At 44.6% G+C, this 1,153,433-nt stretch overlaps 1 protein-coding gene across 3 annotated transcripts; it reads right to left on the bottom strand.

The window, feature by feature from the left end:
* Window positions 1-262,778: 262,778 nt before the first annotated feature.
* Window positions 262,779-870,287, bottom strand: SHISAL1 (shisa like 1). Of its 3 annotated transcripts, none has more exons than XM_085652451.1 (5): window positions 868,918-870,268; window positions 602,590-602,689; window positions 560,266-560,479; window positions 434,360-434,647; window positions 262,779-272,182 (listed from the first exon to the last, which is right to left on the bottom strand). In XM_085652451.1, coding segments are annotated over exons 2-5 (570 nt in total). In that variant the 5' UTR covers window positions 602,657-602,689; window positions 868,918-870,268; the 3' UTR covers window positions 262,779-272,181. The 3 variants fall into 3 exon arrangements, with proteins under 3 accessions (XP_085508577.1, XP_085508576.1, XP_085508575.1); XM_085652450.1 differs by lacking the exon at window positions 262,779-272,182 and adding an exon at window positions 774,536-774,670 and having other exon boundaries at window positions 434,356-434,647; window positions 868,918-870,287; XM_085652449.1 differs by lacking the exon at window positions 262,779-272,182 and having other exon boundaries at window positions 434,356-434,647; window positions 868,918-870,282.
* Between the last annotated feature and the right edge of the window lie 283,146 nt (window positions 870,288-1,153,433).

Here is a 1,153,433-nt window from a genome sequence, read left to right as displayed (position 1 = left end):
TTCTCCTTAGAGTCTAGGTCCCCACCTGCCAGAATGGAATCCCGGTTAGCTGACCTCGAGGGGTACACAGTGAAGCAACTAAGGGAGTTTGCGCAGGAGTTGGGGGTGCCTGGGATGCGGAGGGCCAAAGCGCCGGAACTCCGTACCGCCATTAGGGCATGGGTAGAAGCCCACCCAGAAGGGAGAGGGAATGAGGGACAGGGGGCGCCAGATGCACCTCAGGAGGAGAGCGCCCAAGAAGTCCTAGAGATTGTAAACATAGAGGAGTCTGAAAATGTGCCCCCAGGGAGACGTTCTGGGGCCAGTAGTAGGACAGGGTGTAGTAGGAGCGTGTCTCCAAAGGAGTATGAGGACAGAAGGGAAGAGAGGCAGTTAAAATGGGAGCTAGCCAAACTGGAACAGGAAAGAGAAAGGGAAAGGGAGAATAAGAAATGGGCAATGGAGGAGAAGAAGCTGGCGCACGAGCTTCAGTTAAAAGAGCTGGAGCTACGCGCCCTCCAATTGAACGCGTCTAACAAAGACAATGGTGGCAGCATACCCAGGGAACCTCAAGAACCAAAATTCTACCTACCCAAAGAAGTCATAGCCAATTATACCTTAGGGGATGACATCATGAAGTGGTTGGAGGCATACGAGGTAGCCTTAACGGCCCATGGGGTACCCGAGAGTAACTGGGGAGGTGGTCTCTACCGGTATATACCTCCCACTGTTAGGGACACCCTGTTATATTTGGCCAAGGCGGATCAGGTTAAGTACGCCCCCATGAAAGAGGCCTTGTTAAAGAAGTTTGGCCTGAACCCCGAGAAGTATAGGCAGAAGTTTCGTGGCAGCCATAAGCTGTCCACCCAGACATGGGTAGATTTTTTTGATTATGCGAGGAAGGCACTAGATGGTTGGGTGCGTGGCAGCGAGGTACAGGACTACCAAGGATTGTACGATCTTTTTTTAAGGAAGCACCTCTTGGATAAGAGCTTTCCGGAGCTGCGCCAACATCTAGTGGACCGCAAGCTGAAGGATCCTCGAGAGCTTGCGGAGGAGGCAGATATTTGGGTGAGCACCCGGGTGTCTCACAAGGGCCCCGGGGGAGATGGCTCGAAAGGCGGACAGGGTTTCCCCCAGAAGAAAGAGGGGGGAGATAAAAAGGTGGAGTTCTCGAAAGGTCCCCAAAATAAGTTTGGGAAGGGAGTAGGAACCCCACCCCCGTCCAATTCCACAAGACCCACTTACCCTGACAGGAGTCAGCAGCCAAGGATTGTGCGGTGCTACGAGTGTGGGGAGATTGGACACTACAGAGGAGATCCCAAGTGTCGCAAGCGACCACCAGCCCCATCGGGCGTGAAGAGTCCCGGGGTGAGTAGTATAGCGCTTGGGGTGGAGCTGCCCTTAGATAGGGAAGGGGAGTGGACAGGCCTGACACTGGTTTCACTCGGGGATAGAGAGGTGGTCCCCGTAGTGTCCTTGCCCCCGAACACTGCTAAATATCAGCAGAGGGTGAGAATTAATGGGGAGGAGGTGGGACCTCTGAGGGACACAGGGGCCAGCATGACCACTGTCGTGCGGCGGCTGGTGTCCCCAGACCAAGTAGTCCCCGAGGAGTTCCATCCGGCCGTATTGGCTGACGGCAGTTTGAGTCACTATCCAGTGGCTCGTGTTCCATTCGAGTGGGGAGAAGTCAAAGGCCTACTGCGAGTTGCTGTGAGCCCTGCCTTGCCTGTGGGGTGTTTGCTAGGGAACGACCTGGAGCACACCAAATGGAAGGACGTTGAGTTTCACGCTCACACTGAGATGCTGGGATTACCAGGGTGGACTTGCGTGAGCACGCGGTCCATGGCTACCCGGCATGGAACTCACCCGGAGTTGGAGCCTGGAATCATGGCCCAACCCCAACCCAAACGTGGGAAGAAGAAGGTGGTAGAGGACATGCCCCGTGAGTCGGATGGGGAGGCCGCAGAGGTGCCCCTGGAGTCCGCGGAGGTAGATGTCGTTCCTGTGGAGGACTTGCCGACCCTTGCTGACTGGCAAGTGGAAGGAGGGCCTACCCGGGAGGAGTTTTGTCAAGCACAAAGGACGTGCCCCACTCTTGAGGGTATGCGGCGGCAGGCCGAAGCTCAAGTGGCTAGTCAGGAACTGGGAGGTTATCATGTGTATTGGGAGGATGGTCTCCTATACAGTGAGCCCAGGGTGCCGGTACATGGATCTTCGAGGGCCATAGTGGTCCCCCAGTGTTACCGGGCCTTCCTGCTGGAGTTAGCGCACGAGATCCCCTTAGCTGGACACCTGGGCCAGGACAAAACCTTTGCACGGTTAGTCCCCCATTTTTATTGGCCCAGGATGAGGATTGCCTCAGACGCCTTTTGCAAGACCTGCAAGTCTTGTCAGGCTAGTGGCAAGACTGGGACAAAGTTGAAAGTCCCGTTGGAACCGCTCCCCGTGGTCGGGACCCCTTTTGAGAGGGTCGGTATCGATATTGTTGGGCCATTGGACCCTCCGACCGCAGCGGGACACCGGTTCATCTTGGTTTTGGTGGACCACGCCACAAGGTACCCAGAGGCTATTCCTCTGAGGACCATCACTGCACCGGTGGTGGCGCGGGCACTGTTGGGAATTTTTACCCGAGTGGGATTCCCGAAGGTCGTGGTGTCGGACAGGGGCACCAATTTCATGTCGGCCTACATGCAGGCCATGTGGAAGGAGTGTGGAGTGACCTACCGGTTCTCCACCCCTTACCACCCCCAGACTAACGGACTTGTAGAGCGCTTCAATAAGACATTGAAGGGGATGATCTGAAGCCTTCCCGAAGGCTTGAGGCGTAAATGGGACGTCCTCCTCCCCTGCTTGTTATTCTCCTATCGGGAGGTACGGCAGGAGGGAGTCGGGTTCAGCCCGTTTGAATTGCTCTATGGCCATCCCGTTAGGGGTCCCCTCAGTTTAGTGATAGAGGGGTGGGAGAAGACTTCACAGAAGCTTCCCCGTGACATTGTCAGCGACATGCTGGCGTTCCGCAGCCAGATGGCCAAGCTGTGGAAGGCAGCCACAGAGAACCTGGAGGCTAGCCAGACCGTAATGAAGGAGTGGTATGACCGCAACGCTCGGACGGTCGAGTTGGACGTTGGACAGAAGGTGTGGGTTATGGAACCTGGAGAGCTTTGTGCCCTCCAGGACCGGTGGACTGGCCCGTTCGACATTGTGGAGCGGCGAGGCCAGACCACATACGTTGTGGATGTAAAAACCCCCGTCAGCCCCTCAGGGTGCTCCACGTCAACCGCCTGAAGCCGCACCATGAGCGATCGGAGCTTGCTCTCCTTATGGTGACGGATGGGAGCAAAGAGGAAGAGAGTGAAGCTCTTCCTGACCTTCTTGCGGCACAAGAGAAGGATGGTTCGGTGGAAGGTGTAGTCCTCTCCCCATCCTTGACCCCAGAGCAGCAGAGGGACTGTCGCCATGTCCTGGGACAGTTCGCCTCGTTGTTCTCCCTCACGCCTGGAATCACTCATTGGTGTACCCATGATGTGGACACAGGGGATAGCCCCCCGGTAAAGAACAAGTCTTACCGGCTTTCTGACCGAGTGAAGGATAGCATCCAGCGTGAGGTGGCAAAGATGCTGGGGGTGATAGAACCTTCCAGCAGCCCGTGGGCTAGTCCAGTGGTGTTGGTGCCGAAAGCGGCCCCACCGGGTACGACGCCAGAACTTCGGTTCTGTGTGGACTACCGGGGGTTGAACTCTGTCACGAAGACAGATGCTCACCCCATCCCACGTGCAGATGAGCTGGTGGACCGGCTGGGAGCAGCCCGGTACCTCAGCACCATTGACCTGACATCCGGATATTGGCAGATTGCCATGGCCGACGGAGCACGGGAGAAGACAGCGTACTCCACCCCAGAGGGCCACTACCAATTTCGAGTGATGCCCTTTGGGCTCAAAAATGCTCCGGCCACATTCCAGCGGTTAGTGAATCAGGTACTATCTGGCCTGGAGTCCTTCTCAGCAGCCTACTTGGATGACATAGCTGTCTTCAGTAGCAGCTGGGAGGACCATCTGCAACACCTCCAGGAGGTATTGCAGGCGCTGCAACGTGCTGGCTTAACCATTAAAGCCAGCAAGTGCCAGATTGGACAGGGATCTGTCGTGTACCTGGGACACCTGGTGGGAGGAGGTAAGGTGCAACCCCTCCAGGCCAAAATTGAAACCATCTTGGCTTGGGAGCCCCCCAAGACCCAAACAGAGGTCCGAGCTTTCCTCGGCCTCACTGGGTATTAGCGCCGGTTCGTCAAGGGATATGGTACCATCGTGACCCCCTTGACGGAGTTGACCTCAAAGAAACAACCTCGCAAGGTCATATGGACAGCTGCATGCCAAGAAGCCTTTGATACGCTGAAAAATGCGATGTGTACAGCTCCAGTACTAGCAACACCCGATTTCAGCAAGGAATTTATTGTACAGACCGACGCCTCAGAGCACGGCATAGGTGCGGTGCTCTCGCAACTCAACACCGAGGGCCAAGACCAACCTGTGGCCTTCATATCTCGAAGACTCCTCCCTCGGGAACGGCGATGGAGCACCATTGAGAGAGAAGCCTTCGCGGTGGTATGGGCTCTGAAGAAGTTGAGGCCATACCTCTTTGGCACTCACTTCCTTATCCAGACCGACCACCGCCCCCTTCGCTGGCTCATGCAGATGAGAGGCGAAAACCCCAAGTTGTTGAGGTGGTCCATTTCCCTAGAGGGGATGGACTTTCGGGTGGAACATCGGCCCGGAGTTGACCACGCCAATGCTGATGGTCTCTCCAGGTTTTTCCGCCTTAGTGAAGAGAACTCCCTAGAGGTTGGGTAGCTCTCCCCTCTTTCGGCTGGGGGGGGACGCATGTTGGACCTGTCAGCCCTAGGGTGGTCTCCCCTTCTATTTTTGTATCGTGCCTCATTTTTTCCACCCTCATTTTTATGTTGGACTAGGTCTCCGGGCGCCTTTTCATTGCCAGGCAGTGTTAAGGTGCTGGTGCTCCCTTCTCCCAAGATGGCTGCCACAGACCCCTGCTACTGCAGGGTGGTCGTTTTTCATAGTAGCACCCTAGCTGCCAGGAGCTGGCTGGGACCCACAACAATGTTGCGATACCAGCCCGCCTTTTTGTCTCATAGTTAGAGTGGGGAAGCTCCTGGAAGAAGCTGGAACCTTCTAGAAGGGAGGTGGGGTTTTACTTTTGCCGCCTTGGCTAGAGGTCACCTGACCTAGGGCTACTTAAGAGTGGGAGGGAAACTTGTGTGGTGAGTTGGCCATTGGGGTGAAGCAGAGCTGGAAGAATCCACCAGGAGTGTAGGCGGTAGGGCCTAGCCAGGGACTTATGCCTCTGAGAGTGACAGGATTTAGGTACTGCCTCTTAAGTGAGTGAGGTGCCCTGTGAATCCCACTGATCTTGCCCAGTAGTAGGAGGACCCAGAGACTCTCTGCCAACCTGACTAGGAAGGACCTAGTCGCCCTCTCCATCCCTACCCCTGTAACAGAACCCCTTAAGGGCGCCAGATACATCTGCGCCAAAAGACTTCATCCGTCAACTGAGAACTGAAACCTAACTTTTAGAACTGAGACTGCATGACAAGAGCGAGCTGCAAGCCTTGAATGCCAGAGCTGAGACTGCGTGTCCAAGCTGACCTATCAAACTAAATGCTAAGCCGATTGCCAAGTCACCGGGGATCGACCAGGTACTAGCGCTGTGACCCCCGCGCTCCCTGCCCTGGTCTGGGACCCCCGGCAGCGTGCTCCGCTGAGCACCATATCCCCATCCTTAATTTGAGCCCCCCCCTGCGACGACGAAGCCAGCGCACTCACCGCCGCGGCCTGGAGGCCTGGAGAAGTGCCCTGCTGTGTCGTGAGGCCCAGGAGAAGCCCGGGGCCCCGTCGCTGCCGTCGCAGCCGTGTGAGGAGGTGCGCAAGGTCGGGGCCGAGTTCCCCCAACGTCGTGAGGACGGACGCCTGCTGACGCCGAGACGGAGGTAAGCCCGGAGGCCGAGATCCCCCCTGGTGCGCCCCCTGCTGGTCTGGAAACCACACCGCACTTGGCCCGGGTTGTCCCCTCCGTGGGAGTCCCCTCCCCTGCCTGCGCGACGGAGAGACCCCGCCGAGGGATCCTGTCCGTGTCCCCCCTTCGGTAATACTGAGCGCGGTGCTCTGTGAACTGCACCGAAGCATAGGGACCCGCTCCGCAAGTCCAGTCATCCTCCCCGCTGGAAGCCGCCCAAAGAACTGACTGACATTACCCTCGTGTGGCGCTTCACGCCACCGACCCTGCTTCCCCAGCCGGAGAGACAAGGAATGCGAGTAGCGCACTGTGTTATATGCTCTGCTCGAAGTAGATTACATGACAAGGAATGCGAGTAGCGCACTGTGTTACATGCTCTGCTCAAAGTAGATTACATGACAAGGAATGCGAGTAGCGCACTGTGTTATATGCTCTGCTCGAAAGTAATTACCTGCCAAGGAATGCGAGTAGCGCACTGTGTTATATGCTCTGCTCGAACGTAATTACATGCCCAGGAATGCGAGTAGCGCATTGTGTTATATGCTCTGCTCGAACGTAATTACATGCCCAGGAATGCGAGTAGCGTATTGTGTTATATGCTCTGCTCGACCGTAGTTACATGCCCAGGAATGCGAGTAGCGCATTGTGTTATATGCTCTGCTCGAAGGTAATGATATGCAACTGATTATGAGTAACGCGTTGTGATAACTGTTCTACGCCAACGTTTCCACATGCAACTGATTGCGCGTAGCGCTGTGTTTTATATGCCTTGCTTCACAGTACTAGGGGCCAGTGGTCACGAGGAGCGCTCAGTTCGACAGGCACCATGTTAGTGAACCCAATGTTTCCCCTTACAAGTATTACACTTAGTTAGACGGCCGGTTCAGGGAAAGACTTTACGTAAGCGCGCACAGCGCTAGAATCGAGGTTAGGCACTGCATAGATATCACCAAGAGTGTCGTATGTACTGAACGATGGTATGTGATTCATGTATAGTCTTGTTATTTCCTGAACTGCAACTGACCAGATATACTTGGATAAACTTGAAGTATTTGCATAATTTAAACGGTGTGGCGTCCCTTATTGTGTGTGACTCTAGCCCGTGAGAAGCGTGTGGTGTATGGTTGCTTAACACATAGCCCTCTGGTTGCCCGACCGGCTCGCGCCACGCTACCGCCTATAGGGCCTGGTGACCCCAGGTTCCTACAGTGTTGCAGAAGTTTGGTCCTCTTCCACCTCTCTTAATATCTCCATCATTGATTTACTTATGGCTGTTGCTTTTCAACAAATTACCAAATCGTGGAAAAATGCTTCAAATGTTTCTTTTCAGTCCTGGTGGTATGGTATCTGTTATAACCACAGATTAGATAGGGCTTATGTTCACCCGATTGCACTTGCCATTAAATGTGACTTATTATGGCTACCCGTTACCAATTTTCTGAATATGTCTGCTCAGTCATTACCGTTACATATTCCAACCATTGAGGAAGTTTCCAAACCTCCTTGAATTACTGTTAATCGAATACTATTTATATTCTGTGCTTATCCTCAATATATACTTAAGTTTGTAGTAGTGAGATAATTATGATATGCATGCTATATTTTTGAATAATGTTTCAGTTGTATCAGTATAGGATATATATATTTTTCTACTTTCCCTCCCCTCCAACCTATCCTACTTTCGTTATTGTATACAGCATATTTCCATTTCATTGTTATTATATACTGTATTGTATTACTGTTTTATCTTGCATTTATACCCAATAAACTTTTCTTTCAACTTAATAAGATTTGTAAGAAAATAGACGTAGGGGGGTTGTTGTTTTCATTAAAAATACCTGGCTGGTAGCTTCTGTTACAGTAAGTATGATTAAATGTTCCAGTCAGTATGATTAATGGGGAAAAAAAGTGGGAACAAGTTAAGGGGTACTATAGCCCTAATTTCATTTTAGAATCTGGTCAACGTGCTTCTGCCACCCTTTCCTGTAACTTTCTTCAGGACTGAAAACCTCACTCCCTGGAACCATTTCTTATACATACGTATTAATTGTGCACTGTGCAGTCCAGTCATGTAATAAACACATCAAAGATATTTATCACCTACTTAGTGTTATTATTCCATTGTATCTGAAACAATAAAGTACAAGTTTAGCTTCGATAGTCCCAGGGTAATATTCCCTATCTAACCTGTGAGTGATTAGGGATAATGGCGTGATCATCCGGTAGGTGCTATGTTCTATATAGAAGTGCATATTTGTCACATTCACTAAGGAAGTTGCCGTCATGGTCAGACATTCACATACATCACACCATACACATGCCGTACAGTACATCGATGAAGTAACACTTAAAAGTGCTTCATAGGTCGACAGATGCAAGGCAAGACTTTAGTCACACTTTGTATGGGCATATAAACAAAGGGGAAAGAATTTTAGCAATAGAATCCTCCATCACACTCGCAAAATCAGGATATGTGCGGCTATGTGGTACTTACAACATCAAGCTCCCCGCCTGGCCAATAAACCTGCAATTACCATCATCTGGGCTTGAATCTTAGCACAGTTCCCCGCACTCGATCCCCAAGCTTTTAAACAATCGCTCTTGGGTTGCTGCATGCTACACAACAGCACATACTACAGAGGATGCTGGGTACCATACTGCTAGACCTCGTACCCACCAAAGATGACGGAACTCCATGAAACCACTTCCTGAAGTGTGTTCCGTTCTATACAGCTACTCAGCTGGTTGTTGTATACAATCTATTTCTAGAGAAATAGATGATTTGGTGCTGTGATCCATGATACAAAATTAATTGATCAAACACTTGAGATCAGATATTCAAGATGCTGTGATGTATAAAGAGTGCATGATGCCATGATAAGTACACATTTTGTGAGACAGAACCTTAAAAACGCACTGCACTACTGGGATTGTCTGAGTCCGGGTGGTCATGCTAATATTTCGGAGTTGACAGGGGCATGTAACCATGTATACTAGCCATAGAGTTTTACAGTAGGTAAATTGTCTCAACGCCCATTTGGTGGTGTCACCCAAATCAATCATTTCTATGGTCTTTGTCAAAATGCAGACATTGCGTCTAACGCATGGACGGTGCCCTACTACATGTGGGAGTGCCCCTGGTGTCTGCCTACTTTCTGGTGCTAGCTTCAGTGGTCTAATATGGACTAACGAGTCCCATAGGCCAGTGGTGGCTCCTCCGCTAAGGTGGTGGAGCGTCGCCCCACTCCTCTTAGAGCAGTGAAAAAGGGAAGAATAAAATAATATGATAATAACGTTATCATTTTATTTTTCGTTACTGCAGGGCTGTGTTAGGGCAGGGTGGGGCTTGTGCTCAAGAAATGAGGAGTGGTTTGTGCACACTTAACTGTGCATGACTGCTTGGCCAGCCAAACAGTCATGAGGACTTTGCATATTCACCACCTGGCTGTAATGCACAGCCTGGTGGGGAATAAGCCCGGGCTGTCTGTCCCCATCTGACCGCCGATCCACGGCACTCAGACCAGTCACAACGTTGAACTGCAACGTTGTGATTGGCTCAGTGGAGCCTGTATGCCCGAGTGCTTCCTGCAGCTTCTTCCGAACTGGAATCAGGAAAAGAAGAGAAGTGGAGACGGAGGCGAGGAGGTGGAAAAAGTAAGTGGTTTTAAAATAAATATTTTTCAAACTCCTAGTCTGCTACTGTCCCGCTACCCCTCTAAAGAAAAAACATTGGTTTCGGCAAATTTAGGGGGCCACTTTCAAGATCACCCAGTTCTTCTTGTGATTTTGCTGACCTTGTCCAATGCAATGCTAAATGTTGTGTTGCAGATCAGACGTTCCTCTGTGTTTTTTCTGTGGATTGTGATCCAGGAGGGCATCCCTGTCATTGTTGGGTGCTCTCTCCGTGGCTTGTTTTACCACCTTATCCGGATATCTTCTGGCTCTGAGTTTGGCCACTAGGTTTGCTGCTTGTGCTTTGTAATTGCTGAGATCTGTGCAGTTATGCATCAGCCTTAAAAATAGCCCAAAGGGGACATTCTCCCTCAGGTGACTAGCTGTCATACTGTAGCAAACAATTTCATGCTGTTGATTTTTCATGTATTGTGGTTGTTCTTCTCTGATGTTTAGGTCTAAGAACACCATCACTGTTGAACTTATGGAGAGGGTGAATTTTAGGAACTCATTCTAGGTGTTACGTCGGTTGATGAAACCTATTGCGTTGGTGTCTTCACCTTCCCATTATCAAAACATTGTCAATGAATCTACTCCAAATTTTTATACTGTGTTGAAATGGATTGTTAAAAGTTAGGATTTTGCGTGTCTCTAGATGGTGGACGTACAAACCCACTACACTAGGAGCGAAGGTACTCCCCATACAGGTCCCATGTTTTTGTAAAAATAGGGATCCCTCAAATTCTAAGAAATTCTGTGCCAATGCCCATTTGCATCATTCCATTACAGAATTTCTGGGAGTATGATACTCCAAATATATTTCAAAGAGTATTTCCTCAATCACTTCCAGGGTTTCAGTTTGAGGTATGCTAGTGTAAAGGCTTTCTGTATCCAGCCCTATTAATAGATTGGATGCTGGGTTGGAATCAATATTTCGGTGGAGGCATAGGACATCTTTATTTTCCTTCAGGTATGTATAAGTTCCCTGTACTATTGGTTTCATAAAGGCTTCTGCAAATTTCGACAATGGTTCTAAAATAAGCTAATGTCTGAAACTATACGGTATCCTAGAGGATTAGTCAGGTTCTTGAAAAAGGTCTTTGTTGATTATATTGAGGATGTGTGAAATGTCCTCATACAGGGTTCCATGCTTCAAAAGGAATAGGGTGCATGTAAGGTGGCAGGCCATAAGGGTAGAGTGGTGGATGCATTGGTGGTGCATTATATAGCCCTCATCCACTACTGTGTCTGAAGCTGTCTGCATTACCCCCTATACCGTCCTCTTCTTGTGGATTCACCTCCACTGCTGCTACCAGTACCTGAGCTGGTGGCTCTATCCTCAGATGAATCAGTATCAGGTTTGTAGAAGGAATTCCCCTGGGTACTTGTGTAGTCAGCCCTGGTGTAGGGGTATACCTGTTCATGAGAGAACCTACGTTTAACTTTCTTCAGTTTTTGGAATTTGGACAGTTTGAGGGTAGTCTCAAATTTGATCATTCTTCAGTTAAGGCCCTCCAGTATCTTTTTCATAGAGGATAGTGATTGACATACTTTCAATTTGATCGCAGTGGTATGTATTTCTTCCTTTAACTCATCAGATAGGAGGTTGGCTGTTTTGTTTATTAAAGTCAGCCAATCCCTCGTACAATGACATGATATCAATGACCAGTCTTTTTTTAAGGCCTGGTCACGTTGAAAGATAAAATGTTGCTTCTTGACTATCAGCCCTTGTGATGATGCATTCTCCTCAAGTACCATGTTATGACGATGCCATGGATTATAGTTTTAATCTGTGTCTTTTTGAGATTGGGTAACATACCCCAGGCTTTGGTATCTGATCCTATAGCTGAGCTGCTCACACTCTCTAGAGGACTGCTGATGCCAAAATCTTCTCTACTTCCTCTCCCATGAAGGTTTGACCCATAATTTCCATCATTCTTTCACAGTTCCTTATTGCGTCTCTACTGTCCCCTTTAAATTTGTTACAAGTATTCTACAGAGACTCCTATGCTTACCGCAGTATGTGCCAATGTTACCCTCCCACTGTAGATTCTGGAAACGGCTCGTGTTTGTTCGTATAAGTTACTTGGGGGCGGCGAAATAAACATCTCACTATTTTCAAGGACACGCTAACGCGTGTTTCCTTGATTCTGTAGCCGTTTTCTCTCCATTTTGCATGTCAGCGATTATTATCGCTAATGACATGCAAAATGGGCGTTCCTCACAATATCTGCATGATTTACATGACAGACAGACCTTCGCACTATTAGCAATGCGGCCCCAGCGATGTAAAAAACCGTGCTAACCGCGGTTATTGCATTAAGTTTACGTCTGCTTTTTCTTCTACTTAGCTATGCTGACAATGGGAGGTGGATCGCCATGTTAAGACCACCCTCCCCTATCAGCAAGCATCTCCATAATCATCGCTGGATTTCAGGCGATGTTTTTGTTTACACCGTTTATTGCTGGAATTACATTGCCTGTTCTCAAAGCGTTGATAACACGGCGATGTAATTAAGCGATAGATGGCGATAAACAGAAATGTGCTAAGTGCGCTTAGCGATGTTTACCGCTCTTACTCAATAATATGCCCCTTCCTAAGAAACAGAAATGTTAGATTTTAATAAATGGGTGCCATCTTTAAGCTTGTTACAGGTCTAAACTGGTCCGTGTTTGTAATATATGTGAGGCGCCTTCACGACCTCCAAATAGAACCTTTATCCTTATTCGCGCCAACTATATTGACAGTGTACCCTATCATAAAATAAATATTTTCATCGGGTCGTGTTAGTAGATATAGAAATGTGTGCCTGATATAGATGCAGGCATTTGAACCACTTGCGTCCGAATCCAATATACGGGCGCCATCTTTAAATGTAGAGTATATTACGTGGATTGTAATAGATCCCTAGACATCCGTGGTTGTAAAGACATTCGATGCCTCTATAAACGCAATAGACGAAATAATTTTCCTAGTGTACACAAATCAATTAAAAATGCATCATCTCAACTATTATATGTTTGAGGGGTGCTCCACCCGTAGTCTTGAAGTAGTAAAGGCTACAGGACGAAAACTAAGGGGCATATTTACAAGCTGGCGATAAAAAATTATCGCCGCTTTTGCGGCAGAAAAGCGGCGATAATTTTATCGCCTAATTAGCAAGGCCACGCTAACGCGTGAAACCTTGCTTTAGCGTTGGGATTCCTAATGCCCAGCTTTGCATCTCTTATGAGATGCAAAGTGGGCGTTCCTGACCTAACATGACAGGAGAAATGTCGCTAAGCGACATTTCTCCTATCATCAAGCCCCACGCTATGAAGCATAGTGTCAGGAAAAGTAGTGATAACCCCTGTTATCGCTACTTTCCTTACGCCTGCTTCAGGACAGACTTAGCCATGATATCCTATGGAAGGTGGATATCATGGCTAAGTTTGTGAGTCCCTATCAGCAAGCTAACGCCACATTGCGTGAGATTATCGCTGGGTTTCCAGCGATAATCTCACGTTAGGCAGTTAGCGTGAGGATTTTTATCGCTGAGGAGATAAGCGTTGCTAATAGCAGGCTATCTCAGCGATAAAAATCCACGTTACCTGGCGGTAATTATCCTCACGCTAAGAGCGCTGAGCGATAATTATCGCCGGTTGTTGCTGATATGCCCCAAAATTACCTCATTAGTAGGATCAAGTATATCCTAGCAGTCAGCTGGTGAGCACGGATCCTGAGACTGGCTGCATGAAAGGGAAGGAATGTCCTGTATTTGGCATAATACGGTGCATTCTTGTCCTTTCCATGCACCGGCACCCTTTTGGCGGCCTAGCAGCGATGCAGGCAGTTTTGCGCCGTGGTTGCCAACTGAAGCCAGTGCTATCTACAAGACTGTCGGCATCACCGGTAAGGCCCTGCACACACATACTCCCCATTACCTGAGGGACAAACTGAAGCTATCAGACAACTCCAGACCATCGCGAAATGCCAAAACAATGCTCCTCGAAACCCTGTCCTTTAAAAGGGGGTGGGGGATTCATGGCACAATCCTTCTCAGGAAGCATAACCAACATCTGGAATTAACTTCCTCCAAATCTGCACACAACTACCTCGCTGATGACTTTCAAAGGGGACGTGAAAGCTCTTCTCTTCCAACTGTATTTGATCTAAAACACTGTAATCAACTCTTAGCACAGATCTCTCCACTACCTCAACCTTTTTATGGCTGTTTACTACCTCACCCTTTTTGCAGCCATATGAACCTTTTGAAGAATCTGTAGACTCCCTCCACCCTGTTAGGGCTTTAGTATAGATTCTGTTTCCTGTAATGATCTACCTTGTTGTACTTTCAACCTTTGCAATTACTTCTAGCTGTATTGTCTATCTTAAACCATCTGTAACTTCCACGGAACAAAATATTTCTCCCGCACTCTAGCACCTTTTGGCAATGTCCGTGCTATATAAATATGCACATGTAAAAAAATAAATAACAAAATACCTAAATTGTCACCTTATTACCACCAATTGAGTGATATTTTTGTAGAGGATACCTAGGACGCAATATTTATGTCAGACAATATTCTGACAACAAATTCTGGTACCACACCATTCGGGTCTGCCCTTTATTTCTGCATGTTGGTGATGTTGCATCTTCCTCTCGCCTCGAACCAATTGCACATTTTTCTCATCTTGACGCACTCTATAGTAAGACATGTCATCGCTTGACCTTCATCACATTGCTCTAAACACCAAAGTGAGATCAGCAGCAGTGGTGGATTGGTGCCTGCTTGTCCCAACAACACATTTAGCTTTTTCCTCCAATGTCTCTTCTCAGGAATCAACTCAATTATTTCCTTGTTCAGGAGTAGTCTTTGTAGAGCTCCCTCTAGTGGCTCCTCGTATTGCGCGTGCCAAGACTCTCTTTGTTGCATTGAAAGCACTCATTTAAAAAAAAAAAAAGTTAAATCCATTTGTGGTTTGCAGAAGGTAATCCTGGAATTCACGGTCCTGTATGCTAGCTACAAATATTAAATCGTTTTCTCAGATATAACGTGACACGAAACAACTGGAACATTTCAGCTTCAAAAACGAGCCCTCCTTTTATTACACTGTTGGTGCCAGGCTCAGACCTTTGATCATTAATCACATTCTGTCTTTTCCCCTCGTGCTCTTAGACTCCTCTCACGGTTCTTGTGCAGTCTTTGTTGCCTTTGATCTCCCGCCCTTCTTGTTTATCACCTCACATGTGGGATGAATATGTGGATCTGAAGGATGTCTGGCAGAGCAGATGCAGACCTGCAGGGGGAAGGGATCACGGTATTTGCTGGGTAGGTGCTCTGTACGCTTACCCATAGATCACTTCACCTGGTCAGGCTGTGGGTCGGATTTCAGGGGGGGCTGAATGACAAAGTGAACACTAGAGGCTGATTTCAAAATACTGGTGCTATCACACTGAGCCATCACAAGGGGAGAGCCGACCCCGCTATTTAGGACTCTGCTATAACTTGTTTTTTAATGATAAACCAGAGGGCCTGGCTCAGGTCAGGGTCTCCAACCAGTCGCCCGTGAGCTACTGTAGCTCTCCAGCTAACTCTGAGTAGCTCATCTGTGTGCAGCCCAGCTTATTAAATTAAAAGCTTTTGCTTGGTTGAATTAATATACATATAAAAAATTGAGATTCTACAACACTGACAGTATTAGTAGCTCTCAATTCGTTTTATTGAACATAAGTAGCTCTAAGGACAGAAACAGTTGGAGACCCCTCGACAGGTTCCTAGTTGATGCAGTTAGCGCCCAACACCAAAATGTGGAGCCAAATACAGCGTTCTCTGTTTCCCCAGCCTGCATGTCTTCGTCGTTGCAAACTGCTCCGCGAAACAGAGACGTCTCTTGTATGCTGTGGGCACAGGGTCCCACAAAAGCATCCAACGTGCCTGCTATTAAATGTCTTTGGTGGTAAATCAGGCAATACTTAGTGCAAACACTTTTACTACTGTATTATGAAAGTTCATTTGTAGAGGTGGTAGGCAATGTGTGACAAGTATGCATATGCATATTTGTTGTGTTGCATTTTGTAGTGCTGTTGAGTTGTTGCTTTTTCGTGCTGTTTTGTTTTTGTGTTACATTATTGCATTTTATTGTTCTATTTTACTTTGGCTGTTGTGTTGGGCTCTGTGTTGACTGTTTTGTTGTGTTGCGCCCTGTTGTGTTTTTGCAGTGCAGTTATATGGTTTGAGTTATGGTATTGTGACATGTTCTTTTGTGCTCTGTAATTACGTGAGAGTTGTCAACAATGTTAGTGGTGGTTCATGGTTGCAACTTCCAACTGCCACTGTACCTGAAGCTGCTGGGCGATAGGGTTAATACGCTTGTTATGCCCATCAATTTGTTGAGCATTCTTTAACACCCGGCAGGCGTGCAACGCCAATTGGACTCAAAGGGCTTCAGCCCCCCCCGTCGTGTTTGGCTGCCCGGGATGAGACAGCTTCCCGGGCATACACACAGCCGCACCGAGTACTTCACAGGTCTTTAAAATACCTTTTGCTTGTTAATGAGGCTTTGATGGTTTTCACCTCTGCTTAGAGCCCCTGCAGCTCCACTCTGACTTTTGCTTGAAGAATCAGCCCCCCCCCGAAATATTTTCTTAGCCCCCCCCGAAATTTGACTCTAATTGCGCCTCTGACACCCGGGGTAATACCACAAAAGCATCCATTGCTGGATTAGCTTTTATAGCCTGAAACGAAATTGGACTAAGACACTGTTCATTTTAATTTGCTGTAAAATGTACCGTCTACTAGACTGGCAGTAATCATATGAACTTACTTAAAATAGGAAAATATCATATATTTGAAATTTACTCCAAAGTAACAATTAAGTCAAAGTTATGGATATGAATTTAGTCGAAAACCACCTCAAAGTGGCCAGTTATATTTAGGTATTAACACTATATCTCTCGCCTCTTCTATGCACTGTTCATGACCTCAAACATGACATCACTGACGAGCCTATTTTAAATGACTTTAACCTCATACTAAGATGCAAAGGTAAACCAGTGGTGTCCATGGGATCTGTGCTCAAAGTACTCCCTCCATACAGATTTCAATTCAAGGACACTAGAGTATGATGTGCGGATGTGTGTGATTTTCAGTGACGGCTAGTGACATTTGAAAGTGGTGAGGTGAACACTAAATGCCAATGTCTGTGAGCGTTAATTTGTGCCAGCCTTCCTAAACCCAAAGCCTGGCCTACAAAAGCGAGAGATAAGAAGGGGCAGATATACAGCTCCCTTCCTGGCCGACAATAAGAGTCCCACTTGCAACCCAGGTCTCACTTTCACGTCTTTACCCTTGATTCCCATCCCTCACCCTCTGCCTCGCCGCCCCCACCCGAGGCTCCTACCTGGAAATGGTTAGCACATATTTATGTTTTTAATGAATAAGGTGAAATTACTCCTGGAAAGGGATACCAACTAGATGGTCAGGAAATGTGTCATCCACAATGAGATTATTAAAGATAAAAGGCAGCCTACCTCTTATCGTGTGAGGCATTCAGGCATTTGTTGTTTGAAATGTCAGGCCTGCAATGCAAAGCCAGCCTCCTCCTAGCACACAGACACCCAATAAAAGTGGATTCTACATCACGGCAGCCAATAACAGAATATATGGAAAGACACAGATAAAAATGTCTGCTTAGAACACTAGAGGGTGAACATTGAAAGGCTCTGTAGGCGGTCTAATTATATCAGAATATATATAACATTTGCAGTTGCATCACTCTAAAACGTAATCGTCCATACATACATCAGTCTGCATGTCCACTTACCGCCGGGCCTGACACCCATCAGCTGCTCAAATTCCGGCACTCTCTGTTACATAAACTGGAGCCGGGCTTCCCTGACCACCTCTGGGGATGGTTCTTGCAGCACCATGGTAGGGAATTTGATGGCTACCAAAGTTGCACGGTCATCGTCACTAGACAGGATGCCCTAGTGCCCTTGGCCACTGGAGCTCTGCCGAAGCCAGCGGAATCCCCAGGGCAGAATGCTTGCAATGGCAGCTAACTTGGCTTACAATCAGCCTTGTGAGTAAAAAAATGAGGCCGACATCAAGTAGCTTTGTTAGCCCGACGGAGGACCGGACTAGCCTGCAGTGCCCGGAGGTGTGTCACTGTGTATCCAATGGCACAGTGAAGGTTCTTCCAGAAGGCAGCTGACCAGAAGAAAGTGCATCAAAAGTACTGCCCTTACAGCTGGGACTGGTTCAAATGGATGGTTGTGTGAATGACCCTGCACTGTACACGGGTCTTGCTGGCACCAAACAGTGGCAGTCAGCACAGGCAATGGTTTCAAAGGCACAGAACTAATTCCCTCAATTCCGACTCTTCCGCCTTCGCACTGGCTGTAAGTTCCTCACACCTAGCGAAACAGCCAGCGAACCTAGCCAATCATGGAGCTGCTGTCATGTCTTTTGGACACGCATGAGAGCAGTTCAATGATTGGTCAGAGCAGGCTTGCATAGTGCTCCTTTTCACACTAGGAGCCTGTGCCTGCAGTTCGCCTGGCTGTTACACAGCCAGTATTTATGTGGGCTGAAGTGCGCATGTCAGGCTGGCGGTCCCAAGACCGACGACCAGTCTGACATGCGCACTTTAGGTAAGTCATTCCTGCAGCCAAACAGCAGCAGGAATGGCCCCGCCCCTGCGACGAAAAACACAGTACACCTTGCAAAGGGGTCATGTCTATTAAGGATTTTATCAAAGCTGCTGCGCTCACAGCAGGCGGGGTGACGCTCCTTTGCTCAAGTGAAGGTACCTCCGTTGGTGATTTTATGGAAATCACACGTGCTACCCAAAGGAACGGCACAATATAATCCTTTTGCTCAGTGTTTTCATCTGATTTAATTTAGCGTTAGGATTTAATGCACGGATAGGTCAAGTAGATTTGGCTTTGCATCAAAACTTATTGATTTTTTTCCCTATCTGCCCCTAAACTTTCCCTTTTTATACCATGTAAGTGGAGGGAGGGGGAAGGCACTTCGCAAGTTGATACTTCAAATGTGTTAGTGTAACTTTAAGCGCCAAAATATTACAGCATAAGAAAGTTGATTTACAATGTTGTTTCTTCAGTTTTTGTCACTAAGCACAGTTAAGCATTGCATGATTGCCTGCATTAAAGTGTAGTATAGTGGGGATTTCTTGAGTTTATAGCCATTTGCCTACACGTAGATCCTGTATGAAGGTCCCTTGGGTTTTGGTTTGACATTCTTTGTGAAGATGAGTAGGTAGAAATCAGTAAAGGCCAATTATTCAGAAACTTTGAAATGCTATGGAATAGAATAAGTAAGATAAAAGGAAAGAGGAGGCGGTCAGGAGGGAGAGTTGCTCAGAATGGATCTACATATTAAGATTACAAACAGACCTGATGATTAAAAGTAGCTGCAGAATTGCATATCCTTTCGGAGTAAGCTGAAAAATTGACTATGACATGATGAATTCACAGGTGACATGAATAGAATGCAATGATTGAATGATAGTATGAACTAAAACAGAACATGTTGTTAAAAACATAACAGTTTATAATCTTGCTAATGCACAGTGTAAAAGTATAATAGGCCACTGTTATAACTATGCATAAGGCACCAACTAGAACCTCTCCTGCTCTCTGTCTCCCTCTACCTCATCACCGGTTTCCTAGTGCCTTTAAGAATCCTTTCTACTCATCATCAGCCAGGCCCCTGCAATAAAATGTTAATTCCTGAAAGGTGTTTCATTAATATTACAGGAAATTGAGCCAGCGTAACTACTATTTTTCATTACAAAGGGATACTCTTGATACCCAACTAGGGCCCCAAACTCTTCTACTTTGAATCAGTTAAAATATGATACTCAGCCTAGTGTGGACGGTGGTAAAAGACTCATGTCTCACCCCTTAGTAGGGTACTCCAGTGTGGAGGGTGGTAAAAGACTCACCTCTTGTCCCTTTGTAGGGTACTCCAGTGTAGACGGTGGTAAAATACTCATTTCTCGCCCCTTAGTAGGATACTTTAGTCTGGAGAGTAGTAAAAGACTCACCTCTCGTCCCTTAGTAGGGTACTCCAGGGTGGAGGGTGGTAAAAGACTCACCTCTCATCCCTTAGTAGGATACTCTAGTGTGGAGGGTGGTAAAATACTCACCTCTCATCCCTTAGCAGTGCACTCTAGTGTGGAGGGTGGTAAAAGACTCACCTCTCGGCCCTTAGCAGGGTACTCAAGTGTGGAGGGTGGTAAAAGACTCACCTCTTGTCCCTTAGTTGGTTACTCTAGTGGGGAGGGTGGTAAAAGACTTACCTCTCATCACTTTGTAGGGTACTCAAGTGTGGAGGGTGGTAAAAGACTCACCTCTCGTCCCTTAGTAGGGTACTCCAGTGTGGAGGGTGGTAAAAGACTCACCTCTTGTCCCTTTGTAGGGTGCTCCAGTGTAGACGGTGGTAAAATACTCACTTCTCGCCCCTTAGTAGGATACTTTAGTCTGGAGAGTAGTAAAAGACTTACCTCTCGTCACTTTGTAGGATACTCCACTGTGGAGGGTGGTAAAAGACTCACCTCTCGTCCCTTAGTAGGGTACTCCAGTGTGGAGGGTGGTAAAAGACTCACCTCTCGTCCCTTAGTAGGATACTCTAGTGTGGAGGGTGGTAAAATACTCACCTCTCACCCCTTAGTAGGGTACTCTAGTGTGGAGGGTGGTAAAAGACTCACCTCTCGTCCCTTGGCAGGGTAATCAAGTGTGGAGGGTGGTAAAAGACTCACCTCTCATCCCTTTGTGGGTTACTCCAGTGGGGAGGGTGGTAAAAGACTTACCTCTCGTCACTTTGTAGGGTACTCAAGTGTGGAGGGTGGTATAAGACTCACCTCTCGTCCCTTAGTAGGGTACTCGAGTGTGGAGGGTGGTAAAAGACTCACCCCTCGTCCCATAGTAGGGTACTCGAGTGTGGAGGGTGGTAAAAGACTCACCTCTCATCCCTTAGTAGGGTACTCCAGTGTGGAGGGTAGTAAAAGACTCACCTCTTGTCCCTTTGTGGAGTACTCCAGTGTAGACGGTGGTAAAAGACTCACCTATTGTCCCTTTGTAGGGTACTCCAGTGTAGACGGTGGTAAAAGACTCATTTCTCGCCCCTTAGTAGGATACTCTAGTCTGGAGAGCAGTAAAAGACTCACCTCTCACCCCTTAATAGGGTACTCTAGTGTGGAGGGTGGTAAAAGACTCACTTCTTGTTCCTTAGGGGGGTACTCTAGTGTGGAGGGTGGTAAAAGACTCACTTCTCGTTCCTTAGTAGGGTACTCTAGTGTGGAGGGTGGTAAAAGACTCATTTCTCGTTCCTTAGTAGGGTACTCTAGTGTGGGGGGTGGTAAAAGACTCACTTCTCATTCCTTAGTAGGGTACTCCAGTGTGGAGGGTGGTAAAAGACTCACCTCTTGTCCGTTTGTGGGGTACTCCAGTGTAGACGGTGGTAAAAGACTCACCTCTTGTCCCTTTGTAGGGTACTCCAGTGTAGACGGTGGTAAAAGACTCATTTCTCGCCCCTTAGTAGGATACTCTAGTCTGGAGAGCGGTAAAAGACTCACCTCTCACCCCTTAGTAGGGTACTCTAGTGTGAAGAGTGGTAAAAGACTGACTTCTCGTTCCTTAGGGGGGTACTCCAGTGTGGAGGGTGGCAAAAGAATCAACTCTCATCCCTTTGTAGGATTCTAGTGTGGAGGGTGGTTAAAGGTTTAGCTTGGTCCCCCTAGTGAAGTACTTTGCAAGTGGATTTCCCTCTAAACAAGCTAGCTCAAATACATTATCAGGATTCCAGTTCAGCCTTGGAAGGGTTCAAGCCCACAGCTCTAAACAATAGAATAATGCTCCCATATTTTCCTTGTGGAGACTTGACATACATCATTATATTCTCATGTGCTATTTTATTCAACAGGACCATGTTGGAAGAACCCAGAAGAAAACTCTTTTGCAGTTTTGTGCTATGTATGCATGGCTCTTGGTAATGCATTTTATTGACCTTTTCCAGAAATACATATTAAAAAGAAGTTAATAATCTACTTGCCTGTCTGAGGTTTGGCTCTTTCTGTTTCTAAACTGTGCTGTCTGAAACTAAAGCACTAACGCAGATAAATATTGAGTTAAATGAACTCACTTCACTCCCTGTAGGGGCATATATCAGGTGCTTGGCTTTGCTCTGCCCCAGAAAAGCACATGGTTATAAGTACCCTGTTGGCAGTTTGAGGAAACATGCAACGATGTGAGGAGGTTAGGTCTTAGTGCTCTCAGTCTGGCAACTTTGACACTAGTCCTAACAATCACAGTGCTTTGATACCTTCAGGTCTAAGCGCAATATAAAACCAACAAATTAAACTGCAGTAAAAAGTATATAATTGAATTGGGGTATTAGTTTTGGCTGCTTCTTTAACACAAAAACCTTGCAGATATCAAAGCCTGAGTATACATTCATTATATAATTGAAGATGAAAAACTACTAGGTGCAACCTTACTTTTTTCATGGAATAAAATATAAATGTGAAAACATGACAAGAAATATGTGTGGATGAATGCAGACAAAAATATCAGAAAGAATAAATTCATTACAACTAAGGGGATTAGTGGGAATGCCCCATCTCTCCACCTGTTCCTGGCTCTCCCTCATTTAAAGATCAAGGCATGACATTTTTCATGACACTATACAAACCTCTCAACCCCATGGACTCATCTTCACCCTGCAAATAAGTGAGATGCCTCCCATAAACATAAATGGGTCATCTGCCATGAAACAATTCCCACCATGCAAACCATGTATCATCTTCCTTGGTTTCAATGGAATCTCCCTGCAAAACCACTGAACCGCACCCTCCTTGAACACTGAGAAGGCTAAGATGTAAGGTTTGGCCACTGCCGGCTGTTTGGAGAAACTGTCAGGAACTGACGTATGGCGCCTACCGTACCGTCAGGATCGCTGAACTACACATCCCAGAAGGCCTTCCTTCTGGGAGAGGCTATGGTCATATAATCACGTACCGCGCAGGGAGCATTGTACGTGATTCTGACCTGGCGTCTGCAGAGCGGTTGCTCTGGATTCCTCTATCTGTGTTTTCCGGTGGATTGGCTTTCTCAGCTGAGACGCGAAGATCCGCTTCCCTTTGTCCTTCGTCCTTTGGCTCTGTCCGAGCCTTCTACAGCGTGCCGCTCGGCTAAGCGAGACGCGCTTGCCGTTCGCGCCTTGTTTCCGCTGGCGGCTGCTGCGGAAATACCTATCCTCCCACGTTGTGGTGGACTCAGTCCGAGTCCGAGTTTACCTCTGCGACCCGCTCGGCGGAGTGGGATCGCCGGGGGCCTGATTGACAGCGGAGTCCTCGAAGCTACTGGGTCCCTGGAGCTGTTGGGGTCTCTGAAGCGCCGGTAAGCCTCCTGACATCCGGTTTGGACTGTGTTTTTTGTTCAAGTTTTGGCGAACTTCCTTTAGCCCAGCATAACAGACTGCAAGGCCAGTTCGGCTGGTTAGGTCTTGGGATCCTATGATTTGACACTCCGGTATTCAGGAACCTTCCTGGGATAGTACAGTACCGTACCGTGGCCCTGTGAGGGGATCTTAATTTGCATACCGTACCCCTATGTTGGTGGGAACACCACATTCTTTCCTCTGGTACTGGAGTTGGCCATCTCCCCGTTGAGTTATGGGGTGTGTGAATGGGGTTACGTATATGAAGGTTTACGATTATGCCAATACTGGGTACAGTGTAAGAGTGTGTTGATAACGTGTGCTTTGGCTTTTAGGTATCGCAGCTTCCTTATGGTGAGAGACGCATCTTGCTGTAGAAAGACTGAAAGAAAGGAAGGGTTCACCTCAAGGAAAAAGCTACTCTGGGTATGGAAGCTCTTTAGCGAGAATTTACGAGCGTAGATAGGGATCTGCATAGTGTTAACCCTTTGTTTGTTTCATTTCGGGTATCCCTTCCACTGCTGTTCCTACCCTACCCTATACCTCGCTTGATTACCTCTACGCTCTGTGTGTGTTTGTCCAGTCAGAGTGTGGGGAAGTCAGGAGGTGGACCCCTCTAAGCATCAGCCTGATCCTGAGGAGCGCGGATAATCGTGACAGAATCACGTACCCACGAACTAGTCTCCTCCCGGTCAGGGGTATACTTCGAGATGGCTACATCAGATAATGTAATACAGGCCTTGGTTCAAGTCCAACAGGAAGTAGCCGCTTCCCGGGCAGAAAACGCTGCACTGAAAGAGAGGATGGATAGACAGGCTAGAAACCCTTTTTGATGTTTCTGCAGGTAGTCCCCAGATACAGGTGACTGTTCCGCCACCGATACCCTTGGCTAGTCCGGAAAGGTACGCGGGCGACCCACATAGAATTCAATCCTTTCTCACACAGATCACTCTACATTTCTCATGCAGACCTGCCTCCTTTCCCACAAACTTATCAAGAGTAGCGTTCGCCATATCATATCTCACTTGGGACGCTGCCAACTGGGCGATTCCGCTGGTCAAGAACGATGATCCTCTACTCACAGATTGGGCAGCGTTCAGGAGAGAATTTGACAGGGTGTTTGATCGGAGGGCCACCACGCTTAGTGCAGACAGGGAATTACTGGAGCTGCGATAAGGCAGGAAAGACTTAGTGACATATATGACTACCTTTAATAGGTTGGTGGTAGAGACAGCTTGGCCAGAAGAAAAAAGAATGGCACTATATTATCAAGGGTTAAGGGACGAGATAAAAGACGTGCTGGTGCAGATAGACCCCCAGCCCACCACATGCACCGACTTAATTAATCTCACCTTGCGGTTGGACCATAGGCTGGCTGAGACGGGAGGGGATCGTAAAGGAAGGGAGAGAACCCCGGTGGGGAGGGAGCACGAAAACCGGTCCTCTTACCCCCCGAAAGAATCAGGTCCAGAACCCATGGACGTCAGAGCGGTTAGGGCCCCTTTGTCCAAGGCAGAAAGAGAGAATAGGCGCGCTCAGGTTCTTTGCATGTACTGCGGGAAAAAGGGGCACTTCGTGTGGGATTGTACCTTTAAACCCAAGAAAAGGAATGTTTGGCACTCTGGGAAACAAGTAGCAACCATGGCAGTGGAGCCAGAAGATCGCAGAACCAGGAAGTCCATCAGGGAGGAGGTAGCGGAGTACGAGTGGTGATTACCATATTTGGCGGTCTCCGGGGTAAAAGGCGCTGCATCCCACATAGTACTGTCTGTCTATGATCCTTAAGACAGGACAGCGGCAACACCAGGTATGGACGATGATAGATTCTGGAGCTACCGGTAATTTCATAGATTATGGGCTGGTACAGCGGCTGGGGCTTGTGAGAGTGCCCAGCACTAAACCAGAGACAGTGCTAGCGGTAGATGGTACCCCGTTGAAATCTGGTCCTATCACAGAACACACCGAGATGGTGGAGTTGGTTCTCGAGGGCACGCCACAGGATCATGTGGAAAACATCACACTCAATATAATCGAGGCCCCTCAATATGAGGTCATCTTGGGCATGCCTTGGTTGTGGCAGCATAACCCTACCATGGACTGGAGGCTCAAAACTTTCAGTTTCAACTCCACCGAATGTTTGTCCAACTGCATGAAAAACAATACGTCACACACCATGTCCCTAGCACAGATACACCAGGTGGCTACGGCGGCCGAGAAGGACATAGCGTTACCCTCAGAGTACGGACAGTATAGGGATGTGTTCAGTGAAGTCAAGGCCAAGAGCCTACCGCCACACCGCGACTACGACTGTCGTATTGATCTCATAGAGGGCGCTGTCATTCCATCTTGCAGGGTTTATGCGTTATCAGACCCAGAAACCAAACATCTACGGTCGTATCTGGATCATTTCTGTTCCATTGGATTCATACTCCCTTCCCGTTCCCCAGCAGCTTCTCCCCTTTTCTTTACAGCGAAAGCCAATGGCGAGTTAAGAACTTGTATAGATTACCGCCAATTGAACAAAAACACCGTGAGGAACCGATACCCTCTTCCACTCATCCCGGTGCTGTTGGATCTGGTAAGGGAGGCCAGTATCTATACTCGGCTGGACTTGAGAGGGGCATATCACCTGGTTAGGATCCGCGACGGGGATGAGTGGAAGACGGCGTTCAAAACTCGTTTTGGGTTATATGAATACTTGGTTATGCCGTTCGGGTTGTGTAACGCCCCGGCGGCTTTCCAGTATTTTCTCAATGATGTGTTGAAGGAGTACATAGACCAGTTTGTAATAGTTTACATCGACAACATTCTGGTCTATTCGGTCTCTTCCGCACAGCATGTGAGTCACGTCATCCTGATCCTCAAAGCACTACAAGACAACAGATTGTATTGTAAACTCAGCAAGTGCGAGTTCAGCGTTACTGAGGTAGAATTCTTGGGAGTCATTCTGAGTCCATGGGGGTTTAGGATGGCAGAGAGGAAAGTGGAAGCGGTACAGAATTGGCCTGTTCCGAAGAGTGTGAGAGAGGTGCAGTGTTTTTTGGGGTTCTCCAATTATTATAGGAGACTCATCTCGCATTTCTCTCAGTTGGCCTCTCCAGTAACCAGATTGTTGATGAAGGCGACCCCTTTTCTCTGGACATCCGAAGCCATGGAGGCTTTTGTTCAATTAAAAAAGGCTTTCTGTACCGCCCCCATATTACGGCATCCTCAATCAAACATTCCGTTCATTGTGGAGGCGGATGCCTCGGATGTGGCCATAGGGGCGGTGTTATCTTAGAGAGATAAACAATCAGGACAACTACACCCGGTGGCTTTCCTTTCCAAAAAATTGAATGCGGCAGAAGTCAATTACACCTTGGCCGAAAAGGAACTCCTGGCCATAAAGAAAGCCTTCCAGGAGTGGCGACAGTATCTTTGGGGGCTCAACATCCCATAACCATCTACTCGGACCACCGGAACCTTCAGTTCATGAAGACAGCGCGGCATCTATCACAACGACAAATGCGGTGGATGCTGTTTTATGCGGAATATGAGTTTGTGATCACCTTCCGGCCAGGTTCAGACAACAAAAAGGCAGACTCGTTGTCCAGACAAGGAGAGACGGCGGTTACCTCCCAGGAAGAACAGAAAGCCATCATAAAACCTGTACGAGTACTATGTACGGTAACAGTGAAGCAGTTCCTGGAGCAAGTCGCCAACCACCGATCTCCAGCCCAATGGCAGACGTGGGCCGGGCAGGATGTCCACCGAACACTCAAACATGGTATTCCTATGCATGACAACAAACTGTATTTACCTACCCACACCCTCCGATTGAAGGCGTTCAACTGGTGTCACGACGCAGTCCTGGCAGGCCTTCCGTGACATAAGAAAAATGGTGCACTTGATGCAACGCCAGTTCTGGTGGGAAGGCATGGTCAAAGATGTGAAGCTCTGGGTGGAACAATGCGAGACATGTGCCTGAGCTAAGGGGGAACAAACCAAGAGCAAAGGAATGCTGATGCCGCTGCCCACCCCGTCTCAGCCATGGCAGACGATTAGTTTGGATTTTATACTGGGTCTACCAAGGGACCAGGGATGCAACGCTATCTTGGTAGTCATCGACAGCCTGACGAAGATGGGCCATTTCATCCCCTGCAAAAACCTGCCTACTGCTAACCAGACCGCTCAACTGCTGTTGACCCACATAGTCTGTTTGCATGGGATTCCTAGAGTCATTATCTCAGACAGAGGTCCTCAATTCGTTGCCCGATTCTGGCACATGTGGTGCAAGGCGCTACATGTTGAAGACGCTCTGTCAACCAGCTTCCACCCTCAGACAGATGGACAGACTGAACGATTGAATCAGACTATAAAGAAATATTTAAGATGCTATGCCGATGAAGCAACGAGGTCTTGGGTATCTCTCTTGTGGTTGGCGGAACTATTGTATAACAATGCGTGGCATTGTTCCATTGGAGAAACCCCCTTCCGGGCCATGCAAACACCTTGCCCGTGGTTGTTCCTAGCGAAGTACAAAACCATCCAACGGTGTCGGCTCAAGTGAAGGCTCTCCTGAAAATCCACAGGCGAATCCAAGCCCATCTGGAACAGGCCAAGACGTCCTATAAGAGATGGGCGGATCGTCATGGTCAGGCGGGTCCTACATACCAGGTGGGCGACAGGGTTTGGCTTTCCACAAAGAACATTTGTTTCCGTTATCGCAGCATATTCCACCCACGGTATATAGGTCCTTATACCGATAAATCCTGTGGCCTACAAACTGAAGTTGCCCGCGTCCTTGAGGGTGCATCCCGTGTTCCACTGCAATTTGCTAAAGCCCGCACGAAGCGCGCAGCGCAGAGCAGCGCCACCAGTGATGGTGGATGCACAGATGGAGTATGAGGTGCGGCGCATCTTGGATTCCAGGTACCGCCACGGATGCCTGTGGTACTTGGTGTCGTGGAAGGGGTACCAGTCGGAGGATGATTCGTGGTAGCCGTGCTCAGGGGTCCATGCCCTCCGTGCGATGCAGTTGTTTTATTCCCTGAATCCTGGTAAACCTGGTTCTAGGAGGCGCTTGGGAGGAGGGCGTACTGTCAGGAACTGACGTATGGCGCCTACCGTACCGTCAGGATCGCTGAACTACACTTCCCAGAAGGCCTTCCTTCGGGGAGGGGCTATGGTCATATAATCACGTACCGCGCAGGGAGCGTTGTACCTGATTCTGACCTGGCGTCTGCAGAGCGGTTGCTCTGGATTCCTCTATCTGTGTTTTCTGGTGGATTGGCGTTCTCAGCTGAGATGCGAAGATCCGCTTCCCTTTGTCCTTCGTCCTTGGGCTCCGTCCGAGCCTTCTACAGCGTGCTGCTCGGCTGAGCGAGAGGCGCTTGCCGTTCGCACCTTGTTTCCGCTGGCGGCTGCTGCGGAAATACCTATCCTCCCACGTTGTGGTGGACTCAGTCTGAGTCCGAGTTTACCTCTGCAACCCGCTCGGCCGGGGGGGATCGCCGGGGGCCTGATTGGCAGCGGAGTCCTCGAAGCTACTGGGTCCCTGGAGCTGTTGGGGTCTCTGGAGCGCCGGTAAGCCTCCTGACTTCCGGTGAGGAGGTCAGGAGGGAAAGACTTTGATTGTGTTTTTTGTTCAAGTTTTGGCGAACTTCCTTTAGCTCAGCATAACAGACTGCGAGGCCAGTTCGGCTGGTTATGTCTTGGGATCCTATGATTGGACACTCCGGTTTTCAGGAACCTTCCTGGGATAGTACAGTACCGTACCGTGGCCCTGTGAGGGGATCTTAATTTGCATACCGTACCCCTATATTGGTGGGGACACCACATTCTTTCCTCTGGTACTGGAGTTGGCCGTCTCCACGTTGAGTTATGGGGTGTGTGAATGGGGGTACGTATATGAAGGTTTACGATTATGCCAATACTGGGTACAGTGTAAGAGTGTGTTGATAACGTGTGCTTTGGCTTTTAGGTATCGCAGCTTCCTTATGGTGAGACACGCATCTTGCTGTAGAAAGACTGAAAGAAAGGAAGGGTTCACCTCAAGGAAAAAGCTACTCTGGGTATGGAAGCTCTTTAGCGAGAATTTACGAGCGTAGATAGGGATCTGCATAGTGTTAACCCTTTGTTTGTTTCATTTCAGGTATCCCTTCCACTGCTGTTCCTACCCTACCCTATCCCTCGCTTGATTACCTCTACGCTCTGTGTGTGTTTGTCCAGTCAGAGTGTGGGGAAGTCAGGAGTTGGACCCCTCTAAGCATCACCCTGATCCTGAGGAGCGCGGCTAATCGTGACAGAAACAACTGAGGCTGCTAGAATGATGATGGAAATGCATTGGAAGACCTGCACTATGTGTATGTTGTTTTCTGGTCTAAAGCCACCTTCTATGCCAGGGCACTACGAGACAGGAAGAAGGAAACATCTCCCACCCTCCCATGCTGGGGGGAAACGACGAGAAAAACAAGGTCATTGATTTACTATTTTCCAAATAAGACAACCTTTTTTGGCTTGCTTTTGAATGAAAACGCGCAGGTCAGTCTGCCACGAGGTCATTTAATGACGGACCAGCCTTTTCTATTTTTTTGTCACCGAAGTGGCTTTTGGTATTTTAGGCAGGACCAGCTTCTCTGAAAAATATCCACCTTGCCAGCATGAAACCCTAAATATTGGGAGCCACAGCTGCTCCAGTGTCTTCACCACCCCAGCCACTTTGAGACTGCCCTGCCATTCGTTAAACGTGCCCTAAGTCTCCTTACTCACTAATTCAGCAAGCTGCCCACTGAAGTAATTTCATTGGCCAATTTATAAGTTCCCCCGGAGGGGACTGCTCAAAAACAACAATCACACCACAAGAAAACGGCCCTATTCAGGAATGTTCAGGAGTAAACACTTGAAGCTCGCCACTAAAAAGCAAAGCATTATGTTCTACCACTCTCGTGCCCTTGATCAGGCATTTTTGCCTCACATGCTAAAAAATCGAACCAAAAATGTAAACGTGCTTTTTCTGAAATACTGTTCTGCCTTTTCCTCCAAAATGACCTTCCCTCTCTGTCGTTTTAATGGAATATATGATACATACTCCTACTATGAATGCAGCCAGCATTCTTTGAGTGAGCTCAAGGCCACCTCATCCTTCAAATGACTCATTCCTGTGCAGTCAGTTAATAGGTATTACATAATCCATTTATCAGGAAAGTGGAGCTGTTGCTGGTGCTTGATGCCATGAATATGTTGACCAAGGCTGAATTTGATGCTAGTAAAATTCTCAGCTCCTCAACCTTGGTGGTCTTAAACTGTTTTCTAGTGAGCTATAAGTGTGCTAGTGCCCATTTTAAACAATAAATTAAGATCGGTATACTGCATTTTAGTCTACTTTTCTGTACACAGACATGAAATTGATGCACCGTTGCACCGTGTTTGGAATATGTTGGATTTCTACTTTAAAGTGAGAAAACTGGTGGCAAAAGATTTTGCACATATATTAGCTCAAATGCTTACTTTCTAAATAGAATGATACAGTAACTTAAATGTTACCACAAGGGTCTATTTCAAGAATAGTGTGCGCTAGTACACAAGAGAAAGAATTTTCTACCATATTCTCAGATTCTCGGGCCCGATGACAAATTTGATGGTCTATGAGCGGGCCGCCATGCCAGCACCTCGCTCCCAGACTGCCAAAGTCAAACCGCCACCTGCCCGCCAGATTTCGAGTTTCCTCGTTGTCTAGCAGGTAGGGCGTTGGTCCCATTGCGGTGCCTATTGAAAATGGGGTGCATGCAGACAAGGGGCCACAACACATGCACACCCATGCACAGGGCCCCCTTTGTTTCCCCACCGCCAACCTTTTCATGGTAGGCTGGGGGTGGGAAAACTCGTAATATCCCTGGCAGTTGCGGCAGTCCCAAAACGGTCTGACCACTGCACTCGTAATACGGCTGTCAGACTGCTGGTGCGGCAGTTCCCGACTGCCACCACGGGTTCGGCAGTCCAATGGACCGCCAGACTTGTAATCAGTCCCTCACTCTCAAGTAGCATCATAAAATTGCACTTACAGATATACAAATGTACTGTGAGCATCACAGTACATTTGCACACAAAAAAGGGGTTGTGTGCAAACTGGTACTTACATCTTAGAAAAGCATCTGCATCTGTACAATGAGATGTGTGCAAACCACTTTTTGTATAAATGCACATTGTTCATGCCACAGTCCCAGTTTCTTCTGCTGGTACTTATAATTCTGCAGATATTAATTGCAAATAAAGATACAAAGGCTCAGAACCATAAGTAGGTCCTGAAAAAATGAGTTGGGCTCTCTGAAGCCAGAGTTCAATTTGTGTCGGGGGTTGCAGGGGTGGCCACCCACACTCATTTCGGGTGATTAGAATTTGTTTTCATGATCAGCCTTTGACCTAGAGCAAGAGAAAGAAAAGAAAGAAAGGGACAAAGATGCAGGAAGAAAAAGTTAGAGGTACAAATAGGGATAAAAACCCTTTTGCAAGTTTGAGATTAAGAGAAAGGAAGTCTGGAGTAGTACTTCCTAAGAAAAGGTTTAGGCCCCTTTACTCTTTTTCTGACACATTACGCACGACCTGAACCTAATCTCAAACCAAAACATAAGAATTATTTTGTTTTGCCATACAGCTATGTTAGGTTATGTTCAGAATACTTAGAGTGAGCACGTACACCGTGGTTTCTTGGCACTGTGAAAACCAGGAGGAGAAGGAGAGAAGGCTCAGGCAAATTAAAAGCTTGCCTAAAAAGCCAGTCCGTCAAAAGCTTATAAGGCTTCCTGAACCTCAGGAAGGTAGGTCCCAGCCTATCCGAGGAAGGAAGAGAGATCCTTAGATGTGGACGGGCAGGACAGAGAAGCTTCTACCCCATGCTCTGTCTCGCTTAAACCGAGGGATCATCAACTGGTTGTCAAGAGAGGATCTGAGAGTTTGAGTAGGAACATTTCAAATAATTCTGCTTGCTACAAATGCCGCAGTCTGGTCGTAAAAATAACTCTCTGTTTGACAGGGAGCCTGTGAAGCTTCATTAAGGCAGGAAAGATGTGTGCATATGTTTGCAGTTTACAGACTACTCTCACTGCTGTATTTTAAATCATTTGTTACTTGCTGTTAGACTTGACCCTTTTTGCAGGGTCATCCCTAAACTTTTTGCCTTCCTCCTAGTTTTTTTTCTAACTTGGTGTTAGTGGTTTTAGGACTCTGGGCACTTTAGCACTGTTTAGCAGTGCAAAGTGCGTGTGCTCTCTGCCCTCCACAGGCTAACATTGGGAACCCCCCCCCCCCTTTATGGGATAACTTCTAAATGAAACAAAATAAGTATGTCATGTTTGGTATGTGTGGAATGGAAATTATGAATGCTGCGCAAGGGTGTGCGCGGATTAATTTTCCCTATTTTAGGAATGCCACTTTTAGAAGTTGGCATTTCTGTGTGCTGTGTGCCTGCCTGCCTGATGTGTATTGCATGTCTGATTCTAGAAGTGACCGGGGCTGGTGAGTTGCAGTTTGGATTACTAAATTTCCCCCTGCTTCCACGGACAGAATGATTTCTCAGTCACACACACATACACACATCACACGCTGGTGGGGCCCATAACACCAACATTCATTCTCTCAAGCTATCCGTGCCTACAAAGGGATATCAAATCCTAACCGCAACTGTTCACTTTGATAGAGGAAACCACTTCTACTGAATCACCCTAACAATTCCTCCATCAGGAGGTCGTTAAAATAATTTCAGTTGTTATTTAGTTTAATGATGCTTTTAACTCTCAAATCAATCAATAAACATTTCAAAGAAATAATCACCCGACACAGTAATTCAAATAATGATTTTCTTTTATCTAATTTAAATGCAGGTTAAATCCTAATAATGCAATATCATCTTTTGTCATATTTACCTATTCTGACTAATTGTCGTTTTCTAAGTCAGAACTGGTCCTCAGTAAATTCATCAGAGTTATAAAGTCTCCGTCCTCTCCGTCAGCATAAAGATCTCTGATCATCGATTCTCCGTCAATAGCTTCGGCACCAAGTGACGTCTAGCGAAGAGTAGCCCCTTCCCTCTCTAGTCTACTAATATTTATACTAAAATTTACATATAACAGTTACATTTTCTCATTTCCCAGGCCAACGATTGGCTGAATTCAAACACATCTCTATACATTAGGAAACATTTTCAAATTTTCCCATGTGGAAGAAGTCTCAAAGTGAATGTATGGGAAAGACTAATCCAAAGTCCAAAATGTATCAGTTCGTTGGTAACAGGTTGGGTTCAACAGTTCATATTTCCATTAGCAACATTTGCTTCACGTTCAGGGGCATTGGCACCTCGCCCAGGGTAGTCTTCATGGGCATGGTCTGACAGGTCACACAAGGGACACGAACGAAGTCAGTGCAGGCGTCTTTCTCCATTGTTCAAATGATGAAGTAATGTACTTTAGTTAGGTTTCAGTCGGCGGCCATCTTTTGGTAGGCCAGAATAGTCAACTTTAAGCAAAGAAACACAAAATCGTAATTAATACATAGAAATGATTAAAACAGTGTTATTCCCTTGCTAATACCCTTATGTGTATGCATTTATCTAGCCATATGCAAAATTCAAAGCCGTTAATGCTGGTTTATTTAAGCGCAAATCACAATAACAATACTCAAGCAACATTTATCGTTTAAATATGCATACAAACTTAGTTCACTTATTAATTTTAGCCATGCAACGCATTCCCACGTATGTTCTTTCTGTTAATAAGGTTGGTTTAGTACCTTCACATCAAGCCATTAATTATTGTAATTAATCATTAATCATTTTAATACAAACATATATAAATGGATTGGGTATATAAAAAGAAAACATTTTACCCGCTCCATCAATCCCCCCTTTGGTAATTTTATCAACACAAACAAAACTCACAAAAAATCAATTTATTTCCCCTTTTACGGAAATTCAAAATGTTTTCTTGCTCAATTAAAATTCTGTTTCTTTTTCATCTTCCCTTTTTGTTTTGTCATACATACTCTCTTTCCATTCTTCCAATTCTATCTCGTTAAAATCTCTTTCTTGTTTCTTTTCCTTCTATTTGATAATTTCTCGTCTAATTTTCTTTTTATTTCTTCTATGTATACAACACATACATCCTAATCTAAGTATTAATAATATGAAAATCACACATGTTAATGGAAATAATATGTTCCCTAATATAGTACTACCTAGTTTACCTAAGAAAGCTTTAATAGCAGCCATCTTATTACTAATTCTAGTCCAGATACTTTCAACCTCCAGTGGTTTTATTTCATCATGCAGTTCTGTAATATTTTTAATATATACTTTTAGATCTTTGCTTTCATCAGGAATGTAAGTGCAACAATGTTGAACTTTCAGCATTCCACAGACTCCACCCTCTTTTGCCAATAAGATTTCAAGGGCAAGTCGATTTTGCATAATCATAGCACGCATGGCAACCATTTCAGTGTTTACCAAAAGAAATCCTCCAGCGGTGCTTGTTGACAAGCGATCCACTATGGTTGACAATTTCCGAATATTATTTGCATTCAAAGATATTCCTACTGCTGGTATCAAGGCTCCAAAAATATCACCTACAATTTCTAACCAAGTCTCTCTTCTACTACGCATTAGTAGGTTATGTGGTCCACTATTTTCTACTCTATCCATGTGAACGATCTTTGGAAAGACCAGGCCAACATAACATGTGCCATACCAATGGTCGGGCAACCTGTAATAAGCCTTGTTCCCACAAATATAGTACAGTCAGGGAAAACTGGATCTTCTCCGCCTTTAAATCCCCATCCAGATGCAATAAAATATTTATCATGACACTCACTTGTCCCTATATAATAATAATCATATTGGGATCTTTCTCTCATAATGCATAATTTGCCTTTCTGTGGTGAATCTATAGCTATTGTTGGTCTAGCATCACCCTTTGTCTCTTTTTTCCCATCTATTTCCCAAATGTTTTCCCCTTCTTTATGTCCTTCTGCATTTTTATGTATTTTCAATCTCCTTTCTTCGACCATATCTAGAAAGGTTTTCTCTTCTGTCTTCAAACTGCAAGTTAAATTGTTTCTAAAAATATATTCTAAAGTTAGTTCTTTAGTCTCTATAAAAATCTCACCTAGTACATTAGCAGTTTTAGCTGGATTCAATTCATTATTCATGGGCAATTGTCCAAGAATGTTATCTATATTAGACAGATTATACTCTAATTTCCCTACTTGATAAAATATACTGGTTAAAACGCTACATGTTATTCCATAAGTTGCTGGGAGGTGATGATAAGTCACCCCTTCTGAAACAGAGGCAGGTAAGTGCATGCATACATAGCAATCCCTTACGTCCATTGTTCTTACATATTCATACAATAATTTTGAAAAAAACATTGCTAGAAAAATCAGTTATAGACCTATCCTTGTGCATATGCTCAGTGCTTGTTTTAAATGGAACTACCTTTTGTGAACTTTTCACTATATTAGTCATATTCTCTGTATGTCCCTCTAATGTATCTAAAGTTACTTTGAAAGAGATCAAAAGAGCGAGTACGCTCCAAAGAACCATTAATAGTCCTGTACAACAACAACATGCCTTGCACCATCTTCTCATAAAGGTACATCTACTCTTGTTATCATCTATGTTAGCCATCTTGTTAGAATTAACCGTGTCTTTTGATATAGCCTCTTCTACTCCACTTCTTATAATTTTCCTGCAAGAGCTAGGCTCTTATCAAGTGATCCAAATACTTCAATTTCTTATTCAATCCTTTATTTTTCTACAAGGATCTTCTTGAAATCACTCAGCTTGGTCTCTCGTCGTTTTTCACTTCCTTCTCGTCATCCACATACAGAATTTCCTGATCTTCCGCTTCTTCTCCGATATCGGATAGGATAACTCTCAGGATTTCCGCTGTTTCTTCTTCCTTCACCACTCTCAGTAAAGTCTCCTCTGGATTTCTTTGACTATCTACCTCTTCTCCTTGTTCAGGCAGTGCCACGTGCGTCCATTCAGGTGACTTATATTTCTGGTTTGGTTTTCTCGAGCGTTTGTTTGCTTCAGACACTTCTGTCTCTCCCTCTTTTTCTCTGTGCTGACTTGTTACTTCATTCACTTGTTCAGCTTCTGAGGGTTTGACTCGTGTCAATCGATATCTTAGTCTCTTTATTTTGTTTGGCTAAAAATCTCCTTTAGCATTCCTTCTTGTTTTGCCGTCTTTACTGTTTCTTTCCTCAATCCAAGTTCTCTTCCTTAGAACTCGACCCTCTGGTATTTCAGTTTCACTGTCCTCAGATTCTGTCTCATTTGGTTTTTCTTTTTCAACAGTCTCTTTTTCCACCTCTTGTGTTGGCCCTACTTCTGTCCCTCCTCGAGTCTCCGGCACGCAATTTTCTGCTGACTACTTGTCCCTTCACCTAGCTGTGTGTTGCAGTTCCCTACACCTCCTTGCGGTTATTCCTCAATCTGTCCCTCTCTCTCTGTGACTGTCCCTTCTTCTCCTTCCAAAATTTCCTCAGGTGGACCTTCTCCTACTCTCTCTTCTGGTGTAAACGTTACTTTTGACTGGACATTCTTTTCTTTTCTCTTCTTCTTTCTGTGCTCACCACTGGCGTTGTGCTTGTCTCCAGAATCTGAACCATCTGAAATCTGTAATCTCGTCCTCAGAATTACTTCTCTTGGAGTCTGAACTAGTCTTGGCTCCTTTTCCCCCCTTTCAGGATTTTCTTTTGACTTTGCATTCTCATCGCCTGAATCATCACTTGATCCTAAATCATCGAAATATTCTTTTCCAATGCTATCTGCTGGATTTGGAACTCTCAAAGTGTGACTTGCATGTATCCAATTTTTCAGTCCAGCACACTTCACGGCAGTTGTTGTGGTCAAGATGACTTGCCTTGGCCTTCCCCACCTTGGAACCAAGCAATTCCTTCTTCTGTGGACTTTTATTCTCACCCAGTCCCCTGGGCTCAAATCATGGGCTGGTTTCTTCTCAAGTGTGGTGGCATCTTCTCCAACCTGGAGAAACACAGAATGGACTGCGTCAGCCAGGCCTTTACAGTAATCCAAAATCATGTCATCAGTTATAGTCATCAGCTTGTTGACTGGTAAAAAAACGTGTCTCATGGCACGTCCCATAATGATTTCATGGGGACTCAAACCTGTGGTTCTGTCTGGAGTAGACCTAATCGTCATCAAGACAAGAGGCAAGACATCAGGCCATTTCATTCCTGTGGCTAAACACATTTTCCCAATTCTGTTTTTGATGGTACCATTCATTTGTTCAACCACACCAGAAGCCTCTGGTCGGTAGGCACAATGCAGTTTTTGTTGTACACTTAATGCTTCACAGATCAGTTTCATGATTTCATTATAAAAGTGCCCTCCTCTGTCTGATTCAATGGTCACTGGGAACCCGAACCTTGGGATGAATTCCCTCAACAAGAGCTTGGCCACTGTGATTCCATCATTTCTTCTTGTTGGGTATGCTTCCACCCACCTGGAGAACAGACAAACTACCACCAGAACATACCTCAGCTTGTTATAAGGGGGCATTTCAATGAAATCTATTTGCATTCTGGTGAAAGGTCCTCCCTCCCAGCCTATTGTGCCTAGACTCACCACTGTTTTGTTCTAGGATTGTACTGCTGACATATTAGGCATCTTTGACAGAGACTCTCTGCTATCAACCTGAATTTTGCATTGTACCAGGTCTGCTTAAAAGCCTTTATCATGGCATCCCTTCCCAGATGTCCTTGGCCATGATACATCCGTGCCATGGTTGAGATCATGCTATCAGGCATTACTGGTCTTCCATCCAGATAGACCCACACATGATCTTTCTCCCTTGGTGCACAACCTGCTTTTACCCACTGCTTCATTTCTTCATCTCCTGCTTCATCCTGCAACTGCCTCACCTCATCCCATGTTCCCACAACGTTAGTAAACATTAAGGAGCAAGAAGGCATGTCCCTTTCCTTTGACCGATTGATTGAATACTGGTTTTGTGCACAATACTGAGCCATGTCATTGGCAAAGCGATTCCCTGTAGTGATGTAATCACTTCCTTGACCATGAGCAGCACATTTCACCACAGCCAGTTCTTTGGGCATTTGTATTGCCTCAAGCAATTTTCCAACCACTTCTGCATTCTTTATGGGAGTTCCACTTGAGGTCAGGAAACCTCTTTGTAGCCATAATTGGCCAAAGTCGTGGACAACTCTGAAGCCATACTGGCTATCAGTCATCACAGTCATTCTCACATTCCTCCCAATTTTGCATGCTTTTGTCAATGCCACTATTTCTGCTACTTGAGCGGATTTAACTCCTTTCAAGAGTGATGCTTCTATAACTGCTGAAACTGTGCATACTGCATATGCTGCACTCAACACTCCTTCATCCGTTCTCAGACAAGATCCATCCACAAAAAACATATAATCACTTTCTGGCAATGGCAGATCTCTTATGTCGGGTCTGGGTTTTGTACAATAATCAAGCACATCCAGGCAATCATGATCAATATCATCTCTTACCTCCATACTTTCAGCATCGGGCAACAAAGTTGCTGGATTCACATTCACACATCTCTCAAGAATCACGTTTGATGCACCTAGAATGACTTTTTCATACTTAGTCAGCCGACTATGTGACATGAACTGTGTTCGGCTCCTCGTTAAGAGGATCGCCACATTATGAGGTACAAACACTCTTACTGGATACCCCATCACGATTCCCTCACTCTGCTCTAGGCTTCGGCATGTAGCAGATACTGCTTTCAGACACCCGGGCAAACCTACCGCCACTGGATCTAACATTGACGAAAAATATGCAACGGGTCTCCTTTGCCTTCCATGTTTCTGTATTAACACTGAAAGTGCACATCCATTTCTCTCACTGCAGTATAGTTCAAATTCTTTCTCGTAGTCTGGCATTCCCAAAGCTGGGGCTTCACAAAGGCTGTTCTTTAACTGTCTAAATGCTGCCAATTCTTCTTTGTTCAATTCAAGAGGGTCTTTAACCTCACTTTTTGTCAATTTTACCAATGGTTTGGCAATCAGGAAAAAGTTACTTATCCACTGACGACAGTAACCAACCATCCCTAGGAACATTCTCACCTCTCGTTGGGTCATTGGAGCTCTCATTCCTTTAATAATTCTGATCCTGTCTACGGTTACTTTTCTCAGCCCTTTTTCAATGGTATGACCCAAATATTGTACTTCTTTTTTACAATATTGCAATTTTGTCGGAGATACCTTTAGTCCTCCATCTGCCAAATGGTTCAGCAAAGCTATGGTGTCCGTTTCACAAGCTTCAAGTGTTTTTGACGCCACCAATAGGTCATCAATGTACTGAACCAAAACTGAATTCTCAGGCATGGTTAGACTTTCCAGAGATTTCTTTAGCAACTGGTTGAAAATTGAGGGGCTCTCTGTATACCCCTGTGGGATTCGGCACCATGCCAAAATACGCTCTCCAAACCGAAATGCAAAAATCGCTGGCTGTCATGATGCAACGGAATGGAAAAGAAAGCATGACACAAATCAATTACTGTGTACCATTCTGCATCATGAAGAATCTGATACAAAATCACTGACGGATTTGGAACAATGGGGCAACATGACACAACAATTTTGTTAATCTTTCTCAAATCCTGCACAATCCTGAACTTCCCATTAGGCTTTTTCAGTCCCATTATAGGTGAGTTACATGGACTGCTCAATATTTCTCTTAACACTCTTTGCTGGTTCATTTTCTCAACTAAAGGTGTTACTCCTGCAATTATTTCGGGTGTCAGTCTGTATTGTGGAATGTTTGGGAAAACTGCTCCTTCCTTTAGATTTTCACTGGGTCTATAATTCTCATCAGGCCTATATCTTCTCCAGTGAAATCCCAGACTGCTGCCTTCACTGTCTGTTTTAATTCTGGGGGCAATCCATCTGGACTGAATACGGCATAGGTTCCAGCAACATCATTTTCTCTGTTAGCTATGGTCATTTTATACAAAACATCCTCATCTGGTGTTTCAAAAGCTATTCCATCTGGTGTACAGAATATGGTGCAATTCATTTTGCACAACAAATCCCTACCTAGCAAATTCACAGGACTGGTGTCACACACCACAAATTGGTGCATGTCTGAAAATTTCCCTATTGTGACCTTTACCGGTTCAGTAAGGTACGTTCTAATCTGGGTGTTTGATACACCAACTACTTGGATTGTTTCATCCGAAAGAGGAAGATTTTTCACATCTGCTGACCTGACAGTAGATCGCGTAGCTCCAGTGTCTACTAGAAAAGTAATGTTTTCATCATTAACTTTCCCATCCACAAATGGTCCTGTCTGATCTATTTCTAGAGTTGCGCCAAGTACGCACCCTTCTTCCTCTCTTCGGCACGGTCAATAAGTCTCCTCTGACTCACTCTCGTCATTTCGCAGCCAATATTGTGACACAGTGATCGCGCATTGCGGTTTGTTTACCTGTACTTCATTGTAGAATCCCGCTTCTTTGCTATATCTTTGGGTGTTCCTGCTTGGCGGTAATGGCGGTTATGGCACCTGATTCTGTGGATTAACAGCCTTCTGCTGTTGCGGCGGTGGGCCACTCCCCTCACACTGCACCTGTGGATTTAATGATGGATTTTCATTATTAGTACTTGGTGGATATTTACACTCGGATTTCCAGTGCCCTAACCTTCCGCAATTGTGGCATGGAAACTTCTTTTTAGCTTCTTCTATATTACCTTTCCCCTTTCCTGGGCCAAATCTCGGTTTAATACCTGGGTTATTAGCTTGTTCAACCAGCTGAGCTTCCTGTCTCTCTGCGACTTTCACTTGAGCTCACATTGCCTTTTCTTTTAGTTTTCGCCGCTTTGCCTCAATCTCATCACTAAAGTATTTAGCATGCCTTAGGATCTCATCTATCTTCTTGCTCTGCCAAACCACGGTATGCTGCTTTATCATTTCCCCAATTTCGGGAAGCAGACCATACACAAATCTGTACACAAAATGACTCAGGTCCTTTTCTCCCAGATTGTCATCCCCACTGAACTGTTTGAAAGCTAATATTAGCCTTTCATAGTAAGCGTGAACTGACTCTTTCGCTTCTTGATGGGTTCGATCTATTTTAACCCAGTCTGTTTCTTTGGGAGGCACTTTGTTTTTCAAGAACACCATGACCTGTTCATATTTCTTCATTACCTCTGGGTCTGGTGCTCCTGTTTTGGGATCTCTCGGGTATTCTTTAGTTGGCCAATCTATGACTATCTTGCATTCTGCCCATAAGTCTGCTGGCACTATTATATCAAACAGACTATTCAGATCAATCCACAGCACTTTTGACAATTTAACAAATCTGTCTACCTGTCTGTACCACTCGACCGGCTTTTCTCGTATTTGAGGGAAGTCATTTGTAAATGACAAAATGTCCTGTCTTGTCCATGGGACATGCACGTATCCCCCTCCTGGAATCTCTCTCATGGGGAACTCTGTCACTACCTTTTCCTTTTCTCTCACAGGAAATGCTGGAAAAGTTCTGTCTGAGGTATCATCCCGCTTCCTATACCACCTGCTTTTCCATTTGTCCACATCTCCCCATTTCCTCAATACTGTGATTATGTCCCTAATCTGCCCTATTCCCATCAATGGTATGGGATTCCTTTTCTTTATCTTGCAAGCCCTTCAGCCATTCACTCAATTCGTCTGTAGTTATACCCACTGATTTTTCTACATTCCCTGGTTTCGTTAGTCTCTGTGGTTCTAATATTGGTCCTCCTACCATTCTGCTTCTCTCTACAGTATCAGGATTATAAAATGGGTTATTTGACACATGTAGTTCACCTTCACTCATGGTGTGTCTCCAGGGATTCCCTTTTGCTCTCATCAGGGGCTATTCTGTCTGTCTATTGTTCACATACGGAACTGGTAGACCATGCTCACTTTCTTTCTGCTTCTCAAAAATGGGCATAACTGGACCTATGGTCACAGGAACTGTAACTGCTTCTAGATTTTTAGTCAATTCTCTTATTTTCTCTGTCAATTCTAACGTGGTTTTTGCTAGTTCCCTCGAATTTTCACTCTCTACTTTCTTTTCCATCTCTCGTTCCCTAAGAGAATTCCTTCTCTTTACCTCTGGAGTCTTAACTTCTGTTTTAATGATTCGCAGAGTTTCCCTCACTGGTGTACCTGCGTTTGGCGTTTCTGATTCCTGCCTGTATGGAGGTGGAATTTTGTAAAACATATCATCTAAGACATCGTCTTCTGTTTCATTTGCTCCGTACCTTCTGGTTTCTACATTATGTTTCTTCTCTATGCATTTCCTTCACTCATTTTCCCCTGCAGTTCTCACGGGAAACAGTCCTTCAGTCATACTTGCGTCTCGCCACCTTCTCATTCGATCACAATGAGTTTCGCGATCGTTTGGCCGTCCGAACATATATCTGTATCTACTGCCATTTTTCTGTTTTTCTCGCTCATGCATCTCGTCTTCCCACTCTGTCAACGCCTCAAACTGCGTAGGCCTAGGCTGCGGATCTAAACTCATCATCCTCTCCCGTAAATTCCTTAATATTGCCAAATTGAAGGAACCATTTTCTGGAAATGCTAATACTCCGTCTTCCTTTGTATACTTCGCCCAATTGTCTAACCAGATGCAAGTATGGTACCCATATTTCGCAACCATGAAGGATTCGGGTGTTTTCTCTGGAGGGAGTAACTGTCCTTCCCTAGTCACAATCTCTTTGTCTTTCACGAACCACCCCTTTATATTATTAAATAAGGATTTCTTCTTTTTCTCGGGTGAATGATAATACATCCTCCTTTCTCTCGTAAACCCTTTAGTCTTTCCTGCAACTGTACGATATTTAGTCCAATAGCAACGCGACTCTTACTCACGCACCAATCCTGGCGCGTCTACGTCACTGTCACAATCTCCAATCCCTGCGCGACTCACACTAACGCACCAATCCTGGAGCGTTTTACCCCTCTGACTAGCTGTACAATTCCAGCGCGGTCTTTCTGACGTCAGCAGTCGCTGCAGCAGCTCCTGCTCCTGACTCCTGTCTTCCGTCTACCCCTCCTTTACAAAACTACTCGGTAGACTTTGTTTCAATTTTACAATACTTGTTAGTTACAACATACAAACATCTCCATTGTCTGCTTCGCTAACCACAGAATAGCAAAAGACCTTTCCCACGAGAATCCTGTTTGTCCGAGAGCAGCGCTTACCTCTGCCCTACTACAGAATCATTACGTCTGTTGGCAAAGTAGCACATCCCTCTACTTCACCCTTCTACCAAGCACTAATTAACTGTTTTCTCCAGACTTAAGACACATAGTTGGAAACGCAATGCTCCTGAAAAATAAATCCAGAGTTTCGCAATTAACCAGAATGCTATTTCATTCACGCATTTTCACGCAAGAAAATATAGTTCATTCACACAGACTCCTGTCTTTTCTGAGAAAAGCGAACATTCTGTCCTACTACAGAATTATAACATTTGTTAACGAAGCAGCGCTTACCTCTACTTTGTCCTTCTAACAAGCTCAGAGAACACCTGCTACCTTTTCAGTGATAAGCGTTATCGGTATGCCAATTGGTTTCCTGGTACCTAAGACCAAAGTTTCACAGGTAACCCTTATGCTATCATTCACACCTTTCTCACACAGAAAATATCACTAATGGCAACACACGGCGATGTCACCAAATCGAACCCAAACAATGCGTCGTGCAACTTCAATTGTCACACGTTTCTTCTGTGTACCTACGGGCAACCACAATTCCGTCTTTCCCGAGAGCAGCACTTACCTCTTCTCTACCACGGAACTGTTATCAATTCCCGACTTCCTACCTCCCAGAAGCCGTACAGACCACATAAAACTCAATACGACTTCAACATATAGTGTTAGTACATATATCAATACCAATCAATAATCGATAAGCTATATACATGCCAGAATCATTAAACCAAAACAATAAAAACCATCTCTAGCTACCAGAAATACTGGTGCAGTTTGGATTACTAAATTTCCCCCTGCTTCCACGGACAGAATGATTTCTCAGTCACACACACATACACACATCACACGCTGGTGGGGCCCATAACACCAACATTCATTCTCTCAAGCTATCCGTGCCTACAAAGGGATATCAAATCCTAACCGCAACTGTTCACTTTGAGTGAAACCACTTATACTGAATCACCCTAACAATTCCTCCATCAGGAGGTCGATAAAATCATTTAGTTGTTATTTAGTTTAATGATGCTTTTAACTCTCAAATCAATCAATAAACATTTCAAAGAAATAATCACCCGACACAGTAATTCAAATAATGATTTTCTTTTATCTAATTTAAATGCAGGTTAAATCCTAATAATGCAATATCATCTTTTGTCATATTTACCTATTCTGGCTAATTGTCGTTTTCTAAGTCAGAACTGGTCCTCAGTAAATTCATCAGAGTTATAAAGTCTCCGTCCTCTCCGTCAGCATAAAGATCTCTGATCATCGATTCTCCGTCAATAGCTTCGGCACTAAGTGACGTCTAGCGAAGAGTAGCCCCTTCCCTCTCTAGTCTACTAATATTTATACTAAAATTTACATATAACAGTTACATTTTCTCATTTCCCAGGCCAACGATTGCTGAATTCAAAAACATCTCAATACATTAGGAAACATTTTCAAATTTTCCCATGTGGAAGAAGTCTCAAAGTGAATGTATGGGAAAGACTAATCCAAAGTCCAAAATGTATCAGTTCGTTGGTAACAGGTTGGGTTCGACAGTTCATATTTGCATTAGCAACATTTGCTTCATGTTCAGGGGCATTGACACCTCGCCCAGGGTAGTCTTCATGGACATGGTCTGACAGGTCACACAAGGGACGCGAATGAAGTCAGTGCAGGCGCCTTTCTCCATTGTTCAAATGATGAAGTAATGTACTTTAGTTAGGTTTCAGTCGGCGGCCATCTTTTGGTAGGCCAGAATAGTCAACTTTAAGCAAAGAAACACAAAATCGTAATTAATACATAGAAATGATTAAAACAGTGTTATTCCCTTGCTAATACCCTTATGTGTATGCATCTATCAGGCTATATGCAACATTCAAAGCCGTTAATGCTGGTTTATTTAAGCGCAAATCACAATAACAATACTCAAGCAACATTTATCGTTTTAATATGCATACAAACTTAGTTCACCTATTAATTTTAGCCATGCAACGCATTCCCACGTATGTTCTTTCTGTTAATAAGGTTGGTTTAGTACCTTCACATCAAGCCATTAATTATTGTAATTAATCATTAATCATTTTAATATAAACATATATAAATGGATTGGGTATATAAAAAGAAAACATTTTACCCGCTCCATCAAGGTGTGGCTGGCTCCAGGGAGGGCAGGGTGAGTCAGTGTCAGGCTGAATAGGAGATCTGCAATTGGAGTAATGGGAGGAGAAGTCCTCTGAATAGGTCTGTGCCTGCCCTGTACAATGCTGGCTCCGCTCCCCTGTGGTGTGTCTGATTACCAAGCCCCAGCTCACAAAGGGAGGAGGGAAGCCTGGTAAACAAAGTGCTCTACACTCCCCCAAGGCCAGTTGAGACTGGTTTCCCCAAAGACCCTTCCAGAAGCTTCTGCCTCTTTCCAGTAGCAGGGCAGAAGGGTGTATAAATACAGAGGCTGTGACCCCATGGTGTGGTTGTGCTTGTGCTGACTTGGAGGGGACACTCTGCCAGGAGGAACCGCCGCGGGACCCAGCTGCTGACTCCCGAGGGTCCCTGCGTGCTGGCCTGCCTGTGCCCAGCGCAGCCCCTCTACACATTTGGAGACACTACTGGACTTGGAGGAGACTATGCTGGAGTAAAGGCTGCAGCGCCAGGAGGATTGCCACCTTGCTAAGTTTGACTGTTTTTTGGAACTGCCACTTCGTTGGGCTGAGCTGCCCTACTGTCTGATGATCAGCCTGTGCCTGCTTCCAAGCGCCTTATGAGCGCTATATTTTAATTCCCCAAGAAGAAGGAGCGTGTATCCTGCAGTGCTGCTGAGGATTCAACGTCCTGAGGGAATCACCCCGGCGTGTAGGTTTCCCCTGTGCTGCCTACAGCCTGAGCAGGAGCCTACCCCGCATTTCTGCGCCCCAGGAGAAGAATCCACATTCCAAGTGGGGCTCCCGTGTGCCAGGGAGAGCCCTTGTTTCAAGGAAGAGTGGGTGCCCACTCCACATTTGCGGCGCATTTTTGCTGCTTTCAGCGGGAGCCCACCCCTCATGTGAGCTTTACCGGCGGGTGCCCACCCCGCTTTTGTATTTATTTAAAAATGGGAGCCTACCCCGTATTGTCCCCGCATGAAGGAATCACCCAAATCACCGCCACGTCCCGAGACGAAGGAGAGAGCCGCCACCACCACAAGCGACCCGGAAGTCAGGCAGGACAAGCCTGACGGTGGACGGGGCTCCCCTGCATGAGGGAGAGCCCCGCATCCAGCAGCATTTGGTGATTGTGGCGGAGGGGGGTCCGAGGCACATTGTCGGTGCCTGCCCCAGCCGCATTGAAGGAGACGCTGCCGAAGCCTCCCCAGCGAGGGGGGAAGTCCGAAGGAGTCCCGCAGAAGGAGCCCGGGTAGTGGAGCCGGAAGTGGCACCAGAAGTGCCCGTGTTGGTTTCTCTGCCTAATTTTACACAGAAAACCAAAAGGGGTTCTGGCTCGTGTGGCAGCAAGGCCAAACCAATTATAATATAAGAACAAAAAGACGAGCCAATGCTGCGTGTGGATTTGCCTAAAATGTTTTTGGTCCCAGAGTAAAACAAGGGCACAGACAACCAATTATTCCGTTGGATTTAATCCTGTGACTAATTTTTTAGTTCACATTTAGAAACATTTTGAGTTTTAGCAATACATATACATTACAAAAAACATGAAAAGCACATAACTTAATGATGACATTATTAGAAACAATTAGACACCACTATATTCATTCAAACAATCACCCATGAGGACAACATTCATACTACTCATACTGCTCATACAACCAAACTAACGTACAAGATGAGACAAAAATCTTCATTCAATAAATCTTTTACAAAAAAGGCCATCGAATCAATGCTGTGCATAATAATGAGGCTTAAAGCTGTTTTTTCACACGATTGGCCGTAGAAAAAACCAGGGTCTACGCGTTTCGAATCCCTTTGTTGAGGGGATTCTCGTCAGGACCAACACTTGACTGCAAACAAAGCAGAGAAACAAAATTTACTAAGCTGGCCCACTTTGTGAGTGAAAGACCGCATTGTCAAAAGGGATCTTACCTTAAACTAAGGAACGGGGAACTCTGCCCAACCCTAAAGAAAGGGAAAGCCAAAATTGTTATCTATTTCTGTAGCAACACTGGTTTCAAAAAACCACTAGTCTAATAAAAACCACTAATCCAGTGAAAACCCTTTTACATCCGTTATAAACAACATATTCACACAACATAGAAACCACATGAGCACACAGTCTAGTTTTGATTTGTCAGACTTACGGATGTGTGGAACGGTGTCGGGGTGACTGAAGGAATTTATTTAAAAAATCAGGACAACCACGGAGCATTCCGAGTGTAAATGGATACTAAGGAATATCTGAAAGCATGAATGAAGAGAAATCAAGGCGCGTCCTTTCGCCTACAATGTTTAACCTACAGTGGTTTAAAAAGGTTGCGCAGTGTTCTCAGGGCGCTTACCTCCGGAGGAGGGGGGGGAAGAGGAATTAATCCACTGCTCGATCGTCTCCTGTCCGCGGCAGGAACTAGCGCGGCGTCAACTCAGTCGGCCGATTTGGAGACATCTAAAGGAGAGCATAGGTTCCGTCAGATTACTGAATGCCTGGACAGTCCAACTACTTGCGTGGGCTCTGTTTGAAAAGCGGGGAGCAGTTACCTGAAGAGCCGGCGTAGTCCGTGTGTCTTTTCTCAGATGGTTCATCGCCCATTAGGTACCTGTTTGCCTATTGGAGCACCTTTTACCCATGCGCGGGGAGCGCGGCTGTGAGGCTTCTGGGATTCGTAGTCTGCCTGAAGGTGTTAGCAGGATCGTTATTAGACGAGAGTGAACAGAAGCGCCAAAGCTGACGCTTTTGTCTTTTGTGAAGCGCTGGTTGAACGGAATCAAGCGATGTCGGCATAGAGAAGTATTTAGCTACAATTGGTCACCAATGCGCCAATGACATGCAATATATTATATTACATCAGTGAAATAGGCTGAAGACAAGTGCTTAATTGCTATTAGTTGGCAATCATAGATTATATATCTCAGAAAGTTCATTCAGTCCATCTACCGACGTGTTGAATTTAATAATGAGCATAGCTTCTCTCTGAAGTAATTTAGTGTCCAAGTCTCCACCTCTCTGATCTTGTTCCACTCGGGATATCACTGTCCATTTGACATCCATTTCGGTATGTTTTTGCAGCGTCCAATGATTCACCAGCGGTGCGTTTGGAACATTTCTACGAATCCGGGATTTATGTTGCTGGATACGAAACCTTATCTCCTGATTGGTTTTGCCGATATAGAGTTTATTGCATGGGCAACTGATGCCGTAGATTACGAACTTGGATTTACAGTTCGTAAAACTCTCGTGTTTCCAATAAATCCCTTTGTGGGCAAAAAGATTTCCTTCAACGGTGGAATCACAGCATATGCATGTTCCGCATCTGTGATGGCCTTTTATGGGCGGTAGGCCCAACATATTTCTTATGTCGGTACTTTTTGTCGTGGGTAGTGCAGCTCGCACTATATGGTTGGCAATATTTTTGTCTTTCCTGAATGCAAATAACGGGATCTCGTTGAGTGTTTTGTCCAGGTTTTTTAACAGGTGCCAATTTTGATTAATAATTTTCTTAAACCAATTTGATGTTGGATTGAATGTGGAGACGCAAACAATTCTCTCCGTTTGTGATTTTTCACGTCTTTCCAGCAATGTTTCTCGTGGTGTCCACCATGCTCTTTTTATTGCTCTTATCAACAGTTTTTTCGGATAGCCTCTAGCCAACAAGTTGGCCTTAAGCTTCTCTGCATGAAAGAAATATTCATCTTTGAAAGAGCAATTTCTGCGGATTCGCAGGGATTGCCCATAGGGCAAGTTCTCTCTTAAACTACGTGGGTGGTTGCTAGAATAATGTAGTGCTCGATTTCGGTCAGTTTCTTTCTTGTATAGCGTCGTCATGAGACGTCCATTAGTAGGGTAGACCTCAACGTCCAAGAAAGGCATTTTGGTTTTAGAACAATTCATGCTGAATTTTATATCAGGAGTCCTGTTGTTGAGCCAATTGACAAAGGATTGTAGTTTTTGCTCGTCCCCTGACCACACCATGAAAACATCGTCGATGTATCGGACCCAGCTACTGATACAGTCGGCGAATGGATTGTTGTTATGGACGAATTTGTCCTCATATTTGGACATATAGAGGACCGCTAGCTCAGGGGCAAAGGGACAGCCCATCGCCACGCCTTTAATTTGATAGTAAAAGTCCTCTTTAAAACAAAAGTAGTTGTTCTTTAGGGCGAACGTGGCTAGCTCCATAATGAACTCTGTCGGAATTTTTTCAGGTTTGGGTCTGCTGTCTAAGAATGTTTTTATCACTGCTAGGCCTTCATCTTGCAGAATCTCCGTGTACAATGATGTGACATCAAGTGTCACTAAAAATTGTGAGTCTTCTTCAAATTCCATTGTTTCAAGTTTAATTAAAAAATCGGTAGTATCCTTCAGATAAGATTTGACTTCTGACATGAATGGTTTCAAGAAAAAGTCCACAAATTTTGAGATGGGCTCTGTTAGTGACTCGCAGCCGGAGACTATTGGTCTCCCCGGTGGATGATGTTGATCTTTGTGTACTTTTGGGAGTACATAAAAGACCGGGGTCCGGGGATGGATATTTTTTAGGTACTCAAATTCTTTTTTGCCCAAAAATCCTTGGTCAAAGCCTTGTTGCAGTATGTGAAAAAGTTTGTTTTGTAGTTCACATGTGGCGTCCAAAATATGACAGAACATGACACCCTGGCGTATAGTGAAGAACATATATTGAAACTACTAAGCGACCCACCATTGTTTGCGTCAGCCGCATTAAGCTCCACAGCTAAAATCAATAATGAATCTGACAGACTCATAAGGCTCAAGAAAAAACAAATAAGGACTGATTTACATGGTCATTTCCTAATAGAACACTTGAGAGCTGGAACCATCCCAGGAGGTCTGCAGATCCGTAACGTTCCTGTAATATTTACAGACGACCCTATATACAAAAAAGGTTATAGCCTAATTGAGTCGAAATGTAGTAGGGACCTCATGGTCCTCACAGTAGAAACGGCTCAAAGATTGTCCAAACATCAACTAGAGGAAATCGCAACCTTGAAAGTGAAATTAAAACAAATCAACTCATCTCGGATGCTAAATCCCTTCTAGAAAAAGTGGATAAAGAAATCCTGGAGTTTAAAGACTATTCGGTAAACCAGAAGAGCAACAAATTCGAAAAGGATAAAAGGAACTTTTCATTGGATAAAGTTTACCCATACTTGCAGATTGACTTTTATTCACGACCAGAGTCACGCAAATTTCTACCTGAATACCAGGGCAGATCGAGACACAACTTTATCACTTTTTCGGATACGACATCATCGTCCAGTGGTAGTGACATAGATAATTCAAATAACCGTTCAGACTTCAACAGAAGAGGGAATTCACAACAAAACTATCAACAACAACCGCCTTTTTTAGGGAGAGGCCAACGGAAACCTCGAGGGAGATCCAGATACACAAATCAACCATGGGAGATGTCAACAAGACGCCAGAACTACAAAAACTAAACGTTTCACCAATCTTTAATCTATCAGAAAAAGTCTTAACAGATGCAGAACTCAGCATTTTAGAAATGGGACTATCCTTCGTACCAACTAAAGGGACCAACTTTGTACAACTGAAGACAGAGTTCATCGAATTCTGCCGCAAAATTCGGCTAAAAACCTTCTTTTTGGAAAACCCCATACAAGTAAGCACAGAGACAACCGGATTAAAGAAAAAATCAAGGTTCTGCCCTCCAGCATCAAAAGTCCCCAAAGAGGTTATTATTTTTGAAAAAGTGATCCTCTCAGCAATAGCTGAAGTTGAAAAACACAAAAAGAAATATGTCAAACCGAATATTACCAAGGCTCAAAAAGAAGCATTATTTGACCTAAAAAGCGACCCTTCAATAATAATAAAACAAGCTGATAAGGGGGGATCCATCGTTGTATGGGCAACCGAGCGATACACCACCGAAGTAAATAGACAACTTTCGAATCAATTCTGCTACAGGTGGATAACAAAAGACCCCACATGTGAACTACAAAACAAACTTTTTCACATACTGCAACAAGGCTTTGACCAAGGATTTTTGGGCAAAAAAGAATTTGAGTACCTAAAAAATATCCATCCCCGGACCCCGGTCTTTTATGTACTCCCAAAAGTACACAAAGATCAACATCATCCACCGGGGAGACCAATAGTCTCCGGCTGCGAGTCACTAACAGAGCCCATCTCAAAATTTGTGGACTTTTTCTTGAAACCATTCATGTTAGAAGTCAAATCTTATCTGAAGGATACCACCGATTTTTTAATTAAACTTGAAACAATGGAATTTGAAGAAGACTCACAATTTTTAGTGACACTTGATGTCACATCATTGTACACGGAGATTCCGCAAGATGAAGGCCTAGCAGTGATAAAAACATTCTTAGACAGCAGACCCAAACCTGAAAAAATTCCGACAGAGTTCATTATGGAGCTAGCCACGTTCGCCCTAAAGAACAACTACTTTTGTTTTAAAGAGGACTTTTACTATCAAATTAAAGGCGTGGCGATGGGCTGTCCCTTTGCCCCTGAGCTAGCGGTCCTCTATATGTCCAAATATGAGGACAAATTCGTCCATAACAACAATCCATTCGCCGACTGTATCAGTAGCTGGGTCCGATACATCGACGATGTTTTCATGGTGTGGTCAGGGGACGAGCAAAAACTACAATCCTTTGTCAATTGGCTCAACAACAGGACTCCTGATATAAAATTCAGCATGAATTGTTCTAAAACCAAAATGCCTTTCTTGGACGTTGAGGTCTACCCTACTAATGGACGTCTCATGACGACGCTATACAAGAAAGAAACTGACCGAAATCGAGCACTACATTATTCTAGCAACCACCCACGTAGTTTAAGAGAGAACTTGCCCTATGGGCAATTCCTGCGAATCCGCAGAAATTGCTCTTTCAAAGATGAATATTTCTTTCATGCAGAGAAGCTTAAGGCCAACTTGTTGGCTAGAGGCTATCCGAAAAAACTGTTGAAAAGAGCAATAAAAAGAGCATGGTGGACACCACGAGAAACATTGCTGGAAAGACGTGAAAAATCACAAACGGAGAGAATTGTTTGCGTCTCCACATTCAATCCAACATCAAATTGGTTTAAGAAAATTATTAATCAAAATTGGCACCTGTTAAAAAACCTGGACAAAACACTCAACGAGATCCCGTTATTTGCATTCAGGAAAGACAAAAATATTGCCAACCATATAGTGCGAGCTGCACTACCCACGACAAAAAGTACCGACATAAGAAATATGTTGGGCCTACCGCCCATAAAAGGCCATCACAGATGCGGAACATGCATATGCTGTGATTCCACCGTTGAAGGAAATCTTTTTGCCCACAAAGTGATTTATTGGAAACACGAGAGTTTTACGAACTGTAAATCCAAGTTCGTAATCTACGGCATCAGTTGCCCATGCAATAAACTCTATATCGGCAAAACCAATCAGGAGATAAGGTTTCGTATCCAGCAACATAAATCCCGGATTCGTAGAAATGTTCCAAACGCACCGCTGGTGAATCATTGGACGCTGCAAAAACATACCGAAATGGATGTCAAATGGACAGTGATATCCCGAGTGGAACAAGATCAGAGAGGTGGAGACTTGGACACTAAATTACTTCAGAGAGAAGCTATGCTCATTATTAAATTCAACACGTCGGTAGATGGACTGAATGAACTTTCTGAGATATATAATCTATGATTGCCAACTAATAGCAATTAAGCACTTGTCTTCAGCCTATTTCACTGATGTAATATCATATATTGCATGTCATTGGCGCATTGGTGACCAATTGTAGCTAAATACTTCTCTATGCCGACATCGCTTGATTCCGTTCAACCAGCGCTTCACAAAAGACAAAAGCGTCAGCTTTGGCGCTTCTGTTCACTCTCGTCTAATAACGATCCTGCTAACACCTTCAGGCAGACTACGAATCCCAGAAGCCTCACAGCCGCGCTCCCCGCGCATGGGTAAAAGGTGCTCCAATAGGCAAACAGGTACCTAATGGGCGATGAACCATCTGAGAAAAGACACACGGACTACGCCGGCTCTTCAGGTAACTGCTCCCCGCTTTTCAAACAGAGCCCACGCAAGTAGTTGGACTGTCCAGGCATTCAGTAATCTGACGGAACCTATGCTCTCCTTTAGATGTCTCCAAATCGGCCGACTGAGTTGACGCCGCGCTAGTTCCTGCCGCGGACAGGAGACGATCGAGCAGTGGATTAATTCCTCTTCCCCCCCCTCCTCCGGAGGTAAGCGCCCTGAGAACACTGCGCAACCTTTTTAAACCACTGTAGGTTAAACATTGTAGGCGAAAGGACGCGCCTTGATTTCTCTTCATTCATGCTTTCAGATATTCCTTAGTATCCATTTACACTCGGAATGCTCCGTGGTTGTCCTGATTTTTGAAATAAATTCCTTCAGTCACCCCGACACCGTTCCACACATCCGTAAGTCTGACAAATCAAAACTAGACTGTGTGCTCATGTGGTTTCTATGTTGTGTGAATATGTTGTTTATAACGGATGTAAAAGGGTTTTCACTGGATTAGTGGTTTTTATTAGACTAGTGGTTTTTTGAAACCAGTGTTGCTACAGAAATAGATAACAATTTTGGCTTTCCCTTTCTTTAGGGTTGGGCAGAGTTCCCCGTTCCTTAGTTTAAGGTAAGATCCCTTTTGACAATGCGGTCTTTCACTCACAAAGTGGGCCAGCTTAGTAAATTTTGTTTCTCTGCTTTGTTTGCAGTCAAGTGTTGGTCCTGACGAGAATCCCCTCAACAAAGGGATTCGAAACGCGTAGACCCTGGTTTTTTCTACGGCCAATCGTGTGAAAAAACAGCTTTAAGCCTCATTATTATGCACAGCATTGATTCGATGGCCTTTTTTGTAAAAGATTTATTGAATGAAGATTTTTGTCTCATGTTGTACGTTAGTTTGGTTGTATGAGCAGTATGAGTAGTATGAATGTTGTCCTCATGGGTGATTGTTTGAATGAATATAGTGGTGTCTAATTGTTTCTAATAATGTCATCATTAAGTTATGTGCTTTTCATGTTTTTTGTAATGTATATGTATTGCTAAAACTCAAAATGTTTCTAAATGTGAACTAAAAAATTAGTCACAGGATTAAATCCAACGGAATAATTGGTTGTCTGTGCCCTTGTTTTACTCTGGGAACAGAAAAATTTTAGGCAAATCCACACGCAGCATTGGCTCGTCTTTTTGTTCTTATATTTTACACAGCTGCGCTGCAGGAGCAGGCAGCTGCAACGTTGTGGGCAACATTTTTAATTTGAGAGTCCCAGAGTAGGGGCTCCCCAGGCGCTGTAGCGCCACATGCTTATTTGCACAGCTGTACCGCCATTTAGCGGCAGCTGCAATGTTGGGCAAACTTTTCTTTGAGGGTCCCAGAGTGGGGCTCTCCGGCGTAGTGGCATCAAAGGCTAACCTGCAACGTTGGGGGCATTTACAATGTGTGCAGCTTTTCCCAAAGGTTTGCATTGCTGATTTTGTGCCTAAGTATGGTTTGTTTATAATGCATTCATGCTGATGTTCTGCACAATGTGTTTTTATGCTCTATGAGATGCTATGATTATGCCTAATGCTAATGTGCATGCCTAATATCATGTTATGGTGTTTTAGGTTCATGCCTGATCTAAATGTGATTTATGCCTATCGTGGTATAGTGCTAGGTTCATTCTTTTACCAGTAGCTACTGGCTGTTATTACTGGTTGGTTACATTTACTGTTTATGCTTGGTGTTGGTTCTAGCAGCGACCCAATTGGCGCTGCCCTGCACATAGTCCCCTGTAAATAATGACCTGGTGCCAGTTGGCACAGTGTATATATCTGTGATGGTGATTCTAATGTGTTTTACATAATACAAAGGCTATTTCTATATAACCTTGTGTGGAGTCTCTTTTGTAGTGTGCCTAGTGTGTCACCGCGTGGGTGTGTGTGTTGCGCAAATGCTTTACACATTGCCTCTGGGATAAGCCTGACTGCTCGTGCCAACTTGCCAAGGGGGTGACCAGGGGTTATCTTCAGTGTGTAATTCCCTCACCCTGACTAGAACGGGGGTTTCTGCCTGGCTTTGGCCTACTGCAATAGCTGCTTTCAAAGCCTCGGGTGACAGCATAGAAGCAACCTTCCTAATGCATTTTAGTACGCCAAAGCACTTTGCCGTGACTGCTTTGATCAGAGGGATCATGGACCAATGATTGTCTACAGTGACGCTCAGACTACTGGCAGAGGTCGTTGAGACAGGAGGGGCATCGAGCTCAGAGGGCCAGTAAGTGTTGGCCCAGAGATCCACCCTGGGATTGACAATAACCAGCTCAGTCTCATCTGCCTTTAGCTTGAGGGAACTGGCGCCCATTCAGCTCCAAATGAACTTCAGTGTAGATTGAAATTCCTGATGGGATTGGGCAGTGTCCCCAAGCTGGAAGAAAAGCTGAGAGTCATCAACATATTTGTAGAATCTACAACCACGTCTAGAAAGGGCTGAGGTCAATGGACAGATGTAAACATTAAACAGCAAAGGAGATACTGCTGTGCCCTTGAGGACCCCAGAGATGACATGGGTGTTATAAGAGGAAAACTGGCCTTACTGCACTTCCTGCTTGTGGTCCCAAACAATGAGGATATCAGAGCCTGACTTGATAGATCGGCCGCCTTCGAACGATTCAGCAGAATCGCGTTGTCAATAGTATTGAAGGTGGCTGATAGATGTAGGAGAACGAGCCCCTACACATGTCCCAAATCCAACTCTCATTGTAGACCACTGAGGACAGAAAGCATCCCTGCTTCTGTACTGTAGGCTGGGTGTAAACGAGCCTGCAATATATGAAGGAAGTTGGATGAATAAAGGAACCTACTTAGTTCCTGAGCAAGAAAACTTTCAAAACGTTTGGCTGCTTGGAGGAGAAGTGAAATGAGGTGATCATTTTTCAGCGGATTAGGATTGTCTCCCAGCTTCATCGGTAAGGGAAGTATCACTGTAGTTTTATACCTGTCAGGAATAAAGTCCTGAGTGAGTGGCTTAATCAAAAGGTCCATCAGAGGGTTGGCTGTTATGGCACACAGATCTCACATAGCGGTGGAGGGGGGGCAGGAATACATCAGAGCCAGATTTCATCTTTTGAATCAGAGAAATAAGAGTCTCATGCTGGAATTGGGGAAACTGAATCAAAGAGTAAAAATTAATGGTGCCACAGTACACATTGTCCTGAAGTTGTTGACGTATAGAAGTAGTTGGAAATTGGAATGTTATGCCTAATTGATTTCATTTTCTCCCTGAAAGAAGTACTGAGTGTGTTGCATAGATTTAGGGGGCTCTAACATCCCAGTTACTTGGTTTGGACAAGGGACTTTGATTAATATCTTAAAAGTGTCCTTCTGTTTATTTGCCACTAAATTAAAGTGGTTAGAATAAAAGGAGGATTTGGTGGTGAGGAGCAAGCTTTTATACTCATTCAAACACTCACTTAAATGCTCTCTTTCTAAAGTGCCACAGTTTTTAAACCACTGCTTTTCCAGTTGGTTTAGTTTGAGCTTTGCTGCTTTTAATACATCATTGACCCACAGAGCATGTTTAGAAGAAGGCTGCATCATTCAAGTATGTTTTGGGACATGTAGATCATGGACATCCTATAGCCAGATAAAAATCCCAAAGAGGTCCGTTCAACAAAGGGGCTGGAGACGCGGCAGGTTTCACAGAAGGTATTGGCTATTTCTGCAGCCTTGCACATTTATGGGGCTTCTAGTTAGCAGCCACAAACAATTACACTGCTAACGTTCAAGATGGCGGCCAATAATAATCTAAACACAACAAAGTAATACAAAGAAAACCATTGTAAAACACACAGTTAACAAATAACTAGGTGCAAAAATTTTAATGATTTAGTGTCTCTGTCCACCAAACAAACACCCACACCCCCAGTTATCGGTGTGCACTCACTGTCCTGCACATTTATAGGGCTTCTAGTTAGCAGCCAGAAACAACTAGACTGGTAATGTTCAAGATGGTGACTAATAAAGGATGTAAACAGAGCAAGGTAAAGCAGAGAAAACAAACTTTTTTAAAACACCCAGTTAAAAATAGCCAGGGCCAAAAATAACAAAGAATTAGTGCCCCAAACCAACTTCCACACCCCCACCCCCAGAGTTATTGACACACATGCACTGCCCTGCACATTTATAGGGCATCTAATTAGCAACCACAAAGAACTAGGCTGCTAACGTTCAAGATGGGGCAAAAAATTATCTAAACAGAGTAGGTTAACCTCTTCTGTGCCCATGATGAGATAGTCTCGTCATGGAGCACGGTTGCGCTGTGCCCATGACGAGACTATCTCGTCATGAACCCCACCCACTAATGCAACGCCCGGCACAGGAGGGGGAAAGGGTGTGGCACTGAAGGGGTTAAAGAAGAGAAAACAAACTTTTTAAAACACACAGGTAAAAAATAGCCAGGTGCAAAAATAGATTAGACAGTTTAATTTTAATGAAAGTTTTTGATTTGTGTTTGTGGAGCAGATTCTTTAGGCATTTTATATTTAATATCTATTTTAATCCCCAGTTAACTTAAAATGCTTACTTTTTCCAAACTAGATCTCACAGTTGGGTTGAATCACTCTTGATGCCTCTTTTTTTTTTATTGAAGTTACACTTTTATCTTTCTACATCACAAATTTAAGAGCAGAGAATACATTGAGAAAGTTCATTATTATTTGATAGAACTTTCTCTGATTGTTCAGCAATCTGAAACATAGCAGCACTGCCATTTCTGCTGCCGATTTCAGAATTCTCCAAAACCACTGATAACAAATGGCACTTGAAGGAAAGTTAGTTTGCAGTGTTTAGCCACTCACTCCCACGCTTTGACTCACTTGAGATCATTATTTTGGTATTTACAAGCAGGTGTAGTGTACAGAAGGTACAGGTAGTGTACTATACACTGCTGGCCAATGCTTTCAATTTTCAGAGCTCAAATTCTACATTTTTCTCAGTGCTTGGCTAACAGGCTTGTATATAAACACTCCTGTCTTTAATTGGGAACTGGTGCTACTGAGATGCATGGGCAATTACAGGAAGATTTCTAGATTTTTTTTTATTTTTTTTGAGTCTTTATTATGAGTTTGGTGTAGAAAAAATTATTTGTATTCAAGTAAGCAAATATTAGGGACACTGCCCAAGTAAACATTTGCAACTGTGAAAGACTTCCCTCAGCGGGCCATTTACAAGCATCTATTATTTCAAGTAAGTTCCAAAACATGTTTTTAGGATTTTATCGCAGGACACGCATGAGAGGTGTGCGTCTTTTGCCCTCAAGCTGATCACCTGCTCTTGTTAAAGTGGGGGTTTAGTGGTAGACATTCTAGGGAAAAAACTCTTTACCTGATTCTATTTCTTATCAAAAGTATCTAATATAGCACAAAAATAGGAAAAAGGGGCTCTGCGAAAGAGTGCCTGTTTTTTCCCTCCTAAAAATGGCATCCATGAAAGGTTTGCTGTACTAAAGTCACCATCTTCCCAGCTTCCATGAACATGCAGAGGTGAATCAAAAACCAACTTTCTTACCACAGTTTGGCAGTTTTCAAAGAGGTAGCCCATTTTTCTTGCTTTTTATGCTTTCAACCTACTTCCAGTTTGTGGCGGACACCAATTTGAAACCCATGGATGATCCAGAAAAGCTGCAGATTTCTGAAAAGTAGACAGTATTCTAAATTCAGCATGGGGTCATATGTGTAGATCTCTCAAGATTATCCCAAATAAACTAACTGCTGAAATAAAAAGGTAAGTGGGAAAAAACTGCCATTTGTGACAATGTTTTCACCTGTAACTTTTTGTCACAATGATTGATTTACAAAAGCAATATACCATTATGTTCGCTAGAACCTTGTGGTTGCAGGGATGAATAGGCTTGTAGATTCTCTAAGAACCCAAGGTACCCAGAGCTAACAACTGAACTGCACTGCATAAAGGTTTTTTATTGTGTACTGAGTACAGACCAATTAATATGTTGAAATATGCAAAGTGAAAAATAGGTATGAAAGAAACCTATGTATTTCTTAAAAGGACAGAAGATATGGAGTGTTGGAGCAGTGGTTATTTGTACATCTCGGAATTTGTGGGCTCCCATACTAGCCTGTGATTAAGTGGAAGTTTTTCAAAATGTCTTCTTTCTTACACAGAGGCTTAGGTTTGGAAGGCACAATTGCCGCAAAATCCAATTTGTAATCACAAATTTTTACTGCTCTAAGTTCCCTATGTTCCCTCATGTCTTCCAATAAAAATGGAACCCCACTTTTGTGAGTATGCCTAGTGCCTGCAGAGGAAATGGGGCAAAATGTAACAGGGACATATCACATTTTTGCACTGAAAAATGACACTTTTTTTGCAATGTCGGCAGATATTGATTGTGGCCCCTAAATCAGCCTGTACCTAGGGAAACCTAGTATCCCTGCACATTTTTACAAACTAGACACTTGGATTAAATCGAAGGCGAGGTGACCTGCATGGTTCTCTCCAGGATTTTGTTTACCACGAATCCCTTGCAAACCTCAAACTTCGAGTAAAAAGTCAAATTTTCCTTAAATTTCTGTGATGCAAGGTTTTGGAATCTGTGGGGAGCCACAAACTTCCTTCCACCCAGCATTCCACCAAGTCTCCTAATAAATAAGGTGCCTCACTTGTGTGGGTAGGCATAGTGCCCACGAAAGGAAAGCACCCGAAAGGAAACATGAACACATCACATTTTTCCACTCAGAACTGACCCTTTTTTTGCAATGTTGGTAGCTGTGGATTTTTGGCTCTAGCTAAGTCGGGGCCTAGAGAAACCTAGAAACATAGAAAACCTGTAAATGTTTGAAAACTAGACACCTGGGGGAATCAAGGGTTAGATGACTTGCTTGGCTGTCACCAGGTATATTTACCCAGAACACTTTGCAAACCTCAAACTTAGGCTAAATAAACACACTTCCCCAAATGTTGGTGATGTAAAGTTCTTGAATATGGAGAGAGTCACAGCCTTCCTTCCACCCAGCATTTGCCTAAGTAGGGTGGGCGGAGTTTGCGTAGTCGCACTATGCAAAGTTCCGCGAAACGGCAAAAAATCTCTGCGAGAACACAGAATTCCGCGAGCTCGCAGAATTACTGTGCCACCAGAAGAATTGTTGTCTCCAGCAGTGACCGTGTGTATCTGTAACTTTGCCACCGCACCGAAAGGTGCCGGGGTCCCTAGAGTGAGCTGTCCATCATAGTGGTAAAATGGTGGGAAGGCGTTGCATACCGCTAGTGTGTGTGGGGCAGGGCTTCTATGCGAGTTCACATGCCTCTTGTTTATAAAAGGTCAGAGACCGATCAGAGCAGCAGATGAGGGGAGAGAACCTCCTGGTCAAAGAAGATGCCACCGTTTTGTGCAATACCTCTACTCAACTGGAGTACTACTGGCTAATCAGTAAGTACTACCTCGTTAGGTAAATGACAATGTATAGTGCCTTTCCTACACTACGCTACAGCTGCATAAAGGGCCAGAAGAGTTGTCTCCAGTGATCATGTGTGTCTGTAACTTTGCCACCACGCCGAAAGGTGCCGGGGTCCCTTGAGTGAGCTGTCCATCATAGTGGGAAAAGGGCGAGAAGAAGTTGAATACCGCTAGTGTGTGTGGGGCGGGGCCAAATGGGCAGGGCATCTAGCTATGCGAGTTCAAATGCCTCTTGTTTATAAAAGGTCAGAGACCGATCAGAGCAGCAGATGAGGAGAAAGAACCTCCTGGTCACAGGAACTACACCGGGATTGCGCTCGAGAAAGTCATGGCTGCAAAGACCTCCATCAAGGATCACAGCTAATTTTCGATGGTAGATATGGGGAGAAAGTATACCTGCCCAGCATCGACCGTGCTCACTAATTTTTTGGGCTGATTAATGCGTTACTGAATTTGAGCTTCAACTCAGGCACCTGCTTTATTTATCTGTAAGTGCTTCCTGTTGAGGTTTAGTTTTTGTGACAGGAGCATCGAGCAAGAATGAATCCTGCCCTGCATATTTATCCAGGAAGATGCCACCGTTTTGTGCAATACCTCACCAATGCAATGCCCACGTATTCCGGTACGCCGCGGATCGGGGAATTTTCGTCAATTCCGCGTTCCATGCCTAAAACGGAATTGCCGAAATTTTGCAATTGCCGCAAGCAGGATGGAATTTGCCGCCCACCCTTACTAAGTATCCTGATAAAGACAGTACCTCACCTGTGTGGGTAAGCCTAGTTCTCGCAAAAGGGAAAGTGCCCAAATCACAACATGAACACATCATATGTTTCCAGTCCCCGCCCCTATATTGTTTTACCTGGTGCCTTTTTTCCCTTTTGTCTAGTGGAAACTTTGCCCCCTGGAGGGCATTCTGGGGGTAATTGCCCTTATCTTCCCCCGGGAGGTGGGATGACTGACTGTGCCTTTCGTGCGTCAAGTTGGCTTTCTACCCACTGGGGGAGGGCAGATTGAGGGTAATGACCCCCATCTGCCTCCCAAGGAGGGCAGGCATACTGTCTGTGCCCTTTTAGGGTGGAGGTATGGCAGGCCCATGGTGGGTAGCCTCCACCCCTATGTTTTTGTCTCTAGTGCCTAGTTTGCTTTCTGCCCCTTAGAGGATTAGATTGGAGATAATCACTCGCCATTAGCTCCCTAGAGGGGGCGGAAAGTCTGCCTGTGTCCTTTCTGGGTGGGGGTTATTTTTAAAAAATGTATCTTGATTTCTTCCTGGGGGGCAGATTGGGGGTAATCACCCTCATTGCCCCCCCCCCCCCCCAGGGTGGGCAGAAGGACTGCCAGCATATTTGCTTGGGATGAAGGCATGGTCATGCCCATGGTGGACAGCCCCATCCCTCAATCATTAAATCAGGATCTTGTAGAGTGCGGCTACTCACCAGTGAGGGTCTCAAGGCTCTGTGGGGGGGCTGCTGGTCCCTCTGGATGCAGCATCATTCGAAGAGGTGGAGGAGCAGGGCGTTCCAGGTCTTGGCGGCAATGTAGGAGAATAAACTTCCACCGATTCTAGTCTTATGGATCCTGGGGACGGAGGCTAGTGCGAGTTGGGCGGAACAGAGTTGTCTGGCAGGTACATGGAATGCAAGGCAGTGGTTCAGGTATGCCGGTTCTTCGTCGTGAAGACTTTGTCGAGCGTTGCCTATATTTGTTATAATATTCCATGGTATTTAGTGGGCTGTCTGATCCTACCCCTCAGGGGGCAGATTGGTAGAAATTACCCCCATCCATGGATGGCAGAAAGACATTTTTTCAGTTGGTGGGGGAAGCTCAAGCCCTTGACTAAGGGGCCACTCCCTCATGTCCCTGGGGCCGAGCGGGTGGATCCCTGCTTGGGGATCGCTCACATGTGGAGATCCCCAAGCAGGAATGCATTGGTCAGAAATAGCACAGAAAAGGGGAGATTCTACCCTTTCCAACATTACCTCTCCTGAAGCAATCAATGATGCGGGCTGAGATATGCCCATGAGCACTGATTAAATAAAAGTAAAACAAGCGCTTTGGCTTATTTTACTTTCACTTTACTGTAATGACGTCATTTAAAGGGAGTGCTGGTGTCGGCTGTTTGCCGACACTCGCATGTTAGAGCTTAAAGTCATACCGCGCAACCTAACAATATCTAATCTCCTGTAGCTCATTTATTAATGCCGCCAACCGCTTGCACGAGTTCAAATACCCCTTTCCCACGAAGGATTATAAGTAGCTCCAATTAATTTTATCTACAACTGGAGTAAACAAGATCATGATTTGTAAAGTGCAGCAAATCACCCGTGAGAGTATCGAGGTGCTGAATTGAAGGCATGGGAGATTAAGTGATTTACCCGGAATCACAGGATGTTGAGCCGACGCCAAGACGCAAACCTGGTTCCCCCAGCTCCAAAATGCAAGAAATATTTTCCTAAAGAGCAGAAGATTAAAAAAACTGAAAAAAACAATTACCTTGGGTTTCAGAGAAGCATGCTACTTGGTGTAAATTGCTTCAAATCCTCTTCAGGAGTAGAAAGGCTATATAAAAGCAATCACAATACAGTGCGGTACAATTGCATTCTCTACTGCTGGATCATCACGAGAGCTATCAAAATCATGTAATGCACAAAAGCACATGATGTTTAGCATTTAACAGATAATATCATTAAAGATGCATTAGAAATGTTTTGCCATTTAACAAAAGATGTTATAGGATTGAGGACCGTGGAACTGGGATAGCTAAATGTACCACTTATGTTCAATATAGCTTTTAAATTAGAGAGTGGCAATACCATGTGCTGTATTCTAACAAAGTCGGGATCCAAACGGAATCTAAGGATGTTTTACTTGTTAGAACTTTGTGTTACTTGGTTTGAAGCAATTTTCACTACATAGAAAACGAAGTCTACCAGGACCATCAGAAAAGTATGTATAGGAAATCCCCCAAAAATAGATTGAATTTTTTTTCTACAATCTTTACACACAGTTTCGAACAATCTTTAGAGCATTTAAAAACAAACAATCGATTGACTGGGTGGTTGCCTTTCAACAATTCTTTGGTAGGCTCAGGGAAAGTAGTTTCTGGGTCTGGAAAAACAGGTATTTTAATCTTTGCACCATGATACAAATACACTACGTGTCAGGGTGTTCACGGCAATAATTAATTTTTTTAAATAAAGTAAATAACTACATCTACTGGTGTTAGACAATAATTCTTTGATCGTGACACAAAAACCTGCACCTCTTCACCATCTGGTTCATCGGCTGCTTATGTGTCTGCGTTTCATTGGACTGCAATGGGGACTATCATCCCGTTTAGTGCAACAAGCCCACTTTCATAATTGATGGAACAGGACAGTCAGTGGACTTTGCTGTCTTTCGCGCCTCAGATAAATCATTCATGGGAACTAATGAAGAGCCTGGTCACAGGAGTATGCGTTGATATGGGCACTTATTACAGACATTAGGGCCTCAAGCTTGCCGATGGACATGTTTGAATTATTCAATCTTGCATTCAGACAGAGGTATTACATTAATCTGATGAAGGACCTCGAAATATATAGTAACACGTGTGAATCTTGCTTGTGCATACCTTAAATCATATATCCCTATGCAGACTTTTATTGTACTCCTGCACAGGTAAACGGTTTCATTGCTTGGGTCGCATAGCAATCAATCATTTTTCTCCCACCATGCCACCTCAGTTTGAAGCCAGTCATATGCAAATCAGCCTTGACACTGTTCCTCGTGGGAACAGTCCAGCTATAACTGCCAGGCCGGGTCCTCCCTAAACCAGAACACAAGCAACCTAGGACCGGTTTCATCCTAGTTAGGGTTCATCAGGCAGGTTTAACTTGGTCCCAGGGGCACAGTGAGGTCGGGACCCATGTCTGGGCATACACCGGCACACTTAGGGCGTTAAATGCAAAAAAACAAGGTAATGGATGGACTGCCTGAATTAATCTCAGCCACTGGCAATAGCTAGGTCCAAATTGAGAAGGCATGATGTGCAAAATAACGAAGGATTGGGATGCATCCCCAAGTAATTACCATGGCTGAGATCAATTCAAGCATTCCATCCATCACTTTTTGTATACTTTAGTATGTTGCCCTAAGTGGGATGGGTATGCCCAGACTTGGGTCCCATGCACACTACATCACAGGAACCAAGCTATGCCTGGCGGATGAGCCCATATCAAGGGGAAAACCAGTCCTGGGTCGCTTGTGCTCCTGTTCAGGGAGGACCTGGCTTGGCAGTTTGGTTTGGACTGTTCCCATTGGAACTGGGTCAAGATTGATTTCCATACAGCTGGGTCCAAACTGAGGTGGCCTGGTGTGCAAAATAACGATGGACTGGGATGTGGCCCTGAGTAATTACCAATTGCTGAGATTAAGTAAAGCATTCCATCCATCACTTTTGTAGACATTAGTATGAGGTTTACCAGGACCACTTTTCTCCACTCGAAAGGGGCACCCTTTGGGGTGCACTAACTGTGTGCTAATTCTTTGTAGCACACAGTCAGTATCCCTCCTGATGGCCTCTCTGCATCTGCTCCCTCACCATGCACAGTGTTGCCATCAATGAAGTTCTTTCAGATGTCAGATTGATGCTATCAATGATGTCATAAAATATTTCACTAGTGACGAAATACGTGAGGTAATAAACAGTGCATGGTGAGGCCAGGAGTGATAATTACTTCATGTTAACTATAAGTGGTGAATTTTATTGGTGTTTTGAGTTTAAAACATAACTTTGTAACAGACATTTTCTCATAACCATAGCATCACTTTAACCTTTGTTTTGTTGTGTGAATTTCTTTTTTTTATTTGACCCCAAGGGATGGCCTTCTGGGACCCTCCAACGAGGGCCAACAAGAATCTCGGGTTTTTTTGTTTTTAAAATGTAAAGATTGCCATACCCAATCCTCTACTGGCAGCCAAGCCCCTGCCATGTGCGGCCTCAGCCATGTGCAGTATGAGGTCGGTGGCATGGCATGGCCTGGTCTGCGGCCGGGCCCCATACCCAGCTCCAATCAGGCAGCAACTCAATACAGACACCCACGCCACATTCTTTATTTTTTCTTTTCAATTCTGTTTTTAATTCTCTTCATGATTCTGTGGGAGTTTCAGAGCAGCAAGCTTGAACGCCCAGCGAGCTCAACCTTCCAGATATCTGTAAATTTTAGAACTCAATTCCTCAAAAACTATTGAACAGATTTATACTATCACTTTTTCTGAGTAAAAATCAAACTTTCTGCCAAATTTGGTGTACTTCTGTTCAGGCATTTTGGCTGTAGTGCTGTTCAAAATTTTCTATGGAAACTGCATGGAGGTTTCGCCTTTTGAGCCCCTCCCTTTTTCTTGGCCCCCACTTGACAGATCACACTTACAAGGAATGACCAGAGGTGAATATTTTTTTGGGGGGGTGGGGGGATTTCAGTAACAATTTGTCAAACTGCACCAAATTTATCAGAACAAAGAAGGCGCTTACTTCGGAAAGTCTGCCTTAACTGTAACTACACATTGGTGACTGCTAATCTACACTGCTCTGCACCCTGTTTTTTCTCTTACTTTTTCTCTCCCTCTGCACTTTTCCACTGTGTGATCTCAAACTTTCTCCCCTCACTCCCACCATTTATTACATTTGATAGCTTTGGTCTCTCTTTCCCTCTCTTTATCCTCTGCTCTGCACCCCATTTTTCTCGCCCTTTTTCTCTACCGCTGCACTCTTCCACTGTGTGATCTGGAACCGCCCCTCTTCACCCGCCATGTACTTCTTTTAGTGAATCTGCTCCCCTTTCTTTGATCTACTTTCCTTTTTTCCAGCCTCTGTTTCCCTCTGTCTGTTACCCTCTTGCTTTCCCTGTCCCCTTGCTTTTTCCTTTCACAGGCTCCTGCTGACTTCTTGAGTTCTGTTTATCAGCCCAATAGCTGTGTACTCTCAAGACTCTAATCAAACTACATTTTTAGAGCTCTCTAGCAGCATTTTTATTACAAACTGTGCTTGTGTTAATTATGAAGGTTTGTACATTTTGTGCAATTCTGCCCGTCACTAACAAACTCTACTGCTGCTAGACTGAGTTTTTATCATCTCCCGCCTCTCCAGCCATTTCCCTCTTCCTACCAGCTCTCACAGGCAGAGCTTGTGGATTAGAAAGCTGAACACACCCTTCCTCCAGGTCCACTCATTTGGTGGTTGCTGGGCAACCTTTTGGTTGGGCCTATATGTGAGCCTAAGAGTCTGAGAGATGGCCACATGGCCACACCACCAGTCTTTACAAGCCCTCCCCAGGGCATCTTACCCTGAATATCAAGGACAAGAGCAGTTGCCTCTTTGGGCCTGTTCAAGCTGGCAATGACTGAATGCCAGAAATGTTGCTCAATTCACTAACTATGCACTCTCACCAGTAAGCAGCCAAAAAGACAGCCATGTGCACAAGCTTACAACAAACACATGCCTCTCTCTACCAACAAACAGGGTCCAGCCATCCACCACACTCTCACCAGCACTATCCACTAATATAACACACTCCTACACTAACAACAACTCTGCTACAACACAACCAAAATCACATGTTGCTTATATATCAATAATCCACAAAGCACATACCCTCAACCTCACAAACACTTCTCACAAACACCCACCATGTACAAAGTCATTCCACTACCCTCTGCCTTCTCCTAATATTGCCTTTGCCTCTTCTCTCAAAACTTTTTGGTATACTGAAAAAAATGTTGGTATACTTAAACAGGTGATGGATAATTATCAAACATATATCAAGGATAAAAAGTTGAGTAAGATTCAAAGGAACGATCGTGACTACAAAGAGGGGCGCATTTACACTTTCGCCAAAAAATGTGACCACCTGTCAGGGTCTGATGACAAAAAAAGAAATAGGGAGGAAAGGGAGGATGTCGATGATGTCCACTCTGTAAGTAACCTCTCAGTCTCCTCCACGAATAGCACGACATCTTCTAATACTAATCAGGAGATCCCTTTAGGGGAAGGGGCCTCTTCCTTTCAAAAGGAATTGGCAAAGTTACGCATCTCAAGCCGTATACAGCAGAAAAAAGAGCAGCAAAAACCAGGAGGGGAGGTAACAAAAGGAAAAGGGGCCAACAAGCCGCCAATAGAAAAAACGGAGGTTGTAGCCAGACCCAAGAGATCCTGACCAATCAGACTCCCCGTGATCTATATGACAATACTGGTGACAATACTGGACACTGCAATATGGGTGATAATATCTCTGACTTAAGAATTGTAAATCTTTCTAATAAAGTATTGGATGCAGAGGAAACTAAACTTTTGTGTAAAGGTCTTAACTTTTGTCCAACTCAAAGTGGGGATTTTACAAACATACATGTCGACCTTTTTAAGTTTACTAGGATCCTTAAGCTTAGAGATTTCTACTCTGAGCAAGCCCCTAAACAAGTAAAACCATTAACTATTGGGGAAGATGGAACACACACTATTGCAGATGTACGTAATATCCAATGCCTTCTTTCCATTTCTGATGAGGAAGGTTCTGACATGACAAGTTTACTCAGGGAATTGGATATTACACAGGATATACCAACCAATAGTCTCCTGCGCCCTAAGTCTAAGTTTGTCCCTGCCAGTGGTTACCACCCCAATATTGATATCTTTCATAGACAGGTAACAAAGGATCTATATAAACTTGAAACCCCAAGTAAACGCAATGGTTACGCCAAAATGAATCTTACTTCTTGTGAACGCCAGGCACTACAACGTCTCAGGGAAGATCAAAAGATTGTTATTCACGAAGCCGATAAGGACGGCAACGTTGTGGTAATGAACCGTTGTGATTACTTGAATGATATTGACCGGCAGCTTAGTGATATAAATAACTATTAAAAGATAAGTGAAAATCCTATTCCTAATGTCACATTGAAAATTAATTCGATGTTATGTGAATGGAGGGATTCTTATTTAATCACTGAAGACGAATACAGAAGCCTAGGGGTTGATGGTCCCTCTTATCCATGTATTTACATTTTGCCTAAAGTGCATAAGGGGGGACAGTTCCCCCCTGGAAGACCAATCATTTCTGGGGTGGGCGCACCGACTGAGAAATTGGCTGAATAGGTTGATTTAAAGTTACAGAAACATGTTTTGGGCCTACCGTCATACATTAGGGATAGCAAGGACATCTTAATGAAGCTGCAGAACTTTGAGTGGTCGGATGAGCTTGTGTTCGTTACCTTTGATGTCGAAAACCTTTATACTTGTATAGATAGGAAATATGGTGTCATGGCTGTGCAGTCTTTTCTAAATAAGATGATTGTCAATATGATTGATCTAATACTTTTGAACAATTTTTTCCTTTTCAATGACCGTTGGTTCCAACAGGTCAAAGGGACTGCGATGGGTTCCAGGTTTGCTCTCTCTTATGCTTGCCTCTTTATGGGGTGGTATGAGAGGGAGCACGCCTGGGCCAGATGTGCCTCCCCGTGGACCCAGTATGTGGTGTACTGGGGGAGGTACATCGATGATGTTATCTGCTTATGGTCGGGATCAATCGAACAATTGGAACAATATCACCTTTATTTAAACATTAACCTGTTTAATGTGAAGCTCACTATGGCCTATCACAGAGAGACTATCAATTTTCTAGATATTACTTTTTATGTCAGGGATGGGATTGTTCAAAGTAAATTATATCGTAAGGCAACATCCTGTAATTCCCTCCTGCACGCCACATGTACACACGCGAGTTCCGTCATTACAAATATTCCTTTTGGCGAATTGATCCGCGTAAGGAGAAATTGTAGCGAGCAAGAGACTTTTCAGGCAAACGTCATTGAGACTAAACATAGATTTGTCAAACGAGGTTATGACATTAGAAATGTCACTAGAGCTGAGACAAAGATTAATTCAACTAACAGGGATACTACTCTGTGCAACAGACCAAAAAACAGAAAAAATTCACAAGAAAATAATACTGGAATTAGGTTTGTTACCCAATACACTACACATTGCAATAAGATCGTCAATGTACTTCGTAAGAACTGGCATTTGTTGACAGATATCCCTGGTTTGAGAGGATCCCTAGGGAACCGTCCGTCCATCACATACAGGAAAGGCAGGACAATATGTAATCATCTATGTCCCAGCTATGTTACATCAAAATCTAGTGGTGGTACATGGCTGCCCCCCAAACCCAAAGGTTTTTTTCGTTGTGGGACTTGTGTAATATGCCCTATGGCTAGAAACAAAATAACTTATTTTTCTTACAATACTGAACATAGATATACGATTGACCAGTTCTGCAATTATAATTCTACACACATTGTCTATGTACTGGGCTGCTCATGTGAAAAGATCTATGTGGGCAGCACGGTACGTCCATTGAAATTACGAATTCAGGAGCACCGACGAGCCATTAGGGGTAAAGATTCAAGATACCCCATTACAGAACATTATAATTTGACACATGCACACGACAATTCATTTTGGTTCCATGCAATTGAACATATCCTGCCCAATAAAAGGGGAGGTAATAGAGAGCTGATGCTGAGGAGGGCAGAAGCTAAATGGATATGCCGCTTACGGGCCACCCAACTTGGACACAACACTGATAGCGAAATGCACTATTTCTTGTGAATTGGTGCTTTGTTTGAGTATTTGGGCTCAAATACTCGTTCTTCCTGTGTAATTAATCCTCTATCGGAACCCCATTGTAGATCTGGGACGCTATTATTTATGTGCTTAGCTCCCGTTTTGAGAACATATATTGACAGAATGGGGCCGAGGTTGGGTTTTTTCAGAAATTTCTATTCCTTTTTTGTGACTCCCACCTCTTATCTGATTAATATTGTAAATGTGGGGGGCTATTGGATATGAGTGCTGTGAGTGTAATCCCACCCTGTACAATATGGGATTGTGATGTTTTGGAAAATGAAGGACAATGTGACATTTTTGGTAACGCATTGTTCATCTGTTACCTTTTGTTTGAAACCAGTGATATTTTTATTTTTGTTGATTGCGACTTCTTTTGCGTGACACGCTGTAAGAACATGCACATATATAACTTTGAAACTTTATTAGTGATATTGACGATTGTTCTTTATCACTAATAGTTATCCCCAGATTGAGTACCCTTTAGGGCTCTGAGATAGGTATTGGGATGTGTACAAGGAACATGGTATGGAGAATAATGGTTCGACATTTAACCAAAACATCTGGTGTTCAATTTGGCCCGTATGATCCAAATTATGCTGTCCACAGTACCGATTCTGAATATTTGAGGATGACACTGACAGCGTAAGTGTGAGTAACGCATCTTTTTGTTCAGTGTCGGTCCCTCGAGAATGTTATTTATGTCGGTCTCGAGGACCCATGTCTGAACATAATGGGTCGTTGCCACATTTGAAGGTGTGGTGCTTTATCTTGTGAAGCTCGTTTTTAAAACATGGCGCTGAACGTTTCGTTATGATTCACAAATCTCTATACATTCTTGATGTTATGGGTCATCTTGTGGATCTTATAAACCAGAGTTTGTGGTGATTTGTCTTGAGGAGTTTGACTTATATCAAACATTTCTATAATACGGGCGTTTGGCACATTTAAGGATTTCGCGGAGCGTACCGACATGATTAATATATCTCTGGTTGTTTTTGATATTGCGTGCAATATTATAGGCGTTATATATCACTGGGTAAATATAATGGGTCGTCATCAGACTTACGATCTTTTTTGGAAATATAATTAAACTTTAACTTTCCTTAATACGGATTCTGAATATTTAAAGATGGCGACGTGCGGGCCGATCCACTTTCAACGGGTCTTCGTCTATTCCCTGACGTTATACGTCATTCCGCACGTTTATGCAAGAAATGTGCTTATAAACCGGGTTCGGAATTGATTCGGTTGCTTCCTCCCTGAACCGTGGGTGTGGAATCTCTATTCGAGAGGCGTCAATTGTAACGCTGCCAGCATGTAAGTGAACTCCTGTGTAGATCACGTGACTTCTATACGTTAGTTTTAAAGGTCGAAAACCATGAGGTTGATATCCTATTTCTAATGCCGTGTTACCATATATTTAGATCTGTTTGCCATGTATTATGAATTGTGGGGACTTTATACTATCGGTGTTCCCTGTAGGATTTACTTTATATTATCAAGGTTAATTCCGACACTGGTCTATCACTGACTCCGCTTTACGTTGATAGCATCCAAATAATGGAGTTTATTATCGTATTAGTAAACGGCCTCAATATTGTGAAATGTGATCTTACACATTAATACGAGTATATACTGATTACACCCAACGAGAAGTTGTACATGTGACGATTTCATTGGTCGGATACGGGGCGATGTTACAGGTTACATCTCCTCGTCTATTTACACGTTGCACGTTACATCTATACAACGATAAGGATTAGAAATGCTTCTGGCCCCCTTGTTTGCTAATATTCGGGGCAATAGGCACACATTTTTTTGAATGACAGGGATTTTTGCTATGATTGGATATAGGAAGCGCCCGTGATATTCCGTTTTGAACGTTTTTGCTCAGACACCGTTTCTGGTTTGTGATGGTGTTTCTATAAACATGAGCTGTTAACATTTTGCAGTTTATTTGGCAAAAGTATAATGGGTGTCATTCGTTCATGTTTTAGATATACCTCACCAATCTTTGACGTTTATCTTCTTGGATATCTACAGAGAAAATTCTTACAAAACGCTTATTTCTGATTATTTTTGGGTGAGATTCCATATATACAAATGTGTTTCCTGATGCATTTAACCAATTTGGAAACTGTACATTATTCTACCTGTTCCTCTCTGCTTAAACTCATGTGCCTCATTTGGGGTATGTTTATTGCACTTATGTTAGTAATATGTGGCATCATGTTATTGGTTGGATTTGTTTCATCTCTCCCTTTACCTGCCCTTTTCTCCTTTTTGTCTGTCTTTTTCCACTTTTGTTTACAAGAAATGATGATTCTATATGATTGTACATAGTATTTATTTTGTAAATTGTTGTTGCTTTTAACTTTGTACGGACAGGATTATTTATGTTGTGTTGGTTATTGGTTATGTCTAAATGTGTCATTTGACATTTTAATTGTTTTTCTTACATATCTGTTGGTGATCTAAGAGTTTAGTGCCATACATGTGATATGAGTATAATTTTCATTTGTTATCAAATGCATATGTCTTTATTTATGTTGTTATTTATATGTTGTTTTGTATCGTTTGCAGCCCTGATGAAGTTCCTTTAAAGGGAACGAAACGCGTTGGCTGTTGTTTTTACATGTCATATGAAGAAGAATAAAATACTACAGTGAATTTATTCGTTCTCACGTAATGGTGACTTCATACCTGGTGCCACCTCCACTTTTCCCTATTTGTCTTCTCTCAAAACTTTCTACAATCAACTATCATACCGCTTCATTACACAACCCTCTCTTCTTGCCACACAAAACCAATGACAACACTCTTTCAACACTCCCCTTCACCAATAAGGCAAAATACTCCAGCTACTTAGTTTACAGCCATCACTCCAAATCCATGTGTACATACTCTCATGCTAAACAGAGACTTTCCTCTTACACCTAATATCACCCTCTTCTCCCTCAACATGCACAGCTCACTGGTCCTTCTCATTACAATCATATAATACAAGTCACTACCAAAATTTCACATAACACTACTACACCAAATCAAGGCTAAAACGCGCAAACAAAATCTCACGCATTTCAAAATTATCAACCATCCCAAAATATCTATGCACATCCACTCTGATCGGAACACCAATATTAGTAGCACACAGTTAAACTCATCTCTAACTCGCACTTTACAACCAACAAATATACCAATCACTCAACCCACAAACACATAATGCTTACTTGAACGTCTAACATCCATTACTGAATTCAGAACCATAAAACATGACCCTCATGCTCCACCACATCACTCGCCCATACATCTCCCACCTTTGCCATATATAAAAAAAATCACGTTTACTACACTCATTATCCCCTTGTCTATCGCATAACAAGTGTATCTATTGGACACAACTCCATAGCCCAGTCCCCTCAATTTGAAAAATTCTCATCACCACCCACACATGCAGAATCAAAAAATATCTTCTAAGCCTTTTGGAGTAAAATAACGAGAAACAAAAACAACGCATTCTATATTCTGCTACAGTTCACACCACCACCTATGGCACACCACCTAAAAAAATGAGAGAACAATGCACACTTGCCTGCTGCATAAACTTACACCACCTCCTTCAAACATCTGCCACATATTCAACCTATTACCAGACACAGAATGTGACTTACTTTTCATAACGGGATCATGGCTAGGGAAAATACAGTACCAGTATTGCATGAAGCAGATCCGTCAAACTGTGACACAAAATTGCATAGGCAAAAGAAGAGGCAGCTTAACCGTAATATTTAAGGAAACAACAAATCTCACCAAAGCTGATGTTTCTTTACAAGGTTCTGAGGCCCTCCTTGTCAGATGCAACCCTACACCAACCTTTTCATCTAGCAGACTCCTCCTTTATAGACTACCACCTAGCAATGGGACATTCTCAGACATATTTCTAGACACAAATTCAAACCGTATTACAATATATTTAACCCTTTGCATCCTAGATGACGTGAACAGACGGTTTGGCAAGCACAATATCCTACACCCCAGAACCATCCTCACTGGCCCAGGCACATACAACCTACAACAGCTCATTCCGAATCCCACACACATCGCAGGACAGACCTAAGATGTCATTTTTGGCAACCCAAACCTAATCACAGGATTACTCCTGTAACGTGGTCAGACCACTATCTGGTTCTCACCAGCTAAACTCATCTTAAACCCAACAAGTATATATTGACCTTGGAACAAACTGAATTTGCACGAACTAAAAATCTGCTTATCTCCAACACAGATCTGGTCACAATAAAATCTGTACAAACACTATGTGGATGGCTCCATGAAGCAAATGATCTCTTAATTCTACTGAAAACATCTACACATAACAAAAGAAAATACGGCTCTTGAATGCATGCAGAATTGAAAAAGATCAAAAAACACTTTGCTAAGCTTAACTCAACTGGCTCAAAGCAAACAACCCCAAGACAACATATGTCTGCACCGACAGAATATACAAGTCAACAATTAAAAATGCTAAAATATATATACTATTCCAGCCGAAACCACAATTTTTAACAGTACCAATACAGAATTATATAAAATACTCACAGGATTCCATAAGCCAAAATGACCATAAGGCACCAATCCCATTTTTCAAGATTTTTGTGACAAACTAGCAAATCATTACACAACTAAAGGAAAAAAATTGATTCTTAATTAACTAACAAAGAAACAGCATCAACACATGCAACAAACCCCTCCAGGGGAAGCCTAATACACCTCTAAGGTCCTTCTTTCTTTCTTTCTTTCTTTCTTTCTTTTCCTTTTTCAGAGCAAGCAAGCCAACCGACTGCCCCTCTGACCACTGTCAACTTCAAATCTTCAAAAACATTCTTTTAACAACTTTAATGGCCACCCCAGGCAAAACACACATCAAAACCTCCTTAGCAACAGGAGTTTTCCCAGAAAATGTAAAAAAGGCATACATATTGCTGAAGTTGGAATGGACGAGGCGGACAGGTAAGTTGTAGCACGATGAATTTATTAGCGCTCCTCATCAAGACAGGGATCCCAGCATGCTGTCCACATCAACTGCCTCTCCGAGAATGCTGTGCCTCCATGGAACACAAAGAGAGAATTCCACAGAGAATACGCCATCCTCACGAGACGCTGCGAGGAAGACAAGCAGACTTTACAACATATTCCCTTTCGCTATAACAGAACAAAATAAAACATTGTATAACAAGATAAAATGCAATACTGAAAAAACAAGGAGAGAAAAGAGAAGAACAAGGAAACAACATCAAAGGAAAAAAAACAGGCAAGAATAATGACGCTAGCAATTACACAATCAAGTCGTAAAAAAATCCTTAAATCTTTCAGTGACATTACGTAACTGTGGATGTCTTCGAACACAGGTAAGACCACCCTTCTCCTCAACAAAGGAGGGTGAAACATGCTTGAAACCAGGATTGTCACAAGTGACATCATTTCTTTTTTTATACAAAGCTATTCTCCTGAAATTCCATTTTTGACCATTCTCCAGTACAACATGCCACTTGTGCACTTCCCTCACCATCATGGGATCAGAGAATGTATTCAGACCATGCTCCCTCCTGCCCAACTTCACTTTGATCAAATCACCAACAGCAATCTTGCCAGAATGCTCAACACCAACAGAATTCCTAACACACTCACGCATCCATTGAGGAGTTCATTTAGTTTTAGGTGTTTTTCCTCTCATTCTTGTAAACGGCACCTCATTGGTGACACTATGTACAGTAGTGTTGTGAGCCCAAACCATATCTTGTACACACTTCTGAACATCTTGCCCCCCTTGTATGACCATTTGAAGGGTGCCCTTGACAACCCTGTTCATGCGTTCAACCATGCCATTTCCTTGAGGATAATACAAGGAAGTGCACATATGCTTTATGCCATTATTCATGAGGAAACCTCGCATACCTTGGGAAGTTAGTTGAGTACCATTGTCCATTACTAAGATGTGCGGAAAACCTTGTCTCATGTAAATTGTGCATAAACTCTTAATGACCGTAGTAGTGGTAATGTTTCTGAACTGAACTGAACTCCGATTTCTAAAGCGCACGTAGCTGCCCTGAGGCGTCCAAGCGCTAAGCATACCAACTGAGGTTTGGGTTAGGAAGAGGCAGATTCAGCTCCACAGTTATGTAGTGAACAGGAGCGTTTTCAGCTGTTTGCGGAAGGAGAGAATATCAGGATTGGATCTAAGATGCTGGGGCAAAGCGTTCCACCTCTTAGCTACATTGTAAGAGAAGGAGCGGCCTCCAGACCTTGATTTCTTTATTGGCGGCACAATGGCTAGATTCGCAGTGGTGGAGCGCAACTGTCTTGTGGGGAGATAGGGTGTGATGAAGGGGAGATTGATTGCAGGGCCTAGAGACCAGAAAGTCTGGTGAGCAATGCAGAGTGATTTAAAGTTTACTCTTTCCTTTATAGGGAGCCAGTGCAGTGTCCTCAGTCCGGGTTTTGCTGATGATCTGCGGGGGATTTGTAAGAGTGTTCTGGCTGCGCAGTTCTGTATTATTTGCAGTTTGCGCAAGGTGAGGTTAGGAGCTCCAAGATACAAGGCATTGCCATAGTCCAGCCGCGATTGAATCAGGCCCAGAATCACGGTTTTCCTTGCTTCAAAGGGGAGAAGAGGCAAGATCTTCCTGATAACTCTCAGGATGCCGAAGCAGGTGGCAGATAGTTTTGTTGCCTGTTGATCGAAAGACAGGGACCTGTCAAGCCAGACACCCAAGCTCTTGATGGCGTCTTTGGGGACAGGGGCAGGACCTAAGCTGGGAGGCCAAAGAGTGTCTATGGTGGATGGTACGGTATGACCCAGGAGCATGAGCTCAGTCTTGTCTTCATTGAGTTTGAGACAAGACTTGGTCATCCAGCTCTTGACCATCTCCATACAGCCAGCGAGATCTACATTAGCTGAGGGTCCGCCTGCCCGTGCCAGAGAGATCACCAGCTGGGTATCGTCCGCGTAGGTAACGATCTTAATACCATAAGGACGGACGATCTCAGCCAGTGGCCTCATGTAGACGTTAAATAACGTCGGGCTTAACAATGATCCCTGCGGGACTCCACACCTCAGAGGCTTGCTAGAGGAGGTGACATTGCCTTCATAAACCTGGAAAGATCTGTCACTCAGGTAGGATCTGAACCACTCCAGAGCTAAGATTCTCCTGGACTCCTCTGTGACTGCCAACAGTGCCGTCTCAGTCCCATGCTTGGGGCGGAAACCAGTCTGGGAGGGATCGAGCAGATGGTGTTGCTCGAGAAAGGTTGTTAATATGCTGTTTATGTGTTTCTCCAAGATTTTGGCTGCCCAAGGCAACAAGGAGATCGGGCGGAAGTTGTTGAGATTCTTGGTATCAAGGTTAGGTTTTTTGACCAGAGCCCTTACCATGGCCTGCTTCCACTTTACTGGTACTGTGCTGGTAGAGATTGAGGTATTAAGTACTCTAAGCAGTGTGGGAAGAATGGTTTGACTGGCAGAGACTAGGATATGTGGGGGTGCTGGGTCTCTAGGGGAGCCTGACTTCACCTGGCGCATGAGGGAGGTGAGGAGACCTACCTGTAACTGGGGGAATTCCGCCAGCACCGGAGGGTGGTTGGATGTATGTTCTTGAGGGGGACATGGAGCTGCTTTAGTCAGAGCAGTCTGTTCTGTGGATGGAAAGGAAGAGTAAATAAGATTGATTTTCTGGGAAAAAAAGTTGGCCAGATCTTCGCAACGGAGCTGAGGATTCTCAGTTATAGGAGGGGGTGTGGGGAGGGTGGGGAGGCTTTTTACTATTTTATAGATCTCTTTCGAGCTGGAGCTGGCCTCTGCGATCTGGTTTGAATAGTATAAAGATTGCACACTTTTTATGTCTTTTTTGTATGTCCTGATGGCGTCTCTATAGATAGTTTTGTCTGCTTCCGCATATTCCAGTCGCCATTTGCGTTCCAGTCTCTTGCAGAAGCGCTTTTTCTCCCGTAGTTCAGTGGAGTACCAGGGAGCTGAGATTCTGGATCTTTTGAAGACTGTTTTCTTCAGGGGGAACGTGGTGTTGAGAGAGTTCTGTATCCATTCATGGAAGGATTCATTGGCCTGTGAGGGGGTCCGACCGACTAGGGGAATAGTTTTTTGCAGTTCCAGGGTCCACTGGGCCAGCGGTATTTTAGACCAGTTTCGGGTTTCTTGGACAGTGAGTATAGGGGATGTAGATTTTTCAGTTGTCCAAAGCAACGGGACTAGAGCATGGTCTGTCTAAGGAAGCGTTATAGGGGGACAGGCCTTTAAATGTGGGCAGTTGCTGAAAACAGGATCCAGCAAGTGGCCTTTCGCGTGCGTGGAAGATGAGACCAGCTGGAGCAGCTGCAGAGCGGATAGGTCCCCGCTTAGTTTATTGGCAATGGAGTTATTGGGGTCATCAAAATGTATATTGAGATCACCCAATAACGTAAAGTTAGAGGGTGATAGGGCCAAATCGGCGACTAACGGGGGCAGAGATTCGTAGAACTGTTTGGGAGGGCCTGGTGGGCGGTATATAAGTGCTCCGGAGAAACTTATATTGTGGGAGAATTCCAGGGTGAACGACATGCTTTCGCATTCCGGAAAAGGGTTGGGGGTGCAGCGACAGGTAAAACAGTCTCTGAAGATGATGGCTAAACCACCCCCTCTTTCACCTTCCCGGTCCTGTCTTGTGATTTGGTATTCCTGCCCCAGGATTTGAACCAACTCAGGATCGGAGTGAGGAGTTAGCCATGTCTCAGTTAAAAAGAGAGCGTCTGGTTTTTGTTCGTCAATTAACAGAGAAAGCTCTGTGCAGTGTCTTGAAAGAGACCTGCAATTCAGCAGAAACAGTCTAAGCATTTGTTGGTTTGACGTGTGGGGTTTAGGCTTAAGGTGAGTCTTGCAATCATTGCATTGAGGAGGTAGGTCGAGTGGGGCGTATTTGTGAGCGCAGGTCAGAGTTACCTGGGAGTTGAAGGTCCGGAGTTCCTCGGAGGTGTAATACCGAGTTTGCATGACGGGAAATGAAGGGGTTGTGGCCCCTGGTCCCGGCCCGTCGCGGACGGGCGCAGACGGGCTCGCCTTAGGCGCGCCTTCGGCGCGCAAACGGTGCACCCGCTGCGCTCGTCCGCTGCGCTTGCGTGGAAGGCACATTTAGGGAGAGAGGAAGTGGGCGTGGCCTGGCGTGTGGGCGTGGCCTCGCGATGGCGGCCCTGAGAACTTGCCCACGGAGCAGCGCTCGATCCGCTGACAGTGGGATGCCTGGGATGGTGCTCAAGACAGAGAAGAGCTCTGTGTAAGGTGCAGGTAATTTAAAAAGTTTCAACACAAACTATTACAAATTATTTAAAAATGAGTGAACAAGCCTCCGGCTTCCGCCTCAGAGGTATACAATCCTGATGTCAGCGCTCTCAATCAGCGCTTTTCATAGGTTTAGGGAGTGGGCGTGGCCTGGCGTGTGGGCGTGGCCTCGCGTTCGCTGCGATGGCGGCCCTGAGAACTTGCCCACGGAGCAAGAGTTCTACATCAAGCCATCTAGAGAAAACATCCACTACCACCATGGCAAAATGTTTATTACAGAAAGAAATTCCAAAGGCCCAATAAAGTCAAGACATACTTTTTCCCATGGTGTACCACCGTGATTGCCAGCAATAGAGCCCATGCTTTGTAAACCAACCTTCAGTCTTTTCTCACTCTCTCTGCATAGAGAACACCCTTCCACCCAAACTCTGACATCATCATCAAGACCTGGCCACCAAAAGTTGTTCTTGAGGCGTTTCATGGTAATGGTCTGACCTAGATGCCCTTCATGAGCCAACATGAACAATTTCTTCCAAAGTGCCCTGGGAGGAATAAACATCTCACCCCCCAATACCAAATCATCAGAAACACCAATGTTAAGTTCCTCTTGCAATTTGGCATAAGTACGTAAAGAAGGCTTAACAATACCTTCATGCCTCCAACCAGACCGAATTGTATTGACTTATTCTGGATAGTCAGGATCATCAATAGCAGCTTGATGCCACTCATCCGTGGAGATAGATATAAACTCATCCATACAAGCATCTTCAATACTTGCTACCATACAAACCACCTCCTAATCAAATTCTGTATGCTCCTCCACTTCTAGAGGAAGTCTTGATAAACAGTCTGCTTGGACATTTTTCCAACTGGATATTTACTCAAGTTTGTACGTGAATTCTTGCAACTTAGCTGCAAGCCTCATCAAGCGAGGAGAACTTTTGCTAGCACATCCTGGACTTAAAATTCTAATCAGGGGTTGTGGTCAGTTCTTAGTGTGAAATAAGTTCCCCATGCATAGGTACAAAAATAATGTACATCCCACGCTGCAGCTAAAGCCTCACTCTCGATAACAGCATAATTACGTTCAGAGCTACTGAGTGTACGTGAGTCAAAAGCTACAGATTTTTCCACACCACATTTAGTTTGCGACAATACAGCTCCAACGCCATGGGCACTGGCATCCACTGTGATGAAGGTATCTCTGCCAAGTTCAAATGGGGTGAGAATACCGGCACCGATATTTTCATCCTTCATATACTGAAAAGCTGGAGCTTGCGGAGTATCCCATGAGAATGGTGCCCCTTTCCTCAACAACTGCCGCAAAGCCTCTGTTTTATGTGAAAATTACTAACACATTTAGAGTAGTACTCGATTAACCCCATGAAGGATTTCAACTGTTCTTTGGTAGAGGGTGTGGCTGCCAACTTGATGGCTTTTAACAAATCTTCTTTAGGTTGCACACCCCCTTCAGAGATGGTATATCCCAAATAGTCCACCTCTTTCATCAAAAACAAGCACTTATCTTTCCTTAAAGTAAGACCAGACTTATGTAATAAGTCTAGCAGATTAGCTAAGGTGACATTGTGTTCAGCTTCATTTTTGCCAGTGATAAGAATGTCATCCTGGAAATAGTGAACATTCCTTATGCCTTTAAGTAGCCGATGCATCAGTTGTTGGAACACACTAGCAGCTGAGGCAGGGCCGAAGGGAAGCCTTTTAAATTGAAAAACGCCCTCCATGGTCAGGAAAGCAGTTAGATTCCTAGAATTAGGATGTAAGGCAACCTGATGATAAGCTGACCTTAGATCGAGCTTAGTAAAAAACTTAGCCTTATCCATCAAGAGAACCATCTCAGATATGTTTGGGAGGGGGAAACTATCGACAATAATATTCTGGTTTAACGACCTGAGGTCCATACAGAAACAAAGTTTGCCATCTTCTTTCTTTGTGACAACTATCGGAGAAAGCCACTCCGAGACCTTAACAGGTTCAATAATGTCCTGTTTCTGCATATCATCTAACATCTACCTAACCTCATCACGAATGAGATGGGTATCTTCCTTAGGGGATGTCTGACAGGATGATCAACCTTCTTAAGTTTAATTTCATGCGTGTACCCTCATGTTTTCCCAAATTCAAGCAAGAAATATCATCATATTTTGACAAAACAGAGTCAATTGTAGGATATTCTTCAACTGCTAATACATGTTCGGGAGACTTGGGGTCAATGATGACATGCATGTCATGCTGTTGCACCCATCCTAGGATAGCAGGACCATCATTAGAGACATACACATTGCCCATAGCACTTCTACCCTTAAATTTAAATTTTGTTTCCATGACTCCTTTGATATTAATAGCTTCGCCACCATATCATTTTAGAGAAATATCACTGTTAGTTAAAGTAACATTAGGCCAACATTCTTTAAAAATGCAAAAAGGGAAAATAGTAAACATAGAACCTGGGTCTACCATTAAAGAGAAACAGACCTCATTCAAAATGAAGACAGCTTTAGGTCTCTGTAGAGTGCATGAATGGTCATCCTCTTCACAAAGGGAAATGTCAGGTGGAACACAATCATCATTGATAAAGGCAAATCTATTTCTATTAGAATTTTTGCAGACAGTGCTCAGATGGCCTTTCTTACCACAGTTTCTACAGGTCTTATCTCTAGCAAACCAACCAGCAAAGTCTGCAGCATGATCCATACTGCCACATCTGTAACATCCAGAGAATTTACTTTTGTTGTCGCCAGGCAACCTTGGCTTGGATTTAGAAAGTTGCTTGTTTGTATGATCAATGTCCGAAGAAGTATCTTTCTTTGTCACCACATTTACCGTATCTTCTTTTTTTAATTCCAAAGTATGCATTTCTTGCATGCATTTGTCAGACTCCTCGACTACCTTGGAAATGGAAGTGGCTTCAAGTAAGGTTGGATTTCTGGCAGCCCAAAGTTTTTCTTGCATCCTTTTATTTTTGCACTGTCTAATTAATTGATCAGTCATGGCACCAAAGTCACATTTATTAGCAAAGTTACGTAGAAGAGTAACCATTTTGTCAACTGTCTCTTTATCTTTCTGGGGTAAGGAATAAAATTTGTGGTGCTGCATGACAATGTTGATTTGTTTTCAAAAATACTTGGCAAGTCTCTGTTTCGCCTCAATATATGGATTATCAATAGGCTCACCATCTGCACCAATAATCTCAGGAAGAAATTTAAAAGCATGTTGGCCAGCTTTCCCCAAAGAATTTAATAAAATTGCTCTCCTCCTGGATGCTTGAAACCTAAGACCATCAATGGCTTTTAAATAATTTTCAAAAATGCCAATCCATTCCTCCCATTCTATGGAAGGTGTATCCCTTTCAGATAAAAATGCAGGCGGGGAAGAAATCGTTTGACTGGCAGGCATACTATATGAGAGATGTAATGTAACCAATCAGGTGGGAAATAGTAGAAGCACTCTAACGAGGAGGTGTGCAGATCACCGTGTAAATCTGCAATAGGCTTTGTAAAATGAATAAGATTAAAATGCATTAAAAAAAACAATTGAATGTGGCACATAAATAGTAACAACGAGAGGTGTGCAGATCACCGTGTAAATCTGTGTTGAATATGTAATGGAAAGCCGTGAATGAACACTGTATCAAGAGATATGCGGATCACAGTGTGAATAGCGATAAATTTTAAAAGGCAGTACAGTAAATGAGTAAATATATTTAAAAAACGTAGGTGTGCAGATTACCTTGATCTGCCAGGAAGGTGTGCAGATCACCGTGTAGATATTATAGTAATGCGAACACTGAGGGGCCGATTCCGATCCTGTATTTTTTTGTCCCGTACGACTCGTATCCGTATTTTTTTCCATACTAATCGTACAAGACACGTCCGACTCGTGAAGTACAATTCGTACGGGAAAAAGTACATACGGATCGGCCCAATCCATACGAATCGTAGTGGGAAAACTTGTACGAGACGGACCCGGACACTTTTCCGTACGAACCGTAAAAAGACAGTCTGAGCGTACAACTACGATCCGGACCGGCTTTCCAATTTACGATTCGTACGGAAAACGTCCCGTACACGGGGAATGACTTGTACAAATGCAATGTCGGTGTACGCACCGTACATAGCAATGGCGGTGTATGCACTGTACATACGCGATGTCGGTGTACACACCGTACATAGCAATGGCGGTGTACGCACCGTACATAGCAATGGCGGTGTATGCACCGTACATAGCAATGGTGGTGTACGCACCGTACATAGCAATGGCGGTGTACGCACCGTACATACGCATTGTCGATGTACGCACCGTACATAGCAATGGCGGTGTACGCACCGTACACGTCCACTTCCGTTGTTGCGGTACACAGGGGTTGCTGGACACGTCCCACCAAGTGACCAGACTCTGGTGGTAATGTATGGGCTCCATATTATAGGTTTGGATTTGGGTATGGGGTATGTTTCCTGCCCCTAACCCCCACCCTGGCCCCTGGGTGTTGTTCTCACCTTCTGCGGCATGTGCGTCGGGTCCGGTGCACCAGGTCGTAGGCTAGGAGGACTGGGATGACAAGTACGATTGGGTTCATGGCGTGTACGTCGCGTACCGGGGCTCCGTTGCTTGGCGGTTCACGTCGAACTCTGCTTTTCCGGCTGTGTTTGACTCCCGGAAAAAAAGAGCCGTACGGAGTGACGTAGGGACGAATCGTACTTGCTGGGCAAGAAACCGCTGCCTGAATATGTCCGGACGTCGCGTACAAACTTTTCCGGATCAGAATCATGTTTTTTTTTCCACGTACGGTCTTTTGTACGATTCGTGCGGAAATAGGCTTTCTGTACGAATCGTACTTCCTAGGTTGTACGGGTATGAGTTGTGCGGAGAAAACGCTCCGTACAACGATTCGTACTGCCTTTTCCCAGGATTGGAATCGGCCCCTTAAGTCAGATGAGTAAATAAATCAAAAACGTAGGTGTGTAGATTAGCGTGATCTGCCAGGAAGGTGTGCAGATCACAGTGTAGATATTATAATAATGCGGTGTATTAAGACACTTAATGCAGCTCGAAGCGTGCCGGCAGACGAGCAAATCAAAGGTAACAACTTAACCAATGTAACGGGCCAAGGAAAAGAAGCTGTCATAAAATGGCCGCATGTTACGTGTTGACGTCGGCAAAGGCACTGAAGATTAGACCGGTCCAAGATGGTGTCGCGTTAGCATGTACGTGCTGATGCCATCATGAACAAAAGGAAGGCACGGAGGTTGATGTTGCTAAGCAACGTGTTTAGGAGGTAGAGCGCGGGCAGGAAACAGCTCGAGAGCGGATATGGTAGAACCGTTGAAATGTATAAATAAATGAACAGTACCTCAGTGAAGGTAAATGACGGGGAAAAAGTTGTGCCTACCTGACTGGACCTCACAGGATAGGAAGCAAGAAAAACTGCTTCAAGCACCATAAGCTGCGCAGGAGACGCGTGGATTCCTTCCCCACTGGCGAAGAGCTGAAGCAGGCAATCGTCGCCAAAATGTTGAAGTTGGAATGGACGAGGCAGACAGGTAAGTTGTAGCACAATGAATTTATTAGCACTCTTCGTCAAGACAGGGATCCCAGCCTGCTGTCCATATCAACCGCCTCTCCGAGATGTCGTGCCTCCGTGGAACACAAAGAGAATACGCCATCCTCACGAGACGCCGCGAGGAAGACAAGCAGATTTTGCTACACATATGCCCATTATTAAGAAAACTAACCTGGATAGTGAAGATCCTGACAACTACAGACCTATAGCAAATGTACTATTCCATGGCAAACTTCTAGAAGTGACAGCCAGTGCCCAGATGTCAAACTGGATTCCGTCCAGGAAGAGGCATTGAATCGGCCCTATTCTCACTCTGGGATGACCTTAAGATCACAGTAGACCAGATCGCAGTTGCTGCCCTTTTTTTCTTCTCTTGGACCTCTCAGCTGCCTTAGACACAGTTGATCATAACACACTAATCCAAAGACTTGAGGAAGTCAAAAAGAGAGCACAGTTCTCAATTGGATCACATCTTACCACTCCAATAAAACAAATATAAATAATTCTCCTCCATTTTCTTGAATACCATACAGCATGAAAGCAAGAGCTCCTCAAGGTTTAACAGTCTCACCCATGTTTTACATCACTTATATGAAAACATTACCAAAACTGATCAACGATTTTCACTTCACCTGCTATAACTACACAAACCACACACAGAGAATTCTGAAACTGGAAAGTCCCAAGGACATTGCAACATTCAAAATATTCAGATGCGTCCAGGCCATTGACCAATGGATGACAAATAGCAATCTCAAATTGAATGTGTAAAAAATAAAAATACTCATCTGTGGCGATTGGAAAGCGTATGGCCCTCTCTGTGCATGGCCTGATGATCTAGGACCACAACCAAGAATATCAAAGGAGGTAAGACACCTCGGAATTACAAGGGACACAAAGCTGTTAATTAATGCCCACATAGACAACAAAGCCAAATCAAGCTTTCTTGCAATTAAAATGCTACTGCACATCTTCCTGCACCTAGAATTCCCATATAAGTCCCAAGAGACTCTCTCCTGTCCTATCAAAACTGATTACGCTAATAGTCTATATCACAGCTCACCTTTATCAACTATATGACCACTCTAAAAAATCTGATTATTTGCTGAAGGTAGAGTGAGCCCACATCAAAGAATAATCACCATTCTTGTCAGGGTGAACTACCAAAGTTACTAAATAAGCCTGTGGCTAGCCCTCTGGTATCTTGGCACAAAAACACAGTTTAACTTAAAGGCAATGTGTAAAGTATTTATGCAGCACTCAATCAGCAATAAAAATAAAAAACACATCACATTGTGTTGCTCTGCATCAGATCAGGAGAAGCCTTCAATTAGGAGCTGCAGGGCTCAGTGGGTCTCTGCAGGGTTTTGCATGGGGCCTGGTGAAACCTTCAGTTAGGCAGGGAAGATCGCACTATAACTCAAGCCAAGGGTGAAGACTTGAGGACAACATTTGAGGTCAGGACTCACTCTCACAGAGGCCAGTAGAGGGAATCCGGCCAGGTCCAGTTGGGTCTGGTCAGCTGGAAAGGCCTACGGAAACCTTTTGTGTCCCTGTAACTCAAACGTGAGGGCCACCAACTGACCCTTGGAGTCAATTTTGAGGTCTTGAGTTCAAGGAAAGCAGGTGCAGTCTTCCTTCAGAATCTTCGGACACCAGGGCAGTCCTTCTGATCTTCACATGTCCAGGAGTGTTCTGATTTCAGGTTCTGGGGATGCCACTTTTATATCCAGTGACAGCATGTGGGTGGCGGACACCCCTTTGTCTAATTCTAAAACTGTCTCTGGTCTGATTCTTCCTTTCCCCTGGATTTTGCACTAGGCTAGTTACAAGGACAAAGGAGAGGCAGGCCTAGATGTGGGCTTTTTCTGCCAATGCTATGGTTGGCACTCTCTGAAGTCAGGAGGGGGCCGGATACAGCCTCAGGCTACGCTTTGAACTGCAAGCAGGGTCTGGGTACAGGAGAGAAACACCCCTCCCTACAAACAAAACCCTTTGTCCACTGTCTGGGAGCAATGAACATCTCACTACAGGAGAGTCATTAACAGTCTGGTGTTCCTGGACAGTGGCAAAGCATATTTGTCGTAGCCAGGAAAATACCAAGTTTATAAAAGTGGCGTTTTAAAAATAGTAATTTAAAATGTGACTTGACCAGTAGGTTGGATTTAAAATTCTTAATACAATGATTTCTTGAATCATTTTCTAGCTAGTTTCAGACTGGAGTTAAGCATTATAAAGCGTTATTCTGTAATCCACTGCTTTTCTATGGAAAAGCCAGCCATGCTGCAGTTACAAAAGTAATGACTTTGGAGGTTTTTCACTGCCAGAACATGTAAAACATAAGTATATATACCCTACTTTTTAAGTACCAGGCACCCCACCCTATGTCTTTTAAGGCCTACCTTAAGGGTAACTTACAAGTAATCAAAAGGAAGGTTTAGGCCTGGCAAAAGGTTACAAGGCTACAAGTGCAGACCTGGAGGCATACTTTACAGGGCTACTTTATTGGGTGGTACAATGAGTGCTGCAGCCCATTAGTAGCATCTAATTTAGAGGTCCTAGGTGCAAATAGGAGTATAGGTGATTTTTGCTATCTTTAGAAGGGAGACAACAAGCACTTGGCCACTGGTTAGCAGGAGTAAAGTGCACATAGTTCTATGATCAATGAAAAAACTGGATAAATCGAAAGAAGGTAAAAATCTAGGGAAATACCATGAAAAACATGGTAATTTCTAACTATAATCAGACACTCTATGCAAGACACTAAAAGTTCACGCCATGTTGCTTGTTTTAAATTGAGGGATTAAGCCCCTTTAAATCCTGAAGGTCCCTGGGATCCAACCAGCCCACCAGGTATCTCCAGTAAGCGCCACAGAGCTGCATTGCATAAAGGTGTAAAAAGGGGCGTGGCCTCGGACCACCTCTCTGCAACGCAGCCCTGTGGCGCTTACTGGAGATACCTGGTGGGCTAGTTGACCCTCAGGATTCATGGGGACTTTATACCCCAACTTAAAACACGACACAGGACGTGTTTGCATACATGTCACATCAGACCCTGCCCCCCCTCCCAGCACCACTGTGCAAACGCGCCCCGTGTCATGTTTTAAGTTGGGAGATTAAGTCCCCTTGAATCTTGAGGGTCCCTGGGGGCCAACTAGCCCACCACATACCTCCAGTAAGTGCCACAGGGCTGCCTTGCAGAGAAGTGGTCAGAGGCCACACCCCTTTTTACACCACTCTGCAACGCAGCTGTGTGGCACTTACTGGAGGTACCTGGTGGACTAGTTGGACCCCAGGGACCCTCTGGATTCAAGGGGACTTAATCCCCCAACTTACAACTCCTGGCCCCGGGGACACCCCATCCCGCCCTACCATAGCAAACAGCAGTGTCCCGGGGGTTGGCACCCCGAGACACTGCAGGAGTCGGGCAAGGGGGGGTGGCGGTCCCCAGGGCCATCATTGGCTCCAGGAGGGGGGCCGCACAGCCCCCCTCCCTTCAATTAGAAAGCGGTTGTCCCCAAAGCGTGTGGGGGGGTTCAAGCACCCCCCTACACAGAATTTTTATTTTAAAGAAGAGCCCCGGGGAGGTGGCGGTCCCCGAGGCTGCGAGGGGCCCCCCCTTTTCTCCAGGCCCCCGGGACCTGGCCCACCCAGGGGCTTAAACATAATTTATTTAAAAATTGTTTGGTTTCACGCACCCAGCGCGAATTCGGCTGATTTCTTTTTATGGTTTTGTTTTGCCTGTGGTCCTTGTGGGACCCCCTGAGCAGGCATAGGGGGTCAGGGTGTTTCTACCCTGCCCCCTTTCCTTTTTTTCCACCTTTGTTTTTCTGTTTTTCTGTTTTCTTGCGACTCGGTTCTACCAAGTCACAAGATGGCTGCCAACACTTCCTGGTTTGGAGTGCTGACAGCTAATTAGAATAAAGCTTGTGGTTGGGAGGGTTCGTGAACCCTCCTCGGCCATAGATATCAAAACTTACGTTTTTGATTTTCTCAGCAACTACTGAACGGATTTACACCATTTAAAGAAACAAAGGTCGCTTTCTGAACCAAGCACTACTTTTTTGCCAAATGTGGGGTAATTCCATTCAGCAGTTCGGGCTGTAGCCTTGTTTAAAGCTTCCTATGGGAAATTGATTTTTTGACTCTTATTTGTTTAATTTCTCAACAACTACTGAACGGATTTACACCATTTAAAAAAAAGGTTGCTTTCTGAACCAAGCACTATCTTTTTGCCAAATTTGGGGTATTCCATTCAGCAGTTCGGGCTGTAGCCTGTCTCAATTTTCCTATGGAAAATAACACGGGGAAAAAAGCGTTTTGAGACCCCCCTTTTTTCTCAGCCCCCGCTTGACGAATCACCCACAAAACTTTAGGATAGGAGCTGACCTGGATAGACTTTGTTTTGAGAGAATTTCGCGAAGATTCATCAAACGGCGCTAAAGTTATTAGCAAATCAAAAAATGCTTTTCCTATGGAAACTAGGTTCTAACTATAACTACCTACTGGCGACCGCAAGTAGGTAATACACACACACATATATATATTTTTTGCCCCTACTCTTTTTCTTGGAGATAATAACGTATTTTACAGTTATTTTTGTACCGATATATCAATGATGAAATCTGTTGTCTATGTTCATTACTAGCATTTGGCACATGACCTTGCACTAGCACTTTAAAAGTTCAGGCTTCTAACTATGGCGCCATGTGATCAAGGCCTCTGGTAGGCCGAAACGCGTCATGGCGGTGGTGCAGTTTTGGACAGAATAAAGAAAACCAGCACTTACTATTGGGTCCGTGTTCGTCTCTTGTACATCTATGGTGTGCAAACTGTGAGGCGATTCCGTGTGGCATATATATATGGCCCCAAAGTGACTACATAAAGGAGGCACAACGTCAATTATCTGATCTGCTGTGCTATCAACAAACCAGCATGACAGATTACAACAAAGCTAAAGAATCATTGACCAAACAGCTTCATCAATTCAAACGTGACGGTATGATCTGGACGGAAGAATTCAAATTTCTATGGATAGAATATCCAGTCGTTCCATCTATCTATTTCATACCAAAAACTGACAAAAATATAAACCCAATTCCTGGGCGACCAATCATCTCCGCCATTAACAGCATGGGTGAACACATATCGCAATATGTGGACTATTTCTTGAAGGATCTAGTAAAGAATTTGCCAACGTATGTGAAGGATACAGGTGACTTTCTTAATAAGATCAAAGACATAAAATGGGAAACAAATATGAGATTCATCACCCTGGACATTGAGTCCCTCTATACGTGTATCCAACATGATATAGGGCTCGCGGCTACTAAGTATTTTTTGGACACAAGACCTGTAGAGTATTACGAACACAATAAGATCATAATCAAATGTATTCATTGGTGTTTGAATAACAACTACTTTATGTTTGGGTCACAAATGTACAAGCAAACCAGAGGCGTAGCGATGGGATCCTGCTTCTCCCCCAGCTATGCCTGTTTGATGGTAGGCTGGTGGGAGGAGCAGACCCTGAAAAAAACTTGGGCTGAACAATATTCTGGTCATGTCAAATATTGGTTCAGATATATTGACGACGTGTTTGTCATTTGGCAAGGTAATGAAGAGGATGCCATCTCATTTGTAAATAACATCAACAACAATGTAGTTAACCTCAAATTCACCTCACATATAAGTGAAAAAGAAGTTGACTTTCTTGATGTAAAAGTGTTTGGCCATGAGGGCACAATCAATACCACCCTCTACAGAAAGGAGACAGCAGGGAACTCGACACTACATGCGTCAAGTGCCCATCCACGACACCTTGTACAAAGTATCCCCTATGGGGAACTCCTCAGGTTAAAAAGAATTTGTAGCACCAATGAACAACAGGAGAAATGCACCAATGAGGCACTCATAAGATTTAAGCAAAGAGGGTACAGTGCACATACTCTTAAGCAAGCACTTACTAAAATAGCCCAAAGATCCAGAGAATCCCTATTGGAAAGCAACAACCGCATCCCTGAGCAAATAGTAGAAACCAACACCCCGAGACTGATCTTTACCTTTAATCAGCAGGAACACCAAATTAGATCTATAATCAAACGTAATTGGCCGATTGTCTTGACAGATGCAGTGTTAGCTCCTGACCTCCCCAACGATCCCACCATCACATACAGAAGAGGCATATCTATGAGATGCCAATTAGTCAAAAAGAGCCCAGAGAATGTAGCTAAGAAATCCACCTGGTTGCAACCAAGACAGGGGTTTTACAAGTGTGCCTCATGCCGAGCGTGTAAATTTGGAGAAACAACCACCAAATACACGACTCCCTTCAGCCCCATTGAATGCAAGATTAAGGGCAGCCACAACTGCAAAACCGAGTACGCAGTTTATGTTTTGACATGCACCTGCGGCCTCAAGTATATAGGCAGTACAAAACTGCAGGTGCATGTCAGAATCTTGCAACACCTACGTGCAATTGTTAACAATGACACAGCGTACCCGGTCGCACGACATTTTAAAGCAGTACATGGCAATGATCTTAAATGCCTGAAATACTTTGTGATTGCAGCCGTCCCAAATCTCCCAAGAGGGGGAAATCGGGAAAGAGCTCTACGGCAACTAGAGTCAAGAATGATTGTTGAACTTGACACTAAACAACCTAATGGGCTCAACAACACTGAAGATCTACATAATTATTTATAAGAGGTTTCTGTATGAAGATTTTTTATAGTGACTTTTTATAATAATTTTTTACCCCAAAATAATTTTTATCAGAGGTTTTTGTAACAGATTTTTATAATGTATCCCCTTAGGTCACCCTTCATAGCAGTAATATAACAGAAATGCATCCTCAGCTGCTAACACAAACTTTCCTCCATTTTTTACCCTTCCCCCCCCCTTTTTTTTGTTTGTTTAAAAACGGGGAAAAAAAATTTCATTAAAAATATTTTTTTGAATTAACAACCAATTGCACTATTTGCACAAATTTCCAGCACCTTATAAAATTTGCGCTTTGCACTTTTAAGCATAACATACATGATTTGGTAGCTTCTAAAGGTTTACATAAATGCGTAGCTTTGCACAAAAAACTTTGGCAGTCAACAATATGTGTTTTTACCATGTTTTTCTTTGCACTAATATTTATGGATTTTTTATTCTTGGATGATTATGTCTGGATATAGCATTTATGTTGTTATAAAAATATTCAGTATCATATTGGATCTAAAAAGAAAATATATCTTCCAGGGGACATAGGATGTATACCATCCAGGTTGTATCACGCTACAGAGCAGTAACAACTGAGACCATCCATAGAATAATGTATAGCATATCAAGCACTCATGCAGCTATTTAAATTGTGCAGACTAAAAATGTGTTGGCAATAAGTATTATGTGTGGTCATGTCAATAGCAACAACCAATAAGCTTTTTAAACATAGGTTGTCATTCTGTGCTACATCGCAATTATTGTAGACCAAGAAAAGCAGACTAGCGTATACTAAGGATGTTTTCCATGTCTAGTATCACATGACACAAAAAAAGAAAAAAACACACACACAAAAAAAAGTAACACGGGTATAAAAACTGTTGGCGGACTGCGCTTCCGCATGTGAACAAGGATACTGTGTTATACGAAACGCGTCAGAAGAGCTGTAATTGAAATAAAGACCTGACCTGCCACGAAGGAAATTGGTGTCCGTGACTCTCTCTTCTCTGTTTGCCGGATGGGAAGCGGGAAGAGTTGGGAAATTGTTTCGGATATATATATATATATATATATATATATATATATATATATATATATATATATATATATATATATATATATATATATGTTACCTACTGGCGGTCGCCAGTAGGTAGTTATAGTTAGGACCCTGTTTCCATAGGAAATCCGCAACATTCTATTTTGAATAACTTTGGCACCGGTCGACGAATCCTCGCGAATTTCTCAAAATAGGTGGGGCGCTACGCTCCGCTCCTACCCTGAAAGTCTCGGGGGGATTCGTCAAGCGGGGGCTGAGATAAAAGGGGGTTCCCAAAACGCGTTTTTCCCATGCATTTTTCCGTAGGACCTTTAGACAGGGCTACAGCCCGAACGGCTGAACAGAATTACTAGAAATTTGGCAGAGAGGTAGTCCTCAGGTCAAGGAAGTGCCTTTTGTAGGTTTGGTGTAAATCTGTTCAGTAGATTCTGAGAAAATAGCCTTTAAATCAATATATATATCTGAGCCAGCTTACGGTACGCTTACCGTAAGCTTACCGTACGCGTACGGTGGCGTGCGCGAGCGCGATTCTGATTGGCTGTTACATCTAAGTAAACATTCGAATCGGTCGAAACCAGGAAGCGGCGGCCGCCATTTTCTCTCTCGCACTCTGAGGGGGGGGCTGTAAACAAAGGCAAAAAACATATAAAGGGGCTGTTTAGACAGCGCCCATGCACATAGCCATGTTAGTTGAGTCCTCAAAGATCCCCCAAGGCCAAAAACGGTAAATTTTTATTTTTTGAAAAATTCGCCGATTACGCTTACCGTACGCGTACGGTGCGCTTACGCTAAAAATTTTAATAAAAAAAAAAAAACACTCTCTGTGCATGGCATATTATTGTCATCACTTACAAATTAAATTTAACAGATTACCTATCACAAGGAAGCGCATAATATGTCCTCCATGTGCGCACGGTGCGTAACGTGGGCACGCGGTGCGCGTAGCGCACTGCGTGCCCACCTTGCGTGTACGGCACTAACTGCGTAAAGTGGGCGCGCGGTGCGCGAAGCGCACCGCGTGCTCACTGTGCGCGCACGGTGCGCGAAGCACACCGTGCGCGCACGGAACTAACTGCGTTAAGTGGGCGTGCACGCCACGAATGGCGTAAAGTAACTTAGCATTTAAAAAACCGTACAAATTCACTGAAAAAACCATAGGTTTCACACACGTTATAGTTAGGAATTAGCATTTAAAAAACCTTGCAAATTCACTGAAAAAACCATAGGTTTCAGACATGTTATAGTTAGCGGAAATTTTACTGATAAAAAACCAATGAAATTCCCCCGTTATAGTTAGTGCAGGCAACTATAACTCACGCGACCGCAATCTTCTGCTGATGACATATGTGTCTTTATGAAAAAAAAATATTTGTAATATATGTATAGCTAAAAATTTATGGAAGAAGACATGGGCAAATAAGTGTCTAAATACAGTATTAGCATCAGCAGAGGATTGCGGTCGCGTGAGTTATAGTTGCCTGCACTAACTATAACGGGGGAATTTCATTGGTTTTTTATCAGTAAAATTTCCGCTAACTATAACATGTCTGAAACCTATGGTTTTTTCAGTGAATATATATATATATAGAGAGAGAGAGAGAGAGAGGAATATCAATGAAGAAATCAAAGGTTAAAACTTAGTTATAGGTAAGAAAACTGTATTTATTCTTTTTATACAAACCAAATTCAAACTACACAAGGATTATAAATTCTGATCTTATAAGTATATCATAAATGTATAAGTTACGTACCACCTATAAATTACTATGGGCCAGATGTATGACCGTTTTTTGCAATCACAAATGGGAAATCGTCACAAAATTGGTCTGCCTTATGTACAAACCCTGTTTTGCGAGTCAGTAACCTATCACCGACTCACAAAATAGGGTTTGTGACTTGCTATTAGGAAGGGGCATGCCAAGGGCACCCCTTCCTAATAGCGAGTCACACTTCAATGTACGATTGTTTTGCGACACACTCGCAGTATACCACATATTTCAAAAGGTGGTAAGCCACTAGCAAATGAGAAGTGGTTGTGACTGGTAGTGAAAATATTTTTTAAGAGCAGGCTGTGGTCCCACGGAAATGTTTCATTTTTCTTTTTAAAATGCATCCTGTTTTCCTTTAGGGAAAACGGGATGCATTTAAAAAAGAAAACTGCTTTATTTAAAAAGCAGTCACAGACATAGTGGTCTGCTGACCCCAGCAGGCCACCATCCCTGTGAGTGCTGGCCATTCCCAAAGGGCCTGCAAATTGCCACTTGCCTCATGAATTTTAATGAGGCAGGTTGTTTGCAACTCCATTGGGAATCGCACACAGTGTCTGAGACACTGTTGTAAATTCCATTTTGTGAGTCACAAATTGCGAGTCGCAAAACGATGCAATTTGCGAGTCGCAAAATAGAAGGGTCGTGCATCTGGCCCTATAACTTTATTCCCTCTTTCTATACAAACCGCACCTCCATACAAATTGTTTTCAGCTTGCTAACCACACAATAACTATAACTCACTCCCTCACCATGCAATGCTTATACCCTTTCATATTACTTCACGTTTACCATATGAAATGATAGCATTTATAATATCACTTATGACAACTCACATCCCATCATTTGTGAGAGCACAGTACATGGTAGAGTGGTGAATTATAGCTATTGTTGTGTGTTCCTCCCGTAATGGAACATATAAGAAATTAATTTGCTGGTTGAGAGGTTGGGGCAATGTGTAAAGTATTTATTCAGCAATTCAAACATTAATAAAGTGAAAACACAACACAACACAAGAAAATCCCACACCAGTTTACAAAATAGAGTGAAATGTAGTAAATTATTTAAGACCAAATGGACAAAAATCCATTCAGTAGAACCGAAGATATGCAATTTTAAAGGTTTAAGTGAAAATAGTGCTTAAAATCACAAAGTGACAACTGTAATTATCTGATTGCCACCGACTGTGACAAGGTCACAGGTGCAGGTTTTTACCTGCAGTTAACTATCTGATATTGGCTCTATTCATAGGAGTGTATAACCCTTTTCCCTATTTTTCTCTACACTATGGTCCGTTACGATTATTTGTTCTTCAATATATTTTCATTGGATGTGTGATTGGATAACTAGATTAGCTCTAGTTTAATATTTCGGAAATGCCTTTAGGTAGTTCTTTATTTTCCTCTTCTGACTCTATTTTTCAGACTTTTTTATCTATGACTCTGAGATAGAGGATCTATGGTCTAACATTAGGACTACTCGTCACACACGGCATGTACCATACCTGAGCTATCTGTTACTATTTACATTACCAATAAGTAAGTCATGGATATTTTTTCGATATGTTTGTTCACTAGATTGCTAAATTTAAGACTTTCTTCACCCTCCCTGATCTTAGTTTATCTGTGTCCTGTCTCTCTCTTTTTGCATATAGTTTCCTGTGGAAATCGATTTTTTGACGCCATTTATGCCATCCAAAATTTCATGATATCCCATATTATGGATATACATGGACATCATCTTTACTAGGTGGGTGTTATTGTGGTTCTTATAGAACTTTAATTTGCATTTTATTTTTTTAGACTGAAATATACCCTTTTCTATATATACATATATATTTTTATTCTTTCTCTTTCTAGCCGATGCACTCAGAGGATCTAAGTATCTGAATTTTCATAGTTACAGGTGGGCTCTATTTAGGGTCGAAAGGATTCCATTACCCCAGAAGACACTTATTTAACTTCGAAACCTGGGAAGAGAGTGTCAGAGACAGATTCAACCCTTATGATTGAGAGTACTCCACTCTAATTACCTGTGATGTGACAAGTATGTAGAACTTTATATCTGTAGATACATTTTTCATCATCTGGTGTACTTGGGTCTATTTCTACCCCTGAACTTCTCTTCTTCACTGGGTGACTTCTTTATAATCGTTCTTATCTGATCTTCTATGGTTTGTTTGGATCTTGACTGCTATTTATCTGTTTTATTGGAACCACATCATCTAATGACTCCCCTTCTTTAAGCTCTTATGAAACACTCTCTTTATGTATAAAGTTCAATTATTTCAAAAATTATATGATTTCATAACGGTTCCCACAGATGCTATTGGCGAAGCCTCGACGAATACTTGGATTCGTTTTATGTAAAAGAAATTTTATAACAAATCATTTTTGGTCATATGAAAATAAAAATTATTGGTTATTGTTAAATATTGGTCGTCCATACCAACAGTGCCCTGAGGAAGGACGGTACATTGGATTCCGAAACGCGCGTCGGCGCACTCTTTTGTCTTTGTTTTGTATATTGTCTTTGATGTACTTTATTGTTAAATGTATTTTGCACTATAACTGTATTTGTATTTTGTTTTGATTAAGTATATATGATTCTTCTTTGTTTGTTATGAATTGTTGAGTCATGCACCTGGATTAACTGTGTTTGCTTCGTCGTTTGCTTCGTCGTTTCTTGAGATTCTTCATATATGGATAAAGATTATAGTTATATGTTTTTATTGATCTAGTTATGTATATTATTGAATGAAAATGAAATATACTTTTAATAATAAAATTTAATTATGTGAGATTAATGTGCTAGCTCTTCTGTGGGACATTTTTCTGCTATAATTGGAAGGGGTTTCGTGTTGTGTATTTGATTGTATTTCCCTGCTTTTTTCCCCTTTTCCATTGATATTTCAGGGAGCCTCTGATGTATATTTGGTTTAGTTCCCAGCACGTTGCTGTGAGGGTTAGCTAGGTTGTGTTTATATGAGCATCATGTTTTGAGAGTCTATTGATTTGTATCCATACCCCTTTTTCTTTTCTTCTCTTCTTTTCATTGATTCACAATCTAACTATTTATCTTTCTTTGTGCACACATTTCTTTCTTAGTGCACTCATTGGTTTTGTCTCTGAATTGCGATATTTATGTCTTTGGGGTTCACGATATATTCAGATCTACTTTCCTGACTCTGAGTTTTAGGATTGAAAAATGGATAGGATTAAAACTTTTGGATTCACTGACGAAGATTTTGCTAGACTGGTGGTTGAGGGCTCCATACCTGGCCATTCTTCCTCTAACCGTAAGGGTGATAATGAGGATTGGTTTAAACTCCTTAATCTTAAAAAGAAAGCCAAACGCACTGAATCGCATGCGGAGTTCATGCTGGAATACCTTAAGGTGGGGGTTCCGAATGGTCTTAGAATCAGAAATATACCGGGCCTATTTGTCGAAATAAGAAAATTTTTGGAACGTTGTTCGTTAATAGCTAACAAATGTTCAAGGGACCTCATGATCCTTATAATAGAAACAGCTAGAGAAGTAGTAGATGCTCTCTTTAAGGAAATTGTTGAGATGGAAGAAACTATGAAAAAGAATAATTCAGTGGAAGACGCTAAGAAGAAGCTTGAGGACGTTAATTCAGACTTGAGTTCTTTTAGTGACTACCTGATTAAGAAAAAGACAGAAAAGCTACGTAAAGATATACGATATTTCTCTGAAGAACGAGTTTATCCCTACCTAGGGGGCCAATATTACTATGACTCCAGGGATTCTACCAATCGGAGTGACCACCAATATTGGTCGAGCAACAGAATTCTTACATTCGCCGATACTTCTGAATCTGAGGGTGAGGGTGGCCAGAATACCTTTGAGAACTATGGCAATAGAAGAAATGCGTTTGAGGGTCAAAGAAGAAATACCCGTTTTTTAGGCAACAGACGAGGGAAAATGAGAGGGAGATACAGAACCTAAGAGAGGGGACGATACCAACATACAGACAATCCCCCCCAGTTCCTGCAGACGACACGGAATCAATACTGGAGAGAATAGATCCCTCTATGCAGACTGAACCGATCCCTATTTTCAATATCTCTAAGATAACTCTGGACACTCTATGTAAGGACTTATTAGTTAGAGGCTTATCATTTATACCCAGTACGAGTCTTAACCGGTTTGAATTGGGTTATCAGTGATATTGATAACAAATCTGGACTCAGGCCGAGGTCAGCTCTATCAAAGGCCACCATAAGTGCGGCAAATGCTCCTTCTGCGAATATACGATGGAAGGAACAGCATTCACCCACAACACCATTAAATGGAAACATAAGGAATTTACCAATTGTAAAACAAACAATGTAATTTATGTGGTGATTTGCCCTTGCTCAAAAGTCTATATTGGCAAAACTAACCAACAAGTAAACCAATGGATTATCCGGCACCGCTCAAGAATTAAAAAGAAAGTGTTAAATGCATCCATGATTGCCCATTAAATCAAGAAAACACATAGTGAAAAAGATCTGAAGTGGACGGTTTTGACAGGGATAAATACGCATATGCGAGGTGGAGACCCGGAGGAAATGCTCGTCTAAAAGGAAGCGTACCTCATTTTAAAATTTAACAGTACCATTACCGGCCTGAACGAAATGACCGAGCTGTCAAGAACTTAAAAATTGTCTCTACAAATACATAATATGCTACAAAGAACTACATTGCCCAGAAGCCACTGTGACGATCTGTGGTTTGAAATTGGCAGCAAACAGGAAGTCTTGGCAGCTGCTGAGATACGACCAGCTGCGCATTGCACGAAAGACGAAGGAAGGCTCCAAACAAGGAGATACGCTCTGTCCTTTTGAAGTAAGAATGCGCTATTGTAAGCCACGTTATAGCCTTTAAACAAGTATGCAATAACTAAAATATCACTTTCTTTTACCAACAGGGTATAAGAATTGACCGGGCGGGTTCAGTACTCCTAAACAGCTCGTGGATCTTAAAGAATAATTGCGCAGAGGACAAGGGACTAAAGGAAACTCATCCAGGTACACGGTGAAAAGCTTGATGTAACATTCTTGATGAATTAGTTAAGCTATAACCCAGAATGTAAACAAGCTGGTCTCTATCCCATTACAGCCTGTTCCAGACTAAATAGGATACTGCCCTTCCCAAATTGAGAAAATCAGTGAACTAGAAGCTGCACTCAACAGGTAACATAGGAGATACACTCTAGAAATATGTAGTGGAGAGGTAGGTAGGGAGAATAATGCACCGACACTTGTCCATTTATGTTTTTTAGATTACTCCTTTGCATCGAGTTAGAAGCAGTAACAGTAATGAGGGCCATGTAAAAAAGAGTATACCCCAACTGTTTGTATAACTTGCTCCTAATGTGTAGCATTCTCTCTTTTGCAAATTGAACGAGTTGGAAAGGGTTTGCTTCAAATCTTTATCACATGCGCAAAGATAATGGTGCATTACTGTTTGTCTTGATGTTGTAAATATTTATGTTACATTAATGTATACGTCACTTGTACACTTTGTCTATTTGTTTGGAATTAAAAGATTATTCCTTATTTCAGATGGTTATGAAGTAATGATGAAAGTGTTTTGATACACATAAAGAAAAGGTTAAATAAATAACCAGATCCAATGGGATTTAAACATTGGTTCTTTATGTCTGTTTAAAATAGATAGCAGCATTACAAAATGGTAGCCAGGTCTTCTTTTTTGTGTTTAGCTTTCTAAAAGTGGCTTTTTCAGAATTGTAATTAAAAATTTGACTTCACCATAACTTAAGATTTTAAGTTGCGATCCAGAGACACCAAAACATTAAGAGGGTACCTGTTACCTTTTGGAAATTACACTTATAAAATGTAATAAGTTAATTCTAATGTTATCCTATGGGAGAGGTAAGCCATGACGTAGTGAATAATGCATTTGAGAGTTCACTACTAGGAAATGTAAAACTTAAAAGTATATGCCCAGCCTTTAAACTACACTGCACCCTGACCTTGGGGCTGTCCAAGGCCTACCCTAGGGAGCACATATGTGTTAAAAAGGAAGGTTAGAGTCTGGATAAAGGTTTTGCCAGGCTGAAATGACAGTTTAAAACAGCATATACAAAGGCTGCAATGGCAGGCCTGAGACATGTTTAAAATGCTGCTTAAGTGGGTGGCACAATCAGAGCTGCAGGGCCATTAGTAGCATTTAATTTATAGGCCCTGGGCATAGATAGTGACATCTGACAATGGACTTAAAAGTAAATTAAAGATGCCAGTTGGATGGATCGCCCTCTTGTACTGTGGACCATCAGCCAATGTGCAGATAAATGGATCATGCTCACCACCCTACATCATCACTCGTGGCACGCGGCAGAAGTGCCTGCCGTCACCATTGCAATTTGTACTGGCAGTGCAGCCACTGGCTTCCAGGCTCTGGCAGGACCACCGCCAATATGCACTCATGCATCCCACCAGACATCTGTTATTATCATTATATGCTGATGACATCACCATATATCTTTGTGACCCACAGCAAAGTCTGAAGGCAGTGCTCTGACAATTTGTCACTTTGGAAGCCTATCAGGATTCCACATAAACTGTGAAAATCCAATATCTTTCTGCTAGCTTACTCCACTCAAAGTTTCAACTGGATGACCCACTAAAGTGGTGTGACTCAACTCTAAGATATCTGAGTATAGAGGTGTTGAGAGATAAACATGAACTTATGTGGGTGAATTATGGCAAGGTCCTGACCAGTATAACAGAATGCATTACCGGCTGGCTGTACCTGTCCCTTACAGGGTGAGTCTGCATTATGAAAATGATCATCCTGCCAAAATGTTTATATTGGTTTCTTAATATTACCTACTCGCCGGGACGACAATTCTTTACAATGCTTAGAACACAGTTGATACGCCTGGTCGGGCAAACAATCTAGCATAAAATAGGAGATCCTTACGCTACCCATCGAAAGGGGAGCTTTACTTTCTATGTGCACAGGCCCATTATGCATTATATTGGTATAAACTAAACCCGTACAAGCCACAGGGATACATGACCCCGAACCCTGCCACTGCTTATTTAGGGACCTCGGCGTGCGCGTCTGCCCCAGCTGACTCTACTGTTGCTTGTACCAATGCAGCATGGGACAAACTTGTCAAAAAGGCAAACAAACCACTATGATATCCATTGTTGCTCTCAATAGTCTATCAGGCATCAGCTACAGTCACCTAGGAACCTGCATGCCGAAACATGCTACTCAGGATGGAGATTGCTACCTAGGGAGACCTGTAAAGAGATGGCCTATTCATAGATCGCGACACTTTGTTCGCTGACAAGCAGCCATCGCCTTTAGATGCTTTTTTTTAACTCAGACTGAGACACCAAGATATAGCTGCAACTACAGATTTTATGCAGGATCCACCCACCCTCAACACGTTACACACACTGCTAAATTCTGAAGGGCCTAGTGTCCCTCCTATATCACACGGCCCAAAGAAAGAGACCTGACAGAGGCAGGGGAGTCCAAAGTACCTGAGATCTGAAGTTGGCGGCCCCCATTAACGATGCACAGTGGCTCTACTGATGCCAGCAGACAGGATGAATAGCATCAAGCTGCAGGCTGCACATCATCCATTATAAGATCTTACAAAGGCTTTATTACACATCCTCAAAATTATACCGCTATAATCTCTGCCCAGATGACGGGTGTGCATGGTGTGCCATGGAACGTGCTGACTTCCTACATCCCGCACGGTCATGTCCTCAGATTTAAACTTATTGGAGGGAGATTGAAGGGCATTAACACTAATGACTAAACGAATACTCATACTCACACCATTGGTAGCGGTGTTTGGACATGCAGGAGAAGTAGAGGCGGGCTAGCGAAGACATGTATCACTTTGTCTCCTATTAGCTAAAAAGCGGAATGCGTGTCAATGGGTAAGGGGACATGTACCGAAATTCAAAGATTGGCTACAGGATTTAATATACTGTAAGGATCAGCTACTCACATAGGCAGAAATGCTGTCACCTAGCTCTGAACCCAGGGACATATGGGGGCCGTTGGAAACCTACCTTCTAACCCAGGAGCAAGACAATATTGATGTCCTCGCTCTGACACAGTAGCTCAAAAGACACTCCCTATGAAACTTCATTACTGATACCTATGTATTCTGCTAACCATTGGTACAGTCCCTCCACCACTACAACTCTCCGCACACTTGCATGAAAAAATTACAATTATCACAACTCCATAACTATTGCGAGTGCACTGTATATCACGCTTTTTATTTACTGGTCGCTGTTTTGGCTATGGATGCCCTATTGTCTCTTGGCTGATCTGTTATGGCTAAATGAGGCTTTAATCCATGTCTATTGCACTACGTAATACGATACGATGTTGCACAAGATTGTTCTGAATGTTATTTCTGGATTATCTCTTTGTACAAATCCAATATGACTGTATCTTTTTTGTGAGTTTAAGAAAAACTATCAATAAAGAAATAAAAAAAAAGATACCAGTTGGGTATACGCCAATGTCACCATGGTTTAGGGAAGGAGCACAAGCACTTTAGCCCTGGTTAGCAGTTGTAAAGTGCAGACAGTCCTAATGTCAACAAAAACCAGATTAGCAAGAATGGAGGCGTAAGGCAAAAAGTTTGGGGGAAGACAACACTAAAGCTGACAGGTCTAACAGACCCCCAGTCCGGAAACGGATCTGGAGAAATGGCAGCATATCAGCTCTTAGACATCGCATGTCTACTATGGGACAAACAGAATAAAAAGATCCGGCTTTTCCCATTTAGACAGGGCATGTGCGCTGTTTGCACCTGATGGATGCCATTTGTAGTAGAAAACCTGGCCGTTCACTTCTACCGCAGAGTATTAGGATAATTAGGCTTATCTTGAAAAGGATTCTATGCATGCAGCTGTTTTTGCCCAAATTCTATGCACCCCCGCAAAAAAAAACACTAGCAAAAAACTCTGCTTGTGTCCAAGGATTATGGGAAAACAAAAATGTTGGTCAGAGCCTGTTAGCAACTTCACTTTAAATGTCTTCTTTCTTGCAGCAGGGGTGGGTGAAAAAGTTCGAGGACAGGAAACATTATTGTTTTATTTTTGTTGTTTTATTTATTTTTTTACAAATTGGACAGCAAATAGAGTTCAAAACATATCACCCCAAACTCTGCCATTTTCAAAACTTTGCTTTAAAATGTACTGAATGATTTTGCCCACTTTCACTGAGCCCTAACGCCACTCGTGAAAGGAACTTATAATGTGGATCACTGTGTACTTCTGGGTATAAGTGGCATATTTTCTCTTATAACAGTATTTTCTCCACAAAAAGAAAGCAATCTGTCAGCAAATACTTAGGTGGGATTGTGGGTTTCATTCACATACTCCAGAAAAAAATGATTGGTCTCCTTACACCATGCTGAAAGCTTTTTCCTTCTGACAAGAGATAAAAGCAACAGAGAAGGTGCCGGTAATGTGTAAGGTTATAATTACTGTCTTTCCTTGGTGTTTATGCTGAGATTCTCCTGCTAAAACCACATGTTGTAACAGTGAAGCATGTGCCCTTGCTATGATAAAAAAACTTTAATTTCAACCAGATATTTCTGAACGTCACTCAAATGGCAAGTCCTATTATGTTCCAGGCCAATGAGGCATGCCCTTATGTGCACATTTCAAAGTGTACAATTGTCGCTCGTATATTGATTCTTTTGTGTGGCAGTATATGAAACAATGGCAGAAATGTTATAGGGGAGGGAAGACAGTCAAGAAGACTCCGCCAAGAAAATTCACTAACAGTGGAAGTGGATTTTTCATCCTGTCGAAGGCGGTGAGCTTTTTCCTATAGAGTTGTTGGCTTCGCTAGCTATCTGGAGAGAGGTCCTGCTCAGGTGGGCTTGGGCAGGCAGTGCTGGAGGCATGGGCTCAAAAGCTGATGTCTATGAAGCTAGCTGGGGAGAGTGGTGGGCAGAAGTTGATTTATCAGCTAGTTGGGTATGAGGGTCCCAGAGGCGCATATGCCGTGGTTGAGATTTGGAAGTGGTGGGTCAGTTGCCTAGGAAGTGACTCTGTGTATCAGGCATCGATTACAAGTGGCTGGCAGGAGAACGGGCACCGGGCTCTCAGTACTCTGAGGCATTGAAGACGCCTGGGTGGACAGCATCAAAGGCTGTACAGGAAGTATGCTGCAGTGTGGGTGGGTACTTGGTGCTTTTGGGTGGGTGGTATTTGGAAGTTCATAGTTTGGACTACACTTACTCATACTAGTATATCTCAAGAGAGATGGCTGCTTCAAGCCTTGGTGTGTGGTGGAGTATCTGGAGGTTTGTTAAAGGATCACATGCCCGAGATGTTCCTTGAAGCCCTTCTGAGGAAAAAACTAGATCAAGCGCTTACAATGAAAGATCAGATTGCAGCAACCACGAGCGCTTGCTACTACAATCTGCGCCTTCTGCGCAGAATCTTTCCCTTCCTCCTCATGACAGTTCGTAGAACACTCATCCAAGCCATGGTGATAAGTAGAATGGATTATGGAAATTCTCTTTTGGCAGAAGCTAGTGAATCACTGCTCTCCAAACTCCAGGTGCTCCATAACACGGCGGCCAGGCTTATTCTGAACCGCCCTTCTGGAAGTCCCTCAGCGCCTCTGCTGTAGGAACTGCACTGGCTTCCAGTGAAGACATTTTCCCATTTTAAGATCTGTTGCCTCACTTACAATGCAGAGGCAAAGGTCCGTTTTAGCTTCAAAAAAAGATAAGGGCCTACACCCAAGTCGCAATCTCAGATCCAGCGACAAAACCTTATTGTGTGTCTTCCGTATCTACCAAACACGCATGGGGGGTAAGACCTTCTCATATCTTGCTCCAAGGTACTGTAACAAACTTCCACTAACCCTGTGATCCATCCCCAAATACTGTAAATTTAGGAAATTACTAAAAGCAAATTTATTCTGAATTCATATGGTACGCACCTCCTGTTAGGATCCGAAACAGCGGCGAGATGCCCCCGGGTGAGCCGAGCGCTATAGCAAATGATGTTATCATAACATAACCTAACAGGAAGGGTTGGGATTATAGGGAGAAAGATGCTGGCAGTTAGCTCAGGTTGGTCTCTTCTCCTATCCTATCTGTGGGCAAGTTAGAAAATGTACAGGCATGAAAATGCATAGTGAATTTCTTCATGAGTTCGGGAGTGGGATAGTATTAATATGTAAAAAGAAGCTCAGGGCGACCCATATGGAAGTTCAGCAATATATATTTCCATTTTATCGAGTCCATGTATATTCTGAGGAATATTCCTCCAAAGTCCTCTCCAATTGGTCCAGTCCCATTCTTAAAGTGAGTTCCAGTCCCCTACTCGTTTTAAAGAGTTCTCTCCTCTGGTTTGACTTCAATGTGTGGTCACCCTCCTGGGAGGGCATGGGTCAGGTATCTATGTATTCCAGGCTTGCAATCTGTCTAGGGTTAATGTAGGAAGAGACGTGGGGAGTGTATGTGACTAGGCTCTTCCCTGATGCTGAAAATGGTGTGGGAGTCTTTCCATTTCCCACTGAAGGCAATCTGGATGTGCCCCTTGAAAAACTCTCTATCCCTCTCTAGCTCCATAATGAACAGTCAGTGCAAAAAGCACACCAATGTTTGTTTTCCCATCCTAATGAAATGGTAGGTGCTAAAAAAAATATTTTTTCAATGTTTTCTAAATTTGTACTGATGCTTGGACGGCGTAAGCCGGGCGTAAAAGTTGTATTCATTCACGTTATGTATGTTGAATTCATGATAGTACTTTGCACAATGTAACTTTCTATTTTTCATTGGAAGTGAATGTTTGCAAGTTTTATCTTCTTTTCTCAAGTTATGTTGAGTTCATATTTCAAGTTCACGTTCTACTGTCACTTTCTCGTCTTCATTGGAAGGGAAAGTTTAAAAGTGTTATCTTCTTTTTTCAATGTTTTGGTATTGATGATTTGCGTGATAATATTGTACATATTAGGTATGTTGCGTTCATGTTTCAAGGTCACTTTGTGCGATGTCACTTTCTCTTTTTAATGAAGAGGACTTTCTTCCCTTTTAACGTTTGGTACATAATGACTCGCTTGTTATCATTGCACCGTGTATGTACGTGGAACTTATGATAAGCACTCTCTGCACGACGTCACTTTATTTTGTATTTTTAATGAAAGGAACTGTGCTTGATGTATTGCATGCTGGGAGATTCGAATCGATTCGATTAGCCTTTGTATTGTTTTGTACGTGGACCTCCATCCAAGTTCCGAATCATAAAATAAAAAATGTAATTTGCTCTCTATCTCAGTCCTGCATTTCCACTGACTTCCTGTTTGCTGCTGGAAAAGGTAGGTTGCTGTGTGCTCCTGTCTCTTCGTTTAGGTTTTCAGGTGCATATTTGTTTCAGGCCAACTGGTTCTCATGCAATAAATGTTTAAAGGTTTGCTTGGGAAACTTCTTTGGCTTTCTGTATCCATCGAGGCAATTGCTGCCCCACCCGAGCAAGCGGACTCAAGCTGACCTGCTCTTACCGAACTCTGTGAGAGGCCGTGTGGAGGTTAGGCTCTGGAAGGGGCGGGTCTTCCTTCTGATCCCTGCTTGAGCCCTCCTGTCTTCAAAGCCACTTATTATCACACCTTTTAATACCTGACAAAACGGGTACCAGCATATAAAAAGTGAGATAAATTTCGCCTGTTACAAGTTGTGCCCTTTAAAATGAGGCACAACACGCTTAATCTGTATTTAACACACCGAATTCCGCATGTTTTGCCTTTTTTATGGGGCTATTCCCCCGATTAATGTCGGCAGGTTTGACCTGCTGGAACATATCAGGGAAAAGCTCGGAGGGTGAGATGATGATCACACAACTTGTATTTCCAATCCCTATCAACCAGAATTTGGCCCTGCACCTGAAATCAGGGCCTAGGTAGTGAGAAAAGTTCTGTCTCGATAGCCGAGTGGTAGCACCTAGCCTCCTGCCCGAGACAATTGACACATTCACCAGGTCCGCAAACTGTCTCCAGGAGACTTGCAGAAATCAACTTTAGCTCCTTGAAAATGAGCATGGGGAAGGGAATGGAATTGTGTTTGCAGACTCGCATGCCAGAGGAGGACTGAGTTGCTGTTTTTCCTACTGACATCTCTCCTGAAGTTTTTTTCTCATGAGATATAATGCCCCTCTCTGGGTTACTAAACGTGTACCAGCTATGTTGTCTTGCTGTATTACAGGTAGATTGCCAAGAACAGGACTAGAGATTTTGTCTAGTAGAAGCTCAAAGTCATAATGAGGGTCCAGGATGGCTAACATAAAGGGTAGGGTCATAGGCAAAAGAGACACATTTGTTGGGTGATTTGATGAGGGGACACAACCATGAATTCCATGTGACGGCCTGTGAATTGAACCCTGAGTGGTTTCAGTGCTGGGTCGTGGAGCCAAGATAATTTTTAGGTTGCTAGGATCTTTGGACTAATGAGTAGAACAGGATCAAATAAGGGTGCAGTTCAACACCTACCATGCTACAATTTCCTCGCCCCCCAGGTGGATAGAAGGTGTCAAGTCCAGATTGACTTGCTGGTGCTGTGGAAATGTGGATTTTCCTGATCAGTTATGTCCCCTATCTTGGACCCCAACGGTTCTATATGCATGTTACAAGTACATGTATGTTCCCTCCAGTTCCAGTTTCTAAGACGCAAACATATGTGTGTCTACCGTCAACATGTTCTCTGTCAGATCCGCCATCAATGGGCTGGATATTCGATTCCTAAGCATGAAAGGCTACCGACTTTATATGGCTAAGTTACTCCATTTTTACAGTTCAGGCAAGTAGGCCCGATTCTGTCCTCAAAGCCTTTCCCTGCTCTCTGTCTTTGACAGCTTCAGCTTGAGCTCGCATCTGTATCCATGAACTTTGTCCTACTCCCTGTGCAGCTAACGGTGCCTGCCTCGGCCAGTTTTCGCCTGCCTGCCAAGAAGCTGTATTTCACCTTCGAATTATCTATTTTTCTCTTCAGCCGATGCATTCCTGTCTAGTGATTTAGGTAAACATTTCCTCTAGCTCACAAGCAAGGGACTCAGCCTTTCCGTCCTCCTGCAAATGATTCATAGCCCTGCTGCCATGGAAGGTTTTCTGCCTCTCGCATCTCACATAGACATTTAGGCGTTTGTGCACGCACACAGTCAGTATAGACTAGATTATGTCCGAAAGTCCTTCCTTGTGGATAACATAGTTCTTTAAACATAGGATGTTAGATATGATTTGGGATTAGGTTGACTTGACCCCTCAGACTTTTCGTCTCCATATGTAGAGTTAATGTCAAGTCCCCTTCACCCCCTAGTTGCACGTCAAGTACACGTCATGCTGTTGCGCGCGCATCTATGCCAAGTATTATCTTATAGATCCACCTATGTCTGATAATCCTAACCAATCATGTTTCTTTAATTCCTTATTACGCCTAGTTTCGATTACGTACCTGTCATGTCACTTTTCTTATCAAATGTTACGCCTTCTACATTCGTTTCATTGTAATGTACTTATTATAAAAATGCATGTCTGTCAATAAAGTATTGTACTTCACTTCCTGAACCCTCGTGGTGACGGAACCTGAAGGCCGCGACTCGAGTCGGCCATTTTGAATGGAATAAAAGCCCATTTAGAAAACCTCTTATACCACGGATTCTGCCTCTTGTTATTTTGAGCTATTTTACTTTATCTTAAGATTCCGTATGAAATTCAGTCCGGTAAAGAAGATTTTATTTACCACATAATGGCGCCCGAACAGGGACACTTTCTCATCTCACGCGCCGGCGGTGCGTTGCAGGCCCGGTCTCCTGCCACAGCTGGACGGACCATAAACGCGTACCAGCAGGATTTCCTGTAAGCTCCCTCCGGTCAAGCGGGGGCGACTGAGGCTGCGATCAACCCAGACGAGGCGGTGAGAAGTGCGAAGTATCCCGACCAGAGCCTAGCTGAGAGAGCAAGATCCGAGGTATACAGAGGCCCACCAGGTTTCTCGAAATCCCGATGTCCAGAGGGTCCGCTGTCCGCAGTCATCAAGTCCTGTCCATTCTCTGAGGCCTTCCGTTTCAAGGAGCTACTCGGTGAGTACCATCGCCGGGGAGGCGTGTTGACGCGCACATAGGTTGTGCCGGTCAAGACGGATTTGGGTACACATATCCGGTCTGCACTGTTTAGCAGTGTATATGTACTGTTTAGCAGTATATCAAGTATTCCGAAGTATTCAGTTATTGTCAAGAATTCAGCGTGGTGATTAGTTAGGCAGACTGTCATCATTGTCGGTCGTTGTTAAAATGTTTAATGTTTAATGTTTAAAGTGTTCAAAATATTGTGGTATGAATGATTGTTCATTGTTCACTGTTCATTATTGTGTTTTTTCGTATTAAGTAAGTTCAAGAGTAAGTATCAGATCAGTTGTCAATATGCCGCTCTTCTCGAAGTTAAGACAGATTACTACCAGAAAAGGGGTGCTTGAAGAAGCAGTTCCTATTCCTCCTAGGGACACTCCAGGGCATTTTATGTACCATAAGCATGGCTTAGATGCCATATTGTTTCTTGATCTATGGGTAGATTATACCAAGGGATTACCGGAAAGTCAAAGGTGGCCCGCAGCGGGAACCTGGGATGCAGAGTGCATCATGAAAGTGGAGGAAGAGTTATGGAAAAGAAAGGTCAGACAGTCACAGAAAGACGCTGTTGAGTTATGGCGTAAAGAATCTCATAGACGAACATTCGTTTCAAGCCGCAGATAAAATACTACGAGAACGAAGGGGTTACCACCTCCTCGATTCCATGGATGAGCAAGAATTAGCCAGATCAGCCGTTCACTGGATTGACAGTCCTGAAAAATACGGTGATGAGACCGTAGCACACACGTTTTTTAATCTCAGTACAGATGAACAACGTTTAGCTGGAATCTATATGATTCAGCAACTCCTTATATTATATAAAAGCCAACATGCTGACCCTGGTCCTTTACCTGATATATTAACGGAACTACTCACAAACAGATGGAGAGGTTCTAGTAACAAGCTAATTAAAGAGATATTAGTGTCACGTAAGCAGTATGTCCTTTTTGTAAGTCCGGATTCTCTCTCGCTGCCCCGCAGAGAAAGAGCGCCGTACTATATGGATAGACAAAATCCCTTACGAGAAGTGCACCCAATAAAAGGCGAAGACAATGAGTTTCACCGTGTATTTGTTTACACACCCATATCAAAAATGGAATTATTAGAAATGAAGAAAGTAGTACCTAGTCATGACAAAGACCCAGCGGGTTTCCACCGAGAAATTAAAGACATGTTACTAATGGGAGAGTACACCTTTCCTGATATTATGACGATATTAAAGGTGCTTTTGCCTGCTGGCATTTATGAAAAACTGAAAGAAAAAGAGTGGGAAGTGGGAGACCAAAAGATAGACTGGACAGCATTGGCAGAAGAAGAAAGGGGCCGAACTGCAGGTTCAGGGCTCGGGGATAAAGTTAAACTGTTACCAGGTTTACTAGTACAGGTACTGCCACGTTTATTAACTACAAAAAAGGAAGATTGGGGTGCAATCACAGCCTGCAAACAAAAGCAAGATGAAGACACAAGCGATTATTATGCTCGATTTGAAAAATGTTTTGGTATAAATAGTGGTATAAAAGCAAGTAGTGACTCATATCCACATTTATTTGTGACAAAATTAGTGGAAAATGCATTCCCTCCAGTAAAGAATAGAATATTGAAATTCGAGAGTACCTGGCAAAGTAACACTCCGTCGCAAATGCTACAAATGTTACAGTATCATCACAATAGAATTAGGGATGAACAAGAACACGAGCATAGACGCATGAAAGATACAAAAATGAAAATGCTAGTTTCTCAGACAGTACCAGCAGATGGTCACAAAAAGGGTGTGACACATTCTGGTGATTCTGCAGTTCCTGTAAAAGGAACCTGCAATTACTGTAAACAACTAGGCCATTATGTACATGATTGTCCAGTCCTGAAACGTAATATAGCTACAGGTATTGCAAAAGAGAGACCACGATTAGTTAGACACGATCAGAATGAACAAGGAGCTATGCAGCATGGACAGTCCATGCCAGTTCAGCAACAGTCCATGCCAGCCTCACAGCAACCTATACAGTTTGTGCCAGCTGCACCACCGTTGCCTGCTACTGCCACACAAACCACAACACGACAAATGTATCAGACTGCACAGTATGAATACCCTGAGTATCAGCGTTACGCATGAACCAGCCTAGAGAGGGAAATTGACTTACCGCTTATCGAGATTCCTGTAGATCAAGAAGGACCATATGTACATAGTGAATTATTAGGTCAAGATAGAAAATTCTTACTCGATACGGGGGCAAGTCGAACAACTATAAAACGTAGTGAAGTTCCAGGGGCACCCCTCTCAGGCTCTCAAAATGTTTCCCTTGGTTTTTCAGGAAAACCTATTGTTAATGAAGTATCACAGCCTCTACCACTTACGATAGGACCTTTGACACGAACTACAGATTTATTGCTTACTAAATCATGCCCAGAAAATCTGTTAGGAATTAAAACTCTGAAAGCACTAGGAGCCATAATATGTTGTTCTCCGGAAGGAGTAAGGTTGTTTTTACGTGATTTTAAAGGTCACTATGTGTCTAGGGACATGGATCCCCGACTACAGACTTTACCAGTACATCTATGGGCACAAGGCCCTACGGATGTTGGCTGCATGAACATTACACCCTATCGAGTCACATTGAAAGCAGGAGTGGTACTACCACGAATGCGACAATACAAGTTACCGCATGATGCTGTAGTGGCTTTGCTGAAAATCATTGATGAGCTGATTGCCCAGGGAGTAGTTGTAGAAACAGACTCCAATGTATGTAATTCACCGATAATTCCGATTCTTAAACGAACTGATCCTACTGCCCCACCAGTGTACCGATTGGTTATTGATTTGCGTGAACTAAACAAGTGTATTGTACCACAATTCCCTGTGGTCCCTGATATATCATCATTGTTGACAGCAATTGATTCCGAAGCAACATTCTTTACTGTAATCGATCTCAAGAATGCCTTTTTCAGCGTCCCAATAGATCCGGAAAGCCAATATTTGTTCGGATTTAGTTTAAATGGGCGCAGCTTTAAATTCTCACGCGCTCCCCAAGGATTCACAGAAAGCCCCAGCATCTACAGCCAAGCACTGAAACGAGAACTTGACAGTATCCACATGCCAGTCAATACTGCACTGCTTCAATATGTTGATGATCTGCTGATCACCGCGAGAAGCGAGCCAGAATGTGAAAAAGCTTCTCTGACAGTTTTACATTTCCTAGCCGACAAGGGGCACAAGGTGTCCCCTTCTAAGCTGCAATTCTGTGTCCAGCGAGTTATTTATCTTGGTCACTCGCTGTCCAAGGAGGGAAGGCAGCTTACACCAGATCGCATCCAGTTAATTGCTAACATGTCAATACCCCAGACACAAAAGGAGGTGCGAGCTTTCATAGGCCTCACTTCATATTGTAGGCAGTGGATCCCTCAGTACGCATTTCTAGCAAAACCACTCATTCAGTTAACCACACAGGAGGCAGCCACATCGACTGTTCTCCCTTGGACTCAGGAACATACACAAGCTTTTGAAAGCTTAAAGAAAGCTTTATGTCAAGCACCTGTTTTAGCAACACCATGTTATAGCAAACATTTTACACTCTTTGTTACAGAACGCGAAGGTACTGCCTTGTCAGTACTCACTCAGGACCAAGCAGGATCACGCAAGCCATGTGCTTATTTTTCCAGTACATTAGATCCCGTAGCTCAGGCTTTGCCTGCATGCCTGAAATCAGTGGCAGCGACAGCCTTAGCAATCAGACAAAGCGATGCCATAGTATTAGGACACCCATTGACAGTACAAGTACCACATGCAGTAGAGGTTCTTGTGAACCGAACACAAACACAACACTTGACCATAGCAAGACTTACCGGTTATGAACTGACATTGTTTCAACCACACATAGAGATCCGACGGTGTAATACATTGAATCCTGCTACACTATTACCTGTAATTGGAACAGACCCACTAGCTCATGATTGTGTTGAATTCATTGAAATAAAGACGAAACCTAGACAAGACTTGACAGATGTTCCGTTGTTAGATCCAGACCTGACGTTGTATGTAGACGGATCGTGCATGAGAACAAGTACAGGAGATTTAGTGGCCGCGTATGCAGTCACAACAGACACTGAAGTTATTGAGACAAATTGTATAGATACTTTGTCAGCCCAAGCAGCAGAACTTATTGCTCTAACACAAGCCTGTATTCAAGCCACAAATAAGAAAGTTAATATATACACTGACTCACGTTATGCATTCGGAGTTGTACACGACTTCGGCGTGCTGTGGCGAGAGAGAGGTTATTTAACCTCCCATGGTGCCCACATTCAGCACGGACCCCTCATTCATGCTTTGTTAGACGCAATACATCTACCCACTGCTATATCGATTATGAAATGTAAAGCACACACGAAGGTTACTGATACCATTTCTCAAGGCAATGATTTAGCTGACAGAACAGCTAAACAGACTGCTCAGAATCGCACATTAGACATGACAAAGCCAATAGTTCAGACACCAACACAGTGTATGACAATTAAGGATCCCGCACTTGACGTAATTGACATACAGACACATGCCACAGCAGAAGAAATAAAGAAGTGGACTGAACTAGGAGGGATCCAGACAGATCAAGGATGGATGACGAAGGAGAAATCTGTATGGTTTCTCCCTGATTCCATGGTTCAAGCCATTATAGCTACAGTTCACAGCCCGGCGCATTTAGGAGAGAAGGCTATGCTAGACAGCATTCAGCACATTTGGTTCAATAAACATTTACGAGCAGCAGCTAAACAAAAAGTTCGTACCTGTATGATATGTTGTCAGTTTAATCCAGGAAAGAGTGTTCCCGTAGAGCAGGGTGGATTTCAGCCTCCTGACCATCCTTTTGAAGTCCTCCAGATGGATTATATTCAGATGGAACGTTGTCGAGGATTCAAATATGTTCTCGTAGTTGTCTGCGCTCTCTCCCGTTGGACAGAGGCGTATCCCGTATCAGATTACACTGCCCCGACTACTGCCAAGCAGCTAGTTCGAGAATTCTTCCCACGGTACGGTTTACCACGTGTTGTATATTCAGATAACGGCCAGCCTTTCTCATCCGAATTAATGAAACATGTCTCACTTTTGTTGGGATATCAGTGGAAATTCCACTGTGTCCGACACCCCGAGGCAGCAGGTCTCGTGGAACGACATAATCAACTTTTAAAAATCAGATTGTCTAAAATATGTCAGGAAAAAGGTGTGGACTGGATAGTAGCCTTACCAGTTGCGCTATTTTACATGAGGATGGTAGCACACTCTCGAACAGGGCTATCCCCTTATGAGGTGATCTTTGGTAGACCACCGAATATGTGGGGGACGCCTATACCCCGTAAAATAACTGATGTTGACTGTAATATGCTGACAGATTACCTGGCTTCCTTGATGTCTGCACTACAATCTTGTCGTTCACAGGTAGTCGCAGCTTTTCCCGACAACACCGAGGTGAAACCTCATGACGTAATTCCCGGCGATTATGTTCTCGTCAGGAATTTTGATCGGAAAACCCAACTGGAGCCAAGGTGGAGGCTTCCTAAGTTGGTCCTGCTGACGACCAGAATAGCTGTGAAGATCGAAGGGAGAAAAGGCTGGGTGCATTCCAGCCATATCAAGAAATTTCATGGACTTCCTCCTGACATAAACAGTACTCCCCGTGTGTCTTCCCCCATTGACTCAAAGCTAACCTTGGCTGAGGCCAGTAGCACCGAACTCTATAAGCAGAAACTCAGGTCCAGATCTAAACTGTCGGACGATTTGATTGTTTAAGTCCTCTCCAAGGTGAAGCGGTTGAATCCGTCCCGACATGTATCCCTTAGGTCTGAATCACGTAGAGTCCAGAATCATAATGAAACGACATGCTTATTGTAAATTACTGCGTAGCCACTGTATTGTGACTTTATTAATTTTGTTTTCCTTGAGTTTTTTAATAGTTACTGCGAGTATATTGTTGCATATGTATTATCCTGTTTCTAAACGTGCTTTCAATATAACTGATGAACATTCTTTTAGTGACCTACCCCCACATGAGTTGTCCTATAGACTTGCGCTGCGCAATAACACATTCATTAGTATGTTACATCATTCCCATCAGACTAGTAATGCCACCAATTGTTGGGTGTGTGGCCGACTCCCTCCCTATCAGAATACCAAAGGAGTTCTGCCTTTCTTTCCACATCCGTTCACACACAATGGCTCCTGTGGAGCATGGTTTAGTTTATTAAATTCCATAGACCCAGACACAGCAGTTTATCAACAACATTGGATATGGGGAAATCTGAATCTAGTTTTATTTAAAGTCTGTCACCCCAATAAGGAGGGTCACCCCAGTAGAACAGGAACTGATTTAGAAAATGAAGTGTATAAATTAGGTAATTTTACGCCTAATCTTATGATTTTGAATGTCAAATCCGAAGTTGAACTAATTCTGCCCACTATGTCAGTATTTCCAGTTAAGGGTGAATTATGTGTAAGAAAAGTTGGTTCCATACATATGGGCCATAGCCAATGCGTTACTACAGTAGAATATAGTGATCAAGGTAAATCTTCATTTAGAGCTTCTCGCCATTCTTACTTTATATGTGGTCAGACGGCATATATGCGTCTGCCTCTAGATTGGGATGGTACCTGTTACATAGCATTCCTTTTGCCACCTGTTTTCCTAGCTCCCCCTGATTATTATCGAAATGTTCATTTAGTACACAAAAGAGAGCGTAGAGATCTCCCAGTTGTCGATTATACTGAAACGGCATGGGACAAGTATGTAGATTTCAATAAAGGTATCTTTCCCTATATAGGTACAATATCAAATAGTAAGCTGATACGCAGACTCACCAAGACTCTTGAAGCTGTAGTAAACGAGACTATAGCCGCCCTAGGCAATCTGACAGAGGAACAATCAGTGATGAGAATTGTTGTTCTCCAGAATCGTCTTGTCCTTGACGTCATCCTGGCCGATAGGGGCGGAGCTTGCAGGATCATCGGATCCAGCTGCTGCATATTCATACCAGAAAATTCGCCATCTGTATATAAAGCTATAACACGCCTTCATAAGATTGTAAGCCAGATACACGAGAATCCAGGCACTTGGACGTGGTCCGGGTGGTTTTGGAGTGTGATATCAGCCTGGGGATGGAGAGTTCTATCCTTCCTAGGTATTGGCCTTCTTATGCTCTTCAGTTGTTGTTTATGCCTGCAATGTGGACCAGCGATTTGTGGTCTGTGTGCCACATCATGCATTCCATATCACAGTTCTCGTTCAAAATGCCGGAAGAAGAAGGAAGAAGAAATGATGCTCCATGAGCAAATCGATGGAATGATGAAGATTGATATCTCTTGAAGGGCAAGTAGGGGACAAGGAGGGAATGTGGAAATGTGGATTTTCCTGATCAGTTATGTCCCCTATCTTGGACCCCAACGGTTCTATATGCATGTTACAAGTACATGTATGTTCCCTCCAGTTCCAGTTTCTAAGACGCAAACATATGTGTGTCTACCGTCAACATGTTCTCTGTCAGATCCGCCATCAATGGGCTGGATATTCGATTCCTAAGCATGAAAGGCTACCGACTTTATATGGCTAAGTTACTCCATTTTTACAGTTCAGGCAAGTAGGCCCGATTCTGTCCTCAAAGCCTTTCCCTGCTCTCTGTCTTTGACAGCTTCAGCTTGAGCTCGCATCTGTATCCATGAACTTTGTCCTACTCCCTGTGCAGCTAACGGTGCCTGCCTCGGCCAGTTTTCGCCTGCCTGCCAAGAAGCTGTATTTCACCTTCGAATTATCTATTTTTCTCTTCAGCCGATGCATTCCTGTCTAGTGATTTAGGTAAACATTTCCTCTAGCTCACAAGCAAGGGACTCAGCCTTTCCGTCCTCCTGCAAATGATTCATAGCCCTGCTGCCATGGAAGGTTTTCTGCCTCTCGCATCTCACATAGACATTTAGGCGTTTGTGCACGCACACAGTCAGTATAGACTAGATTATGTCCGAAAGTCCTTCCTTGTGGATAACATAGTTCTTTAAACATAGGATGTTAGATATGATTTGGGATTAGGTTGACTTGACCCCTCAGACTTTTCGTCTCCATATGTAGAGTTAATGTCAAGTCCCCTTCACCCCCTAGTTGCACGTCAAGTACACGTCATGCTGTTGCGCGCGCATCTATGCCAAGTATTATCTTATAGATCCACCTATGTCTGATAATCCTAACCAATCATGTTTCTTTAATTCCTTATTACGCCTAGTTTCGATTACGTACCTGTCATGTCACTTTTCTTATCAAATGTTACGCCTTCTACATTCGTTTCATTGTAATGTACTTATTATAAAAATGCATGTCTGTCAATAAAGTATTGTACTTCACTTCCTGAACCCTCGTGGTGACGGAACCTGAAGGCCGCGACTCGAGTCGGCCATTTTGAATGGAATAAAAGCCCATTTAGAAAACCTCTTATACCACGGATTCTGCCTCTTGTTATTTTGAGCTATTTTACTTTATCTTAAGATTCCGTATGAAATTCAGTCCGGTAAAGAAGATTTTATTTACCACAGTGCGGACAAGTAGAGGGATGGACTCTGTGCAACTTCCTGACAATGATTGACTAGGCAATAACATTTGCATTTGTTGTGGGACAAAGAAAGACAAATATGATGACTATTATATGAAAGCCTCACAGGGGTTCTTCATGGACTAGGTCAACAGAGATCACTGTGGAGCAGTGATAGGTAATTTTGAAGTCGCCTCAATAGGTTTTGGGCCCTTGCCTGTCATGGGTACTTGATCCACCCACACAAGTGAGGTACCATTTTTCTCGGAAGACTTTGGGGAGTGCAGGCTGGTTGGAATTTTGTGGATCCACACAGATTCCAAAACTTTCCACCATAGAAATGTGAGGAAAATGTGGTTTTTTGGACAAATGTTTAGGTTTGCAAGGGATTCTGGGTAACAGAACCTGGTGAGAGCCAGTCAAGCCACCCCATCCTGGATTCCACTGGGTGTCTAGTTTTAAAAAATGTATAGGTTTGCTAGGTTTCCCTAGGTGCTGGCAGAGTTAGGGTTCAAAATCTAGAGCTAGGCACTTTGCAAAAAAAGGGTCCGTTTTCACTGTGAAATGTGGTGTGTCCATGTTGCGTTTTGGGCCGTTTCCTGTCGTGGGCCCTAGGCCTACCCACACAAGTGAGGTACCATTTTTCTCGGAAGACTTTGGGGAACGTGGGGTGGGTGGAATTTTGTGGATCCACGCAGATTCCAGAACGTTCCACCACAGAAATGTGAGGAAAATCTGGGTTTTTTTAAAACAAATTTTTAGGTTTGCAAGGGATTCTGGGTAATAGAACCTGGTGAGAGCCAGTCATGTCACCCCATCCTGTATTCCCCTGGTTGTCTAGTTTTTAAAAATGTATAGGTTTGCTAGGTTTCCCTTGGTGCCGGCAGAGCTAGGGTTCAAAATCTACAGCTAAGCACTTTACAAAAAAAGGGTCCGTTTTCATTGTAAAAATAAAGTGTGTCCACGTTGCGTTTTGAGCCGTTTCTTGTCGCGGGCACTAGGCCTACCCACACGAGTGAGGTACCATTTTTATTGGGAGACTTAGGGTAACACAGAATTGTAGAGCAACTGTTATTACCTATTGACTTTCGATGCATTTTTGCCTACCAAATGAAAGACAATGTGTAAAAAAGAAGTCATTTTGAAAAATGACCTATAATTCTCATGCTAGTATGGGTACTAACAATTTTGGAAATGTGCATATATCTACTGTTTCTAAACTCTATATTTTGTTCCAATTTCAGAAATACATAGGTGTCTTTCATACCGATTTTTCCATGGATATATTGTCCCAAATTAATTGCTATATACCCGATATATAATAAAAAACCATTGCAAGACGCTGCTCAGTTATTGGCTCTGGGTTCATCGGGTTCTAGGTGAACTTACAAGTCCTGTATATCCACACAACCAGAAAGGTCCAGTGGAGGTAACGGTATATTGCTTTCAAACAGCTGTCATTATTAAAAGAAGTTACAGCTGAAATGGCTGTTTTTTTCAACTAATTTTCAATTTTTCCTATATTCAATGGTTAGTTTCTATAAAGAAACCTTGAAGGATCTACACAAATGACCCCTTGCTGAATTCAGAATTTTTTGTACTTTTCCAAAATGTATAGCTGTCTAGGATCCATTATTGCTTTCATACCCATTTCTACCATTAACTGGAAAGAGGTTGAAAGCACAAAAAATAGCAAAAATAGGCTATGTCCCAGAAAAATGCCAAAACTGTGTAAGACGTTTTGATTTTCTGACAAAGGTCAGCTTGTCTCTGAAAGCTGAGAAGATGGTGATTTCAGCACCACAACCCCTTTTTTAAACCATTTGCAGGGAAAAAACAAAACGCTTTCATCTGTAGCCCTTTTTTCCCATTTTTCCCAAAAAATAAATAACAATTAGCTGTATTTTGGCTAATTTCTGGGTCTCCTCAAGGGGAATCCATAAACCCTGGGTACCTTTAGAATCCCCATGATGTTGGAAAAAAAGGACGAAAATTTGGCGTGGATACCTTATGTGGTCAAAAAGTTATAGGGACCTAAGGGCGAACTACCCCAAATAGCCAAAAAAAGGCTTAGCACGGGGAGGGGGGTGGGGGGGTAAAAGGCCTAGCCGCGAAGGGGTTAAAGGAAAGCAGAGTAAAGAGGTGATGGAAGCAGCTCAAAGCACTCTAATTAGGGTTAATAAAGGCACTTAGGGAAAAGGGCTAACAACCAGAGTCTGAGGGCCTGATTACAATTTTGGTGAATGGGCTACTCAGTCACAAACATGACAGATATCCCGTCCGCCGTATTGCAAGTTCCATAGGATATAATGAAACTTGTAATATGGCGTACGGGATATCCGCCACGTTTGTGCCAGAGTATCCCATCCGCCAAGATGAGGGCCTGAGTTATGGAGGGGGTTTGTGGTTGGTGAAAGTTGTAGATGAGATTGTGGTTTGATACTTTGAATGGTTTGTAGAGCCTTTGAAGTTATGGGGTGAGAATCACAAGAAAGATTATTTTGCAGTGGGCACATGAGTCTTTGCTTTCCGCAATTAGAATGCCTTGAGAGGAGAAGCATCTGCAGACTAAGCTTCTCAATGGGAGTGTTCTGTTGTCTCCTAATATGGGTCATGTTCATGCTTTGGGAGTCGCTAAAGGGACTGTCCATTATTAGGATGCCACCTGAATGCCAGTGAAAAATGCCATGGGCTTACTTTTGCTTGACATGGGGTTAGAGAACAATGGGGATCATTACCAGGTGAGGATAGTTGGAATAGGTCACAAGCTGAGTGTGCCAAGTACCTGCAGGTAAAATATAATGGGGTGCTTGTATATTTGGTTAATAGGCATATGGATTAAGATTCTGAGTTCAAGGATAGTGGAAGTGATCAGTGGGGGAAAACCAGCTTTCATTCATGGCAATGGGGTGGACTGCCAATGTTTGGCAGCAGTTCACCACAATCCCTACTCTTAGTTGTTCACACAAGGTTTTGTGGTTGTCCAAATCCCCTGCAGCCTAGCTTACCTCAGAGATACCTGAAAGCCCAACTCTCCTGCTCCCTGAACCGACATGCACAGACTCCCAGCAGTCCCGCTACCCTTCACCTCATCCTGATAGATTTATATCACATTTCCAATGACGTGCGCCAATGGCAAACTGATGATAAACACACATTTTTACCATTATGACAGGACTCTACATGAACATAAAATACCCGGGGGGAACCTTTACTCGAATCTTTGAGGGGATGGAGGATGGAGATCTTCCTCTGATGCATCCATGATTGAACCCACCTGTTGGAGGACTGCTGAGAATCTTATGCGATTGCAGCTGACACGATTGCTGCTACGGAGCTACTAATTTTGGGGTTTCGTCCGGCTGCTGAGCCTGAACTTCGGGCATTTTTTACTCTTCGACTCTGCTGCTCTCCGGACTGTGTGCTCCGCTGCTCGAGTGGCGCCATCCAAACCGGTTGGTCCTTTTGCTGGTTCACAGCTACCGTGGCCAGCTCCCCTGGGGAGCTAGGGGAGTCGGACATGTGGCAGGGCTGACTTACTCGTGACATGGGCTAGACAAGGTGTACGGACAAGGTGTATGGGCGGTCTTTTGAGAGTGTGCTTCCCTGCTCCCATTTGCACTATTCAGTTGAAACAACTGAAGGTTTCATGGAGGTGGGGGCAGCGTGGATGAGGAGGTAAGTTTATGAACATAGTTTCTTTTTCCTCCATTTTATTGATCAGTGTCAGTCTCATGAGTCTCTTGTCCATTTGGTCTATTTTGCCCAATTTGGAAACTATTTGTACTTCTGATTTGATCCCAATTGACTTTTGATTCTCATGGTTTAGGTTGCAGCTGGAACAGCTATAATTTGACATTTTAATCTGAGATGCTCTTGGTTCCATGCTTGGGGGTGAGTGGTAAGTGAATTAGGCTCTAGGTACTCTGTGGTGAGTGGAGGCGGCCGGCGTTAGGCCGTTGTGTCTTCTTCACTCAGAGGAGCTTTGTGGAGTCATCCTGCACCCTAGGCCTTAAGGTGTAACTTTTTAAAGTGAGCTGTGGAGGGCTGTAAAGCTTGTAAAAAAAAACACCCTGGAAAATCTATAACACCCCTGGCTTATCTCTCCCATCCCTCACTTGGCATAGCATGTGTTGATTCCCCAGCGTTTTCAGAAAAGGAATATGACAGCTCGGAAACTTCGCTCAGGCCAGCTGAGCCATCTCAGGACCTGCAAAAAGAACAGATCAAATCCCCTTAGGAATAAGGCTGCACATGTAAACCTAATGAAGAGCTCAAATACTTACTTTTCCTTTGTCCAAAAGGAGGCTGTTGACACTGGGGTTGTTAACCCAGGGCCGGGAGATTCCTCTAACATTCTAGAACTAAAAGTCAATGTAAATCGTGTCCCCTTCTTCCACCCCTAATGGGTGTGTAAAAATACCACAGAATCAGTGGTTGGGGAGGCTTCTACTCATCTGGATGATGATTCTAAATATCACAACGAGGATTTTACTGCTCCAGACATTGAAGCAGTTGTGAGAAATCACTCTCTGAATGAGAAAAGCCCTCCTGTCAACTCCCCCGGCCAGCCTCAGCTTCCATGGCTGAAGTTGTATGATAGTACCCTACCGGACCCTTCCCATCAAGCTTGGGAACTTCAGACCCCCAGACTTGGAGGCACTCATGAATTAATCTTGTTATCTCCCAGGCCAATATGTGCAAGTCTTTAAACCTCTCAAATGCCTTGAAAGAATCTTATGTTCCATCCTATCTTTGCTTGAAAAAACTGCAATTATGCTGATCACATTTAAGACACTTTATGTATGATTCTGAAAGCACTCTTGGGTTATAAGAGTGATGGAGCCCCTTTACATATGGCTGTGCACTTAATGGGTAATGAAAGGGGAAGCCTCCAGCCACGTGATCATACACAGCAGACAGAGCTTGAAACCAAAGGTTGGGATGTACAAGGAGATATATCGGTGCACGGGGGAGGTGAGGCTCTTGGAGATGAAAGATAAATATAAAAGCTGTGGTTCCCAAGCGGCCAAACCTGTAATTTCAAGCACTTGGGAGGGGGGGGGGGGCGGGAGGAGGTCCCAGGACACAGAAGAGTAAGTAAAGTCCAATATACTATGCAAAAACTCGTTTTAGTCCAGACTCCCCAAACCTAGAAGCTTACATTGATGACCGACGCCTTCCCAATATATAGGTTTAAAGAGCTAGCAAAAATGACCGTGGATGAAGCCCAGAGCCCATACAGTGCACAGGGAAACCTAAAGTAATGTGTTGTTTGCGAAAAAGCAAAGGTTTTCAAAAAAGGGCCTAAAAACACTAGGACCTCATTTATGAGACTCCTTGCGTCTACGGAACGTCACTTTTTGTGACGTTCCATGGCGCAGAAGTCTGCGTGATATTTATCAGGCAGCACTAGGCCACTTTTTTGGGCTTAATTCTGCCCGATAAATATCAGTCCTTTCAACGCAGTGTTCTGCGTTACAGGGGCGTTCCATGGGTGTTGCTGGGGGCGTTTACCAGCAACATCCAAGGCCTTTTGACACTGCCCCAGATTTACGAGAAATCGTAAATCTGAGGCGGCGTAAGGGAGGCGAAATATCTTTATTTCTCCTCATTTTTCCTTTTTCTACGTGTGCTGCATTCTGCAGCACACATAGGAAGAGGAAAAAGCCTCTTGTGATTATTTTTGTACAGAAAGGTTTCCTAATCACCACGCAATGCAGGCACCCTTGCACCATGGTGCAAAGGTGCCTGCGTTGGCGCACACCAGCCCTTTGCGCGCCGGTGCAGGGGAAAAGGACAGGAATGCGCTGTATCTTATAGATACTGCGCATTCCTGCTCTTTTCTTTTGCCGTAGGGAAGCACAGCAGGAAGGCCTGCTGTGCTTTCCTACGGCAAAACCTCATAAATGAGGCCCCTACTTTTCAAGATACCAGTAGGATCACCTTGGATGAGGCACCAGCAAATAAAAATGTGAACGAAAACAGCAAAGCTCTAATGGTCAATGTTGGAGGGAGGACCACCGGGGAGTCGGAGGGACTACTCCGGCACCCTCCTACCGCTAAGTTATAGCCGAGCGCCGCTGAGAAGCCTCCTCAGAGAGGTCCTTCTCCTATAATCGTACTAGGCTCAGTAACACCACCACACAGGACTCTGTATCAGTTGCTTATCTTGGTTCTTTATATAAACAAGGAGCACGGTCAATCTGTACAGTGGGATCGAGAGATCCAGTAATAGTCTCAATGTCTCGAAAGGAATAGGGTAGCGGGACAGTCTCAGTACCAACCAGGTACGGGGGAGGGGTCTCTGCGCCAGACCTTGGATGCTGTCTCAGAGCAGCTCGGACGTGGAGAGCCGCGACGGCGTCAGCAGGGCTCGGGTGGTAGTTCCGCTTGGGTCGAGCCGCGACACAGTCAGCAGGGCTCCGGTGGTAGGTCCGCTTCAGTCGAGCCGCGACGAGGTCAGCTGGGCTCTGATGGTAAGTTCAACAAGGTCGGGCCACGACGGCATCAGCAGGGCCCCAAAGGTTCGTGAAGGTCTTGTAAGCACGATGGAGCCGCGACGTCGTCAGCAGGGCTCAGCAGGTAGTTTCAGGTAGAGTCTTTCTCCGTAGGGTCAGCCGCGATCCGATCAGCAGGGCTCTTGACTCCAGGATACAACTATCCTCTTGTTGTCGAGTCGCCCCAGATATAGGTCGTGAGCCCCTTTGATGTCCGGACCCTTGCGCCCAGGAGGGCAGAGAGGCCGGGTAGGGCGCGGCCAGACGCCCAGCAGGAGAGGCGCCAGGCCCCAGAGTGCTGTGGGGCGGTCGCACCTAGGTGTGGAAGGATGGTTGGGGGTCCCATCGATACTGCCCTTCGCCGGGAGTGGAAAGGGCTCACGTGGTATCCCCCGGGCCAGGGGTGGGTGCCTCGATGTCGGGCCTCGCTGGGACCGAGGTCGGGTAGAGCAGGGTCACGGAGGTGGTCACGTGGAGTGACGTGTAGTCTAAGATGGAGGAGCCCCGAGGTGCATGGGACCTCGTGCAGCTGAGCGAGGGGGAACAGGACCACGCCACGAGGCCGGCTCCAACAGTCAACAATGCTCATTCTGCAAAGTCAGCTTTGCCCTCCACTGTTTCCATGGCAGGATGTACAGATGATGTTTCGGCAGCTGTTTCAACCACTATTCTCTCTTTGAAACCTCTGTCAACCAAACTCAACCCAGCTGCGGGACCCTTTTATGTTGGGTCATCACACAATATTATCTCTATTGGGGACAGAGATCATGATCCCTCTCTCTACTCTCTGCCAGTAGCTACGACTACATCAGACTTTGTAGCTTTATTTGATCATGATGTGATTTTGAACTGTTCCCATCTATTATCTTGTTTTGCAGACATTGTAAATTTAAAGATGGCCCAAAGTGGTGACATATCCCTTTTAACGATTTTTCACTCTTTTTTTAGTCAGCAAAACAAGAGTACTGTTTTAGTCTGAGATAGTGGCAAATTTGGTACTCTGAACAGTGATTCACTCTGATCTACAGGGATCGACATAATTTCCATCTTCTGAGAGGGCAAACATTGCAATCAACTTTTTGATAGCACGAATCCTTCTTCTTCGTAGTGTCTTTTGACAACAAATAAGGGGCATATCTACAAGGCGGCGATATAAAATTATTGCAGATTTTGCGGCCGTTTTCGGCTGAAAAGCGGTGATAATTTTATTGCTATATCAGCAAGGTCATGCTATCGCGTGAAACCTTGCCTTAGCGCCTGAATTCCTAATGCCCATCTTTGCATCTCTAATGAGATGCAAAGAGGGCGTTTCTCCCCAGGATAACGGGAGAAATGTCGCTAAGCGACATTTCTCCTATTTTCAAGCCTCACGCAAAGCAGCCTAACGACAAGAAAAGTAGCGATATCCTCTGTTACCACTACTTTCCTTACGCCTGCTTTCAAAATGACTTAGCTATGATATCCTATGGAAGGTGGATATCATGGCTAAGTATGTGAGGCCCTATCAGCAAGCTATCGCCAAACTTTGTGGGATTATTGCTGGGTTTACAGCGATAATCTCACGTTTGGCAGTTAGCGCTAGGATTTTTATCGCTTCTGAGATAAGCGTTGCTAATAGCACGCTATCTCAGCGATAAAAATCCACGCTAGCCGGCGATAATTATCCTAGCGCTAAGTGCGCTTAGCGATAATTATCGCCAGTTGTTGCTGATATGCCCCCAAGTTATTTGGTGAAAATCTAAAGTACCTACAGATCACAGTAGCGGATGGAGGGAGGCATGTAGTGAATCATGGCATTTGGGGGCGTAAATCTGCTCCTTCTATAATGGAAGATGAGTGTTCCAAATGGGGTTGCCTGGCTGGTTTCCTAAACATTGCCTTTTACAACGGGACCTCTGTTTAAGCTGCATAGTTAACAATAATTTAACAGTGGCTTCCTGGAATGCAGCAGGCCTACTGAATATGTTGGAGAAACTTGAATTTTTAAATAGTTTGAAGGCCGATGTAATCTGCATCCAGGAATCCTGGTGTTCCTCTCACTTCTCTTCTGATGGCTAATATGTACTAAGCTGAAATGAGGTGCCATGTAGGAAAGACCATGCAAAGGGAGGTATAGCTATTTTGCTAAGCAATAAGTTCGAATAGAATTATAGCAGCTTCATGGATCCCTCTAATCTTTTCCAAGCCATAGCATTTTTTCCTGTTTTGGGTGAGAGCATGTGGAAATCTATCCTAGTGGTAAATTCGTATATCCCACCATAGCCACACTATAATACACTGCTAAATTATATGTTTTACGTAATAAGCGAGTTTTTGGCTCTGGAGGAAGATCTTCATGTTTTGTATGTTTGAGATTTAAACACTATTAACTTGTTTGCAGATGTCAAAAAAGAAGAAGCACTACATATTCCTCCGATTCTTTTTCCACCAAAAAAGGAAATCAGATAAGAGAGGACAATCATTCCTGTGTCTTTTAGGGAATAATGATTGTGTTATCCTAAACTGTAGATTTGCTCTTGATGCAGCGGAGTTTACCAGCTCTACACATTCATACACACAACACTCATTTGGGCCCATATATATTCATACACACAATGAGCTGGCAAATATCCACTGTTCATCAATTTTATTTTACCCTAGGAAACCTTTACATCAGTCTTCTCACCATTCCTGTCTCCTGAGTAAATGAACGTGCGATAAGATCTAGTAGTAGATTAGAATAGGGAGGAAAGACAATAATGCATTTAACTTTAATTTACAGAACCACAGACTCAGGGGAAGTTTTAAATGTTTATCTGAATTAATAATTTTGTGAGTCAAATCAAGATACACATGAATAGACCAGAAATCTACATCAGGAAAATAGTACAATTAGCTTAGAATCAGTTTGCATTAATAAATTCTTGCAACAATAGCACCTGAGGAGAGAAAGGACAGAGAGCAAGTACGGAGCATTTACCCTAAAGATATATTTACCTAGAATGGTGTGAGGACCCCAACATCGAAGAGTCAAGAACTCAGGACAGGTTAGGGACAGGAAAAAGGTGACCTCTTCTAGTGCAATGCCAGCATTACACCCCTCCCTGGTGCTACTGTCTCTGGCTCGGGCACGTCCGGACCCCTACCTAGATGTGCCTCCTCTGTTTCTTCCGCACATTTGCCCGAGTGTTGGATTCTTCAGTCAGATTGCAGCAAAATCGGGCAGCGTCTCAGAATATCATCAGCATCTCTGCATCAAGTGTGTCTAACTATCTAGAACTTACCTCTGTTATATCAAATTCAAGTGTATGATCCACCCCCAAATGGTTCAATTCTATGTTCAACCGCAATTTGATTGGGCCAAGTAGTGGGGTGAGGACATCACACCATACCAAGTGCAATATTTTTCTTTAGTCTATTGTCTAATCCCCGCCCCTTAATTTTAATACCCACAAGCATTTCATATGAGGATCGGAAATCTTCATACATTGTTGCCCCTTTTCTTCCTCTAGTAGGGTCAGGAGTTGTGGTTCTCATGTCCTTGTCAGCTTAGGGTTTAGCAGACAGTCAATTGTCATCACTTGTTCCAGGGCAAATAGATATTCTGCGCATGTGTAAAAGTCACATGAAACCAGAGACTCAGTCCCCCTCCAAGACCCAAACGGGAACTATTAATAAAGTCGAAGAGGCACATGTTGGAATACATCCTTAAATGAATTGACTGTATACCACTTACTTCTACTCTAACCCCATTTACTTAATAACTCCTTTATATTAATAGCTTAGTAGAACTTGCATGAGTTAGTTTCAGCTCGACATGCGCATTAGTATGTTGCTTTGAAGCGGCCATATTAGAAGCTATTGAGCAGCTGCAAAGATTTCCCCCAAGCGACAGAAGAACGTCATACCACGTGATGTGGTAGACGCATGCGCAGAAGATTTCCCGTGTTTTAGCGGCCATTTTTAGGACACTCGAGTTACTTATTAAGACAGCACATAGACAAGTTTCCCCTAGATATGGTTATATAAAATGTGGTGCAAGATTAGTACTCACAGACAGATTGGTTATGGTATTACAGGTTATTCAAGAGGATTGCATACGAGCAAGTTTCTTTAGATGTGAATCCTTGCTCCATCAATCCCCTCTCTAGTGCATTTTATGCCATCACTAAATTCTATTTAAATCCGATGCCAACTTTAGCATTCTACCATTTTGATGTCTTCAAATCTTTTATTCTTTCCCTTATCTTTCTTAAATTGTGATCCGTTCATTCTTTTGTAGATATTTCCCTTCAATTCTTCGAATTGTATTTCTTCTAACTTTCTTTTCCTACCTTTTTCATTCACTTTGTACTTCTTTCTTTTCCCACTGCATTTGCGACAACACATTATCATCAGAACTAGCAAAGTTATGCCCATGATCGGCAATAATATTTTAACTAAAATACCTTTACCTATATTAGCAAACCAATTACTTATGGTGGAAAAACTATTTGTAATTTTCTTCCATACACTGTCAACCGCCAGTGGTTTCAGTTCTTCTTACAAATCTGTGATATTTTTAATATATCTTCAAATTTCTACACTTTTATCAGGTATATACGTACAACAATGTTGCGCTTTCAACATTTTACAGACTCCACCCTCTTTTGCTAATAAGATATCAAGGGGAAGTCGATTTTGCAAAACCATAGATCTGACCACAACTAATTCTGTATTGATCAGTAGAAATCCTCCAGTGGTGTCAGTAGATAACCGATCAACTACTGTTGATAATTGACAGATTTTCCGAGAATTTAGCAGAACTCCCACTGAAGGTATCAATGCACCAAATATATCACTGACTATTTCTGAAAAACTAGCTCTTTTATATCTTGTTAGTCCACTATTGTCGTTATTGCTTCCAGTGATTCTTTTAACATGATAGACTTTAGGGAATACTATTCCAAAATAGCAACTCCCATACCAGTGATCAGGCAACCTAAAATAGGCTTTGTTTCCATAAATATAATAAATCCCAGTAAATACTGGATCAGTTCCTCCTTTTAGTCCCCAACCCCCAATTACTAAGAAGTTGTGTTCACATTCACTGGAACCAATAAATACATTATTATACTCTGTTTTAAGTCTGTGGAGACAGATTTTCCCTTTCTTTTCAAAGTCCAGGGACATAGCAGCATAAGTCTTGCCAGTTACTAAAAGGACTTCTCTTTCAGCCATTTAGGTATTTGAGGTTTCGGTTCAGAGGCTCTTCTTTGGAAATCCTGTCTCCTATTTTCTACTAAATTCAAAAATATCTTTTCTTCTTCGTGTAATTTACATGTTAATTTTCGATTATGTGCATCAGCTATATCTATGGTCTTCATTGTTAGGAAATATTCACCCATGAATTGTGAGTCTCTAGTACTAAGGACTGGGTTCATGCTCTTTTGCATGGGAACTTCTGAAAATATTACATCTACATTTGAATAATAATACTGCAGCTTTCCAGTTCTATATAATAAACTAGCCAGTACACTACATGAAATACCATATGTCAAGGGTAAGTGATAAGGCACTCCTTCAGCTACTGAACTTGGCAATTTCATGCAAACGTAGCAATCACTAACTTCCATAGTTTCTACATAATGTACTAAAAGATTTGCAAATACATTTAAATCAGTTTTGTTCTTATCTACAGTGTGGTGTAAATCTAACTCATCTGGTGTTTCTAAGTCTACTCTATCTCCTTTAAAGTTTGCAACTTGTGTGTGTGTATTAGTACTATTCTGTTTGTCAGTAACCATCAAATAGGGAATAGCTATTGCTAATATCACCCATATTATGAGGACTAATATTAAACTACATATACAGATCCTACAACACTTCTTTATACAGCTTTGTTTTGGTTTTCCGGCAACATTATTATCAGACATCTTGGGCCAGAAGATTATATCTTCTTCAATTCAGAATCTGGTAAGAGATAATACCTTGAGCGTCTTCTCCCTTTCAAGTCGGTCTCACTTCTTCCTCAATTTGCTCTACATTCAGCTCTTTATCACTTTCTTCATTTAAATCTAGGTTTTCAAACTCTTCAAGAATGACATATGTCCATTCAGGACCCTTGAACTTGTTGTTCAATGTCTTCAATCTTTGACTCCTTCGCTTTGGTATTACTCTGGAAGGTCCAGATTAACTAGTTACTTCATTTACTTGGTCAGGTTCTTCATTTTATGTCTTAAGTCGATATCTCAGTATTTTTGGCCAATCATCACCCTTTCGACTTTTCTTAAATTTGACTGCACTGCCAGGTTCTTCAAGACGCCTTTTATTTTCGTTAGATTTTGGCACAACTTGATCAGCTTTGTCTTCAGATTTCCTCACTATCTGACCTTGTCCAGGGCTTAATATTTCAGCCTGTTCTGCCTGGATGGGTTCATCTACCTCAATCTGACCCTGTTCAGGATTAGTGATGTCTGGTTTTTCTTCTGCATCCTGAACTTGCGTTTCTATGCCTATCTGGTCCTGTTCAGGTCTTTTTACCTCTTTACCTTCTTCTGCCTGAATGTTTTCTCTAATTTCTCACTATCCCTCCTCAGTCTCTGGAACAGTGCTTGGGTTTCCTCTGTCGGAGTATATTGTTCTCTCCTTATCGGTTCCTGCTCAGGCTCCCTAACAGTTGTGTCCCTACTTTCCTGAGCGACTTCTTCTATACATATCTGGTCCTCACTCTGTTCCTGATAAGTGCTCGGTTGATCTTGGGCAGCTACTTCAGGATCTTCTATTGGAAGTTCTTCAGTTGCATAACCTTCAGCACCACCGATTTCTTCTTTCAATTGTATTTCTTCTTCAGGAGCTGGCACCCTTTTGGTATGACTTGCATGAATCCAATTAGGCAACCCTGCACACTTTACAGCTGTTGAGGTAGTCAGAATAACTTGATGCGGTTTATCCCACCTTGGTGCTAGGCACGATTCTTGAGTGTGATTCTTCACAACTACCCAATCACTGGGATTCAGATCATGTGAGTGGCTCAGCTGTCTGTTGAAAGCGTCTTCCCCCACCTGATGAGAGATAGAACACGCTCTGTCAGCCAACTCTTTGCAATACTCCAAAAACCAAGTCATCAGTTATATTCAACAGCTTGTGTCCTAATACACATGCTTGTCTCATTGCTCTTCCCATGAGTATTTCATGGGGACTCAATCCAGTATTTCTGTCTGGAATACTTCTGAGCCCCATCAGAACAAGAGGCAAAGCATCAAGCCATTCCAGTGGGGTGGATGCACACGCCTTTCCGAGTCTTGACTTGATTGTGCCATTCAATTGTTCTACCACTCCAGAAGCCTCTGGACGGCAAGCGCAGTGCAATTTCTGTTCGACTTTGAATGCTTCACAGATTAGTCAAATTATTTCATTATTAAAATGTGACCCTCTATCTGATTCAATCGTTACTGGAAAATCAAATCTAGGAATGAGTTCTCTTAATAAAAGTTTGGCCACTGTCAAGCTGTCATTTCTTCGGGCGGGTATGCTTCCACCCACTTTGAAAATAAACAAACTATGACAAGTATATACTTCAACCCTCGACAAGCAGGCAGTTGAATGAAATCTAACTGGAGTCTGAGCCCCATCAGAACAAGAGGCAAAGCATCAGGCCATTCCAGTGGGGTGGATGCACACACCTTTCCGAGTCTTGACTTGATTGTGCCATTCAATTGTTCTACCACTCCAGAAGCCTCTGGACGGTAAGCTCAGTGCAATTTCTGTTCGGCTTTGAATGCTTCACAGATTAGTCAAATTATTTCATTATTAAAATGTGACCCTCTATCTGATTCAATCATTACTGGAAAACCAAATCTAGGAATGAGTTCTCTTAATAAAAGTTTGGCCACTGTCAAGCTGTCATTTCTTCGGGTCGAGTATGCTTCCACCCACTTTGAAAATAAACAAACTATGACAAGTATATACTTCAACCCTCGACAAGCAGGCAGTTGAATGAAATCTAACTGGAATCTTACAAAAGGACCTTCTGCCTGTCCAATCTTTCCCATACAGACCACAGTTTTCCTGCCACGGCTCATGGCAAAAGCTCTCTGCTACATTCCTGAACCTTGCGTTAAACCAATCTTGTCTAAAGACTCAAATCATTGCATCCCTGCCCACATGTGTGTCTCTATGGTACATTCTAGCCATTGGCACAAGCATGCTGTCTGGTGTGACTGGTCTGCCATCATAACAAACCCACACACCATCTTTTGCCCTTCTTTGACATCCTATTTTTACCCACTCTTCCTTTTCTCTCATGTCTACTGCATCCTGCAGACCTTTCTCCTCCTCCCAGGTTCCCACTCCTGCAAGTAGCATACGTTGGCAGCTGATTCCACAAGTTTCAATGTCCTTATTTAAGGCAATCTTATGCCTTGCACAATGTTGGGCAACCTGGTCAGCATATCTGTTACCGCCTGTCACATAGTCATTTCCTGATTGGTGAGCAGCACACTTAACCATGGTTACCTCTTTTGGTAATTGAATTGCCTCCAGTAATTCTTTCATAAAAATACAATTTTTAATAGGAGTCCCTGAAGAAGTCAGGAAATCCCTTTACATCCACATTTGGCCAAAATCATGCACAACCCCATAACCATATTGACTGTCCGTAAATATTGTTACTTTCCAATTTTTCCCAATTTTGCATGCCTTAATTAGGGCGATCAATTCAGCAATTTGTGCAGATTTGACTTCTGGTAAATAGGATGCTTCGACTTTTCCAGCGTAAGCAGCACTTAATCCTCCTTCCCTGTGTCTCATGCAGGAGCCATCTACAAACAGCTCATGTTCTGCATTTTTCAAAGGTTCGTCTTGTATGTCAGGACGTGGTTTGGTGCTCAGTTCAGTCACATTAAGACATTCATGCTCAACCTCATCTCTCACTTCCTCTTCATGTGGATCAGGTAGTAAGGTAGCTGGGTTAAGAACAGTACACCTTACTATTGTCATATTTTCAGCCCCTAGTATTATTCTTTCATATTTTGTCAGCCTACTACGAGTTAGGTACTGTGTTCGTGTCCTGGTCAGTAGAATCACCACTGCATGAGGAACATACACTTTGACAGGGTGTCCCATCACAATTGACTTACTCTGCTCTATGTTTACACAGGTTGCGGCAACAGCTTGTAAGCAACCTGGTAATGCGCAGGCCACAGGATCCAAGGTAGCAGGGAAATAGGCCACTGGCCTTCTCATTAATCCGTGTCTCTGTGTTAGAACTGAAAGTGCACAATTACCCCGCTCATAGCAGAATAATGCAAATTCCTTTGAATAGTCAGGCATTCCTAAAGCAGGAGCTTCACACAAACATTCCCGCGATTTTCTAAAAGCTCCCATGCTTTCGTTATCCCACTCTATGGGATCTTTCATTCTTTTTCTGGTCAGCTGTATCAAAGGTTTAGCTAGTAACGCAAACCCCACGATCCACTGCCTACAATACCCTACAACTCCAAGGAACATTCTTATTTCTTTTGGAATTTGTGGCAACTGCATTTGACTTATTATTCTGATTCTTTCTGAAGTCACCCTTCTAACTCTTCTCTCGATATGCTGTCCCAGGTATTTAACTGAATTTTTACAAAACTGAAGTTTTTCAGGGGACACTTTATGTCCATCTTTTGCCAAATGATTTAAAAATGCAATTGAATCAGTAACACAGTCCTCTCGTGTGTTTGATGCCCCCAATAGGTCGTCAATATACTGCACCATGACTGACTCTCTGGGCAATATAAGAGATTCAAGGCTTCTTTTGAGAACCTGATTAAATATTGAAGGGCTTTCTGTGTACCCTTGAGGCACACGATTCCAGACATAAACATACTCTTCAAATTTAAACGAAAATAAAAACTGGCTATCTGGATGCAGTGGAATGGAAAAGAATGCATGACATAAATCAATCACTGTGAACCATCCTGCTTTCCATGGTATCTGATAAAGAATCACAGCTGGATTTGGCACCACTGGACAACATGGTACAACAATTTTGTTAATTTTCCTGAGGTCTTGAAATACCCTATATTTTCCATTAGGTTTCTCAATACCAATTATGGGTGAATTACACGGACTACTCATTATTTCCTTCAGTATGCCTTGTTCGACCAATCTCTCTATTTCTGCTGCAACACCTGCTTTTACTTCTGGACTTATTTTGTATTGTCGGGTGTTTGGGTAAACAGCACCTTCTTTTACAGTCACTTTTACAGGATCTACATTTGCCATTAATCCTATCTCTTTTCCAGTAAAATCCTATATTTTTGCATTTACAGTCAGTTTTAGTTCTGCAGGTAATTCATTTGGTGTCATCATCGAATATAATTCATTTACTTCTGTTCCCTGTTTAGCTAACATGAACTAGTAAACTCCATCTTCATCTGGGGTTTGTATTGCAACACCATCCGGTGTGCAAAATATAGTGCAATTCACTTTGCACAACAGGTCCCTTCCAAGCAAGTTTACAGGGCTTGAATCGCAGACCACGAACTTATGCATTTCTTAAAAATCTGATTTGCACCTCCATGGGCTCTGTGATTGGGGTGCTAATCTGTTTATTTGAAACACCTACTAATTGCATTTCTTCTCCCATGAGGGGCAGGTTAGGAATGCCTGCTGTTCTCACAGTAGAACTGGTAGCGCCAGTATCTAACAAGAAGGTAATATCATTTCCCTTAACTTTACCCTCTCTGTAAGGCCCTGACTGATCTACCGGTAGGGATGCGCCAAGTACGCACTCCCCTCACTCCCCCCTCGGGCACCCTCATTCTTGATCATAATCAATCAGTGGGTTCTGCAAAAGAAACTGAGATGTTACAACATTTTTCTTACCACTTCCTTCTGGAAATCCGGCGTCCACACTGAGGTTCTGTGTGGGACGGAACGACACTTTTGAGTGGTGACGAATATGGATGAGTTGGGTATCTACGAACCGCAAATGACGAGTATAGTGGGTGTACGCAGTTTCGCTACGCAACCACGTATGGTTTGTCTAATTTTTGGGTTTGTTCATCTGAACTCTCGGGTTCCATTTTAGATACGGCATCCATTTTGTTTCTTGCCCTCAAGTAGCCAGCGAACGGGCTTTGTCCGCTTCGTGACCCTGGGACTCCCAAGCTTACACGAGGGACACGTGTTCCTTTGAGTATGACTTTTATGACGAGGGAAATGACACGACGAAGGCAGATGACCCCGCTCAAGGCTCATCTTGCCGTGCCGGTCTATTGTTTCAGTCATGCATACATTAGACACGGGGTCTCTGATCCCGTTATCAAGTTCCCTTTATTACTCCTAACACTCTTCTCTAATCTGTTGTGCATCCTTGTCCTTTCTTTGCATCTGTTTTTGTCCCTTCTCCTAATGTGTTTACGGTCAGGATGGAATGTGTTTTATTGCAGAGAAGATATGTTTTTACAGTTGGGAACTGGCAATACTGTTGTAATTATGTTCCGGCCTCCTGAAACATGAACGCGACTCTTTTGAAGTTTATTGTGGGAACTGAGTTGTAATCTTTGTTCACCATACTGTTCTATGGGAAAAACGTGTATAAAAGGAGCGATCCACTTTTGCAACTCGAAGCAGTCTCCGAGAACCTACACGTTGTGTACTTCTTGTGACCTCTGTATCCCTGCAGTAAATAAACGCTGATCTCTGACGTCGCTGGAAGTGTCCCGTGTCTCTGTGTTTGGTACGCCAGAACAGGTAACCCACGAAGGTTTCAGGTGTTGTTCCCTGGCACCGCTGGGTCTTAGAATAACCCAGTACTTCAGTTGGCGCCCAACGTAGGGCGACATCAACGGTACCGGTCCAAAGCCCGACGATCGTGAGGAACTTCGTGTGAAATCTCCGAGGGAAGGTGCACCCCGCTTCATCGATCCAGTTGTCGAAATAAGTGGCCCGACGTCTTTTCCCGCGAAGATCCCCGCCTCCTGACGGCTGCGACGGACTGATGCCCTGACTGTCGACCTGTTTTGGTGCCTGGCGTAGTCCTTTGTACGGCGAGACGATAGACGGGCCTTCCTGGTGACGCCATTGTTCTCTCAGTTAAGTATTTGTGGGTCGCTCCCAGTGTTCCTTTGTTGTTTGCATGGTACCATAGCATTCGTGGTTCTTAGTTGTTGGGTTTTATTTGACGATTGCAATTGCCAAAAACCGAGGGTCTCGCATTTTTTTGCGAGGATATCATAAATTCGATAGCCCTTGAAGTTTGTAAACTCGGTTAGTGTGCGCGATGCCTAGCCGTAGTACTTTGTTTGGGTTTCTCAAATGTTGCAGAATGGATTCCCGGCTAGAGGATTCATGTCCGATACCTCCGGTTGGAACTCCAATTTACGAGCTCTATAGTCGCCATGGTGTGGGTCCTATCGTGTATAATGAATATTGGGTCCGCTACACTAAAAATGATGGTGTTCTTAGTTGGCCATCTCATGGTAGTTTCGAAACTGCCGTTTTAGATAATTTGGAAGCTAAACTGTTTAAAAAGAAGGCTAGGCCGGCCATGTTTGATTCCTTCCGGTTATGGCGGAAAGAGGCCAAGCAGAAAGAAATCAAACAGAGTAAGAAAAATAAAAGAGAAGGCGTTATTACGGTGATGCGAAATGCTGAACAGTATCAGCGAGACAAAGATGAGAAAGAGCAGGAAGTTAGTGCTCGACTTCATCATATGGCTGTGGATAAATGTTATCCGGTGCTACCGTCTAATGTTGATAAGTCGGGAGAAGAAGCGGTAGAGGATTCGCTATTGTCTTATCTGTTGAAATCACCACCTCCCTATGCTCCCGATGCTGTGGGCCCTGTGATTCTACCTCTTCCTCCACCTGCTGTTTTGGCGGCTGCTGGTCAGCCCGCCGTTCCTCCCGCTCTCCCGAATCCCCTTGTGCCGCAGATCGGTTATCCTCTTTTACCGGCTTCTCTTCCTACTGCGCCTATTCAAGTCCCTCCTCAGTCTGTCGTTCCCGCTACTCCTGGTGCCGCGTCTACTTCTATTGCCTCCACCCCTACTGTTGCTGCGCCTGCATCTTCTTCCTCTTCTCCTTCTGTTCGTAGTCGTCTCCTGACTGCTGTTGCTACTCTTTATTCCCCGCTTTTTGGGCCAATACTCGGCTCGACTCTTTCAGATGTCGCTCAGAGGCGCAGCCAGCTTCCTGATGGTAGGGAACGTGAATCGCTGGTAAAAATGGCACGTAAATGGATTCGTAATCCTGTTAAATACACTTCGCGTGTAGTGTTTGAAACATTTTCTCAGTTTAATGCGCCCACTCAACGATTCGTGTTTGAGGAATTGTGTAAATCGTTGAAGGAGGAGTGGGATCATGATGTGGTAGATAATGTACCGTCTGAGGTTTCTGAGCTCCAGCATCAGTTCACAACTGGTGTGATCGTAGGTGACAAGGTTCGAGAAGCTCTAGAACGTTTGTTATCATTTTGATGTACAGTGCAACCTCGAGCATTGTTTAAGGAAGAGACCGCAGGGTGGTTGGCAAAACCTGGTCAATATCCGATGCGGGAAGTTCCCCCAGTATGGATGCCAGGTGATCCTAATGCTAACCCTGCTGTCCCAGGCCATTTTCAGAGAGTGTGGATACACCTCCCTTGGAAACGATCGGAAGTCTTACAGGTGAAGCAAACTTTGCCTGATCCCCGTAAAAATCCAGCAGGTTATTATAAGGAGCTGTCCCAATTGGTGGATGCTACTGTTATGAACCTTGCTGATATTGACATGTTGTTTGGCAATGTAGTGCCCCAGCCGATTTGGGCGAAAATTCGTCACGAGAATCACGCGGCCGAGTTAGGCGGTGACTGGGCTGCCCTTACGGCGGCAGACGCTCAGCAAGTCGGTGGGGCTAAGCCTGAGCAGCTTATTGTGGATTTGCCCCAGAGGATAATTACCCTTATGAAAACGCTTATGCCGGCGATGCGCGTCAATTGGGACAAGTTGTCCGCGTGCAAGCAAAAGAGGGATGAAAGCGTTTCCGATTTCTTTACGAGATTCGAGGAAGCATTTGTTGATCATAGTGGCCAGGACATGGGATCAGAGGGTGGTCAGCGGCTGTTTGTTGATAAGTTTGTATCGAACTTGTTGCCCGAACTTAGCAATAAGTTGAAAAATTCTGAGAGTTCGTGGGCTGTTTCTACCACTGCTCAAATATTGGCTACGGCCCAATATTACGAAAATAGGGAAAAGGAGGAAAGTGAACGTGCAGATAAGAAAACAAAGGATCTTAAAACTAAGGTCTTATTGCAGCAAGCGTATCCTCCGCGCTCGAATTTCAGTGATTCGCAACAGCCAAATCGATCGCAATCACAGTTCTCCAGATCGCAGACGCGAAATGACTCTCCCGCAACTCGTTTTGTGTTGGGATATAATCAATGTGCGTATTGTCGAGGGGAGGGCCATTTGAAGTTTAATTGTCCGGTTCTCCGTGATAGGAATAATGGTGTGTCAGCTCGAGGAGGTCGTGGTGGTCCTCAACAAGCTTCACGTGGTAGAGGTCGTGGAGTTACTCAGAATCAGGCCGAGCGTTTTGCCACTTCCTCAGACTCGCAGAATTGTTTCGATCGACGCGAACCATCGTCCGGTAGATCTGCACAGTATCATGTGGATGACTGTTACGTCGAGCGTGATGTTGATACGGATGGTATCTATTAGGACAGCCATAGACAAAGGAAGGGAGAAGTATCAGTTCCGGTTGATCAGAGAGGGCCTTATGTTGCAGTAGCCACATTGGGCGTCGTTGAGCCTTTTCTGTTGGACACTGGTGCAGCAAAAAGTTCCATTATGCATTCGAAACTCCCTGGCGCGCCTTTGTCTGGCTTAACGAATGTTTCCGTTGGATTCTCTGGCGCCCCCGTTAGCAATCCAGTTTCTAGCCCCTTGCCCCTTACGATTGGGTCTCATGAGTTAGAAGCTCCTTTGATTTTGACTACTGGTTGTGGTGAGAATCTTTTGGGCTTGGATTTGTTGAAGAGGTTACATGCGACTTTGTACTGCTCTCCTACGGGCGTGGAGCTTACATTGGGTGAGAATGTGATTTCCCCTATGTATCTATTGATCGATAAGCTCCCACCGGAATTGAGTTCTCTTCCGGTTTCTTTGTGGGCGACAGGTCCCAATGATGTGGGCCTGCTGGATATCCCACCTTATGTTGTTCAATTGAAAGTTGATGCGCGCTTACCACGCATACCCCAGTATCGTATTTCCCTTGATGGTGAACGGGCACTATTAGCGATCATTTATGATCTGATCGGTAAAGATGTTATCGAGGAGACACGAGGTAACGTGTGTAATAGTCCTGTGTTGCCTATTCTGAAACGAACTGATCCGTCCAAGCCTCCCGTGTACCGTCTAGTTATTGACTTACGGGAAGTAAATAAAATTGTTGTCCCGCAGTTTCCTGTGGTTCCAGACATTACAGCTTTACTGACTCTGATTCCAGCCTCTGCATCATGGTTCTCGGTAATCGATCTGAAGAATGCGTTCTTTAGCATTCCGATTGCTGAGGAAAGTCGTGATTTGTTCGGATTTTCGTTAGAAGGTCGCAGTTTCCGGTTCAAACGCGCACCTCAAGGCTACTGTGAGAGCCCATCTATATACAGCCAAGCTCTTAAGAGTCAACTAGATGCATTTGTGCTGCCGACTGGTGCGGCTTTGATTCAGTACGTCGACGATCTGTTGGTAGCTGCAGATACTGAACAAGTTTGCAAGACTGCTACTGTGTCACTGTTACAGCATCTCTGTGACTTACACCACAAAGTGTCACCTTCTAAATTGCAATATTGTTGTCAAGAAGTTACCTACTTAGGTCACTTATTGTCAAAGGCGGGAAGACGGTTGACCCCTGAAAGAATCGCAGCAATTGCTCGAATGACTGTGCCGACGACCCAGAGAGATGTGCGTGCCTTTTTAGGTATCACGTCATACTGCAGACAGTGGATTCCGAATTTTTCACTGTTAGCGAAGCCATTGATAGCTCTCACGTGCAAGGACGTTTCGACTCCTTTGCCATGGACGGAGGAATGTCAGAAAAGTTTTTCTGAACTACGTGATGCACTGTGTTCGGCTCCCGTGTTAGGTACTCCTGATTACAGCAAGCCATTCACATTATACGTTCACGAGAGGGAAGGTTGTGCGTTGAGTGTTTTAACGCAACAATTTGGTGGCAAGCAGCGCCCGTGTGCATATTTTTCCTCGACCTTAGACCCGGTAGCTAGAGCGTTGCCAAGTTGCTTGAGGGCGACAGCGGCATCTATTCGGCAGTCCGCAGGTCTTGTTATGGATAATATGCTCATGGTGATGGTTCCGCATGCAGTTGATACTCTTTTGAATCGGACAAAGACTCAACATCTGACGAGTGCAAGGTTGTCTGGGTACGAGCTGACCCTTTTGGCAAGTCATATACAGATCAAACGTTGTAATGTACTGAATCCGGCGACATTGTTGCCGACTAATATGGAATCAGATGATGTGCCACCACATGATTGTTATTTACGAACTGAGGAAGAAACAAAAGGTCGTGTGGACCTGAAAAACACTCCCTTGACAGATCCCGATGGTACTTTGTATGTGGATGGCTCGTGCTTTAAATTGCCGAATGGCGATGTGACGACTGCGTATGCTGTAGTGACGTTGAGCACGGTTGTGGAAACTGCGAGATTGAATCAGAATTCAGCACAAGCTGCAGAGTTGATTGCATTGACAAGAGCATGTGTTTTGTCTAAAGGAAAGCGAGTGAATGTGTTTACCGACAGTCAGTACGCATTCGGTGTCGCGCATAACTTTGGAAGACTGTGGAGAGAGAGAGGATTTATGACATCGCATGGTACGAAGATTCAGCATGGGCAGCTCGTGAATGACCTTTTGGATGCACTTACATTGCCTAAACAAGTGGCGATTGTTAAATGTAGTGCACATCGGAAAGTGACGGATGATGTTGGTCGTGGTAATGCGTTTGCGGATGAGATTGCTAAGGAAACGGCTAAGGATCTTGCGACCCGAATGTATGTCACGAGTTCAGTGAGGTGGCCGACGGAGACTGGTATGTGTGAAAATACTATTGAGAGTGTGAAAGCAATTCAGAACGAAGCTACTAAAGCTGAAAAGACTAAGTGGAAAGAAAGTACGGGAAAGTTGGACATGCATGGATGTTGGGCTGACCTGACGGAATGTCAGAGGTGGATGTTACCAGATGCGTACGTATTAGCTGTTGTGACGATGGCTCATGGGTTGTCACATATCAGTGCGAAAGGAATATGTAGGTTTTTGTCCCCTGTATGGAGGAATGAGGGTATTGCTAAATGTGCCGAGAGAGTGGTTAAGAATTGTATGGTGTGTTTGATGCACAATCCTGGCAAGGGCACCCCCATTCCACCTGGTCATTTTGCTCCTCCTGTTTGTCCCTTTGAGGTTATCCAGCTGGACTTTATCCATATGGAGAGATGCAATAACCTGAAGTATGTTTTGGTTGTGGTTTGTGCGTTCTCCAGATGGATTGAGGCCTATCCTCTTAAGGATAACACTGCCCTGTCCACAGCAAAAATCCTGCTGAAGGAATACTTTCCTTGGTATGGAATGCCACGGATTGTATGGTCGGATAATGGAAGTGAGTTTGTGGGAAGTGTAATGCAGAGTGTGTGCAAGGGCCTTGGAATTCGTCAAAAATTCCATAGTGCTAATCATCCACAGGCAGCGGGTTTGGTTGAAGGGTACAATGGTACCCTGAAACTAAAACTCGCGAAGATACAGGCTACGACTGGTCTATCATGGCCTGATGCCTTGCCTCTGGCTCTCCTATCGACCAGAGCGACCGTACACTCTCGAGTAGGGCTTAGCCCATATGAGATTGTGTTCGGCCGCCCTGCGAATATTTGGGGGGTCCCGAGGCCAAGGGCTTTTGATAGTCTTGAGTATCCAATGTTAATTGATTACCTGCATGATTTGACCACTAAACTACGGTTAATCCATCAACAGGTCTTTGAAGCTCTACCGGCGCAGACAGAGGGTCCTGGACACCAGCTCCGGCCAGGCGACTGGGTCGTTACCCGAAATTTCGGTCGGAAACGTAACTTGGAGCCAAGATTTGTAGGACCCTTTCAAGTCTTGTTGACAACGAGGACTGCGGTTCGACTGGAGGGCCGGAAGAACTGGGTACACGCCAGCCACACGAAAAAGGTACCGACCCCCTTACCAACGGATGGTTGGGTGAGGACTGGGATTTCGGCAACGGAAACTGAGACTCCTTTGCACTTTGTGCCGTTTAGCGACGCTCAACCTGTGGGGAATGATTTGTCACTGCCAAACCCACATGTGGAGTCATCGGTAGCAGAGAGCCCAAGGTCTGACTCGTTGTCCACTTCATCGAATACTGTTGCGCCAGCTGAACAATTGTTTGTAGAGCAAACTCGACCTGGAAGAAGTCGATACTTTCTTCGTTCAAGGACTAATAAAAATTAGTTGTATATTTGCTTTTTGATGCTATGAACATTATGGACAATTATATCCTTTCTTTTTGAGTTTTTATGTGCTGTCCCACGGCTAAGAGATTTGTAATAACACTGAACGTTTCGAGGAAACCTCTCCATCCGGGTCACCGTAGGGCCGTGCGGGTACTCCTTTCTGTTTAGCAGGTTTCTGACGCTAGGTCGGTTACTTTTGTCGATTCCTGGGAACCCCTGGGGATTGATAATCGCTACTCAGAACGAAGTGCGTCAAGTACGTCACGGACAGTTTGTAGAGGATGGCATTCTCTAAGCTGTTGGAAGTAGAAAGGATGTCGGCGCAGAGATCCGAATTAAGAAGTGTTGTACGTACAAAATGTTTTTTGTTTCAGGTGTTCCTACTGTTCCTGACCGTATCTATGTTATTGGTGGGTGGAGTGTATTTTGGAGTACATTTGTTATTACCTTCTGTTTCACCTACCTTTTCTCCTAAACTAAGCTCCCTCACCACTGTTTCCCCACATTCTTTTCATCCTCTGCCTCAACATGAACAGGTTAGGCGTGCGGAATTTATGAATAACTCCTTCGTTCAACTTCTACATCAGCATCAGTTGGTGATGAATACTACCAATTGTTGGGTGTGTGGGTTAATGCCACATACCATGGATAGGGGTATTCCATATTTGGTCCTTCCTTACAGCTCCCAGGGTTCGGCTCGAGCATTCCAAACTATGTTCCGTAGTGCACTAGATTCCTACCCCAGTCGAGAGCCACGTTCTGCCAATTTTGGTCCTGGGCCGTATCACAAACCTTTGGCGATAGCGGATTTGGATAGAGATGTTTTTGATGCATAGCTTATCCCAAATGAAGAGGTACAGGCTTATAAGGATCTGAGCGAGGCTGAGTATAGTACGTCAGTGGGTGATAGACAGCTTAAGAGCTCGTCCCCAATATGGATTGTACCACACCTCGGTAATTTCTGCTTGAAAGGTTTGGGTCGAAATCCGAGAGCACAACTTGGGAACAGTGCTTGCACTGACACGTATGTTCTGCCGATGCTCTCCTCCCCTGTTTTTCTGACTGCTAAGGGCACTTATTTTGTATGTTATGAACGCGCATATACATGTTTACCCCGTGATTTCTCGGGTACCTGTTATATTGCGAATCTTTTACCACCGACTTTCACCGTCGCCTCAGATTATCACAAAACTAGAGTTGTGAGAGGCGTTATTAGCAAAGAGGATACTGCCGGTCAAGAAGCAGGAGACTTCTTTAAGGGTTTCTTGCCGTTTTGGGGACCTATGGTTAATAGTAGGAACCTAAGACAGTTGACACGTGTAGTTGAGTCGACTGCTAATATTACTGCAAGTGCCCTTGGTAATTTAACAGCTGAACTTCAGGCGGATAGACTCATGACGTTGCAGAACCGTATGGTTCTAGATGTTGTTCTCGCAGATAGAGGTGGTGTGTGTAAAGTTATCCATTCGAGTTGTTGCATTTTTATTCCTGACAATGCTCCAACTGTCTACCAAGCCATCTCGAAGTTGCACAAGATTTCCGAGTCCATACACGTGGACGAAGGTAATTGGACGCTTCTAGGATGGTTTTGGGGCCTGATGTCAACTTGGGGTTGGAAGATTCTGATGATCGTAGGGGTTGTTGTAACGTTTCTGTTCACGTGTTGTCTTTGTGTACAGTGTGGTCCTGCCTTATGTGGCCTATTGGCTACAACGTGTATAAGACGGCCATCTGTTACCAGGGAGACGTTGATGAATAGAATGATGTTCCAGCAGCAACTGAACGATCTGATGAATATTGAAATAGATTCCGATCTTGACTAATGCTTGCCTACATGAGGGCAAAAGGAGCGTCTGAGGTTCCGTGTGGGACGGAACGACACTTTTGAGTGGTGACGAATATGGATGAGTTGGGTATCTACGAACCGCAAATGACGAGTATAGTGGGTGTACGCAGTTTCGCTACGCAACCACGTATGGTTCGTCTTATTTTTGGGTTTGTTCATCTGAACTCTCGGGTTCCATTTTAGATACGGCATCCATTTTGTTTCTTGCCCTCAAGTAGCCAGCGAACGGACTTTGTCCGCTTCGTGACCCTGGGACTCCCAAGCTTACACGAGGGACACGTGTTCCTTTGAGTATGACTTTTATGACGAGGGAAATGACACGACGAAGGCAGATGGCCCCGCTCAAGGCTCATCTTGCCGTGCCGGTCTATTGTTTCAGTCATGCATACATTAGACACGGGGTCTCTGATCTCGTTATCAAGTTCCCTTTATTACTCCTAACACTCTTCTCTAATCTGTTGTGCATCCTTGTCCTTTCTTTGCATCTGTTTTTGTCCCTTCTCCTAATGTGTTTACGGTCAGGATGGAATGTGTTTTATTGCAGAGAAGATATGTTTTTACAGTTGGGAACTGGCAATACTAATGTAATTATGTTCCGGCCTCCTGAAACATGAACGCGACTCTTTTGAAGTTTATTGTGGGAACTGAGTTGTAATCTTTGTTCACCATACTGTTCTATGGGAAAAACGTGTATAAAAGGAGCGATCCACTTTTGCAACTCGAAGCAGTCTTGTGTACTTCTTGTGACCTCTGTATCCCTGCAGTAAATAAACGCTGATCTCTGACGTCGCTGGAAGTGTCCTGTGTCTCTGTGTTTGGTACGCCAGAACAGGTAACCCACGAAGGTTTCAGGTGTTGTTCCCTGGCACCGCTGGGTCTTAGAATAACCCAGTCCTTCAACACTGTAATTGGCTTGACTCACAAAATTTGTTTTATGGGCAGGTGGCAATTGACTCTGAAGATCTATACCCTGTTGCTGATGACTCATTAACACCTCATTCTGTGTTTGTAGATTTAAATTTTGATTCGGGACATTATTTTTTTTTTTTTTTTTTTAAAGATTTTTATTGAACAATAATTCGATTACAAGCACGGGCCTACAACCACCAGGGCCGGCCGCTAAGTACAGAATGAAATATACATTTATCAAGGCTGCAGTCGGTTCCCGGGGCTCGGCCCCATAGTGGCTCCGGATAGTTCTGAAGGAACAGGAGACTTAAGTCCAACATACACAAAAAACTTAAAGAAAAACAAAAGGCGAGGCATAAAGACAAACAGCGCAGGTCAGGCTTCCTCCGGGGAACTCCAGTTCAGACCAGTAAGCAGCATGCAAAAGGAAGGAGTACCGGGAGGCTGGGGACGGGGGGGGGGGCCAAGGAAAATGAACGTCCATATGTAGTCATTCCAAAAGGTGCCAGGAACCGTCAAGGGTCAGGGGGACATGGCGATATCGGTGTCCACCAGGGGGGGCGTACAGATACCCCCGCGATACGCATTCCATTGCCCCCAGATTCTGCCCCATGCCCCCGGCTTACCACGGGCAACATACACAGTCTTCTCCCTGAACATACACCAGTCCATATTCTCCTTCCATACTGACACGGTGGGCGGCCGCTGGGCACCCCAAAGCTGCGCTATATCTCTCTTGGCAATCATGTTCCCCAGGGCCGCCCACCGAGTCTGAGCCGCGCTATAATCATTGGGCTCCCACACATTCAGGACACAGCGACGCACCTCCGGCAGCAGCACAACCCCAGTGACCTGTCCCATAACCGTATGGACCCGGCGCCAGTAGTCCGCCACCTCGCGGCACTCCCACAGGATATGGAGAAAGGTGGCGCTGAGCCCACAACCCCGCTTACAGAGCCCGTCGTCGGAAAATCCCATCGAGACCAAGCGAGGACCCGTCACATACACCCGGTGAAGAATCTTAAGCTGTACCAACCGGAGACGGGCTGGAATGGCGACCTCCTTGGGGGACGACAGTGCAGACTGCCAGTCCTCGTCGTCCAATTCCACCCCATCCCCCGTCCAAGCCTCCCGAAGGCGCACAAAGAGGTCAGCCCGATGATTGATCAGTTTTTTATAAATTAAAGAAATAGTACTGTCAGGGACATGTCCGTCAAGTATGCGGTCCTCGAGGGGCGAGGAAACCGGGATCTTGGTCCCCTCTCCAAAGACCGAGAGCAGGGCGTGTCGGACCTGGGCATAGCGGAAGAACTCCCGGTCCGTAAGCTCATATTCGGCCTGAAGCACCGCGAAAGTCTTAACCGCGCCCTTATGCCACAGGTCTCCCACTTTGCTGATACCAATCGTGTCCCACTGGTCAAACCCCTTCGTAGTCCAGAGGCTGCCCAGGCGATCGGAGGCAAACAAAGGAGTAGCACATGTCAGTCGCTCACTCCAGCCCATGGCCGCAGTGGCAGCCCTCCAGGTCCGCACCGCAATCTTAGTAGGACCCGTAAGGGTCCGGCCAGCCGAGCGGGAGTAAAGTGCCCTGTTATAGTTCCCGCCGGGAAGCAGGAACTTGTCCATCTCATACGCCGGATTCAGGCCAGGCGCATATGTGGCATGGTTAATGGCCGAAAGCTGCGCGGCCCAGTAATACCTGCGAATGTCGGGAAGCGCGATGCCCCCGTCGTACCAGGGGAGAGTAAGCTTAGCAAGAGCAATACGCGCCCGCCCGTCCCACACCAGTCTCCTCTGCAGGCTCTCCACCTCCCGAAAGTAGGCCACTGGGATGACGTCGAAGGAATCCTGGAGTGCATAGAGGAACCTGGGAAGGGACATCATTTTAAACAGCGCGGCCCGACCCAGCGGGGACAGGGGCAGCCTGCACCACCGGGCCGTGTCCTCTCGCAATCGCCGAAGTGGACGCAGGAGATTCTGCTCATAGCGAGCCACCGGGTCCAGCGAAACGTATATCCCCAGGTACTTAAAGCCGCTCAGGGATACTTGGATCGGAAGCCGAGGCGGCAGGAGAGGAGGACCACCGGAGATCGGATAGACGCAGGACTTAGACCAGTTGATCGTGAGACCCGAATTGTTCCCAAAGGAAGTCAGAACGTCAAAGAGGACGTTGAGCGACTGCCGCGGTGAGGTGAGATACAGGAGAATATCGTCCGCATACAGCGAAACCCGATCTTCGAAGCCCGGGGCCCACCGGATCCCCTTAAGCGAGGGCTCCCAGCGGAGCCAAGCAGCGAGTGGCTCCAGGGCGAGAGCAAAGAGCAAATGGGACAACGGGCATCCCTGCCGCGTGCCCCTGCCGAGGGCAAAGGGCCGAGAGACCCGCCCATTCGCCACCACCTGAGCCATGGGTCCCGTGTAAAGAAGCTTCACCCAGCCAATAAATCCTTCCCCAAAGCCAAATTTAGCCAAGACAGCCCAGAGGAATGGCCACTCGATGGTGTCAAAAGCCATCGTGGCATCCAAAGAAACCAGCACGGCCGGTTCGGAGAGGAGCTCCGCCCTGGCAAGGGCGCCGTGAAGACGCCGCAAGTTAAGGGCGGTGTTACGATGCGGGATGAAGCCGCATTGGTCCGGATGAATAAGATCGCACACGACGCTCAACAGACGATTGGCAAGGACTTTCGCCAGGATCTTAGGCTCTGCATTTAGCAGTGAAATAGGCCGGTAAGAAGTACAGCGGTCTCGCGGCCTGCCCTCCTTGGGGATCACGACTATCGTGGCCAAACGCTGGTCGGCCGGAAGGGAACCCGCCGCAAGAGACTCACGGAACATGCGACTGAGGAAGGGCGCAAGCTTGTCAGGGCGCAATTTATATAGCTCAATGGGCAGACCGTTGGGACCCATAGCCTTGCCCGAGCGAAGGGAGCGGATCGCAGTCGCTATTTCATCCGCCGACAAGGGGGCGTCCAGCCGCTCACGGTCCTCAACGGACAGGCCGGGCAAGGCGATATCCCTCAGTAGAAGGCGAGAGTCGTCCTCATCCCTGTCGGTCACTGGGGAGTACACTGCCCGGAGGTGATCGGCAAAACATTGATTCGGGACATTATTAACTTGTACAGCTTTACACTCTTTCTTCCAATGTCCCAACTTCCCGCACCCGTGACAAGGGAATTTTTTTCTTTGCCTCTTCCCGATTTAATCTTCCCCGTGGCTTTCCTCCATTATTATCATTTTGACCTTGTGCTCTTCCCTGATTTTCTGATTGTTTACTTAATTGGAGCTCTTGCTGTTTGGCTAATTTCACTTGAGCCCACATTACTTTTTCTTCTAATGCTTTTCGTTTGCTATCAATTTCATTCCCCCAATATTTTGCATATTTTAGAATCTCGTCAATGGGCTTTGACTGCCAGCACATGTGCTGCTTAATCATTTGAGATAAATCCAATCTCAGCCCAGACACAAATCGGTACACAAAATGAGTCATGTCTTTATTTTCTAAACTTTCAAACCCACTATACTGTTTGAACACCTGTAAAAGCCATTCATAGTAGGCATGTACAGACTCAACCTTTTCTTGAGTTGTTCTGTCTATCTTTACCCAATCAGTTTCTTTCGGGGGAATTTTACTTTTCAGAAAGGTGATTACCTGATGATACTTTTTCATTACATCCTCTGATGGGGCACCTGTTTTTTCATCTCTTGGATATTCCTCACTAGGCCAATCCGCAGTCATTTTACATTCTGTCCACAAATCTGCAGGTACTACTATGTCAAACAAACCATCCAGATCCTTTAATAAAACTTTCGATACTTTCACAGACCTCTCAACTTGTCTATACCATTCCACTGGTTTCTCTCTCAATTTTGGAAAATCATTTGTAAAAGACAAAATATCCTGTCTAGTCCATGGCACATGTACGTACCCCCGCCGGGTACTTCTCTCATTGGATACAACCTCTCAGCTTTTTCTGTTTCTCTCATGACATATTCAGATGTCGTTCGATTTACCTGTGCTTTTTCCTTTTTCTTTGCCCATCTAATTCTCCATCTTTCAAGATCTCCCTATTTTTGTAACAAAAATAACAACTCTCTGATCTGCAACTTTCTTCCCGACACATTCATATTTTCGAAATCCTTATCAGAAAATTCTGCTCCATAGGGTTTCTGAAACACCTTTGATTTCCCTATGTCAATTCCCATTTCCGATGCCAAATTAGTCAGCTTTTCATGGAATGCCTTTGTATTTGGTGTGATGCTTCTACAAATAAACAGTAATTCCTCTTCACTATATGTGTTTAGCCTGTCCAGACCCACATTTCCAGCAACCATTTCTTCCAATTCTACTCTCAATGTCTAATATTTTTGGCTGTGACTTTGGCTTCTCTATTTCTTGAGACCATCTCTCTATATCTTCTGGGGTTACTATTGTGGCACTTCTGGTTCCTGATGATGTCTCTAATCTAACTTCCTTAGAACAACTGGGCCTATTTCTTTTCAGGGTTTCCATTATTGGCTCTCTTATAGGCAAATCCATCAATGATATGACTGATTCACATTCACTGGCTTGATCATCTAGGATTACCTTTTCTTTTCTAGGCTATATGCTTGGAGTAGGCATTATAGGAACTTTTGGACAATTTGATTTTTCTCCATGAACTACCGGACCTATTGTAACTGGCATGGTCAATGCTTCAGGATGTGTGTTTAGCTGAGCTATCCTCTGAATTAATTCATGTGTTTTTATTTATTGCTTCCTTCTCTTTCTCTTGAAGTACCCTGTCTGCGGTATCATGTACTATCTGTGGAACCAAGGGTGTTCCTATCATTGTGGCACTAGAGGTCATTCTATTAAATCCTTCATTATAAGGTGGAGTACTTTTCATCAATACATCCTCTAAATACCCTTCTTCTGGTTCTCCGCGATCTATCATGGTTAGGTGCTTAGTCTTCTCTGTACATTTACTTCCCATCTGCTCTTCTGATGTTAACACAGGATATAAACCTTCTGCCACCATGTCCTGTCTCCATTGTTTCATTTGACTATCTTTAGTTTCTCGGGGAAATTTTGGGTGATATTTGCTTAAATGACTGTTACTTCGGGGCCGTCGCGTTCAAATGCTTCCATTTCCCATTCTTCTAAAGCCTCATATTGATTCAATCTAGGTCTGGGCTGTAACTCATTCATTCGTATTCTTAAATTGTACAGGATTCTTCCATTAAAGCTTCCGTACTCAGGAAATGCCATAATCTTTTGTGTATTCTATCCAATTTTCTAACCACACACAAGTATGATAACCTCTCTCCACCATCATGTATGATGCAGGCATATTTGGAGGAGGAATGAGAATCCCCTCTCTACTCTTAATGGGTTTGTCCTTTTGGAAATAATTCTTTACTTTTTGCATGAAAGTCGTTTTCTTCTTTTCTCCGTACATTGTGTGATTGTGCTGGTTAAGGTATTGCTCGTAAGCGAACCCTACAAATCTCCTATCTGGGCGAGTCCCTGTTAAGGTTGGATCATACATGCAAAATCCACTATCTATTATTATTCTCTGGATCTCTATTTTGATGACCAATCAAACGCTTTCTTTAATTCTAAATATTCTCCAATACCAGCGTGTTTTCTAGTCTGCTGACCAATCGACTTTTATTCTGCTCACTCGCTCAGCCAATGCTTGCACGGCTTTTCTGTGACGTCAGTATCACTTCTTACAATTGATCCCTCCTTTCCAAATTTTTGCATCAACAATATGCCCGCTGTGTCAACCAATCCCATCGCGGCTGTGATGTCAGTGCAGCACCCGCAACTGACCCCTCCTTCACAAGGTAATGCGAAAACTTATTTTCTCACGAATTTCTTTCACACAATTTTTGTTAATTAATAATGTATAAACATTCACTATTGTGTCTGACCCACTAATTCAAAGAAAAGTAAGATTTCTTTCACTGCGAGTAAAACCCTTCCGCTTACTCTTCACACACTACGAGTAAAACCTTTCCGCTTACTCTTCACACAAGCATCAGAGAACCTGCTACTCCTTCAGTATTACCCTTTCTATGTGATATAATACCAAACTTTCACCAGAAAACTCCTCGCTATCAATTATTCTCACTAACATACAAGAAATGTTCCCTAACTTAGTGCTTCTAGTCCTGCGTAACTTTCAGCACTTTCTCGATCCAGACCAATAACCTCACTGCAGTGTGGCCTTCATTTACTACCCGCTATTCAATATTCCCGAGAATGTCCAGACAACATAAAACAGCACATAACAGGTTTTGGTTAAAACATAAATCAATAATTCAAAACTTCAAACACAATCCTCACCTAACTAACTATACTAACCATGCCTCTGCTATCAAGTAAAAATGATGCAGCGGAGTTTACAAGATCTACACATTCATACACACAACACTCATTTGGGCCCATATACATTCATACACACAATGAGCTGGCAAATATCCACTGCTCATCAATTTTATTTTACCCTAGGAAACCTTTACATCAGTCTTCTTACCATTCTTGTCTCCTGAGTAAATGAACGTGTGATAAGATCTAGTAGTAGATTAGAATAGGGAGGAAAGACAATAATGCATTTAACTTTAATTTACAGAACCACAGACTCAGGGGAAGTTTTAAATGTTTATCTGAATTAATAATTTTGTGAGTCGAGTCAGGATACACATGAATAGACCAGAAATCTCCATCAGGAAAATAGTACAATTAGCTTATAATCAGTTTGCATTAATAAATTCTTGCAATGACAGCACCTGAGGAGAGAAAGGACAGAGAGCAAGTACGGAGCATTTACCCTACAGATATATTTACCTAGAACGGTGTGAGGACCTCGACATTAAAGAGTCAAGGACTCAGGACAGGTTCGGGACAGGAAAAAGGTGAGTTCTTCTAGTGCAATGCCAGCATTACACCCCTCTCTGGTGCTACTCTCTCCGGCTCCGGCACGTCCGGACCCCTTCCTAGATGTGCCTCCTCGTTTTTTCCCGCAAATTTTCCATAGTGTTGGATTCTTCAGTTAGATTGCAGCAAAATCGGGCAGCATCTCAGCATAGCATCAGCATCTCCGCATCAAGTGTGTCTAACTATCTAGAACTTACCTCTGTTATACCAAATTCAAGTGTATGATCCACCCCCAAATGTTTCAATTCTATGTTCACCCGCAATTTGATTGGGCCAAGTAGTGGGGTGAGGACATCACACCATACCAAGTGCAATACTTTTCTTTTTTTCTATTGTATAATCCCCGGCCCATTGATTTTAATACCCACAAGCTTTATTCCCACAAGCATTTCATATAAGGATCGGAAAATCTTTATACATTGTTGCCCCTTTTCTTCCTCTAGTAGGGTCAGGAGTTGTGGTTCTCATGTCCTTGTCAGCTTAGGGTTTGGCAGACAGTCAATTTTCATCACTTGTTCTAGGGCAAATAGATATTCTGTGCATCTGTAGAAGTCACATGAAACCAGAGACGCGGTCCCCCTCCAAGGCCCAAATGGGAACTATTAATAAAGTCAAAGAAGCACACGTTAGAATACATCCTTAAATGAATTCACTGTATACCACTTACTTCTACTCTAATCCCATTTACTTAATAACTCCTTTGCATTAATAGCTTAGTAGAACTTGCATGAGTTAATTTCAGCTCAGCATGCACATTAATATGTTGCTTTGAAGCAGCCATATTAGAAGCTATTGCGCAGCTGCAAAGATTTCCCCCCAAGCGACAGAAGAACGTCGCACCACGTGATGTGGTAGAGGCATGCGCAGAAGATTTCCCACATTTTAACTGCCATTTTTGGGACACTCGAGTTACTTATTAAGACAGCACATAGACAAGCTTTCCCTAGATATGGTTATATAAAATGTGGTGCAAGATTAGTACTCACGGACAGATAGGTTATGGTATTACAGATTATTCGAGAGGATTGCATATGAGCAAGTTTCTTTAAATGTGAAACCTTGCTCCATCACTCTTGATTCACCTACCTAATATATCTATAAATCCCCACTGAGTTTTGCTATAATTGATTACCTCATAGCCTTGTATTCCGCTTATAAACTCATATCTGATTTAAAAGTTATAAATACCCTGCAGAACATTAGTATTCTCTGGTAATTGCAGTATGACTTTAGTAGGATTGTGGAGATTTAATGGTTCCAAGTCTCAGTTTAATAAGAATACAGGGAGAGCACAATGGTCCCCTTCTAGGATATCTAGCTTAAAAGAGTTTTTGGAAAGGACAGTTAATGTTATAGGCCTTTGGAAAGAGAATATATGTGACCTAATTAGCAAATTTGTTAGGCTGAATACTTTGACAGATTCCCATGGTTACTCCAAAGCCTCTCACAAACCTCAAAGTGGACTGCTCCTCTCCTTGAGCAAAGAAATAAATAAATTGATTAGAACTCAATTTGCCTCCTTCTCAAAAGAAAGAGCCTGGTTAATATATTTGCTAAATAGAAGAAGATACCGCCCAAAGATTGGTTTAAGAAAACAAAACTGTGATCAAAAGTGGATTTATTAAACAGAAGCTGTACTTTTGGGAAATCATTGCTGCTTGCAGTGGGACAAGAGGAAATCTGGGCCAGGTTTATTAAGGAAATAGATGAGAACAATACTGGTGTTGGCTTTTGTGTTGAAGATCTCTCCACAGACTCCGAGCTGATGCTGGGTAGCTATGGTCTGCCCTCTTTGAGTGAGATCAAGACCTCGATCAGGGCAATGCAGTCTTCAGGTGCAATGGGTCCTGATGAAGTCCCGATCGTGGTCAAAAAAAGGAAAATACAACTTTGGGCACTGATTCTCCTTCCGGTCTTTTGACTATTGTTATAGCAACTCATCTGCCCCCCACCACTCGGACCGAAAGAGTTATTCTTCCTCTATTTAACGAAGGTGGTAGCAATTTACCCATCGACAAATCGCACTACTAGATGCTGTTGGTAAAGTTTTTACTAGATGCCTTTTTTATCACCTTAATCCCTGGGTTGATGATAATATCGCATTCCTCCCAATTTGGCTTCCACAGCAATCACAGCACTGAAATTGCCCTGATCACAGTGATCTTTGACACGCGGACCCTCCTCGACTGTGGAGGAACAGGAGCTCTGATCCTCCTCGACATCTCGGCAGCCTTCAACGCTGTAATCCACCACATACTGATTGAAAGATTCCACCACATTGGTATCCAAGGGGATGTGCTCATCTGGATCACCTCCTTCCTCACCGGAAGAACCCAGAGGTTCTACCTCCCACCTTTCACCACCACCTTTCAGTAGCGCATTGACCTCTGGTCTCTGCGCCACTCCCCCTGCCTAGTTCCTTGATACCGGTACTCGCATCCCTGTCCCAGGGACTCACGGTTCGTGCCTGCGGTCCGACCTCACCCACCACCTGACGGACCTCCACTGGCTTCCAGTTCAGAAGAGATGCCACTTTAAGCTCCTGTCCCATGCCTATAAAGCCCTCCATGACCAAGGACCCGTGTACATGAACCACGGTTTGCACTTCCACTGACTACCCAGTAACCTCCGCTCCGCACACCTCGCAGAGATCCCCCACATATGCCGCAGCCGAACCGGAGGAAGATCCCACCTCACTGCCAAAGCCTGGAACACCCTCCCCCTCACCCTCTGCATGGCAACCTCGCTCACCTACTTCAGGAAAGGGCTCAAGATTTGACTTTTCCAATGAGCTCCCGGAAGCAAGCGCCAGGAAACCCTTGTGGGTGACATGCAGTGCTATGCAAATACTACTTGATTGATTGATTGATTGTTTGACCTCCGAACCCAAGGAGATCACCTGCGGTGTCCCCAGGGCTCATCGCTCAGCCCCATGCTCTTCAACGTATACATGACCCCGCTGGCCAACGCTGTCAAATCCCACGGTCTCCACATAATTTCCTATGCAGATGACACCCAACTCATCCTCTCACTCACAGATGACACCACCACCAGCAGAGTCAACTTACACAGAAGCATGACAAGCATAGTCGACTGGATGAAGAACAACTACCTGCAGCTGAACACAGACAAGATGGAAGTACTGATCTTTGGCAACAGCAGCAACACATGGAAGGACTCCTGGTGGCCATCTTACCACCCACCCCCTCCGACCACTCCAGAAACCTCGGAATCATCATTGACAACAAGCTCACCATGAAATCGTAGACCAACTGTGTCTACACTGCCTACTTTTTCACTCTGCACATACTACGTAAAATCCTCAAGTGGCTACCCCTACACACGAAACGCACCCTGACATAGGCCCTCATCACCAGTCAACTTTACTACGGCAATGACCTCTATGTAGGGATTGACACACACCTTTAGGGACTTTAGACCATACAGAATGCCACAGCCAAACTCATCCTCGGCCTTCTCCGACGAACCCACATCACACCCCACCTCAGGAACTTCACTCGCTCCCTGTACAGAAGAGATGCTAATTCAAGTAGCTAACCCATGCACACAAGGCTCCACACAACCAAGGACCTGCCTACATTAACCACCACCTGAACTTCCATCAACTGTCGCGAAGACTACAGTCCGCCTCCCTTTCACTTGTCCATACTCGCTGCTTCTACCGAAGCAGAAGTGAAGGACGCTCCTTCAACCGCATCTCAGCAAAGCCCTGCAACAGCCTCCCCATGCAACTCTGGACCATCACCTCACTTCCGGTATTCCTAATGGCCCTCAAGACCATCTGCTCGACTAACCCTCCAGCACCTGCAAGTGCCTGGATACCCTATTGGGTAAGTAGCCACGCTTTATAAATCCTGATTGATTGATTGATAATATGATTATACCATTTCAGAAAAGAGCACTGCACTTTGGATAACATAGCAGCTTTGCAATGTATTACTGAAAAATGCGTGACTATCAGGAGCTGCCCTGTTTGTGCTGCTTTTATTTAGGCCTGGGCGTAGTTCGCTGAGTTTTGCTACGCGGAACTCCGTGAAGTTACAAACAAACTCAGCGAAGTTCCGCGAGTGGCAGAGTGCAGTGCGAACTGCAGTTTGTGCAGGTATTCCTGCCGCTCGGGTACAAATTCTACCCAAATGGCAGCTTACGCTCGCGAATTTACTGTTCAGGATCACGAACTTACTGTTCGCGATCGCGGAAAAAACTCCACTGCCTATCGCGAATGTGGAGTGCGTAGTGCAGAAAACTCTGCAAACTCCGTGAACGGAGCCAAGTTCACCGCCCAGGCCTACTTTTATTGGCTGTGACACAGCTTTTGATAAAGTTGATCGTCCAACCCTGTGGAAAAACCTGTCTAATCTTGGAAAACTTAGAAACTTATTGCGTTTAATTATTGCCCTTCATTCTTCTACCTGGTGCCAGATACTGGTTGGTGGAGATTGGGGACCATCTTCAGTCATCACCACAAAAAACAGTTTGAAGCAAGGGTGTCTGCTAGCACCACTGCTCTTTTCCCTTTATATACCGGACCTTCTTAGCTTTTTATCTAAAAGCGCAGGTCTCCCACCTAGTGTTGTGGTTTGCTCAGTGACCTGCCTGTTATATTAAGATGATCTAGTGGTCCATGATTTAACTCAGAAAGGTTTAGATTGACGCCTAGGTGCTCTACAACAGAACGCAGGAGCACCCTTTTTGAAAATGAACAGTTCAAAAAGTGAGGTATTCTGTTCCAAAGAAAAATAGAGGGCACCCATTCTAATCATTTTTGCCATCTTTGTACACAAAAATTGGAGACAGTTGAATCCTACACCTTCATAGGTAAAATTATGTGCAGTACACTAAATGAAACAGAGCACATACACAATTGGGTCCTTAAAGCATAGTCACAGGAAAGGGTGCTCAGCACTTTCTATAAGGCTGTGGTGCCGAGGCATTTTCCTCATCTTCTGTGTGTGTATCGGGTTCAAATTCCGCCTACCCCTCTTTATGCTGTTGCATTAAATTACATGGCAAAATTGAGGGTTTTTTTGATGAGATTGAAGGAAAAATATTAAGGAGATTACTATCAGTCAATACCGCCATGCCCACTTCTGCATTAAGACTAGAACTTGGTCTGAAAAGCTAATTTGTACAGGGTTTGGTGGAAGTGGTGCGATGGGGTCATTGCCTCATGAATAGTGATTGGATCTCCCTATAACACCTTATGTTTAAAGGGATTTTAGAAATGAAAAGAGATAAAGCTTTATTTTTTAGGAATTTTGAATATACATTAGAGCAATTCGATCTTGATATAAGTGTGGTCTCATACATGTTCTTGGTACATCTTAAAGCTCTTCTTAAGCAGGCCTCTCTTAAGTTAAGTTTTCATTTAGATTTGGACTCTTATAAGTATAAAGTACATTTTGATTCAGCAATGAACTCTTTCGCTTTGAATAAATCACGGGCATACGTGTCATGGAATATGACCCATGGGGTTAGACGCCTCGGGGCACTAATCCGTTTAAATATTGTTCTGTTGAATGTTATAACATCTAAATGGTATGTTACATCAAGCACATGTCACATTTGTAAAAAAGGAAGACATTTGAAACATGTTCTATATATGTGACATGCCCTGCCGCTATATCGCCGTAACTGGCTGAGACCGCACTTTTTAATATTTTCTATTCGTACGACTGCAGAAGCTATGCATTTATTGCTCAACCTGCTAAATGAAATGTTTTGTATTCATGTTTTTAACTTGTTTAAGTGTTTTTTTCCTTTGCACTGAATTTAGTTGATGCTGTTTTAGGGTGCATTCCGGTTTTAAGAGCCTATTTTATTTTTTTCTTTGTGTATTTTATACTTTTGTGTTTTATGTGGACCTCCTAGGAGTTCCAAATCATGAAATAAATTAATTTGAATTTGAATATAATTGAGCTGTTTGGACAATGAGCTTTATTTCTAATAATCAAGTAATATATTGCTAGAGAAATACAATGCTCCAAGCCACAGCATATAGTCTTTTGACATACAATTTATGAATCTAAATTTTCTTTGCTGAGTAGATTCTAAAGTGCGGCTCAAAATAGTAAACTAGGACTCCTGTTAGAAATTGGGCCTCTAGTTAGCAGTGATTGCACCCTGTCCAAGTAGGGACCCTCACTCTAGTCAGGGTAAGGTAGTCACACAGCTTAGATAATCCATGCTCACCCCGTGGTAGCTTGCAGTCAGGCTTATCTCAGAGTCAATGTGTAAATCATTTGTACACACACCCACACACATAGTACCAGCGTGAAAATACTACAAAAGGAGTCCATACCTGTTTGGAAACATAGCCAATATGTATCTGAATAAAACAAGACACAAAAGACAAAAATCCAACATACACAAGTCAAAATATCACTTTTATATGGTTAAGCAAGTTTAGTCCATAGAAATCAATGGATGCATTCATTTCAGCACAAAGTGCCTTAGATGCGTCAAAAATCAAAGGTGGTGCCAGGTGCAGGGGAGGCGAGGGGCCAGAAAGCAAAGTGATGCCTTGGTTCCTTACTACATTCTGAATTTGGGATGGCAGAGGTCCAGTACTTATACCCCTTTCTGCCTTTGAAGTAGGCAAACTTCAAAGGAAAGTCTTTGTAGTGCACAAGACCCTGCCTTTCCCTGACCAGGCTCCAGACACACTACAGGGGGGTGGAGACAGCTTTGTGTGAGGACAGGCACAGCCCTTTCAGGTGTTAGTGACAACTCCTCCCACCACTCTAGCTCAGGAAGGCCCCTCAGACTAGCGATGGGCCATCAGCAAATGCAAGGCACACCTCTGCTCTCTTTGTGTGACTGTCCAGAGTGACTGCACAAGAGCCCAACTGTTAGCTAACCCAGACGTGTATTCTACAGATAGGCAGAGGCACAGAATGGTTACGCAGAAAAAATAGCCACTTTCTAAAGGTGGAATGTTCAAACACGCAATTTAAAAACCAAATTCACCAAAAGATGTTTTTAAATTGTGAGTTCAAAGCCTCCAAACCTCTATCTGCTCTCAAAGGGAAATTATTCCTAAAAGATATTTCAAGGCAATCCCTATGTTACCCTATGGGAGAGATAGTCCTTGCAATAGTAAAAAATGAAATTATCAGTACTTCACTATGAGGACATGTAAAACACACCAGTACATGTCCTACCGTTTGAATACACTTCACCCTGTCCATGGGGCTGCCTTGGGCCTAACTTACCAGTGACTTACATGTAGTAAAAGGGAAGCTTTGGGCTTAGCAAGTGGGTACACTTGCCAGGTCGAAATGGTAGTTTAAAACTGCACACACAGACCCTGCAGTGGCAGGTCTGAGACATGTTTGCAGGGCTACTCATTTGGGTGACACATTTAGTGCTGCAGGCCCATTAGTAGCATTTGATTTACAGGCCCTGAGCACACCTGGTGCACTTTACTAGGGACTTATTAGCAAATTAAATATGCCAATCATGGATAAACCAACCACCAATGCATTTTACACAGCGAACGCTTGCACTTTACCACTGCTGCTAAAGAGTGCCCAGAGTCCCAAAACCAGGAAAAACTAAATGGAGCACACAGAGACAGGAGATTAGAAGCAAAACGACTGTAGAAATCACAACAAAAATATGCCAGGTTGAACAACTCCCCTAACTGGTGAGGCCTAAGAAGGCTGAAATCGGCCTGGGCCTGCTTATTGTTCCAGTTCAGAGGGGAAGTCGAAAGGCAATTCAGGCTGGCCTGTTTCTATTGCAGCAGGAAAAAGTCTGGTTTGCATAACTCAGGCCCTGTTTATAGCAGCACAGTGGACAGTGCTCGGAATGCGGTCAAGCATAATTAATTACCAGTAGCGGAGATAAATTCAAACACCCACCCAGACATTTCTTGTTTTCCTCAGTTAGAAATAAAAAAAATATGCAATATACTACTGTGAATGTTGCAATCCTGTGTGACTGTTTTTCTCATTTTCCAGCAGTTTCCTTTATTTTTGAACTTCTCGCTCCCATGCGCCTCTCAAATGAGGTGAGTCATCCAGTCTTCAGTTTTCCGCGTTTCCACCTCACAGCTGTCGATTTCTGGCACGATATCAATGTGCTAAGCAGTTTCGTGTCCTCTAATGGTTATCGATGTGCGGCGCTAGGCCTCGGCAGCGCAATAAAAGCTGCGGCTAACGCGTGGTTCAGAGAAAGAGCCCCGACTGGGACCCGGGGTGAGACAGCCGGGCGGCTCTCCCCCCATCTGAAGTGATAAATTGGAAATCTGGAAATAGCTTCGAGCGGAGAAGCAGGCCTAACGCGAATCTCTTTTCTGGAGAAACCAACCCAGCGTCGCATGTGCAACTGCCGCGACTGATTGAGCGAACACTTGGAGGTTTAATCAGATGAAGGCTGTCAGACGGAGCCAGGACACTTCATTCCTATTTAGAAATAGACTTGATAAGCATGGCACGCGCTCGGTGCCAGGAAAATAAGACGAAAAAATAAGAATAAGGTCGGGTCTGCAAGTATTTCACATCACCATCAGCTCAACATACAGAATAAACGCAAGAGAACATGTCAAAAACCTCTAGGCCCCGAGTTTTGAAAGCAGGAGTAACTTAGAATTGTAAGCTAAGTGTAGGTTCGCTTTTAAGTGACGGCTCCTGTTCCCGAAGGTGTAATGTAGCTCAGTGGCATTCATTTCGTTGCCCTTAATTTGCATATTTCATGATTATGTGTAAATATATCTTTTGGGTTATAGGAAATGTGCACATATTTAAATTAACAATGGAAATATTTTGTTCTCTCACTTTAAAATATTTTCCCGAACTTACCCAATCTTTCTCCGCCCTCCCCTGTGAATACTGGGGTCATTCGCGCTTCTTTCCACACTCCCTGAAGCAGTTACGTCTGGATTTCCAAATTGTAATTTAAGTGTATTGATAAGTATGGGAAATACACTTAAAATTGTCTGTAAATCTCAAAAAGTTACACCTCAGTGGGCGGTGCAAATCATGTTTATTAGATTTCCTAAACCATTCCCCAGCCACAGCCCTAGTGACAACCGCATTTAACACGATAAAACATTACAGTGCAAAACTTAAGTGACTTAAGACAGTTTCTATACATTTGTACATGCCAGATACATTACTCCCAATTACAGGCGTAAGTCAGATGAAAGCCTGCTGAAAATGTTGGTGTAAATCAGACCCTTACTCCACCAACATCAGAGGCAACGAGGAATAATCCATCACAGAGGCAGAATTCCAGAATGATAATATTGGCAAAATATTGAGGTAAAAATGTAAAGAAGTCAACAAGCTCGGGGGTTTTAACCATTGAAACAAGTATCATGTGGGATTTATGGTTCTCAGATGCTTTCAACCATAAATATGTCAAAGCCTAGATTCCTCCCTTCTTTCTATTGATAGTTTTGGTGAAGCCAATGCCTCCAGCATGCCCCCCTCAAAATCCAACCTCCTCTATCAACCAATTGTTCCTCATCTGTTCGGTGATGGATCAAACCCGGATCTGTTGACTGGGTGTGAGTGTTTGATTGGTTCTGATGCTCCGTCCATCACCACCCCCTTTTGTACCGCTTTGTTCGCCATAAATTGGCAGGGTATGCTCAGACGTGAGTCCCTTGCTCACTTTGCCACTGGATTCAAGCAAGCCTGGCTGAAGACGGCTGAAATGCCAGAAACCGGTCCTAGGAAGCTTGTTTCCGGTCCAGGGAAGGCATGGCTTGGCAGTTCGGGCTGGACTGTTCCCATGAGGCACAGGGTCAGACTGATTTGCATATGGCCATGTCTGAACTGGGGTGGCAGAGTGGGCTAAAGAACGGTGATGGATCAAACCCGGATCTGTTGACTGGGTGTGAGTGTTTGATTGGTTCTGATGCTCCGTCCATCACCACCCCCTTTTGTACCCCTCATCTGTTCTTAATCTGGACGGTATAGTCATCTTGAATGCACCCCAATTGATCAAGGTGAATCCAATATGGCATTAAAGATTCCAACCTAGAAACCAAACTTCATATCATCTTTTCGATTATATTGAGCAATGCTTTACATCTGTAAAAGGTGCCTTGGGCCGGACGTCAATCCTCCTCGGATATCAAGGTGATATTGACCTCCTCTATAGCGCGTGTGACTTTGCTTCAAATGAGGATTGATTGAGTAAGACAGTGTGACCTCAAGATGTGCCATGATGGTACAGAACAGCAGGGCGCGCAGGTGTCGGAATTTTACGAGGCACTCATAAGGCCATACACTGCGACGCCCATGAGATTCTGAGACAACACAATCTTTTGAAGCAGATGTATTGGAAAGTAGAAAGGCAATGATCTAGATATTAGTTCTCTGTATTGTAACCCACATTTCCATAGATTTAACCTGTGTGAACACTGATTTATGCTTAAATGCAATATGGGTCTCAAAGAGACAGAAAAATGGGGAAAAGGGATTTTGCACACTGAATTGCCAATTGTCTGTTTTTTCTGATTAAAAAGACCATTCACGTCCCAACTAATAAATTCTCGAAGATTAAGAAGAGATACATAAGCCAGAGTAATCAGGCATGGACTTTATAAAGGCATGAGAACATGAGGAATACTCCTCTTTCTAATTATTTACATCTGTATTCAGTTCAAAGAAAACAAGTTCCACAGTTCTACTCATTGCTCTTTCTCAGGGAGCTGTTCGTTTTTGAATAACATTCTGGGAATGCTCTCTTGCTACTGCTGTGCAATGAACTGAACAATGCATTGTCTTGTATTCAATGTCTCATCATGGCAGGATGAAGAGCAAAGTGTGCTGTGCACCAAGGGGCCAGGTGCATGCATACCTAAGGGCCTGACTTGTAGCGCGGTGGATAGGCTACTCTGTTATAAATGTGACAGAGTATGCTGTCCTGCAAGCCCTTGCTCCACCTGTCCAATTTAGAGTTTGGTGGGCCACAAGCTTTCTGTCGGTGGTGCCCCGTTGGTCCATCAATGGAAAGCTTACACGGACTACCTAACGCTGGCTGTCAGAGCAACGTGTTATAAGAGACAACAGTCCCTCTAAAAAGCTGTGAACCAATGTTGCACAGGACTGCATTGAAACCTGTGTCAAAATCCTCCAAATGGAGAGACAATGTATTTATTAGTTACACACATATGAAACACAAAGCAAAATATATACAAAGAATTCCGTTGGAGGAAAGGTTGGAAATCAGCAGATTTCCAAACCTCAGGCATAAACATACATAGTGGCTACGTTGATTATTGCATAATAGGACCAGTCACAGTACAGGAAAACATCTTATGCTCCACTTGAATCCAAATGAAACTGTTTGGAGTCAATAATTGTAAGTCGATGACGTTTTGATCCCAACTAAGAATAGGGGTTCATCATCAGGACGCACAGATATATGCCTGAGAAGCGCCTGTGTAAGGCAGGGGTTGAATGGGGGGGAAGGAGGAGAGGGAGAAGAGAGAGGAGAGGTGTCCGAGATGGAGGGGAGAGGAAGGGGGTGAAGAAGGTCAGGAAAAGAGGGGAAGGGGAGGGAGGAAAAAAAGAAAAACAGGGATTAAATTAGTGTTAATTAACGCAGGTAAGGTAGCAATTCAGTGCGTAGTGTGGCCCACATACACACAGTCAGTGGAGCGTGAGGCCGCTAAAAGTAGATACGTGATTTAAATAAAAAAGTCAGGTGAATAGCGACCAGCGAATACTACTGTGACTTGAAAGACAAAGTGAAGTAAAGATCATTGACCAGTGGAATGTGCTAGAAACTATGGCGATGGGGAAAGCCACATGTTGGGCAATGTGTAGGCATAAACATCAGTGAGAAACATCCATGGACTAAATGCTGCTTGTGGTGGAGTAGGTGGCAGTAGCATGCAAGTGTCCTGAACGTCAGCCGAGCTAGGGACGCATCCCTAGTCGGGAGTCTAAAAGAGTAATGACGTCAGTATCCCTAGATAGGGACCTGAAATCTCCAGGTGGAACGGTAGTCTAAAAATAAAGATGAACCAGATAATGGTCAGAGAAACAATTCAGAAGCCCGGGGGGGCAGGAAGAAGGTTACATCACACAACTTATAATTAAGCTGCAGATGCGGAGCCCTGCAGATGAGCCCCAATACAGGAGAAGTTCAAGAAAGGTATTGCTGCTAAAAGGAAAATTAACAAGCATTGGCATAGCCAATAGATCTCGCCTTTGGGACCTTATAAGTGGACTACTGGTAACAACATTTGCAAAAAAAGACACTAGAGCAGTAGAGACCTACCTTTCTAGGTAACAAAAAGACAATCCAAGCATACGTAAATACAGACTGAAATGACACGACCTAATCCCTGAGTGCAAGCATGGATATGGACCCCCTGTCTGCTGTTTGAAGGCTGAAACACAGCAATAAACAGGGTTCAGTGGTGGGCCCCCTCAGGCCTTTCTGCCCCGGTGCAACTGCTCCACCATTGAAAGCTACGTACTTGGTGAGATGAAGTAATGAGTGATGAGAGAAACTGCACGGGAAAGAGAAGAGGGATATGGAGATGATGAAAGGAGGGAGGGAAGAAGTGATGGAGAAGAATGGAGTGCTGAGGCAGAGAAACAAGTAACAGGTGAAAAACCAGAGCTCGAAATGGCAAACTACGGGAGAGAGAATGAATCTGAGAAAGAGAAAAACAGAAAGGGGGACGCAAGAGTGAATAGGACGTAATTAACTGGGATAATTAAGCTCTGATTTTACAGCCATTTTTCTCCTAATTCAATTATCCCCATACATATTGTGTATACATATTTATGCGTTTTCAAACGTCTCTGGGGCTCTCTTCGCCATATGTCTCTGTTGGAATAGAGCACGTCGAAGAGTGGAGCGGAAGACCAGCGGATCCCACAGCAACAGCGCCGCCTACAGGCCGACCAGTGCCGGCTGACGAGGAGCCTCCAGCCGGCCTCATTCACATTAGGTACATGGCCCCACACGAGTGCACGTCCTTGCAGGGTCCCAATGTTCGTGTGCTAGTTAATTCTGTACTGAAAGCCCCGGCTAATTTTTCAGTTTCTTCGTTGTTCATTTGGGAGGGGGGATGGGAATAATGCAATAGCCAGCTCCGAAAGGCCAGTGTCCTGCACCTGCAATTGCTGGGTGCAGGAGCACCAGATTCAGGGTGCGAACATACGCACTATATAGCCATGGAGGCTCTGTGGCTGGCAGTGAGTGAAGTCCGTGTCACCATCTCTTGTACTGCGGAGGGGTGTTATACAATGCTTCCTCCCCAACTCAGGATCTTGTCCTGCCCACGTTTACTTCACACCCCCACCACGCTTCAATTTGCATCTGCTTGGAGCAGGTGAGAAATGGGACTGTTAAACATCCTGCAATGGTGGTTATGGGGGGGGGGGGGCTGCAGACTGCATAAAAGGCTAGGGGAATCCTGGGTGTGCAGGTTATTCTCTATCCCAGGCACTTTAACGCATGACCCGTGTCCCCTATTAAATCCTGGGTAGTCACCTGCTGGTATTGATCTCGAAGTTAACGAGGACGTCTTAATGAGGCCCTTATTTTGGCAGAATGCAATATTGCATCAGTTATAATAAACCTTGTAAAGTTGATATCGGATTTAAACAAGTTCAGTTTCATGTTTTGCCCAAGACTCAACTCTCCTTGCCCTCAGTGAAGTCTGCCCTGATCACGCTGCAACGTGTCTAAGATGCGGATTGTCAAGGGTTTCTTTTTCCTTGAGATGCAGCCAAATTTACAAATTGTGAGTTGGGTGGCAGTAACGCCTGATACCTCAGTGAGTGTTATGCAACACTATTGGAACGGAATAGTGGAGAGATTGCTTTGTGTCCACTTAGCTTTTCATCCTTCTGAGTTCGATACAATGAGTACCATTGAATTTGGGTAACAGTAAACATCTGATATTCAGTGCCAAGATACACTTGAGTGTACGTGCGCTTTACAAATGCACGTTATGTTAGTGTATCAGACCATGCACTTGAGTGTGACCCCGTAACATGTTAGCTGGGTCTGCTTTCACAACGAAGGTGGTGGGAAGTTGAACATAAAGTGAGAAAGCGCACTTTGCTTTTCATTGTGTACATTGGAGACAAACGCGTAAAAGAACAAATCATAACAAGCACGCACTGAAAATAAAAAGCAGCAGGGGGAGGGGATAGAGGAGGGAGCCTGGGCCTGTTTCCCTTGCGGGAGCGAGTGAGTTAATTACAAACGTATGGTTTGACAGCTCGCTCCCGCAGGGAATCGCCAAATGTGCACGCGTTGCCCTTCAAAGCAGTGCAACACTTTTTGCCCGCAAAGCTGTGCTGATTACTAAAGGTCTTTTTCCTAAGCTGCGCATGTGCGCTGCGTAGGCGAGACCTAAATAAGGAAAAAATAAATAAACCAAGAAATAAGCTGTAGGTACAGAGAATGCACACGTGTCTCAAAGGTGAGCAGTTGGTACAAAAATTTTGAGCGGAAAACAGGGGTGAGGCATTATACGGGAGAGGCTTACCGTACACGCGATAGCGGAATCAGTTGGAGTCACACGGTGCACGGAGTCCGGGAAGTGAAGTGAAGTGAGGTGAGAGGGACGCGCGAGGAGTTAACACCGCGGTGTCCCTCTCGCACATGCATGGTGGTACACAGATGAAGCTGGTGTTCATCTGGAGTAGGTCGATCGGGAAAAGGGTGGGCACCATATTCAATGACTTAAGAAGTTCCGGGAGGGGAGGGCGGGGGGCTATTAAGAAGGAGAATATAGAGAATGAAAAGGAATCAAAAGAATAAAATGAACAAATGGTGGTGTCTGGAAATGACACTGACAGCGGAGAGTGGTACATGATTATCATTGTGCAAAAATTATTACATTATTCCAGGGTAATGATGTAGTCGACGTGGTGGCAAAAAGATAAAGAAATCAAACATCCCAGGTGTATCGGATAAAAAACAATAGGATTCACATCAAGGGAAAAGTGTACACATTGCATAGAGCCTGAAAAGAGAGTATAGAGAGATTAGTAACACAAATTAGTTATTTGCATCAAAGATGGTGAGGACATGGAAATGAGGGGTCAAACTAAAATAGAACACATACAGTAGAATATGCATATGTGGAGTAAATCGTTTTGCAAATGGCAAGTCCTCAGGAAAAGATTACTACAGGGTCATAAATTACAGTAGCTATCTTATTGGGAGTAAATATTGCATGTTGTCAAAATGTAAAAAAGATATGAAAAAAGTAAAGAAATCGGATATTGTAAATATAAAAAATTAAGTAGAAGTGGGGGCTCAACCCATTGGGACTTGCCTATTCTGGGTCTGTTGAAATAGTGCACAGCATGACACCACCCACAATATTTATGGATGCTGGTCTTAAGTAATTCTTCTGGCCAATCACCCGGGAGCGGCCACTCGTATTGTGAAGTGGTGGGCAGGGGGAGGGTTAACACACACACAAAAATACAGAAGTATAAATAAAGAAAATAAAACTTACCTGTTCCAACGGCCGCCGCCTTGGTCCCTATCTTTGGGTCCTGTCAAGGAACTGCTGCACACTGCGCAGGATCCCAATCCCAGCGCTGCTCACATGATTGGAATGCTATTCCCAGCATGTAAGGAGCCCTATGATTGGTCTGAGCGCCTCAGTTCAGCACTCACACATAGACTGGGAGCCTGTGCTGGTTTCTCTACCCAGCTGTACAACACAGCTAGGTGGAGAAAGGCTAAGTGTGCATGATGGTTCGGCTGGCCAAAGAGGCCCGGCCAAACCGTCATGTGCACTTGGCAGTGCCCACTACTCTCCTCTCCTCCCTGGTGCTGCAGCATCAGTATGGGAGGCCATGCCCCTCCCACGGCTCGCAGCCTGCAGGACTAAAAATAAGATGATAATAAAAATGCTTTAGTATCATTTTATTTTTGTCCTTTGCCTCTGCTGGCTTTCAGGGGGGGGGGGGGCAATGCTCCTCCGCAATAACGGAGGAGCCACCCCTGCCATCACCACCAGAAAAAATTTAGCAGTGATGAATAGAAAAATTAAATAATGACAGCCCACACCCAGGAAAAAAAGACTTTCTGCGTGTGGGGCTCATTAGTTATTTTTTTACTCAAACTCCCAATTTGGGACTTTGTTTTTGGAAGTTAAAAAATGTGGTGGATGGTTGTGAGGTTTAGAGATGGACGCTGGGCCGGTTGTGATCTGTAAATATGGCGGTCTTCAGTCCGTAAGGGTGGCAGATGTAATGTCCTCTGTGACCCTGCCAGAGCGAGCAAAGACTGCCACACCATGAATGAGGCCCGAAGGCTCTGCTGGTAGTGACGTGTTCCTGTAGTGACTGCCAAATCATTTCATTATCCCATTCTGAAGCCTCCTAATAGCGACAGCGGTGTTCTATGTGTTCTCTGCAAACATTGTTGGCATTCTGTTTATTGTCTTGGAATATCAGTAGTTGTACGTACTTGGCGACATGTGGTGTAGACTTCTTGGCTTTATTGATAACTCACACCCGGAGTCAACACTGAAGATAAAAAAGATATTGTTTGGCCGGCTGGGCTAACCTGCAGATGAAACACAAACCACAGGCTTTATAAACCTGAAACCAAGTTAGCTGAAGATAATGAATAAAGAACATGACATTTTAAAAGTAGCGACACACTGGCAGGCAGCAGTTCCTCCAAAGTTCCCCAAGGGCCGAGTTCAAGAGCAATAAGGACCAGCGAACAGTAGAGCCACAGTTTACAATGTTTTATCACAAGAAGCTTCATGGACTTTGCATCAACGCTGTTATAATTTAGTTAAATGCTATAGAGCGCATTACACTATTTTATGTAATTTACACTCACCTCCCGGAAAGTAGGAAGCCGCTGTCCCTTGAATTTAATATGCAATGCTTTTAAGCATGACACCACCAAGGTGACAATAGTTAAATCATAGGTCACTTTAAACATCGTAATATATGACTGGTTCCTGTTCCTTAATGCCCATTGATGTCCAAGTTCAAAACAAAATCCCAGAACAGAATTATACAATGACATTTTCACAAGGAACAGCAAAGCGTTTTATCAATGCTGCTAAAAATGTCTAAAATCTTATTGATTGTTTTATATTATGTAATTTATTAATATGTCTCAGTACGGTAAACAGTGAACTCTGATTTTAGGTGTTTATATGTAATGATTTTAAGTAATTGAACATGAATACATTGTTATTATTATTGTTTGGCTCGAATTACAAGGTACGTGTGGGTAATGCAGGGTGGTGCTGACAGTGCCTGTAGTGAGTTTGTTGCTTTTCCCAAAAACTAAGCAGGACAGTGAGGACCCCTTGTCAGAGTTGGTATCGTTTCCTGGAAGGATGCAGTAGGGTTGTATGCCCTTTCAGGAGTCATTCTGCAGGTACCTGAGGCTGATGCAATGGGAGAGTCAGCTGCAGTTATTGATGTTCTGTTATTGGTAGCAGACATAGTAGATGTGATTACTTCTATATAAGTGCCCAAGATCTTCTAACAAGAGACACTCCTGATGAAAATGAAGGGGATTGGATTACAAAAGACTGGAAAGGTCAGACGTATTAAACTCACTACTCAGCATTTGCCAGGGGAGTGTTAGTATGAGTGAGATAGGATAATATAATTAGATGGAAGGGACATTGCACTGGCAAAACATATGCTCCCAACACAAACCAGGCCCTTTTCTTGGATGAAGTATCAAAGCACCTCATTAAACTCATTCATTATCCAGTAGTGATAGGATGGGAGTTAATTTGTGTTGCACATATTAATGTAGCTAGATCACACCCTCCCCTCCCTGCATCTATGACAACTAATACATCAAAATCAGTGCGTATCTGGCTGACACAATGATACTTGACAGGCTCTTTGAGACTGTCCCATACAGACACGAATCATACAATGAAGCATTCATGATTTAGATAATTTTGTGTGCTCTCATATTGAGTACTGCTAGACCTGAAATCCTTGGCACGGTATTCCCCCAAACATTTTGCCTTCACCCCTACTGTTTTGCTCAGCTGAATTTTTTGGCTTAAGGACGTTTTGCACCTTACCACTACTAACCAGTGCTGAAGTGCATGTGCTCTCTTCTTCAAACAAGGCAAAACTGGACTACACATAATTGGCACATTTAATTTACTTGTAAATCCCTAGTAAATGGAAGCCAAAGTGACAATGATGATGGGGTGGAAGAGGAAAGTGAGCCTTTCCCCAACCTCCTATCTTCCAATGAGCAGGATGGGTTAGTAGAAGGAGTTGTCCTCTCCCCTACAGGGACTGTAGACACTTGCTGGGGCAGTTTGTCTGACTATTCTCACTTACCCCAAGGCTCACAATATGGTGATATTGACACCAAGGAGAGCACGCCTGTCTAAAACAAAATTTACAGGCTTTCTGACAAAATGAGAGCCAGCATCAATGAGGAAGTCTCCATGATGCTGGAGTTGGGGGTGAGTGAGCACTCCCTCACCCCTTGTATTCCATTGGTTATGGTACCAAAGGCCACTTCACCAGGTGGCACAACAGAACTCAGGATCTGCATGGGTTACAGAGGGCTCAAATGATGAGTCACTAAGATTGATGCTCACCCCATCCCCTAAACTCATCGACCAGTCGGGGGCTTCCAAGTTCCTGAGCACCTTTGACATAACGCCCCGGTACTGATAGATCGCCTTAACTTAAGGGACTAAGCAGAGGTCCACATTCTCCACCCCAGAGGACCACTTCCAGTTCTAAATGGTGCTCATTGGATTAAAGAATACTCCTGGCACAATCGCAATGGACCGCATTCCGCTAGCCCCTCCTCCGGGTCGCCCCCGGGGAATCTGGTACATGGAGTTCTTGAGTGGTTCACCCCAGTGGGTGCAAGTAAGTACTTGTTAGACTGATGATCTCTAGACCCGATACATGTCCCGGGTTTTAGAATATCGCCCGAGACATGGCTCGGGTTTCGGGATAACTTCCCTCATCAGTAGAGAAAATAGTTAGGGGTGGAAGAGAGGGCCGCCAAACAACCGTCAAAGGCCTCGATGCCCGCACAGGCACGCAGGTGCGTCGTCCAGGAGCTCGTCAGCTCAAAGCTCGAGGGAGCCAATTCTTAGAAACAATCGCAATGGACCGCACTCCGCTAGCCCCTCCTCCGTCGCCACTACATTTACCACAGTCCTTTGGGGCAACTTGCTGGTGTGACGAGCAGTGTGCGACCAACTTTTGCATAATTTATTACGGCTCCCTTGAGCCAACGGGCTGACGAGCCTTGGATCTGCACCTGCGCGCCATGAGAGGTACTTGACCTGTTTTAATTACATTTTGGCAGTCCACACGGCACCCCTTTACACTGACCTGCTCCCTGCTGACGAGAGGCAACTACCTCGAAACACGTGTCCAGGGATGGCTAACGCAACACATACTGTTCTTTTTACACATCGTGGCATAGGCGTACCCGCCGTCGCCACTACATTTACCACAGTCCTTTGGGGCAACTTGCTGGTGTGACGAGCAGTGTGCGACCAACTTTTGCATAATTTATTACGGCTCCCTTGAGCCAACGGGCTGACGAGCCTTGGATCTGCACCTGCGCGCCATGAGAGGTACTTGACCTGTTTTAATTACATTTTGGCAGTCCACACGGCACCCCTTTACACTGACCTGCTCCCTGCTGACGAGAGGCAACTACCTCGAAACACGTGTCCAGGGATGGCTAACGCAACACATACTGTTCTTTTTACACATCGTGGCATAGGCGTACCCGCCGTCGCCACTACATTTACCACAGTCCTTTGGGGCAACTTGCTGGTGTGACGAGCAGTGTGCGACCAACTTTTGCATAATTTATTACGGCTCCCTTGAGCCAACGGGCTGAAGAGCCTTGGATCTGCACCTGCGCGCCATGAGAGGTACTTGACCTGTTTTAATTACATTTTGGCAGTCCACACGGCACCCCTTTACACTGACCTGCTCCCTGCTGACGAGAGGCAACTACCTCGAAACACGTGTCCAGGGATGGCTAACGCAACACATACTGTTCTTTTTACACATCGTGACATAGGCGTACCCGCCGTCGCCACTACATTTACCACAGTCCTTTGGGGCAACTTGCTGGTGTGACGAGCAGTGTGCGACCAACTTTTGCATAATTTATTACGGCTCCCTTGAGCCAACGGGCTGACGAGCCTTGGATCTGCACCTGCGCGCCATGAGAGGTACTTGACCTGTTTTAATTACATTTTGGCAGTCCACACAGCACCCCTTTACACTGACCTGCTCCCTGCTGACGAGAGGCAACTACCTCGAAACACGTGTCCAGGGATGGCTAACGCAACACATACTGTTCTTTTTACACATCGTGGCATAGGCGTACCCGCCGTCGCCACTACATTTACCACAGTCCTTTGGGGCAACTTGCTGGTGTGACGAGCAGTGTGCGACCAACTTTTGCATAATTTATTACGGCTCCCTTGAGCCAACGGGCTGACGAGCCTTGGATCTGCACCTGCGCGCCATGAGAGGTACTTGACCTGTTTTAATGACATTTTGGCAGTCCACACGGCACCCCTTTACACTGACCTGCTCCCTGCTGACGAGAGGCAACTACCTCGAAACACGTCTCCAGGGATGGCTAACGCAACACATACTGTTCTTTTTACACATCGTGGCATAGGCGTACCCGCCGTCGCCACTACATTTACCACAGTCCTTTGGGGCAACTTGCTGGTGTGACGAGCAGTGTGCGACCAACTTTTGCATAATTTATTACGGCTCCCTTGAGCCAACGGGCTGACGAGCCTTGGATCTGCACCTGCGCGCCATGAGAGGTACTTGACCTGTTTTAATTACATTTTGGCAGTCCACACGGCACCCCTTTACACTGACCTGCTCCCTGCTGACGAGAGGCAACTACCTCAAAACACGTGTCCAGGGATGGCTTACGCAACACATACTGTTCTTTTTACACATCGTGGCATAGGCGTACCCGCCGTCGCCACTACATTTACCACAGTCCTTTGGGGCAACTTGCTGGTGTGACGAGCAGTGTGCGACCAACTTTTGCATAATTTATTACGGCTCCCTTAAGCCAACGGGCTGACGAGCCTTGGATCTGCACCTGCACGCCATGAGAGGTACTTGACCTGTTTTAATTACATTTTGGCAGTCCACACGGCACCCCTTTACACTGACCTGCTCCCTGCTGACGAGAGGCAACTACCTCGAAACACGTGTCCAGGGATGGCTAACGCAACACATACTGTTCTTTTTACACATCGTGGCATAGGCGTACCCGCCGTCGCCACTACATTTACCACAGTCCTTTGGGGCAACTTGCTGGTGTGACGAGCAGTGTGCGACCAACTTTTGCATAATTTATTACGGCTCCCTTGAGCCAACGGGCTGACGAGCCTTGGATCTGCACCTGCACGCCATGAGAGGTACTTGACCTGTTTTAATTACATTTTGGCAGTCCACACGGCACCCCTTTACACTGACCTGCTCCCTGCTGACGAGAGGCAACTACCTCGAAACACGTGTCCAGGGATGGCTAACGCAACACATACTGTTCTTTTTACACATCGTGGCATAGGCGTACCCGCCGTCGCCACTACATTTACCACAGTCCTTTGGGGCAACTTGCTGGTGTGACGAGCAGTGTGCGACCAACTTTTGCATAATTTATTACGGCTCCCTTGAGCCAACGGGCTGACGAGCCTTGGATCTGCACCTGCGCGCCATGAGAGGTACTTGACCTGTTTTAATTACATTTTGGCAGTCCACACGGCACCCCTTTACACTGACCTGCTCCCTGCTGACGAGAGACAACTACCTCGAAACACGTGTCCAGGGATGGCTAACGCAACACATACTGTTCTTTTTACACATCGTGGCATAGGCGTACCCGCCGTCGCCACTACATTTACCACAGTCCTTTGGGGCAACTTGCTGGTGTGACGAGCAGTGTGCGACCAACTTTTGCATAATTTATTACGGCTCCCTTGAGCCAACGGGCTGACGAGCCTTGGATCTGCACCTGCGCGCCATGAGAGGTACTTGACCTGTTTTAATTACATTTTGGCAGTCCACACGGCACCCTTTTACACTGACCTGCTCCCTGCTGACGAGAGGCAACTACCCCTCGAAACTCGTGTCCAGGGATGGCTAACGCAACACATACTGTTCTTTTTACACATCGTGGCATAGGCGTACCCGCCGTCGCCACTACATTTACCAGAGTCCTTTGGGGCAACTTGCTGGTGTGACGAGCCGTGTGCGACCAACTTTTGCATAATTTATTACGGCTCCCTTGAGCCAACGGGCTGACGAGCCTTGGATCTGCACCTGCGCGCCATGAGAGGTACTTGACCTGTTTTAATTACATTTTGGCAGTCCACACGGCACCCCTTTACACTGACCTGCTCCCTGCTGACGAGAGGCAACTACCTCGAAACACGTGTCCAGGGATGGCTAACGCAACACATACTGTTCTTTTTACACATCGTGGCATAGGCGTACCCGCCGTCGCCACTACATTTACCACAGTCCTTTGGGGCAACTTGCTGGTGTGACGAGCAGTGTGCGACCAACTTTTGCATAAAATACTCCTGGCACCTTTCTGAGGTTGGTCAATCGGGTCCTGGCTGGGATGGAGGCTTTCAGTGCCACCTATCTAGACAGCATTGCAGGCTCTAGCTCCAGCTGGGAAGACCACCTGTTCCACATTGAAGAAGTGCTTCAGGCCCTGCAGAGGGAAGGTGTTAGACTTGGCCCTTTCTGCAAGGTCATCCCCAAGCTTTTTGCCTTCCTTCTCCATTTTTTTTGGTGTGAATTCGTCTTTGTTGACCTTAGGCCTTTACGCACTTTACCGCTGCAAACCGGTGCTAAACTGCTTTTGCTCTTTGCTTAACAAATTGGAGATTTGGTTTATACCCAATTGGCATAATTAATCTACTCGTAAGTCCCTAGTAAAGTGGTACTATATATACACCCAGGGCCAGTAAATTAAGTGCTACTAGTGGGACTGAAGCACTTAGTGTGCCATCCACTTAAGTAGCCCTCTAAACATGTCTCTGGCCTGCCATTGCAGACTGTGTTTTCAATTTTAAACTGTCATTTCAACCTGGGAAAATAATCTGTTGCCAGGCCCAAACCTTCCTTTTTAATATGTATAATAAGCCCCAGAGGCAGGCCCTGGACAGCCCAGAGGGCAGGGTGCAGTGCAATTCAGCTGTGGGGGGAACACATGTTAAACCTGACATTTTAGCCATGGTATCCCCCAAACCTTTTGCATACTCCCCTCCTGTTTTACTGAATTTGTTTTCATTGGCTTTAAAACTCTGAACACTTTACCACTGCTGACCAGTGCTAAAGAACTTGTGCCCTCTTCTTCAAAGATGGTCAAATTGGACTACTCCCAATTTGCACCTTTAATTTACATGTAAGTCCCTTGTAAACAGTACTACATGAACCCAAGGCCTGAAAATCAAATGCTACTAGTGGGCCTGCAGCACCCGTGCCATGCACTAAAGTAGCCTTTCAGAACATGTCTAAGGCCTGTTACTGCGGCCTGTAATGTTGTTTTAAACTGCCATTTCTACCAGGCAAAATAATACCTTTGCAAGGCCTAAGCCTTCCATTCTAATACCTATAAGTCACTCCTAGGGTAGATCCTTGAGGCTCATAGGGTAGGGTGCATTGCATTTAAAAAGTAGGATATATAGGTTACAAAAAGGAATGTTTAGGCCTGGTAAAATGTTTATTTTGCCAGGTCGAAATGGCAGTTCAAAAATGAACCACAGGCTGTAGTGGCAGGCCTGAGATGTTTTGAAAAGGCTAGTTTAGGGGGTGCTGCAGGCCCAGTAGTAGCATTTTATTTACAGGTGCTTGGTACATGTAGTACCATTTACTAGGGACATATAAGTAAATTAAATGCAACAATTAAGTATATGTCATGTTTTAGGGAGAAGGCACAAGCACTTTACCACTGGTTAGCAGGTCTGCACAGAGTCTCCAAGCCAACAAAATGGGTTCAGCACAGAAGGCAAGAATCCGGGGGAGACGCTGCAAAAAGGGCCAGGTCCAACACTACCTACTGAATTTTATGCAGCATACATAAACCAGCTGGTGATAGTTTTATAAGAATATAAAGAAGCAGGAAATTACTGCACCCTCCAACCCCCCAACTAGAAAACCCATAATTACATCTCTCTTGAAGCAATGATTAGACAAAACGGAAATGTCATCATATAGACTGCTCTCTATACTCAACACTTATAACTAGGCACTGAGCAAAAAATTGGCTACCAGACTCCTACCATTGATGCAGAGGCTAATAGTCAGATCAGAGTGGGTTTACACTGGGTGCAATAAAGCAAAAAATATTAGAAGACCAATTCAAATACTAGATTACATCATAGAGCCACACCCAAATGTGGCAAACATTTCTATTGATGAAGAGAAAGCCTTTGACACACTATAGTGGGTATATTTGCAGTGGCGGCCCGTGCAGGTAAGCGCGGTGAGGCGGCGGGGTCGGAGTCGACATATGACACAATAGTGAAAATAAAATAAATAAATAAAACCACTTACCTTGCGCTCGCCGCGTTGCTGACTCAGCAATGCGGCAAGCAAAAGGTAAGTGGTTTTACTTATTCTTTTTATTTTCAGTATCGTGTAATATGTTGACTTCCACCACACAAACCCAGCCCGACCCCGCCTCACCTGCACGGACCGCCACTGAGTATTCATAATCAGTAATGGATAAAATGGGACCCGGAGCAAATTTCAAAGGGTGGAGGAAATTGTTATACATGAGTCCCACGGAGCTTGTGCTGATGGGAGAAATAATTTTAAATGCATATACGGTCGGCAGGGTAATGCAACAGAGGTGCTCTGTATAACCATTAGTGTTTGTCACAGCAATGGCGCACCTATCATAAACCATTAGACAAGGGGATTACATATATGCATCTTCAATGCAGCAGTACCCACCACATCTCATTATATACAGATGGTATACTGTTATTCCTAACATGCAGCCAATGAGAGGTCTATGGGTGCTCTGGAAAGAATTGGACTGGTCTTGGGTCTATAAGTGAATTGGAACAAGTGTGCAACCTGTACGCCATCCTTCAGGAGAGGGAAACACCCCTAACATAACAGTAAGACCGATGTGGGAACAGACTACTAAATGACCCCTGGGGTGCAGATCTACAGAGCTGAGGCAGGCGGGAACATAAAGTCAGCAATGGAGGAGCTAAAAGTAGCATAGCATTCTGGAGAACATTACTGCTTTCTGTTGCAGGAATAGTAGCCCTTTCTAAAATGGTGGTTCTGCAACGTTATTTTACTACTTTTCAACCCCACCTGTCAGAACTGCAAAATAAATATTCCATGATACTGCCAGGATACTGTTGGAGCTAATAGGTGCCACAGGTAAACATAGTTTGGCGTTGTCCTAGCTTAGGCTCCCAGTGGATAAGGGTGAATTGGCCTCGCCAAATTTGGAACTCTACCACTTAGCAGCACAGATGCAGAATACCACAAGATGGATGGAGGCGGGAATATCACACCTTGAGGTTTTAGCTCCTACTTATCTCACTCTGATAGGCTTATTGAAGCTATGGCTGAGAACTAAGAAGGAGACTAGAGAGGACAATAAACTACTGAGCTATTACATATAACAAGATGTATGTCTTAATGTTGGTGATATGTACGCAAAGGTGTATCCATATTCAAAAGCTTTGAAAATTCACTAGATACACTTGATGTTTATGCGGTAGTTTGCACCGATCTGTGTGTTGCTTATTTCTATCACACAAAATTGCTCTGGTTGCAGGTTGGTACTCAACCTCCTCTAATGGTTGACCAGAACCAAGGCCCGTTCTATGTCCTTCACGATTGCTATGGTCACTCTTACCTCTCCCAGTGCTAGGATTAGATCTAGGGTGAACCACCTTCAGTCGTGGTTATTTTTTCAGATATATTCTCATGCACTCTATTATCTATGTTGTTTTACCTTGGGCTAACGTTGGACTGTCTTGGTCTTGCTGTAATGGCAGTAAGTTTCTACATGATACTCCTCCAGATTGCCGCCTATGTGTGTGCACTGTTGGAGTTGGAGATCTTTGGGGTGGCACGCAGCCCCATGTGCTGTTTAATATTATTGCTTCATATGTGCTTTCTAATTTCACTCTCACCCTTTTCATTACTTTGCTATTGTGCTTGGATGGTCAGTGCAGGCTTTTTCCTTGACAGCTTCCGCTGTGCTATGTGATACATTTTTCTCACTATACTATGTGAGGCCCTTAGGAGATCTGCTGAAGACTTGCATAAATTATCCTATTTCCTGTAAACATAAATGACTTCCTATTGAAGTATTATAATAGAGAGTCCTACTGAACTGAAAATAGTGTCATTGTTTCTCTATTTTAGTGGAAATTAGTTAAACCATTTCACTGATTTATCAACACTGATTTAGATCCTAAATTCTTCTTTCTCTTAACTGTATTGAATATTGCATTATTGAAATTCACACCACCGGTTCCTCTCTAAAAACAAGACTTTGGCTTGGTTCATGCACTAAATGTGTGAGACAAGATATCTCCAGCAGGCTGGGTTTCACTCCGTGGAGATTTTCGCTAAAAGGTAGCTAAAATTCAGATACTGGGACTGATTTACAGTTTGGTGAAGAGGGCACTCCGTCACAGAGGTGGATCCATGTTGATGGTACTCTGCCTGCCGAATTTAGAGATATCCATGTGCCTAGAAGACATCTCTTGCATTAGCAGGAATCACCACCATGGTGGTTCCTGTCAATAAATTGAAAGTTTGATCGACAGCTCCGTCAACATGATAGGTCCTTTCCGCCTAAATAAGGTTCTATCCACCTCCTTTGGAATCAGGCATGTCAGAGGTGACATGGAACTGAAGCATGTCACAGGTGAAGACTACTCCATATCTGCCACTGACATCCACCTCTGATGGCCCGACAAAGTAAGGGCTGTCGGAGGTTTGGCCATATGACCACCCACCCAATTTAGAGTAGCTGGGCAAATAGCCAGTATTCACTGTCCATCAACATCAGGTAAAACCTGGTGGTAAGGGGCAGTAAAAACTTGTAAATGACTCGCATATAATGGGAGAAATCTCCTATGTCAAGGTGGGAATTGATTTTTTTAATTTTCAAAAAGGAAATTTTGCTTTGAGATTTTTGAGGGCTGGCCAAACAGTTATTGTGCACTTGGGGTGGACAAACCACTCCTCTACTGTTCTGAGAGAAGAGCAGCCCCACTTGCCATGCAAAGCTGTGGCAAAAAGAATAATTGATGGACAGAATGCTGATCAATGTCAAACATTCACCACAGTACAGAGATCTGGGCCTAAATCCATCGTTCTTTTGCTCGCCATGCCATTCCAGTTTAAACCCAGCTATATGCAAATCAGTCTTGACTGCCAGACCAGGTTCTCCTAGGACCGGCTAGCTTGAATCCAGGTTACCTCCCGTTAGCCAATCACATTACTGCAATGCAGCGCTGTGGTTGGTCTGAGCACCATGGATCAGTGCTCAGCCAGGGAATGGGAGCCTAGGCATGTTCTCTATGCAGGCTATAATGCAGCCAGCACGGAGAGGGCCGGCCAAACAGTCATTGTGCACTTGGAGCAGGCAAACCACTCTTGCCCTGCTCTGAGAACAGACCAGCCCCGCCTGCCCCGCAAAGCTGTGGAGCAGGAACAAATACAATTATAATAACCTCGAGTTATTATCATTTTATTTGTTCTTTTTTTCACAGCTTTGCAGCAGTGGGGCAACGCTCCCCAGTGAAGGAGCAGCCACTGCTCATAGGAATGGAATTGACAGTGACAAGGGCACTGGAAATGTGCCCAGATGGGAGAAAAATGCGGGACACCAGTAAACATGTCTAGGCACATATCAGTAAGTTTCAAGTGAAATAGCTAAAGCTGACTAGAAAGACTTTAAACAGGTGGATGGCATCAGCAGTGGTGAGAACTGTCCGGAACGGGTGGCATTAAGTGAATCAAAGCTTTACACTAGAAGGTATGCAAATATATTGAAGCACATTTTTCAGGTTAATAGGTAGGCAATGGCTAGGATATTAGTTGTTAAAACTGACAGTCTTGACATACTGAACTATACAATGCATACAGGGATGCAACAAGCACAGCTAACATTCCATGATTGCAGTATAATTTTGGTGCAATCTGTATTGCCTAACTGCTAATGTGGATAGCAACTCATCAGTTGTTGGAAGGAGCCTACAGAGTGTATCCACTACTGGGGGCAAAGAGGTAAAGCACAACACCGTCTGGTCACGGGCTAAGTAGATCTGATAGGGTGAAGCAGCCCTCCATAGTGCATTGCCACACACCTCTCCAGTTCCCTCACAAGCACCTTGGAAAGAGATATGCGCAAGTCTCCCACAGATGCCACACATATCCCCCAGAGATGTGGCCATCGAAGAGAGTGACACCCTAGAACCAGACCCGCCAACTTCTAAAACATTTTCACCTTGTGAGAGGAGGGGGCGGCCTTTGTGCCAAGCACTGCCTGAGAGGCACTTCTACCCCCATCGAAAAAAAAGCTTTTGAGGCTGCTATCGATGTACTGCAGAGGTTTCAAATCCCAGATAGGGCATCGGTTGTGCAGAGCATCCAACCATGAGGTGGACCCCAACCTGTGCAAGAGTTTCCAGATCAGCTTTGGTTACACTGTGTGATATCAGATGTTCGCCAAGTGAACATGTGAAGTTGGCCAAAATCATGTGAGAAATGGTGGCACCATGTGAGTTGGCAGGGTTGTAGAACTCAAAATACCTCAATAAATAATAAAAAATTGAAAAAAATATGAAATGGGCTCTACTGGCAGGAATGACATGTACTTCATCCTTAACGATTTTACTACTTGTCTGGTTGGAATACGTTTTCTTTGAATTTTCAAAACTTAGTGCTGGGTCTAACATAAATATAAAATCTTAACCTAACTGATTTTGAAGCCAGAAGAAGAAGCATTCAGCTGCTGCACCTCTAGATTGATCCAGAGCTTCTTCTACAGTCTCAATCAGCGGGGAGCCGCAGAAAGCTGCTTCCTATCGAACAGACATTGTTAGTGCTGGTTTTAACTGATTAGTTCAGCTGTGGTCTGTAAGGGGACAATCACACCAGGACATTTGGTTTACAGATGAAGTTTATGCTGTGAAGACTTTTGTTCAATGACTTGAGAAGAAATGGAGATAGATCTGAATCTCCATCACAAACAGTTCACTGCTGTGCCATTGGCTATAGCGCCAAAGACATTCCTTGCATCTGAAGGTGGTCATGCCCGAAGCACGTGTTGTACTTAGAGTTGATGGTGTCTACTCCATACGAAAAAGGCAGATTGTTATTTGGAATCAAGCATTGTCGTAGGAACGTTTCTTAGTATGATCAAATATGTTGGGCTCTCTGCCTAAGCTTCCCATCATTCAGCTTGGTGAAAGGGGTCCTGCTATGTACTCTATAAATCAAATCACAAAGCAATTAAAATTGTGCTAAAAATGCAATCATCTCAGGGCTCATTTGAGGTCTTTCAAACAAGCATCTATCCCTATCCCTGCCCTGCATCTAGTTGTTATTACAAGTGATTCTTTTCAGCACCATCTCCATCATCGAGGTGTGGTCCAGGAGTGCACAGGTTTGTCACTTGCAGTACAAACCTGAGAGTCCTACACCTCAAGAAGTCAGACATTAGAGGGAGACTGTGTGGCAGAACAGTTTCTTTCAGATCACTCAGAAGTCCCCACTTTTCACTTCACCCGACACACATCTGTCTCATTAAGTTCTGCATTCTTCAAAGTAACTTACTACACCATCGATGCCTTTCTCCCACACTTTGTTATTCCACAGCTCTTTCCTGTGGGGAACATAAGGGATCACAGTGACTGGGTGAGATGTTGCTAGTAGCCTACCTGGTGTTTTGATGAGCTCTTTCTTTCTGGTACTGCACCTTGAGTGTGTTGACATGGGCTGGAAGTGTTGTTCGATGTTTGTCTCTTTACATGCTTCGGCAACCGATACTTTGTCAAGAGAGCACTGCACCTGCAAACATTTGCACACTTTGCACCACGTGAGCGCCGTGGACATGTTAGTAAATAAGCCCTTATGAATCTTCAGACTCACGTGCTTCTTCAGTTGCCTTGTTGTTAAAGTTCAAAAATAGAGAAAGTGGGAGGAGCGCGCGCGGCGCCAAACAAGATGGCTGCCTAGCTCCGGAGCTCCGTGTTGCGGCGGAAATGTCGCGGTAAAATTCGCGGCAAAAAAACTCTCTCTACACATCGAAACTGAGAGTTTTAGGCATCGGAACTGCTCCTGTTCACCCTCATATGCCTGAAATGGGTGACTTCTTTGTATTTTGAGGTAAAACCTCTCTATATTGTTCTATCTCCTCTGCGGCCGCCATTTTGTTTTTCCCTGTGAGGATTTCCTGGCATTACACCTCGATTACTATGCTGCTTTTCAGATTTTTGATGATATTTCTTATTTTTTCTGCCATTCTATGCCTGACCATATAACAATACAGCTGTATTTTTTAACTGTTTGTGCATCCACTTGTGAAGCTTAGCTCACGCACTGTGAGTCATTCTACTTCTTCACTGGTGTTATTTTTTTTTTCTCGCACGTAGTTTTTCCTTCTCTACCCTATGGGCAGGAGCAAGAAACTATTACTTACACAGAAGAGATCCACAACTCAGTCTCCAGTGTCAGTATCTTTTCCCTCTGCTCCTGCTATCACTATGGCGCAATCCAATTCTTCAAAGTCAACTTCGTCACCAGCATCAATTAAAACGCAAATTTCATCTGCCGCTAATAAACGCCTCAAACAGGACCCTCCTTTTCCACCAAAGCCTGCTTCTTCGATTTCTCTTGACACTATCTTTGAGGAAATTCGCACTTTGCGCCCCTTTATCGAGGAGACTAATTCACGCTTACAAGCTATGGACACTAAGTGGGCTTCTATGGACTCTCGTATTTCCACAGTGGAACAGCAAGTTGATGAACTTCAAACTGTTTCTACAAAATTAATTGTCCTTGAGAAGGAGGTCCTTTGGCTAAAGAAATCTGCAGAGGACTTGGAAAACAAAAATAGGCGCAACAATCTACGCTTATATGGTCTTCCAGAAAATTTAGAAGGTGATGATCCAGTTCCCTTCTTCAACAATTTTCTCATAAAGCTTCTGGACCTACCTGCATCTACAAATCTGAATATACAGAGAGCACACAGGTTGGGTCCTCGTTTGTCTTCTTCAGCTGCTCCTTCCAAGCCCGAGGTGTTATTTTTCTGTTTTTGAGATTTACAGACTTGCTACTGGTTTTAAATGCAGCTAAATACAAAAAACAGCTTGCCTGGTCAGGTGGTAAGTTATTTTTATCTCAGGATGTTTCCTCTGCGACTGCTAAACGGCAGAAAGAATTTTTGAATCTTTGACCTCCCTTACGCACACTTGGAGCTCGTTATGGACTTTTTCACCCATGTTTATTCAAGGTTACTTACCAAAATAAAACCTCCACTTTTAAGGATCCGGCAGAGCTGAGAACATTCATCCAGTCGCATTCCACATCGTCAATGGATGTCTCTGGCCCTCTCTCTTCTTCAACCGCTAGACCTTGACTTTTTTTTCTCCTCTATTTTGAATTTACTCTTGCTTGGTTTTACTTATTGTTTGTTATCTTTTCAGGTTATTGTTAATAATTGTATCATAGCACTATATTTGTCTTATATTGTTTTCCGTACTTCTTTTATATTCTTCAATTTGCTATAGGTACTTTAAAAAAAAATAAAAAAAAGTTCATATCCTCTAACGCATTTCTCTCTGTTTCCTGTTTATCGAATATATTCCCCCCTGTGACGCTACTTCCCCGGTTAGTTGTGCCGTCTTCCTCGTGTTGCCACTCCCCGCACGTCTTCTTTTGTCTTCCCCTAAAAGGTACGTATCACAGTCGTCATCCTCTCTATTTTTCTCAATCTACATTCCTTTATTGCATTGGTGGTTGTCATGTACTGTCTTCTCTTATTGTCTCTTTTTTCAATCCTCTCCTTTTTTGGTCTTTCTTTCCATTCTTCCTTTTTCCTTCCCTTTCCCTCCTTTTCTCTAGTGGTGTACTTGTATTTGGATTGTAAGCTTGATTACAGTATTTATTGCATCTCTGTTAATATTGTACGTTTTATTTTTATTGTTGTCGTTTTTTATGTATTTTTGATGGTTTTATATTCAGAGTTATTTCTTGGAATGTGAAAGGTTTCATTAACCCTATTAAGAGACAGAGAATTCTATCACATCTTGCCTCTTATAACCCTGACCTGGTTTTTCTGCAAGAGACTCATCTAACAGAAACTGAGGCTTTGAAATTGAAGAGAAGCTGGGTAGAATCAGTTTTAGTCTCTCCCACTTCTAATAAGAAAAATGGTGTAATAATTCTATGTCATAAGAAACTAAATTGTAAAATTATATCGCAAGGCAATGATACAGAAGGTAGATGGCTGTTAGCTAAGCCGTTAATTAATATCTCTTTGACTGTTTTTAATGTTTATGGTCCCACTCATCCTGATTGCTCCTTTTGGCCTATGATCACACAAAAATGTATTCAATTTAGAGATGAAAATTTCATTTTAGGAGGTGACTGTAACCAAGTTGTTGACCCCTTTCTTGATCGCCAATCACAAACACGCTTTACACCCCATAGATCTCATAAACAATTTTTGGATACTATCTCTCAAACACATCTTGTTGACTCTTGGAGGCTCACTCACCCTGATTCCCTTGACTTCTCTTTCTTCTCTCCCCCTCACAATTCTCTCTCTCGTTTAGACTATATCTTTCTTTCTCAATCTTTATCTCTAAACGTATTATCCTCTTCTATTGAACCTATCGTTATTTCTGACCATTCCCCAATCTTAACTGACCTTGATCTACTTCCACCACATCCCAGGTCCTCCCGTTGGCGTTTTAACAACTCTCTTCATCTTGACCCTCTTTTCTCCTCTTCTTTCACCACCTTAGCTAATGAATTTTTTGACATTAACAACGTTTCTACTTCCACCCCTTACATAATTTGGGACTCCTTTAAAGCTACTGCAAGAGGTTTCATTATAGACTTTGTCTCAAGAAAGAAGAAACGTTTTCTCCAGCAACATAAAGCTACCCTGGCCCACATCAAAGCTTTAGAGCATACATTTTATTCCTCATTGGATAACGCAGTTCTTCCAGCCCTGATTCACGCTAAATTGGCATTCAACAAAACTTCGACTGACAATGCGTCTTCCATACTTCTCCGTAGTAGCGCTCACTATTATGGTGGTCGTAATAAAGTTGGAAAACTTCTAGCAAATTACCTTAAATCCCGTAAAGATCGTACATTGATTGACTCTGTTTATTCTGCGGATGGCACTCTTCTTCATAAGGATCAAGACATCCTTAATGAATTTAAACTGTTCTATGAAGATTTGTACACCCCGGAGTCCCCTCCCTCTAGTTCTCTCATTAAATCTTATCTTGATAAATTACCATCCTTATCCAAGTCTCATCTTAATCTTTCTGGTCTTGAGGTTGACCTCACCCTTAATGAACTCTCCTCTGCTTTGTCTGTTCTAAAGAAAGGGAAAACACCTGGCCCTGATGGCTTTTCAGTTGAATTTTACCTACATTTTTCTAAGTTACTCCTTCCTAAGCTTTTGAACCTTTTTCATTCCTTTTTTCTCTCTGTTAAAACAGAAGGTACTTTTCAAGAAGCCACAATTTACCTGATTCATAAAGGACGAGATCCTATGTTTTGCAAAAATTATAGACCGATTTCTCTGGTTAATGTTGATTACAAATTTTTTGCCAAGACACTTGCTTTACGTTTAGATCCTCTTTTACCTTATTTAGTTGGTAAAGAGCAATGTGGTTTTGTCAAAAGCAGGTTGACCTCTGATAATTCTCGTCTTTTTCTTAATGTTTAAAACAAAGTCCCCTCTCTCTCCACATCTTTAGCGGCCATATCTGTTGACGCTGCAAAAGCATTTGATAGAGTGGATTGGTCATTTTTATTTGCATCCTTGAAATGGCATGGCTTTGGTCCCAAATTTATTTCTCTTATATCTTTGTTTTACTCAGCCCCCAGAGCTTCAGTATTAGTTAACGGCCGCATCTCGTCTTATTTTCACCTCCAGCGTGGGGTCCGTCAGGGATGTGCTCTATCCCCTCTTCTTTTTGTTTTTGCTCTTGAACCTTTCCTATCCTCAATCCGCAACAATGCTTAAATCTCTGGTTTTTCATACGGTGAGCAACATTTAAAACTCTCTGCTTACGCAGATGACATCCTACTCTTTATTTCCGATCCTGTCAAATCCATTCCTCCCTTATTACAAGAATGTGTTCTTTTTCCCTTTTTTCTGGTTATAGAATTATTTCTGACAAAACAGAAATTCTTCCCCTCACTAAATGTTGTCTTCCTCATTCTTTTTCTTCCACTGGGTTTACATGGAATAGTTCCAAAATCAAATATCTAAGTATATGGTTCTCCAATTCTATCGCCTCTTCTATTAAATTAAATATGTCTGCGATCCTGTCTCGGATTGACAAATTACTTTCCTCTTGGAATTCTCTTTCTTTCATGGTGGGGTCGGTTGGATTCAATTAAGACGATGATTACTCCTATTTTGATTTATACTCTTTCCATGCTCCCTGTTCACATTCCTGCCTGCTATTTTAAACAAATCGATTCCCGTCTATCTAAATTTCTTTGGCAAAATAAAAAATTAAGGATCTCTCTTTCTTCTCTTCGTAGGACCAAATATAATGGTGGTGTAAATTTCCCTAATTTTCGCTTGTATCATAAATCTTTTTGTCCTCGACAAGCCTCCAAATGGCTCCTTTCTGACTTCTCCCCTTTCACTCCCTTGTGGCTCTCCATTGAGCAAGCCTTATCATTACCGTTCTCTTTAAAGGAAGTCCTGGCCTTTTCTGCCAAAACGCCTTTTACTTCTCTCCCTTTGTTTAAACACACTTGTTCTCTACTGAAACCTTTGCTACATCCCAATCCTATCTCTAAAGAATCCTTTTTAGATTCCCCTATTTGGCATAACTCCCTCATTACTATCAATGGTAGAACAATTTTTTGGAACTCTTGGAGATCAAGAGGTATAACCTGGGTCAAAGACCTTTTTGATGGTCTAACTCCGTGTTTATTTCCCCAGTTTCAGACTGCTTTTCAATGTCCCCACTCCTTCCTACAGAAATGTACTGTTCTAATGACGGTCATTCTTGATATTTTCTATTCTCTTCCATCCTCATCTCTTCCCCCTGCCTCTCATTCTCTTCTTAAACTTCTTCTCTTAGTTCCTAAAGCATCTCTTATTTATAAATATTTCTCAGCTCCTAATCCAGAGCGTATGAAAACCAAGTTAGAACTCGCATGGGAATCTGACCTGGTATGTGAACGGTCTATTACCTTTTGGGACAAACTTTGGTCCCGTTCTCTAAAAATCTCTTGTTCCGCTTCTCTTACACAATCTATGTTCTTTCTATACCATAGGCTTTATCTCACTCCCACCTCTATTGCTAAATTCTCTCATTCTACTACTACAAACTGTTGGACCTGTGGTTCTCCTAATACCGGTCTTCTTCACCTTCTTTTCCTCTGCCCTTCAGTCTCCTCTTTTTGGGAGAAAGTTTGGTCCTATGTGTCTCGCCTATTTAATATTTCTATTCCCTATTCTATCCCCCTACTTTTCTCTGGAAGTCTCTCTGATTCCATAGACCTTCTCCCTGATAAAAAAGGGTCTTTTTGACCTCCTGCTCGCATTGGCTTTCCAACACATCACTCTAAATTGGAAAACACTAACAAAACTCTCCATTTAACATTGGTAGAATAGCCTCTGTCATATGCATCAACTTGATATTGCTTTTGCCTCCTCTTGTAAACCTTTGCTTAATAGAGATCTCTTTTGGTTACCCCTTACCACTTATTTAGATCATTTAGTATTAACTGATAACGCTCGTTTAAATGCTGAAAATTTCAAACCTCCTTGAACGTTTATTTTCCTCATTCCTTGCCTTTTACTGTTTTTTTATTACTATATATATTAGCTTGATTAGTTTTTATCTTTCTTATTCCGATGTAAGATGAAATTTCTTAATTTATTAGTTTTAGAATGTATACCTTCCTTCCCTCTTTCCCCCTTTCTTTCCTCTCCCTTATGCCCTTAAAAATGTAAAATAGCTTTATTTTCTTCTGTACATAAACCCCTCATTTGATATGTTTTTTCTCTTATAATGAAATAATTTGTATCATTGGTTTCTTGTTCTCTGTACTACCTTTATTTGAAATAAAGCTTTTAAACTAAAAAAAATTGAGAAAGTGCTTCTGCACACTTAGCTTACAGCTAGGCAAATGAAAGGTTGTTAAAATAACATACAGTTCAATGAAAGCAAAGAAAATGGCAGTGATACTAAAACTGCAGCCTCATCCATGGAACCTTTTAGGGGTACAATCCCTCCCTGTTTGTGTTGAATATGTCATCATTCTGGATAAAATGTGTGCGTAAGTCTATTGCGTGTGCACGTGCATCTCTGTTTATTTGTGTGTGGGTGTGTTTGTGCTGGCAGCGTTACAGTGAAGTACATTTTCCACTGTGCCGAAGTGTAATATGTTTCCACACATCAATATGAAATGTCGGTAGGGAACGGGGTTTCAGTAGCTTTCGAGAATAGAGAACCAAGGTTTAAAATGCAGTTACATTTTGGACCGTAATTGTAAATCTGTTTTTCTTTTTAAGTTAGCTCATGTTTGAATTTGGCAGGATGTGAATATTGACTTTTCCGTATTGATGTCAGACAAAATACAATCTTTTGAATGTCTGCTCGGTGCACTTGATATTCCTGCCAGAAGTCATTACAGTGCTTGACTCCAAGTCTTTGAATGTTGGCAGATAAAGTGTGTCAAATACTCTTCTCCCAGCTCAATCAGCTAAAGATCACAGCATGCCCCAAATGGGTCTGGTGATGCGCTCCTGTAGATAGAAGGACTTACCTTTAGTAGAGGAGTTTATGTGTGGTCTAGTAAAACCCCAAAAGGAATTAATGGACCCTTCGGTCGTTTAATGTTGAGAATTGCCTGCTAGAGCTCTTCTGCAACTAACTGTCTAACTTATGTGCTCACTGGTCTCAGCACCAACACGCATCTCAAGAGCGGGCGCACACTGGATATCGACCCCAGAATATCGTTGGGACAGAATATCGAAAACAAAATATAGAAAAAAAAGTATGGCAAGGTAGGTCTAGATTTTTTACACCTTCACATCCATGTACCTTCTCGAATGTCGATGTGGAGTTAGAAACAGTAAATCTATAATTCCCTAAACGCACTTACCTTTACGCAATTTTGTCCCTCAATATTCTGTCCTCAATATTCTTTTTTTTTTAACTGTTTTTATTGGGGTTTACAACAAAGAAAAAATCAACAGCCACCTTCATCCAGACATTTGAAAGGTAACTATTTCTCCATGTAATCAATAATATCATCTCTTTGCAGCATTAACAAGCCCTTTTCTCTTCCTCCTCCTTTCTCTCAGATCCACTTCTTTACCAGGCAGTGCAGCCTCCATACCAATGTTAAGGTTGTAAGGTCCAAATTCTTTCTCCCTGGAAAGTGATGCCTGTTCTTTTTTAGCTGTAGGACGCTACCTCAAGATTTGGACCTTTCATGCCTCTATTATGAGCAAGTGTATAGCGACTGAGCGCGCCCTCCTATTAATGTGAGATAATTTCCTGTTCCAATGATACTACAGTATAATGAATCCGGGTGCTGCTTGTTTTGTGGTGTTTATTATTTTATTCTACATCAGATGTTTCCATCATATTCATCACAATTTCACAGATGGATAGTTGTAGGAGCAGCCACAGCAGACACGTGTTTCGCCCCTGGTTGCCCATTGGCCTGGGGCTTTCTCAAGGCTGCAAAGATATGATGCAAGACATCAGTCCTAGAGTTGGACTCAAGTGTAACTGCCACTAGGTGCAGGGTGAATAAGGGCATCTGTCACATTCAGGGTGCAATCGAAGCGGTGAGTTGTTAGCTTTTGAAGGAAACAGGAGTATAACCGGGATGCTGGCTGTCATGTGGCCTGTATATTGCCTGCTCAGTGGTCAGTGTGGTATTGCTACATGCAGGGAACAAAGCTTGACAGGGGTGCTATCGAATTCGTTATGATCATGCACACACACAGCACATACCGCAAGAGCGCTCGAGCCGCCGCTTTTAAAACGCGAGTGGCACTAAAAATGGCCATTTCCTGGTTGCGGGAGGTGGGGAAGAGAGCACTGTGGAAGAGTAGAACACGAGATAGTGGCAGGTAAGTTTCCATCTTAGGGCAGCCTGTAGTGTTAAGGATTATGCGTCCAGCAGCAAGTGACTCCTGCACATCTGGGGTACTGATTGTGGGCCTTTTGAAAAAATTGATGTTATGGGCTGCATTTAATATAAATACTTTCAAAATGCTAACAATCAGCTCCGGAGCCGCACTCTCTTTAGAAAAGAAATGCATCAAGTTTTAAAGCACGAACGTGTGCTTTCAGATGATTCTCAATGTGTGCTTTCAGGATCATCTCAAAGCACACATCGTGCTTTTATACGTGATGCATTTCTTTTCTTAGAGCACAATTCGTATTGCCCTTATTTAGGCATAGGAATCCCAGTCCTTATTTAGGCATTAGCCATGCTATCCAAAAACAGACATGGTCACCTACATCCGTCCATCCCATGTCACAACGAGTTCTTAGAAACCAGACCCTTAAGCCAACGGGACTTTCCCCAGCTAGGATTATTGATTTCTACAAGAACTCATCTATTATGCATGAACTACTATTCCTTAGGAGTTCATCCATGACGTCTTCCTCTGCCCGACTTTACGTCAATACTAGCATTCCTAAACGCCCTCCAGGTATAAATGTACCTTCCCTTACCATGGCAAACCGTGGCACGACTCAGCACAACTTGACTGCACGGTTCGCCACGGCAAGTTTGGAAGAGACCACATCCCGGCCTGACGCACTGACCAGACGCTGTCATCCCTGCTCGCAGAGAATCCAGTTTACAGTGTTCTGACTCCCTTCGCGGGGTATTAGAGTTTGAGACCCAGAAAGAGATACCCACTTCTCTTATTCTAAAGGTATGGAGCTGACTAGAACCTAGAGGGACTCTTTGCATACTAAACTTAGTATATACCATACTATAAGAAAGCAGCACCTACTTCTTACCTCGTACTACACTTAGGTTAGGTACACTGGGGTAGAACTATTTAGAAGCATCAGACGAGTATTCACTTTTTAGCCTGTGTTATTTAGGTATATATATATAAATATATGTCATAGCTAAAAGACAATGCTATTGCAGTATTATTTCTTCTTACTGCTTACGCTGAACGTATTATATCTGGCTTACTGTCTAATGATTGTAACAGCTCATATCTCTTACACGAGAAACCAGACTGTTCAATAAAACCTTTTTATTGAAATGCCCGTCTATCTATTTCTGTGTACCTCTGGAGAAACTAAGCATGCACGATTGACTAAGTGAAACTGTTATCTATTGTTTCCACGATTCTGAGACGCGTTCTGATTCTAAGGGAAACAAAGTTGTCATGTTTATGCGGTTGTCAGAAACGAATCCCTTCTTGTTCATTCGAGCAGTTTCTAGTGACCTCTGAGTTAGCTGGCACACACAAGTAATTAAGTTTAATGTACTCGATAGGAGCATACTGACCTTAGTCCTATGCAAAAACTATAGTGTATATTATTCCAATTCACAGAGCCTATAAGGGAAATAGGAACAACACTACACTCTCTGTGCTGTAATCGGCATGTCTTACACCGAAATCTGCCACCTGACTGTTATCACCAGGTGGCACTGTGGCCAGAATAACATAAAAATGAATGATTTTGAAGTGTTGACTTTTGTATTTGGTAGTATTGGTGGTTCGAGTGTGAGCCAGGGAACTGAGGTGGTGAAAGCTGAAATTGTCATATGGTCAAATAGCCACCGATTATCCCTCTCTAGCCATTCACTTATATTTGGGGCCAGAGAATAAGTCAGAAATTTTTATATGTAGCTACTTCTCGAAATCATCTCGGGGGGAGGATGGCATTTCAATACTCCATTCTTCTCTGCATTCAATTTGGAAAGAATATCGAACCTGAAGAGAACTGTAAATTCACAGGAGCTTTATGATACTGTTGCTGTGTTCAGAGATATTTAAAATGCCTGCTATATTCGAAAAAGTTTATCAAATGTCTTGTACTTGACATGTTTGCGAAACTCACCCACGGGATGCAATTAAACCAAATAAAACAGCTTGTGTGACATAAATTACAGCCTGCTACTATAATGAAGCATGAACAACTACCTTCATTAATTGAATTATTTGCTGACCACAACAGTCCACTAATAGAACCAGAGACAAGGTAGCGCCCACCCACTTTGCAGGAGGATATGTGGGTACCCCATAGACTAACGAGGTCTCCAAAATTTTCTAATTAACATTAAAATGTAAGAATTCAAACGTTTACAGAACTTCTTACATACATAGAGTGGCAGTGCTCTGAAAAAATATAAAAACCTAAGAAGTATGGTTACTTTATTTTCAGCATCTAGATGTATATGCTTTGCTTCCCCCTTCACCCACCTTACAACAATGCCCCCCCAAACCCTCAATCCCGGCCCGATCGCACCCTGGTGGCATTAATGCAGCCATCGGTCACATCAAAGACCACAGCTTTTAGCCCCTGTGACAATATTTGCAAGTCCCCATGCTTTAGGGCCTACCTTAGAGGTGACTAATATGCTTCTAAAAGGAAAGATTATGTCTGGCAAAAGGATTATTTTGCCAGGTCGAAATGGCAGTTTAAAACTGCACTACGGGCTGCAATGGCAGGCCAGAAACATGTTTTAAAGTGCTACTTTTAATGGGTTATTTTGAAGAACAAAGGTCCTTGGCATAGGGGGAGATAGTTTAAATGTTTCAACATAGACTACAATGAGCACTATGGAGGGTCTTCCAATGTCCAGCCGGACAGAGGAATATTTATTCAAGTAAGATAACAGGATGGACAAAATACAAAGCAAAACAGAGATGGCAAACGGCACAATCCTGTACCGAGCGTTGAAGAGAAGGTATAGGGAGTATAGACACAAGAAGGAAACAACAGGCAAAAAAATGGTTGAAGGAAGAGCAAAAGGCGGCTTACATTTACATAGTAATACTGTGTAAGCTCAAACCAACAAACAACGCACTCATTTTATCACAATGGTTAAATTGTGGTGTTTGCTACAAAGGTCGACGTTTCGATCCCTAGCTCTCAATACTATGGGATCATCATCAGGACTAGAAATTGAACTGTTGCCTGATAGATAGTGTCAAGGAGCCTGGGAAGCAGCTCCGAGGGTACCTGGAACTGCTCGGTGGGTGCCAGGAGCAGCTAAATGGTTGCCAGGAGCTCGTGGGCAATGCGTGAACAACCCTCGAAGTGGTCTGGAGGCTTGATCGTGATCCACAAGAGGTCGTTTTAGGGACAGTGAACGACGGATGGAACAAGCATGGAGGAGGGCTGGAGCTTGTAAATACAAGGAGGGCGCAAACGGCCAGAACGGATAATCATAGGCCTGAGTTTGGAGAGTATGTGCAGCGGATGGGGCTGCAGGACAGCGCGGAACCGGAGCTCTCAATGAGTAGCTGGCGGCCGGAGGAAGCAAGGGTCTGCCTTTCCGTACGTTTGCGCCCTCCTTGTATTTACAAGCTCCAGCCCTCCTCCATGCTTGTTCCATCCGTCGTTCACTGTCCCTAAAACGACCTCTTGTGGATCACGATCAAGCCTCCAGACCACTTCGAGGGTTGTTCACGCATTGCCCACGAGCTCCTGGCAACCATTTAGCTGCTCCTGGCACCCACCGAGCAGTTCCAGGTACCCTCGGAGCTGCTTCCCAGGCTCCTTGACACTATCTATCAGGCAACAGTTCAATTTCTAGTCCTGATGATGATCCCATAGTATTGAGAGCTAGGGATCGAAACGTCGACCTTTGTAGCAAACACCACAATTTAACCATTGTGATAAAATGAGTGCGTTGTTTGTTGGTTTGAGCTTACACAGTATTACTATGTAAATGTAAGCCGCCTTTTGCTCTTCCTTCAACCATTTTTTTGCCTGTTGTTTCCTTCTTGTGTCTATACTCCCTATACCTTCTCTTCATCGCTCGGTACAGGATTGTGCCGTTTGCCATCTCTGTTTTGCTTTGTATTTTGTCCATCCTGTTATCTTACTTGAATAAATATTCCTCTGTCCGGCTGGACATTGGAAGACCCTCCATAGTGCTCATTGTAGTCTATGTTGAAACATTTAAACTATCTCCCCCTATGCCAAGGACCTTTGTTCTTCAAAATAAGTTATTACCCGAGGTCCCTAGGCTACCAGAACGGGTCCCCTTGTTCTTTTCTCTACTTTTAATGGGTGGCATGATGAGTGCTGCAGTCCACTAGTAGCGTTTAATTTAAAGCCCATGGGTACATATAGTACCACATACTAGGGACTTATAAGTAAATTAAATGTGTCAACCAGGTATTGGGCAATTTTACCATGTTTTAGGGAGAGAGCCCAAGCATTTTAGCACTGGTTAGCAGTAGTAAAGTGCCCAGAGTCCTAATGCCAACAAAAATAAATTCAGAAAACAGGAGGGGTGAAGGCAAAAGGTTTGGAGCTGAACTTGCAGAGAGGGCCCAGCCCAAAAGGTATTAAGAAGACCAGGATGCTCATCTCCTAGAATTCTTTTTAAAACTGGATTTAAAATGCTGACATTCACAACATTCAGAGGACACATGAAATTTACTATAAATAAAGATTTCATTTTGTCACATGCATTTTTGTTCATAAACATCCGCGGCATCAGAGTTCCATTTATTGTACACCACAGATTTTATTCATAAAGCCGTCAAGGACCACCTGTTCAGTTAGGAGATTCATTTGACATATTTTTTGTGCTGTTCTTGTGCCAAGGTGCCTGAGGGTAAAACTGTACTGACAAAGGTCTTGCTCGCTTGGTACATTCAATGTCCTTTGCAGAGTGAAGCTTCTTGTGTGAGGGATGGTGTTTTCTGGATAGGCCTTGGATAAAAGATGGAATCATCTGAAAGCACACGTTGAGCTTCGAGACTTGGTGCATGCTATTTGTTTATAGGGGCACGGCTGAGGGGCAGATTGTGTGCCCTTTTGAAAGTATTCATGTGCAGCGCTGTGCAGAAGCATGACGGGCGCTGTGATTAACATGAGTACTTTCAAAAAGGCACACAATCTGCCCCACAGCTGTGCTCTTGTTAATGAAAGGAATGCAGCCAGTCCGGAACCACGATGGGGGCCCTGGGCCAAATGTATTTTTGGGGGCCCTGTTTGGAACAGCTTTGATTTTATGATCCAGTTTCAGCTCTTTCATGCCCTCTTTGGTCAAATTCTAAATGTGTATACATCTGATATTCAGGGATAGTGATGTGTGTTTTCAGTATTGTAATACAGCAGCAGCTCACTAATATTACTGCAAATAATCTCTATGATACCCTCCCAGTTCTCATATGTGAGGTCCTGTATTGATCTAAAAGAAACTTTTGATATGAATGTTGCATGAAACATGAACACATTTTGTCTGCAAAATGTCTGTAATAGACTCACACACTTTAAAAATAAATTATAGAACAATGCTATTTAGAACAGCCTGTTTAAAAAATATTCAAGGTCATCAGGGCAAGACTCTCTACAGAACATAGCTGGCTCTATCAGGGCCCCCCCTGAAAGGCTGGGGCCAAAGGCCAAAGCCCACTTTGTCCATGCCTTAAAACATCTGTTACACTGTATGATCTTGATATAAAAATCACAATTACGTGGTTCCATAAGATATGCCTTTGGGGCTGCATGTTCTTTGTCAGTCCATCTGCGCTACTTCACTGTAGATTTATAACCTGCTTTTCTCCATTCATCCACCCTACAATGATTAGAACTAAAAGTGCTTAGGCAGTAAGCATAGACGTGAAGTGCATTTTGTATGAGCAGGACAAGCCACCTGTCTTAAATAGTTGAGCTCTTCAACACATTCCAGTTCTTTTTAGACGATTTAAACAACTGGCTGTGGTCTGCAGTATCTGAATAACCTCATCTGGATCTGCATTATTTTTTTCAATCATGTTCAGTTTGTGGTAAGCATTGTTAATTGCGTCTAAATTCCATTTGGGTTTATTATAACTCCAAAAAGATTTCACTGAAGCCTGTCTTCATGCCCTGTGATGTGATGTTATGCCATAGTTGCTGTAAATCTAAGGTCGAAGTAATACGTGTAGCTCTTTTGTATAGGATTTTCGCAAGAGGAGTAAGATTTTAATTCCTTTGTTTTTAAATTTGAGGTAAAGCAATTATCCAAAATTCTAAGGATTTAGAGGAATTAAAAAAATAAAAAACACTCACATCTAGCAACCAGATTTTTGGTGAATACAGCATGCTTTTAGTAGGTTGGGAAATTATTCTTCTCCCACTATTTATGTCCTGCGCATGTGATACTAAACACACAATGGGCAACAATAGGATATGCAAGAGCGAAAATGATGTAAAACAATTGCCTAGGATCACCCACTTTGGTCAAGTGGCGAAGTCAGTATTGATCCCATGATTTCTGGTACCACATTATGCAATTTAATTCAGCCAACAAATGTACATGCTTCTCTTCCCCAAGACCCATCTTAACAACACCTCCCAACTCCCTCATCACCACCCTGCCATCATTAGTGCGGCCCTTGGTCACACCACGTCCAAATATTTTTGGCCCTTGGGAAAATATTTGCGAGTACCCATGGTCTATTGTAATTGTGATTACATGCAAACCTGTGTGAATAGGACGCACAGCTGTTAAAACATTGACATGGCAAAAGGGAAAGAGAATGCAGGTGAGTGGGTGGATTGTATGAGGGGATTAGTGTAGCAAGACAATAGAAGTGTTAGAAGTGGAATCCTAGGTAACTATTTGGTCGCTTTTCCTATTGGTCTCTGCAACAGTCACATACATTTTTTGTAATTCTTAGAGCCTTTGCAAATGATCTTGTCTTCGATTTCAGGTTTACAGTCTGTAAGGTATTTGGATTTGAATGGTCAGGCGTGAGCACCCACAAAGACAAGTTAATTCTGTTTACGTTCCTGGTTGGATTTGGGGTTGCTGGGGAAATAGATTCACAATCTTCACCCTTTATCATTTGTAGGTTTCTGAAACCGTACTACGGAAACAACTACAAAGGCAGATGTGAGTACAGGCAGAAAAAACAGGTAATTGTCTGGTAGAGTTAACCTATGCTAGGGAGATACTCAGAAGGTGATGGACAGTGACTGGGGGCAAAATTACTATTCTTACTCTGCTAGGTACTTATTTCAGGGAAGGTGCTGAACAGTGTCTGGGTGCAAAACCACTATTCTAACTCTGCTGGGTACTTAGCTCAGAGAAGGTGCTAGACAGTGAATGGAAGACAAAATGACTAATGTAACGCCACCAAATACTTACCTCGTTCCTTTTTCACAGACCTTAAAAGCAAAAAAGAAATTGGAAAATCCCATAGAACACAACCAGTAGAAATTCAGCTTCCATATTTGCAAAAACATTCTACAATACACAGGTGTGCTAAACTCTGAAGAATATGAAACACAAAAAAAACAATAACAACACAAATAACAGTAATTTCACCACTTTTCTTACTTATACATTTAAACAGAAAATCTACAAAAACAAAGATCTTACCACACCAAAAGTCCAAAGAAAGCACACCAGACCATAGAAGTCTAGATTAGAAAAGAAAAACAACGTGTTGGGTAAATATTCAGTTAAAATCAATGGATAAACAAATCTAACAACTTTTATCCAACAGGCTCCAAAAAATGATAAATAGCTTATCTCATTTTTTATAGGAATAAAAATGTTTTTCCACCATCACAACAATGTTTCAAATAATTAGGAGTGGGCAGAATTTGTGTAGTCGCGCTACGCAGAGCTCCAAGAAACGGTAAAAAATAGCCGCGAGCACGCAAAAGCTCCGTGAACACTCGGAATTGCTTGTTCTGCCCGTTCGCAATGCTTTTTTCCTGTTCTTCAATTCTGTTTGCGTGCTCGGGGAGAAATAGCTTGCGAACACCCATTTTGAAAGCGCGAACAAGCAAAAAATTCCACGAAGCCGCGGATCGCCGAATTATGGGCAATTGCGCGTTCTCCACGGAAGGCGAAATTACCCAAATTGCGCAAATTCCGTGAGTGGAACGGAATTTACCGCCCAGGCCTACAAATAATCAAACAAAACTTTTTTAGAAGGTACATTGTTCACAAACAAAATAAAGCACAGTTTCAGACCATTACATTAAAAAACATCTCTTTTTTATATATATCAACAGATCACTGACCCACTGCATGCAGAAACCGGGCAACTATGAAATAGTCTGCTGAAATATGGTGGTCATCTTTATTGTAAGGAGAGCCTAGGAGTCAATGGAGGTGTGTGCAGTATTTTTCATACAATTACAAAGGTAGAGCGGTTACTCTGGATGATACTGTGGAAAGGACCACAGAGCTTAAACACTGTGCCTCTGCAATGATTGTAGTATGTGAAAATGTGCAGCACAGTAAAATGTTAGCATCCAACTGAAATTAACCCTGTGGCTCAGTTTTGAGGGACGTAGCCTAAAAAACATCCCTATGCATGTTGTTACTATTATGTCCACAATACCCAATCTAAAGAGATTGGTACAGAGGCAAACACAGGTAAGTAATCTCCAAAGAGGAATACCACAAACTTATTCAGATATCAACCTTTCCCCTGAACTAACAATAATGAACATTTCCTCCTGTATGACAATGAAAACCCTCTCAAAAGAGTACTAACATTTACCCATAACTTGGTAACCCTTGAGAATAGTGAAAGTTGGATGATGAATGGGACTTTTAAATCAACACGCCATCCACTCACCCAAATGTACCCAATTCATGCTAACTGTAACCACACAACTGTCCCATTAGTGTACAGTTTACTACCTGACAAGCAATCTGTAGTAATTCACTCCAGATTTTGAATTAAAGATGATTTATTAATTGGAGTAAATATGGATCCAGCAACCTCCAGCATTACATTTCAGTACTGGTTTACATTGGAATCCTGTCCTAGCTGTGACTCTATTACATCACAGCCTCATCATTCAGTTCTAAGCATCACCACATATCTTCCCCCTTATAGAAATAATTAAACGAAACATATTTAGAATACATGACGCACTGTAAAATTGAAGAACAATGCATAATAATGAACACACTAAAATACAAAGATAAAAATACATGAGACTTATAAATGAGATACCTTACACAAATCTCCCACACTCCATTTCTTTCCATCATCAAGAAGGGCCACAGAACCATCCACAGATATCACTTTATGGGGTTGAGAAATCTTACTCTCCCCTTTCTTTACAAATCCAAATCTTCTTATCACTACCCAATCACCTTCCTCAAAGACTAATTCCTTAACAGCTTTTCTATGATCAAACCCAACCTTGCTACGCCTCTGACTTTCCAGCACTCTTAATCTCATCCCTTCTCTATCAACCCAGATCTGCTTCTTCTCTTGCAACCACATTGGAGATTCCTTAGTTCCAGGTTCCCTTCCTTTCAAAGCAACAAAAGGAGAAATACCTGTTACTGTGTGAGGTGTAATTCTATGACCCCACATCATCCTTCTTAGTTCATCCTTCCAGGACAAACCATTCGCCAATGAAAGCTGAATAGATTCCATAACAATACGATTTAGTCTCTCCAAGACCATTAGCCTGTGGATGGAATAAAGCAACTTTATTATGGGAAATTCCAAGGCTACTTAAATAACTGCTCATTTCTGATGAAACTAATTGAACTCCATTGTCTGTTATCAGTGTCTTTGACACCCCTTCTTCTAAAAAGACTTCCTTAAGAAATTTTATTACATTACCTGTAGTTACTTCACCCATGGATTTGCACGTAAACCATTTGCTATGGTAGTCTACCAACACTACCAAATACCGGTTATTACTACCGAATTTCTCAATTGGGCCTAATATATCCAACGCCAGTTTTTCCCATGGTCTTTTTGGATGCTCTATGCACTTCAAAGGAGGATTCCTTGTGATTTTCACTTTGTCGCTATTACTGCATGCATAACATTTCTTCACTAAATCCTCCACATCTTTGTCCATTTCAGGCCACCAAAATGACTCTCTCAATCTCCGCTTGGTCAAACTCCTACCCAGATGTCCCTCATGTACAATTCTTAATATCCTAGGTCTCAACAAAACCGGAGGAACAATCCTACTCCTTCTCAAAACTTTATCTCCCTGCAAACTCAATTCTTCTTTCACCTGTAAATATTGTTTATGTTTATGCATTACAGTAGGATCAGTCCAACAGTTCATAATGAGTTCTTTCAACCCCTTGTACTCTTCATCTGTCTCCATTGCTTTCCTCCATTCATCTTGATTTATGGCAAATTCATTGTTCACCTCCACAACCAAATCATCCAAGATTTCCATACACGAGTCATCCTCAACTGGCAACTTGAAAAGACAAACAGCCATCACATTTTTGTTTCCACGCACATACTCAACAACAAAGTTATAATCAAGGACAGATATCGACCATCTAGATATGCGGGGAGTCACAATACCATCCAGTCCACGACCACCCTTGAATATGTGAACCAAGGGTTTGTGGTCAGTTTTAACTACAAAAGGTATTCCCCACAAATAATACTTAAAATGTGCTATTCCCCAACAACACGCAAACGCTTCCTTTTCTATTGTTGAATAACTTCTCTCTGCACCTTGTAACCTTCTAGAAGCACATCCTATAATCTTTTCATCTCCTTCCGACATCTGCAACAAAACAGCACCAATTCCCACATTACTTGCATCACTAACCAAAATAGATTTCCTTTTTGGATCAAATTGTCCTAGCGATGGTGCACTAGAAAGACAACTCTTCAAATTGCTAAACGCCCTTCCACAATCCGAATTCCATTCAAACACAACTCCTTTTTTTAATAAGAGTCTCATTGGTTCCACCAACTCAGTGAACTTAGGAACAAACTTAGAGCAATATTCAGCAAGCCCTTGCAAAGATTTCAATTACTCCTTATTGGTAGGACAAGGTGCTTCCTTAACTGCCTTCACGATACTATTCTTTGGTTTTATTCCTTCAGCTGATATTTGATGTTCAAGATAATTAACTACTCCCAATCTTCTCTGGCATTTTTCTTTCTTTATCGTTAACCCACATTTGTCAATCCTTTGTAAAACTTCTTCCATGAGCTCATCATGCTCTTTGAATGACCTCCCCACTATCATTATATCATCCTGGAAACACATTACCCTCTCCAAACCTTTGAATATATTCTGCATAACGTGTTGGAATACAGCAGAAGCTGATGCCAAGCCAAATGGCATCCTACAGTATCGAAATGCTCCTACCGGTGTCACAAATGAAGTTGAATGTCTGGATGTACATTTATCTGATAATAGGCTGAGGACATGTCTAAGAAACTAAAGACACATCCCCCACCCATCACACTTAGCATTTCTCCAATGTTGGATAAGGGTTGCCTATCTACCCAGATGTTTCTATTAAGATCTCTCAAGTCAATACGTAAACGAATTTTGTTGCCATCCTTAGGGGCAACGACAATCGGAGATAACCATTCAGACGATTCAATCGGTTCAATAACCTTGGCTTGTAAATGTTTTTCTAATTCTTTCTGTAGAGGTTCTTTCATCATGAGAGGTATTGTCCTAACTTTATGTACAACAGGTTTTTCATTACTTTTTAAAACAATACGATGTGTGAATCCTTTCAGCATACCCACATTTTCAGTAAACTCACGAGAGTACTTCTCCATTATCATTTCACCCATTCATTCTTTACATTAACTTTAGCCAACTTTCTTCCACATTAGTTTCAATTGCCATTACAGGTTCTGGTGCATTAGGATTGAGAATAATGTTCAAGTACTTCTGATGTCTCCACCCTAGCAAATTCGACCCCTCGTCAGTGACATAGATCCTTCCATAGACCCCAATCTTCTTAAAGACGATACTCATCCACTGCATCCCTAAAATATTGATTTTTGAACCTCCATATCCGACTGCTTTCACATCCGGAGATAAAAGTTCACTCATTTTTCCATTCAGTTTCTCTTGGAAAGTCTCTTTTGAGATAAGGGGGAATAGACTACCAGAATCGACTAGTAGTTTTACTACTCCATCTCCCACGGTGATTTCACAATGTGGCTTTACCAGTCTCTCTGTACTCTTCATCTTTAAGTTCATACCGTTCTCATCAACGTTCGAGATGATTTATACATTACTTTCCTTGAATATTTCTGTTGTTTTGCGTTCATTTAATTCCATCTATAGTCAAGAATATTTCTTCACTTTCATCTTCTTTTCTACTTCTTTCACACTAGCTAATTGCATGCCTCCTTTTGACCTACACACCTTAGCTAAATGACCCCTTTTCCCACAAGATCTGCATGTAGCATTCCTTGCACCACATGCAAAACTTGAACTTACATGCCCTGGACATCCACACCTGTAGCAAATTACGGGCCTCCTTTCTCCTGTTTTAACTGGTACATTTCCATAGCTTTTATATGTCGCTTTCTTAAACTCCTTCTTTACATCCTTCACTTCTGCTGATATTTCTTTTTCAAGTACTGTCAATGAACTCTCTGGGTTCTTCTTCTCTTTATCAATCTCTTTGATCCAATGGTCAGTGTCCTCCATGCTCCTAGCAATTTGGATGGCTTGTTCCAAAGTAGGATCCTTTGACAATAACTTTTCTCTGACCCTTTTATTATTCGTACACCTGACAATTTGATCTCTTATTAAGGAATCACACAGAGTTTGAAATTCACATGTGACAGCCAATCCACGTAGAGTTGCTACATATGACACAATGCTCTCATCCGATTTCTGAACCCTACAAAAAAAATTGTGCCTCTCAAAAACAATATTAGTTTTTGGTGTGAAATGTTTTTCCAACATTTGCAACGGCATCTCATAAATCTTTAACGGTTGGCCATCTCCCATCCCTAATGAAATTTCAGGCAAGTCATCATAAATTCTCCTACCCTCTACACCTAAGTGAAGTAGAAGTATGGCTTGTCTCCTAACAGGACCATATTTATCACCACCAATTGCTAACAAATATGTGAAGAAAATATTTTTCCATCGTTTCCATGGAATGGCACGTTTACCAGGAACAGGTAAAAATGATGGTGGTGCTGACATGGATTCCTCAGACATTCTATGCTTTAGAACTAATAATCTGATATAACACAAGTAATTAACACAAATAATTAAAATAATTAATTACAACAATTAATTAAAATAATTATTATATATTTATTTTCTTAGTTGATTTAGATGATCAGTTGTTCTTTAATCAAACTTAGTTGGTTGTTTAGTCCATTGTTTGTTTCTTTCATAAGAAACCAAAACAGTCCTTCTTTTCTATCAGTTCCTTGTTGTAAAAGAATAGTCCTTCTTCTCTTTTTACACACACTTAGCAGCTACGAACTCTTAATCTCTTCAGAGAAGATTTTTCAGGTAAAATTACTTCATTCTCTGATGGCTTTTGTGAAGACTTCTCGTTTTTTTGGATTGTCAAATACACATCTTGCTCAGTTTTGACGTAAATATTATTTAATTAATTAATACGCGCGTCGTTCTCTTTGTGTGCGTTTATTCAGATAAGAACAAACACACGCGCTGTTTCCTTTCCGCGCACCTAACTATTTAAATCGTGAGTATGCGCCTTGATTTCTATACGTGCGCTTATTTAAATACAAATAGTAGACACACACGTTGTTTTCGGCATGGTGGCAGATGATCGGAAGCCTTATTGTCTTTGTATACCTCACGCTAGATAGTACACGCACTGAATTCAACAAGGAATCAGGTGCTTAGCAACGATTGACTCTGTTTTCATCCAAATGTATGCACGCGCAGCAGTGAAATCTTCGATGTCGGCAAACTTGTTTAAAAAAATCACCAACTCACTTCCTTTCGTGTTGTACGAGCATGACAAGTTAGATTATACTTTCCATTAACTCATGTTCATAATTAAAAGTCGCTTGTCTGAAAATGAAAACTTTCCAGCTTGAAGCACACGAAGCCTCAGTACTAACACGGGCAAATTAACTTTCTCGAGCAACAGCAGTCTTGACCCTAAAACCTTGCTGTCAGAGATTATTTATTCACGGTTGAATGCACATCAATACAAGTCTCAGCGCTTAAGTCTCTGCACGTTATGCTTATGTTATGCTTGGAAATGTTAGTGTTATACTTGAAAATAACCTCCAATTAACTTCCAGCTTTACTTTACTTTTTGAATTATTCTGGAGATATTATTTCTTTCTACAGTTAAAAGAACTTCGCTTGGCATGTCTCCATACACATCCTTAATGAGTAGACTTACAGTTGATGAAGAAAGAGCAGGAAAATTCCCCAATAGCACTAATTTTGAAATTAGTGGCGTTCTAGAGGTGAAGGTTGGTCACTTGTCCTCTACACTAGATCACTCGCCGCCAATTTGTAGTAATTCACTCCAGATTTTGAATTAAAGATGATTTATTAATTGGAGTAAATATGGATACAGCAACCTCTAGCATTAGATTGCAGTACTGGTTTACATTGGAATCCTGTCCTAGCTGTGACTCTATTACATCACAGCCTCATCATTCAGTTCTAAGCATCACCACACAATCCTCCACATACACTGAATTTTATCAGTAATAAAAACCAAAACTATGAATAAAAGTCCTAGGAAAATTATAATTGACTTTGACTTAACAAAGATTAATACTGGTATGAACAATTACCCTGATACTCAAACTCAAAGATTTTTTTCACTTTTCCCAGGCATATGTGCAAAAAATAAAAAAAACACCATTAGTTGAGGATTACATATCAAGCAGTAAACTAGTGTATGAGCACAGCTTTGTACTTTGTATCACCTGAGTGTGTGGATGAGTTCTACACATCAATTACAGAATAATAATTTTTTACCCAAAACAAGGAAAAATTGTCTCAGCTGCTAAATTACTTTGAGGACACATGGATTGGCCGTCTAAGCAGGTCGGGTCACAGAAGGAAGCCAAGGTTTCCCATTGAGTGGTGGAACTGTTACTCGACCTGCTTAGAGGGAGGTTCAAAGACCAACAATGCCATAAAGGTGTGGTACAATTCCTTCAACAAATCATTTGGCGGAACTAACCCTAACCTTTATCATTTTTGGGAAATTTTGATGAAGGAACAAAGTTTTCAAGAAATGAGAACCGCACAGTCATTTTCAGGTAGCCTGAACCCTCGTGTTTAAAGTCAAAAGTAAAGAAATGTTTGAGAGACTATTGGCTAAAATCAACTTTTCATTGATGGGAACTTCAGACTACCTGGACAATACTACGTAGATCCTACACTTCTAACTCACACTAACATCCTGTAAAATGCTTGATGTTTTGACTACACTTTCTAATTACATTGGCATTTTTTAATGCTTTTTTTAACAAATTACAGGAATTTAGGGGTTCCTACCAATAGTTGTCTTCTTTCTTCAACTCTTGGTGATTTTCCATACCAGCTTTCACCAAGAGTCTTCAGTACTTCAATAATCCAAATAGGGAAAAAAACATCTAAATAAAACTCCAGAAACATCTTTTTGGAAAAAAAACCCTCAAAATCCCTAAATACAAGATTTTTTTAAAATAATTGCAAAAAGAAAATCCATTCTCCAAAACATAATTTCCAGAAACTATCCAGTAGTCATCCATCCACAATGAAAAACAGTAATTTCAAAAATCAAAATTCCACAAAATAAATGTCTTATAAAAATTGCAAAAAAGAAAATCCATTCTCCAATACGAAATTCCCAGATAAAAATCCAGTAGTAATCCGTCCACGAAGTCAGATGTTTACCTGCAATGACATGTTCTTTGTCCAGAAAAGTCATCAAAGTCTTTAAAAAATACTACGCCAAAAAATAAAAATGTTGTTTTTAATTTAAATAGGTTTAAAAAGTGATGACCATTTTATAAACCTAATTTTTACAAAACTATATTGTACAACATCTATCTACTTCCCCCCTCTACTTACATTACATTTAACCACCTATATGTTTTAAAATGTAAAGTAAACTTTCTTACCCCAACCACAGCTCTTTCTTGCATCCGAGTTTGACCATGATGCCCCACCGACTGTGGAATCAGATGCACAACCGCAAACATCATGCCTGAAAGTAAAAAGAAACAAAATTCAATTTTCGCAGTTAAAGTCAATAGAAAAGCATGGGAAAATACATTTAAAATTATAATTCTATATGTTATGACCTGAAAGTAAGTTTCATTTTATACTATTTAATAAAATGACTTAGCTATTTTTAAATCATTTTTAAATACATATTTTAAATAATAAACATGCTGTGATTTTTCATCTCAAGGTTTAAAAATATTGTGATGTATTTTGTTTCACCCAAAATTATTTTAAATATTATTCTTTGTATTAAAAACAATGTAAGCAAAAAAAAATCCTACTATGTTTTTAATTATGTAACATAATGTTTTTTTAAACCTTTATTTAAAGTTTTTCCCAACAAAGACAATCAATACATCTTGAGGTCCACAGTTTAGCACATCAGCCATGATATAACAATACGTTTCACCTTGTTTCCCTGATTACATGCATTGTAAAGCAAAGACAGTATAAAAATGCGAAATTACAGCTCCTTGGTGGGTTCCGAGTCGGTTTGCGAGCTCATCGATGTTTGGACCAACAAGTAAGATTTGAAAGGCTGCCATATATCAAGAGGGCGGGATGCTGGGGGGCTGTAGCTGGGCGTATAGTTCTGAGTTAGTGTTGCAAAATGTCATGCTGTACATCCACCCCTTCAGCGTGGGCGTTTATTCCCTCCGAAAATAGCAACCTCCCTTTTGGCCAAAAGCACTGCGAGAGCGTAAAATCACCTACAGGGCTTGGGGAGATCTCTGACATATCGCAGTAAGGCCATGAGGGGAGACGGAGGGAGGGGACAGTCCAACATCAACGATAGTGCCTCAAATGCTTTACCCCTAAATGCGGGAACCCTGTCACAGCTCCATGCCATGGACGCAAAATCTGCCATGGGGGACTTGCTCAGAGGACATGAGTGGGGTCTGGAGGTATCCATACGGTGGACCATACATGATGAAACATATGCTTGCCGCAGATATTTGCAGTGCAACAATTTTTGCCTATAATTAAAGGAAATCTTGCAGGTTTGTTCACAACAATAGTGCCACTGGGCGTCTGATAGGGGCTGACCCAGGTCACGATCCCACTACTCAGTTTCACATCCCTAGATGGAGGAAGAGTGATAGCGGCCTTATACATTTTGGATATCAAGTGGTCACCGCTGGTATCCTTGATGAGGAGCGACAATGGGGGAAAGTCAGGCAGCTCTATCGGATAGGTCGGGACAGTGGACCTTAGTGCGATCAAATAACCGTCATAATAAAAAGTGGTCAAGGAAGGTGGCCTCAGAAAAACGAGTGTCCTCACAGCGAGAAAAGACATGATTATTTGGGAATAGATCCCCGAAGGTTCCCTGGCTAAATTTAGAAAGGGTACACTGTACTACAGTCTCCTTGGTGATAGGGATCCATAGGTTCCCTGCCAGAGGGAGAGAAGGAGATGAAAGCAATGGCGCCACGGTTGCTCTGGACAGTTGTTTCCATGCCCTACTTGTTGTGAAGAGGGTTTGTAAGTCTTGGGGGTCATGAGGCAACCCCACCGGCAATAACGCCGATAGGGGGAAGGGAAGGGCGAGGTCTGCTTTAGGTCTGAGATATGGGATTCGGAACCAGTGGAGTGAGAAGCTATACTGTGCAATCAAATAATAAATACGGAAGTTAGGAACTCCCAATCCCCCATGTTCAAAGGGCAAAGTAAAAGCGTCCCAGCTGATCCCAGGCTGACCCCCCCACACCAGACGAAGAAGTTGAGAGCAAAGAGTCACAAAGAAGCTCCCGTACAACGGTATAGGGATATTCTGAAACAAATATAAAAATTGTGGGAGGACGACCATTTTGATGAGAGCCATTCTACCGGCCATTGACAGGGGGAGTTTCAACCAGTGATCGATACTATCAGAGAGTTTCTCCAAGGCTGGACCATAGTTGAATTGAATGATTTGTGATTGATCCCTATGCAAGTGTATGCCAAGGTATTTGACTGAGTCGTCACACCACTTAAGCGGGAACTCAGAAACGCAGCTACATTGGGCATCTGTCAAAGGCATACCTTGGATTTCCCCCAGTTAATCTGCAACCCCGACATGGCACCAAAGCGGGTAAATTCACCAAGGATCGGTTCTAAATTATCGTCTGGGTTCCGGATATAAAGAATGACATAATCTGCGTAAAGGGTAAGCAAGAGAGGGACAGTATTAAATAGGATGCCCCTGTGGGAATGATTGTCATGAAGGTTCCGTACAAGTGGGTCCATTGCAATTATAAAGAGAAGTGGGGAAAGGGGAGGGATAGCCCTGCCTGGTCCCTCTTGATAACGTGAATCACGGAAATAAACCTGGGTGGGGTGTCGAGTCGCAACAGGGTGGCACTGAGGAAGGGCCACTCCAGGGAGTCAAAGGCTTTCTCTGCGTCCAATAGGATTGCTGCAGCTGTGAGAGAAGCATTGACTTGGTATAGAGAGGCGAACAAAGTGCGCAAATTTAATGCGGTGGACCGACGTGGGATAACACCCACCTGAGCGGGCGAAATCATTGTGCCGACGATCAAGGAGAGCCTGTTAGCGAGCATTTTCGCAAGAATTTTATAATCAAAGTTCAACAGCGAGAGGGACCTGCCCGATTCGCACAGCTGCGGGTCTTTGCCGGCTTCGGGGAGAAGTGTTACTACAGCTTCGTGCAGGGTGGGGTAGTTCATCTCGCTCAATGGCTTCTTGAATAGATCAATGAGGTGCAGGGCTAGGGCTTTTTTGAAGACTTTGTAAAAACAAACAGGGAACCCATTGAGACTGGGCGCTTTGGACCCGTTCATGTCTTTGATCACTTAAAGCACTTTGTCTATAGTCAAGGGCTTGACGAGGAAGTTCCTGTGTGCCTGTTCCAGCCAAACCAAGGCTACCTCATCGAGGTAAGCGTTACTGATCATCGGGTCAGGGTCTACCCTGGTCCTGTAAAGGTCTTGATAATAAGAAAATGCCTGCACAGTCGGTGATCAGTTCGCCCTGAGGGTCGCGCAGAGAGGGGATGTACAAGGGACCAGTGTTGGGGTGAATCAGTCTGGCCAGTGTGCCTCCTGGGCGCTCCCCCTCCCCGTACTGCCTGGCTACAGCATACTTCCCCAGAAAGAGAGCCTCTCTCTCCGCCGCATCCTGAAAATTCGTCAACAGTGCTGCTCTACATCGAAGGTTGGGGTCGGAGCAGGGGGATTTCCCTGAGTGAGTCCACGGCAGTTAGCTTGGTCTCTATGCCAGCCAAAGTGCGGCGAACGTTCTTCAATATGCCAGCACTTTTGGAGATACATATCCCCTACTATAAGCTTTAAATGCCTCCCACAATGTAGCCTTAGAGTCAACGGTATTCACATTAATCTCAAAATATTTCTCAACAGCAGCATGCAACTCCTCCTCAAACACAGAGTCTCGGAGGGCCATCTCGGGAAAGCTCCATTGCCCCATCCTGTCCCCAGCCCCCGGAACCTGCAACCCAAGCACCACTGGAGAATGGTCAGAGTGTACGTGGGAGGTGGGTGATTGAGCACTATGAAGTGGCAACACTGGGGGTGAGTAACCAGTAATCCAGACGGGTCCAGGTGTTGTGAGGGGCAGAATATTGTGTGTATGCGGATGCAGCTGAGTGCATGTGATGCCACGCATCTGCTAAACGGTAAGTATCGATCAGTGTGGAAAGGGTTCTTCTAGCCCTAGGTTTGGAGCCAGATGAGGTGGCAGTACTGTCCAACTGGGCAATTAGCAGAATGTTAAGGTCACCACCCAAGCATTTTTGATTGGCTCCCACTGTGTCAATGCGGGAGTGGAGCTCAGTGAAGAAATCCGGGCTGTCTATATTGGGAGTGTAGACATTTGCCAGGAGGATTGTATGGCTAGGAGCCAGCCCTTCACCCAAATGTACCTACCATCCGAGTCAGAGTGCACCTCCACCGCCTTGAATGGTATTCGCTTATGCACCAAAATTGAGACCCCCTTGAGTAAGTACTATACCCCGCAAAATACCTGTTGGGGCCCCAACTAACGGCAAAGTTTAGGGAGGAGTGGGGGGTGCGTCTCCTAAGAGAAAGGCAACGTCCGCATGGTGGCGCTGCAAGTAATGAAGCACCTGCTTGCGTTTGCGGGTGTCATTAAGCCCCCGTACATTCCAAGATAAAAGGGTAATGTATTCAATGTGGCGAATGTTACGTGACATTAATAAATCCTTGACGCTTCCACATATTGGATCACAGGACATAATGGTAAATGCAGTAAATTGTCCAAATAAAGAAAAGGTCTCTAACCTACAACATCCCCACCCCACCCATCCCCATTACATAGGGAGAATCCCAAATCCCGATTAGATACATGAATAAACTTTACTATAGTCGAACCGTATAAACCCTGGAGGTGCAAAGAGCACAGGTGGGTGGGCAACACTCCTAACAATCCCCGGGCTTGTAAAGTGTCACAAGGAAACCAATTGTGGAGGCCATACATCCAGCGGACCTACAGGAGTCATTGAGAGGAGAGAGTCAAGAAAAAGGAGAGTTACTTATCAGCTCGTTGACATGCGGTGGAGCTACCCATGTGCGGAGAACAGTTCAGAGCTAGTACCAGAGTCTGACAGTCGAGGAGAGTGGTCTGGGGTGGGCGATCTATTCTGGGCAGTGTTCGAACGATGTCCGAGGAACTCCTGCACCTCGGCCGGGGCGTCAAAGATCCTGGATCTGCCGTCAATGTCCACTTTCAAACGTGCGGGGTAGAGCATTCCATACCTCTGATCGGCTTTTCAAAGAGCAAGTTTGACTGCCCCAAACTTCGAAGGAACTACTGAACCATCGTAGTGAAGTCGGGATACAGGGAAACAGAGGAACCCTGCCAATCTAGAGACCCCCGCTCCCGGGCCAGGCGCAATGCAGTGTCACTGCCCCTAAAATTGAGGAGCCGTGCCATGATCGGGCTAGGAGGGCACCCGGGATTAGGGCGAGGACCAAGGGTGCGATGTGCCCTCTCGACGTGTGCCTGAGCGCTGAGGTAGTAGGGTTCCATATCTGGAGCTTTGAAGCCTCCTCGTGAGAATGGCTGAGTCATGAGTGTCTAGCCTATACGAGGCTGCCGTCTTCCCCAGGCTTGTTTAATGAGCATGGAGCAAATTGTGTTAAAAAAATGACGCCCTGGGTAGTAAGGTATATTGAGGAAAAGGTATAGGAGCTTAGGGAGGGGGTTCATCAGGGCCACCCTACCGACAAGGGAGAGTGGGAGCACGATCCATCGGTCTACCCATGTGCCAATTTGCTCAATTGCAACTCCATAATTTGCCCTAATCATCTCCACAGGGTTCCTGGTAATGGTAATGCCTAGATACTTCAGTACTACACCAATTTAGTGGATATTCAGCCGTGAATCTAGGGGTATTAGGGGTGAGTGGGAAAATCTGTGACTTACTCCAATTTAACTTTATCCCCGATAGGTGGCTAAATCGAATACACTCCCTCAAGATGGGGTTAAGGCACACAGGGATAGAGGGTGATGTCATCCACGTATAGAGATATGAGTATTTGGCAGGAGGGGTAGATTATGGTGTATTCTCTATGATGTTGCCTGAACTTGGCAGCCAGAGATTCAATGGCTAAGGCAAAAAGTAAGGGGGAGAGTGGGCAACCCTGACAGATGCCAGGTTTGATAGGGATGGGGTCTGAAAATAGTCCATTGATCTGGATCATTGCCTCTGGTTTAGAATATAACAATTGAATCCAGGCCAAGAAGGGGAGTGGGAGGCCCATTCGGCCCAGGATTGCGTGCATATAGTCCCATTCCAGAGAATCAAATGCCTTTGTGGCATCCCAAAAAATTCGGGCGGCCGAGCTGTCAGGGTCAATTTCATGGAGGAGCGCAAAAAAGGTGCGCAGGTTATGGGAGGTGGCCCTGCCCGGAACAAACCCCGCTTGGTCCGGCAGTACCAGCCCCTCCATGAGTAGGGCTAATCGGTTTGCAATTACCTTAGCCAGTATCTTCGTGACACAGTTGGTTAGGGACAAAGGCCTTTAGGCCTCGCATTTGTCAGCTGCCTGTCCTGGTTTGAGTAGTGATATAATCAGAGCCTGTGTCATAGACAGTTTATTGCGCCTCTTCGAAAATCTGTTTGAGGACAAGGACCAACTGCTCGCTATAGCATTTGTAGAACTCAGCAAGCAGGCCATCAGGCCCTGGAGCCTTACTGGAGCCCAGCCCCATTATGGCAGCCCTAATCTCATCCTCCTCTATTTCCATGGACAGGAACTCCCTGCGGGAATCATTGATCCAGTCTAGGGCTGTATCCTCAAAATAAGCAGCTATGTCTGGTGGAGCCAGATCTTCCGTGTGGTGTAGTGCGGTATAATATTTAGTGAAAGTATCTAAGATCTCTTGTGAAGCTACACGCCTCTGCCCCTCGTCGTCCGTAATTTCCAAAATGTGGATGGCAAATCTTGGAACTCTGCTGACCTCGGCCAGTGCCGTGCCTGGGCGTTCTCCCTCACCATAAGATCTGGCACTGTGATATTTCAAACGGAATTTGGCCTCCCGGTCAGTTTCCTCCGAGTATTCTAGCAGGAGTTCTTTAAGCCTGGCATTCGGTATCGTGCTCGGCGAGGCTGCAATCCGTGTCTCTATTGTTTGACATCTAATTCTAACTTGTGTAGTGTGCCCCTAATAGTTCTCAGAACCCCATTACTCTTAGCAATACAGAGGCCTCTCAGGGTAACTTTAAAACTCTCCCAAATGCAGGCAAGGGTGGAAACACTGTCAATGTTCCTGGGAAAGAAGTCGGTTATCTCCTGGCGTAGTTCCTCTCAGAAGGCACTGTCCAGTAAGACTGTAGGCAAGAGGCGCCAGGAGCGGTACGGGGATGCCCTGCCTGGCAGTTCCAGTTATATGAGGACCGGTGAATGGTTCAAAAGGGTACATGCCAGGTGCTTTATCTCTTTAAGCCATGTGGTGAGTCCAGCAGACAGTATCCGATAATCTAAGTGCGACCAGCTATAGTGTACCATCGAAAGGAAGGTGCCCTCTATTTGTGCAGGGTGTAGGGAGCACCAGGCATCAGAAAGCCAATGATCAGACATTAGGGCCGAGAGGTGTTGAGTAGCCTGTGGGTGTGAGGACAAATGTGGGTGAGAGCGATCCATCGCTGGTAATAGTGCTAAGTTAAAATCTGTTCCCCAAAAAATAAATGTGGAGCCAATCTTTAATATGCATCCCCACTGCTGGGTGAAGTAGTGCGCGTCATCAAGGTTGGGTGCATAACAGTTGACCAGGGTGACTGAGTGATCCAGCATTCTAATCCACATTAAGCTATATCTCCCCTGAGGGTCCTGCATGGAACCTAGAGGGCAGTATCCCAGTCCCTTTTTCATCAGGACGGCGGTGCCGCTGGCATATGTGGAGTATGCGGAAAAACAACTGTGTGCAGCCCATCTCCTGCCAAACTGCGGCGTTACCCCGGAGCTAGATGCGTTTCCTGAAGCATAGCCACCTGGACCTTGTGTCTGTCCAAATAATGTATGACCTGTCTGCGCTTATGGGGGTCTCGGAGACCTCGCACATTCCATGTCAAGTAGTTGATGGTGGGTTTGTGAGTCTGTACTTTACTAGCCATTCGGTGGAAGGGTGTTGTGGCAGTGTCCTGTGCCGGGCAGTTGGTCTAAGGTGTGTATATGTTGAACGCAATTTATACCACTGGAACATGTACTATCAGATGTGGTATCGCACAAGTTAGAGTCATTTAACAATTTAATGAAGCAACCCCCCCACCCACATCTGCAGCCCAAACCTGCAGAGAATAAACCCTCCCAACAGAATAACAACTCAGGCGATGGAAATAGCATATAGAAGTAGTTGTCCCCCCTGGTTGACAATTGGCTTGCCGAAAACCACATGGTAGGCTGGGGTCTTGAATTATTAAGCATTGCCTTAAGCATAATGAAAAAACTATTACAAACATCCCGTACTTCATGTACAACCTTCGTATGAGGAATTCCCACTGGGGGGACATGCCAGAGCACCTCGCCTATGCGAGGAAGCTCGGGAGGAAGAGCCATAGAGAGCGTCACAGGGATGGTTCATTTAAGAGAGGGCCCAAGGCCCAGATGCAGCATAGCAGTCTCTGGGGTTGTTGTCCAACGCATTCCAGTTCCTGGTGTATTAGAGAAAAAGAAGAAAAGGAACAGTCTTACCAGTGTATAGAGACATTGTTATTGTACTCCTGGGCGGCTTTACAGTTCCTCCCTCTCCGGTGTGGAACAACCAGATACAGGGTCCTCGGTTGAGGAGTTGGGTGAGCACCTCGCGCAGGTTTTCAGAAATTCCTGGACGTGTTGAGGGTTGTTGAAAATTTGCGTTTTTCCCCGATGCTGAACCAGTAGTCTCGCTGAACATAACATGGCATATGGGATGACAGCCTGTTGAAGCTTTTTCTTTGCTGGAAGAAACTTCCTCCGCGCCTCCTGCACTGCTATAGTAAAATCTGGGTAAAGCGCAATCTTCACCCCATCGTAAACCAGTTCTTGTTTCCCACGCGCAAGCCTCAGCGCAGTGTCCCGATCTTTGTAGTTGAGGATGCGCGTTAGGATAGGGCGTGGCAGCGCTCCCGGTCGCGGCTTCGCTGTGAGTGATCTGTGCGCTTGTTCGATTATCAGTACTTTGGAGAAGTATTCAGCTCCAAAAAGGCCCAGGAGCATACCTTCCACATAGTCTTCCATGCGGCCCGTGGCGGTGGACTCCGGGACCCCCACGATGCGCAAGTTGTTTCTGCGCAAGCGCGCTTCCAAATCCTCGTTTTTTGCCTCTATGACCTGGAGCAGCTTCTCCATTGCCCTGCAGTTTTGCATTGTTCGCGCTGGTGGTGTCTTTGAGGCATAATATGCGGTTTTCGGTCTCGGTGATGTGACCATTGTGCTTTTCCAGCTTTTGAGTCAGGAAGTCCATGCGCAGATTCATGGAGTCCATCTTGGACTCAATGGAAGTTCGGCTGTGGTGGATAGTGAGAATGATGGCCTTGAAGTCTTCCTCTTGTGCAGGAGTGGAGGAGGACTGTTCGTCGCCATTTTGAGACTCTGCGTCTTCACTGGGGGGCTGCTTGCGCGCCACAAATGACAGTTTCGCTTGCTTGCCTTCAGTGCGGCCCATCTTTACCGTTGCCGCCAGCTGGGCTCTCTTAGTATCTGACACTGCGTGCTGGCACCACACTGCAATGGCAGAGTCTAGGCGCTATGGCTACTCAGAGGTCGTGCCTCAATTATGGCCAGTTCAATTGTTGGCGCTGCAGCAAGCGCTCACAGGGGGCTAAAGCCAGATAATCGGGCCGTACTCCGGACTCCGCCGCAGAGCCCCTGGATCGTCAGTAGCTCACAGCTGTCACAGCGTACCGCAGGCAGGAGTTCCCTTCCCCACGCCTCTCAGCAGTCGCTAATGCGGGTCCCAGGGTGCGGGCGGCGTCATCTTGCAAGCTGCCACACTGTGTAAGCCGCAAATGGGTGAAGTCTGTGCGCACTTCGGGAACTCGCTGATTGTTACCGAGCAGATCCCCAGACTCGCGCTGCACTCACGGATCATATTCTTAGGGTCTGCAGCATGTAGGCGCCCTGTGGACGCAGGATGATGACGGATAGTGCCTCCGGGCTGACAGAGCCTCCCTAAGGTGCGGCCATCTTGTCCACTGGCTCTCTAGCACCCCCTGTATTGCGTGGTTAAAACTGTGTTGTATTGGTTGTTTTCCTACAAAGACACAACATGCACAAAATACCAGAATAGCTCATATGTTAAAATATTCTTTTGTACCAATTAAAGATCGCTGGGATGCTTTAGGGAAGTAAAAAATAAAATGAAAAGGGAAGTAAAAAATATAATGAAAAAATTAAAGCAAAATAATAACCATTAAATGCTATGTCCTTATTTATTCCTATAAAGAGCTACCCAGTGCCTACATGGGGGCCAACACAGAGTCAATTATTCCACCCAATCTGGTCTTCTTCAAAATGCATGCCTGTCAAACGATGGGCAGAAGCAATCGTGCAATACGGCCATGATTTAGAGTTTGATCAAGAGGGAACTCTGTCTCAACGTTTATGGAGTACCTTCTCTGCAAAACTGACATTCTGTTCACCTCATTTAGAGCTGGGCAGAACTTCAGTATGTCAGCGAAAGAAACTACTACGGGGCATATTATCGAGAAACGGCGTTAAAATTATCGCTGCTTTAGCGGCAGAAAACTGCAGCTAAAGCGGCGATAATGGGCTTGATAATATGCCCTTGAGAATTCCTATAGAAGCCCATGTTCTGGTGTCATTTACATCAGTTTTGCCAGATAATTGGGCTTTCTAGAAATGCTGGTCGGTCTATGAACCTTGTTAAGGGAAATGAACTGAAACGAAAAGGATCTGGACATTTAATATCTTTTTTTAATGTCCAAACCTTAAACATACACAATTTTTGAAACACATAGAATATACACATCACGGTGACAGAAAACTGCTATATGTGTGTACCATATCCACCCACATTTTCCGTCTGATAAACAAAACTTACACCGGCAGGAAATTTTGGGGAAATCCCCAAACAGGTTTAACATACACCTATGCAAGGGTGTAACATACCCATGGTATACCTGTTTTCATAAGTCGAAATGCAAGCACTCCCTATTTTTTATGAATTTTTACAGATTTAATGCTTCATCAATTGCCTTTTTTATACTCCTCTTTGTAGCTCTCAATATTTCATAGTTTAGAGTTCCTCAGCTTAGCAAACAAAGCAATTAGCAGTCCTCATTATGAGTATTAGTAAGAGACATTTTATATACATGCATATTTATAATATTATTCGCTCGGAAATTAATATCAATGCATAGTTTAATAACAAAGGCAGCCCAGCCTTCTCACGCTAACGTACAGTGGAATCTCAGAAACTGCCCAGAAGCCTACACTCACATATTAAAATCGAACACTTCAAAGGTAAACTGTGCATTTGCATTACATGCCTCAATACCTTACTAAGAAAAGTTAATATTTATCACTGTTGAAAGCATCTGTAATGAAATAAACTATTGTTTCAGTGACATTCTAAAGTAATACAACAAACCACAATCCATGCCTTTTCATGTCAATGGTAAAAAATGAACGCATGTATTCAACGTGAAAATAATAATTTTTATTTACAACTTGATGCAGTGCTCTGAATGCTCTGAGGTTTATTCTTCATCATCATCATAGTTTTGAAAGTACAAGGGTGAGGCCTACTCTGTTAGTGGCATGTTAATTTCACAGACTAACTGCATTGATTACGAAAGCTGATTCGACCTAATCTATGCCCAAGACTGATAGAATCTGAGTAATCATCGACAGCAAATAGGGCAAGACTGCACAAGTCTACACAGTCACTGCGTCCTGCTTCCACAACCTGAAGATGCCGAGGCAAATCTTCCAATTGATCCCAAGCAACACTAGAAAAACTGTCACTCAAGCCGTAGTCACCAGCAGGTTGGACTACCGAAACACCCTCTGCACCGGGATCACCAGCAGCTCACTAGAAGACTACAAACCATCCAGAAATTGGGAACCAGACTCATTCTCAACCTCCCACGTAGAACTCACATCACACCACAACTCCAGGAGCTCTGCTGGCTCCCAATACACAAACAAACTCTTCATACACACATTCAAGTTAGGCCCCACCTACCTGAACAGTTGCACCTCCTTTCAAAACCACCCATACACCTCTGCTCCACAGGACTCATACTCGCACACATCCAACGCATAGACATAATTAGATCAGGAGAACGGGCATTCGCTTACATCGCTTCTAAAGCGTGGAACAGCCTCCCACTTCATATCAGGGCTTCCTCCTCTCTTCTGAAATTCTGCAATAAGCTGAAGACCTATCTTTTTTATTTAACCAACCTACCAAAGACAGGGCCAGCCACACACAGCTGCTCAGTGCCAGGATACTCTTGTCAGTGATAGTAAGGTTTACAAATACATATAACATAGAATTGTAGGTCTTAGTATGATGAAGAATATGGATACATATTCTGGGTATTAAACGGTCTTAACCAATCTCCTCTCTCCCTTGTCACAGTCTCCCTACATATATGAGGATATAGAACACAACAATGACTTTAACTAATGTCACTGGCACGAAAAACAACACAGAGCTACTGGAGTGCTGCAACGCCACATATTTTATAGTATTATATGCAAGGACCTGTATAAATAAGATGCATGAGAAAAACAACGACGTATGAAGGGTCTAGGGAAATCTTTTAAGACCTGGCGTGGATATACCAACGAATCACAAACTAGATACAAAACAAACAACAACAGAACCTGACTTAAAAGTTACAAAATATTATAAAAGCTGACTTATGCAATGGTATCCGAAATTCTCCCATGATCTATATTTGGGTTAAAACTATTGTTATTTTGGAGTATGATCATATACCGTCCAGCGTCCAACCTGTACTACAATATTTTGTAACTTTTAAGTCAGGCCTGGGTTCTGTTGTTGTTTGTGTACACAGTGCTCCTGTTATACAAGAGACAAATAAGGGTAAAGAGAATAGGCGGTTACCATGAACATTTTCTGTTCTTTCCCATGTTCTCTCATAGAGCGGTGCCTCCTTCTTCCTGAGCCGCGGCCAGGTGAGGTGAGGTCTTTTCCTCACGCATCACGGGTAAGCATGAAAAACATGCATTTATGAATTTTCATAATTATAGATGATGATTGAATATGTCACTATATATATATATATATATATATATTTATTTATTTTTTGATGTCTTGAACTCATGAGTCCTACTGCAGATCATGCCAGCCTTTACATTTGGATCATTATTTTACTTTTTTGCTGAAGCTAACAACATTCTGTCACTTGCAGAGGACTTGCTATATCCCTGATTACAGGTGACAAGGTTGTATTTGTTCCAAACTTTTCATATTTATTTCACTCATGCAGTAGCAATGATTTTGCGGTGCTGAAGAATGCATAGGATAAATATGTCCTTTTCTGCTGAAACATGTTGACCCTCTTTTTTTCCATTCATTGACAGTTATTTGTTGAAAACTGTCGATTGCACTGTTTTTAAGCTTAAGCTTTGAGAGATATTAATAAGAGATTTTTTCTCACTGTTCAATTTTAACTCACTATCTTACATTATTTTGCACTGCACTTATCACTCCCACACGAATCAATCACTCACATCTGCAGGTCCAACTAATGTGTGTTTTATCTCTACCATCTGTATAGCTTTAAAAAAACATCCGCGAGCTCCCCTTTCCCTCTGAAAGGATTGCAGCCCTTAGGGCCACTAGAGTGACACTAGGAGGAGACCCAGATGATGAAGCATGTCACCTTTGGTGAGTGATGGGAATCCGTTCTTTTAAAGGATTTTTCTTTGTAGCCTGCTAGAGTTATATAGGTTAGCGGTTAGATTTTCTTTAGGTCTCTTGTGATCTGTTTGAATAGGCCCGTGGATACTGTTGTTTTGTATCTAAATAAGATGCATACCTGAGATGAGCAGAACCAAAACTGTATAAAGAAGGCTTCTCCACTTAAAGCTTATAATGAGAAATAACGGTGACGGAGGACAGCCAGGTAACAACTATATGGATTTCAGTCATAAAGACACCAAGGTAGAATGGTGTAAAAACACCTAGGTAGAAGGGTGCATCCAAGTATCTCGGAGATGGTAATGTTTGCCATGGTTTGGCTCAAGTGATCTGCCTCGCTTGTCTCTCTCATCAACCTGGCAAGGGGACTGGGCTGCCACTGGCTGTCACAGACTTGAATGCAGTTGCCCTGCAAAGCCTGTAGAGTGGTGCACAGAGATAGTGGTTCTCTTTGTCCTCTTTGGTTCTAAGTTGACAGCAGTCTTGCTGAGCACTTGTGACCTTTGACTCATGGGGGAGAGTGCAAGGCCATATGGAAGATTAGGAGTTGGGGATCTTCTGCAGATGTTAGTGATCCACAAATGAACCAGAAGAAGTGGTGAAGCTATGACCAGGACAAAGTGTGGGGGGACTGACAGGCCAAAACAGAGATTCACTATCCACCCTCTTGAGAGCTCATCGTTTGGGCCATTGGGTGAAAACAATCCAGGATCTGAGTGACACATCCTGGACTGTGAGACTATTTACTGGAAAGCCTTGCATGGACAGAAATTTGGGTGTAAGTAAGTCTTTCCTTAGAGTCACCTTCTTCACAACAAGTAACTTTTATAACATGGAGAATTGTGGCAGAGCGTGGCTCAGTACTGTAGATGTAGAACACTGGGTTAATTGCTTCTATAAAACCTTTTGCCATGCCCAAACCTTCCTTTTTAATACATATGAGTCACCCCCAGGGTAGGCCCTGGACAGCCCAGAGGGCAGTGTGCAATGTATTTAAAAAGTAGGACATGCACTTTTTAGGTGTGCATGTCCTGGTAGTGAAAAACTCTTACATTTGTTTTTCACTACCACAAGGCCTATCTCTCCCATGGGATAACATTGGAGTTACCTTACCATATTTTATAAGTATAATTTTCAATTGAGAAGGGAAGACTAGTTCATGTTTGGTGTCTCCGGAATCACAATTTAAAATCCTAACTTCTGATGAAGTTGGATTTTAAATTGAAATTCTGAAAATGCTGCTTTTAGAAAGTTGGCATTTTACTGCCTTAGCCCTTTAGTGCCTATAGCCTGTACATGGGTCACTTGACTAGGTGTAGCCGACAGTTAAGCCTTGTGCATTCCTCGTAGACAGCAACACAATATAGGGAGCCAAGTCTGCCTGGATGGGCCATCACTGGCAGGATAGGAGGTAGAAGCTGGGCACAGCCCCACTTACTCCTGAATAGGCTATAGTCTACCTTCACACAAAGCTACATACCCCCTGTAGTTAGTCTGGAATCAGTTCAGGGTAGGCAGGATTCCTGGAGACTTCAAAGGGTAACCTCTAGAAATTTCTCCCTCACTTCAAAGGCACAACTGGTTATGAATATTGGACCCCAGACACCAATGCTTCAGTGTACCGCTGGACCTGTGGATACTCTGCAAGGAAGAAGGACTGCTCTGCAGCTGAAGGACTGCTACTCTGCTGGGCTTTACTCTTCTCGACTCCTGCTTTTCTGTGCTGACCTGCTGCCCTCTTGCTTGGGTGAAAAGGACTGAAACTGCATCTCTTGGACCCAAAACTCCACAGTGACTCGAAGGGCTAGTTGGTTGGCCTCCTTACTAGAGCCTCAGGGGCAGAAGGCTCCAACAACCTTGCACCTGGTCTCTTCCATCTGTGAGTCTATCCTGTCGAGTAGAGCACCCCAGTCCTGGACCCTTGGAAGTGGGTTTAAGGTGTTTTGCCAGCTTCTGTAGATCCAGTGGAAATGATGCATCTCCTTTGCTATACAGAGCAACCCTGAGCAGCACTGACGCATCTCTGCTGCTGCATGAATTGGACCTGTCGCAAAGACCTGCATCCCCTTTGGAACCACCACTGTGCCACACAAACCCGATGCAGGCCCTCCCATCCCTCATCAACGGCAGCCTCGATGATGGACTATTCAGCACATCTTCTCAACTCCTCAAACGCTCCACAAACCACAACTGAAGGTACTTTGTTCAGTGGGCCTAACTTGGTTCCTGTAGCCAGCCCGTGCTCCATTGCATTTAGCCTGAACTTGTGAGTTTGTACCATTCCGGCATAAACAAATATCCCCAGTTGGTGCTTTGTGCCTTTTGGTGCTATTTTTACAAAAAACATTTGAATTGAATATCTCCAGTTCTACTGATTGGATATTATTCGTTTTCATCTTGTTTTAAAAACAATTCTATTTTTCTAACTCTATTGTGGGCTCCTTTTGTGGTGTATTTTCACTGTTTTACTGTTTGAAGTCTTGTACAAATACTTTACATGTTGTCACTGAGTTTAGCCTGACTGCACTGTGCCAAGAGACCCGAGGGTTGAGCACAGGTTAATTTAGGGATTGCTTGTGACTTCACCCTAAGAAGAGTTGTGGATGCTGCTTGAGATGGTTTCACCCCCCTCAACCAGGAACACAATTTCTCACAATGTTTATTTGAAGGAATCACATGGATCTACAGCGAAGGGCTTGTGGGGACGAGCCACCCTGGCTGAATGCACAGATGAGGGGGTGAAGTAATACAGAGGTTATGTTTATATGAGGTTTTCTTTGGTAGTACTTCCTCCTTCTAGAGGTTTGGTGATTCACTGCAAAGGCTGGGATTGTGAAATCTCTAATGTGAATCCAACCTGTATTACGTTCGCTAAGAGTCTCTTTATTGGCCAATATGGATCCTGGAGAGCCCCTGGCACATAGAAGTGGACAACACCTGTGACCCACGGAGAACTGGATACTTCTGGCAGAAGGCTCAATATTCTTTTCAATTCCATGCATTTTTACCTGCATGCTGCTTGAAGAACTAAGCTTGGTCTTATACCGAATGGACCATTTTTAGGTCTCGCCTAGCAGCGCGCATGCGCTGCCTTGCAAGACTTATTGCAAGGGGCTTTCAAAAGCTCACCACATGCGGGTAATCGCAAGCAATAGGCCACACACGTACAAGTGTGACCTAATGCTTGTGGTTACCCGCACGGGCGCCATATGTTTTGAATTATCGTGCCCAGACACGTGCGCGATAATTCAAAACATATGGCCTGGTGCTCTCTCTTGCGTGCGCGCCACGCGCAGGAGCCCCCGCACACCTCTCATATGTCCGTGTGTCTTTATTTATTTATTTATTAGCTGTCCCGTGTGCTTGGAAGCCATTAAACCGATTTCCATCAAGCATTCTTCTGACCCAGCGAGCCCACAGATTCTATCAGACTGTCTATTTAGAAGAAAGATTCCTGAGGGGGGCCGCAGAGTCACCCCTCCGGGCCGGAGAGGGGGTGTGAAATGCAGAAGCAGCACTTCACTCCTCGCAGAACATTAAATCAGACGCCGCCACTTGAGCCTGAGCGGAGGGAATTGAATTTTCACGAGACAAATAGGCTGCCGTATTTATTTATTTTCCTCGGCTTTTGTTCAGCGCTTTATCAACAGGCAAACTGAAAGCGAATACAGGCTGGACGGAAAATGAATTACTGTCAAATGGTGCTGTGTCTGTTAGTCTCCTCAGCTTGCACGTGTGCAGACGGTGGGTTTTTAAGTGGATGATGCTCTCTCAGTATTGAGGGCTTGAGTCCGCTGGTAAGGGACACGCGCTCAGTAGGCTTGCATATGCAGATTAGTGTGTGTTCGCGAGCTGGGCACAAGTCCAAAACAAGCATTTGCATGCAATGCAATACCTCTTAAATTTTTAGAGGTTGTATTATTTCCAGTATGTGCTGCCACTGGCTAATACTTCCAAAAGGATTTGTTTGTCTTCAGAGGGCGTAAGCTCCCACCTCGTGTAATCAAGTGAATCATTGCACTGACACGCTCTGTCCTGCATTGCATTGTGTTGTAACCCCGACTCTTTTATCGTAACTGGAAACCCTAGATTGAAATGCTTCCACTTACTTCTGGGTTCAGTGGCTACTAGCAGCAATGGAAATTTCACCCAGTTACCCGTGGGTAAAAGATAACTTGAGACTGAGCTACCATCAGCGAATTCTGGGTTCCAGCAGCTACAGCAGCTGTGGAAGTATCAGCCAGTTACCTCCGGGCAACCCGAGTATGAGTGCCTCCACCAACTGCAGGATGACGGCAGCTATCAGCAGCTGTGGAGGTATCACCCAGTTACCTGTAGGTAAAAGGAAATCCGAGACTAAACTCCCTTCGGCGACTGCAGGGTTGTAGGAGCTACCAGCAGCTGTGGATGTTTGACCTCAGTTACCCGTGGGTAAATGGAAACCTAAGACTAAGCTCCATACGGCAATTGCAGGATTCCGGCAGCTTTTAAAGGTTCACTTATTTACCCAAGGGTAAAAGTTAATTTAAGGCTGAGCTCCCTTCCGTGATTGCAGGGTTCCAGCAGCTGCCAGCAGCGATGGAAATTTCACCCATTTACCCTGGGGGGCGCTGGGCATTATTTGGGTGTGGGGGTCATTTTTCCTCCTCTCAGGGCTCCCTGAGGGCAGCTGCGTACCCTCCTGCCCTGTCTCTTCCCCATGGTTAGAAGCGTAGCTCCTCACAGATTACACAGCACGAAGCAGCTCTAGGCACTACTAGGGTGGGTGGCAGTTCTCTGCAGAGAGCTGTTCGATGACAGGTTTAGGCCTTGGATTGGCTTGGACTAAGATCTTTTCCACAGTTCCAACAGTAGCTGTTTGCTTGTTGGCAATAGTTGTGTTTGCTGGAGCGGGTTTAGGTGAAGTGCTTGTGACTCACTGACCGGCTTCCTTAAATATCTAGTCTCATGCGGTGAGGCGATTTTTACATGTCACCCGTGGGGGTGTTTAATGGCACCCAGGAGACAGTCCAGTCCAGTTTTGCACCTGGGTGCAAGAGGTGTCTTTGCAGCTCTTTGGGGAGTTGTGCTGTATGGGAAGGACTTTTCTCTCGCTTTTATCCGCTGCAGGGATGGGTCCTCCTTTCATCTGGAGTTTCTCCTCACCCTTCCTAACTGTCACAAGTTCCTTACTCCTGCTTTCACCCACTCCGAGGCCGGTGCAGCCTGTATCTGGAGTCAGGTCCTCTCACTTGTATCCACTGTAGCTGCGCACGGTGTGCCCTGTCCCTTCTAAAGGCGCCCCCCAAATCCAGAGTTCAGGTGTTTCTGGCCGGAGCGCTACCCTGCTCTTTGCCTGTAGTTAATAGGAGTTCTCTCCTGGAATGAGACTGAAGCTGTTGGAATCAAGGCTGACCGATCCACTTTCTTAAATTTCCGTGATTTGTTTATTTTTTCATCGCACCGGCCTCCAGAGGCTGAGCTGCCTTCAGTGACTGCTGGGTTTCTCTTTAAACCTTTTGATGATTCAACTCAAGTCCACTAAAGTGCCATTAAGGCGCTATTAGTGAGGAAGGGGGAGGGGAGTTGGAACAGGGTTTAGAGCAGGGGTGGCTACATGCCACTATTGTGACCTCATTATTTTTTACCCACTGCGTTATTACCGAACGGTAATGCACAGACTATCTCATAAATTACTCCTGGTAATATCCAAAACGCACATGGAGCTCTGTTAATGATAACACCTATATTTATCTATTCATAGTGCTATATGCACAGATTCGCAGACACCTGTGACCATGACGATGCCCACATAGTGACTATACCTGGGCAGAATTTCAATTACTCTGGAGTTATCGGAGTAATTCCATTTGACTCATAGGTGCATTGGAGGGAGCATTTGCAATGCAATAAGTCTTGCATTTGCGAGAGTTTAAGCTATTAGTATTCTAAATGACAATGTATTTTAGCTATTAGTATTCTAAATGACGATGTATTTTATTTATGTTTTAAAATCGAAAATATTAATAAAAGGCATTGCCATTTACAATGTCAATAGCTCAAACTTGCGTAAATGCTAGACCTATTGCATTGCAAATGCTTGTTTGGGGTTAGTGATGTAGGATGCACTGAGAGTGGGAATCCATTTTGTTCCCTCAACTTCCTTATGGACCTTTCCCTTGCACCGTTACTCCTGTGTGTTTCCTCCGAGTTCACCTGTTATTTGTTGCATAGAGACATTCCCTTTTTTAAAACACCATGAAGGTAGTTGTGGGTGCTCCTTAAATTTAATGGGGCTTTAGTGTTCAAATATGTGGTTGATAACAAGCATGTTCCTGTTACTTCTTCTTTGCTCTAAAGGCAATTTGGCTTTTATCATGTTTTAGGTTGCGGAAATAAATATTTGCATATATTGAGTCCATATTTTGCTATTGGGAGTCAGCAAACCTGAAGTGTTACATTCCTATGTGCTTAGGTTTCTCTGCCACCTTTTCCCTTATATTTTGCCCCCAGTGGACTCTTCCCTCCCTTTTTCACTATCATTTACAGTTTCTATTTAAAAGCTTGATTGAAAGTTTAGAACCTCAAAGATACCAAGCAAGGGTGCTTAGGCAACCTCTGTCTTTAAAGGGAGAAGAGAAGCCTTAAAGGATGGGAACATATCCCCAATGTTCACCAGCAAGTATGCATCAAGTGCACATTTTGTCTTTTGAGAACATTGTGTTGGACAGTGTGATGATGTTAATTATGTTAAAATAAAATTAAAGTTACAAGAAAAAAACATCAAAGTTTGGCTCAGTGTTAGAAATCGGGTTAGGGGTTGGCTTGAGGTATGCGCCCTGCCCAAGCAAGAACCCCAAGTCTAGTCAGGGCACGCCACAAACACACCCTAAATTAAACTGTGCTCAACCTCTGGTAGCTTGGCATTAAGCAGTCAGGCTCAACTTAAGAGGCACTATGTAAAGTATTTGTGCAACACATCAAGCGGTACATCAGTTAAAACACCACACAAAAAGATTCCACACCAAGTTAGAACATTAGTTCTCAATTTAATAAATAAAGCAAGACCACAATGACAAAAATCCAATAAGTAGAAGTCAAGATATGAATTTTTAAAGAACATATGTGAAAATAGCACTTAGAAATAATAAGTACCTATGGGGTTAATTGTTCGCGATGGACTGGGACTTAGTCAATAGTTCAAGCCAACTGTGATGGATCTTTTTCTTGGCAGAGTGGGTTCAGGTCTAGAAGTGTACTCAGATGGTAGGGTCAGAGGTCCAGTACTTATACCCAGTTGGGACTTTGAAGTAGGGGTGACTTCAAAGAAGGGTCTTTTAAGTGTAGAGAGGTCCTTCCTTCCTGTCCTGGCTCCAGACTCACAACATGGGGGGCATGCAGTCCTTTGTGTGTGGACAAGACACAGCCAATCTAGGTGTAAGTGTGAGGCTGTGCGCCCAGCTCCACTTTCCCATCCTCCCAGGAAGATGCATGAAGTCACACCCAGGCTCTCTTTGTGTGTGGCTGCCTAGAGGGAAAATACAAAGTCCAGCTCTCACCCAACCCAGCCAGTGATCAAAGTCAGGCAGCAGACACTAAAAGTGGCATTTTCTTAATAGTAAAAACAAAGCTAACTTTACCATTAAAGAGGATTTATTATTATAAATCCATAGGTACTAAACTTGATAACTCCACCTTCTCTCCACTAGGAATTGTAGCTTATGAAATTTAATAAGGAATTCCCAATGTTAACCTATCAGAGGGGTTGGCCTCTCAGGAGTGAAAAATGAATTTGGGAGCTTTCACTACCATGACATATAAAACATGTTTAAGTTATACTTGAGTGGATGGCACTAGCACTGCTGCAGGGCCTAGGCCTAGGCGGTAAATTCTGTTCTGCTTGCGGAATTTGCGGAATTTGGGTAATTCCGCCGAGAATGCGAAATTGCCAAAAATTCCACGATCCGCAGCTTTGCAGAATTTTTTGCTTGTTCTCGCTTTCAAAATGCAGAAAGAGGAATACTGAATAGATAATGGTTTCGACTGCAAGGTTCTCATGGGAACTCAGAGTGAAGCTAACGCACATGAATGTTTAGCAACAAAGTTGACACTTGTAGAAAGCACCTTGCCAACTTTGTATGTCTTCAGTGGGAATGAAGGAAGAAGCAGCAGACCATCAGACAATCCTTCCTCATTGGCTTAAGATGACCTAACACCAGCATGGATTGTTACATGTTTTGTGTTTTATAATAAATGTGTTCCTAGTTAGAATCAAGGCAGTGCAGTCCAGCCCGGTCCAGGTCATTCTTCTTTGACCATCCCTTTTCCCTTAGCAATTTTCACCCTATTCGCTGTGAGCGGACTGTGATTTCTGTTGCCTTCTACTTTTGTGGGTGTCTATTCTCTTTAACATTTATGGCTTCTGCTGTGACTAATTTGATAGCTTAACATTGAACAGTTTTTACTGCAACTGTTTACTGATCCTGATTTGGGAGATGAGACTCGGGCAAGTTTCTGGAATTACTCTTCATGCGGAGTTCAGCTTCAATCTGATTCTATTTCACCTCTCCATTAAATCTTGCTCTTTTCCAAAAGGACTCTAATGGGTTCTGGTAGATTAGAATCTGCTTAGAGTAGAATAGGGATTACTTTTCTTTATGGAACTCACTGTAATTCACTTGATTGACTCCAACCATGACTTTTCTTAATATTTCTGTAAACAGATTTATCTGACTTGCTAATTTCACTAAAAAGACAAGACAAATACTAAACTCTTATAGATAAATAAAGGATTTGAACTGATCCAAAACTCTCATCATTCACTGAACTAAATGACTAAATTGATGATGTCTATTGAGATTTTTTTTTAATTAATGCTCCATTCTAAAATGGTGGTAGAAGATCCATTACAGAGAAGAAGATTTTGGTGCGGAGTGGGAGACCTCTATTGTAAGTTGTGGGTTGAACTGAAATTATTAAAGAAAAATGTTTCCGCCCCAGCAGAAATAGGCAGCTACAACTTCTAATCAGTCAATAAATAAGGGTCTCATGTCTCACCAAATCAATAAATCTCATGGAGGCCACAGGGAAATGGATTGATATATGTTTTTAAGTGGAAAGCCAATAAGACTGCTGGGAAGTGAAGGCCACTTCCTGTGGCGTGACCTACACTGCCTTGGAATGCCTAGTTGCTGAGCCTTTAGATCAACAGCATCAGACAGGGGAAGAGGACACAGAAAGATTCCTCACGTGAAATACTGCTAGATAATGAAGAAGAGGAAAGAATATGGTCTGGTCTTCAATGGTACTATGACTACAGTATTATAGCTTTGTCATACAAAAGAGCTGCTCTTCACCTGAAAATCGGAAATACCCAGGATTCCAAACTTTTTCTTTTAGATAATTTATGTGGCACGCTAAGCCTGAAAGGGTATTGCTTTGACCTATACCAGGTGCACCCTTGTGTCTGGAAAAAGCTATGGCTCTCTGACAAGCTCTAATGAGAGTGAAACAGGTGTCCGGGACTTCTTGTATTCATTACAGTTGGCGTGGATGGCATTTTACCATTCCAAAGATGTAATAATGTGTCTGGAGTGGCAAAATGCATTTGTAATTTTTCAACTCCGCGTGAATGGCACTAGCTAATACTGTGCTTAAACACTTTACGGAAAAAAGGAATAGAGACTCTAGCTCAGCATGGATGGCACTATGTTAATCCTATGCTCTAAACCTCTGCTTGAAAAACAAACATTTGATGTAAGCAGCTTTGAAGTGTCGGCAAGTTGTAGAGTGCTTGATATAACAGAGCTGCTCTCCACCTAAAACTTCTGTGGGTATGTTTATGTAAATACATATTATATAGATGTAGATATACATGGCCATGTTACATATGAATGTAGTCAGGTATAATAAACCCTTACTACATACACTAACATTAACAGTATTCTTGTGGTAGGTATACTATACAGTGCGTTAAATGGAAATATAGAAGTGGAGGTACTCACTATTTGAAGTACATGTTTGCTTCTGAGAAGCAATGGTACTCTCCCATTAAATGGATTGCAGCAGTGCTGAGAAGTGCAGGTACTCTCCCTGTCAAATTAAAGAAATGCAGATAGTCAGTACAGGACAGCACCAGCCCATTTAAAGCACTGATTCTATGATACATTGGCAGGACAATATTTAAATTTCAATATTCTGATAGTAAACTACCTGTAAGTATGGGAGCACCCAGGACAATCAGTCTTCAGATGTAGTCTTCAATGCTAGGATGTAGGTTATACTTATAGAGAGAATGTGGGGTTCAAGCATAAGCTGGGGGACTGTGCTAGACTCACCAGACTTTCAGGTTACATGGTAGAAAATGGATCAAATAGCTCTTGGCAACCTGAATGTTGATTCTGACAAGGACAGCCTGCCATCCCATTATTTCAAAGAAGGCCTGAAGATCATGACAATTCAACATCAGTTACTTTTCATCTGATGTCTGAAAGACTCATAACTGTTTAATCACTCCAACCACAGGATAGCTCCCGACCTCTTGGTACTTGATTATATCATCAACTCTACAGGCTGCATAGAGTCCAGGCTGACTTCCTCCGACAGACTCTTCGACTCCTAACTCTATACTAAAGAGCAAATAGAAGCTTGAGTTGAGTGACATGTTCAAATATCACTGGCAGAGACATAATGAATCAGCTGTTTTAGAAGGAGACCTAGAGGAGCATGAATACATAGGCTGCCTTATCTCACTTGAATTGAGGCCATTGGGGGTCTGTCCGGAGAAATTTCCAATAACGTGAAATCTCTGACAGCTAAGGGTAACTTTGACCAGTGAAGCATCCAATTAAGCTGCAGTGAATTCATAAATTGGCAATGCTGTAAATTAGATGTCCTATTTATTAATAATCTAATTGTGGTCTTGGAGAGGACTGGATATCAAGTATGTATCATCACAAGCCTTGTGGAGAGACGTGCAAAGACCAACCAACGATTCAGATAAATGTGAACTTCTACACTCTTCTCATGTGAATATTCCATCTGCAAATGCAGGAGGTAACTTCAGTCCATATGTTAGTAAAAGTCTTCTACTGAAAAGCAAAGAAATCTTTGATGGCTACCAGTTCTAATGTTTTCTGGCACACAGAAAAGGGACAAGCGACTGATTTGTTCCCATTTTGAATGTAAACAAAGAACAATAATGGAGTATTAAAAGAATCTTGCATCTTAAGTCTCAAATATTGTGCCTCCCATATTAGTTTATTGAAAGACTTTTACTGGCCACTTTGGGTGAATCGTGCCTACTGGTCGAGGGAAGCAAGGCACAGGGCTTCTCCACCTTGAGATCACTCAACTACATATTATGTTCCCTGTTAGGTTTGTGCTTCATATGAGGCTCTGGAGAAATTTACTTATTGGCAGCAAGCAGGATGCCAAAACAACAGTCAGGCAAACAAGTGCACAAGGACCATTGATTGTGCATGTACAACTCACTTTCCGCATTCAGCCTTTCTAGTAGCGCTAGCAAGCCTTATGCTGTTTCCTGGATTCAGACGTTGTAGGGAACACCAGGAAAAATGGCATCATATACCATGGCATAACAATCTGCTTCACCAGGCTTGCTAGCCTGGTGGCGTGCAGTGTTCCGTCATGTATACAGCACCCACTTACACATAAGAAGCATATGTTTTTTTTAAAGACAGGCAACATAGGGTCTTGGATCTGTTTTACTTCCTCTTGGTGGGAGGAGTTTAATAAAGTTTCTTATGTCATTTCTGCCATAGATATTGACGTGTAACATTTTAAACATTGGTAAAACTTACAAGCAACATTATAAAAAAAAACTCAAATAAATTCAAATGGAAACAGACAGCTGCAACACTATGCAGACACACTTCCAGGATTCAGAGACATAGGTCTCCACCTGCATTTGAATATGTACCATTGGACTGGGTTGTCACACATAATTACATCTCCTGCAGCTCACTCTGAACTGAGTGCATGGACAGACCGTGTGATTCCCCCCCAAATTTTGTTGTCTTCCAGTGACAGTGTTGTGTAGTTCCTACAAATCCATATAGGATCTGCGTGTTTAGACAACATAAACTAAGGAATCGGTGTCCAGACTGATTCCAGAAACACCCCAAAGGATATGTTAGTCCTGCTATTTCACAGTGCCACTAAGCCCCCCTCTTACCAAGGAGCGAATAGCTTCTGGCAACTGTTAAACATGACAAGCCTGACCCCTCAGGGATTGGGAAAACAGTGCAGTAGTTTTCTCTCAGTCACTCATGCTCACTTTGTCTCAGAGAGATACACAGAATAAATGGTGGGGATGTTTTCAATAAGCATTTATTGAACCAGCGTCATTCTAGTGCAAAATACTTGTGCTGCAACCCCCATGAGACAGAAACAAATATGTACGTTTATAAGCACCAGCAGAGTAAAGAAAAGGTAGAATTCTACCATAGTGCTAAAACAATGAATATATGCAGGTATATACCGAAGTGTACCTAGCATGTATGTAGGTGTAACGCCAAGAATCCCCTTAGGATAAAGCCAAACCCATTACATTATGTGGGAGAGCGAAGGACCCCATCTTGGTCTCAAGAAGGACACCCCGCGAGGGACGTCAGACCACTGCGTGCTGGAGTGTCTGCGTGCAGGAAGCTCAGCGTGTCAGCATGGAAGTCTTTTTCTGATCTAGTTTGCCCAGTGAAGATGTTGTGCTCATATACCCAAAAAGTACCTTCAGGTGTTCTACCTAGAAGTGTACTATGGGCATGTCGGGCAAGGATGACGATAGAGATGACCCTTGTACAGAGTGTTTATGCAGCAAATGGCAATCCTGCCGTACAGAGAATCCTCATGCATAATAAATGAGGCTAGTTTTTGGAGAAAGCCACACAACAGTCATGTAGCACCTAACTAGGTAAAAGGTCAGCGCCAGACCCGTTATGTAGAACAGTGGTAGGACAGATGTAGGTAAAAGGTTGTGTAACTATGTAGGCCTATATTGGGGTACATTGGTGTTCATAACAACAGGTGGCAAATGTAGAATCTCACATCCATCTCACCAAATTGTCAAATAAATATGAAATGAGGATCAGTTATGACCAAAGCAGTTCAAATGTGATGCTAAAAAATATATATTGCACAATATAACTGAACATTTTTGGAATCAACAAACTTGTCACTTGCTTCACCTTTCTGCCACAGATTGAATATTCAATGACCCACAGGCAAGGACAGCTCCACAAACCCCTTAAAACACACTTTAACACCCAATATCACTGGGATGTTTCATAGTAAACAAACATACACATATCGTAAATCGATCATTACATGATACCTACCATGCAGGCAAAATCACTATTCAGGTTGTTTGGCAGGGTTGCTCATCTGCAAAATCAAATTAGACAACATACCTTGATAAACTCTGACATCACAGTTGTTATTCTCATCGATGCTGTAGGGAGCACTAGGAACATATGGGAATCCCACAGCTTGTCACAGAAGTCTGGAATTATGTAATCTGATTTCTCTGCCAAAGGAAGTTCAAGAATAAGGCGAGTCACCAATGCCACTTAAAATAGTGACAGAAAAACATACTCACTTTTCTGGAATTTCATCATGTTTTTATTAAGATCAAATGATCCAGCAACATTTGGAAGCCAACACAATCACACTGCAGTGACTGCTGTGCAGTTATGCATATCATGGTACCATTTTTTAACACTACAGTCAAACATATTATTTTAGAAATGTTCTATTTTGATTTTCTTTGTATATCGGTAGCCCTTGCCTTTGTGCATGGCTGGATTTTTTCTCTTTGTATGTGTGAGTGCCATGTATCCATTTAAGCAAATGTACAACGGTTGCATGTCGATTTTGGAAATGAGTGGTGGATTGGGTGTGGTGGCAGGCAAGGAAGTGTCACAGATTATGAAGCAATCAATGAATTTGCAACAAGTAAGAGTAAGATGTTAAATTACTAGAGTGTCCCTCATTCAGTGCAACTTGTTTCACCTGACAGCCCCTTGTCCATGTAACTTAGTGATTTAAGATTTGTCTATATGTAATGTGTCTGTCAGATTTGCAAAGGAGAAAGCGCAGGCCTCCAGTGCTCTTAGGAGCACTGAGGGAGCCTGCTCTATCCAATCCTGGTGCTGCTCTCATGCAGTGAGAGCAGCGCCATGATTGGGTAGTTCAGTTTCCTGAGTCCTGATCTTCCAGACACCAGGGGGAGAAGGATAGCACGCTGCAAGTTAGGAAGGTAAGACTATTTGTTTTTTGATTGTGCCCACCACCCTCGGTACAAGCCCTCCACCACTGCCAGTGTGACTCGTGCAGCATTGTGATTATCCCCCACATCACAATAGTTTTTGTAAATGATAACGCAGGAGCAGTTTCAGTGCCCATTTGAGAATTAAAGAAATTGTTTGAAGCTTTTCCCCCATGGAGTACAGGTCTGTACTTTTAGGCTACATGCTGAACATGTTCAGAGGCGACAGACGTTTTAACGGGCAATAATCCTCTGTTTGATAACAATCTCTTGACTTGCCAGCCAGGGAGGACCAAGCATTATTATGGGGATGCCAAGCACCACAGTCGCTGAGGCCCTGCTTCTCTCCATTTGAAGAGTTGACATGCTTAGGCTGGCAGCTCCTCCCCGATGCCATAGTGGTTCCTTGCCTCTGCTGCCAGACCACTAGTGAAACATCATCCATATGTTATTTTTTGCTTACATAAATCTTTTCACTAAGTAGCCTCTCACTGTCCTGGGTATGTAATGCCAAACCTCCTAGCGAAGTACCCCTAATTGCCAAGATTAAAACTAGACATATCCCACATACAAAATTAAGTTACTAATTCCATGATGGAGGATCAGTAGTATGTGTGGCCATCATTGATTTGCTTATGAATATTAGACTGAAATGTATAGAACTGTTTCTTCTGTTGATGTATTTGTTGGGAAATGGCCATATAGTTGTTAGTTTAAAGAGTGAGAGAAATAATTCTTTTATAGTAGTATATGTTGTAGGTGCATGTACTTATTGTTATTGCAAATAGTATGATGTACTTACTTCCTGTTTCCGTAATCGACAACAGATGGACTTGGGAGATGTGAGGATTTGAATTACATGTATTTCAGGCATGAAATGCATATAATGGATGTAAGTAAAAGGGACTTTATTGTTTTGGGATACATTTGTTCAGTATGCATGAAGCAAATGACATGTTTTCATTCTCTTAACTTGTGGTACTGTTATATATATTTTTTTATATTGTTGGGCTGATAGATCGTACATTAGACTGAGTAACTAGTGATGTACGCGACTATCTTTAGTCTTTGGAATAACCACTGGAGTATTCCGAGTTGGGATATGATTCTCATGTATAAAAAATGTCTGCTTTTTTGGATTTGTTTTACTGTTCATTAATGGTCCAAGAAAATATGGATTGGAATGGAAATGAAAGGGTTTAAGGTGCAAACGTTCAGCCTATTGGGTAATTTAAGGGAGAGAAAGCAAAAGACACACCGATGATGGACGGAATGTAGAGCAAATCAAACATTCACCCCCAGTCAATAGATCCTGGCTGATGAGGGGTGCAACCCCAAAAACCAGTCCTAGGATGCTTGTTTCCAGTACTGGGAGAACCTGGCCTGGCAGTTTCTGCTGGACTGTTCCCATTAGGTGCAGGGTCAAGACTGATTTGCATATGGCTGGGTTCAAACTGGAATGGCATGGGGAGCAAAAAACGATGGATTTAGGCCCAGATATCTGTACTGGGGTGAACTTATGACATTGTTCTGCATTCTGTCCATCAATTGTTCTTTTTGCATTTGTCACCCCGAGTGGGACGGGTATTCCCAGATGCGAGTCCTGTGCTCTCAATGCCACTAGAGTCAAGTTCTCTGGCTGATGAGAGGTAAAACCCAGAAACCGGTCCTTTGATGCTTGTTTCCAGTCCAGAGAGAACCTGGCCTAGCAGTTCAGGCTGGACTGTTCTCATTGGGTGCAGGGTCAAGACTGATTTCCATATGGCTGCGGTCAAACTGGAATTGTATGGGGAGCAAAAAAAAAAGGATTTAGGCCCGATCTCTGTACTGGGGTGAATGTATGACATTGTTCTGCATTCTGTCCATCAATTGTTTTTTCTGCATTTGTCACCCTGAGTGGGACGGGTATGCCCAGATGTGTGTCCCATGCTCTCCATGCCACTGGAGTCAAGCTATCTTGGCTGATGATGGGTGACACCCAGAAACCGGTCCTAGGATGCTTGTTTCCAGTCCAGGGAGAACCTGGCCTGGCAGTTCGGGCTAGACTGTTCCCATTGGGCTCAGGGTCAAGACTAATTTGCATATGGCTGGGTTCAAACTGGAATGGCACGTGGAGCAAAAAAACAATGGGTTTAGGCCCAGATCTCTGTACTGGGGTGAATGTATGACATTGTTCTGCATTCTGTCCATCAATTGGGGAGAGAAGCTGCCTAACGGCTAGGTCGGCTGACCTCAAATCTGGGGAACTGGGTTCGAGTCTCGGCAACGACTCTCAACATCCTGTGATTCTGGGTAAATCACTTAATCTCCCAAGTGCCTAAAAATGAATGTGTCCAAATGTAACGCAACTGGTGCTTGTGTAAAGCACTCTGATACTTGATACCTTTGGGTCAAGTTTGCACTATATAAAACTCTGTCTAAAAAAAATAATATTTTTGCATTTGTCACTTCAAGTGGGATGGGTATGCCCAGACGTGGGTCCTGTGCTCTCCATGCCACTGGAGTCAAGCAATCCTGGCTGATGTGGGGTGAAACCCGAAACCGGTCATCGGATGCTTATTTCCAGTCCAGGGAGAACCTGGCCTGGCAGTTCGGGCTAGACTGTTCCCATTGGGTGCAGGGTCAAGACTGATTTGCATATGGCTGGGTTCAAACTGGAATGGCACGGGGAGCAAAAACACGATGAATTTAGGCCCAGATCTCTGTCCTGGGGAGAATGTATGACATTGTTCTGCAATCTGTCCATCAATTGTTCTTTTTGTATCGGAAGATTTTAGGCACTCGCTATTATTAAATGTACAATTGAGTGATGTATGTAATTCTGGTTTTTAATTGTAAATAGTTTTTATATATGTCTCTCTGCAGCCCTGATTAAGTCCTGTTGAAGGGACATAACTCGTTTGCTGGGCTAAGATTTGAGTCATTCTAAAATAGGCAGAAGAATGAAGAACAAACTAAATATAGAATTAATTGTTCTTGCACACATGAATGGACTGATTGTGGAATAAGGTGTGATTATTACAGATATTGTTTGTGAAAGTGAACATATACTGACTGGTAAACAGCGGTTCACATTACACAAAGATGTTTGAGTGCTCCTCTCCTATTTTTGCATACATTTTGTATAACTTTGAGCTTGATGTGTGGTAGAACCTCATGAAGTGAGCATCAGAGCAAAACCTTTAAGAGAATTTAGGACCAGTGCGGTGGACAATTACTACTACTGCCTTGCTTTTTGCTGGCATAAGAATTAACATGTCACTAATAATGAAGGTCTTAGTAATTTTGACCATCTTAGTCCAATCAATTGTGTCCAATGACTATAGAGACATCATGTATAGTCATGCATGCAAGGAGGTTAGCTCCATAAACAATTCTGTCCAAGCACTGATGAAAGGTGTAGAAGAGATAGGGAGGAGCAGGTTATAGCTTGGCCCACATATACACCTATGCCACTGAAATTAAAGCCTATCACAAACTATGTAGGAAAGCCAGAGCTGCCTAGTATGCCTCCACTATTGTAGCAGCAGATAACTCTATAATGATTTTTTCAGATTGTGAAGGACCTTGTCAATCCAACTTAATCAGTACTATCAGTCTCTACATTTACGGAGTTATGTGACAGGTCTCCTCCTGCTTTGAGGTGGTGATGGAGCAAGGACTCGTAGAAAAGAGACTTGCTTGTAAGCGATCCTCTCCTTTAACTTAATAATGTGTTACTAACTGTGTTTTGTGAGTAATTAACATGCACCACACAAACACGTGGGTTAGTGAAGCTTGCGTATGTGTTTTACTAATGCTATTAACAAGAACAAAGGACTAAAACTGCTTTAACGGGGAAATCTTTACTGCGCATGCGTCAACTGCATCCACGCAGTATGACGGAATAAAGATTGGAGGGAAATTCTTGCGGTTGAGCAGAAAGCACTAAAATGGCGTCTTTAAGACTCACATGCATGGCACCTGCTTAGCTGAATAGAAAACAAGCTATTTTACTAATGCTAACACGGGGAAAGTATTAATAAGTAAAGGGGAATAGAGTAGAGATGGGTGGTATGCAGTGAGACCATTTATTTTGTGAAAGTAACATTTATCTTTTTGACTTTATCTTTATCATTAGTGCGCATTTGGGCCTCTCGTGTATGACCAAAGTAAACTGAGTCATGTGACAGCTGTGCATAACTATTGAAAGTGAACCCGGAAGGATGATGCAGAGTTTGAATGGAGTCCTAGAACGCAAAGTATCCTACCCTGAGAACGGACGGTGAAAAGTTCAACATAATGGACCTACATATAACAATTGTTGCAAATGATATGTGAATGCGTGTGGGAAATAAAGCTGTGAAGAAAAATTAAGGGGTTGAATTTATGAACAATGGTTTAATGGAATAAAATGACTTGTAAGCATTGTGTGATGATCATCCCCCCTTGCCTGACCAATTAGATTTTGAATTTTTACGATATTGAAACTTTAGTGGGTGGTACATGAAAAACGAAAGGTATAATTGAGGTAGCCTTTAGTTAGTTAGAGACGTCGATGCTGAGATGCTGTGAGCCGTGGGTGCTGTCGGAGTAGCCGGAGATGCAGTTGTTGGGAGAGATGCTGTGAGATGCTGATGAAGAATCGAATGCAGAAACTTCTATCCTAAGTTAATTTGGTTAGATAAGGAGATTGCGGAAGAATCTCTAGGAGAAAGAGAGTGTCACAGAGGGGTGCGACGCAATCGTCGGTTCTAGAGAGGTCAACTATCCTGTCCTGATTCCTGTCCTGAAGCCGATGGTGTCTGTACTGTGTATTTGAGCTGGTTCACATGCACTTAAAATTTTAGATAAAGGTTTTGAAAACTTCCTGAGTCTGTGATTATTTGCTTCAGAATTAAAGGTAAGAGTTAGAGTTATGTTCCCTGTCACCATCAAATAGTCCAACTAATGGTCCATCGACCAGAGGAAATAACTTTTTGATCAGTGAAAGGTTAGTTAGGAATAATGAATAACTAATCTTGGATATTGTGAAATCATATAAACTTTGACTGCAGCGGTTTACTGCTTGATACCTGTGTGTGTGTGAGTTTAATGGGCCCAGGTGAGTATATGGTAGTAGAGTATCTGTTGTTGGTACGCCACTGGATCCGTTTTCTGGTAGCAGAGCTAGGTTTATTATTGACTAGTTTGGTGATGAGTATGGATTATTGATTTATGTTTAACAAAAAGAGTTAGCGTCATTGTTTTATGTTGTCCAGAATTCCCAGGAAATGAACAGCGAGTGGTGACAGAAGCCACACTGCAGTGAGGTTACTCGTCTGTTGGAATGAAATGAAATGAAATGAAAATGTGATTTGTAGAGCGCTGCAGCTGCCCTGAGGCGTCCAGGCGCTAAAAACAGAGAAAAAAACCCTCATAAGGTCACTTTGTTAAGCATTAAACAGGAAAGTTTTTAGCTGTTTGCGGAAGCTGGTCAGGTAGGGGTTGTTTCTCAGCTGCAGAGGGAGGGTGTTCCAAAGTTTGGAAACATTGTACGAAAAGGAGCGTCCTCCTGCTCTGGCTCTATAGATTCTGGGAATTTTGGCTAGAAATGCCGTTGAGGAGCGAAGGGTCTTATTGGGCCTGTAGCGAGAAATCAGGGAGCAATTGATGTCTGGGCCCGTTTCCCAGAATGTCTGGTGGGCAGTACAGAGTGCTTTGAACTTTATTCTGTCCTTGACAGGTAACTAGTGTAAGGTCTTTAGGCCGGTTTTTATTGGGGTCCTCCGAGGGATTCCCAGCAGCGCCCTGGCAGCACAGTTCTGGGTGCGTTGAAGCTTTTGTAAGGTGTAGTCTGGTGCTCCCAAATAGAGGGCGTTGTTAAAATCCAGACGGGATTGAATGAGGCCCTGTATGATTATTTGTTTGGCCTCGAAAGGGAGGAGGGGAAGGACTTTTTTGATCACCCTAAGGAGGCCAAAACAAGTGGCTGATATCTTGGTGGCCTGTGTATTAAGGCTCAGAGATTTATCGAGCCACACGCCTAGACTTTTGATGTTGTCTCTGGGGGGTGGGGCCGTTCCCATGCTTGGTGGCCAGATCGACTCTATGGTGGCAGGGGAGGCCGGGCCCAGGAGCATGAGCTCAGTTTTATCGTCATTGAGCTTTAAGCATGAGCTCATCATCCAGCTCTTTACGTCTTCCAGGCAGGCCGCTAGGTCTGGTGGTGCCTGGAGGTCGCTCTTCTGAGTAAGGGAAACCACCAGCTGGGTGTCGTCCGCATAGGAGATGATATTAACACCATGCGGACGAACAATCCCAGCCAGTGGCCTCATATATGCATTGAAGAGCGTAGGGCTTAGAGAGGAGCCCTGCGGGACTCCACATCCCAGAGGGCGACTGGATGAGCGAGATGTGCCGTTGAAGACCTGAAAGGTTCTGCCTGATAAGAAAGATTCGAACCATGTCAGGGCATCTCCGGTCACTCCTAAGTCGGCGAGGCGGGTCAACAGGATTTTGTGATGTACCGTGTCAAATGCGGCGCTTAGATCGAGGAGGATCACTGCCACTGACCCTCCTCGATCCAGGATCCGTCTTGCCTCCTCAGTTACCACCAGTAGGGCGGTCTCTGTCCCATGTTTGGCTCGAAAGCCCGTTTGGGAGGAGTCGAGGAGGTGGTTTTCCTCGAAAAACGATGTCAAGATGGTATTGACGTATTTCTCCAAGATTTTTGATGCCCATGGGAGTAGCGAGATCGGGCGATAGTTACTGGGGTTGGCTGGGTCAAGGGAAGGTTTTTTCAATAGAGCCCGCACCATGGCGTGCTTCCAAGTCGTGGGAACTGTCCTGCTTACTATGGAGGAGTTCAGTAGATCCACGAGAGTAGGGAAGATAGTTTTGCTGGCCAAGCACAATGAGCCTGGAGGACCAGGGTCGCATGGAGATCCGGTTTTTATTTGTTGTGCCAATTTCTCTAAGGTTTCCAATGCTATCAGGGGAAAGGACTCCAGCCGCTTGGTCGGGTTTAAGGCTGAGTGCGAGCTTTGGACAGACGAATCAGTGGGCGGGTTGGGAAAAGAAAGATAAATTTTATTGACTTTTTGAAAGAAAAATTCCACCAAATCATTGCACTTGGACTGTGAGTTGTTATTATCTGGAACAGGTGGAGGAAGCTTGATCATGGAATTAACTATACGATAGATTTCTTTAGATTTAGATTTCGTCGTAGTTATTTTAAGGTTGTAGTAGGCAGCTTGCGAGGCTTTTATGGCCAGCTTATAATAATACTGAGAAGCTACGCAGGGCTGGCAGTATTAAACTAGGGATTATTTTGTATAACAGTTGAGACTAAGTGATAGCAAAAGGTTCGCTGGTGAAACTTTGGTCTTATTTCCTAGTAAGGGTAACACTGAAGGATTAACAGGTTCTCACGAGCTTGAGTGAAGGGTAAACAGAGGTTTTTACTCGTAGTAAAAGAGGAACACTTCTGAGACTCTGAGAATAAATCGAAGTCTATCCTTTGTTTTAGTGGAACAGGCAGAGTAGCGAATGTTTTTATGTCGTTATTAACGAAGAATTTAATGAAAAGTATTAAGAAATGTTTTCCTTTTACCTTGTGAAGGGAGGGTCAGTTGCCTGAGTTGTACTGACGTCACAGTGGGCTGCGCTGAGATTGGTAGAAACAGCGGGCGTGAGACAGAAGCAGATGGTAAAGGAGGCGTCAGTATTAAGGAGCAGTACCGACGTCACAAAAAGGCCGCGCTGGCATTGGTCAGACCACAAGCATGAAACTGAGTTTGATTGGTTGAATAGATAGAAGTCGCGCTAGGATTGGTCGAAAGAAAATTTGTATGCTAGATTCTGATTTGACTACTAGTCTGAGTCGCACAGATAGAAGATTTCAAGGGTTTGCAGAATACAGTTTTATATATCATTCATCTAGAATGTATGGAGAAAAAAGAAAAATGTTGTTTATGAAGAAAATTAAGAAAGATTAGCCTGTATAGACTAGAGAGGGAATTCCTATTCCGCCACCGAAAACACCTGCTTCCTTTATGATGATGGAAAGAGGATATCATACTTGTGTATGGTTGGAGAATTGAATGGAATATACGAAAGGTGATGGAGTGCTAGCTTTTCCTGAATATTGTACGTTTAATGGGAGAATTCTTCAGAATTTGAGGATGAGAATGGATGATTTAGAACCGAGACCTAGGTTAACCCAGTATGAGGCTTTAGGAGAATAGGAGACTGAGTCATATGAATGAGAGAAATGCAGAGGTGGGAGATATAAAGGATTGTTTCCCAGATATTTGCATGAATCACACGAAGGTTAGATGAAGCAATGGAGAAAAGCTATGGTATCAGAAGGTTTATATCCAGTGTTAATGGCTGAGGAACAGTCTGGAAGCAAGTGTAGGGAGAAAACGAAACACCTGAATGTGACAAGATATGGTGAATCAGATGGCGAATTGTTGGAGGACATTTTAACAAAAAATCCTCCACCCTATCAAGAAGGACCCAGTAGAGTAGTCACCCCAAGTGCACCGGTAATGGGAACACCCTTAGTTCCTCAAATTGTATATGATACATCAGTCAATAGGGTACTTCATGATAAAGAAAGAGAAGCATTGAATAAAAATAGGGAAGAGATAATACAGAAAATAAATCAGTTGAATTTGAATGCTGAAGCCTTGACAGTACCAGTGACTATCAGTCCTGTCATTCCATTATATGGAGATAGATTAAGTTGCCCAAAACCTCAAGCTGTAACCATTCCTTTGGATAACCCCAGAAAAGAGGTAGTAATCACAATTGATCAAGCCAGTGAGTGCAATTCACTCATTTCATTAATGGACCTTCCTATAAGGGAGCCTGTAATTGAAACTCCAAACAGAGTTATACCTGGAAATTTGAAAGAAATGGGGTCCATGGCACCTATAGGAACTAGAAGTACAACAACTGTCACACCAGAAGATTTGGAAAGTTGGGCACAGGGAATAAAAAGACGAAGCTCAGTACCAAAGATTTTAGATATTTACAAATTGAAAGTGGAACTGGAAGAAATGATAGCTGGAAATGTGGGAATAGATAGGTTGAATCTTTACAATGAGGAGGAGTTGTTGTTTATATGTAGGAGTATAACAAGAAATGCAAAGGTGTATCATGAGAAATTGACAGAGATGGCTTTAGAGATTGGAGTGGAAATAGGGAGATCAAAATTATTGCAGAAACCATAAAGAGTTGAATTTACGGAAAAGGATTTAGAAAATATGGATTTGTCTGGTAGGAAACTACAGGTAAAAGTTAATGAATATATTGCAGCAGTGGGGAAACATTGACAAGTGGAAAACTAGATGGACAAGGAAGGAGGAGGAAGCACAGGCAAAGGAAGCGTCATCTGCATTTTTACTAAAAGAAGCAGAAAGATTGTGTCCCATGAGAGACGTTCCTGGTGGTGGATATGTTAATGTTCCATGGAGCAGACAGGATATTTTGTCATTTACAAACTATTTCCCTAGGTTGAGAGAGAAGCCCGTTGAATGGTACAAACAGGTTGAAAGATTTGTGAAAGTTTTGAAGGTTTTGTTGAAAGATCTGGATGGTTTGTTTGATATTGTAGTACCTGCTGACTTATGGACAGAGTGTAAGATCACAGTTGATTGGCCTTGTGAGGCGCATCCAAGAGACTCAAAAACAGGAGCACCCTCAGATGAGGAGATGAAGAAATATCACCAAGTACTTACTTATCTGAAAGGGAAAATTCCTCCTAAAGAAACAGATTGGGTAAAGATAGAACAACTCAAGAACCAAATGAGTCTGTACATGCGTACTATGAGTGGCTGTTGCAGGTGTTTAAGCAGTATTGTGGTTTTGAGAATATTGGTGATAAGGATATGGGACATTTTGTGTATCGGTTTGTGTATGGTTTGAAACCAAAGATTAGTCAGATGATTCAGCAGCACATTTTGTGCTGGCAAAGTAAGACCATTGACAACATTTTGAAATATGCAAAGTATTGCGGTAATGACATTGAGGCAAGGAATAGAAAGTTAAAAGAGAAAATGATGTCGGCACAAGTGAAATTGGCAGAACAGCAGGAAAATAAATTAATCACCCAGACTGATAGCCAGGTGAAAGAGCAGAATCAGAATGATCAAGAGGTGAATGGTGGTAAAGTAAGAGGACGAATGAATATAGAGGAAGCAAAGAAGAAGTTTCCTTGTCATGCGTGCGGAAAGCTTGGACATTGGAAGAACGAGTGTAAGAGTATTCAGAATAATAATGGGCCAAACCAAAATTTAAATCCACAGACGCAGAATGAAGTGATTATGAATCAGCCGCAGTAGGTAGTTAATCGACAATATCAGGTGCCACCAGCTCCTATGCCAAACTTTGTGAACCAACAAAAACACAGTACGGACGCCGGATTTCAAGGAGGAAGTGGTAAGAAAAATTCTGTGGTTTCACAATATCTTTTGAAGAATAATGATGACGAAAATTATTTGTAATGACGGTGTCTGAGGGGGAGGATGAGGAGTGTCTACTTGGCGCATCCTTGCCGGTATATGAGTCAGGTCCATTTGTTGATGGGAAAGTGGAAGGTATTGATATCACTTTTCTATTGGATACTGGTGCTACCCATTCCACTGTGAGAACAGCAGACATCCCAAACCTACCCCTCTCGGGAGAAGCTATGCAAGTAGTAGGAGTTTCAAATCAGCAGATTAGAACCCCAATCATAAAACCAATAGAAGTACATATCGGAAATTTTAAAGACATGAATAGATTTGTAGTTTGCGATTCCAGTCCAGTAAATCTATTGGGAAGGGATCTACTGTGCAAGATGAATTGCACAATTTATTGTACACCGGATGGTGTTACTCTCTAAACCCCTGATGAAGACATTGTATATAAAATAATGCTTGCTAAGCAAGGTACTGAAGTAGATGAGATGTATTCATTGATGACTGAAAATGAATTACCAGAAGAGTTAAGAACCACAGTGAACCCAGAAGTGTGGGATTTTACTGGAAAAGATATTGGGTTGATGGTAAATGTAGATCCAGTTAAAGTGACAGTGAAAGAAGGTGCAGTTTATCCAAACACACGACAATACAAAATGAGTCCAGAAGTGAAAGCAGGAGTTGCTCCAGAAATTGATCGAATGATTAAACAAGGCATTCTAAAAGAAATAATGGGTAGTCCTTGTAATTCGTCTATAATGGAACTTAAACAGCCTAGCGGAAAGTACAGAATAGTGCAGGATTTGAGAAAGATCAACAAAATTGTAGTATCTTGTTGCCCAGTAGTGTCCAATCCAGCAGTGATTCCTTATCAGATACCGTGGAATGCAGGTTGGTTTACAGTAATTGATTTATGCCAACCCTTTTTCTCTATTCCTTTGCACTCAGAGAGCCAGTATTTATTTGCATTTAGATTTGAAGACCGTGTCTTGGCATGGTGCCGAGTTCCTCAAGGGTATACAGAGAGTCCCTCGATTTTCAATCAAATCCTGAAAAAGTGTCTAGAGAAATTGGTCATTGCCAGAAATTCAGTCCTGGTTCAGTACATTGATGACCTATTGGTGGCATCAAAATCACGAGAGGATTGTGTCATTCCGGTAAATTTGGTAATTTCGTGTTCCGCAGAGAACACGGAATTGGCAAAAATTCCACGATCCGCAGCTTAGCGGAATTATTTGCTTGTTTGCGCTTTCAAAATGCGTGTTCGTGAGATATTTCCCCCCAAGCACGCAAACAGCATTCGCGGACAGGAAAGAACCATCGCGAAAGGGCGGAACAAGCAATTTCACGTGTTCGTGGAACTCTGCGTGCTCGTGGAGATTTTTTACCGTTTCGCAGAGCTTTGCGTACCGCGACTACGCAAATTCTGCCCACCCCTAATATTTAGGCCATAAAATAGAAAGAGGAGTGAGAAAAGTGACCCCAGAAAGAATAAAAATAATCAAGCAAATGCACCTACCTCAGACACAAAGGGAGGTGAGAATGTTTCTCGGAGTAGTTGGGTACTGTAGGCAGTGGATTATTGGGTTCTCCCTGCTAGCCAAACCATTAATTCAGTTAACTGGGAAAAGAGCAAAGGACCCGATTGTCTGGACTGATGAATGTGTGGAAGCATTTGTGAGGTTGCGAGATTGTTTGTGATAGGCCCCTGCTTTAGGCATGCCTGATTATACAAAGGAATTTGCACTGTTCTGTTATGAGAGAGAAAGTTGTGCACTTTCAGTTTTGACTCAAAGGCATGGATTAAGCCGACGTCCTGTAGAATATTTCTCTGCTACTCTGGATCCTGTGGCTTCAGCCTAACCTGGCTGCTTAAAAGCAGTAGCTGCTACTTGTATGAGTCTGGAACAAAGTGAGTCGATTGTGAGTGGTTGAGAAATTGAATGGCACAATCAAGTCAAGGTTAGGAAAAGTGTGTGCATCCACATCACTGAAATGGCCAGATGCATTGCTTCTTGTGTTAATGGGACTCCGAAGTATTCCTGACAGAAAAACAGGATTGAGTCCCCATGAAATTATTATGGGAAGGGCAATGAGGCAAGCATTTATTCCTGGGCATAAATTGATGAGTATAACTGATGATCTGGTATTGGACTATTGCAAAGGATTGGCTGACCTAGTGCGCTCTGTCTCTCACCAGGATGGGAAAGACACAGTTGCCAGGTAGCCAATGCAAGCGCATGATTTGAATCCTGGAGACTGGGTGGTAGTGAAGAAACACTCCAGAAAGTTGTGCCTTGAACCCAGGTGGGATAAACCATGCCAAGTCATACTGGTCACTACAACAGTAGTGAAGTGTGCAGCTTTACCCAATTGGATTCATGCAAGCCATACCAAAAGGGTTCCAGACCCTACTGAAGAACCACAACTGATTGATCCAGTTGAGACAGTTGAAGGTTGTTGTGGTAATGTGTAGAATTGCTTGAGGTAGCTGTGATGTAATGGAATCACAGCTATGACATAATTCTAAATTGAACCAGTATTGGAAATGCAATACTGAAGGTGGCTGTATGTTAATCTACTCCTGAATAAACCATCTCTAACCTCATCATTTGAAGTGAGTGGATTACTACAGTTGTGAAGTCGAAGAATCTAGAGTGATAGATTCTGAAGTGATAGACTAGGAACAACTGAGCACAAATCAGGAGGGTTGGACACCAGTGATTGACATACCTGAAGTTGTTATCCAAACAAGAAGAAGAACAAGACTAGAAAGACAGGACAGTAGTGAGGATCAGACAGGTGTAGAAGAACACACTCAGGTAGAAGAGAACATAGCTACCAGAAACCTTGAGCAGGATCAGACAGAGAGAGGAAAAGATACTCAGGCAGAGGTGAACAGATTCACTTGAAGACCTGAGGAGGGAAAGATAGGAGAAGAAGAACACGTTCAGGCAGCAGGAGAACAAATTGTAGTAAGACCTGAACAGGACCAGTTAGGGGAAGAAGAACAAGTTTGGGCGGAAGAAGAAGATCAATTTGAAATAAGACCCAAACAGGACCAGATAGAAGAAGAACAGGTTCAGGTTGATGAGATAACAGCAAGAAGATCTGAACAGGAACAGATAAAGAGTGATTCCGAAGAAAAACGGGTTGTGCCTAGACCCTCTGAAAATATAAGAACTTTGGAAAAAGACGAAGAGGGTGAAAGTGCAGTTTAAATTAAAAGAGTCAGAAAAGGTGATAACTGGCTAGGTGGAGTGAAAAGTTTCAGATATTATCTGAGAAAAACAACAGAAAGACCTGAACAAGTGAATGAGGTTAATAGTCAAATTCAGTCCAAACAGACAACTGAGAAAAATACACGAAGAAGCCCAAGACTGAGAATATTGAACAATAAATACAAGGCCCCTGAGTGGACTATGTTAATCTATAAGAATTTGAGAATCTAGACTTAAGAGAGGAATCTGAAAAAGTGAATGCTGCACAAATTGATGAACATAGATTAAGACCACCGTAGAAACAAGAACCTTGAATTTCTGAGTAAAAGAAAGAAAAGAAAGAAGAAATTATCTTCTTAGATTAAAATGGCAAGAAATGAAGTCACTGAGCAACCAAAATGAAGTTTAGTACAAAGATGTTGTAGAACTTGCATATGTAGTAGTCTATTAGTATTCAATATGGCTATTGTTAACAGTAGCAGTACCTTTATTAATGATAGTAAATAAGAAAAATGATACAGTTACTAATGAGAAAACAGCTAAAGGAGATAGGTAGAATTAGAAGCAGCTGATGAGACAGATTTTCATCACACAGTATCAGATAATGACACAACTTTAAAAGTCTTCACAAAGTTGCTAGTTCAGTATGTAGATACAATGGAGATTAGTGATTGTTATGCCTGTATGAAATTACCAGTGTCAGTATCAGAAGGAGTCACATATCACCATTTACCATTGACATATGGTATATCATGTAGTGTTCTAGCAAGTCTGTTTAATGCAACGGGAAAACTTCAGTATTATTATTCAAACTTAGATGTGGTATTTTCAGAACTTCCTATTCGAAGGAACATGAATCCAGTAATTAGCAGTCATGATGCACAGTTTATGGGTGAATTTTGCTTAACAATGAAATCAAAAGATATAGTTATGGCACATAAGAATATTCTAACATGTATATAACGTGAAGAAGAAAAAGTATTTTTGAATTTAGTTGAGGGAAGGAGACAGGATTTCCAAAAGAAAGCTGCTGAACGGAAAACCCATGTACCACCATGGGCTGAGAAAGAGGAAACATATGCAACTGGCAAGGCTCATGCTGCGATGTCCCTAGACTTTGTAAAGAAAGGGTAAACCTCCATAGATTAAAGACGGATTATAATAATGTATTCATTGGTTCCAGTGACTGTGAACATAACTTCCTAATTCTGGGAGGTTGGGGACTAAAAGGGGGAACTGATAGAGTATTTCCTGGGGTTTACTACGTGTGTGGTAATAATGCTTACTATAAGTTGCCTGCACGGTGGTACGGAAGCTGCTACTTTGGGATAGTATTTCCAAAACTTTATCATGTAAAGAGAATCACTGGAAGCAATGAAAGCGCTAATGGACTAACACGAAGAAAGAGAGCTAGTTTTTCAGAAATAGTAGGTGATATATTTGGTGCATTGATACCTTCAGTGGGAGTCATTCTGAATTGCCATAGAATTTGTCAATTGTCAACAGTAGTTGATCGTCTATTGACGGATACTGCTGGGGTTTTCTTGATGATAAATACAGAGATGGTTGCAATTAGGTCTATGGGTTTACAAAATCGACTTGCGCTTGATATCTTATTAGCAAAAAAGGGCGGAGTCTGTGAAATGCTGAAAGTTCAACATTGTTGCACTTAAATTCCTGACAAAAGTAAGGAAATCAGAGGGAATGTAAAGAATATTACGAAACTTCATGAAAAATTGAAGCCACTGGAGGTTGACAGTGTATGGGAAAGACTAACAAAGAGTATAACTTTGATAGGGAATTGGTTTTCCGATTTAGGGAAAAGTCTTTTAGGTCAAATAATTCTTCCAGTAGTTGGTATAGCAATGATAGTTTTAGCAATAATGAGTTGGTGTAAATGTTGCAGAAACAAAGGAAAGGGAAGAAAATATGAGGTGAATGTGAAAGGAAAGAAAAGAAAGAGGGAACACGAGGAGATTGAAATGGAGGAAATGAAAGGGAAAATCTATAAAAGATGAGAGACTTAGAGAACAAAGGTGAAGATGAAAGCAAAAGCGGAGAATGAAAATGAGAAATACTGAAAGTTGGCATCTGGTTAGGGATGGGTAATTTTGTGATGGCTCAAAATGCCATCAGAGAGGATATTGATGGAGCAAGGACTCGTAAAAAAGAGACTTGCTTGTAAGCGATCCTCTACTTTAACTTAATAATGTGTTACTGTGTTTTGTGAGTAATTAACATGCACCACACAAACACGCGGGTTAGTGAAGCTTGGTTATGTGTTTTACTAATGCTATTAACACGAACGAAGGACTAAAACCGCTTTAACTGGGAAATCTTTACTGCGCATGCGTCAACTGCATCTACGCAGTATGATGGAATAATGCTTGGAGGGAAATACTTGCGCATGAGCAGAAAGCACTAAAATGGCATCTTTAAGACTCACATGCATGGCACCTGCTTAGCTGAATAGAAAACAAGCTATTTTACTAATGCTAATGCGGGGAAAGTATTAATAAGTAAAGGGGAATAGAGTAGAGATGGGTGGTATAGAGTGAGACCATTTATTTTGTGAAAGTAACATTTATATTTTTGACTTTATCATTAGTGCACATTTGGGCCTCCCGTGTATCACCAAAGTAAGCTGAGCCATGTGACAGCTGCGCATGACTATTGAAAGTGAACCCGGAAGGATGATGCAGAGTTTGAATGGAGTCCAAGGACGCAAAGTATCCTACCCTGAGAACGGACGGTGGAAAGTTCAACAGAATGAACCTACATATAACAATTGTTGCAAGTGAGATGTGAATGTGAGTGGGAAATAAAGCTGTGAATACAAATTAAGGGGTTGGATTTATGAACAATGGTTTAATGGAATAAAATGACATGTAAGCATGGTGTGATGATCATCCCCCCTTGCCTGACCAATTAGATTTCGTATTTTTACGATATTGAAACTTTAGTGGGTGGTACATGAAGAACGAAAGGTATAATTGAGCTAGAGACGTCGATGCTGAGATGCTGTGAGCCGTGGGTGCTGTTGGAGTAGCGGGAGATGCTGATGCTGGGAGAAATGCTGTGAGTTGCTGATGAAGAATCAAATGCAGAAACTTCTATCCTAAGTTAATTAGGTTAGATAAGAAGATTGCGGAAGAATCTCGAGGAGGAAGAGAGGGGTGCGACGCAATCCTCGGTTCTAGAGAGGTCAACTATCCTGTCCTGGTTCTTCTCCTGAAGCCTTTGTCGCCTGACCTATCCCAGGGGACCCTTACCAGCTCTTCGGCCAGGGAGTTGGTCTTCACACCATTCTTGGTAAATATTAATGTCCTGTATGTGCAGATGTTCTTTTCTCTCTATCCTCTCCTTTCTGAGCATAAGTCATTGTATGGGTTCGAAGTATGTGTTTGATTAATTGAATTTTACCTCCTACGGATAATGGTGTCTGTACTGTGTATGTGAGATGGTTCACATGCACTTAAAATTTTAGATAAAGGTTTTGAAAACTTCCTGAGTCTGTTATTATTTGCTTCAGAATTAAAGGTAAGAGTTAGAGTTATGTTCCGTGTCACCATCAACTAGTTCAACTAATGGTCCATCGACCAGAGGAAAGAACTTTTTGATCAGTGAAAGGTTAGTTAGGAATAATGAATAACTAATCTTGGATATTGTGAAATCAAATAAACTTTGACTCCAGCGGTTTACTGCTTGATACTTGTGAGTGTGTTTGTGTTTAATGGGCCCAGGTGAGTATATGGTAGTGGAGTATCTGTTGTTGGTACGCCACTGGATCAGGAGCATCTTCTATTTTTTCACATTTTTCAGCCATTTCAATTTGTTAGCCTTCTAAAATGGGTACATAAGGTGAAAGCAATAATCAACCTGTAATTCTATTTCCCTAGAACTACTTCTCTGTGTGTAATTCCTCATTAGAACAAACAGTGATTTGTAATTCTTAGAAGGCTGCCATGGTCATCCCCTTACTGAAGAAATCAACTGTGTATCTATCGCATTACCTAATTTTTGAACGATTTTGCTTCTGCCGTACCTTAACAAAATACTAAAAATTGGTAATAATCTACGGCTGTCTGACTTTATAGAATGCAATAACTTATGTAAATCTTAAGGGTACTTCCACGATAACTGCAATCCAAAGTCCACCCTGTGGTACTGCGGTACTGTGCAACCTTCCTTGCTAACATGGTACCATTACATGGTATGGAAGTGGCCCTCAAAAAAGTAGATGTTGATATCTGTATAATGATGGGTGAAGGAAATAGTGCAGCATTTTTTTTATCTGAGTACTGCCTTTGACACTGGACCCTATAAGAATGTTTGTGACTGGCTGTTGTTAATAGGGATTAGTGATCAGACCCTGAAGTGATTTTCATCTTTTCTTTGCAGCTGCCCTAAAACAGTCATTAAAGGAACCATGCCGCTCCAACCTTAAGTCATCTGTTTATGGAGCACTTTACCACCACCTGAATTCTTCTGTAATGATACACCCCCTAAAGTTCTATGAGCGCTTTTCGCAATGCTAATGTTTCTTCAGATTCATCTAAAGCTTCCCTGACTTCATATTTCTACAGCAATGTCATCTCTCCGGGTTTCAGCAACACTACTCCCTTTCCATGATGGCTTCAAAGCTTATGCTTCCCTCCAGGCTCCAGCAACTTTTCCATTCTTACTGGCTTTTACAGTGTTCCCTTCCCTCTAGGTGCCTACAATGGTCCTTTCTTCAGTGTTCCTTCACTAGTTCCCTTTTACAGATTCCTCCAGTTCTTTCCTTTTTTTGTTGTTTTTTTATCTGTTACAACACAATTGCAGTTTCCAGAGTTGTTGGAGTTAATGAAGACAGAATAGCAAATGTGATACATGAAAATCACCTTTACTGCCTCACAGATTGCATGTTACAATTACTTTACACATGGGAACAACTCTCCTAATAGTCAAATGTCTCTTAAGTGTGATTTTACTTTGTTGCCCAGATTTAACCCTTTGACAGGCTCTACTGTGTAATTATAGTTGCGTCAGAGTTCCATAGAAAGCACATTCTTTTGTTTCACTAATTACTTTGGTGCTGCGTGAAGAATTTTCGCTAAACTGTCACAAAAAATGTTTGTGAGCCTCTGCTTTTTCATGCAAAGTTTTCCCTCAAATGGGGAACAAAAATAAAAGGGAAAGGGTGTCTCAAAACATTGATGTCATGTATAAATTCCCTTAGGAAACATTGCTATCCGATACAGAAACAACGGCTAAACAGAATTACACTAAATTAGGTAGACAGAGCTCATAAAACATATTTTTTGTGATCTGGTGTCAATCCGTTCAGCCGTTTGGGAAGTTAGTGTTTAAAGAGGGGCTCAGGTTGGACTTGAAGGAGTTAAAAAGTTACATATATATATATATGGACGGTTGGCCCTGTTGCACCGTAAATTATTGGCTGAGTGTTTTTTCCTCCCATTGACCATTTTAGTACCACATTACTGGTACTGAGCAATGTGATCAGCTGTCCACAATTCATCAGAAAATGTTCAGCCACCATTACAGGACTCATGGACTTTGTCTCTGTGTTCTGAAGAAGTTTTAAAAAAGGGCATAAAGGGGCAGGGTAGGGACACCCTGTCCCCTATGCACTTGTGAGAAGGGTCTCCATACCCCCTCTCCAAGGTTAAAATAATATTAGAAAATGGTGTCACAGGTACTGCAGTTCTCCTGCTTGACCCAGCACAGTTCTCCTACAAACTACCACAGTACTTATTGTAGTACTCGCTGTTCAAGCCTTACCCTACTGGTACCACAGTTCCATGTTAGCGGGAAGGTTGTACAGTACCACAGTACATGGGATGTAGTTTGGATTGCAGGTATCGTGGAAGTACAGCAGTACCTCAAAATGCTTTTTTTAAAGAAAACCATAGTGGGATAGTTTGCATTGCTTGACCGTGCACAGAGGGATAATAGGTGGCTGCAGCAGGATTGTGTGCAGGCCCTCCGGCTAACCCCAAACTGCTCACATACTTAGGCCATGTGCTTTGGGCAGTTGAGCACCTGAGGCACGATTTGGTGTCCTTCGCCTGGACCTCCGCTGTGGAGGACCGGCTGTATTAGTTATGTCAGCAATTATATAATTTAAATTGCCATGAGTGATGTAATGTGTGTGGCCATAAGCAGTGCATGGTAGAGGCGCATGTTATAATTACCACGGTAAATAAAAATTTGAACACCTAAATACAACATTTTAACCTTTTTAGGAGAATATATATTCACTGGAAAAAAAACAAAGGTTAAAGGAACATTATAGTTAGGCTGGGATTTCACTCATACAAAACCAATAAAATTCAACAGTTATAGTTACCTGAGCTAACTATAACTTATGTCCCCGCAATGAACTGCTTATTTTTCGAAGAATTTTCAAATCCTATTTACCAACAATAATGTCCCTGTCACCTTTAGTTTTTTAAGTGAATTTCTATAATTGTTTAGCTAGTAGTCATGTTTGCGGAGTGGTGGAGAATGGGGGCATGGCCTCTGAAGTCCTTACAGTAATCGTACTCTGTGGGACTTACTGAAGGTAACAGGAGGGGTAGTTGGCCGCCATTGACCCCCTGGAACCAAGAGGACTAGGGGCCAGATGTACGACGTGATTTTGCATGTGCAAACGGGTCTGCGACTCGTTTGCACATGCAAAATCTCTGTGGGTCATGTACAAAGCCTATTTAGCGAGTCGCAAATTATTTGCGACTTGCTAAATAGGTTTGGCGACTCGCTATTAGGAAGGGGCGTTCCCTTCCTAACAGCGACCGCAGAGCCATGTATGAATGTTTTGCGCCCACAATCGCGGTGGCAAAACACTCGCAAATTACCGCCGTCTTCAAGAGGGTGGTAACGGAATCGCAAATGGGGACACCCACCCCTTTGTGACTGGCTCCAAAAATATTTTTAAGGACCGGCAGTGGTCCCAAGGACTACTGCCTGCCCTTAAAAAATTAAATGAAAACGTTTAATCTTCTTTTTTTTTTTAAATGCATCCCGTTTTCCTACAAGGAAAACGGGCTGTATTAAAAAAAATACAACTGCTTTATTTAAAATCAGTCCCAGACATGGTAGTCTGCTGAGACCAGAGGGCCACCATCCCTGGGAAGGCCTGTCATTCCCAATGGGCGCTGATTGATATTCATGAGCCTCGCAATTTGCGACCATTGGGAATCGCAAACAGTGTTTAACACACTGGTGTAAATACAAAATAGGGCCTTGCAAATTGCTAGTCGCAAATGACTTGCAATTTGCGAGGCGCTATTTTGCACATCGTACATCTGCCTCTTAATCGTCCAACCAGCAGTGCACCAGGAGGGTAATTTGCATAGTGATTGTGAAAGGGGGTGTGGCCTCCAAAGGCGTCTCACCAATCAAGCTGTGTGGGACTTACTGAAGGTAACAGGAGCGCTTGTTGAACCCCAAGGACCCTCAGCAGCCAAGAGGACTTCATCTCCCAACATGCAGTGCACCAGAAGGCATGTTTGCAGAGTGGTGGAGAAAGGGGGCGTGGCCTCAAAACCCTCTCAGCAGTTCCACTGTGCGGGACTTACTGGATGTAACAGAAGGACTTGTTGGCCCCCAAGGACCCTCTGGATCCAAGGAGGGCTTAATTCCCTAACTGGCAGTGCGCCAGGGGGCACGTTTACAGAGTGGTGGTGAAGAGGACCTGGCATCTGGATGTTTTTTTATTAAAAAAATTAAGGGAGGGGTCTGCTTGGCCCCCTTACCTAGGCCATTATCAGACACAGGGACCCCATCTGCCTGGGCCATGCCTTTTTTCAATGGGGGAGGAAGGCCGTGCGGCCCCCTCCCCAGACCGATTTTGGCCCCTGTGACCTCATCCACCAGGACCCGGCCTTTTCTTGTCATTTTTTCATGATTTAAAGGGAGGGAGGACAAGCAACGCCCCCTCCCGGGCCGATTTTGGCCCCAGGGACCCCATCCCCTGGGGCCCGGCCACCAACCTGGATGCCCTGGTCCCACCCAAGGCACCCAGACACTTTGGTGGGGACTATGGGGGGAGCCTGAAGGCCCCTGCAGTTCCGAACAGCCTCCCCACATCCTGCGGAATGTGACTTTGCATATGGAGCAAAGGAGCTGCTGAACACGCAGCTCCCTCTGTCCAAAAGCAATTCTGCTCCACTTCTAGTAAGCAAGAGCATTTTAAGTAGAGCAGAGTTTGCTATGGCTTGGTGGGAGGGCTAAAGCTCCTGCCAAGCCATAGCAAACTGCAATGTCCTGGGGGGTGGGCAGCCTGGGACACTGCAGGAGTTGGCCCGGGAGGGGTGGTCCCCAGGGCCATCTTTGGCTCCAGGAGGGGGGCCCCTTCTTCTTCCTTTCATTTATCCCTGGGGAGGTGGTGGGTCCGGGGGTCTGCAACAGACCCCCTGAATTATAATATTTATTTCCCCAGGGATGTTGTGGTTTCTGGGTCTGCGGGAGGCAAGCCCCTGCATTTCTATTTATTATTCATTGACCCCGGAAGGTGGCAGTCCCTGGGACTGCGGGGGGCTAGCATGCCCCCCGCATTAATGCAACATTAACCCTGGTGAGGTGGCGGTCCCAGGGGCTGCGTGGGGGCCATGCAGGCCCCCCTGCATCATTTTACTTGTTTGTCCCAGGGAGGTGGGCAGTCCTTTGGGCATAGGGGTGCCACATCTGGGAGGTCAGGGTAGTCCTATCCTGCCGCCTTTTATTTATTTTTTACTTTTTTTGTGGGACTCTGCTTCTAGCTGAGTCCTAAAATGGCTGCCAACACCTCCTGGTTGAAGTGTTGGCAGCCAATTAAATTTCAGGAGGATCCACAAGTCCACTGAAGGACACTCATCCCCAGTAATCTATATTTTTTAACTTTAATATCTCTGAAACTACTGAACGAATTTACACCAAATCACAAAAAGCATGCTTTCTGGACAAACATCTAGCTTTTTGCGAAAATTGATGTAATTCCGTTCAGCAGTTCGGGCTGTAGTCGTGGTCAAAAAATGAAAAATCCCCATAAACATAACATGGGGAAAGCGCTTTTTGGGCCCCCACCCGCTTGACAGATCACCCCAAAACTTTCAACACAGCAGCTGAACTGAAAAGGGGAATTGTTTTGAAACTTTCGTGTAGATACGTCATGCGACTCCAAAGTAATTGTCAAAACAAAAAATGCTTTTCTTATGGAAATTTTAGAACTAACTACAATAATATATATTTTCCAATAGGGTTTTCTTTAAAGTCTCTACCTCCATAATTTTCGGTGGAAGGGTGTTGCAGTATCTGTAGTTGGTCATGCAGTGCTTCATTTGAATCAATGGTTTCCGGTGCTCGGCATCGGCACTTAATTGTCAAAACCTGCACTTATGACCGTCTGCCACATGGTACTGGTGTTTGTCTGATTTAGAGAAAGGCACAACCACAGTTGGTTACTAATTCAATATATATCAAAATGGCTAATACCTGCCTCTCAAGCTATTCTTATATGGTTGGGGGCCTGGGGTTGTCTGGAATGTCACACTTGTAGGGGTGTGACGATTAGTAGTTGTGTTGGTACTGTCATTGGCGGCAATGGCAGGGTCAATAGGTGGTGAAAGCTGTAGTGCCCTCCTAACGAGGGCCCTGGCATTTATTTATTATTATTATTTTTTACAAATTAAGCACTATGGTCATATGTGGTGCTGGACTTACTGTTTCTGTTTTGGCAGTTATAATTTACACTTGCAAGTTTGGCTTCACCTCCTGTTTCAAGGGGTGGAGATGGGTAAGTCTGCAGTTTTGAGTAAGTTTACACTCAGATTATGTGAATATCCAAGAGTAGTAAGGTTAATTAAATGTGTAAGAGTAAAGTTACCTATGTAATTTACAAGTGTACGTTACCTTTGCGAATAGCCCCGATGAAATGTAATTAAGGTAATTTTCTGCTGTGTGTGTAAGCAGATGAGTAGAATAACGATATGTTATGTCTGATATTTATAGAATCTCCGTACACCAGATTTTCATGGCACTATAGAAAACTTTCACATAACCAGGTCAGGAATGGAGGACATCTGAAATCAAAAGAGAATGAAACAGAAAATCCCAGAAATTACAAATAATAAAGGTAGAACTTTCAACTTCCTATGGAAGACTATCAGCGTAGCCATACAGCGAAACTTAAAAGGCGGTGTATTCCACTCTGGAGCTGCCACCGAAAGTGCCCTGGCACCGGAGGGGACCAAGCTCGTCCTGGGAATATATGCAGCACCACTGCCCCGAAGAGTGCAATGTTCACCCTGGGCCATAAAGCTGAAACTTCAAAACCATGATGAACTAGCAGCATTGATCTAAAGGGCACATGCCAGGGAGCCAGTGAAAAAGTTTTAGGAATAAGAGTAATATGCAGTAACGGCTCGTGGAGGGAGTTCGGTGGGGCAGTGAGGCGGGGCGGGGGAGGGGCAGGGTGGGGAAATGTAAACACCGGAATATGGATGAACGGAGGTAAGTACACATTTAAATCAATAAAACAAATTCCTTTGCGCGCGCTGCATCGCATTTTGCGATGCAGCGCGCAACGAAATTCGTTTTATTGATTTAAATGTGTACTTACCTCCGTTCATCCATATTCCGTTGTTTACATTTCCCCGCCCCGCCTCACTGCCCCACCAAACTCCCTCCACGAGCCGCTACTGGTAATATGGTCCCTTTGCTTGCGTCCAGAAAGAAGGCGTGCCTCAGCATTTTGGACTAGCTGGAGGCTTTTGACGATATTGTCAGAGTCCCTGGTACATCGAATTCTTATAGTCAAGGCAAGACTAGAACAAGGCCATGGCTACCATGGCAATAAAATGTAACATTTTTCTTGACTGCTTGATATGCTATTGACAGGACCTGTCCAGCTTTGAATTTGAAATTCCACAGAAAGATTTAAATCTATACAGAGTCCTCAGTTTCCGACCACTGGGGCAGATGTCAGAGGAGGCCCTCAAGAGAAACTTTAAGTGGCGATGATTTGCATGGGGCAGGAGGTTGGGGGCCGTTGTCACGTGCCTCACTGAAAACCTGGGGAAATTAAGCATCCTCTATATTTTGTTATTCAGGGTATTTGCTGTCTTTGAGGTACTGACCCTCTCCATCTTTATGGGTGGTTAAGACAGGGTTAGGAAGTGATATTACCATTAAAATAGTGTCCTAACTTCACTTGCACTTAGCTATGTTTTTGTATGCAGAAAGACATTTTTGCATGTTATACATATATTGTGTCAAGTTGAATTAAGATATTATACTTGTATATAAAAGAAGGGGCACTAATTTAGAAAATGAATGGACTGAACTCAAACAATGTCTTTTGGCGCGCAGTAAACGGTTACAAAGATACAGAGTTACTAATTAGCCCCACACCGTGAGTGCCTGACTTTCAGACAGTGATGATTATTCCGTACAGTGTAAAGTGGGTTAGGACTTATATGATCACTCCTATATACACTGTGGGTCACCCACGGCATCTTAGTTTGCCTTTATCCCCTGTGACTACTCCAGATGGGCCAAGGTGCATTCTGGGTCACTTCTCTAATCGGAGCATCACCCTGCAGATGCAATGGCCAGGACAGAATCGGGCGTTACCCCCGCCATCCAGGGAGGAAGGCAAACTACCCTTGTCATTGACAAAATTGAGGCAACCATCCACTGATCATGTTCAGCCTCTGCGTAAAATTCCACCCTCATTCGGTGTTTCACAGATATTTGAAAAAGGTTACAAAACGTTGTGCACAAAACACTTTTATTTACCGTGTAAGGATTCGGCAACATAACGTTATAGCAGTCTGTTGACCAGACCTATAATTTCCAATATAGAGAGTGGATTTTGGGTCAACCTCTTGATCATGAATGAATGGCTTGGTCTCCTCTTGATTCAATGGATTGCCTTCCTATTTTAGTCTTTATCCCACTTCGATGAATTTCAGTCTCAATGTTCAGATTGGCTGACTTGTATCCTTCCACTGCTGATGTTGCTTGAATGCAGGGAACTACTTTTTTCTTTTCTTTTGTGCACTCCATAGGAATGCCTATTTTCTCATGTTCTCTCCTGTTTATCTCCACCTTAATTCTACCCTGGTGTTCACTTTCTCTATGTTAATTCCCCTCTCCTTCCATTGCCCCTCTATTGCATCCCTACCTCTCACCCTTGTCATAGCCATCCCCTGCCCCACTTATTGTTTTTTTAATTGTTTTGCACTCACTGCACTATCAGAATGTGTCCATCTTAAAACACTATTTTACCGATTTCAAGCTCACTTGCCACAACTCTGCATGTGCCTCATGTGCACTGAGAAATGGGTTTCATTTATTTGAACAAACCAATTCAAAGATGCCCACCACAGACTTGCGTGCATCCACCGCGGCCATCTTCGAATGGATTTGTTCCAATAATACAAGTCCACTCAAAGATGGTTGCCCTGTATGCAAGTGTGATGCGCTACATTGCTCTACTTGGCCTCATTGCCGAGGCAGGCATAATATTGGAGAAAAAAAAATTCTCCAAATGTTTCCAACTTTGCATGCGTGCTGCACTATGCAGAACACATACAAAGTGGGAATATAGTTACACTTTATCGAAGCATAGTATTTTGTACTGTTAGGGTACTATTCTCATACAAACCCTATGCTTGACATCTCACACACATTTACATTATGGTGCAAGAGTGTGTGTGTGTTCGCACAACGCAGCCTTAAATTCACCAGAACTAGTGAAGGGAAGGACAGAGCCACATCTAAATAGATATGGTGCTATTGTGCTCCCTGCCTTTCACATAAGCGCAGCAACTGAGGAGTAAAGTTGTTTGCTGCGCTATGTTGCATGAAAATAGTTATCCCTTGATTTCTCCAATCAAAAAATGGTCTTAAAATATAATGCCACCTTTATGAATCTCATGTGGCTCCTAAACCTTGTAATTCTCATTGTCTTATGTACTGCCTACCTTCGTGGATCACATGTGACTCCTATACCTTGTAATAATTCTCATTGTCTTATGTAACATTTCCTGTACTTTGGTTTTCACACTTGTATGATTCATTGTCTTTGTATAAAGTATGTGTGAGATGTAAAGTGCTCTGAAGAAATTAAAATGTGAGGGGGGTAAGGAAGATGAGGGGAACCACTGGAGAGTGGTGGTGAGGGGATCCACGGTGAAGGAGGTCCCGGGGAGGAGCAAGAGTATATCAACAAAGAATTATTACACAGGGCGCCCCCAATCTAAAGCTGGCAGTGGTGAATGGTGTTGTTTCGGTGTTAGAAGAATGCGCGGCTCTCGGTGTTGGGTAGTGAAGTGCTGTTTAGTTGTATGATGTTGAGATGTGTGGCAAATGATGAATTTTAAAGTAGAAGGAACTTGACATGTGGTATGGTGTGGCGGGGTGTAATGTGATGGCATGTTGTTCAGTGAAGAGCAGTGTTGTGTTTGTTAGCGTGATATAGAGATGTTAGACATATATAGCGCAAAATCTCTGTGGATATTCACTTATTGTATTGACATACAGCAAATGGTGGACATAAAATAAAGGATGAAAGAGACGTTAGAACTTTTAGAACCAATACATGAATCCATTGAAATTGATATTAGTAAAGTCTTTGGGACCACCCTGTAAAGATAAAAATACAATTATTTTGAAAGAAGTCCACCAGGCCGTTTTGAAACATTAACGTAAATTTTATTACCAGGATATTTTCACATGTACACTCTCTCATGAAACCTAAACAACAATCTTTATAAAAACGATAGTATAAAGACAAAAGCAGTGCAAAACACGTTTTTTTGGTTTTCCTGGCTGTCACTTCAGAGAGACGACATGACTAATTACATGAAGTCAAAGAACACAGCAAAGATAGGACAGGATTCCAGCTAGACTCAGACCAGCAAGTCACAGGACAGCTGCAACCTATTGAATTACACATCGACTGGCGTAAAATCGACATTTCACTCGACTTGCTTAAAAAAGAGACCGTACAGTTTTAGACCCTAAAACATGTTGAATATCAACCGCATAAAATGTTCTAAACAACTGTTTATTCGTAATATTAGCAAACATATTTAGCCAATAACCACAACTGAATTCTAAAGGTTCTAGTCACAAAGAGCCTTTCCAAGGTTGTAGCCGCAAACAGCTGTGGCGAAAGATGGCGGAGTAGTGCCTTAAGAGCCAGTCCTCAAACTTGTGAGTTTCTTTTGTCTTATTGTAAACGAAGGTGTTTTGTTGTCATAGAAGGATTGAATGGCATACAAGCAATTACAAATATGTGAAACCAAAGGGCAGGAAAAGCAAACCCTTGTCTGTGAAATGAAAAAAGGCGAAAGAAATTAAATGTACCAATAAATGCAGGTCATCATCTGTTTTTATTAGTATATAATTACTCTTAGTGGTATACAATCTTTACATGCTTAAGAGGGAGTCTGATCCAAATGCTACTCAAGAGAGAGGGTCTGTGGCTGCTGTCATCACCTCTCTGAAGCTCCTGCTACTCACTTCTCTGTTAGTCTGTCATTCCTTTGATTTCAGTAGTCTTTTTAAACTGTTCTTCAGTGTTTGTCTCTTTGTGGGTCAGTACACGCTTTACCTTAGTTTTTTAACTTCAAGGGTTATACGTTGTTAGAGAATTGTAACTTATCATGCCTGTGCTTTGAACAAACGACTATTCATTGATTGCTTAAAATTGTAACTGGAAGTCGTATGCTTATGTAATACCAAGACATACACCTCCAGGCTTGTGATTAGGGACTCAAGCTAATCTTCACAGAAAACCCCAGAGAGTCACAAAAATCCCTGTGGTTGATTGCTCCTGTGGAGGGAATTTCAGCCATTGGTATAGGCATGGTATATGGCGGTGTTAGGCTAGTGTGGGTATAGTTGGTACTGTCTTGGAAGGACATCCCACAGCACAAAACAGTAACAGAATTTACCTGAGAAGGTCTATACCTTGAACATCAGACACACCTCTGGGCTTCAAGAAATGGCACTGTAACTCTTGCTCTAAGTTTCCAAATGACACTCGTCGTGAAAGATTGAAAATGCCCGATTCCATAAAAAGCTGATCTGTCTCTGGGGCAGAAATGCAACATTTAGATAAATGTTCTCCAAAAATAGAGTTTCAAACACATATTTTATATAAAGACTGGCATACCCTCACAAGCCTACATGATGGACACAGTATTACATTTGCAAACCCCTGCTTTAGCCAGATGGAAAAAATCAGAACAAGTCTGAACAATCTTCAGATTCAGCCTTGCAGGATATTACCTTTAAGTCAGCCTTTCACATATCAAGAACCTTGAGCTGCTGAAAGTTTATACTTTAGGATATGATCAGGTGTGAAGATGAGGTGGTCTGAAACTTTGAGTGGCTTGTGCCATTAATGTCCCAAATGCAGAATCTTTTCCTGGGCCTTTGTTACTGAACTGCAATTTCTTATCGGGAACACTTGTTTAGTGTCGTGAAGAACACTATAAGAATAGTTGTTTTTCTGTCGGTTTATACCCATTACAAGTTAAAAAAAAAAAAAACTAAAAAAATATTCACACTAGTAGAAAGTCTTTACCTAGCAGCTAGCCCCTATGAAAAACCTAAGGTTAATAATTATCTGCAGGCAGCAACTGAACAGATGTCATATAAACCATGTATTTTTTGCTTAGCCAAATGATCACCCGCTTTCAAAATTGTTGGCTGGACAACCATGTTCATCAAAACTCCCTCTGGTCACTATCTAAATGTGATGTGTATTACTCAAAGCTTTTGTCCAAGTGTAGGCATAATCTAGGGCCAACTGCACAAAAAGAGTGGCCACAAAAAGTGGTTGCACTTTGCACACCAACGTTTTGCAACCAGTCTTTAATCTTGGAATATGACCTATATACTAATGGGTGGCATCTCAAAATGTCAATTTTCAGAAGGTCGCAAAAGGACCTGCCTAATGAATATTAGCAGATCATTGTCCCTGTGCTTGCATTGCCAAAAAGAAAACTTCTTTTTTTTTTTTAAAGCAGGCAATGTTACTTAAATGAATTCCCCTCCCTAACTGTGATTTAGAATGTGTTGATAAACTTATTTTGTGAGTTAGAATGCTTCTACAACTATAAAAAGGGTTTAGTACATGGCAAAAAGCAATTCTGTAGTCACAAACCCTGTGATTTTGCAAAAATGTCTTTGTAAAATTACATTTGGTACTTACACCTGTAAGTTAAAAATGAATGCTCTAAGAGTAAGTCACAGAGACAAACAGAAAAACATTTGCTAATCGAGTCCATTACCTTGTTTTAGAACACCAGAATGATCCTAAGTAGAGCCTTACAGCAAACTGGTCTTCCTCTGGGCCACTTCTGTGGGGTTCATGTCTCTATCTGCACCCCAAGCTGTGCATTGTTGTTGAGCTGTGTTTGCACTGAGAACTAGATGGAGGCACATATTTAACCCAATGGGTCCTTCAATTGAAATTAGAATGCTGAGGCAGACAAAGCCTGGCTAAACAAAGTACTTAGCACTCAATCAGGGTCCTCAGGAGAAGGTTTTGAAAGTAATCTAAGAATCCTGATTGCATCCCTTTAAGTATGGACTCTATGTAAAGCGCTGCATTCAGCAAATTAGGAACAGCATGTCATTAAGAGCAGACAGCTAGTCGTACTCGACTTCCCTGCATCTGCATAAGATGCCTTCAGTGAAACCAAAATATGCCTGGATAGAGGTTTACAATCTGGTTGGCTGTGCAAGAGACCCACGTGCCACATCCATTTCAAATTACACAAGCAATATGCACCAGGGTGTTCTTAGCATGTCATGAGAGACCGGACATTTTAGAACATGGCGTTTCTACACACTACTTGCCGTCGTTATGCAGCGTGTATTGTGAAGAACAGAAATTCTAACGTTTGTGAATAGCAGGTCTTTGGAAACCGGGTGTTGCCAGTGAGTGGACACGCGGGGGCACGTGTAGCATGAACGCTCAACGCCAAACTAAGCATTTAATACTGGTGTTAATACAATTTTTCAGTGCTAGCATTTTGACAGGTAATGCCGTCTTATGCAAAGGAGGACAGTCAGTGTATTTGTTGCAACGTTAAGTGACATAGGACCCAATTCAAAAAGTTTTGTTCAATCCCTGTGTCCAACGCCTTGAAATTCTTAAGTAAGTTACATGTATGTCAGGCGTAAGGGACAGTTATGTATAGAACACGCTCTGTGAATTCAATCCTAAAATGCTAATGCTGGAGTGGTGCTAGGACTGTGTGTAGAAAGTGTTCTCATGCTTTCAATTTGCGGTAGATTGTAAAATCTTAGAATAGGAAGGTTGGACATGGCGGCCCAGGCTTTGAATCTGAAATCCAGGATCCCATAGACGACTGCATTATGAGCCCTAAGATTTATACTTACCAGTTCCCTATGACATGCTGAATTCTTCCTCTTATTGGATTTTTTCTTTAATTCGCTAGTATGTCCAGTGGTTTCTCTGGTCTGATGGGCTCTCAGCAGGTCTCTGGAAACTCTAGGCACTTGTGTTCCTTTAATCTCTCTCTTCTCCTGGTCTCTGTGGGTAAAAGGTGTGATGATGGTGTGGATAAATATTTTTTCTAATAGTCTCCCACTTTTGTATGAAATCTTTATGAACATAAAAGCAGTGTTGCATGCCTACATTAAATTCACCCTGCTTGAGGTGGTGTGGTTATCCTGTGCCTGGGATGTTTGAGCATTTATGACCCTGTCCATATTTCTTTCCTAGAATAGTTTTGCAAATCCATGCATGCAATATTTTGTTCCTGCTAGAGTGGATGAGCATGTCATTCTCATCACTTTTGATTGTGCTAATTTACCACTATTATATTCAAGCATCTGCGCCTATCACTATTAGGACTACACTCAATTTGCATGATCCTGCAATGCCCTTGCATACCCTTGTGAAGAAACAGCACCAACATCTAGATTAGTCTTCCACTGCAAGATGGAAAAAGAGGCAGCAGAATCAGCTGCTTTCTTCTCTTACCCAGTGCTTTATATGTAAAAGAATGTCAGCACGACGAATGCCAAGGGGTTGTTGGATGTTACAACGCATGCTTTTATCCCGCATGCCATTACAATGCAAGTTTTTAAAACGACTTGCTGTTGGCGGTGCACTGGAGTTTGGAATAGTATAATTTACTATTCCAACTCCAGTCGGTGCAACAGTAGGGAAGGTGTTCGAGTTAAATCCAACACCTTATACCCCCCTACAACAAGTAATTTATTTGTAATGGCATGCGGGGTAAAAGCATATGTTGTAAATCATGCATTGTAATAGTTGTTTCCCATGCCAAGGCAGCGGAGCCTTGAATCCACCGCAGACCTCTATAACCCACTACAGAGACCGTCTCCTCTTTATCTCACTCCTGTGGGTTCCCGCTTTCTCCCTTTGTGGCGCATTTTCTATCTTTCTCTTTCTTCTGCTTTCCGCTTTGTGTATTTTCATCTCAGGAAATGTCTGAAGAGGAAAAAGAAGTGTGGGTGCCCAAACATTAGTGCTGGGTGGCACACCTGGCTTAAATTAAGAATTGCTCTAGCAGTATATACAGGGGTGGCTCCTCCATTGAGGCAGTTTCTCAATTGGAGAGGAGGAGCGTCGCCCCACTTAATTGCCCCCGAGACAAAAAATAAAATGGTAATTCAGCATTATTTTTCATTCTGACATCCTCCTGTCCTGGGCAAGCGTCAGGGTGGGGTGGGCCCACTGCTGAATGACAGTAGCACGGACTGGGAGGAGGGTGGGTTGTATGTGTACTTTTCAAAGTGTGCATGTCTTTTTGGCTGGCTCTCCTGCGACGACCAGCAAGACATGCACACTTTGAAACCTCCAACCCAGCTGCCTTAAGACAGCTGGATTACAGTAAGTGCAGTCCTCCCGAGTGCAGTGGAGTGCCGAGTGAGGCAGCTCCCTCCAATAAGGGCGCTGCTCTCATGCTGGTGAGAGCAGTGCCCTGATTGGTCAAGTTAGTTTCCTGGTGGCCGGACTGCCATGAGATGAGGTCCAGAGCAGGAGGTCCTGTTGTCATGTAAGTGTTTTCTTGTATTTTAAGTTTGTATTTGCAATCACCCGTTCTATTTATTTTTATTTTGTTTGAGCGTGCGTCCTCCCCTCTTACCCCGTTCATGCCAGCTGCCACTGAGCATACTACGCAGTGCAGTGCAGTGAAAGAGGTCCCAGAAGGGAAGGCTTCACCTGCATTGAAAGTGAGCAGTCCAACTGGCAAATAAACTGTTGAATGCCGAAGCACAATCAAGTGGCATTTATCTGATTAGACGTAAGGCCATCTGCAAACACGTCTGGTGCCACAGTACTCGCTGCACTGGAGCTGGCACATCAGAGCAGATTTACACTGAAGAGCTGTAAATGGCACAGTGGCTTCTGAATTTGTGAGCTGTAGATCCTGCCACCCAGTGCATTTCATGTGCACTTCTTGCACAGCTTGCCCCTGAAATACGCCTCCCTGTGCCGCAGACCTACTCGGTGTCCTACATGAGGAGCTGACAAATGCACTTTTGCCTCAGTTTTGATTATTACATCTTTCAGTTTAAAAATAACTCTAGATCACAGAACAAAGGAAGCAAAGCAGCACTGCACAGCTCAATTCCCTCTGGGCCACCTTTTGTCTTGGATCACTCTACCATGAAGCAATTTGAGTGGAAGCTGTAACTAGCATTGTTAGCTCTTTAATGGCTCGTACTGGTGACTTTCAAATGGATGACAAAAATCATTAGAGTAATAATTAAAATGCTGCCAGTATAACCTATTTTAATGTCAAAATCCCCTTGGCCTTTCTAATCTGAACAGAGCAGAATGTGCTCCGCGTGACAGCTTTCCAACTGGGAGAGAGTGAAGGAACGACTGCTCGGTTCTTGCTGTCCCCAACCATTGTGAAGTCATTTGGTATTCATTCAACCCACTTGCAATTAATTCATTTTCAATGCCTCGAATAATCCCTTCGAAGTAAGTACGGCTGCCCTTTGATTCCCTGCTTTGCTTCTCCTGACTTAACATGGCTTTGAAATAATGAGTTCAGGTTGGAACTCTCCAGAATTCTTTGAGCCTGCTTTCGGATTAAACATACAGGCAGTAAGTAAAAAAGGTCAACTTCTAAATCACATTGTGCTTTTATAATGTACAAACAATGTTTTGTTGTCACAATGGTTGGGAAAGGCAACTAACCCATTACAGAAATAATTGATCAGAGAGGCAGCCGGGGAAGCTTGGCAGACAATTGCGTCCCTTGGAAGCTTGTGGCCAATTGGCTGCCTGGGATGGAAGTTATCCATTTGAAACCCTCAGGTGGGAGGGCTTGATTATAAATATTATGGCAAGATTATAAAGCTCTGTAAGCTTATATGTACCTCGTGCTCAATGTTGGTTTAGACTTTGAGGTAACCGTGGACGTCGATTCAGCAAAACATCTAAAGTAGTGGAAGTGACAATGTGACCCCCTCCAGCATTATTGATATCCCAGGGATTACGCCGCATCTCTTGTAAAAAGGATTATTCCTTATCCCTCCCAAAGTCCTTCAATATCCTTTTATTTAATCCTGAGCAGCTCCAGTTGTACAAGAAGAGCACTCCCTGAGTCCTAAATTAAAGTGGCAGCATTCATTTTCTATTCATGCTATTGGCTTCATGATCCCGGAGATCGGGGCTAGCAAGTGCCGCGTCCGGGACAGCAAATGAGATCACTGACCACCTCTATTTTATGCCCATGGTGACAACAGCAATAATAATAGACTGGAAGATGACTAGTTTACAAATCAAGATGCCGTAAGCCTTAAATAATAATAAAGTAATTAATAAAGTGCCTGGTTACTTCTAACAAAGTGTTCCCGCGCTAAGGTTTCACTCTCAGATACAGCCTTGCAGTCCCGCTACAGAAAACCTTTGCAACAGAAGCTAGAACTGAGCTTCTCGTTTCCGATATCTCAACTTCCCCATTATTGAATGTGAGCAGCAGCCACTTTTTAGTTCTGGGTTTTGACTGCCCAGCTGTCAAACAAGCTTGCTGCTAACAATTTACATAGGGCTTTGGGTTTGATCCAACCATTAGATGTCTTCGACCTGCCTCTTTCAACCATTAGCTAGACACTTTGTCAATCTAGTTTTAGCTCATTCCAGTGGAGTATAAACCCATCACCTAATAGTGTTGGATTTTTGGAGTGTATCCTTCCTTCTCCTCTTGATTCCTTTCTTTACTGCATAAAGGACTACTCTACAATGATAACCTTCTGTGTTCACTCCTATTCGCTCCCTTCCTTGTGTCTGGCTCTAACGTGTTAAGGCTGCACACGAGTCTCTGCCCTACTAGCTTGGGGATGCTTGTTTCCTTTCATTCCAGTACTGGAATCATTTATTTGTTTAACAGAAACAGCCTAACTGCAATCACTAAAATGCACTGCGAAACCCAGGACTGCATCAGCTATGCATACGACTTGATTTTTGGGAGATTTTAGGGTTGTCTTCCTGTCCAGTACAATATTTAACACGTTCAAACTCTGGTTGTTTTCTTGTTTAAGTGTAATTGATGGAAGAGGGCATTACCCAGTTTGAATATATCTGCAATTAACTGATGCTGGAAAGTGAGACATAAAGTTTAGCATGGCCGTTTGGCTTCCAGCAGCCGATGCAGATATGTAGAATGTCTGATCGGCTAGTCATGTCTACTAATATCTATTTTAACCGGTCATGCACATTGTGTTATTGCTTAGGTCTGATTGACCAGGCCATAAGAAATGTCATAGGAAGGTCAGACTATTTGTTGATGATGACACCTTAAGCAGGAAGTAGATTCATAAAGGCATTGATATGTTTCCCAGTGACAAGCAAAAACTACTTAGGGGCTAATTCACAACACTAAGGGGAAAATTACTACATTATAAGTATCATAAATTTTACTGACCATCTGGATAATGAAATACATCTCCATGTGACTCTTGCATTGGTGCATAATGCATGCTCTGCAGTATATACTCACAAACGTGTATTATATTCATGTTGAATGGAGGCGTACTCCCATTTTCTTAACTTTACATGTGGGTAATAACTGCAATGTGTAGATTATGCACGCTAGTGTGTGGAATAGTCAATATTAGCCGTTATTTACGAAGGTGCTAATTTTTTACTTCACATTTTATTTTTTTTCTTTGATGACCACCCTTCCTACCCAGATTTACTTAATACTAGATTGGTCTGTGAGGTTTATCCCAATGTCTAAGAACTTGACAGATCCAATTCAAGTGCGAATTGGTACTTAGATGGGAGTAGCAAGCGCATTCCTTAACATTTGTGAATGCCACAGAAGTTACTACTGTATGGGTGTAAATTAATTTGCATCATTTGCCATTTTCCAGTCATTTCAGACTCTTTCTTCAGGTGCAACCACTTTACAGCGCCAATTCTGTTCTGATGTGCTAAATATTCACACACTTTCGCATGTCAATCTGTCAGCTATTTCTTTTGTCAATTATGCAGGTATAGATTGTGATTTGTTTCTGGCTTAAGTGTACATTCTGCCAGGAAGAAGCTTTGCGAGTGGGCACCCTAGAATTGGTGCCGCCCCTGTGTAAGGGACAGCAGCCATGTGGCGACACAAAACATACACTGGTAGTAAAAGTGCGACCGACTCTCTCCTCAGAAAACACGGAAAACGTCATATTCATTACAGTGGCATAATTAGGCTCTTATCGACAATGCTCCAAAGGGGGAGACAAAACAGGTGGTCCACCACAGCTTCATGCTCTTGCCAACCGCGTCTTGACCAGCATCTTCCGCGGCGCGGCAGATAGTCGTCCATCGTCCATGGCAGCAGTCAAGACAGTGCATTTCCCACAGTCTGGAATGTAAAATATTGCTAACAAAGTCCATCCTTCCAGGTGACGTCAGACGCTCTATTGAGCCCAACTGCTTGCTGTCACGTGGTGGAATGAAGACATTACGCTACTGCGTCATCCTTCCCACCGCGTCACTGCCTTCACGCTCTGCCGCGTCAAAGCTGCTCGCGGGGCGCAGCTCCCCCAAACTCCAGGCACATTGTTTTGCATTCTGAAAAATACAAGTAGCCAAAATGAGGGTCATTTTCTTGACTACATTTCAATAAATTTTGATTTCATGATACGATCTTAATTGCACACAAGCAGTTGAAGGAATGCAATCGAAAACATCATTTTGGACACAAATAGAGGCACCGTACACAGTATTATATTTTTCATAGCATCTTAGGACATTTAGCAATATGACTATCTCTTTCATAGTTGCCATAGAAACTATGATGTTGTACTGGATACCGCATATCTTTCCTGCCTGTGCCTCGTTTGTAATGTTCTAGTAGTGATTTTTGTTAGTGTTTGCTTTGTATTACATTTTGCAACCATTCTGGACCCTCAGTTGGAATTGGTCAGATATTATCGGGAAATTTACTTTTGTACAGTTTCATGACAAGAGTCATAAAAGGATACATCCCTAAATAATAACATAGAAGAAGGAATACACGGTGTCCTGTTCCCCCACACTAGAGCTCTTTGCAACTAAGGGGACACAGCCAGAGGGGGCAATATCCTTGTAACTGGTATTTAGAGCCTGAAGGAGTCACGTGCACTGCCCACTGCTCGGAATTGAAGAATGGGCAGTATTTTTTTAGTAATCAATAAACAATATAAACAAATAAATAGCGCAAGGACCCAAAGCATTGCTCAGGAGTAACACACAAGCCGTGCTGAAAATTGGAGTTTGTGAATACAAAGACTGTCTACAGGGGATTCCACCACACGCTCTTTTTTCCCAGTACACTCTGCTTCTTATCCATTTATCCCACTCTTTCAGGTTCTTTGTCATCCTGTCTCCCTTTGTTACTGTTGTCATATACCTCTCTCCTCTCTCTTTCACTTTGGGTCTGAGGATGAAATCTATGCCCCGAACCCCCCAAAAATGGAGGCCCGCTGCCTGCAACCACCAGCACAAATAACGCTCTGACTGACATGCACACTGAATGCGACAAGCTTTGCGCCTCTCTTCAAACCCTGGTTGTATTTCTAGGGGCATTGGCAATGGGCCATGCAAGCCAAGGTGGATTTAAAAAAGCAAGGCAAATTAAATGGTAAAATGGACCTCTTCTTTCTGTAGCCTCCTGTCGCCACATAAATATATAGTAACATTAGAAACCCATGAATCCCACAGAGAAAGTGCCTGCTCTCTCTTGATGCCCCTGAAGCTTGGCTTGGTCATTGCTTATGGCTACTTATAGGGTGCCAAGACAGGGGCCAGGGATTCTTTGTATCTGGTCAGCCTGGAATGGTCATGTGACACTGCCTAAGAATTAACACTAGTTCACACTTTCATGCCTCTTTCACATTCCCAGTTCCTTTACACATCAATAATCCCCGAAAGTATGTTTGAACACACACACACATATATATGTATACACATGCATACATTTATCTCTCTCTCTATAAATATATATATATATATATACACACATATACATACACATACACACACACACACACACACACACACAATCCTTACTCCCACAGGAAAAAGGCACGTACACAAAGATTGTGTGGATACGTCTTCTTTTTAAATAAAAGGGCCCCTCACGACCCAACATGTGGAGGAGAGACGCGCTTCGGCTAGAAAAGCCTTTGTCAATCTGACTGACGCCATGATGTGCAAATAATATATAATGCCTAATGCATAGAAATGGAAAACATACTATACAAATTGCTGAGCCAATCATGGTAAGTTTCTCAAATAAACAATGAAGCTGCTTAATACAACTAACATTGTGCAAAATAAGTCAATGTGTGAACATTAAAAACCTAGCGCAGCACAATAAATCTATTGCAACCACTGAATTCTAATGGCGTCAATCACCTCCTGCAAAAAGATTTTTTTTTAAAGATACAAATATCATGATAATATTCAACATAGGGCTGGATGAGTTACGAGTCTTTTTAACGACTTGAACTGCTGAAATGAAAAGAACATTCTGCTAGCACGAGTGCTATATATATATTAGTGAAATCTCTGGGAAACATTTTTTAAATCTAAACCTAACATTCTCAGTTGATCGATTGACTTAATTTTTTCAGGTGTTGCATTGAACAGAAGAAAATCACCTTACTAATCCGCATTACAAGTTGGGTCCTGACTAATTACACATTTTGCCAACATGTATTGTGCACATTAACCTCCTGCAATGTGAACAAATGGATCTGAAATTGAGGAAAACATACAGTACTGGGTCCAGTAAATGGGTCCCAACAAGTTTTTCCTGTTTCCCAGACCAGCAAACTCGTAATAACCGTTGATTGGGGTGAAACTTCAGCCCGAGATCGGCATGTACTACCCCATTACCCCCATCTCCCATAACTGGCTGACTTGCAATAGACAAGGCTATGAAAAGTTTCCTGCGAGGTTCCATCTGATGAAAAACAGTACCTGCCTAGTCTTATCCATTACAAGTAATAATCTACCACATGTAATACAAGTGGGAACACCATACCTAGTATATTTTTAATGCCTTGCAAAAGTGTGTTATAATCTAAAATTCGTAAAAATATCGGGTTCTGTGAGCTTGTCTCACTTTCGGGACTCGAATTCTTCTTGACAATTTATTCTGCCAACAAAGAGTTTTTCTTCCCACCTCTCCATATTACAATCCCTTAAAAAAAGCATAGGGGGCATAACATACAGCTCTGGTGTAGTGTTATGATACAGCATATGAATGACATAAAAAATATTAAAATCTGCCAGGAGTGCAGTACTGGTGATATATGTAGCACTGGTGGATGAAGGGAAGTGTGAGTCACTCTAAGGTTGACAAGGTACCATATAGACACCAAAACATGATAGGGGCTGTTAGAAATGGGATTTCTGGTTGGCTAAGGCTTGCGCCAAAGTCAGGCAGAAACCACCACTCTAGTCAGGGCAAGGAAGTTACACGCCAAAGATAACCCCTGCTCACCCCCTTGGTAGCTTGGCACGAGCAGACAGGCTTATCCCTGAGGCGATGTGTAAAGCGTTTGCGCGCGCACCCAGCAACAACACCCAAGGCCCACCACAAAGGAAACTCCACACAAGGTATTATATAAAAATAACCTTTGTATTATACACAACACATTAGATAAAAACACACACTTTACAATGTGCCAACAGGCACGGGCAGAATTTACAAGGGATTATATATACAGGGGACAGGGCCACATGGACCACTGTCAGGAATTAGCACTTTGTAGGAATAGCACTTAGAACGTAGGAATAATATTTGAGAACATAGCACACAATCACTGTAGCACTAAAAATAGAACATGTAGCACACAACCAGTAACTACTGGTATCAGAACGTACCACCTACGCAACCCTAACCACCTTTAGGAATACCACGCAGGGAACTAGGACCTCACTAGTACCACCTGTACTAAGGAGAAAACAACCACCTAAGTATCACTCTACCTGTAGGGGTCTAAGCACATAAACACAGGATGCATAAAATACATTTAGAGGTGTAAACACAATTCAGGACAGAAAATATCATGAAGGCATTGCGCAGGCGCAAAAAGTACATGTATGAAAATCACCAAGTGCCCTAGGGGAGGGCACAGCACAAGATAACTGTCCGCAGGCCAACTGACCTCTCAGGATGCAGAAATACCCAATATACAAGAATGTCAGGGCGCGACTGCGCAGGCTGTGCAAGCCCGGCGCACAAGGCACAACCTAAACGTGGCAGCTGCCCACTAAGTGCTGGGCAACTGTAGGGACTGGGGCCTGGGCACCTCTGGGCCCTTAGAACAATCTGTCGCCCTTGGAGCCTCTCTGGGCTCTAAAACAATGAAATGCCCCCTAGAGCCTGTCAGGGCTCTATGCAAATATTGCCCCCGTCGTTGGAGCGTACTCGCGCTCGGAATCAAACAATGCGGGGCGTTGGAGTCCCACGAGCGTTCTAAAATGATATGCCCCCACGATGGAGCCTCACGGGCTCTAGAACGAAGGTGCCTCGTGGGAGTCCTTCTAGACTCAACAAGAATAATGCCCCCAGAGCCTCGCAGGCTCTAAACAATAATGAAATGCCCCCGAGTTGCAGATCCCTTGGTCGGAGGGAGGGAGCCTCGTCGGAGCGGCCCACTGCCAAGCGGGGCCGCTCTGGAAGGAATGCCGGCAGGACCCTTTCCCGGAAACAGAGTAAAGTCCCCACCAATGTGCCACTCACCGGCGGGTACGGAGGCTTCCCGGACTTCTCTTTTCTTCGCCGGTTGGCGGGGTGGGCTCCCGCCGAACCTCTGGCCCTGCTTCTTCTCCGGGCCGGCCCAGCGCGGGGTAGGCTCCCGCCTGGGTCTCGAAGGGGAATCAGTCCAGCCGCGCGTCGTCGGAAGGAGGCGGGGTAGGCTCCCGCCCTCCTACTTCCGGTTGTCCCGGAGTCCCGCCCCCGGCCTGCCTGACTTCCTACAAGCCCGGCCGCGGCGGTGATTCTACAACTCGGCAACCAGAGGGGTAGGCTCCCTCGTGATTAATCATACGAGCGGGGTGGGCACCCGCTCGAGGTCGCAATAATGCGGGGTGGGCACCCGCCAACCAATTAATTAAATAAGCGGGGTAGGCACCCGCGTAATACACGGCATGAACAGCGGAGTGGGCTCCCGCTCGATCTCGGCCAAAACGGGGGAATCCCTATGTCGGGGTTCCCCCCGTGAAGTATCGTAGCGCTGTTGGGGCCACAGGTAGAGCGCTCCTAGCGCTACCAGTAAAACAAAAAGCGCTTCTGGATGTTGGGGGCCCAAATAAAGCGCTCCTAGCGCTATGAAGCAAATGAAAGCGCTCCCAGGCGCTTAGGGATAAAAACCAGGTCCAGAACAAAGTCTTCAGAGGTGGGGGGTCAGGACTGGGCCCAGGGGCCAGCTCACAGGGCCCTCCAGCAGGGAGGCAGTCCCCAGTGGCGGTCTCTCCTGGCGCCCAGCAGCAGCAGCCCCCCTCAGGTAAGATCCTGGCAGAGAACAGTTTCTGTGGGGACACAGCCCCATTTTTATACAGGCAAACCCTTTGTTCTGGGTTCAGGGTGAGGGGGAAAACCAGTCGCAGCTGGTTGGGGAGCACCCTTGATGTGCTCAGCCCCTCACTCTATTCATTGGCAGGGCTAGGATCGTCAGTCGCACCGCAGGGGGCGGGGCCAGCATTGTGTGTGGAAAACCCTGTCCTATTCAGGACCCAGGCGTACTCCTCCCACCCATCTAGCTGCTGATCTCCCCATTCACCACTGGGTGACTCATCCTGACTCTGGGGAATCCCTAGCCCGTCACATGACACGACCAGCCAATCACGCGACAGACACACTGCACACAGAAGCGCCCACTTCTAGAAGTGGCACTTCCACACTAGGTACATGCACGCCGCACACATCATCGCGCAGCATTCACTCCCACGAGTCCGCACATACCAAACTCGGGCCTGCACACCCCACGCATCAGGAACTACTAGGGACACATACATTCCCCATGCATTCCTATGGGAGGGCAGGCCTATCTCACCACATGCACTCAGAGCACGCACACACTTTACCCTGGGACACAGGGAAAGTGCGCAGAGACCAAACAATTACCACACCAAGTCATCAGTAAAAAGAAAAAAAGTTCAGGGGTGAACCTGCCAGAAGGGCCAAGTCCAACACAACCCCCTTCCAGCCAAAACGCAGGGCAGCCCAATCACCACCGTGATGGACTTCCCTGCTTGGGGCGATAGAACACGGACGCGGGCCCGCAACTGCAGGGACACCCTCCGGTTCTACGCCACGGTGAACCCATGGAATTCTTTCTAACACCACTGTCTGGACCAACTGGGCTACCCCACTGGTACTCCCAAGCTGTCCGCGGCCAAGACCAGGCCCTAGGCCACCCAGGTGCCACTGGTCTTTGCCTAACCACAGAGTGGGGGGTAGTAACCCCTGGCACATAGCGGCCATTCTCCACTCTTCCTCTCTGAAAGACAGGACTAGACTGCCACTGGTTCTCCAGCCTAGGGTCTACACCCTCAGACGGACCAGGAGTCTCAGGGAAGGCTCTCCTCCCCCTACCTCTTCTCCTAGGGTTCCTCCTCCTCTGGCGAGGGGTACACCTAGAACGCCATTCCAACCCAGGGTTTAACCCCTCAGGTTGTACCGGGGGCAGAGGTGGGCTCTCCCACCCTCTGCACCCCCTTCCAGAACCCTGCTCCCTACCAACTGGGGCGGTACCTCTGGAAGAAGAACTGGTCGGGACGCTGATTACAGACGTCCCACCCTTCAGGTCAGGCTGATCCCGAACCTGGCCTTCCAACCTCCGGCCTAGAACCTTTGGTGGAATAATTGCCTGGCACTCCAGGACTTCTGGGGATCTCCACTCCATCCCCCTGAGGCTATCAAATGACACGTATGTCGAGCGACTGTCTGTCTGGCGCTGATCTCCCGTCCCCTGTCCACCTGACAGTGCGCGGAGATCCCCCAGAACAGAAGTGGTGTCACCCTGGTCACTACACGGGAACCTAGCCCAACTGGGAAGTCCCTGACCCACCGGCTCTTCCACTGGGGAACTCATCCCCCAATCACTCACGCTGGACTCCTGTACCCTCCCTACCGGAGCGGTACCGCCAGACTCCAGAACCACAGGAGCCCTGGTTACAGGTGCCCCAGGTCCTCCACTCACTAAGAGATCTTCCTCAAGTGGACTAACAGGACAGCCTAGGTCCCCAACTTGGTGTTCCCTCATGAAACCATCCAAGTCCTGAGGCAGGGTTTCGGGCGTCTGGGGACCCTCGGTCACCCCCTCACTCCTGCTCCACTGAGCCAGGCAGCGAGCCCCTACATCCTCCTCGCTATCCTGGGACCTAGCTGGGCTACACTGAGCCTCCTCCACCACGCTGGGCTGGAGGATCTCTGACCCACTATTGTTGGAATCACTCACTAATGACACTAGAGAACCTCTGGCCCTTTCCCAGTGGTCTGCTTCCTCTGCAAGTTCAAATGGACAAAAAGAGTTATACCTCAACAGGTGTTGGCGCAACCCTGGAGAACAACTACTGAGCATCTGCTCCTTGATAATCATATTTAGTACTCCATCCAAATCCTGCTCCGGGTTAAACACCAACCAGTCCACCAGGGCATCATGACATTCCTCCACAGCCTCCTCCCAAGACTGGTGAGACAGCTTCTTACTGCCCCTGAACTTCAACCTACATTCCTCCTCTCGGGAACAAGGTACCACACTCGGGGAACTGGGACTGGGACTCTCTATACTGCACTTTATATTGCTGCCCCCCCTGGACTCCACCCTCACTGGGGAATCCAGAAAACTACCACTGCGCTCAGGGGACAGGGAAAGGGGTGAGGCGCTATCTTCTACGCTGGACCCAGCAAGGGACTCCCTACCTACGGGGTCCTCACTCTCTACTGGCATCCAGGTACTGTCATCTTCTTCTGAGTCTTCAGGGCTCCCCACAGACCCACCACCCTCCAGGTGTGAGGCCCGGGCCCTTTCTTCCTCACTGCGCTCACGTTTCCATTCATCTGCTTGCCATCCAATCATGTAGTTCCTCAATTCGTACACAGTGTCTGACTCTCTCACCCCTATGTTTCTCTCTCTACAGAACCTTTCCAACTCCTGCATACTGTAATAAACTAGATCACTGAGATCAAAAGCAGGCTCCATTCTGGCAGACGTTCTAGAGAAAAGATCACACAGGGAACCTAGGGGTCTGAGCTTAACAGGAGTACTCAATTCACAAAAAGATTCAGCAAGCTCTCTAACCCAGAGAACTCACACTCACTTGCCTAGTGCCACACACCATTCATCCACACACACAACCCTCCCCTCGGACTGGTAAGGCAGTTTCTACCACCCCTGATTCCTCAACCCGACCACCACGTGACACAGGTACCAACTCTGGGCGCAGGGCGGGGGACAAATGTACAGGACACTATTACGCTGCCACCACTGGATCCCACCCTCTGGTGAATCCAGAAACACAATGCACTAAGGGGGATGATCTACCCTCCCGAGCTAGGGACACCTAACTCACAGTGCACAAAAACACATTTCCAAAGAAATGACAATTTAAAAACAATTTTAAAACAATAATCCCTATACCATGTGATTTATCTAAATGCAGAGTTTTGTAGTGCGGCCAGTTGCCGCTGCGGTACAGCGCAAACGCAAGTCCAAATCCCACCGCTGATCACCAATGTTAGAAATGGGATTTCTGGTTGGCTAAGGCTTGCGCCAAAGTCAGGCAGAAACCACCACTCTAGTCAGGGCAAGGAAGTTACACGCCAAAGATAACCCCTGCTCACCCCCTTGGTAGCTTGGCACGAGCAGACAGGCTTATCCCTGAGGCGATGTGTAAAGCGTTTGCACGCGCACCCAGCAACAACACCCAAGGCCCACCACAAAGGAAACTCCACACAAGGTATTATATAAAAATAACCTTTGTATTATACACAACACATTAGATAAAAACACACACTTTACAATGTGCCAACAGGCACGGGCAGAATTTACAAGGGATTATATATACAGGGGACAGGGCCACATGGACCACTGTCAGGAATTAGCACTTTGTAGGAATAGCACTTAGAACGTAGGAATAATATTTGAGAACATAGCACACAATCACTGTAGCACTAAAAATAGAACATGTAGCACACAACCAGTAACTACTGGTATCAGAACGTACCACCTACGCAACCCTAACCACCTTTAGGAATACCACGCAGGGAACTAGGACCTCACTAGTACCACCTGTACTAAGGAGAAAACAACCACCTAAGTATCACTCTACCTGTAGGGGTCTAAGCACATAAACACAGGATGCATAAAATACATTTAGAGGTGTAAACACAATTCAGGACAGAAAATATCATGAAGGCATTGCGCAGGCGCAAAAAGTACATGTATGAAAATCACCAAGTGCCCTAGGGGAGGGCACAGCACAAGATAACTGTCCGCAGGCCAACTGGCCTCTCAGGATGCAGAAATACCCAATATACAAGAATGTCAGGGCGCGACTGCGCAGGCTGTGCAAGCCCGGCGCACAAGGCACAACCTAAACGTGGCAGCTGCCCACTAAGTGCTGGGCAGCTGTAGGGACTGGGGCCTGGGCACCTCTGGGCCCTTAGAACAATCTGTCGCCCTTGGAGCCTCTCTGGGCTCTAAAACAATGAAATGCCCCCTAGAGCCTGTCAGGGCTCTATGCAAATATTGCCCCCGTCGTTGGAGCGTACTCGCGCTCGGAATCAAACAATGCGGGGCGTTGGAGTCCCACGAGCGTTCTAAAATGATATGCCCCCACGATGGAGCCTCACGGGCTCTAGAACGAAGGTGCCTCGTGGGAGTCCTTCTAGACTCAACAAGAATAATGCCCCCAGAGCCTCGCAGGCTCTAAACAATAATGAAATGCCCCCGAGTTGCAGATCCCTTGGTCGGAGGGAGGGAGCCTCGTCGGAGCGGCCCACTGCCAAGCGGGGCCGCTCTGGAAGGAATGCCGGCAGGACCCTTTCCCGGAAACAGAGTAAAGTCCCCACCAATGTGCCACTCACCGGCGGGTACGGAGGCTTCCCGGACTTCTCTTTTCTTCGCCGGTTGGCGGGGTGGGCTCCCGCCGAACCTCTGGCCCTGCTTCTTCTCCGGGCCGGCCCAGCGCGGGGTAGGCTCCCGCCTGGGTCTCGAAGGGGAATCAGTCCAGCCGCGCGTCGTCGGAAGGAGGCGGGGTAGGCTCCCGCCCTCCTACTTCCGGTTGTCCCGGAGTCCCGCCCCCGGCCTGCCTGACTTCCTACAAGCCCGTCCGCGGCGGTGATTCTACAACTCGGCAACCAGAGGGGTAGGCTCCCTCGTGATTAATCATACGAGCGGGGTGGGCACCCGCTCGAGGTCGCAATAATGCGGGGTGGGCACCCGCCAACCAATTAATTAAATAAGCGGGGTAGGCACCCGCGTAATACACGGCATGAACAGCGGAGTGGGCTCCCGCTCGATCTCGGCCAAAACGGGGGAATCCCTATGTCGGGGTTCCCCCCGTGAAGTATCGTAGCGCTGTTGGGGCCACAGGTAGAGCGCTCCTAGCGCTACCAGTAAAACAAAAAGCGCTTCTGGATGTTGGGGGCCCAAATAAAGCGCTCCTAGTGCTATGAAGCAAATGAAAGCGCTCCCAGGCGCTTAGGGATAAAAACCAGGTCCAGAACAAAGTCTTCAGAGGTGGGGGGTCAGGACTGGGCCCAGGGGCCAGCTCACAGGGCCCTCCAGCAGGGAGGCAGTCCCCAGTGGCGGTCTCTCCTGGCGCCCAGCAGCAGCAGCCCCCCTCAGGTAAGATCCTGGCAGAGAACAGTTTCTGTGGGGACACAGCCCCCCTTTTTATACAGGCAAACCCTTTGTTCTGGGTTCAGGGTGAGGGGGAAAACCAGTTGCAGCTGGTTGGGGAGCACCCTTGATGTGCTCAGCCCCTCACTCTATTCATTGGCAGGGCTAGGATCGTCAGTCGCACCGCAGGGGGCGGGGCCAGCATTGTGTGTGGAAAACCCTGTCCTATTCAGGACCCAGGCGTACTCCTCCCACCCATCTAGCTGCTGATCTCCCCATTCACCACTGGGTGACTCATCCTGACTCTGGGGAATCCCTAGCCCGTCACATGACACGACCAGCCAATCATGCGACAGACACACTGCACACAGAAGCGCCCACTTCTAGAAGTGGCACTTCCACACTAGGTACATGCACGCCGCACACATCATCGCGCAGCATTCACTCCCACCAGTCCGCACATACCAAACTCGGGCCTGCACACCCCACGCATCAGGAACTACTAGGGACACATACATTCCCCATGCATTCCTATGGGAGGGCAGGCCTATCTCACCACATGCACTCAGAGCACGCACACACTTTACCCTGGGACACAGGGAAAGTGCGCAGAGACCAAACAATTACCACACCAAGTCATCAGTAAAAAGAAAAAAAGTTCAGGGGTGAACCTGCCAGAAGGGCCAAGTCCAACAGGGGCCCTGTGGGCCCTCAACTTGTCCAGGCACAGCATTAATTCCTAAAGCAACGCTTCCCAAACATTTTTTTACCCACTACCCAATTTTTTTAAAAAAAACTTTCAGGACCCACCAAGCTTCAATTGAGATGAGGTGGTGGCAGCTATTTTATAGTGCAATAGTAGACATGCTTTCAAAATGTTGTGAATTAGCAAAATAACACACACTCTTTACTATTTGTTTGTTTCCTCTTTAACAGAAATTGTAAATATCACAGCCTTGATCATGCCCTTCGATATGTCTTTATCGGACTGTAGCCAAGATATTTATCAGTCCATAAAATTGGCAGAGGGTGAACTGCACTGGAGCTGGAACACTTTTCAAACTGAAGTGTTGGCATGTGTTCACTAAAATCAAAAGGCAAATATAAAAATCCCCTTTAGCAGCAGAGTATTGGGGAGTGGAGGATAAGGCCTTGTATCCATTTTTGTTTTAAAACAAGGACCTGTGGTGCAATTGGTTATACTCAGGATGAACTTTATCCCATAGATAGAGCGTTTTTAGTTTTGCCAATAACTTTGGGGTCGTTTGATTTCTGTACACAAAAAATTTCAACACTAGTGTACAACTTATTTCAGCTGCTGTCTGGAAAGGTTTGGGGTGATTCGTGAAGTGGGGCCGAGAGAAAGGGGATTAGGGAGATCCCAAAGTGCCTTTTCCACATGCAACATCTATGGGGAGTTTTCAAGGTTTAGACATGGCTACAGCCAGAACAGCTGAATGTAATTACACCAAATTGGGCAAAAAGCTAGATCTTGCTCCACAGATTGTGCTTTTTGTGATTTGAGGTGTATCTGTTCAGTAATTTGGGAGCTATTAAAGAAATACATTTATAGCTATCTAGGGAGATCGAGCCTCTGCGGAACCGCCGGTACCCGTGCCCAAATGGGAAAAAGAAACCTCACCCACTCACACATCATACCTCCGCCGCACAGGGCCTAAATCTTGAGCAGGATGGTGTTGGATGCATGTGAGGGTGTTGGTTGTAGGCCCTGTGGCCATTCCCCGCCACCCAAGGCCGCGCGCGGCAGTGGTTGTATTAACATACGGTAATTATATATAACTTTACGTTAAAAAAATCATAGAAACTCACTGAAATACCCAATAGTTATAGGGATGTAATTGTAAAGCTGATGTTTTACCCACACAAAACCATAGAAATTCAGCTGTTATAGTTATACTTATAGTTATGCTTATCTGAACAAACTATAACATGTGTCCTTAAGTAACTTGAAACCACAAGTTATAGTTTCTTAATATCAGTATAACTATAAGTTAGTGAATTTCTATGGTTTTGTGTGAGTAAAACATCAACCTAACTATAACGTCCCTGTAACCTTTGTTTTTTTGTGTGAATATATATATGTGTGCATGTGTGTCTGTCTATGGACATATATATATATATATATATATATATATATATAAATATATATATATATTCACTGAAAAAACAAAGGTTACAGGGACGTTATAGCTGGGAAATAGAATTAAAAAAAAACTTAGATATTCACTGAAAAAACCAAAGGCTATAGGGACAATATAGTTAGGCTCAGATTTCACTCATGCAAAACCAGACAATTTCAGCAGTTATAGTTATCTGATCTAACTATAACGTACGCCCCCTTAATGCACTGCTTATGCCCTCACATATTACATCACTCATGACATGGTCAGTCACATCACTGATGACATCATTTTACCTAATGAAATTTATTGTATGGCTGCACAAACAAAGGACCCGGATACATAATTTGTGTTTTTTGCACAGATTATAGATTGTATTGTTTTTGTGTCCTCTAATTAGAAGTACATACGGGTTCAATATGTAGTGTGATTACTACAGATTAAATGATTTTTGCATGGCGCCCATCCCCATACAAGTGAGGGGTTCCTTGTTTCTCTCCATGCATGTGCTTTAACAGGTTTAGAGCAAGTGATTCATCTTAGGGGTGCAAACTGTTGCCTATGATGAAGGAGAAATAGACTTTGCCTAACACTGGGTAAATGGAGTGCCCAGGATGCTACTTACTGCTAATCCCACTGCAGTGCTGTAGCCAAATATGACACTGATTGGGACATCTCTGTCCCCCTTCCACAATTGCTCTGGGTCACATACTACTTGTTCCAAAGGTGCTTCAACTTCTATAACTGTACTCTTCAGGTATGTGCGCAGTATTTGATAGGTCTAGCAAGGGTGGATGTATAGAGGAGTTATACACATCTTCTAAGGAGCCCTCAACCAATCCAAGAAGTGCCCGGAAAACAAAGAAAAAATCAATTTTTGGGGGTTCTGATATCAACCCTCTCTCACTGTGTGTCAGACATTGTCTAGTGCAGATCCACATTGAAGCAGTGTGCACCAATGCTCCCAAGCCAGGCATGATTTAGATAATGAGGTATTAAATCAGGGTCTACGGGCCTGATTATAGGTCAGGAGGAGCAGTATCCCTAGGTGGAATAGCGCTCTGCCGGATCATGTGTCCCAGTGTTCCTGCATCCACAATTATTGGCTGTGTGAACATTAGGCCGACTTCTACCAGGTGGAAATGCCTGCTGATAAGATTGATTGAGGGTGGGCGGCAGTTCTTGACAAGTGCAATTGGCCCCTGCCTACTCACTTCCTACCACATGGAGCTCCCTAGCCAGCCCACTGCCTTCCCTGTCCACTGACATGCCTCAGCAACCTCCTACCCCACGTCTGCATAGGCACCCACAGTCATATTTACCACATGCTCAGATCAGGTAGTAACCATGACACAAGCAATCAGATTAGACCCAGTAAGTTCAAGTTCACATAGTTATTCCCCATTGTTGGGAAAAAAGTCATAATTGCTCAGTGCAGGGGTACAATTACGCACCTGAATAAGTGATTCTAGATCCGGTAATTTTGACTGCTAAGTATTGGGCAACTCGTAATAGGAGTCTACACCCGTTTGTTCTGCAGTCTACACAGAGTTCTATCAGAAACCTTTTCTATAATGTACACTTTGCTTTCTCAAATCATCATTTAATTTTTATTTTGGCCAAAACACAGAATAATGTGTTCCAAAAACAAAAGAACATGTTGAAACGATAAAATTGTTTGTTGGCTTTAAAACACATAAAAATAAATGTATTGGTGCTTACACTTTCTTTTCAGTTACTTAAAGTCACTCAAAATGGAGGGACAATACATGAAGGTTGAAAGGTTATGCACAACAAGATGGACGTAGTGCTGAATCTTTTCAAACACTCATCCCCAGTCAAGAGATCTGGGTTAAATCCATTGTTCTTTTGTTCACCATGCCACCTCAGTTTGGACCCAGACAAATTTGTCAAATCAGTCTTGACCATGCTCCCCATTGGAACAATCCAGCCCGAACTGCCAGACCAGGTCCTCCCTGAAATGGAAACAAGCATCCCGGGATTGGTTTCGGGGTTTCACCACTCATCAGCCAGGCTAACTTGAATTCAGTAGAACAGCGAGCAAGGGTCCCACATCTGGTCCGAGGATGCTTGTTTCCAGTCCAGGGAGGAGCTGGATTTTCAGTTTGGGCCAGAATGTTCCCATGAGGAGCAGGGTCAAAATTGATTTGTATATGGCTGAGTTCAATCTGGGCTGGCATAGTGAGCAAAAGAATGATGAAATTAACCCAGATCTCTTAACTGTTGGTGAGTGTGTGAAAAGTTTCACCACTCCGTCCATCATCTTGTTGTGGTTGAAAAGTATGGACATTAAATACAAATCAATTTCATATATTTGTGGCAAATTAAAATTGTATTAAAGTACATTCCTTTTCCATAATCCATAAACGTGTTATTCAACTCCCAAAAATTGCTCTTTCAAGTGAAATCTGCATCAATGGTTGTCGATCATTTGGAAAGTTATCTTTTTTCTGCAATCTAACAAAGCAAACTGTGCATAACGGAGCTCTTTAAGCAATCCAATAAACATTTGAAGAGCAAGACTTAAGAACGTAAATGCAAAAGGGTAGTGGAAATGCAAGTACAAATGCAAATACCAACGCAGATCCCGGAGGGCCGGAACCATCACTGATTTTAGGATAAGGACTTGTTATTCAAATTAGTTTCATTTGATTCATAGGTTGTAAATGTATTTCCTAACTTTCAAAACCCAATGGGCTAATACAAAAACTTAATTTGCAGCAGTATTGTAATGTTTAAGACGTGTTGGGCATTATAAATGTAAGTAAATTCTCTCAATTAAAACATGGAAGTTACTTGAGGCCTAGGGGAAAGAGTAGACGGCATTTAGAGTGAAAATGTAATAAATCTGTGTGTTAAATGCTCCAGTTTGTCAAACCTGGTAATATGTTGTTCTTAGGAGGCAGTAAAAAGGATCTGAAAGATGGAGAACTTAATGCTTCTATCTTCAATGTAGGTAAGGATATACGGAGTTTTTGCTTATGATGCCTAAGGTGCAAAGTGAGATATGTCGTTAAAATAAATGTTGCACAAAGTATACGGACGGACTAGTGCATACTTGATAATCAACAACTGGCACCTTTACAGCTACAACACTGATGTACCTAATCTCATCTGATCTAAGATTTACCCATTTCTTTAGTATTACAATCAGATTCTTTGAGTAATCTGGTACTGCAAACAGTTCTAGGACAGTATCAGTACATGGGATTATTCATTTACTCTTACAGAAATGAACACCTATGCATTGATGTATTCTCCAGAGATCAGTCTCTGTCTTTTGAGAAGTGATGAATTCTAAGTGGTCTCCCCAATGAACTCCACAGATCACAAAGCACACACCTCCAGAATATATACAGCTGAGATAACAAGTCAGTCATGTTAAAGCTACATCATTGCATTTTAATGCCATTATTCTTATAGTAATTTACTCCATCTTTCTCTTCTCAGACCTAGCTGATGACAGTTTCATCTAAAATTGGCAGAAACAAACTTCATTCAGATTGCGGTTGTATTACAGAAGCCCCACCATGCTTGATCAAAGTTGATTTGTATTCATCAAAATTATAGTATGTTCAATGAAGTGGTCTTAATGTCAAAGATATTGATCATAAAATAAATATTTATTTGGACATATCTACAGAATAGAAAACTGAAAGATGCCAGCAAGACTATCATGTCATCAATTTTGTATTAGCTGCCAGTCAAAGTTATTGATCAATACTGCTGCAGCCTTTATTTATTTCTAATGTTATCAGAAGCATTTGCATGTCAAATTTTGTTGTCAATAGTATGTGCCTGGGAGTACATTACAATAAGACGGTACAGGTTTTGCTTTCTATTAAACCTGGAAGGTTATTTCAGTTGTGTCTTTTTTACAGGTGATTCAGAGCCAATCAATACCTAAAGGTCTTTCTCGTTCGAGGTAGTGACAGAGGTGGTAATTACCTCAATAACCACAAAGTCACGCACATGAATTCCAGCATTTTTTTGAGGGTGGATTATTTCTTAGACCATGTAAAGCTTCTTCCTTTAAGGGTATAGGACTCCACTTAGACCAAAAAATAAGTCTTCCTTAAAAAATGGTGGTTTAACAAGAGAGATCATAGGTCTTTCACAACTGAGAAGCTTTCCCAAGGACTTGCCCCCCTTCGACTCACTGGGACCACACTTCTGCATATGATATTCTTCATGCCTGACATGAGTTTTCTGGTTTCATTACCGACCAAAGTGCAACTGAAGCAGAGCCTGATGGCTCTCTATCAGTGTTGTATAACATACCCTTTGCATCTTTCCTACCCCTGCTGCGCTCCGTATGCCCACCAGCAGCTTTGACTCACCGCACACTCCGAATCGTGTGTTCTTTTACCGTGTCCGGCAGCCTGAAGCCCTGTCGAGGGTGCAGATCCCTTGTAAAATAAGGAAATGAAAATAACAAGGATACAAATACCTATGCCCTCTCATCATTTAAGATGTAGATGGTGGTATTAGTTATACTATTCTTAGATACTGAGCTGCATACTCATCAACAGTACCAGAATCCCTTATGGGAAGAAAGTAAATGCACTCAAAGATGATATGTCTACAAATTGTTAATCAAAGTAATTGATCAGTTTTATTTTATTTGGCGAAATATCATAATCTGAATGAATGAAGCATGTTCATCAGCTATGTAAATTCAATAGCCTGCTATGGAAATATAATTAGAACAGTTATGAGCTAACGTAGATCTCATTTCGCGCAACTCTACCATGAACAAATTGCATTCTAAATATTTTTAGTCAAAAGAGGCATCGGAATAAATGAATAGCTGTAACTTCCTGTGAATGTTGTACAGAACCAGACTAACGACAAGTGGAATTGATATGCACCTTAATGAACTTGTGATTGGATAGCTGTGTTCAACTATGCCACATATCACCTCTAAGTTTAAGGAATGAATTTTCAAATAATTGACCAAAATAGGTAAGAACATTTTTAAAGACAAAATTACTTATCATTCGCAACTGGGACTGAAAAAATGAAATCCAGGAAAACGTATGAGGGAGAAGGAGGGAATGATTTCTGGAACCAGTGTGACGGTATGCCCAGATGTGTTTACCTGGCTTATGAGCCCTAATAAGGGCAAACCCGGTCCTAGGTTGCTTGTGTTTCAGTTCAGGAAGGACCTAGCCTGGGAATTTAGGCTGGACTGTTCCCACAAGAGAAGGTCCAAACTTAGGTGACATGATCTGCAAAAAGGGAGCAATTGCCAGTAGGTGAGATTAATTCAAGCATTCCACCCGTTATTTTTGCCAAAAGATGGAGTTGGTGGCAATTGTGTACAAGTACATTATTAGCCTTACATATGAGATGGGGCTTTTAATTGCATTATACAACAGCCAAAAGTTCTTGTGCCCAAACCGGTTACAGTATCAAAAGTGCTGGTGTATTTCCTGGGCACAGCTTATGCTTCTAAGTATTTTCAGCCTACCACATGCCAGAAGAAACATGTTGGTAATTCAGTCTGTCAATGAATAGCAAAATAACTGTGCACAAACTCTGGTCAAGCCCTTGATGTCACCAAGTCTACCATTTTACCTTCAATTAAACTTTCTTTAAGGTTCAAAAATTCAATAGAGCTAGTCAACATAAACATTTAAATTTAGTACCAGGCAATGCAACTAATTTACAACTAATTTACTTTTTGTTGATAATGTTTTCCATTCCCTCCAGGCGGGGTGAAGGGGCCAAGTTTGAAATGATGAAGTGATACAATATCATGCAAGTATGAATAATTTGCATAATAAGGGCATGTGGTTATATCTGTAAATTCGAGCAGCTTTCGGTGCAATAGAATGGATCCCAAGAAATAATGAAAATTGGGTGTGCTGAAAACAGTATGGGACTATAGATAAGTCACTTTTAAAAGAGAACATTTGTTTCATGAGAGAGGAAGAGGCAATGGCATGTTGCATCCAAGACTTGGCTCTCATTATTGCTCTGCCTTTTGAGATGTGCAGGAAAGCAAAACATGCATGAGCGTCTCATGGATATTAACTCGCAGGTTCCAGATCTGGATATTAAGCAGGCGACCTCCTGCTGTGACATTTACAAAGCATTTTCTCTTTATTAAATAGGCCTTTACGTTGGCTGCTTTCAATAAAAAAGCAAATCAATCGTAGGGCCTCGGAAATGAAATGAGCCAACTAATTCAGATTTCTCTACAGGGGATTGCAGGCAAAAGTGAAACAGCAGTTCTCTGATGCAAGCTTAAATGGGTTTATATTGCTTGTGAGAGAGAGCCGGGGAGGATAACTTCCCATGCTTTTACAGCTTTTAATAAGCTTTCATCCTCAAAGAATTAGTCATTGTCGTCCATCCTGGGGGCGGAGCTAACGCTGGTACAGCAGGTGCAGTGGCACTGGGCCCACAGCTGTGAGGGGCCCACTGGACGCTAGCTGAGGCTGTGTTTTCATTCCCAACCAAGGGTGAGTGGTTCAATTTCCTGGGACTCTTGCGAGAGTACTGCTCCGCGGAGACTCAAGGTATCAGAGGGGAGGTGCGAGATCACAGACCACGTGTAATGATGGTCACAGCAGACACAAAAATGATCTACATGCACCTGTTAAGAGCCAGCAGATATTCATTTTGAATTCAACTGGCTAAAGTGAGCCAGAGCTAAAACATGTATTTGCAAATGCTTCCCACAGTAGAGTAACATCACAATAACAGTAATGAATTTAAAAATCAAGGGGTGGCGGAAACAGATACATCTGCAGTACCCTCTTAATGTAAAGACCCAAACACTTATCAACACAGGTGCCCAGCTTATAAAAGAGAGTGCTGACAGCAGGTGATAAGGAGCACCCGCAGTTCTAGCTACATCACTTCCGGCATCTCCGGCTACTGATGTCATCTTGAGATTGTCTTCCATCTCCCTATGGCAGCATCCAGCATGAGCTTGACTGCCAACCACCCGTATGCCACAGCATCATAAGGGGTCGCCAATGGCTGAGCCCCTTTGCTCTTCCTTGCAAGCCTTTTATTTGTTTCTGTAATAGATTGAAGATCGTTATTCACTTTACAGCTAAATATAGATCGCGCCACGCCACTGTTTGTGATGTCATCCGAGGGCAAAATTCATATAATGTCACTGTCCGAGGTATTATCAAGAGATCAATAAAGTATGACGTCAGTTCAGTTACAAATATGATTTAGATGAAATGCCGCCATTATTTCCAATTACAGTTTACTGATATTGCGCATTTAGGATTTTCCTCTGCAATATAGGGCTCATGCACCTTTTTTAATTTTCACTTCCCAAGATCATGCAGTTTAGCCATCTGCTTTAGAATTGGACTGTTGCTTAAGAACATAAATCATTGGAATTATTATTTTCGTGATCCAGCTGTGTGCAGACCTGATGCAGTGTAATTTGAAAGAGGCCATATAATGCAGCTTTGTGTAAATCTTCCGGCTAATTTGCTAATGCCTGTTATGGGAAAACACAAATAGATTTACAATGCGAACCTAATAGCACCACATGTGCATTTCCTTAGAGTAATTATTTTTCTATTAGGACTTTCATTTATATTTACGTTAATCGCGTGTTATTATCTTCCATATTTCAACCAGATATCAGTTTTCTATTTCCCAGATGCAACTAGTGCTAATATGTCCGCTTAGCTAACAGAGCACAATTAATAAATAAAGCTTACATTTTTCCTCTTTGCGTTTCGAAATACAATTCTCTTAAGTGTGGTTTGCTAGCACCACAGTGATGCAAGCCAAAAGGGTGTTTGCCACTCCGAGTGGATCTCCCTTGGGCCTCGGATCCATGTAGTCCCACAGGGAGAGAAAAATCTTTACTGCATGCACCATAACGTAGCATCTAAAAATAATTATGTAAAAGCATTTGCATGGGCATTTATTAGTACTTGTTGGACATGGCCATTTTTGCAGGGTTACCCCCAAACGTTTTGCCTTCCTCCTACTACTTGTTGCGATTAGTTTTTGTTGGTTTTAGGGCTCTGATCACGTTACCACTGCAGACAAGTCCAAAAGTGCAAATGCTCCCAGTGTAAAATGTATTGGTGAATGGTTTATCCATGATTGGCATATTTGATTTACTAGTAAGTCCCTAGTAAAGTGCACCAGGTGTGCCCAGCGCCTGAAAACCAAATGATACTAGTGGGCCTACAGCACTGATTGTGCCATCAACACGGGTAGCCCTGTAAAGATGAGTGCAGTTTTAAACTGCCATTTTGGTATGGCAAGTGCACACACTTCCCAAACCTTCCCATTTACTACATGCAAGTCACGCCTAAGGTAAGCCCAAGGCAGCCCCATGGGCAGGGTGCAGTGTATTTAGATGGTCGGATATGTACTGGTGTGTTTTTCATGTCCTAATAGTGAACTACTGGTTATTTAGTTTTTCACTATTGCAATGCCTATCTCTCCCATGGAATTACATGGGGATTGTCTTGGAATATCTTTGCAGTGTAATTTCTCTTTGGGAGCAGATGGAGATTTGGAGTTTTGGGTCTCTGAATGCACAATCTTAAAATATATCTTTTGGTGTGAAGTTGGTTTTCAAATTGCTTGTTTGAAAATGCCACTTTTAGAGAGTGGGCATTTTTTTTGCTTAACTATTCTGTGCCTCTGTCTGTCTGTAGAATACATGTCTGGGTTGGATAACAGTTGTGCTCTTGTGTATTCAATTTAGAAAGTGGCACAAAGTGATCGGAGGTGTGCCTTGCATATCCCGATTGCCCAATACCTAGGCTAGAGAGGTTGGAGGAGTTGTCACTGACACAGGAATAGGGCTGTGCCTTTTCTCACACAAAGCTGTCTAGACCTCCTGTAGTGTGTCTGGAGCCAGGTCAGGGAAAGGGAGGGTCGTGTGCACTAGAAAGACTTTCCCTTGAAGTTTCAAAGACAGAAACGGGTATAAGTATAGGATCTCTGGCACCACAAAATCAGAACACTTCTCGACTGAGGGCATTCTGCCAGGAAAAAGAGTTGGATGCTGTAGGAGGGACTGCCACTCTGCAAGTTGCTTTGTTCTGCTGGCCTCTTGCTTGCTGCTTCGGTCCTCGGAGTGAAAAGACTGGACTTAGCTTTCTGTATCCTGCTTCCAAGGTTCCCCAGGGTTTGTGCATGCTTGCCTCCTGTTAAGAAGTCTCAGGGCCATCAAAGACTTCACCTAATAGTGCCTGGGCTCTTTTGCTGAGAGTCCTGACTTACTAAGTGGAGCCAAATCCAGTTCCTGAGCCCTTGGAAGTGTAACCTGGTGAAGTTAAGGAGAAAATCTACACATCGACTCCCAGCACCAGTTTTCTCAATGCATGCCTGCAAAAGATCGACACATTGCTGCTGCCCACACCGAACTGTGGTTCCCGCTTGAAGCATCAACCACAGCTTCCACTGCAGGCACCAGCTTCCCCTTGCTACGCATCAGAAGACTCGCCGCAGCGTGAGTCCTGAGTGCCATGTCTCTGACGTCCTTGGCACCTGCTCAGACACAGCACCTCCTCACAGCTGAAGAATCAACGCAGCACCTGCCTCACAGCTGTGAAATTGATGCAGTGCCTGCATCGCCTCTGAATTTCCGATGTATAGTCCCTTGAGGCAGACTCTTAATCGACACCGCAGTAAGGAACTGAGGCCCTTTGTCTAGAAACCAACGCATTACCTCCCTGCCAGTAAGAAACTAACACATCACCTCTCTTGCCCAGCAGTAAGCAACTGATCCATCACCTCCCCTGCCAGTAAGGAACCGGCACATCGCTTTGCTTTTCCGGTGCCTCGCCTCCCCTGTGCCTTACACCACCTTTGACTTCTGATGCATCTAAGCTGCTCTGTGCTTAAATGAAGGCATCTATTGATTTCTATGGGCTAAACTTGCTTGACCTTTTAAAAGTGATATTTTGACTAGTGTATGTTGGATTTTTGTCGCTTTGGTCTTGTTTTATTCAGATAAATACTGGATATTTTTTTTACAGTGTTTTCACTTTATTACTGTGTGTGCTGGTACAAATGCTTTATACATTGCCAATGAGATAAGCCTGACTGCTCGTGCCAAGCTACCAAGAGTTTTGCAAGGGTTTATCTTAGTGTGTGACTCCTTTATCCTGACTAGATTGAGGGTCCCTACTTGGACAGGGTGCAAACCATTGCCAACTAGAAATATATACTAGCATTTTAATAAGTGACTAAAAAACCTTGTTATTTATTCTCTGCCAGTTTGTGGAACTCGACTTCAATCCCTACATTCATTTACACTATCAGGAAAAAGCATCGCCATTGCGTTGTTTCAGATCCAAATCAATGGGCAAAATCACTCACTACTCTATGAAATTTCACAAGATAGAGTGTCCTCTTTGTCTAGCAGGTAGAACTTGGAGATATCATACAGCGATTTACACAAAAAATGTGAAAACAGTGTTATCAAGCTGGCTATGAGAAGGGGCAAGAAAAATATGCATGCAATGAAAACACAACACATGAAAATCGCTCAGACCTATACAGAGATTATTGGTGATAAATCACTGGTCATAATCCGTGGCAGAAATGGTGACACTCTAAACAGAGAAGCAACATCCTCTGCTTTACCTGATACATTTTGAGAGTGAGATACCAAGAGGTCTTGAATCTTCATTGAAGTACATTATGACTACAGCGACAAAAGGAATACCAAAAATTGAGAATGCTTTCTGGCAATGAAAAATATGTTGGTGAGCAATATTAACAAAACATTATCTTATCTTTTTCACAGTCAGTGTTTTACTATATATTCATACTGAATCTATACTATTGCATTGTGGAGAACCATGCTGTAGTGTAAATCTAACAAAATCTTGTTTATGGCATAGGAAGTACTGACCGCAGCTTCAAGGTAGGTCTAGGGCCCTACAGTCTTCCAAACAGATGTTCTTTTTCCTCTAGCTTGATTTGAAGATTGTATACAGAATCTCAAAAAAGGCAAGTCACTAAAAGGAACTAGGAAGGCACTGGGGAATGCAACATCATAGAATAAGTAAGAGCCTATAAATCACTGCTCCATATCAAAGCAAAGTACTACAAACGAATCCCAGAAAACAATCGCGCTGAATCAACAAGGAATGCTATCAGCAAATGTATTCTTCTAAAATACCTTGCTAGGATAATAAGATATTCCGGTAAGACCAACTCATATTTGAGAAAACATTCATCAATGCAGAAGTTGATCTTCCAATCAAGTTTTTGCAGATATCAAATTATTTGCCACTGTTGTGCTTGGAAAGTTATTCAATCGGTAGTGTTCTGATGGCATTCAGGAGCTTTTTCAGTTGTAGTGATTCTAACAAGAAGCTATTTTTTTCTCCACTCCTCTGACCCATTTGCAGCTAGCATGGTATCGAGATCGTTCCATGGGTTGACACCTGGAAGTGAACGATTTCTGAACAAAGCACCTAGGAGCATATTTTGTGATCAAAGCATAAGATACAAACATTTCTGGAACTGGATTTTTGTTGCTCACCCAAAAAAACCAAAAAACTTTTGGTGGTCTGTGCTTAGTGATCCAGCAATACATCAGTGGTTCATTACACAGCACATTGCATTATTCTCATTGTTCCGAAAGTGATGTAATTGAAAATGCACCAAAACACATTGTGCTCTCAGTCATGTGAGGAATTTTCATAGGCAACTGATTGTTGGCTAATGCCAGCAAAGCTGGTCTCATATTCCACATGTGCCAACTTTAGCATTCTTAAAGAGTGCACTTTACAGAACCATCTAACCTTTATAATTACAGAACATGCTTCAAAAATATCTAATGTGCCCTGATTTCTACAATAATGAAGTTGGAGCTAATTTAATAGAAATCATTCAGATGTGCAAATTATTTGGTTTTTTAAAATCTCTTTCCGTTTACATTGACTGTTCTGTTTAATAAACTCCATCACTATAGATGTGACTAAGTTTAATGTGGTTCTTTAAAAATGTACCTCTCCTTTAAGCTTTTTTAATATTCTAAAAAAATGTTTGTTCAGAGCAAATCTTTCCTTTTTAGGAATTTTACTATCAAACACAGTTAAAATTAGTACACTATGGTGCTCATTCCGAGTTGGCCTGATTGAGGTACTGCACACAGAGGGGTCGGAATATTCACTTCTCCAATTCTGGGCAATATTCCTGCTCCTAAATTTAGCAAATATGATTTTGTGTTCCTGGAAAGAGGAATAGCTATGCAGTCCATTGAGTCTCTTTCTTCTGGGCTTAGGGCCACACGCAGGTGGCTGCAGTCTGTTTGGCTTCTTGGGGCTTCTACTCTGTAGTATTCATTTTTCAAATAGTTTTGTCTCTGCTCTCTCCTCAGTACACAAACAAGCATTGACAAAGCAAAGCCACATGATACAAACACCAAACTTATTGAGTTTTCCAATGCTTGACTCAAACAACTTCCTGTCTACTCAGAGAAACTTACATTAAAGCTTTCTTCTTCGGGTTTCTTTCTCTATTGTTAGCAATCACTCATCCAAACCTTTTCTGACATACAATGACTGTATATTAATATTTCAGTCCATTATCACTATTTGAGACATTTCTTGGTTAAGATGTTATTCTCCTTCACCCTCCCACTGCAAAATCTTCCCGAAAGACCATATTTGCACTTCCTTTGCCCATAATAGGAGGCAACTCAAATGCATGACACCTTGTCTAAGTGCACCACCTAGTTTTGCCTCCACCCAGTATCTCCACGTGCCAGTCAGCTATCTGTATCAATACTCCTAGCTTTCGCACGTGTTGCTAACTCTACTCCTCCCTACATGCACCATTACCTAGAAAATCCCTTCACTGGTGTGGCAATCTTATCAAATCAGTGGTCTAAAGTTTTTTGTTGTTGGTGATTTTGCAAGTTGAACTGGTCGGTCCTAAACAGAAAATACAAATGCAGTCATTGTTCAATTATGAACTCATCTAGAGTTCACAGGTAGGATTCAGAGCAAGAATGCACCAATGGGAGACTTCTATGTGCCTTTTGGACCAACCAAACACTGTGTGTTGGTATGGACGCATGAAATGCTCAAAAACCTGCAGGTGCAAAGAACTAATGTTGAAAAGCGATTAAAGAGGTTTACATACGCAGTGGTATCAGTTGGTGTTCCTTGAATGGCCCTAAAGCTGAACAAGGCATCCCTGCTTAGGGTGCTGTGAGACCACTTCCTCTATTACAGATACAAATATGTTCATCCAGACACCACTGCAATTGCCTAAATGTTTACTTAAAACCGAAAATGTAAGACCAAATCTCCAAGATCACTTTTCCATATTGTTAGAATAACAAAGTAAAACACGTTATTGTTAATTCAGCAGTATGCAAATCAGGCAGCTCACAGCACTCTGGGGCCTACTCCATACAAAACATGGCAATGAGATCCAGCAGAGATTATAGCTGCAATCAAAACGTCGTAAACTGTTTTTAAATTAAAAAGTAGTCTCTTACATCGGAACACAGGGTTAGTTACACAGACAATAAACCGCCCTGCAGCTCATCGGAGTTAATGGTGCACCTGTGGATTCTAACAGTTCTGACATTTCTGCATGGTAAACGGTGTAGCAAGTGCTTGGTATTTTAACAAACATGAGGTGTAAAAAGTGCAGTGCATATTTGCACGTGTAAAGAAGGGGTCAAGCACGTTTGACCTCAGTTTATGAACTTGGACTTCACAGAGTGTAAACTTTATTCCTCATGAGTTGTATTACTTGGAGCATTGGTTCCTGATCCTTTTGACTTTTGTGGACTTCCATTGAATCACTACTGGAAGCTGGGGACCACGACCTAACCAATTTCTACGATTTGAACCTTAAACAATACACAAAAATACAGAAAGAAGTATAGATCAAATCCACAAATTATGAAATATTTTATTTAGTTCACAAAAAATATACACAAATAGTAATTTGTAACATCCCTGCCCACAGGGCATATTATTTAAGAAATTACATGTTCCGTATGACTAGGCCAAAGCATCAGTGCTAGTGGTCAGGCTGTAACAGGTAGATATTAAGTAAAAGTATTGATTATATACTTAAATCTATAACTTTTGACCTATACTGGCAACAGATTCTATTCAAAGTCTTCTTTTTATATTTAAAAATCCATTCTAATGGTAAAGTCAAATTTCTATTAAATATATTGGAAATGTAACATTTAATAAGTTACCTTTACTCTTCTTGAAGCTGCCGAAGGCTAATTTGCATCAGCTCTCCAGCAACTACCCAGTCTGAATTAAGTGTGAAAGAGGTGTGAAAACTGCACCTAGAGCAAGGGCAATGGCCTGGTCATTACTCTGGCCATACCTCTGGGTGGGCACACATGCTCTGCACAAGGGGAGAAGGGCTTTCTTCGGTTTCATTTTGTACTTTTACCCCATTGGCTAGGGATGTCCGAAGTCACCGCTACCCATTAGCTGATGCCTTGTGTTAGACCTGGCATTTTTGGCATGGTTTCCCCAGACTTTTTGCCTCTACCTCCTGTATTTTTGACGCTGTGCTGGATTTCGTTTTTGCTGGTTTAGATGCTTTGGGCACTTTGCAACTGCTGATCGGTGTCAAAGTGCAAGTGCTCCCTAGGTAAATTGTTATATTGATTGGTTATCCATGATTGGTATATTTGTTTCACCAGTTAGCCCCTAGTAAAGTGCACTGAATGTGCCAGGGCTGGTGATTCAAATGCTACTAGTGGGCCTGCAGCACTGATTGTGCCACCCACAGGAGTAGCCCTAAAATGGTGTCCCAGGCCTGCCACCGCAGTGCCTGGGTGCAGTTGCTAACTGCCATGCTGACCTGACCAGTGTCCACACTGGCCAGGCCTAACCCTTCCCTTTCTGTACACATTGGACACCCCTATGGAAGGCCCTAGGTACCCCTCTGGGCAGGGTGCAGTGTATGTGAAAGGTAGAGCATGTACTGGTGTAGGTGACATGCTCTGGTAGTGAATTACAGCCATTTTCGTTTTTCACTATTGAAAGGCTATCTTGCCAATAGGCTATAATGGGGAATGCTGAGTATAATGTTTACCTGCATATCTTCCCATAGGAGCAAGATAGAAAATTAAAGTTTAGTATGCCTGTACTCAGAATGATAAAATATATCTTTTAGTGAGGTTGGTTTTAACATTCTGTGTTTGAAAATACCACTTTTAGAAAGTAGGTATTTTCTTGTCTAACCATTCAAACCTGCCTCTGCTAGGTTGTGTATTTCTTGTCTGGAGTTTGAGTGACGAGCTGGGGAATTCCCAGAGACAGGGTGAGTCAGCACAAGGCTGAATAGAGAGATCTCCATGTAGATGGGTGGGAGGAGTTGCACCTGGGACATAAATAGGACAGTGCCTGCCCCCCACAGTGCTGGCTCCACCCCCTGTGGTACATCTGATGTCTATGCCCTGCACTGTGAAAGGAGAGAAGGAATCATGTCAACAAAGTGCTCCAGGGCTGTGCTTTCCCTCCACAATGCTGGCTCCACCTCCTGTGGGGCGTCTGATGTTTCTGCCCTGCACTGTGAAAGGAAAGAAGGAGTCGTGTAAATAGAGTGCTCCTGAACTGGTTTGGACTGGGCAACGGCCCTCTGCCCTCAGAGGACAAAGGATTTGGGGATATAAATATTGGGACCCTGATCCCAAGAAATTAGATCATCCTGGAATCAAGAAGGAACCTCTGCCAAGGAGAAAGCTTGAAGACTAAAGAGGAAGGACTGACCTGCTGTAAGGCTGACCTGCAGTTGCTTTGCTGCCAAGGATAGGGGAAGGACTTTGCTGTGTGCTGTGTCCCCTGGCTTGAAGGAATCTCCAAGGGCCTGAGTAGAGCTGGCCTCCTGTTAAGAAGTCCCAGGAAATAAAGGACTTCACCCCCAGCTTCCCCCTGAACTCTGCTGTGTGAGTTCTGCCCTTCCTAGAGTGCTTGATCCAATTGTGGGGCCTCTGGAAGTTGTGCCTGCTGTTGGGAAGCTGCACAAGAGAAAAGAAGTAAAATGTCTGCAACTTTTTCACGCACCGCCGGCTTAGCGAGAATATTTCCGTCGCCGCGAAAATCGTCGCAGCGCCTATCGCCGCTGCAATGTCAACGCCGCGTTCGTCTTCGGAGCGCATCGCCCCCGGAGCGGGAAGATTCCCGTTGCTGCGAGTATCGTTGCAGAGCCTGCCGCCGCTGAGTGAGATCGTCGCACCGCTCGTTAGCGCGCCGCATTTCGTAGCTGCGAACATCGTCACAGAGCCATCGAAGATCGTCGCATCGTGCCTCTGCGAGTAATTTTCTACCGGAAAAGCTACACCTTGGAATCCATACAAGCATCGCCTCACTCTCCATACAGACCGGATTCTTCGTACGCGCCCGCTGTGTGCAGCTGGGTTGTCGCATCGCCTCCTCAGGGTCTCAGGACTGACGCTGTTGCTTGTTTTTCGACGCCTGAGCGCCGCTAGGAACTTTTATCGCATCACCAGGTACTGTTGGCTAAAATCAACGCTAATGTGTATTATTTTGTCTCTAAGCTAAGAACTCTTTTGAAATCCTATTCTTGAACTGGGTATGTTGGATTTTTGTCGTTTTGGTCTTGTGTAGTTTATATAAAAGTACTATATTTATCTACAAGGAGTCAATTTGTGGTGTTTTCACTGTGTTACTGTGAGTGGTGGTACAAATACTTTACACATTGCCTTTGACAAGCCTGTCTGCTCGAGCCAAGCTACCAAGTGGGTGAGCAGGGTTTATCTAAAGAGTGTATCCCCCTTACCCTGACTAGAAGCAAGGGTCCCTATTTGGACAGTGGTACCTACCCCTGCCAACTAGAGACCCTCAGATCTAACACCTCGCATAAATGTGGCAGCCCAAGGCAGCACCTCAGAACACTTTCTGTGACCTGAGAGGAGTTTGAAGGACTGGATTTGCTCCTTCTTGTACCAAGGTAAAATAAGTAGACTCTAAGGGTCAGTTGGCTGACCTACTGTGTGACTACAGGACACAACAAGCTACAAGAGGCCTTTTACTGCAAATGCCAAGTTAACTGGACCTGACACTTTGATGCCAGTCTCTAAGTGCCCTCTCTGAGGTCCTGAGGGGCCTTAGAAGTATATAGCTTGAGTTGTTTGGGCACAAGAAGAAAGTTTTAGAAACTTGCAAAAACTTTTCCTCCAAAGCTCCAGATCTTCAAGGGGACCTGTGGGAAAGGTATCAGATTAACAGTTCCATGATGTTGGATTGAATTTAAGCTTCATCCTGGTCAAAGCACCCAGTACTTCCCAAAAAATGTCTAAGTCTAATTCTGCGTCAGGACTTGGAAAATTTTCAACAACTACTAGCCAAAGTTGAAAAGCTCCAGTGGAACCAACTTTTGACCTTCAGCTCCCAGGTGGCTGTTTCAATGTCAGTAGTGGCTCACTCAGGGAGGACTTTTCTTTTCAATAAAAGATCTAAGGGCTACACGTATCAAAATTGTAAAATGCAAATACCTAATTGCGAATTTCTGAGAATTGCAATTAGGAAACTGCAATTTACAATGTATGAAACTCAGAGAGTTTCATATAGCGGTTCCAAGGGGGTCGCAAATCGCTCTACGTCATTAATATTAATGAGGTAGAATGCAACTTACGACCCCATAGGAATCGTTAAAATCGGAGGGATGGTGGCCAGCTGGGTTCAGCAGACCACCATGTCCATGATTACTTTTAAATAAAGTAATCTTTTGTTTTTCAAATGCAGCCCTTTCCTTAAAGGAAAACGGGATGCGTTTCAAAAAAAAAAATGAAAAGAGTCTTTTCATTTTTTAAGAGTAGGCAGTTGTCCGTGGGACTACTGCCTGCTCTTGAAAAATGCTGTAACAAACATTCACAAAGGGTTACCACCTACTTGAAGTAGGCGTTAAAATGTGAATGATTTGTGGCCACATTTCGGTCACAAAACATTCCTACATACTGTTGCAATTCGGTATTAGGAAGGGACGCCCTAAACATGCCCCTTACTAATAGCGAATTGCAAACCCATTTTGCGATTCGGTAACAGGTTACCGAGTCGCAAAATGGCTTCTGATGCATGCAAAAAGCCTTTTTAGCGTTCTCAAATAGGCCTATTCTGCGAATTGGCCTGTTTGGAACGCTAAATAGCTTGATACATGTAGCCCTAAGCCCCTTCTATGTCTGGTCTTACAGAATTTTAAAAACTTTTTGACTTACAGACTTTAACTGGGACCAATCTACTTGTTGTATCTGACCAATACTCCATTGCAATCAATCTCTATTTGCGTCTAGGTCCCGGTCTGATGCTTTTGTAGACTATCACTGGTGCTTTGTGCATTTTGGAGCTATTTCTACTTCAATCTATAAAAATTCATATCTGCTGTTCTCCTTATTTGATTTTTGTCAATTCAGTTTTATTTTACTCATATAATTGTTCTCTTTATTTTAATATTGATTGTGGAATTTTATTGTGCTTTGTGTGACTTTTTTATTGTGAATGCACTGCTTAAATACTTTACACAATGCCTTTAATTTAAGCTAGGCTGCTTTGTGTCACATTACCAGTGATAAGGCACAGGTTTATTTTATTTAGTTTGTGTGACATCCAGCAGGTTGTGGTCCTATCCTTTGAGGTGGACACTTGTCCATCCTAAATAATAATAGACTTTCCAGCAGAATGCGCTCAGCATCTATTTGTGCTAGGAGTATAAAATATTTGCATGCCTGTGTTCTTAGCAAAGAGTACTGAGGGATGGTTCTGTGACGTTCCTGAGCTGATATCCGGTGCTGTCCTTAACCTCTTTCTCTGGTGTTACTACCTTCTCCCATTTTTGCACTGGGTATTGCTTTGCTATTTAGTTTGATACAGGTGGACGAGTGTTTCTCTTTGTGGGCCCCTTTTGATTTAATTACACTTTCTCGCAAAACCTGACACCATTTTGAAGGGTCTCTTCTAGCTATGCTCATCACCTCACACCATCGTCAAAACCTGCTGCATCCTATACACACCCATAAGGACCAGCAACCTGTCTTATCTGCCTGACAAGCTCACCAGTTGCACTTGGCACACCATCAGCAAGTGCTCCATCAGACTGGAGAATTGGAAGTCCAAACATAAAAAGACAATGCGACAAAACTTCTACATATATACCCCCAGTCAACGACATCCCAATATCCATATAGACTACCCCAAACCTGCTCCGATTAAGGAAAGAATGGGAAAAGAGAAACCCACATCACGATGCAGCAACAAGAAATGAGCTACCCCCTCTAATCACAGGTTGACTAGATCTATACCTTTGAACTGTACTGCACTCTGCTGGCCTTCAGTTAGATTTATACTGTACAAATACCATATAAATACAAATATACAGACACAGGAGCATTTGGGAGAGTAGGGTGCCCATCTTTTAGCTATGCAGGCTGAAGAGGGGTGAAACCCCGAAACTGGTCCTAGGATGCTTGTTTCCAGTCCAGGGAGGACCTGGCGTGGCAGTTTGGGCTGGACTGTTCCCATGAGGCACAGGGTCAAGACTGATTTGCATATGGCTGGGTTCAAACTGGAATGGCCCTGGTGAGCAAAAAAACGATGGATTTAGGCCCAGATCTCTGCACTGGGGTGAATGTATGACATTGTTCTGCATTCTGTCCATCAACTTTTAATTTTGCATCTTTTAGGTGCGGGCATGCCTCAAGGAGCAACGAATGTGACATTTGATGTAACACTTAATTTATGTAACATTCTGCTGATGCAACAGCAATCAATGCCTATATAAGATGTTTATCCACTACCCTGCTATATATGTTTCTAGATTGCAATACAATACCCTAGCTAGCCAATCATTTCACAAATGTGGACTTTATTTAATGTGATCTATTTAAACAAGAATTATATTCGGGTTAAAAGTGTTTTAGTCGTAAAACACCACACAAACTGTTTAGTGGGGGGGCTTCCCATGAACAGCTCATCCACTGAAACAAACTTGCATGGTGCATCCTGCACAGAGACTGAAACCGACTACTTTTAAGAAGGGGAGAGAATATTGGTACTCAGAATCTGAAGGAATTTACTAACAGGCTATTGGTGTTAACAGGGCCGGACAGACTATTCTGCAAATCTTTCCTTTTACCGCTGGGCCACAGGCTAGGAGACTTCTTTCCGAGCTAAAGGTGCTGCCATTATACGCACACACTAATTGGCTCATAATTGTGCTGACTGTAATATGATGTCTTGACACTCGCAATCAGACAAGCTAGTCTGCACTCAGAAGTGATGTGTATACAATTGAACAACGAAAATGAAAATACCATAATGTACTTGGTAAAAAATGGCACTCATTTTCTGGTACTCAATAAAGTTTGTTTAAAAAGAAAAAAAGGTGCTGCCATGAACAGACCATGGAAGTCCAACGACGTCATTTTTTTCTGCATACTTCACTGTGGGGCTGGTGAAAACGTTTTTGCCAGGGCTGATTTTGATTTTCAAACCGGCCCATCGTGAATGTTGGGTGTAGCTGGTCACCCAGCACACCCAACATTCAATGGAGTAAGTGGAAATGATACACATTGGTAATCAATGTTTCCCTTCCAGAGAACTCATGGAGTGCACTTCAGAGTCAAACCACTCGAGTCCACCTTAAGGGCCTTATCGGTGAATCATGATGAGTGACTGTTTAGTCCGCAGAGCATCTCTGGAGCTCGGATTCCCGCTGATGGTCAGAGCTGCTGCCAGCAAATTATGATCCTTGGGATGCTTATAGATAGCTTAATGGTAGGACAAGCATTTTAAAAATACATAAAGTCACTCACACACATATTTCATACACTGAATAAGGTGATTGAATTAATTTTGCATACAATTTGAACTGCGGCAGAGCACCAAACACTATAATACTTCAGGAGCATTATAAGACTTTGTTAAATGAACCAGTTAGTTATCAACAATGCTCGCCAATGAGTCACACAAATCCAATTTTTCAGAGGAACGGCACAATTTCTGACACATGATCATAGGTTAGAGATCATATTCGAAACTATGCATGCACAGATCAGCTCAGTACTGAGAAGTGAATGAAATAAAAACAAAAAAGTTAAGGAACCTGTTCCCAAACTGATTGGCCAACATGGAGTCGCTTTAATCATGTAAAATTCCATGTGCAAAACTGTTTCCGCTGGATTACTTTCCAACAAATCGAACAGGTTTAAATAAAGTTGGCATATATATTAAAGTGTTTCACTAAAGAGGTGGGGCTTGTGGTTTGAGCCCATGATGCCCTAACCTAGGAAACATCATATAGAAGGAACAGATGCTGAGATTTGCTGATGTAAGTGATGGTGCCTATATTTTCAAGATTCAAGATCTCTTCACATTTTTTTAACAATAAAATAGATGTTTTAATGGATAGTCTTTAATATTCACTGAGGTCAAAAGAGATATTAAAGCATGAAGTCCTCATTTGTAACGCCCCTCCTGTACTCCAGTAATAGTTCTTGGAGGGCTGAAGTGTCTTGAGGTCATAAGTGAATTTTTTCTCATTTTGTGAATTTTAAGTGGTCTGAGCAGAGCCACTCAGACCTAATATCACATCAAGCTACTGTCTGTGATCGCCGCCATGCCCTAGCGTTTCCAAAAAGGCTTGTCACTCCTAATGCACAGTGTAACAAAGCAAGTGTACGGTGGCACATAGTTCTGCTTCTGACATCAATCAAAGCCCAAGCGTGGTTTGAGTTCACACTCTCGCAGTGGGGGTGAAGCCTACAGAACTTCAGAGGTGACAGTGAGAAAGTCCAGGTGACCGCTGGATCTGAAGACATACAATCCTGTGTCCCATGCACCAAAATTCACTTTTTGATCTCTTGTTTCAGAATTAATCGAGGCTGTGAGTCAACATGCTCAATTCTGAAGCAGCGGGCAGAGAGGCATGAAAATGAACCCTGCAGTGCTGAGGCATTTAGAAGCATTTCAGCTGAGAGTCAGCAATATCGTTACATTAGCCGTGAAGAGTGGGCTGAGGCACCTCTGGTTTGAGATATTAGAGACCTGTAGACTGAGCTCCACTGGGGTCTTCTGAACTTAAGTTTGCCAATATATAGTTTTGACTTCCAATGTTTTATGTTACAGGGATAGCTATCACTTCTGAAATAGACTGTCCTTTTCCTCATATCATTTCCCCTCCAATTACTTGCCTTTGTCTTTGAGGAATTCAGATTATTAGGTTATTCAGGATACTATGGGACTGCAAATGCTTTCCTCAGGCAATAGCCGTGGATGCCAGTGACTCAGTTAATGACCAGATCACTCGAGTTAGAGATTTTATCTGGATTACAACTAACAAGTAGTCTGACCAAGGGGAGATTTAATAAACTATGTCTTATCACACTTCATTAGAGGATGGTGAGGTTGTACCTCAGAACCCATCAGATATAGCATTATTATTGATCAAAAGATAGGAAGCATGTTGAATAGGGTGGCATCCGTGTTATAATGCCAAGGGAGTGAAACACTACGAAGACATGCAAAAAGGAATATCATCACTGGATAGATGTTAGATCCATGAAACTGCTCCCTAAGTAGGCACTGGGAACAGACACTAAACTGAAAACAAAAATGGACTTGGTTGACCTCTGCGGCATCTCAGAATGGTGGATGAGACCGGCTGAGAGGATGCCCTTGTGTTTCATCTGATGGTGGTGGGTGAGAGGGATGACTTGAACCATTCTAGAACAGAATTATCCTGTTATTATTCTATGTAGTACTGTAGATACATAAATACTCAAAGTCACACTTAAAGAGAGGCATGGGGCCAATAGACTGGGGGGGGGGGGTGAGGGAGCAGAGAGAGAGGAGCAGATAAAATAGTCCCTCCTCTACACATGAGTGACAGTAGTGGAAGGATACATGAACCAAAGTCCTATGAGACCAGGATCATCCTGGCCGGCCAAACACCAGAATAGGAAGGAGAACAATTAAACCAGGAGCAGGGAAGTGAGACAGACAACAGAATCATGTAAACAACAGCAAGGACTGGGCCAAGGTATTGGAAACAATAGACCAGGCAGACAGACAGATAAAGGGGTCTGCAGCTGAAACCTAAAAAAAGGTGCCCGACTTTTCTCCATACAGCTTTTTGAATTGCAAAGGATTACTTTATAATTGCTCGGAGCCTTTAGGGAAAGTATTGTAGGTACAAGACGTGCAGCGCATGAGTGGTTTGTGAAGGCTGGTAAAAGGACTCTGGTGAATGTTGCAGTGACGTTCAGAGACTATGCATGATTAGGTTTGAGAAGCAAAGATCAGAGGCTTGATGACCTTCTTCTGGGACATCACATTGTACACGGATGTCTTACCCTCACCGCAGCACAACACCGTAATTGGTCCTGTTAACATCTTCCCCTGCTAGCCTGATCGAAAGGGTAATGTTCTCGAAATTTGAAGTGTAAATTCAATGCAAGGCAAGAGCGCTTTCTTCATAGGAAAGTTAGTTTCAAAGACAGTACTGTATTTTTAGCAGGAATACTCGCCCATCCAGATCAGTTCAACTCCCACCGCCCCCACAGCATCCTCCATCTCACTCTGCACAGGATGGCGAGAGATGTAGCTGTGGTATGAACACAGATTTGTCTTGTTGCTGGCCTCGGTTGGTGGTGGTGTGGGAAAAGATTGCAGGGAGGAAAGAAGATGAGTATCGAAAAGGAATACTAAATGGCTCTGCCCTATTTTGTGTTATGCGGCTCATTTTTTTTTATTATAATGACTACAATATGCAAAACACATTCAGGATGAGCTAAATGTAGCATTTGCATGTATATTTATGGAAGATGATTTGATACGATGCTCTCTTTTTGCCGACACTTGAATCGACTGCTGCCAACATGCAAGACCGGCCAGTCACAGAAATGTTTTTGCACAGGTCGGGATATAGTAAATGTTTGCACTGTTCACTAGGTGGAAATACCAGAGCAAAGTGAATTTCGAAGTGAAAAATTCGTGCAATCCTGTCCTTCTAGTTTATTCAAATTATCATTTAGTAAGTACATTTAAAAAAAAAAAAGCATATCACGCCATTTTATGCCCAGTCCAAAATAACCGGCATGTGGAGGAAAAGAAAACAAAGTGACTCTATAAGCTGGCTGTTGGCACATTTGTCGGCCTAGGTTTAGCCAAGATCTTTTGGTTTTACTAAAATGATATACTGAATGTACTTACCTGTAGAGGCTTTCCACCAGCCCTGTTCACCTAATCAGATCCACCCCCAAGAAGATTAGAACCATCAACTACCATTGAGAACGCAGAAGAAAAATAAAGACTTGGGTTTTCCCAAACACAGGACCTGACTGATGCTCAGACCATCATGCACAACTGGTCTGCGTATGCTAACTGCGTTCCTATCCTTACATTTCGGTAGTTACAACCACAGGCATAAGATAAAGGAATGCAGCTGCACCAAGTGTGGAGCAGCCCTCCCATATGACACCAATCTGAACTCAAATTATTTTCACCGCAACTAACACATTTCTCGCATCAATGCACTAGTAAAGTAGCCTGTACTCAACTGACAACCTGAAAATCACTGGAGCGCAGACAAGAGGAAATAAACCATTACAGAAATGCTACAATACAATACAAAACCACACACAACCTATTATATGAACACAACCATCACTATACCCCTGAAAAGACTGCTGGAGAACCACGTTTTAGGCCGTGTTACCCACAAACATATTGCCATTCACTTTCCATGAAATGATCTCACTCCCACCATCATACACTCAGGCACAGGGTCCACATTTTAGTCTGACAACTTAGTTACACCAACATACATCGTCAAAACTCTTATTATTTTCAGAAACACATCTCATTTTAAACTTTCTCAAAGACTAACAGTGGTGAGAGTTGAGGTTCATTCACTTAATACAGCTGGGTAACTGCAGTACCATTTCCTCAATTCTTAGGTTGTTCTAGGGTTTTTTTATTTAAAAAAAGTTTCAGTTTTATTTTTCCATAAAATACAGCATGTAATAGCAGATACAGAGAGGTTACAATGCAATTGAAGACGGTCAGATTAGAACAACATTTTGCATTTGAGTCTATGAGTAGAAACAGATCTTGAAATAAATCCGGAAAGCAGTAGAATGACATTCTTTGTATGCACACAAGAATACACATGTGCATAAGGAAGACGGGCGAGAGGGGGGAGAAATTAAACAGAAAAAGAGGAGGCGGGACAGTATAGCAAGATGAATGCTAAATGCTTCCGTTATATGAGAGAGTACTCTTGTTGCGGTTCAGGGCGGGTTAATCGGGTTAATCGTTTGTAGGCATAAGTCCAGTTTGGACCATTAAAGGCAAGAGGACTTTTTGCTAAAAGTTGTCAGCACTGGTGAAATAAACTGAGGACCACCAACTATGTTATGAGATGTTGTTAAGATTTTTCCAATTAGCAAGGATCGTTTTAATGCCAAGTGCAAGCAAAATATCACGAGGAAACAGTCCCAAGAGGGTAGTGAGCTTATTGTGACCGAGTCTGATGGTGCATGAATACCTAAAGAGACTATGGTATGTGATACAGGAAATTTGAATGTTGAATATGTTTGACAGTGTAGCTTGAATAGATAGCCAGAAGGGATTAATGTGTTTGCAGTAAAACAGCAAATGTTCTAGGTCACCTGTGGGGTGTTGGCAGTGCCAACAATAAGCTGAAGAGACACAGCACAGCTGTCCAGAAGTCCAGAATGTTGTCCATAGTTTGCATTGTAAGATGAAAGGCGAAACGTTATGTAGTAGCATAGATTTCCAGATGTTAGGCCATTGTGATGGTAAGATGGGGTCAATGTTGTATTGAATGCATGACATTTCCCACATTTTTTTAATCTCGTCTGTTAATGTTGATGATGTTTTTTCAAGAAGTCTATAAATTATGGAGAATTTATGTTTTTTGGATATTAGGTTTTGAAGAAAATTGAGGCAGTCTGCTGTGTGTGGTTTTTTAAGACCTCTAAGAGCAACTTTAAGGGACAGAAAGTTGTAAAAATCAATTGGCTGGAGATCAAATTTAGGTGTGTAAAAAGTTAATGGATTTTCAGGGTGGATAATGTCTTTAACATATAATATGCTGAGTGAGGTCCATCTTTCCCTGGGGGTTACGATCCAGTTTTATGGCTGGGTCAAACCATAGGGAGGTGAGCTCTGAGCCTCTGATTCTGTGAGGAAAGCATCTATCTAATCTTTTGACAGCGGAGGTGGAGTCTTTAATAAATTGGTAAGAATGATGTACCATACTCTGTTTTGTTGTTAGGATGTTTATAAGTGAGAGAGGGAAGGTTAGTTCCAACTCTATGCTCACCCAAGTTGGGGCGATGAGGCACAGACAGGTACAACCACCAAATGGTTGATCTGACTTAGAAGTCGGTTTGATAAAACATGGAATTAGGGAGGTTGATAAAACCCTGTTGCTTGTTTGACTGCAATTTACTAATGGAAATTCTAGCCTTTTTTCCTTTCCAAATAAAAGCGGATATTAGAGCGTTAAGAGATGTAAAGAAGGAGTTGGAGAATTTCAAAGGCAGCATGTTGAGATAGAAGTTGATTTGAGAGGCAACCAACATTTTAACTGTTTCTGCCCTGCCATGTGATGAACTTCAGAGACCACTCCTCGGTAATCCTTTTGATTTTTGTGAGTAGGGAGGTTTCTATATAAAGTTAAGTTTCTGAAATACAGTTTGTAAACTCTATCCCCAAGTATTTTAGTTGTGGTAGGTTGCCATTTCAGTTTTGAATCAAAGGCCATAAATGACTTTGGTGTAGTCCGTGATCACATTAAGAACTTTAGGGATGGCGCTTTCTGCATCAGTAGAGAGAATTAGGACACCATCTGCATATGCTGCCAATTTCTGAGATCCGCTTCTGAAAGGAATACCTTTAATTTTTGTATTAGTTCAAATAGAGTGTAGCAGGGGTTTGACTGATAGGAGGAACAATAGAGGACACAAGGGGCAACCCTGTCTTGTACCTTGAGCTAAATGAAAAGCTTCAGAAATGTGACGATTAAGCTTAATGTGGGCTATTGGATTACAGTAGATTGCCATGGTCAAACGAATAAATCTTAAACCTAAATTAAATTATTCAAAAGTGGCTTGTTGGAAGGGCCGGGATACCTTACTGAATGCTTTTTTTGCATCCAGAGCCCTAGCCGGAAAAGAAAGTAATTTAGCTTTCCCCGAAATGTGGGGAAAGGTTCTAATGTTATAAGCTGCTGAGCACCCTTTTATAAATCCTGTTTGAGGTGGATGTGTAAATAGAGGAAATACATTCTCAAGTCAAATTGCAAATATCTTAGTATAAAAATATAGCCAGTATTTATTAATGAGATAGGTCTCAATTTTTATGTGTTGCAAGAGTCTTTCCCCTCCTGGGGAATTACAACATTATGTGCCTCTGAGAAGGAGCCTCCAAGTTTACCCATGGAGTAAAAAGTATGGAAGCGGGTACGAATATATGAGGTGCTAATAGTTGCTGGTAGCTGTGATGAAAGGAAGCAGAACCATTTCTGCCCTATTTTTAAGGATTTGATGGCTAAAACAGTTTCTTCCTGTGTAATAGGGCTATTAAGGGGTGACAGTGCCACTTTAAAGATTGTGAGGAGATGGAGAGGATTTAAAAAGGATTTGCAGGCAGCTGGAGAATCATTATTCCCTGTTTTTGTAGGATTATATAAGTGTGAATAGAAGTTGCAAAATGTCTCTATGATTTTTGCAGGATCAATTTGCAGGCAGCCTGTATGATCCTTAATGGCCATAATGTTGGCAGATTTTTTAGCATTCTTGAGGTTGAGAGCAAGTAGTCTCCCAGCTTTATTGCGCTCTAAAATAAATGTGGTTTTTAGTTTGGTTAACCATACATGTGCCCTTTCGCTAGTATATTTTGTTATATTCATACTTAAGTTGCTTAACTTTGGAATTGGTGTTAGACTTAAGGTCTTCAATTCTGTCTTTTTCTAAAAGCTGTATTTCTTTCTGGTGTTCAACTGCTTGTTTTTATTTGCCATCAAATCAGTCATTTCACCCCTGATCATAGCTTTCACAGCATCCCAATTAGTGCGTTTATCAACTTCTGAGGCATTACTATCCTTGATAAAATTAGTTAATACCTGTGCCACTGAATTACTGGAGGCAGGGTCCTCAAGAGTCTTTATCATTCATTCTCCAGGATCTAGTTTTATGAGGAGCATCAGAGAAGCTTAGAGTAATAGTGATGCATACATGATCCAACACAATAATAGGCTCAGTAGTGGGATTAGATAATGACTGAATCAGAGAGTTGCTAATAAAGAAATAATCAATTCTGGATATGAAATTATGGGTATGAGCGTAGAAGGTAAAATCACTCCCAGTAGGATTATGAAGGCGCCAAATATCAGTTAGTTCTTTGTCCTCTGTCAGTTTATGAACCAGGGCATGTGAATGATTGGGCCTGTATGTATAATTGTGATAATCAGTCCAGGGTGGTTTCAAAGGGTAAGTTAAAGCCACCTACTAAGATAACTTTGTTGTTGGGTGTGATGTCAAGGAGTCTACGGTTTAGAGACGACCAAAATGTTTGGTCGTTCGTCGTCGGGCATAAAAGTTTGCAATGTAAAAGGAGGAGTTATTTTTTGCAATTTTGGAGATAAGCCATCTGTTTTGGTCATCAGGGGCAATAGTATTAAGCTGACATCCTGCATGTTTCAAGGCGAACACACTATTCTTCGTGTGATAAGTGGGGGAGCAAGCGTAGTGAGATATCCACTTATGTTGCATGCTACGAGCTTTAGTCCGCCCAGCTCTTGTTGAGTAGTAGGATGTCACTTTTTAATTTGAGGAAATAGACTTAAATCGTTTCCCTTTTCTTTTGGATGGTTTAACCCTTAGTATTAAGGGAGACAATCTTAAGTGATACCTGAGACATATCTTAAATCTGAGCTAGATTGGACAAGCAGTATATGGGAGGAGGTAGACTCCAAAGAAACAGAGGGGAACAGAGGGTCCAGAAGGCGAAAGGAAAGGAAAAGCCTAGCACAATGTGAGTATTGTATTAATGTAGTACATGAATTAAGCATTACGTTTAACTGACTTTCAGTGTAGAAAAACAAAAGTTCAATATTGACAAAAGGAAAACCACCTGCTTTCACCCTGTCCCTCTGAGGACTCACCCCCAAAGCAAACAGAGGAGCCATGGAGGCCTCAGAGCGAAGAATAACTGGCGGACATTGGGTCAGACTGAAGCAGGATTATGATTACATTAACATCTAAAATATACAAATTTTAGAACATTTAAAGACCATTTGTCCCAAACAGAGAAGAACAAAATATATGTTTTAATTTGTACATTTGAAGGAGCTAGGGAATTACCAATTGATTGAAGAACTACTTTTAACATAACCATAGCAACCTAACTCATGGTGATATTACCATAAGTAATATAACTAGGACATAAAGTAATTGTGAGAGAGAACATATAGCAACTGATGAAATGTGTAACAACTGAAATAGATGGTAGAATAGAATACCTGAAAGACTTTTTATATCAGTGACATTACAGAGATGCAAGGAATATCACATCAATTTTACCAACATTCAGTGCGACATTTGACTGTCAATTATTTGGTGTATGAAGGTTTCTTGATCCTATGGTTCGTCAAAAATACATGGAGAACCTTCAATGATGATCCTCAACTTTGCTGGCCCAATAAAGGAGAAAGGTATGTTGGGAGATCAGAGATCTGGCCACAGACCTAGGAACATTTTCTTTTGATCCACAGTAGCTCTTGCATAGTCTTGTGCTATGCCAATTTTGCGGACTTTCCAGGCTTTTGATTTTCTTCATTCGGTCTAGGATCATTTCAGTATGCTGATATGTTAGAGGTCTGAAGATGAGAGCCCTTGTTTTATTTTGGCAGATGTAGGTGAATGGTGTTGGGATCCTGTGGGCCCTTTCAATTTTGAAAGTTCAGTCAAAGGTAAGTTTAAGAACCTGAGCGATCCAGGATTCTAGGAAGGAGACTCAAAATTTGTCAGTCTTCAGTTCTTTCTGTTAAGCCGAATATTTGAAGGTTGCCTCGCTGTTTCTATCTTCTAAGGCTGATATTTCTTTTTCTAGAGAGATTATTTTCTGCTACATTATTTCCAAAGATTATGTGATAGAGCACTGACTATTTTCAACTTTTCTGATGCGAGATTCTGCTTCCTCCAGCCTGTTTGCTAGTGCTCGTATATCTTGCCTGAGGCTGCCCATTTCTAGTTTAAGGTTCTTAGTATTTACTTAAGTTGACTAAGTGAGATCATAGAGAGCATTGAGTTTCGATAGTATAGTGTCCATTCCGTTTGAGAAGTCATGTTTCCCCTTTATTGGGGAACCTGGTGATGGCAGATCCTGCTTTGATCTCTTTTGGCCTGGTTTTTGTTCCTTATGATCCTTATGATCGTTGGGCCCTCGTGATTCAATTCTAGGATCTTTCTCTCTTGTGTCTGTCATGATCGTGCGGCCCTGCACACAGAGAAAACACTTGTAGAAACCCCACTTGTCACGTTGTTTAGAGATATCTGATGTGCAGGGTTGTGGTACTATAACCTGGAGAATGCAACATGACTGCTGGGTGATATTATAGAAAGCACACAATCTCAGTTAATCATAGGAGAGCAATCAGGGAGATAGGGGTGCAAGCAAGATCTTTGAAAAAACGCTGATTATGTAAAACTGTATTGAGCGCGGTTAATATGCGTTGCCAGGCGTGATGGAAGTGCAATCCAAAATTATTGTTCAGGGAACGTTTAGATGCAGATAAAAGATTCTTTGTGTAACAGAATCTCCAATAGTGAACGGATGTCAGTACCCAACTCCTACCTGCAGGAGATCTTTATTCCACGGGAGCGAAGAAGGAACCCTACTCTCCCAAAAGACAGCGCCAAACTGAGTGTAAGGACAACCTCAATTATAACCTACTTTCTCTCGGAAGAGAAGAGACAAGAAAATGGGACCACTCGAGACAGGAGGCAGCAGCAATACACTCTGCACTGCTAGAACTCGTCAGGATCAAAAGCCAACTTCTGCAGCCACAAGAAAAAACAACAAAACAAAAAAAGAAAAGAATAAACTAATGTTAATCAAAAGCTGACTATGACATAAACTGTCAATAAGGCTTTATGGAAGTAGACTGTAAGTTCTGTGCGTACCCGAGGGAGCAAGGGGACAACGACCAAAAGCGGGCAGCGGGTCTCCCCACCGGAAGTTCGTTCTTATCAGTACTGTCTCAATGTGTCATACGACTGAGTGATGCCGCCCGGCCTCCGGGATGTGGGCAGTACGGCTGTGTATGCTGCACGGATTAATAGTTAAGGGGAGGATGGGAAACCTGCCTTACTGGCATGTGCCCTGGTTGCTGTACATTATACTTGGTCCTGCAATAAAAACGGTTTGACAAAAAAAAAAAAATGACAAACTGTCAATTCAAGCTTCTCTGTTTCCAAGTAAGCGTTCTTTGTGTATAATCATATACTGACAAACAAGATATATGTACTCCACGTCAAGAAGTTGAAAGCACTCCCACAAACACGTGCAGAGGAAGCTACAAAGTAGCAAAGAAAAAAAATGTCTGTCTCTTCCTTATATAATGATAAACAATGTAAATACTTCATCGGTACACCGACCTTTTTTGTTCTGCAAGTCGCGTACAGTATATAATCTCTAACACCTTCTTTAGCTCTCCATCCAAAATTCGGTCTAGAAACAGTCTACCTTCACGAGAGCAAAAAGTAAGGAAAAAGGAGCAAGGGGAAAGTTTGTTGCAATACGGAGTAGTTCACCAGCGGGAAGGCACGAGTTTGTATCTTGTTAGGGCGAGTGCCAGCGTGTACAAATACTTCCCTACACACTCACAAAATGCAGGTTGAAATTCCAGAGCGGCGAAAACAGACTGGCTCCAACGCTGAGTAAGTCTCTCCCGCACGAGTACCAAAAAGAGAAAAATCAACAGGAAAGAAACACAGTTAACAGAAACTGAAGGCGATGCAATCAAGAGAAAGGGGTGTGGTCCAAACCGGATACAAGGAAGTAAGCCAAGCAACGCTCCCTTCTACGAGTTCTCTTTTATGTTCCTGACTCACCACAGCTGTGACACCGGCAGAGTAAATGAAAATACACAAAGGAGGTGTCCTGCTATTCCTGGCTTGCTTTATATCACAGAGGTGCATCTTGGATATTTAAGTTCTACCCAGGTGCACAGGAGTCTCGAGGTGTAACAACGGAAGTCAGAGGAAGGGAAAGTGAATGCAGAAATAATTTTGGTCTGCATGCAGCCGAGTCTCATTAGTCACCGAATCACCAGAAACTTTTAAAAGGCGCTTAGTTAAAAGTGCAGTACACTTGCAGACAACACTACATGCCACCACTTGCAGTCACCATTACAATACAGTGAGCAGCTTCTCTATGTTATTTTCCCTCTTCTGTTTCTCATCACGATGTTACAAACAAAGCGCTGACATTTTAAAAGTCTTTTGCCAGAGCACAAAAAACAGAGTAGCTGAATACTATCACAGAACCAGAATCCAAAGATCACTAACTTTGGTGAGTCATGCACACATAATTCCTAAATCCTTTGCCATTGACGGGGCATATGAGTCACAACTCGCGGGTGCGTCCGAAAACGCACCGTGAACACTGCCTGAGTCTTCAACTCGGCCGGGCAGGTTCGAGCCTGCAGTCCCCATGGTCCTTGGCCGCGGAGACGTCAACGTGAAAGGAGACCGGAAAGATTATCCTGGCTTCCGTCTCCCTCGGCATTGACGATAGTGCCAATATCGGCAACCGTTATCATATCATACATCAGTACATAATCATAATAAAACACACGACACTGGATGTAAGTGGAGAAATATTGCTGCAGGTTTATTAGCATAATAAATATGCAAACACGGTGGGTTATCTTACGGGCGATCCCAGGGCAGGCCAGCCCCATGCCGCCTGCCCGTCTGATAAGCCTAGAGTCACCATGGCAGCGCCAATTGTTGACCACCAAATGTTGGGAGGGTCCACCCCTCCCATCCGTGGACCTCCAGTCCACATGCTTCACCACGCCCCCCCGTGATGGGTGGGCGGAGCATACATGGCAGCCCCCGGTTGCTCAGACCCACAACCGCCTGTCGGTAGCGGGGCGCCGTAGGTCTTCCAGTGGACACGCTAAAAGATCCCTGGGTATCCTGGCTTAGCACCACACGGTGCTGCTGCATGCTATACCCCTTGGTATGTGCAGACCCTGGATCGCCCTGTAACTCCTCCTGCAACACAAAAGTGAAAGTTGTTAGAAAAAACCTTCCCCCCCCTTCTTGTCCCTCCTGATGCCGGGTAAGCGGATGGGCGGGTAAGGCAAACGAGCGGACAAGAGGGCGAGGAGGGGGCGGGGACCGAATATGTACCCCCCTCATGGCTCCTCCCCGCCGGAAGCAGCTACCTGACTGGGGTCTCCCTAGGGCAAGCCCAGGGACAAGACCTCCCACCCCTGTGCCTTCCTGTGGCACTAAGGCGGCCGCCCTCAAGGGGGCGGGCCGCTGCGCAACCCCCACCCCGGGCAGCCTTACATAGTGCCAATATCGGCAACCGTTATCATATCATACATCAGTACATAATCATAATAAAACACACGACACTGGATGTAAGTGGAGAAATATTGCTGCAGGTTTATTAGCATAATAAATATGCAAACACGGTGGGTTATCTTACGGGCGATCCCAGGGCAGGCCAGCCCCATGCCGCCTGCCCGTCTGATAAGCCTAGAGTCACCATGGCAGCGCCAATTGTTGACCACCAAATGTTGGGAGGGTCCACCCCTCCCATCCGTGGACCTCCAGTCCACATGCTTCACCACGCCCCCCCGTGATGGGTGGGCGGAGCATACATGGCAGCCCCCGGTTGCTCAGACCCACAACCGCCTGTCGGTAGCGGGGCGCCGTAGGTCTTCCAGTGGACACGCTAAAAGATCCCTGGGTATCCTGGCTTAGCACCACACGGTGCTGCTGCATGCTATACCCCTTGGTATGTGCAGACCCTGGATCGCCCTGTAACTCCTCCACAGCCTTGGGAGTGGCCACCGTCACTACCAGGGCCCCCCACCAGGACCCCTATTAATAGCAACCCGCAGCTGTCAGAGCTTCCCCTAGATCCAGTAAAAACAACTCCATGCCTAGATCCGAGAGGTGAACCCCATCGCCTTTGAGGCATCCCGTTGATTTGGCATGCAGAAGGCCGTGCCTGATGAAACCAAAGCCTCTTTGCTCCATGAACTTGCGCATAGCGCTGTTAACCTTTCTTCTAGATGCCTCGATGGCATCGCCTGAGCGAGCACCATGCCAAATAGTACGTGGAGTCATCTCAGACCACCACAGCTCACACGGCCCCAACAACACGCTCAACTTGCAGAAAGTATCCCTCATGTCTTGTAGTAGAGCTCTCCTTCCTAGTGATGTGAGGTCATTCCCCCCCAGGTGCACCACCAGGAGGTTGGGCGGGAGCCACCCTCCCCGGAGTCTCTGCTTAACCCTTCGTAACAAGTCGCACCAGCGCAAGCCTGGGAAACCCAACCACGTGATGTCCGTGTTGGCAAAGCCATTCTGCCACTCTCTTGCCGCCGCCCAAAGTGCCAGTCTTGCAATAATTGAGTGACCAATTACCCACACCTTCATACCTAATAAAGAGAAAATTGGTTTGAGTATATGTTTATTAAGCGGAAAGAGAAAACAACATAAGCAAACGTCAGCACATCTGCAGTAAAGGTATACGTCTATCAGGAAGAACCAGCGAGGGAGGGGAGCCCTACTATGCTTGTGGGCACGACAGACAGCCCCCCCCCAAGTGACCCACCGCCCCCCCGGCCACCCTTAGGGCCGGATGTACCGCTTGAAGCAATGCGACTGCCAGCGCCCCACCATCATAATACCTTCTGCAGGCATTCCAGCCAGGAACGCTGTGGTGGCCGCACCTATGCGGAAAGAGTGGCTGCTGAATATTTTGCCCCTAACCTCATGGCCGGACAGCCTAAGGCAGGCCCTGAGGATGTGGTCCACTTGAAATCTAGTGACCGGGAGGCCATCCTGATGCACTAGCAGGTAACCCGCCCCCCGCGGGCGAAGCAGCAGGTAGGTTCTGACACAGGCTACCGGGCAATATCTCTCATCCCCCAAGCCATGAAGCACCACTACCCTCCCTCGCCCTAGCTGGTCAGTTTTGGACTGTCTAATGACTATTTTCAAGCACCCCGGTTCAAGTTCTACGTCCTTTACGTTCAGTGCCACCCCCGAGGGGTCAAATTTAGAGCGGGCCACTAGTTCCCCTATCCTGAAGGCACCAAAGAAGGCCAGGGAAAAACAGGCCGAGAACAGTGTAGCTTCGTACCCTGAGTGAGTGGCCCTATCCATACAGTCCAACATTCCTTGTAGCAGTGAGAAAGTAATGGGGGACCTGGGATCCGGAGATCGCGGATCTAGTTTCGCCCACCCTCGCAGAGCTGCCTTGATCACAAAAGCCTTGGTGGGATCCGCCTGCCCCCTCAATCTGGCGTGGTGGCTGATGGCAGCGAGGTGGCCCGATATCCAGGAATGAGTTTTTCCCTCCCCTCTGGCCCACAGCAAGAATTGTTGGACTCTAAGTTCCAGAGCCACCTGGTCCTCCTCCCAGCCCCCTGTAATTGCACAAAAGAGGGTGACACAGCTCCCGTAGCGCTTCGCAGTTCTGGGGGCTAACGACCGTTCTCCCAGCTCCCTCATCCGTGGTCCCACTTCAGCAGCCGCCACAAGTGCGGCGGAAAAGGGGTCCCCTCTTGACGTGCGCTCGGCCAGGCCTCCCGGAAGCGGTGCCACTGGAAACGAGACAAAGAGTCAGCGGCAACATTAGCAATCCCTGGAATGTGCCTGGCCCTGCACTCTACGTTGTTAAATAGGCAGGCCCTGGCAAGCTCTCGCAGTAGACACAGGACTAGGGGGCAGCTAGCAGACTGGGAGTTGATGGCCTGCACCACCGCCAGGTTGTCAGACCAGAAAAGCACCCGTTTGGCGGCCAGGGCCCTGGGCCAGAGATGAAAAGCAACCACAATGGGGAAGAGTTCCAGGACCGTGATCTTGGACGTGACCTTTTTTCTGTGCCAGGCGTTAGGCCACCTCTCTGCGCACCACTCTTTGTCCAAGATCACTCCGAACCCTTCCCGGCCAGACGCATCTGAAAAGAGGGCCAGCTCCCGGCTGTTGGCCCAGGGGTCGCGCCAGATGACAGCTCCATTAAAGTTGACTAGAAAGTCTGCCCACATGACTAGGTCTTCACGCATCCCCTTGTTCAGCTTTACCATGTGGTGCTTCCTGCTCACCGAGGCCGTGGCTCTAGCTAACCTTCGCGCAAATGCCCTACCCGCGGGGATGACTCTGGCAGCGAAGTTTAGCTTCCCCAGGAGGCTCTGAATGTCAGCCAAGGAAATCTTCTCCCTCCCTACCACTTGGCTAATCTGATCTCTCAGGTCCCGCACCTTGTCAGCTGGCAGCCTGGCCTCCCCCGCCACAGTGTCCAGCTCGATCCCTAAGAAAGAGAGAACTTGAGCCGGGCCTTCCGTTTTCTTAGGGGCCAAGGGAACGCCGAAATGATGCATCAGGGCCTGAAAATCAGCCAGGGCTGCCCTACATTCCTGAGTGCCATCCCTCCCGATGAAAAGGAAGTCATCTAAGTAATGGGAAACCCCTGAAAAGCTGTACGTGTGCTGGAAGGCCCAATGAAGAAAGGAGCTGAAAGCCTCAAAGAAGGCACAGGAAACCGCGCACCCCATGGGCATGCACTTGTCAAAGTAGTACATGCCGTCCACCTTGAAACCCAGCAAGTGTTGGCTGCTGGGGTGCACTGGTAATAACCGAAAGGCCGACTCAATGTCGGCCTTCGCCAACCAGGCTCCTTTGCCAGCCCTCCGTACCAGGTCAAGTGCAACATCCAATGTACAATAAGACACCGAGCAAGACCCCTCCTGCAGGCCGTGGTTTACTGAGCCCCCCTCAGGGTAAGACAAGTGGTGAATTAACCTGAAAGACCCCGGATCTTTTTTAGGGACCAAGCCAAGGGGGGAGACTACAAAGTTGTCTAACGGGGGCTCCCTGAAAGGACCCGCCACCCGCCCCAGCCTCAGTTCCTTCTGGACTTTTTCTTTCAAGACCTGTGGGAGGACCCTGGCAGATCTGAGGTTCTCCGCATCGCGGCCGGACAGGGGACCTACATAGGGGATGATGAAGCCCAGCGAGAAGCCTTCAAGCAGGAGCGCACTGTCAGCGGAGAGGGGGTACAGTCTGAGTAACTCTAGCATGCGGTCCAGGAGGACCGGGGAAGGACCCTTGCTGGCCAGGGGCGCAGGAGAGCAGGCGACCAGGTCGGTGGAAGGGAGAAGGAGGGGTGGGGCCGCAGCTGGGGGGAGGATTGAAGGCGAATCAAGCCGATGGTTTGGCGGAGTCAGCAGGCTTCTTGTCCTGTTTGGATTGGCACGAGGCAGCGGGGTGACGCCCCCCGCACTTGCTGCATGAGTGCTGGAAACGGCACTTGACCCCCCAAGAGCAAGCGCCGGCATTGAAAAGGTTGCAAGTCCCAGGAGAGACCCGCTTGGCCCCTCCTCCCCTGCCACCCCCTCTACGCCCCCCCCGAAAGGACTGCCTCGCTTGCTTCGCATTGAACTGGGAGTTCCCTGTCTGTCCGCCACCTCCTCCGGACCCTTTGGGAAGAGAGGCAGGACTCTTGGATCCCCGAGACCCCATGTGGTCCATCCACAGCTGTACCTCTTTCTGGTCCCATTCCATCTCTGGGCAAATGGCCATCTTTTTTCTGAACTCCATGTCATAATTGAGCCACCCTTCCCCGCCCCACTTCTGCGCCTCTGTGTGAATTAGCCTCTGGTACAGTACCAAAGCCTGGCCCTGTTCAGGAAATTTTTCAAGTATAACAGATTGAAGGATGGAAAAGGCGGCTAGCCAATTATCTATTGTTTTATCCGGCCACTGCTGGAACCTGACCTTCTTGTCGTCCTCTTTCCCCCCAAGCCTACGCGCATCCTGCCCATGCTGGCCCAGCAGAAGTAGAGAAAAGATGTCTAAAAACTCACGCCTCCAGATGAATTCTTTTACAGCTAAGGGGACCTCCCAGATGAGCGAGCTATGGCCAGACAGGAGCGGGGCATGGGTAAACTCCTTCTTTGCTGGGACCTGCGGAGGAGAGCGTGGAGATGTAGCGCTAGCTAGATGCGTGGACGCGCTGGCCCCCGAGGCGGGGGCGGCGATATCAATGGCGGCAGCAGACTGCCCGGTTGGCGGCTCACCTCCTGCTGGTTGGCGCAGCTCCCCCCCAGCCGGGATGGGCCCCGGGGCCGGGGGGCCAGCGGGAGCCGCCTTCTCCTGCCTGGCGGTCAAGACAGGCCCTACCACCGCCGCCGGTTCTGCACTTCTGGGCAAGGAAATAGGCGGTGTGCACGGCACCGGGGACAGCTCGGGGGCGTGACGACATGTCCCTTGTGGTGCCCAAACAGTGGCTGCAGCGGAGAGGGCCCCTCCCGCACTGTCAGCAGACGGCCGCCCCACCGCTGAGGCTGCCCGCGAGAAGCCCGCCCTGACCTCATCCATGAAATTCTTTAGTGTCTCATTGAGGTGGGCGAGGTCCTCCCTGGATGCAAAGTTAGTGGCATGAGAGCTTGAGCTGCTCGGTGTTGGCGGGCCAGCCGGGGACGTCGGGGGCGGAGGCCCGGAGGAGCCCTTGACGGCGGGCACCGAGCGGACCCTGAGTGCAGTACGTTCAGCCGGGAAGTCTCTAACTGTGGCCCTGCGGATTCGTTTGGGGCGAGGGGGGCCCGCCTCCTCGTTCGACTCTTGTCCCGTTGTATGGCCCCCAGAGATGACCCCAGAGTCCTCAGGGCAGCTGGCCTTGAGGAGGTCTGCAGCCCAGGCCAGTCCTTTGGATTTGGCCATCTCAATAATTGCTGCTAACTGTGCGTCTTGCGAATTGCCCGGCTGGGTCTCCTCGACCTGGGACGGCGTTGAGAAGAGCGCTGGGGTGCCCTCACTATCCATCTCGGACTGGGTCCTAACCTGAAAGAGAAATGAACGTAAGCCTTGGCCAATACCAATTGAGACCGGCCCCTACCCCCCTTAACCAACCGCGCCGTCACACCCGCTCCTACTTACTCTCGCGGAAGAGAACGCACCTCCTTCAACTCAGAGCGGAAAGCTGTCCCCGATTCCCTGCATGCAAAGAACAAAGCTGTTAAAACGTGCCCCAGGGCGGTATTGTCCTTGGCCGAGCCAACCATGCGCCTACTCTCCCCTTCCTTCCCCAGCAATAGCCACACTTACACCCTTTTTCCGGCAGCAAGCGTGATCGTCTGGTACACCTAAAACCTTCGCACGACCTTCGCACGATCTAGGAGGAAGGGAAGAGAGGATGACACGACAATATTACTTCCCTGCTGCTCAGACCCACATGCATGGAGGTGATGCGCGCGCAGAATCCTGGATACAAGGCATTCAACACAGGCCTGAGATTATCTCCCAGTTCCCCGGACGCTGCATTCCCTTCGCTACTGAAGAACGGGTGACCAGGATGAACGTGCCCAAAAGACTGCTGCTGCGCCCGCAACATTACAAAGCGCAAACAGTAATGCTGGCAAACCAACCGTCTTCGCTTACAAAGCGCAAAAACACGAAGAGCGCACCGGGTGAAACAATATTAATATGTTTTTGGTGTGGTTATAAAATCGAGCTCCATTTCCGTACACGATGAGTCTCGCGCAGTGTGGGCACCAGGCACGAGGCGTGTCCGCATTATTACTAGCCTCCATCCGGGTTGCACTCGGCAGCTGTACCCCGGTCATGTATGGGGGAGCATGAAATGCTACCCAGCAGACAGCAGAGCCTACAGCTTTACTGAACCGGGGTCTTCCATCGGCACACAAGGGGCCTCTGCCCCCTCACCTGGTTTCGGCTGCTCAGTACCGGGCGTAAAGCAGGCCCCAGCAGCCCCTGCGGTGCAGGGGGGATACCCGACCACTCCAGGTACCCCTTTCAACCCAAGGCTCATGCGTTTCTGGGAGATGTGTGAAATTCAGGGACCCTCATCACATTCGGCGGACGGGGAGGCGTTATCAGTTAGGTTACTGCACAGTACGTCGCCTGCCTTTTGCTTTCTCAAGTATTTTTGCACTTCTTTTCTTAAAAGAACAATGCTCTTCCTTTCAACCAATTGATAGTATACACACAAGTGCATCGCTTTTAACTACTGACAACGGCACTAATTCGAGAATGGCACAAAGGGGCAGTTATTTTACACGAGCATATCTGAGATCAGAACCTCTTATTACCCACAATGCTCAGCCCTGGGAAATAAGCATATATGTTTGTTGGAGAGCGGTATACAAACATGATGCTCAATGAGGCAGGAAAGGGCAGAAAGCAGGACCCCATCACAGGGCCCAGGCGCCCTCTTATTGTTTAGCAATCGAATCCGTCCCACTCACGGCTTGTCCTGCTAAACTGAACACAACCACGTCACGCCAACGTATATGCCTAATATATACCCCATATAAAAACAGCTTGGTCATCGAAGCCGGCGCACCATCCGTCGAACTGAAAGAAGGCTCATTTGCCGAGAGGGTGCAATCTGTTTTGGGGCTTGAGGTGAGAAGCAGGCACCGTCACATGCACCCATCCCCGTTGCCTTGATTGGCTCCGAGGTGTTTATGCACTGCGACCCGTCCGGGAGGACGGAATACTGCAGCAGGAGACGCCGAGCCCGGAACCTATGCAGCAAAAGCCGAGGCAGCAGCCGCGCCAATGCTGGGGCAGCACACTGCGGGTGCCTGCCGGGGGGGGTCAACGAGGGCTCACTTCGAAATTACCCCGCATATGAAATGCACCGTGAAACCGAAAGCGTGCGCGGGTGCCCCTCCATTTTATCACAGGTGGCTAGCAGATAGCGAGCCCCAAGGTCTGATTTCAAAAGGGGGCCCCTTTCGCCTCCATTTTACTGCATTCCCTGTCCCAGACAGATAAGTAAGGGGCAAACACAGCGGCGTAGCTACCGTACAGCTTCCTAAACCCGCACCCGCGAACCCCCGTCCGAGGCCCCTGCGTCCCCAGGGCAGTCTGTTGTATGCCCCGTGACTCAGGGCCAGGCTCGTAGCCCAGGGTGCAACTGAGTGCACACCCGAATGGCAAGAGAGATACCCCACCCCGCCCCACGATCCACAACATTTGTCGGAGCAGGCAAGAAGGGGGGGGGGGGGGGGGGGAAAAGGGGCGAGGGAGAGGGTGGGCGTGGGCCGGCGACCGTAGTCCGAATCCGCCCCATCGACCCCCTTCCATTACCGAGTCCGTAACTAGCTCAAGTCCTGGACTCGTAGCGAATGCCAAGCCCGACTGACGGTGAAAGGAGCCTGGCCCGGGTAAATTTAAAATATTTACAAACGCGCTTTCCCCTCAAAAGCACAAGATCCAGTCCCCCGCCACAACTCTCCCCCCATCTAAGACACCAACAATAAGGCCGCGAGCGACCAGGGGGGAAGAGAGGAATCGGACGCTCCTACACCCGAGCCGACTCGATGTGCACAACACGATATGGGGATCAAAAGGACGCGGGGCACAGGGCCGGGGCACTGGCCCCTCGCACTCTACTTGACCGCGTGGCCCGCGACCCACAGCATTTTCCATTAACGCACACCCGATCCTGCCCCCCGCACAAGCTCCTTCCCGAGCACGGCCCCCCCCCCCGCCCGTGGCACGCCGACCACAGGGCCCTGTCTCCTGGTACTGCCCAGGGACAAGGCCGGGGCGAGAGGGAAGTAACCGGCAGACTCACCTAAGTGAAGCCGGAAGCAGCTACCTGACTGGGGTCTCCCTAGGGCAAGCCCAGGGACAAGACCTCCCACCCCTGTGCCTTCCTGTGGCACTAAGGCGGCCGCCCTCAAGGGGGCGGGCCGCTGCGCAACCCCCACCCCGGGCAGCCTTACATTCTTCTGGAGCTGGAGTTCTCAGTGCGGAAAGGCGCTTGTCTTATTTCCTGGGTCCCCGTCTGGTAAGGGGGCAGTTGCACCAACTTTTGCTCTGATATATACAGTCCGTTGTGGATGCCATTCAAGATTCTCTCGGAGCCTAGACAATACCTTGTGATATACTTTGGGGGCTAATTGCTTATCACGTTTACTTTGTGGAAATGAATACTTGATTAACTTTGCGGGCTTTCGTTTTCCTATTTGCTGAATCGTGTCCTAAAGGTGATTTTAACTGCAACTGAGTTCCTCCCTGTTGGAAAGACACACGTTTGTAGTCTATTGTAGGTTGCAGGGACTTCGTTGTTATGTTTAACCTTAACCATTTCCTTTCCTCGTTTGGTAGAGCATGGTCATATGCTCATGCGAGGAGAAGGAACAATACACTGACTATTAAGTACTCTTATTTGAAACATTATTGTTCCATCTATCATTCCATTGGAGAAATGGTACAGTGGTGAAGTGGTGAGCGTTATGGTGACAATAACACTGTGATTTCCATGGTCTATTACTTTTATTTGCCGTACTAACAGGGCACTGTGGTTGAGATGTCCCTGATTCCCTCATACAGTCCCTGTGAAGCGTGTTCAGGCATTCTATTGGGTAGGAAGAAAATGTATGAGATTCAGGCACAGTGGTTCTATCAGTTGTTAGTGATTATGGAGGTATACATTTCATTGGTTGAGCTACGGATACATATATATGTGTTTTATGTCATTCTTTTGTTGCAGCATATACTTACACAGTGGCTTCTACTCCATGGGTCACATCCTCATGCTGCAGTGAGAGAGAGTGCGCGTTTATGATGTGCTCCGCTGTAACATTTTTTTTCCTTTACAGGTAAATTAGACATGTGTTTATTCTTAATACTAGTACAGTGATAGGAGAAGAGAGAGAGAGGTAAAACACCTCTCAGAGTAATGTATTGATGGTGTGTTTTTCTTCTCTTGTTTAGGTCTCCCTCCCCGCTGTTCCCATCCTTCCCTTCCCTCGCTTGATCGCTTCACTGCTCTGTGCTATTACAGCATACAGACTTGATGCTATCAAGAGGTGGGCATACTTGAGCATCGATCCGACCCCGAGGAGTATTGATCTGACAATATAATGTTACTCACAAATAAACAGTTGATGACATTGGTAGTAGACACTCACGCACAATTCTGCATTTGATTTGAGAAAACCCGGGCCAATTACGAACGCAGCTAAAAGCAGCTGATCATGTGCATATAGTGTGCGCTGCTCAGAACAAGTGCAAACCATTCCCCTCCAGAATTAATGCATTACATTCCCTCCCAATCCCAGCAGGACGGTCACCTTACCTTACCTTCACGTGGGGCTATCTGTGGTGGTGCAGCCCGCCAGACTCTAGCCTTCTCTGCCATCTTGGCTGCTGCACGTTGATGCTGAGAGGAAGCCTCCAGAGACAGCTATCCTCTCCTACTGTGATTCACTCTGGAAGTTAGCTAACGGCAAGGACGCCGATGGCAAGAACTGTGAGAACAACTAGTGCGCATGTCAAACTGCACGCAGGAAGAGCCTGTCCCAAGGAGCTTCCATATTAAGGTTAGGCGAAATGAATTTTGGGGAAGGCGGCACCCGAAAACTCCGCTCCGCTGCAGGTGCCGGAGTTTTTGTAAAACTTTGCTCTCCAAGCGGAGTGTGGAGTGCTAAAAACTCCGCATACTCCGCCCGCGGAGCGGAGTTAGCCACCCACTCTTACTTTTTTCCCCTTGTGACACCATAAAATTTGTTTTGAGTATTCTACATACTACTGTACCACGGACGGTGCTCCAATGGCCTTGCTTTTGTGCAATTACCCATTGCAATGTGTAATACGCAAATCCATCATTGCGTTCTGTCTTTTAAAAGTGAAATGCCTTTTTGTACCACCTAAAGACACAAACACGCACTTTGTGCTAAAATAGCATGAAAAACACAACAGCATTCTGGTTCTTTTCTTGTTCCCATGCTCCTGCTATATTTTTACCATGAACAGCGGCATAATTATGTTACTGGAATAATGGTGCAACTTCAGGAATTTCAAATAACAAGCATAATGCAAAATTAAGTGAATTACATCAGTGTAATTACACTTTTGCCCTGGTCCAGTGTAAAAACTTAATTTGAGAAGCTTCCTTTTGTTAGGTCAGGACCACCATTACCACATTAGGAGCGAAAAAACGAATCTATCTAAATCCAGTAAGAGGATATTGCAATTCACCCAGGATTACCAAGACCTCATAAAGAAACTCCACCATTAACCTTGTTGCTTTGTATAATCATGGAACTCCTCTGTGGCTTGCAATATCCTTAATATGTACAGCAGGGGGTACTTTTCCGTTATATCATACCAGCAACAATGGTAAAGATAACATATGGATCATAGGGCTGAGCTGACATTCTCTAGGCCTAGTAAAATGATTTATTTTTGCAGTACACATTATTGTAACTGCACTTTCTAACTTCCTTCGGAAATGGAAATTTACTCAGCCTGAAAAAATGTTTTTTAGTATGTTGTTGGATAGAACATGGTTAGTGTAACTATGATTTATGTTGGTATAATGAGGACATTGGATGGTGTAAATAAAGTTTAACAATCCTATCTACAAGCCAGGTTTATGGTTTATGGGCTTTTAGTCATTATGATATTTTAAACAGTTATTTCATGACAGCAGATCTGGTCAGCTTGTACTTCCAGATGAAAGATACAAGTAGAAACTGGTATATTTGGGAGTACAAGTAAGCCTAGAGTAGTAAATACTGCTTAACTTGAATCATGCAATTGGGTCACCTATTTTGATTTACATTTGTTTTAATTTGATAATTTATGCTCCTCATATGTTGTGCCCTACTTAACTTTTTGCATTAGGTGACCACCCATCATCTATATGAAAGGTCCATCATCTGCTTGGAAGAGGTTGTTCGGCGGCACATGGCACCATATGGAAAAATATAAAAATAAAATAGAATAAAAATAAACTATTAATTACTTTTCAGGAGAAAAATCTGAAGATAGCACCTATAAGGGTCCAGACAAGATCTGATGAGAAAAAGTCATGGGAAGGTTAGTATTGTTGATCGGATTGTGGAAAACGGGAGGACACTTGTAATGAGGGTCTATGAGTTTTGAAAGTGAAAATCAAATCTTGCAGCGGAAGTCAACAGAGCTACGACAAAGATAGCTTGGATAAGGGTTGCTCCTTCAACATTTGGACAGCACAGAGGAACACAGAAACACTATCCTCTAGAACTGCTGTAAACATCTTAATGTTAAAAACATTATTTTGTACGTTTGCACCTTCCTGTTTTATTGACAATTTTTTCACTAATTTAGTGCAAACCATAGCAAAACGAAACTTTATTTTAACAAATAAAATTACTGACAGTTTTTTATAAACAAGGTTATTTATACTTTATTTGAACATGGATCCAACACACAGAGGTGTTAAGGTTTGGTTACAGACAGCTTCAGATCAGCTTGGATCAGTCACTAGATTTGACACTGAAATCATAACATGAACCTTACACACATTGACTAAACACATCACAGAAACACAGAAAACGTCAAATTATCAGCACCACAAAAGCTTCATTGATTACCTAGATACAGTAAGAACAATCAAATAATAATAATAACCTGATGCTATGAAGCCTAATGAGAAGTTTAGCATTTCAGTTGACTTCAATTGTTTTTCACAAACTCGACATTGGTGCAAATCTATTCTGATAAGGATCGCATGCTTGAAACTTTTAGTATAAGTACTTAACATCACAAAGAGTATATATTTTTTTAAACAATTTTGTTTTAATGAATTTTAGAACCAGTGGCTCCTTTTTGAAAATCATATGTGTAGGCCATATTTGGGATCATTTATTTTGAATATAATAATTACTGACAAAACTATTATTATATCTACTAATATGAAATGTTTGATTTACTTTATTATATTTTGAATAGTTAATAAGGTGATTCACTAAAAGAAGATTATTTCAAAGCATTGAAATTGACTTGCTTAGGCTGCATTATTTCATGGCCTAGTGAAATGAACTTTGACATGACTCTTTCAAATGTCGCTTCAACTGTCCCTGCCTAATGTAACAATTTGACTATGAATGCAGCCTTATTCCTTCTGTGTGTGAATTGGTGGGAACCGATCCTTGGATTGTACCCTTGATGGAGCTTCAGATACATTTCTATTTTTGCAACTAACCTGTGAGGATGGCAAAGACAGTGGTTTCTCATGACTAGCTTGGGAGACAATGCTAGAGTAGCAAATAAAACCTGACAAATGGAAGAGGACTCCCAATGGACAGACCACAGTGGCTTGATCACTGATATCACAACTTCATCATCGATACTATAAGGACGAACTCCCCAAGGGAGGGAGAGAGCAGATCGAAGAGCTATTTTGCGCTTTTGCCCAATGACTTGGGATCCTTTTGCAGCTGTTGCAGTAATTACTGATCGATGTGGACTCCTTTCCTTGCCAAAAAACTGAACTCTTTTGGACTGTTTGGTGAGAAACCAAGTCTGATCTTTCCCGATTTTGTTCTTACCCCATGTTCGTGGACATTTCCCTAGAGGACTTTAACTTGACACTTTGTCCCTTTTCCGACTGAGGTTTTTCTTTTTTTTTTAAAACCATCCTCTGTAATCTGGAATGCTTAAACCATCATCTTTGAAATTATTTGATTAAATGTGTGGTTTTATAAAACATGCTATTGGCATACTAACTGAGCTACTTAAAATGGTGCATTGATTTTGGATCATAAATACAATAACTACATTTAATAAATTATCTGTTATTGTGCCCTGATGTTCTTTTGGACTATGCTATTAGTTTGATTTTAAATGCATAATAGAGATAGCAAAAGCAGACCTATTGGTCTGTATCATATTGGTCAGACTAAACATCTTTAGGAGGTTCGGCCTTCCAATTGCAATACTTTATTTTTACAACATGTTTTTGAGAGTAGTTTATTTGAACCTCATTTTGAACTTGTGAGTTGGCCACTAATTAATGTTCCTCATTGAGTGGCTAACTGTGGTTTGGACATCGTGAAGACTCACCCCTCACTACGACTGAAAAAGATTCATCAAAGGACGAATGCCTTATTGGGTATAGTGTAATATCTGTTTTCAGTAGAAATTCACTATAGTCTGATGGGCCCAGTGTGGTACTGAAGTAGAGAAAAAGTTTCTGCTAAGAGCTTTCTGTATCAAGAGCAGTAAAAAAATGGAGCAGTACAAATAGAAAAAAGATCATACACCTGGACCGCATCAACAAGCATGGAAGTGGAATAGTCATCATCCACAAAGAATCCCCCCACTGCAGAGCCACCACCAACGACACCACCCCCATCATGGAACACCTCAACTTCCAACTCAACACAGACAGCAAGACCACCATCTGAGGCACCCTGGCATACAGACTGCCAGTGGCGTGCCCCACCTTCTGCGAGTCCATCTCCGACTTCATTGCCCCTCTGGCCATCAACTCCAAGAACTTCATCTTTCTCGGGGAACTCAACTTCAACATCGATGATTACAATGATGCCAACACAGCCTACCTAATCAAGAGCATGAGTAACCTCTGCCTATAGAACCATAGCAAGTATGGAGACTGTACATACTGTATCAACTTCTTATTTTGGAAGACTGCTTCTTGTAATTTGTCCAGTCCCTGGCCATTTTGAATTTGGAGGGAAAGTATAACTCTTCATTTGTCTGCAGAAGTGGTTCTTCCCCAGCGCAGGGTCTGCTCTGCAAGGCTGTACCCCTTGTCGGACCTGCCACCTGCTGACAACATGAGGGGAGATGGTGCTGTTCATAAAACACCAACCTATTCACCTCCTCCTCTGACAAATAGTTGCACGTGGTGCAGTGGAGGCTACCAGTTAAAAAATATGGTGGAGCGCGATGGCGGCAAACTCACCATAAATGCTGCCTTTCTTTCTGGCGTTCCACATGCAGGAATGGAAGAACTTCTTTCCTGCTTAGTGGAACGCAAATCCAACCAATCCTGGAGCCGCTCTCATCAGCATGAGAGCAGATCCAGGATTGGTGGGAGCAGGCTAACCCAGCGCTCATTTTGAGGCTGGGGGCCTGTGCCAGCAATCCTCTGGCTGTTTAACAGGCGGGGAATTGCTGGGTCTACAGTGCGCATATCGGGCTGGCCGTAGTTAGCCAGCTGGCTAACCCAACATGCACAGTGAGAGGGGCAGCAGTAATGCCGCAATAGCAGGATTCAGCCCTGCCCCATGCCTTACGCTCGCGCTGTACAGAGAGCGAGCTGGTGGCAAAATAAAATGTCATTATTATGCCATTTTATTTATATGTGTTTGCCTGCTGCGCTCGCAGGTGGTGGAGAAACGCTCCTCCAAACTTGTGGAGGAGCCGCCGCTGTGCACTGCCGTTGCAGCAGCCACCTCCTCCTTCTGTGGCACCACTGCCTGCTCCAGCTACAGCTGCGTGGTGGGGGATCAAAAATAACCAAAACAGATAGAGAGGGGAAAATAAGGCACAAAGGCATGAAAAATACATACAAAAGTGAAAAATAAGTTAAATAAATTGGGAGATGGGCAGTATTGGGATAAATGTGTTGGATGAGCTGGGGAATAAAGCTATGAAGGAGCAGGCTAGAGTCAGAGGCACTTCCTAATCAAAATGACCACTCGTATGTGTCACACTTCATGCCATTTTGCACTATTTTGTTTGCAAAATGCATCTGCATGTCATTTTTTGCATTAGAGACAGGGAGATACATGCTGTGTAATTACACATAATTTTGCATAATGTTTTTAAAATTTCATGTAATTTCCCAAATGGTAATTACATGAATTTCAGACTCCCTGCTTATGTTACTGACGGAGTGGTGAATTTACATAAGGAAACTTATCCCTCCTATTTAGAGTCTGCCCAGGATGGCCTAGTGGACATGCACTGCCGAATGCCAGCAAATTGGTTAGGCCTAATTAGCTCAATGCTGAGGGATTACTGATGGGTCAGGTCTAACCCAGCCTTTATTCCTTCAAACCCTGCCCTACTTGGTCAGTTTAAAAAACTGTTAATGAACTGTTAACTTCAACATCATATACTCCTTGTAATATGATCCTTTAATGCCCTTTACAGTCTATGAAAATAAATGACAGATGATCTTTGTAAAGCCCACTCAGGCTCCCTAGCAGAACCTAACTTTGTGCTGCCTCAGTGCTGGTGAGGCTCCTCTTCTTCACACACTTTCATAACCTTCAGTCAGTGTAAAGTAAAGCGGTCAGATTGAATTGAAACTCAGATTATGGGCCCATATTAGAGCCAGTTTTTATGCCAAACAAAGGTTTGCATGTAGATATCAGGCAACTGCACTTGTTACATTTTACCAGATGAACCTGGCAAAGATGTCTCTATCCCTTAGACCAGGGGTACTCGCAAACATTTTCCTAGGGGCCACAAAGTGTGGTCTGTAATGTGACCAAGGGCCACAATGATGCCAGCAGGGTGGCGATTGGGGGAGGGGGGCTAAAAGGTAGGTATCGCCAGGGCCGGACTGGGCATAGCGGGCACTGGGTGCTTCCCCGGTGGACTGCCTGGGTGGAAGCTGGTTTTGCACCGCTGAGGGGCTGTTTTTGTTACTGGGGACCAGTTTTGCAGCATAGCTGCAATATCGGCCTCCTGTAACATAAGTGGCTGCAGTGTTTTCAACACGCATCACCCCCCAACCAATCGCAGCCACCCAAATCAATTGCCAGCGCTGATTTGTGTTCCCAGTCCGGTCCCGGGTATAGGGGAAGCGAAGCACACATGTGGTGGATGAATTCCACAATGTGAAACCAGAAAACCTGGGATTAATCCCAGCATCCCCACTTTACCAAATTGTGTGATCCTAGGAAATTACTTTTTTCATTTTTCCTCCTTTTCTTCATTAATACATATAAGAGGAGCTCGTAATACATGACTTCAGGATGTGAGTTGTACACCATCTTCTCCTGTGTTTGATTGTAATAAACTATAATGTTGTGTATGTACAATAGGAACCCAGGCAACCCAAAGAGTGCACATAACAACTGGCTTGCCTCTTAGTTCAGTATTGACATTGTTATCAGTGTGAGGGGAAAATAAATGCTTCTAAATTCATATTTGAAAATTATCACTTTAAAAAAATAATTTTCAATGTACTGATATAATATGATGTACCAAGGTGAAAGGTTTCACATGTTAATGTAATACACATTGTTTGATTTTTTTAGGAGACCGTATCACTTTTTCTGCAAGAAGTCTTTGAAAATGATGGTGTTTCTAAAGTTAAGTGGTGCAGGACTTCCCAGTTACTTCCTTTCTTTAACCCTTTCGATGCGTCGGACGGCCGGGAGCCATCCGACGTCACGGGTGGCGTGTGCGTGGGATGGCTCCTGGCCGTCCTAGCACCCACCCCTCCCCCCGTGGGCTGCCCCTAAACCTGCCCCCCACCTCAATGGAAGGTTAAGCCCTTCCGCTTTCCCCCCATCCCCCCACCACATCATGTAATGACATCAGAGCGCCTCGCATGCTGACATCATTACATGAAACCGGACGGGAAGGAAGCCATTTGCTTCCTGTGCGTCCGGCTGAACAGAGGTGAGTTTGTCCTTGGGGAAGGTGGGGGGAGATTTAAAAAAGGCATCCGAGGAAGAAAAGAAAGTGTTTTCCTTTCCTCTGATGTCTTTTTCAAGCATTCCTGCTGCACAATCGTGCATGGGGCATGATCGTGCGCCAGGATTGTTTATAAAGAAACTTTTAAAGGGTCTTTTGTGTCGGAGAGCGACCCCTTAGGGAAGGGTCGCACCCCTTTGGGGAAAAATGTTGTGGATGGTCTGCCCCCTTGGGGGAGGGGCAGATCTATAAGAATATTTTTTTTAAAGGCATTGTGACCACTAGGCCACCAGGGAATTATTTTTACATTTAAAAAGTGCCTTTTGTGTCGGTGAGCGGCCCCTTGGGCAAGGGCTGCTCCCCTTGGGGGAGTAAATTTTGTGGATGGGTCTGACCCCCGGGGGCAGATCTATAATAAAACGGCCGGACTGGGCATAGCGGGCACTGGGTGCTTCCCCGGTGGACTGCCTGGGTGGAAGCTGGTTTTGCACCGCTGAGGGGCTGTTTTTGTTACTGGGGACCAGTTTTGCAGCATAGCTGCAATATCGGCCTCCTGTAACAAAAGTAGCTGCAGTCGCACCCCTTTGGGAAAAAATGTTGTGGATGGTCTGCTCCCTTGGGGGAGGGGTAGATCTATAAGAATATTTTTTTAAAAGGCATTGTGACCACTAGGCCACCAGGGAATTATTTTTACATTTAAAAAGTGCCTTTTGTGTCAGTGAGCGGCCCCTTGTGCAAGGGCCGCTCCCCTTTGGGGAGCAAATTTTGTGGATGGGTCTGCCCCCGGGGGCAGATCTATAATAAAATGGCATTATGTGACCACTAGGCCACCAGGGAATTTCGTTTTTTACTTAAAAAGTGCTTTTGTGTCGGGGAGCGGCCCCTTGGGCAAGGGTCGCTCCCCTTGGGGGAGCAAATGTTGTGGATGGGTCTGTCCCCTTTGGGGAAGGCAGATCTATAAAAAAATAAATTTAAAAAAGCATTATGTGACCACTAGGCCACCAGGGATTTTTTTTTATTTAAAAAGTGCCTTTGTGTCGGGGAGCGGCCCCTTGGGGGATACATTTTTTTTGTAGTGGTCTGCCCTCCTTGGGGGAGCAGATCAAATTATTATTTATATATAAAGAAGCTGCTGTGAGCCCACTAGGACTCCAGGGATTATTTTTTTTAAATGATTTTTGGGAGAGTACTTCACCAGTGGCTGTTTGGGGTCAGGTTGCTGAAGTGCGCAAACCTGTGTGCATTGTGGGCCCACACGAGCGAGGCACCATTTTTAATCGGGAGACCCGGGAGAACGCTAGGTGGTAGGAAATTTGTGTCAGCCCTGTGATGCCACAACTTTCCCACACAAAAATGTGTGGAAAAAGTGATTTTGTTTTAGCTAAATTTGAGGTTCACAGGGGATTCTGGGTAGGAAAACGTTGGGGGATCCACGCAAGTCATACCTCCTTGAAATCCCCCTGGTGTCTAGTTTTCAGAAATGTATGGGTTTGGTAAGTTTTCCTAGCTGGCCGCCAAGCACGGGGCTAAAAACCCAGGTGACCCCCCTTGCAAAACCAGTTTATTTTGCGATAGGCAATTTTGATGTTGCCTCAATACGTTTTGGGCCCTGGTCTGTCGCCGGTACTTGGGCCTCCCACACGAGTGAGGCACAATTTTTATTGGGAGACCTGGGGAAACGCTGGGTGGTAGGAAATTTGTGTCAGCCCGGTGACGCCACAACTTTCCCACACAAAAATGGGTGAAAAAAGTGATTTCTTCAGCTATATTTGAGGTTTGCAGGGGATTCTGGGTAAGAAAACATAGGGGGATCCACACAAGCCATACCTCCCTAGCATCCCCCGGGTGTCTAGTTTTCAAAAATGTATAAGTTTGCTAGGTTTCCCTAGGTGCCGGCAGAGCTAGGGTTAAAAAACTACAGCTAGGCACTTTGCAAAAAAGGGTCATTTTTCACTGTGAAAATGTGGTGTGTCCACGTTGCATTTTGGGCCGTTTCCTGTCACGGGCACTAGGCCTACCCACACAAGTGATGTACCATTTTTCTCAGAAGACTTTGGGGAATGCGGGGTGGGTGGAATTTTGTGGATCCACGCAGATTCCAGAACTTTCCACCACAGAAATGTGAGGAAAATGTGTTTTTTTGACAGTTTTTTAGGTTTGCAAGGAATTCTGGGTAACAGAACCTGGTGAGAGCCAGTCAAGTCACCCCATCCTGTATTCCCCTGGGTGTCTAGTTTTAAAAAATATGTAGGTTTGTAGGTTTCCCTTGGTGACGGCAGAGCGAGTGTTCAAAAACTACAGCTAGGCAATTTGCAAAAAAAGGGTCATTTTTCATTGTGAAAATGTGGTGTGTCCACGTTGCGTTTTGAGCAGTTTTCTGTCGAGGGCACTAGGCCTACCCACACAAGTGAGGTACCATTTTTATTGGGAGACTTAGGGTAACACAGAATTGTAGAGCAACTGTTATTACCTATTGACTTTCGATGCATTTCTGCCTTCCAAATGAAAGACAATGTGTAAAAAAAAAAGTCATTTTGAAAAATGACCTATAATTCTCATGCTAGTATGGGTACTCCCAATTTCGGAAATGTGCAAATATCTACTGTTTCTAAACTCTATATTTTGTTCCCATTTCAGAAATACTTGGGTGTCTTTCATACCGATTTTTCCATGTATACATTTTTCCAGAATAATTGCTTTATACCCGGTACATAAAAAAAATCCATTGCAAGACGCTGCTCAGTTATTGGCTCTGGGTTCATCGGGTTCTTGGTGAACCTACAAGTCCTATATATCCCCACAACCAGAAAGGTCCAGTGGATGTAACGGTATATTGCTTTCAAACAGCTGTCATAATGAGAAGTTACAGGTGAAAACGTTGACACAAATGGCTGTTTTTTTCAACTAAGTTTTAATTTTCCTATATTTAACTGTTAGTTTCTATAAAGAAACCTTGAAGGATCTACACAAATGACCCCTTGCTGAATTCAGAATTGTATCTAATTTTCTAAAATGTGTAGCTTTCCAGAATCCATTATTGCTTTTGAACCCATTTCTACCATTAACTGGAAGGAGGTTGAAAGCACAACAAATAGCAAAAATAGGCTATGTCCCAGAAAAATGCCAAAACTGTGTAAAAAATGTAGGTTTTCTGAAAAAAGTCTGCTTGTCCCTGAAAGCTGTGAAGATGGTGATTTCAGCACCACAGCCCCTTTGTTGATACCATTTGCAGGGAAAAAAACTGGCGCTTCCAACTGTAGCCCTTTTTTCCCATATTTGCCCCAAAAAAATAATTTGACTGTCTTTTGGGTCATTTCTGGGTCCCCTCCAGGGGAATCCACAAACCCTGGGTACCTTTAGAACCCCCATGAGGTTGGAAGAAAAGGACGTGAATTTGGTGTGCATACCTTGTGTGGTCAAAAAGTTACAGGGACCTAAGCGCGAACTACCCAAAATAGCCAAAAAAAGGCTTAGCACAGGGTGGGGGGAGGGGGGAGACCTAGCAGCGAGGGGGTTAACTTCAATTAACCTTTAAATATAGGCTTGCCTCTTTATTCAACATCTTTTTAATGTTAGTGCCAAGTCAAGTGAACAGCAGCCCAGCGCTGCTCTTGACCAGGGGGCCACATGTAAAGGTCAGGAGGGCTGCATGCTCCCCCCCTCCCACACTTAGATTAATGTCAGCGGCATGGTTAATTACTGTACAATTTATACAACACCACTGTTGAGGCAGGTTGGAGTCTTACATATACGTCGCACTTTCTACACACCTAGAGCGGATCCAGTGTCCAATGTGCATTCTGTTCAAAACGGCTTCCGGGACATATTATGCCCCACAACTGGTTATTTACTTTATATCTTCTAAGGACAGACGTGATCACGGAATTAGAGGGCGGAATGGCAACTCGGACTCCAAAGCATCCCGGTGGCATCATGCAGGGCACATAAATCCCATTTTCTTGGCGCATTTAAGTACAACCCCTCACAACGTTTTAGGAACCATTGAACTCCCACATCCACGCTCTCCATCCACAAGTCCTGCCTTTGGAGGCTCTTGCTCTGCTTTGAGTCTTGGTTGCTTTTGGGTGATTTTGCAGAGGACAGAATGCAAACTGAGAGGACACATTATCCGAGAAGGCCCCTCTTTTTCCAGCAGAGATGATTCAAACCTCGGTAGACAGCCTAGAATCAGGGTGGGAGTCAGCCAGACTGGGAGGGCTGGCAAGTCATCGATACAATGGTGTTATGACTATGTGTCTCGGATTTCGATATGTAGAACTATATAAAAATGACTTAATTGCTATACGCTGCTCAGTAGAACATATTGGCAAATGACTGCATGCAACAAATCTGTCTCCGCTCCCCCGCGAAACGTCAAGTGATATGTATTTAAAGCTCTCGCGCGAAGTGATGTTGCAGCTTTCAGTCGCTTGATGGCACGGTTCTGCATTTAGGGCGATTTCGATTCCATTTGAGGTATTATATTCTTTATCTGAAAGCACATAAATGCATTTAAATGCACATTTCTGGTGTTCTGATATGCTAGGAAAGCGTCTGCCTGGCTTCACATCTGTTGACATTTGCCGTTTGAGAAGAAAGCATAGTGTTGACATTTAGTTGCGAGTGTTACAAAAACTATCTGCTGTAAACGGAAAACAGTTTGAGCTTTCAGCAACATTCCAATCCGGAAACACCCCATGGGTATCGCATAGGTGCACGACTGTGTTAAAATATATAGGATGAAAGCCTGTAACAGCCGGCTACGTAATCGGCAGGAAAATTCAACCAGGGCTTACTAAGCAGGACAATGGGAGGGAGGGGGGAGGGAGGAGGGAGGAGGAGGGAGGGAGGAAAGTAGGAGGGGGAGGGAGGAGGGAGTGAGGAAGGCTGGATGGATGGATGGAAGGAAGAAAGGAAGGGTAAATGTAAAATAAGGGAAAATGATCAATAGCTTAATGGATGCAATACAGAATGGGTGGAGTTAAACCAGGAAGGATGGATGGGTTGATGAAAGGTAGGAAGAAGCAAACAACAGACAAGAGAAAGAAGGGATTTGTAATTGTATTAAAATACATTTTAAATTGATGAAAATAACTTAAAACATAATATACGTCCTACTAAGTAAATTTAGCCTGCGGGCTTCTTTGTGCATTCCCTTAGAATATCCAGTTGTTAAAACATACTCCTGCAAACCAGCTCAGTTCACCTGGAAATCAGTGAAATAGAAACATGTTCTTGCTCTGTATTACCTTTAAACAGTTTGAGCATCACAAAGTACACAAGCTGGAGTTTAAGACATTATAGAACCTGCTATTAGAATGGGCCACCATGCTACTGATGAGGGACCCTGGTGACAACTGCTTGCTCAGTGGGCATACGATCATGTGGTCAGATATGTATTCTTTTGATGTCTTGGTAAATGTTTTTGTTGAAGGGGTTGAAGCTTAAGAACAAGAGATCATACAGTCACCTCTGGAATCAAATAGAATTGCTTCCTGCTTCAAATCATTCGAATAAAGCACACACAAAGAGCAGTTTAAGCAGGGGATCATGTAAATGATAAACAATAGGACTCAAGAAGGGGGTCCTTTCAGGATCCCAACAGTCCTCAATGTAAGGGCAAAAATTATACAAAAAATGGGGCGACCCTGTGTCCCTCAGAACCTGGGTATAGCGTAATATTCAAAGGTGGTTCTGTCGGGTTTCAAAATAATTCAAATTGCGCATTAACATGTCACAAGAGTATCTCAGAATGCGTAGATAAAGATAATACCTTTTCAAAACAATAAGGCACAAGACTCAAATTGCTATATGATGCATACGTTTATCCAAATATTAGCATTCACATTCTTTACATATACATTGAAGGCTGTCCATAAAATAAACCATTAAGAAATAGGTGGTGGTGACATTAGTGCTCAGTGTACAGTGATGTGCAATAAATACAGGGTGGTGAAAGTTTTTACATTTGGGTAATGGGCCGGATAATACAAGGGAAAAACATTAGGACTGCCGGATGGTGATTCTTTTCTTGGGCAGAGCCTTTAGATGATCCGGGCCTAGTGTGGTTGTCGACGTTTCGACCCAGTTATGCTCCCTTACGTAGTCAAGAGTGGGTCTTCATCAGGACTGGAACGGGCCGGGGGGAATATAAGGACAGCCCTAAAAGGACCAGGGTGAATCCTGGAGCGAGACCTGGTGGCAGGATAAGTGGGACCTCAGGCGGTGGTGATCTTGAGGAGCGGCTGTAAGTTAATAAGGAGCTCGATGGGTGAGTATAGGCATTAGTCCTGTCTCATCGCTGCGATGTCAGGGGGACTATGCAATAATGTTGGGAAGTTGAACTACTATATGAGCTTTGACTGCAAAGTGTGTGTATAAAATATATATAAATAAGGGTTACTTTAAAACCAATAAGTGTGCGCTGCATCCCCTCCTCGCTGTTTACTACCACAGCATACTTAGGTCGGTAACAGCTGGTCCTCGGGGGTGCATATGATTAAGACCGAGCCACGGTCGAAACATGTTATGCTGTACTTTTGAAACGCTGACCATGAATTAAAAGCATGTTTTTACCTGCTTTGGCGATTGGAGTTTTTTTTAATGCTGGAACTGAGGCATGATGTTTATTTGGAATATATATATATTACCTACTGGGGGTTGCCAGTAGGTAGATATAGTAGGACCTATTTTCCATAGGAAATCTGCAACATTCTATTTGGAATAACTGTGGCGCCGATTGACGAATCTTCGCGAAATTTTCAAAACTTTTGGCCAGTTCCGTTCCGTTCCTATCCTGAAAGTTTCACGGTGATTTGTCAAGCGGGGGCAGAGAAAAAAGGGGGTCCCAAAACGCGTTTTCCCCATGCAATTTCCCATAGGACCTTTACCCGCAGCTACAGCCCGAACTGCTGAACAGAATTACACCAAATTTGGCAAAGAGGTAGTCCTTAGTTCAGACTCGTGCCTTTTGCTTAAATGGTGTAAATCCGTTCAGTAGTTCCAGAGAAAATGACAGTTAAAAGTACATATATATCTATAGCCTCAGGGTATCCGCGCACCCTCCCGATCACGAGCTGAATTTTAATTGGCTGCCAACACTCTGAATCAGGAAGTGTTGGCAGCCATCTTGTGCATCGGTAGAACCGAGGCACAACACACCCCCAAAAAAACATCGCAAAACTGGTGCAGGGTAGAAACACCCTGACCCCCTAGACCTGCTCAGGGGGTCCCACAAGGACCCCCAACGCTCCAATTTTTTATTTAAAACCAAAAAACGGGAGGATGCGCACTGGATGCGTGCATCCTGCCGATAGAAAAAAAAATTCAGCGCTGTCTCCCGCTTAAAATGCTAATTTGCCCCCGGGAGTGCCAAATCCCAGGGGCATAATGAAAAAACAGTGTGGGGGTCCCAATCCCCCCCACACTGCCCTGGTGACCGCCACCCCCAGGGCTCTAACATGATATAGGCTGGGGGGCTCATGGCCACCCCGCAGCCCCGGGGACCGCCACCCCCGGGGCTTCTTTGAAATGAGTGGGGGGGCTCTCAGGCCCCTGCAGCCCCGGGGACCGCCACCCCCTGGGGCTTGAAAACATTTGGTGTGGGAGGGCTCTCAGGCCCCCCCATCCCCGGGGACCACCACCCCCGGTGCAACTTCAAAATGTAGGAGGGGGGCCACGTGGCCCCCCTCCTGGAGCCTTGTATAGGCCCTGGGGACCGCCACCCCCAGGGCTGGCTCCTGCAGTGTCCCGGGGTGCCCTCCCCCGGGACACTGTAGTTTGCAATGACAGGGCTGGACCCTCGCGGCTCCCGCCCTGTCATTGCAAACTGCTTTGCTTCATTGAAGCGAGAGCAGGGAAACCTGCTCTCGCTTCATGGAAGCAAAGCAGATTGCTTTTCCACATGGGGAGCAGCATGTTAGCTGCTCCCCATGTGGAAAAGCAATGCCGGCTCCCGCAGGACGTGGGGAGCCGGCTGGGACGATGGGGGGATTGGGGACCCCCCCACGGCCCCCAACGAAGAGGGACAGCCCCGGAGGATGGGGTCCCCGGGGCCAGTAGTAGCCCGGGAGGGGGGCAAGGCAGCCCCCCTCCTAAAAAAAGAAAGAAAAAAATAAGGGCCATGTCCCAGGGGATGGGGTCCCTTGGGGCAAATTATGGCATCGGGAGGGGGGCCATGTGGCCCCCTTCCCGGTTTTTTTTTTTTTTTTTTGTTTTTGTTTTTTTTTTAAACAAATTGGGGGCAGGCCCTGGGGATGGGGTTCCCAGGGCCAATAAATTAGAAAAAGAAGGGGAGCTACAGAGCCCCCCTTCTAAAAAAAAATAAAAAAACCAGGATTGGGCTGGAGGCCACGCCACCTGCAGAGGGGGAACTAATTCCCCTTGAATACTGGGGGTCCCTGGGGGTAAACTAGCCCACCAGGAACCTCCAGTATGCACCAGGGGGCTGCGTTGCAAAGAGGTGTAATGAAGCCACGCCCCTTTTTATACCTCTCTGCAACGCAGCTTCGTGGCGCTTACTGGAGAAACCTGGTGGGCTAGTTGGCCGGCCAGGGGACCTCAGGATTCAAGGGGACTCAATCCCCCAACTTAAAATGCACCACGGGGCGCGTTTGCACAGTTGTGAAGGTAGGGGGCAGGGCCTGAGGTGATATGTGTGCAACAAGCTCTGTGGTGCGTTTTAAGTTGGGGAATTCATTCCTCTTCAATCCAGAGGTCCCCTAGGGGCCAACTAGCCCACCAGGTACCCCCAGTAAGTGCCACGGAGCTGCGTTGCAGAGTTGTAAAAAGGGGCGTGGCCTCTTAACACCTCTCTGCAACGCAGCTCCCTGGCGCATACTGGAGGTACCCGGTGGGCTAGTTGGCCCCCAGGGGACCACAGGATTGAAGAGGAATTAATTCCCCAACTTAAACTCGCCACAGGCGTGTTTGCACATGTCATCTCAGGCCCCGCCCCCTTCCTTCACCATTGTACAAATATTCCTCTAAAATCAGCCGAACTACGAACTCCGATTTACTCACCTGTTATCAGGAGAGAACCCAGTGCTCCATCATTTAGCCCAGCACTGACCCTGAAGAGTAATTCTAAGCGTACTTACCAGTAACTTGAATTTCCTTCCATAGGAATCCATTGTGTGGTTTTCAGCAGAAAAGTTTCCAAGTGTCTATTTACACAAACTAAAAATATTCCTAAAAAATTGTCTCTATGACAAACATATTCTTTCAACTGTTTACAGGAGATGCACCAGTGCTGGATCCAGGATCCACCACTGAGTAAGAAAAACTAACGATAACACTACTTACCTGCTAAGTGAATTATCTGCCATAGGATAACATTGGTGATTGTATGTGAAAAAATGTAAAAGTGTCAACTTTTAAAATACAATAATATTCCTTAAAAATCACTACTGTAACCAAAATGCTTTTACTCAACGGTTTACAGGAGATGTCCAAGGGCTCAATCTAGGATCCAGTCCTGTGGTTAGAAAAGTAATCCATAAAGTAAATAATTGCATTTGACTAGAACTTCACATTGAGCTCAATGTTGCATTGTGTTTGAAATTGTGTTGCCCATTGCAACAACTGTAACTCCTGTACTTTAAATCTATTGCCTAATTGCAAAGTATTTAAACTAAAGTAATTCATTCTGAGAAAGTATATTTTGTATTGTAATGTATAATGTAATTATAATGTAATTCAAAACATAAAATATCTAAAAATAAATAGTTTAAAAAATGTAGTAAATCAGTATCAAACAAATCAGTATAACAATTAATACATTAAAAATTGTCATTTACAAAACCTTTGAAATTCACTGAAAAAACCATACGTTTCAGGCTTGATATAGTTAGGAATTAGCATTTAAAAAACCTTTGAAATTCACTGAAAAAACATAGGTTTCAGGCCTGATATAGTTAGGAATTAGCATTTAGAAAATCTTAGAAATTCACTGAAAAAACCATAGGTTTTAGGGGTGTTATAGTTAGCTGGACATTTCACTCGTACAAAACCATTCAAATTCCTCCGATATAGTTAGTTGTACTAACTACATCTCGCGCGCCCGCAATCCACTGCTGATGACGTCACATATTACATCATTCATGACATGATCAGCAATGTCACTGACGACGCCATGAGTGATGTAATTTGTGAGGTCATAAGCAGTGCATTGCAGGGGTGGAAGTTATAGTTAGCTCAGATAATAACTATAAATGCTGAATTTCTATGGTTTTGTGTGTGTAAAATCTGAACCGAAGTATTACACCTCTTTAAACTTTGATTTTTTCAGTGTATTTCGAAGGATTTTTTTAATGCTATTTCCTAACTATAACGTCCCTGTTACCTTTGTTTTTTTTCAGTGACTTTAAATGTTTTCTAATGGTATTTCCTAACTATAACGTCCCTGTATCCTCTGGTATTTTTAGTGAATTTCTAAGGCTTTTAACATTTTATTTCATAACCTGTAACCTTTGAGAGTGTGTGTGAGTGGCTGTATAGGTAGGGGAGTGTGTTTGAGAGTGTCTGTATGGGTCTGTGAGTGGCTGGGAGTAGCTTTGTTGGTGTGTGAGTGGCTGTATGTGGCTGTGAGTAGCTTTGTTGGTGTGTGAGTGGCTGTATGTGTTTGTGAGTGGGTATGTGAGTACCTGTATGGATCTGTGAGTAGGTGTGTGAGGGGCAGTATGGCTCTGTAAGTGGGTGTGTGAGTGGCTGTATGGGCAATGAGTGGCCTTGTGGGTGGGTGAGTAGGTGTGTGAGTGGTCTGTGAGTGGGTGTTTGAGTGACGGTGTGGGAGTGGGTATGCAAGTGGCTGTATGGATCTGTGAGTGGATGTGAGAATGGCTGTATGGGTGTGTGAGTGGGTGTCTTTAGTTGCTATTTGGATGCATCAGTAGCTGTGTGAGTGACTGGGCCAGAATGGAAACTCGCCTGCCCATTTATCCAGAAAGAGTCAACAGTTTTGCACAAAACATCTAGCCAACTGGAATACTTTCTACTATTTCACAGTAAACCTCCCCAGTAACAATCTCTGTGATATCAGTGATGGCCATAAAAACAAAACCATCCTTGTACATCAGGCTGGTGTACAGCAGAATGGGAGTTATCATGTACAATTCCAAATTCTATAGTCTTTTTATGCTAAAGGAGCTAAGAGAAATGGACCTAATTCGAACTAGAACAGGATTGAAGTGAACTGATAATAACAATGCACATCTAAGTATCTAGCTAGCTATCTATCCACCTGCCTCTCTATCTGTCTTAAGAGCAAGCATTGTGTATGTTGGAATACTGGTGTTGTTTATTGATACATGTGCCAATAGCTTTAGGTGGCCAGAATGCTGGTGAACTTTTAAGTACTCTCACACTGTTGTAAGCCTAGCCTGAGTAACAATGGGTGGACATACAGCTAACACTGCTGTATGCGCAACCAACTCCAGCAGACTGCTAAAGTGCATTAATCCATGTAAAATGGTGCAGCGACCACGTTAAACAGTGTGAATGCCTTTGTAAAATGCTCATTAATAAACACATTTCTAAAGCTTACAACTGCCAGTAAACACACTTGCACCTTACATTTGCATTGTCAGTCATGTTTAGAAGGCCTCTTCCATGAGTGTACCACCAAACCTCAGTGTGTAGCTGGATTCCGTGTACTGTACAATCCTTTGCAACCAGTTTTCCATATGCACTTTGGTGTTTGGAATGTACACAGCTCTGCTGCTGGACACGGTGTAGCTGCCAGTGCTTGTCCGTGCAGTACTGCTGCTAAGGCCTTTATAATGTGTAAGTTGAACACATACACACGTGTTACTCACTCCCTGCCCTGTAGTGTCGTATTTTTAGGAGCTTTCGGGTGCTCGCCCATTTGGCATATGAGGGCCAAGACTACCCCGGTAGACAGCATTGATCAGACAACGGAATCTAAACCTTTTTGAGAATCTGTGCAATAATCTTACTAGAAGGGAACCTCTTGTCTCCATGGTTACTGGAGAAAGGGGGCCAGTGATGGAAGAGAACCTGTGAACGTTAAGGTGGAAGGGTCATTTACATTTTCCTGATAAACTTGTAGGTGCAAGAAATGAGCAGTCTGTATTTGAATGGCTATGTTCCTCCATAAACAGCTGACAGTGGCACGTACTTTGTCGCAAATGTTAAATATAATGTATATGTACATTTGCTGAAAAGAGTATATGCAATTGTTCCTTGGAGTGGGTTGGGCATTATGGACGATTGTAAATGAACCTGTTATGGCTGCTTCATCAGGAGTGTGTATTACTTTCCCAGACTATAAATGTCAGCACAAGTGCCATACCTGCATTCAAGCAAAAACAGAAAGAAACTATGCTATGTTATCCCCCCCCCCCCCCCCGGGACCTGGCACACCAGGGGGGCAACCAAGGTAGCCCACACTTTTTAAAAGAAAATTCTATTTCATTGTGGTTCCGCAGTAAAATAAAATACAAAAACGGCATTGGCCCCAGGCGGAGTCCCTGTGGGACCCCCACCACCAGACCTAGGGGGGCAGGGTATTCCTACCCTGCCCCCTTCTCTGTTTTATTTAACTTCTTTTCTTGTGACTCAGCTGAGTCTGAGTCCCGAGATGGTTGAAGTGTAGGCAGCCAATCAGGCAGCCGCCCAGTTATCTATAAATCTTTTTTTTAATAACTCCAAACCTACTGAACAGATTTACACGAAATTACAAGAAACACTCTTTCTGTACCAAGAGCTAGCTTTCTGACAAATTTGGCGTAATCCCATTCAGCGGTGCAGGCTGTAGTCGTGTTCAAAATCCCTATGGGAAATTGTAAGGGGAGAACAAGTTTTAGGATGCCCTCTTTTCTTGGCCCCTGCTTGACGAATCACCCCGAAACTTTCCAGACAGCAACATTCCAAAACAGCTAGCCGTAGTTTTAGTGGCCTGGACTCCCACAGTCAGGCTATCATCCAACCACATCCCCAGGCTCTTTATAACAGCCTTAGGGATCGTGGGGAGCAAAGGCCAGTGGGTCAACTGAAGCTTTGTTGGACCAAAGAGTTATTCCCCAGAATCATTTGTTCCGTCTTAGCTCCACTGAGCTTAAAGCATGATTTGTTCATCCAGCTAGCTACTTGCTCCAGGCAGGGCCCTAAATTGGACATAACAGGGTCCGAGCCTAAGGCAAGGAATATCACCAGTTGGGTGTCATCCACATAGGAGACTATAGAGACCCCAAAGGGGGCTACAATGTCTGCCATGTGTTTAAGGTATATATTGAACAATGTGGGGTTAAGTGAGGACCCATGTGGAACCTCATAAGCCACAGGCAGAGTTTCCGAGGAACAATCCATATCTAAGACCTGTAATGTTTGTTCCTTTAAAAATGAATTCACCCACTCCCAGCCATTCCCTGCAACTCCGGCTCTGCCAACTCTATCTAAAAGTATAGAGTGGTCGACCGTGTTGAAGGCCGCAGTAAGCTCAAGTAGCACAATTGCCACTGTAGCCCCCTGATCCATTCTCCTTTTTGCTTCCTCCACCACCGCCGATAAGGTGGCCTGTGGGCTGTGCTTAGGCTTGAAGCCAGTCTGTGTATGGTGCAGAATTGAGTTTGATTCCAAGAAATCTGATAGACCCATATTATCATGGTTTTCTGCCAGCTTACTTAGACCTGGAAGCTGAGAGACAGAGCAGAAGTTTCTAGACAGGAGGGGTCAAGAATAGACTTTTTTAAATCAGCTCTAATCATTGCATGTTTCCTTTTTTTTTTTTTTTTTGCCACAAACAAAAAGAAAAATGAGCATGAAAACAACATCTTCAAATACGAATACATCAGTATGCATATGCAGGGCATAAAGGAGCATTTATGGGGAGGAAGAAGAAAGAAAGCGAAGAAGAATGAAAAGCAGGTTGAAAGGAAGAGGGAAAGGATAACACAGGGAAAATAAAAAAAAATAAAAAAAGGGAATACATACGATCCTTAGTCCCAATGAAGACAAGACCAAACCCTGTGCAATTTTAACAGGGATCGGGGACCTCTAGCTTTTGCCATTGCAGTTTCCATTTCGAAAACCTCCCTCATCATAGACCAAAATTCATTAATGCTGGGAGGTGTGGCATGCATCCAAAGACGGGCTATACAAAGACGGGCACAAGAGGCAATAATAGAAGCTAAGGGTTTCGTAAGAGTCCCAGATTCGATAAATAATCCCAACAGTAGCTCTTTCCCCGAGAGCGGGCTATCGTAGCCGACCCAAGTTGACAGAGCCAAAGTGATATTAGATCAGAAATCCTTCAGCCGAGGGAAGGTAAAGAACAGATGGTTTAAATCAGCAGCATATTCCTGACATTTAGGGTAGTTGGTCTTAGCAGCAGTTGAGTTATTAGCCCATTTGGAAATTCGTTCAGGAGTGTAATATAGCATAAAAATAATTCTATGCTGTTTTAGTTTTAAATTGACAGATGTTATGGCCGAGTCGATGGTTTGAAGAGACTCTTGTATTTCCTTCCTAGAAATATCAGAGCCGAAGACCTGGCTAAGTTTAGCAGCAGTTTGTAGACCATCATCACCAACTGCCCCAATTCGTTTTTGATAAATTTCACCGATAGCTCCTCGCCCTTTGGTGCTGACAAGTGTGGACAAGATCTCACATGAGCTGGAAAACTCTGATGGTCCCCGACCTCGAGTGAAATAGTCCCTAACTTGCAAATATTTGAAAAAGTGGGTATATGAAAGATCAAATTCTTCTTTTAGTGATGAAAAAGTTAGAAAACCCTGATCATCATACAGCTGGCCCAACCGCGTTATACCCTTACTTTGCCATTCTTTCCTGACATGATCGTGGAATGTATTAGGAAACCGAGGGTTCCCCCATAGCAGCGTATATAGATGCAAGTCGGGTATTGCGTAGGTTTTGCAGATTTTACGCCATATTTTGGTAATGTCTCTGACTACCTTAAAGCGAACACGTTTAAATAGTTAGGATCGGATGTTTGATATAATAAAAAAACAGTATTAGGCCCGCACGCCAGCTGATATAAAAAACAATTGGGATTTGTATCAGTTCCTCTAAGTAAACTCTGTATCCGTCCCATAAATGCTGCCCAAAAGTATAACTTGAAATCAGGGAGTTTAAAACTTCTAGCCCGTCGGTATCCCCAAATATAACTACCTAAGATACTATCTAGGCGTCTGAAAAAAGAAGATGGTATAATTAGTGGGATGGTACGAAAAAGATATAAGAATTTTGGCAAAATATTCATTTTGACCACATTGCACCGCCCATAAATACTAAGAGGGAGATGGTGCCAGCATCGTAACTTCTCAGCTACTTTCTTCGTAGTTTAGTGAGATAATTTCATTCACTTAACTGCTAAGACATACCCTCAGATAGATAGCCTTCTTTGTGACTCGAAGAGTTACTGGCGGGGGGACTAATTGAAAATTTAGGATCGTCTGTGTTTTGTGTAGATTTAACCTGTAGCCTGAGAAGAAGTAGAATCGTTGTGCTTCATACATGATTGCGGCCATAGCTTTCACATGGTCGGCTGAGAAAAATCGCAATATCGTCCGCGTAAATGGTTAATTTTAGATTCCTCCCGTTCAAGACAACTGGATAAATATTGCCATTGATCAGTAAATGTTGAATAAAAGGCTCGATGTAGATAGCAAATAATCAGGGGGATAGAGGGCAGCCCTGCCGGGTCCCCCTCTGAACCGGAAATGATAAAGAAGAAAGACCATTAAGTTTAATTGTAGCTGTTGGGCGATTATATATTTTCTGTATCGCTGAGAGAAACCTTTGACCAAAGCCAATAAAAGACAAATACCCATAGTGTTTCCCATGTCATCGGGTCGAAGGCCTTCTCTAAGTCTAACATCAACATGCCCATCTGCTGACCTATCTGACCAGAGACATCAAAAGCGGCTATTGCAGTGTTAATGTGAGCGGAAGTGTCTCTTCACATCAGCATGCCCATCTGCTGACCTATCTGACCAGAGACATCAAAAGCGGCTATTGCAGTGTTAATGTGAGCGGAAGTGTCTCTTGCATGTTTCCATGAGGAGGCAGCCATGTCTGTTTCTAGGGAGAGATTAATCAATTCCAGTAGTAAGGGCAAATAGTTTCTGGCTCAAGAGGGAGGATTCTCAAAGGTACAGACAGGGTAATAAGGGAATCCAGATTTATTTTTCCCCAAAGAGGACTGAGAATTCCTCCAGCGAAAGGGGAGGGGGGTGATTGGAAAGGATAAATGTGCATCCATTCTCCCAGCCAATCAGTGAGTTGGAGCTACGACTTTCATTTGTCTCTTGAAATGATTGGTAGATATTCAGAAGTATTAAAATAGTTAGCCAAGGCATTGCACCTATCTGTGGAAGCTTCAACCATGGGGGTGTTCGAGGTAGGCCCAACAAGGACTTTGTAATTCTGAATCTCTCTCTCAAAGAATGTGCAGCATTATGGATTTTTGTCTCATAGAAGGAGGCCTGAGCTTGTCGAATTTCCATATGATATAGCCTCACCATCTCTCTGTACAAATTCTTTTTGTTTTCCTCAAAGTCCTCTCTCCATGCTCTTTCTACAATTTTATAGTTCTTTTTTGGTATTCTAAGGTGTGGGGAATACCATGCGGCCGACTTATTTCTAGATTTCTGAGTCATGGTCTTCATAGGAATAGTTTGATCTAAAGAATAAACCATCCAGTCCAAGAACATGTTGTGAGCTGTTTGTGGGTTGCCGGCTTGGCGAGGGGACGTTACACTCAGAATACATCTCCAGCTGTCACTATTGAGCATGGACCAAAGCTGGACTTTAACTACCTTCCACCATCTGGGACGGTGTGGATGACACAAATGTTCTGATGTGTGAAATGCTGACAATCAACATGGAAAGCTGAAATTGAGTACGCGGGCCACTAAACTTTAACATCAGAAGATAGGCATCCTCCACACACTTCTGAAATATTAACCAGCTAGTACCACTCACAGTCACAACAATGGCTCACCTCTGGTTGGTCTTCAGCACAGTGCATGTTCATACCAGACTTCAAAGCCCTGCCCCCTCTTTCTGTTAGTTGGAATTCAGAATTCCTCATTCTCCTACAGCGGCATACCATTTCCATAGGAAAACAGGACATTTTTCAAATCTACACAACGGTAGCTTATGAAGTTAGCAAAATAATTCACTATTATAGTTAAAAGTGATTTAAATGATGATTTCAATTATTCACCTAGTTTTACATTATTTGAAATGGGACACTACCTTAGCACCGTGTCACAGGGGCAGAAGAGAGAGGGTGGACCATATGATTGTCACCTCAGAAGCATTGCAGAGAATCTGAAACAAACTTGCAATGTTTCCTCTATTGAGCTCTGCCGTCCCTTACCTGGAAAAAGAGGCGAGGCAGGGAACAGTAAAAACAGATCTAAAGAAACATCTTGAACAGCCTGTTATTGGTCTGTTCAAACAACAATGAATATGCAGCTTGCACCTCAGAAAAAGCATCTGAAAAGCATAAACTAAAAAAATGGATAATATTTAGGGATAATTCCTTTGACTATGTAGTGATGGCAAAAAAATGTGGTAAGACCATACAATTATGCCAGAGTTTGGTGCCACTGATTACAAAATGCTTAACTGTAGTAGTGTGCGAGCTAAAGTGTATGTAAACATGCACTAGGATGAATTTTTCAATAATATCATTTATTGTGCATTTTTGGTGTACCATTCCTCTATACACAAAAAGTGATTTTAGCAATATAACAATGACAAATACGTTACTGTATTTGCATACTTACTTAGATCATACTTCAAGGAAGCATTTTGTTATGCTGCAGAATGTGTTGCTTTTAGTGGGGAAGCTTTCTTCATTCGGCAAATAGTCCCTGCTAGCTGCTGCTGCGGCTGCTGGGCGTGAACACAATGCACGTGATGCGCTCCAATGAGAGCATCCAACAAAAGGTGGAACAACTCGCCTTGTAGTGAAAGCCATTACTTTCAGAATGAAAGACTCCTCTATGCTGAATCCAGATGTGAAGGGCACAGTTTTAACGGAGTGACCCCAAGCATCCAACAGCTGGGTGGAGCTGGCACAAAGCCTTCTCCTTTTTAACTCACAAAAGAGCCGCCTGTTATGTGTCACGGCGACAATACTGGAAGGGTAGCTTCCTCATTTTAATTTCTATTTCGCTTTTTATAAATAAATTAAAAAATATTTGTTCATCGAAAAATAAAATCATACAAATACTGCAGTGCAATGATGTACTTATTTACATGCTACTTCAAGTAACCATTGTTCATTATATGGATTATGTTGCTTTTAGTAGAGGAAGCCTTCCTTTCGAGATGATGTTCATATTTAAAGCATATAGTCACTGCCAGCTGTTGATGCCTTTGACAATAATGCACCTAGGCTTTGCAATCGATGCTCTCCTAATGAACTGAAGAAATCACCAATCAGACAGAAGCAGCAGCATAATTCATAGGGGGAAATACCCTCCTGTCATGGGCCAAAATGTGAATGACTACAAGAACCAGCAACTGAAAGGGGTTGAAACAGCATCCAAATGATATTAAATACAGGTTATTACATGTATTAGTAATCCAAATGAATTGATTTTTATTTAAAAAATGGATACTTGTTCTGTATTCACTTGATGAAATATTTTCGCTATTCATGACATTTAACATATTGATGTAGTGGTCCATCGACACATTGGTTTCTTAATGTTATTGTGTTGCTATGATAGTAAGTAGGCACATGTTCTGTGAAATTACCAAAATTACATCATTATTGCTGGCATTACGACAGCTGTCCTCAGCTTCCAGGGATCAGGCCAAACTACCACAATAGGTATGGAACAGGAGATGTCATTCAACAAACAGCAATTGGCACAAAGGCTGGCCAACTAGATTGCCAACCAACACCTGGCCGTAAGAGCTTCAAGGAGCCGTGGTGAAAAGCCCTCTAATAGAGAACCATCACTTGAGCAAGTGCACTCTTTTCACTCTTATGACCAGAGATGCCTGTCACTTAAAGCGATTACACCCACTTCACCCTAATTCTCAGTATTTGTCAAATACAAGCTCAGCATTGAATTTTGATGATGTTGTTAATCAGTTGAACTAGCAAAATCAACATGTTATGAAGTCAATTTGTTGAATCATCTATGGCTTTTCGAGAGGTATGTGGCATTGAGAAGGTTCCCACTCACAAATACCTATTATTATTTAATTTCTGAAAGCTTCATCAGCTTTAAAAAAAAAAAAATAGCAACACAACAAGATGATGGATGGAATGCTGAAACTTTTCCAACTCTTATCCCCAGTCACATATCTGGGTCTAATCCATCGTTCTTTTGCTCACCATGCCACCCCAGTTTGGACTGAGCCATATGCAAATCAGTTTAGATCCTGCTCCCCATGGGAACAGCCCAGCCCGAACTGCTAAGTCAGGTCCTCTCTGGACTGAAAACAAGCATCCTTAGACTAGTTTTTGGGTATCACCCCTCATCAGCCAGGCTAGCTTGAATCCAGTGGCACAGTGAGCAAGAGACCTACGTCTGGGCATACCCTGGCCACTTAGGGCGAATATAATAACACAACAAGATGATGGACGGAGTGATTAAACTTTTCAAACACTCACTCCCAGTCACAAATCAGGGTTTAATCCATTGTTATTTTGCTCACTATGCCACCTCAGTTTGGACCCAGCCATATGCAAATCAGTCTTGATCCTGCTTCCCATGCGAACAGTCCAGCCTGGTCCTCAATGGACCAGAAACAAGCATCCTATGACCGGTTTCGGAATATCACCCTTCATCAGCCAGGCTAAATTGAATCCGGTGGCACAGTGAGCAAGGGAACCACCTCTGGACATTCCCTGGCCAGTTAGGGTGAACATAACACAACTAGATGATGGACGGAGTGCTGAACCCTTTCAGACACTCACCCCCAGTCACAGATCTGGGTTTAATCCATTATTCTTTTGCTCAACATGCCACCCCAGTTCCCATGGGAAGCAGGGTCAAGGCTGATTTGCCTATGGCTGGGTTTAAACTGGAATGGCATGGTGAGCAAAATAATAATGGATTTAGGTACAGATCTCTAGACTGGGGTGAATGTTTGACATTGTTCAGCATTCTGTGCATCAATTGCTCTTTTTTTTTTTTAAATAGCAGCTTCTGTTACTCTTAGCCACAGTGAGAAGGTGAAGAGGTGGACTGCCTGTCCTTTGTTTCTTTGCAAAGTCTTTTCAAGTACTCCTAGACCTTCTGCCACACACTAGACCCGTATTATGGTGCCCAGCAGCACAACCTGTCCCTGTTTCGAAGCTGCCGCTGGTGTCCCACAGCTCTCTCCTCACCACACAGAAGTCATCAAATTGCCAAATCTCTGACATGCACTACATATCAGTACAGGGAAGGGTTGCTGCCAGACCACTCAGAGTTTCCTGATACAGAATATTTCACCCAAAGGACATCCAGCACTACGATTTCTATTCTGCAGTCAGGTGTGTACGGTTTATCTTTGACTGTAGTACAGTCAGAATTGTTTGCCGGGCTTTGCAAGAGAATATACTACCCGCACTCCTAGCCCCAGCCAAAAGCGCAAAGCAAATCTCATGCTATAAGTGCGGAACTAATGCCCTGATGTACAAAAGAGTTTTACCCATCTTTGTCTATGGAAAAATGTGTTGGTACATAAGTGCCTAAGTAACTACAGGTTTAAATATGTAATCTCCTACACTGAAATATTTATAAAGGACTGAAGAAAAGAACTCTTCCAGGGTCTTCATGAGTGGGCTAAAACTGATTTGGGAACAGGACCCTACGATGGGGGCAAGCGGGCCGGGCCAGCCTATATTTTCTGTGGCTCCCCCTAAAATGTACAGGGCTAGTTCTTGCCTTTCGTTTGTTTGCCACATTATGATTTTTATTTTCGTTTGGCAGATGTTCATAGAATTTCTTTCTGGGTATTAAGTAAGGGCCAAGGCTGGGTGGGAACTGGCCTCTGACAGTGGAGGAGGGTCAGTGCAATCAGGCATATTTCCTTTTGGGACAAGAATGGAAACAAAACTGCTGAGAGGCAGAGGAGGGGCTGTGGGGCGTGCCCGCCCTGACCCTTGCTCGACTCTGCCAGCCTGAAATGATATCATCATCCTGGAGGTGCAATGCCTGTACACATGTGCTGCAGAGCTCAGGAACAGCTTCCATTAGTTTCCCTGGAGGACCTTAAGTTGTGCTGCTATTTAATGCACCTGCGGCCTGGTCCACCTTTGCAGCACACCACCACCCACCAGCCTGCCAGGGCCAGAGGCCCCTTTCCGTACAGCATGCACCATCCGTTTATTGCTTTCTGCTGGCATAGAGCTGCGGAGCTGTCCGGGCCTGAACCCCCTGAAGTACTACAGTACTAAAAGTACCAGAATGCAAAGGAAAAACCTACACTGGAGCAGCTAGTCACACATAGGCCTGGGAAACTAGGGAGGGCTGTGGTAGATGGATACCTGTCTTTGTGCCTTGCTGAATATGAGATCAGGCCGGATAGATGTGTGAGACACGTCATGTTTGTGCTTCTCGCATCTCACAAAACCATTTAGTGAAAAACGTCAGGACACTAGGACAGATGTAACTGAAACAAGCATTTGCATTGCAATAGGTCTTGCATTTGCGAGAGTTTGAGCTATTGGCATTGTAAATGACAATGCCTTTTATTAATGCGTTTGAAAACTTGCAAGCTGTGCGTAAACAAGCACTTTGTACTTATAGCCCTTGCTTATGAGAAGCAAGGCTGGCAGTCTCTTTTACTGCCAGCCTTGCTCTCTAACTTGCCCCCCCCAAACAGGCAGAGGGGGTCATCGGGTCTCTTGACCTTCCACACACCATATGCCAACAGCCATGAGGCCTGTACAGACAAATCCTTCCCCTGAGCCCAGTGACCCAGACCATCTCCAATCCCACCCCACATGCACTGCCAGTCTACATGTAGCGTGGCACTGCCGGCATGCCAAGGGTCACACATCACGCGTGACACTACGCACTTTAGTACACAGTGCCATACCAGCAAGCAGAAGAAAATGACCTGTATTTGGCAAGTGTTTCTCTATGGGGATTAAGTGTCTCCACCCACAGGGCTCTTTAGCTCCTCGCTGTCGTAGAGTCTCTTACCACCTTCTCTTATTTTAAGAAGAGTGCAGGGTACAGAAAGTAAGAGGTATGGGCCATACTGAGATGGCGAAGGAAGCGACAGACACAGGCACCTGGGAAGGGGAAGAAAGATGCACGCGGGAAAAGAGGGGATTTTAAGAAAGAATGGTAAATTGAAAGAGCCATCTGGAAATATTTGGAGACAGAAACGTGCTGAGAGAGTGAGACACAAGTTAGGAGTGAGGAAAGATGCAAGAACATAGACACTATTAGTTTCATCTCTGTAGAGTGTGTCTGTAGTGAGATTCTGGAGCAAGGAGGGAGTGTTAGAATGAGAGAGGCACTAGACATGAAGGAGGGAATAGAGACCACGAAGAGAGGTGGAACAAAACAAAACAATAATACAAAGGAGAAACGAGAATGACGGAGTACAAGGAAGCAGAATCTTTCAAGAGAAAGATGCAATTATCCATGAAACCAGGTAACTTTAAGCAAAACGGACGTCATGTGCTTTAGACCTTTGCTTTGAAGGCGTGTTGCATCTCTACTTACTATCCGAGACTCTCTTTCATCGAGATTGGTTGAAGTTCGTGTTGCTTGAGTGATATTTGGTTCGATGGTATACTCTTTGAGATGTAGTGTCCTGGCATCCATTTATGACACGCTGGCTCAGTAGCCGCTGCTCCCAAGACCTGTTCATAATCTGGAGGTCACAGGATAAAATCCTGGTAGGGCCCACTCTGCCCTTCAGCCGTCTGAGCGCGATATTAGGGGCCTGACCTAGTCACCAGTGGCTTATCAGTAGACTCGCAATGTACCATCCCTGAATTGGTTGGCAATTATGCTCCTGGAATATCGCTGGCCTAAATTCTAAACTAGCTATTCCAGACTGGGTCACATTTATTAACACAATGGACATCTGTATATTTCAGGAGACTTGGCTCCTAGAACCATGCTTTTGTGTGGGTTACTTAAACTTTCATACCCCGGCAATTAAGGGGTCCCACGGTCGTCCATCTGGGGGCCTAACTATCTGGCTAAGAAGCGAATTGTGTCTGAATGCTAAGCTCCTTCACACGGGAAACCGAGACATTCAACTGTTGAGGCTTGATCTTGGATCATTGGGCAAAATTGACTTATACAATGTGTATGTAAGGGGTTGTAGGGGTGCTAAATCCCTGGTTATTGACGATCTTTTACGTCTCTTTGATCTTTACTCAGCTGATACTTTTATCGTTATAGCCGGAGATTTTAATGTAACGTTCGAACCCCTTCTTGAAAACAATTGGGACTCACAGGACAATGAAGAGATATGTTGGGGTATCCCACCCCTGGAGTTGTCCCCTCTATCAAGGTGGTCTGAAGTTGCCATTCAAATTAATTCTCTTTGTATGGAGAGGGGCTTGAGGGCCGTGAATGGTAGGTTGCCTAGTGACCGAGAGGGCGCCTGCACATTTGATAATGGGCTGAGTAGGCGACGAATTGACTATATTTTGGCTGACATGAATTTATGGCACTCCTTCGCTGATATGAAGATAGTGACCCTTCCTGAGAGTGATCATAACCCTCTCTGTCTATTTCATAGATGGTGGAAGGTTGTTAGTGCTCCCGTAGAGAATGGGGAGTTGAGTCCTCCTGAGGTGGTGCCATCCAACGATATGCGCCGTCTAAGATGGTCTGGTCTTATGGGGAGACCTGCCACCTTATCTACAATTTTGGACGAGGTGGACGGTTCCATTAATGCTATAGAGTCAGTTTTTGCTTCTGATGGGAATCTGCGGGATGTAACATCTGCTCATGATAGCTTATTTGCCAGCTTGAAATCTTATTTCCTCATTAAAGCTAAAACAGGACCAAGAGGCATTAACTACCAAGCCTCCTGGTATAATAAGGAATGTAGGGAGGCCAGGTTACTACTTGGAAAAGCTTTGAAGGGTGGGGATGTTTCCCTGGTTCGCCGCAGACGAGTCACCTATAAGAGTTGTGTTGATAGGGCCAAACGCCTTTGGGACGGGAAAAAATGGGAGGCCCTCCTTGAAGCAAGCCTACAGAGTAATAGTAAATTATTCGGGAGTATTGTTAAGTGGGGTTCTGGTGGCCAGCCTGAGCGCCCCCAAAATAATGTCTCACAAGTGAAGTGGGTTGAGTATTTTAAACCACAGTATGCCTCTCCCACTGATTCCTTTGCGAGCCAGGAGCCCCACCAGTTGTTTAAACTTGAAGATGATTTTTCTAGTTCAGAGGTGGAATTAGCACTCGCTGGTGTGGCCTCTGGTAAAGCCCCCGGCCCGGACGGTATACCTGCGGATGTTTTCCTGTATGACAAGCTTAGATGGGGGAGATACATACAGTTGATCGCTAATGCATTGGCGCATGGTGCTCCAATTCCTAACTCATGGAAAGCGGCGGAAATAATCCCGGTGTTTAAAAAGGGGGACTGCTCGCTACCTGAGAACTATCGGCCCATTAGCTTGATTGACGCTATCCAGAAGATTATTGGAAGATTGATCTTAAATCGAGTTCACTTCTGGATAGCGTCAGATAATATTTTATCTCCCTTTCAGGCAGGATTTCGACGGTACACTAGTACTATTGACCAGGTGTTCCGCTTTATCCTCTTGTATTGGTAAACGGTCGTCCTGGGAAAGGGGAACTTGTATGCGGCCTTCGATTTAGTCCCCCGTCATAAACTTTGGTTGACATTGAAAGATCTAGGGCTTTACGGTGGATTGTTGTCCTTGATCCAGAGGCTGCATGCGGATAACACTGCCAGTATTAGATGGGGAGGCCCGGGATTAACGATTGAGGACTTCCCTGTCCAAAGAGGTGTTAGGCAAGGTTGTGCAATGGCTCCTACTTTATTCTCCCTATATATTAATGATATAGCGGATCGTCTTTTGGAAACCCACGTTGATGCTCCCATTCTTGCCAACACTAAGGTCCCTATCCTAATGTTCGCTGACGACACGCTTTTAATTGCTAAAACACCCTGCGGACTTCAGCGTTCATTGGATATATTTGAGACCTTTTGTGTTGACCGTGGCCTTGAAGTTAATATTAAAAAAACTAAACTTATGGTATTTAGGTCACATAAAACTTTTAAAAACAATTTTGTTTTGTTTAAAAATCCTCTAGATCAGGTACAGGCTTTCAATTATTTAGGTGTTAACATCCAAAACAATTTTTCGTGGAAATTACAGAAAGATTTTTCCACCCTAAAACATAGGCAGCTGGTCGGAGCATTAGCTGGTGCATTTAAGAAGTCTCTTTCAAAACCTATTAGACCTGTGTTACAGGTCTATAGTGCTAAAGCAGTGAGTTCTGCTCTTTACGGGGCTGAACTGTGGGGCTACGAGAACCTGTCTTCCTTAACCATCTCGGAAAATAGGTTTTTTCGTAGTATTACTTCTCTCCCACAGAGCACACCAATAGTACCCCTAAGATACGACCTTGGGAAGAACTCGATAGCCGATATAGCCAGGCTTCGACCTATTCTTTACTGGCGTCGCCTATGGACTACCCCGGAATTATCCAAGTATGCGGAGGGTTTTCTTGACATAATGTCTTTGGTGGGCTCTCGAAAGATTGTTTGGCTTAAAGAGATCAGAAAATCCCTTGAGGCTTTGGGGATGAGCGAACTTTGGGAGAACCCACTGGCTGCTACCTTTCCATCTAAAGCTCTATTGAAAGAGAAATATTGGGAGCTGGTAAATGCCAAGGTATTTCAGGAAACTAAATCCCTTTCGCTAACTGAGGAATTCTTGAGTCTTAAAACTGTTCCAAGGTTAGAACATTTTTGGGATCTTATTACCAAGGTGCTAGATAGGAAGCTATTTTTCCAGATGCGGGTGGGAGCGTTGCCTCTAAACTCTTTTGTAGCCCGGTGGGGGTCCTTGAGTAGCAACACATGCTCTTTCTGTAACTCCCAGATGGAAACTTTAGCACACATGTTTTTTGCTTGCCCTGCCTATGCGACTCCGAGGCGTGTATGGTTGACCCCTGTTTGCAAACTACTAGGTACTAGACGGAGTGTTGAGGCAGGAAGACTCCTTCGAACCTGCACTGACCCGGTAATAGTTGTGGCCGTTGCTAAATTCCCGGGGTGGGCATGGGTAATAAGAATCAAGAATATTAGTTAGTAATGTGCTAATTGTTTTGGTTGTCACCTGTAATGATTTTTTTTTACTCACATTACATGTATTTTTGAAAAATTGTAAATATTTTAAGTAGTCTCAATTTTATGTGTATTGTTATTTAATTGTGTATTACGTACCTGTACCTGTTTTGTATTGTTTTATGACTCACGTCGAATAAAGCTTATTTTGGATTGGATTGGATATTATTATTGTTACTGTATTGTAGCATTTCTACAGCACTTCATGTGATTAAGAAGGAGCTACCTGCTGATGTTCTTGTGAAATGAATGGGCTAGTGCTGAACATTCATCCAATGTTATTATGAATTCTGCAACATGTAGCTTTCTTTTATTTCAATAAAATTACAATGTTTTCAGACTAAAATGGTTTCACTGATAAGGTAATGTTTGCAGGCCACACAGTTTGCAAAAACATGGCACACAGATCAATTAGCAATATTTGAAATTCTGTGTGAGTCCATTCCTCTCTCGAGAGGTGGGGCGGGGTCATAATGAGTGTCAAGCTCATGACGTAGTTGTCAAGTGGCCCTAAGGGTTCTATGACTGACACCATCCACAAGTTACGACTCTAAACCCAAGATCACTTTGCATTCTGGACTGTTCTATGGTAATTTAAAAATCATTATATTATACAAAAGGATGCCATTTCTGGTAGTTAGCTTATTACATGTCAATAACTGCTTTATTCTGCTCGTGATGAATTTTCACTCATAATGTCACATATTTGACATTACAGTATCACACATAAGCACACCAAACACATGGAAATTTCACTCACAGGCAAAGGCAAACCTTGGCAGCTTTGCTGCACCTAGTTTGAACAAGACTACAAGTCATGGTAGCCGGGTGGGGATGCGCACTGCGCACATGCGCCGCAAAAAAAATCAATTAAGAAAATTGAAACAAACTCACCGTTGGATGTCCCAGCGTGGCCACAGTCCTGCCGCAGGTATGTGTGCCCGTGAGCGATCTCTGTTGCTGTGGCTTGCACGCTTGTCTCTTGGCACTAGACGCCGTACGCATGCACATTTCCTGTCCAGTTGTGCACATCTCCTGGCCCGCGAGATGCCTGTGAGGAGCAGGAGCCATCAGAAAGCAGCGTCCCGCTAGTGGTGCACACACAAATCCGCGAGTGGTGCGTGCCCAACCAGGCCGCGAAATCCCTGCGAGGAGCGTGTGCCATGAAAAGAGCCGGCCTCCGTGTTTCTGTTTCCCGCCCACAGTGCGATAGGAGGAGCCACAGAAAGTGCTGGAAGTCTGCGCTACTCCTGGGTGACAGCAAAAGGGGAGCCCAGGGAGGAACTCCCGCAGCACCTGAGTGCGAGGCCGGACTGGCCTGCCCCACTGCTACCTCGGCAGCCCGTCAGTCTCACTTGGAAGGAGGCAGCAGCGGGCAAGGGTGGACATTGACGGGAGCAGGAACGGAGGGCCGGCTGAAAGTTAGCACTGGAGGAGCCTGGGAGAGGAGGAAGGGACCGACGCTTGAGGAACATGCTTCTGCACGGGTAGCCAGGAAGCCGGCCTGGGGCTCCTGCTTGGTGCTGGGCGTGCTTCCTCTGCACTGCCCGACACCCTAGGTGAGTCCGTCCATGGTCTTGTGACAGTGGGGGTGCAGTACAGGTAGTGCCGCTGGAGCAAAGTGCGATACAGCACGTACTGCTGTAAAGCACCTACTGGGCATACAGTGCTAAGGGGGGCGGGAGGAGGTGAGTATGCATAGGCGCTGTTTGTTGTAAGTACAGTGCATAACGTGCCAGGTGCAAGGGGGTAGCGTGAATGCACCCTGTGTGCAGCATGTGTCTGCCCCAGAGGGTGTATTCGTGCTCGGAAGGAACGCGGACATCGGGAGGAGGGCGAGAACTGGACGGCAACACATGACGGCAACTGAAAGGACAAGAGAAAGCGAAAGCAAAGCGAGCCATGTGCTCAATCTGCTTAAACGCCGCAACCTGTACGCGTGCACATCTCATGTCCTTGGAGTTGTGCTAACGCCGCCATACACGTGCACTACTGCAGTCCTTTGTGCGTGTGCACCTGTGCAGTCCCCCTTCGAAAGCAAGTCGACAACAATAGATCTCGCCTAGCGAGCAGCGCATGGCGCTACATCGCTAGGCGAGACCTAAAAAGGGACTATCTCAGCAAATCTGTTGCATATGGTCACCCAACATGGCATTTTCATTTGCCATAGTGTACAGTATTGACTGCTGAAACCCAGTACTCTGCTCCTTCATAGGGCACAACCATTTTATTTTGATTAGTTGTTTTACATAGCTCTAACGTGACACTTTGTGGTAGCTTCCGAGCACTAGAAGATACAGTAAGCAAATTGTGATACAAAAACAAAGTGGTATCTGTACAGTCACAGTGAGTAGAGGGAGCCTTGTGCATCATGGAGTATGTGCTGAGAGGCAATGCTATCTCACTGATGGCCCATAATGCATACCAGATGGCTGCCCACCATCCATCAAATCATGATCCACGATTATGCATCCATTAATTTAACATTCATTCACCATGCACAATGAATTCCGAACTGTCCGTTGTCACCATCCATCCATCGTTCAAAGCACCCATTCAGGCCCTTGAATCAATACTTCAGGGGCCATATTATAGATGTGGTGCATTTTCCTGGATTGCGCTGGGTTTACCCTTTGAAAAGGGCGCCCAGCGCAATCCAGGTAAATGCACCACATTATGGTGAATGCACTGGGGGCCGCTGCGAACTTGAGCTGTCCTGGGGGCAGTGCATTCATGTGAAAAACAGAGTAGCTGCTTTAAAGCCACTCTGTGTTTTCACAGTGCCTGCATGTTTAGGGGATTAGAGATCACCTTCAAGGCAGGTGTAGTCAGTGACTGCAACCGCCTGCAAGGGGATGTCTGGGAGGTCCATGGGACTCCCTTTCCCCATGCCAGAGGGCTGCAATCACGGGGGCGCACGGACAGTGTGTCACCTTTTAGGTGCTGTACTGTCAATGAGCCTCCTGAGAGCTTCTTTGCCTCTGCGCCTACATCTGTAATAGGGCGCAGGTGCAGAGGTGACGGGATTCCCTCATTTGCATGGGGCACAACCCCATGCACATAAGGGAATGCCCTCTGAAGATTGGCGGGGGTGTGCAAAGCATGCGCAAACACCCATGGTGCCCGCGGGGAACTTGTATAATACAGCCCCTGATGATCCTGAGACAAAATGCAACAGAGGTGATCTTTGGAAATGGACAAAGAAATCATATGTGGTCCTTAGAACATAAAACAGCACTCTAGATTTGTACTACAAAAAGGAACAAGCATTTGCAATGCAACAGGTCTCGCATTTACACAAGTTTGAGTTATTTGGCATTTTAAATGACAATGCCTTTTATTTATGATTTTGGTTTTTGAAACATAAAAAAAACACATTGTCTTTTTCAATGCCAATAGCTTAAACTTGCATAAATGCGAGACCTATTGCATTGCAAAAGGTTGTTTATTATTGTTAGTGACCCAGCAGTTCCCACAACATTAACGTTTTATATCCGCTTCGCTGCGGCCGGAATTTCCCTGCTGTGCGGGAAAATTCCACGTGTGCGCGGTTCGGACGGGCCCCGGCTGTCCTCTGTCCGGCTGGCCAGGGGACGCCCGACACATGGAAGAGGTTAAAACCCATGAGAAAATAAAACAAGAATTTAAAAGGCAAAAAGGCTTGCAGTCACTACTGGTTTGTTTTGTTGGGAGAGAGGAGGAGCGGGGCAGGCAATTTAAGAAACCGTTTTCAATGCCATACTTAAATCTACTCGTTTTGACTTTTGGACCACAGATTTTGGACCACAGACCTTGGTTCTTATCGGTGAGGCGGGAACATAAAGGAGTGTCTGAGCAAAAAAGCTGTGTTTGAGTCCTTCTGGTAAATGTCTTTTATTTTAATAAGCTAAAGGAGGACTGAAGTTGTAATCAACTAACTTGTGTTAAATGGCGCAACAAATACAGTGTGCCTTGTAAAAGATGATATGTTTGAGGACACATTTATATGCCTAAACAATTTTACTACATAATTTTTCCTTCGCAATTACCTTAGAGCAGAAAGTCAAAATAACACACAAATACTACCAGAACAACAGACAGACTCTGCCCACTTACACCCCCTCTACCAATCTGAGCATTTCCCAAGTATACTTTTTAATTTCCAGGACTGATAGCGATATCCAAAGATCAGCAGGGCAGAGGAAAAAGGTGAGCAGAATAAAAGAGAGCAGGGTAAGGAGAGCACGGGCAATTCATGCGAGAAAAGGACTGCTTTCAAGTGCCTGGAAATTGAACTATTTTGCAATCTAAAAGAAGAAGTTACACAAAGTCTGTCCAGCCTGTTGTAAATCCTCACAGAGGTTGTTTGTGACATGTGAAGTAAGACTACACCTCTGCCCAGCCTATTGTAAATCCACACAGATGTTGTTTGTGACGTATAAATTAAGTTTGCACCCGTCTACGTGTTCAACTGAAGCCTTTACTTTTCGAAAGAACTAACACCCCCTCCCCCGCACAATATATATTTTTTTCACCATAGCACAGAAAACTCTCAGAATAAACTCTAATTAAGTGTGAAATCGGATTCTGTACTTACTTGCTGAAACTTGGATGTCTGCTGCCCACAGGAGTCCTCTACTTCCATGGACTCCGCTCGCTGCGCCCTCCTCCTGCCAGCACCCTACAATCCGTATGCGGGAGAATTATTGTCACTTCCGCTCTTTCCTGATACTGCTGGAAGTTCCGGTCCTGTCCATACGTCACGTACAAAAGTGAAACTAACTGAGGCTAGCCCGCTTCCTTCTCAACTCTGTGCCTCTGCTGGGAAAGACAAGCATTTGCAATGCAATAGGACTCGCATTTACACGAGACCTACTGCATTGCAAACGGTATAATCACGGACAATGGGAGAGTGGGGGAAGGCAAGGATAACGGGAGCGCGGGCAGGGGTGGGGAGAAGGCACGGACAATGGGAGTGCGGGCGGGGGGAGGGAGGAGAAGGGGGCGAGAAGGCATGGACAACGGGAGTGCAGATGGGGGAGAAGGGGGCAAGAAGGCACGGACAAGGTAGTGCGGGCAGGGGGAGGGTGAGAATGTACGGACAAGGGGAGTGCGGGCAGGGGGAGGAGGTGAGAAGGCACAGACAATGGGAAGGAGGGGGGAGTAGAGAAGGCAGTAGGAGAACCTCATTAAAGAAAGTAGTGCTCACAGTCTAAATAACACTCGAAGTAAAGGGGCCAGTAGCCATGGGAGGATTCAATTGACGACATGGCCGTAATAAGGAGGGGCTAACAAACCTCATAATGAATCAGAAGACAGCATTTACAAAGGACAAACACACAAGCCAATAAAAAATAAGGGCAAGGGATGGACGTGGCTTCTCTCCGTACTGAACTACTACAACTCTTCCCAGAGTAGCGCTTGCACGCTGGCTCAAGCTCGACCTAAAAAGGTGGTTTAGTCACCAGACTGAAACACAATATGGTAGAGGTATTCTTTAAAGTCTGGAGAAATACTCTCCTATTTGGGCTTTAAGCACTAAGACTAAGTCTTGGTCAAAGAATTCAAACTCTAGTCCATGCACTGGATGAGGATGGAAGCAGATTATTTGAAACATGGGAATCAGTCACCAACTCACTGGTTCTTTTCTCCTGAGTCGTGTTAGACAAAGACTACTGTTCCCATATGTGTGCGGTCTGAGGGCAAATTATGCCCAGAACACAGATACTATCACTGAAAGTGGCGTAGAGAGACTTAGAAAGAGAAAGGGGGCAGTGTATAGCTCTAACCAGAGCGAAACACGTGTAAAGGGTTGAATTTTTTCATTTCAGGTTCGCTTGGATGGTATTTCACCAATCCAAAGCAGTAGTGCTGTGCCTGGAGTGGTAAATGACTTTTGTCAATTTGTATATTCACATAGATGGTACTAGCTATTCTTATGCTTAAGGACTTTTCTGTAAAAATGGCAGAAGGCTTTTTCACTTTTTAGCATGTCGTGGATGGCACAATGCTAATCCTCTGCTTAAAATCAGACATTTGAGGTAAGCATATCTAGAGTGTTGTGGTTTTGAAGGGTGCCCCATACAAAGGAGCTGCTCTCCACTTAAATGTGGGTACTACCCAGAGTTCCCTACTTCCTTTTTTTAATATATATGGGTTAAACGTGTAATATGGTCCAATATTGTTATTGAGGGGTTCTGGTGACATCATGACCACAATGTTGAAGGCCGAAGGTTAAAGGTTTTAAATCCTGTCATCAGAACCCTGCAGTGGTAAAGGACCATGTTAGTCATGTTACCCCTTACGTATTTTGGGGAGCTAGTTTGAAAAAGCTGTTTCACTCAAAGTGCATATAACAGCAAGCACTGGTTGGAATTCAAATATTTAGTTTTACAGCGTATGAATAAAGAGTTAAGACAACTGGAAGGGCCAGTGGAGTTTTGCAATTCTGTGGTTGCAGCTTTTACTACATAATTATATATTTACCATTTTTGGCACCTAATTTGCTATATACTTTCACGATTTGTATTCTTCACAAGAATTGTTTTTAGCTCAAAGGTTGAAAATAATATCAGAAATGTGCATCATAATTCACCTTTTGTTGCTACATGATTTAGATAACGTTGCCACATAAATCTAGTGGCCCTGACAATGTTAAAACTTGGAGAGTTGCTAGGGGGCTATCATTAAGATGAACAAGTTAATATATAACGGTAGGCAGCTAGTGAGGGATTGTCAGATAGCTAGATATAGATACAAGCACTGACACAGAAACAGATATAGACAAAGAGGTACATATATATATTAACAAATAAAGATAGGTAGACAGAATATGCATAGTAGGATAACTAGATGAAAATAGAAATAGATGTCTCTTCCTGTTTCTTCCTCAATCTCTCTGTTATCTCTCCCTCCCCTTCTTTGTCAATACCTTTGACTCTCCCTCTCTCACTTTGTCTCTGAAGGCCTCACATTCTGTCTTTATTTGTCTCTTCTGTCTCTGTCCTCGTTTTTATAGGCTGTCTTTCTTTCTCTTGTCATCTCTGTCTGACCATTAGGTCTTGTCTATTCATTCCTCCCCTGTATTGTACTCCACCTTTATCTGTCTCTCCCAATCTTTAACTCTGTCCACTGATCTTTCTCTGCCTTTCACTCTCTCAATTTCTTTATCTCACTTTGTCTTCCTGTTTTTTACTGGCTCTACTGTTCAATGTCTCTTCTAATGAATCTCTCCACCACATCTTCTTTCTGCCTTTCCATGCTTTCTTTCTCTCCTGTCTTTACCTATCTCTTCATCTTTCTGTCTCTTGCTGTCTTTATATTTGTTCTTCTCACTCTCCTCGCCACTCTATTTTCTCATCTTTCCCTCTTTTTTTTAATTCGCCTCTTCCATTGTTCTCTTATTCTCTTGTTTTTATTCCTGCCCTCAACCCCTCCTCTCTCTCGCTTCCTCTTTATCTCTTCCATCTTTCCATGTCTTTCTCCATCTCCTACTCCTCCTTAGCCATTTCTAATATCCTATATGGGTGTCTTTTACAGTCTGGTAAGTAGCTGGGCCACATGGATGCATGTCTATTAGGTTTCAAAGAAGCCCCAGTAGATGTGAGACCGGGCTCACTTGCAAATCTTCAAATTCTACAATATGCACAACAGAAATGCAATATTTTGAAGTACAGCAGTAGCAAGGTTTTGTTTTTTTAAATCTATATTTGGAATTGGTGCATCATTATAGAAAAAAAGTAAGAATAAAAAGAGCATTAGATACATGATTGCCAATACAAGTTTAGGACTGCAATCTAAGGATTCATGTCTGTTGTGCTGGCAGGTTCAACATAGTCTCTGAGGACATACGTTAATGGTGGACATTCAACCTGGATTTTCTAATCATGTTATGTGGTAGCAGAAAATCCTCCTAAAGTAGCTAATCTCATATGTTTATTTTTCTTTCTTTAAAACAAGTAATTATTAAAACCCCTTGAGACTGCTACAACATATAGGTCATTTGTTTGAGTGCTAGACAAAGGCAAATCAGTTTTTCATGCTCCTGAGGATGGTAATTGGAGTAGGGGTAAACGGGGCAATAGTAATACCAGATATTTACAGCACTTTCAATTTGAAACTGCAAAATTGGTGCATACCTACAAATATGAAACAGAACAAAACATCTACAGGCATCCAGGCGCACACACAGACCAAAATGCCGACAAAAACACATGCAAAAGGACCAGGCACACATTCATCCATCTTCACAGACCTATAGTTGCCCATATACACATACCAACTGATAATCAGTCACTGATACACATAGACCAAGAGACATGTGGTATGATATATTGGTGGCTTATATAGCACTTCAGGAGGGCTGTATCAAAGTGTTAGAGCTCACAGGAGAGTGGAAAGAGGGAATAAGAGAGAGAGGGAGTGGGGAATTTGCCTTATCAACCGCACAACCTTACTATAGTTGCTTTGACTACCCCGGTGGGTTATAGGATCTTGAGAGTCGATCGCCAGGGGTCAAGGGGAGGTGGTGTCGCAGTTATATATAAAGATCGATGGGATCTTCATTTGGGCAACTCAGAGGACTGGGCCGGCTGCGAGGTACTTGACTTTAGTGCCCGTCTGTCAGCCCATTTTACACTTGGGGTTTCCCTGATCTATCGGCCGCCGGGACCTTCTGGCCCCTTTCTTCAGGCTTGGGGAGATGCTCTTACATCTAGGGCGGTCAGGTTCTCCCATTTTCTGGTGTTGGGTGATCTGAACTTTCATATGGATATGCCTGAGGATAGGGAGGTGACTGACTTGTTGGACAATCTTCACACTGCCCCAACTTGTCCAGCACGTCAGCCTTCCCACTCATCAGGCTGGTCACATATTGGACCCTATTTGCTCCAATTTCCCTATTCTCGTAACAGATCCTCTCCCAGTTACGTGGTCTGATCATTTTATATCCTACTTCTCTTGGACCGTCTCCAGGGTCGAGGCTCTGGTGCTTGGCTCTTCGAAGCCTGTTCTGGGGATCCTCTGGAACTTGCTCAGGCTCTGGACATAGCCAGGCCCGTGTTGTCTGGAGGTCTGGAGGAGTGTATGTCAGGGTTTACGGGTTGGGTGTCCGGAGCAGTGAATTCCATCACCTCTTGTCGACCCATCAGACCGGCTAGAGTCACCCCCTCCAAACCCTGGTTTACTCCTGCTCTTAAAGCGCTTAAACATGAGTGCAAAATTTTGGAGCGGGTGTGGCAGAGGAGCAACTACTGCCCTGTGGCAAAAATCAGACTTAGAGGGATGCAAAGATCTTATTATGCCGCCATTTCTGTGGCTAAAGGACTTTTCTATGCGGCCCGCATTGATGCGGCCAGGAATAACTCGAAAGAAATCTTCTCCATAGTGCAGAGCTTCACCTCCCCGCTGGCCCAAACTAGTGCGACTCTTTCTTCATTTGATTGGTGCAATACCCTGTCTGGGTTTTTCAGAGATAAAATCATGGCCATTCAGGCCTCTTTCTCTCCTGACATTGGTGCTCTGACAGGGACATGGACTGATCGGGCAGTTCCTCCTACTTTGCTGTCTGACTTTATCCCTGTCCACCCTCTGGAAATTCTCAAAATTCTTAGAGGACTTAAATCGGGGTCCCCGGCAGATGCCTGTCCGGCCAGACTTCTGGCAGATGTAGCTAAGAACATTTATCTTGAAGTCACTCTGATTATTAATCTCTCCTTACAGTCGGAGGTGGTACCTCAGGTCTGGAAGCAGGCCAAGATTCTTCCATTGCTTAAAAAACCTTCCTTAGATCCGCTTAATCCAGGCAATTATCGCCCCATCTCTCTCCTGCCAGCCATCGCTAAGGTTTGTGAAAAGGTGGTGCACAAACAACTGTCTGACTTTGTGGAGTCGGAGGCTCTTCTCCACCCAGCGCAATCAGGGTTTCGGGCAGGCCACTGCACTGAGACGGTCTTGGTTAAGGTTGTGGAGGCAATTCGGACGTGCCTGGATGCTGGGGGCAGAGCAGCTCTGATTCTGCTGGACCTCTCCTCAGCCTTTGATACGGTCCCGCACGATCTTCTGTTGACTCGTCTCATTGAGATTGGCGTGCCTGGGGCCGTATGGGGCTGGCTCAGGTCCTTTTTAGACGAAAGGGTTGAGCAGATTTGGCTCCCTCCCTTTCATTCCACCCCCACCTGGTCACTACGGGTGTCCCGCAGGGTTCTTCCCTTAGCCCTTTGCTTTTTAACATTTATGTTACGCCTCTGATCCATCTGGCAGAAGCTCTTGGTGCTAAGGTCTTGGCCTATGCTGATGACACCCAGCTGCTCTTTACTTGGGATAAGGCCTTCAGTTCGGTCCTTGCGGCCCAACAGTGCCTTCGCTCCATTTTCACTTGGCTGGCAGGTGCTCAGCTCAAGTGTAATGAGCAGAAATCAGAGATTCTGCTCTTTGGCACTTTTCCATCTGATTTTCGTCAACAGCTGTGGCCACAGGAGCTTCCTCTTCCTCTCTCTGAGGGACAGCCCGCCAAGAATTTGGGTGTCTGGTTTGAGGAGAATCTTTCGTTTTCCACCCATTTCAAGAAAACTGCTGGCTGCTGCTTTGGTCTTATCAAAACCCTTAGGAACTGTTTTCCTCTTCTTCCGCAGGCAGCCAGAGTTACAGTTACTTGTGCTCTGATTCTTTCTCGGCTAGACTATGCCAATTCCTTGTATGTTGGGTCTCCTGGTTATTTGATCAAGAAACTGCAGGTGGTCCAGAACACGGCGGCTAGACTGCTATTGGGTATTTCCTCTAGGAAGAGTGTCACGTCTCATCTGCACTCTCTTCATTGGCTACCTGTTGCGGCCAGAATCAAATTTAAATCTCTGGTCCTGGCTCATCGTGCTCTCCATGGTCAGGGTCCTCTATACCTTTAGAGGCGCTTCTCCTTATATGTCCCCGCGCGGGTCCTGCGCTCGGCTTCTTTAGGCCTGGCCTCGATCCCGCGATTTAAACTACAGAGGATTGGGGGCTGCTCTCTGGTGGTTAGAGCCAGAAGGGCCTGGAATGCCCTTCCCGTTGATCTCCGTCTCACTCAGGAGCTCGTAGCCTTTAAAAGGAAGCTTAAAACATTCCTCTTTGCTTGAATGTCTTTGTTTGCCCTCAGGTTCGCGCCGGGACACTCTTGAGTAGCCGAGCGCGTTACAAGTGGAAATAACATAACGTAAGCATTTGCTTGTCAGAGAAAGCAGAAAAGTAAAATAGGCAACAGTATAAGAAAAATGAGTGCAAAGAAAGCAGAAGGTAGGGGAAACCAATAGTGTGGGGGTTAGGGGTCGTAACAGATGCTTAGAATTGGCAAACGTTTAGAGAGATGCCAGAGAGAGCTGTGCACAATGTCCACTAACTAGAACACACATAAGCGCAAACACAATTCACATCTACAGTTCCATACAACCCAGATTCATACAGTCAGAGAACAGACTATTTATTTTGACTTTTGAGGAGACTCCCCAAATCTCCTGTACAATTGTATTTTAATTATGTCTAGTGTTGGCTTTTGTAAATGCGCCTATAATCTTTGTGATGTATCATCTGCCAATTTATTCCAAACTCCTCTGGTGGCAAAGTTGCCTTAAAACATTTTGATCAGGGTTTCTGATTTCACGTGCTATATATGCAACACTGCAGATTATTATTCCTTAAAACTCCTTCTGGAAAATCTGTCCATCCTGCCTCACCCCATAAAATTGTGATCTACGATTGTATTCATTTTTTTCTTAACTTGTGTTAAAAGCCATCATTTGTCGCACATGTTCAATAGAACTCCTCATGGAAGTATATACTATAACCTAAAATGTGATTAAAATACATTATCTGCTGTGAAATCCCATTAATACAGCAGAATGTTTAAAACAACGTTAAGGCAATACAACCTGTTCGGAACCTTCTGTTGATGTTGTATTTACAGGGGCCAAGCACCCCAAACCAATTAATCCTGGCTACGGGTCTGTTCAGGAGAGGAGATAAAATAGTCTCATAGCCAAAACATATAATAACTTATTTTTCCTACTTTGAAAGCCCATATTCACTCTTTGGGAGTCTCTTGGCACTACCTAAATAGCTTAACTCTCAATTAAAGTACACTGGGTTCATAAATCATTTTAAAGCTTCTCTCCTATCTGCCTATCCATGTACTATCCATGTCTATACATGTCTATCAAGTACTTATCTTTTCCCTCCCTATGGCTAAAGAAGAAGAATCTTTTACAAAGCAGAATTTTGTTTGGCCAAGGGCTTAGGCAAAATCGAGAAAAAGAGGCTCAATTCTGCCAGCGAGTACATTCACTATACAAGCTGGATGTAAGTAAGTCAGTCAAAATGCTTATTTTAGGTAAACATGCACACAATTAAGAGCATTAAATAAAATACATACAAAAACAGTCACCCAATATAAGATCCTACATTCACAACAATTTACTATTTATTTAAATACTCATAGCATAAATGTTCTCTACAAGCAAGATGGATGACTTTAAGAGGACTCGCCCACCACCTCTGTTTGTTCGCGAGGTAGATACAAAAAGCTGGTTAAAACTCTCAGCAAAACACACAAAAAAATTCTTAGGAAAATGTATTCATTGATGATTTGTACTATTAGGTTTAAAAGTTCTGCCTCAATAGCCCCTTTTAAAGGTCAAAGAAAAAGAGTATGGATTTTTATTCGAATGGGGATGGTGTATACCAGCTTATTTGGATGCTTACTGGTTATTAGCCATAAGTGATAATAACAAATAGTACTTTACATGTAGGTCATTTCTATTCTTTATCTTTGTATGGGGATAATCAAGACCAACTTTTTTGGATGCATACTGGTTATAAGCCAGAAGGGCGATAAACTAATGTACAGGTCATTTTTTTACTGTATACTTTTTCAGATTCTTGAAAATAATTCCTAACCCCTCTGGATGAAGGAGGGTTATAGCATACACATTGGAGCTGAACATATGTCACAGGACGATTTATTTTGGATGTAAGTAGTTTAGCTCTATGTATACATTGTTTCAGTACCTCCTAAGGAATACTGTAGTGACCTTCGGAGATGATCACAAACAGTTGAGCATTTAAATTGTGTTACTGATAATATAGATTAATATGAGTGCAGCTGTCATATAGCTGTACTGTATTTTTTCTTGTCTGTGAACTTGTTTAGGAGCTCCTTGTTTGCAATTTCTTTACCTCTTCTCTTAGCACAAGCAACCTATTTAAATCCCCAATAAACAGGTTTCACTCCAAATACAACAGTCCTCTCACGTTGCTAATTTCATTATGATAACCCGTGACAACTATTGCTCTTCTTCTGGAGTATCACTGACAAAAAACGTTATTATTTCTCCTACTGTATTTCTAGCATATTTTTCTCTGTTTCTTTGTGCTCTTCACTGAAATCACCACCTCCTCTTCCGGTCAGTGGATGTCCCACAACGCGCAGATCTGGGCTCCTAACTAGTCTCCCTTTAGACTATGTCACATACCTCACCACCTTTTCCTTTGTTTTCCTGTGTCTCTATGTCGATTGCATGCAAATACTATTTTCCTTTTAAGCCTTCACCTTCACCCTCAGGTTTCTGACTCGCAACAAAACAATGCAGGATGACACTAAACTCTCCCATACTAAACTCTGAATTCCTCAATAAAATCAGCTTCCACATTTCATATACACTCAATAACCTCCTCCCCACCACCCCTCCAATAGCTTCTTTCCAAAAACCTTGAGGTCAAAACCTTGGCATATTCTTCACTCCTACAATGTGCTTGGAATACTTCCCAGCTGCCATATCTACTAATGTCAGACCTCAAATAATATTTGCAAAATACTCTGCAACATCCCCTTCCACACTGTCAATATACTTATCTCCAAGTCTGTTGTCAAAAATGATCCTAATTCTAGCAGTGTAGTGGTAGGTCTACCACTCTAGTCATTTTCATCGCTGACTAATGAAGTAAACTTCACCTTAACTACTCTTTATCTTTTATACATTTGGACAAAGACAGAACTTTTTTTATACATAATACTTATCTACATCTTCAAAGGCAACAGACTAGTCTCCGACTACCCAGCGTAGATTCTTTTCAGCTGTACTCTTCCCTGTAACCTTGGGAGTACTAACATACCCTATTGATCCCATCCAAACACTCTTGGACAGCCTCAAAATTCTGGTGATTCAACATATTAGGACCTCTTCACTGGAATTCACTTTTCAGTGAATTACATTCTATCACTTATCTCTCCACATTTACGATCAGGAAGCCCTGTCACTTCTTCGGTTATGCTCCACTGCAACTAGTGAAATGAGTAAATTCGAGACAAATGTATGTTAAGACTTGTTCTATGACTTGGATACCATTTTTCAGATCATACTAATCCACAGTCCATTCTGTAGGTTACCCAAACTGATCACAGCCATTGTACCACATATCTTTTTGACATTTTTATTTGATAGTAGGGAAGTATGCTAAGACAAAAAAGGACTCTGTGCACTTGGCTTTTATTGATTTTTCAAGTGCATTTGATCTCGTGCAATCATTCTAATTTATGGGATGGGATTGGAAGGATGGGCGAGAAAAGATGCGCATGGAAATTAATAATAAATAATATGTCAATTTATAGAGTGCCTGGTTACACCACACATGTGTCCCCACGCTAACACCATGACCAGGTTGCCGAAATCCAACAGAAGCGACATCAAAGCCCAGATGGGTAATTATGCAGAACTTAAGAGCCAGGTTTTTGACAATTTCCCAAACCGAGTCTCTGAAGGTTCAGCTCTTATCAATGCCGGAAGGGAATTCTAAAACTTAGCCGACAGATAGGAAAAGGAACGTGCCCCCAATCTGGCACTACGGATCGTAGGTATTTGCACCAAGTTGGTCTTAGAGGATATTAGGTAACGTTGCGGGGAATAGGACTTAATCAGGAGGTACAAATATTTGGGACCTTTCAAAGCTTGAATCCTATGGCAGAAACAGAGAGACTTGAAGCAGATTCTCTTTTCCAATGAAAGCCAGTGAAGGTTGACTAGAGCCGCCATTGCGGAAGCCCTTTTGGGGAGATTAAGGGCCAGGCGGGTCACTGCATTTTACACTCTTGTGTTTTTTAGGCTCCCCTTCGTAGCTCCCAAGTAGAGGACATTGCAGTAATCCAACTGGGCTGTGAATAAAGCGTGAACAACCGCTTTCCGTGATTCAATAGGGAGGAGGTCCTCTGTCTTTCTTAACATTTTCAGAGTGCCAACGCATTTCCCAGCCACATAATTGATTTGGGGTACAAAAGAAAGATTAGTATTGAGCCAAACTCCCAAAATGTTAACTGTTCGGGGATGCAGCCAAGGGAATCCGGCCACTATGCCGATGACCATATGGAAGGAGTCTTACAAACTATCAGGATGACTGTTTTGTTAGCGTTAAGCTTTAAGCAGCTCTCAGTCATCAGGAAGCCAGTTCTACCAGACAGGATTTAAATTGGAGAGTCGAACCAGCCTCATGTTGAGAAAGAGTCACAATCAATTGTGTGTCATCAGTGTATGATACTACTCGAACATTGTTTTTCAAAATTCTCTGCCAGAGGGCGCATGTGAATATTAAACAGGAATGAATTTTACAGTTTAATAGAAATCGACTAATAGAGTGTACTTTTCCCGCAATTGCTTTGTATATGCTTTAACATGTGTAGCTTTAAAGTTAGCGCTCTAATAGTTTAATTGCAACTTTAATAGATTTTTTTTTCTTAATCTCCATTCTCTCGCATGTCATGTCTCTGGGTGATGCTTCACTTATTTTAAATTGCTGTTCCCCTCTCATTTTCTTTCTCCCTCCGCTTTGGTCTTATATATGCGAGGGTGCCATTTTACTCCCTGCATTCCTCCATAAACATCTTTGTCTCCTTACCACTTTACCATTAAATCAATGACCTTTAACAGGATTGTCTACGAGGTCCATATGTTTTTATTCCAAAAAGTGTTTAGTTCAGGAGACATGATTAACAAACAGTTCGTGGAATTTTTCTTTCAAATATTTTCAACAAACCTGTTCTACTAATTTCGTTTTCCAGAAATGCGTTGTCGATTATTCGGGTATTGAGAAATGGTTTTCTTTTTTTTTTGTGCAGTAAATTTGCACACTGCAGTATACACATCTCAAAGTATAGTTGGAGACAGAATCCTTGCATCATGGACAAAGACGCAAGTGTATTAATCTCAACAAGCAAACAAATGCACCATAAAAACAAGTCCAAGCCCAATACACTAGCCTAATCTTTTCCTGTAGACGAACGACATTAATGTTAAATTAATCATTATCACATTTACAAAGAAAGTTGCCTAACATTTCATGTGAATTACAAAACATTTTAATAAATAATTACATCAGTATTTTTCAAAATTTAAAATTCTATGTAATGTATGTAACAAAATGGCATTAGGAAATAAAAAAGGTCAGTTATTGTAATGCATTAAACAACATTTTTTTGAAAATAAATGAAAACAATATTTGCAATAAAACTAAAGACAGAGTGCATTTACAAATCTGACCCCTCTGAGTATTGCTACCTATCCAATCTACTTCCTACATCACATGTGGTCCAAAAAGTATTGAAGGAACAACCCCGGCCGGCATTCTGGCCTAGAAGATTATTACCATTTTGATGTTCCCACATACTCAATTATTCATCACTGTTAAAACAGACCCTGGCCGGGAAGCACCTGCGTGAGGATTGCCCTTATCTAAATGTGTGACCACCCACCCAACAAAGCAAATCAGTGTCTTTCACTGGTGGATAAAAGCTGCTTGCTGATCATATCAATTGGAGGCCTGAACCCATGAATAATGGAAGTTAGAGTGTCAGCAGGCATTAATTAGAGGTAACTCCCACCAGGACCATACCACCTTCATATAATGGAGGGGGTGCGGGCCGACAATCCAGGCTGCTCGAGGATTAACACCTTTTTTAAATATGTATGGTCACGGCATAGAGTAGCATGGTGGGGGAAAAACAATGTACTGGAATGTGGATCAGAGTGATTGGCAGTGGCTGATATTAAGTTAAGCACCATTGCTTCATGCAATGATGGTCTTGGATTAGAATATGCATTCCAATGAAAAAATATATAAGTACTATACACAAAGTTTAACATCCTGGTAAATTGCGGAATGAGGAAAATCTGCTACCGCACCCCCGCAGCTTGTCAAAAAATATGTACTTTAAGCTCCCACGAAAAGTTATTTTCTAGCGTTCAGTCACTTGATGGCATGATCCTGCGTTTGGTGTGATTTTTCCTTGCTGTGACGAATTAGCCTATAAATACATATTTTATTTGTTTTCCAATATGTTTCTGAAGCGCCTGCCTGCTTTTACGTCTGGTGACATTTACTGAATAAAAAGAAAATGTTGTGTTGACATTTATGTGAAATGCTACAAAACATTCAAAATTATATGAAAACGAAATGTTACAGGCTTCTCTCGGTCTCAAAAGTAAGCGTTTCATATGGGTATGAATTTGTGTAAAATACATCTCTATAAAAGTTAATGCACTGCTACAAAACAGGGAGATGGTTCCTGTGAAGGACACTAGAACAGACACGAGAATGGGCAATCTACAAACTAACTGGTAAACCAAACATCAAATCTCTTGGCTTAGCCTTGGGAGATTTAGTCTTGCATACGCCTATTATTAGTCTATTTAAGACTGACTTAAATCCGCAACTTAAGATAAATAGCTCAACACATACCTTTTGCCATATGAAATACAATGCAGTTTGAGGTCTTATAAATGTACACGTATTGAGATTCCACAAATCAGATTTGTTTTTTTACAGCAAAATAGGTACTTTAAGATTTTGGGTTACTGGTTAAGGGGGGTGAAACCTTTCCTCAAGCAGCAAACACAATTCTTCTCAGGGTGAAGTCACAAACAAACTCCAAATAAACCTGAACTCAATCCTCAGGTAGCTTCGCACAGAGCAGTCAGGCTTAACTCAGAGGCAACGTGTTAAGTATTTGTGTAACACTTCTAACAGTAACACAGTCAAAAGACACCACAAAAGGATCCAACACCAGCTTAGAAGAACAGAACAGACTCCAGACTAACTACAGGGGTATGCCGTCCTTTGTGTAGAGATAGGACACAGCCTATTCAAGTGTAAGCGAGGCTGGGCACAGATCCTCCCTCCCATCCTGCCAGTGATGGACCATCCAGTCACACCTAAGCTTCACATTGTATGTGGCTGCCTAGGAGGAATACAGAAAACCCAACTGTCACCCACACCCAGTCATGTGACCAAGAGACATGCTGCAGGCACCAAATGGCTAAGGCAAGAAAATGCTAAACAAATGTGGCATTTTCAAAATTGCTATTTAAAACCCAACTTCACCATAAGTTAGGATCACAACAATTTCCAATGACACCAAGCCGGAACAAGTTACCTGGTCTCATTTGGAAATTACAGCTTACTAAATGTAACTCCAATCAACGTTAGTCTATGGGAGAAGTAGGCCTTCCAGTAGTGAAAACTTAATGCAGGAGTTTTTCACTACCAGGACATTTAAAAAATGCATGTCCTACTTTTTAAATACACTGCACCCTGCCCTCTGGGCTGTTTAGGAAAGTGGTCTAACAATAGAACTCGCAGTCCCCTCGGTGAAGAGGGCCCAATCTCCGGGGGGCCCCTTCCAGCAGAGTCGGCAGCCTTCTGGCCTGAAAGCTCCTGACTGGGTCCGGAGCATGGGGGGGCCCTCCATGTACTTTTCAGGAGGTGCCCTCAAGTTCTGTCACACCACTGGTTTATGGCCTACCCTAGAGGTGACATATATCTATTAAAAAGGAAGATTTGAGCCTGGCAAAAGGTGTACTTTGCCAGGTAGAAATGGCAGTCTAAACAGCACACACAGGCTGCAATGGCAGGCCTGAGCAATGTTCAAAGGGCTACTTAAGTGGGTGGCACAATCAGTGCTGCACGCACGCTAGTAGCATTTAATTTACAGGCCCTGGGTACATGTAGTACCACTTTACTGCGGATTTACAAGTAAATTAAATATGCCAATTGGGATGAGCCAACGTCACCATGTTTTAAGGAGGGAGAACATGCACTTTACCACTTGTTAGCTGTGGTAAAGTGAGCAGAGTCCTAAGGCCAACAAAAATGAGATCAGAACAAAAGAATAGAGGAGGAAGGCAACATGTTTGGGAGAAGAGGACCTTAAGACTGACAGGTCTAACAGGTACCTAACACGAATGACCCCCTCCTAGCCCCATAAGACATTTTTATTGACAAAGGTATATGAGATAGCCGTGCAAGGAACTAACACAGCGAAGTAGGCTGACAATTTTAAGACTTACAGAGTAGAGGATAGGCCAACAGGTAAGGGATGAGTAATGAAATATAGTCTGACATACTTAACAATAATCCTGATATGCATATTTATCTGCTGAGTTGTTTATAATGATTATGGTTCTTCCAGTTCATATGATATTATAGGCAAATACTGAAAATAAAAATCATAAGATAAGTGAAATACTAACACACATTTATCACCACCTGCAGATAAAAGATTCTCTAATAGGTCTGTCTGACTCCCAACACTCCTTGTCTAACAGAGCATATTGGAGGGGGTTACAAGACTCCTGTCAATTCTCCTTTATTCCGAAAATGGTGCAATTCCTTTAGGGGCTAGGAGGAACACAGCAGGCCCTGTATACATTATTGAAAATTGATGAATTAAAATCATGGCAGTGGATGCAGCGGGGCAATATAATAGATCCACCATACTACTATGATCCATAGGGATATGTTTGAAGTGCCTTGAACTTATTTAGAAAATATGACCCTATTTCAAGGCAGACAACCATATGTGATGCATCTCTTACACTCCCATAACAGACATCAGATACAATAAGTACATATGCAGTGCACCCAGTTACTTCCCATAGCGGAGAGTAGGGAAATGGTCACAGAAATAATAAACATACACAGATCATTAAGGCTGTATCTATTACAGAAATGAGGTTCTGAGGTCACAAGTACCATTCAGACACCTACACACACAACTGCCATAAATACACAAACTATAAAATGCAATTATTGGAAACTGCCCAAATAAATAAAACAAATGCCATTTCTGGGAGCCAGAAAACCCTATCCTCTAGAATGGTGTATCCCCATTCGGCCTCGCAGGATGAACACCGAAATAAAAGTGTTTCTGAATGGGAATGGTACTTCATCAACAACATTGCCAGTCATGGGGAAGTATATTTGCTTCCTTACATAGCACCACCAATGACATACCCTCAAAAGCTGTATTTCCTGAGGTTATAAAGCAAATGCAGAAAGAGCAGTAGACCTAGACATGAAATAATAGGTGATATTGATTCTGTTACAGAAATTGTTCATGAAAATATGAAGAGAGATTTGCTAAATATGACTATATAGGAAAAGAAAGAAATGGAGTAACAATGAATACCTTTCAGGATGATGTCTCTTTGGGGAGCAACACACTCGGCACAAAAACAGAGAATCCTCTGTTAAAATCAAGACTAGAAAATGAAAATAATCAGCAGGAAAAGAAACAAGTAATACAATGATCCCAAGGCAAGAGTGCAAACATCTGTAGAAGATTTAAAAAAAGGAAAATAAAATTCTTTCATAGAGATGACAAGGGGATATAACCTGATATATAGGAGGGACATAAGTGTTCTAGAGAGATGTCAATTCTCTGATGAACATTAGTCTCATTCTTCAGAGGATCATGGAGTAAAGACACCAGATGCAAGCAGAAGAGCCCATTTGTCCCCAAGGACCTCAGGAGGGGCAAACCAATTAACCGGGAACAGAAGTCCAAAAGACTTACAAATGTCTGCAAAACAGAGTCTTGGATGGATCACAATGGATTTAGGATTAAAATAGATAAAACCGAGGTGCTCAAGTTAGGCAATAATTTAACAGTATGCCATTCCACCCTCTGGCCTGATAATTTTGACTACCGGCCTGAACTCCTGGCACAGGTAAAGAGCTTGGGAATAAAAACCGATGCCTGGCTTAATCTGGAGTCACAAATCTAAGCGAACATAACCTCGTGTTTCTTCTTACTGAGAAAGCATAACCTTTCCTTGGTTTACTATCCAAAAGTACTAGAAGATTGGGTTTATTCATCACTATTAGTGCTAGGCTTGATTACTATACTGATCTTTACTTAGGTATTCCCAAATATCAAATTAAATGCCAACAACTACTTCACAGCCAAGTGGCATGTTATATTCTGCCAGCTCCCCAGTTCTCGAAAGCCATACCTCTCCTACTTAAACTACGCAGGCTTCTGATTCATAACAGAGTGTTTTTTTTAATCATTTTGTGCTGTCCATAAACACTTATTTGGCCATGCTTCAGACTTTCTTAAAGCCCAGCTTACCTTGTTCACTGCTGGAAGATCCTTAAGATCTTCCTTGGCCAATCTACTTTGGGTCCCTAGGTTTAGGAAAGGACTTAAAGGGGGAGGGGAGTGCCTTCTTGGTCATGGCCTATACATTTTGGAACCAGTTGTCTCTGGAGTTAAGGCAGACTCACTCTCCTTTGTCTTTTTACGAAGAAGCTTTAAACTTCTGTTTTCTAGCTAAATGTCCTTTATCTTCACGGGTTTCAATAGAGCCATGAGACTCTTGGGTGAAGATAGCGCTTAATAAGTTTTTGTTGTTAGGAAGAGTTTGGAATGGCCAGTAGCCATCCTAAACCATGCAGTAGAAATGATAGCCCCTGAAGCTCAAGTCCATCTAGAATGAGATCAATTACTTTGTTCAGGGAGAAACACCGGAATGTGCATTTGACTTAGTTTGCAAAGTTCTGGGTCTAATCAAAGGGGACCATCTCAATGATTCTCTAGATTCACTTGACTGATTTTTATGATATAATGCTTGCAGGAGGTTATAATCAATGCTTCTTTAGAGGAGGAAGTTAGAATGGGAGCTTTTTCCACCTTTAGTGCCCCAGCCACTGAAGAGTTGGTATGCCACAAAATGGGCATTTCAAGGGACTGAACCAACACTTTACAATTTATACTGCACAAAATGCACAAAGTAATGGATTAGCGACACATGCAAAAATTACCAAACCCCAATATTGACAACAAATGGATGTTTACCCAAAGCATAACCACTGAATCATATTACTTAACCTCATTTACATTTGGGGGAACAGTTTGCAGGCTTTATGAGATTACCTCAAGGATACATTTAACCCCGGTGATTTCTTCAATTATAATTATACTATACAGCAGAAGAGAGTTTTTCTCCAAAAGAAAAAGTTCTCCCAGCAGTTCTCCCAGCAATCATTAAAGAACAACCCTCCTTGCAAGTCAAGCATACTGAATGCCTGTGCTTTTCATGCCCATTGGGTGCAATCGGCCAGATGACATTAGATGTGCAATTCAAATAGGATCTAATATTGAAACCACAGTAAGTCCTCCCATATGAGCAAGACATTCCCGAGACAACATCAGTAAAACCATTATACTTAGAATGTTATATTTGTTATTCTTATGATCAGCGCATCCAGCAGTGGGCACTAAACCGTAGTATTCTTCAGCTTCAGCAGATGTGCAAGGAGCTTTCAAGGAATTTAAAATAGCACATATATGTGTGAAACCCTAAGTGGACTCAACCCCAAAGATAGCAGAACTAAAGGCCCTCTCCTAAGCCTTGCAGAAAGTTAACTCTTCGGTTCCTACATTAATAGTACCTCCAGTTCTTCCCCTGTTGTGTTGGCTCTATCAAAGGGGTGTAACTATTACCTGTAATCAGGCATCCTATGGCTGAACCAGAATTCACGGTGAGGCAACAAATATTGTTAAAACTAGGGTTGGTCATCGCTATTATGAGGTGATCGCGGGCGTAGCAATGTCTTATTATTGAGCTTGCAATAATCTTTTCAGTTTTTATAAATTGCTGTTCTCTTTTCCAAATCACAGAATACCAGCCTCTGAATACTATGGTGTGATTCATACCACATATTTTCCGAACCTAGCTATGCCTCCATTTCAGAAAAAGGTTCATTAGGGCATCATGTTCACTTCATATTGTTTTATTATAAATTGTGGAATTGTGTGAATTACAACTAAAACAGTGAGCTAGTAAGGCACTGAAAGGCCATATATTAACTCCACTTAAAAACCCTTTATCACATAGAAGCTAATCCATGTTGGTTCATTTATTTACAGAGCTATGTTTGTAACTGCCCTGTTACTGGGATAGCAATGTATACTGGAGATTAGGTTTGGGATGCACTTTGAAGAACACATATGAATCTAAGCTTTGGAATAAAAGGGTCGTCAGCATGGCAAACTGAAGTTCTGTGACAAAAAAGCTTGTTTTAGGACCGGATGCTGGCTCCACATATTGACAATTTAAGTAACAGGAGAGCTAAAATGGGACCCAGCATGAAAACGAATGTTAATTGTTAGTGACTGAATGACACTAATTATACCGACGAACATTACACGAAATTGATTACAGAAATAAATAATGAGGCACGTACAAGGAGCACTGCACATTTAAATTCATGGTATTTAAAACCAGCAGTAGCCTTGCCATCCACAATAATTGGCATTTTGCGAGTAGACAGTTAGCAGCTAGGCATTAAATATTTGCACACCCCTAAATACCCCTTCGTTACCAGAATGAATACAAAAAGAGGCATAGTAGTGTGCCAACTCCCTAGTACCATATAACTGTCAACTGTTGTGTACACTGTGCTATTTCAGGTTTTGTGCTACACCATTTAAGCATGTTCTACAACATGCAAAGTACTGTTGATGGCCCTCACGACACTGCATCAGTTTGCTACCGGGTGCCCCTGCTTTAACTGCAGCTCAGAGATGTAGCTTAATCAGTGAGATTCCGGGGAATGAATCTCAAATTTCCCAACTGATTTAATCAGTAGGCTGTAGGGTGGTCGGGCGAGATGACCAAGGTTCAGGATGGGCTGTTCCCAAGAGGAACAGGGTCACCACTGATCAGCATTAGGTGCCGCTGTCTACTCTAGAGTGGCACAGAGGCCGAAAAACAATGGTTTGGAATGCACACCGAGTTATTTCCTTTGGTTAGATTATTTGCAAGCATTGGTTCTGTCATCTTTTGAGTGTTGGATTACCAATAGCATGCCTGGAAACCTGAGATTATCACAGCTTTCCAAGCCTTCTAAAGCCAATGTTTGTGAATTTCAAAAAGTAGCAAGTTTGCACCCATTCAAGGAGTACTTCTTTGTGTGCAGGTTTACTATTTTTTTGGGGGGTAAATTAGTCACTAATATATATATATATATACATATATATATACATATAGATATATATATCACTGAAAAAAACATAGGTTTCAGGCACGTTATAGTTAGGAATTAGCATTTTAAAAACCTTAGAAATTCACTGAAACAAACATGGGTTTCAGGGGCGTTATAGTTAGCTGGACATTTCACTCGTACAAACCCATTGAAATTCCCCTGTTCAGTGATTTTCAAAGGTTTTTTAAATGCTAGTTTCTAACTATGCCTACAGAGGTAGGACATGTGAAGAAAGAAGAAAAAACACACACAAAGAAGCAAAAGAAATGCAGAAAGAAGCAACAGAAGTCCTCAAAGACAAAGAAAAGTGCAGGAAGAAGCAAGATGTGTAGAAAGAACAAACAGAGGAGCAGAAAGAAGCCTTGTTGCAAAATCATCCTGTACCGTCAACTTTTTCAGATGGGTCCTTGGAGTGGAAGTTCCTCTTTGTCCTGCTGTCCCGTATGGGGTTTAGCCCTTTATTTCTCAAACAAATTCAGTTGCTTTACAGTAATCCTATGGCACGGGTCAGAATAAACGGACAAAAGTCAGAGCCTTTTGCCATAACAAGGGGAACGCGACAGGGTTGCCCGCTGTCGCCATTGTTGTTCGCCATCGCTACGGAGCCCTTGGCGGCCAGGCTTCGCCAGCACCACACACACAGGAGCATAGGGTTCACGTCCAGAGGGCTGTTGATATTAATGTATGCCGATGACATGATAATATATTTAACAAACCCTAAGGATAACTTTGTAGAGGTAATGCGAGAGATCGTCCGTTATGGTCGGCTTACTGGTATTCAGGTAACTTGGTCTAAATCCGTGATTTTCCCGTTCACTGATACCACCACTCCGGTCGACACGGAATTTCCTATACAGTGGGCTAGTGGGGAAGTTAAATATTTGGGAATATGGGTGAGCAGATCAGTAGTGGATTGGATAGAATGTAAAATAAAGAAATGGAAACAGCTACCACTGTCATTGATGGGTCGAATAGCTATTATTAAAATGGTAATCCTGCCCAAACTCCTATACCTATTCGTTAATATCCCGATGCCGCTAAATACAAATTTTTTCAGGAAACTTAGATCCCACATTCTTGACCTGGTATGGGCGGGTAAGCAGCCCACAGTATCCTGGAAATTGTCATTACCCTTTACTCAGGGTGGATTGGGTGCACCTGATTTCGAACGTTATGCCTATAGCGCTCAGGCGCAATATCTGCACTTTTGGCAGCACCCGACGCCCTATCAACCCCATGTGGCTATCGAAATTGATAGAGTGGCTCCCACTCCACTGAATACGGTGATCTATCAGCCTTATAAGAGACCCCATTTGGAAACTGACACAGTAGAAACCATGAGATGGGCATGGAGAGGGATTGCAAAAAGGGCTCACCTTGAGGAACTATATGCTCCATCTATGCCGATAGGGGGCAATCCGCTATTAACTCCATTAATGGATAAAGTAACCACACAACGAGCTAAGGCGCATGCGCTGGAGAAGGGTGTCGATTTATTTCCGGATGATATATTCCTGACATTACAGCAGATGTGTAACTCACAAACGCCCACGGCATCGGACATGCTCCTGTACTATCAGATTAGGGGCGCATGCTGTGCTAGATATGTGTCCTTCCCGTAGGCGCCTCCTGCACTACCTGCGCTAGAAAATGTGTTGTCTAACCCCTCTACTCGTAAATTAATTACGCGCATCTACAGTATAACGCAAAAAGATTCACCTGTAATCGCGACTAAGGCCAAGGCGGAGTGGGAGAGTGATTCTAACCTTGTTATCACAGACAAACAGTGGCAATACTGTTGCTCACAATTAGAAAACCTCTCACCCAACTATAGACTGCGGCTAATCCACTTGAACTTTTACACAGATTATATCACACGCCTTCTCAGCTGCATCGCATGGGCATTCATCCAGACACGAGATGTTGGAGATGTGGGAGATGTGGAGCTCCGAACGCCACGTTTTCCCACTTAGCATGGGAGTGCGGACCGATAGAACGATTCTGGGCGGAAGTAATTGGGCATATCAGACAAATTACTACTAATCAGATACAAGCCACTCCATTGATGACGCTTTTGGGCTATGTTTTCGAGGTCCCAAAGAGCTCTCGCAAGCTCACGGCCATGCTGCTGCTACTGGCTAAGAGGCAGGTGGCAATCCACTGGAAAAAGCAGAAGCCCCCTATGGTAGCTGCATGGGTGAACACTGTGGTTTATTGCAAAGACCAGCTATCCCACTATTGGGAACTAATGCCTAGTAGATCCGGGCCTACAGATATATGGAAACCATTTGTAGCCTGGTTGGGTGCGTGGGGTCTGACCTCCAAGGTGAATGAACGGAGGGACATTAGTGCTATTGCTATGACCTAGAGGTTTTCGTTGACACAACTCAGGCTAGGGTTTCACGTATAGGGACTCAGGAGGAGAGAGACTGGAGATGAGCGCCAAAGAGGGGATTAGAGGGCCGGCTTGACCACGACGACCACACAAAATCACACAACATATAGGGTGACACCATAGTAAATTTGGGTAGGGCAGGTGGGGTGGGGGGGAGGTTATTGTTAAGTTAAGGTTCATTAAGTACAACATTACGTCATGAGCTGTAATAAGATCATTTTTGGAGCTGTTCCCATTGGTGGTGGTGGTGTTGGTGTGGACGCGGGAGCTCGCGCATAAAAAGGTGCTGTTCAAGGTGGACAACATGACAGTGGTGCATGTCGTTAATCGACAGTCGGCTCGGGATCCGCAGGTGCTTAAACTGTTGAGGGCGTTTGTAGTGCAATGTTTGGACCATGACATTCTGTTTCAAGCACGTCATGTACCGGGGGTGGACAATGACATTGCGGATGCTTTGTCTCGTTCACAGTGGCAGAGATTCTATGGGCTAGCCACGGAAGCGGACGAGTGGAAGACGCCGGTGCCAGCGGGGCTGTGGTCTGTAGGAGAGAGAGGGTCGCACAATTGGTAAGGCAGTCGTGGCCCCGTCCACATGGAAGGCATACAAACAGGCGTGGCGGGAGTTTTTGGAGAGTGGGGCGGTCTGGCATGGCAATCCGTGGGTGCGGAATGAGCAAGTGGTACAGTTTATGCTGGCGCTGATGGACAGGGGACGGTCGAAGGTGACGATTGCCGGCAAACTATCCGCCATAGCCTTTATGGGAAAGATGTTGTGGGGCTACGCGCCGTCGGCGGGCGAACTGGGCGTGCGATTGCTGGAAGGTTGGTTGCGCAAGAAAGGAGGCAGGGCACCTCAGCGCGGTCCCATCACGGGCGGTATGCTTGGCGACTTGATACAGCTCATGCCAAAGATATGCCGCAATCGGGAGGAGGTCCTGTTGTTTGCAACCCTGATGGTAGGGCCACGGGGCAAGCCAGGACTGTGGTGGGGGGAAGTGGAATTGTGAGCGCGGGAGGTGGCGGTCCGGCTGCGGCACGCAAAGACCGACCAGAGGGGCGAGTGGTAGTGGGTGGTGCTGGGCCCAGTGGCGGATCGAGGAGTGTGCCCCGCGCGGTGGGGGGCAACCGGGGGACGGGGAGGTTTTTCGCCGGGAGGACGGGTGACGGCGGCACAGCTGCTCTGGGTGCTACGGCAGGCGCTGCAAGCCTTAGGTGAGGATCCCAGGCGCTTTGGGACAAACTCGTTTTGCATAGGGGCGGCAACCGATGCAGCGTGAAATGGGTGGGGGAGGGACAAACTGATACGTTTGGGGAGATGGAAGTCAGATTGTTTCAAGACGTACATTAGGTTGCGGGGACACGGGATGAAGGAGAAGTCATGAGGTTTATTCGTTGGTTGACATGTGTCTCTTTTCAGGTGCAGTGGCCGGGCCGGATGTGGAGGGAATCTCGATCTTCATCGTAGGACATTCTTTTGTGAAACGGGCGGAGCACTCTGAATGGGATAGGCACAAGAATCTCAATTTAGGATTGGATCCTGGGCTTTTCAATTGTCAGTGGCGGGGAAATGGGGGCATGAGATGGCATGAATTAATTCCCATGTTGAATCAGGTGGTACGGGGGGGAATTTGTCCAGATGTCTTGGTCATCCATGTAGGGGAAAATGACGTTGTGCAATGTAAGGGCCTGGCTTTGTTGAAGCAGATGCAGCGGGACTTGAGGGAGATATGGGGGCAGTGGTCCAGGTGCCATGTGATTTGGTCTGAGTTCATACCCAGGAGAAAGTGGAGGGAGGCAGAGCATCCTGCGGCAATAGACAGAGCGCGTAGGAAGATTAATAGGGATATGCGAGTCTTTTGCGCTAAGGAGGGTTTCGGGAGGATGGAGCACCCGGACTTACGCTATGCGGCAGTATCTTTTTTTCGGGAGGATGGAGTTCATCTGTCCCGCTACGGCATGGAACTGTACATTGTACAGCTGAAGGAGGCATTGGATACAGCAATAGGGGTGAGCAGATACCCGAAGCGTTCGGATTCCTAAGGGGGGTCGAAGGCTGTCTAGGACACCCTTCGAGCGCGTTTTTTCCTAGTTGTTTCAGTATAGGGTTGGATGGTTACAGTTATGAGAATAATATAAGAAGTTATTTAGTTAGGTAGGTGTAGAGAAGTTAGGAATGGCCAGTTGTTTATAATGGATGCAGGGGGGGGGAAACATGTTAGGGGAGTGGGGGGAAGGTAGGAAGACTTTACTTAGTGAGGTTTAGTTTTGTACGGCACAGGCCAAGGGAATTTCTGATGTAAGGTGCACCTGTTTCCAATAAAGCGGCCATTTTCACACCAAGAAATGTGTCGTGGTATGTGCTGCCCCCAGGTTACGCCCAATGGGGTTTTGGGGGGGGGCGGCCGACCAACGGGAGGCCTGCCACCCTCGGGGAGTTTTGGGCCGAGGGGGCAGCCGTAGACACATACGGCATGCCTTGGGCTCCTTTTGGGCTCGTTGGGCTGGGGTTGGGTGGTTTTTGGGCGGGAGGGTTTAAAACCGTCCATTTCGTGTCGCGAGCCACCATTTCGGTGGCCATGACACGACAGCCGGTTCTGGGGAGGCGGGTAGTGGTGTCGGTTTTTGGCCCACCCTCCCTCCCCATAATTGTTGTTTTTTCATGCGGTGTGCGGGGCCTTTTTGGTGGGGGACTTTGGAAGGCGTGGTGGAGTTTTTTGCGGTTGGCTTTTGGGGGAACAGGTGCATCCGGGGCAACACGAGTAAGGGGTTGTCGCTGGAACAGGTGCGGGTGTGAGGAGATCTGCTGCGGGGGCGTTTTTTCCTAGTTGTTTCAGTACAGGGTTGGATGGTTACAGTTATGAGAATAATATAAGAAGCTATTTAGTTAGGTAGGTGTAGAGAAGTTCGGAATGGCCAGTTGTTTATAATGGTTGCAGGGGGGGGGAACATGTTAGGGGGGGGTGGGGGGAAGGTAGGAAGACTTTACTTAGTGAGGTTTAGTTTTGTACGGCACAGGCGAAGGGAATTTCTGATGTAAGGTGCACCTGTTTCCAATAAAGCGGCCTTTTTCACACCAAGAAATGTGTCGTGGTATGTGCTGCCCCCAGGTTAGGCCCAATGTACACAGCCAGCAGAGATCAGGCGGTCTCAATCAGAGCACAACCAACAAGGAGTATAAAAACTTGCTTAAAATACTAGAGAAACTAATGATAACTGAACTAACTAAATGGTGGGAGGGAAAATCTTTGCATAAATATTGAGACTCAGGTCGGGTCCCACGAGGACTGAGAATTATTCTGGCCCCCAGCTTTGAAAACCCCAACCCACTAATGTTGAGAGAATGGGCTGAGAGCAACTTAGATGCATCTGTGCGACTAATTATCATTCTCATCAAATATGCCAAAATTAACTGCGTCGCGACCATGAAAGAAATCGAGCGCATCAACAGTGAGCTTGATAAATTGGAGCCCAAGGATTTGATAAATAAGGGAAAGGATGAAATTGTAATAAGACTTAAAAAGCAGGAGGAGATCATTAAAACCAGAAAAGCATTCAAAATTGCCCGCGACAAGGTTGATTATGAAACAGGTCAGATTTTCACATTCTCTAGTAAATATGATTTGGTAAAAAAAAACAGATTATCTAAACGTAACTTTCCCAATCAGGGGTTGAGGCAAAGCAAACAACCGCACCTGTCCAAACAAGTTCCGGGAAAGTAGTAGTGGTGCAGTAAGACCAGAGAGTACAATCCTCTATACTCCCTATTCGGAAACCCAAAACCGCATGAACAACAAAGGAATTCCGCACATAAAGATTATATATTCATATATTCATTGAGAAAAGATGATACACCAAGTTGATAAAATCTAAAATCTAGATTCCAATAGCCTGATTCTAGATTTTGGATTTTATCAACTTGGTGTATCATCTTTTCTCAATAACGAACAATGTTTGAAAGAAAACAGAACTACTATGTTTGAGAATTTCTTCACATCATCAATTGGGATGGTTGCCTAACTGACTTAGAATGAATATATAATCTTAAATATTTTGTCATTGACAATGTACCCACATCAAGAAAAGGATGTAATTGTGAAAAACTTCTGAGACAACTCGAGTCACGGTACATACTTGATCTCAACACTAAGACACCGTGGGGTCTCAATATGAATGAAGATCTTTACAATTTTCTATAATGACACAGCATTGCACTAATAATACAGATCTCTGTTCGAACTCCTCTATCTTTTCCTGATCCCCCATTGGGGCTCCCGTTTTGCCGTCTCAATCCCATTTATTTCTCTATGGGTCTATTCCTCGATTTCGTTCTCTCGTAGTAGATCCCTGGTCCGTCACAGCAGTTAGATATCCTTTCAAACACTAATGTGGAGGTCTCCAGTGCACACTATATCTATAGTGCGAGCTTTATGCATTATGCATATGTAAACCTAACTGTGATCTGTGCAATGTTTATGTACTCACATAACACACATATCCCGGATTACTGCCAGTAAACGTTGGATATGTTTATATGTATTAAAAGAGAAATATAATATGTTTCACGCAAGGCTAGTACATAACGCACATATCCCGGATCACTACACTTGAACGTTGTATATGTCTAAATGTATTTAAACGGAAATATATTGTGTTTCACGCATGGTTTGTACACTCGGACAATGAAAGAGAAACACTGATCTGCTTGCATGCCTCGTATTGTACATACTTTTCAATAGTACTTTGTTACTTTTTCGCACCCGTGTCACGTTATACACAATAACCTTTGTATATATATCACAGCCTCATCAGCACTTTTCACTTTACACCCTGCACATTTAGCACTAATACACTTCCCTAGGTCTGTGTTTGTATATAGACACAGCTTTTTCGTTATAGTAAGACTCATCCATACACCATCTAGATGACCGAGGCCAGTGCAGAAGAAATTAAACAGCACACCTAAACATAGCCACATATATATAGTATTGTTATATGTGTAGTGATAATTTTGTAATATGTTGCATTTAGGCAGCGATGAAATACAATCTGCACTGCTAATACAATGAAGTAGGTCAGTGTTATGTTATATAGCTTATAGAGCGCACAGCTGCCCCAGCAAAGGGGCGTCCCGGCGCTAATAACAGTCAGATGGAGAGACCACCAGAAAAGGCGAGGGACCTACAGTGAAGGGAAGAGATGAGTCTTAGTTGCCTAACGGAATGCCATGTAATTATTTAAGTTACAAATAGACAGTGGGAGAGAATTCCAAAGATTGGCTGCCAGTGTGTGGAAAGCGCACCCCCCAGCCCGTACTCTCCGTACCCTAGGAACAACCGCCAAATGTTGGCCCATAGAACGAAGTTGGCGGGAGGGACTGTAGGGCGAGAGCAGGGTGACCAGAATGCCAGGAGAAGAAGAGTTCAAGATTTTAAAAGCAATGCAAAGGGACTTAAACTCCACACGTCTGGCCACCGGTAACCAATGTAGTCGGCGAATGGCAGCAGAGGTAGAGTAAGTTCTCGGGAGGCCAAGAATAGTTCTGGCCGCCGCATTCTGAACCCTCTGTAATCTCAAGATCTCTGACTTGCTGGTCCCCAAGTAGAGCAAGCTGGCGTAATCCAATCTTGACAAAATGGCAGCCTGGATGATAACCTGTCGAGTGGATGGATAAAAGTAACCTAAGAATGGTTTAAGCCCCCGCAGAATATGAATACAGGTCCCTGCCAGTTTCTTGGTTTGGGCCTGAAAGCTGAGATCTGAGTTCACCCAAACACCCAGATTTTGTACCATCTGTTTGGGGGTGGTAGCACAGCCCAAGGTTGTAGGCCACCAATGCTCACTCCACAGCTCTCCGTCCCGCCCAACCAACAGGACTTCAGTCTTGCTTGCGTTAAGCTGCAGACAGTTGGCAGACATCCACTCAGCAATAGCCATGAGATCGCTCCGGAACGTGGAGGCATCCTGCGCTGAGTTACCAGAGAGTGCCACTACCAAATGTGTATCGTCGTCATACGATACTATTGTCAGGCCTCTGCTTCTAGCCACCGCTGCTAGAGGTTGAATATAAAGGTTAAACAGCATTGGGCTAAGTGCTGAGCCCTGTGGCACCCCTTGTTGAATAGTATGAATCCGAGAACAAAAAGGGGGCGCCGCCACCTGAAAAGTCTTCTCAGAGAGGAAGGAGGCGAATCAGTTGAGGGCAGAGCCCACAATCCCCGCCTCCTCCAGCCGTTGCAGCAGAATCTGGTGGGAGACCGTATCAAACGTGGCACTCAGGTCTAATAAAATCAGTGCCGACGTACGTCCCTCATCCAGTGCGGCCCTCAGATGTTCGGTCACTGCTAGGAGGGCCGACTCCGTGCTGTGGCCTGGGCGGAAGCCGTTCTGAGAGTGGTCTAGGATGTTATTGTCTTCCAGGAATTGACATGGGTCTCAGAAATCTTAGATACCCATGCATGTGTATATGGTCTTCTCTGATTGATTACTTGATATACTATGTTAGCAAGTTGCACATTATTATTATTTTTTAACTTAGTAGTGCACTGAACCGAATATAGTGAAATATACACATGCATATGTCTTCTATTTCTAACTGAAGAACGTTGTCTTTAGTCTGTCTATAATGTCCATGACCTACGTGGTCACTGGCATGTGGTTAATGACCTAGGGGATGATAAACGTTACCTCACCTGTGCAAAACAATGATGCAAATGACGTTAGAGTAACAACTATTTACCCTATATAAACTTGCCATTTATATGTAGCGCGTTATGTGAACAAGGCCGCAGATCGGCTGTCAAAACGAGTCATGTGGACCATGTCATGTAAAGAATAAAGAAACATTTTTCGCTATACATGAAGTCTGTGCCAGAGCCGTGATTCTTCACTTTCCATGCTAAGGGAAGGAGTTTGATATGCTGGCATGCAAAAGTCTCCTGTTACAAGAAGCAGAGGCAAGGTAGGGGAGCAGAAACCATTAGTCACCGGAAAGCAAAGATATGATGGCCTGTCTGAAGATAACATAGTTGAGCCAACTTGGAATTATTTAGAAGGTTTATTCCAGAGCTAGGGCACATTCTGAAATACGTCCCCCCTATGCAGGCTTTCCTGTACCTGGAGGTTTGTAAAAGTTTTAGGTTGGAGGTTCGAAGAGCTCTTTTGAGATGATATCTCTGCAGAAAATGTTTGTTGTGTTAAACCTCAAGGCGCAATTAACTTTACAGAATTTTTTAAAAATAACTTGTTGATGGGTTGGAAGCCAATGTAAAGGTTTCCATGAACCAGCTGTGGGGCTAAAATTAGGAGATGTTTCATTTTGAATTACTTGAAGGTTCGAAGAAGAGAATATTTGATATTCAAAAAAAGGCTGTTGCAGTAGTCCAGTCTAGATCCTATTATCACTGTGACCGCCATAAGTATGCTCGCCAGTTTTAAATAAGGGGCTTGGGGGGGGGGGGGGGGGGGGAAGGTCTAAAATGGAATGTGCACAAGAAAGCGATAGCTGCCACCTGGTAATTCATACGCTCATATGCATATAGTATTTCTACAACGCCAAAAGGCAACATAACACTCACTGTACAGGGTCAGAGACAAGCATAAAGGCGACGGGTTACAGGAGAGGTCACTGGGTTATGAATTAGCAATACATTGTGATGTAGTGTTTCTATAATGAGAGGCCACAATTGTTACCCCTAGGGTTTTACCCACCTTGGAGGGTTTGTGGCAAGGATTAAAGCTGGAAGGCCAAAATGTTTGCAGCCACAGAGATTGATGATAGTCGGAGGTAAGAGTTTCAGTCAGTAATGCCTCATTCAGTCAAGGACAGCAGTAAGACAATGTTCTGAATAAGGGGGGGCATGTCTTGAGTAAGAACTTAGTTCAAACAATAACTGAGTTGCATTGCCTAAGATTAAAGCTTTAGGGGCTCATTTATATGTTGGCGGTATGTATACTCCATCGCAAAGGCGACAGAGTATACATACCGCCAACCTAATGACATGCCTGGTGAATTTAGATGCAGCAGATCTTTGGTTTCTTCACGGCAGAGACTACTCTGTCCCGGCCGTGATTGGACTCATCCAACCGCCATGTTGAGTAAGGACTGCCGGAGGCAGACCTCTAATTCTGCTTATCTAAATTAGGTGACACCCTGGCGGTAAGGGGCAGTAAAAGCTGCTAAATGATCCCCTCGCCATGGGAGAACTCCCACGGTGAGGGGGGCTTTTCTTTTTTCTTTTAAAAAACGAAACTCCCACTTCGGTATTAAAAAAAATATAGCAGAAAACAGTTTGGTACAGACCTCCATCATATTGAGGGAGCTCAGCACCAAACTGCAAAAAAGCATTGAAAGAAACTGCCATGATGGCTGTTCCTGACAATACCCTAGAAATGACTTGGCTGTCAATTATAAATCTCACGGATGGCACCTCCATCAGGGTAATGGAGTAATTTACTCTGCTATACTGGCAGGGAAACAAAACATCTGCCAGGAATCAAATTGGGCCCTTAGTCTGTAGGATCTAAAAAAAAAAAAACACTAGCATTTTTGTGTATATATTTAATAACCCTCTGAGACCCCACAAGTCATTTTCTCGGACGAGGAATAAGAATGTCCCAACATCACCTACTTAGTCCTATCCATAAGAAATGGGGTGAACCGAATTTAGAACTGAATCATATATACCTATTGGGCGGAGCTGGTTAAGAAGGATAGTATGGTGGATAGAATCAAAGGTCGCAGACGATTGACGCAGGATCAGAGCACTCATACAGCTGTCACTGATTTTAAAGCAAATGTTGTCTAGCAGGACCAAAGAACCAGTCAAATTCTGCGATTCAGACAGAAACTGACTTGAATATAGGAAACAGTGGTCCCTGACGGGGGAAGTGGTACCTCAAACCTAGTGAGTAACCATCAATAGATTGGTTTTTTACTAGGAATAATATATTTTGATTACTCAACATTTGGAATCTTATGAGGATAAAATAATTTAACTCTGTTAACATATACATTCGAAATTAGGGAGAAGTTTCCAAACAACGTTCAGCGTTCAAAGGTCATCCTTAAACCAAAGGGCAGATTTTGGTACTGAGCTACCCTTTTTCTTATGAACAAGATTCACTCTGCTCAATCTGGGTATTATTAAGATTGCAAAACTGTTAAATGGATTAATAGTATTTATACTGGGGATTTTCCCACAAATAAATAATGATCAAACCAACAAGAAAGGAATATGCAACTTTGAGATGCTTTCCTTGAGCCCAAAAATCAAATCTAAGGTACTGTGTGTCGAGTGTGTGGTATGTCTTTTTACTAACTGTCGCAAACAAGATCACAAGATAGTAGAAGGATGGTTAGCAAGGGCGTCATTAGGATAATCTGCGGGAATAATACATTCACTAAGGATAGAAGGAAAGTCACAATCACTTACAGCGTCTGGAATATCTTTTCAGAAATAAAGGACTGTTAGGAGTGCCATAGATTAACATAAGGATCATCCTTTGAGTGGAATTAGGAAGCACCTAACGGTAAGAACCTCTAAATTGGTGAGTCTAGGGGAGAGAAGTGAAGTCGCCAATTATATTCTGCATTTAATGCCCCCATACCGGTTTAGAGCCAGGTTTCAGTTGCACAAATCAGATCTAATGAAAGTTCATCAAAAGTATCACATAATGGAATGGTATGCTTAAGAATGGGCCTGGCATTGATAGGATCCACCACTAGCGTAGCATCCATGAAGGTCTGTGAATTATGAGAGATTAATTGCACCTCCACTTCAGTGAAAAGAAAAGCAAGGTTAGGCTTCTTAATTGTGCACCAATGCAGGGGTAATAATTGTCTGGGAGAGTACCTGCACATTTACCCAAGGTAGCAGGGGTAGGTTTTAAAATACTGCTGTCATTAATGTGCTGAGGGTCACCATGAAAAGAAGTGCGAGCATCAGCAGCATGTTCAGTCGTGTCATTAAATATGAAAGTGTTTAAAGTGGCAAGAGAGAGCAGCCACTAAAGGATCAGAGGTGAAAGCCGCTCTCCTTAAAGAAAACTGAGAGTGGCTATGCTCAGTAAGCATGCCGGATTCCAAATTGAGGAGAGGTAATGAAGGCATATTAGAAACGAGGGTGTATTAAGACAAAACCTAGGCAAGATGACCTTATTAGAAACAGGGGCATGTTAAGACATAATATGGGCAGGATAGTGCAGAATTCTTAATAATACTTTGGAACTTACCTAGGGTAAGGGTAAATTAGCCAGTCAAATATCAATCGTCTACACCTTTTTGGGGGAGGATGGAGAACGGAAGGCACACCTATAGTGTTGCTGATAACTGGGCTGGGACAGGCTTGTATTTTGCATGCTTTGCCACACCCGCTGTGTGTCGACACGCTGCTAAACACCATAGATAGGTCCTCAAGTGCGTGCATATTCTTGGTAGATCTAAAAATACCTAGAACGCTGAGTAACAACTATGTGTTGGCAGCTGAGGCAAGAGCTAAGAGCAGGAAGTAGTGCCATAGACAAACAACTTACACTGGAAAATAGAAAATGAGTGCAAAATAATGGATCTAAAAAGTAGGAGTGTAGAATTTAAGATCTTACATTATTAAGAGGCTACAAAATAGGGAAAATAAAAATACTAGGCAAAAGCGGCTAACTATTCTCCAAATATTCAAATTCTACTGTTCTGTGCCGTACATCTGGATGTGTCCTTTTTTCACCACAAGCCCTGACATTTAATTACAGAAGATCCCTCTTCAAATGTTATGTTATTTCATTTAGCTTCAAGGATGCATACCAAGAATCGTATTATGTGAACAGTGAGCCTCCTACAAATTGAAAAATTGCATGTGTTTGGCAGAGGCTGCCAATTTCAGGGTATAGTGCTTGCTTTTGTTTCAAAAAAGGGACCTCATGGCAACGTTCTAACTACATCAAACAAGCAAGTGCGATATAAGTGCCTGCACATTCCATGAGGTTCACAGGGGCAGAATTCAAAGAAAGAAGGCATTCACAATTTCGCTACTTCACTGTTTGCCAAAACACAGGCTCGGCATATTATATTGATAATTTTCCTTAATTTATTCTCTCGTCCTCAGTCAACGTTTTGTCCTGGTGAAATAATCGAGGCATTTTTTTATTAAGAGGAATCACAGGATTATGTGACTATAAAGCAAGCTTTATTCATCTTCAAGTCTTACGTCGGCGAACCCCTGGCAGAATACAGTCTGTTATGTCTGTCCCCGTGTTCTGGAATCTAAACACAAACTCCAGCACACAATGAGACAGCCTGCACAGGACAACAACCATACCAGGTACATAGCACATCACCCTTTCGACATAAAAAAAACCTAAAGTATCATGGAAAAGAAATAGATACAATAAACCAGAAAAATAGAACATGTCAATAGGTTCTAAACTCAAACTGTATGTCACTCAAATTTGCAACACATAACTAAGAATAACTGGAAAACCTATGATGAAGATTGCATGAGATAGCTGCTAAATAAATACTGTATGTCGTTCGCAAATATGCCACACATAAATGAGGACAACTGAGCAAACATATGGCAACAATGCTTAGGATTGCCTTCAGGAAAAATGGTGTACAAAACTGCATCACCGAATTAATAGAATCATCTAACTTGGCAGGCCTTTTCATTTCTTGAATACCCCCACTGCTCATATACACCATTCTGGGTACCATCAGTTGCATATCTTCTACCACCAGATGTTATACCAGAATGCGCACATTCAATATCATTGCACCCCGTGACCTTGCTGGCATTCAATTTTTTCCTGCCCTCTAACCAAGCAATATTCCCTTTTACTCTGTCCACTTTCTGAGGATGTGATTACCTTGAAGACTTCCCCTCACCCAATTTCCTTCTTCATGACAATGAGGAATTTTCTTCAACCTGTCATTGTGTCTGTTTACATACTTGCTATGATATGCCACCACCCACTGCTTAAGTCTATCATTAGCCACACAAGAAAGATTCACCCTTTCCATCCAAGCAGGCATTACCTTGGTACACGCCACTCTTACTTTCAATAGGCGAACTGGTGTTTCACTTGTAACTCAGTGTGGAGTGTTCCAATAGCCCCAGAGCCTAGTCCTGATTTCATTTTTTGCAGTCCAATCCAGACTCCACAACAAACTGCACACATTCGTTGTGACCGATTAAAGCGTTCCACAAGACCATTTTCTCGGGGATGGCATACTGCAGTTCTGTGACGATTAATCCCATTACACTGTAGGAATTCTTGAAATTCCGCTGCCACAAACTGTGGACTATTGTCCAACACCAGCCACTCACAATATCATTCCCTCTTGAATACTTCATCACAGAACATGACCATGTCAGATGCCCTTATTTCATTTGTATAAGCCACCTTCGGCCACTTGGAGTAGTACTCTACTAGTACATGGCATACTTACCATCCAACCCTGTACAATAAAAATGCCACATATGTTTATTCCCACCCTTTGCCATGCTCTGGATGGATGAAGAACAGTCGCCTGAAACTGAACTCGGACAAGACAGAGGTCCTCATCCTCGGCTCCCCCCTCCGCCTGAGACGACCCCTGGTGGCTGGCCTCACTGGGAGCTGCGCCGACACCCACGCACGCAACCTGGGGTTCATCCTGGACTCATCTCTATCAATGAACCAGCAGGTCAACACCGTCTCCTCCTGCTGCTTCAACACCCTCCGTATGCTTCGCAAGATCTAAAGATGGATCCCTACCGGAACCAGAAGGACGGTCACCCAGGCCCTCGTCACCAGCAGGCTGGACTATGGCAACGCCCTCTACGCGGGAACCACAGCCAAACTCCAGAAGAGACTTCAACGCACACAGAACGCCTCCGCATGCCTCATCCTCGACATCCCACACCATAGCCACATCACTGCCCACCTGAGGAACCTTCACTGGCTCCCCGTCAACAAGAGGATCACCTTCAAACTCCTCACCCATGCTCACAAAGCACTCCACGATGCCGGACTAACATACCTCAACAAACGACTCACCCTCTACACTCCAAACCGCCAGCTTCGCTCCGCTGACCTCGTCCTTGCCACCCTTCCACGAATCCATCGAATGACCACCGGCGGCAGAGTCTTCTCTCACCTCGCCGCCAAGACATGGAACACCCTCCCCATCCACCTCCTATATATCCCGGACCTGCTGACCTTCCGGAGATTTCTCAAGACCTGGTTGTTCGAACAGTAGCAGCTCCCCCACCCCCCTCAGCGCCTTGAGACCGTCATGGTTGAGTAGCACGCTCTACAAATGCTTGATTGATTGATTGGATGGAAACTCTGTGGCTTTGAAGGGAGTCTGGATGATATGGGACTTGTCACTACATGCGCATACAAAACAACCTCTCAGAAATATTTCTATCTCCCCGGCCATTCCTGGCCACGAAAAGTCTACTTGTGCTCTCCTCTTCATGGCAGAAATGCCTCCATGGCTTTCATGCATCAACTCCGTCAACCTTGAATGCATCGTAGTTGAAACCACCAGCCTTCCAGATCTCCTGACAACACCATCCACTACCAACAAATTAGCCCAAATCATTTTGTAGACACATAACTCTGGCCAATCTACATTGATAGACTTTGTCTGAGACAAACTGGAAATAATCAGGAGGAGAATTCTGTCAGTTGACACTATTTACTTCCATTCTTGCTCCGAAATTGCACCTCTGCACAACTCTTCCACATTGACCACCAACCAATCTTCAACCTCTGGTTCATGCACACCCGGAATAGGCAAATGTGACAAATAGTCTGCGTTCACGTTTTTTATGCCTGCAACATACTTGATCCTAAAGTTATATTCCTGCAGACGGTATAGCCATTGCAGTCCCAATAGTGGAGAACAGCTCTATCAATGGCTTATGGATGGTATGCAGCTCAAATTGAACCCTCCAGACATAAGTTTTAAAATGATGCACACCCCACCAGCAAGTCACCGCCTCCTTCTCAATGGTGGAGTATGTTTCTTCAGCTTCCCTTAATGTACATGATGCAAATCCAACCACCCTCTCCTGGCCTTCCTTCTGCTGCATTAGTACTGCTCCTAGCCAATACGCACTGGCCTCTGCCACCACAATGGTCTTGTCTGGTGGGTCAAAGGGCATCAATACCACAGCTTTGATGATGGCGCCCTTAACAGCCTCAAATGCCAACTGACACTCCCTGGTCCACTCATACTTTGCACCCTTCTTCATTAGCAGGCACATTACATGAACTTTTACAGAGAACAGTTCTACAAACTTTAAATAGTATTCCGTCAAACCAAGAAAAGAGCAAAGCTGTTCTTTGTCAGTGGGCAGAAAGCACTTTTCCAATAGCCTCCACCAATTTCAGTTTACGCCGAATACCATCACAACATAATATGTGTTCCAAATACTCCACCTTCTGTACACAAAAATTGCATTTTTCTTTGCTCGTCGTCAATCCTGCTCTCTCTAGTCTCTCCAGAATTACATTTAACACACCATCATCTCTCTATTTATCAGGACCCAATATCAGGATGTCGTTCTGAAAGAACAACACATTAGCCATGCCCTTCAGGATACTCTGTATTACACGTTGAAACACTGCTGATGCAGATGCCAACCCAAAGGGCATGCACACAAATTGAAGAGCCCCCTCAGAAGTAAGATGTTTTGAGTAAGGGTGCAATTGCACCTGATGGCATGTGCTAGACAAGCCCAAGGACGAGGAGTACCTAGCTTTTCTAATGCTCATGAGCATCTCCTTGATGAACAGTAGAGGATGGCAGTCAACCCAAATACATTCATTAAGGTCCCTAAGGTACACGCACATACATAATTTCCAGTTGGATTTGGTCGCCTACACAACTGTCGCCTACACAACAAGACTCCATATGTTCAATAACCCCTGATGCACACAACTGATCCAACTCTTTCTTCAACTGATTTCTAAATGTTAACTGTACATTCCTCACCTTATGTACCTTGAGCAGACATCCTCTTTTCAAAACTATGCACCCAGCAGCACTTCATACACTTTCACAGCTGCAGCACGTCCGTTGTACTCCAACGCACCCATGAAATTCCCAATAAAGGTATTTTAACACCACAGTAACATTCTGGTTGAATGGCTGCAGGAAGCAACTCAGAGAGGGATGTCCCTATCCACTTGGCTTTGCAAAAACTTTGGAGTAAGTGTAATGGATTGCAGAGCCATTTTGAAAGTTTAATGTTTCTCTTATTTCTTTCTTTTTTCTTTAGAGATGCACCTACGAAACTAACAAACTAAAATAATGATGGTTGTCACCGTTGTCCTGGACTTAAAACTAAAATAATTAAAAGTCGACATCATCATCTTTACGCTTCTAGACCCAAACAACAAATTAAAACAATAAAATAGCCCCTGCTGTCATCCAACCTCGCCCGGAAAAACAAACAATGAAAATCATAAAAGTAGTCATTGTTGTCACTGTTCCACCTTTGCTTTATTTGTTTTATTTCTTTAGCACCCAGAATGTCTCTTTTTGCACCAAACTGCTAGTCTTCGGTCACTGAATACTCTTCCTTGCCCCAACTCCCAGTCCTCTCTCTATGTTTATACTTAGAGAGTAACTGACCCATTCTGTTGTTACAACGTGGTGTTCATGTAACCAAGAAGAAAAAAATGGAAATGGGCAGAGAAAGGTTGCAGCTCTTTCTCCATTGTCACTGAAAAAGCAAACAGCAGTTCACATGGAGAAGTGTGGCTCAATGATTAGAGCGGCAGAGGTCTAGCTCGGGACCAGGGTTCAATTCCCCGCCTCGGCGGGTCTTGGGCTCCATAAATTCCACGGACCTGATAATTCTCGCCTCGGTGCCTATTCCACTCATGGAGTCCCACTCTGCAACTCTGGGCAATAGCTTGCTTAATCTCCACAACGGCCCCCACAAAGCTAAGGATGCCTGGCCTCCACCTTGGGGGTGCACAGGAGTGGACGCCTCACAGGGAAAGCCAGGATGGGTTCCACAGCAGTATTCGTACAAGCGCCTTGAGACCCTTGCGGGTGAGTAGTGCGCTATACAAGTATCAAATTTACATTTACATTTACATCAAAACATCTCATGTAGAGAAGTCTCAGCCTTTCCCAGCGCGATCCACAACGTAATGGGAAAAAACAAAAATACTTGCAATACGCTCACTGCCACCGCGAACCACAAGTTAGACAATGAATGCCCAGGAATACGCTCACTGCACATTACCCATCAGGTAAACACTGTCATTTTTGGAGGTTCGACACGCGTAGGTGCCAGCGTCCCGAGAGGACCCTTGAGCACCAGCTCGTACGAGGCTCACTCAGTTGTCCTGAGTTAATGTGATGCCGGGGTTCAGCGCCCACCCTGCTGGCACGGCTTTGAGCGGAGGACTAGTTTTTTGTGTGGCCTCGAGCTGAGTGGTTGTGCAGGGCTCATACCTCAAACGGGGTGTATTTTTTAAATCCCTTTGTCTCAAATAATAAAAATAGCTGCCAAACTTGACTTGTCTCACTGCTGAATTCTAGAGCAGCGCAGCATCATCGCCCGCTCTATGAATTGTTCATTACTTTCTCTGCCCGTTGCTGAATGGTATTGACAATTATTTTGCCTCTGAGCAATTCTCAGGAGTTGGCACTGCGGGAGCAGGGGGCATCAATGTATTTCATTCTCCTGGCCAATATTAGGAGGAATCACAAGGATTATGTGATTATAAAGCAAGCTTTATTCATCCTCAAGTCTCACGTCGGCCAACCCCATAACATTCTTCTGTATGTTCTATATGATTCACCAATTTGTGATGAGAAACTTTATTCTGTCATTTTCTGAAAGATATGTCAACATGGTTGATGATTTTATTCTGCTAACATGGCTTTCTTTTTTGGGTACTTAAATAAGTGTAGATGGGGTGGTAAATGCTAAACCTGACACTGATATTTTTTGCCTTTTTCTTGCTATCTACATTTCTCAGGGATCATAAAGATAGTGCTAGGGAAAGAAAGTAAACTCGGTCTAGGAGCCCTGTTAATTTTAAGCTGCACGCCCTTCCAATAGCACACAAGTTATACTGATGGCCATAAGGGGGAATGAACTCTGTAATGTCATGGGAGAGCAAAGTGTGTGCAGTGTCACTTCCACTAACCCTGGCATCGTGTTGAATTGACATCCATGGGCAATTTCGACACCAATAGGGAATCTTTCAATCCTATTTATTCACAAATTCTATATTAGTACTTTAGAAGGGTTACAATATTCTTTCCTGTCGCACCATGGTGTCCCTTAATGCTCATTCCTCATTCTGTAAGTGACGTTCTACACGTTCTGACAGACACAGTTCTTATCTCCTGTCTAATCGCTGGTCTGTCTGTAAATGAAGCCTCGATTCGGGTCCATTTTAGTACGCCTCAATTCATCTAAAAATGTCAGTTTTATTTGTCCTGCTTCTTATATCACAAATGTTTCATTGTATCTCCTCCCTCAATATTTAGCTCCATCTTTTTCTGCTCATAATTTTAAATTTATATTTTCTTTTACGTACAGTTTAAAAACATACATTTACATGTACCCAGATGTAATTTTCTGTCATTTACTATTAGTAACATTTAGTCTTTAGTTTCTATTTCTTCATTGAATTGCTCCTTCTTCTGATAATGAGATCTCATTCTGCCTGCTACTCTTCTCTTTATGCTAGGCTATGCAACTATATTATTGATTTTGGACTGTCTACTTTAAGCTACCATATGTGTCTTTCAATTATCCCTCTCTATTGTTTTTATTTTATTGTTCTACATTGTGCTTTAGTATATTCTATCACTTGCTCCTCAATAGATGTATTATCAATTCCAATATTCTATTATCTGTTCTGTGTCTCTATCAGCTTATAACATCTGAGCATTCAACCTCTATACATCTTCTTAATGTCCCACACTGCACTTCTGATTCTGTTTCTTTACCCTACGGGTGTCAAAACTATGAAGGTATCTTCCCATGCCTGTTTGTTTTTGACTTTCCAGGTCCAACTGAAACTCTTCAAGCGAAATTGAATTTTCTAGCACTGATTCATTAACTTTAGATTCATTCAATATTGTTTTGGTGGAAGTGCTGTATAAATGAGTATGCTTAGATTTATGTCCATTGGCTTGTCTTATGTTTTCTAGCTAGCTCAATTCATATTCCATTAGCAGCAAATGTTGGCCCAATAGTGCTCTTCGGGGACATATAGACTGCAGACCATCAAGACAGAGACCGTTGTGTCTGCCCAATATTCAAAGGACTGAACGCATGGGACTTCACTTAATTTACTTATTGACTCAGACTACCGTGTGCTCCCTTCTGGGATGAACTACCCAAGGATATTCTCATAGAGTGACTTGTCAAACTGGTACTCTACAAGGGTGTGTATGATATTGTGCTGTACAGGAGAAGGTTATTGCAGCATCTGCCTGTGCGCACACAAAGAAGTCATTTCTGTGATATCCCCTTGGTCTAATGCCTAAGAATTATAGATGGAATCTTCTTTCACCCACCATTGGGCACAGTATATATGCCAACAGATATGCAGCATTTGGACTTGTGTATGACCCGTTTGTTCATTTGGCGGTGGAATAGATCAATCTTGTTGCTTTATTCTATAATTAGTCTGCAAACCTAGCTGATAATTCATATTTCAGTAAGCTTGAATATGGCTGCCAGGAATTAGGGTCTTTTAAGGGGTCAACAAACATGCCTACACTTGTGTCTGTGTATTGAAACTGTGACAGATGCCCAAAGATTGTGCAGAAAGGAAATAACATACTCCAGCACAAAACAGAGTCAACATTCACGCCTATCTAGGATGATTTGGCTTATTTAATACAATTAAGGTGGGTGGTTTACACATGTTTGCATGCAGTTAAATAAGCAATACAAAAAACCTTTTTCTTCCATATAGGTTTTGAAGGATAGTGCAACAACTGCTCACTGTACTGCTTCTCTATCCTATATAGCACAAAGATGGATTTTTTTTTTTTTCCTTCAGTTGAAATTATACAGAACTGAATTGTATTGACTTTCAAGTTGGGAAGGGTATTGCAGAAAGGCTTATGCCTGGATAAACTCCACCCTCCCTGTTTCGATGAAATCCAACTCGCTTCAACAAGTGATGGCTCTGGAATAAACACATGTTCAGACACTTGACATAAAAAAGGACTGCTTAACCCTTGACAGTTTCACAGTGTAGCTATATCCACGGTCAATGTGATTTCCTGGGCAAGGCGATGTGACAAACCAACAAGTCCTTTTATGGGGACCTAAAAAGGAAATAATCTGTTTTGAAGCTTGAGCGTAAATTGGGGATCAGTGAGACTTTACCAGCTTTGTGAAAATAAACATATACTATCTGGTGTGTTTTTTTTCCACAACAATTAATTGATTTTTTCCTGTCTTCTTTAGTCATTCCGCTATTTTAGAATGCATTCCGCAAATATTAAATTTCTATTTAAAGTCGGTACATTTTCTTTTTCTCTGGTACCCGCGTTCCTCAAAGTGATCAGAATTTTGTAGTCGTCCTTTTGTTGTGCTACTAGATTAGATCCTCACACAGCACGTCTTGGCAAACATAATGGTATGAGATGACTCGAGCAGAATATATTATGTGGCTCTGATTATAAGTAAGTCGACGTTTTACGACCCTTCCATAAACTCCTGTTTGTGCAGGTGTCAGTATTTGGGTTGGGTGGCATTTGCTGCAGCCGGGAATTTCTGGGTATGTTAAATATCTTACCCTTTGTTAAATTTTGGCAGGTCATAAATGCCAAAATTTAGCAGACGAAATGTGCATGGTATTCATCATAGCATACAAATTTTGACTTTGGCAAGGACCAAAATATACATATTATTCTCCAGAAACTATGCTATTTATTACACCAGAAAAATAAGATATCCATGCGTGGGCATGCAATGCTCCAGCAGTCACCTTAGAATGACTTCTCTGATCAATAAAGTTCCATAATGGATACATGTGTCATGATGCACCATCAGCCATCTTTGATTTTTCTGCTAAAGAAAAAACATTCAAAGATGTTTGTCTATGCATATACATGCATCGCCATCCTAATACACGGACAACCATTTTGGAATTTTTATTGTTGACAATTCCAGTGGAAAAGCAATGGCAAAGCCAATGGCTCAGGAATCGCCTTCGCTGCTACTAACACTATTAGAAAGTCCTTCTATTGAGTGCTGTACTCTGTTCCAGAAGAACAATGACATTGTAGACTAAGCTCTGTCTGTGATAAATACTATTAAGATTGTTAAATTGGCCTCCTGAAAGATTTACCAAATATTTGACCCCATTTTAGACCCTATATCAGCAATTATATAATGTGCATTATACCTGCCTGGAGGTATGGAAGCACTATATAAATAGCAAATACAATATGGTAGAATACATGATGTTATAAGGGGTAATTAGGACTACCATTTTTGTACTTTCATGACCTATCAATTCTAAAAAATAATGACCTGTAGTGCCCGAGATTAAACATATGTTAATCATTCTACGAATATTGAATCTGCTTTGCTGCTAACTTCAGATCCAATGAAATATACTTTGAGACCAAGTTACATAACCTTCCCATCAAAAAGATCATATTAAGTATATTCTATTTAATTTTAGAAACAGCCATGCTGACATGTTATGTTAGGATATTGTCGAACACTAATTTGCTGAGAACTGAGGCCCTCTTTAGTTTTTTTAAATAGAGACAAAGGTATAATTTATTTGGATTACTACTACTTGGAAGTCGAATCTTGATACCCTTTTCATACAGGACGGTCTTTGATTGCTTTTGCAATGTGCAGTTTATTAATTTACCTGATCAACATAAAAAGGACCCTGGAGTGAATCCTCAAACTTGTTATCTTATTGAATGCTATTTAAATCACAATTATCTGTAAAGAAACAAGGGAACCCTATGAGGCAGAGGAGACCTAGGGTATACATAACATTGTAAGTGACATTGGTCCCTTCAAAAGTGTAATGGACAATGGTACACAGAACCACAATAGGACCTGTGTTGATATTCTCCAAATGGAGACTCAGTACATTTATTAAATACAAAATAATTTGGAACCATAAAGCAAGAACGTATAAAATTTATGTGGGCAAATTGGTTGGAAGTCAACAGATTTCCAGACCTCGGGCATTTATATACATGGTGACTTTAACATAGCGAATCGCCAATGTCCTCAGGAATACCCTCAGAATTTCGACCAGTACCGAAGACACCCTCAGCACTGCCGAACACCTGCACTTCCAGATCCACATCGATCCCAACCCCACCCTCAGAGGAACCCTTGTCTACAGAACCCACGGGTCCCGACCACAGTTCAGCAACTCCGTCACCGACGTCGTCAGCACGCACGTCCTTGCTTTCACAGACTACATCCTCCTCGGAGACCTGGACTTCCACCTCGAGAATACCAACGACAGCAACTCCACTACCCTGCTCGACAACCTCGGACTCAAACAGCTCGTCACGAGACCCACCCACTGAGCCGGACACACGCTCGACCCTATCTTTTTCGCCAGCAACCATGTCACCTTCTGCCACACCCCCGAACTCCACTGGACCAACCACCACTGCATGCACTTCTCTTTCAAGAAACACACCACGCACAACCTCCAACAACAAATCCCCCCCAACGCAGCTGGAACAAGGTCAGCGAAGACCAGCTAATCACCACCCTCGCCCGAGACCCACCAACTGACCCCACCGACACCGACACAGCCGCCCACAACTTCAGGCAATGGATCGACGACTGCGCCAACACACTCGCCCCAATCAGGAAACCCTCAAACAGACGTACTGACAGGAGGGCCATCTGGTTTGCCACCGACCTCCAGGCACACAAGCAGACTTGGCGAAGACTCGAGAAGAAGTGGCGACATGAACAGGCACCGGACAACCACGCAGCCTTCAAGAATGCCGGCCGCAAGCACCACCAACTCATTCGAACCACCAAAAGGACCTCCTTCAAGGAACGCATCAACAACAACGCGCACAACAGCAAAGAGCCTTTCAACATCGGGAAAGAACTCGCCAACTCCAGCTCAAACGCCATCCCGCCGTCGCAAGACCTCTGCGACTCCCTAGCCACCTTCTTCCACCGCAAGATCGCAGACATCCACAACAGCTTCAACACCCAGACCCTCCCGACAGCCGCCAACACCTCATACTCATCGCCCCCCCAACCACACTGGCCTCCTGCTCTCCTGGAACCACATCAACAACAACAACACCATCAAAATCATGAACACAATCCACTCCGGCTCACCATCCGACCCCTGCCCTCACCACATCTTCTACAAAGTGAGCTCCATCATCGCACCCCAACTCCGGAAGATCATCAACAGCTCCTTCAAGACCGCAACCTTCCCGGAGAGCTGAAACCCAAGGCGGAGCCAAAGGCCCTCAAGAACGTCCGGCCCATCTCCCTGCTCCCATTCCTGGCGAAATTCATTGAGAAGACTGTCAACAGGCAACTGACCCGCTTCGTCAAGGAGAATAACATCCTGGACTCGTACCAATCCGGATTCCACAGCAACCACAGCACCAAAACCACCCTCATCGCTGCCACCGACGACATCAAGACCCTGCTGGACAACGGCGAAACCGCAGGCCTAATCCTCCTGGACCTCTCGGCCGCCTTCGACACCGTCTGCCACCACACCCTACGAACGAGCCTCCACGATGCAGGAATACGTGACAAAACCCTGGACTGGATCACCTCCTTCCTCACCGGCAGAACCCAGAGAGTCCGCCTCCCCCCATTCCAATACAAAGCCACCAAGATCACCTGCGGCGTACCCCAAGGATCATCACTCAGCCCAACCATTTTTAACGTCTACATGGCACCCCTCACCAACATCGTCTGATCACATGACCTCAACATCATCTCATACACCGACGACACCCAGCTGATCCTTTCCCTCACCAAGGACCCCGCCACCGCCAAAACCAACCTCCACGAAGGAATGAAGGCCGTCGCAGAATGGATGAAGAACAGTCGCCTGAAACTGAACTCTGACAAGATGGAGGTTCTCATCCTCGGCTCAACCCCGTCCGCCTGGGATGACTCCTGGTGACCGGCCACGCTGGGAGCGGCACCGACACCCACCAACCACTCACACAACCTGGGGTTCATCCTGGACTCTACACTATCACTGACCCAGCAAGTCAACGCCGTCTCCTCCTCCAGCTTTAACACCCTCCGCATGCTTCGCAAGATCTACAGATGGATCCCCACCGGAATCAGAAGGATGGTCAACCAAGCCCTCGTTAGCAGCAGGCTGGACAACAGCAACGCCCTCTACGCGGGAACCATGGACAAACTCCATAGAAGACTTCAACGCATACAGAACGCCTCCACTCGCCTCATCCTTGACATCCCCCGTCACGGCCACATCACTGCCCACCTGAGAGACCTGCATGGGCTCCCCATCAACAAGAGGCGCACCTTCAAGCTCCTCAACCACGCTCACGAAGCACTCCACAACTCCGGACCAACATACCTCAACAAACAACTCACCTTCTACACCCCGAACCGCCAGCTTCGCTCCGCTGACCTCGCCCTCGCCACCGTCCCACTCATCCACCGAACGACCACCGACGGCAGATCATTTTCCCACCTCGCCGCAAAGACATGGAACACCCTCCCCATCCACGTGCTACAGACCCAGGACCTACTGACCTTCAGGAAACTTCTCAAGACCTGGTTGTTCGAGCAGTAGCAGCACCCCCCCCACCCTCACAGCGCCTTGAGACCCTCACGGGTGAGTAGCGCACTCTACATATGATTGATTGATTGATTGATAAATACATATTTAGTCAGTCACAATTGAAAAGGCATCTTATGCTCCACAAAAATTTATGAGCCAATTTGGAGTCAAGATACATAAGTCGACCACGTTTCGATCCCTACTAGAATTGGTAAAGTGTCTGGCTGTGGCTCGATTTTTGAGCCATTAGGACGCTGTGTAGTTTGCATTATTAAATAATCTGTACCCAACACACAATGTTATATTAAGGACACGATGGATATGATCAACCTAATAGAACATTTACCCTTTGACTCTGACAACTGTATACTATGTACGTCGAATCACTATACGCCAATATCCCACAGGAGGAAGGTATTGATGTTTTTAAAAACATTTTTGATTCTAGGACTCGCCCACACTCGGTCCCACATTCTTTATCCTTCATTTGCTAAAGATTTGCCTAACCAGCAACTTGTTTTCATTCGACGGTCAAATCTTTCAGCAAATCAAAGGAACTTCTATGGGAACAGTCTTTGCTCCAAACTTTGCGATACTGTATATGGATAAACTTGAAACGAATAAGATCTTATCCGATAACAACCCCTATATGACCAATATCATGATGTGGAAAAGATACATCGACTATATTTTTATGATTTGGCAAGGCTCTGAAACTGCTTTGATCAAGTTCAATGACTGGTCGAATGCTAACTGTAAAGGTTTAAAATTCACCCTAACACACAGCAAATCCCAAACAGCTTTACTGGACCTACTCATCAAATCGGTTGAAGGTGATCTGTATACTACACTATTTCGCAAACCGACTGAGAGAAACACCTTACTCTCTTACACAAGCCATGGGCATTAAGGGACTCTCTACCATTCTCTCAATTTTTACATATAAGAAGTAATTGTTCCTTCAAACAGGATTATTTCCACAAGGCCAATAATCTGGCCAGTAAATGCATGATCAGGGGCTATCCACTCAAACTTGTTAGAAGATCATTGAAAAGAGCATGGTATTGCCCATGAGAAGTACTTTTGACACCTAAGTCTAAAACAGAAAATGATCGCTTAGTATGTGTGACAACGTTCTCTCCTGTTTCCAATCAAGTCAAGAAATGCATCTTGAGGGGGCATGGCTGGGCGAGATGGCCGAACGGACGTAATCCGTCTCGGATCCCGGTCCGCGTCAGTGTCTCGGGGGGATATTGGCCGCATCACAACACCAGAGCCAATGCCCTGAGAAACAACTGAAGCCTCAAAACCTTGGGCGTCCGTGGAGCCCCTGAACGAAGCTCTGGCACCAGCAATAAAAATGTCTTGAGGGAGCGCCGGAGTGCCCGTGAGCTCACTCGCGCCAGCGGCCGCCATCTTGCGACCTAACACGGCATCCAGCCAGATCGGCGCCCATCCATGAGGCGGTTCCAGCACGGCCGGTACCACTGTTACCGAGTGCTTTCACCATGCTCCACAATAATACTGTTTTGAAGTGGCGCCGGAACGCCCTTGGGCTCACTTGCACACCAGCGGCTGCCATCTTGTGACCTTACTCGGCGCCCAGCGGGATCGGCGCCCGTCTGTGAGGCGATTCCACAAGGCAACACCGCATAGTTTGAGGAGCCGGAGGAGCGGTTGCCTGTCATCCAAAGGGCACGGGAGAAATACTCGCTACGGGTGTCCACTAGTGGTATGAGGGGTGCGCGTGAGACTTTGGTGCATGCATAGTTCTGTCCAGCACCGTCAACAGACCCACCACGCAAGCAGAGAGAGGCAGGATTGAATCTGCATGACTCCGGGGAAAACGTGCAGACCGGCGCCTGACTTTAAGATGCCGGACCAACAACATGTTAGGCCCCTCACACAGCGAGTATTAAGAGCTTCATAGGTCTATCCCCCGGGCCCAAACACTGCATCAGAGTCTCGGTGAGATCCCTTCGCTCTCCGCTGGGGACTGTGGGTCAAGCTATAGCTGAAGTGGTGTAACGGCCGCCCACTCTCACAGAAGCCGGGCTACACCCCCGGCGGAGACCTCTGAAGCAATCACATCCCTGATAAAGGCCTCAACGGAGAGGAGAACAACAGCATTGGGGTGAGGCCTGGGTTAATGGTGGACTGTTCGACGGGGGAGATGCTCTTGATGGCTGCATCCTGTGGTGGTGGAGGTGGGTGATGTCCGGGGAGGTGACCCGCGACCCGTAGTCAAGACGCTTGGGGACCTGTTTGGAGGAATTGTGCTCACCACGGACCCTGCATAAACAGTGAGGAAAAGGACCGAGATCTTGGGTGCTTAACGAAGAAGCAGAAGCAGTACACGTGCTGTGCGTCGCTGATATTACTTTGAGATATCCAACGGGGGTCCACATCGCGGCAGCAGCAGAGTACTGAGGCAGCGACAGCGTGGTTTTCGGTGGGCTCGCCTCTATGCCGCCTAAGAAAACCGTGACCAAAGCCGCGACTAGGGTATCCCATTTCTTCGCTCACGCAGATAAACCCCTTTCAGTAGAACACGAAGACAACACCGATAACATGGCCTTCACTAAAGAAGACCTCATGGCCTCACTGCGTGACTTGAAGATGGAGCTTTGGAAATAACTGAGCCACGACATTCAGGGTTCTATCAACCAGCTGAAAAGCTGCCTCAATGACCGAATGGCCTCCCTCCAGCGAGATGTGGATTCTGTGGGAGTCAGAGTGGTGGAACTAGAGGAACAGACCCAGGAAGTTGACAAACGCATCTCCAGAATGCAGGATACGGTTTGCGCCCTCCAGGATCAGCTGCGCCAAACCCAAATGAAAGCAGAGGACCTTGAAAACAAGGCACGAAGAGATAACCTATGGGTCCGCGACCTGGAGGAGTGAGCGGAAGGGCCCGACTTAGAAGCTTTCCTGGAGGGCCTTTTTGCAGAAATCATTAGCCCACAGATTCTAAAAATGAGGCTTGAGCGGGTGCATAGGGTCGGAGGCCCAGCAACTGGGGACTGGAAACGCACAAGAGATGTCCTCGTGAAATTTCACTCCTATAAGGTGAGGGAGGCCGTCCTCGCAGCAGCCAGAAAAAAGAACTCAATCTCCTTCCAGGGGCACACGTGTAGCATCTATCAAGATGTGGCTCCTACCACATTAATGAGGCGGCAGCAGTTCCAGCCCATCACATCCAAGCTCCGAGACGACAAAATTAGGTACCCTTGGACTTATCCCTTTGATCTGAGCTTCGAATTTAACAACAAACAGCGTCACATCACTGACCTGAGGGAGGGTCTGGACCTGTTGGGTCTTCCTGCCTCTGATCCTGAATCCACAGCTGGCACTTCACAAGGTTCCAGCCCGGATGGCTCCTCCTCTACGGGTTGGTCCACGTGCTCTAGAGGGAATCACAAGTGAGAACTGTATTGGGTCTCTTGCACCTACACAAACTGCTTACTTTGGCCCCCCACCGGGAGAAACCAGTTGCTGCAGCGTGAGGACATCTCCGGCCTCAGATTCATGGAAGATTCCAGGATGTGGGCACTTGGCCACCATGCAAGAACTGAGACTGATGCTATTGGCAACCTGAGCAATGGAGCAACCCCCCGAGATGGGCGTGGATGGGAATACTGGTCACGCCATCTGCCAACCATACCGAGTGGGTGACCTCAACTACGGCTGGGGTACCATCTTCCATTCGGCATAAGTTCCAGTTGGTATTGTTGGGGATGGGAAATGTTTATTTTTTCTTTCACATTGATGGGAGGGGGGGGGATTGGGAATTTGATGGTGGTACTACATACCTACTGGGCACACGGGCACTAGGGCAGATGCATGTCCACTATGGGAGACGCAGGGAGATCTTGTTACCAAATTTCCTGCTGAGAAGGCACGGGGTGGCAGATATAGAGGAGGGAGGGGAGAATCCCAGTTGATAAGATGGTAATCACAATAGCCTCGTGGAACGTCAAGGGCCTTAACTCCCCGCAGAAGAGACAAAAAGTATAGAAGTAACTCACGGACCACCACTTTGATGTAGTAGCACTCCAAGAGACTCACCTCCGGAGAGCTGATGAATTGAGGCTTAAATACAAACAATATCCCCTTATTTATAGGTCATCAGCGCTTACTACACACAGGGGAGTAGTGCTCCTATTTCATTCCTCAACGAAATTCCAGCCTTTGGACGTCCAATCTGATAAGGAAGGTAGGATGGTCTTGGTTAAGGGTACTCTATGGGGCACGATATTCACTTTTATTGCTACATATGCTCCTAACACAGGCCAAATGAGCTTTCTTAACATCCTGCTAGACAAAGTGGACCACTTTGCGGAAGGCCCAGCTATTTTGATGTGGGACTTTAATCTCACGTAGCACTCACCCACACTGATCCGACACTGGCTCCTCCACTGTAGATATAAAGCAGAGATTACACGACTTAGGCGTACGAGACGCCTGGTGAACCCTGTACCCACAGACTAGAGACTACACATTCTACTCTCACGTTCACCACACTTATTCCCTATTGGATTATATCTTTATCAATCAAAGACTATTTGGCACGCTTAGTGAGGCTAAGATCTTTCCCCTTTCCATCTCGGACCACTGCCCGTTAGCGATTTGCTTACAGTGGGGATCGGCCCCCACTACGAACCCTAAATGGTACTTCCCAGTCTCTCTCACACAAGACAGAGTGCTCCATACAGAACCGCGGGAAGCTATCACAGAGTATTTTAAAGCTAACAGGCCTGAAGACACCTCCCCAGGTAACAATTGGGATGCCTTTAAGGCAGTCCTACGGGGTAAATGTATAGAGCTTAACTCCACCCTGAATAAACAGCGGGCACTGGAGCGGGAGAGTCTAGAGAGGTAGCTAGAACAGGCGGAGCAAGCACACAAGAACAATCCCTCCAGGGTAACCTTACGCCCCCTTACGGCTCTGCGTGGCAAGCTGAACGCAATCTACAATAGCAGGGCAGAACAAAATAGGCAGGCACCTAGCGTGACAATTACGGGAGAAGCGCAAGAGGGAATACATTGGAGGACTACAAGATGGGAATAACGGGTTGATCCACACAGATAGAGAAAAAGCTGACCTTTTCCACTCCTTTTACAAGGGACTCTACACCGCGGAACCAAAAGAGATGGCTTTGCAAGATAGCTCCCTCGGGGCTCTGCGGTTCCCTCGCATCTCACAAGCCACGAATGATCAACTTACGGCTCCTATAACCACGGAGGAGGTGGGCAAGACTATTGCAGCCCTTAAACTACACAAGGCGTCGGGGCCGGACGGTCTCACAGCCCACTTTTATAAAACCTTTGCTCCTGACCTGCTTCCCCACCTTACACACCTATTCAACCAGATAGCCGAGACTGGAGAAGTGACCCCCTCGATGGCAGAAGTAGTGATTACGGTTATCCTAAGCCTGGGAAAAATGTACAGCTCTGTGCCTCTTACTGTCCAATAGCACTCCTAAACATGGACGTGAAGCTTTACTCCACTATCCTTGCAAATCTGATACAGGATCTAATGCCTGACTTAATCTATCCCGATCGATCTGGCTTTATACAAGGGCGGCAGACGCACAACAACATCAGACGCACGATACATCTAATTGAGAAAGCCACCAAACGGGAGATACCTGCGGTCTTTGTGGGGCAGGATGCCGAGAAGGCCTTTGATCGGGTGGATTAGGCATTTCTCTTTTGCGTCCTTAAATCCTTTGGCTTTGCAGACAAATTCATTCGCATGATTAAGGCCAATTATTCATAGCCCCATTCTCGGGTTCAGGTCAATGGAGTGCTATCAGCCCCTTTCTCTCTCACGAGAGGCACTCGACAGGGGTGCCCTTTGTCACCCCTGCTCTTTGCACTAAGCATTGAACCATTCGCAATGTCGATTCGAAATAATCTGGCAATTCAGGGGATTCCCTTTGGGATAGACAACCACAAAATATCGCTTTTTGCAGATGCTGTGCTCCTGACACTCGCGGACCCGTCTCAGTCACATCCAGCATTGCAAATAGAACTAGTCAAATTCGAAGTGGCAGCCGGCTTTAAAACCAATCTTGACAAATCCTTAATCTCACCTTGCCGGATAGTGAGGCACAGGTCCTCCAATCGCAATCCCCCTTGCAGAGGACCAGCCGCTCCCTCCAATACTTGGGGATCCAGCTAACCCCACGTGTGGATGGGCTTTATAAAGCCAACTTTCCGCCGCCCTCCGTCAACTTGAAAATGATCTTAAGCGATGGAAGCCCCAATTCATTTTTTGGCTTGGCTGCATTAACGCTATCAAGATGACACTGTTGTCCAAATTATTATACCTGTTTCAGGCCCTACCTATCGACCTAGATGCTGCCTTTCTTCCTAAAATCAAATCTCTGCTTACACAGTTCATCTGGCAGAGAGGGCGAGCCCGCTTATCTTTTTCCATACTGTGGCGTTCTAGAGCAAAAGGGGGGGTGGGACTGCCAGATATTGGGTTATATTACAAAGCTTCACAATTGCGAATAGTGACAGAGTGGTTTAAAAGAGAATCAGGGAAGCACTGGCTACATATGGATAGAGGAGTGGCAGGGAGGACAATATGAGATCTAATTTGGAAAACCAAGAAAGATCGTCCCGCATACATTAGCACCCCCATACGCACCGTACTGAAGGTCTGGGACTCTGTCAGGGGACAAGGGATGGACCACATTCCCCTCCCATACACCCCAATCCACTTTAATTCGGCCTTTCCACCTGCCCTACACAAAGGCCCATTTGATGCCTGGAGAGAGGGTGGCTGCCTCATGCTTGATCACTTGTTCCACAACATCCTCACCTTTGATAGTTGCAGAAGAGATTTCCACTTACCACCAGGGGAACATTTTCACTACCTTCAACGTATGTTATTTATTATGTTATGTTATTTAGGGTTTTGTTAAGCGCTCAGCTACTCAAGCAGAGTGTCCCGGCGCTGTCAGACCCATAACCGTAGAGCTCCACCAGGGGTGAGAAAACTTATTGGCCAAACAGCCATGTCTTGAGCTTCTTTCTGAAGGCCATCAAGCTCTCACTCTTTCTTAAGGACAGTGGGAGGGCATTCCAGGCCCGGGGCGCAAGATATTTAAAGGATCGCCCTCCGATCCGGGCGCGCCTAATTGCCGGGACCGTGGTGAGAGACAGTGACGCAGAACGCAGGGCTCTGGCCGGCAGATGAAAACCGATCCTCTTCCTCAAATAGAGGGGACCAGTGCCATAAAGGGTCTTAAATGCCATAGTGAGCGCCTTGAATTCAATGCGCCTCTGAATAGGCAGCCAGTGAAGAGACTGCAGCAGTCCCGTAGCGTGGGAGCGGTGGCCAAGGCCAAAGATTGCCCGCGTGGCCGAGTTCTGCACAACCTGCAGGCGTGAGAGAAGGAGCTTCGGAAGACCCAGATAAAGGACATTGGCATAGTCCAGCCTAGATCCTATCATGGCCTGCACCGTAATTTTCCTATGGGCGAAGGAAAGGAAAGGAAGACATTTTCTTAGCATTTTTAGAATCCCAAAGCATTGACCAACTAGGCTCATAATCTGTGGTTTAAAAGTAAGACAGTTGTCCATCTTAACACCGAGATTTTTAGCCACCGAGGCCACGTCGGAAGGGGGAAACATATCCGTCGGCCACCAGGACGTCCAACATGGTTCCGGAGGACAACCGAAGAAGAGAACCTCGGATTTATCCGAGTTGCATTTAAGCTGATTGCATTGGAACCAGGTAAAAACCGCACCCAGACAGCTTTTAATGCGGTCTCCGTTGAAGTCCATATCTTTTCCACATGTGAAAAGGAGCTGGGTGTCATCAGCATATGAGACAATCTGGGCACCAAAAGACTCAACCAGCGCCGCCAAAGGGGACATATAGATATTAAAGAGAGTCGGACTTAATATTGACCCTTGAGGAACTCCCACTTCCAGAGGCGGCACTGCCGCGGAGTACGGAGGAGCCCAGACTGTCTGTTGTCGGTTGGTCAGAAAGGACTTAAACCATTTGAACACCGTTCCTCCAACACCAATCTCTGCAAGACGCCCCAATAGGCGATCGTGAGGAATGGTGTCAAACGCCGCCGAGAGATCAAGCAGCACCAGCAGTGCCTTCCCCCCGGAGTCCTGAACTTCCTTAATGGCCTCAACCACCTCCAGCAAAGCCGTCTCCGTGCTCATATTCGCACGGAAGCCGGATTGGTTATAGTTCAAAACACCATGGGACTCAACAAAATGTGAGAGGATGGACTGAACATGCTTTTCTGCCACTTTAGCCAGTGCAGGGAGCAAAGAGATAGGTCGGTAATTAGCATGATTGGCATGGTCCAGGGAAGGCTTCTTCAGAAGAGGAATGACCATCGCCTGTTTCCAGGCAGGCGGCACTATCCCTGTTTCCAGTGAGCAGTTTAAAATTGGGTTAACCATAGGGTTAATAGCATGAGCCACTTTAGCTAGAAACTTTGCGGGACAGGGGTCCAGTGGAGAGCCGGATCTCATTTTGGAGAGAAGTTCCAGTGAGACTTGAGGTTCAATAGGTGGAAAACTCATCAAACTGGGCATTCCCGGGTCAGACACAACAGCCTGGGTTTCAGGACAGGGCACTCCCCCCAGCGCAAAAGATGGAAAAGTTGCCTGAATGCTCTTAATTTTATTGGCAAAAAAACTGGCTAATTGCAGAATCCAAGGTTCCGAAAAAGAGCACTTAGGAGTGATAGCAGCTGGTGATGTGAATTCTTTCACAATCGCGAAGATTTCTTTGCTGGTGTTGGCGACCTCGTCAATCCTTTGAGCAAAGTAGGCTTTTTTGGCCAGATAAATTTCCTTATGATAGGCCTTGGCGCAACACCTATAGGCCTCCCTCAAAGGATCCAGGTAGTTTGCTCGCCATGCTCTTTCGGCTTTCTTACAAAGCCTTCTGCTGGAATTAAGCACATGCGTGAACCAAGGGGCAGACGCTCGCGAGGATTTCTTAAAAGACCGCCTAGGCGGGGCCAAATCCTCTAAACACTGCACAAGCCATGCTTGAAAACGGGCTCGGTCCAATTCTAAATCACCCGTAAGAGAGCAGGGGTGGGTTAGCCGATACTGATCGACCATTTCCGGAGTTACTCGATGGAAAGGACGCGACATCCGGGGTTTACACCCGTCACCTCTACTAGTCATAGTAATTTTAGACTGGATATTAAAAGTCACCAGAAGGTGGTCGGACCATAACACAGGAAGGGGGGGCGCAACTGTAACAGAGGAGGTGGAGAAAATCTGATCTAATGTATGCCCTTTGTTGTGAGTGGGCGACACTACATAGGGTGATAGGCCCAGAGGAGTGGTAATATCTAAAATTTTGATAGTGTCTGCAGCATCCGCATTATCAAAGTGAACGTTAAACTCGCCCAGAAGAATGAAATGCTTAAATTGAACGCTCATAACCGAGATCACAGCGTCCAACTCCTCGCTAAATGAACCAACAGGGCCTGGGGGTCTGTAAACCAACAAACCAGCGCAAGATTGAGCGGGTGAAAGTGTTAGACAAAAACCCAAAGCTTCAACCACACGAATGTCATCAGTGGGTATGATAGAACACTCAAAGCGTCGGTCAATCACCAGTGCCACTCCCCCTCCTTTGCCTTTACTCCGGTCTTTCCTTAGTATAAAGTAATTAGAGGGCAGGGCATTTACTACATCTGGGCCTGATGCTTCGCCAAGCCACGTTTCTGTAAGGAAAAGGCAGGCGGGCTTAAAATCAGAGAGAAAGTTAAACAGATCCTGAGCATGCTTGCTCGCAGACCGAGTGTTCAGAAGGGCGCAGCTGAAAAAACGTTCAACTTAGACATTGGCCTCTCACCCCTCGCATACATGACAAAGCCACGAGGGAGAAAACAGGATTCGAGAAGTACGTTAGAACGGTGGGCTCCATGAAAAGGGTGATCTCTTTCCTCTATAACTATCTGCTCTCCAACACACACTCAGCTCAACCACAATACATGTCCATGTGGGAGGGGGTGTTGCAGCATGATATCCATGACAGAGAATGGACGGCACTTTGGTCTGATATATCAAAATTCAATCACTCCCTAGAACTTAGAGAAGCACACTTAAAAACCCTAATGGACTGGTACCTTGTCCCCGCCAAACTCCAGCGAATCTTTCCGAACACAACTGACAGATGCTGGAGGGGTTGTGGGTTACTGGGGGATTTCCAACATATCTGGTGGGATTGCCCCACTATACAGCCATTCTGGGAAGAAATTTTAGCACAAATCAAAACCATGTTGGGGTATCCCATACCAACCACCATGGCAGGAGTTCTTCTGGGTCTTCGATATCTCTCCCTAGAACACCAGACCAGGGCCGACAAAGCAGTCATGTGGACTTGTATAGGTGCGGCGGAAGTGACAATCGTGGCAGCCTGGAAGAGGAGGACAGCTCCTTCCCTCTCAATATGGCACGCGCAACTGTGGAAACTTCTCTGTCTGGAAAGAATGGTGGATATATTCCGCGATGATTATAAAAGCTTTGAATATAAATGGGGTCCATTAGTTGCCTTCCTTACGAGAGGCCTGCCATTGGCGGTGGGTCCTCCGTCAATCAGTGACATGCACCTATTCCATTTCTAACATACTGCACCTTTGCCCAGACGGCCACCCAACTTCCCTACGTAGTGTCACCACCACATACCTAGTTATTAGGGGGGTAAGGGGACAGTTTTTTTTTTTTTTTTGGTTTAATCGTTTGGAATATCATCTTTTTCTTGGAGTGCCTTCCCGGTTGGAAGGTTGAACTGTTAGCCTGTCACGACACGATGGACTGTGCAAACCTATTTTTGAGAACAGGACATACTAAGACTATGAACTTTATGAAACTGTACAGCTTACTATAGATTTTTTTCTCAACGGATTGGCATAGAGGTGTCCAAGCCAGTATCCTCCGCCTTGCTTTCTCTCGTGACAGTGTGTATTGTATCCTAAGACGCTGATACTCCGGTTGTTGTGAACCTAACAATGTCTGTTTTATAAAATGCAAATAAACATATGTTTGATAAAGAAATGCATCTTGAGACAATGGCCAATACTCAATGCTGACGATACGACATTAGAACGTCTTCCCCCTAAAAATCCGACTCACACTACTACTGACATTTGGGGCCTTAGGCCTATGATGGGCCATTTCAAATGTGGAGGTTGAAGTGTTTGCCAATGGAAAGTAAGGAGTTTGCATTCAGAAATATCAAAATAACGCTGAGGCAATTTTCTAACTGTAACACTGCCAATGTTGTATATGCTATCTTTTGTCCCTGTAACTAAATTTACATAACCCAAACCACCCAAAAGATCAGAATCCGGATCTGCGAGCACCGAAGCAGCCTTAGATGCAAGACACCCAACGCACGACTTGTGGAACGCTTCACGGACCAAGGATACATGGAGAATGACTTAAAACGGCAAGTCATCACCGTGATAAAACTTCCACCGAGAACCACAGACATCAGCACCATCCTCAATAGGAGGAACTAAAATGGATATTACACACTAATAGCCTACATACTGGGCTTAACAAAATGGAGGATTGGACTAATTTGATTTAATCTGTGCATTGTTCCATTGAATCTATGACCTTTGTCTCATACCATTCAGATAAACTTTGGTGCCTTTGAGAGAAGTCATAGTATTCCAACCAGCACATCTATCCCACTATACTATAAGGTGATACCAAAGGGGATGATGGACGGAGCGCTTGAGCAGATCAAACACTCACCCCCAGTCAACTGATCTGGGTTTAATCCATCATCATTCTTTAGCTCACTCCACCACCCCAGTTCAGACATGGCCATATGCAAATCAGTCTGACCCTGTGCCTTATGGGAACAGCCCAGCCCGAACTGCCAAGCCAGGTCATCCCTGGACCGGAAACAAGCATCCTGGGACCGGTGAACGATGAATTTAGGCCCAGATCTCTATACTGGGGTGAATGTATGACATTGTTCTGCATTCTGTCCATCAACTGTTGTTTTTGCATTTGTCACCCTGAGTGGGACAGGTATGCTCAGACGTGAGTCCCGTGCTCTCCATGCCACTGGAATCAAGCTATCCTGGCTGAGGAGGAGTGAAACCCCGAAACCGGTCCTAGGATGCTTGGTTTCAGTCCAGGGAGGACCTGGCTTGGCAGTTCGGGCTGGACTGTTCCCATGAGGCACAGGGTCAAGAATGATTTGCGCATGGCTGGGTTCAAACTGGAATGGCATGGTGAGCAAAAAAATGATGGATTTAGGCCCAGACCTCTGTACTGGGGTGAATGTATGACATTGTTCTGCATTCTGTCCATCAACTGTTGTTTTTCCACTATACTATAAGCCACATATTAACTGATCATGAGAACATAACTTTTTCATTCCTTTACCTAGGTACTTCGGCTTTGCCACACTGTTTGTGAGTACTCCTAACGATTGTTTATATGTTGCTTCAAACACATGTCTCTAACATCTAATTGATCATGAGAACGTAATCTTGTCACCACTTCTTTTCTGATTAAATCTCTCAGGTGCTCTCCAATCTGAATGAGACCGTTAAAAAGAATGTTGATGCGGTAGCTCAATTGGATGCTATGTTTCATATTGCCTCAGTCTTTTATTAGAACTACTCTTCTTATATCATACACAATGCAGGACATCATTCTGAGATCGCCCCACACTGGATTCTTACTGTTAATTTATATCTATTTTTACCTCTCTTACCAATTGTTTCCTGCTCACCTTTCAGACTGACTGTCTTGATGCTCTTTTCATTTATGATTTCATTCTCTGCACTGCTTAACATTCACTATGGTTATGACCATATATCTTTAATTTTCTCTTTTCTAATGATTATACTCTGTCACTGCGATTTTATTCTTCATCCCGTTACACTCTATTTCGCTCTTCCATCATGGTGCCTAAATTCCACCATTCACAAGCTGATATCACCTGCATGCTAGTTTGACTCGTACCGCCGCCTCTAGTAGCCCGAGTTAGGCGCAATACAGCTTGCTCATATTGAACTTACTTCCACGGTTATCACCCAGGCACTGGATTTTTTTGCCCCTCCCTCCAGGATCCCTTTTGTGGGATACCTGGATCATCGCGAATTGAAACCGGATCACGACATTATGCTTCAACCGGTAAGTCTATTTTGCGGTTTGTTACTTTTTGCCATTTTGATGCAGTCCCGTAGGACCTTGGTGATGTAGCTCATTCTCTCTCCCAGGCCAGTGGAAAACCCCCGCCCTCATCGGGGATCTGATGCTAAGGGATCAGTTGTGGAGACAGACGGGACTCCACCATCATGCTGAGACGACCCGTATTTTATCCAAGCAAGTTTCACCCTCGCCTCTACACTGGCACTATGCATGTGCGCTCTACTGAAAAATACCCCGAATGTAACTTTGATTCTATTATTCATTATTACTGCTTAGGTCACCTTTCTTCTCCTAGCCCTAACAAACACCAATGTGGTTTCCTATATAATACTGTATACAGAGTATCAACAGATTAGCGGATCTGTATACCCAGCTCCATAATATCACCCTGTTTTTACGGCCTATTACAATCTACTCTATTTTTGCAACTCCTATAATCACATTATTGCTAGTTTTTATTTGGCTTGCAGCACTAGGGGCATGTTGGCACTTAGATGTAGGTTACCTCACCTACGTTACAGGTTTGATATGCACTACACATTGGTGTCTTGACCAAACGGTTTTATCTGGAACCGTTATAACCCCTTGTCTTCTTCTCCCCCCCTTCTTTTTCCTTTTTTCATGTTTTCTGCTTGCTCCCCTTTTTTCCTTTGTTGTACAGGCTATCATTCAGGCAAACAAAATGTTGTGTCCTGATGATGATCACCCAATTCTAGTTGAGATCGAAACGTCGTTGACTTATGTATCTTGAATTCAAATTGGCTCATGTGAATTTCTGTGGAGCATAAGATGCCTTTTCTATTGTGACTGACTGAAAATGTATTTATTGTTAAAGTCACCATGTATATAAATGCCTCAGGTCTGGAAATCTGTTGACTTCCAACCTTCTGCCCACGTAATTTGTACATGTTCTTACTTTATGGTTCCAAATTATTTTGTATTTAATATATGTACTGAGTCTTCATTTGGAGAATGTCAACACAGATCCTATTGTGGTTCTGTGTACCACTGTCCATTATCCTATTGAAGGGACCAATGTCGCTTACAATGTTATTTAAATTACATAAATCATGCTTTTCCTTTTAGTTAAAGCTGCAAATGTTTTAGGATGTAAGCAATATGACTCTGATTTGGTTTTATTTTATGATACATCAATATAATCTAACAATATAATAATATATTCATACTTTTTTTAGATAAGTCAATTACTTCTTTCACCACCTGTATTTTTTCTCAAAAAGATTTAGAATGTATTTTAATTATCTTTGGTAGCAGATAATTCTTCTTCTTATTATCTGTGTATCTTTTAGTACAAAGATCTTTAACAAAAAATAAATTAATTGAATTCAAATCACATGAAGCTTTTTCAAGCATATTAGCACTTGTTTTTTTATTTTACCACTACTAAAGAAGTGAGGAATTTTCTTCAGTAAGAGCCTTTAATGTTTTCATTACTTGGCAACTTGTTATTTACAAACCCATAACACCGTAAGGTGGTGATAAGTATTTAAATACAAATGTCAATACTGTATACACCTAGAAGTATAGCAAACTGCTTTTTTGAGTGCCCATTAATTATTATATATATTCCTGTTATTTAAGATAAGTCAATTGCTTTCTCTTAACATGTTTTCTTCTCATTTACGATCTAGAATGTATTTAATTTGCGATCATGTTCTTGTTATTGGTATTATTTGTGTATCTTTTACTATGGAGGCCTTGAACACAAAAACAGAATGAATTGAGTTCAAACCACACAAGTCTTTGCTCAAGAAGTTGTTCTTTTACAATACACCACTAAAGAAATGGGAATGTTCCTTTAATGAAGTTTTTAACATTTTCATTACTTAGCAACTTGTTATTTCCAGGCACACAAAACTGCAAGATTGTGTTAACAAATATTACATTAAAAAACGCTAAAACAATCTACATTGAAGAAATTCTATATTTTTTTTTAACATTGAAAAGCTGACTAAAAAGAATTTGATCGGCACCCACTACCAACCAGCTGCTAATAACTATTTAGATGCACTTAAGTATGCAACACATATTCATTGAGGCACCCCAGGTTGTAATCCTCACATATTACAACCTAAAGTCGTTTTCATGTAGTTTTTCTCTGTTTCTCGATTATTTACTGGCGTTTAGACACATTCCAAGTTCAAGGTCTGTGACAGCATACACAATCAAAACACAAGGGGAATGAGCAAAAATTGGAGACATCAGGGAGAGGGGCGGGGGTCCCAGGGAAAATAAGGCATCTTCACATGGACTAACATTTTTCACTCGTGCAAAAGAGAAAACTGTTGGTCAACAACTATAACTGCTGATACAAATATTTATGATGTGAATAAGTAGAATCCCTGAGTCAGAAGGGTCCAGGAGAAGTAACTCCCAACTGTAGTATATCAGGAAAAACTAAAGGGTGGGGAACACCAACAGGCACAGTTGCAGATTCGCAGTAGTGGCAGACCAAGTTATATAGGGAGTGGAGGATAGAGAAACTGGACTAATGTATGAACAGGCCCCACACTTCTTCCAACTGGTGTAGATGGTCTTCCAATGTAAAGGGGACCTTCTCATACGAAGCTACAGTATACATGTTGCTCAATCAATGACTGTAAAGTATGAAGACATTCGAGTTCAAGTGGCGTAAAATACCCACTTTGGCCACAGCCAGAGCTGTAGCAAAACACCTATACCTGTAGTGTGGCATCAAGGGCAAGACTGATGAGTCATATAAAAGTGCAAACCTACTCATCAAAAGCGGATGGAGCCCAGGGTCGTGCTGATCGAGTCCCACACCTCGTTCCAATAGGTCTATAGCTGCACACAATCCCAGGCCAAATGGACAATATCTCCATATGGGTCACAATATCTCCAGCAGGTGGGGGTCACGTTTCATGTGAGCTTTAAAATGTTTTGCTGGAGACAAGTACCATTTGTATAGTATTTTATAAAAGTTCATTTTAAGATAGGCTTCTTCCTTCATCCTTCAATTCTGTTCCCAGCCTAGCCGACCACCAATCACTTAGTAAGAGGGTCATCAGCTCATGTAGTTTTTCTCAAATAGGCAGGTCTCCCAAACTATTTCCAGAGTAGCTTTCCTAGTGTGATCTTGAAACATTCATATGGTAAACATATTTCTGCCGAACCAACCATCGAGGTACATATATTTTATAACTTTTCTCATTTACATTTCACGTAGCCTTTCATAGGCTGTGAAATGTTAATCACGTCTGCACATGTTTTTCTTTCCATGATCCATCTCATGCTCTGTAAGTCATGAAATTAAGCTGCAAAAATTGCTAGCAACTTTACAATTTACTAAATTTTTATAGATTTATATTTCCTGAGCACAAATATTGTGATTTTGTCATCACATCCTCTGTGTGTTGTCAGCATTGTTACCTTATCGCAATGATTCCTTGATTATGCTGATGAGACAAGAGTGGAGCCTTAGTTATCGGAATGAGGACATGCTACTATTACTTCTCGGGCTCTACATCAGGAGTCATTACATTGCAGGTAAGTTTTAAGTATTTTGCTTTTGCAGGTTTTCCCTTGGCTGGTAAGTTTTGTTGTTGTTTTTTTTTAAGTGCAAGTCCCGAACATTTATATGATAAATGCATATTAGAGGCTTAAGGTTGAGTGGTTTATAAATGTTTTCTGAACCTCCAGCCTGAGACTGCTGATATATGCTCATCAGTGTTTTGAAAATGTGCATTTCTATTGGGGATAATATTCTAAAATTTAAAAGCAAAAGGAACAATTGATGAATGGAATGCTGAACAATGCAAACATTCACCCCCAGTCACAAAGATCCATCGTTCTTTTGCTCACCACGCCACCCCAGTTTGGACCCAGCCATTTGCAAATCAGTCTTGACCCTGTGCCTCATGGGAACAGTCCAGCACGAACTGCCAAGCCAGGTCCTCCCTGGACCGGAAACAAGCATCCTGGAACCGGTTTCAGGGCATCGGCCCATATTAGCCAGGCTAGCTTGAATCCAGTGGCGCAGTGAGCACGGGACCCACATCTGTGCATACTCTTCCCATTTAGGGCGACAAAAGCAAAAGGACCAATTGATGGACGGAATGCTGAACAATGCAAACCTTCACCCCCAGTCACAAAGATCTGGGTTTAATCCAAAAATCTTTTGCTCAACACGCCACCCCAGTTTGAACCCATCCATATGCAAATCAGTCTTGACTCTGTTCCTCATGGGAACAGTCCAGCCCGAACTGCCAAGCCAGCTCTTCCCTGGACCAGAAACAAGCATCCTATTTATTGCGACAATGTGAATTCTTGTAAGCCAAATATTAAACCCAAAGAACAGAATAAGTAAATTAAAAATATGCATTGTTAAATGTGATTTTCTATTGTAGAACATTGAAATTATAGAGCAGGTTTAACAAGACATATATAAAGAAAGAAAGTAAAGTGCAATGTGAGACAATAACTTTTTACAGGTTCCATATTTCTAATGTTAATTTTCAGACATTGGTGAGGATTCATTGATAGATGCTTGCATCAAGGATAGGCCTGCAAGGGTGAACCTATCAAGTGTGCTGATTAATGTTCTGAGGGCAGCAGTGTCATTGTCAAGCATTTGTCTTCTATCACCACTTAAAGAAAGATAAGATGCTGCAATAACCAACTATTTTATTTTATTCGTTAGGGAAACTAAATATCCTGCAGATGAATTCAGAAATGTAAAATATAGGAGGTATTTCATAGTAGACACCTTATTTGTGAAATATGAGCTTTCAAACCACTGGTAAACATTGAATAAGAAGGCTTACCCGCTAGAAATAGATATCTGTGTTCACACACATACACATAAACATACATGCAGTTAGGGATTAGTGAATTTCATATGTAATAATTATAATTAGAAGATAAAATGGGTTTCATTTTTCATAAATAAACTTAAGGTTACCCATATTTAAAGTAGATTGGCATATAAAAAAAGGAGTATTTAATCTTTTAATTCTGGTTTAATTTTATTATTCCATGGAGCAAGTTCTAGTACCAGCTCCCCACTTTGCTTCACGCCGCTCACCCCAGCTGCCTGGTTGCTCCCCATTTTACACTGCTGTTTATCATATTCATAGCCTTTTTACATTGCTGTTATCATTTTCATAATCTTCGTATTCCTTGTGAATAGCCATTTCTCCTTCTGTAACATTGTATCTTGTAATACTGTTATCTACCTGTTAACTCTGTTTCTCCTTCCCCACAGCCTTTAATTTTATAGCCCAACTGTACTCTTTATGTATCTTACCATTTTCACTCTTTGCTCAGCATTTTCAGTGTTTTTGGCTTTCTCCAATGTCCCATTGCCACCGCTTGCTTTTCCCACCATTTCTTTACTTGCCTCCCAGTGCCCCTCCCAGAACCTACTAAATGGAGGCAGCCAACCTGCGGGCACACCAAAGACAAGCCCATCTGTGCCCATCCGCGCCTGGACCACGCCCACTGCCAGGAACCCTAGTGCTCCTGCCACCTGAAGGAACACCGCTTCCGAGCTCCGTACATTGTACACTGCAACAACAACTACTGCCGCACCTCGGTCTATGGTAGAACCTTTCGCCTGCCGGCACTGCTTTCCACCTGCATCCCCAGAGCACCCGCTCAATACACAGTCTTGCTGCAAACATGCCACCGAGATCTGGCACACCATCCCCTCTCTCACCCCATGACATCATCTTCCTCTCGAGACCCGGCTCAACCCTGCATCAGCGCTTATCATTGCCTCAGCAGTGCCCAATGGCTATAAGATAACATAGCGAGACCACGTCAACAAACACGGAGGTGGAATCACCATAAATCACAAGGAAGCCATACAGTGCACCACTACCGCACACAATGCCACCCCGATCATGGAGCATCTCAACTTCCAACTCTGACGGCAAAACCACCATCAAAGGCATGCTCACTCACAGACCTCCAGGACCTCGCCTCAACTTCTGTGATGCCATCCCAGACTTCATTGCACTGCTCTCCATTGACTCTAAGCACTAAATCTTCTTCAAATACCTCAATTTCCACCCCGACGACCCTGACGACATGAACACCACCAACCTCCTTGAAAGCATGAGCATGCTCAACGAGTCACCAATCCCATGCACAGCGCACACGCACAGTGCAGGACACACACTCGACCCCATTTTCACAGCCAGAGTCAAGTACAGCCACATCAATGAACTCACCTTGACAGACCACACCATCATCCCCTTCATGATCACTGATCCTACCGGCACAACCACCAAACCGCCCTACACCCCTCACCCCGCTATGTCCAGCAACAGATGGACTTGGTAGGTATATGGTTTCCCCTTCTACGGTGTGCATTTTGTAAAAAAAGGTATTGAGAGAGTATGTTGCATCCAGAGTTTTGCAAGGAGGGAAGTTGATTCCTCTAGCAGCAGCAGAATGCGGAGTCTTTCTTCAAGGACTGACAGAGCAGGCACCCAGAGGCAGGAATTGTCCATGAGCCTAGTGCTTATATTGGCTTCCACTGTTCAAGTTAATATTTTCCGGTTTTGAACTAAATATTATGGTGTAGCTTACAATCAGAAGAGTTCCATTAAACATTTGGAATCAACGGATAAGGCAGTTATTTGTGGATGTAACTTCGTTGCATGGGGCATGAGGTGCAAAGATAATATAAGCCACATCTTGGTGACGTCACATTAGCATATAATTCGAACGTGTTATTCCAAAATGCACTGAGAGAATTATTAACGAGATTCCGCACATCACTCAGGAATGAGACACTTGGTTGGTTTTATTTTGCAGACATTGGAGTTAGTGGCCGCACATTCTTAGTAATGTGTTATTCTTAATTGTGTATAATTACTAACGTCTACAGGCTGGAAACTTGGCAGACCTTCCCTCTAAGCATCTGCATGTTTTCCCTTTTGTAGTCATGCTCTGCAAGGCAAACACAAGCTGAGCACACTTCCACAGCACTCCTGGCCTAGTGACAGGCTTGAGGCAGGCTCTGAATGCATAATTGCACTTTAGCTGAGAATGCCAAGTCTTTCGAGAATCTATGAGGAGCGAGCCAATGGAGACTCAAACATGGCTGTGTTATTCTTAGTTTTCGGCACCCTATGTTCACATCTTTTACCGGGGGTCTCTCCACAAGGCTTAAAAGCCCAAGGTCACGTGTACATTATAAGCTGTATAACGGTAAGCAAGATATATGTTCCTCTTAGTAAGTGCTTATGGTCACTCCATTCAAATGTAATAAAACATTGCCCTTGTGAAAAATAGACCCCATCTATTTGATTTATTTTATGAACGTTTTATATTTTGTGGAAATTACTCTAGCGCGTTAGCCTGCTATACAAGTAAAAACATAGACAAATATATAAAGCAAATGCAGAGATTTTGATTCGATTACTGGAGTCCTTTTGTCAGCTATGAATAGGGAGGGTACAAAGAAGATTAAGGGCACCCCCTGCCACCGTAACGGTAAACGGGACCGACCGCCAGAGGTGTGGCGGTCCCGCTGTGCCCATCAGGGTGGCAGTCGCATCCCGCATATTTAACATTGCGGCAGGCGGTGCTGTATGCAGCACCCACCACAATGTTAGAAATGCATGTTGTGCATTGGCATGCAGAACGTGAAAGGCACCCCACGGTGCCTGCCACCTTGTGTATGACAATGAAGGGGAGTAGCATAGGTCCCCCCAAGTGCAGCCCCCCACAACCCTTCCGCCCCCCCCTGGGGACCCGTAACGGGCCCCCAAAGCAATCTCGGCCGGCCTTTCCATGGCGGCATTGTAGAAAGGCCTTTCTGAATGCCCATGATAATATGAATTAGCACAGCCACCATATTGTCTCCCTTTTCTGTCCGCTGTGATACCCCCCGCCATGCTAATTTGGTGGGGGGTAAATGGCGGGCAGGCAGGGATTTATCATGGGCGGATCGCCACTGCCAGTCGGGCGGTGGCGATCCGCCAGCGATCATGATGACCCCCTAAATGTCTGCTGGTTGGGTGGTAAAGAACAGTCATATAAACTTGACATTAAAGGTGTCCAAGACATTGAAGGAAAATAATCTATAAAGAAATACATGTGATAATATGAAACATTATATGAGAACGTGGAATGTGGGCAAAATGAATCTTTCCCCATTTCCCACACGAGGACAGGGGTGTCGTGGCTGCAGGTAATTCTGGGCCCATCTGTCACCAGGAAGAGCTTCGCCCTCTTGTGTAAGGTCCAAACGTGCATATTTTGGCTCACGCTAATGTTCATAATATTTTGGGGTTTCTGAGGACAATTCAATATTTCAGGGTTTAATCGAGATACAGGTTATAGCTGACCGTGTAGTTTCCATCGCCACACAAACCTGGTTTTCACAAGGGCTGTTGTAAGTATGAGTTTTTAGGGCTTTATGTATTTGCAGTTTTATGGAGCACAAACCAGAAGTGCTGGTTGCACAGCAAAAGCAAGTAGCCCACGGGTGTAATTCACTGATAATTGGGAGGAGAAAATGCTGGTGTATCAAGTGGCACCACTCAGACAAAACTATACCACCAAGCTATGGAGGCCTTTGATTAATGGCTGCTGACAGGAGACAAGTGCAGATGCCAGGAAGAATTCAAAAACGGTTGCAGTCTCAGGGCTGAGGAGGTCAGGTACCCGAGCATGAGGTATGAAAATGTTGAGATTGCCATTGACTCTCCGAGATTCAGGTATCCTTTCTGGGCATTCCTTTCTCCACAGTCTTTTTAACAACCAAAAACTGGGTACTATTCCTTGCACACATTACACCCATAATACTTTTGGACTCCTGTTGGCCCCCCATTTTCTTACCCATGTGTAGCCCTCGCCCCTCTCCTACAAGTGCACCCTGCAGCAGAATGGAATTCTCCAAAGACGAAAAAATAACACATGCAAATCTGCAAAGGCAACCTATCTCTGACTTCATCTCATTCATAAGCACGAGGTTGTGGTGCAACACACTGCGCAGGTTCTGCTTACGGGAAGTAGGCGCATGTAACAGTAGGGCAGCACAGAAAATAAAATATCCTTGCAATCTAAGATTTGAAAGGAGCAAGAAGAACACAATCTTACCAGGCAGTTGAAGTTTGAAAAGACATCAGTGGTGAGCTCACAGCATCTCCTTTTAATGTGTGCACAGCCTGTGAACTTTGAGAACGAGTCTGTACTTGGCACGTGTCCCGAGAAGGGCTGTTCCACTGGCCTTGTCCCTGCTGCAGCCACTTCCCCTGGATGCCCCACCGTGCCAGATAATACTTGCACCACTCATAGTTCCTTACTGCGTAATACAGAAAGTCCAACACCAACAAGATGACAACAAAAAATCCATAGATCCACACGCCGACCAGTGCGCTGTAATTGCTGGAATAAATAAAACAGAAAAAAAAATGAATATTCAGCAATATATTATGTTCATGAGCTTGAACTTCCAATGGAAGAACATATAAAGTATGAAATAGGCATTATATTCTATTAATTCGAATAGGTTTTTTGAAAATCGGGAGTAAAATATCAAATTTATTCAGTTTAATTGATCATTTATAAACTCATTTCATTTTAAAATGCACTGACAAACTGTCAATGATACAGCAAAGGTCCTATAAAGGCAGTTAATTTACAAACACCGTCAACAATCAGGGATTATGTTTAAGGCACTGAATAGACTTTTAATGAGGATCTAGAGACACTCAGATTGAGACTTTTGGAAGTTATGTACTCAATCCTCATTTCACTGTGCGAGCTAACACACGAAGCAAACCACTGTTGGAATAATATCTTCAACCCATCTCCTCCCTCCACCCGGCGCCCACACTAGGTTTGCCCCTCAGGAGCACTGGGGCAGTGCTGACAGTCTCCCCACCTTGTGTGTCTTGATGTGGTCCATTCGCCTACCAGAAACCGAAGAGATGACAAAGTCTAGGCAGCAGAAGAAAGCAAATTCGATCAGCAATGATCAGCCGCTTGTCCTGAACAATTCCTCCTCTCTATTAATCAGGAGACTGCAAAATAAGCCCAATACCGCTCTCAGATCAGGAACCATCCCTGACCCCCAAAACGCATGTCATAACCATCACTTCACTAAAGAAGCTGAACGCAAAGCCTAGGACTCTAACAAACTAGAGTACTAATGCTAATCTCACTTTGAGAAACAAGATCCTGGCGGAGGTGATGAGATAGGTGGAAATTAGCTACTTTCCGCATGACCATCAACCTGGGTTTAGACCCAGGAGAGATATCAGGACAGTAGCAGCAGATACAAAGGAGGAACTGCTCCATCTGAATAGTAATACAAAAGCAGCCTTCTCACGATTCCTCCTTTCTGCAGCGTATCACCCTGTTGATCACACTATACTGCTACAGACAGTAGTAAATTGGAGATAGAATAGGGGACTTGCCTTTTCCTGGATTCATTCCTTCCTCTCTAAATGCTGTCAAGAAGTGAGGACCAGGAGAACTGAATTAGCCACACATCTGATATACTGTGTACAGTGCCTTCAAGCATCAACACTTCTATCATGGATCTTGCTTAATATTTATGTGCTCTCCCTAGCACATCATCTTGAGCAGAATCAAGTAATATTACAAATGTAAATGATGAGACTCTTAACCTTTTCCGATTGAATAAGAACTCAAAAGTACTACCAATATCACCACATGCCTAGACCATGCCCTCCAGTGGATGAGGCAGAGGTTCCCAAGAATGAATGGGACCAAGACTTAGATCACTGTAATGGGAGAGTTGAATCTCTCTCACTACTCTTCAAATGGCCCACAAGGCATTGGGACCACTCCAAAAGCCAGGATCCTGGCCTTACTCTTAAATGTCCTTCACTCCACAAATCACTGCAGTGACAAAGGGATCAATAGCCAGCCCTCCCTAATCTTTTACATCTTTGCACCATTCCAAAGCGAATGAGACCCTTCATCACTTGCCTCCCGAGCACACATTGCTAGGTTACAAAGATTGTATATTCAGGAGAAACAACCTTAACAACGCGGGCATCACATCGCAATGCCATTACTACACAAGTCATTACATCGACTTGCAGTAGATGGCGTGCTAACATTAGAAATAGTATAGTTTACTATTCCAACACCTTCCCTACTGTTAATAGGCTGGAGTTGGAATGGTAAATTATACATTTCTAATGTCAGTGCGCCATCTACTGCAAGTCCATGTAATGACTTGCGTAGTAATGGCTTTGCGTTGTAACGACTGCATTGGAATGGCACGAAAAGTAATGACTCGTGTTGTAACGAGTCATATTCATAATCAGGCAGTCAGAAAGTGCCTTAACTTTAAAAATAACAATAAATTAAAAATGAGACCGCATCAAACTTGCTTTGAATGTCCTCCAGTGGATATGGATCAAAGTTAGGATTAAATTCAAGATTATCAACTACTCCCACAAAGCTTTCTTTGAAGACTGCCCCAAGTACCTATAGAAACTAGTTGTACCATACATCCCAGCTAAAACCTCTGCTCACCGGCTGAAATATTCTGCAGCAATGGCAGTACAAATGAATAAACCACAGCAGAAGATCCCTACGAGCACAAGGCCAAAGACAGTGAAAAAGGTCAGAGTTTAGCGGAGATCTGAAACCAACCATATATACTTCATGAAACTTTTTGAACTCATTCTGATGGAACTGCCCTATTAACAGGGACCTTTGATTGCAGAACCTCAGCTAGGGGCCCCTCCCCTACCTGACTGGATGTCTACTCCTCCTCATGTGTTTTCTTTCTGATATATTTTGTTCTATCTTTCACTCTAAAATCACTGAAAGGTTACAGGCCACCAGTGGTGGCTCAAATAGGGTGTACTGCCGGGCGGTGAAGCGGGGTTGGGCAGGGGCAGGGTGTGGTGTAGTAAACTCGGACATACGACGGAATGGAGGAAAGTCTTTACTCCGTTCCGTTGTATGTCCGAGTTTACTACCCACCACCCTGCCCCTTTCCCGCCCCACCCCACTACCTGCAGCACGCCCTATGCGAGCCGCCACTGCAGGCCGCGTACTATAAAACTCCAAAATAGATAACAAAATTAAATAAATGCATGCTTTTTTTGTAATTCCAACGAAGTTGTTCATGTGGTGGATGAATGTCCATAGGTGTTTCTTTGTGGATTACCTCTTACTCTGATGCCCAGACAAACACCTTGTCGTTTTCATCAATACATTCCTTTACTAAGGTCTCCAGATCATGGTATCTGAACTTCTTTGTTCTCTTCCTTCCGCTATAATCTTTATCCTCCAGCTCCTAGAAATGTCGGCAGACCATGTTCACCTCCTGCACTCTACTGTAAGTGCACTTCCTGGTTCTGTGATGTCATCAGTGACCGCTCATGAAACAGTCACAAATTGGGGGGGCGCTAGAGAGCGCGCGGTCAAGATGGCTGCGTCCGAGTGAGGCTCCTGAGCAACGGAGCCGTTTTCCTGCGGTTATCCTGCCCGGAGTGTGCTGCGGGGCCGCCGAGACTACCTGTCCCTGCCCGTGGGCTCCCGGCACCCGATACATCGAGCGGTGGCGGCGGGGGCGGCCTCAGCCTGCGTGCCGCCCCCCTTGGGGATCTGACCGACGGACAACGCGGAGAGTGCTGGAAGCGGCGTTCGGCCGCGCGCATCACCCCACGCCGCGGCCTGCCACGAGGCGGCTGGGCCACACGTCACACAGCGGACCGACAACGGGAGGACTGGGGACCTGTGAGGGGGTCCCCCTGGGGCGATGGTACGCTTGACGCCTGCTACGCTGCCGGCGCTGTGCTGGCACCCCTCACGCCGTGACTCTGCCAGTCCCTGGACATCGGGGGCCTGCTGTGGTGGACGGAGGAGGACGACATTGTGGCCGGAGGCGCTGGGAGGGGACGTGACGCCCGCACCGCCCGGTGGCCCGGTGAGTGACCTACTGTGGAGGACCCCTCTCTAGGCGTGGGGCCGGGGACGGGCCCCTGGTGAGCGCCCGACTGCTGCCCCCTGGAGGCGAAGCAGACACCTGTAATGGCGGAGGCGACCCTGGCGGCCTCGGTGTGACCCTGCTACCCACGTCGGTGGATCTAGATTGGAGCGAGGCTCCTGGGGGACTGACCACTGATCAGCTACTGGACACGGGGAGGCGGCTGCTCCGGATCCGACGGAGTGCGACCTGGCGCACTTTGACTACTGGTTGTCAACAGCTCGCGGTGCGCCTCCCCCGCTGGCGACGCTGCCATGCGCCCTGACACCCTTGGTGCTGGCCTGACTCGTGGCGGCGGGGCTGGACTCCCTTTGCTAACGGCGCCTGGTAGTGATTGGAGCCCCGTGCATCACTGAGCCCTCTGAATGCCATCGGCGCAGCAGCTGGCCATGGGGCGGCTCCGGAACAAGCAGGCCGAGAACAGACTGAGGGTGGACGGCCCTGCTGCGACGGCGGAGCGCCCTGTAGTGATCGCGGCGCCGCCCGCATCGACCCTGGAGGCCAAAATGGACGCCTTGTTGGCGGCGGTCGACCGACTGAGTAACACACTGGAACAAACCCGTACCTCGCTGGAGTCCCGAATCGACAAAGTCACGGTGGACTTCACCCTGCTCCACGCCGATCATCGCCGGCTGGCGGACACTGTTGCCGGTCACGGCCAGGCGCTACAAGATGTGCAACCGATAGTGCACAATCACTCCGCCACCTTGCAGGATCTGATCGACCGCGTTAACACTCTTGAAGACCGCGCGGAGGATGCGGAGGGCCGCTCTCGGCGCCAGAACATACGTGTCGTGGGCCTGGTGGAGGGCGAGGAGGGACGGCGACCCGAGCAGTTTGTTGAGGACTGGTTACGAGGTATCCTGCCCCCAGGAATGCTCTCCCCGCAGTTCGTGGTGGAAAGGGCGCACAGGGTGCCGATGCGGAAGCCTGTCCCCGGAGCCCGGCCACGTCCTTTCCTGTTTCGCCTCCTCAACTACCGGGACCGGGACGTGATCCTCCGGGAGACGCGGAAGATGGGAGCCCTTTCAATAGGGGGTGGCCCGGTGATGCTGTTCCCGGACTACACTGCGACTGTTCAGAAGCGGAGGAGCAACTACATGGAGGTGAAACGCCGTCTCCGAGAGCTGCACATTCCATACTCTCTGCTGTTCCCCTCACGCCTCCGGGTGGTCACGAAGGATGGGACGCGATTTTTCGATGCCCCGTCCGATGTCTGGGACTGGCTGGAGGAAACGGGCCAACATGGTGGCCCCCGACCCGCGGAACCGGGGCCTATGGGACGCAGAGAGAAGAGACTGAGACGGCGGAGACAGAGGGACCGCCGCGGTGGGATGGGGCCGAGTCCCCCGGCTGCGCCAAGTCCGGAGAGGATGCGTGTGGAGCGGCTGGAGGCTCTGGAGGCAGTGGCCACCCTGGGGTCTGTGAGCAGCCAGGGGGACGTGGCGGCTCGCATTCACAGTGACACTGAGACTGACCTGTCCTCCTCCCCATCCATCCTGATTCCGGAGGACCAAGTGTTGCCGGAGGTGACCCCACAGACAGCCGACCTTCTGGGGTGAACTCTTGCTGGTTTGCATTGTGTCCGCTGCAGGTACCCTGGGGGTCGGGCGGGTTGCTCCGTACTGCTCCCCGGGGGAGGGGGGGAAGCCTACTGCCTCTGCTGTCCCCTGGCCTGTGACTTCTGGGGCCCTGTTCCTTTTTTGTGAGTGGGAGAGGGGTTGCGGGGATTGAGGGGTAACATGGGTCCCCCTACACACGGGCCGGGGACCGGGGTTTCGGGCTTATTCTGGTTGCGAGGGAGCGGGGTGACAGCGATCCCTACACGCACTCCCCTGGGACACGATTGGGTGAGTGGCGGCCCTATAGACACACGAGGCCCTAACGGGGGTAACACGGGGCTCTTGCAAGCCAGGCACAACGGTATTGCTCTTTAGCCCCTCGCCAACTCAGCCCTGACCAGGCAGTTCACAGGCAATTGAGCCTTTCATGTTTGGACGAATACCCGGTTCTGGGGTTCGCCCCTGTGGTTATGGAGTTCCTCTTACTCACATTGTTTTTAACTTTGTCTCTTTACACTCTGCAGTGTTCTGCAGCTTTCTCACACACCATGTTCTTGCAGCAGGAGATCTGGGTGGCGGTCCCTCTGGTCTTTCTTCCCCCTCCCCTTCCCCGGCTGGCCCGCTTCGGCCAATGAACCTAGTGTTGTCCGCGCTCTACCCCAATGGCTGACACTGCAATAGTCACCTGGAACATTAGGGGCATGCACACACCAACCCGCCGATATTCTGTTTTTGCCTATCTCCAGAGGCACAAGATAGGGGTGGCCCTTCTCCAAGAGACACACATGACACGGCTGGAACTAGACAGACTGCGCGCCCGCTGGAGGGGACAGCTTTTCGGGACTACATACTCCGCGCATGCTCGGGGTACACTAGTTTGGGTACGGGCAGGCACACCCTTCATATGCTCCGAGACAGTGCTCGACTCTGACGGTCGATACACTCTGGTGCGGGGGCGACTCAATGGGCACCCTGTGCTCCTGGGTTCTATCTACGCCCCGAACGTTGACCAACCGTCGTTCCTCGATCGCCTCTCGGTGGCCCTGACCCCGTATGTGGGTCTCCCCTGGCTGCTGGGTGGGGACTTTAATGCCGTACTGGACACGAGCCTTGATAGATCCTATCCACCACTCCGCAGTACACAGGCGGTCTCAAATGCGAGGAGCCTCACCGATTGGCTGTCGCGGTGGGCCCTTCATGACGTCTGGCGCACCTTACATCCCGCTGACCGGCTCTATTCCTATTACTCTGCGGTACATGATCTTCACGTCCGCCTTGACAGGGTGGTGAGCTCCCCGTCGCTGGACCCTTTGATAGTCCAGGCGGATTACTTGGGCCGGACTCACTCTGACCACAACCCTCTTCGACTGCGTCTCCGCTGGGACCCGGGGAGACCACCCATCCCCACATGGCGCTTGCAACCGGCTGCTCTTGAGGACGCGGAGTTCCGGGCCTCGCTCGGCACGGCGGTCGAGCAGTTCTTTGACCTCAATGAGGGCACGGCGGGGAGCACGTTGACGGAGTGGGACGCGCACAAGGCAACCATGCGGGGACACTGTCTGGGGGTCACGGGGAATATCCGTAAGCAACTTACGTTGCTACTCACCGCTTTGGAGACCCGGCTACTGGCATGCGAACGTCATGGCGAGGGTGGTGGGCGTGACTCGACCAGGCTGGCCCGGCTTCGGGCACGCCACGCTGCGCTGTTGGAGAGGTTGCGCTGCCACAACTACGCTGCCCATTCGGCACGGGTCCACGCCACATCGGACAGGGCGGGGCGATTGCTGGCCTGGCTGATCAGACAGGAATCGAGCTATGCGCCAATAGCCTCCCTTCGCGGACTGGACGGCACGCTGGTGCACACGCAGTGGGAGATCCACCAGACGCTCACGGCACATTACAAAGACCTGTATACCTCGGCGGGGCGACGGCAGGCACAGGATCTGGATCTGTTCTTAGGGGCTGCCGGCCTCCCCACAGTTCCGGATGCCCACCAGGAAACACTGGAGGGTCCCCTCACTCTGGAGGAAATAGGGGACGCGGTGACCTCATTGGCCTCTGGCAGGGCGCCTGGACCGGATGGTCTCCCGGCAGAATACTACAAAGCATACCGGGAGTCTCTGGTGCCCCGTCTGCACGCATTATATCTCACAGCCCTTGAGGAGGCCACCCTGCCTGCCTCCATGAGGGAAGCCTACCTGATCTCTTTCCCCAAGCCAGGGCGTGATCCTACTCATCTAGGGTCCTATCGCCCCCTCGCCCTCCTCAACACCGACTACAAGATCCTGGCCAAGGTCCTAGCGGAACGGTTGGCCCCCACCGTGCCTGTGCTGGTGCACAGGGACCAGAATGGGTTTGTGCCGAAGCGCAGTACCTCGCTTAATCTTCGCCGGTTCTTCCGTGTCGCCGTACACGGTGCACAGCACTGGCCACGGGCGGGCTGTCTAGTGTTAGACCTCGAGAAAGCCTTCGATAGCTTGGAATGGGGCTACCTGGTGGCAACCCTATCACATTACGGTCTAGGCCTTGGGTTTCTGCAAATGGCGGCGCTCCTCTATAAGAACCCTGTGGTCCGGGTGAGAACTGGCCCGTACGTTTCCGAGGCCATCTCGATTGGCCGAGGTACCAGGCAGGGATGCCCCCTTTCACCCCTCCTTTTCGCGCTTGCCATCGAGCCTTTGGCAGCCACCCTGCGGGGGGTGTTGACGGACGCCATTCCAATGGGCGACGCCACCCACCAGGTTTCCTTGTACGCGGATGACCTCTTGATCTTCGTGCGGGATGTGGCGAATATCTCAGGGGACCTTGAACGGGTTCTCACGGAGTTTGCAACGCTCTCCGGGTTAAAGGTGAACGCAGCCAAGTCGTGTCTCTACCCGTTCCGTGATGATACACTGGACCCCCGGTTTCAACTGGGAGGTGTGCCTGTCCGGTGGCAGCCAGACACCTTCCGTTACCTGGGCATTCAGGTGTACCGGCGACCCGCTGACTTAGTGGAGGGTAACTTGGGCAGGGCGGTGACGGCGATCAGGGCCCAGATGCGTTTCTGGGGCACCCTTCCCCTTGCGGTCACGGGTCGCATTGCACTGGTCAAAATGGTGGCCCTGCCCAGACTCCTCTACTATTTTGCTAACCTGCCGACCTATATCCCGGCGTCCTTCTTCGCCGCCCTGGAGCGCTCCCTTCGGGATTTTGTATGGGGCACCGCACGACACAGAGTGGCGCTCTCTAAGTTATACCTCCCCACGGGTCAGGGGGGACTCGCGATGCCCTGTTTTGCGCACTATTACCTAGCAGCACAGCTGCAATGGGTGGCCAGGTGGCTGGCCGACCGGGAAAGGGACGACACGGCATCCGTGGAGCCACCGCTCCCCCTGACGGATGTCATTGCGTTGTTCCATCCGACGGCCAGAGCGACCAAGCCAGGGCCCCTTCTAGTGGCGGTGGCCTGTCGGTGCTATCGGCGAGCCCTCTACCTGACTCGGTCACACACCCCATATGCCCCAGCCATGCCGATTGAGGGTTCACCTAGCGGTCGAGGGATATTGCGCTCGGCAGAGCTTGCCGACTGGCACGCGGCGGATATTTGCACGCTGGGGGACCTCTACCACGACGGTGCGCTTATACCGTTCGCCCAGCTGGCGGAGGAGACGGGGTTACCGGCCGGTCAGTTCCTCCGTCACCGCTCGCTAGTCGCGACGCTGACGAGTCGGTGGGGTGCTCTTCAGGAGGAACCGGCGCAACACCTCATGATGCAGTACCTCCACGTCATGGGACGGGGCGGCCACATGGTTCGCTGGTTCGCGGCCTCCTTGCGCGTGATGGTGGCGGCGGACCTGTCTCCGCTACGGGGTAAATGGGAAGTGGATCTGGACCGTCCCCTGACCGACAAGGAATGGAGGGATACGCTACGGGGGCCCACACGGATCCCCAGGAATCTGCGGTTTCGCCAAATCCAGTACTTCATACTACACAGGGCATATCTCACTCCCGACTCCATTAATCGCTATTTCCACCGGGCGGACGCTGAATGCCCACGCTGCAGGGCTCTGGATGCTGGACTAGTACACATGTTATGGAGCTGCCCAGCGCTCGACTCATACTGGCGTACGGTGCATGGAGCGCTGCGTACTTGCGTCGGTCCGCTGGCGCAGCGAGATTGGCCCGCCTGTCTGTTACACTTGTTTCGTAGGACTCCCCCCACGAAGGTTGCCTGTCGCTTCCTCGATCTGGGCCTGATTGTGGCAAAGCGGTTAATTACCAAGCGCTGGAAGGCGCCTGAACCCCCTCGGGTGCAAGCGTGGCGGAGTTCCTTGCTAGTGTGGGCGGGGGCGGAGGGCACGGCTCTCTTGCGAGAGGAAACGTTAGGCCTCAGACTCACACCCATAGCGAGTCAATGGGACGTACACGTGCAGGTCCTGATGCAGTTGGATGGGGATGCCCTGAGACTCTGTGGGACACATACTGCGGTGCCACTTCCTGGTGGGGAGGGGAATGGAGGTGAGCCTGGGAGACCCACTCCGGGGACTGACGGGGAGGTCCTAATCGAACCGGGAGGATGTGCGGACACTGACATTTGCCTCTCATAGTGTGACATGTCACGGGGGATGGGGGGCCGGGGTTTGGGGGGGGGTGGACCGAGGGGGGGTATTCTGAGGGTCGTATGGTCTAAGATCGAACCTGCTGCTGTTGTTTCTGATGGACTTCTGTTGTTTCACCTATCTTCTTTGTTCTAAGTTCGGCTGTTACATGAATCTGTTCAACTGCGGCCGGTGGCCCTGATACTTACTTGATTGCATCAATCCACGCCTCGTAGTGGCGCTGGATCTTGCGGCTCACCACGTTCACAATTAGTGGATACTCCTCTGAGTACCGACTCATTGCCTGTGGGATATTACATTCATGATGTATGTTATGTCTATATCAACAAATGCTAATAAACAGATTTCATAATAATGAAACAGTCACAAATTACGACTGGATTTGAATTGCAATTTGTGACTCATGTGGTAAGTGCGATTCTTACTGACTTGCGGTTCCTCACACACCTCTGTACATACATAAAGTTTACCGACTTCCACTTTATGTGCACCTGGGCCAAAGTTTATAATAAATCTGCATTTTCAAGCTTCGATATTTCACAGATAAATCAGTCTACAAAAGCCATATTAGCTATACCATCCTCACATATCGATGCTGTGTAAAAAAATATATATATATATTTCATAGATGACTTCAGAGCTGACAGTTATATTTTGTTAGCTCGAAGTCGTGCGCATGTAATAGCCCCAGTGCGGCGACTCCACTCTCTGTGCGGGCCAGTCAGCAGCGGTGGCCACCACAGCGTCACATGAAAGACTGCATGACTTAGTTTACACTAGTTAATGCTTTACATGTTTTTAGTGTTTGTTGTGCTTTACAGAATTAAAGGCTGTACATGTATGTGAGCTAGGAAATACATTAGGAGGGTCCAGAAGGTGGAACCCTAAGTCATGACTCATTAAAGACATGTTATGCAGTTATAATTGCTGAGTTTAGGACATTAATGTATGGCTCTGTTTGAAAAAGAGTTTCCCAGTTTTTTTTTTTATAAGTAAGGGGTGATGCTCTTGAAGGCGGGAATCTTATGAATCTGATCGTGGTGGTCTGTTTTGTCAAAATACGCGTGGGCGAGGAGTCCAAGCACCTTATCAATTATGGCGGCTGAGCTTAAAGGTCTAGAACATTCCTGAATCTGTTTCGCGTTCTCCCTGCAGACTTTGCAGTCTTTCAAAAGCATTCGATAGCAGAGCCTACACGCGCAGCAGCATTACAGGTCCTCGCGACAAAGGCATGTTTTCTAAAACAGGAAGGAAGTCATTGCTTTCTCCAAGCCAATCCACCACTGAAGAATTGGACGTGTCACTTTTTAAGAGGGGACACCGTTTCAGATAGGAATCCTTTGTGGATATTAGGCAAGCAACCAATGCTGGGGATGGGCGAGAAATGGATTTCCATAAATTTGAATACATCAAAATGAATGTTTATGCCAGAAGCGGGTCTGCATGAATCATTCTATGTAAATATGTAGTGAACGGAGTGTCTCTGATTAGCATTATGGCACAGGAAATATCAAAAGCGACCAACGCATTAGCATTCCGAGCACGAACTAGGAACTTACAAACAATTACAGTTCATCAGAGTTATCCGCATTGCCGCGCGCCATGGGAACCAGAGGCCCCTGGGCACACAAGGGGTTCCTTCCGCACAGCAGTTCATCAAAGCTTCAGAGAAACATTTGTCGGCTCAGTGCTAATCTGACCCACACAAAGGGCATCGAGTCTGTGATCTTGAACTTTACTATCATGTTTACATTTCAAAGAGATGATCTGGAGATGATTTTGTAATATCTGCTTGTGCCATGTGTAATATTTTTTTTTTGGGTGTACATCATGGGACTGATGCGAAAAAATGATAGTGATTCATGGACTTGTTCAAATGAGCAGATAGATTAAATGACACATGTGCCGTCCACAGGGAATCATTAGATTTGTTGGACATACTCAACAGCATGCTAGGAAGCACTTGACCAATAATATTTTCGAAGGCTCTTCGGTATTTGTCATATCTGTATTTGTTATTGGTATAATGCTAGTTTGTGGGCCCTGGCAGCATTTAAAGGAGGACAGTCGCAGGGGAATCAAGAATAAATTGGATAAAGCAGTGTACAAATATTGATGGTGAGGAAAAGTTATAATAGCATATACGACCAGAAATCACGAACAAACACTGACAAAACCAATAGGCCAGGCTTTAATGTGGAACGCATGTTAACAAACCCATTCATTAATGATGTTTACATGCATTGCATGCTCAAATGCTTTTTATTAAATGAAAGGCCTGTCCTTTTGGCTAAGCCACGTGTAGGCACAATGTAGCCAAAAATATGGTATTCTGCATGGAATGCATATAGAAGATAAAGAAAACGACTGGGTGCATTTCTCATATGTAAAACAGTATCATTTATTCCAACGGAAGCACGACTGAAAGGTTAAAGGTTAAAATAATTGGGAAATAGCATGACGTGAGAAAGTGTCCCCTCCTCCTGCTCCTCCTGATGGAGCTAAAGTCCACTCTGTGTGTATTTTGATGAACTGGTAGCAATAGGTCTTACAAACAGCTTTTCTGTCAAGCCAGGCCTAAAAAGAGATTGGTGTATAAAGATGAGTGCATTTGTGATGCCCGTCTCCTATGAATCCTCACCAGATACCATAAATGGCAGGAGAGCATGACCACGTGTCTTGTTAACTGAGTTATAACCTATATAAGTAGTTCAATGAGATGCACTTCACACGACCTCACACGTGACTCCCCACTTAACAGCACCAATGGCATTAATGACATCACTAATGACACTGCAGATGCGACCCAGAGTGACAGCCCTGACTCTCAGTCTGGATGTGCATTCCACCCACTCTTAGCAATTCACGAGCACGCCCCACCCTAGAGCACTCTTGTGCACTCACAGACACTCCTGAGAATCTTATGCTCTGCAGTCCAACTCATGGCACCCATGTGCCTTCTGTACACGCTCCTGGAATCAAACTGCACAGCACACACAGATCTAACTACAATATGTGTCCTCCATGCTCTCACCCTTCTAGCACGGTACATTATTCATATTATTCCGGATATTCCAGGGAGAATAGAATTCAAGGCTGTATGTTTTGTCTACGAAGCACTGGACAATTTTAAGACAATCTACTCAAATTCTAATATTTTCTTGTTATAACCAGAATGTAACTCTTTGCTCTCTTTCAAATTCTGAAATGGTTATTGCAAAATACTACTTGAGCCAGCCAGCAGTGGACGCTTTTTAGGGCTGGGTTTGGCAGCGCAGCCATTAACTTTCTTCCATCAGCCTCTTTCAACCATTAACTTAAGACTTTGTCAGTCATGTTTTGTCTCAGCCCAGTGGAGTATTAATCTCTCTTCTAATGCTGGTGGCTGTTTTGGTGTATACGCCCACCTCCACTGGTGTGCTTGCGTCAAATTATATATCACTTTCTGTATGCACCTGCTGGCTCCCTTCCCTATGTTTTACTTTAATGTGGTAATGTTGCATGTGTTACCACATAAAACTCACACCTACTGGCTTTGCCAACGGTTATTCCGTATAGCTGCTGGAAAATGTTTTCCTTTTTAAACTAAGATAAGTTGAGGAAGTCTATACATTAACCAGCAATGCACACTAGTATGTAATGCGTTTCTATCCATGTCAGAAACCCACTAGTCGGCAACAGATGGTACTCAACGAAGTTCTGACGTCACAATGCCTGCTGCTAGAGCCAGCAACCGGGGTGAAAGGCAGAGGTTTAAAGCAACAAACATGAAATGTTTCCTTTCTTTCTTAAGCTCTATTTTTCTAGCTTACAGTGCCCTGCACAAAGAACATGGTTGATGTTTGCATATCTTAGATAATTATAGAAAAGTTAGAATATTTCTGCATGTTCCTACACATTCTTAACTATTGCAGCTTTTTATTTTAAACCTGACTTGTATTGAACTGTTTCTAATATCTTTTTGCAACAAATATCCAAGAGTTTTATGATGTGTTTAATTTTGCACAAGAGGTTCTATTTATATTCTTTATATTTGCAAACATGTTACCTCTTTCATATAAGAGAGCTACTCACCAAGGTTTTAAGTGGTTTGTGGGAAAGGTGATGCTGTGACTATGTATTAAATGTAGGAGTGGGCAGAATTTGCGTAGTTGCGCTACGCAAAGCTCCGTGAAATGGTAAAAAATCCCCGTGAGCACGCAGAAATTCCACGAACACGAGGATTTGCTTGTTCGGGATGATTTTTTCCTGTTCGCGAACGCTGTTTGCGTGCTCGGGGGGGAAATATCTTGCGAACACGCATTCCGAGAACGCGAACAAGCAAAAAATTCCGTGAAGCCGCAGAACGCAGAATTTTGGGCAATTCCGCATTCTCCACAGAACGCGAAATTACCCATTCCGCAAATTCCACGAGCAGAACGGAATTTGCCGCCCAGGCCTAATTAAATGGGATTAAGTACCCACTGCCGTACATGATAAGGATATTGCAAGTCACCTTGGAGTTCCATAACCTTATAAAGGAATTCCTCGGTGCCTTGCAATATGTATGGCACAGGTTACTTTAGCCCATATATAGTAAATCCAATATTTACTCTTGGTGTGGCACTTGAGAAGCAATAATTGGGGTCTAGGTTTCTTTAACTTAGTATTTTGAGTGCATGGTTGATAACTACAAGTTTGGTCATTGGGTTGTCAACCACTTGACCAAGCTGAATAGCAAAGGTCTATATCCTATTATCAACAGACATCTTTAAATAAAATGTATCTTTGCTTGATGTCATGGGCACACTGATTTTCCTTTACTACACAAGTGTCTTACTTTGAGGGGGTCCTTCCTTCACTATATATTTCTAGCAAAACTATTACGGATTTTTTAATTGTAACCTTGATTATTTTAACCACAACCATATGAACAACAGGCTGTTGCAATTTTAAATGACTAAAAAACAACTGTTAGACCGGACAACCTTATGGTGTTGTGGTAAATATTTAAATTACCTGTACTATTTTTTATGCGGTAAAGTCTAGTAAGAATAACTCAGTCAAAATAAGAGGCAGAATCCGTGGTATTAGAGGGTCTGAAAAGGACTTTATTCCTTACAAAGGAATTATGGTTCGAACCAGGCAATCATATTCCATCACCACGAAGGTTCAGGAAGGGATAGGCAATGCATTATTGACAAGTAATCATATATATATGAAAAGCATTACATTAAGACAGATGCAGGAGGCGTAACAGCTGATAATACAGATAAGAATACACATACGTAATGAAAATAGGCGTAATAATAGGCGTATACTAGAAACGTCATTTAAAATGATGTCACAAGTGGGTGGATCCATAAGAGAATCCTGCAGTGTCAGCAGAAATATTTGGCAGAGATGCGCGCGCAGCCGCATGACGTGTGATTGACGTGCAACTAGAGGGTGAAGGAGAATTGACATTTAGCTCTACATGTGGAGACAGAAGTCTGGGGGTCAGGTCAACCTAATCCCAAATCGTATCTAATATCTTTGTTTAAGGAACTGTTTTATCCAAAAGGAAAGGTCTCTCGGACGGAATCTATTCTATACTGACTGTTAGTGCATGTACAAGAGTCTATGTGTCTACATGAGATGCGAGGGGGCAGGAATCTTCCATGGTAACAGGGGCTATGAATTACTTGTATAAAGACAGCGAGGCCGGGCCCTTTGCTCGGTAGCTGGAAGGATGTTTACCTAAACTACTAGACAGGAATGCATTGGATGAGGAGCGGAGCAGATAACTTGAAGGCTGAATACAGTTTTTGGTAGGCAACAGGCCGCGTCAGGCACCGTTAGCCGCGCAGGGAGTAGGACAAAGTTCATGGATACGGATGCAGGTCCAGGCTGGAGCATTTCAGAGGCAGAAGCAGGAAAAGGCTTGATGGCAGAATTCAGGGCCTACTCGCCTGAACTGTAAAACGTGAAAAGTGAACCATATAAAGTCGGTGGCCAATCATACTTAGGAATGGACTATTTGACCCATTCATGGCGGATCTGAAAGAGGACATGTTGACGTTGGACGCACATGTATTTGCGTCTTCATAGCTGGAACTGGAGGGAACATACATGTACTTGTAGCATGTACATGAAGCCGTTGGGGTCTAAGATAGGGGACACAATTGACCATAAAAATTCATATTTCCTCATTCCCTCCTTGTCCCCTACGGACCCTCATGAAATATCCATCTTCATCAATCCATCAATCTGTTCATATAGCATCATTTGTTCTTCTTTCTTCTTCCAGGATCTTGAATGAAAATTTGAAGGCGGGATACACGATGTGGCACACAGACCACAAATCGCTGGCCCACATTGTAGACACAAGCAGCAACTGAATAGAATGAGAAAGCCAATACCTAGGAAGGATAGGATCCTCCATCCCCAGGCTGACAACACGCTCCAGAACCAACCGGACCAAGTCCAGGTGCCTGGATTCTGGTGTATCTGGCTTACGATCTTATGAAGTCGAGTTATGGCTTTATATACTGACGGCGCGTTTTCTGGTATGAAAACACAGCAACTTGATCCGATGACCCTACAAGCTCCGCCCCTATCGGCCAGAATGACGTCAAGGACAAGACGATTTTGAAGAACAACAATCCGCATCGCAGACTGCTCCTCTGTTAAGTTGCCTAAGGCGGAAGTAGTTTCATTCACTACTGCTTCAAGGGTTCTAGTTAATCTACGTATCAGCTTACTATTGGTGACTGTACCTATGTAGGGAAAGAAACCTTTATTGAAATCTGTGTATTTCTCCCATGCTGTTTCAGTGTAGTCGACAATCGGGAGATCTCTCTGTTGTCTACTGTGTACTAAATGGGTATTCCTATGATAATCAGGCGGGGCTAGGAAAACAGGTGGCAGAAGGAATGCAATGTAACAGGTACCATCCCAATCTAGGGGTAGGCGTATATATGCGGTGTGACCACAGATGAAGTAGGAGTGACGGGAAGCTCTAAATGTAGACTTGCCTTTATCACTGAATTCTATTACAGTGGTACATTTACTATGGCCCATGTGTATTGAACCATTCTTTCTTACACATAATTCGCCTCTAACTGGAAATACTGACATAGCGGGCAAGATTGGTGTAGCTTCGGATTCAACATTCAGGATCATGAGGTTAAGTGTAAAGTTACCTAATCCATATACTTCATTTTCTAGATCAGTTCCTGTTCTTTTGGGAAGTCCCTCCTTGTTAGGGTAGCAGACTTTAAGTAAAACTAGGTTCAGGTTTCCCCAAACCCAGTTGTCTTGATAAACTGCTGAATTTGAATCTAGGGAATTAATCAAACTAAACCATGCTCCACAGGAGCCATTGTGTGTGAATGGATACGGAAAGAGGGGCAGAACTCCCTTGTATTTCTGATAGGGAGGGAGTCGGCCACATATCCAACAATTTGTAGCATTGCTTGTCTGATGAGAATGATGTAACATACTAATGAATGTGTTGTTGCGCAGCGCAAATCTATAGGACAACTCATGCGGGGGTAATTCGCTAAAAGAATGTTCGGCAGTAGCATTGAAAGCACGCTTGGAAATAGGGTAATACATGTGTAATAATATACTGGTAATAATAATCAGAAGACTTAGAAAAAACATAATTAACAATGTCACTATGCAGTGACTACGAAGTGATTTACAGTACGCATGTTTCTTGAGCTGTTTCTGTCTATTTCTCTCTCTCTTTCGGTCTAGAGGATACATGTCAGAGACAAATTCAACCGATTCACCTTGGAGAGGACTTAAACAATCCAATTGTCTGACTTGCTGGACCTTAGTTTCAGTTTATAGTTTTCTTTTTCTGGCTTGTCAACCAGGGGGAGTTTTGAGTCAGTCTGTGAGGGAATGCAGGGCTGAAAATTCAAGTCGGATGATAGTCCATGAAATTTTTTGATATGGCTCGAGTGCAACCACCCTTTACGTCCCTCAATTTTCACAGCTGTCCTTGTGGTCAATAAGACGAGCTTAGGCGACTGCCAGCGAGGCTCCAGCGAGTTCCTTCTGTCGAAGTTCCTTACGAGTACAAGGTCTCCCGGAACCACGTCATGGGGCTTCACCTCAGTGTTATCGGGAAAAGCTGCAGCTACCTGTGAACGACAAGATTGTAGTGCAGACATCAAGGAAGCCAGGTAATCTGTCAGCATATTACAATCAACATCAGTGATTTTACGAGGTATAGGCGTCCCCCACATATTTGGTGGTCTACCGAAGATCACCTCATACGGGGATAGCCCTGTTCGAGAGTGTGCTACCATTCTCATGTAAAAGAGCGCAACTGGTAAAGCTACTATCCAGTCGACACCTTTTTCTCTACATACTTTGGACAGTCTAATTTTCAGAGTTTGATTATGTCGCTCCACGAGACCTGCTGCCTCGGGATGTCGGACACAGTGGAATTTCCATTGATAGCCTAACAGAAGTGAAACATGTTTCATTAGCTCGGATGAGAATGGCTGGCCATTATCTGAGTACACGACACGGGGCAAACCATACCGTGGGAAGAATTCTCGAACTAACTGTTTAGCAGTAGTCAGAGCAGTGTAATCTGAGACGGGATACGCCTCTGTCCACCGGGAAAGAGCGCATACAACTACGAGGACATATTTGAATCCTCGACATCGTTCCATCTGGATATAATCCATCTGGAGGACTTCAAAAGGGTGATCGGGGGGTTGAAATCCACCCTGTTCTACAGGTACGCCTTTTCCTGGATTGAACTGACAACAAATCATGCAGGTACGTACTTTCTGTTTAGCTGCTGCTCGTAAGGGTTTATTGAACCAAATGTGTTGAATACTGTCTAGCATAGCTTTCTCTCCTAGATGCGCTGGACTATGTATTGTGTTAATGATGACTTGAACCATTGAGTCGGGGAGAAACCATATAGATTTTCCCTTCGTCATCCATCCTTGATCCGTTTGGATCCCTCCTAATTCAGTCCATCTCTTTATTTCTTCTGGTGTGGCATGTGTCTGTATATCAATTACATCAAGGGCGGGATCCTTAACTGTCATGCAGTGTGTTGGTGTCGGAACTATTGTCTTTGTCGTGTCAGTTGGATGAGTCTGATTCTGAGCAGTCTGTTTAGCTGTTCTGTCAGCTAGGTCATTACCCTGAGAAATAGTGTCAGTCACTTTTGTATGGGCTTTACACTTCATAATCGATATTGCAGTCGGCAGATGTATTGCATCTAACAGAGCTTGAATAAGGGGACCGTGCTGGATGTGGGCACCGTGAGAAGTTAAGTAACCTCTTTCTCGCCAAAGCACGCCGAAGTCATGGACGACTCCGAATGCATAACGTGAATCTGTGTATATGTTGACTTTCTTATTTTTGGCTTGAATACAGGCTTGTGTCAGAGCGATGAGCTCTGCTGCTTGAGCTGACAAGGTATCGATACAATTTGTTTCAATAACTTCAGTGTCTGTTGTGACTGCATAAGCGGCCACTAACTCTCCTGTATTTGTTCTCATGCATGAACCATCTACATACAATGTCAGGGCTGGATCTGATAGTGGAATATCTGTCAGGTCTTGTCTGGGTTTCGTCGTAATAGTAATAACTTCAATACAATCATGTGCCAGTGGGTCTGTTCCACTTAATGGCAAAAGTGTGGCAGGGTTTAATGTACTACAACGTCTGATTTCTATGTGTGGCTGGAACAATGTCAATTCATAACCCGTCAGTCTTGCTATAGTCAAGTGTTGTGTTTGGGTCCGGTTCAAGAGAACCTCTACTGCGTGTGGTACTTGTACTGTCAATTGATGTCCTAACACTATGGCATCGCTTTGTCTGATTGCTAAAGCTGTTGCTGCGACTGATTTCAGGCACGCAGGCAGAGCCTGAGCTACGGGATCTAATGTGCTAGAGAAATAAGCACATGGCTTGTGTGATCCTGCTTGTTCCTGCGTGAGTACTGACAAAGCAGTACCTTCACGTTCTGTAACGAAAAGTGTAAAACGTTTGCTGTAACATGGTGTTGCTAAAACAGGTGCTTGACATAAAGCTTTCTTTAAGCTTTCAATCGCTTGTGTATGTTCCTGAGTCCAAGGGAGGACAGTCGATGTCGCTGCCTCCTGTGTTGTCAACTGAATGAGTGGTTTTGCTAGAAATGCATATTGAGGGATCCACTGTCTACAGTACGAAGTGAGACCTATGAATGCCCGCACCTCCTTTTGTGTCTTGGGTGGCGGCATGTTAACAATTAACTGGATGCGGTCGGGTGTAAGCTGTCTTCCCCCCTTGGACAGCAAGTGCCCAAGGTACACAACTTGCTGGACACAGAATTGCAACTTCGAAGGGGACACTTTGTGCCCCTTGTCGGCTAAAAAATGTAAAACCGTCAGTGATGCTTTTTCACATTCAGGTTCGCTTCGGGCGGTGATCAGCAGATCATCGACATATTGAAGCATGGCAGTGTTAGCTGGCATGTGGATACTGTCAAGTTCTCTTTTCAGTGCTTGGCTATAGATGCTGGGGCTTTCTGTGAATCCTTGAGGTGCGCGTGTGAATTTAAAACTTCGTCCATTTAAACTGAATCCGAACAAATATTGGCTTTCCGGATCGATTGGGACGCTAAAGAAGGCGTTCTTGAGGTCAATTACAGTAAAGAACGTTGCTTCTGAATCTATGGCTGTTAATAATGAAGAGATATCTGGGACGACGGGGTATTGTGGTACAATGCATTTGTTTAAATCGCGCAGATCAATAACTAATCGATATACTGGCGGTGCTTTTGGATCAGTTCGTTTAAGAATCGGAATTATCGGGGAATTACATACATTGGAGTCGGTTTCCACGACCACTCCTTGTGCAATGAGCTCGTCAATGATTTGCAGTAAAGCCACTACAGCATCTGGCGGTAATTTGTATTGTCGCATTCGTGGTAGTACCACTCCTGGTTTGAGTGTGACTCGATATGGTGTAATGTGCATACAACCTACATCAGTGGGGCCTTGTGCCCATAAATGTGCAGGTAGATTCTGTAACCGGTGATCCATGTCTCTAGACACGTAGTGACCCTTAAAGTCACGCAAAAATAATCGTACTCCTTCCGGAGAACAACATATTATAGCTCCTAGAGCTTTCAATGTTTTTATACCTAACAAGTTTTCTGGACATGATTTCGTAAGCAATAGATCTGTAGTCCGTGTCAATGGACCAACTGTGAATGCAAGTGGTTGCGATACTTCGTTAATAGTGGGCTTTCCTGAAAAACCAAGGGAAATATTTTGTGAGCCTGAGAGGGGTGCCCCTGGGACTTCGCTGTGACTGATAGTGGTTCTGCTTGCCCCTGTATCGAGTAGAAACTTTCTGTCTTTCCCTAATACTTGACTCTGTACGTAAGGACCCTCTTGGTCTACGGGAACCTCAATAAGGGGTAGGCCAACTTCCCTCTCTAGGCTATTTCATGTGTAGCGCTGATACTCTGGGTAGTCATTTTGTGCATACTGGTACATCTGTTGTGTCGTGTTTTGTGTTGCAGCAATAGGCTGTTGTTGTTGTTGTTGTTGTTGTGGTGCGGTCTGTTGTACAGCTGACATAGGCTGTATATTCTGAGGTACTTGTTGTTGGATCTGATCCTGTCTAGGCGGACGTGGTCTCTCTTTCGTTATACCCGTAGAGATATTATGTTTCAGAACTGCGCAATCGTGTATATAATGACCTGGCTGTTTACAATAGTTGCATGTCCCTCTAACAGGACCCGGTGAATCATTGGACTGTGTCGCACCCTTTTTATGACCGTCAGCTGGAACTGACTGAGCAACAAGCATTTTCATTTTCGTGTCTTTCATACGTCTTTGTTCATGTTCTTGTTCTTCTCTAATTCTATTGTGATGATATTGTAACATTTGTAACATCTGAGACGGTGTGTTACCTTGCCAAGTACTCTCGAATTTCAGTACTCTACTCTTAACTTGGGGCAAGGAATTTTCAACTAATTTTGTCACAAACAGATGTGGATACGACTCACTACTTGCTTTTATGGCACTATTAATACCAAAACATTTTTCAAATCGGGAATAGAAATCACTAGTGTCTTCATCTTGTTTTTGTTTACAGGCTGAAATTGCACCCCAGTCTTCCTTTTTCGTAGTTAATAAACGTGGTAGTACCTGCACTAATAATCCTGGTAATGCTGTAGTCTTTTCCCCAAGCCCTGAACCTGCAGCTCGGACCTTTTCTTCGTTTTCTAATGCTGTCCAATCTATCTTTTGGTCTCCCACCTCCCATTCCTTTTCTTTGAGTTTCTCGTAAATACCGGCAGGTAATAAGACTTTTAATATTTTCATAATGTCAGGGTATGTATACTCTCCCATGAGTAACATGTCTTTTATCTCACGGTGGAAACCTGCTGGGTCTTTGTCATGGCTAGGTACTACTTTCTTCATTTCTAATAATTCAATTTTAGTTATGGGCGTGTACACAAACACGCGTTTAAAAGTATTGTCATCACCTCTGACTGGGTGCACTTCGCGTAAGGGATTCTGTCTGTCTATGTGATACGTTTTTCTTTCCTTGGGGGGAACTGAAACATATTCTGGGCATACGAAGACAATGTACTGGTGTCGATATTCTAGAATTTCTTTAATTAAATCAGTACCTGAACCTCTCCATTTGTTCGTGAGTAATTCTATCAGTATATCAGGTAGGGGACCAGGATCGGAGTGTTGGCTTCTATATAATATAAGGAGGTGTTGTATCATGTATATACCAGCTAAACGCTGTTCGTCTGGGGTAAGATTCAAAAACGTGTGTGCTAGCGCATCATCACTGTATTTTTCAGAACTGTCAGCCCATTGTACTGCTGACCTGGCTAATTCTTGTTCATCCATAGAATCGAGCATGTGATACCCCCTTCGGTCTCGGAGTAATTTATCAGCAGCCTGGAATAAGTGTTCAGGGGACTTCGTATTTAGCATAGGGGCTTGAAAATGTCTATTACATTCTGGACGTATCGGACGTATCGGATCAGTAAAGTATCTGGTATTGTTACAAGGTCTTCCCCTACCTACATAAGCTATCGTTTCTAGTTGTCCTGTGGCCATTTCTGATTCTTCCTCCTCCTCTCCCTCTGATTCAGTTTTGTCTGCCTCCGTTCTGGCTTTATGTATTCGTTCTACTTCTTTGCGGATCTTTCGGCACATAGCTACTATACACGTCTGTTTATCATGTTTTCCCTCTGATATATTCTGACCCCATCTGGTAAGTACTTGCATTTCATCCTGATCTACCCCAGGCCTATCTTTGTCTCTGATCAAGCAGTTTATGAAGAAGCGTAACAGTAATCTCTGTATATCCACTTTCTGGTAATCCATGGCTTCGTCAATACTTTCAGGGCCTTGCCCTGTTTGGACAAAGCGATATATATTGTCTAGATGATTAACCATTCCTGGTAGTGTCGTTAAATATAGCGAAGCTCGTCGTATACGTAGTGATGATAGCAGCATTCTGTCATTTTTACCGGGCACTGGATCATATCTACAATCCACAAGATGTTCCTTAAACATGTCGGACGTTGCTATTTGGGGTGTACGTTGGTTTGCTAAATCTCTAAGAGACGATTTACTTCGTGACGGTGGCGTGGCAAAAATTGCTATCGTACCTCCTGTCGCACCCTCTGAGGTGCTAGGCACGAAAGGATTTGTGGGATGTAAGGTAGAAACTGTGGATGTAGAAAAAGCGGTGGAAACAGATGAACCTGTTGGATTGTGCGGAGGAGTTTGTTGTTGCGGAGGTGGGGGCGGATGATCTCGGGGTTGAGCACCATCGACAGGTGGCGTGTGTGGTGGAACATTAACATATTCGGGAGCTACATCGTCTAAATAGGAGGAAAGGAAAATATCTTTTGCGGTCTTGGGATGTGCTTTAATCGGGAGTAATGGGGGTGTCAAATCTTTCGGTATTTCCGGGGTGGCCTTAGGTAAACCTTCGGCCAAAAGAGGATACATACCATTCATAACAGAGTTTCGTTGTCTGTCTACTTGTTCTGTTTTTACTCGGATACCTTCCTCAACTAATACGTTTTCTCGGGCTTTATTTGAATTCTCCCTACTTTTCTCCTCCTGTCTGAGCGCTTTCTCTGTGCGCCTATGCGATTCTTTACGCCATAGTTCAATGGCATCTTTCTGTGACTGTCTGGCTTTCTTTTTCCATAATTCTTCTTCTACTCTCATGATGCAATCTGCATCCCATGTCCCAGCTGCGGGCCACCTCTGACTTTCTGCTAGATCCTTGGTGTAGTCCACCCATAAGTCAAGATATAATACGGCATCTAGGCCATGTTTATGATACATAAAGTACCCTGGAGTGTCCCTAGGTGGAACGGGAACAGCTTCTTCGAGTACTCCTTTTCTAGTTTTGATTTGTCTTAATTTTGAAAAGAACGGCATCTTTAAACCTTGCTACTTGATTCTTACTTGAACTGGACTTGAACACAATTAATACAATAAACACAATAAGGAACACTCATTCATACCATTATTTTTTAAACACATTAAAACATTTAACATTTAACATTTAACATTTAACGAACAATGATAATTAGAAGAAAACTAGTCACCGACATAATACTAATACTAGATAATACTGAATTATATACATGAACATACTAGATATACTGCTAAACAGTACAGATACACTGCTAAAACAGTGCAGACCGGATTTGTGTACCCAAACCCGTCATGACCGGCACAAATTAATGTGCACGTCTAAATGCCTCCCCGGCAACGGTACTCACCGGGTAGCACGGAACGGAAGGCCTTGGAACTGAACTGAACTGGACCGGACTGGACTCGACTCGACTCGGAACTTCGGAACCTGGTGGGCCTCTGTATACCTCGGATCTTGCTCTCTCAGCTAGGCTCTGGTCGGGATACTTCGCACTTCTCACCGCTTCGTCTGGGTGTTGATCGCAGCCTCAGTCACCCCCGCTTGGCCGGAGGGAGATACAGGAAATCCTGCGGGTACGCGTTTTTGTCCGTTCAGCTGTGGCAGGGGACCGGGCCTGCAACGCACCTCCGGCGCGTGAGATGAGAAAGTGTCCCTGTTCGGGCGCCAATTTATGTGGTAAATATTTAAATTACCTGTACTATTTTTTATGCGGTAAAGTCTAGTAAGAATAACTCAGTCAAAATAAGAGGCAGAATCCGTGGTATTAGAGGTTCTGAAAAGGACTTTATTCCTTACAAAGGAATTATGGTTCGAACCAGGCAATCATATTCCATCACCACGAAGGTTCAGGAAGGGATAGGCAATGCATTATTGACAAGTAATCATATATATATGAAAAGCATTACATTAAGACAGATGCAGGAGGCGTAACAGCTGATAATACAGATAAGAATACACATACGTAATGAAAATAGGCGTAATAATAGGCGTATACTAGAAACGTCATTTAAAATGATGTCACAAGTGGGTGGATCCATAAGAGAATCCTGCAGTGTCAACAGAAATATTTGGCAGAGATGCGCGCGCAGCCGCATGACGTGTGATTGACGTGCAACTAGAGGGTGAAGGGGAATTGACATTTAGCTCTACATGTGGAGACAGAAGTCTGGGGGTCAGGTCAACCTAATCCCAAATCGTATCGAATATCTTTGTTTAAGGAACTGTTTTATCCAAAAGGAAAGGTCTCTCGGACGGAATCTATTCTATACTGACTGTTAGTGCATGTACAAGAGTCTATGTGTCTACATGAGATGCGAGGGGGCAGGAATCTTCCATGGTAACAGGGGCTATGAATTACTTGTATAAAGACAGCGAGGCCGGGCCCTTTGCTCGGTAGCTGGAAGGATGTTTACCTAAACTACTAGACAGGAATGCATTGGATGAGGAGCGGAGCAGATAACTTGAAGGCTGAATACAGTTTTTGGCAGGCAACAGGCCGCGTCAGGCACCGTTAGCCGCGCAGGGAGTAGGACAAAGTTCATGGATACGGATGCAGGTCCAGGCTGGAGCATTTCAGAGGCAGAAGCAGGAAAAGGCTTGATGGCAGAATTCAGGGCCTACTCGCCTGAACTGTAAAACGTGAAAAGTGAACCATATAAAGTCGGTGGCCAATCATACTTAGGAATGGACTATTTGACCCATTCATGGCGGATCTGAAAGAGGACATGTTGACGTTGGACGCACATGTATTTGCGTCTTCATAGCTGGAACTGGAGGGAACATACATGTACTTGTAGCATGTACATGGAGCCGTTGGGGTCTAAGATAGGGGACACAATTGACCATAAAAATTCATATTTCCTCAGTGTTCTTCGCCCGATCATTTGCCTACCTCTTCCATTTTATTATATCATTGTTGTTGGCTTTAGGACTCTGAAGTTTACCACTGCTAACCGGTGCTAAAATGCTTGTGCTCTCTCCCATTAACATGGCAATATTGTCTCATCCCCAGTTGGCATATTTCACTTACTTATAAACCCCTAGTAAAGTACACTACATGTGCCCAGGGCCTGTAAATTAAATGCTACTAGTGGGCCTGCAGCACTCATTGTGCCACCCACTTAAGTAGCCCGCTAACCATGACTCAGACCTGCCATTGCAGAAACTGTATGTGCAGTTTAAACTTCTATTTCGACCTGGATGGATAATCCTTTGCCAGGCCTAAACTTTCCCTTTTTATACATATGTCACCCCTAAGGTATGGCCTGGGTAACCCACAGGGTAGGGTGTCATGTATTTAAAAGACAGGATATGTACTCTTAAGTTTTATATACCCTGGTAGTGAAAAACGTCCAAATTCGTTTTTCACTATTTAAAGGCCTATCTCTTTTATATGATAACATTGGGATTACCTTATTACATCTTTTAAGTGTAATTTTCAATTGTGAAGAGATAGACCTTTCAAGTTTGGTGCCTCTGGACTCACAATTAAAAATCACATCTTATGGTGAAGTGGGATTTGAAATTGCCAGTCTGAAAATGCCACTTTTAGAAAGGTTGCATTTTCTTACCGAATATGTCAAAAACTGGAGCCTCATCAGGTCCCCTAAACAAGATGCACAGCCACATGTGTGAATGAATTCAAAATCTTCAACCAGTTTATCATATTTAAATTTTTATTCCAAAAGTTCTCAATTTTTATTCCAATTGTGTTCATGCTTCTTCAATTTTTAATCACAATGTTTTCAGAGATGCCAATCCAGGCTTTTCTCGGCAGCACAAGGGGGTTTAACATTCCTCATGAAATAGTGTCTAAAATATGTATCCAATGCATTTTGGGATAGTTTTCTTCATCAGGGGTAACTAAAAAACAAGGTGGCAAAAAAGAACTCATCAGCACAACAAATGAATATTAAAATAGAAACGTGAATGCATCATACAACATACCAAAATTGCGCATAATGCAACATAGCTTTTTTAACATCAAAACCTAAAGTTACAACACTGCCCATGACCACTCATCTGTGACCCACACCGAAAACCACTAATTCAGTGATAATACCCATTTAAAACAACCCAAAAGTGCACATAAAACGCCGCAAATAAAAGTGGCACAGTAGAGTGAAATCCAGTAAAATTAAATAAAATCTATGTGCTGTGTATAAACATAACATATACGTGAAACCCATGAGAACTAAAAACGACATTACATGCTTTCAAATGAAACACCGCTCAACCAAGAATAAGCAATGAAATATGGTAATGAAACCAAATATCCTTATCCAAAATACAGCACACAATACACGAATGACTCATGAGAGAACCAGTACATCAATTAAGCATTTATGTGGACCTTGGCCAAATATTAAAGCCACCATGTATCGTACCATCCATAGACCGATGGCTGACACAGGGACCCACTCATAGATATTTCCAAATGTAACCAGGTGAAAACCAGTATCTTTACGTATCCCATGCAATTTATTACCTTCACATGCCCCAACCAACCCATGCTCGTGAGAAAAACAAACAAAAGACTATAAACATGCCATGCACAGCGTTCTGTGAGCAGTGAAAAACTCCCCAGTGAAACATAAACAAACTGAATGCCTAATCAACCTGCACGCATCGTGACAAAAAGTAAATGTGCAGATAAACAATACAATAGAATAACATAAAACTCATCTCGTAAAAATACATAAAACGGGAATACAGAACATACATTGAATCTGAATTGCCAACAATACATAAATACTTAATCAAGAACAATTACACATCTATACATCAAATGTTTACAAAGCAAATGTAATGAAAATCAAAATCATATGCGATTTGTATACTGGTATCATGCCAAATGGTGCTCTCAGTACATCAAATCATTAAGAAAAAGAGTCTCTAGTGCTGCAGAAACTGTTTTAACCACAATTGTATGACTCTTGCTTACTGCCACTTAATTCTTGAAGTTGGGGCAAACTATCCAGTGGACCAAAAGATAAATATGTGCACACTAGAGGACTAGAATGCACTCTAGGTTACTCGTCCAAAATCTTTATGATGCTCTTATTTTAGCCATTCTGTGCCTGCTGCCTGTCTCTGAATACATGTCTGGGGAGGATGATAGCTGGGCTTTGTGCATTCCCTCTAGACAGCGACACACAAAGGGAGCTTAGGTGTGACTGATGGGCAATCTGCATCGTGATGGACCATCCTGGGCAAGATTAGAAGGAGGAGCTGGACACAGTCTCAAACTTACACCTGAAGAAAGGAGGACCTCTGTTCACTTTAAAGACCTTTCTTTGAAGTCACCCCCCCACTTTAAAGGCACAACTGGGTAGAAGTACTGGACCTCTGACACCACCACTTCAGTACACTTGTGGACCTGTATAGACTCTACCAGGAAAGAAGAGGTACTGTGCTGCTGAGGTACTGTGCTGCTGAAGGACTGCCACTTTGCTGGACTCCTGCCTTGCTGCCCTCCTGCTTGCTGCTCCTTTGCCTGGGGGAGAAGGACGGGACCTGCATTACTTGTACCCAGAGTAACTCCAAGGGCTTGCTGGCGAGCCTCCTTATTGAAGCCTAATGGATATAAAAGACTTCCAACTTACCTGTATCTGGAACTAGACTGCACCATCAGTGAGTCTGTCCTGCCAAGTGTTGCCACCCCAGTCCAGGACCCTGGGAAGGGAGGCCTAAGGAGCTTCTTCAGTCAACCTATGTATCCCCTTCCGAACCAGCTCATCTTTGCAGTTGCGAGGATTGGAGCCAGCACCTCTTCGCTTTTGCTTGGAGCAGACCTGGTGCATGGCCTTCTAAATCAGCCCATCGCCCTGGGAATAGACAAATCCTCTGCTACAGGAGCAGAACTGATGCATCGCCTTCGGAACCAGCGTGTCACTCTGAAAACCGATGTATCACCTCGTTTGCATGGACAAAATCGATGCGTACCCCTGTACTGTGGAATTGACTCTAACGCATCGCTTTGGCTGCACCATCCATCCTTGTCATTGCAACCAGGATCAAGGTACATAATTTAAGCGGGCCTAAATGGGTCACTGTATCCAGCCCATGCTCCATCGCGGTCAGCCTGAACTTTTGACTTTGCCCCAGTCCAGCCCAAACAGATATCCCAAAGAGGTGTTTATTGCTTCTAAGCGCTATTTGGAAGTTTATACTTAAAAAAATAATATCTCAAGTTCTACTTATTGGATGTTTGTCGTTTTGGTCTGGTTTCATTTATTAAATTAAGAGCTATTTCTCAAACCTGGTATGGAATGTTTTTGTGTTGTGTTTTTACTGTTTTACTGTTTGAAGGGTTGCACAAATACTTTACACATTGCCTCTTAAGTTAAGCCTGACAGCTCTGTACCAAGCAACCAGAGGGTGAGCACAGGTTACTTTAGAGTGTGTTTGTGACTTACTCTGAGTAGGATTGGGGTTCCTGCTTGGACAGGGTGCATACCTCTGCCAACTAGAAACCTAATTTCTAACAAGTATACGTACATGCTGGGAGATTATGCCTAACAAATAGGAACAGAAAGGAGAAAGATGTAGGAGGGGTTTTGATAGTAAAATTTTATTAGGCAAATGATAGAGTATCCATATGGGCCAATGCTCTCTAGGAAGGTCGTCAACATGCTAAAGTATGGTGGCATGAAGCACTAGATGGAAATCAAGGACAATTAGGAACCCACTGTTGCCCATTGACCATAACAGTAGAAAGTAACTTTGCCTTCATACAAATTACATAAAGCCTATGCAAACAATTATTCTTGGAACATTTTATCTCTGGGGGTACACATATTAATAGAGAGTCAGTTGTCCAGCAACAACATCCGTATGTTCCGCATTCAATTTCAATTTACTGTGGTTTTGAATTGCCGTGAAAAGAAGTTCCAGGAGACTTTAAAAGTGTCACATAATTTGCAAGCTTTGCACAGACCACCAGAATCTTTGTGCTCTTTCTACCTTAAGTTAAAATATAATAGTTCTCAATCAATATTATGGCTCTGGTAGCATGTACTGAAATCAATATCCAATAAAATAGGCAGATAGGCCAAAAAGAGGCAAACATGAAGCCTGGTATTAACCATTCCCTGGAGAGGAGGCAGGTGATGAACCCTGAAAATGATTTTGCCAGGTGACTATTGGTACGCCCCCTTATTAGTTTGCCCTCCCTAAGAAGTCACATCTTTCTAGACATAATGAATCCTCTAGTCTGTGGGATGATCTATGGGAAGCTTGAGGGCGTTGACGGTGTGAGGTTTTTCAAAGACGACATCCTGGTCATGGGCAGCAGCCAATCGGAACATGACTCACGCCTTAGGCAAGTATTGAACAAACTTAAAACGCATGGGCTAACAGTAGAGTTACACAAGTGTAAACTTTCCCAAAACAAAGTGATATACCTAGGTCACACGATTAGCCATAAAGGTATCAAACCCAAACAAGGCCTGGTGGACGCCATCCTCAATGCTCCCTTTCCATCCAGCAAAGAAGATGTGAGAGCCTTCCTCGGTTTAACTGAATACTACTCGAAATTCATTAAGAATTTTTCAGAAAAGACGTACAATTTAAGGCAATTACTAAAAAATAGAACCAAATTTGAGTGGTCCCTGAATGCCAGAACACCTTTGACACCATTAAAAAAGAAATCAGCAATGCACCGTTTCTCAAAGGTTTTGACCCCAAGGCCAAAATCTTTTTGACCACCGACGCCAGTAACAAAGGACTGGGTGCCGTGCTAGCACAGAAAGACAGAGAACAATGAATGGGTTGTGGCCTTTGCATCCAGATCGCTCACCCCTGCTGAGGAAAAGTATTCGGTGATTGAACGTGAGATGCTGGCATGTGCCTGGGTGTTCAACCACTTCAGAGCCTACCTGTGGGGATACAATGTACACCTTCGCACGGACCACAAACCATTAATCAAGATTCTTTCTGCTTCCGGTTTGCAGAATGCTTCCCCACGGCTAAGTAAAATGTCGATCAAATTATTGGATTACAACTACACAGCCGAATACTGGCCTGGAGTAAAGAACAGGGTGGCTGATTTCTTAAGCAGGCTACCTCTACCACACAATGAAAATCTAGACAACCAAGATGAAGCTGAAAAAGTAGCACTACTGTTCAATACGGACCACGAAGGAATCTCGGCGGAGGAGTGAGAACGACACATGTCTCGAGATTCCACACTTCAAGACTTATGCAAGTATGTCAACTTCTCCTGGCCTGAGAAACGTCACCTCGACGATAATGCCAAAGCATTTTGGGAAATAAAGGATGAACTGAGTTTGGAAAATGGAGTGTTGTACAGGATTGGCAAAGCCATAGCCCCCACCACACTCAGAAACAAAATTCTCAATTTGTGCCACATCGGTCACCTTGGCATCTCAAAAACTAAGCAAAGAGTCAGAACCAATTATTGGTTGCCTGGTATTGACAAACAGACTGAGGTTCTGATAAGAAACTGTGTGGAATGCAATGATTCTGACAAGACCCTCAAGACATCCAGAGTTCCTCTCTCTCCTATCATACCCCCGCTATGGCATGGGAAAGAATAGGATTAGACATCGCCGGACCCATTGAGGGACATAATGGTGAGATCAAGTATTTGCTGGTAGCCATGGACCACTTCTCCAAGTGGGCCGAAATAGAAATAGTCTCCGGCGTTGACAGCTCTACAGTCATTTCATTTCTGGACAAGCTTTTTTTGAGCGAAGGTTTACCCAAACATGTGCTCACCGACAATGGTCCCCAATTCACCTCTGAGGCGTTCAAGTCCTTTCTTGAAAGGAATTGCATCACCCACCAAACCCCCTCACTCTACCATCCTGAAGGCAATGGCCTCATTGAACGTTTTAATCGTGTTTTGAAAGGACACATACAATTATCGAGGAATGCCAATCTCAACTGGGAGGAAGAAGTATTCAAACTTATTTGGGTCTTCAGAATTTCCCCATGTGCCAGCACCTGTACAGCACCTTTTGTCCTCATGAGAAGCAGACAACCTCTAAGCAAAGACTTGGGTTGGATGCCAACTTCAAAACAATTGGAATGGTCACCTGACACTATTACGAACAACATAGTCAAGGCGCAAAAATGTTATAAAGATTGGTATGACTCCAAACATGGAGTTAAGGAACACTCATTTAGAATCGGGATCTAGTGAAAGTTCGCCTTGAAAGGAAAGTCGAAAGCCAATTCACCGCCCCCCTCCACATCAGCAAACTCTACAACAATGCAGCAAGACTCAGTGATGGCAAAGTCTGGCACATGAATAGGTTAGCCAGATGTCATCTTGAAGCCAAACAAACAAATCTATTTCAGTACGATAGAACCTGCAAAGACCTGTGGGTCGATTATGACGAAACCAGAAAAGACCACGAATCTAGGCCTGGTAATGGGTTTGCACAAGATCACACACCTGACACTGATACCACTGATTGTCACACATCGGACCAGTTGGTTGAGGTCAGTCCTCGCACACCGATGCTAAATCGGAGTTGCGAGGGTGATTCACATTCTGACTCTGAAGTCGCATCTGACGGTCAATGCCTCAGTGGAAGGTTTGGTAGAACCAGCAACGATTCCCACTCAGACACAGAATGTGTATGTGACCCTCACAAAGTTAAGGGTAGGTTTGGCAGAACCATCAACAAACCCAAACGTTATGATGATTTTGTTTGCGATTAACAGTGCACAGTTATACATTATGACTGCATTTGGTATTGTAATGTTTGTTTAAGCATTCAAGAGAGGAAGATGTGTTATAATGCTTTATTGTTATATGTTTATATCACAGGTTGTAACCAGCGCGTGGCAGCTATGCCCACGAGCTCTCCTGCGCGAGAGCATCCTTCTGTTCCTCCCCTCCTATTGGCTGCCCAACATTCCACCTGCCCTGGGGTTTCCTGTCCCCAATGGTGAACTATCATTCTGTTCCTATATGGTCACTCCGCACAACGTGTGGGGCTGTTATGAATAAAGCTTCTAACCGCATTACGATTCAGCTTCTTTACCACACCCAACACCTCAGGATTTCTCCTTTTCTTTGGAGAAGAGCTCAACTGATGCCACACCAAGGGTACAGGACCAGAGGGGCACCTCTTGGGAGTCAGGAACTCACTCCAATAGAGGCCAGCAGGGTTCAGACAGGTCCAGTTGCAGGTCCAGTTGTAGGTCCAATCAGTAGGTAAGCTGGGCAGTTGAAGGGAGCCTCTGGAGCTGGTTATGTCCATGTAGCTCATAACATGTCAGTCTGCTGATCCTTGGAGTTATTTCAGTCTTGAATGAATTTGCAGGTCCAGCCTTGCTTCTCAGTAAGCAAGGCAACAGGTCATTGGGCCACTAGGGCACTAAGGTCCGTCAATCTCCATCTGGTAAAAGTTCCCAGAATACAAAAGACTAAAAGCGGAGGGAGACTGTTTTCCTACAATGCCTCCAAGCTTTGGAATTCATTGCCTATCCAACTCCGGACAGTTTCTAATCATCTAGCTTTTCGTAAGAAACTAAAGACTCTGCTATTTACCTAACTGCATCTCTTGGTCACTGATCAATTCCTTAGCGCTGGGACACTTCCGGGTAACCATGCGCTCTACAAATGTCTTTTCATTCATTGAGCAGCAGAGTGTCAGTCCTTCTGGCAGCATAGCAGTCCTTTTGTAGTGTAGTGAAGAGTTGGGTCTGAGGGTCCAAGGTCTATATTTGGTCCCTAGATTGTGTGCACAGAGACTGAGCCTTGGGAAGGCTAGGGGTCTAGAAAGGCAGTGTCAGGGTTGTGAAGAATGGTCCATCACCTCCACCATTGGGGCTGTGAAGCAGAGCCATCTGACATGGTGCCTATCAAGGACTGAGGGAGAATTTTGGCTTGAGACCCGCACTGATTACAGGCCTGCTCTGTGGTAGACTAAAGCCTTAGGAATATCGGCAGTGTGCAACTGGCCTACATGTCTCTGTGGATATGTGTCAGGTGGAAGCTTTCTCTGTGGTGGGTTGTGTTGTGATATCTCCTACTGAAACCTGGATTAGAGGGGGCGAGATCGAGTGGCTGAGCTGGAAACGAGTCACGAATCTCCAAGCCACTGTGACCCACCTCAAGAGGCTAAGCAATTAAGCAGACTGTTTGAATAGGCATAAGAGTAATTCCATAGTGACCAACAAGACCCTCTGCTTTGAGCCCATCAAACAAATTTGATTGTTTGCTTACTGCTGATGTAAGGACTAACAGTAATAAGAAAGCTTGCGCATCTTCAATCCGAACTTCTCTTCAATCTGCTCATTAACATACTCAGACAAAAGAAATGTCAAGGTGCAAGGAACATGCAGAAATGTTGATGTGAGAAGACCCGTATACATGACATGGTAAAGACGAGATTTCTTTGCTCGCTCCACATGCAGAATTGACGATTGGTGGTTCCATAAGATGGACTGAACTACTTCCTAACTTCATCTCAACAGAAGATAATTAGGTGCATGTAGCGATCTTCATATGTAAGCGTCTGGACAGTCTTTCAACTGTCGAGACGCTTACATGAGGGATTGATACTGGACCTTTACTGCCTGAACTACGATAGAAACTTCGACACTAATAATATATATGTGAAGTTTTTAATGGTGACTACACTCGTGATGTATTAATGATTCAAGAAGCCTTGAGAAATCCCCAGTCCAACTGACCACTCAGGGCGAAACATGTGTCGGCTGGTGCAGTTCTAGCAATGTGATTTTAAGAACATTCTGAAAAATAAGGATGTAACTTGTGTTGGACCTTACAAAGTATATATAAAAAAAGTATAAAAATAATAAAAACTGCTTTTACTTGAAAAAGGCACTGAGATTTCTCCTTGCTTATTCAAACATAAACAAAAAGGAGGGGGACACACTCAAAATTATTCCCCACAGCCTGTGATGATGTGTGGGAGCCTAATAAAATGCCTAGGAGAGAGGCATAAATATATCAGCATCCAAAGAGTATCCAAGGGTGCTACCATTCCCTTCATGTGAATGTACAGCATGTTGCAGAGCATCCTTGAAGGCCTGAATGAAGTCGGAGTCCTTGAAAAAAGTATGCAAAAGCTGAGATCACTATGTGTTAAATAAGAAAGACCTAAACATTCCCAAGACTGCAACATTTTGACATTTTGACTGGAGGCATAGCATGACAGCCAGAAATAAACAGAGCAGCCTCGTGAAAGAAGATCTTCCAAAAGGAATGGAAAGTTGATCTTCAACAATAACCGGAAAAAGTAGAAAAAAAAAATCCAGGGCCTGCTTGTCTGAGATAAAGAATTGAAAGATACATTTCAATCTCTGGATATTCAGGTGAAGGCATTGCAATCAAAGTGTGAAATCCAAAAAATATGCAGTACTCAATCGGAAGCAAAGTGAAAACACAACATACAAAAAACTCACATTAAACTAGTAAAATAGAGTACATTTTACTAGTTTAATGTGGACTGATAAGTACATTAAAAGAGCCAACTGGGTGTAAGCCAATTGTACCATGTTTTGGGGAGAGCATACACACACTTTAGCCCTGGTTAGCCCTAAAGTTAAAAAAAAACAAATTCAGCTAAACAGCAGGGGTGAAGGCAAACTGTTTGTGGCTGACCCTGCAGAGGTCCAACAGGATTCCCTTGGACTCACCAGCGTTGAATGCAGTTTTAGACTTATGCGCAGATCCACCCTGTCTTGACAAGGATTTTGCATACCACAGCAATCCAATATTGGCAGAAGTAGCAGATTATGAAGTGAGGTCTCTGACAGGAGAGAGAGAAGAACTGACACCAGCACAAGTGGTGTGCTGTAATTTGTATAGCCGCAGAATGCAAACAGGGAAACTACATCAGGGACATCTAGTGAATAATCGCATAAGCACCCTAACTCCAACCTCATAAGCTGACTTCAGAGAAACACGTTGTTGTAGTTATGTAAGGGAGGACTGGCGAATGTGAATAGGTATGTCCACAAGGAATGTATATGGCAACAGCTTTTGGCTTTGAACTCAGTAATTGAACAGATAGTTTGTTGGGGATATCCTTCCAAAGACAATCTCTTCATAGCCGAGTCAAGGTCAACAATGGAGTATCACAGTCTACTGTCTCTGCAGTTTCTCTGTGGTTAGAGCTCAACAGAGGCCATTAGTGGTTAATAGATTTGCTTTACCTTTTATGACGTTTAAGATAAATTGAGATTTTTGGATTGGATGATGGTGGGTCATTTGAGCAAGAAGTGGAAAACTCTGTAGAAGAGCCATATACTTTCATGTGCAGAACTCAAGGTTCTTTCATTGAACATAAACACGCATAATGCCCCTTCTAAAGGATTGAAGAATCACAAATATCTAACATCCAAGAACTAAGGCTGAAATTGTTCTCCTGCTGGAGACTTACTTGAAATAATGTTAGTCAAAGATATTTTGATCTTCTTTTTATAGGACACAATACATGCCACAACTTCCCCCATAAAACAAGTGGGGAAGGGAAACTGCTTCTGCACCGCTTCAGTCTCAGAGTACAGAAGGCAATATTTGATAGCAAAGGTAAATATGCTCCAAGTTAGCATAAGCGAACACCTGATCTTATGACTATTCCACATTATTATTCAACTATTCAGGACTAAAATGCTTTTATTGGCAAGTTGGTGTGTAAAATAACCACTTTTATAGAGTGGACCCTAATCGTGGCTTGCAATTTTAATTTGACCGTGCAGGGCTGGATCAACAGGAACACAGTTTCAAGAGGATCATTGGGAATACTTCTAAGAATACTAAGGGAGGTTTAAATGGTTTAGGTCTAGGGGAGATTTGGTGGGCAATGCATCAAAGGGGTAAAGGAGTACTCCTTCTGCTCTTCAGTTTATCACTCGTTCACAAGAGCACACAAGATTATCATGCCTATTGGCCAGTAGGAGCAAGGGAATGGAAGCAGGGACTAATTTAGTTTCACATTGTTCAAAACATTCTGGATATGTAGGGTGCTCAAAACCTAATATGGTTAGGGGATGGAGACTGGGTCACTATTTAGTTCAAGAAATGGAGAGTAGAGCAAAGATACTCAAAGCCATTGATGGGTATTTAATAGGCAACTATAACAATGATCGTCTCACCATGTGGTGTGGAATGTCGTAAATGCTCTGCTTAGGGGAAGTTTATAGCCCTTGCTACTACTCATAAGAGGGACAATCTTCGAACATAAATGCTCCTTAAAAACGAGAGGATAAAGACAAACCAACAAGGGTTAAGTCTAAGAGTACTAAAAGCAAAAAAAAGAGATGGTGCTTCATGCTCTTAAAAGACATATCTATGAAACCAGAGAAAAGGCCCATAAGATGTTGGTGGATAAACTGAAGGCCATATGAAAGATAAAAGGCCCGAGGGGCAAGTGTACAGGAGAAATTAACACAGGGAGTTCGTTTTTGTTTTGATGGTGAAAGAAAAGCAGAAAGATTGCGTCTTTTGTGCAGCCTAAAAACCTATTTTGTTAATAAATGTGGACGTTAAAGTTTGCGTGAAGATCCTGGCACAGAGACCTTTTATGGTATTGCTATTGCTCACACATGAAGATCAGGCAGAACATCTCTTAGGGTGACATGCATTTGACGTTGTCAAACCACTAGCTCACCTAGTCAAAAAAGGCTCATTAGCAAACGTTGTGCTTGCCTTGATAGCCCCTGATGTCCCAAAGGCCTTCGAGAGCGTCCTTTATGGAACTGGTTGTGATCAGATTTCCACTGGGAGAAAGATTAATTAGTGCATATTAATTCCCATCATGCAATTTGCAATGCCACAACATCTATACTGCAGCCACATACATTGAGGCAGAAAATGATTGTTTCAGAGGAGAAAAAAACATTTGCCAATCTTCTTAAATATCCTAATCGGGCTTGCTTTTTACAGACCAAATTGATTTTCAGAGGCAACTTACGGCTTTTCAGTTCCCATCTAAGTCACAGGTTTTTGTTGTTTTAACAATTATATTATGCAAGTGCATTTATCACCAAGAAAACATCACGGCATAGATGCACAGAAGAAATTTTCAAGGACAGAACATCACCTGCTGTACATGCGAGTCCTACTGTCAACAGGAGTGGAGGCTTCATGTCCTCATTTAAAGTACTACAATGGCATGCAAAATCATATTCCATTTTGAAATGTGTAATACAAATGCTATGTTAATTCAGCAACCTCTATTACTATTGTCATTGTGCTGACCTCTACATTAATAGCCTAGCTTAAAATATTATCTAACTGGTTTTAGGTTGCTTTTGGTTAAAAACAACGGCAAAAACGTTTTATTTGTGGTAAAACGAGCCAGTGAATTGTTGTGCATTAGATTTCATTAATGTTTGAATTCAGAACAATTCATTTCACCGAGTTCACGTCTACTATTTTAATTACTGCGTGGGAGGACAGGCCATTTTCACATCTCTTTTAGCATTTGTGGGTGAGCCACGCTGTGTACAGAAACAGTGGCATGCAAAACACTGCTGGGAGAGAGTCGACAATGCATCGAGACCACACTGGACCTTCTCTTTCAAAAGCCATTGTTCATTCCAATACATTTTAATATCTTCAATATATCATCAGCTTAGAGAAATAAGGAAAGGTGCCTAGGGTGCCTTCACCGTGAGTTTATCATTATAGAATCTTAGAGGAATGTCTTGGTGTGATTCTCGTCATTTCTATACATGCATCAATCTATTGAGAACCTTAACATCTAAAATAGGTCTCCAGCTCCTTTACACCCCAATAAGGAACCTCATTAAAATGTCCTCATCAGAACTCTGTTGCGTTTTATGAGGTATTGTTAGACACCTCAACCATGTGTGATTTTTAGAGTACAGACAATAGCGACAGTATTTTACAAAATAATTCCGATCACTAGAACATGTCATGGGGTGAATTAGCTAAAATAAGTTATTAATGGTCTACTTTTGATTTGTCAATTTTGTAAAACTGCCCTCACACACAGCAAGCTGTGTCATGCTTCATCATAGGGTTGCTACTACACCTCCGCGCCAGCCAAATGCTGGAGGTGGAGCAATAAGGGAGGGGAAGATAATACAACACACAATATAAGTGAAACCAAGGGTGAGATAAAGGTGCAGAACCAGTGATGGTTAGTGATATAAAACCGATCCCGGGAAATCCTTATCAAAATTTTTAATAATAGGTGCCCAGAACGGATTAAAACCAAGAAAACGTGGGTGGTAAGTTGGAAAGCTTATAATGAGATTCCAACGATCCCACTCTGCATAAATGTCGACATGTTTCAGCCAGCTCTAGATAATCACCCGGCTTTCCTCAGGACTTCTCACCACATAGATTCCTGGGTGTGGATCCTTCTTATTCCAAATTTGGTAAAGAAGAAAAGAACCTTTTCAAGTAAGGTCTCTCGCCTTTGGAGAGGAACCTACAGTGAATAAAGCAAATATAAAATAAATAAACTAAACATAAAATTGGTGGATATTCCCCAACATGAAACACACACACAGTCTTCACAGCAGCATACTCATGCCTCCCCTCGTGTGGGAATAAAGGTGGTTGCTGGCCGTCACAATATCAATATAGCTACTAGCTTTGATACCCCGATAGTTAATATACCAATCAGGGAGTGTAGTCAGAAAACATAAAATAACAGAAGAAATAATTGCTCAGGAGACACCAACAAATCACCCATATCATAACCTACATCGAACTTACCGAGTTTATTGAATTTAGTAAACTCGAAATGGCGGGGGAGTGAGGACAGCCGTCCACACGCACTCTCTGTAAGAAGGTAATGTTGAGGTCAAGGTTTTCAAAGATAGAATTGAAAAAATATATATATTAATAATATCAATGCTGCAAGAGCTACCATTTAGCTGGCACAATACGGCAATGTCTTGTATATTACAAAAGTACGAAATGCCCGTGATGGTCTATACCAAAAGCTAACTCTCTCTCATACCAGGGAGAATAGAAGTTGTTACCCAGGTTAGTATAGCCCAGCAAGTGTAAATATACACTTAATGCAGCGATACTATAGACAAAATCCAATGTCGCCACCTATATTTTTATAGAATTCGGTTCCCAAAGGGATTTCAAGGGGGTGCCTGTATTACGTGAGGAAAATGTCCCGTAAAGATTTTAACGATCCCCAAATAAATGAGTATTCCTCGTCTAGCGTTACATGTCATGCTTATCTGTTGGATGTCCCAGTCCCGCTTACTGCTTTCTAGGCCCGCTGTCCACCACAGACTCTGTTTCTCCTGCACCGCCGCGTAGAATACTGAACCGGCGTTTCCTCGGTCCTCTTGAGAGCAAGTAAACCACGCCCATTACGCAACGTCGTCTCACGTAATACGTCAGAGGCGTCGTAATTCCGGGACTAGTAGAACGCGTATGGTGAGTGTAATTACTCTTTCCTTCGCTTTAAGTTTGAAAGACCCGGTTCGAGACCCCAAATCTCCCGATCTCAGTCATGCATATGTAAAGTGCACTTTATCTGATATGCATAAATAAAAGATAGAAAACGCAATGTATTTTATCAAATAATTGGGAGATATGATAAAATAACCTCCGGTGGAGGCGGACACTGGTCTTATAAAGAACCAACCAATAATCTATGATTTTTCTTTTTCAATGCCCATACAATCAATGGATGCATCAAAAACTGGCGGTGGAGACTCTGTGGGACAAAACAATCATTGGATAATCGTACTACTGCTCGAACTGAGTAGGGGCATAGGTAGACCCGCTGTGAGCTGAGGAAAGGAACAGAGAGGACCCTAATATGATCAAAAATTGAAAATGATATTCATATTACAATCCTCAAGGATTACAGAAGAAGCAGAACCAACACAGGTAAACCAAATCAGGCTGTATGATATTCATTATGAGTGTTGACTAACACAATCAAAATCTCTTGTTTATGTTTTATTTATCAAAAAACAACAACAGTTATTTCAGAGAACAAGAGGTATTTAAAGTAACAGAGTAATCCAGACTAATCTACGGGTTCTGAAGACTATTCCAGGGAATATCGTCATTTAATCCCCTGGTAGAGCTTCCAACTCTATAGATCCATTTCTGTTCACATAGAAAGAGGGCTCTTTCTGGATTACCGCTGTTCAGATTGATTTTAGGTTTGTCAAGCACTGTCCAAAAAATGTCCTCAGCCGAGTGTTTCTTTTCTTTAAAGTGGTTAGTCAATCTGGTAATTGTACGTTGGCATCTAAAGGTTGACCTATGCTCCATAATCCTTGTCTTGACTCGTCTTGTCATCATGCCAAGATATAAAAGATCACAGGGACATTTCAGCAGATAAATTACATAGGTGGAATTACAGTTTGTATGATTCCGCTGTTCCCAGGGGCAAAGTAGCCCTACATCAATGTTCTTAGTATTAGCTGTGAGATGGCAAACATCACACATACCGCATCTTGTGTGTCCTGAAATTGGGGGAAGAAAACCAATCCGATTCTCGCCAGCTGTCTCATTTAGCCTATTTCTATTCATTCTAGGTCTAGTATGGACCAAAATATCTTTGATATTCTGACTCCTCTTGAATGAGAACAAAGGTTTCTCAAAGGCGAGTTCCCTGGAGTTTAAAATCCGTCAATTGTGTAAGATGATTCTCTGAATGTCATTAGAGGCTGTGTTGAAAGTTGTCACACAGACAGTTCTTTCAATTGGTATTTTCTCACTAGGTTCAAGAAGCGCCTCCCGATGGCAATTGGACGCTCTCTTCTTCGCCCTTCATACTACCCTCACAGGGTAATCTCTTTGCAGGAGTTTCTTCTCCAAAGTCTCTGCTTCCGATTTAAAATCTGTGCGATTCGAACATTTACGTCGAAGTCGCAGAAACTGTCCTACGGGGAAATTTTCCCTGAGAGACTTGGGGTGAAAACTTTTAAAAGACAATAGGCTGTTTCTGTCTGTGGGCTTATGAAACATTCTAGTATGTAGGCGGACGCCCTCACAAAAGATAGTCAAATCTAGAAAAGGTAAACAATCCTTCGATATAGTGGACGTGAAGAGAAGCAAGGGGTTCCTACTGTTCAACCACGTTAAGAAGTCCTCAAGAGACTCCCCATTGCCCTTCCATATCAAAAGGACATCATCAATAAAATGCCTCCAGACTTTAATATGGTTAGACCAAGGACTCCCATGGGAGAAGATGTATTGGTCCTCAAAGGCCGACATATACAGCCCTGACCACAATGCAGAGGAACCAAAGGAGAAGGGGGATACTAACTTTCGCCCCAAATCTAAGTTTACGCCAGCACTAGGACAACTTCCAATTGAGGTGGATGCATTCGAACAAGCTGTAATTCATGAAGTAGAATTGCTATCTAGACAAAAGTCTGCCACGTTTATGAATTTGTCCACCAAAGAAAGAAGGGCCCTTGATGAGCTCAAAAATAACAAAGAAATTGTAATAAAACAGGCAGACAAGGGTGGTGCTACTGTAGTATTGAGTAGAATTACCTATGAAACAGAATGCCTGAGACTCCTTGCAGACAGCAGAAATTACAAGATACTAAGACAGGATCCCACTGAAGACATTAAAAAGGAAATTGCTCTTATGGTAGAAGAAGCCACTCAGAATGACTGGATTACAGAGAAAGAAGGAAGATTCCTCTGTCAATTAAAACCAGTGACCCCATATTTTTATATTCTTCCGAAAGTGCATAAACCAACTAGGTCCCCACCAGGGAGACCTATTGTCTCGGCTAACTGGTCCCTTCTGGAGCCGCTGTCACAATTTTGTGACTTCAAACCTATAGTACAATCCAGACCGACGTACCTAAAAGATACGACAGAAGTCCTAAAACTATTAAACACTGTGGAATACGATCCCACAGAGGACTTCTTGGTAGGACTGGATGTAGAGTCCTTATATACTAACATACCTCAGATGGAAACATTAAGGGTTGTTGAAGATATTCTGTACACTTTGGACTGGGAGTACACCACACCCAGACCGTTTATACTACATTTGGCTGAGATAGCCCTAACTAAAAATGTCTTTGAATTTCAAGGGACCTACTACCTCCAGACCCACGGGACCTCCATGGGAAGTGTTTTTGCTCCCAGCCTTTCAGGGCTGTATATGTCGGCCTTTGAGTACCAATACATCTTCTCTCATGGAGGTCCTTGGTCTAACCATATTAAGGTCTGGAGGCGTTTTATTGATGATGTCCTTTTGATATGGAAGGGCAATAGGGAGTCTCTTGAAGACTTCTTAACGTGGTTGAATAGTAGGAACCCCTTGCTTCTCTTCACGTCCACTATATAGAAGGATTGTTTACCCTTTCTAGATTTGACTATCTTTTGTGAGGGCGGCCGCCTACATACTAGAATGTTTCATAAGCCCACAGACAGAAACAGCCTATTGTCTTTTAAAAGTTTTCACCCCAAGTCTCTCAGGACAGTTTCTGCGACTTCAACGCAATTGTTCGAATCGCACAGATTTTAAATCGGAAGCAGAGACTTTGGAGAAGAAACTCCTGCAAAGAGATTACCCTGTGAGGATAGTACGAAGGGCGAAGAAGAGAGCGTCCAATTGCCATCGGGAGGCGCTTCTTGAACCTAGTGAGAAAATACCAACTGAAAGAACTGTCTGTGTGACAACTTTCAACACAGCCTCTAATGACATTCAGAGAATCATCTTACACAATTGGCGGATTTTAAACTCCAGGGAACTCGCCTTTGAGAAACCTTTGTTCTCATTCAAGAGGAGTCAGAATATCAAAGATATTTTGGTCCATACTAGACCTAGAATTACTAGAAATAGGCTAAATGAGACAGCTGGCGAAATTCGGATTGGTTTTCTTCCCCCAATTTCAGGACACACAAGATGCGGTATGTGTGATGTTTGCCATCTCACAGCTAATACTAAGAACATTGATGTAGGGCTACTTTACCCCTGGGAACAGCGGAATCATACAAACTGTAATTCCACCTATGTAATTTATCTGCTGAAATGTCCCTGTGATCTTTTATATCTTGGCATGACGACAAGACGAGTCAAGACAAGGATTATGGAGCATAGGTCAACCTTTAGATGCCAACGTACAATTAGCAGATTGACTAACCACTTTAAAGAAAAGAAACAATCGGCTGAGGACATTTTTTGGACAGTGCTTGACAAACCTAAAATCAATCAGAACAGCGGTAATCCAGAAAGAGCCCTCTTTCTATGTGAACAGAAATGGATCTATAGAGTTGGAAGCTCTACCAGGGGATTAAATGACGATATTCCCTGGAATAGTCTTCAGAACCCGTAGATTAGTCTGGATTACTCTGTTAATTTAAATACCTCTTGTTCTCTAAAATAACTGTTGTTGTTTTTTGATAAATAAAACATAAACAAGAGATTTTGATTGTGTTTGTCAACACTCATAATGAATATCATACAGCCTGATTTGGTTTACCTGTGTTGGTTCTGCTTCTCCTGTAATCCTTGAGGATTGTAATATGAATATCATTTTCAATTTTTGATCATATTAGGGTCCTCTCTGTTCCTTTCCTCACCTCACAGCGGGTCTACCTATGCCCCTACTCAGTTCGAGCAGTAGTACGATTATCCAATGATTGTTTTGTCCCACAGAGTCTCCACCTCCAGTTTTTGATGCATCCATTGATTGTATGGGCATTGAAAAAGAAAAATCTTAGATTATTGGTTGGTTCTTTATAAGACCAGTGTCCGCCTCCACCGGAGGTTATTTTCTAATTTCACCGAATTATTTGATAAAAAACATTAAGTTTTCTATCTTTTATTTATGCATATCATTTACATATGCATGACTGAGATCGGGAGACTTGGGGTCTCGAACCAGGTCTTTCAAACTTAACACGAAGGAAAGAGTAATTACACTCACCATACACGTTCTAGTTGTCCCAGAATTACGACGCCTCTGACGTATTGGGCGTGGTTTACTTGCTCTCAAGAGGACCGAGGAAACGCCGGTTCAGTATTCTACGCGGCGGTGCAGGAGAAACAGACTCTGTGGTGGACAGCTGGCCTAGAAAGCAGTAAGTGGGACTGGGACATCCAACAGATAAGCATGACATGTAACGCTAGACGAGGAATACTCATTTATTTGGGGATCGTTAAAATCTTTACGGGACATTTTCCTCACGTAATACAGGCACCCCCTTGAAATCCCTTTGGGAACCGAATTCTATAAAAATATAGGTGGCGACATTGGATTTTGTCTATAATATCGCTGCATTAAGTGTATATTTACACTTGCTGGGCTATACTAACCTGGGTAACAACTTCTATTCTCCCTGGTACGAGAGAGAGAGTTAGCTTTTGGTATAGACGATCACAGGCATTTCTTACTTTTGTAATATACAAGACATTGCCGTATTGTGCTAGCTAAATGGTAGCTCTTTCAGCGTTGATATTATTAATATATATTTTTTTTCAATTCTATCTTTGAAAACCTTGACCTCAAAATTACCTTCTTACAGAGAGTGCGTGTGGACGGCTGTCCTCACTCCCGCCATTTCGAGTTTACTAAATTCAAAAAACTCGGTAAGTTGGATGTAGGTTATGATATGGGTGATTTGTTGGTGTCTCCTGAGCAATTATTTCTTCTGTAATTTTATGTTTTCTGACTACACTCCCTGATTGGTATATTAACTATCGGTGTGTCAAAGCTAGTAGCTATATTGATATTGTGACGGCAAGCAACCACCTTTATTCCCTCATGAGGGGAGGCATGAGTATGCTGCTGTGAAGACTGTGTGTGTGTTTCGTGTTGGGGAATATCCACCAATTTTATGTTTAGTTTATTTATTTTATATTTGCTTTAATCACTGTAGGTTCCTCTCCAAAGGCGAGAGACCTTACTTAAAAAGGTTCTTTTCTTCTTTACCAAATTTGGAATAAGAAGGATCCACACCCAGGAATCTATGTGGTGAGAAGTCCTGAGGAAAGCCGGGTGATTATCTAGAGCTGGCTGAAACATGTCGACATTTATGCAGAGTGGGGGCGTTGGAATCTCATTATAAGCTTTCCAACTTACCACCCATGTTTTCTTGGTTTTAATCCGTTCTGGGCACCTATTATTACAAATTTTGATAAGGATTTCCCGGGATCGGTTTTATATCACTAACCATCACTGGTTCTGCACCTTTATCTCACCCTTGGTTTCACTTATATTGTGTGTTGTATTGTCTTCCCCACCCTTATTGCTCCATCTCCAGCGCTTGGCTGGCGCGGAGGTGTAGTAGCAGCCCTATGATGAAGCATGACACAGCTTGCTGTGTGTGAGGGCAGTTTTACAAAATTGATGGATTTTCCACCCCCTTCCCTTCCACACACCAATGGTTCTTCACGTAATTTCGCTTTAACCCTCTTCTTTTTGTGATATTGAGTTAACAAGCGGGAGGTCGAAGAGGGTTTCTCCTCTCACCCCTCTGTTCGACGTGTATTTCTACTTTTGATTTGACCATGATACGAATTGAGATTAGATAACTACTAAAATGGCGGCACGAACGTTTAACGTATATTATAAACGGAAAGCTCAAAATGAGTTGTACATTTTATAATCAGAAATCAGTGCTGGAAGGATGCATCCAAACTCTCTTATTTAGCTTAACGGTATGCTGTTTGTCATAATCATAGGATGAACACAACTTTAGTATTTCCTATGTCTCTTGCCAAGAAACGTTTACAACTATGATCTCCCGTTATGCAATTTTTAGATGACTGTGCTAAAAAATAATTTGCTCCCATTCCCTTTGTACAAGATGTTGCTCAGCCTCCCTGAATTCCATTATATTTAGACTATCATTATCTACCATATTTGTTTTTTGTTTTTCGTATTTCGTTCCACCTTAGATTCAAGTTTGTGCCTGTAATGAATTAAGTCTTTCCTTTTTTTTGTATTCCTTGCTATAACTATGACCAGCCTATATGCATTATTAACTGTCTGCTTTGTATAATTTTTGATGATTAATTGTTAGAAGCATTGCTGTATATCCTTAAGTGCTTAATAAACCTATCTTTTGAAACTTAGAAATCAATGCTACCTTGAGACCTCAAACTGGTTTTGATCTACTGTGTTATCTTGTGCAGATGGGTGTAATAATATGCAGAAATATTTAAGGCAAATACTATGACTAGTATTACTAGGAATGATTGCCATCTTGAATTAACTGGCAACATTGGAAAAGAGTTTAGACGAAGGAGTTGTTTTTTTCATTGCTTGTTGAATCTCAGGCTTAGATATTCCTTTTAGTCCTGAATGAATCAATTGAACTAATTGTCTTGGTGACATGTGCTTTACATCCTTGATTACAGGAGTCCTGCCACTCTGATGCCCTATCAAATAAATCATGACCGCATCTTATAATTCTCCATTACATCAGACATCCACTTACTGGTGCATCAGTCAGAGAATGGGTCATTGACTTGGGTGGAAGGGACCCCCCCCCCCATCAGTGTAAAAAACACAGAGTTTCAAAACAAATGTCAGTGAAACTCTGCTCATCCACTGGTAAATGTGGTGCAATCAGAAGGCGATTCTCTAGAGAAATGTGTGTTTATGCAGTATGAAAAATGGTGAAGTCAGGAGAAGAAACACAATAAAATCCTAAACCAATTTAGAATAGAGAAAAACTTAATATGAGATGCAATATCAACATTATTTAAATCAGAGAACGGGAACTAGAGATATTAATAACAAAAATGAAGTGCCAATGAAAAGTGTTGGTTTACAATTATTTGGAACCTAGGCACATCTTGTGGTCAACTGTGATACAGTTCATCCTGGTCAAAGATTTTATGGGTGGACTTTTTTCTGGCGGCCTAAGTCTTCCAGTGGGGTGAGGTCCAAAGCTGAAGCCAGCAAGGGTCATTCAAAATCAGACTGGAAGTTGTCATGGTCCATCTGAAGCCTTTACCTTTGTGCCCAAGGCTCCAAATGGGACAAGGCTGGATTTTTAACCACTGAGGTCGCTTTGCTACTGCTATAGATTTACAACCTTATCCAAGTTAAAGGTTTTACCTAGTCACTTTTTTGGTTCTTAAGATTCTCCTGCAGGGCAATACTTCTGAGCCTCTTTTTTTTTGGTACCAAACAGCTCCAAGTAGAAAGAACCTGGTTTTCTTTCAAGCCTTAGAACTTTGTCTTAATGCTCTGAGAGCGAACAAATGACCCACCTTATGGCACATTTCCTCCTCGTCACTCCTCCACCCATCAGGTCCTCAGGGCAGGCGCCAAAGGCAAGCCCGTCTGCGCCCATCCGCGCCTGGTTGGGACTCGGGGCCATAGACCCTGTCTCCAGGCTGGTTTATGACTCCGACCAGCTCCTTTCATGCCAGGGCCTTTGGCCTCTCAGCCCTATCACTCTCAAGCGCATTCAGGCGCTGAACGTTGCCCTCCCTTCTGTTTCCTTCCCTGCTGTCACTTCCCCTTGCCCACAGGTATCTGCTTCCTCCATACCCCCTCCTCCCCTTCCCCTTGTCCCACGTTTACGGCCTCTGCCTACCTTCTTAACACCCGCTCGGCAGGCAGACATCAGTTGGAGCTCTACAACCTCCTGGACACTGAACATCCTGATTTTCTCTGTCTGACGGAAACCTGGTTCTCCGCTGACTCTCAGCCTGATGTCTGGTCTGCTCTCCCCGACTCATATTACATACTTCGAGCCGATCGCCCGGATGGGAAAGTCGGTGGGGGCGTGGCCTTGATTATTAGGTCCGTTTTCCAATTTCAGCCACTGTCTTTTCCCCCCATACCCAAAATCGATTTTGTTGTGGCTCGCTCAGTCAATCTGCTATTTCCTCTTACCTTAGTTCTTGTATATCGTCCGCCTCATACTACGCCCCATTTTGTACCTGACCTACAGGAACTTCTGCCCCTCTTGTGGTCAATAATTCATCTGTTCTTCTGTTGGGTGACTTCAATTATTGGCCCAGTGACCCTAGGGAGGACTCTGCTTCCAAGGACTTCTCTGACACTCTTCGTTGCCTTAACTTCATTTCCCACATCAATGCCCCCACTCACGTCCATGGCCATATTCTCGACCAGATCTGGTCAGCCAATCGGGCTATTTCTTCAACCACCATTCTCCCCTGCACCTGGTCTGACCACTCGCTTATTTCTTTTGCTATCGATCTAGCAGCCACTCATAAGCCCCCCCTGCCTAAGAATGTTCTTGCTCGCAATTGGAATCGGCTGGATTTCAATTCCCTCCTTTCTTCTTTCACCACATCTGTCCCGGATTTGTCAGCCCTCTCCCTTGACCTACAAGTGGACGCCATTAACACCTGGCTTTCCACTTCATGCGATCGGATCGCCCCGCTCAGGACAGTCAAAGCCTGCCGCCCCCACGATGCCAACAAATGGTTCACTAGCGACCTTAAAGTCCTCAAACTAGCACTTCACCAGTCAGAGCGCCTGTGGAGGCGGCATTACAGTCCTGCCCTGAAGGACCAATATCAATCCCGCCTGGCCAACTATAAGAGAGCGATTTTATCAGCTAAAACTGACTATTTCTCCGGTAAAATATTACTGGCAGCCAATAAACCTAAGGAGATTTTTTCCATTGTTCACAATCTGGCCGCATCAGACTGAGTCAATTCCAATCCTATTCCTTCACACACCCTCTGTCTATCTCTTAATGATTATTTCTTTGACAAGATCACCACTATCAAATCTAACATTCTACCACCCTCTTCCCAACTCCACCACTTTTCCCCTCCTCCTCTGACCTCTTCTCTCACTCATTTCCCCCCTATTCCCAAAGAAACCTACTTGACTTTGCTTTTAAAGATCAAATCAGGTTCCCCAGCTGACTGCGGACCAGCACGCATTCTTAGAGAATTGCTTGCTGGCTGCCCTGATCCCCCTCTGGCCCTTTTAAATTCCTCTATCTCTCAGGGAATTGTACCATCTCAATTCAAATCTGCTACGGTCATTCCCATCCTAAAAAAACCTGGATCTGACCCTACCCTTCCCTCTCATTATAGGCCTATCTCACTGCTTCCCTATTTAGGCAAGGTCCTGGAGAGCTATATTACCTCTTGGCTGTCCACGTACATTGAGAACAACCATCTTCTGGCTTCCCACCAAGCTGGGTTTCGCCCGGTCCATTCCACCGAGACTGTGGTCCTTTCTGTTTTGGACGAGCTCAAGAATAAGGCGGATTCTAACATCCCTCAGGCCCTGGTACTTCTCGACCTCTCCGCCGCCTTTGACACGGTCGACCATACCACCCTTCTCGATCGTGTCAGGGCGGCGGGCATCCAGGGCACCACCCTCTTGTGGCTCGCCTCATTTCTCCAGGGCCGGTCGCAAGCTGTCCAGCTCTCTGGCTTCTCTGCCCCACCACGTACGGTGTCTTGTGGGGTTCCCCAGGGTTCCTCCCTCTCCCCCCTTCTCTTTAACCTTTACATTTATCCTCTTATTGCATCCTTGCTTAACCAGGAGGTCACCGTGTACAACTACGCGGATGACCTCCAGTTAGTATTTGATCTTTCCCCCCTGTCCAACCCCCTTCCTAAATTTCAAAGTACACTTATCTTTATCTCCGACTGGATGAGTTCAAATCACCTTAAACTTAACCCGGATAAAACGGAGCTAATCCTTACTGGTGGAATCTCCAACCCTTGGTCCTCAGCTTTTTGGCCTCCCAGCCTTGGATCCCCCCCTGCCCCCTCTGCCTCTGTACGAACCCTTGGTATCAAAATCAGTAAGGATCTTTCCATGCGTCCACAGATCAGCTCCGTTGTCTCTTCATGTTTTCTCGCTTTACGTATTATCCGTAAGATTTCTCGTTTCTTTTCCTCAGATGCTCTTAAAATAATCGTCCTGGCCATGGTCCTCTCCCGTTTAGACTATGGCAATTGCCTTTATGCGGGAGTCCCTGCCTATGAGCTGCGACGTCTCCAAACCATCCAGAATCAGGCGGCTCGTCTCATCCACCAACTTCCTAAATATCATCATGTCTCTCCCCTTCTCAAATCCCTTCACTGGCTCCCCATTATGTACCGCACCCTTTTCAAAATGGGATGCATTGTTTTCATGGCCCTAGCTCACACTGCCCCTCTCTTCATCAACTCACTGATCACACCTTACATCCCCAGCCGTACTCTTCGTTCTTCTAACCAGGCCCGCCTCATCATCCCCCGTTTCCGCAAGTTGAGAGCAGGCGGCACCAGGTTCTCTGTTCTTGCTCCTCGTTTTTGGAACGACCTTCCTGTTTCTATCAGGTTCATAACCTCTTACCCACACTTCAGGAAGGCACTCAAGACTCACCTGTTCACCCTAGCGTTCCTCCCTCATTAACCCTCCCCGTCACTTCATCCCATGCATGCAATCTGCCAGCGCCAGGAAACCGCTTGGTCACAGTGCGCTTTATAAGCTTTTTCAACTTCAACTTCAACTTCAGGCATCTAGCCACCAACTCCCCCTCCAGTAAGGGCTCCTACAGGATTCAGTCCTCTGTGGTCAGCTCAGCCCCATTGAAGTGAGGAGTCTTTCTGCTTTTTTGTCTCTGGGACAGTCACCTTATCCTTGTCCAGCAATTCCAATATCTGAGTCGCAGGAATTATTGAGCCTTCTGTCTTCTGGAAGGCCCTATTTCTTCAGATGTATTTTTCTCAGGTCCTTGGAATATTCTGAGAAGATGGTGGTGTGATGTGAAATATTATCCTGCACACTAGCTGGACATAGGAGAGTTTTTCCTACCCAATGCTGTCTAATTTCCCACCCAGTGCCCAACTCGCGTTACAGCACTTCTCTTTGCTTAGATTTAAACATTATCAGAATCCCTAAATGCAAAATGGCTACCCACCTCTTTCATCAGAAACTTCTCATGCCGTCCTTAAATCAATCCTATTCTTAGATGAGGTTTCCTCCTTCAGAAGGGCCAAGGACTTATTTCCCCTGCTGGGAATGGGGACAGAGAGTTTAAGAAGGCTCTTTGAATGAATGGGAGCAGATCCTAGCAGCACAAATTAGACATAAAAGGTAGTATAAAAGCAGTTTTTTGTCCTGCTGTCTATTTCTGTACCTCTCACAGACAGCTAACATGTATTAAATGGACAGTGTTTAACAACATTCATTTATCGGGGCCCAGAACCTGGGGCACAATAGCCCATACATATTCTGTGCCACATTTTATATATTTAGCACCCAGCACAATGGGCTTAAATTCAACTTTTTAGGGGTGATTTCTTTACATAAAAGTAGGTTTCCCACATTGAAAGGGCACTTTTCCTTTCCATGTGGCAGTGCAGGGCTTTTCAACTGCAGCCTTGCTTGAGCACAGTGGACCTCCTGGCAACTATATATTTATGCCAGATATGTGTGTGGTGTAAGTATAAAATGCAACCAAAATAAGAAAGCTAACTCCAATGCCCCTAGTGCATGGTGTGTACAATCTAATACAGCCTTACAGGAAAGGTAAAGAGGCCATTTAGATTAAACTAATTTTAACCTTACCATTTTAGGCACAGGCACACTCACTGTAGCAGTGAATAGCAGAGTCACAAACCCCCAAAAAATAGGTTCCACAAAAAAGCGACTCTGCTACAATATCCACTGTGTTTTTTCAGCATTATGTTTTGAGAATCATGCTACTAAGCAATTCCACAAAAGTTCATACTTTCATTGCTTTCAGGGTAACTGGCAGCCTGCATTTCATGCAAGTAGGGGCAAACAAGCCCATATTAAGGTCACTCTCTTCACAACCCTGGTCAAATTGCATTCTAGTCTCCTGGTGCTGCGGGACCACTTCAATGCCTTTAACACCCCATATCATGTAGTCTTACTCTAAAGACCTAATGACCAAGTGGGCAACTGGAAAATTCTTCAGTTCACATCTTTAGATTACTAGATCATGTGATCCCACTACGGTAGCACATTGAGTCTCCCAAGGTCATCTTTTATGAACCATGTGAAAAAGAGGATTATTATTTGGGGGTGGGTGGTAGTACACCTCAAGTAAGAAGTTCACTATCCTTGCTAGGTCCAGTAAAGGTTTCAGTCATTTAAACCTGAGCTTAACCCATGGCAGCAATGGAACATAGCCAACAGGCTCAATTTACGAAAATCTGTAAAGCATTTAGAAGTACCAACAGTTAAAAAGTTGATAACACAACACAATAACAATCCCACTCCCAGGACCTCAGGAACAGCACTTGGGTGTCAAGATGTACTCCAGGAAAATCCACCAGCAGGATCCAGGACAGGTCCAGTTCTAACTGGTCAGCTAGGCTCTCCAGGAAAAGGAGTTGTAGAAGCTTGTTGCGTCCCTGCAACTTAACAGGAGGTGAACCAAATTACCATTGAAGTCCACTTCTTTGTTTTGTGTACAAGTGGGGGCAAGTTCAGCATTTCAGTTCTGCTCACTATTCTCAAGAGCAGATGCAGTCCTTTTTCTATAATCCACATTTCCAGTATTGTTTTGAAAAGGGTATTCTGGGGTGCTACATTAATGTGTGGCACTAGCCTGTGGGTAGGGGTGACTCATGGCACCTCCCTAACCCATACTGAAAAAGTTCCCACGGCTAACTCTACTCACATTTGCAGCAGTTCCTGTATGCTCTATTCCAAACAATCCCACAGCACCCCTCTATCCGAAAACCAAGATTGTCACATCCTTTCTTCAACAGTGCAGAGCACCTGTGCCCACGCAAGAGGTATGGTGATGGAAATTAACATCCCTTCCTCTGTGGTCACTTTATACAAACTCTAGGGGCAGCTTCTCTTGCACTAGGATCGGTGTCTGTCTGACTAGTTGGATAAAAGAGGGTCCTACCCAGCTGTCAGCTATCATTGGCCTCTGACTGTGTAGGCCTCTTTGAAGTTAACTAAGTTCCGAGACCCAGATGGTCATTCTGCGAGGTCAGAACACCTCACCAGACCTCGGTCACTGTCTCAGTTCTGAGAGCATTTAATAACTTCATCAAGGGGGCTCTTTAGCTGCCAGGTGATAGCTGAAACTCATACAAATGAGCTTCTAGAGGCTTCCGGCAGGAAAAAGGTAACTTTCTAAAGGTACCTTTTCCAAAATACTAGACACATGACTTCTCCAATGAATTGGGCTTGTAATAAATATTTCCAAAGTCCAAAAATGTATTTTGTAGTTGCTTCCAATTCAAAAATAACATTATTCAATTTAATATTGTATCTCAGTGCTTTACTATGAAAACGGCTTTTGACTGTAAGGACATGTATGCCATAAAACATGTACACGTCCTACATAAAATATAATCCACCTAGGCTTATGGGCATTAAAGCTTACTTAGGAGTGAATTATTAATATGTAGAAGAAGGGTTTAGGCCTCTGAAAAAAATGTTTTGGGAGGTCAAAATTATGGTTTCAAAATCTCAGAAGCAGGTCTACAGTGGTAGGCTCTGCAGTCCTGCTTGCACTCTCACTGTTATGGATGGCTCAATAGGTGCAGTAGCCCGCTAATAATATTTAATTTACAGGCACTGCGTATACTTTGCACCATATACTAGGAACTTATAGTTAAGCTAAATATGCCAATTTGTAGTACAGTCCTTTTCAACATATGTTAGGGGTCAGAACACATGTGCTGAGGCCTGGTTAGCAGACTCCCAGTGCATAGAGTAAAAAACAGACAGCAGCCTCAGTCCAAAAACAACTGGGGCGATCATATAAAAAGGCATTTTCCCACAACCCCTGCTACTTATTGATTATATGCAACCACAACCTAAAATATTATGCAACGTGTGTGTACAGTTTCATAGTTCTGCAGATGACACCCAGATATTTTCCAAATAACAGACTTGCAGAAAGAAGACGCTCCTCCAAGTCAGGATAGGCATTATCAGATGCAGGCATAAATGCAGCGAAATTTGGTATACTTTAAAGTCTCTACACTGCCAGCTTCTCATGAGGTTAAATGACCTTGAGTGGGTAGAAAACGACGCTTACACAATGCCTATTCACACAAATCAATGTCTCTTTCAAGTTGTATTCTCACACACAACCACTGCCTGACTCTCTGTAAAATATCTCTCAATGTTTTGAAAATACATTGCATTAAACAGTTGTTTCGAAATTCTTTTTTGAAGTTGCCTCACACAACCCTCACCTTTTTTTATATAACATTTAGTAAGTTTCAAAAAACTTCCTTCAGTTTGTTTACTCAAACACTGCCAGCCTTCTTATCTTATATTTTTATTTCTCTAATTTTTTTGTAATAATTATGTTGAATTGCTCTCTTATTGGTGTCTTATTTTGTTCTATCACCCGTACAGTCTGTTAGCAGTCTTTTAGTAGAACCTCAGGCACAGGCAGAAAATGTTCAGCACCTACCACACATGTAGGCACACTATTGTAGATAGCAGTGGTTAATTTGTAAAAAATAGAAATAAGTGCCGGCGCTCTCGTCAGGAAGCAGCTTGCACCAGCCCATTTCTCCTTTTTAAAACAGAACCAACTACTAAGCAAGAAAGTGGGGAGAGGATGTGGCGTAATACCAAGAGCTGCCAACTTCGGAGCTGGGGAACAAGGTTCGAGTCTCGATCAGCTCAACATCCTGTGATTCTGGGCAAATTACTTAATCTCCCTGTGACTGCCATAAATGAATGTGTCCTTAACTGGTGCTCATGAAAAGCGCTAGTATTGACTAATTGCTGTTGCTGAGCACCGGAAAACACAGGCTCAAATTAAGCACTAGTATGTTATCATTGATTTAACTGGCAAATTACTCTTAGCACCGGCATGGATTCTGGAGTAGAATGCGAATACATTAGTCATTCTGTGACTGCCGCTCCATCACCAATTTGGCGCTGCAGCGTGTATAATGTAATCATTTTATTTATTTATTTATGTACTTACCTCCATTCAGCCGTATGCCGGAGTTTACTTCCCCCCATCCTGCTACTCCCCCGCCCCCGCCTCACCGCCCCGCAACACTTCCTCCAGGAGCCGCTACTGGTGGAGTCTTCAGATACCGGTGTAGATATGAGAGAGAATTATGTTATGGTGGCAGATTACAAACTGTAGGGTTATTTGTATCATTCTATTGGTATTTTATGAGCACCCTGTTCATTCCTCTCCATGTCCTTGGTGCATTTCGAATTTTCATTTGTTCTTCTTTAATCTATGCTTTCAAAAACAAAGGCATGTTTTTACATCCACTTCCCATGAAAAATACCACAAGTCATAAAAAGAAATATCTGTCTCCATGTAGGGCACAATAATCGCGCCATTAAACATGTTTACAAATCTGAGCGTTGGCGTCTTTACACTTTAGCACCACTTGAGATTTTTATTTATTTTAGAGGCTCTTTCAAGAAATGAACAGCTCAGACAGAAGTCGTTGGATTAGGGCAGTGCTTTAAATGGAAAAAAATAAGTGCAGGTACTCATCAAAAGGAGCAGTGGGCGGAGTTTAGGGCGGGCACAAGGTCAATGCTAAGGTGGAGCAAGGGGCAGGGTTGGCTTTTTGACCTTGCCAAGGTTGTATGCATGAAATTTGCATGCATTGTTAGAATGTCGGATGTATATATAAATGGCACTCACTAATAATTGTTTATTACTACCCAAAGTAACCTTTCTTTTAGCAACATTAAAATAAGAAAAGATTGAAGACTTACTGAGTGCCTTACTGATGTCATCTTTACACCAAATCTCGATGGCTAAATGGTGATTGTTAAATGATAAGCACACCCCAATTAAAGAGTGTCTCCTGGCGCACCACTTATCCAAGGGTCCTGAGAGCAGGCTTAAATGTTATGCTGTTCCGATTTCTAAGGTTTATTTAGTTTATCCAGCAGAATCACAAAATTAGATCCTCTATAATTAAAAAGCAATTTTTTGCCAGATTTATTTTTCTTTATTCATTTCATTTCATCCATTAATTTGGAGAAGGCTCCAAAGCATTTCGAGAATACCCTCCATCAGGAGACAAAATGAATCACTAGGGATCACATATCTCTGAGATACGTGGTCTGTAAAACTCTGGGAAACGTGGTGCAGATGCATGTGGCGGCTCTGTCGGTTCGCAATAATAACATTTTGTAGCCCACTCTCAGTGCCCATGGATAGTGGTGAGTCAGGAGATACATGCTTAGTGTGTGATACCTCCTCAAATTGGCTTGTTCTGAAGGGAACTTTCCTAGTACACACAACAGAACTGCTTATATTGCTATATTGCATGAATACTTAGAGTAAATTTTAAGGTGTTGTATTAAACTTTAATAAATAGTGAATATGGACAATACAACCGAGGGTTTGATCCGCGGAGCCATTCAGAACTATAAACCCATGTTTGCAGACTGGGGTTTATGATCTCACATACCCACCAAAGGATACCTGACAAGACTACATTTTTATACTACTGCAAAAATCTGCACCATAAATGCCAAGAATTAAGTAGCAGCCAATGACACGGAAGGGCCAGGGCGAGAAAAGACTTGGGGCCAGATGTACGACCCAAACAAATGCACACCGCAAATTGCGACTCTTTTGCGAGTCGCAATTTGTGAGGCACAATTTCCAATGTACAACAGTGTATTTCACACTGTTTTCGATTCCCAATGGGGTCGCAAATTGCGAGGCTCATTAATATTAATTAGCCTCTCGCAATTTGCCAGCCCTTTGGGAATGACAGCCCTCCCAGGGATGCTGGCCTGCTGGGCTCAGCAGACCACCATGTCTGGGACTGCTTTTTAATGAAGCAGCTTTTTTTTTTGTTTAAATACAGCCTTTTTACCTTAAAGGAAAACGGGATGCATTTAAAAAAGAAAAATGAAACTTTTCAGTTTAATTTCTTTAAGGGCAGGCAGTTCTCTCTGGGACCACTGCGTGCTCTTACAAAATATTTTCCAACATACTCACAATGGGGACCCCATCCCCTTTACGAGTGGTTTACCACCTACTCAAAGTAGGTGGTAAAATGAGAGTGTTTTGCGGCCGCAAATGCGGTTGCAAAACACTAGTACATAGCATGTTGACTCGCTATTAGGAAGGGACGCGCCTTCCTAATAGCGAAAATCGCAAATGCTATTTTGCGAGTCAGGGACTTGCAAAATAGCATTTGTACATGCTATTACCCTTGCAGCCACAAAAGGGAGGTTCTCCCATTTGCGGCCGTAAAAAAGGGTCTTACATTTGGCCCTAAGACCTGATTTGCCTAGACTGTTTGGGAATGTCTATAAACTCGTATCTGACCCTTACCCACCCTGGAAATAGTCATAGTTTTAGTCCAGCAATGACCTGAGTGACTCTGCTTCCGGGGTGGAAAGGACAATGGATCAACCCCAAACTTTATGGGGGTGTAGAGGAATGAGTTTCTCACTGGGGAGAAAATAAAGCCACAGCAGAGGAAAAGGGGAAAAAAATATAGGAATTTGCACATCGGGTTGGCTTTCAGCAGTGTGTAACTGTACACGACGCTCAATTATGCATTGGGGAAATAGCAGCATTTTCAAGCATTACAGGACACAGTCGGTAGTGCCATTTCCCTGGCAGAATACTGCTGAGTTTTATGAATAAGAGAAAAACTATAAATCTTCCCCAATAAGGAATGGAACTCCAGCGGAAGCAGGGTTCCCTTTGAGAATAGGCTAGAAGCATTTTGATAAACATTGCAGTAGGAAGCATCAAGGGAACCTATAACACTAATGATGTTGCCCCTGCACCACACATGCTGCTCTGTAAGGTAAATAATCTGTTACTCCCTTTTGAGGATGAGGGAGCCACAAATACCCGAGAAGAATGTTCTGAAAACAGTAGTCTCTTGCAGTATTCTTTCTAAGTAGTGGATTACACCACCTAGCGTCCTTCTCTTGAGAATAATATGAGCTGTTTGTATTCTGGTGCATCAAGACAGGGCATGTTTTAATCATTATGATTCAAGAACGCTCCCAAAACACACTCCACGTCCAAAATAGAAGTCATTGCTAACCCAGAATTAGATCATCAATTTTGTGAAAAGAATCCACACGCGATCTCTGTGTTTAATATTGTGTGATTTGTGAATAACAGAGTTTCCATGGCCACTTAAACAAATCTTCTGAGCCTAAACTCAGACCTTGGATAAAGACAAAGCGCCCTTCTGTATATTTCAGTAAAGAGCCCCATACACTTGGCTTGTGCAATCTCAGAATAGTGCCAGCTTTGCACATTTTGTGGTTAAAATAACTTATTGCCTGTGTGCAGCTCTGGGCATAGAAAAGGAAATAATGCGGTAAACTGCTCAGTTTATGGGCTCACGCAATGTGTGTGTTTATTATTTAATCCAGGCATGGACAAGAATTACCAGTGTGTGCGGAAGAGGCCTACTCTTGCTGACTGCTTGCAGCCTGGCACTTAAGGGATTTCCAAGGGTCTGCAGGCTAACCTCATATCCACTCATGCAGGGTTACCTGCATAGAAAATAAACACACATACTCATACATATTTCTGTATTACAAATGTAATGATTATTATTCGCTTACTCCACAATCCAAATTTAACATCTGTTAAAGTTGCTAAGCAGATTTATGTATGATGTAAAACACTCCACTGTACTACCTCAGTGGTAATCCACTATTATGACAGCTCCATTCCTTATGCCCAGGTAAATTATGCAAGGATCCCAGATGCCCACACATTGCAATTAATAGTCATCTCAACTTTTTTTATTTTCTCAAAATGTATAATAAAACCAATGTATTTGGCATATTCAGTAATATTCAAGCGCCTCAAACGGTGAAGAGGAGCTAGAGGTGTCATTGTTCCCCAAGATTCTTGTTTTTTTATGACACTCAGACAGGAAACATTTATAGATTTTAAAGCAAAACTGCCTTCTTTATTGACGAGTAGGCAGCTAACACAGCAATTCCCATCAGTTGTCATCAGAAGCTGGATCTGCTGCATTTCTGCTTTCCCAAGAGCACATTTAGTCTGAACTTACAAACAGGGCCTCCTCCGATCAAGGGCCCTGCATCCATCTGCTGACCACGCCCCCACAAAACCTTCTGATGCACCTACTGCTATTTCACATAAATGTGATTTAAAACATTCGAGGTCAGAATGTTGCAATCATTATTCATTTATAAGATGTTTTATAGAGCATGGGACAAGATGGCGTCACAGATGAATGGGTTCATGCCATTCAATGTAAAAATATAATCAAATACCAACCACAAGATATAGCCAAATATAGCATACAATAATATAATAAGGTAGAATATAGGGTATTAAAATATAGAAACAGCTGGTAAAATGCAAGTTATTATAAAATAGGAACAAAAACAATAGCAAAATACATATTATGTACTATTCTGAAAGACATGGCTTTCACAGCTGGAAGCATTGCTGAAAAAGTAGGCTTTTTGGCTCTTATTTAAAGCGAGCAAAGGAAGGAATTGTTTTGATGCGAGGTGGGATGGAGTTCCTCACCCTAGGTGCACTTCCAGAGAAGGATTATTTCAGAATGTATTTCTTCTTGTTCCTACAGTCTCAAGGAGGAGGTTGTCCTCTGCTCTGATGGGTGCATTGACCTCTCAACATGAAATTCTTGGCAAGGCGATTAGGAGATACCAAAAACATGGCTCTATGTGTGATGTGAGCTAGTTTTAGGACATTCCTCACTTCCATCAGGAGACACTTCAGAGAAAAAAGGTGAAATGTGATCAAACTTTTTTAGCAAGAACCTGGCCACTGCATGAAAGGCTACTCTAAGAGGAGCTAGATGAAATATGGGAACAACAATAAACAGTTACTTATCATTTCAGTCGTGGCCGGCACAGGTAAGAGGAGTGGGGCGGGGTTTGAAATAAAAACTAAAACCACTTACCTTGCGCTCGCTGCATCGCCGAATCAGCAATGCAGCAAGCGCAAGGTAAGTGGTTTTATTTTATTTATTCATTTAACTTATCCTGTCGTATGCCGACTTACCTGACCCCCACCCCTCATAATGCAAGAGATTGTATACAAAGCTTAAAGTCTGGATCTAGGATAAAATGTTTCATTCCATAGAGGATTCTCAATTTTAATTACACCATTTATTTCATTCCAAGATGTGTGCTTGGAGGCTAAGTTTTTTTCAAGTAGAAACTTAGGATTCCATGATTTAAACTTTACAGTTTAGCACCATGTGTCATGTCACTGGAATAGATCAGGTTGATAGGGACTATATGAGAAACACAGTTGTAAGTATATTTGGGTAGTACTGTGACATCCAGAATTGGATACCCACAAGCAGTACTTAGTTTAAGTGGGTGATTTCCGGTGCGCACCACTGGCACTTAATTGGTTTCCGGTGCTCAGCACCGCCACTTAATTGTCAACACCGCAGGTAGGACAGTCTGCCACATGGTGTTACTGCTCATCTAATTTAGAGATTAGCAGAACAACGGTTGTTTATGAATACAATATACATTGAAAATTACTAATACCTGCCTCCCCAGCCATTCCTTTAGCTTTGGGGACCTGGAAAAATCTGAACTGTCGCACTCGCAGGCGAGAGAGATGGTAAGTAGTGGTTTTGACAGCAATGGCAGGGGCGGTGGGTGGTGCAAGCGGCAGTGGCCCCCTGGTCAGGTCCCTGGCATTTACTATTTTACAAATTATGCACTGCCCCCAAGAATATTAGCCACAAGTTCAACATTTTAGGGGAAGACATTTTCAGATAGAATTGGGTATCAATTGTTTAAACGTGATATGAGATATTACAGCAGCTGAGAGAAGAGTTTACAAGTTTCATGTAAAGGTGAAGAATGGTAGATGAAAGAACAGAGCATTGTGACACCCCTTGCTGGACTGTTGAAATGTGTACATAGATGTTGGTCATTTTCATACTTTGATTTCAGCTTTTTAGAATGATGAGAAAAAACTGAGAACTGCACATTCAGCCCAATTCTCTCTTTGAGTATTTTAAAGACTGCGGCATAAGTCACTGTGTCCTTATTTGCTCATACAACAAGTAGGTTAAAGACCCAAAATCTAACTTTATTTAGGATACAGAGGGCATTGGCAAATATTTTTAAAATTGCAGTCTCTGTGCGATATCCACACTTCATGCAAATATTTGAGCTCGGCCTCCATTCAGCTTTATACAACTTAGGCTAGGGATGAAAGATGTGAGAGTGGACACACGTTATTCAGATCTATGGGCTCTACTGCAATGTGACCTATTATTAAGCACTGTGAATCTGTTCCTTCTGATAAAGAAGAGCTTATCAGTTTGACCCACAAAGGTATCACAGATGAGCTGATTTCCTCGAGGTGTGTGGTGGAGATAGGTTTGTTGAAGTGATAGGAATTTTCAGTCATAGCCATTTGCTTTGAGCAATTATACCAAGGAGATTCCTCTGAAGGAGCACAATGTGGGATGGTGTTGTATGGTTTAGGCATCATGAGCTGAATGAAGAATGCTGATAAGTCCTCACATATTTCTTTGGATATGTTGGTGGCACCCTCTGGCTTGAAGATAGAGGATTGTTTCACAATCTTGAAGTGCTTTCTATGAAATTTGGTTCATCTGTCTCACTTTTTGTGTTGGTAGACTTAGTTTTGAAGATTTGCTTATCTATACATATATATATATATTTTCAATTCAAAGTTGTACCATGTTCACCACAGAGAAGTTATGCTGCTAAATTCGATTTGATGTTCTAATAGTTTCACTGTTCTTATTCACCTCTTTGGAATACCAGTCTAATGACCCCTGCTCATCTGAGATGAGTAGATGAGAAAATTCTAAAGTTAACATTTGTGTATCAATAGTCTTTACATTTCTTACCCATTGCTTCAGTCTTTTCTGTCGCCTATTGAAGGCTAATTTCAATTAATTGAGATACAAGGCAATTTGATAAAGTGGTTTCGCCAGTGTACCAGGACTGGCGTCTCTATCTTTATCTTCCCATCCTTAATAATGAGAAGGTCTACAATGGTGCCTTCCAGTTGCACTGAAGTTGAGCATAAATGGATGAGGCTATTATTAAGAATGTGAATAAAAAATTTGCAGGTTTTTTTTCTGTTTCCACTGTGAAGGTTGAAGTAATGTAGGAAAACAGTGTTACTTGATTTGATTAAGGATTCTGTTAAGAATTTGAATTATTTTTCTTCAAAGACTTGTGTCACCTGGTGAGTCATAGAAAATATGATTAATAGGAGCAGAGTGATACCGATATAGAGAATTGATTATTTATTTCAGCCTATTTCTTTTCTTACCTGCGAGGAATTGGATTGATTGTTGAGTGGAGTGTAAACCCTGCTCAAGTAACAGCCACAATCCCAGTCGGGGTGAACTATAACAGTCACTAAATTAATCTGTGTTTAACCCTCTGGTAGTTTAGCACAAAAGCGGTCAGGCTTAACTTATAGGCAATGTATAAAGCATTTATGCAGAACGCAAACACCAAAATGAAAAAAATCTAATTAGTAGAACCAGAGTTATGAATTTTAAAGTTAAAGGTAAAAACTAGAGCTTAAAAGATCAAAGCAGACACTGCAGACATCGAACAGCTTGAGACCAGGTCGAGGTCAAATAATATGGCTGACCAGGAGAGAGCACGAGTAGGACACAAAGAGTGGATTGTGCCCGGTCTCAGCTTACTTTAGGACTTAAATGAAGTTTCAGCAAAAAGGTGTCCGAGAAGGTAAGATTCATGGTCTTGGCTGGATTCAACTTATAACCCGAAAAACACCCACATTTTCCAGTCTGTAGTTAAAATATTATCAATAGCTTTACCGGGATTAGCGGAAAAAACTGCCACATCGTCTGCATACGCAGTAACTTTTAATACCACGCCATTTAGACAGACTGGGGGAAATACCTTTATCCTGTTGAAGTTGTCTGATCAACGGCTCTATATACAGAGCAAACAGCAAGGGGGACAAAGGGCACCCCTGCCTAGTACCCCGTTAGACAGTGAACCGTGCGGATGTGATACCATTCAGCTTAATATCTGCCACCGGCTTCTTATAAAGCTTCTGGACTGCAGAGATAAACTGAGAGCCAAGTCCACATGTGTCCATAATCATCCAAAGAGCCTCCCACGCCACTCTGTCAAATGCCTTTTCCGCATCTAGCATAATCATCCCTACCTGTATCAAGTTTGCCAGAGACGTTGAAGGCCATTATTTTTCGGGTTATAAGTTGATTGCAGCCAAGACACAAACAATTTTAAACTTTCAATCTGAAAATATATCACCTCTATTAGGGGTCACACAAACAGCTATATACCTTGGTGTTTGTCTTAGCAGCAAAGTTAGTGATATTGTATCTTTGAATTATGAGCCATTACTCAAAAAATGATGGTTAAGTTGCGTAGTTGGCAACAGCTTCCTATTAGTATTTATGGAAGGTGCAACATAATTAGAATGAATGTATTACCAAAGCTTTTGTATTTATTATGTGCAATGCTTTTTGGGGTTTCTCAGTTTTTTTTTTAAACGGTTAGATAGTGCATAGGTAGTTTCATTTGGGGGTATAGACACGCTAGAAGGGCTCTCGAGTATATGAAGTTACCATATATACAGGGGGGGCTCAAGCTCCCAGATTTCAAGCGTTACTATTGGGCTTCGCTTCTCGGACGGATCAGGAGTTTGTTATCGGGGGCTGAAGCAGAGTTGTCATTTGCTTTCTATCAGCTAGCCTGCGGTACCTCAATCGGGTTTCTGGTACATAACCTCTGACCCGAATTATTTCAAACAAGTTAAATTTAAGACGATTAAAGATGTTATCAAGGTCTGGCGGGATATATGCAAACAATATTCATTGCCCCATTTACATAAACATACGCCAATATGGGATAACCCTATGTTCCCCGACATATTTCACGATGTGATTGGGAAGGGGTGGCAACATGATGGCATAAGCCAGATTGGGCAATGACGAATGTGGGTTCCGGAGTTTTAGCTCATTAAAAGCTGAGTTTGGATTAAGGCAGAATAGTTTTTTTTTAAAGTATTTACAAATCAGGGATTACCTAGTCAGAGGCCAGAAGCTATTCGTATTGCCAATTTCATCGGAAATATTATCAGGAATATATAAGAGCTCTGGCCGTGGTGCAACTAGTATGGCCTATCAGACATTTTTAGCAGCTGCTAATGATGACAGTTTGCAAATAGCTATCAAACTAAGTCTGATGCTTAGGGCTGACGTAACGGCTGAGGAAATGCAGGAATCAATGGAGGTACTGGATAGGGCAGTAACCTCTGTTAATTTGAAATTACAGCAGCACCGTACAATTTATATGCTATATTACACACCAGCGATTATTTCCAAGTGGGCAGGAGCCCGATATTCGGCCAAGTCATACTGCCCGAAATTACATGCAGCTGATTTAAGGGATATGTTTGTTGACTGCCCTGGACTAAATAGATTTTGGGCTGCAGTTTCTAATATTCTCACTCCGGTATTGGGCCCAAACTATCAGTTTACTGAGAAGGAAATATTTTTGGGGATCAAACGCGATGATGTTAGTCATGAGTACTTGTTAGCAACTATTATCTTAGTTTGTGCTTGTTTGTGCATTGCCAGAGTCTGGATAAATAATGCTGGCCCAAGTATTGGCGAAATGTGGGCTTTACTTAGACAAGTATATGAAATGGAGGCTGCTTTGGCAAAGGCCAGAGGGCCTCGATCTTGGTTAAAGTTTAAAAGGATGTGGGCTACTCTACAAAGGGACTAATCAGGCACTGTCACTTTAGCACATTTAAATCTGCTGGTATATTATGACTCTTTCTATTCCTCTGTGATAGATTTTTTACATATATTCCAAACCACCTGCTCATTGCATTAATTAAATTGTAGAGTTATGAAAGTATTGATTTTTCTTGAATCTTGACTAAAGGAATTGTATTTGTGTTTCCAATGTTAATGAACGAATAATCTGTACATTACTGATGTTTTATTCATATATTTCTTTTTTTTCTTTTTTTTCCCCCTTGTACTATATCGTGTAGTAATCATGGCTCAAAAAAAATAAAAAAGAAAAAGAAAAAGAAGGTAAGGTTTGGTGTGGCAAGGTTGCAGGCGGTGTCCAAGGAGGAGGCGTATATAATCTTAATCAACTGATAAGTACTGCTTCCCTTTCTGTATCTTGTTAAAAGGCATTGAAACTTTGAATGCCAATTAAGTTTACATTTTAACCACTGCCCTATTCTTATAATTCCCTTTTCCTTACTAGTTACTCCGTCACATTAACCCTCTGAGCAGACCAATTCCAGCTGTAAGAAATACAATGCCTATTCAAAATCTCCAAGATACCAAAAATAATCAGGGAAATCTGTTGCATAAGCAGCATTTTAAGGAAACATATAAAACAATGACTGGACCTAAACATATGAACCCAGTCTAAAGCACTAGACAACTGGTTTGACATGCATTCTTTCAAGAAACCTAGGCTTACCAACAGAGACAGCTCAGTGGATTCTACACCAATGCTGTTAATAAAACGAAAACACAGGAATTCAGGAAGACTTCAAATTACCTTGATGCTTTACTCTTGCCAAACATTCCAATATCACAACAATAAAGAAAGTGGCATCATCCTACCACAAGTGCAATAACAACAAGGTGATGGATAGAATGCGTGAATTAATCTCAGCCACTAGCAATCGTCCGGACGCATCCCAACCGGGAACAGTGTAGCCCGAAGTGCCAAGCCAGGTCCTCAATGAACTGGAATGCAAGCAACCCAGGACTGGGTTCACCCTAAGAAGGGCTCATAAACCAGTATAGCTTGATTCTAGTAGGACAGTGAGCACAAGACCCACATCTGGGCGTACCCTTTGCATTTATGGCATCAACTACAACAAAGTGAAGAATGGAATGTTTGACAATCTCAGCAACTGGCAATCGCTCAGGACGCATCCCAGTCCATTGTTTTAGGCCCACCATACCACCCCAGTTTGAACCCAGCCATATTCAAATCAGTCTTGACCCTGCTCCAATAGGAACAGGCCTGCCTGAGCTGTCAAGCTATGTCCTCCCTGAACCAGAATACAAGCAACCTAGATCTGTTTTTGCCCTGATAAGGGCTCATCAGCCAGGTATAGCTTGATTTTATTTGCACAGCGAGCACGGGACCCCCGTCTGGGCATACCCGTCACACTTAGGGCATCAACTGCAATGACGACAAGGTGATGGATGGAATGCATGAATTAATCTCAGCTGCTGGCAAACGCTCAGGCCGCATCCCAATCTATTGTTTTAGGTCACCTACCATGCCATCTTAGTTTGAAACCAGCTATATGCAAATTATTCTTGACCCTGCTCCAATGGGAACAGTCCAGCCTGAATTGCCAAGCCAGGCACTCCCTGAACCAGAATACAAGGATCCTAGGACCGGTTTTGCCCAGATAAGGGCTCATCAGCCATGTACAGCTTTATTTCAGTGGCATAGTGAGCACGGGACATACGTCTGGGCATACCCGTCGCACTTAGGGCGTCAACTGCAACAACATCAAGGCAACGGATGGAATGCTTGAATTAATCTCAGCCACTGGCAATCACTAGGGCGACAGAAGGCTTTTGGATATCACTATATTGGGGCCAAAAATATTGACTTACAAAATATCACATCCATTGTATCCCTTCCTGGCATATCATGAAATGTATATAGAGGTAAAAATAGAGTTACTATTCTTGACTCCACATCTGCTCACCTTGCTTAACTTTATGATATGCTCACAGTCAATATATCGGATGTACAATTTTTTTTATGTGATATACAAGCTACATACTGACCCTGCTACTAACCATTTGGGGCAAAACAGACAAACGGAACAACAAAGAATTTGGAATAGACTATGAAGAATAGATTACAACTACCTAAACTTGCAGGGGACGAGGGTAATGGGGCAAAGAAGTTCCATAATATAAGAAAATTAAAACAATAGTCTCGTCACCCAAACTTGAACATGCTTTTTTATATTGGGCTATTATCTAGCTAATTCAAGGTCTGAGGTATCAAAAGACAAATGGATGCGAAAGGGAAAGGTGAGAGTTTGGTGCAAAACTGCACAACAGTCCGGTATACAATTGTGGTATATCTTCGAGTTCTTTGCATGTTGTTCCTGACCAAACCGTAAAGAACATTATCTCTCAGGGTCAAAATGTTCTCATAAATACCTCACAGACAGGGTCTTATGTAGTTAATAAACTAATATAATATTAGTCAGATGCGATTATGTAATCACATGCTCTTCCCAAATCCTTTCATCACTTCCCCTATCACATGATTTAATTTATACATGCATGTTTAATAACCAGGCAACGAGCACATCCACGGTTTTCACATGTATTCATGTACACAATGATCTGTTACACCAAATCCAGACACAAGAAAATACTAATTTAACAAGACATGTTTGCAGCAGAGGGCCTGTAGGCATCACTGTGTTAATGCATGTGACAAGGCCCAGTGCAACTGCAGACAAAAACATGTGCGGAAATAGCATTTTCCATATAAGTGCTCTTTCAAGGAGCACAAATCTGGCAGAGGATGTGCTATGAGTATTTATTATGTAACAGACAAATCTATAAATTGATGGCATCAAGGGAAGCTGACACACTCTCAACATCGCCTCCACATCAAAAAAGCTGTTCTTCAAAGGATATATTCAGTTATTCTTCCTTGACAACGAGAAAGACAAAAAGTATGAAAAGCCATCAAAGGGTTTTCAGAAAAACAAGTTTTTTGCAGCGACCTTTCCCAATAATGTGCTGCACATCATGCAATTACTCTCGGAAAACGGCCGGTGCTATTTTTATACCGGAGCCTCAGTCCGAGCAAGCTTTCGTCATTATGATTCCAGACTGACCAAAACAACCTCAGCTTCCAAATAAATGTCCGTTTTAATCCAGAATTATATCATCAATTCTGTGAAAACATTCCACAGCGTAACCTCTGTTTAATTTTATGTGCTCTTTAAATAACACGAAGAGCTCCCAACGGCACTTTAAAGGTTCAGCCAGGAAAGTTCAAGCATAGTTTCCTGACAAAAGAGAAAGCACGCTGCAGGCGATTGTACCAAAGATTGCACGGCCCTTTTTTGTATAAACTGAAGTAACACATACAGTTAAAACTAAGCCTGGGCAAAGCACTACGCTACGCTCGCGTAGTTTGCGAAGTTCGCGCTACTTCGCACTACGCAAACTGCACGTAGCAGAGTGCGAACACGCGTAGCGTAGTGTTGCGTAGTGCTGCGGTCATTTTTTGCTTGCTCGCGGTCCTCAACGTCAAGTTGGCGACCGCGAGCAAGCAAAATGACATCCCGGCAAGACTTTTTCCTTGTTCGCGATCAGCAACATCAAGTTGGCGATCGCGAGCATGGAAAATAAACCTCCCGGTGAGATTCCCAACGCGAGGAGGTCAGGTTTCTCATTGCGAGTGGTCGCGTATGCTCGCGACCGCTCGCGATGAGAAACTACCAGTTCGCGTTGAGAAAGCTGCAGTTCGAGTAATAATCTACTCGAGCAGCAGAAAACTACAACTAGCACTGTGCAAGATGCCATTTTCAATGATTGCACAGTGCCGGTTGCTTGTCCGCACTGTGCAATCATTGAAAACGACATCTGGCACAGTGCGAACAAGGTACTACGCAGTTCGCGAAGTGCTACGCGTAGCTCGCGTAGTGCGAACTGCACTTTGCGTAGCTTCGCGAAGTGCAACTTCGCGAACTACGCCCAGGGTTAGTTAAAACCACTGCTTTAAATGGGAAAAATAAGTGTAGGTGCTCATTAATATGAGCTAGAGGTGTGGCAAGTGAGAGGAGCTAAGGGCAGGTTATGATGATACATAATGACTTCTGTACTAGTTGCACCACATATCAAAACACATGAGAAATGCGTTTATGTAAACAAAACAGATTACCTCATTACACAAAATGAAAGCCAAACAGGATATTTGTAATATTTGCTGCTTCTTAATGCCATACTGTTATTTGCTGTTGAACTTCGGCTCAATACTATATACTCTCAAGCGTGTGTTCGTTTTCGTGTTTTCTCTCTCTCTCTCTCTCTCCTCCCCCCACACACACACACATTCCCTTTAAAATATCTCCTGAGAGTGTCCTGATTCTCTTCCTCTTTCCCTCACTTTTCTCATACACAAAAACAGGCACAGACAAGTTGGTAACCACACAGACATAAGCAAACACTCACACAAAGCCTCAGGTGGTATTAAAGCCATTTAAACTGCTTGCCTCCCATGGCTTTCTAAATTGCCACTGTCAGTGTGCTGCCTCCATACCTATGTTTGCCCAAATGCACACAATAGTGTGAATGTGATTAATAGCATAGGGCCTAAAGGGCTCTCCACTGTCAAATACATTGCAACACAGGGACATCATTTACACACCTGATAGAGGGGGGGGGGGGGGGGAGGGGAGGAGGCTAAAGCACTTTCGCTGAATGGTCGTCGTGTCCCTGATCGACGGTGCAGAGCCTGTCTAGACCCTGCACTGTTAATCACAGCATGACACAAGCAGGCAAATCCTCCCAGACCCCTGCAGTCTCAGGGCATTCAAATGGCCTTTGCGGAATCGCCAGCAGGGACTCTGCAAAAGGCTACTGCGCTCACAAGGTCCTGAGAAGCAGACCGGCATCTACCCTGTGCTAGAAGAGTTACCTAATCGGAGCCTGCAGTGCAGTCTATTAGCGTACCGGTACTCTCCCTGGCTGAAGAGAAGTGCCTGGAGAGGTACCCTGGGCTGTGTGACAGATTACACATTTGCAACATTCATTAAATGCATTAAAAAAATCAAGGCTCTTCCCAGAAAACAGACCATAACTCTGCAAGGGAAGAAAACATACCAGATACTTATAATAGTCACAGCCTGGCATAAATTACAGAAGTGGCGTGCACTGGCAGCACAGAAGTACATTTTCAATTGCTGATGTCAAGCGAGCGTGGTGGCATGGAAGGAAGGATCAGACATTTAAAACTGGGGTAGCACTGGCAGTGGAATTTCCTGTGAGGAGGCCTGAAGTGTTGGGGTCTGCAGTGGCCCTTGCAGAAATGCAATACGGCGTTGAAGAGCAGAACGTTCCAAATTCCATGTCCGGGAACCATCGAAAGACATTTTGAGGATGGCAATCACGACAATGTTTCAAAGTATGTTTTTGCACCAAGGGTACAACTGCAAGCTGTTTACGGCACCTCTGGTGCGGGTTCAAACTCCACACACACGGATCTGGGAGATGAAAGTGATGTAATCCAGAAGAAGTCCTTAGGTAGGCATGAATTAGATTGTAGGTAAGAGGATTATTAAGCTTAGTTGCAGGATGGTAAGTAGGATAATAGTTTCAGTAGTTCAGCCCCACCAGGAGCAGGATCCTTGCTGCTCAGCCTACACACTCCAACTGTCTCTCAGTCAACCTCACCAGTCACTCCAGCATTCCACTACCTCATCAAGCATTCCAACATTCCACACACATCACATTCATACAGGCTGAGCAGCAGGGAACAAATAGCTAAGGGAAAGGATGGAAAGTAACATTACAAGTTACAAAAGAAAGCAAATGGATATTACAAACCACACAAATCACTATCTAAAGAATGTGTTGCCAGTATGTCGGCCACAAAACTCTGGACTGAAAATAATTTCCGAACCACAAAACAAAACATGTTGCTGCAACAATTGAGCCTATGTCACCACCGTCACTAGGAAAACACAAAGTATGCCATAACCACCACACCCATTGTAAATTATACCAAGTAAACTTGTGTGTCACAATAATGGGGAGTGTGCTGTTCGCATGTGTGTGTATGCATGCAAGTGGGATTTCTATAGCGCACCCCTAGCTAAAGGCAGTGGAGTGCTGTACATTGTTCAAGCGTAAAGTCAACAAGTGATAGGAGGGATAGCTAGTTTGTGGACAGTAAATGCACTGTGGTGTGTTCTCCAAACAGTGCATATTCAACTCTCCTTTAAATTGGAACAGTGTTCGGGTGGTCCTGATAGATTTGGGGATGTTGTTCAGATTGTGGAGGCACTGATGGAAAAGGCCCACTTCCTTGTTTCATTTTTTACATCCTGTCCACAGTGCACATTTAGGCCGTGCCATTTTCTCACCTGCATTAACTGCAAGAAAGGTACAGCTGAGGACAGCTTGTTGCCAACATTAGTAACTAATTTGAGCTGCCCCATAACAATGACTCATTTTGCAGCTGATTGACAATAGCTAAATCCCTGTACACATCTCTGGACAAGGGAAGACAGTAATGAGCCAAGCCAAATGTTTATATATGCTTATTTTTCTCATGAATATGAAACTGCATCTGTAGTTTTCTAGAGGTCAACGCAATGATTACATTAAAAGTACTCACAAATTGCAACTTAATTAACATTTCCACATTTAAGCAGGGTATTGTCATTATCATGAGAGACTGACACTGGACATTGGTAAAAGAATAGAAATTCTTTCCACGTTTTGAACAATGTTTGTTGGGATGGACACACACACCTACTCCCTGCTGACGAGAGGCAACTACCTCGAAACACGTGTCCAGGGATGGCTAACGCGACACTCATTTTCATTTTAAACTTTTGGCATAGGCGTACCCGCCGACGCTACTTCATGGACCACAATGCTTTGGGGTAACACGCTGGTAGGACGAGCAGAGTGCAGCCAATCGTATTTTGTTTATATTCAGGCTCCCTTGAGCCGGTGGGGCTGACGAGCCCATGGCTACGCACCTGCGCGCCTTGAGTGGTACTTTACCTGAGAATATTTTTTGGCAGCCTACGCAGCAACGCTACACACACACCTACTCCCTGCTGACGAGAGGCAACTACCTCGAAACACGTGTCCAGGGATGGCTAACGCAACACTCATTTTCATTTTAAACTTTTGGCATAGGCGTACCCGCCGACGCTACTTCATGGACCACAATGCTTTGGTGTAACACGCTGGTAGGACGAGCAGAGTGTGGCCAATCGGATGTTTGTTTGTTGGGATGGACGACAACTAGAATTGTTCCCATCAATTAATTGATTTAATTTCTTCTTGACTTGTGCTGGGAAGTGCATGCTCTGACTAGGTTGTAATTATATGTAAACCACGTCTTTTGTGATTTTTTATGGGTACTTTTTTATTTTTTAACTAGAAATCTGTTTATTAAAGTTTTTATCATGAAATCCAACAAGACAGTCTCAGAATCAAATCTACAACGCTTTCCCATAGCATAGCACACTGCTAAGCGGCTAAACAGGAATGTGACTACACTTGTTTAGAGATCACAGGAATACATTACAGGTATGAGTTATCGGCAGTAGACATGCCAAGGAACAGATAACAACAAAACGGAGGAATCAACAATAACCTAGTCGTGAGTCAACCTCGGGGGTACAGACTGACACTACTCCACCTGAGAGGTGCGAATCGGAACCATCTTAGGTGGTGAGCAGAGGACAAAGGTACAGTACCAAACCCCAATCATGCTGAAGAGTAAACCCCTTATTTGAAGAGATGTCGTGTTTTAAGCTTGGGTGGGGTGAAGCACGCATGTTCAATTCGGAAGAGGTAGTCACCTAGTGGTTGTCAGACACGCATGGATTTTTTTTTCATCAGTATGTGACAGTTTGTGGGTTAATTGCTCCATTGCAAGCACACATCATGGGTACTCTTAATGTGTTTGTTCGACAGTACTAAGGTACATTTAAATTGGGATGGATCCAGGGGAGAAAAGGGATCAGAGCTCGATTTAGGAACTGTGAACCTTTGAGTTAGACTCAGTGTAATGTCATGAGCCATTCAGAAGAAAAGGCTGGACCCCCTCTGTTACGGGTGGCTATGTATGCACAGGCATATGCAGGCAGTGGATTGTGTGTTAAATGGAAACATTTAGGTTTATTCAACAGGCACTGGCAATAACAATTATTTTCACTCTTGTACAGTGAAAAGGCTTTTCTAAGGTTCATTAACAAGACATAACCACTGGTAGGACAGCAGCAGTGCAAGTCTCTCTAACACAAAACACACACATATACTCACACCAGGGCAACACAAGTAGCAGCTCTCACACACAAGCAGATGCTTCCTTGTGCAGGTCTGGACCACCACTTCCATGGATAGAGGCTCAGAGCAAACTGTGGCCTCCTTCAGCTTTCTCCATCTCCTCATCAATAGCCAATGGCATTGAAGATCGCGTTTTAAATCAGCCTATGGCGTTAAGGTGCTGGCTGCACAGATCTCTGCATAATCATATCCAACAAGTCCCAGAGGATAATATTGGCAAAATAGTGCATAACGGTAATGCAGTTTTGTGAGAAATTGGGTTGTTTGTGTGTGGGGGACCTTCTCAAGCAACTGCCATAGTCCTTGACAGTGTATCCACAAAAGTCACCAAATTAACCGGTGCTTAACCCACTGGTAGTCTGTCACAAAAGCAGTCAGGCTTAATTTAGAGGCAATGTACAAATTATGTATGTAGCACTTCAAACTGAAATAAAGTGCAAACACAGCACAAGAAAAATCCTACACCAATTTAGAAACATAGAATAACAATTTATACATATATTGATACCAAAATGACAAAAATCCAATCAGTAAAGCTGGAGATATGCAATTTTAAAGATTAAGAGTAAGCTGTGCCTCTCCCATTCTGCTCGGATGGCCAATACTGCCAATAACCAGTCTCCCTATTCTGTGGGTGTCTGGGAGAAATATATAAAGGCCAACTGCCACTCTCATCTAGTAATGTGGCCCAAGATGCAGGGTGAAGGGAGCAAATGGTTAAGACTAGAAAATGGCAACTTTCTAAAAGTGGCATTTTCAGAATTGTGACTTAAAATCCGACTTTGCCATTAAAGAGCGTTTTAAATTACATGACGTTTCTACCTGCTCCCACACAAAAGTTATTACTTATTAAATGTACTAATGTAACCCAATGTTATCTTATGGGAGAGGTGGGCCTCACAAAAACGAATTTGTGAGTTTTTCAATATCAGGACGCGTACCACTTAAAGTACATGACCACTTTTAAAATCCAATGCACTCGGTCCCCTGGGTTGTTTAGGGTGTACCCTAGGGATGAATTATATGTTTTAAAAAGGGAGATTTAGGCTTGGCAAAGGGGTTATTTAGCCAAGTCGAACTAGCAGTTTAAAGTGGCACACAGGCTCCAATGGCAAGCCTGAGACAGGTTTTAAAGGCTACTTAAGGGAGGGACACAATAAGTGCTGCAGGCCCACTAATAGCATTTAGCCTACCAGCCTTGGGATATGGCGTACCACTTTACTTGGGATAAAAAAGTAAATTAACTATGCCAATCGTGAAAGCCAATTTAATCATGTTTTAGGGAGTGAACACAAGCACTTTAGCACTGGTTAGCAGTGGTATGCTGCATAGAATCCAAGGGCCAACAAAAATGAATTCAGCAAAACAGGAGGGGAGAGGCAAAAGGTTTAGGAGAAGATCACCTGAGGGCTGACAGGTCTAACAAGTTGCTACTGAGATATACTTTTATGTGTGTGATAGCTGCTGGCCATGGCTTTAAATTGTCATAAAAAGCTTAGATGTTTAAAAGTCTACTGCAGAGAACTGCATAAAAACTGAAATTCACAGATTAATATCGCAGTAAAATGGCTTAGTGAGTTAAGGTAATTTTTGCACAGATGGTTGTGTCACCTCCAGGTTATCCGTTCATCCTGGTACAGTAGCGCAGTGGCGATGTGATACAGCAGATGCATGTAACTTTCCAGGCAGGAAATTAGATTTTTCAGGTTTTAATTCAATCTCCAGTCTTTTAAGGTAGATCAAATAGGTTCCATTGAGTTAGGTAGAAACTACCTACTACTTAAATGCCCAAAATTAAATTAGTTGTCTTCGTATCCTATGCCTTTGTCTGTGTGCGATGCTGGAATGGCTGCCAGCATCATTTCTAACTAGAGCAACTCGCGCACTTCTGGCGAGGGCCTAGCTATTACTTCAAGGCAGTGAAAGCATCCATTTGCATTAAGAATATGAGTGTGCCCCCACTGCATCGGGTGACTTCCACACCGTCCAGGTGTTCCTATTGACAAATCCACAGTGGATCCAATTTAGGTTGCCCACTTCCGTCACGTCATTTCGGACACTGTTTCCAACGCTAGCTTTTGTGTGATAGCCTAAAGGATTGTGGGTGTTGTAGTCTTATTTTGCTTCATTGAACTATTTAGACTATCAACTCTGAAATCAATGATTAGTAGGTGAAAAGTTTCAGGACTGGAAGCAGTTTCTGTAATTACCTGGAGTAAGGTGGTCACCCTAATCCAGTGCTTAAAATGGGCCTGTACTCACCGGTACTGAGTACCGGCATCTTTTCATTTTCTCCCCTTGAGTACCAGCACTTTTCCTAGATTGAAGAGAGTACCGGTACTCATGGGGACCTGACTTTAACCCAGGCAGTGCTTCCTTCATCAATTAACTGATAACAGGGCACCACCTGTAACAAGCACTGCACAGAATGAATAACAGGAGCTTGTCACCAGGACACAGCGTGAGCTGCTTTGTAAATTATCAGGGCAGGGGTGTGTCTGCAGAGTGATTAGCTTATCCATTGAGCTTTCACAGGGGCTGAGAGTGGACTGTAAAATCTAATGGATGGCGGTGGGATTCACTGTTCATGATAGAACATTTCATGGACAGAGCAAAATAACGTTTGCTAATGCTTTCACCTTCCCCACACATCTGAATTGCCTACTTGCATGTGTAAATGAGAAGGGATCTTGTTACCAAACTCACTGATCCTTATTTTATCGACCTTGGACAGATGGTAGGTCCAGTGAAAAATGTGAAATGCTCTTCAAACAGAGATGTTTGCAGCCAGTGTTAAACTACTTGGGCCTACATGCCACATGCATGTACATGACTGTATTTTTATCAAAAGCCAGTAAATGTGTTGCATGGCCAGGTATGTGTGTGTTATTCACAGTCATGGTTGCAATTTATTGCACACTGTGATCGAATGCCAAAAGCAGGAAAACATACATTTTTCATTTATTTTGCGCTCCCAGGTGGTCGTCTGTACAAGTTATGTGGTACAAGCACAGAAAACATATTTAATTTGTAATAAGCCCCATCTCCTAGCCAGAACTTCATGTAATAAATCCTATTTCGATTCAGAAAGATCATTTTGCCATGTATAATGTGATTTGAAAGCCTGTTCCTTTTTAATATTTATTTCATCAAAAACTGCAAATGCAAGAATGCATTTGACGGGCATATAAGATCAATTAATAGCTAATTTAACACACGTGGGATAGTGTTATATATTTTTATTACAAATAGTGCAGCCAGATTAGCCCAGTGGAAACTTTATTCTTTCTGATATCACATCTGCAGCGTGGTTGCTCCTTCCACCACTCCTTTTCAACCACATAAAATGGAATGTTGAAAGGCTGAGCCACCAACAGCAATATCGCTAGTGTTTGTACATCAGCATTTCTCATCCAGTGGCAGGGAGAGAGAGAATATGCTGCTCACTAAAGTTATACAAAGCTTGTCTATTCAAAAGCAACTCTGGTTTCCAGGTTTGACAGAAACACCTCCTAGTGGCGAGAATGAAAAGAGTGCCTGTGAACTCCTCGCTTTTTGCAGGTTCGCATTCACCAATTGTGAGAACCAGAAAGCTGAGGCCCTTCCCTTAAGTAAGTGCGCTCGGGGCATCATAAGTAACAATAATGTGGATAACTCTGGAGGTTAATCCACTTGCTAGAAAGATCTGTGTACATTCTAATCAAAGAATCAACTTACCATAAAATTGCACAGAGGATAAATGTGTCTGCCAGAAGGAATGGCATGCAACATGTAAATTACGGATTAGTTTTTAACAAAAAATGTAGATCGCTTAGTTGATTACTGTTTTTGTTGCATAGAGCCTTGTGTTATCTGCAGGTCAAGAGTTGAGATCCTTGTAATATAGCTTATAGAGTTATGACCCTGCAGCAAGGACCTGCCTGCAAACAAGAAGGCATATATTTAGAACCTCGCTGTTTTTTCCTCAATCTTTTCTTATTTTAATGTTGCTAAAAGAAAGGTTACTTTGGGTAGTAATAAACAATTATTAGTGAGTGCCATTTATATATTCATCCGACATTCTAACAATGCATGCAAATTTCATGCATACAACCTTGGCAAGGTCAAAAAGCTAACCCTGCCCCTTGCTCCACCTTAGCACTGACCTTGTGCCCGCCCTAAACTCCGCCCACTGCTCCTTTTGATGAGTACCTGCACTTATTGTTTTCCATTTAAAGCACTGCCCTAATCCAACGACTTCTCTATGAGCTGTTCATTTCTTGAAAGAGCCTCTAAAATAAAATAAAAATCTCAAGTGGTGCTAAAGTGCCAAGACGCCAACGCTCAGATTTGTAAACATGTTTAATGGCGCGATTATTGTGCGCTACATGGAGACAGATATTTCTTTTTATGACTTGTGGTATTTTTCATGGGAAGTGGATGTAAAAACATGCCTATGTTTTTGAAAGCATAGATTAAAGAAGAACAAATGAAAATTCGAAATGCACCAAGGACATGGAGAGGAATGAACAGGGTGCTCATAAAATACCAATAGAATGATACAAATTACCCTACAGTTTGTAATCTGCCACCATAACATAATTCTCTCTCATATCTACACCGGTATCTGAAGACTCTACATTATTTGACAGCCTTCGAACACGGCTGTGGGAAATTAAACACAAATAAATGTCATCGCAGATTCACTTAATGGAGCAGAAAAATGATAAACTTGAGGAACAGACCAACATCCCTGCCTTAATCTGAAGTAATCGAGTCTAGATATATGTGAACGTAGCTAATGAAATGCCTTGGTGGGTACATGCACCTATCATAGAAATCGGTGTTTAATAGCTTGAAGCAACTATAAATAATTGGTGGCACCTTATTTTGTGCAGTTTAAATCATTGGGCCAGATTACAGGGATTTCCCCCCAGGGGTGCTCTTTTTCGGTCAGGGATGCTCTTTCGATCAATATCACATGCTTGCATTTTTTGTAATATCCTCATCCATTCGTTTTCCAGCAGTCAGGGCAGCTTTGCAGCAAACCACTTATAAATACTCGAAATTGTCCTAAATGAAGGTCCTTGCAAGTAAGCAGTCCAAACTATAATACCACCGCGCATGGCATTTATGTTCTACAGAACCTAGAAACAAAAATAGAATAAACTCAGTGGACATTTGAGACTAGATGTTAATGTTAGTAAGTATGTAAAAACGAAAGGTAAAGAACCTATTTTTTGACACGTGTGACTTATTAAGTAGTTGTTAGTACAGCTAATCCCTTCATCGCACAATGGGCACGGGCTGTGTTCGTTGACATCCTTGAGGCCTTTAAATTCAATAACACAGAGTGTGCCATGGGAGAGAAGGGGAGTCAGAAAGGCTTTCTCTATTATAAAAAGTAAATCCATCTTAATTGAGAGCTAGTTTCAACATTATGTTACACGTTTACTAATGACAGGTGACTCTCCTGGGCACTTGCATGACTGATGGCCCAAACGTGTTTCATCCTTCCTGAACTACAGTAATGCACCGATGAAAGTACACCTTCAAAAGAGTCTATGGTTTTACATATTGGCAGCTAAGTCTTAACAATACATAAATCCAAACTTGTGACAACACACACAAATTTCTCTTTGCCATCATTCAATACACAAACAATCCAACCAACCTCCAGAATACGTGATGATCAGCAGGTGCTGACACACGTGTATAAAATCAGACTCTTGTCAGTTCGGTCTCAAGTACTTAGGTTTGTGGTTTCATCTCATGGTCAAAAGGCAGCTGATTGAAAGATCAAATTGCTGTTCATCAGCCTGGGGAGGTTTAGAAAGCCAATTTTAAACAACATGAAGCCCATCATTGAATAGAGAGAAACATATTTTCAAATGAGGAAGGTTCCAGACGGTGGCTATACTCAGAAGTTGGCATCACAGCAAGATAGCCCCAAGATCACTCTGCATGATGTTCCTAAAAATGCAGAGTAGTACAAAACTCAATTCAGGATCTACAGGCTTCTTTCAAGGTAGTAAAAGCTCGAGTACATGATTCTATCGTATGTACAGAATGATACATACAGCGATTGGGTGGAGGAAGCCAAGTGAGAACTCTTCCTCTAGAAACAGAGCACTGCTGCATGAATTAAGTTTGCAAAACAGCACCTGATTGAACCACAAGATGTTTAGAATAGTGTCCTGTGGACGGATACGACTAAAGTAGAGTTATTTGGTTATAATGCACGACAACATGCTTGGTGAAAATCAAACACTGCATATCATTACAAGAAACTCATTCTAACCATCAAGCATGGAGGTGGAGGGGTGGTGATTTGGGAAATCCTTGGGGCCACCATAAATTACACTATATATATCAACATACTGTGGAGGAACTTATGAGAACATCTGTACAACAGCTGTATCTTTTAACACCACACAAGATGAGCAACTGGCAATGCAAATTACACAAACACACAGCATGCATATCTTGTGGCATATTGTGACAATGCCATGCATTCTAACACAAATTTCTCACTTTGGACTTAACCCTACCTTGTTAGGGTTGTCATTCACTTCAATCATACTGAATTGAAGTGCCACTTCCTCATCACATGCTGTTATAAGAATTTCACTCGCCACTCTGCTACCATCAGAGCATGACAACTGGTGGCAACAATAATGTCGTTGTTTTTGTACCCTAGGTTGCACGTCTACATCAGGAAACATGGGAAATTCCTGTCTTTCCTGGTGTCATTTATTAATTTAAAATAGAAATAGGGATCCACTGATAGCCCTGAAGAATGTTCCTGACCTGCTACATGGCACCTGTGAGGGCAGAAACATTACGGCAGATTTGAAGGATGGTAAGGTCATTGCACCCCAAAACATCAATGTATCAACCTTTTTACCTTTATAACCATATCTAAGGAACCACCCAACTACCCACAATACCTTGAGGTATTTTTAAGTTGAACTGGATTGCTTCTTGATCCAGGTGATTAGTAAATCTCAAGAACTGCCTCATTTGTTGGAGTCAAGACCATCTACATTTTGTAACTCAAATATGGAATTACTTAGAGAAAGTCTTAGGCCTAGGGACATTGGGATAGGATAGGAGAATATCCTTCCTGTATTAGGTACTCACCGTACCCAATTTGCTTCAAAAACCTTAGCAAATGGGAGGACTATGATCCCAACTTAAGTTCTAGTTTGGTCTTTGGGCTGCAAAACGACACACGAGTTCTACATAGGAAACGGTATTCAACTATAATAAACGGTAGGGAAAAATATGCGTTATGGGTAAACACATCTATAAAGAACAAAGTATTCCATCACTACACATAGGGATTGAATTTTAGGTTATTTGGACCTAATTACATTTGCTGGAGAAAAGTCAGATGGAGTCCACAATGATGTTTGATGTTAAACACTTGTTTCTTAGAGCCCTGTTAATCAGAACAATTTTGAACATTCCTGTAGCCACGGTCTATAGCAATGCTAGCAATGCAGTGGTTGGTGCTGGCCATTCATACATTTATTCCTCTCTTCAGCAGTATAACGTCTGATGCCACACCTATGCCAGGCTCCTAATTTAGCGCTTAGCCAGCCATGTCAACAATTTGTTCAGAAGAGCCTCATGTGACTCCCTTAGTGAAGGCTTGTCAACATTTAATGATGAAAAACTAGTTACCCGAGACCAGTACACAAATGTTCTTGTTGATAACCTGAGGAATTGATCCATTTTCTTGAAAGAAAAACTGTCGGGATTTGTTGCTAGATTCTTTTCCTTTCTGGGGGTGCCAGAGAATCAGAATCCAATATGGCGGCATGTTGAAGCGACTGAAATGGTTGGGTGCTTAATCTGACATTCTGGATAGCTTTAAGATTGATTTCACGACAGGCAGCTGTGAACAGAAGGTGGCGGACCTGGGCAGCATGTCCAGTGGGTCCCTGGCTGTCAGAGCACAGTCTGGCTGGTAGGGGGAAGCATTGGAGCCCTGCGACTCCTGAAAAGTGGGGTGGCTGCCACTGTGGTGGAGTGCACAGCTGTCCAAAGGAGGGGACACCTGGGCCTGGGAGACCACAGTGTAGGTCGGGTGAATTGGTGTACTCTGAAATGCCATGGCAGAGAGAGAAGCCTGAAAAAACACAGAGGTGAGTGGCTAGATGGTGGGGTGGCCCACATCAGTGAGGGGCTTTCCTTGGCTGCCATTTTATGCATGGTGAAAATCATCAGCCCAACGAAAGGGTTTGAATATACAGGCCATGGGAGATACGCAGAGCATGATACTCAATAAACAATACATAGTGCTACATGACTTTAATGAAATATAGCACAGAATGGGTTGTGTACTGAAACCAATAGCTCTTGTGTGTCCAAAGCTGCCCACAAAAGGCACAGAATTTGATTGCCCTTTGGCCAACTTTCAATACATCTGCTCATCCTGTCTTTGCAGTAAAGGTAGGGGGAGACATGATCTATGCTATCTGCTAGGGGAGGGTACTCTGAGTAAATGAACATCAGCATGCCAAGCATCATTTAGTTTGTTATGAAGAGACCCTATCAGGCAGCTAAATTAAACGAACAGAGGGCAGGCAGCAATTAGCAATATTGCACCAGCGATCGTAGGAGATCTTCTTGCATGGAAAAACCATAGAAAGACAACTGAGTGAAACTGTAGACCCCTTCAGTAAAGACATATACACGCCCTGTCGGGCATTGCTGCAGTACTCACTCCTGACCTGAAAGGGGCAATAATCGGTGACATGGACAGAACCCTATTGTGTGTTTTACAATTGGCAAAGATGAAACACCCCCGCCTGACTTTTGAATCAAGGCACACATCTAGACTGGCTGGCTCTGAACAGCAGGTTGAAAGCATGAGCACACAAAGCTGCCAGGTGGTACAAGAATCCCTTGATTTGAAAGGGGTCTTGCAAGCGATGCAACAAAGCTGATATTCAATAGACAACAAAATTGATGCGATTATCAAGAGGATGGAGCTAATGTCGGCCAAGATGGACAAACAAGACCAACAACTGACAACACATTGGAAAATGGACATCGGATATCGAAGATGGGACACAGCAAAAAAATCAGACTACTCCTGAATATGGAAAACTTATTGTCAGTCATGAAGGTGAAAATTGAAGATGTGGACGCCCAATCCTGCCGAACAAAATTTACAAATTCTGGGAGTCCCAGAGTTACCAGTGAGGTTCTGTAATTCTCGAGTCTGACTCCATTTTGTTCTGTGCCACCATTTTGTGTTGCCCTCACGTAGGCCTGTGAAGGTAGCCTGGCGAATAAAGTGGCCTGGCCTTCTTAGTTCATGTATACATTAACTAGGTTTCTTTTTGACTCTGAAATGAACTGTAAGAAACTGACCTCTGCACCTGAAACTGACACCGCAAAGCCAATTTCCCTGATCGATCTTTGTCTGAGATTGCCAATCAATGTTCAGGACATCGTTAACTTTTAGTTTCCTTGCACATGCCTTATCTTGTTCAGCATCTGTTACCGTTTCTTTTTTTATGTTTCTTCATTACATGGGTTATGCTTTCAATTATAGGTTTGTCCGGCTTGTGGAGATTGAATTTGGGACATTCCTAATAATTAACTTTTGGGTTGGGATACTGTAAATTGAGTTTTTGTTATGTGACACTTTGTTTGAAAATGTACCTTATTGGCTAGAATTTTGTGCAGTGGGTGTACATTTATAATGTGAATATTGGGTATAAAAGGAGACGTCTCGCCTTAGTAAAATGATCAGTCTCCTGAGAATTTACACAGTGATGTATTTCTAGGATCACTGTTACTAGCTGCAGCTAATAAACTTGGTCTCTGATGCCATCCAGAAGTATTCTGTGTCTCTGTATACCAAGACAGGTGAACTCGAAGATCTTAGGCGTGCCCCTGACGCCGCTGGGTTAAACCCCGGTTCTTCAACTGGCGCCCAACGTTGGGCGACTTCAGCGGTACTGGTCCAAGCCCGAAGATTGTGAGGAGCCCCGTGAGGAAATTCTGGAGGACGGCCGCCACTTCATCGACCCCTGCATGTCGATGTGGACCGAAGGTTTTTTTCTGCGAGGCTTCCCCTTTTCGACGGCTGCGAAGGACTGCTGCCTGACTGTCGCCCTGTCTTGGACCCTCTTGTGATGATTTGTAAGGCGAGACGTTAGACGGTCTTCTGGTGGCGTGACAGACATTTTGGTTAAGTATAAGTGGGTCGCTCCCACGACTTTGTTTTGTTTCTTGGTTTTGATTCGGCCATTGCAATAGTCGAAGCTGGGGGGTTCGTATATTTGCGAGTGTATCATTTTTGATAACCCCTTGAAGTTTGAAGCAAGACTAGTGAGCTAAAAGATGCCTGGTTTTAGCAAATTTAGGAAATGGTTTTGTTGTAGTTGTAATAGGGATTCCCGATTGGAGGACTCGTGTCCGATACCTCCTGTTGGAACTCCAACTTATGAGCTCTATTCAAAGCATGGTGTAGGTACCATTACCTTTAATGCAGTATGGGCCCGTTATACAAGGAAAGATGGTGTTTTACGATGGCCCCAACATGGTAGTTTTGAATCAGATGTGTTAGATAACCTAGAAGTTGCGCTATTTAAGAAGAAAGCCCGGCCGGCGATGTTTGACTCTTTCCGCCTTTGGCGTAAGGAAGCCAAACAGCGAGAAATTAAGCAAGCTAAGAGAGATAGGAAGGAAAGGAATATAGCAGTAATGCAAGCTGCTAGGCAGTTTAAGGAAGATGAAGAAGATCGTGCGATTGAAGTGTCAGATAGACAACATTGCATGGCCATTGACAAATGTTACTCAGCTTTGCCACCTCCCCTTTCAAATGTGACTGTAGACCCTGAAAAGGATCCTTTGATGTCACATTTACTGAGATTACCACCCCCTTATGTGCAGGGTGCTACTGCACCTCCGTTACCTCCAGTTGTTGCACCCCTTGTTGTCGTTCAACCCCCTGTTGTTGTTCAGCCACCGGTTGCTTCACAGGTGGTTCTTCCTCCCCCGGTGCAGCCCCCTCCAGGGCCGCCAGCCTTGCCACCAGCCTTGCCTCAAACTCCCTTACCTTACACTCCTTTATCTTCGACTTCTCTTATTTCTGTCCCTACGTCTCTCTCACCTCAAAACACTTTGTCTCCTGTCCTCATGTCAACTTCTTCTCCTTCTGCTCGGCAACGAATGACTGAGACTGTTACTAGTCTTTTGTCTCCTTTCTTTGGGTCACTGAATATGACCCCTGCTTCTGAACGTAAGCAGAGACGTAGTCAGCTCCCTGGTCCCGAAGAGCGGGCAGTGTTAGATCTCCTTGCTCGTAGATGGGTTTCGAATACCTCCAAGTACAGTCCACAAGTGGTTATGGATATCTTCCTACAGTGGGAGGCACCAAAACAAAGGTATGTTTTTGATGTCATGTGTACCTTCCTTCGTCAGGAGTGGGAAGATAATGAGTTGGGTTCAATTCCACTGGAATTGCTTAATGTTCAGTCTGAATTTGCTAAAGGGACGATAGTGGGTTCCGATGTTGAGGAAGCGGTAGAGACACTACTCACTTTTAGGTCTAGACTTCCACCTCAGTCATTGTTCGAACCTGACACTTCTATTAGGAGAAAAGTGAAGCAGTATCCTATGAGAGAGGTTCCCCCTGTATGGAGAGAGGCAGTTGTGGCTGATGCCGCTCATGGTATTGCGGCTGCACCGGCTCATTTTCAGCCGAGTGTGGGTGCATGTCCCTTGGAAGAAAGCTGAGGTCCTGGCTCTTAAACAGACTTTGCCTGACCACCGTAAAAATCCTGCTGGTTATTATAAGGAGTTGTCTCAGACAGTTGATGCGTGTGTTATGAATTTAGCTGACATAGATATGTTGATGGGTAATGTAGTTCCTCAACCCTTGTGGGCGAAGATCCGTCACGAGGATCACACGACGGAGTTAGGAGATACATGGGTTAATATTACTGCTGCAGATGGTCGGCAGGTAGGAGGTGTCAAACCTGAACCCTTAGTTGCAGAACTACCTGGTAGGATTATTAATTTAATTAAAACTATGATGCCTCCTCTGCGGGTGAATTGGGACAAGTTAGCAGCATGCAAACAAAAGAAAGACGAGAGTGTGTCTGATTTCTTCACTAGGTTTGAGGAAACATTCATTGATCATAGTGGTCAGGATATGAGTACAGAAGGTGGTTAGAGGTTGTTTGTAGATAAGTTTGTTTTTAATTTACTTCCTGAACTTTCTAATAAGTTAAAGGACTCTGAGAGTTCATGGGCTGTTTCTTCTTCGGCTCAGATATTGGCTACTGCACAATACTATGAGAATAGAGATAAAGATGAGAAGGATAAAGTAGAGAAGAAGACTAGAGAATTAAAAATGAAAGTTCTTCTGCAGCAGGCTTATCTGCCTCGCCCTAATCAGCGTCAGTTTCAGCAACCTTCCCAGTTTCAGCAACCCCCACAGTTTCAGAAACTGTTGCAGAAGCCGGAGTCTTTTGCTTCGCGACTCCCGCTAGGCCCTAATCAGTGTGCTTATTGTAAAGAAGGTCACTTCAAGAATAGTTGCCCGATCTTGCTACAGTGTGCGAATGGTATGTCTGGTCTGAGAGGTCGTGGTGGTTTCCAGCAAGTACCTAGGGGTAGGGGACGTGGTAAGTTTCCCCAGAATGAACGTTCCTTTTCCCCTCAGAATTCTATTAATTATTTTGACCAACAGAATGTTACCCTTAAGTTGAATGCTAAATTACCTCGCATTCCCCAGTACAAAATTTCCAGTGATGGCGAAAGAGCTCTTTTAGCGATTATCTATGATTTGGTTGAGAAAGGTGTGGTTGAAGAAACGAGAGGTAATGTGTGTAACAGTCCTGTTCTGCCTGTCCTTAAGCGTACTGACTCTTCTCAGCCACCTGTGTATCGGTTTGTGATCGACCTTCGAGAGGTCAATAAGATCGTTGTGCCACAGTTTCCTGTTGTCCCGGACATTACTGCTTTATTGACTATGATCCCTGCCTCAGCTGCTTGGTTTTCTGTTATTGATCTGAAGAATGCCTTTTTCAGCATTCCTATTGCTGAAGAGAGTAGGGATATTTTTGGCTTCTCTTTAGGAGGCCGAAGCTTCCAGTTTAAACGAGCTCCTCAAGGTTATTGTGAAAGTCCTTCTATCTATAGTTAGGCTTTGAAAACACAGCTTTTGGTGCTACTCTTATCCAGTATGTTGATGATCTTTTGGTTGCTGCTGACTCTGAGAACATTTGTAAAGAAGTTACTCTTTCTTTGTTACGCCATTTGTCTGACCTTCATCACAAGGTTTCACCTTCTAAGTTGCAGTATTGCAGCCAAGAGGTGACCTACTTAGGTCATCTCTTGTTGAAGGAGGGAGACGATTGACCCCAGAACGTATTCAAGCAATTGCTCAAATGTCTGTACCACGTACACAGAGAGAGGTGCGTGCATTTTTAGGCATTACATCTTATTGTAGACAGTGGATTCCAAATGTTTCACTGTTAGCGAAACCTCTGTTGGCACTTACTCTTAAGGATACACCACACCCTCTTCCCTGGACAGAGGAATGTCAGAAGAGTTTTATGGATTTACGAACTGCACTGTGTTCTGCTCCTGTGTTAGGTACTCCTGACTATAGTAAGCCTTTTACACTCTATGTGCATGAGAGAGAAGGTTGTGCGTTGTCAGTGTTGGCACAACAATTTGGAGACAAGCAGCGCCAATGTGCGTATTTTTCAGCTACTTTAGATCCGGTAGCTAGGGCGTTGCCTAGTTGTCTAAGAGCTACAGCGGCAGCGGCTGTTTCTATCCGACAGTCTGCTGGTTTGGTATTGGATAATACATTGATTGTGGTGGTCCCACATGCAGTGGATACCCTATTGAATAGAACGAAGACTCAACATCTTACCAGTGCGCGTTTGTCAGGTTATGAGTTGACACTTTTGGCTAGCCATGTGCACATCAAGCGGTGCAACACATTGAATCCTGCTACATTGTTGCCGATTTTTGTAGAGACAGATGCTCAGGAACAGCATGACTGTTTTCTCCGGACAGAGGAGGAAACGAAGGGTAGAGTTGATCTGAAAGATACTCCTCTTTCCAATCCTGATGGTACCCTATGGGTAGATGGTTCGTGCTTTAAGCTTCCGAAGGGAGAGACGACTGCAGCATATGCTGTTACAACTTTGCACACGATTGTTGAAACAGCACGTATTGCACAGAATTCAGCGCAAGCAGCGGAGTTGATAGCATTGACCAGAGCGTGTGTGTTGTCAAAAGGAAAGAGAGTGAATGTTTATACTGATAGCCAATACGCATTTGGCGTGGCTCACAGTTTTGGTCGCTTGTGGAAGGAGAGAGGATTTCTTACTTCCCATGGTATGAAAATTCAGCATGGACAATTAGTGAGTGAACTTCTTGAATCACTTACTTTGCCGACCCAAATTGCGATAGGGAAGTGTAGTGCGCATAAGAAGGTTACGGATGATGTGGGTCAAGGGAATGCGTTTGCAGATGAAGTAGCGAGAGAAACGGCGAAAGATGTGACGAGTCGGATGTATGTTGCAGGTCCTGCTAGATGGGTTGTGGAAGGAGGAATGTGTGAAGATACAACAGAAAGTGTGAAGATGATTCAGGCAGAAGCTCCTGAGAAAGAATTGAGTATGTGGAGAGAGAGTACGGGAATGTTGGATTCAACAGGCTGTTGGGTTGAGTTGTCAGAGCACCAGCGATGGTTGTTGCCGGATGCATATGTGCTTCCAGTGGTTACTATGGCTCATGGGTTGGCTCATATTAGTTCAAAAGGGATATGTAAGTTGTTGACTCCGGTATGGCAGAATGGTGGAATTCCTAAGTGTGCTGAGAATTTGGTTAAACACTGCATGATTTGCTTGATGCATAATCCTGGAAAGGGAACCCCAACTCCAGCGGGTCATTTTGCTCCTCCAACGTATCCGTTCGAGGTGTTGCAGATAGACTATATTCATAGAGAAAGATGCAATAACTTGGAAGTATGTCCTTGTGGTTGTTTGTGTCTTTTCCAGATGGATAGAGGCCTACCCCCTAAAGGATAATACTGCCCTATCTACAGCCAAGGTTTTGCTCAAAGAATTCTTTCCCAGATATGGCTTGCCGAGGATGGTATGGAGTGATAATGGAAGTGAATTCGTGGGTCAGATTATGAAGAAAGTATGTGCGGGTCTGGTATCAACCAGAAATTCCACGCTGCGAATCACCCCCAGTCAGCAGGCCTGGTCGAGTGCTATAATGGCACTCTGAAGCTGAAGTTGGCCAAGGTGCAAGCGAGCTCGGGTGTTACATGGCCCGATGCCTTACCATTGGCACTTTTGTCCACGAGAACGACAGTACATTCTCGCGTGGGACTTAGCCCATACAAGATTGTTTTTGGACGCCCGGCGAATGTCTGGGGTGTACCGAGGCCTAAGAAGTACAGTGATATCGAGTACCCTATGTTGGTTGACCACTTACATGATTTGACTGCTAAATTGCTTGTTCTTCACCAACAGGTCCATGACACTTTGCCTTCAGTTTCTGTAGACGCAGGCCACACGATTCAACCTGGCGACTGGGTTCTAACCAAGAATTTCCAGAGGTCAAAGAACTTGGAACCAAGATGGACCGGTCCATACCAAGTCCTGTTATCAACTCGGACTGCTATTAAGGTGTTCGGCAAGAAAAACTGGGTACATGGTACCCATTGTAAGAAGATACCTTTGCCCTTACCGTACGATAAGTGGGTCCGGGAAGGTGTTGCCAATTCAGAGAGTGAAAGGGTTCCGAGATTTGTACCTTTTAGCGATGCACATCTGGAATGGACTCAGTCAGAACGTGCGGATGATAAAGTCTTGCAAGAAGCTGTGCCGCCGTGTTTGAGACTTGATACTACGCACCCAGAGACACTCTTTCAGGATCAAACTGTGCCTGGTAAAGAACGCTACAACTTAAGGTCTAAAAAGGACTAATAAAATTTGATTTTTTTTGTGAATTACACTCTTTCAGACAAGAGACTATTTTTCTTTTTCGAACCACCATCCGGGTTCAGCTGCAGGGTCGCGGTATAAGAACTCAAGGGGTGGCCCGCGTATCGACGAAAGGTCAGCGGTTCTAGGGACGTCTAGGACGCCTGGACGCACACTTGAGTGAAGAAGGAAAATTGCCGCGAGCAGCACGTTAGAGGATGGAGTCTTTTGTAACTGAAAGAGATGTTGAGAGAATAGATCTTAAGACAAGATTTTGTACATTGATACATAGCAAATGTTTTATAATATTGTGCTTTTTGATGTTTTTAAGTATCACATTAGCTTGTGAGGGTTGGACTGTCTATGCTACACAAAAGACATCTGCACCCACCTCCCAACCTATGCTTTCTTTCACTACTGTTACTTTGCACCAGTTTTATATGTTGCCTGAACATGAACAGACAAGGAGATCAGAATTTGTCAACAACTCGTTTATACAGTTGTTGCATCAGCATCAGTTAGTGGTAAATACCACTAATTGTTGGGTTTGTGGTCTTATGCCTCATACGACAGATAAAGGTATGTCATATTTGGTTTTGCCTTTTTCTTTTAATGGGTCTGTGTGGGCTTTTCAGACCATGTTTATCTATGCAAATGAGGTACGCCCCTTACGTTCCCTTAAAGATAACTCGAGCAATAGTGCCTTAATAAGGGGAATACTAGCTATGATCCGAGATATTGATGCATATAATGCTATCCCTAAGGATGAGGTGCAGGCTTACGTTGGTTGGAACGTGACTGGATATAGTACCAGTTTGACAGAGAAGGAGAGACGAAAAAGGTCTTCCCCTATTTGGATTGTACCCCACCGAGGCCACTTTTGTTTTCAAGGTAATGGTCGGAATCCGAAAGCTCAGCTAGGTAAGAGTGTGTGTGCTCAAACCTATGTCTATTCATCTCGGACTTCTCCACCGTTTGTGCCAGCTAAAGGCACATATTTTGTTTGTCATGACAGAGCCTATACATGGTTGCCACCTGATTTTTTAGGAACGTGTTATGTGGCGTTTCTACTTCCCCCTACATACACTACTGCTTCAGACTATCATAGAACGAGATATGGTAGAGGTGTCTTCAATAAGGAAGATACCGCAGCATACGAAGTAGGAGATTTCTTCAAGGGCTTCTTGCCCTTTTGGGGTCCTATGAACAATAGTAGGCATATTCGACAGCTTGTCCACTCTGTTGAAGCTACTATTAATGAGACAGCAGGTGCTCTTAGTAATGTTACAGCTGAGCTTCAAGCGGACCGCCTTATGACTTTGCAGAACCGAAAGGTATTAGACATCATACTAGCAGATCGAGGAGGAGTATGTAAATTGATTAGATCCAGTTGCTGTGTTTACATACCAGATAATGCCCCTACAGTGTACCAAGCCATCTCTAGGTTGTATATAATCTCTGAGTCTATCCATGGAGACGAAGGAGACTGGTCATTGATGGGATGGTTTTGAGGACTGCTGTCCAAATGGGGATGGAAGATTTTGACATTCCTTGGTATGATTTTAACCATCCTTTTCTCTTGTTGTCTTTGCACCCAGTGTGGTCCCGCCATTTGTAGTCTTTGTGCTACTGTGTGTTTGGAGACCTGTGCCGAGAGAAGTAGAGAATAATAAGATGATGCTACAGCAACACCTTGATGACCTAATGAATATCGACATAGACCTAGATTCAGATTAACATGAGTCTTAGGTTATTGCCTACATAATGGCAAAAGGAGGGTCTGAGGATGTAATTCTCGAGTCTGACTCCATTTTGTTCTGTGCCACAATTTTGTGTTGCCCTCACGTAGGCCTGTGAAGGTAGCCTGGCGAATAAAGTGGCCTGGCTTTCTTAGTTCATGTATACATTAACTAGGTTTCTTTTTGACTCTGAAATGAACTGTAAGAAACTGACCTCTGCACCTGAAACAGACCCCGCAAAGCCAATTTCCCTGATCGATCTTTGTCTGAGATTGCCAATCAATGTTCAGGACATCGTTAACTTTTAGTTTCCTTGCACATGCCTTATCTTGTTCAGCATCTGTTACCGTTTCTTTTTTTATGTTTCTTCATTACATGGGTTATGCTTTCGATTATAGGTTTGTCCGGCTTGTGGAGATTGAATTTGGGACATTCCTAATAATTAACTTTTGGGTTGGGATACTGTAAATTGAGTTTTTGTTACGTGACACATTGTTTGAAAATGTACCTTATTGGCTAGAATTTTGTGCAGTGGGTGTACATTTATAATGTGAATATTGGGTATAAAAGGAGACGACTCGCCTTAGTAAAATGAGCAGTCTCCTGAGAATTTACACCGTGATGTATTTCTAGGATCACTGTTACTAGCTGCAGCTAATAAACTTGGTCTCTGATGCCATCCAGACGTATTCCGTGTCTCTGTATACCAAGACAGGTGAACTCGAAGATCTTAGGCGTGCCCCTGACGCCGCTGGGTTAAACCCCGGTTCTTCACCAGCAAACAATGAGAACTACACTGAAAGCATGCTGATCGACCTATTTGGCACAGACAGTTTCTATCTTCTGTTGTGGATGGAAAGAGCACATCGATCCCTGGCTCCACACCCTCCATTGGGGACACCAGCCAATCCAATTATAGCTCCGCTGTCCTCCTCTTGGCCAGAGAAAAATCTGACATGGACTACAATGGCCTTGCAATGAAATTCTTCCCTAACTTTAGTATGGCAGTGCAGGAAGCTAGGCACGAATTCCTGCCACTTAGGAAGAAACTGCAGCAAGTGGGAGTAGAGCATGCCATATTATATTCTTCTAGACTTACTGACATTTCTGGACAGGCACAAGGTGGAGATTGCCTGTCTGCAAGAAACCCATGTAACAAAGGGAACTGAGGAGAAGGTAGCAAAAAAAGTATGCTGATAGATTTGCCTCATACTCTTCTTATTCCCAGAAATCATGATCCTTACTATCAAAGGAGTGCCCTTTAGGCACCAGCATACACATGCAGACGCTCAAGGCCACTATGTAATAGTGGAGGGCATATTATAGGGAACACATGTTATGTTAGTGAATACAGGCCCAAATGTGGATAATCCATCCTTCTACGTTGAGGTCTGGAGCAGACACCTTGATTTAATGACTAACGCTATACAATGGGGCGGAGACCTACAAGCTTATCTTAACCCCAGAAGGGATAGATCTGTAGTGACGAGTTGACAGGGAAGAGCTACCTCTTTGATGGGATGATGGGGACAAGATTAACAGATGTATGGAGAGTCAGGAACCCAAAGGCAACAGGGGGTACTTTTGTATCCTTGGTGCACAATTTGTGATCCAAGTTGGACTAATAGCTTGTGACTAAGGATGCAGACACATGGATGCATGCTATTGACCAACTGCTAAGGCACTTGTCAGTAGAAATGAATATCCCTACGTATAACTGACCTCCCTCTCGATGGTGATTGCAAGCAATTGGCCTTACAGACAGGGTGGCCAGGCACTAAATCAAAGCAGAAATAGTAGAATTTTTGTATAACAATGCAGGCACATTGAATAGTATGAGCACACTTTGGGAGTCATTTAAGGTGGTGAAATAGGGAATCTGTATTGGGGAACAGGATGGAAACTTAAAAACGCTCCACACCCAGATGCATAAACTCAAGGGGGGGGGGGGAGGGGGGGGGTCTGTGAGCTTGATTTGAGGCATGAATTCCGCCCAGACTCTAAACTGCTGGCAGGGATTAAAGTAAAAAAATCACAGAATACAATAAAATAGCCAAGCTTGAAATGAAGCATATGTCCAAACACGTGACTGAAAGTGCCTATGGGCATGGATACAGGCCTGGAAAAAAACTTTCTGTCAGGCTTAAAGCTCCATCGGCAGATAACTATATTGCCAGTAGGACATTTGTAGATAATGGTACCCATTACAACACTGATAGCTTACTATCAGCATTCACAGCTTTCTAGTTTTATATGCTGGAGTGGTGGGCACCGCGAGTTTCTGGCACAACTGATCACTCTTAATGAGGTTCTCCTCTGCAGTAAGTGCCCTGGTTAGTGGCTGAACACATTTTATAAATAACTTGCACAGTTGTTGCCCCAACATTTGCTAGCATTATTCAAGGAAGCAAAGGAAAAACTCTGCCTTCCTCCCGGCTTTTTTTCGTCGGGGATGAGACAGCAATGCCCTCTGGCTCCCATCCTCTTTTGCCATCGCACTCAAACAACTGGAGACAATTATACCCTGCCTGGGCTCCTAATTTCATATCCTGTGAGATAATGGAGTGAGAATATGCAGATGACATGGTGCTGTAGGTTAGACATCCTAAAGATAACTTGGCACCATCAACCAATAAATGTATCAGGTTTTGGACATATTTGGGTCAATGTATTAACTGGAGCAAGTCTTTAATCTTCCCCCTTACTGCAGCCACTCTGCCTTGTCTGATTGAGTTCCTCTGAAGTGATGCATCGACTTAAGTACCTGGGGAGCAGGATAAGTAGAGATCCGGAAATGATCATTAAAGAAAATTATGGTGCAGCAATATACGAACTTGAAGACCAAATAGCATGGCGCTACCCTGCACTTAATAGGGCATGTGAAAGGTGTCAAGTATCTCCTTAAGAGACCCAGTTAGGAGAGAAAAGTCTCAAAGGCAAAAATACTGCTTGGCAATCTTATAGCTCTCGGTTGAAAATGGAGATTAATGCAGAAGTAGACACAGACGATCCCAAACTCTCCCTGACATGAGGGTACAGATCAGAGCCAAGCCAGGACATACAACATGAGATTCAAAGAGAATTCTGGCTGCTGGGAAAAATCATGGACAAAAATAGAGTGATGGACAAAATTAGGGGAACAAATGAGTTGCAACACATCCATTACTTGTTAATGCCTCCCCTATATATTGTTCAAACAGAAACTTACATTACAGAAAAGATACAACTTCACCTTGGATCAGAAAACTCAAAAACTGATCCCTGGATGGACAATGATTTGGAAATTACATTTCATAAGGTTTGGCAAGGCCCTTGACCAAGTTTGCTATCTATTGTCTAGTGCCATTCTCTGCAGTCCCACCACTGCCTATCTACCCAAGTCTCAGAAGACCACTCCAGGTAATTGTGACTGCGGAAACACAGGTGCAGTGCAGTCTAGGCCATAAGGAACCCAGCCACACTCAGAGTGGAGACCTGTGACACACTGCTTGCCAGTGCAGTAAATGCCATGTCTTCTCAATCATGCTCCCCACCTCAGGCATGCTCCCGGCATGGTTGTAGTAGCTGCTATACTTAAACAGCATTCAGATTATTAATGGGATAGAGCCGAGTGTATGATAAGAAGTTACTAATTCCAATGTCGCTTTGATAAAATATTTTAGTTAGGGTCTCTGGAAGGTTATTTCCGTTTCCCCAAGTGTCAATTATATTTGACACATGGCAATATTTTTTAAGAACTAACTCAATATTATTTCCAAGCCACAATGTGGCTGATTAGAAGTGCATCTTTATTCCCAATATAGCCAGTAATAGGAGTTACTATCTGTTAGACCTGGCTTTTCCAGCGGGTTTATCCCCAGACTGTTTACTTTTTGGCCTCCTGTTTTGGACCGTGTGTTTTGTTGGTTTTATGACTCTGGGCACTTTACCATTGCTGATGAGTGCTAAAGTGAATATGATCTCCCTGTAAATTGTGTTATTGTTTGGTGATTCCATGATTGGCATATTTGATTTACTGGTAAGTCCCTAGTACAGTGCACTGTGTGTGCCCAGAGCCTGTAAATCAAATGCGGTCAGTGGGCCTGCAGCACTGATTGTGCCACCCACATGAGCAGCCTGTAAATGTAACCCAGATCTGCCACTGCAGTGTCTGTGGGCAATCTACTACTGCCATGTCAACCTGGCTAGTGCACCCACTTGCCAGGCTCTAGCCTTCCCTTTTATTACATGTGAGGCACCCATAAGGTCGGCCCAAGGTAGCCCCGAGGGCAGGGTGCAGAGTATGTGAAAGGTAGGACATGTCCTGATGTGTGTGGCATGTCTTAATAGTGAAATACAACCAATTTAGTTTTTTCACTATGGAAAGGCTATCTGTCCCATATGACAGAATGGGAGTTTATTTATAACATCTTATAAATATACCTTTCCATTGGGATAAGATGGGAAGATAAAGTTTAGAATGCCTGAACTCAGAATAAAAAGATGCATCTTTTAGTAAGGGTGATTTTTACATTCTGTGTTTGAAAATACTACTTTTAGAAAGTGGGTATTTTCTTACTTAGCCATCCTGTGTCTCTCTGCTGGTTTGTGGATTGACTGTCTCGCTTTTGAATGACAGGGGCTAGGGATGTGCATTCTCTCAGATGGCCACCGGGGGGCAGGGGGTGATGTGTGTCCTGCCTTTCCTGGATGAGTCAGGGCTGTGCTGAATAGATCTGGGCTGAATTTAGAGTAGGAGGAGGAGATTTGTTTCACACCTGATTGAGCCTGGTCTGCCTGAAACAATACTGTCTCCACTTCATGCCGGGCAGCTGCACCAAAGAGGACAGAACTGGTTTTGGCTGGGCAAAGAGCTTTTCTGCCACCAGAGAACAAAGGAATTTGTGCTATAAAAAGTGGGGCCCAGACCCCTGAACTTTATATTACTGCTGAACTAAAGAAATTGCCAGGAAGAAGAACCGGGAAAGCTGGAGGAGGAGTACTGCCCCTGTGCTGTTCCTGTTGGCCTGCAGTGGTTTCTTCCGTCTTGGGCAGGGAAAGGACTGGACTGTGCTTTCATCATCCTGCTGTAAGAGTTTCTCCAAGGGCTTGAAGTGGAGCTTGACTCCTGTTGGGAGTCTCAGGGATAGAAAAGACTTAAAAGATTATTTCGGGTTTTCAAGAGGAACCTTTGCCAAGGAGAAGAGCTGGAGAAACTAAGGAGAAGTATTGCCCCTTTGCTGTGTGCTGTCTGGGGTTGGCCTGCAGCAGCTGTTTCTGCCAAAGAAAGGACAAGGACTTTGCTACATGGTGTGTCCCCTGCTTGAGGAAGATTTCCAAGGGCTTGAAGTAGAGCTTGCCATCAGTTTTGAAGTCTAAGGGATACAAAGACTCCCACCCCCCCCCCAGCTCCCCTGAACTTCCCTGGTTGGAGTTCTGACGGGTGCCTGCAGCTGTTATGGGACTCTGAAGGTTGTGCTTGCTGTTGGGAGCTGGAAAAATAACGCAACAATAAGAAGAGCGATGCATCCGCACCTGTTTCCGACGCATCGCCGAAGAAACTGACGCAGCGCCTGCCCGTGGCTGCAGAAATCATCTCACGCCACATCGAGTGCACCGTTCTACGAAGTCCGAGATCACTGCACCAATCCCGATGAGTGCTGTGCGGCAGTAAGCACCAACGTTTCGTGGGACCGCAGCTGAAGAAAACAAAGCAGTGTCGTTGCCGCATCGAGAATCGACACATCCCCGATCCTCACGCATCGCATCTGGGCACCACGCTGGCAAGAACGCTGGGGCCACAGTAAGAAAAAGACGCATCACCTCCCCTTCAGTAAGAAACAAACGCATCACTGCGCCTGAATTAAGGAACCAACGCATCACCTTCCCTGGGCATAAGGAAGCGATGCATATCCTTCCCTGCAACAGTTTTTGTTTGTGAGCATGACTCATCCAAGGTACTTTGTGTGAAAAGTGTTGCATCTGCAATTTGCATTGAACAGGGCTGTTTATACCTTTTGAAAGTCATATTTTTATTACTGTATTGTGGATTTTTGTCGTTTTGGTCTTGTTTGGTGTAGATAAAGATTACTTATTTTTCTAAACTGGTGTGGTGTCTATTTGTAGTGTTTTCACTGTATTACTGTATGTGTGCACAAATGCTTTACACAATGCCTTTGAGATAAGCCTGTCTGCTTGTGCCAAGCTACAAAGGGGGTGAGCAGGGGTTATTTTAGAAGTGTATCCCCCTTACCCTGACTAGGCAGAAGGGTCCCTACTTGGACAAAGGTGCAAACCATTGCCAACTACAGACCCCCATTTCTAACACTATCCCTATCAGGAATAGAAGTGATGCGTTTTTTACAAGATCACTTCACTACCTAGTAAAAATCGGTTTTAAGTAGCGGAAAACATGGAGAAGGAATGACTATGCAAAGCTCTTGTTCATGAACTCATAAATGAGGCTTATCGGTCTCTGGGAATTCCCGGCCAAAATTCCACCCAGTCGTCATGGTACCTTAAATGTGGGCCACGATCTCACTATGGAATTCAATAGTTGGAGTCTTACTGGGTGTTGGAATGTAGAAAGGTCGCCTGCATAGCTATCTAGAGTGTGTACCCCTGTCTAAACTTCACCGTAGAAAGCTTTAGCTTTCTGGCCACTCCTCCAGAAAATTACTATCATGCGTGTGTGCTGGAAGTTCCCTATGTGACATGGATGAAGATCCAGAGCAGGACTCTGTGATCGGCGTGGCACCCTCAGCTTGATGAGCATGACTACTTTCAGCTCATTGGACGGTAGAGGGTGGACGGTTGTAGTAGTGATAAGGATCCCAGTAGCTGAACATGGCTTCTTACCGGTCACCTGTTAGGGTGAGTGGCCTATCGGCCTCTCCAGTATTTCTAGATTGGTCAGCCAGTCTCCTGTAATAGGGTCCTTCATCCATCCATGTGGGACATGGATGTCACATTCACATACTGTGTAGTATCTGTAGAGGATGTGCTTATGGAGCCTGTGTGAAAGAGGGAGCCATAACTACATTTAAATCCATTTTGTATTTGTTACATTCTAGTGATACCTAAGATGGAGGGCTGGAGCGAGCGTCCAGATGACAGATGCGAATTGCAGTACTTCCACACAATTTTCCAGGGATCCTTTGTAATGAGTCATAAAGTGGAGTGTTAAAGAAAGGAAAAGGAGGGCTTCTTTGAAGCCAGGGTGCATCCATATACAAGTTCATGGCCTATTTGTCTCTTAAAGGGCTACTCCACCAACCCCCACAGTCGCTAATTGGGCAGCCTCCATTGCCTTTGTGTCCTAGTTGTGGGTTTTGTTTAAAGACTCCCAATTCCACCCCACCATTCTAAAAGCCTGACTGAACCAGTCTGAGTAGAATAAGTAAAGGGGAAGAACTGCCCAGAACCAAACACAAGGCTGAGCACTGGAATACACAACTACTGTCGGCTACTTTATTATAAAGATGGGACAGAAAATGACAGCCATACCATTATATAAACAGCCATATGCCAGCCTAGAAAGGGGGTGGACATGATGCTAACACTTCTGTGCATGTCAAAAACTTCACACTTTCCATTAGAAAGAGATAAAAGAGTCTGCAGGCACACACACAGTAAAAATAGAAAATTACTCTGCAGGTCTTGACACAGTTTTCATGACAAACCCAGAAGGGATGCTACTGTATTCCATTAGTACCACTTACAAATGCCCTACAGATCATACAAAGTGGCTATCTTTTCTCTTTGTAATAAATTACTTTTTATTTCTAAACTAAAGTATTGGCTGTGATTTATTAACTGCTGTCAGATATTCTATTGAGTTCTAAATCTCTACTCTCATGCCACCACCATGAGAAAGCATTGGAACTATGTGGCTTCATTACCCCGAGTGCCAAAGGGCAGCGGCGGCTCCTCCGCATTGGCAGAGGAGCATCACCCCACTGCCTGGCTTAGAGCAGACAAATGAAAGATCAAACAATATCATCCTTTTATTTTAATTTTGCTGGGTCTGAGCCAGCCTGCTCAGGATGGGGCGGGGCATGAAGAGGAGGAGTGCTATGTGCACTCCCAAAGTGCGCATATGCGTTTGGCTGGTCGTCTCAGGCTGACCAAAACACACATGCGCACTTAGGTTTCTCCAGCCCGGCTGCATTGAACAGCCGGGCTGGAGAAACCTCCACAGACTCCCTGGTCTGTGCAGAGAGTCTTTCTAGTCCGCTCAGACCAATCTCAGTGCTGCACTCACATGAGAGCATAAAGGGAATTGCAGAGAGTCTGTGACGCGACCCCAGTGCTTGCTGGGACCAGGAAGGACGAGGTGCGATGCGAGAAGTGGGCAACAACTCCAGGTAAGTGTTTCTTTTTTTCATTAAACCCCTCCCGGACGCTCCCAGCGTCCCCTTTACCTGGCGCACCACCTCTTTATTATGGCGGCCACCACTGATAAAGGGGTGCATTTGGTGCTCATTTTTGGCACCAATATTAAAGTTAAGACGTTAGGACACCATGGATAATGGGCCTGGATTGACATAATCCCCACTGTCCAGAAACATCAGATTATCCTGGGACTAAAAATGTCGCCATAGTTGGTCATATGTTTTCCGTGGGAACAAGAGGAAGAATGAACTGCAAGGAGCTTGAGATGTAATGGCCTATGAGGCAGCCTATAAATGATTAGTTTGCTGAGGATCTACAGACTGCATTCTGTATGAGGCGAGGGAAGAGTTAATGGACACATCAACAGCTTTCCCATTTCCACACGAGATATTGCGGAGATGATTGAACTTGCAAAATACTTATAAACTTGCCTTTATGATGAAAACTCACATTGGACAGGAATAAGATTAGCAGAAGGTCAAAAGGCGCAGCCATATGCTAAAGAAGAAGATGGGGAAGAAGACGGAATAAAGCCAAAACACCTGGTAAGTAATATAGGCTATTTTTCAAAAGAGGGAAAGAATATATGCAAGCAAATAAATGTAGTGGGTCAAAATTTGCACCTGCAATGTAGAGCAGATATGCAAAGAAGCAAGGAACATATATTATGTTTCCAAGCCCTCTGAACCAAATACATTTTGTACAATTATCATCCACTACAAATCACACTTTTACGTTTTTACGTGGTGGAATTATCACTAACATTCAATCACTTCCTCCATAATCTTGCTTCATTAGTAGATATTCCCATGAAAACCTTGCTGATACATATGTTGTGGTGATCAACAGTATACAATTGCAGCAGCCCTTCACTTGAGAGTTGAAGCCCTTCAGGCCAACATAAAAATGCAAGGTAACCTTTTCTCCAGTTATAAGCACATTGTTTTTACTCTGACCACTGGTTGATAATGGAAATTTTAGCGAGGGCTTTTCCTCGTCCACTACAGTAATTGTTTAATGTAATTTATGAGATTCCTATAACATTTTCATCAGAGCACTATTCTCTCATTTAATGACATGCTACAAAAATATATGCAACTTCACAAATAATAGATCAGATGAAAGACAGAACAAGTACAAAATCATGGAAAAAAGAAGACAATTGTAATATGCATATGGCAAACATGTGGAAGTCCAACAAAATTAATCAAAGGAAAGAATCACAGTCTCAAGTTCCATTTCTGTCATTAGATATAAGCTACAACTCACTGATGAGGGCCAACAAGTCTGAAAATAGTATGAAGCTGTGGTGTTCCCATCCAGATGGATCATAGACAAGCAGCTATGGCTACACTGTTCCTATTGGAGTATGATCACAGCTGGTTTGCCTATGGTTGTTTCCTGTTTTTGTAAAAAACAACAAGGTGATGGAAGGAATGCTTGAATTATTTTCAGCCACAGGTGATTGCTTGGGGATGCATTCCAGATGTTAATTTTTCTCCCACTCTGCCATTCTAGACAGAGACCCGACGTATGCAAATCAGTCTTGGCCATTGTACAATAGGAATAGTATAGCCCGAACTGCAAGACCAGTGCCCCTACAAATAGGAACACAACCAACCAGAGAACGGGTTCAGCCTGATTCGGTGTCATCAGTGATGTATAGCCTTTGTCCTATTGCACAGAGACCACGGTACCCACGTCTGGGCACACCAGTCACTCTTACTGTGTATATTGCAATAAACAAGGTGATGGAAGGAATGTTTGAATTAATCTTAGCCACTGGCAATTGCTCTGGCCTCATTCCAGATGATCCAGATGATCATTTTTCACCCAGGTTCAGAGAGGACTTGGCTGGTAGGCTCGACTGCTCATATTGCATTTGTCTGGGCCATATCGAAGGTGGCCTAGTGGGCAGGAAAACGATAGGTGGAATGCAATCCTGAGCGATTGACAGTGGTAAGACCATTTGCAAACATTCCTCTCACCTTTTGCATGTTCCTACTTTATAGTGACACAATGGGCAAGAATGATTGGACTAGGATGGTACAGTGAGTAATTACCAATTACTTTCTTTTCTCAATGAGTCACCCTAAGTGTGAAAGGTATGTTTAGGTGTGAGTCCAGTGCTCATAGTCCCACAATACTCAAGCTGCACCTTGCTGATGAGGCCCAACAAGTCTAAAAACCTTCTGATATTGCTCATGTTCACATTAAGAGGGCATACAGCCCAGCAATCTGCATTGAAATAATCATAGTAGAGTATAGTCACAACTGATTTGCATATAGTTGCTCCATGCATGCAGTAACACAGTGAACAAAAAAAATCATACAATGGAATGTAACTCAATGTAATTACTAGTGTTTTAAATTAATTCAAATATTCCATCCATGGTTGTATTTATTACTCAATGAGACACCATAAGTGCAAAGTGTAGGCCCAGATATACTCACGCTGCCAGAAAATCTAAGCTGCACCTCACTGATGAGGCCCAACAATGCCAAAACAATTCAGGAGCTGCTTGTGTTCCCATTCAGAGGGGATGTGGCCTAGTGTTAGACCTGGCATCTGTTGATGTGATTTTGCTTGTCATTTTGCTTATGACCTCCTGTGTTTTTTACTGTGTGCAGCATTTCGTTTTTGCTAGTTTTAGTACCCTGGGCACTTTACCACTGCTGACCAGCGCTAAATGTTCCCTGTGTAAAATGTATTGGTGCTTTGTTTATCCATGATTGGCATAACTGATTTACTAGTAAGTCCCCAGTAAAGTCCACCAGGTGTACCCAGGGCCTGTAAATGAAATGCTACTAGTGGGGCTGCAGGACTGATTGTGGCACCCACATGGGTAGCCCTGCAAACATGTCTCAGGCCTGTCACTGCAGTATCTGTAGGTTTAAATGGCTATTTCGACCTGGCAAACACACCCACTTGCCAGGCCCAAACCTTCCTTTTTACTACATGCACGTCACCCCTAAGGTAGGCCCAAAACAGCCCCATGGGAAGGGTGCAGTATATTTAAAAGGTACGACATGTACTGGTGAGTTTTTCCTGTCCTAATAGTGAAATACTGCTAATTTCGTTTTTCACTATTGCAAGGCCTATCTCCCCAATTGAGTAACATGGGGATTGCCTTGAAATATCTTTTACGTGTAATTTCCCATTGGGAACAGATAGAGATTTGGAGTTTGGGGTCTCTGAACTCACAATTTAAAAATAGATATTTTGGTGAAGTCGTTTTTTAAATTTCGTGTTCGAAAATGCCATTTTTAGAAAGTAGGCATTTTCTTGTTTAACCATTCTGTGCCTCTGCCTGTTTGTAGAATACATGTCTGGGTTAGCTGACAGCTGACTGTTGTGCATTCACTCTAGACAGTCACACAAAGAAAGCTGAAGTACGTCTTGTATATCCTGATGACTCATCATCAGGCTGATGGGTCTTCCGGAGCCAGCGTGGTGGGAGGAGTTGTCCTTGACAGCTGAATAAGGTTGCGTCTGTCCTCAAACAAAGCACTCTTCACCCCCCTGTAGTGTCTGGAGCCAGGTGAGGGAAAGGCAGGGTCTTGTGCACCACAAGGACTTTACTTTGAAGTTTGCCTACTTTAAAGGCAAAAACGGGAAAACGTATAGGACATCTGACACCCCAAAATCAGAACACTTCTGGGCTGAGCACATTCTGCCAGGAAGAAGAACTGGATTCTGCAGGAGAGGCTGCCACTTTGCCTGTTGCTTTATTGTGCTGGCCTGCTGTTTGCTGCTTCTGTCCTATGAGTGAAAGGACTGGACTTTGCTTCCTGTATCCTGCTTCAAGGGTTCTCCAAGGGCTTGTACATGCTTTCCTCCCGTTAAGAAGTCTCAGGGCCATCAAAAACGTCACCTACAAGAGCCAGGGCTCTCCTGTTGAGAGTCGTGACTTGCCAAGTGGTGCCAAAACCAGTTCTGGGCCCTTGGAAGTATAACCTTGTAATCTTAAAGAGAAAATCCATGCATCGATTTCCAGCGTCTGTTTTCTCGACGCACTGCTACAAAAGATTGACACATTGCCGCTGCCTGCCCGAAGCGTGGTTTCTGCTGAAAGCATCGACCATAGCAAACAAAAGGAGATGATGGATAGAGCGCAGAATCTTTTCAGACAGACACTCACTTCCAGTCAGAGATCTGGGTTGAAATCAACATTTCTCTTTAGCTCCCTTCGCCACCCCAGTTCAGACCCAGCCATGTGCAAATAAGTCTTCACGGGACAGTCTAGCCAGCACAGCCAAGCCAGAACTTCCCTGGACCAGAAATAAACATCCTGGGACGGGTTCGGGGTAACACCCCCTCAACAGCCAGGCTAGCTTGAATCCAGTGGCAAAGTTAGCAAGGGACCCATATCTGGGCATACACTGCCAACTTAGGGCGAACAAAGCAAACACAAGGAGATGATGGACGGAGCGCTGGAACATTTCAGACACTCACCCCCAGTCACAGATCTGGGTTGAATCCATCATCGTTCTTTAGCTCACTTTGCCACCCCAGCTCAGACCCAGCCATATGTAAATCAGTCTGGACCCTGTTCCTCATGGGAACAGTCCAGCCCAAACTTCCAAGCCAGGTCTTCCTTGGACCGGAAACAAGAATCCTGGGACCAGTTTATGGGTAGCACGCTTCTGGGGAAGAAGTGAGCTAAAGAACGATGATGGGTTCCACAAAGATCTGTGACTGGAACTGAGTGTCTGAAAAGTTTCAGCGCTCCGTCCATCATCATCATTAGGAATTATTTTCTATGAGTGCTCAAATATCATCCTCATTCATGCCAGTAAACTGTTGCTCGATCTGCTTTTGATTTAAATAATAAAACTAACAATAATAATAATAATAACTATTCAACAATAGTGAAAGAGTTCAATTGTTTGTAGACCAGTTTAGTGACCTCAAAACCTTGTTACAAGGCAAACCCCTAAGTAAACCTTTGAAGATTTTATTACATAGTTGTTGAGGTAACGCATATTTAGCGTAGTGCAGTCCCATCTGCAAAATGCAGCAGAGCACTTTACAGATGTGTTGCAACAGCCAAAGTAAGGTCCACTAGGCAGAAGTGAGTGAGCTTATGAGTGTGTATTTATGACAAAATCATGGTAAATCTGAATGCCAACCTGATGGACTCAAAGCTGTAAAACTTAAAGCTTTTCATTTAGAAATGAACAGAATGAGGGGGTCTGTTTTGTTAAAATTATGGTCAGTGCTCTTGAAAACTACTATTAAAACATTTATTCTATGAGTGCTCAAATATCTTCCTCATTCATGCCAGTAAACCATTCTGACATGCAGACTGAAACATGCCTGTACTAGGCCAGGGCAAATTTTTAATTATGCTGCCAATAATTCATGTAAATGCGGGGACTTTGTATTACTCTAATTATGCGAAAATGCTGAAATTAAGCTATTACGCAAGCAATTCTTGGTACAAATTGACGCAAATGGCACTATTTGTGGGAAAAATTTACTGAAAGTGCTCCCTAACAACAGAACCTGATGGGATGTTTGCTCTGCTTGTGTTTAAATTAATGTTTTTGTTTAATATGTCCTCATGCCAAAATTGTATGCAAGAACGCATTTAGCACTAAAACATGGTAAGAAATGACAAAACAAAAATGAATAGAACTTGCTAAGAGAAGTCAGAATTTTTCTGGTATTGTTTTACAGTTCACCCCTAAGCAGCTTTGAAATGAGTTAAGTGGGTAGAAGGGGTAAGTGCTACATTGCAGAAAATGAGCAATAACATGGTGCGCCTTAATTATCTTCAGAATTATCTCCCAAAGCCAAATACGCTGCTTACGGGAGGGGTTTCAATTTGATGAATCTCTTCATATAACATAAAGCCTACTTTGAATAGGATTAAGGATTTACAAGAGGAGATTAAAGGGGTGAATTCAGGATAGAAATCATGCATGCAAAATGTTTCTAGTTGTTTAACTAAATGTATTCATGCATCTTTTAAAAAAGGGACTGCCACAAATTCTATCCAGTTCAGGCAACACCTCTTTTACGCCGACCCCCATTAAAGCTGGTAACTATTGTAATTTGTATTAGCAGAGATAGAGAACCCTCGAAAGTACTCGGGATCACAGTCCTAAATATGTGCTTCTTAAATTTGCTCTTATTATTTAAGTAAATTTCTCACAGTTACCAAGATTACTATAAATAAACATGGAAATCTGTGCAATTCATATATTTCCAAGCATAACACTCCTCCATACAATATATTTAGTGGAGACATAGGAGTAAGCTCTGCGCAGATGTGTACAAATGTATGTATTTTACTTTATCTCCATCTTGAATCTATTTATTTATTTTTGAGGTTTTCCATGATGCAAGTGGCCACGCAAACGTTTGTGAATACTCTTGTTGCTTAAACATGAGATACATTGAAACAACAAGAGGCATTTGGCAAAACAGGAACAGTTTATTTAATTAAACAATGCAGCCAGGAACACAGTTACAGGCTTAGGCTCTGAGAACTGGCTCAATTTACAATCTGCCTAACAGACTTTTATACAGTTCATTGAATGTGAAAAAATAGTTCAGGTGATCCTATTTTGGTAAGGAATGTGTACCTCGTTCTTTGGAGCCATAAATTAATGTATTGGATGAGGAACCCAGGTGGGCCTCGGCCCTGCATCGACACAATGCGACCAGTGTCTAATGTGTCCTGATGTAAGGCATGGGTAACGAGTGATCACTGCGTGTGCTGTGTACTGATTGACTATGTGTTACTTCATGTGGAATCTGACTTTATGGTGTTTTGGGAACTCATGCAACCCTTTGGCCATATATACATACTTTGGGCCAATGCTCCTGGACTATTGTGGAGTCGCTGTGCCTATCTGTGGGACTGATCTGGGATCTCCTGTTCGCAAGTTTGTCTGCCGGCTGCGTGCCATCCCACCTGTGATCTGTCAATCAGTGACCTTGGGCATGGGTCTCAGGGCCTGCCTACCTACTTATTTCTGAGTCAGGGTTGACTTCGAGTTCACAACCAGCAAATTTGTCAATAAAGATGCAATTTCGTTTTTATACATGAATGTATTGTTATTCATACTGACAAAAACTTTTCAATATTAACATTCCCCCCTCTAGTTGAATTTTCACTACACTATCTAACCCATACTTTGTGAAAAATACTTTTTTGGGGTGTGTGAGGAGTACAGCAGCGAGATGGACTGGAAGTGTCCGGCAGGCGGTTGGGACGCGCTACACATGCCAGAAGTCCTGAGCGGTCTAGTGGCAGCACAGAGAACCGAGGAGGAGCAGCTGACGTCACCCGCGGAGGATGGAAGAAAAGGCGTCGAGCAGGAGAGTGAAGGGAGAGAGAGTACAGAAGAGAGGAGTGCGGAGACGGAGACGGCAGAGAAGAGCGGCGAACGAGGCGAGGACGAGGAAGAAGGAATCAGAAGACCCGAAGCCCAAGAGAATTTGGTTTCCACGGCGCTAGAGACAGGCAGCCCGAAGGAGGGCGAGAACGCCCCGGGTCCCAACGTCATGGCACTGCACACAGGTCGTGGCCTAAGGCAAGTACCGGGGAGGTGATTGTTTTGGTGGGGGGGGTGGGGTAGCACAGGGAAATAGTCCATGCTTGCGTTGTTTTCTTTCATGCACTGCGGAATCCCCTCACTTCCCTCCTCACTTCACAACGTACGGTGGTGGGTGCACACGTAGTGGAAGGCCAAACAAACCCAATAGTAAGCCCGGCTTGTTATTTCTCCTTCTTTTCCCACACCCTGGGCCTAAGAGAGAGGGAGAGAGATGCCCCAGAGATCCTGCTGTGACAAGACCCTGAGGCACAAAGGAAGGAATCGGGAAGAACAGTGGAGAACCCCTTTGTTTTGTTTGTTACATTAGTTATTGGCTTCATATAGCCCAGAGATTCCTAAACGAAGGACCAAGAAGAGCCAAAAAAAGCCCTAAAATCCACTTTATGTGTTCCGTGTTCCCTTACACCCCGCGGTCCAACAACTTGTCCACAGGGGGCTGTTGTTTTTCGGTTTTGACAATTACTACTTACCTAGTTACTTGCATTCTACCCAATTTGAGGACTACGATTTTTACAGCAGGAAATCCCCAATTGTATGGAACCACACAAAAACAAATACAGGATGATAACTGCCAGCAACAATGAGCAAAGACTGGAAAGCCACAAGGAGATCCAGGAGAACCAATTTGAGAATCCCTCCTGCTCAGGGGCACCTCCCTCCTCAATTCTCTTTGTAAACTGTGCAGTGTTTGGATGGCAAGAGTCAATGTTACATTATCCAAGTCTTTTCGTGGGATAAATGTGCAGCAATATGCTCCAATCTTGGCACACACTCCTACCTCCATTGCAGCCATTAAGTCTAGCATTTACCGATGCTGCATCACCATGAAGCAGATTTCTCTCAATTGTTCCTTGATCAAATTAAGGCCGAGCTCAGTGCTGTTCATCATTTTAAGTATTTCCCATCTGGTGATTTGGAACCAGTGAGCATTGGCTTTCGTCTGCATGGTGAAGAAGGGTATGGACCCTCCTGCCGATACTTGTGAGTCTGAGAACAGTCTAAATTCTTCTTGATTGTCCTTGTACTGAGCCCAGCCAAAATAATCTGCAGTTCTTTTTTCATGAGCTTGATGCAGAAAGGTTGTCTTCTTCCTTAGGGGGTGCTTATACAAGTCTATAGTTCTTCTCCAGTAACGACCAGGTAGGGGTGTGTATGGTTACCAGAAGACAGAGTCTGTGCCATACAGGGACGAGCTGAGTGTAGGAAAACTCGCTGCACTGCCAGTACATATCCATCAGCATGGAGGTGCTCCATTGAATATCCGGGATGTGCAGGAGCATTCTGCCGTTTTATTCGCACCCAGTGGAAGCGTTCCTTTACCTCCAAAACATACGGAATGCAATGTAAGTTTCGAACAATTAAGGGTTGCCCCTTTCCTTTTAACTACCTTGGTATCCCAGATTTTCTGACATGGGGTGTCGATGCTTTCGTTCAACCCTCACCTACATGACCCATTTTCCTTTGTATCATCGAGCTAGATGGCCTTACACATGACCTCCATTACAGGGGTTCACTTATTATTAAAAAAAATGCCCCAGATACGCTAAGAGCCACCCTTGGACCACAAATGGAGGCAGGAGCAGATGCGTTAGTTCATTGAGTTGGAAGTTTTGCTACCTCCAAGAATGTCTTCTCTGGGAAGTCTTTGGGGCCAAACAATATCCTCCCCTATTGTGCCCTTTCTGGGCATCCTGTCTAGCTCAGTTTGGATATCACTAGGCTCGGTGAAAAGGTATAGAGCAGTTGGGTTGGTCTGATAACAGGTCAGATTCACTACTACTCTGTGGGGTTATACCTTGTTGAGTTGGATTACGGCCCTGATTCTGCATAGGTATAAGTCGAGAAGGCATTTTGTTTTTTAGGGGCTACCCCTTGGTACAAGTAAAGTATATCTGCACATGCTGCATGCAGTAGCAGCGAAAAGACGTAACACAACCTGGCTGATGTCTTAGAGCCCACGGTGGTCATGTGCTGATACCACATGTTGTGTAAAAATGCACTGTGTAGTGCATTTGGAATGCTAGTGTTTGGGTTGATGTAATTATAATTGACATAGGAGAGATCCCTATGCAAGCACTGTGATAGTTTCTGAACTGATTCCATTTGGCCAGGCAATTCTTTAGCAGCGAACAGGTGCGACAGAAGTTACAAAAATACCTAATTTGAAATTGAACATTGCAGGTCTTTGATATTGGTCCAGTGGAGAGGTCTGTGGTCCTCTGGTTATCAGGTGTTTTTGTTCAAGAGTTTGACCAAAACATTCACAGTGCAGTTCGTAAGTTTGATTCACGCACTTTAGATCTGTGTAGGGGTGATGACGTGGCAGCTAAAAAGGGGTGCAGACCTGTTGCATAAGCCCTTGGTTCATTTGTTAATTCAGAAGAACATTGCATATGTGCCGTTGTTAATGATCTTTTTTTCGTGGTTCCTGTATTTCCCTCAGGGGTGTGTTCCTCACCCTCCATTTATGCAATTTTTAGTGAGACACTAGAAGGTGGTCCCTATCGTGGTATCTTTTTGATGGTTAACACTGAAATGTGGCTTATGGGTAATCAGGTGAATTAATTTATTTTATAAGCCTTTGTACCTAGCTAGGTGTTTGGACAAGTGCAAGACATTTATGGAGTGGTTTTGTGTTCATAGGGATGAATCGTATCAGTTTTTATCTAGGGTTTAATGAGCGCTGCCAGTTTACCGACACCCTGTCTTTCCTGGTGTGTGCTTGGGGGCGCCATTGGTGCGGTTTGATTTCCCCTTACACATGTGCTAGACCATGCAAGGAAGGGGCATGACGCTGTTAAGTGTTGTTGGTGGTTGCAATGTTCCCTGATATGACGTGTGTTTCTTCCCTGTTCTCAGCATGAGGCATGCAACACAGCCCTCCCTTGTGGCACCAAATATCTACACTCAATCTCCTCTCTACAGACTTCCTTTTGGGCTAACTTTTAATTACTTTTGTTGGTTTTTAGGTGCTTCCTAGATCTTGCGTGAACTGCTATTTCACTTATGAGGCGGAGGGGATCGTAAAGTCCTTCTGTGGGCCCCATGAACTCCTGATTGTGCTGTTTTGTGTGGTCCGAGGTCAGGGCTTACTGCTTTCTCTGGATGGTGTATGTGAGGTCTGGTGGATTGGTTAAGTGCTAGGCCTAATACGGGGGTAAGAGCATTCTGCGTTCTACTCTTGATCTGATGGACTTTGCATCCTCCCCTCTTCCAGGCACCTCGCTCTACCTCAGACCACGTTTGGATCTGCGGTTTCTGGCTCGTGGCTAGGGATTCCTAACTTCCAGGCATGCTTCTGTCGCTATTTTGAAAGGGTATGGCATGGCGATAAAATCGAAGGAAAGAAAGGAATACATCGCCGAGATCCTAACAATGTGGAAAGTCCAAGGCCAAGAACCCTTGCCGAACTTTGCCTAGGCATGATGACAGGACGGGACTGCCTTGCATCTCTGGCTTATCTGGCTAACCAGACAGACCTCTCGACTGACTGGGTGCCATGCAACTAATTGGCTCAGGTGTGTGTGCTGTGGAGGTTATGAGATATTCACTATCCCAGGCATACGGGAATCAAGGTTCCCATCACTTGAGGACAGCTTTGTTTTAGAACTGAAAGGGGCCTCCATTTGGACAGAGGCTTCTAGTTTTTGGGGGTACTGTTGTAACTTCACACCATGAAGGTCACATGGGTCCCAGGCCGAATGACAGAGAATGGGGACCTTTCGATTTAAAGATTGGAACCTATTTCTATTGACTTTGGATGAGGGACCTGGATGCCTGTTTTTTAAGTACCTGGTCTGGGGGCCAACCCTGCCCCCTCGTCAGACTGCCTTCCCCTAAGGTGTTGCCAGCCAACCCTGCCCTGGGGGAATCAGCAGCAGAGTGGGGTTTTGACTCCCACAGGCGCCCTTAATGGCAATCTTTGGTGAGGATACCCAATCGACAGAACACATACAGCAGCCCTGAATCCCTAGATGCATGTAAAAGTTTGTATTCCCAATGTTGTCTCATTGGTCCTTATTTTGGTTTTGGTACAGTTAATTCTTGGGATGTTGGTGAATGGGTGGTGTTTTACTCAAGGGTTTTATCTTACTGCCCATTTGGATTCTGCTGAGGCTGTGGCCCCAGTCCCGGTTAGTTTGAGTTCCCGGTCTGTGGTTGCTGTTGCCACGTGTTTGTCCAACTACCTGATCCCTGATGCGGGGGTGTGACAGCTATCCTATTTCCCTGTGGCTGAATGTAAGGTGTATTCGGGTTTCCCTGGGCTTGGTTCTGTAGAGGAGGACTTTGTGGTGGCTGGCGCTGGCCACTGATTGCTGCAGGTGGCCAATCCAGTAGCATTAGTATCATTACGTGGGGTCTGGTTGCTGCCAACCTCCATGGCCTCTGCTGCCATAGCCAGGTTGAAACTCTCTAGGGTTTCGCGGTTGAGCTCCCTTCAAGACTAGTACCATTTGCATGCTTGCGGCCAACACGCCCTTCTCGAGGGCAGTTTTCAATTTGTGGTTATGCAATATACAGGCTTTTATCTCCGCCAGGGCTGTGTCTAAACCAACCACGCTGTCCAATCCGCTTTGTATCTTGATGGCCAGCCCCCCCTTGAGAATATTGTAAAATAATGTGACTTGTGGGCCTGTGTAAGTCCACGGCTGTCCTGTCTCTTGTCCCCATAGTTCGTTCATCCTATCCAGAAAATCGGTTATTGTCTCCCCTGGCTTCATAGTCTTCGCCATAAGCCCTCCTAAATCAGGGAACATCTCCCTCAGGGCCATCCATATTTGGTGCATGTACGAGTTAAATGCGCCGTGCTCCATGTTTGTCATTGTAATTGCTGGGTTGCGAGCTCGGGCGAACACGGTGTCAATCTCCTCTCCGGTAAGACTACTTAGCAGACTTTTGATATCGCCTGTCGCTAGGTTTAATTCCCAGGGTGTTCTTCTCAAAGCATGAGATCCATTTCAGGCAGACAGAACCAGGCTAAAAGGGATCCTTGTGCACTTCAGAGAGCTGCTTTGAAGTCACCCCCTACATCAAAGGCACTTGTGGGTATACGTACTGGGTCTCTGACCCCAAAAATCAGACACTTCTGGATCTTGATCTGAACCTCTGTCAGAAGGACTGCTGTGCAGCTTAAACAACTCAACTGGGCTGCTTTTCTGGAAGGAATGCTTTTCTGCTTGTTGCCCTGCTGCTCCCAGACTTTGCTGAAAGATAGCTGGCCTCTGCCTTCCCATCTCCAAGGGCTTTCTGGCTTGCCTGCTGTTTTCTTAAATCTCAGGAATACAAACGTCTTGCTGCAATTCTGCTGGTACGGGTGGTGTCAGCCTTCCAGGAGTGCTACCCTTGCCTGAGGTGCCCTTTCGAAGTTCTGGGCCTCAGGAGTAGGTTCTGGAGAGGTTTTCTGCACAACTGACATATAGTCACCACTGCGCCGGTCAGAACTGCCGCACCGCCCTTTCGAAAACCCGAGTGGGACGGGTATGCCCAGACGTGGGTCCCGTGCTCTCCATGGCACTGGAGTCAAGCTATCCTGGCTGATGAGGGCTGAAAGCCCGAAACTGGTCCTAGGATCCCTCTTTCCAGTCCAGGGAGAACCTGGTCTGGCAGTTCGGGCTGGACTGTTCCCATTGGGTGCAGGGTCAAGTCTGATTTGCATATGGCTGGGTCCAAACTGGAATGGCATGGTGAGCAAAAAAACAATGGATTTAGCCCAGATCTCTGTACTGGGGTGAATGTATGACATTTTTCTACATTCTGTCCATCAATTGTTGTTTGTGCATTTGTCACCCCGAGTGGGACGGGTATGCCGAGACGTGGGTCCCGTGCTCTCCATGCCACTGGAGTCCAGCTATCCTGGCTGATGAGGGCTGAAAGCCCGAAACTGGTCCTAGGATGCTTGTTTCCAGTCCAGGGACAACCTGGCCAGGCAGTTCGGGCTGGACTGTTCCCATTGGGTGCAGGGTCAAGACTTATTTGCATATGGCTGGGTCCAAACCGGAATGGCATGGTGAGCAAAAAACCAATAGATTTAGGCCCAGATCTCTGTACTAGGGTGAATGTATGACATTGTTCTGCATTCTGTCCATCAATTGTTGTTTGTTTTTGCTTCACCCTTCAACGCCAACGCAGAGGCTATTCAATGACAGCAGTTCCACAACCAGCACGGGCTGACGACGATGCAGTACCTTCACTTTAGCGAAGCTCAATGACGAAGCAGTTTCTCGCCTGTGTGGAAAAGATCGAAGCATCGACCCTGGAGCATCAACGCTTTGCTCCATCCAAGGTACTTTCTCAGCAGGCCCTGTGGGGTTCTTGTAGCCAGCCTGCCCTCCATCATGGTCGGCCTGAACTATGGATTTGCACCGGTCCCTGGCGACCTCAAGTAACCTTTTGACTAAAAGTGACTTCTAAGCACTATTTTTGCACTGAGTCTTTAAAATGTCCTATCTTACCTTCTGCTAATTGGATTTTTCTTGTTATGGGCTTATTTTGCTCAGATAAATATTCTCTATTTTTCTAAACCTGTGTGGAATCTTTTTGCAGTGGAGCGAGAGAGAGAGGAGAGAGAGAGAGGAGAGAGAGGAGAAAGGGAGAGGAGAGAGGGAGAAGAGAGAGAGAGGGAGAGGAGAGAGAGAGGGAGAGGAGGGAGAGAGGGAGAAGAGAGAGAGAGGGAGAGGAGAGAGAGGAGAGTAGAGAGAGAAGAGAGAGAGGAGAGAAGAGAAGAGAAGAGAAGAGAGAAGAGAGAAGAGAGAGAAGAGAGAGAAGAGAGTGTGAGTGTGTGTGTGTCATTAATACTTTACACATTGTCTCTTTAGATAAGCCATATGTGCCAAGCTACCAGAGGGTGAGCAAGGCTATCTTTTATGGATTAAATTTCTTTATTGAATTTAAGTAACAACAGAAATATGTAACGGGTGGATCAACCACCGGCTGTGGTAATTACAACAATATACTGGTCACGCAACTCACCCCACCACCCTCCCACCCAAACAACCTGGACCTGGTTGCACATACAAAGAGATGAGGAAATAGAGCCGTTTCCTCCAACCCGCGACCCACATCAGCGGTTATGTATTAGTATGGGTAAAGACTTAGAGCAAGTACGTTCAAGAAATTCTGTCATGAGGAGGGTTAAGAAGGTCTTCCAGAGATGGTGGAAGGATAAGCTTTAAATTGTCAGTGTGAGGGGGATTCGCTCCATCCCCATTATATACCAGAGTCTATGTAGCCAGCCTTGGTGAGTAGGAATATTTCAAGTGCCCCATTGCATTAATATGTTCTGAAGGGCCGCCAGTAGCGCTAAACCTATCTGTCTGCCTCTGCTGCACTTTAGCGGGCAGGTGAGAGTGTTGGGAAGGCCAAGGGAGATATATGCCAGGAATCTAGGGATTTCTGTATCTAGGTGCATGTCTATGTCTTTTAGGACCTGAGCCCAGTATGTAGCCAAATTCGGGCATTTCCACAGGATGTGCAATAGTGTTCTAACTGAGCCGCATTGGCTCCAGCAGACAGGGGATTTAGATGGTGTATGTTTATGTAGTCTATTTGGGGTGAGGTACCAATATGTTGTGATTTTAGTGGGCGTTTCAATGCTTGGGATATTACGAGCTGCATGTCGGGCGTGGTAGTAGAAGTTGTACCATTCCTTCATAGACAGCTCCCTCCCTATCTCTGCCTCCCACCGCCGTTGACCCGGGGATTTCGTGGTTGGGCGTACAGGGGCCAGTAGCCTATATAGATGGGTAATAAGGCATGTGTTTGGAGTGGTAAAGAGAAGCCAGCGTTCGTAGGGGGTGAGATGACGTTGTGCCTCTGGCCGGACTGTGGGTTGCATCACCCAATGGCGAATCTGGGTGTAATGCCACCTTTCTCCTTCTGGAAGTTTGTTTGCTTGGGGGAGGGAGTCAAACGGGATGGGACCCGCTGTGTCAAACAGATGCCCCACCGATCTATAACCTGCTTGGGTCCAGCGGTGGAACACAGGGTCCGAGAGGACGGGAGTAAAGTCGTGATTCCCTACAATAGGTGTTAAGGGAGAGGGAAAGAAGGTGAGATGTCCACAAGTCACCACCTTGACCCAGGCCTCCAGGGCTGGCTTGGTGATAGAACAAAGATATAAATTAGGGGGAAGTGCGCTTTTTGGAAGAAAGGGAATCTTCCACAGGGGCTGCCTTGCAAGCACTTTTTCCATAAAAAGCCAGTGCTTTTCGGACTCCGCACATGACCATTCGACAAAGATTTTCATCTGTGCTGCCTGGTAGTAATGAACGAGATCCGGAACCCTCAAGAGGCCCTCCAAAGGAGGTCTGTAGGCTAAGTCTCTACGAAGTCTGGGACGTTTATCTGCCCAGATTAAATGATTTAACTCGTCCTGAAGTGATCGGATGGAGCCTGGGGGTGGGTCTAAAGGTAGTACTTGGAAGAGGTATAAGATCCTAGGTAAGGTTGCCATTTTCACCGCAGCTGTCCTAATAAACCAGGAGAGGGTGTGTTGCTGCCAGCGGTGTAAGTCAGAGCGTATCTGCTGGGTCAGTGTGCAGTAATTGAGGGTCACAGTCTAGGAAGTCATGGGGGAGATCTGGAGTCCCAAGTATTGGATGTGCGAAGTGGCCCACTGGAGAGGGAAGGCTTGTTGAAGGGTAGTTAATGACTGTTGTGTCATTGTTAGGTTTAGGGCTTGTGATTTGTGGATATTTATTTTAAAGCCTGCAACTTGGCCAAAGGCTGTGAGCTCATCGAGGAAGGCCAGCAAGGATACGGCCGGGGCCTCAAGCATCACCAGGACGCCATCGGCGTACAACCTAATCATGTGGGAGTCAATGCCAAACTCGATTCCCTCAATTGCAGGTTGGGATCGGACTCTATGGGTCATATGCTCCATATATAGGGCAAAGGGTAATCGTGACAGCGGGCATCCTTGTCTGGTGCCTCTATTAATTGTGAATGGGGTGGAAGAATGGCCATTAATCCGAATGACTGCGGTAGGGCCATTATAAATGCTAGAGATCCACCTCCTAAATCTGTCCCCCATGCCGAAATGTTCTAAAGTGGCCTTGAGGTAGGACCAGTGAACTCTGTCAAAACCGTTTCGCTGTGTTGACCGATATGAGCATATGTTCTTGGCCATGTCTCTGGGCCTTGTCTATGAGGTGGAGGACCCTGTACGTGTTGTCCTCACATTGGCGAGGTAGGACAAACCCTGCCTGATCCGGGTCAATGAGACCCGGTAGTAGGGGACTGAGACGGGCCACTAAGATGGCAGTGAATATTTTAAAATCGACGTTTAAAAGGGAAATGGGTCTGTAAGAAGAGCATTGGGTTTTGTCTTTCCCCGGTTTGGAGATCACAGCGATAAAAGCCATTTTCATCGAAGGTGGGAGGGTTGCTGAGGTCCCAAAGGCATTAAAAAGTCAGATGAGGAGGGGAGCTAGAATCGGGCAATATGTTTTGTAAAAGATGGCTGAGAAGCCATCGGGCCCAGTGGACTTAGATAGCTTTAGCCAGGCTATACATGCACTGACTTCCTCAATTTTGATCAGACAGTCCAGATCTTCCCTTTGGTCCGAAGTGAGGGTAGATGTATGTGCTTGTTGGAGGTATGGCGGAATTCCCTCTAGCTGGAGGCTCTGCGCAGTGAGGAGCATTTGGTAATAGTGTCTAAACGCCTCTGTTATGTGGGGATCCTCGATCTGCCCCTGGCCCTCAGAGTCTAAAACCTCCTGGACCCGCAGTTCCTTTCGCCAGATCCTCACTCTGTTGGTGAGGAGACGGCCTGCCCTGTCGCCCCGACATAAAATTGATGCTTTAAATGGAGTGTGGCATATTCTGCCCTATCCGTGTGAATGCCGGCAAGTTGGGTTCTAGATGGCCTCAAACTGCCGCCATACCCATGGGGCTCTGGTACGTTTATGAATGCGCTCGAGTTCTGTAACTTGTTGGGAAAGGTTTTTCCTTTTATCCCTACGTTCTTTACTTCAGGCAGACGATATGGCGATCAGCTCGCCCCTTGCCACAGCCTTTAGTGCTTCCCAAATAATGGAAACTGCTGTTTCCTGGATGTCATTGATAGCCAGATAATCTTTGACCGTTCTGGTAATTTGCTCTACATTACCAGGGCGATGCAAGAGGCTGTCTCACAGGCGCCATTATTTGGGGTTTGGGCTATGTTTTGGAATGTCTATATTGACCACTACTGCTGCGTGATCCAACAGGGATCAGGGTTCAATGGTGACTTCCTGCACCCGAAAGGCCAAGTCGTGGGTGCCCAGGAAATAGTCTAGCCTGGCATATGTTTTCCTGGCATAGGAATAGTACGTGTAGTCTCAGGCCTGCATATGCGTATTCCTCCAGATATCGATGAGGCCCCTATTGTTGAGCCAGGCCTAACCCTCCCTGGAGAGTGCACCCGTCTGTCCCTGTTTGTGTGTAAAGCAGTCCATGTCATTATCGAAGACATGGTTTAGGTCACCTCCAGGTAGCCAGAGGACCCCATGATCTCTGTCACTACTTGTTTCAAGAATGTCTCCTGCCCTATGTTAGGTGAGTATATAGAGGCTAATGTGATTATTTCAGTGCCCATTTGTAGTGAGTTTGCTAACAACCTCCCCCGCAACCCGGCCTCTTTGACTATTACCTTGCCCGTGAAGTGCGTGAGACTAAAATGGCCACCCCGCTGTTTTGTTTGGGAGAGAAGAGAAGTAGAGGCGTGGGAAGTGCTTGGAGTGGAGCCTATACTCATCCTGGGGAAGAAGGTGTGTCTCTTGTAGTAGGCATACAATGACCCCTGAGTGTTCAAGGTAAGACAGGATAGAGCTCCTTTTCAGGGGATGATTGAGACCCTTGAAATTTAAGGTTTGGATTCTCAATCGGACTGACATTGGGCACAAGTGTAGGGTGCCGTGCACTGGCTATTTATGAGAAGGCAGAGGGTCATACTTGCGGTGTAGGCAGAGCTTAATGCATTAGGGAGTGTAGAGTTCAAGAGTTCATGGTTGTTCCCAGGTCCATTCAACAGAGAAAGTTCAAAACAAACCAGAGTCATAACAAACAATAACAACAAAAAGTTAGAATTGGTGTAAAAGAGTTTAGGGTCCATTTCTGGTGTGCTCATTTAGTCACTAGTGGGGTCGTGGGTGCGGCCCACCCTCCTCGCCCAGGTCCGGCCCCCCACCATCCCTGAATTGTATAAAGGTGGGATTAGAGAGAAGAGAGAGCTGTGAGCAAAGGAGTAGGAGATCCAGAGGAGAGGCCCCCCTTGTCAAGCTGATGCAGGTCTCGAAGAGGCTCCGGATAATGTGTCTGTGACTGCCTACTTCTCTCTGGCTATTGTGTCAGGATCTGGTCGGTGGCCAACCGGGGATGTGCTGAAGCCCTTCCACACTTGGCTAGATGTTCAGTCAGATTCTTCTCTGTTTCGCGTAGATTCAGGAGAGCCACTTTTCAAGTCAAATATGCAGCGTTCTTCTTCTAGGGACCGAATTTGATGTAGTTTCCCTTGATGACGGAAGATGATACTGAAGGGGTGCCCCCAGGAATAGCGCACTCCTGCTGCACGAAGGTGTGTAGTGATGGGGCGGATATCTTTCCGTTTCTAGAAGGTAGTTGCAGCAAGGTCCTGGTATTGGACCAGATGCCAGCCTTGATACTGCAGTGGATGTTTGTCTCTGGCCATCTGCAGAATATGCTCCTTTAAAGGGAAGCCGTGGACACACATGAGAATGTCCGATGGTGGGGCTTTAAACTCAATAAGACAGTCAAACAATCAAGTAGTGAATTAATTGTTCAATTAGTTATCAATTTAAAATAAAGACAAAATGGATCAAAATCTTGTTTAAGTCCAAGCAGACAAAACATAGGAAGCAACAGGAAGAAAGATGTGGTGGCACAGATTCATGGCATTATGCTTCTAGAAAACAGGACATCGCAATTGTGTCTTTGTCAATAAAGTTTGGGCTGTTCTAGTAGTCCATGCATCCAATTTCTTTCTTTGTTTGTTTTAAGTGGTGTAGCCATTACATTTGTAGTGAGGCTTTATTGGCTGAAACATTAAGACATTATTTAAATAAACATTTACAGCAGAATGTGTCCATAACCTACCCAAGAAAATGTGGATTTTGAATGAATTGAAGACGCAATACTATATAACTCAAGTACAGTTCTTGGAGCCTATTTGCTATACCTGAGCCCAGGTGCATCATGTGTCATAGAAGATGGTTTTCACACCATTATAACTAGGTCAACTTATAAAAGCCCAACAATTCAACACAATACAAGGTTGCAACCACTGCTTTTATTTCATAGGCTTGCAGCATAAGCTTCATTGTCTTTACACCAAAGCTAATCATATACCGCAGGACGGCTCCTACATTCTGGCCATTACAAGCACCTTTTTCCAATTTACTTCACCCAGGACAATTTATCGTCAAATCGAATGCCCAGATAGTCAAAGGTATAGATTCACTTCAGGGCAGTTCCACTAACTTAGAATGTTTTCCTTAAGGTCATTTCAAGTCTTAAGACCATTAATTTAGTTTTATTAACATTAATAGTCAGTTTTTGATATTGAAAAACATTCAAAATCTCTCAGAAGTTGATGAAGTGGCAGGTCAGTCTTTCCAAAAGTTAAGTGTCATTAGCAGAGAGAGTAGTGGGCCTTTCCCACCTCCTATCATTAGTATGTCCAAGTCACTGAGGCACCTTTCTACATTGTTTATGTACAGGTTAAATTATGTTTGTGCTAATACACAGCCTTATTGAACTCCTAACTGTATTGGGAAGTCAGGTATGCAACAGCTGGATCACCTCATGTGCAGATATGCTGGATCCCCTCAAGCGCAACCCAACAGCAAGAGACCAACTGCAGGTCAGCTGGTACACAGAGAATTTCAGACTGATGAAATGCCACTGTAAGCAACTGGAGCGCAGAAGGAGAACAAGTCAAGACACCGCAGATAAAGACATCTTCAAATCATCCCTAAGATACGGAACGCCAAACGCACAGCTCTTACAGTTCACATTGATGCCAGTACTAACAGCAGCCAGAAAATATTTGCCATCATCAAAAATGTGACTATGCCTCTTGCTGCCTCCAGCAACATCACCCCCTCACAAGACTTTTGCAACAAGCTCTCCAAATTCATTTGAAACAAAATCACCTTTTTACACAGCAACTTTGATCCAAAATCGGACCCCATCATGCACAACTCAACTTCCCATCATGGCTGAAGAATGAACCCTGCCCTTGTGGTATACCACTGCAACTGTTGAAATCGCTGCTACCATGAAGACCATCCACTTGGGGCTCCATCTGACCCTTGTCCCCACCACGATCCACCAAAAGACTCCTACCTATCAGTGGAACTCTAACACCCACTCTCAAAGCCTCCATCATCTCAGCCACATATCTGGACACCTGGAAATATGCTGTCATTCCCCTGCTCAAGAAACAAACTATCAGGCCAGCCACACCTTTCAACCACAGATCAATCTCACCTGTACCATACCTGGCAAAGGTCTTGGAGAAACTAATCAATCACTGCCTCACTGACCACCTCAGAAACCACCAGCTCCTTGAAGTTACGCAGTCCAGATTCAGGCCCAACCACCGTACTGAAACATCACTGACAACATCTGATGCCACTGACTACATCTTCATAATCCTTGACAGAAGAGACATGGCAGCCCTCATTCTCCTGGACCTCGCTGAAGCATTTGACACGGTCTCAAACTCCATTTTTATCAGATGCCTGCATGAGATTGGCATTCAAGTGAGCGTTCTACGCTGCATCTGGTCCTTTTTCATGGATAGAGCACAGTTAGCCTGGAACCTTATTTCTCAGAAGCCCGCAAACTCCTCTGCAGAGTGCTTTAAGGATCATCACTCAGCCCCACCCTCTTCAACTCATACATGATCCCTCTGGCCAACATCACCCAAACACATGACATCAAGTTCTTCCCCTTTGCAGACAACACACAAGAACAAATGTTACTTACCTGTAAACTGTGGTTCTCCAGTATTGGTGTCTTTCATAGATTCACATGCTTGAATATTCCCCGTCGTCGAAGTGGGAGTCCCACCGTACATAAAAAAGCAATAAGCCATATATATGTATGTATATATATATATATTCACTGAAAAAACCATAGGTTTCACACATGTTATAGTTAGCGGAAATTTTACTGATAAAAAACCAATGAAATTCCCCCGTTATAGTTAGTGCAGGCAACTATAACTCACGCGACCGCAATCCTCTGCTGATGCTAATACTGTATTTAGACACTTATTTGCCCATGTCTTCTTCCATAAATTTTTAGCTATACATATATTACAAATATTTTTTTTTCATAAAGACACATATGTCATCAGCAGAAGATTGCGGTCGCGTGAGTTATAGTTGCCTGCACTAACTATAACGGGGGAATTTCATTGGTTTTTTATCAGTAAAATTTCCGCTAACTATAACATGTGTGAAACCTATGGTTTTTTCAGTGAATTTGCAAGGTTTTTTAAATGCTAATTCCTAACTATAACGTGTGTGAAACCTATGGTTTTTTCAGTGAATTTGTACGGTTTTTTAAATGCTAAGTTACTTTACGCCATTCGTGCCGTGCGCGCCCACTTAACGCAGTTCGTTCAGTGCGCGCACGGTGCGCTTCGTGCACCGCGCGCCCACTTTACGCAGTTAGTGCCGTGCACGCACGGTGGGCACACGGTGCGCTACGCGCACCGCGTGCCCACGTTACGCTAGATGGGCCATGTACGCACGATGCGCTTCGCGCACCGTGCGCACATGGAGGACATATGATGCGCTTCGTTGTGAAAGGTACTATTTTAATTTTTCATATATTTTTTAAATGCTAAGTTACTTTACGCCATTCGTGGCATGCGCGCCCACTTAACGCAGTTCGTTCCGTGCGCGCACGGTGCGCTTCGCGCACCGTGCGCGCACAGTGAGCACGCGGTGCGCTTCACGCACCGTGCGCCCACTTTACGCAGTTAGTGCCGTGCACGCATGGTGGGCACACGGTGCGCTACGCGCACCGCGTGCCCACGTTACGCTAGATGGGCCATGTACGCACGATGCGCTTCGTGCACCGTGCGCACATGGAGGACATACGATGTGCTTCGTTGTGAAAGGTAATATTTTAATTTTTCTTAAATATCATATGTCATGTACAAATGGTGCCCTTCGGGCACCATTTGCACATGGGGCGGGGAGAGTGTGGATAATTTTTTTTTTATTATATTTTTTACCGTACGCGTACGGTAAGCGTAATCGGCGAAATTATCGAAAAAATTAAAATTCCTTTTTTGGCCTTGGGGGATATTTGGGGAGTCCCTCAACATGGCTAGGTGCTTTGGAGCTGTCTAAACAGCCCCTTTACATGTTTTTGTCGTTTGTTTTTTAATCCACACTCTGAGTGCGAGAGAGAAAATGGCGGCCGCCGCTTCCTGGTTTCGACTGATTCGAATGTTTACTAAGATCTAACAGCTAATCAGAATCGCGCTCGCGCACGTCACCGTACGCGTACGGTAAGCGCACCGTAAGCGCACTGTAAGCTGGCTCAGATATATATATTGATTTAAAGGCTATTTTCTCAGAATCTACTGAACAGATTTACACCAAACCTACAAAAGGCACTTCCTTGACCTGTAGACTACCTCTCTGCCAAATTTCAAGGAACTCTGTTCAGCCGTTCGGGCTGTAGCTGTGTCTAAAGGTCCTATGAAAAAATGCATGGGAAAAACGCGTTTTGGGACCCCCCTTTTATCTCAGCCCCCGCTTGACGAATCCCCCCGAGACTTTCAGGGTAGGAGCGGAGCGTAGCGCCCCACCTATTTTGAAATATTCGCGAGGATTCGTCGACCGGCGCCAAAGTTATTCAAAATAGAATGTTGCGGATTTCCTATGGAAACAGGGTCCTAACTATAACTACCTACTGGCGACCGCCAGTAGGTAATATATATATATATATATATATATATATATATATATATATAAATAAAATACATATATAAATAATCATTATATATTTTAAAATAACATACAAAGTCAAAAGTACCATAGGATAACATTGACAAATAGGGTTGCATTGAAAAAGAAATCACTTTACTGACATATCCATGTCGTTTTTATAGTCCAAACTCCAGCCAATCAGGCGCAAACACCCTCTAGAACCTTCTCCTCAGAAGCTCAGGCCCTCAGATTTAACTATTCCCTAATCCCCCGCTCTCTACAAGACAAGTATTAGGATTGTGAAATGGAATAACCGGTCATGGACACCCATCTGGGTGGCAGGGTGGCAACATAAGAAAACTGTGTACCTGCTTGTAAGAGGGACATGGACAGATAGGTTCTTCTCAGTGGAGGGGCTCACAGAAGGAACAGAGTGGGAATAAATTGGTGTGCCTCCGCTGAGCTTGGATGGTCGCTATTAGGAAGGGGCCTACATTCTCAGAGAAATGAGTAGGAGATAGGCTCCCTGCTGCAAATGCCTATTTTCTTCAAGGCAGTGCTGCTGATTTTTAAAATGTGATCTTCGGAAAGGCCCGTCCTTCTTTACATCAGCTGCAAGATTAATGGATCATCCCAAATCCAGAACAGATAAAGCCAATATGTTTAGCTTTTCATAAAGTAACATTTTAGTTTGATGGTCTTAAAGTCTCTGACATTTATTTATTTTAAATTATATGTGCAGCTTTGCCTGCCGATTTTAGGCATCGTGCTTCAGTTTCCATTTCACTTCGCCTTTCTGCTGCAGCCGCTTCTTGCTCTCAGTGCATTTCACTACCACTTATCCTATTGAGGGGCTTCATTATGAGATGATAGGGGGAGGAAACAATGTATATCTCATCGATAAAATCTGACTCCGCAGGGATTAAAATTTTACCTGCCACAAAAACAGGGCATTTTAAAAGCATTTCCCTGATAATGGGTAATAACATATAGATTGTGGTGCTTGCTTTAACACAGTCTCCATGTTCAGTAATTACCAGGCATCCCCCCACACCCATCAAATTCGGGAAGGTTGGTCCTGTTGAAATGTAATATTGTGAACCCACCCAATATTTACTAGGTGCTATAACACTGCTTAATTAATAATGCAGACTTCTTCACAAACAGTAATTTACTCAAGGGTCGAAAGCATAGGACCACTTGCAGTAAGGGCCTTAGTGATCCCAGACTCCTCTCTTGTGCAACTCTGAGCATTTGGTCTACAGTAAGGTCTTTTCTCTAAGAGTACAATCACATTCTAGGTCCTCTTTGCTCCTGGCTATTTTACAAGACCTGTATAAGTAAAAAGTCCAAAAGCAATACTAGAAGGTTATCACACTCAAACAAATATACTTAATATTCTTTGCAATCAGCAAACTAATGATTACACTCTTAGACTTTTAGTCGATGTTAATTTTTTTACCTGTCTAGCTTCAGAACTAGAGGGGGGGACTTAATCAAAAACCTTCAGTCCCTAACCTGGCCTATTTGTCTACCCACACTCCCTAATGATTCATTCTGTTCTCTGACCACTGAAACCTCATTTCCGCTCCCAGCATCCTCCTCACCCACACTCCCTAAAGATTCACTCTGGTCTCTGACCACTGAGACCTCATTTCCGCTCCCAGTATCCTTTTCACCCACGCTCTCTAAAGATTCACTCTGGTCTCTGACCACAGAGGTCCCATTCCCGCTCCCAGCATCCTCCTCTCTGCCAGCTACAACCTCGTCCTCCGATTAGTAACACGGCGCCCCCTGTAAGCCCCCGGTCCTATGAATCAGAGTTGCCAATCCTGCTCCTGGGCGCGGAATCCTCTCTCAGGATGCAGGGCTGAGCCCGGTGACTTACTTGTGCATGTATCCATCGGGACCCATTGTGAGATTCATCTGCATGACGCTCTGAAATTCTGTCTCATTGCAGCAGTACTTGAAGACCGTGTTGTTATGGTGACAGCACAGGATGTAGGATTTGTTATCGGAGAGACGAGGACAGTGAAATCCAAAGTGATAGCGGCCTTTGTGGTCTGTGTATGGCTCACAGACCCGGAATTGGGCTGAAAAAACTGCAAAATAAAACAATTTTGGTTAGTCAATCCCACAGTAGTTAGATGTAATGTTCTTCTTACAAATGCTGCATATTTGCGAGGCATTGAAAATATTTTTTTTTACAATTGTGGTCAACTGTAAAACCAGGACAACACAGCAATTAACAGCCATTCGCCTCGTTTCCCGTGGAGGTTATAATATTTTGTTGTTGGACCAACAGAATCCTCGCGGACACGCTGTGCATGATCTATCAGGTATGCACACAACACACTATTTTCTGAATTAGGTCAGGGGTCCTCCAATGTTTATTTGCTTGCTTTCCGTTCACTGAACTATGTTTATGAGAGCAAGCACACATTTTGAAATCACCTCCCTACTTCTACTACATTTCTACATACAGAGAGCGTAAGGGTCATATGAAAGGACGAAGGCATGTGTGCCCTCTGGCGAAGGATTCAAAGAGGACACTTGGAAACACTGCGCCTACGGCAAGGATTGCCCAAAAAACAGACAGCTCCTGCAAAGGCAATCCAATCCTGAAAAATGACCAAGAGGATACAATCTAATAAGCCAGAGACATTGAGAGTGACAGTTTTAGCTTCTTAAGTGATGCTACTAAAATGTTGCTCCTCTTTCTTGCAGAGAAGCACCCTTCTTATCACTCTTCATGTATAAAAAGGAAGGATTTTGTGAAAGACTGACCTAATGAATGTATGACACATGCATTTATAATTTACCCGCCTCTTTCTCTTAATTTGTATCTCACAAAGATGACAACGTATTGACTGAAGGCGCGCAACGCCCATTGGGCTCAAAGGGCTTCAGCCCCCCCCCCCCCACCGTTGTGTGTGTAAGCCCGGCTGAGACAGCTTCCTGGGCGCACACACACAGCTGCACCCGAGTACTTCACAGGTCTTTAAAAGACCATTTACTTGCTAACGAGGGTTTGTTGTGTTTTCACCTCTTCTTAGAGCCCCTGCACCTCTACTCTGCATAATGCTGGAAGAATAAGCCCCCCCCCCGAAATTTTTAGGAGCCCCCCCCCCCCGAAATGTTGCTCTAGTTGCGCCTCTGATTGACTGTGTGCCCCAGCGGTGGCAGGGGTCAGTGCTCCGTGACACCACAGAGGGTGTCTCGTGGGAGAGAGATATGGGGGGCTCAGGGATCCCTCAGATATTCCTCCTTCACTGCCCTGGTCTGTGTCTGGATCACCCAGTTAAGGGTGGGCCGCAGAAGGATCACTGACAAAATATCGAGAAGAAAAATATCGAATTGCCAAAATATCGAAGGAAAAATATAGAATGTCAAAATATCGAAGCCCTATCTCCAAACAGGTAAGTACAAAAATATAGAATCCTAAATATCGTTGTAAAAAATATAGTTAGTCACAATATCGAATTTTTTTAAATGTCTTAAAATTAATGTAAAATTAATGAAATAAAACATATAATTAACTGAAACATACTTAAAAATACTTAAATTACTTTAAAGTTAATAAATAATTAATGTAAGTAAAAAAAAAAATAATAATACGCATCTATTACCGTAGTATTTATAAAAAAAATGCAATATTTTTTGCGTAGGATAGCGGGCGGGTGAAAATTACTATTCCCACTCCAGAGAGTGCAACAGTAGGGAAAGCGTTGGATAGCGGGAGGGTACAAATTAGTTTTCCCACTCCAGACAGTGTAATAATAGGGAAAGCATTGGATAGCGTAGGGGTAAAAATTAATATTCACACTCCAGAGAGTGCAACAGTAGGGAAAGCGTTGGATAGTGGGAGGGTTAAATTTACTATTCCCACTCCAGTGGGTTCAACAGTAGGGAAAGCATTGGATAGAGTAGGGCTAAAAATTACTATTCCCACTCCAGAGAGTGCAACAGTAGGGAAAGCGTTGGATAGTGTAGGGGTAAAAATTACTATTCCCACTTCAGAGAGTGCAACAGTAGGGAAAGCGTTGGATAGCAGGAGGGCAAAATTTACTATTCCCACTCCAGTGAGTGCAACAGTAGGGAAAACGTTGGATAGCGGGAGGGTAAAATGTACTATTCCCACTCCAGTGAGTGCAACTCTAGGGTAAGCGTTGGATACCGTAGGGGTAAAAATTATTATTCCCACTCCAGTGAGTGCAATAGTAGGGAAAGCGTTGGATTACGTAGGGGTAAAAATTACTATTCCCACTCCAGTGAGTGCAATAGTAGGGAAAATAATAATTTAATATTTTATTAAAAATAAATAAATTATTAATACCAAATAAAAATATTAAAAATAATTACCAATCACACAATATTTAATAATTAATGTATTATAAATAACAATGTTTTTTATTAATAACCTATTAATAATTAATTAACAACCAATTAATTTTCAATACCAAAAATGTATAAATAAAATCAATACCAATTAATAATTAATTAAGAATAAATTAATTAGCAATATACAAAAATTATTTCAATAATTAATTATTTACAATTAAATTAATTCCAACCATTTTCCCCTATAAACCCACAACCCGCTACAAATAAATGAATACAATTAACATAATTATCAATTAAACAATTAATACTAATTAATTACCAATTAATAATTAAACAACCAATTAATTTTCAATACCAATTAATAATTACCTAATAACAATTAAATTACTTCCCACCCTATTTCCCTATAAACCCACAACCCGCTACAGAAGTAAAATGCAAAATTAAATTACAAATAATTAATAATTCCTAAAAATTATTATTTAATGTACTATAATTAAATTACTTCCCACCCTAATCCCCTATAAACCCACAACCCGCTACGGAATTAAATTACACAAAAATTAAATAACATACAATTCATTACTTTAAAAATATTCAAACATACATTCCAAAATTTATACATACTTTTAACACATATTCTAACACTTAAAACACTATAAAAAAATTCGATATTTTTAACAAGAAAAAGAGTTATAGCATTGCACATTTTCATTGTGAGAAAGCTTATGATCAATAAAGCAGCACGGAGTGGGTTATGGTGGCACAGCAATGATAAAGGCAAGGGGCTTCATCTGTTCATTATGAAAAGTTATATTGAATGCAGTACACCCGACATATTTATTGTGAAAAGCACATAGTAAGATCAATATTATTATTTTTTTAAATTGTGAAATGCATGTTAAAGCTAATAGACCTTTAACAGTGAATTGCTATCACACTGTAGTACGGGCTGTAGACAGGTATTTTGTCACATGAAATCTCAGATTATCGTAGTAGGCAAGTGTTTTAAGTGTTGATCAACCCCTGACCTATCGGGGGGGGGGCGGGGGGAGGGAGATTTTCAATGTGATAATCCTTGGTAGACTATTTCGAGAAAGTTGCATATTGTTTTGTCAAGAAGTAATTTTGTACAGATTTGTAAATTTATAGCTGAATGCTTAGATGTTGCCAGGTTATGCACACTTCTGTTGGTTATGGTGTCAAGCTGACTGTAAAGGCTATTGTTCTAATTGGTTCACTGACAAAAGTTATGTCACAATCTACAAGTTTGATCTGTTTATTATGAAAAACTATTTTAAAGCAAGTAGTCCAGACTTACTTCTTGTGAAAAGCGTGTCTGAAAGGCAATACGCTTTTCAGTGGATTGTTATTACACTTTGCTAAAGCCTGTAGGTATGTATTTTGTTGTACCTAATCTCACAGACTACCATAATAGACACAAGCTTAGGTGTTTGTAACCAACTCAAACTGTGCGGACAGATGATTTGCACTATCATAATCCTGGTCAGGCTCTTTTAGTAGGGATTTTATATTGTTGTATCAGCTACAATTTTGTACATGCTTGAAAAGTTATTGGGGTATACCTATTAGTTGCCTTTGGCCAGAGTATTTTCATGTCTCTCTCTCTCTTTTGGTCAGCCATTGGCCTGTATAAGTGCCATTTACACTCTGCTTCCATCCTTGACAACCTACAGCATAAGGCAGTGGGTCAGTCAACTTCAACCATTGGCTATTTTGCCCTGTTAGTGAGGACATTGGCCTGATCACATGTTCAAATCTGTCTGAAAATGAGTGTGCTTCAGAGACAGGACTTGTAGACCTGTCCTGTAATTGTTGCCCTTTAAAGGCATAATTTCATTTCTTTCATTCTGCTCTTTTTATTTCCATTTTTAGAGTATACTACAAATCCCAAGCAAGGTTATCTCCAAGCCCAGTGGAAGGGGAAGAACTGACCAGAGCTGAGCTGGTTTGGGGTTGGACAAAGGCATACCGTCTACTCATATGATGGTACTGGGCATAAACGTTGACCTTACAGACCTCTCCTCAGAACACTCCTGGACTTGTGAAGAATCAGAAACAGCACTGTCCTGCTTTCTGAAGAACCTGAGAAAGACTGGACCTGCTTCTCTTTATTCCAGGACCTCAGAAGAGACTCCAAGGGTCAGAAACACTTGCTGTTTGAGATACAGGGAAAAACAAACCTCTGGAGGCTCGTCTCTGCAACTGCCCAGCTAACTAGTACCAGCTAGAATTGCCATGCACCCTGCTGCTGGCCTCTGCTGGAGTAGGTCCTAATACCCAAGTGGCATTCCTTCAGGTCCTGGATCTAGTGTACCTCCCTTGTGCTCAAATTGCAAAAAGTGGGACTTAGAAACTTTTTGACAACTTTCTGCCTGGAGAATCAATGGACCAGTTGAAGCCACAGACATCAAAGTTGAATTGACAGTTGGTCTCAAGTTGCTGGTTTGTCCCACTGAATGAAATCTGACATGAAGAAATGTTTCTAAGCCTGAACATAGAGGGATTCACGGGAAACAATGCCAAGAAGCATCCCATCAATCTCGTGTCCTTAGTGGGCAGGGACTTTAGAACTTCGCTCACTCTTGAGCTTTACTACCTTCATCAATGACCACACTGGGACCCTACTCTTCAGCAACCCGCTGTCATTAAGCCCCATTTCGGATCCAGCTTGTCCTTCAGAAAACTCATCGATGACTACTTTTCATAAAAGTTTTTAGGTCAGAAGGTAAACTTAATTAAAACGTTATGAATTAATATCTCTGGTTCTACTTATTAGATCTTTGCTGTTTTGGTGTCGTATTTAGTAAAATATCTATTTTTCTAAATTGGCTTGGCTTTTTTCTTGTGATGTGTTGTCACTTTATTACTTTTTGAGTGCTGCATAAATACTTTACACATTGCATCTAAGTTACGCCTGACTGCTAGGGAGCCAAGCTACCCGATGGTTAAGTACAGGTTTATTTAGTTACTTTAGGGGTTCACTCTGACAAGCACTGTGATTATTGTTTATGTGAGTTTTCACCCCCCTCAACTACTACTCAAATTTCTTACATCATCAAAATAGGGGAGTGGTTTAGAGAGAGCCAGATACCGTTCTGCGGGAAGCTTCTGGGAATTTTTACAGTAAGGAAAAGAAGTGCTCCAAATTGAGATGGGCAAAGACAAGAAAGTGGAAAGCATTGGGTAGGACGTATTCTCCAATTACTAGCTCATGCAGAGTATAAGACTGGCACCTCATCACAACCTTCTAGAACATGCCTACTTCTGGGAACACTACACCTGAAGAATAAGGCCTTGCTAGAAGAAGAAGATTCAAGGACTCCGGGTCTACTGCTGGCACCCAGAGACATGAATTATTCTCCATGGGTCAGGGGCCTGACCTCCTGTTTGCCTTCTCCAGAGACAATAAAACAAGAGGGGCTCTTGACTCCAAGACTCAGCTGTCCCAGATCCAGCTGAACACAAGAGCAACCGTCGAGTGGATCTGGTAGGTTACCTTTATCTGATTTTTAGCATTTTGCTCAGTAATTAATTGTTTCTCTTTATTTCAAAGGAATTGCATTGTGTTGTTTTCTTGACTTCAAGATTGTTGGTACTGAGTGAACTTAACAAGCTCTTGTCTGTGGACTGACTGCTGCTTGTGCCATAGCAACGGAGTCTGAGAACAGAGTCTCTAATGACTTTTTTGAGCCTAACCAGATTGTGTTTATTAAGTTGTTATGGTTCCCCCTTTCCAAATTAATAACCCAATTTGTGGCAGGCAACATTATTATTTCTTCCCAAAATATCATCCTTTATACTAGTCAATTACTTCTACCAAGCTTCATTTCATTGTATGATACATTAGATATATAGCGCTTGAACTATACTTGCTCAATGTATCAGACTCAAGTGCATTTTTGTCTTCCTACAAAGGTTCCGGAGCAAGTATGAATAGAAGAAATCAAAGACGCAGCCAACACTTGTCTCCAGGCACTTGGGAAGACTATCCTGTACCTGCAGCCAATCATACCAAATAAGACTGAAAGGCATCATACATTTAGTTGCAGCTGGCCAGAAAATCCTCACTTATTAGATGAATGCTATGTCCACACAGATCACCACCATAGTTGAAAAATCCTTGTACAGCATGCAATCCACATTCTATCAAATGTACATGAATGACAACAACTCAAGCTGGCTGACATTGAAAATCACTGACCTGTTCATATTAAGGTTGTCATTAACCCCATGCTTTAGCAGCTGCAGCGGGGTGGGTTTTTGATGGGCCTCTTTTGTCTGCAACTCAGCAGACAAAGGCTCATAATTAACATGAAAGAGTGGGAAGGTGAGTTAGTGGATGAATGGGTGAAATGGTGGATGGGTGGGTGAGTGAGTGAAGGGGTGGATGGATAGATGCATAGGGGAGGAATGAGTGAAATGATGGATGTAAGGATGGGTGAGTGAAAGGAAGGATGACTGTGTGAAAGGGTGGATGGCTGGATTATGAGAGATGAGTGAAACAATGGCTAATGAGTGAAAAGGTATGGATGGATAGATGAGTGAAAGGCTAGATGAATTGGCCAGGTTGAAAGGGTGCTTGGATTGATGAGTGGAAAAATGGATGGATGGATGAGTGAAAGAATGGATGTAAGGACAGGTGAGTGAAAGAATGGATGGATGTGTGAAAGGGAGGTAAATGGATGGGAGGATAAAAGGGTGAACAGATGAATGAGTGAAAGGATGAATGGATGAGTGAATGAATGAAAGGATGGCAGAGTGAAAGGATGGATGTGTGAGTGAAAAGATAGGTGCATGGATGAATGAGTGTAATGATGGATGTAAGGATGGATGAGAGAGGGAGGATGGATGAGTGAAAGGATGGATGGATGAGTGAAAGGGAGGATGGATGAGTGAAAGGGTGGATGATGAAAGAAAGGTTGGATGGATGAATGAGTGAATGAGTGAAACGATGGATCGACGAGTGTAAGGGCAAATGGAAGGATTGATGAGTGGATGGATTGAGTGAATGGGTGGATAGATGAATCGATGTATGGATGAGTAAAAGGTTGGATGTAAGGATGGGAGAGTGAAAGGAAGGATGACTGTGTGAAAGGGTGGAGGGATGGATGATGAGAGAAAGGATGAGTGAGTGAAACAATGGCTAATGAGTGGACGGGTATTGATGGATAAATAAGTGAAAGGCTGGATGAATTGGCCAAGTTGAAAGGGTGCTTGGATTGAAGAGTGAAATAATGGATGTGTGGACAGGCGAGTGAAAGAATGGATGAATGTGTGAAAGGGAGGAGAAAAGGGTGTATGGATGGATGAGTGAAAGGGTGAATGGATGAGTGAAAGAATGGATGAGTGAAAGGGTGAATGAATAGATGTGTGAGTGAAAAAGTAGATAAATGGATGCATGGACGAATGAGTGAAATGATGGATGTAAGGATGGATGAGCGAGAGGGAGGATGGATGAGTGAAAGGATGGATGCACGAGTGAAAGGATGGATGGCTAGATGGATGATGAAAGAAAGTATAAGTGAGTGAGTGAAATGATGGATTGATGAGTGTAAGGGTAAATGGAAGGATCGATGAGTGGATGGATTGAGTGAATGGGTGGATGGATGAATCAATGTATGGATGAGTAAAATGTTGGATGTAAGGATTGATGATGATGAATGAAAGAATGGATGGATGAGTGAATGGGAGTAGATGATGACTGTATGAAAGTGTGGACAGATGCACGAGTAAAAGGGTGACTGGATGGACGAATGAGTGAAAAGGTGGATAGATGGATGGGTGAGTGAAAAGATGGATGTAGCAGTGCAAGGGTAAATGGATGGATAGATCAAATGCTGGATGGATGAGTAAAAGGATGGATAGCAAAGTAAAAGGGTGGATCGATGGATGAGTGAAAGAGGATGGCGGCTGGATGAGTGAAAGGATGGATAAGTGAAAGGATGAATGACAGAGTGAAAGGATGTATATGTTTGATGGATACGTTTGAAGGTAGATAGACAAGTTTGGATATGGATGGGCAGACAGGTCGACAGAATTGGAATAGAATGAATGTTGGGTGAAAGTCTGAATGGATGACAGAATGTAAAGGTGAAATGTTGATTATCAGCGGGTGGATGTAAGGATGAAAAGGTGAATGGATAGATGCTTGGATGGAAGAGACAAGCATGCTTTTCTCGGGAGGGTCATGATGACTTGCTTTATTGCTTGGTGTCATAAGATTTTTGGTTCAAAGTGGGAATTTTAATTTACTGGTTACTCCCTTGGTCCCTAATGATCACATCACTGGCCTCACAGAACAGACGAAGATCAAGAACATGCTGTTTTAAATGTATGGCTTGCTTCAAGACATCTTTATAGTGCAATCATGAGAGTCCTCCTCCATTACAGGTAATGATAAAAGTGTGCCTACTTTCCCCTAATAAGCTGGAATGTGGAAAGATGTTTTCTAAATTCATGTAACCTCCATTTCAGAACCTTGTCAGTCTGCTGAAATGGGGTACCACAACTCCTTTCTAGTGAGAGTAGAACATGGGAAATGCAGACTCAAACATATTACGCTGTCACTGGCTACTGTCAGAGTAAAAAGTATACCAAAGGTTTACTTCTCCTTTGACACACTGAGGTTCATTCATTCTTTTTGAAAACTGATTTTAAAGGCTCACTACTATCGGGCCAATTTTCTTCTTTACACCACTCATATCTGAATTGATGTTATGCCACATGAGGCCAATAGCTGCTTGGTTCTCTCTCTTAGTTTGCTACACTGCCTGAGCTAAATGCATCATTAGAAACCCAACAGTCTTGTATAGGTTCCTTTTAGGTTTACTGTTATGATCTACCTGTTATGATTCTCTTAAAGGTTTGTTCTCTTTAGGTCTTTTAAGTGCTCCCTTTAAAGTTGGGTGTGGGCAGTGAGAGTCATGTGGGGCCAATGATCCTCGATGGAGTTTTGCAATGTGTGCTGTTTGATATCTGAGCCTGGTGATAGGGAGAGAAATAACCTCTACAGGATTTATGTTCTCTTAATTCAGGTGCTCATATTTGAAATCCCCTGTATACCTCCAGCTAAGTTCCTGACATGTAATGGCCTGGGCATTAACATTAATCAGTGGGCCATTCCTATGTCTGCACATAGCGAGAGGGCTGTTTCTACCAAGACCCACCTCATAGCTCTGCACTGTATCAAGTTCTCGAGGCACAGTCTAGGACGGCATAATATTTCCCGATGGCGAGTTTTAGTTTACTGATTTCCTTTTCACTGAGCAATATGCCTATTGTTATGCCTTAGGTCACGATGTTCTTCTTATGGAAAACTCCTCTAGTGGGAAACCCTCTGACTAATAAATGTGCATCACCTGACCCAGATGACAGGTCATCTCTAGATTAGGTGCTACCAATACCGGGAACATTACTGGATGGGGGATTTCAACTTTACTTTGAACTCTACGGGTCACCTTGATCACTTCTTCAACAAACAGGTTTGGGAAAATAGATCAAACAAGCAAGACATGATTACCTTCATCTTGAGGGATAGAGCCCCCTCTCCCCAAGAAGAGTGGATGAATGACAATGCAAGCATTATTTAGAGATTCACAATAGGCGATGTACTTCAAATCAGTTAATGATTTCTCAAATTCGTCTGGACGGACTTGTAGATCCAGAAAACGTGTGTCATTATTATATCTACCATTCTGCCTTATTTTGTTACCCAGTTAGTTTTCATGTGGAGACATAACTCCACCCTCCATCGTGTTAGGGTACTGTCCACTTTGTTTTCAGTCAAATTATACATACATGCGGGTAAGGGACAGTAAAAAAAAATTAAATGACCCCCCCCCCACACCATGGGAGCAAACTCGCATGGTGTGGGGGTAATCAGTTTTTACTTTCTCACAAACAAAAATCACGCTATGGAATTTTGTTTTTGAAGAAATATCATTAAGTTAAATATTCGACAAATGGTCAACATGTTTGACGGAGCTGCCCGTTAAGTTTTTCATTCACTGACAGGAACCGACACAATGATGGTTCCTGTCAATGACTAGTGTTGTCCGATGGGCGGGTGGTCGGACAACTCTAAATTCAGAGGATGGGCACTCCTTCTTCGCCCTTACAGAGTAAATAACATCCTCTAAACTCTAAATCAGCCCCTAAGTTAGGAAAACATCATAACCTCTGTGCAGCTATAGCGTTACCTTGGAAACATACTGTGCATCTTGTTTAATTTCTTCAAGCTACTGGTAAAGCTGTCAGGTAGTGTAAATAGGTGGTGCATTAAGTTAGATGAAGCTGGGCTAAAAGCTAGTGCCAAATGATTACTTTATTTTTATGAGTGGTGTTGGCCAAGACGGTTTCATTTCTCTCAAATTATATGTATAATAAACTTACTTAACAGGGCTTTTGCCAGCTGTCTTCATTCACAGGTCTGATTTCTGAAGTAGCTCCCTTCAGTGATTTTACTTTATTATTTACCGTTGCCTTTAGCTTTAGAGCCAGATGTAATAACAGAACACTTTCTACGTGCTGTTCTTGTTTGTGATGTGAGCATAGAACACATTGCAGCTTTATTAGAAGCTGTTTTCTGCTAATTCTGTTGTGAATTCCTTTTAAAATGTCCTACATTTTTAGGTTTTGCCTGGACAGCACATCCTCTGTGCTTGTGAAATCTCTTGTATTGAATATATCTTAAAAGGGGGCTCTTATTAGCTCCCATAGCCAAATTACTGGGTTGATTCCCTTTTGTGTGGAACTTTGTGTTAACTTTCCCTGGATGCACACATTTACGATACATCTACTACAGCTGTTCACACTGTTTAAGCCCCATTCATTGTCATGATCAGATCTCCTCCCACGGAAAATACACACAGATTCTAACAGTATGCTGGAATGCTTGATTTTTATTGTTTAGTTGTGTTTACGCAGATGCTTTAGCCTTAGAACATTTGTGGGATTTCCTATTCATGCCTCAGTACCTTTGTTAGCACGTTGTAGGCATTATCAGACTGATTTTTTCAACTTAATCTATTGGGTCATTATGATCAAATTCCAAATGTTGTAATAAACATGGCATGTTAAAAATAAAGTTAATATACAAGAGCTATACTATATTTTACTACTAAACAGGCAGCACAAGTGCAGTTACCTTGCAGACAACAGGGTCAGGATTTGAATGGTGCAGTGGCACCAGGCCCAAAAGTTGTCATAACTTCTCTAAACACATAATATTGCCATATTTGACTACTAAACAGACAGTCACAATTGCAGTTACCTTGCAGATAAAAGTGACATGATTTGAATGGTGCGGGGAAGTGCAGTGACACAGGGGCCAAAAGCTCTAAGGACCCCACTAAAATCTAAATATTGCTAAACTTTACTACTAAACAGGCAGTCACAAGTGCAGTTATCTAGAAGGCACTAGGGCCATGATTTCAATTGTCCTGCAAGTGCAGTCGCAACGGGGCCAAAGTTGTCAGAACTCCTCTAAACACCAAATATTGATATATTTAATTACTAAATAAGCAGTCACAAGTGTAGTTACCTTGTAGGCACTGGGCTCATGATTTCAATAGTGCAGCAGGAGAAGTGACACCGGGCCCAAAGGTCTAGGAACCCCTCCAAACATACTTACAGGCAATAGGCTCATGATTTGTATGGTGCAGCGGCACCAGGGCCAAAAGTTGTCAGAACTCCTCTAAACACATAATATTACATCAATAAATTCTAATATTTCCCTCTCATTTTATTTATTCAAAATGTTGCTATTACTTCCCTGCACCATACCACTAGTAACAGCACAATATATTGCATTTTTGTACATAAACAAGTCTCAACACTTTAACAGACTTTCTGTAACTTCTATTGTACAACTACTCAGCAAGCTACAACTTACAAAAAAACAGCTTATTATTAAATCACATAGGTGAAGCCTAATGCATATAACCAATGCTTGTTTTGACTGCTACTATTTCACAGGACACTAGATTGTGTCTATTTCAAGCTGTTCTATATAAAGTTAGTCTCTTTCAGGAGGCACACAATGAAGTGCATGTATAACTGTTCTCCTGTATATCATGCTGGTATGTATTTTAATTGAGGTTTACAATTACACTTGTAGAACAATGTATTCTATATGTCCAGCTCGTAGGGCTTTCTGGTTTGTTTTCAGTACTTTTGTATGCTGTGAATATGTAGACATTTAGCTGTGCTGTTTATTCCAATTTTCTATCTATCTATCCATCTATCCATCTATCCATCTATCCATCTATCCATCTATCCGTCCGTCCGTCCGCCCGTCCGTCCGTCCGCCCGTCCGTCCGTCCGCCCGTCCGCCCGTCCGCCCGTCCGCCCGCCATCCATCCATCCATCCATCCATCCATCCATCCATCTATCCATCCATCTATCCATCCATCTATCCATCCATCTATCCATCCATATATCCATCCATATATCCATCCATATATCCATCTATCCATCTATTTTTCTTTACTCTGAATGCTCAGGAAGATACTGGTATTGATCCCAGAGCATCTAAGGAAAACGGTCATTCAATCCCACATAGTTGTGAGTATGGCAACTCACTTTATGTGGGCGCACCCAAATACATAATAAAGAGACTTTAGACTGTGCAAAATGCGGCAGTAAAGCTCCTTCTACAAGGATCTCATCCACACACAATGGAGTTTCCTTTTGAACCAGGAACTACTATGTAATGAGTGCTTCATTGAGGCCCCAAAAATATTTTTACCTATAGGCAATTTTTTTCTTTTTTTTTTAGGTTGATGAGCGTCTGGCAGATTCCCCAACAATAACTTTTTGCAAAATCCATGACAACACAAGAAATGCCAAAGCGAAAGACTGGCGTTTGTAGAAGTGTTTGTGCATTGTATTCTTTATTTTGATTGAGCATGCTTACCAACATGAAGAATGTGGTTCTACACTCAACATGACGGTATCCCCTCAGAAACATTTTGATACGACTTGTTAAAATTCTTTTTCTTGGCTTCCGCTAAGAAGGCCTCAAGCCATTTGGTTTAAAATGGATGTCACATTCACGGTTTATTATTTCTGCTGCACACAGCCAAGCAAAGTCATGTTTGTTTATTTGCTATTAACATTGTTCTCTAAGAAAGCTCTGTGGAATGAGCTCAGTGTTGTATCTGTCTAAAAGGTCCTTCCACTTGCACCGGGTATTCCATTCATTCATATGAATATACGAACAATGCAGTAATTTACGGTGTGGTCAGACAACCACGAAAATGTCATCGCACTATATGGAAATGAATCACACTGCATGGAATTTCCAATGGGTGGTCCTTGAACACATTGGAGACCCTCTAAATTCTGAACAGTGACGTTTTGAATGAGAAAAACGCTGGGTGTTCAAATTGAAAAATCATATCGAAGGTCTGAATGACAACATCCCATGGGGCAATTTAATTCAGTAATACCCACCCTCCAGGTCTTTACAACAAATGGGAAAGAGTAGCCATCTGAGGACCACTGACCTTTCTTTGCTCTGCCAAACATCTGTTAACATTGATTATACTCACCCCCCACAGTCTTCCCTTAGTAAAACGATAATAAAGGATTTCAACAAAACCCACTTCCTTCTATCTCTGTCTCTCTCCCGCCCATTCTTTTTTTAAAAAAAAGAACGAGAATGTATATAATATATATAGACTCCTCAATGAAACAATATATACATATATCTGATGTATATCTTTCCATTTTTATTTGTTTAAAACTTTAAGCACAGATCTTTTTTCAAAATGGGCAATTTATATTGAGATTCCTTGCTCGTTTTCGTGCCTTTTCTGACCACAGAAATGGAACCGAAGCTGATACATTTTCAGACTGCCATTTTGAATATGGTCAGTGGTCTAGCTTTTTCTGAGGCGCATGGCCGCAATGTCCACGAGACGCCGATTAACATTTAACCCTCCGTTTTGAGCCGCCTCGTCAATATGTGGTTCCCGGAGGGTTTTCCCAAAATAGGTGCAAACAGCTGAGGCGTTGCCTTGATACGGTAAGAGCGGCCCGACCACACTTAATGGCTTTTGTCAGCCACAACGTATGATAATATAATATATGCAATTTTGGCAACAGGCAGCCCGCATTGTAAAATACATTATGGGTCTATCATTCAAGTCATCAACTCATACCACAGCTCACCCCTCTTTTCTGTATTTACAGTGTGTGACAACAGGCAACCCTCTCCCCCGGAGAAACAATGAAGCTATGCTAAAACTTTTTAAATGTATATTACAATTCATGTAATTCCACACTTTGTTGTTTCTCTTTATACATGTTTTAAATGATAGATGTATGTAGGTTACTTTCAAAATACAACACACTATTTTTTTTTCTTTTTCACTCAACTATCACTAGATGTGCTCACATTGCAGTGTATACCTCACAGGGAGGTGCTCACAACAATATAATGTGTATATACAGAGCAATAAGTATGAAGCACATGGTTAGAGAATCTAACTCTCCATTTTATGTCCCAACAGATAATCAGTGATTGAAACCTAACTAGGAGGTAAATGTATATTTTTTCAACTTTTTTGGCCTGCAAATAGTGTGTAAAAAATTAAGAAACAATAGCAGTGGAACCAGGGAACTGGATTCCCTAGGTCCTGATGAAAAACCTAATTACGGTTACGGCTTGAAACATGTTGACCTGTAGGAAATAAGTATCATCACTTACTTGTTTCCTACACCTCCCCCTGTATTTTTAACCATATCAACTGAAGGTAGGAATAAAATATGGTATACCTGCCAGCCAGGTATTTTTCAAAAACCATATCACAACCCCTGCTTCGCCCTCATTAAACACAATTCTTTATCATTGAAAAAGAAAATAGTGCTCCCACGCAATTCGTAGGTCATAACACGCCTGATTTGTGGCGGATCGAGATGGACCCTATGATGAAGCATTCCACCAAGGAGTAACCCTGGTGGGTGAGGGTTTTACAAGAAAAACTCTGTTTTTTCTTTTCTAGTGGAGACTTACTATGTATGTTCATGACAGCACTATTTTTTGAATAATTTACTTGTAGAGGGGGTTGAACCTAGCTTACCCTCTGCCCCACCCACCTTTTTTAATTGAGCCCCATAATCAATCACAATGAAATATGCTATACAGATTATCTTGCTGCTCTTATGTTTCGCTTATTTAGCGACAGTGTCCTGTGAGGTTGGGTTAAGTGTTTACTAGAATCAGAACATCCCACCCATTGCATATCTTCTGCTCAAGGATCACTATGTACAAAATTGATATTTGCATAGATCAATCCTTGCCAAACGACAGCAGAACACTCTACAATATTAAAGGCAAAGACATAGTCAACAAATCTTTGAAGAGAACGCAGAGTTCTGTGACCCTTGGTGTTTAGATGCTCTTTAATAATGCATGACATTTTTGAAAACTGAACACTCAGAGGAATCCAGGGTGGTGTAACCTATGTGGATCCAACTCACCTTGTAAACCTCAAACTTTGGCTAAAATCACCAAATGTCCTCGTATTTCGGTGACAGAAAATTCTGGAATCTCCTGGAATCCACAACATTTCTACCACTAAGCATTGCCACACTTCTCCCGATATAAACAAAGCCACTTGTGTGGCTCAGTCTAGCACCTGTGACACAAAAGGGCACAATATGCAACCTAGAGAGACAACAGCATTTCCTGTAAAAAAGAAAAAATTACCTGTTTTGGGGCCTGGTTAGCTGTAATATTTAGGCACCGCTCCCACTCGGGGAAACCTACCAAACTGATACATTTGAAAACTGGACACTCCAGGAACTCGAGGGTAGTGGACCTTGTGCCTATCACTAAACGTTTTCTTACCCATAATTTCCTGCAAACCTCAAACTTTGCCTAAAACCAAGCATTTGTCCTCGCATTTCTGTAATGGAAAGTTACTGAAACTGTGTCGGCTTTCTCACGATCCAATTGCTATCCCACCATGTGTGTAGCTCGGGAAAGCACTTTCTTCAGTTTTTGCAACAAAAAAGAAAATCTTGCCATAGTCTTTATTTTCATGTTTTTTTCTGGGAAAATCCACAGTCCCTGGGTACCAAGATGTGGGGCAAAAAGGAAGCAACATTTGATTGGGATACCTTTTGTGAAAAAAAACTAACGAAGGCTTAAGTGAGCGCTGCCACAAGCAAACAAAACAAGCATCGGCTTTAAAGGAATATTGTATGGTAATGTGAAGTAAATAGCATGGGAATAGATATCTATGTTTGTGGAAGCAAAGAACTCCAGAATAATACTGATGTGGGTTAAAAGGTCAAGTGATAGTTGCACTATCAAGCTAGATCTAATAAAAATGAAAGCCCTCCTCCTATCTGTGCTGCTGCCATACAAAAAAGTACAGATACTTTACTAGCATTCCTATGTAAATGTGTGTACCCCTGAAATTTCAAGCTTAGGCAGCTGGATAACCAAAATGATCACAGCTGCATGGAACGCAAGCACTTTTTGAAGTACACAACATCTGCCCCATCAAAACATGTGCTCTTGCCTCCCACCATGTGGGCGAAGCGAAAGCCCACGCTAGTGATGCTCACATAATTGTCTGGCTACAGCTGCACTGTCAAGCCAGACCATAAAAAGGGTTTAGCGGTGGAGCGGGAGAGGGCCTGAGATTAGCCCTAGCAGCCAGTCATAAAGCAGCAGAGAAACTGCAGAAGTTGACTTCTTTACTGGAGCTAAAATACACAACTTGCTACCGAACTTTCAAATGCAGCAGAAAGTACTTCAGACCTCAGCACAAACTCCTAATTGCTATCTGTAGCGCTGACAACTGGCAAAGTTCAAGGTTCCAAACCGTAAGCCAAGCACATCAAAATGGCGTTCATTGGGGCTCTACAGGTAAAAAAAAGTAGATTTGACAGAATTGCGCATTTAGCGAACCTTAAAAGCTGCTTTCATGAGTGCAATCCATTGTCATCCCTCGATGCTGCGATGATTAATATTTCATGGCAGTCGTTGAGCGAGTGGAGCGCTTTGCAGATAAATATGGAGCAAAGAAGCCCGGATACTTGTGAATACAGATGAACATTATGAACACTGATGAAAAACAAGCATTCCTCATGGCTCAGTGCACACGTCCGTACACATGTCATGTTAGAATAATTAGATAAATTAGAGAGGATTCCCTGCACTCCAGCAGAAGGCGCAGCGCTTGCCATCCCTCTTGGTTCAAAGCGCTGGGGTTTTTCATCATTTCTCAAAATGTAGCTTTAAGCTCAGAATATATAGGACTTTGTGCTTATTATGTTATAATATAAAGGTCTACGTACTATATCATGGATACGCCTGGATATGCAATCTGAATGGTGAGACTGGGAGCCTGGGGGGCAGCCGAGCACAGCGAGGTCTGCCCCCCCAGGCAGATTGGGAGGGGGGAGGGGTGGAGCGGCCGGAACGGCCATTTTGGAAATATTGGGCTACATTTGGGGATAGCCCAAATGTAGCCCAAATTCAGAAAAGTAGCCCAAGGGTTATTTAAGGCGTTTTCGCGCTCCCCCAGCCACCATTTTAGGCTTGGTGACCTGGTGGCTGGGAGCGCTAGACAAAAAGTTTTTCAGTTTTTGGTGTAGGCGTTGGCTTTGTGTGGCGTTAGAATTCGTACCTGAGAGGATGGCAGCCGGGGATTTCAGGGTACTGGAGGCGATACGGCTCTTGAGTGAGGCGGGGAGAATGGATCTCCTCATTCAGGACGCGACATGGACGGGGCGCCCCGTGAGGCGCGCGTCCGCGGGGGTGGCGGCCGCCGTCGCGGCATGTTCGCCCCCCGGGAGTTCGGCGAGCGGAACGGTGAGTGGCAGGGGCGGCGCGTATGTGAGGAGCGCGGCCCCTGTGCTTACAGCGTCAGCGGAGGTGGGCGCGGGCGGGGCGGAGGCTGAGCGTGGGCGGGGAAGAGCGCCTCGGCGGGGGAGAGCGTCGGGTGCCCCCCTGCCGAGGCCTCGATCTTATGAAGGCCGCTCCTCAGGCAGGGGAGCGGCCGTAGGGAGGATGACTGTGAGAGCGCGGGACGCTCGGGGGAGGCCCGCGCCTCCGATCGGGGAGCGGCGCTGGGAGGGCTGGGGTTGTCAGAGCGACCGGTGAGTGGCGGGTTGGAGGAGGGAGAGCCCGGGAAGGGAATTTCAACGGAGGATGTCTCTCGGGGCAGCGCGAGGAAGGGGAATGCTGCCACGCTGTCTGGTGCACGTGGGGAGGGTGCAGGGGACAGGGGTCTGAGGTCCCGAAATTCAGGGATGAGCATACATGAGAGGGGCTCGCGGCGGGGCTCGCAGATGGGGCGCACGGGAGGCATAGGCCACGCGCGTGGCAGTGGTGCGGGCCCCAGTGGGGAACGGAGCTTGAGCGGCCAGGGGGCACACGTGGAAAAGGGGGGGATGGGTGGGGGGACGCCCGGTTCGGGAGGAGTTGGACTGGAGGATGTGGGCAAAGGATTGCCAGCACAAGTTGGGGGGGGGAGGGGCCAGGCGAACAACGGGAAGGAAGGGGGGGGCAGCAGGGGGGGAATCCCCGGTGCTGTTTGACTCGGAGGGTAGCGAGAGGGATGGGGAAGGCCTGGACATCTTTGAGTCCTGTGCGGAGGGGTTGGGGGGGCGTCTGGGGCAGGGGAAGGAGGCGAAGGTCCGGGCGGCGCGGTGCCGGGGGAGGGGGTGGGGTGGGGCGGTACGGGGAGCGGTGGGGCGACGGAGGGTCGGGGGTCTGGGGGTTGGGAGGGGACCTCGGAGGGGGCTGGGCCGAGCGGACAGGGGGTGGGAGGGTTTGGGGAGTGGAGCGACGGGGAAGACGGGGACGGCGAGGAGGAGGAGGTCGTGGATCGGAGCACGGTGGGCAAAGCATGGGTCGCGGGGGCGTGGGGGGCAGGTAAGCGGGGATGGGATGGTAGTAGGAAAGGAGGTAGGCCCAGCACACCAGACCATCCTTTTTCTTTTCAGGAGGTGGACCGACAGCTTGACCGTCGCGGGGTGCCGGATTTGGTAGGGCTGGGAGCGGCTCGACAGCACCAAGGAGAAGGGAGGGTGGAGCCTTGGACGGCGTATCCTGTACTGGCGAGGGATCCCGGCGCGGCTGGCATAAGTATGCCCGTTACGGGCTCGCCAGCCCCGACACCCACAGGGTCACAGCGCCCCGGGGGGCATCGGCAGAGGAGCAGCGCAGTGGAGAATGTTTGTTTACCACTCAAGCAGTTGGCACCACCAGCGGGGAGCGCTGGGGGTGCAGGGCAGGAGGAATTGGATTATGAAGAAGATAGTATGGAGGAAGGGGAGTTGCGTGATGTGGGGGACGGTAGGGACGGGGGGCCGAGTAATGTTGTGCCTAGTTTCTTACAGGTGTCACGACGCCAGGCGCGGCCCACGGGTCGGACATCCAGGTGGGAAAGCAGCTTGGCCCCCAGGACTGGACGCCGGGAGGAGCGGCAGACAGAGACACTGGCGCCAGGTAATAAACATTTGATCGGGCGCCCAGTGATGGTTTCAAGAGGGGTGGGGGGGGCTGTGGAGGAGGGGGGGGTCGGGGGGAGGTTGCGCAAGGGAGCGTACATGGTGGATGTGGCAGTGGGCACGGAAGGCACAGGAAAGGGGGACGAAGGTAAGACCCCTAAGGGTGTGACGGACAAGAAGGAGACAGTTGACGCACAGACAGGCGGAGACTAAATTGGAAAGTAAGGAATTGAAGATCAAACGGTTACCATATATGGGGGTAACAAAGCCCTTGGGGGCGCATTTGATGTCGACAACAAAAGAGAGGATTTGGAAAGGGGAATATGTGGAAATGCTCAAACTCCTGCACAGGGAGGTCAGGGCAAAGGAGGGCTCTAAGGAGGAGGAATTCGAGTTGGCTAAGAGGCCTAAGGTACCTCTGACAATAGAGAACTGGACAGCGGCTTTCCTCATTTACGCAAGTGTGTACTGTGAGAAGTTTCCGGAGAGGTCAGTGGCCATGTTTAAATACATGGACGTCATTCGGAAAGCGCAAATTACAGGGGGTGGATATGCCTGGGCGCAGTATGATGAGGAATTCCGGGCGCGCATGGCGTGGGATACAGAGGCAAAGTGGGGAGAGCTGGACACGGACCTGTGGCAGCATACGATGGGGCTCGCGGGGTCGGGGAAGACTATTTTTACAGCCAGCGGGCTACCGCTAGTGTATCAGCCCTTTCGAGGGGGTCCCACCCGAGGGGGGGTGGGTGGAGCAGGTAGGGGTACGACAAGTGAGAAAGGTGCGTGCTGGGACTATAATAAAGGACTGTGCACGCGGGAATATTGCCGTTTTCGGCACGAATGCTCAGGCTGCGGCAAGCGGCATGCGTTGGTCAAGTGTTGGGGGGGCCCAGGGTCAGTCCCAAGGTGGGCAGCAGTGGCAGTCAGGAGCCTTTAAGGCTGGGGGACAGCAGCAGGCACAGCAGACGGGAGGGGGGAGGGGGGCTAAGGGGCCTGGGCCAAAGGGCTCATACTCCGGTTAAGGTGGAGAATTTGTTGGGGGCTCTAGGGGGGTATTCGGACAGGACAGCGGCAGAGCGGCTACGGTTGGGGTTTCTGGACGGGTTCAGGCTGGGTTATGAGGGTCCAAGGGTACGGAGATGGGCAGACAACTTGAGATCGGCACGGGAGCACCCACAGGTGGTACAAGCGAAACTGGACAAAGAGGTACAGGAGGGCCGCATGGCGGGACCCTTTCAGGATTGGCCCTTGCATAATTTGATTGTGTCACCCATTGGAGTGGTGCCCAAAAAGGAGCAGGGGCAGTTTCGCCTGATACAGCATCTGTCATGGCCGGAAGGTGGATCGGTCAATGACTTTATTGAGGAAAGTGCGGCCACTGTATCTTACTCCTCTGTTGACGTGGCTATGTCACTGGTGGTGACCGCGGGCGCAACAGCGCAGATGGCAAAGTGCGACATAAAGTCAGCTTTCCGGCTGCTGCCAGTTCATCCAGATGACTGGGATCTGTTGGGCATACAATTCGGCGGTCACTGGTATGTGGACAAAGCATTGCCGATGGACTGCTCCATGTCTTGCGCACTCTTTGAATGTTTCAGCACGTTCCTACAATGGTTGTTTACGGAACGGACGGGTCACCAAGGCGTGACGCATTACTTGGATGACTTCTTTTTTGTCGGTACCTCAGACTCCGCGGACTGCCAGAAGGCTCTGGACAGTTTCCATGAGATCATGGGGGACATGGGCGTGCCACTGGCCCCGGAGAAAACACAGGGTCCCAGTACGGCATTGGGTTTTCTAGGCATCGAACTGGATTCCGTTCTGATGGAGGCGCGCCTCCCGGCGGATAAAAAGCAAAACATGTTGGAGCTGCTGACCAATGTGTTGGCACGACAGAAGGTGACGGTCAGGGATATCCAAGTGTTGCTTGGACATCTCAACTTTGCCTGTAGGGTGGTCAGAGTAGGGCGGACTTTCTGTAGGCGACTGGGGAGAGCGTTGGAGGGGCAGAGGCCTCCACACCATCATGTGCGGCTGTCAGCCGGGGTGAGGGAGGACTTGAGGATGTGGCAGTTTTTCCTGCAGCAGTTTAACGGGGTGCCTTTGATGAGAGAGGTGGACATGGTGTGGGACGTGCAGATTTTCTCTGATGCAGCAGGGAGCAAGGGGTTTGGGCTGTATTGGCAGGGGAGGTGGTGTTCAGAGCCCTGGCCCGCTGAATGGTTGGAGGGAGGCAGGAGCATTGCTTTCTTGGAATTCTTCCCCTTAGTGGTGGCGGTCAGGCTGTGGGGGGTTTTGTTAGCACACAAAAAGGTCACGTTCAGGATTGACAACATGGCAGTGGTGCAGGTGGTCAACAGGCAGTCGGCACGGGACGCGCAGGTGCTCAAGTTGTTGAGGGTTTTTGTGCTGGGGTGTTTGAGACATGATATGGCGTTTCGCGCGGTGCATGTGCCAGGAGTGGACAATGACATTGCGGATGCCTTGTCTCGTTCACAGTGGGGGAGATTCCGTGGGCTCGCCAGGACGCGGATGTGAACCCGACCAGAATGCCGAACCAATTATGGGAAGTAGGCAACACAGGATGCTACAATTGGTTCTAGGCTCTTTAGCGCAGTCTACGAGGCTGGCATACCGGGCGGCGTGGGAAGAGTTTGTCCGTTCAGGGGCGAAGTGGCGGGCCTCCGGGGTGGAGAGACGGGAGGATGTCGTACAATTCATACTGGACCTGGTTGGAAAAGGGCTGACGAAGGTGACGATAGTTGGCAAGTTGGCGGGGGTTGCTTTCGTTGGGAAGTTGTTGTGGGGTTACGCGCCATCCGCGGGGGAGCTGGGGGCTCGGATTTTAGAAGGCTGGGCGCGGGAATGTGGGAGCATTGCCCAGGTGAGGAAACCACTGTCTTGGGAGCTGTTGGACGGGGTGATGGGGGTCCTGCCTGAGGTGTGTTTGGATGCAGGGGAGGCCACACTGTTTTCCACGCTCATGTCCTGGATGTTTTTCGGGGCCATCCAGTCTGAATTGTTGGGGTCAAAAGGGGAACGGGGCCTGGCCTGGGGGGAGGTCTCTTTCGGGGAGCGGGTAGTGAGTATTTGGCTCCGGAAGGTGAAAACAGACCAAAAGTGTCGGGGGAAATGGGTGGCTCTGAAGAGAGGGCGCTCGCCGACGGTTTGTCCTTTTCGGTGGGGTCTGCGGTGGAAATCATGCTCTGGAGGGCTGGGGGACCTGGTTTTCTCCCATCGGCAGGGGCGGGGCGTTAAAGCTTCGCAATTGCTGGCAGTGCTGCGTAAAGCACTTAGGAAACTGGGGGTCAAGGAGAAGGGTTTTGGCACGCATTCTTTCCGAATTGGGGCGGCGTCAGAGGCACATGCGAGAGGTTGGGACAGTGGGGACATTATGAAGTTGGGGAGGTGGTCATCGAATTGCTATCAGCGTTATGTGCGCAGCGAGACAGGGGGTGGGGTACTATAATAAAAAAAAAAACAAACAGAGCAAAATAGGTAGTGGGGGGGGCTTGGCATGGTTTTCATTCTTGTTTTTCTTTCCAGGTTCGGTTATGGGACCCCTCGCCAGGGAGATGTCCATTTGGATTGTGGGGCATTCGTTTGTAAGGCGGGCGCAAATCCAGGCGCAGGAGAGCTATTTTGGCGAAAGTTTGGGGTTCAATAAAGATTTCTTCTCTGTGGGGTGGAGGGGTAGGGGCGGCATGCGCTGGAAGGAATTGGTACCGGTGTTGAATGGGATCTTACGGGCGGGTCGGTGCCCGGATGTGTTGGTACTACATGTGGGCGAAAATGACATGGTCAGGGAGACGGGCTTGGCGCTGATGTGGGCGATGAAAAGGGACTTGGGGTCGATTAAGGAGAAATGGGCGGGTTGTTCCATTGTGTGGACTGAATTTGTCCCCCGGAGGAGTTGGAGGGGGGCAGTAAACCCGGGTCAGTGGATAAGGCGAGGAGAAAGCTTAACACGGAGATGGTGCGGTTTTGTTGGCATTTGGGGATAGGCCACTTGGCACATAGGGACATACGGTATGATGCACAGGAGATGTTCAGGGATGATGGGGTGCACTTGTCGCGGATGGGGATGGACCTGTATCTTTTGGAGTTGAGGGAGGTGTTGGCACGATTGCTAGGGATTTACAGGCGTTAAGTTTTCACGGGGTTCCGCGGGGCTTGGGGGGCAGAAAAAAGGGAGGAAGAGGCGTAGCCGCCGACACTTCCCCCTTTCTTCTGGGTGGCAGGGTGGTTGACAGTTGGCCGGGATTGGCTAGAGTTTGTTGTTATTGGTTTGGTAATTTGGGTCCAGGGACAGGTAAAGGGTATCCAGGTTGGATAAGTTTAGATTAGAGGTTGGATAGTTACAGTTGCACAGAAGGCAGGTAGGGGTTACGGTCAGGGGAGTTTGGGAGTTGGAAAGGCTACATGGTGTAGGATTGGGTTATATGTTGGTTATGGAATGTTATGTTGTATTTTGGGGGATGGGGGAACTGATGTGGGGATCGTAGGGGTGGGGGAAGAAACAAGGGGTCAGGAAGTTATTGTATAGCGAGGTGTTAGTTTTGTAAGGCAGTGGCCAAGGAGTTTAAATTGTGATATGCACCTGTTTCAATAAAGCGGCCTTTTTCACACACAATAAAGTGGTCTGGTGTCGGCTTGCCCCCCCCCCCTCCCTCCTTAATCTCCCAAAGCACTTGTTTAATAACTAAGTGCAAAGGAGCACTCCGTCGCTGCTTTTGTCATCACACATGTTTGTGCCTGGACTGGGGCTGTGTGGGGTATTGTGTTTGTCCCGGTTAATTAGTTCCAAATTTTCCAAGTTCCAGTATTACACGTGTTCAAATGTATCCGTTTAAATTCTACCTCAACTTTCTGCGATAGAGCCGACTTGGCGTTCGACTTCAATTTATTGCTAGGAACGTCATATTGAAATATAATGTTCATATATTAAAGGAAGCTGTTATAGGAATTTAGGCAAAATAAATCATATTTCCACCATTTAGAAAAGAAAAATCTAAAACATAATTTCTCTGAGAACAGTTGTCAATAGAGCTGAAGAAAACACTTTTTTCTCACTTCGCAAATCCTCTATTTAGCAAAAAAGCCTTTAGAACGCGGGCTGAGCCACGTGTACCATTTCCCTGTAAGCATAACAATGCTTGCCTGAACCACCCATCTGCCTTAACCATATGCATACGTGGATAAGGCACAAAACGGCCTAGTTTCTGGATGAGCGGGGAGAGCAACAGGAAGCATTGGAACAGGAAGCTCCAGATGCAGACATGTAAGTGGGGCTGGAGCCAATTTGGGAAGGGAGTTTTTAGGGATATGGCTCAGTTTTAGGGCTCAGGGCGGGGGGGTGGTTGTCAGGTAGTTTTTATTAAAGGGGGCAGGGTTTTAGGCCTCAGGGTGGGGAAAGAGGTAGGGGTAGTTTTAAGGGCAGGCAGGGTTGGTTTTAGGGCTCAGTGCAGAGGGGTGGTGAGGTAGGGTGATAGTATTTTAGTGCTTAGGACAGGCAGACAGGGTAGTGGTAACTTACCACATCTATCCCTTTACCAAACTGTTGGGTTGTATATGTATTGTGTATGGTTATTTATGTATTGTTTGGCTTCCCCTGCCTCTCGTGACCTTAGGGAACTTCCACCACCGTGGAGATCCAGAACGGGAGGTGCGGGGGAGAAACGGTTGATCCTGTGCTGGTCAGTCCTGCTGATCGTTGCTCCTGTCTTGTTGGCAATAAAACACTTAAGAAACTTACCTGCCATCTTCTTTTCACTGGCGACGAGTTACCTGTTGCCTTCAAGACGTCCACGCGTGCAGATCCTACAACCTCTTTTCCTTCGCTTTCCTGCTTCTAAGCCGAAGACCGGGAACAGCGGACTTGATCGAAGTCGTCCAAGCAGCGAATCAGCAGAAGTCGTTCTGCCGTCCAGCTGAACACGTTGGGAAGAAAAATGCGTTTCTAGCAAAGGTTGTGGTGAGACTCTGTTCATTTTTAAGCATTCTGAAGTTGTGCTTCGCGCTTGGCTTCTTAAGAGCTTCCTCTCGCGCTGCAACCCGTGCGCGCCACTGAATCTTGAATTCACCCTTTCCAGTGACGTCGTCCCTGTCTGTGATATACTGCACGTCACACACATTCTTGTGTGCTTTTGCCTGACTGCCTGGGGCCGCCCCACGCAGCGTTCCCACGTTACGTGCCGCCATTTTGCCTCATCTTCTTCGCATTGCATTGCTATAGCAATGCTAGTGTTACTCCCAATGCTGATGCTCACAGTTGTTTGGTATTTTGTTTTCTATGAGCACAGCTCACAAAGAAATTGCTGATGTGCACAGCCTATTTTATCATTGTTTCTCCGCGTGTTCCTTACTTCTTCCCGGACTCCCACAGCTCATTAATTCAAGCCTTTGTTAATGTGTTTCAATTTACAAAGTGTCATTTGCCTGTCCAGCACAAGTTGCAGATTTTTACGTTATTGTGCCCCCTCATCATGAGCAATTCCGCACGCAACGTCAGCAGCAACCTTTACCCCATTGGCCATGACATTTTGTTACTTTACAGTTCAGATCATTTCGGCCTTATTACACGCAGTGCACAAATACAACGGTGAAACACACACCTTTTCTACAGTGTGTCATTTCCTTACTTCGGTGACACACTCGCCTTGTGCGTCTTTTATTGGAAAAATAGTCTTACAGTGACATACATCATTTCTTTCCTTATCCTTATACTTGGTCATTTTTCTCAGTCATGCAACAATCTTTGTTACCTCCACCCGGGTTCTCACCCAATCCTGCTTCACCTGAATCTGATTGGGAATAATGGAAAGAAAGTTTCGAGGCATGCTTAAATGGCCTCGATGGTGACCCCCTTTACGCACAAAAAGAAAATTTGCAATATTAAGACATTGTTTAGATACTGAAGGTCGCAGTATCCTTAAACACATTCCAAAAGTTTTAGTTTGTTTCATTGAAGGTGAAGGTGACGGTGTTGAAGATGACTATGCCACAGCTATTAAATCCCTTGACACCAGATTCAAAGCATGTAAGAATGTTACATTAGAAAGGCACAAATTCTACAAAAGAGCGAAACTTTCTGGAGAGTCCCCATCTAGCTATGTAGGCGCTTTACGAATCCTAGCAGTTTCATGCGATTATAAATCATTTGAGGAAGAAATGATTAGGGATCAGCTTGTGGGGAAAACCAATAACAAAAAAATTCACGAGGCTTTCTTGTCTAAACCTGAGTTGACTCTACAAAAGGCATTGGAGATTGCCACAATGATTGAGAGTACCACCTCTTATTTGGAACAAATGTCGATTTCCAGGTCTAGTTCTCCAACACAAAATGTTATGGCCGTTAAAAGTAAACACAAAACCTCAAAAGGAAAACCATGCCAAGAAAGAACTAGAGGATATGCGAGAACTAACACCAGACCCACTAATAAACGTTGGGAATGTTACCGTTGCGGCAGCAGTTCACAACGTGGAAATGCCAGATTCTGTCCTGGCTTGGACAAAACCTGTAGCAAATGTTTTAGAAAAGGACACTTCGCCAAAGTTTGAAAATCTAGTGGTGGACTATCTGTTAATCCAGATTCATCTTTCAAAAAAATCCTCAACGTTGAACAGCTCACGGGTGAGTCGTCTTAAGGTGAAGAGGACCACATTTGCTTAATAACAGAGTCTCAGTACGCTGATATAGTTTCTGCTGTTTTGCAAGGAATAAGATGACCCTTATCTACCCTGGCTGTCAACGGAAAGGATGTCAAGATGTTGACTGACTCTGGATCCCCCATTAACGCCTATTAGCGAAAAAATATGGGAAGAACTGTTTCAGTCTCAAGGGTTTGTTTTAAAGCATTCGTTAGTTCGTCCCATTGCTTATGGTGGTAAAACCATTGAAGTACTAGGTGAATTTCATGCCAATTTGTGTTTTAAAGGTAGTAATGCTCAAGGTGTTATTTACGTAGATAAGGATGATACCTGTTTGCTGGAGTGGCATGACTAAGGTAATCTAGGGATTATTTTGGACCCCAATGATCCTCACCTAGGGCCATATGTAGATAGCTAAATACCGGTCGGTAACGGCCGAAAATCGGTAATTTTCCCGTTCCCGACCGGTATTTAGCCCTTTCCAATGTAGGAGGCAGGTTTTAAGGATTCGGTAATTTACCGAATCGGTATTTTAAGGAATCGGTAAAATACCGATTCGGTAAATTACCGAATCCTTAAATCCTATGTAGGGAGCACTCAAGTGAGTGCTTTTTTGTTTTAAGCATTCGTTATTTACCACCAACTACAGGTTGGTGGTAAATACTGGATACCTTTTAAAAAGCACTTTTGTGCTTTTCTAGAAATGCCATGTGGCAGACATAAATGCCCTTAGGGCATGTATGTGCGCCACATGTGCACACATGCACGATTCAGGGGTGCAACAGGGTGTCAATGTGACACCCTGCCACCCTTGAATATGCTCCCCCTATTACCGAATCGGTATTTACCGAATCGGTAATAGTCAATGGCTTCCCATTCATTCCTATCGGCCTTCCGAAATACCGAATCAGTAATACCGAATATTACCGAATCGGTAAAATTTACCGATTTTTTACCTACATTCCATTTACCGATTCTTAAATACCGAATCGGTAAAATTCGGTATTTAGGAATCGGTAAATAGAAATTACCTACATATGGCCCCAAGTCATATTGAAGAAGGATTTAGTTTGTGTACCCACTGTCAAGGAAGAAACATGGGAGACTGTGTATCCTGAAATTTGTAATGACAAGTTAGGTCTATTTAAAGGATTCAAACACAAGATCAGATTGCTTGATAGTGCCAAATCAGTGGTGCACAAAGTTTGCAGGGTACCCCTGGCCTTACGTGATGCACTTAAAAAAGAATTAGACAAACTATTTTCTAGCGGTGTCATAGAACCCATTGAATCTTCCGATTGGGTTTCCCCCATTGTTCTAGCCCGAAAGGCCAATGGGGTGTGGTGCATGTGTGTTGATCTTCACGATTTGAGTCGCCACATCTAGGTTGATCAACACCCATTGCCCAACATCACTGAGAGGACTACTACTCTTAAGGATGGTAAATGGTTTAGCTTACTTGACATGACATCATCTTACCATCAAATTGATTTACATCCCGATTCTAGGCACTACACAGTGTTAATCACCCCGGAGGGTTTGTTCCAATACAAACGCATGCCTTTCAGGCTTGCTTCCGCATCCGCGGTCTTTCAAAGGATTGTGGAGAGCATGTTTAAGGACATCCCCGGGGTGATGGCGTTCCAAGATGATGTGTTGGTTTATGGTTCTAATCAGATTCATCACAATAAAAGATTGCATACTGTCTTTTCTATTTTACAGGAAAAAGGTGTCACCCTGAGCCTTGAAAAATGTCAATTAAATGTGACCTCGGTGGATTATTTAGGATACAAAATATCTGCTAAGGGTGTTGAACCTAAAGCCAGTCTAGTTAAAGCAATAGAGGATTTTTATGCACCTGGTGATAAGGATCAGTTGAGGTACTTCATGGGACTCATCGAGTTTTATGCTAGATTTGTACCCAATTGTTCTGCCAAAACATTTCATATTAAAAATTTCCTTCAAAAGAATGTCACAAAGTGCCTGGAGACTTCATTCACATTTGGTGGGCATGTCCCCTCCTGACCCTGCTGTGGAAGGAAGTTCTTAGCCACATAAAGGAGGCGCTAGTTTTCCCTTTGCCTGAATCCACAGCCACGGTCCTTTTGGGTCTTAAGCCCGACAACATAAAATAACTTAACCGTAGCGATTGGTACATAGCCCTTCACATGCTCGGAGCTGCTAAACAACTCAGCGTTATATTGGGAGAAAGCAGAGACCCCCCCATTGCTTCCTGGTTTGTGCGTTTATGGCATGTAGTGACCATTGAACTTTTTACAGCGCGACTGCTGTCCCGAGACACTCGCTTCACCACAATCTGAAAGTCCCTAGTCACATATCTTTGTAAAGTAGAGCACACGCGCTACCTTCCCACAAAACTCAGGGCCCTACGCCTATTTGAAGATGGGTTGATTCCAGCTGACCCGAACAGATTACTTACACAATCACACTAACCCTGCCCATGGCCCCACATGATACATACTCAGACTCCTGGTCTTGCTAGCATATAGCATTGATTTTTCTGGGTCTCCCCCCCTGTCCGCCCGCACGCCCCCCACATTGGTGTTGCTGCCTAGCCTCTCTGGCGTAGGGGCTCTCCTCCTTTCTCCCTCCCTCTCTCTATACATCTCTGTGTCCACTCATCGCTGTGGTCTTTCTGTAGACCTCTTGCCTACACTCTCTGCTCCTCTCTCTGCTGTGGTTCACTGTTTAAAAAAAATATATTTTATTTATTTTTATTTTTTATTTTTAAGAGTCCTGAATTTACCCACGATTGTATGCCACTGCTATGCTATTTGTGTCATGCAGCCAGCCCAATGAGGGTTGTAGGCGACATGCTGTGTCTTACCTGTTCCGTTCAGCCTCCCCAAATCCCCTCGAGGCTCTCTAGAACAACGCAGCCGGCCCTGAATAGGGTTGTGGGCCTGACGCTGTGTACCCTCAGACCTTTCAGTTGTTCTTTCTATAGAATATAAAAACAGATTTACACAAAAAAACAGAATGTAATTTTCAAATGGAGTGCTTTATGTGCTGAGGAATTCCATTTCATCAAAAAGGAAATTGCACATGCCATTCCTCTCAAGCCTTTCGACATCAATGACCACACTATAATCATGACTGATGCCAGTCAGAAAGGTTTTGGCGCTATACTTATGCAACATAGGAATGGCAGAGATGAGGTGGTAGCTTTTGCTTCCAGAGGTCTCAGGGGTGCAGAGGCTACATACTCAGTGGTAGAGCGCGAGGCCTTTGCTTGCTGGTGGGGCATTGTCCATTTTAAACAGTATCTATGTGGCTCCAAGTTTACCGTATGAGTGGACCACAAACCTTTAGTCCAGCTTTTTACCACCAAAGGGGGGACAAAGCTTCTCCTCGAATTGCCAAATGGCAATATAGGCTTTTAGAACATAACTTCGATGTCGAATATGTTCTTGGGATACGAAACATTTTAGCAGATTGTTTGTCCAGGTTACCCAGTGGTACGCATGATGTGGATGATTATGACGATAAGAATTTTGAATTTGAGATTTTTTGTTACGCTGTGTCTCATTTGGATGGAGCCATTTTAAAGAGGGAATGGAGAGATGCATATAGTACTGACTTAGACATTAAGAAGCTTATGGATATGATTCACAGAGGTTGGATAAGAGAATGTTCACAGGATGATATCATCAGTAAATTCAAGCACGTTTTTGATGAAATCTCTATTGTCAATGGTCTCCTGTATCGCTCTTCTTTACTTGTGGTTCCCATGAGAATGAGAGACAAAGTGCTTACCTTGGTTCATGAAGGCCACATTGGCATGCGTGCCATGAAAAGAAGGATTAGAGAGCACTTTTGATGGCCTGGTCTTGACAAGCAAGTAGAGCATTTTGTTCGAGACTGTTTATACTATGCCGTAAGTGATAAGTCTCAGGTGACGGTTCCCAGTCAGGTTCAGGCTGTAGATGTTCCTTCCAAGGCTTGGTCCAAGCTGGCCATTGACATTATTGGCCCTTTGACGTTGTCTGACAACGGCGTTTCTGAATTTGGTATAGTTTTAATGGATTATTACAGTCGTTGGCCAGAGTTAAAGTTTGTAAAAGTCCCCACCACTGCCTGTGTGTTAGAATTCCTTGAATTTTTATTTGCAAGGGAAGGCGTTCCCAATGAAGTGGTTTCGGACAATGGCTGTCAGTTTACTTCTTGAGAATTTGAGTAGTTTTCAGACTTCATGGGTATTAAACATACCAAAACCTCACTTTACCACCCTAGAAGTAATGGTCTTGTTGAGAGATTCAATGGGGTGATCAAACACAACATTCAATTATCTAAAGCCAGTAATTTAAATTGCAAGAATAAACTGAAAAACTTGTTGTGAGCTGTACGCACCATCCCCAATTCCGATACTGAGATTTCTCCGTTCATTTTACTAAGAGACCGTCTGCCATCTTCTAAGTTATTAAGGAAGTGGCTGGGTGTTTTCAAATTACCAGTAGCTAAGATAAAAGAAGCAAGCAGGAAAAGATTAGAAGCCCAAAACAAGTACATTCAACATAGTTCTAGGGAGCCCAGTGTGAAAGTCGGAGATCGAGTTAGGGTCAAATGTTCTTGGATCTTGCCCAAGGGTGAATCCAAGTTCTCTAATCTCAAGTCTGTTGTAAGAGTTAACAAGAGTACAGTACAATTGGAGGACGGGAGATGGTGGAACAAAAACAAGATTTCTGTTCCTAAATCACCTCATCTTTTGACGCCTAAACATTTTGCGTCTCGCTCTAAACAAGGTGGGGTGTGCCTTGATTCTAATACCCGTGTTCCTTCCTCCAGAGCAATAAGATTACCCAACAAATTTCATGACTATGTTATGCATTAGTATGTTCGGCACCTTGCTTATTTTTGCCATGTTGTTTCTTCAATATTTCCTTGCCCCCGGATAAACGAAGGGAGAAGAACTTCCCTTAGTAGGTAGGGTAGGAACCCATGAGATCTGTGAAGGTCACGTGAGAGGGTTCTCTCGGTGCATCAGGGCTGTGTCACTGGCGGAGACAGCGAGAGTCACACAGGTGACTCAGCCTAGATGCACTGAGAGAACCCTCTCAAGTGACCCTCACTGATCTCATGGGATCTTACCCTACCTACTAAGGGAAGTTCTACTCCCTTCATTTATCCGGGGGCACCGAAATATTCGGGCCACTGTAGATACAACTTTCTTACTCAGTCCTGACGAAGCACCCTGGATCTCCCCCTGAGACCACTAAAGCACAAAACAAGTTGACCCCAACATATGCCCACTAGGGACATATAGTTACCCAGCTACCAAGGGACATAATACCCCTTAAAGCAGCACCATACACTTTGTTTTAATAATGACAGAGGGATCACCTTAATAAAAATTATTCACTCTCCCTTCAGCCATTTTTTAATACACCTTCTAGGACTTCACTGCCACTTACACTCACGCACTGTAACGTCCTGGCTTTCTCGGGGTTGGGACAAACAGACGACGGCCCAGAGAAATGGAGGTTTAAGGATGATTTAATAAACAGATAAACAACTACAGACAACAAAGAATACCGGCACTGGAATCACCAGTTAAAGTACGATACCCATTCACAGCTCGTCTAACCGTCCTCCGCATGCACACCGGACCCGGTATGCTCCAACGGAGGGCACAGTGCTAAGCAGTGGCCGACAATGCCACTCGACCGCTGTGAAGGATAGTTCCAAGGTTGTGGAATCTACGGGGGGGCACGTGGGAGTCACCCGGCCGGGCTCTCTACCACCTGGGAACAGCCGCTCTACCAGTATCACCCAGAGTACTGTCACAACACAAAGACGCTGGGAACACCTCCTAGTGTGCGTCTCTTGTATCCGGGTTTAAGTGATGATACCCATGGTGGCACAGAGAATGGATGGGAGCAGCCGCTCTACCTATCCCAGTTCTCCTACGAGTGTCGATGGCTAAGACGCGGAAACACCTCCTGGATAGCGTCTTAGCTATAAGCGTGTGTTTACCCAAGGAACGAGGGTTGGGAGCTTCGGCTCGCACCAACCTCGTTTTCTCCAAATTGTCAGGCCGTTGGGAGCTTCGGCTCTACCAACGGGACTTGTGCCCAATGACGTTGAATACGGCTCTCAGAACGGGACAGGACACGGGCAGGAAGCACACGCCAGCACCTCTCCTCCCCTCCTTAGAATGTTCCTTCCGCCGCTCAACTCACCAACGGGTCCGTGTACCTCAACCAGGTACTCCTGCAAAGATCAGAATATCCGACGCCGAGTCCCAGTGATCTTCTCCTTAAGTAGTACTCTCGGCGTTGTATAACCATGACTCTTGAGTTGCATAACATGAAAACTAGGCGTTACCCTTGGTGTTATGTAACCAGAACTCTTGAGTTGCATAACATGAAAACTAGGCGTTCCCCTTGGTGTTATGCAACCAGAACTCTTGAGTTGCATAACATGAAAACTAGGCGTTACCCTTGGTGTTATGTAACCAGAACTCTTGAGTTGCATAAGGCAATTGTTGCCGGAGGGCATTCTGGGAGTTGTAGTCCGCTCTCCTCCAAGCGCACCAGGTTCACGGAAGTGGCATCGTGGGAGGGAATCCATGTGCGGGAGGGGATTCCTGACACGCACCCATAAGACTTCATCAAAAGATCTCCAAAAACGAGACCCTTCGGGGGACCCGTAGGGCATTGCAGCGCCGGCCCGACAAGGAGCAAAAGCCCAATGATGAAGCATGACATCCTTCGGGGTGTGTGAGGGCATCAAGATGAGGACACACTGCCCCCCACAATTAGAGTGCACACGACAAGAGTACCTCTTACTTCCCTTCTTTCTCTCTCTACTTAGGAACGGTGACTCCCTTTCGGTATAAGTGTTACTGGTTACCCCAGTTAGGTTTAGGAACTGACATCTTAGCAAGTTTCATATGTTTACTACTACAAATAAACTCACATATGCTCTTTCCTTGCATGTATAGACAACCTCTTACCAGAGTGAACCGATCATTAACATTGTTGCGATACCAGACGTGACACAAGTAACAGGTGTACTGCAGAACACCTTGGTGTGTCAGTTTTTTGTCTCCCTCTCTGTATCCCATTCACTTGGGTATTTATTTCTGCTGGAACTTTATCTTTGATTCTGGCAGTCCTACATTTTGGGGAAGTGGGTGAATTGCCACGAGAACCTGTCAGACATCATCTGGAAATTCTGACATAATCACGGCTTTCATTTGCTTGACGGCCCATTTGAAAATGGGCCCAGGGGTTTGGTCTTAATCTCTTCCGGGAACAATAGGCTGGAGCACTTGTCAACATTTTCTTGGTGTTTTGCCAAATTATACTATGTTGTATTTCAGTTCAAAGACTAGTGGGTTGAGCTATATTCTTCATAGTTCTTGTTAACAGAGACCAGTGTAAACACTATATTGATTCAGGTAGTAATTAGTTGCATAATCCTAACTCTGTTTTAGTCCACCCTGGCGTTAGGGTCTCTTTTTATGATTCTGCAGAACCTTGTGCCCAGCACTTTGATCTGTGAGTCTTCACTTCACTGTGAAAGAATTGTAGACTCAAAGCACACAAAAATTATTTTTCCTCTTTTGCTCCTGATTTTAAATTTGAAGGTGCTCCAACTAGATTTCCAGGGAGGTTTACCACATAGGGGAAGACATATCTATAGTGATAGAAATTCCATTGACAAGCCTTTAGCCTCCTCCATCTGTAAATCCATTCCCCTGCCCAACGACCCCTCCCGCCCTAGAAGATATGAGACCTACCTTGCGCCCACGGATCTCCAGGACCTGCACAACTCTTACCCTACTTGGTCCAACCCCAACATGAGCCAGCCAAGACAAATTCAATCCATCCTTTCTAACCCGAACAGAGAACCTCCTCGCAATCTTAGAGGCAGCAATAAGTTCAACGTCACTCGTGTGAACGTCACCCAGCATCCTTCCCCCCTAATCCTCTTCGACTTACATGTGTACTTCTTAAATTGATTGTCAGCCACTAAACACGCCTCCGATATCTTCGACCTCATCCAACACAAGGATTTAGACGTTATCATCCTCACTGAAACTTGGCTTAATACCGCTTCCACTCCTATTTTAGACCTCCTAGTACCTCTCACTCATGATATAATTAGGTTAGACAGAGCTCGGAAATTGGGTGGTGGCCTAGCCTGTATTCATAGGAACACACTCTCGATTTCTCACGTGGAGTCCTCTACGCCCTCCTACTGTGAATACTTTTGTCTCAGCATCTCAAGTAAGAACCTTCCGGTTTGCAAACTTCACACCTTCTACCACCCCCCGGGAGACAATCTCCCCTTCATTGAGCAGTTAATGGAAATCATTTCTGGCAATGTCGACTCAGCCGTGTTCCAAATCTTCCATGGTGACTTCAACCTTCACTGGGCAAACCCCAAAGACCTTGCTGTATCTTGCCTTAAAGCTTTTTAAATGATCAAGATCTGATTCAGCACTGTGACCAACCAACCCATAATAAAGGAGAAACTCTAGACCTCATCTCGAAAGGGCAGACCATCACCCTGGATTCCATAACCCCGTGTGACTGGTAAGACCACCACTGCATCCTCTTTTATATTAACAGGGAGGGACTGATGAGGAAGGCTCAACCAACAAAATCAAAGATATGGAAAAGGGACCTCAGATCAATAAACTCTGTTGATCTTGCTGCCCATTGTAAATCTGCCCTCTCCTCACAAGCTGACTTGTTTGAGGTGCAGTTACTCACTGACTCCTACAATTCGACCATCTCCAACATCATGGATGACATTGCTCCACTCCAACATAAAAATGCCTCAACAAAAATATCCAAACCATGGTATAGTGAAAACTTAAACACGAAACGCCGCAACCTTAGGACAGTTGAACATTCGTGCAGATCAAATCCCTCCTCGGACCAACTTAAACGCCTAAGAGATGTTAGGAGCCTATACTACAAACAAATCAAGAGCGCTAAGGCTAACTACTTCAGACACCAATTGGACCAAGTGGCAAACCGTCCCAAGAAACTTTTCAAATTGGTCAAACAGCAATCAGTTGTAGGTCCAAACCTCCCTGAACCTGGATGCAGCTCTCCCTCTTGCGACAAACTTGCTGCTTTCTTCATTGAGAAGTCAAGGCTCATCTCCACTGACCTCGCCTCTAAGAAGGCTCTACTGCCCTCCTCCAAGGCAGCATACCCTGTGACCCCTTTGAAAAGCGCAATTCTACCACCCACAACACCAAGAACAATGCATCATGCGGCACCTTTACCCCATTTAGTGAACAAGACATCAAAAAGATCCTCCTGAATATAAATCCATCCAACCACTTCAGTGACCCGTTACCCCCGGCCATCTTCAAAGAAATCAAGAATGCACTCATCCCCACCTGGACAAGGATTGTAAATGCTTCTCTTTTACAAGGCACGATCCCAGACTGCCTAAAAGCAGCTCAGGTATGACCTATACTGAAAATAAACAACACGGACAAAGCTGATCTCAATAACTTCCGACCTATCTCCAACATCACCACCCTAGCGAAACTCCTTGAAAAATGCGTTCAATCCCAACTCTGTGCTCACATAGAGAACTACCAACTCCTAAACCAGCATCAATCCGGCTTTCGGAAGGGGCACAGCACCAAATCGACTCTCAATCATGTTATGGATGACATTTTAAAAATGCTCGATCAAAACGAATCCTGCCTCCAGATCCTCCTTGACCTCTCCTCCGCATTCAACACGGTTAATTCTGCAAAACAGGATGGGTTTTCTGATCAGGTGCTGCAATGCTTCTCGTCCTTCCTCCACCACAGATCTCAAAGAGTCAGGGCAAATCACTCTCTCTCCCAGCCCTCTCCAGTACTCATGGGGGTCCCACAAGGATCTGCCTGATCTCCTTATCCTCTTCAATCTTTTCTTGGAACCATTAGCCAACTAGCTAAATTCCACCGGTGTTTTTTTCCATATGTATGCTGATGACACGCAACTCTATTTGAAAATCGCATCCCCGGAAAACATCATCTTACTCAACACTACCCTAAAGTCTACTCAAAACTGGTTAACTGAGAGCGATCTCCTGCCCAACACCTCTAAAACGGAATTCCTGCTCATCTCCCCTCCGAACCACATCCCCAAGCTAGACCTTTGGATGAGTCACCTCACTGCTTTCAACTGCACTCCTCTCATCATAGACTCATCTAAATCTCTCGGAGTCACCGTGGACAGGTACCTGAATATGAAAAATCATATCAGCAATATATGAAAGGGAGCAAACCACTTGATGAAGACACGCAGAAAAATCAAACCTTTCCTTCCACTTATTGATTTCTAGCAGGTGGTCCAAGCGCTTGTCCTGCCGAGGCTAGATTACGGCAGCGCTGCCCTCTATGGCCTTCCCAAATACACCCTGGCTCCACTAAGGGTATCATTGAATGCTGCTGCTAGACTGGTTACAGGCACCAAACGCAATGAGCACATATCTCCAGTCCTAAAATCTCTTAATTGGCTCCCCTACGAGCACAAATTCAGTTAAAGATTGGCGTTATGACGCACAAAGCCATCCACTTCAATACTACCAGATACCTGGCGCAAAACGTGAACTATCTTGTGGTGTAAGGAGCCTCAAGAAGCGCCACTACTTTCCTCTCGAAACCACTCATCTTTAGCAAAAAGAGAACTTGTCACCGAGCCTTCTCTGGTGCTGCCCCAAAGATATGGAACTCTCTTCCACCGGAAGTACGCAGAATCCCCTCAACGACGGTGTTCAAACTGGAAGTCAAAAGATTCATTATGAATAAATTCCTACAGTAAGTGGGCTAGGCTCTCCTGCTCGATCACATTGTTCCTACTACCATGGTGCCATCATTTACTACTACTCTTTTTTACCACATACTGTGCCCCCCTTCGCTACCCGTTGCTCTAGATGCTTAGCCGGGGGAATATAAGCACGGTCGCAAAGTGGATGCGCCCAGCGGGCGCGCCAAAGGCAAGCCCGTCTGCGCCCGTCCGCACCTGGCCCGTGCCCAGGGCCAATGTTGCTGTTGGTTCAAGGCCTCACTCTGCATCTGCAATTACATATACCGGAGAACAATTACAAGCTCTCAACAAAAATGGTAGGTGTGATTTAAAAGCCTGCCCTAGCACCTATTCTTCTGTGACTCATTTTAAGCGTTATGCTTGTGGTTTTTTTTTTAATCCCCCTAAATGACCCAAGACATCACTTTGTCGAGAGCATTTATCGGTTGGAGAGAATGAGACACTGTTAGGCACTCCTATTAATTTAATGCACGCTCCCTTTGCAACCATGCATCTGTGTTTGCTCTGTTTGTTGAAACACACTGTGTCGATGTGGCTTTCATCACAGAAACGTGGGGAGATGCCTCCTCAGACCCTGATTTGGCGATGGCAGTCCCCTCTGGGTACACACTATTTAGACAAGACGGAGCAGGCAAAAGAGGGGGTGGGCTGGCCATCCTGTTTCGAAATACATGGAAAGGGATTTTTACCTCTCAAAAAAATGGGTCTTGCCTGGAATCCCTACTATTCAAAATTCTGATAGATAACCACCATACTTTTAATGGTATGTTATGCTACCGACCCCCGGGTTCCCGGGCTGGTTTTTTGAAAGACATAAGCAGCTGGATGTAATATCCCAGTCACCGGACTTCACACTCTTGGGTGACTTCAATTTTCTCCTTGAGGATCCATTAGATAATGACGCTGTACAATTTATTGATATTGCAAACAGCATGGGCCTCACCCAGTAGGTGACCGCAGTATGCATTCTGGGGGCCATCTGCTTGACCTGAGTATTTACCAGTAATAATTATCTACAATGCCTTCCATCACTGCTGCTTGTCTGATCGGACCATAAAGCTGTTATGTTTTCGTTTCTTGAACAAAACCCTCAGACAAAGAAATTGACAAACAGGCAACTGAAAAGGGTCCGGCCATGGAATAAGTGGGCTTTGGACACTTTTGAAAATGCCTTAGCCCAAAATCCACCGCAATTTTTAGAGGACCCAATTGCAGTTGTCGCTGCATTTGAGGAATGGCTGAGAAAGTCAATAGATCAGGTACTACCAGCAAAATGCATTTCTAGCCATAGGTCTAGACCCACTGAACCTTGGTATTCGGAACAGCTTAGGCTACAAAAACAAAAATGTGGCCATCTGGAAAGGAAGCGGAGATCCTCATTTGAGCTGGAGGATAAAGTTATCTATAAACTAGCCTTGCTCGAGTACAAAGAGCTTTTTTATAAGGAGAAAACCTGTTATTTTACCACGGCCATACTAACAGCAAAAAATTCCTTAAAGGAACTTTTCTCGATGGTAAAAAAGTTAGCCAAATGCTCTGAGGCGGTAGATTCAACAAAAAAACAGGCATTTTGTAACACAGTGGCTACTTTTTTCCAAGAGAAAGTTAAGGCGGGTTTTAATGGATTTGCCAGATCCACAGATCAAGAAACGGTACCCTCATTAGAGGCTTTAGCCATGTCTGGGGCTGTTAGCATCATCTCTGGAGCCCCCGTTGAATCTAGGGACCTTCCAGAACTATCTGCTTTCCCGACACTGACCACGGAAGAGACAATAAACCTTCTGCGGTCCACTAAATCGGGTTCTCCATTGGACCCATGCCCCCCAAACATTTTCCATCTTTTACTAGAGGTTTTTGCCTTCCATTTGACTCCTATCTTTAATCAAATGTTCTCCTCTGGTATATTCCCCGCTAGCTAGAAGCTGACGTCTGTGCTCCCTCTGCTGAAGAAGCCAAATTTAGATGGGCAGATCCTAACAACTACCACCCGATCTCTAGACTTCCGCTGCCGGCAAACATGGTGGAGAAAGCCATGAATGGCATTCTATGAGAATATATCGAGAGGCATGGTTTTCTGGATGACACCCAGTTTGGATTCCGAAAATCATAGTACCGGACTGGCTCTGATAACATCATCTGAACTGATTAGGCAGACAGTTGACACAGGTGGCAATGCAGCACTTGTGCTGCTTGACCTTTCCGCCGCATTTGATACGGTGAACCACCAGAAACTGTTGGAAGTTCTGAGGGGGATCGGTATCAAAGGGACAGCACTCACTCTATTTGAGTCATTCTTGTCCGGCCGGGAGCAATTTGTGGCCCTAGATGAGTCTAAGTCACCTAATTTTATATTACCACGCGGGGTGCCATAGGGGTCGCCTTTGAGCCTGACTCTTTTTAATGTCTATGTTGCACCGCTGGCGAGGCTGATCAGGTCCCTGGGTTTCTCGGCTATTTCCTATGCCGATGACACGCAGATCATTGTCTCAGTGACAGGCTTGCCCACTGACACTATGGCACAGTTTCATACCTGCCTTCGTCAGTTTGGTGACTGGATGGCTACCAATTGTTTAAAACTGAATTATAGTAAAACGGAGGTCTTACTCTTTGGTGACCACACCAATTTCTGGTCCCCCGATCTTTGGCCCTTGGAGTTGGGTCCGTTACCAACGCCAGTAATCAAGGTGAAGAATCTGGGAGACATATTTGACTCTAATCTCTTGTTTCAAAGTCATGTCAATCATGTTACTTCCCTTTCCTTTTCACGCTAAAGCTTCTGAGAAAGATTCTCCCATTCATTCCAGCTGAGCTACGTAAACTAGTGGTCTCAGCACTTGTTCTATCTAGAGCAGACTATTGTAAAGGGCTTTTTATGAATCCTCGAACAAAGTGCCTGTCCAAGCTACAGGTGGTGCAGAATGCTGCAGCACGGCTCTTGTTGAACATCCCAAGACACAAATCTGTATCAAGGGCGCTCAAAGATTTACACTGGCTGCCAGTAAAGAGACAAATTGAGTTTAAGGCTCTTTGCATTGCTTTTAAGGCCACGCATGACATAGGGCCTGGTTTCCTAAAACAGAATCTACAGCCTTATATTCCAGTCTGTCATCTTTGTTCATCCCTTGCCCATGATCTAATTGTTTCCAGGGTCAAAAAAAAATCCTGGAGTGGAAGAAGTTTTCTGGTAGGCACGACCATATTAGGGAACTCTCTTCCAATGAGGTTGAAACAAGAAACCCATCTGTTGGCCTTCAGGAAGGCTTTGAAGACATGCTTGTTCAGTCTCTAGGTTGCTTTCGAACCGCTAAGTTTAATCCTGTCTGATGAGCAAGCGCCTTGACACCCTTGGGTTAATGTTTGCCGCTCTCTAAATCTCCTTTTCATTTCATTATTGTAAATAAAGTTGGTCAATATGTTCTGTAAAACCTAAAGCTCTGAAAAGATACTTTGGAGAAGCATGGCTGTTAAAGTTTCACCTACGCACACAAATGTCCAAAATGCCTTCGAAGTTTACAATCATTTAAAAAAAAAAAAGATTCCAGAATCAATGCTAATTAGTTGAACTAATGGCCCTTTTCAAGACTTTGTCAGGACAGTTGGGTCTCAGAAAACGTCCACGAGGTCATCAATAAGACACATTTGACATTCGTCCACTGTGCGTAACCTTTATAATTGCCCTTGTTCTTCTGTTTCTGGCTTCTCATTTCTCCCTTCCTCCACATCTAGGACTTGCATACTTACTTAGTTTGCCAAAATTATTTACATAGTGTAACATTTTAAGCATATTATATTTGCTTATTCTGTGTGTCATAACTTTTTTTTAATCCTTGTAAACTAAAATTAAGAACACTCTTTGAATACAAGCTTCAGCAATGCGTACAAATATTTAGATAGAAAAGGCTTACCTGTTGATGACATCAACAAGAAAGCAAAGGTTAGCACGTTGAAGGATTGTCGGGCACAACTAGTCATCGTTTTGCTTTCTTTCGGCCATTAGAGAATTACCTGTTGAAATAAACACAATAACTTTGTTTGAGGTCATCCTCTCATACAAGTTAAATGTATCCTGGTAAGTAGAGAGCTAATAAGTCATATAAGGCACACATTCTTTTTTAATCGGCATCACCTGAGATTACAAATACTTATATACACCAGGTCAGCCCGACCCAAAGGTGGGGTCCAAATTGCAATTTTTTTTCACTGCATGGGGAAGTGTACATAAATATTTTTAAATTGGGTGCATTACATGAAGTATTCTGGAGTATGTGAAAACTTTAGGCAAGGTATGTTCTCTTATATAAAGATCACACATGAAACACAAAGTATTTTCCATAGTTTCCAAAGTCACGGAACAGCATTGCTTGTAAAGACTTTTAGGCTGCAGAACACATGGCATTTCACAGTTTTCAAATACATTTTCTGCTCATCCCACTTGACCTAGGCCGAAGAAAAAAAAAACTACAAAAAAGAATACAGAAAAGGAAAACAATATTTTTACAAAACCTATCATTGGGATCTGAGATTTTGAATTATTCACCCGAGAGTGGAAAACCCAACTAGGTTAATAAGACAGTATCTTGCTAGGTCAAAATACAATTCACTGGGAAATAATTGCTTTACCCTTGATACCCCTAGGGAAATGTATGATCGCTTCAAGCAGTACACAACAACATTGCTGCCAAGAACACAATACAGGCCCGAAACCAAGTTAGAAAAAGAAACAAGCATTGGTCTCGCCTTTGGGACCTTATAAGTGTTTAGCCATGCAACAGTTGCATAACTAAACACTTATAAGGTCCCAAAAGCGAGACCTATTGGCTATGCCAATGCTTGTTTTAACTGCTGCAATCTATTGAAGCCTCACGGAGAACATCAAAGCGGTAGTGAAAGTGATCGCGATCAAACATCAAAGCGGCCGCGAAAGTTAAAGTAATCGCGGTAAACCGCGACGCGCGTGCCCGCGCACATGCACTGTAGGTCTAGGCTGGCCTGGTAGCACTTTTTGGAGCCCTCACAAAATGTCTCACCAGACCAGCGCATGCGCTGGGTCAGGCGAGACCTAATAAAAACTAGGCAAAATAAAACAATAAAAGGTAAAAATCAAATTGAGGGAACTGGAGATTTGACTTGTCCAAGTTTTAAGGCAAAAATCACTTAAACAAAAAACAATGCCAATTAAAGTCACTGCTTGCAGTTGATTGGGGCCAAGGCTTGATTTCAATGGCATTGTGATGGAGTGAGGTTGGGTAAGTCTTGTAGGTTGCACCGGTCAATGGTTTTACTTTGGAATTTAGGGCCCGATTTAGAGTCTGGTGGACGGTTACTTTACCGTTATCCGGTTCTCCTTATGAGAAGTGATTTAGGACATAATACACTTCTAATAAAGTGAACTTATAGCTTTGAGTTTTTTGATGGACTACTTGTCTGGCAAACTCTAAATCAGGCCCTTAGTTTTTGTTCTGGAAGTGAGACTTTTTCAGCATAGTTGGGTAGATTGAGCCTGGACTCCTGCTAAAGCTTTCGGTTTGGGAGCCAAAAGCTCAAGCATGCCAAAGCTACACTCTGTAGCAAATAGTGAAGCTTTTCTGCTTTTAAATTTGGCACCAAAAGCTGAATTGGTGAAGAAGCTGTATTCTGTAGCTGCCAGTTTCACTTCTAAGCTGGTGATTTTGCCAGTTAATCACAATTCCAAGTCTCACTTCTAAGGCAGGAGAGTGTTGCTGGTGTGGGTTCCACAGGGACAGATAGTTCTTTTTGGTAGCCTTGCAATTAGCAGGTAAAAGCACAGCGTGGGACAAACTAACAAGTCAGATAGTTTTTTTAGGGAGCTTTAAAGTCTTGTCTCCTCCAATTTCAATTACTGGAAAAGATAATTGTGATCTCACCTACAGATACAAGGCATTGTGGGAGGCTCCTAGCGTCCAGTCGTGTGCAGTCCACCTCCAACTTGGCAGATCGTTCTTCCACACAATCGTTCTTCAGGCGTTTGAGTCCATGAGGCAGAATAAGCCAGCTGAGACCCTTGCATTCTAGTCCCTTGGAACAAGTGAAGAGCATGATACACTTCTGTCAGACCCCGGTGACGGGGGCTACTGGGCTTCAAGTGTGGTGGTTGAGGACTTATACCACCAACACTGGATTTCTGGGTCTGTGCTACAATTGTACTTGGCCACTTCTCTGGGTGCTCAACACACTTGGAACACACTGGGCTTTTTCTTGACAATACCTCCTCCTTCAGGGTCAGACACACACTTTCCCTCTCTCAGCAGGCAGCAGTCTTTGAGGGACTAAGCAGACCCTGAGCTTCAGGTAATGTACTCTCACCACAAGGAGACTGGCTGTCAGGCAGACACCAGCCTTAGTTACACAACAGTTCTTTGAGTTCTCTGCAGAGCAATCCCTGCGAACTTGGGACTGGCACAAACTCTTCATAGAATATCTATAGGTAGCCCCATCGCCAGCCTTCTTACTTCAGGCATCAGGATCTCCGCCCTTAAACCAAGGGATGGAAGCTGTCCCCACCTTCTGCCTAGTGCAATGCTGAACTAGGGGCTATAAAGTGGATCCCAGTGGCTTGATTGCTCAGACTCATATGCCCATAGAACTTTACTACTACACATGTACAGCATATGTACAACACATATACCCACTTGATAGGCTAGGAATGTCTGCACTAGGTTCTGCAGTACGTATAATAGCAGAACTTTTTACAAGAGTGGTCAGGGGACCACACTCTCATTGACACAGGTAACATGATCTGGTCATTTTAAAGATTTACATAGCAAGGTACGCTGTCACCGCAACTTTATTTTTTCTAAGAATGCTTTATTAGGGGTTTCATAGTTCCATGCACAAATCCAAGTGGGGCTTCCGAATGCAGGAGGGCATGCGGCAGTGTAGCTTGTTGAACATTTAACAGTAGGATTGTCAAAGTGATCTTGTACAGTTTAATAATTCTAAAGGAAAATAAAACAAGTGTTCACTGTCACTTATTTTGCAACTTGGACAACTGCCGTGTGTCAAAGAAGGAAGACTCTAATCAATGAAATGGCCATTTATAGGCATATGGTGTAAACATGCTTATAGCAGTCGGGTTGCATAAAAGAGTACTGACAGGGCACTTTTAAGGTTGGGGCCGTATTCAAGCACAGGGGCTCAAATATTATTGAATATAGCCATATATCATAAGTATATAACTTGTAAATTATTCTCTCATATTAAGCAAAGCGGCAGAGTTTTATCAACTATTCTTCATGTGTGGGAGCCTTATTGCTTTTCCATAGGGTAGTATACATATTTTGCCCACTGTGAGAATGGACTTTCAGGAATATCTGATAAGTCATGAAGCAGTCTTCATGTCATGGAGGGTCACAAAGGTATTGAGCTGTGGTTTTCCATTATATCTCATATCTCTGTCCAGTAGTTCAATAGTAGTGGACATGACCAAAGAATATAACAGAGTGTGCCCTCATCTTGATCGACTCTCAACCAGCAAGAGCTGCAGCTTGGACCCAATTTAGGTAAACATGATGGTGTCCAGTACCAACTGGGTAGTATATTATAGTATGAGAATATCAGTCTTGATTCTGTCTGCTGCTATTTGTGTGTGTCCATTAAGCCAGACCACTGTTCTTCAGTGCATTATTCACTTGTTGTTCTGACAGGTAATACGTAGCATTTATGTCATGGGAAGAGAGTTTAGTGACTAAAGTATTGTACAATCCTATAATGGTGCTCTTGCAAGGGTTTTGCATAGAGTCTGGGAGGGGGTGATGGTGTTCTCGCATGCTTGAGGGGTTGGGGAACTCTCTGACGATGCTGAAGAGTTCTTTGCTGTGGTAGGGGCAGGCTTCGAGGTGTAAGGTCAGGGAGTCCATTTTTGCTTTTTGCAGGTGTAGATGGTAATGGTTTAGAGCCAGTTTAAAGTTAGTTCTGTCACTAGGCTATTTTCTGGCGCGCCAAATCCTTTCCAGTCATTTGCATGTGCTTTTGGTGGCTTTGAGTTCTGGGGTGAAGCAGCTGGTGTGCTTGGTGGGTCTGCCAGGTCTTGCAGTGGGGGTGACTCTGTTGCAGCACTCATAGATCCAAGTGTTTATCTTTTTAACGGCCACCTCGAGATTGGGAGTGGTGTCTAGGGTGGAAGCGCAAAGGGAGCCAGTCCAGAGGTTCTTGGTTACCTTGTTCCAGCTCCTCTGATAGGAGCTGGTCTGGTTAACGGGGATGTCATGGGCGGTTATGATGTAGAAGTGGATACCGTTGCTCACTGTTTCATAGAATCCAAGCTATGCCTCACTGATGAGCAGGGCCAGACTGGCCGTAGCAGGCACCGGGCGTTTCCCCGGTGGGCCGCCAGGGCGTGGCCGATTTTGGGCCCCTGGGGGCCGTTTATTGTTACAGGGCCGTTTTTGCAGCATAGCTGCATAATCGGCCCCTCCAACAAAATCGACCGAAACCGGCCCTGGCAAACAGCTCGGACGCTCCCTGGGGGGACGGCCGAGCTCTTTGCCAGGGCCAGTTTTGGTTCCCTGTCCGGCCCTGTTGATGAGGCCTAGTACGGAAAAAACTGGTCTTGGGTTGCTTGTGTTCCCTTTTGGAGGGGGCTTCATCTGGCAGTTCAGAATGGACTGTTACAATGAGGAGCATGGTTAGTACTGATTTTGGTACGGTGGTCTTTGTCTAGAGTGGCACAGTGGGTGAAAAGCGATGAGTTGGACTGCCACCCAGCACAATTGCCAGTAGTTAGACTGCTTGCAAGCATTCCTCAGTTATGTGATTGATGCAACAACATTTCGCCCAGGCCTACCGTCATGGTCAAGTAGTATAGTGCACTTGTTATTTCTTCACACATTAGATGAGGGTGACAATAATTTAAAGAAAGCACCTCAGTGGGACCAGCGCGGCCAGTGTTGAGCTAGAGATGCCTATGTTTTACAGGTGGAACAAAGTTTTTACAATTTTAATTTATCCGCTGTAATGAGCTGGAATCACGGAAGCATAGTTAGCCTGCCATTAGCCAACAACAGTTATATTAAACTACTTTAAACGGACAAACAATTTTTTTAAATGACATTTCCTGTTTTTGTCTCATTTTGTCGGATGGATAAATGGCTCCTTTTGTGTACTGAACATCACATGGTAGTTATTAGCTTGAATAAGACTGACATACTGTGCAACAATATTAAAAACATTTCAGACTGGAAACGTTAATTCAAATGAATAATAAGCAGCATAGAAATACATCAACGCGTAGCTTCAGAACGACCCCTCTTAGCCAAGCTATGGCGCCGACGTATGCGCTGGGCTCCAAATTGTTACGGAAAGCCACGTGTGCCATTTTGTGATAATAACCCGACCCTCTCTGACGTGAAGGGCAGCGAGCATATAGCAGAGTCTTTGCAACCGCACATTATCGTGGATTCGTGTTTTCTTTCAGAGACGGAGACTTTTCTTGAGGAATAAATGAGTCAGTGTGCAGTCAGGCGAGCGAAAGGGACTCACGCACAGACCTGCCCTAAAACACGACGACCGGACTGTAAACCTCTCTGAAAATGAAAGTTGTGACATTTATAGCCCGATCCCTGCCTCACTCCTGAGTATAATAAACCATCTAACGATCGCTATTTTTGTGTTGTTAGGTCACGTTGGCTACGAAGCATCCCATAAACCATTAGCGCTGGTAACTGTGCTGTTCCACAGAAACCAACGGCAATGCATTCATGCGGACCTCTTCAATTGACAAAAAATGTCGTTCAACAAAGTACTCTCTGTACCTGGGCACTGAAACACTTAAGGATACATGGATATTGTCTTTATTGTATTGTCACAGCTTTAAACAAGCATTGGCAAAGACAATACGTGTGGCTGTAATGTGCGAATGCATGCACACACAGGTACGAAAACATGTTCATAGGCTATTCATGCTGTGTGTCTGTGCAACCTGACTATTTCTGTCTTTTCAGTGTATTTTTTTATTAATGAAATTCAGGTCCAGGGTAGACTCCTGGTTGTGAGTAAGGAAAGTATAATGTAGTAGGTTGGTGTCCGACAGGAAGGATTTGAGGAAGTGTGTCCCTGTTTTCATTGTTCTCTTGGTGGGGGTTTAAATTGCCCAGGAAAATTCGTCGTGACATGATGAACTCCACACAAAAAAAAATACTTCTATAAAATTAATTTTGCTACCAATTTGTCAGTGTAAATGTTCAGCCTCAGCTAATTAGGTGCTTCCATAATGAGGCACATGAATTCTAAAGAGTTTATTCAGGGGATTAGTTTGCATTTAAGGGACTTCTGTTGGGTAACAGCAACATTTCCCAGTTGTTTCTGCTCTTTGAGGTGGAGGATGCAAGGTGGCAGTAGTGCAGAAGATGAGTAGTGCCAGATTTTCATGAGGGCTGTAATGGCAAGGTCAATGTCTTTAATGAGGTAATAAGTCAGTTAAATTATTGACCACAGACCTGCAGTGCAGTAAGGCAGATGTAATGTCATGTGTTGATTGGTCACTAAGTGGGGTTCTTCTGAGTTGCTTGGTCGGATTGATCTTTGGAATAAGGGCCTAAAAACCTTGTATTCTGTGAAAATTTGATGTACTATGGGGCCAGTGTATTCAGATGTGGCGAGCGAATTATACAAGTAATGTTCTGTTGCACTGGGGTTGGTGTGTGTGCTGGGCTGTTCATGAGTAGGTGTGTTGAGAGAGGTTTAACTAGAGTTATGATCCAGCTCACATTTGATGGTAAGCTGATCATCTGGGGGGTGGATAAAAGATTTGTCCTCAGACCAATACTAAGTGACTGTAATGAATTATAGTGAAATTAGCTAATCATGATTATGGATGGTCAAGTCCTTCAGTGTCGAGTCAGTTGACGAGCTTTTGTTTTGGAGTAGCTAGATAGAACTGGGACATAGGTTGACCTGACGAATCTATATGAAGAGACAGTAGTAACTTCAAGGAGGTCTACAAGCTTGGTCCTTGACAGTATTGAGGTCCGTGTCACTGTAGTATCATTTTTGTTTCAAGTTATGGCACAGAATACCTTGATTTATGCTGGCATTATGCTGTTTGTTTTTTACCTAAGAGGGAGGTTGAGCTAGTGGTACCAGGGTCAGTAGACATAGTAGGAATGATGTCAATGTTACCATCCCTGCCCATTGTAGATGTTTTGGGGCCTGTAGAGCATGGGTACTCGCAAACGTTTTCCCAGGAGCCAAAAAGTGAGGTCTGTGATGTGACTGAGGGCCGCATTGATGCCACCGCGGTGCAGTTGGGCCGGTGGTGGGGGCCGAGGGGGTGGGCATTGGCGGCAAGGTGGGTGTAAGGTAGGCAAAGCACAGGCATCTAGTTGCTGAACTGCACAATGAGAAACCAGAAAACCTGGGATTAATCCCAGCTTCCCCACTTCACAAATTGTGTGATCATAGGCAATGGTTTTATTTCACTTTCCCTCCTTTATTATCATTATCACATATATGAGGACCTAGAAATACATGACTTCAGGATGTGCCCTATAGAAAACCTTACCCTGCGTTTGATTTAATAAAATATAATGTTTTACTTGTATATTAGGAACCCAGGTCACCCAAAAAGTGCACATAACAACTAACTTCCCTCTTTAGTTCACCATTAGCATTGTTGTCGAGGGGGGGGGGGGGAGGGGGGAGAATTAATGTTTCTAAATTCAGGTTTGAAAACCATCAATTTGAAAATAATACTTCTAAACACACTGATGTTATGTTATGTTATGTTAGCTAGTCTTCTAACACGCACAGCTACTCCAAGGAGTGTCCCGGCGCGAGCATAGGGAATCAGAAAGCATAACCAGAAACTCAGACAAAAAGATGAGTTTTAAACAATTTTTTGAAAACTGCTGGATCTTCCACACTGCGACGCGCCAGCGGTTGCGCATACCAAGCCCGGGCCGCAAGAACGGCCAGGGAAGCACCCCCTAGTCGGTGTCGATGTAACCTGATGTACTGAAGTGAAAAGGTTCTGCACGTTAATTAAATACAATTTTTGAAGAGACTATCATATTTTTGCTTTTGCTGCAAGATGGCTTTAAAAATATAATGAAGGTGCTCCTTCCTCCGACACCAATTAACCTTTAAATAAATGCTTGCCTGTTTAACATATTTTTATTCTTTGCATCTCTCTAGTAAACAGCAGTGGAGTGCTGCTTTCAGGGGCCCCATTGTAAAGGTCATCAGGGCTGCATGTGGCCCCCTGACCTGAGAATCACTGCTGTAGAGCATAAAAAAATATGGTAAAAGTATGGCGGTTGATATCCATGATTAGATAATTAACTTGCCCTTTTGCTACAGGGTGATGTGTTGCTGACATTTCTGTGTATGGAACCGTATTCCCCTAGGGTCAAAGTAATGCAGGATTGTGTTTTCACATTTAGGAGCACAAATCACATACAGGGGAAAACATTCTTCGGTACAAAATCAAATTCAGTTGAAAACTCCCTTGGTGCAACATCATTAAAAATGTGGGAATGCTTTTAGGAAAATCACACGATTGTGGAAACATATGTAGGTGCAAAACAGTCCTTGGCACAAAACCAGTAGGATGTTGAGGACACTTTTGGTGCAAATAGACTTTTAGGAGCAAAATCAAATTTAAGTTCACAAACACATTTAGGTGCAAAATCACCTCGGTGCAACATTAACAAGAATGTAGAAAATATTTAGGAACACAAATCCTATTTAAAATCCAAGCACAATTTAGGTACAGAATCACAGGTAGTGCAAAAGTGAGCATGTTTGTGGTATCCCATTTAGGAGCACATATCACTCTTAGGAAAAATACATTTTGGTAGAAAAACAAATTTAGGTAAATATGGACTTTGGTGCAATAGCAGTAGGCTTGAGAAGGCCCTTTTGGTGCAAAAACACATTAAGGAGCAAACATTGTATTTAGGTGCACAAACACATTAATGAGTAGAATCACCCTTGCTGCAAAGTCACCACAATTGTGGCGTGACATTTAGGTGAGAAATCACCCAGTACAAATCAAAATTGCAGTAGTAACAATGTAAAAGGCATGCATTATTATGACCTCACATTTGCTTCACAGGACACGGAGGTACAAATTCACCCTTTGTGCAATATCAAAATGAGTGTGGAAAACATTTAGAAGCACATATTACATGTAGACGTAAAATCACTTTTAGATGCAAAATTACTTATGTGCAAAATTAATGTTGGTACAGAGTAAGTATCCTTGTTGCATCGCATTTTGGAGCAAACTCACATTTAGGGGAAAAGTCAAATTTATGGGAGAAATTACCATTGGTAAAAAAGCTAAAGGAGCGTGAGGGCACCTTTAGGAACACAAATTCACCTTCATTGAAGGGTATGCATGCAAAGGGAAGCTCTCCTTAGGTAGGCCCCAATAGCTAACAATGAGACAGAAATACTACTTGGAATGATCCAAAACTTGAATGACACTTTCTTTAAACAATGGCCGAAGGGGGCTAACCCAAATGAAACTAGGCTGAACGACAGCTCGTCTCTGTGCATGTTTTTGGTGTTGATTACATGAACTTTGCTAAAAAGTAAAATAGATTCTTCTTCATGCCATACCATCCCGTTCATGACTCATTCTTTCTCACTTTTCCCAATAAGACATTTATTTTGGGAGTTCTTTGTATCACTCCTCTTGCCCAAAGACCACTTCAAAGCACTTTGTGTGGGTGTTTTGTGCACAAAAAGAAAGTAACGCCGAGATCAGTAACTGATGCGAGAGAACTGATTAATTTGAAAAAGAGAGGGGGATCCATGGTGCCGAGTCTTGGAAGCTTAGACATCATCTGAAAGGCTTCAGAGGGTGATGTGTCTATCATCTGGCAAGGTGGACCACTGAAGTGAAGTAATCTGCGTGTGGTCATGTACAGTTTTACAAAGTTATCATCTGTTAATGTAAGTTTATAGTATATAATTTTTGAAAATAACTTATTTACAGCTGCCAGGAATTCACAAATATATTCCTCATAGGTGTAAATAACTTTAGTACTGTAGATTTTTGTGTTGCGGGAGTAAAAAAATCTACAGTAGTAAATCCCACTCAAGGACTAGGAAGTAGGCATTCTAGGTGTGGTTAGCCGAGTAGGTTGTGAATGCCCACAACCATGCACATTCCTGATCATTCACAAACTGAAATCTAACCTTTTAATTCCCTGGGGATGGTCAGAAATGTCCTCCAGGCAAGGGTTGGGGTGGATCCCTTTTCAGGATGGAAAGTGTCTGAAAAGCCTGCAGATTTGCTGGGGGTGTAAAGTAAGGGTTTTAGCCACATGGATAAAGATCCTCCCCCACCACCCAGAGAAAAAAGAAATGCAAAGATATGCATTAGTACAGCAGATGCCATTTCTCCTGTACTGAATACAACAGTATGTACAATAAAGCACAGTGTGAATTTGAGTTGGTGAAAGATACCACATGACTTTCTCAGTAGTCCAACTGGAAAAATGTGCATGAAGCAGCTTTGCAGGCGCACTTCTGGGAATGTTTATGAATTTAAATAAATGTAATGATGGGGTGACAAATCTCACATGAAAGGGTGCGAGAAGATTCAGAAGGATGGAAGTTTTGTAGTTTTACCTGTGAAAGAGAGGAAGGGAGATAGTCTGAAAATAAATTCTTATTTATGGAGCCCTTCCTATCTACACTGCATGTTCTAGAGTTTAAGTAAAGTGGCCAAGAAATAGTTTTCTGAAAGTAGAGAACATACCACGAAAAGTGTATGGCCTGCAGTTTGCAGGATCCAGTCCTAATCAGATAGCTCAGGATGCTGAGAAGCTGCTGCTATATATAACCTACACTTCACAGATTAGATAGTAAGTAAGAATGAGAAGCTGGCAATTGAACATACCTGCTGCAGAAGTTGTTTTTTTTTAATGTAAATATGTGCACACGTTGTTTTGTTTTTTATGTTACATATTTGATGTAGTTTGAAACTTACAGTAAGAAGTGATTTAAAGAGAACAGTTTAATGTTATTGTAAGTTTGTTTTGCATAATGATTCAAAATTGTGAGAATCATTATATGAAATTACACGTAAATATGCAAAATTAAACACCAGTATTTGGCGCTGTATTTTAGCATGCAAAGCATCCTTGAGTCCATTTTGTACACAAGGATGGATTTGGCACTAAAGAGAGAGCATAAAACACTGCAAAGGTTGCAGATTTTTTGGCAAGCATGGCACTTTTTGTTTTGCTGTGTTATAGCGTTTTATAGATATGTAATCGCGCATGCAGGAAAAGGCATCTTTTTCATGTCCACCCCCATTTTTTCAGATTCTGCTGTTTTATTTTACTCTGTGCACAGGGACTCTCCAAACCAGGCCCCAGTGCATGTGATGTACTCCCTAAAATGTTCTGAATTTGGCTACACGCCCAATTGACAAATTTAGCTTACCCATAAATTCCCAGTATGTGGTACAAAGTGTACTCAGGGCCTGTAAGTTAATTCTCACTGGTGGATCTCAGCACACATTATACAACCACTAGTGTGCAAAACGTGACCACAGGTCTACTACTGTAGGCTAACTGTGCAGTTTTTTAACAACAGATTTTATTTGTCATTTGCACATAAGAGGCAGGGCTCTGTAACCCCAGAAGCCACTACTGCACAGAGTTACATGGAGATACAACGCAAAGGACAATTTTCATTTTGTGTTTTTTGGGAAAGAAAAAGAGAACACCGAAAACAAACCAAGCAATTACATTCTTTGATCTATAGTATAGTCTCGGATCTCCACCTCCCCTTCCCCCCCCAAGTTGCACTTCGCTCACTGAAAATCACTCACCCACCCGCTCCCGGTAACCACAGAAAGAGAGTAAGGACCACGGCCTATCCACCCTGGTAGAGACCCGACTCACCCAGGCCGCCCCTGCACCCCTATGGCACCCGGCTCCCCAAAGAACAGCCCCCATCACTCTAGTCCTACCCTACTCCCACTGGGATACCGTCAGTCACAGCAGGGGGCTCCAGCCACAGGCCCCGATAATCCGCCCACCGCTTCCAAATCTTGTAATGCTTGCGTGGGCAGCCCCGAGCCACAAAAATAGGTTGTTCCAGGCCCATACAGAAGTCCAGACCATTTTTCCAGGCGGCCACCGAGGGGGCCCGCTCATCCTTCCACTGCCTGGCAATGTCTCGCTTCGCCAAGGTAAGACCAAGCAACATGAGGTGCCGTTTATAGATATTACACCCAATGCCATCCATGACGTGAAGCAACCCCAGCTGTGGCGTACGCTGGAGCTGCCACCCCAGGACCTCAGACATACACGAAAAAAAAACCCTCCAGAATCGATCCAACGACGAACAGTGCCAAACCGTATGCAGGAAGGAACCCTCCGCCCCACCACACCTGAGGCACACCGGTGAGGCGATCAAGCCCGCTCTATACAGGCGCACCCGAGTGAAGTATACCCGGTGTAGATATTTAAACTGGACCAGACGGAGGCGCGTCGCAATGGCCGCGCCCCTGCGGGGCGGCTAGGGCCTCCCTCCAATCCTCTTCCTCCAACGAGCCTACATCGTCTACCCACGCCGTCCGTAACCTATCCAGGGAGGGCGCACTATGGATGACCAAAGACGGATATATCCGCAAGATCTTTTTGGTTGCGAGATCGCCCATGAAGACTTTCGCCTCCACCGGACTAAATTCGGGAATGTCTGTCAGGCCCTCCAGGCTAGGAGCAAATGCATGGCGAAGCTGGAGGAATCGAAAGAACTGCGTCCGGGGCATATCAAATTCCTCCTGCAAGTCCCGAAACGATTTAAGGGATCCATTCCTCGTCACGTCACCCAAAGTAGAGATACCAATGTCGTCCCAGCCGCCGAACCCCTGTAGCGCCGCCAACTCCGGTAGCCGCCCATTATGCCATAGCGTGTTTTCCCCGTTAACATGTTCCACCACCCTATTCTCTTTAAGGACTGCCGCCAGATCTGAAAGACTGCTCTGGAAACCGGCGGCAGCAAGCCCCGCAGCGCCGGCGAATAAAGGATCGTATGGAGAGAATGCCACCCCATCAAGTGTCGCTCAAGAGCGTATGCCGGATCCCCTCGGTCACCATACCACCACTCATTAAGGACCAGTAGGTTTGATGCCTGATAATACGAGAGCATGTCGGAGGTCGCCAGCCCACCACAATAAGTGGATAGAAAGCACTTACGCAACGCCACACGCACCGCCCCCTGTCCCCACAGAAACTGGCCGAGCACCGAATTCACCGTACGGAACCAGCTGGGCGCGATTGTATATGGGTGGTTCTGAAGTTGGTACAATAGCCGAGGAAGTGCCACCATCTTAAAGATCGCTGATCTACCGTAGATTGTCAGCGGCATGCGGGACCAAGTCGTAATATCCTCTCGAACGCGCGCCCAGACCGGCACCACATTCCGTGCCCACGACGTCTCCGGTGCCTCTGATAGAAAGACACCCAGATACTTAAATCCACTTTCCGCTATTTGCAGTGCTGACGCCCACTCTCCCACCCCCCCCCCGGTCACCCAGATCCCACAAGGTAGACTTACGGGGGTTCATGTACAGCCCGGACGTTTCCCCAAAGATCTGCATTATCACCAGTATACGTGGCCCCGACCTGTCCAACGCTGTCAGGAAGAATAAGACGTCATCGGCATATAGGGCTATCCTGTCAGATAATCCAGGGGCCCATTCAAATCCCTGCATCTGCGCATCTATACGTACCCACGCCGCCAAAGGCTCCATGGCGACGGCGAATAAATAGGGCGTCAGGGGGCACCCCTGTCTAGTTCCACGACCAATAGGGAAGCTGGGGGAGAGCACCCCCGCCACGCGGACCGACGCCGTCAGAACTGTGCAGTTTTAAAACTGTAATTTCATCCTTTCAAAATAGCCCCTTTTAATAGACGTAAAATCCTCCTATTAAATAATAGTGATCCATTCCAGAGTAGGACTTAATGCCTAGTAAAGCAGGGTGCATGGTGTGTAAGAGTTTAATGTAAAACATGTCCTTACAGCCATTTTCACTGTAGCAGGATCAGCTGTTCCAAAGGAAAGCACTGGGATAGAATATTAAATAATGCTATCTCTGCTTAGGAAACATCTACAAAGTTAATTCTTTGACTTTTTAAAATATCTATTACAAGCCCAATTAATTAATAAACTCCGATTTGAACCATATATTTTACAAAACGTATTTTTAAAGAGTCAACTTTTACTGACTAAAGCCTCCAGGAATTTATTTGCATGAGCTTCCAACTTTCACCAAGGAACTGAATAACCCCTTTGAGGATGTTCCCTGAGCTAAGACAAAGGCTTTAGGTATGGGGAGGTGTTCTATTACTCTGACAGGATTACCCACCTAGGCAGTGCCCAGGAACTTGATTAACTTCAAACAGGCCTACCAAATCAGAGGCAGGTGTTGCTAACACCTGGGCCTGTCCCCTCTTTTGTCCCCCTAGTCAGCCAGGCACCAATCCCCCTTGGGAGAGCAGCTGCCCCCAGAACTGGTTTTGAGTGACCACAGAGGAGGGGCTGCTCATTTCCCTGGCCACACCTCTAGGATTGGCACGGAAGCTCTGCACAAGCGAAGAAAGGTTGTGCATGTTGAATTTATGGACAGATGAGCACAGTGGGATTGTTTGCAATAGGTATGGCACACAGCTGTAAAAGTGGGTAGGATTATCCCTGAGGAAAATTTCCTACTGGTTAGGGAGGGGGCAGAAGACATCCGCAGGCTTATGCCAGGCATAAATGTAGCACCCCTGGGCATCCTCTCCAGAACACTGGTAGACCTGTGGAAGACAGCAGAATGTCTGCACCTGCTGTTGAGACCTGTAAGAAGACCCAAAAGACTGGAACTCCTCCCACTTGTACCCAAGACAAAAAAGTAATTGCCAAGAATCATTTGGCCAACTCCTGATAAGCTACAGGGACACAACAAGCTGCAATATGCCCCTTTTCTTGCAAAGCCCAGCTGACCAGTTGCCACTTGGCCTGCCCTGGACCTTGCTGGTGGCTTCTGCTGGAGTTACTCTTCACCCCCAAGTGCTGTTCCAGGGTTCCTGGGACCTTTGCCTGAGTCAAAGTATTACTACTACTACTAACATCCTGAGAAACTTGGAACTTAGAATTTTTCGGCTCCAAAGACCTCTGGATGACCACGACAAATCTGCCAAGCCAATCTTAAAATGTTGCATTGCTGCTAAGCCAAAGATTCAGGTTGCTCCCACAGTGTTTTCCTGAATCAGTTTCAGCGGGTCATCCTAAAGAGGTTACACAGCCTTTTAGAGCCCTGTTTGGCTATGGCTTTCAGGCCTGCCTCGCTGGCGGAATCTGAGCTCCAAAGAAGTGACTATGTCCGAATGTGGAATTTTTACCGGGTGAAGGGGCCAAAAGAATTTCACTGGCCAGGGGCCATGATTGTGTCTGTAGACCAGGAGAAACCTTTTGATACCATGAGATGGCACATTTTATTAAGAAGGTGATGCTCTGTATGGGGCTGGGAAGGCAAAGGCTCAAATGGGTACAGCTACTCTATGCAAGCCCCACTGCCAGGTTCAAACCAGGTTTCACGATCTCTGAACTACATGACATACACCGGGGCACGACACAGGGGTGCCTTTTCTCTTCCTCCTGTTTACTATCTCAATTGAGCCACCGGCAGATTTGATCAGGTTGGCAAGCAAGGGCTGAGGCTTCATAGTAGAGGGGTGCGAACATATAATCTCCGTCTATGCGGATGATCTGCTGATTTACTTGGCGAACGAGGAAGCGGACATAGCTTAAATGTTACAGCTCCTCGAAGAGTTCGGGATCTGCTCTGGGTGAACCCAACGAAAACCTGTGTGTTTCCGGTGGGCTGCGGAGCACCCCAGCCAACAAGTTTTCCATCTTCCATACTCTGGGCACCACATACCTTTGAGCATAATGTCTCCAGTCCTGTGCTTTTATTTAAGACATCAGTGCATTGTTGTAGTCTTAGTTTGAGTATTCAATTGAACAAATTGTGATTAAACGCAACAACCATCGTATGAGGAAAGCTCAGGACAAGACATTCAAATGGGCACATCAAGCACACTAATACAGATCGATTTAAGCACTCTATAAATGTAATAGTTAGCAACTGCATTTAAGGTGATAAAACAATCATACACACTTTTCTGAAATGCAAATAGGAGCATAACGCACCCTTCGCTTTCCTCCTATTTGCAATTCGGATTGTATTTGTTAAACCCTCTTAAAAGTTAGAAATACTTTTTCCAACGTCTAAGCGAGCTTTTGTACATTGCAATACTACGAGGAGGCAACACAAAGGAGCCGCAGGGAAAGAGGGAGGGAGGGGAGGGGCAAGACACAGACATGCATTCTTTGAGAGTGCATGTCCAAAAATAAAAATATCTGCAGGATCCAGCAGCCAGTGGAAGGACACTGATCACAAACTGGCAGCCATACTCGGTCCATGTTCCCACTGCAGAGACAACGCTAAAGCACTTGGAGAAAGCAGAAAGGAGCGGGAGAAACTGACCAATAAGAAACAAGGAAATGAGGGTGACGTGGAAGCGAGCCAGTGGTAAGTAATGGGTGGGCTTTGCGCCTGTTTTAAAGTTTTTTTTTGTTAACAATAGCTGTAGCTGACAGGTTGCTGTAGGCGAAACCTAAAAAACATATCCTCATTCCCATTGTAAACACTGGTGTAATGAAATTTGAGGGGGACGCCCTGCAAGGTACATGGAGGGGCCCCCAGCTCCAGATATAATCAGGAGCTTTCAGGCCAAGGTACTGATGGAGCACGAAATTTGTAAATAAAATCTGCTTGATGAATCTACTCTAATGCATGTTTTTCTTTTTAAAGTGTGAACTACTAATATATAATACGAGAGAGTACAACACGTAAAATGTGCAGAAGGCATGATAGTTGATTTTCTTAGTCAACATGATGAAAATAATGCTCACTGAAAGTTATTCTGTCTTCCTAACTGCAAAAAATAAACGACAAAAGAATCTGCATTTATTCTTTGTAAAAGTAGTGTAGGCTGTTCTCTGGTTTGTTAAAATATTGTAGGCCTCAAGAAAATGTTAGGGGATGTGCTTCCCTGCTCCTGTGCTCCCATCCCTCAGTAAGTTTTTGAAACAATCCAAAGAACAGAAAATATAAGGAAACACTTGATACATTCTAAGAGTGCAGGTTTTTAGCCTATTTATGAATAAAACGTTAGATTTCTTTCCTGTCTAGGCGAGGGTTGTAGATTACATGAATGTAACAATTACTAGATTTAGTATACAAATATATCTAGGTTCTTCCTCTCTTGGAAGCTGTACAATTTTTAGACAAAGAGCGTTTAGAAAATAGTAGTAAAGTCACTGTCAGTAGGTGGTCATACCATCTCAAATAACCAATATAGAGGCTTGCTTATGAGAGAGAGTGTAACATTTTATCTAGAGAAAGGAAGTAGCGTACTATAAAGAATCCTGTGGGAAAGTATTCATCGTCTCGTTCACAAGAATCGTGGCCTGTCCTGCGTTTGTGGTATGCTGCGTGCCGTGCCGATTCCCGATTCTCTGGCTGGCAGATCCTGCTGTACCTTAGAGACTTTCCTAGTGACTTTGCACATCATCAGCTGGTGATGCTGCCTTTGCTATACTCTAACTGCCGTGGACTTAACTTTTCAGACTAATTGCACGCTGTGCATTAGTATTTCATCTTGCAAGTGAATCTTTGTTTCACTCATGTTTTGTCTCTCTCTCTCTCTCCTCTATACCTGAATTCTGATGTTTTTGTAAATGTTTTGTAGTGATTGTTGTGAATGTATTCTGTATTTGTGAACCGAATAATGACATTCTAACCTGTATTTGTGCTTGACCATTCATATTATGAAATAACAAGAAAAACGAATAGAAAAGAATACTGTTTGTCTTCATTACGGAGTTATTTGAATATGTGGATAATGTTCAATGTTTAGCATATTTCTTCATTGTAGGTCCTCATGGAGAAAAGGAATTCCATTTTTCATAATTTAGTCCCTTCTAGCTCTACCAAAGATTCATCGGAGGACCTTTGATATTGCTAACTGTGTGATAATGACTTATGGGCCCGTCATTAGAGTAACGCTTCCAAGTATTGAATTGTGGTTGGTGTGGATGAGTAAGCTGACAAATATCCCCCAATGCTTCTGCTGCATCAGTGCTGTGTTGAGGAGGCCCCCTGCAGCTCGGGCCTCCCGAACCACAGGGGCTGAGGGGACCTGTGTTACGCCACTGATTATAAACATAATAGAAACCGGTCTCTCTCCCAGATGACTTACAGCCACACTCACCCCAAAATATAAAACAATACTAGGTGTACTGTAACCTCTTCCCACCAACCTCTTCATCTTGCTTCCCTGCAAGAAGGTAATTTTCGACGCTTTCAAAGTAGAGTAGAAAGCGGACACTGACGACATTTTTCTCTGGTATAACTGCTGCTAGTAAATACTGAACTCTCCTAACACTCGTAGGTCTGGATAGAGGAGACCAAGATTACAAGCACCGAGTTGTACCTGTTTTCCCTCCCCTCCCTCGGATCTGCAGAGGTCCAGGAATGGCAGAGGAGTAAGGAAGATAAACCACCAAATCAGTTGTCATTCCACTTTCTCCGTGGTACGAGGGAACCATCGTAACACCACCTGCCAGAGCAGTGACAAGATTTGTTTTTAGTGCTTTTACATCAGAGCAGTGAGTAAGTGCCAGTGCCCAAAGCTTTGTTTAGATGCCGACGATCGACACTGTCAAAGGTCGGGTGCTGAATACCAAGGTTGTATAGCCTTGATTCCATCCCATACCTCTTTCATCCACCACCAGGCACTCCCTCGATCTGCATCTTACACCTGCAAGTTTTGTTTCAGCCCTGCATTCTCCATCTGCCACTGTTTCTACATCTTTCTTTTTCTCCTTTTACCCTTATGTGTCTTTCTCTCTCTTGGTGAAAGTCTGGTGAGCAGAAATACTGTTGGGTCCCAAAAATAAGTGCTGGTGGGCTCACCCTGCAAACACCGGCACAAATAAGACCAAAGTCCTCTCTGTGAGCATATTTCGTAGCTGAACATAGAAAGCTGCCTGTTTTTTGGGGATTCCACACGCTTCCTCAGTCTGTTATAGATCCAGTGCCCCTTCTTGAAATTAAAGCTTGGTCCACTGGCAAAGACAGATAGAGTGGCAGTTTCAAACAGCAGCTACGTCATTCACTTATAAGCTCTTCGCAGTGTAGACACAAACTGTTGTCAGAGCTCGTGCCTGTGCAGGGAACAGCACAGTGCAAAGCAAATCTTTTTTTTAAATTGGCTGCACTATCCCCAGCCAAGATGTAATAGACAGGGCTCAAGTCCTAAAAAATAAGGTGGGCGGGACTCACCAACATAGGCATAATGGGTGTGACATCACCACATGTGACATCACAGAAGTGACATCACGGCGCATTACATCGCATGTGGCATCACAGGAAGTGGCATAATAACCTATTACCTCACAGGAAGTGACATTAGATCTTAAGACCTCACATTTGTTTTAAAGGTCTATCATGAGTACATTTGAGCGCATTACAATATATAACAAATTCGATTTTGCATTGGGGTTGTGCCAAAATATTGACACAACCCCAACGCAAAGTCTTGGGCCTCAACTTATACTTTTTTTTTTAACCCTGCCACAAAGAAATTGGCAACAATGAGAAATATGGCAGTAAATCTGTTCTGCTCAATTGGCTGCAATGTCTGTATTTTAAAATATCTTATGGGGGGTGAGACACCTGCTGCAGAGATCTTTGTGTGCCAGCTAAATCTCCGGGAAAAATAATAATGGTAAGATAACTCTGAAGGATAATACATTTGCTGGAGAGATGTGTGTTTTTTCCTAGTCCTAGTTTTGAATCAAAGTAACAGAGAGGGTTAATATGTCTATGGCAAAGCACATTATGTAACACTCAGATGACAGATTTTTAATTTATGTAAATGCGTAAGTGGGTTAATACTTTTAAGACAGAGATTTTTTTGTTACTTGTAGTTCATAATCTGGAATCCTTCTAATATAGCATTGTGAGGTATGAAGAAGGATAGGTGGCTCATACACCTTGTAACCCTCACTGTTTTATGTGACACATCCTTTATATTGATGTACACACATATGATCATCTGTGTATTATCTCTATGTGAGCTGTAAATCTCGCTGACAACCTGCACTGGGATGAGTAGTTCTACAGCGCTATAAAAGAAATAAAACAAAATATTGGTATTTAAATTATTTGTGTAAATATTGGGGCATCCAACTCATCTGACATTCTTATATTGTATGCATAGCTCTTATATACAGGGCCATAACAAAGTCAAAAACATTTCTCTCTTAAGTACCTGTGGAGTGATAAGATGTGAGCCTTTGTTTCCCCCCCATTGCATTTAGGTGTGAGGCTCCCGATAGCTCCCAGCCAGGACACTCAAACTTCTGTTGTGGGCCAAGCTGGAATCTGATAAGCCCCTTCCACGCCTGCACGTTGCTGCTTGGAACAAAAGCAGGCAACAAAAGCAGGCAATGTGCCCCAATGTCAGAAAATTACACTGGGACAAGTTCATCATGTTTCTGTGAATTATGGGGGGAGTAGTAAAGGAACCTGGCGCTCCGCTGAAAAGGGCCAGTGTGTCTACCCTCTGAAAATAGTAGACAGCGTCTACCCTCGACTCGAGCCTCGTAATAGAGCCCCAGATGGTTACAGAAATGTCCAGTTTCAATTCGGGTTAATTCCTTGCTGATTCCCCTATTCTGTGGGTGGGGTTAATTACTTAAAAATGCCAGGGGAACATTATTTGTTTAGTGATAACTTCTCTTCTCAAGTGAAATATGACACAGACATTGGCAGAGTCTACTGGGGAGTCCCCAGAACCAAGTCTCAAAGTTAAGATGTGGTAAATATGGAAGTGTGAGACCCCACTCTCACCACTGATGCCACGCCCTTAATAATACTGACATTTAATAATACCTACATTTATAAAGCACAAACAGATACCTCAATCAGAGGTGCCCCGGCGCTCTAGCAGTAGGCAGTAAGCCGCTGAAAAGCTCAGAGCAGAAACCCTTGAAGTTCCGTGTGGGATGGAACGACACTTTTTGGGTGATGACAAATATGGGTGAGTTGGGTATCTACGAACCGCAAATGACGAGTATAGTGGGTGTACGCAGTTTCGCTACGCAACCACGTATGGTTCGTCTGATTTTTGGGTTTGTTCATCTGACCCCTCGGGTTCCATTTTAGATACGGCATCCATTTTGTCTCTTGCCCTCAAGTAGCCAGCGAACGGACTTCGTCCGCTTCGTGACCCTGGGACTCCCAAGCTTACACGAGGGACATGTGTTCTTTGGAGTATGACTTTTATGACGAGGGGAACGACACGACGAAGGCAGATGGCCCCGCTCAAGGCTCATCTTGCCGTGCCGGTCTATTGTTTCAGCCATGCATACATTAGACACGGTGTCTCTGATCCCGTTATCAAGTTCCCTTTATTACTCCTAACACTCTTCTCTAATCTGTTGTGCATCCTTGTCCTTTCTTTGCATCTGTTCTTGTCCCTTCTCCTAATGTGTTTATGGTCAGGATGGAATGTGTTTTATTGCAGAGAAGATATGTTTTTATAGTTGGGAACTGGCAATACTGTTGTAATTATGTTCCGGCCTCCTGAAACATGAACGCGACCCTTTTGAAGTTTATTATGGGAACTGAGTTGTAATCTTTGTTCACTATACTGTTCTATGAGAAAAACGTGTATAAAAGGAGCGATCCACTTTTGCAAATTGAAGCAGTCTCCGAGAACCTACACGCTGTGTACTTCTTGTGACCTCTGTATCCCTGCAGTTAATAAACGCTGATCTCTGACGTCGCTGGAAGTGTCCCGTGTCTCTGTGTTTGGTACGCCAGAACAGGTAACCCCGAAGGTTTCAGGTGTTGTTCCCTGGCACCGCTGGGTCTTAGAAAAACCCAGTCCTTCAGTTGGCGCCCAACGTGGGGCGACATCAGCGGTACCGGTCCAAAGCCCGACGATCGTGAGGAACTTCGTGTGAAATCTCCGAGGGAAGGTGCACCCCGCTTCATCGATCCAGTTGTCGAAATAAGTGGCCCGACGTCTTTTCCCGCGAAGATCCCCGCCTCCTGACGGCTGTGACGGACTGATGCCCTGACTGTCGGCCTGTTTTGGCGCCTGGCGTAGTCCTTTGTACGGCGAGACGATAGACGGGCCTTCCTGGGGACGCCATTGTTCTTTCAGTTAAGTATTTGTGGGTCGCTCCCAGTGTTCCTTTGTTGTTTGCATGGTACCATAGCATTTGTGGTTCTTAGTTGTTGGGTTTTATTTGACGATTGCAATTGCCAAAAACCGAGGCTCTCGCAAACTTTTTGCGAGGATATCATAAATTCGATAGCCCTTGAAGTTTGTAAACTCGGTTAGTGTGCGCGATGCCTAGCCGTAGTACTTTGTTTGGGTTTCTCAAATGTTGCAGAATGGATTCCCGGCTGGAGGATTCATGTCCGATACCTCCGGTTGGAACTCCAATTTACGAGCTCTATAGTCGCCATGGCGTGGGTCCTATCGTGTATAATGAATATTGGGTCCGCTACACTAAAAATGATGGTGTTCTTAGTTGGCCATCTCATGGTAGTTTCGAAACTGCCGTTTTAGATAATTTGGAAGCTAAACTGTTTAAAAAGAAGGCTAGGCCGGCCATGTTTGATTCCTTCCGGTTGTGGCGGAAAGAGGCCAAGCAGAAAGAAATCAAACAGAGTAAGAAAAATAAAAGGGACGGTGTTATTGCGGTGATGCAAGATGCTGAACAGTATCAGCGAGATAAAAATGAGAAAGAGCAGGAAGTTAGTGCTCGACTTCATCATATGGCGGTGGATAAATGTTATCCGGTGCTACCGTCTAATGTCGATAAGTCGGGAGAAGAAGCGGTAGAGGATTCGCTATTGTCTTATCTGTTGAAATCACCACCTCCCTATGCTCCCGATACTCTGGGTCCTGTGATTCTACCTCTTCCTCCACCTGCTGTTTTGGCGGCCGCTGGTCAGCCCGCTGTTCCTCCCGCTCTCCCGCAACCCCTTGTGCCACAAATCGTTCCTCCTCTTTTACCGGCTTCTCTTCCTACTGCGCCTTTTCAAGTCCCTCCTCAGTCTGTCGTTCCCACTACTCCTGGTGCCGCGTCTACTTCTATTGCCTCTACCCCTACTGTTGTTGCGCCTGCATCTTCCTCCTCTTCTCCTTCTGTTCGTAGTCGTCTCCTGACTGCTGTTGCTACTCTTTATTCTCCGCTTTTTGGGCCAATACCCGGCTCGACTCTTTCTTATGCCGCTCAGCGGCGCAGTCAGCTTCCTGATGATAGGGAACGTGAATCGCTGGTAAAAATGGCACGTAAATGGATACGTAATCCCGTTAAATACTCTTCGCGTGTAGTGTTTGAGACATTTTCTCAGTTTAATGCGCCCACTCAACGATTCGTGTTTGAGGAATTGTGTAAATCGTTGAAGGAGGAGTGGGATTACGATGTGGTAGATAATGTACCGTCGGAGGTTTCTGATCTCCAGCATCGGTTCACAACCGGTGTGATCGTGGGTGATAAGGTTCGAGAAGCTCTAGAACGTCTGTTATCATTTCGATGTACAGTGCAACCTCGAGCATTGTTTAAAGAAGAGACTGCAGCGTGGATGGCACAACCTGGTCAATATCCGATGCGGGAAGTTCCCCCAGTATGGATGCCAGGTGATCCTACTGCTAACCCTGCTGTCCCAGGCCGTTTTCAGAGAGTGTGGATACACCTCCCTTGGAAACGATCGGAAGTCTTACAGGTGAAGCAAACTTTGCCTGATCCCCGTAAAAATCCAGCGGATTATTATAAGGAGTTGTCCCAATTGGTGGATGCTACTGTTATGAACCTTGCTGATATTGATATGTTGTTTGGCAATGTAGTGCCTCAGCCGATTTGGGCGAAAATTCGTCACGAGAATCACGCGGCCGAGTTGGGCGGTGATTGGGCTGCCCTTACAGCGGCAGACGCTCAGCAAGTTGGTGGGGCTAAGCCTGAGCAGCTTATTGTGGAATTGCCCCAGAGGATAATTACCCTCATGAAAACGCTTATGCCGGCGATGCGCGTCAATTGGGACAAGTTGTCCGCGTGCAAGCAAAAGAGGGATGAAAGCGTATCCGACTTCTTTACGAGATTCGAGGAAGCATTTGTCGATCATAGTGGCCAGGACATGGGTTCAGAAGGTGGTCAGCGGTTGTTTGTTGATAAGTTTGTATCGAACTTGTTGCCCGAACTTAGCAATAAGTTGAAAAATTCTGAGAGTTCATGGGCTGTTTCTACCACTGCTCAAATATTGGCTACGGCCCAATATTACGAAAATAGGGAAAAGGAGGAAAGTGAACGTGCAGATAAGAAAACAAAGGATCTTAAAACTAAGGTCCTATTGCAGCAAGCGTATCCTCCGCGCTCAAATTTCAATGATTCGCAACAGCCAAATAGATCGCAATCACAGTTCTCTAGATCGCAGACACGGAATGACTCTCCCGCACCTCGTTTTGTGTTGGGATATAATCAATGTGCGTACTGTCGAGGGGAGGGCCATTTGAAGTTTAATTGTCCGGTTCTCCGTGATAGGAATAATGGTGTGTCAGCTCGAGGAGGTCGTGGTGGTCCTCAACAAGCTTCACGTGGTAGAGGTCGTGGAGTTACTCAGAATCAGGCCGAGCGTTTTGCCACTTCCTCAGACTCGCAGAATTGTTTCGATCGACGTGAACAATCGTCCGGTAGATCTGCACAGTATCATGTGGATGACCATTACGTTGAGCATGATGTTGATACGGATGGTATCTACTAGGACAGCCATAGACAAAGGAAGGGAGAAGTATCAGTTCCGGTTGATCAGAGAGGACCTTATGTTGCAGTAGCCACATTGGGCGTCGTTGAGCCTTTTCTGTTGGACACTGGTGCAGCAAAAAGTTCCATTATGCATTCGAAACTCCCTGGCGCGCCTTTGTCTGGCTTAACGAATGTTTCCGTTGGATTCTCTGGCGCCCCCGTTAGCAATCCAGTCTCTCGCCCCTTGCCCCTTACGATTGGGTCTCACGAGTTAGAAGCTCCTTTGATTTTGACTACTGGTTGTGGTGAGAATCTTTTGGGCTTGGATTTGTTGAAGAGGTTACATGCGACTTTATACTGCTCTCCTACGGGTGTGGAGCTTACATTGGGTGAGAATGTGATTTCCCCTATGTATCTCTCGATCGATAAGCTCCCGCCGGAATTGAGTTCTCTTCCGGTCTCTTTGTGGGCAACAGGTCCCAATGATGTGGGCCTACTGAGCATCCCACCTTATGTTGTTCAATTGAAAGCTGATGCGCGCTTACCACGCATACCCCAGTATCGTATTTCCCTTGATGGTGAACGGGCACTTTTAGCGATCATTTATGATCTGATCGGTAAAGATGTTATCGAAGAGACACGAGGTAACGTGTGTAATAGTCCCGTGTTGCCTATTCTGAAACTAACTGATCCGTCCAAGCCTCCCGTGTACCGTCTAGTTATTGACTTACGGGAAGTAAATAAAATTGTTGTCCCACAGTTTCCTGTGGTTCCAGACATTACAGCTTTACTGACTCTGATTCCAGCCTCTGCATCATGGTTCTCGGTAATCGATCTGAAGAATGCGTTCTTTAGCATTCCGATTGCTGAGGTAAGTCGTGATTTGTTCGGATTTTCGTTAGGAGGTCGCAGTTTCCGGTTCAAACGCGCACCTCAAGGCTACTGTGAGAGCCCATCGATCTATAGCCAAGCTCTTTAAAGTCAACTAGACGCATTTGTGCTGCCAACTGGTGCGGCTTTGATTCAGTACGTTGACGATCTGTTGGTAGCTGCAGATACTGAGCAAGTTTGCAAGACTGCTACTGTGTCACTATTGCAGCATCTTTGTGACTTACACCACAAAGTGTCACCTTCTAAGTTACAATATTGTTGTCAAGAAGTTACCTACTTAGGTCACTTATTGTCAAAGGCGGGAAGAAGGTTGACTCCTGAAAGAATTGCAGCAATTGCTCGAATGACTGTGCCGACGACCCAGAGAGATGTGCGTGCCTTTTTAGGTATCACGTCATACTGCAGACAGTGGATTCCAAATTTTTCACTGTTAGCGAAGCCATTGATAGCTCTCACATGCAAGGATGTTTCGACTCCTTTGCCATGGACGGAGGAATGTCAGAAAAGTTTTTCTGAACTACGTGATGCATTGTGTTCGGCTCCTGTGTTAGGTACTCCTGATTACAGCAAGCCATTCACATTATACGTTCACGAGAGGGAAGGATGTGCGTTGAGTGTTTTAACGCAACAATTTGGTGACAAGCAGCGCCCGTGTGCATATTTTTCCTCCACCTTAGACCCGGTAGCTAGAGCGTTGCCAAGTTGCTTGAGGGCGACGGCGGCAGCAGCGGCGTCTATTCGACAGTCCGCAGGTCTTGTTATGGATAATATGCTCATGGTGATGGTTCCGCATGCAGTTGATACTCTTTTGAATCGGACAAAGACTCAACATCTGACGAGTGCAAGGTTGTCTGGGTACGAGCTGACCCTTTTGGCAAGTCATATACAGATCAAACGTTGTAATGTACTGAATCCGGCGACATTGTTGCCGATTAATATGGAATCAGATGATGTGCCACCACATGATTGTTATTTACGAACTGAGGAAGAAACAAAAGGTCGTGTGGACCTGAAAAACACTCCCTTGACAGATCCCGATGGTACTTTGTATGTGGATGGTTCGTGCTTTAAATTGCCGAATGGTGATGTGACGACTGCGTATGCTGTAGTGACGTTGAGCACGGTTGTGGAAACTGCGAGATTGAATCAGAATTCAGCGCAAGCTGCAGAGTTGATTGCATTGACAAGAGCGTGTGTTTTGTCTAAAGGAAAGCGAGTGAATGTGTTTACCGACAGTCAGTATGCATTCGGTGTTGCGCATAACTTTGGAAGATTGTGGAGAGAAAGAGGATTTATGACATCGCATGGTACGAAGATTCAGCATGGGCAGCTTGTGAATGACCTTTTGGATGCACTTACGCTGCCTAAACAAGTGGCGATTGTTAAATGTAGTGCACATCGGAAAGTGACGGATGATGTTGGTCGTGGTAATGCGTTTGCGGATGAGATTGCTAAGGAAACGGCTAAGGATCTTGCGACTCGAATGTATGTCACGAGTTCAGTGAGGTGGCCGATGGAGACTGGTATGTGTGAAAATACTATTGAGAGTGTGAAAGCAATTCAGAACGAAGCTACTAAAGCCGAAAAGACTAAGTGGAAAGAAAGTACGGGAAAGTTGGACATGCATGGATGTTGGGTTGACCTGACGGAATGTCAGAGGTGGATGTTACCAGATGCGTACGTATTAGCTGTTGTGACGATGGCTCATGGGTTGTCACATATCAGTGCGAAAGGAATATGTAGGTTTTTGTCCCCTGTATGGAGAAATGAGGGTATTGCTAAGTGTGCCGAGAGAGTGGTTAAGAACTGTATGGTGTGTTTGATGCACAATCCTGGCAAGGGCACTCCCACTCCACCTGGTCATTTTGCTCCTCCTGTTTGTCCCTTTGAGGTTATCCAGCTGAACTTTATCCATATGGAGAGATGCAATAACCTAAAGTATGTTTTGGTTGTGGTTTGTGCGTTCTCCAGATGGATTGAGGCCTATCCTCTTAAGGATAACACTGCCCTGTCCACAGCAAAAATCCTGCTGAAGGAATATTTTCCTCGGTATGGAATGCCACGGATTGTATGGTCGGATAATGGAAGTGAGTTTGTGGGAAGTGTAATGCAGAGTGTGTGCAAGGGTCTTGGAATTCGTCAAAAATTCCATAGCGCTAATCATCCACAGGCAGCGGGTTTGGTTGAAGGGTACAATGGTACCCTAAAACTAAAACTCGCCAAGATCCAGGCTACGACTGGTCTATCATGGCCTGATGCCTTGCCTCTGGCTCTCCTATCGACCAGAGCGACCGTACACTCTCGAGTAGGGCTTAGCCCATATGAGATTGTGTTCGGCCGCCCTGCGAATATTTGGGGGGTCCCGAGACCAAGGGCTTTTGATAGTCTTGAGTATCCAATGTTAATTGATTACCTGCATGATTTGACCACTAAACTACGGTTAATCCATCAACAGGTCTTTGAAGCTCTACCGGCGCAGACAGAGGGCCCTGGACACCAGCTCCGGCCAGGAGACTGGGTTGTTACCCGAAATTTTGGTCGGAAGCGTAACTTGGAGCCAAGATTTGTAGGACCCTTTCAAGTCTTATTAACGACGAGGACTGCGGTTCGACTGGAGGGCCGGAAGAATTGGGTGCACGCCAGCCATACGAAAAAGGTACCGATTCCCTTACCAACGGATGGTTGGGTGAGGACTGGGATTTCGGCAACAGAAACTGAGACTCCTTTGCACTTTGTGCCGTTTAGCGACGCTCAACCTGTGGGGAATGATTTGTCACTGCCAAACCCACATGTGGAGTCATCGGTAGCAGAGAGCCCAAGGTCTGACTCGTTGTCCGCTTCATCGAATACTGTTGCGCCAGCTGAACAATTGTTTGTAGAGCAAACTCGACCTGGAAGAAGTCGATACTTTCTTCGTTCAAGGACTAATAAAAATTAGTTGTATATCTGCTTTTGATGTTATGAACATTATGGACAATTATATCCTTTCTTTTTAAGTTTTTATGTGCTGTCCCACGGCTCAGAGATTTGTAATCTGAACTTTTCGAGGGAACCTCTCCATCCGGGTTACCGTAGGGCCGTGCGGGTACTCCTTTCTGTTTAGCAGGTTTCTGATGCTAGGTCGGTTACTTTTGTCGATTCCTGGGAACTCCTGGGGATTGATAATCGCTACTCAGAACGAAGTGCGTCAAGTACGTCACGGACGGTTTGTAGAGGATGGTATTCTCTAAGCTGTTGGAAGTAGAAAGGATGTCGGCGCAGAGATCGGAATTAAGAAGAGTTGTATGTACCAAATGCTTTTTGTTTCAGGTGTTCCTATTGTTCCTGACTGTATCTATGTTATTGGTGGGTGGAGTGTATTTAGGAGTACAGTTGTTATTACCTTTTGTTTCACCTACCTCTTCTCCTAAACTGAGCTCCCTCACCACTGTTTCCCCACATTCTTTTCATCCCCTGCCTCAACATGAACAGGTTAGGCGTTCGGAATTTATAAATAACTCCTTCGTTCAACTTCTACATCAGCATCAGTTGGTGATGAATACTACCAATTGTTGGGTGTGTGGGTTAATGCCACATACCATGGATAGGGGTATTCCATATTTGGTCCTTCCTTACAGCTCCCAGGGTTCGGCTCGAGCATTCCAAACTATGTTCCGTAGTGCACTAGATTCCTACCCCAGTCGAGAGCCACGTTCTGCCAATTTTGGTCCTGGGCCGTATCACAAACCTTTGGCGATAGCGATAGCGGATTTAGATAGAGATGTTTTTGATGCATCGCTTATCCCAAATGAAGAGGCACAGGCTTATAAGGATCTGAGCGAGGCTGAGTATAGTACGTCAGTGGGTGATAGACAGCTTAAGAGCTCGTCCCCAATATGGATTGTACCACACCTCGGTAATTTCTGCTTGAAAGGTATGGGTCGAAATCCGAGAGCACAACTTGGGAACAGTGCTTGCACTGACACGTATGTTCTGCCAATGCTCTCCTCCCCTGTTTTTCTGACCGCTAAGGGCACTTATTTTGTATGTTATGAACGCGCATATACATGGTTACCCCGTGATTTTTCGGGTACCTGTTATATTGCGAATCTTTTACCGCCGACTTTCACAGTTGCCTCAGATTATCACAAGACTAGAGTTGTGAGAGGCGTTATTAGCAAAGAGGATACTGCCGGTCAAGAAGCAGGAGACTTCTTTAAGGGTTTCTTGCCGTTTTGGGGACCTATGGTTAATAGTAGGAACCTAAGACAGTTGACACGTGTAGTAGAGTCGACTGCTAATATTACTGCAAGTGCCCTTGGTAATCTCACAGCTGAACTTCAGGCGGATAGACTCATGACGTTGCAGAACCGTATGGTTCTAGATGTTGTTCTCGCAGATAGAGGTGGTGTGTGCAAAGTTATCCATTCGAGTTGTTGCATTTTTATTCCTGACAATGCTCCAACTGTCTACCAAGCCATCTCGAAGTTGCACAAGATCTCCGAGTCCATACACGTGGACGAAGGTAATTGGACGCTTCTAGGATGGTTTTGGGGCCTGATGTCAACTTGGGGTTGGAAGATTCTGATGATCGTAGGAGTTGTTGTAACGTTTCTGTTCACGTGTTGTCTTTGTGTACAGTGTGGTCCTGCCTTATGTGGCCTATGTGCTACAACGTGTATAAGACGACCATCTGTTACCAAGGAGACGTTGATGAATAGAATGATGTTCCAGCAGCAATTGAACGATCTGATGAATATTGAAATAGATTCTGATCTTGACTAGTGCTTGCCTACATGAGGGCAAAAGGAGCGTCTGAGGTTCCGTGTGGGACGGAACGACACTTTTTGGGTGATGACGAATATGGGTGAGTTGGGTATCTACGAACCGCAAATGACGAGTATAGTGGGTGTACGCAGTTTCGCTACGCAACCACGTATGGTTCGTCTGATTTTTGGGTTTGTTCATCTGACCCCTCGGGTTCCATTTTAGATACGGCATCCATTTTGTCTCTTGCCCTCAAGTAGCCAGCGAACGGACTTCGTCCGCTTCGTGACCCTGGGACTCCCAAGCTTACACGAGGGACATGTTTTCTTTGGAGTATGACTTTTATGACGAGGGGAACGACACGACGAAGGCAGATGGCCCCGCTCAAGGCTCATCTTGCCGTGCCGGTCTATTGTTTCAGCCATGCATACATTAGACACGGTGTCTCTGATCCCGTTATCAAGTTCCCTTTATTACTCCTAACACTCTTCTCTAATCTGTTGTGCATCCTTGTCCTTTCTTTGCATCTGTTCTTGTCCCTTCTCCTAATGTGTTTATGGTCAGGATGGAATGTGTTTTATTGCAGAGAAGATATGTTTTTATAGTTGGGAACTGGCAATACTGTTGTAATTATGTTCCGGCCTCCTGAAACATGAACGCGACCCTTTTGAAGTTTATTATGGGAACTGAGTTGTAATCTTTGTTCACTATACTGTTCTATGAGAAAAACGTGTATAAAAGGAGCGATCCACTTTTGCAAATTGAAGCAGTCTCCGAGAACCTACACGCTGTGTACTTCTTGTGACCTCTGTATCCCTGCAGTTAATAAACGCTGATCTCTGACGTCGCTGGAAGTGTCCCGTGTCTCTGTGTTTGGTACGCCAGAACAGGTAACCCGCGAAGGTTTCAGGTGTTGTTCCCTGGCACCGCTGGGTCTTAGAAAAACCCAGTCCTTCACCCTACACCACCATTCTACCCTAAAGAGCCAGGTCTTAACTGATTTCCTAAAGAAAGGCTCTGAATCAATGTGATGGAGGTTGCTTGGCAGGGAGTTCCACAATTTAGCGGCCCCGGCCGTAAAGGACCTGCCGCCTAGGCGAGCCTTCCTAAAGCGCGGGGGTACAGAGCAGCTTTTGTGAATTGGACCCAAGTGAGCAAGTCTGCTTATAGCAGCATAACCTTTGTTTTTTAGGTAGCGGGGACAGTTACCATGCATAGCTCGAATTGCCAAAGTCAGAGCCTTGAATTCAATTCTTTTTGCCACCGGTAGCCAATGGAGTTCTTTTATATGCGGAGAGACATGAAGACGGAATGGAAGACATCTAATCAGTCTCGCAGCTGCATTTTGGACCATCTGCAGTCATCTAATTAGGTACTTTGCCAAACCCAGATAGAGGCCATTTGCTTAGTCCAGCCTAGATGTCACCATGACGTGGACTATGATTTTGAGGCAATATTCTGGTAGTAGGTGCAGAGATTTCCTCAAATTTCTCAATTTGCTGAAGCAGGTGGCTGTCACCTGCCGTATTTGAGCCGAGAATAACAGATCGACCTCCCACTTCACGCCCAGATTTTTTATAGTAGCTGCCGGGACAGGAGGTGGTCCCATTTCTGACGGCCAACTGATATCTGGCGCTGGAGGCGGCTCCTTCCCGAAAAACATCACCTCCGTTTTTCCAACATTGAGTTTATTATTGTTCATCCAAAACGCAATGTCTTGAAGATCTAAGAAGGTATCCTCAGTCTGCTCTTTAAAGGAAAAAAACAGTTAGCTAATAGAGAGAACAGTGGAGGCAGATAGAGATTGAATAGAAGTGGACTCAACGCTGAATCCTGAGGGACTCCGCACCAAAGATGTTTTGGTTCAGACTGATAGGGTTGCAAAGGGACCTTCTGTGAACGATTGAGGTAAGACTTCAGCCAGGCCAGGGCCATGCCCCCAATGCCCATCTCCTGCAGTCTTTGAGCCAGCAAGAAATGGTCTACTGTGTCGAATGCAGCAGAGAGATCGAGGAGCACCAGCATTGCAGATGCCCCCAAATCTACTAACAGTCTTACTGACTCAGCCACCTCCAAGAGCGCAGTCTCTGTAGTAAAACCAGACCAAAAACCAGATTGGGTATCATGTAATATGCCCTTCCTCTCGATAAAGTTGGTTAATTGCCGCTGTGCCAGTGTTTCAAGTGCTGGAGCAGAGTTTTCAGTTTGAAAATTCTGGGGCTTTTGAAGCTCTGGCATGTCTATTCGTTGTATTGATTTATTAATAATTAATTATTTGTCTTGTGCAAGTGCGTTTATATTAATCAATCCGTTTGTTTTAACAAGAGAGAGTTACACGTGAGTGTGCTTAAATGTGCTGACTGATAATAACACGCGCGTTAAATGTGTTTTCATGTTTAAACGTTGCTATGTGCTGTTTATTTTTGAGCACAAAACGCTTTCCGAATTAATGCTTTTCCATGTTGCAGGTGCTAGATAAATGCATACACATAAGGGTATTAGTGGGGTTAACACTGTTTAATCACTATGTTGTAGTAACGTTGTTTTTGTCTCTTTTAATTAAGATGGTCTATTAAGACCTATGTTGGCCTGAGAAAGATGGCTGAATAGTGAGCCTGGCTGTGATTATAATATGAAAACTGAGACGAGGGAGACCCCTGCTGGAAATGGTCCTGAAGCTAACTGACCATGGTCCTTGTTCGAAAAACTTTCCATGAGGACAGCAGCAGTTTTTGGGAGATCTCCAAGTGAAGTGAAAGTGTCCTTGGCAGCCTTGGGAAACAAAGGAGCCTTAGAGGGAAACTCTGAACTGTGGCTCGATGGCCGAGGAGAAGCAGGATAATTGTGATACATGTTTTATTTTCTTGGTTCCTGTTCCGTAGTTTTCGTTATGTGTACTTTTCCTGAGCGGAGATTCTCAAATGTAGCAATGTTACATCCTTTCCTTCTCGATCTGCTCAGCAAGTCCGGCGGACATTATGGTTTTTTCTATGTTCCCAATGTATCTTTCTATTGTTTAGAGACTATAAGATGTTAGTCTAGAGAGGGTCTTTTGCCACTTGCCATTTTGCCTTTGCCGCGTACCGAATCTGCGTTGCTGAGGATTGATGCTGAAGGGACTTCGTCTTGAGAGACATTTACCGAGAGACTTGTCCGGACCCGTTCTGACATTTAGCTAGAATAGGTAACTATGAGAAATGATTTACTCTGATTGATTTTCTTTGACTAATTTTAGATAAAGCAATATAATTTTAAACATGGTGTTGGATATTCTTTCTTGTCAATTATTGGGTTTACGTTATTGATTATTGCTGTATATTTTGTATAGATTATGCTTAGGGACAGTCACAAAAACCAGGTCTTATCGACCTCGATATAGATGCAGGGTGTTTAGGAGTGTTTTCCTTCCACAGGTTTATTGCTAGTAGAGTATTTGAGCGTATGTTAGTGAAATGGGCCCTAGCGTATGATGTATGCATGTGCGTGTAACTGTGAGATTACTCTATCCGTGGTAGTGGGAATATTGTACACACCCTGATCTCTATCACAAGCATTATTGCTGGGGTCGGCAATAGAGAGATTGGCCTGTAATTATTCAGATCCCCAGCCCTTCTAATGCTCACCAATTAGGTATGAGTCTACCTTGGAACACAGCCTCTCTCTTGGTAAATCTAAATATTTCTACTGTCTTTAATTGCATGCTACTCAAAGGGATCCGCTTTTCTATTAAAATTGCACATTGCACAACCTGAATGGCTTGCCCGGATGACCCCCAGCATCTCTATTTCAGCCCATCTAATGGAATGCAGCCTGGGATAAAATTGTTTTTTTAAACACTTTTTTGCCTGAAACGGATCCATTGGTGAAGCTGCATTAGTTCTACAAAACATTTGCCAAGACAAAAAACTTCAGATGATTAATTCATAATAACAAAAATTATATTTATGGACAAAAATACCAGCAAAACATGTCTCTAATCCAATTAAATTTACAAAGAACAGATATGACAAAATCCATCCAGACCTTTTCAGAAGTACAAGTACATTTTATAGAGGAAAGGCTACCACCAAAAACCTACTGCAGTATTTTTCAGAGATATCCCTATGAATAATACACATTACGCTTATCTGGGAAATGCATTTCCAATTTGAGAGAGGAAGGGAAGCCTGGGCGCCGAGTCAAGCTGCCAGTCTCATACATGAAACTTTCACAAGCAATCACAGAAACATGGTTTCCTCTGTAGTGAACTTAACTGTCCCATTACTATCCGTTCACTTGCACAGGAGACTAATGACTTTTTAAGGTATTATTTACAGCGTGTTGTTTTGTTAACGGACAAATGCCTACAATAAACTCTAAAGCAGGAATGCCATGTGTCCCGTGAGAGTCATGTTCTGTGATACCCATGGAAAACATAAGACAAGACACATTTCTGAGAGTATGACTTTCTCCAGAAGTGCACTCCCATGCTGTTACATCCTCTTTCCCTGGATGAATCCACTCTAATCCGTTCAACAGCGGCTGCCGGTGCAGGTAAGAGCGGTGGGCCAAGGGGGGGGGGGGGGGTGGAGGGTTTTGACAGGATGACAAGGGAAAATGATTTATTTAATTTTCCCTCGTCATCTGTCGAAATCACTCTTGCTCCTGGTTGCAAGCCAGACCAAGACTACGATGGCCACAAGTTATGGAGTCCAGGATCCAATGTACTCGCTTCAGTTGAAGCTGGGATACGAAAGACTTACCAAAACTTATCAGGAGCAGCTTGGAGTATTTTGCAAGAGGACACAGCTCGAGTGAGTGAATTAAAACCATGACGGAAAAAACATGAGCCAGCACAGGGTGATCTGAGAGTGGAAAGAGGAAGAGGGAAGCTGTAGCGTACATTACACATCAGTGTGAACTGCATTAGTATTTCTGTAGTGTGAGGGCCTGTGGGAGCTAATGGCTGGCGTGGTTCTGTGGGGCAGCTCAGGAGGGTAGAAATTTAGGACAGTGAGGCAGGTATGATGATTACTGTAGATCACACAGGGCACGTTTTGCTTGACTTGCTGTGTTGATCTGCTAGGACACAAACTCTGAAAAATGGAATTGGGACAGTTATGGGAGAACTGGCTGGCAGCGGAAGAAAGACACAGTAGCATGGTGATGAGAACTTAAACGCGATGGACCAAGATGTCCACAGCATCAAAAGAAAATGATGTTGAAGAAGAAACAGTCGACATAGCTGCCCTGCGAAAATTCAGACACACCAGTGGACTGACAAGGCACAAATAAATCAAATCTATTGTCCAAGTAGAGCAACCCCAATACTCTTCTTGGAAACACTGCTCCATAGGTTACATAGGAGCTACTCAGAAGTAGCAGTGGATCTGAGAAACAGGAGTTATAGGACCCTGAGAAGGACCTATGTAACATTAGGTTAAATTTATGGATTGCAGTAGATTTACAATGGATGTGACCATCAAGGGTGCTTATTTGATTTTTGTTTACAGATACATACCCTGACCTTCAGCCTACGTCTCTGTGCTTGGACCCTCATATTGGGTATAACACTTTTAACGCCCCTGACCTGTCCAAACGTGGATTCTCTTTGAACACCTTGAGAGATCTGTAGTAAATGAGATAGGAATTTTGGCTCCCCTAAATGTGAATATGAGATGAAATACAGCAGTATTCCACTTCCATAAGTACCCTGAGTCACTGTGATCCTATATTTTTCTTGCTCCTCCATGAGGCCCAAGCCTTTCTAAGGGTTGTTTTCATCCACATGTTCCTACTCTCCTTGGTTTTTCCTCTCTTCCCTATCCCAATCTGATATTATGGCCCCTTCTAATTAGAAGTTGCATAGTCTCTATTGGCATATTGGGCCCCAATAAGATCCCTACGTGGTGTTATAAATGCTCCCCTAATTAAAAAAAGTCAGACTTATAAGTTATAAAGAATTAGGGCGTCATTTAAAGTTTGGTGGGTAGGGTTTGGCATCATAAACGCGACAGAGTACCCTGTTCGCCAAATCCTGCCTCCTTTACAGATCAGCAGACATTTTGTTTACTGATGATGGAGCCCCATCTGCGCTCCATGGACTGAAAGCTTCCTCCCATGGTCTGATGGAGTAGGGGGTCGTCAGAAGAAGGACATTACACCGCTCACCCTATTTAGGGCGGACAGTACAATGTCTTCTTTACCCTCCATCACCATCAGGAAAACCCAGGTGGTGCGGGACAGAAAACAAAAATCAATAATGACCCATACACCCTGAGTGAAAGCAACCAGGGTGTGGGGGTCAATATCTCTATGAGAAACAAAATCTCAGATAAAGTTTTTCGAACAGCAGTCAAAACCAATAGTGGTCATCCACCAAACTGTTTGTACATTAGAAGGAACCAATATGATGCTGTTTCCCGTCAATGTACAGAGATGATTGCCAGTAATCTCTAAAATTGGCGGACAGTAATGTCTTCTAACACCTTAATGAATGGCGGACCTTCCAACAAACCGTAAATAAGGCCCTTAGTGCCATATCTTGACAACACAAGGGAAGCACATGCCTATAGAGAACTACTAATTCAGAGTGTGCCATTCTATTTCCACTTTCCGAGACACATTCACTAGTAATAGGGTACACTAATGTTTTCTATCTTCTAATATTGATTCCTTTGACCCTAGGCGTATTTGTTGTCTGCAATTAAGGAGAATGAATTTAATCAATTAAGCGAAAAGCTACACAATCCTGGTAAAAAGAGATATGCTCTAATGTTCAACAAACTAATGTTTAGTGGCTGAAAGAGAAATAACATGTTTTGACTTACAAAGACAAATACGTTGATAATGATTAAGCTGAATTACTGAAACAAGACCATCACCTGCAGGAGACCCAATAAATGAATCAATACAATCGTAAATACAAATAGGAAGGTCATCTAAGAGGTAGCCAATGAGTGTGATCCATTGCCATGGCAACGCCCAGTTACCATAAAGGGATGTATGTCGTTACAACGCTCACTTTTACAACGCATGCACTTACAACGCATTTTTTACAACGCAACATCCACTACAACGCATTCCATTACATAGCATGACACTACAACGCATTTTTAAAAACTACCTTTACAACACATTCCATTACATCGCATACTACCTTTACAACGCATACCATTACAACGCATAATATTAAATTGCATTTAAGTTAAGTATTGGATAGTATAGGGGTAAAAATTACTATTCTAACTCCAGGGGGTGCAACAGTAGGGTAAGTGTTGGATAGTATAGGGGTACAAATTACTATTCTAACTCCAGGGGATGCAACAGTAGGGTAAGTGTTGGATAGTATAGGGGTAAAAATTACTATTCTAACTCCAAGGGGTGCAACAGTAGGGTAAGTGTTGGATAGTATAGGGGTACAAATTACTATTCTAACTCCAGGGGGTGCAACAGTAGGGTAAGTGTTGGATAGTATAGGGGTAAAAATTACTATTCTAACTCCAGGGGGTGCAACAGTAGGGTAAGTGTTGGATAGTATAGGAGTAAAAATTACTATTCTAACTCCAGGGGGTGCAACAGTAGGGTAAGTGTTGGATAGTGTAGTGTAATATTATGCGTTGTAATGGTATGCGTTGTAAAGGTAGTATGCGATGTAATGGAATGCGTTGTAAAGGTAGTTTTTAAAAATGCGTTGTAGTGTCATGCTATGTACTGGAATGCGTTGTAGTGGATGTTGCGTTGTAAAAAATGCGTTGTAAGTGTAGTGCGTTGTAAAAGTTGCGTTGTAAAGGTTGTTCCCCACCATAAAGTAATGGATATTTGTTCTTTTTTGCTTTATTTTCTATTTATGACAGGCTACAAGCTGCCCCCAGGTTATAGAGCTGCACTGCATTGAAACTCAAAATAAAATAAAAATTAACGGATGACCATAGGGTAATCTGTCGTAACCCTACTTCACGGAGCTCAAAACAACTTTTTGGACCAATGCACCATGTGCTGGACCTTGCACATCCAGTTCCAGAAAACAACTGCAAAAATACTGCAACTGATAAATAATCATAAAGACTCTAAGCTTCACATGTAAATGACCATTGACTAAGCCATGAATTGATGATGCAACATGTCTGATGTTCTATCCCCATTTGCAAACCAGGAATGTGAAACTTCACACCAACTGGTTTGCTACCAGGATGTAATGTTGTGGGGATTCTGCTCATGCACAGAACTATGCACAGGAAACCAGGACCTCAGTGAATTGTGGTGTACCAAAAAACTCACCTCAGTACCCAGAACCCCTCTCCGACTAGCATCAGTGTCTCATTCGTTCTCTGTATCATCTCGAAGCTACCAATGATTAGACAACCCAGAACAAGCGACTTAGAGTACTCTCAGGAATGGTGGGAATCAGAAACACCTTTTCGTTATTATGCTCATATCAGTCCACAACAAGAGTAATCAGAGACACGGAAAAGTTTAAAATGTTTATTTTTAACTACGTGCTCTAAGGTGCAGTACTTTGGCTAAAATAAGCAGGCAAATGATTAAAAACAAAACCATCAGCATTGTTACAATACCATAAAAAATGAAGGGAGAAATCATATTAAAAATGATACTGGAAAACAAGTCCTATAATACTCTGTGAACCACCCTCCCTTCGCTAGTAAACTAGGTTTGAATGGGGAACCCCATACCTCAAAGATCAGCTTAGGTCAATCACATCACAGGATCAGCTCTGCTCTTTGTGTCTGGAAAGGTTTTCTCCAAGTGTCTGAATCATGCATGCAAATGCAATATTAAAGGCACCCGAGTTTCAGATATTTGCAGCTGTGTGCGTGTTGTGTCTAGAGCGTGGGCCGATCAACCTGAATTCAACAGCATACATTGTTATTTGGCCTTGACGGCTTCTGCACACAGTGTTCAGACTAAGGTCGTGGTGCACGTCTAGGGATGTGAACAACAGACCGTTCTCATGTGAAGAAAAAGCAAGCAAGCAGTTTTACTGGTAATAACAGCCACCTGTAGTGTCGTGTGCAAAAGCAGCAAAGTGGCAAGATGACGTTTAACTTCTAAAGCGCTTATACTAACATAGCAATGTGTGCACATAAAACCCTGTCTCCACTACACCCTCCCTTGATCGGACCACGAACAGAATAGGGAAGCAATGAAGGAACGCAGAGTTCAAGTTCGAGCGAGACAGAACCAAGTTCATGTATTGCCAAGCCATATTATTGGTAGTAAGAGTTCGAAATATTTGTTGGGAAAAGTAAAAAATTAAAACATCTCTCAGGGGCGGTATACAGCCCAATGTTGAGAAAAAGAAAAATGCAAAAATCTGGAAAAGGACGTGCGGAAGATGGACAACCACCAATTTAATTCATCAACGAGTAGGCACAATAAGTTGCAACTGCCTCCAATAGGAAGTCATTATAATGTTCAGTACAAGACTCAGCCATCAAGTCATGTAAAGTAAACAAACATACATGTTCTTCAATAAAAAGGAGCCTCTAGCACTATCAGAGGACACCTTGCGTGGTCTTCAAGATAACTTCTCGCCAGGAAGTCATATGCTGCCGAATATATTTCCCAATTCCCTAGGACTCCGTGTGCCACTCCAAAGGCCATAATCCCGATTCCAGAACAGTCCAACTCATGAGCCACTAAGGGACTCATTAGTCGATCATAATCCTGGGCAGGAGACGCCGTGTTCGACAGACACAAATCCAGGGCCATTCGAATGGATTATCTAGGCAATGGAAAACAAGTTGCACGCAAGTAAAGTATGAGAACCGGAAGGATAATCCATAGGCTACGCTCAAGGTGGCCAGTGGTAATGTTCCATAGTATTTAAGCATCCGGTTGCGCAGTTGAAGCAGCCGGGGCAGGCTGTCGTGTGATACAGATCATGAGCCATTGCAGAGCAAGCAAACCAACAGGAGCACACCAGCAGTCAAGGCGAGAATCAACGGAAGCCCGCCGAAGACGCTGGAAAAAATAGAATGAAAAAATGCCGGTATCACACCAAATATTGTTTGGAAGGAGGTCACAAGGCAGGAGCCCACAACTTTGAAAAAATGCACCAAGCCAGTTGTCGACGAGGCATTGAATATAGTATGAATCAGAGCACTAAAATGAAGGGGGAGATCAGTATTTAAAAGCACTTGCACCTCGGTGCTGGTGTTTGCTACTTGAAGGACAAATGTTTCACAGGAGGAAGTCAAGGCGACTTCTTTTTGAGACAATAGAGCCCTTATTCTGCTCATTTTGTTGAACTCTGCTTTCAAGGTTGGTATGGAAGGCCAGATGGATACATCAAGTCGCCCATGCGGGGGTGGGAAGAGGACATTTTTACAACAGACTACGTGTTGTGAGACAGTTACCATGTATGGAATCCCCACTAGCATCCTACAGCATGCCTCATTACTTAAAAGCAAGAACTACCGTTAGCTAATAATGTAAAAGTTGGTGTAATTAATGGCACAGGATTTCCCTTCAGAATGCAAGCTAAATTCAGTGCCTGAACGTTGCATGCGCCATGCAATTGGATGTTCCTACAGACTACTGAGTGAGCAGATGTGGATGTGCATTCCTCTCCTTTCAAATAAACTTCCTTACCCTCTCTCAGGCACCTGTATGTAAATGGGAGTGACCAAACTTCATGCAGGAAAGCAGTACCCAATAGTTCGTATCTGCCTAGGGCATAATGTTTCATACATGAACTGAACTTAAACAATGGAAATGGTAAGGTGATTAAACCATGGATAAGCCACACAGCTGAGTTCGATTCGGCCACAGAGAAAGGTAAAGGTTCCAACTTTTCAATATGCAATACTGAGTATGTCACATCTTTCATGGACATGAACTGTTGTTTCGCAGTCAGATTAAACGGCAGGAATAAAGACAATGTGTTCATGTAGTCCCAGGGAACTTTCCCAGCCTTCAATGTTTGCAAAGTCCATGCAAACTATTATAGACCGCAACTGATTTTGACCATGGTATAAAACAGACGTATCTTCCTGAAAAATACCCATAACAGATGAAACAATATTATCTAACGTGTAAATTCTGGAAGAAAGGGTGTTAATGCGATTATCGATGACAGCTAGCACTTTTTCTAAATTGGCTTGATCATTAGCCCTTAATCTAGAAGCAGTTTCAATTTGAGATAATTTCCAAACTTCGTTGTAAACAGCATACACCCATCTTTTGGACCTGCCACCCACAGGGCCTTTAACAAAATCATTTAAATCTACCTTGCCATTCAATTTTGATAAATTAAGTTTAACAGATGCCAAGGTGGAATGTTGCAGCCAGGCTTGACATAAATTTCCTACAGAATAGGTAGTAAAAGAATTGGAAGATTCAAATCGGGGGTCCACCCTAACTTGTGTATATCCGGGGTACAGACCCAAAAAACGATGTGGACAGGAATCCGAACTTTTCTGCCATATTAACCATCCTTCAAGATCTAATTTGGAAATGTTGAAGGATGTATTAGTAATGGATGACTGTAATTCATCAAGGGACAGATCTGTGTGATTATCCCAGTTTGGATAAGTGCCCAGATCAGGAATAGTAGAGGAATTCATCTTTTCAGAAGTAGCCAATCCAAAGCAGGTAGTCTGAAAAATGGTAGAATTCAAAAACAACATGTGGTTCATGATAAGGCATGCACGATGCAGAGCTTCTGTGCCTTGTACCTGCCAAGCTTTAGAACCCCAAACCGATTTAAGATCAATGGTATCTTTCCACAGCTCATAGTCCCCTATAGCTAAGTCATCCATAAAGGACTTTGAATACAATAATTTAGTGTGGGTCAGTCTGACTTTGGAAGCCGACTCAGCAGCTATTTTAAAATAAAAGGCTTCAGGTTCAGATACACTGAAATCAGTAAAATATGTACATTTTTTCACTAGAGTTTTGGAGCTGCCTTCAATTGGTGCTGGACAATGTTCCCATTGTGTATAATTGACGACATTTCTAAATGTATTTGCTTCATACAGGAAATGATTGCCATAGTGTTGGTAGCAAAACAACTCTCCATAATTTGCTGCGTCTAAATACAAATCTTCAGCATCAAAGGCAGCATAATATTTCAAATCAGAAAAAAAGAGCCTCTACGGCTTGGACATCCCAATCATCAGAGCGTATGTTTTGTTTCACAACATCCCCCATAGAAACACAAAGTACATTGGGGACATTTATCACCTCCGTGGGACCATGAATTTGAAATCTGACAGCATCCCATACAATCCCATCTAACACAGGCCAGGCAGTAATATTCACAAACGTCTGGTCCCCCTTCATGATGTGTGATGAGGAGTGGGGTGCCAAAGTTCCATCAATTAATCTAATTGCTGATCTTTTGGTTAGATAATGTCCATTTACTAAACGAAAAAATACAACCACAAATCCAATTGACAGAAACAAAAAAATAGTTATGAGCAGTTGCCAAATGTAAGTCCAAGGGGGAATTAAAAAATGTCTTTTAAACCAAACAGCAAAAATAGAAATTTTCGATGGGGCATTGGAAGCCATAGAGTTAGTGTCAAATGAAAAACGTGACTGGTCCACAGCACTTGATTGTAAACCAGGCAACGACACATCTGTGGGATAAGTATACTCGGTATCTTCAACTTGACCACCGGCAATAAAGGTTTAGTAACTGTACACATCTCAATGGGATTGTCAGGCCTGTTGGTAGTCGCCAGAGCCAAAACAGAATTTCTCAGCATTGCTGGACAAGAGACCGCTGGAGTCATACTAAGAAGAATCGGCCACTCGTCGTAGTTTGACATTGTCAATGGAGATGTACCGGTTATCCTTGCAACCAGGTAGTGGAGGTAAAATGACCCTGCACGCCAAGCACTGGAACCGGTGCATGATAAGAGGGGCCGAACTCCTTCTTGTTCTCCACCTTCTCACGGACCAGGTCACCAACTCGAGGTAGCCAGCCGACTACCGGAATCTGACGCGCAGTATCAGTTGTGGAGGGTAAGTGTTCCTTTGCAAGACTGTCTCCGATCTCTTGTAGATTCTGTAATACAGCAGAATGATCATCTACGTCAAAGGGTGCGGCCGCCGCCACCATGTCTAGACCATCAAAATCCGGGACAAACATCTTTATGCCAAAGAGCATCTCGTATGGGGTCCGCCCACCCAGAGAACTTCTAGGAAGATTATTAAGTGCACGTTGAACGCTATACAAATGGGCCAACCAGTTCCTGCCAGTACCTAAAACCCTAGCTGTTAGGGATTGCTTTAAGTCATGGTTCATTCGCACCACAACGCTATTGCCCTCAGGCCGGTATGAAGACGAAAATTTGACTTGGACCCACAAAGATCTCATGGCTTCCTTGTACGCCTTAGAGGCGAATGCTGGACCTTGGTCAGAATGGAGGATACCACACGCAAAAAATCTCACAAAGACTCGCAAATCCCTGATGACAGTTCGAGCATCAGCCCTCCTTCGTGGCCAGACCCATAGAAAACATGTGCACGAATCTACTGCAACTAAGATGTACCTATACGCAGTATCAGAGGAGAAAGGACCGCAGTGATCTAAATAAACACAGCCAAGTGGTTTATTAGATATGTACAACTGTGTATGTGGCGGATGCGCCGCAGTCGAAGGTTTAATCTGCTGTCAAATGTCACAATTAAGCACATAAGCACGAGTCTGTTTATACAATCTGCGCCACCAGTAACATTGTTGTAAGATAGTAACAGTCGCAGAAACACCGAACTGGCCCGAAGCCATACCTACGTGAGCGGATGTTATCAATGAAAGTCTGCAGTCCACGTTGGGAATCAGTCTGTCACCACCGTCGTTAATTCTCACATAGGGAACTTTATCAGGACTTAAATGATAAGAGTATTTAGAAGGGAAACCCGAGGGTAATTATCACCCTTCTCTATCACAGCAATTGCTGCCAAGATGTCATCATCAATCTTACTTTTGGATCTTGTAACTGCTGCTACTAGATATGTTGCCACTGCTGTTTTCGCTGCTTCGTCAGCTAAGCGGTTTCCGACAGCGTCGACACCTACGCGCTGGTGACCAAGAGTGTGAATCACATTCACGAGCGGCAGATGTTGTCTAAGTTCCGCAACTCGAACCCAAAGCATTTTATGCTTGATTGTGCTACCTTTGGAATCACGATACTCATTTTGAGACCAAAAGAATAAATTGTTGTTGTATGACTGAAACAAGTAAAAAGAGTCACTCACTATAAGAGTAGTCACACGTGGATCAGCAAACTCCAGTGTGAGCACCAGAGCACGAAGCCAATCACCTAATGTCTGCGTGTGCACGACATCAGACTTGAATTCACCATTCACGAAAGTACCAGCCACTATTGTGCAAGCCGCTGAATAAGCATGCTTAGAAGCCGTCGCCGGTTGCGCCGAACCATCTGTGTGAATGATACAATGGCAATCCTCAAGCGGGCGCAAGGACAGAGGAGCACAAATTCATACTGCAAATACTCCTGAGTCTGCAATGAGGCATCAAAGATGTAAGTGACATCCGGAGATGTCAAAGAAGTGGCCCATTGTATCCAACGCGGATGCAAAGCTTTAGAATTTGGTACACTGGCTTTCGTTACTACCTCTAGGGCAGGATACTGTGTGAAACCCAACATGCTTTTCTCTTGCGACAGCGCTCTCTTTCAGAATCGCCATCTGCACTGCAGTCAAAACTTTTTCGACAGTGGAAAAGCGCATTTCAGCCGAAGTGTACAGGTGTGACTTGTAAGCAATAGGGACTGTGTCACCCTCATTGAACGTCAAGTACGTGAAACCCACTGCACCAGGCACGATTCTGATTACCAGGTTTGTGTGGTTATAACGCATCAGTAAGTATTTAGAAGCAAGAAGATCAGCCTGCAAAGATTGCAGGATAGCTGAAAGTTCTGGCAGCCAGCCCGATTTGGAAAAGTTGGTTGTGCCAAGGCATATAGCGGCTTGATATGCTGGGCATAATCGGGAATGTAAGTACGCCCGAAATTTAAAAAAAACAGCAAAGACTGTAGTTTTTTCAGTGTTGTGGGAGCGCGCAAACATGCACATTTCTCCAGGAAGTGAGGTGCTAAACCTCTACCTTCGTTGTTGAGTTCATAGCCCAAAAACAACACTGTATACTCTGCAATGTGTGATTTTGTAAAGTTGAATTTGTAACCGAAGTCCGCAAACATAACAATGATTCGGTCAATGCGACACAGATGCGGCCATAATTCGTCGCCTATAAGATAGATATCATCAACATACGAGTACACATCAGGGTTTTTGCTCTCCAACAGAGAGACTATACATGCAGCAAAGACTACTGGACTGTTTTTGTAGCCCATGGCTAATCTTTTAAACTGTTTCTGTTTGCCGCCAGAAGTAAAGGCTGTCCATTAACTACTAATCGAGGACAGATTATGGCTATAAAAGACATTGGAGATGTCAAGTGTGGTCTTAAACCTTTTTCTCACTAGACTATCGATGAGGGCAGAACTGTGGGTATTTTGTACCGCGCAGGTCCGACAATGAGAGTTCAAATGCCGGTAATCCAAAACTAGGCAGTACGACCCATCAGGTTTGGTAACAGTGAAAATAGGATTATTCATGGGTGACACACATATTTCAATTACACCTTGATATTCCAATTGTTCAAGGATTTCTGCGATGTGAGATCTTGCTTCGTGGCGCATGGGATATTGGGGTTGTGGCTGTGGCATAGACCGTAATGGAATTTCATGGCTTGGCGACTATTTATCCCACCCAACCTGAGTACGGTACACCGCCGGAGCTAGCACCTGTGCACACTCTTCTGAAAAGTCCTGAGCTTGCTCCTTCGCCACAGTGCGCACAAAAGATGGGAGGATTACCGCCTCCCCTCTAAGAGTGGCCAAAACGAAAGCTGGGGGCCAGTCCGCCTCAGCCAACAAAATGTCATATATAGAGGTCAGATTTTCCCAAAAATTTCCTTTTATGGTACGTTGTATGTCACCTTCAATTAAAAGGACTATGTCGTATAGTCTGTCAGGGGGAGCCACTCTAGTGTCAGCAGTTTCTACAGTAATAAATGTGTTTGTTGTTGTCGCCTTCGGATATGGACGCAGTGCTTGCCGCACTATTGTAACCTCCGCTGCGCTGTCTAGCAGCGTTAGTGCCCATGTCAGGTTCCAAAGCTGTGTTCTCACTATCTGTGACATACCTGGCTGTTAGTGCAGCAACTTTCTTTTTTCTGAAATGGAGGTCGTAGAAGTGCAAACTCTTCCTGCTTGCCTTTACCGTCAGCCGGGCGGGGCTGCTCACGTCCTTGTTGGGCACCCCGACCTTTGCCACGTTCTCTTCCACCGGACTGTAAGACTGATGTTTCCAGTGAAGAATGGGGAGAACGTTGTTCAGGAACCTGAAATCTATCAGGAGACCTAATTCTAGTGCGATCGCGCAATTCATATGTGCGTTCAGTAGTCACTTGTACTGGTGATGTGAGCTGAGACCCCTGTTTCTGTTGCTGGTTCCCCTGTTTCTTAGCTTTCCAATTTTGTTTAGGAAAAGCTGGACGGTCGTCTTTAGTAGACGTAACCGTCTGAGTTTGCGGTTGCGCTTTTGTTTTAGCGACACTTGAAAGTTAACCGCATCTCCCTTGACGTTAGCAAGGATGAGATCAGCCACTACGTCGAACACACCGACATTCCTAACTCGACTGCCGCCTCCGGATCATGTTGATCCTGAACACGCTTGATCACGGAGGGCAGTACAGTCATAGACGGTGTGCCGAAGCACTTCGAGTAGACTGCTGCAAACACTTTACCCCAGTTCTGACAATCATTTACCTCTGGGACTAAGTCTTTCTGCAAACTAATTGTAAGGATCCTGTGTTTCTCCACAGGAGTAGAATTTGGAAATACCGCTTCCAGCTGGTCAAATTTCTCAGCAAGCCAATAAGGCATATCGTCCTTATTCTGGGGCGCTTGCCCATTTCCAAATTAACCATGACGGGATTAATAGTAATCCTGGCCGGACCAGCTGATTGCGCCGCAACCCCAGGTGCCCCCACATGGACATTGTGAGAGACTTATTGCACTAAAGCCCTATGTACCGTAATCAAGGCGGTATGGAGCTAACTTAAGTCATCCACCGGGGCTAGCAAATAACGTGGATGTGGTGTAAACCCGGCCAAGAATGGCCATGTGGCCCCTGGAATTGACAAGGGACCCAAATGAACCAGTGTAACTGTGTGGGGGAGGGCGCCATTGAACCAAATACGATGCTGGAATTTCCTGCATCCTATACAGCGTGTAATTAGCTGGGACCGCCGTAGGAGTGTATGTGAGAAACGTATGATCATCCACATTCACCTCCGGCTAAGTAACCCAAGAGTAAAACAGCTCATAGGGATACGATGCATCGGCACTCACTACAGAGATAATAGACATCCCCATCGACAGGCACCCCAAACTGCATCAAATGACGCCAGAGGGGTGCACGACTATGCGCTGCAATAACGACTTCAGCCATAAGGATACAGGGAAGAAAAACAATCTATATTGATTGTAGCACAAAAGGGTATAATTTAAAATGAAACCTTTTTAATTGTCAGGCTTCAGAGAACCTATATATTAACTATTTAGGTAGGTTTAAACCGTCACTCCCGTCAACCGGAAACAAGAGGGAGGGTGTTGTGAACAAATATGAGCACTACTAAGGCGTCTCAATCATAAGACCAAAAAGTTCGGTGCGCCATGTTGCGGGGATTCTGCTCATGCACAGAACTATGCTCAGGAAACCAGGACCTCAGTGAATTGTGGTGTACCAAAAACTCACCTTAGTACCCAGAACCCCTATCTGACTAGCATCAGTGTCTCATTCGTTCTCCGTATCATCTCGAAGCTACCAATGATTAGACAACCCAGAACAAGCGACTTAGAGTACTCTCAGGAATGGTGGGAATCAGAAACACCTTTTCGTTATTATTCTCATATCAGTCCACAACAAGAGTAATCAGAGACACTGAAAAGTTTAAAATGTTTATTTTTAACTACGTGCTCTAAGGTGCAGTACTTTGGCTAATATAAGCTGGCAAATTATTAAAAACAAAACCATCAGCATTGTTACAATTAACCCTGGGCGTAGTTCGCGAAGTAGCACTACGCCAAGCTACGCAAAGTGCACTTCGCACTACGTGAGCAACGCGTAGCACTTTGCGAACTGCGTAGTACCCTGTTTGCACTGTGCAAGATGTCGTTTTCAATGATTGCACAGTGCGGACAAGCAACCGGCACTGTGCAATCATTGAAAACGGCATCTTGCACAGTGCGAGCTGTAGTTTTCTGCTGCTCGAGTAGACTTTTACTCGAGCGGCAGCTTTCTCAACACGGACTGGTAGTTTCTCATCGCGAGCGGTCGCGAGCATACGCGACCACTCACAATGAGAAACCTGACCTCCTCGCATTGAGAATCTCGCCGGGAGGTTTATTTTCCACGCTCGCGATCGCCAACTTGATGTTGCTGATCGCGAACGAGGAAAAAGTCTCGCCGGGATGTCATTTTGCTTGCTCGCGGTCGCCAACTTGACGTTGAGGACCACGAGCAAGCAAAAAATGACTGCTGCACTACGCAACACTACGCTACGCATGTTCGCACTGTGCTACGTGCAATTCGCGTAGTGCGAAGTAGCGCAAACTACGCGAGCGTAGCGTAGTGCTTTGCCCAGGCTTAGTTACAATACCATAAAAAATGAAGGGAGAAATCATATTAAAAATGATACTGGAAAACAAATTCTATAATACTCTATGAACCACCCACCCTGCACTAGTTAATTAGTTTTATAAACTGATAGAAGGTCTCTAGGTTTGAATGGGAAACCCCACACCTCAAAGATCAGCTTAGGTGAATCCCATCATAGGATCAGCTCTGCTCTCTGTGTCTGGAAAGGTTTTCTCCAAGGGTCTGAATCATGCATGCAAATGCAATATTAAAGGCACCCGAGTTTCAGATATTTGCAGCTGTGTGCGTGTTGTGTCTAGAGCGTGGGCCGATCAACCTGAATTCAACAGCATACATTGTTATTTGACCTTGACGGCTTCTGCACACAGTGTTCAGACTAAGGTCGTGGTGCACGTCTAGGGATGTGAATAACAGACCGTTCTCATGTGAAGAAACAGCAAGCAAGCACTTTTACTTGTAATAACAGCTATCTGTAGTGTTGTGTGCAAAAGCAGCAACGTGGCAAGATGGCGTTTAACTTCTAAAGCGTGTATGCTAACATAGCAATGTGTGCAGATAAAACCCTGTCTCTACTACAGTAATTTGCTATTTAACCTGCATACTAATGGGTCACATCACAAACTGCCCATTCGCAGGGGGTTATAAATGAAATGCTTAATAAATATTAATTAGACAGGTTGTTTTCATGATCCTGCCTTAGACAGCAGACCTTCATCCTTATATTTGTTTTCACAAAAACAGAACATTTTTTACAAGTGGCCACTGTCAGTTAAAGAGATATTTCAAAATACACAGGAGGAGGGGCTAAGCGGAGGTCCCTGGTATCATTGCCTGCAACCCTGAGGCCAACTGGCCCAAAGGAGAAGCTGTCCCACCATGGAGACAACATCTCCTTTGAGATTCAATTACCACCCCAACCTTTAATGATGTGAAAATAAAATGTAGGTCCCAAATCATTTATGCATCGCTTTGCAGCTCACGAGGAAGGGAGCGCCTTTCATGTCCCCTCCTACTCGTGATTCATAAAGGTGGCAAAACCCCTCACACATGGACTTTGTACATTCTGAAAAATTATTTTGCGGTCCTAAAGCTGGATTAACAGGATCTTCGCACACAAGGACAAACATTGTGAAAAGAGCAAGACAAGCATTTTAATCCCAGAATTTACTAGAATATAGAAACTTGCTCAGGCTCAGAGGCAGCTCCTCCGTTGGAGCAGCGCAGCGTCGTCGCCCCACTTAAACCCTGCCAAGAGATTTTTTTAAAAACGGTAATTTTTTTACCATTTTATTTTTCATGCCCCATCCTGAACAGAGTGTCAGGACTTGGGCAGGGCCACTGCTGAGTGATAGCAGCATGGAGGAGGGTGGGCTGGCAAAGCACTGTTTATAGTGTGCATGTCTTTTTTGGCCGGCCACCTTGTGACGGCCAGCCACACGTGCACTTTAAACAGTTGTAACCCATCTGTCTTAAGAGAGCTGGGTTAGTGCTAGCCAAAGCCTCCAGAGCACTGTGGAGCCCAAGTGAGGCTGAGAACACCAATGATAGGGCTGCTCGCATGCTGGTGAGAGCAGCCCTAGGATTGCTGCTTCGGGTTCCAGTTCCAAAGAAGAGGTCCGGAATGGAGGACATTGTGTTCTTGTACGGTTGGTGTATTTTTTTCTATATTATTTGTGCGCTTTAAAAAAAAATATACAATTTGTGTGCCCCTCCATGTAGATGCCAGACGCCACAGTTCAGACTTAATTTTTGGAAAGTCTAAGATTATATTTAGTTTTTGCACCAGTGCTCACCTGAAGCAAAGCAACAGAAAAAGTAGTGTCTATTTACTATACATTACAAAGGCCTTTGAGCCCATTACAAAATAATTTTTTGCAATGTGAGGACTTGCACATTTGAGAGTACGTATAATCCCAATAGTCTTGGATGGACTTTAAATCCAGATCATGCTTTAGAAAATTCTACTAATGGCAAATGTAACAACTTTTGGCCTCGGCATCATGGAGCTCTAGTCCTTCTACTTACAGTTATGTGCAGACAGGCTAGGTTTTTGGTATCAGAAGGAACAGCTTCTTGCCACTCCTGCAATGGAGGGGAGTTGCAACTCCTGTTACTAAAGCCTTCTGCACACACTATTAAGTGGAATACATTTATTCTAATATAGCAAGATATCATAATTGTATTTATATAGCGCTAACCACCCCATATGAGGCGTCAAGGTGCTTTTCGGTGAGTAGCATGCTACTCCGGAACCCAAAGGGATGGTAGATTAGTATATGAAAATATGAGTTGATTTGAGTGGTGGACTTGTGAGTCTGTTAGCTGGATTGAATAGGATAATGGAGGGATAGAAGAGGGAAGAGTCTAGAGAGTGTTATTTAGGAGATCATAGTAGTAAGTAAGGTGAGGTTTGGGATGAGTAAAAAGGAGAGATGGAGGACAAAAGTGTCTCTAGAAAGGGATTAAGGAGATCATAGTAATAAAAAGAGGTTTGGGTTGAGGCAAAGGATGGATACATGAGGGTAGAATTTAGAAAGGGTTGTTTGGGAGATCATGGTAGTAAAATTAGGCTTGGAGTGAGCCAGGAGAAGTAGAGGCAGAAAGAGTCTATAAAGGTTTATTTTGGAGATGACAGTAGTAGAAATAGGTTCAGGATTAGTCAAAGTGGAGGTAGAAGATATATTGAAAGAGGTATAGGGTGAGACAGAGTTGTGCATTGTGGTGAGTGAACGTTTTTCTTTCTTTCTTTCTTTGCGTATGGGTATGCACTGTATATAAGCAAAGGAGCAGCAGAGCTGAGGCACTGGTAACAGTCATTAATCAGAGATGGGCATAGATCAGACACACAAAAATATATAGGGGCAGAGGTAGTGTCATGCCTCCTTTGACTAACACAACAGTATACTTTTTAACTTAAATGCAGTAGTAAGTGGTATATTTATAAGTACAGTAAAGCTAGAACAGGTTGCAGGGGAAGCTGGCACGAGGACCGATGACCTGCTGCCTTTACATTTATGTTTGCAGTCAGTATAGTAATCTCTGAACTATTTCTCCAGGGTTAGAGTCAGAGGGTGGTAGATTGCACACACTACTCTGCATTAGGTGCATCATGCCCTGCTTGTATCTGACTCAAAACTTACCTGTAGCACACAAGGCTTCTGCATTTTTCCTCTTTCTTTTTATTTTCATAACTTTCACTTTTCTCTCCTTTTCTGCCCTTTGTTTCAAGCTGCTTCCCTTGGTCTGCAGCCTCTCCTTTCACCTTTGCCCTTAGTTGCTATCTTTTGCTGATTTCTCTCATTCCTTCCCTTATACTGTTGCATGTTCTTTTCCACCCGTATAGCATTGTCCACTATGTTCCAATTTAATTCTTTATCACATCCCACTCTGTATTTTTTTCTGCTATTATTTCTCTTCATTCTTCTCTCCTTTTCTCCGAGTCTTTTTTACTCAGTTCTTTTCCTTGTTTTACTTTTTTTCAGGTTTGCCATCCCAATGTCTTTTTAAAATTGCTTGCTCTTTGACTTTTATCCTCCATCCTTGTTCCTGTTTAAGCCCCTCTTACATTTTAGTTCCTTTTCTCTCCACCTTCCTTTCTGCCTTCTGATTTTTGGTTACAGGGGCAAGTGAAGTGAAGAGAGCAGCCAAATACCCTGCACAAGTGGAGCAGCTGATTGTGAACATGTGGTGAAAGGGCTCCCTTTACAAATTCAATGAACATTTGTGTTAGCAAATGGCTGCTTGTTAGACTTGCTAAAGCTCTGCCATTTTTGTAAATGCTATAGGTAAGTAGGGGTGGAGCTGCAGGTTGAAAGGGACCATTTAGGTGAGGCCAAGCTATGCAATGTATATTACCAGGGAAGAAATGCGTGTACACACAGCCCGTACTAATCTATTAAAATAATTATCCTGTTGCAATTGCTAGCACAGACTGTGCACAGCCAAACTCAAATATATATAAATCTGGTGAACACTGGAACCATACATATACATGTGTGCGTGTTACATGAATGGCAGTCACAGATAGCCGCTAGAACCAGAATAATACCTCCTTCCTTTCCCAGCAAACCACACAGCAAAGATAAAAATGGGCCATCAGAGTCATTCTGCTTTCTTTGAATCTTTCATTACAAAAATGGGTTACTGGCACAAAAAATGTATGTCCTTACAATGCTGGTAACTTGAAAGTCCATGCTCATGATGAAAACAAAAAGACTACCACGGTGCTGGTGTATGTCTCTGAATGGGCCAGGGAATCATATACCATTCGTATTATGTTAAGTTGGAATTTGAATTTCTCCTGCATCAAGTAGTGTGACCAAATTTTGAAATCTAAAAATTGGGGCATTGCATGCCCCTGTGCTGTGCTGTAGATAGCCCCCAGCTGTCAGTGGGAAAGGAGGTCTGTAGAAAAATCTCAATGGTAACACAGTAATGTGCGAACTTCTAAAAAAAAAAAAAACATTGCCTAAATGTTCTAGAAGGAATCTGATAAATTCATTTTTGAAATTTAGGACCACACAGTCTCCCCACATTTCTTTCCTTGCAGGTCCTACCCAAGGTACTCTTCTAGCCTTGATCATTTGACTTGATAGGTTCCTGCCTACACCCCCCACCTCATTCAAGTTTTGGCCGGGTTATCCAGTGCAGGGCCTTAGACATTAATTGGGCTGTCGATTCTGCCTGTCCCTCCCGCAGTGGTGGTACATTAACCAACACCAGAACCAGGGGAGCGGCCGCTGGGGGGAGATGTAAAGTCTGAGTTCCAGTCATCAGTGGCCCAGAAACCAATCTTACTTCCCTCTGGTAATCGCCTTGGCTGCCCCTCCCTGGTGGGATTCTATCTTGACCTGTAGGTGCTGTATTAGAATTATCCATTTGTCGGTTTATTTTGTCCCCCACTTCATTGAAGTCATTGGAGCTTGGTTGACTTGAATGGCTAGGGGCAGTTTAACTAGATGTGCCAGCTATTATACTAGGGGTTGCGCCGACACTAATGTCAGAATTGTTACATGAGGGATGTGCAAGATTCGGGGGAACAGACGTCGTCTTTGTGGCCATTGTGGTCGAATCTGTTCTGCGTGTCTCTTGATAAATTTGGGGCTCTGGGCCACTCGTTGATCCAGTCTTTACTAATAATGTCTCCAATGCACGAAAGTTATTTTTAGCCTGGGATTCTAGGCCAGTTAGTTTCTCTTCAATCTGGCTTAATCTTAATGAAATGGGTTTAAGCATGGTGGAAACCAAAGTTTCTAGTCTCTGCCACATAACCTCATTCATCAAAGGGCAGGGGGTAGAGGTTAGTGTTTCCGTGCGGCTTGGACCACATTGTTCTGGTTCTATTGTGTCACCCTCCCCCCTGTTTTTGGTTGATCTCGGGGCTTTTGCTGGTTTTGGTCTCTGTGGGCCCCCACCGCTCTTCCTCTTCACAGCAGGATCAGGAATGGTACCCGAAAGTTTTATCGCGGCTGCAGCCCTAGTGGATGCTCTTCGTGTGGTGAAAGTCAATGCTGGTTTCTGGGTTATAGATCCCATAAATGTTTCTGTTTGAGTTACCTTGTCTGTTAGCAGAGGTTGGTCAGGGGTGATGTGAGAAGACGTTCCCCCCCAGAGAGGATTTTTTTGGCAGAAAAGGCTCCAGTGATAGGCGCCGTTCCGTCCTTTCAATCTCGTGTGCTAGAACTGAGGTCACCCTAGTTAAGAATGAGTTGATTGTCCCCACAATGCTTCCTCGCAGTTGGGCACTCTGTCCCTCTTGATTGCTCATCCTAGTAGAGAACCCTGAGACTGTCAATAGTTCAAAAAGTAATGGTAATAGCGGTAGCAAATAAACACTACACACTATACCTTAAATAGTCATAGATCTCAGAGGGGGGGCTCAGCCTCCTCCGGGCTCCGATGGGCATGGACGGGCCTGCCCTTGGCCCGGGCACGTCCCTCTTTTAGCGCGTTCGTGCAGCGCTAGGACTTCTGGGCACTCTAGACCTTCTGCCCCAGCCTGGACTGGAAAACGGCATCCAAGAATCTCTCCACAGGCTCACAGGGCTCACAGGGGTGTCCCAATAGCGGCTTCAATGTTACTCAATTCAGACCTAAACCAAAATTGTAATCCCAAAAGAATTCTATTATCAGAAGGCCAGGAACCTAACCTATTCAAAATAATGTGCCAATTGACCTTCACTAAGGACTCAATCAAATAAATCATTCTATACCACGTCGGATTCACCCTGTACCCCTTTTTTTTGAAGGCAGGAATGATGATGGATTCACACCAGGTGTAAGGAAGTGTGGGTTTAACAGAGGCATTTAGGACCTGCATAAGCAAAGGGGAGCAAACCTTGGGTTTCAGGATGAATTTGCAAGGAGGGGTTCTATCCTGGCCCTGCTTTTTTCTTTGAGTGTCAGGAACTAGCCCCTGAAATCTCCCCTAACAGAAAAGTAAAATTGGAAGCTCCCTCAATCCATGCTGCTTCAACACAATTGCCTCTTTGCCCTCGTCCTCATACACAGAGGCAACGTGCTGTACCCACCCATAGCTTACATTATTGCAGGGACACGACAACCACTGGCAGGAACAACTCTGGAGCAGCTGCTAACATCAGCGGGATCAGAAACCACCCCTTCATGCCTAAACTGAAAACCCTACCATGACCTGAGTTACCTCTACACACATCTGACATAATAGTCTGCAGAAAGAATAAAAAGGCAAAAGTATTTGAGTCAACCTCTTAAAAGACCTGCTGTGAAAATCTCAAAAAGAGCAATGGGAGACATGCCATGACCTGATTCACTAAGAGGTACTCTATTGATGACCTGATTTACTTTTTTGATGGCTGTATAAACACCCAATGGATAAGCAAAAATTCTGGCAGGATGCACACACTTTTACTGACTACGCACTTAAGAGTACTGCTGTCACTGTAAGTATGCTTTTTTCTACTCCGGGGCTGATCTGATCAACCAGCAACATGAATTCCTTTGACTGCTTTTATATTACATGGTTTTGATAGGGTACCATTGCAATATTTTGTCTCTATTCTACCACAACTTAACACCACTCACCAGATCCTCATAGCGAGAGTAATTCTGCAATTGAAACTACAGCAGATGCTTGTGTCTGCCTGGTGGCAGTGTGGAAAATAAGGAGAGGCCTTCCAGCAAATGAGCTCCGGTGTCTTCTTCCAAAAAAATTCTCTGGCTTAGACTCAGCCATAGAGCAAAAGAATAAAGCTGCAGCTGGCAGAATTCCCAACCAGCTGCATTTTCTGACACAAGATCTGCCCTTCCATGCATTTTGGTGATCACTGTCAAAAACTACCCCATTAGTTATGCACTGATATCAGTAAAGTCCCCATGCAGTCAGGCCAGAAGAAAAGAAGTGATGATGGGATCAAAGGACCAATGATGTTTTTCAGCTCTTCAACCCATTAAAACAGATAGAGTTAAGCTGCATACAACGCAGCACGTACTTTATGAAGTTTATCACTTGGTAGTGAACTATTTTACTGCTTCCAAACTAGCATTCAGGTTACTGGTCAAAGAGGACATGTAAGAATTGAAGCATATCAGTGGGTTCAATGACTACTGGATAACTCTGCAATAGACTGAGTTATATCTTTGCGGGATGACATTGTTAAGAAAGGTAAAAAGCATTCGGCAAAGCCACTGGGGCTCAGCAGTAACAGGCTCATGAATTGGACAAAACTTGTTTGCATTGGCATTTCCTAATAACAAAATGGTCTGGTAAGTAAAGGCGTACCTTGTAGTTTGTCTTAGCCAGTGCAGTGTTCTCTAGAACAAGCTGGCCAAAATTCCCAGTCCTCAAACAGCTCATAATATTTCACACAGTTTCATCTGGAAGGTCTCCTGTTCAGGGTATCAGGTGGGTGCCTCATGATCTTGTTTTTCCCTATGTCTGATGCCTTCCATGCTGGCTGGTTGTTTCTCATTCTTTGCTGTTGCCAATGGCCACTCATACTGCCCCTCATGGCCAAGGAGTCTGTTTGACCATTTACACTCCATTTCACAGTACTCTCCTTCTCTATGTCAATCTTCAATATTTTTGCAGACTCTTTCTAGTGTGTAACATAGTCGGTTGATTGGGAATAATCAAAAAAACACACCAAATGGGTGTGTCTATCCACAGATCTTATTGCTCTTGGTTTCTCTGTGATCCGTCTGAAGCAAGCTCTTCTCTGTAAAATTGATTGTGATAGGTCCTGAATGAGGGAGCAAGAACGTCCAGTGAAGGAAACTGTATCATCAAGATTCCTGGCAGACCTTCTCTTTTGCAAAAAAGAAATGGAACTTTGCCACCACATTGCATGGCCATACATCCCATATGGAGTTGGCTGGGCTCGCCTTGTGGCCCTGTCTGATTAGACCTTTGAATGGCCCAGATCAAGCAGTGATGTGATGAAATCGGTCAAGAATAAGGCCATGTGTCCGCTATCTGCTCCTTTCTCCATATTTCTAGTTCTAACGATGTTAGACCTGCCAGCCTTAGAGTGGTGTACCCCAAATGTGTCGCCGTACTCCTTCTGTTTTTGCTGAACTCATTGTTGTTGGCCTTGGGATTCTGCACCCCTTACCAATGCTGACCAGTGCTAACATGGCATTTACACAGAATATCAGAAACAAAAATATTGTGGGACAAAATATTGTGTCAAGAATATTGAGGACAAAAATAACAAGGTAAGTTTCTATAGGTAAACTAAGTTTTATTATATATAACTCCACATATATACCTTAATGATAGACCCTGGCCCTGGTTGACGGCCTCTACCCCGACCGGACTCTTTGTTTGAGATATATATATATATATATATATATATATATATATATATATATATATATATATAGATAGATAGATATATGTTAAGCCAAACACCCTTGCGCTCGATCATGCACTCGACGCTGTGCTTCCCTTGCGGGTTTGATTAGTCTCGCTGCAGCTCGCTGTCTTTCCGTCTCAAAATAATTGCTGAGCCCGACGCGTTTCGAGACCACACGTCTCTTAGTCATGGGCAACGAACAGAGGCACAGGAAGAATCACCTGATAGTTTCATCCACTTTATGATGTAGAACCGCCATTAGTGGGCGTGCCTTACAGTACAATGCTTGGTAGCATGATGGTCCTTGTAGTTCATCAGGTAAGTTTTAGTGTTCTTCCTTTAGTGGGCTCCGTGCCCCTGTTTGGTTTTCAAGCTTTGATATTCCTGTAGTAGGAGGACATGAAAAACAGCAAGCTTATTATGCATGAGCTCAGCGTGCTGATAGGAACAGTCAGTCTTTTCCACAGCCTTTCATCATCTTGAAATGGTGCACTCTCGTTACCGCGGCTCGGGCAGCCGCGTTCATTTATGTTAAGCCAAACGCCCTTGCGCTCGATCATGCACTCGACGCTGTGCTTTCCTTGCGGGTTTGATTAGTCTCGCTGCAGCTCGCTGTCTTTCCGTCTCAAAATAATTGCTGAGCCCGACGCGTTTCGAGACCACACGTCTCTTAGTCATGGGCAACGAACAGAGGCACAGGAAGAATCACCTGATAGTTTCATCCACTTTATTATGTAGAACCGCCATTAGTGGGCGTGCCTTACAGTACAATGCTTGGTAGTATGATGGTCCTTGTAGTTCATCAGGTAAGTTTTAGTGTTCTTCCTTTAGTGGGCTCCGTGCCCCTACATAATAAAGTGGATGAAACTATCAGGTGATTCTTCCTGTGCCTCTGTTCGTTGCCAAGGGCGTTTGGCTTAACATAAATGAACGCGGCTGCCCGAGCCGCGGTAACGAGAGTGCACCATTTCAAGATGATGAAAGGCTGTGGAAAAGACAGCGAGCTGCAGCGAGACTAATCAAACTCGCAAGGGAAGCACAGCGTCGAGTGCATGATTGAGCGCAAGGGCGTTTGGCTTAACATATATATATATATATATATATATATATATATATATATATCTCATCCACCAGCTTCTCAGTTCAAGAAGTTCCACGGACACCTTGGATTGTTGCAGCAACAAGTTTTATTAGGCTGCACAGCAACGGTATATGGTATGTAGCTGTGGAGTTAAGAATAGTACATCTATTCTTACCTATTTTCACTTACCTTCTCGATATTTTGGTCCTCGATATGTTTGACACAATATTCTGTCGACATAATATTTGTGTTTCTGATATTTTGTCAGTGATCTGCTGAAGTGCTTGTGCTGTCCCTTTTAAACATAATGAAATTGGCTTACACCTATTGGCGCATTTAATTTACTTGTAAGTCCCTAGTAAAGTGGGCCTGTTAAATGCTACTGGTGGGCCTGCAGAGCTAATTGTGCCACCCACATTAAACATGTCTAAGGCCTTCCATTACAGCCAGTATGTGCAGTTTTAGACTGCCATTTCCTTTTGCCTGCCCTTAACCTTCCTTTTTAATACAAGTAAGTTACCCTGAGGGTACGCCCTAAACAGCTCACGGGGCAGGGTCCAAAATGACCAGTTGGTACGTAGCGACCTTTTGGTGCTCCTTTTAACTAAATGTTTCAAATTCAGTATCTCCAGTTATGCACATTTGATTTATATAATTTTGCATCATTTTATTAGATTTTATTCTATTGTTCTAAATTAGTATGAGATTTTTCTTTTGTTTTGTTTTCACTGTATTACTGTTTGTATGCTGTATCTTTGCTCATTGCCTCTAAGTTAAGGCTGATGGCTTCTGTGCCAGTTACCTGAGGGTTAAGCACAGGTTATTTTAGTGGCTTTTTGTGGTTCACCCTCACCAGGAATGTGACTGTTGCTTGAGAAAGGCTTGCACCCCCCTCAACCAAGAACCCAATTTCTCACAGACATTTTCTCTCCTCGCTCTATTTTCAATGTCCTCCCTCTTTAGCATGGCTGTTTGCATTTGCCCCTCCAGGTCGAACACCCTCTGTAGTGCACAGCCAGGTAGTCGCCTCACTTCAAAATGTCCATTTGTCCACCCATTGCAAGCATCCATTTGACCAGTACTATCTATTCATCTAGTAGCGCTTAGAGGAATGCTCTCTTGACCCGTCCACAACCAGTTCTCAATGCTCTGAAGCCCCAAATCAGCACTGGCTAAAAAGTGCTTGGCCTTTCTAAATGCAAGCAGTGTCACAGAGAGAACATTCACCATCTCAAACTACAGAACCGGTTTGGGCTGTTTCTCCTTCAAGTGTTCATCTCAAGCTGCTCTCAAGATACAGCATTTGTGTGAAGTGATACTTCTCAGAGTAGGTAGGATCAGAGCTATCTTCAAGCAAGAGTACCAAAAACGTGGGCGCAATTTAGTATAAGATCTCACCTGACTGTCATCAACTATCCTGAAGCAGCAATTAGGGAGAGACAGACGTCTTCATATTTAACAACATAAACTGGTTACTCCCTCACCCACACAATCGACTGAAGTGGCAGTTCTCTTGTCTGACTACAGACTTTTTTTATTGATCACCAAATGCTCTGTTGCCAACTTGCTCAAATTTCTCCTCACTTTTTGGTGTGGCTAATAGAGCAACTGACACCGGACAGAACATGCACAATGTAGGATATTAAAATCATCAAAATATGTCTTGATATTTATTTGTAGCATTGCCACATGCACCCAGCATAACACCAAAAAGATTTGACCAAAAGTAGGGGTAACTTGAATGTGATTGTCCCGAAAACAAACAGATAACACAGACAGCACAATTTTAAGAAACATATTACACATCCTCAATTTTTGTTTAAAAACCCCATATATAAACAGGACACCCTATGAGTTAGTTTGCTGGAAGTTAAGCTTTTATTGCCAGTCTTGCTCAGAAATATAGTTTGGAAATATATGTTCGGCATATATGTAATGCTCAGGCTAACAAGTCAAGTTAACTGAAATTGATTTTTTGTTGACATTTTTAGATATATTCACATTGCAATTATGGAAAATGTGGTTTAGATTGAATAAATTCTTCTTAAAGAGTTTCTAAAAATATGGTGCATGGAGATAAAATGATTTAACAAGTACAATCGTATTATATACATTGCAGAGGCATTTTTTCATTGCCCTGCGAGCTGTTCTCAGATCTCTCCGAGCAGGAGCCTAATGAGAATGTGCCGTGCACACACAGCACATGCTGTCCTTCAAGAGACCTCCCTGAGAGCTATTTCTTGTCTTCCAAGAACAGTGAGATGCGGATATGATCGCTCAGTCACAGCTGCTCATAGCTGGTAGTGATGGTATCTGTGTAAAACAAATTCTCGAACATTCTCCTCTGAGATGATTACAGGCCCTCGGTTGTCCTTGAGTCCTCTCGCTCACCTACCAAATGTTGCCCCAAAGGGATGTTGTTTGCAAACTTTGCACTGTCCTGGCTCACAATTTTTGCAGACTTCAAGGGTGCGCAGAAAGTTTAACGTCTACAGTCTCTTAGCACAGTCTAACTTAAAAACCAAATTCGTTCTACATGTTCATAAGAAAAAAAAACACTCCGCTCCTGGGTGTACCCACATTAAGAGAACCTAAGAACGGGGCCATCATCGATTGCAGTGGTGTAAAATTCAATTACCCAAACATGCCTGTTGGCACATTACATTAATATCGGGATTCTAGGCACTCGGGAAGTACAGCTAATGAGACCTAGTGCATTTCACTCAAATCTTGATGCACACCCTCCTAGTACAGGTTTGGGAGTGCCTCGGAAATCACCCTGCACACACACCATCACTCTCATGGTTTCCGTTCATCTTGGTCTTCTTGGTGTCCTTGTGGTATTAATAGGTGGCATAGGGTGGAGAATGGAAATAATCATGGGCGGAAACAAGCTGCAGAAATCTTCCAACTGGAGCAGTGCATACCCAATAGCGAGATCACATACCCGACTTTCATTTGTCAAATATGTAAGATTGACTATTGACTCAAGTTTAAATAAGCTCACGCTCATCACCATAATTACCAACGTTTCTCCTTGATTGGCTGGAAAAATTTGCTCAAGCACCAATAACATGCTTAATGTATTCTCAAAAGGCGAGCTAACAACCGGCTTGTATAAACCAACCTTTCTTCAAAGCCCTATAACTTGCAAAGAAGTACCTTCCTGTCAACCAGCATCTCTCCAAAATAAACTCAACATTAAAGGCGTTCTCGCAACTGGGAGTAACTCCTGCTTGTGCTAGACATCTGGAAGCCATCAAGGAAAATACTGCTCTACAGGCACGATCTTGCTGCCCTACAAAACTGTGATATTCATTACATTTCTTTCAAGAAAATTCATGGTCAAGGACACACCTCTTTAAAGAACACTACATCAAAACACTTTAAGAATACACGTCCACTCTCAGAATCAGGCTTCCCCAACAATCGGACATTGATTGTATATATGCTTTTGAGCCTGTTTATTGTTCCATTGCCTTTCACCCAAGGTTGCACTGCATAAATTGATTCTACATACATACACGAGGGCAAAGTTTTTAGGTCTCGCCTAGCGATGCAGCACATGCGCTAAACACCTTGGCGAGATCTATTGTTGTGGATTTTGCATCTGAAGGGGAAACGGAGATCTGCACGCGTACGGACAGCAGATGTGTACGCTGCCATGCCTGCCCGGACAGCAGATTGTGCACACGTACATCATCTCGCCGCGTCTCTTCTGCCTTGTTATTTATTGTACTGGGCTTTTGGAGACATTTCTTCTGTCTCAGCCGGTACTCTTGCGCACTTCCACCTTGTCACCACTAGAGGGAGGGGAGACCTCGCGCTTCAGACGGGCCTGTGCTGGCCTCTTGACTGCAAGCACACATACTCTTCCTCTCCTCTACCTGAGTAGTGACCTGCAGCCGTCTCCTCCACTGGCTTGCAGTCCAGCTCACACGACAGCGTCTGGCCTCTGCTGCACGATCAGCCACATCACCTCTGTGGTGCCCGGTCTTTACTTCTCCGGCTCCCCTCGCCGGCCTGCCCTCGCACACGCCAATGCCACAGAGGTCTGTCCTCAACTGGGATGTCGTCACCTTCGTGATTCCGCAACTGCCGCACCTCCAGGCTCCTTCACATGGCGATGCGTGGTCTGTTGCAGTAAGCACTACACTTCTCCTTTGCCAACACATTCTGCAGCAGAAGCCTTTGGGCAGCGCACACTGCAGGCGCGTCCACCTCATCGCCGATGTGGAGGGGTCGTATATTGGGGGTGGGTGGGCTATAACCCAATCAAGACACATAATGTGAAGTGAGCCCTGCTATTAGTTCCGTGCAAAAGACCACGAGCGATCCTTGCACATTTGATTATAGCCCCCGGTCTGCGTGATGAGTCTACTTTAAGATTGATATCTGCATGTAGTAAGGTTAATTCATGGCGAATAGAGAGCCGGTTACGCAGGTTATTTAGCCCCTCTCACGTTATGTGTGGTGCTCTTAAGTGAATTGGTCTCCGTACCAATGAAAGTTGTGCTGAAGTGCGCCCTAATCTCTCTTTCTGTGTGGTATGCAGTGAATGACAGCGAGACTGCAAGTGTTCCTTCCCCAGTATCCTAAAGCCGCTGGAACATCAAAAGCCTGAATAGGCAGCTTGTTGTCGATTGCTAGAGGTTTCCTAAATGAGGCATGCCAGACACGTACATGTTGATAATCCATCTGTGCTCCCTGCAGGTGCTAAGCCAGATACAGAGCCACCAAGTGGTGTCAGAAGGGATGTTCCTGAAATGCTGGTTTGTGGATATGAGGTTAACCAATTGACTGAAGGAGAACAGAACAAAATCAGATTCTCTGCTGCCCCACGTGGTGCAGAACGCAGAGTCTCAGGCTCGAGGGTGCTGAAACAAACAATGAGTTACGAAGTGGCGCAAAAGAGGACAAACAGCAGAACAGTCACAGGAAGGGCTGGATGACTTACAAGGTAGGTGTCTACAAATCTAAAAACGTATTTAAAAAATGTACCACCTAAGCCGACAGTCGAGGAGAACATTCACCTGCAGTGGCAAAGCTGCAGATTAAAACTTGCCAATTTCATGGGCGACCCCAGCAGCACGTCCAAGCAGATGTCTGTTGGCAGTTCCGCTATGATCCCCTCACTCTGTTGCTTTGTAAGCAACTTCTTCTGCAGCCAACAGATGGGACTTAATGAAAGAAGGGTCTCTGTATTTGGGTACTCAGACTATTTGTGCTTTAAGTCTATAGAGTGTGTGACTTTTCCTTTAGCAGTTAATAACCGCCCTCCTGCATTGTAATTTACAATGCCAATAGCTCAAACTCGCATGAATGCAAGACCTATTGCATTGTAAATGCTTGTTTAAGACTGTCAAAGGATCGGACAACTGTGTCATCTAGCTCAGTGACTTTGTTGATCTACTAGTTTTTCATCTGTTAATTCTATTGTTTCCCCAGTTATGTGTGCAGTGACTTATTTATCTTCTTGATAATGTCGCATTCAATAGATACTTAATAAACAAAAGCTAATGTATAAAGACCGTTCGCAAATAGCGGTGGCAAATTATGCACCATTTGCGTCCTGACTTTTACTTACTACGGTGACAGTCTCAACTGGAGCTACTTCTGACAAAAAAACAGTCCTTGTAAAAGCTAACAAAGTTCTATCAAAAGCAGGACAACTATCCGAAAAAAGAAGTAAATAGGGCATGAAGATGCCTACGAAAGAACCCATAAAATAAAGATCCAAGAAAACACCTCCAGGAACAAAGGCAAAAATATAGGAAACTAATCTGGGAGGAAAGGAAACAGAAGGAAGATTTCTTCTGGGAAAAGTTGCTTCAGTCAAGCAGAAATGCAAATTCTTTTAGAAAGTAGGTATGTTCTTGCCTAACCATCCAGTGTGCCTCTGCTAGGTTGTGTATTGCCTGTCTGGCTTTGGAGTGACAGGGGCTTGGGATGTGCATTCTGTTCAGACAGCCACTTCAGGGGCTGAGGTGTGTCCTGCCTTTCCAGGGTGAGTCAGGGCTGAGCTGAATAGACCTGGGCCTCATTCAGAGTAGGGGGGGAGATTTTTTTCACACCTGAATGGGTCTGGTCTGCCATATACAATGCTTGCTCCACCTCCTGCCAGGAAGCTGCACCAGAGAGGACAGAACTGGTTGTCGCTGGTCAAAGGGCTTCTCTACCACAGAGAACAAAGGATTTTGTATTATAAAAGGAGGGGCCCAGACCCAAGACTTTTAGATCACTTCTTGGAATCAAGAGGAAACTGAGCCACGGAGAAGAGCTGGAGAAACTAAGGAGGAATACTGGCCCTGTGCTGTTTGTTGTCTGGGGCTGGCCTGCAGTGGCTATTTTCTACCAAGGAAAGGGAAAGGACTTGGCTGTGTGCTGTGTCCCTTGCTTGAGGAAGCTCTCCAAGGGCTTGAAGAAGAGCTTTCCCCCTGTTCTGAAGTCTCAGGGACACAAAGACTTCAACCCCCAGCTCCCCTGAACTTCCTAGCTGGGAGTTCTGACCTGCCAAGAGGTGCCTGTAGCTCTTCTGTGCCTCTAGAGGTTATTCTGGCTGTTGGGAGCTGGAAAAGCAATGCAACGATGAGAAGCGTGACACATCCGTACCCGTTACCCATGCACTGCTGAAGAAACTGACGCAGCCCCTGCCTGCGGCTCGAGAAATCGCCACATCGGGTGCACCGATCTCCGAAGTCTGAGATCACCTCACCGATTCCAACACAAGCCCTGCTGTGCAGCTGCAAGAACCCACGCATCGTCCCAGATCGGCGTGCATCACATTGAGGCGCCAGGTCTGTCGCTTCATTGGTGGACGCAGTAAGAATCCCACGCATCACCTCCTCTCCGGTACGGAACCGATGCATCACCTCCCCTGTGTAGCAGTCAGAAAACCAATGCATCACCTCCTCTGAAGCAAGGAACCGACGCATCACCTTCCCTGCGTGTAAGGAACCAACGCATCACCTTCCCTGCAAGCCTTTTTGCTTGTTTATGCGATGTATCCAAGGTACTTTGTTTGCTTTGAACAGAACTATTTCTACCATTTAAAAGTCATTTTTATTACTGTATTGTGGATTTTTGTCGAGTTGGTCTTGTTTTGGTTTAGATAAAGATTACTTATTTTTCTAAACTGGTGTGGTGTCCATTTGTAGTGTTTTCACTGTATTACTGTATGTGTTCACAAATGCTTTATACACTGCCTCTGAGATAAGCCTGTCTGCTCGTGCCAAGCTACCAAGTGGGCAGGGGTTATTTTAGAAGTGTATCCCCCTTATGCGGACTAGGAAGAAGGGTCACTAGTTGGACAAAGTGAAAACCCTTGGCAACAAGAAACCCTCATTTCTAACAGTATGGAAGAAGAAACCGACACAGCAAACCCCGTTATAGACAGAGAATTGGCTTTCAACAAGGGTCATGGCTAAAGAGATTGGCTAAATAGAACATGATAGACATCACATGTCTGGAAGAAGTGTGTCGTGGTACTTCCATGAGATCTCTTCAGGACTGCAACCCATATTTGCGCTCTCCACCACACAGTTCCACAAATACTAACTGCTGAGGCACGCACTATCTTGCCATTGCGAGCCCCTTGCAGAGCCTTCGAATTTAACGCCCTAGTAGCCAAACTCCTACAGAGCACACTGTGAAAAGGAAGGCTCTCCCAAATCTTCAAGTCATTGATACTTAATTACCCAGATAGATTTGTGACCCTAAGGAGCCGATGGGAGGCCTGGGTGGGAACGCTGGCTTAAGCAGACTGGAGAGATGCATGCATGGCTCCCTGCACACTCAATATCCACGCCAACTAAGGATTATCAACTCAATTACTTACATATTGCTTACTTGAGCCCATCCCCAATGGTAGTGGAGTGTGCACAGGTGCCCAACCTATGACTGTCCCCAGTGTTTCGCTCTAGAGGCGGACTTTTACCATACAGTTTGGGCATGCCCAGTGATAATGCAAAACTGGAGAGCCATGAAGAAAACGCTGTCCAATGTTTTACAGCGGCCTGTGGTCCTGTCTTTGAGAACTGCACTATTAGCAATACTGGAAGATCGGGGGGCCCCCCCCCCAAATAATGCATACTAGTGGATGTTGCTACACTACTGCTGAAGAGAGAGAGTGCACACCACTGGAACTCTGAACAATGCTGCAAGGCTTACCGCAATGGACTATTCCGCTAAGATGGAGAAGCTATTATACCTGGCAAGAGGTTGACCTCGGAATCATACGGTAATATAGGGATGCTGATGGAGTCACTTTGGATTATTCAATGGTTGAAGGTTGGGGTGACGGTTTGAGGAATACTGTTGCGCCCCCAAGTGGAGGCTTTATACTATTCAAGAAACTGTCCGCGCAAATGTTTTTTTGTTTAATTTCATTTCCTTTCCCTTTCTCATCGTACTGCAAAAAACAACTAAAATTTGGATAGGGAAAAAAAACACAGGGATGGTAGCCTGAAAGAAATACCAGGATTGCCATCCCTGTGTTTGCAAGGGATTTATTTTTCTTTTAAATCAGTCCGTGTTCTTTAATGAAATATGTGCTGCTATTAAAAGCAATCTTCCCTGGACGACTCCCTGCTCCCCCTGAGGTTGCCCCACATACTGCCGGAAGGAGAAGTTGTCAAACAGGGACACCTTTTTGTATGCAGATGGCTTACCCTCTCCTTTGAGTAGTCGGTAACATATCAATGGCCTCAGTTGTGTTCATCGACGCTGATACATCTTACTTCGATTTGCAATTAGAAGGAAACGCACCTTTTACACCCTTTCAAAACCGCACTTCGCAACCAGTCGAAAAACCCATTTTAAATCCGAAAAGGCTTCACAGAATTGTAAAATTGTTTCAGAAGATAGCAAAGAAGGTTTTTTCCATTTGGTTGATTACAGTTTTGCAACCGCAAATTTGCTTGGTCTTTTAGACCCACAACTACACCCCATCTTATGGTTAGCCAAGGGAGTACTCGAATACACAAAAAGGGTATCCACTCACTGAAACTCTAAAACGTTGGAAAGAGATGGACAGTATGTAACTCAAAGAGGCGGGAAGAGGAGAGAGACTCTTTTTTATGTATAACCCTCACCCAATCTAACAGTGGCATGCTTCATAATCAGGTTTACCCTGACTCCTAAAGATCAGGGTGGGCTCAACCATATTCCAGAGATGTTTTAGCATTAAGATAAAACTCCCTAGTTCACCCCCGGTATCCCTTTATTAGTGGGATGAACAGGGATGGTTAAAACAGAAAAGGAGAGGGGCAATCAGGATGTTTTGGTCCTATGATCCTAAGCTCCAAGTGTCAACATGTTCCTGCCCTACTCTATTGGACAGTATGGGTCCGGGGCATTCGTCAGGGCGTTACTTGAAAAGTGATCCCCCAGCAGCGTCACCTTGTGATATTTCCACACTTGAACATGCAGAGCCGGAGTGTTTGCCCCGGCGTGATAAAATCTGCCAGTGTAGATTTTTAGTGATAAAAAGATAGCACTTGTTATTAATTGGGTGATTATCCTGTGACGGAAAGATTATCAGTTTAAACGTCACACTCTTAATTCCCACAGTTTACACTTTCTCAGGTAGCGGGAATGTCAGTACTAGCAATTGCACGTCTGACATAAGCCTGCCTGTCATCTACATATGCTGTAGTAAGCGTATCAACTATTAAAATTATACTATCCACAATTACGGAATCTTAGTAAGAGACCAAGGTCTCATTCATGCCATGATTAGGTTTTAGGTACATGATTGTGAGTTACCCTGGTAGTAAGTTAATTCCTAATTCAACATGTTTAACAACAAAAAAATTGTACATACATACATCTGCATATTAAAAGGATCAGAGGCATAGTACCTATGTGATTTATGTAGGTACTTCACAATACATATGGTAGTGAGTGACATTGTGAATGCTTAGTAATCCAATATACATGTATTACGACTTACCCCAATCTTCGATAAGAGTTACTTGTCAGGGGCGGCGGAGGGAAGGCCCTGTAGTCATACTCTTTCAGTGGAATGAAAATATGTATGTACACATATATAAACACACACCCAGGAGCAAGGAAGAAGAAGAAAACTATCAGGATCTCAGATGACGCATTGTGCATTGCAGAGAGTAAACAGCACAGGTCAAAAGTATTAATGAGAGGACGCATCGCAGTGCAGTCTCTAGTTCACTCTTCTGATCATACTCACAACACCACATGACCGCTACTGCGGAACATTGCGGGAAAATGGTTTTAAAACACAGAATTTCCAAAACGCACTTCACCAGCAAGGGCAGCAGACGGAAGAAATGGGTTCTCCCATGGGATGGGACCCTTGGTGTTGTGAGTATGAACAGAAGAGTGAACCAGAGACGGCACTTTGGTGCGTCCACTCATTATCACTTTAAACCTGTGCTGTTTACTCTCTGCAACTCACAACGTGTCATCGGAGTTCCTGACTCCATTGTTTTCTTCTTCTTCCTCCTCGCTCCTAGGTGTGTGTGTGTATATATGTGTACATAATTTTTTTCGTTCCACTAACAGAGTATGACTACAGGGCCTTCCCTCCACCGCCCCATGACAAGTAACTCTTGTCGAAGATTTGGGTAAGTCGCAAAACACACATATACATATTGGAGCACGTCGGCCGACATCAACCTTCACGGTGAGTACGAAGGCGTGGGGAAGGTTGTGGGCAGCTACCCAGACTCTGTTGGGCGGTGAATGGGAGGCAGCTTATTCCTGAGCCACGCAAATAGGAAAAACGCTCGGGTTGCAATAAGCCCGGGGGAGGAAACAGTGGCGGCTTTGACCACGAACGCCGCTGTTTTCCCTCGCAGGTCACACATAACGGCCAAACACAACACTGTGAACAGTCGAAACCCGCATTAAGAAAACTACTTTGGTTGATTAGAGTTGGGAAAAGACACAGTTGTGGAAAGGATTTGCACCCCATCTGGGTAATCACCCTCCCATCGATCTTCGTGATTTCTAATAATGGGAACCGCTGTGAACAGTGAATATAAGCATATCCTTGATTCCTGCAAACCATTGACAAGGACAGCGAGAACAGCAGAGAAGGGTGCAATTTTGCACCAGGAGAAATTGTTGAATTAAAGACCACACCGATTGTGCACATCAAAGGAAATTGTTATTAACATCCTCACCTTCTCCTTCAATATGGCAGAGAGAAGTAGACCAATGCTGCCTACTCATACTCCTGTATCTATCGGCAGCCTTCGACATGGTGGACCATAAACGACTCATCAAGATACTCCAAGAAAGACTAGGTGCAGAAGAAGAGGTCTTACACTGGTTCTCCTCCTTTCTCCAGAATCGCACCCAAAGAATCAAAATCAAAAACTTCTCGTCAGACCAACACCCCGTCAGCAGAGGTGTCCCCCAAGAATCAGTTCTCTCCCCGCAACTTTTCAACATCCACATGGAACCCCTAACCGCCATACTCCAAAAATACAACATCTCCTTCCACCTCTATGCCGACGACACCCAGGTCTATCTCGAAACCTCCTCCATTGATGACATAAAGAGACTCAATGACACTCTAAGAAAAGTCCAACACTGGCTTTCACTAAACCACCAGAAACTCAATCAAGAAATAACTGAAATCCTCCTCATTTCCAACAAAAAAGGAGAACCCCTCGCAGAATGGCTAAAAGCAATCGATGCTCTCAACGGAAATCTCACCGTGGCCGACTCCGTAAAATCGCTGGGAATCACCCTGGACCCAAAATTAGACATGGCAGAACACATCAAGACCACCGCAAAGAGCTCCTTCCTCAACCTGAAATTACTCAACAAAATAAAACCATTCATCCCACCCAACGACCTCAAACAAACTACTCAATCCCTGGTACCATCCAGATTAAACTACGGAAATGCAACCCTCACAGGTACAGCAAAATCACACTTGGCTCCCCTCAGATCAACTTTTAATGCAGCAGCAAGAATGGTCACCGGAGTAAAGAAATATGAACACATCTTGCCCGCACTCAGAGATCTAAAATGGCACCCAGTTGAAATGCGTGCCATTTCAGGACTACCTGTCTCACACACAAAACCCTCCACTCAGGGAAACCAGCCTACCTGGCCTCCAAACTCAAGAAGGCGTGCCAGACAAGGAGCCTCAGGAGTTCCAACACTCTACTCCTCATCCCGCTGAAAACCCACAAACAAAAAACGCATCCCGATCCTTCTCGGGAAATGCGCCCAAAATCTGGAACTCCATCCCAGTCCATAGCAGGCCCATCCCCTCCTTTCTAAAATTTAAAAGGCAGCTCCAAGAACTCCTCCTCAATCGTTTTCTCCCGAAAGGATAGCTGCCGCCCAAGCACACAAGCTTGCACACTGCTGCACACAGACACTTTGACACTAAGACCTATACCTCATTCCTATCCCGACTCCTGCCTGTATCCCCCCCTGGACGAAAGGAGACGCGGCATGAGACACTTTACTCACTACTAAGAGCATATGTGACTTCCTTGCTTCTAATGCTTTACAGCGCGTGGTCTTCCATTGCACCAGGAGTCAACATGTTTACTACTGCTATGCTATGTGATGTCCTCGCTACAAAGTGTTGTAAAGCACTCCGATACCTTCGGGTCTGGCCAGCGCTATATAAAACTCCTTAATAAAATAAATAATAAAATAAAATAAAGTAGGAATAGAACATTGTGTGGGAGTTAACTAGTTAATGATGATGCAGCACCATTACAGTTACAACAAAATCAGATCTTTGAAGTCAACAAGTGGTGGGAGAAGGCCACCTTAGAAAAATACATTGAATTCAAGAGAGTACCAAGAGGACTGAGAATCCTAATAATACCTACTCTGAATGACTTGGATACCGACTTGATCAAACAATGGCACCAATGATTGTTCTCTAAAACTAATGAGAACCTTAATAATACATGCAGAAAGAAAACTGGAAATATTAACAACCAAAATAAAGGAATTCGAGGAAGAATTAGATAAATATCCCACCAATGATGAAAAGAGGGATTTGATCGAATCAATGGAGAAAAAGATCAATAAACATGAAACTGATTTGGAAAAAGGAAAAGCCAGCAAATTTAACATGGACCGCCAGATTATGCCAACGGGCAGATTTATACTTTCGCTAGGAAGTTTGATCTATATAGAAACATAACATTAATGGATAAATGTGCCGGATATGAGACCTCAGGCACTGTGGACAGTTCCGATATAATTTCAGCTGATGACGAACCAGGTACATCAAATCGGGATTTTTGTGGGGAGATGCAGTTAGTTCAAATGATAACACAACAACGAGGAAGAGGAACAATATGACGGAGAGGACAAATCAAACCACCATTAGAAGAAGCTGAAAACAGAGTAAAATCCCAAAAAACAAGAGAAAGAACAAGTAAAATTCAAGAACACCATGATCAAAAAGGACTTAGTCATCAATCTCTCAGATAAAATCTTGAGCCCGGATTAGATTACTGTATACTAAATAAAGGTCTGACTTTCTGCCCGAATCATGAGATTGACGTCCCAAATTTTCGTATTGACATATACAAGCTTTGTCGCAAGCTTAAATTAAGAAAACACTTTGACAGCAAACCGCCGACATGAATATCATCGATAAAGACAAGTATGGCAACATCACCTTTATGCCCAAAAGACACCTTTATGCCCAAAAGACATAGCAGCATTAAGAGCCCTGATAGAATTGGAAGATGAGCAGGACTCTAATGAAATCGAACTGCAACAGCCACTAGAGTCTGACAAACAACTTTGTAATCGGTTGGGCACTGTCACTTGGAAAGGAGGTGAGAGTGGATTAAGAGCTCAATCCCCCTTTTGCCCGCAACTTTCACTGGGCAATAAAATTGACCTCGTCCAAGAAGTCATGGTGGAAGATCTGAACCGCACCATACTCAATCATCAGCCCCCTAATAAGAAAAAGAAGAAGAAGAATGTGAGCTTAACACCTGGAGAACAGCGAGCATTAAGAGAACTATGGGATGATCCACAGATTAAAATAAAAGCCTCTGACAAAGGTGGAAACATCGTAGTACAGAATCTCAATGACTACATTGAAGAGGCCAACAGACAATTGGGAAATGAGGATCATTATGAGAAATTAAAAAGCAAACCAATGGAAATCTGGATGAAGGAATACCATCGGATGCTGTTGGGCTGGAAAGAACGAGGCCAAATAGATTATGAAGAATATATGTATCTCAAAACTGATTTCCCAATTGTATCTACAATTTATTTTTTATTGAAGGTACATATATCTATTTTAAAGCCACCTGGAAGACCAATTGTAAGCTCTAAAGGTTCTCTTCTTGAAAATACATCACGTTTTATTGACATATTCTTGATGAACTATGTGACATCCCTACCATCGTTCCTAAGGAATACTATGGCTTTTCTTAATAAGATTCATAGAATTGAATGGCAACAATTAATTTCAGTTCCCTCTACAATTCGATTATTCATGATGTTAGAATTGTTGCTGTAAAACACTTCTTGAACACAAGATCTGTAAGCTACCTTGAACATTCAGAGATGCTGTTGGATATGTTGAGATATTGTCTCAATCACAACATATTTATTTTTAACCCCTTCCATGCTGCGCAGATTCCGCCGCTGTGCTGACGGAATCTTGCGCGGGCGTGGTCATGACGGAACGGTTCCGTCATGAGCACAGCTCAACCGTGGCTCATGACGGAACCGTTCCGTCATGAGCACCGAAGGGGTTAAAGGTGACATTTTCCATCAAAAATAGGGAACAGCAATGGGGACATCTTTTGTACCCATCTATGCTAATCTCGTAATAGCAGCATGGGAGACTGAAATTTTGGAAATTTGCAACCAGTCGCAACATAAAAGTCTGGTATAGATTTATAGACGATCTCTTTGTGATATGGGAGGGAAATTGTACTGATTTTGAAAATGTTATCGAAACCCTAAACAATAATACTTTTAATCTCTCCTTTACATCTACTATAAGCAAGCTCAACGTCATCTTTTTGGATGTGGAAGTGTTCATTGATAGTCAAAAACTATGCACCAAAATGTACAGGAAACCGACATCGTGCAATAGTATTACCCAAGCAAACAGTGGGCATTCACAAAATCTAAAATGGAGCATACCCTACGGAGAAATGTTTAGGGCCAAGAGAAACTACTCTGAAAATGTTGATCTGGAAAACCAACTGGATGAAATGAGTGGCCTTTTCCTGGACAGGGAACATCCATTGAAAATTATTGAAACTGCAAGGAACAAAGTAAAAACCAAAATGAGAAAAGACCTCCTAACTGTACATCAGGATGGTATAGAATCAGACCAAAAGGATGGCACCATAACTCGACTGATCATAGATTTTAATAATCAAAACAAAGAACTGAGAGATATTATACAAAGAAACTGGAAAATACTTTTGCTTGATAGACCTTACAAACCTCTCTTCCGTTACATCCTAGTGTAACATACAGAAAGATAGCATCCATGGGTGACATTTTAACACACAGTCACTTAATGATCAAATAACCTGTAGTTCCAACTTGGATTAACACTCCCTGTTTCTGGAAATGCCTAAAATGTAAAGCGTGCATCGATGGGAAGAACTCCAAAAGATATCAACTCCAAAATGGCAAAACTGAGTATATCATGGATCACATCACATGTGAGTCCAAAATCATGGTTTAGCTATTACAGTGCCCTTGTGAAAAATCATATGTTGGAAGCACAATTAACAAACTAAAATTGAGAATTTTGCAACATTTGCGAGCCATAAAAACCAAATATTTCACTTATCCAATGGCTAAGCATTTTCATGACTTCCACTCTAACGACAGACGCCTATTGATTTACTCTGGTAACAAAATGATCAAGCAACCAGAACGAGGTGGAGACAGGACACTAAGTCTACATCTGTAAAAACTATACACATCTCAATTACAATTCTGCTATGAGATTGACATTATTGATAGTTTTGGGGTTATCTTTTGATTGAGTTGCATGTGTGTATCTACTTTTGATATCTGACGCTTATCAAAACCCATAGAGATATGTTTATTAATGTAACAGGGTTGCTAGCGCTTAAAATTGGATCCCATTTATGAATTCGGGCAATTTTTGGAACAATACAGGCATTTGGGTACACCGTGCTTATTTATGGATATACGACTATGAAAATATTGTAACTATTTTAACAGTGAGGGAGTGTTGAAACCATCAAACATTATGCTTACTTTAATGGTACATTACTGTTACTAGCTCTATGCACTAGCACTTAAGTTATTGTTTATGGTGTACATAGAATCTCACAATCATCATATGTGCCTGAAACGTGGGTCTCCATCTTGGGAAAATTAGGACAGGAGAAGAAAATTAACTAAATGAAAATTGTGATAGTATATTAATTAACTCCCTACTGTTTTTCTAGATTGATAAGTGTTTTTGTAGTATTTTAGAAAATGTGGTTTTGGCAAAACATTTACAGCATGGACTCATGCTGTACTATGTACTTCACTTTGAATTAATCATGGCTCCATTATGTTTACTTGCACTAGTCACTTCACTTTGAAATGATTTTGGATCCATAAGGTTTACATGCACCAGCCACTTTAAATAGCTCATTTGCCCTTTAGGCCTTCTCTTAGATCATCGCATACGTCCCTTGCATATCAATTATGATATTTTTGTATTGATTTTAAATCTGGAATTGCCAGGATAGGTTTATTCTTAATGGGTGTATTTTTAATGATTGCATCTTGTGCATTTATTACTTCGAAATTGGTTTTGAAATTAACTTGTTTACACTTTACACAAGCACTAGCACTTTCTGTCTATTGAAGGGGCTTGAATGTACTTTACAGGAATGTGTGAAAACAAAATAATAAAGAGTAAAAATAATGAAAAATATGAATTGTATAAAAATTGCAATACATGTCATAATAGCTGCTATTACCAAGCAAAACAACATGTTTGAGTCAACATATCATGAATTAGCAAAATTGCAAATGGTGATAGAAATTGGCATCACATGTAATGGGGGATGCACAGTCTAGCTGCTGAATAGCAGTAAAAAGTGAAGAAGGATCTAGCACTTATGCACTTATATAGACGCTCTCGACGGTGGGACTCTATGGTCCAGTAGAAGGCTGGGAAGCCGAAACGCATAGAACGTCCATTTTTAACTTTGTTTGTGCACTTGGTGTGTCAATAAATACTTTTTTAATACTGACCTCTGCTGTGGTGCCGTGGATTTTCGCTGGGAAGATGTACGAAAGGAGAAGTGGTGTATGGATTACTAAGCATTCAAAATGTCACTCACTAGCATATGTATTACGAAGTACCTACATAAATCACACGGGTACTATGCTTCTGATCCTCTTATTAAGCAGATGTATGTATGTACAATTGTTTTGTTTTATTTTATTTTTTTAAACAAGTTGATTTATGAATTTACTTACTACCAGGGTAACCTGAAATCATGTACCTAGAACAATCATGGCATGAATGAGACCTCAGTCTCTTACTAAGATTCTGAAATTATGGATGTATAATATTAATAGTTGATACACTTACTACAGCATATGTAGATGACAATCAGGCTTATGTGAGATGTGCAAATGCTAGTACTGTCATTCCCGCTACCTGAGAAAGTGTAAATTGTGAGAATTAAGAGTGTGAAGTTTAAACTGATAATCTTACCACCTTTTTTGATAAACCTTCTGTTCACAGGATAATCACCCAAGGAATAGCAAGTACTATCTTTTCATCACGACAGGGCTGCACGTTCACGTGTGGCAATATCACACGGTGATGCTACTGGGGGATCGCTGCTCTAGTATCACCCTGACGAATGCCCCGAACCCATACGGGCCAATTGAGTAGGGCAGAAACATGTTGGCACTTGGAGCTTAGGGTCATAGGACCACAACATCTTATTGCCCCTCTCCTTTTCTGTTTTTGCTATCCCTGTTCACCCCACTAATAAAGGGATACTGGGGGTGAACTAGGGAGTTTTATCTTAATGCTAAAAAATCCCCCTAAGAAAAGTAAGACTACCAGTTTTTTAAGTGCTCCTTGGAATCTGGTTGAGCCCACCCTGACCTTTAGGAGTCAGGGTGAATCGGATGATGAAGCATGCCACTATTAGAGTGGGTGAGGGTTAAACATAAAAAAGAGGCTTTCTCCTCTTCCTGCCTCTTTTGGGCGGTAACAAATCTGTTACTTACTGTCCATTTCTTTCCAGCATTTTAAAGTTTCAGTGAGTGGATACTCGTTTTGTGTATTCGTGTTATGTTGTTGGGAGTATGTATTCCCTCTCCTTTCGTTTAGGAAGCATCTCTCAACCCTTCACGGGGTATTTGGTTCCCTCCAAAGCCCTCTCTGTTTGAAAGTAGCCAAGGGAGGAGCCATAAAATTAAAGTACCTCCCACTTTGAAATGAAACCTCTGGTGGCAAAAAGCAAACAAAGCTAGTGAGCCAACCCCTCCCTAGAAGAACTTCCCCCGGTCTCTTCCATCCAGACATTCATTTTTTCACCCTGCTATCCACTCAATGATATCCACAATTGCATCTTTACATTCTTACATCCAGTAATTTTTTCATGCATCAGTCAATCTTTCCCCATTCCATCAATCCATCCACTCTGCCATCCACCAGTCCATCCTTCCACTCTGCCATCCATTCACTCTGCCATCCATCTATCTTGCCACCCATCCATCAATTCACTCTGCCATCCTTCAACTCTGCCATCCATTTGATCAGTCGCGGTCCGTGGAGGTTACAGTGGTGGGGCGGTGAGACCACGTGGGGGGGATTTCGAGGGACAATGCAGAGGGAAAATTAAATATTTATTTAATTTTCCCTCTGTATCGTCCCTTGAAATCCTTCCACCCACGCAGCCCTGCCGCCCCACTGCTGTTACCTGCATGGACCACGGCTGCATGTGATCATCCTTTCACCCACTCATTTATCCATACCTCCCTTCTACCATCCCGACACCACTCTATCCACCTATTCATTCACTTATTTCACCCATTCATACATCTACCCACACATTCATTCGCCTACTCATCTCTAGATTCTTCCCATCACCCTTCCTTCAATTCAATATTTAGTCCTTCTTTCCCTTTTGAAAATGTTAATAAATTAAACATTTTCAATCTTGCTGTAATAAGTAAGTTTTGGGCCACTTTAAGTCAAGGTCTATATGGGTCCTGAGCACAATTTAGTTGCACGATTACAAACACATGCCCAATCCTATTCTGGCTTTATCATTGTGGTCTTCTTCTATGCTAAAATACAGTGTCCTAAATCTTACAAATAGGCCTTAACATGAAATATCTCAAGTCCATTACTGTCTCATCGCAACATCGCCGTCGTTTTCCTTCACTTATGCTCACAACCTGAGCTACACATGTGCATGTAATAGAGATGCTTCTGAGCCAGCGGGACACAGGTGACGCTACGGTGAAGCTTGCAGCAAAAGCTCACAGAGGGACTATTGTTAGAGAGCGGGGCTGGAAAAAGAGAATAAAGCTGGGACTAGTTAATGTTGCAAGTCTGAACCTTGTTAAATGTATAGGCCCCTTGAGCTCTGTCCTCAGGATTTATACCACTCCTTGCAAACGTTCATTACAGCTTATTTAGTCACAGTCCACTGGTTTATGTATCTGTCCTTGTATAGAAACAGCCTCTTATTCATGGGTAAGTGGGTCTTTCTATGCAAATGCCCACCCTTACATTTTTACTTCTCTTTGCATCAAGGTACTTTTAGAAAAAAAAAAATTATGCAGATTTATATAGCGCGAACTCGACCCGACGGGTATTGGAGCGCTTTACATGAGCACCGGTTACGCTACACAAGGACACATTCTGGCACGGGGAGATTAAGTGATTTGCCCAGAATCACAGGATGTGGATGCGACCCCGAGGCTCGAACCTTGGTTTCCAGCACCAAAGTCGGCTGTCTAACCATCAGACCACATCCTCTCCCCATGGAGATGGCTGTAGCCATCTGATCAGGGAGCATTCAGTTCTTTCCTATGATGAGGTTCCAGCCTCAAGGGATTTACATTTTGGGAGGTCCACAGAGGTTCACGTTGCAACCTCTTGCTAGCTCCCTGCTGCAACACACCAACAACTCCGCACTCTCGACAAGCAACTTGGCACTAGTGTGCTGTAGCTAAGCTGTGGGTAAATCAATTGACTTATGAGAGGTGCAGAGATGTTTGTGTTCAGAGGTTAGTCGATATTCTGATGTAATCAGCCAGGGGTTGACCTGTGAGCAAAACAGGGGTCCCCTCACCTTATTCACCAGCAACTTGAGGGGGCTTCCCTGCAAAGTACATGGAGGGCCCCAAAGCCCACAAACAGTCGGGAGCTCTCAGACTAGGGGCTTGCACAGTGCCAGAAGGGCCCCCTGGAGCTCAGGGGCTCCCTCACACCATAGGAGCTGCGAGGGTTAAAGTTATGCAACTGCAGTAGGGTTGCCAAATTTCTTCCGCCCCAGGGCACTCTCTGAGCAAGGTCTGGCACTGGCTGTCGTGACTGTGTAGCAGACAGCAGCAGTACCTCCATTAGAGTGGAGAAGCGTTGCACCTCCTCTGGAAAGCAGGTAACATAAAAAATCAAATAGTAATAAAAGACATTTATGACCATTTTTAAGGGAAACAGCGGTTACAACGCTGTTGTTACCACGCAGGTAGGTACCAATGCAGTCGTTACAATGACCGCGTTGTTACCACGCATGGCTTTACATCGCAAGTCATTTCGACGACTTGCGCTAGGTGGCGTGTAACACCACGAAATGTGTGGGATTTTACATCCAACACATTCCCTGCTGTTGTGCTAACTGGAGTAGGAATAGTAATTTATACTATTCCTAAGTCCAGCGCGCCATCTAGTCGTAGAAATGACTTGCGATGTAAAGCCAGGCGTGGTAACAACGCGGTCGTTGTAACGACCGCGTTGCTACCTACCGTGTGGTAACACCATGCATTGAAACGTCACACATTATTTTATATATCATGCTGGCAGCAGCCAGATCACGGGGTGGTGTCAGCAGCAGAGAGGAATGCTGTGCACTAAGTTTAAAGTGTGCATGTCACTTTGGCCAGCTGTCTTGCGAGGGCCTGCCTGACATGTGCAGTTTAAACACTCCAACCCAAGCAGTCTCAGACAGCTGGGTGGAGAGCACAAACCCCAGTGCTTTAGCAGCGTTGCACCGGCGCACTGCAGCCAATCCTGGTGTTTGCCTCATTCCGTTGAGAGAAGAATCTGGATTAGTAGAGGGGAGTTGCTGGCTGGAGCTCTGGGATCCTGTGCTGCGGAGATGAAGAGGAGCACCCAGCACGAGGCAACAGGTACGTAATTTTTTTTATATTAATATTAGGTCGCTTGAATTCACTGACAGGCTCTGTGGGAAACTCGCACTCCCTTCAGTCTCAGCTCTCAATCCTGGCCCATTATAAACACAATTTAAAACAGACCACGATTCAGAGCTTTAGGACCAAGGCCACTGCTTGTTTTTTATTAGTGCCCGTCGGTGTGCCTGTCGCCCCATCTGTGTTAAAAGCAGCTGGCCGCCACTGGTAGCTGAAGAAGTGTGTCGCTCCCTTCTCCGCTGCATGAACCTTTATGGTCTTCACTTGCCTGCTGCAAGACTACACACGTTATAATGTCCCTGGGGATGACCAGCATGCATTTGTAATACTCGAACCTGAAGAATGGGCACAGCACTCAGGCTAGTATAGTGCCAAATCGCAAGTGTATGCCAAACTTATGCAGGTCCATGAGGCAGGGGTGTCGGCCTCCTCATGCTCTCCTGGGTGGATTAGGAAAAGCAAATAAATATGAAAACAACTGGGTGCATTGCAGAAGCAGGTCCTGTATGCAACCCCCGCTATTGTATGTCGCTCTGGGGGAGCATGTACTAGTCCATCCTGTTTGCACTTTATATTTTGCAAATTTACTTCTACCTTGTATATTGATGCCTTGTCTTCAAATTCAGCTCTCCTCAACAAAGCAAAGTCAACTTACAGCAGAAAGGATTCATGCAGTAAAAAACTGCTATCATATGCATGGTTACTAGAGAAAACCCGAGCAGTGCTTAAGACGCAAGACACTAATATTACAATAACAAATTATTACCTTTTTTTTACAACTTTATTCAGTGCTTTGTGCTTACATAATCGACTTTATGCAAAAAACACAGCAACAATGAGTGTACGACAATATACTTTAGATTGCACAGCAATACAGCTTGCACTTCTACTAAATAGCATTCAGCGGAGCACCATGCATTCATGTAGTTGTACCTTATCTATAATTTAGGGAGGAAGTTAATTAAGCAACATGTCTTTATTGGCCATGTCCAATATTGTATGCAGTGAAATCACATTTGGGACCAATCTATTGGATAATCTGTACACTGTCACTGGACAGGGAGCTTACCGTCGCTTCACTCTCCTTACGTGTCTTTGGCCTGATTATCCCTGGGGTGTGAGGGTCAAAGCAGTAGTAGGATATATGTCTACGTATTATCGTTACACTATAGTCCTGTTTCATGCACGGTCTTGGTCCCACCTCATGGCCACTCTTTGCTTCGCTAATAAAGGTGCTATTGCAACATATTTTGGGACTGGCTTTGACAGGTCTTTAATATCTCCCATCAAAGCCATTTGTGAGGATTGGGTGACTTCCTTTTCACAACTTCATACCCCACTGATAAGATTTTAACCCAATACACCAATACCATTGGGCATATTCATGACGTGCAAGAAATCTGCAACGGGGTGACTACAGTAAATGTACCTGGAATCTACCGCTAAACTAATGGACTTACGTTTAACTGGTCTGCCAAACAGCCTGTTCAAGAATTTATGACATAAAATCTATATTTGTCATTTTTCTATGTTTCTTTAGATTGCATATAGCTGAATTGTTGAGCCAATATAACCATTACCATATTTAGATCCCAGCCATGCCTAGCCACCTGGCTCCCATCTCTTTTAAGGTTCCGGCGTAGACAAGTCCTAGTATTATTATTTTTTTTGTTTAGGTTGTTATTGAAACCGAGTGCCAGTAAATGGCTACATGATGACCTTGAAGTCCAGTGGCTCTCTAGCGTACATGGGAAAAATACAGATTATAATGTGGTTGTCGGAGTCTAAAGTACAGAAAAATGCCCATGGGGGTGCTGTCGCCTATTGGCTTGAACTGTATGAGTGACAACCGTGTTTTCTGGGTATACAGCCCGCGTGCAAGTATACTCCAGGTTGGCCAGTTGCCTTCTATCCTTTGGCTCTGTCATAAGGCAGAAGCGAGGGGTGTCTGAAAGTGCAAGCTTGAGAAAGTACACTTCGCTTGCACTGACAGTACTGGCCAGCCAATGCCAAGCCCAGTCTGTGGAAGCCACTACATCCACATATGTCAGGGCTCCTGGCATAGCCTCCGCCAGCACCATACAGAGGGGACACTGTCACTATCTCGCTTTCAACTCCAAGGTGTGGTGGAGGTGGGACCAGCAGGGCCAGTAATATGTAAAATGTGCTTGAGGAACATATTAATAGATTTCAAAGTCTGACACTGGAAAGCCCCTATTCCCGGCTTCTATGTAGAGTTAGCACCTCCCAATGCAACTTTGACTGTTTTTATTCGCATACCAGTCTGGTCCATAATGTGTGGAGTCTCCGAAACATAATGGTGCGAGTATGCTTGAAATGTATGCAGTGATCTGACTTGCCATCCATGAAGGCAATGCAATCCAGCATTCTACGTTTTCTCGCAATCTACATTACCCCCATTGCATAATTTTTGCTCCAGATTACATCCATTTTACAATGAATCTGCACACCTAGATACCTCACTGGCACTTCACTCCACCTCAGTGGGTATTCGGATTCACACAGAGCTTTCTTAAAGGGCAGAGGGAACAGTTCAGTTTTTGTCCAATTGATTCAGAGGCCCAACAGTCCAAAAGATAGGATGTATGCAGGGCCGGATTGGCCGTAGTGGGCACCAGGCGTTTCCCCAATGGGCCGCTAGGGTGGGGATCGATTTTGGGCACCTGGGGAGCTGTTTTTGTTACCGGGGTCGGCAATTTCGGCCCCCTGTAACAAAATCGGGCGAAATCGGCCCTTGCAAACTGCTCGGCTGCACCCCACGCACTCTAGGGGGGGGCCGGCCGACCAGTTTCCCAGGGCCGGTTTCGGTTCCCAGTCCAGCCCTGGATAGATGTATGTATATAGTATTTCTATAGTGCGAACCTAGCCAAAAGGCAGAAAACAACTGCACAAGTTCAAGTCAATGAGTAATAGATTAGAAGCTGGATTGTGGATGATTAATGGATTTTGATGTGGTGATATTTAAAGAGGTGAATCTTCTAATCTTTCCTAAAGTGAAGCATCTTTGGGGTGATCCTGATTAATGCAGGAATGCTGTTCTGATCATAGGTGCATAAATGGAAAAAATCTGCTGCTTTTTAAAAAATCTCTACACTTCATACTCTGCAGTGAGATGTGTCTTGGCTGCGGGTGTGCATCGGACCATCAGAGATGAAGAGTTGGTTTGCAAGTTCAGTGGGGGTGCTGGACATGTCAGCTCTGATAATTCCATGTGAATATTTAGTAAATTGCCACTGGACACATGTAGAAGTGGTGATGAGGTGCGATTGGAGACAGATATGGGCTATGTGGTGCATCTTTATGGATTAATTTACAACCAACAGTATGATAGCCATTAGCTCGTTTGTCTTGCCCCATAGTTTACAGGACTTGAGGGATTACCTAGTGACATAACATGCTCCAACAGCTCTTCACGTGCTCCTGCTGGTACAACGTGATAACAGGGTTTTTTTTCCACCAAGCACTTATGTTCATGGCTTAAACATGCAGTTAAAAATCTGTGCTTACCATAGTGTGCCACCCGATTATTTAGATGCCTCTATCCGTTATTGCATTCAGATATATAATACAACAACTGACATTACACCTAAAACAAGCCATGGCTATTGGCTTTGATTACCCTTTTTAGCTGGGTAAGATAAGTGAGTAACAACAATGACTTTGTTTTAAATAATATTGAAAATGCTCCAATTTTGCACGTACGAGACTGTGAAATAATAAACCCTCCATTGTATTGTACAATATTGTATTGCGACATTTGTATAGCACATACTATCCTGGAGGAGGTATTGTAGCACTTTACATTGGGCAACATACTTAACACCACAAAGCCCTTCAGCATCAGAATCAAGGTAGGTGACTGGCTCTTCCCCAGCCCATTAACCCTGACCCGTGCCTGACTGTGCTCCAGCCCAAGAAGCTCCATGAGGATGCCAGTCATGTGACTACCTTCACCACAGCCCATGGAGACATCAGCCTGACACGGGACTGACTCTGCCCCAGTTCATGAAGCCCCATGAAGACATCAACCTGACACGTGACTGACTCTCCCCCAGCCCATGAAGCCAGGAGGAGACAGCAGCCTCACAAGTGTCCCTGGCCCTAACGCTCTTCCAAAGCACGGGCATGTCTTGAATTGTTCCCGTTTGCCCAAGTTCCAGACCATCATGCAATCACCTGCAGAGCAGACAGAAGGACCCCTCTTGCACTCATGAGCAAAACGTTACATTACAAATCCCAGGTGCACCTGCGAGGGTGATCGTTTTGTAAAACACGCTCATTCCATTATATATATATATATGTGCCAGAAGGGCCCCCTGGAGCTCAGGGGCTCCCTCACACCATAGGAGCTGCGAGGGTTAAAGTTATGCAACTGCAGTAGGGTTGCCAAATTTCTTCCGCCCCAGGGCACTCTCCGAGCAAGGTCTGGCACTGGCTGTCGTGACTGTGTAGCAGACAGCAGCAGTACCTCCATTAGAGTGGAGAAGCGTTGCACCTCCTCTGGAAAGCAGGTAACATGAAAAATCAAATAGTAATAAAAGACATTTATGACCATTTTTAAGGGAAACAGCGGTTACAACGCTGTTGTTACCACGCAGGTAGGTACCAACGCAGTCGTTACAATGACCGCGTTGTTACCACGCATGGCTTTACATCGCAAGTCATTTCGACGACTTGCGCTAGGTGGCGTGTAACACCACGAAATGTGTGGGATTTTACATCCAACACATTCCCTGCTGTTGTGCTAACTGGAGTAGGAATAGTAATTTATACTATTCCTAAGTCCAGCGCGCCATCTAGTCGTAGAAATGACTTGCGATGTAAAGCCACGCGTGGTAACAACGCGGTCGTTGTAACGACCGCGTTGCTACCTACCGTGTGGTAACACCATGCATTGAAACGTCACACATTATTTTATATATCATGCTGGCAGCAGCCAGATCACGGGGTGGTGTCAGCAGCAGAGAGGAATGCTGTGCACTAAGTTTAAAGTGTGCATGTCACTTTGGCCAGCTGTCTTGCGAGGGCCTGCCTGACATGTGCAGTTTAAACACTCCAACCCAAGCAGTCTCAGACAGCTGGGTGGAGAGCACAAACCCCAGTGCTTTAGCAGCGTTGCACCGGCGCACTGCAGCCAATCCTGGTGTTTGCCTCATTCCGTTGAGAGAAGAATCTGGATTAGTAGAGGGGAGTTGCTGGCTGGAGCTCTGGGATCCTGTGCTGCGGAGATGAAGAGGAGCACCCAGCACGAGGCAACAGGTACGTAATTTTTTTTCTATTAATATTAGGTTGCTTGAATTCACTGACAGGCTCTGTGAGAAACTCGCACTTCCTTCAGTCTCAGCTCTCAATCCTGGCCCATTATAAACACAATTTAACCAGACCACGATTCAGAGCTTTAGGACCAAGGCCACTGCTTGTTTTTTATTAGTGCCCGTCGGTGTGCCTGCCGCCCCATCTGTGTTAAAAGCAGCTGGCCGCCACTGGTAGCTGAAGAAGTGTGTCGCTCCCTTCTCCGCTGCATGAACCTTTATGGTCTTCACTTGCCTGCTGCAAGACTACACACGTTATAATGTCCCTGGGGATCAAAGCCATTTGTGAGGATTGGGTGACTTCCTTTTCACAACTTCATACCCCACTGATAAGATTTTAACCCAATACACCAATACCATTGGGCATATTCATGACGTGCAAGAAATCTGCAACGGGGTGACTACAGTAAATGTACCTGGAATCTACCGCTAAACTAATGGACTTACGTTTAACTGGTCTGCCAAACAGCCTGTTCAAGAATTTATGACATAAAATCTATATTTGTCATTTTTCTATGTTTCTTTAGATTGCATATAGCTGAATTGTTGAGCCAATATAACCATTACCATATTTAGATCCCAGCCATGCCTAGCCACCTGGCTCCCATCTCTTTTAAGGTTCCGGCGTAGACAAGTCCTAGTATTATTATTTTTTTTGTTTAGGTTGTTATTGAAACCGAGTGCCAGTAAATGGCTACATGATGACCTTGAAGTCCAGTGGCTCTCTAGCGTACATGGGAAAAATACAGATTATAATGTGGTTGTCGGAGTCTAAAGTACAGAAAAATGCCCATGGGGGTGCTGTCGCCTATTGGCTTGAACTGTATGAGTGACAACCGTGTTTTCTGGGTATACAGCCCGCGTGCAAGTATACTCCAGGTTGGCCAGTTGCCTTCTATCCTTTGGCTCTGTCATAAGGCAGAAGCGAGGGGTGTCTGAAAGTGCAAGCTTGAGAAAGTACACTTCGCTTGCACTGACAGTACTGGCCAGCCAATGCCAAGCCCAGTCTGTGGAAGCCACTACATCCACATATGTCAGAGCTCCTGGCATAGCCTCCGCCAGCACCATACAGAGGGGACAATGTCACTATCTCGCTTTCAACTCCAAGGTGTGGTGGAGGTGGGACCAGCAGGGCCAGTAATATGTAAAATGTGCTTGAGGAACATATTAATAGATTTCAAAGTCTGACACTGGAAAGCCCCCATTCCCGGCTTCTATGTAGAGTTAGCACCTCCCAATGCAACTTTGACTGTTTTTATTCGCATACCAGTCTGGTCCATAATGTGTGGAGTCTCCGAAACATAATGGTGCGAGTATGCTTGAAATGTATGCAGTGATCTGACTTGCCATCCATGAAGGCAATGCAATCCAGCATTCTACGTTTTCTCGCAATCTACATTACCCCCATTGCATAATTTTTGCTCCAGATTACATCCATTTTACAATGAATCTGCACACCTAGATACCTCACTGGCACTTCACTCCAACTCAGTGGGTATTCGGATTCACACAGAGCTTTCTTAAAGGGCAGAGGGAACAGTTCAGTTTTTGTCCAATTGATTCAGAGGCCCAACAGTCCAAAAGATAGGATGTATGCAGGGCCGGACTGGCCGTAGTGGGCACCAGGCGTTTCCCCAATGGGCCGCTAGGGTGGGGATCGATTTTGGGCACCTGGGGAGCTGTTTTTGTTACCGGGGTCGGCAATTTCGGCCCCCTGTAACAAAATCGGGCGAAATCGGCCCTTGCAATCTGCTCGGCTGCACCCCACGCACTCTAGGGGGGGGCCGGCCGACCAGTTTCCCAGGGCCGGTTTCGGTTCCCAGTCCAGCCCTGGATAGATGTATGTATATAGTATTTCTATAGTGCGAACCTAGCCAAAAGGCAGAAAACAACTGCACAAGTTCAAGTCAATGAGTAATAGATTAGAAGCTGGATTGTGGATGATTAATGCATTTTGATGTGGTGATATTTAAAGAGGTGAATCTTCTAATCTTTCCTAAAGTGAAGCATCTTTGGGGTGATCCTGATTAATGCAGGAATGCTGTTCTGATCATAGGTGCATAAATGGAAAAAATCTGCTGCTTTTTAAAAAATCTCTACACTTCATACTCTGCAGTGAGATGTGTCTTGGCTGCGGGTGTGCATCGGACCATCAGAGATGAAGAGTTGGTTTGCAAGTTCAGTGGGGGTGCTGGACATGTCGGCTCTGATAATTCCATGTGAATATTTAGTAAATTGCCACTGGACACATGTAGAAGTGGTGATGAGGTGCGATTGGAGACAGATATGGGCTATGTGGTGCATCTTTATGGATTAATTTACAACCAACAGTATGATAGCCATTAGCTCGTTTGTCTTGCCCCATAGTTTACAGGACTTGAGGGATTACCTAGTGACATAACATGCTCCAACAGCTCTTCACGTGCTCCTGCTGGTACAACGTGATAACAGGGTTTATTTTCCACCAAGCACTTATGTTTATGATGATAACACTCAAGTGGTATGTCCTTAATGTCATGGGGAGTTATGAGTATTGCAGATCCTGCACTAGGTTACTTTTAGACCCATAAAAGCCATGTTTCTCGAGTTCTTAAGGGCTTTAAGTGAAATGAAAAAACTAGGGGGTCTCTCAAAGAGGCGTGGCCAACTTAAGTTCATGGCTTAAACATGCAGTTACAAATCTGTGCTTACCATAGTATGCCACCCGATTATTTAGATGCCTCTATCCGTTATTGCATTCAGATATATAATACAACAACTGACATTACACCTAAAACAAGCCATGGCTATTGGCTTTGATTACCCTTTTTAGCTGGGTAAGATAAGTGAGTAACAACAATGACTTTGTTTTAAATAATATTGAAAATGCTCCAATTTTGCACGTACGAGACTGTGAAATAATAAACCCTCCATTGTATTGTACAATATTGTATTGCGACATTTGTATAGCACATACTATCCTGGAGGAGGTATTGTAGCACTTTACATTGGGCAACATACTTAACACCACAAAGCCCTTCAGCATCAGAATCAAGGTAGGTGACTAGCTCTTCCCCAGCCCATTAACCCTGACCCGTGCCTGACTGTGCTCCAGCCCAAGAAGCTCCATGAGGATGCCAGTCATGTGACTACCTTCACCACAGCCCATGGAGACATCAGCCTGACACGGGACTGACTCTGCCCCAGTTCATGAAGCCCCATGAAGACATCAGCCTGACACGTGACTGACTCTCCCCCAGCCCATGAAGCCAGGAGGAGACAGCAGCCTCACAAGTGTCCCTGGCCCTAACGCTCTTCCAAAGCACGGGCATGTCTTGAATTGTTCCCGTTTGCCCAAGTTCCAGACCATCATGCAATCACCTGCAGAGCAGACAGAAGGACCCCTCTTGCACTCATGAGCAAAACTTTACATTACAAATCCCAGGTGCACCTGCGAGGGTGATCGTTTTGTAAAACACGCTCATTCCATTATATATATATATATGTGCCAGAAGGGCCCCCTGGAGCTCAGGGGCTCCCTCACACCATAGGAGCTGCGAGGGTTAAAGTTATGCAACTGCAGTAGGGTTGCCAAATTTCTTCCGCCCCAGGGCACTCTCCGAGCAAGGTCTGGCACTGGCTGTCGTGACTGTGTAGCAGACAGCAGCAGTACCTCCATTAGAGTGGAGAAGCGTTGCACCTCCTCTGGAAAGCAAGTAACATGAAAAATCAAATAGTAATAACAGACATTTATGACCATTTTTAAGGGAAACAGCGGTTACAACGCTGTTGTTACCACGCAGGTAGGTACCAACGCAGTCGTTACAATGACCGCGTTGTTACCACGCATGGCTTTACATCGCAAGTCATTTCGACGACTTGCGCTAGGTGGCGTGTAACACCACGAAATGTGTGAGATTTTACATCCAACACATTCCCTGCTGTTGTGCTAACTGGAGTAGGAATAGTAATTTATACTATTCCTAAGTCCAGCGCGCCATCTAGTCGTAGAAATGACTTGCGATGTAAAGCCACGCGTGGTAACAACGCGGTCGTTGTAACGACCGCGTTGCTACCTACCGTGTGGTAACACCATGCATTGAAACGTCACACATTATTTTATATATCATGCTGGCAGCAGCCAGATCACGGGGTGGTGTCAGCAGTAGAAAGGAATGCTGTGCACTAAGTTTAAAGTGTGCATGTCACTTTGGCCAGCTGTCTTGCGAGGGCCTGCCTGACATGTGCAGTTTAAACACTCCAACCCAAGCAGTCTCAGACAGCTGGGTGGAGAGCACAAACCCCAGTGCTTTAGCAGCGTTGCACCGGCGCACTGCAGCCAATCCTGGTGTTTGCCTCATTCCGTTGAGAGAAGAATCTGGATTAGTAGAGGGGAGTTGCTGGCTGGAGCTCTGGGATCCTGTGCTGGCGAGATGAAGAGGAGCACCCAGCACGAGGCAACAGGTACGTAATTTTTTTTCTATTAATATTAGGTTGCTTGAATTCACTGACAGGCTCTGTGAGAAACTCGCACTTCCTTCAGTCTCAGCTCTCAATCCTGGCCCATTATAAACACAATTTAAAACAGACCACGATTCAGAGCTTTAGGACCAAGGCCACTGCTTGTTTTTTATTAGTGCCCGTCGGTGTGCCTGTCGCCTCATCTGTGTTAAAAGCAGCTGGCCGCCACTGGTAGCTGAAGAAGTGTGTCGCTCCCTTCTCCGCTGCATGAACCTTTATGGTCTTCACTTGCCTGCTGCAAGACTACACACGTTATAATGTCCCTGGGGATGACCAGCATGCATTTGTAATACTCGAACCTGAAGAATGGGCACAGCACTCAGGCTAGTATAGTGCCAAATCGCAAGTGTATGCCAAACTTATGCAGGTCCATGAGGCAGGGGTGTCGGCCTCCTCATGCTCTCCTGGGTGGATTAGGAAAAGCAAATAAATATGAAAACAACTGGGTGCATTGCAGAAGCAGGTCCTGTATGCAACCCCCGCTATTGTATGTCGCTCAGGGGGAGCATGTACTAGTCCATCCTGTTTGCACTTTATATTTTGCAAATTTACTTCTACCTTGTATATTGATGCCTTGTCTTTAAATTCAGCTCTCCTCAACAAAGCAAAGTCAATTTACAGCAGAAAGGATTCATGCAGTAAAAAACAGCTATCATATGCATGGTTACTAGAGAAAACCCGAGCAGTGCTTAAGACGCAAGACACTAATATTACAATAACAAATTATTACCTTTTTTTTACAACTTTATTCAGTGCTTTGTGCTTACATAATCGACTTTATGCAAAAAACACAGCAACAATGAGTGTACGACAATATACTTTAGATTGCACAGCAATACAGCTTGCACTTCTACTAAATAGCATTCAGCGGAGCACCATGCATTCATGTAGTTGTACCTTATCTATAATTTAGGGAGGAAGTTAATTAAGCAACATGTCTTTATTGGCCATGTCCAATATTGTATGCAGTGAAATCACATTTGGGACCAATCTATTGGATAATCTGTACACTGTCACTGGACAGGGAGCTTACCGTCGCTTCACTCTCCTTACGTGTCTTTGGCCTGATTATCCCTGGGGTGTAAGGGTCAAAGCAGTAGTAGGATATATGTCTACGTATTATCGTTACACTATAGTCCTGTTTCATGCACGGTCTTGGTCCCACCTCATGGCCACTCTTTGCTTCGCTAATAAAGGTGCTATTGCAACATATTTTGGGACTGGCTTTGACAGGTCTTTAATATCTCCCATCAAAGCCATTTGTGAGGATTGGGTGACTTCCTTTTCACAACTTCATACCCCACTGATAAGATTTTAACCCAATACACCAATACCATTGGGCATATTCATGACGTGCAAGAAATCTGCAACGGGGTGACTACAGTAAATGTACCTGGAATCTACCGCTAAACTAATGGACTTACGTTTAACTGGTCTGCCAAACAGCCTGTTCAAGAATTTATGACATAAAATCTATATTTGTCATTTTTCTATGTTTCTTTAGATTGCATATAGCTGAATTGTTGAGCCAATATAACCATTACCATATTTAGATCCCAGCCATGCCTAGCCACCTGGCTCCCATCTCTTTTAAGGTTCCGGCGTAGACAAGTCCTAGTATTATTATTTTTTTTGTTTAGGTTGTTATTGAAACCGAGTGCCAGTAAATGGCTACATGATGACCTTGAAGTCCAGTGGCTCTCTAGCGTACATGGGAAAAATACAGATTATAATGTGGTTGTCGGAGTCTAAAGTACAGAAAAATGCCCATGGGGGTGCTGTCGCCTATTGGCTTGAACTGTATGAGTGACAACCGTGTTTTCTGGGTATACAGCCCGCGTGCAAGTATACTCCAGGTTGGCCAGTTGCCTTCTATCCTTTGGCTCTGTCATAAGGCAGAAGCGAGGGGTGTCTGAAAGTGCAAGCTTGAGAAAGTACACTTCACTTGCACTGACAGTACTGGCCAGCCAATGCCAAGCCCAGTCTGTGGAAGCCACTACATCCACATATGTCAGGGCTCCTGGCATAGCCTCCGCCAGCACCATACAGAGGGGACAATGTCACTATCTCGCTTTCAACTCCAAGGTGTGGTGGAGGTGGGACCAGCAGGGCCAGTAATATGTAAAATGTGCTTGAGGAACATATTAATAGATTTCAAAGTCTGACACTGGAAAGCCCCCATTCCCGGCTTCTATGTAGAGTTAGCACCTCCCAATGCAACTTTGACTGTTTTTATTCGCATACCAGTCTGGTCCATAATGTGTGGAGTCTCCGAAACATAATGGTGCGAGTATGCTTGAAATGTATGCAGTGATCTGACTTGCCATCCATGAAGGCAATGCAATCCAGCATTCTACGTTTTCTCGCAATCTACATTACCCCCATTGCATAATTTTTGCTCCAGATTACATCCATTTTACTATGAATCTGCACACCTAGATACCTCACTGGCACTTCACTCCAACTCAGTGGGTATTCGGATTCACACAGAGCTTTCTTAAAGGGCAGAGGGAACAGTTCAGTTTTTGTCCAATTGATTCAGAGGCCCAACAGTCCAAAAGATAGGATGTATGCAGGGCCGGACTGGCCGTAGTGGGCACCAGGCGTTTCCCCAATGGGCCGCTAGGGTGGGGATCGATTTTGGGCACCTGGGGAGCTGTTTTTGTTACCGGGGTCGGCAATTTCGGCCCCCTGTAACAAAATCGGGCGAAATCGGCCCTTGCAAACTGCTCGGCTGCACCCCACGCACTCTAGGGGGGGGGGGGGGGCGGCCAACCAGTTTCCCAGGGCTGGTTTCGGTTCCCAGTCCAGCCCTGGATAGATGTATGTATATAGTATTTCTATAGTGCGAACCTAGCCAAAAGGCAGAAAACAACTGCACAAGTTCAAGTCAATGAGTAATAGATTAGAAGCTGGATTGTGGATGATTAATGCATTTTGATGTGGTGATATTTAAAGAGGTGAATCTTCTAATCTTTCCTAAAGTGAAGCATCTTTGGGGTGATCCTGATTAATGCAGGAATGCTGTTCTGATCATAGGTGCATAAATGGAAAAAATCTGCTGCTTTTTAAAAAATCTCTACACTTCATACTCTGCAGTGAGATGTGTCTTGGCTGCGGGTGTGCATCGGACCATCAGAGATGAAGAGTTGGTTTGCAAGTTCAGTGGGGGGCTGGACATGTCGGCTCTGATAATTCCATGTGAATATTTAGTAAATTGCCACTGGACACATGTAGAAGTGGTGATGAGGTGCGATTGGAGACAGATATGGGCTATGTGGTGCATCTTTATGGATTAATTTACAACCAACAGTATGATAGCCATTAGCTCGTTTGTCTTGCCCCATAGTTTACAGGACTTGAGGGATTACCTAGTGACATAACATGCTCCAACAGCTCTTCACGTGCTCCTGCTGGTACAACGTGATAACAGGGTTTATTTTCCACCAAGCACTTATGTTTTTGATGATAACACTCAAGTGGTATGTCCTTAATGTCATGGGGAGTTATGAGTATTGCAGATCCTGCACTAGGTTACTTTTAGACCCATAAAAGCCATGTTTCTCGAGTTCTTAAGAGCTTTAAGTGAAATGAAAAAACTAGGGGGTCTCTCAAAGAGGCGTGGCCAACTTAAGTTCATGGCTTAAACATGCAGTTAAAAATCTGTGCTTACCATAGTGTGCCACCCGATTATTTAGATGCCTCTATCCGTTATTGCATTCAGATATATAATACAACAACTGACATTACACCTAAAACAAGCCATTGCTATTGGCTTTGATTACCCTTTTTAGCTGGGTAAGATAAGTGAGTAACAACAATGACTTTGTTTTAAATAATATTGAAAATGCTCCAATTTTGCACGTACGAGACTGTGAAATAATAAACCCTCCATTGTATTGTACAATATTGTATTGCGGCATTTGTATAGCACATACTATCCTGGAGGAGGTATTGTAGCACTTTACATTGGGCAACATACTTAACACCACAAAGCCCTTCAGCATCAGAATCAAGGTAGGTGACTGGCTCTTCCCCAGCCCATTAACCCTGACCCGTGCCTGACTGTGCTCCAGCCCAAGAAGCTCCATGAGAATGCCAGTCATGTGACTACCTTCACCACAGCCCATGGAGACATCAGCCTGACACGGGACTGACTCTGCCCCAGTTCATGAAGCCCCATGAAGACATCAGCCTGACACGTGACTGACTCTCCCCCAGCCCATGAAGCCAGGAGGAGACAGCAGCCTCACAAGTGTCCCTGGCCCTAACGCTCTTCCAAAGCACGGGCATGTCTTGAAGTGTTCCCGTTTGCCCAAGTTCCAGACCATCATGCAATCACCTGCAGAGCAGACAGAAGGACCCCTCTTGCACTCATGAGCAAAACTTTACATTACAAATCCCAGGTGCACCTGCGAGGGTGATCGTTTTGTAAAACACGCTCATTCCATTATATATATATATATATATATATTCAGTGAAAAAACCATAGGTTTCACACATGTTATAGTTAGCTGGACATTTTACTCGTAAAAAACCAATGAAATTCCCCCGTTATAGTTAGTTCAGCTAACTATAACTCGCGCGCCCGCAATGCACTGCTGATGACGTCACATATTACATCACTCATGACATGGTCAGTGACATCACTCATGACATCACTGATGACATCTCAAATGACATCACTGATGACCTCACTGATGACATCATCCAGTGAATGTGTGTTTTTCTGAAAATTAAATATGTTTTATATATGTATATCTCAAGGTTGATGGAAGAATAAATGGGTATATTACTGTCTAAATGGATGATTTCTTTTTGAAAAATTGATTGTGTAACTGACTGATTAAGTGTATCATAGTGAATACATGGCTTAGTGAGTAATGTTTAAATATATAAATATCTGTATCATTTTTTCACTTTGTGTATAAGTGGCTGCATGGGTTGGTGAGTAGCTACATGGGTGTCTATATAGGTTATTAGTTGGTTTTTTGAGTATCAGTATGAGTGTCTGCATGGTTTGGTGGGGGGTATTACGTAGTGCATAGGTGCATGAATGAGTGACTCACTGTTTGTATGTGTTGAACAGAGCATGTGTGCAGGACTGCATGGGTGGATGTGTGTGTGTATGGGTGTGTTAGTGAGTGAATGACTGTCTCAATAGTGTCTTTATGAGTAACTACATATGTTTAAAACTAGTATATGTGACTATTGGTTTATATATGTGAGTATATGTGAGAGTGAGAGATTGAAAGAGTTCCTGTATGAATAAGTATGTATTTCTATAAGTGATTGTTTAAAAGACTAAGTATGTGTAAGTTTCCGTAGAAGTAAGTGTGGTGGTGTGTGTATAACTGTATATGCAAGTAAATGTATGTTTGATTCTTTATTAGCATGAGTGACTATGTGTGTGAGTAGCTATATGGATGAGTGGCATTGTGTAACAGGATGTATAGGTGTATGAGTACATATGATAAGTGAGTACATGTATGAGTGACTGTATTGGACTGTTGGTGAATGAGTGGATGTGTATGTGGATCTTAGAATTACTGAAGAGGTTGTTGTAACTGTTATTGGTATGTTCATTCTTATGTAAATTTTAGTCTCTATTTTTGAATGTGTGTATCAAAGGTTTTATTAGGGGAAGAGGAGGTCTGCCACTCTATCACAAGGATGATGTCATCAGTGAGGTCATCAGTGATGTCATTTGAGATGTCATCAGTGATGTCATGAGTGATGTCACTGACCATGTCAAGAGTGATGTAATATGTGACGTCATCAGCAGTGCATTGCGGGCGCGCGAGTTATAGTTAGCTGAACTAACTATAACGGGGGAATTTCATTGGTTTTTTACGAGTAAAATGTCCAGCTAACTATAACATGTGTGAAACCTATGGTTTTTTCACTGAATTTCTAAGGTTTTTTAAATGCTAATTCCTACCTATAACGTGTGTGAAACCCATGGTTTTTTCAGTGAATTTCAAAGGTTTTTTAAATGCTAATTCCTAACTATAACGTGTGTGAAACCCATGGTTTTTTCAGTGAATTTGCAAGGTTTTTTAAATGCTAATTGTTTTTTTTTTCTTCTATTTTTTTTAACATATTTTTATTTTAATTTTCTTACCTTTTATAAAGACTATGGTTAAATTTTTAAAATTCTTTAATATGTTTTTTTTAATATATTTTTTAAAATAAACATGTAAAATTTATTTGCAGTACATTTTTTTTTTTTTTAATTATTTTTTTAGTACGCGTACCGTAAGCTCACGGTAAGCGTACGGTTTACGCAACGCCCGTAATTTTTCTACGCTGCTTGCGTATAGTTACGCAATTTGCGTAGCCGCGCGTACTCCGCGTGGGACGCGTGCGCGCGTACGCTACACGCGCACGTTACGCGGAAGTGTCGGGTAGTGACTGTTATGCGCATGTGCGCAAGCGCGTGTCTTTTTTACGCGCATGCGCACTTTTGCCGTAAGCGTACCGTAAGCGCACCGTAAGCGTACGGTAGGTCATGTGATCATGAAACACAACTTTTGATTGGTTGAAACTACTTTCAGTTCTAGAACTCTCCTACACCACACCCATTCCCCTCATTTCTGCTTGTGATCCCTTAGGAGAAGGAGCTGGGTTGTCTTTGTGATACGATGGCAGAACAGCAGAGCTCTTCTGAGAGTGAGGCTAGCACTAGCAGCACTGTTTTGAGGCAGAGAGCGAGGAAACAAAAGCCCTCTTATGTATGGGATTATTTTACATTTCCTGAAGGCCAGCAAAAGGTAAATGCACCTTTAGTAACTTGTAAGCTGTGTAAGCGTGTACTTTCAAGAGGTAATCCTGACAAGAAGTATTCCTTTGGGAATCATACCATGAAGAGACACCTCAAGGATGTACACAGAAGGACACATGCTCGACTTTTTGGAGGTAACTCTTCAGAAAGTCAACCAAGCACATCCACAGCAGCTCAGCCTGGACCATCATCTGCAGGGCTGACTCCTTCTTCTGCAGGTCAGGTGAGCCCTTCATCTGTGGGGGGAGCATCTCCTTTTGCTGGCCCTCTGGAAATGAACCCTCGATTTCGAAGGGTTGATATTCGATGTGCCTTTTGTCAAGATCTAATTTGCCATAGGGAGACCAGTGTTTCCCTAGTGAACAACAAAATAGATCAGCACATTTGTCGCTTTGAATAATTTTCCCATTCTTTCTTTCCTCTGTCCCTGCATGAACACAACGGTTCTTTTAAGAGCCAACCTTATCTTTCATCTTTTTTTTACATATGTTTTTAAAAACTTTTTTTTTTTTTTACCGTACGCGTACGGTGCGCGTACTTTATTATTTTTTTTTTTTTAAAAACACTAAAAATCAATTATCACATTACAAGGTCCTTGAGAGACTACAATTATTATTATTGACTTACCATACCCACTCAAAAAAATATTTATTCATTTGTTTTTTAAAAAAATAGCTTTAAAAATGGTTCTAGTTTTCGAAATTTTTCTATATCAATCTGAAAAAAAAGTAAAAAAAAAGTATTAATATTTTTAAAACATTTTATAATACAGTACACATATTTACATATTTTTCAAAAAATATTTTTGCCTTATTTTTGCTGTTTTCAGAATATATTGCCTTAGTGATGCTGAATGTATTTGCATTACAGACTGAAACCTGAAAACCCCACTCGCTTGTAAATACTGTGCATGATTATACATGGCAAGCAGATGGGTGTGTGCTAAGAGTCTGCTTCTTCCCCCAAAAAATCGCTCCCCCTTTTTCCTACTAATGCAACTGTGAAATCACCAGAAAAAAACGCAATAAATCTCTGCCTGTAATTCCTATTTCCACACAGAGTCATGTTTTCACATTAGTCCCAAAACGAAATTTCTTTGCCAAATTGAATGCACACTTACTGCTCTTTTTTTTTGGCAAGTGAAAATCACTTTTACAGACTGACACATTATGAAACCACTTTTTTGATTTTTTTAAATGCACATGTCCAAACTGCTTTTTCAGACCACCACCATGTGTAACCTGGGTGGCTGCCTACATTCCAGCAAGGGCAACCAGCCTTAGTGATGCTGAATGTATTTGCATTACAGACTGAAACCTGAAAACCCCACTCGCTTGTAAATACTGTGCATGATTATACATGGCAAGCAGATGGCTGTGTGCTAAGAGTCTGCTTCTTCCCCCAAAAAATCGCTCCCCCTTTTTCCTACTAATGCAACTGTGAAATCACCAGAAAAAAACGCAATAAATCTCTGCCTGTAATTCCTATTTCCACACAGAGTCATGTTTTCACATTAGTCCCAAAACGAAATTTCTTTGCCAATTTAAATGCACACTTACTGCTCTTTTTTTTTGGCAAGTGAAAATCACTTTTACAGACTGACACATTATGAAACCACTTTTTTGATTTTTTTAAATGCACATGTCCAAACTGCTTTTTCAGACCACCACCATGTGTAACCTGGGTGGCTGCCTACATTCCAGCAAGGGCAACCAGCCTTAGTGATGCTGAATGTATTTGCATTACTGAGTCCAACCTCAAACCCTTAAACTATTCTTTTTTTTTCCAGTACACCTTAATTTATCGTGAAAACATAGTCCATATTATTTTACATGTTCCTCACATTTAAATTTCTCCCAAAACAGAAAATGATAAACGCAACTTCAACAAAAAGAATTTCCATTTCTATTATTCATTTCTTAATTTACCATATACATCTCCTCTCAAACTCTAACCTCACCTTTAAAATTAGTTAGTTGTGAAAGAAATGTGGCACTCAAACAGCAGATTATCAGAGCCAGGATCTCTGTTCTGTTCACCTCTCTCCTCTCAGCAGAACCAGATAATGGCAAACTTTCCCTCTATTTTTCCACACATATACATGTAAGTTTCAAATCTCAGTGCTTCCCCCTTTTTTTCAAATGTAATCACACATTTCTATTGGTTGAAAACCAACCCTTTTCCAAAAGTACCCTGCCCCCAACTTGACTTCTGCCTAGTACCCTTCCCCCAACTTGACTTCTGCCTGCTACCATAGCAACAGCTCATGGAACACTGCTGTGTGGAGTTAGGTCAGAAGTTCGCCACACAATGTTTCAATTCCACAGAGCAAGAGTGCTTGACTTTTCAAACCTAACAGCAAATCCATAGTACTGTTCTTTGGTAACACATTTTTTTGTACCAATACAAAACATGCTTCGATTAATTTACACATACAGCCTAGTTTTTATTCTAGAATGGTATGAAACAGCCAATCAGTTCTTTTTGTTTTGAAAAAAATATGTATGCCTCCATTTCCAAACTGTCTTTCTTTTCATATTGCCATTCTACTGAAAGACACCTCCTGAGTGCATCCAGTTCTCCTTTGAAGATGTTCACAGTGTGGATTGTAGGGCACAGCTATGTCTTCTGGAGTGAAAAGTTTGCAGAGAAAACAGATATGGTGAGAGACCTTGCTTTGCCAAATGTAGACATTAAATGGATTGGTCAGAGAGGGTTAAAGTGGCACCAATTGATGCCATTGGTGAAATCCTTCATGCAAATCCAACACCCTGACCTCATAATAGTGCACTGTGGTGGCAATGACCTAGGCACTTTGACTGGGGTAGGTCTGGAAATGCTTATGAAGGACACCTTTGCACAACTGTTTTCACTTTTCCCTAAAACTGCCTTTGTGTTTTCCAACATATGCCAAAGGCAAAAATGGAACTGGTCCAATCATTTCTGTCCGCAGATTGACAAAGCAAGAAAGCACGTCAACAAATCTGTTTCTGCTTTCCTCCGTGACTATGGTATGGGTGCCATTTACCACAACAACTTGCGTTATGACATGCAAGACATTTATAGAGGAGATGGTGTGCACTTCAATGATGAAGGGAACAGAGTCTTCCTCTTGAACCTTAGACTCTGCATCAGTACTTACTTGTAGGTACCACTAAAAAATCATTTCATAAACACAACGGCTCTTTTTAGAGCCCCCTAATATCTAAACACTTAAATCTGAATTTCATTTATTTTTTTATTTTTTTTTTCTACCGTACGCTTACCGTAAGCTTACCGTACGCGTACCCCGTGATTTTTTTAAAAATCAATAAATGTTTTCTTTGTACTTTACAGTCCTTCTTTGACCCCCTCACAAATGTAAGGGGGTCTGTAACTCTCCTCATTGTCCCCTTTTCTTGTTTTCACTCTTTTTTTTCTGAGTGAAACACACAAAATGGCGGCCGCCGCTTCCTGGTTTTGGCCGATTCGAATGTTTACTAAGATCTAACAGCCAATCAGAATCGCGCTCGCGCACGCCATCGTACGCGTACCGTAAGCGTACGGTAAGCGTACCGTAAGCGGGCTCAGATATATATATTGATTTAAAGGCTATTTTCTCAGAATCTACTGAACAGATTTACACCAAACCTACAAAAGGCACTTCCTTGACATAGGGACTACCTCTCTGCCACATTTCTAGTAATTCTGTTCAGCCGTTCGGGCTGTAGCTCGTTCTAAAGGTCCTATGGAAAAATGCATGGGAAAAACGCGTTTTGGGACCCCCCTTTTATCTCAGCCCCCGCTTGACGAATCCCCCCGAGACTTTCAGGGTAGGAGCGGAGCGTAGCGCCCCACCTATTTTGAGAAATTCGCGAGGATTCGTCGACCGGCGCCAAAGTTATTCAAAATAGAATGTTGCGGATTTCCTATGGAAAAGGGGTCCTAACTATAACTACCTACTGGCGACCGCCAGTAGGTAATATATATATATATATATATATATATATATATATATATATAAATATTCACGAACAGATTGAGCAATTTTGTCAAAAGGTGCCTCCATTCAAAATGTTCATGCTTTTAAACATTTTAATCCTGTATATTTATTGTATCACAAGGTGTCCCTGGAAAAATACAGGAACCTGGGGATCAGGTGCAGATTCAAGCCTTTGCTGGGTGCAGTCCGTCACATATTTAGCAAACTGTATGTCAAAGGCGACGGAGCCCACCCTCTCTGGAACTGGATAAAGAAGTAGGCCAAAGACTGTAGAACCTTTGGCGGTGTGCCCAAGTGGATGACTGGATGGCAGCCAAGTCCATTTACGAGTTCTCATCCATACACATTGATTAAAAACAAGGTGTCCCCGGAAAAATACAGTGGGCTTGTTTACATCATTGCCAACTTACGCTCCAAACTAGAATCCACTGCTGTTCTTCATTGAGTATGTCCAAGTAGATGACCTGAGGGCAGACCAGTCCATTTACGAGTTCTCATCCAGACACATTAATAAAAACAAGGTGTCCCTTGAAAAATACAGGAACCTGGGGATCAGGTGCAGATTCAAGCCTTTGCCGGGTGCAGTCCGTCACATATTTAGCAAACTGTATGTCAAAGGCGACGGAGCCCACCCTCTCTGGAACTGGATAAAGAAGTAGGCCAAAGACTGTGGAACCTTTGGCGGAATCGACCACTGACTTTTGCCCAGGTCCCAGACAGCTGACCCCGCGGGAGGAGCCACGCGCACAGGAGCGCTTCAAAGGACGCGGGTGTATAGGCGGAGCGGGAGCCTTTGTGTTTTAGAATCGACCACTGACTTTTGCCCAGGTCCCTGACAGCTGACCCCGTGGGAGGAGCTACGAGCGCAGGAGCGGGTGTATCGGCGGAGCGGGAACCTTTGTGTTTTAGAATCAACCACTGACTTTTGCCCAGGTCCCTGACAGCTGACCCCGCGGGAGGAGTCACGAGCGCAAGAGCGCTTCAAAGGACGCGGGTGTACCCGCTGCGCAGGGACGCACGCGCGGACGCTGAGCGGGCGAAGACCGGGCCAAGACGGGCACGTCTGAGGCCCCCATGACTATCAAAATTGCCCCGGGATTGTGATCGCTTAAACCTGGAGCCTGTTACTCTGAGAACTGGAGAGGTATTGTAAATCTGAAAGTCCCCTCCTTGGCCTATTGTGGATGAACGTTGTTGAATACATCCGTGACTGCATCATTTAGACTCTTTTAAAGATATAATTTCCCAGGTGTTCGTTTCGCTGTTATCTTAAAGTTGTCTGCTCAGTAGAGCTTTAGTAGAGCTATACGTCTTTGAAATGGGGAAAAGGAAACTACTAACTACACAGGCGCCACCTGTGAATAGGACTATTGGGGAGACTCAACAGACACTGCTTTCATATTTAACAGGGGCAATGGGGGCAATTGAGAGGCAGATATCCTCAGTAGATGAGTCATTAGAAGTAAATACGCATTGTCGCAGCGAAGACGATAATATTGGAGCCAAGGGAGAAACCAATAGAAAAAATTTGGGCGTTTCTAACCTCCATCCCCCTGTGAACGGCTCGATACAACCTATGATAGATACGATTGAGGAATTAAGTGATCTGGATTCCTTGAGCCAGCCACCTCAAAAACGTATAAAGACGCCTCCAAAACCAATTAAAGATATAGAACTAACAGCTCCCCCCACTTTTAAGAAAAACAAGACCCCCGAACGAGCGAAGCGATCAAAAATTGTACAACAAGGGAAACAAAAGTCTGTGAGGATTCCCTTAGAAAGACCATACCCTGAGAAAAACACGAAGGGGAAACCAAGGGATTCTGATATAAGAATTTTAACTGCTTTGGTAACTAACCTAGACCAATTTCTAAGGACCTCAATCGCCGAAATAGAGGGAAGATTAAATATGATAGAGCATACCCTAATAGGTTTTTCCGATAGTGTACCCCCCAAACATCTACCAAGCAGTCTGAGTAAAGCACGTAGAAAGGATGTAGGGGAGGGTGCTATAGCGCAGAATGAGCAAGGCCAGACAATTTTACATGAGGACTCAGTAAATTCAGGTAGATCCCAAGATGATGCTGAGAATTGCCAATGGAGGTCCATTAACAAAAAACGACCCAGTAATGCAGAAAAGGAAACATCCACTTTTAGGATGATCCCCTCTATCAAACAAAAAGAGATCAGACCTAAAAATGAGACCTCTATAGAGCACACATATTTAGACCTACCACCAGCTTGTACACCGTATGCAGTAATATTAGCTAATACACCTAAGCTGGGACAGCAAGAAACTGAAACCTGGGAAAGCCTAAGGAATAAAGCGCTTTACTGGTTAAGTAGAAGGGTGGGAATAACTCATCAACTCTTCACGGATTTCAAAATGGCTAGGAGGATAAACTGGGTAGGAAAAGAGCATAAGACACTTCATGGGGATTGTATAGTGCTAACCTTCAAATCACCTGAGTTAGTGAAAAGAATCCTATGGAATGGGGGAAATGGATGCCTAAGCACAGTTGATATTAACATTCTCCCTTTGGGCTTTTTTTTATAAACCTGCTAACGTAATGGGGAGGGATGACATAGATTGGACATATAAAATAAGTGTAGGTCACCCCCCTCCCATCACATTGAAAAACCGATATGCACCACTGACCTCCTTAGAGGAGATTGATTGACTGACCAACTGCCCGAACAACTCTCCCGATGTCCCTATATAAATGCTTCCCCTAAGAGCTGTCAAGTTCAAAGGCAGAATTCTAAAAATGATATGGAAACTGGCCTACATTCAATGGAGGGGCTTACAACAATCAGCACCTGCCTTGAACCCACTTTAGTAACAGGTACGTTAGCAGGAAACGTTAATAACCTGTCCCTACATGTAGGAACACCCTCCAATTGCCCGTCAGATATACATAGACCAAATAATACGGGCAGGGTAGATCAGCCAGTTCTTTCAAAAGAAGCAGTCCACACCAGGATATCGCCGTTTAGTCCACATGGATCTCAACATTCCATTAATCAAATCCAGAGACCAGCGATTATAAATGGCATTACGATTCTCTTTTGGAACATTGCATGACTACGGTCCAAACTACACAATCAGATATGGCAGAATTCGATATACTATGCTTGCAGGAAACTTGCTCTCTGGAAGAAAATCACCTTGAAGGCTATAAGACCTTTAATACACCAGCCCTGCCATCGGCAAGTGGGAGGCCAAAGGGTGGTTTATGCATTTATGTGTAAAATTTACTAAAGATAAACAAAGTGGGTTTGCTTTTTTCAGAACCTAATTATCAAGTCTTGGAAATGAAATTACATAAGCGAGCTGTAATCATTCTGGTTAATTTTTATAACAACGTGCAAAAGGAATGTATCCGTGACACATTGAAACAGCTTAGAGATGTAATGTCGAACTCTGCGAATGGTAATAAGGATGATGTATTATTGGTTTTAATACGGCTCTATGTCCACATAGTGATAATGTATTATGTGGTTTAACAGATGAAAGAGAATTTAATCTTCCTCATTTTTCCCACAGCCTACCGGGGGAAGTCTTAAATGAAATTTTATTCTTCTTAGACATGGGTTTTGGGAATGTGTTGACCTCTCCACCTACTTCGTTTATGTAGACGTTTCATGGGAGAGGGTCAAATACAACTATAGACTTCATAATAATTCCGAATAGGTTTGCTACCAGAGTCCTAAATTTTAAAACCCATAAAAATGTTCTCAGTGATCACTTTCCCCAAAGTCTGGAGGTAACAATTGCGTCAAAAATAAAGAAAACACACTCTGAAAGAAATCAACAACTACAGGGTTTGGAAATAAATAAAATAAATGGATACTCATTGACATGGGCCCAGGTAGAGCCATCGGTAATTACGAAACTAGTGGTGGAAAATAATTTGAAAGAAATTTTTAGCGGTTTAGATGAGACTACATCGCACGAAGACATATTAAAGTCATATATTTGTATAACGGACACGATAAGGAACACATTGAAAAGGGAAGTGAAAAACGGGAAAGGAAAGAAACTTGGTTGGTTTGATAAAAATTGTGCAAGGTCATATACCACCTTAAAGCATGCTCTGCACAAAAAGGAACGGGACAGAACAGAAATAGCGCGATGCAGAAACGCTTCTAATTTAGCATTAAAAACAAGAAAGAGTGAAATAAAAAGGAACGCATGGACCGATCTATATAAGGCCTGTGCAGAGGGCGATAGTGTTACATTTTGGCGCGTGCTCAACTTACCTTTTCTGAAACCAGAATTAACTCCAAGACTAGAATTAGCAATCGACGAAGGCCAATGGGTGGACCATTTTTCTAAAATGTATGCTAAGAAAATGGAGTTTAATATTGGAACCGTATGCCCTATATCCTCTAGTCCTATAATAGAGCTCTTCCCAATCAATATTGATTTTACCCTTAATGAGGTCCAACTGGCTCTGAAAGCTAGTAAGGGTGGAAAGGCACCGGGACCAGACGGGGTACCCGTAGATCTATTTAAACAAAACATTGAGTTATGGGGCCCATTAATAAAACAAGTCCTTGAATCAGCCTGTAAGATAGGACTTCTAAGAACCTGGTCCGAATCTTTAATGGTTCCAATTTTCAAGAAAAGTGACAGACAAAGCCCAACATGTTACAGGCCAATTTCCCTACTAGATTCGGTGGGAAAGGTTTTAGGTCGTATCATTTTAAATCGTCTTCAGGAATGGGCTGAAGATAATATTTTAACAGATTTACAGTTCGGATTTAGGGAAGGTCTAGGAACTATAGAACAAGGTCTGAATCTAACAATCTTGACGGAAAAATACGTTAAGGCAAAAAAAGAGAAACTATACCTAGCTTTCGTGGACCTTTCCACGGCATTTGATTCTGTATCTCATAGCAAATTGTGGAAGATCCTCGAAACGATGGGAGTTCTTCCCTTGATTCAAATACTAAGGGAGTTGAATTCTGACGCAAAAGCTAGAGTACGGTATGGACCAAATGGGGAATACACAGCCTCATTTGCAGTGGAGAGGGGGGTTAGACAGGGGTGTGTCCTGGCACCCTTCCTGTTCACCCTCTATACCAATAGTCTGGAAAGGGTGATGCTCGAGGGTATTAAATTGACCCATTCCCACCCTATTCTACGCGGTGATATTGTCTCAAACCCCACTAGAGCTTCAGCAGGCTATAAATAAATATAACGATTACATGGAAAGCCTCGATCTGAAGATAAATGTTACTAAAACCTATATAATGAGCTGTGGGAAAGCCAGTAAGAAAGAAAAATAAATTTTTATTGGGACTAATAAACTTGAATACACAAAAACGTATCCCTATTTAGGTATTCTAGTGGATAATAAGGCCACTTGGCAACAGGCCATAAGAGCAAAAAGATTGATTTTTATGGAAACAACTACAGCCCTTGTAAATTTTGCACAGAAATTAGGCAAAAGGCCACCGTTAGAATTGATTAAAATTTACCAAGCCAAGTGTGTCAGTGAAGTACTGTATGGGGCTGGGATCTGGGGATATCAAAATGTAGAGGACATTCAGAAAGTGGAAAATGCCTTTATTCGTTATATATTGGCTGTCCCGCGTTCAACCACAAATTTTGTTTATCATACTGAGCTGGGGCTACAATACATTACGGATAGAATAAGGGCCCAGCCAGTTTTACTATGGCATCGAATCGGGACCTCAACAAAAACAACATTTAATCAGAGGGTCATAAAAGATTCCTTAAACCTGGACGAGGCCCTAACTATTAGATGGCTAAAATATATCAAAGACTTCATGGGGGACTTGGGAAGGCCCGAATTCTTCCATAGTCCAGCGAAGATGATAAATATCTCTAGAAAAGATTTCAAAAAACAATGTATGATCCATCTGGAAGAACTCAGATATGCTAGCGAAGCCCACAAACCAACAGTCCAGATAAATCAGATTATTCGTCTCACTACTGAAATGCAACCTTATTTGACCTATTACGGAACTGGGTACGACAGATTCGTACTCACACGTTTTAGAATAGGCATTTTTTATCGTTTAGTATCATTCCCTATAATAAACGATTGGTCAAAAAATGTAATACCTTGTCCTTGTGACGGGGTTGCGCCTCAATCAACAATTCATATTATTTTATTTTGTAAATACTAATGAGACTACAGAAAAAGATGGATCCTTCCAATTTTAAAAAATTGGGGTTTGAGGCAATGCCGTCCGGCTTATATTGCACTGCAACTACTGGAAAATGAATGTTATGCTAGAAATATTGTGTTATTTTTAAAAGCAGTGATTAATTATAGGAAAAAACTGTAAATTTTAATCTAATTGTTGTTTCAATCAATTGTCTATTTTATGGAAAATTGTTTCCAACGGGTATATTTTTATTACTATAATAATTGTATTATCTTGAGAAGAAATTAATTGGAGCGTAAAATGTACAAATTCTGTAACTATGTATCATGCTTTTATGGTTTTCTAATTTAACATGAAAATCGAATAAACTGAATTTGAATTTGTATCAGAAGTATTTTGCACTTTTGCCACTTAAGGCACTTTCAAATTAAAAATTGCACCGATTTCACATAGTCACTTTGAACACTGAAAATCTATACTAACGTTGTAGACCACAAGTACCATCATGCAGTGCAGACAAGGAAATTACGACATATGTGATAGAAATAAATGTTTCACAGGATGATGTAGAGGCAAACCCGTGATTAGGGTCTGAGAGGAGACCGATAAGCGTTGGGTTTTGCTACTTGTGCTAAATAAACAAATCAGCAAGAACAACTTCCATGGAGAATGTTGCGGCGGCAGGTTTGGCAAAATAAACACACAAACAAACAAACACACAAACAAGCACACAAACAAACACACACACAAACACACACACAAACGTGTGCCCAGTGACCTTTAAAAGAAATGAAAAATGTGACCACTGTAAGAACAAAAGTCATCCAACCAAAGGGACAGAAGCTATGGTGGTGTCAAGGACTGGATACAGTTTCTTTCTTTACTGCCAGTGGTCGAAGTGGGGAAAAAAAGTAGGGGAACTGTGGGTGGAGACTAAGAGGGCGGGACTAACCCGAGGATGGAATCAGTGGGCGGAGTCAGAGGTGTGACCAGAATGCGCAAAACAAATCAATTTTTAGTATTTGTTTGGCATTTCACTGCTCAGTTACAGCTTATTGTGTTATTTAATTCAACCAATGGATACACATGCTACATAATCTGACAATTTTAACTAATAAACTGTTTGTAGCTCAAACGGATCAAACGTTACTAAAAAGTGTGACATGTGTTGCTGTGAAGTGGAGGGCTCTTTGCAAAGGTTGACTGATCACTTTTCTCACTGCTGCATTTGTATGTTACACTGGTACTAATGAGGCAAACTCTTTCCAGAGACTGCCCCACAAAACTGGCCAACACAGAAAAATAAAATGATAATAACATTGTGTTATTATCATTTTAATTTTCCTTTTTTGCCGTGCTGAAAGGCAGTGGGGCGACGCTCCTCCCCCTTAGCAGAGGAGCCGCCACACAATACATTGAGACAATCAATTATACATGTGTAAATCACTATTAGGAAAGGTTACTTAAGACTAAGGGCTACAAGGTGTAGGAGTCGCATGAAAACTAGTAGGCAGTATAGTTTAATAGTGACTGATCTGGAGAAACACAAACTCATAATTTAAAACGTACTACCATGGTTGGGGGTTCTCTTTAATAATCAGAATTGATTTCTTTCCAAATTAACACTTTTTGCAACATTAGGATAATCTAAGATTGGGAAAAAAACACAACGCTCTAATTTATACCTTGCAGTTTGCATGCAACTCTAAGATGACAGTTAATAGCTCACTGTGCTATGTTAGGATTTTGACTTATAAACTGCAAGAAACAAAAGGATCTCTCTTACAAAAGCAGTAACCCACAGACCTATTTACAATATGTGCACTTTGTGATTGGCATGATAGATGTTCTTTGCAGCAGGCACATCAACCCTCTGTGCTACCTTTCTATGAGCCAAAACTTCCACTAGACAAAACTTTTATCTTTCTCTAGGAAGAACATTAATCACTGGAGTTATCTTGACATTTTTATTGTTGCTGGCGCCCCCACCCAAAGTCAGCGCCCCGTGCGGTCACATTGGTCGCACTGCTCTAAATCCGGCCCTTCTCAAGGGTCCTGTCACCTCAGTGACAGAGTCACTGTCACTCTAGGGTGTGCTGGTTCATAGGCCTTCCCTCATGAATGGAGGTGAACTTCAGTATGGATTTGTGGTGGACAGGCCTTCAAGGTTATCCCATATTTGCCCCCACTAGGGTCCACCTGGTGCTAATATACCAGGGCTTCTAATGTGTTGTGGGACCTTCTAAGGTCTAGCATGGGAATGTGCTCCCTCAGGAGAGTGGTCTGGGGGACTGGTTATGAAGGCTGAACCCAGTTCCCCAGTTCCAAATTTGGCAGCTCTGACCATAGTGCCACATACTCTCCCCCATTGAACACCATACTGCCCCACTAAGAGAAACTCGCACTGCCTTCAACTGCAACCCAATTGTGCCCCACTATAAAAACTTGGATGCGACTCAATTCAAATTACGCACTAGACAAGATCAATATGCTGCCTAAAACAAAAAGTAACAACATCCTGGAAATAGCGAACACCCATAGGGAATTATGTAAAGCATGTAAAATATATGCTGGAACAACATGGCTACCTTTACGCTTTTACACTCACTATGCTGAAATCAGTTTGAGCTTTTGCCTGAAAAGTTAAGGACATAACTACAGGGCCCTGAAGGGACCCATTTCAATGTCTAGTCCAGTGCTTATATTGTGACAAAACGTAAGCACTATGGTTGAAAAACACCACATCCATGAACACAAAGCCGCGGAACACATTTTGTTTTCCAATCCACCCATCAATTAGGCGCTTCACTGGCAAACTCTGTAAACTGGCGCTAATGTGATTGGGAGAAAATAAAACAAATCTGGACATTTTGCAACCACTCTTTCTTGCGTTATTTAGTTATTTATTTATTTATTTATTTATTTTACATATTTTGAACCTTGTATTCCCTAGGCTGCTCTTTGGAATAGAAAAATATCAAAAAAGACGACATTTCTAGCAAAAGTGTTTTTTTCATTTTTTGGATGTATTTCACAAGGGAACAAATAAAAGAAAGGAGAAAAGAGAGGATGAGAACCGTTTCTTTAAGTCACGGTTTTCAGAAAGTGAGGAGGAGCGAGGCAGAAAGAGGGAATTAGAGGAGGAATGAGAGGAGGGGCAGCTGAAGGGGCAGTTCAGCAGAAGTGGACACTGTCCTGGTCTTTTCTGGGCAAAGAAGGAAAAGACAGAGTCCTTTTTCTTCTCTGCCCGTCTGCTCGTCACCTAACAGTCACAAACGCCGAGCCATATCTGTAGGCCTTGGCTATTCATGCTGTCCTGGAATGCATGTTGAATATAATAAAAAAGTAGGGGAACGGTATCTTTGGATTTAAAGAAGTAGGGTGTAGTAATGGTGTATCTCTTTAAGTGATGTTCCATTACTAGAATCCTACCATGTAATATGAATGTTTTAGTATGAACAGTAGGTTGTTGGTCACTCTACCAGCCTTTCCCTTTAGATTTGCATCTATCTTGATATACTTAGCTTTCAAGAAAAAAATTGCTACTTTTACCACTCCGCTACCTTCTTGTTATTTCTCCATGCTGTTCTTATGAGATCCCTACATAGGGGCACGCCGTGCCCTGCCGATCCCGCCCACTTCGACCATTGTTTATTGCCTGAGAGAAGTGTGACTTCTCCTCGCAGCCATAACATTGCCCTACACAATAGTATACATGTGAAGGGAATTAAGTGGTCCGAGTTAGGAAAAAAAATACACAAAGGGAATAAAATTGTCCCAGGCAATAATTCCTGATTATAGAGGATATTTACAGTTTGAAATGGAAGGTATCAAAATCATCCTAAAATTAGGGCTGAGAAAGATCCCAGCTTGAAATCAGTCAGAAGAGAGAATCCCAAAGCAGTCCTGCTACAGAACTAGTAAAAATGTCAGTGACAAAATGGAAACAGAGAGCTAGGAGTGTGATAAAAAACAACAGGTAACAAATGCGTTGTAAAACATCATTCTGAATCCCCAGCCTCCTTGTATGTAAACTAAACAGGCATGAAGTCTTAGGAAAAGAGGCGAATGCCATATTGTACTGGGAACTTCATGCAGCAAACACTGGAGAGGTGAACAGCTTGGATAGAAGTCAGGTTATTCACGCCTACTGTTACAGCAGAATGGCATTTCCCTCACAATCACAGACGAAGGAAGAAAAAACTCATGTTTAACTTCCCTTGTACCTTTGTACTTTGTCAACTTCCTCCTGCATCCAGCATTTCGCAAAACCTGCCGAAACACCCCACCCAGCAGCCATGATCGCAGAGATGCCCATGCCACCAGGTGGAGGAAACCTCTTTGCAGATTGCAGAGTAGGAGAATCAAAGAAGCACGCGCTTCCCTTTGCATGACTCGAGACCAGGGGATCACACCACTGCCAGTGAGTCCTGACCTGAGAGGTAACAGCTCCAAAGGTCTGAGAGGAGTGCTAACTGATCCCCTAGTGACCATCTAGAAGCTATTAAATAACAAGACGCCAAAGACACATGATTGTAAAGACCTTGTCAGGGCTGCTATCTCTACTCCAGGCTTTGCAACCCACAGTCAACCTTCTGATAAGACAAATGCAATTGCCCCATGGAGGGGACAAGTTTCAGCACCAGAACGCCTCACACTTGAGACCTCTTTCAATGACTCCTACAAAGAACAGAGGGGCAGTGGAAACACCACTGACCCCTCCAATACACCTGATGCTGCTAAGAGAAGAGCGGCCAATGGAGGCTCAAACAGGGCTTTGCTGCTCTTGGCCGCACTTCCCAGCAGTCATCTAGCCCCATTCTTCAGGCCTAGAAATTCAAGGTTCAAAGATAGTTAATTTCCCAGTTATACTTGTTCTGCTCCATACGTTCATATTTTTAAGGCATGTTTTCTGCCCCGTTGAATTTTAACAGTCCGGATGACGACCCATGACACGGCTGGTGTTGAAACGCCATGGCCATAGAGGGCAAATGGAACCTATGTGATTGTACTCACTTCCTGACTCATAATTGGATGGACTGAAGGCAGCATCGAATATTTATTTCTGGGTTCCTTTACCTGTTTTTTTCTGTACACCCCCCTGTGTGAACACTCACGAATACATTCTATGCAGCAGTAAAAAGTTGGATTTTTGCACAACATAGGCCTCTCTGTTTTACTGATTAAACTATTTAACGGAATTTGTAAAAAATGATCTCTTTAATTGGATATATATAATTGCAAATCACAAGCAGGAGGGTACACTCCTTTGATGCCCCTCCTTAAAGTCATTTCAAACGATTTACAAAATCCCTTTTGCAAATCAAAAAGGGTATTACCTATTCGCAAATGTAGTTTAGTATTTAGTTAAAAAAAAAAAGTTTTGTAGAAGCAAATTCTGTGATTTTGCGAACCACCGGTTTTACAAGTCAAAAGCGCTCTGCACATCATACCCTTTATTCTCTTTTGTTCCTTTTTGACAAGACGGTATTCTGGCATTCAGTAAAACACCTTAGATGAACATAAAAAGGAAACATCGCAATAGTGGCAAAGTTCACTTTGCTCGAGGAAGTTTACTAAAAAGAAGGAAGCGCCTGTTCTATTTGTTGCTAGTACTTCAGAATTCTTAAACCGAATGCAATAAAAGGTTTACAGTAAATTGAAATAGGATGCCACTTTGTTCCCTTCGGATGGAAGTGCTGATTTGCCAGAAGAGTGCAGGGGGCCACGTCGTGGTACTGCACAGGCTGTTGCCGGCCTCCATTGGATGGGCATTTGACAGCTCAGGGGCGTCCCTCAAACCCCGACACATTCTTAGAGGCCTTCCTTGTTTCTAAAATGGATCTTATTGCAAAGATGATAATAACAGCCTTGAAGCCAAATGAAAGTCAATACTGTACAGACGCACCGCTTATCACCACGGGTTAAAATGTAATCTGCCGGAAAATAGCAAGTGACAAGCCCGCATGCAGCAGAGGTGTTTTGCTTGACTGAAGGGAATATTAATTGCTTGCCCCAGTAAGGGTGCCTGGTATTTTTTCTGTCCATATTGTTCGCATGTTTCTCTTCCTTGCAGAACGTTGATAAAAGCCAACATGTATCTATTCACGATTACGAGTCATGAATTGTGGTTTGATGTTAATGCCCATCAGTATAGTCTCTTGCCACTTTAGGGTCTGAAGGTGCCCAAACTGCAGATTTCTGATGGACCAGCAGCCCATGCTCAGCCCTTGAGACAATTACAGTTTGTGTTTTTCAGTGTTACTGCACAGTGATCTGTCAGAGAGGCGGGACTTAAATAGCAGGCCACTCAGCTACACAGAAGTCCAATGCATGGGGGCTTTGACCAAAAAAAAGCATCTGTTTCTCAAGTTGACAAACAGATATGTTTTTTGGGGGGTAAAAGCACCCATGGCGCACTTTCACTTTATTGTTGGCCACGCACCTTTCTTTAGATGCGGCTTGTCTAAAGAAAGGCGTGCAGGCTTCATGAATGTGAAAGTGTCGCATGGGTACTCGTAAACAGACAAAAAGTAAATAAATTAATAAATAAGCAAGCACTGCCGCTATACTTAAAGCAGACCGCGCTGCTAAAATAAATAAATAAAAAATTGTGCACGCGCCCGCCAATAGTAAATAAAAAATAAATCAAAGTCGGTGGCGAGCTGCGGGTTAGTGGGTGGAATAGGGCCAAATCATTCAATTAAATAGTGCTCACAACCAAGATGAAGCAGACTGTGTAACAAGAGAAGTAAAAAGTCCAGTCATTATGGGAGGTAACAAATGCAAACAAGGCGGTACCAAGGAGGGACTAACAAGCCTAATAATGAATCGCAAGACAGCGGTTAGGAAAGACAATGACACAAGCCAACGAGGAAGCTGAAGAAAGGTGGAGGTGCTGACCAACAGAAAGAATTGATGAGGGGGCCAACCAATGGTAAATAAAGTTAAGTAGTGGACGGGCTATAAGCCCTTTTTAAGATTTTTGTGTTATTACTGAAGATTTTACAAGCACGAAGCAAGCACAGTTTAAGTGAAACCTAACAAGCACGGGGAAAGCGCAGTTTAGGCAAAACCTAAAAAAATGGCAGCACTCCATACACCCGAGTCTACCTCAACTGGAACTTCAAATTTGGAGCTGGATTGACAGCTGCTCATCACTCAGCACCTTCCTATTTTAGCGCGTTGCTTACGTTCTTACATTTTATTAATGGGAGCTGAAAATATCTTCTTTTCGATTGCTTTATTACTATAATTCATCTGTTTCATCAATCAGTGAATTTGTAATAAGTAGTCTCTTTTACATCGAAGTCATTTTGTATGTTAATTTTTTTTAAACCTCTGAATCAATACTATTGGTTGTTTGTTTGAAACTGTGCAATTAATCCACACTCTGCATTGCTAGCCCTTTTGACAGAAAGCAATATCGTTTTTTAGTGAGCTTTTCACCGAAAGTCATAAGCTCAACATTCACTGCCCCTCATTGTTTAGGTCACTGCTTCTAAATACTCGGGCATATCCTTTACCTTCTGAATATAAATGGAGTGAAAATATGCAAGGATTCCCACATGATTGCTTAAATACCCTTGTCTACAATGTGTAAGCCCCTGCAACCTTCAATATTATCATCCTGATGTAGGTTAATTGGATTTTTAATCGCCTCATATATGTGCCCGAACAGTTTATACCTGATGTTCTATTTGTCCTTATAAATATCTGTACCTGACAAGTTACGTGTAGTCACACACTCATTTAGAGAGTGCGATCCAAAACAAGCATTTCCAAAGATAATGGCATATTTGGAAGATGCTATCTCTCAAGCGAAGACATCACCTTATAACTACACAGCCTATTACAATTTTGTAAAAAGGTGTGTTGCAGGGTTGCAGGGGTCGCGTGGAAATGTGCATAATTAAAAAGAAACCATTTACTTTCCTTCCCGTGTCTCTGCACCTGCTCTCCTCGAGCAACAGAAAGTACAGCCAGGCCCCCCCCCTGACCAATCACAATACTGCAATGCAGCATTGTGATTGGTTTTGAGCGTCCTGGTTTGATGCTCAGCCAGGGAATAGGGGCTTGGGCATGTTATCCATGCAGGCTGTAATGCAGCCTGCCTGGAGAATGGTGAAAGTGTGTATGACTGGTTTGGGCGGCGCCAGAGGGCAGACCAAACAGTCCTTGCACACTTGGGAGTGGGCAAACCACTCCTCTTATGCCCCACTCCGACAGCAGAGCAGCCCCGCCCACCCGCCCGCCTGCAAAGCAGCACAAATGTAAAATGATAATAACTGAAAGTTATCATTTTATCTTTCTCCTCCTCGCACTGCTTGAAGGCAGTGAGGCGACGCTCCTCACCATAGCAGAGGGTCCGCCACTAGGTTTCACTAGCACCTGAATAGGCTGTGTCTCCCTTTGCACAATGCTCTCTCCACCTCCTGTAGGGAAGCCGGGCCACAGAGGATAGAACTGGTTTGGACTGGGCTCAGAGACCCTTGCCATAAGACGAACAAAGAAAAACTTGGGTATAAGTATCGGACCTTAAACCCCGGGAAATTAGATCACTTCTGGACTCAAGAGGAACCTCCGCCTAGGAGAAGAGCTGGAGAGCTATAAGGAGGAATACTGTCCCTTTGCTGTGTTGCTTTGCTGGGTTGACCTGCAGTTGCTTCTTTTGCCAAAGAGAGCACAAAGACTGGAACTTTGCTGTGAACCTGCTTGAAGAAGATTCTCCAAGTGCTTGTGTGTTTGCTTCCGGTTCTGAAGTCTCAGAACCACAAAGACTTCACCTACACCCACTGATCAGCACCGGGACATCTCTGGGGACTCCTGTATTCAAAAGGGTGCCAATTCCAATTCTTGGAATTGTGTGGTTGGTACTGCAAAGCAAGAAGAACAACTCCAATGCCATTAGCGCTGCCGCCAGTAATGCTGCGACCTGCACGGCTCGTGATGTGTACAATGCATCGCCCACCTGCACCACAGCTCCAATGCCCCTCGATGTCTGCTGATGCCTACAGTCATCAGCCTTCCCTATGCCAGCACTCGCACCGATGCTATCATCGCTAGCATCACGTTATCATAGAGCCGATCACCGTTGAGGGCGACTGCAAACTCTTGGACGTTGCATCGCCTCACCGGAACCAACGCTTCACTGCTGATGCCACCCAACTTCCCCAGTCGCGGACTTGACACCTCGCCTTATCACGGATTCAACACCTCACCTCCCTGTGGCAGTAAGGAACTGGCTTTGCCTCGGCGCGACGCCTCACCACAACAGCGCTGTGCATCGTCTGTTGACTTATTTTCCAACTGTTGTTTGGGGGTTGGTTGACTCCGTGCCCAGCCTGCATACCTAACGGTTGGCGCCGCACTTTGGATTTGTGCCTGTCACTACATCGTAATATCCCCGGTTGGAGCAATTTTGTTTCTACAGTTCTATTTTTGAAGTAACCAGTTTAAAAGTGATTTCTTGCATGTGGGATTTTTGTCATTTTGGTCTTGTTTGGTTTAGATAAAGGTACTTTATTTTTCTAAACTGGTGTGGTATCCAATTGTGGTGTTTTCACTGGGTTACTGTGTGTTTGGGGTACAAATACTTTACACTTTGCCTTTGGGATAAGCTTGTCTGCTCGTGCCAAGCTACTAAGGGGGTGAGAAGGGGTTATCTAAGGTGTGTAACTCCCTTATCCTGACTAGAAGGAAGTGTCCCTACTTGGACAAAGGGGCATACCTCTGCCAATTAGAGACCCCCATTTCTAACAAGGTGTGTCAGGATAGACCCTGCAGGACTACATCGGAGCCTCGTCAGCAGACTGTATACTCATATGTCCATGTCTCTTCCTTGGTATGTGCAGAATTCCTATAGAGCTGGGAAAGAATCTTTGGTATTTTAGGACTGTGTGAGGAGCGAAACTCTAGGTGTATATTCTGTATAGGCTGCAAGAGACTCTGTGGTAAAATGACTGTTAATAGTATGCATGAATGAATGAATTAACGGACAAATAGATATCTGAGGTCAGTTAAGACTATTCTGCTTTCTGAACCAGATCGACATTTTTGGGTCTTCAAAATATCCTCAGCAGTGAGGTAACAAAATGGAGGCTATTCAGGTGGAATGGGTAGACACTTCCTGACATTTTTTTATTAGACTCTTTTAGTTTAGTAATACACCTTGTGAGTATTCATCTGCATCTGGCATTTCTTTGATGCCTCTTTTTTGTATTTCACTAGTTGAAACATAGGGTGACTTTCGCCTCAGAAAGATATGAAGCAGGCTCTTTTTCTGTTTACAATAATTCTTTAGAACATATAGCATTTGGATTGGTGAGCAGTGAATTACTATGATATGCAGTGTTGCTGGTGTTCTTTGTAAGTTGTGAAGCTTAAAAACTTGAGTCAAATTCTAGCAAACAAGAGAAGAGTTGGAGGGTTCCCCGAGAGCATTTTAAAGCAATGGAGGCACATAAGACCTTTTAAGTACAATTTCGAAATAGTTAGTTCATGGTGTGTCAATGAAGAGTGATGCTCTCAAGGAGTTGAGGTCAGGCGCCACCACTCTCGAAACACCACTACACTTACAAGAGGGCACATTATGGGGGCAAGATGAGCAGATAGCATTAGCAGTTGTTGTAAGTAACACGTCATTCTCTGCTACTTGCTGATAGCAGAAAATCAGCATCAGAGACCATGGTACAAAAATTAATTAGGACTGGGCGTTGATGTTTCCTATATCAGCATGGAAGACACTCATTTATATATCTTATGTTACTAAGAGATCCTACTTCCAATACAATATGGTGGCCGTACTATCAGTTTTCTATTGGATGTTAAGAGAACTTGTTACCTCAAGTAAAAGGATTAATTATGAGTGGATTTTGTTGTAACAAATCTATAGAAAGACTTGATTTCTAAAGAACTTAAACCTCACAACAGTTTGCACTGCAAAGACCCAATGGAAGTCTGGAGCATTTCAGTATTACGGAGTTGCAATGGGGATACAGCCATAACCCTTTTACACAGACTGTTTTGGGCTTTGGGTACTGTTTTAACATGCTAACGTCTGCATATCTGACCATGGGCTTATGTCATTTGTGTAAATGATATTTTTTCAGCTACTTGAGACATTTGCACATATATACATATAGCTTCACAGAGAAAGCTAGTTGAAGCTATTTTACGTTTATGGTATGGACTACAGAGAACTGTCTTACTATTCTCGCCAATCACCTACTAAATCTCTCTTTTCTATTATAGGAAAGCATCTTCTCAGTGCTCAAAAGCACCAAAGCTAAGAAAAAGATGATCACTGCCAAAATGTGCTACCATTCAGCAGTTTCCCTTCCTATTCCCCCGCCCATCCCCCTAATGATTTATCTTGTATTTTGGTGGATGAGCCAGACTATCAGCTATTTCCAGGACATCTCTGCAGAGGTACTAACGATTCGACACTTGATATTTTTTTAGTTTCAAAATATGCTAATGGTGGCCCACACGCCATCAGTAACATTCTGTTAGCCCGGGTTTTCCTTTTGACAAGGACCCCCCCTAGCTAGAGAATTACCTCCAGCAGGCCTGGGCCTGCATATTTATATTCGCTCTGTGGTCAAATAGGCCAGGACCTAAATTATGCCAAGAATGATCTCTAATATGACAGGGTCTTTAGTTTACCAAGAGGGTGTCTTCCTTTGTTGCATGAATTACTTCCAGTAAACTAGACCCACAAGTGACTGGCAAGCATAACACCCTCATATTATTCACCCCCATGGTCCCAGATGATATGCATTTTTTCTCTTGCCCACAGCTGGTTAGTGTTTATACAGGTCTCCTTTTAAAGTGTTACGTTTTAAGCCAGGAAACACAATGTAGTTGCTCAGTGTCAGACCTGGCATGATTGGCATGGGTTTCCCCTGTATTTTTGCCTTTGCCTCCTGTTATTTTGCTGTGTGTTGGACTTCGTTTTTGCTGGTCTAATGCTTTGGGCACTATGCCACTTCTGTTCAGTGCCAAAGTGCAAGTGCTCCCTTTGTAAATTGTTGTTATAGATTGGTGTTTCCATGATTGGCTTATTTGATTTACTAGTCTACTAGTCAGTCCCTAGTACAGTGCAATAGTAGGCTTGCAAACTGATTGTACCACCTACACAAGCAGCCTTGCAACAAGGTCTCAGACCTGCCATGGCAGAGCCTGTATGCAGTCTGATACTGCCATGTCGACCTGGCAAGTGCACTCACTTGCCAGGCCCTAACCTTCCCTTCTCTTACATATTAGTCATCCCTAAGGTAGGCCCAAGGTACCCCTGTGGGCAGGGAGCAGTGTATGTAAAAGGTAGGACCTGCCCTGATATGTGTGGCATGTCCTGATAGGGGAATACTGCCAAATTATTTTTCACTATTGTAAGGCTATCTGTCCTCATAGGATAGAATGAGGAGTTTGCTTATAACATCTTATAAGCCTAACTGCTCATGGGAACAAGATGGGAAAATAAAGTTTGATATGCCCAAACTCAGCTAGTTAAAATGCATCTTTTAGTTAGGGTGATTTTTCCATTCGGGGTTTGAAAGTACCACTTCTAGAAAGTAGGTATTTTCTTGCCTAACAATCTAGTATTGACATCTAAAAACACAACTTGCATAAGAATAGAATAATCTTTTGTGCCCTTCAATTACAGGGATGATGTTTGATGCAATGACACATATGGGCACATCCTGTTTAACTACAGCCAAAGGATAAGACTTTCATGGCTTGAATCTCAATCTTATTGTCAACACAGTACATGCCCAATTAATCTCCTGACTTCCCACTTTCCAAACTAGATTTTGTAAGTGTCCCAGAAACCTCATAGCAGGAATTTCCTGTCCTTCATTTGTAAATGTTTATTATTTGCAAATTACACTTCACTACTCAAATTGCATAACAGCTCGTCTACTGCCCATTTTGGCCTTTACTATTTTCTTACATTATCTTTTTAAGAAACTATTCTACTCTCCACATAGGAGAAAGTTGCCACCACCACAGGTTCTCCCATAGTTATTCAACAAGGCAGATTGAGTTACTAAATCAAAATTCCGATTTGTTTTTTTTCTTCTAATTTCCGTATTCTTCTGATGCTCATTCATCTTAACATAGCCTTGATGATGGCTTATGAAATCTTCCCATGTGGTCATAAAGTTGAAAAAATATGTGGACTTTTGAGTTCTCTTAATTGGTTTTATCATTAAAAAATAATTATTTTTGTTATCCCTTGCATATACCTCTTGTCACCACTTGAAAATATTTCTACATGCAATAGCACTACTATTTTTCTTGCAAAAGCACTTTTTTGAGCACAGCGTCTTTACTTATGAAATTGGTATCTGAAATTATTATTTTTACCAATAGGGATGTATAGTTGTATTCCGCTTTGATGGAAACTATTCCAATGTGACTTAATTATGGTTGTTTTCTCAACCGAATTAAGATTTTATGATGAAAGTATGCAGATGTTTGTCCCTAATCCTTCTGCTGTTGGTCTTATTCTGACAAACCATTGTTTTTTGTTATAAACAAGGGTTCTTAGATCATTTAGCTGATTCCCAACATTTGGCGAAGAAGCCAGGAACTCCACTGACCTGCCAGCCAGATGTGCCGCACGCCACATCTTAAATGAGACCTTAAGTTTCAAGGTATAACCTTTTACTAGTGCCACCCTCCAGGATTACCAAACGCCAACACCATTGCTGTTGACCTGAAAGTGTGTGTTGATTACAGTCAATCACTACCATTGACTTATCTTGATGTTTTGCGACTTTTTAAGAATGTATATCTCCTATTCAGTAAATCCTATTCACTGTTTTCTATTCTTCTTTAATAAATTGGTGTGGGACATCTATTGTATTGTTTTGTAACTTTTATTTTCTTGCGGTACTGCTGAATTCCCTAACATACATTTCCCTGTAGAAAGGCCTGCCACTCTGTTCCATAGCTATCAGACGTTAAGCTGTTATTTCCCGTGAATTGTGTTTTGATGAAGCAAGATACTGTATTATTAAGCTGTTGAGATCCCTCCTCACAAAATTATATTTCCAAATGGGTGTGGGTCATTGTGGCTTTTAAAAAACACTCTTTTTGTCATATTTATCTTTCATTAAGTATGTTTTCTTTATTATTACCTCACCACACATTATGCCATAAATAGTTGAGAATGCATGGCTATATATGCTATGTAAAACTGAATAATTGGCGGTAGATTTATAAGGCAACACTACCCACAATTTGACAAGCAAAAGACATATTTGGAGTCAAAGACTTCACATGGTGAAACTTGATTTTCATGGGCAAGCCCCTATGTAAACCCAGACCTATCTGCTACCTATTTCTTGGCTTGATGGGTAGAGGCTCCTGCCGGTGGAATATTTCCACCTTTCAGAGCTTCTGTCCATGAAAGGTGGCAAATGCATAGTGGTTGTAAAAACAGTGATAGACTGAAATTTGACAATTAATTGAAGAACAGGTTTTAGAAACATGTAATAATTTACTAGCATAGGCGACTGCCATTTTTGCTGTGGTGTCCATTTCATTTCCTTCGTAATTCTTCCCTCCTATGCTGCTCATCTTTTCACTCTGCTTGTGTTATCTATTTTAGTTGACTTCCTGACTTCCTGACTCAGCTAAAGCACTGTATGTGCTGGGGGTTTGTAGCTGCTAGTGCACCTGGTCTTAGATGTTAACTTTCAACCATTTACTGCTGCCATAAGCATTCCTGCTACCCCTCCCACTTTGCTGAGCAAGTGGTTATTCATCTGCCCTTGTTTGCTGATAGCTATTTCTAAAACTTTTTATTTCCATTTCTGTCCACATGCTTACATTGCAGAAAACTGGTATAAAAGGGACGATGGTTTGTGCATTCAGTGTACTACCTCCTGCAGCACTTGAGAGTGTTGTGTGGACGTGGTCCCACTCATGAGTGATTAATAAACTTGTTATTTTATTCCAACTCCAGTGCCGATCTCTTTTGTTAGTCTTTGGACCCGTGGACAAGAGGGTGACCCTGCACCAGTATGCTCACTTTTAGGCACATTTCCACAAGGTAATTACTCTGGATCATTCCAGACCATTTTCAGCTCATCTTTGCTATTACAGAAAGGTATTTTTTGAAGTCAGCCCTGGTCCTGCTCAATAAGGAATTGTCTTGCCCAAGCTGCTAGCAATAACCTAAGCAATCCTAGACCATGTTTGGTCTAGCTGAGCATCTTTAGTGAGGTGCAGCTTCAGACCCTGAGACTGTGCAAGGGATAACACTTAGGGTGTCTAACTAACACAGCAAAAAGTGATGGATTGAAATGCTTGAAATAATGTGAACTACTGATAAAGTCTCTATGTGCCTAGAATAATAGGAAGTCATTATTGTCTGTGGTGGCTGTGGCTAATATTGGAGGGATCGAGCACCCTAATTCATAACAAGCTCATGACATGTACAAAGCTCCATCCATGTGATCCCAAATAAGTCACATTCAATTATTTTTATGTTCACCCAAATCTAGAGCCACACAGTAGTCACACCGCATGATGAAATCACCTTAGCTCGTCAGCCAGCGAGCCCGCCAATGCACTGTACCAGATCATCCAAAGCAGGTACTTCCAGGCTGCAGTTCCCTGCCTTGAAAGCGGTATCTCCTTTTTATCTACCCTGCATCCTACAACACTGCCTAGTCTCCATTAAGCAAAGAGTTTAATTCTACTCAATTTATGTATATGCCATTCTATTTTAATAAACAAGCTATTTTTTAATTAATTGAACATTCCTTTGCATTGTTTTACTTCTGATCTGTCAAAGTGCCATTCTTGGCTAAACGTGTTCAGTCCTCACTTCTGATGGGAGACATTGTGCTTGGTCAACTAGGAGATAGTGAGTCAGCGAAACCCCTTGTTGCCTCCTACTGCGGGGTTATCCAAGCCTGATTTGAGAAAAAAAATCTGTTTAAGAATGCACCTGTCCATGTGACGTTTCTTCTATAGGTGACGGGGAAAGAAAGTCCCCCGACCATCAGTGTGTTGCTCCGTATGCAAATAAACTAGGATAGCAACACTAGCTAACATTATAAATGAACGTGTCTATAAAATAGATTGATTTGGTAGTTTGCGTTAGGATGGATATGTATGTACAGAAGAACAAGCTAGTTTTAATTACTGCCCCTCACCCTACTACTACCTTTATTTCCATCCTCCTTGGTCTCTTTTTCATAAACACGCGCACTTTCTCCGTCATGATAGAGAAATGGAAGTGCCCTGGAAAGTGAGGGTGATCAATTCCAATCCACCTTTCCCTTTGTAAAGCACAGAAAACTAGATTGCATTTGAACTGGCACAGCGTGTGTTAGTGTATATTGAAGCCGCATCCTATTGAAGAATTGGGTCAGCTCTGGCGCTGGAAGGCATTACAAAGGCAGAACAAGAAAATCATCTACAGAGGCCATCTCAGAACAGAGAAAATGGTCTTATCTGAGGTCGACGAATTCTGTGAAGCTCACATCAAGTACTGGAAGGCTGTGTCGAGTTTACAAGAAAGGGTCATTTCTAGTGTTGCACACCCGGACCCTTAGCAGGTTTTGTGCTGCCACAAAACGCCACCAGCGTATATTTACAAAGAAAAGAACTCTGCAGCACTGAACTGACTCTGCATCTCTGACCATTTGGCAACAAATATAAAACAAGATCTATATGAACTTGCTGCACACAGTGCTTTAAGTGGGGGGGGGGGGAAGGTGAAATCTATGAAGCATTAAGTGGAATCCTTTCCAAGAGGTCTGGCCGATATAATTAAAGGTGTCGTCTAAAACATGAATAGTAAAACCCTGAGCTTCACAGAGCGTGCCATCTGACCAGAGTTTGGGTGCCTTTTGTCAGTTTTCTGTTATTGCCTCCAGACCTATCATACAGCGAACAGGCACCTAAAGCAAGGGAGACCTATTGGCTTTGCCAGTGCTTTTTAGCTATAGCTGATAGATGAGAATCAAGTTAACAAAAAAGCATAAGCATTTCTATGGTCTTTGAAATGCGTAGTGGTCTTCGGAGTGTCTCAATCACTCCCTTTCCCCAATTCACACCACATTCACCTGCAGTCTCTCACTGTATTGAATACTTATGCACTTTGTGCCCCCACATCATACTGAAATTCTGTATCAGCATACCCAACACATCCCTTTCCTCTTCTGCACCGCCTTCTCTTTCCCTCCTTCTGCATGTACTTCCGTTCCCCTCATCCACTGCATCATTCCATTCACCCACACAACTCACCCACTCACCTCAATCACTGCATTTAATCTTCCTTAGCACTGTCACGGTTTCAACAGCTGTGAACCTTCTTCATGATTTTATGTGATCATTGGTCTGTGTGCTCTGAAGAGAGGCCAAGGATTGGATATGTATAGACTTTATGGTTCACTGACAGGCACTGGGAGAGATTCAAACAGGGATATGTTGCATGAAAAAACTACGGAAACACAACATCTAGAAGCAACAAATACTCTAAGTAAATGCAAAGTGATGTAAAACATGTGAATTGCTAACAGGGACTGCACTGTTGGCATAGTTTGCCTTACCGGGCTTTGTAGTCATTGTTGAGGGTTCAAAGATTGGTTTTGCCTGCAAGGTAGGACATGAATAAAGTACCCTGTTTCAAAGTCAGAAGTTAATGACTGCCAGATTTTAGGCAAGTCAAATCAATGGAAGAAAATGTTTATTTATGCTTTTCTACTTTTCTTTGGCTGATTGAGCTTCCCTTAGCAATGCAAATGGAGGCGCCCAAACAGGCATCTTTGAATAGGCTGTGCTTGAAAGGGGACCGAGGAAATGCAGCAGAAGAATGAAGCCATTTTTTCACCCCAACTTTGATTTGTGAGGTGGCTCATGCTCCCTTAGTGCTCCCTATTTACATAGAGCAAAAAAAGGGGGGGGGGAAGTCATCAATATGGCTTCAGACTGTAAAACATGGGCTACATCAGAATTACTTCAAACCAGAGTACGTACTGAAATGGGCCACATTTCAATCAAGGAGAGTCAACAATTGAATTTGACCGGGATTACTGAATCAGTTTGAAGATATTTAATAAATTGATATATGCAAAGCCAAGTATATATTGTTAGACTTGGCCCTTTTTGCAGGGTCATCCCTGAAACTTTTTGTTTTCCTCTTGGTATTTTTTCGGACCTGATGTTGGTGGTTTTAGGACTCTGGGCACTTATTCAGTGTAAAGTGCATGTGCTCTCTATGTAAACGTGGTAAGATTGGTCTACACCTGTTTGACGTATTTAATTTACCTATCAGTCCTTTGTAAAGTGGCATCGCAGATACCCAGGGCCAGTAAATTAAATGCTACTGGTCGGCTTGCAGCGCTGCTTACGCCACCCACCAAAGTAGCCTTTCAAACCTGTCTCAGGCCTCTGCCATTGCAGGGCCTGCGTGCGCAGTTTACTGCTGCTGTGACGTGGAACATAAAGTGGTTGCCACGTCTGTGACTCTCCTTTTACTACATATCAGTCACCCCTAAGATAGGCCCTAGCTAGCCCTATGGGCAGGGTGCGCTGTAGGTAAAAGGTAGGACATGTGCCTTAACTGTGTGGCATATCATGGTAGTGACAAAAGCCATTTTAGTTTCTCACTACTGTGAGGCTGCCCTCTCATGAGAATGCAATGGGGATTCCCTGATATGTGTTTCAGTGGTAATTCCTGATATGAGAGGAGTACCGTGTTCAAGTTTAGTATGTTTGGACTAGCGGTAATAAGTGCTGCATAATGGTGTACGCAGATTTATTATGACTATTTTAGAAATTCCACTTTTAGAAGTGGGCAATTGTGTGTGCTATGTGTCTTTGTGCCTGCCTGCTGTGATTTGCATGCCTGGCTCTGGATGACAGGGGCTCGGGAGGTGCAGTGGCTCCAGAGGGGCTGGGTGAGTCAGCACTAGGCTGAATAGGCTAATCTGCATTTGGAGTAGTGGGAGGAGTAGCGATCTGGACTTAAATAGGACTGTGCCTGCCTTACACAATGCTGGCTCCGCCCCCTATGGTGTGTTTGGGGCCTGATCCTACACTGACAATTGGGAGTGTTGTGCACTTGTTTACTGCCCCCCAGAGGTGGATTGAACTGGGTCCCAAGCCCTGTGCAAGGGCAGAACAAAGAACATAGGTATAAATATTGGGGCTGTGACCCCATGTAAAGGGCTGTGTGCTTATTGCGAACTTGAGGCCGGCAGGCTGCTGGACTGCCAGGAGGAACCACAACTTGGGACGGACCTGCTGTCTGCTGGGAGGGGGGACTTAAGGACTTCCCCTCTGCTGAGGACCCGGTGAGCTGGCCTGCCTGTGCATTTTTGGATCCAGCATGCGGTGAGCGCTGGAAATTCACCCTGCTCTCCCAAAGTGCGTGTGGATCGCTGCACAGGGTATGGAGAGCTCTTCCCCCTGCTGACTGTCTTTTATATGAGGAAAGAGCGTGCAGACCATTCTGGTGGCAATTGACCGAAAGCGCAGGGTGAGCCCTCTACCTTGTATTGGGCTGAGTGCCCGGAGCAGCGCGTGGCCATGCAGCGCGTGTTTGTCTGCATCACCTGGGCCAAAACGATGCGGGGACTTCGCTCCGTAACTAGGGATCGGGAGCGGCGTTGCCGGAATCCCAAGAGCAGCCCGCAAAACCAGAAGACAGGCAAAGGAGTCTGACCATGGGTGGGGCCGGCCTTGAGGAAGCAAAGTTGGAGCCGGAAGTCGGGGGAAGGATGCCTGTTTGTGGGCAGAGCTCCCGTGGTGTTGAGGATAGCCCCGCGTAATTCCTGAACTCACTCCTGGGAGAAGGCCAGTGGAGAAGAGGAGGTCCCGCTGCGCAAAAGGGGCTGCCGGAGGTAAGAGGAGAGCCTCCCCAATTTGAGAAAACCAGAGAACCTGCGTGTAGCCCCCAGTGAGGGGCCCTGTTGCCTGCATCTGCACCGAAGCCTCATGGGCTCCATTCCACAACTTCCCACCTCCCCCTGACTGGATGAGGGAGAGGCGGGCCGCCCGCAGCAGACAGCCTATCATGTCAGTGGTACCTGGAGGGGCAGCCTCCTGCGAAGGGGGAGGATGCCCGACGTTGGACCCGTGTCTGCAGGTCGAGGTCCCGTCGCGGACCTGTAGGCGGCATTGTTTGTGTTACATCTGCAGCTCGGGGGTTAGTTGGAAGCCTCGTGTCTGCAGAAAGGACCGGCCATTGGGAGAGCCCTGACTTTTGGGAAGGTAAGTGTGTGGGGGTGAGCCTAGGATGGGGCCCCCACTTAGGAACCCTGACTTGGGAATAGTGACACGGAGGGAGGTGATTAGGGCCTCCTGCCAAGTCTATGCATAATGTGGGCACCTTACTAAGCACAGTGCACTGCTGATGATATGTATGCTTAATGTTTTATGCTATGGTGGTAATGGGTACGGTGGCGCACTGTTGCTTATGCTAATGCCTAATACATTTTGCTAAGTGTACCTTTACCAGTAGTTACTGGTGGCTTTTACTAACAATGAATTGTAATGGTTATGACAGTGGCCTGATCAGCCCTGTTGTGTATATAATCCCTGTAAAGTCATACCAAGTGCCAGGTGGCACAGTGTATATATGTGATTACGTTCTAATGTGTTTTATGAGTGATACAAAGGCTATTTTTGATATAACCTTGTGTGGAGTTTCTCTTGTGGTGTGACTAGTGTGTCGCTGCTGTGTGAGTGTGTTGCGCAAACACTTTACACATTGATTCTGGGATAAGCCTAACTGCTCTGCCAAGCTACCAAGGGGGTGAGCAGGGGTTATCTTCAGCGTGTAACTCCCTTGCCCTGACTAGAGTGGTGGTTTCTGCCTGGCTTAGACGCTTGCCTTAGCCAACCAGAAATCCCATTTCTAACATATATTCATTACTAAAGATAAATAATCTAATTAAACCTCTGATGAGACCAATAATACCTTGCATTAATTCATAATGCTTCATTAGTACATTATATTTATTATCTATAAGGTTTGGTGAATTAAATTCATGGTTTACTTAAGGATTCTACTAATTTTCTGTTGTGATTGGTCAAAGTTTCAGTAGATACATCCAGCATAATGTTAACGTGATGTCCAAACGTTATATGGGAATATTGAACATGAAGAACCTTGGTATGCTTTAGAAAGTTTATTATCTCTTTAATGTTTAATTATGGAAGGAAATCTTTCTTAATTTAACTTATTAATTCACTGTTGTACCCTAATAAATCTAATTATGAAACAAATACTATATTAGGAACCTTAGTATGGTCATGGGGAGCAATATAGTGCCCACATGCACCAATAGCTATATACATACTTTCAAACATAAGTCAATCTAGCACAATTCAATTTGGAAGGATAAAGTCACCATATGGTGGTAGGATAGAGGTGATATTGTGAAACAAATGTCTGGTACCTAGACACACAATTTAATTAATCTTAAATTGGACAAAGGCAAGTCAAGTATTCATGCCTTCAATGTGAATACTGCAATTCAAAGCAATCAGCTTTCAACCGCTGTGATCATGAGACAGATAGAAACAAATCTTGGTAACAAGCTTTCATTAAAAAACATCAAATGGGGATTAGTATAGAATCAGCCTTTCAGACTCACATCTATAACTACCAAAGAGGACCTGTATTTAGCAAGGGCACATGAGATATTGCAAGGATTATAAATAAAATGCACAGCTTTTATCTGGGTCTGTAGAAACCACTAAATGTATTGCAAATAATGATACACTACCTGTCTAAATATATAGGAGGAGTAATTAAACTCATTATGCCTTTCAATTATCAGCCAAAACACATGTGTATATTATCTACTGGCGGTCGCCAGTAGATAGTTATAGTTAGGACCGTGTTTCCATAGGAAATCTGAAAATTCTATTTTGAATAACTTTGGCGCCGGTTGACGAATCCTCGCGAAATTTTCAAAACTAATGGGGCGCTCCGCTCAGGTCCTACCCTGAAAGTCTCGGGGCGATTCGTCAAGTGGGGGCCGAGAAAAAGGGGGGTCCCAAAACGCGTTTTCCCCATGCATTTTCCCATAGGACCTTTAGTCGAAGGTACAGCCCAAACGGCTGAACAGAATTACTTGAAATTTGGCAGAGAGGTAGTCCTTAGGTCAGGGAAGTGCCTTTTGCAGGTCTGGTGTCAATCTGTTCAGTAGTTCCTGAGAAAATAGCATTTAAAAGCATATAAATATCTATAAGCGCGTACCGTGCGCGCACCGTGCACGCACCGTGCGAGCACCCCAACGTGCGCGAGCGTAATTCTAATTGGTGGTTACATGTTAGTCAACGTTCGAATCGGTCGAAATCAGGAAGTGTCGGCCGCCATTTTGTTCGTTTTCAGTGCGAGAGTGAAAAAGGAAGGTGGCGAACGTGAAAAGGGGGCTAGGGGGTAGAGAGTTCCTGACCCCCTAGCCTTTGTCAGGGGGTCCCTGAAGGACCCCGAAGGCAGAATTATTATTATTTTTTTAAATCGCGGGGGTGCACGCACCGTGCGCGCACGGTGAAACCCCCCCCAAAAAAATATTTAATACGTAGTTTATTGTAAAATAAATATATAAAAAAATAATAATACATACATAACTTAGCATTTAAAAAACCGTACAAATTTACTGAAAAAACCATAGGTTTCATACACGCATACACGTTATAGTTAGGAATTAGCATTTAAAAAACCTTGCAAATTCACTTAAAAAACCATAGGTTTCACACCTGTTATAGTTAGGTGGATATTTCACTCGTAAAAACCAATGAAATTCCCCCATTATAGTTAGTTCAGATAACTATAACTCACGCGACCGCCACTCTATCACAAGGATGATGTCATCAGTGAGGTCATGAGTGATGTCACTAAATACATCTACTTTCTCAGGCGGCCTACTGCCCCATGCAAGTAAGATTAGAGGTCAATACTCATGTAGGACTGATTTTGCTGTCTATGTGCTGCGATGCCCATGTGGCCTACAGTACGTAGGCAGCACGATCCTGCCCGTTCACAAGCGTATCCTACAGCACCTAAGGGCCATCAAGAATGGAGATAAAACCTATCCCGTGGCAAGGCACTTTGATCAATATCACAATAGAAACACTGTGGGTTTTGAGTACTATGTAATTGATGCAGTTCCTATGAGCGTAAGGGGAGGTGATCGAGTGAAAAGATTGAGACAATTAGAGTCGAGCTACAATATTCGTCTCAATACAAAGATTCCTGAAGGTCTCAATATTGAAGAAGACTTCCACACACACCTATAAATCTATTCCCACCTCTTTCCCTAGACTGATTATCTGTAAAGAATTTTTGTAAAGATTAAATCTGATGAACTTTAAAATATATTTTTTTAGCACAAGCACTTTACACAGACTAATGTAAATCAAAGGTGGTTTCAATGAATTTGCTCATGTTTTCAGTACAGTGTCAAGTTTGCCCACTTGGGCTTGATTTTTCCGTAACCGTGGTTTATTTGAAATCATTTATATTAATCAGTCTATTGTGGCAATGGTTTAGCCCACTGGGGCTGTCCCAACAATGATATAAATATAACTGTCCATGGTTCGAATCCTGGCATGTCATCAAATTTTATTTAAAATTGTGACGTGTTTGCCTTAAATTTTGAAATCGGTACATTAATGACCCTTTATAATTTATAGGTAGACTTGAGGCATGAAATTGTCAGGATAATACATTAACTGTCTTGAATGTAACCATGAGAGCTGATACACGAGATAATTTCGTAAAGAACTACCAGTCTGTTTTCACTATCTATGATTTTGTAGTTCGTCACGTGTCACACAATCACTGTTTTGTTTAAAAATGGCTGATAACTTTATGTGAATCGTTAGTGAACAAGCCTGTTCTACGGGCGAAACGCGTCTAACGTTTGTGCTGACATTAAAAATATTGCGCACAACAGACAAGTCGTCAACTTTCCTTTTTCTAAAAGGAACCCTTCTGTTGATATTTTCGGGCCGGGCTTTGGCGGTCTGCCCGTCGACGCGCCCTCTGTTTTGGAGGTGGTGGGCATACCGGAGCACCTGGGAAAGAAATATATATATATATATATAATTAAATCAATGGGCGATATAGGAACATTCTTATTTTGTAGAAATTCTGCAAAACAAATGTTTGTATACAGAAGGAAATTTGAGGGCTTTACTGATCAAAATGGAAGTATAACATCAATGGAAGCAAATATTTTGACTCAAACAGTTAAAGACACGCAATTATGCCTTGGATACTATAACTGAAACAATAACCAAGATTATATATTACAGCCTTTTGATGGGCCAGATGGTTGCAGTAAAGTGTGTTGGAACTAACGATATATAGAATGCCTTGCATCTCATGAAATATCCTGGGGGCAAACTTTATGTAGGTCAGATATCTAGGAAAATGAAATTGAGGATTAATAAGTATAGGATAAAGGAACATAAATCAGCGATCACACAAAATACACTAAATCAAACTTAGAAACACACACTTCTGAAAATACACATATTGTTTTAAAATTATGATTCGAGATATGTGAAGTGTACAGAAACAAGCAGAGGTTACTTGAATAAACTAATTGTTATAAATTGAATCCTGATGGAGTCATTACTTACATTCATAACGACCACATGGTTTAAATGGCAATCAAGACTACAGTGTTTTCCGGAGTGAAAAAATGACTAGATTTTCATAGTTGAAACAGAGTTAACATGATGACCATGACATCCTGATAGAAGGAAACTGAAATGCACACTCTAACAGCGGAAACATGTGACCTCCATGGTGAGAACAGAAGTGAAAGACGTTTAGCACACCGAGAATGAAATACCACATTGTTAATAGGGGGTATCTCCATACATTGTGTCGCAAGGTCAATGTGGACAATATTTGCATTAGAGACAGAAGAATTCTGACAATTGCTCTAAATAAATTAGGAATTAGTATCATAGGTGCTACTTGCTTTGACTGAAAGTGTGTTTTATTTAATATTTAGGAACACATTAAATCATTCTCCTAACAAAAAGGCACTCATGATGGTTCAAAATACAGCAAGAAGATATCAGTGTATGTTATATAAAACATTTCCAAGAAATATGATGGAATATTTACTTGAATACCTTTATTTATTCAAGAATGAAGATGAACTATGATAATGTATATATCTGAGTGAATTTTCTTTTTTTGGGCTAATATGTAGTTGGGCGTCTTTATATATTGCAATAAACAACGTTTTCACATCAGTGGAGCAAGGACTGCCAAATGTAGAGGTCCCTGCCATAGCTCTGGGGGTGGAGGTTTACCAAGGTGGCTTCTGCTGATCTGATACAACCTCCATTAGGGGAAAACCTCTGTAGCAACATTTAAGTCCAGTGCTCTTATAGCAATGTGGAAAAGCCACCAACACGTAGGTACTGAAAATCTAACCTCACTTTGGAAATGGTCTCAATGGCACCCATTGCCGCTGTCCTAACATGCGGAGAGTTTGCCTTCGGGATGTCAAACACACCTTCAGGAATGCACTGTACAGTACCTTGTATTTATTGCATATTCAATAAAATGTATCATAATGCAAACAGAAGAGAGCCAACAAATCAACAATATGTAATCACTGCAATCAACAGCTACAGGACAGTAACAAACAATTGGGTAGAAGTTATATTTGGATATTTCTACTTAAGTTTAGAAAATAAGATGGCCATTTAAAATAGGACAATAGCCAAATGTATTCCAGATTATATTCTTGAAGAACAAAGGCGATGCCTAGTTTTTCGACGAGCCAGGACAATTATGCAAGAAAAGCGCAGTACAGTACGGTCTTCTCACGCAACACAAGCATTGTAATCATTGCCCGTGCTACTGATGATCTGTAAATCCTTTGGGTGTATCCTAAAACAGATGTGCCATTAATGACCGCCTTCCTCCAACAGGAAAACCTCACCCGCGTCATAAAAAATGTACCTGCCCTTCAACCCCACCAGTCCCATTATAAGGCTCAAGGTGCATATGTACGGATCACAAATCGTGTACCAAGAAAGCTCATGCAACCATTGTTTCAAGAATGAGAAAGGTCTGTTTTCCATGTTAATAATACTTCCCTCTGTATGTCAAAACAATGAACAGATATTGGGAACAGATTTTATTAATCTCAGAACAATACAAGATTTTTTCCAGCAAGCGTTTGATAAAATCCAAACAATGCAATCTGTTGGGAAGGCCTTGCAGAAATGCGGCTATACAAGAGACTTTGCTGGGTTTTTGGGATATTATTCTCTCCTTTCATAGAAAACATCTGTTTCAATTTTTTTAAGTTAAATAATGTATTTTCACGATGTCGGAAGGAAATCACTTATTTGCTTTTAGTGTGTAGGGAGCCTTGGGCGCAAGATCTTGTTCACAGTCGGCAATGCTTCATTCGTTTTCTCTGATCCTTTAATTGATCACAATTTGACTCGTACTCTGTTTAAAGCGGTCGAAGAGCAGAGCTGTTTGCACAATTGTTTGACGTGCCCAGTTTATTGCCGCCCCTACCACAAACAAAAGGGCTTAGTGCAGTAGGGCAAGCATTTCTGATAGATAAGGTAGGTACCTCATTGGATCCATCAGTGGCTTCCTAAGTGCTGTCAATCATTGATACATTTCCTTTCAAGCTACAATGAGGGGGCACGTCCCCTTTCTGCCACATTTTCACTTTAAACTCGCAAGGAGTAACATTGTATAAATAGGAAATAACAAATGAAACATTGTGAAATGTCACTTTTCACAGTGTTACATTCAGAAAAGCAAAGCTGCCTCACACAACTGTAGCATTTACAGTCGCATTCAAGTTATGGGTCACTAATGATTTTTGTGAGGCATTTAAGTTGCAATTTTAAGAATTTAATTTACTTCAGTATTTTCAGGATTTTTGAGGTCAATGAAGTTGTTTGCATGACTCAGTATGCACGGCTTTAAGTGGGCCGGGTCCTGCCGGTGCTCGGCAGTTCTGAGTTTAAAGCAGGTGCTGAGATGGGTCCCTATCGAGCTCTCCATTTTCGTCCTCACTCTCAGAATAGGAATTTTTTTTATCTCTGCAGCAGTGGACTGTTTTTGATGTAACTTTACGTTTTTGCAGTTCTATATTGCAAAACTCGAAGTGCTTTACATGAGCACCAACAAGGACATATTTATTTATGTATTTGGTAGGCACGGGCGATTTGCCCAGAAATACAGGATGTTGAGCAGACGCTGAGACTCAAACCTGCTTCCTCAGCTCCAAAGTTGGCAGCTCTAGCCATTATGCCTGTAGTATATTTATCTTATCCAAATAACAACCATTGTCAAAGCCAATAGTCCTGGCTTGTTATAGGTGTAATGTTACTTGTTGTATCATATATGTGAAGGTAACAACAAAAGCAGCAAAATATCAGTCAGGCTAGGGTGACCAGATTCTCAAAACAGAAAAAGGGGACAGGTCATAGACATAGAAGTAGGACTACGGTTTGCAGTAACCATCGACATAAAAGTAGGACTGTTTGACAGCTGTCATAGACATAGAAAAGGGACTACAATGACAGCTCCCTCCACAGACCGAGATGAAGCATTACAGACAACAAATCCGCTGTCTTTTATTGGCACCCCTCTCCTTTACACAGCAGCATTAGTAGTTTTTATTACATTTACACTTTTAAGGACTATAGCATATATTTGCCAAAAATCAATAAAACATCACAGGCTAGCAAACGCCAGATTTACTAGCTTTATCAATGCTCGTTTCTATAGCTGCGCGTCAGCACCACGTAAAGTACAACTCACCAATGTTGCTTAGTTGCTCATGACAGAAAAGCATGGGAGGTAAACTGCGGAATGCTAAATTGCCAAATGGCAGCCATGGACCAATGTAAAAAAAACACTTCTCTCCAGGTATTACTGCCTTAGGGTCTTAAGGGTGGCAAAGGCTGGCCGACCACACAGTCCTCCCACATTTGCGTGGTCACTGCTGGGATGTCATGTTACATTACTGGGGTATATATAGTGCACTCTAGCCATTGGTATCATCTCATAGTGCAATATTGTGAAGACCTGAGCAAAAAGCTCGAGCAGCGCTGCTCGCCTCTCCCACAGGCGTTAACCCTGCTCCTTTAAGTCCTTTCCAGCTAAACAGTTTGCCGTGATCTGAAAGGTCAGTCAAAAGGTCAAGTCATAGCTTTGATATGGAGAACACAGAGCATGCATCAATTGGTTATGAATAAAACATGCAATGAGCAATGCATTAATCCTTGCACAGTATGCATAAGGGCTACTGAAACGTTTGTATGGCTATGAATACAAGCTACAGGACGAAGAAATATTGTTTTATCCAAAGTAGAAACTTTGGCTGGTACGATGACGTAGGTGGCGCTGTGTGTAAAATGTCTCTCTTCAAAGGATTTCCCTTCTTGCTACAGCGCTCACCTCAGTTACGACACATGCCGTAAACAGTGCAAAGAGACCATGCGCGCGCATGCTCAACCGGAACAATGAAAAACAGGGACATTTCTGTGTTTAACCTGGACACGGTTTGAAAATGGGGACATTTGAGTCACTTGGAGAAAAGTGTCGGGACACGGGGACACTTCTCCAAAAACAGGGACCGTCCTGGGAAAACGGGGACGTCTGGTCACCCTAAGTCAGGCGGCACATTATGCTGAGCACATATTTTTTGCAGAAATGTGTTAAGCCACGCCCTTAATTATATCGGCCACGCCCCTTTGAGAGACGCCCCAGTTTTTTTCATCACACTTAAAGTTCTGTCCGTATGTCAGAAAGGGGGCTAATAATTCGGGAGCAGGTGACCCCAAGCAACTTAATAAACACATTCTGGTCAGGTCAACACACATTCGTGAGAAACCTCTGTTTAGCTCTTGGTAGTATGCACATGCATTGTATAAAACAAGGGTTTAACCCGGTACTCCTCAAATCCTGAGTTCACAATAGTTCTATGTAATGCACTGAATCTGTGGGAGAGTTCTAGGAAAACAATTTGGTAGCCTTTAAGAGGTCTACAGAGATCCTTCTCATATTCATTAATAGAAACATATATACACACACACCAATCACAATTATACCGGAAAAAGAATCAATTTTTTTCTAAAGGCAAGTATAACATGTCTCTGGTACAATTTCAAACAGAAAAGTGTTCCAAAATGTAAGAAAGTTAGCTAAAGCAGTGCATTGAAGTGAAAGAAAAAGAAATACAGGGTACAGACAACACAAACAGGTAGCCTGTTGAAAAATTACACACTCCAGAAGGCAAACATTCAGACCAAAGTTTTGCCTAAAAAGTGATACACAGAATAGATATCAAATTATATTAGCGACATTGTTTCTACCTGTTTGCATTAGTTACAATAGCAGCTCTGATTTATTTCACACACGAGAAGAAGAGTATTGTGGAGGTCCATGCAACCCAGATACCAACTGTTCTGTTGAGCACTTGCACCAGCCGCTAGACAGATTCTCCTGGGTTGGTGAAGTCTAAACCCTGCCCTCCCTGGCCTTCCACTCCTCAGGGCCTCCACGTTTGTTAAATGCTTTAGGCTTAATCTGCAAGTGAGTAAGAATGAATAAGGAGTGTGTGAGGGGGTAAAAGTGAGGACGAGAATAAGAATGAGTGAGTGACAGTGAGTGGCAAAGTATGAATGACAAATTAAGAATGGCAGATTGAGTGTAAATAAATGAGTGTGAGGGAGTGGGGATTAGTAAAGGCAGGTCAGTGAGTGAGGATGAGTCAGACTGATGGAGTTAGAGTAAAAAGGTGAGTGCGAGAATGTACGACAATGAGAAAAGATTGAGAGAGTGTGAGTGGGAATAAGTATAAGTGAAATGTGGTGTTATGCTTGCAAATCATCTGTTGGCACAGAAGCACCCTTAGCAAAATGCTGGTAGAGACATATTGTAAGCACTTCTTAGCATAATAGGCACTTGTGATCAAATAGTGGCACTGGCACGCTCTATTAATACTGCCAAATGGGCCAACTATGCCACTATGAAGATACTCCTTGGCATAAGACAGGACAACTGTCTCTTATGGGAAGGGGTCAACCATGATAAAATGCTGGCTCTAACATGCCAGAGATATTGCTTGGCATTAAGTCTACCAATTCTATTTGGACGGCATCAATGGCAACATTCTGGCAGTGCCATCTTGTATTTATTTTTTGGCACAAGGAGCACCCATGGCATAAAGGGGGTACCCATGACAAAATGCTGAACCTGACACAACACGGGCAGATGTAGAAATGAATATCAGATTCTTGCACTGGCATACTGGAGGAAATGTTTGCAATATTGCAAACCCACGGCATAATGCTGCCACTGGCACAGTGGAGGCAACCCTTGGCATAAGATAGAACAATCATGGCACATGGGTGGAGGCAACCATGAACAAATACTGGTCTTGACATACTAGAGGCCATTTTTGACACTAGGGTCAGCCATGGTATATCGATGGAATCAATGGCTAAAATATGTCACTGACATATTTAAATAGATTAGGAGTAGGGAAGTACTACTAGAGGAGTACCAGTTTATGTACTCATGGATCGAGTGCAACAAATATTTAGACATCGGCAAGAGTAGCCTGTAAGCTGGGTGTAGGTGAACCAAGCACCTGCTCCCAGTCTGCAGCCATATTAAGGATCACTTCAAGTGAGAAGCACCATCTGGCAGTGTCTGCTTTCCAAGACATGTCAAAGATGTGTATCCTTTGTCCTTTAATCATCTCTAGCCTCTTAAAACAATCGTTCCTTAAAAAGAGGGGCAAAGCTACTAAAACATTCATGCATAAGAAATTGCTAACCATCAAAACAGTAAAAGCAAAAAAGTTGTTTGATGCTCAAGTTAATTTCTTATGTGTGATTTGATGTTGTTGTAATGAGAGAGTTCAGAGTCATCACTCCCTCCCCCTTTTCATTACTAGGTATGTTGCAAGTGTTCTTGTTAGTGCATTTTTAAAATAAATATTTATTATTTTACCGATTTGTTAAAAACATTCTATGACTAACAAAAATCTGGAAAAGTTTAGGAAAATATATTCCCATTTTTCCTTATTGGTCTTTGGGGCCTCCTTTGTTGTCTTTAGCAGTGGGATGCAGTGATGAGTGGCCATGTGTGGTGTTCGACTTACTCCAAGGTTTAGCTGGGAGTCAATTGAGACGGTTTGCCCCTAATACAGCTGTAGTAACTTTTATAAGTGTATTTTATGAATAGCAGTTTTCTTACACTTGTGTGGGTGTGCATTTGTATTTGCATATCCCTCTCTAAACACCTACAATTTTGCAGTAAGAATTCCCCTTTTCCCAGCCCCTTATCCTGGTCTCTCCCACATTTACTACAAAAAATGTATACATAGGGTTGCGAAGATCTCCATGCATGTGGGAGAGACATCCACACAGAAAAGATAGGGGAGGCAGAGGTGGAGGTATCGATCCATAGGTGTGTGAGTATCATTCTGTAATACACAAGTATTACTACTGTAGTACTTCCTCATGCACTACTAAATGCAATTTGCGAATCTGCCTCACTGTATGCAGCAAAAAAGTAGAAGGGCAGTGTGTGAATAGAAAGGAGAGTAAGCGTGCAGAGGCAGCAGAATACAATGTGCGAGCACAAGGAGCTGGAGCTGAGAGGGCAGTGTATTAGCAGAAGAGAAAGGAAGCAAAAGAAGGAACAGATAAGGCAGGGTGTGAGCATAAGCGACAGAGGAGAGTAAAAAGAAAGGGCAGTGTCTGAGTAGAAGTGGCAAAGAGGGAGGTGTGTGAGCAGAAGGAGCAGGGAGCAAACAGGGCAGTGTCTGAGAAGAGGGAAAGGAGCAGGGGAATGCGAGTGCATGGAGGTGTCAGTGTCTGAGCATAAGGAGCAAAGAAGGTAGAAGTTGCAGAGAAGGCGGGTGCAGAGAGGGAAGTGTGTGAGAAAAAGGGGCAGCATGCAGAGGGGGCTGGAATAGAGAGAACAGTGCATAAGAAATTGCTTACCTAAATATTCCAAGTAAAACTATGTTCTGAGGATTATTGACAGCAAACAAACAGCACTGATCAGAGATTTTCTGAGTTAACGCACATGTTGTAGACAGCACAATATCAGAAACAAGCATTGGCATAGTCAATAGGTCTCGCCTTTGGAACCTTGTAAGTAAAAAAAAAAAAAAACTGAAGTGATGACTTCACGTTTACATTTATTGCATCCTAAATACAAAGTAAATGTAAACGTGAAGTCTTCTACTTCAGTTTTTTATTTTACTTATAAGGTCCCAAAGACGAGACCTATTGGCTATGCCAATGTTTGTTATTATCATGGAATGCAGTAGTGTTGGATCGGAGTCAGTCAACTGTATGAAGGTACATGAGATGTGACTGACTCTTCCTCAGCTCATTGACCAGATGGATTGATGTATGAATGAATCTTTCGCGGCACAGACAGTCTTCCAGGGATAATGCGGGTGTGTGACTAACTAATCTCAGTTTTACTAATCTGTCAACCATTTTTATAGCCCTAATAGACTTCAAGAGGCACATCTGCCACTTGACTGATCTGTAACCATCCCCATTGGCCTTTTACACAGATGATGGCACGTGAATGACTTTCCCTAGTTCTGTCAGCCTTTCAGAGTTAATACTGACATTTGACCGATTTGCCTCCAAGTTTGCCTGTCTTTCAGAAAGGACCCTGCTATACGACCATGGTGCTAGGATATTGCCCAGTGTCATGTGACGAGTAATGAGAAATTCTAGCTCGGTGTCAAGATGCGAAATAAGACTCTGTATCACTGTCGGAAAAAAGGATGAAAGAGATTCCAGAAAGGAAGACTAACGGAGGCATTAAGGAAGACCCAGAGAGTTGAAAGAAGTACCAGATAATGGATTAAATGAGTGACAGCACCCCTACATCAAAGAAGAGGAGGAGGGAGAGCCTTGGCTAGGATGAGGCCAACAAACTGAAAGGAATGAGAGCCCAAAGTAGGAGGAGTGGGTAGGATATGCCCCATATCACAGGGTGAAGAGCAGATTTACGAGATCCCAGAGATGAGATGGACAGAAGAGAAATGCAAGAAACCAGAGAACACTGGAGGAAGAGGGGAAGAGAGAGATCCAAACTCACAGGGGGATCAATTAAGAGCTGAAAGAGGATCCAAAGCATAGGGGCAAGCACACAGATGATAGTTCAAAAAGCAGAATGGCAACCGAGGGTTGTAAAAGACACCCGGTCAAATGGGAGAGTAATGAGAGAGAGAGAGAGAGAGCAGGGAAGGATAAAAGGAATGAAGAACGAGACCAGGGAGCACGGGGAAAGGGAAAGAGATCCACTACAGAGCCTTACTTATGTTAACAACAGTGTTGAGCCCACTCGGCTTTTTACACACTTTGTAACCTTTCACTCAGTATTCATGTATATTCGTTTATTTTGCTCTTCCCAGAGTGCAGGTATTATAACAAAAGCTGGGAAGGGCTTCGCAGAGACTGCAAGGGTAGGTTTCATTATATCAGATCATAGGGTGCATGAACACGCACCGTTACAGTTATACAATCATTTTAATGATTTTGGATTACATCTCAGTTGTGGCTCTATTATTTAAAGGAGTATGCATAGGCCCTATGGTAAAACAAAAAGTCTATTGTGGTGCTGTCACCGGTTTGCTGGGACTATATACATGAGAATTGTGGAATATGCACTAAGAGGAAGAGCTACTGTCGAAAGAAATCATGAGTACTAGTGGAATCGAAGAGGGGAAAAGAGAAGAAAAGACGAAGAAAAGACGAAGTCACCCTGGGTCTGATTCGGTTTTTCTCACAAACTGCCCTGCACGTCTAAGACGGATTCCTTGCATTGATGGCTCCTGCCCTGCGCCTTCGTGACATCCCAGGATAGCTTTATACACTGCCATGCTCCCCTCAAAAGGGACTTTGTACTCTACAGACTGATCGCATGGAGCCTCTTCACACACAAGCCCTTGCACCAGTAAAGTGCTCTAAGAGCATATCTACTCACAACACTTCCGGCCCATACCTTTGTAACCTCTGACTGACTGCTCACAAGGTGACTACACACGTAACAGGTACTGAGCGGCACGGATTACTCTCAAGGCTCCTCTACTACAGCATGCTGTGCTGGGGAAGGATACCACAGTTAGTCTTCTTATAGCAGATGCAGTACACTTTAAACTAGTATCAGTTCTATTCACAAAGGCCTTGCCCTACAAACTTATTTAGGTCTTGAAATCCTTAGGCTGACAGAAGAACACCTCTACTAACTGCAGGCACTACCTAAGATCCCACGAAGTGAGCAGAGGTTGGCTCCACTAAGAGCTGCTTACCTCGTGGTCTTCTGGGGACAGGAAGGTTGTTTCTGTATTAGGTGTTCCTTGCTGTGTATAAAAGTTCTCCCTGGTGTTACTGGATTGTCTTTGCTCTAAACTGACACTTCACAACTGAATGGAACTTTCCAGAATCTATTGTTTTTAAAACGTTCCTGAACATTCCACACTCAACCTGATCCCACATAGCACAGTCAGCACGACACAGGCAGCCGAGGAAGGAAACGAACATACACGCAAGCTTCGGGTCAGAGACACTCAGAACTCCAAATTTATCAAACCAAACCGGTCAGAAGGGCGAGGCCATTGCTAGCAGGCATTAAGCGCCTGTGGCAGAGTTCTCAGTTGGAAACATTGCATAGCAAGCAGTGAAAGGAGCACATCATGGGGGAGGGGGGGGGCACAAGCAGCAAAGAACCAGATGGTAACAGAGAAACTGTACAAATCCAGTCAGCAAGGAAAATTGTGGAGTCAATTGCGCATAAGCAAGGATGGGCTTTAGCTCATAACTGTTTACCTTCATATCGCCCATGAAAACAGCTGCCAGAGTGAAAATTCGCACACTGGGCAATTTATTCCCAGCCTATATTTAGACACTTCACGCTGCGGGGTGTTTCAAAGACAGGGATATAGTTTTACTCAAAAATGTTGGATTATTTACAGGCTATTTTCCCCATTGTTTACGTTACGTGCTGATTGAGCAACACTGGAACTGATGACACAAAGCTCAAGAATGACTGGGTCTGGGTGAGTGGGAATTAAGGTTAGAAAATGTAAACAAACAGGATGAGCAGAAAAGGTTCTATTTTTTTTTTAGTTTGTATTCAAGTTGTATAATGAAGAGCCAGCGCTAGAACAGTTCCTGGAACCTTACCAGAACAAGCAAAAGTGCACCCAGGCCAGTGCGACCACCATCTGTTTTCAAGTAACGCAACCGGTCGTGATAATTGGAAACAGACAGTGTTCGCGCTCGCTCCCAAGGACCCTAGGCCATGGCACAGAGAAGGCGGAACATGCACCCGCCTTGGGCCAATTGCATGCTGACTATCCTAGAAAGACGCATGCAAAGGCCAATAGGGGGAGATAAAAAAAAGAAGCACACACATGAGCGTGTGTTCTAAGTTTTAAAGCCCTTACTAAAGCCTTGCAGAGCAGCGCATACGCTATGGCTCAGGCGAGACCTAAAAACAAAGGCTTGGACCCATTCTGCATCTATGGACTGCTAAAATGACATCATAGGGGGGCTTTCTAAGCAGGGCAGGTGCGAGACATGGGCAGTGTGGGCAGCTGCCCAGGGCCTTGTCCCTGCTCACACTCATGGGGGCCTCGCACCACTGTGGCACGTTTTCCCGGACTTTAGTGTTACGAGGCCCAAAGGACAGGTGTGGCCCACTCCCCTAGGCTTTCCAACCATGGTTAAGGGCTGCGAGGACCTTAAGATGGGCCCCCTCCCCTAGGCCCCGAAGCTGTAGAGACAAAGGCCTTCAGCCCATTACCAGGGGCTATGGCTGGGCTGGCATTCCAGTTCACTGAGCAACTTTCAGTCACCTTGCTTGAGACATTTCAGCTCAACAAGTTTAGATTTTTTTGTTTTTTAAAGTGCCCTTAATTGTTAAGTTCTTCCTGCACCCCTGCATGAATGAAATGCAGGGGTATCCTATGGGGCTCACTCTAAAAAGAAAGAATGGCATCGCATCACAATGGACACTGCTCACTAAGGATGAAGGGGAGTAGAGCAGAGCACAGCCAGATGAGTTGATTATAAATTGGGTAAGACAAATGGTAAAAGGTGTGAGGAGGGGGGAAAGCTCATGGGCGATAGTAAAGTAGGAAAGAGAAATGGGCAAAATCAGCACAAAAGACTAAGTGATTGGTGGAAAGGGAGGCAAGGGTAGATGAAACAGGCAGAATCAAAGAGAAGGGAAGAGGTTGAGAGAGAGCAGTAGTGGAGCAAGGATGTCATGGGCCCTGGTGAAAGGAAGGAAATGGTCCCTTTGACTGCTTTTGAGGTTGTGAAATACAGCAATTATCAGGGCTCAGGGGGCCCATTAAGACCTTGGTGCCACTGCACCTGCTGCACCAATGGTAGATACGTCCCTGGAAGAGAGATGAGATGAAGGGCATAGCATGAAAAAGAGAGGTATGTTAGAGGGACAGAATCTGCTCAAAAAGGTATGAGGATTGGGGAGTGCAGAAGGGGAGAGGTGGATATAAAGGAGAAGAGGCAAACTGAGGTCAGAGGGAGGGGAGGAACGTGTTGAGGATCAGCACACAGAGGGGAGAAGCGGATGTTATTGGGTCAGAACCAGCGAGAGGATGGTACAGTGAGGAGAGATGACATATGAAGAGAAGAGCATAGAGGGGAGAGGTGTATGTAAGAAGGACAGAACAAGCAAGAGGAGGGTAGAGGCAGGGAAAAGATGAAACATAAAGATTAGAACATTGTGGGAAGATGTGATGTAAAGGGGGCAGAACCAGCAAATGTTTTATGTATGGCCTAGATAATTAATAAACATGGAGCAAAACTATAGTCTATTAAATCAAACACTAGAGATTTTTGTACATTACACATCTTCAACTCACTTAATTAGAGATGCTTACATATGACACAATGAAGGAGATTTGGTGAAATAGAATATTTGCCTAGGATCACACCATTTGAAGTGAGGAAAAAGGTATTGATTCCAAGTTTTCAGGTTCCACATTGTGCGGATCAGTCACTAGAAGGGCACTGCTTGCTCTCTCCCATTTTACACTAAAGATTAATGATTTACCTCTAATTCTTGGTGCATGATTTTACAGCATGGATGGCAAGCAGAGGTCACATGAAAGCTTGGCTTGTTTTCAGCTCAAGGGTCCAAAAGGACCTCGAGCTGAGCCAGATCCTGCCATCTGAAACAAACCTTCATTAACTCGCCTACCTCCAGTATTGGTGTGTTAGGAGCAAATTCACAGCTGGTTTCTGTCCCTTATTAGAAATGACTTATATTTCTTCAAAGCTCATTATTGGAGGGATCAGCAGCCTTTGCACCGTTGGGTATGGCTACCACTTCAGGGAGGAGATATGGGGCAGGCGTACATCTCGCTGTAGGAGCATACTGTATGTTGTAAAGCCCTAGTGCATGCAGTGTAAGAGGTACACAATGGTGTCACATTTACAGCCAGTCCGTATGACATACTGTTTTTATTTCCAATCATGATTTCCTAATACGTTCGGAAGACATCTCCAGGAATGAAAACGTTTTTTTTTTCTCCAGATAAACATTTAGCTGACCACACACACACACTCAACTAAACTCAAGCACTATCTTAATTGGAGATGCGCAAATCTGGCCAATGTGTGTCAGAGTAAATAAGCCAGCTTGGTGGGTTTAGCATCTGTTGCAGCAGTGCAGTGTGGCCTGTAGGACAGAGGTGAATAAAACTACGTATTTACAGCTGAGTTTAGTAAGACTAAGACCAGTAAATGACAAGGGATGTCTAGTCCGCGGTTTGCAATGTGTTACTCGTGAGTAATGCAACTTTGATTGTGCTTGTTGTATGTTGGAGATACTCCTTACCCACACACTCCCTCCTTCCATTTCACACCATTCCTTAGGGTTGTACTCATGGTGCTAAAGAATAATCCAAGGTACATTTTGTCGGAAGACAACAACTTTTTTTCCTATGTTTGCATTATTGATTTTGGAGGTAGTAAGAGAAAGAGGAATTCATAAATGGGGCTTCCGGGCCTTGAAAATGCACTGATTTGTCTAAAAGCAGTATTAAAGTGAATTCAGGGATAAAAACAAGTGCTAATTTGAAGTGAATGTAGGTTTTCGTAGTGCTAAAAGCTTTTGGGTAAAACAAATATGCAGGGGTGCAAATATCTTTGTGTTTGCTTATTGGTTGGCAGATGACAGTGGGCTGGGAGTCTGATCTGTTGTGTCAAAGGATGGTTAGGCAGAGAGCGTTGGTGTAAAGGGGGAGCTCTTCAGATTTCTTGTGGAAGGGAAGTTGGCTCTCAATATTTGTGAGTTGCGGGGGACACGGCAAGCAGGCTTACACTATGCCTCCATGGAGTAGGGCTGTGCAGCGTCCATGATGGGTTTGAATCAGACAAATGATCGTAGATTCATGAGTGAAGACATGAAAGACACTGAACCTGCTGTACATGGTGTTATGTTTTTGACTGCGTTTCACCAAAGGCTATTTATGCCAGACTATGTGCCAGGAAGGCTGTCATATGCTCTGAATTCAGGTATTCTGGCAACCAGCACAGGTTCTTGGGTACAGCATGTGCGCATCTACCATATTCTGGGTTATTTCAATCCTGTGTGTATAATACCGAAGAGTGGTCCAACTGTGAGAGAACGGCTATAGGTAGTTGCGTACAAAGACTTGCACATGTACATAAACATGCAATCATGCTCCAACGGCCACAGAAACTGAGACCTTTACTCCTAAACCTTCATTCCCTTCGGCAAGGAGTCCCTTCTCTCTAATGCCTGTTGCTTAGCCCATGACAGGCCTTGTACACACACTATCTCTGTGGTTAACAGAACAGGCCTGAAATATGGCAAATCAACATGAGACTGCACCTGCATGGCGAATGGGTTTTACAGTCTCTGTGCTGTCAATCACACTATCTGACATTGGCTTTGGAGCAAGAATGTATAGCACAATGCAAACGAGCTGAGGGCAGCAATTTGATCCATCTAAATGTATCTTACATGTATCCTACCTGTCTGTACTGAACTAGCTACACTTCTAGTTCTGTCGCTTTCTCTTACTCCATATCCATGTATACATATCTCTCTGTTCCTCTCTCTCTCCCCTCTATTCCTTTCTCTTTCCTTCCTTCTGTCCCTCACGTTTTCTCTCCCTTTCTTTTTCCTCCTCCCCCCGGGGCTCTGTCCGTCTTTATATCCATAAATCCCACTCTCTCTGTCCACTTTCATTTCTTTGTCTCTGTCCCCCTATTTGACTATGCCCCTCACTCCGCATTTGTCCCTTTATCAGTCCCCCACTTTCTTCCCTTCCCACTTCCACTGACACACCTAAAAGTGTTTAAATCACAACCTGCTCTAGTATCTATGGGAATAATAGTGGGCTTTGCTCACAATCTGTTGTAGCATCTGCGGGAACTGGAGTGCCTTCTTGGCACAAGCTGACCCAGAGTCTGGGAAGAGCAGGCCTTTATTTAAAATCTCCCTACTACAATAACAATGTTCCTCTTTGTAGGTAGCCCCAGCTTGCACTATAATGTGTAATGGAAACATCAATAAAATAAAAATAAATGATCCTTATAAAGGAGGTATTCCATCTTGCAGATTACCAAAAACGTATAAAGCAGACCGCATAGCGCCACTTCCAGTTTCAAAACATGAATTTTAAAGTGTAGGATCCAAGTGCACCTTATGCGATTGTGAGACTAACTGAGCATGCTGTCATTTTTTAACTATCCCATATGAGGATTAAGGACTAGCACTATTGAAGTAGTTGTAAATAAGTGCACACACATTGCTGTCAAGTCACATGGGACACCTTCAGCCAGCCATTGCGTTTACCTATAACTTTCTTGGGCTTGTACCTTTGTTTTTATCTTTCTAACTTAAGGGTTAGAAATCCCCATTTGGACAGTGCTTTTGGATAGCATGAGATTAATAAAAATGCCAAAGAAGAATGAAAATCCAACCATGACATGGTGCCATTTAGAAGCTGTGCACATCTATCTGTTCACTACTATGGTGGGTGCATGGAACGAATATACGACGTTACATTGCGGTGTTTACACAGCGATACCTTTACAACACATGCATTACAATGCAAGTCATTACAACGTCTTGCGCTGGAGGGCGCTGGACTTAGGAATAGTATGATTTACTATTCAAACTCCAGCCTACGTTACAGTAGGGAAGGTGTTGGAATAGTAAATCATACTATTCCTCATCTTAGAGCACCATCCAGTGCAAGCCTTGTATTGAGTTGCGTTGTAATACCCGCGTTGTAAAGGTATTGCGGTGTAAACACCGCGACATAACCGATGTTTCCCGCATGGAACCCCTAAAATTGTACTCCCCAAAATATTAACTCATTGACACATCCACTGATGGATGAGTCAGAAACAGTGATCAACCTCAGTTCAGGGTGCAATGTGTCCCCAAAACAAAGCACCTTACAGCATCACAAAATAAAGTCAATTAAGTAAGTGCCGACTACTGAACACACTGAAGTGCCGACTCAGTCTGAGTTCTAGAGAAGGAATAGGAATTTTAAAGATTTATTACAAAAATTTGCAAGGTGTGGTACAGAAATTATACGTTGCAAATGAATGAAGAATCAGTGCCATCAAGGCTCTTGGTAAATAGGACAATTCACAATAATATGCAAAACTGGAAAAATTCATAGTCCCGAGTGAGCAGCACAATCAATAAGAAATTGGACAGCATCCCTAGTGGCATCGGAAAGTCTCACCACCACAATCTGGAACTTATATACAGTTTTCTTACATAGGAAGTCATCAGAATCATCATGGTGTGAGCAAAAGAATTAGATTCTCAGCAAATCATAGCACGATTTTTTGAAGCGTCATACTGTGGCGGCTGCTCCCGGGCAGCAGAGGTGGGGGTGGAGGTTAAAAGATCACTACCCGCCCCCTCTCCTCTGTCCTCTCCTTCTGTGAATTGGAAGCAAACAGGCTCCTAGAATCCCCTAGCCAATCACGACGCTGCTGTCATCAGCATGGCAACAGCGTTGTGATTGGTCTGAGCACCGTGGTTCTGTACTCCGACAGGGAATGAGAGCCAGTACATCTTCTCAACCAGACTGTGCAATACAGCCGGGTGAAGAACATGCTAAGTGTGCATGACTGTTTGGCTGGCCCAAGACTTTAGTGCACTCATCACTCCTCCCCCTGCTGGCTGTGACAATAACATCATGTTATTATCATTTTAAATTTCCTTTTTTTGCTCTGCTGAAAAGCAGCGGGGCGACGCTGCTCTGCCATAGCAGAGGACCCACCCTTGCATCAAATTGCCTTAGCAACTAAGAAGCACTATCCCACTACATAAATATTTATTCTGCCCACTCTGCAGTAATGTCATCCGGAGATAGCAGGATAGACTTGTCACAGCAGCAAACTATTGTGAATTAGTATGGTAGAGTGAGCTAGTTGAATGGCCTGGGAAAAGTGCAGCATTAGTGTGACTATGTTGGAAAGTTTTCTTTGGGAACAGCAAAAACAGTCTATGGAAATGAACATGCCCTGTTATTATAACAGAGAAAAACACACTTTAACAAGACATAACAAATGTGTTTCAAATGCAATAGCACCATGTCAGTGTATACATGTCAATCTATGTTCTGCGAGTTGTTAATAAAACACTGTTGGAAAATGGCCCTCTCCAAAGTGTCAAACTTTTTTCCTTCCTCCTATTTTTCGGACCTCGTTTTTCTTGGCTTTAGCACGGTGAGCACTTTACCATGTGCTTCTCCTCTAAAATATGGTGATGTTGTTATATTCCTGATTGAAACATTTAGTTTATCTGTAAATCCCTTGTAAAGTGGAGCCCTGATGGTGCCACCCACACAAGTAGTCTTTCAAACCTATCTCAGGCCTGTCATTGCATTGCCTATGGTGCGGCTTACTGCCACTTTAAGACTTGGTAAGTGGTTTTAAATGCCAAGTCAAACTGCCCTTTTAGTACACATAGGTCACGCTTAAGGTAGGCCCTAGGTAAGTCTTTGGGCAGGGTGCTGTGTAACTAAAAGGCAGGACATGTACTTTTAAGATTTACATCTCCTGGTAGTGACAAACAGCTAAATTAGTTTTCCACTTCTGTGAGGCCTATTCTTCTCATGGGCTAGCATTGAAAATGTCTTAAAACACTTTTTAAGCTGTCATCCCTGGTTAGAAAGGAGAAACTAAATCATGTTTCTTATCTTTGGAATGGGAATGATAAATCCTTTTTAGTGGTAAAGTTGGATTTGACATTACTATTTTAGAAATCCTACTTTAAGGAAGTGGATTTTTCTCTGCTCCAAAACCTTGCTCTGCATGCCTTACAGCCTGTCTCCAATACATGTGTGGGTTGGGTGACAGCTACACTTTGTGCATTCTCTCAACACAGCCACAAACACATTACGTCGACGCTCATCTGCATTCTGATGGGTCCTTCCTGGGCTGGGAGAAATGGGAGGGGTCAACACTTACACTTCAATCGGTAGTGTCCTGTCAACACACAAAGCACAACTATACCCCTCAGGGCTAGCCTGGCAGACAGGTTTGGGTTGTAAGGGAACCATGTGCACTTCAGAGAGATCCTTAGGCACATTTGGGTATAAATACTGGGTCTCTGAACCCCCTAAAATCAGACACTTCTGGATCTTGAACTGAACATCTGCCAGAGGACTGCTGTTCTGCTTAAATGACTCAGCTGGACTGATTTTCTGCTTGTTGTGTGGCTGGCTGCTGCTCCCTGACTCTGCTGGAAGGACTCTGCCTTCCCTGCAACTGATCTCCAAGGGCTTGCTGGCTGGTCTCCTATTCTTCTCAATTTTCAGCGCACAAAAGAATACCTACAGTTCTACTTGTCTCTGCGTTCTGTGAGTCCTAGCCTTGCCTGAGGTGCCCCCCTCCAAACTCTGCCAGTGCACATCATCTTCCTTTGTGAGTGTGGCCAGGGCCATCAGACGCACCGCAGGAGGTGGAGCCAGGATTGTGGAAGGCAGGCACAGCCCTATTCAGACCCAGGTGCTACTCCTCCCACCACTCTACATGCAGATAGGTCTATTCTGAACAAGAAAATAGCAACTTTCTAAAAGTGCTATTTCCAAACTTAGAATTTAAAAACCATCCTCCGTAAAAGATGTGTTATTAAATTCTGAGTTCAGGGATACCAGATGTCTATCTTGCCGCTATGGGAAGATATACAGGTAAACATGTTACACAGCAATCCCCATGTTATCCTATGGGCAAGATAGCCTTTCAATAGTGAAAAACGAAATTGGCAGCATTTCACTATCAGGACATGTTACCCACACTAGAACATGTCCTACCTTTCATATACACTGCACCCTGCCCAGGGGGGTACCTAGGGCCTACCATAGGGGTGTCCAATGTGGAAGAAAAGGGAAGGGCCCGGCCTGGCAAGTATGTACACTGGCCAGGACAACATGGTAGTTAAACTGTGCACAGGCACTGCAGTGGCAGGCCTGAGACACCATTTTAGGGCTACGCATGTGGGTGGCACAATCATTGGTGCAGGCCCACTAGTAGCATTTGAATCACCAGACCTGGCAAACTCAGTGCACTTTACTAGGGACCTACTGGTAAAACAAATATGCCAATCATGGATAACCAATCAGAATAATAATTTAACCAGGGAGCACTTGCACTTTGGCACTGATCAGCAGTGACAAAGTGCCCAAAGCATCTAAACCAGTAAAAAACGAATTCCAGCACAGAGTCAAAAATATAAGCGGCAGAGGCAAAAAGTCAGGGGAAACCACGCCAAGGATGCCAGGTCTAACAGTGACGGAATAGGAGACTATGAGGTTTGATAGAGGGAGAAAACAATGTTAATGAAAGATAGAGCTTTTTGACCTATTTGAAGGTTAATATAGCATGGACCACACCAATCTTGACATTTGAGTGTTATTAATTTGCAGCCCATTAAAGCAAAGGTCACTACATACATAGATAGAACACATATGTGTTCATATTACTTGGCTTCTTCAAGGTGTTTTTTTAACACCAGGATTATCAAGAAGAATAAGTGCTACTCTCAGCTTTCACAATGTTCATTCTGGTTAAACTAGTTAAAGTAAGCATATACTAGAGAACTGTTACCACATCAAGCGTTTAACGGGACTTCTTTTATCCCTTTAGGATACAAGGGAGGAATAAGAGGGAGATGGAAAGATGTTGTAACAGACTGTATTGATGCATTGCAAATTAACTTTCAACTTTGCTAAACAGATCATACTCACCTCTGCACCAGCGTCCAATGCTATGTGGTGTACAAGGCAGTCTCATTAGAGTGCCAGCACTGGGGATAGTGACAGAAGTGCCCTTTACTAGATATAGTTCTGCACAGTTTTCTTCCCTTGTGCAATGCAGTGCAACAAATGTTCTTGTTTCGCAGCATTGCATGAAAAAACTGCATATCAATATACCACATGTGGTATCACGCCAAGTGGACCATTGTATAAACAAGTACAAAACTGGGCACTGAACAGTTTTGAACTGCAGGTTGAAGTAGCGATGCTGAAAGTTTAGTCTTTACTCTCACTGTTTTTGATGCATTTTAAATCCATCCGCATAATCCTAACAGCGCATCGCTATGAAGACCCTTTTGGTAAGGGCTACAATGAGTTGAAGGTCTTTGAGACCAGGTAAAGACACAGTCCATCAACCCTCATTTTGTAAATCATGTTCTGGTATTACCTGCTGTCCCTAAGCCAGGAAGGCAGGCGTATACCTTTGAGACCAATTATCATTTAAACTCCTGCTGCCGGGGTATTTTGGAGAAGAAATGAGATGTATCCGGTGGAAGTCTGATTGTATATGGGGCCCCGGGGCTCACTGTACCTCGCAGGGGCCCGTAAGGTTTTGCTATGCCACTGAATTAGCAAATATATGTAACTGGTGTTAACGGAGTGACAGTGGGGGTCAGTCATCCTAAAAGAGGCAGTCAAATGTAATGTCAAGGAACTGGATGGCAAATAGCCAAAAGTGTGACTCTTCACTGTGTATTTATAGACTGTTTCACAGGGCTGGGGGGTTGGGAGCAGAACCCCTCGAGCTGCAGCCGTCCGTGGTCCATTCCCTTTTGATAACACTGACATGGAGCAATCTTGAAAAGTTAGTCACTATCCCTATTTCACCAATTACACCATCACAGGGGACAGACAGTGCCATGTATTGGGTGTTAGCGTATATATCCGCCACAGCCTACTACCGATCTTTTTATTCACTACGTTTTAAGTAACCTAGATAGTATGTTCTAAGGTGCAAGTATCACAGATGTTTTAAAGTCATTTGGGCAGATGCAATAAAGCTGGCGCGCGAGTGCGCAAGCAGAGAGTTCTGTAAGGCTGCCCGGGGGGGGGTCGCGCAGCGGCCCGCCCCTTGGAGGGCGGCCGCCTTAGTGCCACAGGAAGGCACAGGGGTGGGAGGTCGAGTCCCTGGGCTAGTCCGGGGGAGACCCCAACAGATAGCTGTTTCCGGCGAGGGCGGGCAGGAGACAGGGGTACTTATACTGTCTCCGCCCCCTCCTCATCCTCTTGTCCGCTCGTTCGCCTTGCAGCTAGGTCCTCGCGTGTCCAGCAGCCTCGGAGCCCCTCGCTCGCGGTGAGTTTGCCTGCCTCCCCTCCCCGCCCCGGCCCTGTCCCTGGGCAGCACCAGGTGACGGGGCCCTGTGGTCGGAATACCACGGGCGGGGGGGGTTGCGGGCACAAAGCCAGGCTCAAGTCGCCGGCCAGAGAGGTTGTGGGTGCTGCAGGGGAGGGGGCGCGCGTGTGTTAATATCGGTCGGGCATCGGCAGGCCATCCAAATATCTCCCTGTGCCGGAATGTGTAATGTAAACGCGGTGCTATGGAAAGCGCCCATTACCTTCGGGTCGAGTTCGCGCTTTTAACGAGTCACTGTGGCCTGAAACTGGGGGGTGCTCACGGACATAGGTTACGTGTTAATTCATCTGTTTGTATCCCCCCCCCCTCCCCACTGGGGAGTTTACCCGCCGATTCCTTCTGCTATTTCCTGCTCCGAGACCCCTGGGCGCCCCCCCCCCTCCCATCACCTTCCCAGCCCTGGGTGGCAGCTTTGGGTCGTGGCTCGGTGGCCAAGTAGCAGGCGTCGACCTCGCCACCCGGGGAGGAGAGGGGGTCCTTTCGGCTGCGGTGCCGACCTTGGTGCAGGCAATCAGGGTTCGAGCCTCGAGGTCGCGTCCACATTCTGGGATCCTTTGCCATGTCTCCCTGTACCTGATGGTGTAATGTAGTGTAGCTTATTATGCTTTTGAAGCACCTGATGCTGCGTTTCGATCCGCGGCAATTACCGGGCCTCACATAAATCCAAGATAACTCGTGTGATTAATTTTCTTCCTGATCAGCATTTTGTATAGTTGAGGTTTGACTTCGGTGAAGTTAGGGCAGAGGGTCAATGCGCCTGCTGCAAGGAACATGTGACAAGTAGATTTCAGAGTGCGTATGATGTTAAGATGTCTGCAGGTTGCTGTTTTCAAAGAGGCATCCTTTTGTTTCTTGCATTTTATAACTTTAGTGTGGGGTCGATCCCTCCACTGCCAAAGTTTTTCCTGGGCGGGTGTTTTATTGATTCTGTTCAGGAAAATCTCGACTGGTGTGCCAGCTCCGGGAGGAGATGTGGCCCGTCGGCTGCGCTGCCGACTTTGGTGAGGAAACCAGGGCTCGAGCCTCGAGGTCGCGTCCCAGTCTGTGATTCTGGGCAAATCACTTCATCTCGTACCTGTATTGGTATGCAAATACAGTGCGCGTGCAGCGCTCCGGGGCTTTCAGGTCGAGTTGCGCTATATTAAGTGCGGGACACACTATGTGTGTGAGGGGAGATTCCCGGATGGGCAGCGCTGGGGGCTACATGCAGGGCGGCGACCCCCGGGGCGCGCCCGGCTCTTACCTTCGCGCGCTGTCCTGCCACCACGGAGTGGATGTGGTCGGTCGGCTAGACCACCGACTTTGGTGCTGGAATCCGGGGTTCGAGCCTCGTAGCCCCGCCCACTGCTTGTGATTCGGGGCCACCACTTCATCTCCCGGTCTCTGTCTATGTCCAAATACGGTGGAATGGCTCAATTACCGCCGGGTCGAGTGCGCGCTATATAAAAGATGAAATAATTTATATATTTTTGCCAGTTTAAGATCCTGACCTTTTAAGTCCCGGGCCTTTGGACGGGAGCGTATGTTGCCTCCCATGCAAGAGAGACACGGTGGCCTAAAGGTTAAGGTCTGAGACTCACACACTCAAGATTATAGGTTCCATCGCCAGTGATTCTGATATATTGGGGCCCCCATGGCTGTGTCTTTCCCAGGGCGAGATGCGGCCTAGCGGAGAGCCACTCCTGCCTCGTTCAGTAATTTTAGAATTTTCAGCGGTGGGGGCCCGGCGCGAACCCTGTGTGCTGCTGTGTAGGGACACCAGGTTTACAGATGGCATTCCCAGCACGTTTCATGTGTACAATAGCTCCCCCATCGTGATACCCCCCCGGCAGCGCCTCACCTGCGAGCGCTGATTTCTCGCCTCAACCCCAGCTCTGCGTCGGTCCGAAAACATAATGCTGAAGCAGGCCCAGGGGGCAGTGCCAGACCTGGGCCCCGCGTTGCATGTGGGCGCCAAATTGCAGCACTTCGCGCGCGTCAGCTCAGCAGGCGGTGTGGTTTAAATCGGCGTTGGCCAGGATCGTTGATGCGTCCCCCTCGGCGGCACTCAGGGATCATCGAGAACGTCCCAGAGACGGCAGGCGCAGGAGGTGGGTCAGAGCCTCAGCGCGTACCTGGGCCTTGGGGGGGCGGGGCCAACCCCCGACCACGCGTGGTTCTGCCTGCCTGATACCTCAGGGCCGCTCACGGCAGCAGAATGGCAGGGGGTCTCGCCACAGTGCTACGCTACCGCCGATCACTTAGGCAGGTAGTAGAGCGTCCGAGCCTCCGCTGAGGGAATCACGGTAGGGAGCAGTCCTTTCAACTCACATGTAGGCAGGTTATTCATACAGGGAAGGGAGCCACCGCCGGAGCTTACCAGAAGCCCTAATGTAGGTGCAAATTTCATAGCGCAAACACTTTCTAGAGGGAACAGCCTCCCCCTCCAGCCCTATTATCTTATTTCCGCGCCGGAATGTGCGATATTTAAGGGTGCTCTGCCTGGCGCTCCAACACCTTAGGGTCGTCTGCGCGTCATGGTGATTGCCACACTTTGGTGCTGCAAAGCAGGGTTCAAGCATCGCGGTTGCGTCCTCATATGGCATTCGGGTAGGCGCAGGTTTCGAGCTTGGGGGGGGGGGGCGCGTCGACATTACTGGATTCTGGGCAATTAACTTTCTCACCGTCCCGCAGTATGTAATGTAGGACGGAGCTTTGCAATGTGCTTCACCTCCATCGGGTCGATCTCGCGCCATGTTAATCCCGACGCGGTGCTGGAAATCAGGGTTCGAGCCTCGGGGTCGCTTACACATCTTCGGTTCTGGGGCAGACCACGTACTCTCACAGGCCGAATGTCATATTGGCAACGCTACGACACCTTCGGTTCGACGTGTGACGGGCATTGTTCATTGAGTAGGGAGACACCTGGCCGTGCCTTTTGAGCGGAGCACACTAAACGTCGCAGGGAGTGGGGGTTTTGCTGTCTTCGGATGCTGCAATTGAATTACGATCAGCCCGGCACACGCTTTGTGCTGCATTTATGGATACATCGTGACTGAGCGTTAGGGCAGACCGGCACGGTGAGGTAAGTGCTGCCGTCTTACACAAATGTTTTGAGCGGCACTTGCCCAGCACCTGCCCGGAGCTCAGGGTCGGCTGAGGATAGGGCATCGCAACCAGCCTCCCCAGGATGCCGGGCACTGAGGGGGGTGTGCCCCCCCCCCGCCCCCGCCAGCCTTCCGGTGCCTGGTAACCTGGGTGCTGTAGGCAACAGGGAGCTGCCTGGTTTGTCTCCTACCCCCCCCCCCCTCCTTGTTGGGAGAGTACAGTGAGGGGCCTTACTAGTTACTGGCAGCTGGCACAAGGGCAGAAAGTGGGAGCTGTGCCACAGGCCCCTTCGTTTCGTATATTCCCTCGCTTGTATTGCACGGCTGCCTTTGTTTGGTGCTTCATTCTCAGTGAGGGGTGCTGAAGTGCATTACAGGTGGGTGCTGCCACAAAATCTTGGAAATGCACAGTTGGTAGTGTTTTGGTTGGCTACCTTGAAGTAGTTGTCATGGGTAGAAAGATTACGTCCTTGTAATGGCAAGGAGAGAGCCACTCCACACCCCTTGTTGTGAATTATGAAACATTCTTCCAGAATGGATATGCGAACTCAGCGGATACTCTCTAGCTCAATGAGATGCAGGCAAAACGATTTCAGGTGGGCATCTATTCAGCTGGATTGGGCAGTTTACAGTTTAGGAGGACACAGCTCCCTCATATTGTGAAGTGGATCAGATGGGCCAAGCTGTGCTGCACAGCACCACGCATATTCTATAGGTCGCAGTTTGAATACTAGTTCCATGCACAGTCAATGTTAGGTTTTGATTCCTACACGCCTGCACACCTTCGTGTATATTGTACATTCGGGACACATGTTACACGTTGAAAGGACGTCCGTTGTTATTTACTCGTTATTGGTTATTTCATGGGTTATCCGCGGGTGTAGAGCGTTAGGCTCTTGTTGTATTTCCAGCGGGTCTGTTTGATGCGGAATGGTGGATTTTTGGGGCACAGCCGCGTGGTGGGTCTCTCCGTGTCACACTGCCGGCCTTTTATCTCCTGGTTTGTCACACACGGTTTTAAGATGATGATTGAGTTGTTAGTCTGTTCTTAGTATTGAACACACCAGGTATTTGTGGTACTGATATTTGCTGGTAATCTAGGACACATGTCCTCCATTACACACATCTCCAGACAGGACTGCCCCTCCCCCCCCCCCCCCCTAATTTTGGAGGAATAGGGGTCCAAATACTGGTGGGGTTGGCAGGCTTTGACAGAGGTTGGCGGCGAGCTCGCACATCATTCGGCTCATAGGATGATTCAGTTGAGTTTGGGGCAGGTCACAGGCCGCTTCTTCACGCTGTGTTTGTTCTTCGAAGTATGGTCGGGTCAAGTGACGGAGTAGAGCAATCATCGCATGGTATATCTGGGCATGGAGGAATGCCAGGCAAGATTGTAGCGTAGGCAGGGAGTGGTACTTATCGGGGATTGGATGTTCGTCTCAATGGCATGCCGCCATGCAAGGGGACCATGCACCGAGGTCCCGTACATCAGGCAGTGACAGGTCAACAGGGACCATTTGTACTAGAATTTACATGAGTGGTTCCCGCCACGGTTGGTCAGATGGGAGGCTGTCGTCTTTATTTGCACTGGATACCCTTACTCCAACGCTCCTATTGTAAGCTTAGGATGCCTGTTGACGCTGTTAGACCGGCTCTCAGCTATTAAAATCACCTATGTGCCTTGGCATGGTTTGTCTCGCGTCAGGGCCAGTTGGGGCCACTGTTCAGGACACGGTTAGACTTCTGGAACATAGACTTGTCAACATCCTCCTAGGAAACCATGATTAGCATGGAGGTATTGGACCATGGAGAGCCAATGTTTGTGAGTTCGTGCACAACAGTAGCAAGGGAATTACAGTCTGCTTCATCAGGCCACATGTTCCATCATTAGCACCAGCAGCTGTAGAGCTCCCTTTTTCACTCGGGACTGGGACTGGCAATGTCTAACTCTTACAGCCAGACATGGAATAGGCAAAGGACATACCTTGTTGAGGCAGTAGTATTGTCTGTCTCGCTTCCAGGCCAGTTGGGGGTTACCGTTCGGGGTACGGCTCGACGTTCTGGTTGCGTTTCGATGCTTGGACAGGTGCCCGTGCACCTGTCCAAGAGGACATGTAGCACGGCGATAAGTGGTCCAGTGGCTCCAGCTATTTGTGTTAACGGGCAGGTGAAGCAGCAGAACTTAGAGGGGCTTGGGTCTGACCTCTGGTTCAAGGGCGGAGTCTGGCAAGCTCACTTAGTAGCCCGTCCTTGAGTTCGGCGAAACAGGTACCATTGATGTGAGTAACGGGCAACTTCTCCCGCCCTCCAGCACTGGCTGGCAGCTATGCAGGGTGGAAGTGGCCTTCCAACAGGAGCCTCTTGGTCCATAGGATTGGGGAAAACTCCTGGGAAACATAGTTGGGCTACAAAGTAGCAGGAGAACTATTGGCTTTCCCAGTATTCAACATAGAGGGGTATTTAGGCTTTGGTTCCCCCCGGGTCACGCTGCCCTGCCTGCTCCCTGGTATGCTAGCCGAAAGTTGGGAGGGCAAGGCTTCACATAGGGTAGTGAATGTCAGAAGGTGATGGCATACTCCGACTAGTGCTAGACTCAGATAACGGAGGAAAGAGGAGGTATAAACCTTGTCATCTCTTAACTCACTCACATTGGCACCTCCTGGTAGGAGTGGCTTGGAATAGGTTTTGTTCTTCAGCCAGGCAAAGATACCATTGCACCATCGCCTATTCTTAGGCAGGTTAATTCAGTCATAAAGCCATGGGGAGTTTAGAATGGTGGTGACTGATGGAATGCGAGGGACATACTCCAACTGAGTGAAAGAGGAAGTGAGGTGGGCTTTTGAACTCTTACCTCCTCCCGCATTGGCACTGTCAGGCAGGAGTGTCTTGTCAAAGGGATTGTTCTTCAGCCATGCAAAGGCTACATTGGACCAACGTCTAGTTATAGGTTTAAGGTCATTTCAGTCAGAACTCCACGGGGGAGTTTAGAAAGGATGGGGGCACCTGTCCTGATGGGGCATGCTGGCCGCCGGTCCGGTTGGGCGTAACCTGGTTTTGGCTGGACCTGGGAGGTAAAAAGGCCTACCTGAGGCCATGCGCAGTTGCGCAGTACAAAGAGGTCTTGGCTTCATCAGGCATGGTCTTATGCACGCCATGTCCACAGGGTGCATGGAGGGTGATGGGGTTCACCTCTCCACTTTAGGCATGGATTTATTTTTTCTGGATCTTGGGGAAGCATTGGCAGCTGCGGGTTGCAAATAGTAGTGGTACCTTGGTGGGGGGCCCTGGTAGTGACGGTGGCCGCTCCCAAGGCTGTGGAGGAGTTACAGGACGATCCAGGGTCTGCACTTACCAAGGGGTACAGCATGCAGCAGCACCATGGGGTGCTAAGCCAGGATACCCAGGGATGTTTAGCGGGTCCCCTGGAAGAACGACGGCACCCCGTTAACCGAAAGGCGGTTGTGGGTCTGAGCAACCGGGGGCTGCCATTTATGCTCCGCCCACCCATCACGGGGGGCGTGTGAAGCATGTGGACTGGTGGTCCACGGATGGGAGGGGTGGACCCTCCCAATATTTGGTATACACCAGTTGGCGTTGCCATGGTGACTCTAGGCTTATCAGACGGGCAGGCGGCATAGGGCTGGCCTGCCCTGGGATCGCCCGTAAGATAACCCACCTTGTTTGCATATTGGTTATGCTAATAAACCTGCAGCAATATTTCTCCACTTACATTACAGTGTCGTGTGTTTTTATTTATGCACTTATGTGCTTTGTGATAACTGTTGCCGATATTGGCACTATGTGCTATTGCATACTGCTGGGGATTTGGCACCGGCACGGTGAGAGCATGAGGCCCTGTGCTCTGTTGAACCGCGGGCCTTCCAATGACTTTGCAAGGGCTGGGCACACTCCCAGCTCTAGCAAGTTAATTGGTCCTCTGTGAAAGGGTGTGTGGCCTGCTGAAGCCGTCAGGCCTCAGTTCCTCCAAGCATTGGATAGCCCTCAACAATCTTCTACTGATGTCGGAATGCATGTTTCCACCAATTTAAAGTATGAAACTATATTATATTACCCTGAAATCTTGCAGTTGCTGTATAAATGTTTGAACTCGTGGGAATGGGTGAGAAGGGGTGGATGAAGAGCAGACCATTGTGCTACAACGTTTCACGGAGAAGTGTTGCAACTGTTGCCCAACTCCGGGACAGCTTCCGGAACAAATGTATTTCCCATGCACCCTATCTGTGCAAGAGCAGCGCTCATGTCAATTTGCCAAGAAAAGTGCATTTTCACAGCACTCACTTGAATATCTTCAGCTGTGTAGGGAATTATGCTCCTTCTTAATCTAGCGATTCCATATGGACATTTTTCAGAACCCTTCCTTTCACTTGCAATATTACTGAATGGAAATACGTTTCATGCTTCTATGCTGCAGCACAGCCCTGGGAACACGCACTGGGAACCCGGTCACATCAATTTTCATGCATTTTATGACTTGTCTATTACTTGGGTTCAATAGAGCTGCACATTAACTGTTCTTTAACCAATGCGCATCCTCAACATATTTACATATATTGGTACTTCAGGGGCTAATAAGGAGAACACTGCACAAAACGCAAAATACTAATGTTGCCTATGGGATGCTGAAGACATCTACAGAAAATATATATTCGTATTCTGCATTGACTACATTAGAACTGCTGCTTGGAATATCATTACAGAGGGAGATGGGGCTTGCAGCAGAGGAACCATTCACAAATCCCAATGCGCGCCTTAAACAATGTTTATTTCAATTCATACATAGACATTTTCATACAATTTGATACAAGGAAGTACAGGACATACTAGGAACACCAAATTCTTGGAGCCTGTGTATATTCTGGAATCCCTAAAGCCCAGACATTAATACTAATGCAGGTGCAGCTCCTCCATTAGGGCAGAGGAGTGTCCTCCCACTAACTAAAATGCCCCAGAAAAGCCCCAGATTACTAATAAAATGGTAATAGAGTAAATTTATAACCATTTTATTTTTCATCAACCCACCCCGAACCATGTCAGAACAGGGAGGAATCATTGCTGCTGAGTAGCAGCAGAAGGGAGGAGTGATGTGCTGCGCACTTAAGTTTAAAGTGCGTGTGTCACTTTGCCCATCTGTCTAGCGACGGCCAGCTAGACATGCGCACTTTAAACCTCTCTAAGACAGCTAGGTTGAGAGCAAGCACAGGCCTCCAGTGCCTTTGAGAGCGCTGAGAGAGGCCACTCCCTGCAATCCTGGCCCTTCTCTTTTGTTGGCTAATAGCATGAGAGCAGCACCAGGGTTGGTTAAGGGAGTTGGCTTGGGCCTGTGCTGGAGCATGTAAAAGAGAACAACACCGGACCAGAGCAAGGAGGATGTGTCACGCAGCAAGCAAGGTAAGTGACTATTTATTTTATAATATAGGTGCCTTACACGTAGTGCACGTGCATGCACCCACCCACTTGCCTACCCCACCACTCACTCTAGTTGCCAGCCGTGACTGCATATGTCTCTCCATGTCTGTTTGCCATAAGCCAATTCCAAGGCACCGCTGTACCTCTAGTTGTTGCATTAGCAAGAATGGAATCCCTTTCTGCACTTTGGTCTCAACTTCAGTCACACTATGCTCTATCAGTACAATTTCAAATAAAATGTAGCAGCTGAAATTCATCTCTTTGGTTTGGGCCAAACCGAAGTATAGCGTAGGGAGGCTAAAATCTTGACTGGACCAATGAAACTTCATAATACATGCAGGTTAAAATAAAGAAACAATTGTAATTTAGAAGTCAACAACAGAGAGTTTAACAAATGCAAACACCACTCTCTCCATAACACACAGGTTTCCATCAATTGCAGAAGCTAAAACAAATGCCTTGGTTTTCACTTAGAGTTGATTTTTCATGCCAATATCAAATGCCACATAGTGTTCCAACCAGTTTGTGCATATTGTGATGAGATTACAGTTCGGATTGCACTATCTGGCAACTAGGTGGATCTCAGGAAGCCTTTCAGGGCTCTTGTGTTTATCCATGAATAGAATTATATATACTTCAACATGTTGCATTCCCACATCCACTTCATATTGCAGTCCAGGCTTCTACAATACCTTAGTGTTGCATCCTGGTGCCTGCAGTCTTTCTGTCTCCAAACCCTGCCTTACTCACACCCTGGTCATGGTTCTCTATTCTCCTTCTTCATTCCTGGACCTCACAACCTTTCTGATGTCTTGATACCTTCTTTCTGGGCTTTTCACGCTCTTGGCTCTCACCCATGCACTGGTTCGGTCTTTCCCGTGTCCTGTATTGTGTCTGCTGGTTTGCATGGCCCTCCCCTTTCCAAGTCCTGGTTCTGCCTTCCCTTCACTGGTGAAGCACCTGGTTGATTCCTTGCACCTGGCTTGATCCCTGCACCTGAGGTGGCACCCTCGCGCTTCCTGCTATTTCAGTCCTGAATGCAGTGGCTCACAACTGATCTTGCTGCAGAGTCTCCTTGGGCTCTTTTTGCTCCGAATACTATATTCCAGGTTTGCCTTTTGATTTCTGTTTTCATTACTTGATTCCATATGCCTGTTCTAATGAGTTATTTGTGTAGGCAGCATCCTTGTTCCCGTATCGGCCTTATTCTAGTTGTGTTCGCGCACATCTTGACCTGTCTTGTATATTGTAATTGTATTTATATAGCGTGTACTACCCTTGAGGAGGCATTAAAGCACTTTTCAGGGAGTAGCACTCTACTCCGGGACCCAAAGGTGGACTAGTGGTAGATTAGTAGAGGAAAATAGAAATTAGTTATTTATTGGAAGTGGTGGGAGTCGTAGACATGCGAGTCTGTTAGTTGGAATAATAGGATAAAGATAGGATAGAGGAGGGAAGAGTTTAGAAAGGATTATTTAGGAGTTCATAGTAGTAAAAGAGGTTTGGGATGATTCAGAGAGCTGAGGTAGACATTTGAGTCTGTTAGTTGGGTGAATATGATAAAGAATGGAGATAGGCGGGAGGAGATTGGAAAGAGTTGTTTGGGAGTTCATAGTAGTAAAATTGGTTTGGGGTGATTCAGTGAGTGGGGGTAGAGGATATTCTGGAAAAGGAATAGGATGAATCAGAGTGGTGATTTGATGAGGTTTGGGGATATTATTTACCTTTTTTTCTTTTGTTTCTTTTTTCCCCTGCATTAGGAGGAAAATATATGAATTTGTAGAAACATGACCACAGATGAGAAGTATACATACATAGGGACTTTAATATGATACGTATATGGGAAAAAAATAGGAGATATAAAATTATAGTAGATAAATGTTTCAGTTTTTGCTGTAAATGTAGTTTGTTTTATTTGATTTATTATGGTTTTTTTGATTTTCTTTTTTATATTTGTCCCCCAATATTTCAATAGTGAAACACATATAGATACAATTGATATCAGTATATTTACACACTTTGACAGATGTGTTAAAATAGGAAAATAAACCCATAATATACTCTCATCTCATATGTTATTGATTTATTGATCTACTTCTATATGGATTTAATTATAACGTTATAAATAGATGTATGTATATAATATACATATTTTTAAAGAATTTTTTTTTTTTTTTGGTTAGTGTAAAAGTTTGGGTAAGTGCAAAAATCAGGCATGGGCATAATATTTCATTTCACCCGCAAATTTGGCAGAACTCAGTGTTAGGCGGTCATGTGAGAGGGCTGCTTTTTTAGTAGATTTTCTACTCGAGCATCAGCAAACTCAACTTGAAGGGTGGTGCGCTTTTGCACACAGCATGGTGCCGTTCGCCCTGTTTTTTCAGCACTGCTCACGCTACTGGCACTTAATTGCAATGTGACATGCATATTTCCGCCCGTTGGCATAACTCCATGGAAACTCACAGAGTTTTTATGTAACCCCACAGAAATCCGCAGAGTGAAACTCCGCGAGTTCTGCCCACCACTAATAAAAAATATATATATATATATATATATATATATATATAGAGATCATTATTTTTGTTTGGGTTTTTTCCATTAATTAATTAGTATAATTTGTTTTTATTATTTTATTATTTAGATTTATGTATTCATGATTTTTTTTAGTGGTAAGTATATTGAATAGTTAACATTTACATATACTTTAAGAATAAAAAACAAAGATTTATATGTTGTGATAGGAGTGAGCATAATAAATAGAGATCCATAAGCATGTAGTAAAATACTATTATATTATTTGTGAAATGACCGATATACATTTTAATGAAAAATATAAGGGCATATATTTTAACTATAAGTAATGTATACATTTGTTGAGCATAAATATAAGAAAGTGTATATATTTGTATTCATAAGTAATATGTGCATTTGTACAAAGATGCACATATATGAATATATACATACACACAAAGTATACATGAAAATACATGTGCACCATTGGTGTTTTGTATATTCAGATTCCTAGTCTTGTATTCCTGTTCTGAATGCATATTCCTGTCCTACATAGAGTGCAGAGTTTGAGTATTCAAAGTACTGTGTATTCGAGTGCTGTCCCTTAATCCACTCCAGTTTTTCTATGAGCTGGTTTCTGTTTCAGTGTAACTTCCACTGTTCCACTTTGTTTTCTTGCATTTTTATATTTTTATCTTGATTGTGATCATACTCAAAGCTAGCAGTCAGACTCCAAAGTGTATGCCTTTGGCACAAAGAACCACCCAGGGCTTCTTCTCCATATGAGCTGCTGGTAGTATTTCTCAACTCTGCGAGATTAATCTGCTATTTGCCTTCATGTAAGATCTTTTTCATCTTGAATAAAGATCTTTTCTAAGGAGCAAACAAACTTATTTACAATAGTTTGCATATTGTTTCTCTTCTTTTACTTTCCTGTTAATTGTACTTGCATTATCTTCATAATATTTGCTTCAGATGTTCCATTTCACTATTCACTGCCTGTTCCAAGCTGCTGCAGTCCCCTCTGCTGCCCTGCATTACTCTCAGCCTTCAGGCACTCTCTGGTTTATGGTTCTGTGGAAAGCCCTTGTCCCTGCAGCGAGCAAGCGCTCCCTGAACTCAGCCATTGTGCCGAACGTTGTTAGATCCCGGACACCTACAGGTAACTTGAAATGCAATTACAAATTCCCTGAACACAAACATATTTTATTTTCAGTTATTTATTAAAGTTGTTTCTTATTTGTTCTTGGATGTCCATTGAAACACCACCAAGAAGGGGCAAATGTTTGAGGCATGATAAGCAGTAGTGGTCTAGGTACTTCATCCTGTACAAGTCAGCCTGATCCAGGCATAACAAAATGGCTAAATAATGTTTTATCATAAAGAAAACTGGCCCTTGCAGTGTTTCAGTGCCCATGAAACTTCTGATTTGCCTTCAGATAGGGCAAATGTCCACAGTAAAACCAGCCAGTATTTCTATATATCAGAGTAATTGCCAATTAACATAAAAGGAGAGCTATGGAAAACATGTGATTGATTGTTACACTCTAAAAACATAACTGAACCATGTTGAGATATTTTGGCCCTTAATGCCGCTGGATTTAAATTTTTACCAGGGTCCACCCTCTGCCCTTCATCCAATTCATACTTTTTACCAACAAAGGCCCTTTGTCAGACCTTCTATAGCAGGTGCACTATTCCAGTGGTTGCATTTGGACAACCTTTACATGCTCCACACATCAACTGATGGCAACAAAACATTCTTGCTGCCCTCCTCTATTTGAAAGGACACATTTACACATGCTGACCTTTACTCAGAAACCTATTTATTTATTTTTTAACAAACATTCCTCCTAGACTTCCCTTAGCTTCACTATCTCACATTGGCCTGGTTTGTACATCTATCTGTCCTCGCCACCCATCACCACATCATCCTTTTTGTAATTGTGGAACCACATGTCGAGTGGGGAGTAAGCTTGGAATTTGACATTCTTCCTATCAAGTACACATAAGGTACCATCTGAGTCACACTGTTGGGTTAAAAACTGTTGAGTCACTTCTGTTAAAAATTGGATTAGTGGTTGACTGAGGCACGAATCCTAGGCACGCAACAACCACAATCCTAGTCAGGGTAAGAAGCAGGCAAACCCTAAATTACTTTGTGCTTACCATCTGGTAGCTTGGCCTGGAGCAGTCAGGCTTAACTTTAAAGGCAATGTGTAAAGTATTTGCACCACTTGAAACCATAAAACAGTGAAAACACCACACAAAATGATTCCACACCAGATTAGAAAAATTTGATTAGACTTTGATTTAATAAATTAAACAAGACCAAAACAACACAAATCCAATAGGTAGAACTTGAGATATAGAATTTTAATTTATAGTGAAAAATAGCGCTTATAAGTAAAAAGCACTATTGGCCTATCTGGTCATACAAAGTCGAGACAAAGTCAAACGCTCAGGCCGATAGCAATAGAGCATGGGCCAGCTACAGAGACCCAGTTAGGGAAGCTGAACCAAAGTACTTTAATCCTGGTTGTGGAGTGCTTGGGGGTATATGCATTTGCATAAAAGATGCATCATGCAGCAGAGGCAATGCATCAGTTCCAAAATGAGATGAGGCTGTGGTGCGAGGTCCTGATGAGTTGATGTCGAGAATCCTGTCAACGGGGCTTGTAATGCAAAGGCCGGTGTTGAGGATGTGAGGTGAACCGAAGATGATGCACCGATTCCGCTGAGCGGTGAAACTGTGATGCGGAGGTTCCACTGCAGCGTCGAGGCTGCGGTCGATGAGGGAAGCGAGGAGCTCAAGCTGGGAGAAGCATCACACAGTGTTAGCTGATGCATTGAACCCAGATGCAGAATGCAGCAGTGATGTGAGTCTTTTGCGATAGGTCCACGCAAGAGTGGCAATGCTTCAGTTCTCCTTGAAAATGCTCTGTTGAAATAAAGAGATGCATCAGTTCTGCTCGGGGATGCATTGCTCAGCAGAGGATGCATTGGTTCCGCTGGAGAAACACATAAGGCCCACTCCCTAGGGGTCAGGACTGCCGTGCCAACACTTGGGAGGGCAGACTCCAAATTGGCAGAGTCCAGGTGCAGAAGCAGGGTGATTGGAAGTCTTTTATGTCCCTGAGACTTCATAACAGGAGGCTAGCCAGCTAACCCTTGGAGTCACTCTGGGTTCAAGAGATGCAGTTCTAGTCCCGTAGCCCAGGCAAGAGTGCTGCAGGCAGCAGGTCAGCATTGCTAGGCAGGAGTTCAGCAAAACCGCAGTTCAGCAGAGTGGCAGTCCTTTCAGCAGCAAAGCAGTCCTGCCAGGCAGACCTTGCTCAGGTCTAGAAGTGTACTGAAGTGGTGGTATCAGAGGTCCAGTACTTCTACCCAGATGGGCCTTTGTAGTGGAAGAGACTACAAAGATAGCTGTTTCATTGCACATAGGCCCTCACTACCCTCCCTGGCTGCAGACTCACTATGGCGGTGGAGGGGAGGCGGGGCCAGAGTATGAAGCCCCTTGTGTTGGGACAGGACACCGCCTATTCAGGTGTAAATGAGGCAGAGTCCAGCTCCTCCCTCCCATCCTGCCAGGATGGCCGATCAAGTCACACCTATGCTCCCATTGTGTGTGGCTGTCTAGGAGGAATACTCAAAGCCCAATTGTCACCTTCCCCAGACATGTGATCAGAGACAGCAAGCAGGCGCCAAATGGCTAAAAAAAGAAAATGCCAACTTTATAAAAGTGACATTTTCAGAATTGTAAAATCCAACTTCACCATAAATCAGGATTTTAAATTAGGATTCCAGTGACACCAGACTTGGTGGGTTTCTCTCTTCCAAATTGGAAATGACACTATTAAAATGTAATAAGGTAATCCCAGTGTTATCCTATGGGAGTGATAGGCCTTGCAGTAGTGAAAAACGACTTTTGCAGTTTTACACTACCAGGACATGCATAGGTTACAAGTACATGTCCTGCCTTTTAAATACATTACACACTGCCCTTCTGTTGTGTTACATCTCACACCAAACAATTCAACCATTGTCTATTAATGGGCTCCAGCAGCTGTAGAGGTGGAAGGATCCTCTGTCAGTGCGGTGATTTTCACCCTCTGACCCCAGACATCACCCCCTGCTTCGGATTGTCATCTTCACTGTCCCAGACTGAGGGTGAGAGGGCTTTGAGCTGGTGTCTACGCAGGCCCTGCAGGCTCTTCCTAGCTCCAGAGACTGAATGGGGCTCGACCTCTAGTGTCCCCAGATTAAAGGAAAACGAGATTCCTGAACACATAATAAGACGAAGAGTAATGAAGAAATAATGACAATACTGGAAAGCTATCTGATACTCAAGAAGAACCAGAAATGATGGCAAACAGTAATTCGAAATAGAACAACTCAGTAGGAGACAGAATCTCGTACACGAACAGACAAATCCTGCAAGAATATCAAGTGCAATCTGGCTGCTTCAAGAGGCTGACGACAATCCGTGCTGCCAGACTCAAAAGATTAAAATAAATTAAAATCACAAAAACTAAACTGGCAGAACATATCCAGTATTATAATATGCTAGATACCACCCTTTATCTTAGATAATTATCAGGTAATTACAACAATGCTAGCCTCTCTAACATGATAATATAAAGGCTGTGATGTTAGCCCATCATAAACACTGTTTGGCTGACCCCTACAATCCGTACATTATTCTAGAACATATAAACTTGGTAATGAGTTTTTTTTTCATTGTGTGCATATTTTATAACTCTTGTCCAGGAAATAGAGTATTTAGATAAGCTTTGAGTTTGCAGTCCTACTTGAAAGTTCTTAACATAGGTTGAAGACACAGCTCCTTATAGGAAAACCATGCATATGTTATCAGTCTTGCAAGAATTCCAGTAACTATTCAACATTATTATTAAGAATAGACAGACTGCAAATACTACACATATCTAGTGAATATTAAAATATTAATATAAAATATAGTTAGTGGTCCAGGAACCACAATGGTCAGTCAGAAAACACATTAATATGATTTATTCCAAAATATAGCCAACACCAAGACTCTAAACCCCAAAGTAAAACACATACAATGGAAGACAAGTTCTAGATACTCCTCAGTGCTAAAGTAGCATCACCAACCACGCACAGGGGAAAACCCATGAGGACACAGTTAATGTGGCAATAGTGTTCATCAGCAATTCACAACTAATAGTTCATTAATAAAGAGAAGAAACAACATAAAAAAACCAAAAAAAAAACCACATTATCTATTAACATCACATATCTTCCAAACTCTGCAACAACTCAAAAGTATGGGTGTTCAAAACTTGCCCAATTCACTGTAGCTTAATTATGCAAACGTACCACAAAATTATGTGAAATTATACATTAACTAACCATCATTGCCTCACCTCATTCACTAATATCTAGGGAATTCACATTGCCTCATAAGATTGGAGAGCTGATCACCAATCACTTTTAGCTCCACCAGCAACTTTGGTTGACAGTCTGTGCCACAGTTCTTTAATTTGAAAACATTGAATTCTTGCAGCCCTTCCATCCACTGATTGTCAACCAAAGGAAAAACTTCAAATGATATCTGAAGCTTCCAACCCATTCAGACTGGCATCAAATGACCCCATGGTCTTCTGAGGGACACCAAAATGCCCTAGTGCAGGCATCTTGATCATCGCCTCCACCTTGCAGAAGGCCATCCCACATTCTGAAGTCCATAGATACTTGAAATCCTGCTGCAACAGCAACTTCATAGCTTGGACATAGCTGGCAAAGTAGTGAATAAACTTGAAGTAAAACCGCCCCACCTAGAGGAATCATTTGACTTGACCCTTATCACTCAGTATTGGTGCCTTAATGATTGCTCCCGCTAGCATAAATTTTGGGCTAATCCCTTCTCCCGTCTATGACACACGTCTTACCCTACACCTGCACTTCTCTTTCCAAATTACCAAACCAATGTGTTCTAGTTTCTCCAACACCTGCATCATAATGCTATTGTGGTCAGCCTTGTCCTTCTAAAATACCAGACTATCATCCTAGAAGAACATAAATTGACTTGTTCCATCCAGCACTCTTACTGTCTGGACACAAGGCACAGTGGACGGTAGGCCAAAAGGCTTCCACTTAAATCAGAATGCTACCAGAGGTGTAACAAACAATGTTATTGCCGAGATTCCTCATGTAAAGAAACCTGCTAATGGCTACAGACAAGTCTTTCACTCTAAACACTTTAGCCACACCCCACATTCTAAAGGTCTCTGCAATATTGGGCAGCAGTAGAATGTCAATCCAAATATTTCTGTTCATATCTTGCAAATCTACACAATTGCAAATTTACACAATTATGAATCTTTCTACCCCATTCTAGGTCAGAATAACTGCTGCTAGCCACTCTGAGGATTCAGTAGTCTCAATTACTTTCATGTCTAACAACCTGTCCAATTCCTTCTTATGTGGTCCCATCATCACATTGGGAACTGTTATCACTGCCAGTTTATCATTCTATATAATCTAAATCTTTCAACAAACCAGGTCTATCCTCAGACACCTAGGCAAACCTCTGGAACAAATCTACATCTTCACCTAACTAGCCACCAACTTATTCAGGTGAACTTGGATGAAGTGTGATATCCCATCTTGCTGGTTTTGCTAACCCAATAGGGTATCATCCTGCTTGGTAAGGTACTCTTTTCCAACAGTTTCCCTGTCTGAGTAGACTATTCATACAAAATATCCTACTAAATTAGTTCTTTGGCTAACATACCCCCTCAACACCCAGATAAAGAGGCAACCACTGTGTTTCCTTCCCCAAACACCATTTCCCACTTCTTGTCACAAATCAGATTTCAAGGCAAACCCAAGCCACTATCACAGCCATTTTGCCACTTATGTTTACCTCACATTCTGCATTTATTACTTTGCCACTGTCTACATCACCATCAGTCTTGCTCACAGGAAGGAAATGTTTTTTTACACCCACTCACTTACATACTGTTCGCTTCCTCACTACAGCATACCCTAGTCTATTGCTCCCACTTTCTTCAATCATTACATACTTAATTTGTGGCAAAACAATTCCCAACATTTGACATATGGTTTGGGTTGCAACACATACATCATTGGTTTTGATCTCTTTACCCACAAGTTCTTTTCTTCCAAATAATGATACACACAGTTTGCCTGTTCTGCTTCCTCCATACTTCCATTCTTCGGCAACAATTATTTCATTGATAACACTACCTTCACCACCATTGCCTCTCACTTACTTCACCCATCTGTTTGAGTGCTTCAGCCCCTCAAATGCACGAATCGACTCAAGTGAGTGTTCTTCTGACAACAGGTCTCACTCAAGACAATTTTACAACACATTATGTTCGGCAGCTAACTTTCTTGGGACAGCTTAATTTTGTTGCCTTATAGTTAACCAGGAGTGGCCTCCTGCTATTCCCATTGGACTCAAATGAATCTCTCTTTTATGTTTATGTTTTTCCTTTTATCACTTTTATTTTATACTGATTATTTTCCTTTTAGTGCCTCAAGCAAGAGAGCTTGTCTGGAGGCATAAGCGTTACTGGGCTCCCGTTGTAATTTGTATTTCACTCTTTTTTTTATATTAATCAGAGCCAATAATTCTCTTGGAGCATAACACTATAGCTGTACTGTAAGCCATGCCCCTTCATCATGGCACACACAAAACACAAAACTAAAAATGCAAGCCCAGCTACACCACAACTTCTGTCTACCTTCTCAACAGCATGCACCCAGATTTACCACCTCAACAGCATGCTCAGTGCATTATCTTAACATACGCTCTATGGTCAAACACCAACTTGAGATTTTCTGTCTGTTGGACGCTGATAAACCGGATATCCTCCTCCTTTCTGAAACATGGCTGACAGCGGACTCTGCCCCCGATATCCTTGCAGCACTCCCCGGTAACTACTACATTCTTCAGGCAGATAGACCTGCGGGCAAAGCAGGAGGAGGGGTTGCAGCGATAGTCCACCAGAAACATAAATTTACTTCACTAATCACCTCAGGTATCCCCCTCAGTTGACAGTCTCCTACTAAAATTTGAGTCCCATCACTCTTCGTTTATTTGTGCTTTATTTTATAGACCTCCACACCACATGCCTACATTTCCCCAGCTGTTGGGTAATATGATTGCCGAGGTGGTGGTCAACAATGCCAGAATATTGGTCATTGGTGATTTTAATTTCTGGCATAACGACCCACGAGAAAGTCTCTGCTCCTTCAAACTTGCTGAACTTCTAGTAGGAATGAACTGCACCCAACATATAAAGGTAGCTACTCATGTCAAAGTTCACACCTTAGACTAGGTTTGGACTGCTAATCTGGAATTCTCTCATCCACAGGTTCTTCCATGCACATGGTCTGATCACTACTTAATCTCTTTTTCATCCCTAATGTCCGCTTAGTCAACGCCTCCCTGCCTGGCAATTTGATGGCCAGAAACTGGCGTCAAGGGGATATTGACAAACTCTGTTCCTTATTAACCACCTCAGCCCCTTGTTGCCTCGGAGGAGTCTCTCCACATCCAAGCAGAGAATATTAATATCTGGCTGGACTCATCCAGAGATAGATTAGTACCACTGAGGAAAGTCAAAATAAAGAGGCCCCAAGATGCCCAACTTTGGTTTTCGGCTGACATGAAAGCAAGGAAATTAGCCTTGAGGCAAGCAGAACGCAAATGGAGACATGACTACTGTCCTAATCAAAAGACTATTTTTGTGTCTCTGCTAAGAGCCCACAAAGCAGCAATCCTTCAAGTCAAGGCAGAATATTTTTCAGCTAAAATACTAAGTTCCACCAATAAAGCAAAGGATATTTTCTCGATAGTGGATGAACTTTCCAAACTAGACCGAGTCACTGCTAAACCTCTTCCATCACAATTTTTATGCGACACGCTCAATACTTTCTTTATTGAAAAAATTGATACCATCAAAGCCAGCATCCCAAAATCCACTACACCCCTGGTCCCACACTCCTTTAGAACCCGGTGCTTCTAGGTTATATTCCACATATTACTAGGCAAACCTTTCTTGCCCTACTCAATAAAGTTGGATCTGGCTCCCCGACAGACAGCGGTCCTCCCTATATTCTTCGAGAAATCTTTTTGCGCTGTCCTGATCCTTCTCTACTGCTTTTTAACAATTCCCTTGCTCAAGGAACTGTCCCCTATCTATTTAAAATGGCGGAAGTTGTCACTATCCTCAAGAAACCTAGCCTTGACCCATCAACACCTGGTAGTTACTGCCCCATCTCCTTGCTACCCTATATAAGTAAGGTCTTAGAAGCTCATGTCGCCACCAGTCTTAGTTCCTTCATAGAAAAGACTCATTATCTGGACTCCCACCAGGCAGGCTTCAGACCTGAACACTCTATCGAGTCCGTTATCCTGGTAGTGTTGGATGAAATGAGAAGGGGGGCCGATCAGGGTTCTACCCAGGCCCAGGTGCTTCTTGACCTGTTGGCAGCTTTTGACACGGTCGATCACCATCTTCTGATCGACCGTGTCAGTCATGCAGGGATCCAGGGTCTACCTTTGAAATAGATTACTTCCTTTCTTAGCAATCGCTCCCAATCAAATACGCCTGGCCAGCTTTAGGGCAGAGCAAAGAAAACTGACTTGTGGGGTCCCGCAGGGCTCCTCTCTTTCACCTTTACTTTTCAATCTTTATGTGCCCCCTTGGTTATGGCTCTGCGTAAAAGACAGGTCGTAGTCTTTAACTAGGCTGATGACCTTCAATTGATATTTAATGTTGACACGTCTGTATCATCTGTGTCTAGCTTCCAATCTACTATGAATTTCATCAGGGATTGGATGAACACCAACCAACTTAAGTTAAACCCAGACAAGACGGAGCTGATCCTTACTGGCGGGATAATCCCTGGAATTCCAACTTTTGGCCATCGTCACTAGGAAGTCCCCCCCTTCCAGTCAGCATGGTAAAAAGTCTGGGAATTATCATCAATCATGATTTAACCATGAAGGCTCAGATTAGCTCGGTGGTTTCTGCGTGTGTTTTCCATCTCCGCAGAATTCGGAAAATCAGCAGATTCCTTTTCACCGCAGCTCTGACCCAAGTGGTTCTCGCCCTGGTCATCTCGCGTATTGACTACGCAAACTCTCTATATGCCGGTATACAGTCCTACCAGTTACACCGGCTGCAATTGGTCCAGAACAAGGCCGCCGGCTCATCTTTGGTCAGCCTAAACATCGGCATGTGAGCCCATTGCTGAAAGGCCTTCACTGGCTCCCTATATTCCAACGCTGTCTGTTTAAGCTGGGTTGTATAATCTATAAAGCCCTCTTAGGATGTGGGCCCATTTTCATTGCCTCCAATATTCAGCGGTACACCCCCTTTCGCGACTCACGTTCTTCAAACAAAAACCTGCTGGTCTCCCACTCTTTTAAACGTAAAAAACATGGAGGTCTTAGATACACTACCATAAACCCCCCAGTTTTGGAACTCTTCCCTTAAACCTGCATTCCACTGAATCTTACACCAAGTTCAAGAAATCACTTAAGACCTGGCTATTCAGCCAGGCGTACAATTGACAATCCACTCTCTATTTTGTAACCGCTGCTGTCCTTTCTTAGCGCCACGAAACTGTCTGGTGAACGTGCGCTCTACAAATCACATTGAACATGCACCCAGATTTATCTATTCCTCTCAGGAGCTTCATGCATGGCGCTTATAAGGTAAACTGCATATTTCTTTGCAAGCTTATTCGCTTGTAGACCAGACCTCCAGTCTGCCTTGTAGGCAAACTATAACCACAAGTTACACAACTGTCACTGGAGTCTTCTGGCTCACTTTCAGCTCACGGGGATGACAAGAAGTGCTACCTCATGAACGTTGGATCACAGCCTAAGCACAGTCTTGACATTGTTAACTTTGTTTGCACAAACAATTTGGATATTCCTTTTCATATGTAAACTTAATTAATGAATCCTCTTAGTCATATATTGCCACTGAAGTCCCCAATATCTACTCCATTGTTTACCAAGACGACCCACTCTGTGCAAGGGAAGGGCTAGTTGTCATCCCACTTGGTCTGCACAGTGTGCAATGATATTATTATACAAGAGGCAGAAGGCCTGATTTTCACATTCATATTCAACTAATATATTCTCTTCCAGGAGCTCTCCTATACCACCTGCAGGTTACTAAGGCAATTTCTTAAAATCCTTATCAGAGGTCCTCGCCCCTTTTTACCTTATGTACTCACATTTTTCTGTTTTGGGAGATTTAATGTTCTAGTAGGCAAATCTGCCAACCCACTCTCGGCATCCTTCTTAGATAGAATGAACTTACTTAAATTAGCACAGTTAGTTTCCTATCCCATGCACAGTGGTGAACATACTTTAGAACTTACTTTTTCTATTCCTACCAATATTTCAGCCAAAACCTTGTACTCTTAATTTAGTCAGATCACTCCATGGTACAATTTCCATTTGACACACTTTAGGCTTCGGATGACTAGAAAATCTACATCTATGACTTCCCAATATAATATTCATATTCAGGCTGGTCATTTTCTGGACACTTTTTAGGGTTCTTATACTGGTACACTAACAGGGGAAGTGTTAAAAGGCTGCTTCATTGTTGTGGAATCGACGCAGCGTGTCTGGATTTTCCATGCATCATCCTTGGGTGCTGATTTCTTCATCGACATTGCTCAGCAGTAAGGAACCAAGGCTGCCTGTCCAGAGATCGCTGTACCACTTCCCCTTCCAGTAAGGAACCAACGCATCACCTCCCCTGACAGTAAGGAATAGACGCAGCACCTCCCCTGGCAGTAAGGAACCAACACATTGCTTTGTTATTCCGGTGCCTCACCTCCTCTGCACCTCCACCGTCTTTGATTTTGATGCATCTAACGTGCTATGGACTGAACTTGCTTAATCTTTGAAAGTAATATCTTCACTTCTGTATGGTGGATTTTTGTCGTTTTGGTCTTGTTTTATTCAGATAAATATGGACTATGTTTCTAAACTGGTTTGTGTAGTGTTTTCACTGTGTTACTGTGTGAATATGTACAAATGCTTTACACATTGCTTTTGAGATGAGCCTGACTGCTCGTGCCAAGCTACCAAGGAGGTAAGCGGGGGTTATCTTATCTGTGTGACTCCCTCACCATGACTAGATTGAGGGTCCCTTCTTGAACAGGGTGGAAACCACTGACAAATAGAGACCCTGTTTCTAACACTGAACATACACCACATGTGTTTATTCAGACAATTTTATCTTTTTTGAATGAATTTGATCGGGAGTCCAGATCAAAACTATCACCAGTCTCCCTCATAGACTAGCAAAATAATCAACAGCAATTTTAAGAAAATGACCTGAATTAAAGATTGAAATCCTTACTCCGGCCACTCTGAATACACATTCTTTTGACTTGAGCACCGTTTAGGAAAATTAATCCAAATGTTAATGTACTTGTCTGAAAAACTCCTTCCATGAGCAGTTCAGTATCACAGGCCTACAAAGCATTTTCCTCCTCTGCCTCACAAAACAACCCAAGCTTTGATTCAGGAAAAGGAGGAAGCCAGAAAATATGAATCTAAGAGCAATTTGTAACTGAAACAAGTGAGCTAGAGCAGCCCTCAAAAAATTAAATGTCACTTTCCTGCCTAACGTTTTACAGCTAGCGCAGTTTCCAAATAACACCACCTTAATGTTTGTGATATTCACAATACTGATTGTACCAAATGGAGAAAGCACATTTTCTTCAGAAAACTGTTTAGCTATACTACGTCATATGTATTTAAAAAGTGTGACTATCGCAGAGCGTGTTGGAACTGGACAAATAAATGTTACTACAGGAAGGGTCTCCAATAAACTTTAGAAGGAACATTAAGTGAAATTATTTCACTGAACCTTTCAGGTTTCAGCACTGCTATAGGTATTAAACCACCTAATGTTTGCACCAATGATTAAGGCACTAAACACAAACCACAGAAAAGCAAAACAATAAAAGAAGTTAAAAAAATTATGAAGGGAGAAGGAGGAGAGAATTAAAATAACTTGAGTCCTACTCATTCCAATCTTTATGTTTCTGATGCGTTTCAATTGCCCAAGCCAAGACTTTCTCAGATTTGTTTAATTTTCTAAAACATATAGAAGTTGGTCAGTTGAATTGGTTAAGGAGCACACTGCCCCACTCAAGGCCCTTTCCTGCTTCGCTGACCTGTAGGCCGATATCATTTTTCAAATGTTGATGGAATATTTAAGAATGTATGTAATACACTTTACTGTTTCACTGAAAGGTCCCTTGTGAACTCTACAAACTAACTAACGGAATATCACACAATTTGATGTCTGCTGGTGATATTGGAATGCAGGCATAATACTGTGAAACCTACCCCAGAACTTGAGAGAAGTACATAATACTTTTAGAGGCATACGCAAACAACAATGTTGGACTGTTGAAATGAAATACTGCAGAATGTGAACATTTTAAAGCATTAAAATGGAGTACACCATTGTTAAACTCAAATTTATGTGCATAGAAGCTGTATTGCAGCTAGGATTCCTGTGACTGTAGAACAGGATTGACATGATGTACAAACATCTACCCACAAATGTCTTGAAAAGAATCGTGTGGAGCTAAGAAAGCTATTAGGAATTACACACATCTTTATTTCTTTAGTCATTTGTTAGTGGTTTTATATAGTGAAGAATAGGCTCAATGGGTTGCACAGCACTTTAGAAAATGTCAAGTTATAAGTTATAGGATATAGGTGAGAATTTCTATAACGTGAGAATAATTACAGTTAAATGATTACTCTGGGCTGTTCAATGTAAAGTGACTTACTCTAGCCAATACAAAAGTACATCTCTCAAAATTTACGTTTTGCAGACTTGCAGGCTATAAAGTATTTGACACATGTATGAGTCCCTCGACGACAATAGTAGCATTGTAAAAGGACATTTTGTCATTCTTTTTTTTCAATGTAACAAGAAGGCACGTCCTGGTGTCCATCAGGATGGAGTAGATTCTAGGCCCTACTGGTAGTCCTAAGGAAATATTGTTTAACTGTCTTAGAATTTTGAAAGAAAGAATTTTCAGAAGAAGGGGCTCTCTGCTTTGAAGTTGTTGGTGTCTGCCAGAGAAGGCCAAATTGCGTGACAACTGGCCATTTTTAGGTCTCTGCTAAACAGTGCATGTGCTGTCTCGAAGAGATGTGTTTAATCGGTAGGCATCAGCCCACATGCTTCCCATTTGCTTGCTCCATCATCTGTTTCATATTCTTTGTCACCATTTTGTCCCTATTAAACAAGAACAAGAGCAACCCTAATGTCCATGTGAAAATGGGTATCAAGAGACTTTGGAACAAGTTTTCACAAGGAACTCATTTGAAAAAAGATTTGTAGTGTTACAGACTTTCTGTGCGGACTTAATCTAAGTAAGCATTTCAATTTAAGTTTTTTCAGACAGAAATGATCTTGTTTGGATTAAATAAATATAAACATTATTTCAAAAAGAGAGAAGCCAGTACCCTGTCTTATACTTCGATTCAGTTTTTAATTTTCGTAGACAAATAGTTGTGCAATCGCAGACATTTTTCAAAGATGTGAGTGATAAAAGATTTTGCTTGGCAAGACAAAAAAAAAGGAATAAATAAGTCCCAAGTGAAAGAAAACGAAAACGAAAAACAAACCAGAAGGAAACACAAAGTGAATGATGTGAACATATGGGGTTTATTGGCTATTCTATTGACAAGTCAGCCAATTCAATTTTATACAATAGAAAACACAGATAATTTTATCAATGTGCCACCTATACAAAATTATAGTCTGTCTTTATATGTGTCAATGGCGTTTCGACCCTGAATCCAATATTAGAGCCTCATCAGGACTGTAATAACCGGGGGACTAAAGAAATACAAGGGATTAGATGTCTGAAGAAGGTAGTGTATTGATGAAGAAGGTGGGAAAGGTTAAAAAAAATACATACTGGCTGATTGTGGTGGGTCCTGTCCACTTGGCTGGGGACCCCTATGGGTATGGTGACCAGGGTATAGAGCAGGCTCAGATATGATGTTCACTGCTGCGCTCAGATACGTCAGGCAGCAGGTGCCAACTTAGAGGGGAACAGCCTCTCTTATTGCTTCCTAAAGTGAGGGATAATAGTGGTAAGCAACAATTAGTGACCGGCAAGAGCAATGTAGACTAGTAAACAATGAGGTAAGCCATAGGAGTGCTAAACGTAAAAGTTTCAAATTATCAACCACGCTTGCCATAGACTTATTTGTGGCCCTGTCGGGTGAAAAAAGGATATTAGGGAATACAAATGAGGCATTCCTCATACTATTTAGAAGTACAGAGCAAGGATAGCTCTGTGCAGAATGGATTCTCATCGTATTTGCGATTTGTGGATAAAAGTGTGCATTGCCACTCTCCCGATCAGAGATGCGGTTAGCTGATAGCAGTGCATGGATCGTCTGAGCCTGAAGAGATAGAGGTGGAGGGTCCTGCCGCGTAGCATCCTTGTGGAGGTGGCGTGCCCGTAGGCCTAGTCACAGGCCAGATGGGGGCGTGTCATCCAGTGGTCTGAGAGCGATATGTTGATACGGAAATTGACTGCAAGGGAGTCCTTCACAAATTATTTGCATGGAATGATAACGATTTGCAGCTGCATGGTCCCAAAAGAAAAGATAAAGTGGTTGAGAATTATTCAAAAATTATTCAGAAAGTATGAAAGTATCGAAACCTGAAGGTCAGGGTCGGTGAGTGGTGATAGGCTTGCAGGACTGGGGTGGCCTATGGCTTACGCAGGCTTAGATAAATTGCCAAGGCGATGGAGGGCCTATCATGGCATGCCCGTGAGTGGTTGTCATTCTTCCAGTGCTTGTGAATCACTTCTGCAGGACAAAAACCTTCTCCATGCTATTGTTAAGAGACAACTGTGAAACTAAATACTTTGATAAATGTTCTTACAAGCTGTTAGAAATAGGGGTCTCTAGTTGGCAGAGGTAGATACCTTTGTCCAAGTAGGGACCCTTCCTCCTAGTCAGGGTAAGGGGGATACACTTCTAAAATAACCTCTAACTCACCCCCTTGGTAGCTTGGCACGAGCAAACAGGCTAATCTCAGAGGCAGTGTGTAAAGCATTTGTGCATGCATACAGTAATACAGTGAAAACACTACAAATGGACACCACACCAGTTTAGAAAAATAAGTAATTTTTATCTAAACCAAACAAGACCAAAACAACAAAAATCCACAATACAGTACTAAAAATATGATTCTCAAATGACAGAAATAGTTCAGTTCAAAGCAAATTTGCAGATGTAACACTTTTCACACAAAATACCTTGGATGCATCATGCACACAAACAAAAACGGTCGCAGGGAAGGGGATGCGTTGGTTCCTTACACTCAGTGAAGGTGATGCGTCTGTTCCTTGCTCCGGGGGGAGGTGATGAGTCGGTTCCTTACTGCTGCGTAGGAGAGGTGACACGTCGGTTCCTTACTGGAGAGGAGGTGATGCATCGGTTTCTTACTGTGTGGGGAGGTGATGAATTGGTTTCTTACTGCGTCCCCCAACGAGGCAACAGACCTGGCACCTTGATGCGATGCGACAATCTGGGACAATGCGTGGGTTCTTGCAGCCGCACAGCAGGGCTTGCATCAGAATCTGTGCGATCATCTTGGACTTCAGAGACCGGTGCACTCAATGTGGCGTGCTGCGATTTCTCGAGCAGCAGGCAGGCGCTGCGTAGGTTTCTTCCGTGATACATTGGAAACAGCTACGGTTGTGTTGCGCTTCTCATTGTTGCATTGCTTTTCCAGCTCCCAACAGCCAGAACAACCTCCAGAAGCCCAGAACAGCTACAGGCACCTCTTGGCAGGTCAGAACTCTCAGCAAGGAAGTTCAGGGGAGCTGGGGGTGAAGTCTTTGTATCCCTGAGACTTCAGAACAGGAGGCAAGCTCTTCTTCAAGTCCTTAGAGATCTTCCTCAATCAGGAGACACAGCAAACAGCACAGCTGCAGTATTCCTCCTCAGTTTCTACAGCTCTTCTCCTTTTCAAAGGTTCCTCTTGATTTCCCAGAAGTGATCTAAAAGTCTGGGGTCTGGGCCCCTCTTTTTATAATCCAAAATTGTTTGTTCACTGTGGCAGAGAAGCTATTTGCTCAGCCTAAACCAGTTCTGTACTCTCTGGTGCAGCTTCCTGGCAGGAGGAGGAGACAGCATGTCCTTGGCAGACCAGGTCCATTCTGGTGTAAAAGAAAGCTCCCCCTACTCTGAGTCTGAATGCAGCCCAAGTCTATTCAGCCCAGCCCTGACTCACTCTGGAAAGGCACGACACACCTTAACCCCCCAAGTGTCTGTCTGAAAAGAATGCATATCCCCAGCCCCAGTCACTCCAAAGCCAGATAGTCAATACAGAACCTAGCAGAGGCACACTGGATGATTAGGCAAGAAAATACCTACTTTCTAAAAGTGGTATTTTCAAACCCAGAATGTAAAAATCACCCTCACTAAAAGATGCATCTTAACATTCTGAGTTCAGGCATATCAAATTTTATTTTCCTCTCTTGTTTCCATGGGCAGTAATACTCATAAGATGTTATGAGCAAACTCCCCATTCTATCCTATGGGGACAGATAGCCTTATAATAGGGAAAGACTAAATTGGCAGTATTTCACTATCAGGACATGCCACACATGTGAGGGCATGCCCTACCTTTCACATACACTGCACAGAGGTACCTTGGGCCTACCTTAGGGGTGACTAACATGTAAGAAAAAGGAAGGTTAGGGCCTGGCAAGTAGGTGCACTTGCCAGGCCGACATGGCAGTAGTGGAATGCACACAGGCACCGCAATGTCAGGCCTGAGACCTTGTTGCAAGGCTGCTTGCATAGGTGGCACAATCAGTGCTGCAAGCCTACTAGCAGCATTGGGTTTACAGGCCCTGGACACACACAGTGCACTGTACTAGGGACTTAACAGTAAACCAAATAAACCATTCATGGAAACATTAATCCACAACAGCAATTGACAAAGGGGGCACTTGCATTTCGGCACTGAACAGCAGTGGCAAAGTGCCCAAAGCATCTAGACCATCAAAACGAAGTTCAACACACAGTAAAAACACAGGAGGCAAAGGCAAAAATACAGGGGAATCCCACGCCAATGATGCCAGGTCTAACACAAGCCAACTGGTAAATAGTCGGTCCGAATATGGCATATCAATGTCTGGGAGTGGCACCAAGTCCACAAGGCTGTGGTGTTGCGTGTAATCTTCAAGCTCAAAGTGGATAGTGGGCATTAGGACAGGCATCACCAATTTTAATTATGAAAGTTCTAGTGTTTACATACGGCCAATACAAAACTGTCACCGATATCAACAATATGAAATCCAGGGGTAGACTCCTGTAGCAGTTGTCATCGCAAGAGGTGGCAGTGGGGGAGAGAATCCAAGTCAACAGTCTGTGAGGCAGGAAAGCCTATCAGCGGCATTCAATTGGAAAATCATCATAGGGAGAAAGAATTACAGTGAGTAATATATAATAGACTAAACAAACAATAATAACACAGGATGAACTGCACACAGATTGAAATTGACGTATAATATTGACAATACATATCATGTAGGTATGTCACGGTGAGTAACTGTGGTACAGACAAGGTATTGTTTTCAGGAATTGTGTTCAAAGGACATTTTGTAAATTCATCAGTGAAATAAATTTACACCATTCCCTCATTGTGTTTAGACCATTCCATATAGAGACACATTTGTCTATCCATTTACATTCAAGTCTTTGGAGCGTGTAGGTGATGTCCCTACTTCTCAGGGTTGTATGGCTTTATCGATGACTTGTCACCTGATGTTGTTTGCTGTATGTGGTTTCTCCAAGAAGTGAGCTACAATTGGGGGGTGGCAATCGAACAACGAATTCTGCTTCTGTGTTAAGAAATTCTTGCTCTGATTTGTTGAGACGTCTGGTCAATTTAGATTAGACCACAAGGGCACCACATGCAGTAAATCACATTGGTAGATGCACAATTTATATGTTGTTCTAAAGTAGTCTGGAGGTGGCCATGTGTGAAAAATTTGGTACTTGTTGTATATTGACATGAGATACAACTTCCACATTTGAAATGACCTTTGATGGGTTCCAGGACCCAGGCAGACACAATAGTGTTTGCATGTATGGCAATCTCTCGATAAGGAAGTCTTTGATATTTTTGCCCTTTCAGTAGGAAAACAGGGGCCGTTCGCTGAAGGAGTCCATTGTTGTGAGTGTAGGCCAATGTTTTTTAATGACTTTCACATTCTTGTTTCTGCTGGTGTCGGGGCAGAAAGTAGTGATGAATGGATTTTTTTTTATTTGGGGTTCAGTATTGGTTAGTAAAATCTGCCCCTTGTGCTGTACCAAGCCATCTTCATAGAGTTTCTCACGAGGTATTCAGGGTACCCTCTTTCACTGAGTTTTGTGCTCAAAATGGTGCCCTCTCTAAAGAAATCCTACTTAAGGGTGCAGTTTCTGCACAATCTTAGGAACTGCCCATATGGGAGACCATCTTTCAGGGCTTTAGGATGGATGTTCTTATATCCAATTAGAGTGTTGTATTCAGTTGATTTATGATAAAGAGATACCCTCTCCTTGTGTTTGGTTCCCCCATAATGCATGTACCAAGTACGTCTCCTTACACTGCTCCTGGTTTGAACAGTTATTTTTCTTTGTTTTTGAGCACTCCATAGGAGTACTTGTATTTTCAGGCAGTCTCCCTTGTACACATACTACTAAATTAAATGGGTGTGTACATAAACCAATGCATTTCTTAATAAGTTGTTAAAACACGAACAGCACTTGTTTATTTTTATTTTTGCATGATACGATGGCATTGAGGCACTCACTCTGTCCTCCATCTGGTCATCGATTGAACACGAGTCAATAGTATTGGAGTCCCTTAAGTGCTCATTAGTTACATTCCATAAAGGCACATTCATTTGTGTTGCTGATCCTGCTCCAATTAAGGCATCTTTTACCCCTGCATGTTTGCTTCCACATTCATTGCTTGCCCAACTCCCCATCCCCTCCTGCTTCCCTGCTTGACCTGTCCCCCTGCTTACTCCCTCGTCGCTGCTGCTTTTTAAATTCTTTTGTACAAATCAATTGTATTGAAGTCATTGTTCCATAATCCATCCTGCCATAGTGATAACACCGCTGATGGTATTAGAGCGCTTTAATTGTTCACCAGTTACATTACACAATGACACATTAATTGTCATACACAGGGGGAAGTTTAATTGATTTGCCCAGGATCACAAACTGTTCAGCTAGCTAACCCAAAGACTCAAAACTGGTTCCCTAGTTCCTCTGTCGGCAGCTCTGACCATTATGCCACATCCCCGCTTCACTTCAAAGCTCAACTGTTTCTCATTATCACTTCCACATTTGTTCAGCAAGACCACATCAACAATGAACAAGCATTGGCAAAGCCAATAGTTCTCTGCAATGCCCAAGCTTTTGGCCTTGTCAATTTGAATGTATTTTAGCCATCTTGCCCAACAGCACATCTACTGTTCAGCATGGCAGAATGTCACTGAAAAAAGTGCTATGATGCAGCCAGCACAGGCCACGTCATAGCGCTTTTTTGTGTTAGGAGGGGCAGGACAATCAACTCAACAACGGGGCAAAGAGACTCTGCGTTGGCTCAACATTCTGTGAATCTGGGTTTTAAGTGATTTCAGCCATGTCGAACAGCAGATATGCTGCTAGATAACATGGCTAAAAGACATTCCTATTGAGAAGGTCATTAGCTCAGTCATTGTCAAGACCTATTGGCTTTGCCTTTGCTTCCTTCAGTATGGCACAGTTCTGCTTCTTTGTGGTCACTCAGTACGTTCCTTGACACTGGGTTCGTTGGTGGCCAACAAAGCAACCGATTATCATACTCTAACTTCAATTTCTTAAATGGATGATTTCACAGATGGTTCCCTTTGAGGCTAATTCTGCAAATAAACATCTGACCAGTTCTAAATAAATGTGATCTGCACGCTACACACTAAACTCAACAGTACAAGCTTAACTCACTAACTTTTAGAAGAAGCATATTGTACCAGCCTTTACACATTACTATTGAAATCCCATTGATGGCTTTATCTGCCCATTCTTGCCCTTTCGGTTTTTTTCCTTGACTGTACCCTCATTTTGTTTCTCCACTGTGGAGTGGCTTTCTCACCTTGAAATACATTTAAAGCATATACTATTCTATTTTTGGTGCTAGATCGGGTTTATACTCAGTTGTAAGATCCTGGCTCACAAATTACATTCATACATCAGACACCTGTGCAGCTGTTCAGTTGACTGTTCACTGAATCTGAAATACACGAGATGAGGATTGACCCTAATATAGGTCCTCAAAGGCTCACTAGAGGACGTACATTTCTCTCACAGTGAGTGCTAGACTTTCCCTCAAATTTACAAAACAGGTAATCTAGTTTTGGTTAGAAAATACACCTGAAGAGTTACCAAAACCACAAAGCTAGTATCTAACACACAGAATGTTAAAATCTTTGAAAATATACTAAATTAGTCCTGAAAAAAGCTACAGGAATGCAAACAAGCATTTTCCTAATTTATTTGACATTCTTAATACAGTACTAACGTACATGGTGTTTGCTACAGTAGATGTTGCAAGTCTTTCTGATTTCAAAGTATTGTAAACAGGATCTTTTCCAAAAGCAATTTTTCCCAATTGTTTTGACCCCGGAGGGATGAACGGTTAAATCTGTGGCCTGCAGTTTCCCAGGGCCGGACTGATAATTCCGGGCACCGGGCAATCCCCCGGTAGGCTGGATGGGGTGGGGGGCCAGTTTTTGGGGTGGGGGCCAGTTTTTTGACAGGGAGCCGGTTTAGTCTGTCCTCCGCTCTGTCTACTGTGTGACCTCCGCTGCTACTACTCAGTTTTCCCCGCACGGAGCAGAGCGGTCAAGCGATCTGCATAATAATGCATTCAGGGAGTCTGGTGCTTCACCGTCCGTGTCCTTGACCCGGTGGCTTTTATCATTTAATAATCATGAGCTGAGGTGCCGCGCGCAGATGTCACCGCCGCTGCGTCTGCACGGTCTTACTCTTCACCCTTAGGGATGGCTGGTGTCTGGCTGGTGGTGATCATGCGCATTGGGGCTTTATTGCGCGTGCCTTGTGACAGAGGCGAGGTCGAGGACGCATCTCGGAGAGACGAGAAAGGCATGTTAGGCACCTCGTATGGCATATAATTTACTTATTTTTAGCCCCCATCTCTGCAGTGTTCATCCAGTGTCACTTTGCAATCAATCATCAACATGGCACTGGGCGCACGTTGCGAGACTCGTGACCGCCGGGCTGGGAACAGGTACTGGTAGGCCCCGGCCTGGAGGTTCTGCGCAGTGGATTTGTGAGCAGGGGCCGGGCGGAGCGTGGTGGTGGCTTGAGTTGCGCTGCGCACCATCGCGGGTCGTGGATGGTGGCTGGCTGCAGCCTACAGGCAATAAATCAAAAATTGTAATCATGATGATTGCCACCGTCAGGGACCGTGACAATCATAATTAAAAAATTTGATTTGGTGTGCGCAGGCGCAGCGCAACTGCATGGGGCGGGCAGCCACCGCTGTGGAACGGGTGCCATGAAGGAACGGGTGCCGGCTGGGCTGGCCCAGTTTATATGTAATAGTCAAAGGTGGTTTTGTCGGGTTTCAAAATAATTCAAATTGCGCATTTACATTTCACAAGAGTATCTCAGAATGCCTAGATGCAGATAATTATTTTACAAACAATAGGGCACATGACTCAAATTGCTGTCTGATGTGTAAGTTTATCCAAACATTGGCATTCACATTCTTTACACATATATTAATGGCTGTCAATACAATAAACAATTAAGAAATAGGTGGTGGTGACATTAGTGCTCGGTGTACAGTGATGTGCAATATATACAGGCTGGTGAAAGTTTTTACATGTGGATAATGGGCCGGATAATACAGGGGAAAACAGTAGGACTGCCGGATGAAGATTCTTTCCTTTGGGCAGCGCCTTTAGATGATCCGGGCCTTGTGTGGTTGTCGACATTTCGACCCAGTTATGCTCCCTTGGGTAGGCATTAGTCCTGTGTCATCGCTGACTTTGCAGCGATGACACAAGACTAATGCCTGTATTCACCCGTCGAGCTCCGTATTAACATATAGCCATTTCCTAAGATCACCACCGCCTGGGGTTCCACTTACCGTGCTACCAGGTCTCACTCCAGGATTCACCCTGGTCCTTTTAGGGCTGTCCTTCAATTCCCCCCGCCCATTCCCGTCCTGATAAAGACCCGCTCTTGACTACCCAAGGTAGCATAACTGGGTCGAAACGTTGACAACCGCACTAGGCCCGGATCATCTAAAGGCGCTGCCCAAAGGAAGGAATCATCATCCGGCAGTCCTACTGTTTTCCCCTGTATTATCCGGCCCATTACCCACATGTAAAAACTGTCACCACCCTGTATATATTGCACATCACTGTACACCGAGCACTAATGTCACCACCACCTATTTCTTAATTGTTTATTGTATTGACAGCCATTAATATATGTGTAAAGAATGTGAATGCCAATATTTGGATAAACTTACACATCAGACAGCAATTTGAGTCATGTGCCTTATTGTTTGTAAAATAATTATCTGCATCTAGGCATTCTGAGATACTCATGTGACATGTAAATGCGCAATTTGAATTATTTTGAAACCCGACAGAACCACCTTTGACTATTACGATATACCCAGGTTCTGAGGGACACAGGGTCGCCCCATTTCTTGTATAATTCCAGTTTATATGTAGTCTGCCCCAGTTTCTGAGGCTCTTGTGAGTACCAAATAACCCTCCTCACGTTGAATGACAAACCAGATGGGAGGAGGAGAGAAACTTTGGTGCGGGTTTGGGAGGCTGTGCGGTGGGCCACTGAATTGGCTGCTGATCTCTGCTCTACCACTGTTCCTTTCTTTGAGATTTTGGCACCCAAGCCTGTGTGGCAGTCCTGCAATGTTTACTCTGCTATATTTGTGATCACAACATTAGCTGAGTAGAGTGTAAGCAGCACGCAAATTAAGGTGGCAGCGTGTTGATCTGCCGGGAGCACAGTGCTGTTTGTGTATTTCTTGGCGCCTGATCAGGAATGCTGCTTATGAGGCCAGAGGAACAGACCCTGAAGATGCTCTATTACAGGCAGAATGATGGGGCCCGTGTGTCAGTGTCCTGTTGTGGAATACCAAACTGAAGTTTTGGGCCTAGAGAGTTAGCCCCACTTCTGACAGTGGGAATACGTTTGCTAATCAGGAGTGGCACAGAACAAGTGCACAGCCATGAAACGCCTGACTTTCTATGTCTACTAAGGAAGGCGCTGAGTTGGCTGTGTAACCCATACTGAACTGGGAATAAAGAAATGCCATGCACAGAGCTCACTCCCCTCTCCCATTAGCGTCAGACCAGAGCAAAAGGAGGTGAATCTACAGGACCCTCCACGGTCGGACTGGCCTCTGTGGCCATCTGCAGCAGCAGAAGGCAGGCCGCCTGACAGGTCATTGTGTGAGCCATTTTTTGGCTCTTTGTGGTTATGTTTTAGGGTCTGGTTGCCCGGTTTTTCCTTTTAATTTTCCTCATATTACCTCCACAAACATTACCAACAGCAAGCACAAATGCATGCATTCTCCCGTAACTTGCAGAGCACCTGTACAGGATGTCTTTACAAGTTCAAAACTGCTCCAAATAGCAAATGTGGGCCACAGTTTTAGGTCTTTGATTCACTAATGAGGCACACTTTTATTTTGGTGCCCAGGATTATTTTCTGTCCCAGTCCGACTCTGTGACCTTTCAAAGACCCGGCCATGGAAATTCCTTCTGGAATGGGGGCAGAATCCTCCACCTGTAAAGTCTTGTATGTGTCGTGATGTGACTGACCCATTCCCATGCATTGAGGATACTTGACTTTCCAGCTAATGTATTTGGAGGTTTGCGGTTTTATAGCTGTAAGAATATCTCGAAAGGGATTATCTGCAGCACTGATTGGGACACATTTGTACAATGTAAAAAGGTATCTTTCACTTTCCACTCACTCCTGTTCCCCAAGGGTACAGAGCAGCTTTCCAGATGTTTAGTTTTTTTTTTTGTTTTTTTTTTTTAAAGAGTTTTATATAGCGCAAACTAGACCTGAGACATTGGGTATCAGAGAGCTTTTCATAAGCACCTGTTTCGGTACATGAGGACACATTCATTTTTGTTAGGCACAGGGAGATGAGTGATTTGCCCAGAATCACAGGATGTTGAGCGTTGTTGTCGAGACTCAAACCTATTGCATTCTAAGACTTGTAATCCTCTTTCAGTTTGGCTATTCAATTGAATTACCAACTCTAACTTGTAAAAGAGCAGCCCAGAACTATAGCATTTCATCAATGGTGACATGGCACCATCTAGTATGGTAATATGATGTCAAACTAAGCAGTGTCAATTTTCACGGTGTTTTGAAGGTGCACTTCAGCTAGTAGTGGCTTTTTCAGCCAACAGTGCCATGCTTGCTGGGATCTGTGGCTTCATTGCTCATTTTTTTGTGTTCTCTGTAGGAATGTCTGTGATTTATGACTGGCTATCCTGGTGCTCCATAAGGTAATCATTAACTATGATTTAAAACTTAATACAATCTAAAATGTAATGAAAAATGTGTTGAAAAATGCTTTGTTTTGGTCTTTCTGTCTCCAAAATCTTCTTGGGGGGAGTACCCCCCAAACTCCCCCTATAAGTGGTTGCTCACTGCGCTTGCTCGCTACACACCATATGGGGGCTGATCTCACTTTTACTTTGTACTCTCTGAATCACTACTCGTGTCTATTTTTGGTGCTCTCTGAAAGAATGTCTATGGGTACATACGACTGGGTGGGTAACCTGGTGCTCTTTAAGGTCAACATCTACTATTTACTGTGCTTTGAAAGTTTATACAATTGAATATGTAATAAAAAATGTGCTGTAAAATTCACCATTTTTTTCTGTCTTTTTCCAAACTTTTCTGGGGGGGGGGGGGGGGGAGTACCCCCCCCAACTCCCCAAGTAGTGGTTGTGTTCGCTCGCTGCGCTCGCTACACGCCAGAGGGGGGCTGGTCTGGAAAAATTTGCCAGGGCTGCTTTCAGTTCCCAGTACGGCCCTGCAGTTTCCACACAGGTTTCTGTAGAGTAGTTTTTAACCCCATGGGTCAAACTCTCCATAGGAGTGAAGTCAACAGCAGCGGATCCTCCGCTATGGCGGAGGAGGGTCGCCCCCCTCCCATTGCCAGCAGCTTAAAAACTTAAAAATAAACCGATAATAAACGCTTGTTTATTTTTTTATTTTGGCTGTCAGAGCTGAGGCTTGGGGGTGGAGCCAGAGATGAAAGGCTGGTGGAGGACTGTTTTGCACTGTAATAAGTGCACAAGATGGTTTGACCAGCTGTCTCAGGACGGCCAAACCGTCATGCACACTGAAGCTGTCTCCAACCCCAGTTGCGTTTCTGGGTGGGAGAAAGCAGGCACAGGTTCCAGGTCTACCTGAGAGCACAAATCCACGGTTCTCATGCTAATCCTGATGCTGCTTTCATGCAGCGTCAGGATTGGCAACAGGGATTCTGGGAGCCTGTTCCCGAACTGCACGGAGCCAGATGGGAGGGTCGGACCCAGATCAGAGCGTAGATGCAGGTAAGGTATTTATCTTGTTTGTTTGTCCCTGGTTCTCCCTCCCCACTATGCCCAGATACCATCCCCTACAAGAAGTCATTGCTGAATTGATCGATTGTCCAAAGATTATTTTTGCTATTAAAATCAACTGTTCACTTCCCAAACAAGGAGCTCTGCCCAGGTCTCTCTACAGGAACATTAAAATGCATGAGAAGTGAGAAAGTCTCGATTTCTACTCATTTTAAGGTCTTCAGTGCTATGAGCTGTGCTTGAGGTACAGCTCCATTTCTGCTGCTGCAGAGGATCCATCCAAAGTTTCCAGGGCCACCTCGTGGGAAACGTGATTTGCACCTTTCAGCTCCCCATGCCCATCTGCCTAAGCCTGCTTTAGTGATTGTGGCAATGGCATACTGGGGATTAAAGCAGGTGCATTACTACCTACATTCAAGGTCCGCTGGGTCTGAGACTTTAGAAAATTAAGGCCAGGACTCACCTAGATTTGATGTATAACGTGGATTTGTCAGTGGCTGTATTCCCCGGTAAGAAAAGATGGCACAAAGTATTTGAATAAACGCAAGACTTTTACTCATGCCAAAGTGATTTTCGAGTGGCAGCTGCAGACAAAACATATGAAATTATGGTGAATATCCATATAAGACGTTCTTGGTAATGTATTTTCAGGTGATTTTTGCTTGGTGACTGTGCTGACGTCAGCACAGTGGTGATGCAGGCTCATTTAATTGGGTAGTGGTGGTAGTTGTTCTGTTTTGGATTATACTGAGCTGGGCAATCAGATGTTTTCCTCTCTTAAGTAGTATCACTGCGAGAATCTACTTTTGCTGTAGCTGTAGCCAAGGCGACTGTTGCAAGGTGATGATTGCACAAGGCTGAGGGTGTTTTAATGTGTGACTTATCTGCCACCTTATGTTTTTTATATATGCAAATGCCATAAAGCAAATTACCAGTCGATCATCTATGGAGGAGTCAGACTAAAAGTGCAGCTGACGTGTACGCATGAAAAGATAACTCAGCTGATACAGAGTATGGATGAATGTTTCAGACCTCTCTGCTTCAGTTATGCATTTACGTCACACTGGGGGCGGTAAGATTTGGGACAGATTTGAAACTAACTGAAACATTAGCACTTCCTGACCTAACAAAACGACAAATTATTTTATAGGGATTTTTTTGTTAATAAAATAATGTTGCTGCTGACAATATTTACAATATCTCTAAACTGTGCATTGCTAAAGCATCTGGGCAACTTCGAACGCCCAGTTTAAATAACTAATATGCCTTAATGTATAAAATGTGTGCAAGTGTTTTTACTTGATTGAGTTGTTTATTTTTCTAAAACTGCACGAACACGGTTGAAGTTTGCATAATTAATCAGATGTGAATAAAACACACTCCTTGTTGATTGGATAAATATTTGACCACATTTAAAATGCCGGAACAGCAATAAGCACACAATGCACAGGCGTGATGCACGAGCCAGCCAATGCTATACTGTTCTTAATTGGCGCAGCTGATTAAAGCCCTGCATCCCTGTACACCTGAGATCCCTGGATCTTGAGCAGCGCTTCCCCCGGTCCAGGCAAAAAATAATTGACCTCGGCGTTGTCCAAACCTGGAGAGGAGAGGCCACGTTTGAGTTTACGCTTCCAAAAGGGTATTTTGAGCTACACAGATCCTCAGCTCTCTTGCATAATACAAAGCCGAACACAGAAAAATAACGATGAAGCCTCGGGTCTTGTTGTCATGGAAGCATTCATATTCTAATGAGCTTCCTGAAACAGCAATTAATTAGCCTTAAAAGCCAAAATAAAATTTGATCGCATTGGAAAAATATTCTTGACGTAAAGTTGCTAAGGAAATATGTATAAACACAATGTGCTGCCTGGGACTGACTTTGGAGGTTTCATTTAGAGAGCAAGATGGTGTTTTTCCTTCCTCCTCCTCCTCGGTACCACGAAGACCCCCCTGTTCCAGATATCATTTGTGAACAGGTTTAGCGGGCGCGTGCTGGCTTGCTCCCTTACGAGGGCCTTGAGAAGTATTTCTTTCACGACATGGTGCCCCCCTTTCATTAGAAACATCTGAAAGGCATCTTTCAGCCCACGTGGCATGCTGAACAAGAAAGAAGCGCGAGAAAGAAACTGAAAAAGGGAAACTTGAGTGTCTGAACATCTCTGTGGCAGTGGATAAGAGCTGCCATTAAAAGTGGCTTACCTGCTGGGTCACGGAACCCCTTTTGTGTTTCAGAGGCAGCTATTTGCATTGAAGCAGTAACAAGGTTTGTTGACCTGTCTACCTCCAGTTTCTAAGGCAGAACTGAGATGCAGACAGGGGTAGAAAGGGCACTGCTTGCACAAGTATCTGTGGAGGTGGGTCTGTGCTACTGCCTCCTGCTTCTAATCCAGATGAGAGATGCATCCACAGTGGTAGAAAGGACACTGCTTGCAAGTGCCTGCGGTGGTGGGTCAGTGATTCTGCCTCAAGCTTCTAAGGCAGAGGAGAGATGCAGCCACCGTGGTAGAAAGGACTCAACTTGCAAGTGCCTGTGGAGGGGAGTCTGTGCTTCTGCCTCCTGCTTCTAATGCAAATCAGAGATGCATCCACAGTGGTAAAAAGGACACAGCTTGCAAGTGCCTGCGGAGGTGGGTCTGTGCTTCTACCTCCTGCTCCTAATGCAGATGAGATATGCATCCACAGTGGTAAAAAGGACACAGCATGCAAGCGTCTGTGGTGGTGGGTCTGTGCTTCTGCCTCAAGCTTCTAAGGCAGAGGAGAGATGCAGCCACAGTGGTAGAAAGGACACTCCTTGCAAGCGTCTGCGGTGGTGGGTCAGTGCTCCTGCATCCTGCTTCTAAGGCAGAGGAGAGATACAGTGGTAGAAAGGACACTGCTTGCAAGTGTCTGCGGTGGTGGGTCAGTGCTCCTGCATCCTGCTTCTAAGGCAGAGGAGAGATGCAGTGGTAGAAAGGACACTGCTTGCAAGTGTCTGCGGTGGTGGGTCAGTGCTCCTGCATCCTGCTTCTAAGGCAGAGGAGAGATGCAGTGGTAGAAAGGACACTGCTTGCAAGTGTCTGCGGTGGTGGGTCAGTGATTCTGCCTCAAGCTTCTAAGGCAGAGGAGAGATGCAGTGGTAGAAAGGACACTGCTTGCAAGTGTCTGCGGTGGTGGGTCAGTGATTCTGCCTCAAGCTTCTAAGGCAGAGGAGAGATGCAGTGGTAGAAAGGACACTGCTTGCAAGTGTCTGCGGTGGTGGGTCAGTGCTCCTGCATCCTGCTTCTAAGGCAGAGGAGAGATGCAGTGGTAGAAAGGACACTGCTTGCAAGTGTCTGTGGTGGTGGGTCAGTGCTTTTGCCTCCTGCTTCTAAGGCAGAACACAGATGCAGCCACAGTGGTAGAAAGGACACTGCTTGCAAGTGTCTGCGGTGGTGGGTCAGTGATTCTGCCTCAAGCTTCTAAGGCAGAGGAGAGATGCAGTGGTAGAAAGGACACTGCTTGCAAGTGTCTGCGGTGGTGGGTCAGTGCTCCTGCATCCTGCTTCTAAGGCAGAGGAGAGATGCAGTGGTAGAAAGGACACTGCTTGCAAGTGTCTGTGGTGGTGGGTCAGTGCTTTTGCCTCCTGCTTCTAAGGCAGAACACAGATGCAGCCACAGTGGTAGAAAGGATACTGCTTGCAAGTGTCTGAGGTGGTGGGTCAGTGCTTTTGCCTCCTGCTTCTAAGGCAGAACACAGATGCAGCCACAGTGGTAGAAAGGATACTGCTTGCAAGTGTCTGAGGTGGTGGGTCAGTGCTTTTGCTGGTAAAGCTAATTGGGTGGCGGCTCCTACCTGTGCCTATCGTTCAGCTGTGATGCAGTGCATCAGTTACATGTCCACACGGCACTTAGTTTACACTAAGAAGTTTATAAAAAGCCTTAAAATGTTTCTCTTCTTCCTGGGACTTGTGCCAGAGATTCGATAAAGTGTGTTTAGGCACCATACAAATTGACTTGACTTGAATATTGCTTTATCATGTAGGTGCAGACCTGCACCAAGGTGCTAGAACTAATCCTGTGCAACGCAGTAATGAGGTTAATGAGGTAGAGGAACCACTGCAGAATATTGAATGAACAGGAGTTCCTTAGGGTTCATCCTCACTATACTGTAGATGTTTCATTAAAAACAATTCATGCGAGGAAGCATGACAATTTAGAAGATTTATTGTCCCACTTATGAGTGCATTACATGGATCAACAAAGTTGAAAAATGTCCAGCCCAACACAGTGACCAGCTATGGTGTATTGCCCAAAGTTTGCAAACGAATACTTATGTCTTGGGAGAGACCTACGATGACTGAAACAAGGTTTATAGGGAGTAGCTTTGCTGGATTCAAGGCAAAGACTAGTGTGTAAACCATGCAAGTTCAGGGTTACAACTCTACAATAGTATGAGAACAGGCTTCTCCAACCAGTAGCTTGTTAGTTACCAGTAGCTCTCCAGCTACCTGTGAGTAGCTCTCCTATGTGCAGCCCAGTGAACTACACACGGAGCTTTTACTTGGTTGAATTTATATGTGTATACTAAAATTAAAAAGTGCGTATTTGAGGTGAAAATGTTTGTATTTTCAGAACCCATAATTTCAAAAATAAATTTAAAGCTGATATTTGAATGATAAACCATGTAGCATTGAGACACTTAATACTAATGTCATTCCCCTTGTGCTGGGGGCATTGCAGCTGTTATATATTACTCGTGTGAAGGTGTTGCAAACTGAATAAGCCTTTTTTACATTATTGCTAGCAATCCTGTACTGAGGTGATCACGGCTGGTGATCTTGCATAGGGCGAACACTAATGTACTCTTGTTTTAAGTGTACAACACTAATAATTTTGGCAACTCTGGATGATTTTCGTTGAACAAAAGTAGCTATTATTAGTGAAACGTTTGGCGACCGCTGTATTAGAAGATATCGGTAAACCAGAGCTTTAGTAAGAGCAAAGGTGTACAGGAGAACGAAATTGCAATCATAACCTGAAACTCTAGACCATGAAAAATATAACTCTTCCTTCATTCTCATCACACACACCCTTAAATAACCCATCACTCAGACCACCATCAGCTTTTCATAACTTTGCGAATCACACAATTACCATAAAATCCGCAGGTGTACGTGATACTTGCAATTTCCAGTTCGGGGCATGCAAAATACATAAAAACAAAAAAAAATCCATGTTGCTTTGGGTATGTCCTTTTCCATCAAGGCTGCTCGTGGGCTCTGCATACAGCATGTGATGACGTGCCTCTACATGACCTAATGACAGTAGAGCTGCGATTCTTTTTGCTGCCTTCTGGGCTTAAGAATGCAAAAACATCAGTTGATGGACAGAATGCAGAACAATGTCATACATTCACCCGAGTACAGAGATCTGGGCCAAAATCCAGAAAGCTCTCCAAACATTGCTATATGTTAAACTATTAATGTCGCCGTCCCAGCTCCTGTGGCTTCTCACTGTTTTGGGCAGCTGCGGCTCGTGCAGGTAAGAGCAGTGGAGCCCGGTGGGGCGGATTTCGACAGACGATGACGAGGGAAAATTAATTATTTATTTAATTTTCCCCTTGTCATCGTCTGTCGAAATCCTCCCCACTGGGCCCAACTGCCCCACCGCTCTTATCTGCACAGGCCCCTCTTACCTGCACAGGCTGCGGCTGGTTTTGCGATTTGCATGGGGAAGTGAGGAATGTGGAGAAGCCAGCGCCGGACTGGCTGTAGCGGGCACCGGGCAATCTTCCGGTGCGCCGCACGAGTTGGGGCCGGTTCTGGGCCCCTCTGGGCCGTTTTTGTTATAGGGCCAAAATCGGCCCTGTAACAAAATCGCCTGAAAACTGGCCCTGGCAAAGAGCCCGGCGGGGGGGGGGGGGGAAGGGGCATTGGAGCACTTTGCCAGGGCCGGTTTTGGTACCCAGTCCGGCCCTGGGAGAAGCCCGACATGCCTCTGGTTTATTAAAACTGCTGAGTGTCCAGAAGACAGCACAGCGTTCCAACTATTGCCCGCTGTGCCCTTTTGCTTGTGTAAATATATGGGCAATAAAACATTGGAGTGGAGAGAATGAGGATGCCAAACTTTCATAATCTGTGATACTGCAGTTGTTTCTAGAGACTGTCTGGATTACAGTGCTTGAAGTGTAAAAATAGTACGGGAACTGAGTCCGAGTGTCATGGGGTGGGTGAGGTCAGCAAGTGTTGTTAAATGACCTGGGTAAAAATAAAAAATAAATAATTCCATAAACATTATAATATATGTAACCAACATGAGGTCGCTGTATATAAAAACAAGCACTGGCAAAGCCAATAGGTCTCACCTATGCGAAATGTTAGCTTTGGCAATTTTTTTTACCCATATTGTACAGCAGCACGACTGTGCAAGGCTGAAAGGTTTTTTTTTTTTTTTTAAAGCACTATGGCACAGCCAGAGCTGGCCACGTCAAAATACTTTTTTCTTTTTGCATCCCGAGAGCAAGGGTGGGGCGTGAGGAAACACGGAGGTGGGGTGGGGGAGAAAATAAGAGTTATGACAGTGTCAATATCATAGTGCTTTATGTGATGGAAGTGGGGTGGGACACATGAACTACAAAGGGGGTGGACGGAAGGGTGCCTGGAGCAACACAGACTATGGAAGGAGGGGGCAGGGAGAAGCATTATGCAGCAACCTGCGGTGCACACATTATATAGCTTTTTTTGCTATATTGCGGCCAACATGAACAATGGAGGGTGGATGAACGGATTGGAGAGGCAGCATGGATAATGGAAGAAAGGAGAATAAAAAAATCATAGAGTTAAGGCCAGCGGTTCCCATTGTTCGGCAGGCAACACGGACGATGCAAGGTAGCACTGATGTCGGAAGGGAGTGTGAGGGCAAGGCAGCATAGACATAGGGAGGGTTGGGGGCAAGGCAGCACAGATGTCGGGAAGGAGGGAGGGTGGGGGCAAGGCAGCACAGACGTCGGGAGGGAGGGTGGGGGGGCAAGGCAGCACAGCCGTCGGGAGGGAGGGTGGGGGGGCAAGGCAGCACAGACGTCGGGAGGGAGGGTGGGGGGGCAAGGCAGCACAGCCGTCGGGAGGGAGGGTGGGGGTAAGACAGCACAGAGGTCAGGGGGGTTGGTAGGGTAAGACAGCACAGAGGTTGGGAGGGAGGGAGGGTGGGGGTAAGGCAGCACGGAGGTCGGGAGGGGGGGTGGGGGTAAGGCAGCACGGAGGTCGGAAGGGGGTGGGGGTAAGGCAGCACAGAGGTCGAGAGGGGGGTGGGGGTAAGGCAGCACAGACGTCGGGAGGGAGGGTGGGGGTAAGGCAGCACGGAGGTCAGGAGGGAGGATGGGGGTGAGGCAGCACGGAGGTCAGGAGGGAGGGTGGGGGTAAGGAAACACAGACGTTGGGAGGGAGGGTGGGGGTAAAGCAGCACAGACGTTGGGAGGGAGGATGGGGGTAAGGCAGCACGGAGGTCAGGGGAGTTGGTGGGGGTAAGGTAGCACAGAGGTCAGGGGAGTTGGTGGGGGTAAGGTAGCACAGAGGTCAGGGGAGTTGGTGGGGGTAAGGTAGCACAGAGGTCAGGAGGGAGGGAGGGTGGGGGTAAGGCATCACGGAGGTCGGGAGGGTGGGGGTAAGGCAGCACGGAGGTCGGGAGGGAGGGTGGGGGTAAGGCAGCACGGAGGTCGGGAGGGAGGGTGGGGGTAAGGCAGCACGGAGGTCGGGAGGGAGGGTGGGGGTAAGGCAGCACGGAGGTCAGGAGGGAGGGTGGGGGTAAGGCAGCACGGAGGCCGGGGGTGTTGGTGGGGGTAAGGCAGCACGGAGGTCGGGAGGGAGGGTGGGGGTAAGGCAGCACGGAGGTCGGGAGGGAGGGTGGGGGTAAGGTAGCACGGAGGTCGGGAGGGAGGGTGGGGGTAAGGTAGCACGGAGGTCGGGAGGGAGGGTGGGGGTAAGGTAGCACGGAGGTCGGGAGGGAGGGTGGGGGTAAGGTAGCACGGAGGTCGGGAGGGAGGGTGGGGGTAAGGTAGCACGGAGGTCGGGAGGGAGGGTGGGGGTAAGGTAGCACGGAGGTCGGGAGGGAGGGTGGGGGTAAGGTAGCACGGAGGTTGGGAGGGAGGGTGGGGGTAAGGTAGCACGGAGGTCGGGAGGGAGGGTGGGGTTAAGGCAGCACGGAGGTCGGGAGGGAGGGTGGGGGTGGGAGGGAGGGTGGGGGTAAGGCAGCACGGAGGTTGGGAGGGAGGGGGGGGTAAGGCAACATGGATGTTTGGAGGGAGGGTGGGGGTAAAGCAGCACGGACGTCGGGAGGGAGGAAGGGGTAAGGTGGGAGGTAGGTCGGGCACGGATACCATATGAGGGCAAGGCAGCACAGTCGCCGGGAGGGAGGGTGGGAGCAAGGCAGCATGGATAGCAGAGAGAGGGCATGTAGCAAGACAACATGGATAGGAAAGAAACACTGAAGGGGAGAAGTAAATGAGGAAGCCAGGTAAAAAAGATGCACTCTGGTAGCCTTCTTAAACACAAAGTAAAATGTACTGCCTAAAAATAGTGAGCAGTGAAGGACACAAGTAAGGCACCCATGCTCTGGGGTAGGGACAAACACACGAGAAAGGAAGCCTACAGCAGCTGACCAGTAAGAAGTGAGCAAATGAGAGTGTCAGTTAAGCCAACCAATGGTAATCTCTGGGAAGTCTTTGATAGAAAACAAAATGTCTTGAAGAGGCAGTTCATAGGCTATCTGGGCAAGACCTAAAACCATTTTTTTTCCCCGTTCTGCAGTCACCTTGACAAGATAGCCTATTGCTTACAATTTTGTGTTTAGAAAAGCTTCTCATTGGAAGTGAGTGCTAGTGAGGGTCAATCGCAGAATTATCATTCCCCCAGTCCACTATCAATTTAAAATGTAACCCCCCAGCGGTCACATCTGCACATAGACTACTGGGGGGAAATACTCCTAAAAGTAGTGTTCTTGAATGTGTTGTAGTCCCGTTGTGGTTGTTAATTACCATCAAATGTTTCATTGCGATTACATGGGCCCTCATAATAAGGCCCTTAAGGTAAAACTAAGCTATCATATATAAAAGATGTATAAAGGATGACCATCTTTTGGGGGTAGAGGCGTGTGCTTCCTAAAGAGGATGCCTCTGGTGACCTCAATAGGTCCTATTGCCTAAATAGGGTGATAAGGACCATCAGTACGAAAATGCACACCTATTGGTTGTCTTTCACAGCTGCCAAAATCCGTTGGTTAAAATAAAATAACATAATTGTTTATGTCATATCGACATCAAAATAATAAAAGATTTGTCCTTTTTTATAGCACCTAGCTATTTTTTTTTTTTTATGGTCGAGTCAGAAAAGAATGAACCACGACATATGTTAATATCAGTTAAACCACAAAATAGTCAACCTATACAATGCTTGTCATTATTTCATTGTTTTCTAACTAGACTGGTGGACAAACCACCACAACTGATGGGGCTGGGTCTGTCACTCATGGCAGTAGTCCCCATTTACAGGGATAAAAGAAACTCCCAGTATGCCACAGTTACTGGCTATTGAATTTGCACAAATAAACCTCTACTTTGGGGGTTTGTTTCTGCAGAACCATATAAATCCGGACTGGAATGCATGATGGTCGTCTGGTGTTGCTTTTCCCCAAAATGTGCTTCTACCACTTCAGCAGGTGATTTTTTGACAAAACAATCCATGTCAAACCAATGGGGATCTGTACATTTGATGGACCCTCTTCTGCTTGGCCAGCAGGATGATGTCTCAGCTGCACCACCTGTATTAAACATTAAATAACCACCTTACTTCAAAATTCTCTCTTTGAATAATTTTATTGTACCATTCATTACTTGCTGATTTAGCACCAATTGTTATACAGTCATGCCTGCCAGCAAACAAATTCAGTGCATTACATGGTGTTATGATTATCATTGGCCATTTTCTCAAATGTCTCGTGCACAGGTTCTACAGAATGCATTTTGTAAAGGAATTACGCCGTCATTGAAAAAAATATCAAAAACATTGCAAACTGTATTTTAGACATAGGAGCAGGGTACGAGTCGGGGTACCACGCGGGTGGACGGCGTCCCCCAACTTATTTTACCAGGTGGACGCCGTCCCCCCAGCCCAAAAGCTGGACTTTCAACGATGGCGTTACTTGCCCGCACGGCCGCCCCGTCAATCTCCCAAGTACAGGGCTGGCTGTCAATCTTGTGTAGCGCGCGAATGCGCTACCTATCAAAATTCTGCTTTGCCCTTTGAACCTGCCCCCATCGCCTTGTAACCTTGCCGGGCGCCTACCTGTGCCAGAAACCACCCACTGTACGAGTAAAGGAGCCACGGAGGGGAATCTAGCGCTGCGCCCAGAGTGGGCCGATTCACGGAGCTTTTTACAGAAGTGCCACTGACTGCTGGAAATTGAGGTTTAAGTTACACCCAAGTTGTAATTAACAAAAACCTACTCAAAGAGAAAAGCAGTGTGAACTGGTCGGAGGCAGGTCCTATCGATTAGCAAAGAGCGCCTTCACTTCTTTTCTAAACTGAGTAAACCATCTCAATACGAAAACCTGCTCCAGGTGAAAAATCTTTTTGTTCCAATTATTGACTTGTAAAAATACAGTCTGGGACTGGCGGCTGTTTGCATGTTAGCATCACATTTATCCTGGCTGTCCCACAGGACACGTTCCATTACCCAGCTTAGTGAGCTGAATGTTCACTGTTGACAAATGCGTAGTTGTGAATGTTATGTGCAAACCCTTCAATGCCGGAGGTCGGTAAATGGAGGAACATAAAATAGGCGGGAATGCTTGGAAACGGGGTTTAATGCCCACTATTGTAAGTGGTGCGACCGCTGGTCCTCAAGAAGTGCAGTACAGCGCCAACTTCAGTAGGGGTGAGACAAAAACAGAATCGCTCCCAAAAACACACAGAGAATGACGCTACATTTCACAGAGGGTTAACGTGGCCCCCCAAACTGAAGCGGGACTCCCTGTAATAAGAGGGGACTACCTGTCATGACGTCACTTCCTGTGACACCATCTAACTTGCAGAGTCCCCCCACTTCTTTTTTTTAGGACTTGTGCCCTGCATAGGAGATATGAGTCACTAAGTGTAGTTAGACCTAAGCATGCAAAACTCCTATGAGGTCAAGGAAAAACGCGTTCTCTCACGGGGAATAAGACATGTATCTTAATTACTCCACGCTTTCATCTCCGACTCGTCGTCTGTCTAGTCCGCATGGCAACACCGTTTCTCCAGTGACACCAAAATAGATGCGGACAGCCCATCTGTAATCATTTAACCTAATTGTTTCACGAAAATAATAGACTTAGTCAGGTAGGGCCATTACTATGGCAACCATGCCCCCCCTCCTTCCTTGTGAGTAGCATGATGTGAGCCATAAAAGTGTTGTACGAACACTACCTTGGGGTCTAACCCCAGACAAACCCAGGAGATCTTCATTCGTCCCCAGTCGCCTTCCACCGAAAAGGTTCGCAGCTTACACTGAAAATTGTAATGTGATGTCACAGGTATCTTCCAGTCAGACTTAAATCACCTTCCAGACTCGTATATCATAAATCAGTGTGGCACTTTTCTTTCTTTTTTTTCTCTCTTCTCTTTCTCTACCTTTCTGAGCACTCGGACTGTAAAACTGCAATAAGGAGGCTTGCAAGTGAGACCACTGCTTATCAAATGTCTCTTCCCTGCGTTCTCAGACAGGTTCATGTATAGGACACTGTATCAAAATGTGAAAGCTGATAAACAGCGTCTGATGGTACACTGACCTGGCATTAACACTTTGATAAAACTACTGGAAATGCAATGGCTTCTTCTAGGGCCCTCATTAAATTTAATTGGAGCTATGTGGGTCTTTCTTGACTAGCATTAATCATGGCCTACATTGGAAAATAATTATATCAATAAACAGCAGCAGCCTTGACAATATCTAAACCAAGCAGATTAAGCAATGTGGAACGTATGATTTAAAAAAAAGAAAAACTTAACTGGGGTCAGGAAGGATGTTCTGATAAAGTGGTTGGAACTTTATCTTTCCAGTGTAAAGTAAGTTTTTGTTTACTCGTCAGGTTTATTTTGGTAGGATTTATCTTGTGATTCAGATAATTCTCTTTATATTTAAATCTTAAAGGTAAACTTGGAAGTATTGATAAAAAGAATTTCATTAGATAATTATAACATTAATTCAGACTAGAGGGCCTACACTGAAGTTAAAGTCTTTTTAAAGCAGCATGGAAAAAGAATTTCAAACGCTGTATTGAAATTACTTTTTTGGTAGGATTATGTTCCGGGGAATTCAATGGGAAACTGGGCCCATCTCTGTTACATATCAACATGGGAATGACTGAAAGAGATTTGTCTCAAGTCCTTTTTCCAAAGATTTGGTGCCCATTGATCATGATCAGATTTCACCAAGTATCTGTACAGCCGGTAACTTTTGTTCTCGAGATGCTGTTAATTTTCACTGACCCATCAATGTGTGAAGATGTTAATAGGAAGACTTTTGCCAATGCAATTTATGATTATGAGGAAGCGAGGCGTCTGAGGGATATGGAAGACAAGACTAGTGTGGTCCAATATCTTGATTTGAGTGAATTTGACTGTCCCACCGATTACATCAGTCTGGCTCATGCCCTATGGCATTGGTCTTTGTTGTTCTGTTTTAGATCTGGAACTATGAAATACCTCTTTTAGGCTATGCACCCAATCGCGAATCCAAGCCCTGTCCCTGTGATTAATTACCTGACTGATCAAAGTTCCATTTGATGTTTTTCTGTACATTTTATGTTAAGTATACTAATTGTTCTTGATTCCACTTTTAACCCCTTCGACGCTTGTGACGGAGCGGTTCCGTCACGTGCGTCGGTTGCGCTGTGCGTATGACGGAACCGCTCCGTCATGGCCCCGCCCGCGCACGGAATCTTCAGCGCGGCGCGGAAATCCGCGCCGCGCTGAACGGGTTAAAGAAACATTGTTTTAATACTGCTGAATGCAGACCTGCTTTAAGATTTTTATTGTGGCTTTTAAATGAGGGAGCTGTTTTGTATGTTGGTTCCTTCTTAAAACATGGTGTTCGTACACAAAAGACTCTGCTGCTCTAAAACCATGTGCATCCTTTTAATGTGTAATTGTGCTTTGTTGTTTTAACGGCTATTTGTGCTGTTTTACTGTGTATACTTTTATAGATGTTAAAACACATCTGAATAACGTTTTTATTGATTGATTGATTGTACTGTTTTTGGTGAACTGAATTTGAAATGGTGGAACATATATATATTTTTTTTAATTCTTCACTGCTGTAAGGTATGGTCCCTTGCAAATTGCATAAGATCTTCAACACACTCTTGTGGTGTAGAAATCGACTTGTATTATGTGAAGTAATGCGTCTGAAGTTGGCATCAAGTAAGTGCATGTTAGAAAAGACTACTGGTCACTGTATGCGTGTGTGTACTTGAATTTTAGAACAATTGCCTAGGAGTAGTTTCCAGTTACATTTTGTTGTTTACTCTGAGGATTTAAAGACATGGTTTAAATGACCTGATGGAACAGTTGTATGTGTATGTACATGGGTGTATTGTAGTTGACTTTTCTGAGCTCCGCAGAACAATAAATATCAAATGGTTACAGTGAGGTTGAAATAAAACAGCAGGTACAACTTTTGAAGATTTATTGAAAATATATAAAAATTGTCCGTAAAGGCCTTTAAGTTTGGTTGACTTGCAACACTACCTTGAAACACCTTCCTGTTATGGCACCCTCACACTCTGTCCCTGACTTTCTAGACTTGATGCATTAATGTCAGTGAACGTCCTAATGCTCAATGTCCAAAAAGCTGAGTTCCTCTCAAGTACCATGAAATACAAAAACATCGGAACCCTCACTGGTTATCAAACTTAGAATCAATGGCTTCTCACCTTTCATCTCTTCTCAAGTCAAATCCCTGGGTTCCAATCTGATTTCTGCTCGGTCACTCATCCTCAATAGTGGTTGCATATGTAAAGCTGCTAATCTTCAATTCTTGAAGAATATGAAATCTGTCATCTCACTACTTTGCCGCAGACGTTATCCTTCTACTGGTCTTTAGTAACAGCAAGCTAGCCAGTACATAGAAACACTCACTTGGTCTTCCCAGAAGTCAGACTACGGCTTTCCAAAAGGACCTTCAACAATGTTTCACTAATACGGAGGGAACTTTTTTGTCTTCCAATCAAACTGTGCAGATTACATAATGAGTGCTAAATGAGAATTCCTGTGTATCTGATTATTCATACTTAAGCGTTTCAATGACATGATAAAGTAAGATAGATTTCTTTTTGATGATTAAGGGAAGGATATTCTATGTATTTTGTTTTATACCACACAGTAGCACAGTCAAGAGTACAATGCTGGCATACTGCTCCACTCTTTTGAATTTTGGATATGTAAGTTATTGCTCTGTAGCTGAATGTAAGAGGGTTACTGAAATTAGCAGCAACACTGGAAGTGAAGTAGAAAGTCCAAGGACAAATATGTTGGGTAATTTTAAGACATCGAAAGGCACTGTGAGGTGCTGTTACATTTGAAAGGTTACGCATTCATGAAGGGTCACATTCTTCAATGCATATATTCAATAGAAATGTCAGTCAATCTCCAATGTAGGAGGATGTTCTGGACTGATTCCACCACATGGTAGTTCAAGAGCAAATTGCATTTGTATAATTATACTGAAATATACAGAGATTAGCAATGACTGACAGACAAAAATAAAGGTATTGTGATGTGGTTCTACAAATTATAGAACGATTGCTCTACTTGTTAGAGAGGCAACGTACTATGTAAAAATATTTTTAATGGGATATCAAGTCCTGTGATGAATGAAATAATCTAATTTCAATGACGGAAACTGGGTTCAGAGCAAAGAGCAATTCAATCAATAATATCCTTGCCTTATCCATGCAAACCAACGAGACAGTTAAGGTTAAAAATACTATTTTTAGAGTGTATTACTGGTTATCGCACAGTTTTCGATGGTGTAGTTCAGGTTATACTTTGAGAAACATCATGGTGGGGCATTTCGCAGTCATTACTGAGGGCCATCTAGTTTTTATACTAAAACTACTGGGTTCAGGGTAAACTGGAACAAAAAGCCTGCATTTTAAAAAACTTAATGGCTAACAGAGGTTTAAGTCTGACCACTACTTCTGTTTAGTTTATACATAGCTGATCTACCAAACGCTGCTTGGGTACACAGGTTCCCTGGGAATAGATACCTCTGCATCTAGTTTCTCCAATATCAGCAGTCCATGCTAATAAAGCTATGGTCCTGGTTTTCACAAATAAACGATGTAAATTAAAAAGCTGGCTTATTAGGGACACTATTACTGAGAGACAGAGGAATATTGTGTTTTAGGGTTTTTGCTTGATGACCGTGGCTCTCTGAATAAACACTGGGCTTACTACAAATCAAAAGCTGTCTCATTAACTTATGCAATACTGAACCTTTACGACAACTTGGATGCCCCATAAGCCAAATTTCTACTTTCGGTAATTAATGCTAAGATCCTCGCTTCTATCGATTATGGTTTGGCTGCTTTTCCAGGAAAATTGTGGTCCCGATTGGATAGATCACAATGTAACTTAATTAGACAAATTTCACACTCCAATGACAAATTAGGATAGAAAATAAACTACTCCAGTCCTTGATAAAATTTGTTACCCATATCTTAGTCCATTTTTTTTGCATTATGACAAGTTAAAGAGGACTAATTTAGAGCAACAGTTTAGCATGCGCCATCATCACTGCCCACTAAATACTTATTTTGGTTGAGGTACTACAACATCGCATTACACACCTTCCACCTTGAACCTCTTTGGGAATTGTTGGTCTCACAAACACACTTTAAGCTCTTCATTAAAGAAGAGCTTAAGGCTCTATCTTTTTTAAGGGACATGGAGGTCCTAAGTAAAAAAAATGGAATTACATTGTTGGGCATTTCCCCGAAAAATATATGCCGAATCACTTATCCCATCCTTCGGCTAGAACAATTAGATATTGGTTTATTCACTTTCTATTCCTATGCACCCCGGTAATGGAGTTTAGACACACATGGTCCACATGTTGCAAAGTCTGAACGATTAACTCATGTTTGGCTTTGTGTTAAGCTTTAAACATACAAATGCAAATGGCTTAGGTCACTAGTTCTTAAAAATGGGTGGCATCGTACAACAGAGGCTTTGAAATTTGCTTTAAGCGGACCAACAGGTGATGGCAAACTCAGTGAAATTTATAGATGCAGCTTTGATCCAACAGAGAACAACAGAGCAGGTCTTTAGTCACTCACATCCTCTATGGCTGCCCTATGCTTTAAAAGATGGATGGATATGGTCCTGAAGTGGACTTGAGACTTTTGGGCTTGACAATATGCTTAATTATTTCATTTTATTCTATGTTTTTATGGTTTTAATTTGAAATGATCTCCTTTTACATCAGATTGTGAGGAACTTATTGTATGGTTTTAATGAATTTTTACGATAAATTAATTGGATTTAATACTTTTCCATCCATTATAATGGATGATTAGTATCCTTTCACAATTGACATAAGGGAACTAGTTTTTCTTTCATCATTCCTAGAAATTTGTGCATTGCTTCCCTCTCCATTCATGAGTCGACTAATTTTTTCTTGAACCCGATGTTTCTCTGCTTTTCTACTTGCTCGACCATGCCTCACAGATACCCCAGCAGGTTTTGCGTGCTACAGGGATACTTTTTTCCTCTTCATTACACTTTTGCACATTTGTATTTTTTAATTTTCTGCTCCAAGGTGGGCGCCCACCATCTTGATATGGGAAGTTCAAAGAAAAAAATAAATAGCTGCGACAGTGTCATGACGTATACGTGCACGTGTGGTAAGGGGTTTGCTCACGGTTTGCTTTAGTGCCATTCTGAGAGCTGGCTAAACCCTTAAGGATAACTGATGACTAAATTTGTGGCAAATGCTGCAATTTTTAAATTTCCCAACAATTTGATGTTCATCAAAGGTATATATTCAGAAAAATGTCAGGTTGTGGCGGATGTGACACTACCCACCCCTTTACCCCAATGACATCACAAGTTTAACCATTTTTACGCACATAAGCCGACCAGTTGCTTTCTGAGGGGCAGAGTCCAGTGGCGTGCCAGGAGAGCTAAATGGCACGACAGGCTATCATCTGTTACCTCTGGCTACCCCCGACTGACGTGGATGCAGATAACGACTAAGGTGACAATGTTTTGTATTTTTCAAACAGAAAAATACGTTTAGCATGCATTAACATTGCTTGAACTGCGGTTGTTGTGTATATCTTTAGTAGGGTTAGTTGTGTAAATTACTTTATGTGTGAGGTTTCTGTTTTAAGGCTTATAAAAGGAGTTGTGTAAATAATTCCTCCTGTAATTTCTTGTGTGGTTCAAACAAATTGGAAAATGTGGCCGATGACTCTACTAAGAAAGTCTAGTATATCCGTACCTCGCCCTGTGAATGTATAAGCTTCTGTGGGCTGCATGAATAACTTTACAGTAGCTGAATTTTTCCATCAGATTGTCTGTACCTGCGAGTTGAAAGAGTCAGCAAATGCTCCTTAATGGAAATTTGCAAGTTACTATTTCTGAAGTTTGCACGCGCTACCAGATGGCGTAAATGAGATTGCTTGAGGTACCAGATGTTTGGACTGGGATTCAGTTGCCATGGAAACAGTTTACTGCGTAATCTAGGTACGGAATATAGTTGGCAAAACGTCAAGTGTACTGAAACTACAAGATAATCTATTTTGCGTATAAATAAGTGTTGTCACTCCGCACTGCAAAATCACTGCTGTAACCGTGGGATTTTTGTATCCTACCGCTTAAACAAAAAGATGTACACGTCCTGGTCTTCCCGCAGTGTCCCAGCCAGAATGGATCTGTGTGGGCATGTCCCATGCCTTGGGCCTTGCAACAGTAAGTCTGAAAACCTCAAATGATCGCAATTTAAAGACACATACCGGGTATTGCACCTGAAATCTCTTGCCGAACTAAACCAGATTGATGGTGTTGGCAAGAATACCGTAATTTAAATGGAATCAGAATTACAAGGCCACTTTTAATGAGGGTCTTATGCACTGATCACACATCTTCCCGATTTTAAATACACAGACATCTTCGATATGGAAAATTTGCAAGAAAATGGTTAATTGACAACACAGTGCAGGCATCAGAAGATGAAACACAAACTATGTTGTCTGCGCTTGTTCGGTGATAGGTTCAAGGATGGATGCCTGGTGTACGTTGTGGTAACTTGGGATGGGCATGCAATGTAAGCTAGGGACACACAAGAGGATGTACCCAATGTGTGAGGGTATTTAGGAGGGACATTGGGTGCATACGAAGAATACTTACGAGCAGTGGCTGAGTTGGCGATGCAGCAAGCACAAGGTAAATATTTTTATTTGTTTAATTACTTACTTTACTCCTTTCAGTCGTATGTCTGAGTCCACTACCCCCACCTTGCCCCTCCCCCACACCTCCACACTGCCCCGCAGCACTCCCTCTGCGAGCCGCCACTGCTTACGAGGGACCCTAGATGTAAGTGAAGTGTAAGTAAGTAGGGGCCCTGTATGTTGGTAATGAATGCATTTGAGCGATAATGGATGCAACTTATGGGCATATGTGAGGATGATGATGCATGTCACTACTAAAGTGGGTGAGAGTCATATATAAAGAAAATAATTATTTTCTTTATCACAAAATCTCTTACTATTCTGCCTAAGAAAAGAAGTTTGATACCTCTCGGTATATCTTATGTTTAACCAGGATAGCTACTGTTTGTATGTTATGCAGTAGCAGGTATATGTGATGGCTACACATGGAGCACACGAACACAATGAGCATGCTGGTTTTGCATTGCATGGAAGTGACAGATACTAAGAAAGAGTACTGGATGCATGGGAAAGATGCCTAGGAAGGATAAAAAATGAAAATGATGGACACACAGGTGGGACATAATGTGCAAGTGATGGGTACAGAGGAGGGACACAGTGCAAAAAATGGACAACCCCGTTGGTGGGGAAGCTGGGTGTAAGTGACAGACGTGCACTATGGACATTAGTAATGGGCACTTCAAAGGCTTTCGTCCACTCAAAACCGTGGGTGTTTCTGGTGGAGAGTAGGAATAACTAGCGTTTGAGAGGCAAACAGCACGTACATATGTAGACAATCCCTCTTGCCCCTGTATACACAATTGCAGTAATGGCAAATTACCAACTGGATGCTTCTTTAGTGTTTTTTCCCTCAGTTTATGTTCAGCCAAAATAATGAGGTTTATAATGTCACACCTGATTCCAAAAGCATGACAGCACAAGCAATGAATAATACAACTCCTGGCGGCATCACTAGAATTACATCACATGGACCCTTATTTGGAAATTCCCAGAAAGAAGGGGTGGTAATACTGGGGCCACAGACACCAATTGTGACCAGCATTTCTAACTTTAATTCAAGGTATTAGGAGTAAATGTCCCTCGTATGGGCAATAGTCTGGGAGACCAATTATTATCTGAATCTTTTAATGCATGTTTTTCCCTTTTCTAGACTGTTGTTTTTTCCCACATTTACCATGTGCCCTGGATACATGTGTTATATGGGTTGAGGCCACAATGGTTTGCAGTGAGAGGGCCGAGGGATGAGGAGGATGTCAGTGGGCAAGATCCAGGGATGCTGGGGCACACTAACCTGCTCCCCTGGTGCTGTGGAAGGAGTTGATTGTGAGCTAACCAGAGTTTTGGCTCACTGCCTTTGACCCAAAGCCACAGTAGGTTTACAAGATATGTTTTATGCCCTCTAAAATTAGGCCTGGTATCCCTGCACCTGGTAATTTCAGATGCAAGATCACCTTAAAGCCATGGTGGTATCTCTAACAGTCTGTGATTTTGGAAGTTATGAACTATTAATAACAGAATTTGTGTTATGAGATTACACTTCCTTGTCTAAGAGTTACTAATTTTCCAACACAGCATAAAATAGAACATTCGCGTTGTACCCACCCTCTCATCCCCCACACACATGAGAACTACAAAGTAACAAATAAGTCACAATAAATGGAACACACAGAAGTCAGGGAGCCCGATCTTGCCAAACGTTTGAGGAAGTTAACAATCCCTCGAGCTACCCACCAACAATGTCACCACTGATTCCGCGAGGTGCATTCGGAGGAGCCCTCAGTGGCCTGGAACAGGTATGGAATCTAGCATCTTTTGCAGAAAAGTCCAGAAATAGCCTCCTTTGATTTTCAAATTCCTGCATTGTATCCACAACATTATGGGAAACTTTTTTCATCCACAAAACTTGCCACAGCTTATGCTGCCAATCGTTGGAAACCCTGGTTTACCCCATCTTCCCAGGAGTTTCTACATGGCTGTAAACAGCAACATCAAAACCTGTAAGAATATGAATTATTAATTGGTGTAGGCCATCACCCACCTCAAGAAATAATAACACTAACTCGTCAGGGTGAACTCTAAAGTTACTAAATTGCCCTGAGCTCAACCCCCCTGGTAGCTATTGCACAGAGCAGACAGACAACTTATGACAATGCGTAAGGTATCTCTATGCAGTATCAAAATGGTAATAAAGTCAAAACACCAAACAAAAATCCCATAATAAATTAGGAAAAAATGGAAAATGACACCAAAATGACAAAAATCTAATATGAAGAACTGGAGATATGAATTTTAAAATTCTAAGTAAAAATAACACCAAAAACACTAATCAACAATGATATGAAAGTGGTATACCGGGACCTAAGCACAATTTCAAGCTGCTCGCAAGAGCACCTGGGTATTCGGGATGGTGAACGTCTGGAAGTCCCATTTCAGAAAAGGACTTTGTCCTTTTTTTCGAAATAGTTTGCTGACATTTTTTCTTTTTTGTAGGTGTGAGGAGGAGCTCTTTGAGCCGAAAAAAGCTGAAATACAATCCAATGTTGTGCAACTGCTGGTCAGATACTTTTTCCAGCAGGTCCCACTGAAACTCTGGAGAAGTTTTCCAAAGTTTCTAAAATTTCTTCTGGATCCCAAACAACCACAGGGATGCATTTAAAGTCTCTCAGGGTGCGAGGCAGAGGCCAAAGCTTAGTCCAGTCCAGGTCCAGTTGCCATTGGTCATCTGGGCACTTCAGAGAAAAGCCCTCTTGCAGTTTGTTGTGTCCAGGAGGTAAGCCAAATCACTTCTTTGCCCTGGATGGGAAGGGGGCAGGTCAAATCTTCCACTGCTCTTCTCAGGTCACAAACAACAAGTCCAGTCCTCTTCTGCAGGTACAGAAAGTGTTCTGAGGAGGGTGCTTTGGGGTGCCAGATGTATTTCTATGGGACCAGCTAGTGTTTACGGGAGACTCATGGCTCTTCCGTAACTAATGGGGTAAAGGTTCCATGGGGTAGCACCCTTGCCACTTTTGAAGCAGTTCTTGCTTTCCTTACTGCAACAATCCCTCAATGCACCTTATTCCCAAAATCAAAGATGCGGAAACCCTTTTCTTGTGCAGATCTTGTTGGCCCTCCCAGAGATGTGGTCAGGTGGTAAGCCTATCCACCTTATGGTGGTCTTTCCCCAAACGTTTTGCCTTCTCCCCTGCTGTTTTGCTGAATTTATTTTTGTTGGCCTTAGTGTTTGTGCTTTTTGGCCAAAGTGCATGTGCTCACTCCCTAAAACAAGGTAAAATTGGCCTACATCTAGTTGGCATATTTAATTTACTTAAATGTTCCTAGTAAAGTGTTATATGTATACCCAAGCCCAGTAAATTCAATGTTAATAGTGAGCCCCAGCCCTTATTGTACGACCACCTTAATTAGCACCTTTAAAAAAGTCTCAGGCCTGCCATTGCAGCCTGTATGCAGTTTTAAATTGCCAACTCGCCCTGTAAAAATAAACCTGTTGCCAGGGCTAAAATAACCTTTTTAATACATTTAAATCACACCTAAGGAAGTCCCTAAACAACCATTCTGGCAAGGTGCATTGTATTTAAAAAGCTGGACATCTACATTTAAGTTTTACATTTCCTGCTAATGAAAAACTCACAAATTTGTTTTTAATTACTGTGAGGCCTGCATCTCTCATAGGATAACATTGGGTTAACTTATTACTTTTAATAAGTGAGAACCTTTGTTTTAGAAAGGTGGAAATGTCTTGTTTGAGGTATAAGGAATAGTAATTTTCAATCCTCTTTGATGGTAAAGTCAAATTTTAAAATCACAATTCTGAAAATGGCAGTGTTAGAAAGTTGGCATTTTCTTGCCCTAACCACTTGGTACCTTCAGCCTGTTTCCTGGGTCAGATGACTAGGAGTTGTTGGTAGTTGGCCTTTGTTAGTCATCCCAGACAGCCACATTATAGGGTGACTGGGTGTTGGCAAGATGAGTCATCCTGGCAGGATGGGGGGCAGATCTGTGCACAGCTCTACTTGCACTTCAAAGACCCTGCCTCAGCACACACACAAAGAAGTTCACATTAGCATTTTGTGCCCCCAGACATCCTGGGGGCAGGGAGGTAGGGAATTCCAACACCACTTGTGAGGGAAAACTCTAGAAGTTTCTTCCACTTCATAGCCGGCACTAGGTATAAATTGAGGACCCTCAGACCCACTCTTCAGTTCTCTTCTGGACCGGTGGAAGGACTAGCCTGCTGCCTTTGGCCTGCTGTGAACTTCATAGGACTGCCCTGCTGCTCCAAGAGGACTGCCCTACCGCCTGAAGCCTGCCCTGTGCCCTCCGAGGACTGCTCTGCTGCTTGAGACCCGCTTCTCTGCTTGAACCAAGAACTTCCAGAATGACTCAAAGGGCTAGTTGACTGGAATCCTGATGAGAGCCTCAGGGAGAGAAACAGCTCAACCATCTTGAACCCACAACTGGACCCAGCCTGAGGAGTGTGTCCTAAACCTCCAAGTGGCATCCCTACAATTGAGGACCTAGAGGAGACCAGGACCTACCTGCTTGCAGATCCGCCCAAGTTTCACCGCTGGTCGGTCTGACTTTGCACAGCTCCTGCTACGTTGATATCCGCAGCTATCAAATCCTGTTCAGCGGCTCCTCGTAGAAGGGGTATCCAGCCCAATGGAACCCTTGTCAGCTACAGCCTGCAGCTTTGTCCCACTGGAGATTTTCAACTTCCAAAAAATTAAGACTAAGCCTGAATGTAGAAATCTTCATTGCGACTTCGCTCAGTGGCTCCCAGACAGGGACGCTTCCTCCTCAGACACAACGGGCTGTCTTGCCTCTCTGAATTTTACCTTCACAGACATTTTTTCTCAAAGGCTTTTCTAAGCCCAAATGTAAGCGGAGACCAGCCCAAATCCACTGCATGCATCCAAACGATGCTCCATCGCAGTCGGCCATCATTTTCAACTTTTCCCCAGTCTTTGCACAACTAGATGTCCATGGTTGATACTTTGATCTTTTAGGAGCTATTTTTCATCTTAAACTTTAATCATTCATAACGGCGGTTCTACTAATTGGATTATTGGCATTTTGGTGTCAAATAGTTTATTAAAATGTACTTTATTTTTCTTAATTGGTTTGGAACAATTATTGTGTTGTGGTTTCACTTTATTACTATTTACGTGCTGCCTAAATACTTTACACATTGTCACCAAGTTAAGCCTGTCTGATTTTGTGCCATGCTACCCGACGGTCAAGCGCAAGCTAATTTAGTGCCTTTTTTGTGTGGTTCACCCCAACAAGGATTGTGGCTGTTGCTTGAGAAGGTCTCACATCCCCTCCCCTCAACCAACAACCCAATTTCTAACATCGGGTTAATGAGCAGTCCCCTACTCAGTGGTCACTCAAAACTGGCTCTGGGGGAAACTTCCATCCCACTGGGCTTGGTGCCAATCTCACTATGGGGACAAAATGTGGCTGTCTCCAGTTCTTCCTTACATATACTTGAGAAAGAGCATGACCCTTTCTATTAGTGAAATTCCTAGTTCCAGCCTAACTGGTATTCTGCATGGGAAGAAAAACACCTCCCAGACCCAGGCAATTGTCTCTGCTCTCAGAGCAGTCTTCCCCTCATTCAGGCCAAGTGCAGGCTAGGCAGTTACTGGAGAGCTAATGCAAACTCATCTCCAGCAGTTCCAGGCAGGGTAAAGGTAACTTTCTAAAAGTTACATTTCCAATAAAGTTAATACAATTTCAACTTCGCCTTTAGATTGGAAATTCAAATCAAATCAAATATCTTTATTCGGATATTTACAAATAACCATAAAAGATGCACATCATCAAGTCAACATACTTTTGTTAAAAACCACAATCAAATATACATAATACCCTAAAATCATCAATACATAAAATCCCAAAATGCGAGATCATAAAAAGCAGGACAATTAAGTGCTAAGGTTCATTTGTCGGCAGCCTTCTTGTGCCCATTAATAATTGTCTATGGCAGAGAGGATACTATATAATCATAATAACAAGGGAGCAATCCTAGTAGTTAGTCCTCTCCTCTGGTATTTCTTAATCTGACTGCCAGTCGCAAAAAGTGCACAGTGCTAAATAATACAAATGGGTCAGCAGAGAGTTTGAGAAACAAGAGGGCCACTTTAGCCTGTCTAATTCCCGCGCGTTTCAAGATGTTTTTTAGAAACCGCTTTCTGGGAAGGTCGTAAAATGGACATATGAGAACAAAGTGGATGGTGTCTTGCGGAGATCGTTGATCGCAGCCGCAACACCCTTTTTTGCTAACATCACTCGTATAACCAGCTGGAACTGATAAAATGTGGTGCAGGAGGTTTAATCTGAATCTTGTTATCAGGAATCTGTCATGTCTGTTATGTATATTGGACAGGTAAAATTCCATCCCCGCACAATTTTTTGTAAGCTGGTGTTCTCTTACGGTAGATTTCCGCCCTTCCCTTTCCTCTCTAACGTTAGCTACATATATTGAGAAGTCTGCCTTTATGGCCTCTTTGTCTCTCGCTCCTATTATGGAGGGGTCATCAAAAAGATTAGCATGGCCCAAACTAGTCAGTGTGTCCTTTACGTATTTGAGCCAGGGTATTTGCAGCCCCTTATCCCCCTTCAAACAGTCCTCCAAAATTTGTCTGCTAAGGCTTGCCTCAGGGTTTATCCAGATTTTGATCCAACAGATGATGGGTTTGAGGCATGCCCTATCGCTAATATAGGGGATACCCAGCTCTTCGTGGACTATGAAAGAGGGGATGCTTTGAGGTACTTGCAAAAGTCTCCTCAAGAACTTATCTTCCTCAATCTGAATTTTTCTCCCATTTGTAAAGCCCCACACCTCACTTCCGTACAGGGTTTTGGCGCAACAGACAAGACTATATAAATGTACAATTTCGTTGGGTGACCAACGACCCAGTCTGCGTGCATAATTCATAATTGACCCCTCGGCACCAAGTTGTTGGGTACATTTATGACTAACAAGGGGTTTAAAATTTAAGTCTTTGTCAAAAACCATACCCAAGTAGTTAAAATGTTTCACCTTCTCCAGTTTGTGTGTGCCTATGGTGAAAACACAATTCTTGTGTGGGGTTTTTCCTACTTCCATAATGAAAGATTTTGTGAGGTTAGGGACTAAATCAAGGTCTGCCATAAAGCTGACAAATCCCCCAATGAGGGCCTGCAGGCTCCTGCCAGTGCGCGCCAGGAGGACCGCATCATCTGCGTAAAGGAGGACGGGTATTCCTCTCTTCCCTGTGCTGGGGCAATCTGCCTCCAGGGCTCCGAGCGCCTTGTCTAGCCCATTGATATAAAGCGTAAATAGGAAGGGTGCCAGGATACATCCTTGTCTCACCCCGCCCTTACACTGAAATTCCTCAGTGACGTCGCCCTCATTTGTATACCTGACCCGTGCCGTGGTGTTTTGATGAAGCATACGCAGGGCGTGGATCAAACCAGGATCCACGCCCATGGCACTCAGGATCTCCCACAGCCTTCTTCTGTTCACACAGTCGAAGGCCGCTGAGAGATCCATGAATGCCAGGTAAACTGTCCCCTCCCTGGCCACAGTATACTTTGCCACCAGGTGGTAAAGGTTAAGGCATTGGTCGGTTGTGGAGCGCCCTTTTCGGAAGCCATACTGTACGTCAGTGATAATATTGTTTTCGTCAGCCCATATCATTAGACGATTTAGAATGACTCTTCCCAAGACTTTCGCCGTTACATCTATTAGGGATATTGGGCGATAACATTGGGGGTCATTTTTATTACCCTTCTTAAATATGGGCACAATGACGGCCGTAGACCATGATCTCGGCATGCCCACCTCCATAGCTGTGTTATAAACCCTAGTTAAAATGGGGGCCCAAAGATCTGTCTGGCTTTTAAATAGATCAGGGGGTATCCCATCTGGCCCTGGCGCCTTCCTCACTACTAGGCCTTCTATGCCCAAATGAACCTCATCCACCATAATGGGTGTCCAGACACTGATGGGGCAACCATTTACTGGTGTTAACTGTGCCTCAGGTGCCCCACGATTATACAATCTGGAAAAGTGTGCCTCCCACGCCTCTGGTAAAATATGGGAGGCCAATTGTGGTTTATCTAGGGGTTGGAAACAAGGGGCGTTTATTACCCTCCAGAAACTGCTCATGTCTTTAAGCTCGGCAGCCTCTCTTAGAGAAACCCATGCTTCATTTTGTAGGGCTGTTTTCCGTGACTTGGTCGCCTTTTTGTAGCTACTCCTGCAAGCGGCTATCTCACCTTTGTCCTTGGGGACCTTGGTTAATGCCAACTTCAGGTCCCTATGGGCCTTTGAGCAGTTCTTATCGAACCACCTGGGACAAAAGTCACCCTTAGGCTTGGGTTTACTTCTTAAGAGACCATCGATGTGCTGAGCAGTGCCTTCAAATGCTACAATTAAGTCCGTCCCCTCTATCTTGGGATCTAAACATCTCCAGATGTGATTCTCAGCATTGTTGAGGAGAGCTCTGTGGAGTTCATCGCCATCAATGTTGCTCCATTTGATTCTTCTCCCCTGGTCCCTGGCTCTGTATTCACCCACAGTAGATACTTCAGCCACCTTGGTACCAAGTATGTCCACTAATGACAAAACCAGGGGGTTATGATCACTGAACACACTTGGCATTATCTCAAAATGGGCTACCCTACTTTCAAACACAGTGGATATAAAAAAATAATCTATAATTGAATCCCTTCCTCTCCCCTTGAAGGAAGGGATCAATGAGTTAGGTGTCCCATTCCTGATCATGTCCATCGTGTGGGTTAAAGCAAACTTGCCGAGAATTCTACTTAATGCCAGGCCCTCACTGGAGTGTTCCGGATGCCATCCACTAATGGTGGGACAGGCATCCCACATCCCATCTTCCCATTTCAGGTGTGGGCACTGATGGCAATTAAAATCCCCCATAAGAATTAATTGGGTGCCAGCATCCCTTGATTCATTTAAACTAGTCAACCTCTCTTCCAGTTCAACCAAATTTAGCATGGATTGTCCTGCATTGTAAAAATTTATAAAAATGATCTTTATACCCTTGATTATGAGTCTCACTCCCTGGAGGCAACTTGAATCCCATTCTAGATCTACCCACCTCCCATTTAGTGCCAATGCCACATACATAATTAGCCCTCCCATGGCACGGCCCATAGTTGATTTCTTGGCTGCAACAAAGAATTGCTTGTAACCTTCAATGAATGAGGCATTGTTACTTATTTCCCATGTCTCCTGGAGGCAAATAACATGGTATTTCCTAATAAAATCTAGCCAGTCCGGATTATGAATTTTAGATGCCAAACCGGCAGTATTCCAGGAGATCAACCTCAAATCGTTATGGTCTGAGTCTTGTCCTTTTGATGCACCGGGCAAGTGCCTTGGGGTGGAGCCCCTAAATAAACAATTGGTATGAGGTCTCCTGGATCCAGCTTCTCTACCCAACATGCCTACATCACCAACTGCTACATCTGGGTCGGGGGCCCCCAGAGCCAAATCAGGTACCATTAAGGGAGGCGATTCTACATGGTTACTAAAGGTGTCTATGTCTATCTCATGCTCCCCGTTGCCTGGTATCGTCAGTCAGTCTTGCTCATCCAGGGGAGATAGGCTTAAAAGGGGGGCAAATCTGTTCGATTGAAAGCCGTGAGCCTCCTCCCTTCTTCCAGCTACTGTCCCTGACCCCAGCCAACTAGTACCCTTAGGCGGAGCTCTACTTCTATAAAAGAAATGCAGAGGTAACATCCTAATACAGGACCCAGGGACTCTTTCCTCATATCGATTGTCCAACAAATCTCTGACTAGCTCTGGGTACCTGAAGTTAACTATCACACAGTCGCCTGCAAATTTTTTCGCGGTCTTTCCAATCCAAGCTACCCTCCTAGCCATAAGGATATGCCTGTGCTGCAAACTTCTATCAGGCGTGTTATTGAGTAACCAGTGTGAGGCTTTATTAATCAGAGCGTTGGTTGTTTCCTCTCTATCGTTGTTCAGACCCGGCACTCCTACTAAAACAATCGAATAGGGGCTAGAGGCCGGGGGCAAATCCAAAGTCTGGAGGCCTGGGGTGCTTTGAACACAAGCATTCGCAGTGTTTTTATCCCTGATGGCTTGCTCGCTTGGTCCCCAACAGGCCTCATTTGATTCGGGAGGGAGTTGTATGGAGCCCTGGGCCATGCTACCGAGGGATCTATTGCTTGTGTTCCTGTGGTCCGGGGGTACTTGCCTATGGGCTCTAAGATCAGGGTCTGGATTAGTTACGGACTTAATCCCACTATCCTCCACTGTTGACTCCTTCTCCTTCCTTGGTGGAGTAACCCCATTGTGCTGCTCACTAGCTAAGTTTACCAACCTACTTATCTTTTCCACTAGATTTAAAACTAAGTTCAGGACTGGGTCTAGGTGTTGGGCTAAAAGCTGTTCCATTTTTTCCCCAAATGCTGTGGTGATATCCTGCAGCTCCCCCGCCCTGTTTATATTTTGACAGCCTGGGCATGCTATATTCTCATTGTTTGTGTTCCCTCTTTTGCTAGACGTGGTTCGCCCTCCGCGGCCAGACTTGCTGGGAAGATTAGCGGCACACCTTCCACCACTCTCTGGTTGCCCTGCCGCAAGTTGGGATTTTTTAGAACGTGTGATAACTTCGCTAATGGGTGATTGTGTAGGGTGTGAGTTAGGCATTAGTGTTTGTGCACTGGTTGCCCCCCTAGGTACTCCTCCCCCTATGATGTTATTGTCATTAGCCAAGTCAGTGTTGGTGCTAGCGGGCTGAGGACTGCCTATATTAGTGTGGTCGGTTGTTGATTGACCTAATAAGTCTGAGCCCCCCCGAGAGCAATTATCTATCACTATCGGAGTATCAGAGGACTGAGGCTGGGGTGGCTGTGCTTGCGTCATTTGGGACATGCATGTACCTCCACCCGGTGTAGGGCAGAGGGCTATGTTGCCCAAAGAAGACCGTTTATTAGCAATTAAAGAGTCCAACGAAAGCCGTTTCTCAGTCAACAGGATCTCGTGGGCTAGGAGTGACTCTGCGCGTATAATAAAAGCGTCCAGGGTTCCCCTCACCCCTCCCTCAGCCCTTGTGTGCTGGTTTTTTGGTTTGACCATGATCTAACTGACTCTACACCACTTGTTTGTTCTTCAGCCTTGATGGGGAATAATGTAACTTGTATATCTTAGATGGTACAATGTCCCGACAGTCCCTCTCCTGTGGCTCACCTATCACCTACCAATACCATAAACCGAACAATGGGGCCATACACGAACTAAGTACCTCAACAAGATGCGATGATATCAGGATACGGTAAATATGTCCAGATAGTCCTCCACACGGACAGCGTGTAACTCAAAAATAAGGGACGGGGCCCAGCCCTGCCTCTTCCTGCCCCGGACGGCCACAGACGGCCCGCCCTCTGCCCGGGCTCAGCCCGGCGCTGCTCGCGCGCGGACCCGCGACGCGGAAGGTAGGCTTGATTTTATGGCGCCTCCAGGCGCTGTTGGCGGGTAGTAGGCGGAACTTCCTCCCCAGGAAGCCGAGGTTGCCGGGAGATGTAGTCCCCTTCCAACCGCGGCCGCGGGAATGCCAGACGCGGCGGCGGGAGGGGGACGCAAACGGAGGCAAGCCCACAGCAGAGTCCGCTCGGATCAGGGAGCACACGCAGGTCTCTTTCCTCAGCACAGGTGATTATTAGACCCCCGCTCCACCGAGAGTAGGCTTGATTTTATGGCGCCTCGAGGCGCTGTTGGCGGGTAGTAGGCGGAACTTCCTCCCCAGGAAGCCGAGGTTGCCGGGAGATGTAGTCCCCTTCCAACCGCGGCCGCGGGAATGCCAGACGCGGCGGCGGGAGGGGGACGCAAATGGAGGCCACAGCAGAGTCCGCTCGGATCAGGGAGCACACGCAGGTCTCTTTCCTCAGCACAGGTGATTATTAGATTGGAAATTCATTAAATACATAACTAAGTATTTGAATGGAGTCTGTAGCTGATACAGGTCAAAATTTATAGATTAAAGTGTATAGTCTATACTTTGACTTTTCCTACGGGCAAGTTACAGCCTGATCAATGACAGTGTTGTTTAAGATTAGTCACTGGGGGAACATGGAATTTCAAATGTCACACATGTTCCTCTCTCAAACAATATGCATCCTACCTTGTGGGCAGCAGCAACTTATTTATTATTTGTAATTATGTTTTCTTACTTGTCAAAAGGGTGATTTTGACATGTCTATGCAGCATTGTTGAAGCTGCTGTCGTGCTACAAAGCGTACACCTGAAGCCATGTTTTCACTGCCACTGTAGTGGATAGTATAAAAGGTGCTTAAGTCAACAGTAGCATTTAATTTCACATGCCAGGAGTGTATTTGTGCACTATGTACTCCGGGCTGCTGGAATTATGCGATTGTGCGGCCTCCGCTTATTCACATAATTATCACATAATTATGACTAGCTGCTAATCCATCATCAGCTGTATTATGTGCAGATTCGACCAAAACATTTTTGTTTCTAATACAAACGGTTCTAAAGTTTAAAAAAAAAGTAGTAGCAGGTGTTACTGTGCAAAGCGCTTTGCAAAGGTTGACTGCTCACTTTTCTGTTGCTTATTACTATATTTAGATGTTAAACTGGCACCAATGGGGGCAATCGATGCCCAGACAGTGTTAACAAGTGTTGAAATGACAAAATAATGAAGTGATGCTATCATAAAATGGTCTGCATTCCGCCACATAATCTGGCTCTCCTCTGCTGCATATTTCCAGTGGCACTGCATTTACTATGACCTTATCTGAAATCTAATTGTGTCAATCAGGTTTAAGCCAATTTTGAAATGTTTAAAGGGGGGGGACACAGGCACTTCTCTCCAGTTTGGCAGGTTTAAAGTGCACAGAGCTCCAAATGTCAGAAAAACAGATCGGGCATTTAACAGTCTGCTGGATATATGTGCATCCTATGGTAGGGTCTCCGGCTACACTATAAATTGGGCCAAGTCTGTCCTTTACGTGCTCAGTGGCCCACCTCCACGGCTACCACTGGACTGACCGTTTCAAGTCACAGATAGGGGGTTTAAGTATCTAGGAATCCATATCGCTTCTCAACCGGCACAATTCATTGAAAAAAACCTCTCGGAACCTCTGAAAAGACTCTGCCGCGACGTCAAATACTGTCACTCCCTGCCACTGACACTCCTGCGTCTGGCTGCCCTGTTCAAAATTATGGCACTCCCCAGGTTTCTGGATGCCCTGCAGAACACTCCATTCCTGATCTCCCAATCCTACTTTAAAGCAATCGAAGCTGAAGTTAGTCATCTCCTCTGGGAGGGGAAACCTGCCTGCATAGCCCAGCTCAAATTGGTACGGGGCTGGTACAACAGCGGAATTGCCCTACCCAATGTCAAAACATACTACTGGGCCTCGCAGCTCATAGTGGTAAACCAGTGGCTTCATGCCCCACAGGAGGAACCTGCGTTCCGCTTCGACAGACACACTCTTGGGACCAAGGGGGTTTTTGGTGCACTATATACCAAATCTCGTAAAACATACGCTATAGGGACCCACTGCCCACATTGTCCACATCTGGTTCACGGCACTCCACGCACTTGGCTGTGAGGGGGTCTTAACCCAAGATACACCACTTTGGGCCACCCGACTCCTTGGATGACTAACTGTAAGGGCTTTGCTAGATGGGACCTAATAGGTATATCGAGGGTGGGGGAACCTGTGGAAAAGGGGTGCGATCATTTCTTTCTCCCCATTGCGAGAAACCTACAAAATGGCTTTCACGGAACACTACCGCTACCTGCAGATCAAACATGCGCTCACCAACACTATTCCACCAGGCACCAATCTCCCCGAGTCCTCGCCACTCGAGAACAAACTACTGACTGACTACCTGACCAAAAAGGCCATATCCTTGACATATCGGAAAATAATCAACAACTGGCGGGACCCTATGGTTGACCTCTGGGGGAGCTCGACGAAACCGACTGGCAGGAGGCCCTTGCATCCCCACGGGAATTAGCCATACCCTCCAAACTACAGCTAGTACAACTTAAAATACTGCATCGCACATATTACACACAACAAACACTATACAAGGTGGGAATAGCTGATAATCTGGCATGCCTGAGGGGTTGTGGGTCATCGGATACTTTCTACCATCCACTGTGGGAATGCCCCAAAATTATGCAATATTGGGAGACCATCATGGACACCATCTCTCAGGTTTGTGGGCCTACAGTCCCCCGAGAGCCCAAACAATGCCTTCTCAACATTTGGGAGCCCACTGACCTCAAACATGCGGCTCAGGATTGGGCAACTGTGGGCATGATGCTGGCTAAATGCAATATAGCTCAGCACTGGGGGCGCAGACAGTTACCACACACAGGCAATGGTGTAGAGACATGGATAGTGCAATGGTGGCAGAGAAGGTGGTCTTTATTCATAGAAAATGTCCCAAGAAATGGACACGGGTGTGGTACAAGTGGCATGCCTACAGAAGGAACATCTGTGCCCCCCTCCCAAAGACTCGGACACGGAGTGACTAACAGACGTTATCTCGAACGGTGTACCTTGCGACTATGCTGTACTTATTGTGTACGCAGATGGGGGACTGGGCTGGTGATGCATATTCCTGAGATTGTTACATGCGGGCTGACACAGCTGTGCTCACTATGCTCACTATGTATATGTACGATTTCTTGATTTCTATAATCAGCACTAATTAATACGAAAAACAATAAAAATGTTTTTTTTAAAAAAAACAGATCGAGCACAAATTGGGGCGGAACTGAGTGAAACATTTCTGATCTCCATTTTCAATAACCAATTTACATTAGGCATCCATCCCCATACAATACAAGGGGGTGAGGGGGCACCTTAAGTCCCCGTAATATGGAATATGTCCTGCAGGGACCTGCTCAGAAACTCACTCTTTGTCAAAATGTCCGCAAACTCCTCCCCCATGTTTACTCCAGGAGTCCCTGTGCTCACTGTGCAACTGGAAACAAACTGTACCTGGCTGATACACTCTAATCAGGATGAAACTGGTCCTGGGCAGCTTTTGTCATGGTTCGGGGAAGACCTAGCCTGGCAGTTCAGGCTGAGCTGTTCCGTTTGGAGCAGGGTCTAGACTGATGGACATATGGCTGGGTCCAAACTGAGGTTGCATGGTGGGCAAAAAATTATGGATTGGGATGCGGCCCAAGCAATTGCCAGTGGCTGAGGTTAATTCAAGCATTCCATCCATCACTTTTTTTGTATACTTCAGTATAACTGGACTTTGTGTGACAGATAGGTGAAAATACAATGGGAGTTCACAGAGTAGCTTTATTTTCAAGTGAAATTCTTGTGTGCTATTGTTTGCAGCATTTTTGTGTACATGTTCTTTAAGGTTGGCAGTGGCACTGAAAACCGCTTTTGTGTAATATGAGCTGACTGAAGTATACATTGAGAATATGCGAGTCTACTGGCACCGTGATTGCGTTAGCTAGCAGAAGTGGATAGTGGAATTATTCAACAGCAATTTTCCAAGATCCTCAGGATGAGCACAGAATAGGTTTCAAAATGTGCATCTCACACAGGTTCGTCTTTTTGTGACAATTAGACGTGTTGTGCAGAAATGTCTTTTTTAATGTAAGAGATATGATGAAAATATATAACTATGTCTCAGATATCTTTTTAAGCATGTTTGTTACATCACCAACGCAGAGGAATTAATCCTGAGGTAAACTAGCGTTGATCATTTCAAGGAATAATATATGCAGATTATTTATTGCAAGAGGTTTGCTCCACTGAAATCCTCGAAGTTAAATAAGCTGTATTCATGAAGTTAGGGAGGTTGCAAAAATGGAAGGATGTCTGTGTCTTGAGGATGCTGGAAAAGAAAACCCACACAAGCTTCAATCTGACCACATTTTGGGCAGGTAGAACCTGATTATGCCACAGCCTCTCTTATGCACCAGCTGTACACTCACTTCTGTACATGCACTTCTATTTTTCCATTTCAAGCACTGGTGGTGGCGGTGAGAGTTTTTTCCAGCTTGTATGGGTCCTCATCATCATTTTGTCTACAATGAATAAAACAAGTATTTGCAATGCAATGGGTCTCGCATTTACGAGAGTTTGAGCTATTGGCTTTGTAAATGACAATGCCTTTTATGTGTTATTTTTAAAACAGATAAATAAAAAAGGCATTGTCATTTACAATGCCAATAGCTTAAACTCTTGCAAATGTGAGACCTATTGCATTGCAAATGCGTTCGGAGCCCGTGATATAAAATTTTATAAAAAGCGTTAGGAGAGAGTGTATCCTGCCTTACAAAGCTATTTGAGAAACTAGTCATCGGAGGCTGTAATCAAAGCCCACTGAGCAACAACTCATATAACAGGGGATGTCGCCATGGAAGGTTACAAAATGAGACAAGGCGGTTCTAAGGAGGGACTACTAAGCCTATTGACCAATAAACAGCCACAGTTTACAGTGGCCAATTACACAAGCAAATTAAAAATATGTGCCGGAGAGTGGGCGGAGCTTCAAGTCCCTTACCTAATACACCATGCCTCGCAGAGGAGCGCATGCGCTGCCCAGGCTTCTCCTAAAAAAGGATATTGGAACTTGGAGTAATGGTTTTGAGACAGGAAGAGCAGGAGTTTACATAGCAAGCACTCATCACACTGCAAAACCAAAATATACTATATAAAATGACACTTTTTCCCCCCGTTTAAATTGCCATGCATCCAAGGAACAGAAATAGGATTCACATGCAGAAACAGGCATCACATGGGCAGAAACAGGCATCACATGGGTAGAAACAGGCATCACATGGGCAGAAACAGGCATCACATGGGCAGAAACAGGCATCACATGGGCAGAAACAGGCATCACATGGGCAGAAACAGGCATCACATGGGTAGAAACAGGCATCACATGGGTAGAAATAGGCATCACACGGACAGATATAGGCATCACGCAGGCAGATATAGGCATCACGCAGGCAGATATAGGCATCACGCAGGCAGATATAGGCATCACGCAGGCAGCCACTGGAGTACTTTTGAACATCTCCGGTGGGTTGCTACAGATGGGGGGGGCTTTTTCGGGCCTGAAGGAATGCCATGAACATGTCCTTTAAGTGCCTATGTTTGGAACGTGACCCATTTTTCCAAACAAGAAAAAATCTCAGAGGAAACACACACACACATTAGAGGGATGCCTAATATCATACGCCATCATCACATGGCACACATAGCTACATCCCACTAGCATGACAGCAGAAGCAAGAACCAGGCAGCAACGAGCACCACATTGCCATTATACAAACATGTATCGTACAAGGGCAAAGACTGTACCCATCGTTTATGACATAAACTAGTCTGGTCAGCTCCCGCTCTGCTTACCCCTCCAATCACCCCTTCTTCTCCCCATTCGCCCTCACCTTGGTTAAGCCTATCCCTGACCCCACTAGCAGCAGTCCGTCTTCATCCATGGGCGCAGCTTTGGATACACAGGAAGCTGTGGATCACGCAAAATAGGCTGCTCACCCAGTGCGCATGTCCAGGCCGCCCCCTGGTAGTCTGGAAGGAACGAATTGAGACGCTTTACTGTGGACTGAGAACTAAGCATCCTTGCTGCGGGAGGAAGGAAAATCAAAACTCCGAGCGGTACTTCGCTTGCACCCAGTGGTCGAAGTGCATTAACAAATGTGTGGGAACTGCCATACTGGGTGAGTGAGCGTGGTCACAGGCGCGGCTTATAAAAACAACGTATTCTGTAACTTTCCGATCTTTCACCTTCAGACAGAGCAAATCGTGCCGAGTGTGCCCGGCATGCCGTGCCCATGTGGCTGCAGCACTGGCAGGGCTCTGAGGTCTTGTAGTAAAATTTGCTCCAATGCCCTCTCATCTAGCTCAAAGTCATGGTTTTTTTCATGCGCAAGAACTATCTGCACAGGCCGAGGCGCTTCATAGGTCACACGTTCGGAGTCACATTCGGTTTAAAGAAGACCACGAGTGGTGCGCATGTGACAAGCCCGCAAGAGCCCTGCGAGGAGCAGCGCCATCAGAAAGCCGCGTCCCGCGAGTGGTGTGCATGCGACAAGGCTGCGAGGAGTGTGTGCTATCACAAAGCAGTGTCCCGAGAGTGGCTGAAAGAGATGCCGTACGCATGCACATCTCCTGTCCCCCTTGCGCCGACAAACAGACAACAATAGATCTCGACAGGGCGTGCAGCGCATGTGCTGCATCGCTAGGCGAGACCCAACAGGACAAGGCAGACAGCAGAGTTTCTGTTTCTCTCTAGTATGCATTTACATTAGCAGTAAACCTAATCTGACTTTTGTGTGTGTAGTGTGTGCTCCCTGGTGTCACTGGTATAGGGTAAGGAGGCAGAAGTGTGCACTGGCATTGATAATATGATATATATGCCAAGCAATTAAATTCTGAGTAATTGAAAGTGAATTTTAATTTCTTTTTATTTTTTAGATGGGTGTATTGTCAAAAAGTGTCTTAAGTTACCTATGATTTTTGTTTTATTTTGCAATGACGTGTGTTCATTCATTGTTATTGATATTTGTCACGTAATGTTGACTTTTATTCAAATTCCATTCATCACAGTTGGAGTCACTGAACGCACTAACAATAAGACTCCTGCACAAAATGTAATCTGTTGATGTAACCGCCACACTTGCATTCCTGAAATCATTACAAATAAGCACTGGCAATCAGCCGCGGCCTGTGGAGGGAGTTCCGTGGGGCGGAAAGACGGGGCGGGGGAGGGGCAGGGTGGGGGATACTAAACACCGGAATATGGATAATTGGAGGGAAGTAAACAATTAAATAATTAAAACTAATTTCATAGTGCGCGCTGCATCGCATTTTGCTCAATATGCGGCCGAGCCTGGGACTTACAGGTCACACTGACGGAGGGATGCCGAGAACAGGTCCTACAAGCCCCTCCACCCAGACAGACCATGGGGCATATTAGTGCTACCATATTAATACGTGTTCATCAATAACCACATGTATATAACCAAGTGCGCTCAATAGGCGCACGTTATTAGTCTAATTTTTCACCTTAATTTAGGTTTCTGTACGGAGTGGTACACGTGGGTGCTGGATCCCATGCTGTCCTGAAGAAGAGGTTAGGGGGGACCTCGAAACATGTGGACTTAATAATAGGCAATATAACCACATAACAGTTATATTTTTCCTGTTATTAACCCCTTTTTATCTTACCAGTTAGGAGTAGGAATAAATTGTTAACTCACTAGTTAGGCATTTTTAACTAACACTAACACCACTTCCCCAACACTGCACAACACATAGTTTCACACAAAAAAGTGCTCCTACGTAAATCTCGCAAGTCGTAGCAATCCCCAAGCAGTAGATGCTTGGGATGGCTCCAATGATGAAGCATGTCACCTAGGGGCAACCCTGGGTGAGTGAGGGGACTCTAGAAAAGCATTTGTCTTTTCTAAATTGTTGAGGCTCACCAATTTGGTGAACCCACTGTCTGTTGACTTAGGCTAGTTTCTCATGATCCATTATCTATGGATCAATTGAGTGTATGGCAATGCAATTGTACATGGTGTATTATTGTTTGAGAGTTCCAGCCTGGCCACCATGTTTAAAACCAGTATGATGTTAACGAGATACACTATGGACAATACTATTCCTTAATGGTCACCTGGACTAGGGGCATTGGTCGCAAAGGATTCAACGTGCTGCAGATGAAATGATTGCAAGCAAGCAACCTGTCAGCTTTGTTTACTTTTTTTGGGCAGATTGCCTGACACCAACCTCATATGATCAACAGAAAAAAAGATTTAGTAATCACTATAGAGAGACACATTTTGGCTCCACCTACACATTGAGTCCCTTTACAGCATTTGCTTGGACAGAATGTATGTTCTGCTGCTGAAAACGAATGCTGGTATAGCAATCTATGCCTCGTTAGTATGCTTAAACTCAGTAAAGTAGGCCTAAATACTTGTTTCAGCCTGAGTCAGTGACACCGCCGCTGCCCAGGTTTTCCCGCTCGCCGTTCTGCCCGCCAACAGAAGCCCCGACCATCCCAGGATGTACTTAATGCACACTGCAGGGCGTCCATGCAGCTGGTGCACCAAAGGCAAGACCTTCTGCGCCCGTTTGTGCCCAGCACCATGACCACTGCAGAGCTCTACAGACTGGACCCCAGACACCGCAACACACTGCCACCACACCGACCTATGCTAGGACCTTTGACCTGCACCCACTGCACTTCACCTACCACAGCACACACACCTGTCAACCGGAGAGACACACAACAGATGCCACCAGAATAAAAACACCAACTTGTGTGCACCCTTCGCAACACACGCTCACTATGCAAACACACCACCGAGATTTGGGACCTCATCTCCACCCTCATACCCAATGTCCTCTTTCTCACTGAGACCTAGCTCAACCACACTTTTGCGCCCAACATAGCCACCGCAATACCTGAAAGATACAAGATCCCCCCACAACAACCACATCAACAAGCCTGTTGGAGGGATCGCCACCAAACATAAGGGATCCTTCCAATGCACCACTACAAATGATGACATCACCCCAACTATGGAACACCTCAAATTCCTACTACAAACAGACAACAAAACCACCATTAAGGTCATTCTCGTCTACCATCCTCCAGGAACAATTGACTCCAACAACTACATTTTCCTCGGTGACCTCAACTTCCATCTTGAAAAGCACAATGACACACTACCAACCTCATCGACAGCTTGAACATCATCAGACTCACCCAACTTGTGTACTGCCCCACGCACACTGCAGGCCACACACTAGACCCCATCTTCTCCTCCAGCGACTGCATCAGGTACAGCCACACCAAGCAACTCACCTGGACTGACCACTCCATTGCCCACTTCAACATCACTAGCTCGTGGACCTCTGTCCCCAGTCTACCCAACTGGAAAGAAGATGGTATACCAACAAGGAAACGACCAACAACATCGCCTTAAAGACAACCCTCAACCTCTACCACAGACAGTTGAAAGAATGAATGAAAAATACCTTAGCCTCATGTATTGAAATCAAGCGCAATTAACAGCAAAGAACTCTTCACAATTGTCAAAGAATTCTCCAACCCTTCAGCTGCAACAAACTTTACTTTCTCACAGGATCTCTGTGACAACTTTACAAACTTCCTCCACGACAAGATCACTAACATCTACAGAAACTTCAAACCCCAGCCCAAGGCCCCTGACTTCTTCAAGCAACACAAAGACCCTGCTACCACCACAGACATCCAACTAACCGAATTGAGCGAACTCATCCCACAGGACACCGCCTCCATCATAAACTCAGTCCACTCAGGGACCCCAACCGACCCATGTCTCCACTATATCGTCAACCTAGGTGAAGCCAGAATCAGCGACATACTCACCACTGTGTTCAACACCTCACGTGCCACTGCTACCTTCCCTGCGGACTGGAAACATGCAGAAGTCAACGTCCTACTAAAGAAATTATCAGCAGATGCCAGCAAACTCAACTACCGACCAATCGCCCTACTCTCGTTCCCAGCCAAAGTATTAAAAAAAGCCCTCAACCAACACATCTGTGAAAGAACCTCCTACATGACTCCTCCCAATCCAGATTCTGCAGCAACCACAGCACCGAGACAGCCCTCAACTCTGTTACCAATGACATACGAGCCCCACTTCTTGACTGAGGAGAGACTGTGGCTCCGATCCTCCTAGAACTCTTGTAAGCCTTCGATACGGTCTCCCACCACACACTCATCACATGGCTGCACAACATAAGCATCCAAGGAGCTGCTCTCAGACAGATCACCTCTTTCCTGACTGTAATAATGCAAAAAGTCTGTCTTCCGCTCTTCACCTCCTCACTCAGCCCCACCCTCTTCAACACGTATATGACACCTCTGGCCAGCATTGTCAAAATCCGGACTCATCATATCCTACGCAGGTGACACTACTCATCCTCTCCCTCTCCGAACACCACCTAGACCACCTTTCACAACTGCATGACAGATGTCACCAACCGGATGAAGGACAACTGTCTTGAAGCTCAACACAGACAAGACAGAGGTAATGATTTTCGGGAAACAAAAGCTCCCCATGGGACGTATCCTAGTGGTCCTCAGACCTAGGACCTACTCCTACCACTAGGCATTATTCTGCACAACAAGTGAACTATGACGACTTAGGTCAACTCGGTCTCCTCCTCCTGCTTCTTCATCCTCAAGCATGCTTCATAAGATATTAAAAAGACTACCCCGAAGCTCAAGACGCCCCATCACTCAGGCCCTTATCCCCAGCTGACCGGACTATGGCAACGCTCTCTATTTAAGGATCCCAGCTCACCTCTTCCGACGACTACTGACCATACAGAACACCGCAGCCAATCTCATTCTGAATCCCCCTAGACAAACCCAAATCCCCCTCTACCTCAGTGAACTCCACTGGATTCCTGTACAGAAAGGATGCCAGTTCAAGCTTCTGACCCATGCATACAAGGCCTTACACAACTGTAGACCCGCCTACTTGAACCACTGCCTGAATTTCCATAAGCCCACCAGACACCTCCACTCCACATCTCTTTCTCTAACCCTCACCCCCGCATCAGACCTAACAGATGCGGAAGTTGCTCCTTCTCCTACCTTGCAGCGAAGACATGGAACGAACTACCCTTTCATCTACAGTCCTCCCCATCTCTTCCTGAGTTCTGAAAGTACCTGAAGACCTGGCTATTCAGCTGATTAACTGGACTCTACAAGTGCCTGGATACCTTCATGGGTGACAAGAAGAGCTCTACAAATCTGACTGAATGGTTTAAATTGGTTAAGGTGGCAAGCCAATAATGCCATAGGTATGATGTGTTAATCATGAAATATAAGACAAAGGCAGAGGACCTGGGTTAAAAATCGTGAAAAGCATATCCTAAAGCCGATAAGCCTTCATGGGGAGATATTACACCGTGGTAAAGGCTGTACATGGGCTTTTTTGCATCAAATATTGGATTATTATAGTCGGGAAGGATTTCAGTGCTGGCACCCCTTCTGACAAAGGTAGAAGATTTCATTGTGATCATCCTTGGAGAACCCAATTGGAAGGGTTATATATTGTTAGCTGTAATTGTGTATCTATTTTTTTTTGTAAGGACTAGGTGCCTAATTTTTGCCTTTTGGTAAAGTTTATGCACAATACAGTAGACCCTAGTAGGTTATGGTGACAAGCCAATGGTAGGATGTATGTATTTTAGAGTTACTGGGTAAAGTTAAGACAGATGCAATAGGTCAGTTCTGTTTATTTTGAAATGTTATGCCTGTTAGACCTGTCAGCTTTAGGGTGGTCTTCCCCAAAGCTTTTGCCTTCACCCCTCTTAGTTTTCTGAATTCGTTTTTGTTGGCCATAGGACTCTGTGCACGTTACCCCTTCTAACCAGTGCTAAAGTGCTTGTGCTCACTCCCAAACACATGGTAAAATTGGCTTACATGGGATTGGCATATTTAATTCACTTATAAGTCCCTAGAAAAGTGGTATACTATATACTAAGGGCCTGTAAGTTAAATGCTAATAGTGGGCCTGCAGCACATTGTGCCACCCACTCAAGTAGTCCTTTACAAAATGTCTCCTGCCTGCCATTGTAGCCTGCCAGCAGTTTTAAACTGCCAAAACAAAAACCTTTACCATGCCTGAAACTCCCTTTTTAATACATATAAGGCACACATAAGGTGGGCCCTAAACAGACGATAGAGCAGGGCGCAGTTTATGTAAAACGGACATAAGCTTTCAAGTTTTACATGTCCTGGTAGTGCAAAACTCCTGCATTTGTTTTTCACTACTGTGAGGCCAACCCCCCCCCCCCCATAGGATAACATTGGGTTACCTTATTGCATGTAATAAGTGCTAACTAAGTCATGTTTGGTGTCTGAAGAATTGTACTCTAAAATCCTTTTTAATTGTATTTTTGTGCTTTAAGTCACAATTATGGAAATGGCACTTTTAGCAAGTTGGCATTTTTCTGCTCAAACCATTTGGTGCCTGCAGCGTGTTCCTAGATCACATGACTAGGTATAAGTGGCAATTGGCCTTTGGCTATTCCGTCCAGACAGCCAGTCAATAGAGAAACTAGGTATGGCTGAATGGGCCATTTCAGGCAGGATGGCGGTGGATAAATAACTGTTGGCACGCAAGTCTTTACAGAGCAAGACTTTACCACACATTTGAACAGTAGGTGGCATTGTTTCTCTTTGTGAAACATTGCACCTTTTTGTTTTAAATAGGCAAATTCATATAATCACTGATAATATACTCTCAGTACAGAATACAAGGGGGTATAGGGGCACTGGGTATTTCAGTATGGTAGGATTAATTGTGTGTATTAATTGAAAACCAAATTATGTGTAGATGTTAAAACGATACATTGTCAGGACGGGATGCAGGAGGTTTAGGGGCTATGGGTGGGTAACTGTATTAAAACGTATGCACAACTAAATAACAGACTATCAACTTAGCAATTAATTAATGATACAACCAGAACGGGATGCAAAAGGTTCAGGTGCAGTGGGTGGGTAATTGTGTTAATCCTTTTTCGCTTTCCATGAATATTCTGGGACATACATGGTTGAGCATCTTTTTAGAGAAGATAGAGCACATCGGAGTAGGATGGATGAACGTATTATAGAGTGCTGCATACAGGTAAGTTTAATTTGCTTTTTTTTTTAGAAGATCAGTACATTTACAGCAAAGAGGGAGGGAGATTGAATTGCGTTCTAAGCAAGTATGCTTTTGCAATTATACATGTGCCGTGTTACAAACAATTTCATTACAGGTGGAATTTGCATCGGTTGCAAATTATGGGAAGAAAACAGATTTATAAGTACAATCTTCAGGTTACAAATGTAAAGCCAAATTTAATGATATGCATGGTGAATGACTGCATGCAACATGTTTCCATGAGAGATGACTTTTTCATGTAACCAAAATATGTTGTAATGGTATGCGTGGTATTAATTGAGTTTAAAAAAAATGGTGCTGAAGCAATGCATTTTAGTGACATACAACCCATACATACATACACAAAGAACTTCACACTAGTCTGTTATGCCTGTAGACAGACTGGGCCCATTGGAGGAGGCAAGAAATTCCAGACACTTCCATCGGGGAAGCCACCAGAAGATTCTCCCACTGCAAAGTGGGCACCAGCTATAAAAATAATACCCTCAGACCCATTCTTCAGTTCACTCATGGACCTGTGGAAGTACTCTCGGAGTGCGGCCTGCTGCTGTGGCCTGCTGTGTACTTCAGAAGTAAAGTGGCCACACTGCACCAAGGAGGACCGCTTGGCTGCCTGAAGCCTGCTGTGTGCCCTGCTGCTTGAGATCAGCTGTTCTGCTTGAAACCAGGACTTCTACAGTGACTACAAGGGCTAGTTGACCTGCCTCCTGATCAGAGCTTCAGGGACAGAAAGGATCCGACCATCCCGAACCCACACCTGGGCCCAGCCTAAGTAAGTCCTGACCTACAAATGGCTCCCCTCATTTACTGGACCCTTGGAAGTGGGGCTAAGGTTGCCCAGATAACGCAAATCCAAAACTTAAAATGTTCTGCCAAAAAGTGGTCTGTGAACCGAGTGGAGACCAGGACCTACCTTCTCTCCAATCCGTCCAAGATACATCGCCGGTTGACCTGACTTTGTGGCAGCTTCCCCTATATTCTTCTTCGCACCTGCAAAACCTGTTCAGCAGCTCCTCGTAAAAGGGGTATCCAACCTCGTGGATCGCTTGTCAGTGGGGGGGGGGGGCATGACTGGCGTAGTTCTCTCTAGTGAAATTACTCATAATCACCACAAAATTACTCATAATTATGTGCAACTCTGTGTGAAGCATTATGCAACATTTCCAGCATTTACCACAAAATGCAACCCTGGCAACCCCAATTGGCCCAAGGATACATTTTTCAGTATGAAAATAGCACTAAATACTACAGGACACAAACAGCAGTAACCAGCAGCCACTTGCTTGTTCTTAGTTTGGTGTTTCTGTGCTCCTGCTATAGGATTTTTGCCCCAAATTACTCTTACTTACTCAAGCTGGAATAATAGCGTAATTTCCATAATCTTGCATCACAAGAGTAATGCGTAATTACTCAACTTACTCTGATTACTCTGGAGTAATTAAAATTGTCAGACCTACACATCTACTACAGCCTGCAGCTACATTCCTCTGGAGATTTTTGACTTCCAAAAAAGAGACTAAGTCCAAAAGTAGGAATCTTCACAGAAACTTCATCCAGCGGCTTCCCGGTGACAAGGACTCCTCTTCGGACATTGCCGACTGCCTTGCCCCGCTGAACTTTACTTTCTCAGACATTTTTCACCAAACTTTCTTCTAAGTCCATGTCTTGATGTCCACAGTTGGCGCTTTGATCTTTTAGTTATTTTATAATTTAAAACTTCAGAGCTGTCGTTTTAATGTCAAATAATTTATTAAAATGTATTCTATTTTCCTAAAATGGTTTGGGATCTTCTTGTGCTGTGTTTTTACTTTATTATTAGTGTTTGAGTATTGCATAAATAATTTAGACATTGCCTCCAAGTTACGTACACCTGTTTTTGTGCCAAGCTACTTGTGGGTGAAGCACAGGCTAATTTAGTGACCTTTTGTGGTTTACCCCGACAGGGATTGTGGCTGTTGCTTGAGAAGGGCTCATACCACCTCAACCAACAACTCAATTCCTCACAATGTCGAGGATAGTTGGCCTGATGTAGTTATTGTGAAAAGCAATTGTCAAAGCCAAAAAGCTTTTATGGTGGATTTTTATTACGCTATGAAAGCCTGTACTGGAGTTTATTTTTACACAGAATCTCACAGGTCATATTAGTATGTAAAAATGTCAGTGTTAAGTATTTCTCTGACAAACTCTGGAGATAGAACACTTGCCCTGTGATAACCCCTTGTTAGGCACTATCTGGAGGTGTTGTATTTTTTTTGTTAACTCTAGTTGTGTATGTATTTGTAGGTTTATGATTGTATACCTGATGGTTGACTTGGGGAATAAGTCATAAGTTTTTATGCCAGTGAGAAAGTCTGCAGGCCAGATAGGTTCATTGGTTAAAATTTTGTTAGGTGTCATAAGTGTGAGCCATTCATAATGAAAATCTTACGACAAATGCAGTAGGCAGACTTATTTACTGTGCAAACCATATGTTCAAGTCAATAAGCCTTACAAGTGTTTTTATGACACTGTGGTCAAGCCTCTTAATGGGTATTTGGTTACCTGGAATCTCACAGATCACCTTAGCAGTTAAGGGTTTCGGTTTTGGTTGTCCCAGGCATACTCTCGGGGTAGAAGATTTGCACTACGAGAATCCTTGCTCGACCCTCTTTGAGAGAGTTGAACCTAGTTTTGCCAACTGTAATCAAGTCTTTAGCCGTCGTCCAGACTCAAGTAATCAGAAGAAATCATAAAAAAATACACACATGCATAGTGATTTCGGGTCATCCCTTTTCAGCCATTTGTCTATTTGTCATTTACATTCTGTTTATGCTCATAACATCATACAGAATGAGACAATGAGTCAACACTCTTCAACCATAGGCTTTGCTGCCTTATGAGTTACAGCAGTTTGCCGGATCACACTTACCTATCTGCATGCAACTAAGTGCCTTTCAGTGCCATAGCCTGTGCACAAACCCTTTACCTTCTCATTATTTTGTATATGTCTCCTTATTAACTTTTCATCTATTTATTTATTGGGGGTTGACTAACAACTCCTCGGAGAGTGCTGCTGGATCACTCGCCCTTCTTTTCATCTGCCGTGCACTGCATCCCACGGGCCATATTATTCTAAATTGAGAGGCCTTCTAGTAATGGTAGTAACCATAGTGTATCATTGTTTTAGTGGACCAAGATGGTCCCTCATATTTAGAAATGATGTGTTGGCAATCTTGTATCAGTGTAGCAATGATATGTTATGCACAATACCATTCCAAGATGGCATCAACGGATATACTTATTTTTTTAAATCTTTTTGTCTTTGCAAGAACATGCCTGCCACATCTATGCAACTGCATTTTATATTTTTTTATACTTTTAGTTACCTTGCATATGTTTATGGTTTATGTGTGTTTTACTGTGGATGGCTGAGTGGGGGAATGTAAGAATAAGTCAGTTGGTAGATGAAAGAATTCAATAGTGAAAAGATGAGTGAGAGTGCATGCATGTATGATGAGGTCTTAAGTACCTAAACTCACCAATTACTGCAGAGGGCTTTCAGTTATAAGACATTGGCACTGCCAGTGCTTGTTTCATCTGTTGATCTCAGGCAGGGTTCTCAAAGTCAGTCCTGGAGGGCTGGATCCATGCCAGATTTTTAAGATAACTACATGTATCTAAATGGGGGGGGTGCTAAAAATATGGCATAGGACCGACTGTAGAACTTTGTTATAAGGTATAATAACAGCTGCTCTGTAAAGCCAGAACAAAAAAACAAAAAAATCATAATGACATTTATTTGAATAAAAAGAAATGGAGACAGGATTTAGGAAACTATTACACATTGACAAAATTAACACAGAACACACCAGAAATCACCAAACAAATATATTACGGAATTTCATCAGTGCATGTCCAAAATGCACTGTGCCTATAACCCATCATAGAACGTATTTAAAAAGTACTTCCGAGGACGCAAACCATCAAAAATGCCCAATTTCCAGCTCCCAAATACCACTTACATTAAATACAGACCATCATGCCACAATTAAAAGTAACACGAATCAACAACCCAAACCAACTGGCCACTCAAGAAATCTCTGTACTCCCACAAAGGGATTCAAAATGTCTAGAGATCTACCCTCAGTGATATACTGCAGTCAGTACTAGAAAGACTACTCAAAGCACCAACCAAGACAGTTCTACCTATAACATATAAATAGGGCTCCTGGTTTTATAGTATTTATTTTTGGGAGATTTCCATCTGTATTTATCCATATTTATTTTTTGATAATTTTATCCGTATTTATCCATATTTATTTTGGGTTTTCTGAGAAAACGAAGCTGGAACAAGTATATTTTCTACATTTATTTGAGCGAACAAATGTGCACCTATGCCGTTGACAGGTTTCAATTATGTAAACACACTCAGATGATAAAATATGCACTTATAAGAAAAAAATGAAGTTTAGTATCAAGGTTGTGCATATCTACTACTGTTTAAGGCTCTTTACTTAAATTTCTTTAACCCCTTACTTGTCAATCCACACAGCTATTGGGCCTAGCAGTTATGATTGACGGCACTTAGAATCACCTGAAAAATAATCCAATTTCCGTTTTTATCAATGATTGTCTGTCTGTATTATCTGTAAAAATCAGTAAAAACGGAAAACAGGGAGCCTTACATATAAAATATAACCTTACTGATCAAAACATTGAAAGCGGCTTCCGCTGCCAAACAAATTAATCATACACAGCCCCTCAATTACTACACAACATTTATTGAGTTTCAGACCATGAAGTGTCACAGAAACAATAAAAGGGCAAATATTGTCTATAACCATTAAAGGTAATGATGCCTTGCCATTATAACCCGGCATTATTTGACAAGTTTTAGTTACGTAGTTACAGGTGTGCACAAGTTATGTCATTTTATTTGGGGTAGCTATGCGAAATTTCGTGAAAATTGGCCACAATTCTGCTGATTATGCTAAATGCAAAAAAACGGCATTTGGCACTATATTTTTACATCCTTGACATGAAAACACATTTTCAGTCAAAAAAATAAATAAACAAACACAAAAACCACAAGAGCTACAAACAACAATCTCACGTTCTGATAGTTTGGGTTCTTCCATTGCACTAGCGCTAAAGTTGTCCAACATAATTACACTATGCAATAATTTTGAGAATTTCCGCTTAACAAGCACTATGAGAAATCACTGTAACAAAAATTTTGACCGGTCCTACTTTTAGTCAACAAAACATATTTTAACAACTATACTGAAAAAAAATGGTAGAATGAAAAGAAAAAGAAAAATAAGAGGGGGCGGGAGGGTATCATCTTAAATAAATAACCAAAACTCTCCACTGATTGCGGCTCGGTACAACTTCTGTATTCTATCAAAGCAAGTGTCATTACAGTACCAAGGTGGATATACTTCAACATCACATGAAGTAGTAGAGGAGACTGAGACGGGTCTTCCTAAGTACCAAGATGCCACAAGTCTCCATACTGAAAAATCAGGAAAGCAACAACTGTCTCTTACGCTCGGCAGTCACCGATTGAGCACCAAAATCTGGATAGACATACCAGCGATTTGCCCTAGAAGTGGAAACTAAAATCATCATAACAAAACAGAATCTCAAAACGTAGAGAAGCGTTTTAGATGGCAACTTATTGCGCCATTGTCTGGCTACAGCCTACACCACACATGGTGGCACCAAAAATAATCTAGAAATTGAGGATTTCACTCTATTTGGTGGTGCATGGAGTTTTCTTCAGCCAACCAGATAAACAATCAGCAGTCCCTAAGGAAACTAATGTACACTACATTCAGAGAAAGAGTTTTACAGTTTTGAACATGCTTTTTATACTTCTCTCCTATTAAATATAATTCATCATGTGTGGTAAACCCTTGAGACTCACTGCACAGTTTAAATGTGAATTACTTGCAAGGTTTTGGCCTAATGTGTATTCTAAAAATCGTGGATTTAAAGGAGCCAATCAGTGTGGCAGGATCTCTTTACCAAGTATTACATCTCTAACAATTCCTAAAATAGGAATTCTACAATGTTGCTTTGTTTGATGGTGTAGGCTTAGGTTTTGAGCAATGTCGAACTGGGGCCCAAAATAGGACGGGAACCAAAATAAAATTGGCATCCGTTAGTGAAACGGATAACTAAAAAATAAAATCACCTACATTTGCAAATTGGAGCAGTTTTGAAATTGTAACAATATTCTGTGTAGGTTATTTGCAAGGTATGGTAGACTGTTTGCACGTATGCTTGCTGTAGGCAATGTTTGTGGTAATATCAGGGAAATCATCAGTAAAAAAAAAAAACGACTCACCATGCTATAAAAGGGCTCACAAACAGTAAAAAAAAAACAGCCCACGCACTGACATGTCAGGCCAGCCCTTCTCGCACTGCCAGATTGCCCTATAGGTCAGTCCAACCATGGTTTTGAAATATATTGTGACAACAGTCACCGGATGGCCCCTTTAGGTGTGCATCAACCTAACTTAGCTTTGTGAAGATTGATTCGAGGTTTACATGGACTAACATGCGATGTCTGAAGTTTACTGTTGGGTACAAACTGCACTAGAAATTAGGTTGCTTAAATTTATTGCAGTAGCAGCCCCGTGACGGTCCTCTCAGGCTAGGCAGCTGCTCCCAGCTGACATCTGGAATCTCCTCACTGGGAGACATAGAAAAAAGCAAAGGTAAACATTCTAGACTGACAAAGTCATAACATTTACAGTGGCTAAAGTACAATCTTAACTTATTTGCCTGGACTATCTGAAACTCTCCGTGACTTTAATAAGTAACATTATCTCAGGTTGAAGGTATTAAATGGACTTGCAGGAGTAAAAAAATGATGTGTGTGGGAAGGACAACATTCCCAGCACTTTTGTGTGACCTCGAAGATGTGCAGAGGTTTGTGCATGTGTGGTATCTTTATATTGTGATATCTATTAACATGTAGAATTACTTAGTATGCAGAATATTTACATGAGTATTCTGAGAATGTAGACTGTACTATGGAATGACTACAGGGGTTAGTTGGTGGAGGGATTATGTGGTGGCTGGGACTTTTCTTGCAACCTGATGAACTTCATTAAAAAACCATTTAAACCTCAACTATCCTGAGTGTGGCCATCTTCATCACATTGCAATGAACTGGACCATCATCACACATCGCTTGAAAAACCACTCTGAGCTTGTGTCAAGCTCAGAAAAGTTGCCATCAACAGTAGATAAGAGGGAAAAAGAAACGTCTCAACACCAGAACTTCTCTGACTTTGAGATCATATTTAAGGTACAGTCTTTAGCTTAAGACGTTTAATAAACCTTTTTGCTCTTATGTTGCCCATCAAGGCCACAGCAATTGGCAGTGCATGGATGTGGGGGCACGTGTGACAGTGGTGAATGCATTACAAAACCATCACATGCAGGACAAGTTGATACCTTGAAAGTAGAAGCTAGTGAGCACCTCGCGTGACCCTACCCGTTGCGGACATTTTCCAGCTCGCGTTATCCATAGCCCCTCTACTTTTCTTTTCAAGACTTTGCCACATCGGCTGCATCATTCCTCTCATGGCACTTCGTTCTCAGCAAGTTGTATGTCATGCTGCCGACACCTGCAAGCTGTACGTCACAACGCACTAGTTACTCGAAGAAGACTGGACACGTCGCACAGTGCATTACCATCGTTTGTCTACATTGTTTTGCCATCGCCTGTCTCGTGACACTCAACTGCTCGTCGTGGCAACTAGCAGCGCTGAGACCGGGTACAATGGAAACTGCACCACTGACCGCAAACACAGAAAACTGCTCCGCAGAGCACGAAGAGTTTACCTCGCTTCACTGTTTCAGTGCAAAGACTCACAAAGTGAACTGTAGCCAGCTTCAAGAATATTAGTATGGTTGTTGATATTCGAGGTTAATATTGTTTTCTTAGAGAGAAGAATGTTGCCAGATGTCTGAATGGACATATTTATTCCAACTGTTCTAGCTTGTTTTAACAAATGTTAAAACGGAGATCATTAAGCCATTTATGTTAATTGGAGCGGGTCTATTATAAATATTAGAGGTACATAAGAAATTCTATTACATAGAGACGCTTATAGTAGCTTTTATACCAGTGGTCCTATGGATTGTCTAATCTGACCTTTAGCATAATTATGCAAAATTATCACACCGCCACCTTTCTTCCTTTCCCCTCCAAGGGGGCCTACTATCAGGTAGGCCAAGTGGAAAATGGTGCTCACTCATTATGCCTGCGTCTGTGAGGAAAGCCTCTCTGCTTCTTCACTGTTTGAGCCCCAAACGTTTTCGAACATCTTCCCGAGATTGAGGGTGGTGAAGCAGAAGAGATAAATGAGTTTGAATTATGCATTAGAAAACTAGACAACCACTATTTTCCTAAAGTGAGTACAATTTTGGAGAGGTACCGCTTTGGAAAGGAGACTTCAAAACCCACAGGAGTCAGTGGAGAATTAGGTCACCAGTCTGCGTGTATTAGAGGCCACGTGCAAATTTGATGGTAGCCTGGAAGAACGCATCCACGACCAGTTCATATTGGGTTGTAACATTAAAAAAGTCAAAGATGAACTGTGGCAAAAAGATGACCATAAACTAGATGAGGTGTTGTTAATTGCTAAAAAAAAATTAACATACAAAACAACTGGTCATAGGGTCTGAGGGAAGTTTAAAGACCTGCGCAGACAAATCCCCAAATCACTTGAATCAACACAACAAATAAAGTCCGCGGGTCTAAGCCAAACACTCATAAGAAAAGAAGCGACAAGTCAGCACATTCAAAAATGAAAGAAGTCCTCATGAAGAGGGCCAAGTCCCATCACCCACCGAAGTGGCATGCTTCATCATCTGGGACCTCCCATAACTACACCTGGTGTAGTCATAGAGCTACTACTCCTTCGATTACTGTAACAAGGAGGAGCTCAGGGATGTTTTGATTACTGTAGTTGGGAGGGTAGATTATCTCAGACTGAGAAAGCTGTCATAAGTGTGGTGAATCTAGATGCAGTGTGTAGAAAAAAGTGGTTTAAAATTGATCATCATTGGAAAATAAATTTTATTCTGTATCCAATGACACCAAACTAAAAACAGCAGAAATTGTAAGGGGAGCGCGTCCACAAACGTTATAGGGCCGCGCCCTCGTGGGTCAACATGTTTCAGCCAACCTGTGTCTACCCAATGACCGTGGCTTTCGTCAGGACCGAAAAGGTAACACTACTGCAAAAACGTGAGTGAAAAGTGAGGTAAAAGGAACAATACAACCTACCAAAGTACCTACTTATCTGTGGATATGTGGCACCGTAGTGATGTAACTTAATCACCTAGAGACAAAACAAAATATTAATACATGAAGGTGCATCCCCGACTTTTTGCGGGTAAGAAGACCATGCAGTCTGTACGCTTGTTAAGTGTTTACGTATGAGACATTTGCATTAGGTTAAAGGAAATAGAGTAGATTTGTTCAGCACATTCATGTATTATTATTTTGTTTTGTCTCTAGGTGATTAAGTTACATCACTACGGTGCCACATATCCACAGATAAGTAGGTACTTTGGTAGGTTGTATTGTTCCTTTTACCTCACTTTTCACTCACGTTTTTGCAGTAGTGTTACCTTTTCGGTCCTGACGAAAGCCACGGTCATTGGGTAGACACAGGTTGGCTGAAACATGTTGACCCACGAGGGCGCGGCCCTATAACGTTTGTGGACGCGCTCCCCTTACAATTTCTGCTGTTTTTAGTTTGGTGTCATTGGATACAGAATAAAATTTATTTTCCAATGATGATCAATTTTAAACCACTTTTTTCTACACACTGCATCTAGATTCACCACACTTATGACAGCTTTCTCAGTCTGAGATAATCTACCCTCCCAACTACAGTAATCAAAACATCCCTGAGCTCCTCCTTGTTACAGTAATCGAAGGAGTAGTAGCTCTATGACTACACCAGGTGTAGTTATGGGAGGTCCCAGATGATGAAGCATGCCACTTCGGTGGGTGATGGGACTTGGCCCTCTTCATGAGGACTTCTTTCATTTTTTAATGTGCTGACTTGTCGCTTCTTTTCTTATGAGTGTTTTGCTTAGACCCGCGGACTTTATTTGTTGTGTTGATTCAAGTGATTTGGGGATTTGTCTGCGCAGGTCTTTAAACTTCCCTCAGACCCTATGACCAGTTGTTTTGTATTTTGATTTTGTGCAGCTACGGCTGCGGGTCTTTCAAACGTCATACACCCAGCAGTGCTGTCGTGTTTCTTTCTACTTTTCTGCCTTTATAGGTTGTGTTACAGCCTCTTTACAGACTAGGTGTGTTTGTTTGACACCCATTTAGCAACATGACAGAACTCACAGGCCTGGCCTTTGACGATGAGATGGCCCGCCTCATTTTGACCACCACTCCAAGTATCCTAGAAATTACAGACAATCCGGCAGGAGCAACCGGTGACGACTGGGCGAAACTTCTCATCTTGAAGAAATCGCACACTCGCACCAGCATTCACGGTGCGATTATGACAGAGTATTTGCGCGGGAATTGCGCACCTACTGGCCTAATCGTTACCAATACACCCCGCCTCTTCTTACAGGATAAAGTCTTTCTCAAGGATTGGGCTCTGATAGCGTGGCGATGCACTCGCGATTGGCTAATTTTGATCATTAGCACTGCCAAACGCGTCGCCGACGCTATCATGATTGAGATCCAAGTACTAGAAGGACAAATCAAGACGACTTTGTCCCATTCCATCTATAAGAAGAATCTCGATGATAACAACAAGTCTAATAAAGATTTTCGAGATGGCATTCTTTCATCTAAGATAGAAAAATTTAAGAAAGACTTAGCTAAATTTTCCTTTGAACGCGTCTATCCCTATACACAAGAGAACTATGTTCCACCTGAGTTCAATAGGAAAGGTAGACGATTTGGCTCCAACTACTCTTCCTCTGGATCAGAAGAGTGGTCAAGTGACTCTGATTCCACCACTCAAGAGTCAGCACGAAACAGAGGTAGAGGCAGTAACTCTAGGCGTAATTGGCGAGGGAATCAACAGCCACAATGGTGGCAACCTCCACCGTGGCAATACCCAAATCCCCCCTTTCCGCCTAATATGATGCCTTTCAATCCCCCTCCACAGTTTTTCTACAACCAGCCTTTTTTAGGCCAGGGCCGGGGACGTTCGAGGGGACGAAGAAGAGGCCAACAAACCCCAAACCAAACGAGGGTTCATTGGAGCCCACCCCCACCAACATCACCACGACACCTCCGCAGCTCGGCGAAGGGCCCAGCAGGGGCGGGACCCAGCAGCAGCTAGTGGTCAATCTTAGTTCTTATACTCTAACCGCCATGGAAGAGAAGGTCCTCAACAAAGGCTTGGGCTTTGTTCCGACCAATACAGGTGATCCGTTTACTCTCCAATGCGAGTTAGCTAAGTTTTTCCGAAAAATCAGACTGCATTTTTTCTTTCACGACAAGAGTCATGAAGATACAACATTGACAGACGGTGTGACGGACAGTGGCCTCAGAAATAAGTCCACATTCAATCCACCTACGCATGCCTTGCCCCCTCATGTTCTTGCTTTCGAGACAGCCGTCACCAAAGAAACCTCTGTAATGATGAACAAACCAACTCATCAGTATCACAATCTACCTAACCTAGAGAAGCAGGCTCTGCTTTCTCTGTCCAGAAACTCCATGATTATCATCAAACCTGCCGATAAGGGAGGGGCGATTGTGATTCTAGATGCTCTTGACTACAAGACAGAGTGTCTAAGACAGCTCAGCAATGAGAGATTTTATAAAATCCTCAAACAAGATCCTACATTGCGTATCAAAAAAGAAATTTCGGAACTTGTTCATGAGGCTAAACTAGAGGGATGGATTTCAGCACGTGAAGCAGAATTTCTGGTGACAGAATATCCGGTCACACCTTATTTTTACGTTCTGCCTAAAATCCACAAGACCCAACGCCCTCCCCCCGGTAGACCGATTATCTCCGGTTTGGGCTCGTTGCTCGAACCCCTCTCAACATTTGTTGATGTTTTTCTTAGACCCTTGGTTAAAACCATGCCGACATATTTGCAGGATACCAAAGAAGTTTTACAACTACTTCCAGATCTAGACTTCAACACTGACACGGATTTTCTCGTCAGTTTTGACGTAGAATCTCTATATACCTGCATCCCTCAGACGGAGACTCTCGAAGCTATTAGAGGGCTCCTTGAAGCAAACAGTACTGGGTTGAGTTCGCCAGTGGGATTCATCATGGAGTGTGCCAGGTTGGCCATGACTGAAAATTTTTTCCAGTTCGAACACCAGTTGTACCTTCAAACATCAGGTACATCTATGGGCAGTGTTTTTGCTCCCAGCCTGGCTAATTTGTATGTACACCTGTTCGAGCAACAGTGTGTCTTGTGTACTGATAACCCTTTCCGTGACTATATAGTCATATGGAAACGCTATATTGATGATATTTTCGTCATATGGCGAGGTGACTTTGAAATTCTAGAGACCTTTCATCTGTGGCTCAATGAGCAGAATTCCTTCCTCAATTTCACCATGGAAGCAAGCAAACTGAGTTTACCATTCCTTGACCTTCTCATCTTTCCAACTGCCAACGGGCTAGGGAGTGAGCTGTATACCAAACCTATGGCAAGGAATTCTCTCTTGTCATACGAAAGCTTCCACCCTAAATCACTCAGATCTGGTTTACCATTTGGGCAATTTCTTCGTTTGAGACGTAACTGCACTGACACAGACAAGTTCAGAGAACATGCTGACGTTCTCTCGAAGAATTTAAGGGCCAGGCAATACCCCGCGAAATTGATTAAACAATCATATAAGCGGGCCAGCAACAACAATCGTGATGCCCTATTGGAACCATCTGTACCCAAGGCCTCGCTGGACAGATTGACATGTGTGCAGACGTTCAGCACTCACTCTAACCAACTACAGAAAATCATACGGAAAAACTGGCGCATTTTAAATGTGGGACAGGTACACCTTAGCCCTCCGCTTTTTTCGTTTAAGAGGAGTGCGAATCTGCGAGACACACTAGTACACACGCGCCCAAAAAACAGAGCGATCATCAAGACTAACACCCTGTGGAATTTGTCACCTGTTCAAGGACATCATGCATGTGGCAACTGTGCAGTATGCCCCAATACTAGACACACTACAGAAGTAGACATAGGGACAGACAAACCCTGGAGGCAGATCAAACATACTAACTGCAACAGTGAGAGGGTAATCTATTTGATCACTTGCCCCTGCGATTTGAGGTACGTGGGTATGACCACTAGATAAGTTAAACTCAGGATAATGGAACACAAAAGTACCATTAGATGTCAAAGGCAGGCAACCCGCATGACCAGACACTTTGTGGAATTTAAACATAGTCCTGATGACATTAGGTGGACGATTATAGAACAACCTTTCATTCCGTCCCACATAACTAATGTGTCCACTTTCCTGTTCAGAAAGGAGCAACGCTGGGTCTTTACACTCAGAAGCGACACGACAGGGCTAAACGAGTCAATTCCCTGGACTTCGTTATAACACTGTAGGGTCCAAGCCCACTCTGCTATTATTGGGGTCTTTCATCCTTGGGTCCTGGCCTTGGTCGAGTTTCTAGATACAACATACTAGTGTGACAAACACAACATCTTCAGTTGTATCGATTGGCACTATAGCCAGAATAGACTGGGACATTGTCATAACCCTTTTATACCCCTTTTCATTGTGCCACTATCCCAATTGCACAACATTTTCACAGTGAGAGAGGCACTCCTTTGCGTGTCGACCATGAATTTGCTCAGACATTTTCACAGTTACATGTCCATAATATGACTCCACGACTTGACATACATAAGAGGTTATACGTACACTGCAATCTAACTCAGAGTGCTATTAGAATCTCCCTTTGTTGTGAATTGCCATAATTTCAGATGCGCCTATTGTGTACGCATTTGCACCCCTGTTCAAACTGTAATGTCTTGTTCCCCTTGTTAATTGTTTAATTTCAGGTGATACAAAATTGGTGGCCAGATTTATGTTAACCAGAACGGGGACGTTTGGGACCGTGATTGTATTTCCTAGCGATACTTTTGTTCTAGATATTACTCTACTGAGGCTATGAGCGCGCCATATCACTGCGTAAACTACATTTCCCAACAATCTTTGCGCTTTACACGCACGTTCAGTGACGTTCCACGTCATCGCGCCTCTGTACGATGATTGGCTCGTTGTCCGGAGCATCATACAGTTGAAGGGCAGGCTTACGAGGCTCCTGTCACGCTCGGTACGACCAGGAAGGAAGTCCGGGGTAACGACGGACAGGTAAGCCTGCTCTCTACACATCAGCCTGCTCTCTACACATCGGTATATAATCGCTTGGTCTCTCCACTAGATTCTATCATAGAGACTGGGCCTAGAGTCACTCGTGATTACACTTAAATGCGTGCCTCGATATTTGCTTAATGTTGGTGACTTTATTAGTTTTTGTGTCATGGACACGCTTGCCAAAAGATCTTGCTCAATCTGTTTTCCATCGCAGTAGCAGCATGTTGGTTCTATTGTGTAGTCAGTCAATACACCTTTGTCTGTATATAGGTTTTTACGTTTTTAGAGCTATACAGCTTGGTGCTCACACAGTTGAATATACCGTCTTCTGTTGTATATGGCATTAGCTAGTTCTTTCTCCCCTTCTTTTTGTCTTCCAGAGCGTTGCCTCACGCCCTGAGTAGTAACCAGGAGTGTAGGTGCATCCCCGACTTTTTGCGGGTAAGAAGACCATGCAGTCTGTACGCTTGTTAAGTGTTTACGTATGAGACATTTGCATTAGGTTAAAGGAAATAGAGTAGATTTGTTCAGCACATTCATGTATTATTATTTTGTTTTGTCTCTAGGTGATTAAGTTACATCACTACGGTGCCACATATCCACAGATAAGTAGGTACTTTGGTAGGTTGTATTGTTCCTTTTACCTCACTTTTCACTCACGTTTTTGCAGTAGTGTTACCTTTTCGGTCCTGACGAAAGCCACGGTCATTGGGTAGACACAGGTTGGCTGAAACATGTTGACCCACGAGGGCGCGGCCCTATAACGTTTGTGGACGCGCTCCCCTTACAATTTCTGCTGTTTTTAGTTTGGTGTCATTGGATACAGAATAAAATTTATTTTCCAATGATGATCAATTTTAAACCACTTTTTTCTACACACTGCATCTAGATTCACCACACTTATGACAGCTTTCTCAGTCTGAGATAATCTACCCTCCCAACTACAGTAATCAAAACATCCCTGAGCTCCTCCTTGTTACAGTAATCGAAGGAGTAGTAGCTCTATGACTACACCAGGTGTAGTTAAGGGAGGTCCCAGATGATGAAGCATGCCACTTCGGTGGGTGATGGGACTTGGCCCTCTTCATGAGGACTTCTTTCATTTTTGAATGTGCTGACTTGTCGCTTCTTTTCTTATGAGTGTTTGGCTTAGACCCGCGGACTTTATTTGTTGTGTTAAAAAAAAATTAACACCAGCTTGTGCAGATGTAATAAAGAAGGAAAATGGTCTTGCTTCACTAGAGAAGGTGCTCAGCATAAGCAAGGTACAAGCAAAACATGTGGACAGTATAAATGCTATGAAGGCTTTCAATGACAAATGCTTTAAGGTGTGGCACTTCAGGTCATTTAGCAAATTACAAGAGTTGTCCGGCTATATTGGCCAAGTTTGAGATTTGCAGCAAAATAGGACACTTTGTCAAGAGCTGCAGGTCTCAAAGCAAGACTAAAACTAAGAAAGTAAAAGAGGTCATGTTAGATGATGAATAGGAGCACGAATATGATGAACTAGATCGCAGGGAGGTGGTATTTCAATTAGGACAACAAAAAGATAAAAGACCTGTTGATGGGGTCAAAGTTAATGGTCAAATAATAGATATGTGGTTTGATTCTGGTGCTAAAATCCCGTTAATCCCCAGAGAATTTTATACAAAAACTTGATGGGAAAAGCCAAAATGTGTAAACCTGATGTTAGACCCCTAGCCTATGAGGTCAACCCATAAAATTACTAGGGTATTTCATGGGAGATACAGAGTGTATGGGATGTTTAACAGCTGGAAAAATGTAGGTTTCTTGCAAATGTGACAGTATCATCAACTGGCTCCATCAAAAAGACTTGAATGTCATGTTGGACCCTAACAGCAATCCTTGTATTGTTTTTTTTTAAAAGAAACGCATCTTCTACTGTGGAGTCAGTACATGACAAAGTCCCCAGAGTGTCTGACAACACACTAGTCAAGTGTGAGAATGGCTGTATTCAAGAGTTGTGCCAGGAATTTAAGGAGGTCTTTAAGAAAAAGACAGTATGTTTATCTAATTAACCCTTAAAATAGTACTGAAGAATAATGCTTCTCCAGTGGTGTGAAAATTGTAAGGGGTACCATTAGCATTGAGACAAACCATGCTCACTGAGCTTAACAAGTTAGATAAAGATTGCATTATTGTAAAAACTGAGGCAACTGGAAAGCTTGCTCCTGTGGTACTCGCTCGCAAGTCCTCAGGAGAAGTAAGATTGTGTATGGGCTTAAGGAGATTGAACAGGGCAGTGGTTGCAGACAGGTATCCCCTTCCCAACATGTCATAGATGCTTGCCCAGCTGGAAGGTGCTGTTGTTTTCTCTATCTTGGGCCTCAAAGCGGTGTACCACCAGATTAAATTAGACTGTAACTCTATGGATCGGACATCATTCATCACTGTGTTTGGATTGTTTAAGTTCACCAGAACGCCCTTTGGACTTAATTCTGCTACCTCTGTCTTCCAAAGGGCGATGGAGGTTATTTTGAAGAATATAACGGAGCTAAAGATTTACCAAGAGGACGTGCTGATTTATGGCTCTACACAAGAAGAACACAATATTAGGTTAAGATTAGTCCTAGAAAGGTTTAGATTGAGAGGCCTTACCCTAAGAGAAACCAAATATAAACTTAACCAATCTGAAATAGAGTATTTGGGACATAGGCTGACTAAAGAGGGGGTTAAACCCAAATAACAATGTTATTAAAAACCATTACCTGTTCCTGATAGTAAGGACAATCTGGTAACATTCGTGGGAATAGCAGAGTACTATAATGAATTTGTACTATGCTTTGCCAGCCAAACACACAGTTTAAGAGCACTACTAAAAAGAGGGAGTGAGGTTTGCATGGTCTTCACAATGTGATCTTGTATTTCAAGATATAAAAATGCCCTATGTAATGCCCCTTCATTGCAGAGTTTGGACACCATGGAATGTTGCATTTTGGTTACCGCCACTAGCTCAAAAGGGTTAGGCACAGTACTTAAGCAGGTAAAGGAGGGTGAGGAGAAGACGATCATGTTCATTACCAGGGCGTTGGTTGGCCCTGAAAATATATATTCTGTTATTGAGAGAGCAGCACTATTTAGAAATTAAAGAAATTTCTGTGGGGAATGGATTTTGTTGTGAGGACTGATCATAAGCCCCTCAAAGATGCATTTTGTAAAACTAATATGGATGCTATTTCTAGCAGGATTTGTAAATGAGTTGCAAAGTGGTGGATTGTTTGTCATGTTTGGTTTCAAAACAGAATGAACCTGAAGCAGAGGATGACCCATGGGACTTGGGGGAATTCAAGGTGTGTGAGGACACAGAGGGCATCATCAGTGAGGATGAGTGGAAGTCACTATTGAGTGATGACCTGGTGTTATAAGAAGTGGCTAGGTTGATCAGTGAGGGTTGGAACCCAAATGGAGGTGTGAGTGAGGTCGGACTAAAGTATTGGAACGTGAGAGATGAATTGTCTGAGCGTGAGGATATGTTGTGGAGAGGCGCTAAATTAATGCCTCCCAGTAAAGTCAGAGTAAGTCAGAGTGAAGCTCATTTGGTTAGGTCACTAAACACACCTGGGGATTTGAAAATCTAAGGAAAGAATCAGATTACATTTCCAATAGTCTGGAATTGATACTTGGGTGGAGAGAGTTGTTAGGGAATGTATTCAGTGAAGTTTAAGTAATACAGTTTGAAAAACAATGGTACAGCCTATGCTAGTGAGAGATGCCCCGGAGAGAGTTTGCTAAGAGGTAGCTTTGGACATTTTGGGCACAGTCACAGGCAAAGCAGGCCAATCTTATGTGTTGTTACTAACTGATGTGTTCTCATGCTGGCCAGAGATACGCATCACACTGAACATTAAACTGCCAGTGCAATAGGGTTCCTAAAACATATTTTTAGCAGATAAGGACTTCAAGATTATATCTTAACAGATGAAGGGGCACAGTTAGTTGTCCCAAAGATGGAGAAAAACATAAAAAAAATGTTTGCTCTACCATCCCGAAACCAATCGCATGGATGAGAGATTTAACTGAGTATTGAAAGAATCTATTCAGATGGCCAAAACTCAAAACAGGGATTGGAGAAAAGATATTCCTGAGAGGTATGATGAGAGTAAAGGTTCCTGAGAGAGGTACGACAACAACATTTTCCTCTCCATTTCAGGCGGCTGTTTCCCAACTCTGTGAAACTTAATGACAACTGTATATATGGAACTTGAGTATGGTTGTGGCTGTACACCATAATTCGATTTGTGACACCAACCGTACAGACTTGAGTGAAGAGGGTGAACCGAGGAGAAGTAAGCAAGTTGTTGCTCCCACCTAAATATTTGAAGAACTATGTAGAATATGTCAATCATTGCATATTTTATTCTCGTTTCTTTAGTCTATTAGTTTTATTTTTGTTCCTCTTTTTGCATTTTACATTTAAAAAAACAAAGGGGAGGATGTGTGGTATCATTATATAGTGGCATCTTAATTAATGACGTAGTATTTCTTAGTATACAGAACGTTTACATGAATATTCTGAGAATGTAGAATTTACTGTGAAATGTAAACAGTGGTCGGTTAGTGGCTGGCTGAGGTGGTGGGTGGGATGTTTTTTGTAATCTGATGCACTTCATTAAACTATTGTTTAAACCTCAACTATCTTGAGTGTGGCCATCTTCATCACAGCAAGCTACCTTTATTTTGCAGTGAACTTTGTGTGGCTCTGACATTTTTCAGGGTTTTCTGAGCAATGTGATGTTTGCAGAAGTTTCTGTGAGATACTGTGTCTGAAATTTGCAGTAGTTTTTTGAGAAATGTGCATGCGGTGTGTGTATGTGTTCTCAAGAGTGGAGTAGTTTGTGAGCTCTCTGAAGCCTCGAGTGAGGTGTGTGAGCTACCAGAAGTGTGGATTTGTTGGGATAAGTTTTTTTAAGTTTGCAGCGATTTCCTGAACTATCTGTATGCTTACAGATTATATGGTTTCTTTGAGTAGAGGCAGAAGGTACCTGTCTAGCTTTGACACAGTTGGTTAGTAGAAATAATTGGGGTAAACCATTGTATTGGTACTACATGTGCATTTAATGTGACAGAATGTGACAGTTTACAGTTCTGCCTCTTCAAAAGGGTGTATGCAGTTATTCAACATGCCACGGTGCATATTGCTTTGAGCGTGCAGTGTGGATTCTGTTCTATGCATGTTGATGACTATCAATAAAAAATGAAAAGCTTTGCTCGGGCATTCTTGAAGCATAGGTAGCTTTCAGAAAAAAGACAGATGCAAACATCAATCAGTCTCAAATATTCAAGTAAACTGCATTTGTGAATGCACTACTTCAAAGATACACATGCAACTAGTTTCAGACTCCCACCTAACATAATGGAAAGGGTTGGCACAATATTTGATTTTTGTTTTTGCTGCCTGGTTTGTTGGTTTATTCTCAAAAGGAAAGGAGCTATTGGTCTAGTCAAACTCTATCTATTTTATCTCATTCTATGTTCCTGTTTTTCTTTTCATTTGCAGTCTTTTGATTTATCTTTCTGAATGGGGAGACTGGTGTGTATACATCACCCCCTCAAACGCAGTAGAACACTGTTATTCCCCACCCAACCTTCTGTGTTTTTTGTCTCCACATGCTAGACCTATGCTCATGCAAGTATGGTGTGATCTTTGATTTGTAGTTATTTTGTTGTCTTATATAATAATATTGGAGCAGTGTAACATAGGCTCCACCCTTACATGTCACAAAAGTACAATTATAGATGTTCACGCTACATTATATTTACTGTGAGCCTTAATAATATTAGTGTGTGTGACAAATTTAAACATGCTTCTGAAATGTATTAACTGTAGAACTTAGAGATTTATAAATGTGTGCAAGATTGTTCAATATAACCGTGAATCATGTACTATTTACACATATTTTACATTTACACTTCAAGTTATATTTTCATATGTAAACATGTATTCTTCTGCTCACGTTTTGCAGTTTATTAAAAGTTACACGTGTGCACGTATAACCATGTAAACGAAGTGCACATTAAATGCTTATTTAAAGTTAGCCTGACTAAAGGCCTTGCTTTTTAAATGCATTTTGCTTGGTTAGCGTGTTCTTTCTTTTACAGGTATGTTCTCATGGTTTCCTTAGGTAGAGAAAGGAGTATTGTTGTTTGTATTAGTTTCTTGATAGAAAGGTCTTTGAAGAGAAATCTTGGCGGGACAAATGAAGACCTATTGAGCAGATGAATCCTCCTATTCATCGGATATCAGGAATGAGGGATGTTCAAGGTTGCATTAACTGCCAAGTTCTATGAGATGGGAAATTCTGGAAATGTTGCAACGCACAACCTGTGGATTGAAATAATTGGTTCCTGGAGGGGTGGGAAAAGATATGACTTATGCTGACGTTTTTGTAAGCTTCATTTAATATTCACACTTTTAGGAGTTAAGGCAGATTTTCTTTGACTTTGAGGGGTACAAACCTCTCTACTTCCTTTATTATTGCAAGTGTGAAGCTACAGGCTAAACACTTTTGGAAGACTTCTACTGAATTCTTCACTATGCTGACACCTTCTTGCATTTCCGAATTCCCTTGAGACTCCACTCTAGAAACCATCCGTATTCTAAACTTAGAACTTTCATTAGAGGACTTTAGAATGTATTCGTGTTTAGGAGATAGAACTGAAGTTTATTTAAGGAACACCTGGTTCAAATTCTTAGTTCCTGTATTACTGTGACTGTGATTAATTTGTATCTTATTCAACTGAGACTGAACTGATTGCGATATTTCAGCTTGACAGCTGTATCCTTGTTTCTTTCTAGCATTATCCTGACATGCATGTATATTGGATTGACTATGAATTGGAAATAAATTTCCTTAACTTCATTCACTGATTCTTGGTCCTTATCATGTGGCCAAATGGGCTTCACAAATAATAAATTGTTTTATTATTGGCAACTTCCTTGTCATCTCAGTCAAGTCAACTTAAATAGATCCATCAGAGGAGAAATTTTAAATCACGCACCAGCGCGCTCTCAATATCGACATACCATTGTATGTGCAGTTCTTCCAACCACCGACGTGCTCCCCGCCCATTTGCTGGGCTGGGAAGCTCTAGTAGTGCCAATGGTCAGAGCCGTATTGGGAGTCATACACAGCAAATACGACATCTCAGCCTCGTGTCAGGGTGGATGTGTGTGTGGCAAGTATGGGGAGGCAAGGAGCACTGCATCTTGTTGATAGCGAGACTTCAAGAGAAAATCCCCTATTTAAGAAACAATGCTTTTAGCGCAGCAGCTGTGTTACGAACACTAACTGGATGCAGTGACGCTTTCTTTGCCAGCATAGAAAGTGGCACAGCTCCCTCTAAGCAGCATTTTCATGAACCATGGCAGGATGATGAAGAGGTTTTGAAAATTCCCAGAGCAGATCTTGAATCCATGGTAAAAGGGACAGTTTATTCCGCCTTGGCAGAGCCTCAGGCAAAACAATTAAGAAAAGATCATGATGATGATCAGTAGACTTATGGAGGGCGGGGGGGAATATGTTCAAGGCAGACAATTTTGCAATCTGCTTATACATATCAGAGACATACTTGTCTTTGGCAACAAACCCCAATGGGAAGTTTCTATTCCCAATACAGGACAAAAAAGCTGGATGATCTCTCTTTGCATGATGTAATAAAATAACGATTCTCCCTAAAGAGTGGAAGGACACCAACATGATGTTGATTCCTCGAATCATTTTTAAAAAGATTCTGTCTAGAGGATTTTGCTGCGAACTTTCCACAAATGCCGAAAGTCAATACTATTCTATCCTCAATGGCCTCAGCTTCCTCCTTGGTGCCGGAGGACGCAACATTACCTGATGTGATCGATGGAAAAGCGAAATCAACCCTTTGAAGATAATTTGCAACATCAAACTTTGCTGTTCAAGCGAATACCTACTCTGCCTACACAACTCAACTCCTCCTTAAGGACTTCCAGCTCCTGCATTATTGCCTGCCAGAAGGGTCCTACTGCTATTCTTGAAAAAAAAATAGAGCTCATTTCAAAATTTCTGTCCGATGTCTCATTCAATGGACTATAGCCAGCTTTAGCTTCGGCTGCAGTAGCCATTGCAGGAAGTCAATTGTTGTGGATGAAATCCTGGAAGCATGACCCAATCTCAGAGGTCTCCAACACAAAAGCTGCCTTTTTCAGGACCGAAACTCTTTGGGGATTAATTAGATACCACGGTACAGAAAGCAGCTGACAATTAAAAGATCTTCAAACATTCTAAGCTGTTTTCAGGGGAAAATCCTTCTTTTCAAAACAACTGCCTCAAAGGGCACAAGACAAATTTCCCTTTTTATGGCCGAGCCTAGGGTTGGGGGCTGGTTTTGCTGTAAGATTCCGACCAGTCAACCCCCTCCTACCCCAACAAGATTAAGGACAATCATGAATCTGACTATGCCAAGGTTGGGGTAAGACTCAATCAATTTGTTCACGATCTGGGTGATGGGGTTGCATTTCCGACACTTGCTCCCTAAATATCATCAACCAGGGGTACGTCATTCTGTTTTCTCAGACACCTCCAAAACTGCAATTTGTACCTAGTTCCTTACCAAAGGAGATGTAAGGCAACAGGCTATGCTACTAGGAGACCCAGCACTTCTGGAGAAAGGAGCATTGGTCCCTGTACCAGAACATCAAAAGGGAACAAGGTCATATTCCATTCTTTTTTTAAGTGCAGAAAGTAGACTGCAGATATCAGCCCATATTGAACTTACTTTGAACAAATATGTCCTAGTAGAAAGGTTCTGCATGATATACATACAGTCAATCATTCCTTTGATTACAGAAGGACATTTTCATATCTCTCTCTCTCTCTCTCTCTCTCTCTCTCTCACTCACTCAATATATATATATATATGTATATACACATACTCATTTGCAGGTCCCCATTCATCCGGACAGCCAGGCATTCCTTTGATTTGATGTGGCGGGCCATCATCTACAGCAGAGGTCTTCAAACTTTTTTTGCTTTGAGCCCCCCCCAAGCAAAATGTTTTGAGGTTGGGCCTCCCTCCAAAACGTTATGTATAGATTGAGGTAGCGGGATGGACATGGCTGCGTGCAGGGGTAGGTCCCCCCGCAAACAATAAATCACAGAGCTGAATAAACCATCTTTACAATACTTGTGCCTCAGTAGGTACTGGTACTCTTACAAAACAATGATACTCCTAGGTACCATTCAGAAAAAAACATTCAAATACTCAAAGAGCTAATTTACCACCACATGCAATTAATGCTGTCCACACTGAGTCACGAGTATATCCACTATATGTGCTTCTGAGAAAATGTATTAAATTTGCTTAGTCCACAATTACAGGCACATGAAACCTTCGATTTACTGAACATAATTAAAAAAATGCTAAGTAGCCCCACTGAAACAAAACCACAAGGAAACGAAAAAAATATCTGTTGATGTTGACAACTTTAACAAGAAAACTAACAATGTGGAGACATTGAAACTAACAATGTGGGGCCATTAAATGGCCAGAAGACTATTAAAGATAATTTCTTGTAGTTCTTCGCTATAAGAAACACACATGTACTTGAGTATGTTGCATGGAAATCTACCTGCATTTTCCCCACATTTGTTCATTTATTCCCCTGTTGCCCTACTAGTGTACATCTGACATACCTACTCGACCATCTCACATTTCTAATTTCCATAACCTCTTGCAATTTTGTATTTGCCTATTCCATCCATAGCATGTTCAATTCATCTTACTATTCTACCTCATGCCTCATCTTTTTCTACCTAAACCTCTGTCCTCCTCTTCCGGTCTTCATTCCGTCCATCTCCCAACTTCTCCTAATAATATAGTATTGCGTGCACTTTTTTCCTTAAATAATCATTTCACTACAAACCCGAAAAAATAAATAACAAACATTACAATTTATGACGCCAGTAGCTTTAACTTTTACAAATGTGAGACCTATTGCATTGCAAACGCTTATTTAATTAAGCTGCTGGTGCATTATTTTTACCCACTTAAATGACAGTGGGTAAAACACGAAACACTTTCTTTCTTTCTTTCTAAGCAACCTCCTGGACCCTGCCAGTACATTTGCTGACCACCGCACTCACTGTACTCCAGAAAAATTGAATACAGCCTGGCAATACGGCAAATAAACATCACCGCACTTCCAGGCCATCTTTATTTACATGCACTTGCAGAGGCATATGCGCCCCCTGGGAATCAATCCGCGCCCCCCCTCACCCCTGGGGTGGGACGCCCCCCCCACTTTGAAGACCTCGGATCTACAGCTTCAAGCTCTTCCTTTGGTCTTGCAACATCTCTGAGTATTTACAAAGGTACTAGCCCCAGTTGTCGAGTATCTTCAATTGGGAGGTTTATCAATATTTCCATAACTAGATGACTGGCTGTTATCTGCTTCTTCTCTTTCAAAGGCCCAACGAGATGTCCAGGAGGTGACAGAGATGCTGCAATGATTAGGTTTTATGATCAGGTCGAGCCTTCAACCTGTGCAGATCAAGACTTTTAATCAGGCCGAATTCAATATGGAACTGGAAAGAGTTTTTCTTCCACACAACAGTATTGTAGCAAATCGCAGCAGTCTTACTTACCTGCTCCTGTCGACTTCAATCTTTTAATGGAGCTGCTTCCCTTCATACTTTACATGGAGCCATTTGGAGTTCTGCTCACCGCATCAAGATTCACCAACATATTGATATTACACAATTTTACTTGTCTCCTCTGCTTCAGACATCCAATACCTTAAACACTGCTTGCACGTCATCCAGGTCTTGATGTCCAGCACCTACTTGAAGCTCTACTCAACCAAGACAATTTCTTCTATTTGCCAATAACAACAAACAAGATACAGTACAAACCTGGCTTGCGGACATGAACCTCAACTGTTTTGAACCCCACCACAAACTGAAAGCCAATCTATTTGCATTCACCCTGGCCACCAACCTCACCCTCAAGGAACATATTGCTACACAAAGATGGCGTGTTACGAACTCTCTCTTCTAAAGAAAGTCAAACTGTTTCCTCCAAACAGTGACTTCAGAACTGCTGCTCAAGCTCTCATACACTCTCATCTGGATGGTGGCAATGCCTTACACCAGGGGTACTCACAAACTTTCTCTTGGGGGCCAAATTTACAGTGCGGTTTGTGGCCGAGGGCCGCACCTTGGGGGCGGGGTCATTGGGGGAGGGGGCGGGGCTAGAGCAACAAAAAAAAACTGCGACCATGAGGTGGAACATAGGTCCCTGCAGCGGACGCCTTCGTCCACAGAGCCACCGGACCCGGCATACACATATCTCTCCATCTCCCTCCCTCCCTCCTCCGTCTCCCTCCCTCTTCCGTCTCCCTCCCTCCTCCGTCTCCCTCCTCCGTCTCCCTCCCTCTTCCGTCTCCCTCCCTCCTCCGTCTCCTTCCTTCCTCCATCTCCCTCCGTCTCCCTCCCTCCTCCGTCTCCCCCTCCATCTCCCTCCCTCTCCTTCCGTCTCCCTCTATCTCCCTCCCTCTCCGTCTCCCTCTGTCTCCCCCTCTCTGTCTCCCCCCTCTCTGTCTCCCCCTCTGTCTCCCTCCCTCCCTATCTCCCTCCCTCTCTCTCTCTCTCCCTCTCTCCCCTCTCTCTCTCTCTCCGTCTCCCTTCCTCTCCGTCTCCCTCCCTTCCTCCCCCTCTCCCCCTCTTCCCCTCTCTCCCTCCCTCTCAGTCTCCCTCCTTCTCCCCGTCTCCCTCCCTCTCAGTCTCCCTCCCTCTCCCCGTCTCCCTCCCTCTCAGTCTCCCTCCCTCTCAGTCTCCCTCCCTCTCTGTCTCCCTCCCTCTCTGTCTCCCTCCCTCCCTCTCCCTCTCTCTCCTTCCCTCTCTCTCTCCCTGTCTCCCTCCCTCTCTCTATCTCTCTCCCTCTCTCTCAATCAGTTTGTCTCCCTTTCTCTCTGTCTCCCTCCCTCTCCATCTGTTCTCCCTCATTCCCCCTCCCTCCCTCTGTCTCCCTCCCTCTCCCAACTTGTCTGTCTCTCTCACGCTGTCTCTCCCTCCCTGTCTCCTGCTCTGTCTTCCCTCTCTCCCTCCCGCTTTAAACTCATCTGCCGCTCTCACTAGCTGCTGCCCCCCCCCCCCCTCCCCTGCCCGTCACCTCACCCGGCGCTTCCCTGGAACACAAACAGCCGCCGCACCCAAGTACTTCACAGCTCTTTTAAAGGCCAAGTCACTTGTTAATGAGGCTTTGTTGTATTTCATCTCCTCTTAGCGCCCCTGCATCTCCACTCATTCAGAGGGGAGATGCAGGGGCGCTAAGAAGAGGTGAAATACAAAAAAGCCTCATTAACAAGTGACTTGGCTTTTAAAAGAATCGCCCGGCCCGAATAGCTCCGCGCTGCTGCAACCGGCGGTGCACAGGTATGCACAGGTACGATGTCTGCAAGGTCCGCGGGCCGCCAGGGAAGGCTTGCCGGGCCGCTGACGGCCCGCGGGCCGTACTATGAGTACCCCTGCCTTACACTCTACTGACTCTCAAACTCCACACTGGCACCCCTTCTGGGCATCGTTCAGGTCACAGTACCTCTCATCTAGGGCCTGAGAAATATGATGACATCACTCCCATCATGATGAACCTCATTGGCTCCCTTACCAGCCTTCACCATCTTCAAAACCAGCAACATTATTTACAGAGCCATAACAAGCAGCACCCCCACTTATCTTGCAGACAAGATCACCAACTCTTTTGGTCCTTGATACACTGACAGTAAGGACACCATCAGACTGCAGACTAATAAGTGTCAAAAGTGTCAAAAGAAAAACAAGGCAGCAGGCCTTCTCCATCTGTGCATCCAAGATCTCTAACAACACCCCTGTATCCATCAAGACTGCCCCAACTCTGTTCCAATTCAGGAAAGAGTTGAAGACTCACTTCTTTAAAGAGCACTATCTGGAAATGAATTAAACACCCACATTCGTCCCCTATTACCACTGACCTAATGTTTGTCATTGACCACGTACAGCACTCCGTTGCACTTTGGGTAGGTTCACGCAATAGATATATGAACACACATCACTTCCTTAATCCCTGGTCGTCCGGTCAGGCTCTTTTTTTTGGGTGGGGGGGCGGAAGGGTGAGTTTTATACAGCACAAACTTGACCCAAAGGAATCGGACCGCTTTACATGAGCACCAGTTGAGTTACGAACGGACACAATACATTAATTTTGATAGGCACTGGGAGATTAAGTGATTTTCCCAGAATCACAGGATGTTGAGCGTCCTTGTCAAGACTCAAACCCGGTTCCCCAACTTCAAGGTTGACTGCTCTAGCCGTTAGGCCACATCCTCTTGACCCTGATGTTGGTTTTAAAGGTTCCAAGTCCCAGACAAGGTCATTTCTAGTGTAGCACCTAATACACTTCACAGTATAAAAGCTCGATCTATTGGCTTTGATCATTTTGGTTCCTCTCCGCAAGCAGCGGATCTTTATACAATGTCTTGATACAGAGGTTTCTTCAAACGTCTGTGCAAGCTGAAGCTCCTGTTAGCATCTGAGAAGGCAGAAGTCCCATTGGATATATGTGCATTACGGGGTGGCTTTTATGAGTGTTTGAATGGAGTTTTGCACAAATATATGTTTGCTTTTGGATATTTGCAATCAGAGGTTCCCTTCATGTGTGCAGGTGGGATGACCTCTGTGTATGTGTACTAGAGATTCCATTTCCATATGTTCCAGAGGAGTGTTCTTTGCAGGCTCACATGACAGACATTCTTTATAGGTATCGCCTGCACAGCACTTGCTATATCTATGGTTTGTAATATAAGCTGAACATGGAAAACATCCCACCTCCTCTCCTTCCTGGCTTCTCATTGGTTCCTGTGCGTGCCACTTACCTTTCCTCTTTTTCTATTGGCTGTAGCAAATTTTCCTGCATTTACCAATGCTTGTTCCTCATCTGCTTCTCTTATCAGTTTCCTGCCTCTGAAACACTGTTAACATCCACTTTGGTGGAATTATATTTTCATAAAGTTTTGCCTTTTACTATTACAGCATATTTGTTTAACAATTTATCACCTGGAGAGATTAAGTGACTTGCCAAGAATCACAGGATGTTGTATGGCGCTGCCTAGAATCAAAACGGGATCCCCCAGCTCTCGAGTCAGCAGCTCTGACTTCTGCGATACATCCTCTCCACTCCCGTATTATCTGTCAGGGAGCTCTTTCCTTCTACCGGTCGATGATTGATGAAAGCAGCTCGTTATTCATTACATAGAAGAAACCCATGCATTACCAATGCTTGTTACTATGAGTGCAGGTACATACATCCCATTATGCAGGTGTAGAATCAATTTACAAAGAGGCCACCTCTGTCACAGGTGAGCATGTGAGGTTCTCATTTATGTGCGTTAGTCTATGATTGAAATCCTAGTGTTGGTGGTCAGTGGTTCACAGCCCGTGTTTGGAGCTCATGTTTCGGTGGTCAATTTCCCAGTGAATAGTCAGGGGATCAACAATTCGCTTCTCAGCGTGTGCAATCATTGCCTCAGAAGTACACTGTTTGTGAAGTTAGTCCATCACTGGTTCAGTTCCCCATGTCTATATGTCAGTGATTCACATCCAAGTGTGTGCAATCTGTGTTTCACTTTCCTGTGTGCTGTTTATAGTTCACCTCCACATGTGTACAACCCGTACCTCAGTGGTTCAGCACCCAGTTTGTGCAGTCAAGTATTCAATTTCCTGAGTTTACAGTCATTTCCTCAGTATGACACTTCCAAGTGTGTGTGGAACACGGTTCACTTGACATTGTGTTAAGGCAGTGCCTTGTGTTGTCACTTCCCAGTATTTGTGGACAGTGGTGCATTTATTTATATGTGCAATTAGGTTGGTTAGTGGTTCACTTCCGTGCATGATCATTCAGTGCTTTCACGGTTCCCTCACCTGAGTGTGCACTGTGCAGTCAGTAGTGCAACAATTTCTATCTCTACGTGCAGAGTCACTGACTTGGTAGTATTAAGAAGCAGCTTTACAATTATTGCTTCATATGATACATATATAGGGGCATAGCCCGAAATACAGTTGCAAAGAGTAAGACAATGTCGTCTTAAGGATTGTTGAGACCCTTAACAAGGTATATTTTTTCGGGGTCCCTATTTGAAACAACTTCGAATTATATTACCATTTTGTTTTTGCTAATTCAAGCCAGCATGATGCCTAACAAGCGTTCACCAATAGAATTGCAGACAACCATGTTAAAAATGCCTTATGCCCCTCTTCCACCACACCAAATCTAAAAGATGACAGATGGCAAAGATGGGTAGCGGTAGGAGGAGGAGGAGTTGAGATACAGAACTATATAGAGGACTTTCCGAGGGTCCACACATTCCAATGGGCTCCCTAGGCAATGCCCGCTTTGCCCGTGCCTTAAAAAAATCTCTGGAGAAAGCAAGCATTGGCAAAGCAAATATGTCTCACCTTTGGTGCCTATTGGCTTCGCCCAGTGCTATATTTCAGCAAGCGGTTGCAGGCGGGGCCCATTGGCAATCATTTTTGGGGACCTAAAGCTATTGTTCCTCATCACACATTCACCCAGAGCAAGGCAAGAGAAAAAACACAAGAGGGGGAAAGAAGGAAAAAGAGAAATATGCAAAGATGATATAGAATCTGCAAGAGTGAGATAAAGTGGGAGGGAGTGTTTGGTGGTGGATTAAAGAGGCATGAGGTGGAATCAAGACTATGCCGCTTTGGTATTCGGCATACCAACATTGAGTAGCGCCAGCTGAGAGCTTCTGGGGGAAACGTTTGGCCCCAGCACTTATTCTTTTAGAAATTAAGCACTGGATTTGCAAATACCTCTTGTCATTACGCAACGTGTGGAAGCACGTAAGTGACATGGCGCAATTAGCGCCCTTGTGATTCAGTAGGCATGTGCATTGTGAAAGGATATTCTACAGGGGGGAACAAATAGAAGAAGGGGAAGACAAGCCATTAAATAAGACTCAAGGAAATAAGAGTAACAATAAATCCAACCAATGGAAGCAATGGGTGGCCTCTAAGCCCACGGTACGTTTTTGGTATAGTCAACAAGAGGCCAAAGAGCCATCTTGGGCAAGTTGAACTGCGGCCCACTTTATCACTGCTCTATGCTGCCTTTAATAGAAGATTACAAAGTGTGCAAGTTTCACAGAACCCTCTGCTTTGTCGAGGTAAGCTAGCATAGTTCTCATCCTAAAGTGTAAAGAGTACAAATGTTGTGAACACGTTCTTCGAAGGGTATCTCGACAATGCTAGTTTCAAACTCAACAATCTCCAAACGAACCCGTACCTTGCACAATGGGTACATTAAGCCCTAAAGGATCCATTTAAGTTACCAAGCCCTTTATAAAGGCAAAGAGCACGCTTACCGATGAACAACAACTGCACAGTTTGTGACTGAGGGTTCTTTTCCCTGCGTGTGCATTCAGTGCCTCGCCTGCCTGTGTGTGACCACTGCCTCGAAGGCGCTCTGCCCATCTTCGCATGTCTGCAGTCAGCGCCTTAGTGGTTCACTTCCTGGTGTGCTGCAACTGGTTTCTTTCCAGTCCGTGCATCAGTGGTTCGCATCCCATTGTGTGTTCAGTGGTTCACTTACCTGTGTGTGCAATCAGTGCCTCAGTGGTTCGCTTCTACATAAGGGAAGTCAGTGATCCCCTTCCCCATATGTTCAGTCATTGCCTCGTTGGTTCAATTGTGGCTGCAGTAACAGGTTCATTTCCTCAATGTTCGTGGTTATTGTTTTCACTTCCATTTGTGAGGCTAGTAGTTCACTTCCATGTGTGAGTATTTAGTGACTAGCTTTCCAATGTGCATGTGTGGTGGGTGGTCAGTAGTTCTGTTTCCTGTGTGTGCAGTCAGTGGTTTACTTACCCATCTGCTCAGTCAGTGCATCAGTGCCTCGCTTATGTGTACGCACGGCCACAGCTTGGGTGGTTCACTCTCCTGCATGTACAGTTCGTGCCTCGGGTCAGTTCTTAGTGTTTTGCAGTCAGTGGTTCACTTTCCAGTGTTTGGGGTCAGCGTGTGCTGGCAGCGGTGTCATTCTCCACATGAGCTAGGGTGGAAGCCGGCTCCTTGGAGACGAACAGCTTCACTGACTCACATGTAATGCCTGCGTAACACAGGGGGGCAGACCAGGCGTCCGGGGGGCTCACCATCTGTCCCTGGAAATTTCAGTAAATAATGCGTACATGCCTAGTTAGCAGTCGTGCTCCCTGAACAGTGCAATTCAGAAAACATGTGTGTGAAAACATGTCATTTTATGGCCCCCGGTGTCTGTGTTTTCTGTGTATGTTTACATAGAGCAAACTCGACCCGAGGGAATTGGAGCGCTTTACACGAGAAAGTTACAAAGTTTGCATGTGTTATTTTTAAGTAACTTTCCCAGAATTACATGATGTTGAGTCGACGTCAAGACTGGACTCTAGTGCACGAGTTCCAAAGACAGCAGCTCTTGCTGTAATGCGAGTTCTTCTCTGCTCCTCAGGCCGTGCAAAATTGTAGTCCTGCGTCTATGTTTGTGTAAAGCCCAGTTTTTGATTTTTTGTTTGTTTTCTAAATCTGCCCACCCACGCGTAGAAGCACTACCCACTACCGCCTCTGTATCCTACTTTAAAAAGTTATATGATGGCTATGGCCTGCAACGCGATGCCCTTCCGCAAGACACGTTAATTCTTAAAAATCATCAAAAGTAGAAGTTATTGACTTTCTAAAATCCGTTAACTTAGGCGCCGTATCGGAATCGCACAGAATACAAGCTTGTACTCGATGCGAATGTGTGTCCCTGAAATGTCCCCCTGTGAGAGGATGTGTGAAAGCGCGCGCGCGTGGACGATCGCCGTGACGCGCAGAGAGTCAGTCATTGGAAACACGCTGCTCACCTGAGACTGTGCACCGGGTGGTTCCTCTTCCACGGCTCCAGCTCGCTCAGTGAAAACATCGCCGGCCAGGCAGCAACAGCTCCCCTCCACACCAGGTGAGGCCGGTCCCGCCACACCACGGGTCAAATCCGTCCACCGGGCGGAGGAGGCGGGCCTCTCCTCATCTCACAAGTAGAATCCACAGAAAGGAGACGGAGATTGTTTCCCAAAAAGTAATACCCCTGCGCAGCAGGTGCACCAGGCCCAGCGCACCAAGAGAGCCGTACCAGTCCACATTGAGGGGGGAGCTCGTCCCAGACAGGGTCTGTGTCCGTCACACTACTGGAGTTCCATCCTCCCGATCAAAAGAGACATCCTTTCCACTGGACGAATCAGATTGCTGACCAAAAAAAAAGTAATGCCGAGTCACACAACCACAAGTCGCGTCCCGCCTTACCAGCAAACCTGTCACTTCACCCAGCGAGCAGGGTCCACCACGAAAAAAGGCCGGTTTCAAGCGCAAAGAAGACGCCCCCGCACTGGAAACATCGGGTCACTCCGCAGCTAGTCAGGGTTTCCCATAAGAATATGAATTTCTCCAACCAAAAGAACTAAAGTCTTTTACATCTGAAGGGGCGGGTCTAACACTCTATGCCCGGCTCGCTTGGCCACACGAAGAGGGTGAGATCTCACAGCTCGTGACGACTCTCTTCTCCGCGGCTGCAGGTGCCTCCACCACCGTGATGAGGGGCGGGTCTCTCCTAGTCCTAAATCTAGTATATCCACCCGTTAGATTTCTCCTCGCACACAAGCGACAGAACTCTCTCCCCGCTCCTTCCACGTCACAGACAGCACTGACAGGTGTGTTCCGTGTAGCACACTGAAGCGGCAGGGTCCTAAGTGAGCTAGTGAAGTTCGCGGTCCTCCTCCCGCTATAGCGATGAATAATTCATCTGTGCGCACCCAAAGGGGCCGCCAGTGTGCTCGTTGCCTGGCACTTGCAGCATGGAGACGAAGCGCAGCTCCCGAGAAAGATGAGAGGAGGGAAAGGCTGCTGCTCACACCCAGAGGGGCCGACGCACGGAGCAGACACACTGAGCCTACTAGCCGCGCTCGGTTCCCACAGCCGGGAGGGGTGTATGCTCGCCCGTTCCTCCCCCACCACCTTCCATGAGTGAGGAGTTCCGGCGTCCGCCGCTTCTTTCCCAAACTCGGCGCTAGTGTGCGCGCGGTGTGGCGGTCCGCCCCGGCGCCAGAGAGACGCTCCTCGTGCCTTCTGCCCTCCCAGTGCCACCTCCCCTCCTCTGCAGGGATAGGCGTTCAGCTTCAGCTACTCCCGTGCCCGCTCACCGCCGAAATCTATCCTCCTGCCCATTTACTACACTTTCTTGCTGCAGGAGAGACGATTCACACTGCTTGCTACCCTACCTACTTCCCCAGGGCAGTCCTCCCACTCCCCACAACAGGCAATGCACAATGTGCTGTGCTCCGTCTTCCAAAACCACCCACACCTTTCTCTGCTTTCTCGCACCCATAAAATAGTTTCCCTCACCTCGGTGAATTCTTTACCGCCATTTGATATCACCCTGCCTCCTATGTGGTCTGTCCTCTCCACTCGGAAATATCCGGCTACTGTTGTATTGTTTCGGGGCTGTGTCTCGTGCAAACACCTAAACAACCACCCTTCCTACAGCCCGCCTGCCCGCACTATCACTTGTTCAACTGGACCCCACCATCACCATCTGCTTCTGTAATGAATCCCCTGGCATGCCACATCACATTCAGCATACAGGTTTTATCCCGAAACACACGTTCACCACATTTGTCTTTATACTCTCCTAAAGAATCACAAATTACTATTTACAGCAGCTGCAATCGCCACCCCTTCCTTGTATCTTCTACATACATTCGACCTAAACCACTCCCTTAATATTTACAGCCTGCCACCAACACTTCATCACACAAACCTTTTACCGATACCCACTAGCGTGCTACACTTGTGTGGCAGTTCTGTCGCTGACCGCGGCCCCCGCAGGGGGCCACTCGGCGGTCGGCGCCTTAGTGGCCCCGGGGCCCCGGTCACCCCTCCCCACCCCCTCCCTCCGGGGGGGGGGGGGCGGGGACACAGACTGGAGCCCCCCTCCGTTGTCAGGGCCGGAAGTGACGCGCAATGCGTGTCACTTCCTGGCCCAGGTGTGAGGCGGAGGCTATTTAGCCTTCCCCCACCCTCACTGGCGACCTCTTTTGTCGCCCACCTCGCCTTTTCCCTCCCTATCGCTTACCCGGCGTAGGCGTGGTTGGGGGGGGGTTTCTGAGCGTTGTAATGTTTTCCTTTTCGTTGCAGGCGGAGTTACAGGGCGATCTGGAAGCAGGCCGGTACAAAGAGTACCTCTGCGCGGCACCAAGGGGGTGCGTGAGCCAAAACGAGGAGCCTCCAGAGAGGTCCCGGAAGCCGTGTCGGCGCCCCGCTAGTCCTGCGGGCGGTTGTGGGCCTGAACAACCGGGGGCTTCCTATGCGACGCTCCGCCCCGAGAGGGGGGGCGTGAGTAGAACTACCAACGGCACGTGATCGTAGAAAGAATCACCTGGAGGGCAGGAATTGCGGGCATCGCTCCCGCGCTGCCCGGCTCATCAGGTGGGCAGGCGACCCAGATGGTTGCCTGCCCTTGGATCGCCCGTAAGTTAACCCACCGATTACATATCTTGGAATTATGTAATAAACCTGCAGCATTTGTTACCCACTTACAACTGTTTCTTGTGTGTCATTGGGTAACCTAATTTGGGGGAGGGGGGAAAGCGGGGTGCCCCTGGGGGTACTATGACGGGCGCAAAAACATCTCGGCGTATCTGTGGGACTGTGCCAACTCGACAGGTGGATACTAGCTTGGAGTTCCCGCCAAACACTGTGGCGCGGCAGCTCACTGGTGTGGGTGCGTGTTTGTGTAGATACAGAAATTCCTAGCACTTTTTTTCTTCTAGTTCCACTGACCTCAGCCCCTTCAGCACTGTGTCTGAGAATCTCTCTCTTCCTGCTGATTCTTATCAAGCTCCTCTGCGCTCTAGATCCCAATGGAAAGTTTCTTTCAGGAAGAACAACCAAAGGCAGGCGGGCTCTTCTCAACTCCTCAGAACTCGAGCCTCTTGCAGAAAGTCTGCCCAGCAGGCAGTTCTGTTTTTTAAGACTGGCTACGATATGCATGTTGATCCCAAGGAAGGAAACGGGCAGAATGAGTTTTAGAGAAGATGTCTGGAAGCACAAGTTCATGTCCGAGCCGGACACAACTCTCCAGTACTCACCTTCAGGAATCCTTCTGTGGAACAAACAGGGACAGCTTCAGTTCTTATTCAGCTCTAAGCAGTGCTTCTTCTGCGACTATTCCAAACAGGGTCTTTTAAAGGCTAAACCAGTCATTCTTTACTGTAAAGCAACTCAACACCACCTTTCAGCCTGGCAAGGGGAGTGTTCCAGGTCTGTTTCTTGGCTCCTTTCCTCTTTTCCATTTATATCAACAGCCTGGAGTATAAACTGGTAAACCTTAGGGCAGATTGCCCGTGTGTAGGTGATTGTAGTATTCCCACATTCATTTACACAGATGACACTGACCCTAATTGCCAGGACTGCAAACAGCTTGGAACGCCAACTGGACTGTTTTTGTGAGTTTATGGCCAGTTTAGATCTTATGGTCAACCAAAATCAGATTCACATAATGATTTTTTGGAGAAGGAAGAAGGACAATGTATCCTTTGTAGTGAACAGCAAGAAAGTTGGCTCTGTTCCTACTTTTTCCTACCTAGGCATTTCCTTAGATACATGTCTCTCACGGTGACATTTGAAGACCAGCAGAGCTGCTGCCTTCTCCAAATCAGAGGAGGTTGTTCTCAATTTTGCCTGTAAACTTGGCCAGAAACCCATAAAGGAACTCTCGACTGTCTAGAAAGCCAAATGCTGCCCTATTGCTTCGTATGGGGCAAGGGTGTGGGTTATTGAAGGGGACCTCAAACAAATTGAGAATGACTTCATCAAGAGATTGCTAGCTACACTAGCTCCTTCTTCTGCCACACTTTGGCAGGGATTGGCTACGTAAGCAATCTCATTAAAATTCCTCCCCTCCTTCTGTGGCTCAGAATTTGGATCAAAAGACAGACTTCGTTTAACAAGGCTGTGCTTGCGGACTGCTTAAAACTCGCCCACTGTCAGAGTATTCCTTGGATAAAATATATTCAGAATATTTGTCTCAGTATGAGATGGGAGGACTTGTTTACCTCTCCCAGCAATGCATTAGCTAGCTCTATTATGACTTTGAAGTATGCATTTCTCGAGGGATGTCTGGGTGATAGAATGCGGAGCACAGCAGCTAAACCAACGGTTCTGACCTATATGGAGATTTCTGCGTGCTAGTCCTGCACCATGCTTAGTATGGATGGGAAATATGCATCCCAAACTTTTATTGATTAGACTTCGGTTATGCACGGTGCACTTTCTTGCTGCCTTTCCGTCACAAGGCCTGTATTTTTCACAATTTTCCTTGTGACCATCAATCACCCCAAACCACCTTACACTTTATACTATTCTGTAAATTGTATCCGTTGAAGAAACGCTACTTGCTGCCCATTCTCTGGGCAGCAAATATCTGCTCCTGCTGAGCTGCTTTTATTTACCTGTTAACCTTGCCCACTATCAAGATTTGCATTTTTACTGCTCTATATATTGAACTGGCCATTAAGCAGATGGCTACTATTTGTATGTGATGATTTATGAATTTTAGATGGATATTCAATGGATTTTTGTATATTCATTGCTCTTATCTGTATATTTTTAAATACTTTTATGGTCTAATTAGACCGAATAAAGATATTTGATGATGAATGGAAGTAGCAGCAAAAGTTTATTCCAACACACATGTCTCAGTGATCTGCCCAAGAGACTTCCCTCATCCCATACTGGGTGCTGCTAGGCCAGCTTTTTTAAGTTCACCTGGCAGGGCCAGCTTCAAAAGGTGTGAGTGATCTGTTCTAAAAGATGAAAGTCTGAGTGGACCTGATGGTATTTGAACCTGTGCCCAGGAGGTCAAACGCAGATCCCTTGAGTGGATGCATTAGTCCATTGAGCTACCCAGTGCTTACTTTGTAAACGAATAAGTGCCAAGACATTCATCAGGTGGCCACTGCAACTTGCACCACACATTGCCCCAACTATGATGCCAATGATAATAACAACACAACTACTTTCCACCACCGTTTGCAAGTCTGACAACTTGGACTACTTCAGGCCTCCAAAGCTATTTGATTGGCTTGGGCGGCAAGTAATAGCAATGTAACTGTACCATTGGTCTTTTCAGTCCAGAAAATCTATATGCTACAAGGACATTAATCGAAATGTTTATAGGTTTAATCACATTTTATATAGTATGATCATGTTTAAAGCAGAGGCTGCTGGTGGAAAACTTGCCATCTAAAATCCCAGGATATGATGATGAGTAGGTGTGCCCTGTATATATCCTTCATTGCTATTCTCCATACTTGTACTTTGTGCTAATGTGCAAGGAAGATGCACACAGATGGCTTGCTTCTCAATGTAACAGGTATTTATTTATTTAGTTGATGGTTTTGTTAAGAGCTGCTTTACAACTTTTTGCTAGCCTCAGAGAATCTTGGTGGAAAGAATACACAAAACTTCAGAAGCTTAGTCGTCCTGAAAGGGCAGGTACCAATCAACCAGTCATCTGTGGGAGTGAGGTCTGCCAGTGAGAACACTTGTTCATGAATGATAAAGTAATCGTCATAACGCCTTAGTAGAAAGCCAACAAAGTTAAGACAGCCTGAAGGAAAAGCCAATAGCTGGTCTATAGCCAGGCAGTAATGACCATTTCAAAATAAAAACAACAATCCTTTTAAAAAAGGGACATGTGGTTGGCCTTGTTTAGCAGGCAACTGCAATGATTAAAACATCAGATATCCATAAAAAAAAACTCAGCAAAAAGATCAATTCCTATACAGCTGCACTCTCTTACAAAACGTCGGCCCCCAACGTGTTGCTGTAATTGCTATTCTATCATGCCACGCACCATTTATTTACTGCCAACATAGAAATCTTTCTTACTGGCCTAAGGCATTCCACTTAGTCATAATCATCACTGATAATTTCTCCACCTCAACCTGTGCTGAGGCGCACCTTGTAAGAAACTAGGGGGCATATTATCAAGAAACGGCGTTACAATAATCGCCGCTTTAGCGGCAGAAAACTGCCACTAAAGCAGCGATAATGGGCTTCATAATATGCCCTTGAGAATTCCAATAAAAGCCCATGTTCTGGTGTCAACATAGGCTTCTATTGGAATTCTCACAGGCATATTATCAAGCCCTTTATCGCCGCTTTTGCGGCAGTTTTCTGCCACTAAAGCGGCGATAATTTTAACGCTGTGCTTGATAATATGCCCCTAGATTATTAGCCGAGAGGGGTGAAAGTCTCACTTCAATTATTAACACAATTCTTGTCAGGATGCACCACAAGAGTCACTAAATAAACCTGTGCTTAACCCTCTGGTGGCTTGGCACATAAGCAGTAACGCTTAATCTAGTGGCAATGTGCAAAGTATTTAAGCAGTGCTCAAACAGTAATAAGAAAAACACAATCCAACACAAATCTCATTCCAATTTAGAAAATGGAGTAAAATTGTATAAATTAAAATGACATCAAAACAACAAAAATCCAATTAGTAGAAACAGTTATGCATCAATTTTTAACGTTTTAGGTGAAAATTAGGCCACAAAGCACAAAACACCATTCACTTGTATCTGGTCGTGCTAGACCTCGTCTAAGTCACAACTTCAGGCTTACTGCGATGGAGTGTGGGTGGGATAAAGGAACCAGGTTTGCCCCTGTGAAGAGTTTATGAGAGCAAGGAGGAGATTGGGCATTGCTGACAGTTGATGCTGTGGTGCAAAGAGCTGGTCATTGCTGGAGTTTTGCATTGGTGGTCAACACGGACTGTAGCTGCAGACTGTTGTCTAGAGCAGGCCTTGCTGGAGATTGGCATCGGAAAGCATCACGGATAGACGTACTAAGAGGAACCGTTTGCAGTTGTGAAGAGCCCATAACTTCTGGATTTTCAGCTTGAGTTCAGGAGGAGTACATTCTGATGCCAGCCAAGGGTCCAGGTTGTGTGGACAGTAACTATTGACGAGGACTCCCTTTGGCAGAGGCCAGACCCAGGCCAGACAGGAGATCATCCAATTGACCTTTGAAGTCATTTCTGGGGAGACTGGGTTCAAGGCACACCGGTCCAGTCTTCCTTCTTCAGACAGCAGGGCAGCCCTTCTTCTGAATCTATCACAAGTCCAGTAATTTTCTGATAAGTGGTTCTTTGTGGAGGGGGGGGGGGTCCCTTGCCTACTCCCATCCTGGGTCTGGTTAGTCCTGGCCCATCCCTTGGGTTTGGCTATCAACTGCCTAGGGTGACAGAGGCAAGGACAAGCCTGGTGTCAGGTTCCTTTCTGTGTGCTGCTGGCAGGGTCATTTGAAGAGTAATCAGGTCATGGTACAATTCCTCCCATCCCCAGCCATCTGTCAGGAAGACCACCTCCCTTCACACCCAGGCTACCTGTGTCCCCATGTCTAAAAGAAATACATAGCACACCTCAGGAGAGCCATTCACAGTCATGTCACCCCAGACACTGGCAGGAAGGAACAGTTGGTTGAGGCAGAAAAAGTAAATTTACTAAAAGGGGCATTTTCAGACTAGTAAATTCAAATCTGAAGTTATCACTTAAGAAGTGTAATAAGGTAACCCAGTGTTAATCCATGGGAAAGATAGCCCTTCACCAGCAAAAAACAATTTAGGAGTTTTTCATTGGTAGAACATGTAAAATGTAAGTACCCGTCCTACTATTTAAATACCAATCCCCCTGTAAACTGCTCCTTATAATACTTTGATAGTGTATAAGAGGAGACCATGCCAGTGATATTAGTGGGCTCAAAAAATAAACATAACACAGATTTTCTTGTTTTAAGCACCCTTATTCTCCCACCTGCAGCTCTCCCACATTCCCCGCTGTCCAAATCTTCCCAGCACCTTTCCTTTTAATAATACGTTCGATAGTATATCTCTGCTTCCCTTCCCTTGTACACTACCCACTGTAAGACCGCCATGATGTGAAGACCTCTGTCACTGTGTGACTTGGGTTATGCTATATCATTTACATACATACATAAGCCAATGGAGTGGTGAAGGTTGCTATTAGTTCAGAAGAGCTGAGGCATCTACATGCTTACTCTTACATTGACGTGTTTTCTTAATTTCCCCTAGTTTTCATAGGAGGGGGGTGTATCTCCTGTTGCTAGGTTCTCTATGTGCATTATAATACCCAGTCCTCGTAGGGAGGTTTGTAGAAGGGTGTATTTGTCTGAAGTATCCCATTTGGCATAAAGTACCATGTGGTTGGTTTTGGGTGTTAGTGGTTATAGATTTAAACTAAAATATAACGAGCAGCAGCTAGCTAACTGAAAAGAGGACCGTTTGCGTTCATTCAACTGGAGGTGACAAGGAGTTTATCCCTTGTATTTATGGGGAAATGCATTGATACATAATCGTTAACGGTGCATGGGCGCCGAGGAGGGCAATTCAAGGCGCAGAGTGAGGGCTGCTCTCCGGTACTGAGACAAGTGTGCGTCCTCTGCATGAGCGCTCATGCATAACCCCATGTCGTGCACTTTAATGTCGTCTGATGAGTTGCCAATTATATATATTTTTAATGAAAGTACATTTAAAAAAAAAAAAGAAACGCACACGTGCCATGCTTATAAGATGTCCAACTTTCACGAAAATTTCCAACCAGGTACAAATGGCAAACGCCAAGATCGAAAACAAAGTTTCCTTTGATTTCTTGGTTTGATTTTGCTTCAGCAAACTGGCAGGCAGCGATTTAGCTGAGCTGTTTCCCATCAAGGAGGAAAAATACCCAATGAAAAGAAGACTCGACATGTTATAACAGACCTCGCCGAAGAGGGATATTGCCAGAATTTAGTGCCGTTGGTACTGCTGGTCTTCACGCATTTCAGCTCGCAACCAGCTCGCACCTTCCGAGGGGATTATAAAGCAGGAGGGGGAGGGGAGGTGTTGCACGCCGTGGAGCGTCTTTATAAAGTCGGGGGGGGGGGGAGGGGGGCAACGTCTTCTGAGGATGTTGTAGGCTCTTCGCAAATCTAGGTTAAATCCCTCAGGAAAAATACATCTCCCTGCATGTTAAATCGGGGAAATTGAGGCAATAAAAATAAACAATGTTTCTTGCTGGATGTCAGAGAGGCAGGATCTTCCGTTACAAAATGATCGGCAAACCGCTAATGGTGTTCATGAATATTTTTATTGGTAACCCACCAGATCACATCCTTGTGGTACAAGGTTTTCCGGGGAAAGCCTTTGCAAACCCCTCAGATAATCTCAACAAAGTTACTGTTCAGGGTTTCTTTTTTACGTTTTTTGTGCGTTAGTTTCCGTGCGAAGTGAGCTCAATTAGTTAGCCTAATAATTCTATTTTTGTTGCTCCTTGCGTAATTTACTACAGACGAAATTGCTAATGAAGACACGGTTACTATGGCAAAGTGTGTGACTGCGTGCGGAATGACCAGACTTCAATTAGTGCTAAAACGGATAGCTTCGCGCGCGCGCATGCGTCGGATCTGAGGAGACGCCCGGGCAGCATCTCCTAGGAGCGGATGACGCAGGTGTCTGTTCTCCGCCCCACACCCGTTGCCTCGTGTGGTGACAGCACTGTGCGCGTCCTGCCATTTTAGGCGAGATGAAGGGCACGCAGGTCAGTGGAGGGCTAGGGGCTACCATCGACGGGGTCTAAAACTGATAGCTGTAACACCGGTTGTGGGTTCATATGAACGGTCTTCACTCTAAGACTGCTCGTGGAAGAGGTTCTCTTTCACTTACTGCTTTATGGGTTTGCGACTTACACACCCCTTCTGCTTACCAAACTTACGTCCAGAAATATGTAATTGTACGGTGTAAGTCTGTCAATGTTCCTACCTGTTTGTCTGCCTGTGTACACGTCTATCTATGGAGTGTCTGCCTTGTTATTTATACATCTTTGCAGAAATGTATGTATCGCTTTATATGTCGAAAAACACATGTATTTTCTGAAACGTAAAACTTGAGCAAGGCGGGTCACCCTGTGAACAAAATCAGCTGTCTGTGAGAAAAATATACACATAGTATAAAACACTAGCAAAGTGGGTCCGGCCCTGCCCACCCTATTTGCAAAACCATTTCTGTGTGGGAAAAATAGGCACTTGCTGTACTGTAAAACGTAACCGAGGCGGGTCACTTATTTACGAAAACCGTTCTTGTGGGAAAAGGCAAATTCTGTCATTGCTGCAGGCAAGTATGTAAACTGTGTGTTTTTCTAAACAGTTCCTCTCCAGAAAATGGAGGCATTTGAAGTTATTCTCATGACCCCAGTGCCCGATTCATTGGCGCAGAGGGTAGACCGAAGATTCTCCATACAGTGTAAAAAAAAAAATCATAAACAAACAATAACAAACTCCCACCATAATCCCTTCTTGTGTTCTGTTGAAGAGCAGCCAGAGCTGAACAGCGGGATGAGGTTTATCCGATGACTCACGGTTTCCCGCACAATGTGTGTTTCACAAGTTCATTCGGGGTTTTGGGAACTTTTATGCAATATATGTTTAATAAAGATACAAATAATACAGCGGTAAACCTGGGTTCGTTATATTTCCAATTTTCCGAGATATGATATTTGCACCACTGCACAATTATTACGTGTTTCTCATTTATTTTTCAAGCGCACCTGGACCGCCAGAAGTCTGCTTCTGCTTACCAGGGCGTTTTATAGTCCAGAAAATCCCTGTGCCACATATAGATTTTTAAGTAGTGCAACACATAGACGGAGTGTAATTTGTAACTTAGCAACACAGATGCCTTTGAAGGGTGAACGTAGCCCTGTATTATTTTATTCCCCTTAAAATATCTTCATTTTTAGGTCTAGGATTTGACAGCACCACCCTCTCTGTTTGCTCCTACTGGCTCCCTGTCTAGTAGCGTTCCACTGTGCAAACGCGCAGGCGTTAACCTGTATTCCCTGACCTATTGACTTTGCCAATGTTTTTTTCAGATCTGAGACAGCAAGAGGTAGCTTTTTATTGCACGGCCTCACACATTAAACACTACCTTCTCATCCACTTTCTTATCCTCATTAAGCTGCTCCTATCTATTCACCCGCTCTCAAACTTAGCAAAAAACTAGCTTGATTTCTCCTCGCCGAAGCCCCTCGCCCCAACCAACCCCAGTGTTTAGTCAGGCGCTGTTAGACTTGGCATCATTGTCGTGAGTCTCCCTTCCACTTTTTGCTGTTGCCTCATCTGTTTTTGCTGGTCTAGATACTTTGGGCACTTTGCCACTGCTGTTCAGTGCCAAAATACAAGTGCTTCCTATTGTAAATTGTTGTATGGATTAGTGATTCCATGATTGTTTATTTGATTTACTTGTCAGACCCCAGTACAGTGCACCATGTGTGCCCAGGGCCTGTAAATCAAATGCTGTTGGTGGGCTTGCAGCACTGATTGTGCCACTCACAGAAGCAGCTTGTAAAATGTGGCTCAGGCCTGCAATTGCAGAGTCTGTGTGCAGTTTGGGACTGCCATGTCGACTTGGCAAGTGCACACACTTGTCAGTCCCTAAACCTTCCCTTTTCTTCCTGTTAGTCACCCCTAAGGTAGGCCCAAGGTACTCCTGTGGTCAGGGTGCATTGTATGTGAAAGGTAGGACATGCCCTGATGTGTGTGGTATTTCCTGAACAGTGAAATACTGCCAATTTTGTTTTTCACTATTGCAAGGCTATCTGTTCCCATAGGCCAGTATAGGCAGTTTTATTATAATATTTATTATAACATTTATAAGCATAACTGACCCAGGGAAAAAGATGGGAAAATAAAGTTTAGTATGCCTGAACTCAGAATGTTAAAGTGTATCTTTTAGTGTGGGTGATTTTAACATTCTGTGTTTGAAAATACCACTTTTAGAAAGTAGGTATTTTCTTGCCTTGCCTAATGATCCAGTATGCCTCTGCAAGGTTTGTGTATTGCATGTTTGGCTTGTGAGTGAAGGGAGCTGGGAGAGGGCTTCAGCTCCAGCAGTCTGATGAGTCAGGGCTGTCTCCACCTCCTGCCAGGAAGCTGCACCAGTGAGGACAGGATTTTGCTGTTTGCTTTGTCACCTGCTTGAAGAAAAAATCTCCAAGAGCTTGAAACTGAGCTTGCCTCCTATCTGAAGTCTCAGGGACACAATGACTTCATCACCAGCTCCCCTGAATTTCCTTGCAGGGAATTCCAACCTGCAAAGAGGTGCCTGCTGCTGTTTAGGACCTCTAGAGACTGTTTGTTGTTAGGAGCTGGAAGATCGACGCAACAAGGAAGAATCCAGTCGCATCTGCACCGATTCCGACGCATCGCCAAGTCACAGAGAAGACGCATGCCGCATCCGCACCTGGTCCCGACGCATCGCCGAGCCATGGAGAAGAAGCATGCCGCATCTACACCGGGTGGCGACGCATCGCCGAGAAAACCGTCGCAGCACCTGCAGTGCCGCTGCAAACGTTCACGCATCGACTGGATCGACGCATTGCATCAAGCCGCCATTTTGTCGCATCGCACCTGATCGTCGCCATGCATCAAAGCGCCATCTTGTCGCATCATAACTGGAACACAGTAAGAAACAGACGCATCCCCTCCTCTCCAGTAAGGAACAGATGCATCGCCTCCCCTGCGCTGCAGTAAGGAACAGGTGCACCGCCTCCCCCGAAGCAAGGAACTGATGCATCACCTTCCCTACGACCCTTTTGTTTGTTTTGCGTGACGCATCCAAGGTACTTTGTGGGAAAAAGTGTTGCATTTACAACTTGCATTGAACAGAACTATTTCTACCATCGAAGAGCCTATTTTTTATACGGTATTGTGGATTTTTGCCGTTTGGTCTTGTTTAGATAAAGATACTTATTTTCAGGTCTCGCCTGACCCAGCGCTTGCGCTGGTCCAGCGAGACATTTTGTGAGGGCTCCAAAAGTGCTACCAGGCCAGCCTAGAGCTACAGTGCATGTGCGCGGGCGCGCGCGTTGCGCTTTACCACGATTACTTTCACTTTCGCGGCCACAGGGCCACTCTGATGTTTGATCGCAATCACTTTCGCGGCCGCTTTGATGTTCTCCTTGAGGGTTCAATAGATTGCAGCAGTTAAAACAAGCATTGGCATAGCCAATAGGCCTCGCTTTTGGGACCTTATAAGTGTTTAGTTATGCAACTGTTGCATGGCTAAACACTTATAAGGTCCCAAAGGCGAGACCTATTGGCTATGCCAATGCTTGTTCTAAACTGGTGTGGTGTCCATTTGTAGTGTCTTCATTATATTACCGTATGTGTTCACAAATGCTTTACCAACTGCCTCGGAGATAAGCCTGTCTGCTCGTGCCAAGCTACCAAGGGGGTGAGCAGGGGTTATTTTGGGAGTGTATCCCCCTTATCCTGGCTAGAAGCAAGGGTCGCTATTTTTACAAAGGTGAAACCATTGCCAACTAGAGACCCCCATTTCTAACAATGGTGGTCAGCGGTGAGCATTTGGACTTGCATTTATGATTTACATACAGTGATTGGTGGACACTACTAGTGAGTGCAGACCACATACATTTTGGTAGAGATTTTCCTTGGAACTTCTGTTTTTTTTGAGAACTGCTAATTTATTTTCACCACGAGCAAAGTAGGATCCATTGCATCTGTGGATATTGAATTTGAAGAAGAGAGGGTTGATACCTACACTGTGCCACACCTCAAAGCTCTTTGCAAGAAATTTAAAATCTCTATAAGAGGCTCAGGTCCCCTTTGAGTGTGAGGGAGTCTCAGGTACCTTGTAAGTTGCTGTGAGGCCAGCCAAGCCTTTTGAATGTCTGCTAGGCAATTATTTGGAAAGCTCCCCTTGGGCTAAGGTGGAGAGAAGGTCTCATTTGGAAATGTTGGGTCTGCCTGAGTGGGCATGTGTGACCACTTGGTCCATGGCAGCCGGTAAAAGTTTTCAAGAGAACCTGGAGCCTGAAAGAGTGGCCCAGGTGCCTGTCTTAAAGAGAAGAGGCAGGGGGCACAGTAATCCGGCCCCTAAAGTTCCTACGGTCCATGAGGAGGCAGACCTTGCGGGGGATGCCCTGGAACCTACCGGGGACCAAGTAGCTGAACCTGGGGGACCTGCCCAAGCTGACCATTGGCAGCAGGAAGGTGTCAGGCCGAGCACTCGGTAATCACTGACTGCCTCGTAATCCCGCTATAACATTGGCGAGAACCACATTTCCCAAGATGCTCAGCTCGAGGCACGACTCACGTGACTCTGACGCAGGGTGCGTTTTCCGATATCTACGCTACCGGAAGAACACTCAGCGATGGTTATTCCTTCAGCAAGAGCAGTCCCGGCGTTCCAAGGAAACGACAACCCGACGGCCAGCAAGTCGAGTACCGTGAGTACTACCCAGCTTCGTTGTTTCCGGTCCTGATTTCAGAGGCTTTCCTCACCCGTTCCTCTGTTGGAGAGACATCATTGCCGAGTATCGTGCAGAGGAACGCTAAAGCGTTTCGTTGCTTACTTCCCCGTTCCTCTGTTGGAGAGACCTCATTGCCGAGTCTCGTGCAGAGGAACGCTAAAGCGTTTTGTTGCTTACTTCCCCGTTCCTCTGTTGGAGAGACCTCATTGCCGAGTCTCGTGCAGAGGAACGCTAAAGTGTTTCGTTGATTCCTTCCCCGTTCCTCTGTTGGAGAGACCGCATTACCGAGTCTCGTGCAGAGGAACGCTAAAGCGTTCCGTTGATTCCTTCCCCGTTCCTCTGTTGGAGAGACCGCATTACCGAGTCTCGTGCAGAGGAACGCTAAAGCGTTCCGTTGATTCCTTCCCCGTTCCTCTGTTGGAGAGACCTCATTGCCGAGTCTCGTGCAGAGGAACGCTAAAGCGTTTCATTGCTATATCCCGGTTCCTCTGTTGGGGAGACATCATTTTCGAGTCTCGTGCAGAGGAACGTTGCGTTGTTTTCTCCCCGCTCCTCTGTTGGTGAGAGAGCGGTCCGCCTCTCTTGCAGGGGAGCCTCTTCCTAGATCCAGGCTTTCCAAGCTGCCCTCCGCTCTACACCCGAGAAAGGCATCACGGAAGGTCGTGGTTGAGATCCTCTGCGCAACTGGATACAGTAAGACTCTCCTTAGCGGGAGACGCCACGTGTTACTCATTAAAACAGTGTATTACGTTGTGGTGATAAAGCCAGACAGGGGCTCTGTAAAAACGTTATTACAGTACAAACCTTGCCGGCGCCCACGTTAGTGGCTACACCCTCAGGTAGCGGAAAGACGTATTTCCCTATCGGGTGGCCTCACAAAGACGTTCTCTGTTTCCGACCTTTTATGTGCATATTGCAATGCACAATCACTGCTGAATGAGTAACAAAGTCCTTTGTTCATTATCTCTCTTTCCTAGGCAAAAGGATAGATATCAGGAGTATAGAAGGTCACTGTGTTGCTCTAACACCAGGGTCATATATGTCTTCGGGTACGTAAGGGGGCTCCTCTCTTTCATTCATACAAGAAGGAAACCTGTTGGGTTAAGGCTTGTCCTCCGTGTTGCCAGTGTGTAGTAAATGTTGTCTTTTCTGGTCACATTACAGGCTAAACCAGTGTAGTCCTCCTCTTCTCTCTTCAGGCAATACAGCTTCGTTTTTTCTTCTTTTCAGGTAGGGGGTAGAACTAGAGCTGTTACTCACCTGTTAGACTGTATCTACTGCTAGAGACTGTACTTTATCAACAAACATTGGTTGTGTCCCTTTCTCTTCTCAGATCTCCTTCCCTGCTGTCCCTACCCTTTCCTTCCCTCGCTTGACTACTTCACTAGTCCGCGTTATTCAATATTCTGGACTTGGGGCAGTCAAGAGGTGGACCCATTAAGCATCAGCACAGCTCCGAGGAAACCAGGAAGATTGGAACCTGACAGAATAACCAGCCCACAAATGTTTTTCCTCCCGGTTGTGCTGGTGTTGTAATGGCCACTCTGGAGGATGTCATGGCAGCCCTTGCTCTGGTTCAGGCAGAACTTACGGCCTCACGTACTGAGACCGCCGCTCTCCAGGCTTGTGTAGATCGAATACAAAGGAACCCATTCGATGCAGGGGAACCCTCGCGTCCTACGCCATTCCCAGTAGTAGTTGAAATGCCTACGCAGATTCCGTTAGCCTCTCCTGAGCGATTTTATGGGGATAACAGAAAGGTTCAGGTATTCATGACACAAGCCCTGCTTCACTTTAATTGCAAACCGAAACTATTTGCCACAAATCAAGCTAGGGTGGCCTTCGTAATATCATATCTGGCCGGAGAGGCAGCACTGTGGGCTGTACCACTAGTAAGAAGAGACGACCCTTTGCTCTACGACTGGGACGCCTTTCGTACAGAATTTGAGAAGACCTTTGATCGGAGGGCTGAGTCCTTCGCAGCAGACAGAGATTTGTTAGAACTGCGTCAGGGAAACTCTGACTTGATTACGTACCTAAACAACTTTCGGCGGTTGGTAGCAGAGACAGACTGGCCGGAATCCAAGCAAGCCGCCATCTTCTATCAAGGATTGAAGGATGAGTTGAAAGACGTTCTAGCCCAAATCGACCCACAACCCCACACATGTACGGCCCTCATTGAGTTGACCTTACGGCTGGACCATCGTCTCAAAGACAGGAAAGGAGACCATAAGCGGAAAGACAGAAACGGACCGCAACACGAACGTAGTCCTGCTATGGAATCTTCCGCTAACAAACCAGAACCTATGGAAATAGGAGCCGTTAGAGCCTCTTTAACTTTGAGTGAAAAGGATCATCGAAGAAAGCAAGGACTTTGCCTATATTGTGGAAAGAAAGGGCACTTCCTCCGTGACTGTCCAGTGAGACCGAAGTACGGACGCTCCCGACCAGGGCAGATGGCCACAGTAACCACAGACAAGGATGCGGAAAACTGCAAAGCTTGAGGGCGCAAGAAGGGGAACCATCAAGCAAAAACACGATCCCTTCTGTTAATCGCCACGGTGTGGTGGAAACGAATCACTTCTACATCGCGTTACACATTCAAGTGGACTCCGAAAGCAAACCCACAAAGGCCATGGTGGATTCTGGAGCCACGGGGTGTTTTATCGATTACAAAGAAGCTCTGAGACTCAAGGTACGGCTAATACAAAGGACAACCCCGGAAAGAGTCTATGCTGTGGACGGCAAGGAATTGGAATCAGGCCCCATCAGCTACGTTACCCAGGAATACGAACTCGTTCACGGTGGGTATCACCGTGAATGGTTATCGTTTCAAGTGATTCAAGCCCCTCATTATGGAATCATACTCGGTCTTCCCTGGCTGCAAAAACACGAACCCACCATAAACTGGACCAACAAGACCCTAACCTTGCAGTCCACTTATAGTCAGAATGTGTGTAATCAAACACCCACACAGCCCTCAAAAACCCTAGCCACGTGTCACCATATTGCAACCGCGGCAGAAAAAGAGGTGAAGCTGCCCGAATGTCATGAGACACATGCAGAGGTGTTTAGCGACAGTAAGGCCGAAGAACTTCCCCCACATAGGGACTACGATTGCCGGATCGATCTGGTTCCAGGTGCCGAGATACCGTGCGGTAGAATTTATGCACTTACCACTCCTGAAAACCTACATCTCCGGGAATATCTTGATAAATATCTCAAATTGGGGTTCATCCGCCCCTCCAGATCACCGGCTGCCTCTCCCCTCTTTTTTATACTCAAAGCCAACGGGGAGTTGCGATGCTGCATCGATTATAGGGCGTTGAATGCCATCACCGTCAAGAACCAATACCCGTTGCCTCTAATTCCGGTTCTCCTCGAACAAGTGAGGACAGCGGTGATATACACCAAACTGGACCTTAGAGGGGCCTACCATCTGGTCCGCATGCGAGAAGGCGATGAATGGAAGACGGCCTTCAAAACGCGGTATGGACTATTTGAATACTTAGTCATGCCCTTCGGGCTGTGTAACGCCCCAGCCGCGTTTCAATTTTTTTTGAACGATGTCCTGAGAGAGTTCTTGGACCATTTTGTGGTAGTATATATTGACGACATCTTGGTGTATTCCACTACCGAAGAAGAACATAGAGGCCACGTGGGAAAAGTATTGCAAGCACTTCAGGATCATCAATTGTATTGCAAAATAATCAAGTGCGAATTTCACGTCACCAAAGTGGAGTTCCTTGGGGTCATGCTTACCCCTTCAGGTCAGGTTATGGCGGAAAGAAAAGTGAAAGCCATTATCGAATGGCCGCAGCCGAACAATGTGAAGGAAATCCAGAGTTTTCTGGGTTTCGCTAACTTCTATCGGAGGTTTATCTGCAATTTTTCTGATAAGGTAACACCTCTTACCCGACTCACCCGAAAAAAGGTCCTGTTTCTCTGGTCTACCGAGGCACAAGAAGCGTTCCATCTGCTCAAACATGCCTTCACGACGGCCCCTGTTTTGGCCCATGCTCGTCCTGAGGTGCCTTTTATCATAGAAGCAGACGCCTCAGAAGTAGCAGTGGGAGCAGTATTGTCGCAAAGAAACGAAACCACCGGATACCTTCACCCAATCGCTTTCATGTCCCGAAAGCTCAATTCCGCACAGCAGAACTATACTATCGCAGAAAAAGAGCTCCTAGCGATCAAGGATGCGTTTCAAGAATGGAGACACTGGCTGTTAGGGGCCGTTCACCAAATCACTGTCTACACGGATCATCGCAACCTTCAATTCATGCGAGCCGCACGCCACCTTACCCCTCGTCAACTCCGTTGGATGTTGTTTTTTGCAGAGTTCCATTTTCTCATTACGTTCCGCCCAGGCAGAGAAAATCGAAAAGCGGATGCTCTAACAAGACAAGAAATTCCAGTGCAACAACTCAGAATCGTGGAAAGGGCCATTATCGAACCAAACAGAGTGATTGGAGCCATCCATACCGACTTCTTCCTACAGAAAACCAAGCAAGGATTGAACTCCTTTTCCTGGAAAACCTGGTCGAAATTTCACCCTGAATGGAGAAACCACCAAGGCCTCTTGATGAAAGGACAACAACTGTTACTTCCGACCCAAGCCTTGAGAAAGATGGCGTTCGCCTGGTGTCATGATCTTCCCTGTGCAGGACATCCCGGAGGGAAGAAAACCTTGGAAAAGGTATTAAGACAATTCTGGTGGCCAACGGTTCGCACAGACGTGTTGTCCTGGGTAAAAAGCTGTGCCACTTGCGCCCAGATGAAGACCGACCATAGCCCCATGCAAGGATTGTTACAACCTTTACCTACACCGGACACCCCATGGGAACGGTTTTCGGTGGATTTCATCGTGGGCTTACCTCGAGACCAGGAATACACCACGATAGTAGTAGTGGTTGACTATCTCTTCAAGATGGGACATTTTATTGCATGTAAACAGATACCAACGGCAAGTGCATTGGCCAAGTTACTGTTATCTCATGTCATCCGGCTTCATGGGCTTCCGAAGGTCATTGTATCGGACAGAGGGGCACAATTCACCGCCCGTTTTTGGAAAACTTGGTGCTCCGAACTCTAGATAGAATCCGCAATATCCACAAGTTTTCACCCACAGACAGATGGCCAAACCGAGAGGCTGAATCAGACCCTCAAACAATACCTTCGGTGCTATGTCAACAACAACACAGAAGCATGGGTGGAGTGGTTGTGGGTGGCAGAGATAGCGTACAATAGCGCCAAGCATGCCTCCACTCTACACTCCCCTTTCTATAGCACATATGGTTTTCACCCTCGGTTTACACCATTGATCCTTCCTCATCACACCTCCAACCTGCCCACTTTACAAGACAGACTCGAACACATCCGTAACACTTTGTTAGACACTCATGACAATTTACTTCTCGCCAAAAAGAGGTACAAGGTCCAAGCAGACAAACATAGACGACAAGGTCCCACATACAAGAAAGGGGAGTGGGTCTGGTTGTCAACAAAAAATATCCGGTTAAAAAAACACAGTGCTTTCCGCCCCAAATACATAGGTCCTTACCGTGTAGTCCGACACGTCAATCCAGTAGCGGTAAAACTAAAATTGCCTGCACAGTTTCATATCCATCCTGTCTTTCACGTTTCTTTACTCAAACCCTCTCATTGTCCTGTAAAGAAACCTCCCATTCCTATCTGGGTGCAGCAGGATCTGGAATACGAGGTCCAGGGCATTTTGGACTCCAAAATTGTAAGGGGCAAGTTATGGTACCTGGCGGCATGGAAAGGATACGGACCGGAGGAGAACTCCTGGGAACCGGCTGACGCAGTACATGCGGCTCGTCTGGTTTCGGCTTTCCATGCCAGATACCCTGGCAAACCTGGAGTCAGTCAGTGTTCTCGGAAAGGTGGATGTACTGTCAGGCCGAGCACTCGGTAATCACTGACTGCCTCGTAATCCCGCTATAACATTGCTGAGAACCACATTTCCCAAGATGCTCAGCTCGAGGCACGACTCACGTGACTCTGACGCAGGGCGCGTTTTCCGATATCTACGCTACCGGAAGAACACTCAGCGCTGGTTATTCCTTCAGCAAGAGCAGTCCCGGCGTTCCAAGGAAACGACAACCCGACGGCCAGCAAGTCGAGTACCGTGAGTACTACCCAGCTTCGTTGTTTCCGGTCCTGATTTCAGAGGCTTTCCTCACCCGTTCCTCTGTTGGAGAGACATCATTGCCGAGTCTCATGCAGAGGAACGCTAAAGTGTTTCGTTGCTTACTTCCCCGTTCCTCTGTTGGAGAGACCTCATTGCCGAGTCTCGTGCAGAGGAACGCTAATGTGTTTCGTTGATTCCTTCCCCGTTCCTCTGTTGGAGAGACCGCATTACCGAGTCTCGTGCAGAGGAACGCTAAAGCGTTCCGTTGATTCCTTCCCCGTTCCTCTGTTGGAGAGACCGCATTACCGAGTCTTGTGCAGAGGAACGCTAAAGCGTTCCGTTGATTCCTTCCCCGTTCCTCTGTTGGAGAGACCTCATTGCCGAGTCTCGTGCAGAGGAACGCTAAAGCGTTTCATTGCTATATCCCGGTTCCTCTGTTGGGGAGACATCATTTTCGAGTCTCGTGTAGAGGAACGTTGCGTTGTTTTCTCCCCGCTCCTCTGTTGGTGAGAGAGCGGTCCGCCTCTCTTGCAGGGGAGCCTCTTCCTAGATCCAGGCTTTCCAAGCTGCCCTCCGCTCTACACCCGAGAAAGGCATCACGGAAGGTCGTGGTTGAGATCCTCTGCGCAACTGGATACAGTAAGACTCTCCTTAGCGGGAGACGCCACGTGTTACTCATTAAAACAGTGTATTACGTTGTGGTGATAAAGCCAGACAGGGGCTCTGTAAAAACGTTATTACAGTACAAACCTTGCCGGCGCCCACGTTAGTGGCTACACCCTCAGGTAGCGGAAAGACGTATTTCCCTATCGGGTGGCCTCACAAAGACGTTCTCTGTTTCCGACCTTTTATGTACATATTGCAATGCACAATCACTGCTGAATGAGTAACAAAGTCCTTTGTTCATTATCTATCCTTTTGCCTAGGAAAGAGAGATATCAGGAGTATAGAAGGTCACTGTGTTGCTCTAACACCAGGGTCATATATGTCTTCGGGTACGTAAGGGGGCTCCTCTCTTTCATTCATACAAGAAGGAAACCTGTTGGGTTAAGGCTTGTCCTCCGTGTTGCCAGTGTGTAGTAAATGTTGTCTTTTCTGGTTACATTACAGGCTAAACCAGTGTAGTCCTTCTCTTCTCTCTTCAGGCAATACAGCTTCGTTTTTTCTTCTTTTCAGGTAGGGGGTAGAACTAGAGCTGTTACTCACCTGTTAGACTGTATCTACTGCTAGAGACTGTACTTTATCAACAAATATTGATTGTGTCCCTTTCTCTTCTCCGATCTCCTTCCCTGCTGTCCCTACCCTTTCCTTCCCTCGCTTGACTACTTCACTAGTCCGCGTTATTCAATATTCCGGACTTGGGGCAGTCAAGAGGTGGACCCATTAAGCATCAGCACAGCTCCGAGGAAACCAGGAAGATTGGAACCTGACAGAAGGAGGCCCCTCCAGGGAAGAGTTCTGCGAGGAGCAGAAGTGCCCTTCTCTTGTGGGTTTGCTGCAACAGGCTGCAAACCAGGCAGCAGGTGATCAGTCTGGATCGCATTGGATCTACTGGGAGAATGGTCTCCTGTATAATGAGCCTAAGGTTGCTAAGCCTGGGTCAGCCCATGTGCTGGTGGTACCCCAGCGCTTCAGAGCTTCCTACTGGGTCTTGTTCATGATGTTCCTTTAGCAGGACATTAGGGGCAAGACAAGACCTTTTGAAAGGCTTGTCATCCACTTTTACTAGCCCCAAATGCGCAAGAGTTCAGATACTTATTGCAGGACCTGTCAGACTTGCCAGGCAAGTGGTAAGAATGGGGGGGAAGCACAAGGCTCCTCTCCAACCTTTCCCTGCGGTCAGCACCCCCTTTGAAAGGGTTAAGCATTGACATTGTGGGGCCTCTGGATCCCAAGACAGCCATGGACAACAGGTTCATCCTGGTCTTCTCCGGACTGTGACAGCCCCCGTGGTGGGTCATGCGTTGATGGTGATTTTCTACTGTGTGGGGTTCCCCAAGGAGGTGGCGTCAGACTGTGGTACCAACTTCATATCTAAGTATATGAAGTCCCTGTGGCCAGAGTGTGGTGTAACCTATAAGTTTACCACTCCTTACCACCCCTAAGGTAATGGGCTGGTTGAGAGATTCAACCGGACCCTGAAGGGCATGATTATGGGTCTTGAGGAATCCATGAGGCGTAAGTGTGATGTCCTCTTGCCATGCCTTCTCTTTGCTTACAGAGAGATGCCACAGAAGTTCCTAGGGTTCAGTCCCTTTAACTGCTGTACGACCATCCTGTGACAGGATCTCTGAGTTTGGTGAAAGAAGGCTGGGCGAAAGCTCCAAGTAAACCTCCCCAGGATGTATAGAGCTACTTGCTGGCCTTCAGAAACCAGATCAGGCGTTTCAGACAACTCGCTCAGGTGAATCTGGAAGCCAGCCAGGAGAGATGAAACGGTGGTATGAATGCCACTCTGATGGAGTTTCAGCCTGTACTAAAAGTTTGGGTGATGTCCCCAGTGGAGCCTTGTGCGCTCCAGGATAAGTGGACCGGCCCATTTGAGGTGGTGGAGCACAAGAGTAACGTCACTGTTGGACTTGGCCCTTCTGGCAGGTTCACCCCTAAAACTTTTTTCTTTTTATTGTGATCTGGTGTAGTGATTTTTTTGGGCTTCTGCGCACTTCACCACTGTGTCCCAGGGTAAAGTGCGTGCGTGTAGTGAGATTGGCCTGCCCTCCCATAGGAATGCATGGGGGAATGTATGTGTCCCTGGTAGTTCCTGGTGCGTGGGGAGTGCAGGTGCGAGTTTGGTATGTATGGACTCGTGTGATGGAATGCTGCGCGATGATGTGTGCGGCGTAAATGTACCTAGTGTGGAAGGGCCACTTCTAGAAGTGGGCACTTCTGTGTGCAGTGTGAAATGTGTGCCTTGTCTAGCGATTGGCTGACTGAGGTCATGTGACGGGCAGGGAATCCCCAGAGTCAGGATTAGTCACCCAGAGGTGAATGGGGAGATAAGCAGCTAGATGGGTGGGAGGAGTACACCTGGGCCCTGTATAGGCCTGGGCTTTCCCCACACAATGCTGGCTCCGCCCCCTGTGGTGCGACTGATGACCCTGGCCTGTTCTCTGAATAGGGAGAGGGGCTGAGCAAAACAAAGTGCTCAAGAACCAGTTGCATCTGGTTCGCCCCTCCCCTGCACCTTGACAAAGGAATCCTGTGTATAAGAAGGGGCTGTGACCCCAAGTAAAATGTCCTTTGCTGATCCTACTTGAGGGGGGCCTGCTGCTGCTAGGCGCCAGGAGAGACCGCCACTGGGGACTGCCTCCCTGCTGGAGGGCCCTGTGAGCTGCCCCCTGGGCCCAGTTTTGCCCCCCTGCTTTTGAGACTTTTTCCTGGACCTTGCCTGTAGCTTTGACTGTTACCCCTGGGAGCACTGCTGCAACGAGGGCTGGTGACGGTGCCCTGTGTCACCTCCCCAGCACCGAACGGCTCTCCCAAACGAGGGAATCCCCAGCGTAGGGATCCCCCCTCTCGGGGCCGAGATTTGAAGCGGGTGCCCACCCCGCGTTGCCGTGGTCGTTGGCTGGTGCCCACCCCGCTTAATTGTTTATTTTGTTGGCGGGTGCCCACCCCGCTTATTTGTTTTGCTTACGAGGGAGCCTACCCCTCTTACGGCCGGAGAATCACTGCCGCGGCCGGGGAAGCCCAGGAAGTCAGGCAGGCCGGGGGCGAGCCTCCGGGACAACCGGAACCGGAAGCAGGAGGGCGGGAGCCTACCCTGCCTCCCACCAAAGACGCGCGGCTGGTTGAAGCCCCGTAGACTCCCCCGCACCGCCCGTCGGCCCGGAGGCTCTGAGGCCCGCCGCATGCAAAGACCCGGGAGCAGCTTGGGAGAGCGGAGACGACGCGGGAGTCCCTGGAGAGCAGCCCGGTAAGTGTGAAGGGCTGGGGGACTCCGCGCATGTGTTAAGGGTGCCGGTCTATTTCCTTGAGCCCCGCGAGGCTCCAACGTGTGGGGGCATTCTTCAGAGCCTAGAAGGTTCCAAGGGGGCATTTCTTTGGCGATTTCGAGTCCCCCGAGCGGGACTCCAATGACGGCACATTCTTTGTAAAGAGCCTAGAGGGCTTCAACGTGCCCCGCATTGTTCGATTCAGAGCGCGAGTACGCTCCAACGTGGGGACAAGTTCTTCCCTTTATCCTCTCCTCTCGTGGCACATATTAGTTCGGGAGCCAGTGCGCTCCAGTGGGGAAAGATTTGTTTAGAGCCCCGAGGCTCCAACCCCTGCCATATGTGTTCTAAAAAAGCACAGTGGTGCCCACGCTCATTTCTCCAGCTGCCCAGCACTTAGTGGGCAGCTGCAACGTTTAGGTTGTGCCTTGTGCGCGCTGGCTTGCGCAGCCTGCGCAGTCGCGCCCTGACATTGCTGGATACTGGGTATTTCTGCACTCCTGAGAGGCCAGTTGGCCTGGGGACAGTTATCTTGTGTTGTGCCCTCGCCTAGGGTACCTGGTGATTTTTATATATGTACTTTTGCGCCAGCGCAATGTCTTTATGATCTTTTCATTCCTAAACTGTGTTTATGCATTGCGGATGGTTTTACTAGTAATAGGTATGCTAGTGTGTCCATGATTCCCTGCGTGATATTTTCCTAAGGTGGTTAGGGTTGCGTAGGTGGTACTTACCTGTTACCAGTGGTTACTGGTTGTGCGCTATATCTTCTAATTTCATGCTACAGTAATTCTATATCCTATGTTCTGAAAGTATTATTCCTACAAAGTGCTGATTCCTACAAAGTGCTAGTTCTACAAGTGCTTCTTCCTGACAGTGGTCCATGAGGCCCTGTCCTTTGTAAATAACTCCCCTGTAAATTCTACCCGTGCCAGTGGCACATTGTAAAGTGTGTATTTATTATCTAATGTGTTTTGCTATAATACAAAGGCTATTTTTATGTAATACCTTGTGTGGAGTTCCTTTTGTGGTGGGCCTTGGGTGTTGTTGCTGGGTGCGCGCGCAAACGCTTTACACATTGCCTCCTGGATAAGCCTGACTGCTCGTGCCAAGCTACCAAGGGGGTGAGCAGGGGTTATCTTTGGCGTGTAACTCCCCAGCCCTGACTAGAGTGGTGGTTTCTGCCTGGCGTTGGCGCAAGCCCTAGCTAACCAGAAATCCCATTTCTAACAGTCACCTACTTGGTGGACTTGCAGTCTCCTAGGAACCCTTTGCGGGTCCTGCATGTGAACTGCCTGAAGCCCCACTTGGAGAGGTCCAAAGTGGGCATGCTCCTAGCAACAGATGCTGGGATGGAAGAGGAAACTGAGCCTCTTCCTGACCTCCTGTCTGCCAAGGAGCAAGATGGGTCAGTGGACGGTGTGAGCCTCTCTACCACCGTGACACCTGAGCAGCAAAATGACTGTCGCCAAATGTTTGTTCTCCCTGACCCCTGGTGTTACTCAGTGGTGTGTCCATGATGTGGACACTGGGGACAGTCCTCCAGTAAAACATAAGATTTACAGAGTGACTGACAGGGTCAGAGCTTGCATCAAGGAGGAGGTCTCCAAGATGTTAGCGCTAGGGGTGATTGAGTTCTCAAACAGCCCTTAGGCCAGCCCAGTGGTCCTGGTCCCAAAGGTTGCTGCACCCAGTCCCAGACCAGAACTCCGGTTCTGTGTGGACTACCGAGGACTCAATTCAGTCACCAGGACTGACGCGCACCCCATCCCCAGAGCTGATGAGCTCATCGATTGGTTGGTGGCTGCCCGGTACCTCAGTACGTTGGACTTAACATCTGGGTACTGGCAGATCACCTTAACTGAAGGGGCCAGAGAGAGGTCAGCATTCTCCACACCAGATGGGCACTACCAATTACAGGTGATTCCCTTTGGGATGAAGAATACCCCTGCCACCTTTCAGAGGTTGGTCAACTAGGTGTTGGCAGGACTGGAGGATTTCAGTGCCGCCTACCTGGATGGCATTGCAGTGTTCAGTGCTACTTGGGAGGAACATCTGCACCACCTCTTGGAAGAGTTGAAGGTGCTGCAGAGGGCAGGCCTCATGATCAAGGCGAGTAAGTGCCAGATCGGGCAGGGTTCTGTGGTGTACTTGGGACACCAGGTTGGGAGCGGCCAGAGGGCGCCGCTACAGCCCAAGATTGATATCATTCTGGCTTGGGAACCCTCCAAGACCCAGACAGAAGTGAGAGCCTTTTTAGGACTCACAGGGTATTACAGGCGGTTTGTCGTTGGGGTATGGCAGCATTGTTGCACCCTTGACTGCGCTGACTTCCAGGAAACAGTCCAAGAATGTGAACCGGACTGATGCCTGCCAGAAAGCTTTTGATGCCCTGAAATCTGCCATGTGCACGGCGCCCGTGCTTCAGGTGCCCAACTTCTCAAAGGAATTCATTGTGCAGACAGATGCTTCAGAGCATGGTGTGGGGGCTGTGCTTTCACAGATGAATGAGGAGAATATGTGACGTTACAATGCCACATATTACATCGCGGTAGGTAACAACGCGGTCATTACAACGACCGTGTCTTTACAACGCAAGTCATTTCTACGACTTGCACTAGATGGCACGCTGGACTTGGGAATAGTATAAATTCCTATTCCTATTCCAGTTAGCGCAACAGCAGGGAATGTGTTGGATTGAAAGTCCAACACATTCCCTGTTGTTGCTCACCACCTAGCGCAAATCGTAGAAACGACAAATTGCTTTGTAAAGGCACGCGTGGTAACAACGCTGTCATTGTAACGACCGCGTTGTTACCTACCTGCAGGGTAAGAACAGTGTTGTAAACGTTGTTTCCCGAATGAGGAGAGCCTAGACCCACCTGTAGCCTTCATTAGGAGGAGGTTACTTCCACAGGAACAGAGTTGGAGTGCGATTGAGCGTGAGGCATTTGCTGTGGTCTGGGCACTGAAGAAGTTGAGACCATACTTGTTTGGGAATCAATTCCGGGTTCAGACAGACCACAGGCCCCTCAGCTGGTTGATGCAGATAAGGGGTGAGAATCCAAAGTTGTTGAGGTGGTCCATTTTCCTACAGGGGATGGACTTCACGGTGGAACACTGCCCTGGTACAGAACACGCCAATGCTGATGGTCTGTCCAGATTTTTCTGCCTCCCAAGAGGGTGGGTAGTTCTCTCCACATTTCAGCTGGAGGGGACACGTGTTAGACATGGCACCATTGGCGTGAGTCTCCCTTTCACTTTTTGCTGTTGCCGCTTCTGTTTCTGCTGGTCTAGATGCTTTGTGCACTTTACCACTGCTTTTCGGTGCCAAAGTGCAAGTGCTCCCTATTGTAAATTGTTGTATGGATTAGTGATTCCATAATTGGTTATTTGATTAACTTGTCAGGCCCCGGTACAGTGCACCATGTGTGCCCAGGGCCTGTAAATCAAATGCTGCTGTTGGGCTTGCAGCACTGATTGTGCCACCCACAGAAGCAGCTTGTAAAATGTGGCTCAGGCCTGCCATTGCAGAGCCTGTGTGCAGTCTGGGACTGCCATGTTGACTAAGCAAGTGCACACACTTGTCAGTCCCTAAACCTTCCATTTTCTGCCCGTTAGTCACCCCTAAGGTATGCCCAAGGTACCCCTGTGGTCAGAGTGCATTGTATGTGAAAGGTAGGACATGCCCTGAGGTGTGTGGCATGTCCTGAAAGTGAAATACTGCCAATTTCGTTTTTCACTATTGCAAGGCTATCTGTTCCCATAGGCCACAATGGGCACTTTGATTATAACATCTTATAAGCATACCTGACCCAGGGAACAAGATTGGAAAATAAAGTTTAGTATGCCTGAATTCAGAATGTTAAAGTGCATCTTTTAGTGTGGGTGATTTTAACATTCTGTGTTTGAAAATACCACTTTTAGAAAGTAGGTATTTTCTTGCCTACCCATACAGTATCCCTCTGCTAGGTTTGTGTATTGCATGTCTGGCTTGTGTGGGACAGGATCTGGGAGAGGGCTGCGGCTCCAGCAGTCTGATGAGTCAAGGCAGGGCTGAATGGGACCTGGGTTGAATTTAGAGTTGGGGGAGGAGATTTTCTTTCTCCTACCTGGGCTAGGTCTGCTTTCAACAATTCTGTCTTCACCTGCTAGGAAGCTGCCCCAGTGAGGACAGAACTGGTTTTGGCTTGGGTACAGACACTCTCCGCCTTCAAAAAGGGGGACCCAGACCCCAGAACTTTAGATTACTTCTGGGAAATCAAGAGGAACCTTTGCCAAGGAGAAGAACCGGAGAAGCTGAAGGAGGATTACTACCCCTGTGCTGTTTGCTGTGTGTGGTTGGCCTGCAGTGGTTGCTTGCTGCCAAGGAAAGGAGAAAAAGGACTTTGCTGTTTGCTTTGCCGCCTGCTTGAAGCAAATATCTCCAAGGGCTTGAAACTGAGCTTGCCTCCTGTCTGAAGTCTCAGGGACACAAAGACTTCACCACCAGCTCCCCTGAATTTCCTTGCTGGGAATTCCAACCTGGAAAGAGGTGCCTGCTGCTGTTTAGGACCTCTAGAGACTGTTTGTTGTTAGGAGCTGGAAGACCGACGCAACGAGGAAGAAGTGTGTCGCATCCGCACCGATTCCAACGCATCGCCGAGCTACGGAGAAGAAGCGCGTCGCATCTACACCGGGTGCCGTTGCATCCCAGAGAAAACCATCACAGCACCTGCTGTGCGGAGCAAACGTTCACGCATCGACTGGATCGTCGTATCGCATCAAGCCACCATTTTGTCGCATCGCACCTGATCGTTGCCACGCATCGAAGCGCCATCTTGTTGCATCGTACCCGGAAAGTAGTAAGAAACAGACGCATCCCCTCCTCTCCGGTAAGGAACAGACGCATCGCCTCCCCTGCTCCGTAGTAAGGTACAGGTGTGCTGTCTCCCCCGAAGCAAGGAACTGACTCATCACCTTCCCTGTGACCGTTTTGTTTGTTTTGCGTGACACATCCAAGGTGCTTTGTGGGAAAAGTGTCGCATTTACAACTTTCATTGAACTGAACTATTTCTACCATTGAAGAGCCTATTTTTTTTTTCTTTTTTGAAAATTCTTTTTATTAACAATGATCATGAGACCATACAGTATCACACAATTACAGTAGCCTACATCGGGGCACATTTGCAGAAATTAACATCAAAATCTTCAATAGGGAACAACATAGACAATAAGCCATCACCCACTTTCCTACCCATCCATGAATACTTCAGTCTCTCTGTACCTGCGCCAGGGTGCCCATACTTTCTTCCACTTTTTCGTGCACCCCCTACTTCCGTATACTATTTCCTCGGCCCTTTGGTACCAATCAAGGTTGTGCTGCCAGCCCTCCCATCTGCGAGGGCCAACCAGAGCTCTAGGTATCTGGACCAGTCATTGTCCCCCTTGATCATCAGCAATAGCCACTTTGGCTCCATCGGAACCATCTCACCTACCACCCTAGACATAATGTCGGTGACTTGCGACCAATATGTGGTGATCTCCGGACACACTCATAGGATATGAAAGAAGCTGCCCTCTTGCCCGCAGACCCTAACGCAGAGCGCCGATGGACTCCTACCCCATGCATAAAGATGTGTGTGTGGGTAGTAGATGCGATGGAGAATTTTTAACTGCACTAATCTGCCCCGAGAGCGGATATCAACCTCTCTAGGACTCTGCTGTGCATCCTGCCAATCTTCGTCGTCTAGGCTTCCCAAATCCTTAGACCAAGTCGCCCTTAGAGTGATCAGGGGGTCAGGCATGTTGTTTATTAATTTACGGTAGATTGTAGACGTGGGCTTTTTTGCTATAGGATCGAGCAGCAGCCTATCCTCCATTGGGATGTATTCCTGAACAGTAGTGCTATTTTGTATATGGGATCGTAAGGCATGTACGACTTGCAGATATTGGTATCTTTGTGAATGGTGTAAATCGTATTCCTTTTGGAGGTATTCAAAGGAGCGGGGGGAATTCCCTTTCCAGACATCCCCTAAGTACTCAATACCAATGAAGCCTCCACCCCTTGAAGTCCGCCAAAGTGGTTACTTCCTGCAGGTGCTCACCTAGCCACAATGGCGATCTACCAGTTATCACTCCGCCCACCCGAAGAGTTTGTTGGCCTCTCTCCAGCACTGCAGCACCACCCTAGTGTGTTCAGGCCACATTGCCTGTGGCTTCCGGGCATATAAAAGAGATCCGCAGCTGCCCCCAGGCATGACCATCCTATCAACCCTGTAGGCTGGCTCGTTGCCATCGGTGTACACCCGAAGAGCCTATTTTTGATACTGAATTGTGGATTTTTGCCGTTTGGTCTTGTTTAGATAAAGATACATATTTTTCTAAACTGGTCTGGTGTCCATTTGTAGTGTTTTCATTATATTACTGTATGTGTTCACAAATGCTTTACACACTGCCTCTGAGATAAGCCTATCTGCTCGTGCCAAGCTACAAAGGGGGTGAGCAGGGGTTATTTTGGGAGTGTATCCCCCTTATCCTGGCTAGTAGCAAGGGTCCATATTTGGACAAAGGTGCAAACCATTGCCAACTAGAGGCCCCCATTTCCAACAGCCACAAACTAGGTCATTAAGATTTGGAGGGGGGTGGATGGGAGCGTGAGCTTCAGATTTTCCAACAATCACACTGGAATATAACGTAAACATGCATTATACGGAGGCAGGGCTCATGTGGAGGCTTACGGGGCAGTGGAAAGGGAGAGGAATTTGGATTTGTAGGGCTACTAAGCGAGGGAAAACGCAGTATTTTGTAAACTTACCAACAATTTGAAGACTTTCAAAACAGAGAAAGGGGGGATGGGTGCATTTGTGCGTGTATGTGAAAAATTGTGGTGAAATGCCACTGACATTTCCCTATACAAGAATGAAAGAACTTGTACCCAACCATTTACCAGCAAATACATTTATTAGGGGGTATAACACCCAACCCCCATGCTAAAACCACCCCTGACTACAGCAGTGCTGTTTGTATCTGCCTGCAACAGACTCCCCACTGTACCCTCACTGGATGATGGCACATTGGTCCCAGGCCTAGTGCTGGTCATGGGCCAGAAAAAGGGAATGTTGCCTCAAGCTAGTGCTTCTAGATAGGATGTGCCACCATTTTATGATTGGCTCTCTATTTCCTTCTTACCCCTTCTACCACTCTTTGTGCATGTGAGCTGTGAAAGGCTGCTATTAGCTACCTGTCGTTTTTTAGGAGCCTGTGGTGACCACTTCGTGTATGCCCTGTACTTTCATGGGCCTGTGTGTCTGCTCCGCGCCTGCTGTTGGTAGCCCACACAGGATGGTGGTGAGGCCAGAATAGTTGTGCTTCTCCTCCCAGTTCCCAGTAGAGCAGTGCAGGGTGAGAGGATGCTGCACATGTGGGGTGCTGCATTCCCTAGCAGTGATTGTGCTCCAGACCTGTGCTTTCAAACGGTTTTAGAATCTCCTCCCACACTTTTACATGAGAACCATTTGCGATCCGCTTAGTTTCAATGGACATGAGGCGTGCAATTTTTTGATGCAACTAAAAGCGTACCGTGGTAGGGTGCTGTCATTAACAGACAGCATATTTGCATTGAAATCTGCACTAAATTTGCAGACATGCAGTTTTACTGACAAAACTATATTGCACGCAAATGATTATGTATGGAAACCGGGTTTCAGTGAATATTTATCATTTGCACATCACCAAGAAAAAGTGCCTTCATTTGTTTAAATCCTATTATTTGTTTCCATCACACTTCAGAATTACCCAAAAATGTGCTTAGTTGTTGCTTTCCAAACTGCTGAATGTGTACAGTTCATTTGCAGGTGTTTATGTTGTGTTGTGTTTTAATAAAAATAACAACTTACAGGCTTTCCTTTCACACTCTCTGTACTGCAGGAAGATTGTCACATATTTCACTTTATCGTCCTTTCTTTGACTGCAAAGTGTTAGGGGGTGTTTGTAAACCCAAGACCAATCTTAAAAAAAAAAGTCAAAAAACATAAGCAGCAGTTTGTCATAAGACACAGCCCGACATTGGACCTCTGTCATTGAAGCATAGCGAATGTATCTGTATTTATTGTTTGGACTTTCACAGCCCACCAAATAACGTCACCTGGCCCACCCACAGTTTTGGCAACAGTGCTCTAGACTGTTTAAGCGATAGGATAGGCCGTGCCACTTCTCTCAAGCGTTGGGTCCCATTGGACAATGATTCAACAAGACTTGCCTGGGCAAAATTGTGGCTCGGGTTTCTGTGTTTGTGCATCAGTGCATTCTAGTTAGTGGTTTGCGTTGCTCCTCCCATTCTGGTAAAGTCTGTTTGCGATTGACTGAAGAGGATTTTTTGAGCCACAGCCCTCATCTAATGCTTTTCTTGAAGGTGTTATGTTGTGGCATCAATTTGATCCTTCTGTTTTCAGGACAGAAAGGAACATGGACAGTGGTATCCCACGCCTTTCATCATTTGTGCCTCAGAAGTGTCCTGTCTAACAGGGACCTGGAGGCACTTAGGAAGAAGACTCTTGTTGAAAGCTTTGAGGAAACGTTTTTTGTGAAGCATGCATGAAGCAAATATATGCCAATTTGTCTGCTCCCTGCCCACCTTTTTGATTTCTCTTCTTTGCTGTCCTCCCTGCCCTGGGCTTCCCTGAATAAGACATGGAAGAGGATGAGGACTCTGAGTATCTCGAACATGATTTTAAGAGCAGGTACACGAAGCATGAGGAGTTCGCTACCCTGTTGTCCTGCATCTCGTCTTTTAGTGCCGATCCCAGCGGGGCCTGTTTTCCAGTTTAATAAACCTCTTTGGGTGACTACCCAAACATACAGTGGCAAGGAGACGGATTTGCATGAGTGGTGTGCTCGGGGCACAGTGACCATCTCAAATTGATGAGTAGATCAATTTTGTGTAAGGTCTCACCTATTTTTTCCGCAGGAACACATGGAAATGAAGATGGATCCACTACTTCTCCAAATCACCTATTGCACTCAACAAGGGCAAAGTGACAATAGAGACTCGGAAAAGAAGTGAAACAAAACAAGGAAAGATGAAGGTCACATGTTGAACCCCAGACTGTGACAATACCAAGCAAGGACAAGGCACAACATCTGCAGATAGGAGAGAAGGACAAATAGAAACTGGCATGTAGTACAGTATCTCTGTAGTACAGTATCTCTCTGTGAGAAAAAAATCAGAGAAGGAACGGATGCTCACAGCTACAGGAACTCCAGATCAGATAAGTATGCAGAGAATATGAAATCAATGATGATTGACAGCGCAAAGCGCTGTTACCATATGCAGCAGATAAGTAGCTTTGTCTCTTTCCTTGTATTCTTTACAGGACAGCACAACAGAAGAGGACGGAGGACTGGAGGCAATGATAGTGCCCCAGAAACTAGAACACAGAGATGACCGGGAGGACTTGACTGCACGCCGAAAGCTGAGATGCATTGAGGGGTACGGGAGGAGTAGGTGGCGCAAAGAATGCGGATGCCGTGTGAGGTCCGGGAGAAGGTGGCGCGAAGAATGCTGACACCTCGAGAGGTCTGGGAGGAGGCGGCGCGAAGAATGCAGACGACCCGAATCCTGACGTCCCAGAAGAATCCAGACAACCCGGAAGGTAAGGCCCACCACTAGACAGGAACGCGAAGCGTTGTCACTCGGGGACAGCTGTGCTTTAACCTGTCTGGTCTATGCGCATGCGCGTCCCTCGAGCGGCAACCATTTTTCTAGTTCACGCGGCTCCCGGTTCCGTCGGCAGTCGTGACACTTTGTCACTGTCATGCGGGCCTAAACCTTATGCTGCAGCCTGGCACCTGTGCCACTTGCACATCCTCAGTCTGCTGTCTAGAAATGCAGTAGACTATCCACATAGGTCAGTAATTGCGTTGACTGCACAGATCTCATGGCTAAGATGGCGGTCCAAACTTGCATTCCGATGGAAATTTTATTTGATGGTCTTCATTCCTTTGCTTTGGCTGCTAGCAATCTGGTAGTGGGCTGTCACCAGGTCTAGGCTCAGGAATAGAAGGTTTAAAGAGATCCAGAAGGCTTACTTTATTAATCGCCCTGATATGTTGCACCAGCTATTTAGTGTGTGTAAACATTTGCTGCCTTTTCTGGGCAAGGAGATGCATGCACTTCTTGCTTCTGTTTCAATTAAGCTTTTTTCTTCTTCCAAACACCAGGACTCCTCTCTTTCACATCAAGGCTGTTCTAGTAAGTCTTTCTATAGCTTTAAGAATCAGTCTTACCTGGAGGGTGTGGGTAAGTGCCATTCTGCTCCTTCCAAGTCACAACAACAATACTGACTTTTTCTATGACTTTGCTTCTAAGACATTGCTCCTGGTGCATCTTTGGCTCTGGTTCTCAAAGGATTTGTGGTAGACTTCTGTATGAAGACTGTATAATTGAGGTGATTCACATGAGCCAGAGGATGGAGGTGATCCACTTGAGCCAGAAAATGGAGCGGAGTCCCCACCCACTTTCAGTTTTGTGGTCATTAGACAGTAGACCTCTGACCTCTTGGTCAGTGTCAGGCTCTCCCCACGTGCAGCTCTGCGGCAAGTCTCCTGCCACTTGTGCTGCCATCCGGTGTTAGAGGCCCTTATGCCTCTGTGCTGCCTCTGGTGCTTTTGCTGGTTCTGCCGTGCCGTGCTCTGTTTTACCTGTTTTCTGCTCTGTTTCTTTATTTTTCCTGCTTCACTTTTCTGGTGACCTCTTATCTCTTTCCCCTTTCACTCTCTTTAGCTGATTTTATTTATTTGTATTCCCTTTATTTCCCTATTCCCTTTATTTTATTTGTATTCCCTTTTCCCTCCCTCGCCTCCTGCCTCCTTTTTCCGCCACCGCTGCCCCCGCGCCCCTCCCAATGCTTTCCCGCCTCCCAGCTGTCCTGCCCTCCCCCGACCCTTACTTAATGGCAGTGGCTACTCTGCTGGGAGACTGAAGGCACACCAAAGGCAGGCCCGTCTCCGCCCCGACTGCGACCAGCACCAGGAACCCTAAATACTGGCCACTGGGAATATGGGGCCTGCAGTTTGGACATGAAACACTTAAAAATGGGAGTAAAATTAAATGAAGTGTTAGCTCAAAAAGTTAGGTAATTTTCCATTTAAAGGAATTCAGGAATGTATTTTTGCACACACCTCCAAATTTTAGTTGACAAGGAAATATTTTCATGACAGATATACCTCAGTGCTTCAGGTGTTTGTCCCTGTGACTCAGCCCCAGCCTGGCCTGCGATTCTGACTGAGCACTGCTCATTGTCAGGTCCTGCTATCTGCAGCCTGATGATCATGATGTCAAATGATCACAGCCTTCCCTTAACTTTTATATGTAAAAATGACCTTGTGCCCATCTAATAACTGAACTCAAGGCTGTGTGCTACTCTGAAGGGGTCTGCGAGCTACTGGTAGCTCTCAATCAAGTGTTTGGAGCCCCTGATCTAGGCTGAGTGATTAGTGGGAAGATACACAGAGCTGACATAATTTTCATTTGGTGTGTACAGAAAATGCATATATGTACAGTTGTAAAGACTATATCATGTGCTTTCTAATTTACATGATGTGAGATTTCTAAATTTCACTTGTAATTCAAACATATACATAGATATATCTCTACATGCACACCAAATAGAATCCAGGGCTTTAAACACACAACACGTACGAATGTTGTTGTTTTTTTAACATTGTGAAGGGCTTACAAATCCCCAACATCTTTGTCCTATATAAGGAACAAAATATATGACACCACAACAATCACTACACTTCACTCAGGAACTCAAGGGGGCATTGAAGCCTGTGTTTATGGAAAACAATCACACAGATTCACATATACATTTTAAACATGTAGCTGTTCCTCTGGTGACCCATAGAGCTGCCCATAAAAGGGAGAGAACCTCCTGTGCCATCAACTTCCGATCCACTGACGAGACGGCAAGGGCCTCTCACTTGCTCAACCTGGCTTTATTGCTCCATGAGGACACAAAGAGCAGCAAAAGTGGATTGGGTCCTGATGACTGCAGTGTTAGGAGGCAAGTTTTTCGAACTGCTGCGTACATGTACGCGATCTTCAGCTGAGACTAACACAGCCATTGTCCCTCAAATGTTGCTTTCACACATTAGTCTATGGCTGTGTATGTCGAGGAGTTGAACATTTACTACGCGGTCAACTTCCACCACAGACGTCTGATTACAAATGTCCCGACGGCAAGGTCAGGCACCCGCCATTTTTGAAGGTCAAAAAGTGTGTTTGTGACTGTTAAGTGTATCCTCACCACTTAAAATAGTGGCTACTTTGTTTACATATTCAAAGTTCAAAGGACCCTCATGTTTAAAAAAAATATATATATGTAGTGCATTACTGTGGTTAAATGCGATATTTGTGCGCTGTTGTGTACACCTCCATTGATGGTATGTAGGCTGAAAAAAATAGGAATATGTAAATAATACATTAGAAATGTCTTATTTACACATTCTTTCATAGTTAAAATATTGAAGCTATAAAATGACATTTGTGAAGTAAAAATTACCCAAAACAATGTTAGCTTGAAATTATGTGAAACCATTTATATTTCTAGCACAATAATACAGTTGTGTTAATGATCAAAATAAGTTATGTGGAAAATGTCCAAAGTTCTTCCAACGCAGACATCTGAATCCTGGGAGAGTGAGGAGATGGCAGCCTCAAGTGTGCTGCCCATTTCCAGACCTTGCCACCATGGATAAACGGCATATTATCAAAAAGTTCTGATTGAATAAGCAAACAATACTGGATTTATGTCATTATCTGGAGCCAGATCTTCTGCCTCACATCAGAATTCCCACATTGATTACTCCAATCATCAAACTCATGCGGTACTTCATTTTGTGGCCACAGAATCATTCCAATATACTATGGTAGTATCTGGTGGAATGTCACAACCAACTTTAAGTGGTGTGCTACAAGAAGTTCTTTTGTCAATGATGAGACACATCAACAGCTTCATCCACTTTCCACGACATGTGAATTTTGCGAATGTGAAGGGCGATTTCTATGGTTTGGGTTGTCTACCACGTGTGGTTGGAGCAATTGATGGCACACATATTGCCTTAGTGCCACCACACGCCAGGGACCAAGTCTACTGGAATCGGAAGCACTTCCATTCAATCAATGTGCAAGTTGTCTGAGCTGATTTGTGCATCACATGTGTCTGCACGTGTTAGCCTGGATCAGCCCATGATTCCTTTGTACTATGGAACAGCAGCATGCCCCTGCAAATGTGACAACTTTGATGTGAGAGGGCCTGGCTTGTTGGTAAGTACAATCTGACATAATATTGTTTGGGTCATTCATTTCACGGTGAATCATCTGAAATGGTGTAGCATATCTTGGCTCTTCTGTTTTTTTTCCATTTAGTAGATTCTGCTTATCCTAACCGACTATGCTTGTAGGCCCCCGGAGGAATCCAACAACACCGGGGTAAGTCCACCTCAATGAGGCCCATGGAAGAACATGAAGGCCAGTGGAGTGAGCTTTCGGATTTCTAAAGACCAGATTTCGCTGTCAGGACAAGAATGGTGGATCTCTCCTCTACTCACCCGATAAGGTGTGCCAAATCACCATGGCATGCTGCACAACATAGCCACCGAGTGAGGATCCTGAAATGTCAATTAAGTTGATAGTGGTAAGTAGGAAGGAGTTGACTTATATCAGGATGTCAGTGACAACTTCTTAACATGAGTGTAAGTATCTCTTTACACATTTTCTCATTAACTGATAAACCAACTATTGATGTAATGAGGAAAAAAGTATGTGCTGGACACTTTTTAGGAAGGGCAAGTAGATGGAAATCCAGGTCACAGGTCTTTGTTGAGCAAACTTTTAACCCATTGACTTTAGTGTTCGTTTTCATTGTAAATCTGATTGTTTTTGAAAATGTGTCCTAAAAAAACTTACTTTGTGTCTATTTTATAATGTTTAATTACTCATCTTTTTGTTTGAATCAGTTTTAGGTATCTTCACCATGTCATTTTCATTTGTACATTTCAGAGTTGTGGCATTTGCAGTTAAATTGTGCTGTTTCAAAGTACAAATGGATCATAGGTTGTTCCTGTGGAAGACACACACTGACTTTGTGTGGACAAATCTTGTACTGAGACAACTTGCACAGTGATTGAATGGAAGATTTTAAGATTGGATTTGACATGTTATCTGCTAAAGGGTGGCACCAAGTACATATGTGCCGCTTGATTTGCTCTAACCACATGTGGTAGTCAACCAAAAGCATAGTCATCCACCTTTACATTGGCCAAATGCACATTTTGTGTTTAGTGTATGAATCTGTTGCTGTGTCTCATCATTGTATAAATAACTTCTTGTATCGCACAACTTAAAGGTGGTTGTGACATTCCCCCAGATACTGCAACAGTGTATTTGACTGACCCGGTGGCCACAAAATTGAGTACTACCAGGATTTAGGACTATTGATGTTATTGGTATGCAATTCCTAATGTGAGGCAGAAGATCTGGCTCCAGTTGATGACATAATCCAATAATATTTTGCCTATTGAATCTGATTGTTTTGATTGTAACCCTTAATTCCATGGTCGCAAGGTGTGGAACTGGAAATGTAAAAACGGCACTAAGTATGTGTGTTATGTATGGTTTGTTATGTTTAACAAAAATTGACAGAAAACTCTGTTTCAAATTTAAATAGTAGTTGTTGAGTTTTTGGTATTTGTATGTTGTTGTCATAGTAGAAATTAGTGAGAAACATACTTACTTACAGTTCATTACTGAATAAACAATACTTTGGTTGTTTACATTTTGATATGTATGATGAAATGCAAAACAACTGAATGAATACAGAAAACAACTACAACACCAGTCTTTGGAAATAAAGTAAACGTGGTTGTAAACTAAAAAACAATCAAAATAAGGAAAATGTCAGTCATGATGAATGAAACTATAATTGTTGAGTCAAAACTGTCTGGCATCCAATGTCCAAAATACAGCTGGTCTCAAAATGTCTTGTGTTCTATCTGTTGGACCTATAATGAATGTAACAAAAGAAATATTTTGTAAAAGTGTGGATTACACATCCAATGAGTTTTAAGCAAATATAATGTAGCAACCTCAAAGGGAAAAGGGATATCATGATTAGACCTTTCAGTGGAAAGTTAATTACACAGTCTATGTTTCATACAAAACTACTTCCAATACACAGGCAAGAAGATGTCCAGTAGTAAGTATTCATGAAATGTACCAACCATTCAACACAACTAGGTAAAGAGGAGAAATGTGAAATATACCATTCCAAAGCCTAGCAGGCTGAAAACAGAAATTTTTTCAACTTAGAGAGAGGTTTAACATTAGTCAGCATATAAACAGTTCAGAGTTCAGTTTTCACATATGCCACTTTTATTCAGCATACAATTTGACATGCCTTAAATTTTTACCGACAACAAACGTTAATTTGTTAAACTAATGACATCAATTCAATTACATGACAAGAAATGGACAATATACAAAGCTCAACACAATTTTTTTTCCAAAGAGAGCATTACATACAGATTGATCAATAAATGACACTTTATCAAAGTTCAAAGTATGATAAACAAGGGAGAATGAGCAAAATTAAATGTCAAAATTATCACAAAATTGAAACAAGGCATCATGGTAGTTGTAGTTATTTTAATGAAACATTCACAACACTTGCAAAATTGTGACTTGAACATACCATACGTAAATCTGCAGTAGACAGAGAACAGACATTTACTATTTGAAACACATATATATTATTTGTTATTTGCAGTACAAGCACCATAACATGTGAAATGTGATGGCAATCGAAACCTGTTATCTTTTTTTTTTTTTTTCTTTTTTTTTTGTCCTCATTTTGCCCTTGGAGAGTCGCATAGAAACTCTAGGAGAGAACAAAAGATACGATACACTGTCACAGATAAACTGGTAGTGCTCTCACATACTAGGATAGCACTCAGTGTTGTTCATAAACTCTCCAGAGTAAACACCGCGAAAAGTTAATCCATATAGGGGCAATGTTGCTGCTGTTAAGTAGCCATATCTGGGTATATCCATATATAGGAGGGAGAGCTGACCAAGCAGCGTTAATCATCGGACAGTGTGGGGAAAAAACAAAAACAAAAAAAAACCCCAAGCACATACTTAGGCCCAATTCAGGAGGTGCCAAAAGTCTCGTTTTTCGGGATTACCCGATCTTACTAGATCTATTTTTGATGTACGTAATACTGATAAGCGCCAGTCCAGCAAGGTGGGAGGCAGTGGATCCTTCCATTTCCTACATATCTCTCTTCTGGCAAGTAGGATACAATAAAACAAAAGCTTTTTAACCGAACCTTGAACTTCCAGTGATGTTCCAAAAATTACGAACAGTGCATTAATTGAAATTTGATGTCCCACAGATGTTGTCAACAGTGTACTAATAGCATCCCAAAAAGGTAACACCAGTGGGCATTCATAAAACATATGTAGATCCGAGGCTGCTAACAATCCGCATTTAGGGCATGCCACAGTGGATTCATTAGAAAATTTAGATAGCCGCTTGGGAGAATAATAAGCCCTGTGTAAAGTAAAAAGGTGGTTCCTACATAACCATGATGGCTTCACCGTATCCCATAAGATTTTACAAGAGGAATACCAGATGTTCTCAAGGTCTTCCCCTGGGAAAGAGGAACTCCATAATGTCTCAGGTAAGGCAAACTCCCCGTCGACTTCATCTAGTAACAAGTTGTACCAAAACGAAATCTCTTTAGGTGCAGGGGGTCTATCCATCAACAAGGTCACTATACTACTCTCACCACCTATTTCGAACCTACCTCTGACAGAGCTCTGCATACGGGCCCAACTTGCTATCTGTAGATATTTAAATTTAGAGAGACCTAGCCCCACTCTAGCTAGTATGTGGTCCCAAGATAGAAAAACTCCATCACAGAAAAGATCTCCCCAAATTTCCAGACCCGCCTCTCTCAGAGGTACTGCCAAGCTGTCAAGAAGCCACACCGGGGAACCGGGAGAGTTCCATAATGGTGACCTGCCTGAGAAATAACCCACCTTTATTGCACCTCTAATTTTGACCCATGTTCTTATGAAACCCAACAAAATCTTCAACTTAATCTTTTTAAAAAACTTGGGATCCCCAAATTTAAACAAAAAACCACTCTGGTCTACTCCCCCTCCTCTCAACAATGCAGCAAACATGCTTCCTATACCCACATTTGTTGGCATCTTAAGCAGCATCCTGGCATGGGAAAGTTGGAAAGCCCAAGCATATAACTGTAAATCAGGTGCTGCTAATCCCCCCTTTTCTCTGTGGCGTCTAATCTTTTTCTATGCTATCCGAGGTGTATGCTCGTTCCAAATAAACGAACTAATATAACCTTGCAGTTTTTGTAAAATAGAAGGTTCAAAGTACAATGGAATGCTGTTGAACAGAAAAGAAATTTTAGGTAAAATAAACATCTTTACCAAATTAGCTCTACCCAAGATGGAAAGGGAGAGCGAAGACCACGACCTCATAAGCTTTCTACAATCTCTTGTCACTATGTCTAGATTCAGCGGTACAATTTTGTCTATATCTCTAACGATGGTAAGTCCGAGATACCGCATGGAACAGTTGGGCTGGACCCCTACCACTGGCTCAGCCTCGTTCCATATCATCATCTCTGTTTTGGATGCATTAATCTGGTATCCTGACATCTCACCATAATCATTGGCCTGTGCAATGATCGCGGGTAATGCTGTACTCAAGTCAGAAGAAAAAATGAGAATGTCATCCGCATACAGGGCTACCTTCCTCTCCCATCCCCTATAGATAAAGGGCTTGATATTAACATCATCCCTCAATCGTTGGGCAAAGGGCTCGATGTATAAATCAAATAGGAGAGGGGAGAGTGGGCAGCCCTGCCTGGTACCCCGGGTGATATTAAAGGGATCTGACAATTCACCATTGACTAATACAGAAGCTGTTGGATTCCGATACAGCAAACCGACCGCTCCACGGAAACCCTTGCCAATATTGAACTTCGCCAAGACCCCCGACAGGAATGTCCAATTCACCCTGTCGAAGGCCTTGGCGGCATCCAACGTGATAACAGCTAAGGGCAAGGAGTCCGTAGTCGCCATGTCGATAGCACCCATCAGATCATAGGTCAACTCAAACACAAAGCCCCGCTGATCCTGATGTAGAATAGAGGGTACCACCTCTCCCAACCTTTTAGCTAGGACAGATGAAAAAAGCTTGTAATCTGAATTTAGAATAGAAATTGGTCTGTATGACCCACAGCTGTCAGCCTGTTTACCAGGTTTTAATATCAAAGTAATAGAGGCTTCGTTCCAAGATTCAGGAGGATACACCCCCTCCAAAAAGATCTGATTAAACAGCTGAGTTAAGAAGGGAAGTATTGTTGGTAATAAAACCTGATAAACCTCCGAAGGGAGGCCATCCGGACCTGATGCCTTGCCCTTCTTACTACCTAAGATAGCTCCAGTTATCTCTTCTTTTGTGATTGGTCTATCCAAGGCAACTTTCTGAACAGGAGAAAGAGAGGGAAGAGATACTCCACTCAGCCAGTCCTCAACTTGTCGTGCATCGATGCTCTTATCCTCATGATATATGTTCTTAAAATAGTCACGGAAGGCATTTCTGATTTCATTATCCGCTGAGTGGACCGTACCTTCTGCCGAAATTTGATCAATATTATTTCTAATACGATCCGTTTTTGCTTTCCAAGCCAAAAGCTTTCCAGCACTTTCCCCATATTCAAAGTGGGCCATCTTACTGGCCTCCCATCTCTGAAGAACTCGTAAGTTCAGTATGGAACCCAGTTCCCCCTTTAATGTAAGTATTTTATTTTGCCATTCTTCTAATATTTCTGGAGGAGCGACAGGATGTAACAAGATATTATCTTGAACCATAGCTAAATCTGCTTCCAACGAAATGACCGTGTCTCTATAAATTTTCCTTTTATATGAGACCTTGTTGGTAATTAGGCTACGCAAAAAAGCCTTAAATGCGTCCCATACAGAGCCGGACGAAGCTGAGCCAGTGTTGTTTTCAAAAAAATACTGCGTTTCAGTTCTTAAAAAAGAAATATCATCTGGAACATTAAGGAACGAGCGGTCAAACGACCATGTTCTGGCAGTGGCAGTGGTTTCCGACAGCCCAACCAGCTCAAGGCATAAAGCAGCATGGTCAGAGAGATGAAAGGGGAGATAGTAGACCTTTTGCACCAGTTTAACTAATTCCTGACTTACCAATGCTAAATCTATCCTCGACTGGTGTTGATATTTGTAGTTCCGAAATGAGACGCCCTGTCTTAGACCAGACTTAAGCCTCCATACGTCCACATATCCGAACTCTTTCATTTTTTCAAGTAAAAGAGACCTAGTTTTAGATGAAGATATAGGTCTATTAGATGAAGATTTATCAAGGAGAGGGTCTAAGACCACATTAAAGTCTCCAGCCAGGATGATCGGTTCTGGATAAAGAAGAAGATGGGAAAAGACGGTACTTAGAACTGATGGGTCATCCTGGTTAGGCCCATAATAGCCTACTATGGTAACTCGAGCCCCAGCTATAATTACAGAAACAATAATCCACCTCCCACTTGAATCAACAAGTTTTTCAACTAACCTGGCTTTTAATGATTTTTTAAAGATAATCACGACCCCTCTAGTATTAGAGTTTTGTGTAGTAGATACACAAAAATCGACCCATCTGTTTTTTTTAACTAAAGAAAGCATTTCTTTTTCCGTAAGATGCGTCTCTTGTAATATCAATATTTGAGCATCAAAATCTCGGAGATACTGCATAATCTTCCATTTTCTTGGGCTAGAGCGAAGGCCATTAATGTTCCATGAAAGAACTCTAAGCTTATCCATGGAGACAAGTTCTACCCCCCAACCAGATATTCACCCCATAGCTACAAAAAGAAAAACCTATGCTAATGATACTAATAATACTAACTTTCTCTTGCAGAATCATGATTCTCCATACCCAAAGAATGTAACAACGGGCAAAAAAAGAGGACTTTTTAGAAATTTTTACTTGCACCCCCCCGTGCCCACCCAGGCCTCCCCCCTCCCCATGGGAAACCCTTACTTTATCTATCTGGAAATTCCAGTAGATAGCACTCCTACTGAGGTCCTGTCCTGTTTTAATCTATCTTTACTATCTTTACTATCTTTACTGTCTTTACTGTTACATTTACATTTACATTTACAAATACGCCCACAAGATATGAGAGAGGAGAGAAAGAAATGGTAAAAAAGAAAAGTAGGAAAAGCAGTGTATTATAGATCCTTCCGTGCCCCCAAAAACCCCTTTTTTTTCCTTTTCGCTTTTTTTTTTTTTTTTCCTTCTCCTTCTTCCTTCCTTCCTTCTCTACTCTTTAAAAAAAAAACAACAGTACTCTACATCACTCTCAACTGCACCTAATTAGAGCCCCCGTTATCCTTATTCTTCTCTCTACTCTTCCCCAGAGAAGCTAGGAGTTCATCAGCCGCCTGCACTGATCGAATGTTGTGCATAGTATTATTATGCATAACCTTCAGGGTGGCTGGAAATGCTAACTGAGCCACCGCACCAAGACTCCTAAATGCCTCCAACCTCCTCCCGAACTCCCACTGCTTATCCAATGTGGCCCTTGAGAGGTCTGATCTAACCTGGAAGTTAAACCCCTTCCCGCTCAATGACTTCTGCTTTAGGGCCAAACCCAAGATAGATTCCTTCAAAGTATAAGTACGGAAGTTCACTAATATTTTCCTTGGTTTTTCCCTTTGAGGGTTTCTCCTGAAGGGGTCTCTGTGGATGCGCTGGATGTCAACAGATAGATCCTCAACCGACTGATCTAATCTCAAAGAGTCTTTTAGCAACTGAATGATATATTGCTTAATATCTGACCCCTCGCTACCTTCCGGAATATTAAGAATACGAAGGTTATTGCGGCGTGCATTATTCTCCAAAGACTCCATCCTCTCAGCCAGCATCAGATCTTCCCTTTTGAGCTTATTGATATCCAGTTTGGTCTCGTCCAAATGCAAAGACATAACAGTCATGTTATCCTCCAATCTTTCTGTTCTTGTCGCGAGGTCAACTAGTTTACTATCTAGAGATTCGCAGTAGTTCCGAATTTCAGACTGGATAGCTGACGAGGCCTCGAAGCCTTTTTTGATGTCTGCTGATAGGGATGAAAACATCGACTGAAGATAAGAGGCCAAAGATGGATCAACCCCACCAGCTGAGCATGTATCTGGGGCAGAGGTTATATCCCTTTGACCATCCTCTTGTGGTAAGTTGCTACTATGAGATGACCCTGTTAATGAAAACCCGAAATTGGAAACCGTTGATAAGGGCTTTATAGCCTGATGTTTTGGGGATAACAAGAGGGTCGGAGACTCTAAGGGGCATTGGTGATCCATTTGGCCTTGTAATAAAGAAACCGATTGACCCGGAGCACTAGGACTCTTAACAGGGGGGGTGGAACCTTGGGTGGGAAGGACTGAGAGACTACCGATGTTATCCGTAGTCTCAACATCTTCATCTGCATTTGTATCAATACTCTCAACCTGGAGCAACGACGCGTTTGTTTTAGCCGGAGCTGGCCCCGGTACTGACCCCGAAGAAATAACCGGGTCTGCACCTGTAGCTAAAGAAGACTCAAAATAGCTCTGTGACGCCATCATGGAAGAGGTACTTTCAAATAGTTGCTGATCGGGAAGGCGCAGAACCTGCGGGATAGCCTTAAAATAAGACCGCAAGGACGGCGTTATCCTAGACTCTATATTCTTGGCTGTATTCTTAACTGCCTTGATGTTTCTGGCAGCCTTAGGATTTTTTGCTGCTTTATTAGTAAAAGCGCGTTTCGCCTTAACCTCACCCGAAAGATAAGAGGAGACTCTTGTCTTTAAGACAGATCCTTGAGTGGCAGTCTGATATGGCTTCGATAACCCTTCAGAAGATGACAGTATCTGATCTCCCTCAGGTGATTCAACAGTTGATTGAACAGTTATTTTAGTTTCAACAGTATCGTGCACGGGGGGCAGCCCGGAAACAGGGCTATTGAGAGAGACGTCCAAACAAACAAGCACAGGCACAGGACCCCCTGGGTCTCTTATCCTGCCAGAACACCTTTGTAACGGTTCTGCTACCTCAGAGAACTCCGCCTGAGCCTGAGCCTGAGCCCGCTCACCTCTCCATAAATCTTCTGTGGGTTTGCCCCCCCCCACTCTCCCCCTACCCCTCCTACCGAACTCAGAAGAAATGTGAAATTCCTCCCTGCGAGGCCCCTGGAGAAGGCTACGAGCCTTCCTTCCTCAACGGAGCTCCAGTGCAGCCAGATGCCACAGTTGCAAGCCGAGAACGGCCTGCCTCGGAACTCGGCAATCAACCAAGCTCCCTGCCCTCTCGTCCGCCGTAGCCGAGCCAAGCCTGGAGGGAGGAGCAAATCCAGCAAACAGAGCAGCAGCAACTTCGCGGGAATCAACCCGCGGACTGATGTCTCCAACTACGGCAATGGCGATGTCTCGACACCTCCCGTCTCCACACATCTGGTATCCAGGTATTAACGCAGAGCGGCGTATCTACAGGACCGCCACACCGCGTAAGTGACTTCGCATATTCTGCTGTTAGCGCACGAACACGAACAGGGAGCTCAGTATGGAGTGCTGCGACCTGTTATCTTAAGTACAACTCAATACATTCAAACAAACAATATGTTACTAATCTATATAATCCAAATTTAAAATCTTTATTCAGTTTCATATTGATAAAACCATAAAAGCGCAATATTTAAAATACAAAATAAAAAGTTGTGTAATACAGTATGTGCAATTACAGGAGAAGACCAAGTATAACAGCTTAACAATTGATTTTATGTCTACATATTGCCACTAGTATCCCAAGTAGCTAGGACAAACAAACACACCTACAATAAAAGAATACATAAAAACCTCTTTAGGTGAATCAGGCTGTTGGCCAGAGAAATGTGTGAAGCCAAGGATAGTGAAAAAAGTACGAGTGGGTTATTCACAACTCACCCTAAGCCTAATGGCAGATTTGAAAAAACTTAACACCTAAAAAACGGTATTACCCGAATACATCTGAAAGAAGCGGCTCGAACTTGTCTAAAATTGGCCTGTTTCAAGATGGGGATCAAAAAGGATGTCCTGGGTGTGTCGTAAAATGGGCAGAACATTGAAAAATGAACCATGTCTTGCGGAGATGAACCATCGCAGCTGCAGGATGAAAGGGGTTGCCCTCTATTTATTCCTCTGGGTTAAGGGAGAAGTAAATAAAAGAGATCCAGCCGAAACCTAGTCAAAAGGAATCGATCGTAGGAGTTCGCAAAACCCAGTAAGTACGGCTCTGCCTTCTCTGTTGTCCTCAACATGACAAAACGACGTACGCTGGGCTTCACAAGCTCCCTCTCCTCCCTTAACATGGTCTGGCATATGGTAAACGCCGTCTTAAGGAGAGCTAGATCTTCCTTCACGTTCCTTCAGGGATGGTAAAAAGATCTCCACTACCCAGGCTCATCAGGCTCCTTTCTATATATTTTAGCCATGGTACCTTGGATACTTGTTCCATTGCCAGGCAATCTTTAATGTATATAGGTCGCTATGTAAAATTAATTGTGCTGACCATATTAGCAACAGCTAACTTCAAAGCAAAGAGGACATTTAGGTTCAGTGACCTATTGCAAAGTATAACTTAACAGTCTACACTCCACCAAGGATTCCTGTCAAGCCTTCAGGATGTGGGATCTAATGACCTTCTCCTCCAAGGGCATGAGTTGTAAGGGTTGTAATGGGGGCCTGGGAGAATCACCATCAGTCCTCTGAGCCTCCAGATGGTGCTTGGAGGCCAGGGAACACACTCTCCCCCGCAGGTCTTTCCACTTCTTCCGAATTTCCTCCTGTGTTTGCAAGTTGTTTGCTACAGCATTCATTCTGTCGACTGTTCTGGACCACATATCCTTTTTCTGAGATTCGGATGGACTTGGACAACAAACAATTGTGGCTCTACTCTTAACATTTCATCCATCATGACTGACAATTCTCCCTCAATGAATAGTGGATTGTTGTGCCCTGGCATTATCCAAATAAATATGATGAAATCAAATGAATTTACCACAAGCTAATAACTGAAAAAAGAAAAAGGGACAAGAAGCAGGGAAAAAGCAAAAAATAACCTGAAATCAGTGACCAAATTTTGCCTTTCAAATGTCGTGGTGCTGTGGAATGGCAAAGGATCATGGTCTGAAATGTGTTTTATAGTGTGGTATGCAGGTGCAAGCAATTAGCCAAAACACATCAGGTGTGTGAAGCTAGCATCTACCCTTCAGTGACAGGAATATTCAAATTTTGACTTCGTCCCGCAACGGATTCACTCTGTAAGTACCTCGCCACTAGAACACCAACAGTAAAACTGTGAAATCTAAATCGGCTTGGGGCAATCCAACGGAAACAGAGTTCTATTAGCCAGCATTGGAGTCCACCACGTCGGCAGCGGTGAGTCGCGTACATGATGGTAAACACTCTGTCGGCCAGAGAGTCAGCCACCATAGATCTAAATAGGGCGGGAGGTCTGCCATCAACTCGACAGACTTCTTGGGGCTGCGGAAGTAAGGGGGGAGTGCAGTCAAGATCTAAATCAGGCCCTTAGTTGTTTCACTGCGCTAACGTTGGAAAAATCAATTTTTTAACCCTTTTGATGCTAAGTCTATTACCACTAGAATGCTAAACCCTCTTTTTGTTATTTGGGGTACTGTGCGTTCAGCGTCATAGCTTTTTTTTCCACTTGAACAAAGTGTATATAAAGATAAAACTATGGTGTTTGTTGTCAGAACTTGAATTGATTCAAATAGTTGGATTTATTGCTTAGAAAACATGACTTATTGCACATTACCAGATTTAGTCAAACAATTGAATCCTCTCGGGAATACTAGACGTATTCATGTATCTCCAAAACTCTTGCATGACTACACAAGCCCACTCTACTTAACCAATCTCTGAATAGAACATTGAAAAATTACAACCACTAAAAACTGCCACTACCTAGGACACCTGTAGAGTATCTTCCAGGTCATCCCAGTGGAATAATGAAGGCCCTCCCTCAGTTCCACAGGAAGGCAACCCAAATGCTCCAATATAATAGAAGATCACAACAATCAGATGTGATCCAGTACTGTATGTCAGGTGAAAGCACCCACAAAGTAAACCGTGCTGGAGTGAATTACCAAGATGTCAGAATTTACTAAGGAAGAAATGTAAGGCTGTTCTCTTTATTCTGACAACAACACAAATCAAGTTTTGGAAATTGGATTACTGGTTGAGGGTCATGAAACCCCACTTAAACAGTAATCACAATCTCTGTCATGGTGAAACAAGCAAACCCCAAATTAACGTGTGCACAACCATTTGGTAGCTTAGCACAAAAGCAGTCAGGCTTAACTTAGAGGCAATGTGTAAAGTGTTTATGCAGCTCTTCAAATAGTAATAAAGTGGAAACACAATGCAAGAAAAATCCCACACCAATTTAGAATAATAGAAAATTATTTAATAAATTATGTGAGACCAAAATGCCAATGATCTAATCAGTAGAGCCAGAGATATGCAATTTCAAAGTTTAAGGTAAAAACAGTGCTTATAACCACAATGCGCCAACTGTGGTTATCTGGTCACGCTGGACCAGGTCAAAGTCACAAGTTCAGGCCGACCGAGGTGGAGCATGGGCTGGTTACAGGGACAAAGACTCTTAAATCCTGGGAACAGAGCGTTGCGAAATCCTGCCCCGAGGATACATCGTGCACCAGCGGTTGCTAGGAAGCTGCGTGACTGTGATATAGGGTCTTGTGCCATCGAGAATGCTATCGATGAGAGGCTTGTGATGCAAAGGCTTAGATTGAGGATGCGTCGTGCACCTGCATATCTGAAGTGGAGCTGTGAGAAGATGTGTTGTGCTGCACTTGTTTTTCACGCAGGACCACAGCTGGCTTGGCAGAGCAACTTCAGGCTCACTTCCAAGAGTCCAGGACTGGGGTGGCACTACTTTTGGGGCCTGACCTCACATCAGACAGAGTCCAACTGGTGGGCTTAAGGTGGTTGGAGCCTTTTCTGCAGTGGTGGCACCTCCGCTGAGGTGAAGGAGCATCGCCCCACTACTCTGCAGCAGCAAAAATAAGGAAAAAATAAAATGATAACTGTTATTTTATTTTGTACTCCTGCTGCAGCAGCTTGTGTGAGGGGGCGGGGCTGCAGAGCAGGTGAGGAGTGGTACAACCCTCCTAAGTATGCAGTGACTGTTTGGTCAGCCCTATTGGGCCGCACAAAACAGTCATGCGCACTTTCCCTGTTCTCCATGCAGGCTGCATTACAACCTGCGTGGATAACATGCCCATCCCTTCACCCCCGGGCTGAGCGCCGTGTCATTGGGCTCACCCCAATCCCAATGCTGCATTGCTTTGTGATTGGTCAGGGAAGCCTAGCTGTGCTTCCTGTTCCTGGAGTCTGTCTCACGAGAGCAGGAGCAGAGACGCAAGACCTAGAGGCAAGGTAAGTTTTACCACTGTTTTTCTGTCCCTGAGGCTCTGATCAGAAGGCCAGCCATCGATCCCTTAGAGTCGCTCTGGTGGTCCTGGGTTCAAGATGCAGATCCAGTCCTTCAAACAGGCAGGGGGGAAAGAGTAGCCGTCCTTACAGAGCAGCAAAACAGTCCTTCTGAGTCGTCCATTGGTCCAGAGATGTGCTAAAGGCCTTGGGTCTGAGGGTCCATTATTTGTATCTGTTACCCACTTTGAAGTGGTACCTCCCTGCCCTGCCCCAGGTTGTCCGAGATCACAGCACACTAGTGTCAAACCCTTTGTGAGTGTGATCAGGCAAAGCTTTTGTGATATGCAAGTCTGATAGGTGACAGCGCCTCCCCCTTATCCTGCCAACACCGATGTTGCTTTGTATCATTGTCTGGCAGCAATACACAATACACAACTGCCAGCTACATCAACTCAGGTGACCCAGGATGCAGCCTGCAGGAACCAAATGGTTGGGACTAGCAAATGCCAACTTTTTAAAAGTGGCATTTTCAGAATTGTGACTTAAAATCTGCCTTTACCATTAAAGAGGGTTTGAAATCACAATTGTTTAGACACCAAACTCGACATTCCTACCTGCTCTCAATTGAAAGTTATCACTTATTAAATGTATTAAATTATCAAATGTTATCCTATGGGAGAAGCAGGCGTTGCAGTAGTGAAAAAGGAACGTAGGTGTTTTTCAGTACCAGGACATGTAATAGCTGAAAGTGCATGTCCAAACTTTTAATTACACTGCACCCTTCCCTATGGGATGTTTAGGGTTTACCCTAGAGTGGACTTATATGTATAAAAAAAGGAAAGTTTAGACCTTAGAAAAGGTTTATTCTGCCAGGTCGAAATGGCAGTTTAAATCATGCACTTTAGTACTAGTGGTAAAGTATGCAGAGTCCTAAAAGCCAACACAAATTAATTCAGAAAACAGTAGGGTGAAGGCAAAACGTTTAGGGATGACCCTGCGGAGAGGACCAAGTTAAGCAACAATCCTGCAGAAAGTAGTATACAACAAATTGATTGTCACAACCTACGTTCCCTTTAAGGCGCGCGCGCGCGCGCGCGCGCACCTTCGCCGACGTCACCGCGCACTCCCGGATGTGGAGCGCGCACAAACGATCCCAGGACGTTCGGAGGAGAGGAGCCGGCCGCGCCGCCGCTTTAAGAAGCGAGCGGCGCGAAAACCAGGCACTTGTTCCAGTGCTGCCGGCGAGGTGAGGTGTCGTAGGAGAGTGCAGGTAAGGGGGCTTGTGGGGGCTTGTGGGGGCTTGCGGGGGCTTGCGGCGGCTTGTGGCGGCTTGTGGCGGCTTGCGGCGGCTTGCGGCGGCTTGCCTTAAAGGGAACGTAGATGGTATGTATGGCTTCCACTGAAATATAGGATTCAAAATTTGAAATTCACAGATGTAACTTCAAGGGAAGTACTCCTTTCCATGGCCTTCCGGTCTCACCCAGGTCTCAAGAGCCCGAGATCACTGGCCTATCTTTTACCCCACCTCTTGTGGGCTTCTGCAGACCTGAGTTAAAGGCTATGGAGAGCTGAAACCATCAACCACCAGATATGGGTCGCGACTGTCGATGGAAGAATGTAGAGTTCAGTCTGTGCTAAGAAAATTAAGTTACAGACACTGTCAGCATGGAACCAGACTGCCGGTCACTGAGAATGATAGCATGGCATTCTGGTGAGAAGTGAGAAGGAAGGTTCAATTAGGTGGTGAGTGAGGGTGGCACGAAACCAAGTTTTAGGTTTTTAATCATGCATTTGAGTGGTAGGGGGAATGTGGAAGAAGACCTGGTAAATTCTTTTATATATCTGGGCAGTGGCAGAAGGATGCTGGTGAGTGTGGTTGAGGGGATGGCTAGACCATTTTCCTTTCTACTTAGGCAGGGCGGAAGCTGCTAAAAGAGGCGGGGTAAGGAGAATGGGTACCAGGCATTGATCTTGAAGGAGGTGAGAGAAGTGTGGAAGGGGGGCCGTTGGGAGCCGAGATGAAGCTGGCAGGAATGAGAAGTAGGAAGGGGTAGGTAAGGAAGGGTAATTGGTTAGTAGCTTTGTGAGGACTTCGTTTGTTCTGCACAGCTGCTCCATGGGGATGCAGGAGTGGTTTGGAGGATATCACAACATACCAATAATATGAGGTTGAAACAGAAAAAGGAGGGAGGGAAGTTTCATAATTTTATATTGTCTAAATTACACAAAACATCAGAAAAATGACACAAAATCGTATGTAAATGATGAGAAAAGCATTTGTGGGTATCCTCAGTGAAATTTGAATGGGAGGGTATAACTTGCGTTCAAAGGTCACTTGTGGTACTGGCACAGAGACTGATTCAGGGACAACATGTCTAGCACTACACATTACCTGCTTGGGCCCGTCTTCCACAAGTCATTTTCGACTTAAAACAGTCCTGTTCAGCAAAAAGAGTTTGTGAAATGTCATGCTGGTGTAATCTGTATAAATGTTCATCATTTGCTTAAAGCGAAACTGAGGGATTACACAAGCGTTTCAGAACATTTTGCACAAGCCTATTTAGAAAGTACAACTGTTTGATGCTACTTGGAATCCAGTGGTGGAAAACACCCTCTTCATTGATTTTTTACTATCTAGAACGAACAGACACACACACACCCTCCAAACACACACACACACACCCCATCTCGTTACACACCCCCCCCCCCCACACACTGACATTTTTTATGCTTTGAGTGTGGGCACCAACTCCCCGAAAATTTGCAAAAGTTATTAAAATCTGTAACCAAGACGCAATAGCTGTGCAGTTTACTGTAATATTCTGCTCCTGAAAAGGTATCCCAGGGGTCCTGAATGTAAGGGAAATAAAGTGAAAACCACTATAACACTGTAATAAGAGGGGAATTGAGCAAGTCGTTTGCACATCATTTCACACAGTTATGGGCCAATCAGTGTATACAAGCCAAAATATTAATTTGAAATGTAACTTTCCAGTGCACACACTAAATAAGTGTTTGATAACGTTTTCTTAGTGACATTCGCATCGAGAGCTCAGACACCATTGTCCATTACATAACCCAATTTCTGAAAAGAAAAAAAAAGTTATTTACTTGCATCTGATTTCTCAAGCATATTTAGATCTTCTTGAATTCATTACAATGTCACTCCAGATGTAAACCATTCTGATAAAATTTGAACAGATACAATTTTTATTTTTGAAAATGATCACAAAGAAAACAAACATTTTCTGCATTTAAAAAAAAAAGTATTTTACACTATATCGTTTGTTTGAAAAATACCCCTGAATTCCCCTTCACCTAGAAAAAAAGTAGGAAATACTGTGTTCACAACCCCCCTTTAAGCAATTAAGAAGGTCCCACAGACTCAGAAGGTCATCAGCATCTTCTAAGGCAGCCATTCTGACGAGAAAGTCCAAGTACGGTTTTAATCAACCGAATGTACAGCTGCACACAGGTACCTCATTACAGAAACGTGACACTAGAGCAAAAACTTGTGTTCTGCTGCCATCACTCTTGGTTTCAAGCTTCTGCAAATATTTGCATATTAACAGAGAGCGTTCTGGGAGCATTATACATAGCCTCATATTACTAAACTTTGAAATCGTGTGTACACATTTATACTGGAGCCGCCTTCAGTAGTGAAGGCCGAGCTTGCGGCCTTTACTTTTAATGCTCACCCCAATAATGCATTAATGAACCCTAAATACAAGTTTGAACAGCATTAACACATGGACCCACATATTACCTTAACTGTAGACAATGGCCTTTCCTAATCCATAATGTGGTACTGTAAACTGGCAGCCAACGTGTTTGTGCTGTAGGGGGTTGCTGACTATCTTGTCTTCAGTTGCAGGTTTCCAGTCTGTAAGGTATTTGGATAGGAGTGGTCAGGTGCGAGTACCCACAAAGACAAGGTAATTCTGTGTACGTTCCTCGTTGGGTTGGGGGTTGCTGGGTAAATAGAATCACAATCTGCACCCCTTTTCTTTTGCAGGTTTGGGAGACCGTACCACGAAGACAATTGCACAGGCAGACGGGAGTACAGGCAGAACAAAGAGGTGATTGTTTGCTAGAGTTCAAGGAGTGCATTTTCTGTTGCAGGTTTTGCTGCCAGACTGTGGTGCATCTTGATCATTGTAGTATAATATACTTACCCATGTTTTCTTCTGTTGCAGGCTTTGCAGGCAGACCCCCATACTTTGCCACAGGCATACGTGAGTTCAAGCAGGAGAGGTAATTGTTTGGTAGAGTTAAACTGTGGTGCATCTTGATCATTGTAGTATAATATACTTACCCATGTTTTCTTCTGTTGCAGGCTGCGCAGGCAGACCCCCATACTTTGCCACAGGCATACGTGAGTTCAAGCAGGAGAGGTAATTGTTTGGTAGAGTTAAACTGTGGTGCATCTTGATCATTGTAGTATAATATACTTACCCATGTTTTCTTCTGTTGCAGGCTTTGCAGGCAGACCCCCATACTTTGCCACAGGCATACGTGAGTTCAAGCAGGAGAGGTAATTGTTTGGTAGAGTTAAACTGTGGTGCATCTTGATCATTGTAGTATAATATACTTACCCATGTTTTCTTCTGTTGCAGGCTGCGCAGGCAGACCCCCATACTTTGCCACAGGCATACGTGAGTTCAAGCAGGAGAGGTAATTGTTTGGTAGAGTTAAACTGTGGTGCATCTTGATCATTGTAGTATAATATACTTACCCATGTTTTCTTCTGTTGCAGGCTTTGCAGGCAGACCCCCATACTTTGCCACAGGCATACGTGAGTTCAAGCAGGAGAGGTAATTGTTTGGTAGAGTTAAACTGTGGTGCATCTTGATCATTGTAGTATAATATACTTACCCATGTTTTCTTCTGTTGCAGGCTGCGCAGGCAGACCCCCATACTTTGCCACAGGCATACGTGAGTTCAAGCAGGAGAGGTAATTGTTTGGTAGAGTTAAACTGTGGTGCATCTTGATCATTGTAGTATAATATACTTACCCATGTTTTCTTCTGTTGCAGGCTTTGCAGGCAGACCCCCATACTTTGCCACAGGCATACGTGAGTTCAAGCAGGAGAGGTAATTGTTTGGTAGAGTTAAACTGTGGTGCATCTTGATCATTGTAGTATAATATACTTACCCATGTTTTCTTCTGTTGCAGGCTGCGCAGGCAGACCCCCATACTTTGCCACAGGCATACGTGAGTTCAAGCAGGAGAGGTAATTGTTTGGTAGAGTTAAACTGTGGTGCATCTTGCTCATTGTAGTATAATATACTTACCCATGTTTTCTTCTGTTGCAGGCTTTGCAGGCAGACCCCCATACTTTGACACAGGCATACGTGAGTTCAACCAGGAGAGGTAATTGTTTGGTAGAGTTAAACTGTGGTGCATCTTGATTATTGTAGTATAAAGGATTGCATGCATGAGCTAGGCGTCAACGTAAGCCATGTTCCCTTATCTTGCAGGCTTTGTGGCACAGCAGGTTAAAACCGGCTGGCACGGAAATGTTCAAGCGCAAAGCTGTCACTATGGGAGAGTGCAGTGCGTCACCACAAAGGAAGAAATGTTGCCTTGTATTCAAGGAAGAGTGGATGAAGGAAATTGTGGAGGCTGAGACGCAGAAATCGCGAAGCAAGGTCCGCGTGCAACTCGGGGAACTTTTCCAATACAGTCCAGACGTGGGCTTGATTTGCAAAGCATGTGCCGAAGCCAAGATTGTTGGGGACTTTTCCACAGGGAAGAAATGGAGTGATGGCTGGAAACTGGATTACATGAAACGCCATCTACTTAGCAAAGTACACGAGTCTGCCATGGTGATCTTGAGAAACAGAAGTGCTGCTGCCAGGTTTGGTTTCGGAGTGCGGGCAATGCTGACAGAAACTGCCACTGACAAAGCAAATAGAATGGAAGTAGGTGAACGCCAAAGATCTGTGCCTGAAGAGATAAAGATTCTCATCAACAACGTGCTGCTGGCAGTCAAAATGAATACTTCAATGTTATCTGTACAAGACATCCATGACCACCTAGCTTTGTATGTCAAGATACCAGACAGCTGGAGGAGCAAGAACTATGCCTTTGAGTTCCTTGAGGCCATCAATAGCGTGATACACTGTGAAGCAATGGCAGAACTTCGTAACGCTTTGTATCACACATTGATAATTGATGAGAGCACTGATATTTCTGTTTCAAAAATGCTCATCCTGTACTTCAAGTTCCGACCAGTAACATCAACAGAGCACAAAACACAGTTTGGGGGCATAGTGAAGCTGACTAGTTGCAATGCTGAGGCTATCACTAGTGCTGTGAAAGAGTTCTACACTGCCAATGAACTGGACCTTATGAAAATGGTCATGTTCACATCTGATGGTGCGTCCGTGATGTTGGGTAAGAATAATGGTGTTGCTACTCGCCTTAAACAATCCATACCTCATCTAGTTGAGCAGCATTGTGTCGCCCATCGAGAAGATTTGGGAGTTGATGATGCCTGGAAAAGGGTTCCAATGGTTAAAGAGATGGAGACATTATTGAGGACTGTCTACACTGTGTTCTCCAGATCTCCAGCAAGGAAGTCCAAGCTGGATGAAATTGCATCGGTCACTGAATGTGAAGTGGTCTCTTTTCGACCACTGAATGAAGTCCGGTGGCTTTCAAGGCATTTTGCTGTTGGGGCACTAATTCGTAATTACGAGGCTGTTCTTAAGTACTTTGAGCATGAGAAAGTTGAGGAGAATGATCCAGTTGCTAAGTATTGTTATAAAAAGCTATCAAACTCCAACTACCATATTTCACTTGCAGTACTTAATGACGTTCTGGGTGAATTTGCATCTTTGTGCAAACTGTTCCAAAAAAGTTCTCTGACTACTGTTGAAGCTGTACAGTATGCAAGAGCAAAGATTGGCCAAGTTAAGCAACAGTATTTGGGGGACACTGTCTTTTGGAGCAGTAATGTAAGAGATCTGATGGTGTTGTACAAGGAAAGGCAAGAGTTTGACAGTGGCCCTATTTTGTCTTTTGTTTCCCTTCTTTGTGAGCACATGCAAAAAAGGTTCCCTGAAGATGAGCTAAAAGAATGGGCAAGTTTTGAAATCCAGGCTATGGCCGCACAATCACATTTTGATTTTGGGACTGAGAATATACAAAGACTTGTAGAAAAGTATAAAAATGTCTTGGTCCTGGGTGATTGCGAAACACCAGAAGATGTTGTTCGACAGTACAGAGACTATAAATATGTGGTGGCAGAACATGTAAAGGGTGGGTTATTTACCACCTTTCAAGACATGGTGAATTTCACTGTACGCAATGCTGCTCAGTATAGTGTGGTTTCTCAGCTTGTAGATGTCTGCGCAACGTTTCAAGCATCTAGTGCAGATTGTGAACGAGGATTCAGCCTCATGAATACTATAAAGAGTAAATTGAGGAATAGACTAGAGCAGAAGCATTTGGATATGCTGATGAGGACAAAGGCCTACCTCCTGAACGGCCAAGTTGACCTAGATCGAGTTTATCACCACTGGAAAAATGCCAAAGATCGCCGTGAGAAGCAACCCTGTCACCCCTCTAGTGATGCCACTTGACATGTCTCCCTTATTGTTTATATGTGATATTGACAATTAACAGTGCTCAAGTTAAGAATATTTATTAAAATCTTATGATGATACCACCGTTTAAGTCTTGTGCTTTTCTAAACTTGAAGTGTACTTGCCTGTGTGACCAAATCATGTCATGGCGTGTTTATCCAATTTGGAAACTGCCCTTAAGACACTTATTGTGGCCCTGTATGTGTGAAAATGCACCATCTTTTCACTTATTGAAGTAAACGTTCTGAGTGACATTTGGCGCCGCGCACACGCGCGGTCTGGTTCCTGCCGCACATAGCCATGGTTGCAGCGCACAGAGACCCTCCACTGCCGCACACAGAGGAAAGAAATTAGAGGGAACATTGGTCACAACTGAAGGTAACTTACTGCCATATAAAATTTCCAGTCAAGGGGCAGTTTACCAAGAAACAGGCTTGCTACTGGGATAGCTTTACAGATCTGCAGTGGCATGGCAGCATGGAAAACATTGCAGCCACAAAACTCTCCAGGGACCAAATCTCAGGGACTACAATAGGAGACACTGGCTAATGAGATAGGCACATATGTGAGTTTCCACCAACTCCTTATATTGTCACTGAAAGGGTTTGTGTACACAGGCAGAACCCACTGAGTAGAAGTATAGAAGATTGTAATACTTAAGGTTACACTGGCAAAAGATTAAGCTGTAATTACTCACTGGATAGCAGATTCATAATGGAGCAATACAGCTGGGTTCTGTTCATGAGACATGAATTCTGTGACATTTTAGGGGCATATTGAATAGGATGTGATGAGTAAAGAAGTAACGTTCTCTGCTTCTTAACTGAATACATATAAGAATATCCCCCCCACCCTCCAAATAGGCAATATGGAAGAAACCATGCCTATATCTATGCATTTCTACAGCATAACACAGGCTGTGATGGCACACTAGTTTGTCAATGTGGTTGGTACTGTAGTGAAAACAATTCTGTGGTTCATGGCGTACATGTGATGTCTGACCGGTCTAATGCAAAACTGAAACAATCAATTCACATCCTTCGAGCTGCTCTTCCATTTCCTTCAGTGATGACAACAGAGAGACCAACACCTATCACCATTTACCCCTCAGGGAACAATGGGAAAACGTTAAAGGTATGCCAGTCAATGACTGCAAAAATACAACTTTCACGGTTCTATATTCAACCCTGGCACCGTCTTTTATGGCTTAGGAACTGGGCATCTTATTCAGTTCTCTGACCAGACACATCCCTCACTGATGGGAATGTGCACCATGTGCCTGAAGGATTGGCTGGCACTGTACTCTCAATATATTTTAACATGAGTGAAGCTTCACCAAATTAAATGCCTGCTCCATCCTTAAATGTCATGCCAGATAAAGAAATGACATATCAGCCATACCTATAGGCATACATAATTCTTTCTGACCTGATCCCACCCTATTATGAGTTGCGAAAAACTGGGATGTTGTGATGTCAAGTCCTAATGGACGCTTAGCCCCTGGCTCTCTAGGATTTCAGGCTGAAGCGCCCTTGAGATAACTTTACAGAAACCTCATCAGTGGGTGGAGTTCAGCACCAAAACTCATGGCTTGGCTGGCTGATGACCTCACAGACATCAGGGATGTGAGATCATTTGCCTGGCAAGTGCTGATTCATGGTAGCCTGCCTGTTTATTGCTACTTATGTGAGTGTGAACAAAAAGACCGGAAAAGAAAGCAAATAAGGGAGTTAGTGTTTTTCTGGACTTCTATGATCTTTCACATGTGCAGCTATTAGAAATATCTTTGGAGTTAACTTTACAAGGGAGCAAGCAAACCGTGCTTTGAGGAGCTGCCACTGCATCAAGTCATGCAAAGCTGTATTAGGACTCTGACTCTCTATAGAGAGATGCATTCATGGGCTCCAAACTGTCCAGGAACCCACTATATAGTCCTGTGAGCACCAAAATAAGCAGATAATTCAGCAGCAGCCGATAACAAGAGCAGTCAGGGAGGAGAATGAGGAATGACTAAGGGAGAAAACAAGTCAACATGCTAAGGGTAAGTAAACCTTTAGCCATGGGGAATGGGAAAGGATATTCAATAATAGAAAGGTGATGGATTGTAAAGCTGTGTGCATTCTTCAGCATTGTCGAAAACCAATACAACTTGCAACACATTGCCAGTTATCTGCTACATGCCACTTTCCTGAACTGCTGTTCTTCCTAGCTGAAGCAAATTTGATTACTGGTTGAGGGGTGTGAAACACTGCTCAAGCAACAACCATAATCTCTGCCAGGGTGAAACACAAGCAATTCCAAATTAACCTGTGTTTAACCCCCTGGTGGCTTGACACGGAGCAATCAGGCTTAACTTAAAGTCAATGTGTAAAGCATTTATGCAGCACTTCAAACAGTAGAAAGCGAAACACAACATTAGAAATCTTCCAGACCAATTTAGAAAATTATAGTAAAATGTAATACATTATTTAACACCAAAATGACAAAAATCCAATCAGAAGAACCGGAGATATGCAGTTTTAAAGATTTATGTGAAGATAGTGCCTAGAAGAACTTAGCGCCAGCTGTGGTTATCTGGTCATGCCGTACCGGGACAAAGTCACAAGTTTAGACTAACCACGATGGAGGACGGGCTAGATACTGGGACCCAGTTAGGCCAACTGAACAAAGTTCCTCAAATCCTGGTCTGTGGAGTGTTGCGAGATCCCACATCAAGGATGCTTCGTGCAGCGGCGGTTGAGAAGAGCTGCAAGGCTGTGATTTGGAGTTCTGCATCCTTGTTGAGAATGCTGTTGAGGGGTTTGCAGTGCAAAAGCCTGCATCAAGGATGCATTGCGCAGTGGTGAATCCGAGGAGGCTGCGATGCGCTGTCTGTTGTTGGGTATGTGTCGCGCTGCTGCAGTTCCAATGCAGCTGCGAAAAGATGTACCGTGCTGTATCAGGCCGGCTTATGTGACCACAGCTGGGCTGGCAGAGCACCTTTAGGTCCACTCTTAAGGGTCTTGGACAGGGGTGGCATAACTTGGGGAGAAGGACTCACAACTGGTAGAATCTAGGTGCTGTGTTTAAGGTGGTTGGAGTCTTTTCTGTCCCTAAGGCTCTGATCAGGAGGCCAGTCAACTAGCCCTTGGAGTCACTCTGGTGGTCCTGGGCTCAAGATGCAAGCCCAGTCCTTCGTACTCAGGCAGTAGAGCAGCTGTGTAGCAGTCATTCTTGCAGAGTTGAGTCGGATGGTCCACTATTTCTACTTGGTGCCCACTTTGAAGTAAGAGAAGTTTCTGGAGTGATCCAACCCCAGTTGTGTTTGGAATTCTCTGCCACCCTTTCCTGGCCCCAGCTTGTCTGGAGTCACAAAAGACTACTGTCAAATCATTTGTTAGTGTGTTCAGGCAGAGACTTTGTGATGTGCAAGTGTGGTATGTGACAGTTCCTCTCCCTATCAAGTGTAAGATGGCTCATCCTGCCAACACCTATTCCCCCTTTGTCTCACTGTCTGCGAGCAATACAAAAAGACCAACTCCTAGCTACACCTAGTCATATGACTCAAGATGCAGGCTACAGACACCAAATGGATGGGAGAATAAAATGCCAACTTTCTAAAAGTGGCATTTTCAGAATTGTAATATAAAATCCGACTTTACAATTTTAGAGGGCTTTAAATTAAAATGCTTTAGACACCAAACTCAATATTCTTACCTGCTCCCAATTGACAGTTATTAATTATTAAATGTAATAAGTTAATGCAATGGTATCCTATAGAAGAGGTAGGCCTCACAGTAGTTAAAAATACATTTAGGAGTTTTACTCTTCCAGGACATGTAAAACTTAAAAGTACATGCTCAACCTTTTAAATACACTGCACCCTGCCCTCTGGGCTGTAAAGGGCCTTACTTAGGGGTGACCTATATGTATTAAAAAGGGAAGTTTGGGTCTGGCAAGAGGTGTATCTTGTCAGGTTGAAATGCCAGTTTAAGACTGTACATACAGGCTGCATTGGCAGGCCTAAGACATGTATTAAGGGCTACATAAATGTGTGGCACAATAAGTGCTGCTAGCCCACTGGTAGCATTGAATTTACAGACCCTGGGTACATATAGTAACACTATACTAGGGATAAACAAGTAAATTAAATGTGCCATTTGGTGGGAAGCCAATGTTGCCATATTATAAGAAGAGGGCACACACACTTTAGCACTGGTTAGCAGTGGTAAGGTTTGCAGAGTTCTAAGGCCAGCAAAAAAGAATACCACAAAAAACAGAAGGATTGAAGGCAAAAATATGGCTGAAAACCACGTCAAGAATGGTCCCACCCACTCCCCCCCCGAGAGTACTACCCACCCTCATTGAAGTTCTTATCGATAAGACGGAAGAACCTAGAAAGACCATCCGCTTAGGCGTGGACCGTTCCAGGGTGATGGCCGACTGTAAAGTCTATTCCCTGTAGGGAGCTGGACCACCTCATCAGTTTGGGATTTTCATTCCTCATCTGCATGAGCTATCTGAGGGGTCTCTGGTCTGCCTGAATCTGGAAGTGAGCCCCAAACAAGTATGTTTTGACTTTGTCAGTGCTCAGACCCCCAGAACACTGCAAAGTGCACTTCTCTTGCACTCCACCTTTGTTCCTTGATCTAGGAATTCTTCATTTAGATGTGAGAGCACAGCCCCTATGCCATGCTCCAGGACATGATCTGTACGATGAACTCGTGGAAGAAGTCAGATGCCTTGATCATGGGTGCTGTGACAAAACAGTCTGGCACAGCTCCATCTAGATCATCTGTCTAGGCTGCTTCTTCAAAGTCATCTCTATCAAGGGGGCAACAATTGTGATATATCCCTTGACATATCTGTACCTAGTGAGGCTCAGGAAGGCTTTCCCCTCTGTCTGGGTCTTAGGAGCATGATGGGTCCCAAGCCAAAATGGTCTGGATTTTGAACCCTGCCCTATCTGCAACCTACTGGCCTTGATAGTCAGGCCTGCTCTCTGCAGAGTCTAAAGCGGATCCTTGAGGTGGCACAGGCCAAGCTACTACTGAAGACCGCAACGTCATCTAGGTAGGCAGCACTGAAGTTCTCCAACCCCTCCAGGGCCTGGTTTATCAACCACTACAAGGTGGCAGGGGTGTTCTCAACCGGAAGGGCATCATCCAAAATTGGAAGTGGCCTTCCAGGGTAGAGAACACAGATCTCTCTTTGGTGCCCTCAGTTACCGGGATCTGTCAGTACCCAGACTGACGTTAAGCCCTAAGGTCTGTCTCTAAGTAGGCCATTGAAGCAGATGTCATCGGACCTTATCCTTCCAAGAACTGTGAAAGTGTCAAATCACTCATACAGTGTCATAGATATGATACCTGATGTGACATTAGTCTGGGACAAGTATCTAGTTATCACCATGTCAAGGTCAAATAAGAGCAGAGATAGACGAATTGTCAAAACAGTGTAGTCTGACTGTACGTCCATTTACCTTTTAATATCATCAGGAAATGTCTGGGACATACACCTTGAAGCACATAATCTAAGTCAGACACTCCTGAACCTATGCCAGAAATTGCAACCAAATAGTCATAGAAATAGGGTGAATAGTCCCTTATCTTGCATGTTGACCTATTATATGGTGGTGTAGGTCCTGACTGAGACGGGGGATAAACTAACCTTGAAATATAGATTTCAAGGCAATAAAGTGTAGTTCCGATGAAAGTCTGGGACCCATTGGCCCTGTGAAAAAGGGCTGAAACATCACCTCCCAATAACACCCCAGGCTTAATTTTTAACCATATAAAGAAAATCCACTTATTAATGGGATATCTGGCTATTAAAAGGCATTTTCATCTCCTAGAAGACCCCAGAAGGACATTACCCAAAGTCCTTTCTGAAATATGGTTGAACCCATCCTTTTTTTTAAGGGACAAGAAGGAGACCCGATGATGAGGCATGCCACTAATGGAGTAGGCGAGGATCTAACAAAAAACCTTATATGTTCCCGGTGGGGCAAGCATTTCTTTTTGTGACCAGACTGACTTGCCATATCTTGAAAATATAGGCTGTAGGATACCTTTTGTGTATAAGAAGTTCATTGATATTATCCTTGTTGAATATGGATGTTTGAATCCAGTGCTGAAGCTGCAACCTAAATTTCTTCTGTGCCCTCCTCCACCAACTCTTCCTGAAGTTTCACTTATGTATGATAGTAAGGTGGAGCAACATATCCATCAGGAGGGGGATTCTCAAAGGTTCTCGGTGGTAGCAAAGTTCATTTCATCCAGCTTCATTCAGTTTCCAGTTTTAAATTTTGTCTCCATCCCCTTTGTTTTCTTCCTTTTTGATATGTATACTTCTTCCATGGTTTAGCTTTCTATGTCAGTAGTGCTCAGACTAAAGTCATCTTTTGTACAATGTTTGGTACACTATGTGTTATTATGGCCAGAACTACAGACTTTGGAATTGGTAAGTAGGTTTGAGTCTCTGCGTTGATTCTGGGAAAATCACTTAATCTCCTACACATTAATCTGACCTTGGGTAATGTAACTGGTGCTCACGTAAAGCATTCCAATGCCTCGGGGATGAGCTTGTGCTATATAAAACTGAAAAAAAGCTCAAATGTATTCTGTGTAACAATTCTATGGCTCTGTTGTGTAGGTGCACAGCTTACTGTGCTTGAAACCTGATGTATTGGAACTTGACAAACAATGACAATCTTTCTTGTGGTGGTGTACTTTTCCCTTTCACCTTCTCCCTTCCTTAAGCAGGAGAAGAGGACAGTATTCATATGAGCAATTGAGACTGGTGGCTTCTAGAGAAATAGGACCTTTTCTTAAGTAATATATCAGGTCAATTCTGTTTACTCTCACCACTGGTCTCTTCAGAGTGAGGTGTATGTGTACTACTCCTTCTACTTCAAATATACAACTCATTCCTGCCTGTTAACCTTCACCCTAGTGACATTGCAGCTCAATTCTTTTAGCTTTGCAGTTCAGCTGAGATCCTTCATGAACGTGATCAGGGTTGCATGGGCCATAATTAAATGGGGAAACCGGATACCTTTCATCCACAATGAAATATGTGAGTTAATCTTTTCGCTGTCAGTGGAAGTGCAGCATTTGTATTCCTTATAATGGAGGTAAGTGTCTCTAATATTCGTCAGTAAAGCTGCAGTCATTTATCTCAATGTTATCTTTTCAAGAGTGGGTGACGTCTAAGTGAAATTACAGTGTTTCATTCTCAGGTTATGTCTGTGAGTACGTTTGGTGATTGTCTCTGAAAGTGTATCTGTTAACCTATTTGTAATCTCTTTGAGGTCATTATTTGCTGTGAGTGGAAAATTTAGCTTTTTGTTCTATATAATCTCTGTTATAACACATTTGAGCTATAGAAGTTGTGAGTGTTTATTTTCATTCAATAAAAATAACGTGCTATATTTGAAATGCTACTAATACTGAACCATGTTTACATGTCTTCCATCTTGTTTAAACGTTATCCTATGTCATGTGATATTGTTGATTCAGTTTCTAAAATAAACCTTAATAGTTTCACACAAGTTAGCAGAAAACATTGTCAGAGAAAGCTTCCTGAATGTACCAAGTCAAGGGCAAACTCTGCTCATCCTCCTACTATTAACATTGTATCAACTAAACTGTATAACCAAGACTGAGAGAACACTTGACACCATCAATAGTGTATTGATGGTGGGAAAATCACCGGTGTATTTTATGTACTGTTTCCTTTAGACTGTGTGCTATTTTGTTAAACTTTCTAAATCGTGTATTCCAACCGAAAGTATGAACCGCATTGTTCAAAGCCCTATATAAGAGTGCGTATTTCTCTCACATAAGAGACCCCCTACTCTCATGGTGAATGTATGCTGGATTACTTACTGAACCTATGATTTATATTCTATGCTGCTAATTTACTGATGTGATGCGCCAAAAATTATGGACTGAATGCTGAATGAATCAAACATTCACCACCAGTCAAGAGACCTGGGTTAAATCCATTGTTCTTTTGCTCACTATGCCACCCCAGTTTGGACCCATCATTTGTTGCTGCAGTGCTAATATACTGATGGCGTATTTTGTGTTTTGAATTTAATACAAACATAAAGCATTTAAAAAGATCTATTGTCTTTCATCCTTATGAGAATGTTTCAGAATTATTATGTGGGCCTTTGTTGATTTAAAGTTACAGTTCCAATCGGGAAGCACCAAAGTCCGAACTACAGGGACTACACTGCTTCGAAGGTTGAAACTGCACCACTGAAATTGTATTGCTTTAATTAAGAATCTTGAAATGATTCTTTTGCATCAACAGATCTGGGTTGTTTATAAAGTGCCAACAGATCTTGAAAGCAGAGGACAGTTCGAGTTGGCGTTGATCTTTTCGTCATTATTAATTGGATGTAGAAGTGGGTACGGTTTCTTCTTGGTCAATATAGTTTGCCCCGAGATTTGGATTGACCCCTCTAACCCGTTTCTGGTTTCAGGGAGATGAGGGTTGGCTGTAAGAAAAAGAACAATGATGGGAGTATCAATAGGGACTGCATTAAGTAAGCAATGTATTGCATGTAGGGAGTGTAGTTTGCATTGATAGAGAGGAATGCTATGGGAAATAATTGAGGATAAATATTGGATGGCTTTGATGTTGGGTCTTATTGGAGTTATAGTTATTGTGATTTTGATGATGTTTTTTGAATTTTAGATGAGAGTTACCTTCATTTATAAATTGGGTTGGTGATCTTGCCTGCTAAGAGGTGTACTGTTAAGCGCTATCAGTCACTCCAGGTTCGAAGTGTAATTTTTCTTGAGTGAATGTATTAACAGGACTCTGTAGTCATTTTCTCCTGAATGCACAAGGGGTGGACATGCTGAGTGGTAACTATCGCTGGTCCAGAGTTCACAGTAGTGTGAGAGTAAGTAGAAATTCTTTCTTGGTAGAAAAACTTTGAGTAGTCGGAACACGCAAATAAAGTGATGTGATGTGATTGCAGTGACTGTAGTGTTGCATCATTGCTGTGCTGCACTGTGATTGGCTAAGTGAGTAGTGAAGCTGCGCTGTGATAGGGTGACCTTTGACAGAGATGTGCTATGATTGGTAGATGAGTTGCAGAGACTGTTGGTGCAGAAAGGTTGAAAGTATGAGTTTTAATTACTTACGATTGTAATTAAAATGGGGAATCCTTTGTTCAAAAGTGAAGTAAATAAAGATGAGAATTTTAGCTCCAGAAAGTACCCCATTGAGGGAAATGGCAGTGAAGAAAGGATTTCATACGAACATCTGGCTTACCCAATGGCATGAATATACATCTAACGATGGAGAATTCCGATTTTCTCTGAGTGAAATTTTCTATATCCGACGAATAGAGAATTTGAGAAGAAAAATGTACGAGCTAAAAGCTGCAACCTAGACCAACTCAATTTGAAACTTTAAATCTTTATGAGCAGATGGCCAATGAGAAAGGGAGAAAGAAGTTCAAATTCGAAGCAGGGATCATTCATGGCAAAAGGAGCAAGAGGAGGGAAAAAGATAGAAAATGGAGAGAGGAAGTTATTGAGACTGTAGGAGTTTATCCCCTTGAAAAAAGAAGATAAAGGAAAAGGTTAAAGAAAACCCTGAGCAAGAAGCACATATGGAAAAGGAGAAGAAAGATGCCCTTATAGAGGAATTGCTTAGTGTTACACCACCCACGTACAATGCAACTACTTAATGTCCGATAATACAGTGTCTGTGGGATTCAGAGACCTCTATTCCAACTCCAATTCAGGCCCTTGTAACAGTCTTGATAAACATCTTACCTATACATAATATATTACCAGCTTCAATTTTTGAGACTTCTAACCTGGCCCAAAGACAACATATCCTGAGTATACCTCAAGATGCAGCCCCAAGTGCAGGAGTATGGCTATAGTTCCTTACCAAGGGGGGAAATAAAATCAGTAGAGAAGGTTTAGGACAATCAACTCGTACAGATGTATCTGTTGTTTCTCCTAGTAAAGGGATGCTCACTCAGGGAATTAATATCACAGTTAAAAATGGGATGCTGTATTTATGTAAAGAAGTGCTGAGAGTGGTGAGACAAGTATACGCTAAAATAGAAAAGTGGCGGATGAGTGTGGTGTGGATATAATACAGCAAAAGAAACTGGGAAAAATAGTAGGATGGCTACGACAGAAAAAGAGCTGCAACTGTTGAAAATTAGGGGATTAAGAATGCACATAAAGGAGTAATTTGAAGATATTAGGGAATGGAGTGATACAGTAATACAAAGACTTATGGTCAAAGAAAGAGAAGGTTAAAACCAAACAAAAGCAGAAAGAGGGAGAAGAAAGTGATATAGATTAAAAGATTAGCAGTATAGGGAGGCGCATATGTACATGTTCCATGCTCCCATTCAGATTTCTTCTATTTCACTAACACTAAATTTAGAGAGAACCCTGATAAATGGTGTGCCCAAATGGAGCAGATGATGACCATAGCAAAGGTTTTGTGGTAAGATTTGAATGTATTATTTAGTCCCAAAACATTTGTTGGCAGAATGTAAGAGAGCTGTTGATTGGTCCATGTAACAACAACTGTGGGTGTAAGTGACAAATGCCCTTCACCTATAGTTTAGACTAAATATGAGGAGATAATGTGACAGTTGAAGACTAAAGGCCCACAAAATGAAATTAATTGGCCAAGGATATTTTGAACTTCACAGGAACCTAAAGAATCAGTGAATACATATTTTTATATGGTTAATGCAGGCGTATAGAGAGCATAGTGGAAGAAAGATCCTATTGGTGAGAATAAGGTAGAATTTCTTGCTTTATTTGTGTATGGGTTCAGACCAGAGATTAGTAATCAAATAACACAAGGTGTAATTTGTTGGCAGAGTAAATCAGCAGTTGAGATTTTATTGGTCTGCTAAATATTGTAAGGTGAATGTAGAAGCACAATGAAAAGGACTGAAAGAATGGTTCAATCTGAAAGAAACACGTTAGTTAGATTCCTCACCTTAGAATATCCCCAGGCGTCAGACTGGATCCGGAAGATTTTTCGTCAGCAATACCCCTTGCGCGTCGCTAGGCGTCGTCTGCGGCTCCGCGTCCGTCGTCGGCGTCGTGCGCCGGAATGACGTCGTCGGAGTACTAAGACGCCGCCCTCGCGCGCTGACGTCCGTTCTTCTTTTTTCCGCGCCAGTAAGCGCAGATCCGGGAGAGCTACCCCTTTTAGTCTTTTTTGACTACGTTTTTTGACCCTTTTTGATCTTGTCTCGACTCCGGTGCCGGTAGGATGCCTGGTTTCAAAGCCTGTGCTGACTGCAACCGCTTGATGTCGGTTACGGATCATCACCGCCGGTGCCTTTACTGTTTGGGCCTCGACCACGACGCGGAGTCGTGTTCGGACTGCAAGGCCCTGACCTCGAAGGCTAGACGGGAGCGGTCCCGTAAGCTCCTCGAGCTTCGCCACTCGGCTCCGCGCCCCTCTCGATCCCGGTCCAGGAGGAGGTCCAAGGATCGGTCGCGGAGCCGCAGCCGACGTCATCATCGCTCGTCTGGCTCCAAGTCTTCGGGTAAGTCGAAGCACTCCAAGAAGTCCAAGAGGCGACACCGCTCTTCGGACTCCCCTCGCCGGTCGCGCGACTCGGCCGAGGGTCAGGGTGGTTCCACCCCCGCGGCTCCAGCGGAGCCGCAGGCGCCGCGCAAGTCCCCATACCCGCCGGTCCCTGGGACTGACGCGACGCCGGCAGAAGTCAGTGCCTTCCTCTCGGCCATGAGGAGCCTGGCTCCGCCGTCGACGCTCGCTGGCGCGCCTTTGGGCCCCGCGGACCCGACTGGGCAACCTTGCATGCCGGCGGCTCCGGCCCCGGCGCCGTCGCCGGCTCCGGCCCCGACGCCGCAGGTTCCCGAGGGACTCGTCCCCGAGTCCCCGCCGACGCCGGTCGACCTCGTCACGCCTCCTCCGCCGGCGTCAACACCGGTTCCACCTCCGACGCCGGCTCCGCTTGGCGTTGAGCCCCAGTTCAGCCCCGCTCCGGATCCGGCGCCGTTACGGCGTCGATGGACGCCGCGTACGGCGCCGTTAGAGACACATTATGTCAATCGTCCGGCTCCGATCCTTCCTCCTGTTTACCAGGAATCGGATGACGGGGGCGACTGGGAGGGGTCCGAGGATCCTATGGCCATTCAGGCTCAGCTGTCACAGGACTGGGCAGATGAACTGGGGGAGGCCAGTGGTCTGGACACCTCACCAGACACTGGATTCATCTCTCCTCCGACTGTGGCTTCGGAGGAGGGTGCTGCTTTCTCTGTGGTGCTGCGCAAGGCGGCCGCAGCCCTTGGGCTCGAGCTGCCTGCCGTGGCTGTGAGGACTAACGTCCTCACTGAGGTGCTTCAGTCTGCAGCAAGCTCCACTGAACCTCTGCTGCAATTCAATGAGGCCCTCATTGACGTTCTGCAGGGCACCTGGTCCAAGCCCTCCACAGTTCCTCCTGTGGACAGGAACGTCGCCAGGCGCCACCGCCCTGCTCCGGGCGACCCCAGTTTTCTGTCCCAACACCCCACCCCCGAGAGCCTGGTTATCCAGGCTTCTACCTCCCAATCCTCCTTCCCGACCGCTCCGCCGGACCGGGATTCCAAGAGTCTGGAACAGTTTGGCAAAAAGCTGTTCTCCTCCCTTAGTTTGGGTCTGCGGTCCTTGAACACCGCCTGTCTTTTGGACCGTTATTCCCACTCTCTGTGGGATACGGGATACGGTGGAGGACGTGCTGCCCCTGTGCCCGGAGGAGGCCCAGACATGACTTACCCAGGCTCTGGCCGATGGGAGGGATGCAGCACGACATGCAATCCGATGCTTGAAACTAAGGACTCGCTGGGTAGGGCGATTTCTACCACGGTGGCGCTTAGACGTCACGCCTGGCTGCGGTCCACGTCCTTTTCGGGGGATGTCCAGAGCACTCTCATGGACATGCCCTTTGATGGCACTCACCTTTTTGGTGAGAAAGCGGACAGTGCGCTGAATCGCTTTAAGGACTCCTGGGCTACGGTCAAGTCCTTGGGCCTCTTGGCCCCGCAGTCGCAAACTTCCGCTTTTTGCCCCTTTCATGGCCAAGGAAGGGGTGCCTCCTCACGTCCGCCTAGCCACCAGCCGCAGAACCAACCTGCACGCGGTCGCGGACGTGGTTTCCGCCGAGGCGGTTTTGGAGGACGACGCGGTCAGCCCACATCCACCCCGGCAGCATCCGCCTCCAAGCCTTTCTAGTCCGAGCTTTCCAGCCCATTCCTCGCCAGTGGGCGGCAGAGTTCGCCATCACTTGCTCCACTGGCGTACCATCACTTCGGACAGGTGGGTGCTGCAAATCGTACGAAGGGGCTACTCCCTCCCCTTCGAGACGACCCCTCCAGCCATGCCACCTCAGCACCACCGTATCTCGGAGGATCATTTGCATCTTCTGCGAGAGGAAGTTTCGGCCCTCTTGGCCAAAGAGGCCGTTGAGCGCGTTCCGAGCCCAGAAGTAGGTCGTGGTTGTTATTCCCACTACTTTCTGGTTCCCAAGAAGGGCAAAGGGGGCCTACGCCCTATCTTGGACCTCAGGAACGTCAATGCCTTCCTCCGGAAGGAACGGTTCAAAATGTTGACTTTGGCTCAGGTTCTAGCTGCCCTCGACCCTGGAGACTGGATGGTAGCGTTGGACTTGCAGGACGCATATTTCCACATCCCTGTCCTGCCGGTCCACCGGCGTTACCTGCGGTTCACGGTGGGCCAGGAGCATTTTCAGTTCACCGTGCTCCCCTTCGGCCTCACCAGTGCCCCTCGGGTGTTCACGAAAGTGATGGCGGTGGTCGCAGCTCATCTGCGCAGATAAGGGGTTCCAGTCTTCCCCTATCTCGACGACTGATTGTTGAAGGCGGGCTCGCCCCAGGCAGTCGTCTCCCACCTCCAGACTACGGCGGATCTCCTGCATTTACTGGGGTTTTCCATCAACGTGCCGAAGTCACACCTGAGTCCCTCTCAGAAGCTCCTCTTCATCGGAGCGGTTCTCGATTCGGCGCAGTTCCGGGTCTATCCGCCGTAACAGCGGGTCCGGGATATTCAGGCCCTGATTCCCATCTTTCGGCCTCTATCCTGGGTTTCGGTCAGGCTAGTGTTGCGGCTTCTGGGGCTGATGGCCTCCTGCATCCTACTAGTGCATCACGCCAGGCGGCGCATGCGGGCTCTGCAGTGGGACCTGAAGTTTCAGTGGGCCCAGCATCACGGCAACCTGTCCGACCATGTCTTGATCTCGGAGGGCACTGTACAGCAGTTGCAGTGGTGGCTCACGGACCGCGATTGGGTCACGGGCAAGAGCCTCTCCCTTCCCCAACCGGAGCATGTCGTAGTGATGGATGCGTCCCTCCTGGGATGGGGTGGCCATATGGGAGAGGCGGAGATCAGAGGCCTCTGGTCTCCGGCGGAGTCTCGCCTCCACATCAACCTGTTGGAGTTGAGAGCGATCCGACTTGCACTGAAAGCCTCCCTTCCCTCTGTCAGGGGAAGTGTCGTGCAGGTGTTCATGGACAACACCACCGCCATGTGGTATTGCAACAAACAGGGCGGGGTGGGGTCGTGGACCCTTTGTCAGGAGGCTCTGCGCCTCTGGACGTGGCTGGAACACCAGGGCGTCACCCTAGTGGTTCAACATCTGGCGGGCTCTCTGAACGCCAGAGCAGACGAACTCAGCCGCCGGTGCATGATGGATCACGAATGGTGTCTGAACTCCGAAGTGGCGCAAGGTCTCTTTCAGCAGTGGGGAGAGCCTTGGTTAGATCTATTCGCCACCGAAGAGAACGCGCAATGTCAGCAGTTCTGCGCGTTGGAATTTCCAAGGCGGCACTCGCTCGGCGACGCTTTTTGTCACGAGTGGAGTTGCGGTCTGTTGTACGCCTTTCCGCCTATACCACTTCTGCCCAGAGTGCTGAAGAAGATCAGGCACGACCGGGCCCAAGTCATCTTGGTGGCCCCGGATTGGGCACGAAGGTACTGGTATCCCGAGCTACTCAGTATGTTGACCGATCCTCCGATACGTCTGCCCCTTCGGGAGGATCTTCTGTCGCAGCAGCAGGGGACAGTCCTCCACCCGAACCTGTCCAGTCTCCACCTCCATGCGTGGAGATTGAGCGGCGGCAGTTGATGCCATTTGACTTGCCTCCTGAAGTCTGTGATATCATTCTGGCAGCCAGGCGTCCCTCCACAAAGACGGTATACGCCTGCCGGTGGAACAAATTTGTGGCATGGTGCACAGCAAAGGCTGTGGATCCCCTTTCCGCCCCTCTTTCTGAGGTTCTCCTCTTTCTTCTTTCTTTGGCCCGGCAGGGCTCTGCCCTGGGCACCTTGAAAGGTTATCTTGCTGCCCTCTCTGCCTTCTTACGGCTTCCTGATCAGCCTTCTCTTTTCAAGTCCCCTGTGGTTCAACGCTTTCTTAAAGGCATTACTCATACGTTCCCTCCTGTTCCTTTCGTAATGCCTCAGTGGGACTTGAATCTTGTTCTCACATTTCTGATGTGCGCTCCCTTTGAGCCTCTTCACAATTGTCCTCTTCGTCTTCTGACGCTTAAGACTGCTTTCCTGGTAGCCATCACCTCGGCTAGACGGGTGAGTGAGCTCCAGGCTCTATCGTCCAAGCCTCCTTTTCTCTCTGTTCATCCGGACAAGGTTGTCCTTCGGCCTCGTCCTTCTTTTCTACCGAAAGTAGTGACTCCCTTTCATCTTGGGCAGTCTGTCACCTTGCCCACCTTCTTTCCGCCTCCGCATCCTTCCAAAGAGGAAGAGAGGCTCCACCGTCTGGACCCAAAGCGTGCGCTCTCTTTTTATTTGGACTGCACAAAACAGTTCCGGGTGGACGTCCAACTTTTCGTTGGATACGTGGGTGCTAAGAAGGGAAAAGCTGTGCACAAACGGACCATCTCCCGGTTGGTCGTTTTGTGCATCAAAATCTGTTACTCCTTGGCGAAAAAGGACACTCCTGTTGGGCTGCGCGCCCGTTCCACTCGGGCTACAGCGGCTACTACTGCTTTGGGACGGGGAGTCCCGTTGCAGGACATCTGTCAGGCGGCTATGTGGGCTTCGCTACACACGTTTGCCAGGCATTATTGCCTAGACAGCCAAGTCCAGAGGGATGGCTTCTTTGGCCGTTCTGTCCTCCAGGACTTTCTGGTGTGATCTTGGTTTGCAGACCCACCACTGGGGATGGTATTGCTTGGGTATCTATTCTAAGGTGAGGAATCTAACTAACGTGTTTCTTTCAGATGAACAAGTTACTTACCTTCGGTAACGATGTATCTGTAAGAAACATTAGTTAGTTAGATTCCTCACCGACCCATCCATCCTCCCCGTTCTGCGAACTGACATCTAGGGTTAAGGCCATCCCTTTCAGGGCCCTAGAATTTTTTGGCACCAGTGTCGGTATCTTGCATGGCTCTGCGTTCCTGGCGCGGAAGGCTATGTACAAGAACTGACGTCCGCCCGCGAGGGCGGCGTCTAAGTACTCCGACGACGTCATTCTGGCGCACGACGCCGACGACGGACACGAGCCGCAGACGACGCCTAGCGACGCGCAAGGGGTATTGCTGACGAAAAATCTTCCAGATCCAGTCTGACGCCTGGGGATATTCTAAGGTGAGGAATCTAACTAACTAATGTTTCTTACAGATACATCGTTACCGAAGGTAAGTAACTTGTTCTTATTGCTAAATTCCAGTTAGTTCATAATTTATGAATGAATGGATTCAAGTCTACAGTTTAAATACCCAAGTTAGATCCAAACTATGTAATTTAAATGAAAGGAGTTTCCCAATGCTATGGTAGAAATATACCTGGAATAGCAAGAGGTAGAGGAAATGCGGCCAGGACTAACCAAAGTGCATTATAGAAATACACTCCATGTCACATATGCCACACGGTTGGGTATAGGAAGAGTGAGTGTAGACACAATCCAGCCCGATTTGCATCAGATTCCAGAGGGGTACATTTGACCAATTAAGATGAAATGTCACTGGTCGCTAAACCCACAATGGCTGCTCAGACAACCCCAAAGGCTGGAGCGTTACAAAACAGTTACAACCCAGTACAGGAAGAATTCCACACCAATAGAACAATTACAGAGTTTCCCCAAAACCCATGGCAATGCAAGGAGGCCCAGTTCCCTTGATGTTTGAAATGGCTTTAAATCAGAACCAATGACTGTCTGAGGGGTAAGGAGGAGTGCTCACTTAGCGCAATCCTTGGAGTGAACATAGCAGACCATATGTTGAGGGAGAGGTCAAGGGACATCCCATATCTTTCCTAATAGACACCGTAGCTACTTGTTTGACAGTTAAAACTGCTAAGGTTCCTAACCTACCCCTCTCAGGAAAAGAAGTACATGTCATGGGTACCATGAATCCACAGCTTACTAACCAAATTACTGCCCCATTACCTGTAAAAATAGATTACTTCAAAGAACAGCATCAATTTGTAATTTGTGTTTTGAGTCTAGTAAACCTCCTAGGCAAAGATCTCCTTTGCTAGATGATCTGCAATGTATGGTACACAGGATGGTGTACGATCGGAGACCCGCACAGCTGATGCTAAGTTTCAACTGCAGTCTTCGAACTTTTGTCAATCTCTATCCAGTTCTTACTACAGAAAATTTGCCTATCGATTTAAGGGATACAGTTACGGAAAAAGTTTGGGATTTTACTGGAAAGGAAATCAAATTGATTAAAGGTGCAAGGCACCTTAAAATTACCCGCCGGACTAACACTGTGTTTCTGCAGATTGAACCATACAAAATGACACCAGAGGCGTGAGAGGGACAGACACAAAGTCCTTCTGAAGAAATATAAGAAGGAGGTAATAAGAACTAAACAAGAATATTTCACCTCTCTCACCTCCTCTCTTTCTTCACCTAAAGACCTCTTTAAAATCGTAGACACGCTCATCTCACTAAAGATGCCAGACCCGGTGGTCAGCTCACAACAGCTCTGTAACGATATTGCACAATTCTTTAATACTAAGATTGTGGATATTCACTCAGCGTTAGAGCTACAAAAGGTGATTCTATCTACCTCCACATGTTCTCCCGTTACCCCGTTACCACTACCTGAGGAGGTGCCCCTTGGATGTTTGTCCAGTTTTCCATCCCTTTCCTTATCGGAACTTGAAGTCCTCCTGTCTAAGGTTAGGTCGGGGTCCCCTCTATACCCCTGCCCTCTGAAACTTCTTAAACAGTGTAAGGACTGTCTTCTGCCTCCCTTCTTGGGTGTTATGAACGGGGCAATGAAGGAAGGGACCTTTCCCCCTCAATGGAAGAAAGCGGTGGTCAAACCTCTTTTAAAAAAATCTACACTTGATCCGGGCGTGCTTAAAAACTTTCGCCCCATCTCGCTGCTCCCAGCTCCCTCCAAGATGCTGGAAATTCACCTAAATCAGCATCTTGTCAACTTTCTGGAAACTTTTGATCGGTTAGATCATTCGCAGCACGGATTTAGGAGAGAACACAGTACCGAATCTGCCCTCACCATCGTGCTTGACACCATCCGCACTAGGGTAGATAAGGGACAGACTACTCTCCTCATCCTGTTGGATCTTTCGGCTGCGTTTGATACCCTGTCTCCCTCAGTCCTAAAATCGAGGCTGAGAGAGATAGGGGTGGAAGGGCCGGCACTTAGTTTGCTGGCATCTTTCCTGAATCAGAGGGAACAGAGAGTAAAGCTGGGGGAGTTTTTGTCTCCATCCCTTCCTGTGCATTGTGGGGTACCTCAAGGGTCGGCATTAAGTCCGACCCTTTTTAACATCTATGTGACCCCACTTGCCAGGCTCATTAGATCCTTTGGGATGGAGGTAATCTCATATGCCGATGATACACAGATACTGCTGTCTTTTGCCCAACCTGTCATCTCTGCTGCCTCCAATTTTAAAAACTGTATGAAGGCAGTCGCTCAATGGATGGTCTGTAATTCATTGAAGCTTAATGGGGAAAAGACAGAGATTCTGGTGTTTGGGGGAAAGGAGGATTTTTGGTCGGCTGACTGGTGGCCTTCCACTATGGGTGTGTGCCCTATACCGACGACCCTGGCCAAAAACTTAGGAGTCTTGATTGACCCCCTCCTGAGGATGGACCAACAGGTAAAGAGGACCATTTCCATCTGTTGGGGCCTTATAAACATCCTACGGAAGATCAGGCACTATTTGTCGTTTCAGGCCAGGAAACAAATTGTTTTGGCACTGATAGGTTCCAGACTCGACTATTGCAATGCTCTTTATTTAGGCATTAACAATGGCCTGTTAACCCGTCTCCAAATGGTGCAGAATGCTGCTGCCAAATTGGTTCTGGACCTGCCCAAACGGGCCTCTGCCCACACTGCTAGAAGGACCCTACACTGGCTTTCAATCGAGGCCAGGATATCCTTTAAGTCCTTGTCTCTGATTTACAGGGCTCTGGCCACCAATAGGTCCGGAGGCTTGAGGGACTTGTTGGTCCCTTATACACCTTCTAGAACCCTCCGGTCGGCCAATAAATCCTTGCTTTTAGTTCCCCGGATACGTAAAGCTAAGTGGGGTGGCAGAGCTTTCTCAACTCTGGCTCCTAAGCTGTGGAACACTCTGCCTTTGGAGATCAAATCTCTTCCCTCCGTGCATGCGTTTAGGAAGGCCCTTAAGACGTGGCTATTTGCCAATGCCTACACTTAGACTTGATTTTTGCCTTTCTTTTGACTTGCTTTTGGTTAGGCGCCTTGATGCCCTTGGGCTAAGTAGCGCGTTTACAAATCTCCTTTCATTCATTCATTATTGACGGAATTACCCGTTATCGAGACTATGATACAGCATGAATCTTAAAAGAAGTAATTGGAAGTCCATGCAAAACCCCTATACTGGCCTTACAAAAATCAAATAAGAAATGAAGGATAGTACAAGACCTCCAAAAGATTAATCAGATTGTTTTTCCATGTAGGCATCCGTGTGAAATTCCACTCTGTTGAAGGAGTTTTCTGAGTTTTGGCCCTCTCCGCGTGGAGCGCGGAGTTCATAAAAACTTAGTGCAGTGGCATGCAGCAGAGTTGTTCCTCTCCCGAGGCTCACCAACATTAAGTTGGCAAGGGAGAGCAAGGAAAATCTTACTCCAGACTATCTCCTGGTGAGATTTCTTTCCACAGGGCGGTCGTGGCTGGTCGCTACCCCTCACTTAGAGAGACCTTCCACTCGTGTTGAGGAAGCTGTCTCTCGAGTACAGCATCTACTTGAGCATCAGAAAGAAGCAGCGTCCTCTTGCGCTGTGTGTGGTGCTGTTCATGCTGATTTGAGTGTAGGACAAACACCCTGTGCTAAAACTCAGCACAACGTATCACACTGTATTGTATATTGTATTGTATATCGATTTGTATAGCGCGATTGCTGTCCCGCGGGCGTCCAAGCGCTGGGTATGTAGACAGAGATGGGAAGTGCAGCAGAAGTTTTAGGACTAGTTAGACCTAGCAAACAGAAGAGTCTTCAATTGTTTGCGAAGGGAGAGCAAGTTAGGGTTGGACCGGAGTTGTAGAGGGAGTGAGTTCCACAGTTTTGAGGCGTTCAGAGTGAACATTCTGCCTCCAGTTCTAGCTCTCTTAACTTTCGGTACCACGGCCAAGAAGGCCTCCGTGGAGCGAAGATTCCTGCTTGGGTGGTAACGGGTGACTAGGTTGTCATTTATTGCTGGACCTGTTTTCCAGAAGGCACGGTGTGAGATACATAATGCCTTAAAAGCCACTCTCTGCTTAACCGGCAGCCAGTGTAGACTTTTTAGTCCAGGTCTAGCTGACTGCGTACGTGGGATCTTAAGCAAGGTACGGGCTGCTCAGTTTTGCACCACCTGTAGCTTTCGTAGAGTCAACTCTGGGGCTCCCAAGTAGAGGGCGTTATTCAAATCCAGCCGGGACTGTATCAGGCCTTGTACTGCCACTTGTTTGGCCTCCATTGGTAAAAGGGGCAGAACTTTTCTGAGTGTTCTGAGCAGGCCGAAACATGTGGCAGATAGCTTAGTGGCCTGGTGGGTAAATGTAAGACTTTTGTCCAACCAAATTCCCAGGCTCTTTACATTCTCTTTGGGAATAGGAGGGGTACCCAGACATGAAGGCCATAAGGAGATAAATGGTACTGGTGACGCTGGGCCCAAGAGCATAAGCTCAGTCTTATCCCCATTAAGCTTTAAAGAGGAAGCTGTCATCCACCCTTTAACCTCCTCTAAACATTTCATCAAGCCCAACGAGGTTTGCCTGTTGCCCTCCTGCGTCAATGACACCACTAGCTGGGTATCGTCCGCGTATGATATGATCTTAATACCATGCGGTTCGACGACCCCAGCCAGCGGTCTCATGTATATGTTGAACAACGCTGGGCTCAAGGAGGAACCCTGCGGAACCCCACAGCTCATTGATTTGCTGACTGACACTGTGTCCCCGTCAAAGATCTGGAATGATCTGTCAGTCAAAAAAGAGTCAAGCCACCTCAGTGCATTGCCTGTTACCCCGATGTTAAGGAGACGGTTCAGTAAGGTGGTATAACTGACCGTGTCGAAGGCTGCACTTAGGTCAAGGAGGATCACTGCCACTGATCCTCCTTGATCCAGTATCCTCCGTGACTCTTCAGTGACTGCCAGCAGCGCAGTTTCAGTTCCGTGCCTGGGTATGAAGCCTGTCTGGGTCGTATCCAGTAACAGGTTGTTCTCCAGGAACTGAATTAGCTGGATGTTTATGTATTTTTCCAGGATCTTACTTGCCCAGGGGAGCAATGAGATGGGGCGATAATTGGCATGATCTTCTGGGTCAAGATTCGTTTTTTTTAACAGTGCCCGTACCATGGCTCTTTTCCATACAGTGGGCACAATGCAGGATGAGATCGAGGAATTTAATAGATCCAGAATTACGGGCAAAGTGGTTAGACTCGCCTGCAACATGATCTCCGGTGGAGCTGGATCAAGTGGAGAGCCAGATTTGACTTGGCAAGCCAGTTTATTCAAGATATCGAGGTCTAGAGGTGGAAAGTGTTCTAGAGTTGGTTGGTCTGGGAGGATGGGATGTATCGGGAGTGTTTGCTCAGCACCTCCGGAATTTGAGGTTACTGTCGAGAAAGAGGAATAAATCCGGGAGACTTTATTATGAAAGAATTCCGCTAGCTCGTTGCACTGATCTTGCGTTTTTGGCAGAGGTGTAGCTATATTTAATCTAGTGCATTTTTTTACCAGGTGAAAAATTTCCTTGGGTTTGGATTTGGCGTCCATAATTTTATCTGCGAAATAGGCAGCCTGGGCCGTCCTTACCCCATCTCTATAGGCCTTGATTGCCTCCCTATATTGAGATTTTTTTTCCGGTAGGGAGTCTAGGCGCCATGCTCGCTCTCGTTTCCTACAGAGGCGTTTTTTCTCCCTTAGGGTGTCTGAGAACCAGGGTGCTGATTTGTGCAGCCTCTTTGATGTAACTCTCCGACAGGGGAGAATAGTCTCCAGTGAGTTTGTGATCCAATCCTCATAATCCTTATTCGCCAAGTTGGGGTCTGTATGGAGGGATGGGCGGGTGGATTCTAAGTTCCTGCACCACACTTCCACAGGGAGTTTAGGCCAGTTCCTCTTAGCTGTTACTAGGGGGGCAGGGGGGGGAGTTTGCTGGTGACCCAGGTCAGCGGGATTAAAAGGTGATCGGACCAAGGAAGGGTAATGGGATGACCCACCGTCAACTCGAAACAGTTGCTAAAGATTGGGTCGAGTAAATTGCCCTTTTCATGGGTGGGGGCTGTGACCCGCTGAATTAACTGTAAGGCTGCCAGGTCATCAGTTAGTTCCATAGCAATATGGTCTATGGAAGAATTGAAATGGAAATTAAGATCTCCCAGCACTGTATAATTAGCTAAAGCCATGGCTCGTTTAGCTATGATGTCAGGAAGAAATTTGTGAAACAGTTTGGCCGGCTCTGGGGGACGGTATATTAAAGTGCCAGAGAAAGAGCTGTTAGCAGTAAATTCGATGCTAAAAGCTAAGCTCTCGCATTCAGGGATAGTTTCGGTCGTAATGCGGCATTGGTACTGGTCTTTTAGTATAATAGCCAGACCTCCTCCTCTCCCCTCTGTCCGGTCCAATCTATGGATTTGAAAACCAGAGGGTAAGGCAGAGATTATGTGTGGCTCTGATTGGGGGGTGAGCCAAGTTTCCGTCAAAAAGACGGCGTCCGGCTTGCGCTCCTCAAGCAGTAGGGCGATTTGTGTGCTATGTCTCGGGAGTGACCTACAGTTTATCAAATACATATGGTACTCCTGCGTCGTGGGTAGTGCTGTGATGTTATAAAAAGAGTGTTTGCATCCAAGGCAATGGGGGGGAAGGTCAGCTGGTGCGTAGATGTTTGCGCAGTGAGCAGCCGCCATAGCCCCAATGTTATGGATATCTAATGAGCTATATGTCCTGACCTGTGGTACGTGGGGGCCAGGGATTGTGGCCCATGGTCCCGGTTGGGCGCGGACGGGCGCAGACGGGCTTGCCTTAGGCGCGCCTTTGGCGCGCCGCCGGCGCGTCCGCTGCGCGTTCGCCAAGCCAGGGTTTTAACCCCAATGCCCCGGAAGTGGTGGGGGGAGGGGGAGGAGTCGAGCCCGAGGTCCACCCTCCGTACGATCGGCACTTGCCGCGACCGACCGGGGTGCAGGGCAGCTCCTGAGACAACAAGGTAAGTGATCTTAAAATATTAAAACAGTTATGTGCAAATGAGCAAAATTAGCGTTTCTGGTACTTCGAACCGCGCCTCAGCAGCGCTCCGCTACGTCCACCGCTTGTGGAACTCCGCGAAGCGCAGGTGAGTTTTTTGGTCACTTCGCAGAGTTCTGCGTAGCGCAACATTCAAACTCTTCTCAGGCCTAGTTCCATGCTATCCTGTGGTACCACGCCCCACTGTAATTTTGTTTCAATTTCCTACAGATGCAGAGTGGTGTTTGGTCATTGACCTTTGCTAGGCATTTTTCTCTTTTCCGTTGCACGAGGAGAGCCAGTATCTCTTTCTGTTTCGGTTCAAAGAAAATCCCCTTGTGTGGTGTCATGCCCCACGAGAGTCCTTACTACTTTAATTAAATTCTTGAAAAGATTTTAGAGATTTGCAGTTGCCATGTAGTTTGACCCTAATTCAATATATTGATGATCTACTGATCATTTCAATGACAAAAGAAGCTTGTAAACAAGATACCATTGCATTACTTAATCACCTAGCTGAGAATGGACATAAAGTGCCATTTCAAAATGACAATACTGTCAAGAGGAATTCATGTACTGAGGTCACAATGTAGGGAGTGAGAAGAGTATCTCATGAACAAATAGAGACAGTTCGTAAAATGAAATTCTCATAGAGAAGAGACTGTTTTTGGGACTGATTGGTCACCGCTGACAATGGATACCAAACTTTTCGTTGGTTGTGAAGCCTTTGATAAAGCTGATGCATGCTGATGTCAATGACCTAATACCAAAGGATAATGAATGTATGGAATGCATGGAAGCCTTGCAAGAGTTTAAAAATTACTTTGCACCAGTTCTTGGAATGCCAGACTATACAAAAGATTTTGTGCTCTTTTGTCACAAAAGAGATGGGTGCGCATTGTCTGTACAAACACAAGCTCATGGTGATACTGAGCATCTCATTGGCTATTTTTCTGCCACTCTTGATCCAGTGGCCCCAGCTTTTCCTGGTTGTCACAAACAAGTTTCAGCAGTTGTTAGCCTTAGCATTCAACAAGCAGAAGGAACTGTGAGCGGCTGTCCTTTGGTTGTGACAAATAGCTGTCTAACCCACTATGAGAGAGTTATTTTGGGAGTGGAGCATTTTTCTATCCTTAGATGTAATTCACTAAATGTGGCTTTTTCACTGCCAACTCCAGAGGGCGAGGATGAAAATGAATTTGACCATGACTGTGTCCCCGTGACAGAATTATGCACAAAACCCAGACCATATATATACTGGATGTTTCCATTACAAATCCTGAACCTACTGTTTTTGTTGATAGATCATGTTTAAGAGATTGAAGAGATATCCTACGCTTTGCATATGCTATATGCACTCTAAGTGGCGTAGTAGAAGCTTCCTACTTGTGCCAAGTAAATTCTGCGCAAGTGGCTAAATTAATTGCCCTTACCAGAGCTTGCTGTACCTCAGAAGGTTTGTGAGTTACTATTTATACAGTTAGCGAGTATGGTTTTGGAGTTGTGCTCAATTTTGGTTAGTTATGGTCACAAAGAGGATTTTTATTCTTCTGCTGGCAGTCCTATCAAAAATGGACCACATGTTTTAAATTTACTGAATGCTCTACAATTGCCAAGGGAGATTGTAGTCGTGAAATGTGCCGCACACAAGAGTGGAAATGATTTTGTCACAAGTGGCAATCACTATGCAGATGAAGTTGCCCGGTACTGCTCTCATGAGTCCAGTACCGTTCCCTTAAATTAACCATGTAATTTAGAAGGAGAAATACCTAGGAATATGCTAATGAATACTGTACACACTTTTAATGAATTAAGAGAACTTCAACATGCTGCCCCTAAAATAGAAAAAGCCAAATGGGAAAAAAATTGATGTATAAAGAATGCTAGTGATATTTTGGTATCCAATGAAGGAAATTTGTGCTACCAGATTCCCTATTGTCAGCTATGGTGTGAAATATGCATGGTCCAACAAATGTAAAAAGGGATGAAATGGTGTTTACCTGATATATGATTTGTCAAAAGCAAAAGTGGGCAAGAGAGTAGCAGTAATAATGGGTCAAATTGGAAAATCTGATGATCTATTTTATCGTCTCCAAATAGACTTCCTGGAAATGCCTCGATGTAATCGACAAAGGTTTATTCTTATGACACTCTATTTTCTCGTTGGGTGGAGACTTATTCCACCCAAAGATGTGACAGTCTAACATTTACCAAACTACTTCTGTGGAAGTTGATATCATGTTTGGAATGCCAGCTTATCTTGAATCAGATCAAGGGACCCACTTTAAAAGTGAGATTATGCAGTAGATATTTAAACCTTTAGGGATTGGCCAAAGATTTCACTGTAGCTACATACTGGAAGCATTTGGATGGAGTTGTAGAAAAACTGAATAAAACTATTAAAGCTAAGTCAGCAAAAGCTTGTGCTGCTATGTCACTCAAAGGCCTGACGTTCTTCTTTTAGTGCTCAAGAGTATTCAAAGTATCCTATGCAAAAGAACTGGATTGTCACCATGAAATATTGATGGGGAGAGCTATGCGTTTATTCTCGGTACCAGCAGCAGTCCTGTTAATTATCACAGATGACATGGTTCTCGAGTACTGCAAAGAATTTTTTGATGTGGTGCATTCTATTGCTCATCAGGTTAACCTTGCTAGTCTAGCAGTACGAGATTCTCCGTGGCACCATCTGAACCCTGGTGATTGGATCCACATCAAGAAACACGTCTGAAAATCCTGCCTGGAAGCGAAGTGGCGTGGACCCTACCAGGTGTTTCTGGTTACAAACACAGCTGTCCAGTGTGCTTGTCCTTTGACTGGATACACGTCTCACATACCAAGAGGGTAAGACACGAAAGGGCAGACGTCGAGTCAACATCTGCCAACTCTCCTATTCGCTAAGGTTGGAGGTGTCCGAGGTTTCAGAAAGAAGAGGATGAGGAAGACCAGACTGGAAATCCACCTTCTCCATTGAAATACCAAACTGCTAAATCACAAACTGATGTGGCGGTTGCAAACTCAGAGACTTCTGTGATACAACCCACAGGGCTGAGAATACGCAAATGCAAAGGCAGTGAAAACATGTGGAAATCTGAAACTAATCTGCCACAACAACCTTTTCAGAAAGAGAGAGTCTGAAACTGAACAAAAAGACTTGACTGTGGAAAGTGAACAAGTAACATCTGAATAAAGAATCTTGAGCACTTCAAGAGAAAAGTGGCCAAAGACAACAAATCTTAGAAAGAGGAAATTGAAACATAAAACAAGATCAGAAATGATTAGGGAAGATAGTGAGATAGAAGAACAAGAACAATCAAACATACATGACTCTGGTTTAGAATCCACTAATGTAAAAAGACCAAAGAGAGAGAGGAAGGTGAATCAAAGGTACACTGGTCCAGACTAGACGTACAATGCAAAATTCAAGTTTGATTGAGATGATTGTTTTACCAGTTCAGATGAACCTCCCTGAAACAAAACAAAAGAAAAAGTAAAAAGCTGAAAAGATTTAGCATATTGATAACTGGCAAATGTTAAAAGGATGAGTAGAGAGTTAGGGTAACAGTTAAAAGACAAGAGCTCCTTAAGGCTTCCTGCTGATTCAGAATAAAAGATCCTAATAGTTTACAAGAAAGGGTAGAGATAATAGTTAACCATTTAAGGACTCATTTATGTTCATTTCGAGGTTTCCTTGAGACAATTTAAGTTGATCATGGTGCAATCACACTGCAAATTAATAGTCTTAAGTATGGCAGTTCGCATTTCTATAGCTCTGTTTGGATGGCTGTTGGATGTTTATTTGCTGGGGGGAGATGACCTTCCTTTTACACATAATATTACTGTTGCGTCTGTGACCAGCCATACATCACAGAAAATAAATATTTCACACCTCCCACAGATGAGAATGTGTATTGTTATATTGTGTATTGTTGAATGTTATTATGAACATGTACAGTTCATGCAAGTTGAAAACTGTTTTACTATTTCTTATCCGCCTGTTTCTGCAGCTGAAGGAGCAGCTTATTTTCATCTTTCTTTGTCATATTCTTTTTCTTCTTCTGTTTTTCTTAACCTATGTTATCAAAAAAAGTCAAACTGTTTTGTTCAGACTTTGAGAATTCTTTAGAAGATGCACATATTCTAATTGAAGATTAATATTTGTGGCTACTAAACATTTTTCTCTTACTTAAAAAGGATTAAAATCAATGAACAGTGTGAGTATATGATGAAATTCTTTATTTCTGTAACTGTCAAAAAAGCATTACTGATCATTATTTACATGATGTAACGTGTAAAATGAATGCAGATGAAATAATTTTCATAGATTAATTGAATGAAAGTATAAGAATAGATGAGGAGAAAGGGGAAAAGAATACAAATGCTGTTCATGATATTGGGAAAGGTGAGGAGCTTTTAAAGGAACCTCCTCCTAAATTGAGTCTTGAAGTGAATAAGAAAGGAGCATTATGCATGTTACAACACCGAGGGAATTGATATCGTCAAGAAATTAGGATGGAGTGCGTGTGACACAGTTATTTAGTACAGGGAATGACTTTTTCAAATGTAGATTCTAGCATAAAAGGCATGTATTATGTATGCGGTAAAACAGCTTATTTCCAGTTACCGCATAAATGGGTAGGTAGTTGCAATGCTGCACTAGTTTGTCCTCAAATATATTATGCAAATAAGCTAGACCTGCCTCTCTAAAATTAATTAGGCAAAGTAGATGAAGATTCAATCAGATTTGTGTTTATATTTTTGGAGCACTTATACCATCAGTAGGAGTAGCACTGAATGATGTAAAGATTAGAAAATTGTCCACCTTAGTTGACAGGCTTGCTACTGATACCGCAGGCATTGACTGTGATTAATGAATAAATGCTTGCAATGCGAGCTATGATTATGCAAAACCATCTTGGTTTGGATTTGCTCCTCGCAAAGTAATGCGGAGTTGGCAAAGTCATTAAGGCTCAAGAGTGCTGTCCTTATATTCCTCACATAAAGAACCAGCTTAATGGCTATATTATTAACATTGCAAACATAATGCAGGAATTAACTGTACTATAAAAGACAGCTGGCTAGGAAGGATTTGGATACATTTTCCAGATCAATTCGTAATGGCTTCATAAAAGTAGGCCAGTGGTTGGGTAGCGGAGATAGAGCAATTATGAAATTGCTATTAATACCAATTTTTGTTGTATTATTTGGCAAAGCATTTGTGCTTATTTTCTTGAAATGCTACAAAGGAATTTGGTCATACAAGGAATTAACTTGTGGGCATAAGAAGAATTCAGCAACGAGAGGAAGAAAATGAAAAAGATTTGATGTTAAAGTCAAGGAGATGTAAAGTGATATTTGTGACAATATGAAGGATCTTGAAGATATCAAACCAAAGTATCCAAAGTTAATGAATGATGTACTGTAATAAAGAATTAAAGTGATGATGCAATCATTAAAGGGGAGAAGTGTGAACGCTAATTTTCTATTAATAAAAATAACACACTATATTTGAAATGCTGCTAATACTGCGCCATGCTTACATTGTCTGCCTTCTTGTTTAAACGTCATCCTATGTCACATGATAATATTGTTGATTCCCTTTTCTGAAATAATCCTTGAAAATGTCGCACAAGTCATCAGACACCTTTCTTGAGAAAACTCTCTGAATGTAGCTGGTCAAGGTCAACTCTGCTTACCCTAGTACAGTTAACATTGTAGCAACTAAAGTGTATAACTAAGACTGTGAGAACGCTTGAACCATAGTGTATTGATGGTGGGAACATCACCTAAAATATTCTATGTAGAGAAATGTTTCCTTTAGACTGTTTCCTATTTTGTTAAAGTGCATAAATCATGTGTTCCCACCAACTGTATAAACCTCCTTGTTTAAAGCCCTATATAAGAGTGTGCATTTCTCTCACAAAAGAGACCTCCTACTCCCATGCTTAGAAGATGAATCATGCTGGATAACTTACTGAAATTATGATTTATATTCTATGCTGATAATTTATTGATGGCATATTTTGTATTTTGACTTGAATAACATAAAGCATTTAAAAAGATCTATTGTCTGTCATTCTTATGAGAATTGTATAGAAATATTATGTGGACTCTCAAGGTTGAAACTGCGGCATTGAAATTGCATGACTTTAATTAAGATTCTTGAAAGGTTCATTTATGCCGACTGATCTTGGTAGCGTAAAGAGCACCAACAATGTCTTTTGAGGTGATTTCTTGTCTGTTGCAGTGAAATTGCTACTTTTCATCTATCTATCTAATATATTATGTGGTGCACCTCACTTACATTATCATCTGTAAGGACATGAGAAGTACATTGGGAGTTTGCTTGTGGTTGCATATGTAATCATACTTGTCAGACTTCTGTTATTGTACTGTGAGGCTTCTACTATTCGGGTTTGTTTCATTACCGTAGTGGGCCTTTCTACTCAAGTTATTTCCGGAAATGTCTCTGTCCCAATTTTTTTAAACCATGAGGAACATTATAGACAATATCCATTAATTATTTTTTATATAATACAAACTATGGCATACACCTTTCGCACCTAAATTATGGACTTTTTAAACAAAGAAAATATTATCTTAGCACGCTAAGATGAATACTGCGATAATTTATGTGGTTCTCTTTGTAGAAAGATTATTAAAATACTCATGTATGTTGCTCAGTGGGTTGTTGTGAATATATTGTAGCTATTTACAAGTCTATTTGCCTGCATTAATGAGCGGATTTTCAGCTAATAATTGCAATGTTGGACAAACAGTGAACGACACATTACTTGGAATGCTTCGATATTTATGTTTTACGGGCACATGCTAATTTAATAATTGTAAATTTAATAATGTGGGTTAATAAAACCACAATAATCGTTTGAAATATTTAAAATTATGTTCATGTAGAGGAACTAATTTAATAAGGGATAAATCAAGCTGAGGAACTATTTTTCTAAATGACTCATAAATAGTTCACAGGTATGACATCACAGGTAACCGAAAAATGTATAACCTTGACAAACCATGGACTATACTTACACTTAGCCACAGATTAAGCATTTTGTTTTGCAAATTCACACGTTTTGTTGGGTCTCACGTAGATTGTATTTATTTTGTGCTATATTTATGTGAATGTGTACTGTTAGACCTGTTAGTCTTAGGGTGGTTGTCCCCCAAACATTTTGCCTGTGTAGCCACACCTTTTGCTAATCTGTTTTTGTTGGCCTTAGTACTCTGGGCACTTAACCAGTGCTAAAGTGCATGTGTTCACTCCCCTAAGCATTGGTATTATTGGTTTATGCACAATTGGCATATTTAATTAATTTATAATCCTTAGTAAAGTGCGCTACATGTGCCCAGGGTCTGTAAATTAAATGCTACTAGTGGGCCTGCAGCACTAATTGTGCCACCCACTTAAGTATGTCTCAGTCCTGCCACTGCATAGCCTGTACTTGCAGTTTATTGTCATGTCGACTTGGCATTTAAAACACCTTGCTAAGCCTTAAAATCCCCTTTTCTTACACATAGGTCACCCCTAAGGTAGGCCCTAGATAGCCCATAGGGCAGGGTGCTGTGTAAGTAAAAGGCAGGACATGTACGTTTTAGTTTTACATTTCCTGATTGTGAAAAACTCCCAACTTCGTTTTTTATGACTGTGAGGCCTACCCCGCTCATAGGTTAACATTAGTAATCCCTTATTACCTTTTAATAAGTGTATTTTATGATTGAGAAGGAGTAGAACTGTCATGTTGTATGTTGGAAGTAGGGTCTGGTTCAATGGTTACCCCCACTTTTTTCTTGATGTAATGCTGTTTATGACTAGTCTGACTGGGTTCCTGCTAACCAGGACCCCAGTCTCTCTGCTTTCTCCCCTAAATTGTCATGGTAAGTACTTAGGTACAGCTCAGACTTAATACTGGGTTACCCTCATCAGTCCGTAGTATGTAGTACTAAGGTACCCAGGGCATATGTACCCCAGAGGTCCCCCATAGGCTGTATTATGCCACCTATAGGTGACCATTCAAACTATCTCTACAGGCCTGCCACTGCAGCCTGTGTCAGCTGGTGCTAGCACCACTTACAAAAGATATAGGTTTCCCTAGATCTCAGGTCACTGCACTTAAAACCTATAAGTCACCCCTACAGCAGGCCTTTTCAATCCTGAATGCAGGGTGCTTGGTTCAAAGTGTGAGGGTGTCCCTGCATGAGCAGGACACCCCTACAGCCTTCGGAGTCCATTCTCCCGGGTTATAAGTGAGACAGCCATATAACATATAGGGGGCACCATGCCATTACGCGATGACCATCTCAAAACTGGATGTAATGAACCCTGTCATGTTTGGTATCAAACATGTTGGAATCATACCTCCCACACCATAAACGGTGGGTGCGGGAGGTATGATTCCAAGCACTGTAAAGGCCCTCCATTAGGCCCTTCGTGCTTCTGGTACCAGTCTTCTAGACCCAGACAGCACAACTTGGCTGCTGCTGACCAGAGACACGGTTCTGCACTCTTGCTGATGAGCCAAGCTCAAGTAGGGGAAGGCAGAACAATAGGTATCCTGTCACAGGCAGGTATGACCACCTCCCACACAGGGTTTAGTGGATTGGGGCAGGGTGGGAGCACTTGCAAGTGCAACATAGTCTGTGTTCAGGGCACATTTGGTGCCCTCCATGCATAGTCCAGCTCGCACCAGTTCAAGGAGCCTTTGGCAACCTGCTCTAGCGGGAAACTGGACAAAGGACAGGGGAATATCCTCCCCCTTGTCCAGCCCCTTCTTAGGGAAGGACCCTTGTAGCACCCCAACCCTTTCCTTAGGGTACTTAAGGGCTTAACTGTGGGTTTCCCTAGATTTGATGTAGAACACAAAACAATTCAGACACCACTTCAACTTTGACCGTCTGGGCACTCTGGACTTCGCTCTGGGCATCAAGGCTGCAACCAGGAAGACTTCTGCTGCTCCTGATCTATTTGTCCTGCTACTCTGCCACAACGTCTGTGCCTGTGCTCCATACAGGAACCCGTCCAGGGCCTGTAAGCATCCAAGACATCTGAAGGAATCTCCGTTGAAGTGAAGGAGTCCCTTCCCTGCATCTGCAGGCACTGCAACCAAGCTGACTGGTCTGCTGATCCTGGGCTCCTTCAGATTTCGAAAGGCTCAGCAACACAGGTGGTTGTTCTCCACATCCCTCGAGGCCTGTCCTGTCCTCTCACCAAGTTTGAGGCCAGTATCCCTCGTCAGAGCCGCAGGAACCATACCCCTGGGCACTGTGTTGACTTGCAGTTGCAAAGGCCTGTTGGCTTCCTTCCACCAAGATCTTCAGGCTCCAAGTAGCCCCCACCTCAAACATCTCCAGCGACCAAGATCTTCATCCTCACCACATCACTTGCACCATGGGCCTGCATCTATGGTGAGCTGCTTGAGGTCAGCCTGTGGGTCTTCTTGAGGGTTGCTTTTGAATTTGTTTGGGTTATCCTGATTGCTTGGGGCCTACCTTGACTACCCTTCTTGTGGTGAGTCTCCTGGATCTTGCTGGTCCCGAAATTGCACCTTCTTCTACTTCCACGTTGTTTGTAGTTGCCAAGGCTTGTTGGTGCTCCCGCTGGACACCGACCCCTCAGCTATCGACATCCGACATGGGACAGCTTGTGCACCGCTCCTGGTCTTCCACAGCATCACCTGGTCCACACAGCTGCAGTTCCAAGGGCACCATCAACTTTCTTACAACACCCGAAATTGGTGGGAATTCATCTTCTGTGACTCATGGTCACTTCCAAGTGGCATAGACTCTGTCCCCTCTGCTTTCAGGTACTTCTTGACTTGAATCCTCCTTTGTGTTCCACCGGGCACTTTCACCTTCTCCAGCAGCGGCATCTTCCAGAAGTTCTCCATTGGATTCGACGGTGGTTTCCGATGCTGCGTCACACCCATGCATCCGGCTTCCCTGGGGCAGGTATCCTGGTTCCTAAGGTATCCATGGGTGAGGTGGCTGTCCAACCTTCTGGCTTCCATTGGGTTTCTTCAGGGTCCATTGGAAAGGGTCCCTCTTTAAAATTGCAACCGCGACTTACACATTGAGTTGTATGGAGAACATGGTCATGTTCCCACACTGTGTGGGGCTCCTAGATACTCACCTTGGGTGGTTCCTTGGGTCCCCAACACTTCTACGTCCTCTGACTATTGTCTTGACTCGAGTCGTGGTTTGCATACCACTATTTTAGTTTATGGTTCACCCCCCCCCCCGTGACCCCTGTGTATTCTGTGCTACTTACCCGTTTCTATTGCAAATTATTGTGTGCGTTGTGTACATCTCTCACTAGGAGATATCTGTATGTGTTAGAGAGTGTCTTATATTAAATACATATTTTTATAAATACACTATGTGGTTCTTTTTCACTTAATCTATACCTATAAGATTGTGTTCTGGTAAAACAAGCTGCTTTACACTGCTTCTAGACTAAGCCTGATTGCTGCTCGCCACAGCTACCACTTAGAGAGCTTTCTGATGTTGTCTAAGACCAATAAAATCACCATAAGGGTTGCCTAGATCAGTGCAAGGTGTCCACCTACATAAGTGTACATCATATACTGAGCCAGCCTCTCACATTTTGTAGAGTTGTAATAATAAACCTTCTTTAATGGTAAAGTTGGATTTAGTATTACAACTTTAAATATACCACTTTCAGAAAGTTGGCATTTTTCTGCTCTTAAGCTCTGTGTGCTTGCTTCCTGTCTCCAATATACATCCTTGGTCTGTGATAGCGGGTCCTTGTGCATTCCGTCTAGACAGCCACACACAAAGGAAGCTTAGATGTGTCTGATGGATCATTGACATTCTAATAAGTCATCATGAGCAGGATGGGAAGGAGGAGCTGCCACCCTAAATGGGCTGTGTCCTGCTCACACACGAAGGACTGCTTAACACCATGGTGTGAGTCTGGAGCCAAGTCAGGAAGGAGCTCTGTGCACCTCAAAACCCCCCTTTAAAGTCTCCCTCACTTCAAAGGCACCACTGGATATAAGTACTGGACTTCTGACCCGTAAGAAGGTCTGCTGTGCTGTTGAAGGACTGCCACTCTGCCAGACTGCTGCACTGGGAGAACTGATTTTATGATGCACTGACCTGCCTGCTGCCCTCTGTGCCTGGGTGAGAAGGACTGGATGTATCTCACTTGTTCCAGAGTGTTTGTCCGCTTGTTTCCTGTTATGAAGTCTCAGGGACATCAAAGATTTCCAGCAACCCTCCAACAGAACCTGGACTCAACCTGACTCAGCTGTGAGTACTAACCTGTCAAGTGGTGCCAATCCAGTCCTGGACTCTTACAAGTTGGTTTTCTGTGCAGCATCCCCAAAATCCATGCATCGCCATTGTTGCGCTGGTTAAAACCGATGCATCTCCTTTGGCGCCGATGAATTGCCTGCGTTGAGGACATCGCATCACCGGCTGTGCAACTTGACGATGATGCATCACCTACATCTAGTTCTACTCGACACATCTCCAAGTACGCGGCTTGACAATGACCCATTGCCTGCGAATCCTAAGGATGGGAACGAACACATCGTCTTCCTGCACCTTGCATCTCAACCTCAACACTTCCTCCAACCAAGCTACTTTTTCAGTGTGACAAGTTTGGTCCCTGTATCCATTGCAGTCAGCGTGAACATTTGGAATTACCACCGTCAAGCATGACCAGATATCTCTGTTTGGTGCTTTATGCTTTTAAGCACTATATTTGCAGTTATTCTTCAAAATTCATAACTCCGGTTCTATTTATTAGATGTTTGTTGTTTTGATCTTGTTTTGTTCAAAACATTAAGCTCTATTATTCTGTCAGATGTGGTATATTCTTGTGTGGTGTTTTCACTGTTAGAAGTGTTGCACAAATACTTTACACATTGCCTCTTAAGTTACCCTGACTGCTCTGTGCCAACCTACAAGTGGGTGAGCACAAGTTAATTTAGGGTGTGTATCTGACTTACCCTGAGTAGAATTGTGGTCCTTACTTGGACTGGATGTATACTTTTGCCAACTACAGACCCTATTTCTAACATGTACATACTTAAAAAACGTATATTATACACCCAAGTATGGGAAACATAATGTTTTTGGCCAATATTTTAATATGCACATGCTTTTCTGGGAATCAAAATGTGGTGGGGTCTGCATGAGCCACCCAGGCTTCCCTTTACTGTTGAGGGTTCAGAAATGCCCTGGGTTGGTAGGGTTTCCTGGATGCCAGTCGTCCATGGGCAGAATGTAGCAGCCATTCCCCTTGAAAACAGAAAGGAAATTGGTGCTCTAGGCATTTTTATTGTTTGCAAGCATTCTGGGTAGGACAGCATACTGAGATTTATGCTTGCCACATCACTCTGCATCTCCCTAAGTCTCTAGGTTTTAGAAATGCCCAGGATGTGTAGGGTCACTTGGGTCTCGGCTGATCCAGTGCCCAATCACTACAGCCATTCTCATGGCAAGTGAGAGGAAAGTGGGATTTCTTTGGGTGTAGTTTTGACATATGGGCTTGGGGGTAGAAATACTGTCTGATGCCTGGAAGAGACTGTTAGATGCCAAGACAGTTCAGCCGCAACCACTCCATTCATTTTTTCCCCGAAAGATCTATCCTTGTTGTCCTTTGTGCTTTCTGCCCCCAGGGGGTGTTAGAGGAGGGGCAGAAAGACTATGCGGGCTTTCGAGGAGGGGTGCAGCCCATTGCTCAGCTGGGTTAACCCCCACCCCATTATTTAAAACATAAAATCTAACCCTGGTTTCTAGTCTGCTTTCTGTTCTCCCAGGGAGGGCAGTTTGGGGGTATCTGCCCCAGTTTCCTCCCGGGAGGCAGAAAGTATGTGTGGCCTTTAGTGGCAGTGGTGTGGCCTGATGTCATTAAGGCCAGGACTCCATCCAATTCCTTTTTTTACAAAACAAATGACCAAGGGCCTCATGTAGGTAGCCAAATACCGGTCGGTAATGGCCGATTTTCGGTAAATATACCGTTACCGACCGGTATTTAGGCTTGTGCTATGTAGGGGGATCATTTCTGTATTCGGTAATTTACCGAATCGGTAAAATTACTGAATCGGTAATTTTACCGATTCGGTAAATACCGAATACAGAAATGAGATGTAGGGGGGAGTGTGTGGTGGGTGTGGGGATTCGTTATTTACCACCAACTAAAAGTTGGTGGTAAATGACGAATAGGTGTGAAAATGCATTTTTGTGCACTGTGAAGTGTGTAATGTGGCAGACATACATGCCCCTAGGGCATGTATGTGCGCCACATGTGCACACATGGATGAATCAGGGGTGCAACAGGGTGTCAATGTGACACCCTGCCACCCATGATGATGCCTCCCCCCATTACCGAATCGGTATTTACCGATTCGGTAATGGTAACTGGCTTCCCATTGATTCCTATGGGCCTCCTGGCCCATAGGAATCAATGGGAAACAAGTTACCATTACCGAATCGGTAAATACCGATTCTAAAATACCGACACTTACCGAATCGGTATTTTTTTACCTACATTACATTTACCGATTCATAAATACCGAATCGGTAAAATTCGGTATTTAAGAATCGGTAAATGTAATTTACCTACATATGGCCCCTAGTGTCTGGTGGGGTTTACACCCCCCTGGAACATCACATCATCCACACTAAAGTGGTTAATTTATTAACTGTGGCAAATGAGCTAAAAATACAAGTATTTCTCTGCCATTCAAATGTACAAAATGTTTGTTGCATATTTCTGATGCAAGTGCTGAAAGAACAATTGATGGACAGAATGTTAAACAATGTCAAACATTCACCCCAGTACAGAGATCTGGGCCTAAATCCATTGTTTTGTTTCTCCCCATGCTCTTCCAGTTTAAACCCAATCATAATCAAATCAGTCCTGACCCTGCTCCCCACCTCTCAGCCTTCCATACCAAATCAAGAGTCAGAGAAACAGTGGCGAATATACACCAATAATCGTTTACTAGTGTACGCTCAGAGCAGGGCTCCGTCTGCACAGTCTCGTAAGAGTACTACAGACGGAACTGAGGAACAGTAAGCATAAAAATACAATATGTACATTGCATGGTTAGCTAAGAACACACCCACAGTGGAATTTTCCAAACAGATGTGGCCCGACAGCGAAAGGAAAAAAAAGGTTTCTACTCTCATATCTTGCACAGTTCAGGACACGTTCAAAGCCTTTCTATTCTGTGCTGCGATCAAACTGCCAGACCGGTGGGAGAGGTTCTTTATCTAGGGAAAACTATACACTGGCACAAGCAGTTCTTCGTTATGGAAACAAAACTTAACAATGGGTATTTCTCAGGACAGGGAAGGATCAGTTTCGAACCTCACACAAAAATGGAGTCTGAAAAAGAAAATGGCGTAGCGAATGCTAACATACATGGCATTATGAGAGCATCAACGTGTATAATCTAACAAACCCTCCTTTTAGCATGAGCTAAAGACATTTTCTATTATGCAAAAACAGGAAAAACAGGCACATATTCAGGGCAACTGTAACATCATCAGAAGCGGATAGAGATTCAAAATTAGAAATGTAATCAAGGTGAAGCTATGGGCGCACTTTACAGCCAACATCAGAAATTGGGACAGCAAGGAGGGATGAGTCCTCAAATATTCCCTCATCTATATTCATAAGGCCATCGATATCAACTTGGAGCATCATAGCGGTGTTGGTAACATGGGCTGAAATTTTCTTTTTGGGCATTAAAGCAGTGGCACAATAGGAACAACGGAGGAGGCATTGAATGAGAATACAACAGAATATTAATATTGCTGTAAAATAAATGATTTCCTTGAGGATACAACAACAATTACCCAAAAGAGACCAACACCAATTTCCACTTTCCATCCCCTTGATGTTCTCAATGATGTCCATAATGTGCTGTGTTACATTTTTTTTCTATATTCTCTATGCCGACAACACACTGGTTGCCAATTATTGCGCATACTCCACCACTCTTTGCCAAGATAAAACCCACTTCATATCTAGTCTGTTCTAAATACACCTGCATGCTTTCTAACTGAGTAGTAATGTTTATCAAGGCTACCACTGTAGTATTGGATAGAATCTGTAACTTACATCCAAAATATTCTCTAGCTTTTTCACCCCTAGCTATGGCAGCACCACCCAATGTAAAGATGGAGGAGAGGATGTATCCAAATGTGATACCATTACTGTAGCTGTTCACTTCCAAGTCTGTTACCCCCCCAGAAAATTATTTTGTTAGTGTCTTTTTTACCCATCTTGTTTTAGGTTGAGCATATTTACATGGAACACCCAAAGGCAGTACCATTCCATTCCGAGAGCCACATCATCGGTACCATTGCGGGCATTGGAATAAGTACCACTGGGCAAAAAGAAAAACCCTGGATGTGCCTATATCAGCCCCTCATAATTCACTGCAGCATATCTGGAATCGATCTTTTTATTCACTAGAGAAAGGGAGTTTGTATACAGTATTGTCCCTGAACAATTGATGTACCAAGAAGTATCTGTACTGTTCACTATGGGGCAACAAGCAGGGTAATAACCAGCCTCTCGGGGTACTGTCAACTACTTGTAATGCCAACCCACTAGTGTTATATTCTGTGCTTCCATATAAAAATGATCACAATATGTTTTGTTTTCTGTCAGGAACCAGATCAGTGTAGTTTCTGTTGTGCATGACACGTTGAGGAAGAATCAGAGAAGAAGAATTTTATTAAAGATTCCAATGATTAATAATTGGAAGAACCTCCAGAGTTAGATTGGATTTAAACCTTGCAAGATGGTTGCCACATTTTCCAAGTCTGAGCAGTCATTTACTTGAAAACATTCTCATGACATTTGTGGCTCAAGATGAGTGCAAACGCGCTGCTTCACACACTTCAATTTTGAATTCCTTGAGGAGACACTGTTTTAGCATCCGTTACACCTCAGTTACTGCTGAGTGGTCTGCGTACTAATTGAGACTCCTGAATTAGTTTCCAGCGAGAGTGGCTCTAGTTAGAGTGTCTTAGCGACTATCCTTTGAGTTCCAGTGTTGTCTTCTGCAAGTTGAGTTTCCTGTCAATGCGGTCTCAGTAGCGCATTTGGAGTCTCATGTGACTTGGGTCTTACATTGGCGCAGCCTCTGTGAGTGGAGAGACATGTCTCTCTTGAGTGGGGAGGTTCAGTCTGCGCATTCTCCGAGTGTCGAAAGAAGAACTTCCGAGTAAGCGGTCCAACCTCAGTCGAGTGAAGTCCTTCATTGCAGCACTTTAGTCAGTGACAGGAAATCCCAGAGATCTTTGAAGCCTGGAAAGTCAGTTAGATTCTAGGACATTTTCGAGGATTGCATGTCTGACCTGTTGTCTCCTTGCTTCCCTTCTGGTGCCCTATCCTTTCCTTACCTTCCAATTTTTCCTACCCCTGTTCCTTTTTGCACGCTCCTAAATTAATGTTATGACTCTCTTGGAGTAGTGAAAAATTCACTTGCATTAACTAATAGAAACTTTCAGGATCTTGAAAGAACATTGACTTTCGTTGCCTAAGATCCATAAGGAAATATGGAAAGTAACAGTAGATTATCATTCTCCAATCTAATAGTTCAGATAATCCAGAAGAGAAGCTAAAACTCCAGAAGACATTGGTAGGAGAGTTCACATAAAAATACATTGAGATGTTAGAGTAGTTTGGATTGTATGTGTTTTCTTCTTTCTTCCTCTGAGCATTAGGGCTTACCCCCTTCCTGGTACTGATATGGGTTGTCACCAAGAAGAAGTACCCAAGTGAGAACCCGGGCAGGAGAGAAGGCTGTGGTCATTCAGGAGTTGTCTCTTTTCTGTCCCATTCCCCTTTCCCCCTTGCTGGTGAATCTTACCAGGAAATATTGGTGGATGCACCGGTAGGAGGGCGTTGGAAAATTAGCATCATTCTGCTTCCGTGGAGATTCAGGTACCTTCTGCCAGGTTGTGCCTCCGAAATTCCTCCACCCACGCAAAATGGCAGAAGGTTTTAGTTTAAAATCCCTGGGAGAAATGTTAGAGGGTATTCAAAGAGAGTTAGGGACAGTAAGGGAGGAAAGTAAAAATTTGAAACACGATATTGTCGCTTCCCATCAAGAAACTATCGTAATGACTCAGAGAGTTAATGGGTTAATTGCTGGGTCCACTCCAATGTCCCCGACCACTTCTCATAGTTTTTTATCAAATCCTAACCCAAGAACAGTGGTGCAGGTTGTTCACTCTGTTTCCCCGAAGATTCCATTAGCTTCTCCAGAAAGGTTTCATGGGGCTCCACAAAAGGCTCAACTTATTTTGATGCAGTGTTCTTTACATTTCATGCGTTGCCCTACCTTATTTCCTGATGCTCAATCCGGGGTGGGCTTTATTCTATCCTATCTAGGTGGAGATGCAGCCAACTGACAATGCCCTTGGTGTCTAGAGAGGATCCATTCCTCTATGACTTTTTTTTGGATAAATGTTTTTATTATTTTATAAAACATAAGTCACAAATATATCAGCATTTAGTACATCATATCACAGTTAATACATTGCAGTACTTGTACAATAAACATTTAATTTCTATTCAGCCATCTGTATTTACTCATTCCAGAGTCTCTTTTTCTTTTTCATCTCCATCCTCTACGACTTTGACTTATTTAAAAGTTTAATTTTAAGGATTTTTGCCAGATGGAAGATTTCTCAGGCCACTGACTGTGGTAAATAAAATTCCTTTACCTGGACTGAATTTGATACAGAAACATTATAAAATAGCTCAGTAAAATGAGAGGCAGAATCCGTGATATTAGAGGTTCGGAATGGGCTTTATTCCAGTGATCGATTATAATCGGATGCTCCAAGTTCCATCACCACGGAGGTTCAGGAAGTGAAGTACATACTTTATTGACAAGAAGTAACTTTTATAGTACATACATTACAATGAAGCGAATGCAGTAGGCGTAACAATTGATAAGGAAAATGACGATTTGTCTGCGTAACCAAAAATGGGTGTAATAAGGAGTAAAAAGGAACATAATTGGTTATGATGTGTCATATAGGTGGATCTATAAGATAATACTTGGCATAGATGCGCGCGCAGCAGCATGACGTGTAATTGACGTGTAACTAGGGGGTGAAGGGGACTTGACATTTAGCTCTACATGTGGAGACAAAAAGTCTGGGGGGTCAAGTCAACCTAATCCCAAATCATATCTAACATCCTATGTTTAAAGAACTATGTTATCCACAAAAGAAGGACTCTCGGACAGAATCTATTCTATACTGACTGTGCGTGCGTGTACAAGCGTCTAAGTGTCTACACTGGATGCGAGGGGGTAGGAATATTCCATGGTAACAGGGCTATGAATTACTTGCATGAGGACAGAGAAACCGGGCCTTTTGCTTGGTAACTGGAAGAATGTTTACTTAAACTACTAGGCAGGAATGCATCGGCTGAGGGGGAAGCAGATAATTCGAAGGTGAAATACAGTTCTTGGCAGAGAATAGGCTGATGTCAGGCTTCGTGAGCCGCGCAGAGAATGAGACAAAGTTCATGGTCACAGATGCAGGCTCAGACTGGAGCTTTCAGAGGCAGAAGGCAAGAGGAGTTTTGATGACAGAATCAGGGCCTACTTGCCTGGACTGTAAAATGGCATAAGTGAACCATATAAAGCCGGTGGCCTTTCATATTTAGGAATGGAATATCCGGCCTATTCATGGCGGATCTGACAGAGGACATGTTGACGGTGGACGCACATGTATTTGCGTCTTCATAACTGGAACTGGAGGAAACATACATGTACTGGTGACATGCACATGGAACCGTTGGGGTCCAAGATAGGGGACATAACTGACCAGAAAAATCCATATTTCCACATTCCCTCCTTGTCCCCTACTTGCCCTTCAGGAGATATCAATCTTCATCAATCCATTGATCTGTTCATATAGCATCATTTGTTCTTCTTTCTTCTTCCGTGACGAATGAAATCTTGGTGGTGGAATACACGATGTGGCACACAGACCACAAATCGCTGGTCCACATTGTAGACATAGACAGCAACTGAATAGTATGAGAAGGCCAATACCTAGGAAGGATAAAACTCTCCATCCCCAGGCTGATATCACACTCCAAAACCAACTGGACCAAGTCCAAGTGCCTGGGTTCTGGTGTATCTGGTTTACAATCTTATGAAGGCGAGTGATGGCTTTATATACAGATGGCGAATTTTCTGGTATGAATACGCAGCAGCTTGATCCGATGACCCTACAAGCTCCGCCCCTATCAGCCAGGATGACGTCAAGGACAAGACGATTTTGAAGCACAACAATCCGCATAGCAGACTGCTCTTCCGTTAAATTGCCTAAGGCGGAAATTGTCTCATTCACTACTGCTTCAAGGGTTCTAGTTAATCTACGTATCAGCTTACTATTAGTAACAGTACCTATATAGGGAAAGATGCCTTTATTAAAATCTACATACTTGTCCCATGCCGTCTCAGTGTAATCGACAATGGGGAGATCTCTCCGCTCTCTGTTGTGTACTAAATGAATATTTCTGTAATAATCAGGAGGAGCTAGGAAAACAGGTGGCAAAAGGAATGCAATGTAGCAGGTACCATCCCAATCTAGAGGTAGACGCATATATGCAGTCTGACCACATATAAAGTAGGAGTGGCGATAAGCTCTAAATGAAGATTTGCCTTGATCACTGAATTCTACTATAGTGGTGCATTTACTATGGCCCATATGTATGGAACCAACCTTTCTTACACACAATTCACCCTTCGCTGGGAATACTGACATGGTGGGTAAGACTAGTTCAATTTCGGATACGACATTTAGAATCATGAGATTAGGTGTAAAATTACCTAATCCATATACTTCATTTTCTAGATCAGTTCCTGTTCTTTTGGGGCGACCCTCCTTGTCAGGGTAGCAGACCTTGAGTAAAACTAGGTTCAGGTTTCCCCATACCCAATGATCTTGGTAAACTGCTGTGTCTGAGTCTATGGAATTTATTAAACTGAACCATGCTCCACAGGAGCCATTATGTGTAAATGGGTGTGGAAAGAAAGGCAGGACTCCTTCATAATTCTGGTAGGGAGGGAGCCGGCCACACACCCAACAATTGGTGGCATTACTAGTCTGATGGGAATGATGTAACATACTAATGAAAGTGTTATTGCGCAGCGCAAGTCTATAAGACAATTCATGCGGAGGTAAGTCACTAAAGGAATGTTCAGCAGTAACATTATAAACATGTCTAGAAATAGGGTAATATATGTGCAACAATATACTTGCAGTAATTATTAAAAGACTCAAGAAAAACAAAATTAATAATGTCACTATGCAGTGGCTACGCAGTGATTTACAATACGCCTGTCGTTTCAACATTTTCCGGGTATTTTCTCTACTCAGGTCCAAGGGATACATGTCAGAGACAATTCAACCGCTTCTCCTTGGAGAGGACTTAAACAATCAAATTGCTCGACTTGTTGGGCCTAAGCTTTAGTTTGTAGTTTTCAGAGTTATTCTGTTCAACAAAAGGAAGTTTTGTATCAGTCTGTGAGGGAGTGCAGGGCACAATGTCTATATCCGAGGATAGTCCATGAAATTTCTTGATATGGCTTGAATGAATCCAGCCCTTGCGGCCCTCGATCTTCACGGCTGTTCTTGTGGTCAGCAGGACCAACTTGGGTGATTTCCACCTGGGCTCCAGCTGAGTCTTTCGATCGAAATTCCTCACAAAGACGAGATCACCCGGAACAACGTCATGGGGTTTCACCTCAGTGTTGTCGGGAAAGGCTGCAGCTACCTGTGAACGACAAGATTGTAGTGCAGACATCAAGGAAGCCAAGTAATCTGTCAGCATATTACAGTCAATATCAGTTATTTTGCGTGGTATAGGCGTCCCCCACATATTCGGTGGTCTGCCGAAGATCACCTCATACGGGGATAGCCCTGTTCGTGAGTGTGCTACCATTCTCATGTAAAAGAGTGCTACGGGTAACGCTACTACCCAGTCAACACCTTTCTCTCTGCATATTTTGGACATTCTGATTTTCAGTATCTGGTTATGTCTTTCTACGAGACCTGCTGCCTCGGGGTGTCGGACACAGTGGAATTTCCACTGATATCCTAACAGAAGTGAAACGTGTTTCATTAATTCGGATGAGAACGGCTGGCCGTTATCTGAGTGAACAACACGTGGTAAACCGTATCGTGGGAAGAATTCTCGAACCAACTGTTTGGCAGTAGTCGGGGCAGTGTAATCTGAAACCGGGTACGCCTCTGTCCAACGGGACAGAGCGCAGACAACTACGAGAACATATTTGAATCCTCGACATCGTTCCATCTGGATATAGTCCATCTGGAGTACTTCAAAAGGATGATGAGGAGGATGAAATCCACCCTGTTCTACGGGAACGCTTTTTCCTGGGTTAAACTGACAACAGATCATACAGGTACGGACCTTTTGTTTGGCTGCTGCTCGTAAATGTTTATTGAACCAAATGTGTTGAATGCTGTCTAGCATAGCTTTTTCTCCTAGATGTGCTGGACTATGTATAGTGTTAATTATAACTTGGACCATTGAATCAGGAAGGAACCATACAGACTTTTCCTTCATCATCCATCCTTGGTCCGTTTGAATCCCTCCTAATTCAGTCCATTTCTTTATTTCGTCTGGTGTAGCATGTGTCTGTATGTCAATTACGTCAAGAGTAGGATCTTTAACTGTCATACAATGTGTCGGTGTCGGGACTATTGTCTTTGTCATGTCGGGGGTTTGAGTTTGAGCAGTCTGTTTAGCTGTTCTGTCGGCTAGATCATTGCCTTGGGAAATGATATCAGTAACCTTCGTATGAGCCTTACATTTCATAATTGATATTGCAGTGGGTAGATGTATTGCATCTAATAAGGCATGAATGAGGGGTCCGTGCTGAATATGGGCACCGTGGGAAGTTAAATAACCTCTCTCTCGCCACAGCACGCCGAAGTCATGTACAACTCCGAATGCATAACGTGAATCAGTGTATATGTTGACTTTTTTATTCGTGGCTTGAATACAGGCTTGTGTCAGAGCGATGAGTTCTGCGGCTTGAGCTGACAAGGTGTTTATACGATTAGTTTCAATGACTTCAGTATCTGTTGTGACTGCGTAAGCGGCCACTAACTCTCCTGTACTTGTTCTCATACATGAACCATCTACATACAATGTCAGGTCTGGATCTGGCAATGGGACATCGGTTAAGTCTTGTCTGGGTTTTGTCGTTATCGTAATGACTTCAATACAGTCATGAGCTAGTGAATCTGTTCCGATTACAGGTAAAAGTGTGGCAGGATTCAATGTGTTACAGCGTCTGATTTCTATATGTGGCTGAAACAATGTAAGTTCGTATCCTGTAAGTCGCGCTATAGTCAAGTGTTGTGTTTGCGTTCTATTTACAAGAACCTCTACTGCGTGTGGTACTTGAACTGTCAATGGATGTCCTAACACTATGGCATCGCTTTGTCTGATTGCTAAAGCTGTCGCTGCTACTGATTTCAGGCATGCAGGCAAAGCCTGAGCTACGGGATCTAATGTACTAGAAAAATAAGCACATGGTTTGTGTGCTCCTGCTTGTTCCTGTGTGAGTACTGACAAAGCAGTACCTTCGCGTTCTGTAACAAAGAGTGTAAACTGTTTTCTGTAACATGGCGTTGCTAAAACAGGTGCTTGACATAAAGCTTTCTTTAAGCTTTCAAAAGCTTGTGTATGTTCCTGAGTCCAAGGGAGAACAGTCGATGTGGCTGCCTCCTGTGTGGTTAACTGAATGAGTGGTTTTGCTAGAAATGCATACTGAGGGATCCACTGCCTACAATATGAAGTGAGGCCTATGAAAGCTCGTACCTCCTTTTGTGTCTTGGGTATTGACATGTTAGCTATTAACTGAATGCGGTCGGGTGTAAGCTGCCTTCCCTCCTTGGACAGCGAGTGTCCAAGATAAACAACTCGCTGGACACAGAATTGCAGCTTAGAAGGGGACACCTTGTGCCCCTTTTCGGCTAGAAATTTTAAAACTGTCAGTGATGCTTTTTCACATTCCGGTTCGCTTCTCGCGGTGATCAGCAGATCATCGACATATTGAAGCAAGGCAGTGTTAACTGGCATGTGGATACTGTCAAGTTCTCGTTTCAGTGCTTGGCTATAGATGCTGGGGCTTTCTGTAAATCCTTGAGGTGCGCGTGAGAATTTAAAGCTGCGCCCATTTAAACTAAATCCGAACAAATATTGACTTTCCGGATCTATTGGGACGCTGAAAAAGGCATTTTTGAGATCAATTACAGTAAAAAATGTTGCTTCGGAATCAATAGCTGTCAGTAATGATGAGATATCTGGGACCACAGGAAATTGTGGCACAATGCATTTGTTTAACTCGCGCAGATCAATAACCAATCGATATACTGGCGGGGCCGTAGGATCTGTTCGTTTAAGAATCGGAATTATCGGTGAATTACATACATTGGAGTCTGTTTCTACAACTACTCCTTGGGCAATAAGCTCGTCAATGATTTGTAGTAAAGCCACTACAGCATCTGGTGGTAACTTGTATTGTCGCATTCGTGGTAGCACCACTCCTGCCTTTAATGTGACTCGATATGGTGTAATATTCATGCAACCAACATCAGTAGGGCCTTGTGCCCATAGATGTGTAGGTAAAGTCTGCAGTCGGGGATCCATGTCTCTAGACACATAGTGACCTTTAAAATCACGTAAAAACAACCTTACTCCTTCCGGAGAACAACATATTATGGCTCCTAGGGCTTTCAACGTTTTTATTCCTAACAAGTTTTCTGGACATGATTTAGTAAGCAATAAATCTGTAGTTCGGGTCAGAGGTCCTATCGTAAGTGGAAGAGGCTGTGATACTTCATTAACAATAGGTTTTCCTGAAAAACCAAGGGAAATATTCTGAGAGCCTGAGAGGGGTGCCCCTGGAACTTCACTACGTTTTATAGTTGTTCGACTTGCCCCTGTATCGAGTAAAAATTTTCTATCTTGACCTAATAATTCACTATGTACATAAGGTCCTTCTTGGTCTACAGGAATCTCGATAAGGGGTAAGTAAACTTCCCTCTCTAGGCTAGTTCATGCGTAACGCTGATACTCAGGATATTCATACTGTGCGGTCTGATACATTTGTCGTGTTGTGGTTTGTGTGGCAGCAGCAGGCAACGGTGGTGCAGCTGGCACAAACTGTATTGGCTGTTGTGCGGCTGGCATGGCCTGGGCATGCTGCATAGCTCCTTGTTCATTCTGATCTTGTCTTAGTGGCCGTGATCTTTCTTGTGTTTTACCTATGGCGATATTATGTTTTAAAACTGGACAATCGTGTACGTAATGACCTGGCTTTTTACAATAATTGCATGTCCCTTTTACAGGTCCTGCTGAATCGGAATGTGTCATACCCTTTTTATGTCCTTCAGCTGGAACTGTCTGGGAAACTAGCATTTTCATTTTCGTGTCTTTCATGCGTCTGTGTTCATGTTCTTGTTCCTCTCTAATTCTATTGTGATGGTACTGTAACATTTGTAACATTTGTGATGGAGTGTTACCTTGCCAGGTACTCTCGAATTTTAATACTCTATTCTTTACTGGGGGCAGGGCATTTTCTACTAATTTTGTTACAAACAGATGCGGGTATGATTCGCTACTTGCTTTTATGCCACTATTTATACCAAAACATTTTTCAAATCGGGCATAGTAATCACTAGTGTCTTCATCTTGCTTCTGTTTACAGGCTGAAATTGTACCCCAATCTTCCTTTTTCGTAGTTAATAAACGTGGCAGTACCTGTACTAATAAACCTGGTAATGCTTTAGTTTTATCCCCAAGTCCTGCTCCTGCAGTTCGGGCCTTTTCTTCCGCTTCTAACACTGACCATTCTATCTTTTGGTCTCCTACCTCCCACTCTTTTTCCTTGAGTTTCTCATAAATGCCAGCAGGCATCAACACCTTTAGTATTGTCATAATGTCGGGATAGGTATACTCTCCCATGAGTAACATGTCTTTAATTTCTCGGTGAAAACCCGCTGGATCTTTGTCATGACTGGGTACCACTTTCTTCATTTGCAACAATTCTATTTTTGATATGGGCGTATATACAAATACGCGCCTAAACTCGTTGTCCTCGCCTTTTATTGGGTGCACTTCTCGCAAGGGATTCTGTCTATCCATGTGATACGTGGTTCTTTCTTTGACGGGCAATGAAACATGCTCTGAGCATACAAAAAGAATATACTGCTTTCTTGATTCTAGAATTTCTTTAATTAATTTAGTACCTGGACCTCTCCATTTGTTCATAAGTAATTCAGTCAATATGTCAGGTAAGGGACCAGGGTCCGAATGCTGACTCCGATATAGTATAATGAGTTGTTGAATCATATAAATCCCAGCTAACCTCTGTTCATCTGGGGTGAGATTCAAAAATGTGCGTACTACTGTATCATCACTATATTTTCCGGGACTGTCCACCCAATGGACAGCTGCCCTGGCTAAATCTTGTTCGTCCATAGAATCGAGAAAATGATAACCCCTTCGTTCTCGGAGTAGCTTGTCGGCGGTTTGGAACGAATGCTCGTTAGACCTTATATTAATTATAGGTATTTGGAAATTCCTGTTATTATCTGGACATATCGGACGTATTGAGTCAGTATGACATCTAGTCTGATTCCTATTACAAGATCTTCCTCTACCTACATAGGCTATGGTGTCCGACTGTCCTGCGGGCAGTCCTGACCCTTCTTCCTTGCTTTGTTCGAACTCGTCTGCCTCTAATCTCTCTTCGTGTAGGCGTTCTATTTCTTTACGGATCTTTCGGCACATGGCTATTATACAATTTTTCTTGTCATGTCTCCCTTCTGATATATTCTGGCTCCATCTGGTAAGAGTTTGCATTGCTTCCGGGTCTACCCCCGGTCGGTCTTGATTTCTGATCACACAGTTTATGAGGAAACGTAACAGTTCCCCCTGTATCTCTACTTTCTGGTATTCCATAGCTCTGTTAATACATTCTGGATCTCGCCCTGTTTGGACAAAATGATATATATTATCTAGATGCGCAGTCATTCCTGGTAATTTCCCTAAATATACTGCGGCTCGTCTGATACGCAATGATGCCAGGATCATTTCGTCCTCTTTGCCGGGCACCGGGTCATATCTACAATCTATAAGAAGTTCCTTAAGCGCACGGGTACCTACGAGTTTGGGTGTACGTGAATGCGCTGACTCTTGAAAAGTAAGTTTATTTATTCTAGGTGGCGTAGAAAAAATATTGGTAGCACCTCCCGTGGCCCCATCTGGGGCGTCGGGTGTGAAAGGATTCGTCGAACGTGACACAGCAACTATAGGTGTGGACACAGCTATAGAAGTACCTGTAGGAACAGATGCAGAAACAGATGTGCTTGCCGGAACTTGTGACTCGATTTGTTGCTGTAGGGATACGGGTGCTGGATCTTGGCGTTGGACCTCCCTGGTATGTGGTCTATGTGGGGCGGAATTAGCATACTCGGGAGCTGCGTCATCTAAATATGAGGAAAGAAAAACATCTTCTGCGGTTCTAGGATGCCCCTTAGGATGTACCTTGATTGGGAATAATGGGGGTGGCAAGTCTTTCGGTATCTCTGGAGTAGCCTTAGGTAATCCTTCGGCCAGAAGGGGATACATACCATTCATAAGGGCATTTCTTTGTCTGTCTACTTGTTCTGATTTCACTCGGATACCTTCCTCAATTAATAGATTTTCTCGATCTTTGTTTGAACTCTCTTTACTCTTCTCTTCCTGTCTACGTGCTTTTTCTGTACGTCTATGAGATTCTTTACGCCATAACTCAACGGCGTCTTTCTGTGACTGTCTGACTTTCCTTTTCCATAACTCTTCCTCGACTTTCATGACGCACTCTGCATCCCAGGTCCCCGCTGCGGGCCACCTCTGACTTTCTGGTAATCCCTTGGTGTAGTCTACCCATAAATCAAGAAATAATATAGCGTCTAAGCCATGTTTGTGATACATGAAGTGCCCTGGAGTATCCCTAGGAGGAATAGGGACGGCTTCTTCGAGTACCCCTTTTCTAGTAGTGATCTGTCTTAATTTCGAAAAGAGCGGCATATTGACAACTGATCTGATACTTAATCTTGAACACACTTAATACAAAAGCACAATAATGAACAACCATTCATACCACAATATGCAGGACGTTTAACACATTAAACATTAAACATTAAACATTTTTTTTAACCTTTAAAATAAACAACAATGATGATCGTCTGCATAACTAATCACCAAGCATAATTCTTGACACTAACTAGATACTTCGGAATACTTGATATACTGCTAAACAGTACAGATACACTGCTAAAACAGTGCAGACCGGATTTGTGTACCCAAACCCGTCTTGACCGGCACAACCTATGTGCACGTCAGAAATGCCTCCCCAGTAATGGTACTCACCGGGTAGCTTCGGAAACGGAAGGCCTCGGTAACTTGAACTTGAACCGGACTGGACTCGACTCGACTCGTCGGAAACTGGGCTTGACTTCGAACTGGTGGGTCTCTGTATACCTCGGATCTTGCTCTCTCAGCTAGGCTCTGGTCGGGATACTTCGCACTTCTCACCGCCTCGTCTGGGTGTTGATCGCAGTCTCAGTCGCCCCCGCTTGACCGGAGGGAGATACAGGAAATCCTGCTGGTACGCGTAATTGTCCGTCCAGCTGTGGCAGGAGACCGGGCCTGCAACTCACCGCCGGCGCGTGAGATGAGAAAGTGTCCCTGTTCGGGCGCCATCATGTGGTAAATAAAATTCCTTTACCTGGACTGAATTTGATACAGAAACATTATAAAATAGCTCAGTAAAATGAGAGGCAGAATCCGTGATATTAGAGGTTCGGAATGGGCTTTATTCCAGTGATCGATTATAATCGGATGCTCCAAGTTCCATCACCACGGAGGTTCAGGAAGTGAAGTACATACTTTATTGACAAGAAGTAACTTTTATAGTACATACATTACAATGAAGCGAATGCAGTAGGCGTAACAATTGATAAGGAAAATGACGATTTGTCTGCGTAACCAAAAATGGGTGTAATAAGGAGTAAAAAGGAACATAATTGGTTATGATGTGTCATATAGGTGGATCTATAAGATAATACTTGGCATAGATGCGCGCGCAGCAGCATGACGTGTAATTGACGTGTAACTAGGGGGTGAAGGGGACTTGACATTTAGCTCTACATGTGGAGACAAAAAGTCTGGGGGGTCAAGTCAACCTAATCCCAAATCATATCTAACATCCTATGTTTAAAGAACTATGTTATCCACAAAAGAAGGACTCTCGGACAGAATCTATTCTATACTGACTGTGCGTGCGTGTACAAGCGTCTAAGTGTCTACACTGGATGCGAGGGGGTAGGAATATTCCATGGTAACAGGGCTATGAATTACTTGCATGAGGACAGAGAAACCGGGCCTTTTGCTTGGTAACTGGAAGAATGTTTACTTAAACTACTAGGCAGGAATGCATCGGCTGAGGGGGAAGCAGATAATTCGAAGGTGAAATACAGTTCTTGGCAGAGAATAGGCTGATGTCAGGCTTCGTGAGCCGCGCAGAGAATGAGACAAAGTTCATGGTCACAGATGCAGGCTCAGACTGGAGCTTTCAGAGGCAGAAGGCAAGAGGAGTTTTGATGACAGAATCAGGGCCTACTTGCCTGGACTGTAAAATGGCATAAGTGAACCATATAAAGCCGGTGGCCTTTCATATTTAGGAATGGAATATCCGGCCTATTCATGGCGGATCTGACAGAGGACATGTTGACAGTGGACGCACATGTATTTGCGTCTTCATAACTGGAACTGGAGGAAACATACATGTACTGGTGACATGCACATGGAACCGTTGGGGTCCAAGATAGGGGACATAACTGACCAGAAAAATCCATATTTCCACATTCCCTCCTTGTCCCCTACTTGCCCTTCAGGAGATATCAATCTTCATCAATCCATTGATCTGTTCATATAGCATCATTTGTTCTTCTTTCTTCTTCCGTGACGAATGAAATCTTGGTGGTGGAATACACGATGTGGCACACAGACCACAAATCGCTGGTCCACATTGTAGACATAGACAGCAACTGAATAGTATGAGAAGGCCAATACCTAGGAAGGATAAAACTCTCCATCCCCAGGCTGATATCACACTCCAAAACCAACTGGACCAAGTCCAAGTGCCTGGGTTCTGGTGTATCTGGTTTACAATCTTATGAAGGCGAGTGATGGCTTTATATACAGATGGCGAATTTTCTGGTATGAATACGCAGCAGCTTGATCCGATGACCCTACAAGCTCCGCCCCTATCAGCCAGGATGACGTCAAGGACAAGACGATTTTGAAGCACAACAATCCGCATAGCAGACTGCTCTTCCGTTAAATTGCCTAAGGCGGAAATAGTCTCATTCACTACTGCTTCAAGGGTTCTAGTTAATCTACGTATCAGCTTACTATTAGTAACAGTACCTATATAGGGAAAGATGCCTTTATTAAAATCTACATACTTGTCCCATGCCGTCTCAGTGTAATCGACAATGGGGAGATCTCTCCGCTCTCTGTTGTGTACTAAATGAATATTTCTGTAATAATCAGGAGGAGCTAGGAAAACAGGTGGCAAAAGGAATGCAATGTAGCAGGTACCATCCCAATCTAGAGGTAGACGCATATATGCAGTCTGACCACATATAAAGTAGGAGTGGCGATAAGCTCTAAATGAAGATTTGCCTTGATCACTGAATTCTACTATAGTGGTGCATTTACTATGGCCCATATGTATGGAACCAACCTTTCTTACACACAATTCACCCTTCGCTGGGAATACTGACATGGTGGGTAAGACTAGTTCAATTTCAGATACGACATTTAGAATCATGAGATTAGGTGTAAAATTACCTAATCCATATACTTCATTTTCTAGATCAGTTCCTGTTCTTTTGGGGCGACCCTCCTTGTCAGGGTAGCAGACCTTGAGTAAAACTAGGTTCAGGTTTCCCCATACCCAATGATCTTGGTAAACTGCTGTGTCTGAGTCTATGGAATTTATTAAACTGAACCATGCTCCACAGGAGCCATTATGTGTAAATGGGTGTGGAAAGAAAGGCAGGACTCCTTCATAATTCTGGTAGGGAGGGAGCCGGCCACACACCCAACAATTGGTGGCATTACTAGTCTGATGGGAATGATGTAACATACTAATGAAAGTGTTATTGCGCAGCGCAAGTCTATAAGACAATTCATGCGGAGGTAAGTCACTAAAGGAATGTTCAGCAGTAACATTATAAACATGTCTAGAAATAGGGTAATATATGTGCAACAATATACTTGCAGTAATTATTAAAAGACTCAAGAAAAACAAAATTAATAATGTCACTATGCAGTGGCTACGCAGTGATTTACAATACGCCTGTCGTTTCAACATTTTCCGGGTATTTTCTCTACTCAGGTCCAAGGGATACATGTCAGAGACAATTCAACCGCTTCACCTTGGAGAGGACTTAAACAATCAAATTGCTCGACTTGTTGGGCCTAAGCTTTAGTTTGTAGTTTTCAGAGTTATTCTGTTCAACAAAAGGAAGTTTTGTATCAGTCTGTGAGGGAGTGCAGGGCACAATGTCTATATCCGAGGATAGTCCATGAAATTTCTTGATATGGCTTGAATGAATCCAGCCCTTGCGGCCCTCGATCTTCACGGCTGTTCTTGTGGTCAGCAGGACCAACTTGGGTGATTTCCACCTGGGCTCCAGCTGAGTCTTTCGATCGAAATTCCTCACAAAGACGAGATCACCCGGAACAACGTCATGAGGTTTCACCTCAGTGTTGTCGGGAAAGGCTGCAGCTACCTGTGAACGACAAGATTGTAGTGCAGACATCAAGGAAGCCAAGTAATCTGTCAGCATATTACAGTCAATATCAGTTATTTTGCGTGGTATAGGCGTCCCCCACATATTCGGTGGTCTGCCGAAGATCACCTCATACGGGGATAGCCCTGTTCGTGAGTGTGCTACCATTCTCATGTAAAAGAGTGCAACGGGTAACGCTACTACCCAGTCAACACCTTTCTCTCTGCATATTTTGGACATTCTGATTTTCAGTATCTGGTTATGTCTTTCTACGAGACCTGCTGCCTCGGGGTGTCGGACACAGTGGAATTTCCACTGATATCCTAACAGAAGTGAAACGTGTTTCATTAATTCGGATGAGAACGGCTGGCCGTTATCTGAGTGAACAACACGTGGTAAACCGTATCGTGGGAAGAATTCTCGAACCAACTGTTTGGCAGTAGTCGGGGCAGTGTAATCTGAAACCGGGTACGCCTCTGTCCAACGGGACAGAGCGCAGACAACTACGAGAACATATTTGAATCCTCGACATCGTTCCATCTGGATATAGTCCATCTGGAGTACTTCAAAAGGATGATGAGGAGGATGAAATCCACCCTGTTCTACGGGAACGCTTTTTCCTGGGTTAAACTGACAACAGATCATACAGGTACGGACCTTTTGTTTGGCTGCTGCTCGTAAATGTTTATTGAACCAAATGTGTTGAATGCTGTCTAGCATAGCTTTTTCTCCTAGATGTGCTGGACTATGTATAGTGTTAATTATAACTTGGACCATTGAATCAGGAAGGAACCATACAGACTTTTCCTTCATCATCCATCCTTGGTCCGTTTGAATCCCTCCTAATTCAGTCCATTTCTTTATTTCGTCTGGTGTAGCATGTGTCTGTATGTCAATTACGTCAAGAGTAGGATCTTTAACTGTCATACAATGTGTCGGTGTCGGGACTATTGTCTTTGTCATGTCGGGGGTTTGAGTTTGAGCAGTCTGTTTAGCTGTTCTGTCGGCTAGATCATTGCCTTGGGAAATGATATCAGTAACCTTCGTATGAGCCTTACATTTCATAATTGATATTGCAGTGGGTAGATGTATTGCATCTAATAAGGCATGAATGAGGGGTCCGTGCTGAATATGGGCACCGTGGGAAGTTAAATAACCTCTCTCTCGCCACAGCACGCCGAAGTCATGTACAACTCCGAATGCATAACGTGAATCAGTGTATATGTTGACTTTTTTATTCGTGGCTTGAATACAGGCTTGTGTCAGAGCGATGAGTTCTGCGGCTTGAGCTGACAAGGTGTTTATACGATTAGTTTCAATGACTTCAGTATCTGTTGTGACTGCGTAAGCGGCCACTAACTCTCCTGTACTTGTTCTCATACATGAACCATCTACATACAATGTCAGGTCTGGATCTGGCAATGGGACATCGGTTAAGTCTTGTCTGGGTTTTGTCGTTATCGTAATGACTTCAATACAGTCATGAGCTAGTGGATCTGTTCCGATTACAGGTAAAAGTGTGGCAGGATTCAATGTGTTACAGCGTCTGATTTCTATATGTGGCTGAAACAATGTAAGTTCGTATCCTGTAAGTCGCGCTATAGTCAAGTGTTGTGTTTGCGTTCTATTTACAAGAACCTCTACTGCGTGTGGTACTTGAACTGTCAATGGATGTCCTAACACTATGGCATCGCTTTGTCTGATTGCTAAAGCTGTCGCTGCTACTGATTTCAGGCATGCAGGCAAAGCCTGAGCTACGGGATCTAATGTTCTAGAAAAATAAGCACATGGTTTGTGTGCTCCTGCTTGTTCCTGTGTGAGTACTGACAAAGCAGTACCTTCGCGTTCTGTAACAAAGAGTGTAAACTGTTTTCTGTAACATGGCGTTGCTAAAACAGGTGCTTGACATAAAGCTTTCTTTAAGCTTTCAAAAGCTTGTGTATGTTCCTGAGTCCAAGGGAGAACAGTCGATGTGGCTGCCTCCTGTGTGGTTAACTGAATGAGTGGTTTTGCTAGAAATGCATACTGAGGGATCCACTGCCTACAATATGAAGTGAGGCCTATGAAAGCTCGTACCTCCTTTTGTGTCTTGGGTATTGACATGTTAGCTATTAACTGAATGCGGTCGGGTGTAAGCTGCCTTCCCTCCTTGGACAGCGAGTGTCCAAGATAAACAACTCGCTGGACACAGAATTGCAGCTTAGAAGGGGACACCTTGTGCCCCTTTTCGGCTAGAAATTTTAAAACTGTCAGTGATGCTTTTTCACATTCCGGTTCGCTTCTCGCGGTGATCAGCAGATCATCGACATATTGAAGCAAGGCAGTGTTAACTGGCATGTGGATACTGTCAAGTTCTCGTTTCAGTGCTTGGCTATAGATGCTGGGGCTTTCTGTAAATCCTTGAGGTGCGCGTGAGAATTTAAAGCTGCGCCCATTTAAACTAAATCCGAACAAATATTGACTTTCCGGATCTATTGGGACGCTGAAAAAGGCATTTTTGAGATCAATTACAGTAAAAAATGTTGCTTCGGAATCAATAGCTGTCAGTAATGATGAGATATCTGGGACCACAGGAAATTGTGGCACAATGCATTTGTTTAACTCGCGCAGATCAATAACCAATCGATATACTGGCGGGGCCGTAGGATCTGTTCGTTTAAGAATCGGAATTATCGGTGAATTACATACATTGGAGTCTGTTTCTACAACTACTCCTTGGGCAATAAGCTCGTCAATGATTTGTAGTAAAGCCACTACAGCATCTGGTGGTAACTTGTATTGTCGCATTCGTGGTAGCACCACTCCTGCCTTTAATGTGACTCGATATGGTGTAATATTCATGCAACCAACATCAGTAGGGCCTTGTGCCCATAGATGTGTAGGTAAAGTCTGCAGTCGGGGATCCATGTCTCTAGACACATAGTGACCTTTAAAATCACGTAAAAACAACCTTACTCCTTCCGGAGAACAACATATTATGGCTCCTAGGGCTTTCAACGTTTTTATTCCTAACAAGTTTTCTGGACATGATTTAGTAAGCAATAAATCTGTAGTTCGGGTCAGAGGTCCTATCGTAAGTGGAAGAGGCTGTGATACTTCATTAACAATAGGTTTTCCTGAAAAACCAAGGGAAATATTCTGAGAGCCTGAGAGGGGTGCCCCTGGAACTTCACTACGTTTTATAGTTGTTCGACTTGCCCCTGTATCGAGTAAAAATTTTCTATCTTGACCTAATAATTCACTATGTACATAAGGTCCTTCTTGGTCTACAGGAATCTCGATAAGGGGTAAGTAAACTTCCCTCTCTAGGCTAGTTCATGCGTAACGCTGATACTCAGGATATTCATACTGTGCGGTCTGATACATTTGTCGTGTTGTGGTTTGTGTGGCAGCAGCAGGCAACGGTGGTGCAGCTGGCACAAACTGTATTGGCTGTTGTGCGGCTGGCATGGCCTGGGCATGCTGCATAGCTCCTTGTTCATTCTGATCTTGTCTTAGTGGCCGTGATCTTTCTTGTGTTTTACCTATGGCGATATTATGTTTTAAAACTGGACAATCGTGTACGTAATGACCTGGCTTTTTACAATAATTGCATGTCCCTTTTACAGGTCCTGCTGAATCGGAATGTGTCATACCCTTTTTATGTCCTTCAGCTGGAACTGTCTGGGAAACTAGCATTTTCATTTTCGTGTCTTTCATGCGTCTGTGTTCATGTTCTTGTTCCTCTCTAATTCTATTGTGATGGTACTGTAACATTTGTAACATTTGTGATGGAGTGTTACCTTGCCAGGTACTCTCGAATTTTAATACTCTATTCTTTACTGGGGGCAGGGCATTTTCTACTAATTTTGTTACAAACAGATGCGGGTATGATTCGCTACTTGCTTTTATGCCACTATTTATACCAAAACATTTTTCAAATCGGGCATAGTAATCACTAGTGTCTTCATCTTGCTTCTGTTTACAGGCTGAAATTGTACCCCAATCTTCCTTTTTCGTAGTTAATAAACGTGGCAGTACCTGTACTAATAAACCTGGTAATGCTTTAGTTTTATCCCCAAGTCCTGCTCCTGCAGTTCGGGCCTTTTCTTCCGCTTCTAACACTGACCATTCTATCTTTTGGTCTCCTACCTCCCACTCTTTTTCCTTGAGTTTCTCATAAATGCCAGCAGGCATCAACACCTTTAGTATTGTCATAATGTCGGGATAGGTATACTCTCCCATGAGTAACATGTCTTTAATTTCTCGGTGAAAACCCGCTGGATCTTTGTCATGACTGGGTACCACTTTCTTCATTTGCAACAATTCTATTTTTGATATGGGCGTATATACAAATACGCGCCTAAACTCGTTGTCCTCGCCTTTTATTGGGTGCACTTCTCGCAAGGGATTCTGTCTATCCATGTGATACGTGGTTCTTTCTTTGACGGGCAATGAAACATGCTCTGAGCATACAAAAAGAATATACTGCTTTCTTGATTCTAGAATTTCTTTAATTAATTTAGTACCTGGACCTCTCCATTTGTTCATAAGTAATTCAGTCAATATGTCAGGTAAGGGACCAGGGTCCGAATGCTGACTCCGATATAGTATAATGAGTTGTTGAATCATATAAATCCCAGCTAACCTCTGTTCATCTGGGGTGAGATTCAAAAATGTGCATACTACTGTATCATCACTATATTTTCCGGGACTGTCCACCCAATGGACAGCTGCCCTGGCTAAATCTTGTTCGTCCATAGAATCGAGAAAATGATAACCCCTTCGTTCTCGGAGTAGCTTGTCGGCGGTTTGGAACGAATGCTCGTTAGACCTTATATTAATTATAGGTATTTGGAAATTCCTGTTATTATCTGGACATATCGGACGTATTGAGTCAGTATGACATCTAGTCTGATTCCTATTACAAGATCTTCCTCTACCTACATAGGCTATGGTGTCCGACTGTCCTGCGGGCAGTCCTGACCCTTCTTCCTCGCTTTGTTCGAACTCGTCTGCCTCTAATCTCTCTTCGTGTAGGCGTTCTATTTCTTTACGGATCTTTCGGCACATGGCTATTATACAATTTTTCTTGTCATGTCTCCCTTCTGATATATTCTGGCTCCATCTGGTAAGAGTTTGCATTGCTTCCGGGTCTACCCCCGGTCGGTCTTGATTTCTGATCACACAGTTTATGAGGAAACGTAACAGTTCCCCCTGTATCTCTACTTTCTGGTATTCCATAGCTCTGTTAATACATTCTGGATCTCGCCCTGTTTGGACAAAATGATATATATTATCTAGATGCGCAGTCATTCCTGGTAATTTCCCTAAATATACTGCGGCTCGTCTGATACGCAATGATGCCAGGATCATTTCGTCCTCTTTGCCGGGCACCGGGTCATATCTACAATCTATAAGAAGTTCCTTAAGCGCACGGGTACCTACGAGTTTGGGTGTACGTGAATGCGCTGACTTTTGAAAAGTAAGTTTATTTATTCTAGGTGGCGTAGAAAAAATATTGGTAGCACCTCCCGTGGCCCCATCTGGGGCGTCGGGTGTGAAAGGATTCGTCGAACGTGACACAGCAACTATAGGTGTGGACACAGCTATAGAAGTACCTGTAGGAACAGATGCAGAAACAGATGTGCTTGCCGGAACTTGTGACTCGATTTGTTGCTGCAGGGATACGGGTGCTGGATCTTGGCGTTGGACCTCCCTGGTATGTGGTCTATGTGGGGCGGAATTAGCATACTCGGGAGCTGCGTCATCTAAATATGAGGAAAGAAAAACATCTTCTGCGGTTCTAGGATGCCCCTTAGGATGTACCTTGATTGGGAATAATGGGGGTGGCAAGTCTTTCGGTATCTCTGGAGTAGCCTTAGGTAATCCTTCGGCCAGAAGGGGATACATACCATTCATAAGGGCATTTCTTTGTCTGTCTACTTGTTCTGATTTCACTCGGATACCTTCCTCAATTAATAGATTTTCTCGATCTTTGTTTGAACTCTCTTTACTCTTCTCTTCCTGTCTACGTGCTTTTTCTGTACGTCTATGAGATTCTTTACGCCATAACTCAACGGCGTCTTTCTGTGACTGTCTGACTTTCCTTTTCCATAACTCTTCCTCGACTTTCATGACGCACTCTGCATCCCAGGTCCCCGCTGCGGGCCACCTCTGACTTTCTGGTAATCCCTTGGTGTAGTCTACCCATAAATCAAGAAATAATATAGCGTCTAAGCCATGTTTGTGATACATGAAGTGCCCTGGAGTATCCCTAGGAGGAATAGGGACGGCTTCTTCGAGTACCCCTTTTCTAGTAGTGATCTGTCTTAATTTCGAAAAGAGCGGCATATTGACAACTGATCTGATACTTAATCTTGAACACACTTAATACAAAAGCACAATAATGAACAACCATTCATACCACAATATGCAGGACGTTTAACACATTAAACATTAAACATTAAACATTTTTTTTAACCTTTAAAATAAACAACAATGATGATCGTCTGCATAACTAATCACCAAGCATAATTCTTGACACTAACTAGATACTTCGGAATACTTGATATACTGCTAAACAGTACAGATACACTGCTAAAACAGTGCAGACCGGATTTGTGTACCCAAACCCGTCTTGACCGGCACAACCTATGTGCACGTCAGAAATGCCTCCCCAGTAATGGTACTCACCGGGTAGCTTCGGAAACGGAAGGCCTCGGTAACTTGAACTTGAACCGGACTGGACTCGACTCGACTCGTCGGAAACTGGGCTTGACTTCGAACTGGTGGGTCTCTGTATACCTCGGATCTTGCTCTCTCAGCTAGGCTCTGGTCGGGATACTTCGCACTTCTCACCGCCTCGTCTGGGTGTTGATCGCAGTCTCAGTCGCCCCCGCTTGACCGGAGGGAGATACAGGAAATCCTGCTGGTACGCGTAATTGTCCGTCCAGCTGTGGCAGGAGACCGGGCCTGCAACTCACCGCCGGCGCGTGAGATGAGAAAGTGTCCCTGTTCGGGCGCCATCATGTGGTAAATAAAATTCCTTTACCTGGACTGAATTTGATACAGAAACATTATAAAATAGCTCAGTAAAATGAGAGGCAGAATCCGTGATATTAGAGGTTCGAAATGGGCTTTATTCTAGTGATAGATTATAATCGGATGCTCCAAGTTCCATCACCACGGAGGTTCAGGAAGTGAAGTACATACTTTATTGACAAGAAGTAACTTTTATAGTACATACATTACAATGAAGCGAATGCAGTAGGCGTAACAATTGATAAGGAAAATGACGATTTGTCTGCGTAACCAAAAATGGGTGTAATAAGGAGTAAAAAGGAACATAACTGGTTATGATGTGTCATATAGGTGGATCTATAAGATAATACTTGGCATAGATGCGCGCGCAGCAGCATGACGTGTAATTGACGTGTAACTAGGGGGTGAAGGGGACTTGACATTTAGCTCTACATGTGGAGACAAAAAGTCTGGGGGGTCAAGTCAACCTAATCCCAAATCATATCTAACATCCTATGTTTAAAGAACTATGTTATCCACAAAAGAAGGACTCTCGGACAGAATCTATTCTATACTGACTGTGCATGCGTGTACAAGCGTCTAAGTGTCTACACTGGATGCGAGGGGGTAGGAATATTCCATGGTAACAGGGCTATGAATTACTTGCATGAGGACAGAGAAACCGGGCCTTTTGCTTGGTAACTGGAAGAATGTTTACTTAAACTACTAGGCAGGAATGCATCGGCTGAGGGGGAAGCAGATAATTCGAAGGTGAAATACAGTTCTTGGCAGAGAATAGGCTGATGTCAGGCTTCGTGAGCCGCGCAGAGAATGAGACAAAGTTCATGGTCACAGATGCAGGCTCAGACTGGAGCTTTCAGAGGCAGAAGGCAAGAGGAGTTTTGATGACAGAATCAGGGCCTACTTGCCTGGACTGTAAAATGGCATAAGTGAACCATATAAAGCCGGTGGCCTTTCATATTTAGGAATGGAATATCCGGCCTATTCATGGCGGATCTGACAGAGGACATGTTGACGGTGGACGCACATGTATTTGCGTCTTCATAACTGGAACTGGAGGAAACATACATGTACTGGTGACATGCACATGGAACCGTTGGGGTCCAAGATAGGGGACATAACTGACCAGAAAAATCCATATTTCCACAACCTCAGTCGAGTGAAGTCCTTCATTGCAGCACTTTAGTCAGTGACAGGAAATCCCAGAGATCTTTGAAGCCTGGAAAGTCAGTTAGATTCTAGGACATTTTCGAGGATTGCATGTCTGACCTGTTGTCTCCTTGCTTCCCTTCTGGTGCCCTATCCTTTCCTTACCTTCCAATTTTTCCTACCCCTGTTCCTTTTTGCACGCTCCTAAATTAATGTTATGACTCTCTTGGAGTAGTGAAAAATTCACTTGCATTAACTAATAGAAACTTTCAGGATCTTGAAAGAACATTGACTTTCGTTGCCTAAGATCCATAAGGAAATATGGAAAGTAACAGTAGATTATCATTCTCCAATCTAATAGTTCAGATAATCCAGAAGAGAAGCTAAAACTCCAGAAGACATTGGTAGGAGAGTTCACTTAAAAATACATTGAGATGTTAGAGTAGTTTGGATTGTATGTGTTTTCTTCTTTCTTCCTCTGAGCATTAGGGCTTACCCCCTTCCTGGTACTGATATGGGTTGTCACCAAGAAGAAGTACCCAAGTGAGAACCCGGGCAGGAGAGAAGGCTGTGGTCATTCAGGAGTTGTCTCTTTTCTGTCCCATTCCCCTTTCCCCCTTGCTGGTGAATCTTACCAGGAAATATTGGTGGATGCACCGGTAGGAGGGCGTTGGAAAATTAGCATCATTCTGCTTCCGTGGAGATTCAGGTACCTTCTGCCAGGTTGTGCCTCCGAAATTCCTCCACCCACGCAAAATGGCAGAAGGTTTTAGTTTAAAATCCCTGGGAGAAATGTTAGAGGGTATTCAAAGAGAGTTAGGGACAGTAAGGGAGGAAAGTAAAAATTTGAAACACGATATTGTCGCTTCCCATCAAGAAACTATCGTAATGACTCAGAGAGTTAATGGGTTAATTGCTGGGTCCACTCCAATGTCCCCGACCACTTCTCATAGTTTTTTATCAAATCCTAACCCAAGAACAGTGGTGCAGGTTGTTCACTCTGTTTCCCCGAAGATTCCATTAGCTTCTCCAGAAAGGTTTCATGGGGCTCCACAAAAGGCTCAACTTATTTTGATGCAGTGTTCTTTACATTTCATGCGTTGCCCTACCTTATTTCCTGATGCTCAATCCGGGGTGGGCTTTATTCTATCCTATCTAGGTGGAGATGCAGCCAACTGACAATGCCCTTGGTGTCTAGAGAGGATCCATTCCTCTATGACTTTTTTTTGGATAAATGTTTTTATTATTTTATAAAACATAAGTCACAAATATATCAGCATTTAGTACATCATATCACAGTTAATACATTGCAGTACTTGTACAATAAACATTTAATTTCTATTCAGCCATCTGTATTTACTCATTCCAGAGTCTCTTTTTCTTTTTCATCTCCATCCTCTACGACTTTGACTTATTTAAAAGTTTAATTTTAAGGATTTTTGCCAGATGGAAGATTTCTCAGGCCACTGACAATGAGTTGTTAGAACTACGTCAAGGGAACAAGGATTTGGTGACCTATTTGTCTCAATTTATTAAGTTAATTGTTGAGACTAACTGGCCTGAGGAGAAAAGAGCAGCTCTTTTCTATCGAGGGTTATGAGATGAACTAAAAGACACCCTGGCAACAATCCCTAACCAGCCTTCTGAATTATCTGCTCTGGTGGATTTGGTGCTATAAATCGATTTTCGATGGCAGAGCGAAGAGGTGAGAAGAAAAAAGAACTCCGTTTTATGATCCCCAAGGTTTGATCGAGCCAGATCAGAAGTTGGGAAGTGTTCAACCTCTTCGACTGATGTGGAGCCTATGCAGATTGGATCCGTACGAGGTCCATTGAGTAAAGAGGAAAAAGAACAACGGAGACAGAAGAAGCTATGTTTGTATTGCGGAGGCTCAGGGCAATTTGTTAAGGAATGTCCAAAAAGACCAAACATTCAGTTGAAGGGAAATGAGCAAAACCATCAGTAGGTGGAGTCGCTCTGGTGGTGCAAGAGAATAAAACAACTCCAGAGTCCCATCACAGAATGAACACTCTGCAAATGTTGGCATCTCATTTGATGTTGCAGGTGACTATTAAGTTTCAGAATCAAGAAATTGCTAGGGTCGCTATCATGATTGATTTCGGAGCCACAGGAAATTTCTGCAACATTGTGTATGCCAAAAGAATGGAGTAAAAGCCATCCTAAAAAAGAAAACTGAATCAGTTTGTGCGGTTGATGGGACTAACCTTTCTTCCAGCCCATCACTCAACATACAGAACTGTTGGAATTGATTCAAGCTGATGGTCATCATGAAACAATTCAGTTCAATTTTATTGATACCCCACAATTTCAGATGATTTTGAGGTTCATGGCTTTCTACACATAATCCCACAATTGATTGGGAGAATTGAATAGTGGAAATGAATTCAGTATACTCTTCCGAGCATTTTTACCATGACCAAAGTACATGCCCAGAACCTTCACAAGCTTCCTTGCTTTCCCTGGGAGGAGAATCCATTTGTATCTTCAATTCTACTGAAATCCCTATCGAGTACCAAGATTTTGAAGAAGTCCTTATGACTGCACCATCAACCTGGAACCAGGTGCAGTTCTTCCCTGTTCTAGGATATATGCTTTGATGGAAGCCAAAAACTGCTATATAAAAGAATATTTGCACCGTTACTTGGCCAACGGATTTATTAGACCCTCACAGTCTCCTGTATCCTCTCCTTTATTTTTCATCCCCAAGAAGGAAGGATCGTTGAGAACCTGCATTGATTATTGCACATTGAACTGAGTTACCAAAAAAAAACGCTATCCTCTACCCCTGATTTCGGTACTACTTGATCAAGATAAGGAAGCTCAGATCTTTACTAAACTGTATCTTCGAGAGGCCTACCATCTCATTCGTGTTAAAGAAGGTCACGAGTGGAAAGCCGCATTTCGGGCTAAATATGGTTTATTTGAATATCAAGTTATGCCGTTTGCATTGCTCCCGCTGCTTTTCAGTATTTTATCAACGACATCATGGGAGATTTGATCCATAAAACTCCAGTAGTCTATTTGAATGATACCTTGATATATTCCGAATATCCTCAAGCATGCCCAACACATTTCAGAATGGTATTGGAATGACTCCGTCACAACCATTTATATGTTAAACTGGAAAAATGTGCTTTCAGTGTTCGAACAGTGGAGTTCTTGGGATTAGTTTTTTTTAGTGGATTTGAAGAAAGTCCAATTGGTGGTTGATTGGCCATTCCCAAAAGATATCAAGGAAGTTCAAAGATTCTTGGGATTTGCCAATTTCTATAGGCGTTTCATCCAAGGGTTCTCACTAAAAATCATTCCCATCACCAGATTACTTAAAAAGGGGGTCACATTTCAGTGGACAGAGGAGGCAGATCAAGCATTTGTGTTCCTCAAGAACACTTTTACGACTGCACCCATCTTTCTTCATGCAGACCCAGCAGAACCATTCTTTGTGGAGGCAGATGCATGCGATCAGGCAATTGGAAGGGTTCTAGCTCAACGTCACAATAGAATTGGGCAGTGCACCCTGTGGCGTTCCGATCAAGAAAGTTAAACCCTGCGGAGATCAATTACACAATTGCGGAAAAGGAATTATTGGCAGTGAAGGATGCTTTTGAGGAGTGGAGATATTATTTATTAGGAGCTAGACACACAGTGATTGTATATTCTGATAAAAGGAATCTGCAGTTTTTAAAGACCGCAACGACCTTAACTCCTCAACAACTATGATGGTCCCTCTACTTTGCTGACTTTGATTTTGTGATCACCTATAGTCCTGGGACTAAGAATGATAAGGCGGATTCCTTGTCCAGGATTCAAATCGAAACTCAAGAACATCTTGTGATCCAACAGTCCATAATTCCTGAGTCTAAGATTATCTGCACCCTCTCTTTAGTGCGTTTAAAAAAGAAGTTGTGAACAGTTTGATGCTAGAAGAAATATCTAACTGGCCCACACAAGGTTCAAGAAGAGAAGTACTCAACCAACTGCCCTATTGCCATGGTGCCCTGTACTTACCCACTAAGGAACTTCAAGAGAAAGCGCTACATGAGTGCCCTGATCAACCCTTGGATGGTCACAAAGGACTATTAATGACTCTTGATTTGGTTCAGCATTATTTTTGGTGGCCAGAAGTTCACTCTCACGTCAAGCAATATGTAGCCACTTGTGAAATCTGTAAAAGAGGGAAGTCAGTGAGACAAGCACATGGCAGAATTTGCATTTAATAATGCCAAGAATGTTTCCACTGGGTACTCTCCCTTCTTCTTAAATTATGGCAGACATCCTAACCCTTTTCTTGGTCAAGGAGACATAGGGGTTCAAGCAGTAAAAGACTTAATGAAAGAATTAACCCTTATTTGGAAGTCTGCTAAGTCCAATTTAGTGAAGGCTAAAGAAAGTTACAAGAAACAGGCAGAGAAACACCGAAGAATAGCACCAGAGTATCGAGTGCGTGACCAGGTTTGGTTGTCCTCTCGTCATCTTAATTTAAAGGGCAACCAAAAATTCCAAAACCGTTTTGTAGGTCCTTACTCTATAGAAAAGATGTTAGGTCCAGTCACAGTCAAATTGAAGATACCCCTTAATACAGGCATTCATCCAATTTTCATGTATCCTTACTCAAGAAGAATGCTCCTAACCTAGGATTAGCCAAACCTCCAGCACCTCTGTTAATAGAAGGGCATACCGAGTACGAAGTGAAGGAAATTCTACATTCTAAAAGAACCAAGGGAAAGCTTTACTATTTAGTGGCTTGGAAAGATTATGACCCTGAGGACAGATCCTATGAGTTAGCAGCAGATGTTCATGCTCCCCGACTCAAGCGGTGATTTTACACACAACATCCTCTCAAGCCTGGGCCAATAAATCAGCCTTCGAATGGGGGTACTGTCAGGAAGCTCAAGAACTGCTACGAAAAATTGTCCAAGCAAATTGGAAATAATGGAAGGAGGGGTAATTGAGCAGAGCAGAGCAGAGACCGTTGCTCAGATTGCTGGATTTATATACAGTAATGGAAATCTAAATAGAAAGATGAGGCTTGTCCTCTTTGCACTTTAGACACTTGGGCACTACGTCCACTTAAATTGTGTATATTTTGCCAATGTATTTGGTTCTCCTTTAGGGGGATGATGTAGTGGATGCAGCAGTTGTTACTGTTTTTGTTACATGTATTATTTTCTCATGGTATACAGTATTTGGGTATTAGAGTGTATTTTGCACCTTATGCAGGGTGCTTATTTTCAGTTTTTCACTATTGCACTTTTTTTTGGTGGATTGAGAAAAGCTTGCAGCAATTTATCTCTAGAAGAGGTATTGGATATAGAAAGACGATCTGTATTCTCCTTTTTTTCCCCCTCGTATTTTAAGAAAGGAGCTGGAACTTAATTATTTTTCTTTCTCCTCTTCTCTTTTATATTTCTGCCATTTGCACTTTGTTCTCCTTTAGTGGTATGATGTACTGGATACAGCTGCTATTATTGTTTTTTTGCCATATGTATTATTCCCCTTCCTATCAGTATCCAGTACTTGAGTACTAGATTGCACTTGGCACTTTATGCACTGTGTTTACCTTTATTATTGCACTATCTAAAGCACTCACACTTTTTGAGAATGAGATCACTTTCTCTGGTGATACCTCGGGGTCAAAAAATTATATGGTATTTAACACAGAGCGGGAGGGGGTAGATGGACATGCGATCATGTGCAAAGTCAAGGTGTACCTCCCTCCACAGATTGCTTGGGGAGGGAAGAGGTGGTGGGGTTGGGGGTGAAGCATTATTAAAAAAATGAGTGTAGGGATAATAAACAATATGGTAACATAAACATGTCCAGGGGTCAAGGGAAATACAGCAGTTGCTATGTTACAAAGGGGTTCCACTTAACCTCAATATCGGCGATGCTACAAATTCAAGTATGGTGTAGGAGAGAGTATATCACGTTTCTTGGTACTTTATGCACTGTGCTTACCTTTAATAGTGCACTATCTAAACCACACACACTTTTTGAGAATGAAAGCACTTTCTGTGGGTGATACCTCTGGGGTCAAATAATGAAATGGTATTTATCAAAGAGCAGGGGGGATGGACGTGCTATCAAGTGCCAAGTTAAGGTGCCTTTTTTTTGTTGGGGGGGCTGGGGAGGCAAGGTAAGGGCTACCTGTTAAGCTGGCATGTTTTATCTTGAAGAATTACGCCACCATTGAAGGTAATTTCATGTAATGTGAATGAATTCTTAAATGCACAAAAAAGAGGAGCGATATTAAAATGGTTGGGTTCTTTTTCCACACATGTGATTTTCTTACAAGAGACACATTTTAAGTTTAACTCCCCTAACCTTGCACTTCCTAAGAGGTATGCTCATGCTTACTTTGCTTCGGCACATACTGCAATACGTGGGGTGGGTAGCCTACTCTCTTCGGCGCTAGACTGGGAGCTGGGAAAGGTGATTCGGGATGAGGGTGCTGGATCTGGATCTGGATCAAGGTCTCAGTCAGTGGGTAGCTCTTGTGCTGCTTAATTACTATGGGCAAATTCTTGATGAGAATAGGGCCTTGAAACTGATTTATGATTTTATAGTTATGGGTGGGGATATTAATTTTATTCAGGATCTAGGCCTGGATACATCTAACAAGGGTAAACAGCTATCAAAACGAAAGACGGCTAGATAATTATAAAAGAAGATTCAAAACACAAGCACAGGTGCACCACACATCGGAAGATCGGGAAAGGCAATAATATAATTCATTCCCCACATCAAGGTTATTCAAAAATAATTCATTTTTATTCAAAGGTTATAATAATTATCTTATCTTTTTAAAACACAAGATTGTAGATACAATTTGATCTTGACAACACAGCCGACGCGTTTCGTCCTTGAAGCGGACTTCTTCAGGGCATGTAAAAGATGCCAGAACTAATCAATCCTATTCGGCATGAGTAGATACAGTGCCAGATCCATAAAATCCGTAGAGAATTCCCCTTGGTTTCTTATGTTGGCCGAAATTATATTAGAGCGTGATATTCTATGGGATCACCATATTTTTAAAGGGATGACCTTTAAACGGGCTTGCTCGTTATTTCCTTGCTGCCCGCCAGCCGTTATTTCCGGGTCTTTCGGGTGCTCGCCACAGCTGTATACTGACTGTGAAGACTGTTATCTTTCGTTTCACACAACAAGAAAATACTTGAAATGACGTGACTTGGTCATCCCTTTAAAAATATGGTGATCCTATAGAATATCACGCTCTAATATAATTTCAGCCAACATAACAAAACCAAGGGGAATTCTCTATGGATTTTACGGATCTGGCACTGTATCTACTCATGCCGAATAGGATTGATTAGTTCTGGCATCTTTTACATGCCCTGAAGAAGTCCGCTTCAAGGGCGAAACGCGTCGGCTGTGTTGTCAAGATCAAATTGTATCTAAAATCTTGTGTTTTAAAAAGATAAGATAATTATTATAACCTTTGAATTAAAATGAACTATTTTTGAATAACCTTGATGTGGGGAATGAATTATATTATTGCCTTTCCCGATCTTCCGATGTGTGGTGCACCTGTGCTTGTGTTTTGAAACTGTTACGTCCGGTTGTACTTGCATTGTAACAGTGGGTGCGATTCAGCGTGCACACATACCCGTAGTAACTACATAGGGATACAAATATAGAAGGGATAGCAGTTTAGGTGCTGGCCTATAGAGGGCTCCACTGTTGGGTGTGTTTCATGCCATTTTTGTTTGCATATAAATTATAAAAGAAGACTTCCCCTTATCAGATCCATGGCGGATTGACCACCCAGGCCTCACCGAGTTCACGTGTTACTGAGCTAGATACAAGACAGCTTCCAGACTGGATTTTTTTTTTTATAAGTAATCCTCTCGCAAGAGGGGAATCTTTAATTTTTTCTAACTCATTTTCAGATCACTCTTTACTCTCTTTGGTAGTACATTTACTGACCCCTAAAAATATCAGGTGGTATTTTGACAAAGCATTGCTCTCGGACTCAATATGGATTGCTGAAACTCGTGATTTTATACAATGGTTTCATATGGAAAATACTAACACAGCATCAGGTTTTATGGTATGGGAAGCTTTTAAGGCAACTTTTAGGGGGCGGGTGATTGCATACAGGGCGAATCTCTACAAACGGAGGCAACATAAGATTTTACGACTTCAGAGTGCTGTTGACCGGGCTAGGGGAGATCTTATGTCCAGGCCCTTAGGAGATCCTGAGGAAGAGGTTCTCCTGCAGGAATTATCAAGGGCAAAGGAGCAATTTTTAATTCTTGAGGAGATTTCTGGTAGTAAAGCATCTCAACAAAAAGTTTACGAAGAGAGCCCACACATAGGTAAATTTTTATCCTGGTCAACAAAAACGCAACAGAATAGGCAATTAGTCCTACAAATAAGAGACCCAAGTAATGTGAGTTTTTCTTAGTAATAAAGATAGAATTACCGTAATATTTGTGTCTCATTTTAGGAAGATCTATGCGGAAACCCAGCTAGTCAGCACTCAGGCCCTCAATGATTATTTTATGGCAGTCCAGGTACCCACCATTTTAAAGGAGGATTGTAAGGCACTGAATTAACCTATTACAGCAATAGGACTAAGGGAAATTGTAAAAGATATGGCTAGTGCCATGTCAAGCGGTAACGATGGGATACCGATTGAAGTCTACAAGCTGTTTTTAGATTAACATTCTCCCTTTTTGGTACCCCTGTATAATCAGATTATGGATGGGCAGCCTGTCTCTGACAGATTTAAGAAATCAGTTGTGATCTCAATCCTGAAGAAGGATAAGGACCCTAAAGACTCAAGCTCCTACTGCGCAATAAGAATATTAAATGTAGATTACAAGCTTCTCATGAAAATTTGGGCGAATAGGATCTCGGGCTGTGCACACCAGGTGAAACACGCGGACCAAACAGGGTTTCTGCCTGGGAGATCGTTGTCTGCAAATACCCTTTTTTTATTCAAGCTATTGACTATTTTTCAGCTAGGAAGGATAGTGCAGTCATTTTAATGATGGATGCAGAAAAGGCATTCGATCTGGTGGATTGGCAGGCCCTTTTTTTTAAATCTTAGCCATGTTTGGCTTTCCACTCCACCTGATAAAGATGTTGGAAGGACTCTACAAAGGGGCAATGGCAAAAATAATTATAAATGCAGATCAGGCGGAGGCAGTGGTGATTAGGCGGGGGACTAGGCATGGGTGCCCCCTTTTCCCCCTTCTTTTTGCTCTTTTTATTGAGCCACTGGTGATAAAGATTTGTTCCAATACATCAATTGAGGCTCCCCTAATAGGAATGGCAAAACTTATTTTGTTTGCCGATGAGTTAATCTTATATTTGAACCCAGATAATGCGAACATTCAATCGCCCCTAGAGAAATCTAGGCGTTCACTGAGCTGAGGGGTTATAAGGTTAATCAATCTAAAACGGAGCTTCTTTTATTTAACTCATTAGTAGCCGATCTTCCTCAAGGGCTAACATTTCTGCCTTCAAGACCAATTAGATATTTGGGGCTCTATTTTTCAGCCGACTTCTCTCAACTATTTCATTTAAACTACATAAAAAAACACTTAATAGGATTAAAAACCTTTTATAAAGGTGGTCGCTTCTACCCTTAACTATAATAGGCCGAGTCTCCTTAGTGAAGATATGTCAATTCTTCCTTTGCTGTTATTTCTGTTTTTAAATCTCCCGTAAAAAAATACCAATCTCATATTTTAATGAAGTGGATAAAGTTATTCGGGAGTTTGTATGGGGGAAAAACCTCGGATTAAGCTATCCATTTTACAATTGGACATAGGGCAGGGAGGCTTGCACTACCTCATATATCTACTTATAATCAAGCTGCACTACTTAGTTTTATATCTCAGCTATCGGCCCCCTCATCAAATTTTGATAATTTTTTATTTTGTTAACAGAAAGTGCAATTAGGCTACCAGCATCCCTGCACACTTCAAAATTACCTAAAAAGACGCGGAGCGCGAATCAGGGGAAAGACTCACCCAGTGACCTGTCCAGTGTGCTGCTGACATCGCCGTTCTCCCTCCCGCTGCCGCAACCGGACATCCAGCGGCCGTCGCGTGGAGGGAGACTACATTACCCAGCCTGCCCTGGTATTCAGTGACGCTTTTCCCGCGCCTGGAGGAGAGATTTAAGCCTGCACAGAACGGAGGAGCGGGTGGAGCGCGAATCAGGGGAAAGACTCACCCAGTGACCTGTCCAGTGTGCTGCTGACATCGCCGTTCTCCCTCCCGCTGCCGCAACCGGACATCCAGCGGCCGTCGCGTGGAGGGAGACTACATTACCCAGCCTGCCCTGGTATTCAGTGACGCTTTTCCCGCGCCCGGAGGAGAGATTTAAGCCTGCACAGAATGGAGGAGCGGGTGGAGCGCGAATCAGGGGAAAGACTCACCCAGTGACCTGTCCAGTGTGCTGCTGACATCGCCGTTCTCCCTCCCGCTGCCGCAACCGGACATCCAGCGGCCGTCGCGTGGAGGGAGACTACATTACCCAGCCTGCCCTGGTATTCAGTGACGCTTTTCCCGCGCCCGGAGGAGAGATTTAAGCCTGCACAGAACGGAGGAGCGGGTGGAGCGCGAATCAGGGGAAAGACTCACCCAGTGACCTGTCCAGTGTGCTGCTGACATCGCCGTTCTCCCTCCCGCTGCCGCAACCGGACATCCAGCGGCCGTCGCGTGGAGGGAGACTACATTACCCAGCCTGCCCTGGTATTCAGTGACGCTTTTCCCGCGCCCGGAGGAGAGATTTAAGCCTGCACAGAACGGAGGAGCGGGTGGAGCGCGAATCAGGGGAAAGACTCACCCAGTGACCTGTCCAGTGTGCTGCTGACATCGCCGTTCTCCCTCCCGCTGCCGCAACCGGACATCCAGCGGCCTTCGCGTGGAGGGAGACTACATTACCCAGCCTGCCCTGGTATTCAGTGACGCTTTTCCCGCGCCCGGAGGAGAGATTTAAGCCTGCACAGCACCGCGTCGCGGGATCGCGCGCGGGTCGCGCCGGGCGAAGCCCGGGCAAAGGGCGGGCCCTCTGTGGCCCTCCGAGGCCCGAAGAGACTGGACTGGGCCAGGTACTTTGCAGCTGTGTTCCGTACAACAATTATAACTCATAGCTGTTTATTATTACATGTTCTGGTAGTCTATTTGAGGGGGTTATTTATCCCACTATATTTGTGGGCTTAGTGGGCTTGCCTTGGGTGCAGTCCCTCTCTTCTCTTGCCTGATTGTAATGACTGACGTCGGCAAATTACCTGCCCTGATGACTAAGGGCAAAGACGAGAGGCATTTGCACACCACAGGCCCTATGGATAGCTATCTTATTAAAAAAGTAAGTCAGATTAACATTGATAGGAGGGCCTCCTTGGGCAAGGTGAGTCCCATTAGACTTCTTGAAGACATAACCCCTCCCTTACTGGCTCCGACTATCATGACTAGTAATATCTCTTGTGGAGCAAATAAGAGTACCACGATTACCGCTCAGGTGCATAACGCTAGCCATTCTAGTGCTACTTCACAGCTCCCATTGCCACCTGCCAAAACGGCTAGAAAAAATACAAAGGTAAAACGCAGACATAGGGGGAAGCACGCACAACAAAGTTCAGCAACCCTCAAACAAAAAGTTTGCTCCCTAATACAGTCTCCCTTGGATAATAACCCTGCTTCAGGGCATTTGGATGCAGTGCCATTTTTAACGCTCCAATCAAATAATTCTCCTTTATTTCCTACTTCACCTCGTAAATCTGCTGTTGAAGATCTTACAGGGTCAGGCGTGGTTAATTGTTCTGTAACTGATTCCCCCTTAAACACGCCCATCAATGCCTCTGCATCTCTGCTGAGCTTTTGCTCTAGCAGTGTAATGAAGGCTCTCCAAATTTGCTCAGCTTTTCTCCTGCCTCACCCCCTATATTAACTAATGGGGAATTTAAAGGGACTAATTGTGACAATGGCTCTGAAGATTCAACTTTAAAATGGCTATCCGAGAACCTGAAGAAAATTATCACCCCAATTTTGATGGATACGATGGCCCAAGTGTCTGTTCTTAATCTGCCTCTAAAGACCAATTATGGTTGCACGACTGCGACCGACACTTTGGCTGAAATCGACCAAGTGATGAAACCCCTAATACAGCCCCTTCTGGATAATATTTCATTATTAAACACTCGCTTGGATTCTATAGAGAAAAAGCTGGCAGATAATACTCTTGCTATTTCGGGCTGCGTGTCAGGTTTAAAAAACATCACTTCTTTTTATACACCCGCTAAAGCCTTGACAAACACTAGCTCTGGACCTCCAAGCCATCCTACTATTTTACCATCTACTCAGAAGGGTTACTTGCCATCTCATCCTCTTTCCCCTATAATACCCACACTAACGAATAACATTGCACACAGTAAGACATCTGATAATTCAAAAGTCAATCCAAGTCTAGACTCAAAATCAGTCCCACCACAAAGTCTTGATAATCCAGCCACTAAAAACTTTGGGATTGGAAGTGACCTTAATAAAGACTGGCAAAATAGCGCAATAGTGGACCTTCCTCCTGAAGCTGCCCCGTACGTAATCATTTTAGCTGGCGTTCCCGAGCTCCCTATTGGGACTAGGGAAGATTATCAAGGTCTTCGGAACAAAGTTGTTTACTGGTTGCGTAAAAACAGATCCTTGCCTGCTTATATTAATGGGGAAATATTGCACGTGAGGCGTTGTGAATGGGTGGGGGTGCGTCCCAAAGACAAAAAAGGGGACGTAATTATTGTGAATTTTAAAGATCATAGGGCAGTTAGGCACATTGGGGACTGGTATGTCCACAGTAGTAGTGATGCTATTTCTACACATTACTTGAATTATTTTTATCCATATGTGCCAACTCCATCCCCTATGAACCAGGCGGATAGATGGCAGACAGTCACTAGGTCTGCTCGTATTCATCATGGTCATAGCCGGACTCCCTTTGTACAACCTCGTGGTCCATACAATCACCATCAGTACTTCAGACACCCTTACTCCTTGCATAGAGGCCCGAATAATTATACATGGGACGGGAATGACATTGCCCCGTCCATTTATAATTTGCCTACTCAAAATCATTTTCATGTTTTTTCAGGTTTGGAATTTGTGGATTGACATAGGAAAACTGTATGTGACAATTTTTCCATTAGGCTAGGGCCTAAACTCGATAATGTCCCGTTGATCCCCAAAGTTCAGGCCCCCTTACCTCTTACTGAGGACGCTACCCCGGTACAAATTACCCAGACTTTGATTAATGACAACATAAGTGAGGTTAGCTGTAGTAACACTCACAAGGCTCTCTTCTTACTCAAACCAAACGTTGAGGGACCTATTGGTGCCTCTACTTGTACTCAACCTGAGGAAACAAAGGTATCTTCCTCCCAAAGTAATCAAGGTACTAAAGTAATCAGGAAAGCCTGTACATTCTTATTCTGGAATGTGGCCGGTTTAAGGGAGAAAATCAACAATCCATCATGGGGCTCCATTATTGAGGGCCATGATATCCTGGCTTTCCAGGAAACCTGGTCCTTGGATCCGGTAAATATTAATGGATACAGAAGTTTTTTCACCCCGGCTGTGGGGAGCACCCATGGAAGAGCTAAGGGGGGTCTACTAACCTTAGTTTCCAATCAGCTTAAATACGAGGTCATCCGGTTTTCTTCTAAATCTAGTTTTTATCATTTAATAATTTTAAGGAATAGCAAGGGACTAAATGTCGCTGTAATTAATTTCTATAATAATATACCAAGGAAAGAAATCCCCAGCGTTCTATCCACGCTGAGGGATGATATACATTATGAAATAGACAAAACCGATAGAGAAGTTATGTTTGTTTGGGGGGGGATTTTAACTGTAAACTCTGCACTAAAGGTAAACAGGGTTTATGCGGTTTAACTATCGAACAGGAAACAAATTCAACTCATTTTGAACATTCTCTGATTGGGGATTTACTAAATGACATATTGTTTATGTATGATTTAGGTTTTGTAAATGAAATTGCTCAAATGCCCTCTATCTTTGTGCCAACTTTTGTCGGTAGAGGAGCACTGTCTATTATTGATTTTATTATTGCCTCTAATAGCTGTCGCCACAATATTATCAAGTTCAATATTATAGACCAGCCAGTGAGTGACCATCTGCCTCAGATTATGGAAATTGAAAATCTTTTTTTGGACCAACAAACGGACGCGCCTTCGCTTCATGTAGTTTCGGACGTGGTCCTTGGTAGACAAAACGGGTATAGCTTAAAATGGAATAAGGTGGTCCCGGAAAGGTTTTTAGATAAATTACTGGGTATCTGCTCTACCAGTTTCGCCACATGCTTGGACGATAATTCTAGTCCTGATTCTATAATTGAACATTTTAACTTAATAGCTCTCACTATTAAGGAAGATTTATGGGTTGTGGCAAATGATAGGGCAAAGGGTAAAAGGAGCTGGTTTGACAACGCTTGCACCAGCTCCTTAACCTCCCTGAAAAGAGCTATCCACCAAGTACCACGTAATACTACTGAAATAAGAATCTGCAGGAAAGCATATAATGAAGCCCTAACAAATAGGAAAATGGTTATAAAAAAGGAGGCCCTGGAAGCGCTATGCGAAGCGTCACAACAGAAGGATGCGTCTGCCTTCTGGAAGGCTGTTAATACCCCTCTTCTTTATGATAACACCAAGGCGCGTATAGAAAATGCCATCACTGAGGAGGATTGGGTTATGCATTTTTCTTGTCTTTATACACCGCATGACAATCTTCATATTACTGATATTTCTCCCGGGGTCCATATAGCGGACAAGGTAGTTAAACTGGTTGTTAATTTGGAGGAAGTCAACTTGGCTTTGAATGCAACGAAGGGTGGCAAGGCTGCAGGGCCTGATGGTATCCCTGCTGACCTGTTTAAAGATAATGTTGAGCTCTGGGGCCCCATGCTTGTGCAATTATTTAATGCAGCTCTGGCTAGGGGCCTAAATCCGTCCTGGTTCACCTCCGTGATTGTACCTATCTATAAGAAGGGCGACAGGCAATCCTGCACCTGCTACAGACCAATTTCTCTATTAGATTCGTCCGTCAAGATTCTTGGGAGAATCATTTTGGTCAGACTGCAAACCTGGGCAGAAGAAAATAAAATAATGAGCGATTTACAATATGGTTTCCAAAAGGGTATTGGAACTCAAGAACAGTGCCTAAACTTAATGATTATACAATCAAAATACCTGAGGATCAAGGGGGAGCGCCTCTATCTCACATTCGTCGACCTTTCATCGGCGTTTGACTGCGTCTCTCATGCTAAATTATGGACCATTTTAAGAGAGATAGGCGTGGAAGATTCCATTGTTTGTTTCTTGAAGAATCTTTATTCAGGTGCCTCAGCTTCGGTCCGCTACGGCCGTGAGGGTCAATGTACAAGGTCATTCCAGGTTGGCCGGGGCGTTCGCCAGGGCTGCGTCCTGGCACCCTTTTTATTTTTGTTGTATATTAATGGCCTTGAGCGTCATCTTCTGCGTGATCGCGGGGACATACCTAGGGTTGGGGGGAGGTTTATCCCCGCACTCCTGTATGCGGATGACGCGGTTTTAATGGCCCGCACTCCCGTGGCTTTACAAAATTTGATAAAATCTTTTGAGTGCTTTATGTCTAGTCTAGACTTAAAAGTTAATTGCACTAAAACTTTTTCAATGAACTGTGGCACTAAATCTGGTAATCATGCAAAAAGAATGTTTTTAAATAACGTTCCATTGGAATCTACCTCTATCTTCCCATACCTTGGCGTACTGTTCCATGAAACTGGGGCATGGTCTCACGCGGTAAAGGCAAGAACTCTCCTGTTTCAAAAAACTACAATGGCCCTAATGAATTTTATTAAAAAACTGGGAAAGAAACCAATTAAGGAAATTTTAACTATTTATAAAGCTACATGTACCTCGGTTGCTATGTATGGCTCGGGCCTCTGGGGCCACACTAACATTGATCTACTTCAGAAAGCTGAGAATAGGTTTCTGAGACATGTTTTGAGAGTCCCCCAAAGTGTCGCGACCTATATTTGTCATTCTGAACTTGGCCTAAACTATATATCTGATTTGATCAGAATTCAACCTATTCTTCTGTGGCACAGGGTTTGGACAACTGATGAGTGTTCCCTGAATCGAGCCATCCTTCAGGATGTTATAAAACTGGAAAACGTGGACCGTTTAGATTGGCTAAACCACATCAAATCATTTTTTGCCAAAATTGGTCGCCAACACCATTTTGCAGATCCATCCTCAATGGAAGGTTTATCCAGGAATCTTCTGTCCAAACTATCCCTGGATTACCTTATAGAAAATAGAAGCCAAGAGGAATTGAAGAAAAAAACTGTGTCTCTGCATTTTCCCCTTCTAACGAGCAGTAGCCTGCAGCCTTACTTAACTTTGCCGATGTCTAATTATGAACGTTTTATCCTGACTCGTTTTAGATTGTCTATTGTTTTTAGATCATTGTCTTTTCCAGTTATGAATTCTTGGCCATCGAGCCTACCACTATGTCCGTGTGATGACTTTTCATCCCAGTCAGATATTCATATTCTGTTTTTCTGCACCTTTTATACCTTACCTCGTAAGACATATATTATTCCACTCCTCAAAGAATGGAAAATTAACAAATGTCGCTTGGCTTTCTTAGAGCTTCAGAGAATGGACACTGTTCTTACTGTTACCGCAGTTTTAACTTATTTAAAAAACGTTTTTAAACTTAGGAAATCACTGAGTCTAGATGTATTTTAAGTTTACCTTTCTCCCTTTTATATCTTCTTGTGTCTGTATCTAAATTGTAATTTAATGCTGTAACTTTCATGGTTTTTTGTCTTTAAAACCGAATAAAGTATTCTTGACTTGACTTCTTGACCTAAAAAGACAAGATATAAGGTTGTGAATATATTTCTAAATGTTAGGCAGCGGTTCAACAAATGTTACTATGTCCCAACATGCCAGCTCTCACAAAAGGGAATGCAGTTATGCAACATGCTCGGTTTTCGCAAGTTAGGTGACTTCTACAATGGTACTAATTTGATAACTTGGGAAGCTTTTGCAGCTCAATTTGAACCTCAGAGCAGTGATCTCTGGTTATGTTTTAGGCAGTTAACATGCTTTCTCGTGAATAATTATAAATTAATTAAAGAGAGGGTAAGAACAATCTTAGTAGCTGCCTTTGAGTTGAATCTAATTGATATTGGAAATTTGTATCGGCTACTGCAACAGGAATAGGAGTCTCGTCAAAAGAATGTTCCCTAAAATTGCTCAGGAAATGAATTGTTGGTTTAATATCCAGGAATGGCAACGGGTATGTGAGCTTGGCTATAGGGCTCTGAGGGCGGCTAACTTTAAAAGGATGTCCTTTCTTTCAAGGTGGTTGGTGTATTATACTCCCCTTAGACTACATAAATGGTTTCCATCAATTCCGAATGAATGTTTTAGATGTAATTTGGTGGAGGCAGGCGACTGGACACACATATTTTTCACATGGCCTTGATTACAACACTTCTGGGAGGAGGTCTTCAGGTTTATCAGTAAGAGCAAACTGGCTCAGCACACATCTATTTTCATGCACAGTTTTAAAAGTTTACAGTAGTACATTGAAATCAATAATTGAACATTAGCACGGCGTCTTCCAAATGAGTCAAATAGGCCATATTCTTCCTTTATTCTTTTATTCTTTTGTTCATGATTCTTTTGTTACAAACACAATACAGAATTCATAGTCGACGCGGCTATAAAAATACATACACAAAAGACATTAATATATAATATAAAAAAACACAGTATTTACAAAATATTAGCAAACAGTGTGACCCAGACTTGTGATCTATTCCTCAGAAAAGTGCTGACGTAACAGAAATAGGCCTCAAATTATTTTTAACATGATCATCGGAAGACACCTCAAATTTATATCCAATCGAATACAGAGATTTAGAACAGGGAGAATATTGCTAAAAAGTAAATTGACGTAAACGATTGTTATAAGGCGTGCATAACATAATTGTAATTTATTGTAGATGAATAAATGAATAAATACAGAAGAGAGACAAACCTATACAATCATTCAAATAGCCATAACTATTATACTTAGGACAAAAGCATTGTTCATGTCCATATTATATTATTACATTTGTCATTGTCTCGATTATGTACTCAATTGCATAACCAATTGTCCTTTGTCAGAACAAATAACTTACAAATATTCTTTTACTACCTGCAAAGTATTATAATTGAGTCAGCATACCTGTTATATATTTAAGTAGTCCACATGAACGTTGCACTACAAATGTAGAGGCAAAGGAAATGCTTTTTCGATAAGAATCTGCAAAAATGTTTTTTATATATATTTTTTATTTTTTTCTATTTTTACTTTTAAGAGAATAGATTAATTTAATATTCTATAGTTAACAAAACACAGAACATCACTATGTTAATTCCGAAAGACCTATAGAATTAACAAGCAAAAACCAGCATACCTTGATATTTAGGAAGAAAAGAAAACACACGACTACTATATGTCGTGGATACTGAGGTGCATAGAAATGTTGAGTAACCGAAAATCTGTGAAAATGATAAAAAGATATTTAAACTAGAATTGCTTCTATGACGTTTATGGTAGTCATGGTGATAAGACATTGGTTTAAGTGTATTATTGAATTTAAGCATTAGCTGAAGCAACTTGTGCCCTCTTACGCATGTTTGCACACACTGTCTTGTTCCATATCTGGCCGCTGTAGCCAAAGTCAAAAAATACAATAACATCATACTAAAGAATGACCCAAACAAAACTGCATGCTTCACAGCAGCAAGCACTGATTTGTGCATCAATTGCGGCTTCATATTGTGACTATGCTTACAAGGTACCGAGGCATATGTATTGTCACAATGCCACTGAGCTATGTGTGCTACTATCCAGTAGCTCTGATCAACAAGATATTAGGAATAAGAGTATCATTAAGGGCAACACCGCTTAAACGGTTGCAATTATGAATAATTACGCAAATGGTATCCCGTATCTCATTAAATAACAACAGACGCCAAAATTTTTGCACATATGAATTGCTACGTGTGTGTCTCCATGTTTGTTATCTGGCAACTATCGCGCCGCGTCAGCTATGAATTCTGCGTTGTGTTTTTAACAAAAGAATCATGAAAAAATTAATAAAAGAGTAAAGAAGAATATGGCCTATTTGACTCATTCGGAAGAGGTCGTGCTAATGTTCAATTATTGATTTCTATGTACTACTGTAAACATTTAAAACTATGCATGAAAATAGATGTTTGCTGAGCCAGTTTGCTCTTTGTGTTTTTGGTTTTCCAATAAGTGGGGATGTAGGAAGGTCACGTTCCCGGCTCCTAGCACCACATTCCTTTTCTAACTACAATACACTAGACTGACTGGTGCAGGTCTTCAGTGCTTTGGCCTCCCTTTTTTTTGTTGTGTTAGGTTTATCAGTAACTACATCTCCAAGCTAATCCTTCCCTCAACTTCGTTGGCCCTATTTGGTTTTTCTTATGCAGTTAGCCAGTTACCAAAATATAGGTAATATTTTGTTTTTACTGCCATAGCGGTAACTCGATCATTGGTGTTGCAAAACCGGAGATCTCAGAAGGTGCCTACATTGGGGAAGTGGCTCATTAAGTTTGATCGGGCCTACCAATTTGAAGATGCCTATGCGAAATGGGTAGGGGCGCTTCATAGATTTAGGCTGACTTGGGAGGGCTATATTTTGATTACTCAGGCAAACGATAACATGTAAAGCAGGATATTTCTTGCATAAGGAAAGGTGAAGGGTTTTAATTTATATTGTGCCTGTATCTTAACGGTTAAGTTGAGGCCAGTCTGCAGTATTTATTTATGTACCTTCTTTTTTCTTTACTTGTATTTTGGGGTGTTATTTGTTGTGCTACGAAGAATACTGGTTTTATATTATGTAAAATAGAATATGAATTTGTGCTATTTATTGTCTATTTTAATATGATATGAAAGTTTGTCTTTTTTATGTACCACAATTATCATGCCTGCTATTTAGGCTCAATAAAATTTTTTTAAAAAGTCTAATCTAACACTATCTTGACTCCAGTGGCATGCACAGCACGGGGCCCACGTCTGGGCATACCCGTCTCACTCGGGGTGACAAATGCACAAAGAACGATAGATGGACAGAATGTTTAACACTGTCAAACATTCACCCCACCCCAGTACTGAGATGTGGGCCAGGATGTCTGTTCCTGCTCCAGGCAGGACCTGGCTTGGCAGTTCTGGCTGGACTGTTCCCATGAGAAGCAGGATCAAGACTAATTTGCATATGGCTGGGTCTAAATTAGGGTGGCATACTGAGCTGAAGAATGATGGATTTAACCCAGATCTATGACTGGGGATGAATGTATGATTTATTCTGCTTTTTTCCATTGTTTGTTTACGTAGCACTTTTCACCCTAAGTGTGATGGGTATGCCCAGACATGGGTCCCTTGCTCTCTGTGGAACTCGATTCAAGGAAGCCTGGCTGATGAGGGGTAATATCCCAGAACCTGTCCCAGGATGCTTTTTTCCTCTACAGGGAGGACCTGGCTTGGCAGTTCAGGCTGGACTGTTACTAGGATGTGCTGGGTCAACTCTGATTTATGTGAGCAAAAGAACGATAGATAAAACCAGATCTCTTGACTGGGGTTGAAATTATGATTTATTCGGCATTTCGTTCATTATTTGTTTGCGTAGCACCTATGGCTGATGCAAGGGCTTTCCTCTCCACTGCACGTCCCACAATTTCAAATGGTGAGAAACCTGGATGTGGCAGCTGCTTTCGACATTCATTGCAAGGAGAACCGTGGGGTGCTGCCACCCTTCTTTGGTCCCAGACTAACTCTGGACCCCTCATTCTTTGTCCAAGTCCAGCAGAAACAGAGCGTGAACTGAGGTATTGGTGCAGCTGGGGGCCCAACACTTAGCAGATAATGTTCTTTCAAGAAAAAGTAATCTGCCACCAGAAATACTGATTTTAGAAATACAGGCACTAAATTGGTTGTGCTAGGGGTAGTGGTTTGTACCTGATGAGTGTAGAACAACAGTGTAGACGTGTATAGAACAAGATAATGGTTTTGCTTTGTACATTGGTGTTTTTGATAGGGGAGGGGTGTCAGTAGAGGTGAACATGCCTCATATAGCCATGACTGTATTGAGGAAGCAGACGAAGAGCTAATGTTTATTTACAGTTTGAAACCTTTTTAGAATCCCTACAATTGCAACTTCAATTATTGCATGTTTTTCTGCTCATTTGTGTCATTTGATATGTATCAACATTGGTGTTGTACCACTTTTAAGTGCTGTCTTCAGAAAGGTGATAGTTTACAGCATTATAGCCATTGGTGTATAGACTACCCGAGATATAGACCTGAGCTGCAGAACGAGGGGGCGTATACAAGACTGTTGGTCTTGAATGAGTGGCAATGCAGAAAAATTAAGGGCTATAATGCTTTTAGAAAATCCCTCCCACTGAGTCTCGAATTTTGTAAACAAAATAGTGAGGATAAGAAAAAGGTCTGGACGAGCCATTGTTGGCATCGAGCCACTCTGTTGTCTTCAAGGAAGCCTTCAACATTCTTATGTGCTAATTTAATCGAGAAAAACAAACGTGTCCGAGATTACCTGCTATGGAAATAAAGTTCAATTAACCCAGATCCATCTGTTAATAAAGCTGTATTTTGAAACAAAAATTAAGTTTAAATCCCCTATGAACAGTTCAAAGTTTTTTCAGGTACATGAGAGACGATTAAAACAAATGACGCGTATGTTTCATATTTTGAGACGATAATTGGTGGCACTGTGGTATTATTTTCAAATGAAGCCCTCAAACCCTAGTTTTTTTCACTTCTACAGTGAGAACCGATCCCAAGTAAAATTCCAAATTCCTTTTCGCCAAACGCCTCTTTGCTTTCCTGTTGCTCCTGAGAGCAACCGACCTTCCTAATTTCTTATTCATAATCTACAGGCGACACGGAAAGATGAATCTTCATTGCACATTTCAAATTCAAATTGTGTTTTGAACATACTTGTTGTTGATTGTTATTTCCTCCTTTGAAGTCTGGGGCCTAAATGTGGTGGTGGCAGCTGTTGTTCAATTCGAGCTGCATAAATCGTCTGAGCTGATTGCGTCTAAACGCATACACCTCTTCAGGATCTGGGTCATTCTAAGTATATAATCAACTGAAGTGTCACTGAAGTGGCAATGGGAATTTGTGGAAATATGTCTCTGTTGTGCCAAATCATAAAATACACCAACTGTTAGCTTTTTCATGATGTATTTTAAAAAAAATGTTCATAGGTCATGTTAGTTAAAGGACATTTACACTTTTTCCCAGTAATGCACAGCTAGATAGTTAAACGAAACAAGTTCCGGCTATGCCAACTGGTCTGACTTATAAGTGAAAGCTATTTTTATTCTATGGTGAGTTTAGACACTCAGTAAGTCATCATATATATAGCCTGTCACTCGTCCTAGCACTCATATTCTTTCATCCACCCACTGACTTATTCATGCATTCTCCCAATTATTCATCCACAAAAACAGACACGCACTAAAAATGTTTGAGGAAGATAAATTGAAAAAATTAAAAGAACGTCACCACCTACATTTGGAGGGCTGCTGCTTGCGATGCCAAAATATAACTAAACATATCAACGGCTTGGATCTTACGAAGGTATTGTACATAGTGTATCTTTGTTTTAAAGTTCCCACATAGTTAAAATGTTTAAGAATAACTGCTAGCCATCTTGGAGCCATAAAAATGATGATTCACGAGGCACAATAGCTTTCCAAGTGGGCCCCCTCAGTAAACATTGCACTGGATAATCATCCTCTAATGCTAAAGTGTATAATCCATCACTGTTGTACTAATCCAAAGTGGCTAAAATATTTCCTTTAAACATGATGGCCACTTTGGGGAGGTAAAACAATGATATAGTATGAAAAATTCTATACCAAGATGGTCACCCACTTTAGGAAAAGTGACACACAGGATGTAGCAAACAGCAGAAGAAAGGAGCAGCACAAGTGTCCCAGCTGGATTGCGAAGGAGGTTGCATGATGTGTGTGAGAAACCAGGGCTTTTTGCAGGGTGCCCCCAATGGTTGCCCCAATTTTTGTTTTAAATACTAGATGCTGGTTTCCTGACTCTAATGATGCCTGCTAACCAGACCCAGGGCCTGTGATTTGTGTAACAAGCATTGGCATAGCCAATAGGTCTCGCCTTTGGGACCTTATAATTGTTTAGTTATCCAGCACAATATCCTTGGTGCAACAACATCAAGTGTTGCATGGCTAAACACTTATAAGGTCCCAAAGGCGAGACCTATTGGCTATGCCAATGCTTGTTTTGAGAGAGTGGCTCGTGCAGGTATGCCACTGTGAGGTAGAGATGCTACAAGTGCTTTTACAGGAGCCCCTGTGACATTGCGCCTCTTCAAAATTTATCTTGGGTCTGGTGTAAAACTTCGAGCCCCTATTCCTGTCTTCTCGCACCCAATGCATCCTTAAATGTCCCATATACAGCCGGGGTTGACATTCCTATTACAACTGCCCTCCAGTGACACTTTACCTGTCATGGGTGGTGGTGGTGGATGTGGTGGTGGTGGTGGACGTGGTGGACATGGTAGTGGTGGACATGGTGGTGGTGGTGGATGTAGTGGTGTTGGTGGTGTTGGTGGTGGACGTGGTGGTGGACGTGGTGATGGACATGGTGGTGGTGGTGGTGGTGGATGTGGTGGTGGACATGGATGTGGTGGACATGGTGGTGAATGTGGTTGTGGTGGATGTAGTGGTGGTGGACGTGGTGGTGGTGGACATGGTGGTGGTGGTGGACATGGTGGACGTGATGGTGGTGGACGTGGTGGATGTGGTAGCGGTGGATGTGGTGGTGGTGGTGGATGTGGTGGTGGATGTGGTGGTGGATGTGGTGGTGGTGGATGTGGTGGTGGTGGACGTGGTGGTGGACGTGGTAGTGGTGGATGTGCTAGACGTGGTCGTGGTAGACGTGTTGGTGGATGTGGTGGATGTGGTGGTGTTGGACATGGTGGTGGATGTGGTGGTGGATGTGGTGGACGTGGTGGACGTGGTGGTGGACATGGAGGTAGTGGACATGGTAGTGGTGGATGTGGTGATGGTGGACGTGGTGGCATAGTGGTGGTGGCCATGGTGGTGGTGGTGGATGTGGTGGTGGTGGTGGATAGGGTGGTGGTGGATGTGGTGGTGGATGTGGTGGACGAGGTGGTGGTGGTGGACATGGTGGTGGTGGATGTGGTGGTGCTGGACGTGGTGGTAGACTTGGTGGTGGATGTGTTGGTGGTGGTGGTGGACATGGTAGTGGTGGATGTGGTGGTGGTGGACGTGGTGGTGGTGCTGGTGGTGGACGTGGTGGTGGATGTGGTGGATGTGGAGGTGGTGGTGGACGTGGTGGTGAAGGTAGACGTGGTGGTGGAGATGGTGGTGGAGATGGTGGTGGTGGACGTGGTGGTGAACATGGTGGTGGTGGATATGGTGGTGGTGGATGTGGTAGTGGACATGGTGGTGGTGGTGGACATGGTGGTGGACATGGTGGTGATGGTGGTGGACATGGTGGATGTTGGACTTGGCCCTTTTTGCAGGGTCATCCCTGAAATATTTGCCTTCCTCCTGCATTTTCTCTGACCTGTTGTTGGCTATTTTATGACTCTGGGCACTTTACCACTGCTGTTCAGTGCTAAAGTGCATATGCTCTCCCTATGTAAAATGTATATATTGGTTGGATTCCATGATTGGCTTATTTGGTTTACTGTCAGACCCCAGTAAATTGCACCAGGAGTGCCCAGGGCTTGTAAATACAAATGCTGCTGGTGGGCTTGCAGCACTGGTTGTGCCACCCACAGAAGCGGCCTGGTAAAATGTATCTGAGGTCTGCCATTGCAGAACCTGCGTGCAGTCTGGTACTGTCATGCTAACTGGCAAGCGCACCCACTTCCCAGTCCCTAAACCTTCCCTTAACTTCATGTTAGTCACCCCTATGGTAGGCCCAAGGGCAGGGTGCATTGTAAGCATAAGGTAGGACAAGCCCTGATGTGTGTGGCATGTCCTAATAGTGAATTAGAGCCATTTTCATTCTTCACTATTGTAAGGCTACATGTTCTCCATAGGTCAAAATGGGCTGCTAGAATTGTTACATCCTATGATCCTAACAGACCCAGGGGACATGGTAGAAATTTGAGTTTAGTATGCCTGAACTCAGAATAATAAAATACATCTTTTAGTAAAGTTTATTTTAATATTCTGTGTTTGCAAATACCACTTTTAGAAAGTTGGCATTTGCTTGCCTGACCATATAAGCCCGCCTCTGCCATGATGTGTATCTGCCTGTCTGGTTGTGCGAGTGACAGGGCTGGGGAAACCCAGAGGGGCAGGGCTAGGTAGCCTGGTGGTGAATAGGAAGATTGGAGAAGTGTGGCTCAATGGTTAGAGTGGCAGACCTCGATGCAGAGCACTGGTCCGGGACCAGGGTTCGATTCCTGACGTGGCAGGGTCTCGGGCTATAAATTCCTCGGACCTGATATTCTCGCCTCAATGCCTATTCTAATCATGGGTCCCACGCTGCAACTCTGGACAATAGCTTGCTTAGTCTCCACAACGGCCCCAACAGTGCTGGGATGCCTGGCTTCACCATGGGGGTGCCCAGGAGTGGACACTTCACACGGATAGCCAGGAAGGGTTCCTATAGCGGTATGAGTACAGCGCTGAGATACCCCTAGGGGTGATTCGGCGCTATATAAGCACATACACATTTACATTGGCAGTCAGATAGGTGGGAGGAGTACACCTGGGCTCTGAATAGGGTTGTGCTCTGCTACCACAATGCTGGCTCCACCTCTTGCGGAGCGGCTGATGTCTCTTCCCTGCACCCTGAATAGAAAGGCAGAGTCATGTCAACAGAGTGCTCAAGAACTGGTTTGGACTGGGCAAAGGCCCCTCTACCCCAGAGGAACAAAGGAATTAGGGGTATAAGTATTGGGACCCTGCTCCCAAGAAATTAGATCAGATCCTGCTGAAACAAGAAGAACCTCTGACAGAGGAGAAGGAACTGGGAAAGCTGTAGGAGGAGTACTGTCCCTGACCTGGGGGATTTGCCTGCAGTGCTTGCCTTGCTGCTGAAGGAGAGGAGAAAGACTACTAAAGACTTTGCTTCAACTTGTGCTTTGAAAAGATCTCCAAGGGCTTAAACTGAGCTTGCCCCCTGAACGAAGTCCCAGGACCAGTGGACTTCATCACCAGCTCCCCAGAGTCTTTTGGAAGTGCCTGCTGCTGTTGTTGGGCCTTCTGAGGGACTGCGTGTCGCAAGGAGCTGGGAGCGCGACACAAGGAAGAGAAGCGCGCCGCCGTCGGAGCTGTTGCCGTCGCTTCTCGCAGAGAGTGTCGCCGCTGCAGCATCGCATCGAGCGGAAGCGTCTCGCATCATTCCGGAAGTGTCTCACAACGGCCAAGAAGCGTGTCGCCATCGCAGCCATCGTAGCTGTCGCATTGCACCGCATCGAGAGGAGAGTCTCGCATCGAGGAGGAAGCGTGTTGCCATCGCAGCCATCGTAGTTGTCGCATTGCACCGCAGCCAGAAAATCACCTCGCATCCACGGAGAAGCGTGCCGCCGTCGGAGCCACTGTCGTCGCATCTCGCAGAAAGGGGTGTCGCCGCTGCGGCATCGCATCGAGCGGAAGCGTCTCGCAACGTTGGAGGAGAGTGTCGCTGCCAAGGCCGTTGTCGTCACATCTCGCCAATGGTGACGCCGCTGTAGCTGACGCATCGAGTCGAGCCTTCTCGCGACATCGGAGAAGCGTAACGCATCTGGAAGATCCCGTCTTTATTTCTTTTGCACCAAGAACTCCAACGCATCTGCATCGCTGTAACACTTTCGTTGCCCTGCGTGTCACATCTAAGGTACATTAACTTAAAGTGTCGCATTTAAGAACTTAAGAGAAACTAAGCAATCTTCTACCAACAAAGCAACCGTATTGTGTATTTTTAATCGTTTAATGGTCTTGTGATAATCCTATATAAAGAATCCTTATTTTTAATATCAATACCTGTGTGGTGTCCATTTGTAGTGTTGTCACTTGGTTACTGTATGTGTTCACAAATGCTTAACCTATAACGCTCTGAGATAAGCCTTGTCTGCTCGTGCCAAGCTGTCTAGCAGGGGTTATTTTAGGAGTGTAACCCCTTACCCTGACTAGAGGAAAGGTTCCCTGCTTCTCACAAGTACCTACCTGTGCCAACCAGAGAACCCGGATTCTAACAGTGGACATGGTGGACGTGGTGGTGCTGGTGGATGTGGTGGTGGTGGACGTGGTGGACATGGTGGTGGTGGATGTGGTGGTGGTGGTGGATATAGTGGTTGACATGGTGGTGGACGTGGTGGTGGTTGTGGATGTGGTGGTGGTGGTGGATGTGGTGGTGGTGGATATGTTGGTGGACATGGATGTGGTGGACGTGGTGGTGGATGTGGTTGTGGTTGATGTAGTAGTGGTGGATGTGGTGGATGTGGTGGTGGTGGACGTGGTGGTGGTGGACATGGTGGTGGACGTGGTGGTGGTGGACATGATGGTGGTGGATGTGGTGGTGGTGGATGTGGTGGTGGCTGTGGTGGACATGGTGGTGGTGGACATGGTGGACGTGGTGGTGGACATGGTGGTGGTGGATGTGGTGGTAGTGGATGTGGTGATGGTGGACGTCGTGGCATGGTGGTGGTGGACATGGTGGTGGTAGACGTGGTGGTGGTGGTGGACATGGTGGTGGTGGATGTGGTGGTGGATGTGGTGGTGGATGTGGTGGACATGGTGGTGGTGGTGGACGTGGTAGTAGACTTGGTGGTGGATGTGGTGGTGGTGGACATGGTAGTGGTGGATGTGGTGGTGGTGGATGTGGTGGTGGATGTGGTGGTGGATATGGTGGTGGTGAACGTGGTGGTGGTGGACTTGGTGGTGGACATGGTGGTGGTGGATATGGTGGTGGATGTGGTGGTGGACGTGGTGGTGATGGACGTGGAAGTGGTAGTGGATGTGGTGGTGGACATGGAGGTAGTGGACATGGTAGTGGTGGATGTGGTGATGGTGGATGTGGTGGCATGGTGGTGGTGGCCATGGTGGTGGTGGTGGATGTGGTGGTGGTGGTGGACATTGTGGTGGTGGATGTGGTGGTGGATGTGGTGGACATGGTGGTAGACATGGTGGTGGTGGAGGTGGTGGTGCTGGATGTGGTGGTAGACTTGGTGGTGGATGTGTTGGTGGTGGTGGTGGACATGGTAGTGGTGGATGTGGTGGTGGTGAACGTGGTGGTGGTGCTGGTGGTTGACATGGTGGTGGATGTGGTGGATGTGGAGGTGGTGGTGGACGTGGTGGTGAAGGTAGACGTGGTGGTGGAGGTGGTGGTGGTGAACGTGGTGGTGGTGGACGTGGTGGTGGACATGGTGGTGGTGTATATGGTGGTGGTGGACATGGTGGTGGACATGGTGGTGGTGGTAGACATGGTGGTGGACATGGTGGTGATGGTGGTGGACATGGTGGACATGGTGGTGGTGGACGTGGTGGTGGTGGTGGTGGATGTGGTGGTGGTGGACGTGGTGGACATGGTGGTGGTGGTGGACGTGGTGGTGGTGGTGGACGTGGTGGTGGTGGTGGATGTGGTGGTGGACATGGACGTGGTGGACATGGTGGTGGATGTGGTTGTAGTTGATGTAGTGGTGGTGGACGTGGTGGATGTGGTGGTGGTGGACGTGGTGATGGTGGACGTGGTGGTGGACATGGTGGTGGTGGACGTGATGGTGGTAGATATGGTGGTGGACGTGGTAGTGGTGGATGTGGTGGTGGACATGGTGGTGGATGTGGTGGTGGATGTGGTGGTGGTGGACATGGTGGTGGACATGGTGGTGGTGGACGTGGTGGTGGTGGATGTGCTGGATGTGGTGGTGGTGGACGTGGTGGATGTGGTGGTGTTGGACATGGTGGTGGCTATGGTGGACGTGGTGGTGGTGGACGTGGTGGTGGACATGGTGGACATGGTGGTAGTGGATGTGGTGATGGTGGACATGGTGGCATGGTGGTGGTGGACATGGTGATGGTGGACGTGGTGGTGGTGGTGGACATGTTGGTGGTGGATGTGGTGGTGGATGTGGTGGTGGATGTGGTGGACGTGGTGGACGTGGTGGTGGTGGATGTGGTGGTGGACGTGGTGGTAGATGTGGTGGTGGTCGACATGAAGGTGGCGGTGGATGTGGTGGTGAAGGTGGACGTGGTGGTGAAGGTGGACGTGGTGGTGAACGTGGTGGGGGTGAACCTGGTGGTGGTGGACATGGTGGTGATGGATATGGTGGTGGATGTGGTGGTGGACTATGTGGTGATGGACGTGGTGGTGGTAGTGGACGTGGTGGTGGTGGATGTGGTGGTGGTGGATGTGGTGGTGGACATGGTGGTGGTGGACATGGTGGTGATGGATGTGGTGGTGGACGTGGTGGTTGTGGACGTCCTGGTGGTGGTGGATATGGTGGTGGACATTGTGGTGGTGGTGGTGGACATGGTGGTGGTGGATGTGGTGCTGGACGTGGTGGTGGAGGGTGTGGTGGTGGTGGATGTGGTGGACATGGTGGTGGTGGAAGTGGTGGTGGACATGGTGGTGGTAGACATGGTGGTGGTGGACGTGTTGGTGGTGGACGTGGTGGTGGACATGATGGTGGTGATGGACGTGGTGGTGGTAGATGTGGTGGTGATGGACGTTGTGAGAAGTTGGCCTGGCATATGCTGTCCACTATTTATAGTGGGCACCTTGCACCAGTCCAAACAACCCTTATTAATGATAGGTTTAAAGACAACCTTTATTGAAAGCTATCCTAGTGGTTACTATGGAGAGCAGCCTTCAGGCTAAGTCTTGAAGGAGTGTAAAGCAGCTTCATTTACCAGAATATAACCTCTTGAGTTACTAAATGAAAGGAGAACCACACAAGGTATATATATAAAATATATGTATATATTTTTAAACACTATCAATTAACCTCTTTATGAGGTTAGAGAGCAAGGCAGACAATAATACAATTCTAAAACGACAGTAAATAGCATAATATACAGTGGGCCCTAGGGGCGGACCAAACCATATATTAAGAAAGTGGTATAAGAACCACGACTTGAATAGACACAGTGCCTAGAGCATGTAGAATTGCTGGGACCCCAAGGAACCACCCAAAGTAGTGACACAGGAGACCCATGGGGGGCGCGTGCAGTGTGAGAACACAGGCGCGAGCCCCGTACTATTCTACGGGAAAGTCGCGGTTGGAATTTTAGAAGTTAAAGACACTTATGAGAGGACTTTGAGCAAACCCCTTTAGACTTAGGGGATTATAGGGCCAGCACCCACGGTAGCACCGTAGTACTCAAGTTACCTCACCCAGGTAAGCCGGGTGCATAGGTGTCAAATGGTGTTGGGAATCGTCGTTGATTTCAATGGCGATCTGCTGCAAAGTGCTGCTGCCGGGAAGGAGAATAGTCTCTGGTGTGATCCAAGCCTGGATCGAAGATCAGAAGAACCTGAAAGCAGAGGGGATAGAGTCTGGGTCACTTGCCAGTGACCAGGGGCACGATAGATGAATCCCCACCAATGTCAGGTGTTTCAGGTGCGAAGAGGTGAAGCTTGACTGCAGCCACGAGGATCAGGAGGTGTCAATGACAACCAGGAGCTGGATTCAAGCTGTTCCACAAAGGATGTCGAGTACTACAGTGTCAGTGCCCGGATGGGACCCAACAAGCCTTGGCAACAGCAACCCATGCAAGAAGAGAAAAGATGCTTCGGTGCAGACCAGCAAGGTCCTGAGGACACCCCAAGCGATGGAGAGTCAGGGCACATCTGGAGCAACCAGGTAAGCCCAATTAGAAGTAAAGTTGCCTTCACAGAGACCCACCAGTCAACAGACTAGGGATCGCGAACGGACCTCAAGAGAAAACACAAAGGGCCAGCTCACGGAACACTCATGGAGTGTAAGTGGGCAATCTTCAGTGCAAATGCTGCTCGGGGTCAGCGCTACAAGTAACCCAAAGCTCAGCTGCAGGAGTTGCTGGAAAGCTGATGCTTTTGCAAATGGTCGCAGTGTCCAGGGGTTCAGGTTGCATGGTCTTCCACGAGGGATTCAGGCCTCAGAATTGCTGAGTGCACAGATCAACCTTAGAGACCACAGAAACACACCTCCTGTGTTGCAAAATTCTTTGGAGTCCGGCGGGAGCTTCGGAGAGGCAAATCGTACAGATGAGTCTTTGGTGACTGCCTTGCAGGGGAGTAACTACTTTACTCCAAGGGAGATTCTTCAGTCATCAAGTTCAATGTAGATCATCAAAGTTCCAGGATTCTGTATCAGAGTTTTGTCCAGGTGTAATGTAAAGTCCTGTTGCCAGGGGTTCCTTTCTTATTCCCAAGGAAGGGGTTGGACATACCCTGGGGACCACCTATGATAGGGTCAGGAAAGAGGGGTGGCTGGTAGCCCCTGCAACCGGTTTGAACAGGACTATGCACAGGGACACCAAATGTGCCCCCAGTGCTGAACTTCAAAGCACTCTTGGAGTGCACCTACCCAGCCCTAATACACTAAAGCCTGTCTGGGAGGTGGTTACACCTCCCTGTGACAGGAAACCTATTGTCCAGGCCTCCCCTGCCAGAGTTTTGTCCAGCAGCAGGAGGGCAGATTCGTGTCTGGGGCTGGCAGCATCCATTTTGTGATGCCAGGGCTCTGTTAGTTAGTACCGTGTATACTGGTGCTGTCATGCCTCCCTCTAGAAGGGTGGGATCATACTCCCACACCAGTTACTGTTGTGGGGGTATGATTCCAAGGTGTTTGACACCAAAAACAACATGTTTTCATGCAGCCATCCCAAAGTTAGCATTAACCGTTTGGTTATAATGCACTTAAGAGTATATGGTTTGGCTGCATAACAAACAAAACCAGAATAAAGGTTCTGAAGGTTGCAGAGGGGCTCTGCTCATGCATGGGCACCCTCTCACATAAAACCCAGCACCCTGCCTTCAGGATTAGTAAGGCCTGCCATAGGGGTGACTGATAGGTTTATATGTGCAGTGATATGGAGAGATATAGTGAACATATATCTGAGTAAGGGGTGCATGCACCACCGAACCCAGCCTGCAGTAGCAGTCCTGTGGTGTCATTTTGGAAGGCTTCCCAGGGGTGGCATAGTACATGCTTCAGCCCCTTGTAGGCTTCTGGGGTACCGATGCCCTGGGTACATAGTATACTATATACTAGGGACTTATAAGGGATCCAATCTGGACTGTACCTAAAGTACTGGTAATCAATTTAGAGAGGAAGCAGCTAGGCTGGGGTCCTGGTTAGCAGGGCCCCAGCCAGACTAAAGTTGAAAAACAGTGAAACATCAGCAAAAGGCTCGGGTAACTATAAGAAGCAGATCCTACTCTCCTACAGACATGTTGGTGGATGTGGTGGTGGTGGACATGGTGGTGGTGGACGTGGTGGTGGTGGAGATGTATATGGTGGATGTAGTAGTGGACATGGTGGTGGTGGACTTGGTGGTGGTGGACGTGGTGGTGGTGGATGTGGTGATGGTGGATGTGGTGGTGGTGGACATGGTGGTGGTGGACATGGTGATGGTGGACGTGGTGGTGGTGCTGGACGTGGTGGTGGTGGACGTGGTGGTGGTGGATGTGGTGGTGGTGGACGTGGTGATGGTGGACGTTGTGGTGGTGCTGGTGGTAGTGGTTGTGGTGGATGTGATGGTGGTGCATATGGTGATGGTGGACATGGTTGTGGTGGACATGGTGGTGGTGGACATTGTGGTGGTGGATGTGGTGGTGGTGGAGGTGGATATGGTGGATGTAGTAGTGGACATGGTGGTGGTGGACTTGGTGGTGATGGACGTGGTGGTGATGGACGTGGTGGTGGTGGATGTGGTGATAGTGGATGTGGTGGTGGTGGACATGGTAGTGGTGGACATGGTGATGGTGGATGTGGTGGTAATGCTTGTGGTGGTGGTGGACATGGTGGTGGTGGACGTGGTGGTGATGGACATGATGATGGTGGATGTGGTGGTGGTGCTGGTGGTAGTGGTGGTGGTGGATGTGGTGGTGGTGGACATGGTGATGGTGGACATGGTGGTGGTGAACATGGCGGTGGTGGATATGGTGATGATGGATGTGGTGGTGCTGGTGGTGGTGGTGGATGTGGTGGTGGATGTGGTGGTGGACATGGTGGTGGTGGATGTGGTGATGGTGGATGTGGTGGTTGGTGACATGGTGGTGGTGGATGGGTTGATGGTAGACATGTAGTTGGACGTGGTGGTGGTGGATGTGGTGGTGCACATGGTGGTGGATGTGGTGGTGGACGTGATGGTGGACATGGTGGTGGTGGTGGACGTGGTGGTGGTGGACGTGGTGATAGTGGACGTGTTGGTGGTAGACATTGTGGTGGTGGATGTGGTGGTGGTGGACGTGCTGGTGGATGTGGTGGACATGGTGGTGGTGGACGTGGTGATGGTGGACGTGGAGGTGGTGGACATGGTGGTGGTGGATGTGGTGATGGTGGAGGTGGTGGTAGTGTTGGTGGAGGAAGTGGTGGTGATGGACGTGGTGGTGGTGGTGGACGTGGTGGTGGTGGTGGACGTGGTGGTGGTGGACATGGTGGTGGTGAACATGTTGGTGGTGGACGTGGTGGATGTGGTGGTAGAGGTGCTGGTGGTGGTGATAGACCCAGTGGTGGATGTGGTGGTGGTGGACATGGTGGTGGTGGATGTGGTGGTGGACATGGTGGTGGTGAAGGTGGTGGTGGATGTGGTGGACATGGTGGTGGTAAACATGGTGGTGGACATGGTGGTGGTGGATATCGTGGCCGTGGTGGTGTATATGGTGGTGGACGTGGTGGTAGACATGGTGGTAGTGGAAGTGGTGGTGGTGGACCTGGTGGTGGACATGGTGATGGTGGATGTGGTGATGGATGGTGTGGTGGTGAACATGGTGGTGGTGGACGTGGTGGTGGTGGACATGTTGTTGTTGGACTTGGTGATGGTGGATGTGGTAATGGTGCTGGTGATGGTGGTGGATGTGGTGGTGGTGGAGGTAAATGTGGTGGTGGTAGACATGGTGGTGGTGGACATGGTGATGGTGGACATGGCGGTGGTGGACATGGCAGTGGTGGATGTGGTGATGATGGATGTGGTACTGGTGTTGGTGGTGGCGTTGGAGATGGTGGTGGTGTACATGGTGATGGTGGATATGGTGGTGGTGCTGGTGGATATGGTGGTGGTGGACATGGTGTTGGATGTGGTGGTGTTGGAGGTGGTGGTGGACATGGTGGTGGTGGTGGACATGGTGGTGGTGGACGTGGTGGTGGTGGATGTGGTGGTGGTGGTGGATGTGGTGGTGGTGGACGTGGTGTTGGTGGAAGTGTTGGTGGTGGACGTGGTGGTGGACGTGGTGGTGGACATGGTGGTGGACATGGTGGTGGAAATGGTGGTGGTGGATGTGGTGGTGGATGTGGTGGAGGTGGAAGTTGTGGTGGTGGATGTGGTGGTGGTAGACATGGTGGTGGTGGATGTGGTGGTGGATATGGTGGTGTTGGGTGTGGACGTGGTTGTGGACTTGGTGGTAGATGTGTTGGTGGTGGACATGGTGGTGGTGGACGTGGTGGTGTACGGGGTGGTGGTGGTGGCAGTGGATGTGGTGGTGGACTTGGTGGTGGACATGGTGGTGATGGTGGACGTGGTGGTGGTGGACATGGTGGTGGTAGACGTGATGGTGGATGTGGTGGTGGTGCATGTGGTGGTGGTGGTGGATATGGTGGATGTGGCGGTGGATGTGATGGTGGATGTGGTGGTGGTGGATGTGGTGGTGATGGATGTGGTGGTGGTGGATGTGGTGGTTGTGGATGTGGTGGTTAACATGATGGTGTTGGTGGTGGATGTGGTGGTGGTGTACTTGGTGGTAGACATGGTGGTGTTGGACATGGTGGTGGTGGTGGACATGGTGGTGGACGTGGTGGTGATGGTGGACTTGGTGGTGGTGGACATGGTGGTGGTGGATGTGATGGTGGACGTGGCGGATGTGGTGGTGGTGGTGGACGTAGTGGTGGACGTGGTGGTGGTGGTGGATGTGGTGGCAGTGGTGGTTATGGTGGAGGTGGTGGTGGAGGTGGTGGTGGTGGTGGACGTGGTGGTAGACATGGTGGTAGTGGAAGTGGTGGTGGTGGACCTGCTGGTGGACATGGTGATGGTGGATGTGGTGATGGATGGTGTGGTGGTGAACATGGTGGTGGTGGACGTGGTGGTGGTGGACATGGTGTTGTTAGACTTGGTGATGGTGGATGTGGTAATGGTGCTGGTGATGGTGGTGGATGTGGTGGTGATGGATGTGGTGGTGGTAAATGTGGTGGTGGTAGACATGGTGGTGGTGGACATGGTGATGGTGGACATGGCGGTGGTGGACATGGCAGTGGTGGATGTGGTGATGATGGATGTGGTGCTGGTGTTGGTGGTGGCGTTGGAGATGGTGGTGGTGTACATGGTGATGGTGGATATGGTGGTGGTGCTGGTGGACATGGTGGTGGTGGACATGGTGGTGGTGGATGTGGTGGTGGTGGATGTGGTGGACCTGGTGTTGGTGGAAGTGTTGGTGGTGGACGTGGTGGTGGACGTGGTGGTGGACATGGTGGTGGACATGGTGGTGGTGGTGGAAATGGTGGTGGTGGATGTGGTGGTGGATGTGGTGGAGGTGGAAGTGGTGGTGGTGGATGTGGTGGTGGTGGATGTGGTGGTGGTAGACATGGTGGTGGTGGATGTGATGGTGGACATGGTGGTGTTGGGTGTGGACGTGGTTGTGGACTTGGTGGTGGATGTGTTGGTGGTGGACATGGTGGTGGTGGACGTGGTGGTGTACGGGGTGGTGGTGGTGGCAGTGGATGTGGTGGTGGACTTGGTGGTGGACATGGTGGTGATGGTGGACGTGGTGGTGGTGGACATTGTGGTGGTAGACGTGATGGTGGATGTGGTGGTGGTGCATGTGGTGGTGGTGGTGGATATGGTGGATGTGGCGGTGGATATGATGGTGGATGTGGTGGTGGTGGATGTGGTGGTGATGGATGTGGTGGTGGTGGATGTGGTGGTGGTGGATGTGGTGGTTGTGGACGTGGTGGTTAAAATGATGGTGTTGGTGGTGGATGTGGTGGTGGTGTACTTGGTGGTAGACATGGTGGTGTTGGACATGGTGGTGGTGGTGGACATGGTGGTGGACGTGGTGGTGATGGTGGACTTGGTGGTGGTGGACATGGTGGTGGTGGACGTGATGGTGGACGTGGCGGATGTGGTGGTGGTGGTGGACCTGGTGGTGGACGTGGTGGTGGTGGTGGATGTGGTGGCAGTGGTGGTTGTGGTGGAGGTGGTGGTTGTGGTGGAGGTGGTGGTGGAGGTGGTGGTGGTGGTGGACGTGGTGGTAGACATGGTGGTAGTGGAAGTGGTGGTGGTGGACCTGGTGGTGGACATGGTGATGGTGGATGTGGTGATGGATGGTGTGGTGGTGAACATGGTGGTGGTGGACGTGGTGGTGGTGGACATGGTGTTGTTAGACTTGGTGATGGTGGATGTGGTAATGGTGCTGGTGATGGTGGTGGATGTGGTGGTGGTGGATGTGGTGGTGGTAAATGTGGTGGTGGTAGACATGGTGGTGGTGGACATGGTGATGGTGGACATGGCGGTGGTGGACATGGCAGTGGTGGATGTGGTGATGATGGATGTGGTGCTGGTGTTGGTGGTGGCATTGGAGATGGTGGTGGTGTACATGGTGATGGTGGATATGGTGGTGGTGCTGGTGGATATGGTGGTGGTGGACATGGTGTTGGATGTGGTGGTGTTGGATGTGGTGGTGGACATGGTGGTGGTGGACATGGTGGTGGTGGATGTGGTGGTGGTGGATGTGGTGGTGGTGGACCTGGTGTTGGTGGAAGTGTTGCTGGTGGACATGGTGGTGGACGTGGTGGTGGACATGGTGGTGGACATGGTGGTGGTGGTGGAAATGGTGGTGGTGGATGTGGTGGTGGATGTGGTGGAGGTGGAAGTGGTGGTGGTGGATGTGGTGGTGGTAGACATGGTGGTGGTGGATGTGGTGGTGGACATGGTGGTGTTGGGGGTGGACGTGGTGGTGGACTTGGTGGTGGATGTGTTGGTGGTGGACATGGTGGTGGTGGACGTGGTAGTGTACGGGGTGGTGGTGGTGGCAGTGGATGTGGTGGTGGACTTGGTGGTGGACATGGTGGTGATGGTGGACGTGGTGGTGGTGGACATGGTGGTGGTAGACGTGATGGTGGATGTGGTGGTGGTGCATGTGGTGGTGGTGGTGGATATGGTGGATGTGGCGGTGGATGTGGTGGTGGTGGTGCTGGTGGACGTGGTGCTGGTAGACGTGGTGCTGGTGGATGTAGTGGTGAATGTAGTGGTTGTGGATGTGATGGTGGTGGACGTGATGGTGGACATGGTGGTGGACATGGTGGTGCTGGTGCACATGGTGGTGGTGGACATGGTGGTGGATGTGGTGGTGATGGACATGGTGGTGGTAGTGCACATGGTGGTGGTGGACATAGTGGTGGATGTGGTGGTGGTGGACATGGTGGTGGTGGATGTGGTGGTGGAAGTGGTGTGTTACTCCGACCAGTCCTCAGGATCGGATTGAAGTTCGAGAGGTCCACCTCTTGATCTAACCAAGCCTATTTGCCGTAATGGCACAGGTCAGCGGAAGGATCAAGTGGGGGAAGGAAAGGAAGGGAACGCCAGGGAGGGAGATCTGCAAAGGAGAAAGAACAGAACATACACGGGTAAGAATCACTGTACAATATAAGAAGCAAACACACGTTTTCTCAACCTGCTAGATCCCATAACCCCTATACCTGTAAAGAAAAATAATCATCCGTTCAATGACGGCGACAGTAAAAGAAAGTAGAGGGTTGGTTGCGATGCGGGCGAACTTTGCTTGTGGTGGGGGTTTTTCTGTAGTAACGAGAAACAAACAATGATCAACCCCACAGACACGATCCTACTCTTGGTACTTAGGCCCTGAAACATGCATCAGCACCTACCCTCCATATGACTCCACCGTGCGTCACAGGGGTAGAGCGTAGCCCTCTACCACTCGTGAAAACCCCTGTTAAGATAGAGTCGAGGAAACACCATTAGACAATACTGCAATGTGTTGCATCACATTTACTGCCAACCCACATCATGCATTCGCCACACTCTTCCCCTCGTGAGCCACTGTCCCTGGTAGCTTAAACCTGTGTATTACTGCAATGCTGGCAGAGTAGAGTTCTGCCCATGAAGTATTCCCAGTTCTGCGATGTCCGGTCTCACTGGACCGACTTGAAGGACTGAAGGCCCCCCGTGACCTAGTTCAGGCTATACGCCCTCCCCCGCCGGCCGACAAAGCAGGCCGAACACATCCAGAGCGCTAGCCTCGCTCTCTCCGCCTGCCGACAAATGCAGGCCGATTAAATCCACGATAATGACTTTTAAGGAGTAGGAACCGCATAAGGTTCCCCGCCAGCCTCCGTACGAGCGTCAGCTCCCAAATGGAGATAGGCAACAAAAACCAGAACTATAGTAAGTGCAAGCACCCTTACCGGACCCAACGTACAGGAACTGCGACAAGGATCGGCGAGTTCGACTCCTCGAACGAATTTCCGACGCCGGTGTGCAGTGGACTTCCTGTTTTAAGCGTCTTGGACGCGTAGTCTCGCGAGATGCACTGAGCATCATGTGAGGTGTAGTTCTGGCGGTGCGGCGAGCGAACCACTTCGTGTCTCTGCCTGCGCTCGCCAGATGGTCCATGACATGGTGGTTGTGGATGTGGTGGTGGTAGTGGATGTGGTGGTGGACATGGTGGTGGATGTGGTGGATATGGTGGTGGTGGTGGTGGATGTGGTGGTGGTGATGGGTGAGCGGAATTTGCAAAAGTCTCTTTCGCAAATTATCGCGAAAATTTAAAAAATCTCCGCAAACACGTGGAAATATTGCGAAGACGCAGAAGTTTTTTTCCCGCCCATTCACGGTATTTTCTGCGTGATCGCGGCTCGCCAACTTACCCATGCGGTTGCTGACGGGCGCGAGATCTCAATCATCTCATACTCTCGCGGTACATGATCGCGAGAAGAAAGACGTGATCGCGCGACGAATGTCGTGATCACGTGACAAATGACGTTAATGCGGGCGCGAACTGTCGCGAGACAGCGCAAATGGCTACCAACAATCCAACATCTCGTGGAGAACGCGACCGGATCGGGAAAACTTGTCAGCGAAAGCGGGGATTCAGGTAAGGCGATCGCGCGCACGCGAGAATGTATATTTTTACAGCGCGAGCAAGAAAAACATTTCCGGTAAGATGCGGATTGCGGAAATTTGGAAATTTTTGCGCTCTCCGCGGAATGCGAAAATGTCAAATTATCGCAATTTGCGCAAGCAGAACAGCATTTTAGCCCAGGCCTAGTGGTGGTCAACAGGGTGGTGGACATGGTGGTGGTGGATGTGGTGGTGGTGGACATGGTGGTTGATGTGGTGGTAGTGGACATGGTGGTGGTGGACATGGTGGCGGTGGATGTGGTAGAGGTGGACATGGAAATAGTGGAAATGGTGGTGTTGTACATGGTGATGGTGGATGTGGTGATGGTCAATGTGGTAGTGGTGCTGGGGTTAGTAGTGGACATGGTGGTGGTGGACATGGTGGTGGTGGATGTGGTGGTGGACACGGTGGTGGTGGAGGACGTGGTGGTGGTGGATGTGGATGTATTGGTGGTGGTTTTGGCTGTGATGGTGGTGAATGTGGTGGACGTGGTGGTAGTGGATGTGTTGGTGGTGGACATGGTGGTGGTAGACATGGTGGTGGATGTGCTGATGTTGGTGGTGGACATGGCGGTGGAAGTGGTGGTGGTGGACGTGGTGGTGGTTGTGGACGTGGTGGTGGTGGAGGTGGTGGGGATGGACATGGTGGTGATGGACGTGGTGGTGGTGGATGAGGTGGACATGGTGGTGGACATGGTGGTGGTTGGTGATGGAGTGGTGGTGGATGTGGTGGTGGATGTGGTGGTGGTGGAAGTGGTGCTGGACATGGTGGTGCTTGACATTGTTGTGGTGGACGTGGTGGTGGTGGACATCATGGTGGACATGGTGGTGATGGACATGGTGTTGGTGGTGGAGGTGGTGGTGGTGGAGGTGGTGGTGGTGGAGGTGGTGGTGGTAGATGATGTGGTGGTGGACGTGGTGGTGGATGTGGTGGTGGTGGTGGATGGGGTGGTGGTGGATGGGGTGGTGGTGGTGGATGTGGTGGTGGTGGACATGGTGGTGGTGGATGTGGTGGTGGATGTGGTGATGGTGGATGTGGTGGTGGAGGACATGGTGGTGATGGATGTGGTGATGGATGTGGTGATGGTGGATGTGGTGGTGGTGCTGGTGGTGGTGGTGGATGTGGTGGTGGTGGACATGGTGGTGGTGGACGTGGTGATGGTGGACGTGGTGGTGGTGGACATGGTGGTGGTGGATGTGGTGATGGTGGATGTGGTGGTTGGTGACATGGTGGTGGATGCGTTGATGGTGGACGTATAGTTGAACGTGGTGGTGGTAGATGTGGGGGTGGATATGGTGGTGGTGGATGTGGTGGTGGACATGGTGGTGGTGGTGGACATGGTGGTGGAGGTGGACGTGGTGGTGGTGGACATGGTGGTAGTGGATGTATTGGTGGTGGACATGGTGGTAGTGGACGTGTTGGTGGTGGACATGGTGGTGGTGGATGTGGTGGAGGTGCTGGTGGTGGTTGTGGACATGGTGGTGGATGTGGTGGACGTGGTGGTGGTTGTGGACGTGGTGGTGGAGGTGGAGGTGGATGTGGTGGTGGTGGACATGATGGTAGTAGATGTGGTGGTGGACGTGGTGGTGGTGGATGTGGTGGATGTGGTGGTGGACATGGTGATGGACATGGTGGTGGTGGTGGACATGGTGGTGGTGGATGTGGTGGTGGATGTGGTGGTGGACATGGTGGTGGTGGACATGGTGATGATGGATGTGGTGATGGTGGATGTGGTGGTGGTGCTGGTGGTGGATGTGGAGGACATGGTGGTGGTGGATGTGGTGATGGTGGACCTGGTGGTGGTGGACATGGTGGTGGTGGATGTTGTGATGGTGGATGTGGTGGTGGTGCTGGTGGAGGACGTGGTGGTGGTGGATGTGGTGGTGGATGTGGTGGTGGTAGACGTGGTGGTGGACATGGTATTGGTGGTGGTGGATGTGGTGGTGGTGGACGTGGTGGTGGACGTGGTGGTGGCGGTGGACATGGTGGTGGTAGACATAGTGGTGGTGAACATGTTGGTGGTGGACGTGGTGATGGTGGATGTGGTGGTGATGGATGTGGTGGTAAAAGTGCTGGTGGTGATGGACACTGTGGTGGATGTGGTGGTGGTGGACATGGTGGTGATTGTGGATGTGGTGGTGGATGTAGTTGTGGTGGATGTGGTGGTGATGGACATGGTGGTGGTGGACGTGGTGGTGGATGTGGTGGTGGTGGACATGGTGGTAGATATGGTGGTGGTGGATGTGGTGGTGGTGGATGTGGTGGTTGACATGGTGGTGTTGGTGGTGGATGTGGTGGTGGTGGAGGTGGTAGATGTAGTGGTGGACTTGGTAGTGGACGTGGTGGTGGGGGACATGGTGGTGGTGGATGTGGTGGCGGTGGATGTGGTGGTATACGTGGTGGTGCTGAAGGATAAAAATCAATTGTTCTGTTTATTTGCACCATGTAAAGTTAGCACAATGTATCTATGACGGTAATTCTGACCAGATAAATACCTATTCATATGTCCTAGAAGAAGCGTTTCTCTCGTTTCTTGCTACACTACGAAAAGGGCCGAAAAACCATACTGTGGCCATCTTGGTTTGCGATAGACCATGTGTCAGATCACGTGGTTTCTTTTGCCTACCGTCTTCATGATTTAGTTCGTGCCAGCCCAGAGACAGGTTAATTGTATTTATGGCCAAGGCCCAAGGTCGCATCTGCTGTAGGGAGTATTAAGCAAATTCCTTCAGGCCCTGGGACGAAAAGGGAGTCACCCTGCCGACCTCCTCTGTATAGATAGCACCCTTTTATGTGAGACTGAAACTGAACACTGTATGAGCTCATCCAGGAGCCCATGGACTAACTGGTATTTTTCCACTTGTAAGGCTTTGTATGCTGAATCTGTTATGTATATAAGTGTGGTTTTGTCAAGGGGCCAGCAGTCTTCCTCGGCGCACCTGATGGGTGAGGATCGATGAGGCTCCTCTATATAGAGTTTTGCTTTGGCCAATAAAGCTTCTGAACCTTCTCCGTTGCTGACTGATTATTATTTGAAATATATTGCGGGCCACTGGTAAGTGTGGCCCTTGGGATTTTTATTGAGTACTTCAGTTGGCGACTCTGGTGGGACCCCGTGACAGGGTCTTTTCCTCCCTCGTAGTCGGGTGGTAGGATTTGGGGCGTCCTGGTCTGGCGGGTGGAGAAGAGGGATTTTACTTTTCCTTCTCCCTGGCTTTTTGACACGTCCACTCCGCACTCTCGATCAGGGTGTCCCCTGCTGCTAGTAGCCCTTCACCGGGGTCCTACGGGCTTAACCCAGGAGCTGACCATGTTGGTCCCAAGAAGTTGGCAGCAGAGAACGAACGTCCGTACCTGGGTGCACCCGGTGAGTAATTTGTTTGTTTGACGCACGCTTTTGAGCGGTGCATTTGGAACAGTTAACTGTATTTTGATTTGGGGGTCATGAGTACCCTAGGAGAATTACGGAGGTCTTGCAGGGTGGTCCGGTAGGGACTGACTATAGAGACTCCGCGGATCTTTTGTGATTTGGAGACACTGCTCAGATGCCTAGTCGTTACCTGTGTGTAACACATGGCTGGATTGTATTCGGAAAAGCCTGTGACTATAATTGGGTAGCTGTGAGACATACCTGAGGTGATGCTTGCACCACATCAGAACTGTCTCAGTGGTAAACCAAGGAGGTCATAGGATGGTCTGTAGTCCAGTCCGTGGTCACACCTGTCTGACTGCCTCTTGCCAGTCTTTTTAGAAAGACTGCTCATTGTGATTCTGTCGGTCCGGTATTTTGAATAATTCTCCACGAACGGGAGTCGACGGGCTCGGTTCGTTTGTTTGGATGCATCAAGTTTGAATAAGTAGGTTGAGGTTGAACTGCAGAAAACGATATATAGGAACAAACAATATGTGTTATATGTGATACAAGAATTTGTTTGTACGTTATTGGTGTTTGTCTGTTAACTAACAATGCCGTGCTTCAGTAAATTGAATTGTTTTGGTTGTTGTTGTCGGACTGGTGGCTCTCGTCTGGCCGAAAGCCAGCCTGCCCCATCGGAGGGCAGTCCCAACCATTTCATGTACATAAAACACGGAATAACCTCTCTATTGTTTAATACTTTGTGGCATAAGTATACCAGAGGTAATGAAGAATTGCAATGGCCTCAAACGGGTTCCTTCGATGAGAAGAAAATTGCCTTTTTGCAGGATCAGTTATTTTCTAGACGCAGTAGGCAGTCTATGTTTGATGCATTAAACACCTGGCAGAAGGAATCTAAACGGAGGCGAATGAGAGAAGAGAAGTTTGCTAGAGTTAAAGCAGGGAAAACAGTTACTCAGAAGGCTGTTGCCTACAACAGAGCCCGAACAGAAGAAGGGATTGAATGTGTGAATCGTGAGTTCCAATTACAGGCCGATAAAAGTTATGAGACTCGGCCGGACACTGAAGATGAAATTGGAGATTTATTGGACTTGCGTCCACCACCCCCATATGTCCCGCAACGGTTATACCCGGCTATACCAGATGCCCCGGTATCAGCCGTTGCAGGTCCAGTCGCCCCTGCGCAAGTTTCAGCTGTGACGACGGAAGCTCCCACTGCGTCAGCAGCTTTAGCCCCTCCCCTCCTTGCGCCTCAAACCAATTTGTCCCGGTTGTCTTCGTCTGTTACAGAGATTATGACTCTAGTGCCCAATTTATTGTCATCTGCGACAGTTGGGAATCTTCAGCTGTCACCCGGGTCAGCCCATTCTCCCCATGTGTTGACCACTTCCTCGGCGAGCGCAACTCCCTTACCAGCTGTGTTCACTCCAGTACATCCGCCCGGTTTTCTTGAAGGCAAGAAACTGTTTACCCGGTCAGCCTTAAAATTGGAGGAAAGGGAGGTCATTGCGCTACAAGCATCACAATGGATGCGACAGCCTATTTACACTTTGTCCGACATATGGAGCACTATGAAAGACTATGAGCCCGTGATGCAACAGCATGCGTTAGACCATATGGCTGCATGCCTGATATCATTATGGGAACAGGTTCATACAGGGGGGAAGGCTCCGGTAATATTGTATACTATTCATGACCATGCGCATAAATTTCAATTAACCCCGGAGGAGGTGTACAAAAATGTTGGAACGTTGATTGGTTATAGAACCCGACTTCAATCGGCTGGTCCTGCGGGTTCCGCGCATTTCCCAATGCGTGAGGTCCACCCTATTTATCATCCAGAAGTCACTGAAATAATAGATGCAACAGGGACGGTTACCCGCCCGCGAGTAGCTGCTCATTTTCAGGAGCAGTGGGTATACACCCCATGGAAACGCAGTGAAGTGCTGTCATTGAAAGCTCATTTGCCCGACCCTAGGAAAAATCCTACAGCATATTATAAAGAACTTACTGAAGCCGCCTCATCGGCGGTAATGACATTGGCCGATATAGAATTATTCTTTGCTCTATTAGTACCATTGGATATATGGCGTCAGGTACATGACCAAGACCATGTGACTGAATTTGGGGGAACATGGGACCAATTGAAAGAATGGGATAAAGATCGAAAACCCGGAGATAAGCCCAGGGCTGAAATATTAACGCTACCTGACAAAATAATTACATACATGCATTCGTTAATCCCGCCTAGAAAAGTGGATTGGGATAAATTGACAGCGTGCCGACAAAAGAAAGATGAGAGTGTGTCAGATTTTTTCACTAGATTTGAAGGTGTTTTCATTGACTTCAGTGGCCAGGACTTATCCAAGAAGGGTGGTATACGCTTGTTTGTCAATAGGTTTGTAACTAATTTACTGCCCGAAATTTCGACCCGACTCCAGGCCGCAGAAAGTACTTGGACGACGTCTACTCCCTCGATTATATTAAGCATGGCTCAATACTATGAGCACCGAGAGAATGAAAGTAGGGATAAAACGGAAAAGAAAGCAAAGGATTTAAAAACACGGGTCCTATTACAGCAAGTTGAGAGAGGCCGTGGAAGGGGTCGGGGAGGGCCGCCCTCTGCTCCACGAGGGCCGGGCCAAGTATCGGGTGGAGGACGAACCGATTTAGGAATAAACCAATGCGCATTTTGTAAACAGGAAGGGCATTGGCGTTCCCAGTGTCCGTTGTTATATGTGCAAAACAACAATACACGAGGCCAAGGGAGAGGACACGGTGGTGGTAGTCGGGGTGGACATACTCGACAGGAGGAGTCTGGACAAGGTGGGAATAGTCAGAACTATTTTGATCATGGTCAGGGAAAACAGTACTTCAATGAAGAATGTGGCGGCGATGCATTGGCAGGCTATCCTCGTGCATAGGACAGCCAAAGGGGACGTGTGTCAATTCCTATAGATCAGAACGGACCTTATGCTAATGCACATTTAATGGGCACATCGGGTAAGTTTCTAGTTGACACAGGAGCTATGAACAGTTCTGTTTCACATGCCCTTGTCCCTGGGGCTGCTCTGTCTGGCCAGGATAATGTGTCCGTAGGTTTCTCTGGAACTCCGGTGGTGAGCCCCATTTCCCAACCTCTTTCTTTCAGTCTGGGCCCTATTTCTATTGATTCGCCATTCCTTTTAACATCGCAATGTGGAGAGAATTTATTAGGCATAGACTTTTTGAAAAGGTTATATGCTCGTATATATTGCTCCCCAGACGGTGTCTATTTGACTGTCCAAGCCCCTTCGGTGCAGTACTTCTCTAAGACGGACACCTTACCCCCTGAATTTGCAAAGATTCCAAAAACACTTTGGGCTACCAGAGACACTGATGTGGGTTTGTTGAAGGTACCCCCAATCTCAATTACCGTGAAGCAAAATGCTAGTTTACCGAAAATACCGCAATATAAAATTGCCCCTGCAGGTGAACGAGCCTTGTTGTCCATTATTCAGGATCTAATCCGATCTGGGGTGGTGGAGGAGACAACCTCCAATATGTGTAATAGTCCCATTCTTCCTATTCTTAAAAGGGCCCCCGTAGATTGCAACCCTGATTATGTAGATATATATCGTTTTGTGATTGATTTGCGAGAAATAAACAAGATCGTGGTACCTCAGTATCCTGTGGTGCCTGATATAACCACCATATTAACTATGATTCCTCCTACAGCTCGATATTTCTCTGTGATTGATCTGAAAAATGCTTTCTTCAGCATCCCCATACATCCTGATAGCCGATATCTTTTCGGATTCTCATTAGCTGGTCGCAGCTTCAGGTTTTGTCGTGCTCCTCAGGGCTATACAGAAAGTCTTAGTATTTATAGTCAAGCACTCAAAGCCCTATTGGATACTCTAATTTTGCCTGATGGTAACGTACTGTTACAATATGTGGATGATCTATTGGTGGCATCGGATAACGAACAGGGTTGCCGGGACGCTACCGTTCAATTGTTGCAGCATTTGGCAAACCATGATAATAAGGTATCCTAGTCTAAATTTCAATATTGTCGACCGGAGGTGACTTATTTAGGTCATCTCCTGTCGAAGGAGGGTAGGCGTCTAACTCCTGATCGGATAACAGCTATATCTAACATGTCTGTTCCTTGCACGCAACTTGATGTCCACGCTTTCCTTGGCATAACCTCTTACTGTCGCCAGTGGATTCCTAACTTTTCCCTTCTGACTAAACCCCTACTATACTTGACAACTAAAGATGTGCATGAACCTTTACCTTGGACTGTTGAATGTCAGGACGCTTTTGTCTCTCTGAAATCTGCTCTTTGTTCTGCTCCTGTGCTTGGCACTCCTGACTACCGGAAGCCTTTTACACTCTACGTGCATGAAGTGGACGGTTGCTCGCTTTCTGTGTTAACACAGGGTTTTGGTGGTAAGCAAAAACCTTGTGCATATTTTTCGGCGGTATTGGACAATGTCACCAGAGCACTTCCCAGTTGTCTAAGGGCCACGGCGGCTGTTGTGGTGGCAATTCGACAATCAGAAGGGCTTGTCCTGAATACTGACCTCACGGTGATGGTGCCTCACGCCGTGGATGTATTACTAAACAGGACCAAGACGCAGCACTTAACTAGTGTGCGTCTTACAGGGTACGAATTGACCCTGTTCGCACCCCACATCACTATCAAAAGATGTGCCACTCTGAACCCTGCCGCGTTACTACCCCTCCCTTCGGAAGAACAAGATCAGGACTGTTGGACTTGGCCCTTTTTGCAGGGTCATCCCTAAACTTTTTGCCTTCCTCCTGTATTTTTCCTGACCTGTTGTTGGCTGATTTATGACTCTGGGCACCTTACCACTGCTGATCATTGCTAAGGTGCATATGCTCTCCCTATGGTAAAATGTATTATGTGAATTGACTTCCATGTTTGGCTATTTGGTTTACTATCAGTCCCTAGTATAGTGCACCAGGGGTGCCAAGGGCTTGTATATCCAAATGCTGCTAGTGGGCTTGCAGCACTGGTTGTGCCACCCACAGAAGCAGCCTGGTAAAATGTGTCTAAGGTCTGCCATTGCAGAACCTGCATGCGGTCTGGTACTGTCATGCTGACTGGGCAAGTGTCCCCACTTGCCAGTCCCTAAACCTTCCCTTACCTTCATGTTAGTCACCCCTAAGGTAGGCCCTAGGGCAGGGTGCATTGTAAGGATAAGGGAGGACATGCCCTGAGGTGTGTGGCATGTCCTAGTAGTGAATTACAGCCATTTTCGTTTTTCACTATTGAAGGCTACCTGCTCTCCATAGGCCAGAATGGGCTGCTGGAATTACTACCCGCTGTAATCCCAGTGGACTCAGAGAGCATGGTAGAAAGTCAAGTTTAGTATGCCTGAACTCAGAATAATAAAATACTTCTTTTAGTAAAGTTTATTTTAATATCCTGTGTTTGTAAATACTAATTTTAGAAAGTTAGTATTTACTGACCTGGCCATTTCAGTCCGCCTCTGCTGTGTGTGTGTGTTCTGCCTAGTAACAGTAAAGGAGCAGGGCTGGGGAATTCCAGGAGACAGGCTGGCTGCCAGGTGGTGGGTAGAGAGATTACACCAGGATGGGTGGGAGGACTACACCTTTGACTCTGAATAGACCTGTGCTCTGCCACCACAATGCCGGCTCCGCCCCCTGTGGAGCGGCTGATGTCGCTGCCCTGCTGCTGAAAGGAAAGAGCAGAGTCACCACAACAAAGTGCTCCAAAACTGGACTGAGCCAGGCCCAGGCCCCCTGGCGACAAAGAACAAAAGAATTATGCTATAAAAGAAGGAGCCCTGCTCCTAAGAAATCAGATCCTGATTGAACCACGAAGGAACTCTGCCTGACTAGAAGGACCTGGAAGAAGCTGAAGGAGGAGTAACTTTCCCTGACCTGGGGGATTGGCCTGCAGTTAGTGCCTTGCTGAGAAAGGAAAGGAAAAGACTGAAAGAGACTTTGCACTTTGTTTTTCAATTATCTCCAAGGGCTTGGAAAAAGAGCTTGCCCCTTGGACCATTGGACTCATCTGCCTTCCAAAATTGAGATGCCTGGACAATTCTTGCTTGTTTCCCGCTGGATTTGGCCCCAGTATGCCTCGTACGCCATCCGCCGTGAAGCCGTGTCTTTGCCGCCCGGCACCGTGCGTCTACGCTGATCCAAAAGCGTAAGTACGCACCGTATCCCTCCCGGCCGCATCGCACCTAACCTTCCCCGCCGATTCGAGACGTACAATCCTGGCTGCCAAACCCTGTACGCTGAAAACAAGCTTCGCTGTCCCGCAGGTACGGTCCGTACGCTGCTAACGTACTGTCCGTGCCGTACTCAGAGCCGAGACGCCGCATCACGCTGATCCTCCCCGTACGCTGTACGGCGCCGCATATCCGCACCGAAGGTACGGCTCGAACGCCGAATGCCACGGACTCTGCAAGCTGATCCGGGCCATCCGCACGTATCCCTGAAAGTCCCGTACCAACGCCGCGTACCGACGCTGCGACCCGACCAGCATCTGAATACGCTGCCGAACTACGACCCGGACCCATCAACTTGTCCCGCACTGTCCGTCGCGGACCCTACAAACTTAAGGTACTTTGTTCTGTTCACACCGCAGCGTGCATGTTACGGACCACGGAGTCCGCACCGATTGTTTGACTCGTACTTTCCTTGTTTTTAATGCGGACGAGTCGCACTCCCAAGTACGAACCGTACGAAGCCTGAAAAGAAGCAGAATTGACTAAAAGAAGCCTATTTTTGCATTTTAAGCCTTTTTACAAGAATATTGAACTTTAAAATAATACTGTGGTCATTTTAATCGTTATTCTTGTCTTGTGCTAAGCCTTATATAAAGAGAATTATTTTTGATACAACCTTGACTGGTGTCCATTTGTGGTGTGTCATTGTATGTGTGCTAAGCCTTATATAAAGAGAATTATTTTTGATACAACCTTGACTGGTGTCCATTTGTGGTGTGTCATTGTATTACTGTATGTGTTCACAAATGCTTAACCTATGACGCCCTGAGAATAGTCTTGACTGCTTGCGCCACACTACCTAAAGGGTGAGCAGGGGTTATTTGAAAGGGTGATCCCCTTACTCTGACTTAGAATTGAGAGTCCCTGCTTGTCGCAAGTGCATACCTGTGCCAACTAGAGATTTCCAATTCTAACAAGGACATACATGACTGTCTATTTCGGACAGAAGAAGAAACGAAGGGACGGATAGACCTGACAGACACTCCCTTATCTGACCCACAAGGGGAGTTATATGTCGATGGCTCATGTTTTAAGTTACCGAATGGCACTACCACATCCGCCTATGCGATTACCACTCTCCAAACTGTAGTTGAAACGGCTAAAGTGTCTTATCAATCTGCCCAGGCTGCCGAATTAGTGGCCTTGCTTCGAGCTTGTGAGTTAAGTGAAGGTTTGAGCGTGAATGTCTACACCGATAGCCAATACGCTTTTGGTGTAGCGCATAACTTTGGTAGGTTATGGGCAGAAAGGGGTTTCCTTACTTCACATGGCCAGAAGATAAGGAACGGCCCGTTGGTCTTGAAACTGTTGACTGCCCTGACTTTACCAAAGGAAATTGCTGTTGTTAAATTTAGCGCCCATAAAGCTGTGATCGATGATGTAGGCAAAGGAAATTCATTTGCTGATAGAATCGCTAAAGAAACTGCCCAGTCAAACACCACCTCTATGTTTGTAGCCAGTTCACCGAGAGAAATGGTAGAAACAGAAATATTCAATAGCACTATGGATAGCGTTAGAGAAATACAACAAGAAGCGACCCCTGAGGAACTAGTGCATTGGCAAGAGCAGATAGGGAAACTAGATGAAAATGGATGTTGGATCGACCTGTTGAAGTACTGGGAATTTTAAGCCCAGCGGTGCAGGGGAACACACCCTAAGACTTCGGGTTCTTCCTGTTTCAGACCTACAGAAACACAGAGTCTTCTGGGTGAAGTCAAAGATCAGTTTATTGGCTGCAGACCAATTACAGGTATCCGAGAAGTACAACAGCATGTATGTTATCAGGAGACTGCTGAAAGTTACAGAAACGGGCTTCTCCTTAAATACAAAATATCCTGCTTCAGGCATACATTCCTTGTTTTATGATATGGCCATATACATATATCCATTACAAACGAAAAGGCAGAGTCATGATGACCATCCCACATACCAGTTAAGCCAGCCCACAATTATTTACCCAGCAAGGCTCAGATTCCACATCAGATATCAACAGGCCCCAATAAACACGAGCATCTCCTGTTTGGAAAACAAGCCATAAAGCAGGAAGAGTCAGGTGTGAAAGAGATTAGCCGGAGGCTTGTGTGGGATGAAAAGGCTTTATGGTGTGTCAAACCCTGATGTTAATCACAGGTGGCCGTAGGACGGGGAGCTCGTGAGACCGGACTGACCTGGGGCAGCGGAGCCAAGCTGCACAGGTCACAGAGAAGTCAAAGGAAGGCACATGTGTTCTAAAGGCCCGTATTTGCTTCATAATAGGTAGCCTATGTGAGGGCAACCATAAGATGGCCACCGCTCTAAGATGGAACCCACGAAGTCAATGTATAATAACGTATACATAGTGCATCTATAGCTAAAACGTTATACAAAGCACTTGTACATACCGCATTGACCATTCGCGGTTCGCTAATACCGGGATAGACAGGGGTAGGGCCCTGCCTCCCACGCGGTCCCAAATTTCAAAGTACCACAGACCCTCCTTTTGCCCATACATAGGCAATAACTATGCTCACATCAATCCGAGTCTAGGTCAATATTCACGAAGTCATGGAGATGTTGCTGTAGCATCATCCTATTACTTAGCTCGTCCCGCGATACAGGTTTCCTTACACATAATGTAGCACAGAGGCCACATATCGCAGGAGCACACTGTATGCACAGACAGAACAGGAAAAGGATGGCTAAGATCACTCCAATGACCATCAGAATTTTCCAACCCCAGGCAGATATCAGTTCCCAGAACCACCTCACCAGTGACCAATCTCCTTTATCCACGTGTATGGTTTCAGATATTTTATGCAGTTTGGAGATGGCTTGATAAACTGTTGGAGCGTTATCTGGTATGAAAATGCAACAACTAGATTGGATAACCTTACATACCCCACCCCGGTCTGCAAGTATAACGTCTAGAACCATGCGGTTCTGCAAAGTCATGAGGCGATCCACTTGGAGCTCAGCTGTCAAATTACCAAGGGCACCAGCCGTCACATTGACAGTGGATTCAACCACACGAGTCAGTTGTCTCAGGTTCCTACTATTGACCATAGGTCCCCAAAACGGCAGGAAACCCAAAAAGAAGTCTCCCGCTTCCTGACCGGCAGTATCCTCCTTACTAATCACGCCTCTCACAACTCTGGTCTTGTGATAGTCAGAGGCAGCAGTAAATGTTGGCGGTAGCAGATTTGCAATATAACATGTGCCCGAGAAATCAGGGGGCAACCATGTATATGCTCGGTCATTGCAGACAAAATATGTACCCTTGGCAGCCAAAAACGCAGGGGAAAACTGTGATGGAAAAGTGTACGTTTCAGTACAGTCACTTCTCCCCAGTTGAGCTCTTGGATTCTGACCATTACCTTGTAAACAGAACTGACCCATGTGGGGTACGACCCAAATTGGGGATGAAATTTTTCGCTGTCTTTCACCCAGACTAATCCTATACCCCGTCGCGTTCCACCCTACATAAGCTCTCAATTCATCCTTGGGTATAGATGAGTATGCGTCGATATCTCTGCTCATATCGGCAACTCCTTTCATTAAAGCTTTATTATTTGTGCTAGGTCTGATGGAACGCGGTTGTCGCAGGGAGTAGGCATCTAGTGCAAAGAGAAACATGGTCTGGAATGCCCATGACGATCCATTGTAACTAAACGGGTGAGCAGTCTATATATCGACTTTTTAATATCGAGGGACATAAATATCGAGTCAAAAATATCTAAAGTACAAAATATCGAAATCGATAATATCGATGTGAAAAATATAGTTTTTTTTTTTATTATATGTCGATGTAAGTTATATCGTTAGTAATAATATCGACATGTTAAAATATCGTTATTGTATGTTTAGTAAATATTTTGAAGTTGTTTGTATAAATAGTTAAAATGTATATAATATGAGAAATATTTATATTCTTTTAGGGGCGGGATGTTGGGTTATAGGGGATAAGGGTGGGGAGTGTTTTACAAATATTTATTAATTTTGTAATATATTTTTAAATTTAAATAGAAAATTTGAAATAAATTTGGCATTTTATGTTTAATTTTAGGAGCGGGATGTTGGGTTATAGGGGATAAGGGTGGGGAGTGTTTTAAAGAAGTAAAACATTTTTGTAATATATTGTAAAATTTAATTAGTAAATTTTATTTCAAATTTGAAATGTATATTTAATTTTAGGAGCGGGATGTTGGGTTACAGGGGATAAGGGTGGGAAGTGTTTTAAAAATGTTTATATATTTTAGAATTTTAAAAATAATTTATTTAGAATTTTTAAATTTAATTTAGAATTTTAAAATTAATTTTAGGAGCGGGATGTTGGGTTATAGGGGATAAGGGTGGGAAGTGTTTTAAAAATGTTTATATATTTTAGAATTTAAAAAAAAAATTATTTAGAAATTTTAAATTTAATTTAGAATTTTAAAATTAATTTTAGGAGCGGGATGTTGGGTTATAGGGGATAAGGGTGGGAAGTGTTTTAAAAATGTTTATATATTTTAGAATGTTTTTTAATTTTTTTTTTATAATTTTAAAATGTAATTTAGAATTTTATATTAAATTTTCGGAGTGGGATGTTGGGTTACAGGGGATAAGGGTGGGAAGTGTTGTAAAATTTTGTTTGTAATTTGGAATATTTTATAAATTTAATTTGAAATTTGGCATACATTTTGTTTTTATTTTCTTTTAGGAATGGGATGTTAGGTTATAGGGGATGAGGGTGGGGAGTGTTTTCAAAATTTTGATTTATGTAGGAATAATTTGTATAAAATATTTAGAAATTTATAAAAATAATTCGAATGTTATATTTAATTTTAGGAGTGGGATGTTGTGTCATGGGGATAAGGGTGTGGAGTTTTATAAAAATGTGATAAATGTAGGTAATATTGTATAAAAAGTATTTATAAATTTTGATTTAGATTGTACAATTGTAAAAATATTTTGGGAGTGGGATGTTGGCTTATAGGGGATAAGGGTGGGGAGTGTTTTAAAAATGTATTTTAAATTAGTAATATTGAGTAATTTATATGAAAAAAATATTATAATATAATATTTTGGGATAAATTTTAGATTGGGGAGTTGGATTTGTAGAGGATAAGTGTGGGTATTGTTTTATGTAAAAATTTTCATAATGATTAAAACATATTATTTTTTTATATATTAATATTTATATATTTGTATTGCAATTACTGTAATTAAATACATATTGGAGTGGGAATATACAATTAATTAAGATCAGTATACATGATGTAGTGTAATTAAATATATTTATGAGTGGGAATACTAAATTAATGAAGTTTAGTGTTTTGCACCTACCATAATTAAATATAGATTTGAGTGAGAATAGTAAATTTATTAAGTTCAGTGTCCAGCACCTACCCTAATTAAATATATTTTGGAGTGGGAATAGTAAATAATTCAGTTCAGTGTCCAGCACTTATTTTAATTAAATATAGACTGGAGTGGGAATAGTAAATTAATTAAGTTCAGTGTCCAGCACATACCTTAATTAAATATAGATTGGAGTGAGAATAGTAAATTTATTAAGTTCTTTGTCCAGCACTTATCTAAATTAAATATAGACTGGTGTGAGAATAGTAAATTAATTCAGTTCAGTGTCCAGCACCTACTATAATTAAATATAGATTGGAGTGAGAATAGTAAATTAATTCAGTTCAGTGTCCAGCACCTACTTTAATTAAATATAGATTAGAGTGAGAATAGTAAATTAATTCAGTTCAGTGTCCAGCAACTACTCTAATTAAATATAAATTGGAGTGAGAATAGTAAATTAATTAAGTTCAGTGTCCAGCACTTATCTTAGTAAAATATAGACTGGAGTGGGAATAGTAAATTAATTAAGTTTAGGGTCCAGCACCTACTCTAATTAAATATAGGTTGGAGTGAGAATAGTAAATTTATTACGTTCAGTTTCCAGCAGTTATCTTAATTAAATATAGACTGGAGTGGGAATAGTAAATTAATTAAGTTCAGTGTCCAGCACCTACCCTAATTAAATATAGATTGGAGTGAGAATAGTAAATTAATTAAGTTCAGTGTCCAGCACTTATCTTAATTAAATATAGACTGGAGTGGGAATAGTAAATTAATTAAGTTCAGTGTCCAGCACATACTCTAATTAAATATAGGTTGGAGTGAGAATAGTAAATTAATTAAGTTCAGTGTCCAGCACTTATCTTAATTAAATATAGATTGGAGTGGGAATAGTAAATTAATTAAGTTCAGTGTCCAGCATCTACTCTAATTTAAAATAGGTTGGAGTGAGAATAGTAAATTAATTAAGTTCAGTGTCCAGCACTTATATTAATTAAATATAGACTGGAGTGGGAATAGTAAATTAATTAAGTTCAGTGTCCAGCACATACTCCAATTAAATATAGGTTGGAGTGAGAATAGTAAATTTATTAAGTTCAGTGTCCAGCACTTATCTTAATTAAATATAGACTGGAGTGGGAATAGTAAATTAATTAAGTTCAGTGTCCAGCACCTACTCTAATTTAATATAGGTTGGAGTGAGAATAGTAAATTAATTAAGTTCAGTGTCCAGCACTTATCTTAATTAAATATAGACTGGAGTGGGAATAGTAAATTAATTAAGTTCTGTGTCCAGCACCTACTCTAATTAAATATAGGTTGGAGTGAGAATAGTAAATTTATTAAGTTCAGTGTCCAGCACTTATCTTAATGTAATATAGGTTGGAGTGAGAATAGTAAATTAATTAAGTTCAGTGTCCAGCACTTATCTTAATTAAATATAGACTGGAGTGGGAATAGTAAAATAATTAAGTTCAGTGTCCAGCACATACTCTAATTAAATATAGGTTGGAGTGAGAATAGTAAATTAATTAAGTTCAGTGTCCAGCACTTATCTAAATTAAATATAGACTGGAGTGGGAATAGTAAAATAATTAAGTTCAGTGTCCAGCACATACTCTAATTAAATATAGGTTGGAGTGAGAATAGTAAATTAATTAAGTTCAGTGTCCAGCACTTATCTTAATTAAATATAGACTGGAGTGGGAATAGTAAATTAATTAAGTTCAGTGTTCAGCACCTACTCTAATTTAATATAGGTTGGAGTGAGAATAGTAAATTAATTAAGTTCAGTGTCCAGCACTTATCTTAATTAAATATAGACTGGAGAGGGAATAGTAAATTAATTAAGTTCTGTGTCCAGCACATACTCTAATTAAATATAGGTTGGAGTGAGAATAGTAAATTAATTAAGTTCAGTGTCCAGCACTTATCCTAATTAAATATAGACTGGAGTGGGAATAGTAAATTATTTAAGTTCAGTGTCCAGCACCTACTCTAATTTAATATAGGTTGGAGTGAGAATAGTAAATTAATTAAGTTCAGTGTCCAGCACTTATCTTAATTAAATATAGAATGGAGAGGGAATAGTAAATTAATTAAGTTTTGTGTCCAGCACCTACCCTAATTAAATATAGATTGGAGTGAGAATAGTAAATTAATTAAGTTCAGTGTCCAGCACTTATCTTAATTAAATATAGACTGGAGTGGGAATAGTAAATTAATTAAGTTCAGTGTCCACCACATACTCTAATTAAATATAGGTTGGAGTGAGAATAGTAAATTAATTAAGTTCAGTGTCCAGCACTTATCTTAATTAAATATAGATTGGAGTGGGAATAGTAAATTAATTAAGTTCAGTGTCCAGCATCTACTCTAATTTAATATAGGTTGGAGTGAGAATAGTAAATTAATTAAGTTCAGTGTCCAGCACTTATATTAATTAAATATAGACTGGAGTGGGAATAGTAAATTAATTAAGTTCAGTGTCCAGCACATACTCTAATTAAATATGGGTTGGAGTGAGAATAGTAAATTTATTAAGTTCAGTGTCCAGCACTTATCTTAATTAAATATAGACTGGAGTGGGAATAGTAAATTAATTAAGTTCAGTGTCCAGCACTTACTCTAATTTAATATAGGTTGGAGTGAGAATAGTAAATTAATTAAGTTCAGTGTCCAGCACTTACTCTAATTTAATATAGGTTGGAGTGGGAATAGTAAATTAATTAAGTTCTGTGTCCAGCACCTACTCTAATTAAATATAGGTTGGAGTGAGAATAGTAAATTAATTAAGTTCAGTGTCCAGCACTTATCTTAATGTAATATAGGTTGGAGTGAGAATAGTAAATTAATTAAGTTCAGTGTCCAGCACTTATCTTAACTAAATATAGACTGGAGTGGGAATAGTAAAATAATTAAGTTCAGTGTCCAGCACATACTCTAATTAAATATAGGTTGGAGTGAGAATAGTAAATTAATTAAGTTCAGTGTCCAGCACTTATCTAAATTAAATATAGACTGGAGTGGGAATAGTAAAATAATTAAGTTCAGTGTCCAGCACATACTCTAATTAAATATAGGTTGGAGTGAGAATAGTAAATTAATTAAGTTCAGTGTCCAGCACTTATCTTAATTAAATATAGACTGGAGTGGGAATAGTAAATTAATTAAGTTCAGTGTTCAGCACCTACTCTAATTTAATATAGGTTGGAGTGAGAATAGTAAATTAATTAAGTTCAGTGTCCAGCACTTATCTTAATTAAATATAGACTGGAGAGGGAATAGTAAATTAATTAAGTTCTGTGTCCAGCACATACTCTAATTAAATATAGGTTGGAGTGAGAATAGTAAATTAATTAAGTTCAGTGTCCAGCACTTATCCTAATTAAATATAGACTGGAGTGGGAATAGTAAATTAATTAAGTTCAGTGTCCAGCACCTACTCTAATTTAATATAGGTTGGAGTGAGAATAGTAAATTAATTAAGTTCAGTGTCCAGCACTTATCTTAATTAAATATAGAATGGAGAGGGAATAGTAAATAATTAAGTTTTGTGTCCAGCACCTACCCTAATTAAATATAGATTGGAGTGAGAATAGTAAATTAATTAAGTTCAGTGTCCAGCACTTATCTTAATTAAATATAGACTGGAGTGGGAATAGTAAATTAATTAAGTTCAGTGTCCACCACATACTCTAATTAAATATAGGTTGGAGTGAGAATAGTAAATTAATTAAGTTCAGTGTCCAGCACTTATCTTAATTAAATATAGATTGGAGTGGGAATAGTAAATTAATTAAGTTCAGTGTCCAGCATCTACTCTAATTTAATATAGGTTGGAGTGAGAATAGTAAATTAATTAAGTTCAGTGTCCAGCACTTATATTAATTAAATATAGACTGGAGTGGGAATAGTAAATTAATTAAGTTCAGTGTCCAGCACATACTCTAATTAAATATGGGTTGGAGTGAGAATAGTAAATTAATTAAGTTCAGTGTCCAGCACTTACTCTAATTTAATATAGGTTGGAGTGGGAATAGTAAATTAATTAAGTTCTGTGTCCAGCACATACTCTAATTAAATATAGATTGGAGTGAGAATAGTAAATTAATTAAGTTCAGTGTCCAGCACTTATCCTAATTAAATATAGACTGGAGTGGGAATAGTAAATTAATTAAGTTCAGTGTCCAGCACCTACTCTAATTTAATATAGGTTGGAGTGAGAATAGTAAATTAATTAAGTTCAGTGTCCAGCACTTATCTTAATTAAATATAGAATGGAGAGGGAATAGTAAATAATTAAGTTTTGTGTCCAGCACCTACCCTAATTAAATATAGATTGGAGTGAGAATAGTAAATTAATTAAGTTCAGTGTCCAGCACTTATCTTAATTAAATATAGACTGGAGTGGGAATAGTAAATTAATTAAGTTCAGTGTCCACCACATACTCTAATTAAATATAGGTTGGAGTGAGAATAGTAAATTAATTAAGTTCAGTGTCCAGCACTTATCTTAATTAAATATAGATTGGAGTGGGAATAGTAAATTAATTAAGTTCAGTGTCCAGCATCTACTCTAATTTAATATAGGTTGGAGTGAGAATAGTAAATTAATTAAGTTCAGTGTCCAGCACTTATATTAATTAAATATAGACTGGAGTGGGAATAGTAAATTAATTAAGTTCAGTGTCCAGCACATACTCTAATTAAATATGGGTTGGAGTGAGAATATTAAATTAATTAAGTTCAGTGTCCAGCACTTACTCTAATTTAATATAGGTTGGAGTGGGAATAGTAAATTAATTAAGTTCTGTGTCCAGCACCTACTCTAATTAAATATAGGTTGGAGTGCGAATAGTAAATTAATTAAGTTCAGCGTCCAGCACTTATCTTAATGTAATATAGGTTGGAGTGAGAAAAGTAAATTAATTAAGTTCAGTGTCCAGCACTTATCTTAATTAAATATAGACTGGAATGGGAATAGTAAAATAATTAAGTTCAGTGTCCAGCACTTATCTTAATTAAATATAGACTGGAGTGGGAATAGTAAATTAATTAAGTTCAGTGTTCAGCACCTACTCTAATTTAATATAGGTTGGAGTGAGAATAGTAAATTAATTAAGTTCAGTGTCCAGCACTTATCTTAATTAAATATAGACTGGAGAGGGAATAGTAAATTAATTAAGTTCAGTGTCCAGCACCTCCTCTAATTTAATATAGGTTGGAGTGAGAATAGTAAATTAATTAAGTTCAGTGTCCAGCACTTATCTTAATTAAATATAGAATGGAGAGGGAATAGTAAATAATTAAGTTTTGTGTCCAGCACCTACCCTAATTAAATATAGATTGGAGTGAGAATAGTAAATTAATTAAGTTCAGTGTCCAGCACTTATCTTAATTAAATATAGACTGGAGTGGGAATAGTAAATTAATTAAGTTCAGTGTCCACCACATACTCTAATTAAATATAGGTTGGAGTGAGAATAGTAAATTAATTAAGTTCAGTGTCCAGCACTTATCTTAATTAAATATAGATTGGAGTGGGAATAGTAAATTAATTAAGTTCAGTGTCCAGCATCTACTCTAATTTAATATAGGTTGGAGTGAGAATAGTAAATTAATTAAGTTCAGTGTCCAGCACTTATATTAATTAAATATAGACTGGAGTGGGAATAGTAAATTAATTAAGTTCAGTGTCCAGCACATACTCTAATTAAATATGGGTTGGAGTGAGAATAGTAAATTAATTAAGTTCAGTGTCCAGCACTTACTCTAATTTAATATAGGTTGGAGTGGAAATAGTAAATTAATTAAGTTCTGTGTCCAGCACCTACTCTAATTAAATATAGGTTGGAGTGCGAATAGTAAATTAATTAAGTTCAGCGTCCAGCACTTATCTTAATGTAATATAGGTTGGAGTGAGAAAAGTAAATTAATTAAGTTCAGTGTCCAGCACTTATCTTAATTAAATATAGACTGGAGTGGGAATAGTAAAATAATTAAGTTCAGTGTCCAGCACATACTCTAATTAAATATAGGTTGGAGTGAGAATAGTAAATTAATTAAGTTCAGTGTCCAGCACTTATCTTAATTAAATATAGACTGGAGTGGGAATAGTAAAATAATTAAGTTCAGTGTCCAGCACATACTCTAATTAAATATAGGTTGGAGTGAGAATAGTACATTAATTAAGTTCAGTGTCCAGCACTTATCTTAATTAAATATAGACTGGAGTGGGAATAGTAAATTAATTAAGTTCAGTGTTCAGCACCTACTCTAATTTAATATAGGTTGGAGTGAGAATAGTAAATTAATTAGGTTCAGTGTCCAGCTCTTATCTTAATTAAATATAGACTGGAGAGGGAATAGTAAATTAATTAAGTTCTGTGTCCAGCACATACTCTAATTAAATATAGGTTGGAGTGAGAATAGTAAATTAATTAAGTTCAGTGTCCAGCACTTATCCTAATTAAATATAGACTGGAGTGGGAATAGTAAATTAATTAAGTTCAGTGTCCAGCACTTACTCTAATTTAATATAGGTTGGAGTGAGAATAGTAAATTAATTAATTTCAGTTTCCAGCACTTATCTTAATTAAATATAGACTGGAGAGGGAATAGTAAATTAATTAAGTTTTGTGTCCAGCACCTACTCTAATTAAATATAGGTTGGAGTGAGAATATTAAATTAATTAAGTTCAGTGTCCAGCACCTAGTCTAATTTAATATAGGTTGGAGTGAGAATAGTAAATTAATTAAGTTCAGTGTCCAGCACCTACCCTAATTAAATATATTTTGGCGTGAGAATAGTAAATTAATTAAGTTCAGTCTGTAGTGGGAGTAGTACATTAATTAAGTTTGTTAAATAGCAATTATTATAATTAAATATAGAGTTGAATAGGAACAGTTAAATTACTTTGTTTTTATTTACAATAAATCTGTAGATTTTAGTTTTGGTTGGATAAAATATAGAAGTTATATCAGAATGCAAATTGCAAATTTTTGTATAAAATAGTAGAAAGGAAAATAAGATTTTTTTTATAGTTGTTGGAATGTATATTAATTACAGAGAAAATATTGTTTATTATTACGCATATTATAATAATTAAATCATTGAAATAAACATGTAATAAAATACTTAATATTTAACATTTGTATTATTGTAATATTTTTTTTTAATGGATATATATTTTTGTAATGTATATTTTGGACATTAATATATGAACAGACAAAATAATTAAAATATTTTTTTTTCTGATTTTTTATAGCTGTTTAATCTTTTTAATTTTATATTTTGTACTCTCAAGATTTTTAGACTTTATTTGAATTTATAAGAAATTGTATGTTTTGAAATATATGATTAATATATTTTAATTATTAATATTAATATTAGATAATTAATATTGAAAATGTTTACATTTTAGAATAGTTCTTTTTATTTTTAGTTTTGGTATGTTGTAGATACAATATATTAATTATATCATGTTCATACATTTTTTTTGGTAATATATACATTTTTATTATTATATTAGTAAATATATTTTTTTTATTATATTTATTATTATAAGTTAAATAATTTTCACATATATACAAAAAATAGGTATTATTCTTGAGTATTTTAGTCTAATGTTTTACTAATTTTTAAATTAATGTGTAATGTTAAATAAATAGTTAGGGTATTTATTGGTATTTTTTTAGTTGTTATGTTTGTTTGGGTCTTTTATTTTGTAACCGCTCGCTGTTGTTTTGGGGTATTTTGGTAGAATCCAGGTCGCGGTCGGGAGCTGTTTCGCGTTTGAGAAGGTAAGAGTTATTTTCTTTATTATTAAATAGTTTTAAGTGTTTTGTGGAACTAGTAATGTTGTAATAAGTGTGTATGGATTGATGTTTTAGAAGTTAGGGTGTTAGTAATAGTTTGTATACGGTTTTATAATTTACGTTGTGTTCCGTGTTTGCGGCTTTGTTAGTGTTTTGTTATTTAGGTGTGTTAAAGTTTTATAGTCTTTGAATAATGTTTGTAGTGATGTTTTTAGGTGCATTATGTGTGTTTGTGTGTGGGTGGGAATGTTTGTTTCTCTTTTGTAGGTTTTACGGAGAAGATATTTTCGTCTCTTTCAAACACCGTTTTTTTTTTTTTAAGGAAGTGTGTATTAGTTGTGTTTACTAATATTTATGTTACACTTCCTTTATTGTTCGGGTTTCCAGGAGCGGTTATTTATCTTTTTAATATTTTTCGGTATTTTTATAGTTAATGGATTGTCGTTTTTTGGCGTAGACGTTTGTTTCGAAAAACAGTTGTATTTTTCCATTTTATTTGGATTCATTTTTTATACCTATGGATTTTGAACTACCTGGATTTATTTGGAAGGAATGTTATTATCCTATTGGAGCAACTAGACAGGTACGTTCATTTAAATATTTTAATTGTGGGTGGGTAAATCTTATATTTTTATTATTGTTGTTGTGTACTTGTTTTGTTTAATTATGTTGTCTAAATATATGTAGATATAAATTATTTATATATTTTAGACCACATAATTAAATATGTGATATAATAAAGTGGTTTCTTTATGTTGTGATAGTTGTTTTAGTAGAATTGTGGGTTAATATTTTTGAAAGGGTTTAGAAGAGAGTTTGAGCTATTATATTTAAGTACTCAAGTCCTCTTGTGGATGGGTATAGCTGTACCTGTTGTTGTAGGTAATTATACATTTGAGTAGTTTGTCTAGATTGTTTTGGTTTTATTTGTAGGACAGATTGTTGCATTCCTAATTCTTGGAAACTTTGTTCCTTTTGTATGGCAATTGGTAGTTTTTGTAGTGTTGGAGTTGTTCTCCCAGTAGAAGTTAGGAATGCATTATGCCAGCCCTCGACTGCGTTGTTAGTTTTGGCTTGTTGGTTGAGTGTACTTACATATACATTCCACCAAGGTATTTGGAACTTGGGCTGACGTCTATGGCCTGATCTGTGTAGTCTCCCCACCCAGGTATCCTCAAAATAATCTAAGAGGGGAGATAACTTTACTTCATTTTGTTTGTAGAATGGACTTTCTAATAAAAGATTGTAATGTTCTGCAACATCTGTGGTTGGTACATAAGCTAGGGCTGTTAGAAGTTTTATTTGATGTGCAAAAGTTATGTTTGTGGCATATTCTACACTTAGGTGCCGATTACGATCCGTTAAAAACCGCGTACGAACCGTCGGTCGGAGCGAATTCCCCGTCCGACTCGTACCCGGTTGTAAAACTTTACAAACATGGAATTACGATTCGCACGGAAACACCATTTCCGTACGAATCGTAAAAAACACCGACCGACGAAAATATACATACGAATGTGATCCGGGAATGCTGCGACGTGACGTCGGGACGCTTTCAGGCAGCGTTTCACGAACCAGGAATTACGATTCGAACCGACAGCAGTCCGGACGGCAATATTTCCACGGCACCCAAAAAGTGCCGCAAAAGCGAAGTACGGCGCGAATCGACCAGAGTAGGTGGCCCGGTACGCGCCGACCCCCCCCCAGCCCCCGTAGGTACGCGCCGACCCCCCCCCAGCCCCCGTAGGTACGGGCCGACCCCCCCCAGCCCCCGTAGGTACGGGCCGACCCCCCCCAGCCCCCGTAGGTACGGGCCGACCCCCCCCCCAGCCCCCGTAGGTACGCGCCGACCCCCCCCCCAGCCCCCGTAGGTACGGGCCGACCCCCCCCCCAGCCCCCGTAGGTACGCGCCGACCCCCCCCCAGCCCCCGTAGGTACGCGCCGACCCCCCCCCCAGCCCCCGTAGGTACGCGCCGACCCCCCCCCAGCCCCCGTAGGTACACGCCGACCCCCCCTGTGTGTACACCCGTGTACGGTGCGTACCCCCCGTGTACGTTCGAGTCGTACCCCCACCCGTGTATGTACGGTGCGTACCCCCCCGTGTACGCTCGAGTCGGACCCCCCCGTGTACGCTCGAGTCGGACCCCCCCGTGTACGCTCGAGTCGGACCCCCCCGTGTACGCTCGAGTCGGACCCCCCCGTGTACGCTCGAGTCGTACCCCCACCCGTGTATGGACGGTGCGTACCCCCAGCGCTACGCGCTGGGGGTACGCACCGTACATACACGGGTGGGGGTACGACTCGAACGTACACGGGGGGTACGCACTGTACACGGGTGTACACACAGGGGGGGTCGGCGTGTACCTACGGGGGCTGGGGGGGGGTCGGCCCGTACCTACGGGGGCTGGGGGGGGGTCGGCCCGTACCTACGGGGGCTGGGGGGGGTACGGCACGTACCGGGCACCTGTTTGGACGTCTCCATGGTTGTTATGGGAGTTCGGACGGTCTTTTCACCATACGGTTGTACATTCGGACGCCCGGGATGGATCGTGATTCCCCGGTCGGAGTTCACCTTTCACGTTTGTACGGTGAATCGTACGAGGACGTGTCGGACACATTTTCCGACCCGAGGACGTGTGGGGAAATATTCCCAGTGCGGTTCGTATGGACTTTTTACCATGCGAATCGTGATTGCCAGTTCGTACGGCACTTGTACGATTCGTACGGTAAAAAGACCCGATACGAGTCGTACGGGGACATTTTTTACCGGATCGTGATCGGCACCTTAGTGAAGATTTTTGTAAATGTCTCCATATACATTGGTTTAGATGGAAGTAACATCCTTGGATAGCTGTATGGGGGTACAGTTTTAGAATGCAATTTATCATGGCTTGCTCAAAGTCTATGATAATTCTTTCAGGGGAAAAATCATTTGATTCTTGTTTTAGTTTTCCTAGCATTTCATTATATGTTGTGTTTTGTTTGTTAGGTAATAGTGCATAGATTAAAGGTATGGAAGTGTTGTGATATTGACCGTGTATTGTGTAAAGCTGGTAGAATGGTTTTGGGCATATTGTAAAGGTGCCATCCATCATCCATGTTTGGCATTGTTGGAGTTTAGTTATATTGTTTGCAGTAGCAAACATTATGATTCTTTTTTCTGTACTTTTGTTATAAAAAAAAATAAAAGGTTCATTATTGTGGGTGATAGTTAATTCTGGTGGAATGATGATATCTTGAAAAGTTTTAGGGGATGGTATTGTTGTTGTGGTTGATTTTTTGGTCCTAGCAATTGTTCTTTTTATAGAAGCAATTGATGGTAATTGGCCTCTTGCTTCTTTGGGCACTTAAGGTAATAGTTCTTTTAGTATTACACTTGTAGCAGTTTGTGAACCAGTGCTTAATTCTTTTATATTTTCAAGGGTTGATCTGACTTCTATTTCAGAGAGATTGGGTGGATGGTTATGCTCTCTTGTATATAGTACAGTTGTTTCTCTTGTTGTTGCTCGTCCGTAGCATTTGTTAGAATAATATTTAGAACACTTCCAGTTCACTTTTCGTTCCGTCTGCTTTTCTTGGGTGTATGTGTAACCCATGTAACACAATAGGAATTTTCCTTTCTGCGATGTTATAAATTGGGCTTCTTCTGTCATTGTGATGTGTTAGAAATCTGGAAAAAATGTATATGAAAATATATGCAATAGTACTTTATATATTTCTATGAAAATAGCAAAAAACAAACTTTTTTATATATACTTACCAAGTGTTTTTGGTTGTATTTGAATCAAGATGTTCTTTGTAGACAAAATGCTGTTTAGTTGATGTAGTCTCTGAAAGTTAAAGAACATATGGGTGCCAATTACGATCCGGTAAAAAAATACCCCGTACGACTCGTATCCGGTTTTTTTACCGTACGAATCGTACAAGTGCCGTACAAACTGGCAATCACGATTCGCATGGTAAAAAGTCCATACGAACCGCCTTGGGAATTATTCCCCACACGTCCTCGGGTCGGAAAATGTGTCCGACACGTCCTCGGACGATTTACCGTACAAATGTGAAAAGTCAAGTCCGACCGAGGAATCACGATCCATCCCGTGCGTCCGAAGTTACAACCGTATGGAAAAAACACCGTCCGCACCGAACTCCCATAGCAACCATGGAGACATGTGCCCGCATACGCGCCCAACACTCCCCCCAGCCCCCGTATGTCTGAGACGTACCCCCGTGTATGTACACCCCCACCCGTGTATGTACACCCCTGTACGTTCGAGTCGTACCCCCACCCCTGTACGTGTCCTACCCCCGTGTATGTACACCCCTGTACGTTCAAGTCATACCCCCACCCCTGTACGTGTCGTACCACCATGTATGTACACCCCTGTACGTTTGAGTCGTACCCCCACCCCTGTACGTGTCGTACCACCGTGTATGTACACCCCTGTACGTTCGAGTCCTACCCCCACCCCTGTACGTGTCGTACCACTGTGTATGTACACCCCTGTACGTTCGAGTCCTACCCCCACCCCTGTACGTGTCGTACCACCGTGTATGTACACCCCTGTACGTTCGAGTCCTACCCCCACCCCTGTACGTGTCGTACCACCGTGTATGTACACCCCTGTACGTTCGAGTCCTACCCCTACCCCTGTACGTGTCGTACCACCGTGTATGTACACCCCTGTACGTTCAAGTCCTACCCCTACCCCTGTACGTGTCGTACCACCGTGTATGAACACCCCTGTACGTTCGAGTCGTACCCCCACCCCTCTATGTGTCGTACCACCGTGTATGTACACCCCTGTACGTTCGAGTCATACCCCCACCCCTGTACGTGTCGTACCACCGTGTATGTACACCCCTGTACGTTCGAGTCCTACCCCTACCCCTGTACGTGTCGTACCACCGTGTATGTACACCCCTGTACGTTCGAGTCCTACCCCTACCCCTGTACGTGTCGTACCACCGTGTATGTACACCCCTGTACGTTCGAGTCGTACCCCTACCCCTGTACGTGTCGTACCACCGTGTATGTACACCCCTGTACGTTCGAGTCCTACCCCCACCCCTGTACGTGTCGTACCACCGTGTATGTACACCCCTGTACGTTCGAGTCCTACCCCCACCCCTGTACGTGTCGTACCCCCGTGTATGTACACCCCTGTACGTGTCGTACCCCCCTGTATGTACACCCGTGTACATCAGAGTCGCACCCCCACCACAACCTCCTAAGTACGGAGCGCACCCCAGGCCCCAACATCACAACCGCATGTACGAGTCGTACCAAGCCACACACAAGGACAGCACTGTACAACCAAATGGCCCATGTACACACGCTAAAAACGCACGTACACAACCAGGACAAACCAAAACAACACAAGAATACACCATTCGAATGGCACAAAGCCACAAAACATGTCCAACAACCACTAAAAAAACACATTCACTGACCTGCAACTGCCAAAAACAAACAGAGGCCCAAAACACCACCACTCCTTATAACACACCCACCCAAACTTCAAACACAGCCACACCCACCAATGGACCAATAAAAAGGGCCCACACACACAAACCATGAGCCTTTGCAACAGACTCACTGCTGCCAGACACCACAGACAACCTACAGCACCATACTGCAAGCTTCACCACACCTTACACTTGCACACCTTCACACAACCACCTTCACAAACACCCCCTCATCACATTCACACACACACACACCCAAACAACCACACCCACACACCCACAACCATCCACACACACCCCCCACCATCCACACCCACACCCCTCACCATGCGCACTAACAAGAATCCAAAGTTCAGTAACCGAGAGTTGGAGGTCCTTGTCGATGAAATCCTCAGAGTCGAGCCACAGCTCTTTGGAACATTGGTCAGACAGACCAGCATTGCAGCAAAAACAGCCATGTGGCAGACCATCGTCGATGCTGTGAATGCTGTTGCGGACACCAGAAGGAACAAGCAGGAATGCCAAGCCAGGTGGTACGATCTGGGGAGGAGGGTCCGAGCCAAGATGACGGACGAACCCAACCAGGCCAACCTCACTGGAGGAGGGCCCTCCCGCAGACCCGTACACTACCATCCCTGGGAGGAGAGGGTGATGGCCATACTGCCGGTGGAGGCAGTCGAAGGATTAGGAGGACTCCGAGACCCGGGTGAGTACACAAACAACGCACCTCACATGGGGGGAACGTCATCCACAACCAAACTCACAAACAGGCACGCAACCACCCCAAGCTATCGCATGACCCAACCACACTCCATGAACACGCACATGCCACTGGCGCCACCATGCCCCATGCACCCAGCTGGACAATGTCAAGTCACAGGCCACAGAAGACACCAACACATGACACGGTAACCCGGATGGCGGGAGGGTGGGCCCAAAAAATCACATAGTGCAACTCAGAAGCAGACAACAATGCCCTCTGCCCATATGGCCTAGGTCACAGCCAGACAAACAGTGTGTCCCCACACAGGAAAGACTCGCCAGCAAATGGCGGACGCCTTGCATCAACACATGGGGGTGAAGGCACTGTTTTGCACATGACAGCAGCTAATGAACAGCCAACATTGTGAAAGAGTGGCAGCACACACCACCACAGCAGCAGCGCCGAGACACACACTACACCCAATGGGTGCCTGGAGATCAGAAACAAACTCACATCAACAAGCCAAGGGCCATTCAAAGATCTGCTAAAAGTGTGTGCCCAGGAAGCTGGGCTGAGGTGACAGAGAGTGACACACAGAGGGAGGGAGAGGGGGAGAGAGAGGGAGGGAGAGGGGGACAGAGAGGGAGGGAGACACAGGGAGACGGACAGAGGGAGGAGGCTGACACACGGAGGGAGGGAGAGGGGGACAGAGAGGGAGGGAGACACAGGGACACGGACAGAGGGAGGAGGCTGACACACGGAGGGAGGGAGAGGGGGACAGAGAGGAAGGGAGACACAGGGACATGGACAGAGGGAGGAGGCTGACACACGGAGGGAGGGAGATGGGGACAGAGAGGGAGGGAGACACAGGGACACAGACAGAGGGAGGAGGCTGACACAAGGAGGGAGGGAGAGGGGGACAGAGAGGGAGGGAGACACAGGGACACGGACAGAGGGAGGAGGCTGACACACGGAGGGAGGGAGAGGGGGACAGAGAGGGAGGGAGACACAGGGACACGGACAGAGGGAGGAGGCTGACACACGGAGGGAGGGAGAGGGGGACAGAGAGGGAGGGAGACACAGGGACACGGACAGAGGGAGGAGGCTGACACACGGAGGGAGGGAGAGGGGGACAGAGAGGGAGGGAGACACAGGGACACGGACAGAGGGAGGAGGCTGACACACGGAGGGAGGGAGAGGGGGACAGAGAGGGAGGGAGACACAGGGACACGGACAGAGGGAGGAGGCTGACACACGGAGGGAGGGAGAGGGGGACAGAGAGGGAGGGAGACACAGGGACACGGACAGAGGGAGGAGGCTGACACACGGAGGGAGGGAGAGGGGGACAGAGAGGGAGGGAGACACAGGGACACGGACAGAGGGAGGAGGCTGACACACGGAGGGAGGGAGAGGGGGACAGAGAGGGAGGGAGACACAGGGAGAGCAAATCAGCCGTGTGGTGTGTGGGAATGTCTGCTCGTCAGCAGGTAGACTGCGTGCATGTAGCCAAGGGTGGCCAGTGCCAGAACCCCCCCTCTTCTCCATGGCAAAACTCAGGGCCATGTCACAACCTGTTCACGAGCACAACGACAGCTACCTGCATGATATAAGTGTGTGGATCCACTCCATGTGCACATGTACAGTGCTACACGGAAGGCGCCAATGCATGGCTCGCCACACATGCCCACTCCACTGCTGACTGCAGTCACACTTGACGCAGCAAGTAAGACTGTGCCACACATAGTGAAAGGGGCCAAAGTGGTGCCCAAGGGACACACCCATGCACAAGTGCACTGTGAGTGGAATGCAAGACAGATCCTAAGTCCAAGAGAAAATGTGCCAACTTTGAAACTGATGAAACATGGATGTTGCATGGACCAAAATTAACATTGTCTCTCTCACACACAGGTCAACCTCGTGGTTCACCCCCCAACACTGGGGGGGAAGACTCACAGGACCCGGATCTGCGGGAGGCCGATCCCACCGGCAGCGACGACTCTCACCACTCTGTGGACGACCCCGACCAACCTGGCCCCTCTGGTGTCAAACCACCTGCAGCACCTGCGTCAGGTACAACGGGGCCAACCACCAACCCCACTCCTGCCACATCCCAGGAGACACCCAGGATCCCTGCCCCACCACCACAAAGCAGCCAGGCTGGCCAGGAGGGACACGGTGTCCCGGGCACCCAGGAGGAGGCAGGCGACAACGCCAATGACACCCCTCAGGGGTCCCGGAGACCCGATGTGCCCACAAGGGCAGGCCAGGTGCAAGTGGGCAGGGGTGGTGGGAGTGGAGGACGGCGGAGGCGCCAGCCTGACCAGTTGGCTGGGGAACCGGTATATTCCCATGTCCGTAACATCCTGGACACATACCGGCAGGACACCACGGGCATGGCCCAGGTTGTGTCCACCCGCAATGAGATCAAGGGGACCCTCGATGAGATAAAGACCCAGCAGGCCCAGCAACATGCGGAGCAACATGCCTGTCTGCTGCAACACCAACGGAGGACGGACAGGCTGAGCTCGTGACGGTGTACACGGGAATTCACGATACACTCCGTCGGATGGCTGACAACATGGGCAACCCTCCCTGTGCCAGAAGGCGGAGAACATCACCACCCACAGGGAGGGATCAGGAGGAGGAGGAAACATCCGATGGAGCATCCCAAACATCGTCACGGCCTGCTTCTGAGGGTCCCCGCAGGAGGCCGGGTCGTCCACGTAAAGGACCGTGAGGGTCGGCGCTACATCACCATCTCCCAGGACACCTGGCCTGGCACCTGGCCCACTGGAGCAACAGCATCACAGCATCAAGAGACATTCTCTGCCACATGGCCTTGCTGGTCACTGTCTGACCAATGTTGACAAAGACTGTGGCATGGACGCTGAGGATTTCCAATGGCAAGGACACCAACTCCCCTACTGAACTTTGGATTCCAAACTCCCGGAAAGCCCCTCACGTCATACCCCCCCCACCCCCCCACAAAAATAAAAATTCACACCATGAAGAGAAGATGCCTGCTGGTTGCATTATTATCTTACATGTGTCTTGTAAAGTCTGAATATGCCTGAGTTCTCTTTTGACTTCAACCATCCACACCCTGGGGCCTGATTCTGGCACAGGACACACGGGTCACAGTGTATTAGGCAAGACAGACATGGAGCACCATACACACCCGTGATGGGCCCAACCAGCTGAGGGGGTGGCCGCACAACCGTGCTGACAGACACATTGAGTACAGCAACAGTCATGCGCAGAGGTCAGGGATCCAGTCCAGTGTCCTGGGGGGCACCCAGGTATGTGTAGACAGATGGCAGAACCATGTCCTGCAAGCTTGAGTCCGGTGGATGCAGAGAATGGGGGCCTGGCCAACGTTGGATGCATGGGGATGGCACATGTCACAATACCCACACAGTCATGGACATCATGCACAATACACAGTCTCAGCCCACACACACAGCATGCATCTTGCTACTCGACACATAGACACATAGCCACTATCAGGGACAACCATGCCAGACATGCTGGATGCACCGTGGCAACACACCAGCATTGACTGAGAAGAGGCACCTTGGAGGCATAGGGACACCTTTATTAGTCATGTTTTTGGGATTGCAGAGGCAACTTGAAGTACACATGAACACTTCATGTGGAGTAACATGTGGGTCCAACACTGGCACCCCCCTTCTGCAGCACAAATGCGTGATAGCCATGGAACTGGCACACAATTGTCGGCCAACAGCTAAACACCCACAGCTGCTCACGGAGAGACTGCCATACACCATTGATCCGCTGATGTAGAAGTCCCACACCATGTCAAGCCAATGCAAACCGTATGTGTCCGAGGGCAGTGTTACACACATTGATGCCATCATCACAATGCACCATCCCATCACTGATGACTGTCAACCAGTCAGACCATCTATTCAGGTGTACACAGCTGCATGTCGTGTCCCATGGTGATGCTACATGGCTGCAGAGGAACCAAACATCAACAGGGGCAGTGTGCATACATCGTGAACAACTGCCACACCCAATACACCCCTGATGCATCCCTTACCCTAAGGAGACTTCCAAACTTGTCCGTGCGTGTAACGCTGAGTCAGCCCACGATGACGTGTCCACGAGGAATAGCAGTGCCACAACAATGCAACCAGCAGACGGCATAAGCAAGTACCTGGGGATGAGAGACACACAAGAAGTCAGCCACAAAAAGCACAGCCACTTGCATGTGCATGTACTCGACACATGTATGGATGACAACATGCTAGTTCACAATTATGACTGGGGAAATACAACCATCACTGGCACCATCACTCCAGTGACACACCCACACACACCTCTGACTCACGTGCCATACATGCAGGTGGAGACACACATCACAACACATGCCACACGGGGAGCAATGTGTGCACACTCAGACACTGGTACTCACCACTAAGCAAAGAAGTCGCGTATGAGCCGAGTCCGGATGTCCTCTTGCGGCTCCACATCCTCCACATCACTAGCCCCATTGCCAAGCCCTTCGTCTTCCACGGGTGGATGGTCCTGGTCATCTTGATCCAGGATGAGTGGCACAGCTTTCTCAACTGCCATGTTGTGCAGCATGCAGCAGACCATGAAGATTTTGCAGACCTTCGCAGGGGCATATGGGAGCGCGCCGCCGGTCTTGTGGAGGCACCTAAATCGGCTCTTCAGCAGGCCAAACGTCCTCTCTATCACTCGCCTTGTCCGGCCATGGGCGGTGTTGTAGCGGAGCTGGGCCGGCGTGATGGGGTTGCGGAGAGGTGTGAGCAGCCATGGCATGTTGGGATAGCCAGCGTCCCCTACATGGGAAGCACATGGACATCGTTCGAACTGGGGGAGCGGTCAAGCTGGTAGGCTATGCAAAATACAGGACAGACAGACTGTACCCACCAACAACACATGCTCGTTCGTTGCGCAGCTGCATCATCATTTCAGGAACCCTAATACGCCTCATGATGTAGGCATCGTGTGCTGATCCTGGAAAACGAGCACAGACATGTGAAATCACCATGTTTGACAGACACACCACAAGGGCATTGATGGAGTGGTAGTGCTTCCAATTGCGGTACGCTACCTCCTGTGCGTGTGGTGGTACTAAAGCAACATGTGTCCCATCTATGGACCCAATGACATGGGGCATCCCTCCCAGGGCATAGAATCCACGCTTGACCCCAGTCAACTGTTCAGGGGTTGGGAACTTGATGAAGTCATCCAAGTGAATCAACATGGCCTCTAAGAAATCATGCAGCACACGGCAGAACATGCTCTGGGACATGCCACAAACATGAGCTATGGTATTTTGAAAGGTACCCGTTGCTAGAAAATGTAGGGCTGCCATTACCTTCAGCTTGGGTGTCAGTGCCGTAGGATACCTGTGCAGCGGTTGCAGGTGTGGTGCCAGTCTCGCCGTCAACTCCAGAATCAACCGTTGGGGGAAGCGGTAGCACCGGATACGATCATTCTCCCGCATGGCAGCCAAGTCCGGAATTGCTCGGGGAAGAGGCGGCGCTCTGCAGTAATTTGGAAGTGACAAGGAAGAGTGAGTGCCCCACAACAACAAATAATTTGTACTGAGCACATGTTAATCTGTCTATACACATATGCTACATACGGAGTCAGGTATGTGCCACATGCCCTGGACACGTATGGCTGGCAGCTGACACTCCTACCAAGACCCAGCTACACACGGAGATTGAGAACCTCCACATGCCATGCCATGGGATTAGCTGTGTCCCAGTGCAAGTGACCAGCCAGACGCAACACAGGAGTGACATACACCCACACATCAGCAGAAGTAGGATGTCGATTGCAGAGACTGGTGGCGGAACACTAGAGCCACAGGTCACATGACATTACACTAGGACAGCCCACACACCTTGCCATGAAGGTGCACATGTCATGACTCACCACACATTCATTGAGAGGATGCAGACATGTCCTTGTCACGCTACTCCGTGTCCCATGCATACATACGCACCTCACATCCGATACCACATGTGGCATGGTGTGCGGAACAGTGTCCAATGTCAATCTACACACATACACATGTTGGTTGCTGCAACAGCTGCAGCTTTTGAGGGTGCTCCAACATCAACCTAATGGGAAGCCCCCACACATACATGACATAGTCACATCGTGCACCGTGGGTAGTGACAAGTCAGGTGTGGTAACCCCTGTACCGGGCATCAGGGGACAATTCCGTGTGTTGGTGTCCGTGCCATGCCAGTGACGCTCATCCCAATTGTGCAGTACGACATGCACACATGTCAAAGGAGTCAAGGGCATGCCTGGCACACATTGCACCGTCACACATTACATCTGTACACATCTCATCATACATCTGGTGCCTTCTCGACTCAGGAGTAATGTTCCACATCACAGCCTGTCACACCTGTGCCCCACACATGTAGTAATGCCCAGACAATGCCTTGATGTCCATCCATGGACAAGTATGTACGCCCTATTCTTTCCTGTGTGCTGCCTGTCACCACTGTGATGTGTGAAAACCGCCGTACTGCTGCTAAGAGGGCCTGTGTACGTTCCAATATCACTATGGGAGTGCTGCCGTATGTGTACCCATCGTGATGGTGAGCGTACAGGCATGTTTACGGTCCGTACCACTACGAGTACGCATACGCAAGAACACCCATAGTGGTAGGGCCGTACACGCGCCTGTACGCTCCCTATCAGTATGGGTGTCCTCGCTTATGCGTACTCGTAGTGGTACGGGCCGTACATGTGCCTGTACGCTCCCTATCAGTATGGGTGTCCTCGCGTATGTGTACTCGTAGTGATAGTGAGTGTACAGGCGCGTGTACGGGCTGTACCATTACGAGTACGCATACGCGAGGACACCCAGAGTGATAGGGAGTGTACAGGCGCGTGTACGGGCCGTACCACTACGAGTACGCATACGCGAGGACACCCATAGTGATAGGGAGCGTACAGGCGCGTGTACGGCCCTACCACTATGGGTGTTCTTGCGTATGCGTACACGTAGTGATAGGGAGCGTACAGGCGCGTGTACGGCCCGTACCACTATGAGTACGCATTCGCGAAGACACCCATACTGATAGGGAGCGTACAGGCGTGTGTACGGGCCGTTGCTATGCATTTGGGGTGCCCTAGGGCCCCGGAACGCACCGTACCTGTGTGTGAAGCTCCAAATTCCATAGGGGACACATGAGGGACAAGTATTAAGGCCTACATGCATGCTGGTTGTCATGGAGACCAAGTTCAAATTTTGAATTTGTTCAGGAAGCTGCATGGCAGAAGTCAGTTGGAATGAATCTACTTTGTTGCAATGTGTTTGTGGGGCTGACATCATGCAGGAGAAAAAAAACAGATTGAGAACCCACAGACTGCTAGGTTTGAAGGGATTGGAGGAAACATAGGATGCAAATGTGAGTGACCAATCACTCTGTACTCCTGTGCATGAGATGGGCCAGCAAGGCAGATATAAGGCAGCCAGGTCCCATGAGGGAGCACTTGCCTGCACATCTCTGTATGCCACGACCCAGCTGCTGCTACTGATTCCCTGGAACCATTTCAAGGGCTGTGGAGAGGTCACCGCCATTCACCCTGGAGGAGAACATGGCTTTGGTGGATGTGATCCTCCCACGGTACCCCATGCTGTATGGGCGACCAGGTTATCAGGTGAGTGCAGTGTCCACTGGCACAGACTGTGTCCCTTTTTTGTGACTGTGACTTCTGCCATTGTGTCCAGGTGTGACACACATGCTATGTACTGTAGGGGGGGTCCCAGGGGGGGAATGCCTGATGTCTCCCAGCAGTGCCCTGAGACAGAAGGGGTGGGTGCAGAGTCCTCCCAGCAGTGCCCTGAGACAGGAGGGGTGTGTGCAGAGTCCTCCCAGCAGTGCCCTGAGACAGGAGGGGTGTGTGCAGAGTCCTCCCAGCAGTGCCCTGAGACAGAAGGGGTGGGTGCAGAGTCCTCCCAGCAGTGCCCTGAGACAGGAGGGGTGTGTGTAGAGTCCTCCCAGCAGTGCCCCGAGACAGAAGGGGTGGGTGCAGAGTCCTCCCAGCAGTGCCCTGAGACAGGAGGGGTGTGTGCAAAGTCCTCCCAGCAGTGCCCTGAGACAGGAGGGGTGGGTGCCTAACACTCCCAGCAGTGCCCTGAGACAGGAGGGGTGGGTGCAGAGTCCTCCCAGCAGTGCCCTGAGACAGGAGGGGTGGGTGAAGAGTCCTCCCAGCAGTTCCCTGAGACAGGAGGGGTGGGTGCCTAACACTCCCAGCAGTGCCCTGAGACAGGAGGGGTGGGTGCCTAACACTCCCAGCAGTGCCCTGAGACAGGAGGGGTGGGCGCAGAGTCCTCCCAGCAGTGCCCTGAGACAGGAGGGGTGTGTGCAGAGTCCTCCCAGCAGTGCCCTGAGACAGAAGGGGTGGGTGCAGAGTCCTCCCAGCAGTGCCCTGAGACAGGAGGGGTGGGTGCAGAGTCCTCCCAGCAGTGCCCTGAGACAGGAGGGGTGGGTGCCTAACACTCCCAGTAGTGCCCTGAGACAGGAGGGGTGGGTGTGATGCACAGTGTGAGCCTGGATCATTGATTGTGTAGTTGCCCTCATTCCACCTGTGTCCTTTCAATGGCACGTACTGCTTTTGGCCTTCCCCCAGAGGATCATGTCCCTATGACAAAGGTGCAATGCGTTGGATGCATACTATTACTTGTTGTAAACTGCAAATGTGTTCTAATCTGTGTCCCTGTGACATGTGCCAGGTGTATTGATGTAGTGTCACTTGTCCATCCTCACAGGTAGACGCCTCTGCCAAGGAGCAGATATGGCTGGACGCCGTCAGCGCCGTGAGGAGTGCGGATGGTCGGAAGCGGCGCCTGTCCCAGGTGAGGAAACGCTGGCAGGATATCTGGTGCTGGACGCGGAGGATCGCACGGGTCCTGCTGGGGGACTCACCTGAGAGCCATAAGAACCGCGGGCGCCGCCGTCTCTCCCACATCCAGAAACGTGTGCTGGCGGTGGTCTTTCCTGACTTGGACAGGCGCCTACAGGAGATGCAGCAGCCGGAAGGGGGTAGGTGCATGTGTGTGTTTGTTGTGTTTCACCAGCATTTGTTATTGCACTGTTCCATGGATACACTTCCAGGGTTTATGGTGCTGTGCAGATCATGTTACCCACAGTGTTGCAGGGCTCTCCTGCCTCCCTTCCCCTCCTTGCAATGTGTTCCCTGGTCTGTGTGTAGTCACTCCATCACAAGGTTATGTAGCCTGACACCTTCTCCAAGTGTACAATGCCTGCAGCATCATGTGTGGGGGTGGTGTGTAACAGGTTTGGTGACCTTGCCTGTGCCCTGTCCAGTTTTGGACTTGTGGGTTCCATGTCAGTTGGCACTAATGCTGATTCCAGACATGGGAGTTAATCTCTCGAGTGCGAGGCCTTCCAGCAGGCATGTCCCATGTGGTGGCCTGTGACATGATGTGCATGATTGTGCGTTACGCATAGTGCAGGGATGTTAGCGTGTGTTGCAGTCATTCCCATTCAGGAGCATGGAGTTGTGTGGCCACTACTGTCCCCAGGGGCATCTTTTCCTAGGTATCATGTGTGTAATCCGAGAATGTCGACAATCTCTGTGTCTACAGCATAGGTTGTGCTCGGTGCCATTGTCCCCTGGCACCATGTATATTGACGTGAGATGTATTACAAGTGTCCACTGTCCAGCCTGACCTGATTTTCCAATTACATACTCACGGTGGCCATTACCTTTGTGTCTTGTTGCAATCATCTGATGATGCCCATTTGTACATGATTATTTGGACAGCCGCACCTTGGGTAGTTTGTGTGCAATATTGAAGTTTTGCATCCCATGTGTATTTCACCCTGACTAAGAGATGTAAGTGCTTCCTGTGTCTCCACAGGTTAGTCTCATGTAGGGGGTGGGTGGTGCGGGCATGGCCTACATGTCAAGACCTGTCATCTCCTTGCTAGGACTGGCCAGTGTGTGATGTTTGTCTGGACATACACTCAAGGTGCATTGTGCCAGTCAGGGTGGGCATGTTATCAGTATTACCTATGCTGCATGTGCCTCTAGTTCCTAGATGTGGTCCCTGTTCATCCCTATTGCCTGCCACGCTGTGTGGTGCAGATGCAGTGCTGGATTGTCCCCAGGGCCTTGCTCCTCAGTCACAATTCCATGTCATCTCATTTGCTATTGTGTCATGCTCTCCATAGTTTATCCATGGCATGGTGGGTCACACAACTGTGTCTTGCAGGGCCTACATATGTACCTTGTTTTGTAGTTGTAACTCTTCCTTTGTTTCAGGCTATGCACTGTGACCTAAGTAGATTAGACTCATGTGACATATGTATACAGGTGTATGATTAATTTCTGTCTCTTCACCCTGCCCACAGCATCGTCGGGGGACACGGAGGGAGACATGGACACAGACGGCGCGGAGGGACCGAGCACCAGTGCCAGCGGTGGCTTCGTGCCTGGCACTGCGAGTGGGACAGAGGCGGAGGAGAGTGAACCCGGGGACCTGTCGACTGGCACAACAGAGTATGAAGCTGACGGGTCCGAGGATGATCTCTCCGAGTGGGCGGTGGCTGCACCACCATCTGACAGCAGCCCTACATCTCGCACCGCCCCCTCCATTGGCATCAGCCGCCTCCCACTTGCTCGTGTCCCTTCCCAACGTGCCCGGTCACCACATGTCTCCTTCCTGCCAGGCACCGCACCCCCTGCCCCTGTCTCCACTGCTGCCGCCAATGCTGAGTCTGTGGACATCCAGCGGCAGTTGCAGATTGGTCAGACTGCGATCCTTAATGTCCTCCATGCCCACAGCCAGGTCCTCAACAACATGGAGGCATACTTGGAGGGCATTCATTCATCGCAGGCTGACCAACGCAACTTGCTGAGGTCCATAGACTCCACACTGACTGCAGCAGTGGGTCTCCTGCAGCGCTACGTCCCACCCCCTACCCCTGCTCCTTCCACACTTCCCACTCCCATGCCTGTCCCACATACACACAGACGTAAGCATTCACCCACCACAACAGACACAGGCACCACACCAGCAGGGAAGGTCCGCCGCACACCTCCTGACACGCACACACAGGGTGAAGTAGGCACACCCACTGGGTCGGGGGGCAAACGTGTGACACGCAGCAAGAGTGGGAGTCCGCATTCCACCCAATCCACTCCCTCCAAATCCCCTCCCCTCAGCTCTCCTGGCCACATCTCCCCCAAAGACTCCTTCATGGCCGCTCTGTCCCTGAGCCCCACAGTGACGCCACCACGCAAGCGGTCAAGGAAGTCCTCGGTCAGGGTGGTTGAGTCCCCCCCCTGTCCACACCCTCCCCCAGTGGCACTGTGAGCCATCCCTCTGACCCCCCCCCCCTCCTTGGGGCCTGTGGTTCCTTCGGGTGCAGGGGAGTCCCTGGAGGACCTTGCTGAGATGTGCAGCGCGCTCCTAGAATTCACCTTTGGCCCTGCCCCACCCCCTGTGGTGGAGTCCTCCATCCCTGCACCCACGTCGCCTACCCTTCGCCCTCCTGTCCCTGCGGTGCCTGTTCCTTCCCCCCCACTTGATGCCCTCACCCCTGTGGAAGACAACGGCTTGTAACTGTGCAGGCAAGCTAGGGGACACGCATCCCACTGTGTCCCCCATCCAGCTGTGACTCCTGGACTGCCCTATGGGCTTTGTAAATATTGAACTTACTACATACCAGTTTTTGGATCATGCTGAATAAAGCTATTTATTTTTTGCCCTTGGAACACTCCTGCTTTGCTGGCATTGCTGTCGGTGGGGCTGCTACATGGTTGTGGGTGGTGTTCATGTGTTGGGTGTGTGGGAAATGTAGTAGTGTGCTGCTCATAGGGGGGACCATGGGATCTGTGTGCCATCACACGGTGTTAGCTAGCTTTCTCAATTCATGTAAGCAGTTGCTGCATGTTGCAATTGTCCCAAGGTGTTTTCCTTCCTCTGTGTACCCTGACTTCTTCCCTGCAGGGTGTTCCCAATATTTAGCGCCGAGCTGTGTGTACATTAGCTGGGTGTGTGACGGAGTCCTTCAACTTTGCACATGCATGCTGAGCCATTCTCCACCTGCATCATTCGTGGCGTCCTTGGTAGTCATTGTACTTGTGTATGTGGACCATTGACATGACTTCATGTGTACATGTTTTCTTTTTGGCCCTATGCATGCGTATTCTCCCAGCCTCGCACACATGTGGTACATGTACTGCAGGGTCTTTGTGCACCTGACTGACATTTGTGGGCATGGTATATGTGGCTACTCCACCCTTTGCATTCCATTGGCACTGCTGGGAGTGTTAGGCACCCACCCCTCCTGTCTCAGGGCACTGCTGGGAGTGATAGGCACCCACCCCTCTTGTCTCAGGGCACTGCTGGGAGGACTCTGCACACACCCCTCTCATGTCTGGGCACTGCTGAGAGGACTCTGCACCCACCCCTCCTGTCTCTGGGCACTGCTGGGAGGACTCTGCACACACCCCTCCTGTCTCAGGGCACTGCTGGGAGTGATAGGCACCCACCCCTCCTGTCTCAGGGCACTGCTGGGAGGACTCTGCACCCACCCCTCCTGTCTCAGGGCACTGCTGGGAGTGTTAGGCACACACCCCTCCTGTCTCAGGGCACTGCTGGGAGTGATAGGCACCCACCCCTCCTGTCTCAGGGCACTGCTGGGAGGACTCTGCACCCACCCCTCCTGTCTCAGGGCACTGCTGGGAGTGTTAGGCACACACCCCTCCTGTCTCAGGGCACTGCTGGGAGGACTCTGCACACACCCCTCCTGTCTCAGGGCACTGCTGGAGGACTCTGCACCCACCCCTCCTGTCTCAGGGCACTGCTGGGAGTGTTAGGCACACACCCCTTCTGTCTCAGGGCACTGCTGGGAGTGAGAGGCACCCGCCCCTCTTGTCTCAGGGCACTGCTGGGAGGACTCTGCACCCACCCCTCCTGTCTCAGGGCACTGCTGGGAGTGTTAGGCACACACCCCTCCTGTCTCAGGGCACTGCTGGGAGGACTCTGCACACACCCCTCCTGTCTCAGGGCACTCCTGGGAGTGATAGGCACCCACCCCTCCTGTCTCAGGGCACTGCTGGGAGTGATAGGCCCCCACCCCTCCTGTTTCTGGGCACTGCTGGGAGGACTCTGCACACACCCCTCTCATGTCTGGGCACTGCTGGGAGGACTCTGCACACACCCCTCCTGTCTCAGGGCACTGCTGGGAGTGATAGGCACCCACCCCTCCTGTCTCAGGGCACTGCTGGGAGGACTCTGCACACACCCCTCTCATGTCTGGGCACTGCTGGGAGGACTCTGCACCCACCCCTCCTGTCTCTGGGCACTGCTGGGAGGACTCTGCACACACCCCTCCTGTCTCAGGGCACTGCTGGGAGTGATAGGCACCCACCCCTCCTGTCTCAGGGCACTGCTGGGAGGACTCTGCACCCACCCCTCCTGTCTCAGGGCACTGCTGGGAGTGTTAGGCACACACCCCTCCTGTCTCAGGGCACTGCTGGGAGGACTCTGCACCCACCCCTCCTGTCTCTGGGCACTGCTGGGAGGACTCTGCACACAGCCCTCTCATGTCTGGGCACTGCTGGGAGGACTCTGCACCCACCCCTCCTGTCTCTGGGCACTGCTGGGAGGACTCTGCACACACCCCTCTCATGTCTGGGCACTGCTGGGAGGACTCTGCACCCACCCCTCCTGTCTCTGGGCACTGCTGGGAGGACTCTGCACCCACCCCTCCTGTCTCAGGGCACTGCTGGGAGGACTCTGCACCCAACTCTCCTATTTCACAATATGTACGCTCATGACATACACGGATGTGGGTACGCTCCATGCATTCGAGGTGGAGGTACGTGTCGTACTTACACTGTTGGCATGGGGGTATGCTCCTTGCATACGCGGGTGGGGGTACGGGTCATACGTACACTGTTGGCATGGGGGTACACTCCATGCATACGCGGGTGGGGGTACGTGTCGTACTTACACTGTTGGCATGGGGGGTACGCTCCTTGCATATGCGGGTGGGGGTACGGGTCGTACTTACACTGTTCGGGTGGGGGGTATGCTCCATACGTCCGCGGGTGAGGGTACGGGTCGTACGTACAATGTTGGCATGGGGTACGCTCCTTGCATACGCGGGTGGGGGTACGTGTCGTACTTACACTGTTGGCATGGGGGGTACGCTCCTTGCATACGCGGGTGGGGGTACGGGTCGTACGTACACTGTTGGCATGGGGGGTACGCTCCATGCATACGCGGGTGGGGGTACGTGTCGTACTTACACTGTTGGGGTTGGGGGTACGCTCCTTGCATACGCGGGTGGGGGTACGTGTCGTACTTACACTGTTGGCATGGGGGGTACGCTCCTTGCATACGCGGGTGGGGGTACGGGTCGTACTTACACTGTTGGGGTGGGGGGTATGCTCCATACGTCCGCGGGTGAGGGTACGGGTCGTATGTACAATGTTGGCATGGGGGGTACGCTCCTTGCATACGCGGGCGGGGGTACGTGTCGTACTTACACTGTTGGGGTTGGGGGTACGCTCCATGCATACGGGGTGGGGGTACGGTCCGTACATATCCGTCCCCACGCTATGTGATGCTTGTGCGGCCCGTATCCAGGCCTTTGCCATGTGGGTACGAGCCGTCCCGCCATTGTTGGAGTGACGTATGTGTGGGCGTGGTACGACTCGTACCCACGCTCTTAAGGCGTGGGTACGGGACGTACCTGTCTGGTTGTGTTGCCGGTTCGCGTCATCAAGAACTTCCGTTGTGGCGGTCGCTGGCTTAGCTGGACACGCCCCCACCCCCTCGTAGTGACCAGGGCCTAAGGGTCAGGTATGTCCAGGGCATGTGTGCTGTGTGACTTTGGTGGGGGTTTTGTGGCCTGCCCTGGTCCTGCCACCCCCCCCTTTACCCCCTCCCTTAGTTGTTCTGACCTTCTGCGGCGTCTGCGTCGTAACCTGTAGAGGAGGTCGACTACTATGAGGGCCGGGATGACACGTAGGTTCGGGTCCATGTCTGTCTGTCGCGTACGGGTACTCCTTGTTCGCGTCGTCCTGTCTGTCCGTCGCGTACTGGTACTCCTTGTTCGCGTCGTCCTGATTTCCCGGCAGTTTTTGGCAGCCGGAAAATATTCACCGTGCGGGATGACGTCGGTGCGAATCGTAATTCCTGGTTCGTGAATGGCAGGCTGCGTGCGTCCCGACGTCAGGTCGGCGCTTTCCCGGATCGCATTTGTATGTTTATTTTGTTCGGTCGGGGTTTTGTACGATTCGTACGGAAATGGTGTTTCCGTGCGAATCGTAATTCCATGTTGGTAGATTTTGACGACCGGGTACGCGTCGGACGGAGAATATGCTCCGTCCGACGGTTCGTACCTGGTTTTTACAGGATCGTGATCGGCACCATATTGTTTTGGTTGTTTTAGTATTTTTTAAGTGGGGTGGTATTGCTGTTTGGTATAGACTATAGGTGTTAATTTATACAGGTTTTTAAAAACTTAAAAAAGAGAACATGGATTTGTTTAGGGGTTTAGGATGTTTTGGGGTTTGAGTAGGATTTAATTAATATTTTAGAAAGTATTTTGATAGTATACTTACTTTTTTAGTGAGTCCTTTTTGGCAATGTTCAATCTTTTCTTTAGCTGTTTTGAGTAATATCTGTAGTGGAAACATAAAGAGATGGAATATATAAGTTAGTTATTTATTTGAGTAAAGATAAATTAGTGTTTTAGTTTAATTTGGCAGTTTAGTTAGAAAAGATAATTTACTTACGTTTTTAGAATAGTAGTAGGATGTAGGTTTCTTCTGTTTAGCAGAGTTTCTTCTTCGTTCAATGCTTTGGTTTAAGGAACAGTAGAAGACTTGTTTTAATTGGTTTATATAGTGGTATTAAATTGTTTCTTGAATGTTATTGGTTGCTTTCTGTATGTGGCCTTTCTATTGGATGTTTTGAATTTTTTTTATTTAATTGGTTTCCTTTTATGGAAAATGCTAAGTAAGAGTATATTTAGTTTTAAAGGAGGAGAGTTTTAAAGAATTATATAGAAAAAGATTGTTTATAATGTGTTTTAATTTTTTTGAATATGTTCGAAATGCCTATGTGATAATTATTTCAGTTTTTTTTATTATGTTGTTAAATATTTATATAGTTATAAATGTTATGTTTATGTTTAAGTAGAATATAATTGGAAAATGTATGTTTTAGGAAAATATTGTATTTATGTTGTTTAAAGTATTGGTTTTATTAGTATTAGAATTGTCGATATATTTAAAAAAAACGATATTATTGATGTCTATATTTTGGTTATCGATATTTGTTACATGTGTTATATTTATTTATTTATGTCGATATTTAGTATTGCGATATTGATGTTTGCGATTTTAGTGTGATCGATATAATTGTATTACGATATTGTAGTGTCGATATTAGTGTAGTTTTTTAATTAAGTATTCAATGTCGATAATTTTGATGTCGATATTTTTGTTGCGATATTTGTGTAGTTCGATAATGTGTCTTTCGATAATATGTCAGAGATCCAACTAAACGGCAGCACTAGATAAGGAATACCCTTATTAATGGTATGTGGCATTAAACCACACACCCAGCAATTGGTTGTATTCATGACTAGTTGGTGCTGGTGCAGGAGCTGAATAAACGAGTTGTTTACAAACTCTGATCGTCTAGCTTGTTCATGTTCAGGCAGAGGGTGAAAAGAGTGTGAGGAGGCAGTAGGAGGAGGTATAGGCTGTACAGTGGGTGCAATGGGCTCTTGAGAGGAGAAGAATACAAATCCTACGGTAAACACTATCATACTACATAATATAAACAGACATAATAATACAAAACGTTTGCTCTTCATTATTTTACATATTTTTGCTTTAAAGTTAATTTCCTCAGCGAGTCTCTCCATCTTGAAAAACTCCATCCTCTAATCGTGCCGCTCGCGGCGGGTGAGTATCTTCCGCTAAGGAGTACGCCTGTCGGTCCAGGGAACGCCCTAGACCAACCAGAACCGTTGACCTAACGTCTTCGGCCTGTACCCCAAAGTCTTGGCACCGCGACCCTGCGGCTGAACCCGGATGGTGGTTCGAAAAACAAAAATCATGAAAGTCCTTCAGATGGGAGAGCTATGGTATCAAAAACAAAAAGGTAAGGGAAAAGAATATTTATTTGTCCATAGGCCTTAGTGGAAACGGCCAGGTACTGTCTGATCTTGAAACAAGAGTTCAGGCTCTGTGGTGTCCAATCGAATTGACGGTGGCACAGTTTCTTGCAAAATATCGTCACTTTCTTGTGCTGAAGCTGTGCCTCTTACGCGTGCATCACTGAACGGCACAAAACGAGGTACAGTGTCTGTTTCAGAGTCAGCGATACCCTCCTGGACCCACTGGTCATACGGTAGAGGCAAAGATATCCTCTTGATGTGGGCGCCGTGGATCCAATTCTTTTTCCCCTTTACTCGAACAGCTGATCTTGTAGACAGAAGTACGAGGTGAGGGCCAATCCAACGGGGCTCATCGTTGCTCTTCCGCTGGAAATTCTTGATGAGCACCCACGTGCCAGGGTCGATAGGGTATCCTGGAGCCTCAGAGGCCTGGGGGAGAGTTTCATGCACCTGTTGGTGTAAAACACGCAATTTAGCCGTCAATTCATACAAGTAATCAAGCAGTACTGGATGTTCGATTTCGCTGAATTTCGTCGGTCTTGGCACACCCCATACATTGGCCGGGCGGCCAAAAATGATCTCATATGGGCTAAGTCCCACTCGTGAATGCACAGTCATTCTAGTGGCTAGGAGTGCTAAAGGCAGAGCGTCAGGCCATTTAAGACCGGAGCTCGCCTGGATTTTGGCCAGCTTGAGTTTTAGAGCGCCATTGTAGCGCTCTACTAATCCAGCTGATTGGGGGTGATTTGCAGCGTGGAACTTTTGCTTTATTCCCAACCCCTCACACACATTCTTCATCACTCGACCCACAAACTCACTCCCATTATCACTCCACACCATTCTTGGCATTCCAAACCTAGGAAAAAATTCCTTCACAAGGGCTTTGGCTGTGGATAAAGCAGTGTTGTCCTTTAGGGGATATGCTTCTATCCATTTTGAAAAAGCGCAAACAACAACCAATACATACTTCAAGTTGTTGCACCTTTCCATGTGGATAAAATCTAGCTGCAAAACTTCAAATGGATATGATGGAGGCGCAAAATGACCAGCTGGAGTTGGGGTTCCTCTACCAGGGTTGTATTTCAAACATACCATACAATTCTTGACCACATTCTCTGCACACTTGGGAATTCCAGCATTCTGCCACACTGGGGCCAACAACTTACAGATTCCTTTCATACTGATATGTGCCATTCCATGTGCCATAGTAACCACTGGAAGCACATATGCATCAGGTAACAACCATCGCCTATGTTCTGACAGATCAATCCAACAACCATTCTCATCCAATTTACCCGTACTTTCTCTCCACTTGCTCAACTCTTTCTCTGTGGCTTCAGCTTGAAGGGACTTCACACTCTCTATTGTGTTTTCACACATTCCAACATCACCAACCCATCTTGCAGGGCCTGCAACATACATTCGAGCCTTCACATCTTTTGCTGTTTCTTTCGCGGTTTCATCAGCAAACGCATTACCACGACCAACATCATCAGTGACTTTCTTGTGCGCACTGCATTTCATAATCGCAACTTGTAACGGTAGGGTCAGCGACTCAAGGAGATCATTCACCAACTTGCCATTCTGAATTTTAGCTCCATGCGAAGTCAGGAACCCACGTTCTTTCCACAATCGCCCAAAACTATGAGCCACACCAAAGACGTACTGGCTATCCGTATATATGTTCACTTTCATTCCTTCAGACAACACGCATGCTCTTGTAAGGGCAATCAGTTCTGCTGCTTGAGCCGAATTATGTGGCACTCGTGCAGTTTCAACAATCGTGTGCAAAGTCGTGATAGCATATGCAGCAGTCGTATCACCATTTGGAAGCTTGAAACACGAACCATCCACCCATAAGGTACCATCACACTCAGTCAGGGGAGTATCTTTAAGATCTACTCTCCCTTTCGTCTCTTCTGTTCTGAACAGACAATCATGTTGCTCAATCTCATCTAGGTCTGCTGGAATTGGTAATAGTGTAGCTGGATTCAACGTGTTGCATCTCTTTATGTGTATATGATTTGCTAACAGTGTTAATTCATATCCGGATAATCGCGCACTAGTTAAGTGCTGTGTCTTGGTCCTGTTTAACAATGTGTCCACAGCATGTGGAACCATAACAATCAATGTATTATCCATTACTAGTCCAGCAGACTGCCGAATAGACATAGCTGCTGCAGCTGTAGCTCTCAGACAACTTGGCAATGCCCTCGCTATCCGGTCCAAGGTTGACGAAAAATATGCGCATGGACGCGGTCTGTCGCCAAAAGGCTGTGTTAACACTGATAATGCGCAACCATCTTTTTCATGAACATACAGTGTAAAAGGCTTGCTGTAGTCAGGGGTACCCAACACAGGAGCTGAACATAATGCATTATGCAATTCCCAAAAACTTTTCTGACACTCTTCAGACCATGGGATAGGATTCGGTGTGTCTTTACATGTTAATGCTAACAAAGGTTTTGCCAGCAAAGAAAAATTTGGTATCCAGTGCCTACAGTATGAAGTAATGCCCAAGAAAGCACGCACTTCTCTCTGTGTTCTTGGCACACTCAACTGTGCAATGGCTTGAATTCTTTCTGGGGTCAGTTTCCTTCCCTCCTTCGATAAGAGATGACCTAAGTAGGTCACTTCTTGTCGACAATATTGCAGCTTTGAGAGAGACACTTTGTGATGGAAGGCAGACAAATGACGCAACAATGACAATGTAGTTTTTTTGCAAATCTTTTCAGTATCCGCGGCGATTAGCAAATCGTCAACGTACTGAATAAGGGTAGCGCCACTAGGTAAAACCAGCGCATCGAGCTGCGCTTTTAAAGCCTGACTGTATATTGATGGACTTTCACAGTAGCCCTGTGGAGCGCGTTTAAAGCGGAAGCTGCGACCTCCTAAACTGAAGCCGAAAATGTCTCTGCTCTCCTCTGCAATTGGGATGCTAAAGAAAGCATTCTTTAAATCGATCACTGAGAACCATGCAGCGGAGGCTGGAATCATAGTTAACAAGGCAGTTATATCAGGGACAACTGGAAACTGTGGCACAACAATCTTATTTACCTCTCTAAGATCAATCACAAATCTGTAAACAGGTGGCTGTGAAGGGTCCGTTCGTTTTAAGACAGGTAAAATAGGACTATTGCAAACGTTGCCTCTTGTCTCTTCAATTACACCCTTTTTAATCAAATCGCTGACAATTGCTAACAACGCTTTCTGACCTTCATTGGAGATCTTATACTGGGGAATGCGTGGCAATCTGACATTGGCTTTTAAAGTTACCACGTATGGCGGTATTTCCAAGAGACCCACATCATTTGGACCAGTAGCCCAAAGGACATCCGGAAGGGATGACAATTCAGGAGGCATTGCATTCTTAGACAAATACATTGGGGAAATCACTTTCTTACCTAATGTAAGTTGTACTCCTGAGGGAGAACAATATAGCGTCGCATGCAATCTTTTTAGCAAATCTAATCCTAGCAGATTTTCACCACAACCTGTCGTTAGGATGAGGGGTGCTTTTAGCTCACAAGGTCCAACAGAAAGTGACATAGGACTAGAAATCGGGTTCTTAACTGGGGCGCCAGAAAAACCTACTGAAACATTCATTTCGCCAGACAAAGGCGCGCCAGGGAGTTTTGACTGCATGATTGAACTCTTTGCAGCACCAGTGTCCAGCAGAAAGGGCTCTGTTACACCCGCTGTAGTCACTTTAACATATGGTCCGCTCTGATCCACTGGCACTGAAACAACTCCCTCTCTCTGTCTACGGCTGTCCTAGTAATCATTACCTTCCACATTGTTGTCCTCTGCATAATAATCATTATTGTAGTACTGAGCAGTATTACCAGTTGCATTGGCTTACTGATCAAAGCTATTTATCGTATTTTGAGGCGGAAGAGGACGCTCGTTCTGGTGAACATTTCCACACCCTCTACCTCTAGGAGCTTGCTGACCACCTCTACCTCTTGCGCCATACGCATTACTGTTACGCTGCATTAATTTAGGACAACTATACTTGAAATGACCTTCCTCTCTGCAATATGAACATTGATTGGGACCTACAGGGATGCGTGGTTGATAATACCCATTCATTTGTTGATTATTCTGAAATTGTTGGGGTTGCTGATAGACACCTTGGGTTTGCCTATAATTATTCTGTCCTCCACGTGGCGGATAAGCCTGCTGCAAGAGGACCTTCGTTTTCAGTTCTTTCGTTTTCTTATCTGTTCTATCCTTCTCATCTTTATCTCTATTTTCATAATACTGTGCAGTAGCCAGTATTTGCGCTGAAGAGGAAACAGCCCAGGAACTTTCTGAATCTTTTAATTTCTTACACAACTCGGGAAGTAGATTCTGTACAAATTTATCAACAAATAACCGTTGGCCACCTTCAGTGCTCATGTCTTGACCACTGTGGTCGATAAACGTTTCTTCAAACCTGGTAAAGAAATCGGACACTGTCTCATCTTTCTTCTGCTTACATGCGGATAGTTTATCCCAATTTACGCGCATCGCGGGCATTATAGTTTTCATGTAGGTAATAATTCTACCAGGGAGTTCTGCTACCAAAGGATCAGGCTTCGCGCCGCCAACTTGTCCAGCGTCTGCAGCAATGATATTAGCCCATGTGTTACCCAATTCTGCAGCGTGATCTACATTACGAATGGATCCCCATAAAGGCTGTGGAACCACATTCCCAAACAGCATATCTATGTCAGCCAGATTCATTACACACGATTCTGCAGTTTGTGATAACTCCTTATAATATCCTGTAGGGTTTTTACGGGGGTCAGGCAATGTCTGCTTAAGTGCTAACACCTCAGAACGCTTCCATGGGACATGTACCCAAACACGCTGAAAATTAGCTGGGACAGCTGGATTAGCATTTGGATCAGCAGGTCTCCACACTGGAGGAACCTCACGCATCGGATATTGGCGCGCTTTTACCTTTTTCCCCACAGGGAATTCCTGTTCGAACAATGATTGCTGACAATCGCTATTCCTGAAGGACAGTAAAGTCGCAACCGCTTTATCTACATTGGGACCCACAATTGTACCTGTTCCAAAATCAAATCGTACTCGACACAATTCCTGTGGGTTTGGGTTTGAACCATTATCCTCCAATTCCTCACAGAGGAATTCACACATTTTGTCAAAGACATACCTCTGTGTTGGGGCATCCCATTGGTGGAAAACGTTAACTACTGATTCCACATTGTAGAGTGAAGGGAAACCAATCCACCTACGCGCCAGATGATCTAACACCTCTTTCTCGTCAGGACCAGGCAGCTGACTACGCAATTGCTTACGTTGTAAACCAGGAGTCGCACTAGATGACCCAAAGAGAGGCGACATTAAACTAGTAACTACATTAGCTAGTCGTTGTCGTGCTGAAGGAGAAGTTGAGGCGAAAACGGGGGGATAGACAGAGGGAAGAAAAACGGATTCAGATACAGGTACCGGGGTAGTGCAAGAAGGAGCGCCAGGGGAGGCAGCTGACATACTAGGCAAAGTCGTAGGAAGCGTGGGGGCAACAGGTAACAAAACTGGCGGCCCTTGAGAGGGCTGCACTGCAGGGATAGGAGCCAGCTGAAGAGGAGCTGGCGGCTGCGGGAAGGCTTGCGGCATATTTACTGGGGGCTGCACATTTACAAGCTGTGGAGGTGCTGTGGCATTTTGCGCATACGGGGGTGGCGAACTTAGCAAATGGGACATTAGGGAATCTTTCTCTTTCTCTTTTGTCTCATCTTGCACAAGGGGTGACAAAACAGGGTAACATTTATCGATCCCTAGTTTGCGCTGTCTATGTAGCTGTTCATTCATTTGTTCCTCCTCATTATCTTTAAATTGCACAGCTGCTTGCATCATTGACATACCTCTTTCTCTCTTATTCCTTTTCGCTAGCTTAATTTCCTTCTGTTTGGCTTCCTTTCGCCATAGGCGGAAAGAATCAAACATCGCCGGACGGGCTTTCTTTTTAAACAATTTAACTTCCAAATTATCTAAGATATCTGTATCGAAACTACCATTTTGGGGCCATTTTAAAACACCGTCCTTTCTGGTGTATCGGATCCATACTTCATTATATGCAATGGGGCCCACGCCATTTTTTACATAAAGCTCATAAGTTGGAGTTCCAATTGGAGGAACCGGACATGAATCCTCTAACTGGAAATCCCTTCCACAACCCAAACAAAACAATCTTCCAAATACACTAGCACCAGGCATCTTCGCTCACTAGTCTAGTTTCAAACTTCAAAGGATTATCGATTACGATAGTCTCGTGAATACACGAGTCCTCTGGCTTTGGCGTTTGCAAACTCCAAATCAAAATGATCCCGAAGGATACCAAAAATCCCGAAGGATACCAAACAAACTGGGAGACGCTCCACCTATACTTAACTGAATATCGATGATCAATGGCGTCACCAGAAGACTCTCTCGGTTGTTTCGCTCTACCAAAATCGTCAAGGGTCCAAAACAGGGCGATTAATCAGGGCAGCAGTCCTTCGTAGCCGTCGGGACGCGGAGAACCTCGCAGAAAAGACTTTCGGACCACGTCGACATGCAGGGGTCGATGAAGTGGCGGCCTTCTTCCAGAATTTCCACACGAAGCTCCTCACGAACCTCTGGCTTGGACCGGTACCGCTGAAATCGTCCCGAGTTGGGCGCCAACTGAAGTACTGGGAATTTTAAGCCCAGCGGTGCAGGGGAACACACCCTAAGACTTCGGGTTCTTCCTGTTTCAGACCTACAGAAACACAGAGTCTTCTGGGTGAAGTCAAAGATCAGTTTATTGGCTGCAGACCAATTACAGGTATCCGAGAAGTACAACAGCATGTATGTTCTCAGGAGACTGCTGAAAGTTACAGAAACGGGCTTCTCCTTAAATACAAAATATCCTGCTTCAGGCATACATTCCTTGTTTTATGATATGGCCAGATACATATATCCATTACAAACGAAAAGGCAGAGTCATGATGACCATCCCACATACCAGTTAAGCCAGCCCACAATTATTTACCCAGCAAGGCTCAGATCCCACATCAGATATCAACAGGCCCCAATAAACACGAGCATCTCCTGTTTGGAAAACAAGCCATAAAGCAGGAAGAGTTAGGTGTGAAAGAGATTAGCCGGAGGCTTGTGTGGGATGAAAAGGCTTTACGGTGTGTCAAACCCTGATGCTAATCACAGGTGGCCGTAGGACGGGGAGCTCCTGAGACCGGACTGACCTGGGGCAGCGGAGCCAAGCTGCACAGGTCACAGAGAAGTCAAAGGAAGGCACATGTGTTCTAAAGGCCCGTATTTGCTTCATAATAGGTAGCTTATGTGAGGGCAACCATAAGATGGCCACCGCTCTAAGATGGAACCTACGAAGTCAATGTATAATAACGTATACATAGTGCATCTATAGCTAAAACGTTATACAAAGCACTTGTACATACCGCATTGACCATTCGCGGTTCGCTAATACCGGGATAGACAGGGGTAGGGCCCTGCCTCCCACGCGGTCCCAAATTTCAAAGTACCACACTGTCAGACAAATGCAGGTGGTTACTGTCAAATGCATTTGTGAATGTGATAGTATCCATGGCACACGGCCCTGCGCATATAGGTGTTAAAGGTATTTGTGCAGTACTAGATTCCGTGTGATATAACACCAATATTAATAAAAATATTTGGACTTTTAGTAAGAATGTATCCCTTTGCTCGCTTTGTTCCCGAAGAGGAGCGACCTATAGCCCCATGTCCTCTGCACCCATATATGCCTATGTTTTCTACTTGGAGTTTGCGTATCAAGATAGTATTCATAGCTATAATAACTATATCACTAGTAACATGTTTAGGTGTATTCATTTATTTAGAATGTCGTCACCCTGTGCACACCCTGGTACCTTCTACTCCTGTCCCTGAAGAGCATCATTTCCATACTTTCGCCCCGCATAAGGAAAGACATCGTCAGACATATGTAAAGAATGCTTTTATCGAAATGCTGCACCAGACCCATAGTTCGACTAATGCTACAGAGTGCTGGGTCTGTGGCCTCCTCCCCTCGGTTATGCACAAACATGACCTTTTTATTTCGATGCCCTTGTCATATCTAGGCAGTTGTGAAGCATGGTTTAAATTGCTGTCGATGATATATACGCACTATACTGTCGATGAACACCGATTTTCTGAAAAAGACTACGAAATGATTCTAGCATATATAGAAGTACATCAGGGATTCACTCCGAATGAAGATGGTACAGATGGTACACTAGACCCAACTGCTTGCATGAATGAGTTTACTGAATATGCAAATGACACTTGGTTAAGGGATGAAGTATTGGATTTTATGTCTTTCAATTTCACTGAGTATTTCAAATATTTTCAGGAACGAAATGTATCAGATGATAAGGTTATTCCGGTCCCGGTATTGAATGCGTCATCTTCCTTTTGTGTACATGGCACTGGTCACTTAGCAGTTGGATTTAGTAAATGCAATTATACGTACAGATTACGAACATTCAGCAGCCCACCAATGCTTACTCCTCCGAATGTGTATTTTGAATGTGGGGAAAATGCATACACATGGCTCCCCAGAGGATGGTCAGGTAGATGTTATTTGTCTTTCCTATACCCACCAGTCTATATAGCCCTTTCTGACTATCATAAGACCCATTCACTGAACCGACGGAGTTTAGGAAAACGAACTACTACGGGGGATGCCACTGATCAGACCTATACTCCTGCACAACACTTTGTGGACATAATGAAAGGAGTCCTGCCCATGTGGGGACCCATTTTGACCAGTAAAGAAATCAGAAGGTTATCTAGAGTGGTAGAGGGAGAAGTGAATATCACTGCCGGAATACTAACTAACATAACTGTTGAGCTTCAGGCGACCAGGCTTGTAACGCTTCAAAATCGTATGGTTTTAGACGTTATCTTAGCTGATCGTGGAGGAGCATGCAGAGTGATTGGCAGTTCTTGCTGTGTGAATATACCTGACTCCGCCCCCTCTGTACATTTAGCCATCCAAAAACTGCACCGTTTAGCATCTGAAATTCATACAGATACCGGTACCTGGTCTCTTTCTAGCTGGTTCTGGGGCCTCTTTGCCACTTGGGGATGGAAATTACTCATGATCCTTTTGGGTATAGCAGGTTTCCTTTTCACCTGTTGTGTCTGCATACAATGTGGACCTGCTTGTTGTTCTTATTGTACTAATCGACTCCTTCTTACCCTTCCCGAATCTAAACCACGCCCAGCTCAGATAGGCACTCAGTTAGTTCAGAAGGAGCTATACGACATGATGCAGATAGATTAAGGCATCTTTGAAGATTAAGTTGGTGTTAGCTACATTATGCTAAAAAGGGCCGATCTGAAGGATAAAAATCAATTGTTCTGTTTATTTGCACCATGTAAAGTTAGCACAATGTATCTATGACGGTAATTCTGACCAGATAAATACCTATTCATATGTCCTAGAAGAAGCGTTTCTCTCGTTTCTTGCTACACTACGAAAAGGGCCGAAAAACCATACTGTGGCCATCTTGGTTTGCGATAGACCATGTGTCAGATCACGTGGTTTCTTTTGCCTACCGTCTTCATGATTTAGTTCGTGCCAGCCCAGAGACAGGTTAATTGTATTTATGGCCAAGGCCCAAGGTCGCTTCTGCTGTAGGGAGTATTAAGCAAATTCCTTCAGGCCCTGGGACGAAAAGGGAGTCACCCTGCCGACCTCCTCTGTATAGATAGCACCCTTTTATGTGAGACTGAAACTGAACACTGTATGAGCTCATCCAGGAGCCCTTGGACTAACTGGTATTTTTCCACTTGTAAGGCTTTGTATGCTGAATCTGTTATGTATATATGTGTGGTTTTGTCTAGGGGCCAGCAGTCTTCCTCGGCGCACCTGATGGGTGAGGATCGATGAGGCTCCTCTATATAGAGTTTTGCTTTGGCCAATAAAGCTTCTGAACCTTCTCCGTTGCCGACTGATTATTATTTGAAATATATTGCGGGCCACTGGTAAGTGTGGCCCTTGGGATTTTTATTGAGTACTTCAGTGCTGGACATGGTAGTGGTGGTGCACGTGGTGGTGAACCTGGTGGTGGACATGGTGGTGATGGTGGACTTGGTGGTGGTGGACATTGTGGTGGTGGACGTGATGGTGGATGTGGTGGATGTGGTGGTGGTAATGGTGGTGGTGGACATGGTGGTGAACATGGTAATAGTGGAAGTGGTGGTGGTGGACCTGGTGGTGGAAATGGTGGTGGACTTGGTGGTGCTGGTGGACGTGGTGGTGGTGGACATGGTGGTGGATGTAGAGGTGGTGTACATGGTGATGGTGGATGTGGTGATGGATGATATGGTGGTGGTGGTGGTGGACGTGGTGGTGGACATGGTGGTGGTGGACTTGGTGATGGTGGATGTGGTAATGGTGCTGGTGGTGGTGTTGGATGTGGTGGTGGTAGACGTGGTGGTGGTAGACATGGTGGTGGTAGACATGGTGGTGGTGGATGTGGTGGTGGTGGACATGGCAGTGGTGGATGTGGTGATGGTGGACATGGTGGTGGTGCTGGTGGTGGTGGTGGAGATGTTGGTGGTGGACGTGGTGATGGTGGACATAGTGGTGGTGCTCGTGGATATGGTGGTGGTGGATGTGGTGTTGGATGTGGTGGTGTTGGATGTGGTGGTGGACATGGTGGTGGTGGACATGGTGGTGGTGGATGTGGTGGTGGTGGATGTGGTAGTGGTGGTGGACATGGTAGTGGTAGATGTGGTGGTGGTGGACGTGTTGGTGGTGGATGCGGTGGTGATGGACGTGGTGGTGGTGGATGTGGTGGTGGTGGAGGTGGTGGTGGACATGGTGGTGGATGTGGTGGTGATAGACGTGGTGGTGGTTTTGGACATGGTGGTGGATGTGGTGGTGGTGGATGTGGTGGTGGTGGACATGGTGGTGGTAGACTTGGTGGTGGTAGATGTGGTGGTGGACATGGTGGTGGACGTGGTGGTGGACATGGTTGTGGACATGGTGGTGGACATGGTTGTGGACATGGTGGTGGTGGATGTGGTGATGGATGTGGTGGAGGTGGAAGGGGTGGTGGTGGACATGGTGGTGGTGGATGTGGTGGTGGTGGACATGGTGGTGGTGGATGTGGTGGTGGTGGATGTGGTGGTGGACATGGTGGTGGACATGGTGGTGGATGTGGTGGTGGTAAACATGGTGGTGGTGGACATGGTGGTGGATATGGTGGTGTATGTGATGGTGGTGGACTTGGTGGTGGACGTGGTGGTGATGGTGGTGATGGTGGATGTGGTGGTGGACATGGTGTTGGTTGTGGAGGTGGTGGACATGGTGGTGGATGAGGTGGTGGTGGTAGTAGACATGGTGGTGGGGGTGGATGTGGAGGTGGTGGTGGACATGGTAGTAGACATGGTGGTGGTGGATGTGGTGGTGGTGTAAGTGGTGGTGATGGATGTGGTGGATGTGGTGGTGGTGGATGTGGTGGTGGATGTGGTGGTGGTGGTGGATGTGGTGGTGGACATGGTGGTGGTGGACGTGGTGGTGGTATATGTGGTGGTGGACGTGGTGGTGGTGGTGGATGTTGTGGTGTACATGGTGGTGGTGGACGTGGTGGTGTAGTATGTGGTAGTGGTGCTGGTGGTGGTGGTGGATGCGGTGGTGGACATGGTGGTGATGGACATGGTGGTGGTGGACATGGTGGTGATGGTGGATGTGGTGGTGGTGGTGGTGGAGGTGGTAGTGGACATTGTGGTGGTGGTGGACGTGGTGGTAGCAGTGGACAAGATGGTGGTGGATGTGGTGGCGGTGGATATGGTGGTGGACTTGGTGGTGGATGTGGTGGTGGTAAACATGGTGGTGGTGGACATGGTGGTGGATATGGTGGTGTATGTGATGGTGGTGGACTTGGTGGTGGACGTGGTGGTGATGGTGGTGATGGTGGATGTGGTGGTGGACATGGTGTTGGTTGTGGAGGTGGTGGACATGGTGGTGGATGAGGTGGTGGTGGTAGTAGACATGGTGGTGGGGGTGGATGTGGAGGTGGTGGTGGACATGGTAGTAGACATGGTGGTGGTGGATGTGGTGGTGGTGTAAGTGGTGGTGCTGGACATGGTGGATGTGGTGGTGGTGGATGTGGTGGTGGATGTGGTGGTGGTGGTGGATGTGGTGGTGGACATGGTGGTGGTGGACGTGGTGGTGGTATATGTGGTGGTGGACGTGGTGGTGGTGGTGGATGTTGTGGTGGACATGGTGGTGGTGGACGTGGTGGTGTAGTATGTGGTAGTGGTGCTGGTGGTGGTGGTGGATGCGGTGGTGGACATGGTGGTGATGGACATGGTGGTGGTGGACATGGTGGTGATGGTGGATGTGGTGGTGGTGGTGGTGGAGGTGGTAGTGGACATTGTGGTGGTGGTGGACGTGGTGGTAGCAGTGGACAAGATGGTGGTGGATGTGGTGGCGGTGGATATGGTGGTGGACTTGGATGTGGTGGTTGTGATGGATGTGGTTTTGGTGGACGTGGTGGTGGCGGATGTGGTGGTGGTGCTGGTGGATCTGGTGGTGGTGGATGTGGTTGTGGTGGATGTGGTGGTGGAGACGATGGATGTGGTGGTGGATGTGGTGGTGGTGGACATGGTGGTCATAGTGGATGTGGTGGTGGTGGACATGGTGGTGGATGTGGTGGTGGTAGACATGGTTGTGGTAGACACGGTGGAGGTGGACGTGGTGGTGGTGCTGGTGGTGGATGTGGTGCTGGATGTGGTGGTGATGGTGGATGTGGTGGTGGACATGGTGGTGGTGGATGATGTGGTGGTGGTGGACGTGGTGGGGTAGACATGGTGGGGTGGATGTGGTGGTGGACGTGGTGGTGGTGGATGTGGTGATGGTGGTGGACGTGGTGGTGGCGGATGTGGTGGTGGTGGATATAGTGGTGGTGGACATAGTGGTGGTGGACATGGTGGTGGTGGACATGGTGGTGGATGTGATGGTGGTGGTGGATATGGTGGTGGTGGACATGGTGGTGGATGTGGTGGTGGTGGTGGAAGTGGTGGTGGATATGGAGGGGGTGGTGGAGGTGGATATGGTGGTGGTGAAAGTGGTGGTGGATGTGGTGGTGGTGGTGGACATGGTGGTGGTGGTGGTGGATGTGGTAGTGGTGGATGTGGTGTTAGATGTGGTGGTGATGGACATGGTGGTGGTGGATGTGGTGGTGGACATGGTGGTGGTTGTGGAGGCAGTGGACATGGTGGTAGACAAGGTGGTGGTGGTAGACATAGTGGTGGTGGTGCAGGTGGTGTACATGGTGATGGTGGTGGATGCAGTGGTAGGAGATGTGGTGGTGGACGTGGTGGTGGTGGATGTGGTGGACATGGTAGTGGACATGGTAGTGGACATGGTGGTGGTGGACATGGTGGTGGTGGATGTGGTGGTGGATGTGGTTGTGGTGGAAATGGTGGTCGTGGTGGTGGATGTGTTGGTGATGCACGTGGTGGTAGTGGACATGGTGGTGGAAGTGGTGGTGGTGGATGTGGACATGTTGGCGGTAGATGTGGTTGTGGTTGTGGTGGATGTGGTGGTGGTGGACATGGTAGTTGACGTGGTGGATGTGGTGGTGGATGTGGTGGTGGATGTGGTGGTGGTGGACGTGGTGGTGGTGTATGTGGTAGTGGTGGTGGTGTGGAAATTTAGTTTGTATCTGAACATTATCTGCGCCATCTTGTCTCTCCCCAAGCGCCACACGCAGAAAACGCGCGACGGCCATTTTAGGCGCCATGGTCTCATTGCCGATCGCCAGCGTGTCCCTCAGGCGCTGCAAACATCCCCCGCGCGCCGGCCACCCCCGCTCTCTCATATATGGGCCATAAACCCTCTCCTTCTGCACGACCCTGGTATGGAACCACATCCCGCGCCTGACCAACACTTCCTTTCATCCCATACATGGTCATACATCCTTTTTGATAACCCCCTTCCCCTGCGCCCGATTGTTCGAACCGATCCCAGGCCATCACCTAGCCCTGCAGATGCAGTTTATTGCCCCTACTGTAAGGGAAACACCTCACATCAAAGGGATTACAGTAGATCAAGGCCCCCACCCCCTGAGACCCGACCAGACGCACACACCCCCGGGAATTGGCGGAATGTCCAGCTGTGTAATAGCCATCTCCTACTGTGGGTGGGGTGGGGACTTCCACTGTAGATATGTTTGAGAACGAGCTTGAAGTGGGGATTCCGAGGATGTTCTTTCATGTATCAAAGCAATCTCAAGAATGTGCCATGTACAATAAACCGGTAATAAAGCAATAAACCTATGTATAAGAGGCCAGGCCTCAGAGATGTGGTTAGAGCACCTCGAGACGATACCTTGCTGTCCGATCTGATGTGTTCTGCTCCGACGGAATAAAAACTTGTTTCCTGCCTTCCAGTCTCCGGCGCCTGCCTCTTTTGTTGGTTAATCATCGAATGGTATAAGAGGCAATTACCGCCGGGCAATACTTGAAAGGTTATCGACTGAAACTGCCGCTACCATTTAACAGTGGTGGTGGTGGATGCGGTGGTGGACATAGTGGTGGTGGACATGGTGGTGGTGGACATGGTGGAGGTGGACGTGGTGGTGGTGGTGGACGTGGTGGTGGTGGATATGGTGATGGTAGACATCGTGATAGTGGATGTAGAGGTGGTGCTGGTGGTGGATGTGGTGGTGGACATGGTGCTGGTGTATGTGGTGGTAGATGTGTAGGTGGTAATGGTGGACATGGTGGTGGTGGACATGGTGGTGGACATGATGGTGGTGGACATGGTGGTGGTGGTGGATGTGGTGTTGGTGGACTTGGTGGTGGTGGTGGTGGATGTGGTGGTGGTGTTGGACATGGTGGTGGTGGATGTGGTTGTGGTGGATGTGGTGGTGGTGGACATGGTGGTGGTGGATGTGGTGGTGCATGACGTGGTGGTGGTGGATGTGGTGGTGGACGTGGTGGTGATGGACGTGGTGGTGGTGGATGTGGTGGTGCACATGGTGGTGTTGGTGGTGGACGTGGTAGTGGTCAATGTGGTGGTGGATGTGGTGGTGGTGGTGGATGTGGTGGTGGTGGATGTGGTGGTGGTGGAAGTGGTGGTGGTGGATGTGGTGGTGATGGACATGGTGGTGGTGGATGTGGTGGTGGTGGACATGGTGGTGGTGGATGTGGTGGTGGTGGATGTGGTGGTGGATGAGGTAGTGGTGGTGGATGTGGTGGTGGACATGGTGGTGGTGGACATGGTGGTGGTGGATGTGGTGGTAGTGTATGTGGTAGTGGTGCTGGTGGTGGTGGTGGATGCGGTGGTGGACATGGTGGTGATGGACATGGTGGTGGTGGACATGGTGGTGGTGGTGGATGTGGTGGTGGAGGTGGTGGTGGTGGACATGGTGGTGGTAGACATGGTGGTGTGGTGGACATGGTGGTGGCAGTGGACAGGATGGTGGTGGATGTGGTGGTGGTGGATGTGGTGGTGGACATGGTTGTGGTGGTTGTGGTGGATGTGGTTTTGGTGGACACAGTGGTGATGGATGTGGTGGGGGTGCTGGTGGATTTGGTGGTGGTGGTTGTGGTTGTGGTGGACATGATGGTGGTGATGGTGGATGTGGTGGTGGTGGTGGTGGTGGTGGAGGTGGTGGTGGTGGACGTGGTGGTGGTGGACATGATGGTCATGGTGGACGTGGTGGTGGTGGACATGTTGGTGGATGTGGTGGTGGTAGACATGGTTGTGGTGGACACGGTGGAGGAGGACGTGGTGGTGGTGCTGGTGGTGGATGTGGCGCTGGATGTGGTGGTGGTGGGGGACATGGTGGTAGACATGGTGGGGTAGATGTGGTGGGGTGGATGTGGTAGTGGATGTGATGGTGGTGGATGTGGTGGTGGTGGTGGACATGGTGGTGGTGGATGTGGTGGTGGTGGACATGGTGGTGGTGGATATAGTGGTGGTGGATGTAGTGGTGGTGGAAGTGGTGGTGGTGGACATGGTGGTGGACATGGTGGTGGTGGGGGATATGGTGGTGGACGTGGTGGTGGTGGTGGACGTGGTGGTGGACATGGTGGGGGTGGTGGTGGATATGATGGTGGTGGTGGATGTGGTGGTGGTGAAAGTGGTGTTGGATGTGTTGGTGGTGGATGTGGTGGTGGTGGTGGACATGGTGGTGGTGGATATGGTAGTGGTGGATGTGGTGGTGGACATGGTGGTGGCTGTGGAGGTGGTGGACATGGTGGTAGACAAGGTGGTGGTGGTAGACATGGTGGTGGTGGTGGATGTGGTAGTGGTAGATGTGGTGGTGGATGTGGTGGTGGTGGATGGTGGATGTGGTGGACATGGTAGTGCACATGGTGATGGACATGGTAGTGGTGAACATGGTGGTGGTGGATGCGGTGGTGGATGTGGTGGTGGAGGAAATGGTGGTGGATGTGGTGGTGGTAGATGTGGTGATGGACGTGGTGGTGGATGTGGTGGACATGGTAGTGGACATGGTGATGGACATGGTAGTGGTGAACATGGTGGTGGTGGATGTGGTGGTGGATGTGGTGGTGGTGGAAATGGTGGTGGTGGTGGATGTGTTGGTGATGGACCTGGTGGTGGTGGATATGGTGGTGGAAGTGGTGATGGATGTGGTGGTGGTGGATGTGTTGGCAGTAGATGTGGTTGTGGTGGATGTGGTGGTGGTGGAGGTGGTGGTGGTGGATGTGGTGGTGGAAGTGGTGGTAGTGGAAGTGGAGTAGGCCTGGGTGGTAAATTCCGTTCCGCTCGCGGAATTGGCGGAATTTGGGTAATTTCGCGTTCCGCGGAGAACGCGAAAGTGCCCAAAAATTTGCGTTCCGCGACTTCGCGGAATTTTTTGCTTGTTCGCGTTCTCAATATGCGTGTTCGCGAGATATTTCACCCCGAGCACGCAATCAGCGATCGCGAACAGGAAAAAAGTATCACGAACAAGCAATTCCGCGTGTTCGGGGAATTTCTGCGTGTTTGCGGAGATTTTTTACCGTTTCGCGGAGATTTGCGTAACGCGATTACGCAAATTCCGCCCACCCCTAATGTGGAGGTGGTGGTGAATGTGGTGGTGGTGGATGTGGTGGTGGTAGACGTGGTGGTGGTGGACGTGGAGGTGAACATGGTGGTGTTGGTGGTTGAAATGGTGGTGGTGGACGTGGTGGTGGATGTGGTGGTGGTGGACATGGTGGTGGATATGGTGGTGGTAGATGTGGTTGTGGTAGCAACGGTGGAGGTGGACATGGTGGTGGTGCTGGTGGTGGACATGGTACTGGATGTGGCAGTGGTGGTGGACATGGTGGTGGGGGTGGTGGATGTGGTGGTGGTGGATACGGTGGTGGTAGATGTGGTGGTGGATGAGGTGGTGGATGTGGTGGTGGTGGATATAGTGGTGGTGGGCGTGGTGGTAGTGGACATGATGGTGGATGTGGTGGTGGTGGACATGGTGGTGGTGGATGTGGTGGTGGTGGATGTGGTGGTGATGGTGGAGGTGGTGGACCTAGTGGTGGACGAGGTGGTGGTGGTAGACATGGTGATAGTGGTGGAGGTGGTGGACGTGGTGGTGGATGTGGTGGTGGTAGACATGGTGGTGGATGTGGTGGATGTGGTGGACATGGTAGTGGACTTGGTGGTGGACATGGTGGTGGTGGTGGACATGGTGGTGGTGGATGTGGTGGTGGTAGAAGTGGTGGTAAAGATGGATGTGGTTTTGATGGACGTGGTGGTGGTGGATGTGGTGGTGGACATGGTGGTGGTGGATGTGGTGGTGGTGGACATGGTGGTACTGGATGTGGTGGTGGTAGATGTGGTGGGCGTGGTGGTGTACGTGGTGGTGGTGTTGGATGTGGTGGTGGACGTGGTGGTGGTGGACATGGTGGTGGTGGACGTGGTGGTGGTGTATGTGGTAATGGTGCTGGTGGTAGAGGCAAATGTGGTGGTGGACATGGTAGTGGTGGACATGGTGGTGGTGGACAAGGTGGTGGGTGTTGACGTGGTGGTGGTAGTGGTGGTGGAGGTGGTAGTGGTGGTTAACATGGTGGACGTGATGGTGATGGTGGACGTGGTGCTGGACATGGTGATGGTGGACATGGTGGTGGTGGAAGTAGTGATGGTGAATGTGGTGGTGGTGGATGTGGTGTTGGATGTGGAGGTGGAGGACATGGTGGTGGATGTGATGGTGGTGTTGGACATGGTGGTGGTGGATGTGGTGGTGGTGGACGTGGTGGTGGTGGATGTGGTGGTGGTGCTGGTGGTGCTGGTGGTGGACATGGTGGTGGAAGTGATGGTGGTGGACATGGTGGTGGTGGTGGATGTGGTGGTGGTGGATGTGGAGGTGGTGTTGGACATGGTGGTGGTGGATGTGGTGGTGGTGGACGTGGTGGTGGACGTGGTGGTGCTTGACATGGTGGTGGTGGATGTGGTGGTGGTGGACATGGTGGTACTGGATGTGGTGGTGGTGGATGTGGTGGGCGTGGTGATGTACGTGGTAGTGGTGTTGGATATGGTGGTGGATGTGGTGGTGGTGGACATGGTGGTGGTGGTGGATGTGGTGGTGGTGGATGTGGAGGTGGTGTTGGACATGGTGGTGGTGGATGTGGTGGTGGTGGACGTGGTGGTGGACGTGGTGGTGCTTGACATGGTGGTGGTGGATATGGTGGTGGTGGACATGGTGGTACTGGATGTGGTGGTGGTGGATGTGGTGGGCGTGGTGATATACGTGGTAGTGGTGTTGGATATGGTGGTGGATGTGGTGGTGGTGGACATGGTGGTGGTGGACGTGGTGGTGGTGTATGTGGTAATGGTGCTGGTGGTGGAGGCAAATGTGGTGGTGGACATGGTAGTGGTGGACATGGTGGTGGTGGACAAGGTGGTGGGTGTTGATGTGGTGGTGATAGTGGTGGTGGAGGTGGTAGTGGTGGTGAACATGGTGGACGTGGTGGTGATGGTGGACCTGGTGCTGGGAATGGTGATGGTGGACATGGTGGTGGTGGACGTGGTGATGGTGGATGTGGTGGTGGTGGATGTGCTGTTGGATGTGGAGGTGGTGGACATGGTGGTGGATGTGGTGGTGGTATTGGACATGGTGGTGGTGGATGTGGTGGTGGTGGACGTGGTGGTGGTGGATGTGGTGGTGGTGCTGGTGGTGGACATGGTGGTGGACGTGATGGTGGTGGACATGGTGGTGGTGGTGGATGTGGTGGTGGTGGATGTGGTGGTGGTGTTGGACATGGTGGTGGTGGATGTGGTGGTGGTGGACGTGGTGGTGGACGTGGTGGTGCTTGACATGGTGGTGGTGGATGTGGTGGTGGTGGACATGGTGGTGGAGGTGGTGGTGGTGGACATGGTGGTGGTGGATATGGTGGTGGACATGGTGGTGTTGGTGGTGGACATGGTGGTGGTAGATTTGGTGGTGATGGATGTGGTGGTGGATGTGGTGATGGTGTATGTGGAGATGGACATGGTGGTGGTTGATGTGGTGGTGGATGTGGTGGTGGTGGACATGGTGGTGGTGGACATGGTGGTGTTGGACATGGTGGATGTGGTGGTGGACATGGTGGTGGACATGGTGGTGGTGGATGATGTGGTGTGGTGATGGTGGATGTGGTGGTGGTGGATGTGGTGGTGGTGGGTGTGGTGGTGGTGGATGTGGTGGTGGTGAAGGATGTAGTGGTCAACATGGTGGTGGTGGTGGATGTGGTGGATGTGGTGGTGGTGAATATGGTGGTGGATGTGGTGGTGATGGTGATGGACATGGTGGTGGAGGATGTGGTGGTGGACATGGTGGTGGTGGTGGACATGGTGGTGGATGAGGTGGTAGTGGTAGACATGGTGGTGGTGGTGGATGTGATGGTGGTAGATGTGGTGGTGGATGTGGTGGTGGTGGTGGTTGTGGTGGACATGGTAGTGGACATGATGGTGGTGGTAGACATGGTGATGGTGGATGTGGTGGTGAATGTGGTGGTGTTGGAAGTGGTGGTGGTGGTGGATGTGGTGGTGATGGACGTGGTGATGGTGGATATGGTGGTGGTGGATGTGGTGGTGGACGTGGTGGTTGTGGACGATGTGGTGGTGGTGGATGTGATGGTGTGTGTGGTGGTGGTCGATGTGGTGGTGGTGGACATGGTATATGTGGTAGTGATGGACATGGTGGTGGTGGACATGGTGGTGGTGGTGGACATGGTGGTGGACATGGTGGTGGTTGTGGTGGACGTGGTGGTTGAGGTGGTGGTGAATATGGTGGTGGTGGATGTGGTGGTGGTGGTGGACATAGTGCTGGACATGGTGATGGTGGACGTGGTGGTGGTAGACGTAGTGATGGTGGACATGGGGATGGTGGATGTGGTGGTAGTGCTAGTGGTGGATGTGGTGGTGGACGTGCTGGTTGTAGATGTGGTGGTGGATGTGGAGATGGTGGTGGTGGACTTGGTGGTGGTGGACATGGTGGTGGATGTGATGATGGTGGATGTGGTGGTGGAAGTGGTGGTGGTGGTGGTGGATGTGGTGGTGGTGTTGGATGTGGTGGTGGTGGACATGGTGGTGGTGGTGTTGGATGTGGTGGTGGTGGACATGGTAGTGGTGGATAGGGTGGTGGTGGACAAGGTGGTGGTGGACATGGTGGTAGTGGACATGATGGTGGTGGATGTGGTGGTGGTGCTGGCGGACATGGTGGACATGGTGGTGGTAGACATGGTGGGGGATGTGGTGGTGGATGTGGTGATGGTGTGGAAGTGGTGCTGATGGACTTGGTGGTGGTGGTGGACATGGTGGTGGTGGCCGTGGTGATGGTGTAAGTGGTGGCCGATGTGGTGGTGGATGTGGTGGACATGGTGGTGGATTTGGTGGTGGTGCTGGTGGTGGTGGTGGACATTTTGTTGGACATGGTGGTGGACGTGGTGCTGGGGTGGTGGACTAGTGGTGGTGGATGTGGTGGTGGACATGGTGGTGGTGATGGACGTGGTGATGGTGGATGTGGTGGATGTGGTGATGGACGTGGTGATGTTGGACGTGGTGGTGATGGACATGGTGGTGGTGGATGTGGTGGCATGGACGTGGTGGTGGACCTGCAGGTGGTTGTGGTGGACGTGATTGCAGTGGTAGACATGATGGTGGTGGTAGATGCGCTGGTGTTGGACATGGTGATGGTGGACATGCTGGTGGTGGATGTGATGGTGGACATGGTGGTGGATACAGTGGTGGTGGATGTGGTTCTGCTGGTGATGGACATGGTGGTGGTGAATGTGGTGGTGGTGGTGGACATGGTGGGGGACTTGTTGGGGGTGGATGTGGTGGTGGACATAGTGGTGGTGGAGGACATGGTGGTGGTGGATGTGGTTGATGGTGGATCTGGTGGTGGTGGACATGGTATTGGTGCTGGATGTGGTGGTGGACGTGGTGGTGGATGTGGTGGGCATGGACATGGTGGTGGTGGACGTGGTGGTGGACGTAGTGGTGGTGGACGTGGTGGTGGTGGACATGGTGGTGGACGTGGTGGTGGACGTGGTGGTGGTGGTGGATGTGGTGGTGGTGGACATGGTGGTGCTGGAGGTGGTGGTGGATGTGTTGTTGGGGCATTTGGTGGTGGTGGTGGTGAACATGGTGGTGATGGATGTGGTGGTGGTGGATGTGGTGGTGGACGTGGTGGTGATAGACATGGTGGTAGTGGTGGAGGTGGTGCTGGTGGACATGGTGGTGATGGTGGAGGTGGTGGTGATGGACATGGTGGTGGTGGACATTGTGGTAGTGGACGTGGTGGTGGTGGAAGTGGTGGTAGACGTGGTGGTGGAAGTGTTGGTGGTGGACATGGTGGTGAAGGTGGAGGTGGTGGTGATGGACATGGTGGGGGTGGACATGGTGGTACTGGACGTGGTGGTAGAGGAAGTGGTGGTAGACGTGGTGGTGGAAGTGTTGGTGGTGGACATGGTGGTGGTGGATGTGGTGGTGGTGCTGGTGGTGGACATGGTGTTGGATGTGGTGGTGGTGGTGGACGTGGTGGTGGTGGATGGGGTGGTGGTGGTGGTGGTGGATGTGGTGGTGGATGTGGTGGTGGTGGTGGATGTGGTGTTGGATGTGGTGTTGGTGGAAGTGGTGGTGGTGGATGTGGTGGTGAGGGACGTGGTGGTGGTGGACGTGGTGGTATACATGGTGGTGGTGGATGTGGTGGTGGTGGACATGGTGGTGGTGGATGTGGTGGTAGATGTGGTGGTGTTGGACATGGTGGTGGACATGGTGGTGGTGGATGTGGTGGTGGAGGATGTGGTGGTGGTGGATGTGGTGGTGGACATGGTGGTGGTAGACATGGTGGTGGAGGTGGTGAACATGGTGGTGGTGGACGTGTGGTGATGGTGGATGTGGTGCTGGACTTTGTGGTGGTGGACATGGTGATGGTGGACGTGATGATAGTGCATTTGGTGGTGGTGCTGGTGGTGGTGGTGGATGTGGTGGTGGACGTGTTGGTGGTGGATGTGGTGGTGGATGTGGAGGTGGTGATGGTGGACATGGTGGTGGAGGACATGGTGGTGGATGTGATGGTGGTGGATGTGGTGGTGGTAGTGGGTGTGGTGGTGGAGGACATGGTGGTGGATGTGGTGGTGGTGTTGGACATGGTGGTGGTGGATGTGGTGGTGGTGGATTTGGTGGTGGTGGATGTGGTGGTGGACGGGTGGTGGTGGACATGGTGGTGGTGGTGGATGTGGTGCTGGTAGACATGGTGGTGATGGTGGAGGTGGTGGTGATGGACATGGTGGTGGTGGACATGGTGGTAGTGGACGTTGTGGTGGTGGAAGTGGTGGTAGACGTGGTGGTGGAAGTGTTGGTGGTGGACATGGTGGTGGTGGATGTGGTGGTGGGCCTGGTGGTGGTGGTGGACATGGTGTTGGATGTGGTGGTGGTAGACGTGGTGGTGGTGGACGTGGTGGTGGTGGATGGGGTGGTGGTGGTGGTGGATGTGGTGGTGGTGGTGGATGTGGTGATGGTGGATGGGGTGGTGGTGGTGGTGGTGGATGTGGTGGTGGTGGTGGACTTTGTGTTGGTGGACATGGTGGAGGTAGACATGGTGGTGGACATTGTGGTGGGGTGGTGGATGGGGTGGTGGATATGGTGGTGGTGGACTATGTGGTAGACGTGGTGGTGGGGTGGTGGACATGGTGGTGATAGATGTGGTGGTGGACATGGTGGTGGTGGATGTGGTGGTGGTGGATGTGGCAGTGGACATGGTGGTGGTGGATGTGGTGGTGGTGGATGTGATGGTAGTCATGGTGGTTGTGGACGTGGTGATAGGGGTGGACATGGTGGTGGTGGATGTGGTGGTGGTGGACATCGGGTGGACGTGGTGGTGTGGTGGTGGTGATAGTGGTGGTGGATTTGGTGGTGGTGGTGGACATGGTGGTGGTGGTGGACGTTGTGGTGGTGGACATGGTGGTGGTGGATGAGGTGGTGGACGTGGTGGATGTGGTTTTGGACATGGTGGTGGACAAGGTGGTGGTGGTAGTGGTGGACATGGTGGTGGTGGTAGAGGTGCTGGACGTGGTGGTGGTGGACTTGGTGATGGCAGAGATGGTGTGGACGTGGTGGTTGTGGATGTGGTGGACATGGTGGTGGATATGGTGGTGGATATGGTGGTGGATGTGGTGGTGGTGGATGTGGTGGTGGATGTGGTGGTGGTGGACATGGTGGTGGTGCAGGTAGACATGGTGGGCATGGTGGTGGTGCACATGGTAGTGGTGGTGGACATGGTGGTGGTGGAAGTGCTGGAAGATGTGGTGGTGGATGTGTTGGTGGTGGACATGGTGGTGGTGGATGTGGTGGTGGTGCTGGTGGTAGACATGGTGTTGGATGTGTTGGTGGTGATGGTGGACGTGGTGGTGGTGGACGTGGTGGTGGTGATGGGGTGGTGGTGGATGGGGTGGTGGTGGTGGTAGATGTGGTGGTGGTGGTGGATGTGGTGATGGTGGATGGGGTGGTGGTGGTGGTGGTGGATGTGGTGGTGGTGGTGGACTTGGTGTTGGTGGACATGGTGGAGATAGACATGGTGGTGGACATTGTGGTGGGGTGGTGGATGGGGTGGTGGATATGGTGGTGGTGGACTTTGTGGTAGACGTGGTGGTGGGGTGGTGGACATGGTGGTGATAGATGTGGTGGTGGACATGGTGGTGGTAAATGTGGTGGTGGCGGATGTGGTGGTGGTGGATGTGGCAGTGGACATGGTGGTGGTGGATGTGGTGGTGGTGGATGTGATGGTAGTCATGGTGGTTGTGGACGTGGTGATAGGGGTGGACATGGTGGTGGTGGATGTGGTGGTGGTGGACATGGGGTGGACGTGGTGGTGTGGTGGTGGTGATAGTGGTGGTGGATTTGGTGCTGGTGGTGGACATGGTGGTGGTGGTGGACGTTGTGGTGGTGGACATGGTGGTGGTGGATGAGGTGGTGGACGTGGTGGTGGTGATGGTGGATGTGGTTTTGGACATGGTGGTGGACAAGGTGGTGGTGGTAGTGGTGGACATGGTGGTGGTGGTAGAGGTGCTGGACGTGGTGGTGGTGGACTTGGTGATGGCAGAGATGGTGGTGGACGTGGTGGTTGTGGATGTGGTGGACATGGTGGTGGATATGGTGGTGGATATGGTGGTGGATGTGGTGGTGGTGGATGTGGTGGTGGATGTGGTGGTGGTGGACATGGTGGTGGTGCAGGTAGACATGGTGGGCATGGTGGTGGTGCACATGGTAGTGGTGGTGGACATGGTGGTGGTGGAAGTGCTGGAAGATGTGGTGGTGGATGTGTTGGTGGTGGACATGGTGGTGGTGGATGTGGTGGTGGTGCTGGTAGTAGACATGGTGTTGGATGTGTTGGTGGTGATGGTGGACGTGGTGGTGGTGGATGGGGTGGTGGTGGATGGGGTGGTGGTGGTGGTGGATGTGGTGGTGGTGGATGTGGTGGATGTGATGGATGTGGTGGTGGACGTGGTGGTGGATGTGGTGGTGGTCGTGACGTGGTGTTGGTGGATGTGGTGGAGGTAGACATAGTGGTGGACATGGTGGTGGGATGGTGGATGTGGTGGTGGATGTGGTGGGGTAGACTTTGTGGTAGACGTGGTGGTGGGGTGGTGGACATGGTGATGGTAGATGTGGTGGTGGTGGATATGGTGGTGGTAAACGTGGTGGTGGTAGATGTGGTGGTGGTGGACGTGGCAGTGGACATGCTGGTGGTGGACGTGGTGGTGGTGGATGTGGTGGTAGTCGTGGTGGTGGTGGACGTGGTAATAGTGGTGGATGTGGTGGATGTGGTGGTGGTGGATGTGGTGGTGGTGGACATGGGTTGGACGGGATGGTGTGGTGGTGGACGTGGGGTGGTGGATTTGGTGGTGGTGGTGGACATGGTGATGGTGGATATGGTGGTGATGGACATGGTGGGGGTGGATGTGGTGGTGGTGGATGTGGTGTTGGTGGTGTTGGATGTGGTGGTGGTAGATGGTGTGGTAGTGGACGTGGTGGTGGTGGATGTGGTAGTGGTGGATGTGGTGGTGGATGTGGTGGTTGTGGATGTAGTGGTGGACGTGGTGGTTGTGGGTGTGGTGGACATGGTGGTGGATATGGTGGTGGACATGGTGGTGGTGGTGGACGTGGTGGTGGTGGATGTGGTGGTGGTGGACATGGGGTGGATGTGGTGGTGTGGTGGTGGATTTGGTGATGGTGCAGGTGGTGGACATGGTGGTGGTGGTGGACATGGTGGGGGTGAATGTGGTGGTGGTGGACGTGGTGGTGGATGTGGTGTTGGTGGTATTGGATGTGGTGGTGGTGGATGTGGTGGTGGTGGATGTGGTGGTAGTGGATGTTGTGGTGATAGATGTGGTGGTGGATATGGTGGTGGTGATGGTGGATGTGGTGGTGGTTGTGGACATGGTGGTGGACAAGGTGGTGGTGATAGTGGTAGATATGGTGGTGGTGGTGGAGGTGCTGGACGTGGTGGTTGGTGGTGGACGTGGTGGTGGTAGACATGGTGGTGGATGTGGTGGTTGTGGATGTGGTGGACATGGTGGTGGACATGGTGGTGGTGGTGGATGTGGTGGTGGATGTGGTGGTGGTGGACTTGGTGGTGGTGCTGGAAGTGGTGGTGATGGATGTGGTAGTGGTGGACATGGTGGTGGTGGATGTGGTGGTGGTGGATGTGGTGGATGGCATGGTGGACATGGTGGTGGTGGATGTGGTGGTGAATGTGGTGGTGTTGATGGTCGATGTGGTGGTGGTTGTAGACATGGTGGTGGACAAGGTGGTGGTGGTAGTGGTAGTGGTAGACATGGTGGGGGTGGTGCTGGACGTGGTGGTGGTGGTGGACGTGGTGGTGGTAGATGTGGTGGTGGATGTGGTGGTGGTGGATGTGATGGACATAGTTGTGGACATGGTGGTGGTGGTGGTGGATGTGGTGGTAGATGTGGTGGTGGTAGACTTGGTGGTGGTGGTGGTGGTGGATGTGGTGGTGATGGATGTGGTAGTGGTGGATGTGGTGGTGGACGTGGTGGTGGTGGATGTGGTGGTGGTGGACGTGGTGGTGGTGGATGGCATGGTGGACAAGGTGGTAGTGGATGTGCTGGACATGGTGGTGGACATGGTGGTGGTGGTGGTGGACTTGGTGATGGTGGACATGGTTTTGGTGGACGTGGTGGTGGATAGGCCTGGGCGAAAATTTCGTTCCGTTCGCGGAAATTGCAATAATTTGACATTTTCACGTTCCGCGGAGAGCGCGAAAATGTCAAAAATTCCGGTTTCCGCAGCTTGGCGATAATTTGTTTCTTGCTCCCGCTGTGAAATAATACATTCTCGCGCGCGCGCGATCGCCTTACCGGAATCCCTGCGTTCGCCGACAAGTTTTCTTGATCCGATCGCGTTCTCCATGAGATGTTGTATTGTTTTTAGACATTTGCGCTGTCTCGCGACAGTTCGCGCCCGCAGTGACGTCATGCGTCGCGCGATCACGTCTTTCTTCTCGCGATCATGCACCGCGAGACAATTCAAAACAAGATGGCCGCGCCCGCAAGCAACCACATGGGTAAGTTGGCGACCCGCAACCATGCAGAAAATCTCGCGAACATGCCGGAAAAAAACTTCCGCATCTTCGCGATATTTCCGCTTGTTTGCGATAATTTTAAACATTTTCGCGATAATTTGCGAAAGTTAATTTTGCAAATTCCGCCCACCCCTATTGGTGGATGTGGTAGTGGATGTGATGGTTGTGGGGGATGTGGTGGTGGAGGTGGTGTATGTGGTAGTATATGTGGTGGTGGATGTGGTGGTGGTGGACGTGGTTGTAGACGTGGTCATGGATGTGGTGGTGGACATGGTGGTGGATGTGGTGTTGGTGGTGGTGGATGTGGTGGTGGATGTGGTGGTGGTCGTGGTGGGGATGGTGGTGGATGTGGTGGTGGTAGATGTGGTGAAGGACGTGGTGGTGGTGGATATGGTGGTGGTGGATGTGGTCATGTTGGATGTGGTGGTGGTGGATGTGATGGTGGTGAACGTGGTGATGGTGTACGTGGTGGTGGATATGGTGGTGGTGGATGTGGTGGTGGTGGACATGGTGGTGGATATGGTGGTGGATGTGGTGGTGGTGGATGTGGTGGTGGACATAGTGGTGGATGTGGTGGTCGTGGAAGTGGTGGTGGTGGTGGATATGGTGGTGCTGGACGTGGTAGTGGACATGGTGGTAGTGGATGTGGTGGTGGTTGACGTGGTAGTGGAAGTGGTGGTGGATGTGGTGGTGGATGTGGTGGTGGTGGACGTGGTGGTGGATGTGGTGGTGGTGAACATGTTGGTGGTGGATGTGGTGATGGTGGATATGGTGGACATGGTGATGGTGGACATGGTGGTGGTGCTGCTGGTGGTGGTGGATGTGGTGGTGGTGGACATGGTGGTGTATATGGTGGTGGTGGATGTGGTTGTGGTGGTGATGGACGTGGTGGTGCTGGACATGGTGGTTGTGGATGTGGTGGTGGATGTGGTGGTGGACATGGTGGTGGTGGACTTGGTGGTGGTGAACATTGTGGTGGATTTGGTGGTGGTGGTGGATATGGTGGAAGTGGTGTTGGTGGACGTGGTGGTGGATGTGGTGGACATGGTGGTGGTGGACATGGTAGTGGTGGACGTGGTGGTGGTGGAAGTGGTGGTGGACATGGTGGTGGATGTGGTGGTGATGGATGTTGTGGTGGTGGACATGGTGGTGGTGGATGTGGTGGCGGTGGACATGGTGGTAGGCGTGGTGGTAGTGGACATGGTGGTGGTGGATGTGGAGGTGGTTTACGTGGTAGATTTGGTGGTGGACGTGGTGGTGGATGTGGTGGTGGTGGTGGATGTGGTGGTGGTGGATGTGGTGGTGGTGGATGTGGTGGTGGTGGTAGTGGTGGACATGGTGGTGGATGTGGTGGATGTGGTGGTGGACATGGTGGTGGTGGATGTGGTGGAAGTGGATGAGGTGGTGGGGAAGTGATGGTGGTAGACATGATAATGGACATGGTGATGGGTTGGTGGAAGTGGTGGTGGGGGACATGGTGGTGGTGGACATAGTGGTAGATGTGGTGGTGGGGTGGTGGACGTGGCAGTGGTTATTTATTGTGTTGGTGGATGTGGCAGTGGACATGGTGGTGGTGGATGTGGTGATGGATGTGGTGGTGGTGGTGGACATTGTGGTGGATGTGGTGGTGGTGGATGTGGTGGTGGTGGACATGGTGGTGGACGTGGTGGTGGACGTGGTGGTGGTAGATGAGGTGGTGGTGGTGGACATGGAGGTGGTGATGGACGTGGTGGGTGTGGATGTGGTGGTGGTGGACATGGTGGTGGATGTGGTTGTGGACGAGGTGGTGTTGGACGTGGTAGTGGTGGACGTGGTAGTGGTGGACGTGGTGGTGGTGGATGTGGTCGTGGATATGCTAGTGACGGTGGTGGACGTGGTTCTGGACATGGTGGTGGACAAGGTGGTGGTGGTGGTAGACATGGTGGTGGTGGTGGTGGAGGTGGTGGCCATGGTGGTGTTGGTGGACGTGGTGGGGGTAGACGTGGTGGTGAATGTGGTGGTGTTGGATGTGGTGGACATGGTGGTGGACATGGTGGTGGTGGATGTGGTGGTGGTGGATGTTGTGGTGGTGGATGTGGTGGTGGTAGTGGTGGATGTGGTGGTGATGGACATGGTGGTGGTGGATGTGGTGGTGGTGGACATGGTGGTGGTAGACATGGTGGTGGACATGGTGGTGGATGTGGTGGGGGTAGACATGGTGGTGGTGGATGTGGTGGTAGACATGGTGGTGGACGTTGTGGTGGATGTGGTGGTGGAGGTGGTGTATGTGGTGGTGTACATGGTGGTGGTAGACATGGAGGATGTGGTGATAGACGTGGTGGTGGACGACGTGGTGGTGGACATGGTGGTGGTGGACATGGTGGTGGTAGATGTGGTGATGGATGTGGTGGTGGACATGGTGATGGTGGATGTGGTGGTGGTGGACATGGTGGTGGACATGGTGGTGGTGGACATGGTGATGAATGTGGTGGACGTGGTGGTGGACATGGTGGATGTGGTGGATGTGGTGGTGGTGGTGGTGGACATGGTGGTGGTGGTGGATATGGTGGTGGTGGTGGATATGGTGGATGTGGTGGTGGACGTGGTAGTGGAGGTGGACGTGGTAGTGGTGGTGGATGTGGTGGTGGTTGACATGGTGGCGGTGGATGTGGTGGTGGACATGATGGTGGATGTGGTGGTGGATGTAGTGGTGGTGGTGGATGTGGTGGTGGACGTGGTGGACATGGTGGTGGACGTGGTGGTGGTGGTGGACATGGTGGTGGTGGACATGGTGGTGGTGCTGGTGGTGGACGTGGTGGTGGACGTGGTGGTGGTGGTGGTTGTGGACGTGGTGGTGGTGGTGGTGCGAGTGCGAGCGAAAGAGAGAGTGAGTGAGGGGGAATGGAAAAAAAAGCGCCGCCCGCGCCAGATAAAGTACTGACACTGCTTGAGTTATTCAATGCTCTTTATGCCCCGCAGCTGGTAGTAGGAAAGTAACATGCCAACATAATGCAATGAATGTGATGGGACACTTTGGAGAGAGAGCCGTCCATGATGGAAAGCTTATAATGTGACATTTTAGGGCTCAGTAGTGTCTGCCTTATATTGGAGGACCTGGCTTGGCAGTTCGGGCTGGACTGTTCCCATGAGGCACAGTGTCAAGACTGATTTGCAAATGGCTGGGTTCAAACTGGAATGGCATGGTGAGCAAAAAAACAATGGATGTAGGCCCAGATCTCTGTACTAGGGTGAATGTATGACATTGTTCTGCATTCTGTCCATCAACTGTTGTTTTTGCATTTGCCTTATATTGAGGCTATTGTTAATTGTCGTTACAAAACAAATTGTAAGACGAATTGCTGTCTCTGTGCGACCTGCGACAAGAAAGAGAGAGAGTGTGAGAGACAGAGTGAGAGCAAAAGAGAGAGTGAGTGAGGGGGGTATGAAAAAAAAACGCGGCCCGCGCTGTGTTTAATGACTGTGAATGTCTAATGCTGAACCTCTAACAAGCAGCAGCTGTTTTTAAGCACACTCGTGCTTGTGGTGGCATCCACCTTGCGGGAGCGAGCAGCGGCCAATTAGCACGCGCCGCTGCTCGCTCCCGCAAGGTGGATGTTACCACAAGCACGAGTGTGCTTGAAAACGAGCAGACCGATGGCTAAAGGCCCTCCTAGGACAGCGCTTGCACGCTGCCTAAGTGAGACCTAAACAGTAAATGGTAATTATGTATAATTACAATTGGTACTGACAACCTACCTAGTAGTCCCTAGTATATGATAGGACATGTAGGTTTAGAGGCCCATCAGATTTAATGCACTTAAGTGTGCACTACTGTGTTGCCTGCTGTCATTGTACATGCAGCCCTGCTTTAAAAAGTAAATTATATGCAAATTTGACTTTGGAATTAGACATACTTCCAAATCTTAAACTACATTATTATTACATATTATATAAGTCACCCCTAAGGTCTCCCCTGCCTTGTAACTATAAGCAGGGACAATTTAAAAGATGTTTTATATGTCCTGGTGAGAGAAAAACTGCCAATTTCATTTTTCCCATTATACCACATTGGCTCCATAGGCTAACATGGGAATATTTGAATAAAGTATAACTATTGATTGGAGTGAGCTAAATATAATTCTAAGACTTAAAAGAGTAGTTATGACAAATCCAACAACGTGCCAATGTTAGATTTATTATAACTATTACAGAAACAAAGTTATAGAATTTGCTTTTCTAACGTGCCAAAATCCAGCCTTCCAACAGCCTCTTCTGATTGGCCAGCCTTTGACAGGCAAGCTAAACTGCACTGAAGCGGCCTGCATAGAGATAAAGGACATCTGGTGCGAATAGATATGCAGTTGCAGAGCAAAAGGCAGAATGGGGGTGGAGTAGCCAAACTGGTCTTCAAGGAGGGAATGACAGTTAGGCAGGAAACAGGGTCACACCCACTTTCTGCGCTCCAAGCCACACAGAGCCCCTGTCATTGAATTAGCAGAGTGGCCAGAAGGGGAGTGTTAAGGAAACGTAGACACACCTGTGGTATGGCCTAGCCAGATCTCAACCTCCAGGAGAGAGTTATGCATTTTGGATTTTAAAGAATCGTGCTTTCAGGGTCAAGAATATGCCACACTTTGGATGAAGTTGTCATACTTCTGGGTGGGACCCTGTACCCCTTTGGTCAGGGGTGTCCCTCTGTTTGTCACCCAAGAACACTGGATAAATATAGCAGAGAGCTGCCCAGCAACTCAGATCCCTGCCTTGACGCTACAAGAAGAAGGGCTGCCTTTCTGGACCCTTGGGCTGCACAAGAAAGGACTGCACTCATAAGGACTGCACCTGCTGCTACTTTGGTCTTCAGCCCAGAAAGAACTTTGACTTGCTCTGAAAGTTGAAGGCGTGGACTTCCTGAAATCAACAGGTTCAAAAAAGCTCCACCTGCATCATCCCCACCAAGAAGAACCCAGCTTGACAGCGTTCAGTGGACTTTTGAGGATTTGGCCAGGTGCATTGTGGGTCTTGTAGTCCCAACTTCCCAAGCAGCAATTCAGAGATTCTGGCATCTTGGCCCTCAAACACCCAAAAGAAACATCTGGTGAAGAAGGACAGTTCTGCTGGACCCTTGGACTGCAAAAAAGAGAACTGGACTTATTTGGACTGCACCTGCTGCACCCACAAGGCTTCACAACAAAAGGACTTTGCCTGTCTTAAAGGATGAGAAGTGGACTCCCTGATCAGCCACAGGTAGAAACGTGCAGAAAGGGCTAAGCTTCACCTGGATTTTACTTGGATTGACCAGGTGCATTGTAGGAGTTGTAGACCACAAGAGGTAAACCAGAGCTCCTGAACCCTTTGGTTGGTGCTGTGGACCACTTTCATGCATCCAGAACCACTTCTGAATGTAAGTGTAAAAGTGTTACATCGCAGGTGGCGTGGACTCCTGACTTTGTCCCGGTCTAGCATGACCTTTTGTAGCTCTTTAAGCGCTATATGCTTTTAAGCGCTAGTTTTACTTTTAATCTTTAAAAGTTCATATCTCTGCTTCCTTACATTAGATTTTGTTCGTTTTGGTGTCATTTGAATCATAAAAATAGTTCCTATTGTTATAAAATTGGATTTTAATATGTGTTGTGTCTTACTTATTTATGTATTTGTTTTTAAATGCTTTAGACACCTGTCTCCTAGGTTACGTTTGCCTGCTCGCAGCCAGCTACCAAGGGTTGAGCAAGGGAATACATTATTGAGACATTGACTGGACCTTATATTGTGATTGTGGCCTTATTACTAGTGGTAGGTACCTACTTACCCCGACTAATAAACCACACTCCAACAATGTGCTTGAAAAAAGGAGAAGAAAGGGTTTCTAAATGAAAAATTACAGGTTGGGTGACCACTCCAGCCACTGAAGGGCTCTCAACTTCAGGAAGATATGCACATGTGATCAGGAAAATGCCATTACTGACAAGGAAATAGAACTAATGGCAAAATGGACTAACCCATTGTTTCATGGAGAATGCTATCTTGAGGAGAAACAGATTGTAAATGAAACTCGAACAGAGAGAATAGGACTGACCTCAAGAACCTAGATATGAAAAGTTTTTTATATTTGTATTATAAGGACCTAGCAGACTGCTAGACTTTCTATTCCCTCCTAAGAGGAACTAGCAAGGATTATCACATTGCAAATCTTCTATTCCTAGGGTTTGTGAAAGGAAGCAACTGGCAACAAAATCCTTGCGTACTACAGTAAACTGTGGGATTCCATGTACAAAAATGTCTGTCTACAAGCATTAGCACAGTGAAACACCAATTTACCTTTAAAGGTCTATTGGCTTTATCATATGATTTTCACACTAAATAAGTCAGGCCTACTACTTTACATAATTTGGAGATAACGTTTCCCACAAGAAACAATAATGTATGTACCCTTTATCATTAGTGCTCCTTCATAACCATCTCAGGCCTACAAGTTGAGCACAAGCTTTCCTACAGAATAACCATCAAGTGTAGGGTCATAAAATTAGACATATGTGCCAAATTAGACTTTGCAAAACAATACAGAACCCCTTCTAAACAGGCCTAACAATCATTTACACAGTGTATATATTCTACCTCCAGTGTTTTGTCAAAGAGGTGATCAACATCACACCCCTTTTCTATTGTTGAAATCTATGAGACTCCTTGTAACAATATACCGGTCCACAGGCTTTCACACAATATGACAATCCACCATTAAAGGTTTATGGGTTTAGAGTGTTTTTATCTCTGTTAATGTAAGCAGATGAAACACAGATTATTTTTTAAATCAATGGAGATTCCATGCAGAAGATAACTCTTGTGCAATGCAAACCAGAAATACTTGCCCCTTTCAGGCCTTCTGTGGTATTTCATCTGCCTTTTGGGCCTTAGTGTTTCAGAAATAAACCAAAGCCAGTGAAGTGTGTTAAAATTTCTCTGAGTTAAGCTTGATATAAATCCCACGCTCCAAAACCAGGTTATTTCTGTGGTCAGTTCATGCATATATCAATTATGCACATTGACACATATTATCTACTTGCTTACTTTTTCACATAAAGTTCCAATATTTAGTAATATTTGCTGCAAAATTTGACTATTGAAGTGCAATGCATTTAAATTGTCCTTACAAAATGCCTTAAAAGTTGTAAATGGTGCTCAAAGCAGCAGCTAAACTGGTTTTGAACTTGAGGAGAACATATTCTATCACTTAAGATTTAAATGTACGCCACTGGCTCCCATGCAAGCAGAGAATTTTGCTTAAAACTCTCTGCCTTGTTCATCAATCGTTGTTTATACAGTAACATAATCCTTTATCACAGAAATGCATGCTCTATATGCCCCGGTGTAAACTTTAATCTGTTTTATTAGTGTTATTGCTAAAGTTTCAGTGATCCTCAATTGGGAGACGTGCATTTCTGTAGTGGTTACTAAGCACTGGAAAACTTTATCATTATCAGTCCATTTGCAAGATTCCTTGATGCTTTTTTAGAAAATCCCAGAAGACCTAGCTTTTTCACAAACAATCATCTTTCAAACTTGTCTGGTTAGTGACTTTTGGTTATCGGTGTTTTTAGTGCTGAGATACCTCCCAATGATGGTTCGTGTGTTATAAATGCTAACAATAAAGAAAATAAATAATATTCATTTGACAACAAACAAGTCATACCTACTGCCTTTGTCATACAATTTAATAATAAACAGATCAGATCTATGTCATCTGATATAAAATGCCGTAATAAATCAATCAAGCGTCTAACCTTTATCATTGACTAGTCACCTCAACCAAGGCATACCGTATTGAGCATAAGCTTTCCCACAAGGCACCCATCAGACTAAAGCTCATAAAATTACAAGTATTTTCAAAAAATGACGGTTGACAAAAAATATACATCTCTTTTTTAGAGGCCCTAACCAGGATTATCACAGTGCAAATATTCCACCACCAGGGTTTGTCAAAGGGGAAAACCAACACCAAATCCTTGACTACTGCAGTAATCTCCACTATTCCATGTAGCAAAATACCTATCTCCAGATTTTAACACAATGTAATACCAATCCACCCTTGTAGCCTTTTTGGGCTAACATACGCCTTCCAGAGTAAACATGCCTTACCTACTGCTTTTGTCATAAATGTTCATAATGAGCAGATTAATGGCATCTGACACCTTTCATAATATACCAATCAGGCCTATAGCCTTTATCATTGAATTATCACCATGAGAAACTTAAGCCTATTCCATTGAGCTTCATCTTTGCGACAAAGGAACTGTCATTTAAAAAAATCATAAAATTACAAGTAGTAAAAATTTTGCAGTTGGAAAACAATAAATACTCTTCCCATAAAAGCATATCATGGAGTCTCAAAGTGCAAATCTTCCATCCCTAGGGATTGCCACAGGGTGAAACAACCAACAAACTCTTTGGCTACCATGGTAATCTGTGAGATTCCCTATAATAGAGTACTTATCTATGAGTTTTAACATTGTGTAAAGACAATACACCCTTAAATTGATATAGGCTTTACCATATGGCATTCACAATAAATAAGCCAGGCCTACCACCTTTGTTGTCACTTTTCATAATAACCAAATCAAATATATTGCCTTTATCTATGGCTTGTCACCATAACCAACTCAGTCCTGCTGTGTTTAGTATATGCTTATTACAAGCCAAGTGCGGTACACACACCGTTTTAGTGGAAACACACAGCTTCTGCTCAATCAAAAACTCTGCTCAAGCAAACCAACATTTGGGCAAAGCCCAAAAATCCCATCAGTATTGCTTCTTAAAGTTCTTATGTTCATCACATATGCTGTGGCGGCAGCTGTGCTGTCAAGCCAGGCCTAGAAATATGACTGTGTATAGCAGGTCATGGACAATATGTGGAATTATCCTAAAGGTCCGAAATGTCATAATGTGTTAAATAATTTGTCTACAAACTAAGTTATCAACATAAACAGTTCAGTGCTGTATTGAGTGGTATAGAATGGTACCAATTCACTACTTATAATTTTGTTATATTTCATATTTTATCACAATAATGGCCTGATGTAGGAAATGACTGGTGGGAAAAAAGTAGTAACAAACTATGCACTGACGTTTTGCGTCTAATCTTTTATTTTGTGATGCAACTTATTTACTGCTAGGCCACATTTCAAAATCTATAGGGCTACAGAATGATCTGCCTAATGATCATTGATTAGGCAGGTGGCTATTTACACAGAGATGGTGGCCTGCAATAAACAACAGATCACTATCCGTAAGTTTGCATTCCCAAAGGGAGACCTTTTTTCTTTCTAAAGCAGACTGTGTTCATTAAAGGCACTGGTGCTGCTTAAAAAATACACCCTGCTTCGGAAGATATTAGGGAGAGCAGTCAGTGGTCTCCTGGACCACTGCCTGCTACCAGGATTAGACCCAGCACAATTCTTTTCAGAAACACCCCAATTGTAAATGGATTGCTACCTCCTTTGAGGAGTAAGAAACTTGTCAATAGTTTTTGACTACCATCGCGATAGCAAACCACAGATACATAACATTCGGATTCACAATTAGGAGGGAACACCAGTGTTCTTCCTCTCCCTAATTGCTATTTGGAATGATTTGGCAAACCCCTTTAGTGAGTCGGAAATCATTTTTGATCTCGCATAGGCTTTAATACATAGCAGAAGCCTTTTTTGTGGTCACAAACCCATTCATTTTGCAAATCTCGTGGTTTGTGATCACACAATGGCTTTGCACAGCTGATGTCTAAACGTTGTATATTTCAGTAATTATCAATCTAATAATTCCTCATTGTTCTCAAAATGCGAAGATTTTTATGTGAGGCATCCCAAAAGAGTCAACTTTTACAATTACAGCATAGACTAATGTTGCACGAGAAAAAGTTGGTACCCAAAACAAAATAGAAACTATGACCAAGCTTCTCCTCCTCCTCCAAAATAGCTTATACAGCAATCAACTATTTCTCAATCAACCAGGAAATTAAAGATAATGGGTCTACCTAGTTCTTGGCTTCAACACATTCAGCTTTTTTTCAACATTAAAAATATATATGCGTCAGTGTATTTGAAAATTATGGACCCAGCTTACTCTATTTGAGGTATACTTTTTCTTAATCAGCCAGTGTTTTAGTCATTTAGTAGAAATCACCATCCCATTATTCTTCTATCACGGCATTTCCTAGGAGAGAATTCATTTTTCGTACAATGAAATTTTGGGATTTGGCACTGATAGTTTTTGCATTATTTCCTGAATGAAGCAAGCACTGAAATGCATGCATAATGATTTATGTTATTGTAAATTGAGTTTAGGGAGTTTTGTTATGCTCAGAATTGGAGATGAAGACAGACCACTTTTGTATATCATCTATAGAGTATGAACTGGGTTGAGAAAGGAAGGAGGAGGTGTTGCTCAGATTCTTATTCGCCTTTCCTTATCCAAGTGTTAACCGCCTACACTGATACCTTGACTTCCTTAAATGTTCTGATCACCTGTGACACTGGTGAAGGTACACTGGAGTCTTTGCATGTGTCCCCTACTCTTACAAATCCAATAACTATACATCATCAGCTAATTGGAGGGAGGTTAATTTGGGAAGTCCCAGCTTCAAAAATGGGTAAGTTATGATTTAAGAGCATTTGGATTTCAGAGATTTAAGATGACTCAGATTCTTAGTGGACCCTGTTCATGCATGACCATGCTTTAAAATAAGAGGGATTCACCAATACATTCCTTTTAATATATCTTTCAATTCCTTTATGCACGTTGAGCACAAGATCTTCACCCTTCTTCTTTCTTTGGAGATATTCTACACTTGTTGCATTTTCAACTCACACTTTATGTTTGGTTTTGGGACTATAAATATAATGTGTTATTTTTAACAGTGAAAAACATGCCATTTCTTCAAAGACACTTTCGTGATAACCCAATCTTTCTTAGATTTCTTGCCTAATTAGTGTAAATAGCAGGCATCCAATGTCAACATGTAACAATGTGATTATTTGTTTTCATTCAGTGACTTTTGAGAAGGAACCCTGATGATGGCAATGTGTAAACACGCATTGTGCAAGAACATACGCCAGTTCCTGTTCATTGTGTTTAATTGTCATCACATTGTCATATTGCGATTGCATATATTATTAATGAATTGTCTGTGAAATTAACTTGACTAGCAATACACTGAATGATTGAAATCCGTTTTTAGAAAAATGAACTATGAATAGATGAACTTGATTGACTATAAAAAAATGTAAAAAAATATATGAATATCCTCTCTTTATACATAATTTTATCAAATAAATATCTATTATGAATATAAATCTTGAGATTGACTGTCAATAGTTCAGTTGAATTGAAATTGTTATGCCCGCATATGTTGCTATTCACCCAGCCCAGTTGCTTCTTTACCCATTATTGTTTATTCCCTGACAGGGCATATTTATCCTGCACACAGGGGCGCCGGCTCTTTCTCAAAAGTAGGGCGCCTTTTAACCAGTATAAGTGTTCCTGGTAAGTTAGTGGAAATTTCAATGTCCTCGTACGGGCAATATTCGTTAGGTATTTCACCTTCTGTGTAGAAATGAAATGTCTTTGTTACTACATTTGCCTCTGGGAATGTAACTCATGAATAGAATACCTCTGTTCTAAATGCTTTGTGTGCCTCAATCACGAATGTCACCCGCCCACCCCTATCTGTTAAATCATACTTGGCTAATTTTAGGATGATGGCAGTTCTAACATTTTCTGAAATGTGTATTACATCTGCATCTTCTTCTCCTTTTAGATTTAAGTTAACCACAGGATCTTCCTGTACAGTCATTGTTTTTTTGTAGGAAGAGCCTTTCAAGGGAACTAAGATAAGGTGTTCTGCACAATAGAAACAATGTGTCCTTCAAGCTTGATTAACCAACAGCCAATATATAAAGGATTTTGCCTACCTAGCTGTGACAGAGTTTTATCTTCCCACTCTAGACGTCTCTGGGAAAATGTGCGTAGGGGTCTTTGAGAATACCACAACTGAACTACCCTGATTTCGCTGTTAAATAAGTACTCAACCAACGTTGGCGGCGCCATGTTGTGTAGCTCCTATAAATCCTCTATAGTATCTGCGCATTTGAGCAACATACACTGCAGGGTTGGTATCCGACTGATTTCGGACACCCCCACCGGGTATGTTGGCCTGTGTACCAGCTAGCTCACAGTACCACTAGAAACACCTCTTATCAAGGAAAGAATAGTTCTTGGCAACTATCGAACATGACAACCCTGATCCCTCAGGACCGTGGAAACAGCGTACTACTTTTCGCTCAGTCACTCGTGCTCACTTAGTCTCAGAGAGATACACAGAATAAATGGTAGGGACGTTTTCAATAAGTATTTATTGAACGGTCCTTATTCTAGTGTAAAATAGATGTGCTGAAACAATCATTAGACAGTAAAAGATATAGATGACTAGTAGCACTAGGAAAGTAAAAGGGTGGTAGATCTCTACCATTTTGCTATATCCATTAATATAGGCAAGTAGATAAAATACATGACAATATAATGTGTACTCCTATGATGCTACCCTAACTAGATGTACCAGCGGGACACTTCACCATCAATTTGCACTGTGAATAACGATAAGGAGTATATGGTCACTCATTACACTTCTTTTTCAGGTCACTTCTTTATTGCGATGGATGATGTCTTTGTCTTGCATTTTAATATTATGCCATTTTTCCTTCCAGATAACGATGACAGGTACCTATTTAGATATTGTATGTGTGCATTGATAATTCACATGCACTGTAAATGTATTTGCATGAACACATTTTCATGGAAAGGATTAGTGAAATAAACACACCACATAGAAAGTGAGTGTAGAAGGGATCTGCTAGGTCCTGAAGAAGAAGCCAGGGGGGCTTTGAAACATGTTGACTGACATAGGAGGCAGAGCTCATTGAGGCAAATACACCTCCCTCCCCACATTTTTAACAATACCAGCTCAAAGGTATATTAAAAGATTTTTTGACCGACGAGCCAGGTATTTTTTAACCTCACCTTTCCATTCACTCCTGACCCTTCCACTCACACTCCTACACGACACATAGTCATCTCACAGCAACAGTGCTCCCGCGTAACCGTAGGTTGTAGCACACCCCATCCCGTAGCGGGGCGGGAAGGGCCCTATGATGAAGCATGACACCAAGGGCCCTTTTGGTGTGTGAGGGGTATTTAAACAAACTGTGCATTTTTCCCACCACTGTAGGAAGCATACTCAATCTGGGAGGACATGGCTTTTGAAACTATCTGAGGGTGGATCTTTGTGTTTAGTATCTATGGACTGAAGGATGGCTTGTCACCATAACCAACTCAGTCCTGCTGTGTTTAGTATATGCTTATTACAAGCCAAGTGCGGTACACACACCGTTTTAGTGGAAACACACAGCTTCTGCTCAATCAAAAACTCTGCTCAAGCAAACCAACATTTGGGCAAAGCCCAAAAATCCCATCAGTATTGCTTCTTAAAGTTCTTATGTTCATCACATATGCTGTGGCGGCAGCTGTGCTGTCAAGCCAGGCCTAGAAATATGACTGTGTATAGCAGGTCATGGACAATATGTGGAATTATCCTAAAGGTCCGAAATGTCATAATGTGTTAAATAATTTGTCTACAAACTAAGTTATCAACATAAACAGTTCAGTGCTGTATTGAGTGGTATAGAATGGTACCAATTCACTACTTATAATTTTGTTATATTTCATATTTTATCACAATAATGGCCTGATGTAGGAAATGACTGGTGGGAAAAAAGTAGTAACAAACTATGCACTGACGTTTTGCGTCTAATCTTTTATTTTGTGATGCAACTTATTTACTGCTAGGCCACATTTCAAAATCTATAGGGCTACAGAATGATCTGCCTAATGATCATTGATTAGGCAGGTGGCTATTTACACAGAGATGGTGGCCTGCAATAAACAACAGATCACTATCCGTAAGTTTGCATTCCCAAAGGGAGACCTTTTTTCTTTCTAAAGCAGACTGTGTTCATTAAAGGCACTGGTGCTGCTTAAAAAATACACCCTGCTTCGGAAGATATTAGGGAGAGCAGTCAGTGGTCTCCTGGACCACTGCCTGCTACCAGGATTAGACCCAGCACAATTCTTTTCAGAAACACCCCAATTGTAAATGGATTGCTACCTCCTTTGAGGAGTAAGAAACTTGTCAATAGTTTTTGACTACCATCGCGATAGCAAACTACAGATACATAACATTCGGATTCACAATTAGGAGGGAACACCAGTGTTCTTCCTCTCCCTAATTGCTATTTGGAATGATTTGGCACACCCCTTTAGTGAGTCGGAAATCATTTTTGATCTCGCATAGGCTTTAATACATAGCAGAAGCCTTTTTTGTGGTCACAAACCCATTCATTTTGCAAATCTCGTGGTTTGTGATCACACAATGGCTTTGCACAGCTGATGTCTAAACGTTGTATATTTCAGTAATTATCAATCTAATAATTCCTCATTGTTCTCAAAATGCGAAGATTTTTATGTGAGGCATCCCAAAAGAGTCAACTTTTACAATTACAGCATAGACTAATGTTGCACGAGAAAAAGTTGGTACCCAAAACAAAATAGAAACTATGACCAAGCTTCTCCTCCTCCTCCAAAATAGCTTATACAGCAATCAACTATTTCTCAATCAACCAGGAAATTAAAGATAATGGGTCTACCTAGTTCTTGGCTTCAACACATTCAGCTTTTTTTCAACATTAAAAATATATATGCGTCAGGGTATTTGAAAATTATGGACCCAGCTTACTCTATTTGAGGTATACTTTTTCTTAATCAGCCAGTGTTTTAGTCATTTAGTAGAAATCACCATCCCATTATTCTTCTATCACGGCATTTCCTAGGAGAGAATTCATTTTTCGTACAATGAAATTTTGGGATTTGGCACTGATAGTTTTTGCATTATTTCCTGAATGAAGCAAGCACTGAAATGCATGCATAATGATTTATGTTATTGTAAATTGAGTTTAGGGAGTTTTGTTATGCTCAGAATTGGAGATGAAGACAGACCACTTTTGTATATCATCTATAGAGTATGAACTGGGTTGAGAAAGGAAGGAGGAGGTGTTGCTCAGATTCTTATTCGCCTTTCCTTATCCAAGTGTTAACCGCCTACACTGATACCTTGACTTCCTTAAATGTTCTGATCACCTGTGACACTGGTGAAGGTACACTGGAGTCTTTGCATGTGTCCCCTACTCTTACAAATCCAATAACTATACATCATCAGCTAATTGGAGGGAGGTTAATTTGGGAAGTCCCAGCTTCAAAAATGGGTAAGTTATGATTTAAGAGCATTTGGATTTCAGAGATTTAAGATGACTCAGATTCTTAGTGGACCCTGTTCATGCATGACCATGCTTTAAAATAAGAGGGATTCACCAATACATTCCTTTTAATATATCTTTCAATTCCTTTATGCACGTTGAGCACAAGATCTTCACCCTTCTTCTTTCTTTGGAGATATTCTACACTTGTTGCATTTTCAACTCACACTTTATGTTTGGTTTTGGGACTATAAATATAATGTGTTATTTTTAACAGTGAAAAACATGCCATTTCTTCAAAGACACTTTCGTGATAACCCAATCTTTCTTAGATTTCTTGCCTAATTAGTGTAAATAGCAGGCATCCAATGTCAACATGTAACAATGTGATTATTTGTTTTCATTCAGTGACTTTTGAGACGGAACCCTGATGATGGCAATGTGTAAACACGCATTGTGCAAGAACATACGCCAGTTCCTGTTCATTGTGTTTAATTGTCATCACATTGTCATATTGCGATTGCATATATTATTAATGAATTGTCTGTGAAATTAACTTGACTAGCAATACACTGAATGATTGAAATCCGTTTTTAGAAAAATGAACTATGAATAGATGAACTTGATTGACTATAAAAAAATGTAAAAAAATATATGAATATCCTCTCTTTATACATAATTTTATCAAATAAATATCTATTATGAATATAAATCTTGAGATTGACTGTCAATAGTTCAGTTGAATTGAAATTGTTATGCCCGCATATGTTGCTATTCACCCAGCCCAGTTGCTTCTTTACCCATTATTGTTTATTCCCTGACAGGGCATATTTATCCTGCACACAGGGGCGCCGGCTCTTTCTCAAAAGTAGGGCGCCTTTTAACCAGTATAAGTGTTCCTGGTAAGTTAGTGGAAATTTCAATGTCCTCGTACGGGCAATATTCGTTAGGTATTTCACCTTCTGTGTAGAAATGAAATGTCTTTGTTACTACATTTGCCTCTGGGAATGTAACTCATGAATAGAATACCTCTGTTCTAAATGCTTTGTGTGCCTCAATCACGAATGTCACCCGCCCACCCCTATCTGTTAAATCATACTTGGCTAATTTTAGGATGATGGCAGTTCTAACATTTTCTGAAATGTGTATTACATCTGCATCTTCTTCTCCTTTTAGATTTAAGTTAACCACAGGATCTTCCTGTACAGTCATTGTTTTTTTTGTAGGAAGAGCCTTTCAAGGGAACTAAGATAAGGTGTTCTGCACAATAGAAACAATGTGTCCTTCAAGCTTGATTAACCAACAGCCAATATATAAAGGATTTTGCCTACCTAGCTGTGACAGAGTTTTATCTTCCCACTCTAGACGTCTCTGGGAAAATGTGCGTAGGGGTCTTTGAGAATACCACAACTGAACTACCCTGATTTCGCTGTTAAATAAGTACTCAACCAACGTTGGCGGCGCCATGTTGTGTAGCTCCTATAAATCCTCTATAGTATCTGCGCATTTGAGCAACATACACTGCAGGGTTGGTATCCGACTGATTTCGGACACCCCCACCGGGTATGTTGGCCTGTGTACCAGCTAGCTCACAGTACCACTAGAAACACCTCTTATCAAGGAAAGAATAGTTCTTGGCAACTATCGAACATGACAACCCTGATCCCTCAGGACCGTGGAAACAGCGTACTACTTTTCGCTCAGTCACTCGTGCTCACTTAGTCTCAGAGAGATACACAGAATAAATGGTAGGGACGTTTTCAATAAGTATTTATTGAACGGTCCTTATTCTAGTGTAAAATAGATGTGCTGAAACAATCATTAGACAGTAAAAGATATAGATGACTAGTAGCACTAGGAAAGTAAAAGGGTGGTAGATCTCTACCATTTTGCTATATCCATTAATATAGGCAAGTAGATAAAATACATGACAATATAATGTGTACTCCTATGATGCTACCCTAACTAGATGTACCAGCGGGACACTTCACCATCAATTTGCACTGTGAATAACGATAAGGAGTATATGGTCACTCATTACACTTCTTTTTCAGGTCACTTCTTTATTGCGATGGATGATGTCTTTGTCTTGCATTTTAATATTATGCCATTTTTCCTTCCAGATAACGATGACAGGTACCTATTTAGATATTGTATGTGTGCATTGATAATTCACATGCACTGTAAATGTATTTGCATGAACACATTTTCATGGAAAGGATTAGTGAAATAAACACACCACATAGAAAGTGAGTGTAGAAGGGATCTGCTAGGTCCTGAAGAAGAAGCCAGGGGGGCTTTGAAACATGTTGACTGACATAGGAGGCAGAGCTCATTGAGGCAAATACACCTCCCTCCCCACATTTTTAACAATACCAGCTCAAAGGTATATTAAAAGATTTTTTGACCGACGAGCCAGGTATTTTTTAACCTCACCTTTCCATTCACTCCTGACCCTTCCACTCACACTCCTACACGACACATAGTCATCTCACAGCAACAGTGCTCCCGCGTAACCGTAGGTTGTAGCACACCCCATCCCGTAGCGGGGCGGGAAGGGCCCTATGATGAAGCATGACACCAAGGGCCCTTTTGGTGTGTGAGGGGTATTTAAACAAACTGTGCATTTTTCCCACCACTGTAGGAAGCATACTCAATCTGGGAGGACATGGCTTTTGAAACTATCTGAGGGTGGATCTTTGTGTTTAGTATCTATGGACTGAAGGATGGCTTGTCACCATAACCAACTCAGTCCTGCTGTGTTTAGTATATGCTTATTACAAGCCAAGTGCGGTACACACACCGTTTTAGTGGAAACACACAGCTTCTGCTCAATCAAAAACTCTGCTCAAGCAAACCAACATTTGGGCAAAGCCCAAAAATCCCATCAGTATTGCTTCTTAAAGTTCTTATGTTCATCACATATGCTGTGGCGGCAGCTGTGCTGTCAAGCCAGGCCTAGAAATATGACTGTGTATAGCAGGTCATGGACAATATGTGGAATTATCCTAAAGGTCCGAAATGTCATAATGTGTTAAATAATTTGTCTACAAACTAAGTTATCAACATAAACAGTTCAGTGCTGTATTGAGTGGTATAGAATGGTACCAATTCACTACTTATAATTTTGTTATATTTCATATTTTATCACAATAATGGCCTGATGTAGGAAATGACTGGTGGGAAAAAAGTAGTAACAAACTATGCACTGACGTTTTGCGTCTAATCTTTTATTTTGTGATGCAACTTATTTACTGCTAGGCCACATTTCAAAATCTATAGGGCTACAGAATGATCTGCCTAATGATCATTGATTAGGCAGGTGGCTATTTACACAGAGATGGTGGCCTGCAATAAACAACAGATCACTATCCGTAAGTTTGCATTCCCAAAGGGAGACCTTTTTTCTTTCTAAAGCAGACTGTGTTCATTAAAGGCACTGGTGCTGCTTAAAAAATACACCCTGCTTCGGAAGATATTAGGGAGAGCAGTCAGTGGTCTCCTGGACCACTGCCTGCTACCAGGATTAGACCCAGCACAATTCTTTTCAGAAACACCCCAATTGTAAATGGATTGCTACCTCCTTTGAGGAGTAAGAAACTTGTCAATAGTTTTTGACTACCATCGCGATAGCAAACCACAGATACATAACATTCGGATTCACAATTAGGAGGGAACACCAGTGTTCTTCCTCTCCCTAATTGCTATTTGGAATGATTTGGCAAACCCCTTTAGTGAGTCGGAAATCATTTTTGATCTCGCATAGGCTTTAATACATAGCAGAAGCCTTTTTTGTGGTCACAAACCCATTCATTTTGCAAATCTCGTGGTTTGTGATCACACAATGGCTTTGCACAGCTGATGTCTAAACGTTGTATATTTCAGTAATTATCAATCTAATAATTCCTCATTGTTCTCAAAATGCGAAGATTTTTATGTGAGGCATCCCAAAAGAGTCAACTTTTACAATTACAGTATAGACTAATGTTGCACGAGAAAAAGTTGGTACCCAAAACAAAATAGAAACTATGACCAAGCTTCTCCTCCTCCTCCAAAATAGCTTATACAGCAATCAACTATTTCTCAATCAACCAGGAAATTAAAGATAATGGGTCTACCTAGTTCTTGGCTTCAACACATTCAGCTTTTTTTCAACATTAAAAATATATATGCGTCAGGGTATTTGAAAATTATGGACCCAGCTTACTCTATTTGAGGTATACTTTTTCTTAATCAGCCAGTGTTTTAGTCATTTAGTAGAAATCACCATCCCATTATTCTTCTATCACGGCATTTCCTAGGAGAGAATTCATTTTTCGTACAATGAAATTTTGGGATTTGGCACTGATAGTTTTTGCATTATTTCCTGAATGAAGCAAGCACTGAAATGCATGCATAATGATTTATGTTATTGTAAATTGAGTTTAGGGAGTTTTGTTATGCTCAGAATTGGAGATGAAGACAGACCACTTTTGTATATCATCTATAGAGTATGAACTGGGTTGAGAAAGGAAGGAGGAGGTGTTGCTCAGATTCTTATTCGCCTTTCCTTATCCAAGTGTTAACCGCCTACACTGATACCTTGACTTCCTTAAATGTTCTGATCACCTGTGACACTGGTGAAGGTACACTGGAGTCTTTGCATGTGTCCCCTACTCTTACAAATCCAATAACTATACATCATCAGCTAATTGGAGGGAGGTTAATTTGGGAAGTCCCAGCTTCAAAAATGGGTAAGTTATGATTTAAGAGCATTTGGATTTCAGAGATTTAAGATGACTCAGATTCTTAGTGGACCCTGTTCATGCATGACCATGCTTTAAAATAAGAGGGATTCACCAATACATTCCTTTTAATATATCTTTCAATTCCTTTATGCACGTTGAGCACAAGATCTTCACCCTTCTTCTTTCTTTGGAGATATTCTACACTTGTTGCATTTTCAACTCACACTTTATGTTTGGTTTTGGGACTATAAATATAATGTGTTATTTTTAACAGTGAAAAACATGCCATTTCTTCAAAGACACTTTCGTGATAACCCAATCTTTCTTAGATTTCTTGCCTAATTAGTGTAAATAGCAGGCATCCAATGTCAACATGTAACAATGTGATTATTTGTTTTCATTCAGTGACTTTTGAGACGGAACCCTGATGATGGCAATGTGTAAACACGCATTGTGCAAGAACATACGCCAGTTCCTGTTCATTGTGTTTAATTGTCATCACATTGTCATATTGCGATTGCATATATTATTAATGAATTGTCTGTGAAATTAACTTGACTAGCAATACACTGAATGATTGAAATCCGTTTTTAGAAAAATGAACTATGAATAGATGAACTTGATTGACTATAAAAAAATGTAAAAAAATATATGAATATCCTCTCTTTATACATAATTTTATCAAATAAATATCTATTATGAATATAAATCTTGAGATTGACTGTCAATAGTTCAGTTGAATTGAAATTGTTATGCCCGCATATGTTGCTATTCACCCAGCCCAGTTGCTTCATATTTATCCTGCACACAGGGGCGCCGGCTCTTTCTCAAAAGTAGGGCGCCTTTTAACCAGTATAAGTGTTCCTGGTAAGTTAGTGGAAATTTCAATGTCCTCGTACGGGCAATATTCGTTAGGTATTTCACCTTCTGTGTAGAAATGAAATGTCTTTGTTACTACATTTGCCTCTGGGAATGTAACTCATGAATAGAATACCTCTGTTCTAAATGCTTTGTGTGCCTCAATCACGAATGTCACCCGCCCACCCCTATCTGTTAAATCATACTTGGCTAATTTTAGGATGATGGCAGTTCTAACATTTTCTGAAATGTGTATTACATCTGCATCTTCTTCTCCTTTTAGATTTAAGTTAACCACAGGATCTTCCTGTACAGTCATTGTTTTTTTTGTAGGAAGAGCCTTTCAAGGGAACTAAGATAAGGTGTTCTGCACAATAGAAACAATGTGTCCTTCAAGCTTGATTAACCAACAGCCAATATATAAAGGATTTTGCCTACCTAGCTGTGACAGAGTTTTATCTTCCCACTCTAGACGTCTCTGGGAAAATGTGCGTAGGGGTCTTTGAGAATACCACAACTGAACTACCCTGATTTCGCTGTTAAATAAGTACTCAACCAACGTTGGCGGCGCCATGTTGTGTAGCTCCTATAAATCCTCTATAGTATCTGCGCATTTGAGCAACATACACTGCAGGGTTGGTATCCGACTGATTTCGGACACCCCCACCGGGTATGTTGGCCTGTGTACCAGCTAGCTCACAGTACCACTAGAAACACCTCTTATCAAGGAAAGAATAGTTCTTGGCAACTATCGAACATGACAACCCTGATCCCTCAGGACCGTGGAAACAGCGTACTACTTTTCGCTCAGTCACTCGTGCTCACTTAGTCTCAGAGAGATACACAGAATAAATGGTAGGGACGTTTTCAATAAGTATTTATTGAACGGTCCTTATTCTAGTGTAAAATAGATGTGCTGAAACAATCATTAGACAGTAAAAGATATAGATGACTAGTAGCACTAGGAAAGTAAAAGGGTGGTAGATCTCTACCATTTTGCTATATCCATTAATATAGGCAAGTAGATAAAATACATGACAATATAATGTGTACTCCTATGATGCTACCCTAACTAGATGTACCAGCGGGACACTTCACCATCAATTTGCACTGTGAATAACGATAAGGAGTATATGGTCACTCATTACACTTCTTTTTCAGGTCACTTCTTTATTGCGATGGATGATGTCTTTGTCTTGCATTTTAATATTATGCCATTTTTCCTTCCAGATAACGATGACAGGTACCTATTTAGATATTGTATGTGTGCATTGATAATTCACATGCACTGTAAATGTATTTGCATGAACACATTTTCATGGAAAGGATTAGTGAAATAAACACACCACATAGAAAGTGAGTGTAGAAGGGATCTGCTAGGTCCTGAAGAAGAAGCCAGGGGGGCTTTGAAACATGTTGACTGACATAGGAGGCAGAGCTCATTGAGGCAAATACACCTCCCTCCCCACATTTTTAACAATACCAGCTCAAAGGTATATTAAAAGATTTTTTGACCGACGAGCCAGGTATTTTTTAACCTCACCTTTCCATTCACTCCTGACCCTTCCACTCACACTCCTACACGACACATAGTCATCTCACAGCAACAGTGCTCCCGCGTAACCGTAGGTTGTAGCACACCCCATCCCGTAGCGGGGCGGGAAGGGCCCTATGATGAAGCATGACACCAAGGGCCCTTTTGGTGTGTGAGGGGTATTTAAACAAACTGTGCATTTTTCCCACCACTGTAGGAAGCATACTCAATCTGGGAGGACATGGCTTTTGAAACTATCTGAGGGTGGATCTTTGTGTTTAGTATCTATGGACTGAAGGATGGCTTGTCACCATAACCAACTCAGTCCTGCTGTGTTTAGTATATGCTTATTACAAGCCAAGTGCGGTACACACACCGTTTTAGTGGAAACACACAGCTTCTGCTCAATCAAAAACTCTGCTCAAGCAAACCAACATTTGGGCAAAGCCCAAAAATCCCATCAGTATTGCTTCTTAAAGTTCTTATGTTCATCACATATGCTGTGGCGGCAGCTGTGCTGTCAAGCCAGGCCTAGAAATATGACTGTGTATAGCAGGTCATGGACAATATGTGGAATTATCCTAAAGGTCCGAAATGTCATAATGTGTTAAATAATTTGTCTACAAACTAAGTTATCAACATAAACAGTTCAGTGCTGTATTGAGTGGTATAGAATGGTACCAATTCACTACTTATAATTTTGTTATATTTCATATTTTATCACAATAATGGCCTGATGTAGGAAATGACTGGTGGGAAAAAAGTAGTAACAAACTATGCACTGACGTTTTGCGTCTAATCTTTTATTTTGTGATGCAACTTATTTACTGCTAGGCCACATTTCAAAATCTATAGGGCTACAGAATGATCTGCCTAATGATCATTGATTAGGCAGGTGGCTATTTACACAGAGATGGTGGCCTGCAATAAACAACAGATCACTATCCGTAAGTTTGCATTCCCAAAGGGAGACCTTTTTTCTTTCTAAAGCAGACTGTGTTCATTAAAGGCACTGGTGCTGCTTAAAAAATACACCCTGCTTCGGAAGATATTAGGGAGAGCAGTCAGTGGTCTCCTGGACCACTGCCTGCTACCAGGATTAGACCCAGCACAATTCTTTTCAGAAACACCCCAATTGTAAATGGATTGCTACCTCCTTTGAGGAGTAAGAAACTTGTCAATAGTTTTTGACTACCATCGCGATAGCAAACCACAGATACATAACATTCGGATTCACAATTAGGAGGGAACACCAGTGTTCTTCCTCTCCCTAATTGCTATTTGGAATGATTTGGCACACCCCTTTAGTGAGTCGGAAATCATTTTTGATCTCGCATAGGCTTTAATACATAGCAGAAGCCTTTTTTGTGGTCACAAACCCATTCATTTTGCAAATCTCGTGGTTTGTGATCACACAATGGCTTTGCACAGCTGATGTCTAAACGTTGTATATTTCAGTAATTATCAATCTAATAATTCCTCATTGTTCTCAAAATGCGAAGATTTTTATGTGAGGCATCCCAAAAGAGTCAACTTTTACAATTACAGCATAGACTAATGTTGCACGAGAAAAAGTTGGTACCCAAAACAAAATAGAAACTATGACCAAGCTTCTCCTCCTCCTCCAAAATAGCTTATACAGCAATCAACTATTTCTCAATCAACCAGGAAATTAAAGATAATGGGTCTACCTAGTTCTTGGCTTCAACACATTCAGCTTTTTTTCAACATTAAAAATATATATGCGTCAGGGTATTTGAAAATTATGGACCCAGCTTACTCTATTTGAGGTATACTTTTTCTTAATCAGCCAGTGTTTTAGTCATTTAGTAGAAATCACCATCCCATTATTCTTCTATCACGGCATTTCCTAGGAGAGAATTCATTTTTCGTACAATGAAATTTTGGGATTTGGCACTGATAGTTTTTGCATTATTTCCTGAATGAAGCAAGCACTGAAATGCATGCATAATGATTTATGTTATTGTAAATTGAGTTTAGGGAGTTTTGTTATGCTCAGAATTGGAGATGAAGACAGACCACTTTTGTATATCATCTATAGAGTATGAACTGGGTTGAGAAAGGAAGGAGGAGGTGTTGCTCAGATTCTTATTCGCCTTTCCTTATCCAAGTGTTAACCGCCTACACTGATACCTTGACTTCCTTAAATGTTCTGATCACCTGTGACACTGGTGAAGGTACACTGGAGTCTTTGCATGTGTCCCCTACTCTTACAAATCCAATAACTATACATCATCAGCTAATTGGAGGGAGGTTAATTTGGGAAGTCCCAGCTTCAAAAATGGGTAAGTTATGATTTAAGAGCATTTGGATTTCAGAGATTTAAGATGACTCAGATTCTTAGTGGACCCTGTTCATGCATGACCATGCTTTAAAATAAGAGGGATTCACCAATACATTCCTTTTAATATATCTTTCAATTCCTTTATGCACGTTGAGCACAAGATCTTCACCCTTCTTCTTTCTTTGGAGATATTCTACACTTGTTGCATTTTCAACTCACACTTTATGTTTGGTTTTGGGACTATAAATATAATGTGTTATTTTTAACAGTGAAAAACATGCCATTTCTTCAAAGACACTTTCGTGATAACCCAATCTTTCTTAGATTTCTTGCCTAATTAGTGTAAATAGCAGGCATCCAATGTCAACATGTAACAATGTGATTATTTGTTTTCATTCAGTGACTTTTGAGACGGAACCCTGATGATGGCAATGTGTAAACACGCATTGTGCAAGAACATACGCCAGTTCCTGTTCATTGTGTTTAATTGTCATCACATTGTCATATTGCGATTGCATATATTATTAATGAATTGTCTGTGAAATTAACTTGACTAGCAATACACTGAATGATTGAAATCCGTTTTTAGAAAAATGAACTATGAATAGATGAACTTGATTGACTATAAAAAAATGTAAAAAAATATATGAATATCCTCTCTTTATACATAATTTTATCAAATAAATATCTATTATGAATATAAATCTTGAGATTGACTGTCAATAGTTCAGTTGAATTGAAATTGTTATGCCCGCATATGTTGCTATTCACCCAGCCCAGTTGCTTCTTTACCCATTATTGTTTATTCCCTGACAGGGCATATTTATCCTGCACACAGGGGCGCCGGCTCTTTCTCAAAAGTAGGGCGCCTTTTAACCAGTATAAGTGTTCCTGGTAAGTTAGTGGAAATTTCAATGTCCTCGTACGGGCAATATTCGTTAGGTATTTCACCTTCTGTGTAGAAATGAAATGTCTTTGTTACTACATTTGCCTCTGGGAATGTAACTCATGAATAGAATACCTCTGTTCTAAATGCTTTGTGTGCCTCAATCACGAATGTCACCCGCCCACCCCTATCTGTTAAATCATACTTGGCTAATTTTAGGATGATGGCAGTTCTAACATTTTCTGAAATGTGTATTACATCTGCATCTTCTTCTCCTTTTAGATTTAAGTTAACCACAGGATCTTCCTGTACAGTCATTGTTTTTTTTGTAGGAAGAGCCTTTCAAGGGAACTAAGATAAGGTGTTCTGCACAATAGAAACAATGTGTCCTTCAAGCTTGATTAACCAACAGCCAATATATAAAGGATTTTGCCTACCTAGCTGTGACAGAGTTTTATCTTCCCACTCTAGACGTCTCTGGGAAAATGTGCGTAGGGGTCTTTGAGAATACCACAACTGAACTACCCTGATTTCGCTGTTAAATAAGTACTCAACCAACGTTGGCGGCGCCATGTTGTGTAGCTCCTATAAATCCTCTATAGTATCTGCGCATTTGAGCAACATACACTGCAGGGTTGGTATCCGACTGATTTCGGACACCCCCACCGGGTATGTTGGCCTGTGTACCAGCTAGCTCACAGTACCACTAGAAACACCTCTTATCAAGGAAAGAATAGTTCTTGGCAACTATCGAACATGACAACCCTGATCCCTCAGGACCGTGGAAACAGCGTACTACTTTTCGCTCAGTCACTCGTGCTCACTTAGTCTCAGAGAGATACACAGAATAAATGGTAGGGACGTTTTCAATAAGTATTTATTGAACGGTCCTTATTCTAGTGTAAAATAGATGTGCTGAAACAATCATTAGACAGTAAAAGATATAGATGACTAGTAGCACTAGGAAAGTAAAAGGGTGGTAGATCTCTACCATTTTGCTATATCCATTAATATAGGCAAGTAGATAAAATACATGACAATATAATGTGTACTCCTATGATGCTACCCTAACTAGATGTACCAGCGGGACACTTCACCATCAATTTGCACTGTGAATAACGATAAGGAGTATATGGTCACTCATTACACTTCTTTTTCAGGTCACTTCTTTATTGCGATGGATGATGTCTTTGTCTTGCATTTTAATATTATGCCATTTTTCCTTCCAGATAACGATGACAGGTACCTATTTAGATATTGTATGTGTGCATTGATAATTCACATGCACTGTAAATGTATTTGCATGAACACATTTTCATGGAAAGGATTAGTGAAATAAACACACCACATAGAAAGTGAGTGTAGAAGGGATCTGCTAGGTCCTGAAGAAGAAGCCAGGGGGGCTTTGAAACATGTTGACTGACATAGGAGGCAGAGCTCATTGAGGCAAATACACCTCCCTCCCCACATTTTTAACAATACCAGCTCAAAGGTATATTAAAAGATTTTTTGACCGACGAGCCAGGTATTTTTTAACCTCACCTTTCCATTCACTCCTGACCCTTCCACTCACACTCCTACACGACACATAGTCATCTCACAGCAACAGTGCTCCCGCGTAACCGTAGGTTGTAGCACACCCCATCCCGTAGCGGGGCGGGAAGGGCCCTATGATGAAGCATGACACCAAGGGCCCTTTTGGTGTGTGAGGGGTATTTAAACAAACTGTGCATTTTTCCCACCACTGTAGGAAGCATACTCAATCTGGGAGGACATGGCTTTTGAAACTATCTGAGGGTGGATCTTTGTGTTTAGTATCTATGGACTGAAGGAGGGCGTATCCACCTCCACTGCTTGTGACAAGCAGTACCTCTTTGCTCCCCCTTTTGTTTTCCTGGTTCTGTGGGTCCCCAGCAATTCTACATTCTCTCAACATTGTCCTGACTCAAGTCGTGGTTCTCATACTACTTTCTTAGTATATGGTTGGTCTCCCCGTGGAGCCCACTCTGTATTAGTGCTATTTACTGTGATTTTTTTGCTAAAGTATTGTGTGCTTTGTGTCTATTTCCATGTTGGAGATACTGTAATGTACTAAAGATTGTTATATAATAAATACATATTTTTTTTAATACTTTGTGTGGTTCCTTTTCATTCCATCTATACTCTAGGATTGCATTCTGGTAAAACAAGCTACTTTACACTCCTTCAAGGCTAAGCCTGGAGGCTGCTCTCCACAGCTACCACTTGGCTAGCTTTCTAAGGTTGTCTGAGACCTATTAAATCACCATGAGGGTTGTCTGGACTGGTGCAAGGTGCCCACTTACAATAGTGGACAGCATATACCAGGCCAGCTTCTCACATTGGTGTGCAGAGGTTGGGATTCAAGCCTGCATTGTTTTACCAGATAAATCTTTGTATTGATTAACTGAAAAACCACTAGCACTAGGCACATATAAATGCAAGCTTAGAATAGTACGTTCTACTGAACTTAGTATTGGGTAAGTCAAGAGTCTAGCATACCCATCCTCCAACCTCAGAGAGTTTAGTTCCCACTAGGTTAACTAGGTTCAACACCACACCTCACTTAGTATGTCCACTAAAGGAGATGCCAGTGGCTCTCTGCCTACTAGATACAGAGAACTTTCGTTCCAAGAACTGAAAGCACTGTGTGAATCTAGAAAGCTGAAGACAGGGAGAAGTGTCAACACTCAACGCCCTGTAGAGGTGTTAATGTTGGATGGCCTGAGTCTCTGGGTTAGATGAACAGGACAGAATGGGTGGGCCAGGTAATGTATATAGTCCAGGTGGAGCCTGATGGCTACCACCTGGACAATTCATACCTCCCAGAGGAGAACACAGAGGGATAAGAGTATACCCTTTTTGACCCTCCTGGGAAGGTGAAGAGTAGAACATGGAGGTCTAGATCCTCCTCTGCAGAGTCCAATATTTCTAGACAGTCAGTAGGGACCTCAATTTCTATCAAAAGAGGGAACTCTTTGGATAGGGAGTACCAAATGCTTGAACTTGAGAAAGCTAGGCTTAGGCTCCAGAAAGAACACTTGGCCCTTGACAGAGAGTCCCTAGAAGTCCATGAGGCAAGGAAGAAATTGGGACTAGAGTCCCATGGTGGCAGCAACAGTGTCCCTAGAAGTAAGGAACATTTCTTTGACAATAGGAACCTGAGCAAGATTGTCCCTCCCTACCATGTTGGGGATGACATCCATAAATGGATAACTGCTTTAGAGAGGGCCTGTAAAGCTCAGAGGGTCCCTCAAGAGCAGTGGGCAGCTATCTTTTGGCTCTCCTTTGCTGACAAAGGTAGAGATAAGCTCCTCACTGTTAGAGAAGAGGATGCTGACAATTACTCAGTTCTGAAGAGTGTTCTCATTGATGGTTTTGGATTAACCACTGCAGAATACAGGATTAAGTTCAGAGACACCCAGAAGACACAGAATCAGGACCGGGTAGACTTTGTGGATAGTGCTATTAAGGCTGGAAGGTTGGTTGCTTGGCAGCAAAGTGCATGATTTTGATGGATTGTACAATTTGATTATGAGGGAGCAGATCCTTAATAACTGCCAAAATCAGCTATTGTATCAGTATCTGGTGGACTCAGTTCTGACTTCTCCCCAAGAATTGGGAAAGAAGGCAGATAAATGGGTTAGAACCAGGGCGAAGCAGAAAAACCACAACCATGGTGGTGACCAAAAAAAACAAGATTCTTCAAAAGCTCAAGATTAGGGTGGGGACAAGGGTAAAGACAAAGAGTATTCATCAGGGCCCCAAAAACCTGCATGTGTGGGGGAGAGTCACAATCCAACAAGGGAAAAGGCAAAAAGAAACCTTGGTGCTATCTCTGTAAACAGAAAATCCATTGGACAAGAGATGCTGATTGTCCAAAGGCCAAGGAAACTACTCCTACCACCACTGCCCCTAAGGCAACTGCTCCTCCTTGCACAAGTACAAGTGGTGGTACAGGGAACAAGGGGTTGGTGGTGTTAACCTTTGGATCTGAGGTGGGTTCTGGCTTAGTTAGAACTCCAGCTCAGGCTGTTCTAGTCTGTGATGGTGGCATGGATATTGCTACCTTACTGGTCAGTCCCAGTAACCTGGGTAAGTACCGACAACAGCCTTTGGTCAATGGAACAGAGGAAATGGCCTGCAGGGACACAGGGGTCAGTGTCATCATGGTGACAGAACAATGTGTCTCTCCTGGACAGATCATGCTTGGTAAAATGTACCAAGGGGCCACTGCAAACAATGTCAGGAATGACCATTCCTTGGTAGTTGTTAATTTCAGCTGGGGAGGGGTAACTGGCCCTTACAAGGTTGTGGTAAGTTCAGACCTACCAGTAGATTGTTTGTTGGGCAGTGATTTGGAAACTGAATTTAGGACTCAAGCAGCAATGTTGGGCATCTCTGCAGGTGTGTTTGCTGTGACTAGGTCACAAGCCAAACTGACATCCACTGAACAGCCCTTGGATCCTGGAACAATGGACCAGGTGCCTTTCAAGAGAAGGAGGGGTAAGGCTGTGTCTTCTCCAGACTCAGAGTGAGGATCAGTCTCTTGAGGGAGATGATCTCAGTCTCTATGAAGGAACTGTCCCAGATGAGCTTGAGTCTGACCAGGTTCCGTTTTTGAGGACAAGGGGCCCTTCCAGTTTGTAGCAGCAAACCTGCCCCTCTCTTGAACCCCTTAGACAGAAAGCTGATGCTGAAGCTGCTGGGAATGTCAGTCGGTCCCACAGGATTAACTGGGATGAGGGATTCCTTTATTCAAAGGTTAGAAACCCCAAGCCTGGTGCTACCAGGAGGCTGGTTATACCGCTGAAGTTTAGGGGCTTCCTACTCACCCTAGCACATGTCATTCCCCTGGCAGGACACCTAGGCCAAAGTAAGACTTGGGACAGGCTTGTCCCTCACTTTCACTGGCCTCACATTTCTGAAAACACCAAGGAGTTTTGTCGCTCCTGTGCCACTTGCCAAGCTAGTGGTAAGGCAGGTGGCACTACAAAGGCCCCCCTGATGCCACTTCCAGTGGTGGGGGTTCCCTTTGAGAGGGTTGGGATTGACATGATTGGTCCCATGAACCCTCCTACAGCCTCTGGGCACAGCTAAATTCTAGTGGTGATGGACCATGCCACTAGGTACTCTGAAGCCATTCCCCTTAGGACCACTACAGCTCCTGTTTTGGCAAGGGCCCTCTTGGGATTTTTTTCCAGGGTAGACTTCCCTCAACAGGTTTTAACTGATAGAGGTACAAACTTCATGTCAAGTTATATCACTGCAATGTGGAAGGAGTGTGGTGTAAATTTCAAATTCATCACCCCCTATCATCCACAATGCAATGGGTTAGTTGAGAGATTCAACAAAACCCTCAAGGGCATGATCATGGGCCTCCCAGAAAATCTTAGGTGAAAATGGGATGTTCTTCTGCCCTTCCTTCTCTTTGCCTACAGAGAGGTCCCTCAGAAGGGGGTTGATTACAGCCCTTTTGAACTTCTGTTTGGGCATCCAGTTAGTCCCTTATGTTTGGTGAAGGAAGGATGGGAGTTACCTCTCAAACCTCCCAAACAAGACATAGTGGACTATGTACTTGGTCTCCGCTCCAGGATGGCTGAGTACACGAAGAAGGCAAGTAAAAACCTGGAGGCCAGTCAAGAATTGAAAAAAGCTTGGCATGACCAAAAGGCTGTCCTGGCCATTTACCAGCCAGGCCAGAAGGTGTGGGTGTTGGAGCCTGTGCCCAAGCAGCTCTCCAAGATAAATGGAGTGGACCCCACACTATCATTGAGCAAAAAGGTGAGGTCACCTATCTGGTGGACCTTGGCACTCCCAGGAGCCCCCACAGGGTGCTCCATGTTAACTGGCTCAAACCGTTTGTAGACAGGGCTGACATGGGCTTGCTCGTGGCAACTGATGAGGGACAGGAAGAAGAGAGAGACCCTCTCCCTGATCTCCTCTCACAAAACCCTGATGATGGGTCAGTTGATGGTGTAGCCTTGGCAGGCAGCCTCACTGACCAACAGAAGATTCATTGCAGGAAGGTCCTCAATCAATATAGGCATATATTTTCTTTGTCACCCAGTCAAACCACCTAGAGTACCCATGAAGTGGACACAGGTGAGAGTCTACCTGTCAAGAATAAAATCTATAGGCAACCTGACCGTGTCAGAGATTGCATCAGGACGGAGGTCCAAAAGATGCTGGAGCTGGGAGTAACTGAGCCCTCGGATAGCCCTTGGGCTAGTCCAGTGGTCTTGATACCAAAGCCTCACACCCAGGGTGGTAAGAGAGAGATGAGGTTTTGTGTTGACTACAGGAGACTCAATGCAGTCACTAGGACTGGTGCTCCTCCAATTCCTTGGGCAGATGCGCTTATTGACACTTTGGCCTCAACCAAGTTCTTGAGCACATTTGACCTAACTGCTGGTTATTGGCAAATCAGACTAGCTGAGGATGCCAAACCCAAAACAGCATTCTCAACCCTTAGTGGGCATTATCAATTTATTGCGATGCGCTTTGGTTTGAAGAATACACCTGCCACATTCCAAAGGCTGGTGAACAAAGTTCTCACAGGTCTGGAAGCCTATAGTGCAGAATATATTGATGATATAGCTGTCTGTAGCTCCACCTGGGAGGATCACCTGGTCCACCTGAAGAATGTTTTGGAGGCTCTGCAGAAAGCAGGCCTCACTATCAAGGCTACTAAGTGCCAGATAGGGTGCTTTCTGGGTGGTTCAACCACTGCAGAGCAAAATCCAGACCATAATGGACTGAGTTGCTCCAACTACCCAGACTCAGGTCAGAGCTTCCTTGGGCCTGACTGGGTATTACAGGAGATTTGTAAAAAGTATATGGTCCATCCATAGTAACTCCCTTGAATGGTCTCACCTCCAAGAAAATGCCCAAGAAAGTTCAGTGGACAGCTAGCTGTCAGAAAAAAATTGATGGTCTCAAGCAAGCCATGTGCCCTGCTGCCATTCTTCAGAGTCCTGACGACTCCAAGCAATTCACTGTCCAAACAGATGCATCTGAGTTGGAGGTAGGGGCTGTGTTGTTACAACTTAATGCAGAGGGTGAGGATCAACCAGTAGCTTTTATTAGCAGAAGGTTGACCTCCAGAGAGAAATGTTGGTCAGCTATAGTGAGAGAAGCCTTTGCTGTGGTCTGGGCCCTGAAGAAGCTGAGGCCATACTTGTTTGGCTCTCACATCATTGTTCAGACAGACCATAGGCCCCTCTTATGGCTAAAACAAATGAAGGGTGAAAACCCCATACTTTTGAGGTGGTCCATTTCCCTATAGGGGATGGACTATACAGTGGAACATAGACCTGGGTTTGGTCACCCTCTGGGACCCACTTTGTATTAGTCTATTTACTGTGATTTCTTTGCTAAAGTATTGTGTGCTTTGTGTCTATCTCCATGTAGGAGATACGTTAATGTGCTAGAGAGTGTAATATAATAATTACATATTTTTATGAATATTTTATGTGGTTCCTTTTCATTTAATCTATACTCTAAGATTGCATTCTGGTAAAATAAGCTGCTTTACACTCTTTTAAGACTACACCTGGAGCTACGACTTGGATAGCTTTCTAAGGTTGTCTAAGACCTCTTAAATCGCCATAAGGGTTGTCTGGACTGGTGCAAGGTCCCCACTTACATTAGTGGACATCATATACCAGGCCAGCTTCTCCAAAAGGGTTCTTCAGGATAGGAGAGGATGTTGCTATTGTATGTATGTACAATAGATTCTTTTTGGCACTTTCATCCAGTTAAAAGAAAAGGAAAAATGTGTTTTGTGCTCCAAAAATTACCTAAATGATCCGTTTGAGTAAAAAGTCAACGCGACACAGATTTTTCAAGTTGATTTTTCTGGTCTCTCCAGGTCTAAGAACTGCTGCTCATGTTCGGAATCGTAGTTTTACACTCATACAATTACACTGAAATTTTTTTTTACAGCCCGTACTGAAGAACTGCCACTCGCATTGGGAAGATCCAGTTTGCATTGGTGCTGATAGCATTCTTTTCTTGCTACTTGCAGTGCTATTTTATCCAGAACAGGATTTTTGTTATGCGACCTGGAGTAATCTTGATAATTTCATGTCAATTTCATTATATAAAATTATCATAATTACACCAATTATGGGGGCGTGGTTTGGCCGGCTGCAAGATGGCTGCACTCTGAGTGGGCTCTGCCGGCCAAGCTCCAAAATCCGACATTATCCTGAAGACAACCATATGGTACCTAGTTTTTGACAGCGTTTCCTGACTCAGCGTCCTTGGTGGAGTCGATCGATCCCTCTCCTGCCCCTCGGTGACATCTGGAGGCCGAGAAACATCGCCAGACAACAACGCTTGGTCTGCACACTGAGGCCGCCCGGGATCGGCCCTCCTCCCTCTTCCACCGAGAAGGGTGGGCTCCTGGTGCTTCATACTGCCTGCAGGACGACAGTGGATTTTGCGCTGCAGGTTCTGGTGCGTGATGACTCCGCTGCGGCCGTCGCTGGTGGGGTTGGGGATCAACAGGCTGCCCGTTCTGGGCCACTGCGGCTAGGGCGCCATCTTCCACACACCTCAGTCGCACTACAAGGCGGCCGCGGGTGCCTGGGCCCGGTGACGGGAGCGGCGAACCCCCAGCGTCTCCCTGCTGGCGGGGCCCCAGATTAACGTACGTCCCCCAGACTCACACCTGATGTGTTGAGTAAGGTGCCCTCACCAATACTACGCCCCGGCTCCCGTCGTCTGTGGCTCGTGATACCCGGGCCCCACCACCACTGGCGGCCGGCGCTCCATTTGTTGCTCGGGGTGCCTGGCCCTGGGCCCCTTATTTGATCTGCCTCCTGCACTGCCCTGGTGGTCCCTAGCTGCGGAATGGCACCGCTTCAGCCCCGTGGGCCTGGTCGTATTTCAGGGGTGTGACTTGTAGGCATCCACGGTGGCACTTCTCCGCAGCTCACTCCGCCTGCTGCTCTTACGCCCCTGCTGCTTGTGCCTGGAGCCGTAGTGGATCCTGGGACTGCGCCGGCCGGCGCCTCACTTGCTGTCCTCCGCTGTCCTTGGGCCTGCTTCATTTCACTGGCCGGACTCACTACAGCCTGAGGGCCTGGTCTGCACCAGCGAGATCTCGCCGTATCATGACCCCTGATCAGCCACTCTGGACACTGCGACCTCGCTTCAGCAGCTCTTTATAAGAGCGCCCGCCTCTCTCCATTCAACATTCGGCGTCAACGAGGGAGGCATCTGTGGCATTGCTAAGTACCCCTGCACTTCTTCCTCTCCTTTCAGCCTCCTGCTTAACCCCACCATTACTGGCCCCGCGGGGAGGGTCTCACGCTGCAGGTCCGCCTTGCCTCATTGTGGAGTTTGGTGTGTTGGCTGGCCTCCCTTGGCGTCCTCTGATCGGGTGAGGCGCTGCGCTGGTGGGTCATTCTCTGTCTGGGCTGACATTCCACTGCCCACGCTGTCAGCTAGGATTCTCCACCGCCACTCCGGTGCTCACTGCTCTAAGAGGCCAGCCATGGCTGCCCTCATTGACTGAATCTCTGACTATCTCTCCTGGTCGGTCCATACTCGTTGTGGGGGGGCACCCTCTGCTGCAGCTTCCTTTGGTCACTTCATTTCTCCCCCGCTCCTTGGCGCAGTCTGCTGTCTGGGTTTCACTACCATGGGGAGAACTGACCCAAAGCAGCCCAAAATTGCTTTTGACCAGCACAGGTCGACTTGCCAAGACGGCGCCTTTTCGGACAGTGGTGACCCTGTAACCATCATGGACGCGCCTCCTGCTCACGATGATGACCTAAAGGCAATCATGCTTGATGTAAAAACAACGGTCACTGGTATAGCAACCCAATTGGATCAACTCTCTGCCTGTCTGGACTCAGTAAAGGCCCGTATTGACTCCCACAACAATCGTCTCCTCTATGTCGAATCTAGGGTCTCTGACGTCGAGGACGCCGCCACACAAGATCACCAGAAATTGTTGCAGATGGACAAAATTCTAGCTATCATTCGCGAGAAAAACAAGGACTTGGAGGCGCACTTCCGTCGGAGCAATCTCCGCATAACTGGCGTTCCAGAATCCACCAATATCTCCCGCATGGAGAACTTTATGGAGCAACTGGCCAACAAACTTTTCAGTGGTGTTCTATCCTCAGTTTTTATTGTCGAACATGCACATCGTTCCCTTGGCCCGCGCCCTGGTCCCGGATTGCCTCCTCGCCACATCATTGCAAAAATCCTAAATTTCAGAGATCGAGACGCCATTCTCCATGCAGCACGCGACATGGGCAAAATTAACCACCAAGTTAACTCACTTTCATTTTTCCCGGACTATACTCTCACTGTCCAGGCTGCCCGGCGTGAATTCCTTCCTTCAAAGCGGATTCTGCAAATGCATGAGGTCTCTTATTCACTGGCCTATCCGGCAAAGCTGAGAGTCCGGCAGGGCGCAAAAACGTTTGTATTCCCCGATCCCAGAGACGCCCTAGCCTTTGCTAAGAAACTCCACAAATCATCACGCTCTTCTCCATCAAGCTCTCAGCTCGCTGCAACTGAGCGCCTTAGTGATAATGATTGAAATGCTGTGACATGTGCACTGTTTTCTTTCCTAAACATTGTCTGTTGCTATTTTAGCTTGGCCACCCTGCTTAACTGCAGGGGAGTACGCTGAGCTCTGCCATGCCCTCATGGGATAATTCCCTCCCTTAATGTTGTTTCCCCTCTTCCTAGTTGCGGGTTACTGGGGTGGGTTGGGGTGGTATCTCAGCCTGATTGGGGGGTTGGAGTGGGTGCTGGGTTGGGGGTCCTTCTGGCATGGTTTTTGGGGTTGCGAGGGTGGGGTGGTTGGGTGGGGGTTGGGCTATTGGGAATGTTCTTAACTACACTCAGTACATTCATGCACTGCCAGAAACAGGGTTTCCTATTGCATAGTATGCGGGTAGATGGGCTGGTTCGGGGCGGGGGGTCTCATTGGATTTGGTTGGGCGGGGGAGTTGTTGGGATTCTGCCGACTGCACTCTATTTGTTTATCCTTTGCCAGATCTTGGTTTCCAGATTGTTGATTGTGTGGGAGACTGGGTGGGGTCAGGGTGGTGGTTTTTTTGGGTTTGTTCGTCACTTTATGATGACCTTGGCGTCGCTTTTTGTCCTTATTTTATGCTTTTAGTCAGTTTGTATCACTGTGTTGCTCATCATGCTTGTTGTAGTGCGATGGTGCACGACGTCCTCCTCTTCCCGAATGCAACTGCTTCCCCTCCATTCCTGCGCTCTACGCGCCCTGGCAGCTCCCACCATGATTTGTCCTTCTGGCGCTACAGGATGCCTCCTAGGTACAGATTCTGCTATTGGTGTTTGCCCCTCTTTCAATTTCCACTCCGATGTCTGACCTCTTGCTCTGCGTCCCACATCACCTAATCAACATGACCAACACCGTTTGCTAGACCTGGAACATCCGTGGTCTTAATGATCACTGTAAGGCCAGGCTCATCCACTCACACTTGCAACGGCACAAGGTAGACATTTGTCTCTTGCAGGAGACCCACTTGCTGCCAGGGACCTCTTCCAGACTCCAATCGCGCCACTGGGGTGAATCGCATTCCTCTTTTTCTTCCTCTTATTCTCGGGGGTGTCCATTTTGGTACATAGGGGGCTCCCCTGGCAAACTATTTAGGTACTTATTGACCCTGACGGTTCATATGTAATTTGGATGGCTCCCTACTGTCCCAATCAATGACAATTGCTGCAGTGTACAGTCCCAACTCGGATGATCCCGATCTCTTCACTCATATCTGGCACCTCATTTTGTCCCTGGACCCAGAGGCCCTTCTCTGGGGAGGGTGATTTTAATGTCACCCTTTCTGCAACCTTGGACCACTCTAGCCCTCACTCCTGTCACCCTCGTGCCACTGCCCTCCTTCAGTCGATACTCGCAGATAACTCATTGCATGATGCCTGGCGTCACATGTGGCCTGAGGCTCATGAGGGCACTTGCGTCACTGGTGCTCGGGGCTGCTGGTCACTGTTAGACCTGGCACCTTGGCGTGAGTTTCCCTTCCACTTTTTGATGGTGTGCCTCGATTGTTTTGCTGGTGTTGTCCGCTCAGGGCACTGCGCCACGGCTAATCCGTGCCGCAGTGCAAGTGCTCCCTAGGTAAAGTGTACCTGTAATTGATGTTCATGATTGGTTTATTGGATTCACTGTCAGTCCCCAGTAAAGTGCACCAGGGGTGCCAGGGCTTGTGAATGCCAATGCTGCTGGTGGGCTTGCAGCGCTGGTTGCGCCACCCACAGAAAGCGGCCGTGTAAAATGTGTCTAGGCGTCTGCCACCGCAGACCCTGTGCGCGGTCCGGGACCGTCGCGCTGACTGCGCAAGTGCCCCCACTTGCCAGTCCCTAAACCTTCCCTTACCTACATATTAGCCACCCCTCCGGTAGGCCCAAGGGCAGGGTGCATTGTAGGCATAAGGTAGGACATGCCCTGATGTGTGTGGCATGTCTTAGTAGTGAATTACAGCCCTTTCCGTTTTTCACTATTGAAGGCTACCTGCTCTCCATAGGCCAGAATGGGCTGCTGGGATCACGCCAACGCTGTGACCCCAGTGGACTCAGAGAGCATGGTAGAGTGCCAAGTTTAGTATGCCTGAACTCAGAATAATAAAATACTTCTTGTAGTCAAGTTTATTTTAATATCCTGGGTTTGTAAATACTACTTTTAGAAAGTTAGTATTTACTGACCTGACCATCTCAGTCCGCCTCTGCTGTGTGTATGTGTTCTGCCTGGCAACAGTAAGGAGCAGGGTTGGGGAATCCCCAGAGACAGGTTGGCTGCCAGGTGGTGGGTAGAGAGGTGACACCTGGATGGGTGGGAGGAGTACACCTTGACTCCTGAATAGACCTGTGCTCTGCCACCACAAAGCCGGCGCCGCCCCCTGTGGGGCGGCTGATGTCTCTGCCCTGCTGCTGAAAGGAAAGAGCAGAGTCACCATAACAAAGTGCTCCAGAACTGGACTGAGCCAGGCCTAGGCCCCCTGGCGCTAAAGAACAAAAGAATCATGGTATAAAAGTAGGAGCCTGGCTCCTAAGAAATCAGAATCCTGTTTACCACAAAGAACCTCTGCCCGACTAGAAGGAGAAGAAGACGCTGGAGGAGCTGGCCTGCTGCTTGCCTTGCTGAGAAAGGAGAGGAAGAGACTACTGAAAAGACTTTGCTACTTTGTGCTTGAACATTCTCCAAGGGCTTGATCTGAGCTTGCCCCCTGAACTGAACCCCAGGACCAGTGGGTTCTCTGTGCTTTTGCTCGTCCTCCAATTCGAGCCGTGTGTGCATCCCGCTGGAAAGAGACTGCGCCCCTCATCGCCCCTCCTAGGGCCGTGACACTCAGAAGCTTGCCTGCCTCAAACCCGTGAGAGCCCCGCTCCGTCCCGAGCCGCTCTCTGTCCCCGGGCCAGGCCGCCTGCATCCCTGTCACCGCCTGCTACTGGAGCGCGCTGACCGCGCTATCACCCCTCCCGCTGGAAGCCGTCCGACGACTGTGATCTACGCCGGGTCATCTAGCTGCACTGACCGTGCCCTGCGACCCCGCTTCGCTATCCCCGGACATCTCAGGCCGCGCCGCCCCCGCTGTGGAGACCCTCCGGCACCGCCGTGCAAAAGGGTCGCTGGCCGCGCCTGCCTACTTGCCCACACCTGCTGATTGAGGACCCAAGAACACTTCCCAAGCTGAGAGTCGCACCGACCTGGGCCGACTCTCCACATCACGAAAGAAGTTCCAGTATCGGGCTCGGGGCCCGCAACGCCTTATTTCCCCGTTCGCCGGAGCCGATCTCTGTGAGTACTGGAACCACAAGTAACATTTGCAAAGAGACTACAAAGTCTCCATTTGAAGCTACGAACAAAGAACATTTGCCTGCTTTATAACCTGGTGGCATAGCGAAAACGTTATTGGTCTTGTGATAAGTCTGCTGAGATATATATACCTATTTTTACATAAAGAAGCGTATTTTTATATATATCCAAGTCTGGTGTCCGTTTCTGGGGGGATTAATGTATTTACTGTGTGTATGATTGGAAGTGCTTAACCAACAATGCCTGAGGAATCGCCTTGGCTGCTCACGCCACGCACCTAGAGGGTGAGCAAGGGTCATTCGCGAGGGGTTATCCTGCGCCCTGACGTGGAGGAGAGGGTTCCTGCTTGACACAAGGGCAACCTTGCGCCAACCAGAGACTCCCAAGTCTAACATTGTTGGTAGCGGCTGGGATTTCGGATTTGCATTTGTAATTTGCATACAGTGAATTATTAATCACCAGATAGTGAGAGCAGACCAAGTAACGCAGCCACAGGTTTTCATTTTTGAACTTTGTTGAGACATCTGCCATTACTGCAACCATGCCTGGCTCACTCTCTGCGGGAAGAGCACTCTCTGTGATTTCTGGAATAGATGAGGTGGATTGGGAGAGACTGGAAGGCTACACGGTAGAGCAATTGAAAGGCTACAGTGTAAAATTCCGAGTTCCCCATGCTGGATTCAAGAGGAGGGTCCAGTACGCCAAGGCGTTGAGAGCCTGGAAGGAGTCACGAGACCCACGGAATGCGGGGGACATCGTTCCACCCGACAACCTTGAGGAGCCCAGCAGAGTCCGGTCACCAGAGGAGCTGGCAGACAGGGCAGCAGACAGGGCGCATGCAATGGAGATGGCAAAGTTGGCCGGACAAATGGAAATGGAAAAGCAGAAGTTGGCCCTGGAGGCACAACAACGCCAAATGGATCATGATATAAGATTGAAGGAGTTGGAGCTGAAGGCGAAAAGTTTGGACACCGCTCCTTCTGGTGGCAGCACTCCACCGGTGCAGGTAGAGTCCAAGGTGTACATCCCCAAAGATGTAGTAAAGGAGTATTTTAGAAAGGATGACATAGGGCAGTGGTTTAGAGCCTGTGAGGTGGCCATGTCTTCACACCGGGTCCCTGAGAAAGACTGGGGAGCGGGGTTGTGGGGAAGGTTCCTTGCTGAAGGGCGTGACACACTGTTAGATCTGCCCCTAGAAGTCCAGACCTCATACCCCCATATGAAGGAAGCTTTAATGACCAGGTATGGGTTAACTCCTGAGCTATATAGACAGAGGTTCAGGGAGACTAAGAAGATCCCTGAGAGTACGTATGTGGAGTATGTAACTTTTTTCTGCAGAGCACTGTATGGTTGGGTGAAGGGTAGCAAAGTGAATGATTATCAAGGGCTGCTTGATTTAATTGTATGGGAGCACTTGTCCAGTCAATGTTTTCCTGAGCTACGCCAGCACCTGATTGATAGCAAGCTGTCCAACCCGAGGAAGCTTGCTGAGGAGGCGGACCGCTGGCTCAGCACCAGGGTCCACAAGGGTCAAGTGGGAGACTCCGCCAAAGGTGGGCAGGGTCCCCAGCAGAAGAGTGGGGGGGACAAGGGTAAACAGAAGGGGTTCCAAAAAGGCCCCCAAAGTAATCCCCAAGGGAACCAGCAGAAGGGTTCTCAGCCTCCCCCACCGCCGCAGCAGAACGGGGCCCCGACAGGTAGGCCTGTTCCAAAGGGGCCCTTCAATTGTTACAGGTGTGGTGACCCGGGTCACATTGCCTCTGATCCTAAGTGTCGCCTGTTTGGTAAGACAGCACCCACTGGTGCTCCCCCCCGGCAAGTAGCTAATATTAACTTTGGGGAGGAGGTAGCAGTCCAGGGGGGTGGGGGTCCCGGGCAGATGACCCTAGTCTCGCTAGGAGACAGTGAGATGGTCCCTGAAACCTACTTACCCTCTAACACTAAGAAATATGGGCAAGTAGTGACCATCAATGGAAAGAAGGTTGAGGCTCTTAGAGATACAGGAGCCAGCGTGACCTCGGTGAGGCAACACCTGGTGTCTCAAGAGCAGATTGTACCCAATGCCTACTGTAGGGTTGTCAATGCTGACAACATAGAGAATCGTTGTCCAATGGCTCAAGTTCCCTTTGAGTGGGGGGAGGTCTCTGGTACTCTACAAGTCGCTGTGAGAACTGACATGCCTGTAGACTGTCTGCTAGGGAACGACCTGGAGAGCTCCCCTTGGGAAAAGGTGGAGAAGACCACGCATCTGAGGATGGTGGGTCTGCCCGACTGGGCGTGCGTGACCACCCGGTCCATGGCAGCCAGTAGGGGTGTTGAGAGGGTCCTGGAGCCTGAGGGAGAGGTCCAGGAACCGGCCTTAGGGAGAAGGCACAGGAGGCGCGGGAAACCGGCCCCCGAAGTTCCCACGGCCCAGGAGGAAGTAGACCCTGAGGGGGATGCTCTGGAGCCTACCGGGGAACAGATTGCCGAACTGGGAGACCTACCTGAGCTGACCCATTGGCAGCAAGAAGGAGGTCCCTCCAGGGAGGAATTCTGCAGGGAGCAGAAAGAATGCCCTTCTCTCGTGGGTATGCGGCAGCAGGCTGCAGACCAGGCCAATGGTGTTCAGGCCAAAACACACTACGTGTACTGGGAGAGTGACCTCCTGTATTCCGAGCCTAAGGCTGCTGAACCTGGGTCAGCCCGTGTGCTGGTGGTACCCCAGAAGTTCAGAACCTTCCTACTGGGGCTGGCTCATGATGTGCCTTTAGCAGGACATTTGGGGATGGACAAGACCTATGACAGGCTTGTCACCAACTTTTACTGGCCCCAAATGCACAAGAATTCAGATTCCTACTGCCGAACCTGTCAGACTTGCCAGGCAAGTGGTAAGAGCGGAGGGAAGCACAAGGCTCCTCTGCAACCTTTCCCTGTGGTCGGTACGCCATTCCAACGAGTGGGTATTGATATTGTGGGGCCTCTGGACCACAAGACAGCCCTGGGCAACAGGTTCATCCTGGTCTTGGTGGACCATGCCACCCGGTACCCTGAAGCCATCCCTCTGAGGACAGTGACGGCCCCCGTGGTGGGACGGGCACTGATGGGAATTTTCTCCCGAGTGGGATTCCCTCTAGAGGTGGTGAGCGACAGGGGTACCAATTTCATATCCACGTATATGAAATCCCTGTGGAAGGAGTGTGGGGTAACTTACAAGTTCACCACTCCTTACCACCCCTGTTAGAAATGGGATTTCTGGTTGGCTGAGGCTTGCGCCAAAGCCAGGCAGAAACCACCACTCTAGTCAGGGCTGGGGAGTTACACGCCAAAGATAACCCCTGCTCACCCCCTTGGTAGCTTGGCACGAGCAGACAGGCTTATCCCTGAGGCGATGTGTAAAGCGTTTGCGCGCGCACCCAGCAACAACACCCAAGGCCCACCACAAAGGAAACTCCACACAAGGTATTCTATAAAAATAGCCTTTGTATTATACACAACACATTAGATAAAACACACACTTTACAAGGTGCCAACAGGCACGGGCAGAATTTACAAGGGATTATATATACAGGGGACAGGGCCACATGGACCCCTGTCAGGAATTAGCACTTTGTAGAAATTAGCACTTAGAACATAGGAATAAAACATTCAGAGGTGTAGCGCACAAGGAACACATGATGCATGAAAACATTCAGAGGTGTAGAGCAAAAGGAAACACATGATGCATGAAAACATTCAGAGGTGTAGAGCAAAAGGAAACACATGATGCATGAAAACATTCAGAGGTGTAGAGCAAAAGGGACGCACATAAGCCACCACCTGTGGCAGTCCCTAGGCCAGCTGGCCTTTGTCCAAGCTTAGGACGCTGTCTCAGGCAAGCTGCGCCAGCTGCGCAAGCCAAAGAGCAATTTCTTCCCAACCTAAACGTTGCAGCTGCCCACTAAGTGCTGGGCAGCTGTAGAATGAATCTCAGGCACTTTGCGTGCCTCTGGAGCCCTCTCTGGGCGCTGGCTATCAACAATGCCTTCGAGAGCCTTCGTGGCTCTGTACCCCCGATGCCCCACAACGTTGGAGCCTCGCTGGGCTCGAGAACAATGTGCCAACTTTTGGAGCCTCACTGGGCTCTCCCGAAGTACCCCCCCGGTCGTTGGAGCGTCAGCGCTCTAATATGGGCAAGCCCCCTCTCGTTGGAGCCTCACGGGGCTCGTGAGCACAGCCCCCTGCACCCCCCAGCACATGCGCGGAGTCCCCCAGCCCTCTCGACACTCACCGGCTGTTCGGGGGACTCCCGCGTCGTCTCCGATCCGATGGGGAGGCTCCGAGGCTTCTGGACACCGCGGAAGGGGCAGGCACCGACAACGTGCCTCGCGCCCCCTCCACACAAGCTCCGACCGTGCTCCTCCCTTCCTCTGGTCACCCGGGGCTCTCCCTCGCTCTCGGGAGCCCCGGTGGGAGACACACGCTTCCTCCGCTTCCAGACTCGCGCCGCGGCTTCGTTCTCGAGGCCCCGATCACGTGGGCCACACCCCCTCCCGCTGGACCAATCACAGCGCGGCAGGGGGATGACGCGACCGGGAACTCCAGGCTGCAGCGGTGATCGTTTCCGTGATAAGAGGGGTAGGCTCCCTCGATAAAGGCAATCTTTGGCGGGGCAAATGCCGGGTGGGCACCGGCCCTTAAAATACGAAAATAAGCGGGGTGGCACCCGTAAGCTGAAAAGCGCTCACAGCGCTATAAAGTCACGCACAGCGCTCCCAGCGCTGAAAAGCCCCACAAGCGCTCCCAGGCGCTACAAAGAGAGCCAGTCCAGCAAAACAGCGTTCTAAAGCCCATAAAGCGCTCCCAGGCGCTGCAGGTCAAAAAAAGGTCCAGTAAGTCCATCTGGCATCCAGGGGCTGGGCAGGGCCCAGGGAGGCAAGCCTTCCCCTGGGCCCCAGCAGCAGCATGCCCCTGGTAGATTCGAGTTTGGAACAAGAACATTTTGTAAGGGGACACAGCCCCTTTTTATACACCAAATCCCTTTGTTCTGGGTTCAGGGTGAGGGGGAAAACCAGTCGCAGCTGGTTGGGGAGCACCCTTGATGTGCTCAGCCCCTCACTCTATTCACTGGCAGGGCTAGGGTCATTAGACGCACCACAGGGGCCGGCGCCAGCATTGTGTGGGGGAAGCCCTGTCCTATTCAGGACCCAGGTACACTCCTCCCCAGCCATCAACATGCTAACTCCCCATTCACCACTGGGTGACTCCTCCTGACTCTGGGGAATTCCCTAGTCCGTCACCTGACCTCACCAGCCAATCATCAGACAAGCCACACATTTCAGACTGCACACTGAAGTGCCCACTTCTAGAAGTGGCACTTCCACACCAGGTACATGCACGCCGCACACATCAACGCGCAGCATTCACTCACACGAGTCCGCACATACCAAACACGGGCCTGCACACCCCACGCATCAGGAACTACCGGGACATCTACATTCCCCCATGCATTCCTATGGGAGGGCAGGCCACCCTCACAACACGCACGCACTTTACCCTGGGACACAGCGGTAAAGTGCACAGAAACCCAAAATCACTACACCAAGTTACCAATTACAAGCAAAAAGTTTCGGGGGGAACCTGCCAGAAGGGCCAAGTCCAACACAACCCCCTTCCAGCCAAAACGCAGGGCAGACCAATCACCACCGTGATGGTCTTCCCTGCTTGGGGTGATAGAACACGGACGCAGGCCCGCACTGCAGGGACACTCTCCGGTTCTACGCCCTTCTCCATCAACATGGTTCCATCTGAAAAAAAAAACAACCGAAAAGAACTCAGGCCCAACTAGGCTACCCCACTGGTACTACCTAGTTGTCCACGGCCAGGACCAGGCCCTAGGCCACCCAGATACCACTGGTCCTTGCCAAACCCAGAGTGGGGGGTAGTAACCCCTGGCATACAAGCCCTTCTCCACTCTCCCTCTCAGTGTAGTTCCCAACTACCACTGATCCTTCAACCTAGGGTCCGCACCCTCAGGCTGACCAGAGGTCACGGGCAAGAATGCCCCACCCTACCTCTACTTCTGGGGTTCCGCACCCTCCCAGGGAAGCACCCACCAGAACACAACTCTCCCACCAGTTCAGGACCTCTCTCCACCAACTGGTCTACCACCTGGGATCCAAGGGGTCAGAGGCGAGGACTCCCTCCCTCTGCACCCCCTTCCACTGTAGAGCAGGGTCTCTTCACCTAAGATGAGCCCCACCTGCCCTCAGGACTACAGCTGCCCTTACGTCCAGATCCGGAAACACCGACTACTGGCTCCCCAACCGAGGGACGTACCCTTTGGTCAGATGCCTGGCGAACCAGGACTTAACGAGGGTGACCCATAACTAATGGGTCATGTGACAGTCTGCCTGGCGCTGATCTCACTACCTCCTGTCCATCTGACAGTGCGTGCAGACCCCCCAGGACAGAAGTGGCGACACCACGGTCACTCAGTGGCGACACAGCCCTCCCGGCTGGTCCCTGACCTACTGGTTCCCACTGGGGAATCCCTCCCCCTCTCACCCCTCCCTCTGGACTTCCGCACCCTCCCAACTGGAGCGGTACCGCCAGACACCAGGACTACTGGAGGTCTGATTACAGACGATCCACGTCCTCTAGACACTGGGAGATCCTCCTCAAATGACCTATTGGTACAGCCTAGGCCCCCGACCTGATGTTCCCTAAAGAAACCATCCAGGCCCTGACACTGGGTTTCGGGCACCTGGAGACACGCAGTCCCACCCACTCCTTCTCCGCAGAGACAGGCCGTGAGCCCCTACACCGAGACCTAGCTGGGCTACTCTGAACCTCTTCCACCACGCTGGGCTGGAAGACACCTCAGCCACTACTTTTGGAATCACTCCCCAATGCAAGTTCCCTATCCCAGAGAACTCACACCCAATCAACCAGCAAGCTCCTTATTTCAGAGAACTCACATCCTTCATCCACATACACACACCCCCCAGACTAGTAAGACAGTTTCTACCGCCCCTGATTTCTCAACCTGACCACCACGTGACACAGGTACTATTACTCTGGGAACTGGGAATGGGACATTCACATTCATCCAGCGCATTAAACATTCATCCCCACCCCTCCCAAGACTGGTAAGACAGTTTCTACCGCCCCTGATTTCTCAACCTGACCACCACGTGACACAGGTACCACTACCCCGGGAACTGGGAATGGGAATACATACACTGGACACACATCTGCTGCCACCACTGGATCCCACCCTCTGGTGAATCCAGAAAACACAATGCACTAAGGGGGATGATCTACCCTCCCGAGCTAGGGACACCCAACTCACAGTGCACAAGAACACATTTCCAAAGAAATGACATTTAAAAGCAAACTTTAAAACAATAATCCCTATACCATGTGATTTATCTAAATGCAGAGTTTTGTAGTGCGGCCAGTTGCTGCTGCGGTACAGCGCAAACGCAAGTCCAAATCCCACCGCTGATCACCAATGTTAGAAATGGGATTTCTGGTTGGCTGAGGCTTGCGCCAAAGCCAGGCAGAAACCACCACTCTAGTCAGGGCTGGGGAGTTACACGCCAAAGATAACCCCTGCTCACCCCCTTGGTAGCTTGGCACGAGCAGACAGGCTTATCCCTGAGGCGATGTGTAAAGCGTTTGCGCGTGCACCCAGCAACAACACCCAAGGCTCACCACAAAGGAAACTCCACACAAGGTATTCTATAAAAATATCCTTTGTATTATACACAACACATTAGATAAAACACACACTTTACAAGGTGCCAACAGGCACGGGCAGAATTTACAAGGGATTATATATACAGGGGACAGGGCCACATGGACCCCTGTCAGGAATTAGCACTTTGTAGAAATTAGCACTTAGAACATAGGAATAAAACATTCAGAGGTGTAGCGCACAAGGAACACATGATGCATGAAAACATTCAGAGGTGTAGAGCAAAAGGAAACACATGATGCATGAAAACATTCAGAGGTGTAGAGCAAAAGGAAACACATGATGCATGAAAACATTCAGAGGTGTAGAGCAAAAGGGACGCACATAAGCCACCACCTGTGGCAGTCCCTAGGCCAGCTGGCCTTTGTCCAAGCTTAGGACGCTGTCTCAGGCAAGCTGCGCCAGCTGCGCAAGCCAAAGAGCAATTTCTTCCCAACCTAAACGTTGCAGCTGCCCACTAAGTGCTGGGCAGCTGTAGAATGAATCTCAGGCACTTTGCGTGCCTCTGGAGCCCTCTCTGGGCGCTGGCTATCAACAATGCCTTCGAGAGCCTTCGTGGCTCTGTACCCCCGATGCCCCACAACGTTGGAGCCTCGCTGGGCTCGAGAACAATGTGCCAACTTTTGGAGCCTCACTGGGCTCTCCCGAAGTACCCCCCCGGTCGTTGGAGCGTCAGCGCTCTAATATGGGCAAGCCCCCTCTCGTTGGAGCCTCACGGGGCTCGTGAGCACAGCCCCCTGCACCCCCCAGCACATGCGCGGAGTCCCCCAGCCCTCTCGACACTCACCGGCTGTTCGGGGGACTCCCGCGTCGTCTCCGATCCGATGGGGAGGCTCCGAGGCTTCTGGACACCGCGGAAGGGGCAGGCACCGACAACGTGCCTCGCGCCCCCTCCACACAAGCTCCGACCGTGCTCCTCCCTTCCTCTGGTCACCCGGGGCTCTCCCTCGCTCTCGGGAGCCCCGGTGGGAGACACACGCTTCCTCCGCTTCCAGACTCGCGCCGCGGCTTCGTTCTCGAGGCCCCGATCACGTGGGCCACACCCCCTCCCGCTGGACCAATCACAGCGCGGCAGGGGGATGACGCGACCGGGAACTCCAGGCTGCAGCGGTGATCGTTTCCGTGATAAGAGGGGTAGGCTCCCTCGATAAAGGCAATCTTTGGCGGGGCAAATGCCGGGTGGGCACCGGCCCTTAAAATACGAAAATAAGCGGGGTGGCACCCGTAAGCTGAAAAGCGCTCACAGCGCTATAAAGTCACGCACAGCGCTCCCAGCGCTGAAAAGCCCCACAAGCGCTCCCAGGCGCTACAAAGAGAGCCAGTCCAGCAAAACAGCGTTCTAAAGCCCATAAAGCGCTCCCAGGCGCTGCAGGTCAAAAAAAGGTCCAGTAAGTCCATCTGGCATCCAGGGGCTGGGCAGGGCCCAGGGAGGCAAGCCTTCCCCTGGGCCCCAGCAGCAGCATGCCCCTGGTAGATTCGAGTTTGGAACAAGAACATTTTGTAAGGGGACACAGCCCCTTTTTATACACCAAATCCCTTTGTTCTGGGTTCAGGGTGAGGGGGAAAACCAGTCGCAGCTGGTTGGGGAGCACCCTTGATGTGCTCAGCCCCTCACTCTATTCACTGGCAGGGCTAGGGTCATTAGACGCACCACAGGGGCCGGCGCCAGCATTGTGTGGGGGAAGCCCTGTCCTATTCAGGACCCAGGTACACTCCTCCCCAGCCATCAACATGCTAACTCCCCATTCACCACTGGGTGACTCCTCCTGACTCTGGGGAATTCCCTAGTCCGTCACCTGACCTCACCAGCCAATCATCAGACAAGCCACACATTTCAGACTGCACACTGAAGTGCCCACTTCTAGAAGTGGCACTTCCACACCAGGTACATGCACGCCGCACACATCAACGCGCAGCATTCACTCACACGAGTCCGCACATACCAAACACGGGCCTGCACACCCCACGCATCAGGAACTACCGGGACATCTACATTCCCCCATGCATTCCTATGGGAGGGCAGGCCACCCTCACAACACGCACGCACTTTACCCTGGGACACAGCGGTAAAGTGCGCAGAAACCCAAAATCACTACACCAAGTTACCAATTACAAGCAAAAAGTTTCGGGGGGAACCTGCCAGAAGGGCCAAGTCCAACAACCCCCAAGGAAATGGGTTGGTTGAGAGATTCAACCGAACCCTCAAAGGCATGATCATGGGCCTGGACGGTCCAATGAGGCGTAAGTGGGACGTCCTCTTGCCATGCCTGCTCTTCGCTTACCGAGAGGTGCCACAGAAGTCTCTAGGGTTCAGCCCCTTTGAGCTTCTGTATGGTCACCCGGTAAGAGGACCTCTGAGTTTGGTAAAGGAAGGCTGGGAGCAATCTCCCAGGAAACCTCCCCAGAATGTATATAGTTACATGCTGGCCTTCCGAAACCAGACTCGGCGTTTCAGGCAACTTGCTGAGGCAAATCTGGAAGCCAGCCAGGAGGAGATGAAGCGGTGGTACGACCGGAATGCCACTCTGGTAGAGCTTCAACCTGGACAAAAGGTGTGGGTCTTGGCCCCAGTGGAGCCTTGTGCACTTCAGGATAAGTGGACAGGTCCATTTGAGGTTGTGGAGCGCAAAAGTCCTATCACCTACTTGGTGGACATGCAGTCTCCCAGGAACCCTTTGAGGGTCCTACATGTTAACCGCCTTAAGCCCCACTTAGAGAGGACCGAAGTGGGCATGCTGCTGGCCACTGATGATGGAATAGAAGAGGAGACCGAGCCTCTTCCTGACCTCTTAGTGGCCTCTGAGAAAGATGGGTCAGTGGATGGAGTTAACCTCTCACCCACCCTGACGCCCGAACAACAGGAAGATTGCCGCCACTTGCTGGGGCAGTTTCCCGATAGATTCTCCCTGGTTCCTGGTGTCACAGATTGGTGCGTCCATGATGTGGACACAGGAGACAGCTTACCTGTGAAGCACAAGGCTTACAGGGTAACTGACAGGGTCAGAGCTTGCATCAAGGAGGAGGTCTCCAAAATGCTTGCGCTAGGGGTGGTT

This window comes from Triturus cristatus, chromosome 4_1 (genome assembly GCF_964204655.1).
Source record: "Triturus cristatus chromosome 4_1, aTriCri1.1, whole genome shotgun sequence".
Classification (NCBI taxonomy): Eukaryota; Metazoa; Chordata; class Amphibia; order Caudata; family Salamandridae; genus Triturus; species Triturus cristatus.
This window is presented reverse-complemented; position numbering and strand designations above follow the sequence as displayed.

What these genes read in the sequence shown, in the direction of transcription:
- SHISAL1 (XM_085652450.1), bottom strand. Translation starts at nt 602,656, where the DNA reads ATGACTAGTTGTGCCCGACAATCCTTCAACGTGCTAACCTTTGCTTTC. An exon ending in CTTGTTGATGTCATCAACAG is followed by an intron (nt 560,480 to 602,589) that starts GTAAGCCTTTTC and finishes TTTATTTTGCAG; the next exon opens with TTTTTTCAGCCCAATTCCGG. An exon ending in CCCGATGGATACATGCACAA is followed by an intron (nt 434,648 to 560,265) that starts GTAAGTCACCGG and finishes TATTTATTCCAG; the next exon opens with CAATTACAGCGCACTGGTCG.